The sequence below is a fragment of the Castor canadensis genome, chromosome 7, assembly GCF_047511655.1.
Source record: "Castor canadensis chromosome 7, mCasCan1.hap1v2, whole genome shotgun sequence".
NCBI classification, from domain to species: domain Eukaryota; kingdom Metazoa; phylum Chordata; class Mammalia; order Rodentia; family Castoridae; genus Castor; species Castor canadensis.
Genome location: NC_133392.1, coordinates 104,742,610 through 105,896,042, shown reverse-complemented (window position 1 = coordinate 105,896,042; position 1,153,433 = coordinate 104,742,610). Strand labels below are relative to the sequence as shown.

General features: G+C 35.2%; 5 protein-coding genes, 1 non-coding gene and 2 pseudogenes across 30 annotated transcripts; 3 read left to right on the top strand and 5 right to left on the bottom strand.

Moving 5' to 3' along the window:
- Nucleotides 1-150,432: 150,432 nt before the first annotated feature.
- LOC141425306 (small nucleolar RNA SNORA3/SNORA45 family) lies at nt 150,433-150,565 on the bottom strand. The gene has a single exon (XR_012450375.1). It is a non-coding gene; the product is annotated as a small nucleolar RNA SNORA3/SNORA45 family (small nucleolar RNA).
- An 85,717-nt stretch (nt 150,566-236,282) lies between these two features.
- Nucleotides 236,283-745,395, top strand: Lrrc7 (leucine rich repeat containing 7). 8 transcript variants are annotated; one of them, XM_074079772.1, is made up of 29 exons: nt 236,284-237,443; nt 341,195-341,292; nt 378,885-378,960; nt 427,411-427,613; nt 456,025-456,142; nt 484,252-484,330; nt 496,359-496,448; nt 499,440-499,496; nt 558,545-558,608; nt 592,121-592,195; nt 598,583-598,727; nt 603,860-603,932; nt 619,718-619,847; nt 620,955-621,070; nt 624,188-624,257; nt 626,145-626,244; nt 628,521-628,645; nt 630,658-630,906; nt 635,828-636,028; nt 643,292-643,403; nt 643,619-643,799; nt 645,395-647,081; nt 650,916-651,056; nt 659,626-659,745; nt 689,252-689,473; nt 698,224-698,316; nt 713,736-713,810; nt 724,263-724,353; nt 726,386-745,395. In XM_074079772.1, coding segments are annotated over exons 3-29 (4,671 nt in total). In that variant the 5' UTR covers nt 236,284-237,443; nt 341,195-341,292; nt 378,885-378,959; the 3' UTR covers nt 726,439-745,395. The 8 variants fall into 8 exon arrangements, with proteins under 8 accessions (XP_073935878.1, XP_073935875.1, XP_073935873.1 ...); XM_074079771.1 differs by lacking the exon at nt 378,885-378,960; XM_074079777.1 differs by lacking the exons at nt 378,885-378,960; nt 630,658-630,906 and having other exon boundaries at nt 236,283-237,443.
- Nucleotides 745,396-745,504: 109 nt separating this feature from the next.
- Nucleotides 745,505-801,908, bottom strand: Lrrc40 (leucine rich repeat containing 40). 4 transcript variants are annotated; one of them, XM_020180253.2, is made up of 15 exons: nt 801,707-801,908; nt 797,300-797,481; nt 796,153-796,226; nt 793,597-793,726; nt 780,158-780,281; nt 779,800-779,942; nt 778,592-778,764; nt 773,968-774,061; nt 773,810-773,855; nt 757,741-757,849; nt 755,177-755,284; nt 754,050-754,160; nt 751,838-751,915; nt 749,906-750,091; nt 745,505-747,155 (listed from the first exon to the last, which is right to left on the bottom strand). In XM_020180253.2, exons 1-15 carry the CDS (start codon nt 801,852-801,854, stop codon nt 747,050-747,052), a joined length of 1,812 nt encoding a protein of 603 aa, XP_020035842.2. In that variant the 5' UTR covers nt 801,855-801,908; the 3' UTR covers nt 745,505-747,049. The 4 variants fall into 4 exon arrangements, with proteins under 4 accessions (XP_020035842.2, XP_020035843.2, XP_073935881.1 ...); XM_020180254.2 differs by having other exon boundaries at nt 773,974-774,061; nt 801,707-801,907; XM_074079780.1 differs by lacking the exon at nt 754,050-754,160.
- Nucleotides 801,909-801,951: 43 nt separating this feature from the next.
- On the top strand, nt 801,952-837,031 carry Srsf11 (serine and arginine rich splicing factor 11). Of its 8 annotated transcripts, none has more exons than XM_074079784.1 (13): nt 801,952-802,090; nt 812,876-813,097; nt 817,585-817,718; nt 821,413-821,522; nt 822,565-822,657; nt 823,545-823,594; nt 824,819-824,946; nt 825,820-825,901; nt 830,409-830,540; nt 831,916-832,005; nt 834,869-834,964; nt 835,407-835,545; nt 835,655-837,031. In XM_074079784.1, exons 2-13 carry the CDS (start codon nt 812,898-812,900, stop codon nt 835,847-835,849), a joined length of 1,449 nt encoding a protein of 482 aa, XP_073935885.1. In that variant the 5' UTR covers nt 801,952-802,090; nt 812,876-812,897; the 3' UTR covers nt 835,850-837,031. The 8 variants fall into 8 exon arrangements, with proteins under 8 accessions (XP_073935885.1, XP_020035848.1, XP_073935884.1 ...); XM_020180259.2 differs by having other exon boundaries at nt 835,652-837,031; XM_074079783.1 differs by having other exon boundaries at nt 834,848-834,964.
- Nucleotides 837,032-846,254: 9,223 nt separating this feature from the next.
- Ankrd13c (ankyrin repeat domain 13C) lies at nt 846,255-938,208 on the bottom strand. Of its 8 annotated transcripts, XR_002213356.2 has the most exons (14): nt 937,171-937,617; nt 911,603-911,644; nt 904,306-904,410; nt 897,469-897,554; nt 896,058-896,103; nt 887,098-887,164; nt 883,392-883,536; nt 876,634-876,765; nt 872,997-873,158; nt 863,730-863,809; nt 862,080-862,178; nt 858,820-858,920; nt 850,938-851,037; nt 848,366-848,501 (listed from the first exon to the last, which is right to left on the bottom strand). XR_002213356.2 is itself a non-coding variant. In XM_074079769.1 (13 exons), the coding sequence occupies exons 2-13, from the start codon at nt 911,616-911,618 to the stop codon at nt 848,371-848,373; spliced, it is 1,170 nt and encodes a 389-aa protein (XP_073935870.1). In that variant the 5' UTR covers nt 911,619-911,644; nt 937,989-938,208; the 3' UTR covers nt 846,255-848,370. The 8 variants fall into 8 exon arrangements, 5 of the variants coding, with proteins under 5 accessions (XP_073935870.1, XP_020035836.1, XP_073935871.1 ...); XM_074079769.1 differs by lacking the exons at nt 850,938-851,037; nt 937,171-937,617 and adding an exon at nt 937,989-938,208 and having other exon boundaries at nt 846,255-848,501; XM_020180247.2 differs by lacking the exon at nt 850,938-851,037 and having other exon boundaries at nt 846,255-848,501.
- Nucleotides 938,209-971,375: 33,167 nt separating this feature from the next.
- On the top strand, nt 971,376-994,977 carry LOC109696950 (cystathionine gamma-lyase). Its single transcript, XM_020180252.2, has 12 exons — nt 971,376-971,684; nt 974,984-975,065; nt 975,842-975,937; nt 978,007-978,116; nt 980,279-980,410; nt 984,484-984,541; nt 985,090-985,167; nt 986,283-986,435; nt 987,907-988,028; nt 990,393-990,445; nt 994,052-994,190; nt 994,432-994,977. Exons 1-12 carry the CDS (start codon nt 971,517-971,519, stop codon nt 994,456-994,458), a joined length of 1,218 nt encoding a protein of 405 aa, XP_020035841.2. The 5' UTR covers nt 971,376-971,516; the 3' UTR covers nt 994,459-994,977.
- A 123,477-nt stretch (nt 994,978-1,118,454) lies between these two features.
- Nucleotides 1,118,455-1,120,658, bottom strand: LOC141424879 (NADH-ubiquinone oxidoreductase chain 5-like; annotated as a pseudogene).
- Nucleotides 1,120,659-1,142,592: 21,934 nt separating this feature from the next.
- On the bottom strand, nt 1,142,593-1,143,371 carry LOC109680921 (small ribosomal subunit protein eS4, X isoform-like; annotated as a pseudogene).
- Between the last annotated feature and the right edge of the window lie 10,062 nt (nt 1,143,372-1,153,433).

Here is a 1,153,433-nt window from a genome sequence, read left to right as displayed (position 1 = left end):
TTACTGACTTTTTTCTGCTTTCATAGTCTACAATGGGTAAAAATGATTTTGCAATTGATAAAATACAGGGAAAATAAGTACTATAGTAATATTAATATAGTATATTCTATAGTATATTAATATGAAGGTAGTAAATAAAGGATTTGTATGTAACTTAGCAAATGATAAGTAAGGAATTTTTTATAAATTCTGTTTTTTATTTATTGCATTTATATTATATTATTATTTGTTATCAAGGTACAGTATTTACTATGAGGTGTAAGTATCTGGAAATACTATTATGCTGGAGAGAGTTTTGTAACCCTGTATTAAGTCATATGGTCCTAAAATAAATCATAGAAATCAACCAAGGCTACAAGCTCACCCTCAGTCTCTAGAATCAGTTGTTAACATAGTACAGTAAACACAGCTTGACAAGTGAGCATGCATTTCCCTGGGTAAAATTTACAAGATCTAGTTGCAGGCATTGTATATGATGTTAGAGTTCTAACACTGATTATTCTTCTAACCATTTTGCTTAGTTCTCTGCCACCGAACTGATAGTGTTTAAAGAAAATTACATTATCTAATACTAACATGGATCTTTATAATTTCTTTGTGTGCTCCATATTTCTTAGGTTGCAATGTGTTGCTCATTTCTAGTTATTAGTATCCAAGTAACTAGAATAGAATTGGTGAGCAGGGGATAAGAGAGGAGTAATTGGAATTGGAGGAATGATTCTTTAAAAAAATCATACAACAATTTATTCACTCAAAATATAATTATTGAACACAAACTGAATTCAAGGCACTTCTAATTATTGTCAATGTAATCATGAACTAGAACACATAGATGTAGCTTTCAAGAAGCTTATGGCCTTTCCATAGGGAAAGAGCAGCTGCAACATGTCATGATTTGCATTTGTTTTCAGTACTCAGGGTTGGACTCAGGGTCTCATGCTTGCTAGGCAGGAGCAAGCACTCAACCACTTGAGCCACTCCACTAGCTCTTTTTTGCATTGGTTATTTTTGAGATAGGGTCTCATTTTATGTCCAGGCCAGCCGGACCATGATCCTTCTATTTGTGCTTCTCTGCATAACTGGGATGCCAGGTGTGTGCCACTTCACTCAGCCATTTGGTTGAGAAGGAGTCTCTCAAATGTTTTTGCCTAGGCTGGCCTCAAATTGAGACTCTCTACATCCCCCAAGTAGCTAGGATTATAGGCTTGGGCCACTGCACCCAGACTCTCTCTTGGTTCTCTTAACAAAGAAGTGGACAATAGAAGACAGACACATTATTTTTCAATCATACTTTAGACAGAAAGAAGGGCTTTCTTTCATGAGGTAAAGTATCAGAAACTTGGTTCCTAAAAACAATCACTCTTATCCATCCTGTCTTGATACCTTTCATATCTATCAATAAATATATCTGTCATGTGTTATTGGTCATATGTTCAAGAAAGGCCCATGTGTTAAAGGTTTGGTCAGAAGCCTGTGACACTCTTGGGAAGTAGTGCAACCTTTAGGAGGTGAGACTTTCTGGAAAGAAGTTAGGTCATTGGGATTGTGTCCTTAAAGGGTACATTGGTACCTCAGGCTTTTACTCTTACTTTCTCTTTGCTTTCCAGCTGCTATGAGATAAATAGGCTTCCTTGCCACATTCTCTCACCATGATGTACTGTGCTGTCACAGGCCCAAAGCAACAGGGACTAATAATGAATGATGAACTAAAACCTCTGAAACTTTGTGCTAAAATAAACCTTTTCCCTTATTATGTTGGTTATCTCAGTTATTTTGTCACAATGATGAAACACTCACCAAGTCAAAGAAATTTTTTTTTGTTTAGTTGTTCTAAATTAGTATCTAAAGTTTGTGACAGGCTTCACTGAGTCTCCTGAATAGCCAATTAAAAATTTCCTCTCCTTTTTTATTTAAAAAAAGTGTATTATTTTAAGGGATGCCTCTAACTTGAATTGCAATAACCATTAATTCACCAGTATCTGTTAAGCACCTAATGGATGAATGATTTGGTTCTAAGCTATAAACATAATTAGGAAAATATACCTCACTTGATTATTCCTTTCTCTTTTATTATTGGTCTGAGTACATTTTTCTTATTTTGCTTGACATCATAATTTTTTCTGGAAAACTGATTCTGCATCAACATGAACCCCATCCCATCCTGCTGTCCTAAGGTAGAAGCATTTTAAATTGAAAATAAGACTAAAGCCACTTGAAGAAAGGCATCCTAACCAAGACTGGTGCCTTGATATTTTTACTTATACTCTTTGCCAAACTTTCCCTTTGGGGAAACTGACGATATGATATTTTCCTAGGATTGCCTCTGAGCAAACATGTCCCACTGGGTAATCCAAAGGTATCTAAAATTTTGGTGACAGTCAAGCAGTAAATTAAACCAGCAAGTTCTTTCAATTTGGCTGGTAAAAGCAGATGCTATGTTGGCTTACAACTTCCCTCACACAATCCTGTAGACTATATAGAGATGAAAGTGTATTGGGATGCTATTATACTGGCTCCATCAGTGAAGTAGGCATGCTTTCAATTTTCAGTGTAACTTTTTCCTTTGAAATAGGCATTTTGATATCTTCCTTAGCATTAAAGCAAATACTTATTGAATTTGTAATTAGCAAAAATTAAATAGGAAAGCCAGAGACCAAGAATTAAATATCATTTAGAAAATTAATATATTCATGGTACATTTAATATAATTACATAATTAATTTCTATACTATAGCCATCAAACATCAATGTGGCTTTTTATATGCCCCCTCTCTAAATTAAGAACTTCTTATAGCTCAGTTGGCCAGTTATCCATTTCAAATGCCAGATACTATTTACTTAAGCAATTTAATACTTATGTATGACATTTTCTTTCAAAATAAAGAATGAGGATATGAATGTAACCACATATCATGATTTTAAATAATGCTATGCTCAAAATCTCACTTGACTATTTTACCGTGTTCTAGGATAAAAATTTTGTTTACAAAGATTCTTATTCCTATAACACCCAGTTACTTACTTTATCATGAGCCTAGACTTACTGACTGATGGGTTAAGCCATTCACTAGGATATGTTTATTGTGGGCAGACTATATGGCAGACACTATGGTAGAAGAAGGAGAAATGTGAGGTTTGCTTTTGCAAAGATTTTCTAATTTAACAGGAAACTGGCATATGAATCAATTATTATTATCAATGTTAATATATTAATAATGAAAAATAAGGTGCAACAGAAGCAGAGAGAGAGAGAGATCACTGGTTTCATATTTTGGTGTGAAGAATGGCTTCAGAAAGTAATTGAGGTTTAAACTGAATCTTAAAAGTTAGCAGACTCTCACACTGAGTGAAAGGGAATTCCATAAAAATAGGTAAAGGGGTCTTCCACACAGAAGGAAATACGTGTACACAGTCATGGATTGGTTATGTTTGAGAAACTGCCAGTTTTGACTGGAGCAGAGGGTGCATGTATACAGGCAAAATAAGCCAGGGCAGGTGAGCAGGAAGGGATTTAAAGGGGGCAACACAAGGAGCTTTGATCTATTGTATGGATGTTGTGAAGACACTGAAGAGTGCACAATCTGTAAATGAAACAAAATTTACCAGCTTGGTGACAAAGAGAAGGATGAATTGAGAGCCAGTATGAGATGAGATGTAAGGAGACCAGGTCCATAAATGTTACCAAAATGCTGATAAAAAACTTTGGAAGTCTAAAATAAAGCAGCTGTGGCAAAACTCTAGAACAGAGGTTTGAGAAATATGTTGGAGGTAAACTTGAGATGATTTCTAATTAGACGTAGGTAATGTAGATACTTGCATATTCATGGTTATACTCACCAATGAATTCATTCATTCATTTCATAAATGTCTGTTGAGCACTCTTCCTGAAAACACCATTATGGATCAGTCACAGCTCCTGCTCTTAGACAAATCATAGATCATAAATGGAGGAATAACATATATTAATATCTGAAATGAAAAGAAAAAGGTGACTAAAAACTCACCTATGAGAAACTTGAAATACATATTTAGAAAAATGACAATTGCTCTGGATTCATATAAATCAGTGCTGCAGTGCAGATGCTTTTCCCACAGCTGCCCTACATCCACTAAAGACATGCCACCTTTCACCAAATCTGAAATTTTCACTTTATTACTTAAATTAACCACATAAAGTGCCTTTTTGGCTTGGGAAGATTACTATAACTTTTACCCTGCTTTTTGAGTACCATTTGCTTTTGGAGAGCATACTTTCACAAAATTGAGGGCAAGGAAACACTCAGCAGATCATACAATGATTTAAACACAACTGATGATAATGCAGCACTAACCTAGAGCTTCTCCACAGCAACTGAGCTGTCTAATGTGCACACACAGGAGTTTTAAATTTCTGGTTTTGACACTTCTTTTGATTTTTTATATTTATTCTTCTTTTGACCATGTTTGGTCAAAACCACACTTATTAAATTGATGAGTAAGGCAGGCTTACTATAATGTGTAAGAAATCCAAAAACTAAAAGTATTAGCAGAGATTATGGATATAGATATAGGTATAGGTATAGATAAAGATATAGATATATAGATACAGATATATATCACTAACTCATTATGTGGAATGGAACACTGGATTCAAGTTTTGGAGAGTGATCCACAGGTTATTCATTCTAAAAATACTAGTTATTGACTAAATTAAAATTATAAATTAGAAGTAGTAAATTTTTTTTAACTTCTAAGAAATAGCATTCTCAATTATTAAAAACAATTATTAAAGGATTTGTACCTTGAAAGACTACAGAGTGGTATGGAAGGAATGGAAAGCAAAGGTAAAAATGAAATGGTTTGCAGGAACTGAATTTTTAGGAAGGAGTTTTTATAAAACATGAATCTTGCTGCTATGTAGGGCAATCATTATAAACCATAACTCTCTAACAAGGACAAAAGAAGAGGTAAGGAGAAACATATAAGCATTTAGAAATTATTGATTAAGAGGCAATAAACATTAAGCATTAATAAACATTAACCACTGGATGTATATACATGCTGACCTTTGTTGACCTTGCATGAGTTGCTTAAGCTTTCTATATTTAAATTTTATCTGTCAACTAAAAATAATAACATCTACCTTATTGGGTTGTTAATATGTATAAAGTACTCAAAACAGAGCAGCACATATAGTAAATAACTCTGTAAGTGTTGGCTCTTATCATATGCAATATAATATGCAGTTTTCCATGATGGAAATCTCATATCTCATGGTACATGGCAGGTTCTCAAAAACTGTTTGCTGGCTTCTGGCTCCACTACTCTTCTCTAGCTGTAGCCTTTCCTTTCTCTCAATAAATCCTATTTTTTTAATATATATATATGTGTATATATATATATATATATATATATATAAACTGTTTGCTGGAAAGAATTGATGGTATGCTGAAAAGGATAAATGTGAATTTGAACATTACTGTGTTTATAAAAACCCTAGGCTAAAGAGTTTACTTCTCTGTGTTTCATTATTCACTTATTTTGTAAAATGTACTTAGTTGAGTGTGGTGGCTCACATCTGTAATCTCATCACTCAAGAGGCAGAGATGGGAGGATTAAGTTTGAGGTCAACCTGGAGTATTCAATGAGATCCTGCCTCAAAAATAAATAAATCCTTGCTACATATCTATTTTGGGTTAGACAATAGGAAATGAGATTGACTTGTCCTTTCTTTTTCAGAGAATTTATCTTTAGAGGAAAACTATAAGCATACAATACATAAAAATTAAATTTGTAACAAATATATTTTAATAAGGTCACAGTAATGATTATAAATAATACACATAAAATACTTATATAGGGCCTATCATAAAATGTACATAGTTAATCATTAGTAATTTATTGGTAGTATTCAAGTAAACATAACATGACTTCAGCATTTCAGTCTTAGCACTAGGATGATAAATGGAAGAGAAAGACAACCAGAAACATTTCAGTAATTACTCTGAGACTGCAGAGGAGAAATGAGGGAAGAGTAAAACTGGGATGTGCCATCATCACTGATGGTGGCACAGGCTGATGAAAATGATGAGCAGTGTCAATATCAAGAGAGAAGTCAAGATGAATGTAACAAAGAAAACATCAGTGGATTTTGGTAAGTCAGTTGTTGCCTGTAGAGTGATGGTAGCAGAATTGAGATTACTATTTAAGGAGATGGTATTCTTAAAATCACCATAAGAGGGGACTAAGGTGGTAAGGAGAAAAATAGAAGGGATGAACCAATTTGGGTTATAAGACATATATACATGAAATGTCACAATGAAACATCTTGTGTTGTTACCTTAACTAAACAAAATTATCATTTTTATAAAAACAGAGAACACAGGAGCAAAACAGCTTCTTTCTGGGGGTCAGTACCAGTGGGAGGGGGAAAGTATAAAGAGAGGGTGTAGCTCAGTGAATATGGTGGAAATATTATGTACACATGTATACAAATGGAAAAATGAAACCTGTTGAAACTATTCCAGGAAGGGGGGTAAGCAGAATAAAGGAGAATGTTGGAGGGGGTGAATTCAACTGTGGTACATTGTAAAAACTGTTCTACATGTCACATTGTACTCCCAGAACAACAATAATAAAAAATTTGTTTTTAGAAAAAGTAAAGGAGAACAAGTAATTATGTGGTGATAATAAATTCTGTCTTACCATCATTGAGGGCTTAAGAGGTTCCAGGCAGTGCTATCAGAACTTCAGGGCACTACTTCATTTAGTCTACATGGTAACGGTATGACTATTGTTAACATGCATATTTTACAGATGAGAAAATTTAAAGCTTAGGATGATTAATTTCCCTGAGGCTTTCAGTTAATTAATAGTATACTTTAAACTCACATAACCTGACATCTAAATCTTGTTAATTTTACACAAAAAATGTAAATAAATAAACACAGGCATAGTAAGATGAATCAAAGCAACAATGCTTTAAATTTTCTATTTGGTAATGGAAATTTTTGTAGTGATCTGATAAAGGTTACATGATTTGAATAAAATCTACATGATTGTGGAGGTAGAGACTACTTAATTAAGAATTCAACAATTGCATATCACAGATAGAGCATTTTGATGCCTTAGTTAGCCCCTTTGTATTAAGAGGAGAGGCCCTACCTGCAGCCAACTCCATTTGTGAAAGAAGCAGCTGAATCCCTATAGACAACTGCTGCAAACATTTGTCTCCAACTTCCTGTCTTTAGCAGGAAGTCATGGCTTTTAGTGGGGGAAGTTCTACAGGGTTACTGTGTGTCATTCTTAGAAGTACAGCCTAAAGCCTTCACATTGAACTCCAGCTCTTTCAATGACTTTGTAAAGACCAACTTACCTGTTACACCCCTTTCTATTTTACCTGGCTATAATGATTTCTGTTATATGAACACTAAGCTATCTTATAGAGACTTAAAATAAAAAAATTGACAAGAATGGGATTGCTAACACTGTAATTCCAAAAATTTCTCCAAAAATTTTAAACTTTTGCTGCCAAGCAACAGGGGTGCATAATCAGGCAAGGGTATCATTAAAGGTAGTGTTTCATTAATTGTGACTATTTTCCAAATTAATAGAGACAAAAGCCAGTGGCCAACAGATAAAATTTTTTCACATTTAACATCTTTGTCTTTGAATATAATTTACTCTTTTTTGGAATTGGCCAGAATCAAGTAGTTTTGATGCTTCTAGGATTTTAGAGAAACTGTTGCCAAAAATCTGCAACTATTCAACCTACAGAAATCCCGGGTGTTCCTCTCTGTACACCAAGGTGTTCATCCTGGGCATTCCTCAGAAGCACAGAGCTTCTTTGGAGTCTAACTGTATAGTCCATTTTCACAATACCATAGACTGAGTAAGTTAGACAGATATATTTTGGCTTACATTACTGCTCCAAAGTTGAGGGTTGCATCTGGTAATGGCTTCTTACTGGCATAGTCTTGTGGTGGCACAGCACATCACATGACAAGGGACAAGAAGCCTACAAGAGACATAGCTGGCTCACAATCAGATAATCATTGACCAGATGATCCATTGATCACATCGTTGGAATTAATGACCCTTTTCTGGTGCTGAAAACAGACATACAAGAGACAAAAAATCTTAACAAGCAATATCTTTTGATCAAAAGGGTGCGAGCATGTACTTACTCCAGTTGAGCAGACATGTGAGCACAAAATGGCCAACAGTGGCTCCTTCTTATATCCCTGATGCAGTTGTAACTGCCCCTCACCTGGGATTTGTCCACGTCAGTGGTTCACAGTCTTTCCTGATTGGCTAAAAGGCTTAGGAGATGGGCTAAGGAACGTAACTTGGTGCAATTTTCATGGGCAATGAAACTGTACAAGAACCCGGAAGAAACAGGAACCCTTTAAAAAAACACAAGTCACCTAAGATGGCAACCTGAGGAGCATTAAATAATCTAAGAGGGTGACATATACTTTTCTAGAAAGGATTGTTTTTCTTACAATTTCTCCCGTATTTTAATTTAAATTCTTTTCTTCAAACTCATTAAAGAGACATTGGCCCTCATGTTTCTGTCTTTCTAATAGGAACAAATAATTTGGGTAGGATGGGATGATTCTTTGGTGAGGGTTGTCTCAATTAGCCACTGTGTCCTCAGACACAAGGAATTTTGTCACATCCTATTAAAATTAAAACTCCGGCCACTATGACCAAGGAGGTTAAGATTGAGGTCATCCAACCCTTCCATCTCCCAAACCAATTTTCCATTAGGTTAGTGAAGGGTTCATTTACACCTGAATTTTCAACTAGCTCCTTAGATAAGGTAGTTAATCCCTGTAGGGCCTTACTAATATTTCCATTGGGGACTGTATTTTTTGATATATATGTGCAGCACAAAACTTCAACCATTACGCAAACCCCTCCCTCTTTGGCCAACATCATGTCTAATGCTAGCCTGTTCTCTCAAGCCATCTGACTAGTTGGTACTAATTGCTCTGCTATTCCTTTGATAGCATCCCTGGTATAGTTAACAAACTTTTGTTGGTTATAGTAAATATAATTAATCCAATCGACATTTTTATTTATGGTGGGCCACCAAAAGAGTACTGATTCAAATCCTGCTTCAGTTTGATTTCTGGCTTTAAATTCATTTGGCACCCTTTAGGAACCCCAATGGGGTTCCTAGATGGCTTTTAGCATCAATATAAACATGGGGATCCAAACAGCCTCTGTGGCTGGCTGCAGCATCTATGCTTATGTCCCTCCTTTTCCTGGGTGTTGTGGCATGGGCTTGGAATCTAAATGCTAGGGTGAAAGGGATTGCCAACTGCACTAAAGCACAGGTGCCTGCCCAGTTACTTGGGAAAGTCTAAAGTAAAGGTCCTCCGCAGTACCACCAGACATCAGTCCTGCCCATCAAGAGTGTGGACTAGTTTGTGAGACTGTTGAAGGACCAGCTTTCACTGTATACTGTCAGGTTTTCCAATTTGCCAATCATCCCTCCTGCCTGGTAAGACATGAGGTATAACTGACATCTGGAGTGGGTGGTTTAACAGTCCTCGGGGGCTGAACTGAAGGACCTCTGACCTCTGGGAACAGTAGTGATAACATCCAACATGATTCGTTACCCCAAGCTATGGCATCCTGAAATAGAGCCAACATGTAATACATTCTATCTGAATCTGAGGACCATCTTAATGGAAATAGGACCACTTGAGACTCTGGCCTCCCAGTAGTAACAATTGCTCTTATTTAATGCTCAGGCAGAATATTTTATCCTTCCATCCAAGCATTTGTATCCCTCTACCCGATTTCAATAGCCACAGTTTGTCTTAGGTCCTTGACTTCTACTATGGTTATCTGAGTTTGGCTCTTGTATAAACATGGAGGTAACACTGGAGCAGAGGTAGAACTGGATGTCCCCAAAGAGGGTTTGGAAGCTAGATGGCGCTCAAGGCACCTTAAAGCATCTGTTCCTGAGACATCTGCCCCCAATCCATACTTACAAAATATGAATGGTTCTTTTGTCATACTCCAAGAACTTTCTATGACCAATCTAAGTGGGTCACACTGTTTATCTTTGCAAGAAGGAGAGGGATGTGTCCAAAACAGCTGTAATTTTGACTGTAGTCTGTTAAAAGACTGTCAGTTATTCTGGATGGTGGAAATTGGAGTCTTACCAGTGCCTCAGGGTTTGTTCCAGCCCTGAGGATTGTCATCAAAGGGAGAAGTGTATCCTTGATACCCAGCATTTCATCCCATATCCATGCACTCTGGACAGGTACCAGGCTTCCCTATGGGTCCCTGGGTGGGACACATATAAAAGGAGTATCCTTAGAGTTGGGATGCAAGGTCTCCACAAGGAAGGATCTGGCATGCAGCAAATTCAACAGTTAAGGGAAAAGTACTCTGAGTTACATTAATAATAAACATACCATTTCCCAGATGAAAGAGAAAGAATAATTTCTTTATAGTCTCTTTAAGTTTATTCTGGTGTCTCCTGACTGTGACAGCATGGTCCATTGTTCTTTCTGGTTGGATGGGGGCACCTTCTTTACCTGTGTGTGATGAGTCCACCCCCTCTCTGTGGTCCAGACAACTGTCTCTATGGTCAGCAAGACCAGGAAGGGTTCTTCCCAAGCTGACTCAAGCCTATTTTCTTTTTAGGTCTTGATCAGCACATAATTGCCAGGCTGGTGCGGGTGAACGGGAAAGTCAAGTGGACAAGCCTGTGCCAACAACCCCTTTTTCCTAAGAGAGAATAAGGTAGAGGACAATCCAAGTATAAAATTTTTGATGAAATAGGTTTTGGTTTTAAAGGTAGGCACATCAGTAAGTAACAGAGCTAAGGTAAGGAAGCCCATAAAGTACTTCATAAGGGGAGAGGCCAATGTCCTTCCAAGGGCTGTCCTTATCCTGAGTAGTCCTATGGGAAGGCATTTCATCCAAGGTAATCTGATCTCTAAGACTAATTTAGTAGGCTGATTTAATTAAGAGTCTGATTTAGAGCAAACAATTCACAAGTCTGTGCTGACCAATTGTTAGGGAGTCAGCCTGATTCTATTATAGTCAAGGCCTACCCATTATGTCTTTTTCCCTCGATTACCTGAGAGGATCCACTCACAAAGAAATGGAACCCAGTCTGGAAAGGAGTTTCCCTGAGGTCTGGCCTTACTTTCATTTGGTATGCAGTAATATCTAAATATTTATGTGTGAGGCTCCTCCTTCCTGCTTCCCCTTCCAAGAAAGTGGCCTGATTTAGGACCTCATCAGTAGTTAGAGTCAGATCATCCTTTTCTAGCACAATAGCCTCATACTTTAGGATCCTAGAATCTGTCAGCCATCTACCCACCTTTTGGGTTAGGATCATTCTAACTTGATGGGAGTGCTAATAACTAGACTTCCCCCAAATGTGATTTTTCTACTTCTTCAGTTAGAAGGACTGTAGCCACTATTGCCTGAAGGTACTCAGGCCAACCTCAGGTGACAGGATCTAGAACTTTAGATAAGATGGCCACAAGTTGATGTTGACCCCCATTTTTTTGTGCTAGCACCCTAAGGGCAACTCCCTTGTTTACATTTACAAAGAGGTGAAAAGGCTGTTCAAGAGAGGCCAAGGCTAGCATCAGGGCTGTGATAAGGGCTTGTTTTAGCTCATCTACTTGTTTTATCTCCTTGGGGGACCAAAGAAGGGGTCTGATCCCTCTTGGATCAATTTAAGATATAAAGATTTAGTTTTAAGAGCATATGGATCTATCCACAACCAGCAGTATCCCACTAAGCCAAGGAAGGAACTTTCTTAACTCTTGTTTTGTTCCTGGAAGCGGAAGGCCAGTGATTCCTTCTATTCTTTCTGGACCAATCCATCGTTGTTCCTTACTGATCAAATGTTCCAGATAGTTTACTTCAGTCTCAGCAAATTGTAACTTATTCTTTGGAATATGAAGTCCTTGGCTTTCCAGGAAATTTATAAAGCTAATGGTTGTGTTAATAATCTCCCCTTGATTATCCCCTTATTATTAAATCTCTCAAGTCTCTTATATTTTCTCAGGGCCCTGGGGTGTTGTTATTGATTAAGAAACTTAACATCAGCCACCAAGACATTTTTGTCCCAGGGGATGTTCATACTCCCAGATAGCCATTGCTGCTCTATGGATCATGGCTTTTCCCTCCCCTGAGAAGAGAATTCCCAAAATAAACATTAACTCAGTCCAAGTATATATCTGTGGTCCCAGCAACTGATAAACCTGTTTTGAGACCCCAAAGGGATCCTTAAGAAGGGTTCACAACTCCTTTTTAAAAGTTTGGACCTCAGAGCTGGTAAGAGGGGCATTTACACACACAATATCACCCCTTCCAAGGGGAACTCCCTGACAGGAAAGAGGGAGTGGGGTTTTATTTCTTCAGACTGAGGAAAAGGAAAAGATTCTCAATGTCTCAATGATATTGTTCTAACTTTCTTTGAGGTCTTGGTAGGGTGGGGTTTCACGTAGGGAGGGAAGGGACAGGACATTGAAGGGAGGCAGAAATGGAAGGACTGAAAGGGGGAGGTGAGAGAGCAGGAGCCAACTCTGGCACCTGAGCAGGAGAAGCAGCAAGGTTATGGGGGCCGGGGAAAGGGAGAATAAATCCCAGTTAGGAGTTTTGTTTTTTTGTTTTTCTGTTTTTTTTTTTTTTTCTTCAAGTGGAAACAGGACTATGGGACTCTCTCTCCAACAGAGGGCATATTCTGTCTCCTCTTGTGAGTGGGCTCTTGTCATTTACGTGTTGACTTAATAGTTGACAGACCCAGTCCTCATCAGACCCAAATTTTGGCCAGAAAAACAAAGGCTTTAAGATCGGTTCTTGGGTCCAGATAAAATAGTATTTGACCATTTTTTTGTTTCTTTTTCCCATTAGTACAGGGGCTACCATACCAATATTTTAACATCTTTCCTAGGAAGCTCTCAGAGGGTATTTTATCCTGGACCTTTGTTTGTTGGCCTCCCGGCCTTTATTCCCATTTTCCCTTTCTGGTCAACTGTGCTCTAAGAGAAGCTCAAACTGCCCCCCCCACCACCCCTTTGCCTTGGAGGTTTCTTGCACTCTGATTCTCTTTTGCTTTCTCTGTCTCCAGCTGCATCCCTCGTGGGAGTTTGAGGCACCTCTTGGAAGCTGGCAGGTCAGTGTAAGTGGCTGACCTGGATTAGATTCAAGAATCTAATTCTGCCTTAAACAGTATGAGGTCACCTCAGAACTGTGGATCAGGATTCTGCTTTCCCTTCATGTCACCTGACATGTCTCATTCACACATCACACAGCCTCCAGTATCCTGACCACCAAGACATTACTTGGTCACCTCTGTGATGTTTCTTGTCTTAGTTTCTGCACAAGACTTACATGGTCACTGCAGTTCCTGTCTTCAGAGCACTTTTACCCAAGTTGTCAAGAAATTCTGTAGTCCGAGTTTATTTGCAGATCCAGAAAGTTGTCGCCCTTGGCCAAACCTTGGGCCACCGCAACCAGGCAGCAGGACACATTTTCCCAGGGAAGGGCTGGGACCCCCTTCCTGGACAGAATGTAAAATCCCAGACTGAGCCCCTAAATTGTTTGAATTAAAGACCCTCCTGTGCCAAAAACAGACACACGAGAGACAGAAAATCTTGACAAGGCAATTTTGATCAAAAGGGTGCAAACATGTACTTCAGCTGAGCAGACACATGAGCACAAAAATGGCTGACAGTGGCTCCTCCTTATATCTTTGATGCAGTTGTACCTGCCCCTTACCTGAGATTTGTCCAGGTCAAAGGTTCACAATCTTTCCAGATTGGCTAAAAGGCCTAGGGGATGGGCTAGGGCCTGTAATTTGGTGGACAATTTTCATGGGCAATGGGACTGTACAAGAATCTGGAAGAAACAGGAACCCTTTAAAAAAAACACAAGTCACCTAAGATGGCAACCTGAGGAATTTTAAGTAATCTAAGAGGGTGACATATATTTTGATAGAAAAGATCATTTTCTTACAACATGAATGGCTTAACAAATACCTGAGGACAGAGCTATAATCACCTCTTAAAGGTTCTATTGGTCCCACCTCTTAATGTCTCATAGTGGGAATTAAATTCCATCTGATCTTCATAGGGAACAAACCACATTTGAACCAAAGCCCTAAATAACATAGTTGCAGATTTTTTTTTGGTTTCCATTTTTGCTCTTAATTTCCAGCTGAATTATATTATCATCTGATCATACAATCTGTACTATTTCAAATTTGGATTTAAATGACATTTCCTTTGCAGCTTAATATGTAGTCCATCTTTATAACTGTTCCATGGGTGTGTTCTTTTTTAACTACATTTATCCAACTTCATTAAAAACTTTGTTGTAATCACCTCTGTTCTTACTTATATTTTATCCATGTATTCTAACATGGAGAAAAGACATACACTTCTGCATGAATTACTATCTGCCTCTCATGTGTTTCCTGAAGATTTGTCTTTTAATATTTTGATGATATGATATTTATGTATCTGAGGCAACTATGCTTTTACTGTGAATTTGTGCATAAGGTGCTACTGTCTGTGTTATTTCATTTTCCTTGAATTTAGTTTTATCCATATAACTTTTAAATCTTTAAAATAGACACATGGTCTGACAGAAGAACCATGAAATTTAAAAAATAATTAAAGGGAAAAATGCTTCCCTTATTCTGCAAATAGTGTCATTTTTTTTTCTCAGTTTAACTTGAACTTTCTAGAATGGAAAATGGTCATGCAGGGGTCATAAATTATTTGTACTTATTTACCTGTGTTTGTCATTCATATGTGCATAATTTGGAGAATCAGCTTTCATTAAGTAAGACTTAATTCTCGATATTTAATCCCTTCTAAACTCTAGCTAAAATTTCATTAAGTAAATTTTCCTCCATTTAATCAAGATAATAGACTGAAGCATTTTATTAGGGCTTTTATTGCAGTAAAATAATGTTATTTTCCATCACACTTAGGAGCCTCATAATGGATTCGTCAAAGTTTTGTTGAGTGTTTTCCTCAGTCTCACTGGGAATTAAAAATAATAACCTTATTCATCATCAATGTTGCTTTAACAGTTCTCACATGCCTTAAGTAAGCACTATGAAATGAAAATACCTCAAAGGGAAACTATACTAAACTGACAGCTATGTTTGGACTTGTTTGGGTAATCAATGTGTACAGCCATCATTCAGATCAAATCTAAAAGTCTGTTTTGTCTGTGTTTTATTGGACTTGACCTTCCTTTAAGTTAATTATGACTCACCTAGCAATCAGATTAATTTTGCATTTGAAAAATGTCCTTATTTCTGAAGAACATCCTTCTTACAATATGATATCCTTTGCTTCTGGGTTATTACTACTTGATTGAACTAAATAAATGCACAATAGGACAAAGAGAAAATTTAAACTTTTTTATCTTCTTTTACATACGTTAAAATCTTGTAAGGTTTGCTGCTTTTCATATCTATTTGTTTTTATTTAGGTCTTAATGATAGTTGTTTTGTAGCAGTTCCCCTACTCAACTTAGTAAGGTTCTAATAACTTTTGAAACTTGAAGATGCATGTTTACCATTTTCCAAATATTTTGGTTCAGCTTCTTCCTCTAGAATTCCTTTAGTGTCTGAGCTTATGGTCAATCCTCTGTTTCATGACTTCATTCTTTGATCTCCGCAATCGATTTGTAAGTCTATTCAGATCCTCTTTATTGTTTCAATTCCTTCTCTGGTTCTTTTACTTCTATGCTACCCTCACTTACCTTTGTTGGCTATGACCCAATTCCGTTTTACCGATTTGTTCTCTTCTGGTAGTGCTCTGAGGCACTAGTCTTCAGTTCTAGTGGGTAACAGATCAGGGGCCTCTGGGCTCACATATTCCTTCAAATCTTCCTGGCTTTCCTGATCATATTATCTGTTTGGCCTCATCCAGCCTGATTTTAATTTTCAGAAGTAATGATAAAAATTATTCTGTTTCTCTCTCACATATACACTTAGCATACACAATCGCACACAGAAACTGAGTCTCAGAAGAAACTAAAGATCAGTAAGCTACTGCTAAAATACTAAATGTTGTTTCATGTGGGTTAATGATTAATGTACTTTTAAAATTTTTAAAGTCACTTTAATATAACAATATGTAAAATTCTAACTGATCCATTATTTATACACAGTCTAGTATTGTCTCATTTTACATACTTGTTAAAAGCCCGGAATTTTTTTTTGCCTGAGATATTGGATATTATAGTGAATTTTTAAAAAGCCAGATATAATGTCTATTTGTATAGTCTTCAACAACATGAGAACAGGGCTCACTGGATGATGTGTTATAATGAGGATGAAATTAAGTCAGGCCTATTGTATGGTTTAATCCTAGTGAGATCCAAGGGTAAGGCTGATAAATTCTTGAGACACTCTCTAAATCAATCAGCTACACAAGATATTATTGTCAATCAGTATCTAGATATAATTGGTCACTGGATTTCTTTCTGTATGAGTCATAGCCTCATAAGACCTAATGGAAAATTGGAAAAAGCAGAGACTGGTTAGCTCACAGGCACTTGGGAAATTTTTGAGCTATTACAAGTCATAATATCCCAATCTAAATCTAACTCAGAGAAAGAGACATCACCAAGTTCTTTGAGTTTCATTATTAGAGTATGTCTCCAGTGTCCTTCCAATTCTTTTCCCTCCTATCACATTCACCAGACCTCTAGAGAAAATGTTAACGTCTAAATAGTGCTTGTTCTTTATCTGAGATCACATGGTAATTTTTTTATATTGTAGTTCCAAGTTCAGCCATGTGTCTTTGTCTCAATCTATAGATTGAGATAGTTGAGTTTCTCTCAAAAATTGACTAACATGGGAAAGAAATTGGAGTAGCAGTTTAAAGCAATTAATCAACACTATAGGAAAAAATGAGATTGATCATTTATGGCTATTACACATTGAGTAAATGGCACATCTTGGTTATTAACTCAAAGAAATATTTCTTGCTTTTATGCTTAATATTGTCAAGAAATAGGATTTGAAATGTGTAATAAGGCAAAAATATTCTTGCATATTTTTCACTATCACACTGAAGCACTGTTTAGCATTTTCAAGACATTGTATTTTGGTTTTTGATTATTTATTAAGAGTTAAGACTACACTGCTAATTATGAACCTAGAGGAGTTTATCTGGTACAAATGCAAATAATTACTGTCGTAGAAAATTTAACCCTAAACATCTTCTGTATGACATTTATTCTTTTTAAAATCTAACCTAGCAATTTTTCCTAACATTTATTATCACATGTCCTATAAATAATCTAGTTCCTAAATACCCTTTGAACCACCTTGATCATCACACTGTTTCCCTCGTTAATTAGAGTGCTGAATAAATTTTGGACACATGTTCATTTTACATTTACATGAGGGTCATTATTGTACCTTTTGGAACTTATTCTTTGTGAATTTTGATTGATTTCTCAGCCTCTTTTGCAATTAATCTGATGCCTTTATGGCAAATGCTTCTGTAAATTTAGCTCATTAATTCTCCACAGTTGATGAAATTGGAAGGATTCTCAAAAATATGGAAACAAAGACCCCTTCTATGGGTGCATGTTTTCTAGTGTAGGCTCTACTCTAATCTGATCTCCTGAGCTTCCCAGCAGAGGAACCATCTACTTAGAAGGAGATGCAGGTAATTAGTTGACATGTCACAGAAAGGTTCAAACTAGGCTACTTTTGACTGTCTGCTTCTTGCTGCGTTTCCATGTGGACACTATTTTGAATATTGTTTTGTTAACATTTCTTGCCTAACTAGACACTTTGATTTTTTATTTTCTGGATTTTATATTAGCTCTCACTGCACAAACTTGCAACCACTGCTGGCCAATTAACTGGGATGCCAAAGAAACCCCAAAATATCATAACACAGTTTCTACATTCTATTATATTTTGTAAGTAGAAAGGATTCAATAGAAAACAAAACCATTCTAGGAAGAAACAGTAGGTGAATACAGGTTACTTGTAAAAACGGTTTTAGAACTAAGCAGATATATTTATTTTCCACTTTCAAGATCCAAAAATTCGAAAGTAGACATCAAAGAACTAGAATCATTATTATAAAAGTTCCCAGGGGTAAGAGAAAACAGACTTCAACTGTGATGCTGTGGTTCATGTTATAGCCACCATGCAGACTTCAAATAGCAAAGAGGGTCTGAGGGATGCTAAAGTGGTTCTATTGGCAGGTCTGAAAAATGGTTTCTCAAGCAGGATTTTAAAGCTGGAATACCCCAGGATAATAACTTACATGGAATGGAAATAAATTCTTTTCTGATATGTTACTTCTGTAATTCCAGTTGTTTTATTTTTGCATCATAAGATAGAGGCACTTAATAGTAGGTATTTCCTAGTATTTTCTTCTGCAAGACAAATTCCTATTGTTCTTGTTGTAATTTCAATTCTGGGATATGGTCATTTGTTTTAATAGCTGGCTTGACAAAAATGATTAAAACATTTTGGCTTATTGGACTATTTAATTCCATAAAATCAATGGTGTGTTTAGTGAAAAAATTCAGGAAGATTGAGAGACACTTTTGCTTTTTGTTTGTTTACTCAATTTATTAAATCATTTTAGTAGAGGGATAGAATATGGGAGTTATAATATTACCTTAAAACAATAAATGGAAGTAGTAATATGTTGTTTTCAATAAACCAATTACTCAAAAATTTATAGACCAAAGACTTTATTGGAAAAGTTTAACTTTCTTTCTGTGGAATATACTTAAACCATTTTATGTGTTTATATGTATCTAAACAACCCATATGATGGAATTCCTGAGCTCATTTATGAAATTTGATTTTAGAAAATGCAGCCGTCTCTCTTAGGAAACATGACAGGAAACCCACATCTGCTTCAGTGCCAGCAGAAATCCCTTGGCTCCCAAACAGCCTCTATCTTAATTTCCTGTCCTCCTTTTCGTTAGCTTATTTAACCTGAAATTTTATAATTAAAGTACAATGCTTTCAGATCACTGAAAATAATCTTATTCAACCTCTCCTCTCATGTGGGTCCAAGAGCCCTGGTGGATTTGCAACAGGTTAGAACAATATCTATGTTTTCTGAGCTTCTACATTATACAAAGTTTTACAAATTGAATGCCTTACTTAATAGCACAAAAGGGACCAGCCTGTAAACTACTGGTGTAATAGTTAGGTTAAGTGGCCTGGGTTGCACAAAAATGATTGTGCCCACAAAGATGTTTTATATGGTATTCCAACAAACTCTTAAAATGACAGACCTGACAAAGAAGAAGCTGGATAGCTTCTTTTTAATTTACAAGACTATATGCAAAATAAAAATCCACACTTTAGAGTTAGGATGATTTTTCATATTTAATTCTTATTCAGTAGGTATTGATTTCTTGGTTTAATTCTCATAGACCAGTCTTATTTTCCTAATTTCGAGGGATGAGAAGCATCACAGTGGATTACATCTGCTGATATCAGTGTCATCTTTGCATCTTTTCCTTTGAAATTTCATTCATTTTATGCTAGCAATAAGTAGATATTTATCTATATTTTAATCAGGATTCATTCAGAGAATCAGGATTGTTTTAGATATGGATTGTACACATCCAATTCAAAACAACTTGAGCAAAAATAAAGGCATAAAGGAAATGTATAAATTTTGATGATACACAGTCTGCTGTATTTGACTTCCAGGGTCTTACGTATTAACATTCTCATTTTCTTCAGGTAAAGTTGGATAACAGGGAATGCCCGGATCATCAGAAGGTGCCTGTCTATTTCCCTCACACGTAGGCTATGCATGTGATGCTCCAGAGCAGCTTCAAAATGTCATCATTCCACTTTAGCAACCACAATGTACAAGAGTTCTCATTCTCAAGAATTCTAGCACAAGTCCAGGACATAATTATTATGGGCACAATATGGGCTCTTTGACCAATGGTTGACCATTCTCTGTGTTTAGAGATAGTATAATGTTTAAGTAATGTTTACAGATAGTATAATAGTATTTCTTTTATAACTAGAAATAGACTTCCTTTTCTCTATAAGGAGATAACCAAAGACCCGTGAAGCTACTGCATCTCATCCTCAATTCATGATGTACCTTGTGGGATACTGATATAGATCTTCATATTCTGGGATCATATGACTAATAAAGAAATGAATTCTATCAACTTTTCACACAGTCTATAAACACTGAATGATAAATGTCAATAAAATACCTGTTTGAAAAGAGGCAAGAGGAAATAGGATAGAATGGTAGTATACAAGGGTTCATCATTAGGCTGAGAAAGACAAGTTGGTGATTATTTGAGATTCACAGAATTGTCTTAATGGTGAAATTATTGCTTCTCTCTCTCTCTTTCTCTTTCTCTCTCTCTCTCACACACACACACACACACACGCGCGCGCACACACACAATAGGCAAGTGCTCTGCCATTGAACTATATCCCCAGTCCACAGTCTCTAATTTTAAGGCAGAAAATATGTACCTTCAAATTTAGATAAAGAGAAGATATTTAAACCACAACAGAGCACTGATGCCTTGCTTGGAAACTATCTACCTATTGAAAAGACTTGGAATAGCTATAAATAATGTTTTAAAAGAAAATATAGCTTCACCTATCAGAAAGCTACCAAGACACAAGTCTTAAGAAGTAATATTTTGAAAAAAAAAAAAAAGGAAATCCAGAGAGGCTATGCAGAAGAGAAGCAAAGTAGAGCTTTCACCAGTCTCATATGCTAAGGCAGCAAACATTAGTAAGGGTTCATTATCCTAGAAAATTTTAAAAAAGAACATGAGGGGCAGATAACTAAAATATCCTTCAGTAATATGACACATACCTGTTATATCATGTTGCAATGTTTGCTTTTTTAGCTAAAGTTTTTGTTCTCTTGTGTTTGAAAGTTTAGATTTTCGGGAACCTGTGGGTCATAAATTGCTTATTATTGTTGAGATCTCTGAAAGGCAGGGCCAATATCCGTAGCATTTCCAATTTTTCAGCATATACATGAATATATATATATGTCGTGAAAATATTTCTTATTATGTGTCCATTCACTCATCAACTATTTACTGGTGTTGAAATACAGGAATTAGTGCACAGATACGAAGCGGATTGCCAAAGTAGAATCCCTGCTCTGTTACTTTTAGCTGTAAGAGCCAAGCAGGTTAATTTGCCTAAAGGAGCTTCAGGTTACACATCTGTAAAGTGAGAATAAAAACAATACTAAGTTTATAGAGGCAACTTTGAAGAATAAATGAATCAAAATATATAGCTAATGAGAATGTATATAATGTTTGTTTACTTCTCCTCCTCTTCCTTCTCTAATCTAGGGCCTCTGTAAGGCCAGGTAAACTGTCTTTGTTGTTTGCTGCTAACCACTCTACTGAAGTAATGAATTTTTTCCAAGGAGCTTCCTTGTTGGTTTTTTATCCACCTGTCAATTAGTTTCACCTCAAATCAGTTTAGCCAGTAGATGTGGGAACTTGATCATGATGTGAGAAGAAGCAGTACATGGTCAAACTGACTTGAATGTCTAAAGTACTGTGTATTATTTTTTACTGAAAGTATTTTTGTCCACTAGTGACCAAGAATTCTTTTTTTTTCCATTTCCACAATACTTTTTGGTTTGTCATAAGTATATCCAAGGTAGCAGAATTGCTTCTGAGATGTTCTGACCGTAACTTTAAGGGACACCCATCAACCCAGATTCATCTAAAGATTGACAGAGTTCCAGACTGGCTTATATGGTTTACTAAGCAGATAAAGGTTTATGATTCTTCAGAAACATGAAATGAAAGCAGTTCTGGAATAAGTAGACAGTTATGCCTGCTGGTGCAGTGTTAATATTTTGATGTTACCCAACAATTTTGAGATGTTATTTTTCCAACCAATTTTGAGTGCCATCAAAGTCAAAACCACTTCTATAGTTGTGATGATTCAGAGAATATTATTCTTTTCTGATTCTAATCACAAAAATCTCTTCAACTTAGAAGTGATAACTGACTGATTGTGCACTCATTGCTTAGAATGTCAATGACATGAAAATCCAAATATACTCATCCTTTGATTGCTTAATGTGTTTAATTCTGATTATATAGCCCTCCTGGACATCTACTTACCACATAAAGAACTAGAAATGGACAAGTGTTATAAATTCATATCAGTTTTTGAATTTTAGATGTCACTATCTTAATCAATCTAGGTGCTCTGTACCTTATTCATAAATGACTAATAACCACTAAAGAAGATTTAGGCTGATTTTCATGAAATTAACTTGATATAGAACAGAATATTTTATTCTAAGCTTTTTGAGAGTACTGTGTCACACAGCGTGCATTGTGGCATATATTTGGAATTTATTCGGACATAAGGTGTTGAGTGAGCTGGTGGGTCAAATTTCTTACTGTTAGTGATGTAAGCTTAAATCCCCTGTGCAACATAATAACTTAACTTTAAGTGCCTACATAGAACACTATAGGTTCATTATAACTACATACAACTACACAGAGTATTATTTATAGCATGTAGTGTTATGTACTATAATACACTACATTATAACTTCCTGTGTTCTCTCTTTTAGAACAAAAACCACACAATTCATTTTTCTATTTCAATTGCCTGTCCAAGGGCCTTGACAATTTAAAAAATATTCAGTGAATGGGTTTTGAAGAAACAAAATATTCAGTAAGCTTAAAGGAGTTGCTTATGCACTGTTCACATTTTTAATAGATGAAATGAGAACCAATGTTCTCAATATACAAACGAATTCACATAGTGATTTGTTTAAAATCATATTATCTTTTTTTGTGAAAAATCAAATCATAATTAAATTTATAAAGTGGCTAATGTTCACCAATAATCAGATATTTAATTGTTTTAAAATTCCAGTCCTCTTTCAAGCTGTTAGTGTTTGTTGTATCTAACAGGGGGAAAACACAGTTGCATTGTCTTTTATTTTCTTTTTGTCATTATTCTCTCAACATTAATATCATTATTTTTATGACTTGGATTGTACATGTTCCTATAGTTATGTCATAATCTATGTCAAAGTCTTTTGTAAATATAAAATTAAAATATGTACTGCTCCAAAAATTTGAAAATTACAGAAAAACACAAAGGAAAATTTAAATTAGTCCCTAATTCCACTAAGTATGTTTCTGTGCATGTTTATATGGAAATATATATGTTTTCATTTATAGATCATGATAATGTACATACTTTCTGTAGTCATTTAATTTTTTATTTAACATTTTACTTAGAAATAAATATTTTCAAATAACAACAATTTTAATGACATGCATTATTATATCACAGTTGGACATTTAGTTTGTTGCTAAGTTTTTAGTATTATTAAATATATTGCCTTGAACCTTTTCATATCTATTCTTGCACACGTGTCTGTAATTTGGTGGGTAGGAATAACCATAAGTGAATTATTGTTTCAAAGGTTATAAACATATTTCAGTCACCACCACCTAAAAGATTGTAGTTCACTTTTATTGCCAACTTAATTGTAAGAGCATGTGTTTCCTTGCATGTTTTAGAAATCACTATAAATTAAATAAGAATCAAGATAGTGGTGGCGATCTAACCAATGTACAATATAAGCCTATTTGGGATTGTCATGATGAGTGCCCTCTGTATAATGAACATATCCTAAAAAAAAATTAAAAAAATAAGAATCTTTACCTCACAAAATTATTTGTTCTATAGCCACTTATGAATTATAATGAGCTCATCTGGTATAACATAATATTAGTGATATATAGAAATAATTATAATTGTAGTAATATTTAGCATTGAACTAAATATGTGAGATATTTCTCACACTAGCATGTCTACAGTATTATCTCACTTAAGATTTGCAAATTCTATGGGTTATGTACTATTGATGTCCCCATTTTTAATTTGAGGAAACAGGCCCACGGAAGTCAGTATGTCTGTGGTCAGACAGTCAGTAAGTGGCAAAGCTAAGCTCTCTGGCTCTCACACTTATGTCATTAACCACTATGCTGTGCTACCTCTAATATAGTCATCAGAGTATGTATAATCTGAATTTTTTTGACTGTTGATGACTGTTAGCATTCCTAGCATGTGCTCCAACAGAATGTGTGTCCAATTTTTAAAAATGTTTGCATACTTTTTATATTAAACTATTTTCAGGTGAAAGTAATCACTATCTCTAGCCCCTACCTAGTATATAGACTGGTATTATATAAACTGTTTTTAAAATATGGAAAAGGTGCACATATTTCTCCTTGTGGAAAGAACAATCAAGATGATTTCTGAAGAAAGGAGAAGTATGGTCTGACTGATATAGCACAAAAGCATTGCTAGTTTTTCTATTAAGCCTGATTAAATATGTTTATTCCTGGTGACAAGCAGAGCTTGTTAGATATAGCTAAGGTGAAATTTCATTTCACAAAGCTTAAAAGTCACTTCTAAAAAGGAAATTAGCTACTCTGCATGGTTATGGTATTAGCTTAAACCCTAAGGAGACGTGGGATCGCTCCATTCTCTCCTATTATTACCTGTGTCCTTATCTTATTAATGATCCTCACCCTCGTAAACAGTTTCCTTTTCCATATCTGCCAGTCTCCTCCTTAGATTACATAACGGAACACCATCAACTTTGGAACTATGCAGCCTGGTGACATCAGTTAAGAATAATAAAATGAAAAAGAATAATAGCACTGTTAAAAATGGATTATTTCATACCAGATAGCCTTCTTATCCCTATTTTTCAGGTGAACACGTGGAGGCATAAAGATATTTCATAAGTTAGCCCAGAATGCATAGGTGGTAGGTAGCAGATCATAAATTTGATTCCAGAGGTCTTGCTTATAATTACTAGTTCCTGATCTTTTTTATAGCAGTTAAGTAACCGTCACTACCTTAGAGATTTTCTGTGGTTAGAAGATGATGTACAGTTAAGTAATTGCATTGTGTTTCCCATGTTAGTGTTATCATCCCAGTAAAATATATCTTCTTTTGTGTGAAATATTTAATATGCATGAATAATGTTCTTATTATAAATAATTATAACACTAACATTTACCTGCTGGGATTTTTCAGAAATAAGACATGACTGCTATCTTTAAAAACACTACAGGGTGACTAACATCTATAATTCTGGTACTTGGGAGGCAGAGATAAGGAGGATTGTGGTTCAAGACCAGCTGGAGCAGATAGTTTGCTAGACCCTATCTCAACCAATAGCAGTTCATGAGCCTGTCATACCCAGCTACCTGCAAAAGTACATATAGGAGGAAAGTGGTCCAGGCTGGTCTGGGTGAAGGCTCTGGTCTCTAAAATGACAAAAGCAAAATGGTCTGGAGATGTGACTCAAGCAGTATAGTGCCTGCCAAGCAAGAGGAAGCCCTGAGTTCCAACCCCTGTACCAAAAAAAATAAAAAAGAAAGAAAGAAAAGACACTACACATTCATGTCCTTTTCCCCACTATCCCACCTGCAGTGCTCTCACTCCTCTGAATTATTGGCTGATCATTCTGTTCTCTTTTTTTTTTTAATTTAAAAATGTGTCAGGATTTACTCTATATCTAAGTGTTGTCCCTTTTCAAAGTTAAGGTCCTTTGTTCCCTTTTTATTTCTAAATTTGTTGACTGAGCTTTCTAGCATATTAACTTCTTTTGCCTGGAATGATTTAATCATCCAGACGTGGCCTAATGACAGTAGTGCCCACATAGGCATCAAGAAGTAGAACTGTTGAAATTCTGAAGTGAACTAATGATGTGACCTTCTCAAAGTTTCAGCACTGCTTGTAGGTCATGGTCATGTTTGTAGCCAGGAATTGCAGACCAGAAAGTCTGCTCTGTGTGAACCAGAGTTCGAAATAGGTGTTTGCAATTTTGAGCTGGTCTTATTTCTGAGGTAGAGCACTCCTGGGAGGCTGCCTGAGTGTATAGACACTGGTAATCAGCCTTTGTTGAGAGAGTTTCTGGCTCCATCAAATATGGAGACCAACAATCTTTGTTTCTTCAGCTGATCATCAACATTCCATTCAGATTCCACCTACCAGTGGGGATGTGGCTCCTATGATACTTCAGATTTTTTCCCCTACACTCTAAATTTTCTCAGCAATTTTGTGCCTATGGGCTAAGGTTGAAGTTAGAATGTTTGCAGAATCTGATGCCAAGCAGAGCTAACGAAGAAAGCAGTGCATATTCCTGTTTTCAAGTCTCCAGTTTCTACTCCTCTTGTCCCCTGGTAAGTGGGTGACTTTCAACTGTGTCACAGTACCATTGTCTTAGGTCTTCAGCTCATTCTACTCCACTTCTGTCAAGTAGTTGAAAATGCCTTTTCAATGTCTTTTGTTTCCTAATCCTTAAAATATATAACTCTGTTACCCCTCTTTATCTTACTTCTTTGTCTTGTTTGCTGGTTGCCAATCTGGTTCTTTTTCCTTAAATGTAATTTCTGATGAATCAGTCTTCAGATTACTTTCTTCCTTCCTAATTTCTGCATTCTTCTTCTTCACTATGTTACTATTAAACTATTGTCTAAACTTTCTTTTGAACTCTTTCTCTCTATTCCTAAATTGTCACAGGTAGCCTTACATGAATACTCCATACCCATTACATCTCAGTCTATCTAAAACTAATCTCATTATCTTCTGCCCTCAAGAATTGGTATTTCTTGAATAGTCCCTGTTATCATTACAAATATCTACATTATTTGCAACATCTAGACTCAAAACCTTAATATATCACTTTCTCAGTATGAGATGCTGTCTTAAAGAGGGATTTTTGGCATTTGAAAGGACTTTTGAGCTGTGGTTGTCATAATGATGATGGCTACAACTCAGAGATAAGGGCAGGTGTGCATCACATCCTGAAGATTGGCCTGCTCATGCTCCCAAAGAATTGAGTGAATTTTAAATGCTCTACCAGGCATTCAGATAAATAAACCTCTTTGGTTGAAATTCCCTCAGTTAGGAATCTCACACTGTTTTACATTAAACATGAAGAATTTTTGGCAAAGTTTTAATATATATTGAATTTCCAGAAATTCCTACACTATGCAAATTGTCCCTTTTTCTCAAACATTGCCAAGATTTTTTCACCATTATAGAAAATTATATCACTGTTGGCAACCTAGCTCATGGTATTTGAGCTACTAATACAAAGTCCCTCCACAAGTCTGCATTTGTAGCTACTGCAGTGATAGTGATTACTTATTTGGGTGCAAACAGCAAAATGCGGGAGAGTCACTTCATTCATTCACTCATTCATTCACGCAAGACATATCAACTTTATTATTCCTTTCCAGGATAATTATACTAAGGATTTATATACTGCAGTACATATTGCTATATTTTCTTTAATTTCTTGTTCATATTCAAAGGATTGTATTTTTTAAGTGCCTAAAAATTTCAGTGCAAAATAAATAAGAGAGAGGTTATATCTCAGTTCATATGCACTTAATCCAAATACTCAAAGGCTTCATGATTAATCCTCTTTTCTTGAAAGATGAGATTATATCATTTTTAAAATTCTGGGTTTTGAACCAGACCAACTTAGATTAACATTTTATCTTTTTCCTTATTAGTTGCATCTTAACTTTTTATACTTAAAAGGGGATAAATAATTCCTATCTTCCCATGACAGTGTTGGTCTTAGAGTCAATAAAGCAATCAATAATGTGTTTAATACATAATAAGAAATATTCATGCAATGTTAGATTAACCTTTTAGTTCTGTGATATGTACATAGTACCATGATCATGAAATTCTGGATTCTCTAAAAGAATCTAGATTTCAGTGTTATATATTATAATCAAACCATGTAACATAATGTTAGGTTTAGAAAATATGGTCAACGTAATTTCAATGTACTTTTCATTGTATGCACTAAAGCCTTAAGTATGTGTATATCCATAGCAGAAGTAATTGAGAACTCCTTTAATAATGGGCATCATATGACTTCAGGAGATAAATTTTCATTACTTCTCCAATAATTTGATGCTTTGTTTGAAAAAATTTTTCTTCTCCCATCAAACATGCCATTTCTACTGAATGTCAGGAGTGAACTTATTTTCAGCTTACATTTTTTATGATCTCTACTTCCTTTCAATTTCTGTTCACCTGAATGGAAATATGAAGTACTTATCTGAGAGTAGGACTTTTCTTGCCTTGTTATAAATGAAACATTTCTGAAAATTAATGTAGTACCTACCCTAAGTTAACAGCAGTAATTTGAATGCCTGCATGGATGCTACATAAAGAAATAGGGAACATAAGTCATTCCTGTTATTATTATTATTTGTAAAACCCATTTTAGAAAATTGCTTATTTCTTCCAGTTGGACTTCTTTATTTTAAATAGTCATCTGTACGATAAGTTGTCAGAAGTTCATTTAAAACTGCAGGTATAGTCAATTTTCCAAAATAACTTTCTTAAACTTTCATGGATTAGCTCATTCATACTAAAGGAATATTCCCCAAAGGAGATGAGAGACGGTTATAGAAATAAATAAGTGAGTCACGTGTGGGGCATTAAGACAGTTGGAAAACTTGCCTTCAGCTAATTTTAAAGGACTGGATTTGCTTATCAAAAAATATAGAGAGAGGAAGCCCAGAGTAGTATGAACCAGTAAAGAAAAACATTTGAGATTCTGGTGAGGTAAGATCTACATGCAGAGATGAGAACACCATTCCAAAGAAGCAGACTGTACACACAATTCTGGAAGGAAGAATGATGGATTAAATGAGAAATACAAGTATTAAATTACATGTGTTTTTATGAGAACATTGTCTGATATGACATACAGTCAAATTTCAGGATGAGTGTGTTTATGGAAACTAGCTATTTCTTTCATTTAATAATCAAATAGAACCTATAGCTTTAAATATAGCTTCATATTTCAGACATCTATTTTTAAAAATATAAGTCCACTGTCAGGTATCTAGCAATTAAATCAAGATTTTTCTTCTATTGTTAATGACAGACAGTAGTCAAATTAAAAATTGTTTAGACTTCAGTAGAAACTGAAATAGCATACTTTGGCTACACTGTTACCCAAGATTTCCTCAGAACCAATTTAAAATGTCCACATTTAGGGAAATAAAATATAAATGACTATTAAAACTTCTGCTTCCAGCCATAACAGGAAGCTATAGAATAAGTGGACTGATATTGCCATCCTGCTGTAAACAGCCATAAAACTAGACAAAATATATGAGTCAATGATTTCAGGCACTGAAAAGTATGCAATGCAGAGCCAGATTTTTGAAAGAGGCTAGCACATGGGATGGCAAATCCCCAGTTCAACCCATCTTTCCTTCTGGAGGCATTATCTTGGCCTCTGTAACAGAAGGTGAGCCCACAGTTTAGCACAGTGGGAGGTGGAGACTGGGGCTCAAAGCTACTGAAACACTTATAATTTGCATGGCAGAGAACCAGACAAAATGTAGCTGTGAAGGAAATTACTAAAAGTCAGAAGAGGGCACCATGTAGTTTCTTGTCAAACACAATATTTCACATCATAGGACAAGATTCCCTGATGCATCACAGAGAGCAAGAGCTGTGGGTCTGAGAGCAGCATGAGATACCAGGAGTTTTACAGTGCTGGGAGACATTTGGGCTCTAACCTAGCAAGTGGGGAAGGGAGGAACCTTACTATGTGGGGCACCTCCAACATCCCATTTGTAGAAAAGGGTAAAGACCAAACACTGGAGTAACAGCCAGATCCTAAAATCAAAGTAAGACACCGAAATACATTTTTTTCTTGTAAAGAAGAAACTAAAACTTGATGGGATTGAAAGTTCTGCCAACAATTCAATTATTTGCCCAAATAAAACTTAATATCAATTAAAGGAAAACATTGTAATCCAGATTCTTCACAACATATCATCCATCAAGTCATCCAAAAGAATTCTTTGTCTAGAAAAATAAAGACATTTTAAGACAAACCAAAGCTAATGGACTACATTCTCAGTAAATCAACACTACAATAAATGCCAAAGAAAAAATGTCAGACTAAAAGGAAATGATAATCAGTGGAAACTTAGATCTATGAGATTATATTAGTTTGTCAAGGTTGCTTACCAAAGTACCACAAACTGGGTGGCTTAAACAATAAACCTATTGTGGCACAGTTCTAGAGGCAAGAAATCTAAGTCCAAGTGTTGTCAAGGTTGGTTCCTTCGGGTTCTGATGTCTGTAAAGGAAAATGTGTCATCCCTCTAACCTAGCTTCCAGTGTTTTCCTCACAATCTTTGGCATTTCTTGCCTTTTTAGCAATTATTTAACCTTAGTGTTAATATTCATATGTCCTTCTACATGAGACAAGGGTTGGAAATAAATGACAAGAAAATTAGAATTTATACAAACTGAATGATAACAAAAATGCAAAACTTATGATTTTGATAATCAAAACTTATGGGAAATAGCTAAAACAGTGCTTAAGGGGGAATTTATGGCTTTATTTTCTTATATTAGCAAGGAAGAAAAATTAAATTTAATATTCTAATTTTCCAGCACAGGGTAGGAAAAGCAAAGAACGTTGAAGTATGAAAACATAAGAATAAGACAGAAACTAGCTTTACATTGTTTGGGCCATTTGTTCCCCCTGCCTCCCACCCACTCCCTCTCCAAACAATGCATGTACATATGAATAAATGAATAAAAATTTTTCTGATATGCAAAGAAAAAGAACAGAATCCAATGAAATGAAAAGCACATGTGCTTAAAAAACCAGGCAAAATTGGTCTTTGATAAAATCAATACAATTTTTAAAACTTTAGATATATTAAGAGCAAAAAAGAAAAAAACATAAATTTCCAACATCAAGAATATAAAATTGGAAAATTGCAGATTTTTAGAGATATTACAGTATTGTAAGAAAACATTAGAAACAAGATAAAGCCAATAGACTTAGATGAAATTATAAATTCTTTGGACCACAAAACTGAAAAGATTGTTATGAGATGATGAAATTGAAAATATGCATAACAATTATGTTAAAATAATTTTCTATCCAAACATTCCTCAAATAACACTCAAATGTAGAAAATATTCTTAGTAACTATATCAAACAATTAAAGAAGAAAAAATACCCATCTTCTGAAATTACTTTAGAAAATACAGAACCAGAGAACCATTTCAGGTTTATCTCATAAAGTCAACATATCTGTAGTATTAAAACCTGGCAAAAAAGGGAAGAAAGAAAAGCCAGTATAGTATACACAGACAAAAGTAGATGTTTTTCACATGCATTATTGTGAACTTGATTTAACAAATATTCATCACCCAAATAAATGAAAATAGATCACGAAAAAGTTGACTGAAATTGATTCATTTGCTCACACTGGAATGGGTAAAATTAAAAAGTATTGCATCAATAGATGTTGGTAAGCATGCAGAACTCTTGTACATTACCCTCTGGTAGGAAGAGAAGGTGAAATAGTACAACTACTTTGGAAAACTCTGGCAGTTTCTTATGATGTTAAAACAGTCTATGCTATGATCAGTAATACCCTTTGATACCCAAAGAAAATGAAAACTTGAATCCATACCTAGGTATTTCCTCAAGAGAAATGAAAACTTGTATGTTATAATAAAAAAAAGATTCAACATAAGAATGCTTATGGTGGTGCTATTCACAATAATCAAACACTAGGAGTAAAGCAACTGCCATCAACAAGAAAATGAGCAAATATTTGTTGAATACTCATACAATGAATTCTACTCAGCATAAAAAAATGAACTATTGACAGACCCAACAAAATGTATGAATCTTAAAAACATTATGTTGACCATAAGAAGATAGACAAAATAGAGTCCAGTTTAGGACTATGTTGTGCTTCTAAGAACAATATAAAACTAAGATATGATGGTAAAAATGAGAAGGGGTAATGTGTGGAGCAGTGATTGAAAGAAGGCACAAAGGATTTTCTGAGATGACAAAATTCTGCATTTTGATTGTGATGCTTATTAACTTGTATTGGAATGGATCAAATTATACACTTAACGATTTTTTGCATTTTACCATATATAAATTTTAACTCAAAATAATGACCACAATGAACCATCTCAAAACTACTGCTAAATAAAGTTCAAGTGCTCATTTTTCAAACATATACAACATTTATATATATATGTATGTATATATGTAATACACATATGTATATGTATAAAATACCTCTACTTCATCTAATGAATAGCCTCCTTCTTTCTGTTCTTAAAAAATAGCTTCTTTTCTTGACTTCCACATTTGTGACAATGGCAGGATTCTTCTCCCAGTCACTGAGGCTTGGAACATTAGATGTGTACTAAATTGATCTCTGTCAAGCATGCTATGGTCAAATTTAGCACTTCTTACCAGAATCAGTTTTTACCCTTTATCAACATTTTAATGTAGATCACAGGTAGATACACTTTTTCTGTAAAGGGTCAAATAGTAAATAACTTAGATTTCAGGACAGAATCTGTTGCAAGTACTCAACTTTGCCCCTTATAGTACTGAAAGCAGTCACATACAACCTGTAAACAAATGGATATGTTCCAGTAACACTTTATTTACAAAAACAGTTAGTAGGCTGGATTTGGCCATAGGCTAAAATTTGCCAGTGTTTGATTTAGACTTTCAGTGGGGTTAACGATGTTGAAAATTTTTTGTGACCTATACTGACTGCAATCAACCCAAGCTGCCACTATTACCTGCTAAAATTTATTTTCCAAACATCAACCTAAGTCATGGTAAAAATGTAAATCAGATCATATTATCTTGTGGCTTGGATTTTCTAAATGGCTTCCAACTACTCATAAAATCAGGCTCCAAATCTTTATTATTCTCTTCATTGGACTTATGCTTATGCTCCAAACCCACCTTCCATGACTCTGTGTTTCCCTTACTATGATTTGGTAACATTGTTCTATCTTACTCCTTAATGCTATTAAGGTCTGGAATTATTTTATTTCTTAGTTTTGTTTAGTTTCTGCTGCCCTCCCCTAGATTACATAGTCCATATGAAGCAGCAACTTTGTTTTATAGTCACTGCTATCTCAAATAATGCCTGGGCCATAAGTGGGCACACAACAAATCTTCTTTGCAAGCATACATGAGTGAATCATGCACATCACTGGCAGGTTAACTCCCATATACACCAGTCAAAGACCAAACTCAACTATTTGATACTCCTCATTGGCCTCATTTTTGTTATGCTATGATGCTATTGCTTCATCAGGTACATATATTGATATATATTAGGTATATTACTTGTACTTTTAGAGAGACTCAGATGGAGTCTACTCTATGAAGTGTTTTCAAACCTCTAAGAAAATTAACTCTTCCCCCTTTTCAAACAACCATTAGGATTATACCAATTGCAGGGCACTTATCTTCCACAATTTTTCATTTATGTTAATCCGGACATTTGCTTATCGCTTATGAACTATAAAACTTTGAGGGTGAAATTTTTTTTGATTTATCCTTATGTGACTCTTAGTGCCTAAGTGCTTCCTGAATTTTTGCTGGCTTTGAATGATAAGTAATAAAATTATATGTCAATTATGCTTGAATATACAAAATAATTATACCAATGTTATAGGAGTCTAGTTGATGTTACACTGAAATAATTTATTTGTATCAAATTGTATTTAATTTTCACAATATTTCTTTAGTGGCTGTAATTGAAAAACAATATTTCCTCATAATTTTTAGCATTTTTAATCAATGTTTCTTATTAAACAGCATCAGAATACAAGAAAATAAAAACTATAACATACCAAATCCATTTGCTATAGCCCTTTACTGTTAGGGTTCATGTTTTGGATTTGTTTTTTTTTAACTTCAGACCATGGAGGTGTCTCAATTTCTTTTTTTCATTTTTTTATTAGAACATATTCATTCTGCAGTGTGATTCATTGTAACAATTTCAAATAGTCTAATATTGTATATTAGTTATATCAGCCCTACCATCTCTCCTCCTAGACCCCCTACCTGCCCCACTTAAAACTATTGCAAAAGTTTTCTTTGTTCTATTTTGTGTTAGTGTATGAAGACCATCAACTATGTCCCTCATCTTAATCTCCTTCATTCACCCTCCCCTCCCCCACAAGTACTCCCTCAACACACTGTACCTCTTTTACAGTCCTGTTTTCATTATTAATATCTAAAGCAATGTTCAAAAGGTTTTCTCAATGTATCTCCACTTTGCGTATACTTTATTTTGGTATATTCAACCCCTTCCATTACTCTCTCTTACCTCTTTACCTCCCACCTCCCATTTTTCAACAGCTTTCAGTGCATATCCTTGTATCCGCTACCTTAGCAGATGTCATGTTTTGTGATATTGTTGATGCTCTATCATCCTCTTTCCCTTTTCCTCCTTTCCCATGTTCCATGGAGCTGTTCCACTGCTACAAACATGTTCTACATATGAGTTTGTATATGATCATGCTTTTTTATGCATATGCTTGTCTTGTGGATCTATCTTCCATGTAGGAGAGAAAACATGTGGCCTTTTTCTTTCTAAGCCTGGCTTACTTCTCTTAACATGATGTCCTCCAATTGTGTCCATTTACCTTCAAACCACATGTTGTCATTATTTCTTATGGCTGAGTAAAATTCCATTGTGTATATATACCACATTTTCTCAATCCATTCATCAGTTGTAGGGCATCTGAGTTGTTTCCATAGCTTGTCTATTCTGAATAGTGCTGTGATGAACATCGGTGTGCAAGTGTCTCTATTGTATCTTGGCTTACATTCTGTTGGGTAGATGCCCAGGAATAGTATCACTAGATTATATAGCAGTTCTATCTTTAGCTATTATTTTTGGCAGTACTAGGGCTTGAACTCAGGGCCTCACCCTTGCTAGGCAGGTGCTCTACCACTTAAGCCATTCACCGGCCCTTCAGCTTTTTGAGGAACCTCCATACTGCTTTCCATAATGGTTGTATTAATTTGCATTCCCACTAACAGTGTATTAAAGGTTTCTGGTTTGCTGCCTCCTTGCCAGCATTTGTTGTTTTTGCCCTTGAATATGGCCATTCTAACTGGGTTGTGATGAAATCTTAGAGTAGTTTTCATTTGAATTTCTTTTATAACCAGGGAAGTTGAACACTTCTTCATGTATTTATTGGCCATTTGTACCTCTTCCTTTGAGAATTCCACTTAATTCATGTGTTCATTTCTTCACTGTGATATTGATTCTTTAGGGGTTGAGTTTTTTTAGTTTCCTGTAGATTCTGGATATTAGCCCCTAGGGAAGAATAGCTGGCAATGATTTTCTCCCATTCCGTGGGCAGTCTCTTGAGTCTAGTGACTATTTCTTTTGCTGTGCAGAAACTTTTTAGTTTGATGCAGTCCAATTTGTTCATTCTTTCTCTTAGATGCTGAGCCTTTTCAGTTCTAGTTAAGAACTTGTTCCCTATGCCTATATATTCCAGTATTTTTCCTACTATCTGTAGTTGTTTCAAAGTTTCAGATTTTATAAGGTCACTTTGAGTTGATATTGGTACAGGGTGAAAGACAAGGATCTAGTTTCAGTCTTCTACATGCAGCTATCCAGTTTTCCCAGCAACATTTGTTGAAGGGGCTGTCTTTTCTCCTTATGTGTTTTGGTCTCCTTTGTTGATGATCAGTTGACTGTAGCTGCATGGGTCTATTTCTGGATCTTCTATTCTAATACACCAGTCTTCATGACTGTTTTCTTGCCAATACCATGAGGCTCTTATTATGGTTCTGTAGTATAGTTTGAAGTCTGGAACTGTGATACTGCTAACATTGGACTTTCTTTGCTTAGAATTGCTTTGAAAATTCAAGTCTTCTTTGTTTCCATATTTATTTTCAGATTAATTTTTGTACCTCTGTGAAGAATGTCATTGGGATTTTGATAGGAATTATACTGGATAAGTAGATGTTTTTTGGTAGTATGACCATTTTCACAAAGTTGATCCTACAAATCCATGAGCATGGGAGATCTTTCCATCTTCTGATGTCTTTGATTTCTCTCCTTAGAGGTTTATAGTTTTCATTGAAATGATCTTCGTTCCCTTCATTAAATTTATTCTGAGGTACTTTATTATTTTTTGACTATTGTAAATGGGATTGCTTACCTGATTTCTTTCTCAGTCTCTTCATTGTTGGTATATAGGAAGGCTGTTGATTTCTGTGTATCAATTTTGTATCCTGCTACTTTGCCAAAATGTTCATGAGTCTAAGAGGTTTTTTGGTGGAGTTTTTAGTTTTCATGGTCTTTTAGATATAGGATCATATGAACTGTTAATAAGGATAGTTCCTTATTCTTCCTTCTATATTTGAATCCTTTTTTCTCTTGCTCTTGTCTTATTGCTCTGGCTAGAAATTCCAAAACTATATCAAATAGGAGTGGGGAAAGCAGGCATCCCTGTGTCATTTCTGACTTTAGCAGGAATGGTTTCATTTGTTCTCCATTTAACATGATGTTGGCTCTAGGTTTGTCACATATAGCCTTTATTATGTTGAGGAACATTCATTCTATTCCTTGTTTCTTCAGAGCATTTATCATGAAAGGGTACTGAATTTTGCTTAAGGATTTTTCTGCATCTTTTGAGAGAATCATGTGTCCTTTCTTTTGTTTATATACTGTATTACATTTATAGGTTTACATATGTTGAACCATCCTTGCATCTCTGGAATGAAACCAACTTGACCAAGTTGTATGATGTTTTTGATGTGTTGGTGAACTCTGTTTGCCAGTATTTTGTTGAGAATCTTTGCAGCTATATACCTTAAAGTTATTGGCTTATAATTCTCTTTCTTTGTTGCACCTTCGTTGGGTTTTAGAATGAGTATAATACTGGCTTCATGAATGATTTTGATAGTATTCTCCCCTTTCTATTTCCTGGAAAAGTTTGAGGAGTATTGGGATTAGTTACTCTTTAAAGGTCTGGTAGAATTTAGCTATGAATCCATCACATCTTGGGCTCTTCTTTATAGGTATGCGGATCTTATCTTTATTACTATTTCAATCTCATTGGTTGTAAAAGGTCTATTATGTGATTAATAGCTTCTTGGTTCAGTTGTGGTTGGTTAAATGTATCTAGAAATTTTATCCATTTTGTCTAGATTTTCCAGTTTATTTGATTACAAGTTTTCAAAGTATTCTTTAATAATCCTCTACATTTCATCTTTGATTGTATTGAATTGGGTCTTTTCTCTCTGTTTTGTCATGTTGGGTAAGAGTTTGTTGATCTTGTTAATCCTTTTGAAGAAATAGTTTTTTGTTTCATTGATTCTTTCTTTTTTTTCTCCTTTTATTTTATCATTTGAACATTTACTGACATGTGTATAAATTGTGTTACCTTCCCCCTCCCCCTCCCCCCTTGCTTCTGGGCAGAACTTGTTATACCCTCTTCTCTGATTATGTTGAAGGGAACACATAAGAGATAATGAGAAAGACGTATTGTTTTTGTTAGTTTGACATAAAGATAGCTATACAGAGAGTCAAGTGTTGCTTCCATGCACTTGTTTACTGCAACCCACATTGGTTCATTTGTACAGACCTCTTCACTACTTCCCAGTCCCCTTCCCATAGTGAGCTTTGCCAATTTAAGATTACTTTATTTTCTACTCAACAGGTAGCACATCAACAACATTCAAGTTTTATGTTTCCTTTCCTTTCCCTATTTTTCCTGCGCTTGTTCTCCTCTTAGTGTGTGACCCATGTCCAATAATATTACTGCATTGGTTTTGGTTCTATAAACGACATATAAGGGAAAACGTGATTTTTGGCCTTTGGAGCCTGACTAACTTCACGTAAGATGATGTTCTTTAGTTCCATCCATTTACTTGCTAATGACAAAATTTCATCTTTGTGACTGAATAAAATTCCATTGTGTATAAATACCACATTTTCTTGATCCATTTGTCAGTTCCAGGGCATCTTGGCTGTTTGCATCATTTGGCTATTGTAAATAGTGCTGCAATAAACACGGGTGTGCAGGTGCTTTTGTAATGACTTGACTCACATTCCTTAGAGTATATCCCTAGGTGTGGCATCATATGGAAGATCTATGTTTAGTTTTTTTTTAAGGAGCCTCCATATTGTTTTCCAAAGAGGTTTTACTAGCTTATATTCACACCAGAAGTGTATGACAATTCCTTTTTCCCGACATTTGTTGTTGGTCATATTCTTGATAATAGCTACCTAACAGGGGTGAGGTGCAATCTTAGTGTCATTTTGATTTGAATTTCTTTATGGCCACGGATGGTGAGCATTGTTTCATGTATTTTTTGGCCATTTGGATTTCCTCCTTAGAAAAAGTTCTGTTTAGTTCAACTGCCCACTTCTTTATTGGTTCATTGATTTTTGGAAAGTTTAGTTTTTTGAGCTCCCTGTATATTCTGGTCATCAGTCTTTTGTCTGATGTATAGCTAGCAAATGTTTTACCTTCTCTGTGAGTGGTCTCTTCAATTTAGAGACCATTTCTTTTGTTGTGCAAAAGCTTTTTAATTTCATGTGGTCCCATTTGCCCATCCTTTCTCTTAGTTGCTGGGCTGCTGGAGTTCTACTGAGGAAGTCCTTGCCTATAACTATTGTTTTCAGGGTGTTCCCTGATCTTTCATGTACTAACTGCAAGGTTTCAGGTCTGATATTAAGGTCCTTAACCCACTTTGAGTTGATACTAGTACAGGGTGACAGGCAGGGATCTCTTTTCAGTTTTCTTCAGGCAGATAACCACTTTTCCCAGCAACATTTGTCAAAGAGGCTGTCTTTTCTCTATCATATGTTTTTGGCACCTTTGTCAAAAATAAGGTGGGCACAGCTATGTGGATTCATATCTGGGTCCTCCATTCTGTTCTACTGGTCTACATATCTGTTTTTGTGCCAATACTGCACTCTTTTTATTGCTATGGCTCTGTAGTATAGTTTGAAGTCCTCCAGCATTGCAGTTTTTGCTCAATATTGCCTTGGCTATTCACAGTCTTTTCTGTTTCCAAATAAACTTTATGCAGATTTTTCAATCTCTGTGATAAATGTCATTGGGATTTTGATCTGAATTGCACTGAACATGTAGATTGCTTTTGGTAGTATAGCCATTTTTACTATGTTGATTCTACCAATCCATGAGCAGGGGAGATCTTTCCATCTCCTGTAGTCTTCTTCAATTTCTTTCTTCAGTGGTTTGTAGTTCTACTTATAGAGGTCATTGACATCCTTTGTTAAGTTTATTCCTAGGTATTTGATTTTTTTTGAGGCCATTGCAAATGTAATTGTTTTCCTATATTCTTTTTCAATTTGTTCATTGTTGATATATAGAAAGGCTACTGTTTTTTGTAAATTCAATTTGTATCCCGCTACATTGCTGAAGCTGTTTATAGTGTCTAGGAATTTTGGAGTGGAGTGTTTTGGGTCTTTGAGGTTTGGGATCATGTTGTGTCTGCAAATAGAGATACTTGACCATTTCTTTACCTATTTTTATTCCTTTTATTTCTTATTCTTGCCTTATTGCTCTGGCTAGGAATTCCAGACTATGTTGAATAGCAGTGGGGAGGGTGAGTATCCTTGTCTTATTCCTGACTTTAGGGGAAATGGTTTCAGCTTTTCTCCATTAAGTATGATGTGGTCTACAGGTTTGTTATATATAACCTTTAAAATGTTGAGGTACATTCCTTCTATTCCTATTTTTCTTAAAGCTTTTATTATGAAGTGGTGTTTTATCCTATAAAAGACTTTTTCTGCATCTATTGAGATGATCAAGTGGTTTTTGTCATTGCCTCTATTAATGTGCTCTGTTACATTTATTGATTTACATATGTTGAACCATCCCTGCATCCCTGGGATAAAGCTGATTTGGTCATGGTGAATGATCTTTCGTATATGTTGTTGAATTAGATTCACATTATTTTATTGAGGATTTTTGCATCAATGTTCATTAAGAAGATTGGCTTGTAGTTCTCCATTTTGGATGCATCCTTTTCTGGTCTTGGAATGAGAGTAATGCTGGTTTCATAGAGTGAGTTAGGCAGTGTTCCTTCCCTTTCTATTTCATGTAAAAGTTTAAGGAATGTTGATATTAGTTCTTCTTTGAAGGTCTGGTAGAATTTTGCTGAGAATTCATCTGGTCTTGGACTTTTCTATTTTATTTTTTATTATTCATTTATTCACATGTGCATTTGGGTCATTTCTACCCCTTGCCCCTGCCCCCACTCTCTCCTCCCCAAGCCCCCTCTCTTCCAGGCAGAACCTGTTCTGCCCTTATCTCTACTTTTGTTGAAGAGAAGATACAAGCAATAATAAGACAAAGCGTTTTTGCTAGTTGAGTTAAGGATAGCTATACAGAGATTCCTGTCATTGCTTTCATGTACAAATATGTTACAACCCAAGTTCATTCATCTCTAACTGATCTTTACACTGGTTCCTGATCCCCTTTTCGTGTTGACCTCTGTCACTTTAAGGTTTCTGTATTAGTTCCTCTAAACAGAACTTTCTCAAAAGAAGAAATTCAAATGGCCAAAAAACACATGAAAAAATGCTCACCATCTCTAGCCATAAAGGAAATGAAAATCAAAACCACACTAAGATTCCACCTCACCCCTGTTAGAATAGCCATTATCAAAAACACCACCAACAATAGGTATTGGCGAGGATGTGGGGAAAAAGGACCCCTCATACACTGCTGGTGGGAATGCAAGGTGGTACAACCACTCTGAAAAAAAAATTGGAGGCTTCTTAAAAACCTAAACATAGATCTGCCATAATCCCACTTCTGGGGATATTCCCAAAGGAATGAAACACAGATTACTCCAAAGGCATCTGCACACCCATGTTTATTGCAATGCTATTCACAATAGCCAAGTTATGGAAACAACCAAGATGCCCCACTGCTAAAAAATGGATCAAGAAAATGTGGTATTTATACACAATGGAATTTTACTCAGCCATGGACTTTTCTTTTTTGGGAGACTATTTTTGCTTCAATTTCATTACATGTCATAGAACTTTTTAGGTGGTTAATATTCTTTTCGTTCAGTTTTGAATGGTCATCAGTATCTAGAAATTTGTCCATTTCTTCAAAATTTTCCAATTTATTGGAATAGAGGTTCTCAAAATATTCTCTTTTGATTCCCTGAATTTCCTTGGTGTTTGTTGCTATTTCTCCTTTTTAATTTCTGATTTTACTAATTTGGGTCTTTCCTCTCCTCGTTTTACTCAGATTTTCCAGGGGCTTGTCAATCTTGTTTAGTTTTTCAAAGAACCAACTTTTTGTTTAGTTGATTCTTTGTATGGCTTTTTTGGTCTCTATTTCATTAATTTTGGCCTTTTTAAAATTATTATTTCCTTCTGCTTGTTTTGAGTTTTTCTTGCTCTTATTTTTCTAAGAGTTTGAGATGTAGTGCTTCATCATTTATTTGAGATCTTTCTGTCCTTTTAATGTATGCACTCAAGGCTATAAACTTTGCTGTTAGGACTGCCTATGCTGTACCCCATAGGTTCTGGTAGGTTGTGTTTTCATTTTCATTACCTTCCAGGAAACTTTTGATTTCATCTCTTATGTCTACTATGACCCACATATCATTAAGCAATGTGTTATTCAGCTTCTGATTATTTGCATGTTTTCTGCTGTTGTTTTTGTTGTTCAGTTCTAGTTTTAATGCATTGTGATCAGATAGAATGTAGGGGGTTATTTCTATTTTCTTATATTTGCTGTGGCTTGCTTTGTTTCCTAAACATGATCTATTTTGGAGAACATTCCATGGGCTCCTGAGAAGAATGTATATTGCATTGTTGTTGGATGAAATATTCTGTAAACATCAGTTAGGTCCATTTGATTTATGGTATTATTTAGTTCTAGGAATTCTTTGTTGATTTATTGTTTGGATGACCTATCTATTGGTGATAGCAGGGCATTAATGTCTCCCACTACCACTGTGTTGGAGTCTACATGTGCTTTTAAGTCTTTTAGTGTATGTTTGATGAAATTGGGTGCACTGACATTGGGTGCATATATATTGGGTGTTATTTCCTTTTGTTGTATTGCACCTTTTAGTAATATGAAATTTCCTTCCTTATCTCATTTGACCAATGTAAGTTTGTAGTCTACTTTGATGTAAGTATTGCTGCTCCTGTCCATTTGGGGGGCTATTGGCTTGGTAAATCTTCTTCCAGTCTTTTACCCTATGTCAGTGTTTATTTCTGTGGATAAGATATATCTTTTATAAGCAACAAATTGTCAGATCTTCCTTTTTAATCCAATTTGCCAAAAGGTGTCTTTTGATGGGACAGTTGAGTCTGTTAGCATTCATTGGTAATATTGATAGGTATGTGGTGATTCCTGCCATTCAGTTATTTTTGTTGTTTAAGGATTTGATTGTGTGCAGTCAAATCAATGCCACTCTCTGATTGCTTGTCTTTTCTTCTCCTGTGGTTTCAGGCTTCCCACCCTCTCATAGTTTTGTTTGCCTTCATATTCTGTGTGCAGAATTCCTTGTACAATCTTCTGTAGTGGTGGCTTGATGGTCATATACTGTTGTAGTTTCTTTTTTTTGTGAAATATTGTTATTTTTCCATCACTTTTGAATGGAGTTTTGCTGGGTAGAGTATCCTAGGGTTGAAGATATTTTCATTCAGTACATGAAATACTTCACTCCATGCCTTTCTTGATTTTAAAGTTTCCATTGCTAAATCTGCTGTTATTTTGATGGGTTTACCTTTATATGTTATTTGTTTTTTTCTCTCTTATATTCTTCAATATTCTTCTCTGCTCTCTGTGCTTGTTTTAATAATAATATGCTATGGGGAGGTTCTAATTTGGTCTAGTCTGTTCAGTGTTCTGAAGACTTCCTGTACCTGAATGGGCAAAACTTTCTTGAGATTTGAGAAATTTTCTGTTATTATTTTATTGAATATGTTATGTATCCCTTTGGTTTGCACCACTTCTTCAATGCCCATGATTCTCAGGTTTGATCTTTTGATGGGGTCGCTGAGTTCTTGCATATTCCTTTCACAGCTCTTGAGTTGTTTGACTAAGACTTCTTCTGTTTTTTCTTTAATTTCTATTTTATCTTTGAGCTCTTAGATTCTGTCTTCCACTTGAACTAGTCTGCTGGAGTGACCTTCCATTGTGTTTTTTGTTTGACTATAGGGACCTTTTATTTCCAGGATTTCTATTTTATTCTTTCTTCTGAGGTTTTCCTTATCTTTGTTCAACTCCTGTTTTATAATTTGTGTTGTCCTCTTTAATTCATGTGTTTCTCTTTTTATAGTGTGCTTTGTTTCACTTTGATGTTTGTTGAGGCCCTCTCTGAGTTCCTTTATTTGTTTCTTTGTCACCTCATGTTCTTTATTTTTGGTGTCTTGAAATTTCTTGAGTGCATCTTATATATTCTGGTTAACCATATCTAATTTCTTCTCCATGAATTTCCCAGAGAGTTCCTCCCAGATTTCTTCTTGGAGGGTATTTTTGTGAGCATCACTGAGTTCCTCAGCTACATTTATCATTGTTTTGTTGCGGTCAGGAATTGGGTATCCATTTTCTTCATTTCCCACTGAGTCCTGTATTGAATTATTTTTTTGAAGAGAGTAGTTTCCATCCTTTCTTCTTCTTCCCATCACTCCATTTGGTACTGTGCCACTATATTTTTGGTATGCTAGTTGGTGGATTTGATTACCTAAAGGTAATTATTATTAGGCTAGTTATAGATTTTGTGGAATTGGTAAAGGTGGCACTAAAAAGGGGGGGTAGGAAAAGGGGTTGGTGGGTGAGTTAAGAGGTATGGGGGCTGCTGGGTTTTGTGGCCCTTATGTGTGTTTGGGTGTGTTTCTGTTGTTGTAGTGGAGGGTGTCTGTGTCAGGGTTCGCAGGGGTCTGGGGTTGTGTACAGTTGGTACAGTAGGTTAATCAGCAGGTGGTGAATGTGTAGGAGGGAGGGGTAGTGTGGTGACAGGTTAGGGGAGGCTGGGAGGAGGAGGTGAAACAAGGGTAAGAGTGTATGAGAAGGGGCAGAAAGTAGTTGGGAGGGAGAATCATGGCTTATAGTACAGGAGAAGGAGGGAGAGTGAAGAGGATGATAATAGGGATAAGAAAATAGTGATGATGGAGTTAATAAAAAAGAAAAAGAAAGAAAAAAATTTTATAAAAACAGAAACACTAAAAAACACCAGTTTCAGGAACCACAGAAAATTCAGTCTATTAATAAAAGTTCTGGGGTTATTCCTTAGGTGTCCAATCCTGGTAATGCTGTTCAAGCAGAAGCTGATGTGGTCTCACCAGGTGACTGGCTTGTGAGTGGTATTGGACCTTCTGTCCACAAGATTAGTTGGAGTTGTGAGGTGAAGTAATATTACCAGCTCATGCAGGGTGGTCAGAGCTGTTGTTTTCAGCAGGCAGCAGCTGTGTTGTTCTTCAGCTGCAGCGCTGTTTGGTCAGCTCCTCCCCCAACATGGTGGGGCAATTAAATTTTGCATGCTGCCCTCTGTCCCAGATATCAGCTCTGTTATCCACCTTCTGCCCTGCTTTGGGAGGTTATTTTGTCACTCTGCTCCCTCTCTCAGCCTTTGTGCCTCTCCTGATCTCTGCTGGGTGCCACCAGCATCTCCTCTAGGTGGTTGGCTTGTTGGTCTTCCCCCTCTCTCAGCCTTTGCTGTTTTATGGCACATACCGAGAGTTTGGCACTGAGAGCCCGGTTCCTTGCCCTTGTTTCTTCTGCAGTTTCACACAGCAGCTTTGTAGCCAGCTGGTGGGGAGAAATGGTGCTGTTGTTTTCTGTGCGGCTCAGTGTAGGGAGGCTTTCCACAGGCTAGGGATCCAGGATGTCATGGAGTTTGATTCTGATTGATGCTCTGTCTTCTGCTTGTTGGGAGAAGAAAGAAGAAAGAGAGAGAGAGAGAGAGAGGAGAGAGAAGCCAGGGGAAGTCTGGAGGCCAGACACACCTTGCTGGTTTGCTGGGCAAGATTTTCATGGCTATTTGGTGCAATTAAAGGCTGATTTAAGAGTCAGTCTTTGAATTTTATCTGCTCCTAAAGTGGTTATTATTTTGTCTAGCAGCAACCAGATTTACCCAAGTGTGGCTCCAGTGTCTCACAGTGGTTTCTGGAGTCGCGGAGTTTAGGAGATCTGATTCCTTACCTTAGGCACCATTTTGGATCCCTTTCTCATTGATTCTTTGTATAGTTTTCTTAGTCTCAATCCCATTTTAACCTCAGCCCTGATCTTTATTTTTCCTCCATCTGCTACTTTTGGGTTTGGTTTGTTCTTGTTTTTTCTAGAAGCTTAAGGTCCATCATTAGGTTATTTGAGAAGTCTTTGCTTTTCTTAATGTAGTCACTTAGAGTTATAAACTTTCCCCTTAGCACAGCATTTGCTGTGTCCTACAGATTCTGGTAAGTTATATTTTCATTTTCATTAGATTCTAGGAACTTTTTGATTTATTCTCCTATTTCTTTGGTCACCCACTGGTCATTCAGTGTGTGTTGTTCAGTCTTCATGTGTTTGAATATTTTTTGTGGTTTCTTTTGTTTTATTCCATTCTGATCTAATATGATAAAGGTGGTTATTTCAATTTTTTTTAATTTATGGAGACTTACTTTGTGTCCTAAAATATTACCTATTTTGGAGAAATTTTCATGAGCTGCTGAAAAGAATGTGCATTGCATAGTGGTTGGGTAAAATACTCTGTAGATGTCTATTATGTCCATTTGGTCTAACATGGATTAATTCTAAAGTTTCTTTGTTGATTTTTTTGTCTGGATGCCCTATCTATTGGTAGCAGTGGGTATTCAGGTCTCCCACTACCACTCTGTTGAGGTCTATTTGTGTTTTTAAGTCCATTAGTGGGTTTTTTGTTTGTTTTTATGGAGTTGGGTGCCCCTATGTTTGGTACATATATGTTAAGAATGGATATTTCCTTTTCATGAATTGTTCCTTTAATTAATATAAAGTAACCTTCATCATCTCTTCTAATTTTAGTCTGAAGCCTACTTTGTCAGATATAAGTATAGCTACTTCTTCTGTTTATGGGGTCTGTCCGCTTGAAAAACCTTTTTCCAGGCTTTGATTCTAAACTAGTTTTTGTTTCTCTCAGTGAGACATTTCTCTTGTAAGGAACATATGGTTAGGTCTTGTTTTTTTAACCCAATTTGCTATTCTATGTCTTTTGATTGGGGCATTGAGGCCATTAACATTCAGTGTCAGTATTAAGAGGTGTGTGATGTTTCCAGTCATTTTTATGCCCTTGAAATTCATTCTTCCCCTAGTCCCTGTCTACTACTCTGCTTGGCCATAAGTGTTTATTCTTTCTTGCATCTTCCTGTCTGACTCTAATTTCTTCTGTGTGTAAGAGTTCTTGAAGTAATTTCTTCAGTGCTTGTTTGGTGGTCATGAATTCCTTTAGTTTTTGCTTGTTGTGGAAGATTTTCATTTCTCTTTCAATTAGGAAAAGTAGTTTTGTTCGATAGACTAGTCTAGGTTGACAGTTGTTTTCTTTCAAAACTTGAAATAAGCCTTTCCAAGACTTCCTTGTGTTTAGAGTTTATGTTGAGAAATCTGCTGTTATTTTGTTGGGTTTCCCTTTAAATGTGTTCAGTCCTTTCTCTTTTGCAGCTTTCAGAATTATTTGTTCTGCATATTGAGTGTTTTGATTATGGTATGTCTGGTAGTGTTTCTTTTCCAATCCTGATGATTTGGTGTTCTGTAAGCCTCCTGATCCTGGATGTTCCTCCCTTTGTCAATGTTAGGGAAGTTTTTAGCTACTATGTTATTGAATAAGTTAGCTATGCCATTAGTGTATATCTCTTCTTCTTCTTCTATACCCATGATTCATAGATTTGGTGTTTCGATGGTGCCCAGACTTCTTGCATGTGCCACTTATGTTTTCTTTGCATTGTTTCATGGTCTTTGACTATTTGATCTAATTCCTCTACTTTGTCTTCTGTTCCTAATATTCTATTTTTCACTTGCTCCACTCTATTCACCAAGTTTTGATTGAGATTTTTATTTGGAATATTGAGCTGTTCATTTCAGTTGGTTATTTTGCAGAATTTCTATATCTTTATTGATTTCCTCTTTCATATCCTGCATGGTATTCTTAATTTCATTCATCTGTTTGTTAGAATTCCCTTTGAGCTCTTTTAGTTGTTTATTCATGTCCTCTTTGAGTTCAGACACTAGTTTATGTGTCTCTTCATTAAGCTAATTAATCATTCTTGCTATTATTTTTTGGAATTCAATGTTTGATATTTCCTCCTATTCACTGTTATTTAGGTCCTTAGTGGTAGAGTTTGCTTATGAGGGAGAGCTATCACCTTACTGCTTCATGTTACTAAATTGAGATTTATACATCTGGAGTTGTTTTTAGTTCAAGTTTCCAGTCCCATTTGCCCCTTTATTTGGGGTTTTATGAAAGATTGTACAGGACTGGGTGGTGGTTGGACTCTCATGTGTTTTTTGTGTCAAGATGGGGGGTGGGTAGTCACTCAATATTAAACCCTTCAGCTTCTTATTCTCAAGATGTTGAACTCTATCCCCTGTCCCACATAAGGCAAGGAGGCTTAGCTACTAAAACTGTTACAGTTATTGAATTCCAGTTTTGAAGTAACAGTAATCCCTGATGAAGATCAGTTACTGCTATTGTTCCTGTATATTTGGTTTTCTATTGAAACAAAGATGAATCTTTGTGGTCCTGGAAGGCTAAAGATCACAACAGTTGTGATGGGAGGGAGATAGAGGAAAAGGAAGAGTGTGTAATATGAGGTGAAAAGCTTATGTAGTAGGAGGGAGTGGTGGCTGAGCCAATATAAGGTGTTAATTAAGAGGCAGACTAGAATGAGTCGAAGAGATCAGGTAGGTAATAAAACAGGGGAGAAATGGGGGAGTAATGGAGAAAATTGGACAAACAAATATAAACTCCACAGAACAGACAAAAAGAGAAAAATAAATCTGGGACTCTTTATTTATTGGAATTATTGGTAGTGAAGGAGGATTGTGGGAGTGTAAACCAAGAGAAAGAAGGTTGAGAGCTAATGAATTGTTCTAGTGGTTGACAGGTATAAAATATAAATTTGTGAAGGTGGTAGAAAGGGGAGGAGAAGAATAGTTTAGGGTTGCAAAGTTAAAAGTGGTTTATGAGGGTTTCATAAATGACTGCAGTGAGATGGGAGGGAGAGTGGTAGGTCAAAAGAGGTAACTGGGGGAGCAAGTGGGCAAAAGCACTGTTGGAATGCACAGAAAAAATTGAAAAAAAAATAACTGCAAGTAAACAAGTAAGAGAGCTACATCATAGTTTCAGCAGCAATGGGTATAAATTTTACATAAAAATTGCAAATTTTCTATTGTTGCTGCTCTCCCCCCACACACTTCTGAGTCTTTCAGTCCACTAGATGGCAAGCTAAATTTGATACCTGCCTCTGTGTTGATGACTGGTGCTGACAAGAGGGGTGTTTATAGATCTAACTCTTTGAAGTTTATACTAACAACTTGCCAGCCTCACTCCATTCACATGTGCAATGTTCCCATCTCTCAAGGTTCCAGAACTTACTGACTATAGTTATGCACCAAGTGCAGGGTCTTGTCCAGATGTCTTGCAACCTCTGGTGGGGTTAGAGGTGCAGCTCCTTGCTGGTGGTAGCACCACACTGTGCCCTGTTCCCTGTTGACGTCTGTGGGCTGCTGCTGGGTCCCAGTAAAATTTCCCTGTTGGGTACCTGTTCCTCACAAGCCTTCTGGCCTGTTGTCATGCAAGCTCAAGTGAGAGGTCTCACTGGAAGTGGTAAGAGTTACAACAGCTCCAAGTTGAGGGGTTGCATGATCTCCAAGAAAGTTCACCCCTGGCTCCAGAGAGGGCTTTTGTTCCCGCATGGAATTCTCTGTGACCTAACTTCTGCTCACTAGGTTCTCACAGTTCTAAGCAGATTGTCTGCCAGGTGCTTTTGGTGCTTGGACACTGACCTCTATGCAGTTCTTGTGCTCCCAGGCCACTGGGTGAGGCAGCACTTGGCTCTGGCATTCAGCTCCAGCCTGTTAAGATTCTGGACAATCTTTGGAACTGTTTGTTTTTTTCTAAGAGGACTTGTAGAAGAGACTTCTAGTTGCTCCCCATATCTATTTTTTCCTTCTTCTTCAGTAGCTTTCAATTAGTCACAGACCATCTGTAATACATTGTATATTATACTGCCTTCCTAGCAGCTAGATATAGGAGTGAGTAAATGGTGGCTAATAAGCAACAAGGGAATTTTTCTTCTCCCATTCCTCCTTGGAATGTGATTGTACTTAATGCAATCTTGGAGCCATCTTACACCATGGAACAATCTTGGGAATGGAATCCATGTCTAGTAAAGCAATAACCTAGTCCCTCTCCTAGCTTGTGGCATATACCCTACCAACTTTGTGCAGATCATACTACTCCTGAGTGTGGCAGAATAAGCCTTCATTTTATCCCAATCACTGTGGTTTATTTGTTTGTTTATTTATTTCTTGCTATTGTTTCCTACAATTAAATTAAACTCCCAGAGAATAATGTATCTGGTGTTTAAGGTAGTCAGGGTGCCATTAAATAGGATTGAGACTGAATACTGACTGTGTTGATTACTTCATATATAACCTTGAACACTAACCTTATTGAGAATATTCAATTGCCTCATCTCTGAAATAACCAAAACAACAGCAAATACCTGCTTCACAGAGTGTGTGGAAGAGTAAATGTCATAATACGTACATGAAATATATAATGCAGATGCTGATATGTAGAGATGTTAGTCTAATCTTAGCAGTTAATAATATTAGTAACTAACATCACTAGATATCTTTAAGCAATTCCTTATTCTCATTTTAATATGACTTTCAAAACAAAATCATATATGTGAAATCAGAGACCAACTGCCACAGGAGTAAAGAGCCGTTCAGTTGGGCAGGAGGCACAAACCTGAAGTCATTCATGTAAGATATTATGGCTATGGCCTCTGGCTCATAGTGCAACATCACCCTCACAACTATAGCTAATTTGTCACACTGAGTAGTGTGTACTGGTCCAGAAAGCATAGTGAGTATGCAAAGCTCACTGCAGGGCCAATGAGTTTAGCTGAATCTGAATTTGCTGCCAGACAAGTTAATGTCTTACAAAAGACAAACTTATTAGGAGACATAAACTAAGGATAGAAAAATTATGAAATTAAAAAGACAAGTAGTACAAACTCAAATCACTAAAAATTTGGAAAAATTCACGATGAATGTTACATCTGCCTTTTATTTTGCAATTAACAAGGCCCTTTCCTAAACATTATCTTAGACATCTATTTTATACTTAACTGAGTATTTAAAGAAAGGTAGGAAAGTTCCTAAAAGTCTTAAATATGCATTACAAATCTCTGAAAGAGGATATAAAATTAATCTTTTTCCATACTTTTCTATCCAACCATTATTTGCCTCCTACAGTCCATAATGTCACAGAACACAATTTAAAAAGTTTTGCACTGAAAAATTGTGATGTCCTTCTGTTCTCAGTTCTAATCAGATCTCTAATCTCAGGATCAAGATTATGGATAAGAAAATAGATGTCCAAGTCAAATAGTCAATCACAGAGATGGGATTTCATTCTTTTATTTTTTCTGGTGCTGGGATCAACTCAGGGCCTCACACACACTAGGCAAGAGTTTTATCACCAAGCTACCTCCTTAGCCTGGCATTTAATTCTGACTTGTAGCCTTCTGCTATGAGAAGTCAAATGGTCAGGCTTTATGCTGGAAGTGGATCATCGAGCAGAAATAATATCAAGCTAGTAATTAGCAAACATATGCTCTAGTGGTACTACCACCATCAAGGACAGGGTAATTGGAGATGTGTCCAATTATATGCTTCCTCTAATATGAAATAGAGGAATAATTGACTCTCCTAAACATGACCAACATTACCAGTAATCTTGTTTTATTAGTATTGCTTTTCTTTTTAATCTTCTTATTAATAATACTTTTACAAGTAATAGTCATTGCTTGCCTTCGTATTTTCATTTCCTAAAACTGTATCATAACTTATTTTCCCACCTTATTCTTTGCTCATGATAAGGTAGAAAATGAAGGCAGACACATTTCACTGAATCCATTCTATGAGAGTAACAGAGTATTTGGGTATTTCCATAAAGTCTGCCAATAAGCAAAGTGTAAAGTCAAGGTCCACTGACTTTCAACCTTATGCTTTTCAAGACTGCTTTTGCCTCTATAATATTTTTAAGTATTTTTTTAGGATGTGTCTCTTTTCTTGATTTAGATTTTTAAATCTTAATTTTGCACAGGGAGATCTGTGCTATCTGGAGCCAGAGCATCTTATCTTACCTTCTTTCAGCCCTGGGGCTTTCCTTCTCTACCTGTAGATGATTAAAACATCTCAGTACTTGTAGGGATGCCCCTTGTAGCACCTCTGAAACTCAAACATCAAATCTTCTCTGGTAAAAATGCTTCAAACTCAACTCACAAATACAAGGATTGAACTTTTAAACTAAGGGTGGAGGTGTGGCTCAAGCAGTAAAACACCTGCTTATCAAGCATGAAATCCTGAGTTCAAACCCCAGTACAGCTCCCCTTCCCAAACAAACAGACAAAAACCTTGAAACTATATCAGAGGTTTAATAATTCTCTCTTTAAATGTGGTTTTCATGCAAATTATTTCTTATCTTCACAGTAAAGGATAAGAAAATATTTTGGATTACAGACATGTTTATCAGTTACTTAACAGTGAAGACAGCATTGATGAAGGATAATAACTCTAAAATACTTAATAGATGACTTAATAATGATGCTAAATAATTATTAAATTGATGTGCTTTAAATTGAAAAATATCCTTTGCAGTAACATTTATCCTTTCATAAAATATTGAAAAAGAAACAGCCTTTGCAAGGTTTCATTTAAAAATAAGCAAGATAATAAGAATAAAACTCCTTGGCCTCAATAATTTCCTAGTCTAATGGGAAAGTTAGGAGTAAAATAATGGACAATATTGTTAGAGTCCAAGTGAAAATAGCTGTAACTGAAATTGCTGGAAGATGGTAAGATAACAAAAGGAGGCATTTCCTTTATAGGAATTTCACAGCCAATTCAGAGAAAAGGTGATGTTCAAATGAATTCATAAAGAATGGATGGGAATGCAGTTCCTCAAGGCCCTAATTCTAGCTGCCCTGGATGCAGAGATTGGGATGATCCTGGTTTCAGGCCAGCCTGGGAGAAAGGTTTGGGAGACCTCATCTCCACTAATAAATGCTGGGCATTGTGGTAAGCATTTGTCCTCCCAGCTATGTGGTCAAGCACAGTCAAGGCAGACCCAGGCATGAATGTGAGACCCTATCTCAATATTAACAGATGCAAAAGGGGCAGGTGGGTAGAGTGGCTCAAGTGGTAGAGTGCCTGACTAGTAAGGTTAGGGCTCTAAGTTCCAACCTCAGTATCACCAAACAGGTGAGGGAGATCCTCAAATCAAGAGATAGATGGGGAGGACTGCAGGATCACAGTGATAAAGCATACTCAGCATGTGTGGAGGTCCTGAGTTCAATCTTCACTCCCAATAAAGAAAAAAGAAGATGGGGAAATAGTGATTCCAGGCATACGTTCTAGTAAATGGAAAAGGCATATCACTTTTAAGAAATTGATACTCCTTATTAGGGCTAGATTGCACACATTTAAGAAAGACATTTCTGTTAGCTATATGAAATTAGCTTGGATGGGAGAAGTGGAAGGTGTGCAAAATTATGAGGGGGGGGTCTCCTGTCTTGGGCTATTGGTTCAGTGAGTGAGTGAGATGAGGAAGTAGCAGAAGATTTTGCTTATAGAATTAGTAGAGTAATGGATAGCAAAGAATGACTAAAGGATTTTCCCAATTGGTAAATAGAAATGAGTAGTTACTTTGAGAAGAAAAATTGGACAGAACACAAATTTCTTTCTATCTTTCTTTCTTTTTTCCTTCCTTCCTTCCTTCCTTCCTTCCTTCCTTCCTTCCTTCCTTCCTTCCTTCCTCTCTCTCTCTCTCTCTCTCTCCCTCCCCCTCCCTACTTCCCTCCCTCCCTCCCTCCTTCCCTTTCTTTCTTTCTTTCTTCCTTTCTTTCTTTGTTTCTTTCCACTAGGGTTTTTACTTGGGGCCTCACACTTGCAAAACAAGTATTCTACCACTTAAACCACACCTCCAGTCCCTTTTGCTCCATCATTTTGGAGGTGAAGTTTTGTGAACTACTTACTGTGGCTGGTCTTGAGCCACAGTCTTTCCAAAGACTGTGTAGCTAGAATTGCAGATGTGAGCCACCAGGTTTCAGAAATTTCCCTTTTAAATGTAAAATTAAACATCCTAATGTAAATATATAAAATTGAATACATATGTCTGGAAGTTAAAGGAGATTTATGGATTGAAGTCATTCCATAAAGATAGGATTTAAAACTAGAAAATAAATAAGATCAGCTAGACTAAAAATGTAACTAGTGATATCTCCCAATACTTCGCATGTGAATATCTAAGGGAGAGACAATTATTGGAAAAAATAATTGTTAGAGAAAACTAGTTCTACTTTCTTTTCTTCTCCTGCTAACTGAAATCCAAAAAATGTGTCTGGAACATAAACAAGATGCTTCTGCTGCAAGAATGAAGAAATATCTTAAAATTGAGGACTTTGGTTTCTTAGTGAGCATTGCAAAGCAAACAATCTGTGCTAGCAAAGTTTGATGTGGATTGTTGTTCTTCTTGCATTTTATACCCTATGAATCTACTCTTTCAGAACAGGGACGACCCTTCTGTCTTTCTTCATTATGGTGGATGCCCATTCTTCACATGTAACTGTGAAGCCAATGAAGTCATCTTATTAAGTGTGTTCTTATCATGAAACAAAGGCAGAGGGGCACTCATAACATCAAATGTTCTCTCTTAATTAACCCTGACATTGTTGATCTGTAACTTCCCTGAGTGCTGACAGGATTATTGCTTTGCCACCTATTTGTTTCTTAGATAAGTCAAACAGTAAGTCCTTATTCTGTTCAAGTTTTAAACAGTTTAAAAACTTGCATGGCTTATAAACATAAATGAGGCATGCTGTTTTTAATGATTCCTAGGGAATAAAACTTGTTCCTATGAATAAAACTATAAGTATGATCCAAAATTTTCATTCATTTAAACCTCAATATACACTTTTGTAGATAATGATGAAAATTTCCTCAGCAATTTTGTGCTTAGCATTATTATAGTTTCATAGACGAAGTCCAGAGATTATATGGGATTCACCCCATCTTACAGAATAAGTAACAAAACAGAATATCAAGAATCACAAAAGGGTATATGATAGGAGGTGAGCAAATGTGATTTCACCATGCTAATCAATAGAAACACAATAATAGAAGTTTTTATGATAGTTTACAGTCAATTTTGACACAGCAAAGCCTCCATAATCCTTTCCAAGACTCTTCTATAACTTTTTTTTTCTTTTCTGTCAATCTGCTTCATTTAGCTAGTGAAATTTGCAAAATGGAGATGCTGGTGTCTGTAAGTCTATCCAATCCAGGCTCAGAGTCTTCACTTTCATCCCACTGGGTGAAAAGAAACAGTGCCAAGGCTATTTTTTCTTTTGTCTTTATCACATTCAGGTTAGAGAGGGTGAGAAGGCCAAGGAAGAAAAGTTTACATTCACCTGAAAATGTACACCAACAAACCAAGTTAAATGGGAGGGGATTATGGAAATAAAGTAAAAGTGAAATTGGAATAGGTCTAATTTTAAAAAATACATACAAATATATTTTCTGTGACTCTGAGAATTTGGTTCATTTGATAGCTTGGATAAATATTTATATACTCTACATTATGCACTTGAATTTAATATAAAATCAGTTTAAAATATTCCCAATTGCAATGTAGCTGACAAGTTGAATACTGAATGAAATTACTGCCATAAGGCAATATTTTACTGATTTGCCTTAGATAAAATGATGTACTCACATGCACGCCACCCAACATCAAAGATATCAACTTGCTATCAAAAGGCCAGCTTGGAAGATTTCCATTTTCAAATTACTCCTCTTCTCCAAACAGCCAACAAGAATCACAGGAAATCCAGCAAGTATGATAGCCTTGATAATTATGGGCATTAGAGGGTAGAAAGAAAATATGTTCATGTTCTCAAGTAATACTGCTTTGCATGAACAAGAAGTCTTGCCCTTCTTAAGTTTCTTTAACCTAATCTTATTTGAGTGTCTTTTAATAAACACCCCATTTTGTAGAGGAGGAAACTGAATCAGCTGCCTAACATTATGCCTGTTGAACGGGAAGGGACCAGGGCCAGCAGTAGGTATCTGTTCTTTGTCCTGGTCTAGAGGTTTTCTGCTATATCAAACTTTCTCTAGTATTTTGAGAATGTCATTTGTAAATTATAAACTTTGAGGTAAATTAAGGCAGCCATTTGTTGTCAATACCAAGCTTCCACTAAAGTTATTTTGCTATTCTAAACCAAGAGGTTATTTTTACTTATTGTAATAATAGGTTTAAAAGTTCTGTTTTGTTGTCTTTTTCTCTTACAATCAGAAGAAAAAGGAATGGAAAGAAAGAGATGGGGTAGAGAGACAGAAATAAGTAAAGAAATGGAAGGAAGGAAGGAAGGAAAGAAGGAAAAAGAAAAGAAAAAAGAAAGGAAAGAAGAAGGGGAAAGAAATGACCCAAACATTGTATGCACATATGAATAAAAGAAAAAATAAATTAAAAAAATAAAAAGAAAGGGAAGGAGGGAGGAAGGGAAAGAAGAAAGGATTATAAAATTAGTCAGTTGTAATATTTCATCAATATTAAATATAAAATACAAGGAAAAATCTGTCCTTTCTTCACCGTTTAATACATGAAACTAATCTGTAGCTTTCTGTTATAATTGCCATGGATTGGCTAGCTCTTGAGGCAGGTTTTCTCTGCACCAATTCACTCATATCACCTAAAAATTATTTTCTGGGGAAATCTAAGTACTTCATTTCATTATTTATAGATTTAAAAATCCACAAAATGTTTGACATGGAGATAAATGTTCTCTAGTTCACTAATTCTATAATAAAAGCCTTGTGATTCTATTAGCAAAACATTCCCAAACTGTTAGATAGAAGTCTTGGGGAATAGTACAGATGCTTGCTTATAAAGCTAATCTTGCTTATAAATTAAGAAGCTGCTGAAGTACAGTAATTATTTAACATGCAGAGGTACTTCAATGGAAAGGAGGATATAGTCTCTAGACGCAAGCTATAGTTTGAGCAAGGAAACCTCATGTTGAAACAGAAAAGTTTCCTTCATGTGGCACAACATGGCTTTTATAAAATTATTTTGAGGTCTTTTGAAATTAGTGAATTAGTAATACCCAGGACTAACTTCTTTTTACAGCTTGAAACCTTTATCCTATAAAATTTTCATGGTACACATAATCATTACTAGTTACCACACCTTGTAAAGTACATTGCTAAAGCCCTGCTTTCTTACATACAGTATAATTATCACACAGAAAAGAAAACAAAGCTAGAACAATTAAGTTAGAGTAAAACTGTTTGTTTATCATGTCTAAATTTTTTCATGTGTAAGAAAGTGTGATTTCCAATTATTAAGTGAACTATTGTGGTACAGGCTATACAGAGCTAAAACTGAAGGTGGAAGAAAAGTTCACAAAGACGAAACAAAATTGAAATGATGCTCAGATAGGGATGGTACTCTTAGGAAACTCACTTATTCATTCCTTGGTTTAGCAAATATTTATTAGCTCATTTTCCATCATGGACACTGTGTTTGGTGTCTCAGGCACCCGAAGTTTCAATCTCACTGTGGAATGACTACACATTATGGGAAGAGCTTTGGCTTCTGAATGTGTGGAACAGGCATTAAAATTCTCTCAAGTACTATTTCTTATTAGTGGGGGTAGTTATGTATGAATTAAACATCTTGTGATTGCTTCTTATCTGCAAAATGAAAGTGATAACAGATGCATCATGAGTTCATGAGCATTGATTGAGATATTATCAATAAATCACCTGGCAGAGTATCTGATCTAGAATTTGGCAGTTCTTGGGAGTATTTTGTGTTGAAATAGCTAAAACAGGGTATTTGCATAATTATAAAATTCCTGTCATTCTACTTTTCTGCTATCACATGAGTTTCAAAGGTGATCAAGAATTTTCTTCTGTAAATCAGTGTAGGTTTTTGAGGAAAACCGAAAAATTTGGTAAAGGTAGAGACATGCTTAAATGTAATTATAAAGCACTCTAAAGTTACATATTGAAATAATTTAGAAACCTCAAAGTGTTTATTTTATAATAATAAATAAACATGGCTCTTTTATTGCTTAAAAATAATTGTGAAGGTTAATTTTATGCATCAACTTGACTAGGCTAAGGAATGCTGAGGCAACTAGTATAACGTTATTTCTGAGTGTGTCTCTGAGGGTGTTTCTAGAAAAGATTCACATCTGAATCAGTAGACTGAATAAAGAAAATCTGCCTTCAGCAATGTGAGTGGACATCATTCAATCTATTGAGGGCCCTAAAAGAACAAAAAGTTGAAGGAAGAAAGGCATTTGCAATTCTTCTTCTTCAGTAGGGACATCCATCTTTTCCTGCCTTCAGGTATTAGAACTCCTATTTCTCTGGCTCTCAGATTCTGATATTTAAACTGTTTGCTCCCTGTTTCTCAAGACTTCAGACTCAAACTGAATTATACCACTGGCTGTCCTAGTCCTTAAGCTTGCAGACCGCAGGTAGTAGCCTACTCTGCTTTCATAATCCTGTGAACCAACTCCCCCAAATTAACCAATCAATCAAACACTCAACCAAGCAATCACCTATTGGTTTGGTTTTCTTGAGACATCTGACTAATACATATATCTAAGGTTTGGAGAATTGAAAAACATATTCTGATTTAAAGAATATTAACTAAAGGAGTAATTAGAAACCCACAACATAAGTTAACAGATAACATGACTTGTATCTTAGAAGCTTCCTCTTCTATCATACTAGCCTCATTTACCTCAAAAGAAACCCACCACACTGATTTCTTTACATACTTCTGCATAGCTTTCAAAGCATACACTGTTGGCTGTAAGGAATATATAATTAGCATTATATATAACACTAAATTTTAATTTTTTAAAATGATGGACTCATACCTGTGTGTGTTTCCATGATGTATTCCTTCCAACATTATGTTTTTGGGAATTGGACTAATCCAACTCATAACTGAAATAATTTATCACTGCTGAATGTCATGATACTGCATGAATAAAGAATGAAAGTTTAGTCTATGATTGATTGTTAACATTTTTTTCTATAGCAAACACTACTTCCTTGAAAATTGCCTACTGCACATATGTGGAACTTCCCCAGTGTATACAGCTAGGAGCAGAATTGAGCCTGTTCAGCCTCACATACACATTGACAAATTCTCTCCCAAAGTGTAGGAATTCAGTGAACAGTGGATGAATATTGAGATTGCTAACTCACTGTGTCCTAAACAATGTTTTATTGAGATATCAACATGCACTTCTGGAATTGCTCATGAATTAGAATACCTTTTCCTGTATCCAAAGGTCACTCATGTATCTCTTCTATGAAATGCCTGTTTGTGTTTTTTGTTCAGTTTCACTGGCTGTTTCCATTTCTCTTACTAATTGATTGGGAGAACAATAACACTTTGTTGGCTATTTATGTTGTGAAATTTTGTTCAGTTCTTATCTTGAATTTTGTGGTCTTTATAGTATCGTCTGATGACTAGAAGCTCTTAACTTTAATTCAATAATAAATTTTATATATATTTTACTTTCTGATTTTCATTTTTGTTCCTTATTTAATAAACCTTTCTCTGCCCTGAGATCATAATCTGTCCTATAATAACAGAGTTGTACAAATAGATGGAAAATCCCTATACAAATATTATGTACTAACAAAAATATTAAAAGCTAATAACAGAGATTTCCATGTTTACTAATTTGCACTTGATTCTTAGAATGATGTAGAGAGTTAATTTTATTTTTTTCTTCATGTGGGCAAACAATAATCCCAAAACTATATATCAAAAACCTATTCTTTTTCATTTATCTATACTATCAACAGTAATAAATTAAATAAAATTTTATATGTGAATGTTATCATTTCTGGATTTTCTATTTTGTTCCATTTATCTAGAATTCTATTCTTGAACCAATATCATGAAATAAATAACTTTATAGTAATTTTTATTATAATAAAGAAAATAGTCTTCTCTAGGGCTATTTTGAGCCTTCACTCCCCTAAGTAATTTTGAAGACTAGTTTATAAAATTCCACAGAGATCTTGTGGGAAAACTGATTAGAAGTGTTCTAGTGAGAAGTAGCTATTTATATTAATGAATGTTCCTAGCTAAACACATGGACACCTCTCCATATTTTGGTATTTTATAACAGCTTCAAATACCCAGTCCTTTTCACAAAGGCCATGAGCTATTTTTAAACTTTATTCTTAGATATGTTTTCCTTCATAAATATACTAAATTGTTTATTTCAAATTGCACTTTCTAAACTATCATTGATTTTTCCTTTCCATATTGGTTTGGTATTCATTATTTCTGCTAGCCCCTTTTATTAATTTAATATATTATCTATAGGTTCAGTGATGATTTTCATTTTGTTGGGGTTTTTGTTTGGTTTTTGCTTTGAGACAGGGTCTCACTATACTGTCCAGGTTGGGATTATAAACAAGAACCAGTATGTTTGACTTTCAGTGGTGATTTTTAACAATAGTCATATCATCTGCTATCCTGATATATTTTTTTTTAATTCTTCCTATCATTATAGCTTGGCTATTTTCTTAAGTTCCTTAGACAGGACTTTCTGTACAATAAAGTGGTGAAAGAGTAAAAGTGGGCATTCTTCACTTGTCCCTGATGGTAAAGAGAATGATTTAAACATTTAACCTTTATATAGATTATAGCTCCAGATAATTTTGAAGGTATCCTACAACGACTTAAAGATATTTCTGTCCTTTGTTTATCTGTGGGTTTTTTTTTTATGTCTTTAATGGATGTTTTTAAGTGCATAGTTCTTAAAAATGGTGGGAAGGAAAGCTTTTCACTGGCTAGCTCTTTATTTTCTCTTCCATCACATTTCCTGCTGCCCACTACTCCAGACACATTGGACCCCTTTTTTTCCTCTCACACTCCAAACATACTTCTACTCACATTTTGTTTTGTTATACCTTCTACCCTCTCTCCAATATATCTGCAGGATTAACCTTCTTTTTTCCAGTCTTCTGTCATTACTAGAAAGTCTCCATTCAAATAATGCATTCCCAGGAGGTTCCATCTAAAATTGGAATTCTTATCCTCACCTTGATACATTATGTGTTCCTTCCTCATACTCTTTTTGACATTAACACTTATTGTTAGTATGTTATACACATTTTTATCTTGTTAGTGTCTTATTAAGGAAAAATTTCCCTCTTTGAGTATGCATCTCTGCCTTCACAAAAAAAAATCAACTGGAAAATTGCTTGAGAGGCAAATAGACTTGATTCTGCTTCTTTTATTAAATGCTTTCTGTCACCATAGGTGTGCTGATTACGTTTTTGTTAAAAGGAGAAGTATTTTTAAACATTTTCAGTAGAACACAAATATCTGGGGTTATTTATCTGTGGCTCTTTGCAGCAATTTTTAGCATTGGTTGTGCTTTCTCTACTAGGCATAAAGCCTGAATTATGGTTTTAGTTTTCTTTTGTATGTTTTTAGTATTCTATCTGCCAGATAATGACTGCCTCAATTATAGGATAATACAGCTATTTTTAATAGTTAAAAATGATGTATATATAAAGTAATGAAAAGTTATTTTTCAACATGAATTAGATTGATTAGAACCACGTTTCCATGGTTACTAATATTCTTGAGTGAAAGATAAAATAATAAGCAGATTACTGAGTGTTTATAGTCACAGTGCATTTTGCTTTTGTGTGTTCATATCCTATAGGCAATAGCAATTGTTTCTATTTAAAGTGGAGAAAAGATGAGTGAATTTTCAGTTACCCCTGGACTAGTTATATACAGTGGTAGACAAAGGCACACATGGCAGCTTTGTGCTGCATTGGATTTTTTGTGGTAGTTTTACTATAACAGTAGGAAGGACTGGGTGGATGTTGAGTAGACTAAAGGTAGATTCAGTCAATACTGAAGATTGTCTTGTCAAGGCCCTTCCAACCTACTCCACTTGGGGAGGCTGAAAAACTAAGACTTCTCAGCATAGACAGACTAGGATTAGGCAAGTGAAATGGCTAGCTCCCCCAAATTTTTAGAGGTATTTTAGAGTGAGCTCAGGCTCCTGCAAGCACAGGATTGTCACTAGAGAGTAAATGTCTCCCTAAACTCTGTATCCCATATGACCTTCTTACTTTACTCTAGTCCATATCTTATTTCTTAGACTCCCTGATGACTCAGTTGCACATGTGGCCTAGTTTTTGTTAAAAGAAAACAGCACTTGAGATCTGGAAATAAGAAAGATGCAGAACCAGTCTCCTCCTGGAAGTTCATCCATTGAACAGATGAACTTCATCCATTGAACAGATGAACTTCCTTGTAAACAAGGACAGGAAGGGTTTGGACTGCAAATTTTCTTGTTAAACCAAAACTCTTGAGACCAAGGGATCATGTATTTATTAAGCTATTAATGATGCTAGGCAGCCAAAGACTGGGTCCTGGGAAAAGTTCCTGTAAGCGTGCTAGAAAGCAGTTGAAAAAATGTCTGTTCAACCCACAGCTAAGTGTATTTTTATAATAAAAATTTGGGGAAGTAAGGAGTAACTCCTATCTAATGCTTTTACATTGGACATAGATAGAGGGGTTAAATAAAATGAGGCACAGAAATCATTGGTGTAGGAAGATGGTCCATAAGGAGAAGCAACTACTGCTCGTGGATTGATTGTGGTTGTTTGGCAGAATGCAGTGTTGCCTTGGTGGTCATAATGGGACTTGAGTTAAGGTTTCCATGTACATTCATGAATGTTGCTGTTAACTGATTATTTTCCTCATCTCTTCTCCCCATCTTCTTGCTGTTGTCATTAAATTTAGGACATTTCAAAATTTTTTCTCTTACCAGTAAGTTTCGGGGCTGTTCACTACATTTGTAAGCATTGAAAGGGAGAATTGAAGGAATCCATAGGACATCCATTTTGCTCCAGTGAAACTCAACTGCAAGGATGAGCTACTAAGGTTAATAGTTGGGGTGATGACTTATTGTTGACATGCCTACAGCTGAGGTGTTAGGATTTTAGCCCTGAAATTGACCTCTGAACTTGACCTCCAGAATTTAGCAAAGCTGGGATGATTCTGAAATCAGGAACTAAAGTGACAGCTCCCTGACTCCCAGGCTTTCAGATCAGATAAGGCAGTAACCACTTCAGTAGCTATACTATGACAAAGTTCTGGAAGTAATAACATAGAAGTTCAGTTACAATTGCCCTCAAGACCTTCCAATATATTTTAGCATATTATTTCCTTTCTGCCTTTCTCATGCCTACACAGAGTGTTAACTGATACAAAAAATGAATATTTTACTCTATTGGGGAATAGAATAAAATAATTTTCCAGTACATCACTAGGATTGACTAAAAACAAATGTCCATCAAGAAAATGTGTATGCACACACACATACATGCACATATACACTCCACTTGAGGAGGCTGAAAAACAAAATAACTAACTAGTTAACTAACTAAGCATATATACATATACATATATATTCACTGTACTAAAATTTACTACACACTAACCATGTAGATACTAATTTGGACTGAGAAGGAGGGAATTTACTTTGAGTCATGCTGGTAAACCAATTAATCAACAATTCTCTATTAATTATGTGATTAGAAAGCTACTCTAGAGTCTGGCATTCAGGGGTACAAAAATATATGACAAAATTGCTTTAAAGAACCTGCACCTGCTATCATTTTTTAAAAATTAACTTGAAGTGTCAGAAATAAGACTGACCTCAAAGAAGGCAAGAAAGAAATATCTGTAAGGTCCAATATATATTAATTTAGGACATTCATGTTCAAGTAATTTAATTGAATATATTAGCCATTATATAGAAAGAATCTATGTGAATTACAAGGGGCAAGGGAGTAGTCTTGTTAAAGTCTGGAAGACAAGTCTGGAGAAACAATTAAAACAACCATGAGGCAAGACTGTTGTCTCCACTGAACCACTGGCCAGAAGAGAGGAGCCTTAGTCAAAGGACTAGAAAAGTTCCAGATTCCTCCACATTGCATAAACCACCCATTATCATACAGATTTTAGCTTCATACCATTATACTTCCAATTCCTCTGATGTCACTTTTTCTATTTCCATGCCCACCAAGTGATATTCTAATTGTGTTTGAGAGGAAGCACCCTGATAATGTTCACCTACTGTTTTGTTGCTATGGTTATATATCTCAGAATAAATGATAATACTGATGTTCTTGCTTCATCATGCTTAAACTCACTTTATGGGAATCTGTTGGTACAAAATATATTGCTTCTTGATAGCTTTTAAAATGAAATTTTGAGACTGTAAAAACTGAAGGTTACCACATGGATTATGGAAATTTTACTAGTGGCACTTTGTAATGCTTTTCTCAGACAGTGAAAATACCTTTCTAGACACAAAGCAAACATTACATAATAGTAGAATTAATAGGTTTGTATTTGTTTTGCTTTGTTTCCTATATCACTTTTACTTTTCAAGGAACATAAAAACATGGCCTGCTGAGGTCCTATTCTACTTGTTCACCCATTATTTTGAAACTTGTAAAGTTTCTAAAGTTATGTCCAAACTCCTTTCCTTTTGCTCTATAGGTATATTGAAATCTGATCAAAATCATCCATGTTATATTACAATAAGATATCCATACTGTGCTATAGAAAATTGAAAATGGCAGTAAATTTTTGCTAAGTAATTCATTATTCTACTTGATCTCTAATGTAACTTCCAACTCTCATTTTCCAAACTTTTAATAAAACAAAGTCTAATAACATGCATTTAAAAATATACTTTGGCATATATAATCTATTTGGCCATACCATCCAAGCAAATTTAAGAGACAGGTCAGCAAGATTTATTTATTGTTTTCATGATGCAGAAAATAATTTTCTACAGAAAAGGAGACTCAAACAGTATGCAGGATCTACTAGCCACTAGTTATTTAGTATAGACCCAAGTCTGAAGTGAGGATTTTTTAAAAAACCAGCTTTATTGAAGTATAATTTATAACAGTACAATTTACTCATTTGAATTACATAATTTGATAATTGAAAATTTCATATATTCATGAAATCACAATCAATATTTACATTATTTAAATCAATTCAAAGAGCTTCCTTGAACCCCTTTGCAGTCAATTCTCCCACTACCTTCTATCATCACCACCTATAGCTCTGCAAATCACTGATTTGTTTTCTCTCCACAGATATCAGTCTATCACTTTTAAAATTTCATATACATGAAACAATGCAGCATATACATTTGTCTCCAACATCTTTTGATAAACATGTGTTTGAGACTCATCCTTATTGCTCTGTGTATCATTATGACCTGAGGTCTTTGAATTCTTGGTAATTGTTATTTCCAAGGTACTATGTTGCAAAGGTCTTTTTTTCTCAATCTCATCTTTTAAAACCCTTAGTTTTCATTTAACTGGGCTATGAAAAGTGTCAATGCACTATATAAACTTTACATACTTATTTGACATAGAATAATGAAGTCTGTTGGAATTGTTTTAAGTAAGGGGGAGAGGGATAAGGAGAGAGATGGTGGGGGTGAACCTAACCAAGACACATGGTAAGAATATGAGAAAATGTCAAAATGAATCACCCATGTACAACTAATATATGCTAATAAAATGTTTTAATCTCCTAACTTGAGCTCCTTATTTTGAGTCTCAATACTGTCAACCCTGCAGTTTGAGTCCTCTTCCAAAAATTCAATGTTATCAGCCTCTTGACTACCAACAATTGCATACAGTAGTAGTTCTCAAAGTATCCAATAGAATGTGATGAGGTAAGCAATCCACATGTTCAACACAATTCCCATCAAAATTACAATAACATTCACCACAGAGATTGAAAAATCTACCCTAAATTTCATTTGGAAACATAAAAGACAGTGAATAGCTAAGGCAATACTGAGCAAAAAGAGCAACGCTGGAGGTATAACAATACCCAACTTCAAACTATACTACAGAGCAATAAAAACAGCATGGTAGTGGCACAAAAACAGACATGAAGGCCAGTGGAACAAAACAGAGGACCTGGATATGAATCCACACAGCTGTACCCCCCTTATTTTTGACAAAGATGCTAAAAACATATGATGGAGAAAAGGCAGCCTGTTCAACAAATGTTGCTGGGAAAAGTGGATATCTGCCTGCAGAAAACTGAAACTAGATCCATGCCTGTCACCTTGTACTAGTATCAAATCAAAGTGGATTAAAGAACTTAATATGAGACCCAAAATCTTGCAGTTAGGACAGGAAAGAGCAAGGAATACTCTGGAAACAACAGGTACAGGCAAGGACTTCCTCAGTAGCTCTAGCAGCCCAGCAACTGAGAGAAAGGATGACAAATGGGACTACATGAAATTAAAAAACTTCTGCACAAAAAAGAAATGGTCTCTAAATTGAAGAGACCACCCACAGAATAGGAGAAAATATTTACTAGCTATACATCAGACAAAGGATGTAGCTATACATTAGACAAAGGACTAATAAGTACAATATACAGGGAGCTCAACAAACTAAACTTCCCCAAAATCAATGAACCAATAAAGAAGTGGGCAACTGAACTAAACAGAACTTTTTCAAGAAACAAGTCCAAATGGCCAAAAAACACATGAAAAAATGCTCACCATCCCTGACCATAAAGGAAATGTAAATCAAAACCACAGTAAGATTCCACCTCACTCCTGTTAGTATAGCTAGCATCAAGAACACTACCACCAACAAATGTTGGCAAGGATGTGGGGGAAAAGGAACCCTTACACACTGCCGGTGGAAATGTAAGCTAGTACAACTACTTTGGAAAACAATGTGGAGGCTCCTTAAAAAAAACTAAACATAGATCTGCCATATGATCCAGCAATACCACTCCTAGGGATATACCCTAAGTAATGAGACTCAAGTTATTACAAAAACACCTGCACACCCATGTTTATTGCAGCACAATTCACAATAGCTAAGATGCCCCACTATCAATGAATGGATTAAGAAAATGTGGCATTTATACACAGTGGAATTTTATTCAGCCACAAAGAAGAATGAAATTTTGTCATTCACAAGTAAATGGATGGAATTGGAGAACATCATCTTAAGTGAAGTTAGCCAGGCTCCGAAGGACAAAAATCACATGTTCTCCCTCATATGCGGATTATAGACCTAAAACAAATGCAGTAATATTATTGGACATGGATCACATACTAATGGGAGAACATGCACGGAAGGAATAGGGAAAGGGAAGGAAACCTAAAATTTGAATATGGTTGATGTGCTTACTGTGAAGGAGCGAATATAGTAATCTTAAACTGGCAGAGGCCACTATGGGAAGGGGACTAGGGAGTGGTGAGGAGGTTTGGTAGAAATGAGCTAATGTAGGCTGCAGTACACATGCACATGGAAGCAATGCTAGGAATCTCTTGTATAGCTATCTTTATCTCAAACTAGCAAAACACTGTATCTTTCTTATTATCTCTTATGTTTTCTCTTCAACAGAATTGTAGAACAAGAGGGCAGAACAGGTTCTGCCTAGAAGCAGGGGATGGGGAGGGAAAGTGGCCCAAACAATGTATACACATGTGAGTAAATGTAAAAATGACAAAAAAAAAAATAACGGGATGATGTGGTAAGACCAAGTTAGACAATTTCTGCCTCTTGAGCTATCTTTCTTTTTCCAACAACAGAAAGCCAAGGCAAGCCAGTTTCTTATATATTTTATCTACTGGACCACATACTTGGTCAATTTTTAATTGCAGGAAATGTTCTTTAATGTTTTGAAACTATCTAAGGAAGGAGAGAGCTAAAGGAAAGGGTACTAATATGTGAAGACGATAGAAGTAAAATATAAATATATGATAAAACTCACCAAATGTGTCCAAAAATGGGAAGAGGGAACTAAATAATAACAAAAAAAATGAAGCTAGCTAATCTGTAGAACAAATCCATTCTCTTGCCGCTAACTACTCTCCAATTTGAACTCATCTTTAACTCCCTTAATTATTTTTCTCTTATCCATAGATTCTAGCTATGTTCCAATCCCACAGAGCCACATATTATCCCCTTAACTCATGAGGCTCTTTCACTCTTTAGTCTTTGGTCCAGCTTCTCCATCTGCTTGGAGCATCTAACCTGAGTGTTTCCCATCTAGCTGACATATATTCATCACTTGAAGGGTTTGACCTCTAGGGCACTTTGTTTATGTTTCCCCGAATTTACCATCTAAAATGTAGAAATAATAGCTCTTTACTTGCAACCCTACTGTTCCTTAGGCATATTATTATGAAAATCTATACTAGGAAAATACATATTTTTACTCATGCCCACTTAATAGTATTTATTTCTTACTCATGAAACTTGCCATTTTACACAACATCGACACTACCAAGGGCCAGGGTTAATTGATGTGGTTTGATTCATAATCCCACTTAGCCCAGTGAGAGACTTTTCACTCGCTGTCATATGGACTCAGTCCATTGGTTCTGAATGGACATACCACCCAGAACAGGCCACTCGGAGATAAAAGTTTTTTAAAAAAACTTAAAAGTACTCCTAAAAATTATTTTTAAACATTGCAGTGCATTTATTTACTTTTTTATGTCTGCTTTTTATCTTGACTGCCTTCTTGGTCTTTATATCTTTACCACCAATGACTGCTAGAAAAAAAATATTTAATGATGCTTAAGGAGTGAGTGAACAAACAGGTAGGTGAACAAACAAGCCTGCAAGACATAATCAAGAATTTATAGCAGCCAATTTATTTAGTAATTCAAATTAAAACCACTATACATAAAAGATATAGAAAAACTCATGGAATTTAACATGAATATGGTAAAATACAAATATAAACACTAGTGAATAGAAAATGGTTAAATAAGAGAACAAGCTCAAGAATTTGAAATTTCAGCCTGCCATAAGGGTCTGATACTTTTGAATCTTGCAGATGTACCATTCTTAATTAAAATATTTTCACATATGCACAATTGTGAATAGTGGTCTCTGGGAGACTCAAAAGAATGAAATAAAACTACAGCCATAAGTATATGCTCAGAGGTGGAGATATATGAGAAAATCACAATATTGGCTTTTATTCCTTAATATAAACAAGTGAAATATGCTTACTCATTCCTTCCTAGATAATGTACACCAAAACCCTTGTTAATATCCCATGGCATCTTCAGAAGGATACAAGTAAAGGGCAAATAATAAAGATCATTTGATCTCTATGCTTTCCTTACATATCATTAAAGCAACTATATTAATAATAATATGCTTAGTGAATTTCATTTATTTTATCATGAAGCTTTATTATTGAGTACATAAAGAGTACCAGGTACTGGATATACAAAATCAAAACAACAAAGACCAGATTTTTGAGTATATAACAAGTCTATAGAGGACATAAACAGAAAATGAAATTATAACTTGAAATGGCAAAGTGATGCAAAAGGATATGAATAAAGTGTAACAAAGGTAACCTTGAAATCCACCAAAAAATTCTCAGAGCTTAGTAAAAAGATTGAAGAATATAGCCTATTCTGAAAGTAAGAGTTTTATAACTATTCACCTCTCCAGCTCAGTGTATTGGCTGTCTCTTTCCAACCCCATATTTCAATGAGTTTTGCATCTAGTAAAGGGTATTAGGAAGAAAGGACAATTCACCAAAGTGAATAGAATCAGAATGGGAAGATGATTTAGTACATATTATTTATTGCCCTCATAAATATTTATGTTGCATATTCTTGTGCTTGATTATCTACAAGGTACTAATTCTTACATGCATAAAAATCTAAGGATAACTGATTATCTCTTTATACAAATATATGCATTATACTTGATAATTATGTATAGGTAGAATGGACCCTATGGAAAAAGGATGTGTAAGTATTTGATTTGATTTGAGAAATACAGGGTCTTACCTACTTAAAAATATTATATTCCCTCTGGGCTGTCTTTACATGAATTTCTTATGATGTAAGCCATATTGATTGATTAAGCCATTTCCTTCAGAAAGTCATTCTCACTGTGCACATGAACTTAACTGGAAAAGGAAGGTTCATAGACATTCTGATGATGGCTAATGTGTCAATACTGGTCCAAAGAATAAGATGAAGGAATAGGATAAAATAATTGTTTTGTCCAGACCAGAGGGAAAAGAAAAAGGACTCAAATACGAGAAACATTTCAATAAAGACAGATCCAGAACATTTTTAAAAGCTTGACCCTATAATTAGAAAAGGAAAATCAAGCTTAAAAAATACAGAAACATAACCCATACAGATTAAAAAATAACATATTTTGCTTTATAGTTTTTATTCTAAACATGATCCTGATAGCCAACATGACATATATTGTTAGTTTAGAATATATGCCCTGTTTTAAATTAATTTATGCATTTTCTTGAGAGATTGCTACCGAATAACTGCATGCACCAGACAATGTTGTAGGAAATGGAAATAAGATGATGACTAAGAGCCTAGATCCCCATATCTTAAAGAACTTGTAGTCAGCCAAGGTCCTTGGTTCATGTCTGCAGTTCCCTCTACTTAGGAGGCATAGATTGGGAGGATTGCAGTTCTTGAATGGCTTTTGCAAAAATTTCTCAGATTTTCCATCTAAGAGTGTGGTAGTGTGCACCTGCAGTCCCACCTACACGAGAAGTGAAAATAGGAGGATCATGGTCCAAACCACCCCAGGCAAAAATGTGAGACCCGATCCCAAAACTAACTAAAGCCAAAAGGGCTAGGGATATGGCTCAAGTGGTAGAACACCTGCCTAGCAAGCACAAAGCCCTGAGTTCAAATACCAGTGCCACTGAAATTAAAAAAGAACTTACAGTGTACTAGAAGACACAGGGACACTAATGAAATACACAGTGTGATAAAATATGTACTAGAATGTTGGACCACTGAAGGGAGTTCAGTCCCTCCATGTGAAATGAAGTCCCTAATATGAAATGTTCAGAATAGCTTCCAAATAAGAGATTTCAAACCTGAGATACACAGTAAGGGCATGAATAAAACAAGTGAGAACAGGAGAGGGAAGAAGAGAGAAAACAGAGAACAATGTGCGCAAATACTTAGCAAGAGGAAAGAGAACATCCAGCTCAGGAATCTAGGAAAGACTTTTCCTCTGAAGATGAGAATATGAAGAAGAAATGTTAAAAATGGATGCCATAAGTTTCAGTTCTTTTGGAGCAAGATATGTAAATATATTTTTCCTAGCTCTAACAAGTGAAGGAAGGATATATTATAAACCTAATGTGATATCTCATGGAGGCAGAGTCTAGGAATCTCTTTGGCCTCAAGAAATAAGAAAATGAGAACTTAAATGGTGTCCAGATTCTCTCTGCATCCCTCACCTCTGCTCCACTCACTGGGTTGGCTCTGTTCCCCAGGCTTGGTACTGACAAGGTCTCTCTACTCAACAGTCAGTAAATTCATTCTTCCTTCTTCTCATGGACACGCATGAAGCCATTTGCCTTGCCCCTTGCCTTATACTGAAAGACCTCTTATACAGTCATCATTGTGGTCCCAGTAGCAATTTTGTATCTAATTTAGTGATACACAACTGGGTTCTAGGTCCAAAATGGGCCAATATGAATATTTTCCCTGCCTGGTCTCTTGAATAGAGACAATTGAAGCCTGGTTGATATAGGATCAGCATATCACCATGAAGATTATAGAAAGAACTCTTCCAGGATTAGGAGAAGTGCCGAGACAACGCATGACCATGTAAATGGCACTGGAATTCAGGCTATAATATATAAAAGCTGCAAAAATTCTTTGTTTTTATAGAATAAAATATTTCTTGAGCTAATATGATTTTCTGCCTTCTGCTATATTTAACAACTGCAAAATTTCTATTTGTTTGCAATTTACCAGGAGCAAATTAATTGCCAAAGCAATGTGATTTTCTTCCTTCCTTCCTTCCTTCTTTTCTTTCTTTCTTTCTTTCTTTTTTGCAGTACTGGAGATGGAACTCAGTGCCTCACACTTCTCACACTTTCTAGGCAGGCACTCTACCACTTGAACCACTCCACCAGTATTGAGTAGTTTTGAGATAGGGTTTTATTTTTTGCCAGGGCTGGCCTTGAACCACTATCCACCTGATCTCTGCCTCCTGAGTAGCTATGAGTATAGGTGTGAGTCAGTCACCCAGCATGAATTTCTTTTCTGGATAAGCCCCATTGGTGCGTGTGTGTTTCTGCCACCAGGTCTCAACATGAGAAACTCTCACCATGGCCACTTGGTCTCCCCATGGGTTTATGATTCTTCAGACTAAATGTGAGTTACAAGTAGTGGGTGGGAACAGATGCTGTTCAAGTGTTTCCTTTACTTTTGACATTTTGAGTTCTTATCTAATGAGGTTTTCCTATAATTTTTTTTTGGATGAAGTCCTGCAGTTTTCTCCCAGACACATTATCTGCATTTGACAGACTGTGTACAGTAGAAGTACCAATCCTTAGTCATAGAGCAGACCACATGTCATGAGTGGTGCTCCATGCTGACATTCCAATAATCAAAAATTTTGGCAAAGCATAGAACAGTACAGATTGGCTGGTAAGCCTTTCTGTCATTCTTTTTTCTTTTCTTCTTCTTCTTTTTTTTTTTTTTGAGATACTGGGATTTGAAGTCAAGACTTTGCACACCTCTAACCCCTTTTGCTCTGGTTACTTTTGAGGAAGGGTTTCACATTTTGCCAGGCCAGCGTCGGTCATAATCCTCCTATTTTATGCTTCCCACCATACCTAGGATGAAAGGCACCTGCTACCATGTCCAGCTTTTTCTGTTGAGATGGGGCCTTGTGATCTTTTTTGCCCAAGCTAGTATAGAACCACAATCTTCCTTATCTCATCCTCCAACACAGCTGGGATGATAGGTGCATACTATCACACCCAGCTATTAGTTGAGATGGAATCTCCCAAACTTTGTTTGCCTGGGCTTATCTTCCTAATCTCCACCTCCCAAATGGTTAGAATTACAGCCTTGAGCCACTACACCCAGTTTGAGTAGACCTTTCTTATTCTTGATATCATTCTAAGAAAATAGCTTTAAAACTATGAATCTTTTAATATTGAGAAGTAAAGGATTTTTTATTTATTGTGCTATCATAAGTAAAAAGAATAACAATTGACTTTTATTAAGTGCATGTTATGTTCAGATGTTTTGTGCAATACTGCATTCACATGAAAGTCTTTCTTATTCATCTTTGGTTGTGATCTTAAAGGTAGGATAGGCTGGGAGATATAACAGGTTCCAGTGACTAGTAAGTGAAAACTTGAGACAAAACTTTGAAGCTTAAAATAAGTATTTATGCCAGGTGTGGTGGTGCACATCTGTAATTCCAGCATTCAGGAGGTGGAGTCATGCAGATCATAAATTCAAGACAAGCCTGGGCTACACAGAAAAACCCTGTCTCAAAATAACAAAAAAAAAATTAAAAATTCAAGTATTTATTATGTTGGCAAATTCTGTGGGTAAGAAATTTGGGTACAATAACTGAAGCATCAGCTGACTCCAAGACTGAAAATATCCTAAAAACAGGGAGCTGATATCATATGAAAACTCCTTCACACTTATGTCTGGCCCCTGCAAGAGAATTCAAAGTCCAGAACTGACATTTCGAGTTTTCACATGTGCCTTCTCTGTTTGGCTTGTCTTTCCTGCAGTATGGTCACCTCAGGTCTCTAGCCTCCTAAGGAAAGGCATAAGGATTGCAGTGCAAGTGTTTCAGAAAAGAAGACAGAGACTACACCACTTTTTATGATCCATGTCAAAAGTTCCACAGCCTGCTACAAGAGACTACTATGGAGTGGCTGGTTTCAGCAAAAAATGTTTGTTTTATACAATTCTGGGACCTAGGATGTCCAAAATCAAGGTGCCACAGACACAGTGTCTAGTGAGGACTCTTCCAGGCTACACATGGCCTTTACCTGTTGTCTTCCCATCTCACATACAACACACCTAGTGGAGAGCAGAGAGAGCTTACTGGGGTCTCTTTTATAAGAATGCTAAACTCATTCATGGGGACTTCACCTTTACTACCTAATTATCTCCCAAAGGCCCCACCTACTAGAAACATCACACTGAGGGCTAGGATTTTAATGTAGGAATTTTAAGGGACACAAACATTTAGTTCATAGCACAGTGCATGATTTAAATGTCATAAAAATTGTATTGAAATTCTTATCTCATTACCTGCCTCAAGGATAAATGAGAAAAGATGTGAATGAAGAATTAGAGAAAGCAGTCATAAAGATGGTTTTGGAGAAATTGTATGTCCTGATTCCACTGCTCAATGTCAACCTCCATGAAAAACAAAAGATGGGAGGAGGTTACCTTGCTCTCACCTGACATGAAGAGATGCTTGGAGAGTTTAGAGAGCCTGAGTTGTTAGACATCTGAAATTTGAGGAATTCAGTGACTGGTATCTGGTTCATGGCTGCAAAGTATAAATCTTGGGTAGCCAATGCAGCCTATAGCAGCAGCGTGCAGTCTTTACTGAAGTAACCCACACTTCCAGCATTTGGCTGGGCAAAGACACCTATGTGATTTCCATGTATCATAGGAGACAGCTGTAAGTTTTCTTGGAAATAACTCTGCACCAATCTCCTTCCTTCAAAACTAAAGAGACCTTGACATAAAGAAGCTAGAACTGTTAGAGGGAAAACTAAAGGGAATTGGATGTAATCAGCTGGAAATTTTTACCTGTACCAAGGAGCTGAAGTCAAAGATGCACAGATGTGACACAGAAAATAAATGAATGGCTTTGGATATCCAGCATACATCGAAGGTGTCACTGCAAGAATACAAGTAAGACTTCCTTTGTCTCATAGTTTTCCTTCTTCCCACTGCATCACAAAACAGCTAACAGAAAATGTCAGATGAAAGCCAGAGTAGAATCCCAGCCCCACTAGTAGATATGGGAATGAGAGGTCAGGATTTTAAATGCCTGTGGACTGATTTGTCATTAAAATCTGGGAATAAATATATAGAATATCCCCATTTTATAGGTGAGAAAGCTAACTCAGAAAGGTGAGGATTTTATGAACAAATGTATTTAACAAATGATAGAACATATATATATAACATTTTTTTCAGCTTCAAATTATTTTCACTATGTCATACTCCCTGTGTAAGTCAGCTTTCTTGTGACAGCATACCTGAAGCAACAAATTTATAAGGCAAAAGCTTTATTTTGGCTAACAGTTTTAGTGGTTTCAGTTCACAGTCAGTTAGGCTGTTAGACTTGAGGTCCAGCAGGACATCATGGTAGAGACTATGTGGTGAAACAAAGATACTCACTTCATGGTGACTAGGAAGCAAAGAAAGACACAAAAAAGGGTCAGAGTCCTGACATCCCCTTCAGGTCACACCCCCAATTTCCTAACTTCCTTCTACCAGGCTTCACTTTTTCTGTCACTTCCCAATAGTGTCATGCTGGGGACCAAGCCTTTGACAAATGTACCTGTGAAGAAGACATTCCAGATCTAAACTGCAGCATTCTGTCTCCTGGCCCCAAAAGTCTCAAGTCCACCTCACAATGCAAAATGCATTCATTCCATCCACAAAAGTCTCAAAAGTGTTCATTATTCCAGAATTGCTGAAAAGTTCAAGCCCAAAGTCTCCTCCAAGACTAAAGGCAAATTCAGCTTTAAGCCTCTCTAAAATCCCAAAAAAGGAGTTACATGTTTCCAAGACACCGTGCTGGGACAGACACAGGATAAATATTTCTATTTGAAAAGTGAGGAATAGGGAAATAGAAAGTGATGTTGGAATCAAAACAAGACTGCAACTCAGCAAGGCAAATATTAAATCTGAAGTCTCCATGTCACACTGTGACAGAATATGGAATCCCAAAGGCTTAGTGGCTTTGTTAGTTGCAGCATAAAATGGTCACTCTCTTGGACTTGCTCTGCTCACTGCCTGCTGTTTTATTTTGTTTTTGGCTCACAGTTTTGAAGGTTTCAGTGAATGATCAGTTAGCCCCTTGCTTTGGGGGCAAAACATCATGGCGGGAACATGTAATCCAGGAAGCTACTCACCCTGTGGCAGCCAGAAAGCAAAAGGGAAGAAGGCTGGGATCCCAATATCTCTTTTAAGGGCATCCCACCATGTCCCACCTCTTAAAAGTTCCACCATTTACTGATGGCATCAAGATGAGGACCAAGTCTTTAATTCCTAGATACCCTTGGGGGACATGTCAGATACAAAGAGCTTATTTATTTTTATGCCACGCCTTATTTATTCCACGTACAGCAATACAAAAGAAAGAAAATGGAATGGGTTTCAAGTGGTCTCTAGGGTATGCTTTCTTCTTAAAATGGGGACTGTTGGCATTTTAATATGGAAAGTTGATTTAACTGACGCATGATCATCTATGTTGTATAATTATTATCTAATTTGTTAGCACTTAGTATATGTTGTTTCTTTTAACTATTAGCTGTACATTTCCTTGTAGAAGTTTTTAATATATACTGTTTGCTTGTATACAATTATTTATTAATTCATTCATTGATTCATTTATTCATTCCTTTGAATAAACTACAAAAAACAAGTTATTTTTAGAGTGGTTTCCACAGTTAGGTAAAAATTCAAAATCAGACATAGGGTTTTATATTTGTTTCCATTGGTCAGAAGAGAAATTTCAGCCTAAGGTACACATAATGGTCCCTAGATGGGCTTTAGGGATTTGTAAACTCCTTTATCCATATAAAATACTGTATTTATTTATAAACACATATTTTTAAAGAAGAAAGTGTACAAAATATCTATTGCATTCTCTAATTTTTTAAAATGAAGAACCACTACTCGAGTATTGGCAGAATCATGGGCTAACAATAAACTCACAATAAATATTGCTTATTTCATTTACAATTAGGAAAAGATCTCCCCTCAATATTTATGGAACCAACATAAATATTGGAACTTTACTAGATTAAGTTCAGTTTCAACTTTAACAGAAAGCCAAAAAATAATATAAAGATATAAAATAAGCCAGGCACTGATGGCTCATATTTGTAATCCTACCTACTTCAGAAGCAGGGATCAGGAGGATCATGGTTCGAATCCAGCCCAGGCAAATAGTTCACAAGACCCTATCTTTAAAAACACCAACAACAAAATCCACAAAACAGGGCTAGTGGATTGGCTCAAGTGGTAGAGTGCCTGCCTAGCAAGTGTGAGACCCTGAGTTCAAACCAGTACTACCAAAAAGAAAAAGATATAAAACAGTGAAATCCAAAGGAGGAACAAAAATTATATAAACTCATCTACAAATTCTTCACTCAGAGAGAACCGTAAACATTTTACAGAATATTTTTGCAAGTCTTTTTTCACATTTTTTACATAGATAGTTGAAAAATATAGTTACATTTTAAAGCACTATTATATTACTATTTTCCTTTAGCTTTTTGAAACATTTACATTATTGGTGTTCTAAAGCCAAAGAATTATACCTTAATAAAGAAGTCACATTATACAGTCACTCTGGTTTCCTGATCCTTCCCATCAGGTATCAATAGTGACCTGGGAGTTTCACCTTACTCAGATACTGAGGCAATGACAAAATGACCCTGTGAGATACCAGGAGTTCTAGATCTTTATTGGAGTGAGAGTATATAAATAATCTTCTGCTTCTAGATTCAGTGTGCTCTGTGACTGGTAAATGTGATTCTTGTTTCCTCAGAAAGCCTGGTGTTTTCAGTATTAGCAGCAGATTCATCAGTTTGATCTTACTCCTTGATTTTTTTTCTGTACTAACTGTCCCCTGGGGAGCGGAACCTGAATCTAAACCAAAGACTGATTAACAGTTACCCTGACTTTGCTGACAAATGCCGGCCAGTTTTGATTTCTAGGATTGGATCCTGATTCTGGGACTTGATATTGGCTTAGATAGCTCTTCCTACCTGTGACATTAACACCACAGCTGATGCCTCAAATGACACTTATTCAGAAGACATAGTCAATGTACAACCCAACAGCCCCTGTATTGCATCCTTGAAAAAAATCACCTTAGCTAAATTTCACTAGAGTTCACTGTCTCTCTCTTATTCCTATTCTTTAGAGTTTTGAACAATAAGTCCCTGTTGGGGTGCCTAGCTCATTTTCAAGCCTCAGCTCATGTCAGCCTGACCACAGGTGAACTTGAGAACTAGAAGTTGTTATAAGAACAGCAAGATGCCATTTGATGCAATTTAGGATGGAAGCCATCCTGATTTACTTCTTGGCTTTAGGTCTTTCAGGACTTCTTTTTCATAAACACTTTTATTAGCATGTGACATTCTCATTGTGACATTTCCAAATATGCTTACAATGTCCCTTGGTTAGGTTCATCATCCCCATCATTTTCCTTCATCTCCCTCCCTGCTCTTCAGATTGATTTCTACAGATTTCATTGTTCTGTTGTCATACAAGTATTTGAAGTACACTGATTACATTTACCCTCCTTTAAGCTCTGTATTCACCCTCCCCCTTTTACTAGCACCCACCCCAGACAGGGCCTGATATACATTCTGTCCTTCATTAAGTGTATATTCATTGTTCAAAAGGGTTTTGCCATGGTACTTCACCTGCGAATGTACTGAGGTTTAATCAGATTAACCCCTCATTTACCTTACCCTTTTCTCCCTACCCCCATTATTCAACAGCTTTCAGTGCATTTTTATACCTTCTTTCAGGCCTTCTTGAACTCTGTGAAGAGAGAGGATCTGAAGTGTTACATGAACACTGAAAATTATTCCTCTTGATAACTATGAAAGCTTGTATTTAAATTAAATTTAATGTCCCAGTAAAACCGATTTTCTATTATTAAAAAAATCTTTCATTTTCCATTTCCATATTTTATTTCATTTACTGATGCCCTGAAATTTTGCCCTGAAATTTTTAGAGTATTTTCAATGAAAGAAAAACATTTTGAAATTTTCATAAATCTAAAAAAAACAACTTATTCCTTTGTAAAGTAAATATAAAACACATTATATGCTAAATTCATTGGCTTTTTTGTTTGTCTTTCTATTTTTTCTTAATTATGTAATTGTCATATCAGAGCTATTTTATAAATTAAACAATACTGGTTCACTCATTTGACAAATAGTTATTTTTTTCTTCTCTTTTTTTTGGTTTGTTTCTTTTATTCATATGTGCATACAATGTTTGGGTCATTTCTTCCCCCTTCCACCACCCCTCTCCCTCACCTCCCCACCCCCTTGGTACCAGTCAGAAACTATTTTGCCCTTATCTCTAATTTTGTCGAAGAGAGTATAAGTAATAATAGGAAGGAACAAGAGTTTTTGCTAGTTGAGCTAATGATAGCTATACAGGGAGTTGACTTGCATTGCTTTCCTGTACATGTGTGTTACCTTCTAAATTAATTCTTCTCAAACTAACCTTTTCTCTAGTTCCTGGTCCCTTTCTCATATTGGCCTCTGTCACTTTAAAGTATCTGCATTAGTTTCTCTGCACTGAGGGCAATAAATGCTATCTAGTTTTTTGGGTGTCTTACCTATCCTCATATCTCCCTTGTGTGCTCTCGCTTTATTTCATGTGTTTTTTTGGCCATTTGAATTTCTTCTTTTGAGAAAGTTCTGCTTAATTCACTTGCCCATTTCTTTATTGGTTCATTAATTTTGGAAGAGTTTAGTTTTTTGAGTTCCCTATATATTCTGGTTATCAGTCCTTTTTCTGATGTGTAGCTGGCAAATATTTTCTCCTACTCTGTGGGTGGTCGCTTCAGTTTAGAGACCATTTCTTTTGTTGAGCAGAAGCCTTTTAGTTTTATGAAGTCCCATTTATCTTTGCTATCTCTGAGTTGCTGAACTGCTGGGGTTCCATTGAGAAAGTCCTTGCCTATACCAATTAGTTCCAAAGTATTTCCTACTCTTTCCTGTATCAACTTTAGAGTTTGGGGTCTGATATTAAGGTCCTTGATCCATTTTAAGTTAATACTGATACAGGGTGATAAACATGGATCAACAAATAGTTTTTGAGTATCTACACCATGCTAGACACTATTTTGGGGGCTTGAAAATATAGCAGGAAACAAAATTGACAAGAACAATGCTTTCATGAAGCTGGCCTGTTACATAGGGGAAAACAGATAATAAGCAAGGTATAATATGAAGGGAACAAATGAAGCAGGGTGTAGATGAAAGGTGAAGTATAAAATATGGTAGCCAGGAAAGGCAAAATTGAAAAGTTTATATTTGAGTAATAACCTCAAGGAATTCTGGGTACAAGCTATAGGGATTCCAGGAGAAGAAATTCCAGGCAGAAGGAAAGCAAGTGCCAGAGGCACTAAACATTAATACACAACTTTTTCAAGTAAGCTTTATAACATTTTTTTCACATCTTGAAATATTATTATGAACAGTAGTAAGATAGTCCAGTGAAAATTTAAAAGTGGCTTAGATCAAGGTAGTATTAGAGCAGGTGTTGTTAAGTGGTACAAATATTTTGAAGGGTGTGTCAATGAGATCTATTAACATATTGGATATGATGTGAAAGAGTAAAATAGGAGTCATGAGTAATCTCAGGAATTTGGCCTAAGTAACTAGAAAATAAGAGTAGCCATTATAAAAGACAGTGATGACTGTGGTAGATCAGGGATTAACTTTGAGAATAATAGAATGATGAGAATATGGATGAATGGATAGATGGATGGATGAACTGTGAATAGAAGAAAAATAAAACATATGTTTGTCACAAAATCTGGATCCAAACCCATATGCTGCTTATCTGTTTTTTAAGTAGTTAATATGTATTGAGTTTCTACAATTATTATTATTGAGAACCCCCTAGCCTCTCCTCCAAATACCTCATTCTGTGACCAGTATACTGTGTTTCATTATAGCCTTCATCATAATCCTGTTAGAAAAACAGAAACTATGTGACATATGTAAGCAGACTGTTCTGTGTAGAGAATTATATTTGTAGTCACAGTTTTGGGAAAACAGGAGAAAAAGTGAAGTAACTTAAGAATCAGAAGCATGAAGCAAATTCTGCCCCTAGATTGGGGGAAATAAAATGTCATAGCAATGTAAGATTGAGTAGGTTTTATGAGTCAAGCTCTTGCCAGCCAGGCTTGAACCCATGGAAAGTAGCACAGTTTTCGGAGGAAAAAAAGAAGAAAGTAGTCTGGCAGATAAGACCCAGGAAATTTCAAGTTTGTGTGGTGAAGGAGCTTGACTAGGTTATAGTTATTCAACTGAATACCAATCTAAGCATGGTTATGAAAGTATTTTGTAGAAATGACTAATGTTCACAATCACATAATTGGTTGATTATATGATGATGTGTAGGGAGATTATCCTAGGAGATGTGGGTTGCTATGATTCAATCAGTTGAAAATCCTGGTAAACAGAATGGAAGCTTCCCTGAACTGACTAGTAACTTCAGTTCAGGTCCCACAGTTCCAGTCTGTCTTTCCTTTTGGCCTACTCTATGAATTTTGGATTCGCCTAGCTATCTCCACAATCAACATGAGACTTGCACTAAATCTTTTATATCCCCTAGTTCTTCTTTTCTAGTTAATCCTTAACTGATATAAGTGCTAACAGAGAAGACAGGGAAATGATGTCTACAGCAAGTGCTGTTAGTGGGAGGGTGGGCATGAGTGAGGCAAGAAGGAAATAGATTGGAAGCAATGATAAGGAGGGACCTTGGCAAGTGAAATCACTTTTTCTGTAGCCATGGGACTTCTTTCTTTTTAATTTGGATAATTGTTACTCCTTAAACATGAATTACTCTGGGGTCTCCCAGAGTCTTCTTCTGTGGTAAAAATGCTATATCAAATCCTTTCATATAAATTCACAAAGAGAAGGAGCCAATAATTTTGGCACATTGTTACATTAATGGTCACAGATAAATTAGGAAATTCATATCGTTTTCTAGTCCCCTCCTACATTAACACTAGTCTTAGCTGCATGGTTTTCAGTGACCCATGGGACAAGCTGAGCATAAGAAGTACTTTATATGCATAAACTTTGCTTGTGGATGTTGTGGCAATATAAGTGAGCATTAAGTAAAGTAATGTTGTAATGGCACCTGAAACTGCATGTCAGGAAGCCCAACCTGCTCTCCTTGAAGGTGAATCACTACAAAGAGAGAGTGACTAAGCTTTCTAGATCCACTGCTGAGCCCAGCTTCCCCCACTCCAACACCACCCCAGCTACCCACTATCTGAATGCAGTTTCATGAATGGACCCATGCAAGAAAAAACATCTAGCCAATCCACAAAACTATGAACCAATAAAAGCTTAAATTCTTGGGTGTTTAGCAATAGCTAACTGATACATTGATGTCTCTTTCTGAAGGACACAATCCCCAATAAGAATGGTAGGGTATGAATATTTAATATTTACCCATATTTATTCTAAGAAATTTTATTCTCTAGGTTGCTCACTTTGAGACTTTTTAACAGAATATAAATTCTTTTACTCTAATGTCTCAAATTAAATGTGAACAAATAACAAGTTTGCAAAAATGCTTCAAATTTAATGTGAATAAAAATGCAAATAAACATAATTGTACACAATAATTACCTAAGAAAAACATAACAGTAATCATTGCAGACTGAGGAGAAAAAGAAGTATGGATACCAATATTCCAGCTAGACAATTTTATGTAACTTCAAAGACCAGTTCCATGAGAGGATAAAGCATTCTGCTGCCCAGAAAAGTTGCAAAGTTGCTCTACATTTTTGAGTCAGAAACACTCAGGAGATATAGGTCACATGATATAACTAATTCCCTGTGAAGATATGTCTCTGTGTACTAATACAGGTTTGGAAAATTCATAAGAGATAGTTTTGATGTGGCTGCCATTTTTGTCTGGGCTACATTTGTTGTATTTCTTTCTATTCTTTACACTTCACATGCTTGGGAGTTAAATTCAGCTATGCAGGACCCAGTTTCCTTGGTTCTTTTTTGTCCTGAATTTATCAGCACAAACTCTCAAGACTGTACTTTCTTTTAAACCTCTAATGTTCCCTGACTTTCCTACCATATGAGTAGCCTAGTTGTTCTACCAGCTAAGTCCAATGGCTGGACAGGCCAATTAGTGACCACCATATTCAAGGATGCAAAATGAACAAAACTATTAATCAACTCTCCTTGTAGGTTTAGTGAGAAGAATAATATTTTAGTACTGTTCTACTAGAAAAGACTCATTCAATAGGCAAAAAGAAAAGATGTTTACATTGTTTTCTCTCTACTTGTTTTAAATTATGACACAGCTACATTTTATATAATACAGCTTTAACATATGAAGGAAAAATATTGCAAAGTGATCAAGTTAATGGGCTCTGCATTTAGATAGATAAAGATTTAGCAGTCAAGGTGATCATGGGTAAGTTATTTAACTTCTCTACTTTTTAGTTTTCCTGTTTGAAATCAAGCACTAAGCTTCTGGTGATGGGTAAAGTAAGACAGTTGTTATAAAGATCTATACTTAGCTTGTGGCATTCAGAGAGCAGTCAATGTCAGTAGCAGCCATGGTAGTTATTTTCATGTGTTTGTTTGATGGAATAAACAGCAGCCAACAACAAATGCCCAAATTCCAGCCAGCTCAGGAAATTAGTAGAAGGCAAGTGTTTACCAGTAATTTATCTGCTGCCAACAAAAGACTAAAGAATTCGGATAGAAAAAAAAATGTCATTTTCCCTTGTTTGCTATAGTGGGTAACTTTGGAGAGGACTTGATGAGTTTCACCCTTTTGATGGTAGGCTGAGTCATTCATCAAAGGCTGTTAGAAGCTGATCTCTATCTGTTCCAACAGTGGCAGCATCTCTGCTCCTGGTGACCCTCATGCATGAGTGTTCAACGTGCTTTCTTCATTGCCTGGCTTCTAAGTGAGGTTCTGAAGTATCTTGATAAAATTGGGCATTCTGAAAATGAGAAGCCCAGGGTGTATGCTGAAAGTTGCTATACAATACTATTTCAATATTTGCCATCACAGAGCAAGTGTTAGGCTCTTTGGGTTCTTCTGCATAGAAAGATGTATATGAAAAAAAATCTCTTCTTATAAGATACCGGGGGTTTTAATGTACAGAAGAAGGATGATATAGTGTGACAAACTTGGAAATTGGCATCAGAACTGGGTGACATCCCAGCTGCATTTGCACGGCTTTGTTCCAATGGTTTACCACTCTGAGTCTCCATTTTCTCATTGGGAAATTGAGATAATCATACCCACTCCAGAGTGCTCAGTGAGGTAATTAATGTATGTGACCACGTTTCCCAGTGTCAGTATTAAGACGTGTATATATAAATCATGCTTGCATATTCATGCATATTAAATGGCAACTCCTGGGCCTTACTTCAGAGATTGGACTTAGATCTGGGTTAATCTTGCATTTATAAACCCTCATTCAGGTTATGTGCAGGTCACATTTCAGAAACTTTGCAATTTTGTACATTATGTACTTTTGAGTTATTTCGTACAACTAATGGCCATAAAACAATAAATATACCAAATTATTTTCTCTAGTGCTTGAAAATACCAGCAGTGAAAATCCTTGAGAAATATATGGTTTTATAATATCCCCTTTCTTTCCTACTATTTTGGTTGTAATTTTTCTTACCTTGAGTGACACAAAGGATGAAAAGCACTAATGTACCAAGAATTAAGGAAGAACCTAATTCCCTGCCTAACTTTGACATTATCATGTACTTAAACACATTCAAGGCTTGAATGTAAGTAGAAAGACTAAGTGAGAGAGAACAGAGGCTGATATAAACCAAACTGATTATTGTTTTGGCTTGAGTAAGCTAGGAAATACCAGTGACCTGTGGCTTCTCCTTAGTCACAAAGTTGTCGCCTCAAAAATAACCTGTGATATTCCTTAATTGGTACCAAAGGCCTAGGACAAAGTAATAACAGTGAGGGAAATCAAAACCTGAAAAGGTGCCAAAGGATTTCTGTTCTCCTAAACTAGGTTCAGTGTCTTTATAATTTATCTACTAGAAGCAGTTATTTTGGTTGGTTTTCAAGTACCACTATAACAAATGCAGATGACTTCTACTACTGCCATTATGAGGAGACAGTGTCAGATTTTACCCTCTAAGTTATCATTTAAAAGGTTCATAACAGACTTCCTTCTTTGATCAGACAGTATTTCTCCCACTGACCTGTCACTGAATGAATCCACATGACCTATGTTAAAATTGCTTTGTGAAACAGGCTCTGCCCAGAAGGGGCGGGGGGGCATTGAGAAGGGGGAAAGTGGCACAAACAATGTATATACATGTAAGTAAATATAAAAATGACAGAATAAAAGGGGAAATAAAATAAAACAGTTTTGTGTGAGTACTTTTAATGAATTAAATAGATGCTTTATTCTAAATAAAAAGGAGTCAGAAAAATAGGAATTTATTGGGGTCCCATCTTTCTTAGGAAGTCAAATAGCCATTAGAAATCTTCAATTATATTCTGAAAGTTTTAAGACAATGCAGACTACTTTATTTTGAAAGAACTCTCTTGTTTAGAAAAACCAGGACATCTTATACAAAATAATAAAATGAGATCTGTGTGTAAGCATTGTTAATAAGTTACAAATAAAGTTTGATAATAAAGTTTAGCAGACTAAGATTCCAAAGATGAAGGGAACAGAAATGTGAATCTTACACTTAGAACAACTTTCCCCCTAAAAGCATTTCCTAATTTGAAACTGTTATCTAAGAAGGTAAGAAAGTGAACAGAACTTTTTGCAGGCCAGGACAGCAAAAATTGGTGATCAGAAACCATCAAGAATGAGAAGTCCAAAACTGGGATACCAAAAGTTGACACCCTAGGAATGTGTCAAGCTGAAATATACCAGGCCTTCTAGGACTTCAAACCTTTTCAATCCCTGTTTCTATTAAAGTAACATACTTTAGCCTAGGCATCTGTCAGAAGCAAACCCTCAATCCCACTGTTTATAGTAAAATTGTCCAGAACTCAAATTATCCCTAGAATATTTTACCTAATGTTCCTAACAAGTGGTACTAGGCTAATTGGATGTTTGTAAAGAGAAACAATGACAATATTTCCTTCACATCCTACACACAAAGTAGTCCAGATATTTAATAACATTAAAAGTAAAAGACAAACTAATAAAACTTTTAAAACATGGAAAAGAAGTAATAACTGTCTGGAAGAACATTTCCAACTACAATAAAATTAAAATTTCTCTTAAAGTAAAGAAACCCTTAAAAGAAGGCAAAAACAATCTATAGACTGGAAATACTCCAGTAGGACACGTGGCAAGGTTATATAAAGAATCTCAATAAGTCAGTAATAGAAGTTCAGATAACGCAATAGAAAAATGAGTAAAAGAGTTGAGAGATACTGTGTTTTTAAGAAAAATAAACTGCATGTTTTTCCTCTTTTCCTCTACAGTCACACCACAATCAACACAGAAGACTTCTGTGACTGAAAAGGTGTGTAGGTTTCTACTCACTAGCAAACAATTCTGCAGCAGCAGACATCATCTGGCAGTCCTCAAATCCAGTTCAATTCTGACACTATTTCACTGAATCCAGCGTCAGATACTACAAGCTGGGGTCTCAGTCCCCAAGAATGCCCCCTCATTTAAGATGCCAGTCACAAACTCCATGTTGTTTTACTTGTGCTTCTGACTAACAAGCCAAAATTCGGAGTTCCCTAAGCCCTGTTTTGTGTTTGCTTAATTTGCTTCACTGGGTCCCAGAACTCAGGGAAACAGTTACTTATATTTGCAACTTCGTCATAAAGGATATTACAAGGCATAGAGACAAACAGCTGCTTACAGCAAGGTGTGAGGGAAGGAACACAGAGCTTTTATGTCCTCTCTGGACATTCTCCCATCCTGGAACCTCTAAATGTTCTAAGCAGCTCTCTGAACCCTGTCCTTCTGGGTATTTATGGAGACTTCACTACATAGTTATGTTGCTAATAGATTAGGTGGGAAAACCTAGAAGTCCCTGTCTATTCCAATTTTCTTGGCCTCTCTTGCAACATTTCTCCCTCCAAGGCATGGCAAAGGACTCCCCTTGAAGCAAGGGGCTCTTATTGACCTACGAGACAATAGAAGGTCAGAGATTATGCCTAGCTGCAAGACAGAAAGATGAGGGAGGATTAGAGTTTCCATGACCCGCCTGGGGGAAGAAAATTTCTAGTTTCTATGCCAAAGCTGGGGAGGGAGTTTTGAGCCAGGAACTATGGACAATAAACAAAAATATAAACTATAACATCATTGGTACTTCATATGAGAAAATATACAAATTGCCATCAACAGGGAAATGGAATTAAGTGAAAAATAAAACTGCCTTGAGCCATAATTACACAGCCACCATAATAGCTAAAAAAATTAGAAATCTTACACTAAAGTTAGCAAGCATGCAGAGGAATGAGAACTATTGAACCTGATTGGTAGGAGTATAAATTAGTACAATCATTTTAACAAAACTATATAAAAGTTACAAAATGAACACATACAGGCTTTATGATCAACCAGTTCCAATCCTAGGAATGTGTATCTATCTGTGCAAAAAGACATGTAGAAGAGAAGAAAGAATCTATAGCAACATTATTTATAAGTGTCCCACACTCAGAGATTACCCAAATATTCATCAACAAATAAAATGCAATGCATTTAAACAATTGAGAAATAAACAGCAAGTAAACAAACATACTTCTACTGCATACAACAGCATGGGTTAATATTGCAAACATTACATTAAGCAAAAGAAAAAAAGATTCTGTTGTATAAAATTTAAAAGAGATAAAACTAGATTTGGTATTAAACTTCAAGAAAAATGTTGCCCTTGAGAAGGAAGTGTTTAATACACTGGAAGTTACTTGAGGGGCTTCTCTTCCTCTTTGTTTTTATTCTATTTCTTGGTTTTAGTGGGCATTGCATAAGTGTGACCCTTTCTAATCATTCATTAAGCTATATACTGTGCCTTTGTATATTTCTCTATTTTAAACTCAACTTTTAATATAGATAGTTAAAAGTATCATTAAATTGTTGGTGCAGGCAGGTAATCTTTAAGACTCTTTTTTGTCACTGATTGTAAATGAGCTCCTGAGGACCTTGGCTAATATCATTTACAAGATTAACTAAGGCCATGACCTACAGTTGAATTAGAAACTTTTGAAAGTGACCCAGAAGATGTGTGTGTGTGTGTGTGTGTGTGTGTGTGTGTGTGTGTGTGTGTGGTGGGGATGGTTTTTAATGCCCTTAGGTGCTTTGGAGTGTCCAAGATTGAGGACTACTTCACTAGGGTCTCCAGGTCTTCCTCAGTTACATTTATATACACAAGGTTGTTTTACCCATTTGGTACTCAACAGCTATATTTACTCTATATAAACATTTATAAGGTGAAAACAAACATAATTTCTTCTGTTTTCATAAAGATTTCCATAAGCTTAATTTTTACAATAAAAGATGATCTTTGGGTGAAATTTAATTCCAGTCTTTTTCTTCATAAATCATTATATGTAAAACATAGAATTATTATATTTAGTAAATTGAGTTCTGTTATCTCAATATTGATTTCACTAGGTTTCATCAAGAATTACTTAAAATATTAAAGTTCAGGATAAAGTAATTCTGGATACATTATAACTTTTATTGCCACCTTGATATTATACCTGGATAAGGAAGAAGAATTGGCTCTGGTTTATATAGGCTTTTAGAGGCAAATATTGGGCTAAATGAACTCATTCAAAAAATTTTAAAATAACAGTATTATTATAATAGTAAGAAGAATTCTAAGTAGTCCCCTAAGATTTTCCATCCTTCTAATGTTCAGGCCCTATAAAACCCTAGGGACAATGAATGTAACTGATTCACTCTCATAATTAGGTTATAACATGGTGCAGCTGACTTTAGGAAAAGGAGATCATCCAATGAATTTGGCATTTTCACTTAAATCTTTTAAAAATAGAGAGCTTTCTCAACTGGTAGTAGAAGTTGTCCATATTGGCCAGGATTAAAGCCAATATTTTGTGAACTGCCAATAGAATGGTGAGGCCTTCAGGAGTTCAGAGTGCCCCCAACTGACAACCAAGGAAAGTAGGATCAAAACATTGCAAATTCCTAGGTACTGACTTCTTCCAATAGTCAATGAGTGTGGACAGGAGTCCAAGCCTGAGAGCTACAGTCCCAGTTACCACCTTGATGTCAACCTTCTGATACCCTGAGTAGAGGGTAGACTTGTTGGTTGTTTCATGTCCAGACTTATGACCTTTAAAACTGAGTTAATAAATGGGTGTCAGGGCAATGTGTCACATTTCATTAGAAAACTAATATAGATTTTGATGCCCAGAAGTGGGGTACAACTCTAATAAATAACTAAATATGTGAGATGGCCTTGGAACTGAGAGGGGAGACACTGCAATTTTGAGGAGAATGGTGAGGAACACATGAGAAAAAGCTTGAATTGCCTGGAACACACTTTTAGTAGAAGTATGGATGCTGAAAATGCTGCTTATAAGGGTTCAGAAGGAAATGAAACTGCATTATTGCAAATTGGAACAAATTGATGAATCCAAGTTGTGTAGTGCTAGAAATTATGCCCCGCAGTTAAATGAAAAGTGAACCTTGCATAAATGATGAATTTGTATGCAGCGTTAAGGAGATGTCCAAGTTAAGACTAGAGATTCTATCTGGCTTCTTTTACGACTTGCTGTAAAAGGAGAGAGGTTTGGGGGTGGGGGGGAAGTGTGAGGGAGACAGAATAAAACTATTCAATTAAATTAAGAGATTCACTGTCTAGAAAAAAGGCTGAGGGTATGATTCTACAATCCTTTTCAGTAACCTGTAATGACCTAAAGGTCAGAATATTCATTCACAAGAGATTAAGGGTATGCCATACAGTTCCTTTCAATCAAACCAGAGGCCTCTAGGAAGCTTGAGAGGGTTGTCTCCAAGCCACTCAACAAGAGACCAGGAATGAAAAGTTATCTCAAAAGTTATCTCTGTGTCTATGAATTTTGTCTAACAGAATGAATCCCCCACGAAAAGCACACAGGGCCCACAATATTCTTGAGAAAATTTTGTCATCAGAAACACTTTCAGCATGGACAACGAGAAACAGAGAGAGTATAAAATTAAAAGAGGTTCTTGAACTTCCCCCCCCCAAATTCTATTGGCAGACTGATAAAAATTTTTAGTTGCTATTTTTCATGAAGAAAAAGAATGACTCAGAGGGCAGAACCAAGAATTCAGTGAGTATAATAAGCTGCCTAAAAGGCGGAATAGAGAGCCATGAGGATTGCTCCCAGGCCTACAGACAGAATCAAGGAATTCTGAATGGATTTTGCCCATCTGGATTCAATGTTCCATTTTTTTAAAAAAAGAATGCCAACTCAACTCAAAAGTGGATCAAGGACCTAATATATGGCCTGAAACTTTGAAACAACTTCAAGAAACAGTAAGAAATACACTGGAACATATAGATATAGGGAACGACTTCCTAAACAGAACTCAAAAGGCTCAGCATCTAAGAGAAACAATGAACAAATGAGACTACATCAAACTAAAGAGCTTCTGCACAGCAAAAGAAACAGACACCATACTCAAGAGGCAGCCCACAAAAATGGGAGAAAATCTTTGCCAGCTACTAATCAAGTAAGGGACTAATATTCAGAATCTACAGAGAATGCAATAAACTCAGCCTCCAAAGAATCAACATCCCAGTGAAGAAACGGGCACATGAATTAAACAGGGGATTCTCAAAAGAAGAGGTACAAATGGCCAGTAAATACATGAAGAAGTGTTCAAATCCCTGGTTATAAAAGAGATGCAAGCCAAAACCACACTTAGATTTCATCTCACCACAGTTAGAATGGCCATAATCAAAGGTAATAACAAATGCTAGTGAGGATGTAGCAAAACAGGAACTCTTATACACTACTGAAGGAAATGCAAATTAGTACAACTACTATGGAAAGCAGTGTGTAGATTCCTCAAAAAACTAGAGCTAGAACTGCCATATGATCCAGTGATATTGCTCCTAGGTATCTACCCAAAGGAACATAAGAAAGGATACAGTAGAGACACCTGTACACCGATGTTCATTGCAGCACTATTCACAATAGCCAAACTCTGGAAACAACCCAGGTGCCCCACAACTATGAGTGGATCATGAAATTGTAGTACATATACACAATGGAGTATTACTCAGCCACAAGGAATAATGACATGGGGTTTGAAGGTAAATGAGTGCAATTGGAGGACATCATGTTAAGTGAAGTTAGCCAGGATCAGAAACACAAAAGACACGTTTTTCTCTTACATGTGGAAGATAAGTCCAAAGATAAACATATACACAAAAATAAGCATGATCATATACAAACTCAGATGTAGAACATGTTTGTAACAGTGTATCTACTCTGTGGAACTTGGAAATAGAGGGAAAGGAAAAGAGAATCATAGAGCATCCATAATATCACATACATAAGATGTGAAGGAAGAAGATATAAAGATGTGTGTTGAAAACTATTAAAAAATGGAGGGTGGGAGGTAAAGGGGTAAAGAAGAGTATTCAAAGGGATTGAACAGACCAAAATAAAGCCTACCCACAGTGGACATACATTGAGACACCACTTTGAACATCAACTTAAATATTAATAATGAAACTCAGAACTGTAAAATAGGCACAGTGTGTATGGGGATGGAGGTTACTAATAGGAAGTTACTAATGAAGGAAGGAGATTAAGATGATGGTATATGGTTGATGGACTTTATACACCTATACGAAACAGAACTAAAAAAACCTCTTCCAATTGCTTTAAGTGGAGTGGGGAGGGAACTGGGGGAGAGCTGATGGGTGCAATGTAAATTATGCACAATATGTCTTATCAGAATTGTCACTATACATCCTCCTCCCCCATAAAATGAATATATCCTAATAAAAAGTTTATAATAAAAAAAAGAGGAATGACTTTAATTTTAGTGCTTTGCTTGTCCCATGATTGTATATTGGGATTACTGAGGCAGGTAATTTGTTTCTTTAGTTTCCAAAACACAAAGATGGAATTAATTATTCCTATAAGCTTCATTAATGGATTATTCAGTGGCATCTGATTAAGATGGTGAAATTTGGGACTTTGAACTGAAGCTATAATGAGATGAGACACCTTGAGAGGTGAAGGAGAAGGAACAGAATGAAATGAAAGTATGTGCCCCTTAAGGTTAGGATAAGAAGTGGAGAAAAGGGAATCACAAACAACTTAAAGCTTCTTATCAAAAAAAGTCAAAGATCAAGAAATGTCCTTAAAATTTTTTTGTCTCTGTAATGCAATATTTTTTAGATTTTTGTGTGAAATGAAGTATCCTAAAGAAAATTTAAATTTACTGCAAAGTGGGCCTGAAGATATCAAAGCAGTCTAACTTGTCAGAAATCATCCTACAGATTTAAAGCTTCTATGAAGGGGAAATAATGACTCTTCTTCATTAATCATTTTAGAATTTGCACTTTGGTGGGAAATATTCATTAGAAACCTTTTGATGTTGCAGAAAGTATAAGTTTTCTGTCCTTTATGCCAAGAATGGATGCATAAATGATTTCATGTTTGTATTTATTTATGCCTTGCAAATTCAAGGCAAGCATCTCATCAGTATTACACATGTGACAGCATTTTAAAGCACAATTAGGAAAACATTTTCTCCCTAATTATCCTTTATTTTAACTGCAATGGATGCCATTTCTCCCAGAGGTTTATTGTATCATGCATCCAACAATAATGAGGCTATTTTCCTTTGTTTAACAAATTCTAGGGTTTTATGCTTTATAATCCCCAAAACCTTGTCACAGTCTCTTTGGCAAATGAGCTCCTATGCTGTAACTAACTATAGTGTGTCTTGGACTTAGAATGAGTCTCCTAAGCTCTCTGTTGACTATGGAATTTCCTGAATTTTAACAGAAGCACTCAACCATAGGCCCTCCAACTAATTAAGCATCAGTTTCAAGAACAGAGAATTTTTACAGAAAATTTGACATAAACCTGAGGGACCTATAAACTACTTCATATGAAGAATGACTGGAGAAATAAGGAAGGTAGACGTGGAATGCATTTACTATTTGCTTTATAAAGGGACCAGTAACAATGGGAGGACATTAAATATAAATGTCAACTTGGAGGACACATATAAGACCCTGATTTGTTCAACAAAGTAGTTTTTTCTAAATGATTTGTGAACATATTCTAGGAGAGCTAAGTGATAGGCTACCAAATCTCCACTGAACACCACAGACTGCACTGTTTGTATAAACTATATTGGGTACAATATACTACAGGACCTAAACTCCCTTTCAATTCAGAGTCTAGGATTCTCTCTTGCAAGGGTTTCTGATGTAAAGAAGGCCAGCTCAACTGGTACACAAAAAATAAGAAAGAGAAAAAACATTACTAAAAATGACCTATGTTATTTTTGAAATAGAAACTGTGCCTGACAGAATTCAATGCAAAAATAAAACTATCCTGTTCAAAAAAAGATCTGACAGCAACCCTAGAACTCATCTGGTCCAAACTTCTAATTTTACAAATAAGGAAACTGAGGCCCAGAGAATTTATGGGAACTGCCTAAGATCCACTGATGTCACAGCCCTAAATATGGGCAAATCAACCCCAAACTTCTGGTACTTAGGTTATAGTTCTTAGCAAACTCAGACTGGGTTGCAATTGCAGGTCTGTTGTTTGCTTCCTTTTGCATAAAGAGGTTATTTTCTGGGAAACTCCAACCTAAGATTTCTAGATATAGACAAGGCAGGAAGTTATGGTGACAAATTCTGCCTCCCTCCTTTGACCTTCTGGAGCTTTGATCCGACTCATTACCTAAAAGGCCCATTTACTTGCCCTAGAATTTAGAAGCTGTCAGCAAATTCTGACACCAAATTTTGTAGCATGAAACATTTTCTACAGGTTTCCAGCCCTTTTTGACATTGTGTGTTTACACTACAGACAATAGCAACAAATGTTAAGATGTTGTTTTCAAAGTTTTGAAAGATTCTCCAAAGATAGCTTAGTTAAGCACTGAATATAAAACTAGCTCAAAATTGTTTATCTCTTCCTTGAAACTGAATCGTTTTATTCAGAATAGAAAGATAATCTATTTTAGCTGGCAATGCATTGTTGAGCTAGACCCACTGACTGTTCCTTGTCCTATGTTAATACAGCCTTGATTTAAATACATTTCACGTGCTGTGTAGAATATTATTTTGCTTATTCTGAGATATTTTATTTGAAGCATTTAAACATGTAAGATAGTTTAGTCTATTCTATTTCCTTTTTCATTTTAAATTTCATTTCATGTCGCCCGGGACATATTTGATGCTGTGAGTGGAAAACTGCATTAATTCAACACCAATTTTATTTTCTCATAGTCTCTGCTCCATGCTAAATACTTCCAAGGAAATGTCAGGCTTATACATGGGGGTCTAGGTTAAGTATCAAAATAGGTTATTTTCACAGAGTTAGAGCAGTGTTGATGGGGAAATGGAATGGTAATGACATCCTTCAATGACCTATGAACTCTGTTTGCTCCAAATATATACTTGATAAAGATATAGGGGAAGTTATAACCACACAAATATGATTAGAAGGTCAGGGTATTATCACATTTAAGTCAATCTATTTAGGTATAAATCCTCCAGAATGGATATGTAGTATTCTGCAAGCTCAGAAAGAAAGAAGCCTTGTAATGTTCATTTGGTAACTTGTTTTGTCCATCTGGGTATTCCTGATTAGAGAAGGCAGATGGAAGCTACTTTGGTTAAATATAGATTTGTCACAATGCTTTAAATTGTTCTTAAACTTAGTACATATAAAGACAAATGATTTATTAGGAAAAACCAAATATGAAAATAGAAGTAAATTCATTTTACTACATTTAATTATTTATTTATTCTATATAATGCATATTTTAGTTGCAATAACTTTTTTTATTATCTTTTTAATTTTCTTTAATTTTTTTTCTCTTTATTTATATGTACATATATTGTTTGGGTCATTTCTCCCCCCTACCTCCCGCCCCCTTCCTCTCCCATAACCCCTTTGCTTCCAGGCAGAAACTGTTCTGCCCTTTTCTCCAATTTTGTTGAAGAGAAGACATAAGCAATAATAAAGAAGACAAAGCATTTTTGCTAGTTGAGATAAGGATAGGTATACAGAGAGATTCCTAGCATTGCTTCCATTGGTCATTTGTAAGGAAATGACAAAGTGGTTTCTGCATCTTGAAGACTAATCTATTCAAATATTTTTCTAGACTCCATCCTACTGCCTACATGGTCTATATTCTAAATCACAGGATGTTGTTTAAGCCAACCTGCATTGGAATGTTGATATCTTGTATTTGAATATAATTTCTAAGGATTACAAAATATCTCATTTCCCTTTAAAGTTCATTTTGAGCCAAGCCCTTATCAATGGTATGTTGTATTTGTCAGACATGCTACATATCAAAATGTGTAAGTTGTAGAATGTTATATTTTATATTCATGACCTTAATTTATTTCAGATACACATTGCACCAGAAATTGAAAGGTCAAATTGCAGAGTTAGAAAGGATTAGGTAGCACTCTGGTCTTGACATATTAGCAATAGGTAACACAATGGAGTCTACACTATCATTTGTCTACCCTAGCTACCACTGACACCTGCTTATGTCTGTCAGTTGTCATAGACTTACTCAGGATGCTGATCTTCCTCTTTGTTATGAGTCCAGGACACTTATCCCTTTGCCATAGCCATACTGTTGTCTGTGTACAAAAGATACATTCTGTACACTCAAAATCTATCAAGCTATGGGTAGCTTTTATACTTCCACTTTGGAAGATGCTGTCAGTTCTTGTTTCAGTTTTTTGTCTATCTTCATGTTTGATGTCTGGGTACTCTAAATTACAGCCTTGCAACAGGGTTAGAAGTCCTCTATGCTTTTAGATCTCCAACTGTATCCAGAATATTCCTTTATCTCCTTCCTCAAGAAGTCTGTAGGTAATAGAACAGGGGCAGGGCACAAATCTAATTCTTGAGGAAATATCATATACTAAGTAGCTTATCTCTTCATTGTTCTTTTTTCATTTACTTCCAGAGAAACTTCATCTAGTTTGGAGGGAGAGAAAAAGGTGGAAAGTCTCTTTATTAATCTTTTCTTTCAGAGTTATCATCTGCGGCATGTTATAACTGACTTCTTAGAGTTTAAGCTTTTGTAAAACAGGATTAGATTTTTATAACTCTAAATAATTTACTTTTTAATGCTTTTGTATTGTATAGTCAATTCAAAGAGAGGAATGCAAAGGGTACAAGAAAATCTGAGGCAAACTTTGTAAATATTTCCAACACTAGCCCTTGTATTTACTCTCCTTTAAAATACTTTGCACACATCCTGCTGTGCCTTCCCGCACTGTTTTGTGTATCTCCATTTCTCCTCCAGTTGCCTCTGTCTTCTACACAAATTGCAACAACAGGAGGGAACTTTACTTTTCTTACAAAGAGCTGATTTTTAATTTTCTGTTTATGACATTAGTGGCTCCCCCACTGGGAAGAAATATGGATGCCATAACACATACTGAGTCATGTCATTAAACATTTGCCACTCTGCCACACCTCCACCCTGCTGGCTTTGGTAGAATAGCAAAATGATCATGTAATAAAAAGTATTCTCAATATTGAGGGAGCTTCAGAACCATGTGATGAACTGTAAACCACTATTGATACACTTAATGCCAAGCAATCAGTACAGATCAAAGAATGAGCTTGTTTAGCAGGATGAGATCCAAATTGAGCTGCTGCTTTTGAGGAAGGGTCATGTGTACTAGTTCAATATGAAGAGAATTACAGTAATTGACTTTTATTGAGCATAGTGCACATGTCAACACTACATCGCAGCAGAATAACATATTTAATATGTAACTGTTATCACCGCAATTGTGGTCTGAAGGACTGAACTGGATTTTCCACAGGTCCAACATGTAACAAGGAGACTATAGCTGCTGTGCCAATGGTACATGAATCTTATATGAGATTCACCTTTACTAATTAATTGAGCTGAAGGATTGTTATCTTCTAGAATTGATGCCTCTTGGACCTTAACAAAAACCCTTTTGTGTCTGAGTGAAAAAACAGATAAAAATATTCATCAATAGAAAGTCAAGTATAGAAATTAAAATGTACTTCAAGCCCAAAGCATCATATAAAGAATATTTTTTGGCAATACTGAGGTTTAAACTGAGGGCTTCATGCTTGCTAGGCAAGTGTGGCTTAAAGCAGGGCTCTAGCTCTAAGAATTATCAAAAGTGCTATGAAAGGTCAGTTGTCTGAATGCTCACATTCATTTGAGAGAGAGTTGGAGACGTTTCATCTAAGGCAAGTTTTAGATGATGGCTAAGCCTTTAAATAGCAAATGTCATAAGTAAATGCAACAACAAAACCATACATAAAATTCTTTAAGATAGAGAATAACATGAGCAAGATAGGAAAATATGGGATTTATTCAAGGAGTAGTTTTGACCTGTGACTGGAATATAGTGTTATTAATAGCAAAAGCTAGTCTAAAACAGTCTGAAGTGAGATGCTGAAGGACCCTAAATACCAAATTAAGAGAATCTACCCAAGTTGTTAGGCAAAGAGAAGTTCCTGAGGGATGGAGCCATGTGGAGTGTACTTTCAGTAATTTTTACTGGGTTGTGAATATGCTGTTATACATAAGAACTCATATTTTTCCTGATTGATCTTGTTTCATATGTCTATGACATTCTCTAGGTTCTAGATGCTAGTCCTTATAGTTTTTCACCCCTGCACTCCCACACAAATGAACATGTGTACACACACCCTGGTCAGTTTTATTCCATTGATTTACTGTTTGTTGTTTTGTTAATTGCCTGTGTGTGCTTAGATGGTGTCCAGATGGTTTGGATAAGAATTTTTTTATGATGGTATGGAAGCAATATGCAATCAGCATTGAATTTTGATTTTGATCTTTTCTTAACTTCCATTTGCAGTATAATACTCTGATTATGCTGCACAAGACCAGCAACCTACAGCTCCCAATCAGCTCTTACCTACCTAACACAAAGGTAAACAACAGATATGCTACAGTGTACTGTGTTGTCAAAATTCTTTATATACAGGTGGACTGTAATTTACACATTTTAGATAAATTTGGTTTTGTATTAGATAAACTTGGCAACCTTAAGTGTCTTGAGAAAGCTTAATGGGGCTAGCTAAGTTCAGTAGGCTAGGTGTATTAAATGCATCTTTGACTTATACTATTTACAAATTATAAAGTTTTTAATGGGGCATAACCTCATTGTAAGATGAGGAGTATCTGTGTGGACAAGAGTTTTAGATAAATAATTGTGGTGATTTCTGCTTGCATTGTGTGGAAATTTTAATAACAATTTCCTCCCAGTCCCTCATTTTGATATCTTTGAACTACTGAACTGATACCAGCGAACTTGTAGTCATCTTATTATATAAGAAAAACTAATCCACTCTTAGTTTGCTTGCTACCAAAAATTGTCCTACTATACAATGCTTGTCTATATAAATTTGACTTTATCAAATCTTTAGAGATCAAATCCATATATCCTCCCTGAGTCTTACTTTCTTCAGTAAAATGAGTAAAACACCAACTACTTTGAAGAAATACAAGGGCTAAGGGCAATAAAATATCTAACACAATGTAAAAAACACCTTTCCAGGGTATGTTCCATATCAGCAGTAGAATAACTACCTTAAAATAAGTGAACAAATGAATGTAGAAGGCATTCTACTTCTAAGAATGTCACATGAATAGTACTATTTTCTTTAGGCTGACTGATTAGATGTAAATTTGAACAATACTTTTGGTGTCTTTTTTGCTATTAAAATGGCAGATCATTTAATACCAGTTCAAATATAAGTATGGATGTTAGTATTATATCTATATTTAAACTGAGTAATTGAGGTATTATTTTGAGTTTGGTTTCTTTGCATTGAAGCAGAATTTTATATTAAATCAAACTTGGTAATAAATAGGTGATAAATATATTCAAGTTTAATGCTGATGTGATCCTACAATGTTTGGTAGATTGCTAATGAATGTTTTTGACATCTCTTATCCACAATTATATTTCTTTTTTAACTGTGAATTGTTTAAGAGCTTACTATGTAGCCCAAGATAGACTGAAAATCCTCAACATTGTATAGGAAATACAAAACTGACTTTATCAAAGTTCCATACTATGTCATGATTTTATTGAATGACATTGAGTTGGACATCATGTTGACTGATACTACAAAATATTTCTCAATTTAATCCTTAAAAAATAGAGAATCAGCCATTTTATGAAAGGGGATGTTGACATTTTAATCACTCCTAAATAAATATTGCCTTTAAGAGTTTACTACATAAGCAAAAGATAATACCCAACTTCCAGATGAAGAGGGAGAGAGTATGACCAAAAAAAAAAAAAAAGTGAGCTCAAAAGAGAAAGCAGGATATGTAGTCAGCAATTTGAAGATCGTTTATTTCAATCTCCAGTATCTTCTTGAAAGATCAATTCATGACCTTTGTATCTGTATGCAAATCCTTAACAAAACTTTACATAGAATTTTTGCAACTGATTCTGCTTGAACCACAAAATTGGTTATTATGTCTTACACTTAATCACATTCAAACTGATTTTTCCTTTATAAACTCTTCCACTCCAGGAATCAATTCTACTGAACATGAAGAAATACAAAAGAAAATTTATGCAGGGTTATTTACTGGAGCTTACTGTCAGAATCTAGATTACACCCTTAAAACAATAAACATTGCATCACTGACCATGATATCACTTCACTTGATTTCAAAAAAGCTCCAAAAAGTTTTTTCGTTTTGAACTTGAACAAAAAACAAGTGAAAATACCCTCAGAGATCAAACAGTTTCACATTCAAAGAAAAACCTTCCATTCCTTTCTTCTACTCAGAGCTCACTTTTCAGGGTCTTCACATCAAGGCTGGGAGTATTTAGTTTTGCAACCTCCTTTATTTCAGTACACTTTAATATGGATTCTTTCTTCACTCATTGTCATAGAGTAGAAAAGAGTGGGAACTTTAAAACAGAGGAATAAGGAGGTTGGTATTCGATTTTTTAAAACTCTTCAGTAAAGTCAGGAATGGTGGTGCAGTCTGTAGTCCCAGCACCTCGGGAGTGTGAAGTAAGAGAATCATTTAAAACCAAGAATTTGAGACAAGCCAAAATCTTCCCTATGTTTCCCCAAAATGCATTTGGATTGGTTTATAAACAATAGCTAAAACCATACTGAAGATAGTGGCATTACCAGTCCAAATTTTGCAGATAAATTAAAATATAGTAAAGTAATCATATGATGATACCTTTTGAATACACTCTCTTTATGGTCAAGACACACTTTTATACTTACGGAAATTCAACATAAAAATAATTGAGGTCAGTATTGAGTTAATATCATACTGGATTAGGGTGGGTTATAAATTATTGGCTAAGAAGAGACAGAAAGGGATCATAGAAAGACAGAAACAGGACTGATGCAGAGATAGAATCACACTGCCGCAAGCCAGTAAGTGCTAGGGACCACCAACAAGTGGAAGAGTCAAAGAAAAATTATCCTGCAGAGCCTTTGGAGGGTGTGTGACCCTGTCAACACCTTTATTTTGGGCCTCCAACCTCTAGAACCAGTACAGGATAAATTTCTGCTGTTTTACTTTACCAAATATATGGTAGTTTGTTGTGGCAGCTCTAGAAAATAAATGCAAGTGAGTTCCTAGCCTCTGAGGCATCTCCCTGTCTAAGAAGCTAGCAAGTCCAGATTTTCATATTCCCAACATCACTTAAAGCTGGGGCATGGGAACAAGGTCTAAGCTCAGTCACTGTATTAATTATCTACTGCCATACAATACTTACCACACCCTTAGTGGCTTGAGGAAATGCACGTTTATGATTTCACTGTTTCTGAGGTTCAGAAATGTGAGCACTGCTGGCCTCAGCACTGTTGCAGGGTCTCACAATACCTCAAGCTGATGCCAGGGCTGCAGTCTTATCTGAGGCTCTACCAAGAAAGGTGCTGCTTCCATTTTTATGTAGTTATTGGCAGTATTGTTTTCTGAGGATTGTGGGGTTGAGGACCTTTCCTGACAGTCTGCCTATTTCTTCAAGGCCAGGAAGGAAGAATATCTCTGGAAAATGGATATTATAATATTATAAAAAATAATCATGTATATGTAAACTCATATATTCTGTCACTTTTGTTTTTCTACCAAGTCTCAGTTTCTACCTTGAGGAAAGGAGGAAATTATATAAAGGGGTGAATACCAAGAGGCAGGGACTGTGGAAGCCATCATAAGTCTGTCCATGCAGTAAATTGGCCACATCTGTACTTTAAATTGGGGAGTGGTGGCAAAGTGAATCAGAAAGATGAGGAATCCATTCTGAGCCACTAGCTGTAGAGACTGTGGTGGCTGCTGTGTCCCAGGAAGTCCCAGGTATCCTATGCTAGAAGCTCAGGTAGAGTGAATTGAGTTCATCAGCAGACTCAGTAGTGTTATCATTAAACTACTTTAACAGCAAGATTTTGGCTGTGATTTGGGCTGTAAACCTCCCTTGCTCCTGCTTATTTTATTTATATGTTTTGTTCAGGCTTCCTGATGATTTTGTGAGTTACCTGACAACTTCCAATAAATTCATTTTATGCTTTAATCAACTGGACTTGGCTTCTATTGTGTGTAACCAAGAACCCCGACTGATACACTTAGTAAAACAAAATTTGTTTTCTAGGATTCTAGTATGCCCAATGAGACCTCTCTTGCCTTCCCTTACCACAGACAACAGAGACAAATGACAATCATTAAAAGTGGATATAAACAGTAGAACAGATACAAAATATTCTTTTTCTCTTTAGAAAGGCCTCTGACTCCTCAATTAGGTTAAGCACTCCAGCTACAGGTTTCTGTAGCATTTCCCTCTTATAACAGCCATTATCCTTACCAGTGTTACTTGTTGAATAAAATCTTCCCTACTGCATGTAGTCTCCCATGTCTACAGATTTCATAAGTCTTTAAACCAGTGCCTGGTACATAAAGAGTTTCTTAGATATTTGCTAAAATAATGAATGAGTGAATGATGAGTGAATTTATATTACTACTTTCTCTGAAATCATGATCCCACCTGGTAATCACTCATATTGAATTGTGGATAGCTCCCTGTGTCAAAAGGACTAGAGTTAACCTTCCCTTATATCATTTAAATTTTTAATCCTGAGAGTACTAGATTCAAAATTAATCCACACCTAAATGTCCTGATTTCCTCAGTTCAATGTCAGAAAACAGAAGTGTTTTCTCCTTTGGTGTACCTGAGATTCCCCAAGTCATGTTCACAACATTGTGGGATTGATAAATTATAAGATGAAATTCATACTGAATGTTTGCAGTTCAGTTCATCTGTTTTGTTGCCATGTTTTGCTACACATCAATACATTGCTCTGCTTCCTTTTGCATATTCTTTGCTGATCTACCCTGTTTCTCATAGACCACGAAGGTCAACCAACCACTTCAGCTTTGTTCAGACCATTCCTTTCTCTCCTATGATTACTTTCTTCTTATATAATTTTCCAAATGCTTCATACTCTTCAAGATCCAAGAAAAATATGACATCTTCTATTACCTTTTCCCTGTGTAGCACCACATAATCTTCCATCTTCAAAATTTCATATTTATTATTTTATAATTTCTATAATAATGACATCAACATATCTCTAAAGTACAATGTAAGTTCCTGATGAGCTTTTTTTGTTTTTGGTGGTCCTGGGGTTTGAATTTGGGGCCTTTTGTTTATTAGGCAAGCACTCTACTAGTTAAGCCATGTCCCCAGCATAAGTTTTTGGTATATGACTGATTCATCTTCATATTCTCTGAATACTTTACACACACACAGAGGATAAATATATAAGTAATATTACTATGAGAAAATATAGGATATAATCATTATAAAAGCAATTCTACTAAAGACTACCTGCACATATTGATCACCTCTCAAATAACAGATGAAAAGTTCTCTAAATTTCTTCATGGTAACTATAACACAAATACCACATCTTAGTATGAGTCAAAAAGATTATACAGCCTGTATAGCATTTGTTAAAACCTTGTAGAATAATTTTTAAAAATGAAAACCTTGTAGAATTAATCACTTCTCTCAGTTGCCGTGATAGTCATTAATAGTACTATGTGTCAAATAGTTCTTTTTTTTTCCATGTATCTTTTTCAGAAAAGATTTTGGATTGGGTGGGGTAGTGTGAGTAATAGTAATGTCTGTCAGTCCAGAGTCACAGCATTTAATTACCTTGTGAGACTTTGAGAGCCCTCCTTTCACTCTGTCATGGTAACTTTCCACATTTGAAATGCTGCTGCTTTGCCCTCTGGGTTCCTGATACACTAAGAGGAAGAAGTTTCTTGCTGACACACATGAACAAGAAATAAAAGCACAGATTATAAGTCACTGAGAATTGGAGCTATTTGTTATAACTATTCTAACTAATGGTACCTTCATTTTCTTATCCATCTAGGAAAGCTGAAGATATTTAATAACATAAAATCCCTAGTTTCTCATTTTTTGCTATTGTTTGTATCACATTTCTCATCTCTCACTGCTTAGAACATCAGCCATAATTTATGCACATATGAAAGGAGGATAGAATCATATAATTTATGCACATATGAAAGGAAGATAGAAAAAATTACGTATTACGAATTGGATATGGAAAAAAGCTTATTCAGTGAAAATATAGGGATATAGCAGAATAAATTCCTTTATAAAAGAAGTGAAGGATTTAACCTTATTTTAAACATAGAATGCCACGGATATAAAATATTACAATGACAAATTCTTATGGTCATTGGTTACTTATTTTGAAAATTATTTACAAAAGGAAGACAAGATGATAAATACAGCTAATAAAAAAAGTTTTGGTTTTAGGCTGCGGTTATAAAGGTAAACTTTCTATATTAAAAATAAAATCTAGATTCTTACTAAATGAATGTGCTCATAGAGGGTATTTGTATTCATATGCAAATGTATCATTATTTCTCTCTAAAGAGGAGTACTAAATTGTCACATATAACTTAAAATTTCAATGAATTGTTTTTCTTTTCTAGGACCTCAATTTTAGAGATAAATAATCTTCTCTAAGACACAAATGCATGCAACAAAAGTTCGAAAAATAATATGACTTGTACACTTGGTTTTGAAATGATTTTTATGTTAACAAACTCAGGTATTTTTTTCACAGTGATGGAAATCTGACACTTGCTCAGAATTTGTAATTATGATGTCATCCCACCACTACATTTGGAGTGTTGAAAATTTTCTTTATGCTATATGAATAAAAATGACCATATAAGATAATAGCAAAGTCCCAGGGGCAAGTAATCTGGGGAGTTTTACCCAGTCATATGGATGTCATAAGGAAGGATAAAGAGAGGTCTTATATTGGAATATGTAAGAGAAAAGTTGGTAAGAGAAAAGGTCAGAGATTTCATATGTTCTCTAGGTATACAGAGCTCAGATAAGTTTATCATTATTAATCCCAAATCCAGGTTTCAGTCAGAACACAGAAATCACACTAAGTATTTTTAGCAAAGGGGATTTAATAGAAGGTGTTGATTGCTTACCAAATCATTGAAAAGACTAAAAATGTAACCATCACAGGAAAAATTTCCACTAGCTTTCAGGTTTACCACCACATCTCTGGCATGGAGAATCAGGTGGTCACCAGAGTCTGAGGCCAAATAGGACCAGAAGCTGCAGGAAGTTACTCTTGATCATCACAGCACAACCACTCCAAAAATCTCACAACTGCTAGAGCCTACACATTCTCTCACCACAGCCAAAGAAAAAATTGTATGACTTCTGTCTCCCTTCCTCCTTTCAAATCATGCTCAACTGACCTTTTTGATAAGAGCATAAATTGTATTCTAAACCCTAGAGCCATGAAAGTCTCGAAAATATAGTTCTCAGCCCCTGAAAACCCAAAGAAACCTAAAATGGTTTGCTGCAACCCAAATTAATCAGCATGCTAATTTTGATCATCTTAATGAGTCTTTCAAGAGATTTGAGTCATTATACTTTGCACATTTCCTTGTATCACCATCTCAGAACATTCATGCCCTGTGCTATCCATCTGTCAGTTGCCCTGCCACCGAATACTCTCACTCTCCTCCGTCTCCCCACTTTTTAAAACCTATACTCCTCCCTCCATGCCTTTACTATGTTGCTTGACTTTATTAATTTATTTTTTAAAAATTAAACTTTGGATTTCTTTGGGTATAACATTCAGTCTTTGAGCAACTTCATGTAGATTTTCTAAGCTACTATGCTATGTGTTTCTATTTCATGTTCATAAGGGTTTATGTGATCATAATCACCACTAATAGACTAGTCAGCATCCTGGTCCACAGTTACTGTGGACCATAGTCTCTTTTTCTTTATTTTCTCACAATAGCACTCTTTTCTCTTTTTTTGTGTTTTTCAGATATGGTCTCACACACATTTTTTTTTTTGACCTGAGGACAGCCACAGACCACTAATCTTCTACCAATCCCTACCAAGTAGCTGAGATTACAGACATGTCTCACCACATTCCACTTGTTTGTTGAGATAGGGTCTTGCTAAATTTTTGCCCAAGCTGGTCTTGAACCTCAATCCTCTTGATCTTTCCTTCTGGGATAATAGGTGTGAGCCACCATGACTGTCCCTTATAAGTCATTGTCTATGCAAAGCATGTGTTTTGGCACAGCAAAGACTCCAAAGAGCATCATATGGCAATGGCAAAATTTGATATTCAACTCTTCTCTTTCCTTAGCCTCTGATACTACTGAGAGCTTTTTTTCTTTATACTGTTTTGTGTCTCTCCTTGTCCCCTCTTCCCTTTTCTTTTCCTTCCTTTACTACAGTTCCTAATCTCTTTTCATTTCCATGCAGAGTGTAAATTTTATGAGCTCTTTTTATTCTACAGACAAGAGATCTCACTTTCCCTAACCAAATTTTCCTATGACAATATTTTGTTAAACGAAGGATCATCCATTCTGAAAAAAAATTATAACATTCCCATAAAGACAGAGTAGTGGCCAATATTGTTATTCTAAAGAGAGCACTTTATTTTATACTATGTTATACAGAGAAAGATGAGCTCTTTAATCATCAGTTCTTATAAGGAAAGAACTATATAATTCAAACAGAAGCAAGCTGCAGGCTTGAGTGTATAGAGAAACAAAGTATTGTTACTACTAATTTGATAATCAGGCATTAAAACAGAGCACCACAGCTTCATTAAGCAACAATTTTTGTGATGTATGCTGGAGTAAAATAATAGCAATCCTTTCTTTGTTGACCATGTTTTGATTAATCCTATGGAGAAATGGTGCATGTAGTTTGCAAAAGCGTAGAGCCTGGAGTTAGCCTGCTTGTTTTTGACTCCAGATACTGGTACTTTACTATTATGTAATATAAAGAATCTGGATTTAGGACACCTTTTCTAACATATCTGTCTCATGTAAGAGAGAGAAAATAAAGACAAAAGCCTCCCTTCCCTCATAGCAATGATAGCATTAAATAAGGTGTAGGTAAAGCATTTAACACACACAAATGTGTACACACATGCACACACTTTTATGAAATTCTAATCAGTAAAACAAAAAACTTCATTGTCATTCCAGCATCCTTTCTCCATTTCATCACACATATCCAGTTACTCCAGGTTGGTCAATTATATCTCTAAAATTACTTCTAAGTACTTTTTATATCTGGACTTTAGTTTACACCTCCATCAACATCTCTTGCCTGGACTGTGGCAATCACATCTTGACTTGTTATTATTATTGTTACATCATCCCTTTCCCTCCCCATTTATCACCTACAGTACAGCAAGAGGTCTTACATAAAAAACAGAATCAGCTGAACCTCAAGTTAGAAGTCTTTATTTTCCCTAAATATCTACAGAGTAAAATTTCACCTCTATAGTTTAGTAGATAGGAACTTTATCACTCAAATTTTCCAACTTCTACAGCAGTGAGTGTCAAATTTCAGAGTTATTTAAGATTTCCATTGGATGTTTGTGAATGTATTAACTCCATGGACAATATCAAACGGTAGGTTTCAATTAAAGACTATCAATCTGAATTTTCACTATTCTATCCAAGAAATTCTGAAGCAGGGTGTCTGAGGCCATCCTTTAAGAAATACTCTATAGACTTATGCCCAACCATTTACTCACTCTATCTACTCTCTAACTACACTACATGACTAGTGTGTCTTCAAATATGACATACTTCTACATGGCTTCTTGCCTTTTCAACTGCCATTCCTACTCCCTAGCAGGTCCTTCTGTGATTTCTGTCTGACTAATTTCCACTCATCTTTCAGCATTTCATTCAGATATCTTTCCTGTATGAGGAGACCCCTAGTCCTCTAGGCAAAATTCTTCAGGCAAAATCACCAATAGTTCAGATGGCACCAGGATTATTAATAAAAAGAAAGTAAATACTTTTCTACTCTCCATCTCTTCAGTAACTTCTCATTCAATGAAATCAGCTAAATGAATTAGCAGTCCTCTCAGGGGTTGGTTAGTGATATGCTTTGTGTTTCTGTAAGGTCCTACATCAATTTCTACTGGCACTTGTTTCTTAGCCAAATGTTAGTCCTCTCTACTAGACTATAAAACCATGCCAGGCAGAGAACGTACCTGCTCATTCTTGTATTGCCATCATTCAGTTCCTTCCACATGTTAGGTGTTCAATGAATATTTGCTGACAGAATAAAGAAACTAATAAATGTTAGAAAGTCATTAACTTAAAATTATTGAAGGATTTAGATCACCTCCATACAACAAAATATTTCCTTCCGAGGCTTTCTGCTCTTATCTGACTTGCTATTTTTGGATATCATCTCAAATATTCATAACAATGCTAAAAGATACATACTATTAACTTTATACTAGAAAAAAATCTGACAAAATTGAAGGCTGTTTCCTATTAATTTATTTAGCTGATTTCAATGAAGTTATAAGATACTGAAGAGATAGAAAGTAAAGAAGGGTTTCATGTTCGCTCAATTTCTTATTAAATACAATGCCCAAAATAACCCAAGTAATGCTTAAACTGTTGGTGATTTTGCCTGAAAGTGGAATTTTCTATCTCAAACAGTTCCCAGTTGCTGCAACTGGTGTAATTCACTGGACTATGGAATGGATAAATTATTAGATTACCTGGTATTTGTAGCCATGCTGTCTATACAATAGAATGACCATTCAAAGAGAGGCTAGCATCCTTTCCAACTTTTATTATTTCACTTAAAGGGGATATTTAAAGCTGACAGTGTTGAACTTTACCTGAGCCTTGTGACCCTGGAAATCAGCAATGATTAAGAAATCTCTCCATTCTTTTGTATTCTATTCCAGGAAATGGCTTACTGCCAAAAACCCACCCTTTCCAATAGGACTTGGATAAGATTCCTAGATTTCTCAGATGACCTCCTTTTTGATATATGAGAAAGCCAGATGCAGATCCTCCAAACTTCTATTATCTGTTTTATATTTGATTAGCTGAACTATTTACTCTGAATTACTATTTGTTCTAAATGTTCACTAATTTGACTTGACTAAATTATAAACAGGCACCTCTATTTCCTCTTGGTTCTTGAATTTGACCTATCCTTGCCCTTAAGCAAGTGTGTTAGTCAGCATTTTGTCACTGTGACACAATCCCTGAGAGAATCAACTTAAAGACAGAAAGATGTATTTTGGCCCATTGTTTCAGAGGTTTCAGTCCATGGACACTTGGCCTTGTTGCTGTGGGTTTGTGTTGAAGTAGTACATATTTGTGGGGAACATCAATGCTGCTCGCCTTATAGTAGCTGAGAAGCAGAGAAACAGAGGAAAGGTTTAGGGCCACAATATACTTTTCAAAGTCCCCTGAGACCTACTACTTTCAACTAGGCCCTACTGCCTAGTAGCCCATTCAGCTGTGATGAAGTAAGTGCCCCCGTGATCTAATCATCTCTTAATAGTACCATCAGTTGGGAATGAAGACTTGAACACATGAGGCTCTTTGGAAGACACTTCATATCAAAACCATAAACATCAAGCATTGGGGGCTTACACAAGCACTGGAGTATGCAACAAATCCTAGTTAAAAGACCCTCCCAAGATTCACTGAATTAAAACAAGGAAATGTTCTACTAAATAATATAATTATGGCCACTTGCTTATTGTGCTCCACACATACATGCACCAAAGCATAATAATAGATAAAGAGGTGGGTAAGTCATAGTTTTCTTCTGCCCCAAAATGCATTGGTCCACTGTAATAATTTCATTTTCAGTACTATCAAGAATTATTCTTCATGGCAATTTATTAAGTACAGAATGATGACAGGAGTAATAAATAAAGCACCTGCCATTCATTCCTTAAGGTTTCTACTATGGGCCAAGAAATTTGTTAGAATTAACCTCCTAAAACATTTGGGATAATTAGAGCTAAAAGTTAGCATTGCTTAACTGAGAAACTCTAAATAACTTATGGCTTAAACACATAATAATTCACCGTGGTTGACATTTAGTTAAGGGAAGTAATGCATACAGAAGGGTAAATCACCAATCATCAGTTCTTTCCTAATTTTCATAGGTCAAGACACAAGTCATTGCACTTTAATTTCTGGTACTAGTCTCCTAGGAATTACAGAGGAAAATGCAGAAAACTAAAAAGAAAGAGGGTGTTCTAATACAAATGTTACACTGACTTTATAAAAATCGCCCTGCTTATCTTAAGCTGGGCCCTCGTGTACAGATGTGGACACTGATGAATTTTGTGTGGGGGCCAGAATCCTAGGCAGCTCCATTTAGCAGGATTGATTTTTTTCTCAAATGTATGATAGTTGATAAACAAGTTCTTTTTTCTAGAATATTTGTTAATTGGGGTATTACTGTACAAGTCAGCATATTACACATTCATTTTAAGAGCTTCATTTAAAAATGACATTGTTCTTTGGCTTAAATTACATTTTTAATACCAGAATGTTTAGGTACTATAAGTTTACAAATTGGATGTATTATGTTCCAGTTCTAGGCATATTATGGAAATCATCATTCTTGACTTGCATAGTGTGATTACATTCCTAAGATATATAGGTATGATTAGAAACACTTTGGTATTCAATGTAACACAATAACTTTTGAAAGTGATATTTATGGCTGGTAATACATGTGCTTCATCATTCTCCATGTGAGCTATCACTGTCTTAAAAATGAAGATAGCTACACTTGTAGCAAAGAGGACAGAATATACAATAAAATTAAAAATAAAAATAAAACACAGTCTCAAATTCCAATATTACAGCAGTGATATGACTTATATAATAATATCATGAGAAGGAAATATAAGTCTGTCAACAATTAAAATTTAACTATGGTACCAGGCATGGGGACAGGATAATGAAAAGCCATCAGTGATACACATGACTTCTAATGTAGCATGTTAGAAATCACTCAGCCCTAGGGCAAAATAGATCAGTCTTTTACTTTCACACAAGTATTACTATCAGAATAACTCTAAGTTCATATTAAAAGAGATTCACATCTGCTGGATAGAATAGTAAGCCTATAATGCATTGTGCCAGTGTTATTTTAGTAAAGAGTTCTTTAAGTTATCTTAGTCACCCTACTATGAAAAAAATAGAAAAGAATTTAAAGGTCAGAATTCCTATGAAATTTCCTGGAAACAAATGTGATAAAATCAAATTTGACCGTTTCTACTCCTTACAGAACGTAGGCTAACTTAATTCTTCTATTGCCTTCCTCATTTCTCTTTTATAAAGCAATTTTTAAAATGTGGCCATGGAAAATAGTTTCTGCCAGGTATTGAGGGGTTGGGGGGGGAGAGGGAAGGGACAGGGGGAGTTGGGGGAGGGCGGAGAAATGACCCAAACATTGTATGCACATATGAATACAAAATAAATAAATAAATGAAAAAAAATAAAATAAAATGTGGCCATGGAAGCCATAGTGGCATGTTTAAAAACATTCCAGATCTTGCAGGACAACAATATCTCAAGGTTTGCCTAACACATGACACTGAAATCAATTAGTTAATGTTTCCTACATGTAACACAACTTGCAATAGGAAAACTGAGAAATAGTGATTTTAATTGAACAGTGGTTTTAAGCCACTATCATGTTTCTTTTGCTGGAAAATTATTTTTCACAAGCCATGATTTGTGGCATATAAGATCTTAAATTAGGCATTTTATTAGTTCACAAATGGAAGCATTGCTAGTATGGCATATTCACATCAGGAAAAAGTGTCAGACCAAGTGGGATAAACCATTACTCAGTCTTCGAGGGAAGGGTCCAATGTACTTAATCTGCTACTGGACATCCTGTTATCTGCCCAAGAAATGGTATTGTATGCCATGCTCAACAGTGGTCTCATTAATCAGCAAGCTGAAGACACTGCACGAACAATAGTCAGATCAGCACTATTGGTTGAACACATGCACAGTCTTCAACCTCTGATACCACATCCACTTGACCATTGAGCAAGCACCATATATTAGTTTTCTTGGGCATTTGTAACAAATCATTATACAATGGGAGACTTAAAATAACACATATTTGTTCTTTCTTATTTTTTAAGACCAGAGGCAAAAATAAAGGTCTTGGTAGGATTGGTTCCTACTGGAGGGTCTTAAGGAAAACTCTCTTCTACCCACCTAGGTTTGGAAAATTGCTAGCCTTCATACACCTATTACTATTCATATTCCAATCTCTACCTCCATCTTCACATAAATTTCCTTGTGAATGATTGTGTATCAAATCGTCCTTTCTTTTTCTTATAAAGATATAAGTCATTGAATTTAGGGATCACCCTAAATCCAGAATAATCTTATCTAAAAATAGTTAATTACATCTGCAAAGACTTTATTTCTACATAAGGTCACATTGACAGATATCAGGTGCTAAGACTGTTGTATTACTTTTTAGGGCACAAATTTGACTCTGTACCTAAAAGATTAAAGAAAGATAGACTGAAATTTCTTGACCACAAAAAATATTTTCCTTATCACCTTGACTATTGAGATATTCCTCTGCTCTGAATATCCTTTGCTGGTTAATCACTTAGAGTCCAAATATCATCATAATCTATGCCTATTTTGAGATAACCTCCAACCTAACTCATCTATGCCTCATTTAGTTGACAATTTACAAATCTTTTCTCTATGTCTTGACCATTTGGTCAAACCATTAGCCATGCTCCATAAATCAGTGTAGAAACATACAGCCTCGATCCATTCAATGAAGATTCATCATCTGTTTATTAAGATAAATTGTCAAATAAATACTGCTTGATTTTAGCACTTGGAGAGAATTCTTTACTCATATATCTTTTGGGAATTTCCTTGAATAGCACTATAATGTTGCAATAGATTTTTTTCCAGCTAGTATCAACATATTAAGTTTAATATTTATTTCCTTCAGTCAACTAGACTTCAGTCTATGACATTAGTTGGCACCATATGACCTGTGGCTACATCTAGCCCACTGACTGCTTTTATAAATAAAGTTTTACAAGACTACGATTATATTTATTTGTTTACATATTTTGTGATTGCTTATACATTATAACAGTGGAAATGAATAGATGTGATAAAGATCATTAAAATCACAAAGTCTAAAATATTCAGCACCTAGCCTTTTATAAAAAGAAAAAATTGCCAACTTCTGTTCTACAGGGTCATAGAAGTAGGATGACAGAGATTAATTGATATAGTTACCATAATAGTCCTAGGTCATGCAGTTTATTTGTGCCTTCAAGACCTATTCAAGCCCAATATTGTGTATCTACTCCGATTTAGTGATGATTTGCTGATACTGGACTGTCGGATTAGATAAAACCAATCTTGTCACATGGAGTTGCATGATCTGGGATTAAGACTTTACTTGTGACCAATAACAAATTAGGTACTATTGCCCTAAAAGAGAATAGTTTTTACTACAGAAGACATGAGTTTGTTCCCCAAACCCTGTGACTCAACACTATGTATTTATCAGTAGTATCCCTACCTGTCATAGATAATTTCAGAATCCTGTGAACTGTCGGGTCATATGGACCAAGTACAAGGAAGCTTGCATTGCATACTGGACCTGTTGCAGGTTTTTTTTATTACTTTAAGACACCTCTCAAAATGGTTAAGTTTCTAGGTTATTTAGTAATTGAATTATAGATAGAGCATATGTTGCTTCTAAAATCTAAGTAAGTCCATCAAACATTACATTTTTTTCTTTGTATTAGATTGTATAAGGAATAAAATTCTTTGTCCAATTTGTTCACGTTCCAATCACTATTAAAACAAACTATGAATTACTCTTAGTTTTCATAAATGTATTTTCTACACTGGGATTTTTTTGGGTTTTACTGAGTTATTTAGAATACTTCTTCAAATATGTCCAATTAGCATTGTGTCAATGTAGAGGACCAGTGTGCCATTTTTGTTAAGGCAAAAATTGATCAATATTTCTGCGACAGAGAGCCAAAAAAGCTTAATATACCTCTAAAAGAACACAGTAAAGGTGTATGACGGTAACTGCCAGAAGGAACTAAACTATTCCTGGTGGTCTTTGCTAAACAGAGTAAGAAAAGCATTTTTCAGCTCAACAACTCTGTACCAAATGCCAGGAACTGTGTTGATTTGTTCCAATTAAGAGCTCAATCTGGAACAGAAGTTGCAATTGGAGTAACCACCTGGTTAGGTTTATGATAATGCACAGTCATTCGCCAGGACATATTGGTCTTTTTCACAGCCAAAAGGAAATTAAGTAGAGCTGTTTTAGGAATCACTATGTTGTACCTTTCAAATCTTTGATAGTGGTACTGCTTTCTGAAATGCCCTGAGAACTCAGTATTGCACTCGATCTTCTATTTTGGTAGATACTGACATCTCAGTGGCTTCTACTTGGCACTTCATAATAATAGACCTTACTGCACAGGCCTGAAAGCCAATGCAGGTATTTTACTAGTTGCCAAAAATGTTAATCTAACTATACTTTTAAGAACTGATTATGTCTGCATAGTCATTGAGCTCACTTTGAAAAAGTCTTAGACCTAAATTCTATTTAATATCTGACCTTCATAAGTCCCTACTTGACTATTGAACCATAGTGTTATTTTAGGTTCTTTGGAATTAATGTCCAATCAGAGCCATTGTTTTATAATCCTCACAAAGATTGGACCTTCCTTCCACTTCCTCAAATGCTTTAGCAAATATTTGAAAATTTATATCTTACTATGGGAGGTCTTCAAGGGAACTTGATTTTCCTGCAATAAAGAGGCTTATCTGTGGTATCTTAGGTGTTGAGAATGGAAAAGCAATTATGACACATCAGTCATTGTTCTGGCCATCAGACATACAATTTTATTTTTATGTTATTTGTATAAAGTAATATTTTACTAGATTTTCTATGTCTTCTACACCCAGGGCAACTGTGATTACTTTGTGAAGACCAAAACTCCTGTGGGTCAAGCATTTTGGTTTCTTCTTTGTTTTGCTGCTATTATGTTAACTGAAATAAACATTGTACCTGGTGTTTCAAGAAATTCCACCAGATTTCTAATACTACAAGATCCTATTATCTTTACTGAAATTAATAAGCCTATTTCAACCATGGTCTCTCACAACCATCATTCCTGGTTTGCGAGGAAATCTACTGTAGAGCTTTTCATGAATCCTGGTGCTTCTTTTACAAAGGAATTGAAGAGTTCTCTTGCTGAAAAGAATTCCCATTTACTTACCTATGTGATTCTCAAAATTTGACCACTGGACCAGCTGCTTCAGCATCATTTTGGAAATTGTTAAAAATGTAAATTCTCTAATCTCCACCCAGACCCACTGAATCACCAAATTTGAGGGTAAAACCCAATAACCTGTGTTATTTCAAGCCTTTCAGCTGATTCTAACTTTACCCTCAAATGTCCTCTATTCTTCATAGTATCAGCAAAGTTCTGGTATTAAATGTTAGTCATTGCTTTGTTGAAGATTCAAATGAGGTTAAAGGTTTCATGTCAATTAAATTAATTATTTGAACTACTCCTGAGCACAGTCAAATCAATCATCATACTAACCTAGTAGACCTTCTATATTCAAATATGAGTCATCTAATTTTTAATATAACAAATCTTTAATATTTTAATATAACAAATCAAATGCTTTTAAGATATTAATGTATTAATCTTCACATGCACTTTATGAAATACGTGCATGAAATTATTACCCCCATCTTATTGCCAACCCAGATAGTCCAACTCCAGAGGCCATATTTTTGACCAAGATGCCAAGTTACCTATGAAGTTAAAATTTTATAATCCCTTAATTCATTTTGTAGTTTGTAATTCAGTTTCATAGTATGGATTACAACTACCCTTTATCTTTTCTCTCTCTGAACCTCCCCAATTTACGGATAAATACATTGACCCACTCTTATGTACATATGCTTGTGCAAATACACATTTTCTCTCTCTCTCTCTCTCTCTCTCTCTCTCTCTCTCTCTCTCTCTCTCTCTCTTTCTCTCTCTCTCTCTCTCTCCCTCTCTTTCTCTCTCTCTCTCTTTTCAGGCTTCGGAAGCATTGAAATCCTGGTAGTTCTTATAGTATAAACTCCTGCTTTCTACTTACACTGTTTCACATATGGCTCCTTCTCCCTTATATGGCCCACCTTACCTAATAAGCCTGGAGAATACTTCTTTTCTATATTAAACTCCCATCTTCTCCCAACATTCAAACCACAAATAGAATCATATTCTTTTTAATCAGCAAAGTCTCTAACATTTGTATAGCCTTCTATTACTATTTCATGCTGTTTTATTTATTGCTCCATTATTATATTGTTGTTTACATGTCTGCCTTCATTATTGCACAAGAAGTGCAGTATGAAAAGGTTCAGGTCTCATTTATCTTCACATCCCCAGTGCCTAGCATATTCCATAAATATATTTATATTTACATAAGTATTTGCAATATTTATCTAAAACTAATTTTGCTATTCCTTTGCTTAATTTTTTTTCAAAATTTCCCTATTTCCTATTTTTGTAAAATCCCCTTAGCATTTCAGAATCTCACTTAAAACACCCATAAAAGTACATCCTAGTTTGGGCTCCAGGTAAACTGGAACAGTTTGTAGGTCCCAGAACAAACTTCTGTTTGGGCCAAAATTCACAATTCTAGAGGCATAATCCAGTCTTTTCCTTTTTACCCTTTGCTCACATTGTCTTCCCCACCTAGAATGCAATCATATAATTTTCCCCATTCTCTGAAATTCTACTGCACTCTCAATGCCTCACTTATATGTAATCCCCTATTAAGCTATTCTTTCTTCTATAAGTTGGATAAAATGCACCTTTTTATCTTCTGTGATACCACTCAATATATCCAGCTTTGTTCCCTCTTATTTACACATAGCTATGGTATACTTCTTGCATTGCTTCATTAGCTCCATGGGGAATTCATCTCTGCATTTCCCATATCAGCTCCCCATAGCACTCTACATTAAGCCTTGTCTGCAGCCAATTACTGAGTATTAGCTACTGCCTTGATGTAGCAGAAGACTATTCTTATATACAACTTTATTTTATAGTAATCATAGGCCATGCATTTTGCAATTCAATACAATTAAGGTGTGATCAAAAGTAGAATAAATTACCAGACACATTCCATTAGTAAGCATGAAGATTCAGAAAATTTGGAAAAATAAAGCCAGAAAGTAATACACGTAGCTATCATTTACTAAGTGCTATCCATTAATCTAATGTAGATTTTTGTGTCCCTATTTTAGAAGTAAGGAAACTGAGGCTCAGAAAGCCTAAGAAACATACCCAAACCATCCAGTAAGCAGAAGAACCTGGAGTTGAATACTAGCCAGTTCTTCTCACCTGTGCTCATGACACTGCACTTGCACTTTTTGGGTACAAACACAAAGTTTTAAGCACTACTATGTATGTACTTTTATCTCTGTCCTTAAAATGTTGTGAGATGTGTGCTATATCCCCATTTTATAAATGAAGAAGCAGGTTTCTTCATTTATAAAATAAAGTTATTCTCTTAGCAAACTAAGCTATCCCTAAAGTTCTTTGAAGTTATTCCTCAAAAAAATTAAGTCATTCCTTAAAATTCACACAGCCAGTAAATAATGGACTTAAAACTTGAATCGGGACCATCACATGTTAATATTAATTTTAAACTATAAACTGTCTTCTGCAGATGTTTTTCTGCTCTATTGCTTTATTTTTTGGTGGTGGGGAGGGGCGTGGAGTATTTGGAATGTGAAAAGCAAGCCATAACAGAGTTATTAGATAAGTCAGATACCTTCTCTGGGTATGGTGAGGACTGAAATGCTCCTAAGTCATGGGACCTCATCCACAAACAATTTCCTGTCTTCTCTGAGCCCCAGATTAGGAGAAAAACCCTAAATCTACATGTAACTGATTTATTAGTCACCTAGTTCTTCATACATGAATCATTTTTTGGGAGGATTATTGATTCATATTTGAACTGGTTTTTAATTAATTTCTCTTCTTACAATAGTATTTATGGTTAAATTGATCAGCAGGCAGATAAATAACTCATGGCAGGTATATAACCACTTAAATTCTCAAGTGGTGTCTAACATTCTTGAGTTTAACAGAAACCCTGTGTTCAGTGATTTGTTTAGACAGACTAGTTTTTAATGGACAGAAGTTTATATTGTCAGACTGCCAGCAGTAAGGTAAATACTTGCATTGGGGCTAATCCTCAAGAAGGGAAGGTAGACAGAAACGTCAGGATAACCTCGCCAGAAGCAAGCAGCCAGCCCTCACCACACTACATTTACTCCTTAGAGAAGATGACCCAGAGAAAAGACAGCTGCATATTAGCTTCCTAATTTATTTGCTTACCAAAGTAGTGGTCTTATGATAAAAATAATAACAATGATATTCAAACAATATTCTATTGACCTCTTACTGTTAAGCTTTTAAAGGTTTTATCTTATACCTATACTTTTGAAGTTACATGGCTATATTACCAAGGAAATACATTGGTTTTCCAGAGCTTTCTAGAACATCATTTTTTTTCTGATGGACATAATACAAAACATTATTTCATATTAAGGCAAACACAGGTATATGATGGGGTACATTGAAAAATAAGCATGGAAATTTAAGAAAAATACCAAGTTTCAAGGAAGCATTATTGTTGATTTAGCTTGTTTGGATTGCTCACCCAAAACCTTGGAAATTTTGCCTTTATTCTACCATTGGAGATAATTAGGGAGAAAGTTTGGGATGCATTGGTGCAGAGATCATTTGAAGTCTTTTAATCCAATACTTTATTGATTTTTCTAACTGAATTAGATGAACCTCTCCCTGGAAGCTCTATGGTTTAAATTCAGGATCTTGTGCTTACTAGGCAAGCATTCAACCACTTGAGTCATAATCCCAGGCCTAGTTAATTTTCAGATAGGGCCTCATGCTTTTATTCAGGGCCACCTAATATTGTGATCCTCCCATCTCTGCCTCCCAAGTAGCTGGGATTACAAATTTGAGCTACTAAACCTGGTCTATTCATTTCCTATCAGCATAACAAATACAATATTATCATGAGACTGATGTAAGTATTAAACTATGACTTAAAAAGTACTTTGTCCTTAATTTAGAGTATGTGATGAATAAATATAGTCATAATTGTTGTTGTAATGTTTTTAGTTAAGTGTAATATGAAACTTTAAGAATTCTTGGATATCATACCTGAATAAAATTTTACAAAGCGAATGTAATCACTCAGATCACAAAAATTTTACAATTTCTCTATGTGGTCACTACCTTAAGGAAACAATACCTTTATATTGGTCATCGTAAACTAATTTTTATCTGCTTGCAATTTACATGCATAGAATAAAATTATATGTATTTTTTCATGCCTAACTTTCTTTTCTCCATATTATACTGTGATTCCTCCATGTTGCTGCCTACAACAGCAACTTGTTCTTTTTTATTTCTGGTTGCATTAGTGTAAAATTATCTTATTCATTTTTGTTGATATCCATTTTACCATTAAATTATAGCATTTCTTTCTTCTTTGGAACCATTATGAATAAAGCCTGCTATGAACATTCTTGCATATACTTTTTGTTCTCATTTTTCTTAGGTTTCTATCTAGTTTAGAATTGCTGGGCCATAAAATGCATCTTTTCAGCTTTAGTAGATGTTTGTCCACAGTGGTTGGTCCAATGTACACTTGTGGCAATATGCAAGAGGTGCATTTCTCCAACATCTGCACCCATAGGTGGTTCTGTCAATTTTAAGCCATTCTAAATGAGTATGGAATTGGATCTTAATGAAAGTGTAACTTGTATTTCCTTGATAATTTAATGAGTTTGAATACCTATCAGTATGTTATAGTCAGTATGATATGCTCCTTTGTTTAAATACTTCCATAATGTTTTAATCATACCCTTTGACTTTTTATTGGTTAATACAAGTTTTATATGATCTGGATTTCAGTCTTTTGTAAAAATAATCTATATTTCATATATTGATATATGTTCTGTGACCTGGGGAAATTTTTCTTACTTTATTAGTGGAGGTTTTTAATGAACAGATTTGTTTTCACATTTTTAATAAAGTCCAGTTTTCTACTATTTCCTTCATAATGAGTGGCTCAGGTTTCTTATTTTTAAAAAAATTGCCTAGTTTGAAGCCACAAAATATTTTCTTATGATATCTTCTAGGAAGTTTAGCTTTTAAAGTTTTCATTTAGGTCTACAAACTGTAAAAACTGTATGTATACGTGTGAATTAGGTGTTAAAATTGGTGCTGCTTCTATAATTATACTAATTGATCCATCCTCCTCTCCCCAGCTCATTGCTACCTCCATGGTTATGTGGGCATACATGTATGTGGATTGTTTCTTTTCTTTTCTTTTTTCCAGTACTTGGGCTTGAACTCAGGGTTTTCACCTTTAGTCACTTCACCACCTCTATTTTTGTGAAGGGTTTTTATTCAAGATAGGGTCTCACAAATTACTTGCCTGGCTGGCTTCAAACCGCAATCCTCCTGATCACTGCCTCCTGTGTAACTAGAATTACAGGCATAAGCCACAGGTTCTGGGCTGTAGATTGTTTCTGAATGTTCTGTTTCATCAATGTATTTGACTCTCCTTGCCCAAATACCACAGTATTTTAATTATGGTGACTCCATAATAATAAATTTTAAAGCTGGCAGAATAATTTCTCAGCCAACTTTGTTCTTTTTAAAATATGGTCCTTATGATTGTTAGTGTTTCAGATTTTCATAAACATTTTTAAATTGGTTTACTAGTTTCTACCACTAATCTCCCTTTAAAAAAACCTCTTGAGATTTCAACTGGGGTTGTATTAAATCTATAGACTAATTTGAGAGTAAATGACATCTTTGAAACATGGAGTTTACCAAGCCATGAATACTCATTTGCTCATTTAGTTAGGCCTTTGACTTTTTAGGATGTTTTGTAGCTTTTTCTGTAAAGATCTTGCATTATATTTATTCTTAGGTATTTGCTATTTTGAAAATTATTTCCAAGAATATTATTTGTCCAATTCTATTTTCTAATTCATTAGCTATGATAAGAAATGCAATTGATTTCCATGTTTACCTTGTACCCAGTGACTTTGTTAAATTCATTTACTTTTTCCAAATTTTCTATATCCATATAGCTTTTGTAAGTAATGAGAATTTAAATTCTTCCCATACTCCATCATTTATTTGTTACTTTAACCTCTGAAATAACTTATTTTTCAGGCTGATATTGAATAAAAGTGTTGATAGTAGATAACCTTGCTGTAGATATCCTTGCCTTTCTCACTGGGGTGAAATTGAAACTCAGTGTTGTTTTTATTTGCATTTCCATAATGGCTAAGGATGTCAAACACTTCTTCATGTATTTACTGGCTACTTTTACTTCATCTGAAAACTGTCTATTCAGTTTCATTCTTTACTTATTGATTGAATTATTTGCTGGGTTTTTGTTGTTGTTTTAGTAGTTTATATGTTCTAGATATTAACTTCCTTTCAGATGAATATTTGGCAATGATTTTCTTCTGTAGGATATCTCTTTACTGTGTTGATTGTTTCTTTAGCTGTGTGGAAGTCTTTTAATTGGATGCAATCCCATTGGTCAACTCTTGTTCCTATTTTCTGACCTACTGGAGTCCTACTCAGAAAGGCATTGACTATGCCTATATAGTCAACACCTATATATTGAGGTGTTTTCCTAGTTTCAAAGTTTCAAGTCCTATAGGGTGAAAGACAATGATCTTGTTTCAGTTTTCTACATATGGAGAAACAGTTTTCCCAGCATTGTATAAAAGAGACCACTTTTATTTTCTAATGATGATTTTGGTGACTTTGTCCAGACTCAGAGGGCAATACCTGCTTGAACATATTTCTGGCTCTTCTATTCTATTCTGTTGGTCTACATGTCTGGTTTGTGACCATGATGTCTTCATTTTGTTATTAGAGCTCTGTAGTATAGTTTTCAATCAGTCATTTTGATACCTCCAACATTACTGTTTTGGCTCAGGATTGTTTTGACTCTTCAGGATCTTTTGTGTTTTCATATAAATTTTAGGATTCCTTTTCTATTTTTGTGAAGAATGTCATTGGAATTTTGATAGCCATTTAAACAATATTTATTCTGCTGACTAATGATCATGGGAGATAATTCTGTCTTCCAGTGTCTTCTAAAGTTTCTTTCTTTAGTGGTTTATAATTTTCATTATAGAGGTGTTCAGCAGCTATGGTAAAATCTATGTGTAGATTCATTTTTTGGAATGTGGGTGATTTTAAATGAGATTGCTTTCCTGACATCTTATACATGAGTTCATTGTTGGTATATAAAAAGCATACTGATTTTTTATGTTGATTTTTGTATCTTACTACTTTACTGAAAGTGGATATCACATCTAAGAGTCTTCTAATAAATTTGTTTAGGTATTTTAAACATAGCATCATATCATTGAAAACATTTAATTTGTCTTCTTCCTTTCCTATATCTATTCTTTTTATTTCTTTCTCTTGCCTTATTACTCTGGCTGAGAATTCAAGCCACTATATTGAATAAAAGTGAGGAAAGTAGGCAACATTGTCTTATTTCTGCTTCTAGAAGAGATGCTTTCAGTTATTTTCCCCCATTCAATATTATATTGACTATATAGGTCTATCATATTTAGCCCTTACTACATTAAGGTATTATTTTTCTGTTCTTAGTTTTTTCAGGCTTTTCATAATAAAGAGATATTGAATTTTGTTAAGAGCTTTTTCTGCAACAGACCTTGAAAGAAGAAATAACACCAATGTTTCTCAAACTATTCCTTAAAATACAAAGGGAAGAAATACTTCCAAATTAAGTCAGAAGCCAGTACTACCCAAGTATGCAAACCATATATAGACACAACAACAACCATAGAAGAAAACTATAGACAAATTTCCTTAATTAACACAGATGTAAAATCCCTCAATAAAATACTGGCAAACTGAATTCAACAACACATTGGAAAGATCACACATCATGTTCAATTTGGTTTCAACCCAAGAATGCAAGGATGGTTCAAGATATACAAATTGATAATAGAGCAAATTAATAGAATCAATGACAAAAAAAATCCTACAGTAACCTCGATATTTGTTGATGTTTTGTTTGGAATTTTGCAACTGTATTTTTCTTACAATGCCCTTTTCTACTTTTGTTTTCAACATAACCCTGATTTAATAGAACATTTTGAGAAGTATCACCTGTTTTTCTATCCTCAGAAAAAGTCTGTGTAAGATTGTTATTTCATTGTAATGAAAGAATTGGTTTCATTCATGGGTGAGGGGATTTGGATTTGGAAGTTTTATTTAGGGATTACATTTCTTTAGCTAACATAAGGCCACTAAAATTACTTCTTATTGTAGATTAGTTAAATTGTCATGTAAGAAATTACTATTTTATCTAAAGTTTAATTTTATTAGAACAAACTTTTTATACTATCCTTTTCTTACTTTTTAAATTTCTTTCAAATATGTAATTATTTCCCCCTTTTTATTCCTGAAGTTGGATTTTTGTTCACATGCTCTTTTCCTCTTGGTCAGTCTTGCCAAGTAGTGAATGTTTTTACAAAGAATCAACTTTTCTGACTACCTTTGTTTTATGTCGTTTTTATTTCATTAACTTTTGTGCATAGTATCATTATTTCCTATATTTTGTTCTTTTTTATAGTTCTTGGAGATAAATACTTATAATCAATAGCCTTCAGCTTTTTAACTTTCTAATTCATGGATCTATATCTAAACATTTCTCTTTAGCTGCCCCCTTGTTTTGACAAGTACCATTGTAATATAATTTATTCAAACCATATTCTAATTTTCCATTTTGAAATAACCCCATGGGTTATTTATAAGTAAATGGCTTAACTTTAAAGCAATTGGAGATTTTCTAGCTGTTCATTAATATGTATTTGTTTTGTATTTCTGTGGCCAGCACAATCTCTGAATTTTCATAAATCTTGATTTATGTCATACTAATTAGTCATTTTGGGTAAATGTTCCATGCATACTTGGATATCATGTGCTTTCTGCATTTCTTGGTGCTATTCTTTAAATATGTAAATTAAGACATTTAGTTAATCATGACTTCTAATTGTTTTATCCCTTTCTAGTTTTTGTCTGTTTTTTTTCCCTCAGCTAGTGACAAAAATGTGGCAAAATCTCTGGCTGTAATGGTATGATTTCTAATTTCTCCTAAAATTCTAGCTTTTACTATAAATATTATAGACAAATGTTATTAATTACATAAAATTTATGAAATGTTTCTATTGAATTAAATTTTTGATTATTTTGAAACTTATCTTTTGTCCTTAATAATAACTTCATGGCTTTATGTTCAAGCTCTCTACTATCAGGATAACTTCCCTGGTTTTCTCTTGATCACAATTTTTACACTCTATCTTTTTGCATCATATCCCTTTCAATTTTAATCTGTCTTTATACTTTTTCACTCCAGTATTAAAATATCTCTTTGTGAACCAGACATGGTGACACATGACTAAAACTGCAGCTACTCAGAAAGCAGAGAGCAGGAGGAACACAGTTCGGAGTCAACCCAGGCAAAAAGTCACGTGATATAATCTCTGCCTCTAGTAAGAAGAGGATCACAGTCCAAGGCTGGCCCTGGACAAAAACCTGAAACCCTATTAGAAAAATAATTAAAGCAAAAATTGCTTAAGTGGCCTTCCTAGCAAGCATGAGGATCTGAGTTCAAACCCAGTATTATAAATAAATAAATGCATAAATAAAGCATTTCTTTGTAATTAGATACTTACTTTATATACACACTGAAAATATTGTTACTAGAGGTTTAATTAGCCATGTTGTTTTTTTTTCTATGTCTCACTTTATTTATGTATCTATAAATATATTTAAATTATAGGTCTAGCTTCCACATATGAGAGAGAACGTGCAATTTTTTTTTCATTTTTCTTTTATTATTCATATGTGCATACAAGGCTTGGTTCATTTCTCCCCCCTGCCCCCACCCCCTCCCTTACCACCCACTCCGCCCCCTCCCTCTCCCCCCCTCAATACCCAGCAGAAACTATTTTGCCCTTATTTCTAATTTTGTTGTAGAGAGAGTATAAGCAATAATAGGAAGGAACAAGGGTTTTTGCTGGTTGAGATAAGGATAGCTATACAGGGCATTGACTCACATTGATTTCCTGTGCGTGGGTGTTACCTTCTAGGTTAATTCTTTTTGATCTCACCTTTTCTCTAGTACCTGTTCCCCTTTTCCTATTGGCCTCAGTTGCTTTAAGGTATCTGCTTTAGTTTCTCTGCATTAAGGGCAACAAATGCTAGCTAGTTTTTTAGGTGTCTTACCTATCCTCACCCCTCCCTGTGTGCTCTCGCTTTTATCATGTGCTCATAGTCCAATCCCCTTGTTGTGTTTGCCCTTGATCTAATGTCCACATATGAGGGAGAACATACGATTTTTGGTTTTTTGAGCCAGGCTAACCTCACTCAGAATGATGTTCTCCAATTCCAGCCATTTACCAGCGAATGATAACATTTCGTTCTTCTTCATGGCTGCATAAAATTCCATTGTGTATGGATACCACATTTTCTTAATCCATTCGTCAGTGCTGGGGCATCTTGGCTGTTTCCATAACTTGGCTATTGTGAATAGTGCTGCAATAAACATGGATGTGCAGGTGCCTCTGGAGTAACAGTCTTTTGGGTATATCCCCAAGAGTGGTATTGCTGGATCAAATGGTAGATCGATGTCCAGCTTTTTAAGTAGCCTCCAAATTTTTTTCCAGAGTGGTTGTACTAGTCTACATTCCCACCAACAGTGTAAGAGGGTTCCTTTTTCCCAACACCTGTTGTTGGTGGTGTTGCTGATGATGGCTATTCTAACAGGGGTGAGGTGGAATCTTGGCGTGGTTTTAATTTGCATTTCCTTTATTGCTAGAGATGGTGAGCATTTTTTCATGTGTTTTCTGGCCATTTGAATTTAATCTTTTGAGAAAGTTCTGTTTAGTTCACGTGCCCATTTCTTTATTGGTTCATTAGTTTGGGGAGAATTTAGTTTTTTAAGTTCCCTGTATATTCTGGTTATCAATCCTTTGATGTATAATTGGCAAATATTTTCTCCCACTCTGTGGGTGTTCTCTTCAGTTTAGAGACCATTTCTTTTGATGAACAGAAGCTTTTTAGTTTTATGAGGTCCCATTTATCTATGCTATCTCTTAGTTGCTGTGCTGCTGGGGTTTCATTGAGAAAGTTCTCACCTATACCTACTAACTCCAGAGTATTTCCTACTCTTTCTTGTATCAACTTAAGAGTTTGAGGTCTGATATTAAGATCCTTGATCCGTTTTGAGTTAATCTTGGTATAGGGTGATATACATGGATCTAGTTTCAGTTTTTTGCAGACTGCTAACCAGTTCTCCCAGCAGTTTTTGTTGCAGAGGCTGCTATTTCTCCATCGTATATTTTTAGCTCCTTTGTCAAAGATAAGTTGCTTATAGTTGTGTGGCTTCATATCTGGGTCCTCTATTCTGTTCCACTGGTATTGATGTCTGTTTTTGTGCCAGTACCATGCTGTTTTTATTGTTATTGCTTTGTAATATACTTTGAAGTCAGGTATTGTGATACCTCCTGCATTGTTCTTTTGACTGAGTATTGCCTTGGCTATTCGTGGCCTCTTGTGTTTCCATATAAATTTAACAGTAGATTTTTCAATCTCTTTAATGAATGTCATTGGAATTTTGATGGGAATTGCATTAAACATGTAGATTACTTTGGGGAGTATCGACATTTTTACTATGTTGATTCTACCAATCCATGAGCATGGGAGATCTCTCCACTTTCTATAGTCTTCCTCAATCTCTTTCTTCAGAAGTGTATAGTTTTCCTTGTAGAGGTCTTTCACATCTTTTGTTAGGTTTACACCTAGGTATTTGATTTTGTTTGAGGCTATTGTAAATGGAATTGTTTTCATACATTCTTTTTCAGTTTGCTCATTGTTAGTGTATAGAAATGCTAATGATTTTTCTATGTTGATTTTATATCCTGCTACCTTGCTATAGCTATTGATGATGTCTAGAAGCTTCTGAGTAGAGTTTTTTGGGTCTTTAAGGTATCGGATCAGCAGATACCTTAAAGCAAAAGAGGCCAATAGGAAAAGGGGAACAGGTAGTAGAGAAAAGGTTAGATCAAAAAGAATTAACCTAGAAGGTAACACACACACACAGGAAATTAATGTGAGTCAACTCCCTGTATAACTATCCTTATCTCAACCAGCAAAAACCCTTGTTCCTTCCTATTATTGCTTATACTCTCTCTACAACAAAATTAGAAATAAGGGCAAAATAGTTTCCGCTGGGTATTGAGGGGGGGGAGAGGGAGGGGGCGGAGTGGGTGGTAAGGGAGGGGGTGGGGGCAGGGGGGAGAAATGAACCAAGCCTTGTATGCACATATGAATAATAAAAGAAAAATGAAAAAAAAAATAAGGTATAGGATATTTTGACAGTTTATTTACCTATTTGTATTCCTTTTATTCCTTCTTCTTGCCTAATTGCTCTGGCTAGGAATTCCAGTACTATGTTGAATAGGAGTGGAGATAGTGGGCATCCTTGTCTGGTTCATGATTTTAGAGGGAATGGTTTTAATTTTTCTCCATTAAGTATAATGCTGGCTGTAGGTTTGTCATATATAGCTTTTATAATGTTGAGGAACTTTCCTTCTATTCCTAGTTTTCTTAGAGCTTTTATCATGAAATGATGTTGGATCTTATCAAAGGCTTTTTCTGCATCTATTGAGATGATCAAGTGGTTTTTGTCTTTGCTTCTGTTAATGTGGTTTATTACGTTTATTGATTTTCGTATGTTGAACCACCCCTGCATCCCTGGGATGAAGCCTACTTGGTCATGGTGAATAATGTTTTTGATGTGTTGCTGAATTCGGTTTGCCATTATTTTGTTGAGGATTTTTGCATCAATGTTCGTTAAGGAGATTGGCCTATAGTTCTCCTTTTTGGAGGTGTCTTTGCCTGGTTTTGGGATAAGTGTAATACTGGCTTCATAAAATGTGTTTGGCAGATTTCCTTCCCTTTCTATTTCATGGAACAGTTTAAGGAGGGTTGGTATCAGTTCTTCTTTAAAGGTCTGATAGAATTCAGCAGAGAATCCATCAGTTCCTGGACTTTTCTTTTTGGGGAGACTCTTGATTGCTGCTTCAATTTCATTTTGTGTTATAGGTCTATTCAGGTGATTAATTTCCTCTTGGTTCAGTTTTGGATGATCATATGTATCTAGAAATCTGTCCATTTCTTTTAGATTTTCAAATTTATTTGAATATAGGTTCTCAAAGTAGTCTCTGATGATTTCCTGGACTTCCATGGTGTTTGTTGTTATCTCCCCTTTTGCATTCCTAATTCTACTAATTTGGGTTTTTTCTCTCCTCATTTTAGTCAGGTTTGCCAGGGGTCTATCGATCTTGTTTATTTTTTCAAAGAACCAACTTTTTGTTTCATTAATTCTTTGTATGGTTTTTTTGGTTTCTATTTCGTTGATTTCAGCTCTTATTTTTATTATTTCTCTCCTTCTATTTGTTTTGGGATTTGCTTGTTCTTGTTTTTCTAGGAGTTTGAGATGTATCATAGGTCATTGATTTGGGATCTTTCAATCTTTTTAATGTATGCACTCATGGCTATAAACTTTCCTCTCAAGACTGCCTTAGCTGTGTCCCATAGGTTCCGGTAGGTTGTGTTTTCATTTTCATTGACTTCTAGGAACTTTTTAATTTCCTCTTTTATTGCATCGATGATCCATTCTTCATTAAGTAATGAGTTATTTAGCTTCCAGCTGTTTGTATGTTTTTTGTCTTTACTTTTGTTGTTGAGTTCTACTTTTACTGCATTGTGGTCAAATAGTATGCACGGTATTATTTCTATTTTCTTATATTTGCTGAGGCTTGCTTTGTGCCCTAGGATATGATCTATTTTGGAGAAGGTTCCATGGGCTGCTGAGAAGAATGTATATTGTGTAGAGGTTGGATGAAAAGTTCTGTAGACATCTACTAGGTCCACTTGATCTATTGCATATTTTAGATCTTGGATTTCTTTATTGAGTTTTTGTTTGGATGACCTATCTATTGATGATAATGGAGTGTTAAAGTCTCCCACAACCACTGTGCTGGCATTTATATATGCTTTTAGGTCTTTCAGGGTATGTTTGATGAAATTGGGTGCGTTGACATTGGGTGCGTACAGATTGATGATTATTATTTCCTTTTAGTCTATTTCCCCTTTTATTAGTATGGAATGTCCTTCTTTATCTCGTTTGATCAATGTAGGTTTGAAGTCTACTTTGTCAGAGATAAGTGTTGCTACTCCTGCCTGTTTTCGGGGGCCATTGGCTTGGTAAATCTTCCAGCCTTTCATCCTAAGCATATGCTTATTTCTGTCGGTGAGATGAGTCTCCTGTAAGCAACACATTGTTGGATCTTCTTTTTTAATCCATTTTGTCAAACGGTGTCTTTTGATGGGTGAATTAAGTCCATTAGCATTAAGCGTTAGTACTGATAGGTATGTGGTGATTCCTGCCATTTAGTTGTCTTAGTTGTTTGAAGATTTGATTGTGTGTACCTAACTTGATGTTACTCTCTACTGTCTTGCTTTTTCTTATCCTGTGGTTTGGTGCTGCTTGCCTTTTCATGGTTAAGTTGGGTGTCACTTTCTGTGTGCAGGATCCCTTGCAGAATCTTTTGTAATGGTGGCTTTGTGGTCACATATTGTTTTAGTTTCTGCTTATCATGGAAGACTTTTATTGCTCCATCTATTTTGAATGTTACTTTTGCTGGGTAGAGTATCCTGGGGTTGAAGTTATTTTCATTCAGTGCCCAGAAGATCTCACCCCATGCTCTTCTTGCTTTTAATGTTTCTGTTGAGAAGTCTGCTGTGATTTTTATGGGTTTACCTTTGTATGTTACTTGTTTTTTCTCTCTTACAGCCTTCAATATTCTTTCCTTAGTTTCTGAACTTGTTTTAATGATGATATGTCATGGAGTAGTTCTATTTTGATCTGGTCTGTTTGGTGTCCTGGAGGCCTCTTGCATTTGTATGGGAATATCTTTCTCTAGATTTGGGAAATTTTCCGTTATTATTTTGTTGAATATATTACGCATTCCCTTCGCTTGCACCTCTTCTCCTTCTTCGATGCCCATAATTCTCAAGTTTGGTCTTTTGATGGAGTCAGTGAGTTCTTGCATTTTCTTTTCACAGGTCTTGAGTTGTTTAATTAATAGTTCTTCAGTTTTTCCTTTAATTACCATTTCATCTTCAAGTTCTGAGATTCTGTCTTCTGTTTGTTCTATTCTGCTGGATTGGCCTTCCGTTTTGTTTTGCAGTTCTGTTTCATTCTTTTTTCTAAGGTTTTCCATATCCTGGCAGTTTTCTTCTTTAATGTTGTCTATTTTTGTCCTGAGTTCATTTATCCATTTATTCATTGTGTTCTCTCTTTCACTTTGGTGTTTATACAGTGCTTCTATGGTTTCCTTTATTTCTTCTTTTGCTTTTTCAAATTCTCTATTTTTATTGTCTTGGAATTTCTTGAGTGTCTCCTGTACATTTTGGTTGACCCTATCCAGTATCATCTCTATAAAATTCTCATTGAGTACTTGTAGTATGTCTTCTTTTAAATTATTCTTGTGGGCTTCATTGGGTCCTTTGGCATAGTTTATCTTCATTTTGTTGGAGTCTGGATTTGAGTTTCTGTTCTCTTCATTCCCCTCTGGTTCCTGTACCAATTTTTTGCTGTGGGGAAACTGGTTTCCTGTTTTTTCTGTCTTCCCGTCATTGTCCTTGGTGTTGTTACTGTCCCTGTACTGTGTGTAATTAAGTATTTTCTAGCTTGTAATAATAACAATGGTAATATTTAGAATGGAAGAGTGAGCTGAGATGGAAAGCAAGAAGTTAAAGAAAAGGGGCAAACAAATATACAGACAAGAGGGAGAAAGCAGAACAAGGTATCAGACAAGAGAGTTTCAAAGGTATAAACAGGGAGTGTTAGTGTACTAATCGACAGTAAGCTGAACAGACATTAGAGAGACAGAGAGAGGATTGAAAATCAAAGATAAAAAAAAATAAGTAAATGAAAGTAATATCTATATATAAAAATGAATTAAAATAAAATGGAAAATAGAAAATAAAAAAAAAACCAAAAAACTTCCAAGTTTATATGCAATGCAGTTTCAGTCTTAATAATTTGGGTGTCCGTCTCAATCTCCAGTCCTGGAGTTGGTGCCTCAGATGTTGTTCTGTAGTTGTCTCATCAAAGGGGATGCATAAAGTAGAACAAAACTACACACTCACACACACACACACACACTCACACACACACACACACACACACACACACACAAAAGCCCCACCAAGTGTCCCCAGTTCAAATGCAATACAGTTTCAGTAAGTTTTTCAGCTTGCAGGTGTAATTCGGTTGTTCTCTCATCAAAGGTAGGGAGAAAAAGAAAAAAAGCGTCTGGAGACAGTTCTGAGTGTGGTATCTGCAACTGTGGCTTGCCTGCCTGCTGCTCTCAGCCTGTAGCTGGCGGCGTTATTTATGCAGATCTCTGGGGTGAACTAGCACTCACCTGGTCCCACAGGCTTTGTTTGCTCAGAGTTCTCCTGTGCGGGAGCCTCTGCTACAGGCTTTCCCCTTTCCAAGCACTGGGAAAGGTGACATTGCCCCACGTTGTCAGGCCTGCGTGTTTATTTACAGTTCATGTGGGAGGTGGGTCTTCCACCCTCTCCTCTGAAGTTTTCCTCCCACTGCCACTTTTAGAAGCTTTCCTGCTCCTGCTTACTGGGCGGGCGGTGCTGCTGCTCCTGCCAGCCGCCATGTTTGTTTACAGTTCACGTGGGAAGTGGGTCTTCCCTCCTCTCACAAGCTTCCCTGCTCCTGGTTGCTGGGCACATGCCCCGTTCCCGCCAGAGCCTCTCCGGCCCGCCCGGCTTGTATATTTACAGTCCCGGGAAGGATTCCCTTCCCCCAATCTTCAGTGCTCTGGGCACCCCACCCTCTTTCCAGCGTGTCTTAACTGTTCTTATTGCTTATTACTCAGTTTCTCTTTTTTTCCCGGGTGGAGGTCAGTCTGTCCAGGGGGCTATGCTGCTCTGGCCCAGGCTTGTCTGTGGGGCTACCGTGGTACTGTGAAGCTCACCTGGTCCAAGTCTTCCCAAACCGTATGGGCGCCGGCCACTGGTGGCCCCGGGGGCCCTCCTCGTTTCTCCGTTTAACGTGAAGTGGAGATTCTCTGCGGCTGGAGATGTGGAGGGGTCAAAGTTATGCCTTTTCTCGGTGATTATGCCTGCAAAGTGTGTCTCCAGCATCTCTCCAAGATTTCCCTATAGGAGGGTCGCTTTCTGCTTCCTACCTCTAGCTGCTATCTTGGAATTCCACCATGTTGTTTTTGTTCATTGTTCCATCTCTTCTTTTTCTTTTCTGTTTTAATTTTGACTCATTTCTTATTATCTGTGAAGACGAGAAACTAACTTAAGACATGTGTTTTCACTATAAATGCATCTGAAATTGATTTATTTTCACCTGATTGTTTACAGTATAACTGCTACAGTTGGTTAAGAAAGAAACAGTTGCTCTCCTTTCACCATGGCAAATCATACACCAACTGGTATTATATGATTCTAAATCATATAATCAAAAGACTTAATTGTATAGCTCATTAAAGATAAACAATTAATCTGAACTATTTACATTAATATCATTTCAAGACAGAAAAAGTATTAATTAAATTTATAATTCTGTTAGAGTTGGAGAAATATTATTCATGGTAAAAAAATAACAATTTTTAAAATAACTTTGAATTAAAGTATTAACTGGAAAAATTTAATTTATACTACATTTTTGACAACTTCCATAAAATTTCACTGAAAAAATCATGTTATGGTTCTGGTAAATAATTTACTTTATATGAGCTGCAATATACCTGCAAGGTTATTTACTTTTCATTTTTAACTGATACATAAAACCATGAAAATTATACACATAGAGTGTCCTATGCTATTTCAACATATTATGTACTTACTAATGTTTATATCAGGTTTGACATTAAACATTTCTATTTCTATATGGTGAGGACTTTATTTTTTTTAATTTTTTTATTTGCTTATTTATTTTTTTGTTCATTTATTCACATGTGCATACATTGTTTGGGTCATTTCTCCACCCTGCTCTCCTGCCCCCATCAGTTTCAGGCAGGTCCTGTTTTATCACTGATTTTGTTGAAGAAAAGACACAAGCATAATAAGAAAGACAAAGTGTTTTTGGTAGTTGAGTTAAGGATAGCTATACAGAAAGATTTCTACTACTGCTTTCATGTACCCATGTATTAAGACCCATGTTGATTCAACTCTAACTGATCTTTACATTGGTTCCTGATCCCCTGCTCATGATAACCTCCATCATTTTAAAGTTTCTGTATTAGTTCCTCTGGAGTGGGGACATCAAATGCTTTCATGTTTTGGGTTTTTACCTATTCTTATATTTCCCATATGTGCCCTCCCCTTGTCATGTGATCCAAGTCCAACCACATTGCTGCATTTGCCCTAGATCTAAAGTCCACATATGAGGGAAAACATATGATTTTTGTTCTTCTGAGCTTGGCTGACCTCACTCAGAATGATGTTCTCCAGTTCCATCCACTTACCTGCAAATGATAAGATTTTATTTCTCTTCCTGGCTGAGTAAAATTCCATTGTGTACAAGTACCACATTTTCTTGATCCATTCATCAGTAGTGGGGCATCTTGGTTGTTTCCATAACTTGGTTATTGTGAATAGTGCTGCAATAAACATGGGTAACCTGTGTTACATTCCTTTGGGTAGATCCCCAGGAGTGGGATTGCTGGATCATATGGCAAGTCTATGTTTAGATTTTTAAGAAGCCTCCAAATATTTTTCCAGAGTGGTTACACCAGCTTGCATTCCCACCAGCAGTGGATTAGGGTTCCTTTTTCCCCACATCCTGGCCAACACTTGATGGTGTTTTGGATGATGGCTATTCTAACAGGGGTGAGGTGGAATCTTAGTGTGGTTTTGATTTGCATTTCCTTTATGGCCAAAGATGGTGAGCATTTTTTCATATGTTTTTTGGTTATTTGAATTTCTTCTTTTGAAAAACTTCTGTTTAGTTCAGTTGCCTATTTCTTAATTGGTTCATTGATTTTAGGAGAGTTTAGTTTCTTAAGTTCCTTGTATATTGTGGTTATCAGTCCCTTGTCTAATATATAGCTGGCAAATATTTTCTCCCACTCTGTGGGTGGTCTTTTCAGTTTACAGACCATTCCTTTTGTTGTGCAGAAGCTTTTTAATTTTATGAAGTCCCATTTATTCATCCTTTCTCTTAGTTGCTGTGCTGCTGGGGTTCTACTGAGGAAGTCTTTGCTTATACCTATTTGATCCAGAGTGTATCCTGCTCCTTCCTGTAGTAACTTCAGAGTTTCAGGTCTCATATTTAGGTCCTTGATCCATTTTGAGTTAATACTAGTACAGGGTGATAGACATGGATCTAGTTTCAATTTCTTGCAGACAGATAACCACTTTTCCCAGCTACAATTGTTGAAGAGGCTGTATATTTTTGGCACCTTTGTCAAAAATGAGGTGAGTATAGTTGTATGGATTCATATCTGGGTCCTCTATTCTGTTCCACTGGTCTTCATGTCTGTTTTTGTGCCAGTACCATGCTGTTTTTATTGCTATTGCTTTGTTATATAGTTTGAAGTCAGGTATTGTGATACCTCCAGCACTACTCTTTTTGCTGAGTATTGCCTTGGCTATTCGTGGTCTCTTGTGTTTCCAAATGAACTTTAGGGTAGGTTTTTCAATCTCTGTGATCAAAGTCATTGGGATTTTGATGGGAATTGCATTAAACATATAGATTGCTTTCAGTAGTATAGCCATTTTTACTATGTTGATTCTACTGATCCATGAGCACGGGAGATCTTTCCATCTTCTGTAGTCTTCCTCAATCTCTTTCTTCAGGAGTTTGTAATTCTCCTTGTAGAGGTCAATCACATACTTTGTTAAATTTACTCCTAGGTCTTTGATTTTTTTTAAGCTATTGTAAGTGGAATTGTTTCCATGTATTCCTTCTCAGTTTGTTCATTGTTGCTGTATACAAAAGCTAATGATTTTTGTAGGTTGATTTTTTTATCCAGCCACCTTACTGTAACTGTTTATGGTGTCTAAGATTTTTGGGTAGAGATTTTTGGGTCTTTAAGGTATAGGATCATATCATGTGCAAATAAGGATATTTTGACAGTTTCTTTACCTATTTGTATTCCTTTTATTTCTTCTTCTTGCTTAATTGTTCTGGCTAGAAATTCTAGCACTATGTTGAATAGGAGTGGAGATACTGAACACCCTTGTCTTGTTCCTGATTTTAGGAGGAATGGTTTCAGTTTTTCACCATTAAGTATGATGTTGGCTGTAGGTTTGTCATATACAGCCTTTACAATGTTAAGGTACATTTCTTCTATTCCTAGTCTTCTTAGAGCCTTTATTGAGATGATCAAGTAGTTTTTGTCTTTGCTTCTATTGATGTGCCGTATTACGTTTATAGATTTGCATATGTTGAACCACCCCTGCATCCCTGGGATGAAGCCAACTTGTTTGTGGTGAATGATCTTTCTGAATGATCTTTCTGTTGGATTCAGTTTGCCATTATTTTATTGAGGATTTTTGCATCAATGTTCATTAGGGAAATTGGCCTGTAGTTCTCCTTTTTGGAGGTGTCTTTGTCTGGTTTTGGGATGAGAGTAATATTGGCTTCATAAAATGAGTTAAGCAGTGATCCTTCCCATTCTATTTCTTGGAACAGTTTAAGAAGAGTTGGTATTAGTTCTTCTTTAAATGTCTGATAAATTCAGCAGTGAATTGGTCAGGTCCTGGACTTCTCTTTTGGGAGGCTCTTGATGGCAGTTTCAATTTCTTTTTGTGTTATAGATCTATTCAGGTATTACTATCATCTTGGTTCAGTTTTGGGTGGTTGTAAGTTTCTAGAAATGTGTCCATTTCTTCAGGATTTTCAAATTTATTAGATTACAGGCCCTCAAAGTAGTCTCTGATGATTTCCTGGATTTATGTGGTCTTTATTGTTATCTGCCCTTTTGCATTTCTGATTTTACTGATCTGAGTTTTTTCTCTCCTCCTTTTAGTCAGGTTTGCCAGGGGTCGGTCAATCTTATTTTTTCAAAGAACAAGCTTTTTGTTTCATTGATTCTTTGTATGTTTTTGTTGGTTTCTATTTCATTGATTTCAGCCCTTATCGTAATTATTTCTTTCCTTTGCTTGTTTTGGGATTTGTTTTTTCTTGTTTTTCTAGGAGTTTCAGCTGTAGTGTTAGGTCATTGATTTGAGATCTTTCTGTCCTTTTGATATATGCACTCATGTCCTGTTAGGAATGCCTTCGTTGTGTCCCATATGTTCTGGTAGGTTGTGTTTTCATTTTCATTAACTTCCAGGACCTTTTAATTTCCTCTTTTATTTCATCAGTGACCCATTCATAGCTGAGTAATGTGTTGTTCGGCTTCCAATTGTTTGTGTGTTTTTTACTGCTGTTTTTGTTGTTGATTTCTAGTTTTAATGCATTGTGGTCAGACAGAATGCACGGGATTATTTCTATTTTCTTATATTTGCTGAGGCTTGCTTTGTGCCCTAAGATATGATCAATTTTGGAAAAGGTTCCATGGGCTCCTGAGAAGAATGTATATTGTGCAGAAGTTGGATGAAATAGTATGTAGACATCAGCTAGGTCCATTTGATCTATGGTGTGATTTAGTTCTAGGATTTTTTTATTGATTTTTTGTTTGGATGACCTATCTATTGGTGATAGGGGGGTATCAAGGTCTCCTACTATCACTGTGTTGGGGTCTATATATGGTTTTAGGTCCTTCAGAGTATGATTGTTGAAATTGGGTGCGTGACATTGGGTGCATATAGGTTGATAATTGTTATTTCCTTTTGGTGTATTTCCCCTTTTATTAGTATAAAGTGTCCTTCTTTATCTCATTTGATCAATGTAGGTTTGAAGTCACTTTGTCCAAGATAAGTATTGCTACCCCCACCTGTTTTGGGGGACTATTGACTTGGTAAATCTTCTTCCAGCCTTTCACTCTCAACCAGTACTTATTTATGTCAATGAGGTGGGTCTCCTGTAGGCAGCAGGTTGTTGGATCTTCCTTTTTAATCCACTTTGCTAATCGGTGTCTTTTGATGGGGTAATTTAGTCCATTGATATTCAGTGTTATTATTGATAAGTACATGGTGATCCCTGTCATGTAGTTGTCTTTGTTGATTAAGGGTTTGATTGCATGTAGCTGAATCAATGTTATTCTCTACTTTCTTGCCTTTTCTTCTCCTGTGGTTTGGTACTGCCTGCCCTTTCATGGTTTTGTTTGCTTTCATTTTCTGTGTGCAAAATTTCTTGGAGAATCTTTTGTAGTGGTGGCTTGGTGGTCATATATTGTTTTAATTTCTGCTTATCATGGAAGACTTTTATTGTTCCATCTATTTTGAATGATAATTTTGCTGGGTAGAGTATCCTAGGGTTGAAGTCATTTTCATTCAGTGCCCAGAAGACCTCACCCCGAGCTCTTCTTGCTTTTAATGTTTCGGTTGAGAAGTCTACTGTGATTTTGATGGATTTACCTTTGTATGTTATTTGTTTTTTCTCTCTTACATCCTTCAATATTCTTTCTCTAGTCTCTGTACTTGTTGTTTTAATGATAATATGCTGTGTCATAGTTTATTTTGGTCAGGTATGTTTGGTGTTCTGGAGGCCTCTTGCACCTGTATGGGCATAGATTTCTCTAGATTTTGGAAATTTTCTGTTATTATTTTGTTGAATATATTATGCATTCCTTTTGCTTGCACCTCTTCTCCTTCTTCAATGCCCATGATTCTCAGGTTTGGTCTTTTGATGGAGTCAGTGAGTTCTTGCATTTTCTTTTCTCAGGTCTTGAGTTGTTCAACTAATAGTTTTTCGGTTTTTCCTTTAATTGCCATTTCATCTTCAAGTTCTGAGATTCTGTCTTCTGTTTGTTCTATTCTGCTGGAATGGCCTTCCATTTTGTTTTGTATTTCTATTTCATTCTTTTTTCTGAGGTTTTCCATATCATGGGTTACTTCCTCTTTAAAAATATTGTCAATTTTTGACCTTAATTCATTTATCTCTCTGTTTATGGTGGTCTCAGTTTCAGTTTGGTGTTTATTTAGGACTGCTATGATTTCATTTATTTGTTTTTGTATTTTCTCATATTCAATATTTTTGTTTTCTTGGAATTTTTTGAGTCCCTCCTGTACATTTGGTTGACCAGGTCTAGTAACATCTCTATGAAATTCTCATTGATTACTTTGTAGGATTTCTTCTTTCAGAGTGTTCTTGTGGGCTTCGTTGGGCTCCTTGGTATAGTTTTTGTTTTGTTGGAGTCTGGATCTGGGTATCTGTTTTCTTCATTTTGCTATAAGTCCTATAGTACTTTATCTTTTGTGGGGGAATGGTTTCCTTCCCTTTTTCTTCTTCCCATATTTCCACTAGGTAACATTTTTATCATTGAACTATGTGTAATTTAGTATTAGCTGGGTAACCATATTAATACTAACAAAACCATGAAAGAAGGATAAAAAAGAGAAAGAGATGGAAAGATAAAAGGAATAGCGTAGAGAGGAAAAGAGAAAAAAAAATTGTTGAGATGGTGGATGAGCAAACAGTAATCAAGGCAGCAAATCCCTTAAAGAAGCAGAAAAAAAAATCACCAGTTCTGGAACAGTAGAATTGCAGTCTTAGTTGTTCTGATGCTAGTTCTTTAGCATCCAGACCTGGCTGTGTGTGTCTCTTAGGTAGGTTTGGAGACTTCCTGAGGCAGTGTGGCAGGTGGGTGGGGTCCCACAGGTCTTCGGTTGGAGGCCTTTAGCTGAGGTGAAGTAGAGGTCCTTTGGAGCATGGGCTTGGCATGCCTCAAGGGTGCAGGCCGGCAGAGTGGAGATCCTGTGTGTCTGTGGATCCCTGGCTTTATAGGCTTTGGGGGCATGCTCCATCAGAATGGAGATCCTGCGTGTGTTGGTCCCCAGCTTGGCTGGCCTTAGAGGCACAGGCTTGCAGAGTGAATACTGTGCAGGCTGTGCAGGCCTGTGGGGGGCGGGGTGGGGGTGGGGGGGCTGGTGGAGATCATAAATGTCTGTGGATCCCTGGCCTTAAGGGCTGTCCCACAGAGATCCTGCATTTCTGAGGGATGGGAGTTTGGGGTAGCACAGCCCTGGTGGGGCAAAGGAGCAGGGCCAGAGGATCGGAGATCCCATGGAGGAGTGTGGAGCAGTGGCTCCATGAGCCTATGGGGCAGGGCTTAACGTGCGGAGCCTGCCATTCTTTTAGTATATCGTGGCATGGAGAAGCCTCCCACGAGCTAGGGGTTCAGTGTACTGATGTTTCAGCTCTCCCTGATGTTTTACCTCAATCAAGCTTGTCTCCAGCTTTTTATCAAAGTCCCTGGATCACGGAGGTCAGAAGGTCTGTGGCTGTGTTCTGGTCGTCATCTTGGATCTGTCTCTCCATCTCTTTTTTTTCTTTCCCTATTCCCTTTCTTATCTTCTATTTGTTGGGTCCAGCATGTTTCATCAGTTATTTTCCTATCAAATTTCTGAGTCACTGTCACATTATCCTTCTAATGGTTTTCTAAGAAATAGCAATAAATGTCCTTCACATGTTATATTCTACCTATACACTTTCCATTTTGTCAGTAAAACAAAGACCTTAGAACAATACCTCTTCTACTCACTCCCATCTCTCACACTATTTTAAACATGCATTGCAGTTACACATATTACTAAACTACACAAAACATAATAAATGAACAAGTGATAAATAAATAGAGAGCAAAATGAAAACACAGATTCCTGAATCCAGCTCAGGTTTTATCAAACTATTGTTTTGTAGCTACAAATGCAATCCTCTTTACCTCTTTTGTCATCCTCAAGTCGCACCTTCTGAATTTTCACCATTTTTCTCACTGTTCATTGAAATGTAAACTTTTTATTTCCCTGTCTTATAACTTACTATTATTCTCTTCTGCAGGGATTAATTTCTGTCATTACAAATCCATCAAGCTTTTATTTCCACTATTATATTTCTTGCATACAGTATTCTATATGATTTTTTTAAATGTAAGCAGTTCTGTTTTCCTCTACTTCATGATTATATTAATAACTTTTGTTAAAATGTTCTGCTCCATAACTGCAATGTCTGTACCACAGCAAGGTCTATTTCTGTTGTAAACTTTCTTGACTCCCTGAAATGTCTCTTTATTAGAATTAAGCAACAGAAAATTTATAAAATATGTTATTACTTATCTTATTTTTATTTTGTTTGTTAAATTTTTGCATTATCTTCAAAATAAAGTCTAAATTCCATATCTAAGGTAGAGTTTGCTCATGTGTTTTTCTGGATGTGTATCTCATTATAGGATATAATTCTAGAGTTACAGTGTATAATTAAAGTCACTATTATAAACCAATACATATTCATTACTTTTTTTCACTATATTCTGACATCTTTTAATACCTGTCTATGTAAAAGTAATGGGATGTATTTTTGGAAAGACTAAACAAAAGGAACCTCAAATAAATATCATCTTCACTAAGAGAATAGGTTGCATTTGGAAGAGATTTGCTTTTGTCCTGAGGCATTCATGATACAAATATAGAATGGGTAATTATTTTAAAAATCTAAAAATTGCTATTAAAATGAAAAAAGATCAACTGAGTCCTTGAAACTTCTATAGACTTTGTTAAGTCAGTAATAGGTCATAGGTATTTAATGTCTGGGTAGATGTCACCATCACTTAATAGTTTAAAGCCAGAGAATTACATATTGGAAAAAAACTTGTGGAAAAACAAATCTTTAAACATCTGTGCAATTATATGATGCTGAGGAGACAGACAGAGAGGGGAGAAAAGATATATAACAAAAGGCAATATTTCCAATGAAGTCTATATTCCACCATTGCAGGCAGTTATATTTATATCAGTCATATCTAAATATAACACATTAAGTCAGTATGCTGGAGAAAGGGAATTAAAATAGAAGTGCCTGGGCTTGGATGTTAGCAGGCAAGAGGCAGACTTTAAATTTCTGTCTGGAAGAAGTTATTTTCTTCCCAAGTTCTAGTTCTATATTTACACATTCTGTGGATATTAATAATCAGCACTTTTTCTAAGCAAGACTGTCTTCCTGGGTTAATTCACCTGCTATTTATTTATTTTTAAATTTATAAACAATGTTTTATTGCTAACTTATCAAAACATTATTTCAACCAAAATTAATTGTATCCATGTAAGGAATTACACTATAATATGGAGAAAATACCTCTGCCATTTCAAACTTCTTTTTATTCCACCTGTTGTTTAATAGACAACTGCTATTTGCTTTTAACACATACTGTTTCCTATGAACTGACAATTCAACACTCATATTTCCCTGATAAACTGTAGAGAGTTGTCCCAACTATATCAGTTTTCAAAAATTGGATATTAATCCATATGGGTTTTGGAGATAGTAGACTTGAATATCCAGGGTTCTTCATGTTTTTAGAAGCTTTAATTATAATAATGTTAATTTTGCAATGAGATAGTGTATATGAATAAAATCAATGTTCTATCACTTTCTATGTCCTACAAAATAGTTGAACAGATTTTTCAAAAAAAAAATCAAACAATCTAAGGTCATGTCCATTAACATGACTGGGTGTCAGGGTGTTGATTGCTCACTCTAGCATCAATGAAATACTGAATTTTTATGAGAGGAATAGGAATGAATATTGATAAAACCTGTTAAATGAATCTTTGATGCTGCATATTGAAATTCAATACAAAGCATTGTGCAACATGGACTGAAGTTCCTGGATTTCAAGAGGTTTCAGTTGCAAAAAGTATCATACTGCAATTAGGCAATTGTTGGATTTGTTTTAAAAATCATTTTTAAACAAAATATCAAGTATTTTGTAACTTTTGAAGAACAGGAAAATGACACACCTAAAACGCTTTATTTTAAACACTTCTCTTCAGACTTTTAGTAGATTTATGTTTACCAGTGAATACAGTTTTTGCTGTAATTTGTCAAGGATCATGCTTCAATTGGATTTTGTATTGCAAAAGTATTACAATGTTTCCAGAAAAAAAATCTTGATAGCATTGTCACTTGGGATTTCTCTGGAAAACTTTGTCATATTAGTTTCATTCAATCTATACTTATTCTGTGCAAGGTGCTCTCCTAGGCACAAGCGAGACAAGGATGAGTAATAGATACCTGCTGCCATTAAGAAATAAGCCATAAACTTGAAGAGAGAAGCACTGCATTCATTTAAATATAGATTTCAACCTGGTTTCTAACTTATCTTTCAGCTTCCTAAATAAGAAATTTTAGGGCACCATGTCTTGGGAATCCCCCAATTCTGGGGGAATCTACTCTTCCATTTTATACTTTTCTATCTCAATGAACTCTCCCATGTTACACTTTAAAAAAAGAAAAATAAATTTTATAGATATGCCATAGATTATGGGTCAAAACATAGTAATGAATCAAAGTTAATAAAATACAAGCTATTCTCCTTCTTAGTTTTCACAATTAAGTGGTTTTTTAAGTGAAGTGATTAAAAATAATTTCATAAAATAGCATTTTCAAAGTCTCTTCACTGATGGATTGACTGTGTGAGATTTCCTGCTTAAAAAGAGTTCTAATAAAAATAATTTTGGGAAATAGTTGTGCAAGATTTCTGTTTCAAAAGAGTTTTAATAAAAATAATTTTGAAATGATGTTTTGTTGTATTTCTAAGCAGAGATTCCCAATATATAATGCATATTAAAAATTGAGAACTCTCTGATTCAATATTTCTATTCAGCTTTTCCAAACTTGTTTAACCATGGGGACTCCCTGTCAAAAAACTCGATGCATTATGGAAGATGGTGGAGTAAGTTGAGTTACTACATCAAGGAAAACAAAGCAAACTTTTATTCTCAAACCTGGGTGCTTTTCACTAACTGTACTTGCCTCCCCACATGGAGATTGAGTCCATGGCATGAGTCTTGCCAAGCAATAGATCAAAGGTGGAATATTAAGTGCCAAAAGAATTTACACTGGAGAAAATATTGAGTTTCCAGAATGACCCTATGTAGTGATTAATAGCAAGGAGTCTGGACCCAGACTGCTTGTGTATAAATCATCCTCAAACATATTAGCATTGTGAAATTGAAAATTTGCTTCACCCCATGTGTCTCAGTTTTCCTGTACATAAAAAGGAAATAGTAACAGATGCTACCATAATCACATATTATGATAACTGGGTTAGTTAATATTGTTTAAGCCCTTAGAACAATGTATAAACATCACTTAATTTTATAAATAAATAACTCTTGCATTTCTTAGTCTTAAACAGATCTTAGTTGATGGATTTTTCTTCTTCTAACTGAAAAATTCTATTTTTTAATATAAATTCAAGATCACTGGGCTGACATCAACAAATATAATGTTTGTGAATGTTTTAAGAACATGGCTATAGAATTAATAGAGTGAATATAGAAGAGGAAATGTTTATATGCTGAGCCATATAACTCATGCTAATCCATGTTCATATCCAGTACCCTGGAGAATGTTCACAAGGGAAAACCAACTAACCTTATAAAATGAGAAGAGCAGATTATTTTCCATATTGGTCCCTATTGCCTATAAATGTTTGCTGTGGACTTTGGTTATGCAATGTTAATAATAACAGTATATTTATTGAGTGATTATAATATGTCTTGTGCTTTTCTTAGCAATTTGTATATTTTTCAATGAATCTCTATGACAGTTCAGAGTTGAATGTCATTATCTCCTCAAAAATAATAGGGAAATCTTCTTATTACTAAACAGGTAAAGACTTTTCAAACTTAAAAAAATATTGCAAATATTTTAGCTCTTTCAGCACAGAAAATAGCTGTTAAATAGGGATCTTTTTAACAGTGGGGTTGTTGGGCAGAATTATCAGACTTTCTGGTGGTAGATATTCACAAATTGTCATTTATAGACCAAGAACATTATCTCTTTAAAACTTATCAAAACATATGAAGTTGCTGTTATTACTCTTATGTTACAGAGAAGAAAACTGAAGTTCAGTGAGGTTCATTTTGTCTATGTTCACAATGAAAGTAATTCACTTATATCTAAAAATGGGATAAAAATTTGAATATAAAATACTCATACTTTTATCACTGAGACTAGATAAAGAACTGTAAGTGTATGAGTAGCTAGGTTGGAGATTGTCAAACATAGAAAGTAGCTTCAGTGCTGAACTAGAATGCAGAACAATTCAGATCAAGCTTTAATGGTAATTTTTTCTTACTGTTCATTTTCACTGAGCAAAGACAATTATGGATTCCTTTATCTTGTCAAAAATAAAGCACAGAAAAGTTACTTTGGTATGTATTAAATGAGACAAACAGGAAACGAACATTTATATAATTCAATATTTCCCATGCAGATGCATATGTGACTCTGCATTGAACATAGTCATTTGACTTGCTGTAGCAATTGCAGGAAAGGTCAGGAGAAAATTCACAGTGATTTCCTTATTTGAGTCTATTTGAGTCTAGTTTCCCTGTCAAAATGACATAAAATATTCTCCAAATATGTATTCGCTAGCTATGTACATGTTTTGAAGTCACTCTAACACCTTCAATTTAAACAATGAATGCATTGTCTTTCTGTCTCTACCCAAGAAGCTTGATATGAATCTATCTCCAGAGGAACTAAATAAATTACATTATTTTGTAGCCATATCTTGAGATTTTTCATGCCATAGTTTAGTTACTTAAGAGAAAATCTTCACACTGCATTAGATACTATTTATTTCATTATGAGGGCTGGGAAAAGAACTAATTGGCAGGAAAAATTCAAGTTATATTCAATGTCTCCAGCATTAAATATTGTTGAAAATGCAAACACCTTTGCATTCACACCTCACTTACTGTAGGATTTAGAGCTATTGACTAAAGCATGATAAAATATTGGGTGACAAATTTCCTTTGTTCAAGACACAGAAACTAACAAGAAATTGGATTCCATTCTCTCTTGTAACCTAGATATAAATAATTCCTGAATTAAAATTCATAACCCATTCAGAGAACATCAAATAGTTCATTGAGACCACAGTGTGGACTCTAGCAGTAGGACGATTTGCGTTTCAGTCCCACCTAGCTATGCTCCTAATGGGTTCCGTGACTATGGACTAGTAACTATACTTTTCTTAATCTCAATTTCTTCTCCTATAAAATCACAATCATTATAATTCATTATGAAATATACATCATAATTATAAATGCATATCTACAAATATCCATTATTTCTCAATACAAACAATGCAATAAAGATAGATGAAATAATAAATGCAGTCTATATGTTATATATTATAAATGTAGCTACTATTAATACTTCAGCTATATTAAAAACTATACTTAAATTATAGGAGTCACAGGCACAGTTTGACAAACCTGCTGTGCTGTGTAAGGTCTTTAGATTTCATACTATCATAGATGGTGGAAAGTTACTAAAAATGTTACCCAGAAAAGTACCATGTTACACTTTGCATTTTTAAAACCATCATTCTACTTGTTGTGTACAAGGTATGGAAGACACAATAAGGAAAACAGTTACAAGACTATTTCAGTGGTCCATTAGAGAAATGAAAAGTCTTGAACAATGTCAATAGCAAACACAATGGAGAAAAAGTATGAAATTATACAGAGCTAGAAATAATGGTGCATATTTATCAATATAATGTTGCAACATAATCAGAGAGGAATCAGTAATGACATTTTGACTTCAGAAAGATCACTTTATCAAGAGAGCAAATCTAAGAGGAGATTGATAGAGGTTTGCTGTGGATGGTGAATGCAGGAAAGACTAATTGAATAGACGAGATTGATCCTTGAAGTACATTTTGAGTTGTCTGGACATAAAATCACAGTTACCTATTAGACAATAAGTTCCACTGGTCTCAATTTGGAATGCATAATATTTGTGGATTATCTACATATAATAGGTAGATCAAACTATGAGAACATGTGATTGTTACAAAGATTTGATAGATTAATAAGGAGAGGTAGTATTGAATGGTGTGACATATAAAGTATAAGATATACATAAAAAACTAATTCTTAAAATGGAGATTGAGAAGGCACAGAGAAATAAGGAGATACTGAAGCCAACAAAACTGACATGGAATTATACCAAGAAGAAGGAAATGGTAAACCATGCCAAATGTTGTAGGTCTGTGTAAAGTAAGATTAGAACAAAAGAAGTATCATATGATTATGCAAGTATTGAGTCACTTGTGACATTTGCAGAGAAGATGCATTGCAATGATGGAGACTAATCATATTACAGACAGTTGAAATAAAATGAAAGTTCTGATAGATTATTAATGCCAAAAATGGAAGTATCAGTATTCCTGATCCAAATTTTCTTCAAGATTCTTGCTAAAGTTTATTATATGTGGAGCCTATTTCCTTAAACCTGGATAGGACTTTGTGACTGTCTCAGCAGGTAGAATTTGGTAGAAGTGATGCTGTTTGATTTCAAACTTTAGATTATAAAAGGAAATGGGCATTGTTTACTCTCTCTCTCTTTCTCTCACTTTCTGTCTCTCTCTCCCTACTTACCTACCTACCTACCTACCAACTAAGTTTTGAGGAAACTCAAGCCACATAGAGAATCCATATGTAGATATTTGGGCCCACACTCCCAGCTAACAACTCAGCATCTCAGACCTAACACCAGGACCAAAAAATTGAGTGAATAATACTTGGATTAAGTCACTAGCCTTTGACCTACTCTGGCTGGTACACCTGAAGCGGAGATGAACTATCATCACAGATACTTCTCAAGTTGTAGATGAAATATTCTAGATGTTATAAGCCACTAAGTATTGAATCACAATTTATACATTCGTAATAAATTTTATTAAAACAACAGGTTTGTCAAACTGTGGCTCTTACTCCTATAATTTAAATATAAATTTTAATGTAGAATATTCTTTAGAAGATCTTAGTGTTGAATAATTGCAAGAGAACAAGCAATTCATAAATATTCAAGAATATTTGAGAGCTTTATTTTATTGTTAAAATAAGGTCAATATGAACCACATAAGATGTAACTTGAATATGCATGTCAAAAGGAGGAATCATTGAAACACATTCCATATCCTGGTCAATACACAGCATGTCAAAGAGAGAACATAAAGGGTGTGACTATTTTTGAATAGGGAAATTAACATTTGTACATATATAGGTGCTTATAGAGGTGGCCTTGAGATGTTATAGATCACTTCCTATATTGTACATTGTAAGAAATCAGGGCAAAGTTATCTGCACTGCAGAAGAATTGGTGAAAGACATGATAGGGGAAATGCGCAAAGTGAGCAAAATAGAATATTGTTGAAATAATTGTAAGAGAGCATACATAAAACATAGGAAAACGTTAATGGCAGAAGGATATGATCTATAATAAGTAGAATAATTTCTAGGCTCAGTTGAAGTTGAATATCATACTTTTTTGGGTTGAAACACCAACAAGCTGTATCATTTTGTTTTCAGTGAAACTCAGCATTCTTGATGTCTGATGATATAAATGTTGCATAAACTCAGTGGCTTCTCTCTGACTTGTCTTCTCGTAACTATGCATGGAGTTCATTATAGTTAGTGGTTCTTGAACATGATGCTGAGTCTAGATACAAGGAGCATAGACTCAGGCTGTAGGTTCCAGAAATACAAGTTATTTTGTGGGTTGTCTGTCTAACTCAACAACCACTTACTCTTCATTTCTTAACAAACACTTCTTCAATATCATCCTCCAATACAGGGAGGTGTTTGATTCCAGGAACATTTTTCAAGGCATATAACCTATTCTTTCAGAACTGATTGGTGCAAGGTGAAAAATTTACCCAAATAGACTGATCATATTCTGTCGGAATGATTTTGACATTGGGACCAAGAAAAATACATCTTTTTCTTTGTCCAAACTAGATAATTAAATACTGAGGCTTTATTTGCCTGTATAAAGCATATAATGCCTATTTGTATACAGAAAAACCTGAATTATGGAGAGAAGCAATCCCTCCCCCAAAAAAAGATACACAGAATTCCCAGGGTCCTAAAGATTTTCTCATTTCCACATCTTGAGCTTTAACTGCATTTGTGCCTGTGGGATATTGCTATGGTTTGAATGTGGTATGTCCATGGAAACACTCATGTTGCAATTTAATTACAAATGTAGCAGTATTGAGAGATGAAGATATCTGTAAGAGATGTTTGGGTCAGGGTATCTCTGCCATCCTGAGAGGATGAATGTGAGTTACTTATGACAGCAGATTGTTATAAAGTATCCCTTTCTTCTCCTGCCTCCAACTCTCCTCCTTTCTTCTGCTCATGCTTCCCTTCAGCATTCTTACATGAGTTGAAGCCATAGAAGGCCCTTACCAGATGGGGCTGCCCCACGCTTGAACTTCTCATCCTATCCTGGAAACCAGAATAAAACTTTTTGCTTCATAAAGTATCTAGTGTCAGGTATTCTGTTATCACAAAAGAGAATAGACTTAGGTGATAGATAGATAGATAGATAGATAGATAGATAGATAGATAGATATAGATAGATATAAATAGATATATTTATATGGATATTGGCATGGATATAGATATAGTCTGTTATATATAACTAGCAATAAAGAATTTAAAAGAAATTATGAATGTGACTCCAATCGAAAATTCCTAAACATGGAAAGGAACAAAGATATCAGAAGATATGAAATAAATAAGAGAAGGAAGATGGAGATGCAACTTGAGAAGACTTCATGTATAGCATTTTCATAGCATGTCCTCACTGACCAGGAGAAATTCTCCAGGGGTTCAGGCTGCTATGGAAAAGTCACACAAAAGGTGTAAAGTCTAAATTAATTATCTAATAAATTTAAAAAATTATTTGTCTTCTACATACACTAGTGATTATTTTAGAGGACCAGAAAAAAAGCACCAGATAGTAGTCAGCCTATAAATTATTCATTTTAACCTTGTATGCACATCTTTTTATTCCGTAGATGTTACTGTCAAATACCACCAAAATCCTCTCAGTCTACCCAAAGGTAGCCATTACAGTGATATCTATCACCATTAATTAGTTTTGTCTATTTTTGAAATGTACATAAATGGAATCACAGAGTAGGTACTCTTTTGTTTAGGCTTTCTTTTCTCAACATTATGCATATTAAATTCAAACATGATTTGCATGTAGAAGCAGAATTTTTGTTAACATTACTGAATAATATTACATCTTATGAATACCCAATTCATTTTTTTTTCATTTTAATATAGCTGGACATCTCAATTTTTCAATCTTACAGATATTTAAAATAACACATTTATGAATATATTGTGTGTGCTCTTGCTACAAAAAGGAATTGCTATGTTATAAGATACGCATATTTTCGGTTGTAATTCACTGATACTATCAGTTTCCCAGAAGTTTCACCAATGCACATTTTAACCAGCAGTATAAATGAATTCCAATTGCTCCAATATTTGGTGTCATTGATCACTTCAATTTCAGTTGTGTTGGTGCATGTATAATCCTTTTTATTTTTCTATTGGGTTTCTTGTGTTCTTTTGTAAACATTTGTAGGAACATTTTAGTATTTTATCCTTGTTTTTGTTTTAATTCTGGGTTCAAATCTTTATTTTCAGATATGTATAAAATGTATGTATGGCCTACTCACTCACTTTTCATATGTTGTCATTTGAAGAGCAAAGGACCTAAATTATGATGTCATCTAATTTATCAGCATTTCCTGTTATTAGATTTTTGCATTGTGCTTAAGAAGTCTTTAGTTATCCCAAAGTCATAAAGTTATTTTCCCAAGCTATCATCCAGAAACTTCATTGTTGCTTTGTTTTCTATTGCTATTGTTTGTGTTTTCTTTTTGAGATGGGATCTCTCTATGTAGCTCAGGCTGACTTCAAACTCACGATCCTCCTGCTTCAGCCTTCTAAGTGCTGGGAATACAGGTATGCACCAACATGCTTGGTTATCAAATTTCATTCCTTGCATTTATAGCAACAGTTCATTGTGAATTAAATTTTTGCATATGGTTTGAGGTAGCAGTCTGACTCCACTGTTTTCCATACAAATGACCAATACCATTTATTCAAAAAGCATTCTTTCTCCTTTGCTCTGGTGTCATCTTTATGATTACATATGTCAGTCAGTTTTTTAACACTATTCATTTGTCTGTTAGTCTGTCCTTGTGCCAATACAGCACTCTATTTATGGCAGTAGCTTTTATGTTAAACTTTAATTAGTGGCAGTGTAAGGTCTCAAGTTTTGTCCTTCTGAATATTGTCTTGGTTATGGTTTGTTCTTTATATTTCCATATGTTTTAGAATTATTTTTTTGTCATTTTCACAAAAAATAAAATCCTACTGCAATTTTAATTGAGTTTGCAGTAAGTATATAGATTTATTTTGAGACAACTAATGGTTTTGAAACATTGAAACTTCTAGTTCATAAACATGGTGTTCTGTCTGGAGGTGCATCACCATATTGTAAGAGTGGCAAAAATTTGAATCTACCCTGTTTGTGTTTTTCAGCTAGAGAAAAGCATGCACATGTATTGAACAGAACTTTTTCATGACACTGGAGACATCAAACGGAAATGAAGATCCAAAGATACAGTGGGGTTGGACATTTATATACTGAATTAGACATGAGGTATAAATTTGAAAAATGTGATAAGGCCAAGGGGCTCAGACTAAAGCAGTTAATTGGTTAAAAAAAAAACTTGCTGGAAAGATAATGGTTGATCTGTCATTATTTATACAGATTTTTCTGAGCCTCAACTTCTCATCTTTCATGGTAAGAATGATACTTTCCTTCTGATATAAGGAGGACATATTTCTTATGAGAATTGCACTTTCTGCTTTTAAAGAAGAGAAGAAAATTCAGAGTGATCTTAAACTTGCTGGTTTCAAGTGCCTTAACTCAAAATAATCAAGGCACTAGAGTGGCACATTTTGGAGTGGCATATTCTTAACTCTTCTAAAGTCATTGAAGGTATAATTAGCTTGTTCTTTTTTACTATGAGTCAATATGCCATGATGTTGATATTCTACAATTTGTTTCATCATTCACCTAATGAAGGTCATTTGAGTATTTTTTAATTGGAAATATGTAGAAAGCTCCTATAAATATTACATACATATCTTTTTGTGAATATGCTTTCCATTAACTTAGGCAAATATTGAATATGTCGCTTACTGGCAATTAATATAAGTGATTTTGAGAAGTTTTGGATTGTTAACAATTTCATTATAGATACCAGTTCTGGACACCAGTTCTTTATCAGGTATGATTTTAGAAATGTTTTCTTCTAGCCCTTGTCTTACCTATATATTTTGTTAATGATGTTTTTTGATGAGCAGAAGTTTTTAGTGATAATAAAATCCACATTTACACTTATGATTACTAATTTGCTTTCTCTCTTTCTCTCTCTCCCTCTTGCATATGTGGCTTACTGACAATTAATACAACTGATTTTTTAAATTTTTTTGTGAGCATGTTTTTTATCTGATCACTAACAGGGGCATGGACTCTTCCTTTACCTGTAAATCAAGACCACCAAATTCTCTCTGCGAACTCCAGCACACCAGGACAAGTGCTGTATCAGGATGTGACTCTAATCTTGGCTTAATACAAGTAATTCTGAGAAGTTTTTGATTGTTTGCCATTTTACCTCTCTCAGTTCCATATGAATTTTAGTTTTGTTTCTATTTCTATAGTGAAGAATGTCATCAGCATTTTGATACAGATTGTATTGAATCTGTAGATTACTTTGGGAAGTATAGAAATTTTAATATTAATTCTTCTTATCTGTGAACATGGGATATCTTTCAATTTATTTGAATTATTTCCAATTTCTTTCATTAAAGTGTTACAATTTTTGCTATACATATCTTTCACCTCCTTGGTCAAATTTATTCCTACATATATTATTTTGCAGCTATTAAAAATGTGGTTGTTTCCTTGAGTTCTTTTTCAGATAGCTTACTATTTATTGGTATATAGAAACACTACTTGTATTTTGATTTTGTGTCCTGCAACTGTACTGAATTCACTATTTGGTTCTAACAGTGTTTGGTACAGTCTTCAGGCTTTTATATATATAATATCATGTCATTTGCAAACAGATGGATAATTTAACTACTTCTTTCCAAAATGGATGCCTTTTATTTCTTTCCCTTGTCTAGTTGCTCTGCCTAGAACTTGCAATACCTATGTTAAGTACAAATGGAAAAGTGAGCACACTTGTCTTGTTCCAGAACGTAGAGGAAAAGCTTTCAGCTTTTCTCCATTCAGTATATTATCTGTCAGTTTATTATATATGAGCTTTATTGTGTTAAAGTGCATTCTTTTATAGTTAATTTGTTGAGAGTTTTTAATATGAAGGGCTATTGAATTTCATCCAGTGTTTTTACAATTAAGTTTTATATTTAGGTCTATGATACATTGCAGTTTGATTAGTATCTATTGTGTAGATCAAATTACTGTGTTTATAATCTGGTATGATGTAGAATTTGAGGATAGATATAGGTATGGATATAGATAGGTATCTATTTCACCACTGTGTTGGAAAAATTTTATGTTGGATTTGGTATCTTTGTTAAAGGTGAAGCTTTTTCACAGGGCTTTTATTCTGTTCCATTGAGCTACATCAACCTTTATGCTGGGACTATGCTATCTTGATTTTGTAGCTTTATAGTGAATCTTGAATTGAGGAAGTGCAAGTACTTCTTGCACTTTGTACAGCATTGGACCTTCTACAGCATTTTTCAGTATAGCTGTGGATCCTCTAAGTCATTTGCATGTATTTAAATTTAAATTTTCTTTTTGTGTTACATTATTGTTGTACTGGGAGTACATTGTGACATTTACAAAAGTTCTTACAGTGTATCATAGTAGAATTCACCCCTTTTACCATTCTTCTTTATAATCAATGAACAATGTAGGTTTTCTTAAAATTGTTTTAAATTTTAAACTTTTAGTTTTCAGGGTAGAAGTCTTACATAATTTTTATTATATTTACCACTTCCTTATTTTGTTGTGATTAATGGAATTTAAAATTTTTCATTTTCTGATTGTTTGCTTCTTGCATGTAAAATACATTTGATTTTTCTATTAACCTATTTCCCGTAAAACTATTGTTTGATATTTAATTCTATATTTGTTCTGTAGATTTCATAGAATTATCTTCCTAAGTATTCACCGTAAAAACACAATTTTACCTTTTTATTTCTGATCTGTGTGTGTTAATTCATTCTAATGAGTAAAATACCAAGTACAGTTTTGAGGAGAAGCCATGGGAATGGCAGCCTTTACCTTGTTCCCAATTTTAGAAAGTGTGCAATATTTTATCATTGCATATTATGTCTCCACATAGTTTTTTTTTTTGGAGATAACTTTACCAGATTAAGGAAGATCCTTTCTATTTTTAGTTTGCTAAGAGTTTTTTAAAAACATCAATGAGCATTGGATTTTGTTCAATGCTTTCTCTACAGCATTGGACTTTTTCTGTCATTGAAATGTTAAATTGGCAAATTACAATGGTTGAGTTCAAATGTTAAATGAATCTTGCATTCCTGGAATAAAGCTTAGTCATGATACAGTAACCTTTGATGTGTTATTATATTGGTTTTACTAGTACTTTGGGGTTTTTACCTTAACAGAGAGGCTACAGTTTAATTTTTATACCTTCCTTGGAAAATGTGAATTTTGGGGCTGTGCTAGCTTTATGTCATAAGCTAAAAATTTCTCTCAACTCTTCTCTTTTTGGGATACCTGGTGAAATATCTTCCATGAATATTTGAGAGAATCTTCAGTGAGAATGAATCTGAAATTCCTGTAGAAAGTTTTAGATAAAAATTCAGCATCTTTAATAGATATAGGACTAACCAGATTTTTCTGAGTCAGTTTGGGTTAGTTATATCTTTCAAATATTTACCCATTCAAACATTTTTCAAATGTTTTACATAGGTTAATAAACTTGGTGATGTACTTGGTCGCAAATTTCATTCTTGATATTGGTAAACTGCATTTTCTTTTTATGTTCCACCATTGTTGCTAAATCTACTTTTGTTAACTTTCTCTATTGTTTGTTTTCTCTTTTATTTACTTCTGCCCTTATATTTACTATTTCTTTCTATCTAAGTCACTTTGAGTTAATTTGGGTTTTTCCCCCTATGTTCTCAAGGTGGAAATTTAGGTGATAAATTTAAAATATTTTTCTTCTCTAACATAGATCTTTTTATTCTAATAACTCTTTTAACATTTGGAAAATACTTCTTTATCATCTTTTCATAGTCTCTTTTTTTTTTTTTTCATTTTTCTTTTATTATTCATATGTGCATACAAGGCTTGGTTTATTTCTCCCCCCTGCCCCCACCCCCTCCCTTACCACCCACTCCACCCCCTCCCGCTCCCCCCCTCAATACCCAGCAGAAACTATTTTGCCCTTATCTCTAATTTTGTTGTAGAGAGAGTATAAGCAATAATAGGAAGGAACAAGGGGTTTTGCTGGTTGAGATACTCTTTATCATCTTTTCATAGTCTCTAATAAGGAGATAATAGTATTTTTTTTAATCATTGAATATGTTTATGATACCTACTATAAAATCTTTGAAAGCTAGCCTCAATATTTGGATCTCCTTGGAGATGGCCTCCACTTTGTATTTTCTCTTGAGAATGGTCACATTCATCTGCTTTGGGGTATTTTGGCTCTGTGGCTCTGTGGGTCCCTCTCTCTTTCTCCTCTCTCTCTCTCTCCCTCTCTCTCTCTCTCTCTCTCTCTGTCTCTGTCTTTCTCAACCTCCATTATGGAATTTGTGTTCATAAATGTGAATCCTATTATAGTCCTACAAATAATATGGATTTGCATATACTATTTTTTCTCTTGATCTTGATTCTTACAGGCTTAGGATGATATCTACCTACAGAGACACTTTATCCTATTCTCTGGTAGGAACCAGAGAGCCGATCATCTCAATCTAACCAAAGACTCAACTGACTTAAAGCTGTTTTATATTGTGGTTCAAGTTACCTTTCTTTTCTCTTTTTCTTTTTCTTTTTTTTCCTGTTCATATTCCCAGATTATATAGCCCTCCAGGGTTCTCAATTCACAAAAAAATGGATTGTATTTTAGAGTCCTCCTTATTGGTGGCTTATAAACTCCATTTCTTTTCTCAGCACCCAAAGATGGTCAAAATTCTACACTACTTTACAGTCACTTTCTACTTAATTCTTTGATTACCACTTGCAGCTGAAATGGTATATTTATTGGTGGTTAAGCACGTGCTTCATGTCAAGGTGACTTATTTGTTGCATTTTTCATCTCACTGAGGCCTTCATTATTCAAATTCAGGCCATTTCAACTGCCCCAGACTCAAGTTTTATTTTCCCCAAACAAAAAAGACTACCAGCATCTATTCTGGACAATTTCATGGCCTCTAGACCTATTCTGAAAATGGACAAATGCCATAACAGGAAAAACAGCATGCAGAAAGTTGGGCACAGCTTGATAAATTTCCCTTCTCCCTTTGATCTGGACTTTCACATCCTGGTTAGTTAGGAATTCTATCATACATTCCTTTAGGTTTTTGTAGAAATGTTTGTGTTTTAAAAGTCATTGTAGGTGAAAGTGTTAGTCTGCTACATAGTATTTCATCATAACCAAGAGAAGAATGTATAATTAATATTTCTAGTTATTTGCTGTTATTTTTAGGACAAAAATTATAATAACATTGTATTTTATTGAACTGGTGTGCTATACCTTCCTTAATACCCCTTTATTTTGGTAAATTTACAGTGATCTCATTTTAAACTTTTTTTCACTGAGTATCTTAAGTTATGTAGCTTGTTTCTTATGTAATTTATTTTTTCAGAATAAATTTCTGAGAGGAAGAGATCTTTCAATGTTTCAAATCATATGAACAATGTTTTGCTCACTAAAGATTTTTCTTGATAACCTTTTGAAAGAATTGTACCAATGTATAACACCACTAACAATGTAAAGTTGCTATATTTTTATTACAAGCTCTCTAGCACTAAAGAGTTTTATAACATTTAATTTGGATGATTTAATGTCTTATTAAAGATATAATATATTATATTAAAGGTATAATAATATGTCTTATTTCAACTTGAATTCTCTTTGATCACTAACAAAGTTAAAAATCGTATCATATTGGGGAAGCTGAGAGCAATTTCAAAGACTTCACGTCAAAAGAGCTATTAGGAAAATTTGCATAATTGTAGCAAATATGAATCCCTTTCCTCAATTGTTTGAGCACATTTTCCTTATATTTTCAGGATTTTGTATACTACAAAGAAATACATTCAGTAGCCATAGAATGTACTCAGTAAAAATTTATTAAATTGATTACTATGTCTGCTTTCAGTTTTCAATGACATTAGCAGAATTTTTGAATAGCTTTTCAGAAGTTTAGTTGCACATGCTACAAAATTATGGCTTGTCTGTCTAGATCACTTACTATATATCCAATATCTTTTCTAAAAGACTCTTTGTGATCTGTTTTACTATCATGAGAAAAAATAGATTCATAAGTTAATAAATTTGTGTACACACTTATACTGGTAGGTTTTTCTTTTTATCTGTAGTAAACTGGCAAAGAAGACAGAGCTGTATTCCTAGACTTGAGCAGACACATAATGACAAAGTTTTGAAAAATGAGGACATTATTCAAGCCTGCCAGATAAAGCATGTCAGACAGAGTTTTTGATTGGGAAACAGTCAGTTCTGCTCAATCAACATTCAGAAAGCTCCTATCATTCTGTAAGCAAAGATATGTAGCTAACTTGTCATCAGTAGTGTGGGTTTGACTGCTTCTCCAGGGTAGTAATCAATTTGCAATGATCTTTTCCAGTATAAAATTTCTGTACAAGTTGAAATCATAGCAAAGTAGTTTATGATTATTAATGATATTTTCATAGAAAGAAATTTGTCACAGTAAAATACACAATATCCTTTCAAATTCTTTATAGGTTTTAAATGACTTAGAAGCATAAAATGTATTAATACATCTTGATTTTTCTCCTCAACTATTATATTTTTTATATTAAATTTAGAAGTATAGTTTATTCAAGCAATAATTGAAAATGTCCTAATTTAATTTACTTAATTTTTCTAGACAGAAAGCCATACGATACTTGTCATAAAGGATTCTGCCATCTTTTGAGATATTAAACAAACTAAAATTTGTCAAACAAATGTGTTTATTAAGTAAAAATAAGCAAGTAAAAATGAAGATAAATATGGATTTTAGATAAATTCTCTCCTAGAGAGATAAAAAGAAAGCATTAATTTTTAAATGACCTTCAAAAATGCAGGAAAATTTTTCCTTTAACTCTTGAAATACTTTTTTATTTGGCTTCATTTCCAGGGTGGAAAAAAACCTAAATATGCTCCATTCTTCATCTATCCAATGACTAAATGCCATTTCTTCATCTATCATGGATGATTATCTGCACTCTGGGATTTCATGGCTGATGAAAAACATACATTTCAGGAAGTATCCAGGGAAGCTAATGTCACTTTAATAACTTCCTTTCGTCAAGTTAAAGACAATAAAAGTAGCAACCAAGAAGGCCTAAGTTCTACAAATATTTCCCTCTACGAAGTTTTTTTTAGCACCAAAGAAAAATAAGAAAGATATTGTCTCAAGATAAGGAGATTTTTCACTGCATATGCTTAACACTGAAGAAAAGTCATTATAGTTCTTATATTTTATTTTTCTCACTTTTATATATTTATATTTTTTTCACTTTAATTTATAGAACATTTTATTTCTAGAAATGAGCACTGATTGCAGAAGTACGTAGGCTCACTTTGCCTCAAAATCTCAAAAATTATTTAAAATTTTACAAAGAAAAAAATTACCAAAGACTGGAGCCTATTATGAGACTAACATATACCCAATGTAAAGAATTCTGACCACGGAAAGAGTACTTGATAAAATTAAGGACCTCTAAGTTTTAGAAATACTTCTATTGCTTTAAAATAAATACTTTTCTCCCAAATACTCTAGGTCCGTCTCCTGGAAATATTTGGAATAAACCAATTCTTCATTCCTGTAACATATTCTTGTAAGGATGAAGACAATTAGTGAAATTAAAAGTTTGGAATCACATTAGTAATTTCTAAACGTTTTCATGACACATTTTATCATTTTCTGGGACTTTGGAAACCCAAAGCTCTGAACAGACACAGAACATCTTTCCAGAATTTAATGGACTAGTTTATTTCTTGATTTGATCTGAGTTCAAGCAGGTATGTGAGCTTCCAATAATGGTGGACATCTCTGAAGTCAGTGGAGAGCCAGATTAGGGGCTCTGCCCACGGAGGCACCAGGAGACTAATCTTGGTAGCACTTAAAATTGTACTTCTGGACCAAGTAGCCTTTCTACCATGAGTCTGTGTATACGAATAGTTTTCTATCCCATGAGTGCACAATAGTGCACTATTCTAGTGGGAAGTGTCCCTGGGTCAGATATGAATCTTGCTTTTGAGAGTTATGTTATTTGTCCTTGGTTACAGAAATAGTGACTATCTCTTCTGTGTAATTTAACATCCTCTTCTTGCAACATTTGTAAGAATCACTCTGGGGGGGTAAAAGCTGAGTAACAGTATCACAGCATTTAACCAAAGGGATTTAGCTCTAATTTTATTTCCCATGCTGCTAAAATGTAAATATGCTCATTGCCTTTATATTGGCATGATGTAATTTTCAGGGTAAAACATAAGTCCTTCTATGAAGATTGAAGAACCTGCCTACCTTATCTGTCTCATCTGTTGCCATAGCTGTCCCAAATCAAACCCCAACATGGAGCCTTCAGTTCCCCAAGCCAAATATTCATTTTTGATCCAGGGCCTTCGTTTGGCTACTCTCTTCTCTTTTTTATTTTTAATTTTTATTCATATGTGCATACAAGACTTGGGTCATTTCTCCCTCCTGCCCCCACCCCCTCCATACCACCCACTCTGCCCCCTCCCTCTTCCCCCCACCCCCTCGATACCCGGCAGAAACTATTTTGCCCTTATCTCTAATTTTGTTGAAGAGATAGTATAAGCAATAATAAGAAGGAACAAAGGTTTTTGAGAGTTGAGATAAGGATAGCTATACAGGGAGTTGACTCACATTAATTTCCTATGCATGTGTGTTACCTTCTAGGTTAATTCTTTTTGATCTAACCTTTTCTCTAGGTCCTGTTCCCCTTCTCCTATTGGCCTCAGTTGCTTTTAAGGTATCTGCTTTAGTTTCTGTGCATTGAGGGCAACAAATGCTAGCTAAGTTTTTAGGTGTCTTACCTATCCTCACCCCTCCCTTGTGTGCTCTCGCTTTTATCATGTGTTCAATGTCCAATCCCCTTGTGTGTTTGCCCTTGATCTAATGTCCACATATGAGAGAGAACATACAATTTTTGGTCTTTTGGGCCAGGCTAACCTCACTCAGAATGATGTTCTCCAATTTCATCCATTTACCAGCGAATGATAACATTTCGTTCTTCTTCACGGCTGCATAAAATTCCATTGTGTATAGACACCACATTTTCTTGATCCATTCGTCAGTAGTGGAGCATCCTGGCTGTTTCCATCAGACAAAGGACTGATAACCAGAATATATAGGGATCTTAAAAAACTAAAATCTCCCAAAACTAATTAACCAATAAAGAAATGGGCAAGCGAACTAAACAGAACTTTCTCAAAAGAAGAAATTCAAATGGCCAAAAAACACATGAAAAAATGCCCACCATCTCTAGCAATAAAGGAAATGCAAATTAAAACCACACTAAGATTCCACCTCACCCCTGTTAGAATAGCCATCATTAGCAACACCACCACCAACAGGTGTTGGCGAGGATGTGGGGAAAAGGGAATCCTCTTACACTGTTGGTGGGAATGTAAACTAGTACAACCACTCTGGAAAAAAATTTGGAGGCTACTTAAAAAGCTAAACATTGATCTACCATTTAATCCAGCAATACCACTCTTGGGGATATACCCAGAAGACTGTGACACAGGTTACTCCAGAGGCACCTCTACACCCATGTTTATTGCAGCACTATTTACTCGCTTCTCTTTAAATGCACTGTCCCACCAGTCATCTCCTGAATTACATACACCAATGGTTATGATCTCATCAAGTCAGCTTCCCCTAACTCTTGCATAATATCTCTTTGCAACCATAAAGAATTCCATTCTAGCACAGCCACACCTGTGTTGGTGCTTTTTTCTCACACCACCATAAATTATGAGCATCTTGAAAAGGAGACCTTATTGTATCCACTCTGTATCCTTGCTACTTTGCACGATGCCTGACACATAGTAGTCTCCTTGGAGAATTTATTTTACCTGTCCTACAGTTATAAGTGTTGTTTAGCATTATTATAACTGTTATACAGCCAGCCACATACGTTTATAGGAAAACAGTCCAGCAGGTGGGATGAAGATTGACAGAAACAAATCTACCTGCCCCCAATATGTATCAATATAACATATAATAAAAGAAAAAAAAGAAGAAGAAAGAAAAAGGAAAAAAAAAACAAAGGGGTTTTGTTGTGATACTTCCACATATGCATGCAATATCCCTTGGTCAAATTCACCACCTCTGTCCTTCCCACTCATCCCTCCTCATTCCCTCTTAAAACAGTTTCAACAGCTTTCATTGCTCTGTTTTCATATATGAGAAAAAAAGCACTTCGGCCATATTTACTTCCCCTTCATCTTCCCCTTTCACCCTCTTCCATTGATATCTACTCTCAAACAGAATCTGTATTTTATTTATGTTAGTCATTGTTAAATATTAGGTTCCTCATATGAGAGAGAACATTCAATATTTATTTTGCTGTCTGACTTATTTTGCTTAATAAAATGATCTCTAGTTTTATTCATTTTCCTGCAAATGACATAATTTCATTCTTCTTTAGAGATAAATAATACTCCATTTTGCGTATATACATTATTTTCTTTAGCCATTCATTGGTTGATAGGCATTTAGACTGATTCCATATTTTAGCTATTGTGAATTGCAATGCTATAAACATAGATATGCAGGTATCTCTATTGTATGCAGATTTACATTCCTTCAGATATATGCCCAAGACTTTTTGATATCCCTTGTCTTTCTATGACTTATGGGTATTTCTCTTTGTGGATATTCAGTAATATTTGGTATTTTTGTAAATACATTGAATTCTACTGCTAATGAAAACCATAGCACCTATCTGACCACTGTATGTAGAGTAGCTGACAACTGTGAAGTCAGGATAACAATGAATTTGTCATGCTCTTTTATAGTGACAAGTAGAAAACACTGCTTTATATTTTCAGCTTCCTGGTAAGTACATTTTGTATCTTTTTTCATATATTTCCCAGTCATCATGCCTGATAGATTGACAAGCTCAAAATCATTTTGTCACAGGAAAAATTTAGCAAAGTATCACAACCTGGTTTAAGATAAGAATGAAGTTCAGAAAATAAAAGAACAGGGATAAAAGAAAATAGTGAGTATATCAGGGCATACAACACTTAGATTAAAGAGAAAAAAATCAAAAGATGTTTCTCTGCATGAGATCATTTTACCATAAGATCACATATGCATCTTTTGTATATGCAGTAAAACCACAAATGCTGCCAGTAGATAATTTAAAGCAAAATAAAACCATACTATTTTCGTAGAAAGAAACTCTTCATAATAATCTGGTTATCAGTCATTTTAATTATAATAATTCAACCAATTTCTCTTTATAACTTTACCAAAGACTCTTGGGTAGAACTGGTTGAATCAGCATATCTGTGCCTGAGCCCCACATTGTCAGCCATGTTTAATCACTAGTTGCATTGTGATTGTGCCATAAGAAGAGTAGTCTATAACATGAGAGAATTATTTACTCACCACCAATTTACGTAGGTATTGGGTCACTGTCAATAAATGAATATTAAACCATTATAGGAACCAGATGAGTAGTTTTATCTCCTTTTTTTTTTACAAATGGGAAGATTGTTGCTAAATTAAATAACCAACCCCAGTTTTAATCCAGTTGAAAGTGACTTCACAGCCCCTTGGGTACCATAGTGTCATGTTATCCATGAGACACCTTGTTTCTCCTTCTATCTTTGTATAGTCTTCATCAATAATATGAGAGCAGCAAGTAGATGATGAGGTGGCTTTTGCATTTTATCCCATCAATGTGACCCAGCCCATCTGCTTCAGTATCATTTATTTTAAACTATTTATATCTAACTTAAATTCTTCATAGCTAATATTTTCTTCAGATCTACATAATCAGAAATATTAGAAGGTAAAACCCAGACACCTATAGCTTTAAAAACTTCAAAAATGATCCAGCCAGATGTGCATGCTAAATTATATTCTAAAATTTTCTAACTTCTTAAATTCGCAATTAGTTATTGAAACCCTACTAAGGCACTCTACCAAATACTATTTTTTTACAATGATTTTGGTAAGTGCCATGAAACCCATCTTATAATTTTCCTAGAGCCTAAGGAATGGCTTTCATTAACAAGAGACTGATCCAAGAGTTCTTTATATGTAAAAATTATTCATCTCCTATGCAACTGCCTATTAATTACAGGTAAAACAGGCTGAGTTGCTGTACTTGAGTTCATCAGAAAGTGATCTGTGCTTGGTCTCTGTTCTTCATTGGAGAGGTTGATACACAATCACATAGCCATATACTTTGGCCTTTTCCTGAATCAAATCAACAAACATAACTTAAGAATCAATGAAGTTTAAAATACTATCTTAATGTTCCTATTATATTCCCATTATGACTATACAAACTATAGTTTATATAGTTTGGGAAAAATAATCCTTGATTATGAAAAATGCAAATAACAGAACTATTGTTTCTTATTTGGGATATAAGGAGGTTGTAAGTTGTTACTCCAACTAAGCAAGTAAAACAGTTAACAAACTGGGAAAAAGTCAATAATTCCTCTTATATCTATTAGAAAAGTGGGATCACTGGCCAAACTGATGCCCCCAAAACTGGAGACACAGTCAAACAGATAAAGAGAATCATAACTTTTAGGAGCTGAAATCCACAAGCAAACACTTCTTCAGGAACAAGGGATGATGTAGGAAAACCCAAATTGTAATTGAATAATTGCTCCAGATTCAGGGTGGAAAAACCTGAGCATTAAAAATTCCAGGGACCCCAGTCATAGGAAGACCTCCACACTTTCATGAATTCTCTCAACAGAGAATCTCTAGGTCCTCACAATGAAAATCAGAGAAAAATCCCCTTCTGCTTCTTGTTGGAGGAGGAGAAAAGCAACCATTATGAAATACTCTAGAGCATGTTGTTCTTCTTAGCAAGCCTGGGCCTCTGGCAAAGCTATTTTTTTAGAACCTAACATGCTGGGGTTTTATCTGAGCCTACCTAGAGGAAAGGAAATACTTAACTATAGTTCCCGCTAGACTTGTAGGTAGGAAAAGATAATACTCAATTACAGGTCCTCCCTCCATGGTATCCCATGGATACCCACTCCTTCTCATTAAAGGCTTATTTATTCTTTTACCCATTACATCATCTACCATCTAACAAGAAGTCACAAGGCATACAAAAGTGTGAAAAGATAAAACAAGTATTAAAACCAGAACTAGATATAGTAGGAATGATGGAATTATCAGACTAGAATTTTTTTAAATATATGATTAATATGATAAGGACTTTAATGAAAAATTAGACAACATGCAAGAAAAAGACAATGTAAGAACAGAGAAGAAAAATATAAGAGTCTTAAAGAAATGTTAAACATCAAAAACATCATGACAGAGTTGAAAAAGCTTTTGATGGACTCATGAATAGACTGGGCACAGCCAAGGAAAGAATCACTAAGATTGAGGATATGACAATAGAAACATTTAAGAATAAAAGGAAAAAGACTGCAAAAAGCAGAACAGAGTATATGAGAACTGTGGGATAACTGCAGAAGTTGTAACTTAAGCATATGGGAAATTTCAAGGGAAGAAATAAAGGAATAGAAGTATTATCTGAGTAATTAATGATGGAAAATTTCCCCCAAGTAATTATCAGACACCAAAACAGATCCAGGAAGTTCAAAGGATACCAAGCAGAGTTAATACAAAAACCCCAATACACTATAAAATCTGACATATTACATTTAAACTTCAGAGAATAAAAGATAAAGATTTAAACAGTCATAGACAGAAAAAAATACCTCTACTGAAGCAAAAATAAGAATACATCTGACTTTTCTTTAGAAACCCTGTAAGAATAAAGAGATAAGATTGGAGTAAAATATTTTAAGTGTTGAGAGAAATAAAATACAACCTAGAATTCTATACCCTGTGAAGTTAACTTTCAAAAGTGAAGGGAAAATAAAGACTTTCTGAGACAAAAAAAAAAGAGAGAGAATATTTGTTGCAAGTAGAACTACTTTGCAAGAAATGTTAAAAGAATTTCTTCAGAGAGAAAGAAAATAATACAGGTCACAAACTTAAATCTACATCAAAAAAGGAAAATACCAGAAAATATGTGAATGTAACATAAGATATCTTATGCTTCTTGTTTTTCTGACAGAAAACCTCAAAATAATAACAGCAACAATGTATTTGATAATATGTATTTATGTTTTCTTATAAGTATACCTATAACTAAATATCTATCTATCTATCTATCTACCTACCTATCTGTCTATCTTATGGATGCTTATACACAAGTGAAATGTAATGAAACAAGGACCAGAATGGAGGAATTAGGAATATTTTGTTATGTTAAAGTACTTGGACTACCCAAGAAGTAGTACAGTGTAATTTGAAAATAGGGTTGAGTTAGCTACAAAGGTATACTGTAAACTCTAGAGCAACCACTAAAGAAAGCTAAACAAATTAAGTATATAATTGAAATGCTAAGGAAAGAAAATAGAATTAATTAAAACCCAAAAAGACAGAAAAATGTCTATGTTTTTGTTCCCTATCTGTATTACTCTTTATTAACCACCTTTCCACCGTCCCCCCTCCTTTTAAGTTTTTGATGGGTTTTATTGTGCTATTTTTGTACATACATTCACCTCCCATTGCCTTCTCCTTTCCTTCTCCCACCCACTGGTTCCCCCCCAAAACAGGCCCCCTTTCTTAAGAAAAGGAACAAACAGTAACAGTAAGGCTAAAAGCAAAGGAAGTAAAAGTACATAAATACATAAACCTCTGCAGAGCAGACTCATGTTTCTGAGTATAACATTGCCTTATTTCTCATCACATGTTGATATCTCTCTGCTCCATGTCAGTTCAGTTTCACAGGGATTTTGTCAAGACTATGTCCTTTGGGAAGATATGTAAAAATTTCTTCAGTATTTTTTCCTAGGAGAAATGCCAGTCATCATTTTTTATCATAAAAAAGTTTGTGTGATATTCACTAAATGCTTATTTTGTCAAATACACGTCACAGAAATGAGGTAACATATTAGTAGTAAGTGCGTTTGTATGTGTGTAGGGATTCTTCAGAGAAACATAACCACAGCACCTGAATATATATTGAAAGATTCATTTTAGGGAAATGGTGCATGTGATTATGAAGGCCGGCAGTACAAATACTGTAAGATGGGTGGGAAGGCTAGCAACCCCAAAAGAGCAGATACTGTAGTTCCATGCCAAAGCTTTCACACTGAAGAACCAAGAAAAACCAGTATTACAGCTTATATATGAAGGCTATCTGCTGCCTCTTCTTGGGGGAAGTCAGTCTTTGTTCAATTCAGGCCTTCAGCTGATTGGATGGGGCCCATCCACATTCAGGGGGACAATTTGCTTTACTCAAAATCCACTGATTTAAATGCTAATCCCATCCAAAAATACCATCAGAGAAATATCCAGAACAGTGTGGCCAGCCACATGAACACATAAAATTGACCTTCATAGTATCTATATAATCCATTTATTTTCAAAAGTCCAGACTTTCTTCTCCAAATGTGTTATCCAGGAGAACTCTCACATGTTAAACAATTAATTGTCTGCCTATATGTAATAAGTAAGGAACATGTCATGGCTCTTATTAACACTAATACTAGGGCATAGACACTTCTCACAATTTCTCACTGGTCAACATATCAGCCAAAAAGTTTCCATTGAAACTTTTTTGGGATGATACTAGAATTTGAACTTAGGGCCTTGAACTTACTAGGCAAGTTCTCTACCTGTTTTCCCCCAGGTTGGCCTGAATTGCAATCCTCCTAATTATGCCTCCCACATAGTTGGGATGACAAGGACACACCACCATACCCACCTTCATTTGTTGAGATGGGGTCCCACTAACTTTTTGTCTTGCTGGCCTCAAACTGTGATCCTCCCTATCTGCACCTCCTGAGTAGATGGGATTACATGTGTAAGCCACTGTGCCCAGTCAGAAACATTTAAATAAGTCGGCTGGTGATATGTGGAATTGTTGGAAACGAGAAGTTGGTTCGGTATGATTCCAGCTCCAGGAATTTGAAATTGGAAAGAATTTATTAACAGAATATGCTACAGTTTGAAGTTCATGATAAAAGTTGAAGTACCTAGCCAACATCTGAATGTATGTATATGAATAAATCAATCAAGTTAGAGTGTGGTAATGGTTTGTAGTTGTGAGAAAAATTGCAAAGCTTGGAAAGTGTCACAGTATAGAGAGAATACATAGTGCATGAGAAATGCAAAGTAAACTAATTTTCCATTTGAAATTTCTATTTCTACTTTTTTGTCTCCAATATTTGGAAGATCGCCAAGTGGTCCTCTGTTCCCTGATTCAGAAGAGTCATAAGAGAGTTTCCGGAGAATCTGTCTCAGAAAGAAGAACAATACTTTTTTTTTGTTACCCTATTCTTAAATACATACTCTACATAGGTTTGCAACAGAATTTATTCAGCATGTATGATATAAAAACACCTCCCCAGAAATCATTATTGGAAATATACTATTGAAATTCTGCATTTTATCTTCACTGAATTGCAATATGGCAGTTGGCTTCCTCAGTTATCTAACAGAGATCAAAGCAGAAACTGCAATGGCTTTTAACACTTAGCCTAAGAAGTCACAGTAACTTCCTCACAACATGGTGATTTGGTTTCAAGCTAAAGAAGAGGCAAGGAAACCCAAAGGCAGGAAACAGCACTGTGGTTCACAGTTTAAGGTCCTGTACCCAGAAATTAATTCAATATTATTTCTACTTTATTTTACCGGAGAAAGCAGTCACTTGTGCCATAAGAAACAGTAGGAAGGGCAAAGAATTTGTGAACATCTTTAAATTTTGACATGATTAATCTTACAATTATGCTCATGACTTTAACATAATGTTTGGAATTCAATAGGTAATCACTAAATAAATGGACATATGAATAAAATAATAAAGGAGATTTTATTTTTAGTGTTCATTTGTGTGAATATATCTCACAAAAATTTTAGAATTGAACTTTTAACAAACACTGGAGTACTCACAAATAAATGTGCACATGAATGGAAATGGAAAAATGAGACCTGCAGAACCTATTCCAGGAATGGGTGGAGAAATAAAGGAGAATGATGGAGGACTGAATTCAACTATGATCTATTGTAAGAACTTTTTCAAATGTCACATTGTACTCCTGAGTACAACAAAAAGAAAAACAGAAAAGAAATAACAGCTGTTATTATGTTCCAGTTAAAATATATATTATAAATATATATTATATATTTATATAATATATAATAATAATATAATAATTTAAAGATTGGTTATTTAGGATGGATTTCAAAAATAGAAAACAAATAATAAAAGCTGCTTTCTCAAAATAGTTTTGAAAAAAATGTGTTTTGAGTGGAAATTGAAGCTATTAAAAGCTATTGTAACAATACTGTTCTTATTTAATTTGAATTAGTAAATAATATATAGCATAGAAAGTAAAAATGGAATTCATAGACTTTTTGTCAATAAGATGAGACCCTACAAGGTAGAAAAAAATAGAGGAAACCTAAGAAAAAAGGTACACAAAATTTCTAAGGATTTTATAATCAACTGTAGTAATAATTTCAAACATTTTTTACACTGTTATATATCCAAATGGGTCTGACTAATACTCCTTCCATTTAAAAAACAGCACTTAAGCATTAATGACCATGTTTTTTATGTTTTTTAATAAACAGCTAACTGTATTATTTGAAAGATAGTAAAATAAAACTTCAGTCCTGCTGAGTCTGGTTTCACCTTTGGACAGTTCTTTTCAATCAAATTATGAAGGTTTTTATAAAAGCAAGACAGACAGTTAATTACTATTACTAGAGTGATACCATTCCAATATAACATTCAGTAACACATATTATCAAGCAAATTGAATTTTAATGCTGCTTTGTGTACAATACACACTTGATTATGTACTAGGTGTCATGAATAGTTTTCAAAGGACCTTAATCCATATTGGCTTTTACCCTGTCCTCCAGGGATCTTAGTAACATTCAATCTGCAGTAAGAAATTGTAATGAATAGATAATATAAACAGCATGGCACAGTATCAAATGGTTGTGCAAACCATTGCACAGACTGGATTTTGTTGCTATTTCACAGCTAAGTACAAGCAGCAACTTGACTGTGACCTGAATAATCAGAAAAAAAACTTGCATTAATTTTCACCTTGAATAATTATACTGAAGTTTTACTTATCAAAGAAATTGTCCCTAGTTTTCTATTTATTAGCACTTCTCTTAGTAAATCACTTTGAAATCAGAGCAAAGTATATAATACTTTCATTAAATACTATAACCATAAAAGGCTGATAGGAACTCACAAGAAAAAAATTCTCCTAACCAATTTATTATTAGAAATCAATGAATAGAAAAATGTTATTCTCAGAGATGCTATTTAAATTTAAACCTAAAATATAAGAAGAACCAGGATTTCAGGAAGTTCCTGGAAGATGGTTCCAGTTTTTGGGAAGAGAAGTGCAAAGTCTAGGACAGGAAAGAGCATCATATATCTGGGACTATCAGAAGGAAGATCAGCGTAGCTGAAGTGAGGGATGAAGCAAAGGAGAGAGTGATATGATATGCACAATGTGAGCTTGGGTTAGTGGGCAAGCAACAGATTATGTAGGCAGTACATGCCGTGGTAAAGAAAGTAGACTTTTTTCCAAGGACACTGAGAAGTGACACAGAGTTTCAAACTAGAAAATATAATGATCAGAAAAAAGGCCTAGTGAATGGACCTAAAGGTGCAAAGAGAAGCTATGAAGGCAAATGAGGAGGCAATTGCAGCAAGGTTGGAGATGATGGTTATTTTACTAGGGTAGAATCTATGGTGATAGAGTGCAGACAATCGGTGGACCTAGGGATGGACTGGATATGGAATCTACAAGACTGGAAATTTCAGAGAGGACTATCATTTCCAGATTAAGCAACTGATGAGATTTCAAAGCCAACTGGTGGGATGGTGGAGACTGGAGGAAAAATATTCTTGGGGAAAACTAATGCTTTTATTACAGGCTATGGTAACTCTAAGAAGCTTATGAATCGTGTGATGTGTAATTCGATTATTCCTTTTTATATCAAATATTAGAAAAAATATGAAGTAGCATAATGAAATCCACCAAACTCTGCTTGAAAAGAGTGTGAGGGGATAGACAAGGAGGTTAAGGGAATATAATAGAGGGGAAAACTTTTTTCAAAGTACACTACATGCATCTAAGGAATTATCACAATGAGACCTCTTATACTCTTAATGTATGCTGATAAAAGTAGTAGAGTAAAAAAAGTCTGTGCTGTAGATATAAATATGGGAGTTGGGTTAGTGGAGTGGCTCAAGTGTTAAGAGTGCCTGTATAGTAAACATGAGGTTCTGAGTTCAAATCCCAGTGCTGCCATTAAAAATAAATAAATATGATAGTTTACAGCAGAAAGCTAATATTCAAAACATTAGGAATTGACAAGCTAACCAAGCAACAAAATATAAAGGCAAGGACCAATGACTGAACTCCACACAGAATCTTAATAGTGGAATATAGAAAGAGATCCTAAAAACTTTGGAAGAAACTTAGATAGTATTATTAAAAACTGAGAGTTTAATCACAAAGAGAGTGATCACCTATGTAGAAAGGTTCTTCAAGTTCCAATAAGATAAATGTAGAAAGTCCTGCCCACCCCTGCAAAATCTAGCAACAACATGGATATCTTTTGAAAGTTAGAAAACATCCATCTCTGGGGTCTAGTGGGAAGAAAAAACTGATTAGGAAAGTTAGAGAATAAATGGGGTTTGAAGAAATATTTTATAGTGGAAGGGAAGTAAGAAACATGCAGAAACTAGCAGATAGACAGACAGACAGACAGATAGATAGATAGATAGATAGATAGATAGATAGATAGATAGATAGATAGGAGCCAGCAAAGAATTTTGTGAAAAGAGAAATACTCAAGTAGATATTTATACCCAAGGGAATGATACACGCAAAAAAGGAGAAAATGATGATTCAGAAAAGAAGGTTGTGGGTAGAGCATCTCTTGCCTGGTTGAAGCAGAGAAAGAAAAGAGGTGACGGCAGAGTTGGTGTGTTAAAAGTAGTCTTATTCTTATAAAGATGAGAAGTATGTAATCAAAAAGAAGAAAAGAGGAAGGATATTTTGTCTACTAAAAGAGGAGGAAACAGGGACAGATGGGTATAGATAGGACAAGGTGTGAAACAATTATTTCAGAGAGTGAGAAATAAATTTCATAAGAAAACACAGCAGAACTAATGTGCAGAATCAGAGCCCTGTTTGAAGTTTGTAATTATGAATTTAAAGTGAAACAAATGCTATGTGATTTTCTCTGCCAATAATCATTTCCTAGGGTGCAAACACAGAGGGAAAATAATTTGCTTTCTCTATAATTGGGGGCACATCATGTGAAAAGATGGAAGGAGAGAGGGGCAGTGAGCTATGGTAATTATGATTTAATTATAATTGAGTACATTCTAGGTGCAATAGCATTCTGTCCCTGGCCCCCAAATATTTACATATTGAGGGCTTAGTCATCAGCTTGATACTATTGGGAAATGGTGGAAATTTTAAGAAATGAGGCCTAGTAGAAGGCCAATCATAGGTCACTGTGCATCTGCCTGCAACAGGGATAGTAAGAACCTAGTCTGTTCCTTTTCTTTTTACTCTCTGACCATCATGGCATGAGCAACTTTGCTCTACCATTAACTGCTAAAGGGGGGCAGGAAAATTTATGGACAAACTACTAAATGACTACATCTTCAAAGTGTCCTTTCCTTTCTTCCAACTAAAATCTTTTAAGTATGCCAAAAGGTATCCCTGAGATCTTTATGATGCAAGTTGACTATGCCCCACAGTGGTCCTGCCTGCTATTTTAACCTTTTGAACATGTGCTCCATGACCTTGAGGTAAGCATGCACAAAAATGTATCCACTATCTTTCCTTCTTGAACTATGATCTTAAACTAAGCATGGTCAGGAATGTACTCCTTAACTGAGTATGTTCAAGAAGGTGTCGACCATTAAAGTACATTTCTATCTGAATATGTATAGGCTGTCTGAATAAAATCCATACAATTGATTTGTTCAAAGAGGGCATTGCTTTGGAAATAACTCTTGTGCTCTCCTTACCTGCTGCAGGTAAGGAGAGCACAAGAGTTCTCCACTCTTTCTCCACTCTTTCACTTCTTGGTTATGCTTGTCTTGGTTTTGCACTCACCGAGATGCAAACCCATTGTGTTTGGTTATATTATCACATGCCCACCATCAGGATATGCTACCACCCCACAGGCTCCAAGGCAGGAGCTTGCCCAATCATGGATTGGAACATCCATACATATGAGTCAAAATAAACCTTTTCTTTTCCTAAATTGATTTATCTCCAATATTTTTTATAGTACCAGAAAACTAACACAGAAAATTGATATGGAGAAGTGAGATTATTGCTGTGAATATATCTAATATCATGTGGAAATGCCTTTGAAATTGGTTTGCAGGAGGAGTTTGGAAAAGTTTGGAGCTAACAGAAAGCCTAAAATGCTGTAAGCAGAATACAGAAAGCAATTCTGGAAAGGGCTCAGAAGACCAGAGTGCTAATAGAAATGCAGAGTAATGATCATACTCATGAGATGTCAGATGGAAATAAAGACTAAGGACCACCTCTCACACCGTGGTGAATAATTTGATTGCATTGTGTCCAGGACTTGAGACTTTGTGGAGGCTGACTCTAAATGTAACAGATTAATTTATCTGACAAAGGAAAATTTAAGGCAGCACAGTCTTCTGACAGCAACATGAATATTAATGGTTTCTTTTAACAAATATACAGTGAGAATAATGAACAAAAAAAGCAGAATTAAAAGATTTAGAAAATTCCAGGTTTTCAAGAAAAGGAGCAGATGTAAAGGGACAGCCAAGGAGTGCGCAGTTCTAAAGAGATGAGAATCACTAAAAAAAAATATGTCAAGGGCTTTGCAACCACACAATAGGAAAAATGCCTGGAGGCAATCTGAGAAATCAGCAAGACCCCACCCCTCACAGGCTCAAAAGAATAAAAGTGCAAATTTATTTCAATGAATTTTCAAAGCAGTCTTTTGATAGAACAGCCATAGGGCTCCCTCTAATCCAGGACTGCCTAAGCCTGAAAGGCATCAGACTGAGCTATAGCCATGGTTCAAGCGGGACTCAGTACAGCTTTTGCTTGCAGCAGACTTTGGTGGTATATACTCAGTACAGACTTTGTAGACATGCAGAATGCAAGAGTTGTGTGGTTATGAAAGCTTCTACCTAGAATACAAAGGAAAGCCTGGGAGGCCAGGCAGATACTGTAGTGTCAGAGTCTCTACAAGCAGCCCTTGTTATGGCAATGTGTGGAGATGAAGTCAGAAACATGAATATCTGCTAGGAGAAGCTGCAGGCTTCATATAAACCTAAGCCAGGAGAGGGATCATGTGGGCTGCAGCCAGCAAAACCATAGATATTGTGGCGGGGAGCAGCTTCCTACATCCTTGGGAAACCACATGCCACCACAGTGTGGCCTCGATGCCAGAGACTTAAGGTGTAATGTTTGTCCTGTTAGGTTGGAGCCTTTTTGGGATGCAATCACCCCTTGGTATTTTTCTTGATCCTTTTCGATGGGAATTTTATCCTGTGCGTCTGTCACCATTGTATCCAGAACTATATAACTTGTGTTTTGGTTTTTGCAGAGGCTCACAGCTGAATTTGTCTTGAATCTTGGAGAAAAATTTGAACTTGGACTATTAAGCAATGTCAGAACACATAAGACTTAGGGAACTCTTGAGGATGAACTAATAGCATTTTGCACTGTAAAATAGAAAACTTTGATGGACAAGAGCACAATACTATACTTTGGATCTGGAATATTTCCCCAAAGGCCCATGTGATACTGGATTGATCCTCAATTTACTGCTAATGGAAGATGATGAAAATATTTAAGAGGTGGGGCCTAGTGGGAGGTCTACCAATCACTGACAGTGTGCCCTTAAAAGGGATTATGGAACATGGGTTTCTTGCTCTTGCACTTTCATTTCTGGCCATGAGGTGAACAGATCTCCTCTGCTACACATTCTGACCATGATGTTTTATATCACCATAGGCCCAAAGCAGCCAGGCCAATCCATCATGGGCTGAAATTTCCAATATTTTGAGCCACGATAAACCTTTCCTCCTTATAAGGTGATTATCTCAGGTTTTCTGTAATGGTAACAGAAAGTTGACTAACACATTGAGAGGTGGTGCAGTCTGTGTTTTAGGTTTCGATGGCATTGAAAAATTTAAAAATCTATAGTTTAGAAAAAATATCTTAGAAGTACAGCAATTTTTGGTTAGAGATTGGGATGTCTGAAATCTAGGGCTAAGACTGGCTCAATTTCTGATGATTATAATATTCAATGTCCATTCAGAGAAGCAGATGGCTGAAGCAGGGAGGAAGAAAAAGACACTGAAAGTAGAGAAAGGACTGAGATCCAAGCTTTCATAGAGATTATTAATATGCAAGTTACTATGGATCTGTGGAGGAAAGACTGAATCAATCTGCTCACTATGCCAATGGGAATTCATTTATTTAATTGAGTTGGTCTTTTTAATACAGAGTTATTTCTCTTCTGTTTCCATGAACTGATATAAAATGGAACTTTTTCAATGTAGTTTTTTTTCAATTATATATTCTGAAAATTTATGTATTATAAACCAGAACACCTCACTGCTGTTCTGGGAAATTCTGAATCCAAAAATGACAAAACAAAACAATGTATATCACAGAGTAGCTAGATACCTAGGAGTAGCTTGAAACCTAGGAGACAAAGAGAGAAAGATACTCAAGAGCAAATTACATGGGAATAGAATGGATAAATTTGGAAAAAAAAACATGATTGTTAAAAAGGCATAAATTATGTATTCAAATCTTTTCTGCACTATATATGAGTTAAAAATCTCTGTCATTATATAGATCAGTTTCTTCAATAACAAGTAACACAGAGGTACTACTACCCAATATATTTGTTTGATTTAAAGACCAAATGAGGAAAAATACATAAAATTCATTTACTGTTTAGTGATAAGTCCAATATGTTCTAACAAAGAAATCTAAAATTATAGTTGCTTTAAAAAGATCTTTATTTCTGCTACTTAACTGATCATGGTGGATATGTGAGCCCAAATGTTGAAGGCTTTTCAAGGGTTTAGTAATTTCCACCCTGACATATCCTATGGTATGATTGTCCTCATGGATGAAATTAGCTGACCTTCATGTCTGCATTCCTATTGTTGGGAAGCAAAAATGTAATCCTAGGTACACAGAGGGCAGAGATCAGGAGGATCACAGTTCAAAGCCAGACCAGGCAAACAGTTTGCTAGAACCTATCTCAAAAAAGCTTTCATAAAAATAGGGCTGGTGGAGAGGCTCAAGGTGAAAGTCCTGAGTTCAAATCCCAGTACCATACCCACACACAAAAAAGTGAATGGAAACCCAGGGCAAATAGTTTGCTGATGCATGCTGTAACTCAGCTGCTGGTTGCTTCAACTTAAATTCCAGTAGCCCAAATAGTCATATTTGACTAATGTGGCAGAAAAATTTCTGCTCTCAGCTTTAATTTTGGAGTTTTAGTTTTTAGTTTAGTTTTTACTAAGACAACCAAGAAGAAAATTAATTCCAAGTAAGAGTTTCAATATCCATAGCAGTACTGTTCATGATAATTGATCCATATTATTTCTAAATAATAGCTGCAAAATAATAGTCCCATTAATTCTTTTTAGAAGTTCCTTCATTCATCTTAGATAGACTTTACAGGCATCTGAGGGCAAACACATAGGATTTTTATTGATAAATATGTAATGAAATTATATTCTGTGATGATTACTGACATAATCTATCAACACTTCAGGAATACTGCACAACTGGTCCTCAACTTAAAACAGCTGCCCCTATAACTATGTTACTTCAGCATAATGTAGAAACTGTGGTTTGAATTTGAATTGTCATCTTTTCCTAGGTGCTTTGGTTTGAATATGGTTTTCCTCTCCAAAATTCATGTTGGAATATGATCCCAATGGAACAGGCATTATAGTATATGCCCATAATCCCAATTACTTGGGAGGCAAAGGTAGGACGATCACTGTCTGAGGCTGTTCTGACCAAAACTGTAAGATCCTTTCTGAAAAATCAACTAAAATACAAAAGACCGGGAGGCATAGCTCAAGTGATAACAGTGATTGCTTAGCTAGCAGAAAGCCCTGAATCTAAATCCCAGTACCTCCAAAACAAGAAAAGGTGATAATGTTATTAAAGTGGAGTATTCTGATAGGAGTGTGCTCGTTCTTGCTGGGGTATGTTGTTATAAAGCAAGCCCACCCCTTTTGTTTTACGTTCTTCTGCCCTTCTCCTGACAGCTTCATGTCGAGTTGAAGCAGCACAAGGTCCTCATCAGAAGTTGAGTAGATGCCTATACCATGCTACTGAGTATTCCAGCCTCCTGAACTGTGAGTCAAAATAAACCTCTTTGTTCTAAAACTCTGAAGCATTCTGAGATAGCAAAAGGAAAGTTGAAAATAGATCAGGCTAGCTATAATTGGTATGACACTCTGTGTAATGTTCAGTTGATTAGATATATTAAAAGTTTCTTAGAATTATAATATTTTCAATTTATAGTAGGTTTATCAGGACCTAGCCCCAATAGAAGTCCAGGAGCACCTGTGCAATATATGTAAATATTTAACCTGATGATTTGTTCATTCCATTCCCAGAGAAAAGAAATGTGGCACAGTGCATGGTTTAGATGTTTGGGGAATTCTAACATGGAGTTTATAATTAGTCACTTTTTATGTGTGGAGGTAGATGGAGATCAATCTGTTATTTCACTATATGTGATCAACTTTTGTACATAGGACTGACTCCAGGTAAAATTACTCATAAGTAGCAAATTAATAAAGAACAAGAAATTAAATTTTATTTACTTGATCTTATAAATGACCACATAGTAATTCATCTCTGCCAAAAAAAAAAAAAAACCCTCTGGAGCTATCTAGTTTTGTTATCTCTATTTTACTTACTAAGCACTTTCTTGCTTATGAATACCTTTAGATGTTCAGCATATGCCCAGTGAAGCAAGAAAACATTTGTCTCTGATTCCACCAAATCATTTCCAATATTAGGCTGATGCTAAATAAAGCAGCTGTAGCAACACAAGGGAGATGTAAATCAGGATGTTAATGAAGAACTGAAGGCTTTCAAATTTAAAGAGTTCCCAGGAATATGGCTCATAGAAATAAAATAGGTCATTACAACTCAAAGTCAATTTTATTGTGCAAATAAGAAACTTAATTTCTATTGGAAAAGGAAGATTTTTGTAGCAGATGCTCCGTGAAATCAGTGAATAAGTTTATACAAATTATTTCTTTTAAAACAATAACTTTTAAAGTTAATGACCTAAAAAGAAGACAAAATATTTTCTCATTTCTCTCTTGTTGGTCAATATGCATCATCTCCTTTAAGGTCATTTTTATATGTCACTTTTTCCTCCAGGTTTTCTTTGATTATTCCCTGTACTCTTGCATTCCAAAACGTCAAATGGAAGATTTAGAATTCAAAACCTAGTCTAAAGCCAAACGTGTTGTGCATTTCTACCATTTTTTATGTTTTATTTCATCACTTTTGCATTTATTTACATGTGTGTACATTATTTCTACCACTTTTGTAATTGTTTTGTGTTTTCCTTCCCACCAACACTGAAAAAAAAATACTGCTGTTTTCTGAATGATTACCAAGAACAGTGGCCCATTTCTAGGTGGGTTGGCTGTTTATTCTATATCCTGGGTGGGTTGAAACAGAAAGATAGTAATTACTCTCGCATACATTTTGGATCCTGTTGTTTTTCACATGATACTGTTAGATGTCGACTGATGTTTTTATTATTAAATAATAATAAAATCCAGCTATCCCTTCTCTGTGCCTCTTCATTAAGGGAAGAGAGAGTAGAGAGAAAGGATCAAGATAGGTTAGAGCAAAAGAGGGCATCAGGGACAGTGAAGGAGTTCTGGTTAGGCCTGCAAAGTTTGAATTGCTCTCTGCCTGACTCCATAGCTTACATTTTTATTACATTATACTATAATGCTTCTTCTTGAGAGAAATAATATCTCCTTAGAAGAAGTAAAAACTGATTTTATAGCAAAAATTAAGGTTCAGATATCAGAGACAACAGACTAATACAAATACCAAGTTTAAGGGTCAGCCTCTGAGTTACTGAGCTGCACTGTGTTGTCCATGTCCTTGGGGGAAATTTGCAGGCCAATGATAGTTACAATACTCATATGTATGTATCATTATGTTTATAGATCTATATGTACATGTGTGTATGTGTATAATGCATGTGGGTGTGTATATAATTTTTAAATTGAGTTATAAGCTTTGTGCTTTGTATTTTAATTCACTGGAAATTTATCTTAAGCCTTAAGTTTTAAGGAGCATGTTTCACTTCTCTATCATTAAGTAAAGTCACATGAAAGAAATTCTATATGATGGCAGTACTACTGGGCCCACTTTTGGAAGTGATGTTATAGAATTTGCTTCAATGGCAGACAGGATAGTATAGGAAAATGGAAGGTAATTCCAGTGTTCTGAGTGAGAGATGATGAAAAATTGAATTAAATGAAGATGTGGTGATAGAGAAAATATATGTTAAAATTCCTGCAAGCATGAAGCTACATGAATGTTTGGAAGTTACAAAGAATTTTTTTTTTAAGGGAGAAATTTGGAATGAGGTTCAGAACCTGGTTTTGATGATAGGTGAATAAGTTTTTAAAAGAAGGGTAAAACTAATCAGTTGGGAACAAAGGGGTTTTAAGAGTTATGAGATCATTAATGTCATCTAGTTAATAGTGAACTATCCATAGTAACAAAAGTTTAAGAAATTTTATTAAATAATTAGTCAACCACTTAAGAATCTGTATTAAACACCACTTTTTGCTCCATAATAGCTCCTCTCAACCATCATTTAGTGATACCATTATTATTGCTTTCAGATTTAACGCAGAATAATACAGTCGATTAAAGAAATTAATTTTAAAATGTTAAAACTTATGTTTTTTAATGTCTGAACTTTTTATCTTTTTTTGAACTTTTTATCTTTACTCAAGGATTTGTTTGATTTAATGTAAAGCTGCCTGAACCAACATAAATAGAATTTAGTTTTTTTATTGCTGGAACACTTGCAGACCAAAAGTTTCATACATTATACGATGGGTTATATTTGTTTTAGTTAAAGTGTTGTCCAAAAAAAGCATTTTTGAAAACTTAGCTCATTGCTTTGATATCATCCCAATCAAGCAGCATTCATTCCACTCAGGCTGTGTTAGGCATTCAGATTGAGGTCAAACATGCAGTTAATTTGGGCAAGCCAGTGACATTGCAGATACCACCTCAAATCAACAATTCAGTTTTAGCATATTTTTCGTCAAAGTAGATGAGTTTTACCCTGATTTTTTATACTTAAAGTATAACTAAAATATGTTACTTAGCTACACTATCTATTCAGCTATTCTAGTCTATCCATCTGTTTGCCAAAATTCAGATGGGCAACTTCCATTATGAATATAAATGAAATATAATTTTTCTTTTATTTGATGTCATTCTGTTGAGACATTTGTAGCTAGATCACCACAGCAGAAAGTAATACTTTATTTCTTTAGCTCTGTCACAAGGATATTTCTGGGTTGGGAACAGAAAAAAACTTTGCAATGATGATTGAAGTTTTCTTTTCCATTGTTTCACCTCATAAAGAATTCTGTAGCTACAGTGTCAAGGAAGCAGTCTAATAATTTGAGTTTCTAACTGATGTAGCTCTATTTGTTTGTTCTCATTGAAAATCTTTAAAATTATAATATATTTGTCTACCTTCCAAGTCTACAAAGTACATCTAAACAGAAGACTTTGTTACTTCTAATTAAGAAGTGAGGGCATAATTCCTGTTTTCTGACAGCTAGCAAGACAGTAAAATTCTTATTGTCAGTTCCCTTATCTACAAAATCAGAAAAAAAAACACTCTATTTCTCAGAATTATTGCAGGAGTGATATATTAATTGGGATAGCAAGTGAGATAGGAATTATAAAGCATTTTTTCCAAAACTGAGTTCCTAGGGCTTCCTTATTGCCTCTCATCAATTTCAGACAGTATGCAGCAAACACTTCCAACCTACAACAAACAAGAACAGGCACAGATAAAAAAAAGTTGCAAAAGAAAATCCCTTCCCCTTAGTCAAAGAACCAAGAGAGGGATAGCCTAACAGCAGAGAGACTTTTTGACCATATCTTCCCTGCTCCAACCTACCACCAATAGGTAAAAATCACACCTCCTCCCAATCTCTGTGGTTGGGTTGGTCCCCTTTCCCCACCTTAGAAGAAGGTAATGCCCCCATTCTCTTCACAGATGGTGTCTTCAGGACAGAGTGAGAAGCCTAACCACATTGGGCTACAATTCCTTGTCCAGGGCAGTATTCAAAGGGTCCAGAGATCAGCTGGCATTCCACTACCACCTAATAAGTAGGTGAGTGTGAGGCTAGGCTAGTAGGTTAACAGCTGGGCTCAGTGGGGAGCACCAAATTATGTGAGTCAGCTGTGCATTTTCTACCCCTCTGTGGTGCCAGTGGGGCCCAGCAGGAAATTGTTCTTATAATCCTGTTTGGATGCAATGAGGTGGTACAGGTCTGTATCTTACTGTTACTGGGAAGGGCTGTTGGAGAAGCTGAACTCCCACTCCACCCATCTGCACTCAGTGTGAGTTTCAATGTTATTAAATCAATAATCTAAATTATTGCCTTAAGTAACTCAAAAAAGGAGAGCAAAACAACAAAAGAAAGAAAAGAACAGAAATCAGTGAAACTGAAAATGCGACATAGAAAATCAATAAAATCTAAATCTGGTTATTTTAAAACATCAATAATACTCATAAATATAATAAAACTAACAAAAATTAAAAGAAAGAAGACACAAATCACCAATGTTAGCATTGAAACTGAAGACAGAACTACATACATGGCAATTATTATAAGAATAATAAGGTAACAATGCTATAAATAATTTCATGCCCATAAATTTGACAACATAGAAGAAACAGACCAATTCCCTAAAAACTTCAAACCAGCAAAATCCAACCAAGATGAAACAAATAACTTGAATTGTCCTATAACAATTAAATTTTATTTTAAAAGTGCTTGAAAAAAATATCTAGGCTCAGGCAATTTTACTAGAAAATTCCATCAAACTTTCAAGGAAGAATTAAAATGAATTTTACACAGTCTCTTCCAGAAAGTATAGGAGGTACAAACAGTTTTCAACTCATTTTATGAAGTAGGAATCACCTCAGTACCAAACAAAGGCAAAGACAGTACAATGAAGAAAACTACATATTAATATCTCTTATGTGCCTAGATTTCAAAATCCTCAAAAGTTTAATAAAAGGAATCCAAAATCCATATATACATGTATGTATATCTCATGACCAATTAATATTTATTCTAAGTATGCAAAATAGGTTCAATATTTGAAAACCAGTCATCCTATGTAATTGATCACATAGACAGACTGAAGAATCAAAATCGCATGTTGATACCAACTGGCACAGAGAAACCATTTGACAAAATCTTATATCCATTTATGATAGTAAAAAAAAAAGATCTAAGAAAATTAGACAGTAGAGTAAATCCTTCTCATTGCATAAAGAGCACCTACAAAAAAATCCTATAAATTATTTCATATTTAGTGATGAAAAACTCAATATGTTCCCCTTTTGATAGGAAGCAAAGTAAGAATGTCCATTCTCACTTCTCATATTCAACATAGTACTAAAAGTTTCAGTGACTTTAATAAGGTAACAAAAAGAAGTAAAGGTTACCAGGCATTGATGGCTCATACCTATAATTTCAGCTACTTGGGAGGCTAAGATCAGGGTGATTGTGGTTCCAGGTCAGCCTGGGTGAATAGTTTGTGAGACTCCATCTCCAAAATAACCAGAGCAAAATAGACTGGAGTTATGGCTCATGTGGTAGAGCGCCTTCTTTGCAAAACTGAAGCCCTGAGTTCAAACCCCAGTCCACAAGAAAAGTAAAAATTGCACAAATTTAAAAGGGACAAATAAAACATACAGTTTTTCCAGGTGATACAATTGTATAGGAAATCTCAAAGAATATGAGAAAACACTCTCAAAACCTATAACTTCAGTAGGGTCAAAAGTTAATACAATATCAATGTATTAACCATGTTACATGGTAACAAGGAACACAGGGAAACCAAAATAAAAATGTAATAGAATTTACAAACTTAATCAATCATGTACGGAAACTGTGTTCTGGAAATCACAAAATGCTGAGGGAAGAAATCAAAGCATAAGCTAAATAAATGAAGATTTATATTGTATTCATGGTAAAGATGTCACTCCTCCCCCAAATTTGATGCAATTTCTATCAGAATATCAGCAGTGTCTTTTGTACTCATAGATTAGCTTATTCTCAAGTATATATGGACTAGTACACTCTCTAAATAGCTAACACAATCCTGATAAGGAATAACATAGAAGGAAGTAAATCACTCTATCTAATATTAATATCTAATATTAATGTAACTATTACATAGTTACATTGATCAAGACAGTGTGGTATTGGTGAGGAATAGACATTATGACAATAAAACAGAACAGAAAATCCAGACATAGGTCTACACAAGCTCAGCAAATGAAGTTTTACAGAGGTATTAAGCAGTTTAGTAGAGGATAGAGAAAGAACTCGATCTGCATTCAGTGATATCTATTTTTTCCCTTATTATGCATTCTAATTCATAAAAATGTTTGATTTGTGGACTCAATTAATTATTCATAACTTACATGTGTGTCTTCTGTACTAAGTTATAATGAAGAATATGTACATACTATTCCTTCACCTCAAATGACTATCTTGAGAAGCAATCACCTCCATTTTATGATGTCTGTTGTAAATAGCCAGAATCATTAAAGGATTTAAAATTTTTTTTCAATATCACATTGGATTCCATTTCCTGCCTAATAAAACTGGCCTGAAATAGTACAAAGTACTAGAGAAAATAGGAGATATTCTCATAGCATTAATCAAGGCATCTTTCTATTCCCTAGAGAATATTTTCTATATTATTAATAGTAGAAGTTTAAAAGCTTTTTGCAGGCATGAAAAATGTGAAGAATTTTGGGTTTGTTCATTATATTTAAAATATGTGTGATAAGTTGTGTAATGCTAAGAGTTCAGAAAAATCTGAATGTACTCTTAATGTTTTCTCCTAACTAATCTTCCCTTATTCTCCATATATTTCATACAAAGTACATGGTGATTGAGAGCTGTAACATTCTCACATTGTTAATACATGTGTGTATATTATTCAGTACTATTGAAAGATGAAGACTTATTGTACTAAATATACTACCATGAAATGTTTTTGTCTTCTGTTTAATATTCTGAAGTTTATAAAAATTGCTCAAAACAAGTCATTCTGAGGCTTTTCATAAAGATAAGACATTATTATGATATATTTTTCTTAGATGACCTGCATTAAGACTGTAAGTAAAACTTAGAATATTATTTTGCATATTAAATAAAAATAATCAGTAAATATTTCAAATGTATGAGGGGGAACACTATGAAGGAAGACCTACAGCAAATACAGTGCAATTTTGAAATAAGTATATGTATAACTACTTTAAAAACCAAATAGAAATAGAAATATTGTCTACTACAAATTCATTAAAGAACTCCATCTTTCTTCACATACTAGAGAAAACTCATCTGATATAGAATAATTCTGGATCACCTGCAGGGATGATGATAATTACTCGTGTACAGCTCAGTCTTACAGATTCAGGCAAAAATAAGAAAGGACTTTAGGATAAATGTGAAGGACTGCACCTCCTCAACTCACTAGTACAAGCAGGACTAGAGAAGTCACATCAGCAGAAACAGTGAGAGCTAGAGGTAAACTAATCATAAATAACACATTGGGATGAATTATAATTAAGCGAACCATGCGGAACACTCCTTAAATTTCAGCAAGGTAACTGGTTCACTTGAAATTGAAAGAAGTTGAACTCAGTGGAATGCACCATCACTGGGAACATTCAAAATATAGTCAAAGTTCTCCTGAAATTCAAAATGACATAAATCTGCATCTCCAGAGGACTCAATGAATGTGTCAGAAGAAATAGCACACAATATTGACAATTATAAATTCTATTTATTAAGAATTTTATATATGTGGTTAACATTTTAAGTTTTGGTATTTAAACTTCACTTAAAATGGTATATTTTAAAATATGTTTAATTTTTTCTTATCTCAGAAGTAGTTAGCTAGAAGAACTAGATCTACTACCAAGAAAATATATAGCCTGACTTAGATTTTCCATCAGTGACTTTAGATGTGAATAATGGAGCAACTTCCAAAACTGAGTGATAAGAGTACAAATCATGAACCCATGCCAATCCAACTTGCTACTATAGGCATTTCTGAATACAACAGGACTCTGAGAACATCACCCATGAACCTTCTGTTTAAAAAAATGTTTCTGAAGTAAGCCAGTCAAAAGACAGATGAATCCAGATAACAAGCTTATAAATACTAAAATAAATATTGTCCTAATCTTGGAATTTATAATATCTATTTTGAAACTCAAAGTTCAGATGACTGCCTTGTTCTAGTAACTATCTTCAATCTCTCTCTCTGATGAAATGACTTGTTTGTGGGTAAAAGGGTATAGAATAACCAGAAAAGACATTGGGAAGAAAACAAGATTCTGTTTACAATCTCTAAGTATCTCACCTCAAGTATATTTTGGGAAAAATCTGTTAGCGCCACCTTCCTTTTTATAATTCTCATTCTTCTACCAATTCATTATGTGATAGCTTTCTTCTACTAACTTGCCTATTGATTTTTTCAAATAGTCAAAATTCTGGTTTCTTATATTTCTACACAGAGCATCCTCAGAGATGCTCTTCTACATTTTCATATGTATTATTTCTTTTTATGTTTGCTTCATTAATATGGAGTTTAGTTTTGTCTCTCATGGTGCTGGTTTTCTTAGTCAATTATTCTTAATTTTCTTCTTATATTTGTGTTGAGATTCTGGTTTTGTTTGTCTGCCTCTGGTAGGTTACTAACTTGTATTTGGAGTTTGTGTACCAGCCATCCCTGATAGAATTATTAGCTAATGTGAGTGCTAATTTTTCCCAGGTTTCAGTGCATATTTCTATTACTTTAAATGTATAAGCAAATAACCCAGATATGATTCAGACAACTATAAGAGAAGAAAGGGACAATCACCCAGCTGCTCAAAATGCAGCTCACCAAGAAATTGCTCTAACATTTTCCTTCCATTTACCTCTATTGATAGGATATCTAAGTAGTTCCTGATAGAATCTAAGTAATTCCTGAGAATGTCTGGTCTAGTGTTATTGCTGATTGCATCTAAGCAAGTAAGGAGTTAAAATGAAATAGAGTAAGAGAAGACCTTCAAGGGAGGGGATATTTGGATACAGACCTGAATGAAATATGTCATAATATCTTGTATAATACCATATATTATATCTGGGTGGTATGCCAGCTAATGGGAATAGTAGCTATAAATGACCTGAGGTAAGAATATGATTGGCTTTTTGTGGGAATTTAACAAGACTGGAGTGCAGCATAATAATTGATTCTTAGTTGAATGATAAGAAAAAGACTTTGACTATGTCACAGTGTAGTGAGGGTGACAGATACAAACACATATAAAAGCAATCCAAGAGAGAATAAGATGAAAATACAAAAAGGTCTCAGTTGCATACCAAGTGAGTATAAGATTGAGAGATATTAATTTTGACAAGGTTGATCCAGCAAGATTTTGCAAAAGACCTGAGAAATGAGCTCATCTTTAGGGAAGGGGTTTATTTCTTATTTATGGAAAAGTGTGAGTTAGCTCGTTGACCTTGCAGCATGACTTCATCAAGGGCTCCATTATTTGCAAAACATTTCTCATCTGAGTCGTATAAGACAACATCAGCACCAAAGCTATGAGAAAATGGAAAAGAGAAGTGGTGGGCTTTTCCTAATAGGGATGGGACTTGAAAATCACTCACCACTTCTATTTATATTCCATTGTCAAAAATTATGTCGTATGGACAATTTTACTGCAAATGGAGGTTTGGAAGTATAATGTTTGATATACATTGTTCTCTACCTTGTTAATATCTGTGTTACTCTAGAAGAAAGGAGAAAAAAATATAGAAAATTCGCAGTCTATTCCACAACACATTTTAAAAAGAAAATCTACATAATATCAATAACCCAAACCTGCTGATTTTGACACTGTTTAAATCTCTACTGAAATATAAAATTTGGCTCCATTAACCCTTTGAAGAGTCACAATCACCTTGATGTAGTGCTAAACCTTTCATCATATCTAGCCTTGGATACTGTGTTGAACACTATTTGAGTTGTTGAATTACTGACTAATAGATCATAGTGTGCACTCTTTGAATTAAGTGGGCATGCTAAGTCCAAACAACAAGTACTTCACAGGCTACCTGTCAGAATTCAAATTATATCGAATGAAATTTTTATTACTTTATTTTCCATCACCTTCATGGATTTTATATTACCATTTACAAGGGTCTCTTCTATTTCAAATTTGATGGATATGCATAACATATGAAGCAATCTATATTTATGTTCCTTGAAAAGGCCAGAAGTTGACTAAACACATCTAGAAACTGCTCCTGTCAGAATGCAGTTGTACCCATCATGAATACATTATTATGGCTGCAGCCTCTGCAGGGCATTTGGCACAAACTGATGCAGACTCTCAGCAGACTGCAGCAAGTGGCAAATATATGCTGCTCCTGCTCCAAGGAGAAAAATACATATTTTTTGTGAAAGTACAATCGCCAAAATTGTGTCCACTAAAAGTACACAAAAACTGTTATTTCAAGATTTGTGAAAAGGAAGACTCATTTTAATAATTTGCCATATATGATAATCTGTAATAAAAATTTTTTATCCTATATTATCAATGATTTCAAATTGTGGATTTTACATCACCTTAACTTTTAATCTCAATTTATTACAATAATATTTTTGATCAGAAGGTAACATCTACATATATTATAAATGCAAATGGAAGAAATAGTTTCTAGTTTTTAAATAATACAAATAACTGGTATTTTCTATTACTTACAATGTCTATATGATAAGAAATACTTTTATAGTTTAATAATAATAAAATGAAGAAAGTAGATATTTTAATATTAGGTATGTTTTATTTATTTATTTATTTGTTTTAACTTTTTAAATGTTTGTACCATATTTAGATAAAGTATAACATAACACTGTTTTATTTATTTTTTGAAACAATAACTTTGAAATTAAAGTAATCAAGAAATTATCACAGTGGAAATCAGTCCTAATTACAGAGTTCTCTGGCCAACTTATTTTTAAAAAACTATAATTAATTAAAACCACAAGAAAGATTAAACATCAGATTTTAAAATGTCATAAAATAGATCAATCAGAGAAAAATGAGTACTTGAAATAAAAAACATGAAAACCAAAACTAGAATACTTAAAACAAGAGTTGAGAACATTGAAAAACTAACATTATGGTGGAGGAGAATAAAAAGATATCAAAAATAAGAAGAAAGAAGTAGAAAATTAAAGTCAATGTAAGGGCCATATGTCTGTATAATAGAAGTTCTGAAAATAATAGAGAAAAAGAAGGAATGTATTATCAAAGAATTAATAAAGGAAGATTTCCCAGGTCATGGGTCTCTGCGTTGATAACGGTTTAGCATGCTGACTCAAAATGATACATAAAAACATGATTGCAAACTTTCAGCATATTGCAGATAATGAGAGATCCGAAAAACTCAGACAGGAAAAACAGGTCAGATCCAAAGTAATAATAAGAAGACAGACCATTATGCCTTCAAGATCAATTCTAGCAAACAGTCAGCAATGTCTTCCATATACTGAGAGAAGAGGGGTTCTAGTCAAATTTTCAATCAGTTGTGAGAAACAAATTTTTACTGTGTAAACAGTAATAAGTACTACCTATTATTTCTTATAAACTTTCTTTGCTGCATAATTAGTGGTGTGCTTCAGTAAAACAAGGATGAAAGGGAAGGAAAGAAGGGAGGGAGGAAAGAAAAGCAAAGAAAGAGCTGGCCAACAAAGAAGAGAGGCAAAAGTTACAAACTCAAATGTCCACCAGAACCAAACAGATAATATATATACATGAAGTAGACCAACTATAGTACATAACCATCCTTCACTGTGCTTAGAAGATTGTTCTCAGCCCACTATTCTATCTGCCTTCAAACACCAAAATACCCAGATACTCTGTGATACACTTAGATACCTAAGTGTAAGCATTAGGAAGTTATTTATAGATACTCAACACAAACCTTCTGTTTATAATGGGAGTCTTTTCCAAGTTTAACAAAAGATGTAAATAAATATAACCAGCAAGACCACCCTAGACAGAAAAGTAAGGGGCTGTTTGCCTGGTTGATTTCCTCCTTTTCTCCAGCTACTCCCTTAACCACTTCCTAACTCATGGCGGCAGATGCTGCTCGTGCTCTGTCCAGTCACTCACACCCTTTTATTTATTTTTCATGTATCACATGCTAGTACAGTTGTAGATCTTTGTTCACAGGTTGGCCCCAAGCTGCTTGTACCAGCTTTGCCTGAGCACAAAGAAGGCCAGAAATACCCCTCTATCTACTACACCCCAGTCCCAATGGTCATCCAGTAATCCAGTGAGATCATCCAGTGAGATTGACCCAAAGGTCATCCAGTAATCCAGTGGGTCATCCAGTGAGATTGACCCAAAGTTGCTGTTTATGGAATGTTGCAGCTTTACTTAACTTGTCCCTTACTAGTCCTGCTTATAAATCTTCTAGCAGTTTATATTAATTTCCAATTTCCAACAACTATAGAAAAGTAGCATAAACTGGGTAGCTTAAAAAACAGAAATGTATTGCGTAGCTATTCTGAAAGCAGGAAGTCATAGTGTCTATAACCTTGCTTCCTTCTGATGGCTGTAGGAGACATTCTGTTCCATGCCTTCTCCCTAGTTTCTGGTGGTTTGATAGCAATCTCTGATGTTCTTTGACATAAAGAAACAGCACTTTGCTCTTAGCCTTCATATTCACATGGCATTTCTCCTGTATTCAACTCTGTATCTAAATTTCAACTTTTTATTTGAATTTGAATCCAACAAAAATCTCGTTTTCATTCCTTTCATCTCCAATGACCTTATTTTCAAACAAGGTACTAGGGGCTAGTCTTTCAATATTTTGGCGGATGGGAACCAATTTAATCCATGGTAGTTTTTCTTCATAAATCATTTTCATATAAAATCTTGTCTGAATGTCTGCTTCTAGCAAGCCCATGTGACTGTTAAATATTTCATTACATCTCAGTTACAATGTACGCAGCTACAAGGAAAAAATAGTTCTACTTAAATTGACTTAAACAATAAAAGTAATGTATTCAGTTAGATAAATAAAAAAATTAAAAAAGAGGCACAATTTCATGTAAGGATTTATGAATTACTCAATGAAAAGTTTTAATTAGTGCTAACTATGTCCCAGGAAGTGTACACTGTTTTCAAGATAAAACACCAAAGCAAATAGAAACATTTCTGGAGCATTCAATTAAGGAAAGACAAAAAATTAGATTAAATAAATATAAATTAAGTGATGATAAGTGTTATGGAGGAAAAATATTAAACAGGGAAGGGGTCAAGTACACTTTGTGAGTGCATGTTTTTGAGTGGGAGGAGGAGTTGCTTACAAAGATAGTTTGGTCTTGACAGGCCTCACTGGAAAAGTAGTGCTTGAATAAAAATTAGACACAAAGTGGAGTGATCTATAAGACTATCTGGGGAAGAGCACTCCAGGCAGAGGAACTAAGTTGTGAGAAGATACTTAGGTGAGTTTGTCCAGAATGCTGAGGAGCAGGAAGGAGACCACCTTGACCTGAACAGAGAAGAGAAGAATTAAAGTGAAGAGAGATGGGTCAAGAGACGAAACTGTTCTGAGAATACAGAGCCCTGGGACATTGTAGGAATCTTAGATTTTACTTTTAATATGATGGGGAGCTATAAAGTGACACTGAGCTGGGAAGCAGAAAGATAATTTCAACATTCTACTCTGCTGCTGTGCTGAGAATGGATTGAAGGAGGACAGGAACAGAAGAAAGCTTGGAAAGAGACAAAGGTACATTGCACTAGGGCATAGTAATAAACATGGAAATTGATTCTGAATTTATTTTAGAGACAGAGACAAAGGATTTTCTGGGAAATAAATTTTTTAAAAAAATAATACGTCTTCAAAGAATGCAGCTGCTTTTCTCTTTGACCCTCAGCAATGTACTAGCTACATCACCAGGTTGCTTTTTGCATGGTAAAAAGGCATTTCTGCTCAGTGTTTATTTGATAGCATCCAGGAAAGAAAGAGAGAAATGAAGAAAGGATTCTCCATTTCCAATGCTTCCAAATAATGTACTCAGCTCCCTTCTGAATAAATCAATTTAGGTTATACTCACTGTAATCATGAGAATATCCTTTATTAGCTGGCTTAGGCCTGCTGTGATAAGGCCCATCTCTAAAGCAGTGACTATGACAAGAAACAGGACTTTCCTAACTGCACCAATCCAACTGTTGTTTATGAGTTACCCCAAGTCCTGAACCAGCATGGGGGCTACAAAATCGAAAAGAAATCAAATAAATGCTACTGGCAAGATAACCACAATGACCACTACAACAACAAGTGTATGTTCTAAGAATTGTTTTTAACCCATAGATCCATGTTTCCTTAGTAAAAATGAGCAAATGTAAGGAAGCCATAACAATATAGTCTATGAAAACCCTTTGAAATGAGAAAAAGTGACATCACAGTGAAGACGTAAGGTATATTCATCTAGGTTGATCGATAATATCTTTGAGTCTCTTCTTGGAGGTTTTCCAAACCTCCAATTATGAATATCACATATGGAAGAATAAGAAAAGAAGAATCTAATCTGATCTCATAACTCATATATGTCACTTTTTATGTTTAACAGCTCAATTAGACAATTCTTCAGAAAACAATGACTTAGGAAGCCTCAGTTTTTCTTAGTATGCTACTTTTACTGTAGTAATCTTTGACCTTATGAAATGCTCAAGTTTGAATGACCTGAAGTATTGATACTATATTTGACTATATCAGGGTCCTTTAAGACATTAACAGCCATAACTATTACCAAACTTAGAAAATGAGAAGAGCATAGATCATTCAGAATCACAATGTCACAATTTTGGTTTTGACTATAGAGGAAGAAAGTTGTGATATTGGTTTTTTTTTTTACTAATTATAAGAGTGAGAGCAGGTTAACAAGAGAAGACAATAATAAATTTATCTAATGAAAGTTTTATCTGACAAAAGAGCTTTCAGAAATGAAGATCCAAATACCTAAGGAAAGCTCTCTATTTTTATGTGTAGGTTAGATGAAGGATGGGTAGATGCATAAGAATGAGACTGAACAAGGAGTTGAGTTAATGTAATATACTAGAACAGAGCTATCAGTAAGGCCTATCTGTTCTCTGTATAGCATTTCATCCTCCTGTGTGTGGAGTCAGACCATCCACAATGAGAGTTTTCCAGGGAGAAGGGGGAGAGTGACCTTTCTCAGTGTTATGCCTTGCTCTGGAGAGTGGCTCTGGTTTCTATGACTTGCTTCAAGGGAGAGGAAAGGGATAGGGACAGGGCAAGTGAAGGTCAGGGAGATACTTTGTTTCTGAAGCCTTCAAATCTCCTTTAGATCAAAGTACCTAGCATGCCAAAGCAACAAATTTTGGGGTGTCATTTCTTGAGTCCCAACAAGACCAAAAACAAAATTTCCATTTGCAAACAAAATAATTCATTTTGAGTTACTAACTTCTGCTTTAGTTTATTACTCTATAAATCTTAATCTACTATATAATTAAATAGACATGCTTCTACTACAATTTATTAGATGGTATAAACCATCTTAAAGACTGCTGCCAGAGTTATGGCTGACTCAATATTCACCATACCTCAGGTATAATATGATTCTCATCCTCAAGATAGAACCAAGGTAAAACAGTAAATAATAGCCTAAAATTGAAGCTAGAGAGTCTCACTCCAGAGTCCATGTTTCTACCTGCAAGTAGAAAATACTATTTTAAAAATTTTTTATTATTTTTGGAGAGTTACTATTGGAATAAATCAATTTTTGCTGTGTCACACATTTCAAATCTAGTGTAAAAACATTTAAGCAAGAATGCCAGATCCACTTTTCAAAATATTTTAATATGAGCTTTGTATCATTGACTCAATTGATTTCACGATGTGATGCAGCCACATTACAGAAAAGGAACTTCCAAACAAATCAATTTTGTTGCCTAAATAGATACAACTTGATCTTTTCAAATACAGAATAACTAAATATGAGTTGTAATAGATCTTATAAATTCTCTGGTTTAACAATAAATGAAATGAACAGTTTACTTTGTTAAACTTCATGATTTCACCCTTTATATTTCAATATGTTGAAGATAATCATAGCATACTTGAAAAAGTACTAAAGCTAGCATTGTGTTCTTGGTTTTGAATTCATTTCCAATAAGGAGGAATTACATTCTCTCTAATTTTGTTTTAAATTCTTATATTTGAAATAGAAAATAGATAAAGTATTTGGAAAAGTTATTTAATTTAATTCTTCATATAGTTAAAACATGGTTATTCTTATTGTTGTAATGATTTAATTTTTTTAATTTATTTTTTATCATGTTTACATTTACTTACATGTGTATACATTGTCCTTCCCACTCCTGCTTCTTGGAAGAACCTCTTCTGCCCTCTTGTTCTCCAATTTTTTTGAAGAGAAAATATAGGAGATAATAAGAAAGACATAAAGATATAGTGTTTTTGCTAGTTTGAGAAAAAGATAGCTATACAGAGAGATTAGCATTTGCTTCCATGCACTTGTGTATTGCAACCCACATTGGTTTATCTCTGCCAGAACTCTTCACTACTTCCTAGTCCCTTCCCATAGTGGCCTCTGCCAATTTAAGATTACTTAATTCGCTCCTCTACAGTGAGCACATCAATCACATTCAAGATTTAGGTTACCTTCCCTTTCCCTACTCCTCCAATGCGTGTTCTCCCCTTAGTGTGTGACTCATGTCCAATAATATTATTCCATTTGTTTTAGGTCTTAAATCCTCATACGAGGAAGAACATGTGATTTTTGGCCTTCTGGGCCTAACTAAGTTCACTTAAGATGGTGTTCTCCAGTTCCATCCATTCTTCTTTGTGGCCCAAGTAAAATTCCATTGTGTATAAATACCATATTTTCTTGATCTACTCATCGATTGTGGGGCATCTTGACTGTTTCCATACCTTGGCTATTGTAAATAGTACTGCAATAAACATGAGTGTGCAGGTGCCTTTATAATAAGCTGAGTTGCATTCACTTGGGTAAATCCCTAGGAGTAGTATTGCTGGATCATATGGCAGATCTATGTTTAGTTTTTTAATAAGCTTCCATATTGTATTCCAAAGTAGTTGTATTACCTTAAATTCCCACCAGCAGTGTATGAGGGTACTTTTCCCCCACATCCTTGCTAATATTTGTTAGTGGTGGTGTTCTTGATGATAGCTATTCTGACAGGGATGAGGTAGAATCATAGTGTGGTTTTGATTTGCATTTCCTTTATGGATAGAGATGGTGAATATTTTTTCAAGTGTTTTTTGGCCATTTGAACTTCTTTCTTTGAAAAAGTTCTGTTTAGTTCAGTTGCCCACTTTTTTTGTTCATTGATTTTGGGGAAATTTAGTTTTTTGAGCTCCCTGTATATTCTGGTTATCAGTCCTTTGTCTGATGTATTGCTAGCAAATACATTCTCCCACTCTATGAGTGGTCTCTCCAATTTAGAGACCATTTCTTTTTTTGTGCAGAAGCTTTTTGATTTCATGTAGTTCCATTAGCCCATACTTTCTCTTAGTTGCTGGGCTGCTGGAGTTCTATTGAGGAAGTCCTTTCCTATACCTATTGCTTCCCGGGTATTCCCTGCTCTTTCATGTAATAATTGCAAAATTTTGGTTCTGATATTAAGGTCCTTAATCCACTTTGAGTTGATACTACTACAGGGTGACAGGCAGGGATCTCCTTAAAATATTTTGCAGGCAGCCACTTTTCCCAGCAACATTTGTTGAAGAGGCTGTCTATTCTCTATCATATGTTTTTGGCACCTTTATCAAAAATGAAGTGAACATAGCTATGTGGATTCATATCAGTGTCCTCTATTCTGTTCCACTGGTCTTCATGTCTGCTTTTGTGCCAGTACCATGCTCTTTTGATTGCTGTGGCTCTGTAGTATAGTTTGAAGTCAGGTATTGTGAAACCTCCAGCATTGCTCTTTTTGCTCAGTATTGCCTTGACTGTTCATGGTCTTTTCTGTTTCCAAATGAACTTTGTGCAGATTTTTCAATCTCTGTATGAATGTCATTGGGATTTTGATTTGAATTGCATTGATCATGTAGATTGCTTTAGTAGTATAGCCATTTTTACTATGTTGATTCTACCAATCCATGAGCAAGGGAGATCATTCCATCTCCTGTAGTCTTCCTCAATCTCTTTCTTCAGTGGTTTGTAGTTCTCCTTGTAGAGGTAATTGACATCCTTTGTTAAGTATATCCCTAGGTATTTGATTTTTTTGAGGCTACTGTAAATGGAATTGTTTTCTTACATTCTTTTTCAATTTGTTCATTGTTGGTGTATAGAAAGGCTACTGTTTTTTGTAAGTTCAGTTTGTATCCTGCTACATTGCTGAAGCTGTTTCTAGTGTCTAGGAAGTTTTGGGTGGAGTTTTTTGAGGTTTTGAGGTTTGGGATCATGTTGTCTGCAAATAAAGATACTTTGACCATTTCTTTACCTATTTGTATTCCTTTAATGTCTTCTTCTTGCCTTATTGCTCTGGCTAGGAATTCCAGAAGTATGTTGAATCGCAGTGGAGAGAGTGGATATCCTTGTTTTGTTCCTGACTTTAGGAGAAATGGTCTCAGTTTTTCCCCATTAAGTATGATGTTAAATATATCCTATAGGTTTGTTACATATAGCCTTTAAAATGTTGAGGTACATTCCTTCTATTCCTATTTTTCTTAGAGATTTTATTATGAACTGGTGTTGAATCTTATAAAAGGTTTTTTCTGCATCTACTGAGATGATCAAGTGGTTTTTGTCTTAGCATCTATTAATGTGCTATATTTTGTTTATTGATTTGCATATATTGAACCATCCCTGCATCCCTGGGATGAAGCTGACTTGGTCATGGTGAATGATCCTTCTGATATTTTGTTGGATTAGGTTTGTATTATTTTATTGAGAATTTTTACATCGATGTTCATTAAGGAGATTGGCTTGTAGTTCCCATTTTTGGATGTGTCCTCGTCTGGTTGTGGAATGAGTGTAATGTTATCTTCACAGAGTTAGGCAGTGTCCCTTTCCATTTTGTTTCCTGGAAAAGTTTAAGGAGTGTTAGTATTAGTTCTTCTTTGAAGGTCTGGTAGAATTTTGCTGAGAATCCATCAGGTCCTGGACTTTTCTTTTTTGGGAGACTCTTTATTGTGGCTTCAATTTCATTACGTGTTATACATCAGTTTAAGTGGTTAATATACTCTTGGTTCAGTTTTGGATGGTCATAAGTATCTAGAAATTAGTCTATTTCTTCAAGATTTTCCAATTAATTGGAATAGAGTTTCTCAAAATAATCTCTGATGATTCCTTGGATTTCCTTGGTGTTTGCTGTTATTTCTTCTTTTTCATTTCTGATTTTACAAATTTGGGTCTTTCCCTCTTCATTTTAGTCAGATTTGCCAGGGTCTTGTCAGTCTTGTTTATTTTTTCAATGAACTAGCTTTTTGTTTCCTTGACTCATTATATTTCTTTTTTTTTTTGTCTCTACTTCATTAATTTCATCCCTTACTTTTATTATTTCTCTCCTTCTGCTTGTTTTGTGTTTTGCTTGTTCTTGTTTTTCTAGGAGTGTGAGATTTAGCAGTAGGTCATTTATTTGAGATCTTTCTGTCCTTTTTATATATCCACTCATGGTTATAAGCTTTCCTGTTAGGACTGCCTTTGCTGTGTCTCGTAGGTTCTGGTAGGTGGTGTTTTCATTTTCATTATTTTCCAGGAATCTTTTTTTTCCTCTCCTATTTCTTCATGACCCACTGATCATTGAGCAATGTATTATTCAGCTTCCAATTATTTGTGTGATTTTGTGATGTTGTTTTTGTTGTTGAGTTCTAGTTTAATGCATTGTGATCAAATAGATTGTAGGGAGTTATTTTTATTTTCTTATTTTGCTGAAGCTTGATTTGTGCCCTAATATATGATCAGTTTTGGAGATGGTTCCATGGGCTGCTGAGAAGAGTGTATATTCTGCTGTTGTTGGATGAAATATTCTGTAGACCTCAGTTAGGTCCATTTGATTTATAGTGTCATTCAGTTCTAGAACTTCTTTGATTATTTTTTGTTTGGATGATCTATCTATTGGTGATAGAGGGGTATTAAAGTCTCCCACTTCCACTGTGCTAGAGTCTAAATGTGCTTTTAAGACCTTTAGATTATGTTTGATGAAATTGGGTGCACGGACATTGGGTGCATATAGTTTGGTAACTCTATTTCCTTTTGATGTATTGTCCCTTTTATTAGTATGAAGTGTCCTTCTTTATCTCATTTGACCAATGAAGGTTTGAAGTCTACTTTGTCTGATATAAGTATTGCTACTCCTGCTTGTTTTGGGGAGGTCATTGGCTTGATAAATCTCTTCCAGCCTTTCACAGTAAGCCAGTGTTAAATTTTGTCGATAAGATGGGTCTCTTGTAAACAACAGATTCTTGGATTTTCCTTTTTAATCCAGTTTGCCAAACGGTGTCTTTTGATGGGGGAGTTGAGTCCACTGACATTCAGTGTTAATACTGGAAGGTAGAAGCATGGCTATTTTTAAAAGTCTAAAGTCATCTGAATTTTTACACTGAAACATTTAATATAAAGCACTGTATTTATAAATGCATATTTATACATATATTATGTAAAGCCTATGTACTTATATATACATGAATATACCTTCTGTATATATGCACATAATGTATACAGGCACACATATATTAAACATCTAGTGTGGATATACATTACATGTGTGTATCACATACACAAACTCACACACATGCATACATATACACGCATGCTATTTCAGATAACGTGTCAGTGTATTACTTCAATGAGTATCCTTCTCTATATTTGTCAAATGACTGGAGGCTAAAATTTTATAGGCAAAGTTGAAGTAAGTCTGCTGAAAACACAGTATCACTGGCATTCTCAAAAGGAGTGATATAAGAATCATACATATGTCTTTAAATCTCAATCACAAGTCCTGTCTTTGAGTCAAGCCAACTTAAAGCAGAAAGCAAGTTTGGTCTCATATTTCTCCTATGCAATTTTTGTGATAGCAGTTGCTTAATAGGTATTTGTCTTGACCCAAGGGCTCCATTCACACCTTACATCTCAAAACATGTAAAGCAGACACATCCCAAAAACACTGACAAAAATTCTTGCTTTTCTTTGATGTGGCTTTAGTGTTTATAGTACTCACTGAGGGCAATGGGTCAAACTTTCAATACATAGAAAACTCAGGTTATCTAAAAATCTCATTTAAACTTTCAAGGAAATAATTCTGTATTTGAAATTAATTTCTTAGATAATTATCCTAGTGGGTTATATTTCATTTGTTCTCTTTGGTTTTTTATCTATAAAAAGAGCATAATGTTTATAAAGCAAGATTATTGTCATGGAGGCTGTAATATGCTAAAAATACTATGATCTTCTTATTGAATGGAATTTTAAATGAATACAGATCTCTCTTAAATTCTAGATCAATACCTATATTAGCTGTATAGCGATGAAATAAAGATGGTGTTAATTGAACACTTATTATATGTCAAGATAATAAAGGAATAGATTTCCTGCAATGCGGCAGATTGAGCTGTCAATGAAAAAGTTTCTTGCTTAAATATATAGAAATATTTGATGAATATAGCAACTTTAAAATATATGATCTCAATTGAAGAGATTAAAAAATCCCAGATGAGACAAAAGAAATGCCCAAATGCCACTCCTATAAGGACATTAGTTGGGGCTGTGGAAATTTAGGGAGATATTAGGCAGATATAATCCATAGGAGTTAAGGTTTGTGATTTTAACAAATAGCAGGAAGCAGGAAATGAGACCTTGGATCTGAGTAAGGTGAGTGTGTACAATCCACATGCTTGAACTAAGGTCATTCTCTGTAACAGTTTGTCTTTGCACTAGAATGAAGGAAAGAAATGCATCTGTCTTACTTGGCTCTTGCATGGTTTGGGAGGCCACATTGAACACGAAATAAGAATTCCATGCTTTGCAATATAAAAGTTGGTCCAAGACCAGTAAAGTTCTAGTAATTCCAACAAAAAGCCAAACTTTGCATTATGGAAAGTTTCACAACCCACAACTCCTGGGTACTCACAAGAAAGAAAGTATAAGCAACAAAACAAACAACAAAACAAAACAAATTAAAATCTCCACAAGAGGTGGGAGAAAAAACCTGATGAACTGATAAATCTCTACTAAGTACAGAAACAATTCATCAAGGAGAAGTTAACAGAAAATATCAACAAACAAAGTAGAAACTCAAGGACTTGAGTAAAGAAATCTGCAAAACATTCCTGCTTAAAACAGCACTGACTAAAGGAGCTAATATTTATTTTGTGCTTACTCTGTCCTTCACCAGACTACCTGCTTTGTAGACTGGTATATAAAGAATAATATTTGCTTAATTAATGAATAAATGTTTATTTATTCATTTACTTTTTGAGAAGGGTCTCTCTATGTATGTGAGGCTTGCCTCACACTTGAGAGATGCTCTGCCTCAGTTTCTTGAGTTCTGGTATTACAGGAGTGAGCTACCTTGCCCTGCATGAGAATTATATTTAAATGATTAGCAACAGTAGCAACAGTCACAGACACTGAAAAATATTGGAATATTTTCTTTAAAATGGTACACAAAAGGTGTTAATCTAAAATTCTTATCCAAGTAAACTGTGAGAAATAAATGCATCTTAGACAAAGCAAGAAAGAGTTTGCCACACAAAGATCCTGTTTAAGATAGCCATTCAAGTCTATATTATGAATGTAATTGAAATCCAGAAGAAACAAAATGTGATATAAGAAATAATGATAAGCCCAGTAATTGCTATTAACAAATCTAAATAAGCATTGATTATATAAAACAATAATGATGATGATGTCTAATTTGAGGGTATAAAACCAAGTTTGAACTAAAATGTTGCACATTAGCATGGAATGTAGGGAGAGGAATTTAAATGCACTAAAATCTTTGCAGTTTCTTTACTAACCCAGAAATGTGGATAAGAACATAAACCTCATTGAATAGAGTATTCACCAAGAGACTAAACATGAAGTGTATAACTATCAAATCAGTAGAGGGGAGGGGAACAAAATGGTTATGAATACAACTTGAATAATACAACAAAAAAGCAAGAAAAGAGAAAAAAAGCTACAAAGACAGCAAATAGCAAACCCAAGTAAAATGTTGACCATAAGTCAAAACATGTCAGAAATGACAATAAGTATAATTCCAACTAAATTGCTTATCAAAAGACAGTTTCACATTGTATAAAAATATTACAACCCAGCTCTATGCTATTTAACAGGGACATCCACTGTTTTTTCAGACATGCACTGAACATGAAATAGATGAAAGTTGGAAATAAAAGGATGGAAAACTGCATGACAGGCAAATATCAATAGAAAAAATACTGTGGTTCTATTACTATCAGATTTAATGACAAATGCTATTTGAAGCAAAGATGTTCATTAAAGAGTGATAATATTCACACATCATGGTAGAATAATTCTAAATGTGTAGACACTGAATGAGAGCCTAAAATATATAAAGTACAAGTTGACAAAAGTATGAAAACTACCATAATTGATTTTTTATAGTAGATTTTAATATACAGGTCTAAATAATTGATGGATTAAGCAAAGAAAAATTAGTGAGGAACGAGGAGACTTATAAAATTATTAAATAAAATAGTGAACTCATCAATCAAAGAATGCATATATACAAACACATGCTCAAAATTGGATCTACCACTGAGCTACAAATAATATCTTCTCAAAATTGAATAAAAATTATAAATTCAATGATGTCTGGCCATAAAACAGTCTTGGAGTCAATAGTAAAATAGTTCATAATTCTCACTGATTTAAAACAAAAAATACACTTCCAAATATCTGACTGAAATATCTCAAAGAAGCCACAAAGCAAATTGTACAAGAATATGACAGAAAAACTAAAATTCAAAAGTGATGAGACATCTTAAAGAAATCAGTGACTTTGAAGAGTAACAAGAATGAAATGTGCTGAGTGATTAATTTAACAAAAATATGAAAAGAACACAAATGGAAATAATGAAAGGAAGGTAATAATAAAGAGATATCTAAAAAGTATTAATATAGAACATAATATAATAAATATAAGTCATAGATGCATCTTTAGAAATACCAATGAAATGACAATTAATGTTTGGAATGAGTATGAATGCATAAGTTATAGATCTGATAGATGCCTTAAACACAATAATACTATAAAATAAAGCCAAACAATAATAACAAAAATTCCCCTTCTAGAATACTCCTCCTCAATACCTATATTGCTTTCTCCCTACCTACATTTGGACTATACTCAAATATACCTCCTAACTGACTGATAAAATTATTTGGATGGAAAAATATCCAAATTCTAAGCGCCTAGTTAATTTCAGCAAGTATCTTTGCCTCCTACCTGAACAAAAATTTAAGGCAATCTGGCCTGAACCACCTCATCTTTCCTTCTCTCCACTTAGAAACACATGGATAATTATGTACAGGCACATCTCCTTCCTGCCTGCCCTGGGAGCATAGGTGATGCTCTTATTCCTTTGAAAGCTCTCTTGTAATTTTTATCTGACCCATCTTTCTTGTCTTTGAAAACTAGTTCCCTTCTCTTTTTTCCTCTGTCTTACATAGCTTCTTCTGAGTAACTCATTTCCGTCAGTGTAAATATGCTCGTGTCTCACCCACAGTTATAGTTTGAATGAGTTCTTCAAAGTTTATGTATTAGAAACTTAAATTCCAATGGAACAGTGTTGACAGGTGATAATCTTTGAAAAGTAAGCAGTTCAGGAATGGATTCTATATTCATGAATAGATTAATGCTGCTATCTCATGAATAGATATTTAATAAAAGGATAAGTTCAACAGCCTCCCCACACCATCTGTTGTCTGTCTGTCTCTCTCTCTCTCTCAATCATTCTCTCTCCTCTCCCATGGGATGACATAGCAAGAAAGCCCTCCACTGATATAGCTTCCTCCAGTCTATAGCCATATTCATCCCATCTTGTCCGGCCTGACAAGAATGAGAGAAATAAAACTCTGTTCTTTATAAATCCTCTAGTCTGTGGCATTCTGGTATAGTGGCGCAAAACAAAGGTGCTCACTACAAGTAAATATTTCTCACCAAGGGTCTCCCTGCTAGCCTCTATACTATTCTGATCACCTCTCAACCAAACTCCTTAGAAAAAGTAATGGCAGGCACTGCTTCTGTTTTATTACCTTCTACTTCTCAGACCTTTGTAACCTCCTAAAAAAAAAAAAAACTTCCTAAATCTTCAGGAAATTCTCTACTGACCATTCAGTATTACATTTCAAGCATTTTTCTCAACTGTTCTCCTACATTTTACCTTTACTCTCCTACATTTATTTCTTTGTGAAGTCTCCAGTGTTTCCCAAATTTCCCCTACCCCCAAAAAAGTCCCTTACAATATTGTTTTTGTTAAAATGTTTCCATGATTAAGTTTAAGAAAAAAATATATGATAGTTCTCTTTCTTGGAGACCCACATACACATTAGTATGTTAAAGTGTAAGTGTACATGTGCTTTTTAAAAAATTTTTTCTCTGTTATAAAACCACATCCCGTCGTAGTTTTTGTACTCTTGTATCCTTGGGAAAGGAAGGAGACTACTATGATTTAGTTTAAATCCTGGTCAAATGCTGGGGAAGTGGAATTTTCACCTCTTCTTATTGCAAATATATGTTGGGTAGGAGAAGAGATCTTGAAGTAGAAGAATTATTCTAGTTTTAGTGAAGAGATCCCCTGCAGAATGATTTTGTATAATCAAAAGCAACCATATGAAACAATGAAAAGTCCAAGGCCCTAGTGTGTTTGGACAAAGGCTAACCTGACCAGAGAGTCAACTCTAGCTTGCTCTGTCGTTTAGCAAGGCAAGCTATAAGCACTGTCTATAAGTTCCAATGGTTTGCATGGAAACAGAAAGCAGCTGGTTAGTGAGTTAATCACACAAGTTACTATGACATGGAAAAGTGAAACTCTAGTTGTGTACTAGGCTTCACTTCAGCTACATCCAGACCCTAAGTGCCAGTGAGGACTAAGGTAGAGCTAAGGTATCAGGAAGTACAAGACGCCCTGGCCAAGCTCAAAAAATAAAACATATTGTAAGCTCACCAGTTGGTAGCTTGGGCAGTGAATGTGTGTGAGCTGCAACAGCAACGACCAAGATGGCAAAGGAAAAGGCAATAGAGTCCATACATAATACTTTGTGGACACAAAATACTTTCTACTCCCATAGCACCACAGGAACACAACTTCCCCTAGAAATCCAAGTGCCTCTTGGGGAAAGAGAAAGTTGCAGTCTATGAATAACTAAGCCTTTCCTATAAAAATAATTTAAACTGAAAATTATTATGAACAGGTAAGTTTTTAAATTTAAAATAATTTTTTAAATAAAAAGTAACAATTAAGAAGGTGAGGATGAGTGAAGAAAACTAAATTTGACAATATTAAAAAGGTTACATATTTTACACTTATGTGGGCTATGGATGAGTGAATTTAATATGGCATAAAAAATTTCCATATGTACTTATAGCAATGTTCCTCCCTCCCTCCCTCCCTCCCTCCCTCTCTCTCTCTCTCTCTCTCTCTCTCTCTCTCCTAACAACCATTAGCCTGCAGTGGAAGAGATGTTCTGAGGAATAGATGTGTAGGCACTCTGCTCTACAAATTTATTTTTGTGGTGGTTTTCTTTCATAGTTTCTGAATTACTTAGATATTACTTAGATTTCTCCAGAAACTGGTAGGAGAAACTTAAATAATCTATAAATATGATATAGATATCCCCTAAGGATAGATTAAGTAGATTTTTATATCTAGATACCTGGCAAGTCCAAATTTGCAATATGGGCTAACAGGCTTGGGACCCAAGAGAGCCAAAAGTGCAAATGAGTTTAAAAGCAGCTTGCTCAAGATATTCCTCTTGCTTGAGGAGGCTGGTCCTTTTGTTCTATTCAATAAGGTGGGTGCAAGGCCCACCTACACAATGGAAGGCAATTCGCTTCTTCAATGATCGCTGATTAAAACATCAGTATTAGCCTGTCCATTAACTCTCAGGCCTAACCAGCAAAACCAGTGCTTTAATTTTTAAGTATTGAATCCATGACTCAGTTGAGTCTTTTTTTTTTTTTAAAGAAAAGTGAATGTAGAATTTGGTGAAATTAACAGAAGGGGAATTTACCCAAATCTTTAGGCAAAATGAGTCTTTCTTATTTTTATTTTTATCCCCCTTTCTCTTTTGCCTTTTACTTTTAAACATTACATGTTAATATTGGGTCATAGGCATAATGGGCAATGAGTAGGTGACAAGCCAATGGAAAAGTTTAAAACTGTGTTTACTAACAGGCTTCTGAATGTATCGATGTGGCCCACAGAGAGGGCTGGAGCAAGTAGCAAGGAGGTGCTGTATCAGTTACTGCAGCCATAAAACAAACTGGTGTCTCTTTGAACTTTAAAAGTGTCCAAATGCAGCTTATTTTATTTTTGTTTAATCAAGTAAACAAGAGGGATTTCCTATGGAAAAAAGTGTCAATATTATCCAAAAGCAGTTTCCTACTCATCTCTCTCCCTTTTCATTTACAAGGTGTTTCTTTCCTCTGCTAAGTCCTATTACTTACATGATCCACTCTCAGTCCACCGCTCCTTTCTCTCTCTGGTCTTTTGGCAATCTCCTCTAAGTGCCCTGATTTTAATCGTCATCTATCTACTAGTGTGCAAATCCATCCCACTCATGCTGTCATCTTTAAGCTTCAGGTGCATAAATTCACATTTTAGCAGCACAAATTCACTTCACCTAGTGTCTTATAGACAGAGATTCAACAACTTCTAAACAAAACTCTTCAAACCTCTTCTTTCCCACACTCTTTCTCCCCTCTGCAAATTGTATCTGCACTTTTCTTCACCTCCCTAGTCTGGTAGATTTAATCTTAATCATTCAGCTGGGCACTCAAAGTTCTGAGGGATCACAAACTTAGCCACATTCTCCTGTCCTAACTTTAACTTATATATTGAATTATATGTTAGTCTCACACCTTCATGCCTTCTTTCAAGGTCCTTGGCCTAGAATGCCTCTCATCTCCAGCCTATTCATCTCGCTAACCTTTTCAACTTGATGATGTTGCCTTAACCTGCAGACAAAACTAAGTGCCATTCTGTGCTGTAACCATCCCCTCGCTTCTCGATTAGAGCCCTTACAGCACTGGAAGGCAGTTATCAGTTCAAATGTCTACTCCCTCTCCAGGTCCTAGAATGCTTTTAGACTCAGTATATATCTTTTTAATGCTAGCACCTATACAAGTCCAAGAAGAGAACAAGGTTGCAAAGACTTTTTTAAAACTACCCCTAATGTATAAGCTAACATTGACTGATTGCTCAGACAAGGGTTTGTTGACCTCTGAATGCCCTTAAATCCTTTTAAAAAATTCCAGAAAACAAAACCTATTTTCTCTATAATACTAATACATTGTTTGTGGTATTTGCTATGTTGAAATTTCCACTGATGATACAAAAGCAATGGTGGGTAGAATTTTTAAGTTTTTAACAAGAATCAAGGAAGTAGTACTAAACTTTATTGTTAGTGGTTGTGATTCACTGCGTACACTCATTTAAAAATAACAAAGCAGAGCCATGAATGGTAGTACATTCCTGTAATTCTAACACTGAAGAAGCAAGGGCAGGAGGATTGCAAGTTCAAGGTCAGCCTGGGCTGCATAGTAAGACCTTGTCACAAACAATAAAATAAAATAACAATAAAATATTAATTTCAACTAACAGTATTCTTGATTAAAATTATTAAATTATTGATTTTATGAAATCTCAACTGTCAAATACACTCAGTTTAATATATTCTGTGTGACAAAAATGGGAATGACACCAAAGCACTTCTCCTGCATAACCAAAAGAAAATCTTATTTTTATCAAGAAAACAACTCATGTAAACACATGTTGCAAGGTGTAGGAATCACTTTTTTTTTATAGAACACTATTTTAATTTGAAAAAATGACAGGTGAACTATGGTTATTCATACTTGGGTATTTGGCACACATTTGAAGAAAATGGGTCTGACATCTCAAGAACATCAACTGACAGTATTATTGCCAGAATTAAATTTGAGCTTTCAAGGGAAAATGAGAATTTTTGAATACTTACATCTGCTATTGTGAGCATGACAGCTTCCCAATATTTTTTCCCAAGACTTTTCTAATGATAGCAGTGGCAATATTAGCGGATATGATTTTTCTTGTAATGAACTATGTTGATCTCTGGAAGATCTGCAAAAATTATTGAACAATATTTTCAAATGATCGTACATGATGGTACAGAACTGTAGTATAGATCCATTCAAAATGCAAGAGAGAGCAATGGATTTTGTTGTAATGGAATACAGAATATTAATTGGTATTATTTGATTTTATATTGCAACTGACCCTCATAAATATATTAATTGTATATTTAACTTATGTAATTTGACATAAATATAGTAATTGTTAAGTTTTAGTATACTGTCAAAGAATATACAAAACTATGCTAAAACATTACTCTTTGTCTGTATACATGTATAAGGAGTCTTTATATATGTTAACCAAGAAGCATATAGCTCCAATATTGCAGACATAATAACCTAGCAATTTCCCATTAAGTCAAACAATTAGCAGTATTAACAAGTAGTGCCTTTCTTCTTTCTGAATTTTTAATTTGAAATATACATTTTAATAATGATATGCTATTTATTTTTAAATGTAATGGACTTGTTAATGTTATTTGAAAATGAATTAATAGATATTTTTAAAAAACTTTTATTCTAATTCCTAATATTGTAAATATAGATAAGTACATAAAAGATCTTTATGGTCCTCAGCCATTCTTCAGAATGTAAAGGGGCCCTGAAACCAAAATGTTTACTAGCCACTACCTTAGTGGTATTTTCCTTAATCTGCAAATAACTACCATCATTTTTAGGAATACTTCTGATTCCTAAGTTGTTAAACTAACTTGAATGTTTATTTAGAAATGCATTTAATTTATTTGACATTTTTTGTAGTTAATTGAACTACTAATTAGAAAGACACAATGAGTTATGAAGACCAATGTTCAAATCCTGGTTCCATCACTGAGATGCATTTGGAACAAGGAAGGAGGGAGGAAATGGATGCCTTTTAGGGATGCTAGAGTGAACTATTGCTCCTAATTTTTAGTGTGAGATTTGCCTTCCTTCCCTTCATGACATCATGATTGACCATAAAGTTTGCTTTATCCACTGAACAAGAGTGGAAGTGATATATGTCAATTCTAACCAGAAATTTTAGTTGACATTATGCGAATTTCTATTTCCCATTCCCACAAAGAACCAGGTGCACAAGTTCCATATAGGGTATTCTTTCAACCTCGGTTCTAAAATGAAGAAGGTGTAGACCAAAGCTGCATGGACAATCTAATATGAGGAAGAAATAAAGTAATGTTTTCATAAAATAAACATAAATAAACAAAATCTGACAGCTATATTAAGTCACTAACAGTGTCTACCACAATAGCCACTACTGATAGAGATAATGTGACAATATTTTAATAAATAAAAAATTTTACTACCATATACCAGTATGGTAAGATGCTGGTAAATGAGAAATGTAGTTGACTTTTTTTCCTTTCTTATCTTATCCATCCACTTCTCTCTTCCTATTAGAATCACACTTTTAATTAGTTATAATCACACTTTCCATGCATCTCATGTATGTGGCTCAGGAAAACTTCCCCTCTCTTTTATCTCTATGATAGCACTCTCTGTTCTAAGTTTCCCATTTTTTGCTCAAGTAGAATTGGTCCAAGAAAGGTCTTTGTCAGTTAGGGATGCTATTAAAAAGGATAATAATCTGGGCACCTGTGACTCACGCATGTAATCCTAGCTACTCAAGAGGCAGAGATCAGGAGGATCACAGTTCAGAGCCAGTCTGGGCAAATAATTCTTGAGACCATATCTCAAAAATACCCAACACAAAAAAGAACTAGTGCAGTGGCTCAAGTGGTAGAGTGTCTGCCTAACAAGTGTGGGGCCCAGTACCACCCCCTAAAAAAAGGACTGGGTGGGTTAGAAAGAGAGACTTATTCCTCAAGGTTCAGAAGGCTGATGGTCTGAGATTGAGGTGTCAATATGATGAGGTTCTCGTGAGGATCTTCCTCCAGCTTGCATATTACAGTCTTCTCACTGTATCTTCACATGTGGAATGAGAATGAGAGAGTTCTCTGGGGCTTCTACAGGGTAACTAATCCCATTCATAAGGACTCTAACTTCGTGACCTAATTATCTCTCATAGTCACTACCTGCTAATGTCATAACATTGGAGGGTAAAAATTTAACATATGAATTGAGGGAAGGACAAATATTCAATCCATTGCAGCAAGTGATTCATTTCTGGGCAATTAGAATCAGAAAAAGAAATTGGTGGAAGATACTAGAAAATTGTTCCTAACATTTAAAAGAGCCATAAAAAGTCCTTCTTTCTCTCATACCATATGTCTGTATATGAACAAGAAAAAATATGGCTTCAACTGCTGTTACCAACCACCCAGTCATCTAGGTGCCTATGAATGGGTCACAGAGGGAACCTGGGTTTTGACAACACTGAAGGCTAACTAGCCCTGAAATCTTCTGTCCATGTGAAGTACATAGTATTTGAGCCAATGACTTTCCTTATTGTTAAACTAATTTGAGTCCTATTTTCTGATTACTATAGGCAAAAGTATCATAGTACCATAAGACAGCTATGAATTTTATAGATTTGTGACCTTCATCTGTTGCTTTCTTGCTGTAGAGAATAATTTATAGGGAAACTGATGTTAGTGTTATTCTCTTTGTCTGGAATACCCTCTTCATCCATTTGGCTTATTGATTCAGGCCCCAGGTAAGATCTTTTAAAATTTTGGCTTATATTTTTCATAGCAATAAGAAGTTATTATGCTGCATTAACAAAGTGTTTAACTACAATGTTAGCATTCTAACAAATGAATCCTTATCTTACTAGCACTTTTAAATAAGTGTATTTGAGAGACATTATACTAAAACAAGTAGTACATAATGATTATCAAAAAATATTATTCCTTTCATCAAAATGCAGTGTTGATGTTTTTATATCATGTTCACTATGTGATAAGAACAGGATTAAAGTATAAAGAAGCTATATTTTAACCAAAACCCATAAAAACTCCAGGTGAATTATATAATACTATTGATTTCATGTATGAGAATGCAAAACTGAAAGTGACTTAAGTAGTTTTATTTTCCTATATTAACAAAATGTATAGAGGTAGGTGATCCCAGGATTGGTTCAACACGTGAGGAATGTCAGTTATTCTTGGTCAGGTTAGCTGAGATTCTCTTCACATTTCTTCATAGTCTGAACATGACCACACGAGTTGCACATTGCTTCCTCGACTTATACCAGTCAAGATGGAAGCAAGGCAGAGCACAAGTACTTTATACATTTTACTTTTTTTTAATAAGAAAAGATATATTCCTCAGAAAATCCACTGTAGGCGATTCCTCCCATTTTATAGCAAGTGCAAATCAACCTCTGGCAAGGTGGTATGGGATCATCCTGTTAGGCTAGTACTCTTTTCCCTACTCATTATCTAAACAAAACTGGGGTATTATTAATAACTAAGAAATGGAAAATGCCTGAACATGAAAAAACAGTAAGATCTACCCCTTACCATGTCCTATATAAGATGTGATTTAATCTTATGTCTCCTAAACAGCTCTATAACTCTCAAAATATAATTTACCACTTATCACTTTGGATAATCAGAGTTGTTTTCACCTACTTAAGACAATCAGGCAGATACCACAAACCTAGAGTGAACGGGAAGAGCTAGTATAAATATGAATATCTGTACTAACCAGTCACCTGTATATAATGGAAATTATGAGTTAATCCAGTCTTTTCAGTGTCTGATTATTTACCAAATAGCATGCATTTCTTCAAACACAAATATTTTAGCATAAAAATTAAGAATGACATAGTCTCAAAGTGAAAGGCAGTTTTAATGAAGAGTGAAACAGCTGCAAACATATTTTAAGAATGGATGGATAGTAGGTATGCATTTGTACATCTTAATTTCCCTCTGAATCAGCACTAGTTTATATCCCAGCAGTGTAAGTGACCTAAGAACTAGAAGTAGCACAGGAACAAACTGAAGTATTGGAGAGTAAGATTTTAAAATGGATTTAAAAATTTGTTCATGTCATTTTTCTCTGACTTCCACTCCTGTCTCTAATTAGTATAATCTAACTTTGGTGGTCTCATTTTCCTCAGTATAATTTAACTCATTATCTTATCTTACTCCCATAAATGATTTATATTTTTATTGCAGAACAAGTATCGTGTGAAAGCACTGCAACAGACACTTTAGGGCATAGTGATGTACAAAACCAGGTCCATCCTCTTCACTACTCTCCCTGTTCCCCAGTACTAGCCCTCAGGTTTCTAAGGTATTAAAACATCTTGCTTAAAACTCCTCAAAGAAATGGAGTACATTTCATCTTAATTTTCCTATTTAAGTTATCTGTGTAATCTACTCAGTAAGTTTCTCTTCATTTTAACAGTGGGCATCCTCTTCTCTGCATTGAGACATGTCTCTAAAGAAAACCTCTTTAACCTATAATGGTAGTTTTATATTCAGGCACATCTTTTGGTTATTTGCTGTCCTAGAGCCATGTCCTTCATAAAACACAGCACATCACAGCACACAAACAGCTGAGTTATGGCTTAATGTCTGCTTTACCCGCTAGCCTGAAATCTGCCTTAAAGCACAGTCAGAAACTGCTTGCCCATCATCCTCTCCCTGTGAAAAGGAGCAATTTCTTCAACATCATTGGAGCCCATCATTTTTTATTAAAGACATAAGTGAATGCACAACCCTATCTAACTTTAACTTCAGATTCCACTAATCAGTAGTTGAATTATATTAATGCATCAAATACTATTACACAAAGATTGAATGAGCCCAGACTACATGCCAGTCAATGGAAGATAAAACTTGTGATCTCAAGGACCTCAAAGAATAGTGAAACCTATTTTACCACATTGGAAAATTTAACTCTGATCTTTAAAACCAGTAATGAGGGTACTAGCATAACTAATATCTCTTTCAAGCCACTTCCCAGACAGTTTTAGGCATTTTAAACAAACTTTGAATGTATGAAATAGATTCAAATTAAAATTATATAATTTCTTGTTAAGAAGTCAATTGAGAGAGATCCAAGATGGCGACAGAGACAGAGCCACAGCCCTCGTGAGCTGACCCAGAGACCCTGCCGAGAAGCTGGAGACATGCCTGACTGAGGAAAGCACCAGGGAGAGCCAAAACACGGCATTCTAAACACTTAGATCATGGAAGGCTTCAACACACCACGATCTAATAAAAGAACAGCCGGCCTGCCAAATCCCTGCCCCATAGGTCTACAGAGCTGCTGCTCCATTCTCCCAGGCTCTCTGCCCCTAGGGCTATGCCAGGCCACAGCCCCGCGCCAGACCCACACATGGCAGGATACCTGCCCCTTGGCCAGGCAGCCGGATCCACGACCACCGGGATCCCCGCCACCCATCCGCTCTAGACCCTAGCCCAGAGCCAGTCCCACAGCTCACTGGGATACCCGTGTCCCTCCCAGCCCACTGCCCTTAGGCCTGCTGAGTCCCAGCTATGCGTGGGATGACTGGACCCCCGACCCTCAGACTCTCCCAACCCCTCAGGTCCTGCCGGGCTCCAGCTCCGTGTGGAATGACTGGAGCCCCGTCCCACTGGGACAGGCACCAGCCTGGCGTGAGACAGCCGCATCCACCAGCTGCCAGGAACCCCAACCCTTGGGCAGAGCGGGCCCCAGCTCTACAGGCTCCACCAGACTCCTGCTGGGGTGGCCACTAGAGTGCTCCAAGCATGCCTAAGAGCAACACAGACTGGACAGGACACCAAAGAACTGAAAACAACTAAGCCTTCAATCCTACTGTTACAGAACCGGTGGTTTTTTTTTCTCTTTCTCCCTTCTTTAAGGGTTTGGTAGCCTGCTTTGCTGTTTGATCACCCACCATCTCTCCCATTTTTTTTCTTTCTTTCTTTTTTTTTCTCTCAACTCTTCCAATTATCTTTCCTTCTCTTTCTCTTTTTTCTCCTTCTCTCACAGTTTTGTTAGAATTAATATTGTAACCCAGCTAATACCAAATTACACATAGTCCAGGGGCAGAAACAGTACCTACTGGAAATATGGGAAGAAGAAAAAGGGATGGAAACCATTCTCCCCCAAAAAATAAAGTAGTACAGGATTTAGTGCAAAATGAAGAAAACAGACACCCAGACCCAGACTCCAACAAAACAAAGATAAACTATACCAAGGAACCCAACAAAGACTACAGAACACCCTGAAAGAAGAAATTTTACAAGTAATTAATAAGAATTTCATAGAGATGCTACTAGATATGGTCAACCAAAATGTACAAGAGGCACTCAAGAAATTCCAAGACAACAAAACTCAAGAATATGAGAAAACACAGAAACAAATAAATGAAATCATAGGAGCCCTAAATGAACACCAAACTGAAACAAAGATCACCATAAGCAGACAGATAAATGAATTAAGTGCAAAAATTGACAATATTAAAGAAGAAATAACACATGATATGGAAAAACCTCAGAAAAAAATTGAAACAGAAATACAAAACAAAATGGAAGGCCATTCCAGCAGAATAGAACAAACAGAAGACAGAATCTCAGAACTTGAAGATGAAATGGAAATTAAAGGACAAACTGAAGAACTATTAGTTAAACAACTCAAGACCTGTGAAAAGAAAATGCAAGAACTCACTGACTCCATCAAAAGACCAAATCTGAGAATCATGGACATTGAAGAAGGAGAAGAGGTGCAAGCAAAAGGAATGCATAATATATTCAACAAAATAATAACAGAAAATTTCCCAAATCTAGAGAAAACTATGCCCATTCAGGTACAGGAAGCCTCCAGAACACCAAACAGACCTGGCAAAATAGAGGTACCCCATGACATATTATCATTAAAACAACAAGTACAGAGACTAGAAGAAGAATATTGAAGGCTGTAAGAGAGAAAAAACAAATAACATACAAAGGCAAACCCATCAAAATCACAGTAGACTTCTGAAGTGATTCAGAAGTCTATGCAAGAAGAGCATAGAGTGAGATCTTCCAAGCACTGAATGAAAATAACTTCAATCCTAGGATACTTTACCCACAAAAACTACCATTCAAAATAGATAGAACAATAAAAGTCTTCCATGATAAGCAGAAACTAAAACAATCTATGACCACCAAGTCACCACTACAAAAGATTCTCCAAGGAATTCTGCACACAGATAATAAAAGCAAACAAAACCATGAAAGAGCAGGCAATACCAAACCACAGGAGAAGAAAAGGCAAGAAAGTAAAGGGTAACACTGATTCAGCTACACATAATCAAACTCTTAACAAAGACAACTACATGACAGGGATAACCATGTACTTATCAATACTAACACTGAATTTAATGGACTAAATCCCCCATCAAAAGACACCAGCTGGCAAACTGGACTAAAAAGGAAGATCCAACAATCTTCTGCCTACAGGAGACCCACCTCATCGACAGAAATAAGCACTGGCTGAGAGTGAAAGGCTGGAAGAAGATTTACCAAGCCAGTGGTTCCGGAAAACAGGCAGGAGTAGCAATACTTATCTTGGACAAAGTAGACTTCAAACCTACATTGATCAAATGAGATAAAGAAGGACAGTCCATCCTAATAAAAGGGGAAATACACCAAAAGGAAAAGGAATTATCAACCTATATGCACTCAACATCAATGCACCCAATTTCATCAAACATACTCTGAAAGACCTAAAAACATATATAAACTCCAACACAGTGGTTGGAGTTTAATATCACCCTCTCACCAATAGATAGGTCATCCAAACAAAAAATCAATAAAAAAATCCTAGAACTAAATCACACCATAGATCAAATGGACCTAGCTGATGTCTACAGACTATTTCATCCAAATTCTGCAAAATACACATTCTTCTCAGCAGCTCATGGAACTGTCTACAAAATTGATCATATCTTAGGGCACAAAGCAAGCCTCAGCAAATATAAGAAAATAGAAATAATCCCATGTATTCTTTCTGACCACAATGAATTAAAACTAGAAATTAACACCAAAAACAGCAGTAAAAAACATGCAGGCAGTTGGAAGCTAAACAACACATTGCTCAACAATGAATGGGTCATTGATGAAATAAAAGAGGAAATTAAAAGATTCCTGGAAGTTAATGAAAATGAAAACATGACCTACCAGAATCTGTGGGACACAGCAAAGGCAGTCCTAAGAGGAAAGTTTATAGTCATGAGTGCATATATTAAATGGACAGAAAGATCACAAATCAATGACCTAATACTACAGCTCAAAATCCTAGAAAAACAAGAACAAGTAAATCCCAAAACAATCAGAAGGAAAGAAATACTTAAAATAAGAGCTGAAACAGAAACCAAAAAAAAAAACCATACAAAGAATCAATGAAACAAAAAGTTGGTTCTTTGAAAAATAAATAAGATTGACAGACCCCTGGCAAACCTGACTAAAATGAGGAGAGAAAAAACCCAAAGCAGTAAAATCAGAAATGCAAAAGGGGAGGTAACAACAAACACCACATAAATCCAGGAAATCATCAGAGACTACTTTGAGAGCCTATAACCTAATAAAATTTGAGTATCTTGAAGAAATGGGCAGACTTCTAGAAACTTTCAACCACCCAAAACTGAACCAAGAAGATATTAATCACCTGAATAGATCTATAACACAAAAAGAAATTAAAGCAGCAATCAAGAGTCTCCCCAAAAATAAAAGTTCAGGACCTGATGGATTCACTGCTGAATTGTATCAGACATTTAAAGAATTAATACCAACTCTCCTTAAACTGTTCCACAAAATAGAAAGGGAATGAACACTGTCTAACTCATTCTATGAAGCCAATATAACTCTCATCCTGAAACCAAAGACACACCAAAAAGGAGAATTATAGGCTGATTTCCTTAATGAATATTGATGCAAAAATTCTTAATAAAATAATGGCAAACCGAACCCAACAACACATCAGAAAGATCATACACCATGACCAAGTTGGCTTCATCCCAGGGATGCAGGGATGATTCAACATACACAAATCTATAAATGTAATACAGCACATCAATGGAAGGAAAGACAAAAAACACTTGATCATCTCAATAGATGCAGATAAAGCCTTCGAGAAGAGCCAACACCACTTCATGATAAAAGCGCTAAGAAAAATAGGAATAAAAGGAATATACCTCAATATTGTAAAGGCTATTTATGACAAATCATACTTAATGGTCAAAAATTGAAACCATTCCCCCTAAAATAAGAAACAAGACAAGGGTGCCCACTATCCCCACTCCTATTCAACATAGTACTGGAATTTCTAACCAGAACAATTTGGCAAGAAGAAATAAAAGGAATACAAATAGATGAAGAAACTGTCAAAATATCCTTAATTGCAAATGATATGATCCTATACCTTAAAGACCCAAAAAACGCTACCCAAAAACTCTTAGACACCATAGTGGCAGGATAAAAAATCAACCTACAAAAGTCTTTAGCTTTTCTATACGCCAACAATAAACAAACTGAGAAGGAATATATAGAAACAATTCCATTCACAATAGCCTCAAAAAAAATCAAATACCTAGGAGTAAATTTAACAAAAGATGTGAATGAACTCTAAAAGGAGAATTACAAACTCCTAAAGAAAGAGATCGAAGAAGACTACAGAAGATGGAAAGATCTCCTGTGCTCTTGGATTGGTAGAATCAACATAATAAAAATGGCTATACTACCAAAAGCAATCTACATGTTTAATGCAATTCCCATCAAAATCCCAATGACTTTCATCACAGAGATTGAAAAATCTACTCTAAAGTTCATTTGGAAACACAAGAGACCACAAATAGCCAAGGCAATACTCAGCAAAAAAAAAAAAAGCAACGATGGAGGTATCACAATACCTGACTTCAAACTATATTACAAAGCAATAGCAATAAAAACAGCATGGTAATTACTGGCATAAAAACATACCCGAAGACCAGTGGAACAGAATAGAAGATCCAGATATGAATCTACAGAACTATACCACCCTCATTTTTGACAAACTTGTTAAACACATATGATGGAGAAAAGACAGCCTCTTCAACAAATGTTGCTGGGAAAAGTGGTTATCCATCTGCAAGAAACTGAACCTAGATCCATATCCATCACCCTGTACTAGTATCAACTCAAAATGGATCAAGGACCTAAATATCAGACTTGAAACTCTGAAGTTACTACAGGCAGGAGCAGGAAACACTCTGGAACTAATAGGTATAGGCAAGGACTTCCTCAATAGAACCCCAGCAGCCCAGCAACTGAGAGAAAGGATGGACAAATGGGACTTCATAAAATTAAAAAGCTTCTGCACAACAAAAGAAATGGTCTGTAAACTGAAAAGACCACCCACAGAGTGGGAGAAAATATTTGTCAGCTATACATCAGATAAGGGACTGATAACCAGAATATACGAGGAACTTAAGAAACTAAACTCTCCTAAAATCAATGAACCAATTAAAAAATGGGCAACTGAACTTAATAGAGCTTTCTCAAAAGAAGAAATTCAACAAAACTAGTGATAAAGGCCTGGAACTGAGGGGGGAAAGGGGAAAGTGGGTGAGGAAGGGAGGCAGGGGGCAGAAATGACTCAAACAATTTATGCACATGTGAATAAATGAATAATAAAATAGAATATAACAAAACTCAAAAAAAGTCAGTTGAGGAGTAGAGAATAAAGAGTCATGCAAAGAGCAATCAGGACCCAGTCTTTGTGGAGAAGACGCTGGAGAATTAAAACTCTTATGTGCATGAAAATAAACCTTTCTGAAGCTGGGCGCTGGTGGCTCACACCTCTAACAGTAGCTACTCAGGAGGCAGAGATTAGGAGGGTCATGGTTCAAAGACAGCCTGGGCAAATAGTTTTCAAGACCCTATCTCAAAAAAACCTTCACAAAAAAAGAGTTGGTGGAGTGGCTCAAGGTGTAGGCCCTGAGTTCAAACCCTAGTACCACAAAAAAAAAAAAAACAAAAAACCCTACCTGAACTGTAAAAGTAAGAATCAGAGTTACAGTTACATGATAATATTTCATTCCACTTAAATAGTGATTTCCATAAGAAGTCTTAAAAAGATATTTTTAACTTGGACTGTACTACTTTTGATAGTCTCCAATTGTCTTAGCCATATGTCAAAAGCTATCTAAGAAGCCTTCAGCAATTCCTCTGGTTAAAAGTCATTCTACCTACTTAGCAGAATTGCTTAGAAGAACAAAGAACAAGTGTATGTGAGCACACTTTTTGAGCTGTTAAATATTTAAATGGCCATCAGTTCATTCATTCTTTAATTCAGCAAGTGTTTACTATTCATATAACCACTGGCCAACCTCCTTCCAGGAGTTGGACATATAGTAGTTAAGGAAAAGACAAAAATACCTCATGAAGTTTACTTTAAAGTGAGAGGAAGTGATAATACACAAGCTGTGCAACATACACTTAGAGTTACATCTTTAGGAGAATACACTTATCGAAAGAGTGATATGAGGTTTGTCTATGAGATTAAAATTTATATTTATTGGCTATGAAATGCCTCATACACAAAGTAATTTTTGATTAACAGTTGAAAAGAATGTGAGCTCTTTGGGAACCTGACAAAGCAGCAAGCCAATCAGTGGGAAAAGAAAAACCAAAATTCTCTAAAAAAGAATTGTGTTTGGAACATGGGAGAACAATGTGGAGGGCAGTGTGCCTTAAGTAAGTGAGTGAGGGGAAGAAGTAGAGAATGAGGCCAAGCAATCATGGGGGAACAGATGTGCATATCATATACAAATGAGGACTTGTTTATCAAATGTATCAATTGAGTATTAGTAATTAGTTTTTGAATTAGCAATAAATAATATTTCCTTATTTAAGTCTTCACAGCTCCACTTTAGTGGTACTTCCTTCATAGTCCTTATTCTTCTTTTCTTTGTATCCATTGCTTTTATTCTGGATTAGATCACACAATTAAGTATTACTCATTTTTTTTGTACAACATTGCATTGAATAAATATTCTCTTTCACTGAGCTTATCTTTATTGGTGCTTTTGCTACAGACAAATAGCCTCAAAATTGGCTCCACCCATAAGCCAAAGAAGAATTCAGTAAAAATTGTATGAGTTTTATTTATTCATAGTACAAACACCTGTGTGGCTGTATATTTTTCCAAAGTTTGTTTGGGATTAGTAATGTTGTGTAAAAGTTACCCAGATGGTGCATATTGATTCAAAAAGTCTCCATAATGCAATTCAGAACTGACATGAGCTAAGCCATGGAAATTAGACATCCATATAAAGTTTATTCTCTCACTGGGAAGGCAGTGCTGATTTTTAGACCAAATTAATATTTAAGTGTGAAGGTTAAAGGTAAAAAAGTAACCTTATTTATCAAGCCTTTATTATGTGCCAAGGACATGTGAATTCCTTTAAAGGTGTTATTTTATTTGATTTTTCATACAATATAGAGAAGCAGGATTCATTCCTACACTATAGATGAAGACAATTAGGCACCTAGAGTTTTTAAAATGCCAAAATTTAGACAGTGTCTAGAAGAACCAAGATTTGAGCCTAAATATGCATGACTTAAATGTCATATTCTTATCCGCATAGATTGTTTCCACTAGTTACCTCTTTAGTGAATGACTGAAGTTTTGCATTAATTAATTAATTAATTTCATATTGAAAGATATGGCAGGAGCAAGCGTGGGTTAATTTGGGGCTTATATCCACTTCGCCATGTCTGAGGGTGATGAGTATCCTTCCATCCTCTAAGGTGCCAGGATTTACTTGATATTTTTTTGAAACAGAGTAAGTGAGTGACCGCAATTAAAGAGTGCAAATAATGTAACTTTGCACTCATAAAGTTAATTGAAATGGCATTAAATTTTAGTGAAGATAATACCTAATTATTCTAATTAGCTGTTATTTCAAGACTGTTTGTATATTCCTTCAAAAACACTTGATTAATTTTAGGAATGTAATTTAAGATTCCATGTTATAAATTGACAGCATATCTTTTCTGAGAACTCCATCAAGCTCAGTTTGTACCTTAGTACCATGAAATAGATAACTCTCAAAAATTTTAAGGAAATGTATCCATGCCTTAATTTTATGAGAGTTAATAATTTCTCTGATAGGCACTATGTTCCCATGTACAAAAATCATAATCGAATCTTCCCTGCTTTGTCTAGGAACAAAGCAGGCATATATTCTCATAGTCTCTGGAACATATAATTATATTCTGATATGAACACAGGTGCACACATGTGTGTTTTTCTTGGGAATTTAAGATCTCCTAAGCTATGGCTGGTGGAGTGGCTCAAGTGGTAGAGTGCCTGCCAAGCAAGCATGAAGCTCTGAGTTCAAATCAGTACCACTAAAAAAAAGAACTCCTAAGCTTTGTAAGGTATATAGGAAACTGCTGCTTAGCTTACTAAACAGTGAGAAACTTTCAACATAAATTGGTTTTATGAAAAAAATTCCTGACCATTAATTATTTTAAATATTTTATTTTATTTTTTATGATCTTACTATCATATAATAGTTGTACAGGGTGATATATTGTGATGTTTACATATGTGCTTACAATATATCTTAGTTTGATTTACCCCCTCCACCATTCTCCCTCTTCCCCTTCTTCCCCTCCTTAGAATAATTTCAATAGGTTTCATTCTTTTATTTTCATATATGGATATAAAACACATCCACCATATATACCCTCATTCCCCCTTTCCTTATGCCTACCCTCTTCCCACTAGTACCCACCCCTGGAAAGATTTATTTTTTCCTCCTTCCCTTAATTTTTTTTAATTGAGGGTACATTGATAATCAAAGGGGTCTTTGCCTTGGTACTTTAGGTCTGTATATATCCCCCCATTATTTATGCATTCTCTATCACCATGCTCCCCTAATATTTAACAGCTAACTGTACAGTGCATTCTACTCATATATAGATGAATTGTTTTAATATTTTATTTTCATTCTCTAACATTTTCTTCTTCTTTCCCACCTCCTACAACCCCCTCAGATGGACTCGCTCTATCAATGTACTGATAAATATATCAGATATATATATATATATATATATATATATATATATATATATATATATATATATATATATATATATAATGATATATATAGGTGATCATATCTGTTTCTATATAGATTTAACTTATAGGTCTAGCTTCCACATAGGAGAGAAAACATGTGGCCTTTGATTTTTTGAGTTTGCCTTACTTCTCTTAACATGAAGCTCTCCAGCTTCATCCATTTACCTCCAAACAACGTTTCGTTCGGATTTATGGCTGATTATGGCTGAATAAAACTACATTGTGGATATACATCACATTTTCTTAATCCATTCATCAGCTGTGGAGCATCTGGGCTGCTTCCAGTCTTTGGCTATTGTGAATAGTGCTGCAAAAAACATGGGTGTGCAAGTGGCTCTATCATATTCTGGAGTACTTTCTTTTAGATATATTCCTAGGAGTGCTATTACTGAGTCATATGTTAGTTCTGCTTTTAGTTTTTTGAGAGACCTCCATATAGCTTTATATAGTGGTTACATTAATTTACATTCCCACCAACAGTATAGAAGTGTTCATTTTTCCCCACATCCTCACCAGCATTGTTGTTGTTTGTGTTATTGATGATAGCCATTGTGACTTGGGTGAGGTAGAATCTCAATGTAGCTTTGATTTGCGTTTCCTTTATGATCAAAGATGTTGAGCATTTCTTCATATGTTTATTGGCATTTGTACTTCTTTTGAGAATTGTCTGTTCAGTTCATTTGCCATTTTTTGTGGGTTGCTGATTCTTTCCTTAATTAAGTATTTTATGCAAACTTTGATGGAGCCACAGGCCGAATCACATTTTGAAATTTGGCTCCCATGATCTGTCTATGTGATTTTCTTCCCCAAATTATCCTTCCATGGGATCTCTCCTATAATTCTGAAGCAAATAGTGCCCAATATCCTAGCTTGTACTTCCTTGATATTTTTCATGTCAAGTGTGACCACTTACACTGTCTACTTTATTTTGGATAGTAATGTATTTAACATCATCTTCTACTCTCAGTTGTCATACCCTTTCCTATTCTAGTTCTCAGGAAAAAATAATAAGCAATTCCAGTTACTATTAATGATCGCATCCTAGAAAGCAATTAAAGCCACAAATAATCATCAAACATGTATATAAATTTTACTCCCTTTATTAGTTATAACACACTTAAATATATCTCACTATACTTAATGTGTGTGACTCATAATTCTTGGCAGTAGGTAAACACTGATACATGTTGTTTGGTTTATTTTTCTATAATAGTTCATCTGTGAAAGTAAATTAGTAAAATGAAGCTTTCCTCTTTAGGACTCATGGAAAGCAAGCATCACTGGGTTTTGTGTTACTGGAAGAAGAGAAACCAGTAGCCCATCTTTATCAGCAGTTTTTCAAACAACATTTCTATGAACTCACTGGATTTCAAGCTCCTAGAGACCAGACTTGGTTTATTTCATCTCCATTGTGAAAGATAATAGAAATCAAGAAGCACAAATTATTACATAATAACAGGTGAGATTTATGAAAGATAAGAAAAAATAAGTAGTTATGTACAAGTATCCTGCTATGTTCTAGGAAAGTTGGGCAAGGATGGGGACAAAAGTGGCAAGGGTACACACACATGTTCTGCCTATGTTGCAGATCTTGTCTATGTTGCACTTTGAATTGCTTTGCCTAAGAGGTAAGTTATGCAAGTTTGATACAAAAACAAAAATCTTTGGACTCTACTGATAACATCACTGGACTGCAGATGACTAAAAGCGGAAATAATGAACTCCTATGTGGAAATAATTAAATAGACCTTACCTTCTGTAGGCAAAATATTTCTCAGCATCACACTCAGGCAAGGTACCATAAATGGTACATCAACTGTGTGGTACATCTTGTTCTTTCAGAGAACCAAATGCTAAGCCAGTCACTGTCAATCAGGGTGTCATAATACTCTAATGCTTAATTTTCATTACACTTATAGTGTTTTTACATAGTTAATACTTATTAAATTGGTCAAAAGTAACTTTTGCAGTTAGCCATTCAGTAGAAGTTGATTTGAAAATAGAACTCATAAAATGTTAAGTTTTATAACTTTATATATATAGTTATAACTCTATATATATATGGTTATAACTGTATATATATATTTATATATATATAAATTCATTAATGGCTTAAAAATTCAAATAAATAGTTAAGCATATTATGAGCATAGGGAAAGGCAATGGTGAAAATATAAATGAAAAGGTATTCTTCCTGAGATCATTTTGGTGCAGATTACAGTTACAAAGATATTTGAACATATATTGTGGGTAACAGAAGCAGGCAGTTCAATTTAAAATTAAGGAGATTTTAGTGTTATAACTCTGCTACCTTTATAAAGTTTTGATTTATTTCCAGGGAAGTGAAATAATCTCTTTAAATTTTATGTTATAATAAGCATAGAAATCTTACACAAACCAGATGTGTACTTCAGAGAAACAGGAACAGACCTAGATATATGTAGAGAAATGTAATATATAAAGGTTAAATGCCAATGGTAAAATCTTCCTGGTCTTTTTAATATACATACTTAACATTACAACATGCCCTATTATGTTTTAGAAGCTAGTGTCTGCATCTTCATCTACTATCTATTTATGTAATAAAAACAAATTCACTTCCACTGCCTTAATAGTGCAAATAAATTGCTTTCATAATTATTTTCATATTATCTATTTATTATCAAAGTCATCTATTATTGTAAAATGTTCTGTAGTACATGGAGAAACTTCTATGGAGAAACAAAGCTGCTCATTTTTATTTGAAAGTAAATAGCAAGCTTATAACAAAAATGACTGACAATGGCTATATTTAATCTTCTTTTCTTATGTACAAGCAAATACACTAAGTAATCCAAGCTCAAGAGATGCTGGTCTCTGGCATTTTCAAGAAATGAAACTAAGAAAATGTTATTGAGTTGAAGATTACACAATGTGAACTGTCAGTGTCTGATGGGAAGAATAAGGTTATCAAAAAACCTTTTGACTGTATCTGTGTAATGCCCAAATTTTGTCTGAATACTAAAATATTCTTTTAACTCAACTGGATGAAGGTTAGCTCATTGATGTTGCTTAAATCCTGTAAGATATCAGAGATTCTCAGATCTGTGACATTTTCTTGAGAAAAATTACAAGGAGATGAGTATTGCAATAGTGGGTATATATATATATAATGAATGGGGAAAACTTCAACACCTTTTCCTTTTACTACTAAAAGTCTCATGGACTTAACTAAAAACTGATTTTCTATGGGGAAGACACTGACATATATATTGATATCTCACTTCCAGTTATATTAGACTTAGAAAATATGTTGAAACAGTAAAATCTTTTCCATTTGTAGATAAAGTTATTTTTATATTTCAAATTTTTATTATTGTAGGCATATAGATTAAATAAACAGACTGCATTTATTACATTGGGAAGATTCAAATGATGATTGTTACAGGGGATCAACAATGAGGTGAAAACACAGATTCTGACACAATTGGTGAGACCATGAATTAATTTAACTTTTTGGGAAAGGATGATACTATCTATCAAATGTATAAATGTATAGCTTTATACTACCAATAATATTTTGTGTGTGTGTGTGTGTGTGTGTGTGTGTGTGTGTGTGTGTATACCATGCTGGGGATCAAACCCATGACCTTGAACATGCTAGGCAACTCTCTACCTCTGAGCTACATCTTCAGTTCTGGCAATAACATTTCTAAAAATATATGCCATAACAGTCTTAAATAAGAATACAATGACAGCTGGGCACTGGTGGCTCATACCTGTAATCCTACCTACTCAGGAGGAAGAGATCAGGAGGATTACAGTTCAAAGCCACTGTAGGCAAATAGTTTGTGAGACCCTATCCCAAAAAAACACATTACAAAAAATGGGCTGGTAGAGTGGCTCAAGGTGTAGGGCCTGAATTCAGGTCCCAGTACAGCAAAAAAAAAAAAAAAGTACAAAGACATATGCACAAGAATATTCATTGCAAAAATGTTGAAATAGTGAAAAGTTTAGAATCCAGTTAATGTTCATTAATAAGAATGAGATTACATACATTCTAGCACATCTAGTGGGATGCTAGGAAATCTACTAAAAGAATGGAATCACTGTGTTAGTACCAAAGTAGAAGGATATTTCACGAGCTACTACTCAGCAAGAAGTTATTATGAGGCAGGACACAGTAAGAATATATTTTTAAAAGATGAAATTAACACCATGTTGTTATATTCTGAGAAAAATTCAGAAAAGTATACCATATCAATAATTGTTCATATTTGAAAGGAAGGAATTATGCAGAATTTTTAGTTTTTACCTTATAAAATTTCTGAATTGCTAAGGATTTTAGCAATAAGCATATATTAGTTCTATATTCCAAAAAACCCAAAAATCTAACACATTTGTCAGAGAAACAAGTAGGTAATTTTTAACACTACTATACTGCTACTAGTTTTTCCCTTCATAATTCTTTAGCTCATTGAATTTTCTTATTAAAGAGTCCAACAGTGCTATATTTGGTTTTTACATTTTATTTTTCAAATTTAAACTTTTAACTCCTGGATGGATATTGGGAGTACATTTCATGATTCAAATTGTTTATACCTACTGCTACTGAAATCTATAAAGATCAATAATCTGTAACTACTGTAAATAGTAGTTATTACTGCTGTTGATTACTGTGAGATACATGTATATATATACATATATGTGTACATATATGTATATATTTAGTGGTATTGGGGTTTGAACTCAAGGCCTCATGCTTGCTAGGCAGGTGCTCTAGCACTTGAGCCACTCCACCAGCCTCTTACAGTGACTTATAATACAAAATAATGGAAATTGTGTTCATAATCTTACTGATAGAGATAATTGATGTTTCACTGACCCTGAAAATATATTAGGAGAATAAAAAATAATAACCAAAATTTGTTTCTGTGTGTCACTTAGAACCTGTTAGTCAGTAGTCAGTAAAGTTGCATACATTCTTTGTAACAACATCATGGTAGCAAGGTTTTATAATTTTGTGCTCTATGGAAAGGAAATATATAAAACACTATTTAACTGAGTATGAATATTATACATAAAATAATGACCTCAAAAACTGTAACATAAACAGATATATTAGTCTGGCTAAATATCATGAAAATACTTTTAGGATAAAACATTTAGAAATGCTGGCTCAAAAATAACAAAGTGCCACTTTTTTTGTTGTTTCATAGACAGTGACCATTCAATAAAAGGGGAGGGGGAGGACACTTGGAGGCACAACATTAAGAAAAAAAATGAAAACTACAATAGTAGTTATCTAAAATTTGTCTATTAACAATCAGCTGGATAAACACTAGGCCTCTGGCCTCAGAAAGGTGAGAGTTAAATAAGATGACTACTTGAAGGTGAGATGCTTGAAGGGTCACATTTTCATTAAATAGTTAATTTAAAAAATACCTACTCTATGGAAAATAGTGATTAAAACACACAATCTTGATTGGATCCAAGATGGTGGCTAGGGTAGGGAATCAGATATCCGAGCTCCATGACACCAGAAACCTCCTTGAGACATCAGAGCTACACTTGGTAACTCTGATTGCTTCTAGCCAAAATAATAACCACCATCATATTAGGTGCAGATAAAATTCAAAGACCGACCCTTAAATCAGCTTTTAATTGCATCTAACAGCCACAAAAATCCCATGACACAGCCAGTAAGCTGTGTCTGGCCCTGGGGAAAATAAAAGCCCCTCAGCCCCCCAGTAAGCTGTGTCTGGCCCTGGGGGAAAAAAGCCCCCCAATAAGCAAAACACAGAGTATCAATCGGAATCAAACTTTGAGACATCCTGGACCCCTAGCCCATGGAAAGCCTCCCTATGCTGTGCCACACTGAAAAAAGTGACACCATTTCCCTCCCCAGCCAGTTCCAAAGCTGCTTATGTGAAACTGCAGAATGAACAGGTGAGCATCCATACCACATGGGAAAATAATCCAGCACAGCCCCTGGGCAGAATGAACCCTCCCCCTCCAACAAAACTGAAACACAAACAGCAGACTGTAATCTGACATGGACAGTAGCGGTGGATGTGGAATGCTGAGCCTGCCTCAGAAGACGGGGGATAGGGCAAAGAGCCGAACTCTCAGTGAACAAATTTGGGTAAAGCAACATAGGCTGAGAGCAGAGGTGGGGCAACAGGCCAACCTCCCAAAGCAGGGCAGGTGATGGATCCCAGAAGTAATCTCTGGGACAGAGAGCAGCATTCAAAGCTGAATTGCCCCACCTTGCGGGGGGGGAGCTGACAGAACAGAGATGCAGCTGAAGGGCAATGCAGTTGCTGCCTGACAAAAACAAAAGCTCTGACCAAGCTACATGAGCTGGTAGTCCTACCTAACCTCACAATTCCAGCTAATCTTGTGGACAGAAGGACCAAATATTACTCACAAGCCAGTCAACTGGTGAGACCATATCAGAGCTTCTGCTTGCATACCAATACCAGGATTGGACACCTAGAATAACTACAGAACTTTTACCAAAAGACTGAACATTTGTGGTTCCCAAACCTGGCATTTTTTATTGTGTTTCTTTTTTTCCCCTGTATTACTAACTTCACCATCCCTATTCTCTTATACCTATTCTTACCCTCTTCACTTTCCCTCCTTCTCCTGTGCTACAATCCATTGTTCTCCCTCCCAACTACTCTTTTTGCCCCTTCTCATCCATTCTTTCCCCCATCTTCACCTCTCCCTCCTATTCTTCCCCAACTTGTCACCAAACTACCTTTCTCTCCTATGCACCCACTGACTAGCCTACTGTACCAACTGTACATAACTCCAGCCCCTGTAATCCCTGATACAAGCACCCTCACTACAACAGAAATACACCCAAACACACACAAGGGCCACAAAACCCAGCAGCCTCCATACCTCCTCCCCCACTTATCCACCCCTTTTCCTACCTCCCTTTTTAGTACTACCTTTATCAATTTCCCAAAATCTATAACTAGCCTAATAACCATTACCTCCCCCAACTCCCACTGTTTATAGATATTATCATAAAAGGGTTTTCTATATAATATGTAAACAACTGGTCTGGCATTGAACCTGTGAATTTGTTATTACTAAATTACACCTCCAGGCCAGGGACAGAAAGAGAAAATCAACCTAGCTAACAACCAAGTCAGTCACAACACAAAAATAAAATCAGAGAAAGAAAACAAGCAATTAAAACCACCAACTACCCTATCAAGAATGTAGTTGCACAGCACCAAGTAGAGCAATGGGAGGAAGAAGAAGGGATGGAAACCAGTCTCCTCAAAAAATAATCTAATACAGGATTCAGTGGTAAATGAAGAAAATGGATACCCAGTTTCTGACCTCAACAAAACAATGATAAATGTCACTAAGGAGCCCAGTGACACCCACATAAAACACTCAAAAAGAAATCTTGGAAGATATCACTGAGAAATTCAGTGTCAAAAAGATGCTAGACATGGTTAACCAGACAAGATGCACTCAAGAAATTTCAAGACACCAAAAATAAAGAACATGAGAAGACACAGAAACAAATATATGAACTCACAGCAGATGTCAACAAACACCAAAGTGAAACAAAGGACACTATAAATAGAGAGATTTATGAATTAAAGATGACAACACAAAATATAAAAGAGGAGTTGAACAAAGGTACAGAAAACCTCAGAAAAAAGAATCAAACAGAAATCCTGGAAATAAGAAGGTCCTTTAGTCAAACAAAAAATACAGTGGAAGGCCACTTCAGCAGACTGGAAAAAGTGGAGAAAGAATCTCAAAGCTCAAAGATAAAATAGACATTAAAAAAAAAAACAAACAAAAGAAATCTTAGTCAAACAACTCAAGAGCTGTGAAAGGAATATGCAAGAACTCAGTGACTTCATCAAAAGATCAAACCTGAGAATCATGAGCATTGAGGAAGGAGAAGAGGTGCAAGTCAAAGGGAAACATAATATATTCAATAAAATAATAACAGAAGATTCCTGAAATCTCAAGAAAGTTTTGCCCACCCAGGTACAGGAAGCCTTCAGGACACAAAACAGACTTGACCAAAATAGAACCTCCCCAGGACACATTATCATTAAAACAACAAGCACAGAGAACAGAGAAAGAATATTGAAGGCTGTAAGAGAGAAAAAACAAAGAATATATAAAGGTAAATGCATCAAAATAACAGCAGATTTCTCAATGGAAACCTTAAAAGTAAGAAGGGCACGGAGTGAGGTATTTTGGACACAGAATGAAAATAACTTCAGCACTAGGATATTCTACCCAGCAATACTATCATTCAAAATTGATGGAGCAATAAAAATCTTCCACAATAAACAGAAGCTAAAACAATATATGACACCAAACCACCACTACAGAAGTTTCTACAGGGAATTTTGCACACAGAAGATGAAAGCAAACAAAACGACAAGAGGACCGGAACTATGAAACCACAAGAGAAGAAAAGACAAGTAATCAGAGAATAGCATTGATTAGGCTGCACACAATCAAATCCTTAAACAACAAAATTAACTAAATGACAGGTATGACCACATACCTATCAATATTAGCACTGATATGTCAATGGACTCAACTCCCCCATCAAAAGACACCTTTTGGCAAAGTGGATTAAAAAGGAAGATCCAACAATCTGTTTTTGACAAGAAATAAATATGGGCTTAGGGTGAAAGGCTGGAAGATTTACTAAGCCAATGGCCCCCCACAACAGGAAAGAATAGAAATACTTAGACAAAGTAGACTTCAAACTTACATTGGTCAATGAGATAATGAAGGACACTTCATACACAATAACAAGGACAATATATCAAAAGGAAATACAATTACCAACCTATATGCACCCAATGTCAGTGCACCCAATTTCATCAAACATACACTAAAGGAATTAAAAGCACACATAGACCCCAGCACAAGATAGTGGGAGACTCTAATACCCCTCTATCACCAATAGGCAGGTCATCCAAACAAAAAATAATCAAAGAAATTCTAGAACTAAATGATAACATAAATCAAATGGACCTAACTGAGGTCTACAGGATATTTCATCCAACAACAGTACGATAAACATTCTTCTCAGCAGCCCATGGAACTTTCTCCAAAATAGATCATATGTTAGGGCAGAAACCAAACCTCAGCAAATACAAGAAAATAGAAATAACTCCTTGCATTCTATCTGATCACAATGCATTAAACTAGACCTCAACAACAAAAACAACAGAGTAAATACACATATAGTTACAGGGTGAAGAACACATTGCTCAATGATCAGTGGGTCATAGAAGAAATAGGAGAGGAGATAAAAAGATTCCTGGAAAATAATGAAAATGAAAACACCACCTACCAGAACCTACGTGACACAGCAAAGGCAGTCCTAACAGGAAAGCTTATAACCATGAGTGGATATATAAAAAGGACAGAAAGATCTCAAATAAATGACCTACTGCTAAATCTCAAAGTTCTAGAAAAACAAGAACAATACAAAGAATCAATGAAACAAAACTAGTTCTTTGAAAAAACAAACAAGATTGGCAAGCCCCTGGCAAATCTGACTAAAATGAGGAAGGGAAAGACCCAAATTAGCAAAATCAGAAATGAAAAAGAAGAAATAACAGCAAACACTGAGGAAATCCAGGGAATCATCAGAGAATACTTTGAGAACCTCTATTTCAATAAATTGGAAAATCTTGAAAAAAATGGACAAATTTATAGATACTTATGACTATACAAAACTGATCCAACAGAATATTAACCAATATAACATGTAATGAAATTGAAACAGCAATAAAGACTCTCCCAAAAAAGAAAAGTCCAGGACCCGATAGATTCTCAGCAAATTCTACCAGACCTTCAAAGAAGAACTAATACTAACATCCCTTAAACTTTTCCATGAAATTGAAAGGAAAGGAACACTGCCTAACTCACTCTATGAAGTCAGCATTACACTCATTCCAAAATCAGACAAGAACACATCCAAAAATGAGAACTACAAGCCAATCTCTTTAATAAACATCAATGCAAAAATCCTCAATAAAATAATGGCAAACTGAATCCAACAACATAGCAGAAAGATAATTCACTATGACCAACTCAGCTTCATCCCAGGGATGCAGGGATGGTTCAATATATGTAAATCAATAAATGCAATATAGCACTTTAATAGGAGAAAAGACAAAAACCACTTGATCATCTCAATAGATGCAGAAAAGCCTTTGATAAGATTCAACATGACTTCATGATAAAAGCTTTAAGACTAGGAATAGAAGTCATGTACCTTAACATTAAAAAGGCTATATGACAAACTTATAGCCAACATCACACTTAGTGGGGAAAAACTGAAACCATTTCCCCTAAAGTCAGAAATGAGACAAAGATGCCCACTTTCCCACTGTTGTTTAACATAGTCCTGGAACTTCTAGCTAGAGCAATAAGGCAAGAAGGAGAAATAAAAGGCACAGAAATAGGTAAAGAAATAGTTAAAATATCTCTATTTGTAGCCAACATGATCCTATACCTCAAAGACCCAAAAAACTCTACCAAAAACTCCTAGACAGCATAAACAGCTTCAGCAATGTAGCAGGATACAAATTCAACTCACAAAAATCAGTAGCCTTTCTATACACCAACAATGAACAAATTGCGAAAGAATATAAGAAAACAATCCATTTACAATATCCTCAAAAAAATCAAATACCTAGGGATTAACTAAACAAAGGATGTAAATGACTTCTAAAAGGAGAACTGCAAACCACTGAAGAAAGAGACTGAAGAAGACTACAGAAGGTGGAGAGATCTCCCATGCTCATGAAATGGCAGAATCAACACAGTAAAAATGGCTGTACCACCAAAAGCAATCTACATGTTCAATGCAATTCCCATCAAAATCTCAATGACATTCATCACAAAGATTGAAAAATCTACCCTAAACTTCATTTGGAAATACAAAAGACCATGAATAGCCAAAGCAATACTGAGCAATATCTCCAGCATCAGAACCCAACTTCAAACTTTACTACAGAGCCATAGCAATAAAAACAGCATGGTACTGGCACAAAAACAGATATGAAGACCAGTGGAACAGAATAGAGGACCTGGATAAGAATCTACACCTTGTTTTTGACAAAGGCACCAAAAACATATGATGGAGAAAAGACACCCTCTTCCCCAAATGTTGCTGGGGAAAATAGTTATATGCCTGCAGAAAACTGAAACAAGATTCCAGCCTGTCACCCTGTACTACTCAAAGTGGATATAGGACCTTAATATCAGACCCAAAACTTTGCAGTTAGTACATGAAAGAACAGGGAATACCCTGGAAGCAGTAGGTATAGGCAAGGACTTCCTCAGTAGAACTCCAGCAGCCCAGCAACTAAGAGAAAGAATGGACAAATGGGACAGCACAACACAAGAAATGATCTCTAAACAGAAGAGACTACCCATAGAGTGGGAGAAAATCTTTGGTAACTATACATCAGACAAAAGACTGATAACCAGAATATACACAGAGCTCAAAAAACTAAATTCTCCACAAATTAATGAACCCATAATAAAGAAGGCAACTGAACTAAACAGAACTTTTTCAAAAGAAGAAGTTCAAAATGGCCAAAAAACACATAAAAAATGCTCACCATCTCTAGCCATAATGCAATTGCAAATCAAACCACCTTAAGATTCCACCTCACTCCTGTTAGAATAGCTATCATCAAGAACACCACCAATAAAAAATGTTGGTGAGGATGATGGGGAAAAAAGGAACCCTCATATACTGCTGATGGGAATATAAACTAATACAACCTCATTGGAAAACAATACGAGGCGTCTCAAAAATATAAAGGTATATCTGCCATATGATCCAGCAATACCACTCCTAGGGATATCCCTAAAGGAATGCAACTCAGGTTATTACAAAGGCACCTTCACACCCACGTTATTGAAGCACTATTTATAATAGTCAAGCTATGGAAATAGCCAAGATGCCTCACTACCGATGAATGGATCAAGAAAATGTGGATTTATACACAATGTAATTTTACTCAGTCACAAAGAATGAAATTTTGTCATTCACAAGTAAATGAATGGAACTGGAGAACATCATCTTACTTGAAGTTAGCCAAGCTTAGAGGCTAAAAATCACAAGTATATACAAATTCTTGTTGGAGGGACCCAACCAAAGGTCTGCATGATTGCCAAGATTGCATGATTGCTGAAAATGAGGTGACAATCTCAAAAATATACCACATGAACAAAAGTCAGGAAAAAATAATCATCACTTACAATTAGACATGAACTTAGACATTGAATGTTAGAGTATGTAATATTAATGAATGACTCAAAAACATGAGCAAGACTGCAATGTTTTCAGAAAAGATCAGAAAATTTCAGTACAAATTATGCATATAATGAGTAGCATTAAAAACTTAATGATGAGTTAAATACCACATTAGATAGTGGGAGACAATTAATTAGTTACAAGATGTAAACCATGGATTTTGTAGAAAATAAAGTGCAGAGAGACAAAAGAGCAAAAACATGAAAAAGAAGTTAAGAGAAACAGAAGATAAAATGAAAAGGAGGCAATATAGAGAAAAAAGGGAGATTGAAGACAATATATAACCAGGATGGATGCTTCTCTAGAATTAATACTAAATTCCTAGTAGCTTAAGAATACCATAAAAGGAAAACAAAATAATAGTAAACAAAGTAAAAGGAAATCCCATACCTAAATACATAGTATTCAAAGAAAATATCAGTCACCAGAATGGTGGAGTAATTGTCACAAGAGAATGGCATTTGAGTGAGTACAGACATATGGCAACCTCAACAATGAAGAACAGAAGCTGTGGAATAATATCTTCAAAATACTGTCAACTCTTGACTGGGAATCACATACAAGCTAATTTATTATTCAAGAATAAGATTAAGAAAAGACATGTTCATCTAACTAAAATGACTGAATTCAGGATTCTTACAGTTGTAGAATATACAATATCAGGTGAAAACTGTTTGGGAGAAAATATAGCTAAGGTAAAATATTATCCTAAGTCAAAGTATGTCTCTGTTTCATAAAAATTAAATGCTACTTTTTCTGATGATAGAATTGAAATAGTTAAAAATAAATTTGGGTAACAAATGTCATAACTTTACCTTTATTAAACAATAGTATCATGTCTTCATCAGGAACTTTGATTCAACTCTGTGCTAAACATCACCATTTAGAATATACTGAAATATTCTGGTGGGATCTGTATACTAAAAGGCATTTATTCAGCCTCTACGTAGGAAAATATTATAACCTAACCAAAAAGGTGCTGGTTCCTGATTACATATGATGTTCAAACCACTCCTATCCTGCTTTTATGAAAAAATTGTAATTTTAAAAGCTCATCAAATTGAACTTACTATATCTATCATCATTACTTGATTTTTCTCTCAAAGACTGACAAGATTGTGCAGAATGGAAAAGATGTAAAATAAAATTGTGAAAGCCATCATGTTTTACTATACTGAAATTAGGATTTCACATACTTATATTTACTTCCATAATTTCCATTCAGATTTAGATACAGTCTTACATAACTAGCAAAAAGCAGTCCTGATATCATTCTATGTCTGTTCACCCATCATTAAAAGGAAAGGCATTCTTTCCTAGAAATTCTATATCCAACTCAAAGAAAATTCCTCACATTGTAGGCGAGGCTCCAAGACTTGAGTTATGAGAAAAGACAATGACAGGTTGGTCAATCTGACACCATGGTATGGTTCATGATAAGGTACCACTTTAACAATTATTTTAAAAAGTAGAAATATTAGAATAATTATAACCAATGTTTCACATATATTTGGAGAATTTGGAGGTGTGACAAACATAGATCAAACTATTTTTATCTTATCTTCTAAGGAAAGATAATTGGTGTGTCTCTAATGGCTAGTTTTAACAATATGCAAGTTTTAGGTTAAGCGATTATGCTATTTAAGGGAAGCTGAGTATTGTACATGGTCTGGATTGTTCGTACCTGTCTGCACTCTGGTCAGCTGTGCAGGTAGGATTTGTATATTTGAAGATCACTAGGAGTTCTTCAGTAGCATAGCTATTATGTAAAAATTCTTTGTTGGACAAAGTCAGTTACTTAACAATTATTTTCATTGCCCCAATGCATTAAAGTAATAATAAGCTATAGTGAATTTTTATGAACATAGGATAATATAATTTTAGGATTAGAAAAACTTTAGTTTGCTTTATACAATATTAATTTTAGGATGAAGAAATGTATTTAAAATTTTTATATAACTATCAAACTACCTAGAGATGGCAGGAACATTCTCAGAGAATTTTCACACTTTGTTTGTTAACTTAGCTATATTATTTTCTTTAAAAGATATTTTATTCTTCTTGGCTACTTTTTTATTTGTATTTTATTTCAGATAAGATTTGGAATACTAGCATTATAAATTTAGTCCGAAGTTTTTGTGGAGGGAATTGCCAACTTGAAATATCATTACATAGAATAGGATTAAAAAATATGTTTTTATGAGAGCTCTGATCTGAGAAAAATTAAACAAGCTATCATAGATCTCCACAATGCTTCAAAATTAAAGGCAGGAAAGAAAATCAAAAACATTTTGAAGAAGAGTAAGATGAAGGTTCTTGTCCTCCCTATATATCAATACTGATTATTATATTACAGTAGTTAAGAAAGTTCTAAATTGAACAGGATAGAGAGAAAAATGAAAGCATATACATAGCCCAAAAATAGACCAATGAAATAATATATGATAGATTATACAGTAATAAAATAACTCATCCCTTGGTGAAAAAATAGAAAAATAAACACCATCAATTTCTACCTCATATACCAAAGAAAGAATTGATCTCAGATAATTTGAAGTCTGAAAGGTAAAAATTTAAAACTATAAAACTTTTAGAATAATACATATATATTATAATCATGGGGTAGTAAAGGTTTCTTTCAACTAGATACAAAACACCTAATGGAAATTATTGGTAAAGATGGCAAAAAAATGAGAGTTTCTTTTCATAAAAATGAACCATATTTGTGGCAAAAAAATGTAAGATGAAACATAACTGACAAAGGATTAAGATCCAGGATATGCAATCAAGAAAACCCAATAGAAGGCCAGGCATTTTGGCTTGTGCCTGTAATTCCAGCTACTTGGGAGACAAGACAGGGAGAATCCCAGTTTAAGGCCAGCCTGGAAAAAAGATTAGTGAGACCCCATCTCAATCAATAAGATTGCTATAGTGGACAGTTCCTTGATCCCAGTCAAGCAGGAGACCTTAGGTAGCAGGATTGTGGTCTGAAGCCCGTCCTGGACAAAATCTTTACCATGTGCAAAATAACTACTACAAAACAGGTACAGGGCTGTGGCTCAAGTATTAGAGCCCCAGTCTAGCAAGAGCAAAGCCCTGAATTCAAACTCTAGTACTGCCAAAAACTTTAAAAAGATGAAACATTATTGTAAACACAATGCTGATATTTTAAAAATCAAAAGGAAGTTATAAAAGACTAAATATTATTTAAGTAAGGTTTAAGTATGCAAGGAAAATTTTGTTAGTAGGAAAATCACAAAATGTATGAATGTAGAAATAAATAGAAAATTTAGGGGTGAGGCAGAGGGGAGATGAAGGAATGAGACAAGAAGCTCCAATCACATTCATTGACTCAAGCAGTAGAATACCTGCCTTGAGAGCATTAAGCCCTGAGTTCAAACCCCAGTACAGACAAAAAAAAAAAGTTACTCCTGATTATCCAAGGAAAGGATTATCATTTCAAAGATTTCAGTTGTGTGAATCAAAGAACCTGATTAACAACTTAAAAAATTTTATAGTCTTTATATCTAAGCATTTATACATACAATCTGAACTAGCTAGTATGTTAAAAGTATCCTCATCTAATTTTTTTTAGTTGTGATTGTTTTTGGCATTGGACCTCTGCATGCACAACAGCCAAGAGATATTTAGTATTCATCTTTCTCCAGTTTTCAGACAGTCATCTGCATTTCCAGAGGGTTGATGACAGGGCAACTTGGAGTTTAAAGACAGCATCTACATTTGCATTTCAATAGTTCCATAATTCTATGAAACCATTGAAATCTCTTCAATATGCCTCTTTGTGTAAATAGCAAAGGTGGCCAAATTTTCTTGAAGATTCATCAATCTTAGGAGAAAAAAAAAAAAACCAAAACTGGGACATTGTATCCAAAGCCTATTCTAAAGAGAATAGGTTTATTTTGTTAATATTTCATGTTGAAAACCATTTATCCACTTAGATCTTTATGTCCCCAAATCAAGATTGTAAGATAAAAGATAAAAGGAGGACATGTAGTTTAAAACATAGTACCATCATCAATCTTTAATTTGGGGTCCCTAAAAATATCTTTCTCCGCATTGGAAAGGACACAGTTTGGTTTCATCTAGAAAAACTTTAATACGTGAATGATCACTTCATCAGTACCTATGTCATTTGTTTGCAACACCTGCAGTTACTCATAGTTGGCTGTGCCTTTAAACACAATGATTTTTAAGAAATATTTTGGTATAAGAAAGCAAAGCCTGGAGTTAAAATGAGAAATTCTGAGTTCAAATGTAGGCGAACTGGGAACCTTTCTCAGATGAGCCTTTATTCTCATCTCCAAAGTGTGGACCCAGCAGACAGATTTTAAAAGGAATTAAATGAATGCATCTGAAAATACTGTGTAAATTACGTTCAAAGAACTGGAAGCCTGTGAGGCATTGCTGTAATTGGAAAACTATTTTGCTAAATTATTCTAGATTTTCATTCAGCGTCTAAAATTTCTCCTATCACTCTATCTAGCTCAACATTGAGATGTTCACAAGGACAAAACTGTGGGTTAAAAGTTATTGCTCAGCAAAGGTCAGCTAAATAAAAAAAGTCCTTTTAACATTTGATTTCATTTCTTTGTCATTTTCAAAACCCGTTTCATGTGTTTTGTAACACTTTTAAAAAATGATGTGGCTTTCCAAACATACTCTCACTTCTTTTCCCTTGTACATGCAAATTATAGGAAACACTGGGAAGCTGTCCTTAAAAGTCAACCCACTTTCAGGCCCAGATAAAGTGGGCAAAAAATCCTTCTCGTTTATGTATTAGGATTCAGTCTCCACATTCTCTCTCCAGATAAGAGAGAATGGCAGTCAGAAAAAAAAGGGATTTTAACCTCACAGACTTTTAGTGTTTCAAATCTAAGAATACAATCAAGCTCGCATTTTTCTCTAGTTAAACTGTGAGCTTACATACACCTCAGAGTGGCGTGAATAACACACACACACACACACACACATACACACACACATACAGAGTCTAACTTTATTACCAATTGGAGAAGGAAAGAGAAGATTCTCTCCCGTAATGAAGAAATCAAGAATCTATAGCTTATAATCCACAAAAGAATGATTCCAGAATAACAAATCCATTATAAAAGAGGGAATTTCATCAACTCTACCTAGAGAATACAAGTCTAAATATAGTACTAGCTTCATTAATTTTTTTTAAATAGACTGCCGCTTAAAAAGAAGTATGTGAAAAGAAAGTGTGTGTGTATCTTTATGTGAGTGAGTGTGTGTGTGTGTGTGCGTGTGTGTGTGTGTGTCTGTCTGTCTGTCTGTCTTGCAGGGTGCAGGGCAAGAGGAGGAGTATGAATAGAAGAAGGGAAGTTGGGAAACCCCTTGTCTTTTTGCGCACTCCCACAGCAGCAACCCCAGGCCCACAAAGAGAATGGAACGTGAGAGGTGGCACAAAGGTCGCTGCCATGACTGATAGGAAGCGACTGGACCCTGGAGCAGAGACTTTTCTCCTTGGCAGCCAACAACCTGCAGCAAGCAAGGCGGGCGGGGGAGGAAACCCCGAGGAGGCGCTCCTGGCCGCCTCTTTGCTGAGATAGCAGGAGCTGCAGCCTGCGGAGCCGCGAGCGCAGCGTCACTGAGCTGGTGCGGGTGCAGAGGCGCGCAGGCAGGCGCAGAGGCGCGCAGGCAGGCGCACAGGCCGGAGCCGCTTCTGCCACCCAGTCGCCCGCGCTGCAGGACGCCGCGCCACGCTGCCAGAGCGCCCAGGGCTGGTCCGCAAGCGTGAGGCGCCCACGGCCACGGTGCCTTGTGCCACCTGCCTCGCGCACCGCGGGCGACAGGAGAAACCCAAGAAAGCTCGGCCTGTTGTCCCTTTCTCAAAAACCAGCTTGTGGTAGAGGAGCTGGGAGAAGGAGAGCCATTTCAATTCTCTGCGGGACGGGGATTTTTCTCCTTACAGTTTGAGGGAGCCTAAGTAGAGGTCAGAGGGGCAGGAGAGGATCTCAAAAAGCAACAGAGGGCGGTGAATACGGTCACCACCCCCCATCATTGCAAAATCTCCTTGACATTTTTCACACTTTGAAGCAGCTGCAGCTGGTGTCGTCGGAAAAGGGGGTGGGAAAAAGAAGAGAGGGGGCGGGGAGACAAGCAAGAGCCAAGAGCAGCGCCTCCTCTCCTGCCAATCCTGGCACCTGTGCGCCGAGCTACTGCACCGAGGAGGACCTCACTCCGGGCGAACCCGGGTTTGAAGCCACGGACACCCAGCCCGTGGGCAGCGGGTACTTGTCTTCGGGACCTGCAGCCGCCCACTCGGGCCATCCGCCGCCTGAAGCCGCGGGAGCGCACAGCCCCTCCGACCTGCCCGCTGCGCCCCGGCCCCTCGGGATCCTCGCCCGGTAGAAGCGCCGCAGCGGGCAGGGGCTGTTAAGGAGTTGGGTGCACGTTTCTCTTTACAGCTCTTCTCTTCTCCTCCCAGGATTTATTGTCTGTGGAGCCTTCTGGGGGCGGGGAGGGAGCTGCGCCTCCGCCACCGCCGCTGCTGCGGTCGCTTAGCGCGGCGCGCAGGGCAGGCGGAGGCTGGGGAGTGGACACGCTGTTGCCTCCTCCGCTGGGGCTCCGGGCTTCCCCTTAGCTGCTTCCCGCGGGAACCTCTCCAGCAGTCCACCTGAAGGGCACCGACATCATGGTCTAACGTGGCACCTGCCTGGAATCCGCTCTTCCTCCTCCTTCTTTCCTCCTCCACCGAGGATTCTCGCGCCCACTCTACTGCAGACCCCCGCACACTTTAAGGAATAACCCTTGTCAGCTGTACGTCTCACGCTCTCCTGGAACCTCATGGGCAGTTTCTCCCGCCGGCGATGTGAGTAGGGCACTCTCGCTCGCTGGCCCAGGGGACTGCGGGGGGCTGGGGGTAGCTCGCCGCCTGCGGCCAAGGCGACAGTGAGCACGTGAGATGTGGGACCCCAGCGGCCGGCCGGGGGCGGGGATGGAAGGGCGGGAGGCTTGGGCGCTCGCTGCTTGCAGTGCGTGAGGTGGCCCGCGGAGGCGGCGGCATGGTGGTAGGTTGCGGGGCATTTGGCAGTGGGTGCTAGCTGGGCCAGTGCATGGGAGCACCGAGTGCCTTGGGTTGGAGAGAGACTCTAAAGGGTTACATACTGCGAAAAGGAAAGGTAAAGCAGGAGTGTTGGGTGCTGGTGTTGGGACCTTGGGTCCAAGCTCAGGTTAGGCTTCCCTGCTCTTTATTATCTTGGGTATCTTCAGTCAGCTTTTCCCAGGAGGTGTGTGAGGCATGAAGCTAGTGTTTGATCTCGACCACACACACACACACACACACACACACACACACACACACACACACACTTGTGGCAGGTTGCACCTGTCCCTTTATCTTAGAAGGTGTTGTATTACTGTCATGATAACCTATTTGTTTGGAAAAAATGCAGTTAGAAGATCTTTATGTCATTGAGGATTGAAGGGAAAGGGTGGGGTTTGGGGAAAGAAAAGGGACAGGGACGAAGGAGCATAAAAGACTAAAGGACAGAAAGAAGTGGGGGAGCAATGGGGTGAAAGCTTTCCCTAGGAGTCAGTTTCCCTTAGGAGAACGGTTTTTCTCTCTTCCTAAGCCAGACAACTCCTACTCGCACATCTCCTTTGTGTTCTGGAAATGCTGGTGAACCTACACCATTCCCAATCCTGCGCTGGGCCCCCCTCGGCGTCCTCTTCTTCAAGTCATTAAGGATGCAGGCTGTATTTCCGATTCAATGTGGAAAGAGGGAGAGATGCCGGTTAGCACAGGGGTAATCATGGCACCCTGTCTCATGGACAGTTAGATTGGCTACCTGAGGTCTCCAATGTTACTCTTTGTAGAGTGCAGAACGAGGGCGGGGATAGGGATGGGGGCTTGTACAGATTGCCTTTAAAATAGTGTTACTTCATGATAACGGAGATGGCTGCAAAATTGCTTATTACACTACTTCTCGGCCATCAGGGTTGAATAAAAGACCCGCCTCCGCCCTCTTCTCCCCCCACCCTCCTCTCGTTGTCTCCTCCCCATCAAATCACAAAGCGAGCGGGTTGGGCAAGAGGGCACAGAGCTAAGTGGAGAAGGGAAGGGGTTACTTTCACAACTCCTGAGAATAGGCTTCAGAAACCAACCATCTGCAACTCCCACGTTCCTTTCGAAGTTCTCCTTCAAAAGGAATTACAAAGAGCGGGAGGTGGTGGGTGAAAATCAGTGAGACACAGGAGTCCTCCACCTGCTCCTTTCCATTACTTTTCCAATGCACTTTCAACACATGGAATTTACCTGCACTGGTAATTGGGTCACCAGGTAAATATGTGTACCTGTGTATATGCAAACGTGGCTCTCCTGGTGGGTGAGAAGCAATTTGGATTTGAACATATTTTAATCTGAGCAAAATTTCTAAGCACAATAGAGATTTTTATAGCGTGGGCGAACAGAGTGCATTCCAGCGAAAGCAGAACACGTGATCCCTCCAAAGGGAGAGATACAGTATTAGGAACTCGGTTTTCTTTGTTCCAGGCTGAGCCTATGAGACGCTCAGAATCTCAGTTGCTAAGTCCTTCCATAAAGGGGAAAACAATAATAAAGTTGACCAGGGAGAGAAAAGAGGGGAAAGAACAAGAGTAGATAGTTGCCTGTGAGGGGCTTGAAACCTCCCCTCACATTTCTTTTTACTGCCCACCCTCCACCTCCTCACGTGGCCCTGCAGGGTCCCTGTTTTAAAATGATGCATTCCCTCTGGGAGACCCGATGGAAAAGTTGCCCAGCCCTGTACACGTGGGTTCCCCAGCGCCTTAGAATCTGCTGCCATTCACAACACTTTCCCCCACCTCCCCAGCCCAAGTGTCACACCTCAATTCAGGCATCCATTAGCTGGTTCCCTGAGCTCTGAGGAAACCACCACAAAGCTTTGTAAAAAGAGTCATGCCCCTGCTTCTTAGAAACCTTCCATTGCACCAGGAAAAGAACGAGAAAGCAGGGATACAGCAATGATTTTATTTTTCCTTAAAAGTCACTGGACTAAACAGGTGTATTTGGGGCACAGTTAGCAATATCCGTGTTTGAATTCTTGTGGTGTCTTATGCCTGTAGAATGTCCTCAATTTTAATAATTATTAATTCAGTTGAGGTAGAACTTGTTCCCCACCTAACATTTAAATAGTTACCTAACTTGGGGATTGCTTATTTCATCTTCATTCCATGTTTTACAAGCAATCTTAATGGGCTAAAGTTTTTTAAACCTGGGCTATCTCTGTCCTGTGCCACCTTGCATCATGTTAATACATCATGGTAGAAAAAAACATAGTTAATTTCCAAAATATATTATGAGTTGAGAGTTCTTTATACATCATTTTTTTAACTTGACTGTCCAAGAAAAGATGTGTACTCACCATGGCAACCCTTGCATTCCACATCACTTGTGCTTGCACATATGCAGCTTCAGAATTAGAAACTACTTTATAAAGAAACAAACCTAGTCCAATTACAGTAGCCATGTTTTATTCAGAGTTTTAGCACTGTTTTAGGCTGGCATGAAAATTTTCTTAATTAAAATGTCAATCCATTTTCTTGCATAAATTTTTAATTTTCCTAACTCTTCTGTAAAATACAGAACATAAACAAGCTGTTGTTTTTCTATTTGCATTTTTGTTTGCTTTGAAATTTTAAGAATTGTGAAAATATTAATTAGTATCATGAATTTTTATTTCTTATGAAGGTCATTAACTGTATTATCAATACAGTGCTAAGTCCCAGAGATATTTCTTAGATCTCTCTTATTTCAGTACACAGTACGTGTTAATAAATGCTATAAAAAGTCTGGTCTCCTTAGTTAGGACTTTAAATGTCACTTTTAGAACAGTTGAAAAGTTGAAGATGTTGGATTTCGGCTGATGTATAAAAATTACATCTATCAGTACTATAATTTTATTTTCTGAATGACTGTGGTCTCAATATAAGAATGGATCACACATTCCATGATGTTATAACTTCATTCCATGCCCAAACTAACAAAGTACACAAAAAGTAACTAACTGTTCAGAAATTATCATCTGAATTTTTTTCTGAATTCTTAATATTTATTTTCTTCTTTGCATAAATTATTTTGCACTTTTTGGAAAATTCATCATTTTTTAAAATACATAGAATTCATTGAACACAACAATTATAATAAACATAGCAGTAATAAAAGACACTGGGTTTTATGTTCTCTTCAAGAGATGATTGCTTTGCAGAGTATCATACACGTGGTTTCTTGGGGTGAGTGTAGTCAATCGTGTGAATTTGCCATATGACTTTAGGGAAGTCTATGGCATGTAACAAACATTTAGTTGTGACAAGCCTTCTGACCATTGCGTAATAATTATCTTCATGGAAAGATAAGCAGATGATTCTAGTATCTTCTGAGAAGCTTGAGGGTTTCACTTTGAATCTTTTTAATCTAGGTAACACATCAGCCCTCAATGGAAGATTGTAATATTTCAGTATTAGATAATTGAATTTTAATATTAAAAATAACAATTTCAGCTATGAGTATAACTATTGTATTCTGAGGAAACACCAAAACAGAAAGAAAATTCATGGATTGGTTTCTTATATAGCTTTTTAAAAATTATCAGTGTTGGGTGTTTATTTTAATTAATACATCTACATGATCACATTATCAAGCAAAGTTCACAGCTTACATCAGAGTTCTGCTCTATGGGCTTTGAAAAATGAAAGCACCATTATTTTTTGGAGGTATTGAGGTTTGAACTTAGAGTTCTGTGCTTACTAAGTAGGCACACTACCACTTGAGCCATACCTTCAGCCCTTTATTGCTTTAGTTAGTTTTCAACTTAGGGGCTCATGCTTTTTCCCCTGACCAGCCTCTGATGGTGATTGTACTACCTACCCTTACTGCTAATTGAGATTACAGCATGCTTATTTTTGAGATAAATTCTCACTAACTTTTTCCCTGGGTTGACCTTGAACTGCAGTCCATCCTATCCTTGCCTCTCAAGAAGCTGGGATTACAGGAGTAAGCCATTGTACCTGGTTGTATCTACCATTTTAATATATTACAGAATAGTTTTACTGTCTAAAAATTCCCTGTGTTTTACTTATTCATTCTTTCCTCCGCTAAAACCTTGGTAGACACTGAACTTTTTACTGTCTCTATTGGTTTTCCTTTTTCCACAAAGTCTTACAGTGGAATAATACAGATTGTCACATTTTATGGTTGGTTTCTTTAACTTAACAATATTTGCATGTCTTAAAATGTTGAATGTAAATTGTGCATGAAAACTCAAAATTAAAAGTGTCACTATCAATCAACAGTGCTTGGAAGATGGTGGCTATGTTCTGTGAGTTAGGCTTGAATCATTATAAGTATTTTTTATTTAGAAAGGATTGTAGGGAGTTACTCTGAGATTGTGAAAAAGGAGTAAGAACACCTTAGATACTTCCAGAAGTATAGTGTAATTGCTGGTAATATTAATCAGCCTTTTTTAAAACTATAAAATAGAGGTAGAAATGATTGCTAGTTTGAAACTGCAAATAATTGGAGTTCTTGAGTCATAATTGCTTAAGTCTAATAAGACAAAATGGCACAAGGTTTGCATATTTTAGAAGACTACATCTTAAACTTTGTGGTATAAAACAGTGTTTCTATAATAATGTGTGTGTGTGTGTGTGTGTGTGTGGTTGTAGATAGTGATGGCCTAGTGCATTTCAAAAGAATGCCATTTAAGTAATAAAAAGTATCACTTTTGTGCCCCAGAATTAAGGGAGCAACATTTGTCATCTTGTTTTTTTTACAATAAATACTGCCTGAACTATACTCGTAATAATAGCTACAGGTTACTGAACTGGTAGTTAACATTACTTCAAAATAATCCTGCAAGACGTATTATTCTCACCATTTTGAGTATTAGACAATGGAGACTCAAAGACAGCAAGTGGCATGTCTATCACCTAGTTGGAAAGTAATGGGTCAAATTTAAAACTGAATTTGGCTCTTGTGCCTTTGCCCCCATACCACGCTCTCTCCGTTGACGTTTTCAGTTGAAATTTGTTAAGTAGCTGAAATGATCAACCTCAGAACACTTTTCCTTGTGTAAGGAAATATTAAGATTTTGATCCAGCTTTTTAAAAAGATCTATGAATTTGGCAGTAACGTACCTTATTACTTTTTACTTTTGTGCCCATCATTTAATATCAGCATAAGAGACACTATTGCTTGTTTTCCTGTCATCATTAATTCATGACAGAAACATTTAATAACCTATTAGAATCTGTCATATAAAAGTACATAAAGGAAGTTTTCAGCAAAGCAAGCTGTGAGACAATAGCTGTCATCTACTTTGAAACTATGATGATATAGTTAATATATAAGCCTCCCAAGAAGTGTCAGATATGCTACTTACATTATTAATGACAAAAGAAAAATTATCATTTGTCATTCAAAAACACATAGAACAATTTTTGATTAAATAAGTTAAGTTAATTTTGATTAAATTAAGTTAAGGCAAGGTAACTGTAGGATACATGTATAAATGTATGTTGGTGTGTGTGTGCACATAAATTCATGTGTCTGTGTATCTGTGTGTGTGTGTTCAGATGACAATTAAGTTTTGTGGTTTTCAAGAGGTCAAGCAGTATGACAAGAAGCAAGAAATTATTTGATTCTACCATAGAAAATAGAAAGCTGACCTGAAAAATCAACCATTCTGAGAGTGTAAGTACTGTTCCTTCTTTATGAGATTTTCGCAGGGAGAAGGAATATGGCAGTATGAAAACAGTAAAAAGAACAGAAATAACAGAGAAGAATATGGGGCAAATAACTGGAATTATTTAACTTAATTTGGTGATAAATTAAGTTTAACTTAATTTAGTGATAAAAATACAGGATTTTATGTTATTTTCATATGAAAGAGACAAAGATACTTTTGCGTGTGGCAAAATATTCTATAGAAGGCTGATTACATTATCAAGTTATGTGATAATAGAAGGAAATGCAAGAAATGAACCTTACTGGGATAATTTCTAAATGCTAGGAAGAAAATTGTACTACAGAAATGAGTGATGGAACTAAAGCTAAAAATAAGCCAGCTGAATTTAAAGAATTAGTATCATATAGATGATGTAACTAAAATAAGTAGAAGTGCAAATAATTGGACTTCTTGAATAGTAACTGCTTAAGGGTTCTGCATTCAGCACTGTACTTTCACCACAGTGAGCACCCTACAGAGCCATGTGGAATGGAGATGTGCCTTGGGCCACTCTAGGTAGAGCACTCCCACCACACCCGCCAGTGTTACTTTAAGTCGGTGTAATTTGGGATGTAAAAAAAAATTTCTCTGGTTCAAGTGTGATTAATTTCTTAAGACAATTATAAAAGCTATTATAATTAAATCAAATACCTAGTTAAGCTGTGAGTTAAATATTGGCGATGTCCTTAGGGCAATACTGTATTGTTGAACAATGGTGCATATGTACGTATACAGCTATAATTGTTGTGTTTCATAACACATATACACATAACTGTAATCTTTCTTTTTCATGAGTTCATAACACTTCAGAGTTAGAAAAGACTTGAGAAGGCCTCATTTCACAAAAGAGCAAACCAAGGCCCAGCTAAATTTGTTTTCTTGATGAAGGTCTCAGAGTTGCTATTGGAGCTAACAGTGATGGAGCCAAGAGTTCCTCTCAGTTACCAAATTCTGCAAGTAAAACCACGTCTTGGAACTATTGGAGCCTTGTATACCTGAGCAAAATGAAAGGAGGAAAGGAACCTTAATCCAATAAGTCCAATTAATATAGCCAGCCAATATGATGATACCATCCAAAACACATTTCTTTTTCATTTAATTTCTGGCCCGAATTTTTCCCTGAGTTTTTATTTGGCTTAATATTTTTGGATAATTGCCTTATCTTTTCTCATTGATTTAACTGTCTAAGCAGACTGTAATGTTATAAATTTAACATCCACTAAATATTCTATTTTTAAATGCCTTTATTTAAGAAATATGGATTAATTTTTACTAATATTGAAGTATTCTAAATTTGGATACTATATTCCTTCTTAATGAGAATTAAAATGTTCTCTTAAATTATTGATCTTTTCATAATTCTAGCTAAATGAATATTGGATGATGAAGAAATATTCAACTCATTTTATATAAATGAATTCTCTTCTAAATTTGCTAATTTCATTAAAAGCCAATCAATGAGTTTTCTTCCCAAAAATCAAGAAAGATTTAAAATGATAGGCTTTTCCAAAAAATACTGCCTTAAATATTGATCAAGAAAGCATTTTAACAAGGAAGATAAAATATGATATATTTGGAATTTGAAAAACAGACCTATTTCTGTGAATTTTTCTCAGTCATCTGAGAAGAGTGTTTTAGGTTGGTTTGCTTGTTAGCTTTTTCTATCCTGAAATAGCATTTGATTCCTGCAGCCAAAATTCACGCTACTGAAACTTAAAAGTTATATCTGAGCATCCTTTGAAATAATAAACTCTTTCTTCTAAATACATGTTTAATATATATTGTAACTTAGTTCTTCTGTTACAAGATATTATTTGCAGTAAATGTTTCTCATTTAATATTTTTTTCTAATGATAAAATTATCATACCACATAATCTAGATTTGGTTATTGAGAAACAGTGCAAGATTTTTTAACCTACTGACAAAACATTTTAGCAATAATTATAAATCATTTTTGAAATTATGATATAAAATCTCTTAAAGTACATATTTGTATTATGAATAATGCAAGATAGACAATTTACAAGTTCTGATTGAACAAAGTATACCTACATGGTCCTATCTTTAAGCCTGCTTAAAAAGGCAAATTAAAACTTCTTAGTACAAATAATGTCTAAAATTGAAGAAACAGCAAGATGACCAAATTATTGCATTACATATTGGCATATTAGGTATGTTTTTCACTTGTAGAATGGTTTTTACTTTTGCTGACTTTCAGCGTGCTGTTGTACAACATGTGGGTGTAATAGAATGGAACATATTTCTACATCTATGACTAGAATTCCACACACCATTTTACATGACAAAACCTGCATGTCCTGGTACTATTAACAGTGAGACAAGCTGTCAACTTCTACCAGCCCAGGCCTCGAGTCACCTCATAATACTGAATTCATTTAGTGAGATGCTATTTAGATGTGCAACATAAAGAAAATGGGTGTTTTATGTATGTTTCTTGTTAGCTTCTCAACCCCAACATCTAAGGTTTGCTTCCTGCAAACAAAAAGCATTCCACTAAAACTAAAATACAAAAGACACTAAAGTAGAACATAAGCAAAAGCAGCTGGTTGCAAAGGAGATACACTCTTCAACTTTGGTACAGGACGAAACTACCAAAACTGATAATACATGTTTATTTGCCATATAAGATCATAAAGTAGACAGATTTTATTAAAAGTGAGCACATGAATCACCTTCCATATTGAGATGGAGTACATGCTCATTTATGACGACATAGAATGTAATAAAATCTGCTGGTGAGTAAAAAGGTTAGAGCAAGGTTTGTGTAAACAATGTTTAAGGGACACTTAATTAACATTAAATATGTGTACATCAATCTCTTAGTTCTGGGAATTCTATCCATCCTACACTAAATATGCTTCCTGACCCAGATCAAGGGAACTTGCTTTCTGTAGCATTTGGTGACATGTGTCTTGTCTCTATTTTTACTACTTAGTATAAATTTCACCCTGAAGACATGGTGTAATGGTGACTGCTAACTGAATAATGTGTCAGTGTCTTAGTCCATTTTCTTATGTTGTAACTGAAATTATCCAGAGACTAGATAATTTGTAACAGTAGTGTTTTTATCAGCTCATGATTCTACAGGCTGGGAGGTCCAAGGTCCCGAAGGCACCTCTGAGTTAGAGCCTTCTTGCTGGTGGGGACTCTGCAGAGTCTGAGGGTGTTGGGGGTTAATAGGTACATCCAAGACACAGAGACAAACTACTGTTTATAACAGACCTACTGTCAAGATTACTCGTCAACCCATTAATCCATTAATTAGGTTCTGTTCTGATGATCTGATTACCTGGGGATCAAACCCAGAGCCTTGAACATTCTAAGGGAGCAGTCTGCCACCAAACTATGCCCCAGACTCTCTAATCACCTCTTAAAGAACTCACCTGGTCTCATCTCTTAATCACTCACAATAGGGATTAAATTTCAACATGTTTTATTGGGGACATTTAAACCACATCACTCACTATCTCTGCAATTAGTTTCAGGGATTTAGTTGTCACTCTTTTTGTTTCCACATGTGACCAAGGCAGCCCCAAATCTCAAAGGTACGTCTCTTCTTTGCATGTATAAAGTTCCTCATAACTTGCAGAAAGGAATATGTTCTTAATCTCCTTCTCCCTTTTTTCTGATACAATTTTCATGTGTGATCCTGTCTGAAATGCAGGTAAAAGGAAGTTGTATTTGGATTCTGGGAATATGAAGGCATACTTTCCTGTTTTAAATGTCAGCTAATGAGGGCTGGGCACAGTGGCTCGCACCATAATATAGGACATTTTATTGGTGTAAAGTGCTATAGTTCTATGAGTCAGTATTATAAAAATAATACAATGATTGTTAGTATTTACATTGAAAATAAAGGCAACAAAAAGTAGGATTGTGCTTAGAGGATTTTGCACTCTCCCCTTATGGATGTACATTAAGGGAGAATTTATTTTTAAGCTGAGTAATGATCACCATTAACTGTTACAGTTTTTTAAGAGTAATTAGTTGATTGAAAAATTTATTGAATATAAATAAATTTTTCTGGAGTTTAATGAAATTTCAGAATTTTCTGATTGCATTCGCTACCTTTCTCTTTTTAGAAAAGATCAGACCTTGAAACTGTATAATTTTGTGATTACCCAAAGATCACTCTAAGTATTTTTTAAATCAGGATTCTTCTATATATGATCCATTCATGATTAATATTTTTGCTTAAATGATTGCTTAAATAGGTGTCCCCCAAACCAGAACATATTTTTTATCCCTTAAAACAAGCTCGCAGACTGTACAGAAAAATATACATGCTGTGTGAGTACATGATTGGCTGCATGGATGACTTCACTCTTGCTTCTGATGCCTCTGAGCCATTTTTGCAGTCATTAGCACAAATCCCCTCAATTTCTTCTCCTCTTCCCTTTCTGAGAAGAAAGGAAGGACTGTACTCAGCCCCTCCTTGAAGTAAGGTACGGCCATGTTAGTTGCTTTATGCAACACAGTAGGAGCACAAAGTGAGGAGCATCTATAAAGTGAGTAGAAGTATTTATGATTCAGTGCACTACTTGCTCTTTTCCAGATGTAGCAATGATAGAAACATGTGTCATGATGGGGCCTCAGTTAACCGGGTCCCTAAACTGCTACATTTAAATCAAGTCCTCTGCACACGTGCGTTCAACATTTAGTTTGAACAAGAAATGTAGTGTAATTATGCTGAGATTTGAAGGGTGTTTGTTATGGGGAAATAATGCAGCCTTTCCTTCTCAATTTGAGAGACGAAGTGAAATTCTAGTGAAGGCAGAATACTTACGCCCAATTTATAATGTCCTGACTACAGAAATGTTATATAAGCACACCTCTGAATTAGTTCTTAATGTAAAATGTATCGTATTTTATGACTGATTAGAGTTATCCGAACGAACAAATTATTTAAAATGTATAAACATCAGTTCATTTGAGAACATTTTATAGATTGGAAGCACTTTGAGTTATTCAGCTTATAAGTTTATATAAAAGTATATTTTGATATCTTGAACAGCTCTAAGGACTATGCTAGTGTTTTGTGTTGTTCTTGTAAACAAAAGAAACCAGGGCGATTAAATTTTCTTATTCTGTTTACTATTGGGACAATTTTTATAACGAAAAGAATCAGGTAGGATTTTATTAGAGGAAATGAAAAGAGGTAGATAGAACTGAGTCAACCATGCTTTGTAAAAGTTATTGAATTCATTCCTAAACTAATAATGGGAGATTAGTGAGAGAAAAAGTGGTATCAAGGATTAGTTCAAGATTTGTGTCATGAGAAACTAGATACATGGAGGTACAATTTGTAGACTGGAGAGTCCTGAAAAGGGACTAATTTATTCAAGGATAACTAAGACATTGACACTAATGTAAAGAAAACTGAGTAACTACCTGATACATTGAAGAAGCATGAATCAGAGTATCAATTAATAAAAATAAACACACCTTTATAAAATTATTAGAAATATATTGAATACTTTTGTAGGGAACTAATTAAAGCCTCTTTTTAAGAAAAGGAAAGTTTTCAAATAAATGAAAATTGGGTATGCAGTAGAGTGACTTATTTTATATTGCTATCTTGGTTTCTTTTAATTATTTTTTGGCATAAAAAGAAAGCATGAGTGCATACTGGTTCCTTCTGAATATTAATTTCTTCCATCTTTTTCTATCAGGCTTCACAGTTTAGGAAGAATAGTTTACTCCTGGTCCTTTAATATACTTGGCTTCTTGAGATAAGAAGAATTTCTACTCTCAAAGCATATTTATATCCCTTCAAAGCGGGTTGGCTAAATCAAGTCACATAACCAAGCCTGGCATGGCAAGGGAACAAATGATTAAGCGTCCTTGCTGATACCAAGGCTCAGTGATGCTGCCATAATCTCTGACTCTTCCCAAATCTTCATCTGCATCTTGGTAGTGAGTTTAGCATTTATAGGTGGACAAATAAATTTTACACCTTAACATAACTGGACTAGCACCGAAGGTCAGACCAGTAGTGGATACCAACTGTTGAGTTTCCTGGGCTACTTCCTTGTCCTTTGAATGTATACAGGTCTATTTATGAATACGCCTTGATTTTTTCTTTTTTGAAAAGTTGAAATGCATTTTACAAATTTCTCCAGTAAATTTTCTTTGCTATGCCCTATTATTTCCTGAGATTGTAGAGCATTTGGAAAAAAAACCATTCATCTTAAAATTTAGATTAATAGCAAATCACTTCTTGGGAAACAGAAATTCATGTCTTTGTAAGCACCGAAGCTTTAGTATGGAATAAAGTTTTATCTTCTTATCAAAATCTAGGGATTTTTGGAATATTTCAGATTTTAAGAATGAATATAGTTGGAAGTTTTGAGGTACCTACTAATTCATAAAGCCTAAAATTACTTTTAATGTTTAAGTCTATTGCATCAAACTTTGGTTTATAACCAAATAAGGATTTCATGTGTATTTTCATGAAGAAAAATTGGGGGTTTATTTTGTTAATAGGTAGATGGAATCAGTAGAGTTGGGAGTATTTATTTCTTTTTGTCTTTCTTTTATTTGGTGGTACTGAGGTTTGAACTTGGGGCCTAGTATTTGGTAGGCAAGTGTCCTACCACTTGAGCTGCACCTCCAGCCCAGTTTTGCTTTAGTCATTTGTAGAATAGGATCCCCAATTTTTGACCAGTCAGGTCTGGAGTGGGATCCTCCTATTTATGCCTTCTGTGTCGCTGGAATTATAGGCACACAACACCATGCCTAGCTTTATTTGTTGAAATAGGGGACTCACTAACCTTTTGTTCAGGCTAGCTTTGAACTCTGATCCTCCCGGTCTCTGTCTCCCATGTAGCTGGGATTATAAATGTGAGTCACCACATGCCCTGCACAGTATTTCTAATTAATTAAAGTCTTCATTAGTACATAGATAAGACCATTCCAGTTTCTACTTCCTTAGTGTTCTTTTGAAATTAGTTGGATTTTTAATTTGAAGGATAACACAATAATTTCTAGAACTGTGGTTTTCAAATGTTTATATATATTGTGGGATATTTTTATCAAATGCAATATTACAAAGAACTTTAATACAGAGAATGTGTTCAAAACGACTGTGTTTTGTGTTCAAGAATTGTAATGACAGGGCCAGTGGAGTGGTTCAAGTGTAGTGTGCCTGCCTAGCAAGTGTGAAGCCCTGAGTTCAAACCCCAGTACTGCCAAAAAAAAAAAAAAAAAAGGACTGCAATGATAAAGTACAATTACTTGATAATTTCTCACTTCCTTTTTTAACAAAAACATATACTTCCCCAAGATTGGGGAAATTGTAATAATATAGGCATTAACGTTATTTTTCAGCTACAGATTACTGGCAAACTCAGAGTTGAGTAAAATCATTTGAATTGTGTTATGAGTAAAAATGAGGTTGCATTGCATTTGCTCTCATTTTTTTTTCTTTTTGATTGGCAAAGGGTGATACTTTCCGAAGACTCTCAGAGAGGTCTACTTTTATCATACCAATTATCAGTGCCATAGGCAAGGCCTCTCCCACACAGAAAAGTATTTGGGACTACCAGTTATACCCTTGAATATCTCTGTGTCCATCTAAATAACTTAAAGGGCAGAAAAAACAACTCCTGGGTAATCTGTGGTAGGTGAAATGTCTTGCTCATTTTTATGACTGTGGCTCATGACTGTAGCTTTGAGTTTTGAGCCTGTTGGGCTTAGGATCTCTTTTTTCCCCTTATGCTAAACATCCTGCTGAGATTGACTTCAGTTTTTGTGAAAGTTGTCATTAAATTGATCAGCAAAACATTGCTTCAGAGGCAAAGATGGACAGAAAAATTGTTTCCTCAGAACTCCATTTCTCTATTATCCCATGAGACAGAAATATGTGAGGGTGTTTTGGGGTCTTTTATTTTCAAACACATGAAACTTTTATTACTCTTTGTTGTCTTATCAATATTTCTGTCTTTCTGTTTGCTAACCTGGCCTTTGAAATTTTTAATCTGTCAAAATTATATTTCCCTGGCATCTACAGTTTAGTGACATGCTTGGTTAAGTTACAATCAGATCAGAGATATGGTTTTCGTGTTTTTCTATTGCTTTCTATCTACATAACCTTAGCAAAAATATTTTAGTTTTCCATATCAAAATTTACTCATGCTCGATGTGAATACAATAAAAGCCATTTCACGTGAATGCTGTGGTGATTAAATAATTTAATTAAAATTCTAAAACACAATTAGCTTCATGATTCTTTGGGCATGTGATTTGAATCCCCTTATGTCATCTTGAATTAAAATGATTTATTGATTTACTATTTCTTTGGGCAGAAGACCAAAATTTGTCATTTTTCCTACAAGACCCCCAGTTTAGCTACTATCTACATTTTCAGCTTTGCCTCTTACCTGTCCAAAGACATTGCCTTCTTAAAAGACTCTGCTTCCTATAACCTCAGGCCCTTTACACGTGCTGTTCTGGTTAACTGGTCTCTTTACCTGGTAGGCTCCTATTTTATTTTCCAATTTGAACTGAGTAATTATGTATAGGGAACACCTTGGGTATCATATTCTCTTTGTTACTGTACATACAGCAGAACACTATACAAAGGGTTCCATACAAGTTTCTTGAGTGTGAACTGCTATGCTAACTCATAGTGGAACCTTTCTGATCCTTTGAAATGCTTCTTTTTCCTCAAATATTTATAGAACTACTTATGTTAATGAAATAAAAGGAAAATGAGTTAGTATGTATGGGAGCTTTACCATCATTTCAGGAACTCATCTAGGCATGATACATACTTTTTAATCCTCACCAATTCTGAGCAAATATGAGCTATAGGAAAAGAAAAAAACATCATTATACTATAATATATTTTAATGTAACTTATGAATTAAAAGTTCTTTGTCCCAATTCAAAGGGAAAAGGGAGGCACATTCAATTTATAGGCTAAAAATTTATGGAAAAGCTAAAAAAAATAAGAAAGTCTTATTACATCAAGAAAATTCCATGTTACAGACTATTCTAATTTTTTTCTTCAAATCATAGTTATGGGAATACATGTGGTTGGATAAAACTTAAAACGTTGAAAAAGACAACAAATAACATGTATGTATCACACAGTGTAATAGTTCACTATTACGAAATAATAGTTTCTCTATTATGAAAATAGTTCTAATCACATATGGTATTGAGATTAATTTGCACCATAACACAAAAAAGAACAAATTTGAAAAAGCCAGTAGATGTCAAGAATAAGTTGTGGACTACCACAGTAAACATTTCTTAGAAGTACAATATGTGATAAAACACTTTCAGCCAGTTAAATGAGGGCCACTGACCTTGTCAGAATGACACAGCCAGCCACCAGAGAGTTCAGAAAGAACTACATAAACTATTACCAGGAACTATATCCTTCTAAAACTTTTAATTAGCAAACTGTTCCAATGTTTATCTTAAACATTTCACAAGATAATGCCTTGGGTTCCTTTATATCACAGATGAATATCAACTGCCAAATGTCTTGGCTTACAAAAATGATTCTTAAAATGGAAGGACTGCAGATTCTCATACACGTCTATATACAATGGAGGTTTATTGTAGACTTAAACTTACTGTTACTAAATAGTGGAACTACAAAGAGTTGGTCTGACACTTGGCCACTAGTTATGTTAAGGGAAAAATCAGAATTTTGAAATAAAATTAATTTAAATTCTTGTCAGTTTAAAATACTGACCTATTTTAAAAGATTTTTCTTTCTCTTCCCTCCCCTGTATACAGGAACTTAAATATTACTGTACATGGACTTTCTGGCTTTAGTTTCACTCACACATCTGCCAAATTAATCTTTGTTTTTTTTAATTTTTCAGAATTAATTTTTTTCCTCAGGAATTCCCAATAACCCTATGCCCCTTTAAAACTTTCAGTCTCTTAAGCTAATGCTCACAGCCTTCGAATTCCCCTTATTACTTTCTTAAACTATTCCCTGAGCCTGCTTTAAACAAATGTTCCACTGAGCTGAGTTTCCCAAAGCAACCTTGTATATTCCTCCAGAGACACTGTGGTATAGGGGAAGGACACTGGCTGTGGAGTTCCATAAATTTCTGTTCTACTGATAACTGTGACCTGAAATTTCAAAGTCAAACTTCCTCCATTCTCCCCTGCTCTTCAGCTTCTCCCTCCATAAAAGAGGAACAACTGTAGTTGTAATTATTGCCTTCCTCATAGGACTGTTTTGAAGCTGACATAAATAACATGTACAAAGCCTAACACTATGAGGAGTAGTATTTATTAATTGAGGACTAACAAATGCTACTCCTCATACTTCTTGCTTTATTGACTTCCTACTTCTCTTAAAAGTGCCAGTGGATTGCATAGGGCTGCAATGAAATATGTACTATTGATGATAAAGCTAAAATGTGAAGAGAAACAGTGTAACATCTGTGGCAAGGAACAGAGGGGCTCTACCTCTAGCTGGACAGGCTTGCCTCTGGAGTCCCAGTTTGCAGAAATATACAAAGTAACACTCCTCTAATAGGGTGCAAGGGAGGAGTCAATGTTCACTTAAAACAATTCCAGTAACCCTTGATGATTGTCATTTATTGCTTTTATACTTGAAAAATGAATTACATCTTTTATTTTAACTGATTCAAATGTTAATTTTTGTTGAACTCTTAATGTAAAAGAAGCATTGCTATATTGGTATTTTGCATGGTTATTTAAGATTGTAATACTCTTTTATTTCTCTAAAATAATGTTTTGTCAATTATTAAGCAAAAACAAATCTTTAAGAGCTTAAGAAATTCCATTTATTGTTAAATCTTGAGTTTTCTGAATTCTAAGAAACAAAAAGGAGTCCAAGTGACTCTAGTAACTCTTAACACATTCTCAGTCTTTAATGTCATTTGTAGAAGGTTTTATTTCTTCTCTTTAGTATACTTACCTAAAGAAATATATTATGCATGTTTGTATATGTAGATGCCTGGAGACCCTTTGGGACAGTTTTAAAAATGGAAATGGTAAGATTTAGTATTCTATGATAGCGTGTTTTGCTGATAAAAAATGTCCTCCTGCTTAAATCACTCCTCTTTGATTGCTATTTATATAGTACTTGTTCACCCAGTCTTAAAATCCCCTCCTTCCTCCCTATCTTGCCAGCTTGGGCTTTTTCCTAGAGTGTTATGTTTGTTGATTCCTAAAGAGTTTTCAAATTCCTATTCCCTCATTGTTCCCATGATTGCTTGTTCCAAGTTTATGACTTCTAAATGTCTTCTCTGCCATATTCCAGTGGCTCCAGACTGACCCTTGCTGGCCCCTCACTTCCTATGGGGACTTTTCTTTGGAGCTGTCTGGCCTTGGGGCTTTGTGAATTGCAGGGCTACCTGAGACACTTTTGATTCAGCCATCACTGATTGCCAGTCCTCAAACTCTTTGACATGGATTGTATATACCCACAATAACATCTGCTGTAACTCTCATCAATATTTTGGCCATGCTGAGTTATTAAAACCTCTAAATATACCATGTCTTGCCCCTGCCTTATTTGTCAAAAATATTAACAAACACCTATATATTTTTTACGTGGTAGTTCAGACTGTCACTTTTTCCATGAAGTTCTTCCATCCCAGCAAGAGCTAGTGGCTTTTTTTTTTCTGTTTTGAAAGTAATTGTCATATATCTCTCTGTAAGATTAATCATGTTACATTTAAAATATTTATATATCTGTCTTTTCCGGTAGAATGAACATTATGTTATCAGAACAGCTTCTAATTCTTTTTTTTTTTTTTGTATACCCAGGTCTTGGCACATGGTGTATCAATACATATTTAAAAACAAATAAATAATATGATTGAAGAACTTCATATACATGCATAAAAATAGAATGATTAAATGCATTAAAATTGTTTAGAAAGGAGGGAAAGGGGGAAGAAAGAGTAATAGAGGCTGTGAATTTGATCAAAGTGTATTATATGTGTGTATAGAAATACAAAGTGAAACCCCTTTGTGCAATTAGTATATGCTAATAAACAAAGGGAGAAAAAAGGCACTAGAAAAAGAAAACAAATGAAAAGAAATAAGCCTGATATGACATGTTTTATCCATATTACTTTATTATGCCTATATAAAGTAATTTATTAGGCCTATAGTCTGAATTTATTTTAATAAATTCTAAATTTATTTGAATTCAAAATTTATTTCTTATTGTTTGATACATATGAAAGAATTAAGTTTTCAAAAATGAACATGTAAGCATGAAATAAAAATCAACCAATGCAAAATAGTAAATAAAGTATGACTTTTTGGCATTATAAAACCTAGCTGAGTTTTAGTTGTGCTAAGAAACAATGAGGAAATTTGAAACAAGCTGCATAGTTTCATAAGGTTGGAGTTTTCATCTGACTATAGAAAATAATATCTAATATACCTCACTATTTGGTCATGAGAATCAAATGAGTTGAATAAATTGAAGTGTTTTGTGAGCTGTTAAAGACCAGAGATTTTTAATTTAATATTTTAGTATGCTCAGATACCAATAAAGGATCCAGGGGTATTCTAAGAAGCTCACAGATTTTCAGGGTAATATTTTAGAAGAGAATCACGTGACTCACATAAATGGCATAACATGCCATTTGCATGTTATTGTCATGCCCACTCTTGAAATTTTAATCCTAATGGATTACTAGGCACCAACTAATATCATACTTCATTTTTTTTCACTTTGAGTCATCCCTTCTTAAATGGTGACACCTACCTATTTGCTTGGAAGAGGGAACTCAGATATTAAATCAAGCGCTCTTTTGTACTCTGTGACTGATAGAATCTATGACCATTTTTCCTAACTTGATACTTAATGTCCAGTTTTTAAAATTCCAAGAAAAAACTCTCCGCAAGTGTTTGGCTTTCCAACTATTGTATCAGATAAGGACTTTAAACACTTCATTTTGAAATACAAGGCTAAGCAAGGCTTTGTTGTTCTCAATCCTGTCCCTCTGCAATGAAAGCTGCTAGCTCCACTTATAAGGGTATGGGGAAAATGTTTGGAAGTATATTATACATGAACTATTTCCAAATATGTCTGATTGCAGTATAATTAATAACATCACCTACAATTTAGAAATTCTACAGTTTCTTTAAAAAGCTACCAATTATCCTACAATTTCCCCCAGAAGATAACAAATTCTGTTTTTTTGTTCTGTGTGTTCTATGACCCTAATTAGATTATAAACTGAAGACATGGTCTATGATCAAGTCTTATCTTTAAACTGCAGCTAGTAGTATCTAGCTATCTATCAACTTATTGTGAATATTAAATGTGATAATGTAAATAGAAAACTCAACAAAATCTTAGCATGTGCTAGAGGTGATCCATCAAGTTAGACTCCTTTTCTTTCTCTCTTGTTTGTTGCATTCTTCCAAAGAACTTATAAAGAGCTAGTTGGCAACCAGAATCATCAAAGTCTAATAATAGCAACAAATGCAGCAGTTCACAATTATTGATTTATTAGTCATCTGTAGTACACTTTGCAACCTTTTCATAAGCCTAAGTATATGCATATTCTTTTCCAAGGAAGCCTTACTGTACCACCCTCCCCAAAATTTTGAGCAACAATGAAGATTGTAAAACATTTCCTAGAAATCACTTCCATGTCAAGCGATATACTAATCTAAAACAGACTGTAATGTCACATTGGAGAGACTTTTTCATGTCTCTGGGACATTTAGGGGGTAGTAGATATCATCCTCTAAGTTTCTAACTTAGTATGTCCAACTAATACTGACAATGCCAGTCATGGAATGTTTGTATCTGCCTACATTGTATTGTTAAACTATTGAACCATGTCTATACTTGCCTATTCCTTAGTTCAGGATTAATATTAAAGATGAGCTATAGATATCAAAAACACAAAGAAATGATTTTGTAAAAGTGTAGTTTCTCTGAGTTCTGTTAGTCTCATGATTGATTTTTGATTCTGAATAACATAACAGAGGAAGACGATGTGCCCGGCCAGCAATATGAGTTCATTTATTTGATCCCTCAAACTTTCCAAACATTTTCTCAAAATAAACATGCAGAAAAAAAAAAACAGTGGTAATCAATGCTAAACAAAGATGGGACATTCAATTACTGTTGAAGAGTTTCTACTTTATGTACATTTTAGTACCATTAGTCTACATTAATATCTAAGGTTTCTGAGAAAATTTTATGTTGGCACTTCAGAAAAAGGGCAGGGGATGAGAGGCTATTTGGCAGAACAGTGTTTTTTTCATAAATGTCAGGAGGAAAAATCTCTCTGCCAGGTAAACATAAATCATGTATGCTTTGAAGCAAGGCCATATGATTCTTGAATAATCACCCTATGGAAAAGTGTTATAAAAACAATAGCTTCCATAAAGAATTCACTCTAAGGGCATTTATAAACCTGATCTTTAGTATTTTGACATCTCCTTATGACTCCACCATTTTTCATAACTCTTATTACCAAGATAAGTATTTTTATTTCACTATATTACCTGGAAATCCACCAAAATTCAAATTTGTGATTCAGGATTGATGATCAGGTAAGTTCTTACCTCCGCCTTTCTGTGTCCAATTAGAACAGACGGGAATCAGATGAAGCGAAAAATGGACATTTTCACTTACCAATAAGGCATTAGCAAATTTATCACATCTGTCTATGGACTGGTTCTTTAAAGCTGGTCTACTATCTTACCTGAGTTATACCACCTCCAACCCGCATTTATTTTATATCCTCTTTTATATTGTCTTGTAAACATTTCAAAGGTATACTGCCCTAATCTTGTCCTCCATGTGAAAGGAGCTATGTCAAGTGCTGGGGATGAACTTGATTCCCAAGCTGCTCACTTTCTGGTCTGCGGGGGAATAAAGGCAGTTACAGTACCTAGTGCCTCATGTGATACTATAGGTTATTGTACCTCTCTCATATTACCTCTCTTCTTTCCCTTTGCCCCCTACCTCATACCACAATAACAGTATCCAAATCTACATCTCTTCAGTCTGTAAAAAGGAACAGATGTTTCAATTTAATGGAGGTTTTAAGTGAAATTTGGTCATTACATAAATCTACTTATTCAATGAATGTAAGATCACCTGAAAGGGATCAACAATGAAAAATTCAAAGAGTTTGTATTGTAATTTAAAGAGATTAGTGTATCTCAAGCAAATGAATGAAAATAGTTTTTTTTACTCAAATAAGCTGACTTTGTGGAACTACTTGAACATTTCCATAACATTTGAGTTTTAAGGCTTTATATTATAAGTACCTAATACTAGCCAAACACCACTGTAAATTTCCTATCTAGATCTATGGAGAAGACTGCTTTGAGTGCAGGTCTGAATTTATGTCAGTTTTTTGTCTACTAAGAGTTTAGCTAAAGCAAAGCTAGATATGTTGGGGCACAGTGGAAATTTAAGAATTTTATCTTAGGAATAAAATTGCCAAGAATCTTACTTTTAGATTTAATGATAACAGCTAATATTTTCTTTTGTCAATTGTCCTTTAATGAATGTCTGACATGAATTTAAGCTTCATAGCATCACTGGAAAAAAGGAAATTTTATATTTTCAAATTTACAGTGAAGATGGTGTGGATAAGAGACTGGGAACAATTTTCCAGTGGCATAAAAAGGCAGAACTAGGACCCAAACTTAGAAGTCCTGATGTCCAAGTAACACCTTTTGCTTTCTCACTAAGGTTTAGCTTTTTCTTTTTTATACACATATTTTATTATTTTTTAATCTTTATTTTGTATATTATTTATTTTTAATAATTTTATTGTGCTGGGAGTATATTGTGGTATTTGCAAAAGTTCTTAAAATAGATGAAATATATAATACTTGAATTCACTCCCTCCACCATTCTCCTTTATTCCCCCTCCCCCATTCCTGGAATAGTTTCGGCAGTTCTCATTTATCTATTCACATACATGTGTATATGGTATTTGCACCATGTTCACTCTCCTAGACCCTTTCCCCAGTTCCTCCCCCCTCCACTGGGACCAACCACCCCCCTCCTCACAGGACCTGTTCTACCCTCCTGTTGTCCAATTTTGTAAAAGAAAAAAAATGACATTTCTGTTTGTTTAACATATCTATTCAGGGTGTTTTCTTGTGACATTTCTGTGTATGTATGTATTATTATCCAAATTGGTTCATCTTCTCTATTTTTCTTCTTTCCACCTTAGTCCCCTTCTTGTGTTGATTTTAATAGGCTTAAAATTCTATATTCATCTTTTATATTTTTGTATATTTTAAAAACATATAATCCAAGTTTGTTTCTCACTAATTGTAGGAATTCAAATATATCAGATCCTAGCCAGGTGCAGCTCATCTCCAAACAAATATTTCCAATTAATATGTTGTTTCATACTATATAAACTTTTTCAATTGAGTTTTTCAAAAAAATTTGTTGATTTTGTAGCTTGCAGCATGGAAGACAGTCTAAGTAATAAAGCATAAAAATGAGCATTTGGTATTTTGGATTATTTAGAAATTTGATTATTGTTAGAATTTAGTTGATAACTAAAAAGTCAAGATCTGTCATAAGCACTTAATGAAAAATAAAGTAAGTTCATGAAAACTCACAGGAGAGCACAAAGAGTTTTCATAAGAATAATAAATCTAACTTTGGACATCTAATGGACCTTTTATATTTGATATTGTTTTGCTTTTGAAATAATTCATGAATAGTTGAAGAAATATTTTAGACTGATGTTGTACAAACAGTAGATATTTAATAAATATTCTTTTGTATAAAAATGTAATGACTATTTGAGATGTCAAGAGGCTTGGTTCTGGAATATGCTATAAAAGATTTTTTCCTAGCCTTTATATCCACTTTTTAAAAATACATTTTTCCCATAAAACAAGTTGCAACAATATTTAAGGAAATGTTTAAAATTTACACTCAGCATTTTCCTTTCTTATGCATCCTTATTTTACTTATTTTTAGGTGTACACATTTATGGTTGAAGCCAAATACTAACATGATTTTCATGTTTTACCTTGTTTGACATTAATTTGTGCACTCAAATCACAAGCTTTATAGTCAAAGTCAACCTGAGCTGAGTTTGAACCTGTTTTCTGTTATTTTCCATCTGTGGGGTAGGTTGGGAATTTCTTATAACCATAAATACACACATCTGACCCTAAATTCTCAATATGACCTATTCCAAGGTCATATTGTGATATTCCAAGGCAATATCACTAGTCCATTTGCCAGTTACTAGCTGGTTAACCTTGGAAATTTTGAGGCTTGTGATGGCTAAATGAAATATTTATAAAGGGTCTAATACAGTAAACTCTGCATAATTATTATTATTTGCATAGCATTCTACAAAGTTCATATATTTATAGTCCAGATTATATAGTATACAGATATTTTCTCCACTATCACTAATGTCTACATTATATCTTTGTGTACGTAGTTCTTTACCCTCTTTCTGATTAACTTAATTGAAATAAGTTAGTATAAGTAAAATGATTGTGTGGCAGATTATGAATAGTTCCATGGCTTTTTATTTGTACCATTAACTTATTTTTCCAAAAATGTCATGCTCATTGTTGGCACTTACTGTGACCAGTTTTATTTGACACACATTCTAGAATATAAACAATCACATCTTCTCACACTTTCTTCTTCAAATTTGCCTCTAGGAGACCCTCTTCTTTGCCAATGATTTTGCTGCAACTCCTAACTGTCCAGAAATATCTTTAGGGTTACTTTTATTATGTGGTTCTTGGGGTTTGGTATTGAATTCTTCCCTTCCTTCCATAGCTACCTGCTATCCATTGCTAAGGCCTGTTAATAGTCTATATAAAGACTCATCACATCGATGTCCTAGGCCAGATCCTCATTATATCTGGCCTAAAATATTTTGATAGCATCTTAACTGGTCTATCTGCCATCTATATTTTACTCCTCCAAGTTATAGTGCATGGTTCCAACAGGTATCTTTCTAAAACCTAAATCTGATCAAATCTCTCATTTAATCCATTTGCTATGTCATTTCTCCTCAGTAACCTTAACCATTTGCTTGGCTGAATCTTACTCAACCTTGAAGTGTTACCTGAACTCCTTTAAAGGATGAAAGGAATCTTTTGTAATACCCTTTAATACCAGCACATATAGAAGATAATGATACCTAGGGAGAATTTTGTAAAAAATCATTGCTGTTACTTTTTTGACTGTTAATCATATATCAAGTGCTATGTTAAACAGTTCATATGTATTGACTCATGTGATGCTTGCAGTTGTACTATTAGATAGCAATATCATCATGTGTACTTTTCAAATAAAGAAATAACTTGCCCTAGATCTATAGCTAGTAACTGACAGGGCTAGGTTTTAAAGTGTGGGTTTTAGCCACTATTGAGACAGTAGTTTCCTGGTAACTCATGTATTTTTCAGTAGTAATCACTCTACTATGACCACTAACCAAACAATATTACCTTCCCTACCTTAGCTTCCTGTTTTAACTGTGCAGTGGGCATCACCATGCATCACAGAGTTCCACCTGTGCTGACTTCACAGTGGGCAGATGTGATGAAAGGATGTACCACATTGCTCCTTCCCACCACAATTAACTCTGCCAGATGGCACTTCAATAATATGTTATGGCAAAATACAGTATTTGCACACATATACCATTATTTGCCTCTTTTGAAAACACTTAACTACAATTATATCATTTAAGTCTCTAGCACTCTTAACTTCTCAAGCTTCTACAATAAAGTACATCATTTAAAAAAATCTATATTTAATAAAATACGCACTAAGTAATTGCCTACTCTTAAGCTGTTAAATTGTCTCATATAGAGTAGACTGTATAACTTGATGTGAGGATCTGATTACCTTTTATATGAATCTTCTATATAATTATCCTTAATCACACACAAATGTACAATGACACTTGTGAATCTACATGTATAGAAGAAGTACTGTCTGGGTACTTTAGAGCACAAGACTTATTTTCAATTCTCAGGCAAATCCTTAATCATTAAGAGCACTTAATTTGTGCCATGTATTATTCTAACATCTTTATTAAGATGATCTCCTGTGGGCTTCATAGCAACACAAACATTAGTACCATTTATACATAAAAAATTTAAGAGCCAGAAAATTTAGGTAACTTGTTTAAGGCCACACAGCACAGTTGAGTGGTGAAACCAGAGCCCTTATTGCTAATCATGGTGTAAAAGCTATCTCACGTAATATCTCTTGGCCTGAATTCCTTCAGTAAATGTGAAAACATCTACATCTTCATACAGGTCAATGTAAGCACAAGAAATTGGTACACAAGATGCTTTAAAATTTGTTTGGAGATTAACCAACTTCTCTCCTAAAGAGAACCTGTTTTATAACTAAATAAGGGTTATAAATGCATTTTCAGTTTTAATTGGCACAAACATTTTTCTTTTATCTCAAGTGAACAAGAAGTTAATCATTTGGATCTGTGGAAAATTTGTCACTAGGTTTACCTGGAAACTAGACCCATTTCCTTGCACCCATTTGAGAATAGAGTTGTATGGCATTTGATATCAAATGAATTTCAAAGGTTTATCTACAAATGCATTTTGGATTTATTATGGAGTAAGTGTGTGATTATAACGAGAGCAAATTTCTCTTCTCTCCTTTTCACTGGTATAAGGGTTGCACGCAGTTTGCACAGGGCTGGTTATATCATATGCGTTGAGAACAATCTGATGATAGTTACTCGGCTGTTTATTAAGCTGGCAGAGAATAATTAGTTTCAGAAATTAATTCATTTTCATTAAATATCTTATAAAACTGAAAAATGCAAGCCAGTGTATATCCATTTTAAAAATTTCCATTTTCTAATATCTTTTCCTTTTTGAGTAGCATTTAGGTGGATGATAAAATAAAAAAAGACTATAATTTTTAGACTTTCTATTTGAAGTTATTTCCCAGCTTTTAAGTAGTTTCTAGGTCTGTATTAATTGAGAAGTGTTACATAGGAAGGAGTAAAAGATAGAAGTTAAGTGTACTTAGGCATTAATCATTTTTATCACTTTTTAGCTTACCTTGATGGGTTATTTAATTCTGTTGAAGCTCAGGTTCTTTATATAAAAAGTAAGGATTTCTCCCAGAATTATTGCATGAATTAGAGATAACATGTATAAATAACATAATATATTGCCTAAAACAAAATCAATAAATAATACCCACTGTTATTTACTGTCTTTTCCAATTCTTCTTGCTTTTGTTCCCTTTTACCAGATGCTATAAATAAATATTTCCAACTAAATGAAAGTAATCTCACAGGCTATAATTTGAGCAATATATCTTCCAGATTGAATTTGAATCCCAGCACACCTGGTAGAATGTCAGATCCATAATAAATGCTCAATAAATTACTACTGACTGAAAAAGTTTATTGATTTGAAATCACAAAGTGGCTAAGTTTTAGAATGAGTACAGAGAAACTGCAATATAGAGATATCTGAGGTGCACCCTTCTAGACTGACTTTTTATTTCACATAATGTCATTTACCCTTACTGTTAAAGTAGACTTGTAAGATATTAACTCAAGACATTTTTAACCTCATGTAATAACATGCAGAAACATAATTTTTGGCAGTTCTCATCTTTGCACATAGTTTTATGATTCAGTGGGCTTTTTAAAAATCATAATCATAGAACACAGGGAGAAAGAAAACAGGAAAAATTTGACCCATTTTCTCCAAATTAATAATTATCAGAGAATTTCTAAGAAGGACTGCTCCCTCTCTAAATGCAATTTTTATAAGTGACATAAATTGATTTGTGCAATCAAATTCAGTCAATGGATAGAGTGAATAGATTTAAATCTGAATGTGCTGCCTTATCTACTAATGCATTTATGGAAAGATGTGTTTTAGTCACAGTTAACATAAATTATAACTTTTTAATGAAGCCTAAGCTTTTGCTTAGAGTGACAGATTACTATGCTTCATTTCTCCATGATCCTGAAACTAAACTGTCAGAAATACAGTTTATGGTAAAATAAGGGAGTATTGTTGATCTGACTTTAAAATCTGAAATATGTAGTGATGACAATATCTTCAGCAAGCACACTAGTATAATTATGGACTGATAATCTTTGCAAAGGCCTTATGAGTGGTACATTTCCATATGGCAGGCACAAGGGCAAGCTCATAATTACATTGAGTAGTTATGAGATGTTATTCCCTCGTATTAGAACTTTTATTCTAAAAATTTTCCAAAAGAAAAGTTTATATTTTTGAAGCCCATTCTGTGCTTCTCCAGGGAGAAGTCATGTCTCCACCAAATGATTAATCTTTCTCTAGAAGATTTTGTGAATAATGATAATAAGGTGGGAATAATTCTCATTACCAACATTATATTTTGTAACTAGAAAACATTGTCCACATTCCTTGATACACATAGCACCCTGTGAAGGAGATGTGATTCCTCCCATACACTAAATATAGTAAATAAACCCCAAGGGAGTAAAGCTTCAAAGTAAGAGACAAATCAGGAAAATATACCAAGAATTTGGTACATATAATGTGTCAAGAATTAGGAAATGGTAGAGCTAGTACTGAAATCAAGCCTTTTGCTGTCATTATATTTCACTACATCATGAAATATGTCTGGTAGTTCCAAAATACACACTGTACTAAGAATTTCCCAGAGAAACAGAAATGACAGTATGTCACTTACATGTGTGGAGAGATAGAGAGAGAGAGAGAAAGAGAGAGAGAGAGAGACAGAGAGAGAGAGAGAGAGAGAGATTTTAAGATAGCTCATGTGATTGTAGATGTTTGGCAAGTTCAAAATGTGGTGAGGTAAAATGATAAGCTGGAGATTCGGTGACGAGTTGCAGATTGAGTCTAAAGGCACTTTGCTGGAAAATTCCTCTTTTTCTAGGGGGACATTAAACTTTTTCTATTGGATGAGACCAAGCTATATTTCTGAGAGTAATCTGCTATACTCAGAGCTCACTGATTTAAGTGTAAATCACTTAAATACAAAAACACCTTCAGAGAACTTTCAACCAGATGTACGGGCATTGTGGTCCAGGCAGTTGACAAAAATTTAGCCATTGCATGTTCCAAAGTGTTTTCAGTCAAATTGTGCAAAGGGTTATTGTATTCAATTAATTAACTTAAGGATGCCAATAGCAAAGCCAATATCTAACATTCTACAGATTTCATGTTCCAGCTATTTCTCTTGAACAGTATTAATTTTGGTCCCATCTGAAGTTCTTACTTTCTTTCATATCCACATGCTTCAGACTATTTAAGGTCACCATGGAATTAATATACTTTGCTCATACATTTTTTATCTGACCTAGCATGGCAAATGAAGCATAACGATTGGCTCAAATGTGCCTGGAGCTCTAGGATGAGTCTATAAACAAACAAACCAAAAGAATAAAGAAGAATAGCATAGATTGTTCATTTTCTACATTTAACTATTTTGTTCCACTCAGGAAAGAAGTAGACATTGTCTCAGTTTTACATATGAAGAAACAAAGAATCAGAGAGGGTGAGTAATAAGTCTAGAAACACACAAATTAGTTGAATTTTTTTTTTTTACATCTTGTTACGTGTTTCAAAAAATTGTGTGAAGAAACAGACTGGCAGCTTTCTTAACCATTTATCTGACTGCAGTTCTTCTGTCTGTTAAAAATTCATACAGGCTAAATTGTCACTGGAAACTATGCTGTATTGCTTAGGAACTATAATTTTAATGACATAATTTACAACCTTGAATTTAACAGAATATAGAATGAAGTATAGTCTTTATTTCCTAAACAACATTGTAAGGTATTTATCAGTTTTTTAAAAAATTTGGCACAAAAGTCTATAATAAGATCTTTGATTATATAAGCTTTAGAAAATAGCATTTCACTCATCAGGAAGTCACATCTGACAAATTAAAAGTAACATTTTATAGGTGAAAACTAGTGGAATTTGAAGCCTAGATTTTAGCCTTGAGTGTCCATTTACTTGGCTGCAGGAGGGTAGCAAATACATCTCATTATGTACTTCACATCTAGTTCCTTTTTGTACCTTGCTGGCCAGGCTCCAGTTTTATTTCAGTGTCTGCTGTCCCTCACAAGTCTCAAAGAAAGATGTACCTATTTTCAGCACAGAGTAAATCATGATTGGTCCAATCCAATCATGACCTTTCTAATCTTCTTGCCAATACTAGACCCAGTTCTGCAACATGAGAGGAAGTCTACATAAAACAGTTTTATCCATTGCTGATAGAGATACAGAAGATAGACTGTCCTTTTGGACAGAATGAGAAGATGGAACCTACCAAGTTCCTTGTGATATATTGAGATGCTGATTACATTAAATCTAGAGTAAGCCACGCTAGATTTCATTTTCTATGTTAGGTGAAAATTATAGTCTGTATTTCTTATTAAACTTTTTACTTTTGAATATATTTAAATTTATAGAAAAATTGCAAAGTTAGTAAGGGAGTTCTCATATACCCCACATCCACTTTCTCCTTTTATATCATTCAGGAATGTAATATATTTGTTACAATTGATGAGCCAATATTAATACATTATAATTAACCAAGGTCTAAGACTTCCTTAGTTTTTACCTAAATTTTATTTTAAGATTATTGGCATATATTATTTCAAATCCCCATTCTATAGTATTGTACTAGTTTTTTATCATAAGTAACATAAATAAATTTTGCTGCAAATAGCAGCATACAAGAGTAGTTATATTTTATATTTTTATAACATCAAAAAGATAATCCTTCTATTTAGTATAATTCATAATAATTATATTCATTACTGAAATAGCACTCTACTAAATATCTTCTACACATTATAACTTCTGTTTGACTAATATCTTAATCCTAATCTTAATGGAAACATCTGTTTCCATTAGTTTTTCAGGGAAAAAAATATGTAGGAATTCCTACCTCATTTATTGCTTTTTAGATCCAGTGGGCTAGATGTTTGGTGTTCTCTAACTCAAAATAATTTTTGTAATAACTTTTTAATAACCATCAAGTTTCTTACTTTAATTTAAATTCATTATACATTTGGAATACCAGAATGTAGATAACAGATTAGGAGGCATCACATCTCCCCTTTTAGAGTTCTTTGCTTTTCTATTTTCTTCCTTTGTCCTTAGTACTTTGACACCTTTGCAATAATAAAAGGTGATTCTGTTTTTCATTCCAAAAGTTAAAATGAGTCATTTTATTGAAAAGATGAACAGTGTGAAATTCAAATATCAACTCCACAAGTTGCTTCTTTCCTGCCTTTTGAGGCTTTTGAATACTAGAAGAGCATTTTTATTGGCAGGAGTTTCATTGGTTTTTCCATTTCTTTGGGCCTGGAGAAAGAGGTGTATACTTGGAACTTTTTAAAAAGGCAAGTCATAACTTCTTTGTGTTGTTTCCAGGACTTTACATAGGTAACATATTTTCAAATTCAAAAATCTAAAACTCCAGACCTCTCAAAATTATGCAGTTGTACTAATTTTTTTTTTTGTGGTCCTGTCAGTATATATTTGATTGTAGTCCACAGAAGTAAATACTGCTACTTTTCTTTTGGACCTCAAAACAAAATCATTTTTTACTTTAAATAAATGTCAATACATACAATGTGATGTTCTGTATTGACCCTTTAAAAGAATTTATAGCTTGTAATATCCTCACCATTGGTAAGACGCAAGTGAGTTATAAAAGTCCTATGGTAAGACTCAGAATGTGGGACTAGAAAAACATTAAGTCATTAATACCTTAACTTGGTTTAGTGAAATGATTTGGCTTATTGGATTAGCTCTAGCAAAGAACAGGATCCCAAGACAACAGCATGCAACATAGATTTTATTTTGATAAAGGACTACAAAGTTTTGGCATCACTTTTCATTGTTTTATGGGTTTTGATGTAATTATTTATAAACTGTTCTAAATATACCAACATATTTTCTCACAATCCCCTGAGTTTGCTTGCATTAGGCTATAGCTGGTAGTATGTATTAGGGTGACTCTAAAAAACCTTCCACTACTTTAGGATTTGTGCAATAAGATAAGACAAATTTAATGATGTATATTTTATAAACAAAAGTAGAGCTGTGAACTACTAATAACATTGGAGAACTAAAGTAGAAAAAACACCTGCTGAACATGTAACAAAATACGAAAAATAAATGATTCAGTAAATGTGTCCCGGGAGTATGGTGGTGACAAATGGCACCCCATATAGCATCATCAGTGTGAATAGTTGGGCTGCAGGGTAGATGGCCATCTTCTCAGCTTAGTGAGCATAATTGTCCTGATTGAACTGAATGGTTGCATTAATGATGAAGAACACATTCAACAAAGCCACTGAAAACTTGCAAAACATTTGAGTACATGCCATGGAGGATACAAAAGTTTATGAGATATTATCTCTTCTTTAGAAATGGTTAAGGTCGGTTGGGAACATACAATATGTACACTGATAATCACAGGACAGTTCCTTACTCAGAAAAAAACACCCTCATGTGTTGAGCACAAATACTAAGAGAATTTTGTACCAATAGCAATGATTTTCCCAATCTCAGACTTCTGCATATCTTGGGATGATAGGCACACACCATTGTGACCAGCTACTGGTTGAGATGGGGTCTTGCAAACTCAAGCAAATAGGAATACAGGCATGAGCAATTGGTACACAGCTTCATTCAAAATCTTCTATGCATATATATTCACATGGATACATACACTGATTTCATACTCTCTGTTCTGAGCCAACTCACTCTCATTTAGTTGATGAAAAACTTTATATAAAGCAAGTACAAAATTCTTTTAGCATTTACACATTTAGCATGTGATTTTTTTTACTGGTGTAGAAATGTGTGGCTTTGCTGAGGCATCACTTTGAATAATGTATATTTCATGCTAGTTTAGAGCTAATCACTAGTCCCTGAGGCTAAAGAAAAAAATCTGTTCTGTAATCATATTGCACACACATTATCTGAGGAATATAACAGTGACATAGGGATTCACAAGAAACATATGATGGGGTATATCATTCAAATACCATGTTTTCAAAACATATATTCTCAAAAATCATTCACTATCCTATCTTCTACTTAAGAAAAAAGTAACAATTCCAAACAGCTAATTAATTACACATTTTATTGATTTCCAATAAAGCCAGTATAATATACATTTTACTAAACTAAAGGTTTTAGCACTATAAGTTATGAAACCTATACTATCACAGTGCTTAAGGCTGTATTTATATCTTTAAAAAAACCTACATTTATCAAAGGTTTATGATAAAGCATAGTATCTTATGTAAAATTTTGATGAAAAGTATTTGATCTGTAGAGTCCATGGCAGTTTGATCTCTGTATACTGTCACAGGATCTCTCTTTGAGCTATTATAATCAAGAAGAAGGGGAGAGGTATATGAAGAATTTCAAAAAAGCCCACAGAAACTGTCATTGTATTTGGTTAATTCTGATTTTAAGTTTTATTTTTCTTTTGTTGTTTAAAAACGAATTTGGAGAAACACAAATTTAAAAAGATATCTTCTCAGTTTCAAAGAATGTTAAGATCTCTCATAGTTCATGCTGGCTGTGCATCTACATTTAGGTTGCCAATGTTGGGTGTTTCTTCATTTGGAGAAGGATTTGATTTTCTGATTTTTGAATACAGGAGATGAATGCACATTGGTGACATTCCTGAAAATAAGATGAGGTGACCAGAGAGTAGCAGGTGCTAGAATGGTAGGAATTTTCCTTGGTTTGGAGTCCTGATGGTATGTTTTATTAGTATGTTTTGATACTTTTCTAGATAGAGGCATGTGATTGGTCTCCCATTTTGAACGTAATTGCAAATGCATTTGGAAGCCAAATGAAAATCACCATAATCATCTACTGGACTTGATTCATTACGGTTCACTTCAGACTCAGCTACTTTCCTCTCTTAAAATCATGTCTCACTTTATTGTGTCAGAGAGGAGTAATATAGCATCAAATTTCAATTTTCTTCATTGATTGAACTGAGAGCCATCTAAATGTTTTTAGAAACAATTTTTCTGTAAATTTTCATTTGTGTTCCCTTTATACCTTGATATACACTGATCTTCCCCTTCAGCTTTTCTTTTCTCTTCTCTTTTTCTTCTCTGTTAATCTCTAAGCTTAGTATTAGCTATTTCAGATTTAGATTCCAAAATGACTTCTATTTGTTTAGTGAGTGTTCATTGGCAAAGTAATCATGATAAAATTGTATTTTCTTTATTCCATAGACAAACACTTGGTTCCAAATTTTCAAGTATGTGCATACTAGAAAGCATATAAATCCAATTCTTTACAATTAGAAAGATTTGTCTGCCAAATTGTGTGGTTTTAAAGTCATTCAAAATGTCCAATTTACCAAGGTTGTTAAAACTTTTTTGAAAAAATGATGGGCACATACAGTTCTATGAAAGCATTGCACTGATGTTCACTGAACTTAAATATTCAAAATCAGTTTCCTGTCTGTCTTGAGGAATAGCAGGGTGTTCTACTCAGAATGTTTCTCTTTATCCTAGCATGCCAATTTCCTGAAAAGGAATACGCGTTAACTCTTCACAAGTAAGTCCTTGAGGTTCGCATCAACACTGGAGTCCAAAATTACTTTTTTTCCCCAGTTTTGAACAGGTTCTTCTCTTTGTTCCAAAATACGTTTTCTTTCAAAGCAAATAACTGGCATTGGAGGTAGCAACATTCTTTTTCCTTAGAGGAAGGAATACATATAGAACGAATTTCAACAATATCCATCAGAAGCATAGTTGTATTTGGCTAATACTGTCTTTAAGGATTTTGTCTTTTTTTTTTTGTAGTACTTGGGTTTGAACTCAGGACTTTGCATAGAGTTTTCTTAAATTATTTGAAAGTAGGAGATTTCAAAACACACAAATTTTGAAAGGTCCCCTTTTCAGTTTCAAAGTGGATTTGGGTTCCTCATAGCTCATGCTGTCTGTGCACCTACACTTACATTGTCAAAGTTGGACTTTCCTGTAGCTTTATTGAGCTCATCTCCCTTTGGATTTTTCATTTTGCAAATCTAAAACTTGACTTCTGTTGTTGCCCAGTTAATTTTTCAGCAGCATACAATTATTGGTTATTATTTGCTACTGCATAGCTATAAAGATGTCATTTGCCAAATTCTGCCAAGTTTTTAATCATTTTATATTTATTTCCTTATGCCTTCAAGACATGTCTGAAAGGGCTCCTTAAGGCACCTTTCCTTGATCATCTTCTGCTTTAGCTTCAATCTCTGCTTCACTTCTACCCTTCATATCCCAAGGCTCCATAGCCTAGTGGCATGGCCCCAGATCCTCAAGTCTGTGTCATCGTCTTCCATCACCTATGACTTTTGCAACCTCAACAAATTCAGCAAATATTTGTTAAGTTCTTATAATAGACTGGACATTTTTCTGAGTGATGGAGATAACAGTTGTAAATGTAAGACTGCCCTCAAAGATCATCTGCTCTACCAAATGGTCTACATAGGAATTTGGTAGGAGTTGGCATCTCTGATTTACCATGTATATTAAACTTTGCATACCAATGATGATAAATTAACTTGAAAATTTCATATAGTTTAATGTAATGTAACTTTATAAAAATGGCATTTCTCAATTAGAAAAAAATCAGGTAATGACATAATTGATTGTTGAGGAAAAGCTTCTTGATAACATTGAGATTTGTATTTTGGATAGGAAACAATGGGTCTGCAAAAGAAAAGAGAAAAAAAAATTTATAATTCATCCAGTCCAAAATGGTTTATAAATTATAAAATAGATTTTTATAATTTGACCTTGTGCCAACCTTATCTTCATTTATTACAGTTCTTAGAATGTTATTTCTAGTTTTTACTCTCAGCCACATAGTATGATATTTTATCCTTTGATTACTCAAATCTGACTCACTTCTATGTATTGATAAAGGTGATTAATTAGATACAACACTAGTAGGAAATGATTCAATATGTTAAACTTTATATGATTCCAGTCTCTGGTAATGAAAAATTTTACTATGTGAAATCCAAAGATTGAATAAATTTGTTAGTGGAAAAATACTGAACTGTGAAGAAAATAAGAAAATAATTAGTGATTCCAATATCCAGAAATACTGATAACATTGAAGTCCCAAAATATCTTCTTAATATGTGTACTATTACAATTGCCATTTTATAGATGAACTTGATCTTACATAGATTAAATAACACAGACAATGGTGCTCAGCTAATATGTTACATAGATGTTATTTGAACCTGTCTATATAACTGCAAAGCCTTGTTTTTAAAAAGGTGAATAATAGTTCTTTTAAGTTATAATTTTTAATGGGTGATATATACATATTTTATTTATCCATCTTTGGATATTGACACTGATTTCTTATTTTTTATACAGTGCTGTAATAACCATTGAGCCTTCTTATTCACTATTTACATAGAATACTGCCTAAAAATGAGATATTTTATAAACTAGAATAATTTGTGTTTATTTTCAGAATTTTCAGTTTTCCATATGTATAAAATAAGCAGAAAAATGTTAAAATGGACCCCAATTAGCCCATCAGCCACCTTCAACAATGATTGTCATTTTACTACTCTTGTTTCATCTAGACTGGTATTTATTTTGTTTGCTATAATAGTTCAAAAAAATCCTGATACTGCATCATTTCACACATATGTGTCAGTTTCTGTCTTGAATGGATAAAAACTGTATTCTGTTATGATTTCCTGTTTCAGAAACAGGATAATTTCCCCTTGAAAATTGTAATCCTTCGTGGTAGCATTTAACCTATTTTATCCCTCATTTTGTTCTAAAAACTGATAGTTAGATCAACAGACATGATGACATTTAGACAGTCGTGGGGGCCACACATATTCTTGCTGTGTATGGTATCAGAAAGTATGAAATTTCAGTTTGCCCTATTTTCAGTGACAAGAAGATTTATCACTGGATAAGGCACATACTCTTCCATCTTTCTGCCTCCCCCTTCTCTTTTTCCCCAGCCTGAAATTGGTCATTTGTTTTTCATTTCTGTGATTTCCAGTAACATTTTTAACATGCATATTGGCCTTCAAACTGCTTTAATAAACGGCCTCTTTGTCATTAGCGCATTGTAGTATTTGCCATTGTGGAAGAATGAATATTTTCATTGTATTTTATGGAATTAGATTAGTGGCATATTTAATATTTTACATAAAACATTTTAAGAGTGAGTATTTTTAGAATGTTCCCAATTTAACAAGAAAACACATTTCTCATATACTGGCTTAATTAATTATAACCCATAGTTAGCAGTTAAACATTAAAAGAATGATGAGAATATTCAGCCACCAAAGCAAAAACATTTTGCAAGTATAAGGAAAAAAATACCTTCCTACATAAACTATTTAACAAATATCTTAGACACAAACATCAATACTCCTTGATATTTTTGATAAATCTATTATAGGCAGAATTCAACTTTATGATGAAAATATCCAAGAATAAGCATAGAGTTAACTAAAACATTCTGGTAAAGCTACATAATATTTTCTAAACTATTTCCAAGCAAAAGGTAAGAAATAACCTTTAATAATATCTTTATTCTCATATCACTTTTCAACAGCTTTTTGCTTCATTTTCCATTAATATTTTTGAAGTTTTTTGAGCAATGATTTTAACTATAAGTTAGGTTAAGTTATGTGGCTTTCAATATGTTTTATCTTGACAGTTTTTTTCTCAGATCTACTAAACCTGTGCTAAGTAAGTACTGTGAATATTTTTCTGTTGTAATTTGCTTCTGCCTCATATACCTAGTTTTAGATTTATGGTAATTTTTAATTATATGAGATAAAGTATGTCAGTACAGTCAATTCTTGCTTTTGATGGTTGTAATGTTCTGTAAAGCTGCCACAAACACTGAATTGGTGAATCATTGTTTTGAAGGCAAATACCAGTTTAGGCTCTTGTAAAGGTTCAGTCGTAACATTTTCACTAACTGAACAATGAACAACCTTGTTTTATGACTTTTTCTGCTTAAAGACACTTATTTGTTATTTTTGTTGGTTGTTAACATTGAACTTACAGTCAACAGCACTATAACTCATGCTTGACCGAAGCTTTTCGACACACATTCTTTTCTATAGGCACATGGCTGCCTTCTTGTGCTGAGGAACACTGGAAAACACTTTCAGCACTACGCCTGGAGGGTCATTTCAAACAATGAAGTCACCAACCAAAGCTCAAGAAGTAAAAACGTGTCACTAAAGACCCCCAAAGGTCATCTGTTTGTACTGTGAAAGATGAAACAAGAAAGCAAAGCCAATACCTTCACCAGCTCCAGCTGGGCCTGTGCTCTGAGCAACTCAAATTCAGTCCACTCTTCACACACAGAAGGTCCACAAATAACTATGAAAATGCTACCAGCATTGATTTTAGGTGACAACTAAATTTTTACAAATAGGAAACTTCAGTAATTTGTAATCTATATCACTCATATTATTTATTTATTTTATTATTTTATTCATTGTTCACAAGGGATTCATTGTGACACTTCCAAATAGGCTCATATTGTACATTGGTTAGATCATCCCACCTGTCTCTACTCCTCAACCCCCTCCTCACTGCATTTAAAGCAATTGTGAGAGGTTTCTCTGTTCTATTTCATATAAGTCTATGAAGACCATCAACCATATACTCTCACCTTAATTCCTTCATTCATCCTCTCCCCCCACATGTACCCTCACCCACTGTACCTGTTTTACAGTTCTGTCATTCATTATTAAGATTTAAGTCAATGTTCAAAGCTGATTCTCAGTGTTTAATGATTGGAATAATTCCTATGCTACTCTAATATCATTAGCTTATATTTTATTAAAAGTAAATTGTTTTACTTCAGCAAACAGAAATTACAATAAAATGCCAGTTCTGTGATAAAATAGTTTGCTGTAGAGTTTTAAGACTTTAAGCTTTAAAGCTGCTATACCAAATCTTAATCTGATTTGACATTTAAAAAAACACCATTCTTTCTTTCTTCCAATTAAAACAGTTGATTGCATTTTATGTTATTTTTTAGTTTGTTTGCCTAGAGTTAATAAAAATATCTAGGAAATATACAAATACTTCCAAATTAAGTTTGTGAGTTTATTAAGTAGGTTAATAATCATTTTGTCATATGCTTTAATATACTGAGTTTAATCACTAGAAAGTGGCCACAACCTGGTTTGAACACAAGCCATTATGAAATATTCATAATGAAGGCAGTGGGTTTATTCTGAAACACTTATTACTGATGTAGAAGCTTCGTGTTGACTTAAAGCCGTGCCCATAATGGTGAAGGCACATTTCTGTGCCTTCTATACTAATAAACTGTTCATATCTTAAGTACTGGTTTGATGGACTGTTTTCATAAATTAGTTTGTGTATTTTATTCCATATAGTGTAATTTTCCTAAAATACTTCTAATGTTTAAAATTAGTTTTGCAAATTAAACATACACACAAACTTCTGCACCTTTGTATTGAAGACATTATTATGTTTGTGAAACAAATGAGTAGCCTGGGGCTTTGAGGCTTAAATAACTTCCTAAATCAACTTGCCCAAGGTCATATAGCAGGTTAGTGCTGAAGCTAGATTCACCTTTCCATTCCTTACATGATAAAGTCTAGCTGCATTAGACAATTAAAGTCATTTAATACAGCATATTCTTTCTCACCCATTGGCTTTCTCTACATTTGTTCATCCTACAGTACATCTCTGTAGTTATTTATCACAGAGTATTATAATTCTGCCTTATTTGCTTGTATTTCCAATTGGTGAAGTGCAGAAAAGTGGGCCTTGTTCATCGTTGTTTCTTAGCCCTAGCACAGTGACCAACTTATAGTGGGGACATTTGACATATTTTCTGTTTAAGTGTCACAAAGAGCAGCGTGTTTCTAGATTTGGCAAATGGAAGCACTGTGAAAACTTAGAAATCATTGTTATTGACTTAATATTCTTGAATTATGTCTTCCTAAGTTATATTTCACTAAGTTACATTTAGTGACAGAATAAATGGCAGAAAAACATGTTTCACAGAGGAAGGAATAATGACCAACTATTCTGAAAACAGTAGTGAGGACTAATGAGAAAACTATGAGAATAGATGTCTAACATATAATTTTGAGAGCACAGTAACTTCATTCATTGTTTCCAAATTTTGAAAACATTGATCATATAAACATATACATATATATAATAGTTCTGTTCTTTATAAATCTGTTTTCTTTTTGTTTCATATTAATTAAGATTTATACACAAGTCTATCATATACATTTCCCAAGTCTTCACTGGAAAATGTTATTATGAACACTTGTTAATCACCTTTGTGTTTGAAGTGGCACATGACACCAGTGTAAAATGAATGTGACAGACACAGGTCCTCTTCTCAGACTTTATTGTAAAGATAAATACCAGGAAGCATACTAATAAACTGTTCATTATGAAAATTTCCAAACCCAATGTCATTGTCAACTTATTTCAAGCAATATTAAAGACAATTGAATACAACCCTGAAGTATGTGATAACTATGCATCTTCTTTCTTATGCTGCCAAAATGGAATACAAATTGACTTGAGGGAATGTGTTCATTTTTACCTATTAGCACTGTAGTCAGATAAAACTCTCATTTGTTCTGGCCTCTGTGGCACATTTATATCACTGACCAAACACCAATTTGGACTGTGTCCTTTTGTGCAGGAAGGAACAGGAGCAATTTTAAATCACCCTTAGGCGGCTTTCATTGTCTTCATTCATGTTCCATTTCTTGGCACTGATTACTTATCTCAGCCCTCCTATTAACTTCTCTGTGACTTGAGGGATACAGAAATTTAACAGCTTGTGTGATCTGTCTTATTTGTAAAATGCAGCTAATTTACTTTCTGCAGCAATGTGTGGAATTGCTAATAGCACTAGACAACTCTAATTAGTTGACTGACTAGAAGCAATTCACCACATATCTGAAGACTAGATATGAATTGTATGAAGTCTCCCAGTCTTACATATTGATATCTCTAGCACTTACCCAATAGACATGATAAAACTAGCTGATGTATATTGCATTTTGTATTGTATTGACAAAATCCTAGTGTGATTTTTCTTCTGCTTTTACCAGCTTTTAGTCAAATATGTGGTACAGAGAAATCAGTCTAGGTATAAATATACTGAACTAAGATGAATGTAATTAATCTTCTTGCTTTAAAGTCATTATTAGATTTTATAAACACTTTTGTAGCAGACACTCTTAATCCTCTTCTTACCACTTGTATCTTTAGGGAATACAAATAGTTTCTAGTTTTGTTTCCCTGCCTGTCTTGCAGCCATGGTTGGCCTTGGATAATGGTTCTGGTCAATAAAACTTTAGCAGAAGACTGTAAGGGAGTTCTCAGATATTTTTTGCTTTTCTAGCAAAAGAACTAGAGACTGATGATACTATTACTTCTCTTTTCAAGTTGAGAGACAGCTGCAGTAGTCATCTTGAGGAAAAGACAGGCATAACAACAGAGAATACAGTGCCAAGAGCACTACCGTCTCAATGCCAAGAGCTTCCTACTTGCAGAAGTCTAATTACATGCAAAAAATAAATCTTTTTTAAAATTTGGTCAACTATCAGTAGATTTATTTTAAAGTAACTCATCATGAAACAAGATGAAAGAGTAATTATATATCTGCAATTTTATATGCATATGTAAATGTATAATTGTTAATGAAGCAATAAATTTGAAGGGGGAGTGTCCAAAAATCAATGGAATGAATTTGATAATTGATATATCTATTAATTACTGTGTGGTTAATGAAAAGTAGTATTTTAACATTAATAGTATAATTGTAAAGATTTTTAAGAAAAATTGTACTGTTCATAACTAACCACACACTGAAATGAGAATATTCCCAATGGGTAGGAAGCAGTCACTTCCTAATATCGTAACACCTCTATTTATGGCCCCAGCATTGAAAAAACAAGAATTCTAGTTACCTTAGGGCTAGTAAGAGGATGAGACTTAATCACCAATTATGTGTAACCCAAATTCCTATTGATGAAACTACAAATTGACTGTAATGAAAAAGATAAAGACAAAATTGAAATGTGATCATCAAAGGATTCAATAAATGTCTCTCAAGTATCATCCTCAATGGCAATGCTGTTGTGTTAGCATTGCAAAATATCCAAAAATATAATTCTTAATACCTGCTTTTAATAAGCTTGTAATAAATATTGCATATTTTTAAAATAACCTGTCCTGGGGAATGTAGCTCAATGCTAGACTATTTGTCTAGCATGCGTGGGTTCAACCCACATCACCTCAAAAATATTTAAAATAACTTACATTACTGGAATTGTTAACACAATGATAAAATTTAACACTGGGAAATAAATTTTTCATTAGTAAAATCCATATCCTTTTGGTTATTATAAGCAAATATGCCTAACTTTTGTATTTACATTCAAAAATGATCAACAGGTAAATTATTCTTGCTTAAAATAATAATCTTTAGTAGTCTCTACTACACATAAGTATGTAATAGCATCCTCATAATCAAATATTTAGTAAAATAAAAATACAAAGCAGCACAAGAGTACTATGTGAATTTGCATTCTCAGCCAACTCAACAGTTTTTTATTTAAATTTACCATTATTATAGAAAGTTTAATGGAAAAATTCTATTTCCCAAGGCATGATGACTTAATACCTTGATAGACTTGATGGTGAGGGAAAATTATAATCTAAAGCCCAGAAAGTTCAACTAAAAATAAGTTTCACATAAAATATTCATTGCTAATGAGTGACCAAGTTTAATTTGGCTTCTCCCTGAAAGACAATGTTGTCAAACACATCAACATGCCAGTCTTCAGAGAAATGAAATGGCCTATATTTCAAAGGAAAAAAGACACATCCAATATGAAAGGGGTAGGCCAGAGAAGGGCCAATGAGAGCAACCTAGAAATTGTTTCATGATGGACTGCTTCATGCTCAGTCAAACTTCTGTGTTCATAATATACGATTGGGAAGTGAGAGGAAATACATTGCTAAGTAAATTATGTCAGAACTCATGCCTAACTTTAAATCTTTTGATAATATTTGAATGTTAGAAGTCAAGGTTATTCATTGTCTTTTGAGAAGAATTTAATTTTGATTTGTATGCGCATTTTTAATCCTACATCTATTTATACCCAGCTACATGACAAATAAAATCAATTTCTAATGATTAATATGACCTGAAATTTAGTGGTCAGCTTTATTGTTAGTAGATAATGTTTTACTCACAGCTGTGGAAACTGAATGGATGTGCCAATTCTGTTGGAGCGTGAGTGGCAGCAGGTAGAGATTGGAACTTAGCACAAAGCAGGACTGAGATGGCCCGCAGCACAAATCCAGTAAAATGCAAATGAGGCAGAAAAAGCATCCACATGTAGGAACATAATCTGTAGGAAGTGAGGGACCAAGTCGGATTTACTTGCCATGGTATCACCAGCACCTACTACAATGCCTGGCACACAGTAGTTTCCCAATTAATAGTTATCAAATCTCCAGTTTTATAAAAGTTCAGAATTCTCTTGGGAGTGTTATTTATAAGAAAAGCATATCAGTCTGGCCATTTGGTTTTCCATGACATTCTATTAACACTCATAGATTCTCTACTCTGATTAACTTTTTTTGGAATTTAGCACATATCTGGAACTGAATTTACATCATTTTCATGACTCATGTACACAGGAGATTTTCTCTCACTAGAAATTTTCCTGGTTGAAATATCATAGTTGTTTAATAATTGCACTCAATTTCTTTCCTAGAATAAAGTGTTTATTTTTCTACTCTCAAAGTGTTAGGTGCAAATTGTCTTGTCAGGTTCTGTTGCTTTTATTTGTAAAAATATGTCTATACCAGAATTTCTAGCTAATCTAATAGCAAAGGCTAAAACAAGTTTGGTCTCTAGAAAAGGGAAATTTGCTAGCATTCTCCATTTTATTGCTTTCATTCTTCATGATAAATATTCATACAACCTCCTCTGGGATTGGTGCAACCAACATTTTGTATAATTCTCTTAATTTTCATTTTTCCTTCCATTATATGTAATACAACTCTTTCTACACATTGCCTACTGATGGAACCCCTCCCACATTTCAAACACTCAACACCCTTCCAACGTCTATTACGTATCCTTTCTGACTTGGAACTGGATTCAAAGTCTCTCTCTGCCTAGGCATTACTTTCCTTGCTGCTGTGTACTTTCCCTAAGCACTCACTGGACTGGACCACTTTTAAACCTTGTATCTCAGCCCTTTGCCATTTATGTCTTTTTTTCATCAGTAATACCCTCTTCATCCTGGTCATGCCTTAATAAATGCTTTGATTCATCAATGCTATTTCAATAGATTTTCCAGATTATTTCATATAATCTTTTTCTTCTCAGAATTTCTCAATTTTACTTGTATCTTTCTTACAGCCTCCAATATGTTATATTTTTCCTTATGTCCATTTGAGTACTCGTCTTACCCTGAAATTACACTAGAAACTTCCTTAAACCATCTTCTACCTTAATAGTGCCTGCACAACAGTTGCTCATTCTGTGACTACAGTTGTATATTGTTTTTCCCTTTCTCAGTTTATTAATGATCCAATAATATGGAAATTCCATGAGACTGAACATCATGTGGACAGCAAATTGTTTTCTAAGTCATTATTTTCTTGGCACTAATTTTGGACAGAAATTTTCTTATCTATATTTGGTCCACATTTAACTATTCTCCAAATGATATTGTTTTCATAAGGCCAATCAACTAGTTTGGGGCCATTTCTTTCTTATTAGACTATTTAAAAAAAATCATGAAAAGACAAAATTCATCCCTTTCTAAGATACTGAAAATAACCTTTTATCATAGTCCTTATATCTCTGATAGGCATTTTGGAAAAATTCAAAGTCATTCTGTAACTGGAAGAAGAGATAATGGGCTTTATACATCAATATTAAAAGACATGGAATTCCTAGAAAGTTCCATGTAATGTTGAGGTAATATCACAGTTATGAATTTTTAAGTTCAAAGTTCAGAAAGATTTTGCTCCATTTGGATGCCTTTCCAGCTGTATGAAAGATCTTCCCAATAACTTTCCCTAACATATCAAAGTCAATATCATTAATTTAGCAAGTGAAACTGAAAAATACTAAATATTTGCAAGGATAAGAACCTTATGATCCAATATTAAGTAGCCATTCAAAGAGATGATGGGCTCATGCCTGACCTCTGTTCCTTCTCAAGGCTACATCTGATTAGCTCCAGGTTACTTGTTCTGCCTCCTCTGGGCAGCAACCAACTTGCCTGCTGCCGAGAGTGCTCAGAACATTTCCATAATCAGAGTGCAGGTTTGCTGTGACTTGAACTTTTGAGAAAGAAGGAGGAGTTCTTACTCTTACCCTAACTTCTGATTCCATCTGAAGATGAATTATTTTCCTGTACAAGTGAGATAGAAACGAACAACCTTTCAGGAAAAGTCCAACCTCAACCATAGGACCATAATCTTAGAAAACTTCTGAAGGACAATTCAATTAAACCAAAATTTGTGGTGCCAATATTGCATGCACACGTATGTAAATGGAAAAATGAGATCTGTTGAAACTATTCTGGGAAAAAGGAGTTAAAGGAAAATAATGAGGGGCTAAATTCAACTGTGAGACACTGTAAGAGCTTTTGTCACAGTGTACTCCCAGCACAACAATAATAATAAAGAAAGAAAAAAACAGAATTCAATGTATTTAAATCAATGCTTGGGAGGGTAGATTTTAGTGGTGCCACAAGACACAGGAAATTTTTTTTGGTACGCCTCAGGGGTTTGGAGATGGAGTAAATACGTATTGTCATAGAATTATCTCAATCAACTGAGAAAAAAACTTAACAGCTCTGTCCAAATCCTAATGATTATGTAGCTTTACCAAAAGAAACATTAGCAAGTTTATGTGGAAGAAATTTAATTTCTCATTCTAAACCAAATGTTTTGGCAAATTGAAGTACTCCTCAGGTACTAGTCATTTATGTTTACATAACCAAAACCCATAGCAGTGGGTTTTTTTCCCAACAGTAGAAAAATCAAGTGTATATTTAAGTTTCTTTCCCTTAGAAATAAAAAGACTTCAAAAAACTTAAATAATCTCATTATCATTATAAAACATTTCAAAGGATACAAAAAAGTTATTGGTAATAACATAATGAGAAAAGTTAAAATACAAAGTAATCCACTTGTCACATTTTCCTCTTTTGCTCTACAGGTAACTGTTCTGTGAATTTAGAGTTTGTCATTCCTATATATGCTCTTATGATTTTAATATATGTGCTTGTGTTAAAAAACTACATATATAATTATTTTATCATTTTAAAATGTGGTGGAAATAGGATACACTGTACACATCCTTTTGCTACTTGTTTTTCTTGTTCAGCTTTGTAGGCTTTTTCAGATTTATCTGTATTCATGCCTGGGTTTCTCTTTTATTAACTTTAGCTATGAAAAGTTTTTCAATTATAAATAAACCATGAGTTTTTAATGTATTTTTTAAGGTTGATGTGCAAATTGCTTTCTTTTTTTTGCTACTATTAATATTTAAAAATAGCCTGATTTCCAATACTTACCCATCAAGAGTTCAAAAGTCTTGGCATCCAGTGTTATATAGGCTAATTTTCCTACACTGGTGAGGGTGAATTTTTTTTTCTAGATTTTGTTTCTTTTTTAAAAATGCCTATTTAGATTCTTTGCCTATTTTTCCGATGGAGTTTTTGTGTTTTTATTAATTTGAAAACTCATTGTGTATTAAAAAGTAAAACTTCAGCAGTACATACAAATTTTATTTTCCTGTTTATCAACAGATATTTTGTCTTCATTAGCTACAATTCATATACAGCACAGAAAAATAAAGAGCTATATGAATGATCACAAGCAAAATACCAGTATAATTAACATCCTGGTCAAAATTGAGCACTGGACTCTTCACCATGTCACTTTCACTCACCTCCCACTGTTTTTCTTTTCCCGAAAGAAATTACAGATTTGATTTTTTTTTTTTAGAAAAAGTAACAGTAAAGTTTATTAGGAAAGGAACACTGGGGAAAAAAGGGAGAGAGAAGCATTTCCTGTTCCCCATGCAGGAAATGGGAGCAAAGACTCCTACACATCTGATTTTTAACACCATAATTTGTATGTTTTTGAACACCAAAGAGGAAAATATACTTTTCTGCTTCCCTTCTTTTGTTCAATATTACCCCTGTTCATTTTATTGTTTAAGTATACCCGCTTCTGTTTACTTGGTGATTATCTAGAAGACCTTGGTTTGACAATGACATTTTAGACACACTACCAAAGGCATGATTCATAAAAGAAATAATTGACAAAGTAGCCTTCATTAAAATCATAGTGCTTCTCTTCTGTGAGAGACACTGGTGAGAGATGAAAAGGCATGCCAGACTGGGAGAAAATATTTTCAAAACACCTATCCAATAAAGGACAGTATCCAAAATATACAATAACACTTTGAGTTTAACAATAAGAAAATGAACGGTCCAATTAAAAAGGGGCAAAAATCTGAACAGATACCTCATCAAATAAGATATAAATGTGGTAAATAAGCACATAAAATATGTTCAGTATCACATCATAGGGAATTGCTAATCAAAACAATAATGAGATCCTAATACAACTATTAGAATGGAAGAATCCAAAATACTGACACATCAGTGCTGACCAGGATGTGGAGCAAAAGGAACTCTCATTTGTTGCTGGTGTGAATGCAAATTGGTATAGCCATGGAGAAAGACAATGTGGCAGGTTTTACAAAACTAAATCTCCCCTTACCATATGACCCAGCAACCACATTCCCAAATGTGTCAAAAACCTTTGTTTACACAAAAACTGGCTCACAATTGTTTATAACAGCTTTATTCATAAATGGTCAAACTCAGAGGCAACCAAGATATTCTTCAGTAGGTGAATGGATAAATGAATTGTGGTACATTCAGTCAAAGAAATATTATTCAGCAATGAAAATAAATGGATATCAAGCCATGAAAACATACAGAGGAAATGCCAATGCATTTTACTAAGTCAGTCTAGAAGGGATGCATACTGGTTGATTACAATTCTATGGCTTTCTCAGAAAGGCACAACTTTGAAGACAGAAGATGAGTAAGAGTCAGAGGTTAGGGGCCAGATAGATAGGAATAGATGTAGCACAGATGTTGTTTAGGGTGGTGAAACTACTCTGCAGGATAAAGATAGATGCCATTATTGTACATTTGTCAAAACCCACAGATTTTATTTATTTATTTTTGTCTGTTCATTTCCTTGAGACATGTTCTCATTTTGTTTCCCAGGATGGCTTTGAATTGGCAATCCTCCTGCCTCAACTTCCAAGTGCTGAGATGACAAGTGTGCACCACCACACCCAACATCTAACACCCATAGATTTTGAAACAAGGGAAAGAGTGAAGTATGGACTTCGGGTTATGGTGATATGTCAATGTATGTGCATCAGTTCTAGCAAATGCACCATTTTAGTACAGGAGGAGCCTATAGGTTTGTGGGAACAGAGGGTATCTGGTAATTCCCTATACTTTCCATTCCATCTATCTCTGAATCTGTAACTGTTCTAAAATACAAGTCAATTTTTGAAAGAAAAGCTATTGGGTCTTCTCAACTGTTGTATGACTGCTTTGACTTTTTAAAGTTGCATTGGGATTTTGTTTGAAAGTGTAAATAAAAAACTTTCAGAGTTTTTGACATGCTTACAGAGTTTAGTATACTGCTTTTATGAAGACGCATATTATTCATACCTGGATCCTGTTATCAACTGGAAATAACTTTTTATAATCTTAAACTTAGACATCTCCTTTTGTAACCTGTGCTTCTATTAGCTCACTCACTTGGTCTACTACCTACATTTTAAACACAGTGAGACTCTAGTCCAGTGTGACTATTTTCTCCCTCTGGATACTCTTTGTTTTTTCTCTATTTTTAACTACTCTTGACTCCTTGGTATATCACTCTTGCTACTGTATGTCCAGTATATCCTCAGTTCCTTCTTCCTTGTTCATCTCAATCATGATATCTCCTCTGTCTGTATCAACTGCAGATTAAAGTAAATAACCCAAGCTGCCCCTAAGCCCATCGCTGGTGTCTGATGTCCCCACTGCAGAGGAACTAATACAGGAAGCTTAAAGTGACAGAGGTCAATTTGGGAAGGGGATCAGGAACTAGTGAAAAGGTCAGATAGAGATGAATCAATTAGGATTGTAACACATTGTGCATGGAAACAATGCTAGGAATCTGTCTGTATAGTTATCCTTATCTCAACTAACAAAAATGCTTTGTCTTTTTTATTATTGCTTATGTCTTCTCTTCAACAAAATTGGAGAAAAGGGCAGAACAGGTTCTGCCTGGAACGGGGGAGAGAGAGAGGGGACAGGGGATGGGGGGCAGGGAGAAATGGCCCAAACAATGTGTGCACATGTGAATAAATGAATAAAAAATTTTAAAAAAATAAAGTAAATAACCCATCTATTGATGCTATTGGATATGACAATTCTTATATTTTGCTATTAATGTCTTATTGCTATTCTAATTGTTAGCTATTTCTTACCTTCTTTCTCACTTCCCAAAAATCTATCTTGACTTCAACTCTCAGCAACTAAGATGGCTTCCTTCTTAAGTCACAGAGAATGTAGACATCATCAGATGTGAAATTTATCAATTTGTCACCAAATCTGTTGTCATTCTTCCATGTGGGCCTATCTACTTCTCTTCCCTCCTGTATCCCACTTATAAAGATAGCACCTCTGTTGTACTTAATATCACATTCTCTTCTTCCTCCATCACTCATTATTCACATTTTCTGTATCGCTAGCATCTCTCTATTTGTTCATTCCTTCCTTAATTTAGCTTTCACAATATCTCTCATTAAAAGCAAGCCCCCACCACTTTGTCCTCTATATCTGCCATCTGCTTCTCTCCTCCTGTCTTCTGCAAACCTTCTTAAAAGAATTGTCTGCCTAACTGGGCATGGTGGCTCATACCTATAATCCTAGCTACTCCAGAGGTGGATCCACAGGGTCACAGTTTGAGGCTCACCCTGGCAAAAAAAGTTCATGAAACCCCATCTCAAAAGAAAAAGTTGAGCATGGTGGTATACATCTGTCATCCCAGCTAAGGTGGGAAGCATAAATAGGATTACAGGCCAGTCCAGGCACAAATGTGAGACTCTATCTAAAATTAATTAATTAATTAATTAATTAAATATCCAGAGCAAAAAGTGCTGGAGGTATGGCTCAAGTGGTAGAGTGCATGACTAAAAGCAAAAACCAATTGTCTGCTTTACTATTGGTGGACTCTCCAATATGCTATTCATAACATCAGTAAAACTCAGCACATATTTCCATAGGGCAGATTTTCAGGATTTTCATCAGTGGTTTGCAAGGCTTCAGTGTTTATGAGGTTATCACAGTGATAAAATCCCCAACTTCACAGTTCTTGTGAAGTGACACATGACTATAATTGCCACCTTTATTTTCTTAGTAGTAACCAGTTTTTATTAATCCAAAAACTAAACACTTCCTTTTGTGATTTTAATATATTTTAGTGATTAATGGGATAAAACCTTCCCAAATATTCACTGACAACGTTTTCTATTAGTTGTTTGTTTAGTACCCTTTATTGTTTTATCCTTATATTTATAGGAGCTATTTACAAATGTGTGTTATAAATATTCTTTTTTTGTCTTTCAAATTTCTTGATAGTTATATGATCAAATATGTCACTTGTTCTTGTTTTGGGATTGCATGCTTCAAAAAGCACTGCTATTACTGTTATTGTATACATTGGCTACTCACCCTTCTTACAATCCCAGTAAGCCTTAATTCCCTGCAATATACATGTCTGTCTTTATCACTCTACTGATATTGCTATTGCTCAGGCCACTAATGGCCACAGTGACCACATCTTGCATAAAATGCTCTTTTCTGTTGTTTTATATGATACAAACTCACTTTGCTCTTTGCTCTCTTGCTACCCCTAAAGTCTTTGAGCTCCTTTAACTCAAGTGTCTTAATAATTGGCTTTCCTTAGAGTTTTAAGACCTCATTTTTTCTCATTTTACACAAACCCTGACATTTAGTTAGAAGACTGATTTCTGGGTTTGATGGTCCTTTGATAATTTGTGGATAGGGATGATGTTTTGACTCTGTTAGATGTCATTATACCCAGGTCTTTGCATGACAATGTCCTTGCTTGCTAGTCTCCCTTTGCCTTTCCCTAAGGCCTGAGACAGCTTTTAACACAAAAGTGGCAACAACAACAACAAAAAAGTAGAGAGAAGACATTTTATTATCAAAGCTAGGCTGGTGACAGAGCCCTTAGTGAAGAGTTCTCTTAAATTAGATAGTGAGTTGTTTAGTCCTCTGCCACCACCTTCTTTTGAAACCTGGATTCCCATCATCAGATCTTATTATACTTGAGAGAGAAACTCAGACCCATAATCATCCCCGCTCAACATGTTCATTGCTTACTTTCTATGCAGTAGTCAGAGTATTCATCTTAATCTGAAATCTAATCATGTCTGTTTCCTCCTTAAATCACTCCAAAGTCTTTCCCCATTGACCTAAGGTTGAAATCCAAAGCCTTTATCATGTCTTAAAAGCCTTTTGGTTGACCTGTTTCTAGTAGAGCCTCTTTTTCTTTCTTGATATTTTCCTTCTTTCTGTACCAACCAGTCTGAATTTTTAGATTGTCTAATAAAGTCTGTTTTCTATAACTATAGAGACTTTGTGCACTGTTCCCTCCGCCCAAGATCCTGTGCCTTTCTTCCCATGGCCAGTGTCACTCTTAGATGTGGCCATGGCATCATTGCTTCCTTCCATCTCTCCAGCACTTATCACTCTATATTGTGTCTCCCTGGGTACTTTGGAGCTCTCACAACAGACTTTGAGCTATTTGAGCCTGAGACACAGTTTTGCTCACAGGAGCACAGTATCTTTACATAATCTATAAATAGCTGTTGAATTTATAATTAACAGAATATCAAGTATTCCTTTATACCATTGAAATTTAATCACTGCTTTACTTGTCATCATATTTTGTTCTTTTCTCAGGGTGTTCCCCCCACACCTTAGTAATTTGATACTTACTATTGACCAAGTGAGTGATTTAACATCACCTTTCCCTAGCCAGGCTACACATTTCATCCAAGCAAGGATTGCATTTGTCTTGTTCGTCAACAGACTCTTAGACTAGAAGAGAGAGACTAGAATAGTAAACATATGTGGAGTTAATGAATAAACACATAATTTTATGAATTTGCTTTCTAAATAGTTGAAAGTTTTCTCTTTCTTCACTTTGTACTATTACTTTTTGAATTTAATGCAACAAGTTATAGAAATTGAGCACTTATAATTTGTGCTTTTGAAAATTTGTTGGAGTTTTCCTTACTGAGTAACATCTGGTCAGTATTTTCTAATCTTCTTTGAATACTCATGAAGTCTTCATAATACACCATGTTTGACATGCAACTCTTAAGTACAGTATGGAATTCAAATCTCATTTCTATTTTTTTTTTTGGTGCTGAGGTTTGAACTCAGGGCCTACACCTCGACCCACTCCACCAGCCCTTTTGTTTAGTGATGGCTTTTTTTGAGATAGGGTCTTGTGACATATTTGCCCAGGCTGGAAATCCTCCTGATCTCTGCCTCCTGAGTAGACATGATTACAGATGTGAGTCCCTAGTGCCCGGCTCAAGTCTCATTTCTTATTTCTCTATTTTTGCTTACATGTTCTTGAACATGTTTTGAAAATAAGTTCCGTCTCCCATTAGTATTCTCACTAATTTTGTTTTGTATTTCTAAACCTCTATAAATTGTTAATACCGTGTTATTTGTTATGTAAAACTTACAGTTATGGACTAACTATACCTTTTACCAACATTATATTGCCCATACCTGTCCAATTTAGAATTATTTTCTTCAAAATATGCTATTTGCATAATATCTTCACACATCATTCCTTTTTGGTATATTTTGTCTTAAACTTTACTTTTAATTTTTCTTGACATTTTATATTGAATATAACCCTTATAAATATCTTATACTTGGAATTTATTTTGTGACAGTCTGAAATAGAAGGACTTTATTCATTTATGCTTAGTGATATGAATTGTAATATTGTCTGGGGGAGTAGGTATCAGTGGGAAGGAGAGGATATAAGAAAAGGTGTAGGAGGATGAATATGTGCAAATATTATGTGCACATGTATGTAAATGGAAAAATGAGACCTGTTGAAACTATTCCAGGAATGGGGGAGTGGGTGAATTCAACTATGATACATTGTAAGAACTTTTGTAAATGTCACAGTGTAACCCTAGTACAACAATAATAAAATAAATAGAAAAATAATAATTAACATTTGGAGGTAGTTACAGTGTGTCATATACTGCTGTAAATACTTGTTAACCTAGTAACACATTTAATTCTTATAATAGCCTGGTGGGGTAAAGAGTATTAGTACACTCATTTTAAAGGCAAGAAAACAGACACACAGAGAGATTGTATAAGTGATTTGCTAAGGTCACAGGGTAAAAAATGGGAGTACCAAGAAGTTTACTTAAGTAGTATCAAAAGTTATATAATCATCTAATTTTATGTTGATTAAAAAAAACTTTAGATAGTAAATTACATACTCTCTATGTGATTTTACAGATCTTTGAGATAGTCATTTATAAATTTAAGAAGTCTGTGCCCCCATGTAGCCAGCTGTTCTGCTGTAAGCAATTTTCATCCATGCTCTGAATATTAAAAAAAAAATACCTGTTAGTTCTGGAAGAACATTGTACACATCTAAATTATGGTTCTGTTGAAAATGTATCTTTTTTTGCTTTCTGGACTAGAGGTTTAGGAGGATCACTCTGTTAACCTAAGAATTACATTAGAGTTTGTCCTTTCTCTCTTAGTTTTCTAGTTGTATGGCTACAATTCCTATACTGTACTTCTTAACACACTTTGGAAGTGGCACAATGCAACCACCGGCACCTCAGCCTCTGAGAACATGGCGGCATATGTCTTTTACCTTAAGGATGATCTCAGGAGGCCAGTGGTTCTAATGGTACAGGAAAGTCAGCTGCAGATTGAAGCAAGCATAAAAGCAAAATCTAACTGGAGAGAACAGAAGTGGAAAGCAGGAAATGCCTAACACTTAAGTACATAAAGTTACACTAGTACTTGCTTTATGTTTAGTGGGTGAGATTAACCCTTAATTGCTAAAACTCTAGATAAAGAATGGTAGTCAAACTAGTTTTCAATAATTTCTGTATGGCACTACTTATTCTGATACATTGAATTCAAAAGGGTAAAACAGTCATTCTAAGAATCTAAGGTAGATAAACTTTAAAAAGCAGAAATCAAAGATAATCGTATGAAAGGCATAAGTCAACAAGCGAAACAACTTTGTATGCTTGGCAAAACAATTTTTGACTAATTTTTTGTTTATCCACTCCATATGCTTACTTAATGAAAATAATTAGAAAGTTTCTATTGGAACTGATTTTTCAGGACACACTTTAATTTAATCTTTTAACTGTATTTTGAAAGTAATGACAATTTAGAACAAAGAAGAAATGTTTGCTGATAGAAAACAACCAAAAAGTTGACAATGCAGGTGCACAAGTTAGCACCTATAAAGCTAATGTAATTAAACCTTTATCAACATATGTTACTCATGTTTGTTTCAAAAAACAATGCTAATATTAACTACATGAATCATATGACATAATCCAGTAGACAGTACTAAAAAATAAAGATAAGCACAATGCACATTGGTTTTTTAAGCAATCCAGATGTTAGTGAATAAATTAAAACAAATTCCCTTCATAAGTAGAATTAATGCTCCTTTTCTGGTTGGTAGAGAAAATACATATTGAATAATTGAATAAATGAATGAATGGTGAGCCTACTGCCTGGTTTGAAAAAACCCACTGTGCATCATTTCAGTACTACATAGGATAATAACTAGGCATGTTATTACGCAGTTTTTCTAAAAGGAAAAGTCACATTCATGTTTTTAAGCCATGCAAGTACATATACGATGCTATTCAATTCTGTTCAATTTTTAACTTTTTGTTATCATATGTTAAATTGTATGTAACAAGGATTTTAATCATGATACTTCCATAACATGTATATAATCTATTTTGATCATATTCACCCTAGTGATCTAGTTTTGTTTGATTCTAAATATACTGAATACCTTTTCTGTTCTTCGTAGATAACATAGTTATTTGTAGTTAAAGTTTTTTTGTGGAATCTCCTTTGTCCCCGCATATTTGTTTTCTTTTTTGTGATCATTTCAGACTTTCTTTTTGTAAAAATTGTTGTTGTGTCAGGTGGGGACACATTGGGGTATTTGCAAAAGGTCTTACAATGTATCAAATAATTCATATTTGAATTCACCCTCTCCACTGCTCTCTTTCATCATCCCTCTCCTGATCCCTGTAACAGTTTCATCAGGTATCATTTTTGCATTTACTTACATATGTATTCATTGTGCATATTTGTTTTCTTTTTTATCAGTGTTTAAGAGTTTCCACACAATGTCAATTACAAATTTTATTAGTAGATAGATTTGCTTTCATTTGGCTATGAAAGGAATCTTTTTAATGTTTACCATAAGCATGACTTTGTTGGAGGCATTGGGTGGATAGATGCCTTTTCCAGATTAGTTTGTTAACAAATGAAAACCTCAGACTTGAAATGTATCAAAAAATATTTCTGCACATATTCGTGTGTATATACAGGTTTTCTCCTTTAATTTATTCATTGCAGTAATTACAATAATAGCCTAAAGTTAAACCAACCATGCATTCCTGGAATCAACTTACATTGATTATAAAAGACATAAATATTTATATCTGACTGAATATAGTTTACTAATATTTTATTCATGATATCTCAACTATGTTTATGAGTAAAATTAGATTCTCATTTTCTTTTCTCATATTGCCCTTGTCTTGTTCTTTGGCATAAAGTTTGCAGTGATTTCATATTAATTGAGGGAATATTCTCTCTTCCTTTCCTTCCTCTCTTCTTTCTCTTCTACTCCTCCTACTCTCACTTCTTTTCTTTTCACTTTCTCTCTTTCTTTTGCCTGGAATTGTTTATGGGAGGTAGATTATCTGAAAATCCTAGGCCTAGTGGGGGGTTCTGGTACAGTTTGTTTGATTTTTGGTTTTCAGGATAGATTTTAAACTGCTAAACAAATTTTTTATTGGTCCTAATTAAATTCAGGTTTTCTAATTCTTCTTTTAGTTTGCTTCTGTTGGTTATATTTCCCATAAGAAGTTGCTGTTACCTTTACACTTTCAAATTTAGAAGAATATTTTTCAAATTACTGGGATTATTTCTAAGTAAATAATTGACCAGAGTTGGGCAAGAAAGTAGCAATACAGAAATGACAGAAGACATTTCTTATTACATTTCTGATATTAACATGGAAGTTTTAGTCAAAATATTTAATCTCATCAATTTTATTTCCTTACCCAAAATTTTGGAAAGTTGGTAGGATTGTTTTGGAAATTAAATAAAATAATTTATTTTTAAAAATCATTGTACCTCTCAGAGGGAGGTTACCAAATACGTGTTAAATTTTTCTTTCTCTTTATATGACTATTTATACATATTTATTCTGTGAAATATCTTTTAGTGATTTCTTTTCCTTATATAATTCATCTCCCCATATTTAACAAATTTCCTGGTATACTTTTTTCTTCTCATGTGTTTTACACTTAATTAAATAGAATAATTTTTGTAGTTCAAATGCTGATTTTCTAGAAGATGAACAAAGAATATTTTAAACAGTTAAGTAAAGAGATTCCTTAATGAAGCAAAGATGTATTTCTTAAGCCCAGTTCAGTTAAAAAGAAAAGAAAAAACACCTGAAGATATTCTTAGTAGTATCCCAGAATAGGAAGGTAAAGGGAGGAACTTTTAGTGTTTAAGAGCATAGAGATTTTTAGGGCAGGTTTTGGAAGAAAAGAGATAGGAGCACGATGAAGTAAGTCCTTTTTGTGTGTATAGTAGTAGACATTGAACCTGAGCCCTCAGGCTGACTAGACAAGTGTTGTACCACTGAGCTATATCCTGAACCTTTTTTATTGTTAATTTTGAGACAGGCTGTAATTAAATTGTCCAGGCTGGTTTTGAACTTGCAATCACCCTCCCTCAGTCTATGAAGCGAGTCTTGATACATGATACATTTGTTTCAAAAAAATAAAATTTTTAGTTAGTTCACAGAATTATGTTTCAGAAACGAATATTTCTGAAGAGTAACCAAGTTTATTTCACTTGTTCTCAATATTAACATGAGGATAGGAAGTATGTAATCTTGATATTGCTTAATGTAAGACGGTAACCTGACTCCCATTAGGATTTAGCAGAGTGTAAAAAAATCATTTTAGTTATTTATCTCATTCATTTGATCATTTTTAATCCTAAAATTGAAGGTAGACTAGTGTGGTTTGAGAATAATTAATCCAGATTTAGTCAATGTGTCATGATCATGTGTATAGTCCTCATGGTAATCATTCCATTTTTTTCAAGTATCATATATTCATGTCCTTTTTTGGGAAGATCATTTGTTGTATCATTTCATGACACAAAACAGTGACTATGTGGCAGCAGTAAGACTCTGGATATCACAAATTTGATTCCTGCAATGCATACAGTAAGAATTATAATCAAAGTTATAATCTATTTCCAAATTAAAGACCAAGAATGCATGAGTTAAGGAAAGAGACCAGCACACATCCCAGTTTGAACAACCTGAAAAACCAGATAGAGGAACACTGAAGAAGTTATCTAACTTTACCATTTCTTTCTCTCTTTTTTTAATTTATTTTTTTGTTTGTTTGGGTGGGTGGGACTGGAGTTTGAACTCAGGGCTTCATGCTCAGAAAGTAGTTACTCTACCGCTTGAGCCACACCTCCAGTCCATTTGCTCTGATTATTACATGGAGTTTGGCTCTCGTGAACTGTTTACCCAAGGTGGCTTTAAATCATGATCCTCTAGATCTCAGCCTCCCAAATATCTGTGATTATAGGCATGAGCCATTGTAGACCAACAATTTCTTTCTTTTATGAAATTATATTTTTTTCTAAAACTACAGAGAACTATCTAGATGAAAGTACAATGTCCTTTACCCATGACAACACATTTCACATCAAGGCGGTAGTAGTTATAGCTGAAGTAGCTCTGTGTTGAACCATCACTTGTCCATTTTATGACTCTCTTGATTGAGAAGTTCTATGGCTTAATCTTCTTATCCTAGTATTCTCTGTACTCCTTTATCAGGTGGCATCTACTCGATTTCAGGCTTCCTTTACAATGTGAAATAAAAAGGTTTGGTCTAAAGAAATCAATTCAATCCAAATTATGCTTTAGTTGTTAAAGTTTTTTAACTTAAACAGAGACCCAGATTTTTTGGGTTTTTTTCTCTCTCTCTTGAATTAAATTGTCTACTTTTCCTTCCAAAGAGGGAAACTGATGGTCTAAACCAGATTTGGGATAATACCTAAGACCATTCTGATGGCAAGTTTCAGTTTATTGAAAGTAATAGATCCTGTCTAAATTATGGCAGTAAACAATTAGCTTTCATGTTAAATCCAAAAAGATCTGCTTTAGTCACAGTGGCCAAATGGAGTTGTTGCACAATATGTAAATCTTCTGCCATCCCTTAACAAGAATGATCTTGCACTAGATTAAACCAAGACAGCTCAGAGTTGAAGCCAAGTAGTGTGATTCTCTTATAACTATTGCAAAAATGAAATAGCCTCAGAATATACACTACTGTTTCTTTAGGTTTTTTTTTTTTTACCAAACTGTAGTTTTCTGAAAATTTTACTTCCCAAAGTGCCTATGAAAAGACCCTGGGTGTTTACTCTGAAGATAAGAGTCTTTCTGTATAAATACATCCTTAAAGGGGTTTTAGATTTCTGGCACTCAGGCCAGAATGTCATAGTATTTTCTAAATATATCTAAATTCTAAATATCCAAGAGACCAACTTATTTATTTCTATAAACTAATGTCAAGGAAAACTTCATGGAGCTGAAATAAAAATGAGTTCAAGTCAAGTATGATGGTGTAATCCTGTACCAGCACTTGGGAAGCAAGGCTAACCTGGGCTGCATAGTAAGTTCCTGGGCTACACAATGAAACCCTGTGTCAAAAAGGAAAAAATATAAACCCAATGGCTGAATTAGTCACATGCTTTAGTGAAATCACAAGCAAGTAAATTGTTACCCTGTGTTTGACTTACATCAAGGCCTACAAATACAAAAGACAGTCATTAGGATAAAAACGTTCAAGTATAATGGTTTTCAGGTTAAAAATGTCAATAATTTAAAACATAACATACTGAAGAGGAAAGAAAATAGCTAGAAAAATAACACAAGCATGCGGCTTAAAGCAGAACCATCTGTGCGCTAGACATCTGACTCTTTTTCTGGTGGTATTGGGTGCAAGCTGTCCACTTCATGAGGTTGATAACTTTATTAGAAGGTCTTGGGGGGAAGCTGTTGATTTCCTGCAATTGTCTACTTGATCTGAAGGTCTTTGGTGAACATGTATCCTATGCTCAATGTTTGCCTACTTCTGGAGGATTCTGGGAAGTCTTCAGCTGCAGCTCTCCAGATGGGTATAGATTTGAGGAACAACACTCTTGCATTACACTATTGTGTTAACAGTACCAGATAATGCAACCTGTCACTTTCCCGAGGGGGATTTATTTCTGATGTCTTTTCCACCAGATGAAATCTCCTTGAAAATTATTATAGTAATAGAAATTGAAATCTATTTAAGTGTAACACACAATTAACTTTTAAGGATGTAATCTGTAACTGCTCTAGGAGGAAGAACATGCTATAAACAATGTGAACTTCTTGATTTGTATAATAGTGAGTACTATGACTGTCCCTGACTGGTAAAAAATAATGGAATTAATAACCCAGAAGTAAAATCATTTATAAAGTCATTGTATATTGTTCGTGTATAGAACACAAGTATATTCCTAAGAAATGCACAGTCATTAAATATTGATATTTTAGTTATACCTAATTAAATCAGGAGGACTAAAATTTATCTTGTGAATTGTTTTTTAAAATTCTAAACATGTAAAATGAAAAGGCTATAATTCTTAGTTAATTAAAATTTAGGAAATGAATTACAAGCTTAGTTCTACTATCCTTCCATTTCTAATATGAAGGAATTAAGGTAAAAGTAATTATTAGAAGCCAACTTATTTTAGAAAAGAGAAAATTTTTTGTTAAAATGATTTAGGAACCAAAGAAATTCAGGTCAACAGTACTTTTGGTGATAAAACAAAATGCTTTTATCTGGGTAGAAACTCAGACATCTTTTAAAAAGAAAATCCAAATTCTGAATCTATTGCTTAATGTTTTCCATATAATGAGTTACAGTAAAACAGTGTATAAGCCTTTTACATGTTAGGAATAAGTCCAGCAACATTGGGTCAATACTGCTAAGTACATTTTGGAGATAAATATTTCTTCCAATTCATTATTTGTAAACACCAAAAATCTAACAAGATTTATCTCAAGCCTTTTACATCTATGGTGTCTTCAAATGTGTTTTCCATTTTCTTCTAATTTTCAGTTACTCTTAAAATATTTTCAAATGTGTGTATATTTATACATACACAAATATATAGAGGTACTCATTCTCCCTCCAAAAGTGCCTCTGCTAGAAACTTTATCTCCAAGTCTATGTGTTGATGGCATTTGAAGGTGAGGCTTTGGGAGGTAACTAGGATTAGCTGAAGTTATGAGAGTGGAGGCCCAATTATGGAACTAATGGTTTTATAGGAAGAAGAATAGAGGCCTGAGTTAGCATACTGTTCTGTCTGGTCATGTGACACACTCCTCCATGTTTTGATGTAGCCAAGGAGGGCCTTATAAGATGCTCAGCAGAGTTGGTACAGTGCTTTTGGACACCATGGTTGATAACATAACAGCACTAAAACCTTTCACAACATTAAACAATTTTAGCTTATACTCAATACGGTTGTTTCATTTAGTTGAATATAATTCTGTGTTGTTGTGATCTTAAACCTTTGTGTAAACACTAATAATTTACAAGACTTGTTACTCATGAAAAAATTTTACAAATTTGAAATTAATCATGAAATATTAAGCCCAAATTTTATTATAGTAAAAATATTTTGCTAATACTATTTTTACATAGCAATGGATCAGCAATCATATGTAGAATTATTTTTTATCTTAAACTAAATCACCCTAATATATCCAAAATAGAAGTAACTTGAAAGCAGAATCAATTGGATATAAACAAATTAGACAGATGATAGGTGATAGATAGATATAGATAGGTAAATAGATAGATGTGTAAAATAACATTTATTGTAGGAATTGGCTCATGTGATTATGGAGTCTGAGAAGTCCTGTGCAATGTTATCCTCAAGTTGAAGAATCAGGAAAGTGGATGGTATAATCTAATCTAAATCCAAAGACCTGAGAACCATGAAAACAGGTGGTGTAATTCTCAATCCAAGGAGAACAACCTGAGAACCATGCAAAGAGTCAGTGGTGTAAGTCCAAAGTCTGAAGGCCTGGAAACCAGGTGTGTGATGTCTAAGGATAGAAAAAGTTAGAAGTTCCAGCTGGAGAGAAAGAGAGAGAAAGAGAGAGATTGAGAAAACCCATCCATTTTCTGCCCTTTTTGCTATTCAGAGCCTCATCAGATTGGATGATGTTTGTACATGATGTTGAGGGTAGACCTTCTTTACTCAGACTACTAATTCAAATGCTTCTTTCCAAGAAACACTTTCATAGACACATCCAGAAATAATGTTTATCTAGCTATCTGGGCATCACTTACTCCAGTCAAGTTGACATATAAAATTAGCTACTATAGTCCATAAAAATAGTGCCTTTACAGATATGTTTCTGCAGAACTGGGCCAAACACTCAATAAATTCTTAGCTCTAGGCAAATAAAACAAATTAAAAGAATACTCAATAAAACAAAACAAGGATGAGGGAAGTTTTTTAAGTTTTCAAGAAGTGAACCAAGTTAGTCATTTTAAAAATGCTAATCTGGCAATGCCTTTAAAGCCACTCATTACTGGGTTCTGGAATGGACTTAGAAAGGACTTATCAAACCTGTCTGTCTGTCTCTGTCTCTGTCTCTCATTCGCTCTCCCTCTCTCTCACAGTTCTCACTATGATTCCCAGGTTAGTGTGGAATTCATGATCCTCCTACCAAATTGTGAAATTACAGGCTTGTGCTCCTACACCCACCTCATTTTTTTTCAATTGATCTTTTTTTTTATAGGCTGACATGGAAAGTGAAAAGAATGGATAAAGAAAACATCCGTGTTACTACTTTTCCACCACATACAACCATTTTTAATCGACTAGATAATCAAATGACTTGTAAAACAAAAGAAACAGCATTTAGAAAATTATTGAAAATAATTTGGAGCTCAAACCCAGTGAAAAATCTGGGTGGAAGACCCAAGGAAATGCAGGGAGGGCCTCTTCTCAGAGGTTTTAAGCTCCAGTAGTGAAAATATCTTGATTTAGTCCCAATTAGACTTCTAGAAATTGTCTACTACCAACTTCCCAAAGGAATATCTGAAAAGTTCATTAATCAAACAGACCTAAGAGTGTTCAAAGTTTAGTAAGGGAGAAAAATCATTTTAACAGAGTCTCAATAGTATAGAATAAGAAGAGTGACAGAAGATATTTTTGGGTGTTAGGACCTGAGCTGGGTGATTTTAATGTAGTTTTCACAATACAGGAAACTGGTTGGGTTTTGTCATAGTGAATGACATGATAGCTTTGAATTGTTGAGCTCAGCTAGGCAAATATCTTTTTTTGACTGGTTTTGGTTTTTTATTTATTTTTAGTGGTACTGGGGTTTGAAATCAGGGCCTTGTGTTTATTAGGAGGCACTCTAGTGCTTGATAGGCAACTGTCTTGAATCATATTTGATAAGTATTGATAAGCTTGTTCCATAAATTAGTTTTTTATGTATTTCATAGACTTATCATCTAACACCAACTACTACCTAGAGTATATTATGAATGCTTGTTCTTGAAAATGTTTAGCATACAAACAGAAAGGCATGCCTGCAACCAGTATTGTTAAACACAGAAATAGAAAAGTATTTTTGTTTCCATTGTTAACATTAGTGTATATACAGCTATGTTAGAAGCCAAATCTATAAAACAAGAATTTAATGTAGCTTTAATTTAAATCTAGTGACTTTGAATGATCTGTGTCATTTCTTCCACAAGCAAGGAAAATTGTTCACTGTCGCATATATCACACAGTCTTTGAAAGAAAAATATATTCCACAAGTTCAACATAGTGAAGGTTATGCTTAAAACACTTTCCAATCATTTAGAAATCAGATTTTAAGTGGCAAGTCTCAGCCTATGAACCACGAAACTCGTATGTTGGGTTGTAAACAGTGGGATGTCATTTCTGGGTGGATCACATTGGATTTCTATTACTAATAATTATATTAAAAACTCACTAGACTATTTGACATGTGTCAACATACCATCACTACAGTGCTGACCCTATGCCTCTTCTTCCACTCCACTCCACTCCAGAATGAACCCTCAGAAAGAAATTTGTTTTTGTTTCATTCCGTTTTGTTTACTTTAGGTTTTTTGGTGGCATTTGTGTTTGAACGAAGGGCCTTGCACTTGGTAGACAAGTACTTGAGACATAGCCCCACTCTTTCAACTTTATTTTTCAGACAAGATCTTGTAGTTTTTCCCAGACACAACTCAGACTATGATCTTCCTACTTCTACTTTTTAGATAACTGGGATTCTGACACACGCCACTGTGCCCAGCTTGTTTTCTCAGATTTGATCTTACTAACTTTGCCAGGCTGGTCTCAATCCACAATCCTCTCATATCTGCCTCCCGTATAGATTAGATTACTAGTGTGAGCCAACACACAGGGTTTTATTTTTGAGATAGGATCTCTCTAACTTTGCCAGGCTGGCCTTAAACTATGACCTCCCCATCTCCATATCTCAAATATCTCCTCAGAAGAAGATTAAATTGGCTTTTGAGTGTCTGTATTAATGATAATCCTTAAATAGTGAGATTCTAATTCAGTTAGTGAATTTGAGAGTGATACTGTGTTAAATAGTCCTCAAAGTAAGAAGGTCATGTGTTACATATAATCCCTTTGTTGAAAACAAAGATATAGCTATCCTTATCTCAACCAGAAAAAACCCTTGTTCCTTCCTATTATTGCTTATACTCTCTCTACAACAAAATTAGAAATAAGGGCAAAATAGTTTCTGCTGGGTATTGCGGGGGGGAGAGGGAGGGGGCGGAGTGGGTGGTAAGGGAGGGGGTGGGGGCAGGGGGAAGAAATGAACCAAGCCTTGTATGCACATAGGAATAATAAAAGAAAAATGAAAAAAAAAAAAAGAAAACAAAGATAAATCTATGTAAGATTTTAGAACATACTAAATATCAGCAAGCCAAAGAATTAACAGAATGGTTAATGACATAGCAACACTATTTGGAATATTTCTTCTAAATTATGTATAGAAATAATATACAATGAGAATTGAAATCCCAGGTTTTCCATTCACAATTTGGGGTTTAATTACTTCATTACTTTAGCTTTCTAAGCTTTACTTCCTTATCTAAAAGTGAGTAAAACAGACTTGCTGAAAATTACATAGAATATATATTCTATTATATATACATTACAATTTATTATTACAATTTATTATTCCAGTAAAATGCCTTATAAAACAAGGATGGTCTAACCATTTTCTATCCTCAACATATCATGTGATTTTGTGTTTCTAATCATGTACAGTATTTTCTACTATATCAGATGGCAATTGAGATTTCTTTCTTTATAGTCCTATACCATTTTCATATACCTTTTCATTATTTTCATTTTAAACATTGATTTAAAATGAATTTTACTTATGGAATTGTCATATTTCAGTGGGATTCATACACCAGTTTTATTTTTCTATTAATCACTATCTTCAACCATTCTCTCCTTGCCTTAATGACATTTTGCACAGATTTTATAACTTTCTGGTCAGTTTCTGATATTTAAAATTTTAGTCTAATTTAAAAGTATACTCACAGGGAGACATCCTTCTTTCCCTTCTGGAGCCAACCAGGACAGTCTTGAACTCAACAGATAAGGATATGATCTGTTCTTTTGTTCTGTTTTTCTAAGGCATTGAGCTAAAAAAAGATTAAGAGTCTCTTACTGACCTGGCTCCTGTCAAGGACCCAGGTTGCATAGTCCTCTAGGTGGAGGGTGTCCATTTGCTGGCCTTTTTTTTGGGACATAGGTGTAATTATTTCATAGGGTCCTATGGAGGAAGGTCCTTCACCCCCTGTTTCTCTAATAACAGAAATTCCTCTGCAGCTCATACTCATCCAGCCTTCTTCAACTGTTTTCCTAAACATATATCCCACATTCTTTTGCATTTCAGAGTCTCTTTTCCAGTGATGAGGACTGTGTCTGATGATTACTAGTCATAGGAAAATCTTGCACCTTCCTAGGTCATCTGTTGATACACCCAAACTACCTAATCCCTCTTGTTGCTTTGCCTTTGCTTCAAATTTTTGCTATCTTTATCAACAGATGAGGGATAAATGTCAGATTAGTATAGATAGTTGTCAGACATCCCAACATTGTGGAATTGTTTTGAAGCATTACCCTACTCCTTTATTTGGTTAGGGAAAATGAATAACTAAACTCTCTGCTGGTCTATAGAATGTTTTCCTCCATTATAGCAGAATTAAATCAGAAATTTAAGATAAACTAGAAAGTCCCTAAACATTTTAAATTAAACAGCACAGTTTAAAAATACAACTCATGAGTTAAAGTTAGAAGAAATCTCCAACTATGGACTTAGGGCATGACTCAAGTGGCAGAATGCCTAGCAAGTACAAGGTGTAATGTTTTGTAATCAAAAACATAAGATTACAAACTAAATAAAAATAAGGATATTAAAGCTTATAGGATGCATTTAAAGCAATGCTTACTGCACAGATTTACCTTTAAAGTATTTTATTGTTTTATTGTGCTACATATGATCTACTTTGAAATGTGTTCCATGTGCACTTGGGAGGAGTGTTGTTCTACAGTTGTACTGGTATACTGTCCTGTAAATGTAAATAACAATGAGGTGATTAAGAGTGATGTCCAGATCATCTATATTCTGACTGATTTCCTCTGAACTTATTCAACTATTGACAGAAAGGTATTAAAATTTCCAAATAGGATTGTGGTCTTTTCTATTTTCTTTTATTCTGTCAGTTTTTGCTTCATACATTTTGAATCTCTCTTACTTGGTTCGTGTACATTTAAGGTTATTGAGTCTTTCTGATGAACTGATTATCCCCTTCATCATTATCAATGGTCTCTTTATTTTTGATTGCATTCTTTGTCTTTTATTTTATATTTTCTTACTTTAGTCTCACCAGCTTTCTTACATTTGCAACGTGCATGCTAGATCATTTTCTATCTTTTTACGTTCAATGTACCTATCTTTTTGGATGTAAATGGCATATATTGTGAACAGATAAAACTGTGTCTTATTTTCTCTAAAAATGGTTTCACTTGGAGAAACTGTCAAGTATCAAAGGAAGAAATAATGCCAAAATTAAGCAGACTCAAAAAATTCTACAGGACAAAAATAATTCTCAACTAGCCCTGATAGTAGATACTGATATTATAAGAAAATTAGAGGCCAATGTTTTGCTAGGAAGTAGGCAAGAAAAAAAAAAACTTAAAATGTTAGTGAGCTGAGTTCAGCAATATATAAAAAGCACAATAATTCATGAACAAATGAGCTTTATCTAAGGAGGATCAACATTAAAAAAACAACTTAATTCACCATATTAACAGAATAAAGGAGAAAAAAATCTTATGACCATTACAGTAGATGCAAAAAAAGCGTTTTATAAGCTTTAATCATAAAACCCTTAGCAAATCTGGAATAGAAAAAGAACTTTATTTAACAAGGGTAACTACAAAATTCCACAAGTAACATTATACTTAATAATTAATTGAATACATTCCCTTGAGATAGAGAACAAAGCAAGAATATCTACTTTCACAATTCCTGTAAGTTCAATAGAAAAATCAATTGTATTTCTGTATAATAGCAACAAACATTTCCAAAGTATAGAACTAAACATTTTATAATACTTAGTAAAATGTGGACCTTCACCTCATAGATGCTTAAGTCCTCATTCTGGAAAAAGATGCCTTGTCTTTCCATATGTTTTTCCATTTTGTGTACTCTTTTTGGAATTTAAATTTGTATAAACACTTGACTTCTTAAATTGATAGCACTAATTTTTCTTTCCTTTATTTAGTAAACTTTCTAGAAATATTCATTATGTCTTTCATCATTCTTTACTTTTTATAGATCAGGAAAATGAGGCACAGAGTATAAATAGTTTCTAGCTAATCTATGTTTGAACTGCTAAGAATACAGTGTGAATACAGAGCACATGGTCTTAGCCATGTCACAATACTGCCTCTTTTTTTAATTTGCAATAAATAACTGTTTAATGAGTAAATATGTCTTCTAAAGGACAGAAACCACAAGGAGATATTACTATGTATTTGTAGTACTGTAAGAAAATGAATACCAACTTTCATAGAAGTGATACTACAAGAGCTTACAACTGGTTTTGGTAAACAACTATAACAAATCTTGGTATCCAATTGATTTTTCCAATGAAAATTTAAAATAAAATAAAATCAGAATTTTTTTCTTACTCCAAACTGAAAAATCCTCAAGGTCTGAGACTAAGTTATATTAAATTTTAGATCTCAGAATAGACAATTTACAGTAGTTTGCTATAAATGCCTTATCACTGACATTCTAAGTTTTTGGAAGTCGTATTGGCTATATGGATGATTAAAAAGATGTCCACGATGACTAATTAGTCAGCATACTTATAATTAAGCTGAAAGAATTATTACTTTTTTGCAGTAAAGTATATATATATATATATATATATAAAATTTCATCTTTGTACCTAACAGAATTTAGGATTATTATTAAAGTGCTAGAACCTCATAACTTTATTTTGCTATTTTTTTCATCTGCTAAAAGGTGTTGAAAATGATATGATGGTCTGATGAGTATTTTTGCATAAATTTTCACATATGCCCTATTTTACACTTTTCTTCATCTTTTCGGATGAAGAAAGCTGTGTAAATAAGCTGCTCAGCTATATTTCAAAAAGTTATAATAGCATGAGTTAAATCTATAATGATTAAATATCACTAATGTAAGAAGGATGTTTGGGAATTATACATATTTGGCCTTGCAGATTCTTGGCATAATAAAAATTATATGTTAACTTCCAACTCAAAAGCATAAATTTTAAACATATTACAAATTGTGAAGACAAAAAAGAGATAGAAAACCAGGGAACACATTCTGTAAAGAAGGATCCTCATTGACTGTTTATGCTCTGCTGCCACTAAAGAGAAAAATTGCTGTTGTTAAAACCAGGAATATTGGTTTGGGGATTTTTCTCTACGTGCTCCTGTGACTTTAGTACCCAGTCCCACTCCGTTATCTAGTCCCTGATTCTAAAACTGTGTATTAATTTAAAAGCATTGCTGCTGCTGAACCTCTGTAGTAGTGCTTATGAACCCTGGGTGCACTAACATATCTATTCTATAGATGATCTTTAAGTGATTTGACATCATTGGTCTTTTTGGTAAGTCTGAAATGGGGCTTAAGAATTTCTATACCTAAGAAGTCCCACTGGTCACTCAGATTGATAACCAAACACTTGGATACTACTTTTGGAGGCAGCTGGTAGTTGGGTCTTCCAGCCACATGTAAGAGCCTGCTTTCATCTGTCTAAATGCTACAGTTCCTAGAGAAAAGTCAGTGGAAAAGAAATGTCACAGTAGTAAACAGAATCCTAGAATACATGTCCCCACCATTAATGTATTATGAGCATAGGCCAAAAGGCTTTTGTTAAAAATGCAAAAATATTCTTATCTGACAAATTTTCGTGTCTATTATCAATTCCAATTATTGGAAAAAGCAGGCTCTGAAAATTAGAGAAGAATGGAATATCCTTGGTCTTCAGTGGGAAATGGGTTTGTACCTAAGTGAGCAGCAAATGGGCCAAGAGCCATCCACATGCTTTATCAGGTAACCAGCTCTTGGTCTGGGTGAGACTTGTCAGATACAGGTCAAGAGGATACCTTACAAAATTCTACTCTTCAGCCTTCATTGATGTTTTCCTTTTCTTTTCTTTTATAATTTTGTTTACTTAACTTCTTGCTTCTTTTCCAAATTCTCCTGTCTTAGCTAACTGCACATATCCAATCTAGATATACACACATGATATTTAGTAATTCTTTTTCTTCAGATATTTTTCATACTATGTATGAGCATATATCAATTGTAGAAAATAATGGGTTTCGTTATTCCATTTTCATACATATTTATAATGTGATTTGATCATATTCAGCCCTGTTTCCTCTCCTTCCTGCAGATCAGCTTTATCTTCCCAAATAGGCTCTTATTTTCATGTCTCTCTTTTGAAAAAAAAATGTAGATTTCACATATGAGAGAAAACAATTGATGTTTGTACTTCTGAGTCTGGTTTATTTCACTTAACATGATGATCTCTTGTTCCATCCATTTTTCTGCAAATGACACTTTACCCTTTCTTTACGGCTAAATGAAAGTCTGTTGTGTGTGATGGCACCTAACTGATTACATGACTTGGCTATTATGAATAGTGCTGCAATAAACATGAATTATGCACAAATTTCCTTTTTGTGCTAGCTTACATTCCTTCAGGTAGTTCTATTTTTTAGTGTTTTGAGGACCTTCCAGACTGATTCCCATAATGGATGGACTGATTTACTAATTTCTATAAGGGTTCCTTTTTCCCTGCATCTTCCCAGTGTTTCTTGTTTGTTTTCTTGGTGATAGCCAATCTGACTGAAATGAGATGGAATCTCAATGCCATTTTGATTTACATTTTCCTGATGGCTAGGGATATTGAACATTTTTCATGTATTTATTGGCCATTTGGATTTCTTTTGAGAACTGTCTGTTCAATTCATTTCCCATTTACTGAGTTATTTGTTCTTTGGTGTTTAAATTTTTTAGTTCTTTATATATTCTAGATGTTAATTCCTTGTCAGATGAATAGCTGGTAAAAATTTTCTTCCATTTTCAAGGCTGTATCTTCTCTCTGGTAATTGTTTTCATTGCTGTGTAGAAGCCTTTTAATTTGGTGCAATCCCATTTCTCAGTTCTTGCTCTTATTTCTTGAGCTATTGCAGTACTATTCAGAATGTCTTTGCTTATGCCTGTATCTTTTCCTCATGTTTCCTGTAGTATTTTCAAAGTTTTAAGTCTTACATTAATGTCTTTCATTTGTTTTGAATTGATATTTGTACAGAGTGAGAGATAGTGGTCCAGTTTTAATGTTCTACATGTGAATATCCAGTTTTCTCAATACCATTTGTCAAAGAGGCTTTCCTCCACCTTACACTTTGGGGTCTTATGCTTCCATGTGAATTTTAGTATTTTTTTTTCAATTTCTGTTAGTAATGTCATTGGAATTTTGTTGATGCTTACAGTTGGTAATATAACCACTTTCACACTATTAATTCTACTGATCCACGAATATGGAAGAAGTCCGTCTTTTACTGTCTTCTTCAATTAATTTCTTCATTATTTTATATTTTTCATTATATTAGTCTTTCACCTCTTGGTTAGGTTTATTCATAGTATTTTATTTATTTTTGAAGGTATTATAAATGGGATTGTTTTCTTCATTTCTTTCTCAGCATGGATGTTATTGGTATATAGAAGACTACAGATTTTTGTATGTTGATTTTGCACTCTGCTACTTTGTCATATTTATCAGATCTAAGAGGTTTTTGGTAGTGTCTTTAGGGTTCTTTATATATAAGTTTATACTGTCTGAAAATAGGGATAACTTGACTTCTTCCTTTCCTGTTTATGTCCCTGTTATTTCTTTCTCTTGCCCCTTTGCTCTGGCTAAGAATTCAAGTACTATATTGAATTAGACATCATTATCTCATATTCCTCATTTTGGTGGAAAGGCCTTTAGTGTTTCCCATTCAGTATAATATTCACTATGGGTTTGTCAGCTATAGCCTTTATTATATGGAGGTATGAGTCTTCTATTCCTAATTTGTTAAGGGCTCATTGTTAAAAGAGTTTGAATTTTGTCAAATGCTTCTTCTGACTGTATTGAAATGATCTTGTGATTTTTTTCTGTTTGATTCAGTTTATATGCTATATTATATTAATTGATTTGCATATGTTGAACCATCCTTGTTCTCTAGAATGAAGCCATCTTGATCACGTGTTGTTGAATTCAGTCTGCAAGCATTTCATTGAGGATTTTTACATCTATGCTCATCAGGGAATTTGGTCTATAGTTTTCTTTTTTTTTTTTTTTTTTGCTGTGTTCTTATTTGGTTTTGGTATCAGGATAATACTAGCTTTGTAGAATGATTTTGGAAGCATTTTCTCCCTTTCTATTTTATGGAATAGTTGGAGGAATGTTGGTATTAGTTCTTCTTTAAAGGTCAGTAGTGAATCCTGGGCTGTTCTGGGCTTTTCTTTACTGGCAGATTCTTACTGCTTCTTTGTTTGTTATAGATGTGCTAGGTTGTTTATAACTTCTTGGTTCAATTTCGGTAGGTCATGTGCCTAGAAAGTTACCCATTTCTTCTGAATTTTCACATTTATTGGAATATAATTTTTCAAAATATTCCCTAATGCTACTCTGGGTTTCAGTGGTATCTGTTGTAGTGTTCTAGTTTTTCACATGTAATTTTATTAATTTAGGTCTTTCCTCTCTTTCTTTTGGTTAGTTTGGCTAACAGCTTCTCAACTTTATCTTTTTGAAGAAAAAACTCTTTGTTTCATTGATTTTATAATTTCTTTCTGTCCTCTAATTGTGGGTTTGGCTTCCTCTTTTCTTTCAAAGACCTTGAGGTCCATCAGTAGGTTACTTATTTAAGATCCCTTTTTTAAAAATGTAGGTAATAATAGATATAAACTTCACTATTAAGCCTGCTTTTGCTGTTTCTCAAAGGTCCAATGTTTTCATTTTCATTCTATGAGTTTTTTTACGTTCTCCTGGATTTCTGCAGCAATCCATTGATCATTCAAAATGTGTGGTTCAATCTCCATGTCTTTGTATAGTTTCTGTATTTTCTCTTGCTATTAATTTGCAATTTTATTCCATTGTGGTTTGATAAGATTTGGGAGATTATTTTAATATTTTTGCATTTAATAATAATTGCTTTATGACCTAAAATGTGATCTATTTTGCAGGAAATTCTATAGGCTGCTGAGAATGTATATTCTGCAGTTGTTGGAATAAATAGTCTATAAATGGCTGTTTATTACATTTGATCTATTGTGTGGTTTAACTCTGAAGTTTCTTTGTTGATTTTTGGGGGAGGGTGGTTGGATGACATGTTTATTAATGAGAGTGGAGGGTTGAAGTCACACATTGTTATTATGTCTGGACTTATGTATTCCTTTATATCTGATCATGTTTGTTTTATAAAATTGGGGGCACCAATTTTTGTATATTACAACTTTTATATCTTCTTGATGAATTTTCCAATTATTTATATGTAGTTACTTTCTTTATTCTGACTAATTTTGGCTTGAAGTCTGCGTTTTCAGATGAGTATAACTAACTGATTGCTTTTGGATTCTGTTTCTTTAGAATCTTTTTTACTTTCAGTCTGTGTGTGTCTTTGCTAGTAAAGTGAGTTTCTGTGGACAGCAAATAGTTGGATCTTGTTTTTAATCCATTCAGCCAGTCTGCATCTTTTAATTTGAGAGTTGAGGTTATGTACATGTAGGGTTATTGTTGAGAGATGTGAACTAACTTCTTTCTACATCTTAGAGGCTTGCTGGTTTACTGAGTTAATAGTGTTTGATTCTACCCTACTTTTCATTTGTTTATCTATTTTCTTACTGAGATTTGTTGTTACTCACAAGATCTCATGCTTGTGCCTATCTTTCTTCCTCTTCTTTGTGCAGTATTCACTTAATACTGCAATGCTGGCTAAGTGATTGGGAATTGCTTTAGTTTATGTTTTACTTATGCTCAGGGAAGGTTTTTATTTCTCCTTCTATTTTAAGGGATACCTTTGCTGGATATAGGAGTCTAGGCTGAAAGTTATTTTGTTTGGGGGCTTGAAATGCATCAGTTGATGCTGTCCTGGTTATTATAGTTCTTGTTGACAGGTTTGCCATTATTTGGATTTATTTGCGTTTGTGAGTTACTTGGCATTTCTTTCTTGCAGTTTTCAGTATTCTTTCTTTATTCTGTATTCTTGGCATTTTAACTAAAATCTGACATGGAGAGGATCTTTTCTTGTCATGTGTTTTGGAGATTCTAAAGACCTCATGAATGTGGATGTGCATTTCTTTCCATTCATTTGTGAATTTTTCTGCTACAGTTCCATCAAGTATGGTTTTTTTGCCTTTATGCTGTATGTCAGTTCCTGCTTCCACACAACAGATTCATAGGTTTACCTTGTAACCATGTCCTGGGGTTTTGGATATTGTGATATTATTGTCTTTTTTCTTTATTACACTTTGAATGTTATAATTCCTCAACCTTGTCTTCAATCCCTGATATTCTTTCTTTGTCTGGTATAGCCTATTCATGAAGCTTCCCATTGAAGTTTTTGTATCTGACTTATTGAGCTTTTCTTTTTCAAGATTTCTGGGTTTTAGTTTTTTTATTTTTTTCAGAATTTCTATCTGCTGAACTTCTTATCCAAGTTGCTGAATTTCTCATGCAAGTCTTGAATTGAGTTCATTATTTCATTCATTTCTTAATTTTACTCCTCTGAGGTCATTTTTTATTTTTAAAACTAGACTTTTTAATGTTTGCATTCTTAGTTTGGCACTTCAGCCATTTCATCGTCTTTGGATTCCTTCCATTACTGAAGACTTGTGAACTTTTGCAGGAGTCACATTTCCTTGCTTTCTCATGCTTCTTGTCTTTCTAAGATGAAATTTGCATATCTATTGGAATGAGTATCTCTTCCTGCTGTCTTTGGGAGTTTTGTAATGACAGCCTTCTCTTGAGGGCTCAATCCCTAGTACCATTAGGAGAGGAGAAAACAAACCACCAAACAGTAACAACATCCACAAAACAGATATAGAAATTGATTTAAAATCAATGAAAGCAAACTACTGTACCACCAATAACTAGACAAAAGAAAATGCAGAATAAACTATGAAGTTAAAAATTAAATTAGGTAAAAGTAATAATAATAAGTGAATGAGAAAATTGAATGGAGTAGGGAAAGGGAAAAAAGAGAAAGAAGCCAGGTTAAGTAAAAGAAAGAAATAAGAAGAAAAAGAGGAAAATAATATTAGGAAGAGAGGAAAGCAATAGATTAAAAAATCTGATTACAAAATAAATCTAAAGGCAAGAAAAGGAATTAAAAAATAAAAGATTTTTTAAAATAGAGTAAAAGCAATGCAAAAATACAGTAAAATTAAAAAAGTAATAAAAAAAAGAAGTTTAAGATAGTGACAAATACAGAATCTTCTTTCTGGGTCCTCTAATATTGAAATCTTCCAGGTGTTGGGGAGCAATGTATAATGGCTGAAGTCTCTTGCAGTTTCTAAAATTCTAGCTGGTGATATGTGAGGGCTGAGGGCTGGGTCTGCTTTCATTTTGGAAGCTTTCCTTCTTTGTATACCAGGTGCCACCTCTGGTCACAATGAACTCTGTGGTCTATATGCCAGGCAGCTTCCCACTTGTTCCAGAGCCCCCCCTACCAACTTGTATACCCAGTGGAGGGGTTTCCCCCCAAGTGTGTTAAAGAGTGGAAGAAGCAAACAGAGAACTGAGATCTGCACCCAGAGGAAGACTTGAGGTAACTAGGTCTCAACTCTGCCCACCATTTGTCTCAATGCTTTCAGGCCCCACCAAGCAGTAAACCACCCTGTGGGAGGCTAGGGAAATCAAGGGTTATCTATCAGACCTGGACTCGAGAGTTTGCAGTTTCACCTGACAGCAAACCACATGTGGCAGGGAGATTGTTCCAGAAGTCTAACAATCTCCTCAGAGCTTCTCAGTCTCTATTGTAATCCTCAGGAGATGGGGGTCACCCCTGGCCACAGAAATCAGATTTCCAACTGTATGCCCTGCACAGTCTGAGCTCTCTATTACTTAGACTTCTCAGTGGTTCAGCTGCTGACCTCACCACCCCCCTACACACACAAATGCCTCTTGCCCCATCCAGATACTATCACAGATTATCCCCAGGATCCCTGACTTAAGATTGTTTCTTGTTTTCAGGTCACCAGAGTAGCTTAGTATTAAAATATAAATTAACTATTACTATTTTTATTAGAAAATGATACTTTTGAGGTATTGCAAAAAAAGTTAAATGTATGTTCTGTGGAAGAATATAAGAAGAAGTAGGGGACCTTACAGAGGAAAGAAGACTATACCAGGTGTATAGGGCCTGGACCTATTTTACCTAAGATCCAGTCCTTGCCCTTTCTCTGCCTAGCTCCATGTTGCAGAGGCAAAACCTGTTAGCTGGTTTCTGGTTGGAACTAACTAATAGAAGACAGTGGTTGAAAAGAGAAAGAAGAAAGGAACAAGCTAGAGTATTTCTCTGCCACTAGGGGGCTTCACTAGCAGTGGCTGTGTCTCCCCCATAATGGTTCTGTGGTTTCAGCTTCTTTCAGATGAATTGACATCTTGGGCCTTACAAACATGCCTCTTTCCTTTGTTTCCATTCACTAGTGTTGATAATGGCTTCTGCTATTGTTAATCCCTGCCCTCTGTTGGCCTTCTCAGCTCCTCCCTCTCCAGTGTAAGCAGTTACCCTGCACTCAGTTCTTTCTCTGATAAATGTTTGAAGTGTTTTTAAAAAATGTTTGCTAACACTTTGAGATAACAGGCAAAAATAAGTGATGAAATATGTTCTTAATAGTACAAAGAGTATATTTGAAGGTCTGTGTTTGAGAGAGGGTATGTGACATGGTATTTTTGTGGATTCTAGAAGACTACTATAAAATGTTGAGACGATTTTACCATTTTGAGAAAATAATAGTGTGCTGACAAAGAAATACAAGTTTATTAGTGATCTTAAATTGTAGTTTTTCAAGATTTTTCTAATGTTATTACTGTACAAATGTGAATGTCACATATTCTCATTCTTTGTACACTCAATTCCTGGCCTTGTGGCTCACTAGTTATGTAATCTTGTACTTCAGTTTAGTCATCTGTAAAATGGAAATATTGATAGTAACTACTTTATCTCATAAAATGCCCAAAACAGTACATAGTTCACAATGAGTTCTTGTAGAATTTGTAACAATTTTATCAATTGTTAATTGTCATTATTAATATTTTCTCAGTTTTGAAGGGAGAAAAATTACTTTTTATTCTGGAAAGTTGGTAAAATGATGTTTCTGCTTTGCTTAAAAAGATTGTGTAAGCAGGCCTGCAAGGGTGTGGAAGAAACTAAGTGAATTTTAGAAAGGTTGGTATGCTTCAGGTTTTGGTAGTCTGTGTATAACATATAATATGTAATTAAATCTCTAGATGAGGAGGAAATATCAAAGGTTTTTAACCAGTTGATGTGTAATTAAGTGCATCTTTCCCTACTTATTTTTTAAGAAAAATTCTATCCCTAGAGAATAGAACTGAAAGGAGGTGATAATAGAGATTGAGAAATTTAAAAATCTTTAGTAACCTTCCAGGAGAGATGAAAACAAGGATTCTACTAACTCATATCCCTTGTGCTACTTGAAAAAGACTCCCCTTCTTCCATTCAGATGTAGCACTACCCGCAAGCATGTTGTTTAGTGGACAGACACTAATCCAGGTATCCTTGTGCAATTAACAAACTGCCTCCAGCTTATACTGGAAGCTGCTCTAGACTTTACCAAGGCCCTGACTAAAGCTAGTAAGGATAGTTTACAAAAAAGGATAGATTTCAAAGACTAGCTCTCACAATTATCATTGGCCTTAACAACAGTTGCATGAGGACCAAACTCACCCCTCAGGTAATACATTTATGAATATTTTATTCAGGAAAGTAGGCAACAAAAGATTCCAAGAAGCAGTTAGAGACTCCATCAAAAGTTTCCAAAACAAATATTAATTTACTATTTGTCTGCTCTCTCTGCTAATAAAAGAACAGAGTATGACAGCAATTATATTACTTCATTACTGTGTACTTTTTTCTTCAAGAAAAATTGCTTGTCACCATACTATTAATTTTATTTCTTCCTCATAAAAAGAGAGAAATTTATTTGTAAAAATACTTTTTAAACATTTCTATAAAGATTTCTCTAAAAATGCAAGCATCTCTCATTTGTTACAGGGGAATTCATTGTTTGTTACATGTGGACAATATCCACCAAACATGTATTATGGCCTATCAGCAAAGGTTTGACTACATTCCATGCATGTGTGACTCTAAGCTTTGTATTCAGTTAGTGCTCTAGGGTCTCACTATGTAGCCTAGACTCACAATTATCTTGTCTCAGCCTCCCAAGTGCTGGCTTCTTCTTTTTAAATGGAACATTGCTCCATTTCTTATAATGACAAAATTTTAGGTCTTTCTTTTTAATATATTCTGTGTGCTTCACATTTACAGATACTCTGGCAGGATTTGGGAGCACATTGCAAGCATCATTAGTTTGTTACTGTTAGTAGCTTACCTAATTTAATGGGTATATCTTAGCACATTTTTCATTTGATTATAGCTGCTACTGATAGGAATACTATCCTCATAAGTAAGTTACAGCAGTGATAACAAGTATAGATGTCAATTCCAAGATTATGGACTCAGGCCACCAACTAAATCATCCCCTGAGACAGTTTGGCATGTCTCCATTCATGAAAATAAGTGATGAATGTCAACTCTTTCTAATTAGGTGACAAACTTAGAGAATCACCTGAATTTAAACTAACTTTTGGTATAAACTTAGAGCTATAAATAATAATAACTTTTAAATATTTTATTTGTATTGTTCATGTATAGTTTTTAAATATGCATATCTATTTAAAGAAATATAGAATATTTAACAAAGTTGGTTTCTGAGACAAATTAACCTATGACTATTGATAAGAGAAAAAAATCTCTACAGCTGGGTGTGGTAGTGTACACTTGCAATTCAAACTCTCAGGAGGCCAAAGCAGGAAGATTACAAGTTTGAAGGGAGCCTGGGCTACAAGAAAATCTCTGCCAAATAAATAAATGAATAAAATAGTGAAAGCTCATTACCTTTAAAAGAAAAGCAACTACAGCTTTCTTTATAGGTGGGGTCAAGTTTATGCATCCTCTTTTGAACATAATGGAATTTTGAAAACCCAATTTCATTAGTCATTTCAAAGATTTTCTTTAACTTTGCCTTGCTATATCTACCAAAGTTATTTTAAAAGGTATTAGCAGATAAATTTGACTGAATAATTTTTTTAAGTTAGTAGCACTGTGGAGAGGCCTAAAGACCATATAATAGCAGAATAGTAAGTCCCAGTTATTGTTCACCCACAAAACATGGATTTAGCAATAACATACAGAACAAAATGAGAACCAAAATACTTAGAATGCCTAGTTACTGCTGGGAATAGGGAAAACAAGAGTGTTTAGTGTCATAGAATGAGAATATTTGCAGTGTTTCAGAGTCACTAGAGGGAGAAAGAGATAACCATTATGAGAATTCAATTAAAAAGTTATGGCATCCCAGATAAGTACAAATCTGAGAACATTAAAACAGGTAAAAAGAGCAATTTCACTTTACTTACATAAACCCATCCCATAAGCCAGCTCATCTCAGCACCAGCAGAGACTGCTCCCTGGCTCATTACTTCCCTGTCAAGGGGAAAGAAAAGAGTGAAACATATCCAAACTTCCAGCTCTTTGGAGGGCTGCCCTCAGAACTGGTTTCTCTCTTGCCTCATTCAGAGCACTGACAGAACTGGCATAGTTTGGGTACCTGGGGGACAACTGAGATCAAAGAAGAAGAGGGAAGTGGCTTGATGCCATGTTGTCTTGGCATAAACAGGAGATGGTACACAACTTGAGGATTCTTCTTAACGAGAGACAGGGAGAGGATAGAACACATATCCTGTGTTCCAGCTCTTTGGAGGGCTGCCCAAAGGGACTGGTGTTTGTCTTGCCTGATTCAGGGCACTCATGGGAACCAGTATACCCTGGATGCCTAGCAATTGCTGAGAATAGGGAAAGAGGGACGTTTAGTGCTATAGAACCAGAGAACTTGCAGTGCTGCAGTGTCACCAGAGGGAGAAAAAGATAGGAAATTGGCAAGTTTCATTTGTTGAGAATTGCACACCTAGGCTCAAAGAGGCTGTATTCCCCTCCCATCACCTCACCCTACCCTACCACCAGGGTAGTTTCAGAATTGGTGAAGTTCTGCCTGTGTAGGAAGCAATTGGTAAAGAATGAGAAAGGTGGCTACTTCATTCAAATGCATAGATACCAAAACAAAGCTATGAAACACATAAAGAATCATAGAAACATGCTCTAAAAAAAGTAACAAAATAAATCTCCAGAAACTGATCCTAAAAAAAAAAAAAAAAAAAGGAAATGTAGTGAATTATCTGGGGAAGCTCTAAAACCACCATCATAAAAAATCCCATGCATCCAAGAAAACTGGGCATGAACAAAACCAATCCATACACAAAGAGTTAGAAAATACAGAAAGAGCAAAAATTTGAGTTTAAGAATAAAATAATGCAAATGAAAATTTCACCACAGGGGTTGAAAAGCAAACTTGGTTATCCAAATCAGAGACAGGTCACTTAAAAATATGTAGTCAGAGGAACAAAAAGCATGTAAAAGATGAAATAAAAATATAGGGATTTGTGGAACGGTAGTTCCAGCAGAAGAGGGAAAAAAGGAGCAAAACACCAATTTAAAAAATAGTAACCAGTTGGGCATGTGGTGCTTGCTGATAATCCTAGCACTGAAGAGGCTGAGGCATGAAGATCACCATTTTTGAAAGGCCATCCTGAGTTACATAGCACATTCCAGTTTAGCCTGGGCTAAATAGCAAGTTTGTCTCCAAACATACTAAAAAAACAGAATTGGAAATTAAGTTCAAGAAATTTAGTGGACTCCATCCCGGATGAACTCAAAGGGAAATCCACATTGAGATGTTATTATAAGGAAAGTGTCAAGGTGTCAAAATATGAAGACCAAGGGAGAGAATTTTGAAAGCAGCAAGAGAATAGTGACTTGTCACATACAAGAGAATATCTGTAAGAACATCAGTAGGTTTATGAGCAAAACTTTGCAATCCACAAGGGAGTAGTAGAATATATTCAAGGTGATGAAAGAAAAAAAAAAAAAGAAAACCTGCCAACCAAAAATAGTATAATCAGAAAAAAAACCTTTAAAAATAGAGACTTTTCCAAATAAATAAAATCTTAAAGAGTCATCACCACCAGATCTGCCTTACAAGAATGTTGACAAGATTTCTTCATATTGAAATGAAAAGACATTTAAAAAATCATGAAGTAATACTAAAGTCTAAAGTGCAATGATAAAGGTAAATATTTGGGCAAATAAAGAATACTGTAATACTGTGTGGTAAAACATAAATCACCTTTAATTTTGTAAATAATTATAAAAGGCAAAATATTTAATAGCTATAAAGATGTGTTAGTAGGCAGAGAACATAATAAATATAAGTTGTGAGATCAAAAACAAGTGGGGGAAGGGGGGAAGTTAAGCTTAAAGTATTACTATACTATTGGAGTTAAATTGTTATCACCTTAAAATAGGTTTTTATAAACTATAAGATGTCTTACATAAATCTCATGGTAACCACAAAACAAATATCTATTAAAGATACACAAAAGAAAATGAGAAGGACAAAGCATTTAACCACAAGAAAATCAGTGAAACACGAAGGAACATAGGAAAAGAGGGAAAAACTTATAAAACAACTTTTAAATGATTAATAATTCCTTTTCTGTCAGTAATTACTTTAAATGCAAATAGTTTTAAACCAAAAACATCTATTGTGGCTGAATGAATTTTCTAAAAAGAAAAAAGCATAAAACCTATATATATTCTATAAGATATCTATTTTAAGAACATACATAGACTGAAGATTAAAGGATGAAAAAAAAATTTCATGAAAATAATAACAAAAAGGAGCAGATATGGCCATGAATATATTAGACAAAAATAGAGTTTAAATCAAAAAAATTCTAAAAAGATGATTATGTAATGGTAAGAGACTTTATCAGGAAGATAAAATGATTATAAATAAATATGATATGTGATCAATATCAGAGCACCTAAATATTTGAAGCAATCACTGACAGAACTGAAGAAAGAAATAGCAACAGTGTAAGTGAAAAGAATTTCAATGCCTCACTCTCAATAATGGATAGGATATCAGAGCAGAAGATCAATAAAGTAACATTAACTTGAACAAAAATGTAAACCAAAGAGACCTAACAGATAGAGAACATTTCACTCAATAGCAGAAGAATTCATATTCTTCTCAAGTCCACACAAAGCATCTTCTAGGATAGACTATATGTGTATTCAAAACAAGTCTTAACATATTAAAGAAGACAAATTATACTAGTTTATTTTCCAGTCACAAGAAAATGGAGCTAGAAAATAATGAAAGAATAAAAATTAGAAATTTACTAAACTATAGAAATTAACACATTCTTGAGCAACCAATAAATCAAAAAAGAAAACCAATGTGAAGTTAAAAGATATTACATGCTCTTGCTCATTTGTGGAACCTAGTCCACAATGATGATGATGATGGTGACGATGATGGTGGTGGTGGTGGTGATATGTGAATGTGAAAGTGGGATGGTCTGAGGGGCAGACAGTTAATGGAAGAGGAAAGAGGGAAAGGAAAAAATTCTGAGGGGTGAGGAGGATCAAAGTACATTACATGTATATGTTTGAAGACAACATAACTAAGCCACAAAACATTGAGAAAGGGAGGAAGAGGGAAGGGAAATTGGAAATATAATGGAGGGGGCAGACTTATTCAAAGTTCACTGTGTAAATATATGGAATTATCACAATGAAACAACCTTGTTTTATTAATGCATGCTAATTCAAAAATATAATAAGCCTATTTAAAATCTTATAGAAAGCAGCAAAAGCAGTACCAAAAGGAAAGTTTACAATGATGAGCACTACATTAAAAAAGAATGATCCCAAATGACCAGCCCAATTTTACACTTCAAAGAACTAGGTAAATAAGGTTTTTTCTAAGCTCAAGTTAACAGTAGGAAATAAGAGCAGAATAAAAGAAATTGAAAATGGAAAAACAACAGAAAGATGAACTAAACTAAGAATTGACTTTTTAAATGATCAACAAAATTAATAAAAATGTTTGCAAGATTAACTAAGTAAGAAGAGAGAAGACTAATATACAAAATTAGAAGTGAGCTGGGGGCCTGGCTCAAGTGGTAGAGCACTTGCCTGTCAAGCACAAGAACCTGAGTTCAAACCTCAATAATACCAAAAGAAAATCCCATCACTACCCTAAAATCAGAAATGAAAGAGGAGACATTATTAATGATGACACTGAAGTACAAAGAATTATAAAATGCTACTGAGAATAATTATACACCAACAAATTGGATAACCTAGAAAAACATGAATGAGCTGCTAAGAAATATATAATCTACCAAGACTGAATCATGAAGAAACAGAAAAATCTAAATAGACCTGTAACTTGTAAGAAGATTGAATCAGTAATTAAAAAAGCAAAACTCACAATAAATAAAAACCCGGTACCAGAAAACTTCACTAACATATTCTGACAAATATTTAATAAAAAAATTATCATCAATTCTCAGACTCTTTCAAAAAGTTGAAGAGTAGGGAACACAACTAACTTCATTTTGTGGAAAAGCATTATCCTGAATGCCAGAAAAAAAGACACTACAAAAATTTTAAAAAGTGAAAACTGCAGGCCAATTTTCTGATGAATAGCAATGCAAAAATTCTCATTAAACTATTAGCAAACAATTCAGCACATTAATAGAATAATATACCATGACCAAGTGGGATTTATTCCTGGGAAATAAGGATGCATGAACATATGAAAATCAATCAGGGAAATAAACCGCATTAAGAGAATACAGGGTAAAAAAAATCTCATGATCATCTCGATAGATGCAGGAAAGCATTTGACAAAATGCAAAACCTTTTCCTGATTAAAAAAAACAGCAAGTAAGATAGGAATAGAAGGAAATGAGATCAACATAATGAGACGTCCACAGCTAGTTCTACCAATGATGAAAGCTTTTCTATTGGCTTCAGACACAAGGTGACAAAGGTGCTGTTCCTCCTCCCTTCCATCCAGCATAACATTGGAAGAGTTAGTGAGAGCAATTATGCAAGAAAAAAAAAAGATATCTTATCAGAAAGAAATAAAAGTATCTTAATTCTAATGTATCATGACCTCATATGTAGAAAACCCTAAAGATTCCACACACACAACAAAAAACTATTAAAACAGATGAATTTAGCAAAGTTGCAGGGTATAAAATAAGCATAAAAATCAGTTGCATTTCTACACAATGAACAGCAGAAAAGAAATGAAAAAAATTATCCCATTTACAATAGCAGCAATAAGAATGAAATTCTTAGGTATAAACTTAAAGAAGCAAAAGATGTGTACATTAAAAACTACAAAACATTTCTGAAAACATTTAAAGGCACAAAAAAAATAGAAGCATTCCTGTACTTACAGATTAGAAGACAAAATTATTAACATTTCTGCACTGCCCAAATGATGTACAAATTCAGAGAAATCTCTATCAAAATCCCAATGGCCTGGAAATACAAAGAGCCAAAACAATTGTGAAAGAAGAATAAAGTATTGTTTTTATTTCAAAACATGTTGCAAAACTACAGTGCTAAAACATTATAGCACTGAGATAAAGATGGACATAGAAACCAATGAAGTAAAATAAAAAGCCCAGAAATAAAACCTTTCACAAAATGTAAAATGATCTTTAACAGAGATGGAGGAAATGAAAGCCTCATCAACAAATGGTGCTGGAAAAACTGAATGTCTACACACACAAAAATAAAATTAGATTCTTATCTTTCATCACACACACAAAAAATCAACTTAAAATGAATTAAAGACTTAAACATAAGACTAAAATTTTCAAAATTTATGACAAAAAACACAGGAGAAAAGAGTCATGACATTGGTTTTGCAAATGATTTCTTGGATATGACACCAAAAGCATAATCATCAAAAGCAAAAATAGATATGTGGACTACTTCAAACTAAAAGCAAGGGAAGCAATCAAGAGTGAAAAGATAGCTAAAGAATGAGAGAAAATATTTTCACACTATATAGCTGATAAGGGGTTAATGTCCAAAATAATAATGAACTACTGTTATCCGAAGACCAAAAAATAAATAATCCAATTTTAACATGGAAAAGGATTGAAATTGACATTTCTCCACAGAAGACACAAATTATCAGCAGGTATGTGAAAAGCTCAATATAACCAGCCAGCAGGGCAAAGGAAGTCAAACATGCAAAGAGTTATCACCTCATACATGTCTAGATGGCCATTATCTATTACAAAAAAATTATAGAAAATAGCAAGAGTTGGCAAAGATACGGAAAATTGGAACCTTTATTCACTGTATGTTGATTCTTCAAAAATTTAACAATAGTGTCTGGGGTGTTACTCAGTGGTGGAATGAGTGCTTGTCTCACATCTGTGAGATCCAGGTTCAATCCCCGGAACCACACCAAAAAATTAAAGATAAAACTACCACATGATCCAGCAATACCACTTCTGGTTATTTATCTGAAAGAATTGAAATCCATATCTCAAAGGGATATTTACACTGCAATGTTTTTTCCAGCATTGTTCACAATACCCAGCAGGTAGAAACATCAGGAATATGCACTGGCAGATGAATGGATAAAGAAATGTGGCATATACAAGACATCCATGTTAAATGTTTGAGAACAGAGCCGGATAAGCCAATCACAGAATGGCAAATTCTTAATGGTTCTTGTTTATATGAGATCAACTCAGAAACAGAAAGCAGAATGGTGGTTGCCAGAGAGCAGGGGTAGGAGAAGGGGGAGAATTGCTATTCAATAAGTATAGTATTTCAGTTATTCAAGATGAAAAAGTTCTTTATAATAATGTGCATATAACAATACTGCACACTTAAAAATCTATTGAGATCAGGTCTTACAGTTGTTCTTTACCCCAAGAAAGAAAGCATTATGTATGCACGTGTGAATAAATGGAAAAATAAAAGCACTGTGGAAAAAGTATAGATGTGATACCAAGATTCTTATACTTATGTTAAAAACAAGATCAAAATATCAAAATGTAATAAACTTTAGAAGCAATAATAAAATTTTTCAAATTTGTATCATTGGTTTAATTCACTTTGTCTTTTAGAACATCTCTTTTCTCATTTTACCAAAACAAATGATATATAGAAATTCTAATGTGAAATATGAACATGTAAGCTACAGATATCTTTATCTTTTATTTAAACACATACAAGTAAGCAAAGATGTATCATAAATTTCCCCCCTCTTTAAATGCCTTATAGATACTTCCTTCCAAAACTGTGAGTTGTGAAAAAAGTCATGCTAGTCTATTGAAGTTGCCAGTCTTATCATATAGATCATGTGCTAAATAGACTTTAAGATGCCACCATCCCAATGCACTTGCATGGTTTTGAATATAGAGAATTCCATTTTTCAATTTCAGAAGCAAATTTCTTAACTTTGGCTCATTTATTTATTTTTGATCAGATGATAACTCAGGAGATAAGTTGCACATAGTGTCCTTCTATAAACAAATAGAAGAAAAATTGAGACAAGTTCCTAGTGAATATGACAACTTGCTGGTCATTTATTCATTCTTAATAAATGATAAAATTACTTCAGTAACAAATTGGCTGCACTTCTCGGAAAGAAAATTAATTTAAAAAGTATGTTTTGATGAATTATCACAATGACAAAGACCAGATATGTTAGCCACATTTCACAATAAGCTGGCTTTAACTTGAATACCTTGCTGTCACTCATCATGACTGAAGTTCTTAAGATGATGCCATAGTCTATCTCTCATAGCTAATTTGTTCTCATCTAGCCAGTAAGCAAATTAATGCCTGAGGCAAGTTAGGCAGCTTGAGAAAGCCGTGCGTTTAGATTTCTGTGATAAGTTTTACTACTTTATGAATATTTAACAGAGTTGAATAAAAGAGTCTACAGACCTTATATGTATGCTTGAATACATTTAGGACCAAGATATTTACATACCTTATAGATTACACGCATGGGCTAGGAATATAAATCACCCCAAACTGTCTAAAACCAGTGTGTGTTTTACTTCTCTATACTTATCCCCACTACAGCTAGTGTCAGGCTGGTGAGGAGCTCATAGATTCCATCCGAGAGTCCAGGTTCTTATTGTTTTCTTCCCAGCAAGTTGGCTTTTGTCTTCCTGTGCTAGTTGCATTCTCCCATGCCTATCATCAAGTCCATGTTACAGCAAAGAAAAAGGGAAAGTCAAAGGAAGCAACAGAAACTGTCCTTTCTAAAGAGCTAGCCTAGAGACCCTGACTGGATCATGTCTGTATCAGGTCATATTGCTACTCCAAGATTCACAGGGAGTTGGGAAATAAACGATGTTAACATATAGGCACCAAACTGAGGCTCTTAGTAAAGAAAAGGAAAAAGAACATAAGGCAGCTAGCAGTGCCTTTAAAATCATTATAATGCTTAAATAAAAATGCAAAAATACTTAGACATTTACATATATATTAATCAATAAATGTGGACCATTTCATCCTTCATTTTGTAAACTAAAGATATTGAGTTTGTATCATAGTCCTTTTAAGTAATGTATAAAATGTTAATGCTTCCTATAAGTGAAATCATCAAATCTTGTGTGTGTGATCCAATACTGTAAATAAGAACATTCTGATTTAATATTAGAGATTTAAAAGATGTACATACTCTTATTTAGATTAGAACAGATAATGAAATAAATGCTTCCTGTTTACATTATTTTCCAGATAAGGAGTAATTTGAATGGCTTAAGTTCAAATTACAGTTATAGGTATCTCATATGTAGATCAGCACACCTATTTGTAAAAGAAATAAAAAGTGATTATTTAATTTAGACTAGATATACATAGAAATGGGAGGCAAATGGGCTGGTCAGTATATTTTTTAAAGCAGAAAAAATAGTAATCAAGAATTTGAAGCAGACAGATACAATAACCCAAATGGAAGCATTCTTACTTTTTTGTGAAGTTTCAAAACTTTATCCATAAACATTAATAATTGCTGAAAATTTCATTTCTTAAATTTATGAGATGTTAGATTAACTCTTAGGTTGACTTAGTAATAAACTATACTGTAGCAGGGATTTTAAGAACGGTAACAGGGTCTGCTGAATTATCCTTCAAATAGAAAATGGTATACACCTTTTATTGTATGAGTTTATAGTACTCAGGCAGACTGAGGCTATTGAAACAAGGTAGTTGTTGGTTCAATTTGCATATGTGGAATAACAACTGTTTCTCATTGACTGATAACACTATTTCTGCAATACGCATAAACTTAACACTTTGTAGTTTAAACTCTAGGTTTAATGCTATCAAAATTTGCCAACATTTATTTGCTTAATATTCATTATATTTTTCACATTTAAATTTATTTTTTACTGATATAAAAACTTAAAAATTATACATACTAATGGGGGGATAGATGAAGTTTCAATACATGTAAATCAAGTTAAACATATCTATTTCCTCAAACACTTATTATTTCTTTATGGTGGAAACATTCAAACTCCCAGCTTTTAAAATGTACATTATTGTTTTCTTTTTCTTTTATTATTCATATGTGCATACAAGGCTTGGGTCATTTCTCCCCCCTGCCCCCACCCCCCCAAACTCTAAAGTGGATACAGGAAAGAGTAGGAAATACTCTGGAGTTAGTAGGTATAGGTAAGAACTTTCTCAATGAAACCCCAGCAGCACAGCAACTAAGAGATAGCAGAGATAAATGGAACCTCATAAAGCTAAAAAGCTTCTGTTCATCAAAAGAAATGGTCTCTAAACTGAAGAGAACACCCACAGAGTGGGAGAAAAATATTTGCCAACTATACATCAGACAAAGGACTGATAACCAGAATATATAGGGAACTTAAAAAACTAAATTCTCCCAAAACTAATGAACCAATAAAGAAATGGGCAAGTGAACTAAACAGAACTTTCTCAAAAGAAGAAATTCAAATGGCCAAAAAATACATTATTGTTATTGATAGTTACCCCACTGTACAATTGCACACCAGAACTTCTTGTTCCTATCTAACTGTAGTTTAGTACCCACTGATAAACAGTTTCTCATCCCTTCTTCCCCCTACACTCCCCAGTCCTGGTAACTACCACTCTACTCTCAACATCTATGAAGTTAGCTGTCTTAGAGTTCACATGAGAGTGATACTTATCTCTGTCTGGCTTGTTTTACTTAACATAATGATCTCAGTTCCATTCATTTTGCCACAGATGATAAGATTACATTCTTTTTATGAGTGAAGATAATTCCACAGTGCACATGTACATTTTCTTTATCTATATATCAGTTGATATGTACGGTTTTCTCTTTGACATAGTGATTTCATGTGCTTTGGATACATACTCAGAAGAGGGTATGGTGGGTCATTTAGTAGTTCTAGTTTTAATTTGAGGGGAATCTCCTCAGTGTTTTTCATAATGGCTATACTAATTTATATTCCCACCAACAGTGTACCACTGTTCCTTTTTCTCCTCATTGGCACTTGTTATCTTTAGTCTTTTAGATAACAGCCATTCTTACAGAGTGAGATGATAGCTCATTATAGCTCCAATTTGCATTACCCTAAAATTGAATTTTTTTTTCAGATCCTATTGACCTGTTTTCTTCTGAGAAATGTTTTTTTGATCTATTGCCCACTTATAAATCAACTTGTCAGTTTCTCTAAACCACTTTGATTGACATTGAAGCAATAGTAGTAAATGTGGCTCAGTTTCAGCTCTGAAAGTGCTAATAGTCTGATCTAACAAGTGTTAATGATAACTCATGGTAGCCAGGATCCTCAGTTCCAGAGGCCATCATTCACATACAATTCTAAGTGGAAGATGTTATAATGAGAAGCCTCTGAATTATCCACACATGTATTATAATCACTTTTTACCTCTTTAACATAATTAGAAAATGAGATTTTCCTCAAGGTAAAAAAATAATTACCTTATAGTATTGTTTTTAAGACTGCATAGGTGAACTTTGGTTTTTAAAGAAATCTTTTCCAATTCAGTTGGTCAACAGTGTGGGCCCAGAGCCAGATGCCTTCAATTCAAATTCTGTCTCCACCATTTTCTGTCTAAAAGTGATTGGGAGGAAGATACTTCCTCCTGTGTGAAATCCTGACTTCATTAAACTTCACAGGGTAATCATGAAAAGTTAATGAACTATTTAATTCATGTAATCATACATTCTGAATAAATTTTAGGCAATATCTTATTAATTGAAACTGGATTTTGAGCCTCAGTTTTCATTTAATTGGACTATATTTGACAGACATTTTCTTAAACATTTAATACATTTGTCTTTGTCTTCATTACTAAAATACTGTAAGCATAATTTAAACTTTTCTTCATTTTTAAGTGTCATAATTACAAGTCTTGATATTATACCTCAGCAAAATTAGCTCATATTTAATGAGTGCTTACTGACTACTAACTACTCTGGTATTTTACATTTATAACTCAAGTAACTCTCATAACAAAGTTTGCTATTGTGAGATTTAGTGAATTTTTAAAAATTTTGTTATTGGCTTTGTTGTGTAGACTCTGATAATTTAGATAGTTGAGTGGATGAGTTTTTGGAAGACTTTTCAGTTTCAGATATAACGTCACCATTTTATGAGAAAGAACATTTTTAATGCCAACAAGATACCTTAATGAAGCCTCAGGAAATTGCTAATTATCCCCATTCCCCAAGTGAAAACTTCGAAATGCACAGTACAATCTTTGGTGCTCACTGATCTAGAAAACTGAACAGGGAAAAAGCAGCAGCAAATACCAAGAGTACTAATTAAAGAACCACATATAAAATAGTGCATTCCTTGTCAGCATAGCAATGATTTTGTAATTAAAATATCTAAAAACAGACTGTTGCAAAGTATTTGAAATAATGACATTTAGTTTGTTTAATATAAAGTAATAGATAAATGGAAAAGAATATACTTTTTAAAAAAATATGAAGTCATACATCTATGACTTTAGTTTCCAAGTAAGACCTCCTAGGTTATTTAATGAACTTTGTATTAAAAACATTTCTTTCAATGTAAAAAAGTAGTCTTTAGGTTGATTAAATAACAGTAAATGCTTATCATTTCAATGATACTTCAGATAAATAATTATAGTGATAATATAAAGGAAAGCATAAACATGATTGTTTTAATCCTTGATTATATTATAGTTATAGAAAAGTAGAAGGGAAGAGAAGGAGATATAAGGAAAACAAAAACAGAAAGCAAATGATAAGATCTAATTGTTTAATTAGAAGCAAAATCATAACAATTCATTATGGTGTATAAGTCCATAATATAAACCTCAAAATAAATCAATGCACTGTATTTGCATGAATGTGGACTACTAGTTACTGACCTAAATTCACACTGACCTAATTTCTCCCCAGCAACTCGGTGAAACTAATCATGATAAATATTCCTGAGATTACTGTATGATTAATCTGAAAACTAAAAGCATTATAATATTTTAAAGTATAATATCTAAGCCAGAGCATTCTAATTATTTAAGACAATAATTTAATGAAAACTTAATAAATAGCACTCTTATGAATAGCTAACTTTATGTAAAGAATTGCCAGTGCTTCAAAATATTTCCTGCACATGAAAATACTTTAGAATAACAAATATAGCATACACAAAGAAAATCATAAAGTGATCTATATTGTCCAGATAGAAAAGAACCATAAATATCCCCAAGGATCCCTTTCATTCAAGTCCTATGTATCTCAAGTACAACAAGAAATCTTATTCATATATTTTCCCTGATGAATATTTTATATATATAAAATGTTATCAGAGCTAATATTTAAATTAGTTACCCACAAGATATTATTAGCTTACCTAGGTCTGCAGAGCATGTTGGCAGAGTAAAGTCTGAGAAAGTCCGAGGAAGTGAAGAAACTTAGCAAAAGAGACTGAAGGGCTCATGCAATACATTTTCTTCCTATTTTAAATTTTGCCTAGAAGTAATCATGCTGAAATAACCAGTTTTGTCATGTTATCTTTCAGGCTGCTAATTTATTTCAAACTCTTCACCAGAGTCACAGACTTATTAAATTCCTTGGATATATCTAGCAAGTAAAATAAATTCCTTTGACTTATTAAAATCAACAGTGATAGGAATCTATTATTAAAATCTATATACTTTTATTGATTCTTTCCCATGTAGCTCATGACAGCTATTTGTCAACTCATCACTTTTATACTAACGGTATGGGCATTTGATGGCTTTTACTTGAGCTAAAAGTAATAATATATGTTCTTAGTAATATTATTCTGATGTAATACAAAAAAGACAAGGTTAATAGAGGTCTTATAATATCGAGGTTTTGAAACTGACAAAATCTGAATTCTATCTTTTCTGTTCCTCTCTGTGACATCTCAGACAGCTTACTTAGCATTTTTAAAGCTCAGAGTTCTAATATTCTGAATATAATGGCAATATTTTAAATAATTTTTATTAGTTGTTTTGATTCAATATATCTTTGTGGTAACTGAAAATGTTTTTTAAAAAAATGTGACTTTCAATATGATAAGAACGAAGCATTAAATAAGTACCTTTCCACGAAAACAACCAAAACAACTAGGCAAAATACAAATTAAATTTCTTTTAATGAATTGATAGACTGGCTGTAAAATCAGGAAGCAGCCAAAAGCTAAAACAAGGTGGGTAAGAACTGAAGACAGATTTTATCCTAAGGGCATCTGCAAGACAGAAAGAACCTTGAATTCCTGTTTTAATGAGTGGACTAGTAGTCTGGAAATAAAGATTAGATATTCTTTGGACTAAAATACACTCCAATGAGGGCCCCAAAGAATCCTTAAAGAAAAAATGCCCAAGAAAAATGAGTACATTGTATAAAATCACAAAACATAGAAATAGCCAGAAACCATTAAGAAACATGGCACCATAAACAGGAATCTGCAGAAACAAAAATCAGAAGAATCACATCACAAAGTTTTCAGATACTGGAATTTTCTCAAATGGATATGTTTTGAGAAATACAGACAGAAATAGTAAGGAAAAGACAGAAGTCTATAAAAATAACCATGTAGATTTGTAAAGGCAGGATAGACGGCATCAAAGATACCAACACATCCTGAAGTTCACAAGAGCAAGAAGCTATTTCCAGCTGTGTACCTAAGGCAGCATGGAAAAGGAGGTTAAGGAAATGGAGAGCACTGTAATGCAGCCATAACAAAGGAACCATAAATGTTGGAAATAGCATGTTTAGTGAGCTATAGGATATAACTGCTCATATTTAGTTCTTCATCTAGTGAAGGAATCTTTTAAGAGGTGCAAATTTTTCAATGAACAACAATTGAAATAATTTAAAATCTCCCAACTCATTTTAAAGAAAGATTTAAAGGGTGATCTTCAAAACTAAGGAAAGTGGTAAAAATAGAAAGTCCAATAAAGAATAGTAAACATATTGATATATCCACACATAGAAATCATAATATCCAAAGTTCAAGACATAAAAACTAGAACAAAAAAGTCTCAGTTCAAAAAAGGTAAGAAGAGCTAAACAGAAAATCTGTATAAATAGAAAGCACAAAGTAAGATTGGAGAGATAAATCCCATCTATTATCAATAAGTCAGACAAATGAAAATACATTCTGATTGAAACTGATTTGTAAGTTGTATTTGAAATATTCAACAATCCTTTCTTTCCAAGAGACATTTCTCAAGTGAGAACCACTTACTTGCACGATGTGGTGAATGATGTTCCAGGGAACTGCCATTCAAGACATATTGTAAGTATGCATCAGATAAGTGGATGTTAATACAAACATTATTAGACGTCATGATTACCACATAATTATAACAGGTGTAATTCATGGGGATGCTGCAACTTCTACAATATTTAATAACACAGTCTCATATTACATAAAACAGAAAATTGACAGAACCATAGGAAAAATAGACAAATTTACCATCATTTGGGGGAAGTGTTCACTTTCTCTCAATAGTTACTGGAAATAAAATCAGTAATATTCTGATTAATATATATTCTTTTCAAAGTGCATATAGATGTTTCGATCAACAAACAATGAATTCTAAAAAAAGAGGGTGAAGCTGATGTTGGAAGGTGATAAACACTAGGATAAAAAAAAATTAGAGCCTGGTAAAGAAGATCAAAAGTGTTGTAGAGGCATGGAATATTGGAGGAGCTGTTGGAAGCATAGGATTGATTGTGGTTGTCAGGAGAGGCATCACTGGATGTTTGAACAAAGACTTCGTAAGGTGAAGGGTTCCAGAGAGAGGACACTGCTAGAATAAAGGTCTAAAGAAACAGTATATTAAATTTAGTCAAGTTCAGTCAATTGAACATATACAATATGGGAATATGTACAAGAAGGAGAAAGATATGAGAGGTTACAGGTAGTTAAACACATAGGGTTTCATAAACTAAAGACTTTGGCTTTTGATCCAAGTGAGATGCAAAGTCCTCTGAGTGCTGGTAGCAGTGCAGTGTACATATGATTCACGATTTCAAAGACCTTTCTGGCTGCTGAATTGAGAATAGACCATAAGGGAGCAAGGACTGTAGCATTGTATACTGTTGCATTGCCTTAAGAGATAATGTATTTACATTTCTCCAGTGAAAATGAAGCCAATGGAAAGTAACCAAAAGAAAAAAGAAAAGAAAACTCTTCATGCTCCTGAGAAAAAGAACTGAGAATGAAATGCAGAGTTTAGAGGTGAAATTACTGTGCACCTGGTGTAGTGATAATTCCTAGTGACTCCATAAACTTTTAGAAAACACACAAAAAAGTTCTTTTTTTTAATGTGCTTGTAACTAGCAAAAAATTTTGTGATGTCCATTTGAGTTGTTCAGGCTGTTAGCATATTCATTCAGTCTCAAATAGAAACTTGAGTTTTTTCCAAGAAACCTTATTTTCCTAAATAAATGAGTCATCTTGACTTTCTTTCTCTAGTAAAAGACACAACATGTTCCATTTTCTCATCTTAGTACAAAATACTGAGAGATTAAAAGTATTTTATGCTTTCAAAAGTCCTAGAAATTATAAATATGATTATGACCATGTTTTCACCAGTGAGTCACAGCCATAAAGAATATTCACTAGATGACAGCACATCTATTTGTTTTTAAATGCTGAATATCTTATGCTCTCTGAGTGGTCAGCAACATATCTAAAAATTCTAGAGAATTCACCAGAACATTGTGCCAATACTCAAAAAGTTCTCATCTCTGTCCAGTTACTTGTCCATTGGCCTGTGGACCACAACTAGTCTTACATAGAAGAAGAGCAGGCTAAAGGCAGAGCTTCAGGGAAACACTTGATCACATCTCTGATTATAAAGACTATAATGTCATTATACTTTATATTGAGGTAAACATTTAGATATTCATGCACATTTAAAAAATGTCATTTTCCTTCATGAAAGGAATGCATGGAATGCATGTTTTCTTGCAAAATCATGATAGTCCCTCCATTTAAACAGCTACCATATATGAGAGTACTTCCTTCTTTCAGACAGAAGGCAGCTCCAGATGAAGGTGAAATCCTGAGGGCATGAGCAAAGCAGTTCCTTCATTTAGGTGGCTGTATTCAGGTAGGAAGATCAGCGGAAGGAAGCAGAAAATCTGAGCTTGAGCCTTGGCTTTGGGGCTGACCTTAACTTCTTCCTCTGTAAAAAACAAAGTCCACAGGATCTTTATGAGAATAAATATATTTAAAGATGTTTCATAACTGTAGATACATAAGCATGTGTATAGGGTATGCATGTATGTCTAACATCATTCATTCAATTAATCATCTAAAATAGATGTATATTTTCTGCAGTATTTAATGGACTTTGCTAGTTCTTGTATAATAATACAACTCTGCCCAAGTCTAGGTTAAGATGTACGTGTAGGACTCTAACAAGATAGATGACAGCTGGGGAGATGGATAAAATTAGAGAAGCGTTGTCAGAGGGGAGATGATTCTGTGTTCAGTTTCAGCCACTAAAAAGCATGAAATTCAAATCTTGACATGATAACTTCACCTTAGGGTCAAAGTGTGAGGGAACAGGAGAATGGAGAAGAGGACTCAAACTTGGCTTATAGCACTACTAATTATATTAATTTAATAACAGTGTATTACTGTATTATACCTTGTTCCAAATATATTTTTTAAAAAATAGCTTCAATATGTCACTAACTTTAAAAATGATGAATAATCCATATGAAGTCCTTTATATTTTCATAGCTAGGGCTATAGTAATCTAAGTATTTTTCTGTATTTTATTACTAATTTTATCTTTGCATAACTATATTGATTCAGCATTAGGATGTTTTAAAGAATTCCTACCATTTTTTTGAGACAGTGTTGTACTCTGCAGCCCAGGCTAGTCTCCAGCACACCATCCTCTTGATTCCATGCCTTCTGAATGCTGGGATTAGAGGTTTGGTGCACCACACACCTGGCTACCGTTCTTAACTAAATATGTTTTTTTTTACATTGCCATCTTTCTTCTTGCTTTTGGGAGTAAAACAAACATCTTTTGATTGATGTAGGTATTTCTTACTTTACCTTCTTTACATTTCACTATCCTTGTGAAAAGCAAATGTTTCTATTAATTTTTATAGCTTTATTTTCTAAAGAACTCCAAGTTTAGTGAATTTATTTGGTGATTCTTTTGTGATTTAGGCAATATACATATTTCTTAATCAGACTCAATTTGTTAACAAGATACTTTGATAAAAATAACAGACTTCTGTGTATATTTTACTAATGTATATGGATACAAACTATGAAATCTTTTTTTAAAAAAATAGAAGGGAAGAAAACTGATGTAAGACAAGTGTGAATAGTGTGCTTTCTGGAGGTTGTGAGGAGCTCAGCTTTCCCCCTTTGCCCCTTTGTCATTAATTTCATGTATTTTTTCAGGAAGCATTTGCTTACTGTGTCTATAGAGAATATTATATACCACTCACATTTTAGCTTTGATTTGTTTTTTACAATAGGTATAATCTAGGTTTCAAGAAGTTTATAATAATATCCATCAGTTTTTAGTTCTATTTCTTTGAAAAAATATGGGAAAATGTGCCATTGTGTTTGCTGTTTTTCAAAATATGCGACATGGCAATGTAAAAGCAAGTTTCCTCTCTGAAACAATTATTAATCCTTGTTTTTTTGGTAAATCATTGCTGGCCTTACAAATCAGATATTCTGATTCATTTCAACTCAATAGCACTTCATCTATCTTTCTGTTCTACTAAGAGAGTGAAAATTCTCTTTCTAAGTAGTTTGAGTTTGATTAAAGTATGCTTCTTTTCGCAATAATCTTGCTTCTTAGATTTAGTTTGTCCTTAATAAGGATCAACTCAACATACTTGACTGAGATAATTGGGTATTGATTTTTTTTTGCACTGTCATTTGTAGTTTAAATTAGATCTTTATAAACACTTGAGAATCTTTTCAATGGCTATTGTATGCTTAATATGCATGTTTCAAGATAGTTCTGTTTTGGGATTTGGTTCATGGGGCTTGAGACTAGCCATTTCTGAAATACACACATCATCATCGTCGTCGTCATCACCATCATCTCAGAGATAAAGCAAGGCACTCTTTGCTGCTTTTTCAACTATTTCTTTCTTTTTCTTAAATTCAAAGCCAACTAAAGATATCTGGAATTCTGGGGAAGGTGACTTGGTTTTAGGGCAATGTGAAAATGAATGATCACAACATGCTACCCTTTTGTTTTTCCTCACTACTCAATATTAGTTCCAACAATGATACAGCAATCTCATTTTTCCCTTTTCTATATGTATGATTAGGTACTAGTTTCATTCTTAACCCCTATTTTTCCTTATTTTAGTTTTCCATGAATTCCTTCTGTTGAGTTTTTAGACCTATAGAAGCATTAGATACATTTTCACTAACATGCTAATTAGGGGCTTCTTGACATGCTATGCTGTCTTACTCAGTAGTCACAATTGGTTACTGAAATTTATATTAAATAAATTAAGATTCAATAAAAGTTTTAAAATCACAAGTTTTGTTTCTCTGTCACACTAGCCAAATTTTAAGTGCATAATAGCTGTTTATGGCTAGCAGCTACTGAGTTCAACATCACAGATATTGAAAATTTTCATCCTCACAGAAAGTTCTATTGTACAGCCTCTATAGTAGTCAATAGATCTATGCTAGAGTCAGACAGATTTGAATATAAATCCTGATTTTTGCACTTACTTCCTGTGTGATAATAAGCAAATCACTTAATATCTCTGAGACTAAGATTAGTGAGAATGGCAAGTATATGTATATATGTGTATATACATACATATATATATATATATTGCTTATTTGTGGATTTATTACATGTGATTTGGATCAGGCATGGTAAAAAATAATAAAACTAATTAAAAAACAATTTTAAAAATAAATTTTATATTGTCATGTTCATATTACACAACTCAGTCAATGCAGAGAAGCTCTCAGTCCACATTCTAGTACTGAACTCAACACATTCTGAACATTCACAGTTTTACTTCAACTGTGGTCTGCTTGGAATCACATACCACAGAAAACAAAGGTCTGCTGTATATCTATCTACTTATGTGTCTATCTATCTATCATCTGTCTATCCATCTATCTATCTAGAGAGGTAGCTATAGATACCTATCTAGAAAGATAAACATCTGCATATCTAAAACCCATAGGCACTACACACACATACACACCTAACATGAGACTTGATACTTAATAGGCACTTTAGAATGCTTATACCTAACAGTTTATTCTTTTAGCGCAACTTGTTTTCCTTCCTGAGGCAGTCATTCTCTCTCTTCCTCCTCTATTCAGATTTTCATTCACTAGCCACACACCTCCATCTCAGCCCACCATGATTCTATATCAGTCCAAACTTATAGGGCTGGAGGCAATGCTCAAGCTGTAAAGCACCTGCCTAGAGAGCAAGCATGACGCCCTAAGTTCATACCCCAGTGCTGCCCCATAAAAAAACTTGCACTCTGATCTATTAATGTTTCTGGCAAACAGTGTTGGAGGAAATTATTTCATTGTTGGGATGGTCAGCCTTATAAATTGGCAGCCTTCAGGTTCCTCTGGTTAACAACCAGGCAACTTGGCAAGGCTTTAATTGTGTGTTTTGGCTACTCTTTTTATTTACCTGTCCTAATTGCAGTTTCTTGCCCAGGCCCTCACCCCTGCCTCTCTTCCGAATCAGTAGATGACTTTATCACCTGAATGCATCCTTAAACTTGCCTCTCCTACATCTCCAAGTATGTGTTTTCTACTTCCAGGAGTTTCCAAACACCAGTATCTGGACAAGTACAGGGCCAGCTACTTTAGGAGAGATTTGGTGTGTTAAAAACCAGATCAATCTAGACTTGACCAAAGACTACTGAATAAAAATCTTTAGCACTAGAAATAAGGGATCTGGATTTGATTAAAGCTACTCTGGTGCTTGAGATGTATCTAAACCAGGGAGGCACCACCTATAGGGTTGTAGGCACCTGTGCTCATAACCTCTGATTGCTGTTTCATGCATTTTGATACAAATCTGGCTGCCTCATTTCTTCTCATCAGTTGAAGATGTGGGCTATACTTTTCAGAGCTCAATGAATTGTTAGAGCATCTGTCTTGCCTGTGGTCATCCCACTTCATCTCTCCTTGCTGGAACTGTTAACACACTCCCACTGGTGGCTTGCCAAGCTTGAAAGTAGCTAGAATAGCTCCTTTGCAGCTTTCTGGCCATGTGCCAAGGTTTCATATTTGGTCATTTTGTTTGACCATTTAATGCAAACTGTAGATCATAAATGATACTGATTGAAGAGTTAGAATAGCCAGAATCAAAATCTCAAAAAAGATGGAAGTCTAAGGTATATAACAGTTTGGAAATGACTATTACTCTGTAAAACCTTAACTTGACTCTATGTTGTTTTCCAATGGTCACAACATTTAGCATTCAAAAGAACAAGAGGACTTTTAATGTTTAAATTTTTTCAACTATTAGCAGATAATGCACATAATTTATAATGTAATTTCTTTGGTCCCAATTATGTTTTCGGCAGTTCTTAAAAGCTTAAAATATCATTCATAGAAGCAAATATTTTAGTGACAACAACAAAAGGATTAAAACTCAAAACGAAATCAGCAGATTAACATACAAACATATTTGTATACATTGTACACCATTAATTTTTTTTGGCAGTACTGGGAGTTGAACCTGGGGCTTTTTGCTTGTTAGACTGGTATTCTACCACTTGAGCCACACTTTCAGCCCTTTTTGCTCTGGTTATTTTGGAAAAAGTTTCTTCCTTTTTGTCTAGGTTGACCTGGGCCCCAATCCTCTTATTTAAGCTTCCTGCTGGTAATAGAATGACAGGACTGTGCCACTGCTAGTGCCCAGACTGGCCTTGAAGTCTGATCCTCCTGATCTCAGGTTCCCAAGTATCTAGGATTACAAGCATGAGCCATGGGTACCCAGCTTGTATAGTGTTATTTTTGTATGCTGAATATCTTATATATAAAACATTAATATATTACATTAATATATTACTACTACATATTAAGTATTAATATTATGTTTAAGAAGAATTTTGTCATAAATACACATTGCACAGTAGAATCTCAAGTGTTCAGTCTCCTAGTGGAATTATAATATACAGTCATGGACTCATGGAAATAATGAATTAAGTAGTAACTAGAAAAATAATCAAAAGCCAAAAAATGACTGCTTAAATCTTAATTGAGCTTCTAAGGCCACAAACGTTTCTGAGCCTTAGTTTTATCATCTTTAAAATATCCTTTTAGAAGACTTTCAATGTTTAAATTAAATAAGTGGTAAATGGTAATACATTATAGCATTTCCATTACTCTTGTTAGGGTCAGAGTCCGCTATAAAAATCTAAAATATCTACTATGTTCTCTGAGTAATAGTACAGTATATAGCACTTTAGTTAATTCATGGGGATAACAGACCACTTTTATCCATCTAAGTATTCTTGGAAGCTTATCATTCATAATCCTTAAATCTTATTGATAAAAGTAAAGTATATGATATTAATTTCTTCATCTCTGAAAATTGGCAGTTCACATACATGGATGTTCCATGGTTCTATAATAACTAGAACATTTGTTTAGTCAGTCTCTTCTCAGTAGTGCCAACTGTTCATTTTCTTTATCAAGTAAAGGCCAGTTTTGATATTTTTCCTGGCATCCTGGACATATAAAATATTAGTATTTGATCTCTCTCTTATTTGTTATGATTGTGACTAATAGTAACTACCTGAGCTGAGATCTTGCCTATGACAAACACAATGCAAAGCATTTCACATGTGTTAATGCATCCAGAACTCACAGCTGCAAGGTAGCTAATGCTATTCATTTACTGAAGAGAAAATGAAGACATCTGGTATGGAAGTAACTTTCCTTAAAATCATCTTTTAAGAGACAGAATGGGAGTTTGAGCCCAGGCAGTCTGATTCCAGAACTGAGGCTCGGCATTATTAACATTGCACCTGACTGACTGTGAGTGTTTCCAGAACACAACCTATGGGCACTGATTCCAGAGAGGCTGAGTTGGGGATCTTGGATACCAATAGCAACTATGAAAGTGAAACTCTCCCAGAGTGTTTGGAAGGATGTGTTAACCCGACATACTCTCAACCACAGCTACGTGGAAGTGAACTAGTTCATTTTTGTTTTCACATATTCAATTTGTTGAATTGAGTTATAAGAGAAAAAAATAACAGCCCATGCAAGAGAATAGTTTACATATATTTTCAGCCAGGATAACTTGTCATTTCCCACCAGAGTATAGTCATGATGAGTAAAACTGATTTTTAAAATTACACCGCAATTTTGTGTAGACATTTGCGTATGCAGGTTATATTTGCTGTATTTTACTGCCTTCAGTTTGCAAATAGTGGTGATAATTACAAGTTGACTTAAATTGTTATTAGATAATAAGAATTTATACATTTCTAGAATATATAATCAAGATTATGCATTGGATTAATTCAAGAGTTAGAAATTAGAAAATTTGATAGAATTTAGTTTGCAAGACTAATCTTTATGGTGAAACTCAGGGACCACTCCTCCTACATATATAGTTTTTTTTTTCTTTTTTTTTTTTCATTTTTCTTTTATTATTCATATGTGCATACAAGGCTTGGTTCATTTCTCCCCCCTGCCCCCACCCCCTCCCTTACCACCCACTGCGCCCCCTCCCTCTCCCCCCCCTCAATACCCAGCAGATACTATTTTGCCCTTATTTCTAATTTTGATGTAGAGAGAGTATAAGCAATAATAGGAAGGAACAAGGGTTTTTGCTGGTTGAGATAAGGATAGCTATACAGGGCATTGACTCACATTGATTTCCTGTGCGTGGGTGTTACCTTCTAGGTTAATTCTTTTTGATCTAACCTTTTCTCTAGTACCTGTTCCCCTTTTCCTATTGGCCTCAGTTGCTTTAAGGTATCTGCTTTAGTTTCTCTGCGTTAATCTTTATGGTGAAACTCAGGGACCACTCCTCCTACATATATAGTTTTAAAGCAAATTGTGTCTTAACCTCTTCAGGTCCTCACATGGTTTACTGTCATTGTGGTATTATAAAATCCAGGAAGCTAACCTTTTCTTACTTAAAATGAACTCAAAATGAAGCTAAGATTCAAGTTATCATTATACACTGTGAAACATTTTCTTGGAACTTCATAGTCCAAGTCATAGGCTCTCACAGCCCTCCTGAGCTTGTCCTAGAAACCTAACTGGGGGAGACTTGAAGATGCAGAAAGAACAACAGACAGAAGTCAAACCATGCATAAAGCTGGGTCCAGGCAGGATGGATGCTCGAATGGAGACACACTAGCACACTCCACCTCCAGTGAGTTTATTATATAGAGTGACAATATGAGGCGGAGAGGCATTTCTCAGGGGAGGGGGCGTGGCATTGTAATCCTCGGGAACAGGAGAAACTTGTGACAGCTTCTCTCTGAACGTAAACATCTTAGTAAGAACAGCTGTACTGCATCTTGCCCACTTCTGCAGCTGAGGCTGTGCCAATCAAGCATGCAATTACTGGGCATAACTATACTTGGTCCCTTCTGCGGTTTAAGGCTGTGCCAAACTCAAACACACAGCTTATTTAACACACCTGTCGGCTCCCAACAATAAACGTAAAAGTACAAACACACACACACACACACACACACATACACACCCTCCTACACATGAATGGATTGATTTCATGAAATTTATTTGAAAGAGTGTTTCAAAGAGTATTTTGTAAGAGTGTTTTAAGCACCAATAACAGCTTCCCATAGGAATAACATTTTGTTACTATTAGAGTACAAAAGGCTATCTCTTACCTCACACTATTTTAAATATTGCTTTTATGGAATCATCTTTTACCAATTCCCTTTCTGGACAAAAGAAACATAATCCCCTGTACCACTGACCCTAGGAAAGCCTCTACTGCCATACCCATAATAACCATACTGTTTTCAATGGCATGCATTCTGTCAACGGGGATAGTTATTAAAGCCAGGGATGCCCTGGTATAGAACAATTATGTAGATGTTAAGAAGCCATGTTTATACTTTTAAAATGATAAATAAATACCTTGGATGTTTTTCTAAATTCATAGAGTAATAATAAACTTTCTTGAAAGTAGAAAATACTGACCGCAAGTGTAAGATAATAAAGATGCCCATCCACGTTGTAGTTAAGGAATTTTATTATTTTCTGGTTTTCAGTATCACCACATATAAGTAACTGAGAAGTGAAGTTTATACTAACCACATTTTTGTACATTTTTATAATTAACCACTTTTTAAAAGAAGTCACAGTAATTAGAGTTAGAAATTCTTTCAGATGCAGTCATTAGCCTGGAAAGAAAGCAACAATTACATTCTGGAAAACAATTATTGGAAGCGTCAGTAAAAGATATGCTCTTTCTTTCTAAAGGGTGATATTAGTTTTTATAAATGTGTTTACTTTGCAAATAATTACTCTTGTCAATAGGTACTCTTTGGTTTCATTGTGATGTTCTAACAAATGAACATAGATTCAGTAGCTTAAACAATATGTCTATATATTACAGTTTCAAAGCTAGAAAGTCCAAGATCAAGTGGCTAGCTCATTTGGTTCCTTGTAAAGACCTTCTTCTCAGCTTACAGATGGCCTTCCTCTTGCTGGGTTCTCACATGGTAGAAAAAGAGCTCTGGTCTTTCTCCTGTCTTATACAACTGCTGGTCATGTCATGGGGCCCCAGCCTAATGACCGTCTCTAAATCTAATTACCTCCCAAAGCCCTAAGCACCATCACATCAGGGGCTAGAGCTTCAATAAGTTGATTTTGAGAGGACACAAACATTCAGTCCATAACAGTGTCTAATTGGATAATGTACATGAGCTTTGTGCACATGGAGCTTTTAATTTTTTTTTAATTGAATGTCTTGGAAAAGTCAAGCACTCTCCAGTTTACCATACTTCCTGCCTCCCTACCATCACACCACATATTCTTTTTTTTATTCGTTTATTCACATGTGCGTACATTATTTGCATCATTTCTCCCCCCTGACCCCATCCCCTCCCTCTCCCCTCCACCCTTCTCCCCCTCACTTCCAGGCAGAATCTTTTCTGCCCTTATCTCTAATTTTGTTGAAGAGAATGTATAAGCAATAATAAGAAAGACAAAGCATTTTTGCTAGTTGAGATAAGGATAGCTATACAGAGAGATTCCTAGCATTTCTTCCATGTACAAATGTGTTATATCCCAAGTTGATTCATCTCTGACTGAACTTTTCACTAGTTCCTGATCCCCTTCTCATATTGACCTCTGTCACTTTAAGGTTTCTGTATTAGTTCCTCTGCAGTGGGGACATCAAATACTATCATGTTTTGGGTTTCTTACCTATCCCCATACCTTCCATGTGTGCTCTCCCCTTAGTGTGTGACTCAAGTCCTACAACAATGCTACATTTGCTCTAGATCTAAAGTCTGCATATGAGGGAGAACATACGATTTTTGGACTTCTGAGCCTGGCTAACCTTGCTCAGAATGATGTTCTCCAGTTCCATCCATTTACTTGAAAATGATAAGATTTCATTCTTCTTCATGGCTGAGTAAAATTCCATTGTGTATAAATACCACATTTTCTTAATCCATTCATCAGTAGCGGGGCATCTTGGCTGTTTCCATAACTCATGCCACATATTTTTAATGGTGTGAACTATCAAGCTTCTGAAGGTACTTGAACTTGTGACTACTTAGCCAGTTAAATTGCCATGTGGCATTTATCAAGCTTTTGGCATTAAAACATTCTTTGGATTCTCTTTTACAGGATGGAGAACCTAATAAGGGGAAGGAATCCCCCACAATACCAGAGGAGTCCTTGTAAAGAGGTTCGTGCAGCACTTCGGAAGAGGCCTGAAGAGGAGTGTAAGTATGTTTAATGGGATTAACTGTGTTCTAGGTAGATTTGGGTGAGTAGCATAGTGAAATGACAGTGTTAACCCTTAAATGTTCAAATAAGAGATGTAGTCCATAAATATTTGTTGAATTGAGCTGATTTTGAAAACCAAATTATTGTACCTCACTTGAATGCAAGTATGAATATTCCACTAGTACTTTAAGATAGTCCAGTGACATTTGGGTATCAGGTTCAAATGAGAATGGAAAAGGCTGTGCAATATCAGATCTTTCTTAGGTAGAGGTACACCATGTATATTAATAGTTCTGAGAAGTTCTGAAGTAAAGAAGTTTATCAAATGTACTTTAAAAATCAATGTTTTCTAGTTTCCATTTGACTGGAAACATGTTCTTTTCTAACATGGTTTTTTAAAAAAAGACTCTGAAGACCACTCCACCACTAAATAATAAATGCTTAAGGGTAAAATGTAAGCTCAGTTGTCAAACTGATGCATTTTGTTTAATTGAATTTAAGAAAAAGTTTTGAAAGATAGATGTCATGTGTAAATGACACTATAAAGTCATTTTGGTTCATCCTCAAAGTATTAAATATTAGATTATGTAATTGTTTACCGAGACTTTATTTAAATATCCATAGTCTGTAGTATATAATAGATTGTTGGAGATTTTTGACATAATTACCATATTTTACGTTTGTAAGATAACCCACAATACAAACTTTCCTCATGGCATTGGAATATAATTATTTTTTAGAGAGCTAAATCATATTCCATTATAACAAAAATTTAACTGAATTCTACCCTTTTATGGGAACTTGCATTTCTTAAGAATAGTGATCCAATGGATCTTTAAAGCTAATGATACAGTAGATCAACTGAAGTTCAGAATTTAGTGGACTTTTAAAGTTATATTGGTATTTTAAATTAGTTTAAAGTACACTTTTCTTGGTAAAGACCAAATATGTTAAATCTGGGCAAACTTTTGGCAAGTAAAGTGTTTTTGTTTTGCTTTGTTTTATTACAAAGTGAATTGATGACTTTAATTGATCTTACCTATGTCGCTCAATATAAACATAAATAGTAGATTTTTACTTTCTAATACTACAATAAATATCCAATGAAAACTAAAGCTTAAACAGTTTATAGGCTGAAAATGTGGTTCAAATGTAGAGTGTCTTCCTAGTAAACACAAGGTCCTAAGTTCGAGCTTCAGTACCGCAAAACAAAAAAATAGCTCATGGGCATTTAAAAAAATCATTTATAACATGAAGATTCATACATGAAAGTATTGCTTCCTTTTATTGGGTTCATAAAGAACTTTGGGGTTTCACTTTATGGGTTTAACACAGTCAGCTCAGTCTCTGGTATAGTTCAGTAGGTTTTATTTTAAAACTTGGTAAAGGTTTTGTAGATAAATCTGTAGGTGATTCTCATAGAGTTGCTATTTAACATAAACGATGATTTCAGAGTTCTTATACTGAGTTACGTACACCAACAGTTGGCCAACTGTAGCTGACTGATGAAATTCAACCCGACACCCATTTCCCTAAATAACATCTTATTGAAACACAGCTATTACCTGTTTATTTGAGTATTGTGTAAAGCTACTTTTCAGACTTCAGCAGTTGTGACTCAAACCATTTGGCCAACAGAACCTGAAATATTTACCTGGTTGTTTATAAGAAAGGATTTTTGTTGTTTTTGGTTTTGTTTTTGGTTTTTTTTTTGAGACAGAATCTTGTTATGTAGCCCAGGCTACAAACTTGCAATCCCCTGCCTCAGCCTCCATGTTGGCATTACAGGTGAGCTCAGCCAATAAAAGATTTTTTTTAGCCCTGGTCTGAAACAGTGGTTTTCAAATTGTGGTATCCAGACCAGCAGCAGACATATCACAGGAGAACTCCTTAGAAATTCTAGGCCTTAAACTCATATCTACTGATTGAAAATTTTGGTATATTAATAATCTGTTTGGTATATTAATAATATTAAGAAGCCCTATATGAGATTGTGATGTAAACTCAGGTTTGAAAACCCTTTCCTCAGGCAAGTGATTCACAGCAGATAATATAAAATCATCTATACAAAAGAGAATGTTGATAGACATATTTCATAGTTGCCTAGTGTAAAGTATATACATTAAGTATTTAATGTGTGACTAAAAAGGTAAGTAATATAACTGTTGTTTTATTATAAATCCTAATTATTGAATGAAAAATCTACAAAAATAAAATACAGTTCTATTCCTTTTCAAAGAGGTCTTCAATATCCCTTGTTAGTATAGTGAACAGTACTTCTTATCAAGGTACAGAGCCATATTAATTCCTGGAGGGAAAAAAAGGCAGCATCTCTTTTTTTTATAATAGAAGCAGTTGAGATCATTAATTTTAGAGACACCTGAAAGGATTTATTCTTCAATATGACGCTTCAAGCAACTAGCTCTAGAACACTGGGTATTACTTTTCAAATCTAATACTCAGTTTACATGTCTACAAAATGAGGATAAGGATGGAGCATACCTTATTGGAAGAATTGTTGAAGATATTTATATTAAATACTTGGTATAGAATCTAAGTTGTAGCAAGTTTTCCTTTGTATCTTGATTTTATCTCCTCTTTCTCCATTTCTTGTTCTTCTTAATATTGCTATCCTATACCAAACTAATCTTTCATTTGAAGACAATAAGGCATGTTGTTGATAGCAGAAATGCAAATTTACAAAAATTATCACTCTTTTTTAGAGAAAAAGTAATCTGTGTCAAGGTACAGATTGCACACAAATGGCATAAGGCTGACCTTTTGCAGCAATGGAACTCATATTGCAGATTATAATTCATATTAAATGGTAATTTGTTCAATACATGGAATAGTTATTTCTCTTTGATTTTACAAGTTCAAGATAGGATCTAGCCTGACTTCTTGCTCAACTCCAGTGGAAAGCTGCCACCTTGGAAAACTCCATCAATACATTTACTAAGAATGAGCATGTGTAGGAGAACTTTGTTAGGACTATAGGGTCCTCCAGATGAATGAAAACCCATCTCTCATTTGAAATTGCTTCATGGAGGAAGATTTTGCTATTAACATAGCTCATATCATTTCTTTTATAATCTTTTATACTCTTTTATAATATTTTCATTGTTAAGATCAACATTAAGTCACCAGGCATAGCTCCTACCTATTTATTCAGTATTACTTTTATCTAGATCTACTGTACCTAGCATAGCTAAGAAAAGTTCCAGTAAAAATAAATTGATTCCATAAGAAGAGATTTTTAAGCATGGTCAAATAAAAAATTTTGTTCTCAAAATCACAGCCGCATATAGCTAAAGTCCTACATTCTTGTACTACTTCCAGACAAATCTCTCCAAAGAGCCATCTATTCTTGCTCCATTTACTGACTTCCCACTCACTTCGTCAAAGAGGTACAGTCTGGCTCCAACCCAGTCACTCTACTAAAACAGTTTTCATTCATATCATCAATAACCTTTTGATGTTGCTATAATAGTTTCTGTCACTATGTAATAAACTTAGTGATTTAATGCAATGCCATTTATTACCTTATAGTTTCTGTGGGTCAGGAGTCCAGATATGAGGTCCAGGCACAGTTTGTCTGCCTCGGGGTCTCACCAGGTTGATGTCTCATCAGAAACTCAATTGGAAAAGAATCCACTTCTAAATGCTCTCAAGATGTTGTCGTAATTTGTTTCTTTGTTATTGTATGACCAACTGACCCCTCTTATTACTGGCTGCCAACTAGAGGTCACCTCCAGCTTAGATACTGGAAGCTTTCCTGCAGTTTCCTGTTGTTCAGACATTCTAAATATGGTTTCTTAATCTGTCTCTTCTTGGGTAGAGTCCTGTCACTCTTTTCAGTTCTTTTACTCAATTAAGTTAGAAGCCCTCAAAGCAATCTCAATATTGATGAATTCAAAATCAACCAATTTGGGTCCAAAATGATACCATCAACTTTGTCATAGTCTATTGGCTAGAAGAAAGTCACAGTTCCCATCTACATCCAAGGAGAGTGGATACACAGGATTCACCCATCAGAGAGTGCAATGATGACCTTGGGGTGACCTTAGAATTCTGCCTACCTACCATTTCCTAAGTGTTGATGCTCTTCTTACTTCCTGAACACTGCTATAAGTCTGAATGCTTATAACACTCTAAAATTCTTATGTTGAAATCTAACCACTAATGTAATGGTAATAGGAAGTGGGCCTTTGGTAAATAAGTAGATCCTTAGGCCAGAGCCTTCAGGAATAGAATTGTTATCCCTCTAAAACCTTTCCAGAAAGTTTTCTTACTCCTTGTACCATGTGAGGACACATGTAGAAGGCACCATCTATGAAAGGTCAAATACCAAACTATAAAAAATAGCTCTCACCCAAATACCAAATTAGCCAACACTTTGACCTTGGGCTTCCACTTTCCAGAACTATAAGAAATAAATTTCCATTCTTTATTAGCGATCCAGTTTATGGTATATTTCTATGACAGTCTGATCAGACTAATACAGAAATTCTCTAATGCCTTGTTTGCCATAATACTGTGCTTTCCTAGTTTTTCCTCTGATATCTCTGGTTACTCCTTTACAGTCTCAGTCTTCTCTTTCCAGCTATTATATATTGAAAATTTTTAATTGCTGTGTGGTACAATGTGGCATTTACAAAGGTTGTTACAGTATAATTTTTAAAAACAGTGTGAATTTGTTTTCTTTCTAAATATATTGTCCCCACAGACAATCTCACTGCACATAGTTTGTTATTCCTATAATCAAGTGACTCACAAATAGGTATCTCCAACTCAGACCTCTCTCCATTCAGCCATGTGTTTATTTAGCATATCTTCTTGGATATTTCAATAGTGCAAATTCAACAAACCCCAAACCAAATCCATGATATTTCCCTCAAAGCATGAACTTCTAGCATTGTTGTATAAGTTGTGGGTATTGTTAATTATCTAGGTTCAAAACACATAACTCTAGGCATCATTTTTCATATACTTCTTTCCATTTTTCCTTTGCACTCTAATTTCAGGGACTCTCAATTTCACTTCCTAAATATGTTTTGAATCTGTTCACACATAATCTCTGCACAGATTCTAAATTCTGCCAGACACTCTCATACATGACTTTCCTACATACAGTAAGCTTTCCATGTTGGCAGGACCCTAAGGCTTTACATTTCTCACTCAAGAGAGACAAAGGCCTTCCTATAGAGTCCTTGAAGACTTCTATTTCTACTCACCCATTCAGCTTCATTTCATACTCTATTCTTTTACACTCTGCTCTAACCGCACTGGCTTTCTTTTATCTAGTGACAGGAGAACAAAATATATATATATATATATATATATATATATATATATAAATGATAGAGAATCAGAAAACAACAAAAAATTAGCCCAAAAAAAGAAAGAGTATGTCTTTGGAAAATAATAAATGCAGAAAACAGAAAAAAAAATTAAGAGTTTAAAATTTTCAATAGTCACAAGAAAGTGAAATATTCTGTCAAATAATTGCATAATAAGCAATGTGGAAAATTGCAACTTCTTTAGAAAAAAGTTAATGGAAAAAAGATGAACATTGATGAGAAATCATTTAAAAAATTCTAAAAGAACAACAGAATTGAAATCTTCACTGGAGTCAAAGAATTAACCTTGTACATATGTCAAGAATCTGAGGAACAAATACTGGAAACATTCTATGAAATGGAGGAAAGACAAGGAAATAATAAATAATGAAGGGGAATTGATATGTGCAGAAATAAATGGAAATCTGATCTAAGAATTATGTTTTCCTAAGAAAGAAATCAGAACAATTCAAAGACAAACTCATCAAAGACTTAATCAAATATATATTTCAAAGTTATTAAAACATCACACTATATATTAAAATGTCTTATTGTATACCATATACAGTCAATTAACTGATATCTATACCCAGATACACCCAGACTAACATTCTGAATTACATTATCAACTCTGAGAAGTAATGTATCATATTTACCTTAATTATTAATTACTTAATTCCAAAGTGAAACTGCACAGTGAGAATCTGCTGAGAGAGAGTGCATGTGCAAGAGGGAGAAAGAGAGAGAGAAAGAGAGATATCAAGGAAAGAGGAAAAAGAAGGATGATGGGTCAATCTTTTGTTTCTGTAACAGATGACAGAGATTCACCTTTCCCTGCTTCTGTCTTCTATATACAACTAAATACCTGGAAATTATTCAACAGGATTCTGAAAATTTGAAAGAAGGCAAACTGGATTCTTTAGTACTTGAAGAATGACAGCATGACAACACGGTGTGTTCCTTGGGCTTTCTTTTTGTCTACTGTATATCCTTGGAGTGGCTACCTAAGACACTGCAAAATGTTACTGTCAATAGGCATAAAGAAAAGAAAAAGAAAAAAAAAAAAAAGAATCCTGCTGTCTCAGTACAAAGGAACAGGAGAGGAGAACAACAGACACCTAGTGGAGAGCCCCAACCTCCACTCCATAATCCTGGTTGACAAACAGTTCAGTTTGCCAGAGACAGTGAAAGAGTAAGGCCCCAGGTCATCCCACCCTGATTCCCTAGTAGGCAGACCCTATGGTGGTGATGGTAACAACAGTGACCCTCTACCTGATGACATAAGAAAACCCAGGCCCAGTGACTTTTGTGACTTCCCAGGTTACTCAGTAATATTAGGTAGCCCAAAGACTCACTTTCAACCCTGGCTGATGACAATATCAGGAATCTATCAGAAGCTAGAGCAAAGCCAGAAAGGCAAGCAGACCAGAGTAGCATTAGCATCACAATCCATTACAAGAGGAATTTGAGAACAGTCTGGGCAACATAGTAAGATGCCATCTTTAAAAAGAAGAAGAAAAGGTAAGGAGTCTGGCATTGTGGCACATGTCTGCTATCACAGTTACTTAGGAGGAGACACAAGAGGATCATATGCTAAAGGCCAGCTGGGGCAAAGTTAGTGAGATCCTATCTCAAAAATAAAATAAAAACAAAATGATTGGGGGCATACATAGCTCAAGTAGTAGAACTCAAGCGTGAGGCCCTGGGTTCAATCTCCAGTAACACACACGCACACACATATACACAAAGTAGGGGCTCACCAAACTGTCATTGGAAATAAAGCCCACAAAAAAGTAGTCTAGAATTTATAAACTAAGTAGGATAAATGCTCACTGAAATAGATGATTTCAGTAGGGTTAAGAGTGTCCAAATTATGCAGGATGCAATAAAACATCATATGACACATCACAAAACAGAAAAATTATATTCTGAATGAGAAAAGACAGTCAGCTGTCCCCAATGTCAAGATGAGTCTGAGATTCATCTAACACAGAAATTATCTGACAAGGAAATTAAAGCAATCATCCTGAAAACTGCCTTCACAAACAAGTTTGTAATCTGTTGAATCAAGTACAAAAAGAAAAAGCACAAATTTTTAATGCAGAGTAGAAGTTATAAAAAGAACCAAATGACCATAACATAACTGAAAAACATGATTACAAAAATAAAAATCTCACCCAGCGGACTAAATTGTGTAATGAAAATAATAGAGAATAGAATAAGTGAACGTAGATTAATAGAATTGAGTCAGCTTGAAAAAAACAAAGAAAAAAATAGACTAAGCAGAAGTGAATATAGACTGAAGGATTTGTGAAAAAATAATAAATGTGTAATGTTTCTATCTCAGAGTTCCAGAAAAGAAAGAGAAAGAACACAAAACTGAAAAAAGCATTTGAAGTATGGTTACAAACTTTCCCAAATTAGCAAAAGGCATAAATCTAGATACTCAATGAACAGTGAACTTCAAAGAAGATACACAAAATAATTCACAGAATGACATTTCATAATTAAACTTCAAAAACTAGAGACAAATTCAGAAACAGCCAGAGAAAAATAACACATTAGCTATAAAGGAACACCAATTCAAATGACAATGACTGTTTATCTCAAGTCCATAGAGGAATTATAGAAGCTGGAAAAAAATGGCACAATATTTTTTAAGTATTATAAGAACTATCAACCTTGAACCCTATATCCAACTAAGTTATCCTTCATCAATGAAAGGAAAATTTAAGTCATATACTCAGATGAAAGAAAACTAAAGAATTTGGTTTTAGAAAACCTTCTCAAAAGAATGGCTAAGCAATACTGTGTAAACGTGTACAGACAATAACAGAAGATTTTTTCCTTCAGTAAGGAAAATAGAGTGAATAAAAATATCTGGGTGAGGCAGTGAGCCCCTGAAATCCCAGTACTTGAGAGGATAAACTAGGATTGAGTTTGAGGTCATTCTGGGGCTGCAGAGGAAGACCTTGTCTTAAAAGAAACAAATAAACAACAAAAAGCAGAGATAAGCATAGAAGACTTTTCCTTACATCATTTTTCATCTTGAAGCAAAACTATAACATCATCTGATGTGGCAGAGGAAATAATTAAGATAATTATAATTAAAACATAGGAAAGGTAAAAAGACCTAAATAGAAGTAAGGTCTCTCTCCTTCACTCAAAGTGATGCAAGGACACCAGTACCCTGGGATGCTACATATGTACATTCTAATACCCAGAGAAACCCCTATGAAGACTATACAAAGTAATATTTTCAAAAACATCACAAATAAATCAATATTGAACTAAATGAACTGAAATAACCTGAAAGATTTCAAGAAAAAAACACAGAGGAATGAGAAACTGAGAGAACAAAACAGAAAACAAATAATAAAATGGCAAACTTAAGTCCTAAGGTATTGATAATTATGTTAAGTGTAAATGGTGTAAATACCAGTTAAAAGCTTGTCATATTGGGAAAAGAAAAGCAAGACTCAATAATATGCTGCTTCTAAAATGTGTCTTTTGCTGCAGACAGAAAAAAACACTTAGCATAAAAGGACAGAAAAGAAGACTGTGCTAAAACAGTATTTTAATAAAAACTACAGTGACTATATTAACATTGGGGGACAAGTGAGTTTAGAACAGAGCATATTACAAGGAATAAAGACCATTTTATAATGACAAAGATAACATTCATCATGAGAACTTAACAATGCTAAAAGTGTTTGCTATCAGTTTATTTTTAAACAATTATATTTTGTTGGCTTTTCTTTCATTCACTTTGCTATAAGTTTTTTAATTTAGATTTTACTCAGTCTAATTTAGCTTTTAATAGCTGAGAAATTCTTCATTGTCACACTTGTGGTTGTGCCCTGATTAGGAAAATACTCTATTTTCATATAGAAAAATATTTATGAAAGTATAATTTTCCCTCAGAACTCACCTGAGTCAATGTTATGGAAACTAAAACTATACAAAGTTTTTGAATAACAAAAATTCACAGAAGGCTTTTAAAAAATGCATTATAAAAGCTAAATTCCTAATAATTTTTTTCTTGGGTCAGGATATCATATTTTTCTTTAACATAAGCATCTAATATTACTAAGACTAAACATGTAAGTTTATTTTGTTTTCAGATAAGTGAATGTTAACTTTTCATATGTCAAGATATTTAAATATTAGAAATCATCATGAGTAGTCACATTCCTAACTTCCTATCAGAAACCACTTGATTTAACGTGAGCTAACCTCTTTCTGTGGCACATGGATGGTTTTAAGAAACTCCTGTTAGTGTGAAAGGTGACAATAGAATTCCTTGTGCTTCCCTCCATTCCAAGTTATCAGCTGTCACTTTTGCTGTGATGTTTCTTGCTTTTTAAGTACTCCTTTTGAGATTCTGTTTCTAATTTTCATTTTCTTCTTCAGAGAGCTGCAATTTCTGATAAAGTATCCTTGTTTAGAATTGCGTGTTAAATATGTGTCAATGCATCAGGGACTGAAAATCAATCCAGCCTCAAATGCATTCTCATAAGCAAAGGAGAATCAGTAGGGAATGCTGTTGTAATGTAAACAGGGAATTTGTTAGTGGAAAAGATCCCAGATCTTTTCAGGAGCTAGTTGACTTTATCTCAAGTCTGTGTTGGATGCTAGACTCTTGTTTCCCTTTCCAGGCCCTTATTTCTAGACTGTGTCCCAATGACTCTACAATGATATTGATAATCTTGTGCTACTGTGGTCAGGGGATTAGACAGTGGTATGTGGAGAAAGAAACATATCTATTAAGGAAATTCGATGGTTCACATAACTAGAAGTTCAGAAATAAAATAGGCTTAGGACTCCACCATTCTTTGTGTGTCAGCTGCTTTTCTTCAGGCTGGTAGCACCCCTGCTCTGCAGTTAAAGACCCCAAACATGAGCATGGCATTGTGTAGAGGAAAAAATTCTGTCTTTTATTGGGCTCCTCTTTATTCTAAAAAGGGGGGGAAGACTCCCAGGAGCCCCCGGAAAAATGTTACCTTCCCTAATATTTCACTGACTTAAATTGTGTTACATAAGCACTCCTTCACTATTACTGTGCTCCAGGATGATGTTATGTATTCATTGGCTTACATCTATCATAATGGTTTAATTATTTTCTCAAGAACTGGTTTTGTACTAAAAGTAATCTCAGGGTACATACTTCCCATTTGACCTAATATATATACTGAAGCACGTAAGTTTACTCAAGCTATATCCCACAATATTGCTATACTACTGTTGGTCTGCATACTCAGCTATCCCAAAATATTTTGGGAAGTAAGTGAATGTAAATAAGGGAAGAGGAGAAGGTACTTGGAGATCAAGAATATGAGCATTAATATTAAGGTGACATCCAGGCACCTAGGTGTCATTCCGTGGCTTCTTTTCCTCTCTGAGCCCTGCATTTTGTGAGGAACTTGCATTGTCATTATCTTCAGTTATTCCTTTAACTTCCTTAATCCACTTTCTTTCCATTGTGTAACCTGACCCACTTTCCCTACATCTCTCTTCCATCCTATATCCAGCTCTTCTTCCTTTCCTCTTTGAACTTATCTTTTATAGATAAGGGTACAGAAGCCTAGAGAGGTTAAGTCATTTATAGAATGTCACATAGCTATTGAGTGCCTAAACTTCAGTTTGACTCTAGAAGCTATCTTATTGCGACTGATCCATGCTGTCTGGCTATACTTTTTTTTGTGCTTGTCATTTTAGGATTTGTCTTCTATTTAGCTCTCAAAATTTTTTCACTAAATATCATACATAAGAAGTTCATATAACATGTATTTATAGCTTAAAAATTATACATTAGTGAATACCGATATGGGCCTACCATATTGGAGACTCTGACTTGAACATTTCTGCTCAGCTCTGCTTACATCTATTAGTTAGGTGCATCCATTCCAGGAGACCAGTCTTCCCCAGTCTTCATTGCTTAGGTCCTTCACTAAAATAATGATTTCCCAAGTTTCCAACAAAGTCAAGAGAATAAAGTATATGATTTTAGTACTATGGGACTCATGAGAAACAAGTGGTCAATGATTTCTTTTGTTTTAATTTTATATATATATTTTTTATTCATTTATTCATATGTGCATACATTGTTTGGTCCATTTCTCCCCCCGCCTCCCCCACCCTCTCCTTCTCCTCCCAACCAGAATCGCTTCCAGGCAGAACCTGTTCTGCCCTTTTGTTGAAAAGTAGAAATAAGCAATAATAAGAAAGACAAAGCGTTTTTGTTAGTTGAGATAAGGATAGCTATACAGAGAGATTCCTAGCATTGCTTCCATGCACAAGTGTGTTACAACCCGAATTGAGTCATCTCTACCTGACCTCTTCACTACTTCCCAGTCACCTTCCCATATTGACCTCTGTCATTTTAAAGTTACTGTATTAGCTCCTCTGCAGTGGGGACAGCAAATGCTTTCATGTTTTGGGTTTCCTACCTATCCCCATATCTCCTGTATGTGCTCTCCCCTTGTCATGTGATCCAAGTCCTACCACATTTGCCCTAGATCTAAAGTACTCATATGAGGGAGAACATACGAGTTTTGGTCTTCTGAGCCTGGCTAACCTCACTCAGAATGATGTTCTCTGGTTCCATCCATTTACTTGTGATTGATAAGATTTCATTCTTCTTCATGGCTGAGTAAAATTCCAGTGTGTATAAATACCACATTTTCTTAATCCATTCATCAGTAGTGGGGCATCTTGGCTGTTTCCATAACTTGGCTATTATGAATAGCACTGCAATAAACATAGGTGTGTAGGTGCCTCTGGAGTAACCTGAATCGCATTCCTTTGGGTATATCCCCAGGAGTGGGATTGCTGGATCATATGGCAGATCTATATTTAGATTTTTAAGAAGCCTCCATATTGTTTTCCAGAGTGGTTTCACTAGCTTGCATTCCCACCAGCAGTGTACAAGGGTTCCTTTTTCCCTACATCTTCACCAAAACCTGTTGTTGGTGATGTTTTTAGTGATAGCTAATCTAGCAGGGCTGAGGTGGACTCAGTGTGGTTTTGATTTGCATTTCCTTTATGGTCAGAGATAGTGAACATTTTTTCATGTGTTTTTTGGCCATTTGAATTTATTCTTTTGAGAAAGTTCCATGTAGTTTAGTTGCCCATTTCTTTATTGGTTCATTGATTTTGGGAGAGTTTATGGTAAGCCAGAAAATCTTATTAAATATTATGCTTTCAATTACTGTTAGATTGCAGTTAAATGCTGTCATAACAGTTAATTAGAAACTGAAGTTGTACTCAGTTGCATTTTATCTGTACACTCACAGCTAAAACATTTAATTGACTACTTATTTTATTATAATGTAAAAATTAAGGGGTGATCAAATCAAATTAGATTCACATTCTTAGACTTCTGAGAATTGATACCAAGCTAATGCAAACCTGGTACCAAGTTGGAATATTTTAGACTGTTTTACCATTCAGTGTAGTAATAGAAATACTTCAAGCAAAGAACTTACCTCTTGAGTCTAGTGCACCTTCCTTAACATTTATTTCCCTGCCACTACTTGCCTAGCTAACCAATTACTTGGAACTCCCACCTGATTTCCTCTAAAGTGCAGATACCTCTGAGGAGTAACTCCAGTCAAGTTATAAAACTCTTCAACATGAACAAGTTTTCAGATCACTGGCCTCAGTGTCTGTTCCTGAAACTTTGCATAGCACAAGTTCTTTATGTACTTTCTTTCAGCAGTGTATGTCCTGTTGCTTGCATGTTCATCTCCTCCCCATGAAGTGTAAGGTGAACAAGGGGAGAGATGCATTTTGCTCATTTATCACTAACATTAAGCACAACATTTGATATATAATCATTATCTAATAAAAGTACTCAAAAAAAAAGAAATTAATTGTGAAATGTATGACTTAATTCACGCCACTAGGTGTGGTTGAAAGGATAGTTGGAATTTAAAGGAATCCAGATAACTTCTATATTCCAGAATAATTCTGGAAACAATTGAGATATTGACAAGATGCCAGGCATCATTTTATTATTTAGAAAGACTAGATTGAAGGACATAGTTGAGATGTTGGCACCAATGAAGTTCTGTGTCTGTGAGGATGTTTCCAGAAGAGATTTGCATTTGAGTCAGTAGACTGAGTAAAGCAGCCTGCCCTCCCACATGTGGATGGGTATCATCCTATCTCTTAGGGCCTGGATATAACAAAAAGGTGGAGGAACATGGAATTCACTCTCTGCCAGATCATGAAAGCTGCTTTTGGGTTTCAGAATTGCAGATGTGAATGGTCATGTGCACTATTGGTTCTCTATCTCCCATGCCTTCAAACTACACCGTTGGCTTTCCTGGGTCTCTAGTTTTCAGGCAGCAGGTCTTGGAAATTCTCAGTTTTCATAACTGTGTGAGCCAATTTCTTCTAATAATGCCATACTATATATATATATATACTCATATAATAACAATATGTATCTATATGTAATATACACACATAAAGTTTTATTTCTTTACAAAATGTGGATCGATATACAAAATGAACAACAACTTTAAATCCAAAGAGTCAAACACTGCCATTCTCTACAGAGTTATGTTCAATTTGGGGAAAGAGGATATTAGACAAAATAAGTCACTGATATATTAGAAGGTTATTCATACTATGCAAAATTATAGGATTTAAGAGTGAAGACAATGTCAAATATAGATAACGAAGAGGCATTGCAGAGGATGACATATGAGCGAGGAGGTGGAGTCAGTTCCCTTCACCCTTTATATTCAACTGGGAGAATTTCCCATCCACCCAGAAGTTAATTTTGGCATGATGTCCCCTAGGTGACTAGGGGAATAGTCACCTAAAACAGTTTCCTCTTTCAAAGAGTCTGTTAAAACCCTTGTTTCTTTTTGCAAAGTTTAACAAGTTGAGATACTGAACACTCAAGTTATTGGAGCTTGTTTGCAGTTCCTTGCTTTTCCATGCAGTTTTTTCAGAACTTTAAAATGTGTTTTTCCCTTATGAGCACCAAAAGCGTGCTGCGTGGGAACTTGTCTACAAAGCCTGTTGGGCTGGTGTCTTTAGTCCTACAGTCCTGTTGACTTTTGTCACATGCATTGCCATTCATTCTGTGGAGTACTTAGAAGCCCATTCAACTTCTGTCACTCATATCTGTTTCATCTGGAGAATTAACCTCAGTGTGTCCCTGACCCAAAGCAGCTGTTCTTATGTCAGAAATGTGAGCCCCTAAGGACCTCATGAGGACAAGTGTCTGTTCTTTCAAGAAATGCTTTCCTCTGTAGTGGGATTTCTTTCTGCTACATCTTTTTCACAGAAGTGAAATGGTCAAATCTTTCTGTATTTTTTCAATGCTTTTAGGTTAGGGTTGCCATATCAAATTCAACACCTTGGCTAAAATTTAATTTCAGATAAGCAACCAATGATTTTTCAATATGAGTATGTCCCACGCAATATTTCGGGCACACTTACACAAAAAATTATTTGTGCCTTATGTGAAATTCAAATTTGGTTGGTATCAGGGTTCTGAAAAGAGACAGAACCAATAGAATGTGTGTGTATAAAGAAAGAGATTTATTTTAAGGAGATGGCTCCATCAAGAAACATCCAGAATAAAAGCTGATCAATTATTTCAGCACTGTGGTCCAGCCAAGTTGGCACATAAAATTAATCATCACAGGTGACCTTTATTTGTATTTGACTTCCCTATTTCAGGGACTTTAAACTGAATTTAGTTTAAACTTCTCCCATAGTTAATCTCTTTCTTTCTTTACCAATGTAAAGCTAATATCATTTACTAGTATTTTGTTTTCAGTTGTTCATGACTTTTAGACACACACACACACACATTTTCTTCTTCCTTGGCAGTAAATTGATTTGACCTCAGGCCTCATGCTTGTTATGCAGGCACTCTACCACTTCAGCTATGCCTTCAGCCTTTTTTGCTTTAGTTATTGTTCAGTAAGGGTTCTTGTATTTTTTTCCCTGAGCTCACCTGGACAGACCATAATCTTCCTACTTACTCCTTCCTAGTAATTAGGATTACAGATATGAGCTATAGCACCTGGTCCAAATGTATATTTTTGTAGCATATTTCCCTAAATATTATCCCATGAGGTCTCCCAAATGAGAGATATAAATTCATTAAATACTGATTCTTTCAGGTCTTCCCCTATTCTAATCTTCCTATCTCCTTGGGTTGGATAATTCCAACCCAAATTTCCAAGAGTCAGCATCAAACCCAAACCTGGCTATGTTTTCCTGTACTGTGCCTGTACTATGCCTCATCTTGCTGGATCTTTCTTAGTTCCATAAAGTTCTAGAATATAATTTTAAGTCAAAGATTTCTTGTACCTGTAAGAATAATGATTTGATCACTTTGAAACTCATCTAAGAATGTTTTGAATACGTGTGTTGATTTTTCTTCATTGTCCCTCTTACATTTATTCAAACCTTCTGGGCACTTGGTCTACTGCCCCCATTCTTCAAGCTCTAGTTCCCCCGCTGCCATCCCTTTTTATCTATAGCTTTAAAGGCCACATTGCCTCTGTTTCTTTTTAGGGCTAGTCAGTTCTAGCTTTATCCATTTCTTTTTCATGTCTGTTTTTCTTGAGCTTCAAGATTGCTCTCTTTAGTCCATAGCTGGCTAACTGTCCCATGATATGTAAACACTTCTCTTAAAGAAATACCTCTTTTCCCACAAAGTAAACAGCTAGTTTTCCTTTATTTTTCTTTTTTTCTTTCATCTTTTCACTGCTTCTGTTCCAAGAATAAAACTGAAGCATGCCTCATTTCACACCACTCCAATTCCTTCCGAATATCTGACAGAAATTCAGTTCTTAAAAGTCAAATGCTGCAAACACAGGCTTTTGTGTTTCTCTTCTTAGCTTTTAGGTATGTGATAATTTCAATAACTTGTCTATCTTTTTAATTCCATCTGGGAAGGGGCAGATTCTGTTGAAAGTAAGAGCTTGCTATTACTTTGCATTTGTTTATTAATCAAACTCACCACTCTCCTGTGAGAAAACCCACAATGAGAGCTCTGTTTATGAGAATGCCATGGAGAATGCTTGACTAGATAATCCAAAGTCCAATAGCTCAAACACCGGCCAGCACATGCTGAGACCAGCAGGGACAGTGAACTGATGACTTAACAGTTCTGTCTGCACAAAACAACCTATACCTTAGGAATTACACTGCTATGTACTACAATAAACTCCAAAGTCAATATCCTGCATAGACGACTTGCTAAAGCTAAAAGCCCAAAGCCATATGCCCTGGTTCCATCCAAAACATCTCCTAAAATTTACTTTTTGTCTACTTATATATACATATATATTACTGGTAAAACTAGCAATGGAGGATGTGGCTTAAATGCATAGTGACAGTGATCTTCTTAATTCACATATGTAGCCTAAAGATGTACAGAGGAAGCTTGGAAAGCAAAATCAAAAGTTCCTAGGCAGGTTCTTGAGAGAAGAAAAGAGTCTGAACTTTGCCTCTTTGCTCACTTCTGCAGAGCCTGATGATCAGATAACACCTCCCACATCAGTGGGGAGATTTCCTTCTCAAGAGATTGAAGGAAAGTCCAGGAATTCTAGAGAAAATACCTCCTCATGAAACCAGAAGTGAGCATCAAGAGTGCCCCCTCCAACAACACTCCTGTGGCATTTATCACTGTCCACACCTCCGATAGAAGTTCCTATAGTCTTAGTCTTCCATGTTACTGCACAGCAATATGTATAACACCTCTTTCAAGGTGAAAGGCTAGCTCAGAGATAAAACTTGCATATGCTTGAGGTACCATAACTCCAGAAGTTCTCCTATTCTAGCTCAGTTTGATTTTTAAGCCCCAGTACTTTCTTTTGCTGATGTCAGTCTCTCTGGTATTTGACAGAAATAATACCCTGCCAAAATGCATGATCCATAATGTCTTCCAAATCAAGTCCCAGAATCACCAAAGCTACAATTAACTAAATGAACAAAAAGCCTTCCATAATTGGAGAATTCCATTTGAGTCTCCTTTTACAATTTCTGCTTCCTAGGAATATCCAGACAACTAAACAAAATTTCTAGTAGCCTTTCTTATCCCTACAAACAGATTCATTGTATTTTACTTCCATTCTACTTCCATTGTATTCAACTTCCCAATTGTATTGGGATATTGAACAATCATATTTCATGATGTAATGGAGATGCAACTATGTTTTCATTTCCTTCTGGATTTAAAGGGTGGTAATTTTTCCCTGCCCTAATATTATTGACCCAACCTTAATTAATAAGCATCCCTGTGATTGCTTTAATTCACAAACCACAGCTTTGATTTTGTAATTAGACTCTTCAGTTCAAATTGTTGACCAACACTGTGGTCTTCATTTGAATTTAAAACTTTTGCTCTCTCACTCCCCATTCCATCTGTAACTATCTGCTTGTCTGATAAGACAGAGTCTTATTCTCAACACCTTTACCTTTGCTCTTTTCCTAGCTACATTTTTAGAACCATTCAGATTGAAGAAGGACCTGAATGGAAAAGGTTGAGGTGTCAGGGAAACTCTTACTTAAACAGGAGTTTATTCTCCATGAGAGATATTTCAAGATAATCACTGTGAGCTACTTTGCATGGTTTTTCTTAAGAGAATCCCTTCACTGGTAGACTTATCTCCTGAATTCTGTAGATACATCTCTTTTCTGAATGTCCTTGATACTTAATTGGCAGAAATTAGGAATTGAGCATTTGCCTCTAGGTTCTTGCCTATGTACTTCACCTGTCCTTCCAGGCAACTGTATTGGACAAGATCAAAGATGACTTCATGTGAGTTCTCTCCTTTATGTGTCCTATGTCTGACAGATAAGAAAATTCAACCATTCCTTGCTTAGAAAAATTGGAGCATGCAGACCTATTGAGATGCAAATGTATTGCTTCAGACATCTTGCTGTACATGCCACATTAGCTCATGTGGCATGGGATAAGCATCAGTCCTGTGTGAGTTCAACTGCAAGACTAGGTTTCAAGCCCTCTGAGGGATCCCACAGAAGCATCCCTCCCCAAGCTTGAAGTGATAGGAGGTAGGTAACATCACTGATTCCAGCTCTTGGTGGAAAGGGTACTCATGACATGATAATAGCTTCTCCAAAGAAATCCCTTCAAAATTCTCCTGTGCTTCAACACTCTGATCCCTTTTGAATCACTAACATAGTTGGGAGATTATGAAGATAAAGAACATGAACCTAGCTAGTGTAATCACGAGTAGTTTAGAACATAGGTCATAGAGCGAAGCTGTCTGCATTTGAACCACAGCTTTAGTAATTACTAACTGTGTGACTCAGGCAAGTCACTTACTCTCTCTGTGCCTGTTTCCTCATTAGAAACAATGGTAAAGATTAAATGAATTAATACATATAAACCAGTTAGCACAATTCCTGCCATACGGTAAATATCACATGATTATTTTTTATTATTTTTTCTTTGCAAATTCTGTACACATTTATCTGGCTGTGGAAAATTGCATCTATTCTATCTCCTGCCTTTTCTGAAACCTGTATTTGGATAATCTTACACTTTTCAATGCAGTTATTCTACTGGCCTGGCAGAAATGACCATTAACTTGGTATCTTCATGCCGTTACCCCATAGCATCAGGCAAGAAACCAGAATTATAGGATAAAAATGTGAAAAACATCCATATACTGTGTGGTTGGCTTCACTACTTCCTAGAATAATAATGTGAGCTCCTGAAAAAAATGCATTTTACAAGCTTAGTAACACATTCAATTATGTCATTCTAGACAGGGGGTAGAGAGAAACAAAAGAAGAAGGATAAGACAGGGACGTAAAAAATTCTAGGAAACTAGAATTTCAGAATTAGGACTTCATGATTATTCTTTCTCAAGTACCAACATTAATGTGACTCAGTCCTGACTCTCCATTCAAATCATTACCTCCCCGTTTCAAGTTTCAACAAAGAGAAGTTGACCAATCCAAAACTGGGATTGTGTTGCTCTTTTTATTAAAGTCATTCCCAGAAAGAAATTTTGCATGTCAAACAACTCCCCAGGAGATAGGTGTCCACTATAGCTTGGAGTCCATGATGACCCTGTGTTCTCCACTGGCTTCCTCTGTATAATCCTCTGGCATCACTGTCTTTTGATCTGCTGCAGCTCCTGATGCAAAACCACAAGTGACTGTTTTTGGCTCACGATATTTTTTAGTTGAATTAGGTAAAATTGGATTGGTTTAAAATGATAGATAAAACAAATTCCAGGGGGCGGGTGGAGTGGCTCAAGCAGTAAGAGGCTAGCACACATGAGGCCCTGAGTACAAACCTCTGTGCTGAAAAAACAAACAAACAAAACCACACATAAATTCCAAGCTTCAAGAAACTTTCTTTCTTAATTGTCAAATCAGATGCTGCAGGTACGGAACCAAGAAATACACTAGAAAAACAACAATGCCAGTTAGAAAACCAGTACTTTTCAAATATTTCAGCTTTGTGAAGTAAATAACAATAAAAATCCCACCCAAAGCAGAAATATTATTAATTGTGTGTTGTGATGTTAATTTTGCTTTGCTAGACTTTTAACTCTGTGGAAATGGGCTGTGCCTCTATTATTCAACTGCATCACCAACACAGAGTACAGTGTTTGGCACATGGAGATGCTTGGTAAATGCTTGTTCATTGAATGAATGAATGATGAATCAGTGAATAGCAGAATTCTCATTTGACAAAATACATTCTTCCATTTTTGTTCCCTGATCTCCATATTAAATGAAAAGGGAAGTAGTTAAATTGATAGCATTTTAAAGCCAGTTATGTGTTTACGAATTATGTCCCTTGGTGTTTACTGATGGACCCACAAACAACTAAAACTGAACCACGTGATGCTGTTTTTATGTCTAGAATACGTAAGTACTCCTAACAATTAAACATCTTGAGAACAAGAACTACTGCCTTGCTTATTTGGACGATTCTGTAGTTTTATAAAACTTAATTATTTCATCAGATGATGCTATTTTAGAAACAGTTAATATCTTTTCAAGTTAGTACACAGAGTATAGTTTGTACTTAGCAATTTCAAGATAGTATCTCAGTACAGTCCAGGCCAAAGAAAGGATTTCATTTTAATAGTTTATTTGTTTAGAGATTTTAAAGAATTTTTTTCCTTTATTGTTGTGTTAGGTGGGGGTACTTTGTAGCATTTACAAAAGTTCTTACAATGTATCATATGTATCATACTTGAATTCACCCCCTGTATCTCTCTCCTTTATCCCCACCTCCCCCCCATTCCTGGAATAGTTTCAACAGGTATCATTTTGTATTTGCATACATGTGTACACATTTTTTGCACTGAATTCACTCTCCTACCCCCTTTCCCAATCATCCCCCAACACTGGTGCCACCCACCCCCTCCTCAGGACCTGTTCCACCCTCCTGTTCTCAGATTTTGTAGAATAAAACAAGAAAACAAATGACATTTTTGCTTGTTTGAGATAAAGGTAGCTACACGGGGAGTTTCCTTGTGATATTTCCATATATATACATTTATTTATTTATTTATTTATTAGGACCTCAATTGGCTTATCTCTTCTAATTTTCTTCATTCTACCTTAGTCCCTTTCTTATGGTTGTTTCATCCAGTTGAAGACTTCTAGATTCAATTCTTGTATAGAGAGTATGTTGACTATGTTCAACTTCTTATTTATTTGAGCTGATGTGTCTACATAGTATAAAGCTCAGAAAGTTTTGCATTAAAAATATTAAAATTATGTTATAAGTTCCTTTATAGCTTATAACAGATTCCCAAAAACCAGGCATTGTGTCTTATTCTGTAAAGAAAGAGCCGAATACTTCCCATTTAATTTAAAAAGCAAAAATATAAGTGATTTTTTGAAGCATATGACTGCATTTCCAGTGGGCAAATAACGTCATCTCTCTGCTCATGGGGCAGCACACACCATGTTTAATCACAAACATGGTTTCACTGATAGCATTTGACATGTCACATGCTATCAGTTTACTGTCAAGCAAGATAGAACACATCATAACATTCACCCAATCTTATTGCTGTCTTTTGGTGCTCAGCATTGCACCTGACAGTAAACATGACAAGTTTTGTGATCAGCAACATTTTTGCTGGCATCCTGTTATTAATAAATAATACTTTGGCTAACAGTACTTCCAGGGATGGTCCATGATGAAACAATCATTCGTGCATCATTGACCACAAAATTATTTTTAAGCTTGTTTAATGCTTTTTCTTTTTTATATTTTTCTACTTTTGTTCAAATACTCAACTAAGATTCTTATAAAATTAAGTGGGAAGGGAAAAAAGACAAAATTAAAATTAAATTCTTAACACAGAGACTGTTTGCTAATTTCTAAGAACCACAATGTGTACTGAAGTATACGATGAAGAATGAGTGTGATGGAGACATGCACTGAAAAGAAAAATAGAAAGCACAGGTAGATATATGATCATATGTATATACGTACATGTACAATAGAGAAAGAGAGAGCAAGATTATATTAGTGGGTCTGTTTTATGGGATAATGGGAGGTGGGAGATGAAAAGAAAATGTTAGAGAATTAAAAATATTGAAACAACCTATCTATATATATATGAATATAATATAAAGTACTACACTATAAGTTGTTAAATATTAGCAGAACATGGTGATAGAGAAAGATTAAGTAATTGGGGAGGAAGTTAATTTGATTAAAGCATGAAATATACAGGCCTGAAATATCAAAGCAAAACAGCTTTGGACTATCAATATATACTTTAAAAAAATGAATTACAGGAGGATAAAACAGGTCTTTTCTGGGGGTGGGTACCAGTGAGAGAGAGTGGGCATAAGGAAAGGATTAATGATGGTGAATATGGCAGATGTGTTTTGTATTCATATATGAAAATAGAAGAATGAAACCTGTTGAAATTGTTCTAAGAAGGGTGAGGAGAGGGAGGAGGAAGAATGATGGAGGTAGTAAATATAAGATACATTGTAAGCACATACGTACATATCACGATGTATCCCCTGTACGACTATTATATGCTAATAAAAATAGTTTCTGACATCACACATACTAAAAAAAAGAAAGGATAGAAAAGTATTGTTGATTGAATATACAATTATGGCACTTATCTTTGAGATGTGAAATATAGACATAGCATAGCATAGGCATAGCATAATATGTACTTAATAGCCATAATGATTTTTTGTGTTTAAAAAAAATCAATAGCAATTTGGAAAGGGTGATCAGTTTTATGACTAGCCATTATCCAGATGTGTTTTCCTCTCCTAGGATCAATTGCAGTATTTATTACATAGACACAATTTATATTTCTGTTATGTATTATCTATACCATCATTAAGCAAAGTTCATAGGGTGGCTTGCTCCAAGGCTTGCTGATCTATCTTCCAGGAGTTTAGCCTTTTATTGCTTAATGCATTTTAGTTCTTGTGTGATTCTACAAGAGTCCCAAGAAAAACACTAAAAAGTTTATGTGAGCTTTCATTCCTTATGTGAACATGTCCTAATTTTACCATATCTCAATTTATTTTACCTTGAAAAATCTCAAAGAGATAAGACGTTATTGTCATCAATTTTTTTAATTGTAAGCAATTAAAAATTGATTGTTTTACTAATTGTTTAATACTTCAAGACCAAGACAAATAAATATTTTCTTCATTTCACAAATATAATGCTGTATTTTTATATTCTGGTGATTCATCTTAGTGCTTTAGATAAATTTTTTAAATTTATTTTTATTTTTTCTTTTATTCATGTGTGCATACAATGTTTGGGTCATTTCTCCCTTTAGATAAGTTTTTAACTTTGTAGAACTCATTTACTCTAAGACTTAGCAAAATTTTATTTCTTCTGATATTTTTATTTCAAATGTTGGGAGTATGGGAAATGAGAAAGGAGGCTATTTAATCTCTTAAATCCATATGTGTTGGTTAGTTTGTCCAAGGGTGGCATATCTTTAGATAACTTTATGATTTATCACTAGTTACAAATCTACAATCTATTCTAACAATAAATTCAAAGTTCTGATGTATAGGTAACTTCAACAGATTATATAATGTTGCTTCAAATACACAAAATTCTGAAAATATGTGTGCATATAGTATGTAAATAATGTACATATTAACATATATTAACCTTATTTTGAGTTTTTCCTTTAACATAAAAATGCTTCACAATAAGAATATCAACACAAAATTGCAGCTAGGAGGATAGAAAGATAGATAGCTAGACAGATAGATAGATAGATAGACAGAAAAATCACACATTCATCTTATTTCAGATTAATATTTTTCTTTCTTACTGGAAATTGAAAAAGGATCTGGTCAGTAGTCTTGTTTAGAAATGTTCTAGGTTACAAGATTCATAAATTAGCAGGTTAAATATCTTTAAGAATATTGTACTAAAATTTATGTGTTCCCTAACAAAAAGGAGGGAAATTTGTAACCTATACATTTCCCTCATTGCCTCTCTTCCAGGAACCAAACAGATACACTCAACACTAAACCACCTTAAGAGTATTGTTCTTACCACCAACAGGAGTTGGCGAGGATGTGGGGAAAAAGGAACCCTCTTACACTGTTGGTGGGAATGTAAACTAGTACAACCACTCTGGAAAAAAATTTGGAAGCTACTTAAAAAGCTAAACATTGATATACCATTTGATCCAGCAATACCACTCTTGGGGATATACCCAAAAGACTGTGACACAGGTTATTCCAAAGGCATCTGCACACCCATGTTTATTGCAGCACTATTCACAATAGCCAAGTTACAGAAACAGACAAGATGCCCCACTACTGATGAATGGATTAAGAAAATGTGGTATCTATACACAATGGAATTTTATGCAGCCATGAAGAAGAACAAAATGTTATCATTTGCTGGTAAATGAATGGAATTGGAGAACATCATTCTGAGTGAGGTTAGCCTGTCCCAAAAGACCAAAACTCGTATGTTCTCCCTCATATGTGGACATTAGATCAAGGGCAAACACAACAAGGGGATTGGACTTTGAGCACATGATAAAAGTAAGAGCACACAAGGGAGGTGTGAGGATAGGTAAGACACCTAAAACATTAGCTAGCATTTGTTGCCCTTAACACAGAGAAACTAAAGCAGATACCTTAAAAGCAACTGAGGCCAATAGGAGAAGGGACCAGGAACTAGAGAAAAGGTTAGTTCAAGAAGAATTAACCTAGAAGGTAACACACATGCACAGGAAATTAATGTGAGTCAACTCCCTGTGTAGCTATCCTTATCTCAAGAAAGCAAAAACCTGTGTTCCTTCCTATTATTGCTTATGCTCTCTCTTCAACAAAATTAGAGATAAGGGCAAAATAGTTTCTGCCAGGTATCGAGGGGGTGGGGGATAGAGGGAGGGGTGAGGTGGGTGGTAAAGGAGGGGGTGGGGGCAGGGGGGAGAAATGACCCAAGCATTGTATGCACATATGAATAATAAAACAATAAAAATTTTTTAAAAAGAATATTGTTCTTATAATTAGGTACTTTACTGTCCTTTCGTTTTTATGATTATTTATTTTTTACTTAAAATTAGCTTGCATGCCTTTTATTATGTCTTCTCAAGTTCTTTTTTGAAGGAGATAAAGAAGAGAATATAAAATAACCAGTTGAAGCACATGTTTTATATACATTTAATTTGTTAGCTCTCTGAGCAGTTAGTTACTGAGTAGTTTCTACACTCTTGGGTTTTGTTAGCATTTTATCTAGACTAAATCTCTTCTGATCTTAAGGGAAAAGTCCATCCATTTGGGAGGAAAAGCATTTTCAAAAAAAAAAACCTCAACCAGGGACTAATTTTTTTTCCAATACAGAAATGTCTACAATAGCTAAGACTTTCCTTATACTTGATCACTTAGAAAACTTTTCTTTTGAAATAGTATCTGGCTATGGAGCTCACACTAGCCTCGAACTTGTGATCCCACTGCCTCAGGCTCCTGAGTACTGGGATTACAGATGTGTGGCAGCACATCCCCACTCAGCTACAAAACTTATAAATAAACATACATTAACATGTTAAAAGCAGAAGACAGAGAATAAACTATGTTTTTGGAAGTATTCGAAAGCCACTTAGTGAAACATAGAATTACTACTTTGATTAAATTACCATGATTTTAGCTTGGACAACTTGTTTTATTTTTCCTAAGGCTCATTTCCTCATGTAAAAAACATGAAATATGTCACAACTTCATGATAACTTTTGCCATAAGTTTTTAGTGTTTTAGAATGGTCTTATGGTTATTGGAAAATTTTAACTGATTTTCATTTCATAAAAGTTAAAATTTTTTAACAAACCTTGTTTTTCAATATTTTTCTTAAATTTGATCATGCAAAATCACTGTTCTGCTTATAAATCAGGTAAGTGTAAATCATCACTTTAAAATTATTTACAGGCTTTGTTACATTTTAAAAATATTTTCATTTTCTTTGTAAATATCATGCCTGTTATTTTATTTATTAAGCACCACAAAAAACTTAATGACAAGCAAAAACCTCCCCAAGAACTGAAACCACTCTTGAATGTTTTAGCCAAATATATATCTATAGACAAATGTAGTAAATTTCAAATTTTCTTAAGCATTAAAATACTATTTTAACCAACTAAGTGAAATTCTCCCACATATTTCAGCTTTAAAAAAGCCACAATTTATTAACTCAATTCTCATTTCATTTAGAATCACATGCCCTCCTGTCCTAATGTGCCAGATTCTTTTGAATATTAGAATCACTTTAAGTGCCATTTATATATTTTCCCTACATTAAACTGAAAATTGTTCCTGGAAGATTGTTTCCTTCATTATCTCAAGTTTCAATCTGTAAAATTTTCGGAATCAAACACTTTTACCCACTTCTTACATAAACAATCCCCAAACCTGTGTGTTTCCAGTTTCAAAAGTTCATTTTTCACTAGAAATACATGATGCCTGCATATTAGCCAGGGTTCTGCTCTACTCTCTCTTTGTTCTATAACGTAGAAAAAGATGGAACATAGCTGGGGTTTGCCACAGACAGAAAAGAGCTCAGGTAAAAGCACACACAGCTCCTAAGGCCACTCTTTGGCTTGTACTTCACTAGCCAAATGAGTCACTTGGCCTATCTGGTACCATTGAAACAAGAAATATAATACTCCCATAAGAAGTAGTACAGAAATACTTCAGATATTTCAATTAACCAATATTGCACATTCTAGTTAATATAAAACAACAAACATGGGGCATGGTGGCTAATGCCTGTAATTCTAGCTCTCCAGAGGCAGAGGTCAGGGGATTGTAATTCAAGACCAACCCAGGCAATAAACGTTAGTGAGACCCCATATCAACCAATAAGCTGGATATGATGGTATATGCCTGTGACCCCAGCTATGCAGCGGGCTTAAGGACACGTCTCTGAAAAGTAACTAAAGCAAAAAAGGGCTGAGGCATGGCTTGAGTGATAAAATACCCACCTAGCAAGCATGAGGCCCTGAGTGCAAACCTCAGCACTGCCAATAAATAAATAAATAAATAAAGTCAACAAAAAGCATGGTCATACCATTACTCAGTTTTCATTGTAAATTTGCAATTTAGTACTCAGGCTTCAGCTCTATTCTTCAAGTCATTTTTGCTGCATGGCTGAATGCTAGTGTCTTTTCATGCTTTTGTCAGTTTCTGCAGTCATCTAATGACCTTTCCTTGAGGCTTAAATGAGATAACATAAATGAAAGCATCTTTACATTCTTAGCAAATAAAAGTAGGATTTTCTTGTTCCCTTGTCTCTGGTTTCAACTTAATAGTTCCATTTTGCTTGCACAGTTATGTGGGTTTCCTTCAACACCAAGCAAAATTGCTCATGTGAGCACAGATAGAAAGAATTGTGCTGTCCTGTGTTACTTTGAATATTCCAGTCATTTTGGCCTCAGAAAGAGTGCAACATTTGTTATCACTCGCCCATCTCATTGCTCTAGAAATTATATTTGTATTCATTCAGTCTTTTTACATTAGACTTTTTAAAGACTATATCATGTGGCTTCTTAATATTAAACAAATTGTTAACAATAAGCAACCTGCAAGTCATTTTCACATACTGCTTTAAGCAACATTTCATTCATCCTTTAATGGATTTGCTCACTAATTTTTCTTAAAGATGCAAGACTAATCTAAATAGTCAGATTATATAGAGGGATTTGAAAGTCAGGCAGAGGAATTTAGATTTAATGATGTAGGAAATGGGAAATAATTGAGTTTTCTGAGGCAGGAAATAGGAAAACAGCATGGTGTCATTGTGACAGTGTGGTAGAGAGTATGGAATTTTATGTCAGCCCATTGTTAATTGGAATCCTGTCGCCACCAGAGTGACCTTACATCTCCACCCTTTGATGAAGACCACACTACATACTTCCTAAGGGTCTTATTCATTCATCATTTCAACAAATAGCAGCTTCCTACTTTGTATTAGATGTTAATGAACAAAACAAACGCAGTTCTGGACCTCATTATGCTCAAAGTCTAGTGACAAATCCAGAAATTTTATAAGCAAATTAATCATGAACAATTGTGACAAGGGCTCAGAAGAAAAATAGAGACAGAGAGTGGTGGTATATGTCTTCAAATTGAGTGGTCAAGGAATTGTCTAAAAATGGTGGACATTAATGAGGAATAAGTGAGAAAAAGATTTTATAGCTCTTCAGGAGCTCCCACATCCCTTGGCCTTAGTCTCCCAGTTGTGCCATGCCACCCAAGTGTCAGATCCTTTGAACATTATTTCAGGTTATGTTTAGTGTGGATTGGAATTACACTGGAGTCAATGTCCTAGGTGCAGTCTTCAGCTGTTAGCAGATGGGAGGAGAAGAATAAATAGCCCACCTTTCTCACTCTTGAGAGGTCCCCTCAGGTGAGGCATATTATACACTGTATTCTAGAGTCCCTTGGCAGGACAGAGCCTCAGCTTCTCAGAGTGGCAATGTGTTTCCTAACACACCCATTACTGATCTCCCTTCCTCCCCTGCTACTTTTTTTAATTCATATTGGTGAATTTTGGAAGTCTTTCCTTAATAAATTATTTGTTCTATAATCTTTATCTCAGGCAGAATCTGCTTCTGGGGAAACTAACCTAAGAAAGCTATCATTTGTAATCACTTATAACAAAATCTAGAATAAAATAAACATTCAGTAAATGTTAATTCTCCTTTTTCTCACTCTTATTTCTCTCCCAGCTCTAGTTAAAGGTGCATGATGAAAACGTCCTAGAAAGCAATCTCTGGACTTCATTATAGTCTTGGAGGCAGGGAAATTGAGAGTCATAGAGACCTGGGAGAAGGCATGCTATTGCTTTAGAACTAAAAAGATGCAATAAAGACCCAGACAGACCAAAGTGAGATGCTGGTGAAGTTAAGTTATAATGGTGAGTTTGTGACTCTTGTGTCCCTCACTGCACGTTTCATACTCTGCCATACCACACTGTTCTATGAGATGATATAAGACAGTAGTAGTACTATGAAGACAACCCTGAGTAAGAGAAAATTTTCACACTATTAGACCAATAAAAGTAGGTGGAAAAATCAGCAAAGTGTTCTGTGAAGTTAGTCGGAGCTTCCCCAGGCCTCCTCTTCTTATCTATCAAAGCTGGTAGCAGCAGAAGTAGCCATGCCACGTAGAGATGTAGAAGGGCCTTCAACCTCCATCAGTTCCTCAAAGCCACTGTATATACATACAATGCATAAAATTAAACAAAAAGTGTGCTGGCTATCTAATTGCGTTTTTAAGCCATGTATTCCCATCCTGTCTTATAATCATTTGCCACCTCTAAGCTGGCCTTCTACAAACTGAAGTCTCTACTGGCTTTTGGAAATATAAAAATCAATTCCCTGCTGGGGCCTATAAAGTCAGATCTCTCTGATCTATCCTTCCTTCATGATTGTTAGATTCTGATATATTGCCCATCCTTTAATTCCTTAAAATATGTCACATATCTTTTTTTTATTCATTTATTCACACGTGCATACATTGTTTGGGCCATTTCATATCTTTTTAAATGTTGTTTCCTTGTCCATAAAATTTTCTTATCAATCACTTACATGGCTATCTTCCTCTTATTCCTTCTGTGTCTGCCTAAGTGTTGTCTTCACAATGAGGTCTTCTCTGACCACTTTATCTGAGGGAAAAAAAACCCAAAAACTAACAGTTAAATACTGCTTCAGTGAAGTTGTATAGCAAACAAAAAGTTTTTTGTGTCAGGCAGTAATGAAAATTTACTTAACCTAGATATCTGGGTGTGGGTTAGGAGTGTGCTGGCCCCATTTAGGTTTGTTCATGTCTGTGTTGGCTCTTTTGGAGGTCAACTGATCTAAGGTACCTCTGCAGATAAAACTCTGCTCCCTGGTTCTTTTATATTCCTCTCAGGAACAGTGGGCTGATGCAGACATATTTATTATCTACTTCTTACACATAGTAGAAGTGTAACAGAAACACAAAGGCATCTTAAGGCATAGGCTGAGAACTGGTCCTTCATTACTTCCACCTATTCTGTTGGCCAAAGCAAGTCACAGATCCAAGCCCAGCACAACTGTTATACTACTTCTGTATAGTATATGAGGAACATGGGAGACAGAGAGTGAATGTTAATGAAAGTAGTCCAATCAACTATACCAGGTCCCCTATTATTCTTGTTCAGAACACTGTTCCCATTAAAAAATTTTATTTTCTATAATAATTTGTTTAGAATCTGTCTTGCTTATAAAACCTTTTCTTTAGACAAAAAAGAACAGATTATGCCATGGGAAAAAATTAAACCCCAAATTAACACAGTAAAACTTTATTTCTCCCTCATGTCACTAATCAATGCAGATTGGGGGGCCTTCTTCCACTGAAACTGTGCCAACTGGGTCTCAGCAGTCTGCCAGGGAAAGAGAAAATGAAATGATCACATGGGATGATTTCTTCCAGAGCCAGGCCTAGAAATGGTTTCTATTCCCTACCCTTTGGCCAAACTTTCAGTCACATGGCTCCAATCTAGCTGCCGTGGAAGATGGAAGCAGAGAAATTCAGTATTTTTGTATATCCAGAACTTCCAGGACTATAAGGTCTTTAATAACATGTGTTTCTAGCACCATAGTGCCTGGTTACTAGAAGCTCTTCATTTGTTCAATAAATGAATGAATGATGTCTGACTCCTAACTCAATTTTTTCATGTATGGAAAGAGTCAAGATGTATGCCTAACAAAATCATCATAAAGAATTAAACTGTATGATAGGGAGTTGTATTTTGGGAAGGATATGCTTTCTAGGGACCTCTTTTAGTTTACAACTTTACAACTTCACCTTTATTTCAGAAGTACATAAGAAATATTGTTAGAACAGAGAACCAGTGGCTCATATCTGTAATCCTAACTACTTTGGAGGCTGAGGTTTGAAAGATTACTTTTCCAGGCCAGCCTGGGCAAATAAAAGCTTGCAAGACCCCATCTCAAAGGAAAAAACATGGTTGTGGTGGTGTACGCCTGTCATTCTGGCTACAGCAGGAAGCCTAACATAGGAGGATCACTATCCAGACCAGCCTGGACAAAAAAGGGGGCCTTATCTCAAAAATAACCAGAGAGAAAAGGGATGAAAGTATGGTTCAAGTGATAGAGTACCTACCAAGCAAGCACTGAATTCATACCCCAGTACTGCCAAAAATATTGTTAGCAGATATTTTAGTTTATCATTATAATGAGGAAAAACAGTTAATTTGTGTAACTATGTGTCTGGACATACAAATCAAGACTTTTAAGTTCATTACTTAAGATAATAGTAGTGATGATCTAGACAAAGGTCAAGACAGGGGATCTAGAACAGAGAAAGGTGTAGGGATGAGCCAGTCTAGATCAGAACTTTCACTACAGGTTCAGGGCTTCCTTGTTGCTGGCAGAACCCAGGCCCAGCAGTTCTATTCTTGTCTATTTTGCTCCCCCCCTGTAGGATTAAAGGAATTTGGAGAGGCGAGCATATGTAAAGGCAACCATGAAAGCCTTTTAGAGATCCACAATTTCTGCCACTTTTTCCCCTCTTTTTCTTATTTATGGAAAAAACTTAATGAATCTTGGTTTTATTGACTAAATTACACAGAGTATATAAAATGCTAACCAAGACATTTACTGATTACCCAATTAAATGCCTTCCATGAACCACAGATTGTGCTGCATGCTCATCTTCTAAGACCCCATGGTATAGAGTGTGTACCTGTGTTAAATCACATAGCAGATTACATTTAAATCTGCTTTGTATGTCTTCTCTTCAACAATAAACTCTTCTGTGGAGCATATTAATATTGTATCCCAGACCCCACATAGACTAGGACCCAGAAGACCTTAGTCTCATATTCGGAATTCTGTTTTCCCTTCCAATGTCTGAAAAATCTTCACATCTGGACTTTAAAACTCTGCTTTTAAATTCAAGCAACTCATAGTGCCTGCTGCAATGACATCTTTTGTTCCATCCAGATTTCATGATCCCATGCTTTCTGGAAAGTCATCCTACTCTGATTCTTACAGGGTGGGCACTTGTAAGATGTGACAACAAATCCTAATGAATATCCTGAAGATACTGCTGATCTTCAAAATGTAGTAAATTCTCATATGCTAAGGATGGATATACTGTAATTTTTCACAAATGATGAACTGGTTATGGTTATTTCAAATTTCTTTCAAGTCTATAATTCAGCACAAAAATGCATGAGATTGAGTTTGTCAAATTACTTTGCTATGCAGTGCCTGTACTTCATTAGCTCCTAAACACTGTTGGCATTAAAAGTCAATGCTTATTAATAATCACATCACCAAACACTAATAGAAGATTAGCCATGAGACTCAGTTAAAGTTGTTTGCCAATCAATGTCTATTTCAAAGCATTCTTGACATTTCAAATCCCCTGATTTTTTCATTTATGCAATATTTGGAAACATAGATCTAAAACTTTGGTATTGTGAAATATGCCCCACTAATGTATTCTCTGGATTTGAAAGATTAATTTTAATGAATGTTTAACATTTGTATTAACTAATTGTTCTTAAATATTATTGAAATGTGTAGCTGGTAGTTGCACAGCTTGACATCCAGATCTGGCCTATTTACTTGAGGCAGTCATACCTCAAGTGCTGTGGCAACACGTATTAAATATTGCAGGATCTATAGTCATTCACACTGATTAGAAGCATAACTGAACAAGGTCCTTGCCCCTGGGAAATCATGTCTTAAGTAGGAATTTATACTCAAAGGACAATTTATACTGAAAGTCAAAGGACTTTCAACATGCTCTTTCTATTTTTGAGTAGTTTGTCAAAGAAGCAGGTCAAACTGGGGGCAAATGCAACTTGGGCCACAGAAAGATGCAGAAAATGTAGAGAGGAAAGGCTACAATAAGGAGCATGTGTTCACGTGAATTAGCGACTGACACTACAATGAATGAGTTTCTTCTGTGTCACGTACATATGATTAAGGCACTTAGTAAGGAAGTTTTATTTCTAAAATGTTGATTTAAAAACTGGAAACCAGAAATACCACAAAACAGAAGTTATAGCCCAAAGCAAGGAACCTCTTAAAAGGTTTTTAAACAATACATTCATATATAACTGTCTTGATAAGTCTTTTAAAATAAACTTATTTCTGGATGCTCAGGCACTCATCCAAGTGAACATTGGACCAACCATAACAGATAGAATTAAAAAAGAAAAAGAACACATTTTCATGTGTAATTTTTGCAGCATCATCTGTGATTTAGAGGAAGGGAATCATTAAGGCTGATGTGTTGGATTCTAATATAACCAACAGGGTTTTTTGTTATCTTTTTAGCTTTAACATTAATCACACTAACCATTGCAAGGCTCGATTCCAGTGATGTGGAAGACACAAAAGCAAATCTGCAAACTTTTAAAATAATATACATAACCCAATATTTATTGTTTCAAATTCATATAGGTATTCCTTTCAGTGTATTAAATGGTGAATGTACTTTAAAGTAGATGGGCAATTTTCATTTAAAAAATGACGAGTATCAAAAATAAGAATTTAAGTATATCACTTTCTTAGATATTAGGCAGGCACACTATGTCTTGAGCCACTCCACCAGCCCCCACTTTCTTAGATATTAGAATAATGCATTTAGGCTTATAATTTTACTTGTTATAGTAAAACAGTAATAAAAAGGAAAAAAACCTTTCTTTAAGGAGAGTGCATAGTTTTTAACTTGTTTTAAGAAAACAAGTTAAGTTATTACTTTAAAAAAACCCTGAGACACTTGAGGTCAATTATTACTTTCACTGAACAGAAAAAGAAGTTGCAATCGCTGATTCCTATTTTCTAATCAGCAGACCTAAACTCTAGTAAGAGTACTTAATCATCTATGGACTGGCCATTTCATTAATTTCAACTGTGTTCATGATCACTGCAGCTGAACCTTGATTATTTAAAGGATACAGGTGGAATCTGTTTGGGACCTGGTACAATACTGATCAAACGATTTAGAATTCTGGGGAGTAGACAGAATTGTTAAACATTAAATTCAGCCTTTTACCCCAAGCAAGAATTCTCAGTACAAAATGTTAGTAATAATAGCTGATGGCTGCTGCACACATTTTCCAAAGAGCTTGCTTGGATAATCTCCCCAGTCACCTTGCTAATTTCTGGGACTTTCATTGGCTTCTAGTTTTCTGTTCCTTCTTCAACCCCAATGCTAAGTTCAGCCAATACCTTCATACCAAATATTCTCTAGAATTTACAAAAATCAAAGTGGGTTAAAGAAAGGAACTAAGGCCTTCCACCAGTTCACCCTGCTTCCTGACTGTGTTATTCAGCTTTCTGTTGCTGTGACAAAATCCCTGGGAGAATTAATTTATTTGGAGAAAAGGCTTATTTGGGCTTATAGTTTCAATCAATGGTCTTTGTCAATGGTCAGTTGTGCTTTTGGGGCCTGAGGTAATGTTACTAGAAAGATTAGCACTGGTGGACACCTTGGTTCTTGTGTCTGGTAAAAAAAGAATTCAGGCAAGACACAAAAATACAGTGAAATTGATAAGAAGGTTTATTAGGAAAGGAGTATACTTTCAATAGACTGAAAGCAGGCCTTTTCTAGAGTGAGGTCTTTGGTATCAGCATTTGGATCTGGAATATTTATTGAGAAATTCTGGCCTGGGTCCATTTGCCCCTTCTTGTAGAGGGTCTTTTTCTTAAGTTAAAGAGTTACCTGTGTGAAACTTCCAGCTTCAGGCCTAGCTGATATTTAGAGTGTGGCTTACTCTTGAGTAAAGAAAGGATTAAGCTTTAAGTGAGTGACTGACTTTAAAGTATCCAGGGATATCCCCTGGTGTCCATGGGCTGTGCTACATCTGTGGATTTGGGAAGTTTAATTACAAATTATTTTCTCCGCTTGGGGCCACCACTTATGTCTAACTGCTACTTATCAGTGAGACAGAACATCGCAGCAGGACTGCATGGTGAAAAAATCCTGCTCACCTCATGGTAGTCAGAAAGTAGAGAGAGGAGGGGCTGGAGTTCCAAGGTCCCCTTGAAGAGCACACCCCATGACCCAGTTTTCTTCTACTATGTCCTACCTCTTAAAGGTTCCATCCTCTCCCAATAACACAAGCTGCTGATCAAGGTTTTAAAATATGGACTTTGGGGGACATTCCAGATCCAAACTATAACACCCAACCTTCTACTTCCCATGAGGAGAGTCTCTTTCCGCCAGCCCCAGGCACACTCTGCAGCTCAGAGTCTCTGCCTCTATATTCAGAGGGCAGACACACTGAGAAATGTTCTCAAGAAAATCTGGCATCACTCTACAAGGAATTCTCTTAACAATAAAATTTAATACATCTTAATAAATGTATGTAGAAATGCAAATTCATTCAATAAAAAAACAGGTATGAAGTACTTGCAGTCTTTCATATATGATCCTGAGTTTTGTAGAAATAAGAGGACAAATCAGAGAGAAAAACAGCCTATAAAGAACCCACAGCTTAGTTGTTTGATGTGTTGAAACATAAGTGAAGTGACTATAATAAAGTGTTTTGAGAGATAAAGAGCAATGGAAATTCAGAGGACAGAGCTTCCATGCAAATGAGAAGAATTGAGAAAGACCTCCTGGAAAAGGCGTCTTATTATATGGACTTTGAAGGGGATGGTGAGATCAGACATGCAGAAGTAGAGACAGCCATGTGAATAAGGACAAAGTGCAGGTGGGTGTGGAGAGGTACAGCAAGTATTTCCACCTGCCTGGCCAGGAAAGTGTGCTAGAAAAACTGTGTGTGGGGGAATGTTGTAAACTTGGGGCCAGAGAACAAATTTTTGAGAGTCATCGTAAGGAATTTAGACATTGTCTTCTCCTCTATAAACAGTGACAAGACTATAAAGAATGTTAAGTCACGATAAAACCTTTATTTCTAACTCATTTTTTTGTTGCTTTTGAGCTTGGTTTTTAACTTTTTAAAATTATTATTATTGTTGCACTGGAGTTACATTGCAACACTTACCAAACTTCTTACATTATATCACAGTTGAATTCACCCCCTCCATCATTCTCCTTTATCTCACCTCTTGCATTCATGGAATAGTTTCAACAGGTTTCATTTTTTCATTTTCATGCATGAGTACATAGTGTTTACACCCCATTCATGCTCCCTTTCCTTCTATCCTCTCCCCTCCCACTGGTACCAATCCCCCAGATGGGACCTGTTTTACCCTCCCATTTTCCGTTTTTGAAAAAAAGACATTTTTATTTGTTTAAGATAGCAATATAGGGAGTTTCATTGTGACATATATTATAATATAATATATGTATTATAACCCTAATTCGTTCATCCCCTCTACTTTTCTCCTTTCTGCCTTGGTCCCTTTCTTATGGTGATTTCAACAGGTTTAAAATTGCTATATTCATTCTTGACTAGAATGTGCATCAACCATATTCTCCTTCTTTTACCCTCCTTTTCTGCTAGTGGCTTTTTTAAAAATTTGTTTTTACATTATATTATTCTGTCTCACTTTAATAATGCATTTGTAATTACAAAGTTACTTGAGCCTAAACACACCATTTGCTAAGCTTTATTTGGTCTAATACTGTGTTTTCAACAAATAAGTAATTGTATCAATTACATAAACACAATATTCATCATTTTGTTTTTTTTATATTTTCACGTTTCTTTCTTTTTATTTTCCAGAATATCTTTTAGAGTTCCTTTCAAAGGGGGTTTGTTAGTATTTAAGTTTTACTGTGTACATTTGACTTTATTAAGCATATCTTAATTATTTTCTTTGTCATTTCATTCCCCTTTTAAAATTTTAATTTAAACATTGCAGAAAGTAATAGTGACAACATAGCTTCCCTTAAGACTGCTAGAACACCAGACTCTGCCTGACTTTGTTCCATTAATAAATGGAAGTTCCCTGTACTCTGGACTCGCACACTTTATCATTGGGTAGAGAGTGTTGGGTTTACTGATTCATATATAAAGATTTAAATTATAATTGTAAGGTCGTGTTCTGCTTTATTTCCCCTGGGGTATAGAGTGCAAATTTTCATATAAAATTAATGTTATATCTTCCTTACTCTCATGGAAGTCACTTTTCTAAGATAAATTTGATGATTTCAAGTGCATATGGGTAATTTGGACTCAATTATTTTAATTATGCATGATACAGTGAATACATTCAGTTATGACTGCATGCACTCATAATAACTGACAATGTCAATGCACTTTGTTTTAATGATCATTGGGAATTACTAAATCCATGTTCAAGGTACAGTATAAAAATGTAAGATGCTATTCAAATGGAGTAATTAGAGGAGAAGATAATTCTGGTGTGTAAGAAATACAATTATGAGATATTTAAAAAGAAATTATGGTTTTATAATTTCTAACATAAGGGAAATAGGTTTCACATTTATTTCTTAGTTATTAGTAATAAAACAGGCAAGGAGGAATATCACCATACAAAGCAATTTCCTTGCAGGTACTGAAGTGTTACTTTAAGAATGAAGGTGGACAACAGTATCCTTTTGTTACACACTGGATGTATACACCCACAGCTCAAAGGTTTAAAGTGGTAGTATCTGTGGAATTTCTCTAATAGGATGTATAACCTGACAGCCAGAAAAGCTTCTCATTAAGTTCTTCACATTCCATTCTTATTTATTATGTTCATTTAGATGCATTTGTTAATTTATAAGTTCAGTTAATTAAAATTTTTAAATTTTCTTTTTTTTTAAAGGAGCCCGCCACATGAAAAAAATGCAAGTCAAAGTGGTCACAACCTAGAAGTCTGCAGAGACAGGAATAACTAGCAAGTAGATACTATGTTATTTTACTATGCTTAAGTATAAAGAATTCAGTAGTGTTCTGGGAATTCACTCAATAACAGACAAATAGTCTTGTAATTTTAAATTTATACTTAGCAACATTTGTGCTAATTTATATTACACCACAAAAATAATTAGGATGAAAAATGGTAACTATGAATTTTAGGAAACTCATTTTCTGTCAGTAATGATATTATTTTTGGTCATAAATATAAGTTTAAATATCGTATCTTCCATCTGGTCTGGTTTTTAGAGCCCTAATTTAACACTTATTCTTTCAAAAAATAAGAAAAGTAAATGATCTCCCTGCCTAGTAACATATCTAACCACTATGTAAATGCATTGATTCCTCTCATAAACCATTAACAGAAATTATTTTATAATCATGCTTTTAAGAAATAAAGTGAAAGCACATTTACTTTTGAAGGTTACATTTCAAAACTTCAAGGTGATATTAAATGAAATCCAGGCATAAAATAGAAATTTTCCATTTATCAGTACTCTCTGACATTTCAAGAAATAAAATTGGAGATTTAATGATAAAACCATGCAACATTTCAATGAATGAATAAAAAATGGATTAAAAATGTGGAAAGGGTAAATAAGATAATTTAAATGGCAAGGAGAATATTTGAAAATCTCATTGCTCCATATTACTGTGGTTGGAGTTTATTCTCTCCTTAAATGTACCTTGAAGATTGTAATAGAATCATAAAATGTTTAAGCTAAAAGCATTTTAAGAAGCATTAATCTCAAATATTTCACTGTAAAAAGGAACTAAGTTTGAAATTAGAAACAAATTTTATATTTTACAATTACGTATGTATATATACATACATAAACATATATACATTTTAAAGATAAAAATGCAGTTAGCTCTTAATGAGTTTTTTCAATGATAATCAATGACAAAAATATATTTGCAAACAGGTGTATAAGAAATGATGGTGGTACTTGAAGTGAAAATAGTTTATAAATTATGTAGAAATATTTTATGTTTAAAATCCAGAGTAATATTTCTGTGAAACTATAGAAAATATGTAAAATTGTGTTTCAGTTTCTTAACAGTACAGATTCCTAAAAAATTGTGTAAGCCAACAGTAGTTTCTCCTTTTTCAATGTTCTTTTAAGACTTTATGAAAGACAAATCATGGATGACAAATACTTCATGTATAAAATCTATCAAATATTTACACAGTTGGAGCCCCACATATTGATATGAAGAATATTTAACACTAACTAACTTAGTGAAGATAAAAATATTTTATAATGTAAATGATTAGCCCTAATGCATTTGGTTTATACATTTAGAATTTTTATCGACTGTCATAAAGTGACACCTGTGTATAGTTAAGAGAGGGTGGAAAGGAAAATATCTTCAAAACTCAAAGATTTTCAAATAGATCAGTTGGGCTACTCTCATATTGAAGAAGAGAAAATTGTGAAAACATATCTCAGTATTAGTTCAGAAGGAAATCACAAAGTACATAAATTGAAAGGCATTGAGGAACTTAAAAGCAGAGTTCATAATAAAAAGAAAGAAAGAGAAAATATATTGGTGCCAGTAAACTGTTGGGAGGGAGTCTGATCTCATACAAACGGGTAACTGATACTTGAAATAATCTTGGTGGAAATTTCAAGAGTCCAGCTAAAGTGGTGGCAGTGGAGATAGAGATGACCTTTATTTGAAGGACATAACTTCTTCACCAGGTTCCCTAAGAACATAGTCTGAATGGCTGAAAAGTGAAGAATCACAAACTTTAAATAGAGGATAAAAATTGGTATTTTAGTAAGAAAGATGAAATGCTAGTTGGTAGTGCCTCTAATACATAGCAAAAACAAGGGTGATCATAGGGGTGCTGGAAAAACAGAACAGAAGCTCTAGGATTGAAAGACATACAAGATGAATTATCTGGTTAGAGATAATGCTTGAAGCTACCAGAATTTAATCAGACAAAAAAAAAAGCTTATATGCAGTGAAAGGGGAAATTACTCAGGAAGATATTTGAGGATCATCAGTATTCGATCATAAAAAATCTGTTTGAAACAAGAGGAATCAACCACAGAAATGAGAAGAGTCTGAAATAATAGGAAAACTGACTTCCAGTGGCTTTTTTTGTTGTTGCTACTATAAGAAACCAAAGAAGCAGTAAGATTCTAAAGGTCAATAGTACTAAATGCTGTTGAAGAGTCCAGGGGGAGGATGACTGAAAAAGTGTAATCTTTTGGACACATTAATTAGACTATGATTGGGAAACCCAATGGAGCCATCAAACTTGGAAAGCTAGATACTCTTATGAATCCCTTACAATATTGTGCCACCATTCTTTCCTTTATCTCCTTCATTTGTTTATCCCAATGGTAGAGTTATGTTTTTAGGATTTATCTGTGAGCAGTTTATTTTTTAATCAGATTTGCTTTTTTCTCAGAATATCATTATTTTAAATATTGTGAAACTTCCCAAAATTTGGATAGCTAATTCATTTAATGTACACTAGTAAAAGAAGTCATATTTGTGGGTAATCCTATCAAAAATACACGACTTCTTATTTTTCCATTTGTTAATCTCAAAGATTTCCCACATTAGACTGACAAATGTTCTATTTGCCTCGCAAATAATAATTTCAAGCAGTCCCTAGCCAATAGTAGGTATACTTGCCAGAAATTTTAGAAAGAAAAAGAAGAAAGAAAGTGAGAGAGAGAGAGAGGAAGGAAGGAAGGAAGGAAGGAAGGAAGGAAGGAAGGAAGGAAGGAAGGAAGGAAGGAAGGAAGGAAGGAAGGAAGGAAGGAAGGAAGGGAAAGAATTACTATCTTCCTTCCCTTGGATAGTTCTCACAATTTCTAAAGTACTACTACTTCCTGCTTGAAGAAAATACACTCAGTATATTTTGACTATTTCTTAATTCTCAAAAAAAATAGAATGAAGAGGAAAATAAGATTATGAAACATAAAATGTTTCATAAGTGTGAGGCCCTGAGCTCAAACTCCAGTACTGCCAAAAAAAAAAGGAATCAACTACTGACACAAACAACAAAATGAACAAATCTCAAAAGCATTATGATAAGTAAAAGAATCCAAATGCAAAAAACTACATACTTAACTTACATTATATTCTACAAAAGACAAGACCATAGCTACTATAATAAGATCAGTAGTTGGCAAGGACTATGGTAGGGGAAGAAGATTGACCACAAAAAGTATGAGGGACATTTTTAGGATGACCAACCAAATATTCTACTTCTTGATTGAGGTAGTCAATACTTAATTACTATATATGTTTGTTAAAAATATCAAACTTTAAACCTAAAGTATGCCTCAAAATATATATTATTAAGAAAAAATAATAAAATTTTTGTTCTGAGAATTTATATTCACGGGAAAATTTGGTAGGAAATACAGAAAAGTACGACTTGACCTCACACATGCACACAAAAGCATTATGTTTGTTACCATCAATGAACCTCTCTTGATATGTTGCTATCACCCAAAGTCCATAGTTTACATTAGAATTCAGTCCTGGTGCTGGATATTCTATGGGTTTTGATAAGTATAGAACGACATGTACTCACCATTTTAATTATAGCATCAGACAGAATAGTTTTCACAGGTTTAAAGATCCTCTGTACTTCATTCCAGTTAGTCTCTGGCAACCATTTATCCTTTTTACTTTCTTCACAGTTTTCTATTTTCCAGGAGGTCATGTATTTGAAATCAAATAGTAGGTAACCTTTTAAGATTGGTTTCTTTCACTTAGCAGTGTGCATTTAAATAACTTCCATTTCTTTTCATGGATTAATAACTCTTTTAGTATTTTTAGCACTAAAAATATTGTCACTGTATAGATATACCACTGTCTTAAGTATCCTTTCAAGAAATATTGATTTTAATGGCTGTTTTAGATTCTGCTTCTGGGTAACTTTTATTAATCAACTTACCATAATTTGTTGTCACCAACTTTGACACCTAAAGTACTAAATATATAAGCTAATTTGAATATATCCTTATTTATTTACTATTGTTTCCAAAGTGATATGTACCCAGGTACAAACTTGTTGAGACATATGTACTTTTTAAAAGAAATTAAAATTTTTAAATTATTTTGTTGAGCTAAAGTATACACAAGTTAAAACTTACCATTTTAACCATTTTAAGTATACATACAGTTCAGCGACATTAAGTGCATTCACATTTCTAGGCAAAAAGTCATTTTAATGCTAATAGTTCAAAAATCTAAACTTTGTAAATTATATCAACTAAAAATGTCTGTTCCAACTCTATTCTCAACTAACCAATTTCCCAATCTAGAGGAAGATAACTAGTGTTAGGAGTTTCTGATATAAATTTCCAGAAATAATTTTATGTGCACAAGAGTATGTACACACACATGTATTTTTCCATTTCCATAGAAATCACAGCATATTTAGATATTCATTAATACCTTGCTTTTCTGTGAGTAGAAAATATTGCACATGACTTCATATGTGCTCACAAAAAAAGTTTATTATTTTATTATTTTTTGTAACTCCTCAATAATACATTTTGTGGCTTTATATCACTCCAGTCTTTTGTTATCATAAGCAGTACTGCTCTAAATGACCATATAAATCATTGTTTTGAATCTATGCAACTGTATCACAGGAGAAATGGAATTGCTGCGTATAATGGTATACCATTTTGTAATTTTGGTAGATTTTATAAAATTGCCATGCTCCATTTTACCACTGTCCATCAGGTTGTGAATATGACTTTCTAAACTTAATGGAATGGTATAGAACTTAAAAGCTGTGATGGTTGTACATCACAGGGTTATATGTATTCTTACAGTCTTTCTACACTCTTTTTGTGGGATGTATTTTTTCCTGACACTGCTACTCAGAATTATATTGTAATTAGTCTTTTTTTCCTTTTTCTAATTCTGCTGCATATAGAGTAATAACCTGAATTATTTCAAGTTACATTTTCCTGAATATTAGAAGGATATAGCATTGTTTCATATGTATGTCAGTCATATACTCTTCTCTAAATTGTATGCTGATTTCATTCACCTATTTTTATTGTGTTGTCTTTTTCTTATAACTTTGTAACTAGCCTTTGTATATGATATAGTCTTTTTTACTTTCAAATGTATTGCAGGTGTTTCTTCAGTAAAATTTGATTTTGCTTATGTTAGCTATGTGAGGCAAAATACAGCTTTTGTTTTGAAATAGAATTAACTATTTAGTTTTTGCCATAATTCTTTTACATGTATATTTTATATCCATATTTAATTCTTCAGAAACAGGTAGTTCTTGTAGATTATGATAGTTTTCATCTTAATTCACCTGCAATTATAGAAAAATCAGTTTTTATAATTAGGGAATGTTTTATCTTTAATATAAAATATAGAGATGACTTCATACTTTTATACTGCTATTCTAAAAATCTTACTTTCCAGATAAAATATGTCAATAAACAAAAAAAAGAACCTCATTTGAGACTTAACAGATTAAAAGAAAAAAGTATCAAAAAATGCCAAAAACAGCACAGGAATAGATTTTTTTTTTAACTTTCTGAATCTAATTTGGTAGATAGAAGTCCTTGTGAATTATTTCTTATTTTCCTCCATGTTTTACAGGACAGTTCTCACAATTGTTAGGAAGAATATTTGAATATGAAACCTTTAATTTTTATTGCAATCCAGCTCGTGTGATATTTAGAGACTTGGATTCTTTATAAGTTACAGTGTTAGAAAGTATCTTAGTCCATTCAGGCTGCTGTAACAAAAGACCATAACCCATGCAAAGAATAAACAGTTCTGGAGGCTGGGAAGTTGCAGATCTGGTACCTACTTAAGACCCCTTCCTCATAGGCAGGTGTCTTCTCAGAATTTGACATGGTAGAAGGGGCTGGTAAATCTCTGAGGCCCCTTTTATAAGGACACTAATCCCATTTGTGAGGATTCTGCCCTAATAACCTAGCACCTCCCAAAGACCTCACCTGCTGATATATCACTTTGGGGATTAGGATTTTGACACATGATTGCTGGGGATATTAATACTCAGTCTATTGCAAATAGGCATCAAGAGTAACAAAGATGTGAATCATGGAAGCTATAGGGCCTCACAGTTAAAAATGCATGTTCTAAAGTTGGATTGCCTAGATTAAAGTGAAATACTATTTATGGCTGTATAAGATTAAAAATACTTAACATGTCCTTGCTTCTATTTCCTCATCTGTAAGATTGAGTATAACACAGGTCCAGTATCTTTTATTTCTTTCAGATTTTGGATATTATTTTCATATTTTGAAATATTCACATACATATATAACAATATATCTTGAGGATGGGAAATAAGTACAAAATGGAATTTGTTTGTGTTTCATGTACACATTATAGATAGCTTGAAGATAATTTTATACAGTACTTTTAGTGCAACCACATTTTTATTGCCACCCATCACATGAAGTCATGTGGAATTTTTACTCGTAGCTAAGATATTTTGAGCTATTCATTTGAAATATGAAAGCCAGAGCAGTGTGTGAAATGGATTGGAATAAGCAGAAAGATACATGACCACACAGCACACAATTAACAATTTAAGATTATGTTCTAATAAACCCATAGTAATTTGAAAATGCCATAAATTAAAATGCACTTAGTGCACCTAATCTAATGAACATCGCTGCTTAGAAGTACAGTACACTGTTGAGAATGTTGTTCGCCTTTGTGATCATGTGACTGGCTGAGAGCCACACCCAGCTGCCATCGTTCAGCATCACAGCCAGTATCATATCACATATGATATCATTTGTCATATCACTAGTCCAGGTACGGACCAAAATTTGAAGTACAGTTTCTGCTGATTATAGATCACATTTACACCATCATAAAGTTTAAAAATGGTAAATCAAATCACTATGAGAGACCATCTCTATTTGAGAACCAAGAAATACAAATCAAATTGGACAAATTTGTTTAGAAAGGAAGCACACTTAGAATATACTTATATTTAGGACTTTGTACAAAGCTCTCATTCATAGCTTGTAAAGGTAACTATGCAGAAGACAAATTTATACCTTTTAACACTGGGATTTATTTATTCAATGTTTATGGAACATCTACTATTTGTCAGAAAGTATTCTATGTTACAGTGATTTGGTAGTAAAAAAAGAGATTAAATACACATTTTCCTAAGGATTTGTGTTTTATGCAGGGAGTGATAATTTAAGGCTATGAATTTGAGAGACAGATCCTGAAAACTATGCATGAATTGGATCAAAATAGGAATAAGTAAATTTAGAAATAATTTAGGAGGCTGGTCCTCTTTTGACAGAACACACAGAAACTTATATTCATGGATGGAAGAGAGAGACCCACAATAATTGTACAGTGTGGGATTAGTGAATTTTTTTAGAGTAGAATCATTTCACTATACTATGGAAGCTTTCTATTTTTAAATAAATTCTCATCCTCCTAAACTGTTACTACAAATAATTATCAATTTATTTGGTTTATGTATCTAGTTTCCTTAAAGTGTGATAAAAATATTTAAAAAACAGAATACATCAGTCGTTGTGTTTGATATCAAGCAATTTAAACTAATCTAAGTTCATGAACAATTGGAAAACCAATTGTTACAGATTAGAGGTTGCATTAATGTGGGCAAAAACTCAAAATCCAAAGAACAAAATGATGAGAAAATTGTTCAGATTCTATACAGGCACCAAAATGGAACGTGCAACTTCTGGTGCCTACATTCTATAAATACTATAATTGAAAGAAAGTTACAGTAATCAGGGGTGAGCTACAAAGTAGCCAGTACAGGAGCAGGAAGCTGGAGGCAAGAAGGGAGGTGAACACAAACTATGCTTGACTCTCAAGGCTTGGATGAGCAGAGTGGCAACTACCAGCTGCACACTCCAAGCTCCTGGCCAGGAGGATCTCTTCATGAGCCAGCAACCTGGCTTCTGTGCCCTGAGGTGTTCTAATGCTAGGAAAGGAAGGGCCAAAGAGAGGGAAATCACTTCTATGTAGTCCAAGTGCATTTATACACAGATTCTCTTAACTTTCATGATATCTCTATAAAAAAGATAAGAAACTGAGGGGCAGAGAAGTTAATTGTGAGTTTTCTATGGTTACTACAGTTACTAAAGGAAAAATCAGTGTTACAATCTAGTTCTATAAGACAGGAAGGATCATTCCATTCTTCTGTATTCCCAGGAGGGAAAAGTTTGCTTGAGAGAAATTGGATGGAGAGGACATCATAAAATTTTATCACTATAATAAAACTCTATAAAGTCATAGGTTTATGAAATAGAAATAAAAAACTTTATTACAACAACAGAAGAAAGACAATAGCAGTATTTGATGCCATTGGATATAAAGGCCATGGTATAAAGGTTGGATTGGAGTGAATCATGGGGTAGGTAGAGAGAACAGTCACCAGATACAGTCACAGGATATCCAGAGGGTTTTGAAATGTAGGACATAGATCTTGACTGAAGATGAAGATTGAAGGGTTTCTACCATGAAGATAAGAACTGAATTCAAGAGTGAGAGCAAAATTGTCTGAAAAAGTACCAATTCAAGGTAAGGAGAGAATTGAGAGTAAAACTTGAGTTAAAAGAAAAACTAAAATTTAAAGAAGTAAGAACATCACCAGGGTAAACTGAGTCCACAGAAGCAAAAAGAGGAAGAATGACCAATAGAGTCAAATAAAAGCTGTTGAGAAATCCAATCATTTGTGGAATCTACCAGTTACAATCTTTTGGGAACCTGTGGAATTTCCTAATCATATAGGTTAAGAAATTGAATGGGCCTTCAGTTGGGTTCCTTGGAAACAGACTGAGATAAAGATTTCTGTGTAGGAAGATTATTGAGTAGCACTAGGTAAAGAGAGGGACAGACATTGAACTACACTACAGCCATAATAAAGGCCTCCTCAGAGCTGAGAGTTAGCAGTGGGACTGGGAAAGCCCTTCAGAATTATGCCAACATGAGGACAAGGCAGCTGGGCCCTAAACCGGCATCAGTCAGTCTTTGAAGGGGTGACATAATTCCCTTCACTACAGGGCATCTCCAAGAGCCATTAGTGTGCAACTTCCACCAAATGGTGGAAGAATGAATGATTCTATCCTGAAAGGAGGACTGTGATGGTTAGTGACTCACAGCATCCCAAGAGACTGGACAAAAATGAATGTGAAAGCCAGGTTACTCTTTTATACACTTTGGTGTAAGGGAAAATATCACTGCAGCCATTAATGCGTTTTCCCAATTTGTTCTTCACTACAATCTTCTTACCAATCCAACTCCTTTATGAATAGTTTCTAAGATAGATGCTTCATTTACTTTTTAGCCTCCCAATGAAGTAGCTCTCTCTTCTTTCACTGTTCTCATTGAGTTGTTGCTCTTAGCTTATTTGTCAATAGGGAACAATACAAATCTGAGTGGATTCCTGGTACCACCCCCTGTAAACATGTGAAGAATATATTTTACAGAATTCCTTTTCTGAGATCAGTTACCATTTGAAAGGAGACTTTCTGTGGAAACTTTAAGGAATTTATTTAAACACTACAAACTAAGATTTATTTTTTTTAAACTAAGATTTAAAAAAGCTCTTTCTGCATTGAAAAGTCTAGTTCTAGTTTTACATATTTTATGTGGAGCTTTACATTTTCTTAGAAGAAGTTATTAAGTGAATACACTATGATTATAAATATGCAATCTTACCATAATCTCATGCTCATGAATATAGAAAAAGTTTAATAAAAACTGTTAATCATTTTGGCAGTTATTAATTTATGGTATCTCTGAGTGTGCGAATGATGTAAAAATAGCTCCCAGGAGGGATTTGAGTCAACATGCACTTATATCATCATGTCAACCATTTTTATTGCTCTGCATTTTTATATTTCCTGTGGGTTTTAATACAAGACAACTGTCTGTGGTAGTCACCTGGGATATGTATTAACTGGCAGTTTTATTACTTTTTTCAAAATATATGACCATTCTTTTATTTTGAATTATCAATAGAATAGTTTAAGATGTGTTAGTGAAGGGGTTTTTTGAAACTGTAAAGTTCTACTATATTAAATACCTATTTAACCAAAAAAAAAATTTCGCACACACAACCCCCAAAAAACTCCAGAAACATGTAACAGCTTTATTGAGATCTAACTAGAAACTGTTTGAAAAGGCAGATTTGTCCTTGCTTTGAAAATACCAAATACACACACACACACACACACACACACACACACACAATCAGTCCCAGTCCCATCTGTCAAATTGCCTGGAGGATACATTTAACAAGGACTGGAGATACATTAAAGGCTATAAAATATGCAGCAAGGGAAGGAAGAATAAAGCCATCCTGCAGTTCATTGGCTTCACATACTGTGCAGTGTACTCCTTGTGAACAAGACAGATTGGGTACTTATTGCTAAATCAAAATATCTGCCATTGTGGAGAGTAAGAGAATTGGAAACAGAGTACTGAACTCCAAATTCCAATTCCTTCCTTGATCATTAGCCAAGGAAATATGAAAATTTATTACATTTCCTTTTATTTTAAGTTGGCACATCAATTTTCCTACCAGGTAACACAACAACAATGTATTTGCAGTTAAGGAGTTTGAAACTCCATTAATATTATTACCAGGTTGGCAATAAGAGAAGTGAACCTTGACTTAAGTTTTGCAGCTATACCCAAAGGAAAAGGAACAAATTGCTAAAGGGTGTGCTTGCAAGCCAGATAATGGCAATTATATAAACTCTCTGTTGTTTCTCCAAAATGTAGAAGCAGTACAGGAAAATAGGGCTCATTTAGAGGATGTTAGCAGAAAATAAGGTTCTCTAAGCCCTCTGAAAAAAGAGACATACTAAACATATTTAGACACCATTTTAAAAGCTGTCTTTTGCTTGGATTGTACTTTTGAAACATTTTCACTTTGCTATCAAATAACAAGTTGAAAAAACATCATCTCGGACAAAATGTTCAATGTCAAACTTCCTGAAAGTGGTCCCCATCTGTGAACATTAGCAAATCTATCCAAGAATTCTCTATTGACGCATTTTGAAGACAGAATAACATCAGATGTTCTGAGACAATTTATATGCACTTATGAAATAGGAACTACACTGTTAAAAGGATCTTGCTGATTAGTAGTGAGAACTTTGAGGTAAAAACTGAAAATCTCTCTGCTATCCTTAAGTTTTTGGACTACATTAACATTTTTATTGATGACTAATTTATTAGAAACATTAGACAGATTAATTCTTTACTACTTTATCCCAACTATGGATCTCTTCTTTGAACCACTTGCATAGACAATGTAATAAAGTATAAAAACAGCCTCTCAATTGAATAAAACATGCTATTAGTTACAATAGTAACTCCAATTTAGTGGTAATAATAATCAGATAATTTAAAAATACTTTCCTTTTTTAAATTTTTTTTATTATTCATATGTGCATACAATGCTTGGGTCATTTCTCCCTCCTGCCCCCAACCCCTCCCTTACCATCCACCCCTCTCCCTCCCTCTCCCACCCCACCCCCTCGATACACAGCAGAAACTATTTTGCCCTTATCTCTAATTTTGTTGAAGAGAGAGTATAAGCAATTATAGGAAGGAACAAGGGTTTTTGCGAGTTGAGATAAGGATAGCTATACAGGGAGTTGACTCACATTAATTTCCTGTGCATGTGTGTTACCTTCTAGGTTAATTCTTCTTGATCTAACCTTTTCTCTAGCTCCTGGTCCCCTTCTCCTATTGGCCTCAGTTGCTTTTAAGGTATCTGCTTTAGTTTCTCTGCATTGAGGGCAACAAATTACTTTCTTTTTAAAAGTCTGGAATATAACTACAAGGAAATAAGCTAAAATTTTTTAATAAACCAAACATTTAGCACTATAACAAACAGATATTTAAAGGTTGTTTACAGTTTTGAAAGTTGGACAGTATTATGCAGTCTAGTGAAAAATAGAATATATGTATTACCCAATATATATACCCAATAGAATGTATATAATACATATAATAATATAGATAATACATATATAATTATATAATATATATTACCCAAAAGAAGATGCATCCAACTATGACTGAAATAGCAGTCACTTGAGAAATCACAAACTTTTGGTTAAGTAAAAAGAGTTGTTTCTGAAAGCTTAGAAATAAAGGATCTATATATCTTGCCCAAATTCAGGAATTGGAAAACAGCAATTTTTTTAAGGCCTATGTGTTAGGAAATGAAATAAAGATAGTTTCATGTTGGCAAACAGGGACAATAATCTAAAGAGAAATTAGATTTGAGTAAATATATTAATGGACCCACTTCAATAAAATATGGAGAATTCTGTAATGCTCAGTTGGGCTTAAAATATAGTTGCAATATTTTGACACTAATTTTTGACAAAATGAATGGTTGGCTCTATCTCATTTTTAAAAAGAAAAAAGTATAGTACCCTTGAACTAAAAATTAGATGTGAAGATGGCGATAACCAGCATTCTCCTTTGTGATATATGCTTGCCAAAATAAACCTCTTAGAATAAACCCCTTTGATAGCTTAGATTAAAAAATGTTTATGGTGAATGGGGATTCCATTCATTCTTGCAAAGATGAGAATGGGTGGCTTAGGAAGTGATCTAAGAGATCTGCACTTGCCAAATGTGAAAGGGATATCTAATTCTTAGGAAAGATTCCAGTGTGAGATCTAGATGTTTTTGTGGAAAAGATAATTTTTAAAAATGATACACAGAGCATTTATTTTGTATCTATTAAAGATTTTATAATGTTATCTAGTCATAAAACGGACATTGTGATCTATTTTTAGCTAAGGACATTTGTAGGTAAAGGAGATTTGGCTTAGATCATGTGGCAGTGTCACGACAGAACAGGAACTAGAATTCAGGTCTCTTGATTCTTAATCCAGAGCCCTTTAATGGAATTCTGGCAAGATTCCTGATGATACTTGATGTTTCCTGTTAGGCACGCAATTAAGCTTATAATTGGGTCTTGTTCCACTTCTGTGTGAACATGACTTTCTTCAGATTCTATGAAATGGTGCATTATTCACCCAGGGACAGAGAAGAGAGTGTAAAATTAAGTCAGTGAAGTAATTTTATTTAAGCTGTCCAGAAAAACAAGGATAAAAACATGATTTGATTATTTGTAATTTTCATCTCATGTTTCCTTATTTTCATTAATTAAGTACCTGATTCATCTATATTAGATACAAGTGACTCATAATTTACTTTTTATTTATTCCTGAAGAATCACAGAAAATTTGCTGCAAATTGGGGCCTCAAATGACTGAAACATCATTATGCAGTATGTTTATAGCCAAAATAAAGAAAATTTAAGCCATAAAAGAAAGTTACTATTAAATTTCAATTGCTTTTATCTGAACATACACACACACACACATACACACACTCACAGTAGCAAAGTGGGATAATTCTGAATTTTTAAGGTTTTGTTTTACTTGTAGTAATATGTTGCAAAGATTTTCTCTCATTGAACACCATCAGTTTTGAATTAAAATAGTACTAGTGCACAATCTCACTAACATTGGAATCTAAAAAAAGTTGATCTTGGGTTAGGGTTGTAGCTCAGTGGTGGAGTGCTTGCATGTCATGCATGAAAGCCTGGTTTCAATTCCAGCACAGAAAAAAGAAAGTTGATCTAATAAAAGTTGAGGCAGAGTAGTGTTTTTCCCAAGTCTGGGGGAGAAGAGGTCAGTTAGTGGGTGCAATACTGTTGCATGATAGGAGACATAAGTTCTAGCATTCTGTGTCACAACAAGGTGAATATAATTAACAATAGGATATTAAAAATCTCAAAATAGTCAGAAAAATTTAAATGTACTCATCATAAATAGTGGAAGATAAAGGTTAATGGCATACCAATTATCCTTAGTTGGTTACTACCTAATATATACATGAATCCAAACACCACATTGTACCTCATAAATATGTGCAAGTATTATGTGCTAATCAAAATAATGAAAAAAAAAATAAAAAATATAGTTGGAAGACTTATATTACCCTTCAATATTATTTAAGACAAAGCTATAATGATCAAGACAGCATGATATTAATGTAAGGTCAGAACTCAACTTGAAAAAATTTTAATAAATATATATTTATGCAATCTAGGTCCTGATTCCTGAACAAAACACAAAACATTTTTATTTTCCCAGAAAGTTTTGCTGCTTTCTAGTCAATCCTTACCCCTCATCCAGAGACAGCCATTGTTATAAATTGTATGATGCCAGATTATTTTTTTGTCCTTGAACATCATATGAATGGAATAAAACAGTAAATACTTAAAAATAGTAGTAGTATGTAGATTATACTTTAATATTATCTCTGAAAAAAATAGAGCCAAATGAACCAGAGTAGGATTAATATAACCAATATAAAGGTCTTTTTATATTTTAATTTTTAAACAAATTTTATTGTGCATATTTAAGATAAGTAACATAATGTTATGACTATATAGTAACATTGTGACTAAGGTGGGAAAATTTAACATCATCATCATCTTACATAGTAATCCATTTTTCTTCCCTGTAACAAGAGCAGCTATAATCTACTCGTTTACCACAACTGAATGCATTACGCTGTTGTTAATAATAATCCTAATATTGTACATTAGATTTCTAAACTTATTCATCCTATATATTTGTTATTTTGTATCCTTGGATTTACCTTTCTTTATCCTCCCCAAACCCTGATATAACCTGTTTTATTCTCTGTGTTTTTGAGCTATTTTATAATTACACATGTAAGTGAGATCATGCAGTAACTTTTCTTTCTGTGTCTGTCATATTTCACATAGCTTAATGTTCTCCAGGTTCACACCTCCTAAGGGAAAAGGCAAGATCTCCTCCTTTGTTAATATTCTATCTAGCTATAGCTAGATAGATCTGTAAATAGACAGATTATTTCCATATGTTGACAACTGTGAATAATGCTGCAATGAACATATGAGTGGAGATATCTTCATCAGATATATTTTAAATTCCTTTGGGTAAATACCCAGAAGAGGGATTGTTGGGTCATTTCATAGTTCTGTTTTTAATTTCCTTAGGAACTTCCATAGTGTTTTCTGTAATGGTTTTATCAATTCACATTCTCACCAACAGTGTACTAAGATTCTCTTTTCTCCAGATTCCTGTTGGTATTTATTATCTTTTATCTTTTATCTTTTCAACAACAGCTATCCTTATGTGTTTGTAGTAGTATCTCCTAATGGTATTAATTTGAATTTTCCTCCTGATTACTTTTGTTCAGCACTTTTTTTTACCTATTAACCATTTTTCTGTCTTCTTTGGAGAAATGTACATTTAGGTACATTTCTAAATGTTCACATTTTAAAATCAGTTTAGTTTTTGCTACTGAGTTGTAAGAGTTCTTTATAAATTTTAATATTAACTTCTTAGGGGATTTTCCATTTACAATTAATTTTTCCCAGTTCATAGTTTGCCATTTTATTTTGTTGACCCTTTCCTTTGCTGTGCGAAGCACTTTAGCTGGATATAGTCCTACTTATTTATTTTTATTTTTTTAACCTGAGCTTTTGATATGATAGTCAAAAAATCATTACCAAGGCCAATGTCAAGGAGGCCTTACTCTATATTCCCTTCAAGGAATTTTATGGCTTTAGGTATCATATTTAGGTCTTTTATACATTCATTTGATTTTTGCACATAATGAAGTATAATGGTGTGATTTCATTCTTTTGCATGTGGAAATCCAATTTTTCAAGCATCATTCATTCCTCATTGTATGTTCTTGGTGCTGTTCTTGAAAAATTAGTTGACCATATGTGACTGGATGCATTTCTCAGCCTTATATTCCATTCCTTTGGCTTGTGTTTGTTTTGGTGCCAGTTCCATATTGTTACAAGGAGTATTGTTATAGTTAGAATTTTAAATCAGGAAGGGTAGTGCTTCCAAATTTGTTTTCCTTTCTCAGCATTGTTTTTTTTCTGCTTCTGTGACGAATACCATTGACACTTTGATAGGGAATATCAAATCTGTATATTGCTTGTAGGCCCTATGGACAGCTTAACAATCATAATGCCTCCCGTTTGTGAACATGGGCTATCTGTTTACCTTCAATTTCTTTCATCAGTGGTTTATTCTCTTAAAGTGATGCATCACATTGGTTGATTTGCATATGTTAAAACAACCTATATGCCAGAGATATATACTCATTTGTATGTAGGATCTTTTAGATGTGAGGTGGAATTTGGTTTCCTAATATTTTATTGAGGACTTTTCAATCTGTGTTTTTCATAAATATTGGCATGTATTATCCATCTTTTTCTGTGGTCTTTAGCTTAGGCAGCAAGGTAATTTTGCCCTTATTACATGTGTTTGGAAGTATTCCCTCTAGCTCTGTTGCTTGAAAGGGCTTAAGTATTAGTAATAATTCTTTGAATGTTTTATTGAATTCAACTGTGAACTTCTCTGGTGCTGGGGTTTTTTTCTTTGTGAAAGGTTTTAAATTACTTCTTCAGTTGCTTTCTTTGTTGTGGTCTTTTCAAGCCTTCTATTTCTTCCTGATTCATTGTTGGTGAGTTTTTCTAGAAATTGATCCATTTCTACCTTATCCAGTTTGTTGGTATGTAATTGTTCACAATAGTTTTTCATGATCCTTTTTATTTCTGAGGCATCTGTTGTAATGTCTCCATTTTCATCTGTGATTTTTAGTATTCTCTTCTTTTTTTTTTTTTCTTTGTCAAGCTAGGGTTTTGTCAATTTTGTTTATTTTTTCAACTTTTGGTTTTGTTGGAGGTTTTTCTATGAGTTCTCTGTTCTCCACTTGATGTAGGCCTGTTCTTTATTATTTTCTTACTTCTGCTAATTTAAATTTAGTCTGTTCTTTTTTCCTCACTCTTTGAGGTGTAATGTTAGGTTCTTCTTTTTTGTTTTTTTTTTAGTGTAGGCATTTATTGCTATAATCTCCCACCTTAGAACTCCATCTCCTACATTCCATGAGTGTTAATTTGTCATATTTACACTGTCACTTGTCTCAGATATTTTTTAATTTCTCTTTTGATGTCCTTTTTGATCCATTGGTTGTTTAGAAACACTGTTTAGTTTCTATATATTTGTGAAATTTCGAAGATTCTTTCTGTTTCTGATTTCTGGTTTTGTACTGTACTTGTCAGAAACAATACTAGATATGATTTCATTCTTTTGAATAGGTTAAGACTTTACATTTTGACCTAAAAAATGGTCTACACTAAAAAATGTTCCAAATGCATTGGAAAATAATGCATATTTTTCTGCTACTGGATAGAAAGTTCTATATATATTTATCAGATTTTTTGGTCAAAAATGTAGTTCAAACTCAGTACTTTCTTATTAATCTTCTATCTTATTCTTTATCTATTTTCAAAAGTGGGGTATCTAAGTCCCTACTATTATTGACACCTATTTTCCATCATATCCCATTAATATTTGTTTTACATATTTAGATACTCCAACATAGAATATATGTATGTATTTATATATGCATGTGTATGTTTATAATTGCTATTTTCACTTAATGAAGGGATCCCTTTATCGTAAAATAATGACCATCTTTGTCTTATGTAACAGTTTCTGACTTAAAATCTATTTTATTTGTTGGGAATTTCACCATCCCTACTCTCTTTCAGATTGTTTGCATGGAACATGTTCCATCCTTTCATTTTCAGCCTATGTGTATCCTTAAAGCTAAATTGAGTCCTTTGGAAGAAGAATATAGTCAGATATTAATTTTTGTACATTCGACCACTTCATATTTTTTAAATTGGAGATTCTAATTCATTTATATTCAACGTTATTATTGGTGAGTAGTGAACTTAGTTCTGATATTTTGTTCATTGTTTATTCTTACCATTTATTCTTTTATTTCTCTTTTCTTATTTATCTTTGCAGTTTGGTGATTTTTATATAGTACTAAGATTTATTTCCTTTCTCTTTCTCAATTACGTATCTGCTATAATTTGTATTGCTTTGTGGTAACCATGACATATAAAAATTCTTATAGTTATTTACATTATTTAAAGCTGATAACAACTTAAGTTTGGCCACTTATACTTGAAATATTTACCCTTTCCCCATAAATTATAGTTTGTTGCCACAATAGGCATTTTTATATTGCATTTTCCTCATCAACTTGCAATTACAGTTATTTTTAGGAATGTTGGTTTTTAATATTTATACTGGAGTGAAAGACTTACACACCATCATTACAGTAATGAAATATCTAAAGTTTGATTATAAATTTATCTCTACCAGTTTTATATTTTCATAGATTTTCATGATAGTAATAATTATTCTATTTCCAGTTGAAATGAAACCTTTCTAAACATTTTGTCAAAAGTTGATGTGTTGGCCCTGATTTCCCTCAGCTTTTGCTTGTCCAGAAAAGATCATTTCTCTTTATTTCTTAAGGATAGCTTTGCTTAGTATGACCTTCTTGGTTGGCAGGTTTTTGTTTTCTTCCAGGATTTTGAATATGTCATTCCATTCTCTCCTGGCCTGAGAAATCTATTGATAGACTAATGGGAATTCCCTTAAATGTTACTTGACACTTTTCTTTTGGTGCTTGTAGGATTCTCTTTTTGTATTTGACTTTTGACAGTTTAATTATAATGTAACTCAGAGAGGACCACTTTGTGTTGAATCTATTTGTCAACCTTTGATCTTCTTGGATCTGGATGTCCATATCTCTTTCAAGTTTTGGGAAGCTTTTAGCAATTATTTTGTTAAATAAGCTTTCTGTGCCTTTCTCTTTCGTCTCTGGAACTCCTGTAATGTGAAAATGTTCACTTAATGGCATTCCCTATGTCCTCTAGATTTTCTTCACTATTTTCATTCTTTTGTCTTTTTGTTTCCCCCACTCTGACTTGCCTATTTCAAAAGATCAGTTTCTTCATTCATAAATCTTTTTTTCTGCTTGATTTAGTCTACAATTGAAATGATCAATTGTGCTTGTTATATCTTTTTCTTGAATTTCCATGCAGGCTATGGGTTATTTTCCAAATCTCACTTAACTGTCTATATTTTCTTGCATGTTTCTGAGAGTTCTTAAGATCATTGAATTCCTTTTCTTTGGGGTAAATTGCCAGCAAATTAATGTGCTCCTTTGTGTATGTCATCCTTCTTCTGTCCCTGTGCTGATACCATGCTTCCAGCTTTTTATTATCAGTTATTTTTCAGATAGGGTCTTGACTTTTTTACATAAGTGTCATGATTCTCCTGATTGCCACCTCCAGAATAGCTGGGAATACAGATGTATACCACCACACCCAGCCCTCCCCTTCCAATTTTATGAAATGTTTTTTATAAGGAAAGACTTTCATCTTCAAATAGGTTTTAGGATGTCAGTTAAGTAGGGTACATTGACTCTGGTTCCTGGTAAGTGCAATAGTGTAGTCTCCATGTAATTTCTTTGGCTGTAAACCATGTCAGCAAACCTACTGGTGCTTTAGTGGTCAAGGGTAAAGGAATTTATGGAGATATTGGTGCCAAGGTAGATAAGGTTTTTGGTTGCAAGGGATTTGGGGATGATTCAGTTCTCATTTTCCCTAAAGTAAGGATATTTAGCTGAGATAATCTGTATTGGTGTTGGATCTGACCTAGGCCACAGACAGCTACAGAGGCACTATGTTCTAGGGTGCTGGTGTGTAGCGTGTCTGTGGATCTGGGATCCTGAAATCAGTGTCTTATTTAACTACCATGATACCTGTGATGTGTGTGCAGTCTAACTCTCTTAGATGTAAATAGGAGCAACTCTTCCACTAAGCTGAGGGCTGTGACACTGGGATAGCTCCTCAAAGCTTAAGTCTAGGGGTTAAGAAGTAGATATGATTCTGATTCTAGAGATCCATGCAGCAGTGACATGGTTATGGGGATGAAGGGATATGCTGGAGTTTTGGACCCTGAGGAGCAGAGCACAGCTGCACTTTGAGTTCTGAAGTCAACAGAGCATAGTGGCAACTTGGGCACCAGGTGAGAAGTTACCATGTTGTAGTGTCTCTTTGACCCTGGAGTGGTGGGAAATAGCAATCAACAAGATCTGTAAAACTGAGTTCACTGACAACCATGACCCAGGAACAGTGTGGTACAGCTGTGGCTTGAGCTCCAAGGTGTAAGGAGCAGTGCAATGTTGGCTTCACTCCTCAGGGAGGTAATACACCTCAGCAGTTCAGACTCTGGAGGGCTTATCCAGATCCAGGGAGGCTGAAACCATGTTTCCCTGGGAGCCCAGGCACCATGTGAGCTTGGGCACCAGGATTATGGTGACAGCCCCTGGGCAACTATTTCCCAGGGTTGGTTTATATGCAAAGGGAGCTTTTCTACCTGCTCAATCTCAGCTTCCCTACTGAGCCATGCTGCCTCCTCCGTGGAGGGTACAGCATTGCTTGGCCTTGGACACAGGGTCAAAGCTATTGTACTTGGTGTAAGCTCCAACAGAATACAGGAGCCACAGGGATGGGGAAATTGGAGTGCATCCTAGGCAGTTTGTCTCCATGGGGTAGGAAACTGCAGTGACTCAGGGAATAGTGTACTATCATGTGTGAATATGGTGCAATGATGGTGGAGCATCTTGGAGACAGAATGCAATGGCTAATGACCTTTGGAGAAGACTCACTCGAGTAGTGGTTCTAGTTTCAAGATGGCATAGTCCAGAAACAGCTTGAGTCATGGGAGAGGGGCATAACGACCACTCCTCCTCTAGAGTAATACAGCCATTGGAACTCTAGGCTGCTCACTAACCTGGTCTCAGAGCCTGAGAGTGAGGACTGCAGGTTTCTCCAGTAGCAAAGACTGCTAGTGTCAGTTACTGTCATAGGGGCTGATGGAAACCTCTTGTTTACATTTTTCCCACAGTCCCTCCTGGCTCTGAGCTAATCACAAATGGGAAGACTGTGGTAGAGAAGAGTGAGTTGCCTCCTTCTCTATATAGCATGACTGAGAGATGTTCCACAGGGTTCCAGTTCCCCTAATATGCTCCAGTGCTCTCTCTTAGATACTTCAGTTGAAATGTTTATTTGGATTTTTGATCCTTCTCATAAGGATGGGCACACAAAGGGTTTGGATGCTTTGCTGACACTCCGAGTATCTTATCATTACTAATCTATAACATCGCCTTAATGGCCACATAATATCCCATTAAAAGTGTGTTATAGATTTGTTTAAGCAATTTTCTATGCTACAATTTAAGTTCTCCTGAATTTTCTTTGCTTTTTTGAGCAGTCATGCATGGCTTTATATTCATTTAGTTCTGGACAATTTTTCAAGCTTAAAATTTTTATTTGAGTGAAACTTCTGAATGCGTTTTGAACTCTTCACTTCCTATTAGCAATTTATTCTTGTATCTGAGACTTTTTAAATTCCAATTCTAGTGCACTATGGATAAAATGATAAATGATTTTTGAAGTTATGTTTGTAAATAGCATGTTTAGGCAATGGAAATATATAAAAAAAAATCATGAAGACAATTTTTTTCTAAATTTTCAGAAATTTCCATAGCCATAAAAAGTATTAAAAATAGGATTTGAGACATAGCCCTAGAGCCCTCGCCTAGCATACACAAGGCCCCAGATTTGATCCCAAGCAGCACACACACAAAAAAAAAATTAAAAAGGCCCAACATTCATCATTGTCAGCAGTTAACCACATTAACTTTTTCTCTCTTAGTTGCAGACATTATGACCTTTGGTACTTAAATACTCCACTGTACATCTCTTAAAATAAGGACAACTTTTTCTATAACCATGATACCCTAAACAGGCCTGAGAAAACATACATTACTTCCACATCATTTGAGACATTGGATATTTATCCTATATTTAAGTTTTCCCAATTGTCCACCAAGTGTATTTTTTTTCGTTTTTCTTTTATTATTCATATGTGCATATAAGGCTTGGTTCATTTCTCCCCCATGCCCCCACCCCCTCCCTTACCACCCACTCCACCCCCTCCCGCTCCCCCCCCCTCAATACCCAGCAGAAACTATTTTGCCCTTATCTCTAATTTTGTTGTAGAGAGAGTATAAGCAATAATAGGAAGGAACAAGGGGTTTTGCTGGTTGAGATAAGGATAGCTATACAGGGCATTGACTCACATTGATTTCCTGTGCGTGGGTGTTACCTTCTAGGTTAATTCTTTTTGATCTAACCTTTTCTCTAGTTCTGGTCTTTTCTCTAGTTCTCTAGTTCTCTAGTTCCTGGTCCCCTTTTCCCCTTTTCAGTTGCTTTAAGGTATCTGCTTTAGTTTCTCTGTGTTAAGGGCAACAAATGCTAGCTAGTTTTTTAGGTGTCTTACCTATCCTCACCCCTCCCTTGTGTGCTCTCACTTTTATCATGTGCTTATAGTCCAATCCCATTGTTGTGTTTGCCCTTGATCTAATGTCCACATATGAGGGAGAACATACGATTTTTGGTCTTTTGGGCCAGGCTAACCTCACTCAGAATGATGTTCTCCAATTCCATCCATTTACCAGCGAATGATAACATTTCGTTCTTCTTCATGGCTGCATAAAATTCCATTGTGTATAGATACCACATTTTCTTAATCCATTCGTCAGTGCTGGGGCATCTTGGCTGTTTCCATAACTTGGCTATTGTGAATAATGCCGCAATAAACATGGATGTGCAGGTGCCTCTGGAGTAACAGTCTTTTGGGTATATCCCCAAGAGTGGTATTGCTGGATCAAATGGTAGATCGATGTCCAGCTTTTTAAGTAGCCTCCAAATTTTTTTCCAGAGTGGTTGTACTAGTCTACATTCCCACCAACAGTGTAAGAGGGTTCCTTTTTCCCCGCATCCTCGCCAACACCTGTTGTTGGTGGTGTTGCTGATGATGGCTCACCAAGTGTATTTTTGAATCCAACTAATGTTTATGCACTGCATTTGGTCATATGTCCCTTTACTCTTTTAAACTACAATGGTTTCCCTGTTTTTCTTCAGTGTTTTTTTGTTCCCATGACATTCACTTTTTATAAAGTCTTGGTTAGTCATCTTTTAAAAGTTCTTGAATTCTAGTTTTATTGTTTAGATTATCATTTGAATGAGACTATTGGATTGTTGATCCTATGTGCTCCTTACAATACAAACCACAACCAGGGATACAAAATTTGACCACTGAACTAAGGCAGTGCCAAATCCCTTCATTGTATATTTACCTCTTTGTAATTAATAAATAATGTGCAGGTTTTGAAAGTGAGTGGTTAGACTCCCTGTAACAACTATTTTACCAAATATTTATAGCATCCATTGGTAACTCTTAACTGAATTCCTAGTAGAGATTGTAGAATGGGTATATTATCTCATTTTTCTATTCTATATTAATATTCTTTCAAGAAGCTTCTTCTTTTTTGCTTCCTCTCTTGCTCCCTCCTCTTTCTCTCTCCTTATGCAGCCCTTCATCACTGTAGACTCATGGATTTATTTCTAATTCAATAAATTGTAAAAATTTTACCGAAAGCAACAGAAAGCTAATTTACTTTGGCTGATAAAAATGCTCAGGATTATGGTGGTGAGGAAAATGTATACATTTAAGAAAATTAACAACGTTCCAATACTATTTTTAAAATAATAATATTGATGCTTTTCTACATGTCTTATCATGACATTTGACAAAATTACCTCATGATTTCTGTTTCCAAAAATGACATTTGAAATTTGCAAGATTAAACACTGCAGAAAAATTTTATACAACTTATGTTTACAAATCTTGTGAGCTTCGATTACAAATCTTAGAAATTATTGTAAGATTTTTCTAATTGACTGAAAATAGGCAACTGTTGATTTATGCAGTAACTCTGGGTATGATATTTCAACATTTGCTATACCACTGTGGTATACTGATCTTTTAGGTAAAAATAAATAATTATATCTATAACTATTATTTCCCCATTTTTAGGTTTTTATACAAATAAAAAATTCCTATTTTCTCCATATTTTGACACTCTAATAGTATTTGAATGCCAATGAGACATTTTTGATCATCAAAAGCCAATTTTCAAAAATATTTGATCAGTGTTTGTAAGTTATGATTCTCAAAGGAACAAAACACTTTTTTTTGCAGTAACAAGGTTGCCTTAATAGTTTTTTTTAAATTATTGTTCATTTATTCACATGTGCATACATTGGATCATTTCTTCCCCCTGCTCCCTGCCCCCATCCTTTCCCCCCTCCACCCATCCCCCCTCACTTCCAGGCAGAACCTGTTCTGCACTTTTCTCCAGTTCTGTTGAAGAATAGAAATAAGCAATAATAAGAAAGACATAGCATTTTTGCTAGTTGAGATAAGGACAGCTATACAGAGAGATTCCTAGCATTGCTTTCATGTACAAATGTGTTACAACCTAGGTTGATTCATCTCTAACTGATCTTTATACTGGTTCCTGATCCCCATCTCATGTTGACCTCTGTTGCTTTAAGGTTTCTGTATTAGTTCCTCTGGAGTGGGGAAATCAAATGCTTTCATGTTTTGGATTTCTTACCTATCCCCATTCCTCCCTTATGTGCTCTCCCCTTGTCATGTGACCCAAATCCAACAACATTGCTGCATTTGCCCTAGATCTAAAGTCCGCATATGAGGGAGAACATACGATTTTTGGTCTTCTTAGTCTGACTAACCTCACTCACAAAACATCTTCTGAGAGATGGAAATATCTCTCTGGAAAGTTACAGAAAATTTGGGTTAATTTTAATATGAATTTCTATTCTTTATCAAGGAGTGGGTGTAGTGGTTAAATTCAAATTTCATAGTTACACCATCACATGTTTGAATCTGGGTTGATTCACTACTTCTGGTTTTAGTTTCCTCATCTATATGAAAGGGATGAAGCTACTTGCTCCTTCTTCTGGGTGTAAGATTCTCAGGAGGCCCTCATTTAATCAATGTAGACATTGTGATTATTGCTTTGATCACTGTCTTTATATTGCCTCTGACATTGCCAGTCTTTGAATTTGAGGCAATAAATTAAGTTAGGTTCTGACATTATGCTCTTTATTAGATAAAGGAGTTAAGGCTTATTTCTGTATACTGGCCTCTATTTTTTATTTCTTCACAGCAGAGTGGGACTGCCAGCACAAAGCTTACAGGTGCCAAATTCAAATTCTTAACCTCCACATGCTTTAGATATAGCCAAATGACCATATGTCAGCCACTTAAAGCCTACCCACTTTGTATGCACCACACACCCACATCTGCTAGCCAGAAAAACACTGTGTGTGCAATAATCCTTAGAGGCTGCATGGGTATTTGGGTAGCTTTGTGACCCCGAGACTCCATACTTTATTGCTAAGCATCAGCACCTAGATATAAAAGACGTCCCCCAATTCCCTTTACCCTAGAGTTTCTTTTCCCTGGTCCCCTTCTGTGTGGTAGTCCCATGGCTAACTCTAGTCCCTAACTTAGCATAAGGGACTTTCCAGAACTCAAGCAGACCTAACCAAGTGCCACCCAATAAAGCTTATTGTACAATACTGCCATCTTGTGATAATGTCTTTTCTTTTTTTATATAATAAAATTTTATTAGGATATGCTCATTATATGGGGGGGATTCATAGTGACAATTCCCATTAGACTTACATTGTACATTATTTACATTGCCCCCATGGTTAATCCTCTTCAACCCCTCCCCATCCCACCTAAAGAATTGTAAGAGGTTTCTTAGTTCTGCTTCATATAGGTATAAGAAGTCTATCTGCCATATACCATCATCTTAGTTTCCTTCCTTCATCCTCCCCCATCCCACTAGTATCCCCACCACACACACACACACACACGCTATGCCTATTTTACAGTCCTGGTTTTCATATTAATATTTTAAGTTGATGTTCAAAGGAGTGTCTCAAATGTATATCCACTGTGGGTATACTTTACTTTATTCCAGTCAACCCCTTCCATAACTCTCCCTTACCCCTTTTCCTGCCAATCCCCACTTTTCAACAACTTTCAGCACACACCCTTATATCCTCTACCTTCATATATTATGTTTTGCGATATTACTGATGCTCTATCATTCACTTTTTCTTTTACTCTTTCCCCAAGTTCCATAGAGTAGTTGCATTGTTACAAACATGTTCTACATCTGAGTTTGTATATGATAATGATTGTTTTGTGAACATATTTATCTTTGGGTCTATCTTCCATGTATGAGAGAAAATATATGATACTGTCTTTTCTTTGATTACCGAGAAAGCCTTGAACTCGCCTCTGTTTTCATATTGGAGTTCTGGATCAAAGACTTAAGAACTTCAGAGTCTTAAGAATTATTAAGCCTGGGATTTACACTTTTGCTCTTTTAAGAGGAGAGATAAGGGTAAGGGGAAAGTGGGCTTTGGTATACTTTTATTTCACTTCACCATAGGGAATTCCAACAAGGAACATATTTGGCAAAACTGCCTTATTTCATTACAGAGGTAGTATATCTTGTTTGGGTTTACTGGAAACTATTTTAGTTGCCAAATGAAGACCAAATTGCTTAACAGGGAGAGTCTGTATCTCCCTGAGACCACAGATAAAAGAAAGTGTACTGAACTGTAATAAAAAGTGTGGTGATGATTACGCACTCCCGTTTAGAACACAGTTTTATTAAGAAGGTAACCAGGATGATAAGAGTTAGTAGAAGGCAGAGCTGGAATTTGAGAACTGATCTTGTAATTTCATAGGCTATGTGCTTGCCATCTCATCATCCAGCTTTCCTGCTCTGAAATGGGTACTAATCCACATTTAGTCTTTTATAGGACCTGGAGCACTTTCTGTGAGTATTATTATGCAAACTGTTAGTTTATCAATGGAGTGCTGTTTGATGCAGTTGTCTAGGGACATTGACTACAACTCCTTTGAGAAAGGCACAGGAAAACAGCTATTTTTATGTAAAAACAATACACTAACGGCATGTTAGTTCGAAAGGCCTCCTTCCCAGAGTAGTTTATGTGTGAAAAAGAAGACACAGAAAGAGTCAAGCTGCTTTACTTAATAAATTATCAGAAATTACAAATTTGAGTCTTGGCAGATTGAGAAGAAAAAAAAAAAACTTAAGTGGACCAGAGAGACTGAGAAAAATATAAATAGGCAAGAAGATCTTGAAGGACTCTCAATAGTTTGGAAACAAGCAAGGCCTACAAAAAGATGGCCAAGTAAGAAATTAACTCTTAGAGAGGAAAACAAGACTATAATTATGCCAAACTACCAGTTTTTAGGTTACTGGGTATAATACTAAATTTCTGTATTGAACAATAAAAATGGATTGAGACTTGACTAAAAGCATGATAACAATAGCTGGTCACTATAGTAACCAAAGGTGAAATGATATTGGTGGGAAAAAATAAGAGTAGGTTGAGCTTATGTACAGAGACTACAGAGAAAGAAAATCAAGTTGCTTTTTCCATGTGTTTTTTCTGAGTTAGAAAAAGAAAGATAGAGGGTAAGCATTTGACAGAGGAACTATCATAATATGAATCATACAGTTTTTGCTGGTGTTGGGGGTTAGCAGAGGGTAGGACAAGATAAGGGCAAGCACAAAAATTAATGGTATTAGTCATAGAAGAGGGTAACCATGGGTCTTTCAACAAGTCCACTGTAAGCCCAGAAATATTCCCTCCAAAGATTGGAATGCCTAGAAGCCATTTTTCTAATACTAACCCAGTTTAGCAGCTATGGGATTATTAAAACTGTCCAGTCTCAGAATAAGTACAGCATCAGAGAGTACAAGATTATAAGATTGAGAACACACTTTTGAAAGTTAATTAATTTGATGGTAGGCAATTGTTTTCACTTTTTTCCATTGTATTAAACAGTATTTTATATCATTATAGGAGAATGGGCTACTTACTGGTTAACTGAGCAATGTAATGGTTTCTTGTGCTAGTTAATATAGATCTCATTTAATTCAATGAAAAGCACGTTATTGAAGATATCATTTTTTGCCAAAACAAGTTTAACTTGTGTCCAATGGTGGCTATAAATCTGACTTTTCAAGCTATCACTCACTAGAAAAGACAGTGGCTGGTTTCTGCTACTAAATAAAGAATTATCACAGGGCAAACTGAACTTTGAGAATTGTACAGTAAAAAATACCTTTTACATACATTAGTCAGAATTGGGTTTTACAGCTACTCACTCTTCATAGATATGAACAGCATCAGAAGACCTCTAATGCATAACCAAATGAGGAGGATAAATCAGATGAGAGCTTGGAGGATCTGCTGTATGATTGGGTTTGTCTGCTACAGCAGAATATGGTTTGTCCCCTCCAAATCTCATGCTGAAGTTTGGAACCCAGTGTAACGGTACTGGGAGGTGGTAAGACCATAAGAGGTGAATTAGGTCATTAAGAGGTATGAATGACATTCGCTCTTGAGAGTGAGTCCTCCCTTTTCCAGACTTGATTCAGAACTGCAATAGCAGATTGTTATAAAGTGATTCACCTTCCTCTACTCAAATTCTTACTTTTCTTTTACCCATGTGACCTTTCTTTTACACACGCCCCATTGCTTTTTCAATTTTCCACCATGCATGAAGCAGCATGATAACCTCACCAGAAGCAGGGCTGATGCCAAAGCAGACCCTTGGACTTCAAGAACTATGTGTCAAAATTAACATCTTTTCTTTTAAATTCCAATATCAGAGACTCTGTTATAGCAACAAAGCAGATTAAAACATCTATTTAAAAAAGACAACAGAATGAGTGGCTGTATCAACAGAATTTTTAATTTTCTCATAGTTCTTGAGGGTGAAGTTCCAATGTAAAGGCGCCATTAAGTTTGGTTTTTCCTTAAGCCTTTCTCCATGGTTTATAGACAGCTGCCCTCTCTCTGTGTTCTTTTCTCTATGTATACACATTTCTGATGTCCCTTGTCCTTCTTATATGGACATCATTCCTTTTTGATGGTGTCTCTACCCTTATGACCTTATTTAACCTTAATTACCTTTATAAAAGCCCTGTCTCACATCAGAGGGACATGATTCAGTCCACAACAACAACCAATAGCCCCAAAGAGCAGACTATCAATATTAACTAATAAACTTACATAAGAAATATAGATTAAGTATATAATATATACCAGGCATGTGTAGCAGGCACTAGAGGAGTTACAGTGATGGAAAGGAGAGTTAGATGTTATTCTGTAGATCAGTGGGGGAAGGGAGTCACTTAAACAATCATAATACATTAACTGGAAAGTGCTGAATTCACTGAGCTACGAAGAATCCTTTCTCAAGGGCTCTCAGTCTGGTCTAGCCAGACAAATATAGACTATCCATTTAACCTGAAACTCAAATAATCAAAATTTTTAGTATATAGATGTGCTCCACATATTAGATGGGGGCATATTTCTACTACCCATTGCTTATTTGAAATTTAAATTTAACTGGTCACTGTAGGGTTTTGTTGCTTGATTATTTTGGTTCTTGTGTTTTCTGGCTCAATGTGATAACTCTATAATCTAAATAAGGGGAATCAGAAAAGCTCCACTGAGTAGGTGACATGTAACTAAGACCTGAGGGAGTAAGGGCAGGAAAATAATAGAAAATCAAAAAAAAGAAAGAATAAAAAAATAATGAACAAAACTGAGATCTAAAGATTAGCTGTGAAGGTAAGGACCACCAAAATGCAGTGCAGACAAGAACCAGTAGTAAGAAGCAGACATTTGAAAATGATTAGGCAAAGAAATACAGAGCAGAGACATACATGAGGAGGAGATGGAAGAAATAATAATTACATCTTACTAGCCTTTAGAGGTGTTCAATGCAGAAGCAAGCTAAAGGATATTTGCCAGCCTTGACCACGGATAATTATATCAGTGCCTTTAACTTTAACAAACATTTTCTTTTTTCTCAAAGCATAATTGTAATGTGTAAATCACAAAGAATTTTTTAAATGTCATATTTTCTGTTTTCTGAAGCAAAAAAGAATTTCTGAGCTATAGATTTACTAAGAACAGTAAGAGATTCTATTATCTGGTCTTGTTTATTACAACCTGCTAGGATATTATTTAGAACACAAATGTTACTATACAAGACATTTCATGAGCAGGATGAGTCATCATTTAGGTGCCACCTATATGTAGTCTTAAGCAAAGCATGAAAATGCTTGGACTCTTTTTTCTGATGAAATTTTAAAAGACTTAATTAAATTATCAGCTTGCTGGATATAGATATTTTCAAAGTGAAAAATTCTGGAATTTTCTGTGTTGGTCAGGGATGAACAGGTTATGGTCACTTGAAGTCCTCAGATAGAGTTTTGACAGTTTACCACAATGAATGCTAGAAAGAAATGTGAGAGCAAAAGAAAAGAATAACTTACATCCTGAGGAAGTTGAAAAGATTTGCAGTGGGAGTGATGTGAGCTGTCTTGAAGATAGATGATTGAGATTTTTCCAAGTTAGGAAGAGAGTAAAGATCATTCTTGGCAGAGAAAAACATTTGCAAAATATGGAAGAATGGAAAGGCATTTTGGATATGTGTCAGGTGGGAGGAAGTTGACAGCATTTATAAGGTAGACTATGAAGAACCCAATTAGAAAGCTATTTAAGAAGTCAAAGCATGAGAGGAAGGCAACATTTCAACACTATTACCAAGAGGAAGAGCCACATTTAAAAGTCTGACTCATTTGTGACATTGAAAGTGGAAAATAATAGAAAATAGGGAGGAGAGGATGCATGTTGAAGTTGCCGAAGATGGAGGAGTATTGATTCATTAACTTAAAGTTGTCAGTATCTTAGCACAGATTTAGGAAAGAAAATTAGAAAAGTATGTGATAAATAGTTAACAGTTTATAGGACGGACAGAGTAGCAGTGGAGGAAAGTATGCACCGAGGGAAAAATTCATTGAGGAAAAATATCTTGTGAGACCTGAAGTATATACTTTAATAAGAAAAAAATCTTTTGTCTTTATCATATTAAGATTGTATAATTGTATGCATTTGCTGTCTATTTAAAAGAGAAAAATATTTTTAAAAATTTAATAAAAAGCCTTTGTTTATATATCCTACCCAATTAGATCCATTGTAATCTTTACAAAGCAGTCTATTAATATTAATGATAATTCTGAGACAAGCACAAACTAATAATAATATGCTAAATATATTTCCTTTATTATGATTAGGGAAAACATGTTTTTAAAGTAGAAATGATATGCTTTTTTAAAGTATAAATGAAATCTAAGAAGGTGAAACAATTATTCTAGGTTCTCTAGTATATTAACTTATTTCAAAATATCCTTCTTTTCCCCTGCCTTGATAGCACATGCTCTCAGCTTCAATATACACATAGTACACATGCACACACATGGACACATAGTACCCATGTATATAGCACATGTACATGCACAATGCATATAAACTCAATTAATGAATATCTGCTAACCCTGAACCCTAAGCAGATAATCCAGAAGAGTGATGACATGTTACTTTCCTCCTTCAGATTAGATTTAACTCTTGGTTCAGAGCTAGTATAGGAAGAAAATTGTTGCCCCTTAATGAGAAACCAAATGCATTTTATCTTTACTGGTGTTCATTTTTGTATCTTGCTTTGTTCTCTGTATCTAGAAGATTTGAAATAGAAAAATTTGTTCTAACATATTCAAATGTTAATCTTACTATAGTTGCTACTGGTGGCTTGAGTTTTAACCACGTTCATGAAAGAAAGTAAAACGTTGAATTTGCATTACTAAAAGAATTATTTGATCTGTGGCTTCCTGTGTCAGTAAAAAAATATATAAACAAATATTCTCGGTGTAAGGCTTAATACAAAATTACAAGGTCAGTCAATAGAAGTGCTACCAAGAGACACTCCATTTGAAAGAGTCCATGTAGTGACAATGGAGAACAAAATTTTAAGAATATTTTTCTTGTCTGTTTCTTCATGCTATTGTAAATACACTTTCCTGAAAACAGAACCAAATGAAAAATTATATACTGAAATGCCATTTCTATTAATTCTCCACATACAGAGATGTAACAATTATTTACTCATTACATGGGTCTGTTATAATAAACCTGTTTAATCTAAAACCATGCCAATAAGTAAACTTCCAAAACTGTTAACTGGATTATCCACACACTGTCTTGGAACTAAACCTTAGGATAGCCAAAATATTATCACAAGATTGTTATAACTGAAAAACAGAAACCTTTGAGATTGGCAGTTCTTGACTAGGAGGGCAGAAAAGAATTCCAAGAGATGATGTTAAAAGCCAGCATTCATTGAAAATTAAAGTGTTTCTTATTTGTACTCTATTGAGATAAAGCCATTCAATAAAACAATGTAAGCATAAATCAAAAGAGGAACTAAGATAGAGATTTAAAACATCTTGAATTACACTTTGCTTCATTGAACTGACAGATTGAAAATAAATTGATAATATCTGCTGACAATGGTTGAGATAAAGGGATATTCATATGTATTAACCTAGGAGTAAGAGTTAGTAAAATAATTGAGTAATTTTGTAATAGTTATCAAGAGTAACATGTTCAAAATCTTTTCACCTCATAAATGCATACGAATTTAAATTTGAGATCACTTATCCAGGCATTAATTAGAACTGGAGGAAATGGTAAATTATATAAACTCTAAAACAGGAAGAAGATTGGTCAAATAAATTAGTGGACATATTCAAAGTCTTCAAAATATATTTCAAGGAATGTAATTATGTGGGAAAATGTTCACAGTATAATGCTAAGTGAAAAAAGCATGACAAAAAGCATAGTTAATCTTAATAATATATATGTATGTCATGTGTGTATTTGTGTATGTGTTTAGAATGCAACCTTACATGAATGACAGGAAATACTCTACCATATCAATAATCCTTTATTTGTGAATGATAGAAGTATGGTGAATTCTTTCTCTTATTTATACTTTTCTATGTCTTTCATATCCTTAATAATAAGCATCCATTATCTTTATATTCTGAACAATGTAACAAATGGAAGTTTAAACAGAAAGATTCTGATTAAGCAGGATTATGTGTACAGAACTTCTAAGTAGTTCTTCCCTCGTTGCCTCCTCTTGTCTCTGTGACAGTGTGATAACGGTCATTAGTGAAGTGTCACCATGATATGGTACACATGGTCTGGTGGCTAATAGCATATTTTCTAAGGTAATATAATTTCTACTTTCATACCTCTCAAAAGTTCTTCAATTCATTTCAGTTTGTGATGCCCATAGTAACATATAGCCCTCTTCTTTTTACCGTGAGAACTATTTCCTCTAAAAGAAAGATACTCATCCATTTCTGTATGATACCCATCATATGAAGTTTTTAAGATACTTCTGAAATCAATTCATTGAATCAAATTTTCATGCTCAAGTAGTTTATTATAGTCACTATGTGGTTGCTAAGGACACTGGGAGCTATTTCTTTTCTTGGATGTGTATTTCTGAGAATGTGTGGGTGCTCTCTCAGCTTTATTCTTTCTGTGATGTCACATATGTTCTTCACAGTATCTAGTTATACTCTCACTGGGCACTTTTTATCTGCATCTGAAATTATATTTATAAATCATCTTTAACATGTTGGTGGATCAAAAGGCCAAACAAAATTTCCATCTCTCCTTTTTTTTATTTATTAACCTATACAAAAGAGAATGTCACCAAGAACATATTGCATGGCTGCCATGTAATGTGTGTCATGTATCAGGAGTTCAAATAAAAGACAGTGTACATAGTCTAACGAAGAGCTGGTGTTACATCAGGAGATTGACTATTTGACAACTGCAGTAAAAACCAGAGTTGGACACCATGTTCTTGCAGATGCCAGAGACCTGACACCTAGCTGTTGCTTAGAAGCTGAAGAAATGGGTTGTGTTAGGTTTTCAAGGCTACCATGACAAAACACCACAACCCTGGTGTTTTAAACAACAGAAGTGTATTGTCTCACAGTTGTGAGGTCTAAATCAAGTCCTATCATTGCTTGCTTCTTTGGGGTTAAGATCAAGATTGTTGCAGGACTCACTTTGCCTTGTAGATAGCTGCCTTCTTCCCATGTTTCTTCCTATCGTTGTCCCTCTGTGACCATCTGTCTTTTCAAATGACCTTCCTTTTTTAAGTACACTAGTTTTTGGAGGGGTGTCTCACCCTACTTCAGTAAAACCTCAAATTACATTTGTAAAAACTCTTTTTCCAAATAAGGTAAGGTTCTGAGCTACTGGAGGTTGGTATTAAACACATAAATTGGTGTGGGGGTACTATTCCACCCATAATAGAGACAGTTAGGAGCAAATTTGTGTACAGGCTGAAATATCTTTTGGGTTTTTTTGCATACTAAAGATTAAACTCGGTGCCTTGCTAAACAAATATTCTACCACTTGATATGCCTGCAATCCTTTTTTGCTTTTAGTTTTTTCAAACAGAGACTCACACTGCTGCCTAGCCAGATTTAGACTCTAATCCTCCTACCTCCATCTCCTGAGTAGCTGGGACTATAGATGTATATCAACATGCCTGACCTTGTACTAGGCTAATCTTTGAGTTTAGTTGAAAATGATAACAAAGAATAATCCAGGAGAGAAGAGCAAGCATGAGAGTTCAGGAGCTGAAACAGGGATAGGTAGGCACAAAGGCAATGCTTGTGTGAGTGTGTCCAAGAAGAGACTGAAGGCTTGGCAGAGCCTGTGATCCCTGCTCAGAAGTGTGGGACTGATGGTGAATGCCACAGGAAACCATTAAAGAATTTTATAAATACTTGATTTGAATTTTAGAAATGATTACTTTAGATAACACTGTGATTTTTATGAAATATGTTTGCCTACCAATAAGAACACATTACTTGAGCAAGTTCTTTTCATTCTAAGAGCTTATCACTTACCTACTGTCTCTGAGCCTTTTCCAATGTTTATTTGCAAAATATTTGTGCCAATTTTATCCTCTCAATTCTTTCCAATTCTGTTGATTTTAACTATCTTCTAAGTATTTAATTCAATGACAATTTTCTTTCAAAAAGAAACAAATTTCATCTATGGGATTTATTACTTACAAATTGAACAGGATGAGAATTTAAAATATTCAGAATACTGGAATGTACTATGATCTGATATTATAGAATAACAGTGAAAAAAACTGAATCCTAACAAAATCATTCAGTTTTAATATAAGCTTGTGTCTCTGCCATTTTAAGCTTTAATGAACCTTTCACTTAACAAATTTTAAGTTTTGTAAGTGGATTCTCAGCATCTTAACTTCCTTTGCAGAAAGATTCTTAAATTAATTCTTATTTTCTCTTTTCTCAGCCTGAGGGTGATAGCAAGCAGCCTTGTATGTTTCATAACTCTTAAAATCTTTCCAATTATAAGTAACTGCCTACATTTGTACCCAAAGCAACTTCGTTGATTAAAAGATTATCACTACAAATCCTGTTTATTTTGTTGAGTCTTAAAATTGCAGCATTTGCTCTAGCTACCCTGAAGGCACAAGTACAGTTGTCATCAGCATTAGTTAAAATACTGATAAACAGAGACAATATCAGATGTTTCTATAGTTATAATTCAAGAATGAGCATAAAACAGCATGGAATGTCATTAAAATGTTTTCTCTAAATTGTTTGTATCAGATCAAAAAGATAGGTCTTTCATCTTGTCTTGTAAAAGGCACCATGTTGATATGGTGTCACATCATAAAATGGAAGGAATCACTGAGATCATACAACCACCTACATGGAAAATGCTAGTGCCTGCTAAAGCTCCTATTCAAATCTTTGGAGGAAGATATGGAGTGTTTCATATAAAGTGGAATTTTTACAAAAGTAACTATTAACCTTCTATACACCCAATTTTTATTAAAGAAAGCATTTGATTAAACCTCACTTAAATGTACTATACACATTTCGGACTTCTCAAAGATCACAATGACTCATGGATCTTTTTCTCTATAACTCACTCATCATTAAGAACAGAAGTCATCATCTTATACTTTGTATCACAGTATAAGAATTTTTCTAGAGATGTTAACTTATAAGAGCTCCATCTGAGTAATTTATTTAAGAATCATATAAGTGCTTAGACTGAGGTTCTTCTCAAACACAATATTCTATCAATTAAATAGGTCCCATGTGACACTTTGGTTCCATTCTTTTATTGTGTCTCTATATAAGCAACTCTTCATATATTATTCTACAAAGCTTACTTTATATTATCACCTTTAAAAAGTTGTATCTTTGAGAGTATCCCAATGCTTAGGAATTGTTTTTGGTATTACAGTTGACTGAGGTTTATAATTCGCCTAGAAGTCATATTCTTAATGACACACGACTAATAGTTTATTACTAAATTAGAACTTTCCCTTAAAGTTTGGCTGTGCTTAATATGATATTGAAATTTGCTTTGTACTGTGATTATAAATGTATTTGTTGACTTAATCACTCAAAAGAACCCACCTCTTCAAATCACCACAATGAGGATTTACATTCAACTTTAGCTTTAGAGGGGACACAACATTCAAATCATAATCTCTCTGTGCCATTATTATGCTAATGTATTGTGCCTATTTCTAAGAGAAGCACATAACTAAGAGTATGGTCTGAGAAATATTTCCACTGAAAATATACACCAGGCTATTGACATAGCTCAGAAAGACAGCACATGAGGCCCTGGTTCGATTCCAGCACCATAACAATAAAATTTTTTTGAAAAAGTAAAAATATATATTCAGTGAAGCTTCTAGACCGAGAGAATACTAATGCATTTCAGGAGATTAATCAATATATTTATTAATTTATATAGAAAATCAAATATGTTAGCATTTAAATCTATTTTATTTAACTCACATATTGTAAATGTGTGTGCATATGTTTTTTAAAAAGTAACAATTTTAACATTCTATAGCAGTTGGCAAAATGTGCATTTATGGACTTATTTGCTTCACTTTTTGTTCAATATTTATTTCCCTTGCTCTCCTATCAATTCATTATAATAGCTCTTTTATTTGCTACTGTTTCCCAGCAGATAACTCAGTACCTAGAAAACACTAAACATCTAACAACTATCTGCAGAATAAAGATCGTATAGGAAAGATGTCTAGAAGTAATGCACTTTTATATAATACTCCTTTGTGCAGTAATACTAGGAGATGGTAAGAGTCTGAACTAGGTTGACTAGAAGGGGCAAAAAAGGAAGAGGAAGGAATAAAGTATTGATATAGAAGGAAATGAAGAGGAGCAGTAAAAGATGACTCCAAGGTACAGAATGAAGAGAACAAAAGCTCATCTAATCAAAACAAGAAGAAAAACACAGATGGTTGTGCAGAGTGGGAGCTTAGTAAATATTTTCAACTTCTGCTTTAGACAAGTTGAGCTTCACTTAAACTTGGCAGCTCATTAAACAGTTAAAAATGAAATGAATTTGTATTAGGACTCATTCATAGAGGTTCTTCAAAGATGGAAATCCATGGGAAGACTGTGTAGAGGGAGCACAGAAGCTTTGATATTCTTCAATGAAGGCATTTGTATAAAGCAAGCTCCTCTTTTTATTTTTTTCATTTTTCTTTTATTATTCATATGTGCATACAAGGCTTGGTTCATTTCTCTCCCCGCCCCCACCCCCTCCCTTACCACCCACTCCGCCCCCTCTCTCTCCTCCCCCCAATACCCAGCAGAAACTATTTTGCCCTTATCTCTAATTTTGTTGTAGAGAGAGTATAAGCAATAATAGGAAGGAACAAGGGTTTTTGTTGGTTGAGATAAGGATAACTATACAGGGCATTGACTCACATTGATTTCCTGTGCGTGGGTGTTACCTTCTAGGTTAATTCTTTTTGATCTAACCTTTTCTCTAGTTCCTGGTCCCCTTTTCCTATTGGCCTCAGGTGCTTTAAGGTATCTGCTTTAGTTTCTCTGCATTGAGGGCAACAAATGCTAGCTAGTTTTTTAGGTGTCTTACCTATCCTCACCCCTCCCTTGTGTGCTCTCACTTTTATCATGTGCTCATAGTCCAATCCCCTTGTTGTGTTTGCCTTTGATCTAATGTCCACATATGAGGGAGAACATACGATTTTTGGTTTTTTGAGCCAGGCTAACCTCACTCAGAATGATGTTCTCCACTTCCATCCATTTACCAGCGAATGATAACATTTTGTTCTTCATGGCTGCATAAAATTCCATTGTGTATAGATACCACATTTTCTTAATCCATTCGTCAGTGCTGGGGCATCTTGGCTGTTTCCATAACTTGGCTATTGTGAATAGTGCTGCAATAAACATGGGTGTGCAGGTGCCTCTGGAGTAACAGTCTTTTGGGTATATCCCCAAGAGTGGTATTGCTGGATCAAATGGTAGATCGATGTCCAGCTTTTTAAGTAGCCTCCAAATTTTTTTCCAGAGTGGTTGTACTAGTCTACATTCCCACCAACAGTGTAAGAGGGTTCCTTTTTCCCCGCATCCTCGCCAACACCTGTTGGTGGTGGTGTTGCTAATAATGGATATTCTAACAGGGGTGAGGTGGAATCTTAGTGTGGTTTTAATTTGCATTTCCTTTATTGCTAGAGATGGTGAGCATTTTTTCATGTGTTTTCTGGCCATTTGAATTTCTTCTTTTGAGAAAGTTCTGTTTAGTTCATGTGCCCATTTCTTTATTGGTTCATTAGTTTTGGGAGAATTTAGTTTTTTAAGTTCCCTGTATATTCTGGTTGTCAGTCCTTTGTCTGATGTATAGTTGGCAAATATTTTCTCCCACTCTGTGGGTGTTCTCTTCAGTTTAGAGACCATTTCTTTTGAGGAACAGAAGCTTTTTAGTTTTATGAGGTCCCATTTATCTATGCTATCTCTTAGTTGCTGTGCTGCTGGGGTTTCATTGGGAAAGTTCTTACCTATACCTACTAACTCCAGAGTATTTCCTACTCTTTCTTGTATCAACTTAAGAGTTTGGGGTCTGATATTAAGATCCTTGATCCATTTTGAGTTAATCTTGGTATAGGGTGATATACATGGATCTAGTTTCAGTTTTTTGCAGACTGCTAACCAGTTTTCCCAGCAGTTTTTGTTGAAGAGGCTGCTATTTCTCCATCGTATATTTTTAGCACCTTTGTCAAAGATAAGTTGCTTATAGTTGTGTGGCTTCATATCTGGATCCTCTATTCTGTTCCACTGGTCTTCCTGTCTGTTTTTGTGCCAGTACCATGCTGTTTTTATTGTTATTGCTTTGTAATATAATTTGAAGTCAGGTATTGTGATACCTCCTGCATTGTTCTTTTGACTGGGTACTGCCTTGGCTATTCGTGGCCTCTTGTGTTTCCATATAAATTTAACAGTAGATTTTTCAATCTCTTTAGTGAATGTCATTGGAATTTTGATGGGAATTGCATTAAACATGTAGATTACTTTTGGGAGTATCGACATTTTTACTATGTTGATTCTACCAATCCATGAGCATGGGAGATCTCTCCACTTTCTATAGTCTTCCTCAATCTCTTTCTTCAGAAGTGTATAGTTTTCCTTGTAGAGGTCTTTCACATCTTTTGTTAGGTTTACACCTAGGTATTTGATTTTGTTTGAGGCTATTGCAAATGGAATTGTTTTCATACATTCTTTTTCCATTTGCTCATTGTTAGTGTATAGAAATGCTAAAGATTTTTCTATGTTGATTTTATATCTTGCTACCTTGCTATAGCTATTGATGATGTCTAGAAGCTTCTGAGTAGAGTTTTTTGGGTCTTTAAGTTATAGGATCATGTCATCTGCAAATAGGGATATTTTGACAGTTTCTTTACCTATTTGTATTCCTTTTATTCCTTCTTCTTGCCGAATTGCTCTGGCTAGGAATTCCAGTACTATGTTGAATAGGAGTGGAGATAGTGGGCATCCTTGTCTGGTTCCTGATTTTAGATGGAATGGTTTTAATTTTTCTCCATTAAGTATAATGCTGGCTGTAGGTTTGTCATATATAGCTTTTATAATGTTGAGGAACTTTCCTTCTATTCCTAGTTTTCTTAGAGCTTTTATCATGAAATGATGTTGGATCTTAGCAAAGGCTTTTTCTGCATCTATTGAGATGATCAAGTGTTTTTTGTCTTTGCTTCTGTTAATGTGGTTTATTACGTTTATTGATTTTTGTATGTTGAACCACCCCTGCATCCCTGGGATGAAGCCTACTTGGTCATGGTGAATAATCTTTTTGATGTGTTGCTGAATTCAGTTTGCCATTATTTTGTTGAGGATTTTTGCATCAATGTTCATTAAGGAGATTGGCCTATAGTTCTCCTTTTTGGAGGTGTCTTTGCCTGGTTTTGGGATAAGTGTAATACTAGCTTCATAAAATTTTTTTGGCAGTTTTCCTTCCCTTTCTATTTCATGGAACAGTTTAAGGAGGGTTGGTATCAGTTCTTCTTTAAAGGTCTGATAGAATTCAGCAGAGAATCCATCAGGTCCTGGACTTTTCTTTTTGGGGAGACTCTTGATTGCTGCTTCAATTTCATTTTGTGTTATAGGTCTATTCAGGTGATTAATTTCCTCTTGGTTCAGTTTTGGATGATCATATGTATCTAGAAATCTGTCCATTTCTTTTAGATTTTCAAATTTATTTGAATATAGGTTCTGAAAGTAGTCTCTGATGATTTCCTGGACTTCCATGTGTTTGTTATTATCTCCCCTTTTGCATTCCTAATTCTACTAATTTGGGTTTTTTCTCTCCTCATTTTAGTCAGGCTTGCCAGGGATCTATCGATCTTGTTTATTTTTTCAAAGAACCAACTTTTTGTTTCATTAATTCTTTGTATGGTTTTTTTGGTTTCTATTTCGTTGATTTCAGCTCTTATTTTTATTATTTCTCTCCTTCTATTTGTTTTGGGATTTGGCAAGCTCCTCTTGACACCAGGCACTCCACTCTCCTCAATTTCTTGTTTTGATTTTTTTATATGATCATATCAACATTAAAGACCATGAGAAAAAGCAGCCCATCCATCCTGGGGAAGACAAACTGTTTTTTTGTAGTGGTAACAAATCAAATCACACACAGCAATTGAAGGCTTTTAGATATTATGATAAGATAAAAACAAACCTATAAAGTCTGACTATTTTGAAATGTGATCATTTCAATAGTCAAAAAGCAAGACAAAAAAAAAACAAGCTTCCACTGTTTTACTTGCAGTCCCAGAATCGTCATGAATTGCCTTCATAAGGGGGTTCCAGAGAAGTACTTGAAGTTAGCTAATGGCTTTAAAGATGTTTCTTGAAATAGGGCATGGAGAGAGCATGGCAGATTTCCATATCCCTGTGGCATAGTTAGTGAGGCAAAAGGTTTCTCAGTGAATAAATTAGAAACATTTGTTACTTGAAAAATGCAAGACTGAGCCAATTAATGAGGACAGCCAGAATATTTGTCAGAGGGAATCTTGGAAAGATTGGGCTTTGCTTTGTCCCTTTATCTTTCCAAGTATGAAATATTAGGTGAGAATAACATGAAAAGTCTTGGTCTAAAATTCTACAGATTGCAAAGGTATTAAAAGTTGGATTTTGGTATGTCATTCTTATTATCTAAATTGACTACTACAGAATTCTCAGTTGTTTGAAATTCTCTTTGGTTTAATTTTTCAAAAGGGCAGGATTTGAAGAACATAACAAGATGAATCTTTCCATGCCTTCACCTAGATTAGGCCTTGCTGTTCAAATGCATTTGACTCCTTGGGAGAGTATTGAAAGGGGTGCTGTTGACTACAAACAGTGGATGTAGACAATGAAAAACCCTCTATAGGTATTCAATTCAGTTTGAAAACAATGCATGATTTAAGAGAGAAGGGAATCCATTCATTGTTGGTAGCATCAAAGAAAGGATGCTCTTATTTTTTATTTCAAGGAATGTACTGGAAGGAGTTCAACAGAAAGCATGCACACCTGTTTTCCTCTTGCCCTTTTCAATCCCTTGGAAAAACCAAGAATCTAAGAATTCTTGTTCTGTTTGTTTGTTTGTTTGAGACAGGATATCACGGAGCTAATTCACCATCCTCTTGCCTCAACTTCCCATGTGCTAAAATTACAGGCATTCACCACCATGCCTGGCAGAATTCCTGTTTTCAGTGAGTGGCTATGTGGCAACACAAGAAATCAGATTGCTACCAGATCAAAGTACAAGCACTGGCTGTGCAGATACCTATCTCTGATGTGTTTTAGGTTGTGGTCATGATTCAGAAAAAAGCAATTATGTGCTTCTGTGGGTCATGTATGTAATCGTGTTCATGATTTCCTCTGAATTGTGCTCCATTCAATTTCTGAGATACTTTCTTCACTCTACCTTACTATTTTTTTTTCTTCAAGGATAGTCAAAAAAAATTTAGACTGATCACTGAATAAGATAACCATGTTATTTCCTGCACTGCACCTATAAAGTATTCTGTGTGTAACTCACTGTCAAGATTTTCTGTGTGTGTGTCTCTATGAGCTAGAACTGCTGATTAATTCACATCTTTGTAAATTGCATTTTTCACAGGGTATCCCTACTCTCATAGAGCTTTAAATCTAGTAAACACATCGATTTGGGATAATTAAAATGTGACCAAAGTGAACTCCAGCATGTACTTGTATAACATATTCTTTTATAACAAGAGTCATAACCTACCATGACAAGTAGAGAGAAGCTATTCTTCTATTTAATTAATTTTTTAAAAAATCAGAGGGAAATATACCATTGTCTCTGTGCACAGTTTGGAACGACCTTGTATAAGAAAGATCACGTGATCTCAGGAATGAAAAGGAAGCCATGAATACCAAGAGCTCAGAAAGGAATGAAAACAGTGGTACTTGGCCAGGCACAGCAGGGACTGGGTGTGAGTGTAGAAGGCACAAATCAGACAGTAGGACCATATTATACTTGGTAGGCCATAGCAAAAATCATAGACTTTGTTTTGATAACAGAGAGGAATTATTGAAGTATTTATATAAAGAGGGAATGTAATCATACTTGTGTTTGAGGAAGATCACTACACTGTGGAAAGGGAGCAATAGAAAGGTAGACACAGATACAGATGCAAAAGACATTAATAGTTTCAATTAGGTTGATGGACAGTTGAGATGAAGATAGTTAAACTTCATTCAGAAAATGTTTATTTTATGGTTAAGGCTGGATGTTTTCTAAAAGTTTGAAATTAGAAGAGCCAAAAGCAATGCCAAAATTTCTGACTTAAGAAACTAGGTAAATGGTACAGCAGTTCTGAGATTGGGAGCACAGGAGAAAGAGATTTGGGTAGAACAGCAATTGTTAAAATGTAGTTAAATAAAATTGAAGATCTAATTCTCAGTTCTCTGGACGTCCTGTATTATTTTGCAGATGGGCAAACTGATAGCGGTAAAATAATGTTCTCAGCGTCACACTGCCAATCAGTTAGTTCCAGAGTCCAAGCTAATGATGGACTCCTCTACTCTCAAGAGCATCACATGATAGCATTGCCTTGCTGTACCCTTTAAACATAAAGTGGAAGTGATGAGGGAAATAAATCTGAGTTAGGCACAAAAAATTTTATATCCGTCCATTTATCACTTAACTTATGTTAAATGAAGTGGGAACTAGAAAGGTGAACAGGATTGTAAAAGAAAATAGCAAACAATTAGAAGGGCAATAGGCCAAGGGAAAACTAACACTATAAATATCAGTGTCTATAGAGAAAAAGACAGCTTCTTAAAGATTGAAAGGGAGAAGCCTATGTGAAAAGATTAATGCCAAAAGGGTGTGAGTCAGGGGAGTCAAAAGACAAGAGTATTTTCAAAAGAAGTTTAAGTCTGTGCTCAGAACTACTTGCTACTATGTGGACTAAGGAGGGGTTAAAAGAATGAAAGGGATTAAGAGAAACCTTCCTTTAATCATGGAAGCTACTCTTACACTTCCCTGAGTTATCTGTTCTTATAACCAAGACCCTCAATAAACTAAAAGCAGTTTAAAAAATATATACTTCCTTTCAAGGATAGAGAAAGCAGAAAAGACATCAGCAGATAAGAGACTTCAACATATTTTTCAAAAGACAGGGAAAGAAGATGTAGGTTAAATGTATCCACATTGCAAGCTATGTGATTAACTACATTATAAAGTACCCACAAAGGGATATGAATTGATTTGCCTCACAGATTTCCTTAGAATATTGGAGATGCCAAGCCCCATGCAAGGAACTGAAGAAAGTCAGTGCTGCAAATATGAAAATTGATTGAAAATCTTATATACAAAATAGCATAGCTCTAGAGACCAGAATATTCTTCTGTAGAACATTCTGTGGCTTGCTGCCAGATCAATGAAGGCTGTTAAAACACACAAAGATTCCAATTAGCTTTTCAGAGATTCACTCCTCAATAATGGAGCACAGCCATGGATCACCAGATATTCATGGACAGCCTCTATGTTGAGAGATGATCATTAAAAGGGTCAAAAAGAAAATATAACACAGAAACGATACAGGAAGCAGGAAGAAAAAGACAAAGGAATCTATTGTTAATATCTTTTGAAAGAAATGAAATAACATGACATCCTAAAACACAAATAGGATATATGTAAAAAGAATATTCAGGAAAAAATATGTAAATTTAAGAAGCAAAATTATGCTTTCAAATTAAAGATAATTCACTACATATATTTAGAAAATAAATTTGAGAATATTTACCGGAAAATGGAATCAAACCACAATGACATGGAAATTACAATAAATGACTGAATTACAAAATAAATATAGGAAATAGTTCTTATAGGCAGCTAATTAGGAATTGTAGGAAAGAGAAAATTTTTTAAAGGAGGAAATTATCCATTAGATAATGACAAAATTTCAAAGAATTGCAAGAGAAGTGCTTCCAGAGTGAAAGAGCCCCTCAAGTACAACAAATTAAAACATACACACCAAACCACATTGCCATGAATTTTAAGGATTGAGGATAAAATAAAATTCTAACAATTTCCATTGGAGCAGAAGTTGGGTGTGAAAGAGGATCTTGAACAGGAATATAACTGAGTTTACAAACTAGAAAATCATATAAATAGAAAGTGCTTTCAAGTTTATAAAGAAAAAGTGTTTCTGACCCAGAAGTCCATACCCAGATGAACTTTCAATTATATGGGGATAAAGTAAAGCTATTTTCAGACATGCAAGTTCTCAAAAATGGTACCTGCTATAAATCCTTTCTCAGCAAGTAAATGGATGTTATATTCTGTCCAAATGAAAGAATAAATCTTGGAAGAAAAAGGCATGGAATCCAGAAAATGAAAGATATATAACACAAGACAGAAGTGCAAAATTCACAGGGTGATAGTGAAGAGAAATTCTTGTAGTAAGCTATATATATGTGGGTCTGGAAAAGGAATCATTCCAGCCAGGCTGGAGCAGAAAGATGCAGGGTTCTCAAAGAATTTGGAGGGGGGAGCAGATGACACATGTTTGACCACATCAGAAGGAGAGTCTGAAACTGATTAGGTGCATAGAAAATCTAGCAAAAATAACAATAAAAAGACAATTTTTAATTTCAAGGAAACAAAAAGATCTAATTACACTGATACACAGTCATAATTAAATAGATACTACTAATTTAGCACACAATAATTATGCATGTACTTTGGTTGGTTAGAAGTATGTGAGGATTTATTAGAAGAAAAACAACATCCTCTCTCTCACCTTGTTATATACTAGAAACTTATAACTCAGAAATCAAAACATAGTACTACAATCAAGTTATGTAGGAATTTATGGGGGTAGAGCTCCTAAAAGTTTGAAAGTTATTTTATAAATCAAGAGTGGATGGAGCCATGATTGAGAGAGCTTATGAACCAGACACCAAAGTAATCAAACAATGAAAAGGTGATTTTTATAGAGACTGGTAAATGAGTGGTATGAAAAAGAAGAGAAAGATGTTACCACTGAGTAATAGAACCATCAATGAAACATGAGTTTTACAGGATGAAAGAGGAGTAGTAGTTTTTAAAGGAATGGGGGAAGAAAAATCAGTTCTCTTAACTCAGAAGAGGATTAATCAGCATGCCATGTGAGAAAGTCAACATGCTCCATTTTTTAAGCTGTAAGATAAATGAGAACCTCAGGAAGAGCCAAGTTTTAGTTAGTTAATGAAGATGGAAGGGGAGCATCCAGTGAAAGGATTGAGTCTCAGGAAAGAAGATGATGATGATGTAAGTCACACTCTAAAGTTCAGAGGGAATAGAAGAGAAAGAAATTAGGACTAGGGAATAATTCAGCACATTGTAGAGAATAGAGAAGAAAAAGAGAAGATAACTACAAGAGCTTGTATTTGAGTTCATGAAAAAAGAAAATAGTCCTAAGTGAATTAAATTTCAAACATTCAAAGGACCCTGGCCAAGTGGTTCAGTTGCAGACCTGAGTATTCTCTTTTTCCACTTTGTTTTTAATAAAAAAAAAAGTTCAGTGACAACAACAAATAGATCAAAAGAAATAGCCATATGGTCCAACACAAAAGGATGAGTGAGAGACTTTGGACAGCAAAAAGCATGAGTAATTGATTAATCACTCATCTCTGAGTCATAGAGACAGATAACAGATATATCTTGGGTCAGCTCTATGGCATCACTCCTGGAAGGTCGATGTGGGTACTGCTTTCTCAAATGAAAAGCCTGGGAATATTTCAAGACATTTCTTTCTCCCTTACAGTCCCCCTGTCCACCTCCCATTTATTATGTGATCAAATCTATGGATTTGGCTCCTTAATCTTCTTCTGAGTTCATTACTTCTCTTCATTCTCACTGCTGTCACCATAAACTACGCTATCATCACTTACTTTTACACCTGCAAAAACCTCAACACACATTTGCTAAGTGCCTAACACATATTGCATATTTACTAAAGGCATTTATGAGATGCTTATCATGTGGTAGACCCTCGGTAGAGACATGACGGCATCACTGCCACGATCAGGAATTTTGTAAGTTCAGGTAAACCAATAGTTACAAAATCATATAACTTCCAGCAATGATAAAGGTGGAAGTTAGAGTGGGGCAATGGAGAAAAAAAGTCATGTTTCTAATATTTGTAGTTGATCTTCGACACATTATCAGGTATAAATAACCAAAGAACTTACTTACCTGTCCTCATAACATCCTTTCATTAACTTCAAAAGTTAAGGGGGAAATAAAATGCATTTGGGCTGAAAATCCAACAGCTTTTAAGCAACTTTTTTAAAAATGCTGTATTATTGTTTTAAATAAAATACTCCTAATCTATTTCAACACAAATTTATATTCTAAGTAAAAACAAAAAGTTATACATATATTTAAAATTAATGTTCATTCAATATTGTTTCTATAGTTGGCAAACTGTAGTAGGCACCATGAATTTAGGAATAACTAAGTCAAGATCTCCTTAAAGAATTTGCCTAATACATCGGAAATACCACACACAATTAGAAAGCAATGTATTCATTCTTCCTGGGGACACATTCACAGAGATAATGACTTTTCACTTAAAATGAGAAGTTTCTCAAGTAAATTACCAGTAGTTCATAGTGAGTGATCAGGAGGAAAGTCTCAGTGTATGATTTCATTCATTCATACATTCATTTTCTCATTCTACAGTTGTTAATAAATAACTACTATATGTTAGATATCAAGACAAATACAAAGACAAACAGAACACGCTGCTGGCCCTCAAGAGTTTATAATGCAGGAGAAAATGACATGAAAAACAGTAGATAAATTGTACTGTTGAAGGTGCCATGATATAAGTCTGTAAGATTTCATAAAATGTGGTTCTTTTTACCTAGAAGAATAGGAAAAGATATATTCAGGACATCACATACATTTCTACCATGATTATAGGTTGTTTTCTGTTTTCTTCCACCCAAATCATAGGATTCATAAAGATAGACTACCATTCCAAAGTGAATAACCAGTCCAGATCTAATCTGTTGCTATCTCCAGAACAATGTACACTTCATGGAGACAGAGACTGTTCCTAGTCATCACTATATACACTGTCTATATCAGTGCCCAGAACATTGAGTTATGCAGTAAATATCTGTTCACTGATGGAACTAATTTGTGAGTTGAAGAGAACATCATAAACTGTTGGGATAAAATTTGAATATTTTTGCAGAAATGGGAGAAATGTCTCTCACAAAAAATTCTGGAAGTTGCCTTTTTACACTTTAATTTTTATAATATTAAAAAACATTATTGATCCATGCTTCAAGTGAGATTATAAGCAAAACAACAGCTTTGAAGTGCTTCAGGATTATATTCTGATCCAATCTGCCATCAAAGCTGCATGATGATGGGAAGCCTCAGAGCCCATTGTTTTTATTTGCCAAATTAAAGTAAAACCTATCTTGCAGATCTTGTAAGGCTGTTGAAAGTTTCAATCGTACAATGCATGTGCATGTCCTGTGTAAACTGTACAGCATTATGCAATCATCAAATATAGACTAATATTACATTTCTAAGCACTAAAGATTTGCAAGAATGCCTTTGGAAGGCAGTCAATTAAGCATCTATATTTTTTTATTTTGTTTCTCTCTAGTGCAGTGCCTGGAGATGACCACCAAACGGAAAATCATCGGCCGTCTGGTGCCGTGCCGATGTTTCCGAGGTGAAGAAGAAATCATCTCTGTGTTAGATTACTCCCACTGCAGCCTTCAGCAGGTGCCAAAGGAGGTCTTTAACTTTGAGCGGACACTGGAGGAACTTTATCTAGATGCCAATCAAATTGAAGAGCTACCCAAGGTAATTTTTGACAACCTAAAACATACACTGTAAATGAGTATTTTGTAATTTTCGGAGATGCTAAATGATGGCCTTCTATCTGGGTAATTGACAAATCACTGGAATTGACCTAACTTCTCCTGCTATTCTCATTGCATTTTAATACTACTCCATTTATAATTCAATGTAATATGTTAATGACAAACTTAACTCCACAAAATTGATTTATGCATTATGCCTTGCTACTTATTTATGTATTTATCTATCTATTTTTTATGGTCGTGTTGGGGGTACATTGTGGTTACAGATGTTCTTACAATATACCAAATATATCATAGTTGAATTCACCTCATCCATCATTCTCTTTTATGCCTGCTTCCCCCATTCCTGGAATAATTCAACAGGTCTCATTTTCTACTTACATACATGTGTACAGTTATTTGTACTCTATTCACCTTTAACTAAGAATCCTGTATTTTTATTTGGTACATGTGGTAACCCTAAGCCAATGAGTCTTTTCTTAAACTCTTTTTCTAAATGAGACAGATCTTATAAGACAAATAGTAAACACATGATTAACTAATTAAGCAAGTACTTGTTTAATATGGGTTCTGCTACATAGTACTTGAGGCTTTAACAGGGTTGTAAGAGGAATAAATCCCTTTCCTTGCTCTTGAAGTTCTAACAACCTAATTACAGAGAAAAACTGAAGCATTAGAGACAAGTGCTCAGTAATGTATCATCAGAACCAAAGAGTCAAAGACTTTGCTAGAACTTATGTCTAGAGAAGAGTTTCAGTTCTTGGAAGGTGAAGGAAAGGCTTGGCAAACCAAAACAGATGCAAAAATTAACATGGTATGTATGTGGGAGGGGAACAACATTGTGAAGAATCTGGACCTGTGGGTGGGGGGTGAGTGCTGACAATGTGTGGGGAGAATAGGGAAGATGCAGACTATGGCGGGTCTTAAGGTCCCATAGCATTGCTTAGTTTAATGTAGTAATCAGATGATAGCACAGTAGAGTCTTGAATGTCACATAACTCACTGGGATCTTAAGTAGTTCCGAAAGAAAAATCTAAAGACATTTTGTCTGTTTGGTTAGTTAAAACAATAAATTAGTAATTAGCTTGCTGGTGGGGTGGCTGAAGTGGTCGAACATCTGCCTAGAAAGTATGAAGCTCTGAATTCAAACCCTAGTACCACCACCAAAGGAAAAAAAAAGTAGACTTCATTTGCTCACTTAAGTGAAGGTTCTTCTCAGCACAGGATCCAGAATTAATTTGTTTCTATTCATTTTGTATGGGATCATTTTTCTTCTGAGACTGACTTTTCATGGTGACAGAATGGTTGCAACAATACTAGCATTCACTCCCTCAGTATCCAAAGAGAGAAACATCTGGTTTTTAAAAACTTTCTGAAGAGGACAGGAAAGCATTATTAATTCCTTTGCTAACTTGTCCTTAGATCTCATTGGCCTTAATTTTACCATAAATATATTGTTGACACAGATTACAGCCAGGTGCTGTAATCTAGCTACTCAGGAGGCAGAGATCAGGAGGATCTTGGGTTTGAAGCTAGCCAGGACAAATAGTTCCAGAGACCCTATCTCAAAAAAAAAAAAAAAAAAAAAACCATGAAAAAGGGCAGGCAGAGTGGTCAAGGTATAGGCCCTGAGTTAAATCCCACTATCACAAAAAAAGAAAGTGTGCATTACAGAACAAACTATTATTGTAAGAAAATTGTGTTTACCCACATTGGCATAGCAATGATGATTATTGTTTTAGAAGGAAAAGTTGCACTGGTTAGCAGTCTGCAAAAAACTGAAACTAGATCCATGTATATCACCCTATACTAATATTAACTCAAAATGGATCAAGAATCTAAATATCAGACCACAAACTCTAAAGTTGGTACAGGAAAGAGTAGGAAATACTCTGGAGTTAGTAGGTATAGGTAAGAATTTTCCCAGTGAAACCCCAGCAGCACAGCAACTAAGAGATAGCATAGATAAATGGGACTTCATAAAACTAAAAAGCTTCTGCTCAACAAAAGAAATGGTCTCTAAACTGAAGAGAACACCCACAGAGTGGGAGAAAATATTTGCCAGCTACACATCAGACAAAGGACTGATAACCAGAATATATAGGGAACTTAAAAAACTAAATTCTCCCAAGATTAATGAACCAATAAAGAAATGGGCAAGTGAACTAAACAGAACTTTCTCAAAAGAAGAAATTCAAATGGCCAAAAAACACATGAAAAAATGCTCACCATCTCTAGCAATAAAGGAAATGCAAATTAAAACCACACTAAGATTCCACCTCCCCCCCTGTTAGAATAGCCATCATTAGCAACACCACCACCAACAGGTGTTGGCGAGGATGCGGGGAAAAAGGAACCCTCTTACACTGTTGGTGGGAATGTAAACTGGTACAACCACTCTGGAAAAAATTTGGAGGCTACTTAAAAAGCTAAACATTGATCTACCATTTGATCCAGCAATACCACTCTTGGGGATATACCCAAAAGACTGTGACACAGGTTACTCCAGAGGCACCTGCACATCCATGTTTATTGCAGCACTATTCACAATAGCCAAGTTATGGAAACAGCCAAGATGCCCCACCACTGACAAATGGATCAAGAAAATGTGGTAGCTATGCACAATGGAATTTTATGCAGCCATGAAGAAGAACGAAATGTTATCATTCACTGGTAAATGGATGGAATTGGAGAACATCATTCTGAGTGAGGTCAGCCTGGCCAAAAAGACCAAAAATCATATGTTCTCTCTCATATGCAGACATTAGATCAAGGGCAAACACAACAAGGGGATTGGATTTTGATCACAAGATAAAAGCGAGAGCACACAAGGGAGATGTGAAGATAGGTAAGACACCTAAAAAACTAGATAGCATTTTTTGCCCTCAACGCAGAGAAACTAAAGCAGATACCTTAAAAGCAACTGAGGCCAATAGGAGAAGGGGACCAGGAACTATAGAAAAGGTTAGATCAAGAAGAATTAACCTAGAAGATAACACACAGGTATAGGAAATCAATGTGAGTCAATGCCTTGTATAGCTATCCTAATCTCAACTAGCAAAAACCCTTGTTCCTTCCTATTATTGCTTATACTCTCTCTTCAACAAAATTAGAAATAAGGGCAAAATAGTTTCTGCAGGGTATCGAGGGGGTGGGGGGGAGAAGAAGGGGTGGGGTGGGTGGTAAGTGAGGGGGTGGGGGGAGGGGGCAAAAATGACCCAAACATTGTATGCACATATGAATAAAAATAAATAAATAAATAAATAAATAAAAGAAGGAAAAGTTGCTCTTAATCAATGACTGTATATAACATTTTTAAAGATTTATAGACAAACTATTAACTGTTTGAGAATTTAAATCCTCAAACAAAGGGTATTGTTTTGTCTACTACCTTGTTAAGTGTTCCTCTGATATTGTTGACATTGTGATTTCAGATTTGTTGAGTAATAAAATAGAAAATTATTTTTTTTAAATTATATGATAATGCAATTGGTTGTTAATTTCCTAATTCTGTAATAATGCACAAATATAGCCATGCATTATAATAATGGCTGTTTTAAATATTATATTATGATAAAAATTATATTTTATAAATATTATTCTTTGCTTTCTGATATTTTATATAGAGTATTCTAATTGGTCATGAATCTCCAAAAGATGATGTTATACAACAGGTACAGAACAAAAAGTCAAGGTTAATGGCATTACCAAAGACATATCAAGAGTATGTCAGAGAAGATGCAAAAATAGACATGAAAGAATATGAAATATTTTAATTAGGAATAGGTCAATGTAGGTTGCTCAATTTTCTATAGTAAAAAAGTAAAAACGCAAAATGACATGCCTCTCTCAGAGTAACAGATATGCACACAGTTTATAATTTAAACTTCTATGCTTATTATTCTGAATTAAGAACTTAAAATTATAGACAGAGTAATAGATTGTAATGGCCATATATCATACATAAATTATGAGATCAACTTAAATAAAATAATAAAGTGAAAAACTACAGAGAAACTTCTCAACACTGAAGAACTCTAAAAAAGAGACTACAAATAATTTTGGAAAGCTAATACATGACTAAGATTATAATATATGGGAGTGAACTTGGAAAAGTTAATTTGACCATGTTTAGGATCAAAGGTGTGGCTCAAGTAGTAGAGCTCCTGCCTAGCAAAGCATGAAACCTTTAGTTCAAACCCTAGTACTGCCAAAAAAATTTTTTCAAAGAACTGATCTACATTTGAAGCATCATACTTTCAATGTTTTCCCCATTTAAAACTTTATAATCTGATCCAAAAATATTTTAGAGATCAGAAGCTTAAGTTTTGGACCCAGGCAAGCCTGGGATTAGGTCCTAACCTGGGAAGGTATTTTATTTTCTACAAGTTTCCGTTTCTTCAGTAGCAAAATTGGGATAATAACACCATCTCTGGGGAGGACAGGAAGAGATAGAGGGGAGAGAGAGACAGAGAGAGAGGGAGAAAGAAGAAAAAGGGGGAAGGAAGAAGGGAGGGAAAAAGGAAGGAGAATGAAAAAGGAAAGGAAGAAAAGAAGGAAGGGGAAGGTTATTGCTCCCTGAGATAATGCTTGTAGAATGACTTGATAGGAAAACATTAAAAAACTGATATTTATTATTCTCCTATCACATTTGAAATAAGAGACCCATGTTAATTACCCTGAGTCAAACAAAAGTAAAATTTTATATCTCAAGAGAGTTGACTATCTCTTGGTACTGACTATCCAACAAAAAATGTGGCATCTACCCAAAATCTCCAAAGACAGCTCTTATGAAAATAATACATTACTCAAAATAGGTAATAGGTATTTTACCCTAAACAGTTAATCCTAACACATCCTAATATCACATCAAAATCAATATATTATATCATTTTTAAGGAAATGTACCCTCAGAGATTATTTAATTTAGTCCTCAATTATTACTAATAAGTAAATCAAGACTGAAAAAGTTAATTGATTTCCCTTGGCATGTTAAAAAACAACCAAACCATCACCAAAAATTATTAGTCAGGAGATGAGAAGTTATACTCCAGCAACAAATCAAAATTTCGGTGGATAACTGAACAGTTTTGCTTTGTGTTCTATGAGTATTATCAGGGGCCACTGATCTTCAGGAACCAATAGCTAAAACTGGTTCAGTTATCCACTCAATGTAGAAATGTTTCCTTTTTATGAATATTTCTTTTAGTGGAAAAAATCATTAAGTTAAGAGACAGGACATTTTGTAACTGGAACATTCTAGTTTTTAGAAAGTTCTGCCATATGTCAATGATGCTCCCCTCATCCATCTATCTCTCCACCCAACACTTGGCTAGGAACTTAGGTTGATGGAAAAGATTAGTTTAAGCATGCCTATCTTGGAAGAGGAAATATGCATACAGAACTACTGTCTTGATTCTTCAAATGCATTAAAGGGATTTGTGACTTTGCCTAAGAGTTCTTTTGTCTAAGACAAGTGTTTGAGTTTCTTTTACCATTTTTCAAGGACATGCTTTCTAGACCCTTAACCATCACGATTACTTTCCACTGGACATTTTCTATTTTTATTTGTCAAATAAAAAGATTTATCCAAGTGAAAATACCCAACAAAGCAATGAACAAAATGTAGTGGTACTCAGAAGAGATAAAAGTTGAAGATGGGTATTTAAGTATCATCCTCCTAGAAGTGAGAGTTAAAACCATAGGTCAAAAAAATGACCTTAGAGATAAAGGGAGAGAAAATTGTAGAGAAACAAACAGTGAACTTTAAAATAGGCAATAGTACAGACTCACCACTGGGATTTGCCTACAAGTTATTTATGTTTCCCTCAGCAGTATGGCAACTTTGTGCATAGAGACAAAACTGGGCTAGTTTTTTATGGTCATGAAGCCAAGAATACATCAATGAGAGAGATGTAACATGTCAATTGATTTTAATCTAGGTTTCTATAGCTTACAAAAATCGATGTGCTCTAATGAACAGAAGAAAAGGAGGTAATAACTTAACATGTAGCACTTTTGAAGATAATTCTGGATTTTTCCAGTCTACCTAGACATTGGAGATTTAAGATCTTGATCATTTCGCTTGAGAATTCAAGTTTACTATTTTCTGTATCAGGGAGCAGAGGTTCTAGCTTCCAATCAGAGTGCCATAAAACACTCAGAGGGGACACAAACTGGTGAGATATGGGAAAATCATACATACATTTGAGAATAATTATCAGAAAAACCAAGGAAACGTATGTTGGAGAATATGTATTCTTAAATTTGACCATTTTCTGGAAGTACATTTTGCATCCATTTGTGTTTGTTACTTTTTCCTCACTGTGACAAAACACCTGAAAAGTAGCTGGGCACCAGTGGTTCATGGCTGTAATCATACCTACTCAGGAGGCAGGGATCAGGATGATTATAGTTTGAAGTCAGTCTCAGGCAAATATTTTGTGAGACCCTATCTCAAAATTACCCAACACAATAAAAGGGCTGATGCAGTAGCTCACCCTGAGTTCAAACCCCAGTACTACCAAAAAAAAAAAAAAAAAAAAAAAAGATTTATTTGGGCTCATAGTTTCAGAAGCTTCAGTCCACGAGTGACTGGCTCCATTGTATTTCGGTCTGTGGCAAGGCAGAAATACAATGGCAGAGGGCACAGTGGCACAAAGTTGCATACGTCATGGCATTTCGGAGAGAGAAAGAGAGAAAGGGAGGGGAGACTGGAACAAAACAGATATGCCTTTCAGTGATCTCCTTCCTCCAACCAGGCCGCACTGCCAAATCACTCATTCAGTATGAACACATTAATAGATTAACCCTTGATGAGGTCAGAACCCTTATGATCCAGTCACCTCAAAAGTGCACCAACAGCTGTGGACCAAGCCTTTAACACATAAGCCTTTGACACTTTATATCCAAAACACAACATCAGTTAAGGTGGATTTTGTCTCACCATGATAGAGATTAGTAGATCCCAGTCATCTCCATTCCAACCTCCCCTACCCCCAAAAATGTAGGAATTAGCACTCTCTTTCTTTTGCTAAGTAGATTTTTTTAAAATTCTCACATATGATTTTTATTATTTTATCACAAAAATTACTTCAGCTGTCAAAGGTAGAAAAATAAATAGAATCAATGCTATTCTTTTCACAAGAGAAGTTAGGGGCTAAGCTTACACTTTCTCTTTTTAAATAGAAGTTTTATCAAAATACAATTTGCATAACATCAAATTCCTCTTTACTAAGTGTGTAATTTGATGATTTAATTATATTCACAGAATTGCACAGCCATCATCACTAATTCTAGAACAATGTCATCATCCTACCCCCCAAAAGCTCCGTACTCATTAACAGTCATCCCATACTCTCTTCTTCCTTCAGTCCCTGGCACTTACTTATCCCTTGATTTGCCTAGTCTAGTCTTTTCATATAAACAGAATCATGCAGCATGGGATCTTTCATGACTGGCTTCTTCACTGAGCATCAGGTTTTTAAGGTTCGTCCATGTTGCAGGATATATGATAATCATTTACGTAGATGTACCACATACGATGTTTAAAAACACAATATAACACTTATTTGAAATGCAGAAAAACTGTTACCAACTTTTATTTTTCATAACTCATCTGTGTAATTGTTGTCCTAATACACATCTATCAGTTTGGGGTATTATAATCAATAGTGTACATGAAGTCCAGCTTCTGTATTCAGTTGACTCCAGTATTTTATTTCAATCAAGCAATTATTTAAATTTAATTTCATAAAGGAATGTGGCAAAAATGAAAGCAAAATTTTAAAAAATATTGCATGATACGGAATATTGTCAGTAGCTGAAGCATTGGTCATCCAATATAGACCATAAGGGATGTTTCAGGTGTGAAAATTTTATCATGGTGTGGGCTCCAACCACAGTCCTAGGAAATAGCAGAAATCCTTACTGCCGCTTCAGGAAAATAAATGAATAACAAAAGTGCACATGAATCATGCCAGCAGCCAGTCTGTAAGCTCCAGTTAATGACCAGCCAATGGGCTGCTTGGGCGTGTCTTGTATGTAAATAAATAAGATTTCTCAGAGAATTTGCCCTTGGTCTTTCCTCTGCCAGGTTTGCTCTGCCCCATGGCACTGTTCCTGTTCCTTCACTTTAGTCTCTGCTCAAACATCATCTTAAAAATAACAACACCCACCATCTCCATCACATTTTCACTCCTAACAAAACTTTAGATTTAATTTATCAACATCTAGTAAAATATGATTTTTAACTGCTTTCCCTAAATGCTTTATCATTGCTATAAATCAGCAGCATAAACAGTTCTTTCCGATATGCTGTCATCCTTTTATAAAGAATAAAACTTTGATGGTGGTCAGAGTTAAGGAAGGAAGGAGAAGATTGGAGAAGATCTGGACACACAGAACACAGAAAATAAAATTCATTTAATATTCAAAAAACTTCTGATATTGATTCTGAGGGTTCAGCTAAAATGGTATAATTTTTGTGACATCCCCATAACCACTAAATAATAGAGGACACTTTCCATTTCTTCTTCCTCTCAAACTCTCAAACACTAAGTACTTTGTCCATATAAATTAGAATTGCCATGTAATATTTTCTTCAATAAAAGGAGGAATGTCTTAGGAATGCTTTTATGTGTACAGAGATGGAGGTGGAGTCAGTTCTTCCAAAGTCAGTCTTTCTTTCCAAACTTAATGCTCTGTGATTCATTAGTGTGACCTTTTCTTTTTTGATGTGTGTGTGTGTGTGTGTGTGTGTGTGTTTGTGTGCACGCGCGCGCACATCCTGGAGATCCAGCCCAGAACAAATGCTCTATTACTGAGTTACATTTCCAGCCCCTTGAGGTTCTTTTTAAATAGACAGGAGTTATACAAACAGAAGGAAGTGCTCTGATAACCAGAGTAGTGTCTATGGTTACCAGGTATTATCATAGAAGTGCTCGACTATGATGCACAGAAGTCTGGTAAGAAAGGACCTAGACTTGACAGAGTTCTGCCAGTAATTAGTCATGGGGCTCCAAGCAGGTTAACTCCAAGGAGCTTTAGCTTCTTCATATACAATAAATGCAAACAGAATTTTTCTTGTCCTCTCCTAAGATTGTGGTAAGGACCAAGCTTGCTGAGAATATGAAATCACTTTAAAAACATCAAAGTAATATGTAACTCTTAAGAGAAATTATTTTTAAAATGAAAGATTTGTTTAGTGAGGTTTATTTGCCTCTTTAAAATAATGTCTACTACTGCACAACAATAACAAAGTAATTAGTTAAATGGTTGCAAATTTACTGTTTAAGATGGATGTGCAGTTGTGTCAGTTAGGTGTGTTTACTCTATGCCACAAAAAACAACTAGCCAGTGTAGGTAAAGTTGAACATTTATTCACTCATAAAATTAAGAGAAGCTTAAGGTACTTCTCATGGAAAAGGGGGAGGTGTTAAGAGAGTTCTAGATTGCTGCATAAGATTGGCATCACAGTGACAATGTGGGCCATACATTATTACTCTTGTGAGGACATGAAACCCCAACATTTATTCAAGATTCAAATTCCAGCTGCATCCCCAAATAGTACCTGATGAGGAAAGCTGTAACAAGAAGGTCATAGTTCTAATGGAATAAGGGAAATAGTTGCAGACAAGAAAAAAAGTATCCTCCAATATTCTATATCACATATCTTCAATTTTATTGATTCTTCTTTTCTTTAGACTTAGTAGTCTAAAGCCATGTTTTGTTATACCTTTTTATGTCTTGGCAATCCTGGTGGTTAAACTCAGCCCCTTGCCCTTGCTAGACAGGCACTCTGCTACTTGAGCCACTCCACCAGTCTGTTTTGCATTGGTTATTTTTTGAGATAGGATTCACTTTATGCCAGGTCTAGCCAGGACCACAGTCCTCCTATTTGTGCTTCTCTGAGTAATTGGGTTGACAGGAATGCACCGCTGCACCCAGCCATTGGTTGGGATGGGGTCTGGAAACTTTTTGTCCTGGCTGTCCTTGACCTGTGATTTCCACCTCCCAACTGCACCTGACTTGTTATAACTTTAAATAAAATTATTTGACATCAAAGTCACTTGCATATTTTGTGAGGGGTCTAATGCAATCAAAGAAAACACAGAAGGAAGATTTTAAGATGACAGATTTTGAGATGCTAATTCATAGTTGGGACTGTAGTTAATCAAAACTCAAATGATCATTGATTATTTTATTTTTCCTCCTACTAAAAAGAATCTTCACGAGGTGAAAGAAACTACTTGTATCATTACAGCTGCTAATTAAACAATTGTCATGATTCAGAAATGTCAAATGGTTTGCTCTAGATTAAAGATGACCTAAATTTGCAAATGCAAAACATAAAAAATTGCTACTTGTTCTATAAAGTTGCCTCATTTTATAATTTCATGTTGACAATAATTCTTTTAAGTGTTTGTCTTCCATAAACACACAGTTGTCCATAGCTTTGATATTCTATATGCATAACTCTGCATAGATCTATGGGAAAACTCCTTTAAACCCTGGCTTTAAATAAAGGTGAAAAATACCTTTAATTAAACTTCCTCACTCCTTCACAGATATCTAGAGTACATTATTCTGTTTTCCAGTGCCAAAAATATAGAATTTTTCTGAATATATAAACCATATCCAGAATAAAATGTCTCATATATATGCATCAAGATTTTACTTTGCTTAATTTTGCCTTGAGCACCATTCTCCAATTCTGTTCTTTTATTCCAATTATTTTGGCATTTGAATGAACAGGAGTTTTTTTTTTTTCAGTAAATAAGTTCAGTAGGTAGACTCTAGCATTCTATGGAAGAGTGAGATGATTACCAAAAACATAGTTCTTATGTGGAAAAAGATAGATAATTTTTTCTTACTCAGATTCCCATTTTTGCTTAAAATGTTCTACTGCTTAAAAATGTATAGCATCAGTAATTCTTAATCATTTGTGTCAATTAATAACTGGCACCTCTGTGGTACTCCAGGCATCTTTCAACAGAAGATTTACAATTCCTTCACTTATTTCTAAACTATACCTAAATAGCAAATCACACTGAAATTTGATTATAAACCACCCATTTGCTGATTTTTATGGCTACTTTTTGGAATGGTATAAAAACCTCTACATTTTAGGTAAAATATCAATTGATTTGTTTGTTCACTCACCAAACATTTCTTGAGTACTAGTTAAGCAATAATTGGTGATACATTACTGAGCAAGACCATGTTTCTATTCTCACAAAATCTACTTTGCTGCAAAAGAAGAATATAATTAAATAACTTAGAAATAAAGTGTTGGCAAATGTGAAGATGAAAATAAACCAGGTTTTTTTCTGAGACATTTCTTTAGGTTGAAAGGACAGTAAATGTGTCTTTAAGGAGTAACCGTTTATGTTGTGCTCTGAATGACAGGGAGGGGTCACCCTTGCAAGATCTGCGAATAGACATTCTAGTCAGAGAGGGCACTCTAAATAGGAATGAGGGTGGCATACTCAGGGAACTGAAATAAGGTAAGTGTGTGATGAGTGAGGGGAAGGGTGGAAAAAGGCAATAGCAGAGGTCAATGGAGGAGATGGTGGGCTGAGGTCATGGTAAGTTCAGATAAGATAGGTAGTATTTTAAGATTTTATTCTTAGTGACATTGAAGGACTTTTAAGAAAAACAACAATATGAAATTATTCATATTTTTAAAATACCACTCTAGTTGATGTAGGAATACATTATGATCATTCAAGAGTAGAAGAAAAGAGATTAGAGGCCATTTCAAGTATTTCAGTGAGAGGTTGATGGACTCCAACAGAAATGATGAGAAAAGAGAAGTGTTTCAGATTCTGTTTTGCAGTAAAGTGAACAGACTTTGTTAATGCAATGGATTTGGGAGAGAGAAGATAAGATGTGAAAGAAAATTTAGAAAGAATGCCTAAGGCGGAAAACAAGAAGTGTTGTTGAGGATGTAGAGGGAAAGCATGTGTTGTCATGGAAGCCAAGAAAAAATTGAAAGTGATTGAAAAAGTGGGCATATAAACTGAGAGCTTGACCAAGGTATGAAGATGACAGAGGAGGGAACATTGCATTTGCTGGTATGGAAGTCTTTGGCAATCTTCACAGGAATAGAAAGGTGAAGATGTAATTATAGTGTATTGAAGAGACAATGGTGAACATAGTCATATCTCTTAAGAGGTCTTGCAGTGAAAGAAGAAAAATGAGGCAGGCTAGAGAAGAATTTGAGGTCATGACACTTAATTGTTTCGTTTTTTAAGATCAATGACATAAAAGTACACATATGCACACATAAGAATAAATGAGAAGAGGAAGAGACTAAATACAGGAAAATGATGGAATAATTATAACAACTATATGCTCAATGCAAAAGGACATAGGCTTTCCTGAAAATGTAAAGGGATTACCTTTGAGAGAGACAGTTAAACTCCATTGTTTGTAATAAAAGAGAGAAAGAAGAAAATATGGGTTCAGAGGATAATGATTGACCAGACTTGAGGAATATTATGGCAATGAAATTTGGTTCAAATGGTGAGCTTCTCGATGTGAAGAAAGAAATGCTGAAATTCAGTGAGCTGAAAGGATGGGAAATGACAATATTGCAGTATTGGCTTATAAGGAACTTTCACTTATGGAAGGAATTGAGGATCTTAGCTGTATTTATTAGCTATATCTTTTAAAGTTCCTTCTTGACATGAGGGGAGCATTGAGAAACAGACACAGAAGTAAGTTCCCCATAGTCTATGGGTTTACATGCCTGGATCAGCATGTTAACAGGAGAAACCAAAAAGAAGACAGGTGAAAGAGCTTCATAAACAGGGTGAGGCAGGAAATGTAATAAATATTTTTTGGTTATCTACTGAATGATATGCACTTCAGTAGCTTTTTTGTTCTCAGAACAACCCTGACCAATAGATTTTTACCTCATTTTATTTATTTATTTTTGGCAGAACTGGGGTTTGAACTCAGGGCCTTAGACTTGCTAGACAGACTCTGTTCCACTTGAGCCACTCCACCAGCCCTTCTTTGTCTTGGGTATTTTCAAGATAGGGACTCACAAACTATTTACCCAGATGGCTTTGAACAGAGGTCCTCCTGATCTCTGTTTCCTGAGTAGCTAGGATTTCAGGTGTGAGCCATTGGTGCCTGGCTGTTATCCTCATTTAAAAATCAAGTACATAAAAAAACAAAAGTTCACTGAAGCATGATGAAGTTGAAGAATTACCAAGAATGGTACAGTTGTTGAAATATGAATTTAAGTTTGTGTTATTCCAAATTCTGCATTTTCATTTTACCATCCTGAGGAAGGCCTTCTAGAATTTAGCATTTGACTAGACATGTAGATGAACAAGAAGATGGATCAGGGATTGGATTTTCATTCTAGAAAACTAGGACAGTGTAACTAGTCCTATTCACTATTAAATAGTGAAACAGGCTGTTTGGAGAGAAACATGAATTCTATTTTAGATGAAAAATATGAGATATTAGCCCAACATTTTCATGAACATTACAAAAAACAGTAAGAGATCTAGGTATGAGCCTCACTGTGTAAGGACTGGAAATGCAAATATTTTATCCAGAGATGAGAAATAAAAAACAAGGTCTTGTTAGACCTGCTGATATCATTATAAATGATTCAGTAGCCAATTTATAAAATGTTAGATTTCACAAGACTCCAGATTTATAACTTATCTTTTAAAAATGCTAAAGAAATGATGAGATCAACATTTCCAATTGTTAGCAATTTTAGTGGAGCTGAGCAGTGACTGGACCCTATACATGGAGCATATCTAGTTTGCAACAGATCCCATTTATGCTGCCTCACACATTGAATGTACCTGGCTAGCTCCTATAGAATATCAAATTTCAATCAAATATGGACATTCATTAATTTAGTCATTAACAAAATTAAATGTCTTCTGTGTGTCAGGTCACTGGGAAAAGAGTGATTCAATAGACTTTATGGGCTTTATAGCATGAAAGGCAGACATTGAACAAGTATTGCAGTCAAGTATGTTTTCTGTTATGATGGGCCGGGAGGCAATGGTGTTTTGAAACTACTCAACAGAGCATCCTTCCTAAGGAATGCTATTCCAAATAATACTTAAAGATAAGTAGCTGTTCACCAGAAAAGGGATGAGCAATATTTCCAGGATGTGAGTAAGACATATTTAAAGAACCAAAAGTCCAGTACTATTTAAATGTATAGAGCAAAATTGAGAATAGAAGAATGGAGGCTGGAGAGATTATAAAGATCTTAGATGTTAAGATAGGGTGATTTTATCCTGAAATCCGTGAAAATTCATTTCAAGGTTTATCTGGGTAGCAGTAAAATTGAATATGTATTTTAGAAAGGTAGTCCTGGCAGTAATAAGAAGAGATTACAAAAGGTAATTCCTGACAGGTGCTGGAAGCTCACTCCTGTAATCCTAACTACTTGGGAGCTGAGATCAGGAAGATTGCAAGATCTTATTTCAGTGGAAAAAAGCTGGTATGATTGTGCATGCCTGTCATCCCAGTGATGGTAGGAAACATAAGTAGGTAGATCATGGTTTAAACTGGCCTTGGAAAAAAGTGAGACTCCCATTTCCAAATAACCAGAGCAAAAAAGACTGGAAGCATGTTTCAAGCAGTAGAATGCCTGCCTAGCAAGCACAAAACCCTATGTTCAAACCCCAGAACTGCAAAATAAATAAATAAGTAAAAATAAAAATAGGTAAGTTGAAAGTAAGGAAGACCAGATACACAAATCCCATAGGAATCTGTGAGAACTAATGTTGACCTCAAAGATGGAACAAAGGACACAAATTCTAGAGAATTTCAGGATGCAAAATTTATGGATTTGGTTATCTGTTTGATATCTTGCTATTGGGGGAAGGAGCAAAATGGGGCACAAGTGACTCAAGATCCAGAAAACTAGAGCCAAGTTCCGGGGAATAATAGAGGAATGTGTGTGGAAGCCAGGTGTGCATCACACAGATAGAGTTATCTTTCCAGACTGGAGCAATCCACACAGGGCACAAGCATGGGTTTCTCTAGAATAAAATGTGGACCTTCAGAAAATTATTCCTAAGATATAGAGATAAAAGTAATATCCAATAATCAAGTAAACTATAAACCATTGCTTGCACAAACCAAATGACATATAAAAGGAAAAATATAGCCTCATCAAAGTGTGTCAGTTGCTACCATCCTTTCAATATTTCTTACCATTGTTCTTATCATTGTTACCTGATTATTGAATATTTTAATGTTACTCATTTTTTAACTTTTTTTGTGGTACTGGGGTTTGAACTCAGGGCCTCATGCTTATGTACTAGGCAGGCGCCTTATCACTTGAGCCACCCCACCCATTTTTTGACATTTGTATTGGTATATAATAGTTGTACAGGGGTTTTATTGTGACATTTCCATATATGCGTATAATGTGCTTTTTGACTCGGTCCTCAGGATGTGACTTGACAATTAGACTTGAGAGAAATAATCTTCTTTCAATTCCGAAAAGGTTGATTTCATTTTAGAAGTGAATCCAAATCACCATCTTAGTTGAATGCCCTCTCTAATTTAGAACTACTTTAAGATCCCATTCCTGACCAAAGAGTCCCAGTGAGTCAGGCCATTCTTGTCTTTTATTGGAAGATACAATTATTAGAGAACAGTTGTGGTCATTGGACTGACTTCTAGTTATATGTAAAAATCACCATGTGATCACTTGCTTCCAACAAGTAGCACAGTTATATAAGGTCATGAGTCAAGATCCACTATAGTACACACATGCTATATCTTTCTCCAACGACAATTAAAAGATATCTAAGAGAGAAACATGAATGTCCTGACTCAAATGCAGAATTCATCTGAATTGTAAAGATAAAAATAATCCTATTCATTCTATTCTGTTGTCAGAGGTACATGGCAGAAAAGTTTACCAGACCCTGGAATAGACTTCAGAGAGAAAGAGTGTTTTTAGTTGCTGAGAAATTATAGGAAAGAAAAGAAGGAAAGGATATGAATAATGTAGGCTCATACATACTGCCTGCTAGCTAGTATTATTTAACTTCAAAGGTCATAATTCAAAAAAAAAAGCCTCGATTTGCAGAGACAAAGAAAGGTTGGAAGTGAAATGTCTGGTGTGATGGAAAGAACTAAAGTTCAACAGTTCTCAATTCGAATCCCAGCCAGAAAAAAGTTCTCAGCTTGGGTTCTCCTGTGCAAAATGGGGTGAGAGCACCTACCTTGCAAAATTATTTTGCCTGCCTTTCATTTTTGTCATCTACTGACCTGTGGCAAGGTTTCACTACTACAGATTAAATAATGGAGTATCTTTGAAATGTGAATCTGGGGCAAAATGTAAGCTTTCAACAAATGACAGTGATTGTTTTTAGCTACAATATAATAAAGAACACAGAAGAGTTGAATTTTTTCTATAAATTTGAAAAATGATGCCTCCACATTCCTTAAAGGAATTTATCTTTGTTTTTTTTTAATTAACATTGATATAGAGCAAGAAAAATCATTTACAGATATTTATTCTTGAAAAATTTATGTGTAAATTAACTTTTCATAGATCTCTGATATATTTACAATTTCTATGTAATAAGGCAATTTGTTATTTCCATAATGAACGTCAAAGAGCACTAACTGAGTTAAGTCTTGACCAAAGATTTAGAGGAAACACCAAGGTTCTATCTTTTTCTTTAGAACTACTTTACTACTTCTTGCTTTCCTGGTAGCAATGTAGCCTTACTACTGATTTTTCATTTGGAGGGGTGTGTGTGTGTGTGTGTGTGTGTGTGTGTGTGTGTGTGTGTGTGTTAATTAAAGGTTTGTCTCCCTTTTTTAAGATGGCAATAAAGGTTAATTATGTTGAATTTCATTCTCATGCCCTTAAGAGTCTTTTCTATATGTCAGTGATCTTTAATATGAAAAAAGGTTCATTCTTTTTGCCCTAAATAATTAAGAATTGGCTACATAAATGCTTGTAAAATATGGCCACCACATGAATTTACTCATTAACATAAATAATGGCTGTTTCTGCCATGTTAGCAATGAACTGCCACCAGCCTGCACAGAAATCCTAACCCTCCAAGATACAGAGTAGGACTGAGAATTACAGGGCCAGAGTGTGGGGTACCCTTATAGTCAGCACTCTGTTTAGAAGAGCAAAGTCACAGAAACCAAGAGTCCAGAGAGTCTCAAGGAGGGAGTGGTGACATTGTCAAATGGAATAAGGAAGAGAAAGGAGAGTTAAGTAATACGCTAGCACAGGCAATACAGTTTTACTTGCAGTTTCTGTAATACAGCTTCAGAAGAGAAGAGGGGATCTGTTCTCATATTCTCTGCTATACACTGAAGACTCACAGATCTGTTAGGCCAGCTCAGCTATATCTTGCAATATTAAAATTTGGCCATACTTTCTGAATTTAGTTGAATATTCATAATCAACAAAATTAATCCTCTCCCTACCCCAAAACCTGGGTCCTATCCTATTTTCTCCATCTCAGTAACAAGCCATTCAGTCCCATTACCAGGACCCTGCAATCCTTTACTCTTCTTACTAACTTGACTTCCAGATGAAGTCAACCAACCAAGTCTTATCAATTTTTCCACCTAAATATTTGTTTAATCACTCCTCTGCACCCTATGATGGAAGCCTTTTTCAGGGCCACACTACCTCTTGGCCTACCTCTATTGGCTAATGGAACAGTCTTCATCTTGGTAACTCTTAAACCAGCCCCTCCCATTCTATTATACACATAGTCAACAGTGACATTTCCATTGTAAATATGACCAGTTCACAATTTAAGTTAAGGCAATCCTCTATCTCTTCTCTACCTTTATGAAAAAACTATGCACCTTGGCATGGACTCTAAGATGAGGCTCCATTGAGTAGCTAGAGCTACTCGTGCAATCTCTGGGTTAGGAGTGCTTCTGAAACACAAAACTTCTTGTCTCTAGGTTCATGCATTTCCTTTGTGGGGTATGCCACTCTGCAACTCATTTCACTGTCATCTCCCACAGCCTTCATTTTTCACTCACTGGCCCAATTACCTAACTCTTCTCTGTACTTCCATATGACCATGTGCACAATTCTACAGTTGTGTTTACAACAACTATTTACTTGGTCTCTGTCCTATTCCAGGAAAACAAGGGTGAAGAACAATAACTCTACCATGTGTCTGCATCAGCTCTATTTTTGTTTCAACAGGAACTAGCACAATGTTTGGTCTAAAGCTGTGTTTTCGCTACATATTTGTTGAATGATAATAGGATTTTCTAGAAGTGAACTGCAGAAATATATACATAAGACTATATGAAAATGCAGTAAGTAGACTCACAACTAATCCTGCTTTGCTAGGTGGTCAGGTGAGTCTACTTAGTAGAATGCATTGGGAAAGATGGGACTATAACATAAATTAATTGGGTTTTTAAGTTACAAATTGAGCCTTTAAGAAAGTGGAATTTGTTCAACAACATAGCTAAAGATAGAGTCAAAATTCAAATACAGGTCTATTTGATTCCAAAGTTTATGATCTGTTCATTAATAGTACCCTTAAAGAGGAGACTCTAGCTATGACATGAACCAGCTTCCCCTGTATTGGGCAACACTGGTCAGAAGAGAGTTGGGCCTTTATTTATCCACAACTGACCAGGACATAGAGAGACAAAAAAATAAAAATCAGCTAGTATGAAAGTCTAATGTAAAAACCATTCAACCCAAGAGTTCACATACCACATTGATTGCTTCTTATAAACAGTCAATATTTTCTTAAACGTTTATCAACCAAAAATTTCATCAACTTGTACTTACTAAAAATGTAATAAAAGAACTGAAAAGTCACACCCACAAATGTGCACACATATATCCCCTCTCTCAAGCTTAGTAGAAATTTCTGAAATCTACCCCAATGGCTAGACACAATGAAGATGGGCCAAAATTAAGAACAATTAAAAGATGCATTTCTATTTAGCTTTTTCTTTTTTCTCTTTATTTCTGAATGTTATTAGCTTGCTACTATCAAATAATCATGGCTATATGTTAAAAATATTTATATTTAAGTGTTTAAATTGAATAGAATAGGTATGGCACTGTGTTATTTACTCAAACTGACAGCAATTATTCCAATAAATTAGATGCATTCTTTTTTTTCTAAGACAATGATAAATACTGAAATAACCTTACTGTTACAAAGGAGAAAATGATTCAACAACATCTTTGTATAAATTGTTTTAAAATATAACAGCAATGTATTTTTAAAACAACAGCAATGATATCTATTGTTTTCTAGGATAAAATTCCTGAGTATTTACTGTAGTTGTGACCTTTCTACAAGAAATAAAAAAGCTCTTCTCTGTAGCACATTCAGAACCACTAAAATGCACTAGAAAGAGCTATAATTTTTCTCTTGTCCTACAGTTTAAATCTTACATGATGCTATTAGCACTCGTCCAGCCTGACATCTACCACAATCCTACACCACCACTAACTACTAGAGACTAAAATTTCTCTTGACTACATAACCTTCCCTTTTTTGACTGCTTACATACTACTGGCACCCAGTTTTAATGTTTTCTCCTCTTTATTGTTCTTCCTCCTCGTCCTTACTTACAGTGCCTTAATTTCCACTCATTATTCTTCATCTAGATGTTTTTTATTCAGCCACTTCTAGTCACAGGTATCAGTTTTTTCTCAAAAACAAAAATCTAAGTAAGTTACTTTCTTGCTTATGAACATTTAAGGGGTATAATATTAATTTGAAGGAGAAGTGTAGAATAATTTGAAAGGCATACAAATGTGTTCCAATTCTTTTAATGTGAAAATATACTTTCTTTTAATGTGAAATGTACTTTGCAAATTCCTCTCTCTGCCATAGTATTTAATTACAACCAATTGAGGGATTTTTTTTTATATTTATCAATATTAATCAGCAGTATAATTGAAGAAAGGGATTATTTATTATCCATCTTTGAGCCTTGTCACTGAGCCTGTCACTGAGTAAGATGTCAAGGGGTGTGCAACTAACACAAGCAATCTAAGAGGAAGGGAAATGGGAAGTAAAGAAAAGAGGAAGAAATGAAGAAAAGGAGAGATGGAGGGAAGGAGGGAGAAAGGGAGGAAGGAAGAAAAAAGCAAAGAAGAGAAGAAGGGAGGAAGAGAGGATAATGCAAATATAAAATCATTTTTATTATTTCAGAGTTGGATCTTAACTAAAGACAATTATTAACAATTGTATTAAACTAAGGAATTTTAAAACATTTAGTTGTAATGTGCAGAAAATAATTATTTCTTTGAAATGGCTTTTAAGCAAACTTGGAAATGCTATAGCCTGAACATTGGAAAAGGGATTCAAAGCAAGATCTTCTAAAAAAAAAGACAGCCATTCAGTGATGCCAACTCATCAGACAATTAGTCCTTTCCCTGGTGGGATCCACATGTGCCAGCATAATGGCATCACTACCCTCTTGTTGAATATTTAGGATTTTATATGAAACTTTTCAGGAAAATCTTTTATGCTTTCAAAATTCACATCTAATTCTTTCTGTGGTGGGAAGCTAAATCTTTTCTAGGTATTTTTCCCACCTAAGGACCTATGTTTTGAAATTTAGTCATTCATTTTCTCCACATTTTTTTATACGGGCCATAATTTTTCAAGCCTGAGCATAAAGATGATAATGAAATGTGACTCCAAATTAAAATATTTTTCATTTATAACGCTTTTCATTTAGATAACACTTTAGACTTACCAACATGTTGTAACATTTACTCTAATTTTAAGTCCTTGCTGTCAATAGATAGTCACTGACACTGAATCGTCTTCCCTAATCCTCCTAGGACTGCTATGGTGGCCCAATGATTCCCCTCGTCTCACTCATCCTCCCCTCCCAGACAGCCACCCACTGAATGTTGGATGTTGTCACTGTTATCTTTCCAAAGAACAGATCTGATACCACAGAAGAGGTAATGTGCAGTTGTGGAAATGGCTTTGTGCCCAGATAGACCTGAATTTGGATGTTGACTCTGGCCCTTGCTAGCTATATGACCTCATAAAAGCTCAGTTTTCTCACCTACCAAGTAGGGATAATAGTCCCTTCTTTTCAACATTGCTGTAAGAATTAGGAATTGTATATTTCAATTGCAGTTTAGTGACTTACACCTAAGTAATAGGTACTCAAGAAATGGTAAAACCTTCATATTATGTCACTCCCTTGCATAATAATATTTATGAAAGAACATATGTTTACTAAGGAGGTGCAATGTGCATGCATTGGTTTACATGCTGCTGATGGTACAAACACTAGAGAAGCCTATAGTCTAGTGATCACAAAACATGAACACCCAGGCTTCAATAGATATAGGTAAAGAATGTTATAAAGCCAGATGTGGTAACACACATCTATAACCCCAGCTACTGGGAAAGTGTGGGCAGGATACTTTTGTTCAGAGACCAGCCTTGGCAAAGTTACCTAAACCCTGTCTCAATATTGTATGCGTGTGTGAAAGTATCATACCCTTTGTGCAACTAATATTTGCTAATAAAAATTTTTAAAAATAGGATTAAAGCAAAAGGGTTTGGGCATGGTTCAAGTGGTAGAACTCTTGCCTAACAAATGTGAGATCCTGAGTTCAATCTTCAGTACCACAAAAAAGAAGTTACAAAAATACACAGGTGGAGCATCTAGATAAGTCTTAATCTGTCACTTGAAAGGTCTGAGTTTTGGAGAAGTGAGTAGACAGGTGTAGGATAGCATAAGGAGGAAAAGAGCATCAGCAGGAAACTTGGCATTTGCAAAGGCAAGGCAGAGCAGAGCACAGCAGTGCAGAGACCTTATGAATGTAGTCAAGCAGAATGAAAGTGGATATGCCAGACAGCAGAGGGAAAGGTATGACAAAGGGATGGGGGACAGGAGAAGGGTAAGATAAACTGAAGAAGTGAGGGGCCTTTAAAGCCACAGTAAGAAACACGAACTTTAATGGCAGAGAGCCATTAAAGATTATGAGCATGAGATAGCCTCATCACTTTTACTTTTTTAGAAGTAACAATGTCATGACATTTTATCACAGAAGCTGTTAATCTGGTCCACAGATCCAAGTCTGAGCTTCATTTAGGTGGTTTGCAAGTCCTTGAAATTAGATACAAACGTGCATTTGTGTGTGCATGCATGTGCACATGTGTGTTCTCATAAGCATTTTTTCTGGGGATAATATATATAAGGTTAACTAAAAATTATTTAAAATTACTTTCCAAATTCTTCCTGCAGGAGAAAGACTGCAGACTCTTGGACCTTTCACATTCCGAATAAGATCTCTCCATTCTCCTCCATACAGTTTTGAATATGCCACTTGTAATGTTTTGCTGTTTCCACTGGGAAAGCCTTAGAACTTTTCCTCCTAGCCCAACTTCCCTGACTGTCCCTCTCTTTTTGATTTTGTCTACCTTCCTATTCTCCCTTCTACTCAAGAAGCTATCTTTCTCTCAACCTGGTTGAACTATTTCTCCCTCTTCTCATTTTCCTCCTCCATTCTTCTATAGCACAAGCACAAATCATAGCCATAGAATTCTGGTGACCCAAGTAGAATGAGAAAGAAAGAGACAAATAGACTAGTGGGCCAGAAATAGGACACCCAGAAACTGACCTATACTTATGCAGAAATCACATATAAGACAAACTAGTTTTGTAATCAGTGGAGAAATAACAAACTATTTTTTAATGGTGCTAAAACAACTAGTCATCCAAAAAGGGAAAAGAATGGATCCATACTTCACATTATTCACAAAAATACATTCCAGATGGGGCAGATCAAAAGACTGAATCTTTAGAAGAAAAGAAACAGGATGTTATCCACTCAAATTAAAACTAAAGGATAAATTTTAACACTGTAAAGGTTTTTTAAGCAAGAGAAACCACAAAACATTGAGAGATTGGCCCTATGTCAGGAGAACTGTCAAAGAATTAGTATCCAGAATATGCTTCAAATCAAAGAAACATGCTCAACTTCATGAGGCAAAATGTGTTATCATTTCACACACGAGAAACAGATTAGAAAAAATAATGTAATTATTACCACTTCCAAAATCTGGAAATAATATGGAGAAATACAAGTATCCCTTTCAGTGGGAATTTAAATTGTTAGGGCCACTTGGGGAACAATTTCTATTACTTGGTAAACGTGAACATATCTACATACTCAAAGAAACTTTTGTGTATGTATACTAGCAAATGTATGTAAGAATTCTTTAGTGTCATTTTTACTATCAGAATGCCAAAAAATGGAAACAACTCAAAGGTCGATCAACAGTAGAATTATAAGAAAGTTGTATGAAGCATAAAGTTGTAAAAGGGAATGAATATTATTTACATTAATGTGGAAGAATGATAATTATTGTATATATAATTGGATAGAAAAGAAACTTGTGGAATAAGGCATACAGTGTTATTCCCATTCATACAAAGATAAATCTAAACAATATATATTTTTAGAATTATTAGGTCTATGTCAAAAGTATGGAGGGAATGAGGAAAATAAAATTCACGAGTAAAATAAAATTCAAGAAATGGGTTCCCTTTCCATGGCGTCAGTAGGAGATAGAGGGATATAATTAAGAGAAGCATAAAGGAGTTTTCTTCAACTATTAATGTTTTTAATCTAATTATCTTTCTCTAGACAGTTACATTTTTGTTGTTCAGGATTTTACTTCTACACTGAGTTTTTAATCCAATCATTAGCCATTTTATTGTTGCTATATAATCAGTGTTTGTTTAGATTTGACCATACATTTTTCTTTTTTATATTTTTAAATTGTACTGATACTCTGATGCTCAGACCTTTCTTCTGGGATCATTTTTCTTCTTCTTAAAATAGATCTTTTGACAGCTGCTTTAGCAAAAGTCTCTTGGAAGTAAACTCAGCTTGTATCTGAAATGCTATTTTGCCCTTTATGTTAAAAAGATAACAGTAAATATAAGATTTTTACTCTCAGTACTTTAGAGATAACATCTGATGAATCCCTGCTTTAATTTTGTTATTGAGGAAATAAGCTGTTTTTTAAGAAAAATATTCTTTAACTTTATTTTTGTTTTTACTTGATATATAATATTCATAAATATTTATATACGTATAATGTGTGTAATGATCAAATCAGGGAAAATAACATTTCTGTCTCCTCCAACATTTATCATTTACATGTGTTGGGAACCTTGAAGTCTTCTAGTTATTTTGAAAAATCATAAATTTTTATAGACTATAGTTAATCCTATTGTGCTGTAGAGCACTAAAACTAATTTCTCTGTCTATTCTCACTTTAAAATCTGTTGAACATAATCTCTCTTAGGCAACTTTTTAAATCTGCTCCTGTTGTAGTCTGCAATTCCATAGAAGTCTAGGTATAGATTTCTTTTTATCTTGCTTAGAAAAAGGTTTAACAATATCCCCTCTTTAGCCTTCACCTGGCTGATCTGTGTGACTCTTGTGTGATTCCTTTTTGTTATTATTTCTACCAAAGATACTTCCAAAAGTTAGCCTTCACCTGGCTGACCTGTGTGACTCTTGTGTGATTCCTTTTTGTTATTATTTCTTCCAAAGATACTTCCACAAGTCAGCCCAAGCACCATCATCAACAAACACTGGTGTAGATATCCTACTTGTGTGTTTCCATTACACTTAGAAAAATTAAGTCTTTCACAATTTATTGAAACGTATGTCAGAATACCGAAGTATGAGGAAACTGGTGATGTCTTATTTAGCCTACTGTCTACTTTCTGTCAGGTATCAATAAATGGTTTTTCATGAATGAATGAGTGCAATGATACCTTCTAGAATATACATTTTCAGCCCCAAATATTTTTATTTTAAACCTTTTTACCTTTTCTTTTGTATAATTTGCACACACACACACACACACACATAAGACTAACCGTGGTGCTTCAGTTCTAAACATCTAATTTGGAGTCAGTAATTTTAGTTGCATACCCTTCTCAAACCAATTTCTTCAGAATTAAATTGCATCCATTTGGCAAAGGAAAAGAGCACTTTAGCACAAAAATATTTTAAGAGTCAAAACAATTTTATTATTTTGAAATGCGAAATATCATTAACAAATGAAAACTCAGATAACCATGATTACTGTTTTATTCTAATTAGCTATCACTTATATTTGCTATATTTACTATATTGAGTTATAGCTATTTAATAATCATTCTTTACTTCATTTTCATTCAAAGTTTGAATCTTGAAAGAGCCATTAAAGTGCCATTTTAATTTCTTTGCCATTTTGTAGAAATCATTACTCATCTTAATAAGTTCACTCCTATTCAGAAACTCTGTTTATGAAACTTGGACTCTACAGAAATTGTTTACCTATCTGAAGTTTCCCATCCCAGTAAACTACCTATGTCAACTGAAATTTAGCATACTTCTCACGTGATAATTAATACTGTACATAGAAAGGAGAAGCAGATAGATATGAAGTTGAATCAGGAATGACCCTTGCCTTCAGATGTTTCCTCGTCCAGAAAAATAAGAAACACTTTATTATATAGCTGTGCCTCAGTATCAGTGGATATGTGTTATTAATTGCTAGCAATTATTAAGCTTTACTATGTGCCAAACAGTTTTACTTTTTCACAACCATTTCATTTCAATGTAAGTCCATTGAATATAAGATATACCATTATTACAATACTGCTAAGAGAAAGCTATACCCCTTAAAAATAACTTACTCTTGATTATAATATACATTCCAAATATCAAAGATGTTAATAAGAAAAGATGTAGGACTTAGAAATGATAAAATACATTAACTCTTTTCAAAAACAACTCTCCTAGTTAGGTAATTTATCATCCCATTATATAGGCAAAGAAAACTGATAGGTTCCAAAATGCTAGGTAATATGCAGAAGATTGCACAGCTAGTCAACAGGTGAGCCGACAAAGACTGAGCACACACCAATCTTACTCCAAATGCCATGTCCTTAGCTACTATACCACAGAGGTCTTAGATTATCTGTATCTTTGGCATGTTCAGGAGTTTTCACATCCATTGTTTCTGATGTGGCTTTGATACCATACTGGATTGTTGTTCCCTGAGTTCATGTCCTGGCACAGTCAATGATTGAAAGCACCGGACAAGCAGTTAAGAGTAAGCAAACACAAAGTTTACTGAAAGGATAGAAAAGCACCCTGAAGGGTGGAATTTAATGAAAAAGATAAGCCAAAGGATGGCTGAAGTTCATGAGATTAAATAGGGGCCTGATTTTAGGCACCCCTCCCCACTCTACTTTGAAGCTATAGCTATAATTAGTTGTCTGATTAACTTGCTGAACCAGACCATTTAGCTGCCCCCCACCCCTATCAGGACAGGAGAGTCCAAGAGGTTCTCTTTACTTCATCCTATTCTTGAAATTTATCACCTGCATTTTCTGACTACCACCCATTATTCTGATTGAGACACCCTTGCTTTGTTCATCTTGGGAACGTTTGCTATGTTACTCTCCTTTTAGGGGTCTATATCTCACCCCTTTAGATATTGCCCTTAGGAATGTTTTATCTTGTTTTCCTTATCTAGGAAGAGAAACTACTAAGCCTCAGCACCTGTGTGTGAAGCTGGTTTCTCAGACTCTCTAAATGTTTTGTTTTTAAGTATGTCTTCCTATCTCCTTTATCTAAAACAAAGCTACTTCTGCCATCCATCCCTTTATATCACCAGCGTTATTTCTCTTGTTTGTTCCTAGAGACATTTTTGCCATTTTATTTCCCCTCACACTTGTCCCCTTACAGCTTCATTTTAAAATTGATGAGGAATACTAGGACCTGCATTAATTTTTGAGAGCAGTTGAGAATTTAGTTGTGATGATGAGATGAATTTTAAAGAACAAACTGTGTTTTGAAAATCATCCTCTTACACTTTGCTTTAACTGTTTATAGTAACCATGCTGAAAAGCGGTTAGTAAATCCTATCAAGACCAGTGACAAGATAATTGATTTTTTAAATCTATCAATCTATAAATGTATTGCATGCAGATCTAGATGTAATAGTCCTCACAGCATGACAGATAAGAAATACATTTAAATTAACTTTTACTATGAATATAGACATCTTTTTATATTCCTTTAGGAGGAAAATTAGTAACTATTAGAGACTGTCAAAGTGTCTATTAATGTTCTTTTTCTGAGGTTTTATGAAAAGAAGTACATTTCTGTAGAGGATGTTGAAAATTAATTCTAACACTACATGAAGTGGTGCAAATAATCTTTGTAAAGAGTGAAAGATGACTAACTAACTCAAAGTAAGAAACTTTTTATCTTATGTAACAAGTAATTCCATCTTTTTTTGAATACTTAATGAGATAAAAAATAACACCCATGTGCTGCATTGTTTCTCCCTATAAATAATGAATTACATGTAAGAATGAGTGGTAGTTAAATATACCATGGGCCAACTGCATAGTCACGGATACCAGACTTCATCTGTGGAAATTCAGCAAAACAGAATTAGAAATGTCAAGCAGAAAAGATCTCATTAAGATAATTCTTCCACTAATGAATCAAAAATTCTATCCCAGCTGTTCATATCTTGTAGTAGTCAAGATGAGTTGGACAAAGCTAAAAATTTGGATTTATTATTTTTCAAAGCATGGTATAGAAACACCTACTTCAAAACATTCAGGTCACTGATATGCTTGCTAAAAATGCCAGGGTTTTTTACCCCCTTCTCAGTTTTACTGTACCAATACCTAGTTGAATGGAAGCCAAAAATCTTCATTTTAAACAAGCCCCTCTAACCACCTGTGATTATGAGTGTTCTGGATTTGAGGATCATTGCTTTAGCACTTGGCTCATCTCTTTCCCACCTGGTACTTTGAAATGATGGAAAATACAAACCAAACACTAATGGGTTTTTTTCATCAAATATGAGAAATTAAATGTTTAATAAACTAGCTATTTATGAAACAGTTCAGGGGGACACAAAAGAAGTGTATTCTGAGTATTCTGATGTATTGCAGTTCATGCATGATCTATAAATAGCTGTTGAACAAGACAAAACTGAAGTAATGCTTCATGATGTCCAACGTGCTTGCAGAAAAAGAGAACCAAGATAATCTTGGTAACTTCAGGAATGGAGAGGGACAACCCCAGAAATTATTTCAAATGCAAAACCAGTGAGATTAAGATATAAATTGAAAGTAAATGACAAACAGAAGGGGGAAAGTAGAATACTTCAGGTTTTGCACTTGGGTAGCTGAAAGTAGTGAGGCACTACTTTGGGAACAGAATGTGAAACAAATGTCTTTTATAGCTGACTCTTCATAAAAATGGGGAAGTGAATTTTGTTGCTGAGTTTATATGTGAATGGATTTAACCAAATCACGATCTGATTAATGATTATGTTCTCTTGCAGCAATTGTTCAACTGTCAAGCTCTACGAAAACTAAGCATTCCTGATAATGACCTTTCAAATCTGCCGACCTCTATTGCTAGTTTAGTTAATCTTAAAGAACTCGACATCAGTAAAAATGGTAAGATGCTCATCTCATCTCCAAGTACCTTGATATTTTTTCTAGAAAATGTGCTCTAATGTTTTCTTAGGAAAGAATATAAAATAACTTTTACTTTTTTTTTTATTGTTGTGCTGAGTGGAGGTAGATTGTGACATTTACAAAAGTTCTTACAATACATCATACTTGAATTCACCCCCTCCACCGTTCTCCTTTATCTCCCTCCCTGCTATTCCTTGAGCAGTTTCAACAGGTATCATGTTTCCATTTACATACATGTGTATACAGTATTTGTACTATATTCATCCTCACATGCCTTATTGTTGCAACTCTAAGTTAATTTTGTTGAAAAGTTAAATCCTAAATCATAAGTCAAAGACAGAAAGCTTTTCTCATCTCCTCTTACAGTGTGCCTGACTCACTCAGACCTTATTTCTGTCTGTAGTCAGATATGCAACCTACCTTTACTAAAGTAGTCTCCTATCTCTACTCTGCATATCCTGCTCATTCTCAGAGCATTCCCAACACGTTTCAAATATCATCTGCTCAACAAGACCTGCCTATTCACCTTACTTGAATTATACTCTTACTTTCCCTTACCAGCTCCATTTTCCCCTAGCACTAACCTCCTCACGATATTATCTAGTTTACTTATTTATTATGGTTTTTTGCCTATATCCTTTTCATCCAGAATGTAAACTCCATTGTGATGAGAGATTTTTCTGTTTCTTGGTCACCATTGTATCCCAAATGTCTAGAGCAATGCCTGGTAAATGACTGGGACTTAGTAGTAGTTGCTATTTTCTGTATTCTTGGTCAAACCTGGTCTTATTTTTATTATCTGGACTTTTCTTATTACCATATGTATTACACGGGGGTGCATTGTGATAATTACATAAATCCTTACAATATATCTTAATTAGATTCACCTTCTCCCTCTTTCTCCTTTATCTTCCTCTTATCCCCTTCTTAGAACAATTTCAACAGGTTCACTGTTCTATTTTCATACATGAATGCAAGATACTTCCATCATATCCACCCTCCTTCACCCTTTCCTTATACCCTCCCACTGGTACCAACCCCCAGACAGAAGGAGAAAAATGGAGAGGATGATCGAATTCGGGATAGACTACACGTGTGTATGGAAATGACACAACAAAACCCCCAGTGTAACCATCATAAACTAACAAAAATACCTGGTCTTTGTGGATTATGATGCTGATATTGATATTTATGTTAATGATGTTCCCTTTGAGTGCTTGTGGCAGGATAGCTTGATCTTTAGAAAGTCTCTTCATTCATTCATTAAGCCATTCCTTTCTAAATGACTTAACTCTCCCTTTCATTAGAAAAAAGCAAGGGTCAGTCAAAAAAGGGTTATGTATAGACACTATGAGGATATAAAAATGTGAATCCTCTGTGATTAAATTACTCAGATAAACTTTGTGCCTGTATACACATGCGCAAGTAGTGCTGCGATTAGTTCAATCAATATGCTTGGTGACAAGGTACAAGCATGAACAAAACAGGTCCCTGTCTTCGTGAAACTTACATTCTAGTAAGTGATTTAGAGACTGAAGAAGTAATTATGGACAATTAAACATCAATTGTGTGTGATGATATATACATCCAGTGTGAAGGACATGCATATGAGAAGGATGTAATATAGTCTATGTGATTAGGGAAGATTCCCTAAGAAGTGATAACCAAGCACACATCAATAGAAGTTAGATAACCCTGGCTTGGTATTGTAGGAAAATAAAGATCTGTTTTGTTGCTGGAAGCAGTGTCTGACACCTGTAGTCTCAGCTGCTAGGGAGGCCGAAATCCAGAGGATTGGGATTCAAGGCCAGTAAAGGCAAAAAGTTAGTGAGACTCCATCTCCATCCATAGCCATCATTGGAAAAGAGAATGATGGAGGGGATGAATTCAACTATGATATATTGTAAGAACTTTTGTAAATGTCACAATGTGCCCCCAAATACAACAATAATATGATAATTTTAAAAGATGATAAAAAATTAAAAATGTAAAAAAGTCAGGAATAGGATGCACTCTTGTATTCCCACATACACGGGAGGTTGTAGAAAGAAGAATTGCAGCCTGAGACTGGCCCCAGTCAAAGACAACAACACAAAACTCCACCTGAAAAATCATAAAAGCAAAAGAGAAAAAAAATTGGACTCAAGTGTTAGAGCAGTGCCTAGTAAGCATGAGCCCCCGAGTTCATACTCCAGTACTGCAAATAAATAAATAAATAAATAAATAAACAAATAAATAAGCCTGTCTTGTTTAAAGACAGGCAGAAAAAATTCTCTGGATCACGTGTAAATATGTCATTCCAAAGGAATCCTTATAGAGCTCCAGAACCATGGACTGTCTCTTTTCACACTGCCAGGAGCTCTGTAGTGCCAATTGCTTTACCACCCTTCGGTCTTTGCTAAAATGTACTCTCAACAAAGCCTTCCTATACCATGCTGTTTCAAAGTAAGATGCTATGATACTACTGGTATTATCTACTTAAGGCACATCCTGTCCCTTTTCCTTGTTTTTTTTCCTCCTGACATTAGAAACTGACAGACTGTACATTTAAATTACTTGTGCATTATCTGGACTACCATTAATAGAAATAAAATTCAATGATGTCTTAATTTTTGTTATTACTAAATTTATTGCTATGTTTTCATTGCCTAAAAGAGTGGGTAGCACCTTGTAGGAGCTCAATACATATTTACTGAATGTATTCATGAACGAATGGCTGAGAGTCATCAAGAAGTTCACAGTGTCACCACAGAGATAAGACTGACACCCATAAACAGTCACTGGTATCACAAAACACTACTCAATGAAGTGCTTAATTACTTAACATAAATGATAATTATAAATTCTTAAAGAATAGGAAGGCTAATTAAAACTCTTTATTAGGAAAGAGTTCAGGTGTAGGATATAGCCTAAAAATTTCCCTGAAACATTATAGCATCTGAATAAAGTAGAACATTTTGTTTGAAGGAGATAATAAAAGAGTGTACACATATGATACAAACGTGTTTCCACACCAAGTAAACTTACCACTTAGAAGACTTTCAAAATGACGATCAAAGAAGGATCATTTGCAAATGTACAGAGAGAATAACAATTAGACTACTTGAAAGATGATCCCAGGTCTACCATTATTCTTACTAACAGATTTATAGGCCACATATTATATGGATTAGCATTTCTATACTTTTATAGCAACTACTGCTACTTATATGCACTCATACATCAAATTCTACTTTCAAATTATAATTTCTGCAAAATATATGGCAAAATACCACATTCCTTGGTCTTTAGGCAAGCTTAGCTAGACAGTCCAAGTAAATAAAAATTTATCTAATTTCTAAGGAGAAGCAGATAATGTATCACCAAATATAAACATGGAGCTCCTAAGAAATATAACATTTTTGAAAGCATATTAATAATTCCTGGTGGCCTTCTTACACCAGGAAATTTTTGTTTCCAGGAAGTGAATCATAAATTAGTTTTTCACCTCAGAAGTTTGTCTGTAAGCATCTTTAGAAATCCTTGAAACCATTATTTAGTGTCTTTCTAGCTTTGCTTATCATTTCCTATATTCCAGAAATATTAATGCAAAAATCCATGCAAGAGATAGTAAGACAGTTTGCATTAATAAAAGTGTGGTTAGTGTGATGATACATCAAACACTGCTTGAAATTATACAAGCAGCAAAATATTTCATTCTGTTGGCCCTTTCAGAAAATCATAGCTAAAGAAGCTGTCACTGAGACCTGGAGAGCTACTTAAGGAGCACAATACATCCTTTGGGAATCTGTCAAGGGAAGGAAGAACAGAAAGCAGAAAAAAGTGCAGCATCAGCATTAAGGTTGATGAAGTCAGAGTAGCCCTTGTGGAAAAGAGGCAAGAGGAAAGAATACCAGCAATACTGGTGTTTAATGTTAGAAAATAGAATGTATTCTGGAGGCAAAGACCTTTGCAAATTCTAGTTAATCTAAGTGAAAAGCTGACTGAAATGTGTTTGAATTAAATGAGTGACCCCTTAATAAACTCACTCAGAGGCTGAGGTTAAGTATGATCTTGATTTTCTGTGTACCCTCCAGTCTTTACTATTTTGTGTACAGTTCTTCCACCTGTCACTATTTTTCTCTCCATAATTCAAAAATGCTATTTTATATTTAAACATTGATATAAGTGAACCATTGTGTGCAGAAAGGTATCTGCACATTTTGAGAGAGCAGCTTTCATCTATCTCTTTGGCAACATATCCAACTGGCATTCCTCTTTCCATTTCATTCTCAAGTAATCCAAATGAATATTCCAAAAAGCATCAGGCTGTCTCCTTATAACACAAGGAGCTATACTATTTTATTTTTCAGGAATACTTCTTCCTCCTCCTGCTGCACCCCATCATTCAGACAGTCTTATCACCTCTAAAAGACATTTCAAATGTCATGCATTCTGGTAAACTTTCCTGACACCTACACAAAGAAAATTGTTCCTTGATGTATGATTTTTTAACCTTATATATGGTTTTGTTTTGAACTTATCTCACTTTTTTGCAGTGCTGGAAATCAAACTCAGGGTCTTATACATGCTAGGCAGGTGTTACTTTTTAATTTAATTCCTGTATATGTGACTAGATTGGAGACCCTTGAGATCAGAGACTATCTTATTCATTTCACTATTTAGAACTATAAGCATGAAATCCATAATACATTGTAGGTGCTTAATAACTGCTTGGCAGGTAAATAGCATTTTATAGAATAATTTTTTATAAAAAATGATCTCATTCATGTTATATTATGAAAGTTCACATAAGATAGGATCCCCATCCAGTACATTGGGACCCCTCCCCAAATGTTTTATCTGAGTGCTGGAAAACAAAATGGCACTGATTAGTAATGAGTAGCTACTAGCTCTAACCTACTCTATAGTTACATATTTAATGTCCTGTTCTTTGGGATAAGGACTACTTCTGTGTCAAGCTTTGACCTCTCTTCTTTACCTTCAGACAAGCATAGAGTCCTACAAACACCCCAAACAGGATATTTTTAAAACCAAACTCATCATCCACCACAACTTTTTCTCCATTTTCCAGGTCTCTGTTAATCTTACTGTGATCCACACAGAAATTCAATGCAAAAATGCATTCTTTCCTCCAACTCTTGTATTCATTCAGTTACCAGTCCCTGTCAAATTTACCCACTACACATATGGCAAATATGATTTGGTTTGGTTTGGTTTGGTTTGATTTGGTTAGGTTATTTGATGCTACTGGAGTTTGAACTCAGCTTTGTGCTTGCTAGACAGATATTCTACCATTTCAACCACATCTCCACCTTTTTTTAACTTTAGTTATTTTTGAGGGAGAGTCTGGCTCTTTTTGCCTGGCTGACCTGGATCATGATCCTCAACTTAAGCCTCCTGCATAGCTGGTATGATAGGCACAGACCTCCACAACCAGCTTTTTTGTTGAAATGAAATCTTGCTAACTTTTTCCCCATTTGGCCTTGAATTGTGATCCTCCCAATCTCTGCCTTGGGAGTAGCTGGGATTTACAGGTGTAAGATACTTTATTGTCCTGGCTAGTCTGTTTTCTTCTTTCCATTTCCATTGTCACAGTCTTAGTTTAATCTCTTTTATCTTTTTCTATGACTTAAACAGCTTCCTAATAGGTTTCTTCACCTCTGTCACCAGAAAGTCTATAAGGGACTAGTGTTCAAAATTTATAAATCTTTCACTCATTACCAAAAACATCTTCCACAGGATAGCTTAACATTCTTCTAAATTGCTAATATTACCCTGTTACTTTGCAACCTAAGATACTTCTATTAATCTGGAATAGAATGTGGGCTCCCTAACACAATTGAGAAGCTCCACAATTGACCACTAGCAATGCCTCCACCCCTAACATCAATCCCACCAAGGATGATTTATAATTTTTAACTTTGCTATAGTCAAGATAGTGAAAAGTTTCCTCAAATATACTGTTCACAACCTCTTTTACTCTATTCATATTATTTCCTGTGCCTATGTCATTTTTCACACCTCTTTTTACCTGGCTTAATCTTCCTGTGTTCAATATTCCGTTCAAGTATAAGACCTCTGAACTCCTAAAGTAAGTCAAAGTTTCAATCAATCTCTGTACTAATACAACTTGTGTATTCATTTTAAAACATAATATTTTATTAAAAACACTTGATACTTAATTATGTTTAAATATTTATGTGGTTTTAATTTTAAACAATTAAATATTTAACCATGAAGAAAATATAAGCGTCAGTGTGCCTATTAGAGAAATTAATGTATGAATACTTATTATAAATAGAATATTATTTTTAAAAATAATAAAACATTACAGAAACATGTAAATGCTTATTTCCATCCCTTCTCACTTTCTCCCTGTTAGAGTTAATGTGTTTAAATTTTCAGTGAAGTGCTAATATGTTGTCTAGATTATTCTGCATGTTTTTCATTCCATGTTTTCTGAAATTTGCCCTTGGTAATGGATTTGGATCTAGTCCCACCAGCAGAAATCCCAAAGTTCCCATTTCTTCATATTCTTGCCCCCACTTGGAGTTATTACATATATTAAGTGATGGGCAGTCAGATGGTTATATGAGTAACTTGATTCTTTATATATCCCTAATCACTAAGTTGACACTTAAGTTTTTTTATTTGGCTGTTTAAAGTATTCCTCTCTTCAAATTGTCTGTTTTGGCCTATTTTTATTCTGTACTGTTTGTCTTTGAAGTTCTTGATAATTTGAAAGATTTATAAACTTTGAACATTAGGCCATTGTGGATATTATGGGCTACAAATATTGTCTCCCAGTTTAGGGCATGTCTTTTCTCTTTGCTTAAAATGAAAATTTTTTTTTCATAAAGAATTTGCTAAGTTTAAAGTCCTAAAATTTATAACTCTTGAAATTCTACTCTCATATTACAAGATATTTTTTCTACATTTTCATCTGCAACTAAGGGTTTTTCTTTTTTACATTAAGGTCTTTATCTTATTTTCAACTTATATTTTATGCTATATATAATTAAAGTTCATAATTTTCCATATGAATAGATGATTAATTAGTCTGGCAATTGTCTCCCCACTAATTTATAGTTCTACCTCATTTAATTGCAAGTCTTTCCCAATCACTCTGCCCTGTTCCATCAGCTTGTTTGCATATTCCTGTGCCATGGCCACAGTGTTCTAATCAATATAACTTGATATTAGCTCTTAACATCTGGAAATACAAATCCTCTTTTTTCAGTTTCAAATGCATTTTGCTATTCTTGGTAATCAATATTTCCATAGGAATTTTTAAGTTCACTCAACTTGTTGAACGACACAATCTATTGGAAATTTAAAAATTGGCTTGAACTTGAAGATTATTTCAGAAGAACTGGTATCTTTGTGATGGCAAATATTGCAATACATGATCATGCCATTTCCATTTTTTTATATGATTTTTGTCTTTCAATTGAGTTTTGTGATTTCTTCAAAAAAGTGACGTGTATGTTGGACCAGGTCTGAAGCAGTGAAGAAGATTGGGCATTATCCTATTCCACACTGTGGTTACATTCATGGCTTCCAATTATTTGTTAGCTGCTTTTCTTTAAGCACAAGGCACAGATATAATGATATGCAAACAAAATAAAAATAACTGGCAATATCTTCTATTGTTCTAATTTAACATTATTAAAACAAAGCAATATTGTCTTAGAAGAAAATGGTAGAAAGCAAATGTTCTCAGACAGAAATTAAGTGTCAGTATGATAGCATATTATTTACACAACTTGGCTGGATTGCTTTCTGTGTCTCTGCCATGGGGAAGCCATATGTACAAGGAGATAAAAAAATCTAGTTGTCTGACATTCCTGGAACTGCTTTGACACTTTTAAGAGCTGAAGGCAGAAAGATTTGAAGTATGTGGAGCCTTTCACAAAGCATTCAATATTTGTTGCTAGGGATTCAGAGTAGGTGAACAAATGAGAATACTGAAGTGGTTTCTTAGAGAGGGAAACACAGAGCTAATTCTAAATGTTGACAAATATCGACTCCACTTTTAGTGTCAAAAACATGTCACCAACTTCACAAAAGAAAGAAAAAAATGGATAAACAAAGTACGACAATCTCGAATATCTGTTGGATCTGAGACCACAACGGTTTATTGTGCTATTGTTTCCTATTTGTGTATTTAAATTTTTTAATGATCACAGTTTATTTTTAAAAGTCGTCATCTCAACAATGATTTGTTTGATGACCTCTTTAATTTCCTATGTGTCTGGCCATGAATATATGTATTTTGTTGAAACACCTTTAACAAGATCTCCAAAATTTTGCAAAAAAAAGTGTTGTATACATTTTGTTAATGTTAAGTACATTAGGTCACTAGTTTTACAAATTGAATCCCCTTTTAAAAAGTACCTTTTCTAATTTTGATTAATCATGTACAGAAACAATATTAATTTTGATATTTATCTCACATCAGCCATAGTGCTGAATATAAGTTCTAACATGTAACCAAGCTTCTTTTGAATTTTTACATATAAATCATGCCATTGTTGTACGACAATTGTGTTTCTAATCCTTACACCTTTTTTTTTCACACACTTACACTGCTCTTTACTATGAATTTGGTTTTTTTTGTTTTTTTTTTATTATTCATATGTGCATACAATGCTTGGGTCATTTCATTCCCCTGCCCCCACCCCCTCCCTTAACACCCACTCTGCCCCTTCCTCTCCCCCCCACCCCCTTAATACCCAGCAGAAATTATTTTGCCCTTATTTCTAATTTTGTTATAGAGAGAGTATAAGCAATAATAGGAAGGAACAAGGGTTTTTGCTAGTTAAGATAAGGAGAGCTGTACAGGGAGTTGACTCACATTAATTTCCTGTGCGTGTGTGTTACCTTCTAGGTTAATTCTTTTTGATCTCACCTTTTCTCTAGCTCCTGGTCCCCTTCTCCTATTGCCCTCAGTTGCTTTTAAGGTATCTGCTTTAGTTTCTCTGCGTTGAGGGCAACAAATGCTAGCTAAGTTTTTGGGTGTCTTACCTATCCTCACACCTCCCTTGTGTGCTCTCGCTTTATCATGTGCTCAATGTCCAATCCCATTGTTGTGTTTGCCCTTGATCTAATGTCCACATATGAGGGAGAACATATGATTTTTGGTCTTTTGGGCCAGGCTAACCTCACTCAGAATGATGTTCTCCAATTCCATCCATTTACCAGCGAATGATGACATTTCATTCTTCTTCATGGCTGCATAAAATTCCATTGTGTATAAATACCACATTTTCTTGATCCATTCGTCAGTAGTGGGGCATCTTGGCTATTTCCATAACTTGCCTATTGTGAATAGTGCTGCAATAAACAGGGTGTGCAGGTGCCTCTGGAGTCACCTGTGTCACAGTCTTTTGGGTATATCCCCAAGAGTGGTATTGCTGGATCAAATGGTAGATCAATGTTTAGCTTTTTAAGTAGCCTCCAAATTTTTTTCCAGAGTGGTTGTACTAGTCTACATTCCCACCAACAATGTAAGAGGGTTCCTTTTTCCCAACACCTGTTGTTGGTGGTGTTGCTAATGATGGCTATTCTAACGGGGGGAGGTGGAATCTTAGTGTGGTTTTAATTTGCATTTCCTTTATTGCGAGAGATGGTGAGCATTTTTCATGTGGTTTTTTGGCCATTTGAATTTCTTGTTTTGAGAAAGTTCTGTTTAGTTCACTTGCCTATTTCTTTATTGGTTCATTAGTTTTGGGACAATTTAGTTTTTTAAGTTCCCTATATATTCTGGTTATCAGTCCTTTGTCTGATGTGTAGCTGGCAAATATTTTCTCCTACTCTGTGGGTGTTCTCTTCAGTTTAGAGACCATTTCTTTTGTTGAGCAGAAGCTTTTTAGTTTTATGAAGTCCCATTTATCTATGCTATCTCTTAGTTGCTGTGCTGCTGGAATTCCATTGAGAAAGTTCTTACCTATACCTACTAACTCCAGAGTATTTCCTACTCTTTCCTGTACCAACTTTAGGGTTTGTGGTCTGATATTAAGATCCTTGATCCATTTTGAGTTAATATTGGTATAGGGTGATATACATGGATCTAGTTTCAGTTTTTTGCAGACTGCTAACCGGTTTCCCAGCAGTTTTTTTTGAAGAGACTGCTATTTCTCCATCGTATATTTTTAGCTCCTTTGTCAAAGACAAGTTGGTTATAGTTGTGTGGCTTCATATCTGGGTCCTCTATTCTGTTTCACTGGTCTTCATGTCTGTTTTTGTGCCAGTACCATGCTGTTTTTATTGTTATTGCTTTGTAATATACTTTGAAGTCAGGTATCGTGATACCTCCAGCATTGTTCTTTTGACTGAGTATTGCCTTGGTTATTCGTGGCCTCTTGTGTTTCCATATAAATTTAACTGTAGATTTTTCAATCTCTTTAATGAATGTCATTGGAATTTTGATGGGAATTGCATTAAACATGTAGATTACTTTTGGGAGTATAGACATTTTTACTATGTTGATTCTACCAATCCATGAGCATGGGAGATCTCTCCACTTTCTATAGTCTTCCTCAATCTCTTTCTTCAGAAGTGTATAGTTTTCCTTGTAGAGGTCATTCACATCTTTTGTTAGGTATACACCTAGGTATTTGATTTTTTTTGAGGCTATTGTAAATGAAATTGTTTTCATACATTCTTTTTCACTTTGTTCATTATTAGTGTATAGAAATGCTAATGATTTTTCTATGTTGATTTTTCTATGTTGCTACCTTGCTGCACCTATTGATGATGTCTAGAAGCTTCTGAGTAGAGTTTTTTGGGTCTTTAAGGTATAGGATCATGTCATCTGCAAATAGGGATATTTTGACAGTTTCTTTACCTATTTGTATTCCTTTTATTCCGTTTCTTGCCCAATTGCTCTGGCTAGGAATTCTAGTACTATATTGAATAGTAGTGGAGGTAGTGGGCATCCTTGTCTGGTTCCTGATCTTAGAGGGAATGGTTTCAGTTTTTTTCCATTAAGTATAATGCTGGCTGTAGGTTTGTCATATATAACTTCTATAATGTTGAGGTACTTTCCTTCTCTTCCTAGTTTTCTTAGAGCTTTTATCATGAAATGATGTTGGATCTTAGCAAAGGCTTTTTCTGCATCTATTGAGATGATCAAGTGGTTTTTGTCTTTGCTTCTGTTAATGTGGTTTATTACGTTTATTGATTTTCATATGTTGAACCACCCATGCATCCCTGGAATAAAGCCTACTTGCTCATGGTGAATAATCTTTTTGATGTGTTGTTGAATTTGGTTTGCCATTATTTTGTTGAGGATCTTTGCATCAATGTTCATTAAGGAGATTGGCCTATATTTCTTCTTTTTGGAGGTGTCTTTGCCTGGTTTTGGGATAAGTGTAATACTGGCTTCATAAAATGTGTTAGGCAGTTTTCCTACCCTTTCTTATTTCGTGGAACAGTTTAAGGAGGGTTGGTATCAGTTCTTCTTTAAAGGTCTGATAGAATTCAGCAGAGAATCTATCAGTTCCTGGACTTTTCTTTTTGGGGAGACTCTTGATTGCTGCTTCAATTTCATTTTGTGTTATAGGTCTATTCAGGTGATTGATTTCCTCTTGGTTCAGTTTTGGATGATTATATGTATCTAGAAATCTGTCCATTTCTTTAAGATTTTCAAATTTGTTTAAATATAGGTTCTCGAAATAGTCTCTGATGATTTCCTGACTTCCATGGTGTTTGTTGTTATTCCCCTTTTGCATTCCTGATTCTACTAATTTGGGTTTTTTCTCTCCTCATTTTAGTCAGGCTTGCCAGGGGTCTATCAATCTTGTTTGTTTTTTCAAAGAACCAACTTTTTGTTTCATTAATTCTTTGTATGGTTTTTCTGGTTTCTAGTTCATTGATTTCAGCTCTTATTTTTATTATGTCTCTGTTTCTATTTGTTCTGGGATTTGCTTGTTCTTGTTTTTATAGGAGTTTGAGATGTATCATTAGGTCATTGATTTAGGATCTTTCAGTCTTTTTAATATATGCACTCATGGCTATAAACTTTCCTCTCAGAACTGCTTTTGCTGTTTCCCATAGGTTCTGGTAGGTTGTGTTTTCATTTTCATTGACTTCCAGGAAATTTTTAATTTCCTCTTTTATTTCATCAATGACCCATTGTTCATTAAGTAATGAGTTATTCAGTTTCCAGCTGTTTGCATGTTGTTTGTCTTTACTTTGTTGTAGAGTTCTAGTTTTACTGCATTGTGATCAGATAGTATGCATGGTATAATTTCTATTTTCTTATATTTGCTGAGACTTACTTTGTGCCCTAGGATATGATCTATTTTGGAGAAGGTTCCATGGGCTGCTGAGAAGAATGTATATTGTGTAGAAGTTGGATGAAATGTTCTATAGACATCAAGTAGGTCCATTTGATCTATTGTATATTTTAGATCTTAGATTTCTTTATTGATTTTTTGTTTGGATGACCTATCTATTGATGATAATGGGGTGTTAAAGTCTCCCACAACCACTGTGTTGGAGTTAATATATACTTTTAGGTCTTTCAGGGTATGTTTGATGAAACTGGGTGTGTTGACATTGGATGCATATAGGTTGATAATTATTATTTCCTTTTGGTCTATTTTTCCTTTTATTATTATGAAATGTCCTGCTTTATCTCATTTGATCAATGTAGGTTTGAAGTCTACTTTGTCAGAGATAAGTATTGCTACTCCTGCCTGTTTTCAGGGGCCATTGTCTTGGTAAATCTTCTTCCAGCCTCTCATCCTAAACCTATGCTTATTTCTGTCAGTGAGCTGGGTTGCCTGTAAGCAACAAATTGTTGGATCTTCCTTTTTAATCCATTTCGTCAAGTAGTGCCTTTTGATGGGTGAATTAAGTCCGTTAACATTAAGTGTTAGTACTGATAGATATGTGGTGATTCCTGTCATTTAGTTGTCTTAGTTGTTTGAAGGTTTGATTGTGTGTACCTAACTTGATGTTACTCTCTACTGTCTTGCTTTTTCTTTTCCTGTAGTTTGGTGCTGCCTGTCCTTTCATGGTTAAGTTGGGTGTCACTTTCTGTGTGCAGGATCCCTTGCAGAATCTTTTGTAATGGTGGCTTTGTGGTCACATATTGTTTTAGTTTCTGCTTATCATGGAAGACTTTTATTGCTCCATCTATTTTGAATGATAGTTTTGCTGGGTAGAATATCCTGGGGTTGAAATTATTTTCATTCATTGCCCGGAAGATCTCACCCCAAGCTCTTCTTGCTTTTAATGTTTCTGTTGAGAAGTCTGCTGTGATTTTGATGGGTTTACCTTTGTATGTTACTTGTTTTTTCTCTCTTACAGCCTTCAGTATTCTTTACCTAGTTTCTGAAGTTGTTTTAATGATGATATGTCGTGGGGTAGTTCTATTTTGATCTCATCTATTTGGTGTCCTGGAGGCCTCTTGCATCTGTATGGGAATATCTTTCTCTAGATTTGGGAAATTTTCTGTTATTATTTTGTTGAATATATTACACATTCCCTTTGCTTGCACCTCTTCTCCTTCTTTGATGCTCATGATTCTCAAGTTTGGTCTTTTGATGGAGTCAGTGAGTTCTTGCATTTTCTTTTCACAGGTCTTGAGTTGTTTAATTAATAGTTCTTCGGTTTTTCCTTTAATTACCATTTCATCTTCAAGTTCTGAGATTCTGTCTTCTGTTTGTTCTATTCTACTGGATTGGCCTTCCACTTTGTTTTGCAATTCTGTTTCATTCTTTTTTCTGAGGTTTTCCATATCCTGGGTATTTTCCCCTTTAATGTTTGTCTATTTTTGTCCTAAATTCATTTATCTCTTTATTAATCATGTTCTCTGTTTCACTTTGGTGTTTATACAGTGCTTCTATGGTTTCCTTTATTTCTTCTTTTTCTTTTTCAAATTCTCTATTTTTGTTGTCTTGGAATTTCTTGAGTGTCTCCTGTACATTTTGGTTGACCATATCCAATATCATCTCTAGAAAATTCTCATTGAGTACCGGTAGTATGTCTTCTTTTAAATTATTTTTGTGGGCTTCATTAGGTTCTTTTGCATAGTTTATCTTCATTTTGTTTGAGTCTGGATCTGAGTATCTGTTTTCTTCATTTCCCTCTGGTTCCTGTACTAATTTTTTGCTGTGGGGAAACTGGTTTCCCTGTTTTTTCTGTCTTCCTGTCATTGTCTTTGGTGTTGTTACTGTCCCTGTACTGTGTGCAATTAAATATTTTCTGACTTGTAATAATAGCATTAGTGATATTTAGAATGGAAGGGTGATAGGGGATGGAAAGCAAAGAAGTTAAAGGAAAAGGGAAAAACAAATAGTCAAGTAGAAAAAAAAACAAAACAAAGAAACAAAAAAAATTTCAAAGATATAAACAGGGAGAGACAGTGTACTAATCAACTGTAAGCTGAAAAGGCATTAGAGGGACAGACAGAGGATTGAAAATAAAAAATAAAAAGAATAAAGATAAGAATAAAACTAAAAAATAAGTAAATGAAAGAAAAAAATTTATATATAAAGATAAAATAAAATAAAACAAAATAAAAAATAGAAAATAAAAAAAAAACCCTTCAAGTTCAAATGGAATGAAGTTTCAGTCTTAATAATTTTGGTGTTTGTCCCTCAGCCTCCAGTCCTGGAGATGGTGCCTCAAATGTTGTTCTGTAGTTGTCTCATTAAAGGGGATGCATAAAGTAGAACAAAACTTGTCTGCGTCTTCCCAAGCCGTCTGGGCACGGGTGTCTGGCAGCCCAGGGGCCCTCCTGGTTTCTCCGTTTAACATGAAGTGGAGATGCTCTGCACAAGCTGGAGGTGTGTAAGGGTCAAAGTTTTGCCTCTTCTCGGTGGCCTTGCCTGCAAGGTGTGTCTCCAGCATCTCTGCAAGATTTCACTATAGGATGCATGCTTTTTGCTTCTCCTCTCTAGGTGCCATCTTGGAATCTCCTCCTTACACCTTTAGTCACTTACTCTTTCATAAGTTATTATACAACCAGGAAATAATCCATTTTATCTTCCAGATTGTCAATGTTATTTTTCATGTATCACCTGTAGTATTCTCATACTTTATATATCTCTACCATATCTTTGACTGTTTTCTCTTTTGTGTTTCTAAGATTCTTTAATTCTGTCTTTTATTCTTTTTATAAACCTTGCTAGAAGTTTTTCTATTTTTTAAATGTTTCATATAAAACCCTTTAGACTTGCTAGTCTATTCCCTTATTTAATGTTTTATCTTCAATTTGTTAATTTCTGCTTTTCCTCTTCCAACTAACTACAGTTATTTTTGTTACAAACCTTCCACTGTCTTTCTAGAATGGTTTTTAGTATCCTAATACATTGGGGACTTTTGTAGTCACCATCATTTTTTATTGAAATATATTTCCAACAACGTAGTCTGGATCATTTTCATTTCTTATTATTCATTGCCTTTTGCACTATGACCAAGTAAATGGCCAATTTTCAAAATGTTCCTTTTTGCTTATAATAAAAATACATGTTCTCTGATTTATTGGCTAGAGACCTACTAATGTTATATTTTTAGCTCCTTATGTTATAAGCTTCTCTAAGCCAAATATTGTATCTTCATAAGTTTTATATACTTAGATTAAAAGAATAGGAAGAGGGTGTTCAATGAGTACTAAGTCTACAGTTATAGGAATAAGAAATTCTGATACTCTGTTGCTCAGTAGGATGACTGTAGATAACAAAGTATTGGATATTTCTAAAATTTAGAAGGAAGAAGTTTGAATGTTGTTTACCAAGCAAATGATAAATATTTTGGAATATGGATATGTTTTACCTGATTTAAACATTACTCAATGGATACATGTATCAAAATACTACATGGTACCTTGTAAATATGTAGTTATTGTGTTCTTACCTATCAGTTAAAAATAAATTTAAACTTACAAAGAACCCAAATCTTAGAGTATTACCTACTTGTAACATTCAAAACACCAAATGAACTAGAAACAAATGAACTGGAAAATGAGCCTTCAACTTCTAATCTTCAATAAAGATCATATTTGCCTTTCTTAAAGAAAAGCTTATTAACCTTGACCTTTCTAAAGAAGTTTCAGTCAATGTTACTGAAATATGGTAATTTATTTATCTAACAAGGAAGAAGTAAACAAATATCTGTGTTGCATATGAATCACGTTGGCTCTTAGTTCTTTTTGTTCCCTAGTTATATGCAGCAATCCAAGGGTAAATGATCTACTTTCCACTCCAATGGATTTTTATTTATTATTCTTCATATCTTAATTCAATAGTAAAATTAGAATCCTATGTGCATCAGAGATGAATACATTTCATGATAGTGTGATTTTTGGATAAATAATCTATGCCAGTTTGTAGAGCTGATACATGGTCATAATGCAGTAAATTGTTTTATATGGTAAAGTAAGATAATGAATGATAAGGTTTAATTAGGCAGTGATTTCAAGTTTGATTGTTGATTTGTCATAGCTTCATAGTATGACACTATAATTTAAAGACTTTAATGAAAATGAATTAATTTGAAAGCTCTTCCTAATTCTCCAGCAATTAAGTGATTTTTCTCTCATCCTCTAAAACTTACTTCTATACATGAATGAATTTGAATAGCATCACAGTGGGCAAAATCACTATGGTTAGTTATAATGAAAGGCAATCACAGTTGAAGGCATTATGTGTTTTATTGACTTGCCAACTACACCCTTTTTCCAAATTCACACAAAACACTGCAGATAAATCAGATCTTCTATTTGTAGGAAAGAAAAGGAATTTTTCTCTTTCAGACACACCTGAGAAAGCGTATATATGTAACAAGTTAAATGATAAAGATCTTTAAATACTTGAGAATATTAAGAGAAGAATAGAGAATCTTAGTATGTGCATTATTAATTCTTAGGCGGGTCTATTTCGGTATGCTCTGTATGGGGCAGGGAGAGATTGTTACCATATGGTTGTTCTCAGTAAACAATAAATGTGCCCTTTGGTGTTTGGCAGAAGCATTAGACAATTTGTTTAGAGTAAAGCTTATTATTTTCCCATATTAAATTCCTCACTTTCAACACTGTTAATGCATTATCTGAAAATTACTAATACTTGCTTCACTTTAAGACTATGTTCCCTTTCTACAGAATCTACTTCTACCCACAATTATAATGTTAAACTAAAGATTGACTCTGTTTCCATTAAAAAACTTCAGAAATCGATTCTCTTTCTCCTGCCACCTTTTTAGCCTGATTCTAGAACTTTTAACTCTTTCTAATGTCTTCATCAGGAAATACAACCAACATAAGGTATTGTGTGTGATATCAGCACACACAGGCATTTCCATGGGAGACAGAGATTACAGTCTAGTTATGTAATTAAATGCAATGAAGAAAGGAACTTCCCCTACCTCCTCACTCTTCAGAAGTCTATGTTGGATTCTGTCACCCAAACTGTAAGTTTTCCTAGGGTCACAGCAGAGTCTTTTCTGAACTAAGTGAATAAACTCTTCTTTGTATTCCAGTAAATCCTAAACAAAACAGTAACAGAACAAAATTGAGCTATTAATGAACCATTGTGAGGCATCTCTCTACTGTGCCACACTTCTTCCTAGATTAAGACCTTGAAAATGAGATCCAAGCCTTCCAGTGTTTCTATAGCCACAACAGCCTCTATCAATATGCAATAGTGAATGCTCAATAAGTTGGTAAGTTGGTAATGAAGGAAAAATTCATTAGTTAAATATGAAATAATGTTAAAGTAGTCCATTTCACATTTTAGTGGGTAAAACTGTGTTGTCAATGTAGCCAAAGGGAAAAGGGAATGATGTGTCACTTAACTCATTTAGACTAAGGCAAGGTTCATTCTTCTATGAAGTCGTTGTTATAAACACTTCCCAAAATTTTCCCAAGATATATTCCTAAGCCAAAATCAGTTTGACTATCTGAAATTATTGATCACATTACCAGCATCTTTTTTTTAATTTAAAATGCCATTAAACAAACCGAATCCAACAACACATCAGAAAGATCATGCACCATGACCAAGTCAGCTTTATCCCAGGGATGCAGGGGTGGTTCAACATATGCAAATCTATAAATGTAATACAGCACATTAATAAAAGCAAAGACAGAAAACACTTGATCATCTCAATAGGTGAAGAAAAAGCCTTCGACAAAATCCAACATCACTTCATGATAAAAGCTCTAAGAAAACTAGGAATAGAAAGAATGTACCTCAACATTGTAAAGGCTATTTATGACAAACCTACAGCCAACATCATACTTAACAGTGAAAAACTGAAACCATTCCCCCTAAAATCAGGAATGAGACAAGGGTGCCCACTATCCCCACTCCTATTCAACATAGTCCTGGAACTTCTAGCCAGAGCAATTAGGCAGGAAGAAGAAATAAAAAGAATACAAATAGGTAAATAAACTGTCAAAATATCCCTATTTGCAGACGACATGATTCTATACCTTAAAGACCCAAAAAACTCTTAGACACCATAAACAGCTACAGTAAGGTGGCAGGATACAAAATCAACCTACAAAAATCATTAGCTTTTCTACACACCAACAACGAACAAACTGAGAAGATATGTGGAAGCAATTCCATTCATAATAGCCTCAAAAAAACTCAAATAGCAAAAAAAACCAAATACCTAGGAGTAAATTTAACAAAAGATGTGAAGGAACTCTACAAGGAGAAAGAAGAAAGAGATCGAGGAAGATTACAGAAGATGGAAAGATCTCCTGTGTTCATGGATTGGTAGAATCAACAGTAAAAATGACTGCAATTCCCATCAAAATCCCAATGACTTACATCACAAAGATTGAAAAATCTACTCTAAAGTTCATTTGGAAACACAAGAGACGGCGAATAGCCAAGGCAATACACAGCAAAAAGAGTAATGCTGGAGGTATCACAATATCTGACTTCAAACTATATTACAAAGCAATAGCAATAAAAACAGCATGGTACTGGCACAAAAACAGACATGAAGACCAGTGACAGAATAGAAAATCCATATATGAATCCACATAACTATACCCACCTCATTTTTGACACAGTTGCCAAAAACATACAATGGAGAAAAGACAGCCTTTTCAACAAATGTTGCTGGGAAAAGTGGTTATCCATCTGCAAGAAACTGAAACTAGTTCCATGTCAATCACCCTGAATTAGTATCAACTCAAAATGGATCAAGGACCTAAATATCAGACCTGAAACTCTGAAGTTACTACAGGAAGGCAAAGGAAACACTCTGGAACTAATAGGTATAGGCAAGGACTTCCTTAATACAACCCCAGCAACCCAGGAACTAAGAGAAAGGATGGACAAAAGAAATGGTCTCCAAACTGAAGAGACCACTCACAGAGTGGGAGAAAATATTTGCCACCTATACATCAGACAAGGGACTGATAACCAGAATATACAGAGAACTTAAGAAACTAAATTCTCCTAAACTCAATGAACCAATTAAAAAATGGGCAACTGAACTTAATAGAACTTTCTCAAAAGAAGAAATTTAAATAGTAAAAAAGCCTATGAAAAAAAGCTCACCATCTCTAACCATAAAGGAAATGCAAATCAAAACCACTCTAAGATTCCACCTCACGCCCATTAGAATAGCCATCATCAAAAACACCACCACCAACATGTGTTGGTGAGGATGCGGGGGAAAAAGGAACCCTCGTACATTGTTGGTGGGAATGCAAGCTGGTACAACCACTCTGGAAAAAAATTTGGAGACTTCTTAAAAATGTGAACATAGACCTGCCCTATGATCCAGCAATCCCACCCCTGGGGATATACCCAAAGAAATGCAACACAGATTACTCCAGAGACATCTGCACACCCATGTTTATTGCAGTGCTATTCACAATAGCCAAGTTATGGAAACAACCAAGGTGCCCCACTATTGAAGAATGGATCAAGAAAATGTGGTACTTGTACACAATGGAATTTTACTCAGCCATGAAGAAGAATGAAATCTTATCATTTGCAGATAAATGGATGGAACTAGAGAACATCATTTTGAGCGAGGTCAGCCAAGCTCAGAAGACCAAAAATCGTATGTTCTCCCTCATATGTAGACTTTTGATCTAGGGCAAATGTAGCAATGTGGTTGGACTGGGACCACATGACAAGGGGAGAGCACATTTGGGTGATTTAGAAATAGGTATAAAACCCAAAATATGAAAGCATTTGATGTCCCCACTCCAGAGGAACTAATACAGAAACCTTAAAGCAACAGAGGTTATCATAAGATGGGGATCAGTAACCAGGGTAAAGATCAGTTAGAGATGAATCAACATGGGTCATAACACGTGTGTGTGCACGAAAGCAATGCTAGGAATATTTCTGTATAGCTATCCTCAACTCAACTAGCAAAAACACTTTGTCTTCCTTATTGGGCTTGTCTCTTTTCTTCAACAAAAGTATTGATAAAGGCAGAACAGGACCTGCCTGGAACTGAGGGGGAAGAGGGGGAGAGGGTGGGGGAGGGGAACAGGGGGGAGAAATGATCCAAACAATGTATGCACATGTGAATAAAAGAATAATAAAAAATAAAATAAAAAGCCATTAAAATAAGCAATGTTGGAGGAACTCTTCTTGCCAAGATCCCTACTGGGTTCCTGGCTTTCTTCACTGGAGGTTTAAAGGCAAAGCAAACCACTTTTGCTTCATTTGTTTTGTCTCTTTCCTCAGGTGTCACTGACCTGGACAGTTTCTTCCAAATTTACTAACCTAATAATTTTATGCCTTTCTCTTTCTACACAGTAAATTGTCCTACTTAAGTCTCCTTCCAATCAAGAAGTTACCTTGATTTCCCCATATGCCAATATCCTTAGTAAAGGTACCTTTTAAAGGTACCTTTATGTAAAAACCAATTTTGACAATAAAATTATACCCATCCATTTATATATCAAAATTTTAATTTTGCTTCAGTCATTCTAGGTAGAAATTATTGTAAAATATTTCCTATTGCATTGTCTTCTTTAAATGAGCATAATTGATACAATTTCTCTTTCCAATGTTAACTTGTATTCATCATAGGTTATGGTACTGACTTTTTTTTGTATGTATGAGTTTGCCTCTACACAAAATAAGAATGGCAGATGTGAAAAGTTCTGTTGTCAACTTTGTAGTTTTTCCCATCACCTCCTCTATAATGAGACTATCAGTTTTCATTTGTTCATGATGACACCCTGTTTTGAGTAGGGGCTTTGTTTTCTCCTTCTAATAGCTATTGGTTGATTGTATATAAAGAATATAAGTACTCTGAACTGAGCTTCTAGTGTGTCTTATTAGTATATCAGATTCAGAAAGAAAGGACTACATTATATGAATATTACATTCAAAGTTTCAGAAAGTTGAAACTGTACGAAATTTGACCAAGGTAACTATAGATCAGATTCAAATTGCAATGCCCCTTGAAAGATGTTACATGGACAGTCTTGAGAATGCATTAAACTCCAAATTCCAGAAAGCAGGATCTGCTTGCAATTGACCTGGAAAGGAAGTATGTATCAAATATAATACCAATTGCTCTATTTTAAGAGTTACATTGCCAATCTTGGATAGAAAAAAATCATATTCCATAGAAATTTAATTCTAGATTTAATGAATATAACTTAGCATGGATAAACTATGAAAGTGTTTGGAATGAGCATGGATGAATTTCAATCCTCACTAGTTGCTAAACCTCAATTTCTTCATTAGTTAAATAGAAAATTACAAAACTGTTGGGAGAATGAAATAAAGTACTTATAACATTTACACAATAAACTACACTCTTTAATACTCATAAGTAATTCATTAAATATATAAATAGCTTTTCTGCCTCCTTCTCAAAATTGATAAATACAATGGTAGGATTTGATATCACAATTAAAATATACAGGAAAAAATTTAAATCCTATAAATATATTTCCCTTAATTTATTTTATACAAGATATATCATTAGGGTTTTTGTCTTTTATCAGCTTATGGTGCTTATGTCACAGAATAAACCATCAGGACTGGTGATATTTGTGAAGTGCCAAAAACATAAGGACTCAATATGCATGATCCAAACTATTATTATATATATTGATTTGTACAAAAACTATGTTAGAAGCAATCTATGCTTTTGAAAGAACACTACATCATTCAAAATATGGTATTTGTAAAGAAGTCAGCTATATTATGTTTATATCGAAACAGTTAGTTACCTTTTCATCCTTGAACAGGTAATTAGAATTAGAGCCTCTGTACTAAAATTATGTGCTCCTTTGCATGTTTGTAAAGTATTTTACTTCATTGTTTCAAGTAGTAATGTGAAAATATAACTAGACTCAATTTAGCATGACTTTCTGAGTTTGCATTGCTTTCCTAGGTTCAACCTAGGTACTGTTAGAAATATCAAGAAACTGAATGTCAACTGATGAATCCCAGCATCTGACTCCATCTTGCTCTCTTTCAAGATCACTCCCTTACAATCTTATGGGAGTCTTTGACTCCCATGAAAATCATCATGTCACTGCCACCCCCTTGTGGTACCACCTCCATGCTCAGTCTTGAGTTTTTCTCTGCCCTGTTTACATGGTTTAAATTCTGTGGGTAATTATCAAACTACCCATTGCAGAACCGCTTGACACCTTTGCTCCTCCCTCAGGTTCAGCAAAACTACAACCCTAGTTGAATTCAATTCTCCACCTACCCCTAAATGGAACTGAAAAAAAGACACACAACTACACTGATATTACATTGAATTCACCATTGCAAATTAGAAGTGCACCATTAAGACTTCCCAACAATCATTTGATACTTCGCCCTCTGTCCTGTAAGGATTTCACATCTTCTCCCATTTTCAAATATCTCATTTCCCATCTTCATAGACATTGATCTTACTCTGTTGAGAAAACTGAAGCTCTCAGAAGAGAACTTCTACCTATAAGCATCTGTACCCACATTCCGTGACTCCTTCCTGTTAGTGAATTGATAACAGGTGAATTATATCTGTTCCTCTCCAAGTTCAGTCTCTCCTGTGGTTAACCACCCTCTCTTGCCCCTGTTCAAGGGTTTCACTTCAGCACTTTTTCCCATATTGTACTACATTCTCTAGATTTTTCTCTCTGATTGATTATTCTAATCGGCATACATATATGTTGCTATTTCTTCCATGCTTAAAAAAAATCTTCTCTCCTTTTCCCCTGATAGTCTCCCACTACATTGTAGCAAAATCTTTAAATAGAATTTTGTGCTTTCTTTATCTACACTTCTTCCTCCATCTTTTCATAATCTCCTCCATTCTTTACTCCTCCAATACCAATGCTAGTCAAGGTCACAGTGACCTTCTCCTTACTAAATCAAATGACAATTCATAGCTTTCCTTTTACTTGACCTGTCAGCATCATTCGAAATGGTTTATTACTTTGAAGCCAGGAATTTCCATAGATTGTCAAATTTCCTGCTGATATATTTAAACACATTAGTTGTTCTGTCCATTACATCTTCTTGGGGAAATTCTGTAGGCATTTTCTTACTTTATCCAACCTAGACTGCTAAGCTTTCCAGGCCTGCTGAGAGCTGTTGCCTTGTGATATTATCACCATCATTCTGGTAATTCCCTTTATATCTCGGTCCTGGATACCATGTTTCTTTCTTTTTGTGGTAAATATCCTTCAGAAGCTCTGTGAAAACTAGTGCATGCAAAACAAAAATACTGAGAACATAAACATTTGAAAATACTTTTTTTTAAATATAAGATTTTATTACTTCTAATCACTAAGCAGCTTAGTAACATTTAAATATTTGTTGGCTTTTTCTTTCTAGTATCCTTAGCAGGTTGCCTGTGTGCTTTTCTTTTTAAATACCCTTTAACCCAACTGTTAACAAAGGAAAAGGCAACTTCTTCAAATTCTACCTATGTTCTCAAGGTTTGTCATTCATTTGGCCAGGCTCCCAGCTTTCACCACAGTTTGATTCTCCTTTGAAGTCTTCTTTGAAGTCTCACAAATAGGCAGGATTGGCACCAGGAAGCTTGGCAAATAATAACCATTCATTTACTTGAAATTTTTCAGATTTTACAGAATATGTAGGAGGGGTTTTTCTTGTTGTTAATGTGCTCTGGAGGATTATAACAAAATACTACAAACTGTGGCATATAAACAAGGTCAAGTTGCTTGCAGATTCCTGGTGAGGGCCCATTCCTCATACTCATTGCCCTCTGGTCATCTAAAGACACTAATGCTTACCACAAGGGTGTCATATGACCTATTCATCTCCAAATACTATCACCTTGGGGATTAGGATATCAACATATGAATTTGAAAGATACACAAATATTTAGACCATGCTCAGCAAATTCTGACCTCTTTGCAACCAGTCAATATTTATTGCCCAAAACATTTTTGCAATAGCATGGTTTTAAGTGGATTTTTTTGTCTATATTTTAGTGAAAAATCTGATATATCCCAGTGAGAAGTATTTTTAAAGAATTTTGGCAGTGTCATTCTTTTAGACTTGCCAGTTGGCTTTCTTTAGCCAGAGCATAAAGTTCACACTTTTTAACTTGCTTTTTTATTTTAAATATTGTATTTGTTAGAATAATGAAATAATTAAAAATTGGAAAATAAAAAGGGGAAATAGAGGATAAAAAAGAGGGGGTGAATATGATCAAAGAATATTATATGCATGTATGGACATCATAATGAAAGCCCTTTGTACAACTAATATATACTCATAAAAATCTGATTTTTAAGTATATAATACAATCTAACTATAGTCACATAATATACAGTAAATATACAGAACTTATTCATCTTTTCTGGCAATTATTTTATTTTCTTTTAATTGTTGTGCTGGATGGGGGTACATTGTGGTATTCAAAACTTATTCGTCTCTACAACTCCCACCCCATAGTGCCTGGTAACCATCATTCTATTTTTTGTTTACATGAGTTCAGTTTTCAAGATTTCTTATGTATATCATATAATGTAATAATTGTCTTTCTGTGTTTGAGTTATTTCACTTAGAATATTGCCCTCCAAGTCCATCCATGGTGTGGAAAGTGGCAGGATTTCCTTCCTTTTTGAAGTCAAATAAAGTTTAATTGTCTATGAAACTTTCATAGTCTATATATCAATATCACATTTCTTTATCCATTCATCCAATGGACATCTTTGTTGTTTCAACATCTTGGCCATTGTGATTAATGCTATGAATGTGGGAATGAAAATGTTTCTTCAAGATAGTCACTTCATTTCCTTTAGAGATGTACGTCTCAAAACATAGAAGCCTTAAAAATTTGACACACTTTTAACACTATAATGACATACTTTTAACAAACATACACACACACACACACACACACACACACACACACACTTTTTTTTTGTTTTTACATTTACTCATATGTGTATACATTGTTTGGGCCACCTTCCCCCCACCCTGCTTCTGGGCAGAACCTATTTTGCCTTCTTGTTCTCCAATTTTGTTGAAGAAAAAACATAAGAGATAATAAGAAAGACAGCATTTTTGCTAGTTTGTGATAAAGATAGCTATACAGAGAGATTCCTAGCATTGCTTCCATGCACATCTGTATTGCAACCCACATCAGTTCATCTCTACAAGACCTCTTCACTACTTCCTGGTCCCCTCCCCATAGTGGTCTCTGCCAGTTTAAGATAACTATATTCACTCCTCTACAGTGAGCACATCAACCACATTCAAGTTTTAGGTTTCCTTACCTTTCCCTATTCCTCCCATAACTGTTCTCCGTTTAGTGTGTGACCTATGTCCAATAATATTACTGCATTTGTTTCAGATCTATAATCCACATATGAGGGAGAACATGTAATTTTTGGCCTTCTGAGCCTGGCTCACTTTGCATAAGATGATGTTCTCCACTTCCACCCCTTTGCTTGTAAATAACAAAATTTCATTTTTCTTTATGGCTGAATAAAATTCCATTGTGTATAAATACCACAGTTTCTTAATCCATTCATCATTAGTGGGGCATCTTCGCTGTTTCAATAGCTTAGCTATTGTGAATAATGCTGCAATAAACATGGGTGTAATGACCTGAGTCGCATTCCTTCTGGTGTAGCCCTACAGGTGGTATTGCTAATATGGCAGATTTATGTTTAGTTTTTTAAGAAGCCTCCATATTGTTTTCCAGAGTGGTTGTATTAGCTTACATTCTCACCAGCAGTATATGAGGATTCCTTTTTCCCCCTTATCCTTCCCAACATTTGTAGATGGTGGTGTTCTTGATGATAGGTATTCTAACAGGGGTGAGGTAGAACCTTAGTGTGGCTTTTGATTTGCATTTCCTTTATGGCCAGGGAAGGTGAGCACTTTTTTATGTGGTTTTTTTTTTTTTTTGGCCATTTGGACCTCTTCCTTTGAAAAAGGTCTGTTTAGTTCAGTTCCCACTTCTTTATTGGTTTATTGATTTTTTTGGAGAGTTTAGTTTTTTGAGCTCCCTGTATATTCTGGCTATCAGTCCTTTGATGTATAGCTAGCAAATATTTTTTCCTACTCTGTGGGTATCTCTTCAATTTACAGACCATTTCTTTTGTTATGCAGAAGCTTTTTAATTTCATGTAGTCCCATTTGTTCATCCTTTCTCTTAGTTGCTGGGCTGCTGGAGTTCTACTGAGGAAGTCCTTGCCAATACCTATTGCTTCCAGGGTATTCCCTGCTCTTTCATGTATTAACTGCAAGGTTTTGGGTCTGATATTAAGGTCCTGTATCCACTTTGAGTTGATATTCATACAGGGTGATAGGCATGGATCTAGTTTCATTTTTCTGCAGGCAGATAACCACTTTTCCCAGCAACATTTGTTGAAGAGTCTGTCTTTTCTCCATCGTATGTTTTTGGTGCCTTTGTCAAAAATAGGGTGTATGGATTCATATCTGGGTCTTTTATTCTATTCCACTGGTCTTCATATCTGTTTTTGTGCCAGTACCTTGCTGTTTTTATTGCTATGATTCTGTATTGTAGTTTGAAGTCAAGTATTGTGATATGTCCAGCATTGCTCTTTTTGCTGAGTATTGCCTTGGCTATTCAAGCTCTTTTGTGTTTCCAAATGAACTTTAAGGTAGATTTTTCAATCTCTGTGATGAATGTCATTAGGATTTTGATGGGAATTGTGTTGAACATGTAGACTGCTTACCTCATCACATTCTATTGGATGTTTTGAGAACTACTACTGTAGGTAATGTGTGGTAGTCAAGAGGCTGATAACACTGAATTTTTGGAAAAGGACTCAAATTGAATTGAACATGTAGGTTTCTTTTGGGAGTATAGCCATTTTTACTATGTTGATCCTGCCCATCCATGAGCACGGGAGATCTTTCCATCTTCTATAGTCTTCCTCAATCTCTTTCTTCAGTGATTCGTAGTTATCCTTGTAGAAGTCATTTACATCCTTTGTTAAGTTTATTCCTGGATACACACATGGTTTTAACACACATCATGTATAAACACATGAAAAGTGTATTTTAAGAGTGTATGTGCACTGATGTAATTATTACATAATTACATTATAATTATTACACAGTAATATAATAGCATATAATTATATACATTATATTTAAATAGGCAGAGTAGATGCCTACATTAGCTTTGGAATATCTATCAGTTTTATATTGTGTCCTTAGGTATTTTTCACATGTATACGTCCATTCTTCCCAGTCTTATAAAATGATTCCTGAAACAAAGGATTTTTGTCTTCCATTTTCTTTACCTCTGCTGATTCTCTCCTCCCTGAGTATTGGCATTATAACTAAATAACTTATTTTTATTTTTTATTTTCTTAGTGAGTGAAGAACCAAGATCTATCTTATTCTAAATGCAAGTGTCCTGAAATTTATACCCAATTTCCTACTATTATGAGCATAAACTATTATTTAACATTCAACTTTAACTAGAAAAAGTATGTATTTATTATATAACAGTAATATATTTGTTATCACTCATACTTAAATGTGTATCCTAAGTGGTATTTAAACTACATATTGAATCATAGTTTTAATTGTTTATTTTTACTATTAGAATATAATTTAGATAGTGTTTCCCAGAACATTTTCATGTACTTTTTTTACTATTTTTCTACCTTTTAGGTGTACAAGAATTTCCAGAAAACATAAAGTGCTGTAAGTGTTTAACAATTATTGAAGCCAGTGTCAATCCCATTTCTAAGTGAGTATAAATGATTAAATTTTATTTATATTTATACTTCCATTGGATAATGTACTTAGATGGAATTTACACAATAACTGAATTTTAATGTTACACTGATGTAATATTTACTAGAATGATGGAAAAGAAATAACCAAATCAGAATAGTTTCGCCAAAGACAATTAAAAGCATTACCAAGAAGGAGTGCAATATTGGCCCAAGATAGCTCTACTTTGACGCAAACCCTGTCATCATTTTTGCATAGCTCTTAGGCATCATTCCAGAATGAGAGTCAAAGCTAAGAAAACAGTTACTAGTTATGGTCATGATGAGAAAGTAGCATTGAGGACTTGAAGGTTTAAGAGAGTATAAGATTTTAAAGTATTCATAAGTTCATTAAAATAGCTGTTTGTGTAATTCAGAGAAATTAGGTCTGACCAGAAATAGGAAGTACTTGTATACAAGAGATAACATGAAAGGCAAAGAGATATCCTGTGAGGATAACAGAACAAAAGATATAAATGATAAAGAGGCTAGTATCAGAAAAGGGATATTTGTGGTTCAAGATCTGTTAGTTAAGAAATTCCCTGGGAAAAGGAGATTCAGCATGAGGGCATGTTGGTGAATTGGATGTAGGATGAAGGGACAGCAGTCTGTGGAAGTAAGTGGGTCAAGAAATCATGAAGTGAATGGATAGGATGAGTCATGAATTTGACTCTTAAAGTCAAATGGAAGTGGAAATTAAATCTAGAAAGGCTACTGACAGTTGTAGTAATGTATTTGGAAGAGACTGAAACAAATCCATGGTGTTGGGATGCAGATAATGAGTTTTCAGAGTAAAGGTAGCTGTGAATTATGCAACTCTGACAGTAGGATTTGAACACAATTATTCAATCTTTCTTTGTCCATAAGCAGTTGAGGAGACTGGGTAAAGTCCATTGAAAAGGCATTCAGTGAATGGAATGCTTTTAGAAGGCACACAGAAGTTTTTCTCAGTGAAGTTGAAGGGATTGATGGGAGTTTTATAACACAGTATGCAAAAGATTGAGATACAAGAATAGAAGGAGGTCTTTACAGTGAGTGGTTTGTGAAACAATTTGATAACTTAGGTAGAAAGTAAGAAGCATCAATCAATAAAATGCATTTGAAAGTTACAATTATTCTACCTCAAAGTACAATATGGAAGGAAAAAAATCAAAACACTGAAACTCTTCTCCAAAAACTCTTAAACCAAATGCAATTTTCTCAATATTTCAATGAAGTAGATGTTACTAACCACTCACACCAGGAATACAGACATATCCTTGGCTTGAGTCACTCACACTAACCAGAGTAAATAATCAACTGGAATTTTTCTGTAAATTGCTCATCTTATTTAGAAATCATGGTAGGACTTTAAGAGTAGAAGCCAGACCGTGAATTACATATTTAGGAGTATAAAATCTATAGATTTCTTGACTATGTCTCTGAATTCCTTTCAAATATTTAACTCTTAAAAAGATGAAAAATATTATCTATTTCACCAAAAAGTACTTGAAACTGTAAACATTAAGCAGTTTGGAATTTTATAAAATATTATGCAATAGAAAAGTAAATTTAATTTGTATATTACTTTTCAAAGTTAGGTTTTCAAAAATATGAAAGTAAAATTCACTCATTTAAAGAGTATGCCTCTATGAACTTTGATAAATATATAGTCATTTAGCCATCACCATAATCAAGTCAGATTATTTTCAACATCCCCAAAAGTTCCCCTAGCCCAATCACCCACTTCCCTGATTACTCATCCAATATTTTGCCTTTTCCAAGATGTCATGTAAATGTCATCACACTTTTGTGTTGAACTCCTTTTACTTAATGTAGTGATTCTAAGGTTCATTCATTTTGTTTCAGTAATCAGTGCTTCCTTCCCATTTATTGCTAGCATGCAGTTGTGTGGCTATAACATGGTTTGTATATCAGTCAGTTGATAGACACTCAGGTTGTATCCAGTTTGGGGCTACTATGAATACTGCTGGCATAAATTATGCATTGGTGTTTATGTAAGCACGTGTCATTTTTATTGCCTAAACACCTGGGAGTAGTTTTCCAGGTAGAATGGCACCTGACTGCTTAACCTTGAAATAAACTTCCAAATTGTTTTCCAAAATAGCTATTCAGTTGTGCATTTCCATAAGCAAGATAGTAGCATTTCATCTTAATCATCATTTGGTAATATCAGGGGTTATTATAATTATTATTATTATTATTTTAACCAGTCTAGCCAATGTGGTTATTTCACTGTACTTTTAATTTATATTTTTAATATCTAATTAGTATCTTTCCATATACTTCTTTATAAAATGTGTTGCTTCTTTGGTAATGATTCAATTTTTATTTGCCTTTTTATTACTGAATTGTAAGAATTATTTTGGGTACAAGTCCTTTCACACAGTTTGTTAGCAAAAATTTGATCCAGTTGTATGGCTTATCTCTTCATATTGTAAATAGTGCCCTTCAAATGGAAGTATTTCATTTTGATGAAGTTCTATTTAATATTTATGATTTCTTATCTAAGAGATCATTGATGAGCCTATAGTCATGATTTCCCCTTATGTGCTCCTCTGAAATTTTTTGTAATGTAGATTTTACTTTGAAGTCTATGCTTTATTTACAGTTGATTTGAGGGACCACTCATGGTGGCACATGCTATAATTCCAGTTTTTCAGGAAGCAGAGATCAGGAAGATCACGATTTGAGGCCAGCCAGGCAAAAAGTTAGTAAGATCCTATCTCAATAAATAAGATAAGATTGTGGCACACATTATAATCCCAGCTACATGGGAGGCATAGTTAGGAAGATCACAATCCCAGACTGGACCCAGGATAAAAGTGAGACCTTATCTTAAAGATAACCTAAAACAAAAAAAAAGCAGGATAGGACGCATGGTTAAAATGTGAGAGAATTTACCTAGTAAGCACCAGGCTCTGAGTTCAAATACAAGGATTTATTTTGGTTTATGGCTTCAGACGTTTTAATCCATGGTTACCCTATGACTGGGCCTGTGGTGAGACAGAACATCATGGCAGGTAGGACTGGAGCTCAACTCATAGTGACCAGGAAGAAGACAAAGAAGAAATGCTCAGGGGCAAGATATACTCTTCAGAGGCACACCACTAGCGATCTTCCTCCTTCTAGTTTTCACCACCTCCCAATAATGACAATAAATTACTAATCCATTAGTGGATTAATTCATTGATTATGTCAGAGTCCTTAGATTCACTCACATTTCAATGAATGGACCCACCAGCTAGGGACTAAGCCTTCACCACATGAGCCTTTTGCCAGGGGCACTCCAAAGCCAAATCACAACATAGACAATCATGTTATCTGTAAGATCTTATTCAGTATTTTTTATCTATATGCCATTTATTTATTTTTCTTTCCTTATTGTCATGTCTAAGACCTATTTTGCACATTGAATACAAGAAGTAAAAACAGATATTGTTGTCTTATTTTCAATCTGAGATAGATAATCTTTCACCATGATGTGTTATTGTTACTTTTTTCATAAACGCCCTTTGTCAGGTTGAGAAATTTCCCCATAACCTGTCACTCACTTCCTTTCAAGCCTTCACCACCAGTTTAGATTTCTACTAGTAATCTTTTCAAGAAAATGTAGTCTTTCTCTTTCTTTTTTTTTTTTTTTACATTCACCATACTGTAAGCCACCACTTGGTTCCAAACCACTACGCATTTTTTTTGTAAATTTATTACATTGGAATCACCACTCAAAGCACAAAAGTTTGTGTTAGTTCTCTAATGTCATGTAGCAAATTACCACCAATTTAGCAGGTTAAAACAAGTATTTATCATTTTTTATCTTTCAATTTCTGTAGTTCAGGAATCTGGGCAGGGATGGTGTGGTTCCCTGCTTCAGAGTTTCAGGAGGCTATAATCAAAGTTTGAGTGGATCTGTATTCCCATCAGGAAACTCAACTGGAGAAGAATCCACTTCAAAATGCACTTAGTTAGTTGGCAGAGTTTGTTGCCTGGTTTCACAGCTGAGATTCCTAGAGGTCTGCTGGCTGTCAGCTAAATGATACTCCTGGGACCTGAAGGCTATTTACAGCTCCCTGCAGTGTAATCCTTTCCCTAAGCATTTCACAACTCACAATGTACAGCTTGCTCCTTCAAGGACAGAACCTGAGTGAGAGTGAGGTTCCTATAAGATGGAGTCATGTAATAGTTATAGAAGTGACATCTCACCATAGCTGCCACATTCTATTGGTTAGCAACTCATTATAGGTAGGTCCTGGTAACACTCAAAGGAGATTAAACAAAAGAGTCAACATCAGGAGGCCAGGATCATGGGAGTCACCTTACAATGTATGTTTGCCACACCTTTGATATCTGATTTGCTAAGACTGCTTATTGTAGATGAATATTGATTCTTCTGTTATTTTTAAAATATCTATTGACATGATCATGTGATTTTTCTTCTTTTGTTTCTCCATCTGGTGACTTACGTTGACTGATTTTTTTTATGTCAATCAAACATTGCATCCAGGGATGAATTATGCTTGGTCATGAAATATTAATATTTTTATGTATTGATTATTCTAATTTGCTAAAAATCCATTAACAGTTTTTCTATCTATGTTCATGAGGCATATTCTTCTGAAGTCTTTTTTCTTAAAAAAATTTTTTACCTAGTTTTGGTATCAAGGTAAAAATGGTTTTGTAAAATGAATTGAGAAATGTTCACTTCTATTTTATGTAGAACTTATAGAGAATTTGGCTTTTTTTCTTCATTAAATATTGGTAGAATTTGTCATTGCAACCATTTAGGCTTGGAGTTTTCACTATGGAAAAGATTTTTATTACAAATTGAACTTCCTTAATAGCTGTTGGGTATACCAATTACTTATTTCTTCTTAAGTAATCTTCAGTAGTTTGCATTTTGTAGGAATTTGTATATTTCATATAAGTTTTAAAATTTGTTGGCATGTCATTTTTCATAAAATTTCTTTAATGATCCTTTAATATCTATATTTCTATATATCTAGCTATTTCTGTATATCTACTCTCACTTTCATTCGTGGTATTGTGTCGTTTCAATTTTTGTTTGAGCATTCTGATTAAAGTTATATAAGTTTTATTGATCTTTTCATGAAACTACATTTGGTTCTATTGATTTTTCTGTATGGCTTTTCTATTATTTTTATTGCCTTAAGAAGTTTGTGAAGTATTAAGTCATGGAAACATTGGGAGATAAAACTTATAGGTTTGGGTATTTCTCTTATTTTACTTTCCTATGTAAATTTTGTAGTATAACTTGAACACCTTAACCAGGTCATTGGTAAATGTTATCACAATAAAACTGAAAATAACTTCTCAAAAAGAAAAGCAAAGACCAGAAATGCTAAGAACCTACCATGTCTCAGGCTTCTAGATACATTATTTTATTTTCACCTTCATAGCAACTACATTATGTACTAAATATTATAACCTTTTTACAGGTAGACATGCATGAAGCTAGTATTTAAATTCCTGGGTTTTTCATTATATTTTACTGTTTCTGAAGAAATAGATATTTTAATGAATTAAAAAATGTATTTTGAAATGTATAATGTTCAGCAATATAGAAATTAGCTAATAAATTATAATACATCTACTAGGCAGATATGAAGGTTGTATGTAGGATCACCATATGCCTCTATTTGCCCAAATCAACCCCATATACGTTTCTTGATTCTGTGTATTTAATACTAGCTCCCTTTTTAACTCTCAAAAGTGTCCTAATGTGAGTTATAGATTAGCTACTATTTATACATCAAAATTGAAATATAATTATAAAGCAAAGGGAAAAATAATGATGAAAGTTTGCAGTCATGCTAAAACAATAGGAAATTAGAAAGAAATACATGGATGATAATCATGGTTGTGTTAAAATGCAATTATGACTAATACTTTCCTATTTGTGCTTCACATGTTCTCTAATATTGTTATATTAATTTCACAATTTTAAACTGTGTAAATGAAAATATTTAGATGTAAAATGCCTTTCTAGTTAGAACAGAAAGTTTTACATTGTCCTTTAATCACAATGCATAAAACTTTTAATTTCATATGGCTTAACTGTTCTGCAGATGCCTGAAATGTTTGATTTAACTTCTAAAGTAAATGCAATAAGAAAATGAAAATGTTGAAACAACGGTTCTGGAGCCAACCTTAACATGCCTATTCCAGTAATGAAAATTAGCAATTATAAATGTATTTTGAAACAATATTCTAGTTAATGTGGAAAGAGCAGAATAAAAATAGCACTAAAGAAAAGTAGTATAATTGCTCTTTCATGATTCATGCAATGGGTCAAGTAGTCAATCATTGTTACAAATCTCAGAATTGGATATTAATATTACCATTTGCAAACAATGAAATAAAGTACTACAAAGTTAAGTAATTTGCAAAGGTCACATGGAAAATAACTAGAAGAGCTGTAATTAAGCCCAAGTCTTTGGACATCAATGGCCATATACTCAGCTGCTAAGCCATATGGGTGTCTATTTCTATTATCACCCTTCCTTTGTTGTAGTTAGTATGTCACTTTTAATTTAAGGAATTAATAAAAAGAAAGTGTTTACATAAAAGAATTACTTGTCAATTTATAAAACATAGTCTTAGAATTTTTAAATAAGTCACACAAATGTGGAAACCATCAGGTTATTTTATGATAGTAAAACCATTGCAGCATTGATAGCTCTTTGTGTAAATTATTGGGTTTCATTGAGTAGCTTGTAGGAAGATAAAAAGAATCCATGAAAGTCTTCTTTATCAAGTGTATCTCTCTGTCTAAGAAATATCTTCTTCATAGTTCCTCATGTATTCCTCTGAAAATGGTGATATTGGGAAAGGGGAACTTTGTCCTTATTAGAAACTACAGTATTCTACCAGAAAGTTCACTGTCTTCTTGAGTAGATTTATTGACTATACATGTTTTTTCAGATATCTAATCTATTTTATCACCTATTATTTTTAATGCACAGTACTAGATAGTTTAGGAGAATTTTTATCTTTAAATAATTTCTAATTTGTTTTTCCTAGGAATAGAAAATTCTTGATAATAATGCAAAGCATAATTGGTATAAGCCTTCTACTGACTCTATGAACAGAATCCTATAAGGAAAATGAGGGAGACGTTACTTTTGAATCTCGTGCAGAGTGACCATTTAATAAACTCTTGTTTATTGAAATAAGATATACATGCTATTAAATAAGACACGCTATATAAATATGCCTTTAGCTCTACAGTTTTCAACAAGGAAAGTTTAAAATAAATTATCAGCATACATGCTTATAACTGGGTTGAAAAAATTATTTTACTTTGTGTCTGATTTTTCATATAGTTTCTTTCTGGTAGTCTAATTTTGCAATTTTAATCAGCAATGTGTGGCTAATTTTTTGTCTAAAATTATTCTTTTCAATAAGCCAAATTTTTCCCTGGAGTAAGTTACTAGAGAAGGAGTAATTAAGAAATAGATCATTGATCAAAAAATAGTATAATACCATTTAGTGCATACATATGGAGCCTAGTGGAATGTGGAAAGTTGGATACTTCAAACTATCCCTATAACTAGAGAGAGTCTTAATTCTGACTCTCTCTCTCTCTTTCAGAAGGTTCTCACTGTGTATCCCAGGCTGGCCTTGAACTCTTAATCTTCTTGCCTTAGCCTCCCCAGTGCTAGGTGCAGTTGTGCACCACCATACCTCGCCAGTAGTTGCAAGGTTAAAGTAAAGTGACAAGTTTAAAGTTAAAATTAGCTGTCTTTTACACATATATACATATATGATACATAAGATAGTAATTAAATTTCAGTTGAAATCTGTTTAACATACCTGCCATGATCATAAAAATCTACCAAACTATCAAGATATGGGACCCAAAGCATTAAAGCTAAGGAAATCAGAAAAAAATCATTACTTATAATAGATTTTTTTTATTCCTATGAGATCATGTTAAGCCTTTGAATCAAGCATTCAAGGCTTTTAAGTCCTCTCCCCTACTGATGATACTCTCCATCCTTAATTCCCAATAATCTGATATACAAAGTATTTTCATTGTAATTCACCTATATCAAGTACCTTCTTACCTCTACATCATGAAAATCTTTACTCCTCCCCTGCCTCTTGTCTCTTTTCTTTTCTACTTTCAAGAATCTCACCTCCCTTACAAACAGACTTATGGAAACATGTTTTGTGAAGCCACATTCAATCTAACTCCAAAACACAAACTGGAATAACATATTTGCAGCAAAAACACCAATATAAGATTAGTGTCCTGACAATGTGTAATGAACTGCTACAAGTTAGTATAGAACTGGTTATCATGTTTAGTTTGGATTCTCCAGAAGCAGATATTTAGAAGGCAACATAGACAGCATGCTCAGGAAATGCTTGTTGAGAGTATGTCATCAACCTGTTTACTAGTATAGGCTACTGGACTTGAGCTTTCAGGACAGTGCTGGCAACAGTATAGATCTTACCACAGAGATCTCAGACACAGTGGGTGAGGGAGCGAAGGTCATTATATTCCTGCTGGGCAAAAGATAAGGACTTCTCCTGAGGGATATTGATTCACTGAAATTGTGGCCCACTGTATGCATGAACAGAGCAAAGCTCCTGCAGCTTAAGAAAGTCTCCAAACAAGGAGCTCGTGGTCAGCAGTTGTTCCAGTGATAAAGGCTGAAGATATGGGTGAGGCACAGGTTTCCTACTAGAATAAACAAACATGATTTCACAGAAGAGGAAACAACTAACTGCTAGTAAAATTTGTGAAGAAAAATGTCCATTACTAATCAAGGAAATAGCTATTATTATATTACTAAAGTGTAAAATGTATTATTATTTTACATTTACCAAATTGAGGAAAGTGAAAAAAAAAACAAGGATTAAGAAAGCCATGGGAAAGAAAAGTTCTTTTACATAATAGCTTGGTTATAAATGGATAGAACTACTTTGAATACAATTTGGCATTATCTAATACTTTTCAAACTTCCATTTCCTATGACCTAGTAATTTCACTTTGGGGATAGAACTTAAATAATCTCTTATAAAGGTACACCAGAATATATGATCAAAAGTATTCACAGAAGTCATGTTTGTTATAGCAAAACAAAAATCTAGGAACACATGTAACATTTGGTAAAAAGAGATTAGAGAATAACTTGTGGTGTCATATGATCATGCTACACAATGGCATGACATGCTACACAATGGCATGACATGCTACACAATGGCATGACATGCTACTACGCCTACCACGTCTTTCAAAATGAATAAATTTGAAAAAATATAATGCTCATTTTTAAAAGTCTCGGGAAAATGAACACAGCATGATGTGATTTATATAATATTTGAAGCTATGCAAAACTATACAACATGTTTTCTTTTGGGGAGTTAAACATTTTACATTGTAAAAGCCTTAAGAAAGTAAGTAATTAACAGCAGTTAGGAATGGGTGAGGCAAAGACAAGAGGGGCACCAGAGTGTTTCAAAGGCACTGATCCTATTTCTTTGTTCTATTGGGTGTACACATATATTATTTGATGTGTAGAAAACTTTTCATAACAAAGATGGGGCAAAAGAAGAGAAACACAGAATGAAACTCAGATACAAGGTCCCAGGGTAGGAAAAGAAAACTGTTGTACTGGAAGCGAAGGAGAAAATGGTCGGACAGCACTGTTGCCAGGCAGTGTGGAATAGAAAATTATATGGAGCTAATGAAATTTGGACTTCAGAGGTCGCTAGAAGCTTTGAGGAGTGCAGTTCCAGTGACAGAGTTGTAATAGATGTCCCAAAACAATGGCTCAATAACTGATAAAAAACAATCACCATAGGCAGCTCTTTAAATAATTTTGGCAGTAAATGCAAGGAAGGAGATAAGTTGTAATTTAAAGAGAAGGCAAATTTGAAGGCTACTTAGGAGTATTTCATAAAAGAATGTAGCCTGGACTGCACTGTAGATAAAGGAATTAAAATGTTTAAGTAGAAATTTACATATAGGAAAAAATTTAGTATGTTTCCAAGAAAAAGTCTCCAGGAGAATCGTTGCATTGAATCATTTTTAGTGAAAAATATTTAGTATTTCTTTTTTTCTCCTTTATTGTTGTGATGGGTAGGGGTACATTGTGGCATTTACACAGGTTCTTATAATGTATCAAATATATCATACATGAATTCACCTCCTCAAACAATTCTCCCTCATCCTCCCCTGCCCTGATTCCTGGAGTAATTTCAACAGGTATGTTGAAATTATTTGCATTTACATACATGTGTACACATTTTATTGTACTGTACTCACTGCCTACCCACTTTCCCCAACACCTCCCCTTCCCAGTGGTGCCATCCCTCCCCCCTGGGCAAGACCTGTTCTGCCCTCCTGATCTCCGATTCTGTAGGAGAAAAAAGAGGAAAGATAAAATGAAAAATATGACATTTTAGCTTGAGATAAAGGTAGCTACACAGGGAGTTTCCTTGTGATATTTCCATGTATGTATGTATTATATCCCCAATTGGTTTATCTCCTCTAATTTTCTTCACTCTACTTTAGTCCCTTTCTTATGGTAGTTTCAGTCAGTTTAGGATTTCTATATTCATTCTTTTAGAGTGAGTGTATCAACCCTACTCAAGTTCTTAGTTTCCCTCCCCATCTCATTCATGACCTCCCCTTCGTGTGACGAGTTTTTCATAATATTGCTACATTTGTGTTAGGTCTACATTCCACAAATGAGAGAGAACATGCAGTTTTTGGCCTTCTGAGCCTGGCTGACTTCACTTAGGATGATGTTCTCCAGTTCCATCCATTTACTTGCTAATGAAAATTTCATTCTTCTTTGTGGCTGAGTAAAATTCCATTGTACATAAATACCACATTTTCTTAATCCACTCATCAGTAGTGAGGTATTTAGCTGTTTCCACAGCTTAGCTATTGTTAATAGTGCTGCAATAAACATGGGTACTTTTGTTGTAAACTGACACAATCCTTTGACATATCCCTAGGAGTGCTATTGGTAGATCCTATGGCAGGTCTATTTTTAGTTTTTTGAGGAACCTCCATACTATTTTCCATAGTGGTGCACTAGCTTACAGTTCCACCAGCAGTGTGTGAGGGTTCCTTTTTCCCTGCATCCTCGCCAACATTTGTTGTTTGTGTTTATGGTAGCTATTCTAACAGGAGTGAGGTGGAATATTAATGTAGTTTTGATTTGCATTTCCTGTATGGCTGGGGATGGTGAGCACTTTTTCATGTGTTTTTTTAGTCATTTGGATTTCTTCCTTTGAAAAGGCTCTGTTCAGTTCAGGAAAATATTTAATATTTCATGTAAGCAATTTACCTAATTTCTAAAATTCTCCAAAGGATATTTTCTTAATTTTTAATGCTTCTTATAAACTTTTATGTTTCATTTTGTCTTTCCAATTTCTTGCCCTTTTTAAATAAACATGAATTAGACTAATTTGAATGATAATATAAAACATGTCGAGACTGCATTAAAGATATTATCAGTAAGGATGTCAATATATTCCTTCCTTTTTCTTACCAAGGCAACATTTGTCATCATGGTAACAAATTGGAGACAAATATTAATCACTAACTGAAATCATATAATATATTTTCTTGCCTGGCTATATATGTGGATATTCTATTGGAAAAGAATAGTTAAGCTTAAAATTACAAACATGCTATGCAACTTGAGATTTCCACTAAAAATATCTTGACTGGTATGCATAAGATTCGGCCAGCAGGAAGAGACCCTGACACTGACTTTGGCAGTGACATAAATCTCAGTGTAGGACAGCAGCATGGAGATGAGGCAATACCATTTATTTTATTAACAGGCAAATTTTCAAGCAGTAACAACACACTTAATAAATTTTTCTATTGCTATGATACCAAAGGAGAGTTGGAAAATGTTTTGCACTTCTATTTTTTCTTCTCAGATATATGTTTTTTGTTCTGTTCCTATAAAAACATTGATGCAGTGACTAAAACCTTAACTCCTTTTTTAGACTCCCTGATGGCTTCACCCAGCTTCTCAACCTGACCCAGCTCTACCTGAATGACGCCTTTCTTGAATTTCTCCCAGCTAATTTTGGAAGGTAAGAATAAGAAATATAAATTATGCAACCTGATTTTAACCTCAGTAAATGAGGTTTCAAAAGTGACAGTTGTTATTAAAGTTAGGCCTCATTAGTATACAACAAATAAGATGGTTAATTAATGAAACTTTCTATATACTAAGGTATAATTTTACCTTAGTAAAATTAGGTCTTCACATAGCATTAATAACCAATAAACTCTAGATGAATTAGAGTTAAATATTTTTAAAAATCCAAAAATGATCTGGAAAAAGTACAGATGAATATTTATGGCTCTTGGGTAGCAAAATAACTTCATAGATACAGTTGCAAAGGAAAATATAAGTGGATAGATTTGACCACCTAAATACATTTAAAATAAAATAATTAAGAAAGCAAAAAATTTAATATAAAACAATAAAGCAGGAAATACTTTTATAATATCTGAAAATCAAATAATTTGTACTCTTAATATATGAATAATTCTTAAAAAGGAGAATGAAGATGTGGATCTTCGGGAAAATGGGTGAGTGACATGCACAAGCAAATTTATAATAAAACAAGCAACAGCCAGTGAACACACAAAAAGGTTTACCTTCACAAACAATAAATGTAATACAAATTAAAATGATAAAAGGGACTTTACTGTGTTCCACACACTTCAAAATCTGTTTATAGAGTATGAGGTCAGCGATAATCATATGTGCTCTAAAAGCTTTGAAAATATTTACAGCTATTGCCTTTATAAGTCATTTCTAGAAATGTCTCTTACTATCATTAGATATCGACTAGGTTTTATCATTATTTATCATTATTGCCAAAATGAAAAAAATTGGAATTATACATCTCTTTAAAAGATTGGTTAGATATATTGTAGTTCATCCGTATGTTAATACTGTGTAGCAACTAATAATCTTGTTTTAGAACTGAAATAAACTAAATCCTATGGTAAGTCTAGGAGTACATTATAACAAAATACATAAGCTATGTTTCCAATACAAATATGCATGAGATTAAAGACTGACTACTTTAAAGTAAAATTATAGGCAACTTGCATTTTCATTCATATTTTATTTCAATTTTTCCAGTTGGTGAGCAAGGAGCTTATGTTTTGTGTAAAAGGTACATTTTAAAAGCTAAGAAAAATTTTTAATTCCAATGTCAACTGCATTATCTAAGTTATCATTTTTTCAAATAATAAATTGGGCATGATTCAACCAACACCTGTCTGTTGACAGAAGCCAGTAGATAACACTCAAAAGAGCTCCGCAGAGTAATAAAAGTCACTGAAAATGGAGCGATCTCCATTTTCATACTGAAAGTGCATTGACGTTTCCCAGACTTTCTTACTTTTGTGGATCAATATATCACAATATCCATAAACACTATATACTTGGACAGTTTCTAAATGTTACAGATTTTTAAAAGAAACTTTGCCTGGATTCCAAATGAATTGAGACCTTACGATCTGTTCATATAAAGTAAAATTGCTCTCACACTGACCACGGTATGATTTTGAATTATCAAATCACAAAATGATCACTCTAGGACACTTTCTGTCATGAATTTTTGTTAGTTCTCTTCAAATAGTCTTAAAGTGAGGATGAGCATACAGCAAACATAATACTAATACCAAAACTACCTGAAATTAAAGATTGAGTTGTTTGTAAATTGCCTGCCAACATATTCTTTATTTTATTATTGTAATCTAAAAAGTTTTTTAACCTTTAGCTGGGTAATTTATCAAAAGAATGATTAAGATCCCTTTTAAAACCTGAGATTCTGATCTTCTAAAAGCCTAAATCAGTCTCAAAGTCTCCTCATTTCGGTACTGTTATTGAGATTTGAGGATATAAATGTTTAAGAAACCTCCTTTATTAGTGACATACCATACTGTGAAGAACTGAGTCACTTTATTTCATACAGATTGAGTTATAAGACTGAAATTAAATTGGAAATTTGATAGGCGGCAAAACAAAAAGGTAAATGAAAGAGACCACGTGAATACCTAAAAGCACAATAAATATAGGGAGGTTATAGACAAAAATCATTCAAATAGTGAATTATTCCAAAAACATTAAAAATTCAGAGAATTCAATTAATTTCTCTTACAGTAGCTACATCTGAGTATAATTTAAAGCCAAGTATAGATGTGAATAACAATAGTATGTGGCAGACTATAAACCTTAACAAGATATTGCAAGATGCATTCCTGAATCACAAATGTCACCCAGCAACAAAAACCATTACTTTAAGTAATTTTTCCCAACCCCAGCACTTTACAGATGATATCATAGGTTTTCAAATGATTTCTCTTTCAGAAATGCTAAAATATGTACCTTAGAATCAATAAAACATGATATGCTGTAGCACTTTTCCCACTGTATAATTAGTGAAATTAGTAGTAGATAGTACTTATTAAAATTTCTGGTATACTAGGAATTATACTTTATTTGTATTATATCATTGAACATTTTCAACCTGATGAATTTATAGATGAAGAAACTAAACTTAGAAAAGATTAATTAGTTTGCAAGAGAAAAAATATAACAGAGGCTAGCCTTCATTTAGGTCTGTCTTATGACCAAGCCCAGGTTTTTTTTTTAATCTCTGTACTATATTATTTGCTTTTCAAATCCAATTATAGTCTCTTTAAGAAAAGTTTTGTTATATTCCAGTGAGCACAGCACCTGATATTTAGTACATATTTAATGATCTGTTGAATACATGAAATTAAATATGGCAGTGAATGTATTTGTATCAAACATTAGAAATTCAGAAGACAAGGCTTTAAAGATTTCTTTGAAATATCTATTTTTAGATATGTGGCATGTCATTACCCAGTGTTAATCCAAACTTGTGCTCATCAATTTGCATATTTAATTAAAATTTGTAGTCACATTAAAAATATTTGAGCATAGTTACTTGAATAATGATAACAAAAATTCACTTTGTTATATGCAAATTCTTACACAGAAATAATAAGTTATTTTTAATAATTCTTTTCTATAGACTTGTCAAATTGAGGATCTTGGAATTAAGAGAAAATCACTTGAAAACTCTACCAAAGTAAGTGATTGTGTATTTACTAAATTTTGAGTTGTAATTTTTCACTAGTAGAAAAATGGCTACTTAATTTTTGTTTTGGCTGGTTTGCCATTTTGACTGCATTATTCTACAAATTCTTTTTAAGGTCAAGTGTACAGAATACTATGTGGAATTCATATTTAATGAGAATGTATCCTGTCTCATAAAACTGTCTAAGTCAGGATAGGAAGAGTCCATTTAAGGTTCTTCTCATGGCTGAAGTTACTTGCTAAGGAACTATTATGATAAGGCTTATGAAGCTGTCATTTTTATAACTGAAAATTCACAAGGTTCAATCTAAAAGGATGTTTAATTCTGCAACTTAATTTATGGGTTGTGAGGTTTTTCTTTAAATCAAGAATGTCAGGAATTTTTAAGAAAAAAATTAAAAATTTTCAAGGAATCTTAAAGCGATTTAGCAAAAAATAAAAAGTTATATGTTCTTGCAAGCCATTGTGATTTTACTAGTCTATTTAAAACTTGGTCTATGTAAATACTAAAGACAATTTAAGGGAAAACTAATTTCCAAATTTTATACAATGTTTAACTTAATAAAATGTTTTGTTTCACCTTGCTTTTCCTTTGTTCATGTCTAACAATAGAATTTTGTCTTGTACAGAAATAATTATTTTGAAAGTTAAAAATTATTTATGTTTTATACTCAAGTAAATCAGTACGACTCATATGTGTCATGATTAAAGTATATGCTATCTTGCTATTATACTTTCCTTCAGTATTACAAAAAAATACTCAGTATAGTGATTAATTTTTCAAATGTTTCAACAGGACTCACAACTATTCTTCTGCTGAAAAAATTGATCCTATTTTTAACCTTTTAATTCATTTCCCTAAGGAAACTAGACTGAATTTCATTGTCTTTAAACCAACATGCCAATAAAATACCTTCAAATTCAATTTATATATACATATGACATATGAAAATTGGTCATTGCAATATAGTGACATAATTTTTAATTTATTTTATTTTTGACTTACCATACATTCATAGTATGAGGGAAATTCACTGTGGTAACTCCATACCTGTGTACAGTGTACACTGGACAACTTATCTCCTCTGTTATATTCCCATTCCCCTCTCCCTCTTCCCTCCCCTTTCAAATGGTGTTTAGGGAGTTTCTTTATGCTGTCTTCAAATATAGTGACATAATTTTGATGATTTTCAAGAATGATACAGAATCCATTTAAATCCACAACGGATGCATCTGTGCATTCATCTGTAAGCGGCAGTTTAGGAGACCACATGAACAGAAGGAAATGGCTCCAGATCTCACGGTCCTGCACTTTTGAGCAGTGCCTTTCTTTGAGCACCTTTTTCTGACTAGAAGCCTAAGCAGAGGTGGAAATGTGTGGGAGTGTTGCTAGTCCAACTACTAATCTCCTGCTGTTGCTGCTAGCAAGCCAGTGCCAATGCTTCCATCACTAAGGCTTTTATTTGCCACATTTAAAGTGGAAACATCAGTACCTGGATCTGTTTGGTAGATCAATATGCATATATAACTTGCATTGCTATTACTGCTTTTACACTTTAAGATACGTTTCCAGAGTTATTTGCAATCTAATATGTTCATTTTATACCTTATCAACAAAAATCTGAAGAGCCAAATACAGACATGAAATATATGGAGAGCTTTATTTTAGTTTTGATGACTAGGAATGAGAATAACCGAAAGAAGTTCTGTGATGAGTAAACTGTATTTTCACTACATATTATACCTTTTCATCACCAATATATACCTGTAACTTAGAGGCATATGAGACTTTCTACTTTATTTTGTACTTCCAATGAAAATAAAAGTAAAAATGTAGTTTTAGAAAAAAAAACAATTTTAGTTTATAGTAACTACTCTGAGAACAGACAACTTTCCTCAGGGATATAAACAAGATGCCAAGTCTTTAGTGGGTTTTTAGCATTTTCTGTCTTCTCTTCATCTTTTGTCTTAAAGTCTATATGCCTGGAAATCTGTGCAAAATATAAAACTGTGTAAGAATTATGATATCACATACATTAAAATATATGTCTTTTAGTAAACTGATACATTTGGATGTAAGAAGACTCTAGGATCAACTTTTCGGTTGAAAATAAGTTAGTGTTATAATTTTTTTACAGTGTTCCTTTATGATCACTCCTCTTGGCACATTAAGGAGTGATAAAATTTTTCAAGTATACATTTTTTTAAAAATCATTGAACAGGTCTTGATTAAGTGTGATAATAGAGGATATTGAACATCTAAAAATAATGAGATAATCCAAAAGAAAAACAAATTTTATGGTATAATTTTTCTCAAAGCAAAAATAATTATCTTCTTTTTTTTTTGAGGGAAACAGAAGATGTGGGATGGTAGTAAAAGTTTAAATGAATGTTAGCTATCAAGGGAAAACCCAGCCTTTGTTTGCTTGTTTTGTTTTATTCATTTGTTTATTGTTTGCTTATCCTTCCTTCCTTCATTTGTTTCTTTTTAAAAAGTGTCTGAAGTACAAGAGTCCAGGAGAGGCTATATTCTGGATGGTTCTGTTTCAGGGTATTTCACAAGGTCATGGTCAAGCTGTTCACTGAGCTGCAGTCGGGTAAAAGCTTCATTGCACTAGGGAATTTGCTTCTAATCTTACTCAAGTGGTATTTGGCAAGTGTGAGAAAGGAGACAGAGACAGAAAAAAAGAGAGAGAGAGAGAGAGAGCCCAAGACAAAGCCTTGGCTTTTCTATAATTGACATACCAGCACTTCTGCCAAATTCTTTTCGTTCCAGAGATCAAGTCTGGCCAAGTGTAGAGAATGACATGAATGTGAATACCTGGATAAAAGGGTTGTTGAGGTTCCTACCATACTGTGTTTGGTGCTCAGATGATTGGTCTGGAAATTCAGTTTTGACTGCATACCAAATGCAGAAGGTGGGCTTACAAATCAACTCCATAAGGAACTTTTAACTTGGCACATTTCTTCTTATCCAGAACTCTTCAGCTATGTTACATTCCTCTGAACAAACTTGTTTCCATTTTAAGCCTTTCCCATTTTGAGGGGTCACATTTATTCAATGGATAAGTTTAACCATGTAACTGTTTCTAGTATATTCACTCAAGAAGAGAACATTTTATTGAAGAAATTTTCTTTTGGATTGTTAATAGGATTACACTTTATTATCATCTATAAAGTTTTGAACTTTCCTTAACAAAAATTAGTAAGGAATAATTTAGACTACATTTATTTTATTATTTATTTATTTTTAGTGGCAATGGGGTTCGAACCCAGGGCTTCACCTTTGCTAGGTAGGCACTCTTACCACTTGAGCCACTCCACCAGCCTAGTAAGGAATAATTTAAAGGAAGAATTTCCCAAATATAAGCATGAATGATAATTTGAAACCCGTAAACAGTTTATGCTAGATATGCTAGTAAATGATGTGTCTATTTTTATATGATTGCATTCCTTAGGCATCACTGCTTTTATTAAGTGATTTTCCCACTGAAAACAAGACGCAGAAACTGCAGATTTCCCTCTGTGTGACTATCTAGCAACCCATACACAATGTACATATACTTACAGAAGGCACTGATACCTTATGCCTTAAGTGAACATACTCTAAGCAAAAAATTCACTTTGAATTACAGATGTTAAGTTAAAAGCAGAGCTATACTGAAACACTATAAATGAGAAACATTGCATCATAAAAGTCCAGCAAAGCTTCAGGGACTGTTCCAGACTCAAGAGACTTTATAACTAAATGATTTCTACATGATTTCTTTTGCTATAAGGGTTGTTATTGCAACAACTGGCAAAACTTCAGTGGGGTCTGAGGATTTGATGGCAACAATGTGTCCTCGTTAATTTCCTAATTTGGATGGCTGTATTTGGGATGTGTAGGGGACTGTGTTTGGAGGAAGTACACACTGTAGTATTTGAGAAAATACTTTTACTTGCTATGTTTTCTTTCCTTTAATTTTCCTTGCTTCATTACCTATTTAATTACTTAGTTACCATTATCAACATAATGAAGAAAAGTTCATAAATTAATATGTATTCTGAACTGGACAGTTGTGACTAAGTCATTTCTCTTCTCCTGTCAATCTCCTATCAATGCACTTATGTGATTTGTCATTATGGTAATTTACTCGTTATTTCAATGAAATACATTAATAGGTTCCTTAGTGCTGTTGTAGCAACTCTGTTGTCAGGCATAGCTTATGCAATGACTTTTGATGTTGCTATTAACTCTGATTTTGTAACTCTATTTTGTAACTGTAACACATGATTGGGTATTTGTGTTTTTATGATCATATGCCTTATGCTTTTACCCATTTATATCAATTTACAAGGTATAGTGTTTTTGCTGAAACTATGGTACTATCCTGTTCTGGATTATCTTTATCAAAACTGACAGCACGACAAGCCAGATAACCAAGGGTAACCATATTAGTGTCCTCTGGTTTTAGAGAATTGTGCTTAGAATCAAGTATTTTGTTTGCATCTCCTTACTTTTTGCTTTATTTTCACTTCAAATGTAATAAACAATATTATGCCATTCTACATTTAGAATTATTATGTAAATTATAATGCATTATAGCAAGGCAACTATTAGAATCTCTTCAAAAGCATCAAACATGTACTTTCCATAGATTCTCAAAAGGAAAGATTGTGATCAGTCATAAATGAACTGATTCAATCTCTTTTTGACCTTATACTTTCATCATAAAATTAGGACTGAAAATATTATGGTGTCCATGAAATATAAATTGCTCTTTTCAGAATAATACTCTAATCACTAGGTACTCTGACCCCTGTTGATCATAATTACAAAAGATGAAAATTACCACCTGGTATACTAGAGAAGTTGAAAGTGCTATTGCTTCAGTTTCATAAGATCTCAAGGTGGAGTCTCTCCCAGAACAATTAGCCTGTTTCTCTTGGTTTTTGTTGTTTTTTTTTTTTTTTTCATCTTTGAAGAGCCATAATGTACTTGAGTGGGTATATGTTTTACCATCAGCAAACCTGGATTTGTGTTAAGGTCCTTGTGGCTTGTTTATGGGTTATTTGACTTCTCTGAAATCAATGATCTTACTGTTAAAAGTGATACATGTTATTATTTCTTTTAAGCTAGAAAATATACTTTACATATTAGTTGATGAAAATAGTACTTATTATCATTTAGAGCCAGGAAAATCTTAAACAAAAGTAGTTAGGCCTGGGGACGTAACTCAAGTGGTATGCCTGCTAGCAAGCACGAGGCCTTGAGTTCAAACCCCAGTACTGCCACAAAAAATAGTAGTGTGTGATGGCACTAACAACATTTAATGTGCTAAAAGAATAGCATGAGTTACATATTTTTTTCATTGCATTTCTTAAATATCTCTTTACCATAGAGGGAATGGTATTATTTTTTAGTTTTTTCTTTATAATAAAAATCTATACCTTTTTTTTTTTAGCTATCCTGGGGTCTGAATTTAGAAACTTGTACCTACTAGGCAAATCCTCTTCCACTTAATTCATACCCCCGGCTCTCTTTCTTGTAATTTTTTAGATAGAGTCCCTTGCTTTATGTTCAGGCAGGCCTCAGACTGAAGTACTCCAACCTATGCCTCCTAAGTAGCTGCAACTGACCACTTTCTTATTTTTGCAGTAGTATTACTTTTATATAGATATTTATTTGTGTCTCTACTCTTCAATAAAGTATTTTAAAGTTTAATTAAGTATCTAGTATTTAAATCCTAAATATTGATTTCTTTTTATTTTAAAGTTGGTAGTTTCTTTAGGTAAATATTGACCCTAGATAATAAAGGTCATGATAAAATTAACAAAAATACTCAATAAGAATTTGGAAGCCACATAACCAACATTTGTGTCTTACTTTTATAAATTCACTCACCAGAGATTTTCAAATTCAGACAATTTAATGTGGATGATTGCTCTCTCCTTTATGATCTCTATATAAATGTAAAATCTTTACAAAGATGTGTTCTGAAACATCACACCAATATTGACTATAGTCTCAGTGTCTTGGACCAGGAAAATGCACAAAGAACCTAGTTAACAGATCTATTTCTGTAGTCTCAGATATTGCTTCTTCTGTGCTGATGAACTGCCAACATTTATGTTCAACCTGAATTCCAACTCTATATACCACTAGCCAGACATAAATGAAATATTCACATAGCAAAACCAAAATCACATTACTCACCACCCCACAGCAAAAACAAACTCCCCCCTCCCCCCAAAAATTTGAGGCTTCTTCCTATATACTTCCTAGTGACAGAGCCATCCACCCCAACTGAGATATTAGAGATACCATCTCCTTCTCTTTATCCATTACCCCCTAATCACTGGCCATCAACTTAAGTCACTTCTGAGCCCTTATCATCCTACTTGAGCTTCTAAAAATACTTGGCCTTTGCTTCCAACAATTCTGCCTCTCTCTAATTTCTGCCACTACATGATTGCCAGTTTTCGTACTAAAACATACCATGACACATGTCAACTCGAAAGCTCACAATAACTGCTCACAGCTTTCAAAAGACAAACATGTCAAGATCCTTCTTGGATTAGAGTCAGTATTTTTGGATTCATTATCTCCCAGCATTTTTTGCCAGTCACAGGGTGGGATGCTATATATAATATACATGCAGCTTCATATCTGTAAGCATCTATCTTTCTTAGTACTTTTTCCTTTTTGGTTGAAAAAATTCCAGATTATCCTTCCACTTTCCCACTACTTTTGTTATGAAATTAACCAGAGATTCTGCATTTAGGGTGGTAGCTTAGAAATTCTGCTAAAGTTTTTTCAGTTTTCCACAGGAATTTTGATGTGATTATAGTTTTATTCAGAAATTGTATAAGCATAAAATTATGAGGATTTTTTGTCATCTTGAGTGTATTACCTAATGTTCCAACTCCTGAATTCATCTGTCATATCAGCAAACATTGAACAGTGTCCTGTCCATTCTCAATTGCAACTTACTCAGTGGCACAGTGGCAACAACAGTGGACACTCAACAGGGTTTGCTGAATTGATTTGCACCAGGGCCCTTCTTTGCTTAAATGCAGGTGGTAGCAGGAGGATGAATTTTAGCAGATACATTTTATTACAACATTTTACAAGATTTTCCTGCCACCCATGTTTGATTTTTTACTTGTAACAAGGACTCTTCACAAATGAACAACAACAACTGTTACTGATAGTTGGTACAACAGGACACACTAAAAGATGACATGCTCCAAACAACCACAAATGTTCTCTTTTCTTCATGTCTCCATCTTCCTCTCTACTCAAGTAGGGTTATTTCAGGACTTTGAATATGCAAAATACAACTTTAAAAAGCTTAATTTTCTGCTGAACAGATGCAAGGGGAGTATTTCTAAATTGCTATAGTTTTCCACAGTTTCTGTGACATTTAAGATCAGTGCCTGAGCAATATTTAAAATAAAAATTCATGTAGGATATTAATTTCATGATTTTAATTCCTTTGGATGTGTATTTTATATTTTCTGTTGTAACATGAGATTTTAATTTGTCCTTTCATGGCTTTATGATTTCTTCCCTGTCAAATCACTTACTCTATTATACTTAGTTTTGCATTGTTTATATGCAAAAGGAACCAAAACCTTTACTTAGCTGCATTGTAATGCTATTCTTTTTTCTTTAAATTGAACTTTATTCATAACCTTAAGATGACTTCTGTTTAAAATAGTAATTTTTTCTAGTTATTATATAAATTCTTTATAATTTTAGAAGCAAATTTTGAAATAAAATTAAACAGATTGAAAAGATAACTTTTCAAACATTAACTCTTTAGATTTGTGTTAATTCTAAAATGATGGGATAGATAGAATATATTATGCTATATGGCTTGACTAAAAAGTAAGAATTACATTCTCTTCTTAGAAAATGTTCAGGGATATTTTAAATAAGTGAATTATTTTGTTTTTTAATCACATTAAAATGTCATTAAGGCTATTTATTGACTCTTCTGGTTATAGTGAAACATTTCTTAATTAAACATATCTCTAAAAGCAAAAATTTCATTTTGCTTTATGTTTTGGGCACTTTCCAAAGAAAATGGAATATCCAATCTTATTCGAAATATCATCATAAAAGGCATCTCTTAAATTATTACATCCATATATTTTTAAATATTTTTTACATACTTTAGTTTTAAAAAAGGAAAATCTAATACCTCAAGGCTCTGTTTAATAAAGAATTTAGCCTGGTATGATGTTACATGCCTGTGAGCCCAGCTGCTTGGTAGGTGGAAGGAGGATCATGGTCCAAGGCCAACCCAGGTGAAAGCCTGAGACCTCATCTGAAAAAACAAACTAAAAACAAAAACAGCAGGGGGCAGGACTCAAGTGGTAGAGCACGTCCCTAGCAAGCACAGGGCCCTGAGTTCAAGTCCCAGTATTTCCAAAAGGGAGGGAGAGATAGAAAGATAGAGGGAAGAGAGCATTTGGAGGGACAAAGGGAGGAAGGATGGGAAGAAAGGAGAGGATATAAAATGAAGTCTTTGGTTTCTCATTGCTCATACAATAATATCTAAACCTACAAACACAATATTCAAGACATTTTGACCCCTTCTTCTCCTCCTAACACTTCCCACTTAATTTTTTAAACATGATTTGCAGGTTTATGACTTTGTATCCATCCCAATGAACAGTTACTTCAGATAATGTACAAGTCAAATAAAAATATCCTTAATTGATCATGTACCTAATCGTGTACATACTGTATAATATTCTAGGTATCAGGAAGTATAATAATGAACAATAGAAACAGATTCTCTATTCTTCAGTGACATTCAGATGTGGTGGAGGTTGACAGAAGATAAAGGATAAACAAATGAGTGATATAAATAACTGCTATAAAAGTAAATAGGATGATGTTATAGACTTTGGGTTTTTGAAGGTTTGAGGAGCTGTTGGTTGATGTTTCTATTTTTGTTTTAGCTAAGCTGGTCCAGGAAGTCCTTTGTGAAGAGGGGGCATTTTCATTTAGACTTCAATTATGAGTCATGAAGTTCTAGAGAAAGAACAAAAACAACAATGAAAAGAACAAGTCTAAAACACTCGAGTTGTGTCACATAACACAAGCTCAATGTATCTAAAGACAAAAAGGCCAGAGCAGTTGATGTGTGGTTAGAGTAGGATGAAGGAGGAGAGGTGGGGGCAGGGGGAAACTTATGAAATATCTTCTATGTGTTTAATATGTGTTAGACATTGTGTGTGTAATGTTTGAAAAATAGAATTATATTCTGATAGTAATTGGAAGACATAGAGGCAAAAAAATGTATGATTTGATCTAACTTTATAATGACCAGTCTAACTGCTCTACAGAGAAGGGGTTTAAAGTGGTCAAAATTGAAAGAGGAATACCCATTAGATTATTGCAACAGTGAAGATTAGAAATGATGGTCACTGTGTCCAGAGTTGTAGTTAAGGAGATGGTGAGTGAGAAGATATGAGACTCATTTTGGAGTTATAGCCTTCTTGATGACAGAACTATGGTGAAAAGAAAAAAAGCAGGAATTAGGGAACATTCCTAGCATTTGAATTTGGCTAACTGGATGGATGATAGCACAATTTCTTAATGGAAACAAAATTTGAAGGGGAGCAGATGGGGGTGGGGCATCAAGAATATGAGATTGGCAATGGAAGGTTTGAGATGCCTATTAGATAATCAAATGTAAGGAATTAGATACATAAACCATCTACTCAGTGAGAAAGATATATAAAACTAAGAGCCATCATGGTGAGATGATATTTAAAGTTATTATATTCATTGAAGTTGTCAAGCAAGGGAATATCAATAGAGAAGAGATAAGGACCCACAATTAAGATTGGAACACTTCAATATTTATAGTTCGAGCATGGAAGAGGAGCCTATAAAAGATCCTGAGAGCAAGAGCCTTAGAGTTAAGGGGGGAAAAACTACAGGTAGTGTCACAGAAGTCTAGAAAAAAATGCAAGAGAGAGAAGTCAATTGCACCAAATGTTACCAAGAAGTTAAGTAAGATGGGAAAAGAAATGAAGCATTGACATTAGCAAGATATAGGTCATTGATAGAAGCTTGATAAGAGCTATTTCAGTAGTGCAATATGTGCAGCCTCATTAGAGTAGTTGGGGAGAGAATACAGATAAGCAAAAGGAGACAAGTGCAGACAATTCCTCAAAGTTTAGCTGCAAAATGAAACAGTGAAAAGGTGTTGATAACCAGATGGGGACATTACATCAGGGGAAGGATTTTGTAAAGATGAATTATTGTAAAGAATACTTGCACATCATTGAAGATGATCCACTAGAAAGAGGAGTTAATGATTCAGAGGAAAAGGGAAATAATTACAACAATAAATGCTTGAGGAGGTGAGATAACAAGACACAGTGAAAGTGTCCACAGAAGCAGGGATAGAACCATCATGCAGTGTTGACTGCACATTTGAGAGAAGGTTCTACATTTGAAGGAAACCAGCCAGGAAAGTTTAGCATCCTTCTGAAAAAAGTCAGATATTTTGCAAACTTATAAGGAACTTACTGTGTTTTGCCAGTAAGCCAGATGGGAAGAAGGGACAAGGGAAACTAGCTGTTTGCAGGACAGTGATTGGGATTCAGACTATAAAATCTAAGATGGGAGACAGAAGTAAGTGAGGCTATAAAAAGGACCAGAAGAAATGTTTTATTTGTCCTTTTCTCATTTTTGATCTAATATGAATCTTCAAAGTGTAATCCAACTGCCATTTTCTCTATAAATTGTCTCCTGACCCTTCAGGAAAAATCAATAATTTCTATTCCTTGTTAAATACCATTTTATACATCTCTCTATGAAGCATGTATCACATAATGTTGAATTTTTGTCCTATGGGTACACCCCAAGAAGACAGTAAACTTGCAAAGGGAAGAACTTTTTTCTTATCTATTACATTTTTATTGGCAACAATGTGGGGAAAAAGGAAAGTTCTCAAACAACACTAGCTAAATGAAAACAAATAGTATAATATGAAAGAAACACTTTAGTACCTGGAATAATGCCATTCACTTGGGGCATATGGTAAATGCTTAAAATATTTTAAGGACAATGAATTAGTAAGAAGTTAAACTCTCTGTTATTTTATCATTAAATAATTGGTCTACTATAGCTGGTTCTTAATTATTGATAAATTAATAATTCAAGCATAATGTACATTATTTATCTTTTTCTCATTTCACTGGAAGACCATCCTCCTGGCTTTGGAGAGAGTAGACTACTCATTCAAATTGTTGTTAGTGTCTTTTGTTTTCAAAAAAACATTGGAAGTATAATAACATGGCTAAAATGACACGAGTTATATGTGAGCTTTATTTGCCTTCTTAAATTACTTATGTGAATATATTGACAATATTAATTTAAAAATAAATACCAACTCTGGATACATTTTTTATTATTGTCATGCTGGGGATACATTATTGGTTATATTCTTAGAGTATGTTTCTGTATAAGAAAAAATTTTTTGGAAACCCATAATGCTTATTAACAAAGCAAAGCAAAGGACAATACACACTCAGAAACGGGTGCAGGCACGTTGAAAGAGGTGTGCTAACATTAAGAGTACTTACACTAGGTAAAATAGGCCAGGAGGGTTTAGATTAAACATTCATTTATCTAAGTGCTCCTTTGATCTAGGCACTGGTACATCCCAATCAATAAGAAAAATTATTATAGAATAGTTTAGAAGGAATGAATTGCCATAACACTATGTAAAATGAAAATGTGTTCTGAAGAAGGAAATGACAAAGAAGTTACAGTGTGTTGTGAAACAATATGGCCTCTCCTAGAGTGCCAAATGTTGTTCTTTAGGAAGCAAACCATTTAAAGCACTTTGTATCAGAATATCTGTAATGCAGTTATAAATTGTGGTTGACACATTTTACCAGAGTTGCTATAGCTTCCTAAATGTGTTGTGCTTGTAAATGTTAACATTTAAATCTTTAAATGGATTGATGAGTGGTAAGCAGTATGTTCCATTGTTATCCTTAAAGAACCATATTTGACTTGTGAGCTATTAAAAGTTGTAAAATAGCCATAATATAATAGAATTTCGTTCTACTTGAGTTCTCAATAAGAATTAGCTCCTTCATTTCTTTTTTCCTTTTATAAATAATTCCTGACAGAAAATTTTACATTTGAAATAAGTTTTCAGACTGTAATAGAAAGAAACATACTGAAAGAGTCTAATCCAATATGAAGGCACAAGTATTAACAGCAAATTGTGGGAGAAAGTGGATGAGAAAGATGAACTAAGCTGATTTAGGGCAGTGGATAGCTATTTCCTTTTATGGTAGCAATGACAAACCTGAAAATCTTTCTTCAGTTATAATTCAATAATGTATATAATATTTTTATTTATTAAATATAATTATTAACATTCATGATTGGTTGATGAATAAGATTTACTTCCTTATGAAATCTGATGGATATTCCAGTGATAAGGTTTTTTGTAGAAGATATGAAATCCCATTAAATTTATGTTATGTTTGTTATTCCCATTTTATCCAGAAAATAAGTCTGAAATAAGTAAATCAGCATAGTTCTATTTTAACTATGGCCTGTCTTTAAGTTGACCCCTTTGAATATAATTGAAATGAAGAAAATTTAATTCCTTAAAATTTCTTCCATTGTTTCCTGACATTTTTTCATCTGCAGTTTCAAATAGGAATGCACACTGATTTATCCCACATCTGGGATGCCTGAACAAGTAATATTTTTAAAAGAATATGAATTTTTGCTATATCATAAACTATTTTTAAACTAATTTACTTGAGGTGACCCGATGCAATGGAAATCCATATATTTTTTGAATGTCATACAGAATGAAATTGTTGTTTGAAAAGTATGCAATAAAAATGAAATTGCTTTGTGGAGAAAAACAGTTGTTAAATGTCCTGTTTCAATAGTTTATTGGCAAAATACAGAGTAATCTACCAAAATCCAATATAGATTTCCAAAATGCACCAATGCCTGAAAGTCAAAAATTCTATTGGTGATTTTTTTTAAGTTTACAAAATAAAATCTGTATCATTTTTCCGTAGTTCAACCTATGGTTCCCTGCCTACAGCAGGTACATCATGACCGAGTGGAGGAGGCTTGGGATTTAGAATGGGATAAACGTGATTTCAAATCTCTATTATCCCTTACTACCTTTTGTGCTTGAGAGAAAGTCTTTAGCTTCTCTGAATTTCATTTTCCCATACATATTAGATACATAGTCATTAGGTTTAATACAATATGTATATTGTACCCAGTAGTGTTGTGTGCATAGTTGATGCATGAAAAACCAAAGTTTATGCAACCTTTGCCTTGGAAGAGAGCAAAGCAGAAGACAAGAGACTCTTCTTGGAGAAGCGAGATGCTATCATAGTCCTTCCTCAAGACAAAAATAAATGCAGTTAAAAAGGAGACCATCTAGACTTCTTCAATATTACTATTTTGGAAGGTCTTTGCCAATGTTCTCTTTTCTCTTTTCCCACTCATCCTCTGAGTGGAAATTTTGACCAGGCCTCTGGGTTCAAAGTTTACCAATTCTGTCCTTGTTTTGCCTGCTCTACTCCACAATGGCAGATACACAGTGGATCCAGATACCAACTGCCATGGATGCCAAAAGGCTCATATTGTCCACTAAACCATGAGTCATAGACACTTGCCCTAAATTGCCCCTGGCGTAAATCCCATCTTGCATCTCCTGAGTTATCTGATCTCTGTTTCTCAAGGAACTGTTCTTTGTGTCCTTTTAGCTTATCTGTCTTAGTAACCTCCTCCATTCCTAGCATCATCTTTTCTCTAGAAACAAAAAAATTTATTACATAATGATAAAAGGGCCTATTTAGCAAAAAGATATTACGGTTGATATATGTATATAAAACTGATTCGCAGATATATATCTCCAATATCAGAACATCTAACTATATAAAGCAAATATTGACAAATCTGAGGGGAGAAATTGACAGTATAATGAATTGCATTCTTAATTCCAGGTAACTGATCAAGAAATGCATGCCAGTTTTCATGATGCATGCCACTTTTCATAAACAGAAATAAGCTCCTCTGCCCACCCCCAAAAAAGTATTCCTGGACAAACTCAATACCAAATCTAGTGCCTCCTATACAACCCGTAATATTGCATGTTTCTACTGAGGGTTTTACCATCAGTTTATATACAAATTATACTAATAAATGTATTGGAATTGAATGTTTTGAAAATTTTTGGCAACTAGCATGAAGAAAAATTTAAATGCTAATCTATTAGTATGCAAACAACAAATATATGCACTATTATTTCTGAAGTTTATTCAACAGGTTTTCTAACATAGTAGTTTAGTATCATCTAAATATAGTAGAATTATTATGTATGTAATAACACAAATATAATCACATTCAACTGATTCTACATTCTATTAATAGCTAATTTGAATATTCTTTCTTCTTTTGGTAGTAAAGGCTTTAATTTTAAGTTGAGCTAAGAATTTTTATTGCCTTTAATTTGCTTTGGTGGCAATTAGTGGATTCTGATATTATTTTCTGACAAATATATATAAACTAATCACTTTAGCTTTTTCTTAGCTAAATTATAAAAATTTAAGTGTTAATTTTTCTCTAAACATAGTGATTTAATTAAGAGCTAACAAAGTTGAGAAAGACATAGGAATTCATAATTGTAGAAAAAAGTTTCCTTAATCTGACAAATTTGATAAATTCATTTAAACCCATATGAAAACAAATAAAAAGTTTTCCTAGAGAGGTTACCAAGATTAATTTAGATTTTGAAAATACGTGTAAATATTTAGATATTTACGAATCTTCCTTTATTGATAAATTAAATTGAGCTAAATGAAATGAGTATATTTATGGGATGCATCCATTTCTACTACAGCCCACTGATGAGCTCATTGTCTTTTCTCCAATGGTTCCCACAATTTTGTTTTTCTTTTAGTATTCAATATCAATTTTCTGATTATGGTTTTTCTTTTTGTTTTTTGCTGGTTTTTAAACTTTAAAAAGTTCACTAGGTGAGATACATATATATCACTGAATTTCATTTTGCTAGCTGTATTTTTACATGAATCATTTTTACTCCATGATTCCTGTAGAATCTCTTCATCACCTCACAGCTTTATACCTGCCAGGCACTGTACTAAATTGCTTTATATGTATCAACATATTTAGTTCATGATGTCACTATATTGTAGGTACCATTGTCAGTTCCCATTTTAAAACAAGGAAAATAAGACTTAAGGAGGTTAAGTGACTTGCCAAATATCATACAACTACAACTCCTTCTCCTGCTCCTTCTTCTCCTCCTCCTTCTTTTCCTCTTTCTTCTCTTCCTCCTCTTATTTGTCTTATTATTCTTACCATTATTATTCTTATTATCGCCTCCTCCTTCATCCAGTGCTAGAAATTAAATTCTGGTCTTCTCAAATGCTAAGTAAGTGTTGTATCCCTGAGGTACATCCCCAGACTCAGTACTGCACATCTCTTAAAGGTAGTTAGGTATTCAAAGACAGACCTCTGTGTATCTAAGTAGATACACACTACTAGTAGATACACTACTTAGATAACATGTATCTAAGTAGAAATAACTGAGTAACAGTTACATTCTTCACCAACAGTATCATTGTACTATGTTCACATTGAAAATCTGAGCCCTAATATACTACTGTAGTGAATAAGAATTATTTTGCAAAATGGCTGGAGACAAAAATATATGAGTGGCAATAATTTTTTTCATCCTAGAGACAAATCACTGATGAGGAAACTGAAATAAATATTCCATTCCCGAGAGCAACAAAAGTAATATTGACAAATAAACTTAACAAGAAAGCCATTATGCTTATGAAAGGAAACTCTAAATTCATGTTGAAGAACATATAAGAAGATTTGAAAAATAATGAAAAGACATTATTTCTTATATAAGATTTAATATCTTAAAATGTTATTTCTCATTAAGAAGTTCACTATTCATTTGACCTAGTTCCCCTCAGGACTCAGAAGGCTTTTAATTGAAATAATCTTATCTGTTTATACCAGAAAAAATAAATGATGTATAACAGCCAAAAACTTATAATAAAAAGTATTAATAGTAGAAAACTTACTTTGTCAGGTATCAGAACATATTATCAAATAAATATTGTCATAAAATAAAAATAACTCGAACAAAATTAAAACGTCAGAAGATCACAGTATTTATAGAATTTAAAACATGGCAAGATTGGTGTTTTAAATCAGTGAGAAAGGACGAATTGTTTAATAATTGTATTTGGTACAATAGGTGATCACTTGAAATAGAATGCAGTTAGACTGGCCTGTGCCATATTCAAAACCTATGATAGGGAATATTTCTTAACTTACAGCAAAGTTTCCTACAGCATTGTTTGTACCATCAAAAAGAGACTAAGAAAAACTCATTAAACACTGAACTGATTATTTCTACAAGTTATTATTGAGGGAGAGAAGAAGGTCTCAAAAAAAGAGTGTATGATATATTTTTATAAAGTGAACAATTCTACAACTTCCTGTATTGGTATCTGTATGTGCTTGTATGTGATTATACAAGTGTCAGAAAAAATAAGATAAGAAATATACTGGCTTATGCATTGAAACTGGAGTCCAAATGATAAGGGAGTAAAACAGCACAAGGGAAATGAGGAGAAGGCACAAAATATATGAGAAACTTGAAATTATAACTACACTAGAAAAATATATAGGACAAAATTGCATTATTTATAAAAAATTATAATTATATAACAATATATAATTATAACTGTAATTTAGTTTTATATATATGCAAAGCATTTTCATATAGCAGTCTATAAATTTTTATATTACAATCAGCTGTTAAATCCACATCTTGAACAGTGTTGGTATTTTTCTAGATAATATTCACAGTGTTCCTTAGATAAATTCAGTAAATTGCATTCTTAAACAATATTCAGTGAGCACAACTTTACATGACCTTGTGTGTACATATTGATTTAGAAAAATGAGAATGTCAGTAAAAATCTAGCTATAGTAACTTGAGAACTGCAAAATCTTTTTAATGGACTTTGACTCACCAAAACATAACAGATTCAATACGTGTTTTCAATCCTTCTGGGCATGACAAGCAATTTAGCAGGTTCAGTTTACAGTGAACTAGGAATGGAAATAAGACCAAATAGGAGAGTAGCAGACAGGTCTGATGAAAAAGTTAAGTATATAATACATCCAAGGAGGTAGAAAGTCAAATTCAGGGATATCTGCTTGGTAATAAGTGCTAAATTGATGCCACAGTACTTAAAAAAGCAAGCAGAACCCAGATGTCAATGAAAATATCCAGCTAGTATAGCTGAACCAAAGAGGCGAATGGAGAATACTAATTCAAAACCAGAAGCTCTTGACATTTGGGGGGGTTTTTATCTCATAGCATCTGTGTGGTGGAACTGGAAATAAAATGTATTGTAGTTCAGAGACAAGTGCATATGTCCTACCCACACAAGATAACATCAATTGTTAAAGTCTAGCTTTATGGCACTTTTTGAAAGTTATGTAATAAATAGTATGGTTTTATCAGATCAAATTCCTGGTAGTTGAACTGTGCCTGCTGAAATAGTATTTCATTGTTAAGTCACAGTAGCTGTGTATCTAAGGAGGAGAGTGGTCTCTGGCATGTCTGTAGAAAGGGGCACATTCTACTTTGAATACTCATTTTTATGACACCTTCCAAGTTAACTACAAAAGTATGCCTGGTAAAGAAGTCTAATTATTACCCTTTTCATTATGACATAAAGAGAGTCTATAGCCCAAGAAAGTTTTGAAAAGTATTTGCAGTAAAGTTCATAGCTCTGAATCAGACCCCCACATCGTGGTTGAACATAGAAAAGTAATAGTATGTTCTTATATATGACATATAAGTTATTTTGCTGGACAAAAGAAGTGGGTGGGACTCCAAAAACATCAGGCTTCTTTTAACCATTTTTACAAGAAAATTTTAAATTGAAACTGAGTGTTTATACTGGTCATTACACTGAAAGATATGGTAGAAGAATCCAGATTCCCAAATGTATGACTAGAAATAATTAGTCTTGCTAAAGCCTACCAATAATTAATAGCATGTAACCTTTGGATGTCCACATTGATAGCAAATTCCAAATTATAAGAACAGAGCCTATTAGTTCTGAAGAGCAGCAGGTTTGTGGAAGACTTTCAGTAAATGTAGTGAAAAGGGTTTCACTTGGAGAATAGTGTTGTAACAATCCTCTAGAGTGGTTCATACCCTTTGGATAATTAGAGAGTCTGTCCTAAGAGGTGAATTAATATCTGTGTATTTCAATTCATGACAGGAACTTTAAAGTCAACAGGCCTAGGTTGAACACATCCTTTTCCTCACTATCTGTACTTTTTCCAATATTTCCAGGCTTAGCTAATAGAAGTAACATTTTCTAGGTCCCATGAGTCATTTTAGACCTATTTCTTACTCCCACATCCAGTCAGTCAGCAAATTCTGTCAAATCTGTCTAATTTGCTTATTCATTTACTTCTGTCTGGAACTTTCTACCCCCAGAGGCTGGCTCCTTTTTTTTATCATCCAAATCTCAAATCAAATGTCACTTACCAAAAAAGGTCTTTGATGACCCTCCAATCTAAAGTAGCCACTCCCATCTTAGGAATTTTCCCAAAAACTCTATTTTAATTTCTGTGTAACACTGATTACTATTATAAATTCTCTTATCTGTTACTCATCTCTTCCTTTTCTAAAATTTCTCCTTGAAGTGCTGGTGGAGTGGCTCAAGTGACAGAGTGCTTGCCTAGCAAGGGTGAGGCTCTGAGTTCAAACCCCCATCCCACCAAAAATGAAAAAAAAATTTTTCTCCCTGAGAACAGAAATCTTGCCTAGCTTGTTCCTCACTGTACCCTTTTTTCTTAATATAATGCTGAATGTTGGGATGCACTAATATGAATATACCTTTTTAATTCATTCATTATAGCAGTCACTCAACAAATGCTTATTAGGCACTTCTGTGACAGACATTGTGTTAGGTATAAAATACAATGATGGGCAAAAGCAAATCTTATCTTTGTCCTCATAAAAGTGATATTTAGTCAGAGACAGCCGTTAATCTAATAATTACATAAATGTCAAGTTACTAGCATGTGTAGTCACTCTCAAATGTTTTCCCTTCTCTGAATCTCTATTACTATTGTTTTAGTTCAGGTTTACCAACTATTAAAATTACCTACTTTTCTATCTCCACCCTTACTACCCTCCACTCTGTTTGTTCAAAGCTAAATACAAATTCAATGCCACTTTCTACCTTAAAATCTTTAATAACGTCAATGACCCTCAAAAAAAAAAATATCCACACTCCTTAAGATAATGGTCTTCCATGACCAGCCCTCATCTATCTCTCTTGCCTCTCTTCACTACTTTTTTCTCTTCTGTACACTCTATGCTCCAGTCACCCAAAATTACATTCTTATCTCTGGACTTTTGGATGTATGGTTGTTTCTGTCTGATACATCTATCCCTACTTTTTGATTAACTTACTTCCTCCTCCTTCTGACTCAGTGGAGATAAACACCTCCAGAAAGCCTTGTCTAAGCTACCACAGACTAGCTCAGCATCTCTCTTCTGTACTCTCTTAGCCAAAAAAAAAATCCATTGTGGGTTTTTTTATTAGCTTGTTTCCCTTGCAGATCTTCCCTTCCACAAAGCTCCTTTATGAAAGAATGTGTTTCACATTTCTATCTCTAATGACTGTAGCAGTAGCAAGCATATAAAATAAATAGTGTAGTTGCATAGAGAACAGAAAGATGAATTTGGTCAGAATAAAAATCTACAATGGTATTCAACAACAGAGCTTCAAACATATCCTGTTAAGAATTTGTTTATAGCCAGGCATGTTGGTGCACACATAATCTCAACTACCTAGCAGCAGAGATCAGCAGGGTCACAGTTAAGGCAATTAGAGTAAAGCATTAGTGAAATCCCCCTTCTCAACAAATAACCTGAGAATGAGGGCTCACGTCTGTAATCCCTGCTACATGTGGGACATAGATAGGAGGGTCTTGGTCCAAGGCTGACCCTGGGCAGTAAGCAAGACTATATCTAAAAATAACTAAGCAAAAAAGGGTTGGGAATAGCATGCCTACTTAGCAAGGGCTCAGGCCCTGAGTACAAACCCAGTATGGCAAAATTAAAAAGAATGTATGTAGAAAGCATATTGACAAGAACAAGAGGCTGGAAGAAGCCTATTTTGAATCTTCCATACACTGGCAGTCAGCAATCAGTAATCTAATCACTAGATATATTCTATTTTGATGTTCAGAAAAGAGCATCAACTATCCATCATCTTGTTTGAAGTGCCAGAAATAAGGCAATGTGACAATTACATCATCAGACAAGATTTCTACCACTGATGAAATACTGTTCAACACAAAAGGCATTAACATCCCCTAGACTTGAACAAAGAACTTTGTAGCTGAAGAAGAAAAGGTAGTTTTGCAATCTTTTCATCACCAGATGCAAAGAATTGCTGGCAAAGAGAGGCAATACCACATAACGTATTAGGGAAACTTGAATATTCATACCAACAAATAAGATGTACAACAGACTGGAACTTACTATGGAAGCCAGGAAGAAGTGTCAACCAATGCTGTCCTAGGAAAGTTGCCTATTATTTCTAAGGAAGAGAAACATGAGGGTGCAAAAGTAAGTTAGTTCTTGAAAAAGTCTAGCATCCATGTGCAATCAGAAAGTTATTTGCTGGCATTAGCTGTTAGGGACAGAATAAGTATACAACATAAGTATGAAAGTAAAGGGACTTGCTATTCATCCTGAGAACATCCTACTTATACCCGACCCTCAACAAACCTAGAGGAATCAACTTCCTTGCCTAAAAGGGAAAAGCTGAGCACCAGTGTGGGATTGACTTTACAGTGTCCTAGTGGAGCTTCAGCTGACCACTGGCCAGCCAAACACACATCCAACATTCAGCAAATAGTCATTAAATATATAAGTTTTAGGCATGAGACTACATAAAGCCTAATTGGTGGAAGGAAGAGCTAAAGGTAGCTTGTAGAAAGGAACCAATGGGAGCACTTTGGAAACAAAATTAATAGCTGTCAGAATCCTACAGCCAAGGAACAAAGGCCCTTAAGAGATTCAGGATAAGTGAGCCACTGAAGACAATTCCTCATACATAGACACTGAGATAGAGCATATTAAGAATAACCTAGCAATCAGTCGATGACCAAGATAACTTCATATTCACCAGCAGAGCTCCTATATGTTACTGCTGAATGGAAAAGAACACTTTGTGATGAATGAAAAGTTTGAAAAGAAATAACTGTGTCTGAAAGTATCCCATCTAATTTGTATAAGATGGCACATTCTTAAATGCCAAAAGAACGAAGCTCAGGGTGAATTCAACAGGATGCCTTCACCTTAGATGCCTTATTTCTAACTCTCAAATGTTGAAATACAAGATCTGGAAGGGTGAGTCTTGTAATGACAAAGGCTGGGTGTGTAGTTTATTTTTAAGTCACTAGGTCTGAAAAGAAGAAAAGAACAAATGGTGGGAGAAGAGAGGGGAATCTTCTTGCTCCTTCTCCATCAAGACTATGGATCCTTTATGGGAGGTAGGGGTTTCCAAGGAGACAGGGTTTCTGAGCCAGAAAGAGAAGAACTGAGGACTGCTACTGGGACATAAATCTGGAGAGAAATTAGAGAACCCACAGTGGGTGGCACAGAATACCATGCTTAAAGATGAAAAAGTTTATCCTTTTATCTTTTCAAAGTGAACTTAAGGAAATTTTAGAGGTTAGAATCTGATGAAACCCAGTCTTTTCAGATACGGATCTTCTGATTAAAGGATTATTTATCATTTTCTATTCATAAAACTTCTTGCCATAATCCTGCCTTTAGAGGCTATTACTAAGTGTTCTAGTAAATGTAAACATCACAACATTCTTAAAAATAATAAAAAAATCACAACAATAATCAGGCTGCATAGTGGTATTATTCAAAACAAAGTTTCTTTCCAATTAGCTTCAAAATTAATTTTGTTAGCACAGAATATCAATTCTGCATTAGTGCTCTTTTGGTAATTACTGCTTACTGTCATGGCTCCATTAAGTTCCCATGTTTGAAATGATGAATGTGCACCTCTCCTGATTACTACTTGTGATTTCATGAGTTATTCTTAGAATTACAGTGTTTTTAGCAATGTGTTTATTGTTTTGTCAACAGTCAATTGACTAAGCCTTGAAAACTTTATATATATTAAATTCACCATAGGAATAATATGTCACATATTTTCAGATTCTTTGAAGTTATGGTATAAAATAAACTTGTTCAGAAAAGACTTGGATTACAAAAATTTTATTAAAATACTTTTGTATTTCACGATTTATTAGGATTTTATTGAAAGCTTCTTATTCTTTGAAAACCCTCCTACCCTCTCTTACTCTTTCTCTCTCTCAGGGTTTGAACTCAGGGCCTCACACTTACTAGCCAGGTGCTCTTCCACTTCAGCCACACCCACAACCCTCTTTCTCTTTAGTTACTTTTTGGATAGGGTCCTGTGATTCATCTACCAATGCCTTTCTGTGTGCCTGGGATTGCAGATATGCATCAGCACACTGGTTGAGATGGAGTCTTGCTAACTTTTTCTTAATGCAGACTGGCTTCAATCATCCTGATTTTTACCTTCTGAGTAGCTGGGACTACAGGCATGAGCCATTGCACCCTACTGCAAACATACAGTGAAGATTTTGCCAACACAGTTGTTTAGACACATTATCAGTTTTTAATTTTTATATCTTATTCTTCTAAGTTCCCAATATGGGGATGGAATCAGACACATAGACACATAAGAAATGATCACAATATAGTTATCTGAGAAATACTGATACCAAATGGAAAAGGGTTACAAAAAGGATTGAATGACATAGTATATGTAAAACATTGAGTACAGGACCTTGCCAGAAGAGTTGGAACTTGGTCTCAAAGATCTGGTGATCCACTGAAAAACATTAAGTTAAGGACAAGATCAAGTAAAATGACAAGGAAGGGGTGAGGATAGATAAGACACCTAAAAAATTAGCTAGCATTTGTTGCCCTTAACGCAGAGAAACTAAAGCAGATACCTTAAAAGCAACTGAGGCCAATAGGAAAAGGGGACCAGGAACTAGAGAAAAGGTTAGATCAAAAAGAATTAACCTAGAAGGTAACACCCACGCACAGGAAATCAATGTGAGTCAATGCCCTGTATAGCTATCCTTATCTCAACCAGCAAAAACCCTTGTTCCTTCCTATTATTGCTTATACTCTCTCTACAACAAAATTAGAAATAAGGGCAAAATAGTTTCTGCTGGGTATTGAGGGGGTGGGGGGGAGAGGGAAGGGGTGGAGTGGGTGGTAAGGGAGGGGGTGGGGGCAGGGGGGAGAAATGAACCAAGCCTTGTATGCACATATGAATAATAAAAGAAAAAAAATGAAGCAAATCTGAGCAAGATGGAACTGAGGAGTCTAAAGACAGATTGATGGGTTTACAGACCATTTTAATTGCCAAGAAATCCTGAGAACAAATTTAAGTCAGTGGCAGTGGAGTTGATAAAGCAAAACATACACTTAGGAGATAAATTCAAAGCAAGTTATTTTGAATTGGGTAAGACTGAAGGAAAACGAAAGTCAAAGTGACTCGCTGGCTGCTGGCTTGGGAAATGTGTTGCTTGGGTGAGTCATTGTACCATAAACAGATGCAGAAACAAAGATCTGAGTGGAGTGGGAAAGATGAGAAGATGCTAAGAGAAATAATGAGTTTAGATGTGAACTAGCACAGTTTTAGTGAATGAATTTTATGGTGTTAAGGTCGAAGAGGTAAACAGGTTGAGAAGCCAAAAAGAGATCTGGAGTTTGAGGTTTGCAAATCATACCATAAAGCTTATTATCAATCCCAGAGCAATCAATGACATCTTCCGAATTTCTGGTTATAGGAGCTCGATTAGCTTTATTAAAGTAAATCAATGTGGTGGAATATGTTACAAAGCCATTGAATTTGTTTTTCAGTGGTGGGAAAATGTGCAAAGAATAATATCGAATCAAATAAAAACAGAATGCACAATTGCCTGTACAGTAAAATCTCAACTGTGTAAACAAAATAAGCCTCAAAAGTGTCAAGGAAAACTAATAAATAGTTATAATGATCATGTTAGAGATGAAGAGGACAGTGGTATCAAAGGTACAAGGGTAAGGAGTACAGTGTGCACATGGAATGTACACAGAATGGTAAGCAGTGAAGGGTTGTTAAAGATGTAGCATGATGGCAAAGAGTGGTCAGAGAGGAAGGTGGGTAGGAAGATGGAGGCTTGTTAAATTAAGCTTCTTCCAGGTGCTGCTGGTTTACACCTGTAATCCTAGCTACTTGAGAGGCTGAGATCAGGAAGATCATGGTTCGAGGACAGCCTGGGCAAGTAGTTTGTGAGACCCCAGCACAGCAAAATGGAATGGAGGCGTGGCTCAAGCTGTAGATGGCCTGCTTTGCAAGCGCATAGTCCTGAGTTCAAACCTTAGTCCCACCAAGTAAATAAATAAATAAAAGAGTCTGTCCTTTTTACTCTGATGACTGTTAAAAAAAATACAAAGTAGTGTTTTTCTTTCACTAGGGTTGCTGTAACAAAGTGCCAAGGACTGTTTTCCTTAAATAATAAAAATTTATTTTCTTACAATTCTAGAGACTATAGAAGTCTAAAATAAAGATCCCAATAGGATGACAGGATGGGTCTTCTGAAGTCTCTCTCCTTGATTTATAGGTGGCCACCCCGCCATGTTTATGTAGTCTTCCCCACTGTGTGTGTGTATTCTAATCTCTTCCTTTTACAAATATACCTCTCATACCACATTAAAGTAGTATGACATCAACACTAATGACCTCATTTTAACTGAATTACTTCTTTAAAAGAAAAAAAAGTCAACTGCGCACCAGTGGCTCACATCTGTCATCCTAGCTACTCAGGAGGTAGGTTCAAAGCCAGCCCAGGGAAATAGTTTGCAAGGTCCTATCTCAAAAAAACCCATCACACAAAAAATGGTCTGGTGGAGTTGCTTAAGGTGTAAGCCCTGAATTCAAGCCCCCGTACTACAAAAAACAGAGCCATATCCAAATATGGTCAGATTCAGAGATTAAGATTTCAATTTATCAATTTTCATGGGACATAGTTCAATCCATAACAGGGAATGATGTGGTTAAATTTCCTTTGGGATTAATATGGAGTATTTATTTGAGAAAAAAGAAATGCTTTAACAGGTTGGGATTACTGTGTAAAATGTTGTTAACAGAGATACAGGCAAAGGGATCAATTAGCATTTTAAGAAATAAAATTGACACTATCAACATTGGTGTGACAGGCAGAGAAAGAGCCCATGAGGAAGACAATATTGTATGAAGTGAAGCAGAAAAGTCACTTGTCACAGAATCCAAAGGGACCGGTGATCTTTGATGAAAGGAACAGTCAATAGTAAAAAAAAAAAAAAAAGAGCAAAGAGATTCCAAAGGTAAAGACTGAGAAATGTTAGTCTTTGGAATTAGAACAGTTTTTGAACATTGACACCTAGCAATAATTCTTGAGCTTTTATGTGTTAGACAACAGGTAAAGCAAATATTACATTTTTTATAGAGCATCAATAGAATAGACTAAGGAAAGTATCATTATGTACATTTCACAGTGTAAGAAGACTCTAGGTCAAAAAAGTCAAATGCCTTGTCTAAGGTCAGCCAGAGAACTTCAGATGTAGGTGTTCAACCTAGAATTTGTTGTAAGTCACCAAAGTAGCTGTGAAACATGGAAGGTATTAAAATTCAGAGAGCAGGAAGGGGTAAGTGAATGGTTGGTAAAAAGTAAGATAAGCTGGCCTTCTCAGAAGAAAAGGACAGAGACCAATTGACTTCATTCCCCATGATTTCCCCATTCTTTTGTACATTGCCTATACACAGTAGATGCTTAAGAAAATTTAGTTCAATGAACAAGAAATAAATGTTGTGCTAGCTATCAGGTATATATGTAAGGGATGAAAGAGAAGGCAGCATAGATGTGGACTGCACATAGCCTAGAAGTAAGGATCCAGTAAAGAATATGACACTGAAGGAGAAAGAGAGTAAAACTCAAGCCAGGTCCTTCCTAAAAGAGGTTGTCAGTGCCTGCGATCAAGTGCACAAATAGAAATTTTATCTGAATTAAAGAAGAGAAACTTCCTTTGAGGTTGAACGAAAACAGTGAAGTATAGAAATAAATATGTAAGGACACACTGCTTCATTTTCCAACAATGCTCCCCATATTAAATTCCTGCATGACAGTCTACATTACCATCCCCAGTTATTTGCTTCAAAGTTTTTTAATACATTTATACAAGCCATTCCTCTATGCCTAGAATTCCTTATTCTCATTCAATAGTCAAAAACAAAAACACAGACTCAAATAGTAAGCTGTCTTAGAATTATTTCTTGAATTTACCAAGCAGATTTTATCACTCCCTCCCTTTTATATCTCTTACCGCTTGCTGCACTTTCTCCTTGTTCTGAAGAGAATTGGAGACTATAGATAAAGAACCTCCTCTTTATTTATTGAATGCCTTTGAAATAGCATAGCCACGAAATGTTTCAAAGTGTTAGCATGCATAATGTATATTTTAGAACAGAGGCATTTTAAAATTTGATTTAGCTTGAACACAACTACCTCTACTTAGTTCACTCTTTTGTAGGTTAAAAAAACATGTGGTTTAAATTTTCTTACTGGTTAACTAACAACTAGGGTAGATAATTGCATTTTATAATGAAAACATCCTTAATTCATTGAATTTTAATAATCTCATACTCCAAATGACTCATAGATTGGAAAAATGTATGCAATATAATTGAAGAATAAAAGGTTGCTTGCCTATGAAGATGTATATATTGATCACCTTGATATTTAAAGAAAATGATTTGTATTTGTGCCCTATCTTCAAAGTCAAACCATATGCTGTAATACTTTAAGCTTTCAAGCTGATGTTGAATTTGGGTGGTTCAATAGTGAGATGAGAATATTGACTGCTATATTACTGCTCTGTTAGATAATTCCATTCTTGAATAAACTATATGACCTATGAGAAGCACAAATGATAAGGCAGAGACATCTGAGACAAAACACTAAATGAAATTGTTTAGCAGCTACCATGTTGAATATTTCAAACTCATCCAAGAAGAATGCACAAAGTGTATAATCATGCTTGACTTGAGTTTGGGATTCAAGCTATGTAGCATCATTTATGTCTAATTTATAAAATATGGTCAGATATTTAAAATAAGAAAAGATAATATTCTTTGTAATATTTTACACATGCTGTTATCTTTCTTTTATCACCAAAATAAGAATGCAAACTTAATAAGCACATAGTGGAAAGTTAAGATGGAAATTAGCTATATGAATCTGTAAATAAATGTCTCTTTAAAATAACTACTTAATATTATGTGCAAAATAAATAAAAATAACCAAACTTCAAGCAAAATCTAGAAGAAAAAAGTATCTTCACAAATAATATGCCTATGTGTTGCTTGTCAATTAAACATGCAGATAAGTAATTTTTATTCAGTCTATGTGCATTCCTGGTGTGTCTGTTATATACATGGAGTTGTTCAACTTTTAGAGCATTGGCCAAGTACTTCTAATGTATTAATAATTGTATGTATTTGAAGACTGTATTTCTTGCCTTCTAAAGTGAAATGCTTTTAAGATTGGTATGCAATACTTTTAGCTATATGCAAAACTATTATAATGAAATATCACATTTTCATATTTAATTGAAAATATAAAAGTCTGCATAGATGGAGCAAGAAGAAATTTCTAATGCAGCTGAGGCATTCAATCATATTTAATATTGTGTACAACCATAATTGCATTTATCTGGGAGATCATAATTGGCTTTGTGTTTTGCTATTTGAGCATATCCAATTTTTAAATTATTATGTATTAGTAAAAGTATAGCACTTAGTTTGAATAAGAAGTAGTACATCAAAAATTATGAACAAGGAGGTATATTATTAATTGAAATATGTGATTGGTGGCTTTTCTGGGGGAAATACGGAGAGAAAATGGGGCATGATTAACTGATTCAGAATGTCTCCTACTGAAAAATTTTGTTCAATAAGAACCCATTATAATTTGTGACCGTTTGTCACTCTGCAGTATATAAAATAAATGGATTCAGGTGCGCTAGCAGTAAAAGTTATTGAATAAAAATGCCAGGTTTTTTTAAAGATGATTTCTTAGCTTATTTAATTACAAATAGCCATAGTACATTCATCTGCCTTATTGCTATGTTTCCAGAGATGCCAGATATTTTTGTAAAAGATTTTTTCTAATATATACATTTAGTATTTTACATTCAAGCCTAATTTTTCAAGGTGCAAACTATACATATTTTAATAAAGCATGAAATCAGAAAAAGTTGCTATTAAATATTTAATAGAAAGTAAATGGAAAAAATAATTGTCTGCAACCCAAAATATTCTTCCAATCGAAATTCTTTTTTGTAGAGAGAGAGTCTTGCTATGTAGCCCAGGCATGCCTCAACTTCCCAAGTGCTGGGATTACAGGCACAAACCATCACACCTGGAAATCAAAATTCTTTTACTGTAATGAATGAAGCATACTCTTCTTTGGCATATCCACTTACATATATATCTCTCATTGGTATTTTTAGTGTTTTTTCTTGTGTAAGAGATTTTTTTACACACTATAAGAGATTAAATTTATTCTAAATATGATGGGAATATTTGAGAGGAAGTTTATACATTATCTACTCAGACAAAGGAGTTTACCATTGAAACTCATGTTAAAATATCAATGTATCCAGTCTATTCCTATTCTTCTTTAAACAATATGCATCAATATTGCTTATTATTATAGAATGGAGATCATTTAAATAAGCAGAAATATTCTTGGAACTTTCAGAAAGTTATTTTCATGAGAATGGCTTATCACTTGGTGATCATCATATGAAAGTTTTACTTGCATGTTTTTCATCATCTAGTTCAGTTCCAGTTTGAGTTTAAATTTCTGTTTCTACTTTATCTATTTTTTCCTAATCCTAGAGCTGTGCCTCTTCACAACAATTTCATTTAAAACCTGTTTCTATGGATTTACATTAAGCCAAGTAAACTTTCTACTTCCCTTACTGTAGATCAATTGGTAAGAATTTTAGTCACCTTCTGCATTAGGCATTCCATCTTTTGGGCATTGAAATTGATTTTTCTCATCTTAGCATCTGAAGATCCAGAATGTGCCCATTGCCCAATCGCCTGAGACTATACAGTGACAGCTACAACAGAGGATGTGGAGGCAGCAGCTTTTCGGGCACCAGAAATGGCAGCATCAGGAGCATCAGCACGAATAGACTTTGTAGAGGTAGTTCTCTCAAACTCTGTCATGGAACCAAACATTTTTGGTGTGCTACCTGCTGATAGGGGCTGCCTTCTTACTGCCTAGTGTATGCAAAATGTTTGGTCTTTGTTAAACTTTAATGGTGACATTCCTGGCTAGTACAGTGAGATCTACTTGTTTGGTTTTTTTTCCCAAGTGTGTTCAGTTGTCATTACTTTCAATGAATATAAAATTTTATCAGTCTCAAAAAAATATTAATACCCGTATTTTAGCAAATTTGTTTCACTATTTGTTATGTAAAGCTTCTATAGCATATAAGTTTTGTATAAGTACTTTTAAAACTCATCTTAATGTAGTAAAAATGAGAATTTCTCTAGATGGTTAAATTCTTCAGAGACTGAATATAGTTGCCTGGTTTCTCTCCCTGATGATGTTCCATTGTGAACTTATTTTGCACAATGAAAGATTATTCCCAGATGGTCCCAAGTCAAAATATGAAATGCCACTGATTTATTGATTTTTTGTATTCTTTAACCTTATGTAATTTAATGGGAAGAAATTATTTCATAGCTGTAAAACACATTTGTTAATTAACCACATTGGCTTATTTGTACAGTTCAATAGCTTTTCCATTTGCATACACAGTGAGTCTCCTCCCCACAAAGATGCTTTTGTAAAATATGTAGCAATTGACAACCGTGTGTGCCTTTACTTTTACATATTATAGATCTGCTTTAGAAGTAGGCTATATTTCTTGAAATTTTGAGCAGCTTGCTGTTCAACATACAGATGACTAATGCAGTACAGCAGATGAATCATCCTTCACCTCATTTTAACTCCTTTTTTGATCAAGACAAAATATAAAGGAGTGGTAATAGATTATTGGAGGTATTGCTTGATTAGACATAATTTGAAGGATCTTTTTATAAGAGATATTAGTAGGATACATTGAGCTTAATAGCTTGTCCTGTATTTTAGTTATACTTAATTTTACTATCCAGGAAATAAAAAACTATAACATTTTATGCAAAAACTATGCTTTGGAGCCAAAATTTACAAATATTTCTGTTCTGTCTTGTGCACTTTAATTATATAAAATATGAAATTATTTCCTAGCTTTTATAACCCTTTGTAAAAATGTACATATGAAAATGAATGTTGATTATTTTGATAAAATTGTATAAATTCTGATTTATCAATGAATACTTATGAAGAGCTATATGTAAAAATGTATAAATTTACTTGTATTTGAACCATATGCTAATGGACTTCTGTCATTTTCACATATATTTCATATATCTCTCAGAAACTGTATTCTGAATAATGTATGTTATTGTAACACAAAATATAAATCTCTGATGCTTCTTTAAAAAATATTATTATCTTAGGATAGTGATATAATGTATTCTTATGAATTCTCAATATCTTTCAACTACCACCAATGCTTAGGTTCCTTAAATTTATTATAGAGATAATTTTTAAAACTTGGCTTGAAAGCAGCTTTAAGGATTAAAGAAATACTGTCTTCTGCTACTATGCTGCTCCACAAAACTGAACTTTCCATTGTTAAAGCTTGAAAATCATATGAAGTTGCAATTAAAGTCTGGTCTGCCGCACTATGCATTCTGTTGGATAATTACTTTGTTGACATGGCCTTCCTGTCTTGTGGCAATGTGTAGAAATTGAAAGTTTGTATATGTAGGATAAAGGAAACTTTTCTTAATGAAAGGAAGTTAGCAAGTGACTTGAATAATTGTTGTCAAAACTGGAGTGGTTTTTAGCAGCATCTGCAGAAGTGATTGTACAAGAAGCTAGACTAAATATTGTTGAACTGAATACTTCATTCACATTTGCACCCTGTCCATGCTATATTTCAAGGTTAGTGTTCCATCAGGCATAAATGATTGTGAATTCATTTGTTCATGTTAATCTAATCTTTTATTCCAAAGACCACAATACATACTAATTTAACAAAATTTAATGTGTTTATTTTAAAAAGAGTTGTACTTTTAACTCTATATTCATTTTTTAATTATGTAAAATAGTAAGAGGATGAAATGTGCTTGCATATTGATACTGAAAAATAATTTTAGTGGGCTATCTTTTAGAAAAGACATTCTAAGGTATATTCTATTGATTAGACATTCATGAGTATTAGAATATGAATACTGAGTTAGAATTTGTCTAAACTTACTCAACATGGACAAACAACAGAAGTCAGTACAATGTGTAGTTACCCCTTCTCCAGGATACCAAGAACAACAATCCCTTTCCTCTCTCATAAAATTAGACCAACTCCAAGGAGCCAGAGGCCTTATATAAACAGCATACTGAATTGCTGTTCCACATCATATTGACAGCTGGTAAAGAGAAGTCAGGTTTTGTGGCTCATGGAAATGCCTTGGAGAATGGAATATATATTCCCTTATGCCTTTCAGCAGTTACAGGTCCCTAGAAGTTCAAGAATTTCTTACATATAGTCTCCCATCCATACATTTTTGTTTGGATCAAGTTTTAACAATTAAGGTTTCTGCAACTTTGTATTTCTTTCTGATCAAGTCAGCTCTTCCTGGAGAAAAACTATCAGGCCTATTTTGTCAAAAGAAAAATTAAAGAAGTCATTTTAATGTCATCTTTTATATCACATGTTTCTGCCACTAGCAATCAATAAAAGTTCAGTAGAAACTGATAGCTTATTTATTGGGATAAAAAGGAAATAATTTTACTGGGGCAAAGATAGAGCACCTCTTGGTTGTCTGATACAGTATAAAATAGCTGGTTCTGAACAGAGGGGGAATGTGGAAACCAAGTAGTTGCCCAAATTCTAACGGAGTTAAAAAAAAAAAACTTCCAGTAAACCAATAATACCCCCATTGCCCAAATACATGCAGCCTGTTTTGATTTCAGCTGTATTTTGTATATGCACACAACATCTGAAATTCTACTTGGACAAATTTTAGAGACACTGCAAACATCAGTAAAATCCAGTTCAGTAAGCATTTGTTGAGACCTGACTCTTTGTTGAGCACTGTAATACTGGAGACACCAAGTACAGAGAGCTCCTGCTTGCTGTTAGGCCACTCACGGTCTGGTGAGGAATATAGACAGGTAAAGCCTTTCATTCAGGGCAGCATGAAACACAGAAGATAAATGCACAGAAATGGTACTGAGAAGTACTTAGTCCTCAGATAGAACTGCAAAGTCCAGAAAGAACTTATAAAAGAGAAGCCTGAGGAGACTTAAACAATAAATTACAATTTAAAAGTGGGTGACAGAAATGGTACTGAGAAGTACTTAGTCCTCAGATAGAACTGCAAAGTCCAGAAAGAACTTATAAAAGAGAAGCCTGAGGAGACTTAAACAATAAATTACAATTTAAAAGTGGGTGAGGAGTATAATGAATGTTGCTCATAGAAGAAACATGTCACACGGAACTGAATGTGTAAGATAGTATGCATGAGGAAGAAGTAACCACGAAGGCACTCACATATGCAGTTAGACTTCATTTTGTGAGCAATTGTACAGTTGTAATGAAAGGGTTTTGTGAAAAAGAATGCCAAGTCAGATTTTTGAGTGATGACAAAAATTTTATTAAGAACTCATAGGCATCCTTCTGCTAAGAATGCAATAAACAAAACTCACTCCTCCATTCCTTTCCTTTAGAAAACTTTAATAAGGTGTGAAGCACATAACAAAATTTTAGATGTACAATTCAATATTTTCAGTAAATTTATAAATCAGTACAATTATCACCAAAATGCAATTTTGATTTTTTTTCATCAACCAAGTCTCTCCTGCTCATTCACAATCAATCTCCATCCTTATCTTCTTCTCTGTACCAGCCCCATGCAACCACTGAACTGTCTTCTGTCTTTATGAATTTGCCTTTTCTGCACATTTCATATGAATAGAGTTACATGTAGCCTTTGGTAACTGGCTTCTATCACTTAGCATAATGTTTTTGAGGTCTCTGCCACACAGTTATTAGACAAACAGAGCAGAAGTATTTCACTCTAAAAGAGGCTGTGAACACTGAGGAAGAAGGCATATAACAAGGATATCATTGAGCCTGCCGGAAGGCAAGGAAGGTATTATGAGGCCCAGACAGTGATGTGATGGCAGCAAAAGGGGGTTCCTTGGCAATTCAAGAGTCAACCCTTGGGCTTTATGAGGAAGCTGGAACTGAGCATCAGCACCATACCCAGAACACACGCTGAAGGTCTTTAGCCAGCACTGAAGAAAGAGATAACAGAGGCTCAAAGGTGGGGTGGGGAGACATGATGGCGTGATATCACTACACGGTAGTTCTCAGGATAAAAGAGTAAGGTTTTCCTAGAAGTGTTGGTGTGCAATAGGGCAGGATGGAAAATATCAGTAAGTACTATGAACAAAGTTATTAGAGCCCCTTAAATGTCAAAAACAACCTTTGGACAGGTGCCTGTGGCTCATGCCTAGCTACTCAGGAGACAGAGAACAGGAGGATCGGGGTTCAAAACCAGCCCAGACAAATAGTTCGTGAGACCCTACCTTGAAAATACCTAACACAAAAAGAGCTGGTGGAGTGACTCAAAGTGTAGGCCTTGAGTTCAAGCCCTAGTACAGAAAAAAAAAAAAAAACACCTCTGGAGTCCATGTTTCTTTAAATGTCCTTTGTAGCCGAGGATAGGAGTAAATAATGGAAGAAAGGGAGACCAGTTGCTATCATCTGACTAAGAGTGGTGGGCACCATAACAATAGGAGAAAAGGAAAGTAAACATTTTTGAAAGTTAAATTCAAAGGACATTCAGTAGAGTGTGGTTCATTCTTGGCATATGTAGGTGAAAGTTGATAAAATCAAACCTCTTCTGGACTATTGCTTAAATCAGGGCTTCACTCTGACTTTGTGGTTTGATTTAAAAATTGTTCCCCAGACAACAGAGCCATGTCCAATGCAACTAATGTCAAATAACAAAGCTAAAATAAAGCATTCTGCTGCATTAACACCTGATTTTTATTATTTTTGTACAAAGTGATGAGTTTCATTATGATGTATCTATATACGCATATAACATACTTTGATTATATTCACCCCCTCTATTGCCCTTTCTAGTTTTCTCTCCTCTCTTCCCCTTTTTTAATGGTTCCCTTTTTACTCTCAAGTCCTTCCTCCAACCCAAATTCCACATATGAGAAAAAACAGTTCCATTCATTTTCCTGCAAATGACATAATTATATACTTTGTGGACAAATAAACCTCCATAGTGTATATATACCACATTGTCTTAATCCATTCATCAATTGATGGGCACCTAAACTGATTCCATAACTTGGCTATTGTGAATAGTGCCACAGTAAACAGGGGTGTGCAAATATCTCTATAGTAAATTGACTTTGATTCTGTTGTATACATACCCAGAAGTAAAATGCCTCTGCCATATGGTAGTTCCATTGTTAACTTTTTTTGAGAAATCTTCATATTGATTTCCATAGTAGATGAACTAATTTATATTCCTACCAACAGTATGTAAAGGTTTATTTCTCCCCAATATCCTCACCAACATTTGTCATTGTTTTCTTGATGATAGCCATTCTGACAGGGTGAGATGGAATCTCAGTGTAGTTTTGATTTGCATTTTCCTGATGGCTTAAAGATATTGAACATTTTTTCATGTGTTTATTAACTGTGTCTACTTCATTTGAGAGCGTCTGTTCAGTTCATTTGAGCATCTATTGATATAAAAAACTAAAAAAATTAAATACCAAAAGATAAATTAATACCACTTTTTGATTGACCATAAATCTGCTTCCCTTTATTAGTGTTGCTGAGGTCAAATCTAAATTCCAATTCCAGAATGAAGACTTCCCTGGTTCTCCAGCTCCAGCCATTCTACTACTTACGTGCTTGGGACTTATATATAATATTGCTAAAAGGTATCATGTTACAATTAGTGGTTTGAGGGTCTGCTTCCTTGAGCTCTTTGAAGATAATACTGTGTTAGTCATAACTGTATCTCCAAAGTTACATTTGTTGAATGGATAGAAGAGATGCAGCAATCAGAGGAAATGCAATTTCTTGTCGAGTATTCAACTACTATTACATGTAATGGAAACAGCACAATTAAAACATCTAATGGCATTCTCTGCATCTATTTATAAAGAACCATTCTCATCAAAATTCCATATGAAAACAGTACATTTACTCACTATTACTCTTAATTGAGCCTCCATAGGTTGAAGATCCTGTATGTGAAATGCTTGGAAGAAGCATTTTAGATTTTAGGGTTTTGTTTTAACCATATATTAATAGTACAAGGAGGTTTAATAGTGCAGGAAGATTTCATTGTGATAATTCCATACATGTATACATTGTACTCTGAACAAGTTCACCTACCCCACTCTATTATACTGCCTTAGAATTTGGGATTTTATGGACTTTTTAATATCAAGATATACATATGAGATGTATTGGGATGGGACTCAAGTCTAAATATGAAATTAATTTATATCTGATAGACACTTTTTACACAGAGCCTAAAAGTAATTTTATACAATTTTTTTGCAATATTGGAGTTTGAACTCACGACCTTACGCTTGCTAGACAGGTGCTCTACCACCTGAGCCACTCTACCAACCCTATTTTGTGTTGGGTATTTTCAAAATAGTGCCTCCTGAACTATTTGCCTAGGCTGACTTTGAGCCACAATCCTACTGTTCTCTGCCCCAAGTAGCTAGGATTACAGGTGTGAGCCACTGGCCAATTTTACACAATATTTTTAATGAGCCTGAGTTTTGACTGTAACTTGTCACATGAAGTCAAGTGTAGAAAGTCCTACTTGTGGCATCATTTCAAGGCTCAAAATTTTTTTTTTGTTTCTAAAAACAAAAATTTTTGTTTTTAGAGTATTTTGTATTTGATATTTTCAGAGTAGTGATTCTTGACCTGTAGAACATTGCTGAGTTTGAAACTGTTAGCATTATGCAACTAGTACCTACTGTGTGGCTAGTACTATTTACCAGTTTACTTTTGAAACCAAAAACTCAAGCAGAATAAAACAAAAGTAAGCATATGGTACTATATCGAACTAAAAATGCTTCCATACAGCAAAGCAAACAAAATGAAATCAACAAAATGAAAAGGCAGCATGTAGATTGGGAGAAAATATTTGTAAATCTTATGTCTGAAAAGAGTTTAGTATCAAAATACACAAGGAACTTGCACAACTCAACAGCAAAAAATAAATAACCCAGTTTTAAAAATGAGCAAAGGACCTCAATAGACATTTTTCTAAGGAAGACATATGACCATCAAACAGTTACAAATCACTGATCATTAAGGAAATAATATAAAAACTGCAATGGGATAATACCTCTTGCCAGCAGGACAGCTACTATCATAAATACAAAAGATAAGTATTGACAAAAGTATAGAGAAAACATAAAGTGGTGGGAATGTAAATTGACACAGTAACTATGGAAGATAATATGGAGAATCCCCCAAAAAACTAATGATAACTATATGATCCAGTAATTCCTCTTCCAAGTATAACATTACTAATCACAATAGCCAAGATATAAAAACAATCTAAGTGCTAGTTAACTGATGAATGAATAAAGAAGTTATCATATATTTATGTGCGCGCACACACACACACACACACACATATATATATGGAGAGAAAGGGAGGAATATTATTATTTAAACTTATCTATGACAGCATGGATAAACCTAGAGAACATTTTTCTAAGAGAAATAGGACAGACACAAAAAGAAAAATATCACATTATCTCACTTACATATACAATCAGAAAGTCAAGTACATAGAACCAAAGAGTAGAACAGTGGTGAGCGAGGGCTGGGAGATGGGTTAAATGGGAGATGTAAGTCAAAGGGTACAGGTTTGTTTTTATAAAGATGGGTGAGTTCTGTAGACATTGACAATTGTAGTTAATAATATATGGTATTCTTCAAATATGATAAGATGGCCAATCATAAGCATTCTCCTCACAAAAGCAAAAAATAAGTAACTGTGTGATGTGGTGGATATGACAATCAGCTTGATTGTGGCAATGTTTTCATTTTGTGTGTGTATATGGAAGCATCAAGTTGTGTCTTCTGAATATATACAACTTTTACTTGCCAATAATACCTTGGTAAAGGTAAAACAACTTTAAAATAAAGTGAAAAAGGAGGGTGTGAATAACAAGGACACAGTTCATGTTAAAGACAAGAGTTAGAAACTCATGAGATAAAGTAAATATTTTTTTCCAAATAAAGCAAATGATGTGTTTAAACACAGTACAATAGGCGTTTTTGAAATTCCTTCTTGTACTATGACAGGCATAGTACAAGAAGATGCATGATACTACATATATTCCAACTCAAATTTTGCTTTGACCTCTAAAAGAACAACAATCTGACACAACAAAGTTAGCCAATATGCGGTCTCTTCATACTTAACAACAAAGGACAACTAATATTTAGTTAGTGTCTATATAAGCTCTTTACCCAAATGCATTATTTTACTAAACCTTGTAGCAACTGTATACTATATGCATTCTCACAACTGACACTTGACAAAGCTGAGTCTCAGAAACAGTAACCAATTTATACAAGATCATTCTGACATACAGTGTTGGAAAATGGATTCCAACCCACTTTTCTCTCTAGCACTCCAAAACGTATCACTGTGATTGTATTGCCTAACAATTATAGCTTTTCTTAAATTCCATTTATGAAACTTCAAATTATTTGTTTACCTCCAAGGTACTTGATAAGGAATCAAATTATATGAATGGTTCTTGAAGAATATAGATATTTATCACTCATAACAAGAATTGCTCCTTGTCTTGAGATGTTTTTCCTTTAGAAAATGCATCACAGCACATACTGTGTTCTGGAATTACCGATTAACCCATCAGTTCTCCCATGAAGACATTGAGGAGAAGTATTAATAAGTTTATTAGAGTCAGTTTATTTATAATAAGAATTTATGGTTCAATGCATTTAACTATCAGTTTAATTTTCCAGCTTTATAAAATTAAAGTGATTTCTTTTGCATTTCTTACTGTATGAAATTGAAAAACTAATTGTACTTCATACAGTTAACATACACTCAACTCTTGAAAGCCTATGAAAGAAAGCTTTCAAGGGCTAGGAGTCATGGCTCAAGCAGCAGAGCACCTGCCTAGCAAGCTTAAGGACCTGAATTCAAACCATAGTGCCACCAAAAAAAGAAAAAGAAAAAAATAAGAATGCTTTCAGCAGTTTACACTTTTTTGGAGAAAGGCATTAGTGGGGATTGAACTGAAGACCTTATGCTTGCTAGGCAAGCATTCTATTACTTCAGCCACTCCTCCAATCCTTTTGCTTTTTTGCTTGTATTTTTTGCCCAGCCAAGCCATAGACCATGATCCTCCTACCTCTCCCTCCCAAGTGACTGAGATTATAGGCATGGACCACCACACCTGGCTTATTTTTCAGACAGAGTCTCACTAATTTTTGTCTCAGTAGTATATTTTTAGATCTGCACAGTAATCTAGTAAGGAATTCGTAAAAATATTTCCCATTCAACTAGTAAGAACCCTAATGTTATTTGTTGAAATATAAGTCACATCATTAGCATCACAGGTAGTCTACTAATTTTGTGTTAGCTTATGCTATTTATTGATGGATTTTTTTTATGTTATTGGAGATTGAACTCAGGACCACACCACCGGTCATTTTGCTTTGGTTATTTTTGAGATAAGATGCTTTGTGCCTAAGCCAGTCTGGATCCTGATCCTCATATTTATGCTTCCTTTGTAGCTGGGATGGCAGGAGTGTGCACCACACCCAGCTATTGGTTGAGATGAGCTCTTGCAAACTTTTTGCCTGGGCTGGCCTCAAACCACACTCCTCTTTATAGATGCTTCCTAAGCAGTTGGAATTACAGGCATGAAACATCACACCTGACTTATTAATTTTATACTATATTTTTCCTTGAGAACATATTTGGAATTTTGGTATGCATGTCTTTGTAATTTTTAGTATATGTAGATGTTTTACAGAGGATTTCATGCAAACTGGTAAAATTTTGAAATACAAATTATTTTATGAAATAATTACCATAAATATTGCTAAGCATTTTAGGATACTTCTATACAGCAATTACTTCAATAGCATATAACAATTTTACAACATAATGGGTTTTCTTGTGACATTTTCATACATATATATATATAATGGACTTTATACAGTAACTATTAAACAATGTACTTTTAGTATTCCTTGAAATAAGTAGAAATGGAAACTATAGTTTTTAAAATCAAGGCATTTGCATTCCAAGTGTACTTTTCCAATACAAAATTTTTTATTCTTGAAACACAAACATTCTTTTCAGTCCTCTCAATGAATTCCTGGTTTCATAGGAAAGATATTCTAGGCTAAGAAAAACCATGTGCAAAAGTTGAGAGATGAATGAGCAACTTAAGAATTATGCAAACTATCAGGAGATTCATTTGTAGGATTCACTGGTTAGTGAGTTTCTTTTTTAAATTTATTTTATCTCTTATTTTTTTATTCACATGTGCATACATTGTTTGGGCCATTTCTTCCCCCTGCTTCCCGCTCCCTCTCCCGCACCCCCAGCCCTCCTCGCTTCCAGGCAAAACCTGTTCTGCCCTTATCTCTAATTTTGTTGAATAGAAAACATAAGCAATAATAAGAAAGACAAAGCATTTTTGCTGGTTGAGATAAAGATAGCTATACAGATTCCTAGCATTGCTTCCATGTACAAATGTGTTACAACCCAAGTTGATTCATCTCTAACTGACCGGTTAGTGAGTTTCAAGAGATGAGACTTGAGAAGTAAAACAGAGCCTCTTCAAATATGATTTTGTATGCCTGAATAATAGCTATGTCAATAAAGAAGGGGAAAAGTCTTAAGTTGACTTTGTAAGAGTTACTTCCCATTTGACTTTACCTAATTTCAGCATGAGAATATCAACTTTAATATTTTATAGAGTTATTTATGTTAAAGTTCTAAATTTTCCACATATAGTCCTCACAAAAACCACAGCAATTCTTTGAAGTAGGTACTATTAATATCTCCATTTTACAAATGAGGAAACAGAAACACAAAGAAATAAACTTAACCCAATGGCCAGCCTACAATGCTGGAAAGGTGCAGAGGAAGGAACTGGGCACCAACATCCTGACTCTGAAGCCTTGTTCTTAATTACCATGTACAGGTGAATCTACACAAATTAAACTGGAATTTTGAGGATATGTGGTATTTTTAGGGCTTTGAATACATATTGAACTCATTAAAGTTTTAATAACATTTGGTAGTGAAATAGTCAAACTTTCTTCTTTATTTGGAAATGGTTTTATTAAAGTAGAGTTGACCTATAATAAATTGCACATACTTGAAGTATACAAATTCACAATAGCAAAGATACCAGACTATCATCAGATGGATAGGTAAAGAAAATGTGGAAAATACATGCAATGATTCTGTAGTCAGTCTTAAAAAAAGAAGAAAATCCTATCATTTGGAACAACCTGAATGGACCTTGAAGACATACTAACTGAGATAAGCTAGCTACAGAACAAATACTGCATGATTCCTCTTAGATGAGGCAACTAGTAGTCAAAAGTATGGAAGTAGACAAGAGAATTCTGGTTCTCAGAGGGCTGGAGAGGAGAAGATGGGGAGATCTTGTTCATAGAGCATAAAGTTCTAGTTATACAAGACAAGGAAGATCCACAGACCCTCTGTACAATGTAATGCTTATAGTTAACCATAGGTATCATGTACTTAAATAATTGCTTGTATACTAAGTAATTCTAGATAATGCTTGAAAGAAATAATTTGCTATGTTTTGTGAGATATTCACACAGTGAAAGAGTCATACAATCAAAGTAATGAACAAATCCATCAACCTAAAGTGTCCTCCTGCTACTGCTCACCCACTCCCTACCCAGACAAAATACAACTCTGCTCTCTATCACTCTAGATTATTTTGAATTTTCTATTAATATAATCCTATAGTAAATTCTCTTTTTATGTCTGGTTTCACTTACTAAGCACAACTATTTTGAGATTCATTATGCTGTAATGTTTGTTGATTTTTTATTGCCAAATCATATTCCATTGTATAAATATATGAGAATCATTTAATACCCCTTCACCTTTTTATGGAAATTTAGGTTGCTTTCTTCTAGGTTTTGACTGTTGAAAACAGGCTACTATGGAAATTTATGTATAGCTCTCTGTATGAATGTTGAGGGAAAGGATCCAAGCACAAGGAATATGTTTGTTTTTATTTACATAGCGCACAACATGACACAACTACTCTATGCTGTTAGAAATTCCCACCTTCTGAAGGGTGGGAGCTGATAGAAAAGTACCTGACAGGTGCTGCTTCTGGACTCTGGTAATATCTTGTTCCTTCATCTTCATGTTAATTACATAGCTAACCAGCTCAATATTTAAAGATTCATTGAGCAGTTTATTTCTCATATATGTTTTTTAGAAGTATATTGTATTTTGATGAAAAGTCAAAATAAGATAATTAAATGGTTGTGGTTCCATCTAGATGATTTTCTACATGTGGTCTGATTGGCATGCCTGCTTCTTATCTCATGGCCCTATTACCATTCCAGTTATATACCCCCATAATACCTTCCTATACACCCTACACTGGTGTCTTTTGACCTTTTACCATACTGTATCCCTTTCTTGAACAACACAAATTTTCTGAAAAAAAAGATAATGTCCAACTTTCTCACCTCTGTGTCCACTTTCTAGCATGGTGATGGCACATAGATATTCAGTGAATTCTTGGATGAATGACATGAAACGTTCTTGGTAGTTACTTATATATCTGATCAGAGCTTTTGGCCTCTGCATCTTCATTATTCATCTTGTACAAATGGCTTTCATTCCTCTATTGTCTACAAAAATGTTGATTAGGTTGTATAATATTGAACATTTTTCTTCCTGACCTAGTGCTTTGTTCTAGCATCTGTTTCTCAAAATAATAACAGTATTGAGTACTTACCTACCATGTGCTGTATTTAAGTATGTTATAACTCCTAACTCATCTAAGATTCAACAGTATTCCCATTTTCAAACAGGAAAACTGAGGTACAGAGATATTAAATATCTGTTCAAGGTCAAATTTGATCCCAGGCAGGCTGACCCAAGAACTCATGCTTTTATCCAGTATAGTCTTCTGGGTTTAACATGCTATGTTACATCATTGTATTTCCTTACTTCCTTCAGAACTTTGATAAAATGCTAGGCTTTCTCAGGCAGGGGTGTAGCTCAGTGGTAGAGTGTTTGGCCACGATCCATGGGCCCAGTGTTCCACGGGTTCAGTGGTCCTTCACTGAGGGAAAAACAGAGTGGCTTTCTCTGAGCACTTTATATAAAATAGCATCCCTCCAAACACTCTCTATCATTCTCACCCTTCATTTTCCTCATAGCACTTATTTATGTTTATTTCCTTCTTATGCATCTCTCTCCACTAGAATGGTAGCTCCATGAGGACAGAGATTAACTGTTTTACTATCTCAGAATAAGACCTGGCACATAGTAGATGTTTACTAGTTATTTGTTAATGAATGAATGTTTCATAGACGCAACTTATCCTGTAGTACATGGAGCTAAGGGATAACAAAGGTTTTTAAACTCTTAAAAATCTCTTTTAGCAGAATTTCTTCTTGCTTAAAATAGAGATAAAAATATTTCTATTATGCAGAAACATGAATAACAGTACACTCCATTAACACTGAATAGACTCTGGTGATTTAACTCAAGAGCATTTTGGAACAGTCATTGAAGGACCATTGTCACATAAGTTTTTGTCTGGATGAGGAGAGTCAAAAGAGAGTCTTTTGTATGACTTGAATTTTATGACTTGCTGATTAGAAAGATTTCTGTGGTTGCTGTGTGGAGAGTGGATTGTAGAGGGCATGGTGGTAACAAGTTAGCAAAGCTATGGAAGCTATCCAGGGGAAAGAGTTGATGTTTTGAAATAAAGTAATGAAGATTGCTGTGGAGATAAGAGATGGATTTCAGAGAGACAGGAATTCACAGGGCTCATGGGAAAATGAATACCTCACAGGTTTCTGTTTTAGGTGTCAACTACCTAGTGGAACGAGGGAAGGTCCGTGAAGAGGACTATTTTTGTTCAACCTGATAAGCTGGAAGTGCATGCGCTATACTCACTGGATTCAGTATTCAATTCAGAAGTATTCCATTAATAAGAAATTTAGACCTGGAATTTAGAAGTGTGTCTGTGATCAGAGAGTTATATTTCAAATTAATCAAATGCATAAAGTTGCATAGGAAGATAATGTAGACGATCATCCCAGTATCAAACTGGTTAAGCTAATCACCCAGTAATCAACTCTTTGTGATTTATGTGGGAAAACTAAGGTGAGAACACAGAATAAATGAGAAAATTCACATTAAGCAATAAGATAAGTAAAACTTAGAAATCAAGCAAAATCAATTTTAAAAACAGGGCAGTTTATAGCATTGTTGCCACCACTGAACGTGAATACCACAGTCTGCCCTGACCCCCTACCAGCACTGGTCACTGGCCCTGTGACTGTACGATGTGTAAGCAGTCTCACTGCTATCACTGCTGCTGCTCAAATCATAATCGTTCTGCATAGTCAGTGGGTTTTGTAGAGTATCTGTATAGAGTAAGGAGCATCTGTCTGCTTGCTCTGGTATAAACCAGGTACCCAATTGACAGACACCAGAGAGGATTGAAACCAACTATATGGCTTCTAAAAGGGGTAACAGTTGATATCCACCCAGCAACGACCATCAAATATACCTACACACCTGCACTAGGTTTATAAATTCAAATTCCTACTAGTAGGAGGATGGCACACCACAGAGAACCGTGGAACAGCTCAGCAACAGGAGGCTAGGAAGGGCTTTTATAAGTGATTTGGGAGAAGGTTCAAAGCAGGGGCTGTCAGTTTTTTATTAGATTGATATTCCCTGAAAGTGGGGAATTTGATCATTGGAAATTAGTATTTTTTTTAACTCTGGGTTAGGAGAAATAGACATAGAGAAGCCACAGTCTCTCGTGTTAATAGAAGCACAAAATCTGTTTTATCTCTTCACAGCTACAGGCTAATGTAAGTATTCTGAGGATGTTTAAGCTGGGCTAGGTTAGTCTGTGATGTGTAATAGGATAGGTGTATTACATCAATGTTTGACTTAGAGTATTTTCAACTTATGCTGGGTTTACCAGGACAGAGCCCCATGGCAAGTCAAGAAGCACACACTCAACTTTGCCAGTATCGCAGCAAAGCAGCCATCCCATCGACACAATGGGAGCAAACGAGCATGGCTGTGTTCCAATAAAAGCATTGCTAGGGTTTGAATGTGTCCCCTCCGAAATTCAGGTGTGCCAGTGCGATAGGAAGAGATGCGGGCCTTTAAAAGATTGTTAGGACAGGAGGTCTGCTCCCTCTTTAACAGGTTTAAGGCCCTTGAGAAAGAGGTTTCAGGCAATGATGGGCCAGCTTGCACTTCAGTTCTTCTGCCAACTCAGGACTCAGCATTCCTCTCCTCTGGAGGGTGCAACAAGACCTTCACATAGGCAGGCATGATGACGCAAACCTGTTATTCCAGATACTTGGGAAACAGAGAGAACTGAAATCAAAAGGCAGTTCAGACCAAAAGAATAATAATAACACCCAACCCTATCTGAAAAATAACTCAAGCAAAAAGGACTTGGTGGTAGAGCACCTGCCTACCAAGCCAAAGGCCCTGAGTTCAATCCCCAGTACCAGAAAAAAAAAAAGACCTTTGTCAGGTGCTAGCACCTTGCTCTTGAGCTTTACAGCCTCCAAAACTGTGAGAAAATAAATTCCTGTTTTTGTTTTTGTATAAATTATTCCCTGATACTCAGTTAAAGTACAACACATAGACTAATATAGCTATGTCCTGATTTGTGAGCACTGAAATTTGAATTTCATATTACTTTCATATATCTTGAAATAATATTCTTCTCTTGATTTTTCCAATTATTTAAAAATGTAAAGACAATTCTTAATTTGTGAACTGGCCTGGGGGTTACAATTAACAGATCCCTTCTCTAACTAAAAGGCATTATAGTTATATTATATATATATATTATATCTCACTTGCATGGTTGGTATGGGAAAAAACTGAATCCATGGTTTTAATTGGATCATAACACATCATATAGAGTAAAAAGTTGCCATAATAAAGGTTCCATTTAGTTTAGGTCCTTAGAGCAAACTTCATAATCCATACTTGTTTTTAACATCTTTTAAACTAGGGAATAGTGACAGGCTTCCCTGCTACTTCGTTATTTCTTCATTGATATTCTAGGACAAACTTCTTCTCATAGACTTTTAAAGGTCAGTCAGTTTCACATGAGAGCTTTTACATTCATTGCACAGAAACCAAGAGATTTGCTTTGGTTTGGCTTGGTTTTTTGATCTATTAAAAATTGATAGTTTTTTTTTTCTTTTTTGGTGATATACAATATGCTTTCAAGGGCCAAATTGTAATAAATATTTCTCCAACAATTCTTCACAAGTGCAATTATTCTCAATGGTGAGGGTTTTTTGTATTATCTGAGAAATCCTGTGACATATATTTAGTAGGACTGTATTTAGTTTCTTGACCTTCATGACTAAATCTGCCTAAGAATAGCCCCCATAGGAGAAGCTAGCTCATGTAGGATATAAGTCTCTCTACGGCTATCGATCATAATATGTGTAAGGGGTTTATAGGCAATAAAACCAGAAAGGCCAAATTATAAGATACTTCAAATTCAGTGTAGAAGAACTTGAACCTTTTCCTGAAATAATGTGATTTCTGAGTCCAGAAATAGTAATCTACATGATCATTGTCTCTGGGATTTCTCTGAAGACAATGATGGATGGTTTGGAATGAGCAGAAAGGAGTCTAGTGATGAGGCTGTTAAAATTGACAGGATAACAATAGTAAGAGAAGGAGGAAGGGATAAACTAAGACAGTGAGAGTGGATGAAAGGAGAGAACACATTCAAGAGATATAATGGAGACAGAATAAACAGGGATTTCCAATTCACTGATTTGGAGGGTGATTGAGAAAATAAACCTGAAATAACTTCTAGGTTTCTATTATGTTGGGCTATCGGGAGGATAGTGATAACATTATCAAAATAAGGAAGAGACGAGACAAGTTTTTTCTACCATTGCCTCATTGAGACACACAGTCCTTTCTTTATCAAAGAAGTGGACTTTGTCTTCTTCTTTGTTTGACACAATGGTTCTCCATCCCTCAATATAAGGCCCTCCTAGGAGTGTGAAGGTTCAACACGGTCTATTGTAGCCTGACAGAGGAATAATTATCTGAACTAGGCTTCTCCAAGAATAGATTGCTCTTGAGAAAGAATTCTTTCTATTCCTTAGACAGTAATGTTAAGGAAACATGAGCCCCTCTGATCCCCTCCATGTTCAGTGACCTTTATTAAGAAAATACTTCACTATCTCTGTAACATACCAAATACTTTAGCGCCTAGGTGAATGGTGATGTTAGCATCATCTTCTTTGCTTGGAATTTCCTTTTGGACTTCTCCATCTGGTAAACTTTTTAATCTCTTAAACCCTAATTCTATTTTAAATGAAGACTTCTCTACTTCAGGCTGTGAATTAAAAGTTTGCAAAGCTCTCTAGCTTCTTCTAGGTAGACTGAATCCTGGTTAAAATAAATTAAGAATTCATAATCATTTCATTTCTGAATCTTTTAATAGAACATGAGTTCCATCAGGGCAGGGACTGTGCCTTCTTGTTAATCCTTGAGTTGCTGACACACAAAATAAAGCTCATAGTTGTGATAGAGTGCTTGCTAGGCAACCTTGAAGCAGAGTTCAAATACTGCCCCCCAAAAGAAAAGACCTCCCACTAACCCTTATTATTAACTGGAAGCTCTTTAAATATTGCACTAGGCTATGAAGTACCTAAAAATAATCACCTCAGTAATACCAACCCTTAGCTTTGTGCTCAGCATCTAATAAATGCTCAAAAGATGTCATTAAATTAATGAAAAAATAGTTATTTGGTTAATGAATTTTAAAGGGTTTATTTATAGGGAATTTATGCAATGAAGTGTCATGTGATACAAAAGTAGAGAATTTAGATCTAATCAGCTAATTGTTGTGCCACATGACAACAGCAATTTGAGGATTCAGAACTTTCTTCCACTTTGAGTAGGTAGTCAAGTGTTTTGTCACATTGAAAAAAGTTAATCTTTCCTCAATTAAATTCAGCTTCAGAAATATAATTTTTTTCTTCAGAAGCAGTGGTTGATCTTATGACTATTTTAAAGCAAGACTGACTGTATGTAGATATAATTAACCATAAGAAATAATGCAATTAGACTTCAGTATCTTTTACAGTTTTCATTATGAAGCACATTTCACAATTATTCCATTTTGAGTAGATTTCTTACCTATTGGTATTTTTATTGTACAGTCCATTAGTTCTGATAGCTATCCTATTATATTTTATTTTACACTTTCTAAGTGCTGATTAATATACTTATATTTTAACATGATAATCTTTATATTATATTATTTCCATGGTAAAAAAGTAAATCCTGGTTAGAACCAATTTGAAAGTTATTCTAAGTAAAATTCCCTCTTAAATTGCTATTCTAAAATGAACTTATGCAGCTTAAAGCATACATCATTTGAATCATTAGATAAAATCTATTTTTGATATATAATAATTGATACTGTTAACAAGTATATCAGTAATAAATGTTTTAACCTTCACATATGTTTTGATCACATATGTGATCAAAAAAACCTGGTAGCGAGGGGGTGGGGGAGAGAGAGAGGGGGTGGGGGGTCAGGGGGATGGAGGGAAGGGGGGAGAAATGACCCAAACATTGTATGCACATATGAATAAAAGAAAAAAGAAATAAATAAAATTTTAAAAAATAAAAAAATAAATTCACTGGATGCAAAAAAGAAAAGTGATCAAATAAGACAGACTCAGAAAGACAAATGCCACATGTTTTCTCTCATAAACAGAATCTAGACCTAAAAAGGAAATGACATGACTGTAAAGGGGACTGTTTGGGAGAGGAACCAATGGGCTAGATAGAGATGAAAGGAGAGGGTGATGGGGTAGATGTGATCAGAGTACTTCATAAGCATGTATGAAAATAGAATAATGAAATCCATTAAAATTATTTTTAAAAGGTGGGAAGGATAAGAAAGAGATCAAAACACTTTATACGTATATATGCACATATCACAGTGAAACCCTTTTGTACAATTTTTTTATAAAGGTTTAGCATTCAAATGGTAAGGAAAGAACCTCAAGTTAGACCTTGACATAGAAGGACTGAGTTGAATCAAAAGCTAGTTGCATCTGATACAAGTACATTGGAAGGAGAAATAAAGAACTGTGAAATAATTTTATTTGAATATATAATAAATATAAAAGAAGACCAATACAGATTTTAATATTAATATCTTTATTTCAGAGACTACAAAGTAATAAAAAGTAAAAGAAGTAGAATATATATAAAACCACAGACCAGGTTTTTATAAGCAAAAGTTAAAAACATTAGAAACACATGAAATAAATTTATGAGCATGAGATTATTAAAAGGGGAAGCTATAGCCAGAAATGGTGACGCACATCTGTAATCCAGCTATGCAGGAAGTATAGGCAGGAGGTTTGCAGTCTGAGAACGGCCCTGAACAAAAAGCATGAGACCCTATCTAAAGAAACTAGAATGTTGAAGTCAGGTGTGGAAAGAAAAAACAGTACCATGAATTCTAAGTGATTTGTAAAAATGTTTTTTCTTAATCTTATTAACCAAAGATTATGCAAATATTTTTCATTGTTTTCTATTTCTTTGTTTTTTTTTTTCTTTTTGCAGTACTGGAGTTTGAACTCAGGGCCTACACCTTGAGCCACTCCACCATCCCTTTTTTATGATGGGTTTCTTTGAGATAAGGTCTGGTGAACTATTTTGCCTGGGCTGGTTTTGAACTGCAATCCTTCTGATCTCTGCCTTCTGTGTAGATAGGATTATAGCATGAGCCACTGGCACCTGGCATTTTTATTTCTTTTAAAATTATTTAATGTACTTTATTTCTCATGATTCTCAAATTAGACATTTCTCTTTTTAATTTACTTAAGCATTCTTTATAGTTTCCATATTACCAAATTTCCATATTACCAAAATATTTTCTAATCAATAATAAAAATGTTAAAATTATTTTTCTCCTATTTCTTTTATTTCCTTATCTATTTATTTATTTAACTTAACATTCACTGAATCTAAATATATAAAGCAGGATTTTTAAAAACTGTATGGTGCATCATACCCTTCAGGGGACTTCCGTTCAATAACTTTAGTTTTTACTTTAACTCTGCCATGGACAAACAACATAACAATCTTAGAGAAACCCAATTGCTCTGTAGACAAGTGTATTAGGAAATATGCCTCTGACCATAAGCAACAAAATTCTGAGTAAAAGTGGCTTTTTAAATATTAGGTATATTCTTTCCCACCACCAAATTTCAAGGTAAAGTTGGTTTGTACATTTTCTATCTCTTTATCACTATCCCAGCATTTTGGCTTTACTCTTTGGACTTATTATCTCCTGGTTGTACAATGTCTGCTGCAACAACAGACATCACATTCTCATCCAACCATGAGAAAAGAGGAAGAAGGAGGAACAGAGATAAAAAGTATTTTCATGCTTCCCTCTCTCTTAAGTCAGGGAGAGAAAATCTTTCTCAGATTTTCCCCCAGCAGGCTCCTCTTCCTTTTTCCACTGGCCAGACCTGGGTCATTCATCCATTCTCCAGCTGCAAAATAAATGTGGATAATAACTATCTGGCATTTCTAGTCTCTGATGTAAGCAAGGAACAAGGAGGGAAGCCACCGTGGCTACCTTTAAAATTCAAATTCTCTGACATCTTAGCCTTAGGTTTGTGTCTATGCTATTTATTAACTAGGATATCAACAATCTAAGGTCAACTCTTTGTGTAAAAGTACATAAATATTAATTTTCAGGAAGCCCAATATAACAAGTAAGAGATTTTTCTATGAAGTGTCACCAAGACACAGAGATTCTGACACTCCTCTGTGTGGTTGTATTTGTGTGTGCGTGTGTATATGCATGTAGATGTGTGTAAAAGGAGTTTCTTAGGAAAGGAACTTGCTGTTGTTCCCTACAGGAGTTTTAAAACCATGCAATTGTGTCTAAATATTTTTCAGTAGCATCCAAATCTCTTCATGAACATATCGTGTCGATTGCAATATGTCCTAGTGCAAATGGGCATATCATAGCTAATTGTGTGTCTCATGACCTTTTGATCGAACCACTGCAGTGCACATTAGGAGATCCATTTCCTGCCGAGTAGCACTCCACAGAGATAATTATCAAAGTTCCTGATTACATGGCTCCTTTCCCTTCAAATAGCTCAACGGGCTTTGCAAGCATGATTACATCTTTGCTATATTATTGTGTGCTAAGACTGCACAATGATTTTTGGTCAGTTCACCCTGCACATGAATTTTGGGGGAAATTTTTATGCATAAGTACATGAATATTAATATCCAGAACACACAATATAATAAGTAATAAGTTTTGTAGCAAAACATGAATTGTGGAAAAAATTCATGTATAGGGTGCATGAATAATTAGTTCTGGGTATAAACTTAAGAATATGATGTGGACAGTAATGAAATTCAGGCTTAATCTCAATCTAATGAGATCTTTTATTAAAAGAAGTAATTCAGAGAATTACGACTGCTGTTCTTAAGGTATGATTTTACAAAATAGTCCTACCATTTCGTTAAGGTATACTTTACAGTACAAACTTGAAGCATCCTTGAAAGGTTACTTGTGAATTTATTTCTTCTTACAGAATCTTTCATTAACCTAGAGATACATAGTTATAGGAAAGAAAACTTTTCCAGTAAAGGCACCATAAAGTTTACTAAATTTTTTAATGTTGAGAATTTAAAAGAAAAACTAAATACTCAAAATTGTGGTCACTTGATGAAGATTTTATATCTTAAATGTTTATTCTAATTGTTTAAATGTTGCCAAGAGGAATATCTCAATAGTAAACACTAACAAACTTATTTAAAAACTAGGTCACATGACAAATTAATAGATACTCAATTTGTTACATATCCTTCTGGAAGATACCAAAAGCCAGTTTGACACTTTTTGTTCTTAGTAGTAAGTCAAATTGAAATGATCACAAAACCATACCTGTGACATTGGCTCAAGATGTAGTAATGAAGGGAAATTTTTATATAAAATGTTTCATCACAATAATTATATTATTTGCCATTGGAAACTAAATTTATATTGTCTCCTGGTTTATAACAATACATTGCATGTCTTCATAATGAGATGTACCAATAGCTGTATTTTTAAAGAAAATTTTCAAGCTTTCTAGTCTTTAGTACATAGGCTGTAAAGAAAAAAACATACAATATATAGCTACTTAAATGGCAAATTATTAATAAGGGCAAAGTATGATAAGATACAATGGGCAGGTGCAAATTATAAAATGCAATGTCTATTAAACATAGTTCACAGACTAAAAAATTCTTTCTCTAACTTTCAATAAAAGAGATACATTAGAGAGAAACAAGTGAGAGTTTTCCTGTCCTTGTGCCATGAATAGCCACTAATTGGAGAAAGTGTTTGAGCACATTTAAAAGTTAAAGCTGGAGTACATAAACCCATGCCAAAAATTTGCAAAATCCTGCAAGTCAGCAAACCCAAGTTACTGCACTGGGAATTTATGAGGGAACAACTGTCCTGCCAACTTTATGCAGCTTCAGAGGCAATTGTACATTTGAATAAAACCTCTGAATCAGATAAAAAGGAAATCATAAATTGTACCATCTTATCAACATAATACATGCACCAAAGTATTTCATTATTTTCTATCACTGCTAACTGGAATCTTTGCAATTGAGCAAATGCTATAAAGTAGTAACAAGATAGTAAGTAGTTAATTTTAATAAATACAACCAAAATGACAACATTGATGCCAGTAACATGTACCCCAAGAAATGAGGATTTCAAAAATACTTAAATATAGTTATCTAGTGGCAACTTTCCAATAATATTCTTATCTCTTAATTTATGTGTCATATCTGTGTTTAAGAGTTTAAAAACTTCAATATTCTTAGAGGTTAGGCTTGTAACCTAAACCTATAGAGTCACGTAGATGTAAGACATTAAGGTTGGGAAACTATAGCTTGTCGTTCAAATCTGGCATCCCTGTTTTTATAAATTAAGCCTTGCCCATCTGTTAGCATGTCAACAAATAGCTGCTCGCATATGGCAGAAATGAGTAGTCAAGGCAGACCACAGGAACACAGAGCCTGAAACATTTCCTATCTGACCTTTAAGTGAAACAAAGTTTGCTGATCCCTGGCATACACTGCAGAGAACTCTAGAGCACACATTTTTCATTAAGTTTAAATATAAATTTCAATTTAAATATAAATTTCATTTATATTTAAACAATAGTCAAGATGAACAAAGCGAGCCAAATTCAGATGCCTGGCCTAGGATGAGAAAAGAAATGAAAATCCTGGGTCAGCCTCTCACCAATTTTCTGAGTGATGTCGAGCGATCACCAATTGTTCTCTAGTGAGAAGTGTTTCCCCATTACACTGAAATTGTTTGGCATAAAGCCAAATGACAAGACCATAGGGACTTCTAGGGAAATGTGAAAGGTGGGCCAGGACACTATTGAACCCAAAGTGACCATAAGTGCTTGAACCCAAAGTGAATACTGAGAGCTGAGGTACAAAGCTGAACAGGTCAGTGTCAAGCAGACAAATGAGGACTATCTAATCAAATTTAAATATCTATAATAGAAAACTTGGATATATCTAGGCTTGTGTTTTCTTTCTTTTTTTTTTTTAATCAATGGTACTGGGGGGTTAAACTTAGGACCTTGCACTTGCCAGGCAGAGCTCTACCATTTGAACCACATCTCTGCTATGGGCTTGTATTTTCATGAAGTATGTGTGTCTATGATCTTATGGTCTGAGAAGGACAAGAATTCACTTTCTGCATGTACCAAAGCACTATAAAAACTTATAGCAAAGAGTGTTCCTAATCTAACAAATATCCTGCTTTAAAAAAGAAAAAAATTTCCTTAATTACAAAAACAGGAAATAACCTAAACAGATGTCATGCCAATAAGAAATTTAACATATTTTCAATCTTACATATTTTCAATAAGATGTTCCAAAATAAACTGAATATCCAAAATCTTTTAAAAATCATACAACACCTATAAATCCTTGGGAAAATTTTGGAAACACTGACTTAGACAATCTCTTAATCTGAACTCCAAAAGCTTTCCCTGAATATGTTAATATTAATAGAATGCTAATATAATATGTTAATATAATAACTCTCATGAGCATTTACCAAGTGTTTATCTATATCAACTATTTTAATCATTGCACTAACCCTGTGATCTAGGGTTTCTTATCATCATCCCCATACTGGAGCTGAGAAAACTGAGGTACAAAGATTGCATTTTGCTTTTTCAAAGTCAAATAGTATCTAAGAGTCCATGGTCTCAACCACAAGGCAATATACTTTTGTTGCTATACTTCAGATATCCAGAGAACTTACCTAATCAATTCACCAACTATTTTTCTTTCTTTGAATTTTTAAAAAACTATCATTGGAAATGAACACAAAATGTAGACATCCATGAACTGATAAACTTCAGCTTTATCTGCCTTCATCCACCATACGTATTCCAGAATACTAAGTGAACTGATCTATGTTCATTATAGAATTCATTCAAAACAAGCTATCAGAATGTCTCCTTGACAACTGTTAATTAATTTTAGATGCTGATAGAAATTGAGCATTTTAAGCTTTGTAAATATTCTGAAATTCAAACTACTCAGCGGCTAAAAAAATTACTCATTCATGCCTGTATCAACGCCTTCATTTAACAGACCTGATTAAGAAGCTATTTATGCTGTGAATGAAATTGGTAAGTGACTTGCTCCCATGGAGTATAAATCTAGCAGAGGGGAGAAAATAAAAACTAAGATATTTTCAATTGTAAGTGCTAAGAGAAAATAACACAGGATAGTACATAAAGTGAATGCAAGAAAGATACTTTATCTAGGGTGAGGGATGGACTATCTGAGGAGAAAACACATGAACAGAGAGAGGAAAGGAGTTGGTTATGAGAAGATTTACAAGAAAAACATCTCAGATAGGAAAAATAGCAATAATAAAAGTAACAATCATAACAATTTTACACAGCTCCAAAATCTTTACATATATAATATCACTATAGGTGGTAAATATTATTTAATGCAATTGATTTCACTAGAACTTGCTCCTTTAGATCAACAAGTTAACATGTAAATGAATCCAAATAATCAGCAAGATAATTTGTTCAGACATGTGAACATTAAGTTGTCAACATTACTGATGGAGAGTGTACACCCAAACCTGTTACTAGTTCCTAATATTTGCTACCTGACTTGTGATCATATCTTCCAGGCCAGCCATTTGAAAAGTGAAATCACAGCAGTTAGACTTCCACACAGAGTAGGTAAACAGATAGATAGATAGACACATACATACATATATACATACATACATACATACATACATACATACATACATACATAGACAGACCCTAGACCTAATTGTACTTATTTTAACAAAGGAGTAGAGTCACTTAGTGCACCTGTCAAGCAGGCTAGCTTGACCAGAATAAGGCTACACAGGAACCTACCTAGTAGAGTGAAGAAGTAGAGGAATGGAGATAAATTGCTTATCTCCTACTAATAAGTAAAGGGAGGAAAATTTAGCAACGTCTGGAGACATTACAATTCTTACTGCTGTGGGGTCTAGTGTTATCTAGTGATTAGAGGTCATAGGTACTGCTAAACATCCTACAATGCACATGATAGTGCAATACAGCAAGCAGTATCCCATTCAAATTATCAGTAGAGCCAAGGTTGAGAAGTACTGCCTCCCAAATGTCCTTCTTTCCAATCAGAAAAGTAGGACAATGGGTTTCCTGCAACAAACTCTAGTGGAGACTTTTTCTAATTTCTTCTCTATGTACTAAAGCCTTTCACCTGTTTTGAGGCTATATTCCATAGTCTATGTATTTTTACCTTAAGCTACAGTCTGGAAAAAGTTGATTATATCTCAACTTTAGATGTGCTATTTCAGTATTTTCATTATTTCTTTTCAAATGGGCAAATATATGTGATTCATATAACAAACTTTCCCAAAATCCAGTGTAAATGTCACCTTTTCCTGAAATTTTTCTAATTACTAAATTGTCAGTTGTTCCTTCTTCTGAGTTCCTGTGGCAAACCATACATACTCTTATCTTTGCATTTATCACTCTACGAAGTCATTATTCACTTAAAGGTCATTCCCATTTAGGAAATAAGCCCTTCAGAACAGATGCTATGTAGAACGTGTTAAACATCAAACAGTGCACATGATAGTCCCCTGTATCAAAGAATTAGCCTGCTAAAAATGTCCATAAAGCTGATGTTGAGAAATCCTGCATCTGAGAAATCTTTGTAGCTCTAATGACCGCAGGATGTCTGCCATAAAGAAGCACAAACTATTAATGTAAATAAATGAATGTTCACAAATAACACTACTAACACAAAGTTACCATGAGTTCTATTTTATTTTCCTGACAGACTTACTTAATTGTATCTTCATAAATTTAAAAACTTCATGCATATACTCTTCTAAAAGAAAAATTGGGACAGTTTTTTTTGGGGAAAGGGATCTTGGGTTTGAATTCAAGGCTTCACGTTTGCTAGGCAGGCACTCTACCACTTAAATCACTCCTCCAGCACAGACAGTCAGTTTTAACAACATAAAATGTAGAAAAAGTATTGAAGGACATTTTAAAAACAAATAAGAATGTAATAATCTTAAATATATAAGATGAAAGAATCGTAAATATATAAAATGAAAGAATCATATTGGAAAGATAACTTCAGAAATGGAATATAATATAATCATAGAATCAAACTGTTTTTTGTTTTGTTTTGGTGGTACTGTTGTTTGAACTCAGGGCCTCACACTTGCTGAGCAGGTGCTCTACCACTTGAGCCATGCTCCCAGCCCAAAATCAAACTGTTGAGGGTAATTAAATGCTGATGGAAACTAGGATCATACAAGTAAAATGAGATAAAATTAAAACAGAAGAAATGATATTTTAAGTAAAATAACTTAAGCTTCAGGAATAGTTTAGAAAAACCCATAGGAAATCTCTCCCTACACACACATCCAGAACAAGCAAATTGTAAAGAATGCCAAAAGGCATAGTGGGAATCGATTATATAAATCCAAATGTTAGTTTTGCCTTGGTCTTCCAACAACAAAAACATATTCTATTTTATATTGTGTTCTCCTTGGGTGTCAGAATCACCAGTTCATAGAATCCAGGAAATTGTGGAAGGGCCTCGGACTTTAGCTCGTTGAGGTTCTCACCAGCAAACTTGCTGTCCTAAAACGACTCTTTTGAAACACCACATGCAGGGGACTCTTCAGCACCTGCCATACTCAGCCACTTGTTTCTTGACCTTTCTTCTGGAAGGGTTCAATCTCATTTTTGTTAGCTGGCCACTTGGTCTCAGAATATTGCTCAATGTTCCCAGAATCAGAAAAAAAAGTCAAATTATCGCTAGTGTTTCTTCACAGAACTCAGGTACTACCTACCACCTTCCCCAGAAGCACCTATTGTGGTATCGATTTGGTGACTGATGAAGCATTTATTCTCCTCACAAGGACTCACAACCATCGTGATTTGTCACTTCATCCACATTGAAATGCTTTCTTTACTTGGCTCCTAGCACTCCATACTCTTCTGATTTTTCTTCTATGACTCCATTACTACTCAATCTTCTTTGTTGACTCAATCTCACATCTTCTTAGACTTATTATCTTCTCATCTGCACTCCTTACCTTGGTGACATATCTGTAAGACTTTATATGTCATCTCTGTGCTCCCAAGGTCAAATTATTTCTCTTATCTGCTCTTCTTACCTGAACTCCAGATTTGATTGACACTTACTTGGATCTACAATAGAAATCCCCTTCTTACTATTTCTGAAGCTGAACCTCCAATCTACCTAAAACCCTAGTTCATCTGTTCTTTTCCATTAATCAGTTGCAACTTTATGCTTCTAGTTGTTCACGCAAAAGGTAGTTGTAGACACACTTGATTCTACTTTATCTCACACCTCATAGTTAATCCTTCAATGAAGTACTTGGTACAAATCTTCATTACATTCAGAACCAAGCCACTTCTCAATGATCCCACTGCCACCACCCCTTCTCAATTGGCTTATTACATTATCTATTTGATATTTTTTCAGGAAACCTGTCCTCAGACTTGTCTACTTACAAACCTTCAATCACAGATATCCTTTATTTATTTATTTATTTTTGAAATCACGGGTTTGCAAAAAAACCCATCTTAGATATTATTTGGCTATAAATTACATTATTGAGATAACTGACAAGATCTGAGTAAGTATGTAGATTATGCATTTATGTTGAACCAGTTTTATATTCTTTTTTATATTTATACTATAACCAGTAAGATAATTTCTTATTTTAAGGAAATATAACAATTTAGGAATAGTCACAAATGGTTCAAAAAAACCCTTTTGTTTATACTTATATTCATGTCTATCTAATAAGCAAATGTAATAAAATATTTCATGTGGGGAACCATATCCAAGAATATGGATAATAGTTGCTGAGTGAGGAAACAGTACAAGCATTTTTTTCTTTTGGCATTTCTGAGTGACTGATAGTGCCTGGATTGCAGTAGAATTTCATTTACTGTTCATAAAAGCCCTATAATTTCTATACCTATTTTAAAGAAGATCTAGATAGTGGGGAGATAAAATTTGTCAGGGAAACCCATCTTGTGTTATGTCCTATGTTTACTTAAGAGTGGTTTGAGAAATTCTGGCTGCATATGGAATGTGCTAGGGTACCCCAGCCTTTGACACAAACTCTTGCCCAAGGTCTTTCAATTGCTCAGAGCTATTGTATCATCAAGCCAATATGTTTTGGAGACAATGACTATAACAATTTGCCTGTAACATAAGTTCATTCAAGGGAATAGAAAATGACAAGACTGAAGATAAAATTGCTCCATATTGTAGTTTTAGAATGCTTTCCTGAAAATTGAGTTCATCCATTAGTTCACAAAACTCTGGTGATTCTCAAAAATATAGATAGTGGGACTTCACTATATACTTTCTACTGATGTGGATTTTTAAGATTCCCAGGTTTCTGTTAAGCAGCTAGCCCTGTTCTCCAACCATATGCTGGCATTATAAACCAATGCTATAGGTCAAATAAGCTACTAAAGCTTTTCAGGTTACAGTTTGCATACATTTTTGTTCATTTACAATTTATATTTTGATGCAGAATATCCCATTTTGGTCTATTAAACAATCAGTAAATCTCACAAAAGGGCGAGTAGAGTATCTTTCAGAGCTATGTATCCTGCACTGCCTCATCATAGTGTTTTTCTCCATCTGTTATAGGTCAATGCATAAACTGGCCCAACTGGAAAGACTTGACCTAGGCAATAATGAATTCAGTGAGCTGGTAAGCAAATATATTTTCTAAATTTGATGAGTACACTCCAGGAAAATTTTTTTTTTGCTATGTCTTTGTAGCTCCAGGTATTAAATCATTTTCTATATCTAAAAAATAAACTCAGAGAGTTAAAGTGATTGTTTAACTATATAGTAAACCAGGAAAGCTGGTTTCACTAACAATATATTGGGGTTGAAACAGATGCATATTGAGAGTGTTGAGCACCAACTATGTTGCAAGCACCATATTAAATGTGTTACATGTGTTATCCTATTTAATCCTAATTTGACATGTTGCCACTTTAACTTTATGGAAATTAGCTTGAAGTGCTCACATAAACATGGTGACACGTAGAGTTATTATGTGGCTGATCAGGAAATAAACAGTCTTGGTTAACTTGAATTTCCATAACTTTGAAGAACTCTCCCTTGTTGGCTGTTTGGCAGCTAGTATGAGAGGAATGAATCTCAATAGCCTTGTATTTCCAGTTGTACTGAAAGCGCCTTTCCAATGAACACATATCAGTATCTCAGTCCCATCATGATTGGCAAAATTCTGTTTGCTTCTTGTAGGCTCTGGATTTCTTTAAAATGTGCTGAAGACCGCAATCTCCAATGCAAATTAGAAAGCAAGTACTCCATTATATACAGGCCCAGCTTTTTTTATTGAGAAGTCTCCCATTGAATGAAATCTCAGAAACCCAATTCATCTGAAGTATATTTTAACTATTTCTTTGGCTCTACTGGGTTTTGAACTCAGGATCTTACACTTGCTAGGCAAGAATTCTACATCTTGATCTATGCCTCTAGCCCTTAATTGTTTTTAAATTAAGACATTTAAGTAACTAATCAGCCTTTCTGCCCCAGCCCTATTGCTAGCTATGTGATTTTGTGCAAGTTGTTTAATCTCTCTAAGCCTAATTTTCCTGATCTACAAAGTGTGGATCATAATGGTTCCTGAATTATCAGGCTTGTGTGAGAATCAAATTAAATAATGCATGTATAAGACTTGGTGAAAAGTGCCAAGGTACAAGGGTTACAAGGCTTAACTCATGCTGTCTTTGACTGCACGACCAATATTAACTGTTTTACTTTAACCATAGCCAATTGAACCATTATCTCATCTCTGTCAGCTGTTTATTAATAGTAAAAAAGAACAACTTTTACTCCTCTGTGATTAAAAGTTCAATCTGTTTTGGGGTGTTAGGTGGTCTCTTTAGATTGTGTTCATCTTTCTTGCACAAAAGTCCTCAGTCTCCCATGTATCCTCTCCCCTTCCCCATCTCTTCCTCAGAAGAATTTGCGTCTTTGCAAAGAAGGTGATTATGTGTTTTGTGACCCAGGTGAAATGAACTACCGGGCCTAGGGATGGTTTCAAGTATACGGCCCCTGAACTGAAGTCTACAGATGGTGTTGCCTCCTGTATTAAATCACCAGTCTGAACCCGTGATCAGTTTTTGAGCTCAGGCAAAACTCTCTGGGAGTATTGGCCATCTCTGTCTTGTGTGTATGGCCACACTCAGCTCTCACTGTCTGTACATACAAGAGTCTGTGCTGTCCTACCTCCAGCACAAGGCTGGACTGTCCATCCTTAGCTTCTGTTGTGAAGGACCTAACCAGCTATAACCCCAATAGTGGTCCCATTGTCATGGGAGAGTTCATGTAATATGCTAAGTAAAATAGGCCCAAAAAAGGTAAACTTCCAGAGCATCCCTTGTCTGCCAAGTTTACTCTTCTTTGTATGCACCCTTTATTATTACATAACAGCTTTCAGGGTGGCCTCTTCCAAATGTTAGAGAGGTGGTACCTACTGCATATTCTATGTATCAATGGTGTTTTTACACCATTTAGTAGGTAGAGATTAGTAAGAATAATAACAGACAACAGCAACACTGATAGTTTATACTGATAGATGTGACATTAGTTGTTAAGGATCTAGGCTCAACCCACACTTTCCTAAGATAAGTTTCTTGATCTACTGGTAGGAAGAACATGGATAGTGGGTACACACAGATGTGTTTGTCTCTCAGCTCTCTCAACAGCTAGCTGGGTGGTTTTAGATCTGCAACTCACTTTCTAGCATCAGCTTCTTCATCAATTAAAAAAAGGTATCAATACCATCTATTCCACATGCTTTGGGGAAAGTTTTCATGGAAGAGAATCTACAATAAACATACAATATATGTTTCAATGAATTTTATTTACCAAGTATTTTGCAAGCTTTTCATATCAACATATGTGAATCATTATTTTACTATAAAGACCTGGGTTAACAAAGATGTATAAGATATGATTATTTTACGAAAATAGACTTACTAAAAGTAAATTTAAAATTACTGAAATGTTTGCTTTATGGTATCTAAGACACCATCTAAACAGAAACAAGTTTTGTTTTTTGATATGACAAAATTTCAGGCGAGGCACAAAATGAGTCTTTTTCCCCTTTATTTTGCACTTGTCATTGGAGCTTCTATTTGATGATGCTCAGTTATTTGAAGAGTGTAATTATGGAACTTCACATTTCTAATGTTATTCACTCTTAATCAAATGTCTATTGTTAGTCATGTGTGTGGAACAGGCTGTTATTTTTCTGACAGCAACAACTTTTAATGAGAAAATAAGAGAATTTGCTCTGATAAGAGGTTCTAGAAACAATGCATGTGATGAAGGGATCAAATTCCTTCTTGTATTTTTTTTTTGTATTTTAGCACAAATTTTACTGTAAAACTATAAAGCACATACAGAAATGTATACAAAACAAAAATGTAAGCTTCTGAATTATCACAAAGCAAGCAGGTCTTAACACAGATGAAGTGGATAGCATTGCCAGGAAGTTCCTTCCCGTCACATCTGGTCATTTTCTCATCCATTCTTTCAAAGGTAACCAGTATCTTGGCTTTTATGATAATCTCTTTTTCTGTATTCTTTTTTGGCTTGTTACAAAATTATGCTTCCTTAAATGTTAGAATTAAATTTTCCAGTTTTGAATTTCATTTGAGAAGACATGTCCAGTTTGTTGTTGTTTTGTTTCTTTTTACTTATTTGCGGTACTGGGGATCAAACCCAGGGCTTCACACATGCAAGGCAAGCACCATGCCACTGAGCTATGCTCACATCCCCATGTAAGATTTTTTATTTAGCTTTTTTAATTAAATGTTTTCTGTGACACTCATTTCTCTTTTTAAACTTTATTAGCGTATAATCGTTGTACCAGAGAATACATTGTGATATTTACATATGTGCTTATAATAAGATTTACCCCCCAATCGTTCTTCCTCATCTCCTCTCCCTCCACCCAGACCTCCGCTTCTTAGTATAGTTTCAAAAGGTTTCATTCTTCTATTTTCATATATGAAAACAAAATACATCCACGATATTTACCATCATTCACCCTTTCCTTATGCCCTCCCCCACCCACTACTGTCACCCCCAAAAAAGACCTATTTTATTCTCCTGTCTCATTTTTTTAGTCAATATTGATAGTCCAAGAGGGTTTTACATTGATAGTCCAAGAGGGTTTTACAATATAACCAAGAGGTATATTGGTTAACTTTGAAAGAGTAGATGAGAAAATGACTGGACATGACTGGAAGGAACTTCAAGGGCAGTGGGATCAGTGGGTATAGAAATGGAGCAGAGCCATGGCTGACCATCCCATCCCTTTAATCCAGCTCCAGCTTCCAGGTCCCAGGCTCCCACACTGCTTCTGTCATCCCCACTCCCTGCACTGGAAGGAGAGGGCTTGTGTGGAAAGGAAAATATCTCTTACAGTCCCCAATAACTCTGCTATGGATATTTCACCAAAAGAATCAGTCGTAAGAAACAAAAAAGGGTTTCTGCAAGCCACAGAGAAAGAAAAGCACAGTTCAGAGGACACAAACAGCAGACTGAGAAGTGATCTGTGTGTGGTTTCAAGTTCAGAAATTCAATAGCAGGAAGAGGGTCAGAGAAATAAGATTTGAAATTGCACTGCAAATATGACATAAGCACACTGGCTAAATGCATCTACATCGATGCTTCTCTCTACCAACATGGAATTACAGTGTGCCTTCTGTTTTGTATTAATACATTATTATAGATTCTTTATAGGTATTATAATTGTAAGCTTTCTTTATAGCTGAACTAGGAAGACTGTCAGACAACAACTACAAAATGGTGAATTCAAAAGCAAATTTAAGAAAAAAATAAAATCAGAGGCTTTACATTTTGTTATGTCAAATTTGATACGTATAATATATATAATGCATCTAAATTACAAAGCATAAGTATGCTGTAAACTAGAACGCTGAACTAGAACATTACCAGTCATGAGCTTTCCCTGCCCGCCCCCCATCATTCTGTCTTATCGCCATAGGTAACTACAAGCCCAAATTTTTTAAACATTCTCTTGCCTTATCTTCAGTGGTAACTATAATCTTGAATTGTTCAATATTTCCTTGCTTCATCTTCTTTCCTTTGTATTTATTTTTACATAATTATATTGTAACACTTTGCTTTTTCTTAAGTTTCTAAAAATGTGACTCTTTCACAACTTATTTACCTTTCTTTTATCTTCTTGAATAATAATTTCTGTCCAGTTATTTTTACACTATTGCTATCAATATTCTCATAAGTACGTATGTGCAAGAGTTTACCTAAGGCATATATTTAGAAATGGAATTCTTTGGTCTTAAGCTATGCACACATTCTTCTCTAAAACTAGTGTTTTCTTTTCCAACACAGCTATACTCATCTACCAACAATGTGTAAGAATGCCCATGCTTCACAGCTTCACCAGCACTTGATATTGTCAATCTCCTTTTTTTTCCAATACAATATCTGCAAAATGACATCTCATTATGATCTTAATTTGTATATCCCTAATCTCTAAGGAGATTGATGGTTTTTCCATATGTGGAAGTCTATGTTGCCTCTTCTATGAAATGCCCCTTTACATGTTTTTGCTCACTTTCATTGTGGTTATCATTTCCTTGTTGATTTATAGAGATATTTATGTTCTTATATAAGACTATATATTGCATCTATATTCTGGAAACCAGTCCTTTGTTGGTTATAGGTACTACAGGTATCTCCTCAGCCACTGAAGAGTCCTTTTATTTTCCCGATGCTATCCTTTTGTGAACAGAAATTCTTAATTGAAACTTAGAAAAGTGCATAATTTTTGTGTGTCTAGCAGATTATGTGTCTTGCTTAGTTAATCCTTTCTTTCCCCAAAGTGAAAACAGATTCTTTTCTCATGTCTTCTACCAAAAGTTTAAAGATTTCATTTTTCATAGTCAAGTATATGCATATCTGACTGAATTTTTTACATTCCATGTACCACTTTTTTCTTAACAGATACTCAGTTTTCTAAGCAATATCTATTAAATAGTCCTTACTTTCCTTATTTTTATAGTGCTTGGAATTGAACCCGGGGCCTCCCACATTCTAGGCAAGTCCTCTACCACTGAGGTACATCCCTAGCACATAAGTGTCACCACAACAAAATATGATTTCTGCATATTCTTCAGTTAATTTCTTCATGGATCAGTTTGTTTCTCTGGGTACCAACATGAGAAATCAGTACAAAAAATAAGTGTGTACATCTGGTAGGACAAGTCTCCCCAACTTAAGCACCTGGATATTTACTTTTTACATGAATTTTAGAATTAGTTTATCAAGTTTCTCTGAAAGAAGAAATGTTGTTGGCATTTTGTTAGAAGTGCATTGACTCTACACTCAATTTTTAATTGGATTGATAATAGAGAATTGTCATTTATGAATTTTCATGCATCAACATGACACACATCTCAATTTATTTTTCCATTTTAACACTTTTCTGCTATATTTTGTAATTTTCTTCAAGAAAAGTTCTTGCATATTTTATCATATTGCTAAATATCTTATCATTTCATTGTAGTTTTAAATGTGCTTCTTCAAAAATCATAGCTCCTTCAAAAATCATATCATACTGTATACAGGTATACAGTAATCCATTTAATATTTTGTTTTTAGCTTATATCTAACCATCAGCTAAACCAACCTAGTAAAATTATGAGTAATTTTCTATAGATTCCTTATGGATTTCTATGTCACTATTCAGATAGTTTGTAAATGATTATTTTGTTTCATCACTCCTCAATTTTTAAACACTTTCTCCGTATTTATTGAAATAACTCTTTTTCCCTTTAATCAATTAAATCAGTGGATTATATAGAGATAGTCTGTAATGTAAAATCACTTTTCCAATTCTGAAATAAATACAATAGAATCAAATGATCATAATCATGACCCTACATATCTTAATCTGTGCTGCTATTTAAAAATACCGGAGACTGTATAATTTATAAGCAATGGAAACCTATTTCACACAGATCTGGAGACAAGGAGTCCACATTGAAGGCACAAAAAGTGCCTGTTGAGGGGCCAGTGTCTCTGCTTCCACGATGGCTCCTGTTGCTGGCTCTTCACATGGTAGAATGCAGAAGGGAGAGGGAGGTGAGCTCTCTCTGAAGCTTTTTTTATAAGGGTAGAGTCTGATTAATCTATTAATATATTTAATCTGTTCATGAGAGCATAGGCATACCACCACAATGAAGATTTAGTTTTTGAAGATGCAGAGTAAAGCCATCATATAAACTGTTTAGTTCAATCCTGCTTCAGGTTTTTTAAAATCTGTTCTCATGAGTGAGATTTGTATACATTATTCTTGTGTGTTTTGTGGGTTCTTGCAATTGATCAATTTTGGAACATTATCAATTCTTGTCTCTTTAAATTTGGCCTTTTATTGATTTATTCACTCTCCTGCTAGGATCTGGATTGAATATAAATAAAAGAATGGCATAAGTGCCTTAGAAATATGAGTTACTTTTGTTGATTATTTTATGATTTTTCATGAAAAAGTAATCAGATAAAAATTATTTTTAAATATTTATGTCATTTCCTTAAAGAGATTCTTTCTGCTTCCCTCCTTAATTATCCAGTATTCACTCTCCAGAATTTCCATGTACAATGGTGAGATCATTGGTGAGAGGATTTTCAACTTTTTTTGGATGATATTTAATGTGCTACTTAGGAACAGAAATACTTCAAAATTATTGGCTACTCGACTTCTTTCTGTTCTTTAAACAAAACATGATTTTAAAAACAAAACATCTAAGTGAAAACAGCAAAAATATGTCAAGGAGAAGAAAATCATTCTATGTGTAAAAGGAAACAGTATTTAATTTTTAAAGAAAAGGCAAGGATGGATTGAATTTATAAGTTCAGAGATTTCATCAGGAAATAAATTACTAATACTTGAGATAGTCTGTCAGGTAGTCATTATAAAAAATATTTTATAAAAGTAGCCATCCATAGATACACTAGAATATTTATTGAGAAACATAAAAGTGTTCTGTACTCTATAAATCACCATTTTAAATGTTTAGTAAAGCAAAAAAGTACAATAATAAACTATTTTTAATGTCATTATTCCACAGATTTTGTTTCCATTTGCTTTATTCCTTGATTTTTACAGAGTCAAGTAAATGTTTCCAAGACATAAATTAAATAAATATTCTTAGAATGGAGATACTCTATATAACTGAAAAGAAGTGTCAATCATTGTGTAGACTATTTATTGTGTAAGTAATGTAAATATGTTCGCACATAATTTTTATAATAGTTGAGTTTGAAATAGTTGAGTACGCTAATATTTTAAGTTATAATTGAAATTGATTAGAATTAAACTCATTTTATTAAAAGCATGGTAGGGAAGTTTCATTACCCTAGTTTGCCCAATGTATGCTTGCTTTCGATTACCTAAGATGCATGTTTGCCTGAGGCAAGCACTATTTACATACCCAGTAATTTCCTTTATAAGTAATTACAACATAAGTTTGCCATACCTATTAAATCAGATTTTCTCAATTATTCTTTAAGTAAAGATTATCTAAAAAGAGCAAAAATAGAATAAATTTGTCATTATGTAACTGGATACCCTAAAAGTTAAAACACCCTAATTATTAACTCCTCTATTTTTCCTGCATTTATAAAACTACTAAAATCATAGATCTCATATGTATGTATCATATATATAATATATATATTAGACATTGCCAGAGATTATTAATATATGAAGACAAACTTGAGAACTAAAATTTATTTTTTATTTTAAGAACATCAGTTTCTGTATCCGTCAGGAGCCTGTCAGAGGGCGGAAACTATATCACTTATTTCACAAAGAAAGTTTCATACAAAGAATTGTTAATCATGTACTAGAGAACTGAAGAGGCCAGTAGAGGACACAGAAATATCACAAAGCTAAAAACTTTAGGAAGCAACCAAGGCCCCTAGTGTGGGAACAAAGAGAAGAGGATGGTTGAAGAACGATAAGGTACAACTGGGGCTGTCAGGAGGCACTCCCACAAGATGGTGTCCTGGCTGTGGGACATTGTAAGACTGTTCTAACAGTGTGAAAAACAACAGTGCATAAACAACTGCTATCACTGCTGTATAGTGTCACTACAGAGTGAAAAGGTGTTGATGGGGAGATGATAAGAGGACCAGAAAATGAATACAAAGGGCAGGTCCTTTCTTCCAGACCCCAGTATTTCTCCAGTATGCCCTATTGATGGAAGCTAACACAGAGCCACTTAAAAAGAAATGTATTTAACTCCAGAATTATAAAGTAGAGCATAGAAGAGCAAGCTCACATCTGAAAAGCAGAGGTATAATAATAAGCAAACAAGTACTGTGTCCTAAAAACAATACACAAAAGAAATGTTTGTTTTTGCTGACTCAATTTTAGCACTATTTTCTCCACAAAGCTTTCTCTGCATCTAGCAGAATACTCAGCTCCTAAATGGCACTTGTAAATGTTTTGAAGTGAATGAATGAATCATTTGATGTTAAAAGTGAACAGTTCAATCAGTTCTAATCATAGGAACCTTGCCTGCATAAGTAGGAAAATTTTAATTCAAACCAAATAGTCACAGAGGTGGAGTAAACACTTTTATTTATCTGAAAAGCAATCATCTTGTAATAAGCATCTTTTGAGGTATCAATCCTAATTCACTTTAGACATTGCTCCAAATGAATGAAAATTTCGTATTGAAACTTCATGAAACTGGAATTGCAACTAATTCATACATATATACATACATAAATCTGTATTCCCACTAACTGGAATTTGAAAGGAATCTTTGATGAATCATTAAATTAAAATTTATTTTCTGGCTGAAAATAACTGCAAAGATATTTCTATCAGAGGATGATCAAGTTGGGGTTACCACTTTCACCAATGCAACATTTGTTGACCTAGGATTTAATAAGCAGTCTCCACTGTCAGACATACAAATAAAGAAACTCATTTTCTTGCTTTCAAACTTTCCTTTTCTTAACAATAAAATAAATCATCTTTATCTCTGTTTTCTAAGGAAGCAGATTTTCCCTCATTGCCTTTTCTCGTTACTTCAATATCATGAATGGTCACTATGAATGAAATTAATTAGGTCTGCTTGCCTCTCCATAAATGGGTTTTTCTGAGAATGGAATATTATTTCAATATAACCAAGTGGTCTGGTGATTCTGTGAACAGTTTCTACTGTAGAAAATACAGGTACAGTGCTCCCTGATCAAACCAGAGTAAAGTACATCAAATAAGAGTTCAAATTTATAATTGAGACATTACAAAGAAAATAGAAATATTATGTGACCATGGAGTACACCCAAGAAAACATTGTTCAGTTGTGAATAGGGGTTTTGAATCACCCAAAAAACTAACAAAGGGTATTTAACGTAGTCATATTCAAACTTAAATCTTCCTCACTTGTATGTTGAAGTGGTACCATCTGGATATATCACATAAAGTTAAGTTAATAGTAAAAAGTTATTTCTACTGAACCAAAACTAAAGAATAGTGAAAATTTCAGAGATAATAATAATAAAGATAAGGTAATGGGGAGGGGAGTTCTAATTAGTTAAGATAACCAAGTAAGCTTCATTCTGAATGTGACATTTTAGTAAAAAACAAGAGGAGATGAAGAAGTCACTCATGCAAATATGTAGGTGGAAGATTGGTATACACTGGAAAAGGAAGTACAACCCCGTGGGGTCAGAGCAATCCTGACATAGGGACAGCAAGAAGACTAGAGGGACACAGTAGCCTAAGTATCCTTAGACTTAGTCCTTAGACTAGGTGATAAGTCCATTTATGTCTTTTTTTTTTTTTAACTATTGTACTGGGGGAACACAGTGGCATTTACCAAAGTTCTTACAGCATATCAATTATATCATGTTTGAATTCATCTCCTCCATCATTCTTCTTAACTCTCTTCCCCCATTCCTGGAATAATTTCAGCAGGTCTCATTTTTCCATTTACTTACATATATACGCAGTATTTGCACCACATACCCATCCTAATCCCTTTCCTAAATCCTCTCCTCTCCCATTGTACCAACCCCCAGACAGGACCTGTTTGGCCCCCCTGTTATCCAATTTTGTAAAAGAAAAAAATTGTATTTTTGTTTGTTTAAGATAAACTGACAGGGAGTTTCTTTGTGACTATATATATATATATATATATATATATATATATATATCCCAAATTGGTTCATTGCGTCTATTTTTCTTCTTTCTACCTTAGTCCCCTTCTTATGGTGATTTCAACAGGTTTAAAAATTCTATATTCATTCTTGTTTAGAGAGTACATCAACCATATTCACCTTCTTAACTTTCTTCTTTTGCCTTCCCTCACTCGTATGTGACCTCCCCTTAGTGTGACCTGTTTCTTATAATATTGTTAGTATTTATACTTAGCCTATATTCCACATAGACAAAATATGTGACCTTTGGCCTTCTGAACATGGCTAACTTCATTTAAGATGATATTCTCCAGTTCCAGCCATTTACCTATAGACAAAATCATTCTTCTGTGTGGCTGAAAAAAATTCCGATGTGTATAAATACCACATTTTCTTAATCCATTAATCAGTAGAGGGTCATCTTGGCTGTTTTCATAGCTTAGCTATTGTGAATAATGCTGCAGTAAACATGGGTGTGCAAGTGTCTTTGTTTTAACCTGACATATTCCTTCAGGTATCACCTTATGAGGGAAATTTCTGGATCATATGGCAGTTCTTTTTTTAGTTTTTTGAGGAGCCTCCTTACTGTTTTCCACAGTGGTTGTACTAATTTACTTTCCCACCAGTAGTGTACAAGGGTTCCTTTATTCCCCACAACTTTGCCAACATTTGTTGTTGTTTGTGTTCTTGATGACAGTCATTATAACAGGAGTTGAGGTAAAATCTTAACATGGTTTTGATTTGCATTTCCTTTATGGCCAGGGTTGATGAACATTTCTTCATGTGCTTTTTCAGTCATTTGGAAAAGCTATGTTCAGTTCATTTGCCCATTTCTTCATTGGGTCATTGATTTTTTGAGAGTATAGTTTTGTGAGCACCCTGTATATTCTGGTTATCAATCCCTTGCCAGAGGCCTAAAGTTATACCTCTACTAGTTTCCTATTGCTGCTCTAACAAATTGCCACAAAGTGGTTAAAAGCAATACAAAATTACTATCTTATAGTTCTGGAGGTCAGAACTTCTAAAGTCAACTTCTCTTCAGGGCAGTTTTCCTTATGGAGTCTGTGGAAGAAAATGCATTTTCTCTCTTTTTCTGGTTTCTAGAGGTCACCTGTATTCCTTATGGCCTCTTCTTTGTATAACTTCATTCTCTGCTTCTGTCATCACAACTCCTTCTATACCTTCTCTGACCCTCTGGTTTTTCTCTTATGAGATCCCTTGTGATTATATAGGGTCCCCTCAGACAATGCAGGATAATTTTTCCATCTCAAGATCCTTAATTTAATCACAGCCTGTAACATTACATTTACCACGTAAAGTAGCATTTGTGTAAGTTTTGGAGATGGAATTGGACATTTTGGGGGACCATTATTTTAGTCTACCATGATACTGAAGAGAATTGGAATACATGACCATTCAAAAGCTTTTAGGTGAATACATTACTAATAAAAGACAAAAAATAAAAAAAACCCAAATGTTCTTCAACTGATGGATGAACAGAATGTAGTCTATCCATACAATGGTTAGTATTAGGCAATAAAATGAATGAAGGGATGATATATGCAACAGCATGGATAAGCTCTTATGCAACATGATCTGTTGAAAGATTGGATGTCAGGGAAGAGAAGGAAAGTAGTTCAGAATGACTTCAAGGTTGACGACCTAAGCAACCAAAAGATGGAATTTCTAGTTTTGACTAGTAGACTGTAATAGATGAATTTTTTCCAATTCTTACCTTTCTCTTAATTGGCTAAAAGAAAAACACACATATGAGATCTAACCTGTTAACAATTTTTTAATTACACATTCCAGTATTATTAAGAATAAGCATAATGTTCTCCAGTTCCAAGGAAAAAATAGAAGAGATGAACTGATTAGGGTTATAATACATATATACATGGAAGTGTGACAAGGAAACTCACTATGTAGCTATATTAAACAAACAAAAATATCATTATTTTTTCTTTGACAAAATTGGAGAACAGAAGGGCAGAACAGGTCCTATCTGGAGGTGGGGGGAGACAGTGGTGGGAATGTGGGGAAAGGGTGTAGGAGGGTGAATATAATGTAAACACTGTACACTCATGTATGTAAATGGAAAAGTGAGACCTGTTGAAACTATTCTAGGAATGGAGGGAGAGGGTATGAAGGAGAATGATGGAAAGGGTGAATTCAAGTATGATATATTTGATATATTGTAAGAACTTTTGTAAATTCCACAATGTATCCCCAGCACAACAATAAAAAAAAGAAAAAGCACAATGTCACAGCAGTTCTCTAAAGCTTTTTCACCTTGCATAATTGAAACTTTGTACCAATTGGACACTAACTCCCCATTTCCTTCTCCTCCTAACTCTTACTTTCTACTACAGGTTTTACTATTTTAAATACATCATATAAATGGAATCAGCCATTATTTACCTTTCTATGACTGGTTTATTTCAGTTACCAAAATGTACCAAAGGTTCATCCATGTTTTTGTATATGATTATATTTCCTTCCTTTTTAAGACTAAATAATGCGCCATTGTATGTACATGCCACTCATCTCTTGAGCCATTCATTTGTCAATGGACCTTAGAACACTACTTCATCTAATAATTGATATTTATGTTGCTTCCATGTCTTGTATATTGTGGATAGTGCTACAATGAACATGGAAGCACAATTATTTTTGAGATACTAATTTCAGTCTTTTGAATAAATACTCAGAAGTATGGTTGTAGGATAATATGTAGTTTCATTTATTTGTCACAGCATCAATGTCATTTTATTCATACCAACAGTGCCCAAAGTTTCCAGTTTTTCCACCTCCTCACCAAAAGTTATTTTATTTTGTTTGATAACGGTCATTGTAACAGATGTGAGATGACATCTTATTGTGTTTTTTTTGTTTCCCTGATTATTACTGATTCTGAGCATTTTTCATATGGCTGTTGGCCATTTGTATGTTTTCTTTGGAGAAATACCTATTCAAATCCTTTGCCTATTTTTTTAATCAAGAAAAACTTGTTGGATAATACTAATATAAGAATAAATACATACTAACTGAAAGTTGAAAATGGAAAATGAGTCATTTACCTCTGTCCTTTACAGTTCTATTTCCTCTGGTAGATTTTCTACTACCCCTCTCTGCTTGGCTATCTCCACATGGTGATCCATATTGGCTGTGGTGAATGAGCAAGCAATTAAACAATGAAGCAAATTTGAGGTCTCTGAGAAAAATGGATGGCAGTAAAAGGCCCTTCTTGAAATGACAAATTCACAATTCTTATGTTGCTGTCCAACCCAGGGACAATCAATGTAGTGATTAATGTGTCAGCAACCTATTATGAGGCCCTTTGGTTGAATTCTAATGTCTGCAGAAAGCCCCTCAACCCACCACTTCCTTTAACCATTTTAGGGATTTGTAGGGCCTAAATTGTACTTAGCAGCAAGATGTGGAATAATTACTGATGAGGACGAGTTTGTTACAGACTTTCACTGCTGTTTTGGTTGTGCTGACCCAACCACTCATATTAAAAGCCAGTGCTCATCTTTAATGAGCCATCACAGCTAGTGAGACAACTCTAAATGCTAAGCCTTCAATGTCTGAAAGTCCTTCAAGTCATTACAGGGTTTACTGCCAGCCCTTGCTATTCCAAGTCCAAAGATTTTCTTTGTTTAAATTGCTAAACTCATTAGATTACCCTTTAGTTACAAAAGTGATTGTAGGAAGTATAAAAAGGAAAAAGAGAAAATTCCTCCCTACCAGTCTTCCAGCTCTACTCACCAGTGATAAATCCAGTTTAATGTCTATCATGCTACTTATTTTTCTATGCATGTACAAACATGAACATTTCCACTTAAGTATATATCATGAGCAATGTACATCTTTTATTCTTTTTAAGATTTCTATATAGTTTCCTACTGTAGACATCCCCTTATTTATCTAATCTATAACTTTTTTATGACATCTGTATTTTTTCTAATATTTTGGTATTTCAGTGATACAATGACCAACTCACTTTTTGCACATACATACAAATATTTGCAAAGAATAGATTTTTAGAGGTAGAATTTCTGTGCTGGTATATGCATATTTCATGTTAATAGATTCTATAAATTTTGCCTCCCAAGCAATGGTAATCTACACAAAATTTTGAAGTTCATTAGAAAACCCAAGCAGACTTAAAAAGCTAAACATCGATCTACCATTTGATCCAGCAATACCACTCTTGGGGATATACCCAAAAGACTGTGACACAGGTTACTCCAGAGGCACCTGCACACCCATGTTTATTGCGGCACTATTCACAATAGCCAAGTTATGGAAACAGCCAAGATGCCCCACCACTGACGAATGGATTAAGAAAATGTGGTATCTATACACAATGGAATTTTATGCAGCCATGAAGAAGAACGAAATGTTATCATTCGCTGGTAAATGGATGGAATTGGAGAACATCATTCTGAGTGAGGTTAGCCTGGCCCAAAAGACCAAAAATCGTATGTTCTCCCTCATATGTGGACATTAGATCAAGGGCAAACACAACAATGGGATTGGACTATGAGCACATGATAAAAGCGAGAGCACACAAGGAAGGGGTGAGGATAGGTAAGACACCTAAAAAATTAGCTAGTATTTGTTGCCCTTAACGCAGAGAAACTAAAGCAGATACCTTAAAAGCAACTGAGGCCAATAGGAAAAGGGGAACAGGAACTAGAGAAAAGGTTAGATCAAAAAGAATTAACCTAGAAAGTAACACCCACGCATAAGAAATCAATGTGAGTCAATGCCCTGTATAGCTATCCTTATCTCAACCAGCAAAAACCCTTGTTCCTTCCTATTATTGTTTATACTCTTTCTACAACAAAATTAGAAATAAGGGCAAAATAGTTTCTGCTGGGTATTGAGGGAGTTGTGGGGAGGGGGAGGGGGCCGAGTGGGTGGTAAGGGAGGGGGTGGGGGCAGGGGGGAGAAATGAACCAAGCCTTGTATGCACATATGAATAATAAAAGAAAGAAAACCCAAGCAGTTCTGATTTCCCAAAAGAATCCCTTTGGGTTTCTATTAAGTCACAGGTGATTGGCATTGAATTTTTTTATAGCTAATTGAATTTACTTTTCCCTTCTACAAAGTCCTCTAAATTTCAGCCTTTTTGCTTTTATCTTTTCCTGTTCACTAATAGCAGCATTGTTTTCATATTGTCATTTCAATGAAACTTGGAGAGATGAAAGATAAATCCCTTTTGACATCTAATTCAACTTGCTGTTTATTCATTCACTACACATTTACTCTGTTTATGCAGATACTCTGCAAGAATTGAGGACACAAAGATTAATTAAATACAAATTTAGCTTTTCAGAAATTCAGTCTTAATAAGAGTAATGTAAATAAGAAGCTCACAATGCAGAAACAGGCAGATCGATAGAAAATAAAGTAGGAGAACTAAAGAATGACTTTCAGGGAGGAAAGACAGAGCAGCTCAGGGTAAGGAAAGCCTTGAAAAGTAAATGGCAGAGAAAATGAGGCAAGATGGGTAGGATAAGGCAGCAGGGAAATTAAAAATAATTTTAAAAAACTAAAAAAGTCAGAATTAGGAAATTAAGACAACCAATAAGCAAGCTGAAAAATTACTAAAAGAGCAAGCAAGCATCCTTCCCAACACCCTTCATTCTTTTAGATGTTAAGTTGCCATGCCCTTGAATAAATAAGGAAACAGAATAGAAGGCATGTAAAGTCTGATGAATGGACTAGTATTTAGGGCATTCATTTCTAGTGGAAATGAATGAAACTGGGAAGCTAGTTCAGGAAAAGGTAGGGAATACACTAGAATTTATAGGCATATGCAATAGGTTCATAAACAGAACTTAAATGGCTCAGCAACTAAAAGAAAGGACTGACAAATGGAACTATATGAAACTGAAAAGCTTTTGCATAACAAAAGAAATGGTACCAGATTGAAGAAGCAACCCACAGAATGGGAGAAAATCTTTGATTGCTATACATCTAACAAGGGACTAATAACCAGAATATATAGGAAGCTCAAAAAACTAAGCTCCCCAAAACTTAATGGCCCAATGAAGAAATGGGCAAATTAACTGAACAGAGCATTTTCAAAGGAAGACGTACAAATGGCCAAAAAACACATGAAGAAATGCTCAACATCCCTGGCCATAAAGGAAAGGTGAATCAAAACCATGTTAGGTTCCATAGTTTTTCCTGGCTAGCTCTGCAGCTAGGAGAGGATTTGCAATTTGAAAAGAGGCTTAGAGAGAGCGAGAGAAAATGTTTAATCTGAAATGCCCTAAGCTTAAGTTATATGGCACCTAAGAGTCCCAATAACTTTCTCTGCCTCTAATGTGTTTCACATTATATGTATATACACACATGTATATGTATGTATATAGGTACATATACACATACATATACACAGTGGAATTTTATTCAACAATAAACAAAAATAAAATCATGGCATTTTTTGAAAGAAAATAAGTGGAACTGCAGATCATCATGTTTAGTGAAATAATTCCAGTCTTACAAAGACAAATATTGCATGTTCTCTCTCACACATGAAATCTAGGGTGAGAAAACATGAAAGCAAAAGGGGGACTATTCAGGATGTAAAAGGAGAAAAGGAAGTTTGGAAAGAAAGGATAAGAAAGAGTAATAAAGAAAGTGAATATGATCAAAGCATGTATGCAAATGTCATAATAAAAACCTTTTATATAATTATACATAGAGAAATACATATATAATTATACATAGCGAAATATATATGAATTTTCAGAACATAAGGGAGGTGGATAAAAGTGAATTGCTTGTAATTTGGATGATTTGGTATTGTTTTAATTGAAATAAGAGGCGTATAGTGAAGGGGGAAATTGAGAGAAAGAAGAAATAGTTCTGAACATACTGAGTTTGAAGTACCTTTGAAACACACAGGTGAAAATGTCTAAAAGAAATACAAATCTGTAACTGTAAATGTGTCTGCACTGTATATAACTATTTCAGACTCACTTGTGTAGTTGACCCTATGTTATTGGTAAAAGACAGAGGAAAATTATTCAGATTCAGAAGAAAATATACAAATATACAAATGTATAAATTTTAGGTTTCATGTAATATAACTAATAACTATCAACTAATAATTATTGCTATTGCTGAATAATTGAACCAAACTACTAGATATTATTATTTAAATTCCACAAATTTAAGCAATTTGTTCACTAGTGTATCCCTGAATCTAGAAAATTACCAAACATGTGGTAGGTTTTCAGTAAATATTTCTTCCTTCTCTGGATGAATTTACTGCATGCATTAGACATATGTTTTTGTCATAGGAATGTATTAGGGGCCATAACTTTTCCCAATGAAAACTCTAACAACCCTTTTCAATAGCCACACTGTTGAATTTATCCAGCCAGTTCTGAAAAAATTCTGAAAAAAAAAGGTTTTTCCTCAAATTTATAGTCCACATTAGATTACAGCAATCAGTCATGATACTTTAAATGTTCAAACAGTTGATTTGGCAGAGTAGTTGCTATTTTTCCCTTGCAGGTGCATATTTTTAAATTATGCTAATAAGCTAGAAACACAAATTTAAGAAAATATTTATAGTTAGTGTGAGGAAAACATAAAGGAAGCATGCATTTGCAGTGAGGTCCTCAAGGGGCTAGAATTGCATTACTTGTTTTCAGATACCTCCAGCATCTTCCCAGCATGGCCTCTGTGGCTGTCAACAATGACAGTCTTTCAGATGCTTAACTGATGTCAACAGGGCAGACAAGCCCCATGGTGCACAGTCCTCCTGCATGCTATGGAAACCCTCTTCTTGCAAACAAAAACAGAATCTCTTGATCAGTCAGCAGAATTTTTTAACTCCTGCCAAATGCCAGGCATTATCTACATTCCAGGGGACATGAAGAATGTCCCTACTTCCAAATAAAGTCTAAGTGGTTGGGAAGACAAACTGTAAAAAGTAATAGATATTAAAGTGTCAAATGAGTTGTCCAAAAAACAAATGCTACTCTGAGTTCTAGTACTCAAGGTCTCCTAACATCTGGTCCAATTTGCCTTTTTAGGGTGTCCCCAAAATTGTCCTTCTCACACCTCACACATCCAAATTGAGCTGCTTGCTGTCATCCATATATGCAGCATGCTTCTCTGCTTCTGTGTCCTTATTTGCACCAATTCTTCCTTCCAGTGTGCCTGGCTTTTACTGATACTCAACTCCATGTACAGTTTGTAAATCCTACCTTTTCTCTAGCTCAAATGCAGAGCTCAAATCTTTAAACTTCCCTGATCTTACTACTAGAAATAATCCTCTCTACTACAGATCTTTGACAAGATCTGTACTATACCTTTTACTCTCTGCCTTATTCATAGTTGTCTCCATACACATGAGTGTGTGATCATAACAGACCACCTTCCCTCTTCCTTCCCCTACTGCAAGCTGAATATTGCCCTTAAAGGGTTTCTAATCCTTGGGAACCCAGTGAGGCTAAATTATGCTCTTAGTACATCCACTAATATTGACTCGTTCCACCTGCTTTTGTCACTGAGAACATCTCACTAATCACTTCCATTTTAACATGCAATAATTACATAACATTTTATTTGGATTGCCATGAGCCATGCACCCCAAGTAGGAAGTGAGCTCCTCGAGGCCAGGGAACCTGTTCTCTCATCTTAGTGACCTCTGTGTGTGAGCAGTGTATATTAAAGAAGCATTCTCTGATTATCTTCCACACTTATTAAAGATTTATATTTCTGGGCCACACTCTTCAAAATTATGATTGAGTGAGTTTTGTGTGGAGCCCAGGAACCTGTATTTTATCAAACTCCCCAGATGATTTTTATCCATGGTACATTTGAAAGTGGTAACCAGTTAATATGTATTTATTGAATGTGCCTTTTTGCTCTCTTAAACTACAAGCATCATAAAAGAAGGACATGTGCATCCCCTAAATATGCAGCCATGTCATTTTACCATAGCAGATTCTTGAACATTGTGGAACTGGTACATGTTAATGGAGTGAGCATGGTAATTAAGAAAACCTTTCTGGGCCTCGAAAAATGAGTTGGATTTGGGTAAGTGGAGAGAGGAGAGAACATGTGAGTCAGGAAATTGACAAATCAAAGTGAAAGAGTTGAGGAAGCACAAGTGTGCTGAGGGTTGACAACTAGATTAGCTAAACAAGAGCAAAAGGTTCTTGTGGCGGAGGAATGAGAGATGAGGATGCCTCCCCACTGCATAAAATAAACATTTGTTAGCAGAACTCTCATTTTCATTTTCATTTAACAAGAGAAAAGATAAGTGGTTTTGATTGACAAGGGATCTATGGAGCTGACTTGGCAAACATCCACCTCCATGGTACATGTAGAAACGCAAGATTTAGTACAGAATGAACCTGCCCAGGCATCTGTTCACAACTCTATATGAAAAAGAAAAAATAGATTAAAGCATATGCTACAAGTTGAATCTAGGCAACTTGTTTTTTCTATATCATGTTTATAAAAATTCACATTTTACCCAAATCTCTTATTGGCTTTTTTCATGTGAATTCATATACTAAATAGCCATAATAATTAAAGCAAAGATTTCTTATTTTTAGAAAATCTGTTCACACATGAAAAAAGTTAACCTGTTATGCAAACGTATTTATTATAAAATATATCCCTTTGGTATTAGGACATAGCCAGCACCAGCCTATACTTCTATAATTAAGTCACGTGGACACTTACTCATTCATCAATCTTTCAAACAACTGTTAGTGATATACTACTTGTAAAGCACTGTACACAAAACATTTATAGCAAAGCACCAAAGGCATGATACTAATTGAAGATTCAGTATTACATGGAAGAGAGGCTGATAAGGAATTCTTAGTATCAACAAGTTATGACTCATTCATTCAATTAGCAATTCTTGGATGAATGACTATGCTTTGTTCTTTGTTATATCCCTCACACTGAGCATAGTGTAGTGCTTAATGTAAGTGCTCAATAAACATTTGTTGAATAAGTAGATTGATTGATCTCTCTTTTGTGCTCTCTGGATACAAAAGTAACATGGAAATAGAAATCCCTTTGCTTTCTTTGACTCACAGTCTGGTGAAGGAGACAAATATTAACAAGTTCACTCAGAAATATAGAATTTCATCCATGACACAGGTTAAGGAACTTTTAATGAAATTTGACCTAGCATACAAAAACTTTTCTGAGGAAATGACCTTGATCTGAAATCTAAAGGATGAGTAGAAATTAACCAGGGAAAGATGAATAAAAAGAGGATTCAGACAGAAGAAGAAGCAGAAAGGACCATGGGGATTCCACAGTGACTGTGATGAGGGTAGAAAGCTAGGTAGTTAGGGTAAAAGTATGTCAAACAGCTCCTTGGGAGTTCCAGAATTATAAACATTAGAAAAAATTACATAGCCAAGACAATATCTCATTTGAAGTTGATAAAATACAAATTAGTTTGATAAAACTGGTATGTTTTCTGTGTCATTTTGGTTAATATTACAACCTCAAAATTCATTGTTCACTTGTAATATAAGAGAAAAATTTGATTAAACAAAGCAGATTTTCAATGACAAACCAATTCAGCATTTAATTTCAAACTGCATAACCTTGATTCTTGTGGATTGTGTCAAAATACTATATTTTTACTAAATTACACAGCATCAATTAGCCCCCAAATGGGGGTTAATAGGGGAATCAACATAGTGCCATAAGAATAATTTGAGTGTGCTGATGTAGAACTATATTAACAAGTTAATATACCTGGCAAACAGTTCATTCAATTATTGTGTAAAGCTAATTAAGATCTATGTAATTAATTGGTATACTTCAGATTGCAGAATCCATGCAGAGAAAACTGAAGCTGAGACTTTAAGAGAGCAGTTGGTTAATGCAGAAACAGGGGTGTGTTTAAAACAAGACTGAAGAAATAATTGGATTTACTCTTTTGCTAGTTCATAGAGTATTTGGTCAAGTGGACTAATATTATTTTACTCAATTCATTTAATTTTTCCTTTGGCATATATACTATTACAATTTTGCCACAATATTTAGCTCTGAGTTACATATCTCTCTCCATTTACACATTCTGTCTGAGATCACATTATGGCCTGAGTTTTCTCCCTCCCACATGTACATGAACGTGTACCCCATTAAACAGTACTGGATATAGGGTTGGTGCTTGGTGTGTACTTGTTAAATTAGAATACTTACAATAAACACTATGAGTTTTAATCATAAGGTTGAGAAGTTTTATAAGTCTCAGGTTTAGTTTATTATTATTTCTTAAAAAATCAGGTTTAGGGATGGATGGTAAAGAATGTTATATAATTTTCTGTTACCAGTCGATATTGTTTCTGTGGGATATGAAAAACAAAATAATAAATATACAGCAATACTTATACTATTTATATTCTAACCTGATCCCAATTTATTTCCCTAATTGGAAATAAATGCATACCAGAAGAATAAAGATTAGAATACGCTGTAAAAATAGAAGATAATATATTCAAAAGCAATAAAACTTACTGCAATATATTCAGGAATAGCAAAATAAAACCAATAAGAAAATTGATAGCTCAAATTCCACTTAACCCATAGAACTCCGTGTTTTAAAACATTTACATTTCTCAGAATGCAGTTTAAAACCCCATGATGTTTGGTACTCACAATCTCACTGATCAGCACAATACTGCCACACAGCAAGATCATGGGGGATAAGTGTGAACATTTCTCTTCCTCTAATGGGGAAATTAAAGCACAGCTAGATTAAAGGTCACTGCTGATAACACTAATCTTTTTATTTTTTCATTTAATGAATATTTATTAAGCATTCAGTGTGTATCCCCTAGCTAAGTAGAAGTCTAGGTCATGACTCAGTTCAGTATTTCCCCTCTAGCACAAACTGCAGACAGGATTTCCTCAGAACCTGAATATGAACATGTCATAACTCAGTTCTTGCCTGCCTCTAATGAGCTGTTCTTCCCACCAAGCACATAACCAAATGGTCTTCACCTGGAAAAATTAGCAATTTTAATATAGATTCTCACTTCCACTGAATAAATGTACAGTACTGACATATGCAGTAGGCTTTCTGCTTTCTCATTTATTGGCTTTAAAGCAAAAAAGATACTGCACGCACACTTTAACAGTCTACTTTCTCGTTTGGTGAAATACTGATTAGCGGATTGGTAATATAATTTCTCTGTTATTTTCTCTTTAGGTATTTAGACAATAAACAGCTTAATAGAAAATAAATGACTTTACACAACAAATAATGATTACCGGCTTTCAAAGAATTCAAATTGTAAATTACACTGAACTTACTACATTAAACAGCAGTTGTCTGTTATGATTCAGAAGGTATTTTAGATTTGCTGTGCATCTTTATGACCTTCAAGGGTCATTATCAGGTTTTTAGTAGCAGCCACACTACTTAGTGCCTGAATAATAAAACGTGGTGCATATAAAAGTATATGAACATATTTTAAACATTAAGAAATAGAGAAAATAGGTATACCATAGAAACTATGTAATATACCATAATTATGGTTACATTTATGAATGCCCATACATCACCTAAAGATTCTAGAATCAAAGATGGCCCTGGCAACTAAAAGTTTTCTACCCTGAAAATACCATAGAATTTTCTTTAATACATTGGGTTTTAATGGAAGTTTTGCATGTATGCAATAATTTAAAATTATTTTTCTTCCTTATTCTTCTTTATTCTTCATTGTGTGACATTGTTACCTAACTACTAAGTCTGACTTACATAGCTATACTTCAGGGATCCCAGCTCCAATAGGGAGGTCATAAACACTTCCACAAGAGCACTTTTTAAGTGCTAAGTATCTAAGAATACTTTGAGGAGTGAAGGGAAGATGAGGAAGCAGAAGCAAAGTGGCCAAATTATTTCTACAGCATTCCCATGAAGAACAGCAAATAAATGGAGAAATATATAGAAGGAGCTATAGAGTCTATCAAAACAGTATTTCATTTTAATGATGGGGGAAACTGAAGCATGTTCATATGCTGCTGAAAGTGACCTATTAGAAACAGAGATTGATAGTGTGTATGAAAAGGAGATAAATTCAAGACTAGAGTCCCCATGAAGACAAGAAGAGATCTAGAACTCAAATGGACAGGAAAGGACACAAATTTTGGAGGACCAAAGGTAAGTAGTGAAAGAGAACACAAAAGTGACTACACAATACCAAATTTTAACTCAAATTCTGAAAGTGCCACATTAGTCCCCTGGAATGATAAAGGGAAAGTCTATGTAGCAAAGGAAACTTTCATAAGGATTTGTCTGTTTACTATTTTTCCTCCAATCTGGAACATAATAGGCCTTTAACAAATACTAATTGAATAAAATTGCAGAAGGAAGTAAAGTCTCTAGCATCTGATACCCTCCTGTCCCACCTTCATTCTAACGACTCCTGCCTGAGAAGCATCAGGCTTGGTGTGAACCATTTTTATAAAATTTTTCCCCAGAATATTCCTCTACTTCTGAACTGTACTTACCATATCTTACAAAATTTTAATATCAGGGTCACCTTCCCTACATATTAGTTGTATGACTTTGAGCACATCCATTTGTTTCATTACACCTAAATCTCTTCTGTGAAATGAGGATAGCAGTTTATACTCACTGAGCAATGAGCATTGCCATGGTTTGGACATGGTTTGAGTGTGTCCCCCGATGTGTTGGAAACTTAGTATCCAGTGTGACAATGTTGAGAGGTGATGGAACGTTTAAGAGGTGGGATTTATGCAGAGGTAATCAGGTCATTAAGGGCATCAGCTTTGGAGGAGATTAATATAGTCATCACAGGGCCCACCTAGTTCCCTTGAGAATGGGTTTTTATAAGGGAGTTTGACACCTCCCTTGAATCCCCTTCTTCATATAGTTAGTGCCCTTTCTGTTTCTCTGCTGTGTTGCAATACAACCAGAGACTACCACGATGCCAGCACTATGCCATTAAGACCCTCCAGTCACCAGAATCATGAATCAAATAAACCTCTTTACCTTACAAAGTACCCAGCCTCAAGTATGTTTTTAACAATAAATATTGACTGACAAAAGCAATATCACTTGGAACCAGGCTCTTTGATAAGAACTTTAAATATTGCAATACAGTTTATCCTCACCATCCCCCTCTGTGGGTGATGCTACTGCCATCCACCTGTTACAGATGAGGAACCTGAACAGGATTTTATAGCAAGTAATTAACAAAGTCTGGCTCTGATCCCAGTCTCTGAAGCCATGTTCTCAAACACTGTGTATTACCTGTCCAGTGATTGTCCCGCCCTCACTGGATACTTAAGATTCAATGAAAATAATCTGCATAAAAATACTGTGAAAAGTAGCTAACTCTAGTATGTACCTAACAGAAGTTAGCTTTTATTGTGTTCTTATTTTATTGTTTGTACTTTCTTAGGCATATGAACTTACTATGTTTGTTTGATAGAAAAGTTATTATCTTTCAAAGTAAATTAGATTATTTTATTTGGGCAGCTCTAACTGAGAAAATTCACTGCTTATCTAATGATCTGCCTTCCTCTGACTTCCATCTTCATTTGTAGTTCTGAACTTGAGATGAAGACAACAAAACTGACCCCTCTTCCTTACAGGAACCCTAGACAAGTGCCTTTGACATCTGCTCTTCCATTCTTCAGTCTGAGCCAGTTTAGCCATTTCTCCTATGGCATGGTCTCTGTTCTGAATAAACCCTACTTTACTGAAGACAACTTTATACTTGGTCATCTATAGGGAACAAAATACTGACATACATATATGGTCTAATCTTCACCTATAGAACAGGACATTGTGAGAAACAACTATGGGGTATCCTAGTCAGTCTGAATTATATGCTCAGAGACCACCGTAGTGTCTTCTTCATGTAGAGTAGGCAATATTTCTATTGTGAGTGAATTCACTGTAACTAAGCAAATTAATGAATAGTTAACTTACTCTTGACTTAAACCCAAGTTTTATTCACATGTTCTTCTGCTTCTTATTCCATACTTTTATTGTTAGAGTGGGAACATATGGCAGGTCTTTAATTAGTCTGTATTTAACTTTACTTTTTTAGAGATATTCTGTCTTCCAACATTTTCAGATCATCTTCCACATAAATTGTCATTTCATATATTGTGTCTCCCTTTCCCACATCATGTCATGTGCAGATTTTTCTCTCTATTCTATGAACAGATTCATCTGAGTATTTAAGTGAAATATGTTATGTTTATATTCATACTAAAATATTCACAAGAACTTATAGCTTAAAGTGTTTTAATTAATTATAAATTAATTATAGTGCTTCAATACCTATTTTTCCACTCACTAATTACTAAATATCTTTTTCCTAAATATTGCCAAAATTGGAGGAATTAAATAAAAATAAAACTTTAAAATGTTATGGAGATTTAGTAGTATCTACTTCTAAAATACAACTGAGAAACACAAAACTAATGTAACCTGGAAACAAGACCAGACCCTGTGGAGCTAACCTTTTCATCTTCAAAGAAATTAACAGAGGAAGTTAAGCAATCTCAAGGCATGTAGTACATTACAATTGAGAGAATGATAAGCAGGCTTTTCATCAAGAGCTGAATAATTTTAGTCATCCAATTTTGTGTATCATAAAGCATTTCATCCATGGGCTATGAAATTCATGAATAAAAGATTTCTCAGTTGTGAAAGCTAAAAGGCTAATAATAAACCAAGTGTATTGCTAAATAAAAGATTTAAATAAAAATAGAGGAAAGTTTCTTAAACTGAAGTCATGCTTGTTTTGTGGATTGCAAATCCACGTTATTCAACAAAGATGTAAAGAACAAAAAGAAGTACAAAACTAATATCCTGAAGTATTAATGATATCAAAACTTACAAAAATTCAATTGAAATATATCTATGAAATGTCATAATTATGTCACTTTGGTTAGAGAAGAGATTCTTTAAAATTTGTATTGGCTATTTTACATATATTGATGCAAGAAAATCCCTTTGCATTTATTTATATGAATTATAGGTTTCATTCTGTTGCCTTCCAGTTTTACATAGTTTCTGGAAATAACAAGTTTTTGTTACTATCGTGTCTACCAGATAATCTCATATAATTTTAAGACAAAGTCCTTGTCTCATTTTACTTTGAAAGAACAGGTAAATAGCAATTGTTACATTTTTCATAGTTATCATTTCTTTTAAACTCAAAGTAAAATTTAACAGGGCATAAATACATATAATCAAACTGTATTACTCAAATTAGTGAGATAAAAAATATACATACATGCCCAAATTAGCAGAACAGTCTGAAACTACAAGTACGTGATAGGAATTATTGGAGTTAGTTACAGTCATGTAAAAAATTGTAGTGAATGTTTGGATGTAGTTTCTTCTATATTTTGTAAATTTTTAACTGAAAAATAACTTAAGGTAGTATATTAAATACCTCTAACAAAAATGAACAAATATTAACTATTTTTTGTCTTTGTATTAAGAGAACAAAACACCACAGATAAATAAGAAGTCCTCTATGTTCTCCTTAGTCCTATTCCAGTTTCTTCTTCCCCAGGGTAATTATTTTTTAGAATCTGTTATCCATCATTACATATCCCTGATTTTACTGTTTGTATATGTATTCATGGGTATATATATATATATAATTGATTTGTGCTATATTAATTTTTGTACTTGCTTCTTCATTCAATATTATTCACAAGAACAATTCTTCACACAGATAATCTATTTTATTGCTGTATACTATACCAACATATTACTTAATCATAATTTGCTTATCTGTTACTTTATTCTGTACATTATTTAGATTGTCACCAACTTTTTAATAATTAATTTCTGCAATGAACTTTTTTCTATATTAATGTTTTTCTATATTTCAGATTTTTGGGGTAAGATAGTTGCCTAAAGCAGATACAAAAGTTTTCAAAGCATGAGATATATATTTGAAAATATTTCCCAAAAAGATACAGTAATTTATAATCCTAGAATTTATGTGGTTGCTTATCTCATAGCACCTTCCCCAGCACTAAATATACCAACTCATTCTTGAGCTAATTTGCTCATTCTTAATGGAATTGATTGACCTTATGATGAAATTAAGTAGTACGGAAAAAAAAGCAATTTATGGATTAGGTTGGATCTATACCATTTAGTTTAGTTCTGAGATCCACTTTAAAATTGTCTATTGATCATGAACTGCTCATATCATGTTGTGCTTTTTGTTTTCTTTTCAGCAAGACTATGTATTGATCTGCTGACTATATTTTGTTTCCACTATCATTAGGAAATCTCTGTAATTTTCTCTGTGGTACATTTTATTACTACATCTAGTAATAAAAATATCTTTTAGTTAGAAACCTATTATATGCTTTTCTGTCTTTATTGGACATTTGTGATCACCTGCTCTCCTCGCTATTTTGGAATTCCAGTTTTAAGCTCTAACACAAGGTCATCTTTGGAGCCAGAAGATCTAAGTAACAATCCCAGCTGCAGTTATGCAACCTTCACTAACCTGTTCTCATTCCCCCACCCCCCAAGAAATGTTTGATTCTTTATCCACAAAGCAGGACTGTTACTCTCTTATTATGCTATTAATTATATGGAATGAGATCTTTGAGGTGAAAGTAGAAATGCAGGTTAGCATCAATTATCGCTTTCTGAGTAGTCATGGATGTCTAGGTCACCAGTAGAATCCAGTGTTAGAGAAATTTCAAAGATATGATTGGTTGGCTTTATCTGCCACTTTGCTGACACAGTCAAGAGAGCAAGATACACAGTATAGAAAAAAATTTTTAAGACTGCTCAAATCCTTAGAAGCCACAAAGTCTTTATGTTCCCTCAGCATATCCTTCTGACTACACACCAACTCTTCATACTTCCTACCTTAACCAGCACACCCCAGGGGTAGAACTTCAATGTTGTTATTGTCTGAAAAGTCTTTAGAAATTCAAACCCCTAAATTCTGATCTCTCATTCTAATTTTCCATCATTTTAATTTTCTATGTCCCTCACTCCTACTACATTCTTTCTTACCTAGTGTAAATCTGAAGGCTAATCCTTCTTCTATTTTCTCCTAGACTCTCAGTCCCCTTCCCAGCCCAGAAAAAAAGTTATAATAATTATCATTGATAGAACTCTTTTGATTTCCTTGTTTCCCCTTAAACTATTCCAGTATGTACCTACCATCCTCCCAACTACTCTATTACATAAAATTCTAGTTCCCTTACCTCATCTAGAAAATTTGAGAACATCAGATATGCTCTCACTCAACTTCTATCCCTTCCGCCTTCATGCCAATATCACCCTTAACCATTATCCCTCAAGTATTAGTGAGTGAGGTATCTGTCTTCTGTCCATAGTCCTTTCTGCTATCACTCCCATATCTCTGTCCTCTCATGGAATTTATTCTATTTTAATTGTATTTTATTTGTCTTTGACTCTACTCTTCTTGCTAGTGTCATTCTGTTGGCTTTCTTTTCCCTTGACTTCTTTGTAACCCCTGAGTTTTTCTCCTCTATCCTCATCCAAACTTTACAACGAACTTTCTATCTATGTTGTCTCCACTTATTTTCCTCTTATCCTCAACCCACTGTCACATTTTTAGCGTCAGAAATGACTATTTGCAAGGTTATCAATGACCTACAATTTCCAAAACTGAGTGAATATCGTCAGTCTTTTATTTCACTGGACACTTCTCCTGTGTGTGATACTCTTGTTCACTTGTTTTTTCTAACATAGCTCTATTCATTGGACTCTAATAATCGCTTATTCTTTCAGACTCCAGTCATTCTTGACTTCACCAGTAAGTTGCTTTTCCTGTTTACAGACTTCAAGTGTACTTTCCTCAGTCACCTAACTTCTGCCTTACTTCACATTCCCATAGGGAGGTCATCCACACAGGTTTCTACTTCCACAAAATGTCTAGTCTTATCTCCAGCACAAATTTTCAGCAAAAAGCTTCAGATATTAACAGCCATATACTTCCTGGACATCTCCACTTATTTCCCACAGGAACCTCAAGCTAATCATGATCACAACTAAATTCAGTCTCTCCCACGAACCCACCTATGACTGGGTATTTTGCATTTCCATTGGTGGCACCACTGCATGTTGAAAAAGTTGGAATACATACATAATAGGCCTCTTGATTAAAAAAAGAAGTCCCACTATTTTAATCTTCTGAATTTTTTCTGAATCTAACTACTCTTTAATCCTCATTACCCCTTCATTATGAGCCCTAATAAGTCTTCCTGTCTTTGTTTTTCCTTTTTTTACCAGTTAGTGTGCATATCCAGTCTCCCTGAAAGCACCTCCTATTAAAAATCTTTTAATGATGCTTTCATCCACACAATAAAGACCTGCCTTCTTTAAAATATGAGGTCTTTCTATGGCCTTGCTTCCATTGCCAACCTCACTTCCTAGAACTCATTCTTTCTAAATTTAATGTAAAGCAAACTGCCTATCATTGTCATTCATATATCATATTATTCCTCACCACTCTGCATTTGGATAAAAAGTACTCCCTCTTCTCCCCTCTCTACTGGTCAACTCCTTTCACCTCACCCCCAAGAATCTTTCTCTGGCTCCTCCTCACTACTAAGGCAGGAATGTCCCCCTTCTTTTGTTCGCACAATATTGCATGTGTTTCTGTGCTTCATTTATAACTAGAGTGTGACTTTCTCAAGGACCCAGGCCACATTCTGTATTATGTCTCCAACGTAAACTAGAACTTAGAAGATGCTTAATAAGTACTTAATAAAAGGATGAATAAATAATAAAGGTGTTGTACATTCATTCTTGTTATTCTTTTTTCATATGATGTCAGTGTGTGGTAAAGACAGTCACCAAACATTCTATGAACACCCCCCTCCCCTGTATTTCCTAATCTTCCTTCTAGTTAGAATGGAGTCATGTAAATAGTTTGAGGAAATGGGCTATTAGTGTAAATGGTATGTGTCGCTCCCAGCTCAATATCTTTAAAAGTAGTTGTGAGTCTTCCACATTCTCTGTTGCCCTGTAATGGTGGGGAAGGAACCCACATACGAGTGGGAATTAAGCCTGTTGTATTAAGCTACTGAGACATTGGGATTAATTTGCCACCATTAATTAGCATAATCTAGTCTACCCTGAATAATGCTTGTTATTGCAATACACATGTATTAATCTCTGTCCTATTATATATAGATAAGATTTTGTTGAACTTTACCCAATGTGCAGTTCTTTCTCTTGTGCTTAAATCTGCATAACGTCCAGTCATAGGAAAACTGCACTAGATACCTCTGTTCTCCAATTGGCCTTCTATTGCTGGCCAGCCCTCTGCCTCAAAGCTTCTGTATGTCACAGTGTACTTCCTAAACATGGTTTATGTTTCCCATCCTTGCCCAACCTAACATACCAGTACATTGCCTGCTTAGTATATAAGTGAAAGTGGAAATATTTTTCCTACACAAAAAGTCCCTCATACTTACCCACAATTTGTCTCTGATTCCACAATGGAATGCCATGTCTCTAATTTAAGATTTGATCCTTGTTGTAAAAGAAGCTTCTCCCAGGAATCCCACCACCTTACAATCCAATCCCAGGTTTAAGAGATCAAAGACTATCTCCAAAGTAGATCTCTAAAGCCCTCCTAATATGTCAAGTGTATATAGCTTCCACAGTTGCACAATTTCCAATATTCTGATGACAGCACATATAAAATTCTATTTTTTCCCACAAGTATTCTATAAAATATATTGACTTTCCTAATTAGGTCCCAAATTTTATTGAACTGTATTTGTATTATATTGTTTCAGTAAAGTAAAGTTAGAAAAAACAGAAAATCTTGTTTAGATGTGACTTAGCTCCGGGGTAATACGATGCAACCAGTTTATTATATCTTTTAGCTCTAGTGTTTTATTTTGTTTTGTTTTATTTTTTTTTTTTTGTTTTGGAATGATTTCATTCTCAGTCTATACCCTTCTAGTTTCAAATCCAGCAGGGATGAACAAGATCAGTATTAACCAAGAAGTCCCAGTCCAAGATTTGTTGCCTTATGTAGGTTTTGAATTAATCATAATCCCACCTCTGAACCAATCTCTATGACCAGGTAAATGCATGCACCATTACATAAGGCATTAGAACATGCCCATAGAATCATAAAAAGGAATTTCTTCAAAAAGGAAGTAAGAGCCTAAGAGTGAAGAAGGGGACAATTTCTAGGGAGAAATTGGAGAAAGGCCACCAAAAGAAGGGAAATGATTCTGGCAGCAACGGCAAATTCTGCCCTACTTACATAGTCTGCCTCCCCAGAAGTGGATTTAGAGATAACTTCTTATTAGGGAATGAGCATCTCACTATGCACTATGGTCCCGTCTCTGTACTTCTCTAAGTTACTTTTTTCTCCCATGTGCTTTCTTTGTAATCTACAAGCCTTTGTCTCCAAAAGTATACCTGCATTATGAACTATATTATCAGCTATTTTGAGGCAAGAAATAATATTGCTATACAGTTTGCATTGTGCACTATGTGAAGTGGAGATCTCCACTATTCAACAAATAATGAAGGGATAAAAAAAATTAAAATTTGATGAAACAGCATAGATTCAGGGGTATTTTAAAATAGGTGGATTGAAGCCTCCCTGTGTTTCTTATAAGCTTCTGGATTGAGCAACTCAGACTACAGTTTATTTGTATTCCATCTCATTCCACATTGTATTTGCATTGACTAATAATAGTATTTATTGTAAACCATTTGATGATTTTTTTTGGCCGTACTGGGGTTTGAACTCAGGGCCTCATGCTTGCTAGGCAGGCATTCTAACACAAGCCATTCCACCAAGTGTTATTGACTTATAACAAGCCAGACACATGATCTTAATCTAATTCTTGCACCAGCCCATATGATGTAGAGATTACTATTACCTGTGTTTTGCAGTTGAGAAAATGACACTTAGAGGAGTGAAGTACCTTACCAAATATTTTGTAAGATGGAGCTAGAATGAAAACCTGAGAGGTTTAGCATTTGCTCCTAATCTCTTCCTAGAGAAACACACATCATAATAAGTATCCATAGGAAGAAGAATAAAGATGCTAAATGGTCATATCTATAGATTACACAGCTATTATGATTCGACCATTACTTTATTAACTATAGCCAAAAAGAAAAAAAGGGGATAGGGTGAATGAGATAAGGGAGAAAACCAAAAGCCAGGAGACTGGGGATTGAAGGAGAATATTCGTTTAAGGAATTGAAGTTTGTGACTATTTAGATGCTAAGGAGAAGGGACAGAAAATAAAATAAAATTAAAAGATAAGAAGTCAGAGGGTCTTATTCAGATTATTAGCACATCCCAGTACTGCAGCACTCTTTGTATCGAGGTGTTTGTGCATGAGGTGCTAATGCACACATATAAAAACCTACTCTATGACAACTATCATGGTAAGCAACAAGGATGTGAAGATACAGTGATTACTAAATGACATTCCCTTGGTCTTCAAAAGCTTGTACTTTAATGAAATGGAGATTTATCAAGTAATTTGAGTACCATTAATGAAACAAACAGTAATTGGAAGGTACTAAGGGAATAGAGTAAAGTATATGGGTGACAGATCATAATTTTTATAATTATTGTTCAGATTGATTCCAGATAAGTCTAGGTTAGTTACCTTGGAGATTACCATGGTTTTTTGGAGGTCTGCTAAGCTTGAAATTTATTTTTCTTTTTCTTTTATTTATTTATTTTTTTTCTTAGCAAAAGAGTGGAAGTTATTAAGCAAAAAGAGAAAGAGAAGAAAAACCCCACATGGGAGGGATCTCAGAAAGGCTGAGCCCAAACTTGGAATTTCTTAAAGAATTAACACTAGATTCCAAAATGAAAGCTCAAGATCCAAGAAATGACATATAATGTATGTGATAAGAAAAGATTAATTTGATTTTTTTCTCTTCTTTCTTTGTCTCTCTCCCAGCCTGAAGTTCTAGATCAAATACAAAATTTAAGGGAGTTGTGGATGGATAATAATGCATTGCAAGTTCTACCTGGGGTATGTAAGTTTTATTATGCCATGTTGCCTAACATTTATATTGCACATTATTTGTATTTAATAACTAATCCTGAATCTCGAATCTCAGTGTTTACATTTGAATGTCAACTAACACTTGGCAGGAGTGTTCACTCACCAGCTGTTTTTCGCTAACTTGTTTCTGAGTGTTTAATGTATCTTGTGTGAGTGTTATATATGCAAAATGTATGAAAGGTTTTTCTTGTTCTCTTAGAAGTACATATCATCTCTTTTCATAATCACTATTTATTTTTAAAGCTGATAGTTTCAAGTTATATTTCTAAAGGAGAAATGCTATATCTAATACCAAGTTTTTTTACAAAATCAAATTATTCTCATAGGTAACTAGACAAAGGTTTCAACTCATTTTATTAGCACTCTTCCACAAAATATTAGTTTCTTTTTCAGTTCAGGGAAGGTCCAATAGAACCCGCTTGAACTTTTAAAGTGGCAATGATCATACAGCATTAAAACAACAAAAGTTAAATAACAGTCAGATCTTTTCCTCAAATAAGAGGAGTCCAGTAACATTTCCTGAGCAACAGGTGTGCCTTCAACTCATGGAGTGAGACTAGTCCAGCTTTTGCTATAGTGTCCCATAGAACACTGCCTCTTGCAGGTCTGCATGCTTACATAAGCATGTCAGAGAGAGAGAGAGAGAGAGAGAGAGAGAGAGAGAGAGAGAACAATCACAAGTCTCCCGGTTGTCTTGGCCAGCTTCAAACCCTGGACTAAGAATGAAAGCAGGTGAATGTGTAACATCCTTCAGTTAAATCAGAGGTTTAGATGTGTATTCCTCAAACCAATTCTATTCCTCTTTTGAATTTACATAAAACATTCCTTAAAATCATTTGAAAGGCAATAAGAACAATAAGGTTATCTCTCAAGCATGAGACCATCGTAGAAGGGATATCTGGGAAAACATTCTGAAAAATACTTTGTTATCAAAAGGATACATTTCTATCATTGCAGACACAAAATGGAAAGGTATGCACAGCCTGTGTTTACTGATTTATTTATTTACTTAAAGTTATTTATCAATATACTTCCACGAATCAGAAACTAAGCCAAAGTCAGTTTTATAAAGATGATACATTCATTGACCAAAAAAGAGTATTTGTTTGAGGAGCTCATGCTCAGTTCTAGAGACAGGTCTGAATTCTACTACACATACTAATCTGATTTCTACCATTTTCAAGACATGGTAGACCACTCTTATTCATGGTTTTGCTTTCCACAGTTTCAGTTACTCACAGTCAATTGCAATACAAAAATATAAAACAAAAAATTCCAGAAATAAACAATTCATGTTTCAAATAACTCCTATAATGCATAATGCTATGATTGCTCATTTAATTATTATTGCTGTTTATCTCTTACTGTACTTAATTGACATATTAAATTTTACCATGAGTGTATATGTACAGAAGCAAAACATAGCATATATAGGTTTCAACCATAACAAAGGTTTGAGGAATTCACAGACTATTATAGAACTTATTCCCTGAGAATAAGTGGAAACTACTGTGCACAGAGACAAAATAGGTAAGAACTTTTATTAATGAGCAGTGCAGAGGTTGAGAATACAGTCTGTATGTTTATTTGCAAGTTTACAACTGCTTCTTGAATATATTTATTTATTCTAAACCATTTACACTAGCATTTACCATGAGCTAGGCACTCTCTGGATGTTTTATAAATATTAACTCATTGAGTCCTCATAACAAGAACCCCGTGTTCTTGTTACTGGTCCTATTTCTGTCTTCATTTTGGAAACTGCAACACAGAGCAAGTAACTAGCCCAAGGTCATGCAGCCAGCAAATAATGGAGCTGTGATTCAAACTGGCTTTAGAAACTGCTACTTCAACATGTTCTCTGTAGAACCAGCAGAAGACACAGATGAGAATTAGATTCATTTTACTTCACAATGATTATGTTTCCAAAACCCAAAGTTAACTCACACCCAAAATTCCTTAATAAGTTTATTATTTAAATGAAAAGATAGTGGTGGAATCTCTAAAGCATACAATGCTTCCTAATTGTCTTTCTAACATTTGTCATCTATTCTGCTGCTTTAAACTAGATCTCTTACTTAACTTAGCTCACTAAAATTTGACATTTTGCTATGTGTGGGAATAGCCCACACTCACCTGACACACATAACCATGGCTTTTCTGAATGCTGGAACTGTCAAATAGTTGTTTCTCACCTATCTAACATTGCTGGACTTTGAAAGGCTCATCTCAGGTACAGTCCGCTGCTCATATCTGTCACCTTCAGAGATGATTAATCCTAAATATTTAGTGTCATCAGAAGCAAAAAACAAACTTGCTTTTTTCTTAGATCATGTGTTAAAATATATTAAATGAATAGATCTTTGGAAACCTGAGGCTTTATTTTCTGCTCTATTTTTCCACAAATCAGAGAGGCAAATAGATAATGATCAAATATTTCATCTCCATAGCTCTATCTTATGATCACCAATCTAACACTAATCAGCCTAGATATGTGACTAAACAATACATTTCATTCATATTTATTTTTAAACAAACTTTACAAACTCAACCTGTGATTTCCACTGTTTTCATTTGCTGGACACTTCTTACCTACAGATCCTCTATTTTCCAAGGTATGTTGGAGCAACAGTCAACATCCTCAAGCATTCTGAGACACTATGTCTCAAAGATCTTTACCCAGCCTACTATAAATGCTTTGAAAGTGAAGGTTGAGAAAGCTCAAAAAATCAATGGTGTTATTTTGTTTCCAAAAAGAATATTTAGAAACTGCACACCAAAATATATTGTTCTGTTGGAAATAATGAGATAGCAATGAAAGAAGCTTCAAGGATGAAAGATATTTTCTCATGATAAAGGAACAAAACAAGAAATATACAACATGCATATACACATAGAGCATTCTTTTATTGCTCAACAAAAAGGAAGAGTGGGCTAAGGTAACATATTTCCTTGGGGTGGAAAACTATTAGTAAAGTGACAATTTTCTTCCATGTGACATATTTCTAAGAGTAAAATTCAGCTTTGTTACCTGAACTCTGTAGGTATTCTGTTTCTAATCTCATGTTTACTCAGCAACTCCAAGACTGTGCTCATACTCTGTGCCCATGTGGGGAGTGAAGAGAATAGGACTAGGGATATACCTTGGGTTAATTTAGGACATGGAGACCAGGAACTGCCAGTATAAAAGCAGACTTTATAGTCTGTATAGTCTGTTATAGTGAGTTGATATTTCAGCTCCACCCTTTACTGATGGTGCAACCTGTGAATGTTACAATAGATGTCATTATAATTCTTCCTCCAAGAATGAAGAGTTTTCTCAATTCCCTACCTTCTGAAAATACTGTTTGCCAATATCCCCACTCTTCAGGAGTATCCTTACCTAAAGAGAACCTCCTTACTTAGGATCATACCCCCACCTTGGGAGGATTAAAAAGGCCCATCCCCTTGACCTCTACTCAGGACAACTGCAAGACAGTCCCAACCTCTATGTTCCTTGAAAGGATGTCTGGGTACTTCATCACAGACCAGCTTCTTCATCTTCCTAAATCTGCTTCCTTCCCAGTCCTTTTCTTTCCTTTGGTGTTCATTCTAAGAGGACGCTTATAAACTTCTCTCTTTGCCTCTACTTCTAAGGGAACCCAACTTATGACCTAACTTAAATCCTAAGCTATAATGTGTGCTAAAGCGCAGATTGATTCAGTAGGTGTGGAATGGGCTTGAGATGCTGCTTTTCTGATGAGCTCCCAGGTGAAATCAACACTGCTGCTCTGCAAGACACATTTAGAATAGCAAGGACATAAAGTATTAAATTTTAAAAATACACAAAATACTTAGCACAGTGTCAAGCATGAGTCTGTTAATAATTATTTATTTTTTTCTATCAAATAGGTAGTGACAATATAGTAAGTTGTACAAGTAGTTGCACAGGTAGATCAAATAGTTGAACCACTGAGTAACCATGTATGAGATATTTATTTACAAAACATGCCCTGAAGAAAAGGAAAATGGTTTCTTCCTGCCCTGACTCCTATAGTCTATGTGTGAGCTAAGTGATCACTCACCATTCATTGTTCAAGGTAGGAGTTGATTCTTCCTGTCCTCAGCAATCAGTTAGTAACCCAATGATTCCACCCATAAATTTATCTAGAGACCATCCCTCTTCATCCTCACTTCTGCTGCCTTTAGTACTAACCTACCAAATAGCTAAACTACTTTCATACAGTAGTCCCTCAGTATCTGTGGGGGGATTGGTTCCAAGATACTCCCCTCCACCAGGATAAACAAATCAACAGACACCAATGTCTGAGGAGGCTTAAATCCCTTGTATGAAATTCTGCAATATTTGCATATGACCTATGCAGATTTTCCTATATATTTTAAATCATTTCCATATTATAATACCTAATACAATATAAATTCTGTGTAAATTGTTGTTAACTTGTAACATTAAGGGAATAATGACAAGAGAAAAGCATGTACAGGTTCAGCATAAATGCAACTTTTTTCACATTTCTGTTCATTTGTTTGTTGTGAGACAGGCTCTTGCTATATAGCCCAGACTGTCCTGGAACTTGCTATGAAGCCCAGAATGGCCTAAAACTTAGAATACGTCTGTCTTGGCCTTCTGAGTTCTGGGATTACAGGAAGGTGCCACCATATCCACATTTGCCTCATTTTGATCCACTGTTGGTTGCAGATGCTAAAAACCAACTACATAGTATTTCTGATGGGTCTCCTTGACTCCAGTCATGAATCTGCCTTTTTGAAAGTTTTCTAAAGCTATTTTTTCTAAGCAGAAACCTAATCATGTCATTTCCCATCCTACAAGTTTTGGATAGCTTTCCTTGCCTATATGTTCTCACCCCCTCATGTAACATGTAAGGCCTTTTTACCAACTGGCTTCTTCCTGTAATCCCAACTTCATCATAGATTTCAGTCACTTTGAATTTCTCACTCTTTCACAAACATGCTATGCTTTTTCACACTTCTCTGTCAACATACCTGCTGTTCTCTCTTCCAGTTTTCTTCTTTCTTGACAAGCAGTGTCTGCCAGGCAATTTGCAACTCTTCCCCTGTTCTTCTATGGATTTTTTTTCACCTATCACAGGGTATTATAATTGTTTGTTTATTTTAGTGTTTCCTACACTACTGTGAACTCTTTAAGGATAAAGACTTTGCCTTAGCTTGGCATAATGGTTCATGTCTGTAATCTTAGCACTTGGGAGACTGAGGCACAATGTTGAATTTCAGGCGAACCTGTGTTCATAGCAAGACCTTGACTCAAGAAATAAACCAAACAAGACTTTGTATTCATCATGACAAATTTCTCCCCGTGAGCTGTTTTGACGCATGATTTTTCTCTAATATGTAACACAGATAGATATTATATTATATTATATAGAGATATATCTGTGTATATATTATATACAGATATAGTAGATATATGCTACTGAAAAAGGACAAAAGGATTATTGAATGAATAAAACATTGAATCTGATTAGTAGACAAAGTCCAAATCACAATTCTAAGCCTTTCTTATGCATTTGAAAATTTAAAGATCAATGTGTCAACATGCATCATTCAGTAACAACTTTATTCTACTCAGTAGCAGCTTTGAAATTATTGTTGTGTTTTAACTGTTGCATTGATTTGTAACTGTCTTTTTTTAACTGCTTCCTTGAGATATAATTCAACCATCACCACAATCTAATTTTAGAACATTTCATCACCCCTACAAGAAACTCTGCATTCATTCACAGTCACACTCATGCCCTGCCCCCTCCAGCCAGTCCTTAGCATACTCTACTTTCTGTCTCTACAAATTTGCATGTTCTGAACATTTCATATAAATAGAATCATGCAATATGTTTTATTTTGTGATGGGCATCTTTCAAATTTCATCCATTTTGTAGCCTGTATTAATACTTTGTTCATTTTTATCACCAAATAATATCCTTTTATATAAAAATAACACATTTTCTTCACCCATTCATCAATTGAGTACATTTGGGTAGTTATCACTTTGGGCTATTGTGAAGAATGCAGCTGTGGCCATTTGTGTAAGGTTTTGTATGTAAATATGTTTTTATTCTCAAATATGTAGGGATTTCTCAGTTGTATGGAAAATGTTTAGCATTCTGGGAAACTACCAAGCTGTTTTGCAAAGTGGATGTACCATTTCGTATTCCTACTAGCAATGTATGAAAGTTTGCAATATTTGTACATTCCTAATGACACTTGTTATTGTTTTGGTGACTTTTAAAAATACTTTTAAACTATTATGGGTTTTATAGCTTTAAAATGCTTATAAAAGTTTCTCAACTAACCCTGAGTTTATGCAATGTCATCAAGTCTATAGGGAAGCTAAAGATGCTGGTATACCTGGATATGTCAAAAAACAGAATAGAAACAGTTGACATGGATATTTCTGGATGTGAAGCCCTGGAGGACCTCTTACTATCATCCAATATGTTGCAACAGTTGCCTGACTCTATAGGTGAGAATATAATATTTTGTAATGAATATTTATATCAAATGTAAAATCTTTTTTGGCAGTATAGTTTGCATATAGATGTAGGTAATATGCTGCTAGATCAACAATAAATCAGTAAATTCACTATGCAAGATCATAAAATAGTATTTTACAAATACCTTGAAATGAAATGTTAACCTTAGCTGTCAAATTTAAGAAGATTCTCCTGTTAAAATGTTCTACTAAGTTGATACGTTTTTAATTTTTTTAAGTCTCCTAAGTTGCAAAATGTTATTGTAAGAAGTATGCATATCTTAGATTTTGAGTAATTTGATAATGACAGGTATGTCATTATATCACTGTAGGATTACAGTAGCTTCTGTCCATAAGATGTCACTCTGTTCTATTTTTAATATCATTGTAACATTGCTGTAATATAGGAACAATATAAAATATAAAAATGCAAAATGTCTTATTGGTTCTATTATCTTAAAAAGGACACATTATCTTTATATGCTTGAGTACAGATAATTTAGAAGTATATATAGTAAGCAATATTTTTTTTGCTTACAAATTTTTACATGAGTAAAGTGAAAGACTAAAAAGTGGGTAAACCTTTTGCTTAAATATCTTGCCGTTAATTTGAGAGAACTCATCTAGGAGGATAACCATCAAATTACTTAATTTCAAGATATAAATTTGATCCCCTTTTGAATAAATGTGCCCCATGTTCTGGAATTTAATACTGCTTGATAATGCTTAATAGTGCTTAATTTTTAGAAAAACATTAAGTTACATACTAGGTAGCCTGTGTGAAGAGAAATGAAGATAGGCAGTTTTCCTCTTCAGTATTTTATTACTACTTCCATCTAACTATCCTTTTAGGCTGATAGAGAAAATTGGTTTTATAAAATCACAGTTCAGCCTTTCTTTCTTTCTAGATTTACTGACATTTTAATTTACATAATCCCATATCTTTTAACAGTATTTCTCTGACTTGTAACATCTGAGAGCTTTGTTAAATCCATTCTCATTTCCAGGCTTTATCTCTGAAAATTCTGATTCAGTAAATCTGTGGTAGGCCTTCTTGTCTGTACTTTTATTAAACATCCTAGATGAAACTGATGAACAGACAAGTCTAGGAAACACTAATTTATGTTATAACAGGTAAGGGGTGCATTAGTTAAAAAGAGCATCATCTGGTCAAAATGAAAAGGTGACAATATATAACATTAAACCCTAATCAATCACTCCTTCACACCACATCAAATGCATAGAAAAACCACATATATTCAAAGAACATGTTTTTGTTCATGCCTCTTCAGTGCTGAGAACTGTACCTGGCTTATGGGTGCCCTCCTTAAGTATTTATTAAAGAAAACAATTTATCCATACCCAAGAAGACGCCTATCTGAACAATGGAAATACAGTGATAGTTCAAGGAAAATATAGGACCCCAGGAAATTTGTAGGGAACATAAAGTTAAATACTTGTTAAAATGTTAAGTATTTCTACTTAAATAGAAATAGAATTTAAAAACTTTTAAGTCAGCAAAGGAGGGAAAGGGGGCTGATGAAAGAAAGAAAAGGAAGAAAAATACAAAAGAAAGAAAAATAAAATTTATAGAAATAGAAAAAATATAAAAATGAAACCAAATTATTTGTCATAAATCACAAGTAAATATGATGAATTAAACTTATTTTACTTGAAAGTAGCAGTATTTAAGACTGGATATTTTTTAATTCAGCTATATGCTGGTTATGAGACACATCTAGATCAAAAAACAGGAAGCCTGATTTTAAAAAGGAGTAGCATTACTAACATGATGTAATTATTGGTTTAAAATATCTTCCTTTAAGAAAGCAGACCAGGAAATTAGCCTTCTGGTTAGAGGAATACAGAGTATATAGGTAATATAGATTATCGGGCTAGATACTTGGCTGCTATAAAACAGATGACAACAGACAAGTCGTGTTAGATTTAACACCTTCATTTCAGATTTGAATGGTTCTTGTATGAAGAAAGTAGCTCTGTCATTGTAGCTTCTTCTCAAACCATCTTTTGACTTTATTGAAATTCCAGGGGAAATTATAACTGCATGTCTGCTGCACTGCCACAGTGCCTAATTATAGATGTAGAATGATCCACTTTCCTCACAGAATTCCCTTCCTTTCTTTTAAGGAAACAGAATAACACTTATTTATTTATTCATTCATTCATAATAGCAACTAAAATAAAGTCTTAGCTTCCATTACACTGTTTGAGTGCTTCTGCAGTGGTGAGATCATTAAACAGAAGGACAGACTCAGTAAGAAGCCCATATTCTTGTTCCAGGCAAAATGAATGGCACACTTTTCCTCTTTTAGAGAGTCATTTATGTGTTTTTGTATCATAGAGAAAATAAATAATGCAGAGTATGATTTTTCACTTTTCAAAATAATTTATCTTTGTCACTTAATGATTAAGGGGACAGACTGTGTAGTCAGGTTACCTGAGTTCAGATTCTGGCTTTTCTCTCTTAGTAGCTGTGATCTTAAACTTAATTTCTCTGTGGCTCATATCATCTATTAAGTGGGAATAACAGTAACATCTGTATCATTGGATTATTTGAGGAATATATTAATTAACATTAACATTCTAATTAACATTAGAACAGTCTCCAACATAGTAAGTGCTCAGTGTTAACTATTATGATAACATAATTATTATACTCTTAGATTTGATGAGTACAGAGCTATTTGCTCTCAAGGTTCTAGTTACATGTGTTCAGATGCCATGTAAATATAGCTACTTTAATAATAAGATTATGCTTCATACATTAGCATTAATTATATATTTATATAATAGAGTAGCTAAAATTGCAGTAATAATCCTTTTTATTTTTGTGTGATAGTTTTTAGATGGGAGTGTAGGATAAAGAGGTAGAAAATTGGGAAGGATGCAAGTAAAGAGAAGGAACAGGATAAAACACCCCTGCAGAAAAGATTTCAAGTAGATATAATATGGAAATGCAATAAGGAAATTATTTGACAAAGGAAGACATGAATAATGGGGGTGAGGTTGGTTCCCAATCACACAATCAGATTGTTACTAAGGCTTCAGAATCTGTCCAAAGAGTACCCCCTTGAATGGTAGATAGCAGCAAAGTAGCTGCATCACAAATGAGTGAAGTTTCTGTAATTCTACAGACATGGAACAGGAAGGCATCACTTGCTTCAACATTAAAACCTTCTTGTCAGAGCCCCACACTGGTGGCTCATGCCTATAATCCTATCTACTCAGAATGCAGAGATCAGGAGGATCCTGGTTTGAAGCCAGCCCAAGCAAATAGCTCATGAGACCCTATCTCAAAAAAAACCCATCACAAAAAAAGGGTTGGTAGAGTGGTTCAAGTTGGAGGCTCTGAGTTCAAACAAGCCCTCAGAAAAATCTGTTGCATCAACATTTTCCTTGATCCACAACCTGCATTGCTTCAGATCAGGGGACTGAGAGATCTCCTTAAAGAATGCTCAGAGACCTGGCTTCCTAGTGTTCACACAGCTAAACCCAGCCATAACTTCTTTGGATCCATGAAGAGAATGTCACCCTCTTGTAGCTCCACTGATAGAGCCATAGTCTGTGTGGTCCAGGCTGCCAAGTCATAAAATAATTAGTTGTAAACCATGGTCAATCTCCTGTTTTCTTTCCATGACTGATAAGCAAGTTCAAGTGTTCTTTTATATTTCCATAGTTAATATTTTAACATACATATTACAGAAGCTAAAATGATTCAATCACCTTTTGAACATAGACAGATAACAGTGGCCATTCAGACTTCAGAGGTAAATTTCCACATATGAATCATCCTATTTTCCCTGATGCTATTGTTTTCAAGCTAATGTATTAAGCCCCAAATGTAGTGATAACATTTTTCCCCACTGGAGTAGAGATTCTAACTGCTTCTGATGAAAATGTAACAGAGAATAATGAAACTTAACATCCAACAGTTTATTTCAGACTTCTCATGATCTACTCTTGCCTTTAAAGAATCCTCAAAATACTTCAGAGCATGACCTGGAAGCATGTTCACAAAGCACTAACTTTTCAAAGTATTTTACACTTATGTGTACACACACACACACACACACTAATTCTACAATAACTTTGAAGTGTCACATTGTTACATTAGTATATCAAAAGTTCCTAGAAAAACTTTATTAGAGAAAGATGTATAATTTTGTTTACTTCGGCATTTCTCAAAAGATATTTATAAATAGAACATAACATATTTTCTGAAAAAATTTTCAATGGACACAGTAATACATAGCATATACTTGCAGTTCTAATATAAAACAAAAACTAACATAAATTAATGCTTTGCCCTTGGAGTTTGGCTACTTAAGCTATATTGATCTTATAGGTGATTTTATGAATGGGTAACGAAGTTGATTATGCCAAAGGCAGCTGTTCTTTAATTACTATGTGGTGATTGCTCATTAAGATCCTGGAAGAAGAGCAAGCCATAAAGATATCGGGGGCATAAATCAGATAGTGAAAGATAAATAGTTATAACTTTAATTCTTGGCTGTTTTACCTGGTATAATTTTTAAATGCAAGTTTTTGTGCTTGATGCTGATCCAAGTCAAGGATTTATGACACCAAAAAGAGTATGAAATCATATATTGCAATTTTCAAGTTCATAATTATAAGTACTGCATTGCAATATCTTAGTATTCATTTGTTGGTTATTATCCTTAACTTAGAATTTTTCTGCCAATCTGTATCACAGCAGGAATCTTAGTTATTATTGCTTACAAGTTAATTAAATATTAAATCACAGCTGGCTTAAAAAGTTGCAACTAGTCCATTTGCTGAAGAATGGGAAAGGGAAATGTAATAGTATTTGTGTCTACACAGGTGTGTGTGGACCCCTTGCTTTCATTTATTTGTCTGCATTGATTTTCTTGAACTCCCATTAGTATAAATAAATTTTTTTACAATAGTAAAGTTGAACCTGAACTGCATACTAACACTGTGTCTGTTTATGGGTATATTTAAGCAGAATGCAGCCAGTTACCATGATAACTATTCATCACAAGTGATTCCTTTAATTTCTTTTATATGACTTTTTTGTCATAAAACTGCTCTGATGCATTAATAAAAATTCTCTGTTTTAGGACTGTTGAAAAAACTAACTACTCTAAAAGTAGATGACAATCAACTTACTATGCTGCCCAATACAATTGGAAAGTAAGTGCCAATATTTTGTACCTTTTTATAGCCTGCCTATAGCCAGAAATAAAAGGATAGATTTAGTTTTCTACTTCAAAACATTTTCTACTAGTTGTTCTTATGTCAATCTATTTTAGACTGTTTTATTTAATTATATGTATTTGTATACAGTGTGTCTAACTTTAATTTTATATCTGAATATTTTATCAACATCCAACTACATATTATAGTGAGAAATATTCAACCACAAATATTCAACCATGAATTTTTCACAAGTAAAACAATTACCAGACCTTCAGTTATACTCTTGATTGTATTTTACAGATAGTATTAATTTGATACTTTTACTAAGTAACTGCTCTGAATTCACTTGAAGATTTCTTGTAAAATCAAATGAATTTTCTAAGGCTCTGCATCATATATATATATATATATATATCATGTAATATGATATGTATATATCATATACATATATAATGATATATGTAGACATTACACTATTAATAATTTTTATATGTATGGAAGCTTAATGTATTGAAGGAAGCTAAAGAAAAAAACATCTGATTAGCTAGTGTTTTAAAAACTTTTAGATAAAAGTACAAATTTGCCTTTTAAGGATAAAACATGCTCCATTTTTTATAGCAATTTATTTCTAACTTTATATTGCTATTCATATTTAGTTCACAGCTCCTTCAGAAATAATATATTTTCTAAGTGTTTCATTGAAGTTCTTTTGCTTATAATTTGTGCAAAGTGAGAAATCAATATAAGCTGTCTTCATCTTGAAATTATGTAAGACCTTTTCTTATCAAGATCTTGCCCCATATCTCACTGTGAAGAAGTATATAAACCCCTTAATCTAACAGATTTGGGCATACTCAGGAAAAGAAAGCCTTAACTTTTTCTTAAACAACTTTATCAGGTATAATTGATGAACAACAAACTGCATATATTAAAGTCTTCACTCTAAGTTTGACATAGGAATACAGCCTTGGAACCACCACCACCACCATAATCGTGATGGTGAAATGCCCCTCACCTCTCCCTCCACCCCCATCTTCTGCAAGTGGACAGGAAACCACCGATCTGGAAAGCTTCACTTTAAACAGTTCCACAATTTGGCAGAATTCAAATTCGAATGTTCAGACCTCAGAGAGTAATAAAAATCTCAGCCATTTTTAATATTTTATTATGCACACTATGCAGTATGTTTCTGTCCATGGTTGTTTCCATTTTCTCCAATATATAGTAGAGAGAACAGTGCTGTCTTTTGAGATACACAAAAGTAATTTTCCTCATCAGCTTTTTAAAAATTCTTTCCAATTATATTCGTAGGCACTAATCTTTCTTTGTTGGATCAATACTTGGGAGAAATCAAATTCAACTTCATTTATCCCTACTAAGTGCCTGATTGGTATTTTGCCACTTACATTCAGATGTCTTATATAAACTAATTACCTAATTCTTTAAAGACAAGAGGAAGAGGTTAGATAACCTAAATATAAACAAGGAAAGTTGTTTTTTCAATAGGAAGTGGGACCTGACTTTGGCCATCCTGAGAATTAGCTTTTGATTTTCAGCCCACTGTTGGCCTCTTAAAAACCTCCCAGGTGGCAAACTCAGCTCTTTCTGGAGTCAAGTTTTAGCCCAAGACTGACACTATGATATGTGCTCTTGGCACACATCTGTATGAGTTCCTGCCTCTGCCCTTCATCAGTTTTATCTCATGCCAGACACTGTTTTAGAAAGGCATTCTAAGCTCTGTCTCCTTCCCAGTAGTCAGGCAGGGCATTGAAGCCAAGCTATACACACACTCTAAACCACAGTCAGTCTTAGTTCTTACATCACCACCAGTATTTAGTTATGTTCCTTGCAGTCTTCCTGGTAGCTGAATTATAAATGTGGAGAAAGCTAAAATGATGAAGCAGTTATTTGATACTTTAATGTGTTCAAAAGGAACAGGTTATAAACACCAGTTGGCTGTCAGCAGCTTTCAGTTGCTTGAACAAAAGACTTATTCCAGAAAATCAGGATAATTGGGAAATAAAGCACCTATAAGCATTGAGAAGAAGGAATAGTGAGCCTACATATTGAAAGCAACTCATTCTTATTAAATTCTCAGATGGCCCAAAGCCAGAAGAAATACTGAATGTTGGTGAAAAAAGGCAATATTTAAAGGAGCTGGACAGAGAAGGCACTTCATTAAAAGGCCCAATTTGGCAGGGGTGGGGAGAAGGCCCAATGAAACTTAGCAGACATTCATGGGGCAGTGAGAGGAAACCACTGTTTTGATTGACTGCAATCAATATTAGCCAGTATCATAATGGATTATCAAGAAAGCCACAAAAGCACTAGTTGTATAGGCATGAGGATCCACTCAAAACCAACAGCTACTAACAGCTTAGATGTTCCCTGACTCTTGTCTGCCAGTTCCAGTACGAATGCAATTGACAAGAGGGCAACAATGACAGGTATGGAAGTCTAATTCCCCAGAGAAAAGGTAGAGAAAATTTGAGGTGTACCTCTTAGAGAAATGTTTTTTTTTAAATCACCTGAAGTAAGCATATAATTAATTAAGAATTAAACAAAATATCTAGAAGTCCAAGGTTATAGCTCCCGTACTACTTTCCAGATCTTGCTGGCGTGTTATACACTCCCAACTGCAGACCCCAGGAGCCCAGAAAAAATGTCACCATTCTATCTCTGGACTCTCTTTCCACCCCAAGAATGGCTTCAAAGTAAAGTAGCATTTTCATTTCCCATCTCTTTTAGTCAATTTTCTATCACTGTGACAAATGCATCTGAGATAAATAACCTAAAGGAGGAAAGGTTTATTTTGGCCAAGTTTGTCACTTGGCTCCATTGCTTCTCGGATGGTAAGTGAGGCAGAACATCATGTGAGGAGTGTGTGGTAGAGCAAAGATGCTTACCTCAGGGTGGCTGACAAGGAAAGGAGGAGGGTGCAGAGACAAAACATACTCTTCAAGATCACATCCCCAATAACCTACTTCCTCCAGCTATGCCTCACGCCCAAAGGTTTCATCACCTCCCAATAACCTCTTAAGCTATGAAACCATCACTGGATTAGGCCACTGATGAAGTTAGAACTCTCAAAGGCCCCACCTCTGAACACTTCTGCAGTGGGGACCAAGCATTTAAAACATGGATCAGAGGAATGTTTCAGATCCAAACCACAACACTATCCTACTTGTCTTTGTAGAACACAAAGATACAGGCTTTTTGGTGTAAGGTTTTTCTGGTTCAGAAACATGACCAGAACATAACCAAAAATAATGTTATAAAATTTAAAATTTTTCATAAAATATATAAACACAGTGTACACTGACTTGATCATATCTACCATTAATTAATCTTATCACTCTTCTTATTAACTGGGCTTCAACCATACTGGCCCTTTGTTCACAACTCCAGTGAACCAGACCTTGTGCTTCCTCAGGGCTTTCTTACTTGTAGTTACCTCTACCTGAAATATTCTTTCCCCACCCCTTGTAAGACTGAATACTTCACATCTTCTCAGTCCATGCCTTTAATCTTTGATATGCATTCAGATTTCCTTATTTTAAAAGAACATTCTGTATAGACCTAATATAAGTACAGCAATTCTATGGAAAACAGGTCACACTAAGGGAGGTCAAATATAAGAGAGGGAGGGTAAAGGAAAGAAGTCAAGAAGGTGAACATGGTTGATGTAGTCTCCATACAAAAATAAATGTAGAATTTTTAAACCAGCTGAAACTACTATAAGGAGGGCACTAGATGGAAAGAAGAAAAACAAAGGAGATGAACCAAATCAGGCTATAATACATATAAACATGGAAGTGCCACAAGGAAACTCCCTGTGTAGCTATCCTAAACAACCAAAAATGTTATTTTTCTCTTCTTCTTCTTTTCTTATAAAAATAGGAGAACGAGAGGGCAGAACAGGTCTTGCCTGGGTTGGGAGGAGGTGGGGAAATGGTGAAGGAGGATGAATATGCTGCAAATATTGTGTGCACATGTATGAAAATCAAAAAATGATATCTGTTGAAATTATTCCAGGAATGGGGGAGAGTGGGATGAAGAGAAGTGGAGGGGTGAATTCAAGTATGATATATTGTAAGAACTTTTGTAAATGCCACAATGTACCCCCACCCAGCACAACAATAAACAAGAAAGAAAAAACAATAAATAATAATATATATTTTTTAAAAAGCACATTCTGCTCTAATACATTTGAAACCTGAGAGACTTGGAAACCTGCATCTGTCCACAGACAATATTGAGTGACAGGGTCCAGTTCTGGATTTGAGTATCACCTCCACAGTGAGGATTTCCCTCCATGTTCTGCTACCAGTATGTCCACCATCAAATTTTCTCTGTCCCTATGACCATTTTGTTTCTTTCATTGTCACCTTTCACAACTTAAAATTGGTCATTTTATAAATCACCTTATTCCTTTAATTTTTTTCTTAAATGCATACAGCAGACTTCAATTAAGATAGGTTTTGAATCCCAGCTCTAGAATTGTATAAAGCTTCTAAAAATGATGAATGCTGACTTACTTTTAGTAGTCTAGAACCCTCTATTGTTCCATGTTAATCCGCACTCTTGGATAAGGATGAGAATACCAAGCACTAATTATGTTTGTGATGGATATGGCTCATTTAGATCTCTTGTGCTTCTACTCTTCACTAAATACCTTGATTCAGAGTGAAAATACAAAAGAAAAAACTGGGTAAATAATGCAAATGAATATGGATGCTAGATGATTCACATACTTAAATTTCATTACAATTAATAATTCTCTTAAAAGTATGAAAAAGATTTATCAAAGATAGATAGAACCATTTAATTCAAAGGTTGATTACTGGTTTAAAAAGAGAAAGGTTAAGAAACCCATCATAAAAGCTCATCTTTCAAAGATTTTTATTGTCATTGCTTTGGTTATTGTTTCAGGGAAAATACAAGAGATGTGTCAGAAGACTGGACTAACAAAAACAAGCAGTGTTTCTTTTTAAAAATTAATAGTGGATATGCAGGAAATAAAGCAAAGTCACTCCTTTCACTAACTGTTTTTGCTTGGGATAGTATGGCTATTTGTATTAAAATATGTTACTTACATTAACATGTCATGGCTTTATTATTATGTAAGAACACATGAAGCTGGGCTCCAGTGGCTTATGTCTCTAATCCTACCTGCTTGGGAGCTGAGATCAGAAGCATGGCTGTTCAAGGCCACCTGGGCAAAAAGTTCATTAGATCCCCTCTCAATGGGAGACTGATAGGGAAGACATAGTTCTTAGTCAACTCAGGCAAAAAAAATTCATAAGACCCCCATCTCAACCGAAAATAAAAGCCAGGTATGATAGAACACACCAGTCATTCCATCTGTGGCAGGAAGCATGAAGTAGGAGGCTCATGGTCCAGGCCAGCCTGGACAAAAAGCAAGACCCTATCTCCAAAATGACCAAAGCAAAAAAGGCTGAGGTGTGACTCAAGCAGTAGAGCACCTACCTGGCAAGTATGAAGCCCTGAGTTCTAACCATAAATAAATAAATAGATAAATAGATAAAAGTAATTCTTTTCAAAGTTTCTGCTTTAATTTATAGAATGGTAGATATAGCCCTTAGAAGTTTTTAGGGGCTACCAGTGATTTCTCAGAATATGGAAAGTTGTTAAGACCAACACCTTTGGTCTTAATTTGGTCATAGTTTGGAAAGTAAAATTATAATGACTACTGTCTAACTTATATTCTCACTTTGATGTAGTCCTCCACACAAAAATGTCTTGGATTTGCATGTATGGTAAAAAAAAAAATACACTGCATTTGTAAAGTTTTATTATGTACCTAAGTAAGAAATTTATCCTTAAAGATCAGTGAAATAGTGACATTGCTTACTTAGAAGTCAAAATTGCAAGATCAGAGGTTTAGTTAATAAAAATTTATTATAATCAAGTAAGTGTTGTGTAAATGTCAACTAATCTACCCACTATCATGAAACATTCTACCTAAAATTCTGCGTACTGATAGAAATGGGAAGACCAGCTACAGTGACCAAAAATATTCTTTTTCTGCACACACAAAATATTCAGTATTTGAAACTTATATTTGGTAATTTTTTTAAGTATAACTATTAAAAACTGCTGGAAGAATTCCCTTATCAATATTTTTCATAATTGAAATAGGACCCATGACTTTTGGGTCAAACATTTTAAAAATTAGTTATTGCTGTTGTTGAACCTTAATATGTGTCTTAAGAGCTCTACAGCACCAAGAATAGAATGTCAACTAAGATAATAATAAATAATTTTTTGTGCTTCTAGTGTTCCAGACATCATTTGGTAATTCACAAGGAATATCATTAGAAGGTCCTGTTAGCACTATTCAATATGTATTATCTCCAGATCAATAGATACAGACACTGACACCGAAAGAAGTTACTGATGTCAGTGCTATCCTTTTAATTCAACTGTCCCTGATGCTTCTCAATGTATACGAGAGAGGAATCACGTTTTATGACTGATTCTTCATATCTGGTAATATAATGGGCTCCTTGCTCTAGATACAAAGGATATTTTACCAGAAGAGAAACGGCATGCTGACTCTGCTCTTTCTTACCTTCATAAGTCTTAGATAAAAGCAATAAAAATTCAGAACACTGAATGTGTATTTTAAATAGTCATTCCTTCATGAAGTATGGCCAAACAGGCTGCTGGGCTAGGAGTCAGAAAAAATTTGAGGACCTATGCAAAACTGGCATTACCTCTTCTCTATGGGCTCCGAGGTGTGAAGTGACAGATCATTATCAGTCATGACATTAAAACAGGCTTCATGGGAACATTACCTTACATTACCTTGGTAATTCTGTATACAGGTTAGAGTAATAATACTAACTTGTGATATTTTTCCACTTTTTTTGTGTGTGTGCATGAGACTGGGGTTTGAACTCCAGCTGCACACTTGCAAAGAGTCACACCTCCAGCCCATTTTGCTCTAGTTATTTTGGAGATGAAGTCTCACAAACTATTTGCCCAGACTGGCCTTGAACCATGATCTTTCTGATCTCAACATCCCAAGTAGTTAGGATTACAGCCATGAGCCACAGACATCCAATTTTTCCAGTTCTTATATTAGTCTCATGTTTATCTTTTGTGTCTTCATTTAACTTTTTGATTATTTTGCCATGTTCTGAATTATAATACAGTCTCCTTAAGGCAGGAATCCTGTCTTGAGCATCTCCAACTCCTCCATTGCCACCAGGCAGTATGGCACACAGAGGAATATTTGTCAGCTTCAGTTTCAATCTTAGTTTCTCTTCTCATTAACCAATTGACTTTGGAAAAGTCATTTCACATCTCAGAGCCATGGTTTTCCCATCTGTAAAATGTAAATGACAATATTTCTCTGAGGTTTTTGTGAAACTCAGTGCTAGAAAGCCTTCAATAAATTATTATCATTGTTATTAAGGGTGATAACCAAAGCCATGTATTTAATGAGCATTGCTTATGTTCATCTGTGTGAGGATTATTGATAAAACATGAATGGAACATTTTACCTTAAAAAGAAAAACATTATTTACTTCTTTGCAAATGTGGTAATAATACAGTGTTTTAGTCTGCTTGGGTTACCATAATAAAACACCATAGACTATGTGACTTAAACGACAGAAATCTTTCATAATTCTGGAGACTGAGGCATCAAAGACCAAGCACTAGCAAGGTAGACTTCATTCCAAGGACTCCTTTTGGCTTGCATGTAGCTGCCATGCTACTGTGTGCTCACATGACCTGTGCTTTGTACATGAGGAGAAAGGGTAAGAGCAAGCTCTCATGTGTTACTTTATACAAGGGCACTAATCCTTACCATGGGTTCCTATTCTCATGACTTTGTTCAATCTTAATTACCTCCCAAAGGCTCCCTTTCCATTGCACAGAGGGTTAGGATTTCAATATATGAATTTTGGAGGGAAACAAATATTCAGTCCATAACAGACATGTTTTAAATATATAAAATCTACTTTTAAGAAGCAAGGTATTAGAAATTTTTCTCATGCTTCTTGACAGAGTCCTCAAGAATGAACTGTGGAGTGATAGTACAGTCATGCATCACATATCGATGGAGATACTTTTTGAGAAATGTGTTATTAGGCAATTTTGTCATTGTGTAAACATCATAGAGAGTTACACAAACATAAGATGTCTCAGGCTACTTCCATCATAACATGATATACTATTGTATAGTCAACTTTTTTGTAAGTAGAAGGAATATACTCAGTTATAATATCAATTTAAGAACCATTCTCCTGCACTGATCTCTCCCTGCCCCAACATTTTAGAGCTATGGCCATTTATGTCTTGTGGCTAATTTATAATTGTATTTACTCCAGCATTCCTGAATGTTTCTATATTTTTGGCTAGCTAAGAAATTTTTTCTATATATGTTCCTAAATTGGAAAATACAGACTTTTTAAAAAATGACCTGGTAATGAACAAAACATTTTCTACTCATAAGTATTGACAGATTTGTCACTAAAAATACTTTTGAACAGTATTTTGCATTTGGGTAATACAGATTTTCCTTTCAATCAATCAAATTTTCCTGAAGAGTATAAAGGAAAACAAAGGTTTCTAAGTGCTTTGGATGGATGGCAAAATTGGGTCTAATGAGAAGTGTATTGTATTGTCTATATAATGATGGTAACTGCCCAAATCAGCCAACATTTCAGAGGTAAACTCCCTGAATGTGTTTCTAACAGATGGTGCTTTCACCACAGCTTGACTGAATTCAACTTAGACTCAAAATCAGTGATAAAACTGAGTTTTGTTTAGTAAATCATGGAGAAAAGAATTAATCTGACTACAATTTATCTTACTATTTAGAAGCTGTCCATCAACTTACCTAATGTCAATGAGAAAATTGGATACCTAGTCCAAATGAAATTGATTTGTAACTTCTGAAAATTAGAATAATTATAAAAGTTACTTAGCATTCGCTCTGTGCCCATTCAAAGTGTTTTATGTATATTAACCTCATTATTGAATTTAGGCTTTATAACATATTGTTAAGTCCTGCTGTCACCCTCTGTTGCCCAGTGATGAAGCTGACATAGAATAGTTAACTTGGCTTGGATATTCCCAGTAGTAATTGGGAGAGTGTAGACTCCAGTCCCAGCTGTCTGACTTCAGTTTGGTCTTGACCTTGGGCTATACTGGCATTTTTATACTGACAATTTTGAGCCTTTTATATTGGCAATAATTATTTAAACATCTTGCCTTTGCCAAACAAATTTTCTTGTATTCTTTCATGTACTCTCTCTCTCTCTCTCTCTTTCTCTCTGCCTCTCTCTCTCTTTCTCATCCCTCTCTACTAAATTTCTGCTGATACAGTAGTAACTCTTCAGAGACATCTGAAATTTTTCTGTTTTTCATGTATAGCTAATCAACTGCTGGCAATTTTACATTTGTTGGCTGGAGGCAGCTTTCACAAAACAATCCATTTTAACAAGGTGATATCACAGAATAACTTTTACATGTTTCAGAAACAAGTTGCTCAAAATTTGAATTTTTTTGGTGTCTTCTCTACCTCTTCCTACATCATTCTAATGAAGTGCTATTTCTATGCCAGGTGTTTAAACATACACTTATTCCTCATGAAAATACTACATTTTAAATGTTATAGATCAGTTTTATAGATGAAAAACACAGGTTAATAGTAAACAAACATGGGCCAACTATTAACAGCCATGCTAGAATTGGAACCCAAACCTACTGGAATATTTTCCACTGAATTCCATGACATTACTTCTGTTAAGAATTAAAAGTGAATTAAGAAGGTCAGTCCCAAAGCCATTTTTTGTTTAATAGTATCTAATGATCATAAATGATGTTAAAGTGAAATTGTAAATTATCTATATAATATATTCACAATCCTTCTTTCCCATTAGCTAGGTAATTGAGGGTTAATGAAGCAGTAATATCTTCCCAAGCAAGAGTATTATGAAGACCAAACTAAAGAAAAGCGTGGGAAATATTTTTAGAAAATGAAGTCAATACAATTGATTAATTTGAAGCATTACTTCTTCCACTATTATTATGAGTACTGATACCTCTGTGACTTAAGCACAACTCTTATAATATTTACGTTTTAGGTTATTGTTGATATGTCTGTTGCGTGTGCTTAACTGTTACACTTGAAATATTTCCAAGGGCTTTATTTGAAGCCTTGCAATTTAACATGTGGCCCCTGGACCTGAAGTATCTACCTCACCCAGGAGCTGGTAGAAATACAGCATGTGGGCCCCAACCCAAACCACTCAGAATCTGCATTTTGTCAAATTTTCCTGTTGATTGGTATGACACTGAAGTTTAGGAAGCACTATTTTATAGAACCTTATACTTTCTCTGGAACTTGTTTTTAATTTTAGTGTGTACAACTTCTTAAAGATAATATTTAATCTACTTTTTATTTCATTATTATAAATGCTAGTGATAATCTGATTAAATGTGATAACTTCTCATACATGATCTTATATTAAAACCAATTTAGGTGGGATGGTGGTGCATGCCTGCAATCTCAGTTACTGAAGAGGCATAGGTAGTTACTGAGTCCGGCCTGGGCAAAATGTGCAAGACCCAATCTGAAAAATAACTTCAGCAAAAAAGAGCTGAAGATGTGGATCAAGTGATAAAGTGCCTGCCTAGCTAGCACGAGGATCTGAGTTAAAAAAAAAAAAAAAAAAGACTTGTGACTTTTAACAAAAGAACAATAAATAAAGTAAGCTGAAATGATTATGAGTTTGAATTTTGGGAATTTCGGAAATCACTGATAAGTGTGTTTTGCTTTGTTTGTTAATCCAAAGATTTAAATACTTTCAGGCTATAAATTACTCCTTCAGGATAGCCCATTGAGTAGTAAAAATGTTGTTTTTTAACCAGAGAGTTCTTGCTTTGCACAGTAGAATGGACCTGTGTAGAGAAAAAAATGAAACTTTTTTCCTAGTATATATTCAAAACACAACAAGAGTACTTCCTGTCACTGCAATATGTGGGTTTTCCCACACCAAGAAATTCTCCAACTCTCTATGGTCACAAACTGAGTGTCCTACAACTTTATTCAATTCTGACACATCTATCTGGAGTTGGCATCAGAACCAGAGGTTAAGGGCTCAGTCCCTCAAGACTACCCCCAAATACACACACGCATATACTTAGAGGCCAGTCATAGTCAATGAACGGTAAACTGTAAGCCCGTAAGCTGGAGGATGCTATGGCTCCCTCTGATCTTTTCATAGAATGGCTCAGGAAAATCAGGGAAACAAGTTAATCAGTATGTTATAAAAGATATTGCAAAGGGTACAAGGTAGCAGCCACATGAAAAGGCTCATAGTGAAAGGTATTTTGAAGGGAAGTGGAGCTTCCATTCCCCTCTCTGGTGTAGCACCTTCCCGGTACCTCCATGTGGTCACAATTGAAAGTTCTCTGAACCTTGTCTTTTTGGGTTGTTATGGAAGCTTTATGATGTAAGCATGATTGATTACCTCATTGGTCTTTGGTGATCTGCTCAGCTTTTAGCCACTCTCCCCTTTCCAGAGGTCATGGTAGGTTTCCCTGGCAAGCAGCAGCCAGTCTGAAGCTATGCAGGAGCCCTCAACGATAAATATCATTAGTAGACAAAAGGGCACTTCCTAGTTTTAGTAGCTTTGTGCCAGAAACTGGTTGAATATCAAATATATATGTCTTAATATAAGTCACAATATCACAGGAAGTATAAAATGACCATGTAATTTGAAACTACGACACAGTCTTAATCAAAGGAGAAAATTAGGATTGTTTTTGCATAATGCCTTTAAAATCTTTTATCATATCATTAAATATCCCTATTGTAAGTTGTAAGTGTATAGGTAAATGGAAATATAGTAAACATTGAGAATTAAATTTGTTTGGTTTGGTTTAATAAAATTTTTAGCAGCATTAGCTTGAATAGTGCTTGTCTTCTTTTCATAGTGTAAGTTACGATACACAGTGAATATCATCTCTATGCATTGGTGAATTGTCATACTCCTTTTAAAGTTTGGATCATCTTCTAAAATTTCAGCCTTTGTGCTTTCAGTGTTGTGAAATATCTCTGAGAATACTTTTACTGTGAAACTTATTGCCAGCGTCACTTCCTCTGGGACATCTTCATTTTTTTTGTCACATTCACGTTCTCATTTATGTGAATAAGTTTTGCCTTCACTAAGTTCCTTTGGCAGCTTATCTTGGGTTCTGTAATAGTAGTAGTGTTAACATTCCTTTGGCTTGCTGTTTCTCCTACAGCTCTACTTTTTATTATTCATTTATTCACATGTGCATACATTGTTTGGGTCATTTCTCCCTCCTATCCCCACCCCCACCCTCTTCCCCTTCCCCCCCTCCCCCCACCCCTGCTTCCAGGCAGAACCTGTTCTGCACTTTTCTCCAGTTCCGTTGAAGATCTACAGCTCTGTTTATGTGCTATTCAAATCCTGAGTATTATTTGCTGGACGTTTCTGCTATACTGCATGCATGTTACTTGTCATTACTTCCTGCCATGAGACTCAGACATTTTCAGTTTTATATTTCATGTCACATTTCATCCAGAACTCAGGCAATGAAACTACATGATCACCAGTTGCAGAATGAATAGCCTCCTCAAAAGTCTGTGAAAGATAACAGGCCTTAAAAGTTCAAATAGCTCTGTGGGTCATTGGCTGGATTAATGAAGTTGCCCTTGGTGATAAAAGGCAAATTTTCACATTTTTATTTGTATCCCCAAGAGAATTAGAATGAGCAAGAACATTTTCCTAGAGCAGTAGTATTTTAAGAGTTAAATTTCTTGCGTATGGTATCTGCCTACTGCTGGGAGGAACACAAGGACATGATTTGCTGTCTCTGTGTAAACATGAGATGTGCGTGGCTGATCACTGACAGACTTTAAAAGAAGGGATGTGACGGTCATTCATCCTGATGTGCATCAGTTACTCACAGGTGATTTGCGAACTGAAGAACTGTTCTGCTTTCACAGTTAAAACACTGAGGAACTGAAATCTGAACCATGTAGTTGAGGGACTAGTGTTACTTAATGAATCAACAACTGGCATTTGTGCAAAATGGAACTGCACAAAGTGAGGACTGCCTTCTGTGACGTAAGACCGACTTCAAACATATTAGTATAAACGGAAGATAAACTAAGAAAACTTGATCAACTTTTTAGTCATTAAAATGCCTTCTTTGACCTCAACCTCTGAATATACATCTCAAATGTTTGCCATCTTAAGAAAACTGATGCTTTTATGATGCCTGGCTGAGAATATGACCTCAAGCTGTTCGTAGAAACCTCTTTTATGCAATTCTACAAGATATATTAAGTTGCCTGATAGTAACACCATCTTATTGTGGAGTTATTATATGCAGTTTTGACTGAGCTGGGTCAAAAATAAATAAATAATAAATAAATACAGTCAAAAGAAATTTCAAAACAAAAGTTTTCAATTCCCACTTGCACATTGTAACACTCAGTTGACATGGAGATCCTCTCAATCAGTCCCTCATTGTGACCAGTTGTCTTTAAATCATTGTGCTGAGTGTTTCCCTGCCCTTAATTTTGTGAAGATATGCCTCCCAAAAAGCAAATGGTGCCCAAAAACTAAAGTAAAAGTGAATGTGCTCCGTAATTTTAGATTTGATGAAAGGCAGCATGTCTTTAATGGAAATTGGGCAGCATTACGGGAAAAGTGAATCAAGCACCCATAGTGCAGTACCCAAAGTCTATGTATCCTGAGCGTTCCCAGGGTTTCCTCAATGGTGGTCTCCTCAAACTGTGCTCCTGTAGATACTAATAGTCTGCTGTAGTAAGACACATTTCTAGGCTTCTTTTTAAGGAAACAAAGACACTATTAATGCGTTCCCATATATGTTGATGTCTTTCCCCCATAAACACACAGAGTTAACACAGTTTTGCCCACCTAGCACCCAGGAATGTGATGACTCCTACATATGGGAATCTTAAAGGATTTGGAAACAATTTCATTGGATTTATTAATAATAAGAGAAAATTTTACTTAGTGTGTGTTGTGATAGGTGTTATAAGTTCCTCGCTTATAATATCTTATGAAATATTCAGAGCAACTACATGATTTTTTAGTCTCCTCATTATAAATATGAAGAAGGTGAGGATTAGAGAGGTTAGATGGCTTGTCTATATAAAAGGAATTTTTTCACTTGATCTGCACTTACTTAAGAGCTATTATTCAAAATTAGGCTATGTTTCACTTCAGCTAGTTCTAACCAGCTGAGCCTTTAAGATTCATGAACTTTGAGTGACCCTGGCCAGAGTCAGACAGGACCTAATTGCATTACATGTTTTCTGGCCCATGGACAATGAGACTTGATTTACCTAACCAAACTCAGATTTATAAACTCATTCCACCTATTCCATAATGTAAGATTTTTATCCTTCATGAGCATAATCACCATGATCCACTCTCACCATTCCCCTTTGTCACTGACTTTTCCCCTCAGAGCACTACTTAGTGAATTTCTTCCCTGGTAGGTAAATAAAAGCAGCTTTGTTTTTTGAGCTGTGGTGGTCTTCATTTTATTTGTTGATACCTAAGAACATAAATCACGAAAGTGATAGAGAACTGGAACACAAGTCCATTCTGACTGGCTTCAGCTCATATACTACATTTCTATATTCACTTGTTAACAAAACAATGGAAGCAAATTGCATTCAAGCTAGCTTGTTCCAATATATAAAAAGACTTCCTTCCTGCTACATGAATAACAATACAAACGGTAGTAACAGTGTGATGACATTAACCACCGCCAATGCCTACCTAACTATAGCTAGTGCGTGCTCTATACCAGGCTTTGTTTGTTTGCCAGCTACCTCAAAAAAGGCATTGAAGTGTTTTGTTACTTTCTGATAACTTCAATGTGCACTCCTACATTTATATTCTGTAGATCTGAGCTAATGTAAGTATGGAGTAGTTAAAGACTGTGACAAACTAGAGAATTGGGCCCATTTGAAGCCAACAGTTATTTCTGTTTCCAGTATTTGTCATAGAAGAATACAGGTCCAGGATTGCCACATTTACAAGAGCACCAAGTATGTAAAGTTTACTGTTTTATAACACTGGGTAATAGAAACAAAGCATGACTGCAGGCTGAAATGTGCCCTGCCAATAGACTGCTGCAGATGTAGAGGCTAAGAAAGAGGCAGCATAACATAGCAGAGCCATATATCTACATCTAAGCCCCAGCTTTACTGCTTTTGTCAGGTTTGAGGCACGTCACTTAGTCTTTTGCAACCTCAAATTTCTTATCTGTAAAATGAGTTTAACATCGTGGACAGCTTACACAGTTGTTTAAAGGAAGAGATGTGTATTTTTGTTAATCTCTAGAATGGGCAGGTTCCTTGGACCTGCCCCCCACGCCCTCTATCTACTCAATGCCAATCACAGGTCCTCATTCCAAGGATATACATTCTGAACATCTAAATTATAAACAAACAAACAAAACCCAAAACCATTTCTGTCATTGTTAAGGGATCAGTTAAATGACTGTTGAATTTAAAAAGATAAAAACTAACTATTTACTTTACAAAATTAGACCAGTTATATTGAACCATTTGAGTGAACTGATTAAATCAATTAATTTATATAATTCTGTGCAGCCCTAGATGAATAACTTCCATTTGATGAATTTAGATATGTGATTTTTTTTCAAATGTTTTTGGTGATCTAACTTTTTACAATGTCTAACTAATGTGTTTAACTTTCCAGTTTGTCTTTATTAGAAGAATTTGACTGCAGCTGTAACGAACTGGAGTCCCTACCTTCTACTATTGGCTACCTTCATAGTCTTCGAACATTAGCGGTCGATGAAAATTTCCTTCCAGAATTACCCAGAGAAGTGAGGAATAAACTTGTTTTCTATCAATAACTTTTAATGAATCTGTTTTGAAATAAAATTTTAACAGGTGCAATAGCATAGTAGATTCATAAGTTAAGCTGTGCCTGTATATATATATATATATATATATATACATATATATGCATATATATGCATATATGTGTATGTGTGTGTATATGTATGTATATGTATATATGTATAAATTACCTATATATCAACATATATATGTTAATCATTCTGTTCTTAAATGGAAAGTGAAAGGATTTTATATTTAGCCCAGAAAATACATGTGAATTAACATTGCAACATTGCATGCTAAGTAGGATAATAATAATTTATTATTATAAGCTAATCAATACCAAGGAATATAATTTTAAATCATTTAACATGGGTATTTTGCTTTTAAGAACAGTTATAAATAACATTTTGGGATAATTACATTTCCATTTCTGAAGTAAGAGTGTTCTTTTATTCTAAGTGCATTTGTAAGTTTTCATGTTACATTATAATATTATTCAAGCTGCCAGATCCACCAAGAGATTCATTATTTTTATCTCTAACTTGGATTATGTTTACAAACAACAGTAAAAAGGTGTGAAGTACATTTACAATTTAAACATTTTCAACTAAACAGCTCCATAATGATGAAACAATAATCAATATATCATTATTTTAGAGCCAAAATTTATGAATAAAGTTGAAAAGTATCATTGTAATATGAAGTAAAATTAACTTTGTCAAAGAACTACCTACAACTTTTTCAATATGTTTGCTCTTCTATCATGAGTACAAATAGATAAGTACTCAGAAAAACAACATGATTTATGAAAACAATATGTAATACATATTTTAATAATAAAATATTAAGAAAATGCTTCTGCCTTACCATGCAAAAGTATATGAGGCACATATGGCCTTAATATCCAAATAGATCTATGTTATATACATTTATTTTAAAGAACAAGATTATAAAAACTTAAGATAATACACATATTAAAAGAAAGTTTAAAGAGATAAAGAAATCTGTGAATTAAATTTTGTATATAAGACTAATTAATACAAAAATAGAATTACATTATGAATCTTTATTTTCTTTTTTACCTGTAGATTGGAAGCTGTAAAAATGTAACAGTTATGTCTCTACGCTCCAATAAGCTGGAATTTCTTCCTGAAGAAATTGGACAGATGCAGAAATTAAGAGTTTTAAATTTAAGTGATAACAGGTATTTTTGCAACATTTCATGATTGTATATTAGTTATTTACTAAAATCAAAGTATAAGGCTGGGGGCATGGCTCAAGTGGTGGGGTACCTGTGTAGCAACCATGAGACCCTGATTCAAACCCCAGTACCACCTAAAAAAATGAAATTATAGCTATTTGTCTACAATTTTGGAAACACTGTTTGTATCTTATGAAATATATAGAATGCTTTAGGTAAACAATGACAGAAGTTAAATTGTTTTTAAGTTAAGTATTTCTAACCTTTATTACATTAATGTTATATATTATACATTAAAATTATATAAATTCTGTATACCCATATGTATATTCCAAACCCTTCCATATGCAGAAAGCATAGCAAAATGAACACGTGAAAAATAGCTGAAATAAAAAGCCATAAAATGTATTCATAAAAGTGTATTCATAGATATTCCCATATGTGCACATATGTTTTCATGTATATATTTATGTCTCTAACACATCACTAGGCAAGATATATATTTATTTTCCACCAGAGCTGGCAAGAATATTGCTGGTAAACCACTACCCAAAGTTGTAAGATTTTTGCATTATAGTAAGGACAATTAAGCATAATGAACAACAAAAGGGTAGGTCCTCTTCTTGTGATAAGTGTTATAATGGTTGATGGGTAAAAAGAAAATGTGAAACTCTACAATTCATCTTTTTTTCTACCTTCTGTGAAAAAACAATTATCCTCACATATGAAAGGATAAAAGTAGATACTGATTAGAAATAACTACTGAGTTGATACTAGTAAGTTTTTGTCAGACAAATGATGGTATGAAGAACTCAGAGACCTTGCAATGAAACTGCCAAAGATGAACTTTAATGAAATCATGCAATACTCATGGAAGGGTCAGAATAAGCATGAAAGTTCTTATTTCCTTCTTCATTTTCTTAAGGAAAAAGTAATGTGAATTTTTAAAAAGTATTCTATTAGTAGTTAAATAATATTCCAATGTAAGAAAATAAGCATTTTATTAAAAGATTTAGGATTTTTACTTTAAAATGGAATTTTTAATATTTTCTGTAATTTTTATTATATTATTGTGCTGGGGATACATTATGGCATTTACAAAATTTCTTACAATATATCAAATATATCATAGTTGAATTCACCCCTTCTATCATTCTCTTTTATCCCCCCTCCCCCTTTCCTGACATAGTTTCAACAGGTCTCATTTTTCCATTTGCATGAATACATAGTATTTCCACCACATTTACCTCCTGCACCCTTTCCTTATACCCTCCCCCTGTCCCACTGATACCAACCCCCAGACAGACTCTGTTTTACCTTCCTAGTCTCTATTTTTGAAAAAAAAGACATCTTTGTTTCTTTAAGAGAGCCATACAGAATGTTTCATTGTGACATTTCCATGTATACAGGATTTTATTTATAAGTCAAAGTGACAAAGAGACACCAAGAGTAAGTCATGTCAGAGCAATGTTATTTTCTCTTCCAACTGGATTACCAGACTGGAAGTTGAGGGAAATATATTTAATGGTGTGTCTGATTTTCAAGAAGACATGATTTAAATCTCTAGGTCTATTCTTATGAATTATATAAGTAAGTATGTTATTTTTTATAAAAAATAACATGGAAAGATGGATTCCTATTGACTTGAATTACAGTTCCAATGGAATAATTATGGGACTAGTTATTTAAGCTAGTCCAGATAGTAGTCAACCTGGAAAAGGGGTCTTCACAATTAGCTGTAGAAGTCTCTCCTAAATTCTAGCTCTCCCAGTTTTTTTCACTAGTAGTCTACATGATTATATTGCAAATGACTCATAAGTAATAGGATTTCTAATACCTTGGAGTTATTTAGTCAATAAACATATTAGAATTGAGTACCTGCCATGTTTGAGACACACTGCCAGGTGCTATAGCAAAATATATGAATAAGACATTGAATAGCTCTCAAGGTCAGAAGTTTAAAATTCTTCATCAGACCAAAAATATATGAATAATGTAATGTATCCATTCTTTATTACAGTAACTGGAACATGGGATGGAGCTAAATTAATATTTTCAACTGATGAGTCAGAAGTAAATATCAATACTCAGCTAAATCTGAAGCCTCAGTTAAACATTACTATCAGAGAATGAACTGCTTAGGGAAAAGTTTAAATAAGAAATATTATCCAGGCTGGAGGTGTGGTCCAAGTGATAGAATGCTTGCCTAGTAAGCACAAGGACCTGAATACCAACCCCAATAGTCCCCTCCAAAAAAAAACATTTTTCAGAAAAAAAGAAATGCTATCCAAAAGTAAAAATTATTCCAATTTCATATTAAAAATGTAGTAGATATTTCAAGTCAAATAAAAATTTGATTGGATATCAAAGCTAAAGCCAAACTTTACATATCTCAAAATGCTATATTTAAAGATTCCATCTTTGAATATCTACTATACAATTTAGAAGAGGTAAAGAACAAAATAACACCCTTTTTGGAGGTTCACATAAATTTTGGAACTGCAAATTTATTTAGTAGTAAGACAGACATGGTCCCTTGCCCTCAGGAAACCTACAGTTTTGTGGGGATATCAAACAGTAAACAAATAATCCCAGAAATAAATTATAATTTAAAAACTACAATGTGTTCCCTGTGGCAAATACAAGATACTACAAAACTAGATTGAGTAAAGCGGTTTAAATAAAGAGTGAGGAAAAACCTCTTTGAGAAAAACATTTAAACTGAGAGCTGAAGGATATGTGGAATTTAGTCAAGTAAACTGTGACGTGAAGGGATTCCAGCTGGAGAAAGTCTTCGCTGAACTTTGCAAAATGCTGCTCAGAGCCAGTCGGCTGGCGGAGCTGAGCCAGGAAGAGTAGCAGAAGCAACTGCTGGAGGGGTTTTTAGGGACCAAATATTTTAAAGCCTAATGGTGCGTGTTAGTAATGTTTTATTTTATCCAGATGCAGTGGAAACCATTTGAAAGATTTTCAGTTTTTAAAGATTGTTCAGACTGCTCAGTGGAGAAAGGATTGGAGAAAAGAAAGAAATCAACACATTAAAATATTTTAAATAATGCTTCGTAGAAATGGACTTTATCCTTCTTCACCTATGCTATTAGAATTTTCTTGTTTTTTCAGATTGAAGAATTTACCTTTCTCATTTACCAAACTAAAAGAACTTGCAGCATTGTGGCTTTCTGACAATCAGGTAAAAACTTGCGTTGCCTCATTCATTTTATTCGTTAAGATGAACTAGAATTGAAACTTCTGATTACTAACATAGTCCCCATAGATACCTTTGACAATTATTACAAAATTTAGATTCCTTATTCCCAGGAGGAGAGATTTTTGTAAATGTATCGATTCAAATAGTACTGTAGATAAAACAGTACTATAATCTCCACCCTCTTTAGTATCTATTTCATTGTGAAAGGTCCAACACACAAGCAATCATTTTTATAGCTTTTTTGCTCTTGATAGTAGACATATGTCCTTAGAGGATGTACTTTAATTATATCTCTGAAAGTAAAGAATTAGAAATCATTATCACAACCTCCATGGAGGGGATTGTTATCCTCTATCTTTCTCTCTCTTCTCATGCCTTTCAGTATAATCAACTTAATTCTAAAATTTTATTTGAGAAATTTGTTGATATCTTTGGCAACTACTATCAGGATTTTTGTGAAATATTTTGTATGTTATTCTTAATACTCATGAAAATAGATTAAAATTGATCAATAACTGAGCATAAGTGAATAATTTTATTAACTAGAAGAACAATAAGAAACCATTGGAGACATTTAATTTGCCACCAGAACTAGTGATGGATAATTGTGACATGATTTATTTTGCTTCTTTTTCCTTGTGTTCTTAAAATTTTGAAATACTTATCCTAAAATATGAATGACCAAATTAAAACAATTCATCTTGAACTGAGTTTATTGTTTTTCCTGAGCATAAAAGCATTACTGGTAAATAAATTGTTCATACTTCTAGCTATTCTGGTGACTTTGTGAAAAATTAAAAATAACTTCTACAACTTATAAAATGTAAATGCGAGAACAATACATGTGTGTTTACAGTTCATGGCAACACTTGTTTCCATCTACTGAGTAAAAAATTAGATTGCCATTCAAGTTCAAATCTACCATAAGCTATCAATTTCCCACAACATCAATATGTCATTATAAATAATTCATTTCTGAAATCAATGTGAACTATGCTAATGGAAGTCTATTCAACAGTTTTGTGTTGTGGAAAAACATCCCTTAATATCAATGATTTATTATTTTTGTGGGAGAATGAACAGAGTGAGTGCATCATTTAACTTTTATTTTGAACACTGACTTAATGTGTTTCAGACACAGTTTCATGAGACAAGCTGGCATCCTAAATCCCCTTTTTGTTTCACTCCTATTAATAAGTGTCAAGAAATAATTGGATTTTAATACATTAGATGATATGATCATTTCCAATACATCACTGGCATACAATATATGAATCAAAAAAGACCCTTCAAAAATAGTATTTACAGAATCAACCAAAAATGAGTATAAATATATTATTTGACATCAGATACATGTACAATTGCTTATCTGTATGTGGAGCTTGTCTTTGATTACAAAAATATCTCTTAAAAATAAGTGAATGCTTATATTTTGACCTGATTAAATTCATGGATGATCTTGTATAGTGTGGATTTGATACCAGGTTCCATTTGTCTTTCTAGGGCAACTGCCCGTGAAAATTATTAAGCAAAGAGAACCAATACTAAAAGCTTACTTAGCTAAGTGATTTAACACATTTTGTTTCCTCGGGATTAAAACTGACATTGCACAGTTGAATAGGTTTTGGTAAGTTTTGTAAAATAGTGTGCAAAGAGGAAGAAAGCCTCATTGTGAAAATCTTAGAATTTGAAAATAGTCCTCAGCAACAATTTTATGTTATACCTTTCTTATTTCTTTTTCTCCTTGATCTTTCTTCCAGTTATCCATTCAACTCTGTGAGGCCAAGCTATTGACCATTATCTTGTATAAAATAAATATTCTTCATATTTGCTATTTTGTTATCTAATTTATATGTTCTTTGCTTCCAGTCCAAAGCCCTTATTCCTTTACAAACGGAAGCTCATCCTGAAACAAAGCAAAGAGTATTGACTAACTATATGTTTCCCCAGCAACCTCGTGGTGATGAAGGTAATCGTCAGCTAAAGTATCTTTTGTACTTATCATGATTATGGATAAAAAGGACTGTTTTTATTCTGATCTCTGTCCAAGAGTGCCAGCTATGGGCAAGCCTATAAAGAAAATTACATAAAACATGAATATCATTTGGGAGTTTACTTTTAGCATGAGTCTCTATGCTATATTTTAAGTAAGATTCCAAAAAACAAAACTCTTTTTATATCTTAATGAAAATAATTTCAATATTTAGCAGCAACTTCTCTTGATGGATGGTAAGACACAAACTAATTAACAAAATGTGATACCCACCTAATCACAATGAGCAGAGAGCAGTCAGAGCCTAAGGAAGATTCAATAAGCAGGATCATTTCCTGTGTTCACTTATTACAAAAACACAATTTAAACATTTAGAGCAGTGATCTTAGACCCCGAATTATTTCATGTTAAGAGCTAACCATAAAGACATGACTAATAAATAGTAACCATTTTTTTTCTGTTTCAAGTTGAATTCCTCTTAAAATTGTCAGCAACTATGATAGAAATACATTTTGAAACCTAAACCTTTTTCAATAATTAAATCTTCTATTCTGTGATCACATTCTTCATAAAAAAAAATTTAAGAGGTTTGTCCTTACTATTTGAAAGTTAGCATAGACCCCTGAGCCCAAGTCAGCATAGGCTGACATGAACATTTTCTACAGACAGATTAAAAGTGACAGTAGTTCTTGGAAAGGTAAACCCACATTAATCTAGCCATGGATGAAATCCACTCAATCCACTTGAATGAGACTAACTTGTAAAATAAACCATTTGCTTATGTATTTCTTATTTCCAGGAATAATTATAACAAATGGCTTTAGTCTTGACTTCCAAATGTAAATAAATCATTGGGGTGATATTTTAGGATATTTTTATTCAAATTTTGACTTATGGAAGTAAGAAAATGAAAGATTATTTTGATATATATTTTTCAGACTTCAATAAAATTGATCTTTTGAATTTATAAAAGATGCCATGTTTGCATATCATATAAGAAAAGTCTCTGTTAAGATTGTGTTTTATTCATGTAGCTTTACTTATGTTTTCATTTTAATACCCCTGGATCACAAAATATTACATTTTAAAAGGATGTAGAGAAAAATGAAAAGTGTCTCATAATCACAGGTCATTTCTGAAGCCATTTCTGAATTCTCTAATTTGTTCCAGGCTAGAAATAGATGCGGTTAGGTAAGGTATAATATTCAGAAATTTACATTTTCCCATGTGGTTTCTGTTTATTTGATTTTTGTTTTACCTTTGAGGGAAGAAAATTTACTACTTGAAAATTTTTTATGAACTTCATACCTTTGGATTATTGAGCAGGAATATAATAAATGAATCTTCAGAATCTTACAACAAAGAAATATATGATAAAGGCTATCATTTAGGAATAAATTATCATAAACTAAAAACTTTTATTGCATTTTCATGAGATCTTCACAATTATATTGCAATGAAGATATTACCGTTAGCCAACACTTGATCTAAATAAAAGATTTATAAGCCAATTCTCCCTGTTAATTTAAGACACAGGTAAACTAACTGAAACCTTAACGTTTAAAGACTAAATTTTCTACTCATTTTCTACCATAAAACAAGATTCTTTCTATTGCAGGCACGCACACACATACACACACACACACCAAAGAACAAACCAAAAAAGTTTCAAACATGGGCACTTTATTATGAAATCAAAGTCATGTAGTATCATGTAAAAATATTCTAAAAGATTAGTGGTTACAAAAATGAGTTTTGTGATCACATAGCCATGGAATAGAATTCTGCATTAGTACCAGAGAACATGTGTGACTTTGTGCAAGTATCTTAAAACTCAGCTACTGTTTCCTCATTAGTAAAATAAAAGGTGAAATTAGTATTAGTACGCTGCTGTGAGCATAAGAAAGTGCTTTAAAGTGGTTTGTCCAGCTCTCTATATTGTTACAATTATCCTATGGGAAACCCATACCCTACACTAGAAACCTTCTCAATCCTCTTATGAAATAACTGCTATTCTTAGGAAAGCTGTGTGTGAGTTAAGATGTAAAAGACCATACAATAAATATCAAGGAAATTTTTTCTCCTTTTTCCTTCTCCTTTTCTCTCTTTCCATCTTTCTTTCTATTTCTTTTCCCTTTTCTTTTTATATTCATTTGTGGTACTTACCACCAGTTTTTTGCATAGTATGTTAAGCTCTATTAATAACACGCTATATAAAAAAAAAGCAATAATACTTTGGAATCTAACTGTAGATTTCCAGTCAGACAGTGACAGCTTTAATCCTACACTGTGGGAAGAGCAGAGACAACAACGCATGACTGTTGCCTTTGAATTTGAGGAAAAAAAAGAAGATGATGATAATGCTGGGAAAGTTAAGGTGAACTTTTTAGCCTTTGTTTCTCCATCCATCTCATTATTATTTTTGTTTGTCCATGGTTACTACTCAAATAGATTTGGGGATAAATTGAGTGACCTCGGCTGCAAGGTCAAGCACATCTTCAAATCTGATGGTAGAACCTCTCATCACAGCAGGCTGGTAGTTTGGGAATAATTGGTGTAATTCAGAATGAGACCAGTGTCCTAATTCTGACTGAGCAAGTTTGATATGCCCTCCCCCCACTCTACAGAATGACATGAGAGAGATTCAAGCTGACAGAAAATTTATAAAGAGCAACTGAAGTCTGGGTGATGAACTTCACCTAAGCCCTTTATTGCATCTTTGACACATTGCAATGATTTTCTTTTAGTCACTGAGCAAGACATTATGCAGACTATATGTAGCCAAAATCCATTTATGGAAGGACCAACCTGTTAACATATAACAATAGCATGAAGTCTCTGAAAGTTTCTATGTCTCTGGAATATTTGAGAAGAATTTATGAGTTCTCTTAAATTTGAAGATGTTTTTAAAAGTGAGTGCCTAACAGCAAGGTGATGTTCCTTAGGGAAAATAACTCCTTTTTAAGATTCAAAAAATATTTTTAAAACCTTTTATTTGAGTAATGTAAATCAAGTAACAAAGTTGAACTTTAAAATTTGTATTTTTTTAATTATTCAAATTGTCAGATGTCATCAGAATTGACTTAGATTTTACTAACATCCGATTTTCAATTATTGTCATGGCAACATCTTGAATCTCTCATTAACTTTTTTATATTATTTGTGCACTTTTTAAATCATGAATACTAACAACTCGCTCTTAGTGATTAATTATTAAGTGATTGTATATGCATTCTCTTAATCACGCTAGACTGTATAATGTGTTCTCTCCTTCCCACATTTTCTAAATATTATTTTATAAACTGTTAATTTCTGGAACTTCACTGGAATTAGTGAGGTAGATGGAAATTTAATAACAGGACCTGTCTATATTATTATGGAGAACCTAAAGTGGATTCCCAACTCCAAAATGACAATTTTTATTTAAGATTTGGGTTTAAAAAACATATTTCTGATGGCTGGTTATTGCCATCTGACAACCAAAGAGACATTTTTTTAAACTTGTGAATTCCTAGAAAAATTATGCTAAACTAGAAACAAACAAACCTTTGGAACAATTCATTTCCTTTTCTAAGGATTTCATATGTTAAATCAAGAACCAATGGATAATGTATTCTATTTTGGGCTCCTGATTTGTTTTTATATATCATTGAATTTGTCAAAAATCTATATTCAAGGGATCCAAGAAAAAAGTGCATTTAATATATACTGGTATATGTGCCAAGGAAAATATAAAATGTAGAAATGGAAACAGTTATTTAGAAGCACTGTTTGTGTGTTATGTGGCTAGGTTTATAGACAATCAGAGTAGGTTCATTATACTTGAGAGTGTTTTCTCTATTTTTTTTATATTTGGTTTATTATTTTTTATATTTGGTTTATTATTTTGGTAAAACAATGTGTTTTTCCAAAATCTCAAACTATGTGGCTTTGACTAATTTGAATATTTCCAATGCCATTGGCTATTGGACAAATTAGAGCACAAACAAACTTCTAAATAAATCATCATATAGATATGATGAATGGAATATGTTGAAATCATGCATTAAATTAATCACTCTCTTCTGGTTCATTACATGTACATTAAATTTAGCACCTTTTACCTTTAATTTACATGAAATTTAAGGAGGAATTTTCAAATGGACTAGAGTATAATGCCTTACTTTCAGTGTGATATTGTGCCACAAATGCAGCACTATGTGGAGAAGTTGTGACCCTCTGGCTTCATATGGTATTAGTACTGTTTTATTACATGGACTTAGTACTAATTTTAATGATGATCATCTCACCCAGAGCGAAAAAAAGATCAAAAGTAGGAAAATGATAAAGTGAAAGTATTGCTACAGTGCTCCTCTTTCTCCCAGAAAATGGAGATTCCTTCTCCCACAGGATCTCTCCTGCCAAGCCCCCTGGGAAAGGGGCCAGCGTGGGATTACCCTCCAACCAGCCAGACTGTCTGGCGATTGCTGCACACCATGGGCCAGGTGTGACCAGCAGATCCAAGATATGCCCATCCCCCAGAATGACCCACAGCTGGCATGGGGTTGTGTAAGTGGCCTCCAGCAGGAGAGGAGCTTGTGTTCTCAATTGCCAGTTGCAGCACAATCTGCCACTCTTCCCTCTCTAAGTGGCAGACAGGTAGGCCTAGGTGTTTGGGGTAGGAAAATTCCCCCATTAGAAGCAACCTTGGAACAGTAGTTTATGGGGTATGTCTGCATGATTCGGGGTAAGAAATGTTGATCACCTAGAAGCCTTTAAATTGCCAGTGTTTGATTTTTGACTCCGATTTAAATTTTTGTTTATTGACATTGGCAATAGGGTTGGGAGGACTGAGTCAGAGGGGAGGAACATCAGTGCAAGGTACCTATTGGTGGGATATCTGGCATGGTTTTTGAATTGGATGCTTCGTTTTTATTTATATTTTTGTTTTTAATTTTTTTTTCCCTTAAAGTGTGGGAATACCAATAGCTGGGCAGAATGTTGATGGCCCTATGGAGGCAATCTAAATTATCCTCATACCTATGCTCATTTTTATCCTGTCAATTCGGGCAAGATTAAGTAGCTAAAACTTGATTCTTAAAATAGTATGAGTTTAAATTGAGATCTGCTGAGAGTGGACTTTGAGCACAAAGATAGACATCTGTTGGAAAGCATCAATTTCCTTTCATTTGAAGACCCAGAAGATATGAATTCCTGTAAGAGAAGATTGGGTTAGGAGTTATGGAAAATAGAGCTTCCTTATCTCAGTGTGTTGGATTTTTAAGAAGTTAATTCGAGGGAAAAAATGTCTTCATGGAATATGAAAGAACACTGCATTTTTTAATAATCTTTACCATCCACATGTAATGGACTAGATTCTTATTCTGTGTCTTATATTCAATATAAGACAAGCTGAGAATGCATTTTCCTAACTAAAACTTCTCTGTTTCCTTTCTTTGTAAAACAGTCCAATTAATTCCTAGAAGATAATATTAAATAATTAGTGATCAAAGCATTTTTATTTCTCTTACTGGAATTTACAGTCAAATTAGAATTCAATCATTATATGAGATATATTATATTATGTGAGTATAATATAATATATGACAAACAGTTCTGAATGAATTCAGGATATCATTTCTAAAAAGCCTATGCTGCTAATATCAAGTAATTCATTCTTCATTGCTAAATTGTTGGGGGTCCCCAAAGTCTTGCAGCTGCTATTTGCATTCACTGCACTTTATTTAGATCTGAGGTGCATAGAATACTGTGAAATGTTTCTAGTTTCCAAAGTTAAAACAAAATATTTTAGTAAAAATCTTGCATTCTAATGAAATGTATATGTGACAAACAAATACTTTATAGTGAGTGATAAATGCAATGCTTTTATGAGAGTACAGCTAATAGATTTTCCTACCTTTATGTATAAGAACTGAATTTATATATGCCATATTATAATAAAGGAGTATTTCTAACCTATATCTGTAGAAACAGAAAGAAACTACTTTTGTATTTGAGTGTCACTGAACCATCAATGTGGCTGTTTATGATCATGTTTATTCATTTCCAAAGTATGACACACACAATCTGTAAAAGGGTGTGAATATGCTTGTACAGAGCATAAAACATAATCCAATTATAGATTTTGATAGTTTTGTGTTAAATAAATCACAAAATGTTGTTACTTAGCTTTATTTCTAAAAATTAAATTATATGATTATTTAAGTCAATAAAATTCACATTTTAGACTTAAAGTATTTCTTCCACAGATGTTACAAGGGTGCTGCACCTGCCCCAGGGAGTATCTCTAAGCTAAGTGACACTGGTTTAGCATAAACTTTGGAGTTAGAAAGAGCTGAGTTTCATATGACCTTAGATAAGTGATTTGTACATCTGAGCCCCAGTTGTCCTTGTGTAAAATGGAAACAATGTGTAATGGGGTGTGAAATTTAAAGGACATGTAATTCTAAGTTAATGATTCATTCTACAATAATTAACCAATAATCACTTATTACTTAGCATATAAATAGTAACATTTAAACCTGTAAGATTAATTATAAATAGTACTGTGTATTACATAAATATTTAATAATAAATAGCACTACAAATCATTTAGTATGATGCCTGGAACATGGTAGATAATAAATGAGAACTGTTGCTGCATACAATGTAAAACATGGACAAAGAGAGTTATGGCATTATGGTTTAGTTGCATAGTGAAAGAAATCCAGCTTTTAAAAATATTAAGTAAAATATGTTAGAAATAATATCTGATCTCTACATAAAACTTACAAATTTTCAAAAGACCTTACATTAACCAAAGTATGTTGGGGAAGAGATGATCATTTCTATTTTTCATGAGTAAAACTGACAGATTAGCAGCTGATAGCTAGTCAGGGGCAAACCAGTGAATTGAATTTATGCTTCCTGACTCTTAAGTCCAGTGAGAAGACTAGTAAATGGGAAGAAAAGAGCATATTTTCTAGGCAAAGCAAATCCAAATCCTATGAGACCTAAGACTCCACAATGTGGGAAGGGGTCACTTTAAGGAAAAAAATAATATAAAGTGACCATATAAATAATTAATAGGTCACCTCACAAAGCTGTAGAAGAGTTGTATAAAAGTGACAGGCTTAAAGATTAAGCCTCATTAGATACATGGTAAATGTTTCTACATTTAAATGTTTTCAAAGAAATAAAACACCCAAACACATTCTGGTGATATAACCAAAATATCACATTACCTTGCTTACAAAATAACCAGAAATCATTAGTGCCACCATGACCATTAGTAAAAAGTCACCTCATCATGTCAGAAGGGATGTAGCAACTATTAAAAGGAGATTACATTATTCAATAAAGTACTTAATTCAATCAAGGAAGAACACTTCACATATCATTTATAAGTGTGATTTTGCTTTTGAGGATTTTTAAATTGCATAGAATTTTAATTTAATGCCCTACTCTAGATTCATTTTCACTCATATATTATGGTTACTAAATACAAAACAATGTTCTTAATGGCACAATAATCATACCATTCTACAATTTACATTTTTTGGAAATGTAGTTTTTTTTTAACTTTAGCTCTTTGATGTCAAATACCTTTAAACGAACTCAATGATATAATCGAAAATTTTTATTTAATTCATAATGAATTAAACAGCAGGTCCATGAATGCATGCATTCCAATGCACTTTGTCTAGCATGTATATCATCTTTTTTATTTAAGAACGCATTATAAATTAAGTACCCTGGAATGTAGTAATATTATATTTACCAACTTATACTTTTTCTGTGAAGTCTAACTTTGTCTTGGGTTATTATAACTTTACTTCTATATATTATTAATTTCATTTTTATTTATTTGGTTGTGTACAGAAATTACCGTAAATAACGTTAGTCAAAAAAACCTATTTTTTATCTGCTTTCCAAGTATGTACTGGAAAAGTAAGTTCATACTTTTAGTATTGAAAGGAATGCTAGAAATCATCTAGTATAGTCTAATCTTGGTGTTTAAGTAGGAAAATGAGCCACAAGGAGGACAAAAATACTGGAATAACACAGTTGGTGGATTTACCAAAACTGCAGATGAGCAAAAGTGTTTATTCATAATCTTCAGATGTATTCCACCATCATAGTTTCTTACATACCATGAATTACATGGGTGTAAGTTTTCCTTTCTTCTCTTTCCCACTCTCTCTTCCTCCTCCAGCTTCTCCCCACTTTCTCTGCTCCCACCCTCCACTGTACACACACTTCCCACAGACACATACTCACTGCAGTCACATAAACCATTCCATTCTGAAAAGTTGATTCTACTCAGATTCAAATAGACATGTTTATTGGAACAGCCAAGCCAGGTAAATCTGCATCTTATTTTTCCTCTACAGCATGGACAACTTATATTTAGGCTATTTTTAAATATATCATAATAAGTACTTTGATGGTAGGATATTCTATATGGAATAAATTCAATACTAAGAATACTCATTATTTTGTGTTCCCAAAAGTCAACATGATACCCAAAAATGAATTCAAAAATTGAAATAAATATCTGAATAAACATGAGCCAAAATATATATGTCTAGCTAAAATATCTTAGAAAATAGCCTCAATTTTTTATTTCTCTTTAATATATTACCCAAAAGCATGCTATACTGTTAGGGTAAAAACTCAATATAAAAGACATTCAGAGCCAGTTTTTTTAAGTATTAACAAGAATTTGTTATCATATATTTTGATGTAACATGCAAATTACATATTAGAGATAATGTATATTTTAGTAGCAGTTATTGTCACCTTTACATTTTTCGATATACAACTCTAATTTTAAGTCTTTTGGGGTCTCTACCTATTATCTGCATTAATACTGCAAATATACTCAATATCAAATTATTATAGATAATTAAGATAAAGAAAGGAATAGTCTCTAATCTGTGAAAGCAGCTAATAATAACTTGGTAAATTTCTTAGAGATTAGCAGTCACAAGAATTCAACCTACTTCTATTTCAACCATCTAAAGAGCAGGTAGTCACGCCTGTAATCCCAGCTACTCTGGAGGCAGAATCAGGAGGGTCATGGATCTAAACTAGCCTATAGGAGAAAGTTAGCCAGGAAGGCATGTGCTGCACACCTGTCATCCCAGCTACACCTGAGACTTTAGGTAATAGGACTGAGGTCTGAGGATAGCTCTAAGCAAAAACATGACACCCTATTCAAAAAATAACTAAAAGAGAAAAAAATAGACTGGGACATGGCTCACGTGGTAGAATGCCTGCCTAGCAGTTACAAAGTCCTGGGTTCAAATCCCAGTACCACCAAAAAAATAGGTAGCCCTCTAAAGATACATCATAATCCAAAAAACGTTTATAATCTAGAAGAGTGGAAAGGGTAGAGAGAAGTCCCATGGGGCCAAATGTGAGAAAACACCATGTGTTCTTCTATACAGCAGATTTTCAGCCAGCTCAACACTCACTGTATTGCATTTGACTATACAACTACACATAAGATAGAATAGCTCTGTGAACATCTCACTGAAGTCATTTTTATGTTAAATTTCTTTTTACAAACTTCTAGGTTGAAATAAACCTAAAACGATATCCAACTCCTTACCCAGAGGATTTAAAGAATATGGTAAAATCTGTTCAAAATCTGGTGGGTAAGCCAAGCCACGGAGTGCGTGTTGACAATTCAAATCCAACTGCTAACACGGAGCAAACTGTGAAAGAAAAATTTGAACACAAGTGGCCGGTAGCCCCAAAGGAGATTACAGTGGAGGTATTTGAAGGTTATTGGTAATTGCCAGTGTGGTTTGGATTTTTGGAATTCTAAATGATATGTTGAAAAATACTGAATACACCTTCCTTGATAAGTACAATACATGCCTTTTCCTAAAATATACCTGGTCTTTCTATTCTTTCAAATTATGAGGGTTACATTTGATAAATCGTAGATAATTGACACCCCCATGGCCTACAATCATTAACACAGCTCCAAAAGTTCCAATGCACACAGAATGAATAGTTTGTTACCTAGCTACACCTAGTTGTTGAATACATTATATCAGCGATATTATTTTGGCTGCTCCCAACTTTTAGTGTATCAGTTGTTAGGAAAAACTAAATAAAGATTTTTCATCCTGAAAATCTCACCCAAAAAAATCCCTACTAAGACTTAGAGTGGATTTTTAATGATTTTTGTGTCTATATAGAAGACAAACTATCAATATTAAAAAGAGGAGATAACTGAAATTTAGGCTTATGGAATCTAAAATAGATTAAGTAAGAAACCCATCCTTACTGATCTGAGTGGTCTGAAAAGAATTCAACTACATTTACTCCACCTTTACTATTTCATCAACTCTTCAACTAATTTAGTAATCATCTTTTTATCTTCATTAGAAACATAATTGGTATGAGTATGCTAGAAGACCATATTACTTCTCTAGATGAAACTCTTTTACAAATCTGCATTTCAAAGCATTGATTTGTTGCATTTATTGAACACCAACTGAATATGTAGCACTGTGCTGAAACCTGTGAGAGAAAGAAAAGAAACATAAAATGTGTCCGCAGTCCCCAATTTAAAGTCTAGCAGATAAACTTAACACACATGAAGTAAAGAACATATTATATAAAGAATGTGTGATGGACAATGGAATGCTCTAAATTAGGGCTGAAATAAATATTGAAGGTTGAATGATACTTTTAAAGTGCAAAAGAGGAAAGAGTATTCCAGAAGAAGGGAAGATCTGGAGCAAAAATAATAAGACATTGGGAACACACGTGCAAGCAGAGGCATCAGCCTGCCCTGAAGAGGAAGAGACACATGGGCATCTAGGAAAGTAAATTTCCTTCTTAAATATTCACTTTCTTTTTTTTTTTTTTTTTTGCTTATAAAAAGAATGTCATTGTGCTTTCTCTTTTCCACAATATTGCACATATGCAATAAATAAGCTTTTATTTTGTCTAAGATATTACAAGAAGATAAAAAGGAAGAAGCAAATACTTAGCAGTACATACACATACACTTTATATTTAAATCTCATGTAATCATAGCTTAGCAAGTCAGATAATTCGGTAGTCATGAAGACCTGTAAGATGAGTAAATTTACTAGGAAACCAAGAAGATCCTACAATTGCTTAATTTTGGATTAGCCTTGGTGAAGTGAGGGAAATACAGTGTTGGTATGAATTTAATAATAACCCTGTAGTAAAGAAAATAAATCTTTAAAATGTCCCACAAGCATAGCATGCATTATATATCCAAAAATTAAATTTAACATTCCTTCCCAAATTTACTTCTGCTTCCGTTCTGCATCTTGATCTGGTGCATTATGTACAAGTTCTTTCAAGCCAGAAACTGGGGATGTATCCTGATTTCTTTTTCTTTCTTTCTCTCCACTTCCTATTCTTTCCAAATAATTACCAAAACCTGTACTTTTCCACTTAAATGCATCTCCTCAAGTCCTCAAATTTGTACCACATTACTGTAAAAACTATCAATGTCTTGCTTTATCTGGTCCCAGCTTCCTCGTTGCCTTGACAATGTTTTTTCAAAAGATCACAAATCTAAGCCATCTCTTTGCCCTCTTTAAAAACACCCCAGTGCTTTTTCCTACCTACAGAAAATCTAAACCTATTAACTAGAGTAGCCTAATTAAATCAGGCTAAGATGTAAACTTAACTTCTAATGCTATATTTATTTGTATAATTTGCCCCACTCATTTCTTAGTTTATTTCTATTACCCTTTTCTTCTTGAAGAGAATTTTCACAGGCAATTTCAATAGTTTATGTAAAATTGAGATTCCAGATCTTCTTTTCCTAACTTTTAGCCATCCCAAGACAATTGTATCATTGTGTTTCAAATTCAGTGCAGTCAAATTGAGGCATCACACTCCATTTTTTTTCAATGTCCCATTTTAATAAATACAGGTAACCAAGCATCTCACTGATCATTTATCTCAAACGTTTATTATATGTTTTGCACTTGCATGCTTTTTTGTGCTTGTTTGTTTGTTTGTTTGTTGAGACAGGGTCTCACTGTGTAGCCCAAACTGGCTTAAAACTCACCATCCTCCTGCCTCAGCATCCTGAGTGCTGGGATTAAAAGCATGTATCACCACACACAGCTTTGTGCCATTTTTGAGTCATTGTTATTTAGTTCACACTGCCAAAAACGTGCAATAGGGTATTACACACCTCATGGTAAATTTATCCATGTAATTAAATACTTAAACCCAGAAAGAAAAAAGCAAAGAACAAAGGTAGTCAGAAGCAGAAAGTAAAAACAAGTAAATAGATTACAAATGCAGGAAAGTAAGTGGAAAAGGGAGAGGAAAAGCAACATTTATTAATAACGTTCCGTTTGCCTATGCTATGCCCATAGTTTTAACATATGTTATGCTAAGCAAAGAATAAAGCCAGGAGAACCACAGGAACAAAGAGAACAGGTTGATTAGAAGATGCCTTTTTCTCCCATTTTCCTTCATAATGACTTCTGACGTTTGCATTTGCCTTTGCCCAGCTCTTTTTTGGGATTGGCACTTCCTCGGCCTTCAGGTCTCAATTTAAATCTCACTTCAACAGGAAGGTGTTCCCTGATCAACTTGGTTATCTGATCCTCTGATTTTCTCTATCACATAACCCTGTTAATTTGCATTAAGCATAATTAGAACATGTATGATTATTTAATTTACTTCAAACTATGAGTTTCATGAAACCACTTCTATATTGTTCATCATTGTACAGCTAGTCCCTGATTTATGGTGGTTTAATTTAGGAATTTTTGACTTTGTGATGCTGTGAAAGCAATATACAGTCAAGTGGAAACCACACTTCAAATTTTGAATTTTGATCTTTAGGGGGCTAATGCTATGTGATCCAATAATCTCTCATGATGATGACAGTGGCAGTAAACCACAGCTTTCCGTCAGCCACAGAATCACAAGTGTTAACAACTGAAACTCTATAGTGTACTGCATTGCTAGGCTATGATGTTTAACGGGTTAGGTATGCTAAATGCATTTTTGACTCAATATTATTTTCAATTTATGGGTTTATAAGGATGTAGCCCCACTGTAAGTTTCAGAGCATCTGTATTCCCAATGTCTAGCACAGTGCCTATGACAGAACAGGTACACAATAAATATTTATTAAATAAATTAATGATTGAAACTGGGCATGGTGGCACAGGTCAGTAATCCTAGAACTCAGGAGGCTGAGGCAGGAGGATTCCAAGTTTGAGGTTAGCCTAGCCTATTTACCAAGACTCTGTCTCAAAAAAAAACTAATTAGTTAATGATTGATATAGTCTAGTATTACAAATTTGTTAATGTATCTGACTCTCCATCCAATTAGAAATTCATTGAAGTCAAAGACAATTTCTGAGTTTTTGTTGAGTAAATGATTTATTGATTGGTGACTATCTTATCTATCCACACTTTTAACACCTGTGTGTTAAATAAACTCTTGGCATATGAATGCCCTTAAGGTCTCAGTAATTTTGTTACAGTGACTCTAGACCAAAATAGATACTTAACAGTTCCGTTTAAGTAGCTAGAGACATGAATTAAAATCTTGGCTTTAACTTGTTACCAATTGTGTGACCATAACAATCCAAGTCAAACCTTTCTGAGCCTTGGTTTCTTTACCTTTAAAAATATAGGTAATAACACCCTTTCACAGTTTCTGTGGAGATGAAATCAGATATAGCAGCTCTAAGCATAGTTCCTGATGTAGAAGACTAAAGTAAATGACAGTTCTTGTCCATGATGCCAAATTCTGAGCCATTTTCCTTTAATCCTCTGCAGATAACTGCCTGGACACCTGTTTACTTTGATTGCCATATTCAAATATGTTCCGAACCTTTGCCTTTGTTAGAAGACTCACCCAATTTCCCTCTATAGAGAAGCCGTATCTTTCTCCAAATAATAGAAAATAGTCAAGTACCCTTGAAAATTTCCTTATATCATTCATTAATAATTCACTAATATCAATATTATTAATCATGTATTAATATTAGCAATAATATATCCATATTAGACCAAGACTCTCAAAAGCTCAGAAATAAGAGCTTTTTTCTATTGACTTCTACCTTAGAATCCCTTTCTGGCCATAATACTAAGATTTAGCTTAAATAGTGGAAAGACAATGGGATAATAAAGGAAATTTTACTTTTTCTTTCCCCTTCTGCTTCTGTTTCCTTATCAGAAGGAAATGTGGTTTAATGTGCTTATAATGGGACACCTACTAAATTTGGTTACTACTACTAACTTCCACTGTCTTTACCCATAGAAGTAACCCCACAATGTCACATAATTTTTCCAGCAGAAACTTGATTCCTTTTGTCTCCATAAAAGAATTTCTAAAGACAATGTCAATTATCAGTTTCATTTATTGAGCAGTTAACTTTGTTCTGTGAAGCCCTTTTGAAAAATGTACTTTTCTTAGGATAGACAATATGGCGGATCTTATAGGAGACCATCAAGTTGAACAAATCCTAATTCAAATTCTGGCTCTATCACTTATTAAGTTTGTTCATTGAATTATGAAGTTATCTCCCTGTGCCTCTGCTTTTTTATCAGTAAAACAAAGATAATGATAAGAATTTAAAATAAGACAATAAAAACAAGATTATCTTTCAGATCATTAACAGAGATAATATAGATAAAATGTATAGCATAGCACAGTAGCAGACATGGAGTATGTCCCATAACTGATGGTTATCATCATCATTGTCATCATTACCATCTTGCTTATAAAGATAAGGTAGTCCCACAGGATCAGTGCAAATCTATCACTCTTACTTGAGTACTGCCATCTTCCTAGGTAGAGAGTCACAGAACCCTAGAAATGAGATGTGATCTCATGATTAGTTGCTAAGTTTATTTTTTTATGTCACTAAGATTCTTTTTAATTCACAACAGAAATTTTTGGTCAGGGTCAAAACTTATGGCTCAGTTGAACAATAGCTACCATGAAGAATTCTGGTAACAATTTTGTAATACAAATTTGAAAGTATGATCTATACAAACAAATGGCTTGAGGATATAAGGGGGAAAAGTAAAGCCCTTATATATTAACATTCTGTGCTTGTATTTGGTTTGCTTTTTTTGTGTCTCTGTTTAATTTTTGGTTTTGACTAATATAAAATTCCTATGTTTGTATTGGGTGCTATAAAAATACTTTTTAAATTTTTTTCACATGAATAAGCTACTTTTACATTCATAGATAGTACTAGGCAGAAATTAACACTAATTACTATTACCTATTACCTTCATGTACTGAATAAGGTCAAGGGGTATATTAACTTGCCCAAGGTAACTTGACTCATAAATGATAAAGCAGTAAAAGGATGACAATATGACAACTTATAACTAAAATTTTGATAATTCAACATATTGTATGCCCTTCAAATTACTGTTTTGAGAAATAGTGTTTTATAAATTTCTCTAAAGATATATAGGGGCTTTTATTCTCTATTTTGTCATCTTCAGATTTTACCATGTTATTATGCTGAACTTTGAAATTATTTTCAAAATTCATAAAAATTCATGAAGGTTTCTTTCTTCAGTCTCAGGATTTTCATCAACATCACACTCTTTCTGATCCTTCTTTAAGTCTGAGTCTTCATTTTATGTCTCTAATGCCCCTCACCACTCTGGGGAGAGGTAACCACAGAATTGGAACCCAGGAGACTCATCCCCAATGTTTGGTCTAATTGTCAGTGTGAGCCTAGGCCTGAACTGGGTCCCAGAATCTGCCTCTAGACATGAAAAGGTTGGACTAAATGATCTTTCAGTCTTCTTCTATTAAAATATTCTTTTTCCAAAAAATTAACAAGTTCTAGATATATGCTGGGTTTCATAGGCGTATATTTCCACACAAACCTAACCATGCCCTAGAAAAAATCCAAAATCAAGAATTTAAGAGTTAAAAAAAAATGGATGTATTTCTCTGAAATACTCAAACCTGAGCCTGTGAGCCTGTCACCATGGGAATATACAAAATTACAGTAAGAATTTCTGTCTATTCATTATACCAACCAATTACTTATTAGGCAGGTCTTTTTAAATTTCTGATGATTTGTCCAAATATATTCTTTCTCTTATTTAACAAAATATCTCCATATTTCTTAGGTTAATGTTCTAAGCTAACAAGATGCTAAGAAATGAAAACTCTTCTTTGAACCTGAATTAACATAAAGTATTTTTAAAAGGAGACATAATGATGGTTGCCAAGCATAAACTTTTATTACTACTTACCTTTGAACAGAGTCAAGGCATTTTTCTGTCTAGAAGAAAGTGAATTCAGTATTTTGTCTTCCCTAATTTTCTTACTATCTGGTTAACTGGAAATAATGATTTGAATTTTACAAGTTTAAAATTCTTGGGGTTTTTACATGCTCATTTATTATTATGAAGTTATACTCTTGTACCATTATCATTCATTACACTCAGTGAGTGGATATAAGATAGTTAGCAGAATAGATTGGTCATGAGGGAAAATGGTAGGAAGAGCAGGACTTAGAGAATCTAACAGTGCATTAATGTGGCTACAAGGGATGGGAAAAAAATCTAGCTGGTCAATGTTATACTTCCCTCTTAGCGCTCTCATAGTACAACCCTTAGAATTCTTCAGTGTGTATGTGTCATGGACTAGTCAGAATCATACTGCCGTATAGACTTGTCATAATTCAGTGATGGGTTAAGATGAATTATATTTCAACTTCCTAACTAGACTAGATTTCCAGGGGGCCACATTTTGTCTTTCTTTGGAAACTCCACGGTTCTTTGCACAGTGTCTGGCAAACAAACAACATTCAAAAATCGGTTTGATGAAGAAATAGACTTACTTAAATTAGAAAAAAAAACTAGTGCTCAACGTAGAAATACATATGGTTTATTGTTTCTGATGCCCCATGGAGGATTAAATCCTAAAGCCACATCTTTGAATCTGAGCCAAATAGCGATATTGCCATCTTGGTTAACCACTGTTTAAATGTTTACTTTCCTTGTCCTGTATTATTATATCTCTCAGGATTCTTTTGTTCATCCAGCTAATGAAATGAGGATTGGGGAACTTCATCCTTCATTAGCTGAGACCCCTCTGTACCCACCCAAACTTGTTCTGCTAGGGAAGGACAAAAAAGGTAACATTGTGAAGCTGATGTGGAAAATATGCTGCTAATGCATGTGCATGATGAATCACCAGTCATAAGCTACGATGTACCATAGTCTACAAAAGTACTTTACAAATATGTATTTCTAACACTCATCAATATCAAATCTGTTTTTCGTACTTACTTTTCTGTTTGCAATTGTCAGTGTTCATAGCTTTGTAATATGTTTCCTCTTTAAATTTCAGAATCAACTGATGAGTCTGAAGTTGACAAAACTCACTGTCTGAATAACAGCGTTTCCTCAGGCACTTACTCAGACTACTCGCCTTCTCAGGCTTCTTCAGGATCCTCTAACACCCGGGTTAAAATGGGGTCCTTGCAGACAACAACTAAAGATGCAGTTCATAATTCTTTGTGGGGTAACAGGTGTGTTTAGAATTCCCACTTTTCTGTTCCCAAATGCTTACTTTCAGCAACTTTTTGAAAAATAAAATCTTCTTAATTTTGCAATTGTGTTCAACACATGAGTGGCATAGAAGACAGAGGGGCAGGTAAGCAAATATAGTTCCCCTGGGACTTCCAAGAGCAAACAAATCCACCTTACAGAACGATGCCATTGACTAAGGAAAACAGGATGATACGATAGAAACAAAAAATTTAAAGTCAAAAATGTGTTCGACTAACACATGTTTATGAAGCGTGGGAGCATTTCACCATCCAAAATGCATTTAAAGCATTTGTGTGCCTGGCACAAAGTTGTCATTATTGTTGTTGTCACCAGTATCATTTCATCACCACCTGAAGTCAGGATGTATGTAATCTTTCCAAATGCCTCCTCCTCTATATTAGTCCTGTTTTTCAAATTAAAAAAAAAAAGCCACATATCATAATAAAAGCACACAGCACGACAATATTTGTCCTGTTCTTATTTCTTTGTTTCATAATTTATTGTTATATTTTACAGTGAATGAGCAAATAAAAACTGTCATGTGATATAGGTAATCAATAACTTTTATTCATATTTTACTGATACTATTGTCCCTCTTGCTAATGTCTTTTTTAGTAATTCATGATTATTTCTATCCATCAATGTCCATGATAAAAATAATCTTAACTCTTTAAGTTTATAAAGTCATTATTATTATGTGAGCTGAGATTAATTTAAGTACTTTTGGAAGATGTCTTCCAAATGTTCTTTTTTCCAATTAAGAGAAGCACACTAACACTTCTCCCTCACTTATAAAGCACATAAACATATGTATATATACACATATATAATTTGATATTATCTGAATTATTAGTAACAATTATTATTGGCAAATGCTTTGGGATAAAAATAGGAAAATGAGCATATGCTACAGATATGCTAGAGCTGGTCACTGGGAAAAATATGCCAGTGACCTAAAGTCATGATGTGATTTACATTCTAGAAAAAAAGACACCTCAGTATGCCCTTAATGTAGCATGTAGTATCTGTAGACCTGGCTGTATTTGAAGACATTTTAATTCAATAGAAATACCAAGCATTTTTAAGAAAAATTACTCTCAACCAATAGTCGGGAAATGTACTGAATCAAAATCTCCAGGAATGAGTATTAGGAATCATGTGACCCTAATTAACAGTCAGGTTTCAGGACTATTTCTGAGGCTTATGTATTTCATTCATTCATTCATTCATTCATTCAACAAACGCTATGTGCCAGGCACTATTTTGAGCCTGAAGAGAAAAAGATCTCGGTCCTCATAAGTTTGCATCCTAGCAGAGTACACAAGATGGTGTACAATAAACATAATAGGTAAGTAAATTTTACTGGCAATAATCACCAGGGAGAAAGAAAAAAATCAGAGTAAAGAAGTAGATTTGGGGGGCAGCAAGTGAAATAATTCTCTCTTGATCATAAGTCAGGTGAAGATAAGTGATCAGCTAAGCAAAGAATAGTTGCCTTCTTTGTTGCTTGTTCTTTCTGGCAAAGACTAACTCTTCCTCATGTTCAAGTTTCTTCTTCCCATTGTGTTCACAGGATTGCACAATCTTACCCACAGCCTCTTGATGCAAAGCCATTACTCAGCCAGCGGGAGGCTGTTCCCCCCGGGAATCTACCCCAGCGTCCTGACCGGCTGCCAATGAGTGATGCTTTCACTGACAACTGGACTGACAGCTCACACTATGACAACACAGGGTTTGTTGCTGAGGAAACCACAGGCGAGAATGCCAACAATCCTCTCTTAAGTTCCAAGTCCAGAAGTACATCTTCTCATGGATCTTGTCATGGACGCAGGCCTTTGATCAGACAGGATAGGATTGTTGGTGTTCCCCTGGAACTTGAGCAGTCTACACACAGACACACTCCAGAAACAGAAGTGCCTCCTTCCAATCCTTGGCAGAATTGGACCAGAACCCCTAGTCCATTTGAAGACAGGACTGCTTTTCCTTCCAAATTAGAGACAACCCCCACTACCAGCCCCTTGCCTGAAAGGAAAGAACATATAAAAGAATCAGCTGAGATACCTGGTCCTTTTTCTCCAGGAGTACCATGGGAGTATCATGATTCCAACCCCAACAGGAGTCTTGGTAATGTCTTTTCTCAGATCCACTGCCGCCCAGATTCTAAAGGTGTTATCGCCATTAGCAAAAGCACAGAGAGGCTTTCTCCGTTAATGAAAGATATAAAGTCTAATAAATTCAAAAAGTCACAGAGTATCGATGAGATTGACATTGGTACCTACAAGGTATATAACATACCATTAGAAAACTATGCTTCTGGGAGTGATCACTTAGGAAGCCATGAACGACCAGATAAAATGTTGGGACCAGACCATGGCATGTCCAGCATGTCTCGAAGCCAGTCAGTCCCCATGCTGGATGACGAGATGCTCACTTATGGAAGTAGTAAAGTACCACAACAACAAAAGGCTTCTATGACAAAAAAGGTCTACCAATTTGACCAAAGCTTCAATCCTCAAGGAGCAGTGGAAGTGAAAGCTGAAAAGAGGATGGCACCCCCTTTCCAACACAATTCTGAGTATGTGCAGCAGCCCGGCAAAAACATCACCAAGGATTTGGTTAGTCCTAGAGCCTACAGAGGATACCCACCAATGGAGCAAATGTTTTCATTCTCCCAGCCATCTGTGAATGAGGATGCTGTGGTGAATGCCCAGTTTGCCAGCCAAGGGTCCAGGGCAGGCTTCTTAAGAAGAGCTGACTCCCTGGCGAGCTCCACAGAGATGGCCATGTTTAGAAGGGTCAGTGAGCCTCACGAGCTGCCTCCGAGCGATAGGTACGGCCGACCTGCATATAGGGGAGGGCTTGATCGCCAAAGCAGCGTTTCAGTGACTGAGTCCCAGTTCCTGAAGAGGAATGGCAGGTATGAAGACGAACACCCTTCATATCAAGAAGTGAAAGCGCAGGCGGGAAGTTTTCCAGTTAAAAACCTTACCCAGAGGAGGCCATTGTCGGCAAGAAGCTACAGTACAGAGAGTTACGGTGCCTCCCAAACCAGGCCAGTTTCAGCTAGGCCTACTATGGCAGCTCTTTTGGAAAAAATACCATCTGACTATAACTTGGGTAACTATGGTGACAAGCCATCAGATAACAGTGATATAAAGACGAGGCCTACTTCTGTGAAGGGAGAGGAGAGCTGTGGTAAAATGCCTGCAGACTGGAGACAACAGCTGCTTAGACATATAGAAGCTAGAAGGTTAGACAGGGTATGTTTGGCATTTCTCTGTAAGAATCTCTCTCCTGCCTTCAGTTTTCCTTTAACGGCACTTCTAAGCACATGTAATGAAGCATGACCTACATGAATGAGTAGATGATTAGCACTTTATTTTTTTATATTGTGGGGGAAATTGATCACAATAGATTTTCATGGCTTATTGCTTAATGCTGTCTGAGAATCTGTAAGCTGCAGGTGAATTATTTATCAAATCTAACCTAAATACTGTTAATAAGAGGGAATTTGACTCTATTATATGCAATGGTGCTTCAGTTGCCTCCTAGACATTAAGGCAAGGCAAAATGCCTCTCCTAGGGCACAAACTGTCTCTAATGACCTAAAGAGTATAATTTTATTGAATCTATAAGAAGTGAGTATTTCACCCTTTGCGGCATTGACTCACTTACATTAAATTCAGGCCTAATTTCTTTATAAAATTTTCACATAGTCACTGCTATGGGACTACTGAAGTCATTACTTCCAATAAGCAATAATCTTCCCAGAAAGAAACAGAAAAATAAAATAAGCTGAGATTAAATGCCTTCCTACACACGATTTTATTTAATAAAAAAATCTGCCAGTTAGAATATTCGATTTTATAGAGGTAAACGTTTAAATTTTAATCATACTACAGACAACAAAAATAGATGATGTCTTTACAAAGACTACAAATGTACAAATTGGTGTGTATCTTGTAGCAGAAAAAGGAAATTAACCCCAAATCAATCCTAATCCAGTTAAAAATTGAGTCATAATAAAGTGTGGAATGCACAGTGAATAGAGGGTTTTAAAAAAAAAAAGTATAAAGGCTAGAATTACTTTTTTGTTGCCAGTTCAAATCTTTTTAAGAGAAATCTGTTGTTTCATTGTCAAGAATGATTATCAATTTGCCATCATCATTCAGTGTACATTGTGGCTTTAGTGCAGAGGGCTTTCTGTGCTCTGTGTTCATATTAGAGTCTTTAAGAGCCTTATTATGAAAATGGGGCTTTTTGTTCTTATTTTCTAGGATTAAATGCTCTGGGTAAATTGGAGATATGCTATCAGAATGTTTTACCCCATAGTTTTATTATTTTATTTAGTGTCCTACTGAAAGCACAGGTCACTTCATTCATTATGTATTTCTTTAATATTGAATTTTGTGTTTTCAGGTTTACTCTTTAAATAATTATATTATTTGTAGGTCGTGTCTACATGACAAGAAAACAATTTTCTAGGGAATGACTGAACTAATAAATGTGGGTATGGATGTTAGTTTCTTAATGTGGAAATTGGTTCTGCCTTGCAAAATATTTCATCAGAATGTCTGTTTCAAATAGGTGTGCTCAGTCCCATTGAAGGGAGCCTCATCAAAGCCTCATGACTGGCTGTCAGTGGGAGACACCTGGTCGGTTGTCACCATGCCTTACCTCAAGTTATATCTCCATGTAGACAGATAACTTGGAGGGCGAAAATATTTGGGGCCAAATAATACAGTACAGTTTGGGAACTCTGGCCTCGTGTAGACACGACCATACGTAACAGGGTAAGATGAACTAGTCAAGAAAGGTTATAAGAAGCTTTTTGGAGCATATGTACAATGACTAGTAATTTGAGGCAGCAGAAGAGTGAGTGAATACAAAGCATGAAAATGAAAAGATAAAGGTCTAAGCATTTGGTATCATCATTTATTTACTGATATCCCATATAAGTGGTTCCTCTCCTTTGAGCCAAGCTACTGAAAAGTAGGTGACTCATCTAGATGGAGCAAGAATTTTAGAGGGTTGGGAATATAGTGATGGGGATGGGGTTGGAATCAACAAAATCTGGAGGCCCTGCCTGCCTACAGGTGACTAAAAGTGAATTCATATGTATTTTTTGTTGTGATGACACCTCCCTTTTTAGTTGATATCAACATTTCCCATCTTTGTTTATAATTCCCTGGGCCTATCTTTAATTTTTCAGAGCAATTTCAATGTATAGTCAATAGTTTATGATTTCATTCAAAGAAATTAAATTGCCTTAGCATATTACTTTAAGATGTCAGATCTGGAAGCTCTTTTGTTTTCTCCAAGTAACTTTTTTTCCCCTTTCAGTTGAGTTACTGAGCAATTCAGTCTCTCTCTTACTTAAAACTTCCCAGCTACTCAGCAAGATGAATTCAGGGTACCAAAGCACAGGTTTGTAAACCTGATTTTAACACAACTGTGCTACTTCACATTCCTCTTAAGTCAGACTGCACCAGAGACATGGTCTGCTTCTTTCTCATTGAAACTTAGTTGAGCCATTTGAATGCTGAAAATCAAATAGCTATAATAGCAACTAAAGATCTTTGTGATTCAATGTAAAAGACAATTGCCCAAAGGTCTAGACATAGGGTAAGTTTAACAGTACAATGCAATGTTGGCAAAAAATCGCAGTGTTAACCTTGTAAAGACAGCTCCAACTAGTGCACTACATACATAAAAGATGCTGTATTCTCCTTTAGTATAGCCACAAAGCTTGTGCTTCCACTACAGACCCCCACTGTGACAGAGTATTTAAAACATGAAACCAAATGTCTGAGACTGCTACTCTTCTAGAAGAGCTAAAAAACACTAGACTGCAATAATCTAAACCCTAAGGAGTCATCCCAGTGCCAGATCCAGATGTCTAAACGTCTTTTTCACTTTCAGCATGGTGACAACGAGAAATGTCTGTATGAAATAATCATGAATACATAAGAAATATGATTGATAGATAAGCACGTTATCAGGAGTATAATAATCCCTTCATACAACACAATAAAATGACAGTAAAAATCATTACTCTACAAATTATGCTCTCAAAATAGAGTAGCTGCCTGCTGTTAATGCTTAATAATATTCAGTTAAGAAAAATTATGCCAAGTCAACTTCTGTGGATTTTGTTTTCCAAAATAAGAGAATCACATAAAGTAGCAAATGCTATCAGTAGGATGAAGTTTCAATGATAGGAAATCTAAAATATTTTAACCTGTCTATAAAGTCCCATAGAAAAAAATTATCTCTCAGTAACATGGGATAGTTTTAGATGTACCTGTTGAAGAGTAAGCACAATGTAAATATCACCAGTGTTATACAGGTATTTAAGTATACTAGATAAATAGCATTAGCAATTCACAAATTATAATTACTTTAATATCATTGTGAAACTTCTGTGGTTTAAAAATGTAATTTTTAAGAAAAATTAAAATATTCAAATATACATATAACTTATTGGGTATTATAGCTGAATTGATAAGTAAATTCAATCAAACCAGTGGGTCAGATTGAGTGAATTTGTGACCAACTGTTTTTCTGAGTTGCTGTAATTATGCCTATAGACTCAGTGATAAACAAGAGTAATTTTGGCCTTAACATTGCAATGTATTAGCTTTAGGCAGAATTAGAAGTTAATATTTGATTTTCATATATGATGATCTCACAATGTGAAAGAGACTATGTGATTTGTAGCTGATAAAATTTAAATAATACTTCCTTATTGGAATTTCTAAAATTAAAAGACTATCACAGATGAACAATACTTGTCCAAAGTCACTAAACTATGATATACAAATAGATTTTATGCCTTTGAGTTAGCAGTAAGTGTAAAACAGAATGTATCTTCTCTGCTTTTTTGTCTTTTCTGTAGTTTTTGGATGGTACTCATTATGTGCCTAACTAACACTGTTTACTGTATGCTTTTGTCTGATCAAGTGCATGTTTAAAAAGAGAGTTACTGTTTGCCCGCTTAAAGTTAAATGTTATAAATTTAAACATGTTCATGTAATAATTGGTTTGTTGAGCATGTGTTCACATCCTGTCACGTGATTATTTCCTCTACTCAGAATGCTGCTTACAAACACAACACAGTTAACCTTGGCATGCTGCCCTATGGAGGTATTTCAGCAATGCATGCAGGCAGAAGCATGACTTTAAACTTGCAGACTAAGTCTAAATTTGATCATCAAGAACTACCTCTTCAGAAAGTAAGTATGGACTGCCCTACATGTGTCAGCATACCAAAGCCAATTAATGTTATTTGTTCATTTAATGTATTTAGGCTATACATACAACCCTGCTTATTATAGGCTCTCATGAGTCCAAAAAGCACAAGGGGAAATAATGTAGAGCCTGAATTCTTAGCTGCTAAATGTGTATTTGTAGCTATACTGATTATCAGGTTTGCTTTTTGGATTGAGCTTTGCTTTTTGGATTGAGCAGGTACATGGCTATTTGTGTTGCTTTAAGGCTCATTTTTCTTATTATTCACTTTTTCTATTTGTTTTTCTTTCTTTTGTGTTTACATATTTATTTTTTACTTTTTTGGAGATAGCCCTGTCTTTCCTTGATGATGCATTCTGAGAACAAAACAGGAAATTATTGGATTTCAGTTGCCTCCTTGGAAAAGGCATTGAAACTTAAGTTAGAATGGAAATTAAATGGTTGGCACTTTTAACAGCTTTTTCAGTCTACTTTCTTTGTGGGAAATATAATGCAGAAGTAAAAGATGAGAAACAAGTTTGCAGCTTAGCAAGCAATTGTTACTCTTCCTACGTTAATGAAAAAGTAGCAAGTTCACATTTTTAAATGAAAATGTAGGCATGGTTAAATGGGAAATTTATTGTAAGAGGAAATATTTCCATTGTCAAAGAAACATTTCTGCTTGTTTTATTAAGGCAAAATTTGTAATGCCCATTATACCTATTTAAATTGATTTATGCTTTCTCTCTTACTACATCTCAAGAGACTAATGAGTCATTTTCATACTACATGTCATTATGGCTATTCCTGTATTCCATATACTGATTAGCCTAGTAATTTTGTAAAAAAAATGCAGAATAGGGATAACAGAATGATAGTAACCTACAAATATTTCTTACTTCTCAATAAAATTAAAGAACATCCCAGAAAAATGAGGGTCAAAGATCTCAAATTCATGTTTTATTGTCAAATTAGTGTGTAATAACATTTCCTAACTCCAGAGAGTTTGATGTCTACTTTGAGTACATAACAAATCAGAAAGACTTTTTATCTACATCTTTTTCGTCATTCAACACCTCTTAAGAAACAAAACAGAACAAAAAACCACACCGAAAAAAGTCGACTACAGTTTTACTTGTCCTCAGTCTCCTGTCATGACCAGAAGTTTTCTAATACCTTTCTCTCTAGGGGAAAAAAAAGTCTTTGCTTTATGGTATTTGCTAATGTCAGCAATATAGATTCACTAGGGCTGATTTCATTGTACTAACTTAACATCACTGAATTCAGAATTGAGACAACTCATCGCTTCTCGGCCTTTTGGCTAAGATCAAGTGCAGAATTGAGACAACTTGTGTACAGTTGGCATGACTATTTTACTTGAGTCCCTACTTAACAAAACCTACTCTTCACATCCTCTCAGATGCCCAAGGCTCTTCTCCTCTTTCCTAACAAAACAAATTTTCTTGAAATTTATGTTCATTAAGGAATAGATGAGATATTACAACTTAGGCAGGCACTTCTACTAGAGGGCTTGGGAATTGAATAGAAATCAATCCTTTAAACTAAAATAATGAATTTTCAAAAATCTGTTAGCAGATTAAAGAGATTTTGATATGATGGAAGCTATTACCTGAATTTCATGAAATTATATCAAATAGAAACTCCTTTTTTTGCCTAATTTGGGACCCTATTTTCTCTTCCACATAGATCTGAAAGTGGTAATGCACTTGAAATAGTGCTTCTGAATGTCTAAATTATTTTCCAGATATAAATTAGGTACATCTATGTTGCTGTATTAATTATCTGATGTGGTTTGGAGTGCCCAAGAATAGGTTCATTATCTATTACTGTAGTTTTAAGATGTTCTACAACAGAAGCAATGCAAAGTTGTATTTGGAGATTTTTCAACCATCCTGTTTTGGGCACAGAGATGACCTACAGGAATTCACTTTCAAAGGCACATGAAATTACAAACAAGAATAATTCAAGTATTGAAAGAGTTTGAAATAAATCACCATCAATTCTTTATTTCCTGGAAGAAGATGGAAAAGAAAGAAAAAAAAAGAAGAATGAGGAGAAGGACGAGGAGGAGGAAAATGAAGAAGGAGAAGAAGGAGTAAGAGGAGGAGAAAGGATGGAAGGAAGGAGAAAAGGAAAGGAAGAAGGAAGGAAAAGAGAAAGAAAGGAAAGAAAGAAACAAAGAAAGAGGCCAAGGGATGAAAAAGGCATACAAGGAGGGCAAGGGCAAATACTCCTTAAGTCAAAAGATTTTGTGATTAAAAAAACTTGACCTTGCATATAATAAATATGAAAAATTAGAAATATTAAAAACACATTACAAAATCTGGGAGAATCTTCCCTTTCCATTCACATAAATATTCATAAGTATTTTAACAATTGCCAGGATTCTATTCATTCATAGTTTTATGCTTGAATTGGTTTAATTAATTAATTAATCTGTTTAAGGATAGTCTCAGTGTGGTAGAGGAAATATGAAAAGGTGCTTCTCTTTCCTAGTTGCAAGAGGCAAGGTTTGATAAACAGAGATGATGATAGGATCTGATTGCAGCTCCTTCCTGTCCTCCAGGAAGGACACCACCCATACAAACGTGTGCTGCAAATCCATTTCAGTGCATAACTTCTAGAAGATTAAAACATTAATTTAGAGTCCTTGGGAAATTTCATTCACTCTTTCTGAGACTCTTCAGAATGATTTTCCATAACACCTAACTAGAGATGGCCAGTATTATCATGCAGGAAATTTATGAATAATAGAGGCAGCTCCAGAATTTTCTCCATAGGAATGATCAATTTTATTTACTAGAAATGTTTGTAAATTGGTGTTACCCTACATTTTACTATAATTTTTATGGATAGCAATCATTTAGAGGCTGCAAACTGCCTGAGACCTAATTGTTATTACCTTTGATGGCAAAAGTCATTATATGCATTTTTAAATTGAAGGAAAATGATTTTTTGCCTATCTCCTCTGTTAGCAAGAAAGATTCACGGAAACTATATCTCCATTATGGGGGCATTAGCAATGGTCAGGAATGTCAAAGAGCCGATAATCTGGAAGACTAAAGTTTAAGAGATGTTGCTTTGTATTTTAAATATTTCTATTTTTTTCATATTTTTTACATGCCAAGTCAAGTGTTGTACATTTTTTAAGGATGCAGGATAACTTTAGATTTTCTACACATAAAGTAGCAAATTACTTTTTCTATGATAATTATTTGAAACCCATTAAGATTTTTTAAAATGCCAACAAATGCAACAAAATTAGTTTAATGAGTTAATTTCCTTTACTATTTTCTTTTGTTGATGCCTATGCTAATTTCCTAAAAAATTTAATAGTGCTTATAAACTAGAACATTTGACATATAACTCAACTATAAAATTGTTAGCACTTTCTGTTTATTTTTATTCACCCATTCGTTTATTCATTTATCATTTATTTACTGCCTTTCCAAAAAGCATTTAAGGCAACTTTCTATGATGTTATCAATGGCTTATGGGCTTCTTTAGATGTGTTCTATTGAAATTGAGCTTTAGCTATTGTCTTGAGATTTTATGTTACCAGAGAGTAATACATTGTAAAAAAAAAAAAAAAAGTCAAACTGCAATCTTATTACCTAGACTAATGATAGATTAAATATTTCCATTGAGAGGAGAAAAGATTAGGAATTATGAGAATCTACTGTGTACCTAGTGTCAGAAAATACTTTAAAAATGATTTTTTTTTCTCGTAATGCACAAAAACTCACAAAGGACATATTGAACTCCATAGATAAGGAAACCAAGGCTCATGTGTCACACCGAGGATCTCACCTGTGTTTACAGGTTATATCCCCTACACCTTGCATAATAGTAGATAGAATTTAAATCTGACTCTGCTTGCTACCTAAATCCATACCTTTTCTACTATATTATGCTGCCTTCTCAAATGTTTGTAAAACCTGAATTTTCATAGAACCTGACTCATAATAGTTGATAAAACTCCTTCATATTCATTGTTATCTCACATCATCTTCAAAACAATCCAGACACGTAAACATTATGGGATGGAAAAAAGAGTACACAAGTAGACTATCTTAACTAATCCAACCACATATGACCCTAATAACATGTTAGAGAGCAGATAAACTGCCAAGTGAGCTGAGCTTAACGAACCCTAGTAATTGCCTTGTGCTGTGTAAGATGTACTTGATTTTCCTGAGCATTCAGCATTGCTAAGAAATATGCTTGGTAACAGTGAAAGCCTAAACATTATCAGCCAAAAAAGAAAAGTCACACATTAGTGATCAGGCTATTGAAACCCAGAGACAAACAGAACTGGGGAAGAAGTCATCCCCCTTTCCTGAACTCCCTATCTTCAGGGTGGTTAGCTGCCAATATAAATAGTGTGGGCTCTTCTACAGTAGAGAAATTGTTAATTTTCCCTTCTTGTTCTTTTTTTCTTTAACTTCTGTTGTCATAATATTATACCATAAAATCTAGTGGTTATTGGCTTATAAAATCAGACACTAATATAAATTAATTATAAATTCAGGGAAATGTATGTATTAAATAATTGTTTTGCAGAACTTTTCCTGGAAGAGAATGACCTTACTACCTGTTTTATTGGTTGAGGAACTAGTTGATATTCATCTCACCAGCTTTTGAGTTAGAAAAATTTACATAACGATGTTTGCACTTAAAGTATTTTTAAATGTCTAATGTCCTTTCTTACTGGATCTATGCAAATGTCTCGGGATCAGACAGTGCCAACATTTGGTATGCATTTATTCACCCCAGTGCCAAGGGCTACTACTTAATGCCATTGTTTTCCCTGCTGAAACCAAACCAATGTCTATGCTGCACCTTGAGATAACTTGTGCCCATAACTTCTATCAGTTTTGTTCCATTTATTATTGGCTATCCATCCCTCAAGAAAGATTTGCTCACCTTACCAATTATGAAAAAAGCCTTCAGCCTGTAAATCCACATAAATTCTCATAGACAGTGGCTAAAAATATCAGTACCAAAACAGTGTCAGTACCTATACAATGCTTCGTTCCCATTAAAATGAAAAGCTGGTTTAAAAATCACTTAGGCATTACATTACTACCTTCAGACTGAACCCATGAAATCACAACCTTTTGTATCCTAGCTTAGCATATGTTTGCTTTAGTTATACTAATTTTTTCCCAAAGGCATGCTGAAAACAATAATATAGCAATAATTCCCCTGGAAATACTTTAAGGCAAATTACTTTCTAGTGGTTTTTGTTGGTGATGTAGTGGAGGTTTTTTGTTTGTTTATTATTTGTTTGTTTGAGACAGGGTCTTGCTATGTGCCCAGGCTGCTCCAGCCTCACAAGTGCTGAGATTACAGGCATTTACCACCATGCCCTGTTGAGACAAATTTGTAAATACATTTTAGGAATTTATAGTAATACTCTTTATGAACTTTGTGCCAGTTACTAGACAAACTATATCTTTGCACTCAGAGGGGATATGTTTCAAGACCTTTGCAAAATGCCAGATTCTAATACCCCTGGCATATAATTTCTCCAGCAAAATGGCAACTAGTATAATTTCACAACTGCACACCCCCAATTAGCAGACAAGAGCAGAACTGCTAGCTCAGCTAAGTTCATTTGCTCACTTATGTAAATAATATTTATGTATATTCTCTCACACATACACATACAGATGGAAAAACACGCATGCATACATGTGCTTGTGTGAACATGTACACACATGTACAGAAACACACATATTATGCAAACTCATGTCTCAGCAAAATTAAAATTACTTCTCTTAATAGATGCATGATTATTCGTAGCAGTCAAAATCATAAATGTTAAATCTACAAATGTCCACACTAGCCTGTAAGGTTAGTATTTGTTCAGAAGACTTCTACTCAGCAGTACAACACTTCTTATTGGGTATAAAATGTTTGCTTTTTCACGAAATCACATTGGCCATTTTCTTTCTATTATTTTGAAATATTAAAGACCAACAGAATTTAGCAGCTAAGGTCATAGTGCACTGTGATGATCTGCTCTGTATTTTGTCTTTAATTGGTTATATATGATGAGGAGAATAAGATTCATTCTTTCTCTTGAAATTATCTAAAGATTATATCAAGAACGTGACAAGAGAAATAATTGAATGAATAACCAGGTTTTGTTATTTTTTTCTGGAATAATGAATTTCAACAATGATCGTCTCATTTTTTTTTCACATTTTTCAATTTTTCCTTTAATCTTTTAGAATTTTAACAGCTCCACAGCCAGATTTATATAAAACAAGTGTACTCATTTGAGAAAGAGTGTGAATGTACTACGTAATTCTTTTTTCAGTTGCCACCACCACCACTACCACCAGACATCGATAAATTATTTTTGTGGTCTTTATATTTCTGAAGGCTTAAATCACTACTAAGGTGTATTGTTTAAGAAAAACAAAATGACAGGTTTTTTTCTTGAAATTAATAAAGGAAATTGCTGTCAGGAAATTCCTTCAATTTCTCTGATTAGTGTATGTCTGCGTGTTTATGTTACCTTTGTTCACTGTAATACAGGAGAAATAGTGTGACTGTTAACTCTAATTTCAAAAAGACATTAATTTATAAATTAATGAAGAGCCTAGACCATTATGATATTAAGGTTTTGATAAAAAAAAAAAAAACTTAACATCTTTCCTATGCCAGAAAGACAATACCTAGAAGTTATGTCTGGGCAGGTACCAAGAGTGGTAGAAGAAATAGCAGTGAAGATGAGGATGATATGGAGCAGAGATAAAAGGAAAACCTGTTAAATTCTGGCCACTTCTCAAAAATCTTTGTTGCACAGACCTAGCCAGATGAAAGCCAAAAAAGGCAAGGGAACTAAATAAAAATAAAACATTATCCATTAGTGCTTAAGCCTTGTAATTAGATTTCAGCTACTTAATTTTAATATTTTGATTTGCCATATTTTAATATCTAGAAAAAAATGTGAACGGGATGAAGATCCAGAACAGGTAAAGACTAGAAAATCCATGCTTGAAAACAGACAAACTTAAATAGCTATTTGGTTACTTTCAAACAGCGTGTTCTTCAAATGTGTTCTCTACATTTCATTTTTCAAATACAAATTCATTCTTAACTAACTCAGGAACTTAAATTCAGGAACTTTCTTCCTCTTTTTCACACTTTCTGATGAACTAGTGAAAAAAAGAATTCACATGGCCAAAGTAAAAGAATAAAATTGAGTTGTCTCCTTACTTTCCATTGTATCCATTAGATCCAAGGAAGACTTGATAGAATCTCATCATAAACCCTATTTTAAAAGTGTTCCAAGCAACACTTTTTTTAAAAAAGTGATGTGATCAGAACACAGATTGGGTGGTTACATAATTCCTTTTTAAAAGAGAACAAACTAGGACCATGCAGTATAACCAAATGAAACCTGGCAAGCAGCCCATCTTTGACACTTTATGAAGACAGTGGCCCAGGGATCCCTTTCTAAAGTTGGAGGAAAATGCCTCACACAAAGTTCAACTGTGCAGATGCTCTCTAACTAGGCTTTATCGGTAGGGATCCTTCAGAATATGGGCATGAAATGGTATAGGAGAATATCTCCATCACATAAAATTTCCCCAAGAAACCAAGTATTATTTGTATGTCTTAAAGATCAGGGAAGGAAAAAGCTTTTGTAAAAATAGGTACACACACACACCCACTCTATATACCACCATGTATCTCCTCACTAGAGGCTATCTTTTTGATGGTGTGTGATTGCTGGCTCTTACTCCAGTTAGAGTAGTTAGTTAGAATAGGAAGTCTTCCCCAAATATTTAATATTAGTAATAATGAAGACATGGATATTATAATTTGTTAAAAATAATAAATAGGAAATCAGTTGAAAATTCAAAAACTTATCAAGTTTAAATTTTAATGCATAATTGACCTATAAAATAAATTAATTTGGTAATTAAAAACAATAGTGACTTATTTAAACTGTGATTCTAATAGCATAATATCTTTTAGTATGCTTTAATCTTTCCCTCAAAACTATCTGTCCATAAATCTTGCACTATGCTAATGTTAATACTATTTTGGATTAGTGAAAGGTATATTCCCCCAGAATTGTTATTATAGTCTTATAAAATTTATTTTAGGTTATGGTGTAGAATATTGGAAGTTCCATTCTATGGACTATATGGTTTCAATTTATATTCTAAATGGTAAGATCATACTAAAAAAAACATTAAGTGAGCTTAAAATGTTGTGGTTTTTTACAACTGATTGATTTTTACTTTGGTTATTTTTATTCAGGTACTGTAAATAATCTAAACTTTTCTTTAAAATTCAGTAAATAACTCCAATATGGTTATTTTAATTGTATTTCTGACTGCTTCCAAGAAGCTATTAATTTAGAATTCTTACTCAGTAAATAGTGTATAATAATATTACCAATTAGGATATGTGTTTTTCTACAATCAAACAAAATTAATTTTACCATAATTATTAGGGACTCTTTTCAGAAAACTATGGTAAACTTCTATTCCATCACTAAAGAATGCCATACCATTTTCGCAATAGACCCCGTCCCAGCAAAGCAACATTTTAGACAATGGACAAGAAGATGTATCTCCTAGTGGCCAATGGAATCCTTATCCACTTGGGAGGCGGGATGTACCTCCGGACACCATTACTAAAAAGGTAATCAATTTCAAATTGGTGACACATGCCATGAACCTTGTACATCCATTGTGATATGTAATCCATATCTTGTGTCTTAACATCATTTCTACCTTTGTGATAAATTTAAGCTAAAGACTACCCCACTATAAAGAGAGTGGTTAACTGTAAGTACACTAAAAAGAATGGAAAATGAACACTGCCAAGTATTCAGAATTAGTAATGAATGCTTATAAACATCCTGTCACCTCTTGCAGACACTACCACTCTTAAGAGTATCTTAAGATACCCTTTGAAGTACAAGTGCAGAAAGGTATGTAATATATACTTCTTTCACTCTTGGCTTCAACAGTATGTGTATCACTTTTCATAAAATGGTATTTGACCTTAAAAAGATTGGTTCACCATTTCTAAAATTGTGACAGTTCATTCAACAAACATGAACTGAGTAACAGTATGTAGCTTACTATGTGATGAGCACTCCCTACATGCTAGAGAAACCAAAAATGCATAAAATATACTTCCTTACCTTGATCACCTTTTGATCTAATGAAGCATGTAGAGTGGATCAGTAGGTAGTACTATTACTACATGATAGGTCACCATCGTAGAAGTAAAAAAAGCTATAACTGAGAGAAGATATTTGCAACAGATGTGTAGGACAAAGGATTTGTACACCATAATGTAACTCATTAGGAAAGACACTGACACAATTTTTAAATTTGTAAAATACAAGGGGAACAAAGGGGCTAAGTAAGTCAATAAGCATGAACAAAACTGAAGCCAGGTGTTGGTGTGACTCATGCCTATAATCCTAGCTACTTGGGAGGCAGAATCAGGAAAATTGCAGTTCGAATCCAGCCTGGGCAAATAGTTCATAAGACTCTATCTTGGAAAAAAAAACCATCACAAAAAAGGGCTGGTGGAGTGGCTCAAGGTGTAAGCCCTAAGTTCAAACCCCATTCTGAAAAAAAAAAAAAAACACTGAGACCTTTTATCAATCAGGGAAATGGAAAAAGAAATGCCATTTTACATTTACTAGACTGGCAAAAGTTAAAAGTCTGAAAAACACAAGTTGCTTGAAAGCATAAGAACAAGGAAAACTCTTAAACTTCCGATGGGAATATGAAGCACAGCTATTTTTGTAACAAGGTCCCTTGTACAGCCGAACATGCGTACACCCTGCATTCCAGCAAATCTCCAAAGACATTAAGCTAGAAAATCTCTTGCACATGTCATTCAAGGTACTTGTGATGTCTGGAATGCCAGAAAACTGGGCAAACTGAAACATCTGTAAGCAGAAGATTAAGCTAATTCTGTTATTCACACAAAGGAATGTTCACAAAAATAAATTAGTAAATTATGATTACCATAATATGTGTAAACTTTTAAAACATAATTCACATGGGAAAAAATTTCAGGAGATGGCACACATCAGGAAGACCATGTTTATAAATCTCAGAAGGATAAAACTAAAATATACTGTTTAGACCTAAGTACATGTGTAAGAAAACTATTTTTATAAGGGCATGGTAAACATATTTTTAGAATTATGCTTACCTCTAAAGGGAAGGTATGAGGCAAGGTCAGAGAAGAGGGTGGTACTGCTGTTGACTCTGATCTCTTTTTTTTCTTTTTTTGCAATACTGGGGCATGAACCTGAGTGGCTACACCTTGAGCCATTCCAACAGCCCTTTTTTGTGAAGGGTTTTTTCCAGAGAGGGTTTCTCAGAACTATTTGCCCTGGTTGGCTTTGAACTGCGATCCTCCTGATCTTCTGCTTCCTGAATAGCTAGGATTATAAGCCTGAGCCACCAGTGCCCAGCATTCTGATCTAATTCTTAAACCTGATTGTAGTTCCTATAGTCTAGCTTTTAAGCTCAGCATGTTCATTTTATTATAATTGTACTTTATTGTTTACAGACACAACACATAATTATATATATTCTTTACAATGTAATTTTTCTGTTGCAGGCTTCAGTGATTTTTAAAGATATATTAAATATCAAATGTATTTCATCCAAAATAATTGGTAATGCCATTGACATGCAGACACTGTGCTTGTTATTAATTTTCCTTTTGGGCAATATCCAGCACCACAGGAAAACATAATATAATGTGATGAGTGCCATGAAGATGGGACACAGACTGTGACAGTGCCTGGAAGGACACATTTAGCAAGGAAACTAAAGGAAATTGAGGACAGAGAGTGGTGTCAAGTAAGACTGGAAAATAAACAAAAGTCAGAGCATGCTGGGTTTTATCCTACAGGAAATGAGAAGGAGAACATTGATGTGTTTCAAGTAGGGAAAAGACATGATCTAACTTTCAGTTAAGGAGCACTCTGACAGCTTTTCAGAGAGGAACTCGAGAAGAAAGAATGCAGGTAATGGAACCAGTTATGAAGCTTCTTTAATTATCCAAGGGAGAACAAGTGGAAACATAGGTGGTGGAGAGAAATGCATAAATCTAACGTAACCTTAAAAGGTAGAGCCAAAAGCATCTTATTATTGACTAGACATAGGGCATAGAGATACACGACAGTTTCATGGTTAATAACCAGTTTTCTAATTTGGTCAAGTTAGCAATGACATTACATTCACTAAGATGGGAGTTAGAAGAAGAGGTAGAATTGGAGGAAGGAAGGGAGCTTAGATTTTAATATGTTGGTTTGAAGTATCTTTAGGACATCCAAGGGGAAATGTAAAGTGAATGTTTTATTATATTTATTTGAATGTCAGTAGAGAAATCTTAGCTGAAAATACACATTTAACAATCATAAGAACTTATGTTATAATTCAGCCATGAGTGAGACAGGTGAATGACACAAAATCCCATTAAACACTAACATTTAAGAGATGTACTTGGAAGAAGAGACAGAGAAGGAATAATCAAAGATTTTATCAGTATGGAGAATTCTACTGCAAGCTGTAGAATTTCAAGAGAAACAGTCTTGAATAGTAATAAAATATTTAACTAACAAACAGAGTAGTCAAAATCTAGGACAAGTCTCAGATTTAGTCCTTTGTTCTGTATTATTAAAGACTTGGATGTTTTACCTTTCCACTCTGTCACCATGTTCTTGGCTTTATCCTAAAACTGGTTTCTCTTTTAATTACAAGATGGTTTCCAATGACAATTGGTGAAACACACATCCTCTCTCAAGCCCAGTAGGAGAGACAAGCTTCTAGTTGCAATCTGTTATGAACAAAACCTTTCTCCTTCGAACCTTTCATTGATCCCAAACAGCTAAGAATTTTCCATGCCAGAAAAAGGAATGTAGCTGTCTGTTTGGCTTCAACTAATCAGTTGGAGTAGAATAGATGGGGGTCTCAGCTGTAATGACCACTAAAAATACACAGAAGGGAAAACAAAGAAAAGTGACACCTTGGAAACAAATGCAGAAAAAATATTTTAAGGAGAGCGTGGTCAATAATGTCAAATGATGCCCCCCTCCCTCCAAAATAAGCAAAATCTATGATGAAAGACTCCCTGGGTTTGGAAACCTCAAAAACTCAGTAAGGGATTTAATTCATTACAGTGGGATCTAGAGGGGAATGTAAAGAAAACAGCAGGGATATTAAAGATGGCATACATCTGAACACATTTAAAGGCTGAAGAAAAGAAGCAATCAGTGAAAGGGCAGTTGAGAATATTGGCCAGGAAAGGAGGGAACATGGTTCATTATGAGAAAGGAAGGGAGACCATACGTGTTGGAAGGGTATGGAGGGAATGTGTGGCACAACCAAAGGAAGGAACCATATTCGTGTGTTTACAAAGGGTTACTATCATTTTTTCTTATAAGGAAAGTTCTTATTTATTTATTACTCTAAATGTAACTGAGAGGTATTAATATTATCTGTTCATGCACCCATTTTATTAAAGTCTATTTTCAAAGTCTATATTAATATGTTGAATCATACCATCATACAAATCATGATAATCATTTTCTTCACTCACTACTTTCTTTAGGAGCCATATGTAAACCTGTGAATGGTTAAACATCTGTAAACTGATTAGCCTTATTAAAGGCTAAAATATTTAACCTATCTGACAACTTTATTTAGCATTATACTTCTTATCAAATGTAAAAGAATATGTCTTTAAAATTTGTGTCATGTCTTTAATGCATAAAGCCATCTGTGTATTCCTACTTTCATGATGAGTGCTACTGATTACCCCATAGGATTGCAATTTTGCGTGAAATCTGAGGTATTAGAACCTATATGTAGATATGTCTGTTACCTCACAGAATAGATACAATGAAGAATGCATCATACATTCAAATTTAGTTTTTATTATGTACTAGTTGAGTATGTCAAGTTATTATTCAGTGGGAATCAACCTAAGGAAATGAAGATGGTAAAAGGAGTATTAGCCTGAGCTGCAGTAGTTAACTGAAATAAGTGTGATATTGTTCTTATTTATTGGGTTTCCATTTTACTCTACAATAGATGCTTTTAAAAATTAATGTTACTTTTGCAGTTAACATGAAGTGGGTAGTCATTATGACAGACTTGAGAATAGAGAGCTAGAAATTGAACTACAAATGGAATGGGGTATCAAAGGAAAAAAAAATGGAGAAAATTTGTAGACAATGCCCATTTCAGTCTACTGCTCAAAACCTTTTCAGAAAATATTTTTAAAATCTTATCTTGATGCCTAGGCCATCAGAAAGTACTGAGATAGTACAGAGATTTGGTAGGAAATCAGTTTTATGGAAAGGCTCTAACTGAACTTAAGTCTCTGTGCTGTGGCAATCCTAAGTCTTTGATGACTAATATTGGTAACACCTGTGGCCTTTCCTAGCCATACTCCAGACACTGTAGAGGAGTACATGAAGGTGCTCTCCAAGCTGGAGACTCAAAGATTTCTACACATAAAATAATTAGACAAAAACACTCCTTTCCCCAAAAGAATTTTGCTCCCAAATCCACTCTTACTGCCCAGTATACTTTAGACTGGCCTAGTGATGACAAAATGTTAAGACTTTAAATCCTGTCTGGTTTTTTAATCGTGTTAATTGGAGGTGGTAGTTTTAAAGTTCCTTCTTGCTATGTTAGTCCCCTATATCTCTTCTTCTGATCTCCATTAATTCAAAACTTCTAATACTGCTAAAATATGTCACTTCTATGTGTACCCCCCTCGCCAAATTCCAGGCAGTACTGAAAGAATTGCTATTAAAAACTTTAGTGATGACTGAAAGCAACCACAGTTTTAAGAGGAGTATTTGTATTCTAGAGTCCTAATACATCATTCTCTACTCCTTCTGTCTGTTGGGTTATGCTGTAGTCACTATGGTAAGAAGATTTAGATGCATTAAATGTTCACTTTGTGTCAAGGATTTTGTTAAGTGCTTTAATATATTTCCTCACCTAATCCTCACAATGATCCTATGAGGTAAACACTACCATTTTATACATTCCATGAAATAAGTGACCTAAATTCTATGACTAAGCACTTTAGATTATGCTGCTATATATAACAGAAAATAATATGATGGTCATAGTGTAAAAGATAACTGCAAAAATATTTTTATTGTAAATTCAGACATTACAACTCTGATTTGTCCAAATTCCCAAATTTGAAATTTGAAATATTTCTCAAATAGGAAAGACAAGGCTATTTTTGCCTAATTCTAAAATGACAGACTCTTTTAGAAGTGTCTTAACTAGCATCTTAAATAGGTTGAATATCCCTGAACAGATTTAAAATTGAAGGATAATACCTGTAAGGATATGTTTAAAATGTTGAGGTAGAAATACATAGCAGTGAAAAGGCTAAAGTAACATATTAAAATGAAACTTCAAACACTTCCCCTCTGGAATAGGTAACCAAGGAACTATAAAATCCTACCGATATAGAATCTGAAAAGTCCTTAATAGGTAAAGGTGAGATATTCAAAGGCCTTTTTTAGTGTTAGTGAGTCTGCCCTCCCTGAGTGTCTGCCCCTTCTGGAATGTTCTAGGTTAAGAGCATAATGACTCGGCAGTTGGAAAAATAAAGATGGAGAGCAAGGGCCAATCTCAAGGTGGACACCGATGAAGAGAAAGGTATTAAAACAAATGTACCCCTTACGCTAAACTTGCCTGTGATTTTCTCACATCTGCACCTTCAGCCCAGCCATTAAGGGCTTGAGAGTTGCCAGTACTGCCATTTTTGAGGCATGCCCAGGTAGTTAAGGAATTTACCATGATAGCTTGTTTTGCTGTCCACAATATAGGCAAACCATCTTTTGTGTTTTAAAATAGCTGGATCAAATATCTACTGGGGTTAATTTTTCCACTAACTAATAAAAGTCATCCACTGTAGAACATTTCAGAGGGTCAGAATAAACTAATGTCATTTTAAAATAATGTCATTTAAAAATAATTATAGTCAAAACTATAATATAAACTGGGCACTGGTGGCTCGTGACTATAATCCCTGCTACTCCGGAAGCAGAGATCAGGAGTATTGCAATTTGAAGCTAACCCAAACAATTCCTGAGACCCTGTCTTGAAGCCAGCCTGGACAAGTAATAGTTCATGAGACTACTCTAAAATACCCAACACCAAAAAAAAAAGAGCTGATGGCATGTTTCAAGTGGCAGAGCACCTGCCTAGCAAGTATGAGGCTCTGAGTTCAAACCCCAGTACCATCAAAAAAAGAAACTGTAATATAAGAAAGTAGCTGGGCATGGCGGAGCATATCTGTAATGCCCTCACTTAGGAATGAGGCAGGAGAATGGCAAGTTTGAAACCATCCTGGACTATATAGCGAGACTATGTCTCAAAAAAAAAGTCACCTTAACCTATACATTTAGGAACTTAAATATTTTTATTATTTTATAAATATCTAAAATGTATAATCATAATCACCATTAAAGAGTAACTTTCTTAAAACATTTTTCCACCAGAAAGAAACATTGCTATCAGTTAGCTATGTATGTGGAACTGTAATAAAAGTACCCATAATTCTTGGCTTTTGTAATCTAAGACTCAGCATAATCCTACAGAGATCCTTTGTATCAAAGAGTGGAAAGGAACTGAGCTCATTTGCATAGAAATAAAGGAAAGACTGTATAGATAAGAAACAAAGAAGAGGATTTAAATATTGGAACAATTGGAACAGCAGAACATAGAGTAGAACTTAAGGCTTTAAGAGGGCAAGTTGTGATGTGGAAAAAGTGGATAAGAAAATCAGTTAGGTAAACTTTAAATATAAGAGATGAGTGAAAAAGAAGTGTTTCCTGTTTCCATCAACATCAAAGTCAAGAATATTATGCTGGTTTCAGTAAAACTGAAATTGAAAAATGATTTTGAAACTTGACTGTCAATGCTATAGCTAAGCTTTTCTTCTGCATAGAAGTAAATATATCAGGTAAAGTAAGTTTTTGCTTAGACTTTATATTTTTTCCCTCATTTAACAGTGAAGAATCCCCGAAGAAACTACTCATAAACAAACAAGAACCCTTTCTGTCACTACAAGTAATGCCAACCTCAATCTTGGACTCCTCTGTCAGCAATTCTTTTCCCCAAGCCTCATTTTCTCCTCTGATTGTTGCAAATATTTCAATAATCAGAATAAGTGTTCCTTCAGATTACTGGGCAGGACAGTTTAAAAAAAAGAAAGAAAAGAAAATGGAACTCCTTAAAACTCAAAAGCAGATTGGAATTCCTTACATTGAGACATTCTGAACTCCAATCATTTTTCTTTTCTTTTCTTTTTTGTGGTAGCATTTTTTTTTCCTTTATTGTTGTGCTGGGTGGGGGTACATTGTAGCATTTACCAAGGTTCTTATAACTGTATCATCCTTGAATTCATTCCCTCCATCTCTCTCCTTTAACCCCCTCCCCCGATTCATGAAATTGTTACAACAGATATCATTATTGCATTTGCATGCATGTGTACACATATTTTGCACTGTATTCACTCTCCTACCCCCCTTCTCCTGCCACTTCCCCCCTCCCACTGGTTCCAACCCTCTCCCCTGGGCAGGACCTATTCTGCCCTTCTATTCCCTGATTTTGCAGAACAGAAAGGGAAAAGATAAAAAGAAAAACATGACATTTTTGTTTGTTCAAGATAAAGGTAGCTATACAGGGAGTTTCCTTGTGGTATTTCCATGCAATCATTTTTCTAATTAGAAAGAGACCTTTTGAGTGTGTTGGTAGGTTGAGATTCTCCTTGTTTCCCTCCATCCTCTTCTCCTCACCCACTCATGCGGGTGTCACTGAGAATGTTGTACTGAACAATATGAAGACTATTGGTATCCATGGTAATAACATATTCTATTATGTGACAGCTGAGGAAAAGTAGCTTCAAGAAGAAATTGCAGCCAAATGTCTTTTACTGTTGGTGAGTCCTGCCCAAAACAAGAAATGACTCAGTGAAAGGATAGAGTGATGAAATCATACAATTACAGACTTTTTAATAAAAAATATTAGCTCAATCAGTAGCCCCTAGGAAGACATTTCTTATACAAACATGTGCAGTTTCTCTTGACCTAAAGCTACTTTTTTCAGGAGACTTAAAAGCAAAATAGTGAGAATGTACCAACTATATTCAAATTAAAAGGAACCTTCACCCCTGGTGAGATTTTGAAAGTGACTCTCTAGACCTACAGTAAGGCAACCCTGCTTGGCTGGAGTTTTGGGTATCCAGAAATAATCTAGAACCAATTATTTCTGTGAATAGTAAGTGCCCACGGCTTAATTTCACCCATTGAAAAGAACTTTTAAGCAGTCTTTCCAATCACTCCAGTTGCCTGGGAGATGTTCACATTCACTCTAACATAAACATTCTTCCAAGTTAGGAGGGGTTAAGAGTAGGAGACGTTAGTAAACACATTTTATCAGAAGTCATTTTTGTGGTTAGGGATCACTTATTGAGAACATTGTTAGGTACCACCAAACACCAGTAGGAAGCTCTTTGAGATTTCTGATACTAACATTTGCTGATATGTTAGTGACATATTAAGACATCAAGTAATTTTCCCTGCCTAACAAATCTATGCCTGCATCCCTACTAAACTTACCTGAGCATGGCCTTGATGGCAGTAATATTATTTATTGTTCTGAAACAGGGTAAATTACATTGAGGTTGAGGTTGTGCAAACCCTAGCATGTAGAACAACCCAAAGAAAAATTACAGAAATATCTATGATCCTAAATCAAGTTACATTCCTTTTCTGTAATCAGTAGGAGAACTCTTATTGAGATAAATTAAATGTATTCTTTTAAAATATGTCTTAATTGACTATCATGTTATCTTTTCTCAAAAATCAATATAGCCATGCCTTTTGCTGTACTAGGGAAATAAGAATGAATACCTCAAATTACTGTTCCCGATAAGTAAAAGTTATTAAAATAAGAGAGAGACTTGCTTGTTAAACAAGAATGAATTTCCTCTATTTAATAATCCATCTCAATTATTTATTTTGTTAATCTGAAGAGCTAGGATGATGTATTTCTAATTGACTGATTTTAGTATTACCTCGCTTATAAATATTTTAAAACTTACTCTTTCTGTGATGTACTTAAATATATTCTAAAAAATAATGTGGATAGATTTTGGAAATGTGAATGGAAAAAAAATTCCTTAAAGCAAAGGTGACAGCTGAATAGGATAATGTTTAATTTCACAGTCACCGTTGTACTGTATTTTTCTTCCTTGATGTGACATTATTCTTTAAGTCACAAAGCATATCCCTTTATCTCCTTATACTAGTGCAACTAGGTATTGAAGGACATCTGTCAGAAAATCATGGGATTGTTCTCATCCAGACCAACTCTAAATTATTCCTTTAATAAAAGTGCAAACCCAAAAAATGTCTATCAAATAACTATTGTCAGAAGGAGAAAATAAACTTGTCACAGATTAAAGCAAAAGAAAAGTGACAAATTAAAATACTTATTCCATCAATATGTGGCATAGGTATTCCCTAAAACAACTGACTATTCTTTGTCAGAAAATTGAGGTAATTCTAACACTGATGCTACCTTTGTTTTAAGAAAAATCTTAAGGCAAAAAATGCAAAATTAATCCAATATAATAAAAACATCCATGGTCAAAGATCTAATTTGAAGACCTAAATAACATGACAACTGGCAAGAGATCAAAGCTTACTGCCAAAGGATGTCAAAAATACAAGATTCCATTTCTTGCCACTTTAGCCAAATTACTCCACTACCCATGGGTTCCTAGAAATATTAAGAATGAAAGAAATTACTGGCACTTTTATCAATATTGTTAACATCTTTCATTTCATTGCACTTTATTTGGGGAATGTAATTGTACTTTACTTTGGGTAGTGTCATCCCAAAACATTACAGGACGAAATTGGCAGACTTGTACTCAATTTCATCATTCTGCTATTATGGATGTTTTTTCATTACAGTTAATTATCTCCAATTCCACTGGTATATTTTGACATTTAATCATAGAAAATGTGCTTATAGAGATTGGATAAGGTAGAGATGGCTTCCTCACATATCAACCAGCTGCCACCTTAAGTCCCAGGCATTAAAGGGAAAAGCCCTATTGCCTCACCTTTTCATCTGTCATTAGAGACACTCCAGTATATAACTAGCATCTAACTAAAAAATTTCAAGATCAGCAAATATTTTGCAGTGTGACAGCAGATGAGCTGCAGAGCTCTCTGTATTTGTGCAAGTTTGTCTTCTAACACTCAAATGGTAGAAAATAGATTTTTGCATCAAACTAGCCTAGTTAAATACAAATTTAAAAAGAAGAAAAAACCTCATCTTCATACTCTGGTTGTCCCAGTCGTGAAATGAATATATAATATACATTATATTTTATTTCCCAATAAGTTAGTAGGTCAAAATTACTCATATCATCTCCCATTCCTTCCTGTACTAAGGTGCTTAACATAGACATCTCATGACATCTTCACAACTTTATGGGACAAAGAGTTCAGAGCATGGAATCTAGGAACACAGATCTGAATCCCCAATGTTGTTTGAGCCCATGGCCTGGTCTTCTACATTGTATTGTTGATACATTGTATCAAGCCCACTCCACCCAACCAAAAAATTCAAAAACATTGAAGCATAGCTCTGTTGCAATATTAATAACCCTCAGTAGTAGATACAGATTTGATATGTATTTAGCTAGTAATTTCTGGCACAACTTGGTATTGTATCTTCTCTTTCATATTCAGAAGACAGAAACCCTGGTAGCAGTCATATATTTAAAAAGAATATTTTTAATCCTCTTCATCTTGTTCTTCTTGTTCTTACAGAAGCAAAAATTTGTAAAGATTCTGAAATGCATCTGTTTTCCAAATTTTCAGGTTTTTTATTCTGAAACATTGACAATTCCTCTACTCACCTTTGTGACTCTCAGAACAAACCAAATTGGGAGCACTTAGGCATGACTGAAAGGTACCTAGAGATCCTGTCATCAGATTGAATTTGGTTATTTTGTTTCTCAACAAGTTAGTATATCAAAATTCCTCATTGTGTCATCTCTTATTACTTCCTGTTTGTTTGATGCTGTCTCTATTTTCTACAAAATAACCTGAGACATTTTGAGTCTTATCATCAAAACTACTTGTGAAAGTGACAAAACTACACTGGATATTAAGACAAGTCCCACAAAATACTAATTAGATTAATATGCAAAAACTGAACTATGTACCAGGTTATAATATAAAAAGAAAAAAGCCTCAACTTTTTTTTCTCAGTTAACAACTGCCTTTTTTTTTTCCTTTGAAGGAGAAGTTCAGAGAAACTATCAGCCCTAGCTGTGCTCTGATTGGCCCTTGAACATATTAAACTTTGCTGCTCACTTTGAGGAGTCATTCTGAAAATCAACTATGACCATAATAGTCACAGTGCCTGTCATATTAAGTGTTTAATTAATTGCAGTATTTATTCTTTTAGATAAAATCTGTGGTAACTGTGGACAGGCTAATTTTCTTTTTAAATAAATACATTTACTTTTAACTGATACATACAAAAAAATTGTACAAACTAATGAGGTACTGTGAAGTCTTGATACATGTATACATAATGTGATATTTAAGTTGGTTTAAAATATCTATCTCCTCGAATTTATATGTATACACATGTATATATGTATATATATAATTTCTTCATGCTAAAAACTTTCAAAATCCTTTCTTCTAACTTTTGAAATATGTAACACAAAATTGTATTGATAGTAACTCTACTGTGCAATAGCATACCCAAACTTATTCCTACCTAGCTGTAACTTAATACTCATTGATAACTCTCCCTCCCCACTAGCTTTCATTAAGTTTGCCCTGACAGCAAGTTGTTAGTGAGACCAAGTCATGATTAGCATCCCTTTTTTTTTCTTTTATTCATATGTGCATACAAAGTTTGGGTCATTTCTCCCCCATTGCTCCCACCCCTCCCTTACCCCCCCCACTCCCTCCCTCTCCCTCCTTACCCCCTCACTACCAGGCAGAAACTATTTTGCCCTTATCTCTAATTTTGTTGAAGAGAGAGTGTAAGCAACAATAGGAAGGACCAAGGGATTTTGCTAGCTGAGATAAAGATAGCTATACAGGGAGAAGATTTGCATTGCTTTCCTGTGCATGTGTGTTACCTTCTAAATTAATTCTTCTCAAACTCACCTTTTCTCTAGTTCCTGGTCCCCTTCTCCTATTGGCCTCTGTCACTTTAAAGTATCTGCATCAGTTTCTCTGCATTGAGGGCAACAAATGCTATCTAGTTTTTTGGATGTCTTACCTATCCTCATACCTCCCTAGTGTGCTCTCACTTTATCATGTGATCAAAGTCCAATCCCCTTGTTGTGTTTGCCCTTGATCTAATGTCCACATAAGAGGGAGAACATATGATTTTTGGTCTTTTGGGCCAGGCTAAATTCACTCAGAATGATGTTCTCCAGTTCCATCTATTTACTTGCAAATGATAACATTTCATACTTCTGCATAAAACTCCATTGTGTATAAATACCACATTTTCTTAATCCATTCGTCAGTAGTGGGGCATCTTGGCTGTTTCCATACCTTGGCTATTGTGAATAGTGCTGTAATAAACATGGATGTGCAGGTGCCTCTTGAGTAACCTGTGTCACAGTCTTTTGGGTATATCCCCAAGAGTGGTATTGCTGGATCATATGGTAGATCTATGTTTAGATTTTCAAGAAGCCTCCAGATTTTTTCCAGAGTGGTTGTACTAGTTTGTATTCCTACCAGCAGTGTAAAAGCGTTGCTTTTTTCCTGAATCTTTGCCAACACCTATTGTTGGTGGTATTTTTGATGTAGCTATTCTAATAGGAGTGAGGTAGAATCTTAGTGTGCTTTTGATTTGCATTTCCTTTATTGCCAGAGATGGTGAGCATTTTTCCATGTGTTTTTTGGCCATTTGAATTTCTTTTGAGAAAGTTCTGTTTAGTTCACTTGCCCATTTCTTTATTGGTTCATTAGTTTTGGGAGAATTTAGTTTTTTGAGTTCCCTATATATTCTGGTTATCAGTCCTTTGTCTGATGTGTAGCTGGCAAATATTTTCTCCCACTCAGTGGGTGGTCTCTTCACTTTAGGGACCATTTCTTTTGTTGAGCAGAAGCTTTTTAGTTTATGAATCCCATTTATCTATGCTATCTCTTAGTTGCTGAGCTGGTGGGGTTCCATTGAGAAAGTCTTTGCCTATACCTTTAGTTCCAAAGTATTTCCTACTCTTTCCTATACCAACTTTAGAGTTTGGGGTCTGATATTAAGATCATTGATCCATTTTGAGTTAATCTTGGTATAGGGTGATAAACATGGATCTAGTTTCAGTTTTTTGCAGACTGCTAGCCAGTTTTCCCAGCAGTTTTTGTTGAAGATGCTGTCTTTTCTACAACATATATTTTTAGCACCTTTGTCAAAGATAAGTTGGTTATAGTTGTATGGCTTCATATCCAGGTCCTCTATTCTGTTCCACTGGTCTTCACGTCTGTTTTTGTGCCAGTACCATGCTGTTTTTATTGCTATTGCTTTGTAATATAGTTTGAAGTTGGGTATTGTGATACCTCCAGCATTGTTCTTTTTACTGAGTATTGCCTTGGCTACTCATAGCCTCTTGTGTTTCCATATAAATTTAATGGTAGATTTTTCAATCTCTTTGATGAATGTCATTGGGATTTTGATGGGAATTGCATTAAACATGTATATTGCTTTTGGGAGTATCGACATTTTTACTATGTTGATTCTACCAATCCATGAGCATGGGCGATCTCTCCACTTTCTATAGTCTTCTTCAGTCTCTTTCTTCAGAAGTTTACAGCTTTCCTTGTAGAGGTCATTCACATCCTCTGTTAAGTTTACACCTAGGTATTTGATTTTTTTTTTGAGGATATTGTAAATGGGATTGTTTTCATATATTCTTTTTCAGTTTGTTCATTATTAGTGTATAAAAATGCTAATGATTTTTCTATGTTGATTTTACATCCTGCTACCTTGCTATAGCTGTTGATGGTGTCTAGGAACTTTTGAGTAGAGTTTTCTAGGTCTTTAAGGTATAGAATCATATCATCTGCAAATAGGGATATTTTGACAGTTTCTTTACCTATTTGTGTTCCTTTTATTTCTTCTTCTTGCCTAATTGCTCTGGCTAGGAATTCCAGTACTATGTTGAATAGGAGTGGAGATAGTGGGCATCCTTGTCTCATTCCTAATTTTAGAGGGAATGGTTTCAGTTTTTCACCATTAAGTATAATGTTGGCTGTAGGTTTGTCATATATAGCATTTATAATGTTGAGGTACTTTCCTTCTATTCCTAGTTTTCTTAGAGCTCTTTTCATTAAATGGTGTTGGATCTTATCAAAGGCTTTATCTGCATCTGTTGAGATGATCAGGTGGTTTTTGTCTTTACTTCTGTTAATGTGGTTTATTACATTTATTGATTTTCATATGTTGAACCACCCCTGCATTCCTGGGATGAAGCCTACTTGGTTGTGATGAATGATCTTTTTGATGTGTTGTTGAATTTGGTTTGCCATTATTTTATTGTGGATTTTTGCATCAATGTTAATTAAGGAGATTGGCCTGTAGTTCTCCTTTTTGGAGGTGTCTTTGCCTGGTTTTGGGATAAGTGTAATATTGACTTCATAGAATGTGTTAGGCAGTTTTCCTACCCTTTCTTATTTCATGGAACAGTTTAAGGAGGGTTGGTATCAGTTCCTCTTTAAAGGTCTGGTAGAATTCAGCAGAGAATCCATCAGGTCCTGGACTTTTCTTTTTTGGAAGACTCAGCAGAGAATCCATCAGGTCCTGGACTTTTCTTTTTTGGAAGACTCTTGATTGCTGCTTCAATTTCATTTTGTGTTACAGATCTATTCAGGTGTTTAATATCCTCTTGGTTCAGTTTTGGATGATCATAAGTATGTAGAAATCTGTCAATTTCTTCAAGATTTTCAAATTTATTTGAATATAGGTTGTCAAAGTAGTCTCTGATGATTTCCTGGACTTCCATGGTGTTCGTTGTCATCTCCCCTTTTGCATTCCTGATTTTACTAATTTGGGTTTGTTCTCTCATTTTAGTCAGGTTTTCCAGGGGTCTATCAATCTTGTTTATTTTTTCAAAGAACAAGTTTTTGTTTCATTAATTCTTTGTATTTTTTTTTTTTGGTTTCTATTTCATTGATTTCAGCTCTTATTTTTATTATTTCTCTCTTTCTATTTGTTTTGGGATTTGCTTGTTCTTGTTTTTCTAGGAGTATCATTAGGTCATTGATTTGAGATCTTTCAGTCTTTATAATGTATGCAGTCATGGCTATAAACTTTCCTCTCAGGACTGCCTTTGCTGTGTCCCATAGGTTCTGGTAGGTTGTGTTTTCATTTTCATTGACTTCCAAGGAAACTTTTAATTTCCTCTTTTATTTCATGAATGACCCATTGTTCATTAAGCAATGAGTTATTCAGTTTCCAGCTGTTTGCATGTTTTTTGTCTTTATTTTTGTTGTTGAGTTCTAGTTTTATTGCATTGTGATCAGATAGGATGCATGGTATTATTTCTACTTTCATATATTTGCTGAGGCTTGCTTTGTGCCCTAGGATATGATCTATTTTGGAGAAGGTTCCATGAGCTGCTGAGAAGAATGTATATTGTATAGAAGTTGGATGAAATGTTCTGTAGACATCAAGTAGGTCCATTTGATCTATTGGATATTTTAGATCTTGGATTTCTTTATTGATTTTTTGTTTGGATGACCTATCTATTGATGATAGAGGGGTGTTAAAGTCTCCCAGGACCACTGTGTTGGAGTTAATACATACTTTTAGGTCCTTCAGGGTATGTTTGATGAAATTGGGTGCATTGATATTGGGTGCATATAGGTTGATAATTGTTATTTCCTTTGGTCTATTTCCTCTTTTATTAGTGGAATGTCCTTCTTTATCTCATTTGATCAATGTAAGTTTGAAGTCTACTTTGTCAGAGATAAGTATTGCTACTCCTGCCTGTTTTCGGGGGCCATTGGCTTGGTAAATCTTCTTCCAGCCTTTCATCCTATGCCTACGCTTTTATCTATTGGTGAGATGGGTCTCCTGTAAACAAAAAATTGTTGGATCTTCCTTTTTAATCCAATTTGTCAAATGCTGCCTTTTGATGGAGGAATTAAGTCCATTAACAGTAAGTGTTAGTATTGAAAGGTATGTGGTGATTCCTGTCATTTAGTTGTCTTAGTTGTTTGAGGGTTTGATTGTGTGTAGCTATATCAATGTTACTCTCTACTTTCTTGCTTTTTCTTTTCCTGTAGTTTGGTACTGCTTGCCCTTTCATGGTTATGTTGGGTTTCACTTTCTGTGTGCAGAATCCCTTGAAGAATCTTTTGTAGTGGTGGCTTTGTGGTCATATATTGTTTTAGTTTTTGCTTATCATGGAAGACTTTTATTGCTCCATCTATTTTGAATGATAGTTTTGCTGGGTAGAGTATCCTAGGGTTGAAGTTATTTTCATTCAGTGCCCGGAAGACCTCACCCCAAGCTCTTCTTGCTTTTAATGTTTCTGCTGAGAAGTCTGCTGTGATTTTGATGGGTTTACCTTTGTATGTTATTTGTTTTTTCTCTCTTACAGCCTTCAGTATTCTTTCTCTAGTCTCTGTACTTGTTGTTTTAATGATAATATGTCATGGGGTAGTTCTATTTTGGTCAGGTCTGTTTGGAGTTCTGGAGGTTTCCTGTACCTGTATGGGCATAGTTTTCTATAGATTTGGGAAATTTTCTATAATTATTTTGTTGAATATGTTACTCATTCCTTTTTCTTGCACCTCTTCTCCTTCTTCAATGCCCATGATTCTCAGGTTTGGTTTTTTGATGGAGTCAGAAAGTTCTTTCATTTTCTTTTTACAGGTCTTGAGTTGTTGAATTAATAGTTCTTCAGGTTTTCCTTTAATTACCATTTCATCTTCAAGTTCTGATATTCTGTCTTCTGCTTGTTCTAGTCTGTGGGATTGGCCTTCCATTTCATTTTGCATTTCTGTTTCATTCTTTTTTCTGAGTTTTTCCATATCCTGAGTTGTTTCCTCTTTAATGTTGTCTATTTTCATCCTGAGTTCATTTATCTCTTTATTTCTTGCGTTCTTTGTTTCACTTTTGTGTTTATACAGTGCTTGTATGGTTTCTTTTATTTGTTCTTGTGCTTTCTCAAATTCTCTATTTTTGTTGTCTTGGAATTTCTTGAGTGTCTCCTGTACATTTTGGTTGACCATATCCAGTATCATCTCTATAAAATTCTCATTGATTACCTGCAGGATTTCTTCTTTCAGAATGTTCTTGTGGGCTTCACTGGGTTCTTTGGCATAGTTTATCCTCCTTTTGTTGGAGTCTGTATCTGGATATCTGATTTCTTTTTTCCCTCTGGTTCCTGTACTAATTTATTATTAGGGGGAAAATGGTTTCCCTCTTTTTTCTGTCTTCCCATCATTACCCTTGCTATTGTTACTGTCCCTGTACTGTGTGTATTTCAGTATTGTCTAGCTTGTAATAATAACAATGATGATATCTAAAATGGAACGGTGAGAGGAGAGGGAAAGCAAAGAAGGTAAAGAAAAAGGGGAAACAATACAAAACAAACAAACAAAAAAATTACCAAACAAAAAAAAACAGAGCCAAAGAAATAAACAGGGAAAGATAGTGTACTAATCAACAGTAAGCTAAACAGGCATTAGAGAGACAGAGAGAATTAAAAAAAAAAAAAAAAACACCAAAGTTCAAATGCAATAAAGTTTCAGTCTTAATAATTTTGATGTTAGTCCTTCAGCCTCCAGTCCTGAAGACTCCTCAGTGTCTGTGAAGTAGTTCTGTCATTTTCTTATCAAAGGGGAAAAAACAAAAACAAGCAAAACAAAAAATCCCAACTTCAAATGCAATACAGTTTCAGTTAGTCCTTCAACATCCAGTGTTGGTGTCTCATCAAAGGAAGAGAAAAAAAAAGTAAAAGAAAGGGAGTCTGTAGAGAGCTTTGTGAATGTCTGTCTGAGGCTGTGGCTCACCTGCCTCCTACTGTCAGCCATCTGCTGCCTCAGGCTTTGTTTATTTAGAGTTCTCCTGGATGTATGCCCGTTTTGTTTTCTCCAGTATACAGCCCTATCCGCCTTTTGCAAATGCCGTCTTTTTGATTACAGTTTGCATGGAGAAGTGCCCCTCCCCCTCCAGTGGCACTTTCCTCATGACAGCCACAGTTACAAGCTTCCCCTCTCCAAGGTTGGTGGGTAGGTGCTGCCACTCCTGCCTTCTCTGGCTGGCTTCTTTATTTACAGTTCACCTGAGGGATTGCCCCTCCCCCACTCTCCAAAGCTTGGGGTGCCCCACCCTCTTTGCTATGTGTCTTTTTTTTTTTTTAGCTGCTTGCTTATTATTCAGTTTGGTTTTTTTTCTCTTTTTTTTTCCCTGGGTGGGGGTCAGTCTGTCCAGGGGGCTATGCTGATGCTGATCTGGCCCAGGGTTCTCTGTGGGAGTACCACATGCCGCTTAGCTCACCTGGTGGTCTGCTTCTCCCAAGCAGGATAGGAGCTGGCATATGGAGGTACGGGAGCCCTCCTGGTTTCTCCATTTAAGGTGGTGTGGAGATGCTATGCATGGGCTGGGGGTGTGGAGGTGTCAGAGTTTTGCTTCTTCTTGGTGGTTTTTCCTGCAGGGTGTATCTCCTGTGTCTCTCCAAGATTTTATTTTAGGAAGCATGCTTTCTGCTTCCTCCCTCTAGTCACCATCTTGGGATCTCCCTGATTAGCATCCCTTTTGAATTAGTTACCCATGACTGTAGACTTGCTTTGTTCACCTAAACAATTGTCTTAAAAACATTATACAGTGCTGGAGAGACAGGTATTGAGAGGGAAAAAGTGAAGATGAATCACAACAACAAAAAATATTGACCATATTAATAATAAAGAGTAATTAATATCTTAGGGCAAAATTGGGGATGATTTATTTATTTAATATGCTGTACTCATCCATCAGAGAGGCCATTCCCCAATATCTGAAACAAAATGCATAAATTGCTGCTTGCTCACAAATAATTTGTAAGGCACAGTCTTTCTGAGTAAAACAGGGTGTGGGGAAGCATGGAGTTCAGGATTGGTGGCTTTGGGAGTGCTCAGGAGTTCACTGGGGAAGCATAGTATTTGAGTGATTCTTTTTGACTGGTTGATTTTCAGGAGCAGTTTCTAAAGCAAGTTGTCACTGATTAATTACAACACATTTAAAAGCAATTTCCTCTGGTTGTTATGGTCAGAGAGCAATGACCTTTATTCAGCAGGTAACAACTTTTTATTCTCCTTGCATTGTTGAGTATTTGCTGTGTACCAAGCCACACACCCAATATATTACAGTATTTTCTTTAACCCTCACAATAGTCTGTTAAGCACTTTTTATTATCTATAGTTTTCACATGATAGGCAGAGAGCTTAGGTACCTTGCATAAGATTCCATAACTAAAAAATGACCTAACAAGGCACTCCTCGAATCCCAGGTTCATCCAACTCCAAGTATTGTGCTGCCTGTGTTTTAAATGCACTCCTTGCATTTCTCTTACCCTCTCCATTTCTATAATTTTGTCATTTCAAATGCAATATAAATGAAATCATACAATATATAACCTTTTGAAATGGGCATACAGATTTAGAAATTCACCAAGGCTGTTGTTATGTATCAATAGTCTCTTCCTTTTTATTACTGTGGTACGAATGTATCACAATTTAATCATTCCTCACTTGGAAATCTAGGCTTCCAAGATTGTGATTTTATAAAAAATGGTTTTATATTCACACTGGTTTTGTGTGAATGTAAGTCTTCATAATTCCCTAGGATAGAGGCCCAGGAATTCAATTGCTGAATCATGTAGTACTTGTGTGCTTTTTTTCCTTTTTTAATTGCTGATCATTTTTGCAGAGTGGCTTTACCATTTTACATTTCCAGTAGCAAATGTGAGTGGTCGAGTTTCTTCTCATGGTTCCCAGCATTTGGTGTAATCACTATGTATGGTTTTAGTTATTTTAGTAGATATGACATGATAACTCATTGCTGGTTTATTTGAATTTCCAAAATGGCAAATAATGTTGAACAGTTTTTAATATGCTTATTTTCTACCATCTGTATATCTTCTTTGGTGAAATATCTTTTTATATCTTATGATGTTCATGTTCTAAGTGGATTGTTTAGCTTTCACTGTTATGTTTGAGAGGTTTTTCTTATATAGTATAAGTGTTGTTCTTTGTGATATATATAGTTTGCAGATATTTTCAGCAACTCAGTAGCGTGTCTTTTTGTTCTCTTTACATTTAAGTCTGTGATCTGTTTTGAGTTAATTTTTGTATATGACATAAGACATAGGTGCAGCTTCATATATTTTCTTATGGCTATTTGACTGAGCTAGCACCATTTATTGTAAAGATTCTTTCCTCCTTTAAATTAATCTTTCACCTTTGTCTAAAATCATTTGAACCTATTTTTGTGGATCTATTTATGGTTCCTGTGTTCTGTTCATTGGTCTTTGTGACTATCATTCTGTAAATAACACATAATATTTATTGCTATAGCTATAATAATCTTGAAATCAAATGGTCTCATTTCTCCTGTCTTACACTTTTTTTCAAAGTTGTTTTAGCATTCTAGTTTCATGTCTTTCTAAGCTTTAGATAATATATAACATATTATATATTATACTCAGAGACAAAGAGTGCTGGATTTTCATTAGCAATTTCTTAAACCAGTGTATTGGTTTAGAGAGAAATTTTACTTTTTAAGTCTACAAATCTATAAATATATTATGTTTTTCCATTTATTTAAATTTTCTTGGATATCTTTGTCAGCATTGTATAGTTTTTCTGTATATACATATTGTAAAACCTCTGCTTGATTTCCACCTATGTAGTTCATATTTTGAGTGGTATTGCATTTTCAATTATCAGTGTCCATGTATTCATTGCTAGCATATACAGATACACTTGATTTTGTACACTTGTCTTGTATCCTGTGACCTTCCTAAATTCACCTGTAAGTTCTAAATGGTCTTTTTTTTTATTCTTTTGAATTTTCCATACAGACAATCATGTCATCTGTAAATAAGGATAGTTTTCATTTTCTTTTTCCATTTACATATCTTTTATTTCCTTTTCTTGCCTTATTTCACCAACTGTAACTTCTAGCACTATGTAGAATAACAGTGGTGACAGAGGACATGTATGCTTTGTTCTTGAACTTAGTGATAAAGCATTTATTTAGTTCTTTACCATTAAGAATATTATCTGTAAGATTTTTATAGGTGTTCTTTATGAAGCAGAGACTAAGTTTCTATTTCTCTGAACATTTTTTCACAAATATTGATTTTTTCAAATTTTTTTTTGCTTCCATTGATATGATTTTCCTCCTGTAGCTCATTAATATGGTACATTACTTTGATTGATTTTTAAATATGAACAAGCTCTGTATTACTAGAATAAAGCCCACCTGGTTATGGCCTACAATTTTTTATATATTGCTGAATTTTATTTGCCAATATTTTGTTAAGAATGTATGTATCTGCTTATGAGGAATATTGGTCTGTAATTTTCTTTTCCTCCTTTCTTCCTTTCTCCAGTTTTATAAAATAAACTGGAGTTGTTCTTTCCTTTTCTACTTTCTGGAAAACATTGTGTAGAACTGGTATAATTCTTATTTAAAAGTTTGGTAGAATTCTTCAATAAAACCATCTCATTCTAGAGATTTATTTTCTGGGAATTTTTTAATTGCAGATTCCATTTCTGGGTAGTTGTAGGACTATTCAGATTTCTATGCTATGTTGAGTGTGTTGTGGTAGTTTGTATTTTTCAGGAAAGTGACCCATTTTATATGGGTTTTCAAATGTATGTGTGTAAAGTTGTTTGTCATATTTTCTTATGATCTTTGTAATGTCTGCAGACTCTTCAGTGATAAGCCCTGCTTCATTCCTCATTTTGGTAATTAGTATTTTTTCTTCCTTTCCAAACTTACTACAAGTGTGTTGATTTTATGGATATTTTCAGTTTGTTCATTGCTTTTCTCTGTTACTGTTTTCCACCTTCAGTTTCATTCCTGCCTGCTTTTCTTTTTATTATTTCCTTCCTTGCTTACTTTGAGTTTATTTTACCTTTCTTTTTCTGGCTTTTGAGTGGAAATTTAGTTATTGGTTGAGACTTCTTTTCTAATATATGCATTAATGCTATGCATTTCCCTCTCCTCAATACTGCTTTAGTTGTGTCCCATAAATTTCATTTATATTTCATTAAATATATGGCTTTTATTTTGAGATTTCTTTTTTTATTGTTGTGTTAGGTTGGGGGTACATTGTGGCATTTACTTCTTATGATATATCACATATATCATACTTGAATTCACACCACCACCACCACCACATTCTCATTTATCTGCTTCTCCCCCCATTCCTGGAACAGTTTCAACAGGTATCATTTTTTCATTTACATACCTGTGTACACAGTATTTGCACCACATTCACCCTCCTACCTCCTTTCCCCACCTCCTCCCCTCCTGCTGGTACTGATCCCCCAGATTCTGCCCTCCTGTTCTCCAATTTCCTCTTTCAGCCATGGATTCTTTAGAAGTATGTTGTTTCATTTCCAACAATCTGAAGAGTGTCCTTTCATCTCTCTCTTAGTGGTTCATACTTAACTTTCACTGTGGTTAGAGAACACATTCTATGTGGTTTCAATTAAACTTGTTGAGACTTCATTTTCACTTCAAGATACGGTCTATCTCCATAAATATTCTGTGGGAACTTGAGGACAAGGTGTGTGTGTTCTATAAGTAACTACTACATATGGTTGGCTGATGTTACTGTTGAGTTTTTCTGTATTTTTATGCTCTTGATAACTTTCAGTCTAGTTTTTTATCAGTTATTCAGCAAAGGGTGTTAGATTTTTCAACTATAATTTGAATTCGTCTATTTCTATTTCAGTTCAATAAATTGTTTCACTTATTTACAGCTCTGTTGTTTAGTGTATAATATTTAGGTGTGTGATGACTTCTTATTGGATTGGCCACTTTTCAGAATATAATTTCCTCTTTTTTTCTGGTGTTTTATTCTGAAATCTACTTTATCTGGTATGAATATAACCATTCTAACATTTATAAGATACAAATTCTTGGATACTTTTTACTTTCTACATGCATATATCAATATATTTGAAATGCATTCACAAAGAAAAAAATGGGTTCACATATCATTAAGTAATTTTCATTAATCCATTCTGCCAACCTATCTGTTTTGATATTTGGCCCTTTACATTTAAAGTAAGAATTATTTCATTAAAGTTTAAGTCTCAATTTAATTTTTTTATTTTCTGAGTGCTTTTTTGCTTCTGTTTCTTTTTCTTGTGGGTTATTTTAACATTTTTTAGAATTCTGTTTTGATATATATATATGGTATTTTTAGTGTATCTCTTTATATATAGCTTTCATAGTGGTTATTCCTGCTGATACACACACATATATGTGTAACTTATAAAAGTCTACTGGCATATAATTGTCTTAAATATTTCCTGTACATAACATTTAGAACCACATCAGATATTGCCATAATTTTTACCTCAATCATAAAATATAATTTTGAAAAATTCAAGAAGAAAAGGAAAACTCACTGCATTTAGTATTTGCTTACCATGCTCTTTCTTCCTTCCTAATGTTGCAATATTTTTCATTTTACTATTTCCTTTCTATGTAAAGAACTTTCTTTAGATATTATTTTAGAAGAGTTCTGGTAGCAAAAAATCACCTCATTTTCCTTCATCTGAGAATGTCTTGATTTCTCTTTCTCTGCTGAAGAATTTTTCCACAGTTACAGGATTTGGAACTGAAAGTTCTTTTCTACTAGCTCTTGAAAATTATTATGCCACCTCTTCTGTTATCCATGGGTTTTGATAAGACGTCTGCTGTCTTTCAAATTGTTTTTCCTTTATAGGCAGGGTATCATTTTTCTCTGGTTACTCTGAAGATTTTTTTATTTGTCTTTAATTTTAGATGTTTAATTATAATTCAGCTACTCATGAATTTCTTTGGGTTTATCCCATATCATCTTCTCAGATCATTTGGGTTTTGTTGTTACTCAGAATGTTTTAGCCATTATTTCATCGTGTAATTTTTTTAGCTCCACTTTCTTTCTCATCTCCTTTTGCTAATATGATCACTAAAGCTTTTGCCTAGTCTCACAGGTTCCTAAGACTTTGCTCATATTTTTCTAGTCTATTTTCTATTATTCAGATTGAATAATTTCTCTTGTCCCATCTTCCAGTTTACTGTCTCTTTCCTTTGTTCTCTTTAATCTGTTGGTAAGGTTATCCTTAAGTGACTGTTTATTTCTGTTGTATTTTTAAGCTCTAAAATTTCCATTAATTTCTTCTTTACTGAGACTGTTTCTTTGTTGAGAATTTATATTTCTTTGCTGATGGCTCTACTTTTTTTTTTTTCATTTGTCTTCAGTATGTGTGTAATTTGGTCTTTGAAGCTTTTCTTAGTGGCTGCCTTAAAATCAAATAAATTTAAAATTTAATTTTTCTAACATCTTTGTCTTCTCAATGTTGACACCTATTGTCTTCTTGCATTTCATCTGAGATCTCCTTGATACTTGGTACACTGAGTAATTTTCAGTTGAATATGAATTGAGCTAAAAATGTGCAAGTTCAATTGAAACCTGGATATTTTCACATTATAAAATATTGGACTTTATTTAAGCCTTCAGTTTTAGCTAGGTTTTTCTGATACCATTTCATTTGAGGAATGTTCAGGGACTGACTTGTTATCAAGTGGTGATAGAAGTCTAGTTTTCCCTTTTAGCTTTCATTGTCAACTGAGGCCAAAGCTCCTCAGTATTGCTAAGTGGGGATGGAAGTGCCAACTCCCTACATGGCTTTCACTGAAACTGGGATGGGGGGGACTCATAACCACTGGGTGATAGTGAAAGTCATTAATTAATAATGACTTTCTCTGACTCTAATTGGAAAGGTAGAAAGTGTGTCATTACTGCTGGATGGGATTGAAAGTTCAAATTCCTCATGCAGTCTCCACTGACCCTGTTGGGGGAGAGGGCTTATTACCAGTCATTCGTATGAATACTGAGGTGCCTTACTTGGCCTTCCCTAATGCTTCAGCAGGAATACTGGTGTACTTTGTTATAGCTTCATGAGAGTAGAAGTCTAGGATACCCACTTGGCCTTTGCTGGCATTGTTAATTTTGAGCCATAGTTTTGGTTTTTTTTTTCCTGTGGTGTTCAGCTATCATGGAGAAGTTACTGTCTAAATTCATTGTGTCTGCTAGGCTTTGTCTTTCCTAATCCTTTGGACAGAGGGAGTAGGGTTCTGTTTGAGGTCTTTGTGGGTTTTTTGTTTTTGCTTTCTTTGGGTTTTGGGGTTTTTTGTTTTTTGGGGGTTTTTTTGTCTGTATCTATTAACATTCTCTCAGTTCTTCAGCTCCAAGTCTGGATATGTAGCTCCAGGAAGCTACGGCCATGTTGTGACTTGGTTCCTGGGTTCCTTGTATTTTTTAAAATCTTATTATATTTGTTTATATATAACATCCAGGAATTGTCATTATAGTTAAGGAAGGGAATAGAGAAAAGTACATTTAGTCCATCTACCTGGAAGCAAAAGTCTTACTGGCTCACCTTTTAAAACAGCCTACATTAAAAGGGGGACTGTAGAATATGTAGTGTTGAATACAAAGTGATAGAATAGATTTTTGTAGTTGTTGCTGTTGTTGTCTTACAAAATTACTCACACTGACTTTTTAAAAACAGTGCTAATTCAGTTACTAAGTTAACTTTTACAGATGATTCTGTGTTGTTGCCCTTGGTCCTTAACATTTTTTAGAACTTGTTGAACTTAATTGTAGATAGTGAATGATGTTGTTCTCAACATTCTCCGTGGCATAAATTGCCATCCTTCCAGGCTGTGTTTGATTTTTGGAGTAAGCTATAGTGGCTCAAGAGCCAAGACAGGTAATAAAACAAATGACCCAATTAAGTACTTCTCAGTCTAACACTCTTTTATCTAAAAGAACAGTGTGAACCAAAGCATTTTGTAGGGATAAAGCCATTCTTTCATATCATTAAAAAAAAAAACTCTCAAACACTTCACAATTTCCCACAATAAGCCTGATTAGCCATGGAATGAATTTTGCCAAAACAATACCATTTAAAATCAGATCAACATTTCTTTCCTCTGGTTTTGACATAAATGTTCCCTTGAATCCTATGGATTTTGGAGGTTTTCACTGTAAACGTTTACAATTTGTTTTGGGGTCTTGAAAAATACCATATTCCATGACTGTTCTCCTCAAATACATGTCATGCTGTCTGGCTTCCCTTTGAAACTTTCAAACAAATGTCACATCTTCTCTACTTTTTATCATTCAAATATGTAGTTCAGTCTTTACAGAAACTTTAGTGTTTAAAAGTCTCTTCAGTGTGAGTCAATGTTCGCATAGCTAAGCCTCTACTTGAACAAATCCAGCTTCAGACATTTTCATCAGCCTTTTGTACTTCATAAAAAGCAGCATCTTTATTACCTTTTGGTTGCCTTTGTGCCAAAAACAAAACAAAACAAAACAAAAAAACCTCTTTACAGTCCTTCTGCATCATAATTGTCCCTCTAGATGTCTGTCACTTATGTTTAACTTTACACAAAATTCAGTGTTAATTCTCTGCTTTCAACAGCTGACATTCCCCATCCCATTCATCTCAGCCTATCCCCCAAGAGAATGAAAGTGCTGCTGTTACAAACAAAATCACTTTACAGTGTGTCTTTCCCACGCATGCTTTCGGTTTTGCCAACCCATCTGAGAAGATGAGCTTCATTACTTTATAGTAACAGAAAGAATACTAAAGCATCATCCTTTTTGCTTAAGTGTAAAGCTTTGAAGCTGCATACATAGCACCTGAAATAGCTGATAGACCTAATTCACCAAGTAGGAAATGGCCCTTTTGCAAATTCAAGAGCTACTAAAGAAATTAAATATATCCTCACTCAAAAACCTGATCCTTTTTTCCTTTCCATGGTTCCTTTTCAATTCAAGTTGAACTATTAGGAGAGGATGCCAATTTGAGAGAAGAGGGTAGCAATATAATGCCATGTTTAAAAGCATGATATTTGATAGTCACACTGCCTTGATTCAAAAGCTGGCCATTTCAGGTTACCAGTTGTATAAAATACTTGGGAAAGTTACATAACCTCTCCCAACCTTAGTTTCCTCTTCAGCAAAATTGGAAAATTATAATTACCTCTTAATGTTGTTCTGAAGACTAAAGGAGATAATATGTGTAAAGTATTTTAGCACATTATTTGGCACCAAGTATTTGATGATAGCTATTAATTATTAATTGTAGTACTATGACAGTCATTGAAAATAAGTAGGATATGGTGCTTGCCTTCAAAGAATTCAAAGTCCACATAATTTCTCAGCTCAAATTATGCCATCAGAAAAAAATAAACCATTAAAAAAAACTAAAGTCTATTACAGTCCTGTAATGTACAAAATTAGGCTTTCACCCTTGGATAGACCATTTTAAGATTAGTCAACAAAGCAATCCTTCAACATTCATTATTGATTTTTCTCATGTAGATTACACATCAAGGAACCAAAGATATGTTCTGGTTTCCTTCTAAGTTTGTCAGGTACAAAACTTCTTGATTATCTATGAAATCACTTTCAATTGCCAGTCTTCCTCTTTCCCACCCATTCAAGCACTAAAGACCCACAAATATTACACTGGTGGATGTGGGAAGTAGAAATAAATGTGAAAATGAATCAGTTGCTTAGTAGCCTGGTCAGTCAGCCACAGGCAGACAGCCTGCACTCCAGCTCCTCTCACTGCAGGAGATTTTTTTTCCCTCTACCTATACAGCTAAGCACGCCAATGAGTTCATTCAGAATAGATGATCAAAATCTGATACTGGATTTGTCATGACTTCCCTCTCCTACCAAACAAGAGATTATGAAATTCCATGTAAGCAGAAAAGAATCAAATTTGTACTAAAGAAAAACTTACCCAGAATGGTGTTCGATCTTCTAGAATGGCTAAAAAGGTTGGGCTGTCTCCTTTCAAACAGATTTCTAAGAAGAGATGCAATAGAGGTATAAAATTTTCCGTTTATTGTATTTTGGGGATAGTCATTTTGTGATCATGTGAAGTGTGTTGGACAATGTTATATGGGTAATTGCTTTCACATTATACTGGTGTAGACTAAAACTTTTTTGCAACTTTGTAACTTTTCCAATAAGCTCTCATCAATGAACTATCTGTAATGTTTGTGAATATAAAAAATTGTACATAATACCAAAACAGTCAATTGGACATCTACATTATATCAAATGTTGTTTATTTTGCCCTACGTATTGCCAAATAATAAATCTGAATATTTTCTCTTTAATTTACCTCTTATTTAGAATGCAATGATAAACCTTCTCACTTTAAATGATTTTCCATTTCACTATAGTTTCCCTTTTCTACGTTGCCATGTCTAGTGCCTCTACAAGATATAAGTACTCACAGGAACTTACCATATGATAAATTATTAATACAACTTAGAAATTTAAAAAACATGCTGTTGATTGAATAATAGAACAATAAACATTGATTATACTCACCTGAACAAGATTACTATGCACCTGTGACATAAAACTTATGTAATTCAATTATTTTGCTTCAGAGTTAGGAAGCAGGTGTATCAATTCCCCCCTGATGTTAGATATATTGTATATCCTCTTTGTGTTTTTCAAAATAAAGTGCCAGCTAGATCTCCACTTTATTTTTAAGTTGTGACTGCTTTTTCTTGAGATTCTTTCAAACAGAACTTTGTTCCCTTAAAATGGGAGTTGAAATAATTTTTGGCAAGCCATCAAATGGCCTCAAATGTATTTAATGCAACCTTGCTCCAATATTAAAATTTTCACAAACTTCAGTAGGCCGACCCTTACTGTTTCTTCATTATCCTTTCCAGCTGTGGCTGAAAGCCTAAATGCTACCATTTCAATCACATCCTTCCAGCACCACAAGCCTTTGCCTGACAGATTATCTTCTCCACAGGCAGGCAGCCACATCCAGACTTTGATGGGATCCCAAAGCCTTCAGCATCGCAGCCGGGAACAGCAGCCATATGAAGGAAACATAAACAAAGTGACCATCCAGCAATTTCAGTCACCATTGCCTATTCAGATCCCCTCTTCACAGGCCACCCGGGGACCTCAACCTGGACGGTGCTTAATTCAAACTAAAGGGCAAAGAAGTATGGATGGATATCCAGAGCAGGTGAGAAGAGCTTTTTAATAGTTGATGGATTTTAAGGGAAAAAAACCAAAACTTCTGTTACGAATGTGGTCCAGGACACATAATGCAGTAAGCAAGCTGAATGGAATAGAACATTCTTTATAGGGATTTTGTAATTATTTTTAGTGGTAAAGGACTATAACACATAGAAATTTATGGTTGGTAAAATACCCTATAAAAAGGAAAAAATGATGGGTCAGAATATTTTTCCAGTTCTGTTCTGTGCCCCTCCCTACCTCCTTTCTCTCCCAACTGTGATTAGCTCTACAGCACAGTTTTTAAAGGTTATGGAGTTGCAATGGATTAGGAGTATTGACTGAGGTCTCTGGTAAAATTGACAGTATAAAAAATAAACTGGATTATTCTCCTCTATTTGTGGAAAAAAAAATTTAAAGTCTATCTTCTGGTTATTGAATAGTACAGAGATAAAACTTTGCTATAAAGAACATTTAAGAAGAGAAATATTTCTGTAACGCCCCAAAACTGTTGATAAATGCCATGTAAAAAAAAATGCTGCTTTTCTGACCTATCTAAAACTAGGATTTGCTTTTCCATTGTAGAATCCATTTTACTTCCTTAGGACCAGAAAACAGAATAGGATCTCATTTATTGAGTTATATTAATCTTAGAAAGTAAGACATTAAGATTTTAATACTCACATAAAATTTGTCTTATTTCATTCTTCAGATAATTAGGCATAGCTCCCACTGACTTTACTGAATTTTTAATATGGTTTATAAAGGTCTCACTTTGCTATTGCTTACTCAAATGCTTTCCATGTTAAGTGCCTCACTTTCTAAACATTAAGTTCATTCTCCAGCTTTTTCTTGGTATTAAGAGCCATTTATCATGGGATCCCAGCTACTTTAAACATTGCCTCTATTTCTTACCACCCATCTTGAAACTGAAATGTAGTATTCATTATTCTCAGAATCATAGGTACTTTTTTCAAGACAATTCTTTTACTCTACTTCCTTGATCTAGGCCAAGTGTTGGATTCAATGTATAATAAATGAGACAGGTGCTTTTAACCAGATAATGATGTGAAGTTTTTAATTCTCTGGAGTTTCTGAAAAACTAATGATGTTTTAAATTATTCTTTACCAAAGGTATCTTAAGAGAATAAAAAATTATTCCTATCTACTACCTCACAAATACCATAACCTCAACCCATTCTCTGATTTAGTTACGCCTATCAGTAGCTACATGCGTGTTGTTGTTTTTGTGTTGTTACCAGAATCGATATATTTAAAAAATCTACTGAGGTCAAAGCCCTCTGTTTTACCTACAAGGAACTATAAACTTAGTATTACCATACAGTTAATCTGAATATCTAAAGACATAATTTATATAGTTTAACCTGAAGATTACTAAATCTTAAAGTTTACATATAAATTCAGTTTAAAACATCATGATTCTTTCAGAGAATATACCTTTCATGTGTTTTGATTCATAACTCTGATAATACTGGGTGCCTTTCAAACTGAGAGAAGAAAATGTAAGCATTCAAAACTATGTTAAAGAAAGGACTTAAATATAATTCCTTTGCCTTTTTAGTTTTGTCTGCTTTGGTTTGAGGCTGAAAATGGTTTAGAATGTTGAGGTTTAAAAACTTTGGGTGACAAGAATAAAGCCTAAAAGGTCTTTAAACAATTAGTCCTGATTCTAAAACTCTCTTCCTCCCAATCCACTTGCAAATCTTGAAACAGTTTGTTTAAAGTTTCTCCATAATTCAGTATGTTTGTTTAATGCTAACATCTTGATAGAGCTGGCTCATATTGGCCCATTATTGTGGGCATCTCTCCCCAACTCCACCTTCAATGACATCCCATGAAAAGGCTGGCATTGTGGGAAAACTTACGCCCTGAAAACTGTCAAACATTACAGAGCAGGGTATGCCCCCATTCCTGACAAGCTGTTAAACATTTTCCCGCACACCACCATCCCCTACACTATTTCCTTTCATCTCTCTTGCTTTTCCTAACCTCTGTGCTTCTTCATTTAGCTCTGTCATTCAAGGAAAAGAATACTAGAGCTAGGTCTCAGAATTTAAGTTCTACTTTCGTGTTTACTTTTACTAGCCATACTCTGGCCAAGACATTAACTCTTTCTGATATTCCATTTCTCTCCATAAAATGAAAACATTATGGACTGGAGATGGAGCTCAATGGTAGAGCACATACCCTGCATGCACCAAGTCCCTGGGATTGATCCCCAGGCCTGAAATAATAATAATAATAATAAAAGAAATTACCACCCACGAAGAACAGTCGAAAAGTTTCCGTGAGAGTCAAATGGTACAATTCTACACACACACAGAAGAAAAGTAAGCCTGGCGTATGAGAGTTTGAGAATGAAAATATTGGAAGTCACTTAATGGTTACTGTTCCCAACCTCCTTAGTCTAAAGACAGAAAAATAAATGAAACCAAAAACATAACAAGCGGCTATAATTTTCATGTGAAACTCTACATAATCTTTAAATGTTTTCAATATTTTTCTTTCTTATCCTCCTTATTCTCCCCTTCACAATATAATAATTTACATCAGCTATTTTCAATCTCAGTTATACATGGAATCTGTTAAGGAGATTTAAAAAACACTGATGCATTTTGGCTTCATTCCCAAATTAACTGATTTTATTAATCTGCAGGTTACCTAGGTAATGTAATTTTTTAAAGCTCCTCAGGTTTTAAATGCTTTAGATGTTCTATGGCTCAACTACTTATCAGCTGAATAATATATTGGTATTATCACTATTTAAAAGCATACATAAATTGAATATTTTAAAAGAAACTAATAACATCTTGGTTCTTATACAAATTTGTAATCCAAGGCAAAGTATATTTATATAAGTAGAACATACAGATACCAAGGCAGAAATAATAAGGAAAAATATCAGCAAGATGCTTCAAATCTCCCAGAACCTTTCCATGTAAAAACTGATTTAATTTAACTAAAGCTATGATCTAGGTGAACCAGCTTCTCTTTTGTTGACTAAGAAACTAAGACCAAGAGAAGTTAAGTGTTTTGATTGTGATCATACAATAGTTTAATTAGAACCCAGTGCCATGGGTCTACAATATACACGTTGTAGCTGGCTACGCCATAGCCAAGTACACAAGTCTAGAGTAAGTTCACCTTGCAAAAGTAAAGAAATAGACAACTATACCCTCCAGTCCATGCATTTGACCATGTGACTGTTACACAACTTACAAAGTCATTTTATAGAATTTACTATGCTGAGTTTCACATTCCTTATGTCAAACCATGAATTATAAATTGAGAGCTGTAGATTATTTTTAATGCCTGGAGAATAAAATTCTATAGGGAATTTATAAATAACAATATTTTAAGAAGTGCAGGATGAAGTATTGGATGTCCCTGAAGCTGTTTGAGTACAACACATACATCCAACCCATTTCATACCTGTTTTCTAACTATCTTAATTATTGCCTTTTAACTTTAAATTCCATATTTTATTAACATGTATTGATAGGTTTCAGTGTTATATTTCAATACATGCACACAGAGTGCCTTGACCAAATACATCCCCTCTTCATCCACTTAGATTATCTAGATGCCCTTCCACTCTCCAATCCCTAGTAATCTCTATCTACATCAGGTTCACTTACTTCCTTTTTAATTTCCATATATGAGAGAGAACATGTACTACTTGTCTTCCTATGTCTGGCTTATTTCACTTAACACAATGTCCTCCAGTTCTACTCATTTTGCTGCAAATGACAAGATTCTACTTTTAGGGATATTTAAGATTCTATTGTGTATATACACACTACATTTTCTTTATCCATTCATCCATTGCTGAGCACATAGGTTGATTTTTCCACCTCCTCCCCAACATTTTTGATGTTGTCATTTCATTGTAGCTTTGAGAAGAAAACGTAGTTTAATAAAACAAATATTTTCAAGTTTTTCTTCATATATCCCTCAGTTTGATGTAGTTTTCTTCAACTACCCCCAATAGACAAAACCTTACCTTGAACTCTTGTGTGCTCTTCATGCAGTTGTCCAGAGCATCTAATCCAAAGACATGTTTGAAACCGTTGTCTCAGTAAACTACTTAAGTACTCCATAATTACTGAGTGTTAAAATGACCTGTTCCAGGAAGGTCACATTTCCTTTTTGAACATCCAATCCAAGAAATTCTATCAAAATATATCCTGACTCTCATACCACTTATCATCATCTGCACCACTGCCATTTTAGTTAGTCACAATAGCCCCTAACTACGTCCAATACTCCTTCAGTGCTTTCTTTTCTTCCAGTTTAATTCCTGTCAATCTATTCTCTACTGCCAGAGTTAGCTTTTCAAAACATGTTATATCGTGTCACTCTTCTGCTTAAAATGCTTTAGTGGCTTTCAAAATTTCTGAATAAATTCTCAATCTTTACACTATGGTATAATGTCCTTTCAGTTATAGTCCCTGCCTACATTTCCTTCTCTTTCCTTAGCTTTTTTTTCCTGTCATGCACCTCTTACTGTTTTATAACAGCTTTATTGATATAATATACATACCATAAAGTTCACTTTAAACAAAGTGTACAAGTAAATTATTTTTCTTATATGTGTAATTGAGCAGTCATCACCATAATTTAATTTTAGAACATTTTTATCATTCCAAAAAGAAACCTTGTACCCCTTAGCAGTCAGTTTCCATATTCCTTCTCTCTAATCCTAGACAACCACTCACCTACTTTCTTTCTCTGCATAAAACTATCCTATTTTGGACAACTAATATAAATGTGATGGTGCAGTGTGTGTTTTTTATGACTTGCTTCTTTCATTTAGCATAATACACTGAGCATAGCATGTATTAGTACTTTATTCCTTACCATTGCCAAAATAATACTCCATTGTATAAACAACTTATCCATTTGAACCATCATTTGATGAATATCTGGGTTGTTTCTACTTTGGGACTATTATGAATAATATTTCATGAGCATTTATGTACAAATTTGTACAAAGGTACATGTGTTTGTGTTTCTTGAATAGATACATAGGAATGAAACTGATAGGTCATATGGTAATTATATTTAGCATTTTGAGGAACTGCCAAACTGTTTAATAAAGTAAGTACAACATATATTCCAATAAATGAGGATTTCAATTTATTCACATGCTTACCAATACGCGTTTCTGTCTGTCTGCTTTTTTTTATTACCTGTGAAGTGTTTTATTATCCTGGGAAGTGTTATCGCATTGTGGTTTTGATTTATACTTCCATAATAACTAAAATGTCACACACTATAGAATATTGTGGTTACAGTTGTTGCAGTTCCCAAACCACATGTATATTTTTCTTTTCAAAAAGAGAATAAGAAGTCTTCTTTTGTTTTATGCAAATATCAAGGTTTTCCTAAAGTTTTAACCAACTTAGACATTTGATTACTAGCAACTCAATCTAATAAGGCTTAAGCAAAAAGAGAACATTTTGAATCATGTAATCTGAAATTTCAGGAATGGGGCAGGTTTCAGATAAGACTTAATACCAGGCTCAGTAGAAGTCAAAGCTTCTCTCTCCTTGGGTTGCTTCCTGTCTAAGAAAAGCTTTTCCCTCATGCTAGAGAGACAACTGTGAGAGCTCCAGCCTTTTCATTTTCAAACAAGAAAGAAAGAGCAAGATTGTCTTTCCTGGACATCCTAGTGACATCATATTAGTCCTTTCTGATTGTGTTACTTACCCATCCTATAAAAAATTAAATTTTTAGGAAATATAGCTCTTTGTTTTAGATCTATATAACATGACTCACCCAAAGCATACTGGCTGAGAATAGAATGGGTAGTTCTTGGAATAAAAATTTTGGTATAACTATTAAGTGAATAATGAATGCATCTTAAGCAGTACAAAATAGTTTCCACTAAATACCTTATTGTGTATAATGCTAAGAAAGAGAATAGTCAGTAGGAGGCAAATTGATTTCAGCATCACAGGTATCTTTCCCTAAACATGAATTACAGCTCTAAACATACACACACACACACACACACACACACACACACACACACACACACACACACACACACACACAGCTGTTTCCTTTGTTTTAGAGTTTAGGTTTTAGAGTGTGGACGATTATAGATTATGATCTCACAGGGCCATACTGTGACATTATAATCTATTTTGTCATGAAGGAAGCAGACTCTGGAAGTTGTAAGAGACATTAAAACATAAGACTCCTTTTTATGTTTTCAGCCATAAATTTCATTATTGGTTATCAGCCTCTTAAAAGAAAATTGAAAAACTGATTCTCATTAAATATGCTGTTTATTAGACTCCTAGCCCTGACCTTTTGCTAGAATACTGCATATTCTTTGCTAATCCTCCTTCTTTTCAGACTGTCTCTTGACAGTAACATATTCTTTCCTCTTATATTTTACAGTTTCTTTGGGCCTTGGCAGGCAGGTGGAACTCCCTAGATGTGAAATGAATACTCTCTCTCTCTGACATGTTTTATGAGACCCAATAGTCATAGCACAACCTTAGCCATACCTTAGCATACCCAAGAGTCGTTTAGCTTCAGATCAGAATTTATATTTGTTTGTCACATTTATAAAACCACAGTATCATCTTTATTATTTCTATTATTAAAAATATATTGAGACTGTTCTTCAAATACTTGGCACATATGAAATTTGGTTTTCTTAGATTTTTAGTGCCTTCCAGATTTACAATAATATAAAATAGATATAGTTACTACCTTGAAAAAGAATGACTGGAAATTAATCTCAGCAATCTTCTGTGTAAATGAAATCTGTTGCATTTGTTTCCTCTCAGGTTTTATAGAGACCTGGGGAAAGCCAGAAGTACATACACCTTGCACATCATTGTATATGAAAATTTCACATTAGAAAGATATAACCCAAATTTTAAATAATTTATTTGAAAATGCATACACATATGGGCAAACACAAAAGAAAAAAATCAATTATACAGGTTGCTTTCTTCTCATTTTCTAACTAATAAATAATAGCAAAGGGTCAAGAAGTATAGTAAATAAAGCTAAAGTATTTCCTCTAGCTATATCAAAATATTATATGTTCATACCGATAGACAATGAACCATATAAATATAGACTAGTATAAGCTGTAATTTCTACCACCCTATGAAAACTAGATTTTAACAAGTCTAGCTCAACTGAAGGAAAAGTTGTTATTAAATATATATTTAAAGTAAAAATATGAAAAAGTATTTTTAGTAATTGCATCTGGCCTTAATTTAGAAACTATTCATTAATGACTCTACCATAAAAATCACACTAGTGGATAGTTTTTTTACCCTTATTGCAAGTGAACTGTGTAATAGTTAAACATTATATTTACTAGTATGAAATATGACAGTGAATTCAGAAATGGTCTCCTTAAACAGAGAAACCTAATTGATGTTGAACTATTTAAAAGGTAGGTATTTAAAGGTACTTGAAAACAAAAGAGTATTTTGGGTGTTTGCATTAAATAAATAGGTTAATCAAGTATGCTGGTGGAAAAAAAACATTAAGCTTCTTAAGAAAGCAAATGTTCCCAATCATCTTTAGGAACTCTTCCAGTATATATTTACATAAATACAAAATATATGCTAATGTAGTTCTGGTTTTTTTTTCTTAACTCTTTATTAATCTTTTGCCTGCTGACCTCTGGTAATATTTGGCTCATCTTGTTCCAGTACATTTTCTGTATTTAAAATTTACAAAAATGTTTTATCTTCATGTAACCAAAGTATGCTGCCTCTTTCTCTTAAGGCTTTCAATCATCTGGGGTCACCCTGTCCCACTTTACCTGCAGAACCAGCATTTTTCCCATAGCCACACACATGCCCAGCTCAGGGTTGCCAAGAATTCTTAGGTTTGTTGTAGTTTCTTTAGGTCATCTCTGGCAGATTTCCCATTGCTACCCTTTTACTACAGCCTTACCCAGGTGGACTCTACTCCTAATGCTATCATTCCCTATAGCCTTATAAAACACAAAGCTCCTTTTTACTTTTACTGTTTTTACTTTTACTTTTTACTTCTACTGTTGACTTGACGTACTGAGGAGTAACAAAATACAGTACCCTAGAATATTAGTCCTTACATCTCTAAGCATTTATTGGCTACTCCCTATCACAGCATCTCCATATACTTGAACTCTTTCTTTGACCTTTTTCTACTATTCACTTTCTCCCTAGGCCCCTAACTCCAGCTCCAGGAGCTGCCACCATACTCGAAGTTCTTTTCACTGCCAGCTTCATTCTTCCTTTGTTTCACCCTCTTTCCAACGATGCCCATTTCTCAAACTAAAAATCCTGATGTTCCTAAACATTACAATTATCTAATTAGGAGTTGAATTATACTACCCTATTAGAAAGCAGAGTACCTTATTTAAATGGCCATATTTTCCTTCTCTCTGCATTTGAGACCTTTCTGCCACTTATTCATGTAGTTCTTTCAAATTAGTCTGAATGCATGTACATTTACAAGACAGATCAAAACCTATTCCTGCACATTATGACAATTAAATACTTCATTAATGCCTGACTGCTCAAGTGATTTCAAACTAGTTTCCATCATGAGTGATGCATATAAAAATAGTAAATATTTTGTTGAAATTTATGTGTCTTTTGCTTTCTAGGTCAACATAGGCTTTCCCTACAAACTGAAGTGAAATGTGAATCTTTTCACTGGGATGGACTTATTTAAAAGTACTTACCTTCATTTATCTCTTTTACATAGTTTTGTGTGAGAATAGAAAAGAACCCTGGCCTTGGATTTAGTATCAGTGGTGGAATTAGTGGACAGGGAAATCCATTCAAACCTTCTGACAAGGTAAGAAATGAATTTTTATTGACAATTTTATTTTTAAAATACTGATTTCTACTGTAATTAATATAATGGCTAGAGAAAAAAATTAAATATTTTTATTGTGCTTTATTTACCTAACTATGTGAAGCTAATTAGAAACTTTTTCAGCATGAGGGAAAAAGGAATCCACTATAGTGCCTAACAAATACTAAAAATAAAAAAGAAAAGGGTTTTTGGTGGGGTTTTAATGTGTTGGAGGAGGGTCATGGATTTTTTTTTTTTTTTGCTTTACACACACACACACACACACATATATATATATATATATATATATATATATATATATATATATATATATGTAAAGAAGGCTGTACAAGCAAATCATAATGAGTGTTTCCAAAGATTTATTTGTAAATCACTTATTTATTATTCTGGAAGTTTTTCTAATAGTAACAAAAAGATTACAGTAGTGACTCAATGCTAGAGCAAACTGACTGACATCTCTTCAACTCACCAGGCTTATCAACAATTTTATTAATAGAACTGTAGAACAGAAAAACCAGAGTTAGCATTAGCAGAAGAACCAGGTACTCTTCTTATGCTTATCACTGCCCCCACCAAACCGTGGACAAATCTTGTCACACCAACTCTAATCTTGACTAGGCCTGGACGTCCAGCATTCTATCCATGCTCACATGTGGCCTGCCTGATCCTCGTGTGGATCATCTAACTTTTTAGATTGAAATCCATTTACCCTGAGCTATAAACTCTGTCTTGTATCATCAGTGTTTAGTACTCTCAGCTTTGAATCAACTAATAATTATAATTTGATAATAATTAAAATGATTTACCTTTTGACCTCCCTAAACTTAGCTGCTTTAGTGACATCACAAACCTTTGGAATAAAAAAGAGAAATATTACATTTGAATAAAAACTCCACAGACTCTTGACTTACATTTGAGTCACAACCTGGTCTAGACCGTTTCAACCTGCCACTATTATAAAAGTAACTGACAGATCAATTTCTGATTATGAAACTTCTTCTGTGGTACAAACAATGTATACACATGTAAGTAAATGTAAAAATGACAAAATAAAAGGAGAAAGAAAAAAGAAACTTCTTCTGAAAAATCTTGGATATCCCTACAGTGGAGATTTCTTAAATTCGAGAGAGAACTTTTAATCTCATATTGTCCTAAACATATTTCCAGACATTTTATTTCTAGTTTCCCTGTCCTCTCCTTTCTCTTTCCAGAGAAGTTCAGGAGAAAAAAATGTACAAAAAGTAGGAAACTCACACTATTATATACATTAGGAAGGAAGAGACCAGAAAATAATCTCCAGTGACCATAGATGGAAGCTATGTTGGTCAACAAACTGGAACAGCTTCTACATGAATATGTAGAAAGAGTGTGTATGAGTCATCCCTCTATAAGTAGAGGAATACCAGTGAAAAACATCTGCACATCTACTACATTTCCATTGTGAAATGTTGAGAATAACCATTGATTTTAGTAGAATTAAAATATTTGATGTTTTAGTTGAACCATCTACTTACTTAATTTTAATAAATTATTAATAAATCTTAGTGATGTATACTTTTTATACTTTATAAAAGTTAAAAATGACCAGAAATGTGGTATTTTTTTAAATCTCAAGGCATTATGTCTTATTCATTTTGGTCCCTCTTTTTGTCTCTGGTTTTACATTCCCCCCTATAACTAACTTTTCATTCAATGAAACAATCAAGTTAGTAACTTGATTATTCTTAAGACAGTTGAAATTCAAAAGGCATGTTTTTCTCTCCTTTCTCACCAGCATATAAATCTTTTCACTCTATTTTTGGAAGAAACGGAATAATATTTTTAAATTAAAGATGAAGAGATTGCTAAATAGTCAACATGTTAGAACACTGTTGCATTTCTGCTACTTTCAAATGTAAGGATGTAAAACTGAGGCTTTCAAATCATTGCCTATCATTTTCCAGTATGATAAATATGAGCACTTTATAGTCTTAATTTAATTCCTCATTGGAATCATTTTAATGACTCTGTTGAGACACTGAACTATGTCTGTAATCTTATAATGTTCTCTTTTGGTTAAATGTAGCAGATACAGAGCTTGAATTATATAATGTGCCCATTGAAAAATTTCTCCCCCAAAGAACTTTTCTTTTACTGATTACTCTCAGAACCACTTCACAGTATAAAAAAATGAATCTCTATTAGTGAAAAATTGATGGAAATAACCAGAAATTCAAAGTCTACAGAAGGATATCAATACTGATCAACTTATTGAATACTTTTGGTGGCATGCCAAATATATGGTGGATACTGTATTAACCATGTTGAAAGTATCTAAAGACACTGGCTGTGACAGTTTACACAAGAATTTAATCTATTTAGAAGGAAAGGGATTAATGGCTTGGGTGTCCAGTTTCATTTCTTTAGTCCCAGTGCTTCATTCTTCAGTGGTTGCATAAAATTTAGAATAAAACCAAAATACTAAACAATAAGAAAATGAAAATAAACTAAAATATTTCTTCCCAATATTGAAAAACAGATTCATTTTCTATGAGTTGGCTATTATAGCTGGAGGTGAGAAGAATCAAATTAAATAGATATCTAAATTCAACAGGTGCTACTTGGTCAGAAGTAGATGGTTTTTAAAGAGTTCAGAGATACAAAAGTTTAAGCTGCAATAAGCTAGATGCTCCCTTCTAATAAACAAATCATGGATTAGCAAAATTCTTGGAAGCATAGTACATTCTTTTACTTAGCATTCATGCTTATTTGAATGTTTTGTCACTTAAAATTCTGAGTATTCTAGCACATCTGAATGTCTTGGAGGCATTGAAGACTTTCTATGTTAACGTAACCAAAATAAACTGTTTCTTTCTCTTCATTATTGATACTGAGAGCTGCTTTTTTCAGCCAGTGCTAAGAACCAAAGTCAAAGAACATCCAAACTGATTACAGCCAAATAGGGAAAGTCCAATGTATTCAGCTCAAAAGGTTGAGAGTAAGGACAAGGGCAAAAGTGAACTGTTGTTCATTCTGGAAGAAGCTCTGATCTAAGTTCTCGGGTTGAGTGAGGTTAATGTAGAAAACACTTGAGAGCCCAAAAGTTAACCAAGGCTTTAGGAAGGATTTAGGATTAAGCTTTGTATGACAGGCTATTTTGTACCAGGCTTTGAGAATTTAGGACAGCATCTGGTAACAAACAACTCCCCTCCAAGACCAAGGCAATCATAATTAAATATGGTCTCCTTGAGGAAAAGGAATAGAGTACAGTTAGTCCTGGAGTTTATATTGTCAGAACAATGTTTAGTAGTTGAAAAAAAACTATTCACTCACCATGGAGTTCATTATTTTTGAGTCATTGCAAATGAAACTGCTTTTACGTAGTTGGAAAGAGACAGTGGTAGAATACTGAATGGAAATGGCCCTATGTAATGCTTGCCTCAGTCCTCTCAATGAAGTGGATAGAAATCTTGATCTGGTTTATTGAATAGAGAAACACTGCTGGCAAGATGGCAAGATGCTGCTGAGATGAAAGATTTCGATCCAATGAATCTGATAATAAAGCAATAAAACTTATAGTCTTTTATTATCTACAATGTGCTAGACACTGTATTAGGCTCTTTATATGTACAACATGAGTCCCAGCGGAGTTAATTAACATGCCCAAGGTCATTTAGCTTATCTGTGGCTGACCAGATTTGAAACAAAATTGATCTGATTCCAAATCCTTTTCTCTTAATAAGCTTTATAATACATGCCTCTATCTCCAAATGCCACTTACCAGAAGAGCCACATGACAAATGTATACCCTGTAGAGTTGAAACTAATATGATATTCTAATATTGAAAGTATTATGGAACCCTCTAATTAGTTATAGTCTACAAATTTGCTTCAAGAAGTCCTTGGAAGTCAGCGTGTATTTTCTATTAAGCCTAGATAATTAGGAGCCTATTGAAAAGAGTGAATTGCTAAGCAATTATATAACTTGTAGACTGAGGTATCATCGGAATAGTGATTCTGCCAATGGAGCAAGTCACAATGTTCTCTGTATTAAAACACTCATAGACTAATAATGCATAGCTGAAAATTTCAAAGAATTTACCAGTATAATTTCCACAGGATATTGTTAGAAAGAGGAAACTAGATAAGAGATGCCTGATACCATGTTGTTACAGTACTTCATAAAGTAACCTAAGACTCTGTGAAAGAAAGAATTTTTAATGATGCATTCAAAGTTCATCATTCAGGGACTAATATCCTTCCTTGCTCCATTTGAGGAAAGAAGGACTAAACACCTGGATTTCAAGTTATTAAGAAAGACTCAGAGCTCCTTTCCCTATATGCCATAAAGGTATTGAACTGAACAGTCCCATAAATAGTTATTCAGCCATAGGATCACAATGTAAGCTGTATTATGGATCCAACCTACCCTCAGAAAATATACATACTGGAGCATTGAGGCCAAAGAATCACTTGTTTCTGATGGTTTACCATAAACACCCATGTTTAGAAGATGCCAGAGAGGTCTCCTATATTTTCACCAGGTTATGCAATATAGCTACAGAAATGATAGGAGAAACAAATCCACATCTTTAATTTGCTTATGACACAAAAAAATTCTAAGCCACAGGAAGAAAATTGGAAGCATTTAGAATGTAAAATATAATCACCAATAAAATAAGTGTCCTAGAATTAATTGTGTCCTAGAATTTTTAAATTACAATACCTTATTTACATTACTTTAAATTATTGCCTCCAGATGTCCAAACAACCTGCAACAGAAGTTAAACTCTTTTCATCCCACCTTCCACCCTAGGAAACAATAGGACTTTTTCCTTTGTGTGGATATAGGTATTACATAAGCATGACTGGACATGCTGAATCAAAGCACCTTTACTCAAAGGTATCAATGTCCAGGCATATGTAGCAATAGCAAGTTTTAAAATGCATAAGAATAATTTTTCAGATTTGCTTAGCCTTGTAACATTGGGTTTGCAAAAGTTTGCAAAAGATACGCTTTTATCTTAGGAAAAAGGTACATGCTCTATATCTAGTTCCTGTCAGATATTCTTCACAGATACACAAATAAGACTAGCAAACACACAGAACTCCTTAATACATATGATTTATATATCCTACAAAAATGCTGAACCATACTCAGTACACTTTTCCCTTTGTATAACAACTAGACATTTATGATTTATTTTCTTTATTTCTAAATTCATTTTGTAAGTAATATAATTTATGTATTTGTCCCATTCTTAGTTCTACTTCAAGTGATTATGCAATGCCATGTAATCTGGAGAATCTATGAATTGATAATAACATTTGGTAGCAATAGATAGATGTCCTATTGTTGGTACACTATGCTCTGAACTAAATTTGGGAGGAATTGAAATGGATCTTATTTATAAACCTGGATTTTAAAAATAAATTTTAAGCATAAGTCATTTTATAACATATTAATTATTTCAGCTGCATCTTAGTCACATAGCATTTTGAGGTTTAGAATGTCACTTAGCTATTTGAGGACAGTAAAAGTAAGATATTACAGGTATTTAATTTGAAAATTAACTTTTTCTATTCTCTGTATTGTCTCATTATTGGAGGAGAATCCTAAATCTATTCAAAAACATCAATAGAAATATAATCTTTACAATCCCCTATTAAAAGGATCCCGCTGGTCTCACAACTTATATAAAGTTTAAAAAAAAAACTCTAATAGCGTGCTCTAGCCATTTGGAAAATGTCAGTATCTAGATATTATAATATAGAGAAAACATGGATTTTGGCATAGAAAAGCAAATAATCAAATATTATTCAACATGATGTTGGCTTTTCAGACAAATATCACTGAGGCATGGTATTTTAAAAGGTGATTAAAAATATCGTTTTAAATAAGAACATTGACTGTGACATTTAAATTCAGTGACACATTTAGAAAATCACTAAAATTGAGAGTGGTATCACTGTGAGATACTTTATAATAAATCAGTAAAATATTTTTTATAAAATTAAAGCTCAAATAGATAGCTGGCTCTAGTAATTGCTAGAGTTATATATTATTTATGTTCTGTCTGCTGTATCATTTTAACTATTTAGCATGGAACAAAGTAAGCAAAAGAAAAAATGGAGTCGGAAATGGTTTTTAAAGATTTGTATTTAAAGATGGGAAAATGTCAAACATCTCCAATCAAAAGATGAAAGAACTTAAAATTGGTTCATAAATAATGTCTTGTGTAATTACTAAGAAGAATTAATGGGTCCACCAATGAAACATAATTAGAAAGAGTCAGTCAGATCTTTGGGAAGTGTGTGAAATCTATCACATTTCATTAACAAAATTATGGCATGTTTTATGTGGCATTTCAGGACTCTTGTTTGAAAAGAAATATTATGAAGTCAAATAAGTAGAACTAAAAAATATATATACTTTTTCAGTATATGAAAAAGCAATATCTGTCAGGTCTCTACCTATGAAAGTATTGTTTAACATTTTTATCCAAATATTACATTTGAGACATACATATAAAGTATCAATATCATCTACTTTTTCTACATTCTATACCCAAAGTTGTTCTATACTGGGGAGTAGCATTTTATCTCCCTATCCTGACTTCCAAAAATCACTAATAAACAAAATACATAGATAATTTTATAGATAAAGTTTATGTAAAATTACATAATATACATATCACTTTAAAGCAAGAAGATACTATAGATCTTTAATTTTTGTAGTTTGCATTTGTCTGAAGTCAGTTTCCCTAGATTGCAGAGCCTGATTTGTTGAAGAATTAGTCTTTGGTGAAATCTATAAGGGAATTAGGGAAGCAGGATAGGGCAGGAAAAGACACTAACAAGTATGTGCATTTAGTGGGAACCTTTCCCCACAGGCTGCCCTCAATAGTAGCATGGAATTGTCTCTCCCTAGGAAGAGAAACTGCCTTTAGTTCTCTGGTATTGTCAGTCTTTGTCTCCTCCAGAGAGGAGGATATGACTTTCCAAGCATTTTCCAGAGAGGAGGTTCCAGGCTGAGGGTAATTTCTAAGACAAGTGGGCTATGTGAGCTTTCGACACTACCTGTGGGATGAGGCCATCAGTCTGATAAGCGGAATCAGGGCAGATCACCAAGACTGTCCATTGCAGCATTATGAAAATGTTTTTTTTTTCATCTTTGAAGCTAAAAAAGTACTTTAGCACTAAAGACTCTGATATGAGAAATACAGCTCTAGAGCCTTGTGTTTTCAACCATGGCAATCTCAGAAGATTTCCAGCATCTGATATTTCAGTTTGCATTCTGAACTTGGCTGTTAGGTTTTTTGCAGTGAGAATCATTTAAATATATCCCTACCATTTTTCTAACTAAATGATTTTCTTTTTTAAAAACTGCTATATTCAAAAATACAACCTTAATCCTTCTAACAGTAAAGCAATCATTATTTGAATGAAATATGTGTTCTTTTAGAGCTAAAGAAAATAGTTTGCAAAACTAGGTATTGATCAGAAGGAGCAGGGAAGTTTGGAGTGGACAACATTAGATGGGAGAAAAATCAAGTGATAACAAGTGTGAAGGTCAGTACAACCTGTGGTATAAGAAAAAAAGAAATCTAAGTAATTGTCATCACCTTTGAGTCATTTTTCCTCTTTCAGTATATGAAGAAATTATGAGAACTCAAGGAATGTATTCTTATGTCCTATAAATTCAAATTTAATCCTTCCCTAAGATCCTTTGTATGAGTTGGGGAGAAGCCACAAAGAATGAGAACAGATTTCCAGGGAAGAATGACAACAATTCAACCTGAAGTCCAAGAACTATACTGGAAAGTTAGACTAGTAGATCAGAATTTAGAGAGAGATATTTTAAATATATATATATAATTTTAAAAATTATATATTTATATATACATATATATTTTGTACACATAAAATTTAAAGATAAATTCAGTTAGATTAAATAGTAATAATAGTTTAGGATTCCTGTATAAGGTACCAAATTACACATATGTATATATTAGTGACCCATTATCTTTAAAATGTAATTAGCATTATTATACATATGCATTATAGATAGAAAACTGCTTCCCATATTTGGAGCCTCACTGATTAAACCCCATCACCATGCACAGATCACTGTCTCATAAGAAGGGACTATCATTTAACCCTCAAGAACATTCATTAACAGGAAATAAACAACCTCTTTTAGTGTTGGTCTAAACATTAAAGTGATTAAAGAAAAGTCATATCTTAATTTTTGTTTATTTGCCTTTGTTTATTGAAGTATATGGAGGCTTCTTTTTATTGGAGGAGTGAGAAATCGTGTTCCCTTGACTCCCTTCTTGTCAAAGACTGTTTTTACTTTGTCTCAGAATGACTAAATTAGTGGAGAACCTAAACTTGGGAAATTGCTTATTCCTTTACTGTACCAAAGTCACATGCTATATTTAGTTTGGTATGAATTATACCCAAAAGCTGGGGTGGCTTCAGTTCCCAAAAAGTGCTCATCTCTGGACCATAAAGGTGAAGGTGGCCAAAGGGAGAAAGAGAAGCAACAAATACTTTTACTTAGGAACCTTCTTCTGGTTCTGCTGGGTTCCCCCTTCATTCATCAGCCAAAGCGTAGATTAACACTTTTATTATGCATGATATAATTATCCTCATTTAAATATAGTCTCAAAGTCTCAGATGTGTACAGTTGCAAAATGTTTTTCTTAAACCTATCCTTTTTGCAAAAAATGAAAATACTGTCTATCATAAAATTGTATACTATAAAATTCAAATATTATAGAAGAAGACCAAAAATGAAAAAGAGCACCTTTTGCTCTACTCCACACAGCCGGTACACAGTCCTGGCCTAAGAGCCACTTAATCAATGAACATATCAGGAATTCATAACTATACTCTGGGAATTTTTGCCTGGATGATTTCACTGCTGCCAAGAAACACTTTTAGCGTGGCCTAACTATACAACAGTGTGTTAGCCACTGAATAGGAACCACATTAAACCTTTAAGAATCATTTGAATATATCTTATAACAAAACACTTTGTCATTTCAAACATTTGTCGTTTGGCTGCATTCATCACTTCTTAATTCATGATTTTGAAATGAGGCAGATAGTGTCAAAATGTTACAGAATTGGAGGGACTTTGCAGGAGCATGCAACAAAGATCATCAGAAGCCTGATTACCACTACTATTTTAGGAATGGCTAGGAAAGAGAATCCATATCCACCTACAGCTACCTACTCCTGTTTCTACTACTTTATACTACTTTTGAAGCTAAGAAAAGCTATTAGGAACCCTGGCAGGCTTAGTCAACTGTACAAAGCTCAGCATCCAAATATCCAACTCTGGTTGAGCTTCATATTAAATACAGGTTGCAAGGGACTCCTAAAATAAAATAAATGGAAAATGTCTTTTCTTTTTCCCCATAAGCCTAGAAATCTGGAAAGACAGTAAATGAGGGAGATGATCATTGTTTTTCAAAAGAGAGAAAAAATGGCAGAACCAGGACCTCTCACTTTCTATACAGGTGCTCTGCTGCTTAAGCCATGCTCCCAATCTAAGAAAATTATTATCTATTCTTTTGGCAGTACTGGGATTTAAACTGAGGGTCTTACACTTACAAGGAAGGTGTTTTACCACTTGAGCTACACCCAGCCCAAGAAAATTATTTTTAAGCTCAAAAGTTTCACCAAGAAATAAACAGGATGAAAATATACTTTTCATCCATTTGGGAGACATCCCAGAGATGTGTAGTTGTTAGATAACAATGGGAACACTGAGTAATGAATAAAAATTTTAAATATAATTAGAAAATAACCAAAACGAAATGCACTTCTTACAAAAAGAAAACAGCTTATAATGAACTCTATAAAACTATAAAAAATTCTATTACTCTGTCCATTTCTAAAAGCAGTCTCAGAGAAAAGGGAATACACTGCTTATTGAGGAATGCCCTAAACAAGTCAGGAAAGTGAGATTGAGTTTGAAATACCTTTTCACATCTGTATATAAAATTTTTGTAATATTTTTAGAGAGACTTTGGTCAGTTGTAGAAATTTTCATTTGTATCTCTATCACAAACTTCCTAGATCTCTAAAGAAATTATTTTTCTGTTCCTCTTTTATGGGTTTTATACTTCAATGTTTTGTGAGCTAAAGTTGCACTATAAATTGAAGTGCCCTATTCAGTTGCCAGTGACCCTCTTACTTTCTCTTTCCTTTCTTTCCCTCTTTTCCTCCCTGACATTCTGTTGCTTTTAACTTCTAATGGTCCTGGGACAAATTTCTACTCTAGCTGCATACAAATTCCTCAGTTGCTAAGGTAGCAAATTGTTCAGAGCCTAAAATCTGACATGTAGTTATGAACCTTAAAATATTTCTTCATCACATTTTTGATTCATGGAGAGAAAAACTGTTAATAATACTTTTATCCTTGATGCATCAAAAGACTCCTAAAAATCATACAGACTAAGTTAAGTATAGTCTATTACATATGCTTAATGTTGCTTCTATAAGCCACAATACAGCTGAATATTAATGCTGTCTACTTTATGAAAGAAAATTAATATTTGTCATATTTCTAGAAAAAAAAACCAGTATCCTCTTAAAAGCTATTGAATGGGTGACTGTTTGCTATTTTCATGGGTCAGTTTTGCCTCCAGAATCCTTCTTAGAACTTCAACTATATGGAAACATGAAGTACTATATTCTAAAATAGTTAACTAATGTGTTCTGAATTATAATCAGATAAAATATTTTCTGGAGGTATGCCCTTCCTGGAAACCTTGTTTTTAGCATCAGCTAGAGTGAAGACTTTTTGGAATTTTAAAGAAAAGCATATCTCATAAATTGAAGTTTCAGGTCCCTTAAGACAAGTTCTATTTTGGTCTCTACATTTACAATAGCTGAGACTGTCATGGTCGTTCACCCTCATCATTAAAAAACCATACAAAGTTCCTTTCTCCTCTAAAGTTAGAATGTTAAGTGCTGGCCCTGTAGACTAACTTTCTCAGTCCGTGGTTTATCTGGAGGTATAGAGGCTATAGAACCAGTTAGACAAGGTCAGATCTTTTTTTTTTTCTTTATTCATTTATTCATATGTACGTACATTGTTTGGGTCATTTCTCCTCCCTACCCTACACCCCCTCCCTTTCCCCCTTACCCCCCTTGCTTCCAGGCAGAACCTGTTCTGCCCTTTTCTCCAATTTTGTTGAGAAGACATAAGCAATAATAAGAAAGACAAAGTGTTTTTGCTAGTTGAGATAAGAATAGCTATACAGAGAGAATCCTAGCATTGCTTCCATGCATAAGTGTGTTACAACCCGAACTGATTCATCTCTACCTGACCTCTTCACTACTTCCCAGTCACCTTCCCATATTGACGTCTGTCATTTTAAGATTACTGTATGAGCTCCTCTATAGTGGGGACATCAAACACTTTCAAGTTTTGGGTTTCCTACCTATCCCCATTCCTCCCATGTGTGCTCTCCCCTTAGCGTGTGACCCAAGTCCAACAACATTGCTGCATTTGCTCTAGATCTAAAGTCCGCATATGAGGGAGAACATGATTTTTGGTCTTCCGAGCCTGGCTAACCTCGCTCAAGATCTTAATACTGTGAAAAATCTCCTCAAATCTCCTTGAGGAGATTTGAAAAATTACCATTTTTTCAAAATTACTGGAAAAAAGCAAAACTTTTTTATGAGGCCATTATAGATACTTTTGGAATAGTCACTTATAATTTGCATAAAGACTGGCTTTTAAATGGGGGCATAAATAGGAGATGGCAAGAGGTCATGTCTAGAAGGAGCAGCTAGACAGCCCTTTTTTTAACTTTTTAAATTTATTTTTGAACTGTGCATTAATTCAATGGGGGGGTCATTGTGATAATTCTGTACATGCATGCAGTGTACCTTGAACAAGTTTATTCCTGCCATTTCATTTCCATTCCCCGCGCTCCTCCTCTTTCTCCCTTTTTTCCACAGTGATTGCTGGGTTTCATTCTGCTGCCCTCACATGTACATATGCAGCATACTTCCATCTTCTTCACCACTCAGTATCCTTTCCTTTCTCTGTCCCCACTCCTGCTGGTCCCCCATAACCATTCACGTCCCATTATTATCATCATCATCATCATTTTAGGTCTAGGTTCTACAAATGATCAAGAACATGTGATATTTGACCTTTTGAGCTTGGCCTAGTTCACTCCAGCGAGATGATCTCCACTTCCACTGATTTTCCAGAAAATGACATAATTTCATTTTTCTTTATGGTTCAGCAATATTCCAAAATATACATATAGTATATGCATACATATGTATATACCATATGTTCTTTACCCATTCATTTGTTGTTGGGCACCTCAGCTGATTCTGTAGTTTGGCTATTGTGAAGAGAGCTTCAGTAAACATGGGTATGCACATACAGCAGCAGTAGAAAACTAATACATACTGCCTAACTGAAAAAGAGAGTTACTAAGGCTACCTCTTCCTTGGACAAGATGATTTTGCAGTAACTTTAGAAAGCAAGTTTCAGTAGTTTTGAATGTGTTGTATAATAATTTGTCCCACATGTAGCATTTTACCAAATGCTATAAAAAGATGAATATATTTTAGATATTGCTAGCAGAGTTACAAGGTTGATAAGATGCCATTCTTTGGAGCTTTGATGCATACAAGGTGGCTCCCTGTGGTTTGGGAAAAACTGGAAGATAGCTTTTCATTTAAAAAAAAAAAAGGAAGTTATTCTAGTTTTTAGAATACAAAAAGTCTGATGATTCCTTATCAAATTCTGCCATGGTGGCAAAATATTCTTTGAAGTCTTGGAATAGAATGAGTGTTGCAAGGGTGACATATTACTGCAGTGAGGTTTTCCAAAGCATTGTCAAGGTTTTATTTCTCATAAACATCCATCATAAGAGAGAATAGAAAAAAGCTCTGATTTAGGTGGTCTCTTTCACATGGTAGTTCTCATATACATAAATTTGAGACATTAGGGCACTGGCTCTTGCAAGCAGTCCATCTCCACAGATGATGATGCCACAGGCCATCCTCAAACAGCACTCCTTGCTACTGTTTCCACTAATGTAGCAATATGCTGCTATATTGGGTATACAGAAAAAAAAGGAAACTATAGCAGTAGCAGTTTCTTAGTTGATGAAATTTATTGATTGAAAAGAAATAACAAAGCTTTAGAAAAAAGTACTAAATGCTTGGAAGATTCAGGCCACCATAAAAATAAACTTCAAAACAAGTTTTCAGAACAGCAGTTGAATCCTGCAGAGCCATGTGACGGGTGAAATTAAACCTGCCACAGACACCACATTTGTATTCTTTCAGCAGTCAGGTTGTAGAGTATTGCTGGCTCCTCCTAGTATTGCAGATGCAATGGCATAATTTAGCTCCTGTGGTCTGGATTCATACTAATCTTATTAAACTGTTCCTGTACAATGAGCTGAAGAAAGGCAATCAAAATTAACTCAGTCTCAGAGACATTGACTGCTGGGATGAAATAAGATCAAAACAACTTCAGCACCAGCAACCAGAGTTGTAGTGGTTTATTTTGGACAATAGTGTCATTCTTCCTATTGTACAGAGACCTCAGTAGCAAAGAGAGGGGCTGCCAGGGGGAAATGATTGTATATACAGTTTCCTAGATTGATAGAATGTAAGAGTTTTGTGCCTAGTGTGGGAAAGCCTGTGGAGTTTATATTGGTTGTCACAACCAGTGCCATTCAGTGGTCTGGTGAATTAATCATTGTGCCTTTTAACTGTCCTTTTTCAAACAACTAGTTTTCTTTTTTCTTCTGAATTTTTCGTTTTACAACTAAATTGCCCAAAGTTGTTTAGACATCAATCTTAATAGTGCTACCATTAATCTTAAAATTTTTGAAGTTTTTATGATTTGCTTTCTGCTATAAGTAGTATGTAATCATTGTAGAAAAATAAGAAAATATAGATAGCAGAAAAAATCCCATGATATACCATTACACATTATAAACACTACTAATGTTTTAGGAGATATCGATCTAGATATTTTCTCACTGAAAAAATACATATAAACATATTTCAGCAAAAATAGTATCATACCACACACTGTTTTGCAATCTGCTTCTTTAGTAATCATTCATGTATTTCTGTATGAGTTAGAATTTCATGCCTAATGACCACAATATCATTCTATTTTATGGACTTATGACAATTTCATTAATCAATGTCCCATTATTAGACATTTAGGTGAAATGCATAACTGTGTTATTATAAATAATATTGGCAAACTCATTAGTATATATGTATATATATTACATATTTTCCAGTTATTTCCTCATATTCTAGAAATCTAATTACTAGGTTAAAAATAATGAAAATTTCCAGAGATTCTGAAGGCTATCTGCAATTTTATCTTTAAATAGGAATGAAAATATTAAAATCAAAAAAGATAAGTCATTTGAAATCTTTAATTAGTTTTATAAAGATATGAAGTGCTACATTAAAACATGATATATTAAGTTTCTATGTTAAGCCACTTGCACACACAAAAACGTAAGTTATGGGTTTCATTGAGAGCCATTAACTTTACCAATCAGTAAATGACATGATTTTCTAAGTAAAAGGCAATGTTAAAATACTGTCATCTGATTTTATTAATAATTCTTAGGAATTTAAAAAATAAGGCTGAATTAAGATATAACCCACATATCATAAAATTACCCTTTTATAGTATACAATTAAGTGATTTTTTATATATTCAGTTATACAACACTTTCTAATTTCAGAATATTTTATTACTCTCAGAAGAAAGAAAGGTTATATATATTAGCTTGACTTCTTTAATAAACTAAAGGATTTTATAACTATGTTGACATTTAAAATGCAGGTTGGATTTTTCTTTGGTTTAATCTATTCAGAACATTTATATTAAATTTTTCAGTAATGTACACAGTGATTAAATCCTTAAAAGAAGTCAGTATAAAATGGTATAGCTACTGTTTAAAAAAATCAGAATGTGTATACATTCTAGTCACACTTTTAAACATTGAATTTGTAACCTATTGAGTAGATAACATTTTAACAGAGAATAATAAGACAAATTCAGGATTTATACAAGAGATGGTTCATTATCATATTTTGAATGATTTAAAATATAATAATTTATGAAAATGCTATGAGATAAGTTTGTAAGTTATAATTGCACTTTTAAAATAAGACGAGCTCTTTAATTGCAAGAGAACATACTGTTTCTCTTAAACTTGGCTTGAAGAATGGTACCATACTTAAAATACTGTAATAATCTTTAAGACTTATATGTACAAAGTTTATTTTTTCAATGTATTCACTGTTTTCTGTATGAATGAAATTTTGTTTAAACAAGCCTAGTTGTTGGTAATAGAATCCTAACCTGTGTTACTTCTGACTTATAGGGTATCTTTGTTACTAGGGTTCAGCCTGATGGACCAGCATCCAACCTACTGCAGCCTGGTGATAAGATTCTTCAGGTAAGACAAACAAAACTGTTGAATGAAAATCCAACATTGAAACAAACATGTAACCATGATATTAAGTTAATTGAATTAAATGACTGACAATCATAAGTCCTTCTCATATTTCTCATTTGCCTATCTTGTTTTGAAGTTGAGAGACAAGTCAAAAACAATTCAGTCTGATAGAATCCTATGTCCTTAATACCTCCAAAGTACCTGTCACATGGTAGCAGTCTGCATATTTTTGTTGGACTGAATAGAATTACTTGGGAATATAGAAGAATGTATACACACATATATATTCATATATTAACTTATGAATAGTTGTTAAATAAGAGTAATTAAGTACCTATACCTGTGTGATCTTAGATGAGGAAAGAAGACCCAAGAGTAAGTTTATTTCTGTCTGAATCCCATGAAACACATTGTTGTATCTATCTATTACCCTGCCCAGGTGAACACAAAGTTAGCCCTAGATAAGAAACTTCTTAAAATGTATTGTCTGCTGGAACAAGGCTTTCTCTAACTTAAACCTCTGCATATCAGAAGAGTCACTCCACTAAACAGTTAAGCAAATGCTTGCTATAACCTCATCCATTTTGCTGTAGTACTTCTCTCTGAATTTACTTCCCATGTAAGAGGTACTTAATCATTGCCTGTGTTAAAGGAAAAGCTCTAAGGTATTGTCAATGTATTTAAGATTCACTATTTTGGCCACAGAAATTTCCCTCAATGGTGGCTCATGTCTATAATCCCAGCTATGTGGAAGGCTTAAGGATGAAGTCACTCCAAGGGCACCTGGGAAAAAAGTGTGAGATGCTATCTGAAAAATAAACTAAAGCAAAATGGATGAAGGACTGGTTCACATGGTAGAGAGCTTGCCTAGCAAGCACAAGACCTTGAGTTCAAACCCCAAGACTGCCAAACAAAATAAATAAATTTCCCATTATGTAAATAGATGCATCTACTTGAAATTGCTGATATTTGGCCATCTGTAACAATTCTGAAATGGCTCAATGTAATACATTGAAGATTTAGGTATACTAAGAAGACAGAACATATGGGAAAGGAACCTTCATCAGTCCAGCTGCACAAGCACAGTTAGAAAAATACAAAGACCCTCTCCATTCAGCTATGAGATCTTCCATCTTCTATCTATTGAACTCTCTCAGTCCTAAAATACAGAAATATAGAAGTCCTGTGTAGCCCAATGGAGATACTAACAAGATTGCTTTCACACTTTATTCTCATTTTATTCTTGCTAGTTTTAAACTAATTAGCAAGATTATCATCGCTACTCAAGTTTTCAAAATTGATAGTTCTCTGAAAGACAAGCGGTGGCAATGCTACCATGAAACACCACCCAGCAGTCCTGAATCCCTTCCATGCAGACAGACAGAAGACAGTTCAGCAGATGGTCTTCTGAGTTAGAATAGTGACACAAAAAATACACACAAAAGAATCTAAATTTTTTCTTTGTTGGAAAGTCTATGAGTTTTGATAGGTTAACTAGTCTTCTGACCATAAGCAGCTTATAGCATAACTAGCCCTCAGAACACAATGTATAAAATGAACTGTAGTTTATATTATGTATGAGGTCCCTCTCAGCTAAAATATTAAACTCCTTGATAATTTTGTTGGTAGCAGAGAGCCAAGAATAAAGGAGCAACGCCACTTCCTAACACTTTGTAAATACTCATTTGCAAAGGAAATGACTAGTTTTTTCTCTCTACTGAACTTCAAAAATATCATTTTGAATCTCAGAATCTGAAAAACAAATGTAGTCACTTAATTTCAGATCTCTGAACCTATTATTATGATAGGCTGAACAGAAAAACATTATATAGCTTGAGACAAGGTGGTAAAGTTGCCTTCATTCAGGACAGAGGTAGCAAAAGAAAGCTTTTTCTCTTCTGCTCCAATTCAGAAAAATAAATCATATATACATGAAAGACATGCATCATAATGAAGATGCATATACTGAAGATGGGAAAATAAAAAGTTAAGTGTCCACTTACAGTGTCCACTTAAACAAAGGTTTAATATTTAGAAATACTAAAATCCCTAAGATTTGTATAACAACAGCAAAGTGCACAGAGGAATGGTTTCCTAATGCAAGAAGGAGGAAGGAATTATAAATTCAATGAGTTTAAAGACAAAAAACCACAAAAGAGTTGTACCTGGCTGGGTCTTCTCTCCAAAAATGACAACTGAGGATGTAACATTTTGTTTTTACAATAGAACTCATTGTATGTATAATAAAATCAAAGCCCATTATCAGTTTAAAAAATGCATAGACCTTAATCAAATGAGTTACTGTATCTACAGTTTCATTCATAATAATTAGACAGCAAAAGTGGGCATTTATACTCTTAAAGAAATAAGAATGATTGATTTGGAACTTAAATAGTTGCCAATGTCAGAGCTAAGCAAGCAAACTATAATTTTTGACTCTATGATACTACTGGCTTAGTTTAAAGAATGTTGGGAAAAGGATTAATAAAATTGAGTTATCAGCCACAAGGTCAGTGTTGTGTATCACTTGAACAAATTTATTTACAAGGCTAATGACAATGAAAACCTGGCAGGAGAAGAGAAATTAAATAATTTATAGTGAATTAATTAATAGCATCTATATTTTACCAGTTACCAAACAGATTTTTCAAAAATGAGACATGTAAATATGGTACCCAATTGAAGATGATTTTGTCATCTCTTCTACCTTGTCACCATTTTAAGGGTTTTTTAATTAGTAATCCACAATGTACCTCTGATCTCTGGCTGTATTCCTAAGATAACAAAATTGGGCTGGGGGTATAGATCAGAAGTAGAACATTTGCCTAACAAGCACAAGGCCCTGGGTTTGATCTCCAGGATCCAATAAATAAAATAAACAAAACAAATAAAATACCAAAATAAATAGTCAATGTGATAATAATTTAAATAAACTAGCAATTTCTCCTTTTTCCTACTATTAAAGACCATGGTCCTATAACTGATAGGGATAATTCAAGAAACCATTGTCATCAAAGAAGTCTAGCAAAGAATACTGTTAGCAATTATAATTATTGTGCTTTTATTGTTTTTTAGGTTGTTTGTAGTTTGTTTTTTGGGGTTTTTTTTACTTATAGCATCATATCTTGACCCAAATTGTGGAGTTTGACACTCATATTATTCTTCTTCTTCATAACAACTGATTAACTCCACCCTACATCCTGATTAGTATCTTGTAAGGGGATATCATTAGAAGCTCCATTGTGTTAGACTTTTTATCACTGTGACAAAATACCTCAGAAAACAACTTCAGAGAGGAAGGATTTATTTTGGCTCATAGTTTCAGAGGTTTCCATCCATGACCCTTGGCTCCGTTGCTTCTGAGTCTATGATTGGTGACATAGAACATCATGGTAAGGAGTACGTGGTAGAGCAAAGTGGCTATGTCATGGCAAACAGGAGGCAAAGAGAAACAGGAAAAAGGGAACAGAAACAAGATATGGCCTTTCAAGAAATGCCCCCAGTGACCTACTTCCTCTATCTAACCAGGCCCCACCTACTAGTCTCCACTGCTTCTCAGTAAGGCCATCATGTTCTGAAATTCATCAGATTAATCCACTGATTAGGTCAGAGACCTCAATATCCAATCAGTTCCAGAACACTCACCATCTGGCAACCAAGTCTTTTGAAAGACACTTCATAGCCAAAACATAACACCCCTAATAAATAAGAGGGAAGTCATGTGCCCTAAAACGAGCTCAAAGCTAGGAAGACAAGATGAATGTATACAGACCCATTAGAAAACTATAAAGTCCTTGATTTTGTGATGCAACTAAAGATGTTATAGCAGCATTAAGAAAATGAAGTGATTGATAACAGTGGATGTTTCACTAAATAAATAAAGCCAAGATGACTACCCCTCCTCTTCTTGCTTCACCCCACTGAAGCAGCAGGAGATATGACTGTATGGCAGGGAGAACTGGAGGTCATAGAGAGCTCCAGATGGGAACTGGAGCAAAAAAGGGATTTCATGTCTCGTGAACAAAAGTTCCTCTTGGCTAAACAGAGGCAAGCAGGATGAATAGGAGAAACACTTGTGGGTAAGACTGGCCTAAGACTTCAGGAACAGGATAAGAGATTTAGGCCAAAAAAGAGTGAGTGTGCAGTACAAAAATGAGAATATTGAGGCAGAAAACTCACAGGTTTGTATGTTAGAGTCATGAAGAAAGAAAGCTTTGGGACAAGTCAAGTTTGCTAGGCTGGCTCTGTAGTTTGGCTGATATGCAAACAGCATTGATTAAGCATCTATATTGTACCATTTAAGTCACACACTATGAAATAAAGAAAATAAAATAAAAATAAAAGCAAGCTGTCCATCAAAACAGAAACCAACCTGATTATCGAGGCCTCTGAAAATAAAGAGAATTTTCAAGTTATTCTTTTCCTGGCAAAAGTAAAAGGAAAGTATGATTTCTTGGGGGGAAAATGCCTTGTAAATCAAAGTAGAAAATTAACACTTGCTGAAGATGTTTGTTTGCCATGTTTCATAAGAAGAAAACAGGTACTCTAAATCTAGAGTGGATAAGTAAATTTCTTCAGAATTTCATATAGACATCTAAGGGAGAAGAAAAATCTTATTTATGTTTTATTCTGTGAAGAATTTTTATAATGCTATCAAAAAAGCCATTAAGACTTCGCATTTTCTTGGGCTGGAGGCATGGTTCAAGTGGCAGAACACTTGCCTAGAATGTACAAGGCCCTGAGTTCAAATACCAGTACCACACACACACACACACACACACACACACACAAACCTGCAAATTTTCACACATTTACAAAGAGTAATGTAAATTTTCATGTGAAGTTCTTGTGAAATGAAGGTCTATAGTTCAGCTTTTTGATAGAAAGCTTTCTTTAAATGACTTGGCAAAGAGGCAATGTAGTATTGATTATACAAATACTCACTGCTAAATATAACCCAATATTTAATGAGTACTTTATTAGATGAAAATTCTGAAATGGGAATTAATTCCAGGTAGTTAACATAATGTACAATTATAATTACTTATGATTCCTACTGTTTCTTACAAAGCCTGGCTGTCAGAATTGGATTCTATGAAGACTTGCCTTTATAGCTCAAGCTTGGCTGCTGTGTTTTTTTAGTTTTCTTTCATACAAAGTGTTGTAGGCATTAAAAATGCAAGAGATTAATGTAATAATACATATCTAATATACAAAACATGTGTGTATTAGATATATATGTAAATGTTTATCTTTTGAGGGTGAGTTTAAAGCACATACCTGTGTCTCTAATCTGACTCCCTTTTGGAATCTAAGAAGATCTGCACTTCTTGCCTTACTGGATAATCCAATCCTACCAACCTTATGGTCAAGCCTTCTCCAAGGCTAGTTTTTAAGTTTAGAACTTACACAACTGAATTCCTATGAGAATTATAGCCTCATCTGGAAAGTTTCTGCAGTATAAACACCCATAATATATTCACTTAACAAAACATTTGCCAGAAGGAAGTCAAAGATAAATCCAGGAAGGAACAAGAGGAAGAAATTCAGAAACCAAGTGTGTTTCACAGTAAACTGACGCCATAATCACAAAGCTGTACTTACAGTTGGAATTGCAAATATTATTTTCATTAACCCTCAGTCTTTTTATGTCTAAATTGCAGAGGAAGGAAATTAAAAACATTTTTCAGTGCAGAAAATGTCAAATGGAATTAAAATAAGAAGAGATATCTTCTGAAAATAACAAAGATTATAGTAAAAAAAATGTGCCTTCATACTTTCAAATCAGCTGGTACTAGAAACCCATTAATTACATATTCTTGATGCATAACATTTTCAGAATAACTTTTTACTTCCTAGACTGTTTTCTTATTAACTTCACTGGAACTTAATAAGCCACTCATTTGTTTCTCATTTTTCACTAACTTGCAATTTCCTCAAAATTACACATTTTATTTGAATTTGATAATGTGTTTATATAAAACATATTTGACCAAATCTAGCAATATTTTAAATTTTCATTAATTTAGCATTTATCTTATTTTGCATTTAGGTTGTGCATATATTTAAAATATTATATTATGAAGATGTCATATGTCTGTATTTTTCAAAGCAACATTTAATTAATACTCTGCAATTGATAATGCATAGGACCAGCATTTATTTCCTCAGCCTCTCTCTATTCTCACACACAAAATCACCACAAACTTTACTACTCAAAATACTGGGATTTTCCTGATCTTTATTTTCATCAGAAAAATCCTAGAAATGAAATAACATAATTAATCTATTCCCTGTCTGAACCATCTAAGATATAAGCCAGATAGCCATATTCATGTTAATAGATACAGTGTAAATTCTATTTTTCCTTTATTTTTGTGCTGGGTAGGGGTACATTATGACATATGCACATGTTCTTACAATGTATCAAACATATCATACATGAATTCACCCCCTATACCATTCTCCTTTCCACTCCCCCCCAGATTCCTGGAGTAGTTTTACCAGGTATCATTTTGAATTTACATACATGTGTCCTTTTGTGCTTTTGTTCTAAGGGTGAAAGGAGAAGGCTCTCCTGACTGAGTTTCTATATTCTGTTTCCACTCAACCTTTTTCCTGTCTCTTCTTATGCTAAAGCCTAAGGTCTAAACTCACAGATAAGTTTTTTGTGTGAGTTTAAAAATTCTTACAAAGATGATTACATACAAGGACCAATTAGAACTCATTTACTAGATTGATCAGTAAGTGCTAAGTTACAGTGAGATAGGAATGAGAATTTTTATTGTGCTATTGCACAGTAGGATGACTACAGACAACAATAATGTACTGTATATTTCAAAAAGCTAAAAGAAAAGATTTTGAAAGTTTTAAGAATATGAATAAAAGAAAATTTTAAGATAAAGAAATGATAAGTTTTTGAGGAGATAGATATATTTAACCTGATTTAAATACTACACAATGCATACGTGTATCAAAACATGACATCACCCTGTCATATGTACAATTTTTATGTTTTTATGATTTAAAAATAAATCTAAAATGAAAAGAAGAAAAATTATTTTCCCTGCAAGGACTATTGTGGAAGTTATATGAGTGGCCAACTGTTCACATATGCAACCTGAATGAGACACCAGGAATGAGACAGGGCTATGATTTTTCCTTGACCAGTCATCACTTTTGCCAGGACACTTGAGTTCCAGAACATTTGGTACATGCCTCAGAGAAACAGCCTCCTTGGAAGTTTGCCTTCTCCCCTGCCTTCCTCTGAGCTACCACAGTGCTTTACCTCTTCAGAGATTAATTCAGTATTTGTTGAGTGTTTACTGTGGGCAAAGCATCACATTTTGTTCATGACTTATTTCCTTTTCTGAATAGCCCTCTCTTTGATGAGAGCCTCCCTGTTCATCTATTTCTTAGCTTCTATCTCTAATGCCTCCCACATTGCTGTGGGCAGTCAGCATACAACAGATACTTTTAATTAAACAGATGAAAAAAATAATCATACTAGAAGTGGATCAACCTTCTTTGAAGATCTTTAAGTAAATGTATCATTCAAAATAAAGTTGTGACTAATTTGTTTTTATTATTCATGCCCTTAATACTGATATCTTTTTGCAGCATCAATATTATACCAAATCTAATGATGAACAAAATATCATTTACAGCCTCCAAACCTAGAGAATTCCTTATCCTTAAAACTCTGAGATATTTAAATTTCAAACAATTCCCTGAATTTTTTCAGTGGGATTTGGATTCATTGCAATCTTAGGTTTGAGACTGTGGATAAAGGAATTTGAGTACTCACAAAGGTATTATGAAGTTTTGACACTTGAGAACTCCTTTATTAAAACAAAATTCTAATTTCATAATTCACATATACCTTTGGCACTAATTGAAGGAATTAAGGTAGTTAACATACCCTTCAAAACCATAGTGGAATATATATATATATTGCAAGTTTGCTATTTTCCTGATGTCAGAAATAGGAAAAGACTAGAGAGAAGAATGTACTATATGTGGTGCTTTCTGTCACCATGGCCTCAACTCCTCCCATCAAAAGACAACAATTGGCAAAATGGATTTAAAAGGAAGAACCAACAATTTGTTGTTTACAAGAAATCCAGCTTGCAGGCAGAAACAAACATTGGCTTAAGGTGAAAGAGTGGAAAAAAAGACTTACCAAGCTAATGGCCCCCAAAACAGAAGGAGCAGCTGTATTTATAACAGATAAAGTAGACTTCAAACCTCAATTAGTCAGAAGAGACAAAGGAGGTCACTTCATACTAATAAAAGGAGCAAGAAAGCAAGAGGAAGTAACAATTGTTAACTTATATGCACCCAATGTCAGTACATCCAACTTCATCAAACACATTAAAAACACAGATAGACTCCAACACAGTGGTAGTGGGAGACTTAAATACTCCTCTATAATCAATAAATAGGTCATTCAGACAAACAATCAACAAAAAAAACCTCTAGAACTGAATAATACCATCAATTAAATGGACCTGACAGACATCTACAGAGTATTCTATCCTGAAACAGCACAATATACATTCTTCTCATCAGCCTATGGAACTTTCTCCAAAATAGAACATATTTTAGATCACAAAGAAAGTCTTAATAAATATAAGAAAATTGAAATAATCCCTGAATACCGTCTGACCACAGTAGAATAAAACTAGAACTAACCAGCAATAATACCAAATAGAACCCTATTGTCTGATTTTTTTTACTGTAACATGAAATAAAAAATCTGAGTTAACACACAAAATATTCTACTTAACAACTGTCTCCTGCCACCAACACAGCCAATGGCAATTTCAATCAGTATTTTCATTGATTAAACATTATTAAGAAATATTTAGGATTTCATTAATTCAAAGCTAATTTGTACTTCTAAGTATAGGAATTTCCAAGGGTTTATATTTTGTTTCCTAGTATTTTCCTTATTGGTAGATGCACTATAATTTAAAAAGCAATATTTTAGAACCTTCTTTATCACATCAATCAATTTTAATGAACTAGAGATAAAATATTAGATATCAGATGACTTTCGTTTATGTTATAAAGCTTATACAGTATTGCTAAAGATGTAATGCTATTTGTAATTTGAAAGAGGTAAACACAGTAAAACATTTTAACTTTTACAATTAAGAGCAGTTGTTTGAAATATTAATATTTCAAGAAAGCATAAAAAAGAGTAAATAAAATAGTAAAGGCAATGTGTGCCCAAAATAAGTTTATCAGTCCATTGAAAATTGAATGTATCAACTACTTAGCTGACTCTAATTCTGTACTTTGCCAAGCAGTCAATTTGACTGATTCTTTTTTTCCCATATCAACTGAGTCTCACACTGCAAAGAAAAAGTTATGTAATTATTGATTGTTGGCCTGCCAAAATGTATTCCTATCAAGTTTCAATAAGTTTGTTTTAATTTGGCCTTTATGGCATTGAAAGCACATGGGACCCACCTCTCTATACATTAATATAAAAACTATGCCAATAAAACAATTTGCAGTTTAATGTACAGAAAACCAAAGAACCATGAGCCCTCATTATAGAGTTCTAGGATGCATGTTTCTTGACATAAATATCAAATAGGGACCAGCTGGATTCTGAAATTGTTGCCCTATGTTAATTACGTTTGAAATGAATTTTGATGACTTACACTGATGATTCTTAGCTAGAGGATGGGAGACATCTTATTACCAATGCCAGTGTGCGTGTCCTTGAGGGGTTTATCCCTTAGGGGTATTGGATTGGGTTAAGACTCACTGATGTAGATAATGAAAATAGTTGCATTTTGCAATAAAGTACATTAAAAATATTTCTTTAATATAATTTATAAGCCAAGAAATTTCCTGTGGATCAAAATAAGATTTAGCAGTACTTAAAGAGTCTAGATATGTTTGATGTGATTAAAATATGTGATATACTCAGGGTTTTATGTCAGCAATTATATAAAACAAATATAAAAGCCATGTGTACCCTCCTAAACCATCTCAACAAAGGCTCCTGTAAAACCAAATCACAATAGCAGAGTTTGTGTAGCTCACTGAGAGCTTGCCCTGCCATGCAGTAGGCCCTGGCTTTGATCCCCAGAAACACACACACACACACACACACACACACACACACACACACAGAGACAGAGAGAGAGAGAGAGAGAGAGAGAGAGAGAGAGAGAGAAATAGCAAAACTGAACTACTGTGTCTCAAATACATCTGTCTGATCTACATCAGTCAAGGAGAGATTAGTTGTTTGATAAATACTTGTTGAATTAATAAGTAGATAAAATCAGTTACTTCCATAGTTGCAATTCCACTGTGAATTTTAAAAATTGGTAACTTTTTGTTGCTTCACACTCCCTTGAATCTTATGACTAAGAAACAATGAGATAACAAATTGTTTGCATTGACTGATCTGTTTTATTTGTATATTTGCAGGCAAATGGACACAGTTTTGTACATATGGAACATGAAAAAGCTGTTTTACTACTGAAGAGTTTCCAGAACACAGTAGACCTAGTTATTCAACGTGAGCTTACTGTCTAAATATTTTTTATAAATAGTGAAGATACATCTAGCCAGAGCTAATGTTCAAAAATAAATTTATACATAGAAACAAATTTTGCCAATTGCTGGACCAATGGCAAACATTAGTGCCAAATGTATAATACTATATGTTAGCACTGATCATCCTTAAAAATGTTAACTCTATAAATATGATGTTCATGTGGTTATGTATTAGTTTTAATTGTCAGCCTCTGGCTGTGCATTGGTGCAGTTTTGTTTTTGTTTTTGTTTTTTAATCAAATAAGTTTCTTCTCAAAGTGGATTTCACATAATTTCGGAGCACGGAAGCACACACAAGCTCTTTACAAATTCTGCTCTCCATCAGAAACACTGCCTCAAAGTTGTATATGCCTTTATATAGAAAATACAAATATAAAGAATTGTAATTCCCATTAAATATTTCTAGCACAAGGTATATGTTGGCATATATACAAAAAAGAATATAGAGAAAAAATATTTTCATAAACTAAACATCTTGGATTGAGAAAGAAAATATATCTTAAAATAAGACTTTACTATAATGAATCTTTTTCAATAAAAATTACATGATAATGCCTTATGAAAGTAACTGTATATATGGTATAAAGTGTTTATATCTGGTTCCATATTCATTTGCTAAATTCTCATAACACAGAGTGAAATATTTCAGAAATTATCCATTTATCTCTGGGACCTGAATAAAAATAGTACAAACTAGCTTGTTCAATGCCTTTAGCTAATTACAATACATGGAGAGGTAAGAAACAGACTAAAGGTCTTTATAGATAAGTCTTTCCACCACAAATTTAAGCAGTGAATGATGGGTGGCAGGAAAGGTATTGCTTTATTTATTTCAAGTTTATGTTAAGTATAAACTTGTAGCCCCTGTGATTTCTTTATTTGTAAATGTGGAATTTCTTTGTGTGATGCTTTAGTTAATTTGCTACTTTTAAGTCATTTAAAACAAATTTGAGGAACTGATAAAATTCGTTATTAAGAAAGACTTGTTAGAAAGTTATGGTGGATGATTTAAAAACTTTGGTATTTAAATATGAAACTTCAAATATGATTTCTCAGAGCTGTGTACTATCTGTACTATTAATTTCAATGCCTGTTTTCTTAACAGAAAGAGATAAAATACTTTTTTCCAAAAAAAGGTTCAAGGTATATAAAATTCTGAATGCTGTTTCACTAGAGAGAAAAATAAGTGGAGTCAATGTAGAATTATTTACTTTTACATTAGAACTGTTTTCCTCTATAAGTGATCAAAATTCATTTTATAATCCTTTGAAGTATTTCTTTATATTAGTCATTAAAGATTAAAATATTAATTTGAAATTCAAGAATAATATCCCATTCTTTCATATTTCTACATAGCTGATTTTTATATAATGCATTTTACTTTACATGAGTGCTTCAAATATTCCATTGAGATTTTACAATAGAGATATAGTGATGTCACCAGAGCTCTGAGAATAATATTTGTAAGTTAATGTTTTATGGGGACATTGAAAATATTGTATTTTTGTAGGATCTATTAAAACGAGTGTCACTTACTACAAGTACAGTGGTATTTTTTGGCATAGAATTTGTCACTTGGAGGCAAATGATACTTCATTTTATAGATGATGCACTAATTTTGATGTTGCTTTATGTCACAGTGACATGATACCATGATTTTATAGGCTTTGACAATTAGCTAATGATTAATTGATTGGCCTACTTAGTAGGTTTCCCAGAGTATCTTTTAAATGCATTTTAATTCATTGAGAGTATCTAATGTGAAATGTCTTTCAAAGCCTAACTTTCTTTGTCAAAAACTCATGACATACCACTGTATCCAGATATTATAGAATGATCATTAATCAAGACAGATGTCCTCACTGACTGGCCTCATAAGATCACTTAAAGGAAAAACAAACTCAGAACATAGCTTGGTGGCAATGAAACATCTCTGTCATGGGAGAAGTGAGAGGAGCCAGAGATAGGATTTCCAAGTCTTTTTCTTACATCAGGTTTCCACATCAATCCCAGAGCATCGGGAGATGCTCCTGAGGCATTCATCTGAGAGGATCGTGATCCGAGTTCACACCTCTGCCCTTCCTGATATGGCAGCATTGTCTTGGGCCAATGCTTTAATACTTCCTGTTCTACAGTTCTGAAGTGAGGAGGAGAGATCTCTGACCAACTGGAAAAGAAATCTGGTATGTCAGTGCACCTCACTGACAATTGTACTGCCATGCCACATACTGAGGACAGGCAGGTAATGACGACAATAGGCATTTTGCTTTTTTAGGTTGACTCAATAGAATCACTAGTCATTTGAGAGGGAAAAATCTAATTGATTTCATAGGTGAACAAAACTAATAACTCATTGATTTTTGAGTATTGGCTTTTTTAAAACAACTGGCTTGCTGTCTGAAACTACAATCTGGTTCATGTTAACAACAACAAAAGAAGTCAAAGGTGTGCCTTTAAAAAAAAAAGAAAGGAAGAAAAAAAATCTACAAAAAGGAGTGGAATTCGTGATGGCTCAGATAGACTCTACCTCTTGATTTTTATTGGAATCTTCCTGCTGAGGAATCTTACATAGTTTATACCTGTTGGGTCAGGAAGATGGAATGGAGAAGATGGAAAAAGATTAGAGGTGGAAAGAATAAAGGCTGAAAATTATCAGCAGAATTGTTGCAGATTTTTGTAAGACAAATAGGCATGACTGGACAATGTATAAAAACTATTTACAAAGCTTATAATACTTTGTCATGAAAGCTTTCTTAAGATAATTCCAGCCCTCTAGATAACGCAAGTCACCTAAATACACAATAATTTCAAAATACAAATATATTTTGACAAGGAATATAAAAGTCAGTATGATACACAAACATTTAACATCATGTTAAAATATTGCTCTTTGATGCCTATAGAAAATTTGTGTCCCAGTTACTTAGAATTGTAATTATTTATACATCACATCAATCTCAGTTGTTTCTGGGCCTTACCTTGGGAGTCCCACCTTTAGGATGGAAAACAGCTTTGAAGAGTAGGACTTAATGTTTTTAATGTTAAAGATGGTTGCAAAAGTAGGGCTGAAATATCTAAAAATAGAGTACACTCAGACATAAGAAAATGTTGAAGAAATTATATTTATATATTCAGATATTACGTGAAAAGTATCTGAATTTGCCAAAATGATTAAAATGAAAAAAACCCAGAAAACCTTTATTTTTAATACTAAAATCTAGTATTTCCACCACCGTTTAAAACTTTGGAAAACATAGTACAGTTGCCAACTTGTCTTTTCATTAACTTTCAATTCTGTGTTTGATCAGTTTCTCCTTTCATTGGCACATAAATCAAGAGTATCTAGCTGGATACCTGTAGCTCACACTGTAATCCTAGCTACTTGAGAGCCTGAGAATTGTGGTTCGAGGCCAGCCTGGGCAAATGGCCTCTTCAAAGTAACCAGAGTAAAATGGACTGGAGGCATGAATCAAGTAGCAGAGTACCTGTTTTGCAAGAGTGAAGCCCTGAGTTCAAACCCCAGTCCCACTAAAAAAGGAAAAAAATATATTATTCTGATGAATACACTTTTATCAAGGGATAAGAATATGACCTAACCAGATAAACAAATATATTAGTTAGGACTACCATTCAAAGTCTTTGGCAAATTCAATCAGATAACACAACTGACTGATGCCTAATAAACTGACCAATCAGCACATTTATTGGAACACTGAATCACAAAAAAAAGCAAAAAGTTGGGCTGGGGATGTGGCTCAGTGGGGTAGTAGGGCCTGAGGCCCTGAGTTTGATTCACATTAGAAACCATTAGAAACATTAAAAAAAAAAACAGCAAAAATTTATGAAAATAATGAAATCCAAAAAGTTAAGAAGATGGTTCCTTTATCTTTTGTAAAGAAAAACTGGACTGAGGTTCCAGTAAAGTTCTTCTCACACAAATGTTAAACCTTTCTGAAGCTTAATTAAATGTTCAAACACTAAGTTAGTTATGTGCCCTCTCTTATGGTTGTAGCTACCCGATCAACTAGGAACTGGGATGGAACTTCCAGATTCAAGACCATTTGCATCAACTTTTTTCCTTAGCAATAGAACTGCTTTCTGTTAAGAAAAGCATATTGCCTTGTCTCAGAATAGTCCCCCCATCACCTAGTAAGACCATTCCCTATAAATACATCATGGCAAGAAAACAATATGAACCACAGAGAAATGGATGTACTCTATGGAAAGCATGTGGATTAATATTATAGGTCCCAGGTATCAGCTCTGCTATACATCCTTTTATCTCCATTTGGATATACACTATTCAAAGAATGTCTTTTCCAAGACACCCTACCATATAACACTAAGGGAGTACAATGAAGTTTTCTAATGAGGTCCTGAAACTTTGAGGGGAATTTCTGTTTCTAGCATGCAAAACTGACCTCTCTTCACTGCTACTGTTGCTGCTCTAGACTGATTTGTCCAACTCCCACGGTGTCCAAAAGCAATGGATGTCTGCTTCTTCCCTACTGAAACAAGCATAAGAAGCCCCCTTACAGCTCTAGCTTTCAGGTACCTTTGGAAATTAACTGATGGTTCCAGCTTCCCACTTGGGAAGAACTTTCTTTGGGAATCAAGGAAACTAGAGTAGGCCCATGTCACTGATAACATGTGTAAGGGTGAGGGTGGTAATGCCTTACTACAACTATGATTCTACTTCTATATTTTTAACTTCAGTTTTTTTTAAATATTGGATTTTGCCAGATTGCGAGACTTTCTCTGAGCCACCCAGGTGCTTGTTATTGGGGCAGGTTCTAATCTTCCTCACCTTCAACAATATCTGCAAGAGAATGGTTTCAAAGACTCTCCCTCTTGGCTTCTACCACGGAAGTCCAGAGAGTTATGAAACAATGAGGAGAGAAGCCAACTCTTACTTTTTATTTAAAAACACTTAGTGAAAATAGAAGAATGCTGAGTCCCCTGGGCTTTTAACTATGTGATTATCTTAATTTGCTCTGAGAGAAGTTCCATAGGAAATAGAGAAAAGACCTGAGAGGAGGAAAATAACTTCCTGATTCAAAATTTACAGTCATTTTTTTCAGCTGGTCAGAGTTCCCCAGTTGGATTCTGGGTAGGATCATCAGCTCATGCTCTTTGTAATAACACATCAAGTGCTAAGCAAGGTAAGAAACAGGTCTGGACATAAGGCATGCACAGATGACAAGGTATCTGCAGTTGCATGATTTCTCCCTAAACTGTCTGCAAAACAAGCCCCTTTTCGGCCTAATTTTGTTCATGGCAGCACCTCAGAGATCTGAAATTTCAGAAAGTCAAGGCAGTGTTTGTGTAGAGAGTGCTCAAACGCCATGACTCTTTTAGTCTGACACTGGGACTACTGTAGATCTGACACAAAGAAAAAGTTATGGGTCAAATTTCCATACATAAGATTTTCAAACCTAGCATAATCTTTTCTCCTTTAAAAAAGATGGCTATTATTTTCATTCTTTAAGCTGAAAACTATACAATTTTCAATGGGTGTAGGAATTGGTGCTAACAAAAAAAGTTAAATGGGTCATCCAATGTTTCCCTAGTTTTAAAAGTATTTTTTCTACGACTGTCACATGAGTGTATTGTTTTTGCTGATTTTTTCTTTCTTTAAAATAAAATGATGAGCAAGCAGCATAACAAACAGGCAGGTATCTCTATACCAAGAGTGAAATACAGGGACTTTTATATTCATCAACAAACTCCTGTATTTACTCCACAGGAAAACATTTAAGTGTAGCTGACTCTCAGAAGCCTAAGGTATGTTATTCATAAATTCAAAACACTTGAACACATTTCACAGAGTATAACAAAAACACTAAATGCAATGATTACAAATTTCATAATAAATATTTGTTGAGCATTAGTTAAATATCAGGTACTTCAAGGGATATAATGTAGTCTCTTTTGCCCAGAATCTCATAATCAAGTGGAAAGGCAAGTTCCAGACAATTCCAGGCAATGTAGTAAATCCCTTTGTCTCTGTTCTCAACTCATCTTATGGCAAAAGGAAATAACATTGTTATCTCATCAAATCTGTGTGGATTTGAACATGGCTGTCACACTTGGATCTGCCAATAAGTCTTGCTACCAGATCCTATGGCATCTGGCAGCCATTATGAATGTTTATCAAGACTTAGAAAAACATTTGATTAGCTAAACATGGCTGAGTGAATACCTTTCTGGACAAGGTAAATAGAAACCAGAATCCCAAGGGTCTCTGGAAGAGGGGCCATAATTTTGCCAGTTCGTTAGTTCTAAAGAAGAAAGTGAATACAATGAAGAATGGTGTCTCTCAACCTACTCCAGTACTGTCTATATGTCCCTGTCATGATGGGAAAAGGAAATGAAATTCAACACTTTAGCAGACATGGGGTGTTTGGCTGAAAAAATTCTATGTCAAGTGCCCCCAAAAGGTCCCTCCTAGGACCACCACCTCTCATACACTATCCAGGGTACATGGGACTCCTTGTGGTCCTATGTTAGAATGAGCCATTCAGACATGCCGTGAGTTAGTCATTCAGCTGGCTGCCTCTTATATTTATTTAATTCACTTGTGGATTGAAGAACATTCCACTGCATGTTGTTCAACTGCTCCCATCGGGGGGAAAAACTGTTTATATGAGGTTGGATCACATATCCACATATTGTAAACATCTGTTTACTCTTACAATGAAAGGTTGATCCTCTGATTCAAAGAATTGGTTTTTCTTCTTCACCCTATACATATTTGATCTTTTAGATGTACAGAAATCCATCCCTTTCCCTGAATACTCACTGTGCCTTTGCAGCCTTTGCCCACACTGGCCTCTCTTCTGGGAAACCTTCCTTCTTCATTCCCTTTGTAAGTTATCAAAATCATACTCAGCCTTCAAAGCCCACCTTAAACAGCACTACAACCATAATACCTTCCCTGACCTTAATGGGAAGAAATTTCTCTTCGTTGGTACTGTAATACCTTGCACATTTTGTATTATCTTCACATTCTACTTGAGATCATAGGTATTTGGAGTTTTTGTTCTTTCTCTCCTATGAACTGTAAGCTTGTTGGGAAAGAGTCCAACAATACTTAACAGATGCTTTCTGCACAGAAGAGTTTCAGGAGGGCATGTCTGCTTTTGCTTACCATAAATCCTTAACGCCTGTCTTAATGTCAGAAGCACAGTAGGTGCTCAATAAATATTTGTACAATGATTAAATGGATGACAGGCAAGTAAATGCACTTAATAAATACTGAATTAAACAGGAAATTGAAGTTCAATTGTGTAACCTTAAAACATGAACCTTTCACTTTTTCAGTTGTTTTACCATTCCTGGTTTTGTTTAAAAGGAAAAAAGAAAAATATCTCTTAACCCAATCTTCCTCCCCTCCTTGGCATTTCTTCTAAAAGCTTTTAGGCCTTTTGTGCTGTTTCAGCAGTGATGCTTAATTTTTCTTTTATACGCTCTAAGGACCTTAACACTGTCCAAAACGTTTAAGAAGTGGCTTTTGTTCATTTAATTGGAACGCATCATATGTATCCTTTTGATTTGTTTGGGTTTTATTTCTCTTCTGGGAAGAAGTAATGCATTTAGTTGTCAGATATATCTCAGCAAAATGAATTCATAAGGTTGACTCAAAAAGCCATAGTTTTTGGCATCTTAAAGATAATCAAGCTCAGATCCTTCATCCTACCTGAAAGCTGCAAGGTAAAGTGACTGTGAACTAAACAAACAACAGTACATAGTTGAGTCTTTTTAAAAGAAAAATCTTTTAAAAAGATTCTTCTACCTACATATTTTAACTTTGTAGATTACTTTGCTTAGGCTGTTTTTATAATATAGAGGTGGGAGGAAGAGTAAAAGATAACCACAAAAAAAATGGGGATAGGGTAGTTCAGAGGAGGGAGTCACTGTTTAAACTCTAAAATTTAACAGCTGCCTCATGCTGCTTCTTCTAAAGAGAAAAGAATTGTCTTCCCCTAGGCTTTTGGCCAAAGTTCAGCATGACAATATTTACATGTTGCATTCTGGCATCATTTCATGGATTAATCTCACCTCCTCTATCCCTAAGATAAAATGTCATACATCTCCACCAAATTTCTCAGATCACTGCAAAGCTATAGAATTAGTATGATTAGGAAGTTTGAGGTGCAGAATGCACAGAGCCATCCCAGTAGTAGAACACGTTTCGCATGCACGGAGCCCAGAGTTCAATCCCTAGCACTAAAAAAGGGGGGAAAAAGAATTGATATGATCATTCAAAACTCTAGGCTGTTTCAATTAAATAATATTCTCCCCTCCCAAACTTTTGTTGAAATCAGAATCTGACCTGTTCATCTCAAAGGTGGAAGAGAACATGCTGTTTATACTGCATGAACATTGAATTCTTCCTTGTAGGGACCAAAAAAATGGAACATAGCACATTAAAAATAAATGGTGTCTAAGATGGTGATGCCCTGGTTGGTGAGCTTCTAACCACAGTTACTTTATTACCTAATGGAACCTTGATTTCCCTGTACTTTAAAACAATGCTGTCTTGGCTTTCTCTCAAAAATATTTTCCATATTTTTCTATTTGGTTGCAATAGCAAACTGATTCCAGAATTAAGTGAAATATTCCTAAACATGGAATCTTTATGTCATCTATTAGTTTGCCTATAATACTAATATCAATTGCTGCCATCCCGCCTCTGCTTTTTAAGTTCTAAGGAGAACTTGTTAATTATTTTGGCTAATTCCATCTTCTTTTCATGATTTTTTTTTCTTTTTTGGTGGTACTAGGTTTTGAACTCTGGGCCCTTGCACTTGCAAGGTAAGCACTCTACCACTTGAGCCATGTCCCCAGCTCCTTTTCACGAAGTTTTTGATTTTGAAAGCATTTTAGAGGTCATGAGTTTACCTTGAAGGAAACTTGCATCATTTTCTTTTCCAAAGGTCTACTGTATGGCCCAATAACCCATTGTCTATATATTTACATGAGAGAAAGAATACCAATATCTGTTTGAACAAAAATAAAAAGTGAAATATTGAGTGATTTTATTATAAAAAAATTAAGTGGATAAGAATATTTTAGAATGCTAAGATTACTTTAAGTACCTTGAGTATTTTAGAATAGTAAGTGAGCAAGAGTAAGAGCAGACTAGGGCTAGATGAAGGGGAAATTAAATTATTAAGGGAATAAGAATGAGAAAAGGCAAAAGATGAAAGACAGAGGACTGAAAAAAAAAGGACTGGACAGACACTGAATGAACGAAATCAGATTGCGGCATTTCTTCCATTCTTTTGGTTCTGTGTCATTGCCCTTCATTGCCCTGGAATTCCCTTTCTCTCCCTCTCCTATCACTAGGCCAGAAGAGTGAGCTTTCAGCTCTCGATTTCTCATCTTCCAGCTCTTTCAGATGTCAAAAAAAAAATTCAAAATAAAAAATAAGGCATATATTACAGATCTGCCAATTTCAATTGCTATCCATTTCTAGAAGGTATTTTTGTAAAGTATTGGTAATTTTTTAGTCACACTTCTACAAACAAGGAAAATCACTACAAGGTACCTCATAAAAATTATCAGAGCACTTTTCTCAAATGAAACAAATGTCAAATAATACACCTATAGTAAAACATGTGGAGTTATTAGGAAAGTTTATGCTTTATCCTAAAATGAAAAAAATATATATCTTGAGCAGTTTTGGTTCATCTATCTTCAGAAGAGTTAATGCTGTTTTTTAATTCCTCCAGAAAAGAGGTAACCTCTTCCCTTGCTAACCTACTCTGATAACACAACAAATTATGTGCTTATTCCAAATAAAACCATCAGTTTTCACTACTGGATTCAAGTCTGACATACACCCTATACTTAAATATAGTTGGATACATCCATATACTTTTTAAAATATGTGTCTGCAGTTGAAAAGAGATACCACTAGGTGGAGACTGTATATCTAGATTTTGTACCTGAGCCTTAGTAATTCTCTGGCTGGGGTAGCCACAGACGGCATGGTCATTTTTGTGTGTGTGGTACTGATGTAACTGTTCTTCACACTCCTTTCCCATTCTGTCTTGACAGAATTAATTTGAAACAATGCTCTAATTTTAAGCAATATATGCAGTCTATATATATTTTTTAATTTTTTTTTTTTTACTGAAACTCTCAGGTTGTATACTGCTCTTTCTCTGAGCCTTGAATGAGTGTGCTTTAAGATGATGTTTAATAGTTCCATTTAATTATCACATCCATCAGTAAAATAGTTCTTCTCTAACTTGCTCTTATTTTCCAAATAATTTATGCTGATCTCCCATTATTTTAACCACACTTCCTTCAGGTGTACTTAGTCCATGTGGGAACATATTTGCTACAAAATATTCAAAATTTATTTTTTAAAAGACCTCTTCAAAACTTGAACATCAGGAACTAAGGTTGCCTAGCATTATCTTCTTTATAAATTTAAAAACTGGCCCAATCTGAATATGCATCTGTGGGTAGCTTTATTTCCAGCTGGCATCTAGTAGTGACTAGGCATTTGCTATAAAATCCTAATTTTTCATTTACCTATGTGTACAAGTAATCAGCATACTATTATAATCAGATTTTATCTTATTACAAACTGAATAAGGAATGTATTCCAAAAAGTGTCTTGTAAAGTGAAAATCAGTTTCTGGGGGTAGTTTGCAGTCTCCCCCAGACATTCTTTCAGTCAGAATGTCTGAGTATTGAAGGCACAAAACCCTGAAGCTGGTTCTTAGATATTTGGAATTTCGGGGCCTCTGATGACTGGATTCTTGCTAAAGAAGCCAAATGTTTCTGTTTATATCTTCTAAATTAATCATATATTCACCCTCACAGCTTAGCCAGTACTCATATATAAGCTGCTTCTTTACTAACTTCTCAAAGCCTTAATTTTATGTAGGTTCGTGGTGTTTCTCTGCCAATCATTTAATCTTTTTTTTTTCTCCCAACTGAAAGCAAAAATAGAAGGGAAAAAAGATGCTCTTTCCTGAGGCTTATATAAAACTTTAAAAATCCTAGTGTTTTCGTCCAAAGTAAAGTTTCCTTCTAACCACATGATCATCAACCACTAGTAAGTACAGTGGGCTCTTTATTAGCAAATCCAGTTCAACCTTCTCAGCGCATTGGTGTTTTGTACTTTTATGATCTGGAGCCTGCCAATTTTGGTACACCAGTTTAGGCTGACTTACCATTGTGAGCGTTCTCTCTTTTTGGAGAAGCTAACTATCTCCCCAACAAATTTAACTTGTACACAACAGTGCCTGGCTAGCAAGCGTGAGGCCCTGTTCCCCAGTACCACCACCAAAAAAAAAAAAAAAAAAATTCGTACCCAACATTTCCACAGATTAAGGCAAATACAGTGAGGTCCAGCATTGGTTTATTCTTTGGACTACAGCATTTGGCTTTTCTTTGCCTTGTTTTCTACTTCATTAGCATTTTCATCCCTTCTCAGTTTTTCAGAAGTTTCTGAAAAACTAATAGTACAATGAAAATCCCGAAGCAGTTTACTGAGAATGATGAGAAAACCAATTCAAAGTTTCTCTTGTGTATTTTAGTAGTGCTTTTTGTTTGCTTTTTCTTTCGTTACTGCTGCTACTGCAGATTTTTTATTATTGACTATTAATAATAGTCAATAAAGTATTTTTTCTTTGTCATATATGGGTAATACTAATTTTTTATTCCTGGGAGCAGGTCAGAGTTTCCTCTCAAGCAGCCAACATAATTCCCCCTCTTGCTGATATAATGATCCCCTCAGAGCTGGGGGCTTGTGAGTTACTACTTTCACTTTTTACTCACGTGTACCCAGCAATGCCAAACAAACATTGTCATTAGCTGTGTCATGATGTGAAGAAGTTGGGAAGGTCTGCTTGTAGTGAGAACAAATGAGACTATTACCTAGATTGGTTTAGGGTGTGACGTGACCCTCCGCTGTGAGACGAGAAGAAAGCAGAAGTTGTCACTTAAATGCATTGTGGGTCCTTTGAAACCTCCCTTGCACCCACCTCCAAGATACTGATTGTCCAGTTAGTCACCATCCTGAGAAATAAGCGAATGATCATTACAAGCAATACTTTATTAGTGTGCTAATGCACACCAGAATTTTGTAAAAAGACTGTTAGGAAGTGGCCAAGTCTCTTTCTCCAAATACTTTTTCTCTGTTATTATTATGTAATAATAATAACAACTGTTATTATTAACTGTTAATAATAAACTGTTCCAAGCTTATAATACTTAATCTTTACCAACTGTCCTTTTGTTTGTTTTATTATTTTTTAACAGAGGAGAGATTTATTTTGGTTCACAGTTTCAGAGGGTTCAGGCCACAGTCACTTGAGGCAGAACATCAGAGTGGCAAGAATCACCTCATGGCAGAAGAAAGGAGAGAGATTCAGAGAGACAGCGAGAGAGGGAGGAGAGAGACAGAGAGACTGGAAAGGGCCAGGGACAAGATATCCTAAAGGCAGGCTCCCAGTGACCCACTTCCTCCAGTTCTGCCCCACCTCCTAAAGTTTCCAGAACTTCCCAAAATAGCACCACCAGCCTGTCCAGGACATTTCATATTTAAGACATTTAGTCTATTTCCAAGAGTCCCCAAAATCTTAACAGTTCCAATATTGTTCAAAAGTCTAAGTAGAGTCTACTGAGACTCAAGGCAGTCTCTATACGATCAAAATTGTTTGTTTTAAACCAGCTATCTTTGATATAGTTTTTGGATGCAATTACTCAGCCTTACTTATGGCATCATTCAACTAGCAATAAGTATTTTGCACTTGATAGAATCTCACTTCTCATTCATTAGCAGGTCATCACTCTGATATGTTCGTTCTAAAGACACAAATACTGCTAGCGATTCTGCAGATCTACATGATAACACTTGTATACACACAAACCTCCATATGTTTCTTTCAATATATATCTTTTTTTCTTTTTCATTTCTACATATTTCCCCAAAATCTAAGGTCCCTAAGACCTAGGGCCCTAGATCATCATAAAGTACTCAAAGGAAAGAGACTGTGACTTTTTATGTTGCCTTTTTGAAAGTCTTTCCAAAAATATCCCCAGCATGTTCACATCTATACCTGGATATATATTAGTATTTTGAGAATTCATCCAGACCAATAGATTTGAATAGCTCTAGCTTAGGAAGGCGTTTGCTGTTCTTGCTAGGGATCAAAACCAGGGTTTCACTTAAGCATGCACACGCCCAGCCGTTGGATTTTGCCCCAGCTCCTAGAGAAGTGTTTAAGTAGTTCTCACCTAAGTCTGCCTCTGAACCATCCTAACATTTGCCCACTAGTGTTTATCCTTTAAAAAAATTATCAGTGATTAAAAAATGTATCTTTTCTTTCTATTCATTCAATTTAATCAACAAACGTTAACGAGCAAAGGATTATGTTCAAAGTTCTATGATAAGAACAGTGGAAAATAGAAATATAAATAAGTCATTGTCCCTCCCCTCAAGAAACAGTCTGCTAGGGAGATGAACACATAAAAGTCTAAAAATAAATGCTGCTGTGTAGGTACAAAACATGAGGGGAGAAGAGAGAACAATATAGTGTCACTTACTCTTATAGTCTAATAAAATAGCAAATGCTTCCTTCCAGCTTTATTATTTTTATTATGTGGATATGGAACATTCAATCATTCCCTTTAGGAAGGCAGGTTATGGTTCCTCATATATATTTGTTCCCAAAAAGGACAAGTCTCAAGTGGCAGTGGGGACATAAATAACTGCAGTGTTGTTCTGCATGAACCATGTTGGGCTTTGCTTTCCACTTTGCTTTAACTTTGTCCTTCCAAGCAATTGCCCCCTGGGGTCAAAGTCAGAGGACCTGGAGGAATCACGGCAAGCTTCTCTTTCCTGCAGCGAGGGCACTGAAGACTCAGCAGGCATTGACTATTCCAATTAAAGGTATTAATCAATTTCAGGGAAGTAAACCTTAGGCGACCCTTGAAGACTCTGCTTTAAAATAATCATTTGTGTTTTTTACACCTAATAAAAAATGTACATACTTTGGGTGGACTGGCATATTCTAAGCACTTAATCATGGACCTAAATAAAAGGAAAAGGTTACCATCTTTACTGTTAGCAAACACCCCCACTATGAAGAGAAGGTTCTGTGTTTGGGTACAGAATAAGATTTACTGAGTTCAGTAAGAAATGCAACTTGAACAGCATGTAAGATGAAATTTTCTAAGAAGGGAAAAAAAACTATAGATTGCCTGGAACTAGGCAGACACAAGTCAAGTCTCATTCATGCCACTTAGATAGTCAGCAGAAATACCCACATGGCCTGTCCCACCAGATTTTTCTCTAAGGGAACTCCAATATTGATAATTTCAGCTGCCCTGGAATATCTCTATTCCTAAGCAGCATTTAGGACTATCTCTTAAGTGCTAAGCAGTAAATATCCAAATTCTCACAACTTACCCTTTCCTTTGGAAAGAATTTCTTTTGAGATGTCATTACATTGGCAAGATGAAGGCAGATAAAGTTTTTTATTTCCAACAAAATACCAGTTTTTGTTTGCTCAGGTTAGGATTAGCCTAGAGGTGGAAGAGAAGCTGTATAATAATGGCAGGTTCAAATCTATGAGTTCAGCCATAATATGGAATATTAGCTGCCATTTGGTGATGAAGTGGTGAGGTTTACCTTGTAGCCACTTAGTATCTTTGTGCATTAACTTAGAAAATGTGAGTTTATCAAAAAAAAATGCAATGGGTTATACAATGCACGTATAACTGAAAATAAGATTGTACTTTGAAAACATTTGATCAAAAGACTCCTGACCTTCAGGCACCACTTTGGGCATATTGGTGGAGATCTAAATTGAAAAAAAAAAAAGCCCTGCAACTATGTATATCCAGTAGTCAGTATGGAAAACCCATCCATTTAAAAGAATTGGTTCCGTGAAGCATGTTGTTTGCTATTTAGAGATCATCATTCCACTCATAAGTTACTTTTTCTAATTTCCAAATATTTATGGCAGTGGAAAACAATAAATATCCTAAATTAGAGAGCTTGAACCATATAATAAAGAAAACTCGGTATAAGTTATGTCTAGAACTTACTTTTTGGTGGAAATGGAGCCCAAACTTGGGGCCTCACACTTGTTAAGCAGGCACTATACCACTTGAGCCACACCTCCAGCTGTCTATAACATTTTGAGGTAAATGGTATAGCAGAGAATCACTTATGCAGCTTCATATAAAAATTTAAAGGGTAAATCAAATCGTTTTAAAAAATTGAAGAATTTAAATTCTTAATACACTATAAGAATTGTTTTAACTGCTTTAAATTCTTGTCTGAGGAATAAAGGGATGTGGTTAAAATTATTAAACACAGTAGTATCAAGTAGCCTCTCACCCTGGAGAAGCTCAAGTTTGTCCAAGGTATGCTCTACCAATGACTGGGTTAGTGCAAAGTCAAAGCAAAAACAAATCATTCTTTAGTTTGACTCTAATCAGCCAGTCTTCCTCCAGGCCTCAGCTGCCTGATTGTAAAGACACCATGTAGAAATGGAAAGCAGCAGTCTGTTGTTTATATGTCAAATTCAAAGGTATAGTTTCATGTGAAGACCTTATTGTGTTTTGTCTCTCTCAGAAAGAGATCTGCTCACCTGTCTTTAGTATCAAGTAGAGCTTCGTGTAGTTCTAAACATTAGTCCTGCATCAGGGTATTCCTACCTGCAAAAACCAAACACAGAAGCTTCCAATCCTGAAATTCACTGGAATGTTGATATAAGAAATCTGGTTAGTATAACACAGACCACTGTACTCAAGCCTCTGTTTAGGGTCCTGAATGAATCATCAAGTTAGACTGCAAACTGCACAAGTGGCAGAGAATTCAGGTGTTTTATTGAACTTCAGAATTCTCTTAAGTACTCTTGGAAGAAGAGATACTAATGAAGTTTGACATTTCAAGAACTTGCTGTTGAGACTGTAAAGCTTCGGTAAAGAATGCTAATAGATCAAGAAGTCATTAGAGGGCATTTCCTGTACAAAGGAAACACCCCTTTCCCTGAGATAGGCTCTAAAGATAACTGCCCAATAATGGCTTATCTCCTACTTCTGGCTCCATTCCTATCCACTGTCTAGGTGAATGTAACATTCCTAGTTTTTTCCTTTATATTTGAGAGAAGAGGAGGACATTGGGTGAAGGGTTGTCACTATTAGTTGAAGACTTTCTAGGAGGGTCAAATCAAGTCACCTACAGTGGGTCCTTTCCCATCTCCTCAGGGAAATTGCATTTCAGTATCTGCCAAGGCTGAAGCCACAGGAATGAAGCATTCATTGTAGAATTTCAGGAAATACACTTTGGGGAAGCTTGGGAGAGAAAAACAGGTGCAGTTTCCCACGAGCCTCAGTAAATACAAGGTGCAGGTCTGCCTTTCTAAGATTAGGCTGAAACTCTAATTCCTTGTCAAAGATTTTCCCAAAATCCTACAGCCTATTAACAAGTTCAGAATGACAGAGGTACACAATGAAGACTTGTACCAAGTGAAGTATTTATTTCCTTGAAAACCAAATTCTAGCTTACTTATAGTGGTTGCCTTGTTGGGAGAGGGGAGATATATATTTGGAAATTGTAGGGTTTTTGTTGTTCTTTGGTTTTTGATTTTGAATATTTGAAAAGGTGCTTTAAACAATAATATACTTGGTGTGCAATAATCTTGTCACTAGTGTGTACCAGCTTTGGAAAGGTTAGAAAGAAACTGTTTTCAGCAGGCTGTTTTTGATCATCAAGCTAAGCATAGATATGACTTTCCAAAGGACGAGTTTGATCATACAGTTAATTTAACATTTGTGCTGAAGAGCTTATCCTTATCAGGGATGGAACTGAATTTCGGAGTTCTCCTTATCCAAACTACAACAAGCATACTACTTTCTCTCTCTATTCCCCACATCTAACTTCCTGGGGACCCGCTACTTGCAAGTCATTTATTCTGCTTTCAATGATCTGGTCACATGAGGTACATCCTGTTTCTTTAAATCCCAAATGCTCAAATTACCATGTAGAAACCACCTCCCTATCAATTTTTTCCACATTTAATCCTTTGCTTCTTGTCATATTTTCATTTTTCTGCATTGGTTCCCATGGCAACAAGTCTGTTGGCAGAGAAAGTGCGACTCTGCTTTTAGCCTTCTGCACAATACAAAATCCTTCTCAGGCATGTGTTATGTAAAAAGGCAGGAAGAGACTACAGTTCCCTTGTTAATGCCAAAAATCCCTTACCCTGCTTCAAGTTTCCCATCCTGTCCCCAATCCAGGCTCACTGGAGCAGGAGGAAACACAGCATCCAAGAGTATTATCCAGAATCTCTTCAACTTGATACAAGTATTCAAAAGCCTGTCATAGCACTGATGCCAGGATTGAACTTTTTGGTTCAGATGGCTTCTCTCAGTCAGTGACTTAGAGAATAAATCTACATAAATGTGTAATTAATAACAAACCACCAAGAGCAGCAGGGAAAAACAACTTTCACTCATTGTTCTATGGAATATCCTTGGTATGAATCTGAAATGTAGCCCAGGGCATATGTCCTGAATTGAGTCTTAAATCAGTGTCTAATGACAGTGGGAACATTTAAGCAAAATTTTTCCAAGTAAATGACACAGTACGGCAGGCCAAGGATTATTCCAGAGTACTGAGCTCCTGAAGAGAAAGAAATAACAAATTATAAGTAAGGACAGAGGACATTGTAACTGATAGTTGCATGTGAACAATGGGGCTTCAGTTGGGAAAATTCAGTGTTCAAGTATGAAAAAGGTAAGAAACTGTGCTAGGTATGATGTTGCACATCTGTATTTCCAGCACGAGGAAGGCAGAGGCAGGAGGATCACGAGTTCAAGGCCAACTTGAGCTATATAGCAAGCATCCTGTCTCAAAGGACCAAGGGCTAAGAAAGTAGCTCAGTGGTACAGCACTCGCCTAGCATGTGCAAGATCTTAGATTAGAGCCCCAGTGCTGGGGGAAAATAAAATAAGAAATCTAAAAGCTAAGGAAATGGAGTGAGGAGTTGGAGAAAGAGGGGCCTTTAGGAGATAAGTATGCAGAAAGAGAGCCTGAAAATGAGGAAATAGCCTCATGCAGACTTTGGCCCAACTCTGTCTACCAGTATTTCATAAGTAATGCTTATCTTAGTAGACTATATATTTTATTTTAAACTTTAAATTCCATTGATGCTGGCAATAGCAACCCCAATCTCCTATATCCTCAATATTCAGAAAAAAGCAGGAACTGCTTGTCAGAAATTAAACAGGATTATTTGAATGTATGTGTGTGGATTTTTTTTTCCTTAGGAAATTTGAATTCAGGGGAATGAAAATAGATGTTAATAAAAATGTGGTTATCTCAGCTACAGTTAAGAAAATTATCAAATGTAAATTATCCCATTTTTCTGAGTCTTATAAGATATGTGATATTTAAGCACACTGAAGTTTTAAAGTTTGCTTATATTGTAGAAAGGTATTTTTTGGCTCTTTAAAGGTTATTTTCCTACATTAAGAAAAGTTTTCTTATATTAAAAACTTTTGTGACTCAGGTTTTGTGTCTATATATATAGACACACAGGTTTTTTTTTTTCCATTGCTCAATTGTTTTGCACAGCTAAAGTGATGAGGTTAAATAATGCCCAGGTAAGCAGGCCAACTGGCCTTTATGAAAGCTAGATTAAGGAAAGCATTTGACAAATGGACAAAAGAAATCACATTGTATTTCTTTGTACCCATCCATCCCTCTTATATACTTTCCCAGCCCTCTTCTCTCATTTAGTCAGGAAATTGTGGGTGATTTCTGAAGTTTATAAGAAAAACAAGATGAAACTCTCAGGAAGACAGAATATAAAGCAGTTCCCATATTCTCCAGAAATGTAATTTATTTTCAGAATGTATTGCTGAAATAAATTTTATTTTCAATACTTGTAGTCTTTCCACTCAGAGGACTCTTATTGGTCTTGAATGTGGGAAAGGCATCTGTTTAGATCAGAAGGGAATGTTGTGTGTTAAGTTTTACACTTAGGAAATTACATTTTAGCTTAGACGGCACCTAATGTCAATGGAATGCAATAAATGTTTAATACTTCCGCTACATTTTCCTCCTTGAAAATGCAAGCCTTACTATTTTCTGTTTGGAATAAAGAGAAAACAATCAAGTTTCTCTTTGTACTGTGTATAGAAGACTCTAAAGGAAACTTAAGGGATAATGACAGTGTCTACATATGAAGGAGGAATTTTTTCCAAGCTGGAAAATCAGAGGTAAATCTACTAAATTCCATTTGTCAACTTAAAAGACCATCACAAATGACCTCATGAAAGTGAGGCTATTGTAAGGTTATTGTAGTTTATTATAAGTACTGTAGTTTTAGTTTTCCCACTTTACAACCACCCAAAGGCACCCTCCACTCAGCTGTATATAAGTAAACCATAATATGAACTGTGGCTTCACTCTCGTCAGATGAGAAATATTAAACTAACACAAGTGATTCTAAAGGAACACAGTGCTAGTTTCACTGGTTTAAGAATTATCTTGCTAGGTTTTCAATTGATTTAAGAATTATCTTTAAAAATTACTGTGTATTAAGTTTTTACCTTTTTTAAAGTATTCATGAGTATTACTTTTTCATTTTTCTAAACTACTTGATAATTGATTACTTTTGCCCTCAGTAATTTGTGGAAAATAATTATTTTATTATCTCATAAAGCAGAGTTCTAATTTTCTTATATGCCAAACACACAGGGTTTTCATTTGAGGTCATATAATTCAGTTAGTGAAAAATTTCATTCCCCTATAAGCTAAAAAAAATTCCTAAGCAGTGATGTAACTTTGAATCATTATTTTAGTAAAATGAAGACAGTCTCTAGACTCATATTTTTTTTTATGACATCTAACTTCACTACCATATGTGCAGCACAACAGTGACATCTTAAGGCCAAGAACCACAGTCAGAAACAGAAGTTGAATTGGAATCTGATTTCAAAGAAATTCCATTACATTATCAAGTACTTTTCAATTTAAAAATATGGGACTGGTAATGTGCTTCTTTCTTTATGACCTCTTTTTCAGTCTTTGTGAACATTTTAATGTGCATTCATAAACACTTGACATTTTACATAGACATACTGTATATTAATGCATGCATTTCACTGCATAGTTTACTGATACTCCCCTTGTAAAGCTTTTATGGAAAAACAAGAAGCCACAACAGTATAGCAAAAGAGGCTTAATCTTTATAAATTGGGGCCTTTTCTGTCTCTTTGCTAGCTTAGGTGGCTATATACAAATTTGGGTGGGAGGGGGCAGAAACACCTCTTTAACATTTAAGATTTTCTACTTTGGGTGTACTCTAGCCAATTCAAAATAAAATGCTTACTTTAATAAAGTTTTACCATTTTATAAAAAAATTAAATCATGACATGTTTAACTGAAATGGCTGTATTGTAATTAATATTTTGAAATAATTGTGATTTTGAGCTTAAAATTATATATAAAAATTGTCATTTTTGTATGTGTTAAAAAAGGCTACTGTATCATGATTAATAGTACTTTTTAGTTGAACTACATATTAATGTAAATAAAACTGAATGAAGACATATTTACTACTTTAACATAGATCGTGAATGTACTTAATGGTTTTTTTTTGCAGTATGAGACCATAACCACCTTGAAAGCTGCTTCATTTATGTGCAAAGAAGTCCTATGAATCTATATTTTACATTACTGAATCAGTGAAATTAATTACTTTGTCAATTTGCAAATGCAAGCTGTATTCTCCAGTTTTATTTTAGGTATTGACACTAATGGATAAAGGTGTACAATGTGATTAGGATGAATCTGAAGATGCTTTCTGTACAGACACAAAATACAGGGACTAAAATAATGCTGTGCAGTGTATAGCAAAGCCATTTTTCGGCTTTGGTGTACTCAACTTTTTCAGTATTTAAAAAAGTGTTTTGAATAACATAAAAGTCTCTTTATTGTATAAATAATAAAATGTCACCTTATTGTAAAGTGTCTTTTGTTTACTATCAAAGCAGACTTCTTAGCAACAGAGTTGTAACATAAAAGGTCAGGTTTCTTTTAAAACAAAAACAAACATTATAATCAATATTTGAAAAATGTAATTTTATTATGAACATGTAGTTTTAAATTTTAGCAATAATTTTTCATAATATAAGCATGCTTCATTCAAAAGTTATCTATCTACATATCTATTTATCGATATACATGCTAATGAACTGGCTACTTAATAGAATCATATGGTAAATGTTATAGTGACTGATCAACCTATTTTGATAATTTTGGTATAAACAAAAATGTTATATTTGGTTTTTATTAAATCAAATTTACCTATATCAAATTCCCTTCTAGAAAATTACTGCATGAATGCAAGTTGAGTCTTGATAATTGCAAGCAAATTTCAAAATAACGTGCTGGAAATAAAAAAGATGCATAAAGCTAATAAAAACATACTTACAATATATTAAATATACAAAAATATGCCCGCCTGATAAGTATTCAAACAAAGTACATTAAGATTTCCATATGATAGATGTTACTCAATTTTTTTCCTGTTGATGTTATCGATTGAATTAATAAGATACAGTCTTCAAAAAAATCTTTTTTTCATACCAGCCAGAAGTATTTAAATGGTCACATTCTTCCTGTGGGGAAATTATGCAGCATCAATCTCTTTACTTCTCCTGAATCTAAAAGTACTAGATAATAACAATACTAAAACTACTACTATTAAACTATAACTATTACTAATATTTTTTTAAAAACTGTCAAGTTTTCAAGTCAAAACAGTGAGAGCAGCTACAGTAACACTTTCATTGTTTTCTCCAATCTTGAGTAGCATTTCTGTGAAATAAGCAACCCTAATGATTTCATAAAAGTGGGGCAATTGTTAGGAAAAAAAATTTCAACAAGATTAAAACAAAAACAAGACAGTGAGTGTTAATTTAAAATTTGTACTGAGAGCCAGACACACACCTGTAATCCCATCACTTAGGAGGCTGAAGCAGGAGATAGCACATTTGTGGCCAGCCTGTGCCACACTGAGCAGTCCCGGGTCAGCACAGGCCACACAGACTCTATTTCAAAAAAGCCCTCACAAATTTGTACTGGGCCCAACCACATCACAAAAGTACTGTCATTGGCAATGAAAAGTCTTATTTTTTTTCAATGCCAAAGAATAATAAAAAGATAGAAATTGGTTATTCGTATTCAAGTCACATTATATAGAATATAAAAAGAAATAAGAGGAAAAAACCCAATCTATAAAAATGATTTGTTACTATAAAAACACTGAATCACATTAAATAAAAATTCACTTCCGCAGAAGTGCTTGGAAGGTTAAAAAGGAATGAATTTGAGCAGGATAATGTGGAAAATACTCAGAACATGTATGAAAACTGCCTGGCTTTCAGTGGTTAACACCACTATAAATATGTAAAACACTTTAGAAAAATGTTAGTTGTTAATGAAAACACTTACTGGCAGTGAGTACAGCCCAGGCCAGCCATACCAACAGCAATGTGATTACTGGGAAAACTATAAGATCAATTACAGCAATCACCTTTAGGGTAACAAAGAAAATGTTATATTATCCTAAAAATTAACATAACCAGAATTAGAAAACAATTCTGATTTATGTAGGAATTCGGTCTCTTAAATATTCCAGTATTGCAGCTGTTCCTTTCATTAATATGGCTGCCCGAGGAACACGGAATGGATTTCCATCTAGCAGTAATGTTCTAAAGAAAAGAGAGAAATTGGGAACTTAAAACATTTTCTATGAAAATGATTACTTGCAACTTTATAAATAAAATTCGTAATTTTTCCTATTTGTTTTCAAATCTGAGCATTTAAACATTTGGAATTACCATTACAATATAACAAAAACAACATTAATTGAATAATTATTACATGGAAGGTATGATGTAAGTACCATAACATTCTTATCTTACAGATGAAGAAACAAATTCAGGGAGAAAGGACAAACTTCTCTAACATCAAAGAGCTACCAAATGGTGGAGCTATGATTTCAACCACCATTTTAATCTAGCCTCTTCCCAATCTTATAGTGACCATATGAAACGATCAAATTAGATTTAGACAAGTAAATGAACAAAGTGACAAGTATCCATGCCAAGAATTTAATGTATCACTACCACCACGCCCCAAAAACAACACGTCTGCACTCTCCTTCCCTTGACCAGACACACACATATGCTAGTCTATTTACAAGTTTGGAAATAAGGTTCAATTTAAGATTTAAAAGTTTATACTTTTGTTTTTTATAAATTAATGAAATATCCTTAATTAGAAGAGACTTTTAAATTAATTTTAAATAGCTTAAGTGTATATATAAATAAAAGTCAAAGGCTGCACACTCTAATAGATGATCTAAAGTTATATCTCCAGGTGGTCATAGAAGCAAATGCCTGTGGTCCCAGCTACTCAGGTGGCTGAAGTAGGAGGAATACAAGTTGGAGGACAGCCTGGGCTACATATTGAGTCCCTGTCTCAAAATAACATTTTTAAAAAGGGTTGGTAATGTAGCTCAGTAATAGAGTCCTAGCATGACTGAGGGCCTGGGTTCAATCCATGGTACCACAAAAATAAATAAATAGATGGATAGATAAATACATAAATATATACATACACCCACACACAAACATATATACATACATAAGTAAAATCTCCAATTATTTCTCTTTCTTTGGCCATACTGGTGTTTGAACTCAGGACCTCACACTTGTTGGGCAGGTGCTCTACCACTTGAACTATGCTTCTAGCCCATCTCCAAATTGTTCTATATTTTTTGGGAGTTCTTTTAAGAACTTACCTTGTTAACTTCGAGACAAAGGAGTTAATTACAGTTGGACCTCATTATTCATGGATTCCGCATTTGCAAATTTGCCTACTCACTAAAGTTTATAACCTCAAAATCAGTTATGTGTGGCACTTCCAAGGGTCATTCATGGACATGCATAGAATAGCAAAAAATTTTGAGTCACTCAAAGGGCTTGGTCCCACTGAAGTCAAACAAGGTAATTCTCTGCATTCTACTTTTAGCTGTCATGCTGCAAGTGTTCTTCCTGTGGTCAATTTAGTGACACGTTTATCACATTTCTGTACTCTTTGATGTAACTTTACTGTTTAAAATGGCTTCAAATAGCTGGATGTGAGTGCAAGCCTATAATCCCAGCACTCAGGAGATTGAGGTAGGAGAGTCTTCAGTGTGAGGCCAGCGTGGGCTACATTTTAAGACTGTTTCAAAAAAATAAATAAAAACAAAAATAAAAAATAAAATGATAAAATGGGCCCCAAATGTAGTGCCAATGTGCTGTCTAGTTTTTCCAGACACAAAATGTGCCTTATGAAGAAAATATATGCATTAGATAAGCTTCATTCAGGCATGAATTATAGTGCTGTTCGCCATGAATTCAATGTTAATGAGTCAACAAGAAGTTAAATAAGGTGTCTTTATACAGAAGAATACACAAAGCAAGGTTATGCACTGATGGCTTAATGAATATATTGTAACCAAAACTCTTGCAGAAAACGAATTCTGTACTGGAGCAATGGTTTGGTATTCACTAGTGTGACTTTATAGAATGTAACTACAGAAAATAATGGGCCTCTTGGACTGGTGGTATGGCTCAAGGGGTAGAGCACCTGCTTTACAAGTGCAAAGCCCTGAATTCAGACTCTAGTCCCGCCAAAAATAAAAAATAAATAATAATAATGGGCATCAACTATACTTGGCTATCATGAGGTACCAAGCCCATACCAATAATGCTCCAGTGAAAAATATGCCAAACAATTAATATGCAGATTTCAAGAATCAAGTTACTTCTGCTTAACTAGTTAGCTTTCTATCTCAAACACCCCTTATATTTACTTGACCAGCATTTATTGGGTACTTGCTATGTTTTAGGCATTCTAACAATTGTTTTCTAAAGGACAAAAAAGTGATAAAGGAGGCCAAAAAAAGCATAATGGGAAATAAGAGTAGGGACTAATTTTTTTTGGAAAATAGGGAAGGATTTCAAAGAAGGATAGTTAGGTTATACTGATGACAGCTTCTAGAATAAGAGCCTGAGGGAACAACAAATGTAAAGAGTGAAAAACACCTTGCTGGGCTTGAAATGGTGGTAGTCTGTAACTAGATTAGAAAAAAACATATGCAAAGCTGAAGGAGTTTATATTTTCCTAATCTTTTAATGCAGTAGAGTTTTGGATTATAAACACACATACTGATGAACAAAGCACCACTAGAAACAGTCAGTATATTTATATATACATATATATAGTAACTGTTAAGCAAAGTTAAAATATTTGGTTAAATTTTAAAAACAGAATTAGGATTCTGAGTTTTATTAACTATTATTTCTAACAGGATATTAAATCTGTTACTTTAATTTTCTGCAAGATTATCTCAATAAGAAAAAAAAATATCAACAATAAATGGAAAAACTCAGTAGAATGGTACAGTTACCTTAGATTCACACAATTACCGAGCTCTGGTGGAATTTGGAGGAGGTCATTATTTTGAAGATCCAATGTGGTCAGATTTTCCATCATCTTCATTTTCTGAGGGTCCACAGATCCAACCTGATTGTTACTAATCAGAATTGCTTCAAGTGTGGAGATACGATACAGAACTTCAGGTAGTATTTTGAACCTATTTATATATAAACAGTACACCTAAATATACTGAAACCAGAGGTCAAAATTGTTCCTTAAAATAAATGATTATAAGTTTTATGTCATGAAATAATGTTTTCTATACTGTATGCTCCTTTATATTTGCTATAAGTTCTATATTCAACCTTTCCAGAAAATACCCTAATTTTGGAAACTTTGCAATATATGTTCAGGCAACAGACCTGTAAATTACTGATTATAAAAAAAATATATCAAAAATTCAGAATTCTCCCATGTTTTACTGCTCACATTCAGGAGATAAGGAAATCCTCCTGAGAGTTTCTATATAATATATTCATGCAGGCATCATTTTTACTTTGTATGAATCACTCAATATATTAACTAAAATTTGACATTTATACTTTGCTTTGACTGAGGCTTCCAAACAAAGATACTTTGGGTTCTTAAAATGATGACAACTAGCAAAGATGCTGGCTTCCTTGTCCTAAGCAACCCTAAAGATGCCTCAAGAGAGACAGAAAGGCTGAAAGCTCTCAGCAATACTTGCAATGAACACAAAATCATGAAGGCCCCCTTGGGAGACAGAAACTGACACAGGTTTCATGAGGAGAACTGCAACCTGGACTAGAAAAGATAAGAATGGGCTGAGGGAGAGCTACATAGCTATGGTCTTTTAACTTCCCCATACTGTCCTTCCTTTCCAGCTCTTATGTTAAAAAAAAAAAAAAAAAAGCAATAGTGAAATTAAAAGGGAAATGCAAGACAGGTCTGAAGTTCCAATGGCACAAGAAAGCCAATAACTGAGAATAAAGATGGAACAACTGACCTATACTTGCTATTAATATTGTTATAAAATTACTACCAGAATCAATTTTCATCATAGGAAACAAAATGATACACTTATTAAGAGTTCAATTTTGGAATTAAACGAACACCAGCTCTGTGAAGCAAATACCAGCTCTCTAACTTATTACTTATATACACCCAAGTTATTTAAATCCTCAGTTTTTAAATAAACATAGTAACAGAATCTACCATGTAGGATTTTTGTAAGGATGAGATGATACATGTAAAGTACTTAGTACAGCCCCAGCAAATAATTAGCTCCCAATAAATAGTAGCTTTTCTTAATTATTTGCAGTATCTTGATAGTGTTTACAGAAAAAATAGAAGTTTCTAAGTTTCACTTAGCATAAGAAGCTCTCAGAAGGCTAGCTACTGCTCACAGGTCTGACCTCATCGTCCCTTCTGCACCTTTACTCCTCAACTTATTGACAAGGTGCACTGAACTTCTTGAAGCTTCTCGAGCATCCATACGTTCTTACATGACTGTACCCTACCTCAGGCTCCTAGTTCTAACTGGTAGGCCTCTTCTGTGTGCAACAGTATAGCAAATGTCTATTTTTCAAGCCTCAGTTCAAAGCTATCATTTCTACCTTCAGGTAATCTCAGGTGTCTTTTCCTATGTGTTGTGCTTCCGTTACAGCAATTACAATAATTTCCTTGTATATTTGTTTTCCTACAAGGCTGCAGATTTTCTCAAAATGATAAAAGGGAACAAAGAATGTGTTAGACACCAATTGTGAGCATTCTAAGCAAGCCATATCACTTTCAGGTAGAACTAAATGAAAACAAAATCTGGATACTGAAGCAAAAAAAAAAAAAAAAGGTTTGTTTATTTGGCTTTTTAAGGTTTTCTCTAGTAAGAAAGACCTACAGATTTTCTAAAAAATGACTCAGAATTATATGCTCTGCTTCTTACCTATTAAAGGACAGATTGATTGTTTGTAGTCTTGACAATGACTCCATTTCTTCAGGCAAAGAATTTAAAAAATTGTTCCTAAATTGCAAATCAAAATAAATAATTTATAAAGTTTGAAAACTTTTACAAGTTTAATTTGTAATAAAAATTTTTAGGAAACATATGAATAGATCAGTTTGTCAATCCTTAAACTGATCTCATTAAGTTGAGTTCTGAGAATTCTGAATCAGTCAGTAGTCTCTACTAATACCAATATGTAATCAATTCAAAGTATAGTCAGCTCTTTAGGAATAGATGTAATGGGGTAAACACTGTAAATTAATCCCTTAACTCCTTCCAGTTGAGTTTAGCAATACTTCCCATAGTCTGAACACTTCAGATCATAATTGTAATACATATACATATATGTTGCATAAATAAATATAATACATATACGTTGCATATAGATATGAAATTTTATTCCTAAAATAATTGAAAAATCATAGGAAAAAATGAAACAGGAAATTAAAAAGATTCTCTGTGTTTAGAAACTTGGATTTTTCTACTCAATGGGTATTTCACAGGTGCATTTTATCTAAGTTTACAATTTAGATTTGCACACTGTGTGGTTTTTTTGATCTTATGATGGACCATAAACAGAATCTTATTTACTGATGGAAGGATTTAGAAGCAATGTTAGAAGAAAGGTTAACAAGAAAGCAGAAGGATGCTAAAGGCACTATAACTACTAGCAAAAGAAAATATTTGTGAGAAAAGTATTACCAACTTGATGACTATCTATAACACTGAATGATCTTCTCTAACCTATTTTGGGGGTTCATAAATCAAGTCTAATATGTAAGCGTCACACTTTCTATAGTAGAACCTACATCCTTTCTTCTTTTCTCTGTACTTTTCTCCAATTATTGCCTGCATTAACCTGTGCTAAATAACCCACTGCTGATTATTATTCTCTTCCTAGAGAACCTGATACTTATTGCTATCAGACACAAAAAGTAAACCTTGTTTACTTTATTAGAAACTTCCAGGCATCTTTATAGACAGGGATCTATAGACTGGGACAACAGGAAACAAAGGTAGCAGCAACTGGGACATGGATTCATTCCCTATGCTCTGTTAATACTAAACTAAATGTGATCTTAGCATTTTGCCAATACAAGTGCCACCCAAACTAGAAGTAATTCCACATTTAGTGGAAGTAGGTAGGTAGTAGATTTTCTTCAATCCTGTAAGTTAAAGGAAAAAAAAAAAAAAGGCCTATAAAGGAAGAACAAATCCTCCAAGAGGTATAATTTATTATGGTAGTACACACCTGTAATCACACCACTTGGAAGACTAAAGCAGGATTGAGAGTCCAAGGCTAGCCTGGCATACATAGTGAGATTCTGTTTCAAAAAACCAAAAGAAAGCAAAAAACAGAGAAAGGGGATGGTTGGCAATTATTTGACCACTGTTTCAGCAAAGAGGAGATATACTTTTGTTTTTTTGGAGACAGATTCTCACTATAAAGCCTAGGCTGACTTCATACTCACAAGCCTAATTCCTCAGCCTCAGAGTGCTGGGATTCCAGGTGTATATACCACACCCAGCTAAGTAGAGCTATACTTTAAACTATAAATGCTCCTAGTAACAATATAAAAGCATGGGGGAAGTCCAAAAAGTTTAGAAATAAAAATTTAAAATCCAAGCAAATAAATGACTCATCTAACCCTGTTACCCTTAAAGAACTGTTACACTTGTGACCTCATCACTTCAAATTTAAATCAAACTTCCTGTTACATCTGAATAGCTTAATACAACTTCTTTTCTTTCTATTGCCATAGTGTTTTTACTTTACTTCTGGCCTTGTATTTTAATATACAAGCAGGTATTTTAATATAAAAGCAGGTTCCTTAAAGAGAAGCCATACAAGCATCTGTAGCAGCATAGGGTTGTATAAATTTTATGTTATTTACTTTTGGGAAAGAAACAGTATGAAAGAAATATTTTCTCCATGTTACTCATGATTTTGCTCGAGCAAGAATCTAAGAATGTGCTAATATTTTAAATAATTTTATCATCACTTTATTTTTAAAGTACTTATAAGTGACAGACTGATTAAAATACTTCCTAAATACTTAATTTTAGATTTCCCCTAAAATGACATAAAAGGCAAGTAAGGCAAAACTCAAATTACAATTTTTTTTAAAAAAGCAACAGTACCAATAAATACCTTAGATCTAAAAAGGTCAGTTTTTGAAGCATACATAACTCCAAGGAAATAAAGGAAAGCTTATTAAAACTGAGGTTCACATCAGAAACCATTTCCTTCAGTTCTATAATCCTGAAACAAAAATAATTTTTAAAATGTTAGCCCTGAATTCACTGTAGAACTTCAAACCTGTAAGCAGATCATGACAATAAAAACCCTGTGTTATTTCTGCTCATAATCATTTTCTGTATCTTTTACTTTTTCACAAAAATTTCAAGGATTTTGGATATACAAATAATAAAAATAAGAATCTTAAAATACCCTTACTATTATCTGTCCAAGAATTCCTATTTGACCTATATGTTGGGGTTTAATTTTAAATCCCACCTATTCTGTATTTAAGCCAATTATGACACAGAAGAGAATAACCCAACTTAGGCAAATTTTATACTTTATTCTGATGTCTTAAATCCATGAAATAAATTATTAGACATATCTGTAACCTAGCAGTTTTCTCTTTAGATTTCATAATATAATACTATCTGCATCTGTGTACTTAAAAATATTTCCAAAATACGATATTTCACCTTTTTCACAGTATTTGTTATCCAAATTATCATTACATTTAATCATGATTACAAGAAAACATGAAGTCAATTCCTAGGTTCAACAATGTCACTTCTGAACAGCTTAGGTTGAAGACTTAAAGAGGAAAAATTAAATACTTCTAAGTAAGCCAAGTCAAGCTTAGACGTTTTAATTATGCTATTAGTATGATCTGCCAAGAAACAAAAGTTAAACTATCACATTAGCAAAAGAAAAAGAATGAAAGAATATGAAATGCTGTGCTAACGAAGATGCAGTAAAAGAGAAAATGAGTTCCAAAGTTTAAGTGATCAAACTTGTTTTGTAAAGTAACCAGATATATGCATCAAGAGTCACACTCTTGGACTGGAGTGTAGCTCAAGTGGTAGAGTGCCTGCTCTGCAAGAAGCCCTAGTTCAAACCCCAGTCCCACCACCCGGCCCTCAAAAAAAGAGTGAGAGCCACACTCGTGGACATAAGGGCAATGTGTCACTCCATTGATAAGAATACAACTGAGAGTTGAGTCACATTTTAATGGAAATTGCATTATAAATAGTTCTTACCTTTTTGGTATTTCACATAGATGATTCTTACTGAAATTAACAGAAGTGATTATGTTGCTTTTCACTGCATCAAACACTTCATCAGGAATCAAAGTCGTTTGCTTATCACTAAATGAAAAATTATTTTAAAAATTTTAGAAATTCATTCTGAATTATTATTATTTCTTTTTAAAGGCCTTTAACAATTATAAAAATTTCAAGATAGTTTATTATGAAGTTTAATAAAAAAATGCCACATAAATTTACCAACTCACAAAGTATTCAGTTAAGAATACAGACATACTATGCCACATTTTCTGCACACTTACATACTCAGTGTGAATAAAAAAATATACTCTGAAAGATTACATAGGGCTTTTACAAGGGGATAAAGAAGAAATTGAAAGGGGTAACTATTTTTGAGAATCAGAATTATTATAGTATTCTTTTTTGTCATGACCTCTTCCAAGGAGGGTCCTCATTTTCCAGTTCTGTCTTTGGTGAGACATAGGCTATTTTCAAGGCTACTCTTATATTTTATTTTAGGAAATAGTCATTTGGTGTTATTTTTCCTGTTACAATGTATTCATCTCTGTTTTACCCCTATTTGCAACCTGGAAACCACCAAAATACCTTGCTCATAGATTACTCCCAATAAATATACATTAACTTGGGGGAAAAAACATATACTTTCAGAGTCTAGAAAACCTATATTATATAGTAAATGGATAGGTCATTCCTCTAACCTCTGACTAGAATTAAATCTATAACTTCAAAAGTAATTGTTGCCCTTTTCTTAAAAATCTGTAAAAGTGACTATATATCAACTTTCTTTGGGTGCTGGTGGAGTGGCTCAAGTGGTAGAGTGCCTGCCTAGCAAGTGTGAAGCCCCATGTTCAAACCCCAGTATTACCAAAGAAAAAAAAAGAAAAAAGAAAAAAAGTACAACTTTTTTTGGGTACTGCCAAGATAAGAATCATTTTTAAAAGTTCAACATTATACTAAATTAGTTTTAGGTTGTCACCGAGACTAATTTCTCTTTTTAGAATGTAACGAGGTAGACAGAAATGGTGGCCTTGGAATGTGCTTTCTTGTACAACATCCAGTCATCACTGATATATAGTTAGTGAGTTGGTGGACTGAGACTAAACTATTCCTGGTACTACATTAATGGCTTTGTAATTTACCTTCCTTGGACCAGTACTTTAAAATTAAAATGTTAAGAGCCAGTTGCTATTATTTATGACATATCTTTCACAAATGTAAATATATACATTTTCTTTTTATGAAAAATTTCAGTAAAAGTTTCATAAAAATATAGAATCCTGTCATTTGCAATTTGTTGATGCTATAACTGGCCATTATTCTTATATTTTTGTTGTTGTTGCTTTACCATTATTAGGGGTTAACAGAGTCATTCACTTAAAAGTGAATGGAATACCAATGGAATACCAAATAAATGGATATATGAATAAGAAAACAAAATTACATATGATATATACTACGGGAGAGGCATCATAATACAGATAGGTAAAAAGATTACCTAAATTCCAATTATTATGCCTTTAACTTCTGCTGTACAGATGCAGTATTTTTATCTTTTCAATCAGAAATGCTCGTCATGAGAAAATGATTTATGCTAATCAAACTTAGAAGACTCATGCTATTTTTTAAAATTTAGTTGAAAGCATTTATGCTTTGAGTTTGGGAATCTACATTTTAAATAGGATACTCTGTTCAAATTAAAGTCTCTGAGAGAAACAAATTATAAGAATTCAAGTAACCTAAAATGTATCTTTTGTAGTATTTATGCCCTTAAAAAGTGGGAATGATTATCCCAAATAAAATTGAATCAGTACTACTTTACAGATTATCTGCATGATTAAAAGCAACAATGTATGTAAAGTACCTACTATAGTGTTTAGCATAGCATAAGGACACAATCAATGGCATCCTTCCAGGGCAGGGGAAATGAAAGACAGAGATAAAAGAAATTCAAAGCAAAAAAATTCTAAGACAAGAATGAAATCTGTCCCATCAATCACTGTATTTATTGTACCTAGCATAGAGTTTGTTACTTAGTAGACTCCAAAACTATCTACTAAATAAATAGATAGGTTATGTGGAAGATATGCTGTTACCATGCTCAGAGGAAAAGCATGTACAAAAGAATACTGACTATATTAGTGTGGCAAAAGAAACTTGGCTTATAGTTGCAATTTTTACTTAAAGAGTAGCTAGCAAGAGGGAGGAACACTGTGAGCAGGACACAACGAATATGAAATGGAGACTGTATCCTGACTATTGAGAAGGTTTCTACGGATACATTAAGGACAAGAGGTCAGACACTGATGTTGGCTGTATAGATTCTTGAATAAATCTAGTTATCTACTTGACTAGAACCTGTATTCTTCTATATTTTCATTATACCTTTAATGCTCTTTTATTTCATGTTTTTTTCAATTGCTGTTACTGTAAGTCTAGACACTTATTAATTATTCCTCATCAATTGTCCTTTCTCCAAATGATTCTTTCTCAGAAGTTACCTATGTGTTTTGCAATGTTCAATAAAATGAATTGCATACCTATGGTCTAATATTTTCAGTGTGGTGATGGCATGTACATTGACTCTGGATGCACTTGGTAGTGTCATAGCAGTCTCAGTAACAGAGTCACTCTGGTTAAGTCCATCATCTGGCAAAAGAAAAGTTCAAAGTTTATACTATAAAGTCATTTTTAAATTCTTAATGATATGTAAAAAGAGTATCCATGATTTATAAATATTGTTGGCAAGAATACCTTTATTCCCACAACTCAAATCTCAATCATGAACATATTTAATAGAAAACAGATAAAATGTTCTATAGCATGGTTTTAAACTCCCTTAATAAATCCTACTGAAAGAAAATTCAGTCATAAGAATCTTCATAAAATAACAACAGTGTCTAAGAAACAATGCTAAGCAATCCTTCTTAAGCAAAATATGGTCCATTAAAAGGAACTGATTAACAAGTAAAAAATTCTGTTTTCCTCAAATGTCTACCAATATGTTTTTCATTTAGGATACAATGAAGCTAATTAACACAAAGCACTTAAAAATCTAGCAAGAAGTAAAATAAAGCTATTAATTTTCAACAATGAAAAAGATGGAACAATTCCAGAACTCATACATAAAAGCAAAAGACAAACTGGGTGCTGAGCTCACATCTGTAACCCTAGCTACTTGATAGGTTCCAGGCTGGGTTAGGCAAAAAAGTCTTCATGAAACCCCATCTCAACAGAAAAATGCTGGGTATGGTGGTGTGTGCCTGTCATCCCACCTACAGCAAGAAGCATAAAATAGGAGAATTGAGGTCCAGGCTGGCCCGGGAAAAAATAAGACCCTGTTTACAAAACAGCCAGAGCACAGTTCTTGCTCTGGGTGGAAGCCAGGCTCAAGGAGTACTTGTAAATGCAAATCCCGAGTTCAAAATACTCAGTACCACCAAAAAAATTAAAAGAGCAGAAGACATTTGTTGACTATCACATAAGTGTATTTTCTTTGCATTGATTTAATCAGTTATTCATTAATCAGTAATGATTCAAATACGTAAAAAATTATTATGGGTCAATTATAAAGTAAATATCCCTCTGAAAAAAATAATTAAACCCTGCCTAACAAGCTTAAGGCTCTGAGTTTAACCCCCAGTAACACCAAAGAAATATAAATAATTAAACCATTTCCCATGCAATACAACATTAATACTTTATTTATAAAAGTAGCAAAGAACAAACAACAATAGCAAATAATAGAACAATCACAAAGCTAAGAGAAATCTTTCTTTTGGGGAGAGGGTAATGATACTAGGGTTTGAACTCAGGGCCTGCAACACAAAATAAGCAGTCTACCACTTGAGCCATGCCTCCTGCCCCTTTTGCTTTAGCTTATTTTTCAGATAGGGTCTTGTTTTTGCCCAGGGTGGCCTTGGACAATGATCTACTTACCTCCACCTCCTGCACAGCTGGGATTACAAACATGCATGACCATATGCAGCTTGTTTTTAGAGATACTGGTTTTTTTTTTTTTGGCCATGCTGGCCTTGAACCATGATGTTCCTACCTTTGCCTCCTGGGAAGCTAAGAGTACAAGGGTGTGCCATGCAATGAGAGACAACATTTTAAGAAATTCTCAAATTCATTCACTTCATCAGTAAGGACGACTTGGTGGCTAGACAGATGAATGTGTGACAACCAATCAGGAAATCTTCAGAGCTTCAATTTTCCCATTTGAAGCAAATGGAAACTGATTACTGTGCCTTGTCAATAGTTTTGGAATGGATCAGAAAATCTGATGAGTCTACTATCTCTCAAAAACAAAAACAAAGGGTTGTAGTCTTTGGTTTTCTCATTCCTTCATTCTGTATCATCCAACACCACCTACCTGGTAGGTTCTAATATGGTAAGGCATGAAAACAGAAGATGAACTGTCTAGTGAACAATATGAACAGAAAAGTCACAAAATGGTATGGTAAGTACAGTGACAGAAGTATATTGCAAGTACATTTTTTTTTTCTGGTACTGGAGTTTGAACCCAGGGCCTTCACCTTAAGCCACTCCACCAGCTCTTTTTTGTGAAGGGTTTTTTTGAGGTAGGGTCTCAAGAACTATTTACCCAGCTGGCTTCGAACTATGATCCTCCTGATCTTTGCCTCCTGAGTAGCTAGGATTACAGGCGTGAACCACCAATGCCTGGTGCAAGTGCATTTTCATGGGAGCAATGTATTGTGGAAGAGTGCTAGGTAAAGGTTCTAAAAGAGTATACATTTCAGAAGGAAGTCAGAAACTATAGGTTCTTCCAGACTACACCTATTTGTTTCAACTGGGTAAACACTGTTGTATATATTACATATACTTATGCATTAAAAAGTAGAGCGATTTGGAGTCACTGGTACTTTCCCTTAACTTGTGGGAAACCTAGGGCTTTGATATGTCAGTGCCGTATGCCTGTTATCTTACCTATGAAAAGATTCAAGGTTTTATTCCAAGAGTAAAACCTAAGTTAATATATATGTATGATATATAAAAAACCGTGATGCTAACTGTTGTTGGTTCTTTGTTAAATCTATTTGTGTTCTCCAAGTATGTAAGCCTTCTAAAATGCAATGTTTGGGAAAAGTGCTATACCAAACTAGTGTCCTCCAAATTAAAACTGTTAATGATGGTAGTAGCCTTTTAAGATCTGTGTGTATGTATTCCTAAGTTGTACCTTAATGGTGCTGATGTAAATGCTGTCAATCATAGTTATTATCCTAAAATGCTATATACAATGAAAATAACTAAACTGTTATCAATTGTTAAACATTTAAAAATTCTAGCAATGACAGTTACAAGTGTTATTGTCACCTACAATTTGTATCTTTCTCTATGGCATTTACAATCAAACTCACTAGAAACATCTCTAGCAAGTAGAAAAAAAAAAACTATAGGTTCTTGTCAATAGTAGAGTTTAAAAGAATTTTCATCTTTTTAACAACTCCATTTTACACTTTAGAATGTTTAATATCTGATTTTACTATCCAGTATTAAAATGAAAGAAACTAAATAAACACTTATTGTCTGAGACAGGAAGGGATGGGTTGGAAGGGAGGAATGAACGTTAGGGAAACTACTAATTGTTCTGGCCAAGCTTATACAGACTACAATCTCTATAGACCAAATGGGTGGCTATAGCAGAAAAGGAAAGAAGGCCAAGTTCTAGGATAACAAATGGAACTAGATTGGCTCCTAAGAAGGTACCTGAGAGGGGCTTAAGAGTGAAATGATCCAAAGTGTGAGTCCCAGCATTGCAATATCAGCCTCACCTGGAGACACTTGATAGAAATACAAATTTTTAGCTAGGCCTGGTGTCACATGCTTGCGTGCATTCACAGCACTGAGAGGCTGAAGTAGAAGGATCATGAGTTCAAGATCAGCTTGCGCCATATAGCAAGACACACCACCTCAAAAAGAAAAAGAAAAGAAAGGAGGAAAAAAAGAAGAAATGCAAATTCTTAGGCTCGATCTAAACCTACTATAAACTTGTGTGAGTGAGGTCTAGCAATCTGCTTTATGAGCCTTCCAGATGACTCATAGCCTCCAAAAGGCCACTACCCTCAATAATGTTGAACTGAGAATTAAGTTTCAACATGAACTTCAAGGAGGACACCATGATTCAATCATAACAGCACCCCACGGGTACTTTAGCAACCTGACGGAACCTCATTCTGGGCAGACATAATATCATAGCTACAAATGAAACACATGTCTCAACCATAATCTGGGGAAGATACACAAAGGTCTTACAAGGTTCGTTGCTTAAAGTAGATCCTTTGAGCTTATCACAAAGTGTAAATCATAAGGTTTGCATGTCAGATGCTAAAGTATTAAAAAACCTCAAACCTAGTCCCTAAAAAATTATTTCATAAAGAATTAAAAATTTAAGTTACACTCCACCAATATTTACCTAGGCTAATTGATTTCTACCTAGGGAACAATGAAGCAAGTAGATATCAGCATTATTTGAAAACCTGTAATAACCCAAAAGAATGCCTAATACCATCAAGATGAGCCAAAGGCTTTGTAGGGTAACTTCACACATGCCACCTCATGAAATTCTGATCCTCAAAAATAAAACATTAAAGAAGGCATATTACACTCATGCTACAAGTAGAGATGTGTGGGTTCAATTAACGATACATCAATTAAAATCTAAAATAATAATAATGATCATTTGTGGAGAATAACTTAAGTATTCTGTTTTGTTTTGGAGACAGGGTCTCAGCTCAGGCTGGATTAGAATTCACAACAGCCCAGGCTGGCTCAAATTCTAAATTTTCTAACTTCTGCTTTCAAAATACATGACACACCCAAGTAAGATTTATTTTTAAAAGGATAATTATGATTTCCGAGTTATATTTGTAGGTCAACAGAGACTTGAAATTAACACACCCTTGTGTTGGATAAATAGCCATCATTATAGAAAGTTTACATAAATTACACATGAAATTATTGTATTTCTGCCAGACACTAGGGAAAATATTAATTACCACCAAAATTTAATGAGCTTTTAAAGAGAGGAAAATTTCTCTTTCATATAATGGAATCTAAGGAATCTGTGGAACTTGTTTCTATATTTGAAGCATCAGACAAGTATCTTTGAGTGACTTTCAAAATTCTAAGATTACTTTTAAATGGCACATGATTTTATGCTTCTGTATTATTCAGCATCTCAAAGAAAACAGTTTCTACTATCAAGTTACCTCATTTCAGTTCAAAGTTTTTCTTCATTTTACCAAAATCAAATGATTAATGATGCCTTCTATCCTCACCAACTGAATTTCTATCTTTTTCTTCCCCCTTATCTTGTGTGGAGGCATATTGTGGCATTTACAAAGGTTCTTACAATATAGCAAAGATGTAACACTTGAATTCACCCATATGATCAAGCAATGCCACTCATAGGGATATACTCAAAGGAATGTGAATCAACTTAAAACACAGGCACCTGCACACCCGTGTTTACTGCAGGATTATTCGGGATGCCTCAATACTGATGAATGGATTAAGAAAATGCAATCTCATCCACAAAGAATGAAATTTTGACACTCACAGGTAACTGGATGGAACTGGAGAACATCATCTTAAGTGAAGTTAGCCAGGCTCAGAAGGCCAAAAGCTGCATGTTCTCCTTCATATGTGGAATACAGACCTAATACAAATGCAGCATTTTCTATCTTTAAAAGATAGTTACGAAGCAGAAAAGAAAAAATAAACTAAAAGTAAAAAATGAAATAGAAATGAAGTGACCCAACTTTTTCTTCAAAGAGTTCTAGAATATTTAGAGGCAATTAAATTCAATTCCACTCTATTGTTTAAAATGTTTGCATCCTATTACCCCTAACTCTGATTTAACTGGGCTACACTCTGGCCTCAGCACTGTTATTTTAGAAGTTCCTTATGTGCCTCTAAAGATATATACAGCCTGTGTTAGTGAGCTTTCCACCACTGTGACAGATAAACAACTTGTAAGCAGGTAAGATTTATTTTGGCTCATGGTTTCAGAGTTTTCAGTTCAGGGTTTCTTGACCCTGTTGCTTGGATTTGTGTTAGCAGATACATTACAGTGGAAGCCCATGGCAGAAGAGGCCTGGTCACCTCATAGTAAAAGCAAAGCAAAGAGAAATAAAGGGTCTTGGGAACCCAATACCATCTTTTGGGGCAGGCACAGAATAGGGGATACAGAAAAGGAAAGAGCGTCTTGAAGATTAAGACAATATATCATGGGCCTTAGGTAGTTAAGTACTATGTTGTTTCAGTTAGGCACATGTATTTTTTTCCTGCACCAAGCTATAAGGCTGTATTAGCCACACTGACATCAAACCCCCTCGTCCTTCTTTTAACCTTAAAACAGATGCCAGAGATAAACGCTTTTTTTTTTAAACAGAAATGGCCTTCTGTCCTAAACAAACATATTCTGAAAAGAAACTGCCTTTCTGCTCTAAACAAATTATCTCCAAAAAAGGAATCACCTGACAGATTCTCAAACATACATCACCTATGTCAGTTAAGGAGACATGGTCTCTGGGAATCCCAAACTAAATCAATTTGAAGAAAATAAGCAATTAAAGGAGGATTGCGATTAACATGCCTGGTGGTCAAAACAAGGAAGCATGCATAGAGATAAGGACATGTAGACACCTACACTGACTTGAGCTTCATAAATATGCTATACACAAAGGACTTGGTGCTCTTCTCATGTGCCCACATCTCCAGTCACCTGGGATATGCTCTGCTAAAAAAAACTTTTATAAACTTCTTACCTAAATAGACTCATCCTTAAACTCTTTTCTATGACAATGTCACAAACTCAATTGGCACCTCATGTCACATACTCAGTACCCAGTACCCTGGGTTGAGGTCCCCGGTTCCAGAAACACTTCTAGGTCATGCTCCCAATGATGTAACTTCTTTCATCTCGGCCCCACATTCTGACAGTTCTACACTACCCAATAGCAACACAGGCTGGGGATCAAACCTTTAAAGCAAGAGCCTTTGGGAGACATTTCAGATCCAAACTATAGCACAGCCTATTCTTTCTTTTATTTTTTTAAAGACAAAATGTTTATTGCTTATAAAAAATAAAATTATGCTGATAAGGGAAACAGTTTTGGGCTCTTGTATATATATGCAAAGTTGATTGAGGTCTAATTCCAAATAAACATTTCAATTCTCACTCTTTAAAATTCCAGTCACTATATGTTTTAAAAAATTCAACCTGAAGTCCAAAGGAATTCATTTTAAGTGTGTATACCTGTATAAACACAAAGTAAAATGGAAGAGATGAGAACCAAGCCCTGGAAACAAATGTCAGAGATCTGCTGCAATTATTACAATGTGATTGGTCAACTGGGAAGAGGAGAGGCAAGAAGGAGAGTACCAACCTGAAAGGTTCTAAATAAAAAGGAAATAATTTTCTCTCAGGCTTTGAACACTTGTATATTTCTCTTCTCTCTCATTTTTTTTTTGCAGTACTAGGCCTCATACTTGTTAGGTGCCGCAAGCATTCTACCACTTGAGTGACTCTGCCAGCCCTTCTTTATGGTAGGTATTTGTGAGAAAGGGTCTCATGAACTGTTTGCCTGGGCTGGCTTTGAACTGTGAGCCTCCTGATTTTTGCCTTCTGAGTAGCTAGGATGAGTCACCAGAACCTGGTTTCTTTTATTATTTTTTAAAGCAAATTAGCTTAAGTTTTTCTACTTTTGAACATCTTAAGGAAATAATGGTACTTTTTTATATACATGGTATAGCTTTTCCTTTGTCCTATTTTAAATAAACTTGCTCCATCCCAAATATAAAAGGAGAATAGAAGAGAAAAAAAGGGAAAGAAAAAGAAGAAAGAGATAACATAATGGGCTGAAGGATGACAGGGCTATGAAAAACAGGTAACACAAATACATACAGGAAGAAATTCCCACCTTGGTGCTGGTTACTTGCGAGGCTGAGATCAGAAAGATTGTGGTTCCAGGCCAGCCTGGGAAAAAAAGTTCCTGAGACTCCATCTCAACAGAAAAAAGCAGGGCATGGTGGTGCATACCTGTTATCCCCCAAGGACAATGGCAGGAAGTATAAAAAAAGGAGAATTTCAGTCCAGGACAGCCTGGGTAAAGAGGAAGACCTTACCTCCAAAATTACCAGAGCCAAAAGGACTGCAGGTATGGCTCAAGTAGTAGAGTGCCTGCCTAGCAAGGTGAAGCCCTGAGTTCAAGCCAGTACCACAAAAAAAAAAAAGAAATTTCCAATAAAACCCTGGCCAGTAGGCTTTAAATTATTACTTAGTGGGAAACTGCTAGCTTCCCTCCATTTTTATTCTCACAATTAAATTGAATCCACATAGAAAATATATTGCCTAGAGATTGACTTAAGTCATGACAACATGAGGAGCTCTGCTAAATTGCTCCCCAGAAAAACTGGTGAATACTGCAAACAAAACGAATAACAACAAAAGCACTTAACTGCCTTTGGAAATGATCCTAACAGCAAACAGCAAATGAAGAGCTGTCTATTCAAGAAAATCTATGAAAATTCAAAGAGATGAATCTGTGGTATTTGAACCAACACTGCTCTCTCCCTCCCATCTCCCAACTCAAAGAAGCAGAGAATTCTGCAACCAGATGGCTGCAGCTAAGAGCATAGGACTCCCTTTATTTTCCAACTTCCAGCCACAAGTTTTCTCACTCATCCTGCCCTCAGCTGCCTACTGCTACGGCATAATCCATGGTGAGGATGATTCAGAGGTAGGAACTCCCTTCTACTCAAGTCTCATTCACAGATAAGAATACTGAGGCCTGAATGCCCTTCTCCTGGCTTGGGAGATAGTTGTGAGAGGCACACCAAGATGAAATCTGGCTACTGCCCACCCTTCACTGAGTACTCAGCTCCTAGAAGGGGTATTATTCAGACAGAAGCTTGACATTGTCCCCATCTTTAGTGTAGCACAGAGCTTTAGTGTAGCACAGAGATTTTTCCCTGGAAGAAAAATAGGCCATACTAGTCTCTTCAAAGACAACCCACTTCATTTGCAACAGCATATAAAGGCTTATGTGTTATATACTGTCTTATGAGATACAGCTAAAGCCATGCTGAGAGGGAAATTTGTAACTCTAAATGTCTGTATCAAGAAAGTATATCAGAGATGGCAAAGTAGCTCATATAGTAGGGTGCCTGCCTAGCAAGTGTGAGGCCCTAAGTTCAAACCCCAGTATGGCAAAAAAAAAAAAGTAAGTATATTAAGAAAGAAGAAAAATTTCAAATCATTAACCCAACTTCCTACCTTAAGTAATTGGAAAGAGCAAACTAAATTTTAAGCATGTCGAAGGATATATACATTAATTAGGGTGCAAATTAATAAAATAGAGACGAGGAAAAAAATAATAAGAGAAAAATCAATGAAACTGAAATCTGGTTCTTTAGAGAGCTCAACAAAACTGACAAGTCAAAGCTGGGTGTGGTGACACATGCCTGAAATCCCAGCGACTCTCCCAGAGGTAGAGACAGGAAGATTGTATGGCAAATGTTAGGGAGACCCTATCTCAAAAACAAATTAAAAGCAAAAAGACTGAGGGCATGGACCAAGTGGTAGAGCACTTTCCTACCACACAGGAGGCTTTGATTTGATCTCTACTACCAAGGGTAGGGGGGAACCCAAAACAAGACAAACCATTAGCCATTATAACAAAGAAGTAATGAAAGAAGGGAGGTGAGCAGAGGAAGGGAAGGAGGGAAGCAAACTAGAAAACAACTAGAATCAGAAATGCAGGAAGGGACACTACTAATGACCTAACAGAAACAAAGAGGATGAACAATGAACAGTTGCATGCCAACAAACGAGATAATTTAGATGAAATGGACAAATTCCTGTAAAGACAAAAACTACTGAAACTAAGAATTTGACAATCTAATAATATTTATAAAAAAGGAGAGATTCAATCAGTACTCAAAAAACTTGCCACACACACACATACACACACACACACACAAATCCCAAGGCCTAAGTGTTTTGTTTCATTGCTGAATTCTACCAAAGATTCAAGAATTAGTATCAATACTTCATAAACTCTTCTAAATACCAGAAGAGTGAATATTCCCCAACTCATTTTATGCAACCAGTATTACCCCAATACCTAAACCAAAAATATCTCAGAAAATAACAAATTAATAACTCTTATGTGGAGAGAGATAAAAATCCTCAACACAATAGTAGCAGACAAAATCCAGCAACAGAATTATATACCATGGGGCTGGTGGTGTGGCTCAAGTGGTACTAGCAAGCACAATGCTGTGAGTTCAGCCCCAGCACCACCAAAAAAAAAAAAGAAAGTCAAAGAATTATACAACATTACCAAGTGGGATTTATCCTATGAATCAAGGTTGGTTTGCCACCTGAAAATAAGCCTAACATAGCACATTAACAGAATTTTAAAAATCACAGGATCATCTCAAGATACAGAAAAATCACTTGACAAAAACCCAACACTTTTCCATGAAGAACATACTCAAAAACTAGAAATAGAAGGAAACTTCCTCCATGTGATAAAAGGCATCTACAAATAGCCCACAGCTAATATGATACTTAATAATGAAAAAGTGCATGCCTTCCTTCCAAAATCAGTAACATCTGTGAGATGTCCAATTACACTCCTATTCAGCATCATACTGAAAGTTTTAACCAGGGAATTAGGAAACAAAAGAAATGAAAAGTACCTAGATTGGAAAGGAAAAAAGTACAACAACCACTATTTGCAGATAATCTTATATATAGAAAGTCCAAAGGAATATGCTAAAAACACTATTAGAAATAATAGGTTTGGTAGGTTACACAGCATACAAGATCAGTATATCATTGACTTTCCGTACAGTTAAGAAATTATGAAAAAAAATTCTAATAATATCAAAGAGAACAAAATGTGACTGCTGGAGATGCAGTTCAGTGATAGAGCACTTGCTTAGGAAGAACCTGGGATCAATCTCCAACCTCACAAAAAGAATAAAATGTCAAATTTAAGAGAAGTTTAAAATTTATATTGTGAAAACTACAAAATGGTGAAATTTAAAAAGATCTAAATAAATGGAAGTAAAACATTCCATGTTATTGAACTGAAAAACAATATAGTTAGGATGATGTATTTCTGAAAATTACCTTCAGAAATGCAGTCATAGCATTATACAAATTAACAACCTAATTAAAAAATACGCTATGAAATTGAAGAATTCAATTGAAGACTTCAATTCATTACTGGATTCAAGAATTGAGATTGAATTTAAACTCTGGTAGCAGAAAGAATGGCAATAGCCAGACAGCCCAAGCTTGACAAAAGTTCTTTCTGCACCACAACCTGTAGAAACCTGGCTTGGGACCTCCCCACCATCCCAGATGCTCAACTACACCTGCTCAGCAGAACAGAAAGTGAAAGAAGAACCCAAGAGGAGATTGGCAATGTTATCAGCTAAGCCTGCCCCTGCAAAAGTGGAAAGTAAGCCAAAAAGGCAGAGGGAAAGGATAAATCTTCGGATGAAAGACTGTAAATAAAATGGAAAAGGGGAACAAAGGAATATTCCAAAAATTTATCTGCAGAAGATGAAGACACTAAAAATGAAGACAGTCTATCTTCTGAGGAAGCAGAAGAGAAAGAAATCAAGTCAGATTAATATCATACGTGTCTCATCACTAGTGCCTGACTCCCTTCTTGTGCGACCCAGAGGAATATTTTATCAAGCATTTTATAAATACAAGTTTTTAGCAGCTGTAGAAACATTTTTTTAAAAGGAAGGAATCCCACCTCACCCCATTTTTTAAGTGTAAATGATTTTAAGAGAAGAAATCATTCTCTGGTTATTTGTTGGTACAACCAAAAAATAATGAATTAAGGAGATTTTGTTGAGTGTCATTTATTCCCTAAGTATGAGTTAGTTTTATACTGTGTAACACACAGCATACTAAATGGCTATGTGGAGTCAAAGCCATGCATTTGATAGATCTTGAATATGTTAAATTCTATTACAATGCTGTTTTTTAGTAGAATTGTTTCCTGAAGAAAAACACTCCTTTACTGTTGCTCAGTCAAAACTGTGTGTACCATATAACATCTTTGGTCAGGACAGCCCAATTTTCCTAATAATTTTTTTAATGTACAGTGTAAGATTGAAAACTTGACTATGTAGTATATATGATATAAAATTGTGAATTGGTAGAATTTAACAGCTTATCAACATTTGAAATTCTTAGTACTTGTTATTGCCTTAAAAAAAATTTGCCTCCAAATTTGAAACTGGAAAGTCACCAGAATAACTTAAAAAAAAAAAAAAAACCATATATGGCTTTTTAGGGTTTTAGTATGTGTGCTAAGATTTAGCTACAATTTAAAATGTCTGTGTACTGATCCTCAACACAATCAATAAAAGCACAATTATAGAATAAAAAGAATTCAAGAAGTAGGAACTAAGTTGAGAATTAAGAATTCAATTTATTCAATACCAAGAATAGCTAAAATAATCCTGAAAAAGTAGAACAAAGTAGGCGGACTCAAAATTCTGATTTCAAAACTTACCACAAAATCAAGACAGTGTAGGACTGGCACAAGACAGACACTGGAGTCAGTGGAATAAAAGTGACAACAGAAATAAACTCATACATTTATGGTCAACTGATTTTTTGGGAAGAATGCTAAGACCATCCAATGAGGAAAAGAAAACCTTTTCAATACATGATGCTGGGAAATGGACAGTCATAGAAAATAATGAATTGCTCCCTTATATTAGTGTATACAAAAATTAATTCAAAATAAGGATCAGAGACCTACACTTCAGAGCAACAATATAAATGTCTTAGGGAAAATCCAGGTCAAATCCTCATAACCTAGGTTTTGCCAAGTATTCTTAGATATGAAACCAAATGCATAAGTGAAAAAAAAGGAAAAACTGCACTTCTCCAAAATTGAAACTTCAGTGCTTCAAAAGACATCAAGAAAAAGAAAAGAGAGCCCAGAGTTACTATAATATTTGCAAATCATTTATGTGACATGTGACTTGGACCTATAATATGTAAAGGACTCATATAGCTGAAAAATAAAAGATAACCCAAATTAAAAAGATAATGGATCTGAATAGACCTTTTTCCACAGATGTATAATTAGCTAACACGCACATGAAAAGATGCTCAGCACCCTTACTCTTCAAGGAAGTGCAAATCAGTTATAATGAGATGTCATTTCACACCTATCATGTGGGTAGGATCAGAAAGTCAGATAACGAGTGTTAGTGAAATTGTACACAAAACGGAACCCTTTTACACTAGCGCTGAGAATGTAAATTGTGCAGTTGCTTTGGAGAAAAGGCAACTCACCAAATGATTAAATAGTTTTGATATGACCTAGAAATTCTACTTCTAAGTATATACACAAGAGAAAGGAAACTTGTACATGAACATTTATCACAGCATTATCTATAATAGCTTAAAGTTTTTTCTAATTTAACCCAGCTGCCCCTTTATTTATGCTGTAGTCATAAATGTGTATGTTGCCTCAAAATTCATGTTAAAACCTAACCAGAAAGATGATGGTATTATAAGGGGACCTTTGGGAAGTGACTAGGTAATGAAGGCAGAGCCTTCATATATGTGACTTTATAAAGTTCTACCACAGTGGTAGAACATTTGCCTACTATCTGTTAAGACCTTGGGTTCAATCCTGAGCACCATCTAAAAACCAAAAAAGTAGCCTAATGGGTTGTGTTAGCCTGGTTTTGCCCTTAGGTAAGGTGAAGGAATATGGAGTTCATCATCTATGAGGAACAGCTCTCACCAGATACTGAATCTGCTAGTATCTTTATCTTGGACTCTCTATAAGCCAAAGGTGTCAGCAATAAATTTTTGTTGTTTATAAATTACCCAATCTAAGCACTTGCCTAGCAAGCTCAAGGCCCTGAATTCAAACCCCAGTAATTTCCATTACCAAATTTTTGTGAAGTTTTAGGAGAGAATAAAACTATATATGTATATGTATGGATTCCCTGACTTGTCTTTGGATAAAGATTGTTTACCAGAAATATTTGTATACAATTGTAACTTACATGAAGTTTATCTGGCTTTTTGTGTTTATAAAAATTTGATTATTTTCATACACCCTGTAACTGACTCATGTCAGAATAATAAAATTTTCCCGAAGAGAATGCATCTCTAGAGAAGAAAGAAAACTCTTTTTCACTGATAAGAAATAAGAGTCTTAGAAAATTATTTTATTAATTTATTTGAATGACAAGGTAGAAAACAGAAATTGTTAAAGAATGCAATGACTGGCAGGAAAGGCCAAGATATGCATAACCCATAGAGCTGTAAGCCAAATTAACAGCTACTGCATTCAACAACTACGTTTTAGAATAGTTTGTTACACAGCAATACAGTACTACAACTAATTTTTAATTCATGTTCCAGATTCAGTTGCAATGAAAGATAAGAGATAAAACTCAGATATACCATACTTTTAGTGAAGCATTAAAAAAAATTTAACAAATACTGAAACTTGATCCATGTTCTTCATCTTGTAGAAGTATCAACTTAAAGTGGATCAAGGACCTTAATATAAGACCTGAAACTTTGAAGCTAGTGAAGGAAAGAGTAGAGGATACACTGGAACAAACAGGCATAGGCAATGACTTTCTAAACATATCACAATTGGTTCGGCAACTAAGAGAAAGGATTGACTAGTGGGACTACATGAAACTAAAAAAGCTTCTGCACAACAAAAGAAATAGTCATCAGATTGAAGACACAGCCTACAGAATGGGAGAAAATCTTTGCCAGCTGTACATCTGATATGGGATTAATAACCTAAATATGCAGACAACTCAAAAAAAAAAATTACCCACTGAAGAAATGGGCAAATGAACCAAACAGAGCTTTTTCAAAGGAAGAAATCCAAATAGCCAAAAAACACATGAAGAAATGTTCAACATCCCTGGCCATAAAGGAAATGCAAATCAAAACCATATTAAGATTCCACCTCACTTCTGTTAGAATGGCTATCATCAAGAACACAAATAACAACAAATATTGGCAAAAATGTGGGAAAAAAGGACCCTCATACACTGCTGGGGGGAAAGTAAATTAGTAAACCACTATGGAAAACAGCATAGAGGCTCTTAAAAAAACTAAAATTAGAACGGCCATTATGACCAGTAATAACGGTGCTAGGGATGTATCTGAAGGAATTTAAGTCAAGACGCAATAAAGACACTTGCACACCAATGTTTACTGCAGCACTGTCCACAACAGCCAACCTACGGAAACAATCCAGACACCCTACAACTGATGAATGGATTAAGAAAATGTGATATATATATACACACACACAATGGAGTTTTATTCAGCCATAAGGAAGAATGAAAACATGTGGTTTAAAGTTAAACATATGCAATTGGAGGATATCGTGTTAAGTGAAGCAAGCCAGGCACAGAAAGTCAAAGGCCGCATGTTTTCTCTCATATGTGGGAGACAGACAATGCAAATATAAGCAATCTTATGAAAAACAGCTTACATATGAGAGAGGGAGGGTGAAAGGGAAGGAAGATAAGAAGGTGAATATGGGTAATGTACTTTCCATACAAGAATAAACATAGAATTATTAAACCTGTTGAAATCATCACAAGAAGGGGACTAAAGTAGAAAGGTAAACTATAGAGGGAATGAACAAATTCGAAATATTATACATATATACATGGAAATGTCACAAGGAAACTCCCTGTAGAGCTATCTTAAACAGACAAAAATGCTCCCTCACCACCACCAAAAAAAAAAAAAAAAAAAAACCACCAACCAAAAATAGAACAGGAAGGTAAAATAGGGCTTGTATGGGGATTGATACCAGTGGGAGGGGGGAAGACATAAGGAAAGTGTGAAGGAGGCTGAATGTAGAGGAAGAGACCTGTTGAAACTATTCCAATAATGGAGGGAGGGAGGAAAAAAAAAGAATGATGGAGCCAGTGAACCCGACTATGATATATTGTAAAAACTTCTGTAAATACCACAAGGTACCCAATATAACAATTTAAAAAAACAAATTAAAAAAAAAAAACTAAAAAAAGTTAATGAATAATTACAAATAAATTTATAGTACTACTTTCACTTTCAGTATACAGTCATGCTAAATTAACATATCCAAAAAGCGTGGGGATTTTTCTTAATTTTTGTCAGAACTTATCAAAGCTGTGAATAGACAGAAGATACTCAAACACCTGTATATACTAACAAGTCCATAGTTCACATATATTTTATCCTGAAAGTAAAGTTTTGCTCCTTTTTCAAAATTATACTAGTTGGAGCTTATTAAAGCTTTGTTACATTATATAAGTAGTAGATTTTAACACAAATCAAAGTTATTGAATATAAAAAATGATTATGAATGTAAACTTCTTTTTTACAACCTCAACATTCTGATGGCCTATATGGATACAGAATTGAAACCAAAAATTGCCAGGTGCTATTTCTTCTAATAGTCATATCCAATGTATATTTAAATTTATATGCTATTAGTACATCTTATTCCTTTCATATAGTTCTTCAAACTATAGGAGAAAACAGAAAAGTACCTTTGATCTTGCTTCGTAGGTATTTGAGGACTTCTTGAGTTCCTTTCTGAAAGGATAGAAACAAAGACGAACATTTATCAAAGCATACCCTACAGTTTTATAGATAAGTATGAATATCTGAATTTCAATTTTAAAATAAAGAGCTGAATTCTACATACACTTACAGCAATAATTTCTCTTCGAATGGTTCTCAAAGGATTTCCTTCTAGAGCCAAGAATTTCAAATGAAGGTTTCCCAATGAACAGGGCAGACTACAAACAAATTCATTTCAGGGAAGACATTAAATATAAGGACAATCCAACCAAATTGTAACAATAGAGTAAAAAAAAAAAATCTGACAAACAATATATCATATAATAATCTCAAAGAATGCCCTAAAATATTTCCCCTCAAGATGAATGCTAAATGTATATTTTCAAAGTTGTCATTTGTCACGTTGAAATTGCTAGAAAACAAATGTGAGCTCTGAATCATTAGCTAGCCACTCGGGAGGTGGAAATCAGAAGACCATGGGTCAATGCCAGCCTGAGCAATAGAGAGACCCCATCTCAATCAATATGCTGGGAGCAGTGGTAAGTACCTATCATCCCTGAGACAGGGAAGGTTGTAGGCAGGAGAATCACAGTCCAACCCTGCAAGGCATAAATGCAAGACCTTATTCAAAAACTAAAGTAAGAAGATCTAGGAGCATGGCTCAAGTGGTAGAGAGCCTGCTAGCAAGTGCAATGTCCTAAGTTCAAATCCCAGTACTGTGAAAAAAAAAAAATTTAAACATTTGCTACATTAAACCCAGTGCTAAAAAGTAATTTAAAGATGTAAGTTTTAATGAAGCAGACTTAAGATAACCATTTTCATTGATAATATTTTGATTTTGTACTTCAAGCAAATAAAACTCTTTCTAAACGAAAAACACAAAAAATAGAAAAAAAAATTGCTCACCCAGCTTATGGTTTCATTCAATAAGCAAAATTGCTTTGATCTTCAGCATGCAAAAAGTTAATCCATCTATACACATAAATATGAAATCTCAACAGAATTTATTATTTCTATAAAATACTAGACATTGGTATAAGAATATCAAGATTCTTGTTTTGATGCAGGGCATGATGGGGCATTTCTGTAATCCCAGCACTCAGTAGGCAGAGGCAGGAAGACAGCAAGTACAAGGTCAACACGGGCTACATAGTGATGCCCTATCTTTAAAAGAAAGAAAAAAACCCAAAACTCTTGCTCTCAGGTTTTCAATTGAACAAAGGAAAAGACATGTACACAACTAACCAAAGTATAGCAAAAACAACTTACAGTGCTGGTATGAATATAATATACTACAATCACTTTGGAAAGAGGAAACTTTTAAAGTTAAACATATATCTACCAAATAAGCAATTGCAATCCTATATATTTATATAAAAGAATAAAAAATGTCCACACTGAAATTTACACACAAATACAATAGTCAAAAAACTGAAAATAACTCAAATGTCCCTCAACTAATAGAGAGACAAACTGCTGAATACCTATGATATAGAAAACTCAGTAAGAAAAATGAACAAACTACTGATAAACAGAGCCACGAGTGAACTGCAAAACATTATACTACATGAAAGAAGCCAGACACAAAACTATACATACATGTAATGCCATTTATTTGATATTCTAAAAACGGTAAAACTACAATACCACAGCACATTAGTGGTTGTTAGGTATTAAGGATATGGAAAAGGAACTGACCGCAAAAGGTACAAGGAAATTTTAGGAGAGACAGAAATGTTCTATTTGAGTTTGACAATGGTTATAGAAATAATTAGCCAAATCATCAGATTGGTTAATTTTATTGTATGAAATTATGTATAAAAAACAAATGATATAAAAACATGTCACAAGACAAATGGTTAATAAGTACAGTTGGTATGAGAGCAAATATAGAAACTTGCAGAGTAGCAAAACTTGGATTTGGGCTTAAAAAGAATAGAATTCTCTCAGGCAGTGATGTTAAAAAAAAAAAAAAAAAAGGACATTCCAAGGTAAAGGAACAAAATAAAGAGCTCATTTATAGTTCAGAAAGCAAGATAACACTGGGTACTGGTGACTCACATCTATAATCCTAGCTACTTGGGAGGCAGAGGTCAGAAGGATCACTGTTCAAAGCAGCCCAGGGAAATAATTCTAGAGACCCCATCTTGAAAACACCCAATACAAAAAAAGGGCTGACAGAGTGGCTCAAGTGGTAGAGCTCCCACTTTCCAAGTATAAGGCCCAAGTATGAGTTCAAAATTCCAGTACCACAAAACAAAACAAAACAAAACAAAACAAAAATCCAGCAGGATACCTGTAAGTGAATGAAGTTTGAATATGAAAAACCCTTGAATGTTTTGCTAGAACGTCTGAACCTTATCTTATAAGATGGCAGTTTCCAGTTGTTAGATGAAAGACCAGATGAACCAAAATCTCTGAGGTATTTAAATAAATAAATAAATAAATAAATAAAACAAATTTCTAGAGTTGTACTGTGTAAGAAATTCTAATTTATTGGTGCCTCAAAATCTGTATAGTGGGACAGGGGTTTGAACTCAAGGGCTCTGCCCTTACAAAACAGGCACTCTACCTCTTGAACCATGCCTTCTGTTCATTTTGGTCTGGTTATTTTGGGATGAGGGGGTCTCACAAACTATTTGTCAGGGCTGGCCTTCAACTGTGATCCTCAGACCTCCTGAACTTAGCCTCCAAAGTAGCTAGGATTACTGACGTAAACCACTGGTGCCTGGCTCTCATCAGATGTTTTTACATGGAACAATGACTTGATATCTTTATTTTATATAAACTATTTTAGTAGTGGTTTGAGGAACCAATATTTTAGTTATAAGAGAAGATATGAGATGCAAAATAACTATAATTATCATTAATACCTCAGAAGTACAGAATTTAGGGGAAAAGAAATAACATAAATATTTACTAAATACCATTATGTTCTAGGCCCTTTATCTCCAGCGCTCTGGAGAAAGAGGAAATATATATCAGAAATAATCTGTTACAATTACTTTATTCACTTAATTTTAGATTTGGTTTTTGTTTAAATGTTTGTTTTCTACTGCTTTCATGCAGTAGATTTAATAAAATTACCATGGAGAAAAATTTATATATTAACATTTATAAGAGGCAAGGGCTGGCCAGTGCCAGTGGCTCATCCCTGTATTCCTACCTACTTGGGAGGCTGAAATCAGGAGGATCACTGTTTGAGGCTGCTCAAGCAAATAAATAGTCTGACAGATCCCACCTCCAAAATAATTAGAACAAAGGAGACTGGAGACATGACTTCAGTGACAGAGCACCTGCTTTGCAAGTGTAAAGTCATTGAGTTCAAACCCGTCCCACCAACAATTAAAAAAAAAAAGGCAACAACTACTTTTATTCATTAATTGTAAGATAAGGCACTTTTATGAATATCCAGTTCATTTATTTATTGTTATATTTAAGTGAAAATGTAATCACTACTGAAGCATTCAAATCTATAGCTAAGTTATACCATAGTTAAGTCGTACATGAATGTTGTGAAAACAAATCTAATGTTTTAAAATACTCACTAAAACATAAAGGTTAAGGAAAATCTGCCTTGCCTAAATGTTTCTTTTTCTGTGAACAGTGCCCATTTTTTCTGGCATCTAAGGTAAAAACCTTAGACATCTAATTGGTACATAATCCTTGAGTAAGTCTGAGTGTCATTATTTTGTATCTATAAAATAATTCTACCTCTAAGTATTATGGTTCTATAACTTCTCCTAATTCTTTGTTGATTTCTATCTCCAACACAGTCTCTCATACCTTTTCACACCATTCCTTTTCATCCCAACTGCTATCATGGTACAGGTCATCAATACATAAGAGAGAAATCTACATAGCTATAAATATAGCGAGTTGGATATAGCAAGTGTTACATGGTGAGAAATATTAAGTTAAACTAAAAGAGTTTTATTCAGATATTCTATGCCAAAACACTCCAATGTAGTCAGCTCACTACCATCAATGTATTGTTTTTAATGAGATTACAATCAAAGTAGTTCTGTTCATAGTCTTTGAATAACCCTAACTAATGAAACCTGATTCTTCAAGAGCCTCTTCCACATGAATCAATTTAGGTTTTTAAGCCCTAAATTCTTCTAACTTCCCTATTCACACCCTATTTTTAGGATTCCCAAAGTTTTGTGTTGTTTCCTCCTGCCATGTGGATCACATACCTCCTTACACATGAACTTGAAAATCACAGCCATTCTTTAAATATGACATAGTGGAACTAGAATGAGGCATGATCCTGAAAGTGGGTATGTTCTTAAAGTTTGTCCTCTAGGCAATTTTAACTTTCTTCACTCTAGTTCCAGTCCTGAAGTCTGTCCTGATTCCTCTAAACAAATTATAAGTCCTTTAATCCCCCAAAGCATTATGTATTTCTATTTTAGTTTTACATTAATTTTACAAATCCAACTTATCAAGCACTTTCTATGTGCCAAGGCTCTGGTTTAGGAATTAGATCAAAACAAATAAAATATTCAACGTTCTTAGAGTTTAGCTCTAGTGAGTTATAGTAACTTATAAATACATCTGCTTCTCTTAGTATATCAAGTTGGCTGCCAAGGACAAAACCTAATTGTTCTTTGAACATAATGATTGCTCAAAAAATACTGAGTTAATTTTAAAAAATAGCATGTATATATTTTATAAATTTTTTAAACAAAAAAAATATAACTATATACATGTATAATTTCTATTTATTTGGTCTTTTAACTTACCTACTAATATCATTGTTGCTTAGGTCAAGTCTTTCCAAAGACTGTAGTAGTGAAATTTCATCTGGAACAGATTTCAACTTGTTATCTCTCAGGTCTAGTACAAGGATAGAATTCAGATGCTTAAGATGTTCTGCCCCTAACTTTTCAATCTGGTTTTCACCTACATGCAATTCCTACAAAATCAAACATTAGTTATGTGTATTTTTTATACAGTGTTATGCTAGATAATGAAAATTGTGAATACTCTTAATTTCAAATCACTGAAACACGTGTAAAAAAAAAACAAAACTTTTTAATTACTATGGTAGTTTAAATTTTCAATTACATTTAAGCCATCTTAAAATAGCGGAAAGTAAATTTTCAAGAATTTTATGGCAATTTCAAAATAATTAAGGTTTCTGGCAGAAACAAGTAGTTTATAAAACTAAAGGAGAGGAATGATTTGGTAATTACATTTCTAGGACTAATAAAAGTATAAATCTAAAAGCTACACTGATAGAAAATAAGTTTCAGAAAAAATCAATATCAGCTCAAAGAAGTTATCTGCATTATAGTCAGCTTATTACATAATATTATTAGTGATTATTATATACATTGATTTCCCATTAGCAGAATCTATCATTATCAGATGGAAAATTTGCTAATCTTAGTAAATAAAAACTTTTCTAATTTTTTTAAATCACTGTCAATATTCTATTAAAAAGCAAAATTTTACAACACAGATGCATAAAAGTCTATTAAAAAAAAGAAAAGCATGATAAATTTGTAAGTCAATATCAATGTTACACTTAAAGTCAAAAGAAAGTAATGTTAAACAAACCTAATTATGATCAGGTAAAGGTGAGAAGCAGCAACTTAAAGAATCAGACACATATTCCTTACTGGAATTCTAGGTCTCCTACAGTATTGCCCCAACTTATCATTTTAGTCTCATTATAAAGAACTTTTCCAGTTATAAACTACTTGCCAGTTAAACAGACAAATCTGGATTTTTAAAAATTATTTCTTTGGAAACATCCATTACTAGCAAAATATCATTAATGTCAGTAATCATTAAAATTCTGAAAAATATTAACACAAGAAAAACATGGTACATGAAGCTAATATGTATGCATACTATAAAACAAGGTTAGTTCCTCGATAAAAACTTCATTTTCCTACATAACTTTGCAAAATGTAAAGTTATGTAACAAACAACTAAATGGTACCTTCAATAGTCTACAAGAAGGAAATTGTGGTAGAAAACGTAGTTTATTCCTCCGCAAATAAAGCAATTCTAGTGATTCCATGCCAGCCAACTCAGAAGGTACAGTTTCCAAGAGATTTGAATTACAATCCAAATGCTTTAATCCTGTAATATATATTTAGTGAAAATCAAAACACTTTTTATGGAGAAGAAAAATTAGTCTATGATGATACAGAACTTGACTTATATGAACCTGTACCACTGTACATGGCCATAATAGGAACTGCTAAATTCTCTGCAGCTATAGTAAGCTTTATTTTCCTAAAAGCAAGTTGTATCAACTTGAAATTTATGTAATTTTTAAAATATAGAAGATTTACTTTTCATTCTACTTATTTCTGCTGGCAAACTCTTCAGCAGGTTACTGGAAAGATTGAGTCGCAACACACTGGACAGAGAAGAAAAGCTAGCAGGAACAGTTGTTAGACGATTGTTCGAAAGATCCTTTAAAAAGAAAAAGATAGAATCAATAAATGAGTATATGGAAACATAAATACTCCTAAAAGGGATTTCAGGATTTCCGGGAATTATAATGTAAAAAAGACTAATTCAGAGGTAACAGACTTGGTAACCCCCATTCACTGATCATCTCACAGATAATCATTAATTTTAATAGTTCTTTTCAACATCTACAGGCCTACCATGTGTTCATCAACATAGTGGGTAGAAATTACAATGAATTTTTACTTTAGAAATATTTTACACAAAGCTTTCTAAGCCATGCTATATAATTTATGCATCTTTGGGATGCATAAATCCACTTGTTCATCTAATTATTGAGTACCTATAATGAATTGGGCACATTGTTGTAACATATAATATGAAATGAAAAATATCTTTGCAAGATAGGAAAAAAAAAACCAGAAAGCTAAAAAGGTAGCCTCTATAATTTGGGGGCAGTTTTTCTGCTGTTTCTGCTGACCCTAGTGAGACTGCTTTAACCAAGACCAGAAGTCTGTTCTCTACTTTTGACTCATTCAAGTTTAGTTCATCTCCATACTTTTGGTGCTTCTTTAAATCTTGATGTCCTTCCTTCCTTCCTTCCAACTCTCAATCCATGTCTCATTCTCTCCCTCGCCCTCTCTCCCCCTAACTTCCTCTGTCCTTCTCCTTCTCTGTTATATTTTTTTGTCATGAAAGAATCTACTTTTGGCAACACAGGGATTTGAACTCATAGCTTTGTGTTTGTTAAAAAGGCACTCTATTGCTTGACCCAGCCTTTTCCACTCTGGTTATTTTGTACATAGGGTCTTGCTTTTTGACCAGCCCAGCCCAGACAATGATCCTCTTATTTTATGCTTCCACCTCAGCTTTTTTTATGTTGAGATGGGGGGTCTCCACAAACTTCTTTGCCAGGGCGGCCTGGAACTGCAATCATCTGAATTTCAGGCTCCCACATAGCTTGAGATGACAGATGCACACCACTGCACCCAGCTAATAGTTTAGATGGGGTCTTGTGAACTATTTGCCAAGACTAGCTTTGAACCACGATCCTCCAAATCTCACCTTCCCAAGAAGCTAGGATTACAAGTGTGAGCCGTCAGTGCCTGGTTGAGAGAACTTTTTTAAAAAAATACTCTTTAAAAGACAATGCGATGGGGGGAGAGGGGATAAAGGAGAATGAGGGAGGGGGTTAATTCAAGTACAATATATTTGATATGTTTTAGGAACTTTTGCAAATGCCACAATGTAACCCAAGCACAACAATAAAAACAAAAGACAATGTTATGAATCAGATATTTCAGTAGCTATCAGTAAATTATTAGGTAAGACCAATGACAACAATGAATAAGAATAAATGAATTAAAGGAACCATTCTCTGAAGCTGTGAAGACTTCTATTTAGTCAAATATCAAACTGTATTGTGTAGCTGAATAAATCAGGAAGATAAAAAAAGGTAAAAATGTTGGATGAGCTAATTAAAACTACATAGTTATTATCATAATATGGCAATATCATAATCTACAACACAGTACAATCAATAGTTAAAATACCACAAGCTGTAACAATCAGGAAACTGCTAATAAATAAATACTATATAATATCAAAAGTTATGGATAGCAGGTACTCTGTTTCTGCTTCCTGGGCACCATAATGGGAACTGCTCTGCTTGATAAGCCCATCTTGCTATGATGGATAGAAAGCTCTGAAATTGACTGGTTTGATGACTTCCAAGTTCTTTACTTACTGAAACTGAAGCTAGAAGTCTCACCTATTTCTTCTTTTTTTTAAAAAAACAAATCTCTGATGTAGAGAGTTGATGTAGTACAAACAACACAAACTAAAGGCAGTATGAGAAGTTGTGGTTTCCTAGAAGATGTTCTCCATGATTTCTACTAAAATCATCTACAAGATAATGACAATTTAGCCTGGGCACTTCTCACTACTTTTCTGGATATTATTCCTATAAGGCACTGAAAAGTTTGTAAACAAGAGGCAGACTACTTATGGGGAAAAAAAAAGTATTATCTATATGAAGAAGAGTGAATTAAATTTTTAAAGATTCATAAATCATTGGTTTTCTAAGTATTATACTCTAGGATATAATGTATTGCTCTAGAAGACTTATTTCTTAAAACAGATCTTGCTTTCTCGAAGAAAATTTTACTTAAACTAAGAACTAAATTCAGAATTCACCTAGGTCCTTATTAAGTTGGCATCATGAAACTTACAAGGTTTTTTTGTACTTTTTATTTAAATCAATTTTAATTGATCTTTGAAAACAAATACTAGTGAGGATAACATGGAATGTTTCAATATATTTATTGTATAAAGTTGAAATTGGTAAACACACTTATTTCTTCAAACATTTATTTTTTTTCTTCACGGTAATAACACTTAATGTAGAGCAAAAAATAAAACATGTTTTATTTCTTTTGTACCCTTTATAATATTTATTAGTGGAGGATCCAAGATGGCGGTTAGGGTAGGGAATCAGAAATCCTGAGCTCCAGAAACCACCTTGAGACATCAGAGCTACACTTGGGTAATTCTGATTGCTTCCAGGCAAAATGATAACCACCATCACATTAGCTGCACATAAAATTCAAAGACTGACCCCTAAATCAGCTTTTAATTGGACCCAACAGCCACGAAGATCCCTATAGCACAGCCAGCAAGGTGTGTCCAACCTGGGAATAAAGTACCTTGGCCATTTCTTTTTCTTTTCTTTCCTACCAACAAGCACAAGAAGAGCATCAATCAGAACTGAACTCTGTGACATCCTGGACCCCTAACCCATGGAAAGCCTACATATGTTGTGCCATTAACTCCACTGGCAGGTTCCAAAGCTACCTGCATGAATCTGCACAAAGAACAGGTGAGCATCACACACACACTCGACTTCCCTACCCACCCCATGGGAACATAATTCAGCACAGCCCCTGGGCAGACTGACCCCCCCTCCACAACAAAACTGAAAAGCATAAACAGTGAACTGTAATCTAACACTGACAGTGGAGGTGGGGGTGGAGCACTGAACCTAACCCAGAGAAAGGGGATGGTGTAAGGAACTGAACTCTCAATGAACAAATGCAGGAAAAGCAACAAAGGCTAAGAGCAGGGGTAGATTGACAACCCAACCTCCCAAACAGAGGCAGGTGGTGGATCCCAGAACTGGTTTCCTGGGACAGAGAGCAGTATTCAAAACTGAATTATCCCACCTTGCTGGGGGTGAAGCTGACCAAACAGAGTTGTAGCTGTAGGGCAACACAGTGGCCCCATGGTGAAAACAACAGTTCTGACCACCCTGCATGAACTGGCGGAATTACCTCAGCTCCCAATTGCAATTTGCCCAGTGGACAGAAGGAATCAAATACTACTCAGAAGCCAGTCACATCAGGGCTCCCACTTGTATGCTAATATCAGGATTAGATGCCTAAGGAATAATTAGAAAAGTTTTACCAAAAGACTGAAATTATTGTTGTTCCTGTACCTGGTGTATTTTTTTTCTGTATTATTAACTTCACATCACTATTTTCTTATCCCTATTATTAGTCCCTTCACTTTCTCTCCTTTCCTTGTACTACAATCCATTGTTCTCCTTCCCAACTACTCTTTCTGCCCCTTCTTATCTACTCTCTCCCTGTCTTCATCCCCCCTCCTAGCTTTCCCCAACTTGTCACCACACTATCCCTCCCTCCTACAAACTCACCACCTGCTGACTAGCCTACTGTACCAATTGCATACAACTCCAGCCCCCTACAGCCCCTGACACAAGCACCCTCCACTATAACAGAAATACACCCAAACATGCACAAGGACCACAAAACCCAGTAGCCCCTGACCAAGCACCCTCCACAACAGAAATACACCCAAACACGCACAAGGGCCTCTTCTCCCATCCCCCCCTCCCACCTTCCCCTCCACTTTTAGTGCTCCTTTTATCAATTACCCAGCTACATCTAGCCTAATAATCATTAGCCCCCCAGCTCTTACTGGTTATAGATATTATCACCAAGGCATTTTCTACATAATATGTAAACAACTGGCCTGGAATTGAACCTGTGAATTTGTTATTGCTAAATTACATCTCCAGGCTAGGGGCAGAAAGAGCACATCAACCTAGCTGACAACCAAGTCAGTCACAAAACAAAAATTAAATCAAGGGAAAGAAAACTGGCAATTAAAACCACCGACTACCCTATCAACATAGTTGCATGGCACAGAGTGATGACAAGGAGGAGGGATGGAAAACACACTCGTTATTTTAACAGAGAATTCAGTGGAAAATGACAGACAACCAGTTCCTGACCCCCAGAAAACAATAATAAATGTCACTAGGGAGCCCAGTGATGCCCACAAAAAACCCTCAAAGAGGAAATCTTGAAAGAAATCACTGAGAAACACATGGAAAAGATACTAGACATGGTTAACCAGAATATACAAGATGCACTCGAGAAATTTCAAGACAAAAATAAAGACATGTGAGGACACAGAAACGAATAAATGAAATCAGAGAGGACTTTGACAAACACCAAAGTGAAACAAAAGAGAGATATATGAATTAAAGATGACAACACAAAATATAAAAGAAGACATGAAAAACCTCAGAAAAATGAATCAAACAGAAATTCCGGAAATAAAAAATCTTTATAGTTAAAAAAGAGTGGAAGGCTACTCCAGCAGATGAGAATAAGTGGAAGACAGAATATTATAACTCTCATATAACCATCAAAAGACCAAATCTGAAAATCATGGGCAGTGAAGAAGGAAAACAGGTTCAAGCCAAAGGGGTACACAATATATTCAATAAAATAACAACAGAATATTTCTCAAATCTCGAGAAAGTTTTGCCCATTCAGGTACAGGAAGCCTCCAGGACACCAAACACACTTGACCAAAATAGAACCTCTTCACAGCATATTATCATTAAAACAACAAGCACAGAGAACAGAGAAAGAATAATGAAGGCTATAAGAGAGAAAAAACAAATAACATATAAAGGTAAACCCATCAAAATAATAGCAGACTTCTCAACGGAAACTTTAAAAGCAAGAATGGCATGGAGTAAGGTATTTCAAGCACTAAATGAAAATAATTTCAGCCCTAGGATACTCTACCCGGCAAAACTATCACTCAAAATTGACAGAACAATAAAAACCTTCCACAATAAAGACAAACTAAACCAATATATGACCACTAAGCCATCACTACAGAAGATTCTACAAAGAATTCTACACACAGAAGATGAAGGCAAACAAAACCACAAGAGGAGGGGAAGCATCAAACCACAAGAGAAGAAAAAAAGAAGCAATCAGAGAGTAGCACTGATTTGACTGCACACAATCAAATCCTTAAACAACAAAAATAACTAAATGGCAGGAATGACCACATACCTATCAATATTAACACTGAATGTCAATGGACTCAACTCCCCCATCAAAAGACACCATTTGGCAAACTGGATTAAAAAGGAAGATCGGACAATCTGTTGTTTACAAGACCCATCTTATTGACAGAAATAAACACTGGTTTAGGGTAAAAGTGTGAAAGATTTACCAAGCCAATGGCCCCAGGGAACAGGCAGGTGGAGCAATACTTACATCAGACAAAGTAGACTACAAGCTTATCTTGGTCAAATGAGAAAAAGAAGGATACTTCAAACTAATAAAAAGGGCAATACATCAAGAGGAAGTAACAATTATCAACCTATATGCACCCAATGTCAGTGCACCCACTTTTATCAAACATACTTTAAAGGACTTAAAAGCACATATAGACTCCAACACAGTGGTAGTGGGAGACTTTAATAGCCCTCTATACCAATAGATAGGTCATCCAAACAAAAAATCCTAGTTCTAAATGACACCACATATCAAATGGTCCTAACTGATGTCTACAAAATATTTCATCTGATAACATTCTTCTCAGCAGCTCATGGAACTTTCTTCAAAATAGATCATATCTTAGGGCATAAAGCAAGCCTTACCAAATATAAGAAAATAGAAATAAACCCCTGCAGTTCATCTGATCATAATGCATTAAAAGTAGAACTCAAAAAGAAAAGCAACAGCAGGAAATACGCAAATTATTGGAAGCTACATAAACATTGCTCGACAATCTGTGGGTCATAGAAAAAATAAGAGAGGAAATCAAAAGGTTCATGGAAGTTAATGAAAGTGAAAACACCACCTACCAGAACCTACAGGACACAGCAAAGGCAGTCCTGAGAGGAAAGTTTATAGCCATGAGTGCATATAGTAAAAGGATAGAAAGATCTCAAATAACTGACCTAATGCTGTATCTCTAAAACTACTAGAAAAACAAGAACAAGCAGAACCCAAAACAAGCAGAAGAGGAGAGAAATAATAAAAATAAGGGCTGAAATAAATGAAATCAAGACCCCCCCCCAAAAAAAGCCATATAGAGAATCAATGAAACAAAAAAGCTGGTTCTTTGAAAAAATAAACAAGATTGGCAAGCTCCAGGCAAATCTGACTAAAATAAGGAGGGAAAAGACCCAATTAGTAAAATCAGAAACAAAAAATGGGAGATAACAGCAAACACCAAGGAAATTTAAGGAATCATCAGAGATTACCTTGAGAACCTATATTCGAATAAACTGGAAAACCTTGAAGAAATGGACAAATTTCTAGATACTTATGACCATCCAAAACTGAACCTACAGAATATTAACCACTTAAACCAATCTATAACATGTAAAGAAATGTAAGCAGCTATAAACTCTTCCAAAAAAAGAAAAGTCCAGGACCTGACAGATTCTCTGCTGAATTCTATCAGACCTTTAAAGAAGAACTAATATCAACCCCCCTTAAACTTTTCCATGAAATAGAAAGGGAAGGAACACTGTCTAACTCATTCTATGAAGCCAGTATTACACTTATCCCAAACTGGACAAGGACACATTAAAAAAGGTGAACTACGAGCCATTCTCTTTAATGAACACTGATGCAAAAATCCTCAATAAAATAATGGCAAACTGAATCCAACAACATATTAGAAAGATCATTCACCATGACCAAGTCGGCTTCATCCCAGGTATGCAGGGATGGTTCAACAAATGCAAATCAATAAATGTAATACAGCACATTAATAGAAGCAAAGACAAAAACCACCTGATCATCTCAATAGATGCAGGAAAAAGTCTATGATAAGATTCAACACCATTTCATGATAAAAACTAAAAAACCTAGGAACAGAAGGAATGTACCTCAACATTATAAACGCAATATATGACATACTTGCAGACAACATCAAACTTAATGAGGAAAAACTGAAACCATTTCCCCTAAAGTCAGGAACGAGACAAGGATGCCCACTCTCCCCACTCCTCCCACTCCTATTCAGCATAGTCCTGGAATTCCTAGCCACATCAATAAGGCAAGAAGAAGAAATAGTCAAAGTATCCCTATTTACAGACAAAATGATCCTATACCTCAAAGAACCAAAAAACTCCACCCAAAAACTCTTAAACACCATAAACAGCTTTAACAATGTAGCAGGAAACAAGAATCTTACAAAAATTAGTAGTCTTTCTATACACCAACAATGAACAAATTGAGAAATATAGGAAGACAATTCCATTTACAGTAGCCTCAAAAAAAAAAAAAGCAAATACCTAGGAATAAACTTAACAAATGATGTAAATGACCTCTACATGTACAAGAACAACTACAAACCACTGAACAAAGAAACTGAAGAAGACTACTGAAGGTGGAAAGATCTCCTATGCTCATGGACTGAGACAATCAAAAATGGCTATACTACCAAAAGCAATCTACACGTTCAACACAATTCCGATCAAAATCCCAGTGATACTTATCACAGAGATTGGAAAATCTACCCTAAAGTTCATTTGGAACAAAAAAGACCACAAATAGCCAAGGCAATACTGAGCCAAAAGAGCAACGCTGGAGCTATCACAATACCTGACTATAAACTGTATTAGCAATAAAAACAGCATGGTAGTGACACAAAAGCAGATATGAAGACCAGTGGAACAGAATAGAGGACCCAGATATGAATCCACGCAGCTTTGCCCACCTTATTTTTAACAAAGGTGCCAAAAACATACGATGCAGAAAATACAGTCTCTTTAACAAATGTTGGTGGGAAAAGTGGTTATCTGCCTGCACAAAACTGAAAATAGATCCATGCCTATCATCCTGTACTACTATCAACTCAAAGTGAATAAAGGACCTTAATTATCAGACACGAAACCTTGCAGTTAGTACAGGAAAGAGCAGGGAATACTGTAGAAGCAATAGATATAGGTAAGGACTTCCTCAGTAGAACTCAAGCAGCCCAGCAATTAAGAGAAAGGATGGGCAAATGAGACTACATGAAATTAAAAAGCTTTTTTTTTTTATTTAACTTTTTGTATTTTATTCCTTATATCAATTAAGAACATAATAATTCCTTATATCAATTAAGAACATAAAATTTTCCCAAGTACTGATTTATAAATGTTTATAAGTGACACAAAAAGTTCAGTTTCAAAAGAGTAACATTCAGTGATCTCTTTAAATGCAATTTTGATCCTTAGTTTAAACTAGTACAACAATAATTTAATGCATAAGCTAATACACAAATCTTGCTTGCACCGACATCTGGTTTTAATCAAGCACACACTTTCACAATGAACTGGTACTTACAAGTATGTTAATAAACACCACCCCAGCTACTTACCCTGCCATCAGCTTTTTAAGCACCGCCATTTCTGCCATTGAAAGCATTTATTTTTAGAAGCTCTTATCTGGGAAAATGAGGTCTTCAAAAACTTAACTGATAGTAAATCAAGTCTTTCAACACAGAAGCACTGATATCAAACTTTTAGTTTTTCAGACAAGCAAAAAACCCTATCTTTAGAAAATAATATTAAAACAAATGAAGACAGATAAACGTTCTTGCAGAAACTTGTAGTTTCCTATGCCATCTCCTTAAAATAAACACAAACCAGTTCACTATCTTCACAAACCTCTCAGACCACTATTGTCTAAAAACTTCAGAATGCATGAAATGCAAGTCTTAGCTGTCAGTCAAAAGAACATTTAGATCTCACATAATAAAAGCTACAGCATAGCTTATAATGGCACAAATCTACCCACACATAAATACTACTTTATCCTTTAGCTAGGTGAAAAGTCAGAAGGTTTGCAACACTTTAACTTGAATGTAGTCATTAAAAGCCAACAAGTGATTCAAGTATGGTTGTATGAAGGCAGGCAGTTAAAGGCTCAAATATTACTGTAAAATTGAAAACATAAAGGCTTCAAAGGTTGTGCTTCTCCATCTTTCATTTACATGCCTAGACAGTGGGATATCACCGCAGAAAACACAGTTATCATATATGGTTTCCATAGAAGACAGTAAGTAAATGTTCAGAAAGTACAAAAGGTGTCAAGATCCATAATTTGCTTCATCAAATGCTTTTCTAGCTTGTTTCAATTCTTCATTCATGGTAAGTAAGTCTTTAACCCTAGCAAACTTCCTTGGATCTTTTCGAATCAAGAAGACAGTATCTTCCACTTGCACTCGACCTTGTCTTCTGATTGACATTGCCTTGTGAGTCTGTAATCCTAGCTATTCAGGAGGCAGAATCAAGAGAATTGAGGTTCAAGGACAGTCTGAGCAAATTGTTCTCGAGATACTATCTTGAAAATACCCAACACTAAAAAGGGCTGGGGGAACAGCCCAAGTGGTAGAACAGATGTCTAACAAGTGTGACCCCTGAGTTCAAACCCCAGTACATTTCAGTGATGAATTCTATAACAAGGTTTTCAAGAATATCCACTGACTCAGTGTAAGGATTTGTTATCCCCAAATCCATACATCATACACCGTAATTCTTTAGAAAAAAAGTATTTTTCTTTTACCCTGTCCACCTTCTGCACCTCCTCCAATTTCTTCAATTTCCTCCTCAAAGGTAGGGTCTTCTTCCTCATCAGCCATCCCAACTGCCCCGAAATTAAAAAGCTTCTGCACAACAAAAGAAATGGTATCTAAATTCAAGAGCCCACCCAGAGTGGGAGAAAATCTTTGTGAGCTATACATCAGACAAAGGAATAATAACCAGAATATACAGGGACCTCAAAAAACTAAAGTCCCCACAAATTAATGAACCAATAAAGAAGTAGGAAACTGAACTAAACAGAACTTTTTTAAAGGAAGAAGTTCAAATGGCCAAAAAACACATGAAAAAATGCCCACCATCCCTGGCCATAAAGGAAATGCGAATCAAAGCCAAACTAAGATTCCACCTCACTCCTCTTAGAATAGCTATCAAGAACACCACCAACAACAAATGTTGCTGAGGATACGGGGAAAAACGAACCCTCACACACTGCTAGTGGAAATGTAAGCTAGTGTAACTGCTTTGGAAAACAATATGAAGGTTTGTTAAAAAACTAAACATATTTCTGCCATATGATCCAGTACTACCACTCCTAGGGATATACCCAAAGGAATGTGACTCAGGTTATTACAAAGGTACCTGCACACTCATGTTTACTGCATTACTATTCACAATAGCCAAGCTATGGAAACAGCCAAGATGCCCCACTACTGACAAACGGATTAAGAAAATGTAGTATTTATAAACAATGGAATTTTATTCAGCCACAAAGAAGAATAAAATTTTGTCATTTGCAAGTAAATGGATGGAACTGGAGAACATCATCTTAAGCAAAGTTAGTCAGGCTCAGGAGGCCAAAAATAGCATGTTCTCCCTCATATGCGAATTATAGACCTAAAACAAATGCAGTAATAGTACTGGACATGAGTCACACACTAAGGGGAGAACATGCACTGGAGGAATAGGGAAAGGGAAGCAAACCTAAAACTTGAATGTGGTTGATGTGCTCACTGTAGAGGAGCAAATATAGTAATCTTACACTGGCCGAGGCCACTGTGGGAAGGGGACTAGGAAGTATTGAAGAGGTCTGGTGGAGATGAACCAATATGGTTTGTAATACTCACGTGCATGGAAGCAATGCTAAGACTCTCTCTGAATAGCTATCTTTATCTCAAACCAGCAAAAACGCTATGTCTTTCTTATTATCTCTTATGTTTTCTCTTCGACAAAATCAGAGAACAAGAGGGCAGAACGGGTTCTGCCCCAAAGCAGGGAAGGGAGGGCAAACTATGCATACACATGTTAGTAAATGTAAAAATAAGAATATTTTATTTTATTTTTCTTATAAAAATAAGAAATAATATTGGCAAAATCATATTGCAAATGTTAGGACCAGCCAAGCAAAACAGTGATCACTGTTTTGTTACAAAGGAATCATAAGGACCTAGAGAGTTGAAGTGATGGCCACAAAATCCTCACAGTGACCAAAATTTTTAGAGCAGCAACTCCCAAAACTTCCAGACTAATCCTTAGTCTGCTGAACTCATACTGTCTTGCGTGTTACTTTCCTATTTACAATCACTGATACTGGTATTATAGCAGTAAGGCTTTTTTTTTAGATGAAGTTATGAACATTAAATAAATCCTAGATTGGTCCCAAAACACAACAACAAAAAAAAGGAACTAGAAAAGCATAAATGAAATCTAAAGTTTAGTTAATATTGCACAAATAAAAAACTTGAGTTTTTACAAATATTCCACAGTTATATATTAGAAGTGGCAGCATGAAGAGCATATGGAATTCTTTACTACATTTACAACTTTTGTACAAATCTAAAATTATTGCCAAATGAATAATTACAATGAAGTTATTGAAAAAGAAATTGTCTAAATTCTACACAAATCTTAAATGACCCAAATCATTCTAATGAGATACCTTCTAAATTCTAAACAAAATTACTAATAAAGATATTTAATTGTTGCAACTGATAGAAAACATAAGTATATTATAATTAATTAATCCATATTTATGCCATTATTCCTTCAACAAATTCTTATTTACTACCATTGGACTAAGTATTTTTTTATAACCTGAAATATTAGTAGTTTAAATGATTACAGATGTCTTTACTTTGAATCCGCTTTAATATATTGTTTTCCACAGTTACGATTCGATATTGAGTCTTTAAGAACAAAATTCTCAAGTGAAATGCAACATCCTTTCATTATGCAAATATCTTCTGGAAACCCATAAGGCAAAAATGAAGAAAACCTCATTTAATAAGCTTTCTTTTTAGGTTTCACCTCTGCATGAAGCTTTTAAAAAAAAAAAATCACTATCTTTTAATTTAATAAATTCATTTAAAAAATCTGATAGCTCTCTCTTCTGCTATTCATTTTATCTATCCATGCCTTTTATTTCCCAAACTTTAGTTACAATTTGATCAGACTGAAAGGAAAAGAAACACTGAAGGAATGGTCAGTACATGTATATATCATTATTTCAAACACCAAAGCAAATGAAGGAAATACCAAGGAAGGTAGATATACAGGATAAATAAAAGTAAAAGGAGTAATATTTCCTTAAGTGAAAAATAAAATTTAAGGCTAACATGACATGGGTTTTCCAAACTATGTAAAAGAACAAGAATACAATATGAAATAACTAAGAACCTCTCATTTAATATGACCAAAGTCTTTAAGATAAAAAAGTTTATAGTGGAATCTAATTCCTTTGTGGTAAAATGGGGAAAAAAATGGATGTACTTTGGAGTCAAACTGACTTATGTTCAAATTCTGATTTTGTTACTTATGATGTGAGTTATGACAAATAGTCTTTTTTTATGACCCTTAGTTTCTTATTGCATTAAGACACAGAACTATTTACCTTGCTAGATGTACCAAGCAAAGTACCTATTGTTTTTAATATTCTTGATAGTATTATTAAAATAAAATTTACATGGCTTTATGGTTAACTATTTACTGAAACAGATGGAATAAAAGTATTTCTAGGAAATGCATCCAATTTGAAAATTAGGGAAGAAAACGCAAGCCTTGACGGGATTATCTGAATATTCTTAAGGCAGAAGGGCCATAGGCAATATAAAGAAGGAAACTGGAATGGGGATAGAAAAGTGAATTGGTGGTGTATGCTAAAGACAATTTCCTGTATTCTGCTAAGCTACAGAGCCTTCAGACAACAAAGTCATCTTCCCTGCCCCCTCTCAAACTTTACTCCCAAATTATAACTTAAAGTTGATTTCATATCATAAGAAAAAGCAGTTTAAAACTGCTAATTTAGCAATCTAATGCACAATTTCTGATAATCTACTCATAAAATCATCTGCCCAGGTCCCACGATTTCAATCATCCATCCAATTTCTCAGCCTGATGATAAATCCCACCAGCCCCAAAGCAGACAAAAATTGGAAAATAACAACTTACTAAATCTTCCAGATTGGAAAGTTGTGAAAATCCCTCTGGTATGCAAGTTAATTCATTATGCTGGAGATACAGAGCCTTCATATTTTTTAGATTTGTAATTTCTTCAGGGAGCATTTTCAGTTTGTTGTGGCTATTGGTTGATAATATAAATGTTAAATAATTTGGCACACGAGAAATTTTTTAACAAAGGCATTTTTGCTAACTACATAGACTCACATAAAAATGAAATGTTTACTCATTTAATTAGTTATCAAAATTCACATCCAAAAAATATACATTCATTAAAAAAAGGTAGTAAAAAGTAAGCAAATGAGAATTTCAAAGAACAAAGGGTTTTTAACTAAATATAAATAATTCATAAAACTTTGCTTGCTTATAATCAACTCTTAGTTTTACATGTAACATGAAAGTACTGAATTATTAATTTTTTATACTGTACCTGACAGAGAATTTTGACAAAAATATGTTTACACACATGCTACAATGGATTTGTATCTCATATTAAGGTTAGGCTTTAAACTTAACATTCAAGACAGAAATAGCTATTTCTGGTTGAGGTCCTGACAAGTCATGATAAAAGTAGTAATACACTCGGTACTTGGTTTTAATGTTTCATCTGAGCCCTTCTGTAAAGACATTCGGTTTATTGATTTAGAAGTCTGAAATCATTGCAGATAATACACTAGTAAATACTTAAGAGATGAATGAACAAGTTCCGAAGTTCATCACAACTTATTTATTCATTTATGAATTCCACTCTGTATTCATGCCAGAATTACTTCACACATAACAAGGGAAAAATAACACAACCCTAAATCACATTAAAATAAAACTAGATGGAACAAAAGTCAAAATGTTTTCTAAAATAAGAACAAACAAAACTGTTGAAAGTCTATAACTATCACAGGCTACTTAGCCTAAATCTGGGTATATTCAATAGGGAGCTATTTGCAAAGGGATGTAATTCCAGCCATATGTTTCCTCCAATCTCCTCTTATGTAATTACTCCACTCAAGATTTCTACTCTTTAAGTGTTGGAATCTAAAGTAAAGGCGATGTCAACTCCATACCTACTCCTTCTCTTCCTCTCAATTTTCCTCACTTTGTCTTTGGAGGTCACATTGATGCCTTTGACTTATAAGGAGAAGGAGCTTTGATGTAAGTTCTAAACAATAAGCACTTTTTTGTATGTAGCATTTTTTCTGATTTATGGTGATTTTTTTTCACCAAATTCAAACTGTTATTTTGGGGCCTATTTTTCTTCAAACCAATTAACTTACAACCAGAAAACACACTTGGGAATGTTATGTTAAATGGATCTTTAACCATTTCTCTTTTATAAACCAGTTTTTCAAACTACTCTGTAAGTACTTTTTGTTTCTTCTCCAAAATGAAACCTTCCCTAATTTCCTTTCTGTTAATCTGTGTCTATATAATATAGATAAGGCAAAGATATTTTTTCTTAGAAATCTGAGTATGTATTGGGGTAACACAGCTATAGGCTTAGCTTAGCCTTAGCCACCCAGCCTCCCATATACCTAGCAATGGTAGTAGCAGAAATATATTCATGGAAACCCAAGGGTTCTTGGAAAAATTTAAGAACAGGTTAATAGTAAAAATCATGATGGCTGGGGGGATAGCTCAGTGGCAGAGTGCTTGCCTAGCACGTGCGAAGCCCTGAGTTTGATACCAGGCACCACAAAAAAACAAAAGACATTAAAACTCTTCATCATTACAGAAAGAACTGTTTAAAATCTCTTCCTTACTGTTTAAACTTAGATATCTTTTAAAATATCAAGGGTAACTTTAAAACTTGAGATGTCAAGAAAGAGGTTTTCTAAAATAAGAACCACTATAAGTCATCTCATAAAAAACAAAGCAAAAATAAAGATTTTTTTAAAAATCAGCTAGTCTTAAATTCATAAAATCAAAAAGGAGGGTTGAAGATGTGGCTAAAGTGATAGAGTGCCTGCTTTGCAAGCTCAAAGCCCTGAGTTCAAATCCCTGTCCCACCCAAAAAAAAAAAAAAAGGTGTAACAAATTCTAAAACCAAACACAAAGACAAATAATCTGCTAGGTACTGTAGGGAACATCTATAACCCCAGGTTGGGAGGCTGAGGTAGGAATATCACTTCAGCACAGCAGTGTGGAGCCAGCCTGGGCAACACAGCAAGACTCCATCTCTCAAAAAAAACCACAAATAATCTAAATAATCTAAAAATTAAAATATAAAATTCTTATTCTCCTTTAACTACTTTCTGAGATAAGACAAAAATATTTTCACTTTTTTGGAGTTGAGAATTACATCCAGGGCCTTGCAGAGGCTAAAAACATACTACCACTAAGTCAATACCCCAACCCAATGATATTTTCTAATGTTAGAAAAAAATTTTGGAGTCTCCTGCTCTCAACTCTCTGGGTGTTCCTTTCTCTCATTCTCTTTCTCCCTGCTTTACTAAATAAATTCTTGCCAAACTTCTAAAAAATAAATAAATTTTTAAAGAATATTAGATTCATGCCCATTGTAATTATATTAGAAATAAACTTAAATTTCACCTGACATTAAGCCTCTGAAGATTTTCTAGTTCTCTTATAGCAGAAGGAAGGGATGTCAGCTGATTATCATGTATCTAAAATTATTAAAAGACAAAGTCAAAATTTTAGTCTTAAATTAACAAAATTTGAGCTTTGTAATTATACAAAATTATTCACTAATAATCCCATTCTTCTAATTCAGTGGTGATGACTGGTAGTAATTTGTTCTATGTGCAGAAGAAGAAAAAGTTTCAAACTAATCAAACTATTGTTCTGAAATCAGGAAGTAACAAGTTATCAATTTTATATATTACCAAAACAAAAACACACTATAAAAGTTCATTTCATTGAGTACAGTTTCAATTTCAAGCAAGAGGTAAGAGGGTTAGCCCTCAAATGGTATTATTTATGTATACATATACAAAAATTATATAAGAAGGGAGAAGGGAATCTCTCATGTCCTCGCAGAATCATACTGTTTTTAAGGTAAAAGGAACCTTAGAGGGCTGGGGGACATGGCGCAAGTGGTGGAACCTATCTATATCTAACATTTTCACACATGAATTGGAGAATTGTTGATGTTGCACAGTAAAGTATTCCAGAAGCCTATGGGTTCAGAAATAAACTACTCATGCTTCACTTTACACATGGTAATGACAACTAGAGCCAAAAGACATATTCCCTTAATAAAAACACAAAAATTTAAGTTCAAATGAATGAGATTAAAAGCAAGTTACAAGACACACAACAATGACAAATAAAAACCCAAAAATTATCTTAAGTAATACACTTGCTTTAGTATCTAGAATAATGGTGATAAAAATAATTATAAAAAAAAGAGATGAGAAGAAGCAACCACTTGTTAGTGATTCTGTTTGCATGAACTAGCTCAATTTTAAGAATAATTTACGGAGTAGTATCATGTTTCCATGTTGCTAGACATGGAAACCAAGACACAAAAGGTAACTTTCCCAAAGTCACCCAGCAATTAAGTGGCAGTCACAATTAGAACCTGGTGTTCTGCACTATTAATTGTTATGCTATGCCTGACATAGTTTTATTTATTCTTACAGTCTATCAACTCAATATGAAAGGTTTTCTGCTTACCAAAGCCTAAACTTAGCTTTGGAATCTCTTCAACTAAAATCCATAATTATAGTCAACTTACATCAAGAACAGTCAGTGCAGGCAAGAGTCGAAGGTCATCTGCAAGTGACTGAAGTTTGTTGTTTGATATGATTAGTTTGGTCAGATCCGTCTGCTCCCACCATCGTTCAGTAGCATTGAATGAAAGATTCTGATTAGCTCCTTCAGGAATATCCACATTTATTCTCCAAACACACTGAGGCACTATTTCCAACACCACCACAGAGGAGTTAAAAAAAAAAAAGAAAGAAAGAAAGAGAAGAGAGAGATGAAAACCTGAAGTGGCTACAAAGTGATGTACTTTTGTAATAGCTATTCAGTTTATCTACTGAAAACAATTTCTGAAACAAAAAAATTACAATGAGTCAAACAGCAATAAATGGTAACTACAGTGAATGATTAATGTGTATTTTAAACTAAATCGATCTCAGTACTAACCTCATTCAACTATGTATTAGGTATATAACATAGTCTGGATAACGCCTTTTTAGTAGATATATAAAATGAATAAAGAATGGAGAGCCTGGCAGATTGGTGCATACACATAATCCCAGCTACTGGGGAGGTGAGGTGGAGATAGGAGGTGGACTCTTGATCATGGTCCAAGAGTCCATGCAAAAGAGCAAGACGCTCCCTGAAAATCAAACTAAAAATCCAAAAGGACTGGGGACATGGCTCTAGTGTAAAAGTGCTTGGCTGAACAAGCATGAAGCCCTGACTTCAATACCCAGTACTGAGAATAAGAATGAACTCTACCATCATGCTATCAGAACAAGAGAGAAAGCTTTGAAATCAGTAGTTACATATAATGTTATAACTTCATAAAAGAAATACATACTAAGGCTCAGAATGGGCTATTGGTAATAGTAGTAGTAGTAATAGCAGGAGAAATAGTAATGATAATAGTAATAACAGATACTAATACCAGGGAATGTTCTAACATACTAACTCATTTAAATTTCATAAAAGGCTGGGGGTATAGCTCAGTGGTAAAGAACTTGATAAGTATCCATGAACATCAGCAGTGCAAGGCAAAACAAAATAAAATCCAAACCCTAGTAACAACTCGGTGAGGTAGGCACTAGTACTATCCCCATTTTACAGATGAAAAAAACGGGAAACAAAGAGAAGGTATAATTTACCCAAGGTCCAATAGTTGGTATCAGGGATGTGACTTGAACTCTGGCATAGGTATAATGCTGATCTTTCCATTAATAATTGGAAGAAATATTTTATTGTGGAAGCTACTCTCTATTTTACCAAACATACACTTTTATTTTTTTGCCTGCCACACAAAATTGTATCACTCTATCATAAAAAAATGACAATTCCCATAATATAGCAAATAAGACTAAACAAACTGAATAGGGCAAGTCCAAGCTGTCACTTTAACACTTGAAGCTCCAGAAAGTAGCTTGTGATAGTAGAAAAGTATCTGGCAAATATTTTAAAGAAAGTCCTTCAATCCTTGATAAGTACAGACCTACACACACGAGCAATGTAGAACTCTGAGCTGAGATTAATCAAGGTAATGCTCTACTTTCATTATCATTTAAAAACCATTAGAGATTAAATGGAAAAATTAAAGTTTCAAGTTCAGGACAATGAAGTACAGTTCAGAAGGATAAATATGATACAACAGTGTTAACAGAAGCAAAGCAAACCCTCAGGTATCTATGAGACTTAAACTCAATCCAAAATGAGATACTGTCAAGCATACTGGCTCATGCCTATAATTTCAGGTATTTGAGAAGTGGAGATCAGGAGGATATCGATTTTAGGCCAGCAGGACAAAAAAGTTAGTAAGACATCCCCCCCCATCTCAACCAATAAACTGGCATGGACACAGCTATCAGTAATCCCAGCTACATGGGAGGCATGGGATCATGGTTCCAGGCTGGCCTGGGCAAAAATGCAAAACCCTATCTGAAAAGTAACCAAAGCCAAAAGAGCTGGAGGCATGGTTCAAGTGGTAGAGTGCTTGCCTAGCAAACACAAATTCAAATCTCAGTAACAGCAAAAAAAGAATAAATTAAAAGAATCCTCTCTTGCCCCTTCCCTTTAATTAGGTATTATCTGCTTCTCTACTCTTCTCCAGCAAATATGAATCCACTCAATTTTCTGTTTGCATATGGAGGTTTATTTTTAAAGCAAAGCAAAATAAAAACAAAAAATACTTGACTCTTCCCAACTGTGTTGAAGAAAGCATTATAAATCTTATTACTGTTATTATTTTGATTTGTAGCTATTGATGGTTAAATGGGAATGAGAAACATAAATCAGCCACCAAATAGCAGGTGAACTTACACCATCACGTTAACCTACTAATCTATACAATTTTTGTATTTTCATGTAATAATTAAAAAATAAAATAATGGTATAAAACTGTAATTCAGCACTCAGGAGGCTGAGGAAGGCAGATCACAAGTTCAAGGCCAGACATTTAGAAAAGAGGTGATATTAATTACACAAAAAGTAGAGGAAAGAAAAATTCCTATTTTATAAAGTCATTATACAAAATCAAAAACATCAAATGGAGAAAACAAACAACAAAACCACAGGCCAATATCCCTAATGATTATAGACTCCAAATTTCTTAATAAATTCACCAACTTTACATAAAAAGAATAATATATCACAATCAAGTGAGAATTATCTTAATGCAAGGCTGGGTTCACTTTCAAATATCAATACAATCTATTTACAGAAAAAAACAGTATATATCACTGTCAATAAATGCAAAAAAAGCATCTGACAAAATTCAACAATAAACACTCAGAAAACTAGAAATTTAAGGGAACACCTTCAACCTAATGAAGGACATCTGTGAAAAACCTACAATTAAATCACACTTAAATAGTGTAAGATTCAGCGCTTTCTCTCTAAAATAGTGTACAGCACAAGGCAAGGATATTTATTTTCACTACTGCAATACTTTACTAGAAGTAATGACCAATGTAGTAGAATAAGAAAAAGAAAGAAAAGGCATTCACTGTAAAGAAAAAAAGTAAAACTGTGCCAGTTAACAAAAGCCAGGTGTGGTGGTAGGAATTTATAATCTCAGCTCTCAGGAGGCTGAGCCAGTAGGCTTTTAAGTCTGAGGTCTGCCTGGACTACATGATGAGACATAGTCAATAAGCACATTCCAAAACATCACTTAGCATTTGAGATTATTCATTCACTTACTTACTGTTTTCACGATAGATCAGGGAAAATGAGACATGGGAAATAGCAGCCTGGAACTCACAGGTAAACATTATACTGCTGAATAGCTTGATTAAAAGCGCACAGGCATTATTTTCTTTGCTTTTGAGCCTTACACTTCCACAATAGGCGGCAACATTTACTTTTTTAAAAAAGGGAAAAAGAGCAGCTCTTTCCCTTTGATTGTGCCCACTTGGCCAAATAATTAGTGGACCATAGGAACTTAGCAAGGATATCTTAAAACACTTATCCTAGGGGAAAAACACTTGGGAAAATGAATCCTCTGAGCACAGAAGGTGTTTACAGACAAAAATATTTATCGTAATGACCCAAATTCAATAAGCGGACCAACCTTGATCCAATTGCTAAAACAATGTAACAGCAAAAAAAATTGACTAGATATACCAGGCGTCAACAAAAGGAGAGCAGTTATCCTAAGGTGAATTTGAGACAAACCCCCAACTTATTTTTTCACCATAAAAGCATACAGCGCAGCATACAGTGCACCTGTTATCAGATGTGTCCACACCGAGGTCTGAGTTGTGTACTACCTTTCTATCTGTCCTTTGCTTTACTAATAAACTTTCTTGGTATCTACTGATGTCTCCTAAAACTCTTTTTTTCCGACAACCTCACGAACTCGGTACCCAAGGAGGGCCTGGCGAAGGCCTCCGCCCTTTTACAGACCTCCTCCCTCACGGATTCTGGTAACAGCTCAAATTCATACACTGGGCGGCATGCGTTCGGATTCTCAATTTCGAAAATACGTTCATTATTTCTTGTCATTAGGTCTTAGCTCTGTTGCATACAGAGGAGAGTCTCGGCAGGGAACAGTGCCATTCTTTCCAAGCTCACAAGGAGACAAGTAAAATATCACAGAATTTTAGCGTTGTTAAGGGAAGGAAGAAAACGAGTGTCAAACAGCTAATACCTAGCTAACTTTCACGTTATACTGCTTATTCCCTATTATGTGGGAACCCCAGAAAGCGCTCCGTTCAAATTTTGGCCACAGTCTCAACAAGGTCCCTTCAACAGAAAATGCCGAAGCCACCAGAAGACCAAGCCAGTGGGAAAATAGTAAGTGCGTGGTTCAGAGGCAGGGGCCCTGACTCGGATCCTCAGGCAAAGGAGACCAAAACCAGGCCAGAGGAAAGGCAGGCTGCCGGTGGCGGGGGGCTTTCTAATCGGACGCACAACCGGGTCGCAGTTCGGGAGGTCGTCTTACCTTCACTGAGGTTCCGACCCGACAGGTTTAACTGGCCGCTCTTCCTCGCCGCCTTCAACAGCCCCTGGGGCACGGAGGCAGCGCACTCCCTCTCAGCTCTGAAACCCGCACGGGGATCCCGTCCGGTTACACTCGGCAGGCGAGACATGTTCAAACGCTTCTTCTCGCAGGCGCAGCCCCGCTCGTGACGTTTAATCGCTGCGCCGTCGGTCGGCCCCGCCCTTTCCGCGGGCGGGCGCGCGCTCCGTGCGCGGGGCTTGTGCGCCGGGCCTTCGCTGTGAGCGGCGCGGCGCCTATGTCGTCACGCCAGCTCCCAGGGCCGGAGACCGAGGAGGCCGTTCCGTTGCCGGTGCCGGCCTAGCGTCCAGGAATTACTTGGCTCAAGTAAGTGCGTTTAACGGGCTTAGCAGAAGCTTTCGGGTTTATTGTTCGCCGTGTTGGTGCGACTGCGGCCTTCCCGGTGCTTCCTCGGAGGCGAGGATGTTGGAAAGAGTAACCCTGTGTTCTTCCCTCTTGTAGACGGAACGCGGGCCTTGACTAAAACTTGAGACCCGGGCGCGGCCTGCAGCTTCTCTGGACCCCGGCCTGTTTGTCGCCTGAGCTGGTGGCTGGTACCAGATCTCGGGCGTATGGAGGCAGACCCGATTTCCTGGTCTTCGGGCCTAGGCTCTTGACTCCTAGAATTAGTATACCTTTTGCCTTGTTGCGTTGAGTTTGGAGGTGATGTGAAATGGAAGGGCTGGCTACGTAGAAGAAGCTGCTTAAAATTTAAAAATGTCTTGCCTACCCTACCGTTTAGGGACACGAGTGGACAGTTTAACGGGAGCAAGTGGGGCGCAAGCCTTACTGTATCGTCCACAGCTCGGACTTGGGAGCCTCGCTTGTGCAAGTTCGGAGCTCACCAACTTACAAACTATGAAACTTGAGGTCTTTTGCTCGAGCGCTTTTGAAGATCATTTCTCTCTTCATTATAATTTAGGGGATAATAATCCCTGCCTTTTAAGGTTTTTAAAGTAAATTAGTGAAAATTAAACTTCAGATCTTGAGCTCTTGATGAGGAAAGGGACTCGAGTTCAGGATAGAAAAATTAAATTTTTGTTGCCTAAGTCTCAGCTTCTTGGCTGTTACAGTTTCCATCAGAAAATTTACAGTTTATGGACTCATTCAACAAGTATTATTAAGAATTCATACTGTGATGGGGGTGTAGCACAGTGGTGCCTAGCATATGCTAGACCTTGGGATGATCCCCAGCACCAGAGAAGCAAACAGACCAAAAAACCTCGCTTTCTGTGTCCTGCTAACCTGGTACTCGACTTTTGTTTTGTGTGAAGTGATTTTTGTCTTAAAAGATAGGCCAAGAGATACCCATCTTAAATCTCATCAAGCCAATTTGTCCTCAGACAAATTCTGAGCACACACAATTCTATCTGTAAGAATTGCCACATGTAAAATTCGGGGTTTTTTAGCACTAATCCCCTCCCCCCCCCTTTTTTTTCTTAGTTTGTTAGAAACCTTTATGCTAAAAGGGACAGCAGAAAAGTAGTAGGAGTTAAGCTATAAGCAATGAAAGGTTGAATTTTGAAGCAAAAGGACTGTAGCAGTTTTGAGGCCCCAGGTCAGCTTGTCTCAACAATAAACATAATAACCACCTTATTGAACCCTTACTTAATGCCGTGCTCAGTGCTACCCAAACCTCTATTTGCTCTTATTTAACACAATGCTCAATTCTTCAGATGAAGAAATTGATGCTTTTTTAAAAGGAGTTAAAATGAAGTATAAATTTTTACAATATCAAGGCCTCTCTTTACAGTAGATTTTTCTTTAGTTCCACTTCTAAAAATAATAGCAAGGAATAATTTTCAATTCATTGTGCTGCTACTTGAAGTTAAGTATTTTATTATTGATGCTTGATAACATTGTGTTGACACGTTGTTTCTTTGGTATAAGAAGCATATCCTGTTTAATAACAAAGTAATTCCGAAAAACCCAAGTGGCCATATACTTGTAAACTTCAATAGGTAAAAACTGGTATGCATAAAAAAAGTTGACTAATATATGTTTATTATGTTGCAAGTATAGATTAAACAAGTGGTGAAAGTTATCTTTCTCAATTGGGAAAATTATGTTTTGTTTCTGATGGAAAGTAAAAGCTAACCAACTCAAATTGAGTTTTAGGAAAAAGTAGTTATAATTCTATATAATTATACTAGTGGAATTCACTCTATCAGCTGTATTTCTTTAAGAAAAATACATTAAAAATGAAAGTCCTGATTCTTCATCAAGTCATTTAATTAAGTAAAAGTATTTGCTTCTTAAAAGAAATAGATTTTAGGACTGGCAAAGTGGCTCCAGAGGTAGAGCCTAGCAAGCACAAGGCCTTTTAAGTTCATGCACCAGTACCAAACACAAATACACACACACAAAAAAATAGCACAGTGGCTCACACTTGTAGTCCCCACTACTTTGGAGGTGGAGATCAGAAAGATCAATGAATGAGGCCAGTTTAGGAAAAAGTTGAGGCCGCATCTGAACAAACAAGCCTGGTGTGGTGGTCACAGCTATAATCCCAGTTATATGGGAGGCATAGGTGGGAGGACTGCAGTCCGAGGCCAGCAATGCAAAAGCAGGTAACTTTTAAAAAGCAAAAAGGGCAGGGAGTCATTGACCGCAGTGGTAGAGCACTTGCTAACAAGTATCAAGCACCTGAGTGGACTTGAAATACATTATTAAAATAATATGAAAAGCTTATTTTTTATGTTCAGCTGGACACTACCGTACACCTGCCTTTTGTAACCAAAGTGTTTGGCTATAACATTATATTCATTTTACTTAAGTAATGTAAGGTTTAACTTCTCAAGCTTCTTTGCTAGGAAAGTGAAGAAACCAAAAATATTTTAAGCCTAAATATCATATCATCCGAAGAATGCTATTCTGCTTCATAATGGAAAGTAAGACTATTATCAAATTAAGATAAAGCAGTCTGTCCCTATCATTTAAATTGGAGTGAAGGAGGGGGTACTGGTGAGGCATTGGTTACATTGAGTCTAGCAATTGGCTTCAAATTCACCATCCTCCTGCCTCAGCCTCCAAAGTGCTGAGATTACAGTGGTTTTTGGATTTTTTTGTTTGTTTTATTTTGTGGTTACTGGAGTTTAAACCTGCACTTGGACAACCCCAAGGCCTTTTTCCTTTTTAGTTATTTTTCAGATAGTGTCTTGTGCTTTTGCCCAGGGCTGCTCTCAGACCACTGTCCTACCTATGCCTCCCACATAGCTGGGATTACAGAGGTACACTACCAAGGGTCTTGCTAACCTTTTTTTTTTTTTGCCCAGGCTGATCTCCAATCTAAATTCTCTGGAGTAGCTGGAATTACAAATGTGAGCCACTGAGCCCAACCCTATTAAAATTTAATAAAACATTTTCAAATGTGGCTATATTGCCATATGAACATTGCTGTATGTTATTTTCAAAGGCAAAAGCTACAATCAATAGGTTAATTTATAGAAAGTCTGAAATTGTACCAAGGGAAAATGAAATTAATTTCTACAGATTTCCTAAGCATGTTTGTTTAAAAAATATAATCAAGAGCAAAGGGAATTTGCTTTGCAGACATTTCTCTGAAGTTTCTTTTTATATAAAGTAACAGATGTATCCTGTTTTGAATCAGTATTATTTTTTATTTTTCAGAATATTGCCAGCTGCTGTCTTACCTTAAAAGTTACTTATTGAGAGAACACTACTTGTCTTTAAAATTTTCAGTTTCTAATTTCACATCTGACCTTCAGGCTTATACCTGGCAACTTCTTTTTTTGCTGCTTGTTTGTGGCGGTGGAGATTGAAACCAAGGATTGGCACATACTAGGCAAACACTGTACCATTGAGCTATACATCTCCAGCCTGTTACTAACAGCTTTTAAACTAGTCAGTAGAAAACGTACTTTCCTGTTTCTTTGAAGGAAGGCAGTATATATTTTGCATGTTTATTTGTAGTATCTAATGTGACTTTGAACTGTGTTTTATTGTTGTGATTGGAGATTTGTGATAATTTTTTTTATGGAGAAAGTGCATTCAGTTATGTATTTGTATATCATTAGTATGTCCCCACTGCTTCTCTTCATACTTTTGAATGATGAAGCAGTTAAACTCTTCTAGGGAGGTTTAATATTTCATTCTAATGTTTGGTCTTAATCCCTCTCTACTTTTAATACAAAACTATTTTAGTCCTCCAGTTTTAGGAAAATAATATTTTTGATTCTCCTAATATAAAAAAGCCAGTGTTTTTCATGGCAGTGTTTTTCTCTTGAAGAAAAGTGGAGGAACTAATTTTTTTAATGTATATGCTAAATACTTTTCATTTTCTTTTTGTGCTGTTTAGTTTCTGCTGACAAAAAGGAATCTAAACCCAGGGTAGTGATAAACTAACATTGCTCATGTCATTTAAGAAAAAGTAGTGTAGCATTGAGATTTACTGTTATTCCAAAAATCTCCTGAAAATATTTCCTATTATTTCCAGTACTTATTGTTTCTAATATTTAATAGCTAAGATGAATAAGTTGCATAGCTTGAGGTATCAATTATAATAATAATTGATGAATGGCTATGAATTTGGGGGGGGTAAAATTGGTAAAGTAATACAGAGTAAAATTGGGGCACCACCTCATACAACATCCTCAAAATATCATTCTGTCTTTGTTTATATATAAAAACCAGTACAGTGTTTAAAAACCAGTTTGAATCAAGATGCACTGTTTTAAGATATGACTGCATATAATCCACTGCAAAAACTTTTATTCAAGTGGATTCAGCTTGCAACTTCATGTACAGAAAGAGACAGTAAATTCTTACTAATAGCAAATATTCTACATGAGCAAAGTTCCCCTACAATTTTATTAAGATGTGATACGGTCCCTGAGACTTTATCTGTAATGTCAACTTAATAAAAGGAAAGTGTGCATTGTAGCAATCAGAGATTGCATCTCATAATAGTATAATTCACATCTTTAATTTTGCCAGTGATGCTGTTTAATTATAAATACAACTGCAGTTTTTATCCATTGAAAAGATGAAGAAATAGAGAGTAGAAACCAACTTTTTGTGATAATAAAGAACATTTATGAGTTCTTGAGTGCTCATACTCAGCTTCATGTCCATAATATTTCTAATCTCAGAAATTTCAAATGATACCATTATCCCTAATTTTCATGCAAGGGTATAAGGAATCCCACGGCTAATTAGAGGCAGCATTTACTAATTAATGGTAGTTGAAAATATGCTTAAGGTGGTGGAATATTGGGGGGTAAAATAGAAAATGTTTTACATTCGTGTAGGTTTAATTTTTGACATAAAACATTTAACCTTTATAGCTAAAAAATTTATGCCATTTTAAAATATGAAATGTAGAGAAGTTTCTTGTTCATCTGCTCTATGTGAGTGATGGAGTAGAATTAGCCAAGGAAGATACTAACCTTAAAGAGAAGGAGAACTTTCTGTTCCACTGTTACTTGCTTTATATAAAAATTAAACCAATTGCTTAACTTTTCTAAACCTTAATTTCAGTCTTTGTAAAGTAAGCATTACAATAGTAGTTAAATCTTTTCTAAGCATTTGTATGAATATTCTCACTCATCCTTACAACAACCACAGTAAGCAAACATTATTCAGATTAAGGGCATTATTCCCCCGAATTCAGATAAGGAAATTAAAGTTGAAAGCAATGAACCAAAAGTCACACAGTTTTCTTAATTGGTAGTAGAACCCCTTCAGGTTTACCCCAGGGCCTGTATTATTAATCATTCTAGCACCTTTTAAGTGTTAGGAAGATTAAAGGCCATCTTTTTAGTCGTCAGTTAATGTTATTCAGTCTTACTACTTGATCAAGTATACTCGGCTTTTTTTTTTGTTTTCTAGATACTGAAAAATAATTTTCCTTCATAAAGAGAACATTAATTTTATAGCACAGAAAAAAGTTAAAGGTTAAATGATATAAATGTCTAATTCTTTGATTAAGGAAAACTGATATTTGAATGCTTAAAACTATTTACTTACAGATCCATTTAACTCCACAGAATATTTTTCCCACTGGACTTTTCTTTTTAAGATTGATTGTGTGTAAGTCGAAAGCCCTAAGTTCAAAACCCAATACTGCCAAAAGATAAAAAATGTGCAGGATGCCCAATTGAGACCCCAAAAGAATCTTGAATAACATAAAAAATAATTATGAGTAATTAGCATTCCCCAAATATTTCTTGATCATATTCAATCCAAAAAGTCAAGCTAACCTGTACAGATAAATTGATTTTTCCAAGCTATAAATATGCATTGTAGCTGAGAATACCATGCAATGTAGATGTTAAAAACGGTATTTTTTTTTCTTCACAGTACTGAGATTTGAACTCAGGGTTCCATATTGGTTAGGCAAGAGCCATAGAAACAGTATCTTAATATTCAGACTACTACTTTTTTCCTGTATGTTAATCATAAAAACAACGCTGTGCAAATGGGACATATACAGATTTTTGCTTACAATTTCAAGATGCTCAGGGTCCTAGTGTGGGGTGAGTCTGTGTCCACATGTCTGTCAATCCCTTAGTGCTAGCCCAGTCTATCTTCTCCCCGTCTTTTAAATGGGGTGGAAAGAGGAATGTGGAAATTTACAATTTTGATATAAAAATAACCAATATTTAATAGAATTACCAAAATTTATATATTTAGCAACAAAATGGAAATTTAATTGTCTAGTTTTTAAATGAGAAATACAGTATACCTGCTTTACTTGCAGATGTATTACATGCAGTTTTGATCAAGCACTGTCAAGAAATGAATTTTAAATAGATTTCAAAACCAAAATTTTTAATTCCCACATGGGTATTATGCAGCTCAGTTGATGTGGAGGAACGCTCCCTTTTTTTTTTTAATTGGTAGTACTGGGGTTTGAACTCGGGGCCTCATGTTTGCTAGGCAGGCACTCTACCACTTGAGCCACCTTGCCAGCCCCATGGAGGAACTCTCAATCCCATATTATTTATTGTCAGTTGTGTTTAAATGGTAGTGTGATCTGCTGAGTGTTTCTCCTCTTAATTTTATGAAAATAATTTGCCTCCCAAAAGACAAATGGTGTCCAAAAGGCAAGGTAAAAGTTAATGTGCTTAACTGAAGTGACAAAGTGAATAGTTTACGCATGTTGAAAGGTGGGGTGTCTATAGCATAAGATGAAAAAATGAATCAAGCATCCTCAGTACTATTCTGAACTCTGTATCCTAAGCATTTGTGGTTTTTAAATGGCTGTGTCCTTGGACACATACAAGGGTCTTCTGCATAAAATAAAGTTGATCTGTAGATAAGGTGTTTTGTTTTTTTTTAATAGAGGTCTGTAAGCAGCAATTTATTTCCTAGGTTTTTCTTAAAAGTGTATAACCATATACTTTGAGATTTTTACTTCAAACAATCTCATTTTAAATCTAACAGATACAATGCTATCTTCATTCACAGAGCCTTCGTTGCATGTATATCCTTATGCATTCCTTAGTGATAAGCTACCTGCCTTCCAGGGTTGAACAGACTGTGTGAGGCATCTGTAAAGCTTGTATTTTGATACTTAGTGTCCAGTATACTACTGGTCATCAGGCTCCACGGTATGTGCCTATAGCCCCAGCTACAGCAAAGCTCAGGCAAGAGGATGAATTCAGCCCTGGAGTTTCAGCCCATCGTGGGTAGCATAGGGAGAACTTGTGCCCCTTAAAACAAATAAATAAGAATAGTAATAATACATACATGTATACATATGCACACATACGTATTTACACATAGATACATACATATGTCATTGGTCATCAGAAACCCAAAGGTTAATAATAATACTGCCCTTGATGTTTTCTAAAAGTTTATTTGGTAAGGAGAAGAGCCCTTTAACAATTAATTTAATAAAGTCTTATTGCAGATTTACAGAATTGTTTCAATCAGGACTCCTCCATCCATTAGTGAAAACAAAAGTGACTTACATTATCTAATTAGGAAAATGTTGGTTTGCAGGTAGAGAGATTATATACATTTCTGTGTCTGTTCTTACATCCAAAGAACTAACATCTAGGTGCTTAAGGTCTTTTAGAAGCTTGAGACATAGAAAGCTTTTTAAGACTAAAGTTTTCCATTATGACTAAGAGGATTAGTACTGTTTTAATGATCTACATGTAGCATTCTCTAATATTTGTTTACATACTTTCCTGGCAATATCAAGAATCAGTTGTTTCTATGCATGTTGGTCAATGCCTATAATCCCAGCACTTGGGAAGCAAAAGGAGGAGGATGGCAAATTTGAAGCCAGCCTGGTCTACACAGCAAGACCCTGTCTGAAGAAAAAAAAAAAAGAATTGGCTTAAATTATTTACCTATTAGCAGTTGGGACCTATGGAGTTTCAAAGTATCATGGAGAAAACCTATAAATGATTTTCCATGTTTCAAAAGCCTATCAGCCCAATGTGGTTCACATCTGTAATCCAGGCACTCAGGAGCAAGAGGCAAGAGTATGGCAGACCCTATTTCAAAAAAAAAATAATAATAAAAGCAGGGGCTTAGGGGGTTGTCATGTACTTTCACATAATATGATTTTGTAGGCCAACATGACAAGTTACTTTTTGATTTGGATTAGAAATAACACTGATTCTCAGTGAAACTGAGTTACAAATGTAACTGAAAGCCATCCCTACCTTATCCCCAAAGATAAGTTGAGTGACTCTTCTCTGCATACTTCTTTTACTATGACAAGATTTCTTTATAAGTCTCTCTCAGAAATTCAGATGGCTTGCTTCCTCCTTTTACTAGGGTGTCAGCATATAGCATCTTCTCTTTTTACTCATCTTGTATCCTATTTTAATTCATCACATCATATATTCTTTATGTCTTTTTTTTTAATGAAGTTTGCCATACTAGATCTGAGGTTTTGTGAGATCAAGGACATTGACTCTACCTTAAGATGCAGAAAATAACTCAAAGTAGTTAGTAGTGTAATTATTTAAGACTTATAAGGATGTTCAAAGTTGGTTGACCAGGAAACTCAGCTAGATTCTTGGAAGTGAGATTTTCTCAGACTACATGCTTAAAGACAGTGTTAATATTTAAGCCAATCTTCTCTTTAAGTTCAGTTTTGGTTTATGATTTTGTTTTGTAGCTGGTAGGTGATCTGAAAATAAAACATTTAAGATTTTCTTTATTTAAGTAACATTCTTTATGCCACGTTGTTTCTCCATATCATGTTTTTCTACATCAAAGCACCGTCCATTAGTGTGTTCAGTTAGTTATTATACATAAATTGGCTTCTAATGATAAAAAGACTTTACCCCAGAATTATCTTTTTTCTTTGGTTTGAATTTGTAATTTTTATTATGAAATGTCAAGCATACAGGAAAATGCAGAATAATGTAAAAGATTTCTGTGTACCCACCACAGAGAATAGATGTTTGTTAAATAACATTTAAGAGCTGGCAGAGTGGCTCAAGTGGTAGAGCATCTGCCTAGCAAGCATGAGGCCCTGAGCTCAAACCCCAGTACTGCCGAAATAAACTGCGTGTGTGTGTGTGTGTGTGTGTGTGTGTGTGTGTGTGTGTGTATTAAAACACTTAAGAAAACGAGGCAGGCATGAACTCTTCCCTTGTGTTTATCTGTCCTTTCATTGAATACTGTAACATGCTTGCATATTGTAGGCACTCCTAATACTAAATGGTGAACTGGTAAGAACCTGTAATTAACAGTTATATGTCTGATTCAAATGAGGAAATAAACTACTTAACATTCTTTATATTCACAAATACACATTTATGAGAGATGGTTAATTGTAATTTCTAATTTTGCAAAGGTTAACAATCAATCCATCCCTCACTAAGTGGCTACTGAGCCACTGGTAAAGCCAGTCAACAGTCAGCTGTACATCCAAATCTCATTAATGTTGTGCTCTAATCTCTCACAAATCACCCTCTTGACTGCATTATGCTAAGAGGTATTCACTAATGTAGGTACTCTGTGAGGGCTCCGGTTTTAACCTCCAAAAGTATTGACTGAAGTAAATTAGCAAACTGTCTTAGAATAAATTATACTGTCATTAGGGGAAATTTGTGCATGTGTTCAGTACTTACAAGGCACTGACTATATGACACCAGTGCTAGGTTCTGCAGCTTTTGGGGAGCAGGGAAGAGAAACCCTGTTTGTAGAAATTGTAGCAGTGAGGGAAGGAAGGCTACACAGTGGTAGTTAAATACAATGAGGGAAGTTATTAAATAACTTGTATAAATAAACACAAAGATGAAATTTTGGTGGTTTTGGGACAATCGTTAGGTAACAATGGATGCAAAGTAATTCAGATGAGGTTGACAAAAATACAGCAAGGATTTTTTTCTGTAGTTAAGAATATGCGTGTGAGGTTTTCCTCTAGAAATTACTGAACTGAACAAATACTTGACAGTCCTTAAGTACTATAAACTCTGCTTGTAAAAAGTGTTGTGGAAAAAATAACTTATAAAGCACTAGCTGGTGTAAAGAACTGTATGTCTTATGAAGGTTTTCAGTGACAAAGCAAATTGGTTACAAATTTAATGTTACCAAAATCTGTGATGGGGAGAAAAAAACTTCTAGGGTGGATGTATTAGTAACTAAACAGATCTTTATGGTTAACTCTATGTAAAGAAATAAATATCGTGGTCGCTAATAAGAATAGTTGCTAACTTGCGCAGATTTTTGCAGGGCAGTGAATGCTTGCTTTAAACAAACCAACAAACAAAAAAACTAATTATCCTTCCCTGCTCTCTTCTAAAAAAACTGGAGGCTAAGAAGGTGGAGGCTTTTCCCGAGACCTTCAGGCCTCTCGGGTTTCTCTAGCTGCGGGCCAGACTGCTGGGCCTGCGCGGGGCGGGGCGGAGCTGAGACGACGCGCCCGTGCGGCGCAAGGCATTGTGGGGAACCGGGGCCCGCGAGGGAGGTGGTGGGAGACCAGGTGGGGGTGGCCGTTTGTTTTCCTGTGGTTGCCAACTCGCGCCCTCCTCATCCTCCCCCCCGGCGTGCGGCGGGGCGGAAGGACAGCGGCGGCGGCGGCGGCTGTGCAGGCTCGGGACTCCTTCCCTCTCCCGCGAGCGCGTTCTTCTTTCCCCTCTCACTGTTTGTTGTGTGTTTGATGTGTTAAAGCAGGAGCGAGAACTCGAGCAGCGCCATGAGCAACGCTACCGTCGTCCCCAGTACTGCGGGCCCGGGTCCCAGCGGAGGGCCGGGTGGCGGAGGTGGTGGCGGCGGAAGCAGCGGCACCGAGGTAATCCAGGTGACTAATGTCTCCCCGAGCGCTAGCTCTGAGCAGATGCGGACCCTCTTCGGTTTCCTAGGCAAGATCGACGAACTGCGCCTCTTCCCGCCGGAGTGAGTATGGTCCACCATCACGGTTCTCGCTAACACCGCCCAGTCGGGGCCTAACCCGCACCATTTCCGTAGGCCGTGAGGCCGCTTCCCGGGCCAGGCTGCTGTAGTTGGTGGCTGTTGAATTGACTTAGGAAAGAAACGCGGAGGAGAGGCCCAGGAATTTTATGATTAGGAGGCGTTAGCACTTAATTGTGAGGTTTTGTTGTTTTTCTCTTAAATTGCCAGCGTAGTCGTTTTGTTTGGGGCACTTAAAGCAAGACTAGCTGCATTTTCTTTCGCGTATAAGTTAAATCTCTTTTTTTCAAAAAAAAAAAATGTTTTTTCTTTGCAATCTATGGAAGAAAGTTGTAAGATTATTCGTGCCTTTGTACATTTGCTGTTGTTCACTTATTGCTAAGTGTTTTTAATTGATTCTGGCCCAGAGATATATAATTCAAAAATCATACCCATTTTCACAGACGATTAATCCTGTGAGATTTAATTCTCAATTTCTATATGTATTAAAAATGGGTTATAGCCGAACCCTGGTGTTTCCTTTTGCTTAAATTATATGATTCGTGATAATTTTTGAAAAGGAATTTTATCAAATGTTGAAATTTTTAATTAAAATGTATGGCTTCTTTGTATCCTGTTTGTTTTGAAAATCATTTTTATTGCAAAAGTATTAAATGAGTGGGTTAATTAGAAAGAAGAGACAATTATCAAGTAAGAAAACATGTAAAAGTAAATTACAACTAAAATTTGAAATAATACCTGTGTGCTTTGGGAATTTTTATTAATAGAAAAGTAAAAGTTCAAATATTATTGTCATTAAACAGAACTCACTGGATGTTGAGAGTTTTATGATGTCACTTAAATTCTAAACAGGAAATTGGAATCCTCAAGGAATATATGGCTATGGTGCATGTAATCATTAATCTCTGTATCAAAGTAATTGATAAAAGATCATAATGAGGTATTAAGTAGTATTATAGTTCATAATTTTCTACTTAATATTTTCATATGACAGTGTTTTCAAATTGATATGTTGTCTTTAATGTTAGGAAAAATATACATGTGGAGAGGATTTAGTTATAAGGTGTAGAGTTCTGGGAACAAGCATATACGTGTTCTGTTGAACAGAAACTTGCTTTGGTAGTGGACATTTTTCATAATATGAATGTACAGAAATAGATGTTTTGCTGTTAGTTCTCACGTCATTAAGTTATTTGTAAAGTTAACAGTAAAATGGCAGAACATGAGAGATACAGTTGATACTGTACTATTTGAAATAATTCAATTCTATTATAACAGTGCTTCCCATACCCACAAGTTTACTAACTTACCATACTGTTGCTGATTTTATGATGTGCATTTACAAAAGAAGAGAAATGTAGGCATTTTACTGGTTCTTTTTTTTTAATCTAATGTGTGGGCACTATGTTTGATGGGTAAGAGTCTGGCTTTTTCCTTTGTAGTAAAACGAATAGTTCCACTGTAACCAGGATAGCTGCTGGGGAACTGTTCATCCAGTCATATGATCTAAGGTGCTGTGCATTCAGAGGATTCCTTTCCCTGTATTAGGGGAAAGTATATACAGGCACATTTTTGCTCTTTGGCACCCTCCTTTTATGTTCCTGCATACAGATCATTTTCTTTTGAAAATATATAAGATTACAACTTAATGAATGTTGTGTTATCTTTAGTGGTAGATTTGAATAATCTGCCAAAGTTGTGAATTCTTTGACAACTTCTGTAAACTCTCTATAGTTTTCATCAGTAGTTTGCTGGAGATAATGTGCTGTGGACCAGTGGTACAGAAGGGCTCCCGAAAAATGCTTACTCTTGTGTATGCTGGGAAGTTTTCTACCACTTAGTTACATCCCCAGTCATTCGTTTTTTGAGACAGTCTCACTATGTAGCCCACTCTATCCTCAAAACTCACCAACTTCCTGCCTTGCCTCCCAAGTGTTTGGATCACAGGTGAGCGCCACCACACCCAGCCTGAATTGTATCATTCTTTAAGTAGTTAGTTTTAGTGAGATTTCATAATGGAGAGTATAACTGGAGTGCTTATCAGGTAATGATCTTAGTGAAGCATGTCAGTGGTATACAGTAACTACTTATGGTAGTAATAGTGTAAATAAATAAATTTATTAGCTTTTCAATGACCAAACATAAAACACTTTAATGATTAATGATTTTACAAATAAAAATAGAATATAATTTACCTTTAAAGAAAAATTCATTTTAATAAATACAACATTTTACTATGTATTTATGTATTGAGGGAGGAGAGGGCATGTGAGAGCAATAGAATTGTCTTCAGGTGGTTGTCACACATTCTGTTTGTTAGAACGTAAAAGATAAGTTTTTTGTTCATAAGATCAAAACTTCCCCTTAAATGGTTAGCACAGTTTTAAGGTAGGAGTTGAAATACTTCTAACTGTTGCCTAAACCAGAGGTTCTTCCCCATATATTGGCCAAGAATATCAGCTGGGAATCTTAAAAATAAGGACCCTCCTATGAAAGGAATTCTCAAGACTCAGTGGACTTTAGATGAACACTGGGATTCCTAATTTTTCTATGCACATCCCAAAAGATTCTGAAGAACCATTAGAAACAATACTACCACTCTTAGGTAGAAGACAAAAGCATCCTGAGGACTTATTTTTCCCTGTCTTGTTTTGCAGTTCTCCTGTTGTGTATATTAAAAGATAGTAAAGATATTTCACTTTTTAAGATTGCCAAGTAAATGAAAATAAATTGTGACCAGGTGAGCAGTACTTTCTAATTTTCTAAAGAACTGTGTAGTTCCTGTTGTGTTGGTGCATACCTGTAATACCAGCTACAGAGAAGGTACACAAAAACAAAAGAAAAAAGACTGAAAATGTGGCTCAGTGACAGAGTGCCTGCCCTCATCTGTGAGTCCCTAAGTTCAAACCCTGGTACTACAAAAAAAAAAAAAAATTAAAAAGAACTGCTTATTATATATATATTCTTTAAGACCTTTGTAGATGACAGTCTTTTTTTTTTAATCTGATAATAATGGTATTAAAGAACTGTGAAGTAAAACATCTTAACCATTTTCTAAGGTTCTGTTAGGTAGCATTAATGTACACATGAGTATGTCTCCTTAAGTAATTTTTTTAATTTAGTAGTAAAAACATGTATATCAGAAAAGAAATGCAAATCGCCAAAGATACAGTAGTAAAACTACTAAAGCATTCTTTTCTCTGCTTCTGAGTGAAATACTGTGAAATTTTAGACCAGTGTAATCTTTTCAAAAACATTTTAGCGCTAAGCCTCTTTAACAAAGTAGCTTAAATTCCTTGTGAATAAATTATCAGATTGTCAGTTTTACTTTGACTATGAATTAGTATCTATGCTTTTCTTATTAGTGCCCAAAAGAAACTTGTTCTTTTCAAGAGGAAAAAAATGCATATATGTATATTGAGATGTACACACACACACACATACATATGTATATATATATATAGATACATCTGAATGCCTAGTATAACCAAATCTGATACAACTACATTTTTATGTATACAAGATTATGCTTCATTTATTATGTAAGCTCACAGGGAATGAAGATCTCTTCTTACAGCATTAAGATACATTGCACGATTTCCCTTGTTGTTACTGAGTCTGTGTAGTTGCCTTGGTTCTCTACTCTGGGTGCATATTAAAATTGTCAGGAAGAATTAAAAGAACAACGAATAGCTAACTTCACCCATGAGAGATCTTGATTTAATTGATGTGAAGTAGAGAACGTGGATAGTTTATTCCCCAACAAATGATTTTAATGTGTAGCCAGGGATTATATGGTATAACTAAAAGCCTGCTCTTTGCATTATTTATCTTATGCTATCATTGCTTGTACTTAACTACTTGTTTTTCTTTTGTCTGAGGAAACTATTTGCTGAGGGAAGTGGTTCTTTCACTTAGTGAAATAGTAGGAAGGTGCTGCTTAAGCACCGCACATATGTGATAAAAACTTTTCTCTGAAAGTGCTACAGGTCAGAAAGCCTTAAATTGTTTAAAGTGTCTAGGACTTCTTATACATATGAATATCAGGGTATGGAATTACTTTGTTATGCAAGTCAAGGTTATCAAATAGATGCACTTTTTATGGCATTTAATTTTTAGTGAAAACTTACCTTTTTTATTATTGGGAAATTAGCTTTAATAAAAAGTTTCTACAATAAAACTAATTGTTACATGTGTATAAAAATAGCTGAAGGTATGGATCAGTGGTAGAACACTTGCTTAACCCTGGGTTTGATTCTCAGAACCATACACACAAAAAAAAAGGTATTTTGAAAAAACATGTTTTGTTGCCTCACTCTCAAACTTTGGAAAACTGTTTTTAATTTAAATAGTCATTATGTTTTCTCTCCGTTGCAGTTTGGTATTCTAGTTAGTGAGTACTACATTATTTTAAATTTTCTTTTGGATTGGTATGTTCTTGCTGATATTTTTCTCTTATGTTTATTTTTTAGTGATTCACCTTTGCCAGTCTCCTCTCGTGTCTGCTTTGTTAAGTTCCATGATCCGGACTCAGCAGTTGTGGCACAGCATCTGACAAATACTGTATTCGTTGACAGAGCTTTGATAGTCGTACCATATGCAGAAGGTTGGTGCTTTGTTTAAGTACCTATGTGGGCATCCTAAGATGACCATCTACCTCAGTATAGTTGTAGAATGAGCATTAGTAGCATGTTAAAATCTAAGCAATTAACATTTTGAAACCCTTGTTATACTGCAGTCCATAATTTTTATTTGCAGATTTTTTTTTAATTCTAAAAATTAGAAATCAGGTCAGTTTTTATAAGATATTTAACCTAAGTTCAATACAACCATATCCCTAATTATAACTGCCTAAGATATATCTACTTAGTTAATTTATGTTAAGTTTTATTTTAAAAGTTCTGAAGGTAAATGGTTTGCTCCATGTACATTACATAGAAACCTTCAAAATAAATGCATGATAATTGTTTTTGTTTTCAATAAATGACTAGGTGAGTTTTATTCTCTTAATGTTCCCCCATACTGATAACTCGGAAAAAAATTCCACATGAATTCCAGTATACCAAGGGTTGCAATGATTTTTATTTTTGCAAAAGTTCAAGATTTCCTGTAGCTTAGGTGCCAACTGGGCACTGGGTGTTTTGTTTTTATGCCAGATTTTCTTGTTCATTCTTGTTATATTTTCTAGAATATCTCTAAATAATAAATTCTTCTCTCTGTTATTTGTGTGTGTGATTTTTGTAGTGGAGAAGGCAAATGCAAAACCCTTCCAGATGACTGAAAAACAGTGGGTCCTCTGCAGCTACAGGGGATTCTAGACATTAACTAAAGGCCAGCAAGCACTCAAGTCCCCCAAGTGTTTTCCTGGTGTAACCATTTGTTAACTACATTTTCTCTCTTTTTACATTTTAGGCTGTTAAAGTAATTTGACAGAAAAAAAATGAGCAGGTTTTTTGGATCTAAAAAAGCCACTGTGACAAGACAGCACTATTATAATGCCATTTTATAAAATTTTCTGAGGCATATTTTACAGTTAGTTTGTTCCCAGTGTACTGCTACTTGATTTGCTTTTTGGTAACTATAAATTTTTATCAAAGAAATCAGTAACAAAATAAAATTACTGGATTTTAAGTTGGTAATTTAATAAATATACCGACCAGCACTTACATGCTTTCCCCTTTCTTTAATAAACTGGTCAGTCAAAGCAAAATCTTGTTATTGTTGATTTTAGATGTTATCTTAGATCTTTGAATACAAATGTAAAGATTTGCAGCATACCTTGTTAAAGTTGTGAAATGTCTAAACTTAGAGAAATTGCCTCTGGTTTTCTAAATAAATTAACATATATTCAGAGATGGGTGAAGGCATGTTCTATAATGACAGTGTATCTACCTCCATGTTATTAATATGTGTGAGCCCAATTTTAAGGTTTTTATAAATAGATTTTTTTTTTTAGTATGTTTTGGTTCAGCAATTTCTTTTATGTCAGTGTGCCTATTGTAAAATAAGACTTAACTACCAGAAAATTTACAGAATTCAAATTCAGGATGAGTAAAATATATAGATGACAGGTCTGAAAGCAAGAGTCTGTAATGTGCAGAATGTAGTTAAGCCTTAAATTTAATGAATTCTTAATGGCTAAGTATTACAGTTCTCAACCCTGGGGCGTAGTACAGTATATCATATAAATACTTTTAGACCATAGTAATTTTTGTAGCTCTGTTCTTAAAAGTGAAGTTTTGGGGATTATATATAGAATTATAGAACTACTTTAGTTTAGAAATCTGTATTTGCTACATTTAATTTATGGTATGATATGCTGTATTAATGTTACCTCCTCAAGTATTCAATCCCTGTGTCACCATTCACTATGGTTTTAGCTCTTTTACACTTTGGTGTTGGTTCTTGGTCAGGTTTTAGAACAATAGACACAATGTATACGGTAAGGAATGGTCTTAATTGGTAAAACAGATAGCTGGATTTGGAAGGAACTCTGTAACAGTAATGGTTTTGGGGGTTATTTAGGTTCCTTGGTTAATGTTTGTTTCTTTTGTCTGTTTCTTTTTCTTTCATTTCTACACATTCATGCAGTATTTCATGGTTCTATCAAAGCAGCAGTAAAAAAAATACTCTTGACGCATGAAAATTAACTGGTGAGGGGCCTCATTGCTACTTTTAAATTGTAGTTTTATTTTTAAATAGTCTTTTTTTAATCAGAGGATCAGATGCATGACTTTTTTTTAATGGATGCAGATCTTCTATCAGGTGTCTCACAATAAATTGAAGAGGATTTTAGTTTGCCAGAAATGTTGCATATGCACTAATTTGAGTAAGATGTTGATACTTAATAAATCCTCTTGAGACATAATTTTGCATGCAAAATTACCCCTTAATCTTTGTAGGTTTGTTAATATTGATGCATTAATGCCCTTTATCTAAATGATCTTCTCCCCCTTCCCCTCCATAACTCTTGGTATCTAAATTGATGACAGCTCTGACACAAGCAAGATAACAGTGCTGTGTAGTATACATTTGTTTATATTATCGGCACTTCTCAGTATAGGTGGAAGGAACCATTACCTTTATTTAACAGTGGTTTTTCTTTTTTGTTGTTGTGTTTTACAGTTCTTTTCCCTGGTTCAGCCTGAACTATATACCAGGCCCTGCTGAAAATACCACCCAACAGTTTTCTTCTGCAGCTTATCCAGTTTCTCTTAAGTGCCCTGTACATATTGTATGTTTTATGATGAGATGCAGTTTCTTAATATGTATTACAGAAATACTACTGGTATTTGCAAATATGTAGTTTAATTGTATTATTGAACTCTCATTTTGGGGGCTTGGGCACATTAACAGATTAATCCATCTGTATAGGGCTTTTGCTGTTGGATAGAATTTAAATTGTCTACATAAATAATTTGTCTTAGGACCCTTAGCTTTTATCTGAATACACAGATTAGGCTTTAAAAGCATACATACATACCGTTTTTTGGCTTAAGGCGTTTGGCTCAGTTAGTTTTTGAAATGATACTGTTTAGCAGCATTTTTCAGTATGGTTAGCATGGCACATGTTGGAACTTACAGCATTTTACTGTACAGGTAAGGAATGTGCCATGTTTGATTTACTTATTTTCTCTCACTCACTCTCACACACACATCCCGTGTGTATTCAGAGATCTTCAGAAACATTCATATTCGTTTTCATGAATCAGCAAAAGCCCTACGCTTGATTCCAACAGAATATTTCCTTTACATACTTTTCCTCTCTTAATTTTTACAAAATTTGTATGGTAGGTTTAAAGAAAATCATAGTAACTGTACCATATTATTAACCCCTAAATCAAACTTTTTTTGTCTTGTGTATCTTGATTTTTCTGTGTGCTTTATAGTGAAGCAGCCGACACGAGTCGTTGTTCATAAAACAGCTTTTGAAAGTTGAGAGCACACCCCTGGAGAACCGACTGTGCTTGCTTACGTTTGGTTCATGACTTAAAAATCGAGTACAGGTGATGAAATCTTGGCAGTGTTAACAAAAAAGTAGTGTGTATTGTGCTATTTTTTTTTTACACTAGAAACTTAACCATTTGTAGAGAAAAAGGAAACAAATTTTCACACATTGAAGTTTCATTCTGACATAAAATTAATGATAAATAATCATAGAGCTCAAGCTTTATATTTTAGCGAACATAAGTACTTTCAACAAACTCAGGTGGTGTATCAGGGAGACATTTTCTGGGTGTTTTTGTGTGTTTTCTGTCTTACAAGAGAGTGTGTTCTCATGCAAGGATGTTTCTCTGCAGGAGTTATTCCTGATGAGACTAAGGCTTTATCTCTGTTGGCACCAGCTAATGCAGTGGCAGGTCTTCTGCCTGGTGGTGGACTTCTGCCTACACCTAACCCACTTACACAGGTACCTGTTTTTTTAATTCTGACAGGGCAGAAATACTCTGTGTTTACTAGATATTAATTTAAACTAGGTGAACTTATAGTATATTTATTGGGAGAAGGTCAGACTGCCTCTAAAGTTACAGAATTTTCCATGTTTATGTCAAATTACAGTTTGATCAGAATTCTGGCAGGTAAGACACTATAATAATTTGAACAGGGAACATAACATTAGGAATTATTGACTGTTAGATTATTAGGGGAAGTCTGATAAATGTAGGAATACAGTATGAAAAACAGTGCTAAGACAAAAGAAAACATACAAGAAACATGCAGATCAAGGGACTTAGACTCCCCTCTCATTTCCTTTGAAAGACTAGATAGTGAAGTTTTCTTAGGTGCCTACAGAGGTGGCCTTGAAACTCACTGTGGAATAATCACTAAGGAGACACAGGAACCAGCAAAAGAAGCCACCTCCAAATCCTGTCTTCCAGCACTCTTCTCAAGTAAAATTGATCGTAAAGTTTATTAGGAGTACACTTTGAGTAGACTGAAAGCTGGTGATTTCTAGAGTGAGGATGACCCTTCAAGCACCATAGGTAATACATAAATAACATCATGGCAGTTGTCAAAGGAGAAGTGCTTTATAAGGGCCTGCTGGTAGGAGCACAAAACAGGACCAACAGCAGGTTTGGATCAAAGAAGCAGTAAATATTTAGAACTGGTACACAGTAGAATGTATTGAAATGTTTTATTTTGTAGTGAACGAAAAGTTGGGTCATCGTATAGAACAAGGTGTGGCTAACTACTGCTCTTGGATCATAACCTCATTTTTTATTAATGGACTTTCATTGGAATACCACAATACCCATTTGTTTATGTATTCGTAACTGATTTTGAACTACAGTAGCAATAGTAATGTAAAATTAAGTACCTGCAACAAGAGACTGTAGCCTGAAAATATGAACTAGTTGCTTTCTTAACCTTTTACAGAGAATAACTTCTCACTTCTAGTATAAGGAACAAAAGTGAAGTTTTACATTAATAAAACTTGAACTTGTTTACAGATTGGCGCTGTTCCATTAGCTGCTTTGGGAGCTCCTACTCTTGATCCTGCCCTTGCTGCACTTGGGCTTCCTGGCGCAAACTTGAACTCTCAGGTACAACTACTACCCTTCAATTTTTGAGCCTGTGTTCATAGGAAACTTATTTCATTACCTTTTTTTGGTAATAATTGGGGTTTGAACTCAGGGCTTTACTTGGTAGGCAGGCGGTCTTCTACTTGAGCCGCAACACCAGCTTCATTTCACTAACTTTCAGTATGCATTTCAAGATTAGGACTTAACTGCTATGTTGTGTTAAAAAAATTTTTTATGCCAGCTTGTACAAGTGAGATATGAACAGTCACTAAATTAGTCCTTTATCCATTTAAAGAAATTTTTTTTGTACTTGTAATTCACAGTAGAAGATAAGTTGCTAGGAAGCTCAGACATCCTTATTATGTCAGGGAGTCGGTCAGCAGTTGTGAAAGGATGGGAAAATGCATTCATAATTTTCCTCATGAAAATTTTTGGGTATTGCTTTGGTTTTTGTTGTTAATGTTTTGCTAAACATTTTTTCTCAAGTCCTAACTTTGTGAAGATCTTTTGATGCACTGGCAAAGAAGTTTGAGTTTTAAGTGTTTCTTTAAAACACTACTTTTCCTCAGAAAGCCTTAAAATAAGAAGAGACGAGTCTTTACAATCTAGACTGTTTAGCCTCAACCCTCAGCTAATTTGGTAAAGTTGCTCAGGGTGAAGCTGCTCTGTTTGGTACTGTAGCCACTAATGTCACCTGTTAGTTTTTGGAGTTCTTTGTTTGATTGGATGTGACTACTAAAAGCTTAATATGTCCTTCATTTTGTTGATCAGGGTTATGCATAGAGCACCTTACTTTTTAAAGGTTTGCAAGATTGTCCCAGAACATTTCAACATACTGAAAAAATAAAGTAGGGATCATTTAATGTCTTTCATATTCTCATTGCTGTTACATTTTTCGTTTTTGGCAGTCTCTTGCTGCAGATCAGTTGCTGAAGCTTATGAGTACTGTTGATCCCAAGTAAGTGTTTTTTTGTTATATATTAATTTGCATAAACAAGGGTTTTGTTTTGGTGTGATTTGGGTCTTTAGTAATAATTATAAATGGCTTGTAACAGAATGATAACATAAACAGCTTTTGTAGTTTATTCATTTAATATATACATATAAGTACCATCATAGCATTTATGCTCTGTTTGGAAAGAAAGGCATTAAGTACTTAAATGTAGTAAAATATGTGTATTCAACTAAGGAAAAAACAGTAATGCTGGGGAACTTACTGCAAATGGAAAATTTAGTTTGACGAGCAGAGGATGAGCCTTGAGGATGAGAGGAACAAAGCTGAGGGGAAATGAAGTGATAGTGCATGTTACATAATTAATAGCCATCATGTTCCATTAGGTGCTTTGATAAGTATTCTTCATACACTTGTAACTGAAATTGTGTCCTACATGTGTGACAAATTTATGAAGTGTAAATTGATGTTTTCTTGTTAAAACTAAATTTGAATTTTGTGTCATTTCCCCTTAAGTTGGTGAAAGTCACTATTAGTGAGTAGGAAAAACACGGGGGAAAAACACGGGGGAGAGGGTAGAGTCATTAGACTAGGTTAAGATCCAAACATGTAGCTACCACCCAGTTTATAAAACAGCACCAACCCATACAGTTGAAGCTCTCTTTACCCATTATTGATGACACTTCCCACTTCCCCCACAAATAACTACAATACTAAATTTGGTGTCTATAATTTTTTCTTACATGTGTAAACCCTTAAGGGGCATCTTTAGCCTTTCCAGTCAGGATTTCATGTGTAACTTTGGGCCATTGGCCACTGCCTCAGTTTCTCCCCATCTGCAAACAAAAAGGTAATGCTATCCCCAACAAAATTAAGATGTCATAGAAAGTGTTTAAATCATTTGATGGACAATTTTAGTATCAGCATATTCCCTTGCACTAGCATTTTCCAAGGTGTGTTTTTACTTACGGAATGTTGATGGATGTTTAGCAAAAATAAATAGTTATTTTTCTTATTCCAGATACCTCTAAATCATTAAAGTGGAGGTGCCCATTGTAAATATTCAAAACAGTGCTGTACTATCTATTGTTTACTATGGAATCCCCCCCCCCCTTTTTTTTTTCAAGGAGTATTTTACTAGAACAATGTGACCTGCAATGTGTACTTAATTTGAAATGCAGGCTTGAATTTAAGATATTTCCATTTTCAATTCTTGGTTCTTGGTTTCAGGTTGAATCATGTAGCTGCTGGTCTTGTTTCACCAAGTCTGAAATCAGATACCTCTAGTAAAGAAATAGAGGAAGCCATGAAAAGAGTACGAGAAGCACAGTCCCTGATATCCGCTGCTATAGAGCCAGGTAAAATATCTTTATGCAGTTTTTCTTGAATATTAAACTGTGATAGCTGGCAAAAAAATGATGATGGCATAACTGAAGAAGTGTGTGAATAATCTGAGCTTTTTTTTTTTTTTTTTTTTTTTTTAGGTCTTTTAGTAGATCAGGAGAACCTACTGAAAATGTAGAGTGAAATAGTGAATGAGTCATGGCTTTCTGGATTTGGCAGCCAAATACTGAAACTGACAATTACTCATTTTGACTTAAATTATCCATGATAATTATTTGCTTAGTAAAGGAGCATACAGTTAAGTGGTAGTGAAAGAAGATAGAGTGTTCTTCTCTGAACCCTAGAAATGTAAACACACAAGCATACACAATGAGAACATTTTGCTGAATCAAGAATTTTAAATGTTTATGTTTGTATTTATTATGAACTTGTTTATTAAAATACATTTATATTAGTGTTCTTTAGGAAGATGTTACTGATGTATAAAATGCAAATTAAAACCTTAATCCTGCTTAATTGTAACTATATTCATGAAGGAACCTAAGACAGGAGCAAGGACTCATTTGGAACCCTCTAGACAGTAAACCAGAAAGAGCCAAAGATTGTTTTGTGGGAAACACTTCACAGCCTCCTAAGTAAGGCAAATAAGATAGCAAAAGAAACTATTAGCTAGCTGAGAACTAGAAGTCTAATTAAAATCTACTGAAAGCCTAGGTTAATTTGTATCACTTCAGCAGGCTTTAGTATTTTGATTATAAAACGATCGTAACATTGGAGGATATACTGGAAAATCTAAAAATTAAGATAAATTCTTTCAATATCTCCTAAATGAATAGTCTTCCTATTTAATGATTTCTAACTATTGGTTTCTTTTCTTTTAAATCCAGATAAGAAAGAAGAAAAAAGAAGGCATTCAAGATCAAGATCACGTTCTAGGAGGAGGAGGACTCCCTCATCTTCTAGACACAGGTTAACTTGCCTTTTGAAGTCAGTTATACTTTAGGCAAAGATAGTTTCTACTTTAGAAAGATAGTTTCCATCTTTCTAAAAATTTGCTAACAGTTAATCCACTTGCTCCTGGTGAGTGTGTGAATGAGTGTTCACATGTGGGGAGAAAAGGTATGGACTAAATAGATGATTCATACTTTAATACTAAAAAAAAAAAAAAAAACCCATAAATGGTAGGCATTGGGGACTTGAGCACCAAAATTATTTAGTAGTATGGAAAAAGCACTGAACTTGAAACCTGACTTGTAATCTAGGTATGACTTTTCAATAAAAGTCCTGAGACTTAAATTGGAAATTTATCTGTGTAACCTGCAGATTATCTATAATAACTTGGCTCTTTTTTTTGAGACTGTTCTTTGTATTTCTGGATAAACTAATTAATAGTATCATTCTTTACACCTAGAGTAAGACTAAATTTGTTTAATCTCTTTTCCATTTGATACCCCTTTATGAGTATGTAAGGTTCTCTAGACTAGTGGCTCAAACTCAACTAGTCTTATAAAACAAAATTTTAAACTGTTATTCAAAATAACAGTTTAACCCATTTCAGGTTTACATGCCCTTAAAGCAAAACCTGCAAAAAGTTGATGAAGCAAGTGGTCTTGTTTTGACTTCTTTACAAAATCGCTGATATTTAGCTTACTAGGAAACAATAGGGTTCTGCATTTGGCTTTTTTGCAAATTGGTTATAGCATTTAGGAAATCTGGAACTATACAGGTATACGGTTAGAAAAGGGAAAGGCAGTTCTATAGTTTTAGCAGGCAGTTGTAATTAGTGTTCTTTAATAAAAATACCAGAATTTGCATTATGAAGTCTGAAACCGTAATGAAGTTTCTTATTCTGTCGAATTAAAATCTATCTGTTTTAGACTTTGGATCTTTTTCCCCAGCCATAATTTTGTGAAAGTAAACATTGCTAATCATTAGAAGGTAATTGGTTCATTATGTGGTGCAAGTTTCCAAGTTCTGACTTTACACAATGCCAAAATAATGACATTTGGTAATAACACCTCCAAGTTCATCAGGAAGATCAAAGAATTAAAGTATGATATGTCTTACTCATTTTTCAAGAAAATACCTGCAAAATACTCAACCACAGGTTGATTCTTAGAAGTGATGTTTCATGGGAAAGGCAACAGATTGGTCTTGCAGCTCAGTCACACAGTTGTCAGTCTTGATATAGACATTGCACTTTAGTAAGCATCAGAAATGAATTATATGCATACTTTACATTTCGTCACACAGAATATTGCTTAAGAGTTAATGCTGCTGCTACTTCATTAGTACTAGATGGAATAAAAATTAACTTTCACTGATTCATTAAAGACATACATATTGAAAGTGGCATTAATAGTTTTCTTTTACCACAAGTACATATAGAAATGCCAGTGAACAGTACAGTGACTGTTAGGTTAGTTCATTTGCCACTACTTTAGTTTATGGTGAGGAAATGTCAGCAGCTTTACCCATCATTGCTTCTGTGTCATTAAAAGCAAATGTCAGCATAGTGAAAAAGGCACATGAATCTAGCTTCTTAATATTTTGCAAATACTTTTGACCTTTGGACCCCATTAAATAGGGGTCTTGGAGCACCCTTGGTTCCACAATTTAAAAACTATTGCTTTAGGTTATTCACCATGAACTATTTCTCCTCATTTTACTTAATTTTTAAGCTATCTTATTTGGATTTCCTTAATTAAATTCTAGTTCTAGTGTGAGCCCTTTAAGGATGCTACTCGGGGCTATGATATTCTATTGTGGCCAGTTATTTCAATTGTGTCAGCTTCACTTTACATACACCTCTTTACATACACTTGACAGTCATACCTTATTTCTTAATAGCCTTCATCCTTGAGCTGTCCCTCTGGAACACAATTCCATCCCTTGTCTGTTTGCTCTTTCTGTTACTACTTAGATAAAAATCTTTCCTGTTACTTGGATTCTTAAAACAGCAATAAATTCTTGAGTCCTAGACTTTCTCATGTCTCTGTTAAGCGCATATACATCATATCCAAATATCTAACAAGTCACATCTGTTCTGTCTCAGAGATGGCCTTTCCTCTTGACTTTCTTTATCATTGTCTTCTAAGTGTCATTGTCTTAATTCATTTCGTGGACTATTATTGTAGGAGTCCTTTATTTCTTGTCACTCACCTTCTCCTAGCCCATCCTACTCTTAGAAGATGGCCTTTCAGAAATCCAAATCTGAATCTTGTCACAGCTCTGTATAAACCTTGTGGAGCTCATTATTGACTTAATAAGATGACAGATAAAACTTCAGAACAGCATTCAACTTGTCTTTTTCATACTTGTCATTCTCCACTCTAAACCAGTTGTAGAAAGTCTTGCCTAAACTTTTAGCTCATGGTGTTCTTTTCTGCCTTAAGCTTTTCCCTACACCTTCATTTCGACTTGGAACTCCTTTTCCCTTCTTTAAAACAGTATTTAAATTTTACTCTTTATATGAGGTGTTGATTCTGCTTATAATCTTATTCCTCCAGGACAATGCTCTCATACTTAGCCCGTTGCCCATGTCATCCCCAGCAGCTTTATTCATAAATACTAGGACTGTAAATAACTTATTTTATTATTTATTAATTAAATTTAATCATGAAATACTATAACCAGTATAAAATAGCACTGAAACATTTATTCTGAAATCAGATAATCATTGTGGATCATAGAATCCAAAGTTTATCTGTGCTATCTAGACTGATTTCTTTGGGCTTACAGATCCTCCTTCCTCAGCCTTCCAAGTGCTGAGCCTGCAGATATGGACCACCACGCCCTGCTTATCGTCAGCATTTTAAAAACTCTTCTGTATTAATCCCTTTGTTTAGAAACTTGTAAAAGTGCCCTTTTGCTTTGTTTTTGATGTTTGTATTTTTAGGTACATTAGAAAAATGTACAGCTTGGTCATTGGAAGTGTTTGACTTAAATCCTCAGATGAGCAATCTAAATTCTTTTAATACTGTTTTTTATTTTCTAGGACTTTTTAGTTCCTTAAGAAAATGATGGTTCTGATTTTTTACAAGCTCATAATTTGTCAGACTATATCATTAGGGTCTTTTAAATCAAACTATATTAATTGCTTATCAGTACAGTGGTGAATAGATAAGCATTACATAACTTCTTTACGGCTGTTGCTGCATTAGGTGGTTTAAATAGTACCAGATACGATTGAAAACAAGATTGGTAATAAGTAGTTTATTACTGAGTTCCATAAAGCAAAGTTCTTAGGTAATTAATAGCAAACAAAGCTATATAAGCAGATCTTATGCCCTATTCTAAGGCACTGAGACTCGATATAGTGGCATTTAGTCTTTACAACTATTTGGTGAAGTGGGTGCTACTAGTCTCTTTCACTACTGAAGCAACAGTATTGAAGGTATTAGATAATATTCTTAAATTGACTTATAAGTGAGAATTGAAATAGGTCTCTTTTTTTTTGTTTGTTTTTGTTTTTGTTTTTGTTTTTGTTTTTTTGGATATTTGAAAACTAAGCTAGTCTGGAACTCACTGTAGAGTCCAGGCTGGACTCAGACTTGCCATCCTAGTCTCTGATTCCCTGAGTGCTAGGATTATAGACATGTGCCGTCATACTGCGTTACAGTCTTTTCCATTTCTAAAGTGTTCATTCTTTTGTACTTAAAAAAGAAGAAAGTTAAGTTTGTATTTGAAATGATAAACAGAAATTGGATGGTTACTAAAACTTAAGAGATCTAGCCTAAACAGATGGCAACTTTTTTTTTCATACTGGACTTTGAAATCAGGGCTTTCTGGACAAGCGCTCTATTACTTAAGCCCCACCTCCAGCCCAAGAATTGCAATTTATTTTTAATGAGTCTTAAAATAGAGGAATGAATTTGGGAGGCAGGGGACTGGAGTTTGAAGTAGGATTGAATGTTTTAGGTAATAACATCTAACGGTTATTGAATATGCTTGTTAAATCCTGAGAAAGAAGCCAGGAGGGAGGGACACAGAGAAACATTTCTGTTATGTGACAAGAGAAAAGAGGAATTGAGGTGGAATGTAATTCACAAAATAGTAATCAGAAATTGAAGTCAACACATTCAGTAGATCCCACTTATAAAGAGGGATAATGTATAAGTATTTGATAATTGATAAATAAGATTTAACCTGCACAAGTAGAGAATCAAAAAGTACATGTTAAATACTATGTAATTGTATAAAATAATGCCAAAGATGGAGGACTGTGCAGTTTGTGTTTCATTCTCTACTAGTATTTTTAACCTGGAAGTTGTGGGTGTGGTGGACTTGTAATAGGCTGAGTAAAACATTGAAAGCTAAAGAATTCCAGGTGTTAAAAGGCAGTAGTACTAACTTCTAAGGTATTAAAGATGTTAAGTAGAGTAATTTTTCCCACTTGATTGATCTGACACTGAGTGAAATATTCATAAACTAGTCTTTTTACATTTGTAATGTATGGCTTCCATTTATATATTAGACGATCAAGAAGCAGGTCGAGGAGGCGATCACATTCTAAGTCAAGGAGTAGACGACGATCCAAAAGTCCAAGACGGAGAAGATCTCATTCTAGAGAGAGAGGTAGAAGGTCAAGGAGCACATCAAAAACCAGGTATAGCAGTTAACATTGGGGAAGAACTATAGCATTCCTAACACCTTAGATACACTTTCCTACTTAATAACAAAAGTGTTGAGGTGCAGGGAAATAGGATAAGGAACTATTTACGGTTTGAGGAGGATGACAAACATTTGTTTCCTTGGCTCTTACAGAACTGAAGACCTAGGTAAGATATCTTGGTAATAAAAATTCTTTAAGTCCTTAATAACTTCTTTTGTTTTCTCCTTCCCACCCAACCACTGCTGCAGATTTAGAGCTCCCAGCCATTCCTTATCCTTTGTCAAAGAATTTAAGAACTATGCTTCATTCACCTTTATATGTCACGATGTTCAGTTTGAAATATTCATTAAGGATCATTATGTGGAAGACTTTGAACCCTACTAGAGTCCTTTATCCTGTGATTTGGAACCAGAAAAGAATAAGCCTGAGAATTCATAGGAAAAAGAAATTCCCTATCTTAATGTTTTATTTACACATTCAAGGACCTATCTTTTCATATAAAACCAACTGCTTTTTAAATTTCTATGTATACCTATTCTTGAGTAACATACCAAATCATTGGTTTCTACTTAATAGTGACAGGAGAGCTTTGCCATTTGAAATGAGCATAGATTTTTTACTGTTTTTCTCCCATTTATTGTTGGGAAGCATGTTACCTCAATTGATGGAAACACTGGAGCCAGCATAGTCTTACTGAGTTGTGTTCAGTCCTTAGTAATGAGGCTTTTAGTCATTGTGTGTTGAATTAATTATCTTTTAATCAAAGTTGCTTAATAGATCCTTTATCATACACAAAGAAGGAATTAGGCATTCTCTCTCATCACGGACTTTTATTTCTTAGGAAAACAATAAATTACATGGAAAGTGCCATTTGAAATGATGGTTATCACTTGCTAATGTTAAAACAGATTTGTTCAGATTCTTGGGGCAAAAAGTTATGGGATTAAAATAAAAATAAATTTGCAGGAACCTTTAAAAGATTTTTTTGAATTGTAGAATGATTACTAGTTCCTTAACGTTGGGGTATTTTTCAAATAACACTGAACTCCTACTAGAATTTTTCAGCAAACATACCAAGAAACTGGCTGACATCTTATTTTCTTACTACTTCACTATATTAGAAGTTCTGTGAGATACCAAGAAAATTGGATTTTTTTTTTTTTTGGCAGTGCCAGTGTTTGAGCTCAAGTCCTCATGCTTGCTAGGCAGGCACACTACCAATTGAGCAACTCCACCAGTGGATTTTAACAGTGTCTGTCCAGAATAATAAGAGTGAGATTAAATCTGATTCTACTTTTGTTTTTATTTGTAGCACTATATAAAGTAGCATTGGCTCACTCGTACATATTAAATTCTGTTCTTTTATCAGAGACAAAAAGAAAGAAGACAAAGAAAAGAAACGTTCTAAAACACCACCAAAAAGTTACAGCACAGCCAGACGTTCTAGAAGTGCAAGCAGGTAAGGTGGTACAAAAAATTTTTTTTAACTTTGTAAGTTTATCAGTAGGTTATACACGTGTAAGAAAAAAAAGTTAGGCTTAAATAGTTGTTTGTTTTGTGATACTGGGGTTTGTACTCAGAACTAGGTGCTCTACCACTTGATCCATGCCTCCAACCAATAGTTAAGATTTAATGGCTATATTGTTAGATTAAATTACCTTCATGATAATGTTTCCTTTACTTTATCCATGTATTACTACTCAAGAATTTTTCTCATATAGTTCTTTAATTAATGGGAGTCAGCACAAGTTTTGATTTGTGGCTTTCTTAAGCTGACAGTTCTGTCTGTGTAAACTGTGATGAAAATTGTAACAGTGTTGCAGACTTTACTGCACAGAAAACATTCTTTCAGGTATTGTTTATACATGCTTTGATGCAGCACTTTTTTTTAATGTACCTTATTTAGGGGCTGGGCATTGTAGATTCACATCTATAATCCAGCTTCTTGAGAGGCCTCCAGAGATAGGTGGTTTATACAGTTTGTGGCCAGCCTGGGTAAAGTTAGTGCAAGACCCTATCTGAAAAACAAACAAAGCAAAAGTGCTGGTTGCATGGCTCATGTGGTAGAGTACTCGCCTGGCAAGCACAAAGACCTGAGTTTAATCCCTTGGCCTGGGAAAGTAAAATACACATACACACCCCTGGTTTAAATTCACTAGAAGGCTCATCCCGTATTTTAAAAATACCCAAAAGTGGATGAAACGCTTAAGAGCCAAAATTGTAAAATTTATCAGAAAACAAAAGTAAATTTTTATGATTTCAAATTTGGCACTGGTTTCCTAGATAGACACCAAAAGCCCAAGCACAACAGAAGGAAGAAGATACATTGGAGAGCACAAGAATTAAGCTTTTGTGTTTCAAAGAATACTATTAAGCTGAGTGTGGTGGGGCATGCCTGTAATTCCAGTATTCCAAGAGGCTGAGAACAGGAGACTCTTGAGTTCAGGACCAGCCCAAGCTATTTAGCATAATGAGACTCTTTCCCAAGCGCGGAGGGAACGTTATTAGAAGTAAAAAGATAATTCACAGGGTGCTAGAGAATATATCTGATAAGGGATTCATATCTAGAATTTATAAAGAATTCGAAGAACTCAGAAAGGCAAATAACGCTGTTTAAAACATAGGCAAAAGTTCTGTATAGACATTTCTCCAAAAGTGCACAAATGTCTGGTAAAGAGTTTTCAACATCTTTAGTTGTCAAAGAAACGCAAGTTAGAGTCAGCATAAGAGTTAACACTTATCTACTTGGGATGGTTATCACCAAAAAGACACAAATGTTGGTGAGGATGTGGAGAAATTTTAACTTTGTCCTTTGCTGATATGAGCATAAAATGTTGGACTTAGAAAACAGTGAGTTCATAAAAATGTTAGACATAGAGAAAACCCTGCAGTTTCACTCCTAGAGATAGAAAACATGTTCACATTAAAAACCTCATACACAGATATTTATACCATTTTCAGTGATAGCTGAAACCAAGCGTCTGATAACAAATGAATATATAAAATATTTTATACAGTAAAACATTCGGCATCCAAAAAAAAAAAGATACATGCTGCAGTGTGGATGAACCTTGAAAAAACTATGCCAAATGAAAGAATCCAGTCACACATTTCATACACTGTGTGATTCTACTTAAGTGGAATGTTCAGAATAGGTAAATGCAGAGATGAAAGTAGTGATTGCTAGGGGGATAATGGAGGATTTGGGTGAAGGCTAAAGGGAATGTGGTTTAAAAGTAAGGTTATAAGAAAAAAATGAAGTATAAGTACCAAAGGAAAAACTAAAGCAAGCCTGAAGGATAGGTGGCAAAAATGCATAGAATATATGAAGGGCAACATGTATTTTCCTAAAGTTGAATGGAGTTAGGAGTGTTGCTTAGTCAGTGGTAGAACTTGGGTTTAGCATGCATGAGGCCCTGGGTTCAATTCCTAGCACTTTAAAAATAAATAAAAATTAAAGAGAGAAAAAAAAAACTGGAGACATTTTAATGTTAATTTAATATACCTGTCTATAAAGACATTATTCTCTTGAAGTATTGGTTCATTCTAAGTTGAGGTAACTAATGCACTCTGTTGAGGGGCACAAGAATATAAAAAGATAGAAAGCAGAAATATAACAATATAAAGCATCTCTTTCACCTACAGAATTTAATTGGCAAACTTAATGTTTGATGGATGAATATTCAGTTGTATGTGTAATGTTTTCAAGACAAGGGATCTTGGGGGAAAAAAACTTCATTTGGGAACAGGACAGATGAATGGGTTTTACTTTTTTTTTTCTTTTGATTCCTTTTATTTTTACTCCTAAATTGTATATGGACATCTTGGAAATGTTGAAACTTGAGAATTATCAGTTTTTTAAGCCCAAATTAAAAGTAGATAAAAGCTATATGTTTTAATAATAATTGTTCAAAGTAGGATTGATTCATGGGAAATATTTTGCTGGGATATTCAGAGTCAATTTATTTTATACCTTTCCACTAATTCTATCTCTGCAAATTTCATCTAATGATTTAAAAGTTAATTTGGGCAGGTATTTTTAATTGGTGAAAGCCTTTTGTATTGAAGTAGCTATACTTGTCTTGAGCACAGAATGTTGGAGACTTTTTTTTTTTTTTTTGGTACTGGAGTTTGAACTCAAGGCCTTATAGTTGCCTGGCAGATGATCTAGCATTTGAGTTACTTGGTCAGCCCTGTTTTGTGTTGGGTATTTTCAAAATAGGGTCTCACGAACTATTTGATTGGCCTGACCTCGAACTTCAGTCCTTCAGTCTTAGAGCATACTATATCTTAAAGCCTAGTTTGCACATTTGTGATTTTAGAGAGAGACGACGACGAAGAAGTAGAAGTGGAACAAGATCTCCTAAAAAGCCTAGGTCTCCTAAAAGAAAATTGTCTCGTTCACCATCCCCTAGGAGGTAAGAATGTTAATCATTTAGATCTGTCTTTTGTAATTTTCAGAAGTCTTTAAGTTTTTAAAAAGGCGAAAGATTTACACAATCTGAAGAGAAACCAGAGTATCACCTTTAAGTTTTGAAGCTGTCCTGTATTTTTGTAACTACCATATAGTACTATTTTTTTTTCAGGAGTTAAAAGTATTATCTAAGTCTCTTAAGACTTCCATAGTAAATACTTCACAAGATTGAGCATTTTGAACTTAGAACTAGGTTACAATCTTTTGGGACCCATGTACATCTTATACTTTCATTGCCAGTTTTTTTTAATTAGATCTTCGCAGTCTTATATATTGGGAACTTCAATAAAACTAATTTAAGTTATAACATGTTGCTGTTCTTCAAGGTGAAACCTTAAGGTTCCTTTAAAGAATTTTTTGTATGCACATTTTAACTTTCATTCTAGACATAAAAAGGAGAAAAAGAAAGATAAAGACAAAGAAAGAAGCAGAGATGAAAGAGAACGATCAACAAGCAAAAAGAAGAAAAGTAAAGATAAAGAAAAGGAACGGGAAAGAAAATCAGAGAGTGACAAAGATGTAAAAGTATGTATACAAACTAGTTTATTTTGGTATTTTTGGATGGTGTTGATACTTCTAAGATGTGATTTTTCTTTGAAGAAGCTTACTTTTATTGTTCTCCTTGGCAAAGCAGGTTACACGGGATTACGACGAAGAGGAACAGGGGTATGACAGTGAGAAAGAGAAAAAAGAAGAGAAGAAACCAACAGAAGCAGGTTCCCCTAAAACCAAGGAATGTTCTGCGGAGAAGGGAACTGGTGATTCACTAAGAGAATCCAAAGTGAATGGGGATGATCATCATGAAGAAGACATGGATATGAGTGACTGAATATTGCCTCTGTGGGAATCCAACTGTATACATGCATCAGTGTCATTCCTTTGTGTGATTTTTAGTGCTGTATTTGTTCATCTCAAACCTAGATGTATACAGCTCTGAATTACAAATGGTTATAAAGCTCCTGATACTGATACTTATTTACAACAAAACTCTTAGAAAATGGTACATGGGTAACCAACTCTTGTGGCGAAATCTGATTGAGTAATCAAGCAGCTTTACTATTCTGGTGCTGCTTCGTAACAAAAATGAAAAGCTGCATGCATCTACAGCAGGCATGGATTGTTTATGTTGTACGATCTCCTTTATTAAGTAAGTTCACTTATAGTATTTCTAGAATTTGAGTCATGTAATAGAGCAGTGTAGGGAATGCACTGATTGCATGTTATGTGGCAAGAATATCCTAATGTCATTACAATCTTCCAACATGATGGATCTACTTACGGTCTTGTTTGTTGACATGACAAATTAACATTCTTAGAGTTACATCTGGAAACAAGCATTTGAAATAGGTAATCCTTCAAGCCTTGTGGCTAAATATTTGTGGCTTTGTTTAACTTAGAAAGGTTATATGTGCACTAACCTTTTTTGATGGCTAATTAGGCTTTAATTACAGGAACAAGATTTCAAATAAAACTGCCTTTGGCAGTGAGTAAATAGCAAAATATTTTGAAGTAGAGTTATATACTTTTTCATATAGATGTTTTGGAATTTTTTTTCCTTAAGTAATTTATTTCACATCTATATCAGTGAAAGCTATTCACTTATTCTGAGTCCTTCTATAAAAGAAAAGTATCTTGTCGTCCTGATTATCAGTTTTCCACTTTCATTAATTTGTTTTCAGCTCACTGTTGGAAAAAAGAGGGTAGTGCATTTTAAATTGACCTTCATATGCTTTTAAAATAAGACAGATCTACTTGATGATGTACTTTTATTTGATATCTCAAGTTGTATAAAACCAATAAATTTGTGTTACTATTACTGCAGTAGTAATCTTACACATACAGTGATTCCATGTTATATGCAAAGTAGTTAGGCAACTGTTTTCTTAGTTACAGGAGTTTCAAGCTTCACTTTTGTGCAGTAAAAACAAAAGTAGGCTACAATCTGTGCCATGTTGATGTACAGTTTCTGAAATTGTTTTACAAGACTTTGATAATAAAACCCTTAAACTTACGTTCATGTTCCTGTAAAACTGTATTTGTATTTATTTACATTATTGAATGTATGATGTTTACCTCATCCATTTTACATATTTCCTTTACCCACATCTACATGTAGTAACAGATGAAATCCATCACCTTAGTAATAGCTGTCAAAAGGATTGTCCAAAAAATTTCTATTGAGAACAGTCTTTCATAGTTTTTTTCATAGTTTTGGTGTGGGCATGGGGTTGGATAATGCAGTAAATTTTAGGATAAACAAATGATCCCTCATGTACCTGGTAAATTTATATTTTCAGTGAAATATAAATACTTGCCTTTTCTGAAATAGAATAAAAAACTGTTAATGACATGTATGTATCTACCGTATACTTAGTAGGATATTTATTCATTTAAGAAGTGAATAGCGTTTGGGTGGCTAAGGTTAAGGGAAATTGAAACTGGGAATTATGGCTTTTATCCAAGTTTTGAGTATTTTTTTTTTTTTAATTCCCAAAGTGAAATGTCATGTCACGCAGAAAAGCAGCGTTTTTACAGTTTGTAAAAACTTTTTTAAAAGATTTTATCTACAGAAATTTTGACTAAAGCAAAGAAGTTCTATTAATGGTCTAAATAATCATGGCATTTTTAAGAACAAACTTAAATGCAAATGACGTTTCTTTAAACCTACAAAACTTTTTTTTTTAGTACATAAAGACCAAGTACTTGTGCTATTGCGATTCTAGAGGCAGTTGAGAAAGCCAAAAATGTAAGAAGCTTATTCAAATAAATAATAACATTGAAACTCCCTGACACAGAGAAAGATACAAATATCTAGGTCCAGGAGGATCAAATTAAAACATTCACAGGTGAGCAAAACCAAGTCTATGTGGCCATTTTTTAAGTCAAAGACAAAATACTGGCAGTTTCACAGGGTGAAGTTGATATTCAAGTCTATTCCCAACTTGTAATCTCTGAATAGAAATGTATTAACAGCTTTTCTAAATGGATTATTTTTTTATTTTAAAATAGTGTCACTGACTTAGATGGTGCAGCGAAGGGTCTGTATTTTAAGTGTCTTCAGTGAACATTATCTGCACAAAGGTGGTGTTGCAGTGGAACAGCCTTTTAACAGATAACCAGTTGAGACCAAGTGAGCGCTGCCTCCACACAGTTTTGTTATGTATTTGGTAGTAAAATAACTCAAAAATAAAAGTGGTTTTGTTAGAAAAATGTTTGTCCTTACTTGCTTAAATTTTTCAATAGTAGCTTTTTTGAGAGATTTAACAGTCTCGTGGAGTTTGAGCTTTTTTAAGTAGAGCTTGGGAGACCTGTTTTTCTGTAAAATGGGAGTAATTACCTTGCCAAGTAGTTTAGGGGGCAGGAGAGTCTGTTGTACCTGGGTCAGTAAATGATAGTAGTTAACTTGTTTATAGCTTTTTAAAACTATGCAGTATCATAGGGGATAATATTAAACTAAAAACACTTAAGATAACTGACATCCATATTATTGAGAACACTGTGTTGCCCTTTACATTTTTCCTGGTGGTAATTTGTAACTTGAAGGTAAAAGGTAGGAAAAATGAAAAGCAGGTGGAAGGAAAATGCTCCTCTACAGGAATAGTAAAAAATCATTTGAATTTTAATCTTGGAGAGCTGCATCTTAAAACCAAATCAGGTTCTGTTTTGTGTATCGTACAGCTTACATAGTATAGGTGTTATCACTACCAAACCATCAGTGGGGCGGGGCACAAGATGAAGTATTTAGGATATACGGCGATTGCATATTGGTACACTTTTAAGATGAAACTGACATTCCTGTGCCTTGGTCTCTCCAAAAACCAGTTCATTCTGTACCTTGGCTGCTGAAAATATTTTCCTAATCCAGTGCAAATGTTTTGGATTTTCATTAAATATGAATATAATGGAACAGCTCTTTAAGTGTTCAGAAAGTATTATTTCTAAGACTATTAGAAATAATTATAACTTTCCTAAATGCTACTTTTTTTTTTTCATTTTTCTTTTATTATTCATATGTGCATACAAGGCTTGGTTCATTTCTCCCCCCTGCCCCCACCCCTCCCTTACCACCCACTCCACCCCCTCCCGCTCCCCCCCCTCAATACCCAGCAGAAACTATTTTGCCCTTATCTCTAATTTTGTTGTAGAGAGAGTATAAGCAATAATAGGAAGGAACAAGGGGTTTTGCTGGTTGAGATAAGGATAGCTATACAGGGCATTGATTCACATTGATTTCCTGTGCGTGGGTGTTACCTTCTAGGTTAATTCTTTTTGATCTAACCTTTTCTCTAGTTCCTGGTCCCCTTTTCCTATTGGCCTCAGTTGCCTTAAGGTATCTGCTTTAGTTTCTCTGCATTAAGGGCAACAAATGCTAGCTAGTTTTTTAGGTGTCTTACCTATCCTCACCCCTCCCTTGTGTGCTCTCGCTTTTATCATGTGCTCATAGTCCAATCCCCTTGTTGTGTTTGCCCTTGATCTAATGTCCACATATGAGGGAGAACATACGATTTTTGGTCTTTTGGGCCAGGCTAACCTCACTCAGAATGATGTTCTCCAATTCCATCCATTTACCAGCGAATGATAACATTTCGTTCTTCATGGCTGCATAAAATTCCATTGTGTATAGATACCACATTTTCTTAATCCATTCTTCAGTGCTGGGGCATCTTGGCTGTTTCCATAACTTGGCTATTGTGAATAGTGCCGCAATAAACATGGATGTGCAGGTGCCTCTGGAGTAACAGTCTTTTGGGTATATCCCCAAGAGTGGTATTGCTGGATCAAATGGTAGATGGATGTCCAGCTTTTTAAGTAGCCTCCAAATTTTTTTCCGGAGTGGTTGTACTAGTCTACATTCCCACCAACAGTGTAAGAGGGTTCCTTTTTCCCCCGCATCCTCGCCAACACCTGTTGTTGGTGGTGTTGCTGATGATGGCTATTCTAACAGGGGTGAGGTGGAATCTTAGTGTGGTTTTAATTTGCATTTCCTTTATTGCTAGAGATGGTGAGCATTTTTTCATGTGTTTTCTGACCATTTGAATTTATTCTTTTGAGAAAGTTCTGTTTAGTTCACTTGCCCATTTCTTTATTGGTTCATTAGTTTTGGGAGAATTTAGTTTTTTAAGTTCCCTGTATATTCTGGTTATCAGTCCTTTGTCTGATGTATAATTGGCAAATATTTTCTCCCACTCTGTGGATGTCCTCTTCAGTTTAGAGACCATTTCTTTTGATGAACAGAAGCTTTTTAGCTTTATGAGGTCCCATTTATCTATGCTATCTCTTAGTTGCTGTGCTGCTGGGGTTTCATTGAGAAAGTTCTTACCTATACCTACTAACTCCAGAGTATTTCCTACTCTTTCTTGTATCAACTTAAGAGTTTGGGGTCTGATATTAAGATCCTTGATCCATTTTGAGTTAATCTTGGTATAGGGTGATATACATGGATCTAGTTTCAGTTTTTTGCAGACTGCTAACCAGTTTTCCCAGCAGTTTTTGTTGAAGAGGCTGCTATTTCTCCATCGTATATTTTTAGCTCCTTTGTCAAAGATAAGTTGCTCATAGTTGTGTGGCTTCATATCTGGGTCCTCTATTCTGTTCCACTGGTCTTCATGTCTGTTTTTGTGCCAGTACCATGCTGTTGTTACTGCTATTGCTTTGTAATTTAGTTTGAAGTCAGGTATTGTGATACCTCCTGCATTGTTCTTTTGACTGAGTATTGCCTTGGCTATTCGTGGCCTCTTGTGTTTCCATATAAATTTCACAGTAGATTTTTCAATCTCTTTAATGAATGTCATTGGAATTTTGATGGGAATTGCATTAAACATGTAGATTACTTTTGGGAGTATCGACATTTTTACTATGTTGATTCTACCAATCCATGAGCATGGGAGATCTCTCCACTTTCTATAGTCTTCCTCAATCTCTTTCTTCAGAAGTGTATAGTTTTCCTTGTAGAGGTCTTTCACATCTTTTGTTAGGTTTACACCTAGGTATTTGATTTTGTTTGAGGCTATTGTAAATGGAATTGTTTTCATACATTCTTTTTCCGTTTGCTCATTGTTAGTGTATAGAAATGCTAATGATTTTTCTATGTTGATTTTATATCCTGCTACCTTGCTATAGCTATTGATGATGTCTAGAAGCTTCTGAGTAGAGTTTTTTTGGGTCTTTAAGGTATAGGATCATGTCGTCTGCAAATAGGGATATTTTGACAGTTTCTTTACCTATTTGTATTCCTTTTATTCCTTCTTCTTGCCTAATTGCTCTGGCTAGGAATTCCAGTACTATGTTGAATAGGAGTGGAGATAGTGGGCATCCTTGTCTGGTTCCTGATTTTAGAGGGAATGGTTTTAATTTTTCTCCGTTAAGTATAATGCTGGCTGTAGGTTTGTCATATATAGCTTTTATAATGTTGAGGAACTTTCCTTCTATTCCTAGTTTTCTTAGAGCTTTTATCATGAAATGATGTTGGATCTTATCAAAGGCTTTTTCTGCATCTATTGAGATGATCAAGTGGTTTTTGTCTTTGCTTCTGTTAATGTGGATTATTACGTTTATTGATTTTCGTATGTTGAACCACCCCTGCATCCCTGGGATGAAGCCTACCTGGTCGTGGTGAATAATCTTTTTGATGTGTTGCTGAATTCGATTTGCCATTATTTTGTTGAGGATTTTTGCATCAGTGTTCATTAAGGAGATTGGCCTATAGTTCTCCTTTTTGGAGGTGTCTTTGCCTGGTTTTGGGATAAGTGTAATACTGGCTTCATAAAATGTGTTTGGCAGTTTTCCTTCCCTTTCTATTTCATGGAACAGTTTAAGGAGGGTTGGTATCAGTTCTTCTTTAAAGGTCTGATAGAATTCAGCAGAGAATCCATCAGGTCCCGGACTTTTCTTTTTGGGGAGACTCTTGATTGCTGCTTCAATTTCATTTTGTGTTATAGGTCTATTCAGGTGATTAATTTCCTCTTGGTTCAGTTTTGGATGATCATATGTATCTAGAAATCTGTCCATTTCTTTAAGATTTTCAAATGTATTTGAATATAGGTTCTCAAAGTAGTCTCTGATGATTTCCTGGACTTCCATGGTGTTTGTTGTTATCTCCCCTTTTGCATTCCTAATTCTACTAATTTGGGTTTTTTCTCTCCTCATTTTAGTCAGGTTTGCCAGGGGTCTATCGATCTTGTTTATTTTTTCAAAGAACCAACTTTTTGTTTCATTAATTCTTTGTATGGTTTTTTTGGTTTCTATTTCGTTGATTTCAGCTCTTATTTTTATTATTTCTCTCCTTCTATTTGTTTTGGGATTTGCTTGTTCTTGTTTTTCTAGGAGTTTGAGATGTATCATTAGGTCATTGATTTGGGATCTTTCAATCTTTTTAATATATGCACTCATGGCTATAAACTTTCCTCTCAAGACTGCCTTAGCTGTGTCCCATAGGTTCCGGTAGGTTGTGTTTTCGTTTTCATTGACTTCTAGGAACTTTTTAATTTCCTCTTTTATTTCATCAATGATCCATTCTTCATTAAGTAATGAGTTATTTAGTTTCCAGCTGTTTGCATGTTTTTTGTCTTTACTTTTGTTGTTGAGTTCTACTTTTACTGCTTTGTGGTCAGATAGTATGCATGGTATTATTTCTATTTTCTTATATTTGCTGAGGCTTGCTTTGTGCCCTAGGATATGATCTATTTTGGAGAAGGTTCCATGGGCTGCTGAGAAGAATGTATATTGTGTAGAGGTTGGATGAAATGTTCTGTAGACATCTACTAGGTCCACTTGATCTATTGCATATTTTAGATCTTGGATTTCTTTATTGAGTTTTTGTTTGGATGACCTATCTATTGATGATAATGGAGTGTTAAAGTCTCTCACAACCACTGTGTTGGCGTTTATATATGCTTTTAGGTCTTTCAGGGTATGTTTGATGAAATTGGGTGCGTTGATATTGGGTGCGTACAGATTGATTATTATTTCCTTTTGGTCTATTTCCCCTTTTATTAGTATGGAATGTCCTTCTTTATCTCGTTTGATCAGTGTAGGTTTGAAGTCTACTTTGTCAGAGATAAGTATTGCTACTCCTGCTTGTTTTCGGGGGCCATTGGCTTGGTAAATCTTCTTCCAGCCTTTCATCCTAAGCATATGCTTATTTCTGTCGGTGAGATGAGTCTCCTGTAAGCAACAAATTGTTGGATCTTCTTTTTTAATCCATTTTGTCAAACGGTGTCTTTTGATGGGTGAATTAAGTCCATTAACATTAAGTGTTAGTACTGATAGGTATGTGGTGATTCCTGCCATTTAGTTATCTTAGTTGTTTGAAGGTTTGATTGTGTGTACCTAACTTGATGTTACTCTCTACTGTCTTGCTTTTTCTTATCCTGTGGTTTGGTGCTGCCTGCCTTTTCATGGTTAAGTTGGGTGTCACTTTCTGTGTGCAGGATACCTTGCAGAATCTTTTGTAATGGTGGCTTTGTGGTCACATATTGTTTTAGTTTCTGCTTATCATGGAAGACTTTTATTGCTCCATCTATTTTGAATGATAGCTTTGCTGGGTAGAGTATCCTGGGGTTGAAGTTATTTTCATTCAGTGCCCGGAAGATCTCACCCCACGCTCTTCTTGCTTTTAATGTTTCTGTTGAGAAGTCTGCTGTGATTTTGATGGGTTTCAAAACTTTCCTAAATGCTACTTGATACAATAATCTGGAATTGGAAATACATTAATTCTGTTATACTGTCTTGTTTTTGTCCCCATTTTCATTTTATGTCAATAGTGTGGATTTCGATACTGTTAGCAAGATAATTTAGGGCCAGTGGGGATATTCTTGATACTACAAGGTGTTCAGCAATCTAAGATAATTTAGAGAAAGGATGTGATACAAAGCTTTAAATGACCAGTAATGTCTTTATAAGAAATAACAGAAAGCCAGGGACTGGTGGCTCAGATCTGTAATCCTAGCTACTTGGGAGGCTGAGATCAAGAGGATCATAGTTTGAGGCCAGCATGGGCAAACAGTTCAAGAGAACCCCTAGCACCAAAATAACCACAGGAAAATGGACTGGATGGGAAGTGGCAGAGTGCCTGCTTTGCAAGCATGAAGCCCTGCGTTCAAACTCCAGTCCCGCCAAAAAAGTAATAGAAGTGACACATTCATGTCCTTTTCAAAACAGTTTATTAGAGATTATTTTTGTAGTGCACTGTCACTAAAATTAGTCTGCTTTTGTTTTTAAGCTTATTAAAATTTGTGCATGAGAAGTTGAAGGTTTAGGGTCACAAATGGAAATGTTCCAAATATTTAATATTACTGTTCAGTTATCTCAAGATAAAATTTTAAACAACTTTCTGCCTAATATTTCAGATACAAATTGGATTAGCTTTCTGCAGATACACTAAATGTACTTTTAATAGTAAAGTAAGTGTAAAAACTGCCTTTTTTTTATCCACTAAGTTGACAAAGTTAAAACTTGTTAAATACCAAGTTTTGGAGAACAAACATCAAACAGATCGTTTTTAACTTTACACAAAACTAATGGATCAGTTTTTAATCAGAAAAGCAGTACCCCTAGAGCAGCTTTTTTACGTGGGGATTTAACCTTAACAATTCTATAACCTGGTTAAGGCTTTTAGTTTTTGCACCTGATGCTGGAGATTCAAGTTCACAGGCAGTTGGGAAGGGAAGAATGGATGATAGAAAAAGCTGGAAGCAACAAGAATGGCCTGAAACTGGTCATGTCTTTTTGCTTCTGGCCATGGTGGCATGGGTGTCCTGCAGAAGCCAGGACTCTTGAGAGTGGAGCTAAGCACACCATAAATCAGCACTCAAAAGCTGAAGTCCTGTCCTGGGGATGGTGGAAAAAATGCAGGCTCAAGCTGTTGGCTCATCCCACAATATGTGTGAGCTACAAAATTCCTAGCCACCAATAAATACTCATTATTTAAAAAATCCCAACCAGTCATTGTCAGTCTTTTTTAATGACCAGTAACTACATATGGAGAGTATAGGTAAATAAATGGTGGGGTTGTTATACAATGTTTCTGTTTAAACCATTTTCACTTGCAAAACATCAAAACCAGAAATGATTAGTAAGTACCTTTCTTGAATGCTCTTAGATTTCATCAGTACTTTGGGTGTATGGCAAAAGTCAAATTGTAATTCTACACACCATAGGTAGTAATGTAGCTAGAAGTACTTACTCTAAAATGGGCTGTAACGATAGTGGCATGATCTAAAATACATGATAATGACATGTATCCTATATTAATCTAAGAACAGTAATTCTTTTGCTCATAAAGCTAGCCTGCTAGGAGGACCTTGAAGTCACCTGAAGTTCCTCCAACTTTTTCTCTAGTATGTTGTTTGTTAAGTCAAAGTATCATGAATGAACAAAAGGGCGCACCCCTTAATTATTTAATAATAGTATTTACTCCATCTCTTTCATGGCTTGCAACCTGAAACAAAATATTCATCTGTAGACTTTAGTGAAAACTAGGGAAAAGGCTCACTAAGCAATATCCACCACCCTCCCCAAGGTGTGAATCATAAAGTGTATGCAGAAAACAGAAAACACTATGCAACCCCCTTTTTTGGGGGAAGGGGAAGCCTACTAGAGATTAAGCCAGAGTCTCACACATGCTAGGCAAGTGATCTACCACTGAGCTAACATCCTTATCCATTTTTAAACTTTTATTTTGTAGGAGGGTCTTGCCAAGTTGCCAAGCTGGCCTTCAACTTTCAATCCTCCTGCCTCAGTTTCCCAAGTAGCTGTAATTATAGATGGCCAGAAAACCCATTTTTATTAGTATGAGGCTTAATACCAATACTGAACAGAAAGAAATTAGTTAATTCAGCTTCTATCTACTATCCACTGACAGGCGTGTCAATTTTCAAACTATCAAAGTACTTTAACTCAAAATCAGGGTATCTGCTATACACTTCCCTTTTGTGAAGTTTGACAATTCTCTGTATAACCATGTCTTCAGAGGGCAAGTTGTTTCATTAGAAAATTTCTTCAAGATTCTTTGGATTCTTGGCCATAATATGAATTTCTAAATGGCCATTTAAAGATGACTATTTTTATGCTCCCCCACACTTTAAAGGTTCTAAATTCACAAGTGGCAAACACAGAATTTATATAGCTACATTTAAAAAAATCTTGATTTTTATGTGAGATTATAGAAATATAAGTGTTGTGATCTTTTTAAGGAACAAATAGCTTCATTCATTAACTAGATTAAAAGGCACATCTTGAAAATCTAATATTGTGAAGTTTATTTGCATTAATTAGCTCCTTTTTTCCATCATGAGAGATACTGACATTAGTTTGTTGTTTGTGATCAGAGAAAAGACATTTTGAAATGGATAATCTGATTCCACTATTTTAAAAAAAAAGTCCTAAAAGCAAAATTCAAGTGCATAAATTTTCAGTAGTCTTCTATCTCCAGTGTACCCCAGCAAAATATTCACAGCTGCTAAGAAATTGATATATCCCAAGCTGCAATTTACCATGTTTTATCCCTACGTTTGCACTTATGAAAAACTTTGCAATATATTCCTGAAAGTGTACCGTAATCCTAGAAAATAAGGGAGTGTAAAAACAACAGTGGTCATGGTCCTTCAAAGGCGTCTCAAACCCTGTATAATCATGACAGGATAATTCAATCCCTAAGTCAACTGATCTACAACGATTCCCTAAGTACGAGGGACAACTTCTATTCAACAAATCTAACTCTCAGTTTTCCAATTCTTTCCTCAAAATTCAACAGATCCACGTAAGGTAGTGATTAGGTCTTTGAATTTTTAACCTGTGATTATTTTTTGTCATTATAAAATGTACTTAAATAAAATGGCAACATGTGCAGTGTGTTATCAGTATGGAAGATGAGCTTTAAAGATGTATTATAAAATTTTTCATATGATTGAGGCTTTGGATTTTTAAATAAATCATCTCTTCAATAAAGGTATTTACACTCATTTCAAATTATCTAAAATTCTGGAAAGTTTAAACTACTGATTGGTCTAAAAAACTTGACAGATGCTTCTTGACACACTCATCAGGACAAATTTAAAAAACATTTATCTAAGTTCTTTGATATACAACATGATAGCTTATGACTGTTATACATTATTCTTCCTAATTTATTTTCTTTCTTGGACTTTCAAATCATCTTGTAATAAATATGAAAAGTTTTAGGTGTAAAAATGAGTAATGCATAATTTTAACACTTTGGAAATAAAATCAGTATTTTCTTGTGACTTTAAAAAAAATAAATAGGAACTGTCAATCTTGTATATGCTTCTGGGCGTAAGCATGTAACAAATATATTGTTGGCATATAAAATGTTTTTCCCTTATTTTGAAAGCATAAAATATGTAGGGTTGTCTAAAATATGTGAATTGTTTTTTAAAACTGACACCAATGCAGCTATATACCACTAAAAATAAACAAAATAATCAGACTTCTGTGTACTCATTAGGAAGCAAGTTTAAAAATTTGGAATTTCTTTAAAGTGCTGAGGTTTAGAAGAAGATCTTTAAGCATGCTAACCATACCTTATCATGAACATAAGAACTGTAAAACTCAAGTTAGGAAAAAAAAAAAAGTTCTATGAAAGGAAGATTAGTAACAAACACTTTCTATTGAAGAAAGAATTCAGGTAAAAACAAATAGCACCACAATGAACTGCACTAAGGTGCTAAAGGAGGTACCTTATTCCCTGCAGAGTGAACACCCCCTCTGAAATGTATTGCAACATATAAATGCAATTGTTTAATGATTACCATTTGATTCATTCATCTACAGAAGACTGCATTCCTTCTAGTTCATTATATTGAACAAACATTCAAATTACTGAACTATACATAATGTTACAGAGTTTACATTGTATGAAAACAAAGCTTGAAGGAATATTTATAAATATCACCTTGATATAAGATGACAAGTTTAAAAGGGCTTATATCTCTTAAGACATTTAATTTACAATAATGGTCCAGGAGTGTTTTAGATATAGATATAGATATAGATATATTTATATGCATATATATTTCAACAAGAAGTGTAAAAATTTTTAAAAACAAATCACAGCACTCAGAGCTGCTTTACATACGAAGGTCTTAGGGTCATTAAGATGTCAAACTATTACACTTAAGTATACTTTTAAAAAGACTGAAAATGGCACATCAGAAAAATTGCTGAAATTCTTATTAGAGGCCCATTTCTTTATATTATATTACTGATGTGTCAATTCAATAAGTAATTCCCTTTTTTTTTTTTAAATGAAACCATTTGTCCCTTCTGTTTGGATTCACTTCTGGGTCTCTGCAATCATTTTTCTTGATTAGATGACATCATTTTCCATGTCAGTTAAAGGTCAGGAAAACGGCTTGGGTCTTCCTTGTAGTCATCAGGTATAGTAAAAATGACACCATCAAATTCATCATATCGAAACTCCTGAAAAGTCACAGTGGCTGTTATCGTGGGAAACACAGGTATATCTACAGAGAGAACAATGAATGATAATGTAAAATCAAATGTTAATCCATTTATAAAAAGTACCATTAAAGATGTCTATTCTTAATATGTAAAAATATTTAATCAAGGACCAAAACCATCCAAATATATGTCTAATGCTGATCATAATTTTAAGGAACTGCTTACGTGCTGATGAGGAGGGACAGACACAAAAACATTAAGAATTATACACTCTCAGGTTGGAGGTGTGGCTCAAGTGATAGAACACCTACTCACCTAGCAAGCATAAAGCCCTGAGTTCAAACTCTAGCACCACCAAAATTTAAAAAAGGAATTCTATGATTTCATTTCTTCCCAATCTTAAGAATACAATCCCAGATCCTACCATTTTTCTTTTGCTTGGAGCAAAGGAACACTACTTTCTCACTTTTTGAATCTTGAAATCTTTTCTTCAGATTATAGTTTATTACTATTATCACTCTTTGAGCTTAATTTTTTCATTCTTACTAACCCAAATGAAATGCATTAATATTTTTTGTTTTAAAACACTAAAAACAGGCTGGGGTATAGCTCAAGTGGTAAACCACTTGCCTATGAAATGCAAGGCCCTGAGTTCAAACCCCAACTCCCCCCCCCAAAATAAGTCCTTAAAACCTAAATTGGGAGTATGAAAGCCAATTCAAGTGTAAAGATGTACAATAAATTCACTATTATGAGCCTAGTTTTGTGGGGTTTTTTGCAAAAAGTAATACTCTCACAATAAAAACAGGAAAACAACTTTAGACTTTCTCATAAAAATCATAATTGTGGAATTTCCAGTTATTTCTGGGAGGGACACCAAGTGCTGCTCTCACAACAAAATTAAGCCCACTAGCCTGTTTTTATAAAGTGTTAGCTAGGAAAGGATTTTGTGTTGTTAAATTGTTAGAAGGAAAGAACAAGTATTTCTTCAAGTGAAAATTACATGAATCTCAAATTTCACTGTTAGCGGTCTTATTGAGACAGAACACACCCTTTCATTTATGGACTGTTCAGAGCTGCCTTTATTCTCTGGAAAATGACTTGAGTAGTTGTGACATGAGACTGAGCCATATGGCAGCAAAACCAAGACAATTACTACTTTTTACAAATTGCTGATGCATGGTCCCAGAAATGGATATACATCAGTAAACAAGAAACAAAATTCATTCACTTATGGAGCATATAATCTGGTTGGGAGAAACAGGTTACATATAGAAAAAAAAGTGATGATAACAATATTGAGAAATTAAAGCATGCTATGGAGAATAGGAAATCCCATGTTGGTGGTTAAGAGTTGTTCAAGAGGATGGTCAAAGGAAAACCTTAATGAAGTGACCTTTCAGCAAAAACTGAGATGTTGCCTAGAGGATGACAATTCCAAATAGAAAAAACAAGGACTACAAAAAGTCCTAAGTGGACAGTAGTTTATTCTGGAAACAGATAAGGAGACCAGTATGTCTGTAGCCAAGTGAGTAAGGGGAACATTAGCAGAAAATGAGGTGAGAGTGGAGGTGGTAGGTAGCAAATCCAGTGAGGTTTATTGGGTCAAGAAAAAAACCTTTTTACTCTGGATGAGATAAAAGCCAGTGGAGGGCTGCAATCAGACTAGTAGGGTACCTTAAGTTTTAGTAGATATGAGACTATAACATAGATAGCAAGAGTGAGAAGAGACATATGCTCCACAAAAAGCAGCCAGAGGCAGAAAGGAAACAAAGAACTCTATCAAATGAATCAGGAAATCTGAATCACTTGTCTCAGTCATTCTTTGACCCATAACTCCAAAAAGTCAAATCATAAGAGAGAGTAGGAAGATAAAAAACAGAAGAGTTTGCACTAAATCTAACAGGACTGTCAATAACAAACACAGTAAGACTGGAAGAAAAATCTGCAATAACTGAGAAAACAAATAAACTTTTTGTTTTGAGGTAATTATAGGCTCACATAGAATTGTAAGAAGACAGAAAGATCGCCTGTGCCCTTTATTTCAATTTCCCCCAATAGTACTACCTGGCAAGTAATAATTATCAAAATCAGGATAATGAAAATACAATATGCAAAGGTGAATTATATTCCCATTGGCATATCTATGGCTCTATTAGAGACTTCATGCTTCTTGTTTATAGCCACATTCACTTCCTTTCTGCCTCACCCTTTCCTTAATCTCCTTAATCCCGGGCAACCACTAAACTCTTAATAGTTTTCTCACTAAAAGTACTGTTTGGGGGAGGGAGGTAACAAAACAGGCTTGAGAAATAGTTTCACTATATAGCCCAGGCTGGCCTACAACTCACAATCCTGCTGCCTCAAAGTCTTGAATGCTGGGATTACAGCTCTATACTATCATGCTTGTCTTTAAGCACTTTCTTATAAATGGAATCAGAGTATGTAATCTTTGGGATTGTCTTTTGTTTTTTGTTATTTGGGTTTCTTTTACTCACCATCTCTGGCAATTCAATCATGTTGTTCCATGTATTAATACTTGATTCTTTTATATTTCTCAATAATATTCCATGGTATCAATTTCCAGAGTTCATTTACCTGTTGAAAATTGTAGTTTTGGGGCTACAATAAATAAAGCTGCTATGAAATGAACATTTGTGTACAGGTTTTGTGTGAACATAATCTTCACTTTCCTAAGATAAATGCTTAGGAATGCAACTGCTTAATCACTTACAACAGTTGCGTATTTAGTTTTTGAAAAAACTGACAGTATTTTCCAGCATGACTGTACCACTTTATATTACAGTAGGTAATGTATGCATGGTCCAGTTTCTCTCCATCCTTGCTCACCAATATTTGGTATTGCCACAATGTTTAATCTTAGCCATTCTGTTAAGTATGTGTTATCTCATCATGGTTTTAATTTGCATGCCCCTAAAGGATAATGTGCTTTTTGCATGTATGTATCCTCTTTGATGAGATGTTATCTTCCTATCTTTTGCCCTTTTCTAGCTCTTTTGGTTGTTACTGATAAATTTTGAAAGTTCTTTACATAGTCTAGATTTTAGACTTGTTAGCCATGCATTTTAAAAATATTTTCTCCCATTTTATGGCTTCAATCATTTTACTCCTACGTGAGTCTTTCAGAGTGAAGTTTTTAATTTTTGATAAAGTCCAATTCATTGACTTTTTTCTCTTATGGATCATGCTTTTAATGTGTAAGAATAAGAACTCTTCATCTAAATCTAGATCCGTAAGAATTTCTTTTATGTTTATTTCCTAAAAGTTTAATATTTTTATTATTTTACATTTAAGCTCATAATGTCTTTCAACTTTTGCATAAACTTTTTTTCGGTTGCTTTGGGATATCCAATTACTTTAGCACCATTTGTAAAACAACTATCCTCAACTGAACTGCTTTCTCTTTTGTCGAAACTAGTTGGACATATTTTGTGAAGATCTGTTTCTGGATAATCTGTTCTGTTATGCTGATCTGTATGTACTATCCCCCATTCAATACCACTTCATTACTGTAACTACATAATAAATATCAAACCTCGTAGACTGATTTCTCACACATTATTCTTTTTCAAATTACTTTTATCCACTTTTATGGGCTGAATTCCGGTCCTCTCAAAAAAGATATGTTTAAGACAGACTGTAACCTTGTTTAAAAATAAGGGTCTTCACAGAGATGCATCATCAGCGTGGTCTCTCTTACAAAAAGGGGCAGTTAGGTGTCAAACACACCTAGAAACACCACCATGAGAAGATAAATGCAAGGAAAATTGGAATGATGCTTCCAGAGGGTAAAGAAAACCATCAGAAGCTAGGAGACGGGCTAGAAGGCTAGAAACTCCATCACTGCCATTAGAAGGAACCAACCCAACTGACGGAACTGTGAAACAACAAATTTCTGTTGTTGAAGCCAGTTTGTGATAGTTTGTTATTGGGAGCCCTAGTAAGCCAATGCAGTTATTCTAGTTCTTTGACTTCCCATGTAAATTGTAGAAATAATCTTGCCTATAAGATTGCTTTTGTTAGCTACAAAAACTTATTTGTTCCTTGAATTATTATTAATTTTAATGCCTGTATGTTCAATGCCAAAACAGACATACCACTGAATAGCTCCAATAAATAAAACTTACAGTTTCTACCACTTTCACAGAATCTTTGGGATTTCTTAGCTATAAAATCATGTAATATATAACTAGGGGAGGTTTTTCTTACTTTATTATTCCTTTTATTCCTTTTCTTTCCTTATTTCACTTAGAATCCTTTTGAATTCTTCAAGGTCTGCAGTGCTAGCCCATTTCATTCCTTACATCAGTAATCTGAATTTTGTCATGTTTTATCACTCTGTGTTTTTGTCTTTTCAAAGAATGAGCCCTTTGTTTCACTGATTTTCTCTATTCTGTACTTTTTCTGTTTTCCCTTTAGTTGATTCTTACACTTTATTCTTTCTTCCCATCTGTTTACTTTGGGTTGATTTTGTTCTTTTTTTTTTAAATTCTTTAAATTGAAGCTTAAAAAATTGAGATTCTTTTTCTCTTAATGTATGCATATAGTACTATAAATTTTCCTTTCTAGCACTAATTTACCTATGTTCCACAAATTTTGATATGCTGTAATTTCATTTTTACTGAGTTCAATCTATTGTTTTATTTGCTTTGAGATTTCTCATTTGACATACAGATTATTTAGAAGAGTGTAATTTCCAAGCGTTTAGAGATCCTCGTGTATCTTTCTGTTATTGATTTCTAATTTTATTCCATTGTACTCAGACAAAACACTCTGTAATTTTCAGTTCTTCACACTTACTCAAGATTTGCTTTATGTCTCATATGGCCTACTCTGATATATGTTCCATGAGAATTAATAAGGAATATATATATTCTGCTGCTAAATTCAGTGTTCTATAAATGTTAATTATATCCTTTGTTGTTGAATTGTGCTAAATCCTTGCTAACAGTCTCTTTTATATCAACTGTTGAGAAGATACAGAAGTCTCCAAATATAATTTTATTTTTAGTTGTACAAGGGGATACATTATAACATTTACATAATTGCTTATAATATATCTTAATTAGATTTACCACCTCCATTTTTCTTCTTTAATCCCCTTCCCTCTCCAATTATAATTTTAGATATTTTTTCCCTTTTTAGTTCCTTTAGATTTTGTTTTACCTAATATGTAGCTTTTTTGTTTCATGTATATTCATTTAGAAATATTATGTCCTCTTCAGGGATTGACCCATTTATCATTATATAATGTCTGATAATTTTCTTTGCTCTGAAATCTACTTTACCTAATTTTAATAGCTAGTTCTATTTTCTTTTATGTTTGTACCATATATCTCTTTCCATCATTTCACTTTTAACCTGACTATATCATTATATTTGAAGTGAATTTCTTGGAGACAGTATATAGTTGGGTCATGGATTTGTTGTTGTTATTGCTGTTTCTCAGAGATGGGGGTCTCACTCTGTTGCCCAGGCTGACCTTGAACTCCTGGGTTCAAGTGAACCGCTTATCTTAGCCTCCCAAGAGCTGAAATTACAGGAACATGCCACTATGCATGGATATAGGCTTTTTATTTTTGTTCATAGTGGTAGTGAGGATCAAACTCAGGGCTTCCTGCATGCTAGACAAGTACTCCAATCACTGTCCTTTAAGCTATACCAATCACTGTCTTTTACATGCCCTATATAAACCCTTTATATTTAATATGTTAAGCCTTAAGTCTGCTGTTTTATTTTTTGTTTTCTGTTCTGTTTTTAATTTGTTTCCTTTGTTCTGCATTCCTTAGGTTACCTGACTATTTGTTCAAATTTCATTTTCATATATCTATATTCCTTTTAAATATATCTCTTTGTATAGCAACTTCAGCAGTTGCTCTAAGTGTACATTTTATATGTGTACATTTTACCACTTTGAAAAAAATAGAAAAGCCTTGCCTTAGTCTTGCCTTTTCTATTTTAAAAAAGAATGGAGAGATGAAAGTAGAATTTCAAATAGCTTGGCTATGAAAAGCAAAGAATAAGAGCTGGGTAAAGTGGAGTGACAGAATGTTTTTTAAGTTGGTTAATTAAATATTAAATGTCAAAAGACCTAAGCAACCCTAGCAACTAATAGTAAAAAGGTGGCAGATAAGGGAAGTGGGAGGTATATGGGCTGACTGACACAGCAAGCATTTTAAAAGAGCAAGGAGAACAGATACATAGCACAAAAGGAAGAGATTATTCAGGCTAAGAAGAGGGGGCATCATTTCCACTGTGACAAGAAGGACAGGGAAAAGATGGGGCTTGGAGGACAAAGTCTGAATGGGAAGTTGGGAGTAGTGAGAGAGATCTCATTTATGTTACAAAAAGTCTCATTCTGCAAGAAGCTTAGATCACAGGAGGAATTAATGTGGGATGGAGATATGATGAAAAAAGTTCAAATTTAGCTGTTACAGTCAGCTGAGGTGACACACACCTCTAATCTCAGTACTGAAGAGGCTAAGGCTGGAGGTTCACAAGTTTAAAGCCAGCCTGAGGAGGTATCAAAATACCTGACTTCAAACTATATTACAAAGCAACAGCAATAAAAACAGCATGGTACTAGCACAAAAACAGACATGAAGACCAGTGGAACAGAATAGAGGACCCGGATATGAAGCCACACAACTATAACCAACTTATCTTTGACAAAGGCACTAAAATTACACGATGGAGAAATGACAGCCTCTTCAACAAAAACTGCTGGGAAAACTGGTTAGCAGTCTGCAAAAAACTGAAACTAGATCCATGTTTATCACCCTACACCAATATTAACTCAAAATGAATCAAGGATCTTAATATCAGACCCCAAACGCTAAAGTTGGTACAGGAAAGAGTAGGAAATACTTTGGAACTAATAGGTATAGGAAAGGACTTTCTCAATGGAACCCCAGCAGCTCAGCCAACTATGAGATAGCATAGATAAATGGGACTTCATAAAACTAAAAACCTTCTGCTCAACAAAACAAATGGTCTCTAAACTGAAGAAACCACCCACAGAGTAGGAGAAAATATCTGTCAGCTACACATCAGACAAAAGACAGATAGCCAGAATATATAGGGAACTCAAAAAACTAAATTCTCCCAAAATTAATGAACCAATAAAGAAATGGGCAAGTGAACTAAACAGAACTTTCTCAAAAGAAGAAATTCAAATGGCCAAAAAACATAAGAAAAATTGCTCATCATCTCTAGAAATAAAGGAACTGCAAATTAAAACCACACTAGATTCCACTTCACCCCTCTTAGAATAGCCATCATTAGCAACATCACTACAACAGGTGTTGGCAAGGATGTGGGAAAAAAGAACCCTCTTACACTGCTGGTGGGAATGCAAACTAGTACAACCACTCTGGAAAAAAATTTGGAGGCTTCTTAAAAATCTAACATAGACCTGCCATATGATCCATCAATACCACTGTTGGGGATATACCCAAAAGACTGTGACACAGGTTACTCCAAAGGCACTTGCACACCCATGTTTATTGTAGCACTATTCACAATAGCCAAGTTATGGAAACAGCCAAGCTGCTCCACTACTGACAAATGGATTAAGAAAGTGTGGTATTTATACACAATGGAACTTTATGCAGCCATGAAGAATGAAATCTTATCATTCGCAAGTAAATGGATGGAACTGGAGAACATCATTCTGAGTGAGGTTGGCCTGGCCCAAAAGACCAAAAATTGTATGTTCTCCCTCATATGCAGACATTAGATCAAGGGCAAACACAACAAGGGGATTGGACTTTGATCACATGATAAAGTGAAAGCACATAAGGGAGGTACGAGGATAGGTAAGACACCCAAAAAACTAGATAGCAGTTGTTGTCCTCAATGCAGAGAAACTAATGCAGATACTTTAAAGCAACTGAGGCCAATAGGAGAAGGGAACCAGGAACTAGAGAAAAGGTTACTTTGAGAAGAATTAACTTAGAAGATAACACACATGTCCAGGAAAGCAATGCAAGTCAACTCCCTGTATAGCTATCCTTATCTCAACTAGCAAAAACCCTTGGTCCTTCCTATTGTTGCTTATACTCTCTCTTAAACAAAATTAGACATAAGGGCAAAATAGTTTCTGCCTGGTAGGGGGGGAAATGTAGAGGGTGGGGGGATTAAAGAAGGGGGGTGGGGGGCATGGGGGAGAAATGACCCAAACATTGTATGCACATATGAATAAAAGAAAAAAAATAAAAATAAAAAAATAAAGCCAGCCTGGGCTACACAGCACGACCCTATGTAAAAGAGAAAAAAAAAAAAAAAAGCCCTTGATCAGCATAAGAGAAGAAGCAAATCTGAGTAAAGATCATTCACAGTCAGTACGTAAAGCTCTGGCTGATCTTGAAAACATAAAATGTGCTTTCAATTTCCAAATTTTTCTCAAAACTGTGTTTTTTTATCCTGAATATAGAAACAGAAATAGTAGAGAATTAAACCAAGCCAGGAATGAAGTTTTACAAGACCAGTTCAAAAGCAGAATGAAGAAACAAGAGAAATAAATTACGCAAATTCCCTACTAAAATATAAAACAAAAGATTATCCCTTGTTAAGAAGGTGGCTCTACATCAGAGAAATGTTTACAAAAAATGTACTGCAGCCTTTTTCCTTCCAAAACACTTCTACCGCAGAAGAATCTATGCAATAGAATAGGGCTCTGATTTACGTTTGTAATTTCAAATAAGATGTGAATGCAGCAATAGCTTGAAATTCTCATCTGTTTCACCCCTGCCCTCTAATTTTTCACTGTGCCTCTTCTTAATGCCTCCTAAAATATTTTTTGGTCATGAAAATGGCAGTGCAGTTTTAAACTTCTGCAGAATACTCAACCTTTTTGTTTTTTAACTTGTTTGTTTTTTTGGAAGTACTGGGGTTTGAACTGAGAGACTCACACTTGAGCCACACCTTCAACCTAATAAACAAACATCTTAGACAACCATTTCTTATGAATGACTAGAACACACAGCTCTTGACTACAACAGTTTCATCCACTTCTGCCTAAGATCTTATCAATGGTTTCTTCAAATCAACACTGTGTTCCCAGCATTTTTTCATTGCAAAAGATAACTACTATGACATTCTGAACAGCATTTTTAAATTATTTTAATCAAAAAACTGCTTATGTCCAAGTCTAGATAGGTGAGATGATCAAGTTTAATTTTTAGAAATAAAAACATTACTTCTGGGAGGTAATTCTCTGAGATGTGTTTTTTTTTTTTTTAAATAAAATGGAATGAAGCAAGATAAAAACATACCTGAGGAATTATATAAACATTATATTCACTGTCTATTTTTCTTGCCCACTAGAACCTATATACCAAAGAGGACAGGGACTTTTGCTATCTCCTATTCCTGGAAGAGTTTCTAACACTAGCAAGCACTGATTAAATATTGGGTATGTGGATCAATGGATGGCATTAAAGACTCTCCTAAAGCTTAAATTAATACTAAATCTAAGTCTAAACTCCTCTAAAATGCCTTTTAATCATTTCTTATTCCTAGTTTTCTGACATAAGTTACAAAGATGAGTATGTGTAAAAATGAAAGTTTACTGTTTCAAAATATCACTGTTGGACTACAGATGTAGCTCTAGAGCACATCTAGAATGGCAGAGCACTTGCCTAGAATACACAAAATAATGGGTTCAATCCCCAAAACCACAAAAAAATGCACAATTGCATATGATGAAATTAAGTTTAAATATTAAGTCTGAAAAATAAAATGTATCAATATAATTATCCATAAACAGTGACTACTATCTCCATAATCTATACAGAACCTCAACAGTATGCTGAAAACTTGGGCTAAACCCCAGCCTCCCCACCTCACATTAAAAACATTACTCTGCAGCATTAGTTCATCCATTCCTTCTTTTTCAATTTTTTTTTTTTTCAGTACTGGGGACTGAACTCAAGAACTCACATTTGTTAGGGAAGTGCTCTACCACTTGAGCAATACCCCCAGTCTTTTTGTTTTTATTTTATTTCTGAGAGAAGGTCTCACTAACTTTGTCTGGGCTGGCCTCAAACTCCAGGTCCTCCTGTTTCTACTGCTCAAGTAGCTGGGATTACAGATGTATAACACCATGCCTGGCACTCATTAAATCTTGTATAAAATATTTTCATATCCCTTGTAGTTCATTTAATTCAAGCAGAATTAGAACTCTCACCAGGTACTTTATATATGTGTATTTATATACAGAAATAAAAATATAAGTATCAATGCATCTAAGAAAAACTTTATAAAAACAAGGAAATCTATTTTCCTTTTATGCTTTATTATATTTTAAAAACTCCATATTTCTAAGATACTAACATTACATCTAAATTTGTCTCTTACCTAGTTTAACAGGAAAGCCTGGAGGAAGCTTCATTTGAACAAATTCTCTAAGCTTGTTAAAGTGCTTGAAGGGAGCTATTACTTCTAGGACATTCAATAATCTGAAAAATGGAAGAAGAAAACCATGTTTTCATTGTTCAAACTGATTTCTGTGCATCATTATGTTGTTTTTAAACTATATGATTCAAAATAGTAGTACTAACTTCTACATTTACAGATGAAATCTTCTTCCTCTTTTTTGTTGTTGTTATTCCTTCTGCTGTATTGTCTATTCGTAACTTTTACTTAATGTCTGCTTGTAACTTTTACTTGATTTTGCAGCCATAATTTCCAGTTTGATATCAGACCCTTGTTTAAATGCAGTCAAAGCTTATACTTGTTTACTTACTAAAATCCACAAATACCTAAATTCTTGAAGTAGACAGTTTCCATGGCTGAATTTCAATATCAATTTATTAAGATGTATTCAAAGTCTCTTATGTGCTTAATATTCCTCGATTTCTTGCATTCATTTAATAACCAGTATTTCTTGCTATTATATTTAAAGGGAAATATGAATCACATTAATTTCAGGTTATACTATTTTTTTATGCTACAACTTCTTTCTCTTTCGGTTGGACTGATTTAATCTTCAAGTAGTACTATCTTTCTTTCAACAAGTACTTATAGATGCTGTATTTCTTGAATTCTTTTGTATCTGAGAATATCCTTATGCCCTGATATATAAGTGACATCTTAGCTAGATATACTACCAAACCATACTTTTTTTTTATTTTTTTGGTGATACTAGGGTTTGAACTCAAGGCCTTGAGCTTGCTAACAGGTATGCTACCACTTGAACCATACTCCCAGCCGATTTTTCTTTTGTCACATGTCAAAAATATGAGAAAATGTAAGGCTAAGCTGACTTTACCTCTTTTCTGCCTGGACGCCTTCAATTTCTTATTAACAAACTTTAATCATAATTTTTACTGATTATTATGTACCCATTTTTCTTGAAACCTTATGCTATAATACAGAGTAGGTTTTCCATTCACAGAAGTTTACTTCTGCCATATTTTAAGAACAACTTCAGTTACATTTGGGAAGTTATCTATTTAAGTAGAACAACAATGGTTTCCTATGTTGAACTGTCTCTGTCCTCCATATCTATTATTTATCTAATTCCTTTCATCTGTTCAATTCATAAATTGTAAGCTATCAAAATTTAATTTTCAGTCACATCTAGTCTCTTCATTATTCTTCTCTAATGTCTTTTTGTTTCATTTTTTATTTATTTTGGCAGTGCTGGAGTTTGAACTCAGAGTCTCATGCTTTCAAAGCAGGAGCTCCACCACAAACCATACCCTCAACCCATATTTTTGTTTTGGCCATACTGGGAATTGAACTCTGGGCATCATGCTTGCTAGGCAGGCACTCTACCACTTGAGCCACTCCACCAGCCCTTTGTGCCTTGAACTGAGATCATCATCCTGATCTCTGCCTTCTGAGGAGCTAGGATTACAGGCTTGAGTCATCACCGCCCCCACCATATGTTTGTTAATAGTGCTATTAATTCTCAGTTTATTTCTTTAGCTGTTCAATCTTCATTTCATTCTATTATCTTTCAGCTCATCTTAGAGTGATCTAGGTTTATAGACTTCGTGTTCTATTGTGTGCTTTTCCATAGAAAATTTTTATAGAAAATTTTCTTCAGTTCTTTAACGTTTTATTCTAGAATTAAATCTTTATTTGGTTTTTGTATTCAGTGTTCCTTATTTTACTTTTCTTCAAGGACAGTGGTTGCAATTGCCACATCCTATAAATACTAAAGATATCACTTTTTTCACATAATCACAAATCTGAATTTAGACTACCTCCTAAAACTGATGTCATCATAAAATTAGCTGCATTGCTTCTCTATTAGTAAGTAGTAGAATATAAAAGTGGTACATCATGGAGTCAACTGGGTCCTAGATATGATGGGTTATGACAGGTTTGCATATGTAGTTAGCACTCTTCTAGCATTTTCTATGACTTTTCTCTCTCTGATCTATAAGTTTTGGGCTATAGAGAATGTTCTATCTACTTTTCTAAAGCTTAGGTATGAGGCAAAGTCCAGGAGCAGGCTATATACATGGACTTTGTTGTAAAATATGGGCCCTGCCTTTTTTCTTGGAAAAAAAAAAATTTAATGCATCAGGCCAAGTTTTTAGTTTTTTAATGTACTGGGCAAGATTAGAAAGGGAAGGAACTAGGAAGACAAAATAGCCTGGGGCTTCAACTCATTCCAGCCATCCCATTTTAATGACACTAAAGCTACAATAGTATCAAGAGTGAGCTCTAACTACCCACCTCCCTCCCATTCCATTCATCTCTCCAAATGAGATTTTATTTTTTCTAAAGGAGCATCTGGTCAGTACAAGTCTGAAAGGATATAGTCAAGTAGTTCACTGCAATATTGTTTATAATAGGAACAAACTAAAAATAATTAAAATGTTTATCAGTAGGGACATGATAAAATAAATGACAATATATCAATACTATAAAAATATCAAGAAAAAAGGAAAAAATAACAGACAAAAAAAGTAGTTACTGTTAGAACTCAAAGATACACTCACTTTTAAAAGAAAAAAAGGAACTGACAGAATGAAATACAGACCATTTGCCACTTTTATTAAAAATGTAAAAACACAGGTAAGTTTAGATAAAAATATACCAGTCATTAACTATTAATGTGGTAAAAGTTATCACATAACTAACTAAAAGTTATGTGATAGTCTTAAGACTATTTTCAAGCATGTAGTCATGTATTACTTTAATAACTTTTTAAAAACAATTCAAAAATTTATGTAGAGAAATCAATAAAAATACTTTTGTGAAAAAGAAAATTTCTGAAAAAGTACACACACTATTCAAGACAACAGCTACTTGAACCAGGCGCCAGTGGCTCACGCCCGTAATCCTAACTAGTCAAGAGGCAGAGATCAGGAGAATTACAGATGGGAGCCAGCCCAGGCAAACAGTTGGCAAGACCCTATCTCAAAAATACGTAACACAAAACAGGATGAGCAGAATAGCTCAAGTGGCCGAGTGCCTGTATAGCAAGCATGAGGTCCTAAGTTCTAACCCCAGTGCTGCCAAAATCAAATGAAGTGAAAAGACAACTACATGCTTTTATGATTAGAAACCTGAAATACACCACCCAGTTGCAAATATTACTAGAACCTTCACAGCTTAATAGATTTTTTATCAATATGTACAGTTCAAAACAAACTTACAATTCAATCCCTAAGGGAAATTCCTGGCTCATGGCTATGGTGGCTTTAAAAGTTTTCTTACTTTCTTTGCACACCAGTTCTCTGCCCAGATGAGGAGCTCTAAAACAGTAAAAGAGAGAGAGAAAGAGGGAGAGAAAAGAAAAAAATGTTAGGAAACTTGTTCAATAGGCTACCATCTTTCAGAGAAGAATTTGTCATCTTCCATTGACATTTTAATAGTTCAATTTTTCTTACTCTGTCTATAGAAATAAATTAAAATTACACTAAAAATAATAAGCAGTACATAAGAAATGAGACCAGTGTAACAAAAATAAAACAGCAGAGTAAGAGTTCAGAAAAAACAAAACCATCAGATCAGATAATTCCCACTGAGCATAATTGAATTTCAATAATCACTATTACTAGGAACAAAGAAAATCACTAGAAAAAACAAACTTTGAAAGTATCACATCTTAACATCACTTATTCAATTCAATCTACTATTATAGTAGCATTCATCAGCAAGTATTATGAAAAACAAAGAATTCTATGGCAATCATTGTCCAAAGAAAATTACAACAAAAATTTAAAAATTTAATTCACTTGTTTGTGATTTTATGAAAGGGCAACACTCATTCTGTAAAACAGAATGTGTTCTGATGAACTGAGCATACGTGGTTAGCTCTACAGACACAGAAAGAGTTAAAGAAAGCAGAAACAGACTAAAAAGTGGACCATTGCTTCAAAATTCTGGTTGCTTTAATTCTTTTCAAGATTAAAACAGACGGGACTTCCTTATTGCACTGACTCACCCTGACTGGAATCTCCTGGGATTTTTTGGAAAACTGATCTGATACAAAGTTAAGTCTGATTATGTGACACATGCCACATGGTACTTCATTCCTGTTTGGTCTGATCTGCTGGGTGCCTAGTGTACGAGGCAAGTTCAACAGAATGGCCTCTCATAGAACATGTTTAATACTACAGAACATTAAGACAGAGAGAAATTATGGAGAAGTTATAAAAATGTAATAAGCCTGTTAAGAAATGTCTGATAAAGCTGGAAAAAAAAAGAAATGATGACAATTTTTTCCTAAGCCTAGTGGTAGGTGATATTTCATTTTCAACCAAAAGAAAATACTGGCTGCCCAGAAAAAACTATTTTATTCATTCATTGAAAAGACATTCTTTCTTTATTCATTGATCTTTTTTTAGTCAACAAACATGTACTGAATACAAGCAATATTCCAAGTATTCTATAAAGTGTTAGTAATACTAAACACAAGTTATGTTCTATGTACTCTAATTAAGTAGTAGTAATACAACAGTAGCACAGGTTTTATGGAAGGAAGGGTGAAACAAATAAATAACGATAAGAAGATGAACTTAGAAAGGCAAACAGGAAACAGTGAATAAATAGCCTTATAAACAATGATGAAGAGGCCAGGCACCAGTGGCTCACACCTGTAATCCTAGCTACTCAGGAGGCAGAGATCAGGAGGACCGAGGTTCAAAGCCAGCCTGGGCAAACAGTTTTCAAGACCCTATCTCCAAAAAACCTATCATAAAAAAGAGCTGGTGGAGTGGTTCAAGTTAAAGTCTTATACCAAAGTACTCACATATTCTACTTTTTAGAAAAATCCAAAGAAAACATAAACCAAAAACACATACTTTCCATTTTCAGCAGATATATATTCTTCCCATGTAATAGTGTTCTGAGGAGGAGGGGTAAGGGACTGTCTTCGGACTGGCTGCCAAAAAATAACAAAGAAAAAGGTGAGAAGTGTGAAGAAAGAAAAATGTCACATTTTTTAAAATACAAAATTAAAATGTATAGCAAACTGGGGGTTTGGGGTATTGCTCAGTGGTACAGTGTGTGAACATGCAAGGCACTCTAGGTTCACCTCCCAGCATCAAAATCAAAACAACAAATAGAGAAAACAGCAAACTATTTAGACTATCAATCTACCTAATATACTACTTTAAAAGATTTCTTTTAAGAGAGTTCTATGGCTAGTGGTAGATGAAGGTCTCAGGAAGATCCCCAAAAGAAAGGGATTCTCTACTTGGCCCTTTAGATCCTTGTCTCCAAAAGCCAAATAGGAATTTTCAGGCAGAGACACAAAGCAAGAGACAGCAGAGATTTACACGGTAAGTAAGGCAGAAATAACAGACATGCCTCATAGGCAAGGCGCCAGTGTACAGGAAAGGACAGCACACACCCACACATGGGTGCATGCTCATGAAAAGAGGCACACCAACTGTTCTAACATTAGGGACCTGTACTACACAAACAGGGCAGGGGGTGAGATGTAGCATAATTAGCAGCCCCAGGCAAAGTGTGGCCTGATTGATCATTATCTCAGCTCTGTTGTACAAAAGATTCCAGAGAAGTTATTATCATTGTCATCAATGGGAGGGACATCTGGTCCTATGACATGTTTACACCTGCTCCACGGTGCAGCCTCCTCATCAGAGGTAATTATCCACATTTGAGAGGTGATCTATCGTGTGAAGCTCTGCTATCCCATGGGGGTAGTTTTGATCCCTTGTCATAAAGACACTGTCAATCAGTCCTGCCATTCCCAAAATCCAGGGTGACTTTAGGAAAGACACAAAGCAAAGGAGACAGATGTAAAATGGAGGCAGGGATATCAGGTTTTTATCTTGCTTTCAGTTTACCTGTGGGCACAAGAGACAGTGACCCTTAGCAAAAGCAGTTTCTAAGTACCTATGCTGAACATTTCTCAGTCTTCAGGGATTTAGGACACTAGCCAATTTGGCTCTGTAGCTGTCCTTATGAATGTTAAACTAGTACACAAGAAGGGGACAAGTTGTAATAGCTGAAGTATGTAAGTCAAAGGAGCCAGTTGTTTAAGCTTACAAGTAGAAATACCATTATAAAGCAGAAGACAAGGGAAAGTCAAAAGTTAGATGACATCCAATTAAATAATTGTGTAGATTCCTTTTTTTCCCCAATAATTCCATGAGAATGAGTCACTAAAAAAATGTGTTTGGATTTGGTAGAAACGGCCTTTTGTTGTTGTTGTTGTTGTACAACTTCAATAGAAGACCTTTGCCAAAGATTTCGTCAGAGGTGCCTGGTAGAAGAGCTTTAGTGTCAGACAACCGTGAGTAAGAACCCTTTCAGCATTGTGTCTGGAAGATCTGACACAAGTGACCCCATATTTCATTATTGGTCTCTTGAGACACGGCCTCATTATATGGCTCTAGCTGACCTAAAACTCTTGATGCTGCTGCCTCAGCCTGCTGAGTAGCTGAAACTACAGGTGCATCCCACAGCACTCAGCTTAATCCCATTTCAGTTCTAACACTTTCCCCGTCCTCTCTGAACAATTTTCTCTGAAAACATTTCTGCTTAACCATACTGTGGTTTATTTTTCAATTATCCCCTGTTGCTGTCCCAATTGGTATGATTTGATCCCATATTGGGGGGTGGGAGGATGAACAGTGTCAGGCAGCTAAAAATTAATGCTAAAAAGACCCTTTTCGGAAAACTTAAGCAACAAGGAATGGCTTTTGAGATGAGTTTACCTGGAGCTCATTTTTAAATTTAATTTTGTTTGTCCATCTCAAAATACTGCTCAGGTTGCTTTGTCAGAGTTGTACATGTGTAAAATGTAAACAGACAACATTTACAAGGTTTTACAAAGAAAATACAAAATAAAACCAACAAGAGCAAACATTTAAAGAAAAAGTAAACAAGTACTTGTTAAGAGTCATTTTCCATGAATTTGGCTGATGCCTTAGAAAAGGAACAAAACTTGGCAGAGTGGCTCAAGTGACAGAGAGCCTGTCTAGTAAACACAAGGCCTTGAATTCAAATCCCAGTACTGAAAAGAGAAAAAAAAGAAAAAGCTCTGGAAAACAAAAGACTTTGAACAGCCATGGTCTGAATTTAGCAGATGAAAGTCTAGTTATTTACACTTAATATAGCATTTTAGGATAATAATTAGGACAGACAGCATTATGTCAGGACCATCAAGCTCATGTCCTTTTAAAAATACATTTAAATTTTTATTTTAGCATAAAAAATGATATAATCTTTATGTCTCTTGTCAGTAACTGGACTGGAGATGAGGCTCAAGCAGTAGAGCCCCCATCAAATGCAAAGCTCTTAATTCAAATCCAGTAACCCTCACCCCCAAAAAACTATTACTTTTACATATAAATCTTCATTTAATTTTGCCTCTTAAATAAAGTAGAATATATTTGTTTACAGTTGTATTTTCTAGATGACCATCACTAAATTCTCTTAATGATTATTGTCATTTTTTGGAGTATACAATATTTGGACATGTCCAGTTATCTTTGTTTAAAGATGAGTCATGATACAATGAAGCACAGGAGCAAAAGTCTGAAAAGGGCTAGCACTACTGATAATTTTAGTTTGAAGGATGCCAGCTTGGTAAATTATTCTCCTCAGCTCTGTACTGTTGAAGGCTTATATATTTGGGAAACATACATACATTTCTCCTATTAAAAAAGTCAGCAACGTAACTACATGGAAGTATCTTATCTTAGCTTTTCCTTTTGTTGAAGTAGAACAATAAATTTACAGCACTGACAAAAATCATAAGCATTAGAGACCTCTTATAAGCTGAAGGGACAATGCTAGTTACATGAATTAATTTTCATTATATGCACTTAAGTGCATATCATATATACAAAAATGCTCGTTCAGGCAAGACAGATAGATGTAAGCCACATTTTACATAGTAGGACTGCCCGATGGCAGGTTTATTGTTCTCATATGAATGGTACTGATTATAACAGCAGAGTGCCAAGTTTTATGTTCAAAGTCCAAACACAATGCATAATGCATAAAGAGAGCACTTGTTTGTTTCCATGTGTTAATATTTTACACCTTTAATTTTGTAAACTCTTGTATAGCACTTAAATTTTTGACATACAGCTCTACTTTTTTAGTCACAGGCACATAGGGTGTTAATGTACTAGAATCATCTAAAATAACAGCTGTTCATAAAGTGGTTATTTAAAAGTCTCTGGCACAGATACACAAGCAATTATCTTGATACAACACAAAATTCTTTTTCTTTAAGCCAGTTTCTTGGTAAATGTTAGTAAAAGTAGAACAGTATTTTCTATTCTACTTTTGGCCTCCTTGCTTGGACAGAGAACTGGGTTTTAGTCTTACATTAGTTTAATGAAGTTTGACCTTAGAAAACTATTTAGAAACTTAGTAACATGTCAACTTTTTATAAACTCCATCTGTTATATACTTTTTGAGAGTTATATACTTTGTAACAGTTTTATTTGCATTTTGAAGCTTTTGCACAATTTGTTTAGGCAAAAATTGTTTTGTCTTTTTTTTTTTTTTTCTTTGCAATACTGGGGGTTTAAACTCAGGCACCCTCAGTCCTTTTTGCTTTAGTTATTTTTTAGGTAGATTCTTGCATTTTTTTCCCAGGCCAGCCCGCACAGCAATCCTTGTACTTAGGCTTCTGCAAAGCTGGGATGACAGATATGTGCCAATACACTGAGCTTTTTTTGCTGAGATAGGGTCTTGCCAACTCTTTGTCTGGGCCAACCTCAAACAACAACCCTTCAAATCTCTGCCTCTTGAGCAGCTGTAATCATAGACATGAGCCACTGCACCCAAATTTTTTTTAATAAAATATTTTTAAATAAAACACTTATGCTTCTCTTATAGTTTTTATTTAAAACATAGCTTAAATTCTTCATGTCTTTTCTGCATATAGAACTATACACATGTTAATTAGAATCTTAACTTAATTATATTTTAATCAAGACCCAGGAAGAAAGCTATCTGAAACTGGTTCTCTATATACTAACAATTTATGAAAAACATTTGTAAATAGACTTAAATGTATTGTAAAAGAGGGTTGAATCCAAATTATATTTATGACAGAATGAAACATTACGATAATCTGTTCACATAGACAATCTTTAAGATCCTTTTCTGCATGTCTCTAATCAAGCAGTTTTCCTTGGTTTTAAAATGACCCTTTTTTTTTCCTTCAGTCCTGAAGTAACTCTTGTATGTCTCCATTTTAACTAGGACTAAGATAACAATCTTAAATAGATGGTATTTTAGAAGCAGCAGCAGAAGAAGGGAGAAAAAAAATAGAAAACACTTAGAGGGGAAATAGGCCCTCTACATTAACTCTACAATTGCAGTCCAACAATCATCCTAAAGATGCTCATGCTCACCCTCACACGTATACACACACACACACACACACACACACGTACACATACATACACACACACACACACGCTTTAAATTAAGCACATCAAAAATGTCAACTTAAGCTAACATAAAATAGCTACAAAATGCAAAATAAATGCACTGCAGAAAAGTTAATTTGTTGTTTTGGGGAGAATGCTAGGGGCAGGTTAAGTTTTCACCAATGCCATGTTAGGACTCCTTTTGATAGAAATTTATTTTGATGGCTGAAGCAAAACAGTGAGTGAAGTGTTTTGGGTCAATCTCCAATTTATTGCTCCCATAGTCATGCAACTATTTAACTCTCCAATAAGTCAATTATCATAGACAGACTATAGATATATACAAAATGACACATAAAAACAATTACATTAATTTAGAGAACACTCTTAGATAAACCATCCTTTAGTCTTTATTTTTCTTTCCAGGTCACAGGTTTATGATTTTATGAATAACTAGTCAGCTAGAATTCTCCCTGTGGGACACAAACATATTTAGCACTTCATTCTTATCTAAATAACAAGAGATCTCCTTTTAACATTTTGGTTACTTTGTGTACCTTATATTTTTTCCCAGTTAATTTTTAATGCAAAATTACAGATTTTAATTTTCCTAGTCAAACAAATGGCAGAACTTTAAATTAGTTCAAATAAATACAAATGGGTCAAAACAGCCTCCAAACAATATGGAATCTAAACTTTGGATTTTTAATAGAACAAATGCAATTGGAAGATAGTATGTAAATATAAAGTTTCAAATGAAAAGTCCCAGAAAAGTTGTTGTTACTGCTGTCATCATTTGGGGGTGGGGGGGATATCTCGTTCCTATGAGATGATTATACCTGCTCCAGGGTACAGCTTCATCATCAAAGGTCCATATTTAGGGGGTGATCTATCTTGTGAGGCTTTGCTATTCATTAGGGGTGGTTTTGGACCCTTGTCATAAAGATCAGTACTATCATTCCTGGAAACCAAGGTGACCTCACGAGAGACTCAGAGCAAAGGAGACAGATGCAAAATGGAGGCTGGATGTCAGGTTTTTATCTTGCTTTAAGTTATATTGTATGTCCAGGTATAAGGAGTCTGTGCCTTTTAGCAAAAGCAGTTTCTAAGGACCTGTTAACAGTTCCATCAAGTTCCAAAAGAAATATTATCAATTTTTTACATCCCAACAAGAATACAGTAACCACGTAATAATTTCTACTCCTTCAATGTTTCAGTCATCTGAAATGCTCCTGGCATATGCTAGATGCTGAACACGGGAGCTACAGAGAAGTGTAGGAATAAGTATAAGCTCAGTGGTAGAACACTTGCCTCGCACCCACAAGGTCTTATTCAAGGGCCTAAGTTTATCCCATTCACTTGGAAAGAAAAGAAAATACAGAGATGAACAGTTAACAAGAAATACAAAAATAAGATTTTTAAAGCTACTGCCCAGGCTGAAGTGCAGTGATTATTCACAGGCAAATCCCCGACTATTTTTACTTACTGCAGACACCAAAACAGCATTAACACACTACAGTCCCAAGTTTCTGGGCATAAGCAATCCTCCAGCCTCAGCCCCCTAAGTTCTTAGGACTACAGGTGTGCACCACTGCACCTAGCTCAAAACAATACACCATTAAAGACCAAAGGATTACAGAAAATATCAAGTACTGCAAAAAGAGGAGGGGGTGGGATGTGTCCAAGAGACTACAGAAAATAAAATAGTAAAGTAGTTCAGAAAAGATGGCAATTTTATATGGACAATAAATCAGGGCTATATGATTGGGTTTCTGATTTCAATGAAAATGAAACTTAGAAAGCATTTTAAAGAAACTCTTAATAAAATTTAAAACATAATACAAGTCCAAAGACCCATGGCCTTTTTGTCTGGTCAATGGAAAAAGGGGGTAACTTTGTCAACAAGTAAGTTCAGCATCCCCTCTTTCAACTTATCTCCATTTCTTTCTCCTGAGCACAAACGTACTAACCAAAATTCAGTAATTAAATGAAGACTGATGAGGCTCTAATTCAACGCAAGAAAAAAGAGTACATACAGGCAGGAAGGGTGTAAGATCACACTAAATTGTCATGATCAGTGTACTCACTTAACTAAATTATGACTGATCCATTTAATACATGAACTATCTAAACATTAAAATATTTTCTTGGAATGTTCTCTAAACTGAAGAGAACACCCACAGAGTGGGAGAAAATATTTGCCAACTATACATCAGACAAAGGACTGAATATAAAGGGATATAAAGGGAACTTAAAAAACTAAATTCTCCCAAAACTAATGAACCAATAAAGAAATGGGCAAGTGAACTAAACAGAACTTTCTCAAAAGAAAAAATTCAAATGGCCAAAAACACATGAAAAAATGCTCACCATCTCTAGCAATAAAGGAAATGCAAATTAAAACCACGCTAAGATTCCACCTCACCCCTGTTAGAATAGCCATCATCAGCAACACCACCACCAACAGGTGTTGGCGAGGATGCGGGGGGAAAAAGGAACCCTCTTACACTGTTGGTGGGAATGTAAACTAGTACAACCACTCCGGAAAAAAATTTGGAGGCTACTTAAAAAGCTAGACATCGATCTACCATTTGATCCAGTAATACCACTCTTGGGGATATACCCAAAAGACTGTTACTCCAGAGGCACCTGCACACCCATGCTTATTGCGGCACTATTCACAATAGCCAAGTTATGGAAACAGCCAAGATGCCCCACCACTGACGAATGGATTAAGAAAATGTGGTATCTATACACAATGGAATTCTATGCAGCCATGAAGAAGAACGAAATGTTATCATTCGCTGGTAAATGGATGGAATTGGAGAACATCATTCTGAGTGAGGTTAGCCTGGCCCAAAAGACCAAAAATCGTATGTTCTCCCTCATATGTGGACATTAGATCAAGGGCAAACACAACAAGGGGATTGGACTTTCAGCACATGATAAAAGCAAGAGCACACAAGGGAGGGGTGAGGATAGGTAAGACACCTAAAAAACTAGCTAGCATTTGTTGCCCTCAACGCAGAGAAACTAAAGCAGGTACCTTAAAAGCAACTGAGGCCAATAGGAAAAGGGGAACAGGTACTAGAGAAAAGGTTAGTTCAAGAAGAATTAACCTAGAAGGTAACACACACGCACAGGAAATCAATGTGAGTCAATGCCCCGTATAGCTATCCTTATCTCAACCAGCAAAAACCCTTGTTCCTTCCTATTATTGCTTATACTCTCTCTACAACAAAATTAGAAATAAGGGCAAAATAGTTTCTGCTGGGTATTGGGGGGGAGAGGGAGGGGGTGGACTGGGTGGTAAGGGAGGGGGTGGGGACAGGGGGGAGAAATGAACCAAGCCTTGTATGCACATATGAATAATAAAAGAAAAAGGAAAAAAAAAAGCTATTTTAACAAAATTCTCTCAATCTGACTGTAATCAAAAAACGCTGAAAGGAAAAAACCATACATTTTTCTAGGCTGCAGAATTAAACTAAAAATAAAAAGAAAAAAAATATTTTTTTGGAACATATAGTATTACCATGAATTGGCTGGAATCAGGCATACTATTCTGGAAAATTTATCCATCTCCAGGGCATATAACCTGGCACCATAGAGGAGGGATTCAACACTGAAGTAATTCAAACTTCCTTTTCATAGTCTTTATTTTCTTATGCCTATGACTGTTTACACTTCAATCCAGCCCCCACGTGTATGAATGTTTATACAACACACACATAAACTATTGTTTTATGAACTAGTAATGACTCTATGCGTGTTGCTCTGGTTGTTTTCTATCTTTTTTCATTTTTTTTCCAGAACTGGGGTTTGAATTCAGGGCATACACCTTGAGTCACTCCATCAGCCCTTTTCTGTGATGGATTTTTTTCAAGATGGGGTCTCAAGAACTATTTCCCTGGGCTGGCTTCAAACCTCAACCCTCCTGATCACTGTCTCCTTAGTAGCTAGGATCACAGGCATTAGCCACCAGCACCCAGCTTCTATCACTTTTATTCAGATACTAATATTAAAAAAAAAAAAAAAGAAAAGGTAATTGTGGCACACTAAATTAATTCCCTATCTACGAAAGGGTCCCTACCCTATCGTTTGAAAAACAATATAATAACATGTTAACATTTGAGGAATCTTGAAAGATATTCAGGAATTCTAGTACTTATTTGTAAAACTAAAATTGCCAAAATAAAAAATATATTTAAGAATCCATCCAATTAATTTCATTAGGAAAGATGGTAGGAGTAGTTACCATGTTTAATGTATCTCTTTATTTCTTAATTTCCCTCCCCATTCCTTACTGATCATGCAATGCTTTGCATACAGCATGCTTTCAATAAACATATCTGAATAAAAAATTTACGGGATGGTATAGGTTAGTGATGGATCTTTAGCTGGGCCTTCGAAGCAGCAGATTTTGGAACTTTACATAAAGGAACGTGGAATAAAAGTTAACACTGGGTTTCATACTCACAAACGATTTTAATGTACTTATTAATGGAGACTCAAATAACAAGCATAAACCCTCACAAAAAAAAAAAAAAAAGTTTTTTTTTTTTCTTTGCTTCCTAATAGTGACATGAAGAAAATGAAGACTCACAGAAAAACAAAAGGAAATTCATAGTAAAACATCTCAAATGTCAGGAACGCCATCCTTTTTCTCATGAGAAAACAATAAATTAGGAAAAGTAAAAATTATACCTCAAAATTCTGTTCCATTATGTTTCCACCTTTACTCAAACTCTCCACGATGGCCTTATTTCGAAGAATATCCTCTTCACTGAGGTGTTCCCTTCTTTTCCTTGATTCTAAAACAAGTCCATTCACCAGATAAAAGTCTGCCAAAAAGTTTCCTACTCTTTCCTAAAACAAAACCAAACATTCAAAATAATGAAATTTAAAGTAAGTTCTTCTAAGATTAAAAAGAAAAGTGTCAAAGTAATATATTTTTCTGTAAACATATAATATGTCAGTGAAAATAAATATCCCTTTAATATTTGAAATTACCAAATCATTTTATATATCCTGTTACATTAAAATATACAAATTATGCATCTCCAATGTATACAGGAAATTTTAAAAGACACAAAAATGTACAGTTATTAACTTACAGGTGAGTTAAGACTAAATAAAAATACCACATAGTATTCTTTTATAATCTACTCCCAAGTAGCACAAAGCTATCTGAAAACTTTATTAAACCAACAAACATTATGAGTAACAAGGAGGGGTCAGGGATTACACTGTTCCCATTTTATAGATAGAAAAGAAAAGCAGAATAAAGATGAAACAATCCAAGTCACATAAGAATCTCTAATACAACTATAATTGGTGACCCTGCTTATGTTCTCTAATCTCTAACAGGACCAAAATTTAAGTTGTAGCTGCTTGCTGCTTTGGAAAGAAGCAGAGAAAGCAGAGTAGTCTTGCTCCCCGACACATTTAAGTATTTTAATTATGGACTGGGGAGAAGGAAATTCAAGTGACAAGAAAGGCAACAAAAGTAGTTACTTCTTTTCAATGAAGTCTTGCTAATCCTTCAACATTAACCTTCACCTTTTTTCAGACCTACAGGTGGTCAGAGTTTGAAATACTTTAAAAATAAATCAATAACTTAGTAAAAACAAGCTTCCCACTTCTACCTACATGCAAATCAGTCTCTGCATTGCTCTTTTCTGTCATTCCAAAACTATGTGTTTAGCATTATTTCCTGGTCCACCTTGCTTCGGTGGCCTCCTTGCATATAAGTCATCAGAAAGCAAAGCATTTTGCACCAGTTTCTACCTACAAAATGGGAACCATAAGCATACTGACTCCCTCCTTACCTGTCAAAGATTTAAGGAGATCACCTAGATGCTGTTCAAGAGCTTTGAGCTGCTTAGCAGTAGCACTAGATGAATAGCAGTTTCAATTTTATCTTCTCTTGAAGTGATCCATCTAATGCTGTCCAGAAGAACAGAGTACAGACAAATAAGACTCCAAACCAACAAATGGACTGCAATGCAGGATCCCACAACTTGGAATCCTAAATGCCATTTGTTGCCAAATAGGCTTAGAGAGGAAAACTGATGAGCCTAGAACTCACAGTTAGAATTCATCTGTGGCTGGGTAGTAATTATCAGGCTTTGAAACCATACAATGACAAAGCATTTATTAAATGTATGTTATTATATCAATAAAAATGTGAAGTATGTATTCCCCATGATCCAGCCATTTCATTTCTTGCTACCTTTAACATACAATACAAAGTCATGTAAAAGGATGGTAGGCACATTCATTTATAACAGCAGAAAACATAAAGATGTGCCTAACTAATTAAATGTATAAAAATAAAATTGGATAAACAAGTTACAGAATATCCATAGTACGGAATACTATTCAGTTGCTAAAAAGAATGAAGTAGCACTACATGCAATGGTAAGAAAAAGCTTCTATCTCATACTAAAGACTAAAAACAGCCAGTTGCAAAACAACAGGTACAACATCAAAACAAAAGACTACATATTATTATGAATACATATCTACACATGGAAAATAAAAAAAGGTCTGGAGGATTTACAGATAACCTTCAGCAAGGTGTCTAGGATTTTGGGTAGTAGGAGACTGTGGGTAGTAGTCAAGGGAGACTGTCCAGCTGTGTGTGTGAAGTTGTATGATGGTTAATTTTATATTAATTTGGCTAGGCTAAAATGCTCTGGTATTAGTCAAGATGTTGCTATAAAGCTATTTTTTAGATGTAACTGACATTTTAATCAGCTAAATTCTGGTAAAAAAGATTATTCTCCAAAATGAGGTGGGTCTTTTACTTCAAAACTGCCTCACCGATACACTGCCTGATAGTCTGTCTAGTCTTTAGATTTTTGACTCAATACTACAATATTAACTCTTCCCTGAATTTCCAACTTGCTAGACTGCTGTATACAATTTCCAACTTGTCAACTCCTAAAATTACATGAACCAAGTCCTAAAAATAAATGTTTCTCCCTCTCCTTCTCCTACTCTTTCTTCTCCCCTACTATTTCTTCCCCCTTTTTCTATCTCCTATTAATCTTGTTTTTCAGAGAATCCCAAGCTATATTTTTGTTTCTCTAACGCAAATATATCTTCTTACTGTGTTTACTAAAAATATAATTTTTAAAAACAGTTCATCTTGCCCCTTACCTGATGCAGTTATTCTAAAATTCAAAAATTTATCAAAATAGTCAGACGTGGTAGCTCATACCTATAATCTGAGCTACTCTTAAGGTGGCAAACCCCTGTGATCCCAGCTACATGGGTGACCATGTGTGAGGCCAGTCCTGTGCAAAAATGTGAGACCACACCTGAAAAATAACTAAAGCAAAAAAGAGCTGGAGGTATGGCTCAAATGGCAGAATGCTTGCCTAGCAAATGCAAGGCCAAGTTCAAACCCTTGTATCACAAATATACATATATCTACATATGTATAAATGCTTCTTTACACATTTCATTCAAAAATTTAAAATATGTATTTTTATAATATATATTATATATGTACATATATTTGGGGGAGATATTGAGGCAGTGTCTGGTTATTAGCCCAGACTGGCTGCAAGTGATTGTCTTGCTTCAGCCTGCCAAGTACCAGGATTACAAGCATGCACCACCACATCTTGAAAATTCTTTTAAATATATTTTTTAAAGTCTTCTATTACCCTATGCTGACAGATAAATAGGAATTATGGAGAGAATTTACAAATCATTAATGGAGAAAACTTCCACTGAGATTTAAGTTAATGATAGTCTTATAGAAAAGTAAGCTTAATTTGAGTTTACATAGACTACTGAGCTACAGATACTCAGTGAAAGTGGGGAAGAAAAAAAGATACAGGGAAATGAATTCAGGTGTATCTCACCCTTCTTATAAATAAAGCACTGGAAATAAAATGGAAGCCAATGAAAACACTTTTCTCTGTATAATAAGGCAGTTAACAAAAAAACCTTCCTGGCAGAGAACTCAAGTAAACTAAACTCTCTCTCCTGGCTTCTCAAAGTATACATTCCAACTCTGTAACCAAACATTATGTTTACCAATCTGGATTCATACATAAAGACTAGTTGAAGACAATTCTATAAGCTACGTATATAGTTTTTGAGACAGAGTCTCACATGTAGCCACGGCTGGCTTAGAAGTCAGGATATAGTCTAGGCTGGACCTCAAACTCTCAATCCTCCTGCTTCAGCCTTCCATATGCTGAAATTACAGGCATGCACAACCACATCTGGCATAAATAAGCTACTTCTTCCTACAGTCCCATTACAATTTTTGGCAATATTAAATACTAATTTTTAAAGTTTGAAAATCTAGATTTGCACATACTGTTTTATCTTCCCGGAAAAGCCATCCAGTTTGGGCACGTGTGAAAGAAATTGATTTGGTTGATAAAGTTGCAGAATAAATATCGCTGCTCATTAAAATGTCAACTTCTTCTTCTGTTTCCATCTCTGACTCCTAAGATGAGGGCAAAAGTAAAACATAAGAATCTAGGTTTTCCTCAAAGGTCTACATATAAAAATATTAACACTTATAATGTTACAGATTTTAAATCAAAAAGGACAGCTTCTAAATGTGAGTGCTATTCATTCTAAAAACAATTAGATGTTTAAATTTCAATATCTAGTATCTTCTCCAATAAATCTGAATTATTACCTATTAATTATGAATCTTTAAAAGCAGGATACATGAAACAGCATTTTTACACCCCTATAAGACACGTAATTGAAACAGTGCTACCCATTACAGAACTGTCTAGTCTGCTGAGCAATTTTAAAACATTACCTTACTCAGGAAGTACACATCAGGAGGATCACAGTTTGAAGCCAGCTTGAGCAAATAATTAGTGAAACTCTATCTCAAAAATATCCAACACCAAAAAGGGCTGGTGGAGTGGGTCAAGTGGTATAGCACCTGCCTAGCAAGCATAAGGCCGTAAGTTTGAAACCCAGTACCACAAAAAAAAAAATAATAATAATAATAATAATAATAATAATAATAATAATAAAACATTACTTTAAAATAAATTGACACCTGAGATGAAATGTCTATATAAAGGTTTTGAGGAGGGATTTTTAAACAATGCTAAGAGTTTGAACTCAGGGCTTCACAGCTGGGGCACTCTACCACTTGAGCCATGCCCCTGTCCTTGTTTTAGTATTTTTTGTTTTGTTTTCGTTTTGAGACAGGGTCTCACTATGTAGCCCAGGATGGCCTGAAACTCAGAACTCTCCTGCCTCACCTTCATAAGTGCTGGAATTATAGACATGCACCACCACACTCAGCTACAAAGGTTTGTTTTCTTTAAAAATAAGAAGAATCAGTTCTGTTAATAAAAAAATCTGTCAATATCATATGAGCCTTTCTTTCTCCACAACTTTTAAAAGGAAGGAGAGAGAGGATGGGTCTTTTATTTCCTATAAAAAGGAAGTCATTAATACCAGGTATGATTTCTAAACCTCATATGTAAACTTGCTTCAGGTACACAGTAACTGAGGAAGAATTACTTTCTAGATGAAAAAAGTGTTAAATTCTGTGCTTGCTTCAGGAATAGAAGACTAAGTGACTCAGCTCTCCAATGTAAGACTAAGAGATGGGGACCACCATTTTGAGTCTCTATTCCCACCTCCTGCATGGAGGCAGGAAATGTTTCTCTTTTTTTTTCCCATTTCTCCCCATTTTTATCCTGTTATGATAAATTTCCAAGACGAAGATGACTAAGTGATCAGATACAGAGGAGTAAGTGAGCAGATGTAGGATGAGGTTCTTTCTCCTAATAGTCTGAAAGACACTCTAATATTAGGTAAAGGTAGAGATCTATCTGGGGAATGAGAGTTGTCCAAAAGTTTGTAATGGCTAGAGGCTCAATTTTCTATACCTTCTTTGTTCTAGGTTCTCAAGAGCCCTATTTTCTATTCTTCACCACTTCACTCTTTCAGTCTGTGGAAAACAGCAATGGCTTAGAAGAAGGACAGAACCATTTCTTCTACCCTTACAGTTGAAGACTGCAAAATCTTGAGATTACTGCCAAGATCATAATAGGGAAAAGCATATTCCTGTAATGCAAATACTGAACACAATTTTTTAAAGAAAAAGTTTGGTTAGAGTAGGTTGAAAAGAATTATTAAACACTACACTTCAAATATGTTATAACAACTAGAATTTTATATGTCTGCTTGGAAACTAAACACTATATATCACATTACTTACGTAGAAACTCATGTTTCATATAAACATTTAAATAGAATCCCTCTATAAATCAGATACCTCCTAACCACATCATCGAAAAAGATCTTCAGTTAATTACATTCCTTCAGCAAAGATCTAATGAACAATTATTACTTATATATGCACATTAGGATAAACAAATACAATCCTCCCTCAGGACCCGTGAAGAAGTGGTTCCAGGATACTGCACATACCAAAACCTGTGGATGCTAAAGTTTCTTGTATAAAATGGTGCAGTATTTCCATGTAAGTTAGGTACTTTCACTCATCTTTAGATGACTTCTAATACCTCTAAAATATAAATGCTATGTAAATAGTAGCTATTTAGGGAATAATGATAATAAAAAAAAATGTGTTATGTTCAGTACAAATTCATTTAGAATATTTTTGATATATGGTTGATTAAATCTGAGGATTGAGAACCTGAGAATGTAGAAGGCCTACTGCCCTAAGAATTGCTGCTCAAAATGCAGTTTCCTATATTTTAGGTATTATGTACACATTCATATACATATTACCATAAGTATCATTCATCTGGTGATCTTATCAATGCCATACTGATCTTATCAACTAATACTTACACTGCTAAATTTATCAATGGCTTCTTAACCTTATCTCAGTGCCATATTTACAACTCAGTTATTATTGTCTAGTTGGCTATCCTGCTGTCATTTAATATGCAAGAGGTCAAACAAATAAATACCTGAGAGTCTAGAATAGGGGTCAGCAAATTATAACTGGCAGGTTAAATCCAGTTGACTGCCTTTTCAAAAAATAAAATCATATTGAAATATCATCATGCACACTTATTTACATATTGCTTATAATTGCTGTTATTCTTGTAACAGCAGAGTTGAACAGTTGTGACACAGTACAGACCACAAATATATCTAAATTTCTAAAACATTTATTATCTCTATCTTTACTGAAACAGTTTGCCAATCTTGGTGTAAATGCTGTGTTAGGTACCAGAGAATACAATTAAAAGAACCCTATGGCCCTTAGAAAGCTTACCCCACTAGAGAGAGAAAGCCAAATAAACAAATATTGCACTAAAAGATTTATGGTTCCAGATTTAGAAAGAACATAAAGAAAACAAGGTCACCTCACAGGGGAGGAAGTGACACTAAGTAGGTAATGAAAGGTGTGATGATGCAAGGAGGGCATGCCAGGTTTAGGAAATGGAAACCTGACCAAAGAAATGAATTCCTAAATGGTCTGGTAACGTGAAAAACTGTGAACAGTTCAGAATGAGGTATCTAAAAGAGATACAGAATGAGGGGCCTAGCAAGACAAGACAAAGGCTAAACAAGTGAGCAAAAATCAGGTCACAAAAGGAACCAAGCTATTTGAAGAGGTTTGAATTTCACTCTTTAGTTAATTGGGAATGTTTAAAAGTATGTTTAAGCAAGAAAGATTTCATGTATTTGGTTTTCTTAGAGGTTAGGTTTAGTTTATTGAGATAGGGTCACGCTACATAGCCCAGGCACACCTCAAACTCTCAATCCTCCTGCTTTAGCCTTCCAAGTACTGGGCCTGACTATAAATTTGCTTTTAAAATTCAGTAGATGAGCAGCTTAAGTGGTATATTGCCTTCCTAACAAGCATGAAGCCCTGAGTTCAAACCCCAGTACCGGCAAAAAAAAAAAAACTTAAGTTCAATAGCTCTTTAACATATAGGATAACTTAGAAGCAGACAATCAGAGAGATAGGAAGATCACATATCAAACTTTTGTAATAGTATAACTGAGAAATATGGAGTATCCAGATTATGGCAATAGGAATGTGTATAAAAAAGGGATAACTGTAAGACATTAAGGAAACAGAAAGCAGTAGACATGTTCCCTAAGAAATATGAATTATGACAAAGGATATCAAAAATAACTCCCAGATTTCTGACTGAACAGAGAATGTTATGATTTACCAGGAAAGGAAAAATAGGAGAAAACAGGTCTGAAGGGAAAATAATGAGTTCAGTTTTAAATGAGGTACCTAGGAGGTATGTAATATCCATCAGGTATTTAAATACACAGGTCTTCATCCAGAAGAACTATCTAAGATACCAACATATATTTGTGAATCATTAGCCTATAAAAGCTAATTACAGAATGAAGATTGTTCTTATAAAAATGAAAACCACATAAAGGTCATATCAATATTTTAAAAGATAAGCAGACAAAAAGGAACAAAAGAAAATAAGGAGAAATGGGAAAATAACTAACCAAGGTAAAACTCAAAGAAAATAAACATTTCAAGAACTAAATAATAGCAAATGCTTTATAAAGAAATACACCAACTTTAGCAATGTATTCACAATGAACATCACCTAAAATCCTAAACCTGTTTCCTTTTCCAACTGTCCCAAACCTACCAAGTGGCATCATCTTTGTCCACTTTTCAAGCCAGTATCACTGCACTTAATCTTAAATGTTTCCTGTTCTTAATTCACTACATTCATACTATTAGCAATTTCTATTATGTCATTTCTAAAAATGTATATAAAATTTCCTTCTTAGTTATTTACTGCACTATTCTAGTATCTGTACCACCTCTCAAATAAGTATCTATAAAAACATCTTTATTTCCCTGTCTCTAATCACTGTTTTCCTATTCATGTAGAATGCTAGCTGTGTGATCTTAAAGCCATTATTTAACATCTACAGGCCTCAATTTTCTCATCTGTAAAATGGGGGTACGACCTTATTTGGGTGGTAATTTTAAGGACTTAATGAGGAAAGCTATAAATCACTTAGATTATAATCCTTATATGCTGCCAATTATTTTTTAGTGCTATAGTACATGGTATTAAATGATATATACTATTAATGAAATACTATTATCCATAGTGCCTAGCAGTGCCTAGCATTTATGAGGGAGGAATGGAGGGAAGAAGGAGGGGAGGGACGGAGTAGGGAGGGAGGGTCAATTCACCCAAATCAACTCATCTTTTGATCAAATCAAAATCTTGTTTAAAATTCTGTGACACTGTTGCTGACTGCAGCAAATCCTAAATTATCATAGTTTTTTGGGCTTCTTTTACCAGTACTGGAGTTTGAACTCAGGGCCTTGGGCTTGTTAGACCAGTGCTCTACCACTTGAGCCAATACACAACCCTTTTTCTTTAGGCATTTTTTTGAATAGGGTCTTGCATTTCTGCCCAGCCAGACTGGACTGCTTCCCATGTAGCTCAGAGGACAAGTGCACACTACAACACACAGCTTCTATTGGGTAAGATGGAGTCCCACAAACTTTTTTTAGCCAGAGCTGGCCTTGAACCATGACTGTGCTGATCTCCGACCCTCCCCCCCACCAAGTACCTAGAATTACAGACATGAGCCTCCATGCCTGGTTCTTATGGGGTTTTTTAATCTTTCATAAACTCCTTTCTCATTCAATAAGAGAACCCATTCTAGAATCAGATAGACCATGTTTCCCAAATGGACCTTTTTTTTTTTTTTTGGTGGTGGTAGTAATATTGGGGCTTGAACTTAGGGTCTCGTGCTTGACAGGCAGGCACTCTCCCATGAGCCACTCTGCCAGCCCCAAATAGACCATTCTTATTCCTATTTCCCTAACTTTATTCATCCTGCTTCCTCTACAAAGAACACCATTTTTTCTTCTTTCTTCTCCTCTTTAATTCTGTACCTTCACTGCTTAGTGTCAATTACAATACACTATTTCAATAGGACATACAAGGTAACTAAGGTCTTGTCAACAGATATAACAGTAAGAAGGTCTAATCTAAGAGATATTCAGAAAGGAACCCCGAGATGTGACTATGACATGGCAACAGGGAGAAATGGAGTGCTGAAAAACATTCCATTTTTTTTGCCAATAGCAAAAAAAAAAAAAAAGCTGATTTAAAAACATGCCTGTAGTGTCTGGTGGAGTAAATCAAGTGTAGAGTGCCTATCTACCAAGAGCAAAGCTCTGAATTCAACTCCAGTACCATCAAACGAAAACAAACAAATAAAAAACACCTATAGGGCATTCAGGAATGTAAGGGAGGAGAATCGCTTGAGTTCAGGAACTTGACCATCACAGGCACCACAAGGAGAATCCGCCCCCCACCCCCCCAAAGAAAAAAAGTCTTTAGTGCTATCGATACACAGATATTTAAAAAGTTTTCTTTAGTTGACAGCAAGGAAAGGGAACAAAGGACAAAGATAATGGTACCTGTGGTTTTTCAACAGTGGTATAATGAATATTAACATTAAGATATCATGTGATAGAGGTAGATAAAGAGGGAAAAGATAGAAGAAAAAGACAGTCAAAGAGTTACAAAGAGTAAAAGAGTACAGAAATAGCCAAAATAGGCATTCTTATTAAGGAGATAAAGCAACATTGAAAGTAGCTAAGGTAGTATGACACTGAATGGTAGAAGGGTCAACACAAGTTCAGAAAATGAAAACTGCAAATGAGAACTAAGAGAAGTTGTAGTCCATTGATCTAGGAGATATTTGGTGAATTCTGAGCAACTCAATGGATTGGTCAGGATGAAGTAAGGAAATCAATGCTTTAGGAATAAACCATTTGAGTTACATTTAATTCTTTTAAAGAAAATATATAGAGGCATGGCTAAATACATAGGCTTTTTTTTTTAACCATTTAGAAAAACAGTAATAAGACAACATGCTCTATATGTGAATGGAAAAAGGATAACTGTTAAAACTGTTCCAGGAATTGGGGTGAGGGAAGGATAAAGGAGACTAGTGGAGGGGGTGAATTCAAGTATGTGTATTTAACATATTATAAAAACTTTTGTAAATACCACAGTGTACCCTCACCCAGATTTTTTAAAAAAGAGGAAAAAAATAAAGTTAAAAAACAAACAAAAAAAAAGACAACACACTTACCTCATGGTGTATCCGCTGATAAACTTTTTGTTCATTGTCTAATACTACAAAAGATTCAGAGGGTGCTGCATCCCCATTGAAAATGAAGCTTAAATCCCCTCGTTGGCACTTCATGTCAGTAAAGTCGATGAGAGTTGTGTCAAGCCTGTGAAAAATGGAGAGGTAAGAAATTCTGACAAATAAAATTGTGATAAAACTTTAGTAATTAAATAAACTTTGTGACTCCAAAACTCAAACTAAGATGTTAATACCATATTTCAAATTTAAATTTACAGATAAAAGCTACATTTAAAATATTTAAAATATTTCAACACATTCTATTTTTATCTATAGTTCACTTTTCTTCGTTAACATAGCATGAGAAAAAAGTTTTCCCCACTGTTAAAATATTTCCATTACTATACCTTTGTTTCCTACCATTTCCCTTACTGTAGCTACTCAATAAAGTTAAGGACAGAAAAAGAACTAACATTCCTTTATCTCTCTAAGACCATGTTACCACCTCAGTAAAGTATTTGAGATGGATGCAACAATATATGGACCACATTCTTGGATTGAGAACTTTCCTTTCGATCTTATCCATTCCTTATACCTAATCACCTGCTATCAAACCTTATTTATCCTTGAATTTGAGCAATCATTTAACCTACTGCAAATTCTTTGATTTCCAGATTCGGACTACTATTCTCTTTCCCAAACAACATCTCCACAGCCTGAAAGCTTTATGGACAACTCTGTAGCAAATACTTGTGGATTCACACACTTGTATGTTCATTGTGTTCTTTAGTAACCTGGACCTAGAATGGTCTAGCCCAGTGGCTAGCAATACTTGCTGAAATTAGGGAAAATACCAGAACAAAAACTTTCACAAGTACCCTGGAGTATTTTGACCTAGCACAAGACTCTGTAAGCCAGAGTATCAAGTTCACTCTGCCTGACCAGATGTTCAAAACATACAATCCTTAATCTAAAATACTGGTTGGTTCAACTGTTAAGAATGCTGATCACACCTCAGGAGGCTCCTTTAAGTCTTTGTGAGAGATCCACTCTAGCTACTGAATCTCTAATGTAGCATACGAATTTTTTCTTTGTATTCTTGGTTTCCCTACACAGGAAAAGCTGAAAACTGGAACATATCTCACATGCTACATCAAAAAAAAAAAAAAAACAACTAGGGTTGTATATAATTTAATATAAAAACTAAAAGCTTTTAAGAATGAAGATAATACTGTTAATAATTTTACTAGGACAACAGGGGGTGAACCAGAGCAAAGAAGAAAATATGATTACCCAATGTATATGGCATATATATCACACGAGCCATATAAAATACACATGTCCTTCCAAAAGCCCTAAGAAAAGCAGTTCACCAACTTCTTCAGGGGTGAAGCCTCTCTGATGTCTTATCACCAAGTGCCAGCTCCTGATCGTCTCCCAATAACTTTCTGCCTATACTACTAAATAAGACCTGTCATGGCTTATGCATGTGGCTCAAGAGAAAATAGTGTCAGTGAAGGGGCTCGTGTCTCACCTCTATAAAATGTAGGGTCTTAGTAATATCAAAAAGGAATAGTTATACTGAGCACAAAAGAAAAAATGGTGCAGAACAGTGTTCTGTCTCTACTTCCTTCTTGCCAGATCTAGGTAAGAGTGGTAGTGGGTTTCCAGGAGTGGGGATGGGAAAGGTGAGAGAGGAGATGCACAGAAAGATAAAGACACACTGACATGGTTAATCTGAGATCTTAGATCCAGCAATACCTACAATCAGTCATAGAAACTTCCCAGGTAGTTACATAAACTAATACTGATTTTTATTTCATCTGTGTTTCTACAACTTGCAACTGAAAGAAAACTAATACATCTTCTGCAATACCTCTGACATATTAGATGGCCTAACATATATGATATAATTTAGCGGGATATGGTGGCTATAATCTCAGTACTGGCAGAAGCAGGAGATTTCAAATTCAGGGCTAGCCTGGGCTACATTTCTTACAACATTTAAAACTCAAAGATTTTATTAGATGTTAGCAGATCTTTTTCTTTAAAAAGAATCTCAATCTAGGCAATAAACTTTTGCCATACATCCTAAAAGCTACCCTCCCCGATTAATCTGGTAAATTTTGTAAGGACAGTTTTAGAACCTATCTCATTTCTCCTTCAGCCTCAGGCATCAGTCAGTAAACTTTCATGTCTGAGTATCTTGTTAAATTATAGTAGCTTACAACTTCTGTCAATTATTCTTCTCAGGTTTTATTCACTTGTCCCTGTCTTAACCATTTTAGAGTTTTATTCATCACACATTTATACACCTACACATTTTATTTGATAATGTGCATTTATCATTAATTTTTTTGCATTCTTGGGATTAAACTCAGGCTTTCAATCATGCAAGGCAAGACCTCTACCACTGAGTTATCTCTCTAGCCCTTGTATCACTTACTTTTAAAAGTCATATGTAAATATGAAACAATTTTTCTAAAGATTGTTTTGCCTAAATGTAAGACTCAAACAGAACTAAAACTAACTTTCTTAATAAAAGTCTACTGAATTAAATCTCTATCACTATCAAATTCTTCCTACTTGATTTTCTTCTTTTTCTTCATTTTCCAAATTTTCTAAAACAACCAAGTATTTAATGTATATGAGTACTTTCATGATTAGAAACACCTGAAGAAGTTGGCTTTTGTTTTTGTTTTGGGGGTGGGGGATGGGTTCTGTAGTGCTAAGATTGAACCCAGGGCCTCATGCATGATAAGCAAGCACTCTACCACTAAGCTACATCCTCAGCCCAAGAAGTTATTTTTTAAAACAAAAACTTCAGAAATACCTACCTTAATAAAATCCTATTTCTAAGGATAATTACCTAGAATTTATTTCCAACTAAAGGTTGTTTCCTCTACAATTCAAAAGATTATATAATAAATATTACCACAAGCAGTTGATTTTTTTAAAAAAATTTCTGCTTTGTGATATGGTGAGAAGGATAAATGGCAGGAAGTCAGAAGTCTTGGTTCAGTCACTGTTTGTAAAATGCTCATTAAAAAAAAAAATCACTCAACTTCTCTGAGCTTTCTCATCTACAAATTTATTCCTATAAAATAATCCTTCAAGTTATTTTTCATTCTAGGTAGACATATACACACACTATAAAAATACCTATATATGTACAGAGATATATGTTAGCATACTCACTGCAATTAGTTTACACAGATATAACTGATAAATATGTTAAAGATACATTTAGACCCAAACACCAGTTTTAGTTGTAAAAGGAAGGGAACAAAAGAAAATTAAAATTAGCCTTAAAGTGTTCACTAGAAAGGATAAATGACTATAGATGAATGGATACATAAATAGGGAAGAGATGAAGTAAAAGGCAAGATTCGAGCCTTCTTTAGATATCCCTTATTTTTTAATAAATCTAGGATCAGGGAGGTAATCATCCTAGATCTGGAATATTATTGTCATGATCTTCATTCTGCCTATTACTGTGCAGTTCAATAAAACTAGTATCTCTGCTTTAGTCAAGATTTTATGTCTCTGGTTCCTTATTTGTCTCAAATGAAATATGTGAATGTATTACAGCATTTTTATTAAAATTTATTACAGCATATTAAAAGTACACTATATGATTACAAAAAGTAAAAGAAAATCTGAATTTTCTTCGCTTTTACTCAGAAAAAAAAAAATCAAATCACCTTACCTGATATTGATACCTTGTTTGTATATTTTACATGCATCAGAAGGCAGAATTCGGGAAAGTAAAGGCACTGTATTTTTAAAAACAAGAGGTAAAAAATATTACCTTAATTCTGAGACATTTACAAACATTAAACTAAGAGTCATAAAACTGTTTCACTAACTCAACAAATTATAATCATTTCCTTTTAAATAGTATTTTTCCACTTAGAAATAATTATTTACATATAAAGCAATTCTGAGCAACTTAAATATCCAATTAATTATAATTTTAGTATAATTTACTATACCCTCAACCTCACCCACACATACAAGAGCAAGAGAGTTAATAAAATTCCACTTCTGTGTTACTGCATGATATTATATATAAGTAAACAACGCACTATGATAATTAATCCACCCCTCAGGGAGTTGGTAAACAGAGACTTTAAGTATAATTTGGAAAAACAGCAGACAAGTAATTTGTACAACAGAGACATGGTTGAAACAAGATAGTTGAATTTAAGTTTGAAACCCAAATATATGAGTTTTTAAATTCACTATACTCAATTTCAAAAATCTACAAAATAGAAATCACACTGTTTACCTATAGATTGCTACAGTCCACTCTTATTTTCTACACCCCATATCCAAACCACAAGTCACATTCAGTTTTTTATGGTTAGCCACTTGGTATGTCTGAGTAAATGGAAATTATTCTACAGATCAATAAATCTCCATTAAAGGCAGATTTAATAAACTACCATGTATAAAAACAAATGAAAAAATATGAAGCCCAAAATTCTTAAAACTGTGAACATTACTACAGGTACAAGGGCACATAAGCATGCATATATATGTGGGTAAAAGATATACTACATGTATATCTTACAAAATTCAATGCTTTAAAAATGCATGATAAATTAACCTGAGTTAGAAAGAAACAAAGATTTTAGGGAAAACTTTAAAGGCCAGTTTTTCTTGTTAAGTTTTTAAGAGCACCAGAATTGTAAAACTACTACTAAAGGTATTCCTAAATGCATCAATGTTTCCTTTACATCCTTAGAGGTCATTTAAATCTAGGACGACTTCCAGCATCAAAGACAGTTTTCTAAACACTTTATTAATATAAAAAGACAAAAAGTTAGTTATTCAGAGGAAATATCAACTAGTAGTTACTATGGTCAAAGAATGTGAGAAATCACTTTCTTACAAAATTTTCCTTTTTGAAACAACAATTGGTAAGAACAGTAACAGTAAAAATCTAGAAAGGACCAAATCTCTTCCTTTATGCTCAGTAACTGAGATCTGTCTTGAAGTATTTGGTGTAACATAAACCAAAGACAATTACAAGTAGGCATCACTATAACTAAGTTTATTTGACTTATTATATCTTTTGAAGAAGTTATGATAATCTACGAAAACAAAATTTAGTATCACATACCTACTTCTCAAAAATCAGAAAAGGAGAAAGATGGAAATGCATAAAGAAAACAAGTTGGGGACTAAGAAGCAAAAGATTAAGGGGGAAAAAAAAGAAAATCATCAAACAAAAGAAGGTATTAATGCATTCCAAAAATATAGCAATTCGTATTTCCCAATTTATACGGCTTTTTTTCTCACCCATGTAAAATTGAACAATTGGCCTCTCTACATCTTTTTTTTTTAGTACTGGAGTTCAAACTCAGGGCTTATACCTTGAGAGTCCACCAGCCCTTTTTTACAATGGGTTTTTTTGAGATAAGGTCTCACGAACTATTTGACCAGGCTGGCTTCAAACAGCAATCTTCCTTATCACTGCCTCCTAACTCACTAGGATTGCAGGCGTGAGCACCAATGTCCAGCAACCTCTCTTATCTCAGCATAATCTAGCACAGTACTCCAAAGGTATTATCACTCACAAAACTGAAAATGGACAGTTTTTAAATTCCAATTTTAGTTATGCTATTTACTCCCTGACTTTAAAAAGTTTCTAAGCCTAATGCTTTCATCAATGATATGAAAATAATAATACAGCATAAATATTCTGTGACTAATAAAACAATAAAAAACTTAGTTTATCAGTTCAACGATGATAAACATACAATGTTAAACTTGAAGTGAAGTAGTGATCATAGCATTATAACTCACCTAACACTTTACAAAGGGCATTCTTTGGGGAAAAAAAAAGGTTGGATTTCATATATAACAAAAGAAGGCTTCCAAGAGATGCAATAGTTACTTTTCTTCCCATTTTAAAAATGAAAACAAGCCAGGCATCAGTGGCTCACAAATGTAATCTACTCAGGGGGCAGAGATTAGGAGGACTGCAGTTCAAAGCCAGTTCTGGGCAAATAGTTCATAAGACTCTTTTGAAAATACCTACCATAAAAAGGGCTGGAGGAGTAGCTCAAGGGATAGAGTACCTGCCTAGCAAGCATTAGGTCCTGAGTTCAAATCCCAGTATCACCAAAAAAAAAAAAGAAGGAAAAAAAAACTGAAGATCAGAAAAGGTATGTGATTTTCCATGCCAAATACTTAAGAGCCAGTACATTTTTGGGCAAGAAGAAGGAATAAAAGGAATACAAATAGGTAAAGAAACTGTCAAAATATCCCTATTTGCAGATGACATGCTCCTATACCTTAAACACCCAAAAAACTCTACTCAGAAGCTTCTAGACATCATCAATAGCTATAGCAAGGTAGCAGGATATAAAATCAACATAGAAAAATCATTAGCATTTCTATACACTAACAATGAGCAAACTGAAAAAGAATGTATGAAAACAATTCCATTTACAATAGCATCAAAAAAAATCAAATACCTAGGTGTAAACCTAACAAAAGATGTGAAAGACCTCTACAAAGAAAACTATACACTTCTGAAGAAAGAGATTGAGGAAGACTATAGAAAGTGGAGAGATCTCCCATGCTCATGGATTGGTAGAATCAACATAGTAAAAATGTCGATACTTCCAAAAGTAATCTACATGTTTAATGCAATTCCCATCAAAATCCAATGACATTCCTTAAAGAGATTGAAAAATCTACTGTGAAATTTATATGGAAACACAAGAGGCCACGAATAACCAAGGCAATACTCAGTCAAAAGAACAATGCAGGAGGTATCACAATACCTGACTTCAAACTATATTACAAAGCAATAACAATAAAAACAGCATGGTACTGGCACAAAAACAGACATGAAGACCAGTGGAACAGAATAGAGGACCCAGATATGAAGCCACACAACTATATCCAACTTATCTTTGACAAAGGAGCTAAAAATATACGATGGAGAAATAGCAGCCTCTTCAACAAAAACTGCTGGGAAAACTGGTTAGCAGTCTGCAAAACACTGGAACTAGATCCATGTATATCACCCTATACCAATATTAACTCAAAATGGATCAAGGATCTTAATATCAGACCACAAACTCTAAAGTTGATACAGGAGAGAGTAGGAAATACTCTGGAGTTAGTAGGTATAGGTAAGAACTTTCTCAAAGAAACCCCAGCAGCACAGCAACTAAGAGATAGCATAGATAAATGGGACCTCATAAAGCTAAAAAGCTTCTGTTCATCAAAAGAAATGGTCTCTAAACACATGAAAAAATGCTCACCATCTCTAGCAATAAAGGAAATGCAAATTAAAACCACGCTAAGATTCCACCTCATCCCTGTTAGAATAGCCATCATCAGCAACACCACCACCAACAGGTGTTGGCGAGGATGGGGGGAAAAAGGAACCCTCTTACACTGTTGGTGGGAATGTAAACTAGTACAACCACTCCGGAAAAAAATTTGGAGGCTACTTAAAAAGCTAGACATCGATCTACCATTTGATCCAGTAATACCACTCTTGGGGATATACCCAAAAGACTGTTACTCCAGAGGCACCTGCACACCCATGCTTATTGCGGCACTATTCACAATAGCCAAGTTATGGAAACAGCCAAGATGCCCCACCACTGACGAATGGATTAAGAAAATGTGGTATCTATACACAATGGAATTCTATGCAGCCATGAAGAAGAACGAAATGTTATCATTCGCTGGTAAATGGATGGAATTGGAGAACATCATTCTGAGTGAGGTTAGCCTGGCCCAAAAGACCAAAAATCGTATGTTCTCCCTCATATGTGGACATTAGATCAAGGGCAAACACAACAAGGGGATTGGACTTTCAGCACATGATAAAAGCAAGAGCACACAAGGGAGGGGTGAGGATAGGTAAGACACCTAAAAAACTAGCTAGCATTTGTTGCCCTCAACGCAGAGAAACTAAAGCAGATACCTTAAAAGCAACTGAGGCCAATAGGAGAAGGGGACCAGGAAGTAGAGAAAAGGTGAGATCAAAAAGAATTAACCTAGAAGGTAACACACACGCACAGGAAATTAATGTGAGTCAACTCCCTGTATAGCTCTCCTTATCTCAACCAGTAAAAACCCTTGTTCCTTCCTATTATTTCTTATACTCTCTCTACAACAAAATTAGAAATAAGGGCAAAATAGTTTCTGCTGGGTATTGAGGGGGTGGGGGGGAGAGGAAGAGGGTGGAGTGGGTGGTAAGGGAGGGGGTGGGGGCAGGGGGGAGAAATGACCCAAGCCTTGTATGCACATATGAATAATAAAAGAAAAATAAATAAATAAAAGGAATTAAGGAAATCTGTAAAAAAAAAAAGAGCCAGTACTTTTGATTACAAGTAAAAAGTTTTCTGTATCTAAAGACCCAGGCTGTCTTCAATTGTCTTCAGAGTTGATATTAACTATGTCTGAGGCTAGTTTCTCTAAAGGGTAAATATAAATAACAGAACGAGAAAGTGTAAAGTATACCGGCAATTTCAAAAAGAACTTGCCCCACATAGTTTCTGCTGGGTATTGAGGGGGGGGAGCGGGAGGGGGTGGAGTGGGTGGTAAGGGAGGGGGTGGGGGCAGGGGGGAGAAATGAACCAAGCCTTGTATGCACATATGAATAATAAAAGAAAAATGAAAAAAAAAAAAAGAACTTTCCCCGATCTCAGTATTTCTTGGTTCTGCTTGCCTTTTGTTTTGTTTTGTTTTTTTCTTTTGTAATACTATGGGTTTTGACAAGAGGAAGAAATATTTCCCAAATGCAGAAAATAGCTTGATCATCAAATTTTATACTAAACCTAACTAATAGTTGTAACAAAACTTATCTAGGCTAAGGAGAAGGCAATGGATTTAGTTTTTCCAAATTACATGTGACATCTAACTATCAGGTACAATTTTGACCTTAAATCACTTACATACTTTTTCAAGATGAAACATACATGCTGACTGTTTTTTGTCAAAATCAAGTTCTTAAAAAAAGAATGCTTTTCACAAGTACCTCAGTGATTGCATCATGAATTTAATTATATAACATTTACACAGCATTTTTCATAACTATAGCTATCATCAGAAATCAAGAGTGATTATATGTATTGATATCTATTCATATAATTGAAATATCACTTTCCTCCTTGCTCCCTTTCTTTTGGCAGCACTGGAGTTTGAACTCAGGGCTTCACACTTGCAAGGCAGGTGCTCTAACCACTGGAGCCACTCCACCAGTGAAATGTCTTTTAAAATATCATTTTGAGCCAGGCACTTAGAGGCTCACACTTATAATCCTAGTTACATGGGGGAGCTGAGATTGGGACAATCATGGTTTGAGGCCAGCCTAGGCAAATAGTTCCTGAGAACCGCATCTCCAAAAACAAAAAATATCCGGGGCAAAATGGACTGGAGGTAAGGCTCAAGTGGTAGAACACCTGCTTTGCAAGCATGAAGCCCTGAATTCTAAGTCCAGTCACACCAAAAAAATTAAAAATATTATTTTGTTCAGCAAGACAATTTGACTATTTTTTAATTCAACCCACTATCAATTATGAAGACCATCAGTTGAAGAGCCAATGTATTCAAAGGGCAACCCACTTTAGAATCACCAACTAGGACTAGAGACTCTACAGATGGAGGGAAAAAAAAAATCTATTCAGGCTTTAGAACCTAGAGTTCTTTTATTATAACAGACTACTGCAAACCATTTTTCTCTGTGTATTCAAGGACATCAGAACTTCTGAGTGATATATAAGGTATAAGGGCAAAATAAGACTATCAGAGAGTAACAAGGTCACACATGATTCAGACCAAGCAAAAACTAACCTAAAGAGCTCGAATTGTAACAACAAGGCAAAGAATTAATTACATTTTGAATTTCAAATGTTATATCTGAGGGCTGGAGCATGGCTCAAGTGGTGCAGTGCATGCCTTAGCATGCTCAAGATCCTGGGTTCAATTCCCAGAACTACAAAATAAATAAATAAAACTCTGCATTTGGATAAAATACACTAGGAAAACCTTGATCATCTACAACATCAATTATTATGCAGCTGTTAAAATGAGTAGAGTCCCAGCACTTGGGAGACTGAGGCAGGAGGATCCTGAATTCGGGGTCAGCCTGGACTGCAAAGTGAGTCTCTGTCTCAAAAGAAAAAGATAAAAGGAATAAAATAAAGTACTTCCACATGAACTAGTTGTACAAATGGCAACATGCATGGGATACAATATGGGGAAGGAAAACTAATAATGAGGAGATATGTGCATATATTCACACACTTTTATAAAAATGAGCTTGAAATTATTCACATGAAACGTAAATAGTGGTTAACTCTTGAAGTGGCAAGGGGGAAACTTAAAACATACTTTGTAATTTCCTATCATGTTAAAAAAAGTTTTACCTGAGTATTCTATTAAAAACAGATTAAAATCTTAGTAAAGTCTAAAAATAACATTGATATTAATTTACATATTGTATAAGTCAAGTATTAAGGTACTCTAAATCTTTAGAAGTATATACATATCATAAAATCAATTTTTATTTTTGTTTTGCTTTTGTGCAAGCTATGCAACCACTTCCATGAAGCTATGCCCTAAGCCTAAAGTCATCTGTTTTAAAAAAACAGTAACAACTTTGTTATTTACATAACCTCAGGAAGAAGCCTGACTTGTATCTGAAAGTTCCAAATAAAAAAGGCAGTTTTTCAAAAATATAGAAAAATAAAGAAAACATTGATATTACTAGTTGAGAACAAGCCTGAAACTTTGAGAAAGTGGAAAATTTCTTTTTTAAAGCAAAAAACTTCTGATACAGTAATGAGAAATTAGTATTAATGGGCTTCAAATGTATGGCTGTATTTACTTTTTCAGAAGCTATCAAGATATAAACAGGAATAGGATAAATGATAAGTATGATTGTTATGATTTGAACCTGGTAACATGAGGTATTTCAATGTTAATGTTTATATATATGTGGCATATAATACAGTGTTTAATTTCTATTTTCTAGTGATGAGAAGCTGCATTTGCAAACTCAAGTGCATTATGAGATTATCATAACTTCATTAAAGTTTAACAAATGTCAGACATCAAATTAAGTTGTAGTTATTGATCTCCCATGACCCCAAACTGTGAAATGTCTATTATTTTCTAATAACTTAGTATTTTCCTTACATATAACAATAATGCATTATGTAATCTAGTATTTATTCTTCTATGCAATAAAATATATAAACATATTATACTAGATATCATTATATATTTTATACAAAATTATATGAAATGGAATATACCTCATATTTTTGTCAATATCTGATTTATTTCTATGATTTTAGGAATGAATACCAATGAGCAAATAACTTTATAATATAAAAGTTAATTCCAATGCTTTCAAATATACACAAATGCTTACTGTACCCAAATCTTTAGAGATTACATTTTTTAAAATATTAAATAAAAATAAAACTTGGGGCTGGAGATGAAGTTCAGTGATAGTGCTTGCCTGGTATGCATAAGGCCCTGAGTTCAATCTCCAACAATGCAAGTAAAATAAAATTTGGTTGTTTAGCTAATAAAATAAAGGTCACTAAATCAAACTTCCTATTTGGATATGAAGGTTCTCTACCTAACAGATTCATGTTTAAAAAGATAAGGAAACAGCTGGGCACAGTGGCTCACATTTGTAATTCCAGCTACTCGGGAGGAAGAGATTGGAAAGTTTGTGGATCAAGGCCAGCCCAGGCAAAAAGTTATATGCTTGGCAATAAACCAGACATAGTGGTTCCTGTAGTTCCAGCTATGGGGGAAAACACAGGTAGGAGAATCACAATCTGAAAGTAGCCCAAGCAAAAATGTGAGATCCTCTCTGAAAAAATAACTAAAGCCAAGAACTGGGAGTGTGGCTCAAGTGACAGAACACATGCCTAACAAGCACAAGGGCCCTTATTAGTTCAAACCCCAGGACTGCCTAGATAAATAAATAAAATGGAGAGGAGAGAAACTTACCTTGCTATGGCAAATCAATAAATGATTGCAAAATATGTAGGTCAAAATTAAGGTCTTTCAAAAATAATTAGAACAGTGTAAAACCAAATAATCTGTTAAGACAATGGCTATAAGGGATGGGAGTGGTAAAATGATTAAAAGCTGACAAAATAAACACAAATCAAATAATATGAATCAAATTCTTCACATTCAGGGATCTAAGTACTATATTCAAACTTCCTTAAAGTAGTCTACTACTCCCATTATTGTTTTCTGAAAATTCTTTACATTAAATTTCTATAATTTTTAAGTAGTTTTCAACCTTAAAAACAAGAATTATGAAAGCTGCTGATCAAGCTGGGATAATGAAGTATTTCTATAGGGCTCTATAACATTATGTTTAACATCATGAAAAATAATTTTCTGCCAAGTGTAATGGTACTTGCTTATAATCCAGCACTAGAGAAGATGAGGCAAGAGGATCACCAGTTCAAGGCCAGCCTAGGCTACACAGAGAAAGGCCAGCCTCAACTATATAGCGAGACCCTGTCTCAGCAACAACAACAACAACAATTTTCTTTAGAACAAGTATCAAATTTGTTCCCCTAATACTTCTATATAATATGCATCTTATGCATCTCAGCATAAGATGTATTTGATAGTAAAATATAGTACTCTTACCCCAGCTTTGAAAATCCCAGTGAAGTTCTAGATAAAAGTCACCTAGCTGAGAAATGAAATACAAAAAATTACTGAATGTACCTAACAGTTCTTATTCCTGCTTAATATTTTACTTTGAAAAACCCTAACAGACATCATTAACAGTCTACAGATAAGAACAGAAATAAGAAAAATAATGTTTGAACTCCTACTAAAAAGAACAATATCAAAATATGGTTATGACTTAAAGCATTATAATAGCACACATTATTATACTTAAATATAAAAGAAAATATGTGCCACTACAGATCTTACAAGGATATTTTAATCATGTAGGAATGTATTTGAAACTGAGAGGTATTTAAATTTCAATCAATAAACTCCATTTCTCAGCATAACCAAAGTAACAATAGACATTATCTTTAAAATTAACTTTAGAAATGATTTTTAAAATGACTACCTAAATAATCATTTGTATTGCCTTGTAATGGTTTAAAAATTGGCCCACTGCAAGAAAAAGTTTTTCTATGAAGTGATAACAAATTTACTAAATCTGAAATATATCATCATATAATCTCCATGAAGAAAATTCTTATTTCACAAATTAAAAGCTACACACCAAAGACACTGTAACTACTAAGCATTCTATTATATCAAACATTTTCAAAAATATTTTACACATTTTTCAATAAGTAAAACATTACCAATGTAACACCAACAAGTTACGTCTTTCTTATTTTAAACAATGAAAAAAGTGAGTGTTAATAGTACATACTATTGCAACCTGTATAAAACACTTTTATCTCTTTCTTTATTTCTTCAGATGTAAAAATAGCACTCTAAGAAAAGACAAGCTAACACCATATCATCATGATAGGTCTGTGTTTCTCTCATAGTTTTCAAGCAACAAAAATACAGAGTATTCAAAGCTCAATACTGCCCCCCCACACCAAAAAAAAAAAAAAAAACCAGAGGAAGAGGTAACAATAGAAAACAAACTTCTCTTATCCAGTTCTTACCACTATGAGACAGGACAAAGAATTTTTGTTATATAAAGATAATGTAAATTGCTCCCTTTAGGAGCAGCAACTTCAGTTATTAAGAGATTCTTTCAATCCAAAGAACAAGGAAAATTATTGCCATTAATTATGACTTACAGTCTCACCCTTCTTTTCTTAGAGCACTTATCTAATTTGCTAAAAGTAATAAATCTTTATCTTCCTGGTTCAAAGAAAATGAGTGCTTTTACTAAGACTACATTTAGGTATTATAATCAGAGTATTTTGTTATTTCAATTGTTGCTTAACTTAAAAATGATTTTTAGCATTTATTGATCCTTAATAAACAGTGAGAATTAAACTATTAAAAAATGCCTTAAACTACACTTATAATTACTCTTAAAGTACAAAATTGGCAAATAAATACAGCCTACCTCTTTTAGAGCTTTTAATAATCGAGGTCGTTTTTCTTCAACACTTTCCCTGGATTGCTGCTTGAGCTTCCTTAAAAGAGCTGTAACTAAAGTTTAAATGAAAATTATAATCAATTTAGTAATTTTTCAGCAATTTTTATCCAGAATCAGGGCCTCATGCATTCTAGACAAGGGCACTATCACTAAGCACATCCCTAGCCCTAATTTAGTGATTTCTGTACCATACTAGACAATCACATTAGTTTATTATACATATAAAAAGACAATATATGTGAGTGAGTGTGTTTATGTGTGTGTTTGAATGTACAGCGATGATTACAATATATTTTAAAAATCTAAAACTCAAACAGCAATGTTTAGGTAACTGAAGGTCTCTTGTAGTAGTAAAAGAAACTCTTACCTAGAAATCAGGAAACATAGGACATATATGTATACACACATGCATACATTATACACACTAAACGAGTTTAGTAAACTGGTACGACCCCCACCAAAAAAAAAAAAAAAACAAAAACAGAAGAGATATCCCTATCTCTTCTACATCAACCTGTAACATATTGAGAGTAGCTTTTCCTGGTTTTTAATTATGAGTAAGAACTTGCCTGCTTTGCCAAGACTTATCAATCTCAGTTAGATGATACAACGTCCAATTATAACATTAATCTCAAGAAAGAGCTCAAAAAGAGTATGTCAAGAGTCTCACTGGATACCTCCTTTCTACAAACATGTAACTACCTGAAGTTGTTACTAGGTGAATCTGTTTTCTTCCCAATGGAGTTTGTACCCTCACATACCAACAACGTATTATTTATAAAAAAAAGAATGAATCCCATCATATCTCTAAGAACTAAATATAAGAAAACATGAAACTCTCCACACTAATTTCTCATCTGTTAAAGAGTTAACACACACATTGCCAAAGTTCAAACTCCAGCTTTACTACTAAGTTATATGTAAACTTGCAAAATTCCTTAATTTTCCTAAATTTGGTTTGTTTTCATTTGTCAACTAATGTTTAAATAACTCAAAGTCTCTCAGAGTACTTAAAAGAAGCTGTGACACAGAAATTAGGAAACATGGAACATAAATACATATATACAAATATAGAGAGAGAATAAATTAATAAACAGGTTTAGTAAAATTGGTATGATCTACAAGAAAACAGTGAGAAGATATATCCTAACACTAACCTGTAACATATTCATACTAGCTTTTAGTAGTTTTTAATTATCAGTAAGGATAAACATATTGTTTTGAAAAAAGTTCTCCCAGGTTAGAAAGTTATCTTCCTATATCAATCCCCAAATTAAACAATTTTCTGGTCTATGAAATGAAGAAAGTACAAGAAACAGTGACCAAGATAATTCTTCACAGATTCAAATTTGTATGCATCTAATATTCTTGTTTGTTATAATTTTAACTTTGATATCAAAGCTGTATTACTCAAATTTTGTAGTAAAATTCTTTTTATGGTAGTTCTTTTCCATTGTAAGCTCAAATCCCATAATAAATATTTATGCAATCTACCTTGCCTTCAAATTGAAATTTTCAGGATCTCTGTTGGCTAAAAAGAATCGAAGAATCCAATTCCTAGGCATAAAAGGTCTCTCAGTAAGAAGCAAAAGCCAAGTTCTGGTAGTAGAGTGCCTGCCTAGCAAGCACGAGGCCTTGAGTTCAAACCTCAGTAACACACGCACACACACACACACACACACACACACACACACAGCAAAAGGCAGATATTTTTCATCAACCTAACATAAATTCATCAATTAAATACAATTATACCTTTAGTTATTCAGTACCCTTTTAATCTTAGTCAAAAGGCCAAGAAGCAATAAAGGCATTCAGTAAATAACAGAAAATTATATAGTAATAAGCAAACATTATTAAAAAGGTAATGGCAACAACTATATATAGCATAGTAATATACGCAGAGATTCACTGTTCTGAATCTAAACATGTGAAAACAGCATCAACTCACACTTTATTAAGGAAACATTTAGAAAACAATTACACTGCACAGTATCTACTATACTATAGGAAATACTAGCAGATTAATAAAAAGATAAAAAGTTTCAGAAGATTTAGATATTATTAGATAAAATTCACACACAGAATTTCTATAAACCACAACTATTTTACTTTTCTCTTTCCTCCTCCCACTGAGTTTTCAGTTTTTAGGCCTAAAACTTTTAGACCTAATTCCCTATTGTGCTAAGTATTATTTAAATCTATCATCTTCTGCCCTCTACTTACTTCTAAGTTCCAGTCTATTTTCTACTTCCTAATGAGACACATATCATAGATAACTTAAACTCAACCAACAAAACATAACTTAAGTAAATTCCACACTGCTATCTCTCCTATATTCTGTACATTAACTGATGAGATTACCATCATTCTATATGGAGACACTGGAGTAACCTTGAATCCTTCTATCACTACTCAAACATAAGATAATCAACTTCTGTTGATTCTTTCACTTAATTATCTTTCAAATCTACCCCTTACTTCTTTTCTTTCTTTTTTGTCTGTTTTTACCCTTTACTTCTTTAAACACACTATCCTTAAGTCAAGCTTATCTCATTTGTTTCAAGAGGTTTTTCAGGAAATCTCTGGCCTCCCTGACTCTATTAATTAAAGTATCTTTTTGCTTATCCAATGTCAATCCCTGCTTTGAAGTCTTCTGGGGGTTCTGCAGTAACTGGAGAAGGAACTTAAAACCTTAAATATTACCTAATGATGATCTCAGTATGGTCCCTTTACCATTACAACTTCATCTCTCAACACTTGTCATTACCCTTTCACCCATGTTTGCTGTATATCTTCAGCCACAGTGAAAAACACACTGTCCCCTAAAATATGCCTGGTTCTTTTCACACTTCTATGCTTCATACACATTCTACTCTGGCACACTAAAATGTCTTTATTCATCTTATTAACTCCTAAAATCCTTTAAGACAAAGCTCAAACAACCAAATACCTTGCCGAAACCTAAATTACTTTTCTCCTGATCTGTTTCCCCCTGGTATTTTGTAAACATTTCAGAACATTGCAATAAATTCAATGGTCTCTACAGTCCAAGCAGGAAGAGTTCTTCAATGTCAATTCTAATGACAAATCTTGCAATATTTCTGACACATACGTAGGTACTTAAAACACAAACTCCTGCACCAATGAAGTTTTCTGAATAACAGGAGTATCAGGCAAATTTCTGTCACTATATAGGCAAAGAAGGTTTCCTTGTACTTGAGCTGAGATCTAAAGAACTACAAGGAGCTGGGAAAGAAAGGGAGGCTATACAATAAAAGTATGATTAGTATGAGAAACTGAAAAGGCAGCAGAGCTGACACACAGAAAACCAGGTGAAAAGAACAAGGTGAGGATAGGAAAGAGAAAGTGACACTATCATGCTAGATCTTATAAGTCAAGTTAGAAGTTTTGGTCTTCATCCTAGGAACAAAAAGTTTTAAAGACTTTAAAACAGGAAAGTATTCTGATCAAGAAAAGAACTAAAATATAAGAAAATTAACAGTGGTTATCTTTGTGTGATTGTCTTTTTCCCATAATTTCCTAACAATGAGTTGTTGTTTTCTTGTAAGAAAAAAAAAGTTATGAAGTTCAGAAAAGGAAAGTTGGGATAAATAAAAGTCCTAATACTACCTGGACACTGGTGGCCCATATCCATAATCCTAGCTACTTGGGAGAATAAGATAAGGAGAACTGCAGTCCAAGGCCATCCCAGCAAAAAGTTGGTGAGACACTATCTCAATGGAAAAAAGCTGTCCATGGTGGCGTGTGTCTGTCATTCCAACAACAGTGGGAAGCTGGCCTGGGAAAAAAAAACAGATCCTATTTCCAAAATAACCAGAGCAAGAAAGGCTAGAGGTGTGGTACAAGCTATACAGCACCTGCCTCGCAAGCACAAAGCCCTAGTACCAAGTGGGGGAAAAGGCCTAATAATAAACTAAGAAAATAACTGATTAGTAGAAAAACAATCTTAAGGAGTAGTCTCAAATGCTCTCATTTTTTGATGAGTCCACTGAACAAATACGTTGACAGATTTTTAAAAGTGAAGAAAACATATACATGACTTAAGTTCTTACAAAGCTTATAAAAGTTTACATCATCAACACACAGAATAGGGAACAGATGCTGAATAATTAATTACAAATTTGCTGAAACTACAAAAGAAATGACTGGAGCACTTTGAAAATGTGAGACAAGGAGAACTGAATCTACCTTCAGAAGTTGAAGAAAGCCTTCCCTCAGAAAGAAATATAAATTCAGAAGTTGAAGAAAGCCTTCCCTCAGAAAGAAATATAAAGTTAAAGTAAAATAAATAGAAGAGAAAATAAATAAGTAATGAAAAGGAAACAAAGTTGAAACCTAAATGAAGACGACTTGCCAGTTCAAGAAAAGACAGTAAACCAACACAGACTCCACACTAAAGTTTGATGCGTCACAAAAATAAGAATCCAAAAGAAATCTCAAAACTACCAAAACCTAAACATATCATAACATTTACCTATACAAACCATGAGCAACCCCTAGAGACAAAAGATAACTAGGTCCCCAAGAGCTATTTACATCAGAGGAAACCTGGGGACTGTGGGAAAGGTAAATTAAAAAAAAAAAAAAAAGACTTTTAAGTTATATTCATTTCTTTCCCTGATTACTGACTTGGGCCCAATACTTTACCAGGTAACCACAAAATCCAAAAACCAATATAATCATAAAATTTAATTAATTGTAAAGTGAAATGATTCTAAATTATCTGACAAGTAGTTTAGCAAAATTATCAAAAATTAAACAAGTAACAAAGCTTTTCACTAATAATTTTAGATTATCTCTGATGTTTCAAAAGAATGTAATTGTCTATACCAATAAAACTTTAATATAGCACAGCTAAATAATCAAAGACTTATCCTACTTAATATGGTTAGAAGCCTGGCTTCTAGCTCATGAGACCCTATCTCGAAAAAAACCCTTCACAAAAAAAGACTGGAAAAGAGGCTCAAGGTGTGGGGGCTGAATTCAAACCCCAGTAATGCAATAAATAAACAAATAAATAAAGCTACTTCACATTAACATTTCCAAATATGTATCATAACTGTCTCAGTGAATTCAAGTTAGGAGTTAATTTTTCTATGTTTCAGATAGTATTTCATTATGTAGCTCAGGTTGGCCTTGAACTCCCAATCTCTTGCCTTACTTTCCAGGATGACAAGCCTGCACTACCACACTTGACTAGGAATTATGTATTTTTTCATGCGATGAGATGTAATGAAAATATAAACACTGAATAATTATACACATAATTATATAATGATTGACAACAGGATACTATTTAAAATGGGTACATAATATATCAGTCAGTATAAGAAAATCACTTTTTTTTTTTATTTTTTGGCAGGACTGGAGTTTGAACTCAGGGCTTCACACTTGCTAGGCAGGTACTCTACTGCTTGAGCCACCTGCCAAAGAAAATTACTTTAAGACCACACCGTAACCCATCTAGGCCTCAATTTTTTACCTTCAAAATTATTGCTAAGTATTCTGTTACTAAAACAGCAAAGATCATGTCATTATTCTCCACATTTTAATATACATATACACTTTATACATTCTTTTGTTGTGAATAAAAAAATCCTTATAAGGCACAAAAGCCTCACTATGGGTTAGAAACCCAGGAGCCCATTTAGTCTTCCCTCCAGTCTGCTAACTGGTTACCAAAAATCAGAGAAGGTTTCTTCAGACCAATTGCTGCATCTTTATTCTCTTCAGTCTCTTTTGGACTTGTACATTTTTATCTTTTCCTTGAAATAATTCTAGGATTAGTACTGTTCCTTAACTTTAGTAATGATATCCTGATGCTTGTATAGAAAAGATATCTGTCAATGTGCAACAAAAAATACATATTCTCATTTGGGTTGTTAAAATATCACAATTTTATCTAGCATTAAAAATTAGGCTCAAATACAACTTCAACATTAAAAGTTGTCCAAGGAATTCAGGAAATCCACAAATACACAATATGTGGATTGCAAGTAGAAAAGTAGGAAAGTATCCAGAAGAGCTCAAAACTTAGCATTAAAGTAAGAGTGCATCCATTCACATCCTGAGAATGTTCAACTTATGCATTGCTTTAATGCAACTGCCAACATCTTTTATTCTCTTCCACAAAGCAACATTAGTTGATCATTTCAGCTTGGAACTACAAAAGGATATTACCAGAAAGATAATATTCTCATTCATCCACATTCAAATTTTGTAAGCTTTTCAACCAACAGAGGTACTTGACAAAAATAAGAACTGTATAAAAGTTGAAAAAAACTTATAGGTAGTAGGAAGGGAGTAGAATAATTGAACATGCTATATAATGTAAAATAGTATCTGCCATATTTTGAAAGTACACATTCAAAGACTAAACTAAAATACTCTTGTTCATAGCTTCCAGCAAAACCTATACCTAGCAAGTAAAGTAGATAATTAATATAACACAATGACTATTTTTAACTCCGAATTGATAATCCAAATAATTAAGCATTTTGCCAGACAGGACAAGCAGTTTTCAACTTTAAAAATGTCCTAATATCACTAAAGTAGAATGCTGCAAGAAGGAGGAAAAAAGTAACATACTTTTAAACATGATTCTTCAATTTCTTTTGTACTGCTCAATGTTCAAGTTCATAAGTCATGAACAATTCGTATATGTTTATAGACAACTAAAAACATTCACAGTATGGAAATCTGTACTAAACAAAAGTACTTCAAATACCTCACTCTGTATTTTCAGAGTATTTAACAACAACAGTAATTCATGCTGCTTACTCATCTGTCTGTCTCCATAGCTGATGGCTTCCGCCAGAGGGCTCCATCCCTGAGCATTCTTCACCTTTACTGGGGCATTATGAGCCAAAAGTAAATGGGCACATTCTGCAAAATAAAATGGTAATATTATCAAACAACATCAATTTTTGCAATCTCTAAATATGAATGTTATGTAAAAGTTTACTATCCAAAATAACATACATGTGAAATATGTCCTATGTATAATTTATAAATTCCTAGTTCTCTAAACTAGGTTATATCAGATCCCCGATTCAAAAGCATCCATTCTACTAACAATTAAATTAAATTCTCTTTGCAAATAAAGTATTATGTTCCATACTAATTGTCTCCAAAATTTTAAGAATGTTTTCATACTCCTAAAGACAGCCTTTTACAAGAGCAATTTACATGCAACTATCCACTATCCAATAAGAACCAAAAGAGGATTTGTATACCTGTAATGTCAAACGGAAACTGTTTATTTATCTCAGAAAAAGATAAGTTTCCAAAAAAGGAGCTGTAATATTTCCACACACCCTTATTTTTCAAATTTTCTCGGTCTTTTAATTTAGAAAAACACCACCAAAAAAATCAAAACTCTGTTTATGACTGTAAGGACAAATGTGGACAGTTTTCCGAGGTATGGGGCGAGTGGTGGCGCACTTGCTTAGCAAGCACAAGTTCCTGAGTTCAATCCCCAGTACTGCTGGGGAGGAGGAGGGTAGTCTAAGTTTAGGATGGTTGAGAAAAACCTTTTTTAAAAATTAACAATAAATTGACATTCATCACAGAGAATTAAAAATCTACCTTAAAGTTCATTTGGAAACACAAGAGACTGCAAATACCCAAGGCAATACTCAGGAAAAAGAGCAATAATGGAGGTATCACAATACCCAACTTCAAACTATATTACAAAGCAATAGCAATAAAAACAGCATGGTACTGGCACAAAAACAGATATGAAGACCAGTGGAACAGAATACGAAATCACACAGCTATACCCACCTTATTTTTGACAAAGGCACCAAAGACATAACAATGGAGAAAAGACAGCCTCTTCAACAAATGTTACTGGGAAAAGTGGTTATCTGCCTGTAAAAAACTAAAACTAGATCCATGTTTATCACCCTGTACTAGTATCAACTCAAAATGGATCAAGGACCTAAGTATCAGACCTGAAACTCTGAAGTTAGTACAGGAAAGAGCAGGGAATACTCTAGAAGCAATAGCTATAGGCAAGGACTTCCTCAATAGAACCCCAGCAGGTCAGCAACTAAAAGAAAGGATGGACAAATGAGACTTCATAAAATTAAAAAGCTTCTGCACAACAAAAGAAATGGTCTCTAAACTGAAGAGACCACCCACAGAGTGGGAGAAAATATTTACATCAGACAAAGGACTGATAACCAGAATATACAGGGAGCTCAAAACACTAAACTTTCCCAAAATCAATGAACCAATAAAGAAATGGGCAACTGAACTAAACAGAACTTTTTCAAAAGAAGAAATTCAAATGGCCAAAAAACACATGAAAAAATGGTCTTCATCTCTGGCCATAAAGGAAATGCAGACCAAAACCACACAAAGATTCTACCTCACCCGTTAGAATAGCTATATCAAAAATACCACCAACAACAGGTGTGTTGGTGAGAATGTGGGGGAAAAGGAACCCTCGCACACTGCTGGTGGGAATGTAAGCTAGTGCAACCACTCCGGAAAATAACGTGGAGGCTTCTTAAAAATCTAAACATAGATCTGCCATATGATTCAGCAATCCCACTCCTGGGGATATACCCAAAGGAATGCAACTCAGGTTACTTCAGAGGCACCCGCACACCCAGGTTTATTGCAGCGCTATTCACAATAGCCAAGTTATAGAAACAGCCAAGATGCCCCACTACTGACGAATGGATTAAGAAAATGTGGTATTCATACACAATGGAATTTTACTCAGCCATGAAGAAGAATGAAATCTCATCATTCGCAAGTAAATGGATGGAACTCAAGAACGTCATCCTGAGCGAGGTTAGCCAGCAGGCTCAGAAGACCAAAAATACTATGTTCTCCCTCGTATTTGGACTTTAGATCTAGGGCAAAGGCAGTAATGTTGTTGAACTAAGGTCACACACTAAGGGGAGAGCACATACGGGAGGAATAAGAATAGGTAGGAAACCCAAAAATTGAAAGTGTTTGATGTCCTCACTGCAGAGGAACTAATACAGTAACCTTAAAGCAACAGAGGTCAATATGGCAAGGTGACCAGGAAGCGGTCAGGTAGAAATGAATCAATTCGGGTTGTAATACACTTGTGCATGGAAGTAATGTTAGGAATCTCTTTGTATAGCTATCCTTATCTCAACTAGCAAAAACGCTTTGTCTTTCTTATTATTGCTTATGTCTTCTCTTCAACAAAATTGAAGAAAAGGGCAGAACAGGTTCTGCCTGGAAGCGAGGGAGGTGGGAGGGACAGGGAGGGGGTGGGGGGCAAGAGGGAGAAATGACCCTAACAATGTATGTACATATGAATATATGAATAAAGAGAAAAAAAAACAAAAACAATGGGAAAAAATAACAATAAAATGTCGTTTCTTGAAAAGTACATTAGCAAGCAAAAAAAATGTAGTACAGCCATACACTCATACATTCACTCAATCATTAACTATTTACCAAGTGCCTACTATATGCCTTTTCTCAGGACCTTGTGCATGCTAGGCACACTGAGCTGCATAGCCAGCCACTACATGCCATCAGGTAATAAATATAAAAGGAGGAGGATATGCTCTTGCTATCAGCTGATATGCTTTACTGGAAGACATTGAATAAAATGATGAAAAAAACAATATAAGATAATGAGTGTTGTTATAATAAAATATAATAAAATAAAATTATTATTTTATTGCTGTTTATAGTGGTGAAAATACTGAAAAAGTGAATGGCAATCATAAGGTACTAAGAGGCACTTATTGTACCTATATTACTAGAGCAACACACAGCCACTTTAAAAAAATAAGAGTTATATCAAAAGGACAGAGGTGTCACACATCAGTGGCTCACGTCTATAATCCTAGCTACTCGGAAGGTGGCGATCAGGAGGATCATGGTTTGAAGGCAGCCTGGGGAAATAGTTTGTGAGACCCTATATCAAAAATAGCCAACACAAAAAAGAGTTGGTGGGGTGGGTCAAGTGGTAGAGCACCTGTCTAGCAAGTATAAAGTCCTGAGTTCAAATCCCAGTACTGCAATAATAAATAAGTAAATAAATACAGAGGGCTGAGGATATAGTTCAAGTGATACAGCAAGCACAAGGCCCTGAGTTCAAATCCTAGTAGCACCAAAAAAAAAGTGCCGCAAAAGAGGATTTTCACATGATACCAAGTATCACCCCAAGATTATTTACTAATTATAGAAAAATGTTTGCTTACAGTGGATATATCTGGAGATCATCACCAAACAAGTAATCAAACTTAGCAGCATTAACAGTGGAATAACCTAATATTATGCTTCTTAATGTGATACAATATATATAATTGATAACATCACCTGTACAGTATTCTTTCTTGAAATATTTAACCCTAATCTAAACAAGCACCTATAGCTAATTTTCAATTTACAGAAAAGACAGGGACAAGTTAAATAAATCATGAGAAAATAATCAGGCAAATCCAAGATAGTGACCACTGTACAAGTCAACTGGGTAAGACTTTCCAAAAGTTAGGCACAAAAAGGGGTAAAAATAGTGGGCAAACTGCTCCAGATTACAAAAGAGACGTAACAATTAAATGCAATGAGTGAATTTCAATTGGGTCTTGTTTCACTTAGAACATCTGTAAAATATATGCATGGAACAATTAAGAGTACTTTGAATATGCACTGGTTATGAGATATTATAACAATACTATTAAATTTATTTGATAAGACAATGATAATGTGGTTATAAAGGACAATATCTGCATTTCTTATTCCCTTGGTGTGATAATGACAATGTGGTTATGCATGGTTTGAGTATGAATGTCTTCCACAGGCTCATGCATTGAACATTTGATCACCAGGGTGGCACTACTTCAGAAGGTAGTGGACACTTTAGGAGGTGGGGCCTAACTAAAGGAAGTAGGAAAGGGTGCCATGCTTTGAAGGTAATACTTGGTCCCTTGTCTCTCTCTCTCTCTCTCTTTCTCTCTCTTTCCTTCTCCTTCCCTCTCTCTCTCTTCTCTCTCTCCTTCCTGTCTGCCTGAGGTGAAGAGCCTCGGCCACATACATGATGATATTCTGTCTCACCACTACAGCCCAGAATCAAATAGAGCCAAGGACTATGGGCTGACTGATACCTCTGAAATTGTGAGCCAAATAAATCCTTCCTCCTTTAAATCGTTTCTCTCAAGTATTTGGTCACAGTGACAAAAGCCTGAGGTGATAAAGGAAAGTATCCTTACTCCTACGTGCAGAAGTATATAGGGGTAAAATATCATGATGTCTCACTTTTCAAATAGAACAGCAAAAAATAATATATTAAAAACACAAAGATAGAAAGATAAAGCAAAAATGATATAATGTTGACAATTATTGAGCCCATGTGAAGGGTATTTGCTTGTTCACTGTAATAATCTTTCAATTTTTTCATAATAAAATATTGAAAGACAAAAAGTTACAAAAATGTTTTTTAAAAAATAAAAAGCAATCATTTAGAATTATATCAACAAGCTTAAAGGAATTTTCACAATGTATTGCTAAATGATACAATGCATTTACTAAATGCAAAAGTTTATCATGATCCCATTTTTAAAAAAGAATTAACTAAAAATTTATATACACAAGAATGTGTGCTCAGACACATATGCACATATTTATATACAATAATAAGCATGACAAAAATGGAATATCCAATAAATTTTAACATGAATTTTATGTTTACTGAGAGGAGATAGTAAGAAAGAATGGTTGAAAGCCAACCTAAAAAGAGTAAAAATAAATGAGCCCTCCTTGGTGTAAACACATTTGTACACAGAATGCAAACATGGAAGATATCTAAACTTCAAGAGAAATTTCATTATAGATTTTAGAAGAAAATGTGGCAAAGTACTACATATAGTATTTCTACTTCATTAAATACAAACTAAAGCCCTTTGTTATGGATAACAAAGGAGTAAAAGGTAAAAGGACATCCCCCAATCTATAAATGTTCATTTCACCAAAAAAAGAAGTGGTGAGATGATGCTCTTATATAGCACTATACAGTATTATTTCCATGTATGTGTGCTAATAACCAAAAAAATTAGTGAAAAATACTTAAAATAGTAAAAAGCAGTATGTGTAACAGTACCTAAAGCAGTATTCCAGCTGTATAAACTAAGGTTCAAAGACGAGTACAAGATTTATTTATTATGCTAGACATTTTAACTATGCTTTCTGATATGACACAGACCTTACAGGACAGCCACAACTCAACTAAAGTAGAGATGAACAACTAAAAAAAAAAATCAGATAATCATAGATATGCCAATTATCTATGACATATACTTACACATTAAAAATAACAAAAACTGGGGCTAAGGCATCTCAGGCACTGCTCAAGTGGTAGAGTGTCTGCCCAAATTCAAACCCAAGTACCACCAAAAAAAAAGAATAAAAAACTTGATCAAAGGTTTTTTCTCAGTAATGCAGTAACGTTAACAATGAATAATAAGAAAACAACTGGGCACTAATGCTTAATCATTAATCAAAGTAGGACTTGAGTACAAACAAACTGAAATTATGAGGAATAGACAACACATAAATAAGAGAAGTAAAGGTCATGAAATGTAAGGGTAAATGGGATAAACAGGATAATTGGGAATGTAACAGAATCCAGAGAAAGCCATATAAGAGTAAGAAAACATAGTAATTCTAGACTTATTTCAAGGAAAAAAATTAAGAATTGCAGATCCACAAAAGACTAAAAATGAATTGAAGGTTGTAGCAACTAGAGAAACTTTCTGTAAATGCTACAATGTATCCCAACACAATTTAAAATGTAAAAAAATTAAAATTAAATTCAAGAACTGTTAAAAGAAAGAAACTTTCTGTGACATTTCTAACCGAAAGGATGATAATTAAAAACTCATTTTCAATTTAATCTCCTAAATATCTCTGACACCTTACTTCATTAAGTGTATTGTTTTTCATTTCTACCAAATCCATGGTTCAAACCAGCCACTACAGCCAACTTCAGTCAATGGACCCAGAAATTTGTTTCCAACCAAAAAATTCAGAATTAAAGATCAGTACAATAAAATTCATTTCTATCCAAATCCATGGTTCAGAAACCTCCCAGGCAACATGGCCAACTGTAGTCCATTGACCCAAGGGAAGAGCAATAAAATCACATTTTGGAGGTAAAAAAACTTATTTTAACATTGGTTAAAAGGAAGAAAATAAAAAATTGGAGAAAGGAAGTAAATCAAAGTGTGGAAGTCTTAAAGTGTCCACATCTCTCTTTTCCTCTATCAATAAGTATTATTTGAATGCCCCAGGAAATATTTACTTTGTTTACAAACAAGTATACAAACAGAAAGTGACCCTCAATAATGAAATTACTAAAGTGGTATCTCAAAAGAAAAGAGAACCAAGTGTCATAGGCTGAACAGTGATGTAATACAAAAGCAAACTGCAGAACTAAATATAAGGAAGCTGTTTAATCTTCCACTATACATACATTCCAATCTCACTTTTAAACAATCAAATATCAAAATTATAAAAATCCCACAAAGAAAAAGTGAGAGAGTTCATAACTGGAAAAATACAATTGGATCAATGTTATGTATTGTACTTACTCTTTATGGAAAAGACACAAGAAGAATACCAACATTATTTGCAGATCCTGAATCATCTATTCAAGTGTTTCCTAATACATGCCACAGAACAACAGTCTCTCAAGATGTTATAAAAATCAGCAAAAACCAAGTAACTATGGGAAACACTAACCACTATGCCCAATACTTGCTGCAACTTGAACTTTATACTGCATATTAGCATATCAAAATTATGAGTTCCACAATAAAGAAAACTGTTTAAGTTTTATTAACGTGGTATTTAAAAACAAAAATTTAGACTGGAAGTGGTTTCAAGTAGTAGAGCATCTGCTTTGCAAGTATGAAGCCCTGAGAACACTTTATTAATTTTAATATACTAAATCTTAATCTCAATTACAAGTAAGATAATCAAGTTAATTTTTTAAGAACTCAAATGCTAAAACTCATCTTAAATTTTTTAAACTGACTATACATGAACGAAGTTAAACATAAAAAAGAAAATATTTACTAACCTTTATTTCCTAACATCACAGCAAGATGTAAAGGAGTGTTTCCTAAAATTAAAAAAATAAAATAAATTAGAAGGTATAACAACATAAGAAATTTAACTTTAAAGTGATTTCAGCTCCTTTCAAAATTTCACTGACAAAATTTAAGCAAAAATAACATAACTGCAAAATAATACTGCTTATATGACAAATTCAAAGTCAGAGAAAACCATGATTTCTAAGTACCCTACACACCTACCCACCCCCAAAAAACAGGATATTAGTTCTATCTTTAAGATATTTCCCAGACTTCAGATTCCTTTTGAAGATAAATTATCACATCATTCTTTGTTCTTTTAGCAAACAATTTAAATATCTACTTATCCTTGGAGACAAAAAGCATTAGGACCCAATCCTAATCCTCAAACGTTCAGAATTCCTTTAGAGACCAATGTGAAATTAAATAAGTATTATTCATTAGACTACAAGGAAGAAAAGCATGACAATGGAATATAAAACAGAACTCCTAATTTAGCAGGTTCAGGGCTAATACAGGGTAGCCAACACTGAAATAAGTCTTTAAGACTATTTCAGAGTCTTAAGTTAGAAATGTCTTGAGTCACAAATGTGCAGGTAAACAAATGCAACACTAACTAGACTCCCAGGCTTTAAAAAAAGAAAAATCACATACAAATATAAGAACAGTTTATAGAATGTAGTAAATACTGAAATCAGAAAGACAAGCAAAAAGATAAAGACTTGAAAGATATGCTATGGATTTTGGACAACACCCTGTAGTTGAAAAAAGAATAACTTAATTTCAAAATGATACCCCAAGCAACACTTATAACCTAAAAATCTCAATTATAAAAAAAGCAAACCAACAGCAATAACTGAAAATAAAATTACAGAATATTTATGTGTACTAATTTTCAGGAATTGCCAATTTTGCAGGAGTAACACATCAAGAATTCAGACCAAAAAAATGAACTAAACATGATGAAGAGATCATGTTTTATAGGATGAGTATTTTTTAAGAAACATGTATTTGATTTACCCTAGTATCTCAGCTTGAAAAAATCTCCCAAATTGATCCTACAAATACACATTTGCTCCACAAAGGTAAAATGAGATGGGAACTGCTGGCAAAGTCAGCAAGATACTATTTTGTATAAAATTCACTAAATTTAAATACTTTCCATAAATAATTTTACAAAAATACAAGTAATACCCTTAAATTACATACAGTAAATCTCTTGACCTTAGCTATTAAGACAAAAAAACAGATTTACAGATACAATTCATTATGTTTTTCAGACATATTTTAAGTATAACTTTCCACCGGTGATTACATAAATGATACCTTCTGCTTCTATTGAACTTAAAACATCTCACTCAGAATTGTTCCTAGTTGAGATATGAAAGTCATTATAATACCTTGTTCATAAAAAAAATCTCCAGAAACGTTTTGTTCACATTATTATTTGAGAAATGAGCTTTAATAATTAATTTCCTAATTTTTGGTATAAACTATGTTCCAAAAGATAAACCTCAACTCCCAAAATTTCAAGCCCTATATATGATGTTAACAAATATGAGGACAATAAAAATGACAAAGCAAATGAAAAAAGTATTTTTGGCTTTAGAAAAGTATTGCTGATTACTAGCCAAACTTGGAATGTGTAATGAAGGAAGATAAAAAAGAATGTCATTGCAGGTATTTTACATATAAAGTTAGTAAAACCAATTTCCTTCTCTTCCCATGTTAAAATCAAATATCCATCTCTCAAGACATTAAAGAACTGGATGCCGGTGGCTCACACCTGTAATCCTTGCTACTTGGGAGGCAGAGATCAGAAGGATCTTGGTTCAAAGCCAGCCCAGACAAATGGTTCTTGAGACCCTATCTCTAAAATATCCAACACAAAAAAAAGTGCTGGTGGAGTGACTCAAGTGGTAGAGCACCTGCCTAGCAAGCATGATGCCCTGAGTTCAAACCCCAGTACCACCAAGAAGAAAAAAATGGAAAAGACTGTCTCTACTTAATGGAATTTCCCATTACATAAGACATTTTTGCTTTTGTTTCTTAGCAGAATAGACTTACATGGAAAGTTTTCTCATTTCATTTCCTCTACTCCTCTACATCCAAATTTGAAGGCAGGTTATAATACAGGGTCTGTTACATCTGAACTGAAAACCCACATAGGCCACTTTTCTTCTAGCTTTAGCAACATGAAAAATAATCTCACATCAGGCCACAAAAGAGGCTGAAAAAAGTTGTAATACAGTAGCCTTTCATCTTAAGGTGAATAGGGTTCCATCACTGTACTCAAAACTCTGTTTCCTTTCTTCTTTTAAATTTATTCTTTAGTTCAAAGCAATAATTTTTTTTATTTTGAACACATGGTCTCACTACGCAGCCCAGGCTGGCCTTGAACTCACATGGTCCTGCCTCCACCTCCTAAGTGCTGTGCACACCCCACTGGTCAGTGTTGTTTTCCATTACTACTTTTGAAAGAAATGTTAGCATGCATTCACAGGGCTAACTGCTGCACAATTTGGCCCTTCCTTAGAATAAAAAACATCTAAAAATATCAAATGTCCAAAGCCTTCTGAAAAAGTAAACAACTGCTTCCTTCTGTTAGAGATCCCTCCAGTTCAAATCCCTCCAAAAATATGGATTTGCACATGTAAAACTATGTATCTGTACAGAAACTGTGATGCCTTATTCCATATGAAATCAACTTCGGTATCGTGTCTTTATGCTTCTTTCTCACACCAAAATTTATCTGAAAAATTGGACCTTTGTTCTTGTCCAGTAAATCCATGTGACAGGATTTAGAAATAAGGCACTTTTTAACATCTCTTTCATCTCAAATTATAAGGAATATTTCAAATTTACTGCTACAGTCTGAACTGTAGGTATTATAAAAGTGGTCAAAACTGGAAGACACTAAGAAAAAAAAAAGTCATCCATCCTCATTATTTAGTTTAGTCTTCTTGTGGCAACAAAAGGGAAAGGATTCACAAATACTGCGACCTAAGCACCTGTTTCAAATTAAACCTCATCCTTCCACTTGCAAAGTAAATCTTTATAATAAATCGAATTGTAGCAGAAGACCCATGTCAGTTGCCTTTTTCTTCCTGGAGAAGTCAGCAGGACAACTGTATCCTAAGGGTTTTTTTTGTGTTGAATCTGAGAGGTGGAACAAAAGAAAAGCAGTCTTTTCAATTTCAAACCATGGAGGAAATGTGTAGGAAGATGTCCATATTTCAATAGGGAAAGTGGCTGAATAAAAACAACAGATGACTACTTGAGAAGACAGCATAGAAATTCTTGCCATGTCCTGAGTTCAGAATTTTGTTTTAAGACGAATACAAAAGCACGTATGGCCAGGAAAATGTTCTTCCTATATGATAAGTTTCCTCCCACAGTCCAGCACATGCACTTGGCCTCCCAGGGCCAAAGGCCAGTTGACTGCCGGGCACCTCTCTCTGCCATCTTCACTCCTCCTCTATTTTTGATCTTTAACATGGTATAAAAGGTTCTCAGTAAATCTTTACCTTCTGTCTCTCATCCTCTTTCATCCAAACTACACATTTTCTCATACTTTTACAATTCATATTGTTAACCCTTCCTAGATGTTCCTTCTTCATTTGCCTGATTAACACTTTCCTCTCAGGACTCAGCTCAAGCGTCACCTTCTGGGAAACCTTTCCTGGTCTATTTTAGGCAATCAGATGACTCTGTTCTGCTCCCGAAGCAGTAAATATACCTAATTTACTGTAGCACTTTTCACCCAAACTGTACTTATAATTTTATTTGTAGACATCTGCCTCCTTCAATAGACTGAAAGCTCAAGATGACCAAATACGTATTTTCTTGATCTAGGTACGGCAAATGCTATAATGAAGGGGGAAAAAAGCAGTACAGCAAACAACCTTAACAATATCAACAGTTATAGAATTCTTATGTTAAAATACAGGTATTATCTCAAGAGATGAAAATTCAAAGTTCCCATAATTAGGTAAAGTACTTTCAAAAGTTTTGGTATTCTTTCCTTACAGTTTAGAAAAACACACTTGTAAGTCCACCTGGAGTTCAGTATTGTGGCACACCTCTGATCACAGCACTCCACGCTGACACAGGAGGATCAAAACTTTGAGGCCAGTCTGGCCTACACAGGGTCTCCCTAATGTAGCCCAGGTGACCCTAGAATTTGAGATCCTCCTGCATCAGTCTCACTCAAATATAAGGACTACATATATGTGTGCACCATTACACCCAGCTCCAGAGAACATTTTTATTATGGATTCACTGTCTTTAGTAATTAAAACACATTTATGTTTCCCTTTTTTATTTCTTTCTTTTTTGGTGCTGGGGTGAACCCAGGGCCTTGCACATTCTAGGCATGTATTCTAATTCCTATGAAAGTTCATTTTGACAAATATTTCTAGGATTCTGTTTATCTAATTTTCATGTATTGGCATATGTCTTATTCACAATGCCCTTCTGATTTACTGACATTAAAATTTATATTGATGAGGCCTTCTTTTCATTCCTGAAATGTTACTTAAGAGTTTTTATAATCTTAAGTCTAATGCTTATTAATTTTATCTTTTCAAAGAACAAAGCTTTGGCTTTCCTGCTGTTTTTCTAATTTACTAATTGCTATTATTTTTTTCCTTCTGTTTTATTTTGGTAAGATAATCTCAAACTGGAAAACTAAGCAAATTTTTTTTAATATTTTTATTAGCATATATTAGTTGTATAGGGGGATTCATTGTGACATTTCCACGTATGTTTAACAATGTACTTTGGTTAGGTTCATTCCCACCATCACTCTCCCTCTAAAATGATTTCTATAGGTTTCAGTGTTCCATCTTCAGATACATATAAAGTACATCCACCATATTCACCCTCCCCCCCACCAACTAAGATTCTCCCCCTAACCGAATCTGTTTTACATTCCTGTCCTTCATGGTCTAAGTGTATGTTCACTGTACAAAGGGGTTCTGTCATGGTATTTTACTTGTAAATATATTGTACTTTAATCAGTTTGTCCCTGTCTTTTTTCTAATGAACCTGATTATTGATTTTTCAGCCTTCTTCCTAATATATCTTTATATTTTAATTAATAATTTCTAGCCTATTTGCATTGTGATCAGAAAACAGAATCAGGCCTCTAAAACATGTAGAGATTTGCTTTATGGTCAAGTCTGATTGGTTTTTGTAAATGTTTTCTGTATCTTTGAAAAATCACGTATACTGTTGTTGGGTTCGGTGTTTTACATAATTAATAGATCAAGTTTGTGTCATTCATATCTTGAATTGTTTTGTTAATCGTTGCAGTTTGTTCTGTTACAAAAAGAGGAATGTTAAAAATCTCCCACTAAGAGAACTTGTCTTATAATTCTAGCAGTTTTCACTTGGTATGTTTTCAGGCTATTATCAAGTATAATCAAATTTATTTTCTTTTTGTGGTGATGAGAATTAAGCCCAGGCCTCACACATGCTAGGGAAGCATTCTACCACTGAGCTACATATTCAACCTTTTTAAATTTTATGTTAAGACAAGGTCTCTCTAAATTGCCTAGGCTGGCCTCAAACTTACCATCTTCTGCCTCAGCCTCTCAAGTAGCTCAGATTCTTGGCTCAAATTCAAAATCTTTATATTTATTTAATTGAACATTTTTTTCGCTATGAGGTATTCATCCATCTTTTCCCAAATAATGTTTTCTACTTTAAGATCTATTCAGTATTAATACAATTACATCAAATTACTTGGACTGGTATTTCCATGTGATACACTTTCTAATCCTTTTACTTTGAACTTGTCTATATCATTGTTTTAGCTGTGCCTCCAACTGTATGTATATGTAGCTGCATGTTATGTCATATAGTAAAACAATATTAGGGCCAGGCACGGTGGTACACATCTGTAATCCCAGCTACTTGAAAGGCAAAGATCAGTAGGACCATGGTTTGAGACCAACCTAAGCAAAAAGTTTGCAGGAGTACATACCAAACAATAAGGCAGGCACAGGTAGGAGGCACAGGTAAGAGAAACAAGCTCCAAGGCCCATCCCAGGAAAAATATGAGACCCTATCTGAAAAACAACTAAAAGCCAAAAAGGGCTTTAGGAAGGGTGGTTCAAGTGGTAGAGCACTGGCCTATCAAACTCGAGGTCCTAAATTCTAAGTTCAAACACTATTACCACAAAAAACAAAAGCAAAAAACAAATTTAAAAAAAAAATTTTTTTGTTTTTTGGTTTTTTTTGGCAATGCTGAGGTTTAAACTCAGGGCCACTCCACCAGCCAACCCTTGCGTGTGTGAGGGTGGGGGATTATTCAAGATAGGGTCTGTGAACTGTTTGCCTGGGCTGGGTTTGAACCTCAGTCCTCCTGAACTCTGCCTCCTGAGTAGCAAGGATTACAGACGTAAGCCACTGGCGCCCAGCTAGTATCTCTTATAACTGAAGAATTTAATCCAGTTTCATATATCACACTTACCGACATATCGGGGTTTAAATCTATCATCCTGCTTGTATTTATTTGTCTTGGTCTTGCTTGCATTATGTTCCTTATTCTCATCTTTTTTACTTTCTTGTAGATTAACTATTTGTATTATTCCATTTTGCTTTTGCATGTGTTTGATAGAAGGTATACATTTTTAATTTTTCTTTTAGAAGTCAAACGAGAGTTGTACTATCTCATACAGTTAAAGCTAAGTTATAGCTACAAGTCATTACTGAGCATTCAAAATGAAGGTATTCCAAATTGAGATGTAGCACAATGAGGCTTTTGAAAACATTATGAAAAACAAATGTCACCCCAAACAATCTATAGGCATATGAATAAATGTATAAACAATTTTTAAATGTCAAAATATTTCAATATTTTATATTAATCTTGTCAAAATGATGATTTGGATATATTTGGCTAAATATATTAAAATTAATTTCACTTATGTGGTTACTAAAAGTTTTACAATTGCATATATGGCTTAAATTTTTTATGCAATGCAAGCCCCAGAGCTTGTAACATGTATCACTGATTTATCAGTGATGCTTCACCCCTATCCAGAGCAACCCAATGACTTCAGAACACTATCTTCATTCCCTCTATCTACACTTACATATTACTATCACCCAGCCTGTAAGTTTTTCTTTTTGGCCTAATAAAGTCTATATCCATTTAGGTTAACTATTTTTATTGCTCTTCATTCCTTCCTACATCCCTTACCTTCCCCCAAATTCTTTTTTTTAATGTGCATTTTTAGGGTGAAGCGTTTTATTTTCTACTTATGTTTTATTTTATTGATTCCTTTACTTACTTAGCAGAGTTGGAGATCAAATCCAGGACCTTAAACATGCCAGGCAAGTAAACTAGTAGAGATATTTTTAGTGACAAATTCTCATATTTTCCTCAGTAAATGTCTATTCAACTTCAGTCTTAAAGGACACTGTACTACATAAACAATTGTTGCTTAGTAAGCATGTTCTTCAACATTTTGTATGATCTTATGGTTTCCTTGTTATTGTTGAAAGTCAGAGGTCTCCTATAAATCCTTTGAAAGTAACATGAGATTTTTCTGGCTGCTTTTACGATTTGGTCTTTTAATTTTCAGCCAAATCACTCTGATGTGGATTTTTTTTATTCTGGTTATTGCATTTCTGTATCAATGTCTATTATAACTTTTGGGAAATTGTCAGCAATCCTGTTTTTGAATATTATTTAGTCCCTTTTTCTCTCCTCTCCTGGGTTTAATTAATAGAGACCTTCTTTTCCCCTCTGCACTACTTGTTTTTCTTTATAAAAATTCCATACCTGAGCCGGGCACTAGTGGCTCACACCTATAATCTTAGCTACTTGGAAGGCTGAGGTTGGGAGAATCACAGTTTGAAACCAGTCCAGCAAACAGTTCAAGAGACCCCCATCTCCAAAATAACCAAAGCAAAACAGGCTGGAGGTGTGGCTCAAGCAGTAGAGCACCTGCTTTGCAAAAACGAAACCCTGAGTTCAAACCCCAATCCCTACAACAAAAAAACTCCATTCTCTTTTCATCCTTCATTATACAGTAGGTACTTTGTTCTAAGCTATCTTCTGGATCATGAATTCTGCCTTTTGCAAGATTTAATATGCTACTAAGCCCATTGATTTAGTTCTTAATTTCAGTTACTGCATTTCTCCTTTTGAGAATTTGTTTGCTTCTTTTTCAGTTCTGTGATTTCAGTCCTTCCAGTGTCCACTAAAATATTCAATCTGTATTTTATTCCTCAAGCATTACTATTCCATAATAAATATTGTTATTTACCCTTCCCTCTACTAGTAATTACAATAAATGGATCCCTAATGGGTCTGTTTCTTTTATTATTTCTCCCTGGTTCTTACATGTTGTCCAGTTCCCTCACAAAGTGGGTCATCTTTAATTATATGCTGGACACAGTATTTAATTAACTCAGTATAAAAACTTTAAGCCTAAGAAACAAATTCTCCAGAAATTTTCATTTGCTTATGCTAGGTGCCTAAGGGAACTAGCTCTCAAATAACCTAACCTGGGGATTGACATTTTTTCTGGGCCTCAGAAATGGCTCAAAGCATACTTCAGTCAATACCAGAGTTTATGTCCCTTCAGTTCCCACTTACCCTAAAGTGAAGTTCTTTAAACTCATAATCCAAACAGCAGAGTGTTTATAAAACATCCCATACCTAAAAGGCCCTAACCTCCATCTTTTGTCCTCAGTAAGGCTATCAAAAGTGCTTCTCAGACTCTTAACCACTAAAGCAAAGACCGTTGAAGCAAAATAACCTTAAAATGCCAGGCTCACAACTCTGGATTTCTGTCTGCTACCATGCTGACCCAGTTACTACTTTGTCAGCTCTCCAGAACCTTCAAATAGAATATTTTATTCTTATTTGCTTCTGAAGACTGGTCCTAGTTATTCAATCCACAATAACTGAAAGCAAAATCCTAGTTCAGTTTTATTTGTAATGTTTTGCTTTCTATTCTTTGATATTGTTGGTGCATACAGATGATAATTTCCAAGCACTAATGATTATACCTTCTATCAAAATATACCAGTAACCTCTCTACAACAAAATTAGAAATAAGGGCAAAATAGTTTCTGCTGGGTATTGGGGGGGGAGAGGGAGGGGGCGGAGTGGGTGGTAAGGGAGGGGGTGGGGGCAGGGGGGAGAAATGAACCAAGCCTTGTATGCACATATGAATAATAAAAGAAAAATGAAAAAAAAAATATACCAGTAACACTTTGGGAAATCATCTTTGCATTAAATTCAATTTTATCAGCAATTATTCCTGCCATTTATAAACTTCTTCACCATTCACCAAAGAATAAATTTTTCATTTTTTACCAATCTCCTTCACATTATGTCTATAAAAGTCTTTTCTCCCCTTTACCCAACAGAAGTCATAGTTACTACTTTCCCCGCCCCCCCTATTTCTTTAGACTCTCTTAGTGTCAAATCTCATTCCTCAAATACACACACTAGGAAAGCACATGAATCAAACCCAATCAGTCTGTTTACCAGAAAACTGTTTCAGGTAAAGGCATGACCCCCACCTGGTTCACAATCATTTTCTAAAATCTTTTGAAGGGTGGAGGAGGAAGGTAGTATGAACTTAATCCAAAGGGAAAGAATGTCTTGCCACTTGAATCACAGCCCCCTAGGGTTTTAAGTATATACCTGCATGTTCTCTACCACAGGGGCAATTTTATCCCAAGGGGCATATGGCATTATCTGCAACATTTCTGATTGTTGGAACTGGGGAGTGGGGGTGCTAATGGCATCTAAGAGATAGAAACCAGGGATTCTGCTAAAAATAATGCAATGTAAAAGACAGCTACCCACAGCAAAAAATTATCTAACACAAACAGTCAAAGCAAAAACTACAAAGTTCTGACATAGAAAAACTCCAACTATTGTAGAAAACAATAAAGCTCAATAACAGCAGAACTGAGAGACTGAAAAAGGAAGTCATGACCATACTGCAGAAACCCCGGATACAATCATGACCAATAGTAACTCCTATCCTATACTTCCCAGCTATATGAATTAACAAATAACTTTAAAGTAGTTTGTGGTGAATTTCTATCATTTAAATTACAAGAGTCATTACTAACATAAGGCTTTATTGGCCATAATCGTATTTTGAGGAGCTTCTATTTTTAGGTGCTTTTGTTTTTTTTTATTCTGTGTTTTATTTGAACTGTTTTTATAGTCCAAAATAATATACAATATAGATATATGTTAAGTTCTATTTGAAGCAAATCAGTATTTTCAGAATGTATTTTGAAACTGTACCTAACAGAGTAAAAAGAATAAATCATTGTTATTTCCTTTTACAAAAAAATGAAAATGTCAGTAGTTTTATTTCTTTTCTCCTGCTTTTCCCTCTAATTTTTTTTTTTTTTTTTTTTTTTTGCAGTACTGGGGTTTCAATTCAGGGGCTACACTTTGAGCCACTCCACCACACCAGCACTTTTTTGTGATGAGATTTTTTTCAAGATAGGTTCTCACGAACTATTTGCCTGGGCTGGCTTTGAACCACAATCCTCCTGATCTCTGCCTCCTGAGTAGCTAGGATTACAGGCCTGAGTCACTGGCTACTGTCCTCTCTCATTAATTTCATGAGTGGTTATAAACCTTTTCTTAACACCCCCCTCCTTTTTTTTTTTTTGGCAATACTGGGTTTGAACTCAAGGCTTCTCATTTGTTAGTCAGGCACTCTGACTTGAGCCACACCCTGCAGCCCAGGTAAATTTTTTTTTTTAACATTTGAGACAATTTTTGAGGGGAAACTTGCTCTGGATAATTTTTTTGGAGGGGGGTGAGACTGGGGTTTGAACTCAGGGATTCATGCTTGCAAAGCAGGAGCTCTATCTTGAACCACACCTCTAATCCATCTTGCTTTGGCTATTTTGGAAATGGGGGTCTCTCAAACTATTTGCCTGGACTGGCCTCAAACCACAAGCCTCCCAATCTCAGCCTCCCAAATAGCTAGGATTACAGGCATGAGCCAACAGCACCCAGAACTTTCTCTTAATATTATAATCATTTTTGCCATAATTACCAGATTTATCTGTGGTATCTGTGGTATACTTAACTGGTTCCACATCCAGTATCAGCCCTTTTCTGACGCATCTCCTTCCTTCAGTTAGGTATTTAACTTCATCTCATGATCTAGGATACTTTACTGAACAGTATTTTTCAGGAATGACATAACATTGGTTGGTCAATTTTTGAGACTTTGCATTTTCTAGAATGTTATTATTGCTTTCACAAGTGAATACCTAGCTAGAAAGAATTCTATAGTTTAAAGGTGTGTGTTCTAATATTAGAGCAATCTGAGACCAAATAGAAATCTGCTATTTATTCAGTGGTAATCTGTGTTTTTTACCTATATATTGTTTTACACTTGTAGGATTCTTCATTAATTCTAAAATATAACCAAGATATCAAGATCTCTTAAACATCACATGGTACCCCATTAATGCATATAATTTTATGCTTTTACATATCAGTTAAAATGAACTTATTTTTAAAAGATCAAAGAAGAAAAATAACTAAATGCATTGCATGATTCTGATTCAATCTCAGATCAAACAACACTAAATGATACTAAGAGGATATTTAGGGAAACCTGAACGGTATGCTGTCTACTAAGTAATATTATTCTATCAATACTAAACATTGTGAATGTGATCACTGTATTGTGATAATATAGGAAAATGCTGCTAGGTTTAGGGAAAATGGACATGATGTTTCCAACTTACTTGCAAAGGTTTCACAAAATAAATCAGAACTCTTTATACAGTCATTCCTCAGTATCCGTGGAGAATTAACCCTCTGCAGACGGTAAAATATAGGGATGCTCAAACCCCCTTTATAAAATAGCATAGCATCTGCATGAACTCTACACACGCTTTCCTGTGTATTATGAAGTCATCCATGGATTATTTATAACACCTAGTATAATGCTAATGCTATATAAATGGCCATTATACTGATTGTTTACAGAATAATGACAAACAGAAAAAAGTCTGTTTGTTAGCAAGTGGTAAAGGGTATGCAGGTTCACTGGACATTCTTTTTTTTGGCAAAAATTGGGTTTGAACTCAGGGCCTTAGTCGCTCTACCTCTTGAGCCACTCTGCCAGCCCTCACTGAACTATTCTTTCAGCTTTTCTGTGCTTGTGAAATATTTCAAAATAAAAAACTAAAATCTTATTTTTAAAAAGGTTTTCAAAACAAAGAATCTCTTTGCATTAGTTTTCCTTGGAACACATAACGAGATTTTTCTGTTTTTGGAACCATGTTTAACTTTTGCTCAAGAGTTTTCATCCTTTATATCTTCGAGTATTTTTCTAATCCAATTGTTCTATTTTATTCTTTGGAAATACATATTATTCATCAAGTAAAATGTACAAAAGCTGCTCTCCATATTTATACTTTGTCCTTCATCTTTTCATTTTGCTTTCTACTCTGTACAATTTGTTTTCATATACATTTTCTGTATCACTCATTCAATTTCCTATGTCAAGACATTTATGATTTACTTAACATATATATATATACACACACATATATATACATACATATACACACACACACACGTATACACACACACACACACACACACACACACACACACACCCAGGCTGACCTAGAACTCACAATCACTATGCAGGCCTGTCTGGCCTCAAACTTGAGGTCTTGCAGGCTCAACATCCCAAGTGCTGGGATTACAAATATGTACCATGATGCTCAGCTAATTTACATTTTTTTAATGAAGTGACTATATTAAAACTTCCCACAGGCTCTTCTTATTTTGGTTCATTTTCTTCATATCATTATTAGTTTTAGAAAAATTAAGTTGCTTTTATGTTACTGAAAACATTTAGCAATTATTTTCTAAATCTTTCTTCTAGATCTTGCAGTATTCTTAGTACAAGCATCACAAGCAAAACCCTTTTTCTTTCAATGAATATTTTTCATGGATCCCCAAAATGTACTTTTTTTAGTTTATTTTTCTACCCATCCACCCTGGAATAAAGATTCATTCAGGTCTGGTAAAAAAAAAAAAAAAAAAGGAAAAATGGCCTCTGGTTTCTCTTCAGTTCATTCAAGACAGTAAACACATGAAACCCCTCTAAACTCTGACTCTGGTATTTATAGTGCTTTCCTATGAGATTCTATTCAAAGTAAAGAATTAAAACAGCTGGGAGAGTGAGGAGTTGCTATACAGAAACCAAAGATAAAAGAACAGAACAAAACCTTAACTCTGAAAACTACAAAACACTGTTGAAAAGAAATAATACTTAAATATAGGAAAAGGCATCCTTAGTTCATGGATCAGATTAAATATTATAAGGATGACAATCCTAACCAAATTGGTCTACAAACTCAATCTCCATGAAAATCCCAAACAGGTTTGTTTGTTTGTTTGTTTTTTAATCGACAAGCTGTTAAAATTCAGATGAAAATTCAAGGAACCAAGAATATCTAAAACAATCCTGAAAAAGAACAGATAAATGGGGCACCGGTGGCTCACACCTCCTAATCTCTACTCAGGAGACAGAGATCAGGAGGGTTGTGGTTCAAAGCCAGCCTGGACAAATAGTTTTAAAGACCCTATCTCGATAAAACCCATCACAAAAAAGAAATGGTGGAGTAGCTCAAGGTGTAGCCCCTGAGTTCAACCCCCAGTACCATAAAAGCAAAACAAAACAAAAAATAGATGAAGAAGTCTTTCTAATTCCAAAACTTCCTACAAAAATACTTCATGTACTGGCACAAGGATAGACATATGCATCAATGGACCAATCACACCATCTGCAAAAATTAAGTCAATGTAAAAAATGGACTCAAATATATGACAAGGGGGAAAAAAAGAGTAAATCTTTATTATCTTGGATTAGACTATGGTTTCTTAGCAAGGACACCAGAAGAATAACAAAAGAAAAAAACATGGACTTCATCAAAATTTAAAAGGATACCATCAAGAAAGTGCAAAGAGCTGACCACAGTGGTATAAACCTGCAAGACAAGCACCAGGGAGACTGAGACAGGAAGACCACAAGAGTGAGGCCAGCCTTCAGCCAGGCTACCTAGTGAGACCCTGTTTCAAAAACAAAACAAAAGAAAAGAAAGGAAGGAGGAAGTAAGAAGGGAAGAGACAGAGAAAGGAAAAAAGGAGGGAGGGAAGGAATCATTACTGCATTCTATAAGGTAAAGTCAGGACAGTGTGTGTAGGCTCTATTATTTCTTACCCAAAAGTAAAAATCCACATATTTTCACTCAATAAATATTCCCTGAGCATTATAAGTGCTAAGTATAGAGCCAGACACTAGAGATTCAACCATTAACCAGTTAAAAATAATTCCTAACCCTCCAAAGCTTGTATTTAAAAGAGGAGGAGAAATAAATAAATAAATAAATAAATAAAAACAGAATGCAGTGTTAAAACTATCAAAAGGTTAAGACTAAAAATAATAAAGGGAGACACACTTTTTGATACTTTAGTTTGAAAAACCTCCTTAAAAAGATATCTTAAGTGAGATCTAAAAGATAAATAGAATCTAAAAAAATCAAAAGAATGAGAGGGAAAGAACTTCAGGCAGAGGCCAAAAATAACCTGGCATTCAAGGAACTGAAAAAAAAAAAAAAAAAAAGCATGGTCAGAGCACAGAAGAAGGGAAAGGTTTGTAAAAAATTAAGTTGGAGTAGGAAAGGTCCTATCATGTGGGGCCGTGAACCTATAGTAAGAAACATGAGCTAACTTTTTAAGTAAGGAAGTATTAAAGGACCCTGGGCAGGGAAGTGGCATAAAACTAATAACATTTTAAGATTATTTCTGTACCCACAAATAGAACAGACTGGGGCAGGGGATGGAGAAGAGACCATAAGAAGATCAGTCACCAGTATGATGCTATATTCCAGGGAAAACATGGTTGGTTTCAAAGTGTTAATTAGATGTGTATGGCGAGGAGGAAGGGCTGAGACAAAGAATAATCTCAGTGACTAAGGTCTGAGCAGCCAGACAGTAAATGATGGAATTGAAAAGACTGGGTGGCCAGGTAGAAGGGAAAGAACTAGAAAAGGTAACTCTACTTTGGACAAGTTAACTTTGAATTATCTCTGAAATGCTCAACTAGAAAAGAATACAAAATCTGGAACGCAAAGGCAAAGTCTAGGCTGGAGATATAAATTTGCCAGTAAACAAAGAGAAAGATTTAAAATCAAACATAAAATTCTGAATAACTATTTCTGCCCTAAAAGTGTAAGAGGCCACAATAGTTATCTTTCTTCACTTCTCTGTTTTTCAGGGGAAAAAAGAAGTACCATGCTCTAAATGATAAAGGAAGAAAACATAAGGAACTATTAACACTAACTGCTGTCAAGGAGGGAAACTGGGTGAGTACACACAAGGGTGGAAGGAAAACTTTATTTTTACAATGTGTCTTTTATAGTATAAGAAAAAAATAAAAAGCATAGCATGTAGAGGATTCCAGACCTATCCTGGGTTTCAGGCATCCATTAACAGTCTTCGAAGTACCTCCACTCCTACCATACCCCCTTTACCACCACCCCTTTGCCAATAAAGGGAGACTACTGCATCTTTTTTAGTTTTATAGCATGTGACTGCAACTTGTTCAAAAAATTAAATTAAATTAAGGAGAGCCTACCAAGGTCTAGACAAAAAACCCAGGGAGAGAAATCATGTTCATGCTCCTAGATAATTACTCTGTTTTTTAGTCACACACACACACACACACACACACACACACACACACACACACACACACACAAAGGGTAAAAGCATCATTAGTACCTACTGAAGCTGCAAGTAAAATTTTCCATTCCAAGTCCAAATTATCAATCACATTATCAAGACATACAAATCAGAAGATTTACAAATCAAAAGACTGGAGTCCAACAATCCAATGTCTCTTACATTATAGATAAGAATATGATCAGAAACATCCCAGCTAGAGGGCAGTGGGGATAGAAGGCAGCCTGGGCAAAAATAGTGAGATCCTATCTTAACAAACAAGCCAAATGTGGTGATGAACATCTGTAAATCCCAGCTATGTAAGAGATGGAGGCAGAAGGATCATGGGCCAAGGCCAGCCCCAGCAAAAGCACAAGAGCCTATCTGGGAAATAACTAAAGTATAAAAGGCAAGGGTGTGGCCCAAGTGGTAGAGCACCTGCTTAGCAAGCGCAAGATCTGGAGTTCAAACCCCAGTACCACCACCAAAACAAAAAAGAATACAATCAGAAACACACACTATAAAGATGCCAAATACCATGCTGTTCTACGTCAATATTTTGTTAAATGTCAAAAATGATCGTCATCAACATTATCATCATCACCTAGCTAAGTGTCCAAATGTCCTAGTTGCTATCCCCTTAGCTTTCTATGTCAACTTCCTGCTTAAGCTAACTTACCAATTTTCTGTCTTTAACTTGCTATTTTAGCTAACTGACTACACAAAGAATACTAAAAACAATCTTTATGACCAACTTTTCACAATTTTTAAATCCAAATTAGTATGCCTCAGTTAAAACTTGGTGAGCAAAATTGAATTTTTTTCAATTTCAGTAATATTAAGACTAGTTTAGTTTCAAAGGATGCAAATAATCAACTGAATGACTGACATTTAATGAGGAAATATTAAATGTTCTAGGCACTATGCTGTATATTTCATTTACCTTATCTCATTTAGTTCACTCAAAAACCCTGTAAAACATAGTATTCCTATTTCATAGGTAAGAAGAATAGTTAATAGTTATTTACCAAAGTTACTTATCTAGAAATTGGAGGAGTCATGACTCTAAAATCTATATTCTTTTTCCTTTATCGACAGTTTCCAAACTTTGGTCTCAAGCTTTATATTCCTAAGAAATACTGAAGGTCCCAAAACCTCTTTTAAAATTATATTAGAAATTAAAATGAAATTTTAAAATTGTATTTATTTACTTTAAAACTATAATAAACTCATTATGGATTAATATAAAAACTTTTATCTCACCAATTAGAATGGGAATTATCAAAAAGACAAAAAAATAATGTTAAAGATGCAGAGAAAGGGGAATTCTGTTACACTGCTGGCAAGAATATAAATAAGTATAGCTATTATAAAAAACAATATGAAGGTTCCTTAAAAAACTGAAAACAGAAATACCTTATGATCCAGCAATCTCACTACTGGGTATATTCAAGGAAATGAAATCATTCTATCAAAGATATCTGCACATCCATGTTTACTACAGAACAATAGTCAAGATATAAGCCAAGCGTGATGACACATCCTCAATTCCAGATACATGAGAGGTGAAAAAAGGGAGATCACGGTTTGAGGCCAGCCCAGGCAAAAAGTTAGCAAGACCTTATCTCAGAACAAGACCTTATAGTATGTCTATAATCCCAGCTACATGGAAAAGAGAAGGTAGAATCATGGTATGAGATTGGTCCAGGGAAAAGCCCCGAGTTCAACCTCCAGTACCACACACATACACACAAAAAAAGGTTGAAATTCTGTCACTTGTGGTAATATGAATGGAATTATGGACTTGGAGGACATTAAGGGAAACTAAGGCAGGCACAGAAAGACAAATACTGTGCACTCTCATTCATCTGTGAAAGCTGAAAATTACATAGTACATAAAGACAAATATTTCATGTTCTCACTCATTTGTGGAAGCTAAAAGAGTAGACCACACAAAAGTGGAGAAATAGAGCCCACTAGTGGATAGGAAGAGAAGAGGGTAATAGAGACAGTGGATACTGGGTACCAAAACATAGTGGGAAGAAAAGTAGTTCTGGTGTTGTGTGGCTCAATAAAGCAATTACAGTCTACAGCAATTAATTATACACTTTAGAATAACTACAGGGAAGAGTTTAAGGGTTTCCAAAAGATAAAAATGGCAATATTTGAGGAGATGGAAATGCTAATTATGCTGATTTGATCATTACACATTGCACCTATGTATCAAAGTATAATACCATACCCCATAAATATATATAAATATCATATGTCAGTGAAAGAAAAAGAAACTGCTTTTAAACAAGAGTGGGAACTCAAAAAACTAATTGCATTGTTGAAAACAACTGACTGTCAAGACAGAACTATTTTAAGTGCTTTAAGCTTAAGAAAGCTCAGTTGGGTTTTGAAATCTGCTTCTGCATTTAATAAGGAATGAAATGTTGGTGGTTTTGCCTGGCAAGAACAAAGACCTAGGTTCAATCAAAAAAAATTTGTTGTTTTGGTTTGAAGTGTAAGAAAACCTAGTTCCATACATATCACAGTTGAAAACAGTTTTAACAGCCTTTTCATATAGCTGAGGGTATTGTCTGATACTACACCAAAACTCATCAAGTAGGCATTTCTTAAGTTAGCTGCAATGTGAAATCTAAAATCCTATCCATACCCTATGTGTACTGTGTTACTCTGAAATGCACTAGCCTCTCTTGTACTTTGAGTGGAATGTTTGATAATGATTTTATAACATCATGCAATGATCACTGAAAAAATACTGACCAAGTTTATACAATCTTCCAAATATTGACAAATTTTGCTATATAATATCAAAAAACTGACATTTGGTAATACCACTTTCAATATGAGCTTAACTATCTTTAAGTACTAGGAACCTGTTAAGCATACAGTGGCAGAGATAAGATTGCCAAAATTCTAATTTTCATTTGAAAGCTTTAATTCTTTCATTGGCAACAAATACCGTTGTGTTCCTTTAATTCACAGGTTCACTTCAATCATTTTCCAGAAAACATCTGGCCAATTGTCCAAATTACAATAACCAGTTTGTCTATAAGCTGTTTTTCAAGTAAAAATGATGTTCATGAAAAAAGTACCTACTTTGGCTTGTAAGTTCCAACAACATTGTTCCCCATTTACCTTTCGGTATGCAGACGAGCATCATGTACAAGCCCTATTATGTCACCAAGTAAAACAAAAAAGCATGTGCTCAACATTGCTTTTGTATTATCAGTGAAAATGTCAACACTTCAAAAAGGCAAGAAATAGCTGGTAATGGTAATAAGGAGGTAGAGATCAGGAGGATGGTGGTTCAAGACCAATATGGCAAAAGTTAGCAACACTCCATCTCAAAAAACAAGCCAGTCTGGTGGCTTATATCTGTAATCCCAGCTATGCAGGAGGCATAGGTAGGAGGGGTGCTGGTTCGAGCCTGACTCCAGCAAAAAATGCCAAGACCCTAATAGAAAAATAACTAAAGTAAAAAGGACTGGGGTATGGCTTTAGTGGTAGAGTGCCTACCCAGCAAGCACAAGACCCTGCATTCAAACCCCAGTACTTGCCACAAAAAAAAGTCATGACTTGGTATTATTATAAAAGACAGTTTTGATTTTGTGTACCCCCTAATTATAGAGCAAAGCAGTAAATTACAGGTACCAGAACCAACACGATTCCAAGTTCTACAGATGTGTTCAAATACAATTCAAACAAGCAGCAAAGTGAGAATTTCTGCATTCTCTCTCAAAAACTGGTACTATTCTACTAACAATCCCCTACAATCCCTCATTAACTTCTACCAGTTCTAACTTCTCAGTTCCACAGCTACCCTAACCCTTGTCTACCCAATTGCTTCACAGGACAGCTAGTGAGCCTTTTAAAATCAGATGGTCACTCCTCTGCTCAAATCCATCTAACTGCATCCCATGCTGCTAAGAGTAAAAGCAAAATCCTAAACAAAGGTCTACAAAAGTACCTGATGCTTACACCCCCTGCTCCCTGTCTAAATCTCCAACTACCAACCACACTTCTTTTTGCCCACTTTCTTCTACACACACTGAACTTTGTACTAGTCTTTAAACATGGTATATTTGCATTTACTGTTTTCTGCTTGAGACTCAATTCTGCCAGATTTTTGTTTCCTACTTTTCTTTAGGCAACTGCTTAAATTTCTTGTTGTATCTTCCCTGTCCCTGACCTCAATGAAATAATTACTACTACCCCTTCCTGTACTGCCAGCACACTATCCTCGTCACCCTAATTTATCTTACGTTATAATAAATAATTCTTACAGCCACACCATACATTTACTGGTTTGCTTACTGTCTAGCTCTTCCACTGAAATCTAAGCTACAGAAAAGCAGGAACTTTTCTAAATTTTTCTCAGTATGTAATCCCAGCACCTAAAACACTATTACATATGAGGAGCTCAGTACATATATGTAGAAGGCATGAACGAACCAACAAAAGAAAAAACATTAAAAGCCAAAAGAACAGTGTCCAAATCTATTTTTAATCTCAAAAAAAGAAAATAAATTTCACCCTACAACAAGGTAGGTCTCCTCCTAATTATCTATAAAAACAAACCAAAGGCTATATATGCATATATATAAGGCTACACAGACAGGTTATAAGAGAAAGCCTGCTAGAAATGTGCAATCAAGAATCTAAATGCAGTTAACTGAGCTATTCTCATAGTAAACAAAAGGTGACTTACAGGTAAGTTAAATAATTCTAACCCTTTAGTACACTAACAGGAATATTAATTAGAGAACCAAATTAAAACCTCAACTGATAGCCTAACTAAACATCAAAAATGAGTAGCTTTGGCTAGAGGGCACTTAACACCAAATGTGAGAGCAAGACACATTAATTGATATTATGATTACAGAAGCCTTCTGAGTTAAAATACTTTCAAGTCCATTCTCCCATTTGAGATTATAATACCTTAAGAGGTATATATTTTATCTACTTATTTCAGAGGTTAATTAAATGTCATAAAAAACAGTTTGTAGAGAAGCAGGACCTCAAACTCACATTGATTCCAAACACAGAAACGGTGTTCAAGTTTTGTGGGTAATCTTTAGGAGTTCAACAAGAGTAAGTAACAGGTATAAACAGGTAAAATTCAACTAAACCACACAGTAAAACCTCACACTGCTTAAGAACTAACACCATATATAATCTTCAAACAGTTAGATTTTACATTTCAATCTTACTGTAAAACTGATTTCCCATTTCTCTGCCAAGGAAATAAATGGTGTAAGAAGCATATTGTTGCTTACTTGGTCTCTAGCCAATTTTCTAGGCTAGCACTCATTTTCTAGAACCCAACACATCCTGTCAACTACACTGCATTCTGCATTAGACTCCTATGACTTAAGAATGGCATTAACTACCTACACCTCCATTGTCCAGTAAGTCCTCCAGAATTCTCCTGCCTAGCTGAGGATGCTCAGGATCTAACATCACTAACAAATACCCATCTCTGCCACTTTTTGCCAAAATTAAGTCACAATTCTTATTGCTACTGCAGCTCAGAACAGGAAAGCGGAGAGGAGTACCCTTCCTTTTTTGAGGTGGCCTAATAGATATGTTCACAATACTGCTAAAGGATGGTCAAGTTGTTCGGTGCTAATAGGAATACTATCAGGAAATAAAACCACTTAAGTAGACACTTAAAGGACAGTCCTACTGTGTTGGAGATGCTCATGAGGAAGAAAGGAGGAAGGTCACATTCATCCAGTCACAAAGATCAAATAAATCAATCCTGAGAGATCAATGGAGTGTCCCGATTTCATGACCAAATCCTCCTCACACCCAGGGAAGGTATAAGAACACAGTGAACACACTTGAATGGATCATCTTGGGCCTTTTACATGTCACTTTTTTCCCAAGGAAAACAGGTCTGCCTTTAAAAAATGGTTTTGAAAAACTACAAAAAACAGAGAATATGGAATTACTAATGTTCTTTTAAAGATATTCCATCACTTTAACAGCTTCCTAACTAAAGTTGTTTACCAGTAGCTTAGTTCAAGATTTTTTTGTTTTGTTTTCTCATGCAGTGTTTTGTTTTTTAGTCACCTCTTCTCAAAAAGACCTCCTCCACATTATTCTTTTGCATCACCCAGTTTAGTAATAAAAACAACACAGGAACATAAAGGACATACAGAGAATAAACTAAATAAACATACTGCATAGTCACCAAACAAATAATTCTACTTCCTCAGTTCTTAAATGAACATTCTGAAAGGCTGATCTGAGCAATTCATACAACCATAAATCCAGGACTTTCATCATTCTGGCACCTAAAAGATTCTGGCTAACATCCAAGAGAAGCTGCTTAACTTCATAAGGATATTTAACTCAAGGAAAAAACAAATTACAAGTTTAACAAATAAGAAGTGCAATTAAAAAAAAAAGTCTATATGCTTCATAACAGTCTCAATTACAAAACAGTGCTATGTACTTTTTTGATGGCTCAAGAAAAGCCATCAACCAACATTTTATCACAAAGGAAAAAAGTGAACACATACCAAAAAGTGTTTATGAAATCAGAGATCAGGAAAACTAAAAGACCTACTGAATAGTGAATTAAATAGTGAACAAATTAGAATTCAGCAAGCTCTCCAGATAAAATAAAAGGAAAAGGACTAAAACTAGCAAAATAAAATAAACGTAAGGTCCTATATTAAGGCTGAAAAAGTAAATGGAAGATGCATGGTGGCAGGAGCCTATAATCTAAGCATTGAGGAGGATAGGACAGGAGTTTGAGGTTAACCTGGGCTACATGGAGAAAACCTGTTTCAAAAATGCAAAAAGAGAGTAGATAACTTGAAAAGCAATACTAAAAAATTATCATATTCTTGAACTGCACAACTGAGAACTGCTTTGAAGCAGTAAACAGTCTCCCATGAGGTTACTTTTGCTCATGGGCTATTACAGCTTCGGCATTAAGGTTAGTGGCAGAAAACCAGCCTCAAAGGGAAGAATTAACAAACTAGAGTTCCACTAAAAGAAAATGATTGCATTTATATATTTAACACTTATATTGCATTTTTATATTTCAGGGGCTGCTTTAAGCACTTTGTTAACCATGTCATATGAGGAATAAGATAAGGGAAATAACAGATCTTGTCAGTATCTAAAGGGCTATCCTGTGGAAGAATAGAGTAGCCATCCATCACATTAAAAAAAAAAAAAAGGACCATTAAAAAAAAAAAGCATTCTGCAGAAAATGTGTGAAAGCAGTCCAATGACAGAATCTTTCTACAATTATAAAAGATTTTAAACCTCCTAATAATTGACTGATTAACTAGGGCTGCAACCCTTTAAGTACTAGATGAGAGAATACATATTAAAGAATTTTGTTAGAAATCAAAGCACATTATCAGAATTGGCTTCTGTGTAATATAGTGGGTCTCAATCAATAGTTACAAGAGGTTCATCCAGGGCTTAGGAATCCTGGCTATTAGTTCTATTTCTAGCTTTGCAACTTACACTAAGTATGTAACTTTAGCAAAGTTTCCTTGCCTCTCTGTTTCACTTTTCTCACCTTTAAAATGAGGATAAACCACCTTGCAGGGCTGTTGTCAGGATTAAATGTGACAATGTATGTAAACATATAGCATAGTGCTGACACACTCAGTAAATTCTATCTATAATAATGGTAATAATCATAACTGACATCATCACATGGAAGGAAACTGTGATATGTGGTGTAATTAAATGGCATTGCTATGCATCTCTGTGAGTATGCGATTCTGCTATGCGCCTATCATGTTATAAGAATCCAAATATACTATGTAGCTTCCTCTTGTTTGGGTAACTTAAAATGCACTTATCTTTTATAATTTGACAGGAAATATATTCTTAATATCTAAGTATAGGATCCCACTTAGTAAAATATCAAAAGTACAAATAATAACATAAAATGTAACCAGACAATTATGAAGCTACGGTGGGGGATGGGGAGAGTAAAGAAGCCACTAAGATGAGATGAGAATGTATACTGAGAAAGGAGGCACAATTATACTTTTCACAGGTGTGTGAACCACTGGCTACATTCATCAGAAATAAAATAAAGGAGCTAAACAAAGTACAAACACTTTATTTTAAAAGTGAACTTCAGTGGGCTAAGGAGTTTAAGGGTAAACAGGTTCTAATTACTTTAAAGAGACTCTGAAGTTTAACAAATGTACTCCCAAATGTTCGTCTAAGAAATGGAAGCCCAACAATCCACACCTTCTGTGATATTCATCTGTCTCTTCTTTTAAAGGGAGTTAACTCTCAAAAGGAATGTTTTATCTGTTTTCAGAGACAATCCAAGGTAATGTAAATTTTAAATGCAATGGGTGTAAGATACAACATACAGCTAATATGCAGACCAAAAAACTTCCCAATAACTGACTAATAAACTGGGGCTACAAACTGTTTCCCAAAATGTTAGAATACAATTCTCTTCTGCAACTAACATTATGCTTATGCTTGTTACAACAGTAACATGATGACATAAATTAAATGTAAGAAGAAGAAACTGGGGACAACTTCAAGGTACTTTTTTGGGGATTTGATTTATGAAAAGTGGTAGATAGTGATATTACAACTGCAATGTTATGAATTCAGAAAACAAGTGCTATACAATCAATAGAAAACTTAGTTTTTTAACTTCAATTTTTGTCCTAATTTTAAATAGGAAGCCTAGACTCAAACAATATTAACGAAGCTTATTCCACAGTACCTTCATTAATGTGCTCTATCATTTTCAGCAGAGTTGAGTGTATTCTAGCCAAATGTATACAATTTTCGTGTTAAATTAAAAGCAGAGCTATCAACAATAGTTGCGAGCTACTCAGTTTGAAATGACCTATTTATTAAACGCTGAAAATAATATCGGCATTTACATATTTGCGAGCTACTCAGTTTAAAATGACCTATTTATTAAACGCTGAAAATAATACCGGCATTTACATTAGTTTCCATTAACAAATTTACCAATGTGCAAGGCCCGGGGCTCAATCACCAGCACCAAGAAAAAAATGAATAAATTTTAAAATTCACTCATGTTTAAAAGGCAAATAAATCACCTTCAGTAACAAATATACTTTCTCATATAGACTATGGTGAAGTTATTATGAAAAACCACAATACTATTATTAGTTGCACTCAAGATGAGACATTACTACAGCAATTGTATACGTAAAACAGGTAACATTAATAAAATGGCTATTGAGAAGTCACTCTAATTATCTGGGAATCAAATACCGACAAATTTCTACGGTGTAGCTTTCAGAAATCAGTGTTTAAGTTTCATGAAAGCTGGTAAAAAAGGAAATTGACAACCTGATGGCAGGTAGAAATCACAACTAATTGCAGTCTAGTTGGGATCTGTACCTGGATGATGAAGGAAAGTGGACAATTTATGTTCAAAATTAAAGATCCAAAGGTGGGAGAGAAAGAAATGCGTCCGTAAACAAAACGATGCCAGGCTGGACTGGAGGTAACCTAAAATGTCTGACAGTCAAGAATCAGTACAACGAAAGCCTGCCTCAGAGGTAAAATAGCTTCTCACAGGAACACTGAGGTGGGCAAGAAGGAAACGCCCCTTTTGCACCCACAGGAACCAAGCTCCTGACCACTGGTACGCTACTGCTGAATCGCTCACGATTCACCGCCCGGACGATGGGCAAAGGAGAGACCGGTCTGATGGAGGGGGCGCAGGATGCCAGAGGCCTCGGGATGCGCACTTTGGGGTCGAGGAAGGAAGGGTGTAGAAGGGCTAGCACTCCTCACCGTGATTATCTTTCTGCCCGATATTGTGTGTGCGGATGAGAGAGGACAGCCTCCTCACATCCCCCTTGAAGACGCACTCGTGCACCGGGTAGTGTGCAGGGCAACTACCTCCATCTGCGACGGCAGCAACCGGGTTGGTGCCGGCTAGAAGAGCCGGGGACTGGGAGGTGGTAGTCACGGAATTGTGCAGCGGCAGGGCCGGAGCGCCGGGGGGGTTGGAGGAGGCCGGAGCTGCCTTCAGCTGCAGCCGGTGGTGATGGTTGCTGAAGATCTTATGACAGGCTTTGCCGCCCTTGCCGCTGCCGCCGGTGCCAACCCTGCCTCCGGTAAAGGTGCCGCCGAGAGCAGCCGCCGCTTCCTCATCGCCGGGCTCCAGCAGATCCCCCTCTTCTTTGCTGGGCTTATGGTCCCTCCGCAAGGAGCGGATCTTCTCCCCGGTCATCGCCGCCGCCAGGGGCACTGGGGGGATCCCAGAGGCTCACCGCGGGCGACAGAGCTGGCGCTGCGGTGGCACCAGGCGATTAGAGCGGCGGCCAGGAGCCTCCAGCGCAGCATGAACTCCCAGAGCGCCCCCGAGCCCCGGACAGACGCATCTCCCGTGGGAATAAGAGGCGACTCTCGCCTAGGCACCGAGGGACCTGCGGTCGCAGGGGGAGCTAGAGCACAGATGCCCCCGACACCGGGATTCCCGTCGCCGCAGCCGCCGCCGGAGCTCACACTGAAAAACAGAGAACGGCCATCTTGCCTTGCTAGTGTCGCGAGAACTCCCCTAGGAGCGTGAAGGGGGGAAACATCGCGAGAAGTGAGAGGCTCCCTACCGTTCCTCGCGCCTCCGCGTTCCAGCCTCTCCGCGCAGGCGTCGTTGGAGTCGCACGTTTCAGCCTTCTGCCGGAGTCCTACGGCGAGGACACTTGTCGGTCCCACACCCAGCAAGCCTTGGCCGCGCCTCTGGTGGGCGGGCTGCACCCTTAACCTGTGTTGGAGAGGCTCCACGCAAGTTACAAACAATAACCGTGAACGTCGGAGCCAGCTGCCGAAGGGTGCAGAATGACGCCCAGCACACAGGATGTGACGTCACTGAGACGCACACTCATTCAACAAACATTTCCCAAGCGCCTGCTTCTTGCCGTGCCCTGAACTACTAGGTTCATCAGAGGTCACACACTCCCGACTACAAAAAGCACTGCAGAGGAGGAAAGACAGATAACTGAGCACAGTACTAGTGCGGTGACTAAGGCGGGTACGGAGAGCTGGCTGCAGACTTCAGTGTTGGGCTGTCAGAAAAATTTAAGGGCTGACTTTGGAAAACTTGGGCTGTTCAGGAGACCCGGAGAAGACAGGTCACTTAAATACTTGTGAGATGAATAGATTTGAGCAGGTGTCAGAGGTAAGGTATGTGGTGAATGATCACATGGCAAATAATTAGTCCAGTGGAATATGGCTGGATTAATTCATGACCAATCCAAACCCCGTGTCAGATAACCACCACAATGCCTGGACAAAGTAAATCTGCTGGGCGCTAAAGGAAGAAGGCATGGAGGGGGAGTTAGCAGAAACATTCTAAAAATCTTCATCCATTTCTGTCTCCAAAGTTCCAATTTCTTTGACAACCTCTTCTCTCAAATGTCTTCTTTCTTGAACTTTATGACTTCCCCATCCCAATCCCCGCCCCTTGTGAAAAATAAACAGGGCTGGGGATGTAGCTTAGTAGTAGGCCACTTGCCTAGCGCCTAGCAAGAGTGAGGTCCTGGGTTTAGCCACAGCACCTTAAAAAAGAAAACTCTCTATCTCTATTCATCCTCCCCTGTCACCTCCCAGTCTTCTTCCCAACCTATTCAAATCAATCTCTCCCTTTCCTCTTTTTTTTTGGGGTGGGGGAGGGTGGGGAAGATCTACCTGTGTTCAAATATTACCCAATGAGCACCTCAAAGGACCCTCCTGAGAAAGACTGAACAAACACATGCACACAATAACACATACACCCATACATATAACACATGTGACACACTCAATATACCCTGTCATTACCTCAAAGGGTCCAACTGACAAAGCAAGAGAGACTGAACACCTATATATGTATGTATACATATATCTATATATATAAAATAACATTTTGTTATACTACAATAACCAATATTTATTGTTAACTCTAAGGCAGACAATACACTTGGCATTTTATACTGTTCTGTCCTTGGGATAAGCATTATTATCTTCACTAGGCAGTTGAAAACTTGCTCAGTGCCTCAGTGCTGCAGCATGGCACAATCAAGTCTGGCTCTAGGGCTAGAGAGACAGGAAGGCTTCATATGTCATCTTAAAAGTTTAGATTTTACCTAACAAAAACATGGATATTGGGCAGGTGGAATGGCTCAAGAGGTAGAAAGCCTTTCTAACAAGCATGGAGTCCTGAGTTCAAATCCTAGTACTACCACACACACAAAAAGAAGAAGGATCTTCTTTTAGGGATTCTTCAGCAGAGGAATAGCATGGTGAGATTTAGAAGTCACTCACACTTCAGAAAAGTATGTATAAAGAACACATTATAATTTCTGTATGCCTCTTTGATACTATCTGCCTCTTCGATTACTCCTTTGTGCTGACTACTGGAGCTATGTTTATCACTACTATAAGCACAGTGCTTTACAGTTAGTGAATATTTAATATTAATAATAAATAGCACCTGTAATTCCAGCTACTCAGAAGGCAGAGATCAGAAAGATCATCTTTCCAGCCAGCCCTGGCAAAAAAAAAGATTAGCGAGACCTCCATGTCAACCAACAAGGCTGGTGTGCTCACACCTTTGTAATCCCAGCTATGGAGGAAGTGTAGGTAGAAGGATGAGGTTCCATGCCTGCCAGGGCAAAAACACAGGCCCTAGCAAGATGCCAGTGGCTCAGGTCTGTAATCCTAGCTACTCAGGAGGCAGAGATTAGGAGTATCAAGGTTCCAAGCCACCCTAGGCAAATAGTTCACAAGACCCTATCTCCGCTCAAGCAGTAAGAGCGCCTACCTAGCAAGTGTGAGGCCCTAAGTTAAAAAAAAAAAAAAACAGATATTTACAAATACGTTCAACTGAAACTGGCCTAACTTAAAGGAATGTATTGACCTACATTACAGAAAGGTGCAGGGGCGTTCTCCAGAAGTGCCCCCCTCCACACCTCATGCCAACTTCCTTAAGGACACAAGATCGCTGCAGGTGGTAACCAGAACCTCGGTGCCCGGACGATCCTGACCAATCCACGAGTCCTGTGGAACGTGATTGGCTAAGGCAAACAAATCCGTGTGGGGATGGGATGACTCTGAGTAGTTTTGGCCAATCAGGACTCATCTGTGCTGGAAGGCAGGGATAAGCCTGCCAGACTGGGGAACTATTTCATAATGGGGAAAAGATGGAGACTAATGCAAGAGCCACCAGCAAAACTATTGCACCCACAAACAGACAGAAAGGAAGGAAACAAAACAGTATTACAGTGTTTATTTTACACTAAATATAAAAAATTGTGATTATCAGTTATCTCCATATGTAATGAGTGAATAACTACACAGGAAACCAATTACTTTTTTATTCAAATGTTTACCACATAGAATCCAATACAACTCAGTTATTTCCTAGAAAAATAGTCTGTTTATACAGATTAATGCTTTTTAATTTACTCCTGGTAGGGTTAAGAATCCAAATTATGCTCAATTTACTTTGAAGAGTAGAAACAAAACTACCTTCTGGTAAGTGCCTTTCAAATGTCTTGTATGTTCACCAACACTCAACCTGCCTGATTTAAAAGTATTTCTGAATTTTAGCAGAAATGTATATATATCTTAGCCTCAGGCAAAGCACTCAATTCTTGATCTAGTAACTTGTTTTAATAAAAGCAATAGCATAACAATGTGAAATAGTGAATAGCAGTACTGCATAAAGCAACGAAATCTCTCTGGTTATATTTTATAAACTCCTAAGACCAACGATTAAGATTGGTAGTTATCTAGCTACTCTGGAGCCAGAGATCAAGAGAATAGTGGTTTAAGGTTTAAGGTCAGCTGGGATAAAAAGTTAGCAAGACCCCATTTCAACCAATAAGCTGGGTATGGTAGCTGCACCTGTCATCCCAGCTATGAGGGATATGTAAATAGGAAAACCAAGGTCCTGGGTAGGATAAAAACATTACACCCCAACTGAAAAATAACTAAAGCAAAAAAAAAAAAGGGTTGAGGGGATGGCTCAAGTGGTAGAGCACCTATAGGAGAGGCTCTGAGTTCAAACCCCAGTATCACCAAAAACAAAAAATTAGTAGTTACTAATCTTATTCAGTTCTCTTTGCACTGCATACTGATATACAATGCAATATACAATGTGAACATTAGTACAAATTTAGCCTACGGTTTGTACTTTATACATACTCTCACAATAATCTAGAATATCATTTCCTAAACTCCATATTGGTTGAGCCACGCGTAGGAGCATTTGGGTTGAGTAGATGACACAAATGTCTGGCTAATGAGGTAGTCCTCTTCAAAAATCTCCTGACAATCCTGACAACAGTTCCCTGACAAATGAAAATAATGTAAATCAATATTTTTTTTCACACATCATACTTCCATCTCCCCAGGCCTCAGTATTTTTCTGTTTCCACTTCCTTTCTCAGAGGCTATGTGAGCACTTTCATTTCCTTCTACTATTCCTGTGGTGGTTATCAGTGATTTAGTCAGATTTCTCTTCAGTAATCAGAAAAAAATCTGAGAGGCAGGGGTTGCCAAGGAAACCAGAGCCAATAGCTTCAGAATTTCCTGAAGGAAGCAATTCCTCTGAGATAGATAAAACACAGACTGATTTGAGGTGAGTGAAGAAAAGATGCCAGCAGCATAATAAGAAATAGGTCAATGAGAAGAAAAGAAAAAGTCAAAGTCCAACATTTATAAGTGAAATTATTCTTAGATCACCAGCAAAACTTGGAGCAAGAGACTAAAACTGAGATAGGAATGGGTTTTCCTGTGAGAAAAGGAAGAAGTGAGGACACAAGAGGTAAGTATGTAAAAGATTAATGGAATGAATAGATGGAGAAGCATCAGTACATGTGTCCATGGCTTCTTGGATCCATTTTATTTTCAAATTACTTTATTACCCAGAATACATCCATCTACATTCTGTATCAGTGAGACTGAATATTCCTCAACAACATCCAGCTCTACATGTCTAAAATAGAAGTAATCTCTATCAGCAATTCCACTGACCAAACCTTTTTCACTCTCCACAACTCTGTCCCTCCTCCTCAGCCTCAAATTCAACCAGTCACCAAATCTTAATCTTTCTGCCTCCTCTACAGCTTTCAACATTGAGTTATTTCTCTGGATTTTCCACTGCTCATACTTAGGATCAGGATACTGTCACTTGAAACTGCCTGCAAAATGTTGTGTCACTGGCTTTCATTTCCCACCTGCCCCTACATACACAGAATCCCTCACTCACTTGCCACTCGGATTGCCAGACTTAGGGAATAAAATCATGGAGCCCCCAGTTCAAATTGAATTTCAGATAAACAAACTTTTAGTATAAGTACATCCCCAATGTTGCAAAGTTCAGTTTCTATATTATCTGTTCCCTAAACCAAATCTTGCTTTTGCTGTTTAGGATTAGCACATTATAAACATTCATCAGCTTATACAACACTCTTAGGTATATGTGGTAAGTTTCTGAAATTTGATTTCTATGCATAAATTCAAATTTGATGAATATGTAGGTCTTATATGTTGCATTTATGAAATTAACAAAAATTTTATTATCTATATATTCTCCTTGACCTGTTCTTTTCCTTCATTTCACTTAGAGTCCATTGCTGCTAACTAACGACTGTGATTTGCTAATAGCTTCTAACTCCATATGTAAAAATGAACAATGCATTATAACAATAAATTTTCCTTTATTATGGGTTCATCTTTTTGAGTTTTCTCTCTCCTGTTATCTGTTTTCGGGAAATCATTATTAACTTTACCAATATTCTTTTCTGAATCCTAATTCAAAGGCTCTTTCAGAGTCTTTGCCCATCAGCATTTCTTCATTCCTTCATATGTGAAAAAAAGGTAGAGGCTGGGGGAGAATTAGGCTAATTCTGGAGGAAATGGCACAGGTAAAAACATGGTATGTGACACAGAGGTCATAAAGATGCCATCTTCGCTCACTTCTGCTTCTCCAACTTTCTAATTCCAACTCAGTTCTGATCCTCACATTCTACTTTTGCAGCTTCCAATATAACATCATTTGGTCATTTTGAGACATATCAGAATAGGAAAAAAAGCCAGGTGTGGTTGTCCTACCACTTGAAAGGCTGAGGCCAAGGCAGGAAGATCATGAGTTTCAGGGCAGCCCAGGTCTTATAGTGATTCCCTATGGAAGGAAAGAAGGGAGGGAAGATGGGAAGGAAGGAAGGGAGGGAGGGAGGGAGAGAAAGGAGGAACAAAGGACGGGAGGAAGGGGAGGGAGGAGAGAAGGAAGGGAAGAAGGAAGGAGGGAAGGGAGAGAGACAGGGAAGGAGGGAAAGGAGGGAGGGAGGAAGGAAGGAAGGGAAAAAGAGGGAAGGGAGGGAGGGAGGAAGGAAGGGAGGAAGGAGTGAGGGGAAGAGGGGAGGGAAGGGGAATGAGGGAGGGAAAAAGGGAGGGAAGGAGGGGAGGAAGAGAGGGAGGAAAGAAGAGAAAGAGGACAGGAGGATGGAAGGGAAGAAAAATAAGGGAAGTGATGCTTTAATTATTGAGGACAACCCCAATTGCTAAAATTTAAATCTAATGTGGTAACTCAACGGTTATGAACATTTGACCCAGGGAATGAAAAAAAAGTTTTGTTTGCAAAATACTGGTTGCAGCAGTTATTGCAATGGATTCACCATTTTCTGTGTGCAGGTTCTCTGTGAAACAAGTAAATCCAATTTTGTAATCACACTAACAATGGGCCCATTTTTCAGTATGAGTTTGAGATAGGCCAAGAAAAAAGACTAACATATGAGCTTGGTGTGGTTGTGCACGTCTATAATCCCAGCACTGAGAGATTGAGGCAAGAAGATTCTGAGTTTGAAGCCAGCCTGAACTATATAGCAAGACCCTGTCTCTAAAAAAACAAAAACAAATGAGCAAACAAAAAAGACTAATATATCAAAATGCCAACCTAAAATCAATGGTCAAGTAAAGCAGGATTACTCATCAATACATCCTTGTAAACAAACTGCCTTCAAAGTCAAACAAGCAAACAGCAGCTTGGTAAGCTTGAAATCAGAATAAGCAGTCAACTATCTGAACCTAATGTTTAATGGCCTTGCACTTGGAAAGCCTAGTGTGCCCATTTCCCAGAAGTGAAATTTCTGTCAGTGAGGCTAATGGAGACTCACAAGACCAGAAGCACCAAGCACCTCCTCACAATCCTGGTACAGGATGGTCAGTGCCAACTTGAAAAATATGTGCATCTGCTCATCATTTTTTCCTTTAGAGATGTTAGAACACCCAATGTGGTTGTTGCCAATCTGCCCCAGGAAGCTATGATGTGCCTTTAGGTGTTAAATCTCTACTCCAATTTATTATGTGATTGGTTCAAAATTTATTTTCAACTAACTGTTTATTTCTCTTATTTTACATTTTGGGGAGGCGTTTCACTATGCCATCTACTCACTAAAAATAAAAGCAAAGCATTTTTAATGTTTACATTTCAGGAAGTAGGTATTGGGGATGTTGCTGATGGATGTGATCTTCAAATACTTAGCACATGTTTTAACTACCTTTTCTTCAGTGTACACATATACACGCACACCAAATTTACCAAAAATATTCTTAGCTCTTAAAGATCAAATTACTTATTAAGAAACCATGAATAGTAAAAGAAGGAGAAGGAGAAGAAAGCAGAAGTAGAGAAGAAACTCAATCATGCAATTAATTTTAAACAAAACATATTGCAGTAGGTATCCAGCTTCATTTTGATGAATTGGTTTCTAATTTTTAAACACTATTTTTTTAAGCAAGTATCCTTTCATACTGCAGACATTTCCAGTTATCCTGTTTCTGAATTTTCAAGAAGTCCTAGATACTGCGTATATTTTTGTTTCTCTTGATACACTTTTGTTCACAGCACAAAGATTATTTTGTTTTGAACAAAATTTTAGTTCAATGCAATACTGTTCATCATGTTTTTGCTGTCTTTGTGTTGTTTTGATATACCTATATGTATTTTAAGTGTCCACCTTTCATTACTTTAGCACCTCCTATTTTCTAACATTCTTCAAGCATAATGCTTTCTGTGTGACCATATTCAATTAAAACTTTTTGGGAGGACTATTTCAGTTATACAATTGCAATTGTCGTTTTACTCAAATGCATGTTATTCCTTAAGCACTTTGAGTAATAAATTTTATTTCTTACATACATTATTAACAACACATTTTTAAATGTACAATAGTCATTAGAGTGAGATAATTTGCCACTAAGTCATAGTGATTCCAATTTATTTTTCCTCATGGCTATTCAAAGAAACAAAGATTTATAGGCAAGGACTTGGTAAGCCAGTCACAGAATCAATCAATGGAATTACATTTTGAGCAATGCAGAAGATTTTATGACTTTAGATATTAAGAAATTACAAGAGTGACATTTAAAATAATAGCCATTTATCAATTACATGCAACATAACAGATACCTAGAATTAATCTCTGACAGTACTTCTCAAATAGTCTGTGGCAAGGCGCCATTGTTTTATTTGCAATCTGTTGCAAATACATACTTTTATAAAATAACACAAAAAGTAAATTATCAGGAGAATAAAATTTTGACTGCCATACAAATTTTATTAGATTGAAAAGATGTAAAATTATTCTGTCACATTTGTATAAAAGCTTCTAAACGTTTATTCTTGATTTCTGGCCACTAAGAAATATTCTCTCATGGGCGCTAATAAATAGACTACAGTTTGAATAATACTATCCTACAAAATGATAATTATTATTTCTTTTTGTTGAAAATAATTGAGACTTGGATAAATAAAGTAACTTACTTAAATTTATTCAGATACTCCATAGCAAAGACCAAATTTCTACCTAGCATTGAGCCCAAATTCTGAAATTTTAAATACATATGACACATTATTTCATTGTGGTTCAAAGAAAACTGCAAAATTGTGCTGTAATATAGAGAAACAGCTAGCCACATGTGACTACATAAATTGAAATTAATTTAAATCACACAAAGTTAATTTTACTTACTCAGTTCTTCAGTTGCACTAATGACACTTCAAGTATTGAAAAGCCACATATGGCCAATAGCTGCCATATTGAACAGTACAGACTGAGAGCATTTGCATCCTCATAGAAAGTTTCACTTAACTGCATGCTGTGAAATATCAATAATTCATCTTAGATATTTATGCTAATATTAGACATGGTCAGGTAGACTGCCTGGCACACAATACCTCCTCCTTCTTTGAGAAACTGCCTCATTGTCCTCAATTCCACAAAACAAGACACCAGTCATGACTGATTGGACCAGCTGTGAACACCTTACTAAAGTCAAGCCAGATAAAATTATCTTTTACCTTTTAAGAAGGTGTACATGGAGCTTAGAGTCACTTTGGTGAAAAATACCATGTATAATTTGCTAATCCTAATTATTTCCCAAGAGAAAATGCTAATTAAGGCTTAGCAAGGAGAATTTAACCCAGAGTCCCACAAAATACGTAGATCCATATTAAACAGCAATAGTCAAGCAGTGAGACTGACTTGTAATAACATGGTGGTTTCTAGTCCTATGTAGATCAGGGGAGTATAGTTATCAAAGAAAAGGAAATGGTCATGAGTATTGTATCTACATCTATAGTCACCTTGGGTATATATTTACTACCTACCAAACATTTTTAAAGGATTTTACAAACATTTTTTTTCAATTTTTTGAATACACTAATCTCACAAATGAGGAATTGAGGTAGGCACAGGCATGGTTAAAAGTTTGGTGGTTGCTCAAACTTCCTATACAGGAAAAGTAGAATACAACACTTAGAATTAGATTAGAAAAATAAATAAATAAATCTCTATACCTGTCTATCTGTCTAGCTATCTATCTACTGATATTATTGGAAAGGGAGGATAATTTCAATAATTCTGTGACAGCGTTTAAAGGATAAAAGAGCCATGTTAAAGGGATTCCCACCCACCAAGTTATAAAAATTTGTTTCAGAATTATTATTATTAGAAATAAATTGAAAATATAAGGAACATGAACTCAGTGATATTAACAAAAAGTTTAATATAAATACTATGTACAAAAAGGTAGTATAAGATTTTTGCTTTCTATGGATTTTAATATGAATAGGAGACATTAATACATAGGTGTATCCTGTTTATTAAGTATGTCTCTGCTTATGAGATACACATACAAATTTTTCTGCGAGTACAATGAATACATGTCATACATAGAGAACTCTATGTGAGCCAAACGGTCCCAGAAAAAGTAGGTTCTATGACTGAATTAAATGGACTGATCAGCCCCATTGGTAATGTATAATAACCAAGCAGAAAGTGGATCCAGCAACTGACTAGCACCAGAGGACAGAAATACAATAGGATTAACTAGAATTTAACAATGTGTTCTAAAATAATATAATAATTGAACTGTCCCAAATATCAGCATTATCTGAAAATTTGATCTCTCATCTTCTGGTAGACAAAATCTTTTAGAAGACCTTTAGGTGAACCTAATCAATGAATTATAAATGAGATTCTGATATGGCTTATAACATTTCCAGTATCCATATCCGACCAGATCCAGTATATCACAATGGTATCATGTCAACGAGCAAGGTGGTTTAATGGTTATGAAGAGGGACACAGGAGCCAGTCAGCCCAGACTCAAAATAACTTAAGAAAGTTATTTGACTTCTCTGCATCTCTCTGTCCTTACCTATAAAATTCTAATTTTAATAGTTTACATTTCACATGATTATTGCAAGGATTAAATGAATGAATGCTTGGTGAGGCACTTAGAATGATGCTTTGCTTAATAAACAGTAAGTGTTAACTTTGTAATTTCTGGAAAACATTCCAGAAACTTTTGCAAAAAAATAAAATCTAGGTAAAGATAAGTATTTGCAGCTTCCATCAAGGTAACACATGAAGCTTTGTTATAGTTACTTGTTTGGTTTTTTGTTTATGGTACTGGGGATTGAAACTAGGGCCTTATACTTGAGTCATACCCACAGCCTATGAAGCTTTATTTTTAAAAAGCTTCCATCTAATGAGTCCCCTTAGATTATACAAGACTTCCTATTTACCAAAATTGAATGTGTCAAGAACCCAAATCTCTCACCACAAATGGTATGAGGTTTTTGAGGTATGAAGCATTTGGCAGGGCAGGAAGGAAGGAGGAATATGGTTACTGAAATGTTACAGAGTGAAACCAACACTTGGGTTTAAAAAAAAAAAAAAAAAAGCAACAGCTTACCAAACTGCTTCCAAGACCAACTCAACAGATAGCAAACTGCCCCTACTAATTTCAAATTACCAACTGAAGGCAAATGTAGTTTTTAACCTTTTGGTATGCCTTTCATAGATTTTCCCTTCAGGAAGATCTTTATCTTACATAACTTCCTCAGGAATCAGCAATCCCCACCCCAAGCCATCTTCCATCTTCTCTGTTTCCAACAGAAAGCACGTCTAGGAACCCCTGAGTACTTAGGTAGTAGGTTGAATTGATCTCTTATAATAATTATTTGGGCAAAACTTGCTTTGCAGACCTTACCTGAAATACAATTGTATATAATTGCAGGAACATAAAGGAAACAAAATGACAGTAGATGCTCAAACAAACAAAGCATAAAAATCAGACAATAGTAACCCTTGTCATATATCACAAGACTCTACAAATTAGGAATGTAACCTTTCCTTAGTATGAGAATCTTTTGTTCTTTATAAAAAATGAGTGTACTCCCATCTAGTTTTTTTTTTTTTTCAGTACTGGGGTTTGAACTCAGGTCCTACACCTTGAGTCACTCCACCAACCCTTTTTTTTTTTTTTTTGTGATGGGATTTTTTGAGATAGGGTCTCACAAACTATTTGTCCAGGCTGGCTTCGAACTGAGATCCTCCTGATCTCTGCTTCTTGAGTAACTAGGATTACAGGTGTGAGTCACCAGCTCCCAGCCCATCCAGTTCTTGACCAGTCTTGGCCTACTGGATTTGATTATGAATTCTGTGCTAAATACACATACAAGTTTTAAGTAAGAACAAAATCTTTAACTGTTCACTGCTTGCCAATGAGCTCTGTCCTCTAGCTTAATGTTGAATGTCTCTCGGTATCTTTCTCCTAAAATACTTGTTCCCATCTACTAGGTTTTCATCATGGACCTTTTTTTTTTTTTAACATTATGTTAAAATCTAATTTTGCACTTATTTCTGCAGTCTGCCTTCATCCAGGTCCTAGAAGCTAAGAGCTACTTTGCTCATTTCCTATGTCTTTTACTGGTCTTAGTCAATTGTGCCAGGCTTCTAGTAGCATTTCTTGAGGTCTTACCAGAGACTTTGAATACATGAACTCATTTATTCCTTACAACAACACTATGAGTTATATACTATGATTAGCCTCATTTATAGTTGAGTAAATTTGACTTCATAGAATTAAGAAACCATTCCAAGGTCAAAAAGTTATAAATAGTAGAAGTAGGATTGGAACCAAATAGTCTGGTTTCAGAGCATGTGCTTATCATTATCTTCACACTAGCAAGATACAGTCTGTTCTGCTATAGCAAGTGTTTATATGACACCAATTAGCTAATGCTCACTGGTATGGGAATCCTGTAAGTATAATTTGAAAGTTGGGATAGTTCATGGGGAATTTGTCATAGGCAAGGAAAGCTGGATAGTGATTATAGAATTATAAACTGCAGAAGGAAAGGAAAACTATCCCCAGTTGAATGCTATACAGACAAGAACCCTTTCAGTTCTATTTGAAGGAATGTAAAACTGAGCACTTGGTCCCATAGCACCTTCTCAGAAAGTTGCATGTCCAGCCTTGCTCTGCTGTCAACTAGCAGAGATTTCACTTTCTCTTTACAGCAGGCCCTCTAGCTCAGGGCTCTTCTCCCATCTACATTGTCTTCACACCTCCATGCCAGCATTTTTGCTCTATTGCTTTGTGCATTTTTAGTATCCCTTGACTTTTTCCTTGGCACTATTGGGGCTTGAACTTGGGGTCTTGGGCTTGCTAGGTAGGTGCTCTATCAGTTGAGACATGCCCTAAGCCCAAGACTTTTTCTTTATTTTCTTTCTTTTTTTATTTAAAATTTGTTTGCCATACTGGGGTTTGAACTCAGGGCCTCATGATTGCTAAGCAGGTGCTCTAGCACTTGAGCCACTCCATCATCTGGTGACTTTTTCTTTAGTCTGAAATCAATGACCACTTGGAATTTTATATGAAATTCAAAGTTTTGTATGCTTTAATTTTTTTTAATTTGAGAAAAAAAATCTCCAGAAGTAAATTTAAAGATGACATTGAAAAAAATAGAATCAAAATATTTTAAATATGTATAATTTTGTATTAATGCAATTATATAAAACATTTTCAGTTAATCTTTTTGGAGGTTACTTTTTTCTTAAACTATCTACTTTCTATTTTTTTTAAAATCACTTTTAGATATAATTCTCATACTTCACCCTTTTAAAGTGTAACATTAAGCTTTTTGCTTGTTTTTTATGTGTTTTCAAAAATTTTTATAGGTATGAATTAAGTGTACAGGGAATTTTTTTTTAATGGTACTGGGAACTGAACCCACGGCTGCATACATGTTAGGCAAGCACTCTACCTCTTGAGTCATGCCACAAGATCATTTGTTTGCATTTTGTTTTTGAGATAGTGTCTCACTAACTGCTGGGCTCACCTCTAGAAATCCTCCATTTGCCTCCTGAGCAGCTAGGATTATAGGTATGGACCACCACACCCGGCTCCCTCCTTTTTCTCTTAATGTGCATCAGTTGTAGTTGTCTCTCCTAGCTAGCATAATAGTAATAATAATAACAATTAATAATTAACCTCTACCTGAGAAGTTACCATGTGCTGGCACTATTTACTTCATGTATATTAATTGATTCACTCATCCCTGATGTCTAGGCTAGTTATCACTCCCATTTTGCAGATAAAGGAACTGAAATTCCAAGAGGTTAAATAATTTGCCTGAAGTAACCTGTCTAGTAAATGGCATTTGGACCTACAAAGTTTTACTTTAAATTTAAGTTCATTCTATTTTATAATAGCCTTCCTTCTTTGTTTCTTAGTTTTCTACAGGAGCCTATAGTTCTATTTATCAACTACACACATACATACAAAGGTTTTGTCAGTTTTTAGATATAGGATTATATTACATCTACAGTACATAGGTATATCTTTATCTTGCTTTCCTCATACAGCAATACCTTAAAGAAATTTTAAAAGTTAATTGTTATGCTTCCAATTCCCTTATTTTTCTTGTGATAATAGGATTCCATTTTCTGGACATATTAACATCTAATTCATCATTCTCCATAAATGCCCTTATCTATTTGTCTTTTTGTGCTAATTGTTTATTTGTATGGGCTAGACTTCCAGGTGTGGGGTTATAGATTCAAAGGCCATATGTATTTTTACTTTTAATGAATGATGTCAAATGGGTTTTTTTTTTTAAAGACTATAACTGGATTTCCATCAATTATGTGCTGCATGCCCTTTCCCACGCTCCAGAGAAACAGAAGAGAGTAGTGAAAAGCCAAGTTAATACTGTAGTTAGCTAGATAAGCATAGTCAATTTTCTCCAACTCTCAGGGCCTAGATTACCTTATTCACCAAACTAAGCTAATAATGGTATCTCCATCATTTGCTGCCTTGAGGATAAAATGTGCCAGTCCAGGAGGGATCACAGAACAGTGCCTGGTCTAAAGCAAGGCGTCAGTACCCCATCAGGTACCACTTTAGTTTTTAATAACTTGATGAGTGTAAAATGGTATCTCCTTATTAACATTTCCTTACCATTAGCAAACTTGGGCCTCTTTTCTTGTACTTATTTGTCTTTTGAATTTGCTTTTCTATGAATTAATTATATTTCTTCAATTTTTTTAGAGGGAAGAAGGCTTTTTCCCTTTTCTTTTTTTCCAAACAATGTGTAAAACATCTTCGTAGATTATAGGTAATCCTTTGTCAAGATTATCCCCAAACCCTTTGTCTATCTTTAAGGGTTTCTATCATCATCTCATAGTTCTTTTTTTTTTTTTGTAAAATCAAATAGGCTTTTAATTTCAAGTTTCTAAGTTTCAGGTTTTGGAGGTAGAGGGCTCTCAAACCCCAGGACTGTACTAGTAGAGTCTTAAATTATACTCCAACCTAATATAACAAGCAATCCATCATTTTACCATGGGCCCGTTTTTGTCCTCTCACTTCTGTTCACTGCTGCATTTGTGTACACCTGTATAAACCCAAGTGATATAATCATGTCAGCAGTTGATTGAATGAGCCAGAATTAGTAGCATGCAAGCAGAAGCAATTTTATTTCTTCTCATTTCTGCATCTTTAAACTCATTATATCAAGTGGTTTTTCTACTTCCTCACCTCCACTCCTATGAAATCTCAGCAGATAAAATAACAGTAGAGAATTTTTCCATTTTCACTCTAACAAATATTCAGGCCCCAGTCATTTATATAATGTAAAACCTACAGCTTCCACAAGCTCACGCCTCACTCACCTTGGAACATAGAAGGCGGGAAGGGAGAATGGATGGTCTTTATCACTGTTCCTTGGGGTCTTGTGCTTGTTTCCCTTCCTCTTTGTTCTGCTGATTCCTCTTTGGTTATGGGGTGTAAGCAGCAGGTTTTGGGTGCTGCAGAGGGGCTCAATAACTGGTGTCATTGTTCCCTTTTGATGGTCAAATGCTCTCCATTTTGGTAGTTGTCCCAAAGCTAATTCCTCTGTTAGGATCTTTTATCCTACTCCGATGCATATCACTAAGGATTGTCCTTTCACAGCTCCCTGATGTACACACTCCACTAGTTGCCCACTTATGACTTCTCAGCTATCACACCATCATGGTGCACTCCACACATACACCCCAAACAAGATTTTTGGGAATATTTTCCATCTGTCTTATTTTAAGGGCAACATCAGACTTTCAAAAATATTGACTTTTGAAGTTTGCTTCTATGGTTGCCCTCTCTCTTTGCTCTTCTATCAGGCTCAGTATGAATCAGACACTCACCTCTAAATTTTTAATTTTTCAGATATTAAAATGTAATAAAACCTTATGTTCTTCTGGGGATCCATATCAAACTCTGAGTAGCCCTCTGAAACCCCAGGTGTGAAAAATGGAGGGAAAAAAATGCCTTCTTCCTTTCCTACTTAGGGAGCAGATGTGTGGTAAATACATAGCACCTGGCAATTTTCAAAAGAAAAAGAAAAGTTCCATTCTACTTGTCCACCCCCCCACCCCCCCCCCAAGTACTGAGGATTGAATTTAGGGCTTCATTCTTCCTAGGCAAGTGTTTTATCACTTGAGCTCTGCCCCCAGTCCCAGGCCACCTACCTCTTGACCAATCTCAGGACCTCATGTTGGCTGAGCAATTTGATCCACACCCCAAGTCCCAGTTTCATAATCTCTTATTCTGTCCAGCATTAATAGACCTGGACTCTATCTTTTTAAACCTTTTGGACACTGAAGTCCAAATGGAAATTTCTGTTGCATTTATAGCAGATTGATGGTATTTTCTGACATGTCATAAAGCAAGTATATTGTAAAGTATTGTATATTAAAATACAATATTACTTTTGAGACTTTTTAATAACATCAAAGTCTTCCCTCCAAGAACATCACATTGCTATTTTACTTGTTGCTTATATTATCAATAGTATATATATTTTAAACTATTTCCTCTGTAAGTGATTGTTTAGGTTATAAATGTTTTTGTGCACTTTCCTCTTTTTACCCACTTTCCTAAATTATTTTATTGATTTTAGAAACTTGTTTCTGATTTTTATGAGTCTTACCTATTTTTAGGACTACTATCAGATGATGAATAAAGAGATATTATCTCTTCTCTTCTGATATTTATTAGGTAAGCTATTTAATTTTCTCATTTTGATTTCGCTAAAACAAATTTTAATAAAATGTTTTTAAGGCTTAATCCTGTACGATAATAAGAAAAATTTTAATAAAATAGTTTTAAGATTTAGTCATTTAAGACAATTAAATTTGGTTGTGGATCGCTATATAGTATACTTAAATAGCGATGCACAGGTGTGCTGTACTCAGCCGATGCAGGTTTGGGTTTTCCCCAATGTTAAAAGAATTTAATGATAGAAAACTCCAGCAAAGCAAGAAAGATTTGTTTGCCACGAAGGACAAAGGAAAGGCCACTCATTAGGCTGAGAGGTGCCTTGAGCGGCAGGGGTCTGGAAACCAGATATCCTCTGAGGGGTGAGGGGATGCACTTTTTATTTTCTTTGCAGTAGTTCCTTATGTCCCCAGGGCAGCTGTTTCTGGGCTAGGGCCTTGTCACTTTCAGTATCTAAGGTTTCCAGTCTCATGTTGGCGCTCCTTTCAGTAGCTTGTGTATATTTTTATTTTATTTAGAGTTTTTATTAAAAATATTGATATATTTTCAACACATTATAATATATGAATTAGGTTGATACAGTTCTTGATCTTGAAAGATACTTGTCCTATAACTGGTACTTAGAAACAGCTTTTGCTAAAGGGCACTGACTCTTTACTTGGGGGCCACAAACAACCTAAACCCAGAAGAAAAGCTTAGCATCCCTGCTGCCATTTTATATCTGTCTCCTTTTTTTGTGTGTGTGGTGGTGGGGTTTGAACTCAGGGCCTATCACTTCAGCCACTCCACCAGCCCTATTTTTGCAAAGGTTTTTTTGAGATAGAGTCTCATGAACTGTTTGCCTGGGCTGGCTTCGGACAATTATCCTCCTGATCTCTGCCTCCTGTGTAGCTAGGATTACAGGTGTGAACCACCATTGCCTGGCTTACATCTGTCTTCTTTGCTCTGAGTCTCTTTCTCCTACAATCACATATGGTTCCAGGAAGGATAGGACTGATTGATGACATCTTTATGACAAGGGAATGAAACTACCCCCAAGGAAGATTCAGCAGAGCCTCATAGGACAGACCACCCCAAATGAGGACAATTAGCTAACATGTTGAGCCTGCAATCTGGAACAGGAGCAATTGTCTCATGGGACCCAGACTGCTCTCCTCAAGAGATGACAGTGATAACAACTGCTCTGGAAACCCTTCATAATGATCAACCATGTCACACCTGCCACCAGGACATTTAATAATTATGCATTTTGCTTACTCCAGCTCCAATGTAAAGCTCATGTCTGTATGCTGGAAGATGGGCTGAAGTACTCACTTTGCTTTCTCCTGTGGCATGTTTATGCTGTGTCATAAATCTTTCTCTTCCCTTCACACTGTTCATCTCTTTATAATGTCTTGGAGTGAGTGGTAGGACCTGGCATATAGAACCTCTAGAGTGGGGACTCTGGCTTAGAACTCTTGGTTACAGTCCCTTATCAGAATGTACCTTTTTTTTGATATACTGTTGGAGCCTATTTTCAATTACATGATGTTGCTCTATATATTTATTTCTCCCTCTTTCCTTCCTTCTTTTTATATTATCATATGAAGTTTTCATATTAAAGTTATGTTAGCATTGCAAAATAATCTACTGAAATTGCCATTTTTTGCTGCAATTGGAGTAGATTAAATCATTGCTACTCAAAGTGTGGGCTATGGACCAGCAGTATAGATGTAACCTGGAAGTTTGTTAGATATGCTTGATCTTTGACCTAATATTAGATCTACTAACTCAGTAACTTGCATTTAAGAAAATTCCCAAGGGTTTCATCTGAAGTTTAATGTTCTAGAAGCACTTTTTAAAATAGCATCAAAGCCAGGCATGGATGAAGAAGAATTAAATCTTAGGGAGTACTGTGGTTTAGTGTGTCTCCCCTGAACTCATTTGTTGAAATCCTTCTTCCTATGGTGATGGTATTAGGAAGTGGGACCTTCAGGGGTGATTAGGTTATAAGAATAGAGCTCTCATGATTGAGATCAGTGCCCTTATAAAAGAGACCAAGAGGGTTCAAAAATGGTAGAACTCCTGCCTCACAAGCACAAATCCCTGAGTTCTAACCCCAGTACTGATGAGAGAAAGAGAGATAGAGGGAGAGAGAGAGAGAGAGAGAGAGAGAGGAGAGAAAGAGAATAAAATAATGAAACCTATTAAAAATTATTTAAAAGGGGGGAAGGAAGATAAGAAAGAGTAATAGTGGGGTAAATATATGGATGTATCACAACGAAGCTCCTTTATAAAGTTAATGCATACCAATGAGAGAGAGAGGAAGAAACAGAGAGAGAGAAAGTGAGACCCAGAGAGCTAGCTCCTTCTATCATGATATCTACAATCCATGAAATGGGTCCTCACCAGACACAAAATCTGCAGATAACTTAATCTTGGATTTACTAGCTTACAGAAGCATGATAAATAAATTTCTGTCCTTTTTAAACCGTCCAATCTGTAATATTTTGTTATAGTAGCTCCATGGCATGGAGTCACTAGTGAATGTCCCAGATGCTTGAGGTGTTTACCCTATGACTTGAACTCAAATGTCTCCTAGCCATGTGAGCTCTGAGAATGGCTCAACTTTTAGCCATCCAGCATAGGCCTTTTTCAGTAGCTCACCAAAGGCCTTTCTCCAGGTCTGTGTGGTGTCAGAGATGCATATACAACTTAGTTTTCAGTCAAAGACACAGTAAATGCTTTATACAGATTTCTAGGCCTCTTCCTTTGGATAACTTCTCTGGCCCTGTTCTTCAGCCCTCTGATTTCTGTCTCCTCCAATAAATGACACTATTTTCTCTGCTTGAGTTTCCTCTTCCTGCACTGTGGTCTAGACAGTTCTCCAGGAGGAAACCCAGGATGATAATAGGGCTTATCTTGTTTGTTTCCCTTCTGAAAGATATCATAGTTCTGTATTATCTGGTCTAAAAATAGTTCTTCAAAAATATACTTTCTTCAGTTTTCTAGTTGTTTATGGTAGGAGAAGAAGTAAGGTACTAGTCTTATTACTGAAGTGAAAATCCCATTCTCTTCGTGGAAAATGTATTTCCATTTTAATACCATAAACTATTTTCAAGTTCTTTGAGGAAGTATGTAGAAGCATGTTATCTAAAAAATAAGGTCAGCCCTTAGAGGATCCTGGATCTCTACTGTATTTCCTTGTTAGAAGCAGAATCACTTTCTCTAGTGCAGGACTGTTCAATAGAACTTTCTGTGGTGATGGAAACGATCCTTTTCTGGATCATCTGAAACAGCAGCAACTACCCACATGTGGCTGTTGAGCTTTGAAATATACTTAATGCAATGAACGAACTGAATTTTAAGTTTTATTTCACATAATTTAAATTTTAATAACTATACATCAATAGTGACTGCTTTAATAGTGTAGATCTAGAAAAGTCACTGACAACGTTTCTGAGTCCAGTTGTTTTCCCGAGGCTCTGCATCATCTGAGGCAGCTAGATAACACCTTTTGGCTTTCTAGTTCTGAACTTTTCTCCAGTCTCTTTAATTTGAATACTGTCTCTCCTTTTCTATATTTACTGAATACTAATGATCCCTGAATCAATATTTGAGACTTCCTACATCCTTCCCTATTTCTCTCCCTCCCTTCTCTCTCTTTTCCTCCTTTCCTTTCTTCTTTTCTTCTTTCCCTCCTCCTTCTGCTTCTCTCTTCCTCCATGTAACAAGCAATTGTTACAAACTTACTTTGTGCCAGGCCCTGCCACACTCTGAAAACAAATAGAAAATGATATACCATCTCTGATTTCTAGGATATCACAATGTAATAAGAGAGGCATATATGCAAGCAAGTAAGTTATAATACAGTTTAGTAAATGCAACAAAAGTAGCAAATAAAGGGTTAAGAAGTAACATCTTGCTGGGCACAGGAGGCTCACTCCTGTAACCCTAGCTACTTGGGAGGCTGAGATCAGGAGGATCAAGGTTCAAGGTCAGTTTGGGTAAATACTTCACAAGACCCCTGTTTCCAAAATAACCAGAGCAAAGTGGACTGGAGGTGTGGCTCAAGTGGTAGCGCACCTGCTTTGCCAGTGCCTACTTTGCAAGCAGAAGCCCTGAGTTCAAGCCCCCATCCCAGCAAAAAAAAAAAAAAAAAATAGTAACACCTTTACTTCTAGGTAGTACTTGTAAGGAGGATAGGATTGGGCATGGAGAAAAGGCTTGCAGAAGGATCAGTTGATGTTGACTCTAAAGTCTGAAACAGAAACTAGAGGTTACCAGGTTGGATATTCTAAGTAGAAGGTATGGAATCATGAAATATGTCCATCTGTTAAGAAAACTGTTATGAGTTAAGTATTGATGGAGTGTAAGGTACATTTGAATATGAGAAATAGGGAGAAAGTGTTGCTGCAGAGTGTAGTAATTTAAGAAGTGTACAGTAGACTACTTTGACATGGTCAAGTGCCTTGACTGTGTTGTGTTGTGTTAGTGAGAGAGAATTTTAAAGGCTTTTATACACAGGAGTGGCAGGGAAACCAGAGAGGAGGCTGTTGCAATAGTTCTTATAACAAGTAATGAGGATTAGATCCAATGGAGTAGCACTAGAAATGAAAAAGAGAAGACTAATGAGAGAGATACTTAGGATGACAGATTGACCGGGCTTTGTTGGGGATTTGCATGCAAAATGAAGGAGAAGAAGGCTAGGTGGCTTAGATTTATGGCTTTGATTATGGGGTAATGACTAGTGGTGATGATTCCAACTAAAACTTGAAAGAATAGTAATTTTGAAGCAAAGGATAAAGAACAGTTTTGTACCTGCCTAACAAGTATGAGGCCTAGAGTTCAAAACCCCAGTACTATTAATGGCAATGGTGCAGTCTCTGATCAGAAGATTTCCAAATTCTTTGTGTCCTACATGGAAGAAGCCATGGCAGGACATGTAGGTGTAAATGGAGCTTACTGAATGTTAGGGAGGGGAATTACAAAAGGGGAAATGGTAGGACCAGGAAGAAGCTGGAAGCAGAGAAAGAGTATTTCTCTTTTCTAGGTGCTTTTAAAACTTATGCTAACCTATGGGAAGAGAAGAACTTGGTGATTCCCAACCAATCATCAATGAGTGGGAAGGGGCATGGATGGACCCTGGACCAGATGAGGTGGTTTTAGTTGTACTTGAGCTAGGGTGTGGATAACATGCACACATTTGCCACTGAAGAGAAGGCTCACAGAAAGAGAGGAATGTTCAATCTGAAATACAATATTAAATCATATATTTTCTAAGAATCATAAATTTTCCCTAATTCTAGCCTGCCAGAGTACCACCAAAAATAAATAAATAAACCACAGTAGGTTATATAGCCCTATATTTTAAAAGACATATTTGAGTTGAAGGCATATAAGATTAGATCGTTATTTACTTCATTTAACATACACGGAGCCAAGCGTAGTGGCCTATACATAATAAGTTCTCAAAAATATTTTTGATTTGGCTCAATTTTAAAACTTAGGATGAGCTGGGTGTGGCTGGCATATGCATATAAGTCCCAGGACTTGGAGGCTGAGAAAGGAGAATTGTGAATTCCAGTCCAGTCTGGGCTACTTAGTGAGACCTAGTCTCAATAAAAGAAAGGGAGGGTGAGAGGGAGAGATGAAGAGATGGGAAGAGAGACAGAAAGGAAGAAAGAAAGAAAGAAGAAAGAAAGAAAGAAAGAAAGAAAGAAAGAAAGAAAGAAAGAAAGAAAGAAAGAGAAAGAAAGAAAGAAAGAAAGAAAGAAAGAAAGGGAGGGAGGGAAGGAAGGGACAAAGGAAGGAAGGAAGAAAAGAAAGAAAGGCAGCAGGCAGAAAAGTCAGAGTGAACTAACAAATGAGATTTCTTGCAGCATCTTGAAAGGGCTTGTAAACATTTTCTACCTCTTTAGGAAGACCTTTTTGGTAAAACAAGTTGTGCATGATTATTGTAGGTAACATGGAACACATATTATATGCCAAGCACTATTCCAAAAAATTTACTTATATTAATTCATCTAATACAACACTAAATGTAGAAACAGAGAATTACATGTGATATATAAAATGAATACATATTTTCAGAGAGGTTTTCATTTTCTCTAATGCCAACAAAAGGAATCCCTATACTTGGCTTCTAAGATTGAAAAGACATTGAGCCAACCATAAGTAAAAGAAAGTAAAGAGAATGTTGTTGTTTTGAAGCTGCAGATGGTGGACAGATATCTGAACAAGGCACCTACTTTCAGCTGCTGCTTTGTTCAGAAACTAATCAGGTATTCAGATGAGAACATTTTCAAGAATATCAGTCTTCTTTTGTCTCTTGTGTCTAGATTCAGAAATAAAAATTTACACCTATACCCATCCTATTCACTTTCCTGTAACTTTAAAAATATCCTTTGGGTGTTGAGAGGAAAGAAGTTCCTTAAGACACATTGCTTTATCATGTAAATGTATCCTTATCTACAGACTTTCCTTGTTTAATTAGCTGTTTCACTTGTAAATTGGTTGTCTTCAGTAATATTATTCAAATGAGCACCTGATTTCTAAAGAAGTAAATATCAATCAGTTTCTATTCTGCTTTAGACAGAAAAGCCTTAGAATGTATCAGTTTCCTTTTGAATAAAACCAAAATAAATGAATGGCTTTAGTAGATTCCTTATTTTTCATTTATTGTAAGAGTATTTGGTATAGCACATATGTATGAAGACACATATGGTTCTGTATTTTATAATTGGAGACAATAATAATTTGCCTGACATCACAGAACTAGTAAAGATTGAAACTAAAATTTAATTCCAGGTACGTCCAATCCAGATTACAGTAGCTCAGCCACTATTCTATACAGCCCCTTCCGTATGGTAAGACATGTGTCACCTCCTACTTGCAGCCACACAGTAGGTAGAGTTATTTTGAACTAGAACTCTCTGTATTTTATGAGCATCACCAAAGCTTAGTTACTCCTGAGGCAGGCCAGAATCAGGGAAAATTCAGGACTCTTAGAACATACATGACTTGATATTGCATTTCAGGATGAACATTCTTCTTTTTCTCTGTGCTTTCTTTTCAATTGCCAATGTGTGTAGGTTATCCCCTCCCACCTGGCCCACCCCTCCCCACTCATTGATTATTGGTGATTAGGAATGACCAGGTTTTCCCCTTCCCATAGGTTAGCAGCAGCTTTGAAAGAACCCAGGGACGAGAAACTCTCTGCTTCCACCTTCCACCTGATCCCACCATGCCCTTTTGTAATTCTCTTCCTTAACCATTAATAAATCCCATTGTGTCCTGGCTGGATGCTTCCACGAACAAAAAGAATTTGGAAATCAGATCAGAAACTTCATTATTGTCCTTAATACTCTGACTTTTGTGCTTCTGTGATATCCTGCATGTTCATTAGATATGACACTTTCTTTACTCAACCTAATTAAATTATGTGACTATATGTCTCCTCAACTAGTATATGAATATTTTTAAGACAAGGATCTGGTTCTATTCATATTGTGATTAGAGTGTCCAAATCAGAGCTTATGCTCAATAAATTTTACTGAATCAAATAAACCTTAGCTGCCTTTTGTCCAACCTAGTAATAGTTTTTTCTATGCTGATTAAAAAATAGTTAATTGCATACCCATGATACACCAGACAATGTTCTGGGTGCTAATATATATGAGTAAACAAAGAAAACAAAAGGTATTATTCATATAGACTTTAATTCTAGTGAGGAGATAGATAATAAATAGATAAGTACTTTATATAGTTTAGTAAGAGGCAACACATGCCATGGAAAAATTAGAGCAAAATAGGGAGAGTAGGCTATAGCTGCTTGGGAGAAGGGTGCTTCCAGTGTATGGAATTAGAGAATAGCTGTTACAAAGACCCTACAGCAAAAGCGCACCTGGTTTCTAAATAAACAAGGAGGCTACTTTAAATAGGGGGCACAGTAGTAGAACAGAGCAGGAAAGTTCTGGTAGGACAATTTTAGGACTTTGGCTTTTACTCTGAGTAAAATGAGAAACTATTAGACAGCGTTAAAGAGTAGTGACACTCAGGTTGCTGTGTAGAGGATGGAAAGTCCTGGGAAAAGGGAGACCTGTTTCTGCTACCATAGTAGATGATGGCAGTGCACATGCTTGTGTCCCTCTGAAGGTTTAAATGAAGGGACCAAACACAATAATGGCTAACAACATAATGAAGATTCTATTAATAAGTCAACATTTAGCAAGAGACAAGAAAATGGACTTAGAATCTCTGTAAATGGATGAGATGTTTCAAGGAATGTATCTAGTTACACAAATTGTCCTGTAAAGATTAAAAGAATATTTACTAGTTATAAAGGAGGGAACATGATTTCTGGGCTGTGTAATAAAAACTATTCTAGGAGCTCAAAAGTGCTTAAGTATATTGGATAAAATTACCTGGGGTGGCGGGGGGGAGGAGGTGGCCCAAACAATGTATACACATCTAAGTAAATGTAAGAATGATAAAATAAAAAAAAAATTACCCAATGACCTTTAAAATTAAATTATTCATTTAATTGATGATTAAATAAGGCAGTCATGAAGAAGACAAATATTTTTCCGTTTATGAATGATAATCTGAAGATTTAAGAATTAAGAACAGCATCAGATATACTTCTTTTTCCCTCCTTTTCTTTGACTGCAGCTCTAGGAAGAGAAGTTTAATTTAGCTTATTTTTTCTATTCTCCCCTTTTCCCTTTTTTCTTAACAAGTATCCCTACATTTTCTTCTTCCTTTCTTTTTAGTTTTTATTATTCTTTTGAGATAGGGTCTCAGTACTCAGCCCAGGCTGTCCTGGAACTTGCAACCCTCCTGCCTCCACCTACTGAGTGCTGTAATTATAGGTGTGAACTCCCTACCGAGCCTCTCCACATTTTAATATCCATTTCTTTCTATATTCAGATACAGTTCAGAAAGATCACCCCAAGGGGCTTCAAGGGGATTATGGATACATTTGAGATCTTCTGTAATATTCTCTTCTATAATTCATTTGGGAACAAAGTCTCCTTATTAAAAAAAAAAGTTACCTTCATTTAAAATAAACAGCACAGTCAATAATGGAGCAATACTGGTGTTCTTCTGCTGTTTATTTTTCAGAGTTTTTTAGGACAAAGACTAAGTCTTGGTATCCCCTTGATTACATAACATTTGTTTGTCATTTAGCAAATATTACTGGCATTTTCTATGTGCCAGATACAAAACTATGTGCTAGTTATATTAAGAAAAAATTTGCTCCCTTTTTTCCAGCAAAGGAAATTTAAATAAGCAATTAAACTCAGTAAGAATTACAGAATGCATATGTGTGGGAGGGAAACTAACTCTGGGGACAGTAGTTGCAGGTAAATTTTATCAAAAGAGAAGAAGCTCTAGATGAGATGTAGGGAACTAGATGAATGTTAGCTTACCTGATGAGGAAGAGGGAGGGAATTCTAGGATATCAACTTTTATAAAGATGCATAATCACGAAAGGATAGTGGCATTTTCAAGGAAATAAATGAAACATGGTGTGGATGGAGAAGGGCATGGAAGGGCAAGGTCAAGAAGAATTCTGATTTCTAGATGAAAGAATGTGTAGTCTTGGTCTTAGGTAAATCACTGAAGATTTCAAAGCAGGGCACACCACCATTCATTTGCATTTTAGTTTTCAAAGTCCTTTCTGGTAGCAGAATTAAATAAAATAAATAAAGAATTAAAAGACACACAATAAAGAACTTGAGCCAAGACAAGCCATTATGCTTGTATATAATTGACACTGAATAATTACAGCATGAATAAGTCAATGAAGAATGAGTACAGTGAATGTTGGCATCCTTGACATGCTGTACACAACTACAGAGCTATGGGCACACAGTACATGTAGAAGTTCTTTTCTGAGGAGAACTTGAGTGTACTGACACAATCAAAACTATGCCTTAGAAAAGTTATTCCTGTTGTAATGTTCAAAGTGAACTGAAAAGGTTGCTGACTGGAACACACAGCGATCCTTGACTAAAAAGGACATTTTAAAAATGTAGGGAGATTGACCTGGAGTTTAGGTTTTGTGTTCACTGACTGTGTCATGAGGTCAAATTATAGCAACTCTTTGTCCTTCAATTTACTCACTTGTGAAGCTTATGTAATTTCTATTCTCTGGAATTCTATGAATTGCAAAGTAATGGCACAGCACTTAGACTAAAGAGGTGCCTAATAAAAGGTGGTGTAATAGTCTGTTTTTTTGATGCTGAGGGTGGGTACTTTATAAAGAAAAGAAGTTCATTAAGCTCCATAGATCTGGAGGCCCAAGGACATGGCAGAGGCACCAGACTGCCTCTGGTGAAAGCAGATGGCATGTCAATACTGACAACATGTGCAAGAGGGAGGTATCAAATGCCCAGACAGAAAGCAACAGAAAGACTGGGAGTACTAAGAGGAAAATACCTTTTAATTTCTTTTGAGGGCAGCACCCCCAATTGAAGCAGGCTAAATTAGGGACTCATGAAGAAAAACAAAGCAAAATTGCATCTTGGATTAGCCATGCTTTGGCCCAGGAACCAGCCTCACATGGCCAGGAACCATCCATGCCCCTGCACAATTACTGATTATTGGCTGGGAGTCTCTTCTCTTTCCATAGGTTGTCATAGGTTGTAAAAGCACCTGAAAAGCAGAAACACACTCTCTCTCTGCTTCAGGCTTCCACCTGGGCCCCGACATGCTTCTCTTTGTATTTCTCAACCCTAACTTTTAATAAACACCTTTTACACCCATGTGTCCTGCCGTGGAGTCTTTCTGGTGGGACACAAGGAATTTGATCACAGACTGCACCACCCTGTTAACACAATGACCTTCCAATAGGCTCTACCTCTTAAAAGTACCACCATCTCTTAATATCACACTAGGGACCAGGCTTCCAACACATAAACCTTTAGGGGGCACATTTAAACCATATCCAAAGCACAACTGTAGCTGTTATAGTTATTGTTAATGCAAAAACATGACTGTCAGGAGAAGAGGACGGTAGAGGGAGTGTGGGAAGGTACAAGAAGGTGGTAGAGGAAACTGTGGTACAGAGGAAAAATTGAGTGAGGTCACACCTATTTTCTGTAAAGATGCCAAGAAGAGAATGAGGAAAACTGTTTTGGAGTGGAGTTTAATAGCAGTGGAAAGCATATGTCAGCTATAGTGCCATTCAGAGAAGAAAGTGGTCAACTGTGTATATCTAAAGGAATATCTGGTTGGAGGTATCAGAGGAGAGACTCTTAAAGTACTGTCCATTTCTTCCTTATTAAAAAAAGGCTGGGCATGGTGTGCTCACCTGTAATTCCAGCACTGAGGAGGCTGAAACAGGAGGATGGCAAGTTTAAGGCCAGCATGAACTACAAAAAAAAAAAAAAAAAGTGGAAAGTTTGAAATTACTCTATTTTCTCCTGCATTAGAACTAATTTAAAAAAAAATATTTCAAGGGTTTGGGAGTATAACTCAGTGGTAAAACCTGTGCTTAGCATGTACAAGGCCCTAGGTTTGATCCGCAGCACCATTAAAATAAATAAATAAATTGAAATCTGTCCAGAAAAATCCTGTTAAAACTGCTATTGAGAGAAAATTGTTACAGCAAAAAATGAGAGATGGGCCATAGGAAAGAAGCAAGTTAATAGTTCAGACTTGGTTCCTTACCCTAAGACTTCTCTGACCCTTTATCATGTTAACAAGAGACATTCTGAATCTAATCATTTCCCCAGCATTTCTGGTTCTAGAGCTCTTTCGCTTTCATGGACTCCCATAGGGACACATTTTGTAGAGGTTTGTGCTGGCATGTCTTATGCTGGACTATCCTTTTTCTGAGTACCACAATCTTCATTATGGCAAGGTCATTTTCTCCATATGTCTTTGTTTCCAACCTGTTCTTGTTGGGAAGATTACATTCTGAACAACTTGTCATGGTTCTCACCCAGAGTTGATCTGTGTTTGGAAATATGTGGGAAAATACACGGGTATGCCACCAGCAACAGGGAGGTTAAATGCTCTGCAGTGAGCCATACAGTGTCCAAGCATGGAGCACTGCTCTCATAAAATGTTTTCTTTATGGTATGATTGTCAGCAAGACAAGTCAGGAGCTTTTCATTTGCTGCATTATTAGTTGAACAAGACAACTGCAAGGGTAAATCAAATAGTCTCATACCTTATTTCTGTACCAGTTTTTTTTTTTTTTTCATTTGGTTTTCTTTTTCTTTTTCTTTTTTGCGGTTCTGGAGTTTGAACTCAGGGCCTGCACCTTGAGCCACTCTAAGAGCCATTTTTTTGTGATGATTTGTGTCGAGAGAGGGTCTCAAGAACTACTTGCAAAATGTTTTTGTTTTGAGGTAAAACAAAACAGGTCTAATCGATACTTATATGAATATCCCTTACAGGTCCTTCCTGTGTCCTTCTTTTTTCTTTTTTTTGGTAGTGGTGTTTGAACTCAGAGTTTCATGCTTGCTAGGCATGCATTCTACGCCGCATACACCATGCCTCCACCACCTTTGTCCTTCTTGCTATTCACTCACAGTACCTTCATTCAGCCAAAGCATGACCTTTAAAAATTTTTTTTGTGCTACTGGGGTTTGAACTTAAGGCCTACACCTTGAGCCACGCTGTTAGTCCCTTTTTTTGTGTTAGGTCTTGCAAACTATTTGCCCTGGCTGCCTTGGAACTGCAATCCTCCAGATCTCTGTCTGACTTCAATGACAGTAGTAGAGGTATATACAGAAGTACAGTGCCATGTTCAAAATGTTTAAGAACTATCTATCATGAAAATAATAGCATACTCTGATTTACAAAAGGATTGAATAATCTAAAATATGAGAAGTTCTTCATTTCCTATAAAATAATCTGCCTTTAGTGACTCTCACTCCCAAAGGTATTAATAGATTTTCAGTGTTATGATAATATTGTTATGTTGTTTATGTTATATAACTTACATGAAAAATGTGCAAACACCTCAAACTAGATAGCATTTACTGTAAAGTGGTTATCACTTACTCATTTAAAAAGCTTTTTTGAAACCTTTTTTCTTCCATAAAAGCACTTTATTTCTAATTTTTCTCCTATATATCCTTAATATCTGTAACATTTATAAAAACATATGTGCATATAAGTACATGACATTTGCCATATATCATTGGCTCTGCCATATCCCTTTATCAGTTGCATTTGTCCTATGACTTCTCATTTTTAGAAAATTGACAACTTTATCATACATTGATAAAATAACTATGGCCAAAGCTGAAAGACATACAATTAAAAATATAAAATGTATGAAAATATAAGATAGTGGTCATCTGTATCTAAAGACAGGGAAAAGACTGATTAGAGCTTAAAAATCTCAAGATGATTTTTAAGGCAAATCCATAGTGTTCCAGGTACAAAATGAGAAATCAAAGCTAAAACAGCTTCACTGACTGTGTAAATTCAAAGAAAGTCTTTCCAAATAAAAGTTAAAAGAACTTAGAATATTTAAACTTATTTATATAATATTTTTTGACATGAAAGGCTGTGGTTTTGCTTATTTTTAGCTCAAAAAAAAGGCTTTCACTATTGTTTTTTTTTGCAGTACTGGGGCTTGAACTCAGGGTCTTCACCTTGAGGAACTCTACCAGCCCTTTCTTGTGATGAGTTTTTTCTGAGATAAGGTCTTCTGAACTATTTGCCCAGGCTGGCTTCAAACTTCAATCCTGATCTCTGCCTTCTGAGTAGCTAGGGTTATAAGCACGAGTCACAGGCTCCCAGCTCTCTAGTCTTACCTAGGCTTAATTTGTTAAATTTGAGATACTCCATCCATGAGAGATTGTACTTGCTTTCAAAATGTTAATTAAGTTATTACACAGAAAGTGTAAAGCTAGCACTCTTGCAAGTACCATACTGGCCAGGTGGCCAGTTATCCCAGCACCTGGGAGGCTGAGGCAGGAGTACTGCAAGTTGCAGGCTAATCTGCCCAATGTAGCTAGATCCTACCCCTCGCCCCAAACAAAATAAACAAAACAAAACCAGAATACTACCAGTGTTATTAGGAGTGGCTACTCTCCGAGGCCAGGGAAGGCTTTTCTGAGATCAAGGTGCCGTGAGATGTGCAGCACTGGGAAGTAGCAGGAAGAGAGGTCATTGTGCCTTCTGGATAAAGGGCATAGCATAGAGCTGGGCACCGGTGGCTCATGCCTATAATCCTAGCTGCTCAGGAGGCAGAGATCAGGAGGATTGAGGTTTGAAGGCAGCTTGGGCAAGGAGTTTGCGAGACCCTGTATCAGAAAAACCCATCACAAAAAAGGGCTGATGGAGTGGCTCAAGGTGAGGGCCCTGAGTAGTTTAAGCCCCAATACTGCAAAAAAAAAAAAAAAAAAAAGGCCCTGTCATGGGAGAGAGGAGAGAGCACAGCACCTATAAGGCCCTGACACAGGCTTTAGAAATTATATTTTTGTTATTAATTGGTTATTTATGGGTTACAGTCTGACATTTCAATACATGCATATGGTATGTAAAGATCAGATCAGGAAATCGGCCTATCTATCACCTCAGATAGCTATTATTTCTTTGTGTTGGGATTGTTGAATCTTTTAAATTAGGTTTTTTGGTGTTATTATTGTTGAAAAGTTAATATATGTCTCTGATATAAAATCTGAATACAAAAGAAAACAAAATGTAGAGGAATTTACCTTTCTATTGTAGATCCATGGTCTCTACTGTCAGAATGAATTTAATATATATTAAACTATAAATAACTAAAAATAATGGAATATAGTATATTTTCTTTGAAAAAGTGGAAGCATAGCTATATATTGTTTGGCAAGTTGTTTTGCTGTCCTGAAAATTAGAGACCCTGATATATAATGTGTACCATCCTTTTCCTGCGTCTTGCCATAGTTAACCACCATAGAGCTATAGTGTGTCCATCTAACCAGTCTCTGAAGGATGTATAATTAAGCTGCTTTCTATGCTTTTGCTATTAAAAATAGTCAGTAGGAACTAGGGTTTAAACACAGAGCTTTACACTTGCAAAGCAGATGCTCTACTGTGTGAGCCACACCTCCAGAACATTTTGCTACGGTTATTTTGGAGATGGGCTCCAAAATAGCCTATGGCTAGGCTGGTCTCAACCTCGATCCTCCTGATCTCAGCCTCACAAGTTGCTAGTATTACAGGCATGAAGGATAAATTCTTGAGTCAAATCTCCTACAAGTGAAATTCTGAGTCATAATAATGAGTGTTTTAAATCCTTGAAAGATAACATTAAACCGCCTTCCAATAAAATCTTTTTATTTATGATAGCAAAAATCAGCCTAATTTAAAGCATTTATTTTGGCATCTTTTTTTTTGGCAGTACTGGAATTTGAACTCAGGGTTTCACACTTGCAAAGCAGGCATATCACTTGAGCCACACCTCCAACCCTATGCCATCTTGTAGAGAATCCTTTATTACAGTGACACTAAAGAAAATGTCTAAGGTGGGTGCTGGTGGCTCATACCTGTAATCCTAACTACATGACAGACTGAGATCAGGACGATCTGGGTTCAAGGCTTGCCCAGGGAAAAATAAGATTGAGAAATCCCCATATCCAAAATAATAAATGAGCGAAATGAACAGGAGGTGTGGCCCAAGCATTAGAGCACCTGCTTTGCAAGTGTGAAGTCCTGTGTTCAAACCTCAGTTCCACCAAAGTGGAAAAAAAAAAAAGAAGAAAAAAAAAGAACATGTCAGTATTTAAGCAACTCGGGATTTGTCAACAAGTACTAGAAGTAAAACTAATCGGAACTCTCTAAGATCCTCCTGACACCCACGTGCTATATCATGTCAAAAAATCATATACCCATGTCTGGTTATGTATAACTGTTGAAATATATTGCAATTGACAATATTATATTTTAAAAAGAGAAACATCAATTAAATATCAATATCTGTTAGTGTTTTGGAGACCATTAATTACCTCTCCTCCCCGAGTAAAAATTTAGTGAGCCTGCAAAACCTCATATGCCCTTAGACACTGTTCTTTTAGAGCTTAATGGTTTAATGTCTCTGAAGCTAATTTGAAAAGCAAATTGCCTCATTCTTGCTCTTCATATCTTTCTTTCAAAGGGCACATCTTAAAGAGTTGCTTATTCTTTACTCTTCTTAATTCATTTGACACACTTTCAGATTTTCAGCTAATCCTTTGCAGCGACACAAATACTCTGAAATTCCCTAGTCACAGAAAATATCACAATGGTAATTAGGCCAAGTCTGTGCTGTTTGTGGAGCAGGATTTTTGTTTGTGTTCAAGGACTGATCCTTCTTCTGAGAATAGAGCTTTGGGTGCAGGTGAGTGGTAAATTGTTACACTAGACTGCTTCCTTTTTCCTGCAAGGTTGTTGTTGTTAATTGGGTAACAATGAAGGCATTTTGTGTGAGGTTTTGAGGTTTCAAGAAGTTTTCAAAGCCACATTATCTTTCTCATCAGGCAGTTTCTCTGAGCACTTCAAAAGAAGATAATGATGTTCTAAACAGCTCAAGTTTGGGTAGCTTTTAGAAAGCTGCCAATAGTTCTGCGTCCTCAGTACTTAAAAATTTGATCCTCACTCCTGTTTCAACCGTGGTAAGCACTGGGGGCATTACAGAGTTCAGTGCACCTTACAAGGAAGCCTGCCTACAATTAATGAGAATGTGTTGCAAATGTGGCTGTTTTCCTATAGAATCGTCACGCTAGCGTTTGCGTCTTTCAACATTGCCCTCAGGACAAAGGGTGGGAGGGTCAGGGGCACAGGCTGTTGTAAGAACAGGCTATTTGGCCTGTTTGCAGGTCCTAGGTTTTAATACCGAGCAAGCCTCTCTCCATGTCTTGGGCACACCTCTGGCCTGAGGTCACACAGACACCCGGGTGGTTCACAGGAGTCACATGGCAGCTTCCCCAGGCTGGCATTCAGGAATGATTCCTGCAGGGACCAACACCACGTGGACGCACAGACTCCTGCTGCCCCTCACTTTCAGTACGGGATGGACGGTGTGGGAGACGCTCCAGGCAACGCCTCTGCTGCCAGCCAATGAGGAGCGGAGACTGCATCGGGGCCTTCGCTCATTGGGCCGTGGCGGCCCCGCCCCGCGGTGATTACAAGCCTCTTGGTGGCTAATAAAGTCTCAGCCTCAGAGTCTCGGTGGCTGGCTTTTTGTGCGCAGCGGGTTGACTCAGCCAGTGTGCTTCTGCTCTCTCCAGCCCCGACGCCCCGGTTTCCTACTTACTTCTTTTTCGTTTTTTACCTTTCTCTTTCCTTCGCAGTTCAGCATGCAGAAACAAGACGCCTCCTCGCACGGGTTCCTGCCTAGCTTCCAACATTTCGCCACGCAGGCCATCCATGCGGGCCAGGAACCGGAGCAGTGGAACTCCCAGGCTATGGTGCCTCCCATCTCACTGTCCACCACGTTCAAGCAAGGGGCGCCCGGCCAGCATTCGGTGAGCTGGGCCTGTCTGGGTGCTGTCCAGGCAGGCTGGGCGGGAAAAGAGAGATGGCTTATAAATTAACAAGGCATGCAAGTGATTTATAAGGAGTATTAGGAAGGCACCTGAAAGGATGTTTCTACACTGCAATCATTGCTTTATGCTTTGTATCAGTTGGCCCAGTGATCCTATTTCTTTTGATAAGCAGGACGGGAAGGGGCAGTTTATTGAATTTGCCATGTAGATTTGGACTGAAATTCATGTGATTTTGGCAAAATCTCAATTAAAAAACGAAGGTCATAACTTCTTTGAATTATTCTTAGCAGCAAAAAGTTTAAAGATTTTGTAAGGAGTCAGCTTAGACAAATGATAACTAGAATTAAGATCATTCCCAAGAGCCATATTCAAGTTAGTCATTGTTGAGTGTCTACAATGTGCCAGATACATATGTAAACAAATCATGTGTGACTTATCTATTCCTAACAACAAAACTATTCTGAATAACAAAGCTAAATAAAGGCTCATCATTGATGGAGGTGAGTTCCAAACACCCTCTAGAATCCCACTCTGAGGTGCTGGTAATAATTTAACACATTGCATCACATAAGCATTGTAGCTCAGTGATTCAGAGCACAAGTCATGTAGTGAAACGACATCAGCTTGAATTCTGACATCTTCTTTTCTGAGCTGGGTAATCTTGAGGAAGTTATTTTATCCATCCAAGCCTCAGATTAGTCCTGCATAAATGGAGATAATAAGAGTATCTGCCACATAAGTTGCTGATGTTTGTAAAGCTAAATGGTGCATAATAATTACTGAGTGGTAAGCTAGTGTTTCACAGAGTTCACATTTACACATTTCCATTTGGTCATCACAACAACCTGGTTAGAGTGCAGGCCAGGTACTCTGTACTTTCTATAGAAAAAGACCTGATCCAGACTTATACAAAAAAAAAAAAAAAAAGCCTGTGTGTAGTCTTTGATAATCATGTAGTTTTTTTTTTCTTTGGTGGTACACCAGATGATTTTTGGAGTATTTAAAAGTTACTGGGGCTCCGAAGAAATTAGTTAAATTAACTTTAGAGGTCCCAAACTTTAATTATGAAATCACTTTCTGTGTTATTTAAGACAAGGGAAAACTCTTACAGACTTAGTCCTTTGGTTTGTGAGGTTGAGTTCTAAGGACACTTCTACAAGTGGTAGCTATTGTACTTTGAAGTAAAAATGTCTAGAAAATCTTTCTTCCAAGCATGCAGTTTGTTCCTTGTGTAGGTTTGCTGAATGTGTGGCAGTCCAAGCTTTGAAATTTAGCCCAGAAGTTAACCATTCAGGTATGATATTAATAATTAAATGTTTTCAGAAGGCAAGCAGGGATGCTTAAACCCTCATTCGGCTTTATGCCTTTAAATAATCAGTTAAAAGCATTAAAGGGAATTTGAAGAGCTGAAAGAGAGGCCTCTAATTCTTTAGTTCCATTTGAAAATCCATTGAGTAGATGAGGCAATTTGCCACTGAAATATGCTTCTTCTCCCACAAGTGAGTATTTGTGGAAGCATATGGTTCCTTTCTATGGCTACTGCCCATGAATCCAAGCTATTTTTTTTTGGCCTGGAGGGTACAGCTGCAGGTGACTGAAAGGAGGTTATGAGGAACTCCTGGAGCTCTATAAAATATGTCTGCTCAGTTTGTCAAAAACAAGGAATCAACACAACGAAATTTTTAAAAGATTTTATTAGTAATTCTGGGAGCTCCCAAATCAGAAACAAAGATGTAAGGAGTGGTTGTGTTATGTTACATGCTATATAAGCCAGGGGGAGAAAATTATATGTATTTTTTTTGTGTGTGTGGGACTGGGGTTTGAACTCAGGAAAGTAAGTACTCTACCACTTGAGCCACACCCCCAGTCCATCTTGTTCTGGTTATTTTGGAGATGTGGTCTCATGAACTATTTGCCAGGGCTGGCCTCAGACCTCCAGCTCTCAGCCTCCCAAGCACCTAGGATTGCAGGTGTGAGCCACGTGGTGCCTGGTTTGGATTTTTTTTTTTTTTTTGGATATCTATGTATGTATTTTTTTTTTATTGTTGTACTGGGGATGCATTGTGACATTTACACAAGTTCTTACAGTATATCATTGTCAAATTCACCCCCTCCATCATTCTTCCTCATCTCCCTTCTTCCCATATATTGTATACACATGTATATAAATGGAAAAATGAAACCTGTTAAAACTATTCCGGTTTGGACTTTTAATCGATATTCACATCTTAGGTTTGGCTTCTGACTGTGACACCTCTGAGGTCCTATAACATTTGGCTTTACTTTACTTAAAGCAGGTCATGAGGTTAAATAAAATGACTAGATGAATATATATACTATGGTACCATAACTGGAATAGGAGGATAAAGAAAGTTTTTAAAAAGTATCGTGTGATGGTGCTTTGACAAGAATAACCTTCCATTTTTTGGAGTCTCTTTTGTAGACCTAAGATCTGAACCACAGTGAGCTGGTAGGGTTTGTTCATAACTTCTTGTTGTATGCTAAATAGAACTTGCATCTCTTATTTCTTAGGAAATGAAATACAGGATAGAACCAGGTCATTCTGTTGGCTCATATAATTCCCTTTTCTTTTTTTAGGTGTTTCTGGGATTTGAATTCAGGGCCTCACACTTGCTAGGCTGACTAGGAGGCACTCTACCACTTGAGCCACTCTGTGAGCCCTGTTTTTTGTATTGGGTTTTTCAAGATAGGGTCTCTCAAATGATTTGCCTCAGGCTGGCTTCAAACCACTATCTTCCTGATCTCTGCCTTCGTGGTACCTAGGGTTATAGGCATGAGCCACCAATGCCCAGTATATTTAATTCCCTTTTCCTAATGTCTCCAGACAATAGGTGAATCTAACATGGTAATGATGCTGTACAAATATTAAAAATTGCCACTTGCCTTGTGGTTAGCATGGATCATGAAACTTGCAGTGAACTTATGCCTTATCTCATTTTATCCTGACAACAATTGTACGAAGTAGATATCTATATCCCTCCTCCCATAGATATTGAGATGGTCTCTTGAAAGTGTTGAGTTATTTACTTATTGGTACCCACTCATAAGTGGCAGATACATAATTCTAACCCAGTTTGATCATCTTCAAAGCTTCTCCATTATCACCACAGCCACAACACTCACACTTCTGTCTGTTGTTAAGACATCATGATTAAGAGAACCATTATGGTAGGAAGAACCCATACTTGTGGAGATATCTTCAATAGGGCTCTGATAATAAACTTAAAGCTGTTAGGATGAACTCTTCTTTTTTTCAGGGTTTTGACTACAGCCGTTCTGGAAATCCCACTAGGAATTGTTTGGAAAAAGCAGTGGCAGCACTGGATGGAGCTAAGCACAGTAGGTGACTTGCACTTCCCCATAGAGTCTAGAATCCTTTTTACTTGTATAGAGATCATCACAGAGGCACAGAGTGCAGAACTAGAAAGAAATATGATTTACTTATATAAAGCTTTTGTTTTAATAAAACATTGAATTCTTTGCCTAAGGTCTTTCAGATGGTATAATATGTATATGTATAATAATCATCTTGTAGAAATAAATATGTATACAGGTAAAATGCCAGGACTTACTATTTGTATTTGTGTGATTACATTCTTCATTGGAAGCTATTGATATAAATAGATAAAAATTGATTTTACAACTCTACTAATGAGACTATAAACTTTCTTATATTCTGGTTCATTCACTTAATAACTTGTGCCTAAGAATAGCACTAAAGTTTATTTGCAAAAGTCAACAACCCTTGATACTATGCTCTTAGAAGTTAAGATTTAACTCCTTGGATCTTTTTTATTTCATGAGGAAAGAGGATTACTATTATCTTTGTATTTTTTCATAGGGATGATACTAAGTAAGGGCAGAATAGTGAATAGATAATAAGAGTTTTATGTATCTATCATCATATATCATATATATTAAGGATATGTTATTCTTGAAGTAGAAAGTGGGCTTTTGTCATGGCATTGATTAGGGGACTTCTGGCAACTCAACAGTGATGGCTGACCATCAGTGGAGAGAGGGACATAAATTAATGCAAGTAAATACTGTAGGTTTTCTGTTTTAATCCCTTGGGTCTGTCTTTTTGGCATATTCTAATTTGATTTTTATATTAGGTTTGGCCTTTGCTTCGGGTTTAGCAGCCACTGTGACGATTACCCATCTTTTAAAAGCAGGAGACCATATTATTTGCATGGATGATGTATATGGAGGTAGGTAACTCTCTAACTCATATTGCGTCAGATGATATTTTAAAGATAATAAAAGTGAGCTTTAAATTGTATTATCAACAATGCCAGTATTATAGATCATTTATTTTCTCTCACAGGTGTGACAGGCAGCTCTATGCTGGCACAGACTTGGCAAAAGAGAAGCATAGATTCTTAGGGCTCCTGCTATGGAACTGCTTATAAGAGAGATTGTTTGATATGAATTGTTTTAAAGCTGCTGGAATAGGATTTGGACTTGATCAGCCTTTAGACATATTCTGCTCTAGAGAAGATAGTGTTTAGGGAAAATGGGTTTTAGTGTTGCTTAAAATTTTTACCTGCTGTGAGGTGAATAGTAAGGCAGGTGACTCCCAAAGAATTCAGCCCTACCCATCCCCACCCCCTCCTTATTTATTTATTTATTTATTTTGGTTTCAAGGTACTCTGAAAATCTTTTGACAGCTATGGAGCCTTTCCTGCCTATTCCCCTTCCCCACCATGTTCTTAAGACTATACCAAGTGTTTAGCATTTTAACTTTGAGTTCTCACATATTAGCCTCTTGAAGTCCATCCATGGATCCAAATTTAAGAACTTCCATTCCTAAGAGTTTACATGTTGGCTATGTGAGTGGTGAGTGGGGAGAAGACTGGCTGGTCCTCACCTTTATTTATTTATTTTAAAAATTTCTTTTATTCATATGTGCATACAATCTTTGGGTCATTTCTCCCCCCATCCCCCACCCTTCCGTTTTCCCTACCCCCTCCTTCCCCCCCCACCTCCTCGCTACCAGGCAGAAACTATTTTGCCCTTATCTCTAATTTTGTTGAAGAGAGAGTATAAGCAATAATAGGAAGGACCAAGGGTTTTTGCTAGTTGAGATAAGGATAGCTATACAGGGAGTTGACTCACATTGCTTTCCTGTACATATGTGTTACATTCTAAATTAATTCTTCTTGAACTAACCTTTTCTCTAGTTCCTGGTTCCCTTCTCCTATTGGCCTCTGTCGCTTTAAAATTTCTGCATTAGTTCATTTGCATTGTATCCTCACCTTTAAATAAAACTGATTTGTGTGTGCTAAAACAACAGCCAAGAATTTTGTAAGTGTACATATAAATTCCAAATGTTTCCCAATAATCAAAATATGACTTCTAGAATATTATCATCTTATCTATCTCCTATCTGAACAAAAAGTTAACTCTAATTTCTCTGAAAAAAGGGATTTGTTCTTGGTCATCATTTTATCTGTCAGAAAGCTGCACTCTGCTTTGTATTTTACTTTTTTTTTTTTTTGGTGTGACTGAGGTTTGAACTCATGGCTTCATACTTGTTTAAGTTTTTATAATGGTTCATTGAATTGAAGTTATAGCAATCTTCAATCTTTAGTAACTTTTATTGTATCATAAAAACTTACAAACATAGGTATAAAATCATGAAAATTATTGATTTTTTTTTTAACAATTCTTTTTTTTTTTTTTGGTACTGGGGCTTAAACTCAAAGCCTACACCGCAAGCCACTCTCCCAGCCATTTTTTGTGAAGGGTTTTTTTTAGAGAGGGTCTCTCAAACTATTTGCTTGGGCTGGCTTCAAACCATGATCCTACTGATCTCTGCCTCCTGAGTAGCTAGGATTACAGGCATGAGCCACCAGAGCCTGGCCATAACCAGTTATTTTCTGCTACCAAAGTATAATCAAGTTTATTTTGAACATTCTTTTGACACTGGTTTATTTATTTTAGATTTGTTACAAAAGGTATTGTGATTCAGGGAGCATGTTCTTAATGTTTAAAGGGTAGAGATTGGGGTTTTGAGAAATGTTTTCTGCTTTGTGTCACTTGTTATGAGTATCACATGTGTTTTATTTGACTCTTGATCTTTTAAAGTCTAAATCTTATTATTCTATACTATACTGGGTAGCCAAATTACTTAACTAAACTAAAATTGCTTTTAATTGCACTTGTATTGGTGATTGAGAATTTCTTATATTTTAAAAACAATGTTTTTCATTTTACAAAGAACAAACATTCTTCACACAATGTTCTTTCCATTTTATCTGATTCTCCTCTAACTTAGGTACGAACAGGTACTTCAGGAAGGTGGCAGGTGAATTTGGATTAAAGATTTCTTTTGTTGATTGTTCCCAAACCAAATTGCTAGAGGCAGCAATTACACCAGAAACCAAGGTAACTGACTAGTTTTCAGTTTGTTCTGCCCTCTCTGTGCTGTCTTATTTTCATCCTTTCTGTTTGCCAGAGGATATAATTTAAATCTGAATAACAAATTTTATTAGAAGCCATTGGAAACATTGACATGATTAATATAGGCTGATATATTCCAGGCATTATAGCATAATGATTATAAATTTATATATGAATTCTGGGGTGAAATTCAAATTATGATTCTTTATCATAGTTAGTGTCTTATTTTGTGCAAATTATTTAGCCGTAGTCTTTCTTTATTTGTAAAATGAAGGTAATCATACCTGCTTCATAGAAAGGTACTTATGAAAACTAAATGAGATAATGCATTGAAATGCTTCATTAAGTACCTGGATATGTGGTAGTGTTAAAATTTTCCGTGCATGGACTTGGGATGTAACATGGTAGTAGATTCCTTGCCTAGCGTGTGTAAGGCTGTGGGTTCAATCCCCAAAACCACAAGAAAATTTTTTTTCTATTCAAGAGCACACAATTCTTGATAGCTTGCATTATCAAGCTAGTATGGGTAACAGGCCATCACAGAGACTGTATTATAGAAAGGAATTCTGCCAAACTACAGCCTCTAAGCACAGTGGCCTTTTCAGAGCCTTAAAGGATCCTGCTGCAAATAATAGAAGTAGACAATGTGCCACCAGCAGTCTTTAGCCTCAGTCCTGGGAAGCTTGTATGCCACCGGAAGGTGTTTTGTGCCTGAGTGAATGGAAGATGTGATATTCTTTCTTGGGACCTCATTTAAATTCTGCATGAGTAAAAGTACCAGTGTCTTTTATAAGTCAGCCTTTCTCAACTTTTTGCTAAGAATTAAAAAATATCCAAGATTATGTTCAAGTGAATTCTAAAAAAATGACAATCTTTTCTCACATAATTTCTTTGCAGAATAACACAGGGCTGAGCTTTTGCTCATTAAGGTTTGTTTTCAAAGGAACTTATTCATTTTTCTTGAAAGAAAAGACACTAGTTGGAGTCTTTCTTAGACAGGAAAGCAAATTGTGAATATATTAAGTTTTGTACAGAGAATTTTATATAATGGTTCTTTACTGACTTTAATTAATAGATTTTTTTTCTCCCTCTGAAATGCCACGCTTGGCATTTCAAGTCAGTTTTTTAAGTCTGCATGAAAACTATTTTGTACTTAATTTGCTTATTTTTCATTTTTATTTGTTTTTCTTTTACTATCTGCAGGAGTAATAATTTCTTAGCCAGGAATCATTTATATAGTTCTTTGAATAAGTCAAGATTTTTATAGAAAATGCATTAAAAATTTAACTACCTTATATTTTTTTACAGTGAAATTCTAAAGTAGGAAGTATATTAAATTAGAAATTAGATCTCTTGCCCATTTATATGGCTAATTAAAAAAGAATCATTTGTCCCTTTAAAAAGAAATCTGTGGATAGTGCAATTCAATATACTGGCATCTTGTTTAACAAACAGAATTCCCTCCTTTTCTTTATTTTTTTTCAATAGCTATCGAGTATCTACTATGTGTCTAAATTGTGGTGGGGTTGGAGGTATACAGGTATACTATCAGAGCCACTCCATCAGCCCTTTTTGAGAGATCTCTTAAGTGAGCTGCAACCAGGTGTTCTGGCTGTCACTTCTCTCCTTCAGCCTAAAGCTCATGCTGTTCTTCAAGTCCTAGGTGTTTATTTAACTATTGGAGATATTTTTGGCATCATAAGCATAATTCTGACTAATGAAAAATCCTATGATACATTCTTAAACAATCTATATTATTTATCTTTCAGAACAAAATTTCCAGACATTAAATTATGTTTTGGGAATAAGCCTCCTTTTTATAAAAAATAATTATAATAGTTAGCCTTAGCACTCTTTTGCTTAGATGTATGTTATCTCATTTTCATCCTTATAACAACTCTATAAGGTAAGCATTACCAACTCCAGATTAGGAATTGGAGGAAGACAGAGGGTAATTTACTTAGCTACAGCCTCTCAGAAATATGGAGGATTCAGACTTGAACCTTCCAGTTCATTGTCCATATGTTTATTATCTAATGTAAAAGCCTCCTAGATTGTTACAAAATATGAGATGTATGTTTAACTATGAGATGTGTGTTTGCACAGTACATTTTCACAAACTATTGTTATTTATTAAATTATTTTAGCTTGTTTGGGTTGAAACCCCCACGAACCCTTGCTTGAAGATGATTGACATTGAAACTTGTGCACATACAGTCCATAAGCATGGAGACATTATTTTGGTTGTGGATAACACTTTTATGTCAGCATATTTCCAGGTAAATGAAGATACGGGTTTTTTTGGTATGATTATAATAGTCTACACAGGTATATGTAATTGGGAAAGGACTAGGTTACATTAAAATCATCAAACTCATGAAATTTAGTCACAATTATTGATGAGACAAATTATTAAATTTGGACATGTTCTTAAACTATTAGTTTGTATCTTTTCAAGTCTAAATTAACATTTGTGTGGTATCTGTGTAAAGTCTTGCCTACATTAAAGTTTTCTAGTCCTTTTAGGATGTGTAAACTCAAGAAGAAATTGACCATATTAGTTGGGTGCCAGGGGCTCACACCTGTAATTCTATCTGCTTGGGAGACAGAGATGAGGAAGATTGCAGTTCAATGCCAGCTGTGGGCAAATAGTCCAAGAGAGACCCTATCTCAAAAATACCCAATACAAAAAAAAGGGCTGGCAGAGAGGCTCAAGCAGTAAAGTGCCTGCCTAGCAATCATGAGACACTGAGTTAAAAAACCCCAGTACTGCCAAAAAAAAAAAAAAAGAGAAATTGACCATGTTATATAATTGCATTTGCCAGTGCTTTACACATAGTAGGCACTTAAATGTTTATCCATTGGTTATAAAATAGTCATATTTTCACTCAGACCTCATGTATTTTCATGTAGATTATACATTAGCCAGATTAAAACCTTCAAAATAAAAGGAAGAGGTAAACTTAATGACATGATATCTCATTACATATCACATCTATTAGTTTTTCTTTCTTCTCTCTTTCTAGTTTCTTTTTTCCCTTCAGCACTACATAGACTATGCCACAGCCTCTGTATCTTTAACTTACTTGAATTAGAAGTTTCTACTTCATTTGTTTTACATTATAACTCCTGTCTTAGCCATTTGGGCTATTATAACTAAATACATTCAAACCCCAGTATTGCCAAACAAAATGTTGTAAACCTGGAGTCTTATAAACAGAAAATGATTTTTCACAGTTCTAGAGGCCAAGTCCAAGATCATGGTACCAACAGTTTCAGTGTATTGTGAGGACCCACTTTCTGGCTTCTCCATGGCACTTCTCCCAGTGTCTGCACAGGTGGAAGAACCCAGGCAGCTCTCTGGTACTCTGTTGTAAAGGCACTAATTCCATTTATGAAGGAGTCTGCCCTTATGAACACATCACCTCCCAAAGACTATTCTTACTGATGTGATGTTTAAGACCAGTTTTAACATAGGAATTTTGGGAGGACACAAAAATTCAGACCATGAATTTTTAAACTCTCTCTTTTCCCTTAGCCTGACATTCCATACAGCTGGCTGTTCTTTTCCATTCTCCCGCCCACCGCTTGTTTCTTTCTCTTTTTAGTTTTGTTCTTTTTGGTAGAGCGTCTATGGTATCTGTAACTGACTTGTGTGTCTTTTCTCCATGTGTTCTCCCTGCCTTTTCTCTGAGTAACTTGTGTTTCCTTTCCTTGTGAGGAATTGCCTTCTCCTTGTTCTTTTTTCTTCCTCTAATATTGTGTCATACTTAGTACACTTCCTGTAGTTCCTCTTTATCTTGCAGAGTTCCTGGAACCCAGCTCATTTTCTATAGAAAATGTTTAGGCAGATGTTTGTAAGTTCAACTGGTTTACATTTCCCACTTCTGTTCTGGGCTCTTGAAGTGGACTCAGGCTGCTGCCTCCATGTGACCAGCCAGTTTCCTGGGCAGTTTGTGTAAACCTGTTCTTTACCTTCCTCTGTTTGATTTGAGGGAGTACCACGTTTTATTTTTCTTTCCTGAAACTCACTAACTGGCTATATCACATTCAGATAGCTTCGTGGGCCATCTACCTTTTGTTCATGGTGCAGCTCTGACAGCTTTTTGTGTCAGGCAAAACAATCTGTTTCCTAGTGGTAACTGCATATTATCTATTTGTCTCAGGTGATTTTCAGTCTTGGATTCATTTCTCTCAGTCCATATGCCACTTACATTAGGCTAGTCAACACAGCTTAGGGTAGCTTTAGTTATAATGCAGTGAATAGTGTAAATTCCCAAAGAGATTGCAGGAATTTTTTAGCCTGGCCTTGCCCTAGTTACCCATCAGGCCTGGCCCTTTCTCTCCTGTAGGTTCATTTTTTCTCTTTCTTTCTTCCTCTCTTTCTTTTTCTTGAAGCAGTCTCACTTTTTAGCCTAGGGTGGCCTAGAACTCACTATGTAGCCTAGATTGGCCTTGAACTTGAGATCCTCCTATATCACACTTGAAGTGCTGAGATTATAGAGGTGTGCTCCACCATGCCTGTCTAGGTCCAGTTTTTCTACCTTTCTGCAGACATTTCTCATGCCAGTGATTGGAATTTGTTGCATTTTAATTTGGATCAATTCTAGTTGATTAATCAGAAGTACAGTATCCTGAGAAAGCAATATGTATTGATCACAAAGCAAATCTCCCCCTGGAAAGGTCCTCTCATTGCCTTACCTTCACCAAAATTGAATATATGAATATATTCTCTTGCTTTTCTGCCTTTTGTCCTCTGGATCTTCCATAAGTCCCACAAAAAACAAAATGAATACACCAGTGTAAGTTTCAGACTACAGAATAGCACCTCTGGATTCAGGCAGCCTGAGTGTGAGCCTTGGTTCTTACTGGCTTTTTTTTTTTTTTTTGGTTTTGGTTTTTTGAGACATGTTTAGCTATGTAGCCCAGGCTGGCCTTGAACTTTTGATCCTCCTGCCTCCTACTCCTGAGTATTGAGATATAGGCATGTACCACAACGTCCTACAAGATAACTGATTTTATTGAGTTATGTAAATTATTTTGTGTTGTATAAAGTATTTAGCATGGTTCTTGGGACATAATGAGATCAACAGATGTTAGGGATTGGCTTTTATTTTTCCTTCTCTTTTGGCCAGGGAGTTTGCAGAATGTTAGTGCTAGAAATGAACAAGCACAAGCAGAGTGCTTTGGTAATAACTTACATCCTATTTTTAATCACCCTCAATAGAAAGGTCCCACAGCACCCACACTAATGCCTTCCAAACACCAAATGGCTCTGGTGATACCAAGATGTGTATATACACTGTTATGTCAATGTACACGGGAAGGTGTTGCTAGTATACTGTTTAGTGGATAAGCTGATCATGACTTTAACTCTCACCATAAACAAAGACATTTATAGCCACATGTGATGATCATGCCTGCAATCCAGCATTTGAGAGGTGGAGGCAGGAGGAACACAAGTTTGAGGTACGCTTAGGCTATGTAGCAAGAACCTATCTTAATTAAAAAAAAAAAAAAGGACATTTTAGCAAAATTACACAGGAGAAAGCAATTCAAGCAAACTTGTATATAAGTGACTTTGTACTTGTCATAACTACTACATTAAAAGAGTAATTAGCTTTGAAGATAACAAACTAAGTCTGTGCTCACAGTATACCTCATAAGGTTGTTTTTGTGTTTTAACTTAATTTAATTTTGATTTAAAAAACCTACTGCACTTGAAGCTCTCTGGCAGTCTCCCCTCCAAGTGTTAACCAGGCCTGGCCTTGCTTAGCTTCCGAGATTGGAGGATATGGGGTGTTCGGGGTGGTATGACTCTAGGCCCCCATAAGGTTTTAATGAACAAAAATCTAAGCAGAGAGCCTGGAGGTGTGGCTGAAGTGGTAGAGTGCATGCCTTGCAAGTGCAAGGACTAGAGTTCAAACTCCAGTACCGGCCAAAAAAATAAAAAAATTACTGAATGTTACACAAACTATTTTATGTGTTTAATGAGTCATAAAAATGCCTATGTTTCTGCTGTAGATAACAAGTTTAGGGGCCAATCAGCAAACTGCTATAAAGAAACAGATTCAGGAGATCTGTTGATCTGGGTCTGACTGCTATTTTCATGGAACTTGTGACTTCAGATTCCACCCTGGGTCCAGTAATTTTTATTTTAATGTGTATTTGATGGGTGGGGGTCCAGGGGAAGATAGCATCAGAGATCTTTGAAAATTTGAACTTGTAGATACTATTGCAAAGCTAGTTTTGAGTAGAAAGGGAATGGAATTAACAACTGTAAATAGACAGATGATGAAGCATATTTTCAAATGATTTCTCATTTTTAACAAAAAGCTTTCATTTCTTTCAGCGGCCTTTGGCTCTGGGAGCTGATATTTGTATGTATTCTGCAACAAAATATATGAATGGTAAGATATGCACAGTCTTCACTTTGTTCTTTTCCATGGATAGGTAAAATAAAATACTTGACACTTTAGTTCCTTTTCTTCTATTGTTATATAGGCTTTGTCTATGACTCACGTAGAAATCTAAAAAATATGCTTTGATTAAATACAGGATTTCATTTATGATGGACAAAATGATGTTTGTGATTCATGAGAAAAAGATTCAAATTTACTATAAAAGGTTATGATCTTATTCTGCTGGCAGCTTGCAAAGTAACCTTTAGTTTTTATAGGATTTTTTACTTTATAGGATTGTTCCTGTCAAACTGAATAAAGTGTCCCTAAACTTATTCTATAGGCCTTTTTCTTTGCTTCCCTCCTCCCTCCACCCACCAAAAGTTATATTTTGAAAATTATGACATGAGAAATGAACATAGTTTTTAATGTTAATTGATTAATTTTATTTAATAAATTAATGAATTTATTCTTGGGTCCTGGCGATCAAACCCCAGGGCCTTATGCATACTAGGCAAGTGCTCTACCAGTCATTAATATTTTTTGCTTTGTTTTAGGCCACAGTGATGTTGTAATGGGCTTAGTGTCTGTTAATTCTGAAGACCTCCATAGCAGGCTTCGTTTCTTGCAGAATTGTAAGTATTAAAAAGCTCAGATTTCGTTGTATGCACCAGTGGGTCTATTTGATATTTGTTTGTATTTGCACAAAATGTTCTAAAATGTTTAGAGAGAAAAAAAATTCTGATTGTTAGAGGGAAGTAGAAAAAATGCTTATAAAAATGTTATAGTATAGCAAAGCTTTTAGACATGACCCAAGGAAACATTTGAAATGTTGAGTTTCATATACTATACCTTTTGTACCTGGAATTGTGGTCAATTTTTTCTTTTTTTTTTTTTTTTTTTTGTCTTTTCCTTTTTGGTGCTGGGATTGAACCCAGGACCTCATGCATGCTAGGCAAGCGGTGTACCACCGAGCTACATCCCAGTCCGTCAATTTTAAATAGAATATAACTTAAAAGTGTGATTTTTTTTTTTTTTTTTTCTTTTTTTATGGGTGGTACTGGGGTTTGAATGCAGGGCCTCACACTTGTTCAGAGACACTCAACCACTTGAGCCACTCCAGCAGTCTCAATTTATAGTTTTCAACAGATACCTTGACACCATTTCCTGTTTATGTTTATCTCAAGTATGGGATAAGGACTTAACCATTGCAATTTGACAGATAAGATAAAAACACAATTAGGAGTAAAAATGTCCTTCTTGGAGAAGCCAATTTACTGCTTGATAAATGGCTTTTCAGTTATAAAAAGTAGGACTGAGGTGTGTGTCCTGGTGCAAGCGAAATCATCAGGTGCTTTAAATGAAGGTTAAATAGAATGTTAGAGTGTTCAGTCATTAATGTCATTGAACTGCTATTTTTCTCTGTATATTATAGTAATTTTTCAAAGAAATGCAAGGTTTAACTATGCATAGTATAATGTCATTAAAAATCATAAAGGACTGTCTTCATATTTGAAAAGTTAATATTTCTGTGTTTTTACTTGTTTAAACTAAAGTGTACACATTTACCATCTTACTTTAATGCACAATTCTCTTAAATATATTTTATGTTTCATTTTCATGCTTGGTTTGTTATATCAGGTTCTCCCGTAAAACTCAATGTTGAGTTTTGTAGCTAGCTTCTGACAGTCACTATAATGATGGGCCTCACTCCACCTTCAGACTACCCCAAGATGTGTTCATTTTCCAGCTCTTGGAGCGGTTCCGTCTCCTGTTGACTGCTACCTGTGCAATCGAGGTCTGAAGACTCTACATATCCGAATGGAGAAGCATTTCAAAAACGGAATGGCAGTTGCCCAGTTCCTGGAATCTAATCCCCGGGTGGAAAAGGTTATTTATCCTGGTATGTTCATCTGATTTCTAAGAAGATATGCTCAGACCAAGACTTTAAGGTTATCCTGAGCATTTTGCTTATGTAAAGTTTATTTGTAATTATGAACTTTCATGTATTCTTGTGTTATTTATTATTTATTTTTTGTTTTTTTGGTAGTACTGCTGCTTGAATTCAGGGCCTCCTGCTTGTTAGGCAGGTGCTCTACAGCTTGAGGCACTTCACTAGCCCTGTTTGGCATTGGGTATTTTTGAACCGATCTCTGGATCTCTGCTTCCTGAGTAGCAGGATAACAGATATGATCCACCAGCACCCATTTTACTTATTGTTGAACACTGCCATATCAGCTCTGTGGTAGGTCTGGTGTAAAGCAGATACACGATCTTGACTTTGGGATTCCTACAGTTTAGTGGATGCTTGAGTGTTAAGAAATGAGTCTTGGCTACAAATGGTGGTGCACACCTGTAATCCTAGTGTTCAGGAGGTGGAGGCAAGAGGATTGTGAGTTTGAGGCCAGTTTGGGCTACATAACAAGACCTTGTCTCAACATAAACAAAAATGAAAGTGAGAACAACAGCAGCAAAAGAAATTAGTTTAATATGCTAGGGGTTTCTGTGTTGGTCTTTAGCGTTAAGATTTGTACACTCTCATTCCAGTATTGCAGTATTGTACCCTTATTTGTTCATACTCTTTTCAGCACTAGTTCTATCTTTAATCTGATGCAGGTTTGTCACACTGAGACTTGACACTTAGGCACCAAATTTTCCCCAAGGTGTTCTAACTTTGTTTTTTTCAATTGCTTCACACCTTTCAGCATCTAGAAATGCACATGTGGAGTTAGCTGTGGTGGCTGAGTTTCTTTTGTTTGTTTGTTTTTTAGATCCTCTTGAGGTATCTAGTCATGTAGTTTGGTTATGTAGGATAGTGAAGATTTTGTCCTCAAGGAAATTAGATAAGCCAAGAGCTGTTGGCTGACAAATATCTTTGATGGAGAGAGGGAGAAGGGTTTACAATTGTGCCCTGAAGAATAGATAGCATATGTTAAAAGGGCATGGGCTCACTCAACAAATGTTTATTAATTACCAACTACAAGCCATGATTTTCACTAGGAATTAGGATCCAGTATTAACAAAAGAAGTAAATTTGTTCTCATGGAGATAGTCTGGTGGACAAGACATATTACACAAGAAATTACAGAAGGATGTACTTAAAGTGATAGCATGTGCAAAGATTCTGAGATGAAAGGGAGCACAGGATTGCTGGTATAAGAAAGCTGGGATGGCCCGAGCATGGAATGGGTAGAAAAGATATATTTGCCAATATAAAATGGAGAGGCAGGCAGGGACCAGAACAATAGTGAGATGTGAATGCAGCATTTCCCTCATTGTTGGGCTTCTGTGTAGTTTACTTAAGTGGACAGTGAATTTCCCCCCCAAAATAGCATGTTTGACTCCAAGTCTTTTATTATGCCTTCTGATTACAGGGCTGACCTCTCATCCTCAGCATGAGCTGGCCAAGCGTCAGTGCACAGGCTGCCCAGGGATGATCAGCTTTTATATTAAGGGCACTCTTCAACATGCTGAGACCTTCCTCAAGAACCTAAAGGTAACCTTTCCAAACAGGTTTTTAAATTGTAGAGGTAAGACCTCCTTACACCTGTTCATTATCTCTCACTTTAGATTTTGTGCCTGCAGGCCATAAATTCATAAACTTCATTGTGAAAGCATTGGGTTGAAAATGATGCAAAGCAATAGGGGCTTAGTAGCAGACATCTGAATGGGTCCATTTCTTAACTTCCCACACCTTACATTCAGTTGGAGAGAGACAAGTCTAATGCATTGGTTTTCAAATTTACTTAAAAGCTAATACTTTTGAAGTGGACTACTATGTGAAACCTTAAAGTCATGTGAAGCTGGTGCACAGATTGTTTTGAAGTCTTTTCTATGAATGGCTTTCTAACCCCTGCACCGCCAAGGCTGGAGGGAAGAAGATGCATAGGGCAAGAGGAAGAGAAGGCCTTTGTCTAATTTTCAGAAGGCAGGAAGCTCTCATTAGCCCCAAAGGAGAGGCTCATTTAACTCTACACACTGTGCTGACCTTGACCTCATGGAGTAGAATTTGAATCATATGATTCAGCTATAATGAACAGATTGCAGCCAGATTAGTCACAGTTCCTCTGGTGGCTCAGCTCTGTCTCTAAACTTAGAAAGATGGTATTAATTTAATATAGTTATGAGAGTAATTTTTAGAACATTTTATAAAATTAAGCCAAGCATGGATGGTGACACATACTTGTAATCCTAGCTATTTGGAAGACTGAGGTAGGAGGATTACTTCAGACCATGACTTTTAGGCTAGTCTGGGGAAAATAGGAACAACCCGTATAAAAAAAAAAAGTTGTGAAATTCTATGATATTGTAACATTAGCTTAGTCCGTTTGTGTTGTTGCAGCAAAATGCCTGAGATTTGGTAGGTTAGCCTTTTTTTCAATCCTATCATGGAATACCTGAGGTGGGCTACTTTATAAAGAAAAGAAGTTTATTTAGCTCACAGTTTTGAAAGTATAAGATCAGGTGGCCCATCCATTTGGGGAGTGAGAGATCACAACACCATACAGGAAGGCAGAGAGTGATTCAGAAGTCAGCTTTGCTCTTAAAACAATTTGCTGTCATGAGAACTAACTCAGAGGACTGCCTGGGTTAGTAGTACCCTCAGTAACCTAACAACCTCTCCTTAGGTCTCACCTTTAAAGGCCCCACCATTAAACTGAAGATTAAGCCTCCAACACATGAAGCTTTGGGTGGGCAAACCACATTCAAACCATCACAGCACTGGGTGACTTAGAAAGAGGATACTTGGCCCACAATTCTGGTATATACAGGGTCCAAACAGCATGGCAGTGGAATCCTGGTGAGGTTCCCTATCTACATTACAACATGGCAGAGAAGCAGAATGGGAACTAGATGCATGCAGAAAGGGCACAAGGTGAACAAGTTGCCAAGAGACTGGAGGCAGCTATGCTCACTCTATATAGCAGCCTGCTTTCTCGGGTACTAATCCAGTCTCATGAAACCTGACTTACTCCCCAGAGTCAGCATAATCCATTCATGAGAGAAGTGCTTCAGTGACCTAATTACCTTCCTCTGGGTCCTGCCTCTTAAGGATTCTACTACCCCAACACCGTCACACAGGAGACTAAGGTTCCAGCCCACAAACCTCTGTGAGACAAGCCATAGCAAAAACTAAATACAAAAGCTGAGGTTTTTTCCCCCTACTCCACTAGGGAGTAAAATGGATATATTAATTTAATAAGTGGTGCATATTAGCAAGTGTATACAGCTTGGTAAATGTGGTAGATATTTAAGTATAGGGCCAACTTAGGATGCTATAGGAGATTCACCTTGGACAGCTTTTCAGGTTTTAAGTATTCAAAAATAGCATGTCCAATTGGTGAAATCATTGTTAGAGACTTTCTTCTCATTTTTTTTTCTGGTTTTTTTTTTGTTTTTTTTCTTGTACTAGGGTTTGTACTGAGGGCTTTCACCTTGAACTACTCCACCAGCCTTTTTTTTTGTGATGGGTTTTTTCAAGATAGGGTCTCCTGAACTATTTGCTAGGGCAGGCTTCAAACCCCAATTCTCCCGTTCTCTAGCTGGGATTGCGGGCATAATCCTGTTACACTGGTGCCCGGTTTTTCTCTGAGTTTCTTGCTCATGTTGAGTTTTTACGTAATTGCCACAGTTCTCCCTCCCCTCTATGCCACAGCCACCTCATTTCTTTTTCTTTTCTTTCTTTTTTTTGGCAGTACCGGGGTTTGAACTCAGGGCCTCACACTTACTTGCTAGGCAGGTGCTCTACCACTTGAGCCACACCACCAGTCCATCACGACCATCTCATTGAAAACATTTACTTTCAAGATTTTTGTATTTTTATTTTTAGGAAGATCTAAATTTATGTTTTCTCTGGCAGTTATTTGTTCTGGCTGAGAGTTTGGGAGGATATGAAAGTCTTGCTGAGCTTCCGTGAGTATATTTCTGTTTTACTCAATATTGACTGATTGATTATTATTATTATTGTTACCTTGAAATGAAATGGGGTCTTGTTATGTTGCCCAGGCTGTTCCCAAACTCCTCTCTAGTGATTCTTCTACTTCACTCTCACAAGTGCTGGGACTATGGGTGTGTGCCTTTGCAATCAACATACAGTGTCTTTTTTTTTTTTTTGAGGCAGCACTGGGGTTTGAACTCAAGGACTCATGCTTGCTAGGCAGGTGCTCTTACTGCTTGTGCCACTGCACTAGTCCTTTTTTGTGGTAGTCTTTTTTTGACATAGGGTCTCTAGAACTGTTTGCTCAGGGTTGCTTCAAACGGCAATCCTCCTGATCTCTGCCTCCTGAGTAGTTAGGATTATAGACGTGAGCCACTGGCTTCCAGCAACTCTCAGTGTCTTCCACTTGATGTCATTCTTAATGATGTGTGAAAATGGAATGTGACAAAATTAAGGAAATAATTGAAGATATTTAACAATAAGAATAGTATGGCACTTAGTAATCTGAATGGACTGTAATTCAGTCAGGAGGAGACCTTGGTAAAATCTAATGGTGGGCTATGTGTTAGTAAGTTGTGTCCTCCCAGATGTTGCTTCCTTTCCTGTTCTGCCTTGAAGAGTTCCAGCAATAATTATATTCTAGGATCTCTAACCTTTGACCCAGTGCTACCTGTTCTACCTCACCTGGCCTTGGAAGGGAGGCTGGAGATTTTGTCCTGGAAAAGCTGTTATCAAAGCTCCTTGGGAAAGAAGAGAATGTATACCTGAAATTCCTTCATGCCCTTGGTTGTCAGAGAAAGCACTACTAGATACTGTCAAGTCTGTTTATTTTCTTTATAGGATAAGCATTTCAGGCTCCATGTTGTCTGCAAGATACAGCCAAAGTTGGTATTCCAGACTGCCCAGTACTTAACCTAACCAGTTCATCTGTTCAGTAAAACACCAGAGGGTATTAGAATAGGCAGCAGCCTAAGATCATGCAGTCCAACAGCTTACTTTATAGACGAGGAAAGGAAGTCCAGAAAGTTTAGTCAATTTACTGAAATGTCATGCAGAGTACTTTATGACAAATTTACTCTTCAGGCTTTGCATTGAAAATAGTGAGTGGAGGTAAAAGGAGGCCAGATGTGGATTTGATATGTTTCTGTCAATTATGTACCTTTAAACTTCACTTTTTTTCATCCATAAAATGGGATTAATAATTAAAGCACTGATTATCATTTACTGATTATCTGTCCTATCAAGCATTTTGAGCTGTATTGTGCCCTTTGTGTATGTTGCTATGACTACATATTGTAGTTATTATCAAGATAAGCCAGCATGATTAGGTAATAATTTTCAACTGTTCCAAATGCACATGATATGATTTTTGTGTTTTAATTTTCATATACATTTCTGGAATGACTATATCTTAGAAGGATTGTACTGAGATGTCAGGGATTACCAAAGTTTAGCCATATTTCCTGCCTTCTCAAAGCCCATAGTTGTAGAGAGAGTCAGACAATCTCACAGAAAAAATGACATCTAAATAATGATTTGAAACAATCCATATAACACAGCTTTTGATAGACTTTCAAGAAGATGCTTGCTAGTAAGTCAGGATGCACAAGAGGGCACACTCGGCATATGAAATTGTTTAATTTTTCACAGTAATGAAATGTGTATTGCTTTAAAGCTTCCTCCTTAAAAGTAGATGTCTCCTGATTTATTTAGGGATTTGGATTAAAGTTGCTTGGCCTTGAGACATCCTGCTTAGACTAACCCCAAAGTCAGTGGACAGGTAGATTTAGGTCTGGCTTGTCTGTTCTGTTACCCTTCATTCTTTCTTTTCCATCTCTGCCACCATTGCAGCAGCATTGCAATAAGGAAGAGAGCAAGTGAAGCCAAGGTACTGGGTTAAGTCTTCTGGACTAGAAAAGTTATATATCCTTGTAAATCTCAATTTCCCAGCTTTTATGATTGATTTGAGAACATGGCGGGGGGGGGGTGAGGGGAGTGGGGGAGGAGTCCCTAAGCTAATGCCTTTGATAGTTACTGCTAGTAAGGCAAAATAAGTATTTACTACTACGAATTATTATTTTTTATTAGGTATCTGCTACATTCCAGGTACTTGTAACTGCTTTACATGTTTCCTTTCTTTGCTTCTTCTTTTTTTTTTGTGGTATTAAGGTTTGGAGTGAGGGTCTTGTGCTTGCTAGGCAGGCGCCAGTAGTTCTTGACCACAAATCAGCATGTCTCTCTTTCTTTCCCTTCTCCCTCCCTCCCTTCTTTCCTTCCTTCCTCCTTTCCTTCCCACACTCCCTAACTCCCTCCTTCCTTCCTTCAATTTATGCCTGTGAGAATTTTTTTAAAAAGAAGTTATATCCAATTTTTATCAAGTTTTTAAACAATTAAAAAGTGCGAACAAGTCACCTAGCAGAGTACTTGGCTCAAGGTAAACACACAGTAGGTGCTACCTGTTATTATTTCAGATAAGGAAATAGACTCAGGACAGGTAACTTTTACAAGGCGACAAACCCATGTGTGGAGGAAATAAGATTCGTACCCAAATTTATTGGTCTCTGAGGCCTGAGTTCTTATTTCTACATGTATTCTCTCCTTTAAGGAATTAAGAGGCTGCCAAGGCAGAACATTTTAAGGAGGATGTTTGTGTGTAAAAACTCCATTACAGCGATGAAACAAATATCCATTCATTTTTTCAGTCGATAACTGCAGGTTTTTTCTGTGAGTCTGAAATGAGATGAGAAAGCAGCTTAGGCATTAATTTCACTTATGGTGTGTGAGGAAATGAAGAGTATTGGTGGCTGTGAACACACTGGGGCTAAGTAAGACTTAAGTCTTTCCTCCGAGGCATCGCAATCCAGAAAGGTTTCTCCTTCTTCGAACTCTGACAATCCTTTTGTCCACACTTGTTTGGTTATTCTGTTTTGGAAATTGTCATAGTCTTTAGCTATTGCTTTGTTATCCAAGGAAGAGAAAATATCTCACAGTTCTTGGTTTCTTAGTTCTTAACTGTAGGCCAGGCGCCGGTGGCTCACACCTGCAATCCTAGCTACTCTGGTGGCAGAGATCAGGAGGATCACAGTTCAAAGCCAGCCTTGGCAAATAGTTTGTGAGATCCTATCTCAGAAAATACCCAACACAGGGCTGGTGGAGTGGCTCAACTGGTACAGCACCTGCCTAGAAAGTTTGAGTTCAAACCCTAGTACTGCCAAAAAAAAAAAAAAAAAAAAATTCTTACTCTAGTGCCTGATATATAATAGATGTGTACTTTTATGCATATTGATAGTGATGAGTTTCTAGGCTGGGAAATTCTTCAAGGCTTCTGTGTCATGGGTTATAAGTTGGAGTTGCTGATGCTCAATGACTAATAGTGGTCTTAGGTTGTCTTTCCTGATCTACCTTAGAAGGGCCAAAATCTGGCTGATAATTCCTCATTTTTTACCTGTGAAAAATTATAAGGGCATAGAAACTTTGATATTTGGAGCAGAAGAAAACTAAAGGTAATTGCAACATATGAGACAGAAATACACCTTCAACATCACAATATAATGGTACAAATTTACTTATATCTTCTTCAGGGCAGTCATGACCCATGCATCAGTGCCAAAGAATGACAGAGATATCCTTGGAATTAGTGACACCTTGATTCGACTCTCTGTGGGATTAGAGGATGAAAAAGACCTGCTGGAAGATCTAGAACAAGCTCTAAAGGCAGCAGTAAGTTGTGTGTGAGTGTGTGCGTGTGTGTGTTTAATCTTGGGGTCATTACATTTACAAAGACTATCCTCACTGTGACTTATAAAGGTTTTACTTTCCTGCAATAGACATGGTAGATAAATGTGGAGGAAACTCTAAAAGCAGACTTAAAGGGTGGAAGTATTCAGAAGAGACTTCTTGGGGGGATGGTCTCTGCTCATAGGTTTAATAACATGTTCTTCTTGTTGTACTGTGAATATAGCACCCTTCAAGTGGAAATCACAACTAGCATTCCAGAACTGCTATTAGAAGCTGCTTTACTGAGAAGCTTGACTCTTCCAAATTATTGATGGCACCATTAATGAGCCTTTGCAGAATTTTCAAGTGAAAAATTTAAGGCACCTTATTACTGTTCACAACTGCAACCTTCCAGGAATCTTCCCTGTTAAAAACAGTTTTCTGTATATGTTATTATAACTGACAGATCAATGCTGTTGATGTTTTTTTGTTATACATTTGCCTCTGAAGGAGGTGAGATTCGTGCTGCTTTTTGGGATCATGTTCTTGTTTTCATCACCTAAGATTTATTTTGATGATGTTTACAATATAATGATAATTCATTTTTGATGTTTTGTGAAGTTAAATGATTAAATGAATGTCTTTAATCAAGTGTGATTTTTGCATAGTGAAAAAAATTATTCAAAGCAGTGGTTTACATTTAATTATCATAAGCCAAAATTTCAAATAATTGAAAAGATTATTATGAAATTCTATTGATTTAAGATTCTACCTATTACTTCGTTTTTTTTTTTTAATAAATCTAATTATCAAATGTATCTCATTGTGACATTTCTTGATCTAAGGGTTTTTATTTTTCCAGTGATACTGGGTTTGAACACAAGGCCTTATGCTTCCTGGAAAAGCATGCTACCACTTGAGCCATGCCTCCAGCCCCCATTGTGATAATCCTATATCTTGGTGGGTCTCTTTCAATCTCCAATGACTGCTCTTAGAGGTCTTCTCTGCCTCTTACATTAATTTTTATAAACTTAACTGAATATTGGTCTCAAATCTTAGAATTTTTAGGATATCAGAAGCTGATGAATCTTAGTGCTGGGTAGGAATGCATGAGAACACATATTCTTATGTATTGTCTACATTCTGAATTATTATACATAGAGAGTCTATAATTTTTGTCTGTTGAGGCAGCAGCATTTTGAGGCAGGTCTTATCTTACTGTATTCTGGCAGACCTGATTTCTTGCCATCTCAAGACCTTGCGGCTGAGGAAATAAACAAAGGCCAACCAAATGAAAAAAGTAAAGGTTATTTATCAGAGCTTGTGATAGCCAGAGTGTCAGCCACTATGACTTGTGTTTTCACAAGTCACTTAAAGACAGGCAAAGGAGTGGGAAAGCTCTAGAGTAGAAAACGAGAATGCTTCAGGTGTGCCTGAGTGGAGGCTGTTGACATGGGGAAGGTGGAGGGGAACTAACTAGAAGCAGGCATATGATATGAATGGCTAGGCTTGCATAACAGTCTTTCTCTGGTTGGTCTTAAATTGGAAGCAGGTACAAAACTTAGGCAAGCTGTCTAGTTACAAATCCTGGCCATCTAAGGCCAATTGTTACCTAAGTTGTTTAGTCTTCTGGATTATCACTAGAGATAGCAATCTAGATTCCTTTCAAGTAGGGCTTACAACAGGCTGACTTTCTGCACGGTTTATTGTAGATAACGGGGTCAATTTCCTGGACAGGTGGATCAAAGTTCTATTTTCTTACTTATGGTCTGGCCATTGTCAGTATATTCAGTGTCGTCTCGGCTGCTAGGAGTGCTGAGTAACTACTTCCGTGTTAGTCAGGCTCTCCAGATAGCGTAGCAGAACTAATAGGGTGTGTGTGTGTGTGTGTGTGTGTGTGTGTTTATGTTTGCATGTGTGCACACACGCTCATGAAATCCAGAGGTCTGACAAATGTGAAATCCCTGGGCAGCAGACTGGTAAACTGCAGATTCTAATAACTAACAGTTATTGCCAAATTAAAGAGCAGAACAGCAAACTAGAATACAGGCAGGATTTATATGTTGCAGTTTGGAGGCTTAAGGAAGTCTCACTCTTCACTCTTAAGGTCTTGGATAAAGCCTCCTCACATTACAGAGGTTAATCTCCTTTATTTTTACAGCAGCATCTAGTCTGGTGTTTGGAAAAACAACAGTTGACACATAAAATTAACCATGTTCTAGGCATTGTTCCTCCCAGCCTGAGAAGGCACCATTATGTTCATTAGGGCTTATGAAGTTTATCTGCAGCTATTTGGTATCCCTCCATTAACACTTAGAAGATGATTCAGTGTGTAAACCCCGTCCCCCAGCCTCTCATGGTGCACGTGCTGCAAAGTGGCTTATAGAGGGGAACATAACTGCTCAACCATTCTGGTCAGGTCAGATGAGGTCAGACTTCTAGGACAGGACTTTCACTGAGGTGCTTTGTAGGGCACATTGTGCACAATTCCATTCTAACCTTGTGTTCATTACATTCACTGTTAAAATTCTATAAGATTACTATCACCCAAAGATATTAGATAATATCTTAAGCAGATACACAGTACCTTATTTGTACTTTTATTCAAACGTTTAAGAGACCCTTATTACGGAGACCAGAAAGAGAAATAAACTTATTTCTTTTACTTGTGATTCATCATGCTCACGTATTTGTACTTGAGAGCTATTCATAGTTGACTCCTAGCTATTTTCAATTTATACAATTAAAAAAGATAGAACTTACTTTTCTCAGTGCCCTTCTACATTTTCTTTTAGTTTTTTTCAGTGAATTCTATTGTAGGTAAGATGAATAAAATAATCCATTATTTTGTAATTTTGTGCTAACATCTTCCTGCTCTGAGATGTGAAAGGTAAATAAGAAAGAAACAATGAAAAGTGAAATATTTTTTAAATTGAAAACTCCTTTTTAATAACAGAATAATCATAGACGACCTAACTCCTCCATGGAGTCAGGAAATAGCCTGGAACTACAAAATATATTTTCCACAAAGATGAGATCTTTTTGGTGGTATAGGGGTTGAACTCAGGCCTCATATTTGCTAGGCAGGGGCTCTACAACCAGCCCCCTAATACTTAATACTATTTTTTTAAAGTGAAAATGATATGATCAGTTAATTACACAGGAGGACTTGAAGAAAATTTCCAACACAAAAATCTTGAAATACACTTTTGAAAAACACAAAAGGAAACAAATGCTTCACAACAAATCACTTAGGAGATCAAAATCGAAAGAAATAGCAAAATGTAATAAACATGATTAAACCAGAAGTCATCAAGAAAGAAGAAAAGACAGCTATCTTAAACAAAAATGCCTTTTTTCAAAACTGGAGAACAGGTAGGTTAAGCAGGTCCTGTCTGGGGATTGGTGCCAGTGTGTGTGTGGGGAGGATATAAGGAAAGGGTGTAGGAGGATGAATGAGGTGGAAATACTCTGTACACATGTATGTATATGGAAAAATGAGACCTGTTGAAACTATTCCAGAAATGGGGGGTGAGGGGGGAATAAAGGAGAATGATGGAGGGGGTGAATTCAACTATAGTAAGAACTTTGGAAATGTCACAATGTTCCCCCAGTACAACAATAATATGGTTAAAAAAAAAAAGAAGAAAAGCCACATCCAAACTACAAAAAAGCTACAGAAGTATTATGTAAAATAAGGAAGGTTCTCTTAGGAATTATTCAAAGATGAGTAATAAAAGAAAACAAAGACTTTCCAGAAGAAAAAAAACCTTAATTCCGTTTTTCCATTTGCTTTGCCATTCAACTATGAACTTATTTAGAAATAGGTGTGATAAAAAGTAAATAAATTGCTTTTGGGATAGAAAGGTAGATTATTTGAAGATAGGATGACTGTCCTTGCTGTTCTTTGTCAGCACTATGGTTTGAACTCAGGGCCTTGTGCTTGCTAGGCAGGCATTCTACCACTTTATTGTACCCCTGTCTTTTATGCTTTACTTGATTTTTGAACAGGGTCTTGCCTGCTGTTTATGACCAGGCTGGCCTGGACTTGATCCTCCTATGCATGCTTCCTAGAGTCCACTTATTTTATTTTGAATGAAGGAGAAGAGCAAAGTTTAGCCTTGGCTTGCTCCTTAGGAAGGCAGTTTCTGAAATAAGTGTGCTGTAGATTTGGGGAGAAGGGGACTGCCTTTTATTGCCCTAAATTATTCAATCATTAGCTATGGACCAGAGATGAGGAGGGGCAGAGATGTTGAGATGGAAGGCATGGGTAACTTCTCTGCATCAGCTGAAGGCAATTCTTTGGTGATGGTGTGGATGGTGCTCTGATCTGATAAAGGGGCCCTGGTTAGCACACCACAGGTAGTACTCCATTTATATCTACCAACCTCCAATCTAGCTTCAAAAGAGTAATCATGGCTCTAATGTTGTGGTTTTTGACCTACAATGAAATTGCAGACTCCTCCTGCCTTCGTTCCCCCTTCCATATAAGTATATCACATTATCCTTCTGTAATGATGTTTTATTTTGTGCAAAAGTAATTAATTTCTCTAGAGAATTTAAGGAGTTAGAGAGAAAAGAAGGTCTTTTTATAGGCTTTCATTTACAGAAAAGTAGAAATGAATCATTCTGAGTTCAAAACCCAGCTCAGGTGCTTAGCAACCATTTGACCTGTGTTTGAGCAGCTTAATTTAAACTACCTAGCTTCAGCATCCTGCTCCTAACTAAAATGAGAATGATAATAATGTTCGCTTCATAGGGTTGTTATGAAATCAAGTGACATACATGCATTTGGTGCTCAGTAATTGTTATCTATTCCTATGGCTTAATAATAACCATTGCCAAGACTTTTTTGTGTGTGCTTTCCCTAAATTATATAGACAGTGTTTTGAATATCAAAGACGTGGCAAGTAAACCTGTCCATCCCACTCTTGTGGTTTAGATTTAGAACAATCTGCTGTTGTTACTAAGTAACAGACTGGTTATTGATTATTATGGTTGGAGAGAGTGTGGTTCTCATTTTTGCTTAGAAACAAGCTGTCTTAATCAACTGGTATGAGAATTTAAAAATTTTTGAACATTGAAGAAAAAACTCTTAGAGGAACTGCTCACCTCGTGTGTGTATTTTAAAGTACTTTAAAACTAAAAAGCAAGCTCAAAAGTTTTATTACCACCAAATAGCAATAATGATCATTAAAATATTATGAAAAGGTTTGAAATTGTTCTTGTTAAAAGGACCAAAAGAATTTTGGATGTGTTTTTAGCAAGGAACATTAAAAAATATTCAATGCCAAGTATCCACTTGTGTTTTTGATTCCTAAAATTCAAACAGTCTTTGTAAAAGGCAAACCCTCCCCTGAAATTGTGAAGAGTGATTTTGTTAAGCAGTTAACATCCACTTGATCTTTGGACAACATATATTTTGTGAAATCCTCCCTGTCATCCATTATCAATTACTGGTTTGGTGGGGGAGCTCTAGCAGTGAGCATAGATGAACAGAAACCCATTCACATAACTGGTCTCCTGGCTACAGTGATGGTTTTAAGGTGAGCACTTGGTCTGGTAACCACTTAAAGTGAATCTCAGGACTTCTATGGGAATTGCTGGAAAAGATGCATTTCTGTCCCCTTAGGACCTGAGCCTACAAGTGTGTAATGTAGACCAGCTGCAGTGCTTTCCATGAAGGGAAAACCTGCGTGAGAATAAAACCCCAGGGAGAAGGCAGCTCTGAGAGGTGAACACCCTAAGTCCACGTGATACTTTAGAGATGTGGATCCAGTTATTCTGGAAGATAGAACTATGCCAGTACCTGTAATTCACATTAACAAATACATTCTTCGTCCTCTCCCTTCTTTGCTTTTTTATTAGGCCAGTTTTCCTTTCTTTCTTGTAGCCTTCCTTCCTTCCTTTTTTTTGGGTACATTTTAGTGGCCTTTGTCATGAAATTTTCATACATACATATAATGTACTTTGGTTATATTCACCCCCATGGCCATAACTCTTGTCTCCCTTCTCCTCTGACAGTTTTTTCTTTTGTTGTTTTTGTTGCTGCTGTTCTTAGTAACTGAAAGAGTCCCATCTGATATTGAAATGAAGGGAGCATTCACTTACTATTGTGATTAGATTGAGCCCACTTGAGTAAGTCAAGATGATCTTCCATCTCTAATCCATAACCTTAAGTCTGCAAAGTCTCCTTTGCCATGGAAAGTAACACATTCACAGGTTCTGAAGATTAGGATATGGACATTCTTGGTGGATGGTCATATTCAGCCTTACCATACCTCCCAATTTTTAACATTTTCTTATTTTATGGGAAGTAATGTTCCCATGGTTTTTAGAAGTTACATTTCCAAATAATGATTGAATGTTTGGACAATATTTACATTAGCCCACACATATAGGTAAAAGTTCTTTGAGCAAAAGGGAGGGGCCATCATCTGAAGTGGCTCTGAATAATTCTACACACTTGTTGAAGGTCCCCTCTCTCTGAGAGTTTTGCAGTCTAGATATAGCTTGGAGAGGGAAGGGATGGGGGTTCTGGCTAGTGAGGTGGTGGGGCCACTGCTAGATCTTCAGGTTCTTCTGGAAAGGTTTACAACCTGCTTGTGTACTCTGTAGTCTGGCCTTTGCTCTCCAAACTGAAGAATCAAGCTGAATCAATTGATTATCCTTCACTAAGTTGGGGTAATGGCCTATGACACTGCTTCCTACTGCTAGATCACATGACAGGTTGGCCAAGTCTTAAGATATGCCTCAGACGTAGGTGTACCCTTCCTAACTTCTCAGACCTGCAACAACCAGGGCCTGCCTTCTGTATTTAGGTGGATCTAACCTTAATAGGTAGGAAGAAAGGAGCTGAGCTAGTTAGACCATCAGTCTCAATTTGGTAAGGAATAATCTGAAACAATCAGCTTGATTCTATAACCTGGATAGGCTAGATTTATTCCTTCCTTTGTTCCTTCCTTCCTTCTTTCCTTTCTTTCCTCCCTCTCTCTTTCCCTTTCTTCCTTCCTTCCTTTCTGGCAGTACTGGGGTTTGAACTCAGGCCTTGTGTTTGCCAGGCAGGCACTGTACCATGTGAGCCATACCTCCACTTCTAGAGGCCAGATTTCATAAAACAAGGAAGAAAGTGGTCCATTTGGAGTGGGAAAAACAGAACCTTCAGACCTAGAAATCCTGTTATTGCTCATTCACCAATGTGCTGGAAAACATGTTCTTAGAAATGTGGATGGGAAGACTTGGTCCCTACACCATTCTAATGTAAGTATTATGTACAATAATTATTTTAACTTGTAAAATCACATATTTTGTAGTACTTTGAAGTATACCTCATACTATACTTCAAATTCTGTTTATCTTTAGGTACACACACACACATCATATTTTTTCAAATACAAAATAGGGTTGTAAGTGTATACTCTGGAGACACTCTGCTGATTTTGAATCCTGTTTTTGTTTCTTTTGTGACTTTAGGCTAATTACTTAAGCTCCTATATTTCCTCATTTCCAACACAGGGAGAATAATGGTACCTACTTCCCTGGATTATTTTGAGCAACAATTGGTATATTTGTGAAATGTTTAGCACAGCATCTGACACCATACTAAAACAATCCATAAACAGTGACAATCATTACTAGAATATGATGTTGCTTTGAAAAACTGAAATGAGAATTCATTAGTGAGAAAGCATTGTTATTATCCCCATAACATCAGGAAGGAACTTGAAATTGGTCACTTAGCTAATTATAATAGAACAAAGAACAGAGTTCAGTTCCTGCTCCATCCTAATCCATGCTCTTGTTTCTGAGCCTCCCTTACCCTGTACTTGCAGTGATGTATCTTTTTTTCTTAGGGGAAATCTACAGTAAAGAAATATTTATTTTGTCGCCCCAGTGCCCTAAATCAGCTAGAACCAAATTTAACTATTTTGCTTTGTCACTGTAAACAACACTTTAATATTCTTTTCCTGATTTTTTTTTTACTTTTTTCAAACTTCTAATGTTTTGAAAGTTCCTGAGAATTGTAATAATGTGTCTTCTTGATTCTTTGTCTTCTAAAAGAGTTAGTTTATGAACTCTTACTTATTTACTAATTTGCAAGCTATTTTTTTTTAAAGTGGGAATTGAACTCAGGGCCTCATTCTCTTATTGGTAAACCTTTAAGTATATCTAGTCTGTTGTCCAGAGTTGGAATTCACATCACAAATGATATGGGTATACGAAGGAGGTTAACCACTGGTGATTTTTTTGCTATTAATATATCCTAATAACAAAAAATATTGTTTAGAGTGTCTGCGCCATATATACTTTCCTCCTGAACCTTTCGGGTGTTGTCTCTGGCCAGAGTAGAGCTTCTTAGGGTACCCTGAAGAAGAGTAATGAATAAACCTTTCCAACAGAGTTAGACCCATAGGGTAAGTCACTGAAAGGAGAGTAATATATGGTATCTGTTCATATGTTAGTAGATATACACATTATATGTAATTTATATTTTGTATTAAAAATATTTGTTAGGAATCTTCAAAATGACTCAAATCTTCTTATATTTCAGAAGACTGAAACTAGATCCCTGTCTTTCACCCTATACTAATATCAATCTGAAGTAGACCAAAGATTTTAATGTAAGGCTTGAAACTTTGAAACTACTGAAGGAAAGAATAGGGAAAACACTGGAACATACAGGCATAGGTAATAACTTCCTTAGTGGGCATCAACAGCACAGCAATTAAGAGAGAAGACTGACAAATGGGACTACATGAAACTAAAAAGCTTCTGCACAGCAAAGGAAACATTCACCAAACTGAAGAGGCAGCCCACAGAATGGGCGAAAGTCTTTGCCAGCTACACATCTACAAAGGATTAATAACCAAATTTACAGGGAGCTTAAAAAACTAAACTCTCAAAGAATTAATGCCCCAATGAAGAAATAGGCAAGTGAACTGAACAGACATTTTTCAAAAGAAGAAGTACAAATAGCCAATAAATCCATGATAAAATGCTCAACATCCCTGTCTGTAGAGGATATAAAAATCAAAACTGCATTAAGATTTTTGCCTTACTCCTTTAGAATGGCTATCATTAACAACACAAACAACAACAAATGTTGGTGAGGATGCAGGAAAAAAGGAACACTTATACACTGCTGGTGGGAATGTAAATTAGTACAACCACTATGGCTGTATGGAAAGCAGTATGGCATTTCCTAAAAAAACTAAAAACAGAACTACCATATGATTCAGCAATACCACTCTTGGTCACATCCTGGGAACATAAGTCAGGTTACAATAAAGATACCTGCACACCCATGTTTACTGCAGCACTATTCACAATATTAAAGCTATGGAAAAAGCCCAGATGGCCTACAATTGATGAATGGATTAAGAATATATATAATATATATATATAAACATATATATATATACATATATACATACAGTGGAATATTATTCAGCCATAAAGAAGAACGAAATAATGTAATTTTTCAGGTAAATAGATAGAACTTGAGATCATCATGGTAAGTGAAGTAAGCCAGGTTCAGAAGGACAAAGGTCACAAGTTTTCCCTCATATGTGGAAGACAGATCCAATAGATGAGTGTATACACAAATATAAACATGATCATATATATATATTTTACATGTTTCCAATAATGGGATTATTTGAGGAGGCTAGAGGGAGGAGGGAGAGGAAAAGAGAATGATAGTGAACAATATGAAATACATTGCCCCTGTGTAGGAAGAAGACATAATGAAGCCCACTGAAAGCTACTGAATAATAGGGGTGGAGGAGGAAGGGTAAGGAAGAGCAATAGAAGTTAGACCGATGAAAGTACGGTGTGTTCACATATGAAGTACCACGGCAAAACCCCTCTGAACAATGAATGTACACTTACATAATGAAGGACCGGAATGTAAAACAGGTCCAGTTAGGGAGTGGGAGAGGGGAGATGGAGATGGTAATCGAGAGTGAAAATAGCTGATGTGCTTTATATGCATATATGAAGATAGATCATTGAAACCTGTGAAAACCATTTTAAGCAGTGGGGGAAGAGGATGAAGGAGAACGATAGTGGGAATGAACCTCACTGAGCTGCACCGTAATATGAAAATGTCACCGTGAAACCCCCTGTACAACTGATATATGTAATAAAAATATAAAAAAACCCCCATCTTCCTACCATGAAAAACTGCTAAGTATGCATACTTTATAAGCTTCAAATACATAGTAAACACACTTTGCATTACTTTAAAAAGATGTTACTTAAGTAAATGTTTAAGGTAACAAAGTGGAGATAATTTGTAACTTCATCACTTCTGCCTTCAAACAATGCCTGGTTGCTTTGAGACAGAAGTCACAGCTCTCAGTTTTTCTTTGTTCTTACCAAGGAAGGATTTCATCCAATATATTTAGAGGTTTTTGTTGTTGATCCTGTCTCTGCTGGGCTCCTCACTTTGAGTTCCTCTCATGGTTTCTTGCCTGGTGTTTTCAAACCCATGATCTAAGTTCTATAGAAAAATAAATTTGTCTTAAATGCTATGATTATTTCTGAGACGGCATTCACATAGTGAAAGTTGAAGGATGAATGTTATATAAAGCATAGCGGTTAAAAGAGAACGGATTCATAAGATATACAGTAGTGATTTTTATGAGCTAGTGAGTTTGGGCTGATGTTTTTGTTGTTGAAGATGAGTTTTTCTTCCTCAGAGCACAATTTCTTCTCTTACTGATCAGATGCTCAGAGAAGAGATCAATTGGTGTTTACAACATGAATATCTGCTGCCACTCCAAGGAAATCCACATTGTACTTATCATTTCCATAGGATGAAGAATCAAATTTGATGTGGAAGAAAATCATGCAACATAATTTACTAGGAAGGTAAATTATTAGTGTGACTGGCAAAGAGGGTGATACATGAGCAAGATAGATAAATCTTTTAAACTATTTTTTAAAAATCACATTTCTTTTGTTTCCTTTATATAGAAAGAACTTTGTCAAATATTTCTTAAAGATTTAAGACGAACAAAAATCCACATAATTTGCTTTGTCTATTTCTGCAGTCAAGATCACACATACATGTCCCCTTAACATGGTTTGTGACTTTGTCTACCTTGGTTTTGTTTTGCGTCTCAGGATCTACTTAAGGTGAGTGATGGTGGGAAGCCAACAAGATAATTTGTGCTGTTTAATTTTTTTTTCAGAAAGGGTTTTAAATTTAAAAAATGTAATATTATCTCTAAATGAAACAGATACATACTGGATGCTATGTTTTTGGTTTTTGTTGTGGTGCTGGGGATTGAAACTAGGACCCTGAGCACACTAAGCTTGTGTAATTACCTCTGAACTCCATCCGGAGTGCTCAGGTCCTATATTTCCATGAACTCATATTTGTGTATTTCTTTACTTTTTAATAAAATGGGAGCCTCAAAAATGGAAATTTCTACTTTTCTTTGATTCAGAATTTCCCTTTCCTGGTTTTTGTTACTATCTATGAAAACAAAATTCCTCCTTTATTATCATGAAATGTATTGTTTGCTCCATGAAGCTCTCTCTGGTCTTTTACGCTGTGGTAACCTTCTTCTCCATGATCCTGAATTACTGGTACATGCATCACAATGTCTTTACACTAGGCTGTAGTCTTTTTGTGAGCAAGGCCTTTTTTATTCTTGCGGTATGCATTTGATGTAAAAGGTTTTGAAATTTAAAAAAGGAATTGAAAGGAATTCTTGAAAAGCATCTTTTATTAAGTTTTATTATTATCTTTCTCTCTCTCCTTCGTTTCTCTCATCTATCTCCTGACTAACTGGAGTTCAAACAGGGAAGAATGTTTCACATGCTCTGAAGCCAGTATCTCTGAGTTCATGGTAATTTTCAGAGCAGAACATGGGATTTGTTATGTGGAAATCATTTTTGCAAAGATTTATACTAGTGTAGCCTCTCTAATATCAATTTAAGTTATTGTGAAAGCTGAAGAGGTCTCTGCTTAATGAAAACCATTCCTCTGCATCTACTCTGGGCTACTTGTACTGTGGTTAGTGACATCCTTGCTTCAGTGCACAAAAAAAAAATTGCTGGAACCCACAAAGGTCATTAAACTGATGCCTAATTACTGTCTGGATAATATTTGGCAACATTGCTACCAGATGGTTTCATTCTAGCTATCTTTTAATTCTTATTTCTCAACCCCCACTTATCCCTACCAGGTTTTGTCTCCAGTACATGACAATTCACCTCAAGGAAGTCTTTGCATCACAGAACATATTGGTCCGGAGTTTGTTTCCTCAGAATAATTTTAGCCCATAAACTTGCTCTTAGTTGTAGAGGAGACATTTTCTCAGGTTTTCTAAGAGACAGGAAGGTGATCTTGTGTACTGGGTGAATTTTTCATCTCCAGAGAGGTCAGCAATTTTTCTCTGGACAAATAAATTTCCCCTGCAGAACCCTGGAAAAGCTCAGGAATGTCACGTAATCCATAATGTTGGCATAAAGTGCCACATAAAGGGCTCACAAATGGGAGGCGGTTATTTCCTGGTCTCTAAGAGAAACAGTTAAATTCCTTTGGTCTCCTCCGTGTGCTAGCTGCCTAGGTTCTGGAGATTTAGACAATAGAGAAATTGAAGCCAAGGTATTTACAAAAAACAGGCAGTTTATTTAGCTTTGGGGTCAGAGTTTGCCCACCCTGATATTGACAACTAAAGAGGTCTTCGATATTTAGCTGAGCATTTTGTTACACACTTGTGATCCCAGCACTCAGGAGGCAGAGGCAGATGGATCAAGAGTTCAAGGCCAGTCTGGCTATACAACAAACCCTGTCTGTACTTTTCCCCCGCCAAAAAACCACTAGATATTAGAAGTACTAGATATTTGAGGAAGGCCTTTTGAATGATACAATGCTCCCACAGATACACCTCAAACAGGAAAAAAGAAAAAAAAGAAAAAACAAAATCACTGGAGAAAACAAATGCTGCAGAGAGCAGAAGAAAACGTCAAAGAAACTAGTCATTGTACTTAGAAAGCCACTCTTAATCAAGAACAGGGTTCTATTAAAAAAAATGAAGAACCAGACTATGAAAGAACGTCAAGAAATTAAAGCTATGATTACTGAAATAATACAAATTCAACAGCAAAACAGTAGATAAAGTTAAGAAAATACCTAGAAAAATAAAAAGTTAAAGAGATAGATGATAGGATGGAGAAGATAAGAAGACGAAGGATTAATTTAAGTTCCAACAGGAGAAAAATTAGAAATAAGGGCAAAATAGTTTCTGCCTGGTAGTGAGGGCGTAGGGGAGGAGAGGGATGGGGTGAGGTAGGTAAGGGAGGGGGTGGGGGGTAGGGGGGAGAGATGACCCAAACATTGTATGCACATGTGAATAAAAAAAAAAAAGTTCCAACAGAAGAGAAGAAAGAGAAGGGAAGAAATTGCCAAATAATTCCAGAAAACTTTGCAGAAGTGAAAGACTTGTGATTCCAGATTGAAAATACCCAAAAATTTCCAAATGAAAAAATAATAAGCTCTTTCCAAGGATAATCATGAAGACATTTTATTGCCAGAAAAAAAAACCACTTCAAAATTTTCCAAAAAGGAGAAGGTTTATATACAAACAATAGCATCAAAAGATAAGATATGATCAGAGTGCTCAACAAAAGACACAATTTAATATGTAAGAGATTATTAACCAGCTTTACTGTGGAACAGATCTATCATCAGACATGTAAACTCCCAAACTTTTACCTGCTATAATCCATCCTAAAATTATGCTGAAATGTGCTTCAACAAAATAAGGGAATAAACTAAGAGGGAAAAAAAAAAAAGGTTTTTGGATTTAGGGACTAGCAGGTCAAAAACAATAGAGATGAAGGGAATTTCAAGATGTCAGCAAAAGAATCTAAGATGACTGTTGGCCTAAAGAGCTGTCAGTCTGATTGGAGTGGGAGGTCAGGGGTCAGTAAGAGGTAGGTCTCTAGAAAACATGGAATTGAGGTGTTATCAGTCAAGTTTGGACAAATTGAAAATTGTATTGCAAGGCATTTTACAGAGCTTCTGGAGTGTCTGGGAAGTGAAGCAAATGAAAGAAATTGTACAGAAAGTAAATGTAATCATGATACCTGAGTTGATTCATCAGTGATGAATATTTTTGTAATTAAAAGAAACTCCTGTATTTGGCTTTGAGGGAGAAAGAGAAGGGAGAGAGAATTACATTAGGAGGAACAGAAGGAGAAAAAAGGATGAGTGAAATCATTTACCCTACAATAAAGATAATAAATGACTAAAGTATATTGAATTGAGAAAGAGTGGTATGTACCCACTCTAGACTTTTGAAAGTAAGTATTAAAGAGAATGTTAAAACTGCAAACAGAATAAGAAGGGGTACAGGCAAGGAGAACATGGAACTATTATTCTTTCTGGTCATGATTCATTTAGTATTGCATAAAGCTAAAGTTATTTGTAAATATATGACTTTGATAAATATTAAAACTAATTACCATCTGTTGTGTTTAATCTTGTTGATTCTTGAGGTTTCTAATCTGTTCCACCTAAAAGAGATGGTAGCAGAAATGTAACAACAATCCCTAGAATTTAGATGTAAAGATATATTGGATAATTAAAAATGAAAATTAGAAATCCTAGGAAAGTCAATTCCTAGTCACCACACACTTTTGAAACCTTTTAACAGGATGTACTAAAATGACCAAAGTTTTTTTTATTAAAAGATGGCATATTATCACTTAGAGGGAATGTAGAACTCCTTTCACATCTTAGCATTTGTTTTTTTAAGATGTTCTACATTGAACAATCATTCCATTGTCTTGAATAAAATATAAATTATGTTTTCCTCCCAGTCAGAAATTGATTTTATGAACCAAGCAGTTTTATAGTTTCATTTTTTGGCACTATTGGGGTTTGAACTCATGCTTTGAGGGTAGGTACTCTACCACTTGAGCAACATTGTCACCCTCAAGAACCAAGTAGTTTATTAAATAATAGTTGTAGGATTGAATTAAGGTTGCATAAATTATCTCAGCAGCCCATGGAACCTTCTCCAAAATAGATCATGTCCAAGGCACAAAGCAAGTCTCAGAAAATATAAGAAAATAGAAATTATACCGTGCATACTATCTGATCACAATGCAATAAAAATAGAACTCAACAACAAAAGTAAAGACAAAAAACATGCAAACAGCTGGAAACTAAATAACTCATTACTTAATGAAGAATGGATCATTGATGAAATAAAGGAGGAAATTAAAAAGTTCCTGGAAGTCAATGAAAATGAAAACACAACCTACTGGAACCTATGGGACACAGCTAAGGCAGTCCTGACAGGAAAGTTTATAGCCATGAGTGCATATATTAAAAAGACTGAAAGATCCCAAATCAATGACCTAATGATACATCTCAAACTCCTAGAAAAACAAGAACAAGCAAATTCCAAAACAAATAGAAGGAGAGAAATAATAAAAATAAGAGCTGAAATCAACGAAATAGAAACCAAAAAAAAAAAAAAACCATACAAAGAATTAATGAAACAAAAAGTTGGTTCTTTGAAAAAATAAACAAGATCGATAGACCCCTGGCAAACCTGACTAAAATGAGGAGAGAAAAAAACTAAATTAGTAGAATCAGGAATGCAAAAGGGGAGATAACAACAAACACCATGGAAGTCCAGGAAATCATCAGAGACTACTTTGAGTACCTATATTCAAATTAATTTGAAAATCTTAAAGAAATGGACAGATTTCTAGATACATATGATCATCCAAAACTGAACCAAGAGGAAATTAATCACCTGAATAGACCTATAACACAAAATGAAATTGAAGCAGCAATCAAGAGTCTCCCCAAAAAGAAAAGTCCAGGACCTGATGGATTCTCTGCTGAATTCTATCAGACCTTTAAAGAAGAACTGATACCAACCCTCCTTAAACTGTTCCACAAAATAGAAAGGGAAGGAAAACTGTCAAACACATTTTATGAAGCCAGTATTACACTTATCCCAAAACCAGGCAAAGATACCTCCAAAAAGGAGAACTATAGGCCAATCTCCTTAATGAACATTGATGCAAAAATCCTCAACAAATAATGGCAAACCGAATTCAACAACACATCAAAAAGATTATTCACCACGACCAAGTAGGCTTCATCCCAGGGATGCAGGGGTGGTTCAACATACAAAAACCAATAAATGTAATAAACCACATTAACAGAAGCAAAGACAAAAACTACTTGATCATCTCAATAGATGGAGAAAAAGCCTTTGATAAGATCTAACATCATTTCATGATAAAAGCTCTAAGAAAACTAGGAATAGAAGGAAAGTACCTCAACATTATAAAAGCTATATATGAGAAACCTACAGCTATCATTATACTTAGTGGAGAAAAACTGAAACCATTCCCTCTAAAATCAGGAACCAGACAAGGATGCCCACTATCCCCACTCCTATTCAACATAGTACTGGAATTCCTAGCCAGAGCAATTAGGCAAGAAGAAGGAATAAAAGGAATACAAATAGGTAAAGAAACTGTCAAAATATCCCTATTTGCAGACGACATGATCCTATACCTTAAAGACCCAAAAAAACTCTACTCAGAAGCTTCTAGACATCATCAATAGCTATAGCAAGGTAGCAGGATATAAAATCAACTTAGAAAAATCATTAGCATTTCTATACACTAACAATGAGCAAACGGAAAAAGAATGTATGAAAACAATTCCATTTACAATAGCCTCAAAAAAATCAAATACCTAGGTGTAAACCTAACAAAAGATGTGAAAGACCTCTACAAGGAAAACTATACACTTCTGAAGAAAGAGATTGAGGAAGACTATAGAAAGTGGAGAAATCTCCCATGCTCATGGATTGGTAGAACCAACATAGTAAAAATGTTGATACTCCCCAAAGTAATCTACATGTTTAATGCAATTCCCATCAAAATTCCAATGACATTCATTAAAGAGATTGAAAAATCTACTGTTAAATTTATATGGAAACACAAGAGGCCACAAATAGCCAAGGCAATACTCAGTCAAAAGAACAATGCTGGAGGTATCACAATACCTGACTTCAAACTATATTACAAAGCAATAACAATAAAAACAGCATGGTACTGGCACAAAAACAGACAAGAAGACCAGTGGAACAGAATAGAGGACCCGGATATGAAGCCACACAACTATAACCAACTTGTCTTTGACAAAGGAGCTAAAAATATACGATGGAGAAATAGCAGCCTCTTCAACAAAAACTGCTGGGAAAACTGGTCAGAAGTCTGCAAAAAACTGAAACTAGATCCATGTATATCACCCTATACCAAGATTAACTCAAAATGGATCAAGGAGCTCAATATCAGACCCCAAATTCTAAAGTTGATACAGGAAAGAGTAGGAAATACTCTGGAGTTAGTAGGTATAGGTAAGAACTTTCACAAAGAAACCCCAGCAGCACAGCAACTAAGAGATAGCATAGATAAATGGGACCTCATAAAGCTAGAAAGCTTCTGTTCATCAAAAGAAATGGTCTCTAAACTGAACAGAACACCCACAGAGTGGGAGAAAATATTTGCCAACTATACATCAGACAAAGGACTGATAACCAGAATATATAGGGAACTTAAAAAATAAATCCTCCCAAAACTAATGAACCAATAAAGAAATGGGCAAGTGAACTAAACAGAACTTTCTCAAAAGAAGAAATTCAAATGGCCAAAAAACACATGAAAAAATGCTCACCATCTCTAGCAATAAAGGAAATGCAAATTAAAACCACACTAAGATTCCACCTCACCCCTGTTAGAATAGCCATCATTAGCAACACCACCACCAACAGGTGTTGGCGAGGATGCGGGGAAAAAGGAACCCTCTTACACTGTTGGTGGGAATGTAAACTAGTACAACCACTCTGGAAAAAAATTTGGAGGCTACTTAAAAAGCTAAACATTGATCTACCATTTGATCCAGCAATACCACTCTTGGGGATATACCCAAAAGACTGTGACACAGGTTACTCCAGAGGCAACTGTACACCCATGCTTATTGTGGCACTATTCACAATAGCCAAGTTATGGAAACAGCCAAGATGCCCCACCACCGACGAATGGATTAAGAAAATGTGGTATCTATACACAATGGAATTTTATGCAGCCACGAAGAAGAACGAAATGTTATCATTTGCTGGTAAATGGATGGAATTGGAGAACATCATTCTGAGTGAGGTTAGCCTGGCCCAAAAGACCAAAAATCGTATGTTCTCCCTCATATGTGGACATTAGATCAAGGGCAAACACAACAAGGGGATTGGACTTTGAGCACATGATAAAAGCGAGAGCACACAAGGGAGGGGTGAGGATAGGTAAGACACCTAAAAAATTAGCTAGCATTTGTTGCCCTTAACACAGAGAAACTAAAGCAGATACCTTAAAAGCAACTGAGGCCAATAGGAGAAGGGGACCAGGAAGTAGAGAAAAGGTGAGATCAAAAAGAATTAACCTAGAAGGTAATACACACACAGGAAATTAATGTGAGTCAACTCCCTGTATAGCTATCCTTATCTCAACCAGCAAAAACCCTTGTTCCTTCCTGTTATGGCTTATACTGTCTCTACAACAAAATTAGAAATAAGGGCAAAATAGTTTCTGCTGGGTATTGAGGGGTTGGGGTGGATAGGGAGGGGGCGGAGTGGGTGGTAAGGGAGGGGGTGGGGGCAGGGGGGAGAAATGAACCAAGCCTTGTATGCACATATGAATAAAAAAAAAGTTGCATAAATTACTATTTTGTAAGTTTGTTTATTCTGTTCTATAGCACTAGGATGGACTTTTTATAAGAGTTAACTTCATAAAAAATTCTATTTTCATAATCTGAGAAATATGGCTGCCTTTTAATTTCAAATTTACTTCCTCGACTCTTAGAGCATATGAGTAGGATGCCAACATAAAACACAGAGATCTTTGGAGAGCCTTTAATTGAAAACATTCCCCTTCCTGCTTTGTAGGCTGAATTAGGAAGTTGTTTCTGGTACTAGCGATGAAGTGTTGTGCACATCAGCTGACTGGAGGTCTAAGAGGGATGTATGGTATGTGAAAAGACTGTGTGTGCCACTTTGGAAATTGGAGAGAATGAGTCTTAACAGAGAAGTGGTTTGAAGTTTCTGTGTGAAGTCAATGTGAACCATCATGAAGCACCACATGAAAGGGTTTCTTTCTTCATGATGTCTGTGCTCACAGAGGGAATGAGTGCCTTGGCTCATTTATCTTCATTCCTTGTGAAAATACACTGTGAACTTCTGTGCCATGCTGAGCATTCATGTCCATTCCGGGTCACCAGTTCAGGGAATGTTAAAAAAAAGTCTGCATTTATATTTACCTAACTGCTCATATGTGTCTTCACTCAGAATTACTTTTTAGAAAACATTGGGATGTAACTGGCTCAAGCCTGTAATTCTAGCTACTCAGGAGGCAGTAATCAGGAGGATTGTGGTTTGAAGCCAGCCCAGGGTAATAGTTTGCAAGACCCTATCTTGAAAAACCCTTCACAAAAATGGGCTGGTGGAGTGGCTCAAGGTGTAGGCCCTGACTTCAAGTCTCAGTACTCAAAAAGACAAAAGAAAAAGAAAAAGGAAGCATTGGGATGCAAATTGAATTTAGGATACTGACATGTGGCATGGTAGCTGCTGAAAAAAAGCTGACAAATGGACAGAGAGCAGGAGCCAAAATCTCCCCTCAACATGGAAAGGGTTTGGGAAGCAAAGTAGTCTTACAGTTTGTTTTTTGGGAAGTTAAAAGGTTCATGGGGAAAAACATAAAATTCCAAATGTGTCACATTTATGGCCTGAAAGAGACAAGAGAAAGTTCTGGTTTATGTCTGGAGTATATTTTATGCAGAAACAATATCTGATTCTAATCTGGTTTAGAAAATTATGACTCTGTTGAGGAATGTAGATTCAATTACATCCATTCCAGAGAGGCAGCCTGAAGATCACAGGCTTGGGATCAGTAATGTCTATAATGTGTGCCTTTTCCAGTCAGTAATACCATGAATAGTTTTGGTTTAATGTATCTGTATGAATGGGTATGAAAGCTAAAAAACTAAAAAACTTCCATGTCTTTGGAAATATCCTTAGGCAAGTGAAATTATTTTACATTACATTAATGTAATCTAAACATTACAGTGCTTAGATCGAAAACCTTTATATCATCATTCCCTCAAAATGTTTCTATTATCTTTCCCTGCTAACTTATTTGCTGGGTGGCAAAGGTCCTTAACCTGAAAGGGCTCAGGGCAGGAATGAACAAGACAGGACATATGAAAGGACTCACTCACTTGGGAAGGGAATGACAAAACACACATTGAAAGGGACAGAAGGTTGATGACCAACTTGCAAAATTTTATTTTTCTCAGCCAGCTTTATACAAAAGAAGAAGAGACTTAAACATCAAAACCACTCTGACCTAGTTACAACCTTTCTGTGTTTTCCACCCTGCATTCTTACTGCCAGTGTCCTTGACTAAGCATAAACTTCTTTTTAGTCAAGGGAAACCATTTAGTGTTCCTTCCCACCATGATAGAGACATGGTGCACCTGCAGATTCTGACCTTGTTGGAATGCTGCTAAGCCACAGTGACCTTGTCCAGACTGTGGCTTTTGGTTCCCAACACTTATTGTTATTTTTTTCCTTCGCCCTTGAGCCATTTCCTCCTCCCCCTTTTTGTTTGGTGGTGCCTGAAATGGAATCCAGGTCCATGAGTATGTGAGGCAAGTGCTCTACCACTTAAGCCATGCCCATAGTCCTTTTGCTTTCAGTTTGATTTTCACATAGGGTCTCACTAACTTTTGCACAGGCTGGCCTTGGAATACAATCCTCCTATCTCTGATTCCCAAGAAACTGGGACCACAGGCGTGTGACACTTTGCTCACTCAGTTTTACAATTATTTCTGTGGTGGTTTTCACTTCCAGGGCTGAACCTAAATTCTATAGCATTTACTAAGGTGATCAAATCATGGCAAAATAAAGGTTGGATGAATAATTCTATACTCTGAGTCACAGATTATTGCTGTAATCTTTACCTTTAAGAGACATATTATCTTTGCTTCTATAGTTAGACAGTGTACTTTTTTTTTTTGATGGCAAGGTACAAAACTTGTTTTTCTTTTAATTTTCTGTTACTGTTTAGTATACCTGACATCTGGTAAGTGCTCATAAAGGGGATGTGTCCCAACCAAGATACTTTTGGGAGTAAAAGGAATGAAATTAGTAGCTTTGCTGAGACAACAGGTGCAAATTGGAGTGTAGTCTCAACTTACTTTTATTGGTGAAATGGAAACAATTTCTCCAGTGGTCACCAACCCATGATTCTTAACTCTGTATCTTTTCTAATCTCACCAATCTTTGTATTGGTGTATAAAAAACTTGTTTTCTTTTTAAAACCTTTAATAACAAAAGCAAACAGATTGTACTTTCTAAAACAACATTGGATGTTTATGACATGTTCTCTATTAGACATTATGTTCCTTCCTGTTCCTCTAATTGGTTTAGTTATGTTTTTCTATGCCCAAACTCTTTAGAGGCCTTTTTTGTTTGTTTGTTCTGGCATTTGAACTCAGGGCCTACACCTTGAGCCACTCCACCAGCACATTTTTGTGAAGGATTTTCCAGATAGGGTCTTGCAAACTATTTCCCTGGGTTGGCTTCAAACCATGATCCTCCTGATCTCTGCCTCCTAGAATTATAGGCGTGAACCACCAACACCTGGCTGCATCCAAACTCTTAAAGATAGAATTCTCATGAAATTATTTTAGCCGAGGTATTTAAAATTATACTTATGTTCCTGAGCATTGATTCCTAAACCATCAGTATCTATCTTTAAGAGGTTTATAATTTGGGGATGGAAAAAAATAGTTCCTGTTTATTGAGGTCTGATCATATTCCAGGCATCTGTAATTGTCACAAAGTAGTATACTCTTTTCCACAGTTTGTTTAGTGAAATATTAGGTGTTTGGATTTGTTATTTAACATTATGTGAAAAAAGCTTTCTTTGCTCGAATACATTTGAGAAACAGTATAGTAAAGTTAATATAAATTTTTTTTATTTAGTAATTCTTCATCTTTTATAAGCAAGTGTACATTATCAATTTCCATGAGAAACCTATAGTTGGCAGTTTTGAACCACGGACCTTCTCACTTGACCCACATTCCTTTACCCTAAAACCAAATAGCAACAACCATGTCTAATTTTTTAAAGAATATACTTTTTTTTTTTTTTGGTGGAACTGAAGTTTGAACTCAGGGCTTCATACTTGCAAAGCAGATTCTCTATCACTTGAGTCGCACCACGAGTTCATTTTGCTCTGGTTATTTCAGACATGGGATCTCATTAACTATGTACCTGGGCTGGCTTTGAACCATGATCCTCATCTCAGCTTCCCAAGTAGCTAAGTGCCACTGGCACCTGGTTTAAAGAATAAACTTTGAAAAAATCTGAAATATTGTTATGTACTTCTTTTCAAGGTAGAAATAGGCTTCATTACATGGAAGTTTTACAAAATAAGCTGTACCCTGATTGAAACTACATAGCCAGGTTACTTTTACTACCTTGATGACTCCAACTGAGAATGTATTAAAGATAATAAAATAATTTGTTGACAATAAATAGACTCAGATTTCATTAAAAAAGTGCTTAGCTTGCATACTTACATATAATGGATGCAGATGATTTCAAAAGATTCCCAGTGATTTCAGAAATCATTCCTAATTCTTCTTGCTAAGAATCTGGTAGTACCCATATCTATTGGAGCAGAAGAATAGTTTTCATCCTGATCCCATTTTTATTCTGTGCTTTATTTCCACGTAGCATGATCTGTCACTTCCCTCCTTTAAGGCTCAAAGCCTGTCTTCAATTATGAAGTTTCTCAAACTGTGATCTTTAAATATCAACACCTTATTAATCTTTATTTTATTATTGTTATACTGGGGATACATAGTGGTATTTATAGAAGTTCTTGCAATATAACATAGTTGGTTCATCCTCTCCATCATTCTCCTTTATCTCCTCCTCCACCCATTCCTAGAATAGTTTCAACCGGTCTCATTTTTCCATTGTCATGCATGAGTATATAATATTTCCACTACATTCAGCCTCCTTCACACTTTCCTTATATCTTCCCCCACACACTGGTACCAACTCCCAGATAGGACCTGTTTTACCTTCCTGTTCTCCATTTGTTTGGGAGGCAAAAAGGCATTTTTGTTTGTTTAAGATAGCTCTACAGGGAGTTTCCTTGTGACATTTCCATGTATATATGTATTATAACTTGGATTGGTTCATCCCCTCTTTTTTTTTCCTTTCTACTTTAGTCCTCTTCTTATAGTGATTTCAAAAGTTTTAAAAATTCTGTGTTATTATTGTGTAGAAAGTACATTACCTATATTCACCTTCTTATGTTAAGCTCTTACTAATCTTTCATAAAAAGGTGTAATTTCTTCTAGTATGTTCAGCAAACTACTGACTGCTTATTTTTTTGCATTAACAAGAAAATTCTGTTCCATATACTGTCTTGGTGAAAGACATTTTAAATTTGTCTTGGAAAACACTGCTTAGACTCTGAATTGGAAATAGACCCTCCTTTTCCTAGGTACAAATCATGAATGTCATGAAATTAAAAATGGCTTATTTGCAGTATCTCTTTCATGCTACTGTTAAGTCCATTGGATTGTTACATTAGTTTAGCAAATATGTAACGAAATCCCCAGATTTGCTGGATCAGTGCTAGGGACAGAAAGAATAAAAATATGTAAGATATTTTGAGACTAATACTGTATAACTATGACTCTGACTTGTCTTTGTTTTTCAGGTAGGGTAATTTGATCATTGAAGAAAAAAAATGGACACATTTCACAAACACGTATACACTTAATGAGAAAATACATGATGAAAACTTTAATCTTAAGAAAATATATCATAGTTTAAATTTTATATTAGATAGGTTCTCAATTAAATTACATTATTAGAAAATAATATGTTAAGAAAAAGCCTGAGTGCCATTTATCACCAGTGTACATCAATTTTTTATCACCAGTGTACATCAATTTGAAGCACTAAATTAAGCACTTCAAAACCAGGAACTTGCTGGGTGTGGTGGCTCATGCATAATCCCAGCTACTCCAGAAATACAGATACGTGAAGCTTTGTGAACGGCATAGGCAAAAAGTTCTCACATCTCATCTCAACTTGTAAAAGCTGGGCACAGTGGTGTGCTTCTGTCTTCTCAGCTGAGACATTAACTACTAGACATTAACTGTTACTCCAGGAAAAGCAGACAAACAGAAACAGCATCGGTCCCTGAACTTTTAATCAGTAATCTTTCTTTAGCTTTACAGAATTCAGAATACCTGGTGGTCTTTAGATAACGTCAAAGTATGGGCCAAGGACTTGCTAATCTGTTTCTCTAATTAAAAGAATAATGTTTAACTTGCAGGAAAATAATGAGTTTATATAAAAGGATTACTGGATCTGATTGAGGAGACCAAAGTCATGTGTGGTATAATGAATGTCTAAAGAGAAAGGAAAACATCCCCTGATGACAAAGATGGCTATGGAGCCTACATGTGTAATTCAGCATGTAGCCATCTTGTTCATTACTTCCAACTCTGTTCATTTCCTCCTCATAAAACCTTTCACATACCCAAATTCCTGAAAATGGTCATTGGGAGAGAAGGCCAGCTCTTTTCTCAGTTAGCTTATCACAATAAAACCTAATTTCCTTCCCGGTGACTTTTATCTCCAAATATTGACTGTTGGGCAGTGAGCAGAACCAAACGCTGATCGATAACAAAAGTACTTCTGGAAGTAGAAGGAGGGATGCTAGGCAGAGAGGGCTTACTGAGATGAGCATGGAATGGTAAGATTTCTGAGCAGAGAAAACAAGTGCAAAGGCAGTTGATGAGAAAAAGCTTTGCATATTACTTCTGTAATTTCTGTATGATTCAGAGCTTGCTTGGTGTAGTGAGAGTCCAGGGTATGAAGATGAGAGCTGAATTGGGTATGTAAGTAGATTCAAGGATCCTGACATTTTAAGGAATCTGAGAAATATCATCTCAAAGCAGGAGGTTATGTGTAAAGAACTGAATCTCCTCCTAGGCTCCCTTGGAAACTCTCAATTTTTATTTTCTATTGACAGACATACATTTTTTCTTTTCTTATTAGATAGGTTTATAAAGATTTGCAGAGGAAGTTAAAATTTTTTTCTACCTCACATTTAACACTGTTAGCTGGAACATCTTACATATAATTATTAGTAATATTTTGAAACATGATTTTCTTGGGTGTTAGATATATTTCTTTTAAATGTATGAAAATGAAAATGAAGTTGAAAGCAAATCACCCAAATGTGGCCATTATTAACAGATTCTGTGTGTCTTTCAGAGATGCTGCTATTCTATGTGTTAAATGTGTGTGTACTTTATTTTTTAGTCCTAAATTATAAGTCAACACTCAAAAATTTTTTTCTTCTATTCTTCTGTGTTAAGTAGGTTCCTGATCCTTTTTTTTTTTTGTGGTACTGTGTTTTGAACTCAGGGTCTCATGCTTGCTAGCAGGTTGCTCTACCAGTTGAGCCACTCTGCCAACCCCTAGATTCCTGATTTTTGATAGGTACACTGCTGCTTATCTCATAGACCGTATTTCCAGCCTCCCTTGAAACTTGATGTTATGAAAGAATGAAGTTCTGGGTAATGAATAAGTGGCAGCAATATGTGCAAATTCAAGGTCTTGCTCTAAAAAGCCAGATGTTTTATGCTTCTACCCTTTCTTTTTAATTGGAACAGATTAAGCCATCCTACTCTATGTTGCAAAGACAATTCAGTAACAAGAGAGTCAGAGGAACACTTGGATTCACTATGAAAGCCCTGGGCTGTTATGTGAGAAAAAAGTAAAATTTCTTATTTATCCTGTTACTTTAACTTATTAAAAGTATCAACAGAATCTATAGCCTAACGTTAATATACTATGCTCTTCTGTGCCTTGCTTTTCCCACCAATATAGAGCAAACCTTGTGTTATGTTATGTTCAAGGCTGTCATATCCTTTATAAAATTTAATATTATGGTATACCATGCTTTGTTTATCCAGCTGGAGAACCTTTAGATTGTTACCAATCTTTGTTTATAGTGTTGTGATCTAGATCCTTTCCTAATCACTATGTTGTACAAATGTAGGAATATCTATAACACAAATTTCTAGAAGCTAAAGGATGTGTGTTACAAATAAAGTCAATGGTGGTCCATTTTCAAGGCATTTAACCCTTGCCTCTTACTTGTCTATCAGCTGGTACATGTTGGGGGAGGGGCAACTTATAAGGGAACTTAACCTGGGTGGGGTGAATTACCATGGAGGGAATGGGTTACATGCCAGAAACCACATATTACATGGAGACCTTCCCACCACAAAGACAGATAACCACCTAAAGCCTGCCTCTAAAATTTACTCAATCTCAAGAGACATATTTTAATAACCAAATAGGAATTACATGACCTCCATGAAAAAGAATGTAAACCCTGTACTTCTCAACCCATGAGGAACTGGGGAAGGGGCTTGCACAATAGACAAATATAATGCTTATTGTAACAGCTTCTGGTCTCTCTGCTCGTCAGGCATCCAATCTTGCAAGGATACCATTAAATCTCACTTTTCACTGTAGTCCATGTGTCTCTGAGTCCATTCTTTGAGTTCGAAAGGTGAGCTTATTTCTCACATATGTGATTTTAAATTTTGAGAGATTGTTCAATTATCTTTCATAGATGTGTTAACTTGTACTCTACTAGCGAGAAGTGAAAGAGCTTTTACCTCAAAGCTTACAAACATAGTGAGTTATTAAATTTTATGATCTTTGATAACCTGATGAATGAAAAATATATATACTTTATTACAGTCTTAATTTGCATTTAGTGAATATATTTTCATATATTTAAGAGTCATTTATGTTTCCTTTTCTACCAACTTTCTGTCTTGTCCATTTTTCTATTAGGTGAGTGGTACCTTGGTAAAGATTTTCTAATCAGCTAATGGCATTAGTATTATTTTATATTTAGATTCAACAGTAAAAATAAATGTAGATTTATAGAGTCAGGTGAATTTTTAAGTTAAATGACAAAGAGTAAATTTCAGCATATAGATGGTTTACATTTTATTATATGTTTTTAAACCAGGTTAAATAAAGAGGTGTATATTTCATAGTTGTTGATTTTGCACTGCAGAGAGACAAAAGTAATTAGTATTGTACCTATTGTCAAATATTTTAATGGAGCTTAAATATTATATGGTCTTACTTTCTGTTATCCTTTAATTGGGAATAAAATTGACAGATTTCTCTCAATCTTCTTCCATCTTTTCATAATTTGCAATTGGCAGACTATGTTCTTTCTTTTGCTTTGAATGAACAGTGAGCCAAGAAGAAATGAAAACTTGAATCTAATAGCAACAACAAAATAATGTACTGATGTTTCACTCAAAGAATTGCAGTGATATTTTGTTATTAAGCAGTTTACAAATGTTTATTGGACAATGAAAGTATTCCCAAGAAGCAGATTTCAACATAAATGTCATGCAAATGGATACACTGTGGTAAGTTTACTTGTTCAAAGTCAATTACATGACCAGTCCTGTGAGGCTTCTGCACAGGACTCCTCTACACTCGTCTCCTCTCATTTATCAATGGCTATTGTGCTATTGTGTGCTTACTATGTACCAGGGGCAGCACCCAGCGCTCAGAGATTCAAAGACAGTTTTTGGTCACCATATCTACAGAGATAAGTTATTTTAGACACTCTGTTGAGACAGACATAATTGACTTCCAATTATATTGACTCACAATGAGTAGCATATTTTAAATTGTACCATATATTGTTAATATATATATATATGAAATGAAATCATCATGGTTATCAATATCTATCCCTCCCCAAAGTGTCCATGTGCTCCTTTGTAATTTCTCCTTTTTATCTTTACCACCTTCCCTCTCCAAGCTCTAGCAGTACAGCTGCATTTTTAGACATATATATTTTGTACAGTATATACATACTGTATATATACAATTTACTCTTTTGTTTAACTTCTTTCATTTGACATAATTTTGGGATTTGTTACTGGAAAAATGGCCTTGAAAATTACCTTGTTTCTTGTGTCTGGCAGGAGAGGAATTTTAGCAAGATGCAAAGATTCAGTAAAAATAGTAGTAAAGTTTATTAGGAAAGGATACACTTTCAACAGACTGAAAGTGGATTGTCTGTAGAGTGAGAACAACAGGATCAGGTTTTAAGGTTGGAATATTCATTGAGAAACTCAGCTTTGGGTCATTTTGGTTCCTGAGGTGATTTCATGGGTTTGGATTATTGTTCCTACTCTAATTAAAAGAGAATTTCTGTTTGAAATCCCTAACCTTTGCTCTATCTAGTTCTTGGGTCTTTGTTTTGTTAAATTCACATGTGAAAACCTCCCTGCACCAGGCACAGTTGATGTTTAGGGTATGGATAACTCTTGGGTAAAGAGTGAATTAAGTTTCAGGATATTGACTAACTTTAAATCATCCTGTGATAGCCTCTGGGCTCTGGCTACCTGATCTTAAATAGAGATTAGTGGAGTTGGGAAATTGAATTAAAATGATTTCTTTCTGTCTTCCTTTTGTGGCCCCTGCTTGTGTCTAACTGCTACCTATCAAGATTCACCCATGTTTTTGTGTGTATTGATAGTTATTGATTTTTATTGTTGAGGAGTATTCAATTATATAAGTATTCCAATAGATTTATCCTTTTCTTTGTTGATGGACAGACATTTGAGTGCTTTCCAGTTTGGGGTTATTACAGATAAATCCGCTGTGATAATTCATGCACACAGTGGACATAAACTAGTATTTCTTGGGTGAATTCCTAGGTGTGGAGTGGCTGGATCATATGATTATACATTTACCCCCCTCCTTTGCTATGTACCCCAGGCTGTCCTCATGATCATGATCCTCCTGCTTCAGCCTCCTGAACACTGGGCTTATAGGGATGCATCACCATCCTGGCACTATGTTTAATTTTTTAAGAAACAGCCAAACTGTTTTCCAAGGAAACTTTACTTTCTAACAACCAGTATATGAAACTTTCATTCACTCTATATCCTTGACAAAATTTAGTATGGACAATAATTTTAGACATTGTAATAGATACATAATTGTATTTAAATGTAGGATTAATTTGCATTTCTTTAGAGGGAATGAGCCAATTTGGGTTACAATACATTTATACATGGAAATGTCACAATGAGACTCCCTGTATAGCTGTCTTAAACAAACAAAAATGCCATTTAAAAAAATGGTGTACAGGAAGGTAAAACAAGTCCTGTCTGGTACTGGTACCAGTGGGAAGGGATAATATGTAAGAAAAGGTGCAAGAGGGTGAATATGGTGGAATTATTATGTACTTATGTCTGAAAATGGAAAAATGAGACCTGTTGAAAATATTCCAGGAATGGAAGGAGGGGGATAAAGGAGAATGATGGATGGGGGTGAATTTAACTATGAACTATTGTAAGAACTTTTATAAATGTCACAATGTACCCCCCATACAACAATAATAAAATAAAAGGTTAGCATTTCTTAATGACTAAAGATGATGATTACCTTTTCATATGCTTGTTTTCTATCTCTATAATTTAAAATTTAAATGAGCATTAGCATTTATTCTGTCATGGAGAATATTTTGGTTCTAGTTGGTACAGCAGAATACCACAGAATAGGTAACTTAACTAAATTCTATTTCCCATGGTTCTAGAGGCTAGGAGTCTGAGCTCAAGGTGCCAGCAGGACTGGGATCTTAATGAGGGTCTCTTCCTGGTTTGCAGACAGCCACTTTCTTGTTAGTATCCTCATATGAGAGAAAGAGATGGAAAGAGAGAGAGAGAGAGAGAGAGAGAGAGAGAGAGAGAGAGAGCGAGAGCTCAAACACCAGGGTTAGAACTTCAACATGTGGATTTTGGTGGGACACAGTCTCTAGTCGGGAACTTTGTAATAATAGAGGAATTGTAAGAGGTGCTCAAACTTCTGTTTAAAAAGTTCAGACTCCTTACTCAGGTCCATGAATTAACTAAAGATAAGAGGAAAGCATGGCATCTCTCCATTTTGTATCTGTGTTTGCTGTAAGCCATTTTTTCTGCAGTCATTTTGCAGTCGCCTTGAATTCCAGGACAGACTGAACCGATAGCATCTTCATGACCAGGGACTGAAACTATGCTCAACAGTACCTAGTTCTTTGTCTATTTAAACCTATAGCTCATGTTTGTACCTTGAAGATGGCTGAGTGCTCACTCTGCCTCTTCCCATGGTGTAATAAATCTCCTTTCTCTGCCCTTCACCATGCCTCCTTATTTGATGTATAGGGGCAGGTGGCCAGATCTGACATGTGGAAGTCCAGGAGTTTGGTCCTGTGGTCCAAAACTCTGGTTTCAAAATAATTCACGAGCTGAGAATAGAAGGATGAATTAAAAAAAAAAGTTTGTCTGTGTGTGTAGAGCAAGCAGAAAACAAGGAAGTAAACCCGAGTTCCACATGATGGAGTGCATCAGTCATGAGAGGTCGTTGGCAGGAATGTAGAAAATGCCTAAAACTGGCTGATAAAGAGAGAAGAGCTTCTTATAAATGTGATATTCCCTATATGCTTGGCCTCCATTTTATCTTATTAGAAAAAGACAATTGACTTTAAGGGTTTCACAATGACCTCTGTAGAAAATTGCAGTTACTATCCAGTAGAGATATTTACTTTCAATTCATGTTTGCTTTGAAATGTGCTTTTAGGTAAAATGAAATCAATATGGAATCCCTCCAGGAATTTTGAATCTCATCCAACTACTTTACTGATTCAAATTGTATAATTTAGCTTTGCACATTTATGTTTGAACTGGCTCTTAAACCAAAATTGTGGAAGTCAATACAATTTCTAAATCCATTCACTTAGCAATCTTGTCACTATAGAAAAATAATTTTATAGTCCAAAATTTGGCAGCCACATTAGGGTTTGAATAAAGTTACTAGATCATAGTAAATAAGTCTGAACTATTGAGTGAGGTGAAAAGTTAGATTCTATCTGGTCTGACCTTCTGCTACCATCTGACCCCAACATCTATCATATCCAGGGATTAAATTTTGTTACTTGAAAGAAGGGTCAAAAAAGGAGATTCTGAGGATTAGAGCTAGCTCCTATCTTGTGATAGTTATTGCTCTGAATCAGTTGCAAGTACACAAGAGAATGGTCATATCAACAGAGGCAACACGGGCCTGGGAGGGTCTGAACAATATTCACAGCACACTGTTAAATAGAGGAATGCTTCAGGACAGGTGTTTGATTGCATTTAATCCATGAAGGGCTATGTACTTTTATACTTTTTAATATTAAGATGTTTGAATAAGACTGGTTATGGCAAGGATGAGCACAGTATAGCATCTGGCTTACCATTTACTACCAACGTGGTTATATTTTTTAAAATTTTGAATTTTTGTCTTTTAGAAACACATATTGCAACTTTTACAGATAAAATTGTATAGTATTTGGGATTTTATGAGAACATAGTCATGTGCTGTAATTTGGATCTTGATGTTCTCCCAAAGGCCAATATTTTAAAGGCTTGATCCCAGGATAGTGTTATTGGGAGCTGGTGGAATCAAGAGGTGGGCCTGGTGTGAGGTCCTTAGGTCACTGAGGACCTGCCCTTGAGGAGAGAGATTATGGGACCCTGAGCTCCACTCCCTCCTCTCTCTTCCTGGCCATGAGGTAAGTAGCTTTGCTCCTCCATTTACTCCTGCCATCTCCTGCTGTGATGTGCTGCCTGACTTAGGAGACCAATAATCATGGAATGGAACCTCCAAAACTATGGACCAGAACAAACCTTTTCTCTTTCTAAATTGATTATCTCATTTTGTTAAAATGACAAAATGCTGATTAACACTGAGGCATGCTAGGAATAGGGAAAGTTCGGGACTCGTATGCAGGTAACCCAGGGATTGCCCAGACACCTGCATCTGTCCAGAGCCACCCACGCCCCTCCCACTTATTGATTATTGGATGGGAATCACCCTGTTACCTTCCTTCCCATAGGTTAGCATAAGTTTTAAAAGTACCTGAGAGAGAAAAGCACACTCTTTCTGCTTCCAGATTCCACCTGCCTACCATGCTCCCCTTTGTATTTCTCTTTCCCTAACATTTAATAAACTCCCTTTACACCCATGTGCCCTGCAATGGATTCTTCCCAGTGGGACATAAGAATTTGGATGTCTTCTGATCACAGACCACACTGGCGCTGTTAACACCATACTTGTTGTTTGTATATTGTCTACAGTTACTTCTGTGTTATAATGGCAGAACTAAGTAGTTGTGACAGATTCTAAATGACAGAATATGATCAAATGCTAATAGACTGAGTGGGGAAACCCACCAAGGCCTGTCTGTTCAGTTTCTTCTTGGCTTCTTTGTGCAACATTCCTTTCTCTGTGTAGCATTGTTTACTCTTGGGTATGAAGGAGAGCATCTTCTGAAATGAGGCTCTTGAGATCTACTAACAGAGAAGGTGTTAGAGAATTTATGGTCAGCTTCAAGACAGAAAGACAGGGGAAGATTAGATTCTATCACACACCTTAGGGAAGAGAAATTTTGGTTTCTATGGCCTGCTTTTAGGAGACGCTTATGAATCATTTAAAAATCATAGCTGCTTTTTTCAAACCAAATGCTAACTGAGGTAATAACTGTTGGGGTACTTTAACTTGCAGCCCACCTAGCCTAAAAATCAGCTATAACTGGCATGACCCTTGGGTAACCTCGTGAAGAGGAAGATAGCCTTGAAACAGGGTTGTAAAACATGGTAAACTGTCAATTAAAAGCTATAACCTCGGACAGAGCTGTGAGGAATTGCCCATTAGAGCCATGCAAAAGTTCGGGACTAAGATGAAAGGCACCATGCAGAGATAAGCACCCATTCCTGCCTTTCTTTGTCTCCACTTGTAAATAAACTTTCCAAAACAGGACTCCCCTGCTGTTCTTATCTAAATCTTAGGTTTCTATTCCACTACTAGCCCCTAATTTATGGGAGAACATATTCCTTGTAACCTGATAAGTAAACCTCTGGTGTTTCTCCAGTTCCCAATAAATAATCTTACCCCACCACCAGGATGTGGGCAATGTCAGGAAAATGTGACTCCAGGGGCATGAGGAATTCCTATGTGACAATGATTGATGCTTTAAAGAGTATAAGACCTGCTTAAATTTTGCATTCATGGTTCTTGTTGAAACCTGCTGAGTCAGGCAGATGCTCGGACCCTAGCTAGCTAGAAAATAAACCTCGCCTTGTGACTTCCTTTGTCTCAAGTGTCCTTTGTCCTCTCAGAAGGTGGCCGGCCTCATACCCTAACAATAACATTATACTGTCTCACTCTCCTTTTCTACCTTCTTCTGATCCTTTCTTCCCTTTGTTTCCTTTCCTTCTTTCTTCCTCCCTACCTTTCTATCTCCTCTTTTATTTTTTTATTATTTAAATTTTTTTTTTGGGTGGTACTTAGGTTTGAACTCAGGGCCTCACGCTTACAATGCAGGCACTTTACCATTTGAGCCACTTCACTAGCCCTTTTTAGTGTTGAGTATTTTTGAAATAGGGTCTCACAAACTATTTGTTCAGGCCTGGCTTTGAACCTCAATCTTCCTAATCTCTGCCCCCACAGTAATTAGGATTACAGTGTGAGGCACTGGTGCCGGGCTCCCCTTTTATTTTATAAGTAATTATTTAATGCTTTTGTGGTCCAGCATGGTAAGAGTTGGGGAACTTGGGAGCTTGTAATAAAGCAGACATGGGTTCCTTTCCCTAAGGAGCCCACCAATTTATGTGAACGAACTGTGTTACTACAATAAAAATATGTATAAAGTACTGTGAGAACCCAGAGAAAGGCCCATAGAAGAGAGAATATTTGAACTAAATCTTGGTGAATAATTAGGAGTTATAGCTTAAAAAGATATTAAATATTTTCCTCTCCACATGTGAGAATTAAAAAGTTCAGAAAACATTTATTAAGCACATTTATCACAGGTACTTTGTTAGGAAATAGGGCATTCAGAAAACAAATATAATTTGGCTCCTTTTCTTAAGGGGCATATTGAGTCCTACAGAAGAAGAGGTTTCTACAATATGTACTTTTAGTACACTGTAACAAAATATGCTCTACCTGAGTGGGAGTCGGGGGTCAAGATAGTAAGGTTAGGTGGGAGCTGGGGATTAGGGAAATTTATTCAGGAGAGTTAACCTGTGCTAAATCTTAGCAGATGACCCAACACAGAAAAAACAGAAACCTGTTACATGAAACTGAAACAGACTCCAACAGAGGGTGGAATCCTTCACATCAGCAGGGAAGTAATTGCTATTTTTCTTCCTAGAGGTGAGTGGTGAAGAGAGTATGCCCACTGGTAAGCTGAGGATCGGGATTGATGGGGAACAAAAAGAGAGGTAGGTCTCAGTTAGGGTAGAGGTGAGAGGGAGAACCTTGGAAGCCCTGAGGCAGAGGGATTGCCAACAGTCAGGCAGGAGTGGTAGAGAGGCAAGGCTACCCAGCTAAACAATATGACTGGAGTTTACAGACTGAACTGGTAGATTCAGGTGAAGGAATATTTTTAAGAGCAGGTACTCCTAATATTCAATTTTAGGTTATCAGTGTTGCATTGACAGACTTTATGCACTCCCGAGAACCTCCAGTAAATCAGCTACATAAGAAATGCCTTCTAATAAAAATCAAGGACAAGAGGCTGAATTTCACATTTGAGTTAGTGTGGAGCAGAAAGAGGCTGAACTGTAGAAGGTGATTTGAGATCCTCTTGGTACTATGGACTGGAGAGCAAAGTGACCATGAGAAGGGTAAGTCTTAAGAAACACAGAAATCCTGGGAAATACATGGCATGAGGGAGAGGTCAAATTATCATTAGTGTGGAATAAGAAGTAGGGGTATTAGAGGACAGAATATAAGATGTTTTAGTTAATAATACCTGAATGTGAACTAGTTTATTGATTTATTTTGTGTCCTGGGACGATTCAAGTACCAAAATCCAGGCATCTGGGAAAGGGAATATTTGTAGAGAGGAGTGGGCCGAGTGAGATGCTGGGACGGGGAGGGAATAACAGAAGTATCAGCCACCTCTTTTACAGGAAGGATAGGACTCCATGGCCACTAATTACTCCTTGTGTCACCTTGACATGTGCCAAGGAATTCAGTGTATCTAGCTATGGTCCCTGAAGGAAATTTGTCATTTCTACTAAAAAATTATTTGTTTTCTATATTTATTTGCTTGTTATTTTTTGTGGTTCTTGAGATTGAATCCAGGTCCTAGTACACGCTAAGGAAACATCTTAGCTTTTGAACCATGCCCCCAGCCCTTTTTTGTTATTTGCTCTTACACCATGCCTCCAGCCATTTTTTTTGTTATTTATTTTTGAGATGGGGTCTCAAAAATCTTTGCCCAGACTGGCCTTAAACTTGCATTTCTCCTGCTTTTACCTTCCAGATAGATGGAATTACAGTGTGCTGGGCACTTACTTGCTTTTAAGTATAATGAAATCTGTGTGGCACATTGTCAGAGATTTTGATTCTTAAGGAACTGATTTAAGATATAAACTAAGTAATTAATCTGTGTTAGTTCTTTTTTTTTCTTCCTGCGTTATTGGGGTTTGAACTAAGGGCTTCATGCTTGCTCTACCACTTGAGCCACACACCCCAGCCCTTTCTTGCTTTAGTTACTTTTCAGGTAAGGTCTTGTGCTTTTTGCTAGGGTTGGCTTTGAACCATAACTTTCCTGGTGGCAAGCATGAACCACTACCCCCAGCCCTCCAGGCTAGTTCTTGAGCTTACACTGTGAAGGTCAAATAAAATCATATGGAATTTCTGAGCCCATTTCCTGAGCAACCTTGCTGATAAGGACTAGAATCCACTGGCAGTCACATAAGAATCTAATTATCACCAATAGGTTGTAGTTAATCCACATGGGCATTTTGCCAAGGAAGAGAAGGGGAAGCTAATTTCTATCCAAGTAGTTTTCACTGAAGCCACTCTCTAATGCTGGTATTACATCCTGGAATTCTAAAAACAAGATCCAGCATCCACATCTATTTGTAATGATTCATGCTCCAAACATGCACCAACATGTGCCTTGTGTGTACTGGGAAGCTGGCTCCTAAGGACGTTTAGCAAGTTGGCTGAGATACTGAAATACAATCCCTGGAGGTAAGGGTCATATAGCTCCAGTAGTCTAATCTTCAGAGTGAAATCAACACATCATGGTTTGAATGTTGCCTGTGGATTAGAGCCTATTCTTGCTTCATGACACTTGTTGATCTGAAAAATAGCATAGGAGGTCAGGAAGAATGGCCTTGTTAGTACAGTCTATATACAGAATTGGATTAATTATCTCTATTATCTTTCAAGTTCACAGAGCATTTTTGCATACTGGGTTTTTTGTGGCATGCTCTATGGAATTGATTTGCCTCCATTTGCAATTTACTGTTCTTCACTTCAATTTGCTCTAATCTTGCTTTGGTATTTGATTAAAATGTTTATTTCCTTTATCTGGCTACTTATGTATTCAAGACACAAAGTATGTTACATTTCAACAAATAACTAGTAATATTTTGGTCTCAGTTTGGGTTTAGCCTATGCCTTCCTTACTCTTTTGTGAGTTGGATGTTGCTTTACACCATTCTTATGGCCATTTTATCTCAATGTTTTGGCAGACAGATATTGTTGAAGTACAGAGATGTTTCAGTTGTAGTGAAAGTGAGGTCTGCATATTAATCAAAATGCCTCATGTGCATGGAAGCAATGCTAGGAATCTCTCTGTATACCTATCTTTATCTCAAACTAGCAAAAATGCTATGTCTTTCTTATTATCTCTTGTTTTCTCTTCAGCAAAATCGAAAAAAGAAGGGTGGAATGGATTCTGCCTGGAAGTGGGTGTGGGGGGAAGGGAGAGGTGTCCAAACAATGTATACACATGTGAGTAAATGTAAAAATAATAAAATAAAAAAAATTGAAAAAATCTAAATAAAAAATGCCTCGTGTCTAAAGGTTCATACTACTTTGTTGGGTACTGGCACACCCATAAACACATTATTTCCTTTATCAGGTACTCATTGGTCAAATCATATGGATGAGTTCTAGGCACTTGGAAGGGTGCAGTTCTCCATCCTCAAGAGATTTCACTATATTAAAGGAGAAACGGAAGCTAGCAAGAGAATATTGTATAAAGGATGGTAAATGAGTCACAAGAATTCATAGGACTATATGTTCTTGGCTGGGGTCACCTCATCCATCCCCACTCCACTCAGTCTACTGGCCAGATCCCCTTGCACAGGACAGAACCGGCTCAACCGTGTCCTAGGCTTGGAGTGAATTAAGTATGGCTTTAAGTAAATAGCGGGTTTGAGCTGAGCACAAGGACTTATAAAATTATTTCCTGTTTTAGCAAACCAGATGATATATTTATATAAGCATGGAGAAAACGTTACTTAGATTTCAGGAAATTAAAAATACTTGTTAACAAGAGAAAGTTTGTTGAGTAAGAGAAATAATTTGTTATTTTGTAAAAAAAAAAAAAAGATAGACCAAATTAAAAAGAGGTAGGAGTGACCATATCTGAGTCATAGAAACAGCACCGAAGTCAAATTTCCAACTGAAATAAACTATTGGTTCCCTGGCAAAGAGGAACCTTCTCCAGCTCTCATGTGAGGGGCTTTGCTACATTAGCAAATGCACGAAGCCCACATATTAATTAGGACTAGTTTGGATTAGGAAAGTTTAGAAATCCTGTTTCAATTAAATCAGCAGAAAGAGGAATTTGTTATAATGAAAATGAAATGTCTAATGGAACCCAAGGATAGACACGCAGGTGCTTTCCAGGAATAAGTAGGAGAGGCCCAAACATTCTTAAGTTACCTCACCACCTTTCATCTCTGCTCACCTCTATATAACTATACTATTTTATTTTCCATTTCCTCTTTCTAGGCCTGTTGTCGTTGGTTCTCTAATCTAAATAACAACAAACATTCCCCTGTTCTCTCCAGCATTTCCTAAGATTTTCTTATTCCTGTTTCAGCTGCTGGAGAGAAATTGGCTTTTATTCTCAGCTCCTGTTTCATAAATTACAGGAAAAGGCTGAATTGATTCAGCTAGAGTCTGGTGCCCACCTATGTGTAAATGACTGTAGCCAGGAACAGTGATAGCATAGTAAATGCAGTGTAGTGCTGCTAATGTTTACAATCGACTTTTGGGGTAGGAAGGGGAAGGTGCAACCATTTGTGGTGCCTGTGGATCTCTGTGGTGTAAATACTCTCACCGTGGCTGATTTCAAGTTAAGAAGGAGATATCACTGCTTGTGCAGTTGGAAGAGATGCTAACAATCAGTCTTCATCAGATAAAATTCAACAGCTTTGAAAATAGCTACTCCCATAGCAACCACTGGGATGAGGGAACATTTCTTATGCAAGCAGACCACTGTGCACAAACACATCAATGTGTCGAGCACAGCTCACATTATACAATAAATATTGTTATTTCCCCAGCATATGATACTTTCATACTCAAGTTTTTTAAAGTTAAGGTAGTAGTATAATAAATATATAGCATAATATTGCTTTAGTTCTCTGAATGGATATTAATGGAACTTAGAGATTTAATGCTAAATGTGAAAACTGCAAGTTTTCTGTTTCCTAGTGAATTAAGCTGATCATTACTAGTTGGTTCTGTGTTATATGTGAAGTAAGATGGAGAAAAATGTGCTTCCTTAATTGTAGGAGTGGCTGAGTTAGTACAACATATGTCAGGGCTAGTGTCCAAACAAAAATTAATTACAATTAGGTTAAGAGAGATGACATTTCTTTCTTGCTACATGCTATAGGAAAGGACATGTGTTAAAAATCCTGGTTTTCAGAAGACAGTAAAGTATAAGAGACAGAACTGGTGAGATAGCTGAAGATTGTGACATGTGAAATTATCTTCCCAAAGACTCATTTTTTTTTTTTTTTTGGTGGCAGAGTTCAGAACTGAAAAAAATAAATTATATACTTTATAAAATACCCAGTCTTTAGTATTTTATTATAGCAACACAGAGACTAAGATTTTGTTGTCATATCACAATAGTACAGTGTCAAAATTAGAAAATTGATATTGAAATATTAGTGTTAAGTTTATGTAACCTTATTTAACTATTACTAATTTTAACTTGTATTTATTTGTGTGTGTGAGTTTCTATTTCTATGCAACTTAATACCATGTATAGACTCATCTAATTGCCACCATAATCAAGATAAATATTTTGCTATTACCAATGAAGCTTTCTTTTTGGTGGGACTGGGGTTTGAACTCAGGGCTTTGTGCTTGCAAAGCAGGTGCTCTGCTGCTTGAGCCACACCTCCAGGCCATTTTGCTCTGATTTTTTTTTTTTGGAGATGGAGTCTCTCAAACTATTTGCTCAGGCTGCCCTCAAACCACAATCTTCCCTCAAACCACAGTCTTCCCTATCTCAGCTTCCCAAACAGCTAGGATTATAGGCATAAGTCACCAGTGACTGGCTACCAATGAAGCTTTTATGAGCATTCGTGTATAGATTTTTGTGTGAACCTAAATCTTTAATTATAGCTTTAATTTTAAACTCCAAAACATTAAAAATTTATTTTCCTTCAGAATTTTCTTACCAATTGAGCTATTTTTACTTCAACAAACAGTCAACTATGTATGTGTGTATGTGTGTGCATGTGTGTTTTCTTACACCAGCAAATTCTCCAAGGCTCTGGACACCAACAATTGAATTCAATTCTGATATCATCTACCAAGAATTAGCACCAGATTCCAGAAGTTTAAGGGCTCAGTCTTACCAGACTTACCCCAGTTCAGATGCCAATCATAAGTCCTGGCCTACTTGTACTTCTGACTGTCCAGCTATAAATTGGGGCTTCCAGTGGTCCCCTCCTCATGTATGGTGATGCTAGAATGACTCTATGAACTCAAGGAGGCTTAACAATTGCTGTCTTATTATAAAAGATGAATCTCAGGAAATCCAAATAAAAGAGATGTACAGGGCAAGACATGGAGGGTGAAGCAAGGAGGGAAGAGGTGACCAGAGCTCCTGTGCCCTTTCAGGGCATTACCCTCCTGGCACTGTGATGTGTTCATCAATCTGCAAGCTCTCTGAACTCCATTGTTTGGGAGTTTTTATAGAGTTCTCACACTGGTGCTCCTCAGCTTACAATGGTTTTATATCCCAATAACTCCACCGTAAGTTGAACATATTGTAAATTGAAAGGGCATTGAATACAACTAACCTACCAAACATCACAGTAAAGTGTTGAATATCTCATGTAATTTATTTAATTTTGTGCTGAAAATGAAAACCAGAATGGTTGTATGAGTAAGTTTTGCATCACTATAATGTAAAAAAGTCATAAGTCAAGTCATCATAAGTCAGGGACTAGCAGTATAGATATAATTCATTAAATTAATGGGTATTAGTAATGAATTCTCTCCCCACACTGTAGAACAAGAGGTGTGGCAGAAATTTCAGGCTTCTAGTCAAGGCTTTGTCTTTCTCGTAAGCAGCCTCCATCTTGAATCTATCTACAGGCCTGACAAGAGTTGCCTCTTTAAAACACATGATACTCATATCAACCTTATCATTGATGAAATTCCAGGGTTTTAGGAGCTCAGTGTCAGAAACCAGAACAAAGTCCAAATATCTTTTATGACACCACACCATTTTTTTTTTTTTTTTTTTTTTTTTTGTGGAACTAGGGTTTGAATTTAGGGCCTATAACTTGAGCCACACCACCAGGCTTTTTTTGTGATGGACTGTTTCAAGACAGGGTCTCACAAACTGCTTGCCAAGGCTGGCTTCAAACTGTGATCCTCCTGATCTCTGCCTTCTGTGTAGCTAGGATTACAGGCATAAGCCACTGGCTCCTAGCTAAGAGTATATTTTAATAAATGTGTGATATACTGTTTGTGTGACTTAGACTGTTTTTTCATCAACATTGTGTACTTTAAGCTTTATCTTTCATCAATAATGAGAATTAGTGATGAAAAAGAGGTTCCTGGTGACATTTTAATTTCTTTAAAGTCTACAAAGAGTAAATTGAAGTAGTGCTTGCAGAAAGTCTTCCATAAAAGAATAACTTATTTTAAAATTGTTCTATAGCTAGTACATAAACCTAAAGATCTGAAAATGATAACAGTTATCATTGACATATTTCTTTTGGACAGAATTGCATCCCCAGGTCACACTGAGGAAATTGTCCAAGCCCCATGAGTCCTTTGTCCTACTCCAAACTCAATTCTTAGCCTGAAAGCACTCGGAATAATTGGTTCAGTTCTTCTGATTGCAAGAGAGTAAGTAAACTGAGCAGACAAGAGGCAGTTCTCAGAGATTAACTCTGTAGTTCTCAGATTTTTTACCAATAAAACATTGTTTGAGTTTATTGTTTTGGTGTGCCATCTGATTACTTACGGCAGAATGTGAAATGATTTGTGCGGAGAAAATGGACCTACCATCTCTTTATTTCATTGGCTCAGTTACGAAACAGATGCACAAGTAGGGACCATTCCTATAGTCAAAATGGGATTGCATGAAAACCCATACATGTTGAAAGTATAATATTATTACAATTGCCAAAAAATGTGTTACAAATAGAAATAGTCTTCACCACTATAACAAAATATTCATTTAAGGGTATAAATTTTGCAAGGAAACAAACTTACCAGTTGTGAGCTGTGAGGATCAGGCAAGTAGCTTCTCTTCTTTGTTTGTCTGAATTTTCTTCTGTTAAATAGGGATTATGGAGATAAAAGTTGTGGATATTAAAATGTGATGATTTATATAAAATGCTTGGCAACATCTGACATTTAATGAACGCTCCCAAATGAAACTTAGTACTATTCGCAAAAACATGTCCTCTATTATGACTCATTGTGACTTCCAGCTCAACCCATCTCTGAAACAGTTCAGATGACCCAGAAATTGAATGTAAGATGGCTAGGTAGTGGATGCTGGGTTTCATTTGATAAGTTTATTCCCGGTTCTATTACCTGGGACAACAAAAAGTACTGGGAAGATCCTTGACTTATGCTCTTAGTAAGGTCTTAGTTTTCTCCTTGTACGTTTTAGCCATCTTTGGCTGGTGTCACGAGCGCTTACTGGTTCAACTGAGTACAGAGAGACAGTACTCCGGAGACTCTTCTTTCAGAGAACAGAGTTTTTATTCAAACAAATTCACACGGCACTTTCCTATGGATCTTAATGCCTGTCTCTTCTACCCTAGCCAGCCAGGAGTTACTCAGAGCTTTCCCCAAGTCTTGCTCACTGTGAGACATCTTCTCAGCCAATGAGGGGGCATATCTGTGCCTCAGGGGATCCTCACAGCCGCCTTCAGTGCAGGTCCAGTTCACGGTTCACCGGTGACACCCAGTGGTCGTCGAGAGAAGGGGCATGCTCACAAGTGGAGGCTGTCTCCATGTCAGGGCCTTGGGATGAACTCTGACAGCGTGGTCTCCGATGGGTAGGAGGAGAGCGAGGTTTTGGGTTCTGGCCTGAGTTTGTAGCCTGGTGGTGACCTCACCACCCCTGTTACCCACACAGTCACCTTAGGGTTAGCTTGTTTGCATATCAGCCACCACCTTAGGGTTGGCTTATTAGCATATCAGCCTGTCATACTCTGGCAGGTTTGTAAGTCATAACACACTGTAGCTAATACTTCTTATTTCAATAATTTTTCATACTTTAACACAATACAATCCATCAATACAACAAAAATCTTATATGTGTTCACCACAGCTGGCTAAAGCCTCTAGAGAACTGGGCACTGGAGGCTCACGCCTGTAATAACAGCTACACAGGAGGCAGAGATCAGGGGGATACGGTTTGAAGCCAGCCTTGGCAAGCAGTTTGTGAGACCCCCCCATCTTGAAAATGTCCATCACAAAAAAGGGCTGGTGGAGTGGCTCAAGGTATAGGCCCTGAATTTAAACCTGAGTACTGCAAAAAAAAAAAAAAAGCCTCTAAAGAGCTCAATGTTCTATGTTTGGCATCACATCTAAAACAAAAGTGTACTCTCCACTTTGAGTGAGTGGTAGATGGGAATAGTGGTTGCCAGGTTTCAGGAATATATACCAATGCCATACATTTTGAATAAAAAGCTCAAATCTGCAGTTTATCCTTTTCCTCCCTGATGAAACGTTGGCTTTATATGACTATGACTTCCTTTTGAAGGGAGTACATTAGTTATGTACATGACTGAGTTCAACTAAGCTTTTTTTGCGGCACTGTCATTTGAACTCAAGGCCTCACACTTGTTAGACAGGTGCCGTTACTGCTTGAGCCACTCCAACAGCCCCCTGCCCCCCTTTGTCAACCTTCTAACTAAGTTGGTTTTATTTTTATTTACTTATTTATTTTATTGTTTTGCTGGGTGGGGGTACATTGTGGCATTTACAAAAGTTTATACAATGTATCAAATATATCATACTTGAATTCACCTCCTCCACTAGTCTCCTTTATCCCCTATTCCTAGAATAGTTTCAGCAGGTCTGATGTTTTATATTTACATACACATATACACAGTATTTTCACCATATTCACCCTTCTGCACCCTTTCCCCACCACCTCCCTCTTCCCACTAATACCAACCTCCCCCCACCCTGTTCTGCCCATCTGTTCTCCAATTTTGTAGAAGAAAAATGAAAAAGAAATAAATATTTTTGCTTGTTTGAGATAAAGGTAGTTACACAGAAGGTTTCCTTGTGACATTTCCATGTATTATGTATTATAACCACAATTAGTTCATCTCTATTTTTCTTCATTCTACCTTAGTCTTTTTCTAATGATGGTTTCAACCGGTTGAAAAATTCTATATTCATTCTTGTATAGAGAGTACATCAAATATATTCACCTTCTTAAGTTTTCCATCTTTTACTCTACCCCTCTGTATGTGACCTCCTCTTAGTGTGATCTAATTTTCATAATATTCCAATCCTTTTTTATTTGTTTTTTTTTTTGAGATAGGGTCTCTCAAACTATTTGCCTGAGGCTCGCTTCAAATTGCTATCTTCCTGATCTCTGCTTCCTGAGTAGCTAGGATTACTGGGTGAGTAACCAGGCACCTGCTCTTTTTTCTTTTTGTACCCTATAAGGAAAGGTTGTTGCTAAGGAGTTCTCTTGACTGAGTTCAAACAGAGCAGCCAGACCATAATTTCAACTCTCAATGAATAATTATTCTCTGGATATTTATTTCAAGATTACAAATTTTGGCCCTTTTTAGCATTACTTTTCCAACACATATAGTAGTTCTGTATAGTTATTTCCATTGTCTCTATTTTAGACATAGCAAAACTCAGTGATTCACCCAATTTTAAGCCCATGTCAGTACCAGGACTCAAACCCATGCACCCCATGTGGATTTTCTGATGCGTATAAGTGAAAGACACAGCTCTTCCTGTTATTCAGGGATCAAAGGAATCATACAATCCTTTGGTCCAAGCAGCACAATTCAGGGAAATAAAATAAAACTTACATCTTCCTATTTTTAAGCCTCTTAGTAAAGACATGATTGAAACCAAAAAAGGAGTTTATTTTATTTTATACAGTTTTACTCTTTGAGGTTCATACCAGTCAAACTGTTGAGAGGAACTTGATGGAGGGACGTTTTATATAAACAGAGTGGAGTCTGGATCACTCACATCCTTCATTCTCTTTCCCTTCAGCTCAGTTCTGGTTCTTGTCTTGTGTTGCTGTCAGGCTGCCTGGAAGCCAACACAAGAGGCAGAAAGCCGGGCTATATTCCAGGACAAAGATCTTTTCTGGGTTGCTTTCATACATTTTTAAATATGGAAAGTAGGGTTTCTTTCTGGCCAAGCAAAAAGACTGGTTTCTGTTGTCTTTTCTTTTAGTATCTCTTCAGACAGCCTCAGCATTTTTCATCTGGCAAGATGCTGATGGAATCATTAATATTTTTCTCTTTATAGTAAGATTTATGGTCATTTTTTACAGTTAATTCTCTAATATGTTAAAAATAATTCATTATATAATTACTTGTTTCTCTATACATTTTCTTAAAAGTATCTAGAGTCTCCAAGCCCAGTAATGAGTAACTTATTAAAGTCAAAAGGAAATGTCTTATATTTTATCATGTGAAGATGCCAGCAGATGATACTTTAGATACCTGTGTCAGTGTTTACAGGGCTTCATGGTATGAAAATACATGTCACTTATACAAGATACAAATTAGTGACAAAAAACAAGGTTTTAAGGCAAAAAATCCTAAATAACTTAACTCGTATTCACTTATTAAAAGATACTCTCATATTTTAGGGAGTGGGTAGCAACCAAATAACTTATCATTTATGCAAGATCTGAGTCTCTTTCTGGTTTTCTTTACTGTTCCAGTAAACTTATCTGTTCTTGCTCAGTCCCACCCTATATTAAGTCATATTGCTTTATAATATACTTTATAATATACTTCAAAAAATAACTTTTAAAGAAAGAAGAATGAACATTAAAGAATTCTAATGAAATGGGTAAGAATCTGTAGTGCTGTTCAAATGGAAATCTAAGTAGATTTAGGTTACTAAAAACCTAGAGTACAGAATGAAGACTGAGCTAATCCAGTTTACCAATCCTTGGTCAGATATAAAGGCTGCGGTATAAGAAATCCAAACTTACAGGAAAGTTAGCAAGCCAAACTCTAGCCAGAGTCTTGTTTAGATTGGACTTAGGGTTAAGATAATCAGATAAGCAGAACATGGGATTGATTGTTTGGGTCAAAAGTCTTGGCCAGAATAGCAGACAAGGCAAACTTGGGAAAATGCAAGGCATGGTTGTAGAACAAAATTACTTATGTAAAGATATGACCAGATAGCCAATGGCAGCCATTGGTGCAAGTTCTGCTAGAAAAGTGCTGTAAGTACACATTATCTAGGAAATGACCAAAGCAGTTGTGACAAATAAGGTAGGACATGAATGGATACATGGCAGAATAGAGACCTCAACTACACTTTGTGTTTTAAGTGGCTGTCTTTTTACCTTCACTCCCCATAGCCAGTCATTCAAAACATGTCCCTAGTCTATTTTAATCTCACCATCAGTGCTGCTACCACACTAGTCCTTTCTCCACAAAAAACCAGTGGGATCTTAAAAATCTGCTTAAAATTCTCCAAAGTTTTTCATTGGCACTTAAGAATAAAAATGAAAACTCTTAGCTTTGGCTTACATGGCTAAATTACTTGTCCCTTGGCAATTCTCCAATTCTGTCTCATCTCACTCTCTGCTCACTCATTATGCTCTAGCCAAGATGAAATTTTAGTTATTTCATTGTACATGCCAAATTATTCCTGCCTTGGGGAGTTTCTCTTAACTTTTCTCTTCCCAGAACCTCTTCCCAAGGTTTTCCCATGGTTGGTTCCTTCTTGGCATTTAGACCATTTAGGCAATTCTCCAGCATTCCAGAAAGTAGTACTTTCTCAGTTGACTGCTTCTGAAGAGCAGAGGAGAATATCCAAGCAAGAAATACTAATTTTTCCCCTGATGTTAATGTATTGCTGCCCTTTGTTATATGATGAGAATCACTCTTTGGGGGCATTCAAAACAATGGAACTTATCAAATCAAAGGTTTTCTGACTTTAATCTGCTCATGTGACCTGTTTTCATCTATCCCTGGGAAGTCTTCTATTTGGGCAGTACTGGGTTTTGAACTCAGGGCCTTCTTCTTGCTAGGCAAGCACTGTACTACTTAAGCCACAGTCCCAGCTTAATAGAAGCCCAGCTTCTATCTGTACCTCAATGGCCAGTAGAGAAATATGACTGTGACATGGAAGTAATGCTGGACTCCAGATTGTGCAAGTCACAATACTTTATGGGAATTACAAGATTATAATTATTAATGATTTTCTACTTTATAAGCACCATGCTAAGCACATTGTAGTCAGTGTTTTAATTCATCCTCACAGCAACCTATAGGGATAAAGTTACTACTATTAATTCCATTTTACAAAACAGAAAACTACGCAAGGTCACATACAAATTCAAAGTCTAGAGCAGTGCTGTCTTGAAAAAAGTTCCAGACTATAGTAAGCCTTCTATAAACAAACCCGGAAGAACTTTTCTCACTTATAGAAAGTGTTTGAATTTATAAAATTAGTAATTCCTCCCATAGCTCTTTAAATGGATATAGTGAATCCAAGTTGTATCAGTTTCATACAGCTCCTTGGATCCAAATACCTACAGTTGTATGAAGACGACCCTTTCCATTGGTAACTAGATTTGGAGGAATTTTCATGATATCAGGCCACTCCAGCATCCCCACCAGGCTTTGGGTATCAAGGGAATATCTTTATTCTTAAGATAGATGACCATTTAGGCTGGGTGGTACATATAAAAATGATGACCAAATGATTATTGCTAACTAGTGACTAACCAACTAATTCAGTCAAATTGACTTGATGTATGTATATTTTAGCCTGTTTCCTGTGGCTGTAACTGAATATCATAGATCATGTCATTTATAAGGGATAAAGGCTTACATAGCTCATAGCTCATAGCTCATAGATTCCAAGGCTGGGAAGTCCAGGAGCATGGCACTGGTTGTGTTAAGGGCCTTCTACCTGCATTTTTACATGGCAGACAGAGTCTCATGGTGAGACAGAGCAAGCTTGTTAGCTCATTCATCTCTTCTTACAAAATCACTAATACTGTAATGGGGAGCTACTTCCATGATCCTATCTAATCCTAATCACCACTAGAGGCCCTGTTTCTGATACCATTAACATACAAACGTGGGAATTAACCTTCCAGCACATGAACTCTGAGTGGCACACACCAACCACAGCAGTATATATACTTAGAGTAATATAGTGCCAGGTTTAATTTAGGAATATTACTAAACAGACCTATATAGCTATTTACAAATGGGAAGATTTAGTCAAAATTGTAGCACAACTGACATTGTAAATTCCCCCAATGTCAATGTTACTGTCCTTTTAATTCTCACTTAAGTGCATAGTATTTTCATCTCCTAACTCCCATCGGGTGCTGGTGGCTCACACGTGAAATCCTAGCTACTCAGGAGGCAGACAGAGATCAGGACGATCCCAGTTTGAAGCCAGCCCTGGGAAACAGTTTGTGAGAACTCATCTCAAAAAAACCCATCACCAAACAAGTGCTGGTGGAATGACTCAAGGTGTGGGCCCTGAGTTCAAACCACAGTACCACAAAAAAAGGTTTATTTTATATTAAGGCAGAATTCTGAAAACAACTTGAAGACACAGCCTCCTCATTATATTCATTTAAATGGAAATTAATATTTTGCACTAATGATATGGAATTATAATAATATGAAAAAAATTGAGACACAGCATCTCCCTAGAATTCTGAAATCACATTAATAGTCACTTACTCTTTCCATATAAAAACCATGCCCACAATTCTGGCAGGAGACAGAAAGGCAATAGGAGAGTCTCCTGCTCCTAGAATTTGAAGCATTCTCTTTCTTTTTTGGATCCTAGCCTGCTAATCTACAGTTGCTCTTCTACAGTTGATTGAGAAGAAATATGGTCTCCTCACACACCCTGGGCCATTAATGATGTTTTTTAGAATCGCAGTCAGGAATCAGGGAGTCCAGAATTTGAAATGGAGAAAGTCCTTTAGCTTTTTAACAAATCCCTTGATTACTTCCTTCTTAAAGTGAGAAAAATAACTCCTTTTCTTTCATTCAGCATGCATTTATTGCAAGCCCATTACTATGTGCCAGACATTTCACTGTGCACTATAGAAATGTGCATTGCAGAAACAGGACATAGATATGATCATGACACAACCCATCCCTTTAAAAAGGACATAACTCACAAAACAATCTAAAACAGTGTAGTAAGTGACAACAGAGAGGTGTGCAGAGCACTGGGGAAGGGCTCCTAATTCAGCTTAGAACAGAGGGAAGTTTGGTGAAGGTTTGCCAAAGGGGATGATTCTGAAAGGATGAGTAAAAGTTAGACATAGAAGACAATTTGAAGACAAATACTTATAAAATATTTTCAAATAATAAAAAAACTTCTTTGGCAATCAATGAAGAATTGATTTGGATAACTTGTGAGAACAAAATTTCTATAAAAGTCAAAGAATTGTTGTCATTGCTTCTTGAAGAAACCTAGCAGTGTTTATATTCAGAAACCATCTTTAGTTTTTGACTTCATTTTCTTAGACTCTATTGCAAGGAGGAATATATCTTTCAGCAATATGGTTACTTTTCACTAAAATCTTATACTAAGATGATTATGTTGTATTCTGTTGGATTTAGAAGTTTCTATTCAGATTTCCCACTGAGCAAAGTAAAAATGGATGCAATTTATAACAGTGGTGAATAATCACAAGATGGTATCCAACTCTTTACTAATAAAGCAAAACAAATTGAATGAGTCACCGAAATACAATCCTTCCTCTTGCAGTATCTTTCTGAGGTTTTAAAGGCAGCCAAAGGAAATCCATTAATGGTTTGTTTCAAGAGTCTACAATGATGATCAGAAGAACAGAAAGTGCCACCTAGTGATCCTTGAGGGGAAATTTGAAATGTGCTTTGTGAAATAAAGTGCTGGAAATACTTTGTTGTTTTCTAAGCTTTTATTCCAAAAAACTCAAACTTAATTTTTTGAGTTGCAAGGTATTGAAATAGTGAATATCAGGGCAATATGTAATTATAAAGAGTAATTATCAGATTCTTACAGGTGGCAATAACAGACACAGTTAATTTTGTTGGAATTGATAACCCTCCGGTGCCGCAAACAGATAAACAAGAGACAGAAAATCTTGACAAGGCAATTTTCTCTCGATCAAGAGGGTGCAAGCATGTGCTCACTCCAGCTAAGCAAGCATGCAGGCACAAAATGGCTGACAGTGGCTCCTCCTTATATCCCTGACACAGTTGTACCTGCCCCTCACCTGGGATTTGTCCAGGTCAAAGGTTCACAATCTTTCCAGATTGGATAAAATTGGATTAGGACATGCAGCTTGGTGGGCAATGGAGTTGTACAGGAATCTGGAAGAAGAAGCAAGGACCCTTTAAACATGCAAGTCACCTAAGATGGCGACCTGAGGAATTTTTAAGTAATCTAAGAGGGTAACAAATAGAAAAGATCATTTTTCTTACAACTTCAGGTGATGAGAATTTGTGGAAAGGATGTGCTTGTCTAAGACAGGAGATGCAGAAAGTTGAAGTCATGGTAGAACAGCCAGACCTCTTAGGTAGTTGGAAGAATGGCTGTTTGTTCAAAAATTGTAATACTTCTACTGAGCTAAGGGTCGTTTTGCACATCACAATCAGAGGTGTGAGTCATTGTATCCCCTGTCAGCTCTCAACACATTAGCAGCTGCATACCTACCCTCTAGGCAAGAGACCCAAGATTTATTCCTTGGAGAAATTAAACAGTTCCACAGAAAAGATCTTCCTGTGTAAATACTTACTTACCTCCAAGGATCACAACAGTAAAGCCTGCCAGAGTTGGCCCTACCCATAAAAGTTTGGTTTTTAAATTTTTATGTCCACTAGGGTCATGAAAATTTATTTTATCATTTTTACATTTACTCACATGTATATACATTGTTTGGGCCACTCCCCGCTCTCCTGCTTCTGGGCAGAACCTGTTCTACCCTCTTCTATGATTTTGTTGAAGAGAAAACATAAGAGAGAATAAGAAAGACATAGAGTTTTTGCTAGCTTGAGATAAAGATAGCTATACAGGGAGATTCCTAGCATTGCTTCCATGCACATGTGTATTGCAATCCACATTGGTTCATCTCTATCAGACCTCTTTGCTACTTCCTAGTCCTCTTCCATGTACTTGAAGGGTTTCTGACTCATTAAGTCTGGAAGGCAGGGAATTTGCATTTCTAACAAGTTCCCAGGTGAAGCTGATGTTGCTAATATAGAAAACCATATTTTGAGAGCCTCAATCAGCTTTTAAGAGTCTCCTTGAGTAGGACTAGACAAAGAAGGATCACTATATATTTGAGGGTGGAAGGACCTTCAATAAAGAGATAAAACAAAATAAAAAGTAAACAAAACAATAAGGGAATTAAAAAGAGGTTTAAAATATGTCTTATTCATTCATTCATACATTTAACAAATATGTTTTGATTGCTAAATATGTGCCAGAAATTGTTCTAGGAGGTGCTAGGTTTATAGCAGTGATGAGTCTTGGGAAGTTTGAGGGAAAATGACTTTCAACTAAGTGTACTCAGTCTAACTGTAATTGGAGTGAAGAGGTAAATCACATGCATTTTCACGAATGAACAAGTGTATCTTCCTGGTATGACTCATATTTTTCAATGGAGTTTCTTGAGAATATGCCCCAGCAAAACGAAGCAGAGGATGAACAGGGGAGGAAGGGTGGGATTCTGAAGGGCATCTGAGTGCTGGGGTTATAGCTGCAATGAGGAGCACCTGCCTTGCTAACACGAGGTCCTGAGTTTAAATCCTAGTTCTGCCACCACCAAAACCAAAACCAAACCAAACCAAACCAAAACAAAAAAGGCAACAGAAGGGCAGTCTGAGAAAATTCCTACTCTAAACACAGATTAAGTCTGACAAACAGCAGGGCTTGCAGCAGTAAGATAGATGACACCAGGAGAGAGGTCTCTAGAAAAGTACAGATTTCATGGAGGATCCTGTCCAGCATTCCTTTAAAAAAAAAAAGGATTTCTATAAAAAGGACATTGTGAAGAAAAGAAAAATAACCAGAAACCCCAGGAAATCTGTGCAGGAAAGGAAATGTAATCACTGTAAAGTTCTTGGCCCCACAAATTCTGGAAAATGTAAGCAGAAGTTAATGATCTTAACTTTATTAGAACAGTGTTGGCAGATGGAGAGTAGATAAAGGTGATAAAAGCAATCTAAGCATGCTTTTCTTTTTTTTTTGCTGTACTGAGACTTGGACTTAGGCAGGTGCTTTACCATTTGAGCCAGCATGCATTCATACCTTAAAGCAGAAAATAAGTAAAATTCAAAATAACTAAATGAAACACTACCTGCCAAAAGTTTACTTCAAGAGCTGATGCGAACTACCCTGATGAATAAATGAACAAGGATTCCCCTTTACAGAATGAGGTAGATGACTGGGTAGATATTAGAAAGAAAATAATTGCTTTTCTTTATAAGCCCTATTTTAAGATCCTATTTTATTTTTAAAACTTTCATTCCTGCACTACTTTGATAAAAATAATATTTTTTCTTTAGATAATAAAAAGCAGCTGTAGGTAGTATTAATAAATTTTACTTTAGGGATTTTGCTGTATTAGGAAAACCTGTCTTCCTTCTTATCTTTTTTAATAGGAAGGAAGTGGAAAGTTTTTCTGCTCGAAAAGAAGATTGACATTTATGAATTTCATGTTTTCTTTATGTAATTATGTAATTATTTCATTATGTTTTCTTCATGTAATTATGTTTTCGGACTGAACTTAAGAAAAATAAACTTAGAAAGGAAATACTGAGGCCTCTGAGGATCTTGCTATCATCTGCCTGACACAGTCTGGAATTTGGTACTGAAAGGCTTATTATAGATGTGTTGCACACCCGACATTGTAACGCTAATGGGATTTGTTATCATTAAAATGTTATTTTATCTATACCTATCTTCAGGCAGGTAATCAGAATTTGAGGAGAAAGGGCATTCTTTGTATAGGACCAAGTCAGGGTCTTCAAGAGGAGGAAGGCTGCTTTCTGTGGATGAAGGGGCTGCATTTACCGTCCAGGGAAACACAGAGGGTTTGGAAATTTCAGATTCATCTGAATCCACCCAAATTTTCCATTCCAGTTCTGAGAGGCAGTGATTTCAATTTACATTGCCAATTCTGCAACTCAAAGGGTGAAGACAAGACTGAACAAAATTACCTGCAACAGGATCGTTTGGCTTGATTCTCTGGGAGAGTGTTGCATTGAGCCTGAGAAGGAGAAAAATTTCAAATGGTTTGACAGCATTTGCTTTCCCTATAGAACTGTTCTTTGAAAAATGGCCATCGGCTTTTTATCCCCTGTAGCTGTAACGGCCCCTGCTCCTTTGCAGAACTTGGCCCATACTAACCAACACCCCATCTGTGAGATTGTTCTTTATCATTTCTTCCCTCTCATCCCATTTCATCCAGTATCTGACTACTATGACAAATAAAACAACTTCAGATACATATTCACAAAATAAAATGAGGATGTCTATTTTTTTAATTTAAAATATAGTGAATGGCATAACATAATAATGTGAACTTCAGACCCAGATGGCTTGGTTTTATTGCCTGGCTCTTCCACTTGATAGAAGAGCAAACTGGGCCTGTATTTCCTTACCTGTAAATAATGAAAAAATAGTGACCACTTATAAGGTTTGTTGTCAGGATTAAATGTTAGTAAATGTTAACCATTATTATTTACAAAAGTATACAATCAAATAATATAAATATTGTATATTTAAAAAATCAATCTCACTGCGGAGCATTTTAGAAGAAACAATTTTAAGGTCAGTTTGCATTTATAATACCTTTGCTGCAAGCAGAGATATTTCATTTTCTAAAAATCCTAGAGCATCTAGAAAAATGATTTGCAAGGCACTTTTAATGTTGTCTACATCTGGATATCTTTTTATTATAAACACCAAACCAGTTGTAAAATACATAGTAAAATGACTTTTTTTTTTCCTGGTTCTATGTTTTTTCTTTTCATTTTTGTGGTACATGGGGTTTGAACTGAAGGCCTCATGCTTTGCTGAGCAGACAATCGGCCACCTGAGCTGTTCTACAGCCCTTATTTATTTCTCAAGAGTATACATTGAGTCTAGTCAGGAAGTAAAATTCTTTTTCTGGCATTGAAGTTAATAATTGTTTTTTCTGTGCTTACTGAGAATTTTGATTTAATTATCTAATCAATTCATTTAGATGGTGATTTTTACTCTTCCATCCTCAAACTTACTCCTTAGTTGTATGAACTGATTAGGATAGATTTTCATTTGTTTTGTTTTTTTGGTCTGTTGTTACATGCTTTTTTTTTTTTTTTTTTAAATCTTATGCAGGCATGGCATTATTTTAGAGCTTGGTTCTAATCATGCATTCAGTAAGCAACTTGCCAGGTTCTGAAGATACTAAGATAAATGTCTGCTGTCAAGATGATCACACATTGTATATTTAGTATGAAGCATGGTATAAGCTGTCTAATGGAAGGGTTGGGTACAATTACCAGAACTGAAGCTTGCTAAGTCTGTTTGCCCCTTTGTGAAATAAACGAATACCCACCTTATAAGATTGCTTTAGGGTAGTGTTTACTAATCTTGGTTAACTATGAGAACCACATGAGGAATTTAAAATACAGATTCTTACTCACCTCTCCTGCACAGTAGATCACAACCTTCCTTGACACAGTAGATTAGAGGTCAAGCCTGTAACTCTCTATTTTCAAAGAGCATTCTTGGGGATTTTTATAAACCATTCAATATTTTGGAAATATTGTTCTAAGGCAATAGTTGTCTAAGTGATTTCGTTGATCTCGTTCTAAGCAATTGAATAAAAAACTGTGGGTATTATACAGCAATCTGTAATTTAAAAAGATCTCAAAATGATTTGTATGTGCACTACAGTTTAAGAACAACTGCTACAAGTATTAGTTTGGTTTTAATTAGATAAGTTTTGCTAATACCTACCCAAAAATAATTCTAATGATGATTAATGACAGAGAAAAGGATCAAGTCAGGCTATCACCTTCTAAAATGATGAATGAATTCATTTTTCTACCTTTTAGATATTTGTGCAGTTTTTTGATAGTGCTTGTTTACATTTGTACCAGGAAAAATGGTTTAGCATCTAGGTTTCCATTAAGAGAATTGCTTATAGACAAGGACAGATAACACAGCAGTTTTATTTATTCTTTGTTTGTTAGCTAAACATACATTTACGGGATACCAAAGTGTACAGGAGAACATTAGAGACAGTTTCTGTCATCAGGAAATATATAATAAGTGGATGAGGTAAGAAACATGCAAGTCATGTTTGACCTTGAGTAACTCATTTAACCTTTTCTCATTTTTCTTATAATGTATTAAAAGAATCATCACATTTTCCTTCCATTTTTCTCTGATCTGCACAATTGCTTTCCTACATCAGGCCTTTTTCTCTCAGCCTCTTTAGGGCTTCCTGCCCTCAGGTTTTTCCCTTCCTTTCATAACTGGTTTGATGTTTACAATAAAAAGACACTATCCAGGTATCTTCACTCTGCACTCAGGGCAATCTTCTAAAAGGCAAATCTTGCCACATTACTTCCCTTTTTATGACCCTCAAGGGCTTCTCATTATGATAAAGTATAAACTTTGTTAGTTGTCCTCAAGAGCCTGTATAATCTCAGTGCTTTGTCACAGTTTCTTGTCAGGCTATAGGCCTGGTCTCTTGTGGGTTTGTGGATAAATTAAATATGTAGTGCCTAATGGTAATGACAAGGAAATTGCAAGACCTCTGTTTATACCAAGGGATGTCCAGTCTGGAGCACAGGAAGTGAAAAGGAGAATTTAGAAGCTAGGAGAAGCTTGACTAGGCATCACTGAGAGATACATTTTGATCTTAGGTGTTTAGAACATTTTAAACACAGTCCTTACCTAAAACTATGATGGTGGGGACAGGAAGCAGGAATTATCCTATCTCTTTTGCAAAGAGGAGATTTGCAGGGACAGTGACAGAATCATGCCAAAGAGAAGGCTGGCCTCAGGGCAGAATGCCAGGTTTTGGATCTCTAGGTTTATGAGCAAGGAAACTGGAGTCTGAGCCAGAGGAAAATCTGTTCGGTGGATAAGCAAGTTGGATGGGGCTCATCCATCTACCCAAACTACAGAATGCAAAATTACATTCTAATTCCAGACCACAGGGACTACTGGATTACAACATATATTTGTCCTGCTTTGGTTAAGATTAGAACAAGATATCAGACCACAAAGCTAGGATGTGACTTACAAGACATGATGTAATTAAATTTTTAAGTAAGCAATACAGATATCATTAAGAATATCCTAAGAAGGAATTAGCAGGTGTAGATTGCTAAAGACTACCTTATAGGGATGATTACTTTAATGAGAAGCTGGGTAAAGATGCAGGGGTTTAGAAAACTGGATAGAATTTATATAAAACATAGCATGTTATAGTTAAATTGTATAGAATGTATGTTTTGTGCAAGGCACTAATGAGGCCTAATATTTCTTGATTTTCACAATAGCATTGATTTTACTGATGAGAAAACTGAAGGTCAAAGAGATTAAGTGACTTGTTAAATATTACAAACCTCCAGAGTAAAGAGATGGGATTTGGACTAATATTAGAGTGCTAACAGTAGTAGCTTTGGTTCATATAGCAAGTTTCTTTTTTTCATGATTTGTACCTAATTTCACAATCTCAAGTGGAGAAGAGAGTGAAAGAAAAAGAAATGGCAGTTCTCAGCCTTTTTCTTTTATAAGGAATGATTTTGAGTGGCACATGTACCCTGAAGCACAATCTGGTTGGTTTCCATTCCCTTAATCCCTTCAAAGAATTTAGAAGATGTTGATAGTGTTTTATGACAGGTTTGCATTTTAACTCATTAAGACATGACATGTAGACTTTATCTAGAGCTTTGAAGACCAGAAATGAAGAAAAACCTGTTACCACAATTAAATACCATTTTCTTCTTTTACATATTAACTGTTTTCCCATTCCCAATGGTAGTATGCTTACAGCACACATTATGAAACAATGAACTGATTAAAATCCTTGGTATTCCTGGTTCATTAATTTTGGGAGGATTTAGTTTTTTGAGTTCCCTGTATATTCTGGTTATCAGTCCTTTGTCTGATGTATAGCTGGCAAATATTTTCTCCCACTCTGTGGATGTTCTCTTCAGCTTAGAGACCATTTCTTTTGATGAACAGAAGCTTTTTAGCTTTATGAGGTCCCATTTATCTAAGCTATCTCTTAGTTGCTCTGCTGCTGGGGTTCCATTGAGAAAGTTCTTACCTATACCTACTAACTCCAGAGTATTTCCTACTCTTTCCTGAATCACCTTTAGAGTTTGTGGTCTGATATTAAGATCCTTGATCCATTTTGAGTTAATCTTGGTACAGGGTGATAAACATGGATCTAGTTTCAGTTTTTTGCAGACTGCTAACCAGTTTTCCCAGCAGTTTTTGTTGAAGAGGCTGTCTTTTCACCATTGTATATTTTTAGCACCTTTTCAAAGATAAGTTGGTTATAGTTGTGTAGCTTCATATCTGGGTCCTCTATTCTGTTCCACTGGTCTTCATGTCTGTTTTTGTGCCAGTACCATGCTGTTGTTACTGCTATTGCTTTGTAATTTAGTTTGAAGTCAGGTATTGTGATACCTCCTGCATTGTTCTTTTGACTGAGTATTGCCTTGGCTATTCGTGGCCTCTTGTGTTTCCATATAAATTTCACAGTAGATTTTTCAATCTCTTTAATGAATGTCATTGGAATTTTGATGGGAATTGCATTAAACATGTAGATTACTTTTGGGAGTATCGACATTTTTACTATGTTGATTCTACCAATCCATGAGCATGGGAGATCTCTCCACTTTCTATAGTCTTCCTCAATCTCTTTCTTCAGAAGTGTATAGTTTTCCTTGTAGAGGTCTTTCACATCTTTTGTTAGGTTTACACCTAGGTATTTGATTTTTTTGAGGCTATTGTAAATGGAATTGTTTTCATACATTCTTTTTCCGTTTGCTCATTGTTAGTGTATAGAAATGCTAATGATTTTTCTAAGTTGATTTTATATCCTGCTACCTTGCTATAGCTATTGATGATGTCTAGAAGCTTCTGAGTAGAGTTTTTTGGGTTTTTAAGGTATAGGATCATGTCATCTGCAAATAGGGATATTTTGACAGTTTCTTTACCTATTTGTATTCCTTTTATTCCTTCTTCTTGCCTAATTGCTCTGGCTAGGAATTCCAGTACTATGTTGAATAGGAGTGGAGATAGTGGGCATCCTTGTCTGGTTCCTGATTTTAGAGGGAATGGTTTTAATTTTTCTCCATTAAGTATAATGCTGGCTGTAGGTTTGTCATATATAGCTTTTATAATGTTGAGGAACTTTCCTTCTATTCCTAGTTTTCTTAGAGCTTTTATCATGAAATGATGTTGGATCTTATCAAAGGCTTTTTCTGCATCTATTGAGATGATCAAGTGGTTTTTGTCTTTGCTTCTGTTAATGTTGTTTATTACGTTTATTGATTTTCATATGTTGAACCACCCCTGCATCCCTGGGATGAAGCCTACTTGGTCATGGTGAATAATCTTTTTTGATGTGTTCCTGAATTCGGCTTGCCATTATTTTGTTGAGGATTTTTGCATCAATGTTCGTTAAGGAGATTGGCCTATAGTTCTCCTTTTTGGAGGTGTCTTTGCCTGGTTTTGGGATAAGTGTAATACTGGCTTCATAAAATGTGTTTGGCAGTTTTCCTTCCCTTTCTATTTCATGGAACAGTTTAAGGAGGGTTGGTATCAGTTCTTCTTTAAAGGTCTGATAGAATTCAGCAGAGAATCCATCAGGTCCTGGACTTTTCTTTTTGGGGAGACTCTTGATTGCTGCTTCAATTTCATTTTGTGTTATAGATCTATTCAGGTGATTGATCTCCTCTTGGTTCAGTTTTGGATGATCATATGCATCTAGAAATCTGTCCATTTCTTTAAGATTTTCAAATTTATTTGAATATAGGTTCTCAAAGTAGTCTCAGATGATTTCCTTAACTTGCATGATGTTTGTTGTTATCTCCCCTTTTGCATTCCTGATTCTACTAATTTGAGTTTTTTCTCTCTTCATTTTAGTCAGGTTTGCCAGGGGTCTATTGATCTTGTTTATTTTTCAAAGAACCAACTTTTTGTTTCATTAGTTCTTTGTATGGTTTTTGTGGTTTCTATTTCATTGATTTCAGCTCTTATTTTTATTATTTGTTTTGGGATTTGCTTGCTCTTATTTTTCTAGGAGTTTGAGATTTATCATTAGGTCATTGATTTGAGATCTTTCAGTCTTTTTCATATATGCACTTATGGCTATACATTTTCCTCTCATGACTGCCTTACCTGTGTCCCATGGGTTCCGGTAGGTTGTGTTTTCATTTTCCTTACTTCCAGGGACCTTTTAATTTCCTCTTTTATTTCATCAATGACCCTTGTTCATTAAGCAATGAGTTATTCAGTTTCCAGCTGCTGCATGTTTTTTGTCTTTATTTATGTTATTGAGTTCTAGTTTATTGCATTGTGATCAGACAGGATGCATGGTATTATTTCCATTTTCTTATATTTGTTGAGGCTTGCTTTGTGCCCTCTGATTTCACCTATTTTGGCGAAGGTTCTGTGAGCTGCTGAGAAGAATGTATATTGTGTAGAAGTTGGATGAAATGTTCTATAGAGATCAACTAGGTCCATATGATCTATGGTATGTTTTAGATCTTGGATTTCTTTATTGATTTTTTGTTTGGATGACCTATCTATTGATGATAGTGGGGTGTTAGTCTCCCATAACCACTGTGTTGAAGTTAATATATGCTTTAAGGTCCTTCAGGGTATGTTTGATGAAATTGGGTGCGTTGACATTGGGTGCATACAGGTTGATAATTGGTCTATTTCCCCTTTTATTTGGATGGAATGTCCTTCTTCATCTCGTTTGATCAATGTAAGTTTGAAGTTGGAGGATTCCAAGATGGCGGCTAGAGGGAGGAAGCAGAAAGCAAGCCTCCTATAGTGAAATCTTGGAGAGACGCTGGAGACACACTTTGCAGGCATAATCACTGAGAAGAGGCATAACTATGACCCCTCCACACCTCCAGCCGGTGCAGAGAATCTCCACTACACATTAAATGGAGAAACCAGGAGGGCCCCCGGGCCGCCAGATGCCCATGCCCAGATGGCTTGGGAAGATGTGGACCAGGTGAGCTTCATGGTACTGCAGTACTCCCGCAGACAAGCCTGGGCCAGAGCAGCATAGCCCCTGGACAGACTGACCCCCACCTGGGGAAAAAAGAGAAACTGACTAATAAGCAATAAGAACAATAAAGACATGTGGGAAAGAGGGTGGGGAGCCCTGAGCACTGAAGTTTGGGGGAAGGGAATCCTTCCCAGGACTGTAAATAAACCAGCTGGGCAGGCCGGAGAGGCTCTGGCTGGAGCGGAGGCGCATGCCAGCAACCAGGAGTGGGAAAGCTTGTGAGAGTGGCAGAGGGAGGAAAACTCCACAGGAGAGAGGGGAAGACCCACTTCCCACGTGAACTGTAAACAAACATGGTGGCTGGCAGGAGCAGAAGAACCTCCCAGTAACCAGGAGCAGGAAAGCTTGTGAAAGTGGAAGTGGGAGGAAAACTCCACAGGAGAGGGGGAAGACCCACCTCCAACATGAACTGCAAATAAACATGCAGGCCTGACAATGCGGGTGCAGTGTCACCTTTCCCAGTGCTTGGAAAGGGGAAAGCTTGTAGCAGAGGCTCCTGCACAGGAGAACTCTGAGCAAACAAAGCCTGTGGGTCCAGGTGAGTGATAAGCTCACCCCAGAGATCTGCATAAATAATGCCACCAGCAACAGCAGGCTGACAGTAGTGGGCAGGCAAGTCACAGCTGCAGATACCATTCTCAGAACAGTCTCCAGAGTCTTTTTTTTCTTTTTCTCCCTACGTTTGATGAGAGAACAACTGAATTACACCTGCATGCTAAAAAACTTACTGAAATTGTATTGCATTTGAACTTGGGACACTTGGTGGGTTTTTTTTTTTTGGTGTGTGTGTGTGTGTACTTTTGTTCTACTTTATGTGTCCCCTTTGATGAGACAATTACAGAACAACATCTGAGGCACCATCTCCAGGATTGGAGACTGAGACAGACACCCAAATTCTTAAGACTGAAACTTCATTGCATTTGAACTTGGACATTTTTTGGTTTTTTGGTTTTCTTTTTTTAAAATTTTCTATTTTCCATTTTATTTTAATTCATTTTTTATATATAGATATTTCTTTCATTTACTTATTTTTTATTTTTATTCTTTATATCTTTTTTTTATATTTTTGATTTTCAATCCTCTCTCTGTCTCTCTAATGCCCGTTCAGCTTACTGTTGATTAGTACACTAACGCTCCCTTTTGTACCTTTGAAATTTTCTTGTCTGAAACCTTGTTCTGTTTTCTCCCTCTTGTCTGTGTATTTGTATTCTCCTTTTCTTTAACTTCTTGCTTTCCATCTCAGCTCACCCTTCCATTCTAAATATTACCATTGTTATTATTACAAACTAGAAAATACTTAATTGCACACAGTACAGGGACAGTAACAACACCAAAGACAATGATGGGAAGACAGAAAAAACAGGGAAACCAGTTTCCATACAGCAAAAAATTAGTACAGGAACCAGAGGGGAATGAAGAAAACAGATACTCAGATCCAGACTCTAACAAAATGAAGATAAACTATGTGAAAGGACCCAATGAAACCCACAAGAATAATTTAAAAGAAGACATACTACAGGTACTCAATGAGAATTTTATAGAGATGATACCGGATATGGTCAACCAAAATGTACAGGAGACACTCAAGAAATTCCAAGACAACAAAAATAGAGAATTTGAAAAAGCAAAAGAAGAAATAAAGGAAACCATAGAAGCACTGTATCAACACCAAAGTGAAACAGAGAACATGATTAATAAACAGATAAATGAACTCAGGACAAAAATAGACAACATTAAAGAGGAAACAACCCAGGATGTGGAAAATCTCAGAAAAAGGAATGAAACAGAACTACAAAACAAAACAGAAGGCCAATCCAGCAGAATAGAACAAACAGAAGACAGAATCTCAGAACTTGAAGATGAAATGGTAATTAAAGGAAAAACTGAAGAACTATTAATTAAACAACTCAAGACCTGTGAAAAGAAAATGCAAGAACTCAATGATTCCATCAAAAGACCAAACTTGAGAATCATGGGCACTGAAGAAGGTGCAAGCAAAGGGAATGCGTAATATATTCAACTAAATAATAAAGGAAAATTTCCCAAATCTAGAGAAAGATATTCCCATAGAGATGCAAGAGGCCTCCAGGACACCAAACAGACCAGATCAAGATAGAACTACCCCGTGACACATCATCATTAAAACAACAAGTTCAGAAACTAAGGAAAGGAATATTGAAGGCTGTAAGAGGGAAAAAACAAGTAACATACAAAGGTAAACCCATCAAAATCACAGCAAACTTCTCAACAGAAACATTAAAACCAAGAAGAGCATGGGGTGAGATCTTCCGGGCACTGAATGAAAATAACTTCAACCCCAGGATACTCTACCCAGCAAAACTATCATTCATAATAGATGGAGCAAAGTCTTCCATGATAAGCAGAAACTAAAACAATATGTGACCACAAAGCCACCTCTACAAAAGATTCTGCACACAGAAAGTGAAACCCAACTTACCATGAAAAGACAGGCAGCACCAAACCACAGGAAAAGAAAAACCAAGACAGTAGAGAGCAAACTCAACTTAGGTACACACAATCAAACCTTCAAACAACTAAGACAACTAAACGAAAGGAATCACAACATACCTATCAGTACTAACGCTTAATGTTAACGGACTTAAATCACCCATCAAAAGGCATCACTTGACGAAATTGATAAAAAAGGAAGATCCAACAATTTGTGGCTTACAGGAGACCCATCTCACCAACAGAATAAGCATAGGCTTAGGATGAAAGGCTGGAAGAAGATTTACCAAGCCAATGTCCCCCGAAAACAGGAAGGAGTAACAATACTTATCTCTGACAAAGTAGACTTCAAACCTACATTGATCAAACAAGATAAAGAAGGACATTCCATACTAATAAAAGGGGAAATAGACCAAAAGGAAATAATAATCATCAACCTATATGCACCCAATGTCAACGCACCCAATTTCATCAAACATACCCTGAAAGACCTAAAAGCATATATAAACGCCAACTCAGTGGTTGTGGGAGACTTTAACACCCCATTATCATCAATAGATAGGTCATCCAAACAAAAAATCAATAAACAAATCCAAGATCTAAAATATGCAATAGATCAAATGGACCTAGTTGATGTCTACAGAACATTTCATCCAACCTCTACACAATATACATTTTTCTCAGCAGCCCATGGAACCTTCTCCAAAATAGATCATATCCTAGGGCACAAAGCAAGTCTCAGCAAATATAAGAAAATAGAAATTATACAGTGCATACTATCTGATCACAATGCAGTAAAAGTTGAACTCAACAACAAAAGTAAAGGAAAAAAACATGCAAACAGCTGGAAACTAAATAACTCATTACTTAATGAAGAATGGATCATTGATGAAATAAAAAGGAAATTAAAAAGTTCCTGGAAGTCAATGAAAATGAGAACACAACCTACTGGAACCTACAGGAAACAGCTAAGGCAGTCCTGAGAGGAAAGTTTGTCACCATGAGTGCATATATTAAAAAGACTGAAAGATCCCAAATCAATGACCTAATGATAAATCTCAAACTCCTAGAAAAACAAGAACAAGCAAATCCCAAAACAAATAGAAGGAGAGAAATAATAAAAATAAGAGCTGAAATAAATGAAATAGAAACAAAAAAACCATACAAAGAATTAATGAAACAAAAAGTTGCTTCTTCAAAAAAATAAACAAGATCGATAGACCCCTGGCAAACCTGACTAAAATGAGGAGAGAAAAAACTCAAATTAGTAGAATCAGGAATGCAAAAGGGGAGATAACAACAAACATCATGCAAGTTAAGGAAATCATCTGAGACTACTTTGAGAACCTATATTCAAATAAAATTGAAAATCTTAAAGAAATGGACAGATTTCTAGATGCATATGATCATCCAAAACTGAACCAAGAGGAGATCAATCACCTGAATAGATCTATAACACAAAATGAAATTGAAGCAGCAATCAAGAGTCTCCCCAAAAAGAAAAGTCCAGGACCTGATGGATTCTCTGCTGAATTCTATCAGACCTTTAAAGAAGAACTGATACCAACCCTCCTTAAACTGTTCCATGAAATAGAAAGGGAAGGAAAACTGCCAAACACATTTTATGAAGCCAGTATTACACTTATCCCAAAACCAGGCAAAGACACCTCCAAAAAGGAGAACTATAGGCCAATCTCCTTAATGAACATTGATGCAAAAATCCTCAACAAAATAATGGCAAACTGAATTCAACAACACATCAAAAAGATTATTCACCACGACCAAGTAGGTTTCATCCCAGGGATGCAGGGGTGGTTCAACATATGGAAATCAATAAATGTAATAAACCACATTAACAGAAGCAAAGAAAAAACCACTTGATCATCTCAATAGATGCAGAAAAATCCTTTGATAAGATCCAACATCATTTCATGATAAAAGCTCTAACAAAACTAGGAGTAGAAGGCAGTACCTCAACATTCTAAAAGCTATATATGACAAACTGACAGCCAGCATCCTACTTAACGGAGAAAAACTGAAACCATTCCCTCTAAAATCAGGAACCAGACAAGGATGCCCACTATCTCCACTCCTATTCAACATAGTACTGGAATTCCTAGCCAGAGCAATTAGGCAAGAAGAAGGAATAAAAGGAATACAAATAGGTAAAGAAACTGTCAAAATATCCCTATTTGCAGATGACATGATCCTATACCTTAAAGACCCAAAAAACTCTACTCAAAAGCTTCTAGACATCATCAATAGCTATAGCAAGGTAGCAGGATATAAAATCAACATAGAAAAATCATTAGCATTTCTATACACTAACAATGAGCAAACTGAAAAAGAATGTATGAAAACAATTCCATTTACAATAGCATCAAAAAAAATCAAATACCTAGGTGTAAACCTAACAAAAGATGTGATAGAACTCTACAAGGAAAACTATACAGTTCTGAAGAAAGAGATTGAAGAAGTAGTAAATTGTGTGTAGTAAATTGATGTTACTCTTTTCTGTCTTGCTTTTTCTTTTCCTGTAGTTTGGTACTGCCTGCCCTTTCATGGTTATGTTGGGTTTCACTTTCTGTGTGCAGAATCCCTTGAAGAGTCTTTTGTAATGGTGGCTTTGTGGTCATATATTGTTTTAGTTTCTGCTTATTATGGAAGACTTTTATTTCTCCATCTATTTTGAATGATAGTTTTGCTGGGTAGAGTATCCTAGGGTTGAAGTTATTTTCATTCAGTGCCCAGAAGACCTCACTCCAGCTGTTCTTGTTTTTAATGTTTCTGTTGAGAAGTCTGCTGTGATTTTGATGGGTTTATCTTTGTATGTTATTTGTTTTTTCTCTCTTATAGACTTCAATATTCTGTCTCTAGTCTCTGTACTTGTTGTTTTAATGATAATGTGCCATGGGGTAGTTCTATTTTGCTCATGTCTGTTTGGTGTCCTGGAGGCCTCGTGCACCTGTATGAGGATAGATTTCTCTAGATTTGGGACATTTTCTGTAATTATTTTTTTGAATATATTGTGCACTCCCTTTGCTTGCACCTCTTCTCCTTCTTCAGTGCCCATGATTCTCAGGTTTGGTCTTTTGATGGAGTCAGTGAGTTCTTGCATTTTCTTTTCAGAGGTCTTGAGTTGTTGAACTCATAGTTCTTCAGTTTTTCCTTTAATTACCATTTCATCTTCAAGTTCTGAGATTCTGTCTTCTGCTTTTTCTAGTCTGCTGGATTGGCCTTCCATTTTGTTTTGCATTTCTGTTTCATTCTTTTTTCTGTGGTTTTCCATATCCTGAGTCACTTCCTCTTTAATATTGTCAATTTTTGGCCTGAGTTCATTTATCTCTTTATTTATCATGTTCTTTGTTTCACTTTGGTGTTTATACAGTGCTTCTATGGTTTCTTTTATTTGTTCTTGTGCATTTTCAAATTCTCTATTTTTGTTGTCTTGGAATTTATTGAGTGTTTTCTGTACATTTTGGTTGACCCTATCCAGTATCATTTCTATAAAATTCTCATTGATTACTTGCAGGATTTCTTCTTTCAGGTTGTTCTTGTGGGCTTCATTGGGTTCTTTGGTACAGTTTATCTTCATTTTGTTGGAGTCTGGATCTGGGTATCTGATTTCTTCATTTCTCTCTGGTTCTTGTACTAATTTATTGCTGGAGAGAAACTTGTTTCCCCCTTTTTTCCATCTTCCCATCATTGCCCTTGCTATTGTTACTGTCCCTGAAATGTGTGTAATTCAGTATTGTCTAGTTTATAATAATAACAATGATGATATCTAGAATGGAAGAGCGAGAGGAGAGGGAAAGGAAAGAAGGTAAAGGAAAAGGGGAAAAACAAAACAAAACAAACTAAACAAACAAACAAAAAAATTACCAAACAAACAAACAAAAAACAGAGCTAAAGAAATAAACAGGGAGAGATAGTGTACTAATCAACAGTAAGCTAAACAGGCATTAGAGAGACAGAGAGAGGATAGTAATAATAATAGAAACAAAAGGAAAAACAAAACAAAAAACCCAGGTTCAAATGCAATAAAGTTTCAGTCTTAATAATTTTGGTGTTAGTCCTTCAGCCTCCAGTCCTGAAGACTTCTCAGTGTTTGTGAAGTAGTTCTGTCCTTTTCTCATCAAAGGGGAAAAACCAAAAAACCAAAAAACCAAAAATATCCCAAGTTCAAATGCAATACAGTTTCAGTTAGTCCTTCAGCATCCGGTGTTGTTGTCTCATCAAATGAAGAGAAAAAAAAAAAAAAAAAAAGAAAGGGAGTGTGGAGAGAGCTTTGTGAATGTCTATCTGAGGCTGTGGCTCACCTGCCTCCTACTGTGAGCCATCTGCTGCCACAGGCTTTGTTTATTTGGAGTTCTCCTGGATGCATGTCCTTTTGTTTTCTCCAGTATACAGTCCTACCTGACTTTTGCAATTGCCATCTTTTTTTTTTAATTACAGTTCATGTGGGAAGTGCCCCTTGCCCCCCCTCCCTGGTGGAGCTTTCCTCATGACAGCCACTGTTGCAAGCTTTCCCCTCTCCAAGATTGCTGGGGGGATGTCGCCACTCCTGCTTTCTCTGGCCGGCTTGTTTATTTAGTTTGCCTGAGGGATTGCCTTCCCCCACTCTCTGGGGCTCAGGGTGCCCCACCTTCTTTGCTATGTGCCTCTCTTTTTTTTTTTCAGCTTCTTGTTTATTAGTCAGTTTTTTTTTCTCCTTTTTATCCCCTGGGCAGGGGCCAGCCTGTCCAGGGGGTTATGCTGATTTGTCTCAGGGTTTCCAGTGGGAGTACCACATGCCACTTAGCTGACCTGGTGGTCTGCTTTCCCCAGGCAGGGTAGGAGCTGGCATCTGGTGGCATGGGAGCCTTCCTGGCTTCTCTGTTTAACATGGAGTGGGAATGCTATGTGTGGGCTGGGGGTGTGGCAGTGTCAGAGTTTTGCCTCTTATTGGTGGTTTTTCCTGCAAAGTGTATCTCCAGCATCTCTCCAAGATTTTACTTTAGGAAGCACGCTTTCAAAAAATGTAAAAAAAAAAGAAAAAAATGCAAAATAAATCACAGTGACTTTAAAATGAAAAAAAAAAAAAAAAGGAAGCACGCTTTCTGCTTCCTCTCTTTAGTTGCTATATTGGAATCTTGGTTACACAATGTGCACATTATATTTGGGCAGGTAAATCATTTTGAGAGAAAGAGGATAAAGGAAACAGAATTGGTGATGTGACTCTAGCATAGTCCTGCAGCTACCCTCAAGGAAACATCTGTGGCCTGAAACTACCTGGTCGGCTCTGGGAATGACTTTTTTAACAGTTTCAGTTAGGTGCTTGGAAATGCCTCTTTTACCTAAATGCATAAAATAAAATTCTTAGACACTCAAAATTATTGCTTGGACAACCTATAATTTTTGTGTTCCCAGGGATCCTGAACATGAAAGTAAGTTTTCTTTAAACTAATTTTCCTCAAGAAGAAATATAGTCAGTAGTTTGCATGAAAACTAAAATTTAAGATGGTTCAAAACACTGAGAATCACAGAGCAGTAGAGATGAATTGATTTAGGAAGGGATTGATGATTTCCTTGATTAATTTTTCTACCACATGGAAATAGGTTCATTACTTAGTTCTGACTTAAAATAATGCATAATTATTGCAAAAATTTTACATCATATAAAAAACTAAAGATAAAAATGGTCCTCTCATCAGACACCACTACTGTTAAGATTTGAGAGTGTGTGTGTTACTATTATGTCCTTTTTGCCCCTTATTCATCCCTAAAACATGGGATAAGTCAGGAAATCATGAGGTCAAGAGGTGCATTTGGTAACTAGATTCTGAAGTGACAGGCATGAGGACAAAAGCCAGCATCGTAAGGATGGTAGAGTGGAAAGAGAGAATCTGAGTATTGGAGGATGTCATTGAGCCATTGTTAGTTCTGAACTTCCATCCACAGACTTCTTACTGATGAGCCATGCTATCCCATTGGGATACCTGCTATTTGCATACTAAATGATGGCATTCTTAGTTCTGTTATTTAGTTTAGGCTGCTATAAAAAATTATCATAGAGTGGGTGACTTAACTAACAAATATTCTTTTCTCACATTTCTGGAAACTGGGAAGTCCAACTTCAAAGTGCTGGCTGATTTGGTGTCTGGTGAGGGTCCTCTTCCTGGTGCAGGTAGTTGTCTTCCTGACATATCCTCCATGGTAGAAAGGAGAGAGAGAGAGAGAGAGAGAGAGAGAGAGAGAGAGAGAGAGAGAGAGAGAGAGGAAGTAAGGCTTTCTGATGTCTTTTCTTATAATGGCACTGCCTTTATAACTTAATTACCTCTCAAAGTCTCCATTTTCAAATACCATTACATTGGGGGGTTCAACATATGAAATTTTGGAGACACAAATATTCAGTCCACAGCATTAATTGATAAAAAGTCCCTTGTTCATATATTCCAAAAATTAGATAATTACTTTTGATTTATTGAGTAATCCATGTTCAGCCTATTATTAAATGCATCTTTACTATGTACTAATTCCTATATACTCATGAAACTATTCCACCTGTTTTCTCTTCATCTACCTGTTTGGTTCTGTCACATCACTGTAGTGATTTATTTGTTGGCACTGGCCAATCCATCCTTCCTTTCCCATCCATTGGTTTGGTTTGGTTGGTGTTAGAATGTTGGAATGCAGAGGAGCACTGAAACAATGTAAATATGGCTACCCCAGATAAAAGAGTGAGAGAAAAACAACACACAAAACTGCCCAGCACCAATGGCCTTCCCATTTTCAGCACCTTCCCCATCCTCCCTTCCAGCCATGCTACCTGATGCCACCCTTCCCAACCTCCCCCTTTCCCACCACGTGATGCTTAAAAACCCCAGCCTGTAAGAAAAATGCATTTGTGTCCCTCTCAGAGTACTACACTGATGGCCAAGTGTCCCCTCTCAGGTCTTTCTTTCCAAATAAAGGCCTGCTACCTATGAAGGTCACATATTTTTTCTCAGATTGTCTCTCCTTTTCTGTTCTTTATGTGCCTCAATTCTTTTCCTTTATTTTTCCTTTCAGTTGGTATGTACTTTTATATTTATTTATTTAACTGTAACTGATTTTTCTTATTGCATCTTTTCTTTCAAGAAGTACCATGATGCACAATTGCTACAGCCAACTCATTTTCCTTCTATGGTATAATGAGTTTGAGACTTACAATATGTTATACTTTATGACATCCTCATTTTATGTTTTACTTCGAATAATTTTTTGTGGGGGAGAGGTGAGTGTTGGCATTACTGTTTTTTAATGTAGAATTCTCAGGAAAGTTATATGGGTGAAAGTGTGCCTCTCTTGTTATGTTTGTTGTTGTGATCTTTGGTAGAATTTCACCCTGGATTGTATCTAATTTCTAGGGCACTATTCTTCACACACGTTCACCAGGTCTATCCCATTCTTAGTAAGACTTAGCAACTCTTTGTATTTTACTGTATATTCTCCCAGGAATCAACATTCAAAATTCCAGACTTGTAATTTTCATTTTCTCCTACATCTAATCCTTTAGAATTCCTCAAATTTATCTGTTACAGTTCTCATAGACAGATTTTCACTTGCTTTTCCACTGCCATGATCTTATTTCTGACCTCTTTATTAGTCAATTTTATTACATTTTTAGTTTCTTCATGTACACTTCTCTTAGTCCTATCCTTTCTTGTTGGATTGATTTTCCTGAGGAAAGTTGTGTCTCTTGTTTGCTCACAAGCCTTGTGCTGAATATTTTCTTATTTCCCTTCCAGATCTATTCTCTATCTTTGTTTGTTTTGTTCTGTGCCTGGGGAGGAGAATCTGGATGAAATGTATCTGTCCTGGCTTCCTTGCCTTCTGTCTTCTTGCTTCTTGGCTTTCAGTTGGGTTCAGCCAGTAGAGGGCTCTATAGGACCTTGGAGGGAGCAAGCAAAGAGGGTGATTATTTCCTTGACTGTAGGTTATAGGTTGGCTAAAAGTTGGCTATACCACAATAAGAGGAGCTCCTCACATCAGGAACCATTTTCTTACAGTTCTAGCTTTCCTTTGCAGGTTCCAGTAAGGTCTCCTTTCCTTTTCCACTCAGGACTTGTAGTGGTAACACTTTCCTGATGTTGCTGGCAGGATGTTTTTCACCATCCCTTGTTGGTGTCTCTTGCTCTCTCCATACAGTTGTAAATAGCCTCCTCACCAAATTCTGCCTACTGATCCCATTCAGTTGTGCTATTTGCTTCAGACCCTGACTGCTACAAACTGTAAATGCCTTTCCATTGCCTACTAAAATAAGTATTGATTCCCCAGTCCCAAGTTGAACATCGTGTTTCAATCTACTTTTTTACGTCATTCCTACATTGATTGACCTTTTGTTCCATTAAAACTGGGCATTCATAATTCCCAGAATAGATACAAAGTGTATATTGTGTTTCCTTTGCTTGGAATACCCTATTCCTCTAAGGTTACTTTTTTCCACATTTTATCTCAGATATCACCTCTTTCATGATACTTTTGTTGAGCTCCCTTTAAAACCTATCTTTCAAAGAAAAACAAAAAAATTCATCTTCAATTAGCATCATATATCCCCTCACCTTCTGATACTTTATATGTCCCCATGTCATAAAAGTATTATTAATATACTTCTTGTCTTCTCTTTTGCTAGATCTTCTGGTATATTTGCTCAATGGTTTGTGTTCAATAAAGATGTAGTGCATCTGAGTAAATCACAGTGGCTAAAGTCAAAGAATAGGTTATTTTAGGATAGGGACAATGGATCAATCACGTAGAATATTTAAAAATTTCAGGTATTATATTATGGAAAGGAGAAATATGACTTTGATTGGCATGGAGGTAGATGATAAAGAAAAGTCAGGAATACCTTTGTTTTTTAGTGGGACTAGGGTGTGAACTTAGTGCTTCATACTTGCAAAGCAAGTGCTCTGCTGTTTGAGCGACATCTCCAGTCCATTTGCTCTGATTATTTTGCAAATGAGGTCTTGCAAACTCTTTCCCTGTGGCCTCAAACCATGATCCTCCCCATCTCAGTCTCTCTAGTAGCTAGGATTACAGGCATGAGCCACTGTTGCCTGGCAGGAATATCTATTTTATCATTCAATATTTGTTGACTGTCTACCGTATGTCAGGTACTTTATTTTTTATTTTTTATTATTCATTTATTCACACGTGCATACATTTGGGTCATTTCTCCCCCCGTCTCCTTCCACCACCCTCACCCCCTTCACCCCTTAGTTCTAGGCAGGTCCTGTTCTGCCCTTATCTCTAATTTTGTTGAAGAGAAGACATAAGCATAATAAGAAAGACAAAGCATTTTTGCTAGTTGAGTTAAGGATAGCTATACAGAAATATTCCTAGCATTGCTTTCATGTACAGATGTGTTGCGACCCATGTTGATTCATCTCTAACTGATCTTCACCATGGTTACTGATCCCCTTCTCATGATAATCTCTGTTGCTTTAAGGTTTCTGCATTAGTTCCTCAGCAGTGGAGACATCAAATGCTCTCATGTTTTGGGTTTTCTATATATTCCTATATCTCCTGTATGTGCTCTCCCTTTGTCATGTGATCCAAGTCCAACTACATTGCTGTATTTGCCCTAGATCTAAAGTCCACATATGAGGGAAACATAAGATTTTTGGTCTTCTGAGCCTGGTTGACCTCTCTCAGAATGATGTTCTCCAGTTCCATCCATTTCCTTGCAAATGATAAGATTTCATTCTTCTTCATGGCTGAGTAAAATTCCATTGTGTATAAGTACCACATTTTCTTGATCCATTCATCAGTAGTGGGGCATCTTGGCTGTTTCCATAACTTGGCTATTGTGAATAGTGCTGCAATAAACATGGGTGTGCAGGTGCCTCTGGAGTAACCTGTGTTGCATTCCTTTAGGTATATCCCCAGGAGTGGGATTGCTGAATCATATAGCAGGTCTATGTTTAGATTTTTAAGAAGTCTCCAAATTTTTTTCCAGAGTGGTTGCACCAGCTTCATTCCCACGAGCAGTGTATTAGGGTTCCTTTTTCCCCACATCCTCACCAGCACCTGTTGTTGGTGGTGTTTTGATGATGGCTATTCTAACAGGGGTGAGGTGGAATCTTAGTGTGGTTTTGATTTGCATTTCCTTTACGGCTAGAGAGGGTGAGCATTTTTTCATGTGTTTTTTGGCCATTTGAATTTCTTCTTTTGAAAAAGTTCTGTTTAGTTCACTTGCTTATTTCTTTATTGGTTCTTTAACTTTGGGAGAGTTTAGCTTCTTCAGTTCCCTGTATATTCTGGTTATCAGTCCTTTGTCTGATGTATAGCTGGCAAATATTTTCTCCCAGTCTGTGGGTGGTCTCTTCAGTTTAGAGACCATTTCTTTTGGTGTGCAGAAGCTTTTTAATTTTATGAAGTCTCATTTGTCCATCCTTTCTCTTAGTTGCTGGGCTACTGGGGTTGTATTGAGGAAGTCTTTGCCTATACCTATTACTTCCAGAGTGTTTCCTCTCCTTTCTGTAGTAACTTCACAATTTCAGGTCTGATATTCAGGTCCTTGATCCATTTTGAGTTGATAGTAATACAGGTTGATAAACATGGATGTAGTTTCAACTTTTCACAGATGGGTAACCACTTTTCCCAAGAACATTTATTGAAGAGGCTGTCTTTTCTCCATCATATATTTTTGGCACCTTTGTCAAAAGTGAGGTGGTTATAGTTGTGTGATTTCATATCCAGGTCCTCTATTCTGTTCCAGTGGTCTTCATGTCTGTTTTTGTGCCAGTACCATGATGTTTTTATTGCTAGTGCTTTGTAATACAGTTTGAAGTCAGTGGTGTTGGATCTTGTCAAAGGCTTTTTCTGCATCTATTGAGATGATCAAGTGGTTTTTGTCTTTGCTTCTATTGATGTGCTGTATTACATTTATAGATTTGCATATGTTGAACCACCCCTGTATCCCTGGGATGAAGTTTACTTGGTCATGGTGTATGATCTTTCTGATGTGTTGTTGGATTTGGTTTGCCATTATTTTATTAAGGATTTTTGCATTGATATTCATTAAGGAAATTGGCCTGTAGTTCTCCTTTTTAGAGGTGTCTTTGTCTGGTTTTAGGATGAGAGTAATATTGGCTTCGTAAAATGAGTTAGGCAGTGTTCCTTTCCTTTCTATTTCATGGAACAGTTTAAGGAGAGTTTATATTAGTCCTTCTTTAAACATCTGATAGAATTCAGCAGTGAATCCATCAGGTCCTGGACTTTTCTTTTTTGGGAGGCTCTTGATTGCTGCTTCAATTTATTTTAGTGTTATAGATCTATTTAGGTGATTAATATCCTCTTGGTTCAGTTTTGGGTGGTTGTAAGTTTCTGGAAATCTGTCCATTTCTTCAAGATTTTCAAATTTATTAGAGTATAGGCTCTCAAAGTAGTCTCTGATGATTTCCTGGATTTCTGTGGTGTTTGTTGTTATCTCTCCTTTTGCATTTCTGATTTTACTGATTTGGGTTTTTTCTCTCCTCATTTTAGTCAGGTTTTCCAGGGGTCTGTCAATCTTATTTATTTTTTCAAAGAACCAGTTTTTGTTGCATTGATTCTTTGTATGGTTGTTTTTCATTTCTATTTCATTGATTTCAGCCCTTATTTTAATTATTTCTTTCCTTCTGCTTGTTTTGGGATTTGCTCATTTTTGTTTTTCTATGAGTTTCAGCTATAGTATTAGGTCATTGATTTGAGATCTTTCTGTACTTTTAATATATGCACTCGTGGCTATAAACTTTCCTGTTAGGACTGCCTTTGCTGTGTCCCATAGGTTCTGTTAGGTTGTGTTTTCATTTTCATTAACTTACAGGAACCTTTTAATTTCCTCTTTTATTTCATCAATGACCCATTCATCATTGAGCAATGTGTTGTTTAGCTTCCAATTGTTTGCATGTTTTTACTGATGTTTTTGTTGTTGATTTCTATTTTTTAATGCATTGTGGTAAGATAGAGTGCATGGGATTATTTCTGTTTTCTTATATTTGCTGACACTTGCTTTGTGCCCTAAGATATGATCAATTTTGGAAAAGGTTCCATGGGCTGCTGAGAAGAATGTATTTGTGCAGAAGTTGGATGAAATATTCTGTAGACATCAGCTAGGTCCATTTGACCTATGGTGTGATTTAGTTCTAGGATTTCTTTATTGATGTTTTGTTTGGATGACCTATCTATTGGTGATAGGGGAGTATTAAGGTCTCCCACTATCACTGTGTTGGCGTTTGTATATGTTTTTAGGTCCTTCAGAGTATGATTGATGGAATTGGGTGTATTGACGTTGGGTGCATATAGGTTGATAATTGTTATTTCCTTTTGATGTTTTTCCCCTTTTATTAGTATGGAATGTCCTTCTTTATCTCATTTGATCAATGTAGGTTTGAAGTCTACTTTGTCCAAGTTAAGTATTGCTATCCCTGCTTGTTTTCAGGGACCATTGGCTTGGTAAATTTTCTTCCAGCCTTTCACTTTGTGGTCACATATTGTTTTAGTTTCTGCTTATCATGGAAGACTTTTATTGCTCCATGTATTTTGAATGATAGTTTTGCTGGGTAGAGTATCCTAGGATTGAAGTTATTTTCATTCAGTGCCTGAAGACCTCACTCCATGCTCTTCTTGCTTTTAATGTTTCTGTTGGGAAGTCTGCTGTGATTTTGATGGGTTTACCTTTGTATGTTATTTGTTTTTTCTCTCTCTAGAGAGAAATATTCTTTCTCTAGCCTCTGTTCTTGTTGTTTTAATGATCATATGTCATGGGGTAGTTCTCTTTTGGTCAGGTCTGTGTGGTGTTCTGGAGGTTTCTGTACCTGAATGGGCATAGTTTTCTCTAGATTTGGGAAATTTTCTGTAATTATTTTGTTGAATATATTACACATTCCTTTTGCTTTCACCTCTTTTCCTTCTGCAGTGCCCATGATTCTCAGGTTTGGTCTTTTGATGAATCAGTGAGTTCTTGCATTTTCTTTTCATAGGTCTTGAGTTGTTTAACTAATAGTTCTTCAGTTTTTCCTTTAATTGCCATTTCATCTTCAAGTTCTGAGATTCTGTCTTCTGTTTGTTCTATTCTGCTGGAATGGCCTTCCATTGTTTTGTATTTCTGTTTCATTCTTTTTTCTGAGGTTTTCCATATCATGGGTTAATTCTTCTTTAATGTTGTCAATTTTTGCCCTTAATTTGTTTATATCTGTTTATGGTGATCTCTGTTTCAGTTTGGTGTTTATTTAGGGTTCCTATGATTTCATTTATTTGTTACTGTGTTTTCTCACATTCTTTATTTTTGTTGTCTTGGAATTTCTTGAGTGCCTCCTGTACATTTTGGTTGACCAGGTCTAGTAACATCTCTATGAAATTCTTATTAATTATTTGTAGGATTTCTTCTTTCAGGATGTTGTTATGTGCTTTGTTGGGTTCCTTGGTATAGTGTATCTTTGTTTTGTTGGAGTCTGGATCTGGGTATCCATTTTCTTTTTCACTTTAAATCCTGTACTACTTTATTTTTTGGGGGAGAATGGTTTCCATCCCTTTTTCTTCTTCCCATATTTCCTCTAGATTCTGGTTCTGCCCCTGGACTATGTGTAATTTAGTATAGCTGGATTACAATATTAATACTAACAAAACCAAGAAGGAGGATAAAAAAGAGAAAGGGAAGGAAAGATAAAAGGAAGAAAGAAGAGAGGAAAAAAGAATGAGAGTGGTCTGGTGATCAAACAGCACACCAGGCAACCAAACCCTTAAAGAAGGGGAAAAAAAATCACTAGTTCTGTAACAATAGAATTGCAGTCTTAGTTGTTCTGATTTAATCCTTTAGCATCCAATTCTGTCTGTGTGTGTCTCTTAGGCAGGTCTGGAGCCCTCTAGTGGCGGCCCGAGTGGGAGTCTGCTGGAGTGGTTATTTGGAAAGCCTGTAGAGCTGGGGCTGGGCTCTGTTGGAGTGGCGGGGATCCCATGGGCTGGTGGATGCGGCTGTCTCATGCCGAGCTGGTGCCTGGCCTCAAGGGGTGGGGATCCCAGCAGGGCATGACTTGGTCATTCCAGGCGGAGCTAGGGCCCAGTAGAGCCTGAGGGTGGGGAGCACAAGGGGCAGGGATCCCACTGGAGTTTGAATGTGGTGGGGAGCTGGGGCCTGTGACCCAAAGGGCAGGGATCCTGGCGGTTGTGGATCTGGTTGGGAGCAGGGGCCCAGCATGGCCTGAGAGGCGGGTATCCCAGTGAGGCATGGATCCAGCACAGGGCTGGGACTTGGCACAGCCTGAGGGGCAGAGAGCCAGTGGAGTGGAGCAGTGGCTCTGCATGTCTATGGGGAGGGGACTTGGCAGGCTGGCTGTGCTTTTATTAGATCGTGGCCTGGAGAAGCCTTCCATGATCTAAGGGTTTAGAGTGCCCTATTTTTGGCTCTCCCTGGTGCTTTACCTCAGCCAAGCATGTCTCCAGCATCTCAGCAGAGGACCTGGTTCAGGAGCTCACGAGGTCTGCAGCTCTGTCCCAGTCACCATCTTGTCAGGTACTTTCTTAAGCCCTTCAGAGTACCTCTATTGATATTCAACATGGGATTATTTTAAAATTAGCATAGTAATAGGGAAAATTAGAATATGTGATCAGTTATCAGGAATTTTATAATTAAATTTTTGGGTGATTTTCAAGTAAGTATGACTTAATTCCAAGAGTTATGAGAAAGTTTGTAAAAATATAATTTTCTCACTGTGCATAGTGTGTCACCAAGTCCAGCATAGCTAAGGGTTTCCTATGTCTCCAGAAATATATATCAATTTATGAGAGGACTATCTGGATTTGGCTTTGCTTTTGCAACTTAACAGAGACATAGGAGCCAACTGCTAGATAAAAAAAAATGCCATGGAGAATATACACAATGGCACTTTAATTTGTTCTCATTCTTGCATTATAAATTGTGTATTCTTTTTATCTGCTTGATAAACAAAAACTTATCATGGGAGATTGGGAATCTTTTCCAGTGAAAATGCTACAAAAATGTAGCAAATTGAAACTTTTTCATTTGGAGAATTTGTCTTTTGTTATGCCACCCTCCAAAAGTATTTCATTTTCCTGTTTCACCCTTTTAAAAGAAAATTATAGTCTTGTGCTCCCTCCTCCCCCCTTAACATTTTCCCCTAGAGTTGTGCTCTTGTAGAAAAGGGGAGACCAAACAGAATTTTTGCAAAATAAATCTTCCTTTGGTCACGAAATTCCAAAATGATAAAATGTGTATCGATTAAAATTTAAACATAGAATAATTGTGTATTTTAGGTTCTTATGCTTGGGAACTTCGATGAGTTAAATTTCAACTGTGAGTTGCAGAGATAGTAAATAGCACATGATTCAGGAGTCCAGGGTGAAATTGGCTGCTAACTTGCTCAGTGCAAGTTTTGACTTTCTCAGTTCACAAGAGTTGCTTTGGGCTGATGGGAGTCCTCTCAAGCATCACATATGTTTCAGTGCCACTTTTTGACTAACTGATGTAAAACTTAAAATTTCATTTCAGGGAAAGTTAATTTTATGATCTGTGGCTGATTACCTCTCATTTAATATCAGTTTTCTGGAATGATATGCTATATTATATTTTCTCATTGCACAAAATGGAAATAATGAAAGAATAAAAAAATCTAAAGGGATATAAAGTAGTGAATATTTCAGACAAATCTCTAAGATTCTTAATAAAATTCAGAACACAAGACACATTGCTCTTCACTTGAGGAAACCTAGATCCCTGAGGGGAGATTGCATTTTCCACCTCATAAAGCAAAACCAAAAATGAAAAAACAGCCCTATTAGAGAAACTTTTAAAAACTTTTTTCCTTGAAAAGGAGGGTAAGAATTTAGTATTTGTTTTTGTTTTCTTTGATCTCTTCTGAAGGATGAGACTGGAAGATCTATGTGACCCTGACTCACCTGCAAATCTTTGGCAAACAGGTTAGCTCCAGACTGACAAGGAAGAAATGATTGACATTAGCTTCAAATGTTGGATGCCTCAAACATTGTTTTGGCTCTAAATCTTGCATTTCTTCTTTCTTTTAGTTAAGAAACCATAGTAAATTCTGCCTGATTCTGCTGGAATCTTCCCTCATGGGATTTCTTCTGTTTTTGTGTTAGAAGTGTGTGTTTTGTTTAATTAGAGAAGTAGGTTTAATATATGATGTTTTTGATAAATACATCAGAATGTTAAGTTGTATTTTAATATTTATTTATTTTTCTAAAAAAGTTTGACAATCTGATTATCCAAATGTTTGAATATCAAATATTAATAATGATATGTGACTTAGCTGTATAAGAAGAGGGAGCCTAGCTTTTTATATTGTAAGAGATTTTTTCTTTATTTTTTTCCCTGTTCTCATTCCCTTCTTTGCTGTGCTGGGTATTGAACACAGCACCTTGCACATGCTAGACAAGCATTCTAGTTCTTAGCTCTATTCCTGGCCCTAGTTATTTTTTCTTTAGAACAGACAAGTTAAAGTTAATTTCTTCTTTTCTCTCACTGTCTTCATTTTTTCTTTTTACTTCAGAAAACAGTGTTAACACAAATTTCTGATATTTCGGTCTGCCTGGAGTATTGTTGTAGATAAAATTTCATGTTCTTAGTATCAAATTAAAGCCAATTGATTTCTTGGGGCAACTTCAATTCAGATACCACACTGCTACTTTTGTTATTGGGCAGGTGGTGGAAACCTACCAAAACTAAATAATTTGACCATGCACCCAAATGCCATGTGAGAAAATTGATAAGGTTGGAAGAGTAGAGAAAAAGCAAAGGATGGTAGTTTTTAGTACCATTCTTCTTAGTACAAGAATTTTGTCCTCACTATAACTTGGCCTCGTCACTGACAAAATTTCAGTCATTTTCTAACAAGAGTGTCATCTGTTTCTCAGGTTTGTACCCTCAATTCCAACTTTATGTCATGGCTTCTCAGTTCTTCACATCTCTTTCCTTACAGTGCTAACCATCTTTTTAGATGTGTATAGCCTCTTATGACTGAAATAATGATCTTTGATTCTAGAATCTCTGTTACTTCTTTAGGAAAAGACAGAATGAATTAAATTCCAAGACTAAAATATGCCCTTAATAGTCCCTGGAGTCCCAGCTTAAGAAGGAAAGTTCTTATGAATTCTAATTCATTTAAACTGCCTCAAAGATTTGTCTCAGTGGTTTGTTTTAATATCCTGCAAAAATGTATAGAAACCAAAATAAGATAGAGTTCACAGAGAGAAGGAAGGGAGGAAGATTTCTAGAGTCTTTCAAGGAGCAAAGGAGAAATACTTACCTGCTAAGTCAATTTTAAAGCATTTTGAAATATTCATAATAGCTTAATGATGAGTGTTGAGTTGCTTACAAGGAAATCCCTTTGCAGTAAATGTTGTGAGGTAGTAAGAAAGATAAAATGTATTTTAAAGTTTGTAATATAGAATAAAAAGTTTGTAATATTGGACAAAAGTGGTGTCTATTTTGTGATGTACCAAAAGGAAAAGCTAACCTGACAAAATACTGTGAATTCAATTAAAATATTGTGTGTGCTTCAGAGGACATAAACTAATGACAATTTTTTTTTTCCTAAAAGAATAGCGGTGATGTTGGGAGTGGGAGCTGAGTGGTGGTGATGGAGAGGATAGACATCTACTTGTCAGAAGAAAGACAAGGCCAGTATTCAATAGTTAAAATAAATTCAGTATGTAATAAGTAGTGCTCATTGATTGATTTATTCATGGATGCATATTAACTTGCTTATGGACTATTAGATGGGTCTGTATCACTGTCAATTTTCCCCTCAAGGGTTCTTGTGAAGAGGAAAGCAACAAGACTACCTGGATTTGAAGTATGATAAGAAAGATGATATACTGAAGGAGTACAGGTTTGACTAGGTGTGAAGGGAATGACTCCTTTTTTGTTGGTCCGGGGGTTTGAACTTAGGACTTCATGCTTGTAAAGCAGGTGCTCTATCACTTGAGCCACACCTCTAATCAGATGTGAAGGGAAATACTGGGAATAACAGGAAATGAGGTTGAAATCGTTGGCAGGGATCAGACCATAGAGAGCCTTTTGGACAAAACACATTGGACAGCAGGTCCTGGGACAGGATGACATCTGAAGCTTTAACACATATGTCCCCTTCTCCACCCAAACCAGTCCCTTTACTCATATGATTCCCAGGTGCTACGAGACACTATTCCTTTGAGACTCCATTGTCCCCAGAAAACAGAATGCACATACTCAGGAACTCTTCTATAAGATGAATGTCTTTTAAATGAAAGAAAACACTTATTTGAGGTATAAAAGAGGATTTGGGAGAGTACTAAGCTGCCTGAAGGAAGTAGGGAGGTGATTAAGGTGTCTCTGGCATAGGAGGTGATGTTACTGGGGACCATTCCCAATGAGTGACACATGCCACTGCTGCTGCTGTCACAGGAATCAGGAGGGCTAAAAGAATTCTAATGACAGATATTTAGATGGTAATTTTTAGATTTCTTAGAAATGGCTAGAAGTGCAAGTGAATACAGATGTGCTCACATACCTTGGAATGATTTTTAACCTTTGTTTTTGTATTTTCTCAGGAATGACTTAAAATCATCTATCTTTCTCCTTTAGTTGCACTGAGATTTATTCAAAGCAGTAAAAAGAAAAACTGATACACTGAAATAACTTCACGTAAAGTATGCTCACTTGGAAGCCAAGTTCTATGAAGAAAATCATACTTGGAAATAAAGTATGAGCAGTATGTGACTCTTTCTTTGACATGGTAGGGAGTTATTCGATAACCTCCAGAAGGTAGGTTAGAATGACAAAATGATAATGAAGTGAAATCAATTGGCTGGAATTCTGAAAAAATTGAGGAGAAAGAGGAGGAAAGCAGCAGCACCAGTAGGGGGGCTGGATCCCAATTCAAGTTCAGGGTTCTGGTTCTTCTTCAGACATGCTCTCAATCTCTTGATGGCTAAGCACATTAGAAAGAAAATATAATAAAAAGAAATCTTGAAAAACCTACAAAATATTAAGGTAAAAATTTAGATCTGGCCATTTATGGCTTTTATTTTAGATTTCTAGGTTGAACTGAATGACTACTGAAAACGGTTCTGACAAAATTACTGCAGATGAAATCAGAGCCAAATAAGATAGACAACCTTTGTTTTGAAGGCCTTGAAATAGTTGATTGTGATGGCTGTAATATTGATTGGAAGAAAGGAGAAAAGTTACAGTTAAGACAATGAAGAAAAACAGAAACATAGGGTCTAGGCACTGTTAGAACAATTGCCAACCAAGTACACTGGCTCATTTTTGTTGCTTGACTCTAATGCACCTGTAGCACTGGGGATAAAGAGTTACCAGGTTAAGGTTTAGAATCCACATTAGTGTTAGATTTTCTTCTTACTGACACATAATAGTTGTACATATTTATGGGGCATAGTGAAATTTTGCTACATGTATACAATGTGTCATGATCAAATCAATGTAATCAATACTTCAGATTCCCTAAACATTATCATTTCTTTGTGTTGGGAAGATTCAATCTCCTGCCATGGAAACAGGACACTTTTTTTTTTTAAAGAAAATATAGTCCATGTAATTTGTATTAGTTTACTGGGGAAGCCCTAGAGGTGATGGTAATTTTAAAGAAGGTGAGGCAGGCGAAAAATACATATTAGAAAGTGAAAGGTGGAAAAAGAAAATTTTGTGTTAGTCAGCTTGTTGTCACTATAACAAATACCTGAGGCAATTAACTTATGGGGAAAGAAGGCTTATTTTGACTCATAAGTTTAGAGGTTCTAGTCTATGATCTGTTGGCCTTGTTGCTTTTTAAAATGATTTTTCTTATGGTTTGTAATGTTTCTGTAAATTTATTGTGATATTTTAAGGTAACCCCCTTTCTTTTCTTTTTTTTAATTTGTATTTTATTTTGTTTTTTTATTTCTTTTATGGCCTTGTTTCTTTTGAACTTGTTATAAGGCAGCACATTATGGTGTGAGCCAACAGTAGAACAAAATATCTCACCTCGTATCCAGGGAGGAAAGAGAAAAAGAGGAAGGGGCTGAGGTTCCACTATTCCCCTCAAAGACATTCCCACAATTACCTAAAGACCTCTCAGTAGACCCCATCTCTTAAAGTTTCCACCACCTCCCAATAGCACTGTGGGTTGGGGAGAAAGTCCTTAATACGTGGACTTTTGGGGTACACTTAAGATTCTTTGGATCTTGATTCTGAAGTTGATCCTGATTATAAATTTTGTTTGTGTATTTTTCCTAATTTCTAGAAAAAAATCAACTGATGCACTGAATACCGCAGCAGGAAGAAGAAAGAGTCTTCTGACAGCCTGACACATTGTAATGGGTATGTCAGGAGTTCAAGCCTACAGGGCAGGTGTTTCAGTCATTATCCAGCAAGTTCTTTTTTTTTTTTTTTTTTCATTTTTCTTTTATTATTCATATGTGCATACAAGGCTTGGTTCATTTCTCCCCCCTGCCCCCACCCCCTCCCTTACCACCCACTCCACCCCCTCCCGCTCCCCCCCTCAATACCCAGCAGAAACTATTTTGCCCTTATTTCTAATTTTGTTGTAGAGAGAGTATAAGCAATAATAGGAAGGAACAAGGGGTTTTGCTGGTTGAGATAAGGATAGCTATACAGGGCATTGACTCACATTGATTTCCTGTGCGTGGGTGTTACCTTCTAGGTTAATTCTTTTTGATCTAACCTTTTCTCTAGTTCCTGGTCCCCTTTTCCTATTGGCCTCAGTTGCTTTAAGGTATCTGCTTTAGTTTCTCTGCATTAAGGGCAACAAATGCTAGCTAGTTTTTTAGGTGTCTTACCTATCCTCACCCCTCCCTTGTGTGCTCTCACTTTTATCATGTGCTCATAGTCCAATCCCCTTGTTGTGTTTGCCCTTGATCTAATGTCCACATATGAGGGAGAACATATGATTTTTGGTCTTTTGGGCCAGGCTAACCTCACTCAGAATGATGTTCTCCAGTTCCATCCATTTACCAGCGAATGATAACATTTCGTTCTTCTTCATGGCTGCATAGAATTCCATTGTGTATAGATACCACATTTTCTTAATCCATTCGTCTGTGCTGGGGCATCTTGGCTGTTTCCATAACTTGGCTATTGTGAATAGTGCCGCAATAAACATGGATGTGCAGGTGCCTCTGGAGTAACAGTCTTTTGGGTATATCCCCAAGAGTGGTATTGCTGGATCAAATGGTAGATTGATGTCCAGCTTTTTAAGTAGCCTCCAAATTTTTTTCCAGAGTGGTTGTACTAGTCTACATTCCCACCAACAGTGTAAGAGGGTTCCTTTTTCCCCACATCCTCGCCAACACCTGTTGTTGGTGGTGTTGCTGATGATGGCTATTCTAACAGGGGTGAGGTGGAATCTTAGTGTGGTTCTAATTTGCATTTCCTTTATTGCTAGAGATGGTGAGCATTTTTTCATGTGTTTTCTGGCCATTTGAATTTCTTCTTTTGAGAAAGTTCTGTTTAGTTCACATGCCCATTTCTTTATTGGTTCATTAGTTTTGGGAGAATTTAGTTTTTTAAGTTCCCTGTATATTCTGGTTATCAGTCCTTTGTCTGATGTATAATTGGCAAATATTTTCTCCCACTCTGTGGGTGTTCTCTTCAGTTTAGAGACCATTTCTTTTGATGAACAGAAGCTTTTTAGTTTTATGAGGTCCCATTTATCTATGCTATCTCTTAGTTGCTGTGCTGCTGGGGTTTCATTGAGAAAGTTCTTGCCTATACCTACTAACTCCAGAGTATTTCCTACTCTTTCTTGTATCAACTTAAGAGTTTGGGGTCTGATATTAAGATCCTTGATCCATTTTGAGTTAATCTTGGTATAGGGTGATATACATGGATCTAGTTTCAGTTTTTTGCAGACTGCTAACCAGTTTTCCCAGCAGTTTTTGTTGAAGAGGCTGCTATTTCTCTATCGTATATTTTTAGCTCCTTTGTCAAAGATAAGTTGCTCATAGTTGTGTGGCTTCATATCTGGATCCTCTATTCTGTTCCACTGGTCTTCATGTCTGTTTTTGTGCCAGTACCATGCTGTTTTTATTGTTATTGCTTTGTAATATAGTTTGAAGTCAGGTATTGTGATACCTCCTGCATTGTTCTTTTGACTGAGTATTGCCTTGGCTATTCGTGGCCTCTTGTGTTTCCATATAAATTTAACAGTAGATTTTTCAATCTCTTTAATGAATGTCATTGGAATTTTGATGGGAATTGCATTAAACATGTAGATTACTTTGGGGAGTATCGACATTTTTACTATGTTGATTCTACCAATCCATGAGCATGGGAGATCTCTCCACTTTCTATAGTCTTCCTCAATCTCTTTCTTCAGAAGTGTATAGTTTTCCTTGTAGAGGTCTTTCACAGCTTTTGTTAGGTTTACACCTAGGTATTTGATTTTTTTTGATGCTATTGTAAATGGAATTGTTTTCATACATTCTTTTTCCGTTTGCTCATTGTTAGTGTATAGAAATGCTAATGATTTTTCTATGTTGATTTTATATCCTGCTACCTTGCTATAGCTATTGATGATGTCTAGAAGCTTCTGAGTAGAGTTTTTTGGGTCTTTAAGGTATAGGATCATGTCATCTGCAAATAGGGATATTTTGACAGTTTCTTTACCTATTTGTATTCCATTTATTCCTTCTTCTTGCCTAATTGCTCTGGCTAGGAATTCCAGTACTATGTTGAATAGGAGTGGAGATAGTGGGCATCCTTATCTGGTTCCTGATTTTAGAGGGAATGGTTTTAATTTTTCTCTGTTAAGTATAATGCTGGCTGTAGGTTTGTCATATATAGCTTTTATAATGTTGAGGAACTTTCCTTCTATTCCTAGTTTTCTTAGAGCTTTTATCATGAAATGATGTTAGATCTTATCAAAGGCTTTTTCTGCATCTATTGAGATGATCAGGTGGTTTTTGTCTTTGCTTCTGTTAATGTGGTTTATTATGTTTATTGATTTTCGTATGTTGAACCACCCCTGCATCCCTGGGATGAAGCCTACCTGGTCATGGTGAATAATCTTTTTGATGTGTTGCTGAATTCGATTTGCCATTATTTTGTTGAGGATTTTTGCATCAATGTTCATTAAGGAGATTGGCCTATAGTTCTCCTTTTTGGAGGTGTCTTTGCCTGGTTTTGGGATAAGTGTAATACTGGCTTCATAAAATGTGTTTGGCAGTTTTCCTTCCCTTTCTATTAGGCATGGTGTTAATACTGGAGCTATTAATGCTCAGTCTTGCCTTTAACACATATTTGCATCATAATAAAACCATTCAGTTTGTACAGAACAGGAAGAATATCATGTCAAATTATGAAACATGAACCTGGTAAAAACAAATCATAAACCTTCTGGGGGCTGGAAAAGGGAGAAGAGGTGGGAGGCAGAGATGGAGGTGGGTGTATGTGAAGGTCTGTGAGGAGGAGTCCCGTGTACTCTCTAAAGAAGGGCTAGCATAGTGGAAGTACGGGCCATCTCACTCACTTCCTATTTGAAATCACACATGGAGACCAGCTCACAGTACCTGAGGTCTCCATGCTACCATGTCAGAGAGCCGTAATACAGTGTCAAGGGCAGAAGGTGCAATGCTAATGGCTCAGCGTGGCATGGAAGAGGTCCTAATTTCTCCCATGTCTTTGAGGCAAGCATGACCGAGAGAGAGAGAGAGAGAGAGAGAGAGAGAGAGAGAGAGAGAGAGAGAGAGAAGAGAGAGTTTTGATGAGGAGGGAATACAGGGAATGCTTGGTGGACCATCTTCTGAGTATTAAGTGCACTCACTAGATGGCAGCAGAGAGTAATGCTCGGGATATGAAGAGGGGGCATTAACTGCCTCCTTTTCACCCCTTCACCCCATACTTCCCACTGGTATCCTTGCCATGACCCTGGTTAGGAACTTTTATGCCATCTCTGGGAACAGGCAGAAAATAACAATTTTAGCTCCTTTTCTGTGCTGTAAGAGAATTTCTGAAACTAGACTATTTTTATAGAAAAGAGATTTATTTGGACCCATGGTTCTGGATGGCGAGAAGTCCAAGATTGGATGGCAGCATTAGTGAAGGTCTTACGCTGCTTCATCATGGCAGAAAGTGAAAGGGCAAGAGAAAACATTCGAAAAAGTGAACGCATGAGAGCTATTCTTTCTTTACAGCAGCCTGCTCTCCAAGCAGCTAATCCAGTCCTACGAGAAAGGCATTAGTTCACTTATGAGGCCTCTGCCCCATGACCCCACTGGGCCCCACCTCCCAACCCTGACTTTAAGGAATTAACTTCTCTTAAACATGAACTTTTGGGGGATACACTGAAACAATTGCAATGACAAAGTCAAAATTGTCCAGTGTAACCCAGAATGAATGAGTTTAGCATTTTGTTTTATTTTTAAGTAGTGTTGGGGATCAAATCCTAGGCCTCACACATGCTAGGTAAGTAATTTACCACTAAGCTGCACCCCTAGTCCTGAGTTTAGTCTTAAAGTATCAAAATAAATACAGCCTACAGTACCATCAACTCCTAATATGTGTAGGGTCTAAGCTTTTCTTCAGTCCCTTAATTAATATGACTCATGGCAGTTCTATTTCTTTATTTCAACCTTATTGTAGATATTGATGATGGTCATAGTTACAGAGGAACAAAACATTAAGAGGGTATTCTGCACTGGTTAAAGATAATCTGGCATTGGTTCTTGGACATGATTAGGTTTTTAGTCAGTAATAACCTTGTTTCCATCGATGAGAAGGACACACTGTTTCTGTCATGCAGTGGCAAAACAGTTAATTTGTCACTGTAGACACCTGTATCTACTGCCTATGAAAGGTAAAGCTTTCTTTTTTGGGGGCGATCATACATAGTTTCAGACCCTCAGACTTTGGGTGAAGAATTAAAAATCCTGAGCTTCTAATTTTCTTTCTCAAAAATTTCTAACACATTTGGAAGTAACCGATTCACTCCTTTATGCTCTTGTATTAGGGTGAGTGCTGGGTTGTTCAGGACTGAGGTTTCCTCGAATGCTAAAACTGTGTAAATCCTAGGTGGACTGCTATGATATGGCTAACTGTCTTCTATTCACTGAAGTGTTCTAACACCACCTTTAGTTGACTGTTGAAAAAAATGCCTTCAAGGGTTTGACTGACACAGGAAATTAGTTCAACTCTTTGGTTTGTTCAGAAGAAGTTTCTCCAAGAGGCTTGCAGAATGAAAATGAATTACTTAATCTGATGGTGGCACCAATTATGGCCAGTTTTCCAGGTGAGATTTTGTTGTTAGAGAGAAAACATCCTGGGGCACTTGGCATGCAATTATTGATATAGCAGATTTTTTTTTCTGTACTTGTTAATAAAGACAACCAAAACCAGTTTGCACCTTTACTATCCTGTGTCAACTTTCTAGCCTTTTATCAGTACTGAGGTCAGGAAACTGTTCCTGTGACAGACCTGATAGTAAAATTTTAGGTTCTGTAGGCATCATACAGGTTCTTTTCTCATCTTCCTCTTCCTCTTCTACTCCCTCTTTTGGTCTACTTCTTCTAAAATCTCCAAAAGTATAAACACCATTCATAGCTTCCAAGTAGTACAAAACAGGTTGTTGACCAGATTTTGTCAGACTTTCTAGCCTCTAGATAAGTGAAGCAGCTAATATAACTTCTAATTTAAAGATAACTATGATCTTAGGGAGGTCAACCTGCCTGGAGTCACACAGAGTGAATGATCTTGGATTTTTAAAATTCCTGTAGGATTCTAAATCTTTTACTTTTCCATTGCACCAATTCTTTCTCAGATTCTGTCCTTCATGCTGATGGTTTCCAGACCTCCTCTTAGAGATTCTGATTCAGCATGAGCCCCAGAAGATGCATTCTACTGGGCCCTCCATATGATTCTGAAGTGTGCAGTCCATTGTCCCTACTTTGTTAAATAACTGCTCAAAATAGAAGTTAACAAAGATAAGACATCTTTGTTCTTAAGTTCCCCAAGAAGAAATTCCACAGCTACCTCTCAGAACCCTATTCTTAAGGAAGCCACACTCATCTGGACATTGGCTAAGGAATCTTATTCTTCTTCTTTATTTGCATCCAGTTATTACACACTCGGTGCCTCTTCTCCATTCTGACCTTCTGAGGATAGACTTGTGGTTTCTTGTATTTGCTTTCCTTGATTTATGTTGTTTTTTTCCTTTCTAATGATGATTCCTGTTGAGTGTTGGCTCCTTCAGAAGTATTACCAAAACAGTGATAAGATAAAGCTGAACTTATGCTTACTGTGGCAAACAGAACAATTTATTAATGGTGTCTTTGCATCTTAAAGGCAGAAACACCATGTCAGAATATTTATGAGCATTTTGAATTCCAGGTTAAGTCTGGTCTTTCAATGCAAAGGCTTGATTAGAATTGGGTTAGGATATGTTACAATAGCATAACATTGGTAGATTTTTGAGGTGAGGGGTTCAAAATGTCCAGATATAAACTATTATTAATGTTATTTTTTAAAGAATTGGTGGTCTTTCATAAAATTCTTGGAATGAATGGAAAGGTTATTTTCAACTTTTATCAACCCGGACAAGAATTTCTTGTACTAGTAATGTTAAATTGACAACAACAGCAGAATCATGACATCATATAAAAGTAGATATTAAATTGTGTAGGTGAAGATGATTTTGGGTCTCACTGTTTTGAGTGAAAATGATTCTAACAATATAGTTTTCCATTTATTTCTTTGTTAATTTAACTTTACTTGCAAAAATTAAAGTGTATGTCTTGAGTTTGTTGTATTCACTGCATTCTGTCAAGCCTGAGAATATTTGATTTAAGTTCACATAATTTTAAAGGAAGAAGAAATAGATAAAACTAAAGTAATTGTTAAATTTAAATGAATGACTTTCCACCAAAAGAGGTACTATTTTATAAGTGATTCTTCTAAGATCAGTAATAAAAGTTTTTCGAAAAAAACCCTAAGTCGTTGGAGTCATTTTTTTTGCATGACACTTTTTATATGCATGGTTTCCATTATTTAGCTGTTAAGAAAAACAAAAATATTTGTACTCTTCCATTTGCCCTCTCTCTCTTTCTTCTTCCTGTTGATTTTTTTTTTTGATTCTGGGGTTTGAACTCAGGATTTTGTGCTTTCTAGGCAGGTAGGTGCTCTACCACTTGAGCCTTGCCTCCAGCCCTTCCTGTTGATTTTTTAGGCAAGTTAATATTTTCATGTTTTCAAGCATATGACATTTCAATTCTGTTCTGGGATTGTAAGTCTTCTTACCAGTTGTTTTCCTGTTAAATAGAGAAGTTTGTTTAAGAATATTTTTATTTTGATTCATGTATTGGCTGATTAGATTTCAATATTAAGGTGTTTTTGTTTGTTTGTTTGTTTATTTGTTTGGTCCAAAAAGGTTCAGAAATACTGGATTCCTGAGGTCTTACACATTTGAAGGTTTCTGTTACTTTTATACTTGAAAAGAACTTTGTAACACATGAATTTCTAAGTTATGTTTCATGAAGACTCTGTGGATATGAACTTTCTTTCCTTATGTTATCTAGCACTGATAGTTCAACTATCTGAGGTTGACTTTTTTTCCCTAATAGTGACATGTTTTCTCCCCTTGTGTGACAAAGTATTTATTTGTCCTTGAAATTCTATAACTTAACTAGGTTCTGTTAGTTACTCTGTGTTCATTTTCACTTAAACTGTTTTAACTAGTCTCCAAAGCTGTCACTACTTCCCCTTCCCCCATCTCTGCTTTATAACAGTCGTTGAAAAGAAAAGACAGTAGGGAGTGGGTATGTTGCTCATAAGCACTTGCTTAGCAAGCCTGATGTCCTTGGGTTTTGTTCACCAGCATTGTAAAAACAAAGAAACAAATGAATAATGATACATGGGAAACTTTCTTTTCTTAATATGAAAAGCATATTAATGTCATTAGAATAAGAGATACATAAAATGTGACCAGCATTTCTTAACTGAGTCACTCATTTAGCAAATACTGTCTTTTATGCATTTGCCAGATTCTATCCTAGGTGAAGTAAATAGATGAAGTTCTTGCTCTTGTGTAGCATCTAAATTTATTGCATTGTCCACAGCTACTTGTACATATTTTCTATATATCATGGCTTTTAGGCAAGTGCAGTGCTTACTCTGTCTTATTCTTTCATGGGTGCCATTATCTTTTCACATGTTGGAGGAATTTTGATGCTATGCTCTACCCCATGACAGAGGAGGCAGAAGATAGATTCTTGGATACTCCTGCAGCTACCATGCAGACCCCTGACAGGCTTTAGCAATCATATGACCAGGGCAGATGAGATTTTGATGTGAAAATGAAAGAGGAGGATAGAGTTATTGCTCAGAGATGTGTTATTTTGTTGGCAGTACTGATGTTTGACTTTGTTTGGTGACTAGAGCAGAAATAGTAGCAATTTTTCATCAGTTCCAATATTGACTGTCTTTGTATTTGGTGGACTAGCAACAATGGTGGTTTCAACTTCTGTTGTATAGTTTTGAGCTTATTCCTGGAAGATTAGCTGCATTCTGCTTTATCAGATCTCCCCAAATTTGAACATTTTTAATAAAATAATTTTCTGCAAAATTGGGTTGATTAAGTTAAAAACATAGACTGATACAAGAGGCTAATGAAATGTAGTATTTTCGTGGTCAGCATTTTTTTAAATTATTTTTCCTTGTTTGACTCTGTTCTATTTAGCCATTCTTTTTAAAAAAAATTCTTTGTTTTTTTTTTATAAAAGTTTTATTTCATATTATAATTGGTCTTTTTCTAATATATGGTTTGCATTTCTTCTATTGAATCAGATTGCAAATGCATATTTGTACACTTTTAAAAAATTTTATTCTATCAATAAACACTTCAAACAAAAATAATTTGAGGAAATGAGTATTGAGAAAATTTTTATAAACACCTTTGTGGTTAGTAATGTTTATAACTTTAAAACTTAGTGGCTTAGAAATCAAGGAAGTAATGCCATTTATGATAGCTAAAATATAAAATACCTAGGAGTACTCTAATCAAAGAGTTGAAAGAGTTCTATAATGAAAACTACAAACCATTTTGATGAAAGAAATTGAAGAGAGCACAAGAAATGGAAAGACTTCATGTGTTCATAGATCAGAAGAATCAAAATTGCTAAAATACTTAAAGTGATATGCATATTCAATGCAATCCTTGCCAAAATACTAATGATATTCTTCACAGAACTAGGAAAAAAATCCTAAAATTTTAATGGACGAATAAGAATGGTGGTCATGCCTATAATACCGGCATTAGGGAGACTGAAGCAGGAGGAGCAGCAGCTCAAGACCAGATTGGGCTACATAATGGGACTCTGTCCTCAAAACAAACAAAACCCCTAAACAAATAAGAAGTCTCAAATGGAACTGCAAAAAATCAAAAACCAAAACAAAAAAAAACCATAGTTAAAGCAATCTTAAGCAAAAAGAACAGAGCAAGAAGTCTTATACAACTTGTCTTCAAAATATACTACAAAGGTATAATAATGAAAACAGGTGGTGTTAGTATAAAAACAGACATGTAGTCCAATGGAACAGAGCTGAAAACCTGGAAATAAACCAATGTATCCAGAATCAACTGATCTTTGACAAAAGTGCTAAGAACACATACTGAAAGGACATTCTCTTTAACAAATGGTGCTGGGAAAATTGGATGTCCACATTGAAGAACAAAACTAGACCCCTTTCTCTTGCCACATACAAAATCAATTCAAAATATATTAAAAATGTAAATGTCCAACTTAAAACTATAAAATTACTGGAAGAAAACATAGAAGAAATGCTTCGGGACATTGGAACTTCCAAGAATTTTTTTGTAGAAAACCCCAAAGCACAGAAAACAAAATAAAAAGAGAGCCAAATGGGATTATATAAAACTAAAAAGCTTCTGCACAGCAAAAGAAACAATCAACAAGAGAAGAGAAAAACCTAAAGAATGGGAGAAGATATTTGCGAGCTGTACTTCTACCAAGGGATTAGTTGAACATCAAAACCACAATGAGACTGGGTGTGATGTTGCATCACCTGTAATTCCAGTACTTGGGAGATGGAGGCAGGAAGATCATGAGTTCAAGCCTAGCCTGGTCTACATAGTAAGCTCTAAGCCACCCTGAATTACATTGTAAGAACCTGTAAAGGAAACCTCCCCCCCCAAAAAAAAACCCAACCAGCTAACCAAGCAACCCAACAAAAGCCACATGGGATACCACCTCACTCCAGTAAGAATGGTTAATATCAAAAAGACAAAGGATAGCAAGTGGATGTAGAGAAAATAGAACCCTTGCATACTGTTGGTAGCAATGCGTATGGTTAGTACAGTCATTATGAGAAATAGTTTGGAAATTCCTCAAAACATTAAAAATAAAATTACTATGTTATCCAACAATCCCATACTGGGTATATATATCCCAAACAAATGAAATCAGTATGTTGAAGAGATATCTGTACTTCCAGGTTAATTGCAGTATTAGTCACAATAGCCAAGAAATAGAATTAATCTGTCTGTTGGTAGATGAATGAATAAAGAAAATATGGTACATATTAACAATGGAATACTAATCAACTACAAAAGGACAGAATCCTGTCATTTACAACACCATGGATGAAATGGAAGGACCTTAAGTTCAGTGAAATAAACCCTGTTATCTCTGACTTCTAAAAATAGTTGATTTCATAGAAGTTGAGAGCAGAATAGTGGTTACCAGAAACTGGGTAGACATGAGGTAGGAAGAGATGGAGAATATTTAGTCAGTATGTTTTGAGTTACAGTTAGATAAAGAAATAAGTTCTAGTGTTGTATTACACATGACAGGGACTCTAGATAATGATAATGTATTGCATTTTCAAAAAATTAGAGCAAAGGACTTGAATGTTTTCACACCAAAGAAATTGATAAATGTTTGTGAAGATGCACATGCTTATTCTGATATACATCATACATTGTATATAGGTATGAAAGCATCATATGCAATCCCATAAATATGTGCAATTTTCATGTGTCAATTAAGAAGTAAAACTAAACAAGCCTTAATGAATTAAAACAATAATCATTCAAACATTCCTCATGATTTGAATTTGGACAGGACAGAGTAAAAATCACGGATTAGATTAATGATGACTGGGACTTGAGCTGAAATGTCCAGAATGTCTTGAGGCTGGAATATTCAGGATTACATCTCTGGCATTTGGCATTTCTTTATAAGGCTTTAGGTACACATCACTTCACATCCTTCATGTTCACTACACATGGCTTCTCTCTGTGAGTATATTTAATTAATCTCCTTCCACATCGGCTTAGGGTCCAAAAAGTGTGAAAGCAGAAGCTGCCAGACCTTCTGAATGTCCAGGCTAACATCCTAGAAACCTATTTGCTCTACATTTTTAGAGCAAAATAGTTTTTCTTAAGAATGGATTTAATTTATAAATGATTTGAAATTTAAGTGTGTAACTTAAAAGGATCATGAGGCCATGTGCTGGGTTTTTCTCCAAATAATTTCTTCTTAATTTTAGACAATGAATAGAAGAGTAACATTATGGCAGTTTTCTTTTTCTGAAAGTTTTTGCTTATTTTCTATTGTTGATGTCAGACTTTGAAGTTTTAGAAACTCTTATAAAGGTAAATGTATGTCTTTCCTGAAAACAATCAGTTATTTAAAATCATTGTAAAAGGTACTTACAGAAGAGTCGGATATGGTAGGTAAAAGTGCAACTTGACTTATAAATTCAATTCCATTCTTCCTGTTTCTTGTCATATGACCTGGAGCAAGTTACTAAACCTCTCAGTGCCTCAGTTTAAACAATTGTAGAATCTTAATAGTTCCGTCCTTACAGAGTTGTTGTGAAAGTTAAATGAATTCATTAATGGAAAGCTGTTATGATAATAACTAACATTGATTGAACAGCTTGTATAAGCTAAATGTTATTATTTATACAAAGCTATCATTCTAAAATAATACAGCAAAGTAGAAAAGATGAAATAAAAAAGAAAATGCTAGGGAAAAATAAAAATAAAGCAAAATAAAAAATGAGAAAAACAAAAAATAAAAAAGAAAGTGTTAGAAATAGAACCTTTGTGTTAGTGCACGTGAAGATTCAATAAATGTATGTAGATTATTCTTTACTATTTAAAGGCAATTAGACTAGACTAGCATCGTGAAATCCACCTATATGATGAGATTCAAATATGAAACTAAGTCACAGAAAAAGATAAAAAAATAAGAGATTACTAAAATACATATCAGAGATTTATTCACAAATGAAACCTGACCAATCAAAATAAAAGTAGAAAATAAGGCAAAAAGCGTTAGTATTGGTAAAAATCTTTACATAACAATAAAAATAACTTGAGAAAATATAAAATTTATGAATTTTTATGTACTGAATGTTTTAAAATATGATAAAACCCTGACAGTCTAAGGTAAATTTGATAAACTCAGAATCATACTGGAAGACAGAAAAAGCAAATCTTTGTCAGAAATTGGTAGAACAAGAAAAAAATAGTATAATGCTCTTGAACAAAACTAATATCTTGATCTATATTCCAAAGTAGAAAATAGGAAATATATATTCCCTTTTAAAGATACATGATAGCTTTATAAACATTGGCTAGTTATTAGCTCTTGAAAGACGTCCAAATGAAGGTCAGAGCAAGTCCTCTGAATGCTGTACATTAAATTATAAATCAAAACCAGAAAATCATTGAGAAAGACTGTATGGGGTCGCAAACTAAAATAGGACTGTTACATGAGGAGTCAAGAGCAAATAACAATGATGATAACAACCCATTTAGAATTGAATGATAAAGTTCTAGTCATCAAAGTTGCCAAGAAAAGTACATCGTTCAATTTGAAGATAATTGGGCTAAGTGTCACTTCAAAAAGCTAAAAGAAAATTGACGAAAGCATGGAAAAAACATGAGAAATAAATAACTAGGATAGAGAAAGAGGATCAATAAAAACAAAAGCTGTTTTTAAAGTTAAGATTCAGGCTGTATTTATAAAATTTAGTATGCATGAAATATTGTCTCACGATCCTCTGTCATAGAGCCAAGGGAAAGAGAGATGTATATTCAAAGGATTCTAGATTTTCCATGAAGGTTTAGTTTTTGTTGTTATATTATCTAACCACACAGATGTCTTCCTTTCTTTAGTTTCCACTGCTAGTTTACATTCTGAGAAATAAGAAAATACTTTTTTTAATTCAAATAGATTAGGAAGTGAATAAATTTCCTAATGCATGTTCAAAGCAATTTTTCTCTTTTGCTATGGTAGGGATTGAATCCAGGACCTCACATATTCTCGTCAAGCACTCTATCTTTGAGTCATACCCCCCAGCCATTAAAACAAAATATTTAAGGCAAATTAAATATAAATGTAAAGATACACATTAAGGCAAAAATTTCTACTTCACAGTGAGTAGAAAGTATGCGTGGCAAAAATCCAATTCTTACTCAGCGTGAGTTGAAGTATAAATGGAATACTTCAAATATACATGCAAGGATCTGTGGAATGTTCTTAATAAATTTAAAAATGCTTTTCTTAAAATTTCAAGGTTCAGATTTGTTTAATTGTACCTTAATGTTTTGCAGCTCTATCTACTCGTTTTAGAGTTAAACCCTTGACATTATCCAGAAAGATGTCATCTGTTTTATTAGGGAAGTTACTAATGTGAACAGTCTTTGAACAGACTGACCTCATCTAGTTGATGTAGTAATGAATTCTAGAGAAAAGATTGCATTTCACTGAATTGCTGTTATTTTCTACTCTATGCAGCCTTAATTCCCTTGCTCAAATTGCTCAAAATAGGTTGCTCAAAATGAATAATTAATTGGTTATGCAATTTCTAAGAGTTACATTGGACATTTCAACTTTTGTCTACCAGGAGCATTCTTAGCATGGAAAGACTGAACTTTGGTTCGTTCATACAACAAATGCCTTGTGACTTCATACTCTACATGATGTGATGTAGTTGTTAACAAAACACAGGCAATCTCTACCTGTGTGATTCTGGAAAAACTTACAAAAGGGCTTAATAGGGAACAGTCTTTTACCAAAGCAATCTCTCAGCTTTCAGAAAGCAATGACTTAATGGGGTCTCCTCTCTTCTCTCCAAAGGAAGACCTACCATTACAGGTACGTTCTGCCTTTTCTGACTCAGTAAGAGAAACATGACTGATTGATTTCCAGGTTTGAGTGGGCATTTTACTGTACATTTCTACACTGGAAAACAAAACACATATTTTGTTAAATCCTTTAAAAAATGGGATTGTGGTTTTTCTTAAAGGGAAAAACTTAAGTGAATACAGTATTGTTAAAATTAAGTGCTACAAAAATAAGTATGCTATAAATATATCAAATCTCCAAGGAAAATTAATCAAAACTGAATTTATACATCTAACACTATAGCATTTTTAGATGTGGGTAAAGTGAAACTGGGAAATTTTTCATACATGGTAATAACTTTCTTATATAAAAATTATTAGTACAGAAATATCCTCAGAGTAGCATTCTATATATCAGTTTTTAATATCTTATTTTGTGCTAGATATTTTGCAAAATGTTTTACATACACTATTTAATCTCAACGTTAACTTAAGCTTTACAACAGCCCTTGAAATAGGGACTGTCATAAGCGAGATTTTGTGCACAGATGCTTTAAAGAGTTAAAATAGCTTATTTAATTTTATAGAACTAGTAAGTGACCAGTATTGTCTTTGAGATCAGATCTACCTAATCCAAAGCCCATCTTCTTAACCATCCTGCTATAAGGCTTAAAATTTTATATGTCCCAAGTTATACTGCTCTGTTTTACTCCCTTTTGAATGTGTTTGCTTCTAATCGAAACATAGCCTTGCAAATCTTTGCAAATCAAATATTAGGACCTAGTCCTTTAGTGTGCAAAACATTTATTGACCTTCATTTGCGTTTACTGATGCTAATTACTTTAGCTGACCCGGTTTTTATTGGTGTGCATTGATAACTACTATACTTAAAATGTGTTTAAAATGGATTTGAATTATGTATAAAGAGTCCTCACACAATATAATTAATTAATATGTTATGTCTTTATGACATCAGAGCATGTCATATGTGATCCTTATTTTTCTTCTCTCTCATACATCTGGTCTACCAGTTTTATTATTATTATTAGTTTTTTGCCTTATTTCCAACCCTCTTTTAATACTTTTCAGTGACCTGGTATTTTGGGAGTTTTCTGGAGTTTTCTCTAGAGCATAAATAAGTATCTAACTGATAGTATATAATACAAATCTGAACTTCAGACCTGGTATGTCCACTTTTTGCACTGTTTTTAAGTATTTTTGAGCTAACAGCTAAAGCTCAGGAAAGGTCAATAAAATATCTAGATTCTAAACATAATTTGGTAATAATGGAGCTAAGCTTTTCCTGATAATAATGGCCTAGCCCTAGTTAATAGGTGTCTCTTTCGATACATTGGGTTCATTCCTATTTGCCACAGGCACAACCACTCACAACTGACTCTCCAATTCTAGTTCAGTTGACAGCTCCCATTTATCACTGTGTTTACATTTTTAGTTTTCTAATAGGAAGGAACTCTTCTTTTATACTGTAGTAAAAGTAGGAAAATGAAATATAGACCCAATGGTTTACATCAAAAAAGGAAGAAATTATATATTTTTCTAGATGTAAAGAACATTCAGCAATCTTTATTCTTAAAAATTTTTTAAATTATCTTATTTTGGTTGTACTGGGGATACATTGTGACATTGAAAAAAGTTCTTACAGTATAGAATAGTTTCTTTCTGTTTTTTTTTTTTTTTTTGCATTATGGGGGTTTGAACTCAGGAACTCATACTTGCTACAGGCACTCTATTATATGAGCCACTCTGCCAGCCCTGGAATAGTTTCAAAATGTCTAATTTTTCCATTTTTATCCATGAGCACATAATATTTCTACTACAATCACCCTCAGTGATTAAATTTACAACCAAAATGTGTGCCTTATAACAATGTTTCTACTGATTTATGTTACCTCTCTAATGACAGTTCATGATTGGTTTTAGAACAAGTTTAATATTCAGTTAAACAGAACTGACAAAAAGGAATAAGGACTGGAGTTACCAAGTCTCTTTGATTCACAGCCTAATTATGTTAAGGTCACCCATATGTCTTTAATATATAAGCCACAACTTAATTGAGTCACTGAGAAAATTCATTTGTCAAGAATTAGGCACTTTCATCATCACGTTAGTTTTAAAAAGTTTATGCATTTTCTTCCTTTAAATTCATTAAAATATATTTTAACTATATTATGAAGCATTCAATTTTAAATCAATTAATTAGTTATCTGACCAATTTCCCTTGTTTTTTCTTTCACTACAGAAACCTTATTCTTTTGAGGCAGCAATGAATCCATGAAAAACACTCATTTCTTAGACTCCCTTGCTGCTAGAGTGGCCACATAATCCAATGAAATATATGTGGAATTCTATTGGATTGGGGGAGGGTCTTTCAAAGAAGCTGTTTTTTTTTTTTTGGTAAACATTAAGATCAGCCTCAGTTGGTGTTCTTTTTTAGTTTTATACTTTACTCTTAATCTTCTTCTTGCCTAGAATTTGGTGAGAAGAAAATCAGAGGGAACCCAAGTCCTTTATGTTTTTGCAGAGTAACTATGTTAGATTTGGGTTGCCTACTTCAATACTTCTAGTTACATGAGAAAAATATCACTTTCTTTGGTTCAGTTTCTGTGGTCAGGTTTTTGATGTATGCAACTAAATGCAAACCATGGCTAAAAAAGAATCTGAAATCTGGAGGTGGGTTGCTATAATCTAGCAACCTAGGAGATGGAGCTTTGGGCAACAAAATCCTGAGAGGAAAGATCTTGTATCTATTTGCCTAGAATACAAACTGAAAGTTCTATATCCTGTGAACCCTTTTAGTCCTGAGAAAAATGAGAATGTTGTTCACTTTACTGCAAACAGGGTTAAGAAGAAAGTAAATTTTTAATAATGGAGACACTCTTTCTTTGAGCCTGCAATGCATTTTGACTGAGAACTTTTCAAAGATGAAAATGCCACTGCTTCCATATCCATCACCAAAGCCAGTACAAGCAAAGTTTTCACCCTTACAAGAAATCAAATTGTGGCCCCATGTCTCTCTTAAGAGAGCATAAAAGGTTGATCTTTGGTTGAGATTTCTCTACCAGTAATTGAATAGAAGCAGTGCTGTTCTTTTTTCTCGAGGGGGGCAACACTGGGGTTTGAACTCAGGCCTTTGCACCTGCTAGGTAAGTGAGCCATGTCCTCAGACCAGTGCTTGCCTTTTGTGGGAGTCTGATTGCAAAGATACACAAAGTTGGCAAGCAACAGTCAGTAATTATTTAATCCATGGATCTATCTGTGGGCTCTCTAAACATATACCATGTGCAGGCACACTGAAAACTGTGAAGCTCCAAGTAAGGCATTCTTCATAACGTCCACCTCATGTACAGCCCTAGAGGGTAATAGATGAAGATTATCTCCTTGGGAGCAAAATTAAGATTTATGGACGGCAATGGATTTTAGGGAAAGATCTAGAGCTACATTGTCTATATAGTGACTGTAGTTACCAGCTACATGTAGCTGTTGGGTACTTGAAATGTGACTATTCCAAACTGGGATGTACTGTAAACATAAGATACACACTAGATTCCAAAGACTTGGTATAAAAAGGAATATAAAATATCTAATTAATATGTTTATCACATTAATTATATTATAAATCAACATAAGCTTTTGGATCCATTTGGTTAAATAGAATGTTTTGTTAAGATCACTTATGCCTTTTTTTCTTTTTGGGTGGAACTGTGGTTTGAACTCAGGGCTTCAAGTTTGCAAAGCAGGTGCTCTACCACTTGAGCCACACCTCCAATCTAGTTTGCTCTAGTTATTTTGGAGATAGGCTCTCACATACGATTTGGCCAGGCTGGCCTTGAACTGCAATCCTCCTGATCTCGGTCTTCCAAATAGCTAGGGTTATAGGTGTGAAACACTGGTGCTTGGCTTTTGCCTGTCTATTTTTAAGTGGGAAATCTATTTTACTGGGAAATTTAAAATGAAACCCTTGTGATTCATGTTATATTTATAGTATACAGTTCTGACTTAGAGCACAACTAGATATGAGATGGCCAGAAGGGATATTCAAATTTTTATTCCATTGCCAGAGCAGGGAATCTTTGTTTCTTCTGCACAGAAAAATTCAGTATTTCCTGTGGACTGCTGCTGTATGTTTCCCATTCTCTCCTATTCAGAATGTTTTAAATTGCTTATTATTTTGTCTGACTCCTCTGTTAGTTCATTAGAGAAAATTAGTTTATTGGTCGCTAGATCTGATAGAGATTACTGAGCAACTCCAAGTGATCTCCCAACTTCAATTGTAGGCAAGAAGTTGATAAGACTTTGAAGTTGTCTTGTAGAGGAGAGGAAGCGTATGTTTTAGGACTGGCTAAAGGGTATGTATGGATGTAGGAAAGTCAAAATGTTAAACTGAGGAAAATGTTGCTTGTGTTCTGTTAAGCATCCATTCCCTTCCACTCTTACTATCAGACCCCTAATTTTTGAGGGGTTAACACATGTTCATTTAAAAACAATCTCAACCTTCTTTTGCAATGAGAGTAGCAATGTGGCCAGGTTTGGGCCAATGAGATGTAAATGAACTTCTACTTGGTTTCTGGGAAAATTATTGTTTTCTTGATTAAAAAGAATGTGTGTACTTGGATGGCATATGTTTCCTTTGGTCTGTCTTCCTGACTGTAATATGGATAGAACAGCTGGAGGGAGTTCTGATTTCCAGTTCACCATGTAAGAAGTTTGGAGTTCATTATTACTACCTGCACTATAGCAATAGGAAAAGTTGACAAGTTAAAAACCAACAACTCTGTTTTAGATCTATCAGAGAATTGAGATGCAGGGCATACTTCTGTTCTCAAAATTGGAAAGACTGGTAGTTAAGGGGAATCACAATTTACTGGAGCAGAAACACATGAATAAACATACCTGTGAGGACTAATATACAGCAGTAAAGCCTACTACGTATTGATAAATTGTCAAAGGCTCGAAGTGGGCAGTTTTGACAGTTAAAACTTATGTGGGTGGGACTCAGTTTTAAAGAGGCTTCCATACTTTTGTGGATTTTTCGTCTACGTGGTCTACCTGTCCTCACAGTGAAGATCAGAAGAAAATCTCCTCATGCTCCCTGTAGAAGGAGGGAAAAGTGGCCATTTTAAAATATGCTCAAGTCATTCTGTTCTTCCTTCCTTCCTTCCTTCCTTTTTTTCTTTCTTCCTTTTGGAGGTACTGAGGCTTGAACTCAGGATTTCTCATTGCTCAGCAGGTACTCTATCTTGAGTCACTCCACCAGCCTTTTATTGCTTTGGGTTTTTTTTTTTTTTTTTGAGATAGGGTCTCATAAACAATTTTCCTGTGCTGGCTTTGAACTGTGATCCTCTTGATCTCTGCCTCCCAAGTAGCTAGGATTACAGGCATGAGCCACGGGTGTCTGGACCATCTGTCCTTAATAAGGCCTTTCGTTAAAGCAACTATTGCACCTGAATGTAACTGAGGTCTCACCAGACCTAACCAACCTGAGGGAAAGTAAATAGAACAATTCTATTTACTAGCTCTAGCTTTCCAAATGGATTAAGGGAAATACCCAACTCCAGTCCTCTATCAGTTTGCTAGTGCTGCTATGGCAAAGTACCACAGACTGAGTGGTTCAAACAACAGAAATGTACTGTCTCATAGTTCTGGAGGTTAGATGTTCAAAATCAAGGTGTCAGTAGAGTTGTTTTCTTCTGAGGGCTATGAGAGAAGGATCTGTTTCAGGTGTCTCTCCATGACTTATATATGGTCTGATTCCCCATGTCTTAAAGGACACCAGTCCTATTGCATTAGGATCCACCTTAATAACCTTGCTTTAACCCGATTACCTCTACAAAGATCCTGTCTTTAAATGAGGTCACATTCTGAGGCACTAGATGTTAGAATGCTAACATTTGAATTTGCATGGAACACAATTAAGCCTTAACAAGCCCCTTCTAGTTTTCCACACAGGAAGGGAAATATCCAACTGTAGCTATTGCTAGTCTTCCTGTCTCACCTAGAGGGGGTGTTGAAAAGCACTTGTGAAGGTCATTGCCTAGGAGGCAAAGGTCACTAAAAGACCTAGTCATGGGACTTGGAGAATGCTTTCCCTCCATCTGTGCTTTGCCACCATATCAATGGGGTTCCTATATAATAGAATATAACATCCCATGCCTTATTTAAGAAGTCTGTAGAGGATTTCAAAGACAACAGGGGACACAAAAACAAGTACACTAGAGAAAAATTTAGCTTTAGATACTTATACCCACAGCAAAAGGTAAATGCAGCCTAACTTTTAGATAGACAAACACAGTATCTCACACAAAAGACCTCTTTACCCCAATTCCTTTTCAACAGTATATTATGTACATTTTTCAACAAAAATTTGCAAGATGTGCTAAAAAATGCAATTTAGAGAGAGAGGAAGAGTGAGAGAGAGAGAGAGAGAGAGAGCAAGCCTTAGAACCAGACTTAAATGTGGCCATGGTTTGAGAATTATCAGAGCAAGAATTTAAAACAACTATGATTAAGATGCTAAGGTCGCTAATGGAAGCTGGAAAACATGCAAGATTAGATGTAGAGAGCTGGAAGTTCCAACAAGGACTCAAAATGGAATGATAGAAATGAAAAACATCAGAATATAAATGAAGAATATCTATGGTGGACTCATCAATAGACTGGAGATGGTGAAAGAATCAGTGAACTTGAAGAAATGTCAGTTGCAACTTCTAAAACTGAAATGCACAGAGAAGAAAGAATGAATTGTCTCTTATTCAAGAATGTGGGGGCAATTGCAGAAAATGTAACATGGTAATGAAAGCATACTTTGAAGATAGTGCAGTTTCTGTTTCAGATCCCTCAAATAAATAAATATTGTAATAAAGTGAGTCATACAAGTTTTTGGTTTCTCAGTGCATATAAAAGTTATATTTACACTATGTTGTAGTTTAGTGATTATGCAATAGCATTATGTGTATAAGAACAAAATATATATACCTTAAGTAATACTTCATTGCTTAAAAAATGCTAGAAATCATCTGAGCCTTCGGTGAGTTGTAATCTTTTTGCTGGTAGAGGGTCTTGCCACAATGTTGATGGCTATGGAGTGATCAGGGTGGTGGTTGCTGAAAGCTTAGGGGACTGTGGCAATTTCTTGAACTCTGACAATAAGGTTTACCTTATTAATTTACTTTTCCTTTGAGGAAAGATTTCTCTGTAGCATTTTGATAGAAAACTTCTTCTAAAATTGTAGTTAACTCTTCTCTCAAACCCTGATGCTGCTTTTTCAACTAAGTTTATATAACATTCTTAATCTTTTGCTGCTATTTCAATAATGTTCACAGGTTCTTTACCAGGAGTAGATTCCTTCTCAAGAAACTACTTTCTTAATTCATATCATGAGATTGCAGCAACTCAGTCTCATCCTAGGGCTCCATTTCTAATTCTAGTCCTCTTGCTATTAGCATCACATTTGCAGTTACTTCTACTGAAGTTTTCAAATTCTTAAAGTCATCCCTAACAGCTAGAATCAGCTTCTAAACTCCTGGTATTTTTTTTCCACTACTGGGGTTTGAACTCAGGGTCACATGCTTGCTAGGCAGGTACTCTACCAGCTGAGTCACTCTATCAGCCGTTTTTTTGGTGTTGTGTATTTTCAAGATAGGGTCTCATGAACTATTTGCTGGGGTGGTCTCAAACTGCAGTTCTTCTGGTCACTGTCTCCAGGGTAGCTAGGATTACAGGTGTGAGTCACCAGTACCTGGCATGAATGTTAGTGGCTTTTACAATGGTGAAGGTTTTGGGGAAGGTTTTTGATCAACTTTTCCCAGATCCATCAGAGGAATCACTACTGCTGATGGTGCCTTTTCAAAATGTATTTCTTAAATAGTAAGACTTGACTGTAAAATTTACCTTGATATATGGCTGAAGAATAAATGTCATGTTAGAGGTGTGAAAGCAACATTAATCTCATTGTACATCTCTATCAGTGATCTTAGAAGACCAGATGCATTGTCAATGGCAATAATATCTTAAAGGAATCTTTTATCCAGAGCAGAAGGTACCAAGAATGGGCTTAAGATATTTAGTAAATTGTCAGGTGCCAGTGGCTCACACCTACAGTCCTAGTTACTCAGGAGGCAGCAATCAGGAGGATCACTAGACCCTGTCTTTAAAATACACAACACACAAATGGGCTGGTGGAGAGGCTCATATTGTAGAGTGCCTGCTTAGCAAGTGTAAGGGTGAGTTCAAACTCCAGTCCTGCCAAAAAAAAAAAATCCAGTAAATCATATTGTAAACTCATGTGCTGTCATGTAGACTTTGATGGTCCATTTGCAGAGCACAAGAAGAATAGATTTGGCATTATTCTTAAGGCCCTAAGATTTTTGGAAAGTTAAATAAATATTGGCTTCAACTTAAAGTCACCATCTTCATTAATCCCTAGCAAGGTAATCAGGCTGTCCTTTGAAGCTTTGGATCCATGCATTGATTCTCCTTTGTGACCACAAAAGTACCAGAAGCTATTTTTGTTCAAAATAGGGCTTTCCATCAACATTGAAAATCCTCTGTTTAGTGAGTTACTATCATCAATTGTCTTAGTCAGATATTCTGGATAACTTGCTGCAACTTCTACATAAGCAGTTATTATGTCATTTTGCACTTTTTTTATGTTGTGCAGATGACTTGTTTCCTTAAGCCTCCAGAATCAACCCTTGCTAGCTTTCAGCTTTTCTTTTGCAGTTTTCTTACCTCTCTCAGCTTTCATAGAATTGAAGAGAGTAAGGCCCTTGCTCTGAATCCAGTTTTGATTTAAAGGAATGTTATGGCTGGTTTGACCTTCTATGCAGACCACTAAAACTTTCTCCACTTTAGCAAAAAGATTGTTTTGCTTTCTTATCACTCACATGTTCACTTGAGTAGAAGTTATAATTTCCTTTAAGAATTTTTCCTTTGCATTTACAACTTGGTGATTTGTTCAGGGGTCTTAGATTTCAGCCTATCCTCACTTTAGATACAATTTCCACTGAACTTAATCATTTGTAATTTTCTATTTAAAGTGGGAGATGTGCAACTCTTCCTGTCACTTGCAGACTAAGAGTCCATGTAAGATGTGGGAAACCTTCAGGACCCCCAAAACCTCTTGGAAACAAGCGGAGTCACTGTAGCTTTTGTGCATCCGCCCTAAGAGAGATTGCCACAGACAAAAAGGACAGTTGCTGAACTCCCCTGTTCTCTCTCTGTGTGGGACTGGGTAAACCCAGTCCTGAGTACATGATGTTCTGCACTGGGGCTCGTAGCCATAGCAATGTGACAGCCAATCTCTGTACAGAGGTCAAGGGAAACCTGGAGACTGCCACATACTCCTTCCTGCTTTTCTGCACTGCTTAAATACACTCTTCAGAAAATAATCTATGCCATTGCTGCCCACACAACCCCAAGTTCATGTTGTTATTTGCCGCTTGAGCAAAAAAAACCACAGTCGGAGGCCCTGCTGCAGCTGGATTGCAGCAAGTGGTGTCATGACTCAGATCCACTGTGAACATCTTGGCAGTATAATTCAAGGACGGGCAGGCTCACTGTGGAGCCCCAACCCAAGGTGTCATGAACCATAGGTGGGGCATGGAATGGGGAACTCACTGAGTTCTTATAGCTACTGCACTGTTTGCTAAAAAGTAAGGGTCTACCTTACACCCAGGGACAAATTGAAGATTTTATAGAGACAATTATCCAATTTAATCCTTGCTTTCCTGACCATGGAACTTTGGATCCCGATAGCTGGAAGCAGATAGGAGAAAATGTAAAAACAGCTCACCAGAGAGGGGAAATATTCCTATTCATTTTTTTGGCATGTGGTTCTCTATTCATTATTGCTTGGGACCTCTAGCAGATCCTCCTAAAGATGCATCTAAATCAAGTCTTCAGGAGAACAATAAGGATAATAAGAAGGACAATAAGGATGAGGAAAAGCCTGCCCCACAAAAACATGTAAAATATAAGTTTTCCTCTATGGAGGATTCTGCACCACTTTATGCTGGCCTTTACCCATCATTGGCCCCATTTCAGGTTGATCCTCAGACTGGTGCCATACCTAAGGCAAGAACAAAATGGAGGGAAGAAAATGAAGAAGTTTCCCTAGAAACAACTTTTAGGCAACTCTTATTGGAGGATGGGAATAATGACCCTTCTCCTCTGCCTTTGGCTCTTTCATCTTCAGAGAATCCTCTAGCCCTTCCAGTCATCCTGGGGCCTGAGGGACAATGAAGGCATGAGCCCATTTCTCTTGAGGTACTTAGAAGATTTAGAGATTCAGTCAGGGAGAATGGGGCTAATATCCCTACACTCTTACTCTTTTGGAAAATCTGAGTCGAAAAATTTGTACACCATGGGTCTACAAGCTGGTAGCCTGAGCTTGCCTCAGCCCTGGTGATTTCCTTATATGAAAAGGAAAATATTATGATGAATGTGATGAACAGGCACAAAGAAATAGAGATACAGGGGTTCCTTTACTTAGGACCAGCTGCAGGGTGTGGCCCATTTACTGATATCCTTCAACAGATGCAAGGAATGCCCCAATATTTTGATCAAGTAAGACTTTGTGCCAAAAGATCTTGGAGTAGCCTCCCTGACTCAGGTAGAGAATCAACTAAAAGTTTCTTGCAACTAAAGCAAAAGGCCAATGAGCCATGGGCTGAATTCTTGGCCTGTGTAAAATTCAACATGCAGATACACAAAGGTTCTTGGTTCACAAAATTGCATATGAGGGGGCTACCAAAGAATGTACACAAACTATCAGACCAGTAAAGAACGGAGATGTTTTTACTTGGGTTTGGGGTATCCAGGATATTGGCACCCAAACCTATATTGCCAATGTTCTTGCAGCTGCCCTAACAAAAGGGAGCCCTGCTCTCTCCCACAGTACATGCTTTGGATGGAGACAAAAAGGCCACTGGAAAAGGTACTGCCCTGAGGGCAAAAGTTACCAGGGCACAAAACAGGTTCCACCAGGAAGAAAACCTTCTAAAATGTGCCCACAATGCAATACAGGTTATCATTGGGCTAAAGACTGTAAATCCAAATATCATGCTATTGGGAGACCTTTAAATGGGACTGGGGGCAACCTTCAGACCCATGCCAAGAGGAACAATTCCTTGTGTCCAGTGGGAAAACTCCTGGAGTTCAGGATTTAATCTCCTGGTTTTAGAGGCATTAACCATCTATCCTGATAATACACCAGTCCCAGTAACATGTCATTTCTATAACTCTGTAAAAGAATAAATAAGAATAATCATGAGGAATGAAAAGTATCTTCTTCAAGGACTAACTGTGCATCCTTATTATACTATATTGCCATCCAAGTCTCCAACAATAGTCTATGTTTCTAACTCTAGGCAATGGTTAGGATTAGAGAAGGATGCCAAGATTGCAATATTTTTTCCTTTCCCATCTGAGATCTCTCCTCAAATATATTGGACTCAACCCATTTTAGATCAAAGGTCCTTAGCTGCTATCTCTATTAGGGAAATTGCTTTTCCAGGTCTTCTAGACACAAGAGCAGATCAGAGTGTTATTCCTCAATCATTATGGCCTAAACATTGGGGAAAAAAAGAGGAACCACAGTACAAGGAGCAGGGCCACCACAATTAGCTAAGGTTAGTGCGGAGATACTCCAATGGGAGGATGAAGAAGGCAATTCAGGGACTTTTCAACCTTTCATAATTACAGGACTACAATTGAGCTTATGGGGGAGAGACATAATACAACAATTGCTCATGACTCTTACCACGCACAAACCTCAGCCTTGGGGGGAGGCCCTTTTCCTATGTTCTTCCTGTTTCTGTGGCCTCTGTTATTCCTGTAACCCTCCCCCTCCTAGGGGCCACTGACATGAAGTCCCGGCCCACAGCTCTACCACTTAAATGGTTAATTAATTGAGCCTATATGGGTTGATCAGTGGCCACTTTCAGGACAAAACTTACAACAGGCTCATATTTGGTACAACAACAAATAAAAGCTGGACATCTGGAGCCTTCCAACAGTCCATAGAATAGTCCTATTTTTGTAATAGAAAAAAAAGCCAAAGGAAAATAGAGATTAATACATGACCTTTGAACCATTAATAAAGCTATGCAAACTCTGGGAACTTTACAACCTGGCCTCCCTTCTCCTGCTATGATTCCTACAGGATTTGCAATGATAATTATAGATTTAAAAGATTGCTTTTTTATGATCCCATTACATGACAATTAGGAAAAATTTGCCTTTACATTGCCATCCATTAATAATGAAAAACCAGCTCAACGATATCAATGGAAAGTATTACCACAAGGCATGAAAAACAGTGCAGCCATATGTCAGGCCTATGTCCATGCCACTCTTATACCTTCTATAAAAAATGGTCACAATATAATGTTTTCATTATATGGATGATCTTTTAATTGCTCATTCCTCATTTACACTATTACAGCAGGCCCTCAGAGACTTAGAAAGAAGCCTAGCCAAGGAAGGTTTAAGTATAGCTCCTGACAAAACACAGCTCTGTCCACCATTCAAATATTTGGGACACACTATAGTTGATAATATAGTCAAACTTCCTAAACTAAAATTAGACAGAAAAGTGGTTATGGCATTAAGTGAATTACAGACACTATTGGGAAACATTAATTGCTCTGGCTAGAAATTCCAGCTCTATGTTGAATAAGAGTGGTGATAGTGGGCACCCTTTTCTCATTCCTGATTTTAGAGGGAATGGTTTCAGTTTTTCACCATTAAGTATGATGTTGGCTGTAGGTTTGTCATATATAGCCTTTACAATGTTGAGATACATTCCTTCTATTCCTAGTTTTCTTAGAGCCTTTATCATGAAGTGGTGTTGGATCTTGTTGAAGGCTTTTTCTGCATCTATTGAGATGATGACGTGGTTTTATCTTTGCTTCTATTGATGTGCCATATTACATTTATAGGTTTGCATATGTTGACCCATCCCTGCATCCCTGGGATGAAGCCAACCTGGTCGTGATGAATGATCTTTCTGATGTGTTGTTGCATTTGGTTTGCCATTATTTTATTGAGAATTTTTGAATCAAAGTTCATTAGGGAAATTGGCCTGTAGTTCTCCTTTTTGGAAGTGTCTTTGTCTGGTTTGGGGATGAAAGTAATATTGGCTTCATAAAATGAGTTAGGCAGTGTTCCTTCCCTTTTTATTTCATGGAACAGTTTAAGGAGAGTTGGTATTAGTTCTTCTTTAAATGTCTGATAGAATTCAGCAGTGAATCCATCAGGTCCTGGACTTTTCTTTTTTGGGAGGCTCTTGATGGCACCTTCAATTTCTTTTTGTGTTATAGATCTATTCAGGTGATTAATATTCTCTTGGTTTAGTTTTTGGTGGTTGTAAGTTTCTAGAAATCCTTCCATTTCTTTGAGATTTTCAATTCTTAAAATTCCCTCAGAATCTAAAACCTGTATTTGAACTATTAAAAGGAGAAAAACAATTAAACTCATTAAGAAAATTAACTCCAGATGCACAACAAGCTAAACAACTTGTTGAAACCACTCTTCAACATAGTAGACCCCAGTCAGCCCCTCCAGCTAATCTTATGGGGTACTCCAACTACTCCAACAGTGGCTATTATACAGTGGCCAAATAAAATGATAGATATGCTCTTCATCCATAACACACCCCATAGGCCTATTACTCCCTATATACAAGAGGTAATATATCTAATTACAAAGGGAAGGCAAAGATGCAAACAATTGTCTGGCAATGATCCATCACTCACAGTTCCTCCCTTCACCAATATTCAGATAGACTATCATTATCAACAAAACTATTTATAGAAAATTGCAATTAGTAATTATTCAGGACAATTTGACAATCACTATCCCAAAGACCTTACCATAAAATTTTTAACTACTCTGGCCTGGACTCTACCTCCCATCACAGTCACCAAATCCCTAGCCAATATAATCACAGTATATAGTGATGGCACCAGAAAAGGGAGAGCCAGTTATATCATTTACTCCCTCTGGGGACATGTGCAGAACAAATGAGCATTGCAACTCCAGGAGCAACTGCACAACATGCTGAAATCTTAGCAGTTTTTGCCACCCTGCGAGCTCTCTCTGGTCCAGTCAATATAGTGTCAGACTCCCAATATGTAGTTAAAGGCATTAACTCTATTGAAACAGCTAGACTAAAAGGAGATCCTAATTCAACCATTTTTCAGTTTTTCACACAGGCTCAATTGGTCATTCTAGGTTGGTACATCTCCATTTTTTATTACTCATTTCCATTCACATACAGGCCTGCCAGGCCCTATGGCCTAGGTAAATCAAGCAGTAGACCAGCTCATTTCCTTTACTGCTGTTGAGAACTCTCAAAATCTTTCTTCCATTTTTCAACAGGCCTTACAAAGCCAGTCTTTACTACACCAGAGTGCTAACATGTTAGACAACAATTCCCAACCTTGACTCAAGATCAATGCAAACATATTATTAGGGCCTGCCCCACTTGCAGTACTCTTCTACTTTTGGGTCCAAATACTGGTATCAACCTTTGTGGTATTAAAACAAACCATATCTGGCAAACTGATGTTACTCATATTCCCCAGTATGGCATCTTAAAATATGTTCATGTGACAGTGGACACGTACTCTGGTGTCTTCTTTGCCTCAGCCCACAGAAGAAACTACCAAGCATGCCCTTGGTCACCTGCTTGGTGCTTTTGCAACTTTTGGAATTCCAAAATCCATAAAGACAAACAACAGTCTCACCTATACAAGTAAAAAATTACAAAAATTCTGTAAATTGTGGGTCATTCCTCACAATACTGGAATTCCTTACAATCCTCAAGGCCAAGCCATTGTAGAATGACAACATCAAAAGATCAAATACCAACTTTGAAAAATATAAAAGGGGTTTTCCATATCATGGTTTACTTCCTCTTTAATATTGTCAATTTGGCCCTTAATTCGTTTATCTCTCTGTTTATGGTGGTCTCAGTTTCAGTTTGGTGTTTATTTAGGGCTTCTGTGATTTCATTTATTTGTTTCTGGGTTTTCTCTTTTTTTTTTTTTGTCTTGGAATTTGTTTTATGCCTCCTGTATGTTTTGGTTGACCATGTCAAGTAACATATCTATGAAATTCTCATTAATTACTTGTAGGATTTCTTCTTTCAGGTTGTTTTTGTGGACTTCATTGGGTTCCTTGGTATAGTTTCCTCTTTGTTTTGTTGGACTGTGCATCTGGGTATCCATTTTCTTCATTTCACTCTAAATCCTGTACTACTTTATTTTGGGGGGAGAATATTTTCCTCCCCTTTTTCTTCTTCCCATATTTCCCCTAGGTACCATTTCTGTCCCTGGACTATATGTAATTTTGTATTAGCTGGACAAGAGTATTAATATTAACAAAACCAAGAAAGAAGGATAAAAAAGAGAGAGAGATGGAAAGATGAAAGCAATAGAGAGAAAAAGAGAAAAAAAATGGGAGAGATGGTGGATGATCAAACAGTAAACCAGACAGCAAATCCCTTAAAGAAGGGAAAAAAAAAATCACCAGTTGTGGAACAGTAGAATTGCAGTCTTAGTTGTTCTGATGCTAGTTCTTTAGCATCCAGACCTGTCTGTGTGTGTCTCTTAGGTAGGTTTGGAGCCTTCCTGTGGCAAGTGTCCGGTGGGTGGGGTCCCATGGGCCTACAGGTGGAGGCCTTTAGCTGAGGTGAAGTAGCAGGCCTTTGGAGCATGGGCTTGGCATGCCTGAAGGGCACAGGCCAGCGGAGTGGAGATCCTGTGTGTCTGAGAATCCCCAGCTTCACAGGCTTTGAGGGGGCACAGTCCAGCGGAATGGACATTGTGTGTGTCTGGATCCCCAGTTTGGCAGGTCTTATGGGCACAGGTTGAAGAGTGGATATTGTGCAGGCCAATGCAGGCCTGGAGGGCACGGCCCAGTGAAACAGAGATCATGCTTGTTTGTATCTCCTGTGAGGCAGGTCTTCAGGGTGTGGCCTGGCAGAGCAGAGATCCTGCAGGGCTGTGCAAGCCTGAGGGGATGCGTGGCCTGTGGAAATTGTAAATGTCTGTGGATCCCAGGCTTTAAGCACTTGTCCCATGGAGATTGTGCAGTTCTGAGGGGTGGGAGTTTGCGGTAGCACTGCCCTGGCGTGGCAAAGGAGCAGGGCTGGAGGATCAGAGACCCAAGTGTGTGGAGCAGTGGCTCTGTGGGCCTGTGGGGTGAGGCTTAGCATGCAGCACTGGCTATTCTTTTAGTATAGTGTAGCATGGAGAAGTCTTCCAAGAGCTAAGAGTTCAGAGTGCTATGTTTCAGCACTCCCTGGTGTTTTACCTCAGTCAAACATGTCTCTACCTTCTTATCAAAGTCTGTGGATCACAGAGGTCAGAAGGTCTGTGGCTGTGTTCTGGTTGCCATCATGGATCGTTAGCAGAAATAAAAAACAAAATGGAAGGCCATTCCAGCAGAATAGAACAAACAGAAGACAGAATCTCAGAACTTGAAGATGAAATGGCAATTAAAGAAAAAACTGAAGAACTATAAGTTAAACAACTCAAGACCTGCCTGTGAAAAGAAAATGCAAGAACTCACTGACGCCATCAAAAGACCAAACCTGAGAATCATGGGCATTGAAGAAGGAGAAGAAGTACAAGGAAAAGGAATGTGTAATATATTCAACAAAATAATTACAGAAAACTTCCCAAATCTAGAGAAAATTATGCCCATACAGGTACAGGAAGCCTCCAGAACACACACACACACACACAAACCTGACCAAAATAGAACTACCCCACAACATATTATGATTAAGACAACAAGTACAGAAACTAAAGAAAGAATATGGAAGGCTGTAAGAGATAAAAACAAATAACATACAAAGGTAAACCCATTAAAATCACAGCAGACTTCTCAACAGAACCATTAAAAGCAAGAAGAGCTTGGGGTGAACTCTTCCAGGCACTGAATGAAAATAACTTCAACCCTAGGATACTCTACCCAGCAAAACTATCATTCAAAATAGATGGAGCAATAAAAGTCTTCCATGATAAGCAGAAACTAAAACAATATATGACCACCAAGCCACAACTACAAAAAATTCTCCAAGGAATTCTGCACACAGAAAATGAAAGCAAGCAGAACCATCAAAGGGCAGGCAGTACCAAACCACAGGAGAAGAAAAGGCAAGAAAGTAAAGAGTAACACTGATTCAGCTACACATAATCAAACTCTTAATCAACAAAGACAACTACATGACAGGGATCACCATGTACTTATCAATACTAACACTGAAAGTTAATGGACGAAATTTCCCCATCAAAAGACACTGATTGGCAAACTGGATTAAAAAGGAATATCCAACAATCTGCTGCCTACAGGATACCCACCTCATCGACAGAAATAAGCACTGACTGAGAGTGAAAGGCTGGAGGAAGATCTACCAAGCCAATGGTCCCCATAAACAGGCAGGGGCAGCAATACTTATCTTGGACAAAGTAGACTTCAAACCTACTTTGATCAAATGAGATAAAGAAGGACACTCTATACTAATAAAAGGGGAAATACACCAAAAGGAAATAACAATTATCAACCTATATGCACCCAATGTCAATGCACCCAATTTCATCAATCATACTCTGAAGGACCTAAAAGCATATATTAACTCCAACACAGTGATAGTGGGAGACTTTAATACCACACTATCACCAATAGATATGTCATCCAAATAAAAAAATCAATAAACTAAACCTAGACTCAATCACACCATAGATCAACTGGACCTTGCTGATGTCTACAGAATATTTCATCCAACTTCAGCAGGCTATGAATGTTCTTAGGGCACAAAGCAAGCCTCAACAAATATAACAAAATAGAAATGATCCTATGCATTCTATCTGACCACAATGCATTAAAACTAGAAATCAATTACAAAAACAGTTGTAAAAAGCACCCAAACAATTGGAAGCTGAATAAGACATTACTCAATGAAGACTGGGTAACTGATGAAATAAAAGGAAATTAAAAGTTTTCTGGAAGTTAATGAAAATGAAAACATGATTTACTGGAACCTATGGGACACAGCAAATGTAGTCTTAAGAGGAAAGTTTATAGCCATAAGTGCATATATCAAAAGGACAGAAAGATCTCAAATCAATGACCTAACACTATAGCTGAAACTCCTAAAAAAAAAACAAGAACAAACAAATACCAAAACAAGCAGAAGGAAAGAAATAATTAAGATAAGGGCCAAAATCAATAAAATAGAAACAACAACAACAACAAAAAACCATACACAGAATCAATGAAACCAAAAGATGGTTCTTTGAAAAAATAAATAAAATTGACAGACCCCTGGAAAACCTGACTAAAGTGAGGAGACAAAAAACCCAAATCAGTAAAATCAGAAATGCAAAAGGAGAGATAACAACAAACACCTCGGAAATCCAGGAAATCATCAGAGACTACTTTGAAAGCCTACACTCTAATAAATGTGAAAATCTTGAAGAAAGGGAAAGATTTCTAGAAATACAACCACCAAAAACTGAACCAAGAAGATATTAATCGCCTGAATAGATCTATAAACACAAAATGAAATTGAAGCAGCAATCAAGAGTCTCCCCAAAAAGAAAAGTCCAGGACCTGACGGATTCACTGCTGAATTTTATCAGACATTTAAAGAAGAACTAATACCAACTCTCCTTAAACTGTTCCATGAAATAGAAAGGGAAGGAACACTGCCTAACTCATTCTATGAAGCCAATATTACTCTCATCCCCAAACCAGACAAAGACACCTCCAAAAAAGAGAACTACAGGCCAATTTCCCTAATGAACTTTGATTCAAAAATCCTCAGTAAAATAATGGCAAACCGAATCCAACAACACATCAAAAAGATTATTCACCATGACCAGGTTGGCTTCATCCCAGGGATGCAGGGGTGGTTCAACATATGCAAACCTACAAATGTAATATGGCACATCAATGGAAGCAAAGATAAAACCACTTGATCATCTCAATAGATGTAGAAAAAGCCTTCAACAAGATCCAACACCACTTCATGATAAAGGCTCTAAGAAAACTAGGAATAGAAGGAATGAACCTCAACATTGTAAAGTCTATATATGACAAACCTACAGCCAACATCATACTCAACAGTGAAAAACTGAAACCATTCCCCCTAAAATCAGGAATGAGACAAGGGTGCCCACTATCACCACTCTTATTTAACATAGAGCTGAAATTTCTACCCAGAGCAATTAGGCAAGAAGAAGAAATAAAAGGAATACAAATAGGTAAAGAAATTGTCAAAAAAAAAAATCCTTTTTTGCAGATGATATGATCCTATACCTTAAAACTCTACCCAAAAACTCTTAGACACCATCTACCTACAAAAATCATTAGCTTTTCTACACCAACATTGTACAAACTGAGAAGGAATGCATGGAAGCAATTCCATTCACAATAGCCTCAAAAAAAAAAAAAAGAATCAAATACCTAGGAGTAATTTAACAAAGGGTGTAAATGACCTCTATAAGGAGAATTACAAAATCCTGAAGAAAGAGATTGAGTAAGACTACAGAAGATGGAAAGATCTCCCATGCTCATGGATTGGTAGAATCAACATAGTAAAAATGGCTATACTACCGAAAGCAATCTACATGTTTAATGCAATTCCCATCAAAAGCCCAATGACACAGAGATTTAAAAATCTACCCTAAATTTCATTTGGAAACAGAAGAGACCGTAAATAGCTAAGGCAATACTCGGCAAAACAAGCATTGCTGGAGGTATCAAAATACCTGACTTTAAACTATACTACAAAGCAATAACAATAAAAACAGCATGGTACTGGCGCAAAAACCGACATGAAGACCAGTGGAACAGAAATGAGGCCCCAGATATGAGTCCACAGAAGTATACCCACCTCATTTTTGACAAAGGTGACAAAAATATATGATGGAGAAAAGACAGTCTCTTCAACAAATGTTGCTGGGAAAAGTGGTTACCCATCTGCAAGAAACTGAAACTAGATCCATGTCTATCACCCTGTGCTAGTATCAACTCAAAATGGATCAAAGACCTAAATATCAGACCTGAAACTCTGAAGTTACTATAGGAAGGAGCAGGAAACACTCTGAAACAAATAGGTATAGGCAAACACTTCCTTGATAGAACCCAAGCAGCCCAGCAACTAAGAGAAAGGATGAATAAATGGGACTTCATAGAATTAAAAAGCCTCTGCACAACAAAAGAAGTGATCTGTAAACTAAAAAGATCACCCACAGAGTGGGAGAAAATATTTGCCAACTATACATCAGACAAGGGACTGATAACCAGAATATACAGGGAACTTAAGAAACTGAACTCTCCTAAAATCAATGAACCAATTAAGAAACGGGCAACTGAACTAAACAGAACTTTTTCAAAAGAAGAAATTCAAATGGCCAAAAAACACATGAAAAAATGGCCATCATCTCTGGCCATAAAGGAAATGAAAATCAAAACCACACTAAGATTCCACCTCACCACTGTTAGAATAGCCATCATCAAAAACACCACCAACAACAGGTGTTGCGAGGATGTGGGGAACAAGGAACCTTAATCCATTGCTGGTGGGAATGCAAGCTGGTGCAACCACTCTGGAAAAAAATTTGGAGACTTCTTAAAAACTAAACATAGATCTGCCATATGATCTAGCAATCCCACTCCTGGTGATATACCCAAAGGAATACAACACAGGTCACCCCAGAGGCACCTGCACACCCATGAATATTGTGGTGCTATTCACAATAGCCAAGTTATGGAAACAACCAAGATGCCCCACTACTGATAAATGGATCAAGAAAATGTGGTACTTGTACACAATGGAATTTTACTCAGCCAAGAAAAATGAAATCTTATCATTTTCAGGTAAATGGATGGAACTGGAGAACATCATTCTGAGTGAGGTCAGCCAGGCTCAGAAGACCAAAAATTGTATGTTCTCCCTCATTTGTGGACTGTAGATCCAGGGCAAATGCAGCAATGTGGTTGTACTTGGATCACAAGACAAGGGGAGAGCACATATGGGAGATATAGGAATAGGTAGAAAACCTAAAACATGAAAGGGTTTAATGACCCCACTCCAGAGGAACTAATACAGAAACTTAAAACAACAAGTTTTCATGAGGAGGGGATCAGGAACCAATGTAAAGATCAGTTAGTGATGAGTCAACATGGGTCATAACACATGGGTGCATGAAAGCAATAGCAGGAATCTTTCTGTATAGCTATACGTAACTCAACCAGCAAAAATGCTTTGTCTTCTTATTATGCTATGTCTTTTCTTCAACAAAATCAGTGATAAGGGAAGAACGGGACCTGCTTGGAACAGAGGAGGGTGGGGAGAAGGGTTGGGGAAGGGGGCAGAAATGACACAAACAATGTATGCACATCTGAATAAAAGAACAACAACAACAAAAAAAGAAAAATATAAAAGGGGGAGTTCACACCCAAGTCTCCACATACACAATTACATCTCATCCTAGTAACTTTAAATTTTTTCTCACTTGACCATCAAGGCATTACACCTATGGAAAAGCACTTTCGTGCCTGGAACACTTGCCCCCTGTGCGTGTTCTTTGGAAGAATTTAGAGGCAAATACATGGCAGGAACTTGATCCTTCACTAACTACAGGCTGAGGGTATACTTGTGTCTTTCCAGAGCATGAATGACGACCAAGATGGCTGTCCCTCCGATGCATCAAACCAGTCACAGCCATTGATGGGACCCATGAAGAGACTTTGGCTAGACAAACTTAATCCTAGTCATTGGTTTAATTTTGGACTTACAGGACTAATAGACATAGGTGGACTCATGCTTTTGGGTCTACTTAGTATCATATGGCTAAAAAGACTAATCATTCGAGAAACTAAGCACCCCAAAAAGAAAAATTTCTAAAAACCTTTTTCATAAAAAATAAAAAAGAATTAAAAAGTATTTTCCTCTTAGTACTCCCAGTCTTTCTGTTGCTTTCTGTCTGGGCATTTGATATCTGCTTTCACCAGAGCCAGTCTGGTGCCTCTGCCATGTCCTTGGGCCTCCAGAACTATGAGCTTAATGAACTTCTTTTCTTTATAAAGTACCCAGCCTCAGCATCAAAAAAACAGACTATTACACTACCTTTTATTAGGCACCTCTTTAGTCTAAGTGCTGTGCCATTACTTTGCAATTCATAGAATTCCAGAGAATAGAAATTACATAAGCTTCACAAGTGAGTAAATTGAAGGACAAAGAGTTGCTATAATTTGCCCTCATGACACAGTCAGTGAACGCAAAACCTAAACTCCAGGTCCATCTCCCTACATTTTTAAAGTGCCTTTTTCCTACATTTTAAAAATGTGTTTCTTAGTCAGGGATTGCTGTGCGTTCCAGTCAGCAACCTTTTCAGTTCACTTTGAATGTCACTTTGAACGTTACAGCAGGAATAACTTTTGTATGGCATAGTTTTGATTGTGTCAGTACACTCAAGTTCTCCTCAGAAAAGAACTTCTACATGTACTGTGTGCCCACAGCTCTGTAGTTGTGTATAGCATGTCAAGGATGCCAAAATTCAACTGTACTCATTCTTCATTGACTTATTCATGCTTTAATTACTCAGTTTCAATTATATACAAGCATAATGGCTTGTCTTGGCTCAAGCTCTTTATTGTGTTTTTAAAAATTCTTTATTTATTTAATTTAATTCTGCTACCAGAAAGGACTTTGAAAACTAAAATGCAAATGAATGGTGGTGTGCCTTGCTTTGAAACTCTTCAGTGATTTACCTAAGACCAAGACTACACATTCCTTCATCTAGAAATCAGAATTCTTCTTGACCTTGCCTTTCCATGCCCTTCTCCACTCACACCATGTTTCATTTATTTCCTTGAAAATGCCACTATCCTTTCATGATTATGCATCTTTATAAAGGTTGATATCCTGGAATTCCCTTCCCCTTCCTCATCAGGTAAGCTAACATTCATCTAGTTCCCTACATCTCATCTAGAGCTTCTTCTCTTTTGATAAAATTTACCTGAAAATACTGTCCCCAGAGTTAGTTTCCCTCCCACATATATGCATTCTATAATTCTTACTGAGTTTAATTGCTTATCTAAATTTCCTTTGCTGGAAAGAAGGGAGCAAAATTTTAACTTAGTATAACTAATACATAGTTTTGTATCTGGCACATAGAAAATGCCAGTAATATTTGCTAAGTGACAAGCAAATGTTATGCAATCAAGGGGATACCAAGACTTAGTCTTGGTCCTAAGAAACTCTGAAAAATAAACAGCAGAAGCACACCAGTATTGCTCCATTATTGACTGTGCTGTTTATTTTAAATGAAGGTAACTTTTTAAAAAAATAATAATTCATTTGTTTTCAAATGAATTATAGAAGAGAATATTACAGAAGATCTCAAATGTATCCATAATCCCCTTGAAGCCCCTTGGGGTGATCTTTCTGAACTGTATCTGAATATAGAAAGAAATGGATATTAAAATGTGGAGAGGCTCGGTAGGGAGTTCACACCTATAATTACAGCACTCAGTAGGTGGAGGCAGGAGGGTTGCAAGTTCCAGGACAGCCTGGGCTGAGTACTGAGACCCTATCTCAAAAGAATAATAAAAACTAAAAAGAGAGGAAGAAGAAAATGTAGGGATACTTGTTAAGAAGAAAGGGAAAAGGGGAGAATAGAAAAAATAAGCTAAATTAAACTTCTCTTCCTAGAGCTGCAGTCAAAGAAAAGGAGGGAAAAAGAAGTATATCTGATGCTGTTCTTAATTCTTAAATCTTCAGATTATCATTCATAAACGGAAAAATATTTGTCTTCTTCATGACTGCCTTATTTAATCATCAATTAAATGAATAATTTGACTTTAAAGATCATTGGGTAATTTTATTTTTTTATTTTATCATTTTTACATTTACTTAGATGTGTATACATTGTTTGGGCCACCTCCTCCCCGCCCCAGCCACCCCGGGTAATTTTGGCCAATATACTTGAGCACTTTTGAGCTCCTAGAATAGTTTTTATTATAGACAGGCCAGAAATCATGTTCCCTCCTTTATAATTAGTAAATATTCTTTTAAGCTTTACAGGACAATTTGTGTAACTAGATACATTCCTTGAAACAACTCGTCGATTTACAGAGATTCTAAGTCCATTTTCTTGTTTCTTGCTAAATGTTCGCTTATTAATAGTGTTAGGTCCTTGGCATTCTTGGGGAGGGTGGAAGGTCCCAAGCTTAACACTGAAACCAGACCCCCTGATTTATGACCACTTGCCAAATTTCCCTGCTTGTTCCCCTGCTTTTTTCCATGCTTGCAAAAATCTCAGGAACTTCCAGTTTCTCAACTTGCCAGGCATGTCGACCTGTTCCATCTGGTGAGCACAGATAATCGGAGACCAGAAACTCTCTCCCTCCCCCATGGCTTGGCCCCTCCTATAAAGTCCACTACCCATTCCAGCTAAGCTGCTGCACCCTGATCCCCAGGGAGACAGCTCAGCAGTCTGTAATTTCAATAAATCTTTCTTTTCCACACGTGGCGTGGTCTTTATTCTGTAGTTCTTTTCATCTGGTGCTGAAACCGGCAGAGGTTAAGAGGACGTCCAGCCCAGGGCTGCTCCCTCGGCCTTCGTGTCCTGCCCTCTTCCAAACCCAGATGGCTGAATTGACCCCACGTGCCTACAGGCTGTGGATCTTGGACCTTACTGCTTTGCCGGCTTTCCATCCATCATTAGCCACCCTTCCACTGCCCTACCTGACCTACTCTTCTCCTCAGAGTCAGTGTCACCCTCCTTGGGGCTGCCTGCTGTCTGGTCTGGAAGTTATAGCGCTATGCCAGGTACACCTCTCATGTCTGCTTAGCACTGGGATGCCTGGCTAACCAGTTGGGCATTCTGTACAGACGGTGACCCAGGCCAGGGATGCCCGCCCTTGGGAACCCAGTCGGGTGATGCTTCCCCCTTCTTCTCACTCTCTTGCTCGCTGGCTCGCTTGTTCTCCCTGTCTGTTTTCCTTTCCTCTGCTTTGGGTGAGAGCTCCACAAGTCCAGCTACAGTCGAATTGACTGAGACCATGCCTTGATGGCTATGCTGAGTCACAGCATCCTAAAAATTAAAAAATACCAAATGTATGACAATACAGTTATGTTGATCATGGGCCAGTCTAGTCACTAGCCCATAGAGATGTCTTATTTAAGGGAAACTTGTGGGCGATTTTAATTGTCATGGCCCTGAAGTAAGAACCAGTTGCCAGATATAGTTTCACTATAGAAACCTCCAAGTTTAATGGGCCTGGAGCAAGAAGAGGGACACCTCCCGAGCGGGTTACTGGTTGCATGGAGGATAGTAGGTTAAGAAACTAAATATGGTAGTGGATACCATTTTGATAAGAATTTGTTTGACTTAAATGCGCTAATGTATGATCAATAGATTAATGTACTATGTCCGTTTTATGGTTTACTAATGGTGGTGAATATTCCTGTTGTAAATGATTTGTGTACGTAACCATTTTATGTATTACAGTCCAGGTTATTATTTATGTACATGCTTATATGCTAGGGGTGGTGGGTTTTATGTACCATTATACATTTATGTATCATGTACGATTAACATTTTAAGTACTCAAGCATTATTAATGTGGAATGTAACCAAATGCACGATATACATAGTTAATTGTAATACATACATACTAGTATACCATTTAACATTGGGGGATATAAAATTAAATGCAAGGGGTAGTTTAATTATAAGAATTTCAGCTTTGGGTGCTGATGGTGGGACTCTGTTTTCTTCCTGATGTCCTGAGGGGATAGATTTTTCCCCATTGTTGGTTTACAAGACCAAGGTAATTTTATACTATAAGGACTCTTCATTTAATATTTTGTTTTTGATTAGGCTGGTGGTGGTCATGAGAACGAGAACAATGAGGAAATATAGGATGGATGCTATTTGGCCAATGATGATGAAGGGGGGGTTCGACCGGTTGTCTGCCAATTCATGTTAGGGTGAGGAGGTCTGCAGTTAGTGCTCAGAATAAGCGTTGCCTAATTGGGCAGAATATTAAGCTTCATTGTTTGGATGTGTGGAGAAGAGGGAAGGCTGCTACGATTAGGATAGATAATACTAGAGCTATGACTCCACCAAGTTTGTTGGGTATAGATCGTAGGATTGTGTATGCAAATAAGAAATATCATTCTGATTTAATGTGTGGTGGTGTGTTTAGGGGATTGATTGGTGTATAGTTGTCTGGGTCTCCTAATAAGACTGGTGAAAATAGTACTAGGATCAGAAGGAAGGTAAATAAAAGTAGGAATCCAAGGGAGTCTTTAATAGTAAAATAGGGGTGGAATGGGATTTTGTGGGAGTCTGAGTTGATTCCTGATGGGTTATTTGATCCTGTTTCATGTAGGAATAGGAGATGAATTTTTGCTAGTGCTGTGATAATGAAAGGTAAGATGAAGTGGAATGCGAAGAATTAGGTTAGGGTGGCTTTGTCTACAGAGAATCTGCCTCAAATTCATTCTACTAAGTTGGATCCAATGTATGGGATTGCTGAGAGTAAGTTAGTGATTACTGTAGCACCTCAAAATGATATTTGTCCTCATGGGAGAACATATCCTATAAAGGCAGTGGCTATGACTGTGAATAGTAACATAACACTGGTGTTCATGTTTCTATGAAGGTATAAGAGCCATAATAGATTCCTCGTCCTACGTGTATGAATAGGCAAATAAAGAATATGGATACTCCATTGGCATGAAGATATTGAATAATTCAACCATAGTTTACATCTCAACAGATATGTGTGATTGAAGAGAATGCTGTTGTGGTGTCTGATGTACAGTGTATTGCTAGAAATAGTCCTGTTGTGATTTGTAGAATCAAGCATATTCCTAGTCGGGAGCCGAAGTTTCATCATGCTGAGATGTTAGACAGTGTTGGGAGGTCAATAAATGAGTGGTTAATGATTTTTATTAATGGGTGTGTTTTTCAGATGTTTGTCATTAGGGGTTTCTGTAGTTGAATTACAACGATGATTTTTCATGTCATTAGTCTTGGTTTGAATCCATGTAGAAATTATGACATACTATGTATTTGTTGAATGTTATGTTTGTGTTAGGTTTTGTAGGGTTTTCTTCAAAGCCTTCTCCTGTTTATGGTGGTTTTGGGTTGGTTGTTAGTGGTGGGGTCGGTTGTGGGTTGGTTTTGAATTTTGGTGGCTCTTTTTTAGGTTTGATAGTATTTTTGGTTTATTTTGGTGGAATAATAGTAGTATTTGGTTATACTACAGCAATGGCTATTAAAGATTATCCTGAGACGTGGGGATCTAATGTGGTTATTTGGGGTGCTTTAATGTTAGATTTATTTGTAGAGTTGGTTCTTTTGGTTTTATTGGTGAAGAATGATGAAGTAGAGGTATTGGGTGACTGGGTTATTTATAGTGGTGAGGGGATGGAGTATATTAATAAGGATGTCATGGATGTTGGGGCTGTTTATAGATATGGAAGTTGATTAATAGTACTGGCTGGTTGGTCTTTATTTGTGAGTATTTTAATTGTTCTTGAGATTACTCATAGTAATTAGATGATAATGGTTAATGCTAAGACTATAGATAGTAGGAAGGATAGGAAACATAATTTGATTATTCCTTTTTTGGTTAGATACAGTGATAGAGGCTTTAATCTGCATATTGTCTATTAATTTAGGTGTGGTTTTTTCTATTCAGATTATGTCTAAGAGGGTTGATGCTGCTTTTTGGCTAAGTGTTAGCGTGTTTTTGGGTGAGGTGGGATGTATAATGGTTGGGAAGAATCCAAGTATGGTGGAAAATGATTTGGTGTTGGAGTTTGAGTTTAATTTTAGGTTATAGGTTATGTTGTTGAGTTCTATTGCAATAGTGAATCCTAGGATAGTGACTCCTAAGGCTGTGAGTTTTAAGTATAGGGGTATGGTGAGGATAGGAGTGTTTATGGGGGTAATATTATTTGAGATAATAAATCCAGCAAAAATGCTTCCTACAAGTAATCATTTAATGGAGTTTAAAAATTGTGGGTTGTTTTCATTGATGTTGATGTATGGGTAGAATTGGGGTTGCCCTAGGAGGGCAAAAAAGATGATTCGTGTGCTGTATACAGCTGTAAGGGAGGTTGCAATAAGTGTAATTAGTAGGGCTCAGGTGTTGGTGTACTATGTGTTGGCAGATTTGATGATAAGGTCTTTAGAGTAATCCTGTTAGGAAAGGTATGCCTGTGAGTGCTAGGCTTCCTACTGTTAAAGAGGAAGTTGTAAATGGTATAGCTTAGGCTAATCTGCCTATCTTGTGAATGTGTTGTTCATTGTTGAGGCTATGAATAATAGTTCCTGAGCATATGAATAGTATTGCTTTAAAGAATGCATGGTTGCAGATGTGAAGGAATGATAGGTAAGGTTGGTTGATTCCAAGGGTGACTATTATTAGGCCTAGTTGGCTGGAAGTTGAGAATGCAATGATTTTTTTTTGATATTGTTCTGTGTTAGGGCACAGATTGCTGTGAAGAGGGTTGTGATAGCTCCTAGGCATAGCATGGTTGATATAATTAGTTGATTAGATTCTAGGAGGGGACGAAATTGGATTAGAAGGAAGATCCCTGCTACAACTATTGTGCTTGAGTGAAGTAGGGCTGATACTGGTGTTGGACCTTCTATGGCTGAAGGAAGTCATGGGTGAAGTCCAAATTGGGCTGATTTTCCAGTGGCAGCTAATAGTAAGCCTAACAGGGGGATTGCTGTTATTTTAGGGTCTATAAATAGTTGTTGTAGATCCCACGAGTTAGAGTAGATTAAAAATCATGCTATTGATAGGATAAATCCAATGTCTCCAATTCGGTTGTATAGGATTGCTTTTAGTGTGGAGGTGTTGGTGTCAGTGCGTCCCTATCATTATCCGATAAGGAGAAATGATATGATGCCTACTCCTTCTCATCCAATGAAGAGTTGAAATAGGTTGTTTACTGTAACTAGGGTTAGCATAGTGATGAGGAAAAATAGTAGGTATTTAAGGAATTGGTTGATGTTAGGGTCAGAGTGTATATACCATAGGGAAAATTCTATGATTGATCATGTTACAAATAGTGCTACTGGCACGAATAATAGTGAAAAATAGTCTAGCTTAAGGCTGAGTGAGAGTTTTGTGGTGTGGATAGTGAGCCAATGTCAGTTGGATACAATGGTCTCGTTACTTTGACCAAATGGCAACCAGAAGATTCTGCTTTCCTTGCCTGAGTCATGTAAGGAATGCTAGATCTTGATCTAGATCTATATTGGTCTGAAGAGTAAACTCACCAAGGCACCTGCCTTGCTCTCTTTCTCTCTCTCTCTCTCCTTTTTTTCTCCTACTTTATGGGGACCACACATTCTAAATTAGATGCATCCACTGGAATGCCTTCTCTGTACCCTCCCCTTGGTCTCTAAGATGATATAAAACCTAAGCGACTGATTTTCACACACTTGCAGGTCTTGACAATTTCTGCCATTGCAATGGTAAGTGGTCTGAAATTCCACTCATCCAATCTTTTCTTTCTCTCTGCTCTCAACCCTCCCTGCTCCAATCTTGTAATCTGTTCAAATCCTCCTTGACAACCCCCCCTCAAAATTCAAAACTCCTCCTGACCTTGCTCCTGAAGACTCTTACTTGTGACCTCATGGGCTCTGTCTGCCCACCTCTCAACTCCTCTTGCCAGTCCTCTACATGAATCTCTTCTCCCACCCTATCCTCCCATGACTCAGACCCCCTTCTTCCACCCATGCTGGCTCTCCTGAACATCTACCAACCTATTCCCCTTCTACAGTGGTCACTATTGACCCTGAGCCATCTGCTCCTCAGGAACCAACATAACCAATATTGCTCTCAGCCCTTGCTACACCCTCACCCTTCTCCTCCCCACCCATGTCCCATACCCACTCCCATACCTCCTCCCAAGCACATCTAGCCCATCTGCATCTACTCTGGGATGTGGCAGGAGCTGACAGCATTATCAGAGTTCATGTGCCCTTTTCCATGACTGAGCTTTCTCAAATTGAAAAGAGACTTGGCCCCTTCTCTAAGGACTCTGCCTCCCCTATTAAAGAATTTAAGTACCTAACCCAAGCATATGACATGACTTGGCATGATGAAACTGCTCTTCTAAGGATGGAATAATTATTCTCAGCTCTCATTTTACTTCCCAGTCCTTCCCTGATATTCAAAGAAAACTTAAACAGGCAGAGGATGGCTCTCAACTCCCCCCCAACCCCGGGAGAGCTTGTGAAAATGGTACTTAAGGTATTTAATAACTGAGATGAGGCATGAGACCAGGGAAAGCCCCAGCTCTTGGCAGCTGCCCTGAGGCCACCTCCTCCAACTTGGAGATGGGCCAGACAACAGCGCACACATCCAGGGCCTGCTTCAAGTGCAACCAGACAAGACAAAAAACTGCCCTTCACCTCACCTGCTGCCAGTACCCTGTCCTCAGTGTGACCAGAATGGACACTGGAGGATGACTGCCCCTTTTTGTCTCTGCAAGGTAGGTCAGTCTCCCACTCCCACTCTGAAGAGAGTGAAGGCCTCACAAACCTCTTGGGCCTGGCGGCAGAAGACTGATGTGGCACTGAGACCTTAACCCCTTCAAGATCACCTCAGAGGAGCCCAGGGTAACTGTCCAAGTAGCACGTAGGCCTCAATCACCTACTTGGTGCTACCTGACTTCTCAGGTAAGCTTTTCCCTTCACAGATCTCCATGGTGGGAGTGGATGGTCCCCTCCACCAGCCAAAAAAGAAAGACAGTTTTATTTAAGTTTAAAATTCTTATGGGGGTTGATTTTAAAATACAAGTTACAAAGTAAACAACTGGAAAGGATATAGATAGGTAAACTTCAATGTGTGATAAAGTTAAAGTTGACTGTAATCTAAGAGTTGCCTAAAAGATTTTTAAGGTCTTGTCAAACTAAAATCAAATTCTCTATGCCTATAAAATAACAAGGTTATCTTAATATTCTTCTGCTCTGAGTAACATCTACAAAAAACTCTGATAAGGAAAGATTTTATCAAAGAAATTATTTGTGTTTTCTGCTGATCTTGTCAAGCTTTAAGTACTACTAAATCAGAGCTCATTTACATATTTGCTCATGTGTCTTAAATGACCATCTTGTAACAGTGTTGGGTCTATACTTTATTGAAACATGGTACAAACATTTACAAAGTTAAAAATGTAAATTTATATAAAATAATAAGCAAAAGCTCTCTTTTATCCAAGAGTATTACATTTAACCTAAATCCTGACAGTCAGCTCCTGCCTCCCACAGGTCACCTTCCTAGGTGTGGTCTTAAAAAGACAGACTCACTCCCTGAGTCATGAGGGAATCGACCCAATCCTCTGTTTCCCACTCCCCCATACCATAAAGCAGTTTATAACTTTCTTGTGAGTTACTGGATTTTGCAGAATTTTGATCCCTAGATATGTAGCCCTTTGCAGACACCTTTTTATGCTCCTTCTAATACTTCTATTTGGGTCTTACATAATAAATGCTCTCAAAATTGTTTCCCCTCCCCAATAAAGGTGCAAACCAAACCAGTTCACCTGAGAAAGCCCACGAATCCATGGCCAATGAGAAAAACCCACCACATTGGACCACCCCTCAAAGCCTTTCCTTCTTGAGCCCCTTTGAAATAATGTATGGCCGCCCATTTCTCTTAGGAAACTTCCTTCCAACAGAGCCTGCTCCTTTGGCTGATGATCTGCCTTCCCCTAATCTTCTGAGGAAACTTCTCAGAGAGCATGTGGACTAGATCCTGCCCCACCCTTCAGAGGGCCCTAAAACAATTTCTGTTAAACCAGGGGACCTTGTTCTCCTCAAGGATCTTCTACCCTCTCAGTTGGGACCTTGGTAGACCAGCTCTCATCTGGCCATCCTCACAATGCCCACCACTGTCAAGCTCAATGGGATCCCCCAGTGGCAGCACCTTTCAGGGATAAAACATTGCCCACCAACCTCAGACTCTTCCACAACAGCAAAGGATGAGTTCTTTTGCATACCAGTGGGCCCACATGGCTACGCCTCTCCTGCACACTCTCTGCCTCTTCCACTCCTACATATGCTCTTATTCCTCATCTGGCTTTCAATTTTGTGCCATAGGTGGATTTAAAACACTGGAAGGGGCAGTGGGCCTAATTCTGGGGACGTGCACAATACTTCCCTGCTTCCTTCCCTTGATTATACGATCTATTAGGTCCAGTGTAGAGGCTACTATAGAAAGAAAAACAGCTGCACATGTAATGATGCTATGGAAATACAAAGCCTTAAACCAGGAAAATGCTCTTTAACCCTAGATGCTTCCAGGATCACCTATGGGAAATCAACAGACAGATTTTCCACCAGATGCTACTACAACATTCTTTGGCCTACCAACAATCGGCCTTGTCTGCAAATGAAGCCTGGAAAACACTGTCCACCTCCGCTCCTGGGGACCTCACAAATTTCCAAATTCCAGCCAAATCCCTCTTAATGAATCCCCCACTCAGCATGAAGCAGCTAGTTTGATCATGCCCATAATAACAACAAAAAGCTGGAATGTTAGGTCCCTGGCATTCTTGGGGTGGGTAGAAGTTCCTGAGGCTAACACCGAAACCAGACCCCCTGATTTATGACCACATGCCAGGCTTCCCTGCTTGTTCCCCTGCTTGTTTCCCAGCTTGCAAAATGTCAGGAAATTCCAGTTTCTCAACTAGCCGGGCATATCGATCCGTTCCATCTGGTGAGCACAGATAACCAGAGACCAGAAACTCTCTCCCTCCCTCATGGCTAGGCCCCTCCTATAAAGCCCATTACTCATTCCAGCCACGCTGTTGCATCCTGATCCCGAGGGAGACAGCCAGCAGTCTGTAAATTCAATAAATCTTTCTTTTCCACACCTGGGGTGGTCTTTATTTGGCAGTGCCTTACAAATAGAATCTTCATTATGTTATTAGCTATTATTGCATTTGGTCCCTTCATTTAAACCTTCAGAGGGACATAAGCATGTGCACTGTCATCATCTACTATGGTAGCAGAAACAGGTCTTCCTTTTCCCAGGATTTTCCATCCTCTACACAGCAACCTGAGTGTCACTACTCCTTAACACTGTCTAATAGTTTCTCGTCTCACTCAGAGTAAAAGCCAAAGTCCTTAAATTGTCCTACCAGAACTTTCCTGCTCTGTTCTACTACTGTGCCCCCTATTTAAAGTAGCCTCCTTGTTTATTTAGAAACCAGGTGCGCTCTTGCTGTAGGGTAGGGTCTTTGTAACAGCTATTCTCTAATTCCATACACTGGAAGCATCCTTCTCCCAAAAAGCTACAGCTGATTCCTCTACGACCTTCAGGTTCATGGTCATATGTCAACTCTGCAATGTGACCACCCTGGCTACACTGTTTCAAACCTCAGCTTGTTTTCTCCCTATTTTGCTCTAATTTTCCCATGGCATGTGTTGCCTCTTACTAGACTATATAAACTACTTATCTATTTATTATCTATCTCCTCACTAGAATTAAAGTCTATATGAATAATACATTTTGTTTTCTTTGTTTACACATATATATTAGCACCCAGAACATTGTCTGGTATATCATGGGTATGCAATTAACTATTTCTTAATCAGCATAGAAAAATCTATTACTAGGTTGGACAAAAGGCAGTTAAGGTTTATTTGATTCAGTAAAATTTATTGAGCATAAGCTCTGATTTGGACACTCTAATCACAATATGAATAGAACCAGGTCCTTGTCTTAAGAATATTCATATACTAGTTGAGGAGACATATAGTCACATAATTTAATTAGGTTGAGTAAAGAAAGTGTCATATCTAATGAACATGCAGGATATCACAGAAGCACAAAAGTCAGAGTATTAAGGGCAATAATGAAGTCTCTGATCAGATTTCCAAATTCTTTTTGTTCGTGGAAGCATCCAGCCAGGACACAATGGGATTTATTAAAGGTTAAGGAAGAGAATTACAAAAGGGCATGGTGGGACCAGGTGGAAGGTGGAAGCAGAGAGAGTGTTTCTTCTCTTTGGGTTCTTTCAAAGCTGCTGCTAACCTATGGGAAGGGGAAAACCTGGTCATTCCTAATCACCAATAATCAATGAGTGGGGAGGGGCATGAGCGGTCCCTGGGCCAGGTGGGAGTGGATAACCTACACACATTGGCAATTGAAAAGAAAGCTCAGAGAAAAAGAAGAATGTTCATCCTGAAATGCAATATCAAGTCATGTATGTTCTAAGAGTCCTGAATTTTCCCTGATTCTGGCCTGCCTCAAAAGTAACTAAGCTTTGGTGATGCTCATAAAATACAGAGAGTTCTAGTTCAAAATAACTCTACCTACTGTGTGGCTGCAAGTAGGAGTGGCATATGTCTTACCTTATGGAAGGGGCTGCATAGAATAGTGGCTGAGGTACTGGGATCTGGACTGGACATACCTGGAATTAAATTTTAGTTCCAGTCTTTACTAATTCTGTGATGTCAGGCAAATTATTATTGTCTCCAATTATAAAATACAGAACCATATGTGTCTTCATACATATGTGCTATACCAAATACTATTACAATAAATTGAAAATAAGGAATCTACCAAAGCCATTCATTTATTTTGGTTTTATTCAAAAGGAAGCTGATACATTCCAAGGCTTTTCTGTCTAAAACAGAATAGAACCTGATTGATATTTACTTCTTCAGAAATCAGGTGCTCATTTGAATAATATTACTGAAGACAACCAATTTACAAGTGAAACAGCTAATTAAACAAGGAGAGGGTTAATGATACATTTACATGATAAAGCAATGTGTCTTAAAGAACTTCTTTTCTCTCAACACCCAAGGATATTTTTAAAGTTACAGACAAGTGAACAGGATGGGTATAGGTGTAAATTTTTATTTCTGAATCTAGACACAAGAGACAAAAGAAGACTGATATTCTTGAAAATGTTCTCATCTGAATACCTTATTAGTTTCTGAACAAGACAGCAGCTGAATGTAGCTGCCTTGTTCAGAAATCTGTCCACCATCTGCAGCTTCAAAAGAACAACATTCTCTTTACTTTTCTTTTACTTATGCTCGGTCTCAAAGTCTTTTCAATCTTAGAAGCCAAGTATAAGGATTCCTTTTGTTGGCATTAGAGAAAATGAATACCTCTTTAAAAATATGTGTTCATTTTATATATCACATGTAATTCTCTGTTTCTACATTTGATATTGAATTAGATGAATTAAAATAAGTAAATGTTTTAGAATAGTGCTTGGCATATAATAAGTGTTCCATGTTACCTACAATAATCATGCACAATTTGTTTTACCAAAAATGTCCTCTTAAAGAGGTAGAAAATATTTACAGACCATTTTAGGTGCTGCGAGAAATCTCTTTTGTTAGTTCACTCTGGCTTTCCTGCCTGCGGCCTTCTTTACTTTCCTTCCTTCCTTCCTTCCTCCCTTTTTTCCTCCCTTCCTCCCTTTCTCCCTCCCTCCCTCTCTCTCTCTCTCTCTTTCTTTCTTTCTTTTCTCCCTCTCTCCCTTACTCTCTTTCTCTCCATCTCCTCATTTCTTCCTCTTACACTCCCTTTCTTTTATTGAGACCAGGTCTCACTAAGTAGCCCAGAATGGCCTGGAATTAACAATTCTCCTTTCTCAGCCTCCAAGTGCTGGGATTTATATGCATATGCCAGCCACACCCAGCTCATCCTAAGTTTTAAAATTGAGCCAAATCAAAAATATTTTTGAGAACTTACTATGCTTGGCTCTGTGTATGTTAAATGAAGTAAATAAAGATCTAATCTTATATGCCTTCAATTCAAATATGTCTTTTAAAATACAGGGCTATATAACCTACTGTGGTTTATTCATTTTTTGGTGGTACTCTGGTAGGCTAGAATTAGGGAAAGTTTATGATTCTTAGAAAATATATGATTTAATATTGTATTTCAGATTGAACATTCCTCTCTTTCTGTGAGCCTTCTCTTCAATGGCAAATGTGTGCAGGTTATCCACACCCTAGCTCAAGTACAACTAAAACCACCTCATCTGGTCCAGGGTCCATCCATGCCTCTTCCCACTCATTGATGATTGGTTGGGAATCACCAGGTTCTTCTCTTCCCATAGGTTAGCATAAGTTTTAAAAGCACCTAGAAAAGAGAAATACTCTCTCTCTGCTTCCAGCTTCTTCCTGGTCCTACCATTTCCCCTTTTGTAATTCCCCTCCCTAATATTCAGTAAGCTCCATTTACACCCACATGTCTTGCCATGGCTTCTTCCACGTAGGACACAAAGAATTTGGAACTCATCTGATCAGAGACTGCACCGTTGCCATTAACAGTACTGTGGTTTTGAACTCTAGGCCTCATACTTGTTAGGCAGGTACAAAACTGTTCCTTATCCTTTGCTTCAAAATTACTATTCTTTCAAGCTTTTAGTTGGAATTATCACCAGTAGTCATTACCCAATAATCAAAGCCATAAATCTAAGTTACTTAGGCTTCTTCTCCTTCATTTCTCATGCAATTCTCCCACAAAGCCCTGTCAATCTGTCATCATAAGTTTCTCTCTCATTAGTCTTCTCTTTTTCATTTCTAGTGCTACTCCATTGGATCTAATCCTCATTATTTGTTATAAGAGCTATTGCAACAGCCTCCTCTCTGGTTTCCCTGCCACTCCTGTGGTTAAAAGCCTTTAAAATTCTCTCTCACTAACACAACATGGTCAAGGCACTTGACCATGTCAAAGTAGTCTATCCTGTGTACTTAAATTTCAAACCCTCTCCAGCAACCCCTTCTCCCTATTTCTCATACTCAAATTTACCTTACACTCCATCAATATTGAACTCATCCCAGTTTTCTTTTTTTTTTTTTCAACTGCACTCCTTAACACTTTGAGGTGGATAATTCTTTGCTGGGGGAAAGGCTGTCTGGTTCATGGTGGGTTATTTATTTATTTATTTATTTGTCCATAGAACTCTTCTATTTTTTTTATTTTTACTTTTATTTACTTATTTTTTTTATTGTTTTATTATTTATATGTGCATACAAGGCTTGGGTCATTTCTCCCACCTGCCCCCACCCCCTCCCTTACCACCCACTATACCCCCTCCCTCTCCCCCCTACCCCTTTAATACCCAGCAGAAACTATTTTGCCCTTATTGCTAATTTTGTTGTAGAGAGAGTATAAGCCATAATAGGAAGGAACAAGGGTTTTTGCTGGTTGAGATAAGGATAGCTATACAGGGAGTTGACTCACATTAATTTCCTGTGTGTGTGTGTGTCACCTTCTAGGTAAATTTTTGATCTAACCTTTTCTCTAGTTCCTGGTTCCCTTTTCCTATTGGCTTCAGTTGCTTTTAAGGTATCTTCTTTAGTTTCTCTGCGTTAAGGGCAACAAATGCTAGCTAATTTTTTAGGTGTCTTACCTATCCTCACCCCTCCCTTGTGTGCTCTTGCTTTTATCATGTGCTCAAAGTCCAATCCCCTTGTTGTGTTTGCCCTTGATCTAATGTCCACATATGGGGGAGAACATATGATTTTTGGTCTTTTGGGCCAGGCTAACCTCATTCAGAATGATGTTCTCCAATTCCACCCATTTACCAGCGAATGATAACATTTCGTTCTTCTTCATGGCTGCATAAAATTCCATTGTGTATAGATACCACATTTTCTTGATCCATTCGTCAGTGGTGGGCCATCTTGGCTGTTTCCATAACTTGGCTATTGTGAATAGTGCCGCAATAAACATGGGTGTGCAGGTGCCTCTGGAGTAACCTGTGTCACAGTCTTTTGGGTATATCCCCAAGAGTGGTATTGCTAAATCAAATGGTAGATCAATGTTTAGCTTTTTAAGTAACCTCCACATTTTTTTCCAGAGTGGTTGTACTAGTTTACATTCCCACCAACAGTGTAAGAGGGTTCCTTTTTCCCCCAATCCTCGCCAACACCTGTTGTTGGTGGTGTTGCTAATGATGGCTATTCTAACAGGGGTGAGGTGGAATCTTAGTGTGGTTTTAATTTGCATTTCCTTTATTGCTAGAGATGGTGAGAATTTTTTCATGTGTTTTTTGGCCATTTGAATTTCTTCTTTTGAGAAAGTTCTGTTTAGTTCACTTGCCCATTTCTTTATTGGTTCATTAGTTTTGGGAGAATTTAGTTTTTTAAGTTCCCTGTATATTCTGGTTATCAGTCCTTTGTCTGATGTATAGCTGGCAAATATTTTCTCCTACTCTGTGGGTGTTCTCTTCAGTTTAGAACCATTTCTTTTGATGAACAGAAGCTTTTTAGCTTTATGAGGTCCCATTTATCTATGCTATCTCTTAGTTGCTGAGCTGCTGGGGTTTCGTTGAGAAAGTTCTTACCTATACCTACTAACTCCAGAGTATTTCCTACTCTTTCCTGTATCAATTTTAGAGTTTGTGGTCTGATAGTAAGCTCCTTGATCCATTTTGAGTTAATATTGGTATAGGGTGATATGCATGGATCTAGTTTCAGTTTTTTGCAGAGTGCTGACCAGTTTTCCCAGCAGTTTTTGTTGAAGAGGCTGCTATTTCTCCACTGTATATTTTTAGCTCCTTTGTCAAAGACATGTTGGTTATAGTTGTGTGGCTTCATATCTGGATCCTCTATTCTGTTCCACTGGTCTTCATGTCTGTTTTTGTGCCAGTACCATGCTGTTTTTATTGTTATTGCTTTGTAATATAGTTTGAAGTCAGGTATCGTGATACCTCCAGCATTGTTCTTTTGACTGAGTATTGCCTTGGCTATTCGTGGCCTCTTGTGTTTCTATATAAATTTCATGGTAGATTTTTTGATCTCTTTAATGATAGTCATTTGAATTTTGATGGGAATTGCATTAAACATGTAGATTACTTTTGGGAGTATCGACATTTTTACTATGTTGATTCTACCAATCCATGAGCATGGGAGATCTCTCCACTTTCTATAGTCTTCCTCAATCTCTTTCTTCAGAAGTGTATAGTTTTCCTTGTAGAGGTCTTTCACATCTTTTATTAGGTTTACACCTAGGTATTTGATTTTTTTGAGGCTATTGTAAATGGAATTGTTTTCATACATTCTTTTTCAGTTTGCTCATTGTTAGTGTATAGAAATGCTAATGATTTTTCTATGTTGATTTTATATCCTGCTACCTTGCTGTAGCTATTGATGATGTCTAGAAGCTTCTGAGTAGAGTTTTTTGGGTCTTTAAGGTATAGGATCATGTCATCTGCAAATAGGGATATTTTGACAATTTCTTTACCTAATTGTATTCCTTTTATTCCTTCTTCTTGCCTAATTGCTCTGGCTAGGAATTCCAGTACTATGTTGAATAGGAGTGGAGATAGTGGGCATCCTTGTCTGGTTCCTGATTTTAGAAGGAATGGTTTCAGTTTTTCTCCATTAAGTATAATGCTGGCTGTAGGTTTGTCATATATAGCTTTTATAATGTTGAGGTACTTTCCTTCTATTCCTAGTTTTCTTAGAGCTTTTATCATGAAATGATGTTGGATCTTACCAAAGGCTTTTTCTGCATCTATTGAGATGATCAAGTGATTGTTGTCTTTGCTTCTGTTAATGTGGTTTATTATGTTTATTGATTTTCTTATGTTGAACCACCCCTGCATCCCTGGGATGAAGCCTACTTGGTCGTGGTGAATAATCTTTTTGATGTGTTATTGAATTTGGTTTGCCATTATTTTGTTTAGGATTTTTGTGTCAGTGTTCATTAAGGAGATTGGCCTACAGTTCTCCTTTTTGGAGGTGTCTTTGCCTGCTTTTGGGATAAGTGCAGTACTGGCTTCATAAAATGTGTTAGGCAGTTTTCCTTCCCTTTCTATTTCATGGAACAGTTTAAGGAGGGTTGGTATCTGTTCTTCTTTAAAGGTCTGATAGAATTCAGCAGAGAATCCATCAGGTCCTGGACTTTTCTTTTTGGGGAGACTCTTGATTGCTGCTTCAATTTCATTTTGTGTTATAGGTCTATTCAGGCGATTAATTTCCTCTTGGTTCAGTTTTGGATGATCATATGTATCTAGAAATCTGTCCATTTCTTTAAGATTTTCATATTTATTTGAATATAGTTTCCCAAAGTAGTCTCTGATGATTTCCTGGACTTCCATGGTGTTTGTTGTTATCTCTCCTTTTGCATTCCTGATTCTACTAATTTGGGTTTTTCCTCTCCTCATCTTATCAGGTTTGCCAGGGGTCTATCGATCTTGTTTATTCTTTCAAAGAACCAACTTTTTTGTTTAATTAATTCTTTGTATGGTTTTTTTGGTTTCAATTTCATTGATTTCAGCTCTTATTTTTATTATTTCTCTCCTTCTATTTGTTTTGGGATTTGCTTGTTCTTGTTTTTCTAGGAGTTTGAGATGTATCATTAGGTCATTGATTTGGGATCGTTCAGTCTTTTTAATATATGCACTTATGCTATAAACTTTCCTCTCAGGACTGCCTTATCTGTGTCCCATAGGTTCCGGTAGGTTGTGTTTTCATTTTCATTGACTTCCAGGAACTTTTTAATTTCCTCATTTATTTCATTGATGATCCATTCTTCATTAAGTAATGAGTTATTTAGTTTCCAGGTGTTTGCATGTTTTTTGTCTTTACTTTTGTTGTTGGGTTCTACTTTTACTGCATTGTGATCAGATAGTGTGCACAGTATAATTTCTATTTTCTCATATTTGCTGAGACTTGCTTTGTGCACTAGGATATGATCTATTTTGGAGAAGGTTCCATGGGCTGCTGAGAAGAATGTATATTGTGTAGAAGTTGGATGAAATGTTCTGTAGACATCAACTAGGTCCATTTGAACTATTGTATATTTTAGATCTTGGATTTGTTTATTGATTTTTTGTTTGGATGACCTATCTATTGATGATAATGGGGTGTTAAAGTCTCCCACAACCACTGAGTTGGCATTTATATATGCTTTTAGGTCTTTCGGGGTATGTTTGATGAAATTGGGTGCGTTAACATTGGGTGCATACAGGTTGATAATTGATATTTCGTTTTGGTCTATTTCCCCTTTTATTAGTATGGAATGTCCTTCTTTATCTCGTTTGATCAATGTAGGCTTGAAGTCTACTTTGTCAGCCTTTCATCCTAAGTCTATGCTTATTTCTGTTGGTGAGATGGGTCTCCTGTAAGCAATAAATTGTTGGATCTTCCTTTTTAATCCATTTCATCAATCTGTGCCTTTTGAATTAAGTCTGTTAACATCAAGTGTTAGTACTGATAGGTATGTGGTGATTCCTGTCATTTAGTTGTCTTAGTTGTTTGAAGGTTTGATTGGTCTGTACCTAAGTTGAGGTTACTGTCTACTTTCTTGCTTTTTCTTTTCCTGTGGTTTGGTGCTGCCTGTCTTTTCATGGTTAAGTTGGGTTTCACTTTCTGTGTGCAGAATCCCTTGAATCTTTTGTAGAGGTGGCTTTGTGGTCACATATTGTTTTAGTTTCTGCTTATCATGGAAGACTTTTATTGCTCCATCTATTTTGAATGATAGTTTTTTGTGTAGAGTATCCTGGGGTTGAAGTTATTTTCATTCAGTGCCTGGAAGATCTCACCCCATGCTCTTCTTACTTTGAATGTTTCTGTTGATAAGTCTCCTGTGATTTTGATGGGTTTACATTTGTATGTTACTTGTTTTTTCTCTCTTACAGCCTTCAATATTCTTTCCCTAGATTTTGAACTTGTTGTTTTAATGATGATATGTCATGATCTATTTTGATCTGGTCTGTTTGTTGTCTTGGATGCCTCTTTCATCTGTATGGGAATATCTTTCTATAGATTTGGGAAATTTTCCGTTATTATTTTGTTGAATATATTACGCATTTTCTTCACTTGCACCTCTTCTCCTCCTTCGATGCCCATGATTCTCAAGTTTGGTCTTTTGATGGAGTCAGTGAGTTCTTGCATTTTCTTTTCACAGGTCTTGAGTTGTTTAATTAATAGTTCTTTGGTTTTTCCTTTAATTACCATTTCATCTTCAAGTTCTGAGATTCTTTCTTGTGTTTGTTCTGTTCTGCTGGATTGGCCTTCCGTTTTGTTTTGCTGTTCTGTTTTGTTGTTTTTTCTGAGGTTTTCCATATCCTGGGTGGTTTCCTCTTTAAGGTTGTCTATTTTTGTCCTGAGTTCATTTACTGTTTATTCATCGTGTTCTCTGTTTCACTTTGGTGTTTATGCAGTGCTTTTATGGTTTCCTTTATTTCTTCTTTTTCTTTTTCAAATTCTCTATTTTTGTTTTTTGGAATTTCTTGATTGTCTCCTGTACATTTTGTTTGACCCTATCCAGTATCATCTCTATAAAATTCTCATTGAGTACCTGTAGTATGTCTTCTTTTAAATTATTCTTGTGGGCTTCATTGGGTCCTTTGGCACAGTTTATCTTCATTTTGTTGGAGTCTGGATCTGAGTATCTGTTTTCTTCATTTCCCTCTGGTTCCTGTGCTAATTTTTTGCTGTGGGGAAACTGTTTCCCTGTTTTTTCTGTCTTCCCATCATTGTCTTTGGTGTTGTTACTGTCCCTGTACTGTGTGCAATTAAGTATTTCCTAGCTTGTAACAATAACAATGGTAATATTTAGAATGGAAGGGTGAGCACAGATGGAAAGCAAGAAGTTAAAGAAAAGGGAAAAACAAATAAACAGACAGGAAGGAGAAAACAGAACAAGGAATCAGATAAGAAAGTTTCAAAGGTATGAACAGGGAGCGTCAGTGTGCTAATCGACAGTAAGCTGAACAGACATTAGAGAGAGAGAGAGAGAGGATTGAAAATCAAAAATAAAAAAAATAAGAATAAAAATAAAAAATAAGTAAATGAAAGAAATATCTATATATAAAAATAAATTAAAATAAAATGAAAAATAGAAAATAAAAAAAAATACCAAAAAACCTCCAAGTTCAAATGCAATGAAGTTTCAGTCTTAATAATTTGGGTGTCCATCTCAGTCTCCAATCCTGGAGATGGTGCCTCAGATGTTGTTCTGTAGTTGTCTCAACAAAGGGAACGCATAAAGTAGAACAAAACTACACACACACACACACACACAAAAAACCCCAGCAAGTGTCCCAAGTTCAAATGCAATACATTTTCGGTAAGTTTTTCAGCATACAGGTGTAATTCGGTTGTTCTCTCATCAAAGGTAGGTAGAAAAAGAAAAAAAAAAGAAAAGAAAAAGAGTCTGGAGACAATTCTGAGAATGGTATGTGCGGTTGTGGCTTGCCTGCCTGCTGATGTCAGCCTGTTGTTGCTGGAGGTGTTATTTATGCAGATCTCTGGGGTGAGCTTAGCACTCACCTGGCCCTGCAGGCTTTGTTTACTGAGAGTTCTTCTGTGCATGAGCCTCTGCTGTAAGCTTTTCCTTTTCCAAGCACACTGGGAAAGGTTACACTGCACTCGCTTTCTTTAGACCTGTGTGTTTATTTACAGTTCATGTGGGAAGTGGGTCTTCCCCCCTCTCCTGTGGAGTTTTCCTGCCTCCGCCACTCTGACAAGCTTTCTCGCTCCTGGTTGCTGGGTGCACACCCAGGCTCCCGCTGGAGCCTCTCCGGCCCACCCGGCTTGTTTATTTGCAGTTCTGGGAAGGATTCCCTTGCCCCAATCTTCGGCCCTCAGGGTGCCCCACCCTCTTTCCCTCGTGTCTTTATTGTTCTTATTGCTTATTAGTCAGTTTCTCTTTTTCCCCCGGGTGGGGGTCGGTCTGTCCAGGGGGCTATGCTGCTCTGGCCCAGGGTTGTCTGTGGAAGTACTGCAGTACCACGAAGCTCACCTTGTCCTTGTCTTCCCAAGCCATCTGGGCACAGGTGACTGGTGGGCCCGGGGGCCCTCCTTGTTTCTCTGTGCTGGCTGGAGGTGTGGAGGGGTCAAAGTTTTGCCTCTTCTCAGTGATTATGCCTGCAAAGTCTTAACATGGTTTTGATTTGCATTTCCTTGATAGCCAGGGATGTTGAGCATTTATTTGGACTTCTACCTTTGAAAAAGCTCTGTTCAGCTCATTTGCCCATTTCTTCATTGGGTCATTGATTTTTGGGGAGTTTAGTTGTTTAAGCACCCTCCATATTCTGGTTAATAATTCCTTGTCAGATGTATAGCTGGCAAAGATTTTTCTCCCATTCTGTGCACTGCCTCTTCAATCTGTTGAGAATTTCTTTTGTTGTGCAGAAGCTTTTTTGTTTCATGTAGTCCCATTTGTCAATTCTTTCTCTTAGTTGCTGAGTCATTTGAGTTCTGTTTAGGATGTCATTGCCTATGCCTATTAAGTCCAGTTGTATTCCCTGCTCTTTCCTGTGCTAGCTTCAGAGATTCAGGTCTTATATTAACGTCCTTAATCCACTTTGAGTTGAGTTGATACATGTACAGGGTGAAAGACATAGACCTAGTTTTAGTTTTCTGCATGCAGATATGCAATTTTTAGGGAGTACTTTTGGGGAAAACAATTATGATGGGAAAAGGAGAAAGTTTTACTGTTTTGCAATAGCCACAAGAATTTAGAAGTAATTATGGTGTATAATGGACCTGGACTGGCCCTTCTCAATTGTCCTGCCTTGAGATAAGGTGAATGGGTTTTTATGTTCCCTGCCCTATTGTGTACCAGTGAGTACATGTGGGATGTCCTCAGGGAAGGGACATGCCCTCAGGTGTGTTGGTTGTTTTCAGCAATTGGGCAATTCCCAAGACAGAGAGATTCAGTTGTGATTCATCAGTTTCTAATACTGCAATCACCTAGGAGAATGAATGCCTGATTCCTATGGCAGCACCTAGATTGTACACCCAACATCTAGCTACAGCTGAGAAGCTAAAGAGAGCAAGATGAGTCTGGTCAATAGAATGGACACTCAGTGAATTAGAACCTCTGGGGAAGCTAGGTGTTAGGAAAATGCCTCACATCACACACAAGGGAGGCTCATGAGAGGTTTCTCATGTCTAGAAGTTTAATAAGCAGGCTGGTTGGCCAGGAGAAAATGGTGCAGCAGCTTCTCTTGGTGGGTCTGGCCTTAAGTAGCATTTGGGAAAAAGCAAGGGCTAGGGACGGACAAAGAGAGGTGGCAGGAGATAAGGGACAGTGGGGCTTTGTTCTGCAAGGGATGAGACCAGTTGCAGAATCAAGGTTTAGGGGCAGGCAAAGGAAGGTGGCGGGAGATAAGGAACAGTGGGTTTTGTTCTGCAAGGGGTGAAACCAGCTGTGGCTTAGGCTGCAGAAGGGGTAGTTTTTATCATTCCCCCATTTTTTGTTTAATAATGATGAGGGTAGGGGCTGAAGATCAGGAATTGGTGTGAAGCATCGGTCTCTTTAGCTGCTTCCTGATGGCAGGGAGCATTGTATGGGGCAGGGTCCTCAGGGTCCTGTGGTATCCTGGTTGGGGCCTTTACAGTAGTTTTTCATTGCAGTTTTGGAGAGGTTGATATCCCTGGAAGTACAGTTGGTTAAATTTTTGATTAGCAGTAGCAGACATGTAGTATGATACAAGGGAGGAAGCTTAAGAATAGGAGAGCAAGAAATATAGGCATTAGCCAGGAGAACCACTGTGAAATGTTGTTCTCTAGAGGGTTTTAAAAGTCTGTTCCTTAAGAGGTCCTGCCACAGGTGCTGCCTGACAGTAGTGGGTGTTGTGAGAATGACCAGATGAGGGCTGGTCCACTGAAGTCCCAATGGAGAGAGTAGAAGATCCTTTAGGAGAAAAAGATCCCCTGGTTTAATAGAAATTGTTATAGGATGGGGTAGGATCTGGTCTGCATGCTCTCTGAGAAGTTCCATGAGGTTAAGATAAGGTAGGTAGTCAGCCAGAGGAGCAGGGTCTGTTGGAGGCAAGTGTTCTAAGAGAAATGGGTGGCCAAATGTTATTTAAGACCCAAATAAGAATATTATGAGGAGCATAAAAAGGTGTCTGCCAAGGGACTGCATACCTAGGGATCTAAATTTTGTAAAATCCTATAACTCCCAGGAAAGCTCTAAGCTGCTTTTATGGTATGGAGAAGTGGGAAATGGAGGATTGAGTTGATTTACTCGTGACTCAGGGAGTGAGTCTGTCTGTTTAAGAACACATCTATGTAGGTGACCTGAGGGAGACATAATTGAGCCTTCTCCTTAGAGACTTTGTATTCCCAGAGGCCAGAAAGTTTTAAAAGGGACTCAGTTGCATTGCAGATAAGGGGCTCTGTGGCTCTGTATTGAAGAAGGGTGGCCTCTGGGTAGTGCCAATCTAATAAGTTTCTGGTTAGGGCCTGTCCACAATGATGAGGGCTGCCTTTAAATTTTTGTGGGAAGACTGACCAGGTTAGTTGTTATGAAGTGTTTGTGGGACCTTTAAAGGCAAATAGAGGTTGACTGTTAGGATATAGGTTAAATGTAACACTATTGGATAAAAGAGAGATTTAGCTTATCATTTTACATAAATTGACACTTTTAACTCTGTAAATGTTTGTACCATATTTAGATAAAGTCTAGATATTGAACTCAGTTATAAGGTGGTCATTTAAGAGACCATTGCATAAGCAAATATATAAATAAACTCTGATTTAGTAGTACTTAAAGTTTGACAAGATCAACAGAAAACAAATAATTTCTTTGATAAAGTCTTTTTCTGTAACAGTTTTTTTGTAGATGTTACTCAGAGCAGAACAATGTTAAGATGACCTTGTTATTTTATAGACATAGAGAATTTGATTTTATTTTGACATGACCCTGAAAATCTTTTAGGTAATTCTTAGATTATATTTAACTTTAACTTTATTATACATTGAAGCTTTTTATTATACATTTAAAAAACTTACTTAGACCTTTATATAACATATTAAACCATTTGGTGACTTGCCTTTATCTCTCCTATTTGAAACAATATTTTAGACAAACCCTTCTTTATAAAATCCTTTTATATCTAAAAATGATTTTTTCTTTACCTTCTTAAAAAATACATTTATTACCTATTTATATCTCATTCAGTTGTTTATTTTGTAACTTGTATTTTAAAATTAACTTTTATAAGAATTTTAAATTTATTATAGGGGCTGAAGTAACTAATTAGTAGTCCTTGTTTTTTAAGGAGTTTATGATAGGCATAAGGCCTCATCGTCCCTCAGGCTTGAGGGGATATTGTTTTGGGTGTGGAAATTGTGAGGGATTTTTGAGTTTTATTTGAATAAGGAGGGCTGTCCTGGCTCGCCCTACATTTATCTCATCAGTTTACATTATGGGATCTATTTGTTTCTGAAGGAGGGGGCAGCAGAGATAGCTGACTGGCAGAGGAGAATTTGAGTTTTTAGTTGTGATAGTAAATCTTGTCCCAGCAGGGACACTGAAGTTTTAGGTACTATGAGGAAAGAGTGACAGAAGAGGAGCTCTCCCCAAGAGCAGGCTAAAGGCTGGGTAAACTAGCACTCTAGGGGCTGGCCAAGATTTGTCCTGAATGATAACCTTGTCATTGGACTGGAGACAGGGAGAGAAAGATAAGACAGAGAAATGGGCTCCACTGTGTAGGAGGAAAATGACCTTTAGCTTTTTTACCGTTATGACTACCCTAAGGCTCCAAGAAGTGGAGTGTGGACAGGAGGCTGGGACACATCAATACACGGGAGGTGGCACCTCACCTTCCATCTGGAGACAGGGGCACTTAGACCTCCAGTGGTTACCTTTGCAGAGAGGGCAGGGTCCTGGTTGGGGGTGGGGCTGTCTCCTGGGCTGTCCCCCTTAAGCATTCTCTGCAGAAGTGCCCCTCCTATCCACCATGGTAGCAAACTCGAGATGTAGGCCCCAATCGGGTGGGGACAGCAATGAGGTCATACCTCTTATCTTTCTCTCCATTAGTAATGTCTCAGTTATAATGTATAGATATGGCTAGTTGTATTAGTTGATCCAATGGCTTTTTTCCTTCAGCCATAGACTGAGTTTTTTACAAATATCAGAGGCTGACTGTTAGAAATTTATCTTTGAGGAGAACCTCTCTCACCTGTGACTCTGGGTCCACTGTGGTATGCTTTCTGATAGCATCCTCAAGATGTAGAAAGGTAAGAGGATTTTCTTTTAACGCATTGCTGTTAAGCAAAGTTGTTATTTTACATTGACACTGTGGAGAGCAGGTCTCTGAACTGTTTTGGGTCTCATTCTTTAAATAAGGAAACTGGTCTAGGTTAAACTACTTTTTTTTTTACTATGAGATGGCTGAAGTGGCATTAATGACAGTTATATTTTTATTATTAATATTATTATTTTTGATTTAGTAATGTTGGGGAATTGAACCCAGGGATTTGCACATGCTGGGCAGACATTTTCCCATTAAGCTACTTCCTCAGCCCCAAATATCTTCTTTTTTTGTCTTTGGCTGTACTGGATTTGAACTCAGGGCTTTATGTCTGCAAAGTGGCATACTGCTTGAGTTATATCATTAGTCCTTTTTAGTGTGGATCAGTTAAGGGGACTGTCTGTGGCCCTATAAGTAGGTGTATTCATTTCCTCATTTCTAGGTGTCACTAGTATTGGGGCTTATTGTAAATGGTAATCATTTTTAACCTGAGTGGCCTGGGCCAGAACCCATTGTATTTTTAATGAGACAAGAGTCTGGTCTAGTAGAAGCATAATATCCTTTTATGTCAATTGAAAGGTTTGGATCACAGAGGTAAAGGCTTGAATGTATTTGTCTGGGCATCAGTACAGCTGTTTAGATGTTTCTAAAATTTCCTTAGCACTGATAGCTGGAAGGAGACATAGATTGGCCCTCTTTTTACCAAAGTTCTAATTGGAGTATGGTATTGTAATTTAAGGAACCCTTTGAAGGCCACTTCTCTTGGTCACCCAAGGCATATTGAGGCCAGGCCTCAGTACAAAGCTTCCAACATCTACAAGCCAGAAGACTGGAAGATGCAGGTCCCATCTAGAAAGAACAAAACGTTAGGATGCTGCCTTTCAGCTAATAGCAGGCAGCTTCTTTAATAAAGGTTACTCTTTTTAACAAAGAAATAAATCATTTGTAAAGTTAGAGAAGGGCATTCAAAGGGCATTTTGGGCCAATATTAGTACCATATGTGACAACTAGTGTTAATATTTGGAGGAAAAATTTATGTTAAGACCAAAAGTATAGAAAATTTTAAATGAGAAGTTTAGAGACCACAGTAATGTCTATTTTGTTATTTTTGGAATTATGACCTGAGTTAACAATTGGCTTACAAGGACTGGGTCCAGAGCCAGGTGTGAGGTGAGACTAGGAACAGGGCTCATGTAAGGTGCCACTCCTTCCGGGACAAGCGAGCCTGTCTGCCTAGGCCTGATCCTGTGGCCTGTTGCCCTTTTCCCCTTCCTGTGTACTCTGCACATGTTTATTCTAGGGGAAAGTGGCGGTGGGCCACAGACATTGCCATGTGTGGCTGGTGGCCCAGGATGTGCTTGGTCCTCTCTGTGGACTTTTTTAGCTATGGCAAGCATTTTTGCTTGCATCCTGTGCACAGGTGTGCCTGTTTGTTTTCCCTCCTCCCCTTGTGGGGACAGAGTTAGGGCATGAGCATGGCAGCTGCAGTTTTGTAAGTGCTTTTGTAAAGCAGCTGATTTAAAGTTACTTTAGACTGAGAGGCCTGGCAAACTAGTTGGAATAACTTGTCATAAGGTACCATGTTACAGGTTTTTTATGAGAGGCAGGGTCCCAGTAAGTCCAGGAAGGGGAAGGCATACAGAGACAAAGGACATACAGTGAGACCATGGAGGAAGCAGAAAAGGTGTCCTGACATCTTAGGTAAGGGAGGGGAAGGCAGAGCCTGGAAGCATGACACATGCCTGAGGGATTAGCCATCACCTGTGTCTCTAGGTCGCTCCCATTGACTGGTACTGGAACATTTTCAGCAACATGAAACCTCCATTCTCCAGTCGCTGTCTCAGGAAAAAGGGACATTAGATGGGGTGGGGGAGAGAAGCAGTCATCAGATGCCATAATCAAACAGGATTTCACCAATGTAGCATGAGGCATGCTGAATAAACTTGGGGCTTGGTCTCAGCCCACAGGGAAGAAGCATGAGCTCTCCCAGAGCCGGAATTGCTGTGAGGTCAGAGTTGGCAAGGAGTGGCTTGTTTAACTCCATGACGGGAAAGTTTTTCAGGAAGATAGAAAGAGACAGACAGTGTGAGCAGCACAAGAACTCTGTTTACATGGGGAAGGAGGAGGTTTGGGAGAGGATTTGGTTTGTAGGCATGGTTGAAAGAAGAGAAGGTTTTAGAGTCAGGGACATTAATTGGGGTTTTTATGGCCAGAATGACTTGGGCAGGGGAGCAAGAGGTGCAGAGAGAAGGCTTAGAGCGAAGATAAGAAAACGCTAGGACATAGGGAATCTCCTTTCATTTTCCAGTGCATTCACAGAAGGTGTAGAGATCCCTGAGAATGTTAGGGTCGAGTGTGCCATCTAGTGGCCATTTAGAGTTATTGTCCAATTGGTATTGTGGCCAAGCCTGATTAGAAAGAAAAATTAGTTTTTGCCTTTAGATCAGATGAGAGCCACAGGGGCCCGAGGTTGGCCAATAGACAGCCCAGAGGGGTTTCTGAGGGAATTTTAGAAGATCCAGTGTCCAAGGAGAGACCTGGTCCAAGGAAGAATATGGTGAGCATCCCTGAGATATTCCATTCCTGGATGAAACAGAAGTGGAGGGACCTCAAGGGAACGTCTTCACCAAGAGGATTGCCCACGCCTCAGGAACCCCATTCCTGAGCTGAGTGAGTCAGGACATAGTACTAGGGTTTTTGACCAATCAAGAGAGAGAGAGAGAACCATGAGTCATGCTGTGGCAGCATGAGGGAACTCACCAAGGGAGGACCGAGTAAATCAGCTGGTGGTGGGTGAGTTACAGGAAGTGCACTGACCCTGAAGAGGTTCCCTGTGAGCAAGAGTGGTGATGACGGCACTAGTCTAGGAACAGGGGTCCTGGCAAAGCAGCTCAGATCCCAGTAAGTTTATCCAGACCTAAGGAAGGCAGCTCCCTCCTACAAGGGTCTGAATTTACTGACTGGGAGAGCAAGGTCGATGCTGTAAACTCACCTGTTCCTGGCCAATGCACCAAATGTTAGGAAAACACCACACACTTCACACAAAGGAGGCTCATGAGAGGTTTCCCATGTCCAGAAGTTTAATAAGCAGGCTGGCTGGCCAAGAGAAAATGGTGCAGGAGCTTCTCTCGGTGTGTCTGGCATTAAGTAGTATTTGGGAGAAAGCAAGGGCTAGGGATGGACAAAGAGAGGTGGCAGGAGATAAGGGACAGTGGGGCTTTGTTCTGCAAGGGATGAGACCAGCTGCAGAATCAAGGTCTAGGGGTGGGCAAAGGAAGGTGGTGGGAGATAAGGAACAGTGGGCTTTGTTCTGCAAGGGGTGAAACCAGCTGCGGCTTAGGCTGCAGAAGGGGCAGTCCTTATCACGAGGTATCAATTTAAATGTTAGAGATGTAACCATAAATATAAGAGAAGTTAAATAATTGTAAGAGGATACTGACATAATTGATAAAAACAAAAGAAATGGATAATATTTCAACAAAATAAGCATTACTGAAATTAACTTAAGAAAGGGTGGTAAAACTCAAGTAACAGAGGGAATAGTTGTAAAGTAGATAAAGCTCTACCACTGAAAAACAATCAGATGCCTAGCTGCTCAGATAATTACAGTTTTTTAAAAATCATGTCACATCATCTTTAATCAAGTACAACTCCTTAATTTATACTCTCCAATGTCTTCTGGAGACGATTTCATCCACTGCTCTTTTTGGCAGCCATCCTCTTATCTCTTTCTTCAGCAATGGTGAGCTGGATTCCTTTTCCTTGGGGAAGAGAAATCCAAGGTTTGTTGGATTTCTCAATAACAAAAATGTTGGAAAGCCAGGTGGCAAAGCTGTTGCCATTGGCATCTTTCACATGAACCACATCAGAAGAGCCAGGATGTCTCTCTCTGTTGGTGATCACACCAGTTCTTCACAAGTTAGCACCTCTGGTCACCATACACAGGTTACCAGTGTCAAACTTGATGAAGTTGGTTATCTTGCCAGTCTCCAAATCGATCTGAATGGTGTCATTCACCTTGATGAGGGGATCAGGGTAGTGAATGGTTCAGACATCATGAGTCACCAAATGAGGGATTCCTTTTGTGCCCACAAAGATTTTTCTCACTTTGTACAACTTCTAGTTGGCCTCCTCAGGTGTAATACAATGAACAGCAAAGTGACCCTTAGTGTCATAGATCAGATGGAAATTCTGTACAGTCTTGTCAATGCTGATGAAATCCATAAACCCAGCAGGGTAGGTTATATCAGTTTGGACTTTGCCATGAATCTTAATGAAGCACTGCATGCAAATCTTCTTCACTTCATCTCCTGTGAGGGCATTCCTTAGGAAAATGATGAGAGACAGACATTCTTTCAGATTATGGGGACAGTGGATAGATGAGGAGCAAACATACCAGTCAATTTGTCCAGCATCCGATGCTTTGGAGATGCCACCTGCTTCAGATGTTTCTTGGGACTATGAGCCATGGCTGCACTAGGAACAGAAAGAGGCCCACCTTGTTCTGGTGTGCAAAGAAATTCAATTTCAACTTTTTGTTATTTTTTGAGGTGAGTTCTCATTATGTCACTCTTAGGCTCACCTGGAACTAACTTCTCCTGCCTCTGACTCCTGAGTGCTGGGATTATGGGCATATGCCACCATGCCTGGCTTTTTTTTTTCTTTTTCAAACTTCTTTCTTTTTTTTGTATTCATTTATTCACATGTGCATACATTGTTTGGGTCATTTCTCCCTCCTGCCTCCCACTCCCACCCTCTTTCCCCAACCCTACCTCGCTTCCAGGCAGAACCTGGTCTGCCCTTATCTCTAATTTTGTTGAAAAGAAGACACAAGCATGATAAGGAAGACAAAGCATTTTTGCTAATTGAGTTAACGATAGCTATACAGAGAGATTTCTAGTATTGCTTCCATGTACAAATGTGTTACAACCCAAGTTGATTCATCTCTAACTGATCTTCACAGTGGTTCCTGATCCCCATCTCGTGTTGATCTCTGTCACTTTAAGGTTTCTGTATTAGTTCCTCTGGAGTGTGGACATCAAATGCTTTCATGTTTTGGGTTTTCTACCTATCCCCATACCTCATGTATGTGTTCTCCCCTTGTCATGTGACCCAAATCCAACCGCATTGCTGTATTTGCCCCAGATGTAAAGTCCGCATATAAGGGAGAGCATACGATTTTTGGTCCTCTGAGCCTGGCTAACTTCACTCAGAATGATATTCTTGAGTTCCATCCATTTACTTGCGAATGATAAGATTTCATTCTTCTTCATCCGTGCCTGGCTTTGATGCTGTTTTAAAAAGTGCTTCTAGAACACTAAAGTTCAGATAACACCCTTGGAATTTTCTTAAATGCAAGTTATTGAGTTAGTAGATCTAATATTAGGTCAAAGGTCAAGCATATCTAAGAAACTTCCAGGTTACATCTATACTGCTGGTCCATAGTCCACACTTTGAGTAGCAATGATTTAATTTACTCCAGTTGCAGCAAAAAATGGCAATTTTAGTAGATTATTTTACAATGCTAATATAACTTTAATATGAAAACTTCATATGATAATATAAAAAGAAGGAAGGAAAGAGGGAGAAATAAATATATAGAACAACATTGTGTAATTGAAAATAGGCTCCAACAGTATATCGAAAGAAAGGTACATTCTGACTAAGGGACTGTAACCAAGAGTTCTAAACCAGAGGCCCTACTCTAGAGGTTCTATATGCCAAGTCCAACTACTCACCCCAAGACATTATAAAGAGATGAATAGTGTGAAGGGAAGAGAAAGATTTATGACACAGCATAAACATGCCACAGGAGAAAGCAAAGTGAGCACTTCAGCCCATCTTCCAGCATACAGACATGAGCTTTACATTTAAATAAATGAGATATTGGAGATGAGGTAAGCAAAATGCATAATTATTAAATAGTTCTGGTGACAGGTGTGACATGGTTGATCATTATGAAGGGTTTCCAGAGCAGTTGTTATCATTGTCATCTCTTGAGGAGAGCAGTCTGATTCCCATGAGATGATTGCTCCCGTTCCAGATTGCAGGCTCAACATGATAGCTAATTGTCCTTATTTGGGGTAGTCTGGCCTGTGAGGCTCTGCTGAATCTTTCCTTTGGGATAGTTTCATTCCCTTGTCATAAAGATGTCATCAATCAGTCCTATCCTTCCTGGAACCATATGTGATTGTAGGAGAAAGAGACTCAGAGCAAAGAAGACAGATGTAAACCAGGCAATGGAGGCTCACACCTGTAATCTTAGCTACACAGGAGGCAGAGATCAGGAGGATAGTGGTTCAAAGGCTGATGCCACTGATTCCAGCTACAGTGGGGCCTCCGACTGGTCTTGGGTGATCAAGTGGCGAATAACGACACAAACTCAGGGTTGTGCCAGGCAGCATGGCGTAGTTTATTTTCTGAAGAGAGTATTTAAGCAGTGCAGACAAGCAGGAAGGAGTATGTGGCAGTCCCTGGGTTTCCCTTGACCTCTGTACTGGGATTGGCTGTCACATTACTATGGCTACAAGCTGAAGTGTGGAACATCATGCTCTCCTGATGGAGTTTTCCCAGTCCAATGCAGAAAAAGAACAGGGGAGTTCAGCAACTGTCCTTTTGGACTATTTCAATCTCTCTTAGGGGTGTTGCACATAAGCTACAGTGACTCTGCCCCTTTCTGAGGCTTTGGGGGTCCTGATGGTTTCTCACATCTCCCCTTTTTAAATTTTTTATGAAAAAGAAGTTTAGAAATTTTTCTTTTTGTGGCGGTTAGTGTCTTGAGTGGTTAGTCTTTTTAGCCATATAATACTAAGTAGACCCAAAAGCATGAGTCCACCTATGTCTATTAGTCCTGTAAGTCCAAAATTAAACCAATGACTAGGATTAAGTTTGTCTAGCTGAAGTCTCTTCATGGGTCCCATCAATGGCTGTGACTGGTTTGATGCATTAGAGGGGCAGCCATCTCAGTTGTCATTCATGCTCTGGAAAGACACAAATATACCCTTGGCCTGTGGTTAGTAAAGGGTCAGGTCCCTGCCATAAGTTTGTCTCTAAATTCTTCCAAAGAACACGCATAGGTGGGCAGGTGTTCCAGGCACAGAAGTGCTTTTCCATAGGTGTAATGCCTTGATGTTCAAGTGAGAAAAAATTTAAAGTTACTATGATGAGATGTAATTGGGTATGTGGAGACTTGGGGGTGAACTCTCCCTTTTATATTTTTCAAAGTTGGTATTTGATCTTTTGATGTTGTCATTCTACAATGGCTTGGCCTTGAGGATTGTAAGGAATTCCAGTATTGTGAGGAATGTCCCATAATTTACAGAATTTTTGTAATTTTTTCCTTGTATAGATGGGATCATTGTCTGTCTTTATGGATTTTGAAATTCCAAAGGTTGCAAAAGCACCAAGCGGTGACCAAGGGCATCTTTGGTAGTTTTTCTGTGTGGGCTGAGGCAAAAAGGACACCAGAGTACATGTCCACTGTCACATGACTGTATTTTAAGGTGCCAAACTGGGGAATGTGAGTGACATCAGTTTGCCAGATATGGTTTGCTTTAAGACTAGGAGTGTTGATGCCAGTGGCAGAGACCAAGGTTAGAAGAGTACTGCAGGTGGGGCAAACCCTAATAATATGCTTGTATTGGTCTCGAGTCGAGGTTGGGAATTGTTTGTGTAACATGTTAGCATTCTGGTGTAGTAAAGAGTGGCTTTGTAAGGCCTGTTGAAAAATGAAAGAAAGATTTTGAGAGTTCTCAACAGCAATGAAGGAGATGAGCTGGTCTACTGCTTGATTTCTCTAGGCCATAGGGCCCGGCAGGCCTGTATGTGAATGGAAATGAATAATAAAAAATGGAGAAGTACCAACCTGAATGTCCAATTGAGCCTGTGTGAATAACTGAAAAATGGTCAAATTAGGATCTTCTTTTAGTCTAGCTGTTTCAATAGAGTTAATGGCTTTAACTACATATTGGGAGTCTGAAACGATGTTGACTGGACCAGGGAGAGATCACAGGGCTGCAAGAACCGCTAGGATTTTAGCATGTTGTGCAGTTGCTCCTGGAGTTGCAATGTTTATTTGTTCTGTACATGTCCAGAAGGGGAGTAAATGATACACCTGGCTCTCCCTTTACTGGTGCCATCAGTATGTACTGTGATTATATTGGCTAGGGGTTTGGCAGCTGTGATGTGAGGTAGAATCCAGGCCTGAGTAGTTAAAAATATTATGGTAGGGTCTTTGGGATAGTGATTGTCAAATTGTCCTTAGTAATTACTAATTACAATTTGCCATAAATGGTTTTGTTGATAGCGATAGTTTATCTGAATATTGGTGAAGGGAGTAACTATGAGTGATGGATCATTGCCAGACAATTGTTTGTATCTTTGCCTTCCCTTCATAATTAGATATATTACCTCTTGTATATAGGGAGTAATAGTCCTAGGGGGTGTGTTATGGATAAAGTAAATCTCTATCATTTTATTTGGCCATTGTATAATAGCCTCTGTTGGAGTAGTTTGAGTACCCCATAAGATTAGCTGGAGGGGCTGTCTGGGGTCTATCCTGTTGATGTAACTATGTTGAAGAGTGGTTTCAACAAGTTGTTTAGCTTGTTATGCTTCTGGAGTTAATTTTCTTAATGAGTTTAATTGTGATTCTCCTTTTAATAGTTCAAATACAGGTTTTAAAGAGTCCGAGGGAATCTTAAGAAAAGGCCGAATCCAATTAATGTGTCCCAATAGTGTATGTAATTCATTTAATGTCATAATCTCTTTTCTGTCTAATTTTAGTTTAGGAGGTTTGACTATATTATCAACTATAGTGTTTTCCAAATATTTGAATGGTGGACAGAGCTGTGTTTTGTCAGGAGCTATACTTAAACCTTACTTGGCTAGGCATTTTTCTAAGTCTCTGAGGGCCTGCTGTAATAGTATAAATGAGGGATGAACAATTAAAAGATCACCCATATAATGAAAACATTATATTATGACCATTTTTATAGAAGGTATAAGAGTGGCATGGACATAGGCCTGACATATGGTTATACTGTTTTTCATGCCTTGAGGTAGTACTTTCCATTGATATCATTGAGCTGGTTTTTCATTATTAATGGATGGCAATGTAAAGGTAAATTTTTCCTTGTCATTGTCATGTAATGGGATCATAAAAAAGCAACCTTTTAAATCTATAATTATCATTGCAAATCCTGTAGGAATCATGGCAGGAGAAGGGAGGCCAGGTTGTAAAGCTCCCATGGTTTGCATGGCTTTATTAATGGCTCAAAGGTCATGTATTAATCTGTATTTTCCTTTGGCCTTATTTTCTATTACAAAAATAGGACTATTCCATGGACTACTGGAAGGCTCCACACATCCAGCTTTTATTTGATGTTGTACCAAAATATGAGCCTGTTGTAAGTTTTGTCTCAAAAGTGGCCACTGATCAACCCATATAGGCTCACTGATTAACCATTTAAGGGGGTAGAGCTGTGGGCTGGGACTTCATGTCAGTGGCCCCTAGGAGGGGGAGTGGTTACAAGAATAACCAAGGCCATAGCGACAGGAAGAACATTGGGATAGGGCCCTTCTCCCAAGGTCTTATGATTTTCTTATCTTGTTGAGCCTGGGAAAGAGCCTCCTTCCAAGGTTGAGCTTTGCGCGTGGTCAAAGTCACGCACAATTGTTGCATTATGTCTCTCCCCCATAAGCATAATTGTAGTCCTGTAATTATGAAAGGGAGAAAAGTCCCTGAATTGCCTTCTTCATCCTCCCATTGGAGTACCTTTGCACTAACTTTGGCTAATTGTGGTCTCCTTACTCCTTGTACTGCAGTTCCTCTTTTTGTTCCCCAGTGTTTAGGCCATAATGATTGAGGGATAACACTCTGATCTGCTCCTGTGTCTAGAAGACCTAGAAAAGCTATTCACCTAATAGAGATAGTAACTTAAGGCCTTTGATCTAAAAATGGGTTGAGTCCAATATATTTGAGGAGAGATCTCAGATGGGAAAGGGAAAAATATTGCAATCTTGGCATCCTTCTCTAATCCTAACCATTGCCTAGAGCTAGAAACATAGACTATTGTTGGAGACTTGGATTGCAACATAGTATAATAAGGATGCACACTTAGTCCTTGAAGAAGATACTTTTTTCATTCCCCATGATTATTCCTGTTAATTCTTTTACAGAGTTATAGAAATGACATGTCACTGGAACTGGTATATTACCTGGAGAGGTGGTCAATGCCTCTAAAACAAGGAGATTAAATGCTGAACTCTGGGAGTTTTCCCACTGCATACAGGAAATTGTTAATTTCCAGGGCTAAGAGAGCTCGGGCTAACTGCTTGTAGTCCCATGGTGTACAAATTTCTTGACTCAGATTTTCCAAAAGAATAAGAGTGTAGGGACATTAGCCCCATTCTCCCTTTTATTTATTTGTTTATTTATTTTTCTTTTATTATTCATATGTGCATACAAGGCTTGGGTCATTTCTCCCCACTGCCCCCACCCCCTCCCTTACAACCCACTCTGCCCCCTCCCTCTTCCCCTCACTCCCCTAATACCCAGCAGAAACTATTTTGCCCTTATTTCTAATTTTGTTGTAGAGAGAGTATAAGCAATAATAGGAAGGAACAAGGGTTTTTGCTGGTTGAGATAAGGATAGCTATACAGGGCATTGACTCACATTGATTCCCTGTGCGTGTGTGTTACCTTCTAGGTTAATTCTTTTTGATCTAACCTTTTCTCTAGTTCCTAGTCCCCTTTTCCTATTAGCCTCAGTTGCTTTTAAGGTATCTGCTTTAGTTTCTCTGCATTAAGGGCAACAAATGCTAGCTAATTTTTTAGGTGTCTTACCTATCCTCACCCCTCCCTTGTGTGCTCTTGCTTTTATCATGTGCTCAAAGTCCAATCCCCTTGTTGTGTTTGCCCTTGATCTAATGTCCACATATGAGGGCTGCTCTCCCTTTCTGAATCTCTAAATCTTCTAAGTACCTCAAGAGAAATGGGCTCATGCCTTCATTGTCCCTCAGGCCCCAGGATGACTGGAAGGGCTAGAGGATTCTCTGAAGATGAAAGAGCCAAAGACAGAGGAGAAGGGTCATTATTCCCATCCTCCAATAAGAGTTGCTTAAAAGTTGTTTCCAGGGAAACTTCTTCATTTTCTTACCTCCATTTTGTTCTTGCCTTAGGTATGGCACCAGTCTGAGGATCAACCTGAAATGGGGCCAATGATGGGTAAAGGCCAGCATAAAGTGGTGCAGAATCCTCTATAGAAGAAAACTTATATTTTACATGTTTTTGTGGGGCAGGCTTTTCCTCGTCCTTATTGTCCTTCTTATTATCCTTATTGTTCTCCTGAAGACTTGATTTAGAAGCCTCTATAGACAGATTTGCTAGAGGTCCCAAGCAATAATGAATAGAGAACCACATGCCAAAAAAATGAGTAGGAATATTTCCCCTCTCTGGTGAGCTGTTTTTACATTTTCTCCTATCTGCTTCCAGCTATCGGGATCCAAAGTTCCATGGTCAGGAAAGCAAGGATTAAATTGGATAATTGTCTCTATAAAATCTTCAATTTGTCCCTGGGTGTAAGGTAGACCCTTACTTTTTAGCAAACAGTGCAGTAGCTATAAGAACTCAGTGAGTTCCCCATTCCATGCCCCACCTATGGTTCATGACACCTTGGGTTGGGGCTCCACAGTGAGCCTGCCCCTCCTTGAATTATACTGCCAAGATGTTCAGAGCAGATCCAAGTCATGGTACCACTTGCCACAGTCCAGCTGCAGCAGGGGCTCTGACTCTGGTCTTGGGTGATCCAGTGGTGAATAATGACACAAATTCAGGGTTGTGTGGGCAGCAATGGGGTAGTTTATTTTCTGAAGAGTGTATTTAAGCAGTGCAGAAAAGCAGGAAGGAGTATGTGGCAGTCCCCAGGTTTCCCTTGACCTCTGTACTGGGATTGGCTGTCATGTTGCTATGGCTATGAGCCCAAGTGTGGAACATCATGTTCTTGGGATGAGTCTTCCAGGTCCCACAAAGAGACAGAGCAGGGGAGTTTAGCTGCTACTATCCTTTTGGTCTGTGGCAATCTCTCTTTTGGCTGTTGCACAAAAGCTCGTTTCCAAGAGGCTTTGGGGATCCTGAGGTTTTCCCACAGAAGCCAGCCCAGGTAAATAGTTCTTGAGACCCTATCTCACAAAAAAACCTTTGCAAAAATAGGGCTGGTGGAGTTGCTGAAGTTATAGGCCCTGAGTTCAAACCCCACCACCACACACACAAAAGAAGGAGACAGATATAAAATGGCAGCAGGGATGCTAAGCTTTTCTCCTGCTTTTAGGTTGTGTGTGGCTCCCAAGTAAAGAGTCAGTGCCTTTTAACAAAAGCTGTTTCTAAGTACCAGTTATAGGACAAATATCTTTCAAGATCAAGAACTGTATCAACCTAATCCGTCAAAGCAGCTAATGAAAGGCCAAAGAAAATCATATATTATAATGTGTTGGAAATATATCAATATATCTAATAAAAACTCTAAATAAAATAACAATATACACAGGCTACTAAAAGGAGGGCCAACATGAGACTGGAAACCTTAGATATTGAAAGTGACAAGGCCCTAGCCCAGAAACAGCTGCCCTGGGGAGATAAGGAACCACTGCAAAGAAAATAAAAAGTGCATCCCCTCACCCCTCAGAAGGTATCTGGTTTCCAGACCCCTGCTGCTCAAGGCACCTCTCAGCCTAATGAGTGGCCTTTCCTTTTTCCTTCTTGGTAAACAAATCTTTCTTGCTTTCACTTTGCTGGAGTTTTCTATCATTAAATTCTTTTAACATTAGGGAAAACCTGAACCTGCACTGGCTGAGTATAGCACACCTGTGCATTGCTACTTAAGTATACTATATAGTGATCCACAACCAAATTTAATTGTCTTAAATGATTAAGTCTTAAAACTATTTTATTAAAATTTTTTTATCATTCAGGATTAAGCCTTTAAAACATTTTATTAAAATTTGTTTTAGCAAAATCCAAATGAGAAAATTAAATAGCTTATCTAATAAATATCAGAAGAGAAGAGATAACAATATCTCTTTATTCATCATCTGATAGTAGTCCTAAAAATAGATAAGACTCATAAAAATCAGAAACAAGTTTTTAAAATCAATAAAATAATTTAGGAAAGTAGGTGAACAGAGGAAAGTGCACAAAACCATTTATAACCTAAACAATCATTTACAGAGGAAAGAGTTTAAAATATATATACTATTGATAATATGAGCAATAAGTAAAATAGCAATGTGATGTTCTTGGAGGGAAGACTTTGATGTTATAAAAATGTCTCAAAAGTAATATTGTATTTTAATATACAATACTTTACAATGTGCTTGCTTTATGACATGTCAGAAAATACCATCAATCTGCTATAAATGCAACAGAAATTTTCATTTGAACTTCAGTGTCCAAAAGGTTTAAAAAAATAGAGTCCAGGTCTATTAATGCTGGACAGTATAAGAGATTATGAAACTGGGACTTGGGGTGTGGATCAAATTGCTCAGCCAACATGAGGTCCTGAGATTGGTCAAGAGGTAGGTGGCCTGGGGTTGGGGGCAGAGCTCAAGCGATAAAACATTTGCTTAGGAACAATGAGACCCTAAATTCAATCCCCAGCACTGTGGGGGTGGGGGAAGACAGGTAGAATGGAACTTTTCTTTTTCTTTCACAACTTATAAGGTGCTATGTATTTACAACACATCTGCTCCCTAAGTAGGAAGGGAAGAAGTCATTTTTTCCCCATTTTTCTTTTTTTTTTTCATTTTTCTTTTATTATTCATATGTGCATACAAGGCTTGGTTCATTTCTCCCCCTGCCCCCACCCCCTCCCTTACAACCCACTCTGCCCCCTTCCTCTACCCCCCCAATACCCAGCAGAAACTATTTTGCCCTTATTTCTAATTTTGTTGTAGAGAGAGTATAAGCAATAATAGGAAGGAACAAGAGTTTTTGCTGGTTGAGATAAGGATAGCTATACAGGGCATTGACTCACATTGATTTCCTGTGTGTGTGTGTTACCTTCTAGGTTAATTCTTTTTGATCTAACCTTTTCTCTAGTACCTGTTCCCCTTTTCCTATTGGCCTCAGTTGCTTTAAGGCATCTGCTTTAGTTTCTCTGCGTTAAGGGCAACAAATGCTAGCTAGTTTTTTAGGTGTCTTACCTATCCTCACCCCTCCCTTGTGTGCTCTCGCTTTTATCATGTGCTCAAAGTCCAATCCCCTTGTTGTGTTTGCCCTTGATCTAATGTCCACATATGAGGGAGAACATACAATTTTTGGTCTTTTGGGCCAGGCTAACCTCACTCAGAATGATGTTCTCCAATTCCATCCATTTACCAGCAAATGATAACATTTCGTTCTTCTTCGTGGCTGCATAAAATTCCATTGTATATAGATACCACATTTTCTTGATCCATTCGTCAGTGGTGGGGCATCTTGGCTGTTTCCATAACTTGGCTATTGTGAATAGTGCCGCAATAAACATGGCTGTGCA

What these genes read in the sequence shown, in the direction of transcription:
- LOC109696950 (XM_020180252.2), top strand. Translation starts at nt 971,517, where the DNA reads ATGCAGAAACAAGACGCCTCCTCGCACGGGTTCCTGCCTAGCTTCCAA. An exon ending in GCTTCGTTTCTTGCAGAATT is followed by an intron (nt 985,168 to 986,282) that starts GTAAGTATTAAA and finishes TTCATTTTCCAG; the next exon opens with CTCTTGGAGCGGTTCCGTCT. An exon ending in CCTTCCTCAAGAACCTAAAG is followed by an intron (nt 988,029 to 990,392) that starts GTAACCTTTCCA and finishes TTTCTCTGGCAG; the next exon opens with TTATTTGTTCTGGCTGAGAG.
- Ankrd13c (XM_020180247.2), bottom strand. Translation starts at nt 937,612, where the DNA reads ATGACCGGGGAGAAGATCCGCTCCTTGCGGAGGGACCATAAGCCCAGC. An exon ending in CGGGCAGAAAGATAATCACG is followed by an intron (nt 911,645 to 937,170) that starts GTGAGGAGTGCT and finishes TTTTAATTTTAG; the next exon opens with GAAACACTCCTTTACATCTT. An exon ending in ATCAGCGGATACACCATGAG is followed by an intron (nt 876,766 to 883,391) that starts GTAAGTGTGTTG and finishes CCCTCATCTTAG; the next exon opens with GAGTCAGAGATGGAAACAGA.
- Lrrc7 (XM_074079771.1), top strand. An exon ending in TGTGGCTTTCTGACAATCAG is followed by an intron (nt 624,258 to 626,144) that starts GTAAAAACTTGC and finishes CTTTGCTTCCAG; the next exon opens with TCCAAAGCCCTTATTCCTTT. An exon ending in TGGATGGATATCCAGAGCAG is followed by an intron (nt 689,474 to 698,223) that starts GTGAGAAGAGCT and finishes TCTTTTACATAG; the next exon opens with TTTTGTGTGAGAATAGAAAA.
- Lrrc40 (XM_020180253.2), bottom strand. Translation starts at nt 801,854, where the DNA reads ATGTCTCGCCTGCCGAGTGTAACCGGACGGGATCCCCGTGCGGGTTTC. An exon ending in CTTCTTGTAGACTATTGAAG is followed by an intron (nt 778,765 to 779,799) that starts GTACCATTTAGT and finishes TTGATTTTGTAG; the next exon opens with GAATTGCATGTAGGTGAAAA. An exon ending in GGTAATTGTGTGAATCTAAG is followed by an intron (nt 747,156 to 749,905) that starts GTAACTGTACCA and finishes TCTTTTCTTTAG; the next exon opens with AACATTACTGCTAGATGGAA.
- Srsf11 (XM_020180255.2), top strand. Translation starts at nt 812,898, where the DNA reads ATGAGCAACGCTACCGTCGTCCCCAGTACTGCGGGCCCGGGTCCCAGC. An exon ending in ATCCGCTGCTATAGAGCCAG is followed by an intron (nt 824,947 to 825,819) that starts GTAAAATATCTT and finishes TTTTAAATCCAG; the next exon opens with ATAAGAAAGAAGAAAAAAGA. An exon ending in AGGAGCACATCAAAAACCAG is followed by an intron (nt 830,541 to 831,915) that starts GTATAGCAGTTA and finishes TTCTTTTATCAG; the next exon opens with AGACAAAAAGAAAGAAGACA.